General features: G+C 36.7%; 6 protein-coding genes, 6 long non-coding RNA genes and 2 pseudogenes across 41 annotated transcripts; 6 read left to right on the forward strand and 8 right to left on the reverse strand.

Annotated features, from left to right (window-relative positions):
* Positions 1 to 147,627: 147,627 nt before the first annotated feature.
* On the forward strand, positions 147,628 to 859,865 carry RALYL (RALY RNA binding protein like). 20 transcript variants are annotated; one of them, XM_025433659.3, is made up of 11 exons: positions 147,650 to 147,782; positions 358,265 to 358,417; positions 437,745 to 437,835; positions 478,840 to 479,118; positions 720,243 to 720,318; positions 745,589 to 745,621; positions 772,546 to 772,593; positions 783,573 to 783,736; positions 805,716 to 805,829; positions 820,803 to 820,975; positions 858,882 to 859,865. In XM_025433659.3, the coding sequence occupies exons 4-11, from the start codon at positions 478,863 to 478,865 to the stop codon at positions 858,897 to 858,899; spliced, it is 882 nt and encodes a 293-aa protein (XP_025289444.1). In that variant the 5' UTR covers positions 147,650 to 147,782; positions 358,265 to 358,417; positions 437,745 to 437,835; positions 478,840 to 478,862; the 3' UTR covers positions 858,900 to 859,865. The 20 variants fall into 20 exon arrangements, 19 of the variants coding, with proteins under 19 accessions (XP_025289446.1, XP_025289444.1, XP_048959853.1 ...); XM_025433657.3 differs by lacking the exon at positions 147,650 to 147,782 and adding an exon at positions 148,260 to 148,396; XM_049103896.1 differs by lacking the exon at positions 437,745 to 437,835.
* Positions 287,607 to 297,483, reverse strand: LOC112650788 (uncharacterized). The gene is made up of 4 exons (XR_003130443.3): positions 297,435 to 297,483; positions 289,865 to 290,024; positions 288,406 to 288,515; positions 287,607 to 288,314 (listed from the first exon to the last, which is right to left on the reverse strand). It is a non-coding gene; the product is annotated as an uncharacterized LOC112650788 (long non-coding RNA).
* Positions 413,277 to 413,999, reverse strand: LOC112650787 (dnaJ homolog subfamily A member 1-like). The gene has a single exon (XM_035708407.2). The coding sequence runs from the start codon at positions 413,997 to 413,999 to the stop codon at positions 413,277 to 413,279; it is 723 nt and encodes a 240-aa protein (XP_035564300.2).
* LOC112650790 (uncharacterized) lies at positions 574,203 to 576,247 on the reverse strand. The gene is made up of 3 exons (XR_003130444.3): positions 576,173 to 576,247; positions 574,947 to 575,033; positions 574,203 to 574,526 (listed from the first exon to the last, which is right to left on the reverse strand). It is a non-coding gene; the product is annotated as an uncharacterized LOC112650790 (long non-coding RNA).
* On the reverse strand, positions 621,266 to 623,497 carry LOC118352784 (uncharacterized). The gene is made up of 3 exons (XR_004810524.2): positions 623,251 to 623,497; positions 622,119 to 622,236; positions 621,266 to 621,526 (listed from the first exon to the last, which is right to left on the reverse strand). It is a non-coding gene; the product is annotated as an uncharacterized LOC118352784 (long non-coding RNA).
* On the reverse strand, positions 655,894 to 671,143 carry LOC118352783 (uncharacterized). Its single transcript, XR_004810520.1, has 5 exons — positions 670,988 to 671,143; positions 670,102 to 670,194; positions 664,603 to 664,751; positions 661,568 to 661,671; positions 655,894 to 660,858 (listed from the first exon to the last, which is right to left on the reverse strand). It is a non-coding gene; the product is annotated as an uncharacterized LOC118352783 (long non-coding RNA).
* Positions 859,866 to 890,311: 30,446 nt separating the features above from the next.
* LOC118352786 (uncharacterized) lies at positions 890,312 to 899,826 on the reverse strand. The gene is made up of 3 exons (XR_004810526.2): positions 899,707 to 899,826; positions 891,037 to 891,082; positions 890,312 to 890,388 (listed from the first exon to the last, which is right to left on the reverse strand). It is a non-coding gene; the product is annotated as an uncharacterized LOC118352786 (long non-coding RNA).
* Positions 899,827 to 924,617: 24,791 nt separating this feature from the next.
* Positions 924,618 to 953,951, forward strand: LOC112650805 (uncharacterized). 2 transcript variants are annotated; one of them, XR_004810527.2, is made up of 4 exons: positions 924,618 to 924,863; positions 945,756 to 945,824; positions 946,198 to 946,440; positions 953,457 to 953,951. It is a non-coding gene; the product is annotated as an uncharacterized LOC112650805 (long non-coding RNA). The 2 variants fall into 2 exon arrangements; XR_004810528.2 differs by having other exon boundaries at positions 924,634 to 924,863; positions 946,177 to 946,440.
* Positions 953,952 to 973,602: 19,651 nt separating this feature from the next.
* On the forward strand, positions 973,603 to 978,373 carry LOC112650793 (transcription elongation factor A protein-like 3; annotated as a pseudogene).
* A 34,896-nt stretch (positions 978,374 to 1,013,269) lies between these two features.
* On the forward strand, positions 1,013,270 to 1,020,454 carry LOC125753967 (solute carrier family 7 member 13-like). Its single transcript, XM_049103759.1, has 2 exons — positions 1,013,270 to 1,013,933; positions 1,020,279 to 1,020,454. Exons 1-2 carry the CDS (start codon positions 1,013,270 to 1,013,272, stop codon positions 1,020,452 to 1,020,454), a joined length of 840 nt encoding a protein of 279 aa, XP_048959716.1.
* Positions 1,020,455 to 1,040,043: 19,589 nt separating this feature from the next.
* LRRCC1 (leucine rich repeat and coiled-coil centrosomal protein 1) lies at positions 1,040,044 to 1,079,094 on the forward strand. Of its 7 annotated transcripts, XM_025433466.3 has the most exons (20): positions 1,040,984 to 1,041,171; positions 1,043,787 to 1,043,992; positions 1,044,296 to 1,044,361; positions 1,048,143 to 1,048,310; positions 1,050,239 to 1,050,414; positions 1,050,508 to 1,050,714; positions 1,059,002 to 1,059,198; positions 1,059,476 to 1,059,623; positions 1,061,776 to 1,061,924; positions 1,064,103 to 1,064,307; positions 1,065,719 to 1,065,858; positions 1,068,043 to 1,068,244; positions 1,068,636 to 1,068,821; positions 1,069,618 to 1,069,792; positions 1,070,859 to 1,071,022; positions 1,074,564 to 1,074,772; positions 1,074,885 to 1,075,022; positions 1,076,362 to 1,076,497; positions 1,077,281 to 1,077,341; positions 1,078,215 to 1,078,414. In XM_025433466.3, the coding sequence occupies exons 1-19, from the start codon at positions 1,041,083 to 1,041,085 to the stop codon at positions 1,077,308 to 1,077,310; spliced, it is 2,991 nt and encodes a 996-aa protein (XP_025289251.1). In that variant the 5' UTR covers positions 1,040,984 to 1,041,082; the 3' UTR covers positions 1,077,311 to 1,077,341; positions 1,078,215 to 1,078,414. The 7 variants fall into 7 exon arrangements, with proteins under 7 accessions (XP_025289253.1, XP_048959851.1, XP_025289254.1 ...); XM_025433469.2 differs by lacking the exon at positions 1,077,281 to 1,077,341 and having other exon boundaries at positions 1,040,878 to 1,041,171; positions 1,078,215 to 1,079,094; XM_025433465.3 differs by lacking the exons at positions 1,040,984 to 1,041,171; positions 1,077,281 to 1,077,341 and adding an exon at positions 1,041,361 to 1,042,191 and having other exon boundaries at positions 1,078,215 to 1,079,094.
* A 10,883-nt stretch (positions 1,079,095 to 1,089,977) lies between these two features.
* On the forward strand, positions 1,089,978 to 1,117,849 carry E2F5 (E2F transcription factor 5). 2 transcript variants are annotated; one of them, XM_025433478.3, is made up of 8 exons: positions 1,089,978 to 1,090,217; positions 1,108,176 to 1,108,285; positions 1,109,244 to 1,109,405; positions 1,110,721 to 1,110,764; positions 1,112,191 to 1,112,255; positions 1,113,206 to 1,113,470; positions 1,115,662 to 1,115,709; positions 1,117,060 to 1,117,849. In XM_025433478.3, the coding sequence occupies exons 1-8, from the start codon at positions 1,089,993 to 1,089,995 to the stop codon at positions 1,117,167 to 1,117,169; spliced, it is 1,029 nt and encodes a 342-aa protein (XP_025289263.1). In that variant the 5' UTR covers positions 1,089,978 to 1,089,992; the 3' UTR covers positions 1,117,170 to 1,117,849. The 2 variants fall into 2 exon arrangements, with proteins under 2 accessions (XP_025289263.1, XP_025289264.1); XM_025433479.3 differs by having other exon boundaries at positions 1,115,665 to 1,115,709.
* On the reverse strand, positions 1,117,828 to 1,123,846 carry RBIS (ribosomal biogenesis factor). Of its 3 annotated transcripts, none has more exons than XM_025433483.3 (4): positions 1,123,712 to 1,123,846; positions 1,120,560 to 1,120,676; positions 1,118,257 to 1,118,373; positions 1,117,828 to 1,117,963 (listed from the first exon to the last, which is right to left on the reverse strand). In XM_025433483.3, the coding sequence occupies exons 2-4, from the start codon at positions 1,120,671 to 1,120,673 to the stop codon at positions 1,117,892 to 1,117,894; spliced, it is 303 nt and encodes a 100-aa protein (XP_025289268.1). In that variant the 5' UTR covers positions 1,120,674 to 1,120,676; positions 1,123,712 to 1,123,846; the 3' UTR covers positions 1,117,828 to 1,117,891. The 3 variants fall into 3 exon arrangements, with proteins under 3 accessions (XP_025289268.1, XP_025289267.1, XP_025289266.1); XM_025433482.3 differs by lacking the exon at positions 1,123,712 to 1,123,846 and adding an exon at positions 1,122,919 to 1,123,078; XM_025433481.3 differs by lacking the exon at positions 1,123,712 to 1,123,846 and adding an exon at positions 1,122,549 to 1,122,663.
* A 9,591-nt stretch (positions 1,123,847 to 1,133,437) lies between these two features.
* LOC112650679 (adenylyl cyclase-associated protein 1-like) lies at positions 1,133,438 to 1,135,913 on the reverse strand (annotated as a pseudogene).
* Positions 1,135,914 to 1,146,572: the final 10,659 nt, after the last annotated feature.

Below are 1,146,572 nucleotides of genomic sequence, written 5' to 3' on the forward strand. Positions count from 1 at the left end.
CAATATCCCAGCAGGGTTTTTTTGCAGAAATTGACAAGCCAATCCTAAAACTTATAAGGAAATGCAAAACAATCTTTAAAAAGCCAAAATGGGGGGCACCTGGGTGTCTTAATTGGTTAGGTGTTTATCTTCAGCTCAGGTCACGATCTCAGAGTCCTGGAATGGAGCTCCAAGCATTACTGGCATTATCCGGCTCTCTGCTCAGCAGAGAGTCTGCTTCCGCCTCTCCCTTTGCCCCTCCTCTCCACTCATGCTCACTCGTGCTCTCTCTCAGATAAATAAATAAAATCTTTAAAATATATATATAAAATAAATAAATAAAACTAAAAAGCCAAAATAGTACTAAAAAAGAACAAAGTTAGAGGACTTATACTTCTCAATTTGAAAACTTACAACAAACTACAACATTAAGAATGTGTGGTGCTGGGGCACCTGGGTGGCTCAGTGGTTGAGCATCTGCCTTTGGCTCAGGTCATGATCCTGGGGTCTTGGGATCCAGTCCCCCATCAGGCTCCACACAGGAGGTCTGCTTCTCCTTCTGCCTATGTCTCTGCCTCTCTCTGTGTGTCTGTCATGAATAAACAAACTATATATATATAATTATATATATATATAATTATATATATATATATTTCATATATATATATGTGAAATAGAACTTGGAGCTTCAAAATAGCATCTTATATCAACAGCCCATTGAATTTTGACAAGAGTCTCAAGAATATTCGATCAGAAAAAATAGTCTTTTAAACAAATGGTACTAGGACAGGACAACTGGATATTAATATGCAAATAAAGGTAGATCCCTTCCTCCTGTCATACACAAAAATGAACTCAAAATAAAAATTAGATCTTATTTTTTAAATGTTACTTAATAATAAGTGTGACCAAAATTAAACATAAAACTCATGAACAAATTGTTTACATTTATTAATTAAAATAAATGGTGAATTTTCTATAGTGCTAATAGATTGAGATATTCAATATCTTAGTTTCTCTTGAGTATACTATTAGTTTAATGCAATTTAATAGAAGTCAGTGTTTTTCACAAAATTTAAAAAGATCTGCCTAAATTTTATATGACAGAGCCAATAATAGCCAACAATATTTTAAGGTAAAAATTGTCTCTACTGTATTTCAAAACAAAAGATAGTATTGTAAACAGTGTGTAAGAGATAGCTAGATTAATGAAACTGAATAAAGAAAACAGATACAAACCCACAGTTTAATGAAAATTTTGTGTGTGACAGTGGATGCGTTACACATGAGTGGGAAAAAGTAATGAACTATTTAATAAATTGTGTTTGTTTAGTTGTAGGTCCATATGAAAAGGCATTAATAAGTATATCCTTATATTATGTAAAACATAAATTCCAGATTTAATTCAAAGACAAAAATGAGAAAAGCAAAACCTCTTTTTAAAAATAAGATACTATTTTCATAATATTATTAGTACTAGATATAAGGGCTTTTAGTTAAGGAAGATTAGCTTTTATTTAATCAATCTCATCACCAAAAATAAAGAAAAGTTAGAGGTTATGTGATTGAAGGTGTCAGAGAGAACCAACTTAGCTATATCCAAAAATGTCAAGATTCTGAAGACAAACGAAGTGCAGATTTATAAGACCAGTCCCTGGTGTGACTTTTTCTCTGAAGGCATTCGCCAACCTAAAAATGGCAGGATGGGCATTTGAGAGTCTGGGCAGTGCAGCAACCATCTCACACAACCACAGAAGCAAGAGTTAGAGCTCAGAACCCACCAAGGTACAGGCACTCTGGGAATAAGCCCTGGGTTTAAAATGGGTCCCCCAAGGAGTAAATATAGGACACCCCTAACAGAAAAAAAGTGTCACTGAATAGTCTCATTTATTGATTTTCATATGAATATCTGCCTTTGCCTTAGCTATGACTGAGAAACAGACAGACTTCGGGCAACCCTACATGTTTGAAAGACAAAAAGTGGAGTTCAGGATCCCAAAGATGAAGGCCTTGTAAATAGTCTAGTTTTTCAGGTAAAACCAATAAAGGACTCAATAGAGGATTAAAGGTGATGTGGAAAAAGAGAGAAAATTGGTAATAGAAACTGATATAGAAATCCACAGCTGATCCAGATACTAGAATATCAGATATATCTTTACAATCACATAACACACACATTGAAGAAAATAGAGAAGGTATAAGAGTTCGACAAACATGAGAATATATAATAGAATTGCAAATAGAAATTACAGATCTGAAAATGTCATAACTAAAATAAAGAATTCAATAGATGAGTTTAATGGCAGATTAGCCATGCTATCTTCACTCCAAAAAAAGAAAAAAGGATTAGTGAGGTGGAAGACAGGTCATTAGATTCATACTCAAGCACTAAGAGAGAGAGAGAGATGGGTGAGGGAGGGAGGATGGAAAATACACTAAAGTACTTAAGAGACAAATAGGATATATTAAAATACCGAACATAACCTGTAACTAGAGTCTCAGGTGGAAAATCAAAGAGAAAACTACAAAGCAATACTTGAAAGAACAAAACAAATCATCTTTCAAAGCTGATTGAATGCATTAAACACATATTCAAAAAACACAACAAAAGTTTATGCAAAATAAATAGATATAAAACAACACCAAAGCACACCATAGGATAACCAAAGACAAAAAACATTAAAAAATAAAATCTAAAAGCAAGAAAGTAGAAAAACATGGACCCATTACCTAAACTAAGAGCAATAGAACTGACAGGTAGGTGACTTTTCTGTGGAAATGATAGGAGCAGAGGATAATACAGTTGAAAAAAAGTAATACACTAAAAAAAACCCTGACAACAATGCACTAAAATAGAATGCTATTCACAGAGAAAATTTGCTTCACAAATGAAGGTAAAGACTTTTCAGATATATAAAAATTGAAAAAATTTATCACTGTCAGATCCACACAAATGAAAATACTTAAAAAATACTTAAAATGGAGGGGAGCACCTGGGGGCTCAGTCAGTTAAGCATCTGACTCCTGATGTCTGCTCAGGTCATGATCTCAGAATCATGCAATCGAACCCCATAAGCACACTGCGCTGGGCATGGAACCTGCTTGAAATTCTCTCTTTTCCTCACCCTCTGCCCCGCCTCCGCATTTTCTCTCCCTCTCTCTCAAAAATAATTACTTAAAATAGAGGGAAAATGATCTCATGTGAAAGCCTAGAGTTCAGAAAGAAATAAAGACTTAAAAAGTCTAAATATGTAGATATATCTAAATGAATACTGACTGCATATAACAACAACATTACTGTCTTGAGTGCATTTAAAATTATGAATAATGAAAGTAAATGCCAAACAGATAAGAAAATTCAGGAGGTGATAAATGGAATTACAGTGTTTTAGAGTCCCTGCATTGTCAAAGGAGCATTAAAAACATTAAGTTAAATCAGGTTTCAATAAATCAATAATTCATATAGTAATTTCTCATGTAATCATTCAAACAATATTTTAAAAACATGACAGATGAGAGGATGAATATCAAAAATGCATGTCATCCAAAGAATGCACAAAATGAAAATTAAAAGGAAATATAAAACAGGTGGAGAAATACAGTACAAATAATCAGATGGTAGATTTAAACACGAATTGAGGAAGAAATATGCTAAATACACCAATTAAAACAAAAATTATCAGACTGGCTTTGTGAAACAAAGACATAATAAACCTTGAAAAACAGTCCTATCAGCTCTAAATCCAAAACTAAAACAAGTTGAGGGTTCTCACTATAAAAAAGAATGCAAATAGATGTCTCTTTTGAACATTTTACAAAGTCCTATATGTGAATCCGGAGCCAGAGGTGGAGGTATTCCAGATGAGGAGTTCTGGAGAGCTTTGATTTTTCAGTAGCTTAACAACAAATCTGTGTCTGTTATCACCCAGGCAATGACAGTGGGAACTGAGGAGCATTATAAACTGTGGGTGGAAGTTCAAACTCAAAAAGAATGATTTCTTGAGATTATGATTATGGTAGAAATTTTGGCATGTTTTCATATAAAAATATGTAAATACATTTCAGGATTTGATATTTGTTGAGTTTTCTATAAACCTAAAGATACTACTAGCTGAACTCCTTTTATCACGACAAAATTCATGAGATTCAGTATTAATCTGATAATTGTATAGATGAGGAAACAATCTCAGAGATGTTAAATACTTATCCAAGAACACTTAACTAGTAAATAAAGTAGCTAGGTTGTAAACTCAAATCCATTTGCTAACAGTACTCACTAAGTATTTATTAAAAGTCAAAGATTTTTTAATATAATTTAAAAATATAATTAGAGTCGTTGTTGCAAGTTAATTTGAATAGTTGCTGAATTTTGAATGTTAATTAAGGAGTTCGTGTATTATCAAGCAGTGGTTATAAACTAAATATGTGGAACATTTAAATTTATTTTGTTTTTTTTTTTTTTTTTTTTTTTTTTTAATTTTTTTATTTATTTATGATAGTCACAGAGAGAGAGAGAGAGGCAGAGACACAGGCAGAGGGAGAAGCAGGCTCCATGCACCGGGAGCCCGACGTGGGACTCGATCCCGGGTCTCCAGGATCGCGCCCTAGGCCAAAGGCAGGCGCCAAACCGCTGCGCCACCCAGGGATCCCCTTAAATTTATTTTGATAACACATCTAATAAGACCCTTTTTGTAAACCGTAGGAAAAATATTTATTGGCTAGAATATCCTCAAGTTTGTTTTCTATTTAAATTTTTGTCTTAAGCATTGGTGATTTCTGCCATCTAGCAGATGGCAAAAGAGAATGAGCAAGAAGCAAAAAACTACTCATGGAAAAAATAGATCCATTCACCAGGCTTAGATGAAAGCTAGTGATTTTTGTCTTGAACTTATTTTCTAGGTCGTGATTTTATTTGACTATATTTCATATAGTCATACTTCATAATAGTGAAAGAAATCCATTTTCACATGCTACAAGAAAATACATCTATTTTGATGGAGGCCCCCAAAGATTACTAGAATTACATATTATTCAATAATTTGAAGAATACTCCCCTCTTTGGCTCCTCCTACCTGTATCAAAACTGAAAATTTTCTTTATTCTGGTGATGCTCAACCTACTACATTACCTGCATTACTTACTTTGCTTTGTTTTTCAAGATAACATTACTCTTCTCATTTCTAACCTCCTCCTTTGTCTTTCTGACATCCTTTCAACCTTAATGAAACCGCATTTTCACCTGGATCTCAGCTTAGTTATATTTAGCTATATATAGTTTATTTATATTTAGTTGTATTTTTATATTATAGTTATAGACAGCGTTTGTTTTAGGGATATTTCTTCATTATCTTTTATATTAACACTTCTTTTGAAAAGTACAGTAATGAACTGCTCTTACCCTGGGATGTTTTGACTATGTTTACTTTCTTTTGAAAGGATGATGTCTTTTGTCTAAACTTGTAATTATAATTACCACTCAAATAGCCACATCATGAGACTTTCTTGCCTAGTCCAATTCAATTCCTTCTAGTCATACTTTAGCTGTGTAGGAAGATCAAAAATGTTTAAAATAATTTATGCATATATAGTAATTAAAATTTAACTTACAGAGATTCCATTTAGTGAGCACCAAGTGATGTGTTTAAGAGCAATATTTTTCCTAACACATAGAAATGGAGAAGACTCTTGAAGTTGAAGGGCAGTAGGAAACCATATGATCCCTTTAGATATTAATCTTTTATTAATAAAACAATTCCTTCAAAAAGATCATTCAAAAAACCGACCTTCAGAGTTTTTTCTCTAAACACAATCTATTCTTTCATTTCTAAAAGACTTATAAGAATTTTAAACATCTAAAATTCTTCATTTTATTGTTGTAATTTGGTAAAGAAATGTTATCATTTAGAAGATATCTTAAAGATGTTTAAAGAGATTATATTAATCTTAATTGAAAATGAAGCAACCCAGGGGTGCCTGACTGGCTCAGTTGGTTGAGTGGATGACTTGATTTCCCCTTGGGTTATGGTCTTGGGGTCCTGAGATCCAGCCCTGCATTGGTCTCTGTGCTCAGCACAGAGTCTGCTTGTCAGTCTGCCACTGCTCCTCCCCTGACTTGTGTGTGCACTCTCTCTAATAAAATCTTTTTTTAAAAAAATTTAAATATACTAAACAGATAAGAATAAAATGAAACAACCCAAAAGAGAAATATTTTTGACTCATAATATCAAATCAGCATTAGTTCAAAGAAAGGAATCTTCTTTTTTTATATAAATTTATTTTTTATTGGTGTTCAATTTGCCAACATATAGAATAACACCCAGTGCTCATCCTGTCAAATGCCCCCCTCAGTGCCCGCCACCCAGTCACCCCCACTCCCCGCCACCTGCCCTTCCACCACCCCTAGTTCATTTCCCAGAGTTAGGAGTCTCTCATGTTCTGTCTCCCTTTCTGATATTTCCCACTTATTTTTTCTCCTTTCCCCTTTATTCCCTTTCACTATTATTTATATTCCCCAAATGAATGAGACCATATGTTTGTCCTTCTCCGTTTGACTCACTTCACTCAGCATAATACCCTCCAGTTCCATCCACGTCGAAGCAAATGGTGGGTATTTGTCGTTTCTAATGGCTGAGGAATATTCCATTGTATACATAAACCACATCTTCTTTATCCATTCGTCTGTCGATGGACACCGAGGCTCCTTCCACAGTTTGGCTATTGTGGACATTGCTGCTAGAAACATCGGGGTGCAGGTGTCCCGGCGTTTCACTGCATCTGTATCTTTGGGGTAAATCCCCAGCAGTGCAATTGCTGGGTGTAGGGTAGCTCTATTTTTAACTCTGAGGAAGCTCCACATAGTTTTCCAGAGTGGCTGCACCAGTTCACATTCCCACCAACAGTGCAAGAGGGTTCCCCTTTCTCCACATCCTCTCCAACATTTGTGGTTTCCTGCTTTGTTAATTTTCCCCATTCTCACTGGTGTGAGGTGGTATCTCATTGTGGTTTTGATTTGTATTTCCCTGATGGCAAGTGATGCAGAGCATTGTCTCATGTGCTTGTTGGCCATGTCTATGTCTTCCTCTGTGAGATTTCTGTTCATGTCTTTTGCCCATTTCATGATTGGATTGTTTGTTTCTTTGCTGTTAGTTTAATAAGTTCTTTATAGATCTTGGAAACTAGCCCTTTATCTGATAGGTCATTTGCAAAGATCTTCTCCCTTCTGTAGGTTGTCTTTGAGTTTTGTTGACTATATCCTTTGCTGTGCAAAAGCTTCTTATCTTGATGAAGTCCCAATAGTTCATTCTTGCTTTTGTTTCTCTTGCCTTCATGGATGAATCTTGCAAGAAGTTACTGTGGCTGAGTTCAAAAAGGGTGTTGCCTGTGTTCTCCTCTAGGATTTTGATGGAATCTTGTCTCACATTAAGATCTTTCATCCATTTTGAGTTTGTCTTTATGTATGGTGCAAGACAGTGGTTTAGTTTCATCTTCTAAAATGAGATTGGAGTATCTGTAAAATTGTCAGCATCTTTTAAAGTCTCTTCTTGAGCATAGCTGGTAAATTAACAACTGCTCAAATTTTAAAAGGATAGAGAAGTTAATTCAATCTTGGTTAAGTAAATAGACATTATGACAAAAAACAGGTATAGTTGTGATTCATTTCCTGCAATTTGCCTTTTAGATTTCATTAGAATTTCCCTTTTATCCTGAAATACCAACTTGATGCATCTCCAATGAAACAACTCTAGTTTTTGTGTAGTTATGAAAAATATTCCATCTTACTGAGTTCCTGTTTAAATTGTAATCCTGTGATTTTTTTAAATATTGGTTACTTTAAAAATCAACTTATATTGGAAAATTGCAATTTAAGATTGTGATAAGATGCCACATTCATTCATTATTTTAAGGCATTTTTATAGTCTTTTATATATAAAATTAGAAGCAGAAAAAAATGATATTTAGTGCTGGCTCCAAGAAGTTGAATTTCTTGGTGCTTAGTTTGGGATCAAAGAACCAACTAAGTGATATAATGGAACAATCATTACTATACTAATAGGGAAAAGAATGTGGCTGTAATTCCAAAGAAATTACTAAAATCAGTTTAGTAGTCAAAAACAGTATTGTTAATTTGTTGGTGGAAAAAAAAATGGAAGGAAAGTTAATGATGCCATAGTACAAGGATGCTTTTAAATCTGTATAAAAACACTCCAAAATTTAGCCGTATCTAGTGGATGAGTTTTGCTTTTTTACTTCCACAGGATCTACTGAAGTCACACAGCTACATTCAGCTGGAGCTGGCCGGGGTCCCAAGGTTCCCCTAAATATAACCAATCCATCAATCTCCCCACCTCCTCCCCATATCTCTCTACACCCCCTCATTTCTCTCCCATAACCTGTCATCATTAAGTAGCCTAGCTGAAGTATCTCTATATGGTAGACAGCTTGGCTAAAAATGGAAGGGTGAAAATGAGGGGAAAAAATGAAGCTCCAAGGTCTCTTAAATTATAAAGCCAGAAATTACACAATATCATTTTCACTGTATTCTATTGGTCAAAACAAGTCATTGAACCTTAATAAATTCAAAAGAAAGGAAAGTATATTCCACTCATTAATGGAAGGAGTAGCAAATTCACATAGCAGCAAATACACACATAGGACAACAAGGAGAGGTGTGCACATATTTGGAAACCATCTACCATTGTGAACCCTCTGGCCACAGCAATTTACAGGCCACCCACAGGCAAAATACACCCCTCCCTCCTCCAGAAATCTGATACCCTTAAGGTATTGTCTCAAAATCCAGAATGTCATTATCTAAATTATATCCATATGTGCCTGAGGTTTCTTGGATGCAGCTGCTTGGGTTCAACTGCTCTTGATCCAGAGACATGTGAAAATGAAAAGATCATTTGCCTGCAATACACACTGATGAAATACAGATAAAATAATTACAACAGACACTCGCATTTTAAAGAAGGCAGTGATTTGCCACTGGTCCATGGCAATTCTAAATACAGCTGGACACATGTTACCAGTTATTCCGACTTAAAAGGCAAATAGATTGTGGGTCTGGTCCCTAATCCATTGTTTTTCAAAGATCTTGTCTTTGCTTCGTCATCCCTCCTTTTCTAGAAGAAATAGCCAGTATTAACAGTGAATCACTCAGCCTGCTTCTCATCCCATGAAAATGGGTGCTCTTTGCATTTTGAACTATCTATGTCTTTTTAGCCAGTCAGGTAGTATTTTTGACACCTGGGCTCTTAAAAATTTATAGATTTTTCTATAAATATTATTATGATCCACTTCATTCCCTAAAAGCAATGTCTATTAATTTTTTTCAGTACCGAGCTCTATTTCGTATGTGTGAGAATACTTTGGGAAATGCCATCCAGATTCTCAGAAGTCTTTATGTCTACCTGAGATGATCTACTAGAAACCATCTCAAATTTTTCTAAGGTCTTAACAAAGGGTCTTATAGACATAAAATGGATGTAACCTTTACTGAGTGGCCATATTTTACTTGGAGAAACAATACTGGAAAAAGGAAAGAGATTATCTACTTGATAGAAGAAGATTAGATATCATGTTACAAGGGACATGTGCAATGGGAGATCTTGTTGGACATATATGTGAAAAAAGCAACTTCATCTTCTATCTAAATTAATTCTAAATTCTCTGATGCATCATTTTTCTATTTTTATTCATAAATAGAAGCCTAATGTGATATATTACACAGAAATAATGTATTAATATATTACATAGAAGTAATGCAAATGTCTTCAACTTAGTCTCAAATACTTTGTGCATTGAACTTTGGTTGATTTAAATATCTGCTTTTAATTGCTTAAATGATTTTATGTCTATCTTCTTATTTTGGATTTTATAACTTTATATTTATTAGCAACAGAAAGAATAAAATCATATTCAAAATTATTCCATACCACTTCATATCCATTAGGATGGATGATAAAAAAAATAGAGAATAACAAAAAGTAGCTAGGATGTGGAGAAATTAGAGATTTTCTGTATTCATTGCTGGTAGAGATGTATTGATTTGGCCTCTGTGGGAAACAGAATAGCCGGTCCTCAAAAAAATTACACATAGAATTAACATTAATCCAGCAATTCCACTTTTCACCATATATCTGAAGAATTGACAGAAGTGACTCAAACACATGTTTGCACACCCATGTTCATGGCAGCATTATTCACAATAGCCAAAAGACTGAAGCAACCCAAGTGTCCATCAATGGATGCATGAATAAATAAAATGTGATATATACATAAAAGTGAAGTGTCATTCAGCCTTAAAAGGGAAAGAAATTCTGACACATGCTACAACATAGGTGAAAGATGAAGATATTATACTAAGTAAGTCATTAAAAGCAAATATTTTATGTTTCCACTTATATGAAGTACTTAGAGTAGTCAAATTCATAGAAACTAGAATGGTAGTTCAATTATACAATTATAATCCGAAAACACTCCATGTTCTATATAAATGAAAAATTTAGGAGTACTTGGGTGGCTCAGTTGGGTGTCTGACTCTTGATCTCAGTTCTGGTGTTCATCTCAGGGTTGTAAGTTCAAGCTTCCTGTTGGACTACATGCTGGGCATGGAATCCACTTTAAAACAAAAACAAACAAAACAAACAAAAAACCTAAAAATTTAGTTTATCTGTTGTGCTTAAAAATGTCTAGTTAAAGATCAAGTGTTTCATAAACATTCAAGTAATGAAGTTCTAATTTGGAAAATGTTAAGAGTATCTGATGACTAATATTAAATGATATTTCCTGGTGAAACCAAAAAATGCATGTACATTCATATGTTACAGTGACACTATGCCATATAATTTACACTGATAGTAACTACCCCAACCATTAAAAATTGTGTTTTTCCCAAATGCTTAAAGTTATTATGATCTTCATATTTTTGTCATTTTTATTACCCAATAATAACTATCAGGAAAAAATAATTTACTCTTCAGTAAGAATTTTTACTTGTACAAAAATGGTGAATTCTCTTCCTACTATACCTGATTTTATTTGGCCTAAATGTTATAAGTAATGGACCTTACATTGTACAATTATATGATTATTATGACTGCTATCTTGACCTCATTCAATTTTGAAAGAATTGCTTTCTTTAAGCAAGGTCATTTTATAAACAATTTTAAACTTTGATAGGTAATTGCACTGATGGTTCAGAAAATCGTTCTGTCTCTTGAGAGCCCAGATTAAATCAACTTATAAATTAAAAGGGAGGAAGCAATTAGGTAGCAATCCAAAGAGTGTTTTTAAAATTATTATATCCAAGCTATCCTTTTTTTTTTTTCTTGGAGACAGAGAGAGTGTGTGAGCAGAGGTAGGAAAGGGAGGAGCAGAGGGAGAGGGAGAGAGAATCTTAAGTTGGCTCCACACTCAGTGCAGAGCCTGACATGGGGCTGAATGTCCAGACCCTGAGATCATGACCTGAGCTGAAACCAAGAATTGCCTGCTTACTGGCCTGAGCCACCCAGATGCCCTATATCTTAGGTATCTTATGAAAAAAAAAAAAATGAACATCAATTCTGCCTTCCAAGAAGAATCTGTTTCCCTTTTCTACTTTGGTAGAAAAGGTACTTTGGCAGCTTTTTGTGCACTAGTGGCTGTCCAGACTCCATGTTTAGATGCCTCACTGGAGCATATTTTAGATGTAAAACCCATATCGCCTTATACTATAAAGCTATGGCCCTCTTGCTTATTAGAAAATAATTCAAACATTCAAAATTAGATTGGAGAGTTGCCAACATTTCCATGGTTGCTTAAAGGGCAATGATTTGATAACATTTGTACCTAGGGAACCATTAAGGAGAAAGATGCACTAAAGATGCCCTTAAATTTTCTATTAAAATCAATCCTAAGAATAATCACACACAGAAAACAGTTTTCATAGATTGAAAAATCAACTAAATAGGAAACTAATTAGAACACAAATTGAATGCAAGATAACTGAATATACTCATTTAGCACCAATAATATTGAACTTAAGATTTTTTTGACTTGTCAAAATATCTGATATAGCTTTTTAAAGTAAAAAAAAAAGAGAGTTAGTTTGATGGTCAGAATTATATGAGAATTTAATTTTAAAGTAAAATTAGAAAAAAATAAAATAAAATAAAAATGTTAAAAAATAAAAAATCAGGAATAAAATTCTAATGTATACCTACGAAAACAAATGTATTTAAATGATTAAAATTATATCAAGTAAAATGTTGATCAAGTAAAAAAGATCTAGTGTTATCCAATGTTTCAGGCTGTAATTGTGTTCCCTTCTACATATTCTTTATAAAATTATATGTGTGACTGATTATTATTGTAAAAGGTTTTTGTTAGAATCATAAATTTCATTTCAAATTTTCTCCAGTTGCTTTTCTCTCTCAAATTCAAATCTCCTGACTTTTGACCACAATGATAAAATGTATAAAATTATAAAATTAAAATATTTAAAAGATACCAAATATACTAATTAAATGATCATATTTTCCCATCCTCAACATAGAGACAGAATATTCTTAATGGTTATAAAACTATGAGCCAATGTTTTAAATAGATATTAAAGTTACAGATAGTTATTTAGCACTATCACAACTCATTCTTTATGAACACTGAGGACTCATGGATGATAAAAGACATGCTAAAAATTGGAATTTGACCAACTTCTTTACTAAAAGATATAGTTGTTGACTTGATGTGAGTACCTGAATGCATTATATTACACTGCTAATTTATTTTTATTACTTGAGTAGCTCATAATCAAATCCTTATAGGGAAAAGATCAGTGATCACTGGCCAGTAATTAGCAAGAGAAGTCTAAGAGAGATTCTCTACTCACCCCTACACTTTGTCAATACCAACAAGACTATTCATTTTCCACCAGTAACACTCCTTATCTTGTGTGTGTCTGTTTGTGTATATTCATGTGCATTCATTCAACACAATAACATTTGAGCTTTGCTATTATTACATAGATTTTTTTTAATTTTCCAAGGTTAATTGAAGTAATTATATTGCCTGTTTTGCCATAATTTGTAATGAAGGAAAAAATTGGCTGGTTAAAATTTTTAAGTTTAGAATGCTTCGCCCAGGAGCAATTGATTTGTATGTAATTGAGTATTATATAAATTATTTGAAGGGCAAAGGAGAAATTTTGATATTGCCAGTATCCATTACAGTGGAAAGTAAATATCAGATATTCAAGAACAATTTGATGAATTGAATAAATGAACAGTCACGCTTGACCAAAAACAGTTTCTTTTATTTTGAAGGAGGTTACTAGAAAATAAATAAATAAATAAATAAATAAATAAATAAATAAATAAATAAATAAAGGAGGTTACTAGAGATAAGGAATACAAAGTGTTTAGCATGTAATACCATAGAATTAAGTACAGCAAAAAAAAAAAAAAACTAAGTACAGCATTTAATAAGTTTTCTCATGATATATTTATAAAAATTCTATATGGAGGAGTATGGACATGGTAATTATGCTGATTAATATGTGGTTAAACAATCTAGTAGCAAGAAGATTAATACAATTTGACCAAGTGAGGGAAGTCGTTAGATGGACAGCCATAGTACTCTGTTCCTGATCCTATCCTGTTCAAAATTTTTATGGAAAAGATAAAGACTTCTGGTCTCCAGTTCCACATGTAAGGAGCTTAGAAGTCACTACTCCATCCTAACAACATGCAAAAATCCAAGCAGTCTAAAAACAACTCTTTTAGGATCCTTAGGGGGAAGAACACAGGGCAAGCTACTGCCTCCATGACAGAGAAACAGACAATAAATACAGAAAATCACTGCTTACCAGAGCAGTGGTTTATGAGCTGAGATGGTAATGGGAGACAATGCATGGATAGGAAAACCAGAATTATAATTAACCAATTGCTAGAGACGCAGTATGGAAAGTCTCAGTTAAAAACTCCTGGGGACTCAGTCATCAGGGGCCCCACAATACTGTGAGATTTATCTCCAAGAGTTAGAATGGAATCCCAAAGGAAATATGTGTTTGTGTGTGTGTGCAGGGTGGGTGGGGGGGGGAGTCCCCTTGTGCTTTCAGCTGGGTTAAGGGGAAAGTTATCTTTTTGAAATACACCAGGAAACAATTCTTCTAAACAAGGCCCTCCTTCAAATGAAACCAGAGTCTAACCTACTAGGGTATTATCAGAGCCTAACTGACATGGGGAAAGAGAAATACACCACTCCAACCTCTTCCATTTAAGAGTGAAAAAAATCACTAAGAAACACTTGCGAAATTCACAGTCCACCAGAGTCTGACTATACGATGCTTCTTCTCCCTTCACACCTCACCAGATTACTAAAGGCCTATTTACAGCAGATCCTTTCATCATATTCAGATATCAATAAAAAACTACAAGGCATACCACAAGACAGAAACACAATTTGAAGAAACAGAGAAAGCATCAGAGCCAGATATGGCAAGGATGTCGGAATATTTCTATCAGAAAATTAAAACAACTATGATTAATATGCTAACAGTTCTAGTGCATAATGCATGTAAGAACAGATGAACAATGTAATCCGAGAGATAGAGGTCCTAAGAAAGAATTAAAGAAAAAAAGAAAAAGAAAAAGAAACAAAACTAAACAAAGCCTGGAGATCAAAAACACATAAGTAAGGGGCACCTTGGGTGGCTCAGTGGTTGAGCATCTGCCTCTGGCACAGGGCATGATTCTGGGGTCCTGGGATCAAGTCCCTCATCAGGCCCCTATGGGGAGCCTACTTCCTTTTTTTTTTTAATAAATTAATTTTTTATTGGTGTTCAATTTACCAACATACAGAATAACACCCAGTGCTCATCCCGTCAAGTGCCCCCCTCAGTGCCCATCACCCATTTACCCCCACCCCCCGCCCTCCTCCCCTTCCACCACCCCTAGTTCGTTTCCCAGAGTTAGGAGTCTTTATGTTCTGTCTCCCTTTCTGATATTTCCCACACATTTCTTCTCCCTTCCCTTCTATTCCCTTTCACTATTATTTACATTCCCCAAATGAATGAGAACATATAATGTTTGTCCTTCTCCGATTGACTTACTTCACTCAGCATAATACCCTCCAGTTCCATCCACGTTGAAGCAAATGGCGGGTATTTGTCGTTTCTAATGGCTGAGGAATATTCCATTGTATACATAGACCACATCTTCTTTATCCATTCATCTTTCGATGGACCCCGAGGCTCCTTCCACAGTTTGGCTATCGTGGCCATTGCTGCTATAAACATCGGGGTGCAGGTGTCCCGGTGTTTCATTGCATCTGTATCTTTGGAGTAAATCCCCAACAGTGCAATTGCTGGGTCGTAGGGCAGGTCTATTTTTAACTCTTTGAGGAACCTCCACACAGTTTTCCAGAGTGGCTGCACCAGTTCACATTCCCACCAACAGTGCAACAGGGTTCCCTTTTCTCCGCATTCTCTCCAACATTTGTGGTTTCCTGCCTTGTTAATGTTCCCCATTCTCACTGGTGTGAGGTGGTATCTCGTTGTGGTTTTGATTTGTATTTCCCTGATGGCAAGTGATGCGGAGCATTTTCTCATGTGCATGTTGGCCATGTCTATGTCTTCCTCTGTGAGATTTCTCTTCATGTCTTTTGCCCATTTCACGATTGGATTGTTTGTTTCTTTGCTGTTAGTTTAATAAGTTCTTTATAGATCTTGGAAACTAGCCCTTTATCTGATACGTCATTTGCAAAGATCTTCTCCCATTCTGTAGGTTGTCTTTTAGTTTTGTTGATTGTATCCTTTGCTGTGCAAAAGCTTCTTATCTTGATGAAGTCCCAATAGTTCATTTTTGCTTTTGTTTCTTTTGCCTTTGTGGATGTATCTTGCAAGAAGTTACTGTGGAGGAGCCTACTTCTCCCTCTGCCTATGTCTCTGCCTCTCTCTCTCTCTCTCTCTCTCTCATGAATAAATAATTAAAATCTTTAAAAACAAAACAAAAGAAACATGTAAGTGAATGAAGAATTCTTTTGATGGGCTTAGTAGATTGGGCTTGGCTGAGGAAAGAATCTCTAAGCTTGAGGATTTCTCAGTAGGTTGTCTGAAAGTGAAAAACAATGAAAACAAAGACTGTAAAAGAGAACAGAATATCCAAGAACTGTTGGACAATGTCAAAAAGTGTAATGTATGCATGATGAGAATATCAAAAGGAGAAGAAACAGAAAAAAAAAAAAACTTGAAACAATTACAGCTGAGAATTTCCCCAAACTAATTTCAAACACCAAATCATAGATCCAAGAAGCTCAGAGAACACCTAACAATAGAAATGACAAAAAATAAACAAAAACAAAAAAATTAGGCATATTGTTTTCAGATTATGGAAAATGAAAGTTAAAGAAAATACCCTGCAAGAAGCCAAAAGTAAAAGTATACCTTGAATATAAAAGAACAAAGATATGAATAACTTCCAACTTCTCTTCAGAAATTATGTAAGCAAGAAGAAAGTGGAGTGAAATATTTAAAGTGTTGAGAAAAAAAATCTACCAATCTGGAATCGCATATATAGCAAATTATCCTTCAAAAATGAAGGAGAAATACTTCATCAGACAAGCAAAAATTGAGGAAATTTGTTTCCAGTAGGTCTGCCTTGCAAGAAAAATTTTTAAAGTTCTTTAGAGAGAAAGAAAATGATATGATCAGAAAATCAGGTACACATAAAGTAAGGGGAAAAATCAATGAAAGAATAAGTGAAGGTAAAATAAAAATTTTTACTGTTCTCATTCTTAATTGAAGTAATAGATAACAGATTGTTCGAAACAATAATACCACCACTGTATTTGATTATATATGCTTATGTGTATGTGAATATATATGCTTATAATATAATGGTTATATATAAGTGAAATGAATGACAGTAATATTATAAGGGTTGAGAGGAAGGAACTAAGATTATTTTCTTATTATAGGGTACTTACACCACCCATGTAGCAGTATAATATTATTTTAATTTGAACATGAGTTAGCTATAAATGGATATTGTAAACTATAGGGCAATCACTAAAAAGTAAAATAAAAAATAAAACTGATATGATAAGAAAAGAAAGTGGAATCACTCAAAGTGATCAATTGAAACTAGAAAAGGTAGGAAAAAAAGTAGAATAATATGAACAAAAAGCAAAGGAAACTGATAGAAAACAGTAACAAATATGGCAGATATTATTCCAGCTGTATCAATAGTCACTTTGAACATTAACGGTCTAAATTCAGCATTTAAACGACACAGATTCTCAGAATGTGCCAAAACAAGATCCAAATATATGTTGTATGCAATGAAAAGGAACATACAGATTAAAAGTAAGTGGATGGATTTTACCACAATAAAAGAGGGGGCATTGTTCACTGGCAGGGGGAGTAAATGTATGGAGAAAAAGTATCCCATGCTAGTACAATTCAAAAGGAAACAGAAGTAGCTATGTTAATTTCACACCACAGATTTTAAAGCAAGGAAAGTGATCAGAGATTTAAAAAGGGGCATTATATAAGGATAAAAGGATAGATTCTCAAAAATGAAAAACCAAAAACAGTCCTTAAAAGTCCGTAACACATATGCACCTAACAGAACATCTATCTATGATAGCCAAAAGCAGATAAAATTGCAAAGAGAAACAGATGAATGCCCTGAGTTGGAGACTCCAATACTCATCTATCAAAAATGGACAGATCCAGCAGGCATAACATCAGTAAGGAAATAGTCAACAATACCATCAACCACCTGAATATAACCCACAGTACAGAGTATTTCATCCAACAATAGCAGATTACACATTCTTCTCAAGCTCACATGGAACACTCACCAAGACAGGCCATGTTCTAAGCATAAAACTCACATAACCCAGCAAATGTAATAGAGAAGTCAGTGTCTGCTCTCATAACATGATGGAATTAAACTAGAAATCAATAACAAATATAACTGGAAAGTTTTAAAATATGTGGGGACTAAACACTTCTAAATAACACATGGTTCTAACTGAAATCTTAAGAGAAATTCTTTAATGTTTTGAAGATTTTCCATACTGTTACTTATTCAATTCCCGAACATAAGACATCTTAGTAATGTTTTCCCTTTCATCATCTGAAGGTATGTTAGTTAATTCAATGTTATTCCATATTCTTTGTTTTAATTTATCCTGAGTTTTAAGAAAATTACTCGATATGGTCCTTTCACTTGCTGATTACTTTGCTTCTCCCTTTAGCTGCTTCTTTTCTAGATTGTTCTAAGAACCTATAACATAGGTTAAAAATATTGATTCTAAACTTGTTTTAAAGTCAGTCATTTTTTTAAAGTCAGTTCAGTTTACTAAAACAGAATACCACAGACTGAAGGACTTATAAACAGCAGAAATTTATTCTTCACAGTTCTGGACATTGGGAAGACGATCAGAGTGTTAGCATGGTGGTCTCTGATGAGGGCCCTCTTCCGGACTGCAGACCTAACTCTTTGTTGTGCCTTTATATGGTGGAGAAAAAAGGGTAAGGAAACTCTCTGAGGTCCCTTTTATAAAGGCACCAAGCTCATTCATGAGGACCCCACCATCCTGGCCTTATTACCTCCCCAAGGCCTATCTCTTAATACCATCACGTTAGGGATTAGGATGGCAATTTATGAATTAGGAAGTGAAAAATATAAGCATTCAGTCTGTAACATCTACCTTGATAAACTCAAATATTTCCCCCATTTTTAAAAAGTGATTTGACATTCCAAATACATTACTCAAAATAACTAAGCACAAGCAAAAGCAATTGCAAAAAAATCTAACTTTTTATGTCATCTCTAGATCCAGATATGTCCCTCCCTACAATGGTCATGTTCTTTGCCTTTTAAGAATTGAAATTAAAACTACCTGGAGAGATAGTCCTTCTGAGTTAAATATAGAAAGACAAATATAAAGGTACTACATATAAGTGAATCAAGGACAGAAAAAATTCGAAGAACCAAAAAATACATGACTTGGCACAGCTGTGTTAGTCCCTTCCTAATTCAGCTTTATCCAACTTATGTAGAATATTGACCCTTGATAATCCAGGCCTGCAAGCACATTAGGAAACATCTATAAAAGTTAAGGGAGTATCCAAAGAATCTGCTTCCATTTGTCTAGTTTCTCAGAGAGAAGAGTGTCTGATAGCCAAGAACTTAGATACCTATAATATCTTTAATATTCTTTTTGTAACATATAACCCATTCTTATATCTAGGCAGCCTTGCGGCTAGTTTTTGCCTTTTTGTTCCAGTCCCTAGTTTTCTTTTGTCAATGGGCAGTAGGAAGGGAAACTAATAGTTTTGCCAGTGTTACTTCATATCTACTCTACACTAGGCAATTTTACTTCAAAGATAATGATATGAAGTCATATTACTGCCACACATCGTAGATGGAAAAAAAAAGTGAGTTCAAAATGAAAGTTAAACACATATGGAGTTAGCTGTAAATCAGGCAATGAGCATGATGTTGGGTTGGGAGGAAAATGTGCTAATTATGCTCAAGGAGCCAATAGAAGATTTAAGGAGACAGATGGGAAGTCAAATAATTCCAATACAGTGGAGATATTGCTATGATAAAATACGCATACAATGTTATAGCAAAATGCAGAAGCCACTGTCTTAACCCAGCCTGCAGGAGTTTAGGGAAGGTAATTTCTGAGTTTCATCTTGAAGGCTAAGTGGGACTAAAGCAAACAAACAAAAATATCCTCCCACCTTTTCCAAAAAAAAGAGATAGTATTAAAAATAATCTTTGAAACATCAACCTATATATATAGGTTGTTGGCACATGTTGACTATCATGAATAGTTTTGCAATAAACATGGGAATTCAAATATCTCTTTGAAATCTAGATTTGGCTTCTTTTATATATATATATGTATATATATGTATATATATACATATCTTATATAGAAAATGTCATGAAAACAGGAAATGGAGATGGTAAGGCTGTGAGGGGTCAAATTGGAGGATTCTATATGTCACACCAACAGATTTTATTTTATTTTATAGGTGAACTGAGAAGTAGGGTCATAGTCATATGTTTAATTTAGTAATATTACTATGCAGTAAAAATTCAAGGAGACCTGAGGCTAAAGCTGAAGAAACTAATGAGCAGATTTTATTATAAAAGTCCAGGCAAGAGATGGCAAACGTCTGAGTAATGAGAACCAGCAAAAATGGAAGGAAGGTAGCTATCTAGGAAATATTTAATCAGATTTATACTAGGAGAGTGATTAGATGAGAATTTTGAGGGAAAACAGGACTAGAGATTAACTCATGGGTTTTAGGGTTGGTAACTCGATGGATAGTGTTTCTAAAAACAATTTGGGGTGCATATGATATTGTTCAGTTTTTAGATGTTTTGACTTACAAGTAATTGTGTGATATTCAATTACTAACTTTGATTAAAATTTGAAATTATGGCTTTGGGACCCTCAAGAGAGGTTAGAGCTAAAAAAATTAACTTAAAGGTCATGAACATTTAAATTATAGTTAGAACATTGAAAGATTATTCTGGGGTAGTTTAAGAAAGTGAAGAGAAATTAGCAAAAGTAGAAATTTCACATCTTTTTTTATTGCTGCATGAAAAACCATCCCCAAACTTAATCGATTAAAACTAAAATGATGAAACACTTTTTCACATCTCTTTGGTTTAATTAAATTGTTCTCCTGGTTATCTTACCTGCACTCATTCATGTGACTTACAGTTCTCCTGGGAGTGTCACAGGGGAGACACCTGGATCCACCAGGCTCTATTTCTATGCAATCTTTTATTATGCTGCTTCTCAACAATCCAAGCAAAAGTTGGCCCCACAAAGCCTATTGAGGTCTAAGCTCCAGATATCAATTGTCACTTTTTCATTTCTACCACATTCTCATGGTATAGTAAGACACAAAGCTAGCTCAGGTTGGTTTGGGGGAATAGACTCAACCTCTTTTGGGAAAGAGCTGCAAAAGATTATGGACATATTTTTTTAATCCACCACATCTGGGAAACACCAGTATGTAAGGGTAGACCTAGAAAGAAGAGTATGAAAAAAGTAAGATCCAATTATAATAATTATGTCATGGAGGCCGAAAGAAGAAAAAAAACATTAAAAAGAAAAAAGATTGGTTAACAGGGTCAAATTTCCCAGAGAATTAAATTACCACTTGACTTCATGAATGGTGTGTCTATTAGGTTTAGGAATTGGAGGTCATTGATGAACAAAATGAGAAAAGCCTTAGTGGTGAGCAAAAATAAAAACCAGATTGAAATTTATTGGAAAGGAGATGGAAGTTTGAAATGGAAATAGTCATGTTAGACTATTCTTTCTAGAATTTTAGGGGAGAAGTGTGTAGAGTGAGATTAAGAATCATGTAATGGTTTGTATTTTTATTATAATGGGAGAGAAATAAATATATATGCAGGATTAGGAAAAAGATCCAATAGATAAAGTTTGGAGAGATAGACATAGACAAGAAGATAGAGACAGATACAGGGAGCAGTGTTGGTCTTGGAGTTGGAGAGGGAGAGAGAAATGAGAGGAAAAAAGAGACAGAGGCAGAGAGAGAAGTAGATACACATAAAGGTAGAAAAATAGAGAAACAAACTCAGCAGGAAAGAGATGCAGGAAGACAAAGAAACAGAAAAAGAGTCTTAAAGAAACCAAGAAAACACACATGCAGAGCACCGCATACACAAGCACAAAGCCATAGAAAAGAACACCTGTGGAAACAGATGCATACACGCAGACTCCCCTGCATAGAGAAAGTCGGAAGCAGATAAAGAGAGAGAAGCAAAGAGAGAGGAGACAGACACAAAGAGACACAGACTGACACAGAGAATAAGAATAAACGGTTTCAAGAACAAAGGTGGTGGAATCAGGTAGGGGCAGGATGAAGGATCTCATCTCTGAAAACAGAGAGGGATTAAATTGAGTGTTGATACGTGTAAATTTACAGGGAGATGAGGGAAAGAAATAAAGGGAATTCAAGTGTGATCATCTTAAAATCTTTGAAAAGATGAGATTAAATCTTTTTACTGAAAACAGAAACATTAAAAGTCGCGTTAGAGTAATGGTTTCAGCCATGGCTGCATGTTAGAATCAACTTGGAAGATTTTTTTTTCTTTTTTTTAAATATTATTGCTTGGGTCTACCCTCAGATTCTTATTTAACTGCTCTGGTGTGAGCCTGAGCATCAGAATATGAATCTCCCAGGTGACTCAAAAATTCAGTCAGACTTAAGAACTCTTTGTTACAGCTTTCAGGATAGCAATGAGGTTTTGGAATCATTCCTGTAATGTTCCAGGGATATGATCCCAAACAAGTGGAAGGATTGATGGGTTGTATTCACAGCCTTGTGGAAACTGACCCTCCCCCCTCCCACCCAGTTGATAATTGAACCATCCCACCAGGTCATTCAGGTTTCTTTGTTGGTACTCAGCTGCACAACCAGAGAGGAGGAGGAGATTTTCCAAGAATGGTGAGGCCTAATGGGATGACACAGAGTTTGTTGAGACATAGTGACAGTGACAAACAAGGACCAGGTTTGTTAAGAAAAGAAGCCAGGGGGATCCCTGGGTGGCTCGGGGTTTAGTGCCTGCCTTTGGCCTAGGGCTTGATCCTGGAGTCCCGGATCGAGTCCCACATTGGGCTCCTTGCATGGAGCCTGCTTCTCCCTCTGCCTGTATCTCTGCCTCTCTCTCTTTCTCTCTCTCTCTGTCCCTCGTGAATGAATAAATAAATAAAATCTTTAAAAAAAAGAAAAGAAAGAAAGGAAAAGAAGCCAGGGACTGTGTGTCTCTCATGAATAACTAAATAAAATCTTGAAAAAGAAGCCAAAACTGTCCAGACTGGACAAAATTACAGGACTTACAAAACCAGAGGGTGAAAAGACACAAAGCAAGGGCATATTTGAGGTTAACATATAGAAGATCAGGCCTAACTATGGATTAAGTGTTTAGAAATATCTGAAATGGAGCAGCTGTAGCTCTGTGGTGTGGAATAGGTGGATAAAATGAAATGGAGGAAAAAGCAATTGAAACAGACTATGGAACTGCATTTGCAGTGGCACAGAGGCCACTGGCACTGAAGATAAAGACACTTGGGATGGTTTTCTTTTTTTCTTTCTCTCTCTTTTTTTTTAAGTAGTCTCCATGTTCAGCTTGAAGCCCAATGCAGGGCTTGAACTTAGGACACTGAGTCAAATGCTTAACCAACTGAGGTAACCAGGTGCTCCAGGATGGTTTTTATGCATGAGGGGGTCAAGTAATGGTTTGCAAACCAAAAGAGGAGACTGAAAGAATGTAGATGGGCAAAAATCACCTGCTTAAGGTCATGCAAATCGATGTCCAGCACCTAGATCAGTGCCTGGTTCATAGTAAGCCCTGAATAACTATTAGCTGTTGCTCCTAGTGATATTATCATTAAGAAGCAGAGTCAATACTAAGTCTATCCAACTCAAAAGTCTGTGTGTTTTCAAGTATACCAAGAAGTTTCATTTCCCACCTTGTAATTATTTCCCAATCCTTTCCAGTTCCTGTGGATAATAAAATTCTGCTCTCAACTCAGCAAGTTGGCTGGACTTGCTAACATAAGAAACCTTGTCTGTGTCATTTTATACTCTTATACACAAACTTCTCAGATTAATGGAGGTTGGTAAAGGCACAGCTCTCCCTATGGAGTCTTTTCACTCTATCCTTTCTCTTAATTACCACTGTTATAGCTACGGTGACCTCAGAGGGGCACTGTGTCAGCGTTCTTACCTGGGTGAACGCTGGGAGGCTAAGGTACTCAACATCTTCTGTAAGGTCTGGGGAATATCTCTTTACTCACATCAAAGAGAGCACCCATAATCACTGCTGTGCTCTAGGCTCTTAGGGAGATTTGAATTCTGACATTTAGTGATGATATCCAAGCTCATTTTCCAATAAACTCCTCAGAACAGATCCTTATGGGATCAGCATGGCTGTGGTCTGAAGATCAACTCAGAAAAAGGTTGCATTAACTCCATGTTTTGCAAAATTGCTAAAAATAAGAACTACCGGGGGTATTTACTAAAAATTAAAAAAAATTCTAGACCTTTTCCCTTAAAAGTGTTATTTAGTACATAAGGAAAGTAGGAATCTATAAATATGGTTTCTCATCTAGTTAACCAGGAAGCATTGCAGGTCTCCTAGAACTTTACTGCTCTAAGTGAGGTCAGAGGACCTATCACACTGGCATCACATAGAAGAGTTTTAAAAATTCAGAATCTTGGATTCAAATCCATATTATTAATAGGCATTTTACTAACATACTTGAGTGATTAAAAGATACATTAAAGTCTCAGGCTAAAGAGCCTCCTGCCCAGCTATAGAAACACTCCCTGGTCTCCTCATCCAACTCGAATTTGGAAGAGGCCATCTTTTCTCTTCATCTAGGGAGCATTTCCTGATTCCTGTAAGTCCCTTTTCTTGGAGGATATCAAACAATCTCTTATATAATGTATTGCTTTAACTTTGATAGGCCTTTTCTATCTCAACCCCCTAACCAAACCAACAAAAGCTGAGAATCATGATCAACCTACCATCTTGGATAATAGGTCTCCTAGATCACCAACACCTCCGACGGCCAATGAGAAGCTATGGAGAGGTATATCCAACTCAGTGTTAGAAACAACGTAAGAATCAGAGCTGGGCATGGATAAAAAGAAGGATGTCATAGAAAAACTGAGTTGAGCTACATAGGAAGCTTCAAAGAATATGCTGGAAGACTATCTGACAGTAAGCTGAAGAAAAAATTCTAGAACCTAATGTAAGGTTATAATTTCTCACTTTTAATATCCCTTCCAGTCATGATTTTCTATGCTTATAAATATTAATATCTAATATTTTTCATATCCTAGAAAACAGGATTATCCTTTATAATAGCATTTCCAAAGCGTGTTCTACATTTATGTTTATGTAACATTATACTTTAAAAGTATGCAATAATTAAATAAGTTTGAGCATCAGTCATTGAACCTACAAGTTTTCATTATTATAGTAATTCTCAGAGCCTTTAATATGTTAATGTTCCTTATGACCTTCCAAGATGAGGACAAGGACTGCAGTGTTTTTCAACATTATTTGACCATAGATTATTTTTTTACAGAACTTCTCATAGCAGTTATGTTCTGTGAAACACAATTTGGAAAATGAAAATACATAAAGTAAGTCCTCAAATGCATGAAATCCAATAAAAATGGTGTTCAGTATTTTCTTACCTAGCATAACGTCTATATGCTAGGCCAACTTACATGGGAAAATGATGCTGCAAATAAACATTTGTCATCACAATCATGTAGTTTGTGACATTTTAACTTCCACATCTTTCAAAATATAAAGTACTCCAGTTCTATTAATAATCTTATTTCTTTCTGCACCCAAGCTTCACTGCATTTGACATGCATGAAACACTGTAAAGCAATAAAATATTAGAATTTTCTCCCCTTTTATTTAAAAAAATAAAATTATTTAGGACACACAAACATGTTTTTAATTGTTCCTATAGCATCAGATGGTATTATCTGATTCTATTTTAATTTGGAAAGCCTACATTTTTACTGTTGAATATTAAAACAATCAGCAAAACTACAAAAAAATGTATTTCAAATTTAGAAAGTCTTCCTACTGATACCTCTATATCTGAGAAATCTGACCTTTTCCAAAATTCTGTCATTATTATAATAATTCTTTTTTTTTTTTAGATTTTATTTATTTATTCATCAGAGACACAAGGAGGAAGAGAGAAAGGCAGAGACATAGGCAGAGGGAGAGGCAGGCTGCATGCAGGGAGCCGGATGTGGGACTCAATCCGGGACTCCAGGATCAAGCCCTGGGCCAAAGGCAGACGCTAAACCACTGAGCCACCCAGGGATCCCCCATTGTTATAATAATTCAACAAGAGCTTGTTCCTTGTCAAAAACTCAGGTCATCCCGATGAACTCCATGTTTGATGACAGCAGCCAAGCTATACAATGTGGGTACACACTAATGCAAACACACAGTCACACAAACAGTACAACCTGATGTGGAGTTGCCCATTTAATCATGTGGGCTATCCTAATGATAGATTTGACGTTCACACAACTACTGCAGCAGCAGCCACTGATATCAATTACTGAGATGGCTAAAATAGTCACATTGGCTCTACTGTGTTCTGGTCATTTCATGTTTATATGTTAGACTTTGCAAAGTCACTTTAAATAGATTTTAAGCAGGAACATTTCTTAAATCAGCCTTCATGACAACTAGTTCCATGTTCCATACTGATGCAATAAAAATATTGTCATTTTTCCATTTATATAGAATGAAATAATTCATGCTATATAAACATTCTGATATTGCAATGATTTATCATCTGAAAAAAAATGAGATTCCAATATTACTTTGGAAGGAGATGCGAACTGTCAATGTAAACAGTCAGAGAGAATTCTCATTGTGCTGAATCAGATGCCTCTGAGCCCTTTTGCTGTTATTCAACCCACATTTTACAGTGTAAATATACACTTAAAATGGCTGTAACATAAAACTGAAATATATGATTTTATAATGAAGAATTCATTATATTTTTAAAATTTATTTTTAAATTGAAAAATATATTGGAAAATTTTTAATTCTTTATTTTTTTAAAGATTTTATTTATTTATTCATAAGAGACACACACAGAGAGAGGGGCAGAGACACAGGCAGAGGGAGAAGCAGGCTCCATGCAGGGAGCCCGACAAGGGACTCCAGGAACATGCCCTGGACTTAAGGCGGCGCTAACCACTGAGCAACCCGGGCTGCCCAATTTTAATTCTTTAAAAATGAATTAGCTAAAATAATTTCTTTTTAAAAATATTGTTTTAAAATATTGTTAATTTATTTATTCATGAGAGACATATAGAGAGAGGCAGAGACACAGACAGAGGAAGAAGCAGGCTCCCCACAGGGAGATACTGATATGGGACTCGATTCCAGGACTGTGAGATCATACCTGAGCCAAAGGCAGATGCTCAACCCCTGAGCCACCCAGACATTCTGTTAAAATAATTTCTATAGTAAAACAATAAATTAATAATTAATTTTTATAAGATTAGACTACTTGAAAACTTCAGTGCCCAGTTTCCTGGGAAATAGAATTACAATTCAAAAAACAAGAAGTATATGAAAGTTACACTTAAAGATATAATCTAATTATGAGACCAAGGATTGGTTTATTGAGTCATGGTGTCAGTACATGAGCTATGCAGGGCAAAATAACTTTACCTTTTATTATTCATGTTTATGGCATGGAACTAATCATTTTAGTTACGCAGAGATAAAATTAAGTCCACACAACATCAATTGCCCGAAAATGTACTAAATTGTCTGTTATGCCTTTTTCTTTCCCATGTCTAGTGTCCCAAATTGCATTAATGTCTGTATTAAGGTGAGTATTAGTACTCCATGCTTGGTCCTGTTTCCTCAAATCCAAAATCCAATCATGTGTTTCTAAGTAGAGATGCTGATTATCAACATAGGCTAATGTGATGGACTGAATATTTGTGTCCCCTCAAAATTCACATGTTGAAGCCCCCAACCCGCAAGGCAATGGTACTTGGAAATGGGGCTTCGGGATGTAAGTAGGTTTAGATGAGATCATGAGGGTAGGCCCTGGTGGTGGGATTACTATTCTTTTAAGAAGAAGTTAGTTCCTTTATTCCTCCTGGCTCCTCTCTCTTTCTCACTCACCCTTCCCCTCAACCCCAAGCACTCTTACCCACAGTGGAATCAGGGAGCACTTTGTTCTTCAACTTCCCAGGCTCCAAAACTGTGAGAAATCAATATCTACTGTTTAAGCCACCCAGTCTGTGGTATTTGTTATGGCAGCCCAATCTAAGACAGTGAGAAGAAAGAAGAACATCAGCTTTGAGCTAAATAGTCCCAAGCTTTAACCTTTGTTGGTCCACATACACTTCTGTCATTAGCAGATTACTTTATTCTGCTAAATCTCAGCTTCTTTATTTATAAAATAATAATAATAATAATAAATACCTAACTAGGAGATAGTTGTGAAAACTAAGGTAGATGAGGGTAAACCCCTTTATCATATGAAGTGCTCAAATATGGAGGTTGTTGCTCTTGGAGTGATTTTATTATATTTTTTCTTTAGCCAGTATTTTTCAACCTTTTATTTATAATCTCATGTGTTTTATTTTTAAAGAGTCTCTCTAAGCAGCTTTAGTTGGATTTTTCGCAAATCAATATGAAATTTTCTGCCTTCTAACATAAGAAATTTATCACTTAAACTGACATAATTTGGGGATCCCTGGGTGGCACAGCGGTTTGGCGCCTGCCTTTGGCCCAGGGCGTGATCCTGGAGACCCGGGATCGAGTCCCACGTCGGGCTCCCGGTGCATGGAGCCTGCTTCTCCCTCTGCCTGTGTCTCTGCCTCTCTCTCTCTCTGTGACTATTATAAATAAAAATAAAAAAAATTAAAAAAAAACTGACATAATTTATCTAATTGGCTTAACTCCTCCCACCTTGTTTTATTATTTATAAATCATAAATTTGTTTTATTATCTGTGATTCACAAAATAGACTTTGCTTTCGTTGTTTGTTCACAAATGTTTGCTTTTATTTTAAATCACTTTCATTATTATCAGGTTTTTGACAATATTCCATAAGTAATGGGTTCACTCCATAAATATAAAATATCACCAAATAAAATACTACAGTATATTACAGCTATATTTCATTCCAGGGAAGGAAAATTCTGTTTTAGGAAACCAATATCAAATATCACTACTTTATAGTTTTAAGAAAGAATAAAATGATATAGACATCTTGATGACACAGGAAAGCTTTAGACAAAAATTTAACAACTAAGCTTGGTAGGAAAAAAGTTAATAAATTTGAAAAGGGAGGAAAGATCTTTATCTTGATTAAGACTTCCTAATAGATAACCATGGGGAATAATAGAGTTAATATGAAGCAATCACTTAAAAATCAGGGGCAAAGATAAAGGTAGCCACTAGTTCATATTGCTTAAAGGTCAACCCAATGTAATAAGGCAAGAAAAGTACACATATCAAACAAAAAGATGGGATGTCTGGCTAGCTCGGTCTGTAAAGCAGACAACTCTTGATCTCACAGTGGTGAGTTTAAGTCCCACACTGAGTGTAGAGCTTATAAGAAAGAAAGAAGGAAGAAAGAAAGAAAGAAAGAAAGAAAGAAAGAAAGAAAGAAAGAAAGAAAGGGCAAGAAAAGTGCTGAGGTGCAAATAAAGAAAAAGAAGAAAATATGCCATCAGTATATGCAAATGATATATCTGTGCACCTAGAAAATAAGATAAAACTGACTGGAAATTTAAGAAGTAATGTTAGAGTTAAAATTATTTTTATTAAGATCAACATGAAAAATAAATCATTTTCTGATATCAGTAAAACAGATAAATAATTATAAAGTGTAAAGGGTAAAGGTCAAATTTATAAGAAATAAGAGAGTGAAAAACTTTAATATTCCTTACTTATGCAAAGAATTATTAAAAGTTAGGCTAAAGAATATATGAATAAATGGAAATACTATGCTTCTGCTTCAGAAGACTCAATTTTATCAAATCATAAAGAAATGTCAACCCCAAATCATATAGAAATGTCAATCAAAAGTCTTCATGCTCATACCCTTTGCCCCAGCTCTTCCCTTAAGACTCAATAAGACAAAATGGGCATACCTACATGCCAGGACATTCAGACATTGCATGTTTTATCAAAATATTGTTTTTTAATCTGGAAATGACCAAATGGCATCAACAAGCAAATGGTAAAGGGGAATTTTCACTCTTTAAATCATCAATTAATATATTATTGGTATGGGTGCAGTAAAAAATTAGCTCACTTCATCTAGATTGTGTAGATCATACAGACAGTTTGGCATCTGTGCCTGGCTCATGGGAGGTAATCTCTAAACCCTTGGAATGCCCTGCCTGATGAGATTGTCTTTGTTTCATGAGGGGTTTGAGCCATGACATACAGTCTATGTCAACCATGTAATGTATCGTGAAGGCCTTGGGCTACATGGTGTCACCTTGACTTCTGGAAGGATAGAGTTTCCCCAGTTGGGAATACTTTGTACATGTTGTCACACATCATTACTGATAGAAGTAAGTGCTATCCATATAATTCCACTGGGAGAAAAAACCTGGAAGTTTGTAATCTTTCCTGGATGCTGTAATTTATGCCTTTTTCCTATTCTGATTTAATCTGAATCCTTAGTTTGTAAAAACTGAACCATAACTATAATGGCTTTACTGAGTTCTGAGAGTCCCACTAATGAATCACTGAATCTAAGGATCATCTTGAGGTCTTGCCCTACTGCAGTATGTTTTTTACATTGAGGTTGTATTCAAGTATAACTTTTAAATTTTTTAAAGATTTTATTTATTTATTCATGAGAGACACACAGAGAAAAGTAGAGACATAGGTAGAGGGAGAAGCAGGCCTTCTGTGGTGATCCCTATGTGGGACTCGATCCCAGGATCTCAGGATCACAACCTGAGCCAAAAGTAGATGCTCAACCACTGAACCACCCAGATGCCCCACTTTTAAAATTTTTTAAGCAAAGTTACACACACACTGTACCAACATACAGAGGACTTCAACAAAAGAATTAGTCTCTTGTCAAAAGTATTACTTTCAAAGTTGTTTTTCAACTATTTTTTAAATATTTGAATAATTTGTAATTATACAGGGCACGTTTTTCTGCAAAGACGTATTTATCTAGTCTCAGTGGCCCTACCCAATGACTCTTTGAGGCAGCATAAAAGAATGACAGAGGTCAGGAAGCCAGGCTGCCTAAATGTATCTTGCCTCTTAAATAACATGAATGCAGCATGTTATATTACCTAACTTTATCTTGATTATTTCATTTATAAAACAAAGATTAAAAAAAACAAAGATGATTCTATTTTTGTGAGTCCAATTAATTAATATGAGAAAAATAAGAACAATGCCTTTAGCATCCACTCAGTAAATATTCATTTTTGTTATCTTTATTTTTAATATTTTTATTTTACCTTTAAATAAATTTGATTGGTTTCAGAATATCTTTTTGTTCAAAAGTGGATGTTGAATAGGCATCTTTTCTAAGTTATTGCATACATTAACATCTATTTCCCCCTTATGCTAATTAGGGGTGAACCTAGCCATGTATAATATTTTTGGTTGACAATATTTTCTCTTAAAACTGTTTAGTATTCTTCATAACTTCATGAATTTACTATAGCATGAGAGAAGCTTAATATGACCTTAATTTGTATTTCTTTTTAGTTAACATATTTTGGATGCTTATAGGATTTACAATTTGTTTTTTATTTTTCAAATGTTTATAAAAACAATTGTCCAGTGTTCCTGCTTTGGATTCTTCATAGTTGCCCTATAATTTGAATTTCCATGTTAATCAGTATCATTCATTAAGTTTATTTCTATCTGCTTTCCCTCTAAATCAGGAAAATGTTCTAAAGTTTGTCACCTCAGTAGTGATCTCTTTCCAACAGGATCAATAATACCCAACATCTTTAAAAATAATAATACTAATACCCAACAAATCATCTAATGTTGATTTTGAGTATTCAAAATTAATTTTGAATTATTAATTAATCTTGTTAATTATTAATTATTATTAATCTTGTTTTTTCCCTTTTCTTTTAATTTATTTCACCTCTTTTCATCTTCACCACTGACTTTGAAATCCATCCTTGACAATATGCTTCTTAGTTTATATTTTCCATAGTTTATATTGTCCATATGGCTTCTAATTTTTGCTTTTGCCTCACAGAGATAACATCTTTCTAACCCATAAAAACACAAAATACCTTCTTAAAAAATTGGATCTCTAAGATAAATCTATTTTATGAGGCTTTCTCTCCCTCTAAATCTTCACGATGTTTTCAATTTTAATTCATAGCTTCTGATAATAAGACACATTATTTTATTTTTTCTTCCTCAAATTAGAATAGATTTGTCTAGATAAGTGTTCACTAATAAATAGTAATATGAACTTCTATTTATCTCATCCTAGATCCACTTAGATGTGAGTAAATATATTCTTGCAAGGATAGGTTGATTGATATGACCCTTTGAACAGCTCTGCTAAATAAAAGTACAGTGTCCTGCTCTGACTGAATCTCTGTAACAGTGAATGGATGGACAACACAAAATTCCAACTATGCATTGTTACCAGGACTTTTCCTTGGCCTTCCATGACACACCCAGCCATCCAAAACCTGTGTATGAGGAATTTCATTATTTGAAGTAGTATGTGGTGATTCACTATCCGGTTTCCCTTTAGGTCTCCCCCCGGCCCCGAACTTAACCAAATGAACCATAAAATGAGATGCTAATGTAATTTGGGTTAGGGAAACAATACTTTTTGGGTTCTTATTCAAAAAATACCAAAACAACAAATGTTTGACTTCTTAGTCATGACTTCTTGGGAGAATCTTTGAAACATGGCCAATACAACAAAGAGCAGATACTACTTAACTATACTTGTTTTCAAGGTAAGTACATTTGGATTTGCTGCCTGTCAAATGGCAAAACACACATGCATCATCAATTTCAGAAGTCATTTCGGCACCAGCAGTTCTGTAGTTAGTAGGAAAAAAATCTCAGATTTTGCCAACCTGTTGACCCTCAAACAATTTCATGGGCAGTGCTGTTAGAAGTTTTTATCCTCATTTTAGCCTCATAGGTATGTAGGTGATAGTTGGTTCAGACTAAGAAAATACTTTCTAAAGAGATGTCATTTTACTTGAAGTCATCCTTAAACTGTTTCTATCACAATTAAAATATATTTACACTTAATAAATGAAGTAAATAATGTATTATCATTTAAACCTGAAATATGTAAACATAATTAAGCCTTAAAGTAATAGGGAAAGAGCTAAGGAAGTCACCATTCCTTTCCAGGCTGTAATTGAATCAAACACACTTAATGATAACAAAATTATACAGGGTTCTACATTTACAACCTCTTAACCTCTTGTATTGCTAAGGAATGCTCAAAAGAGGAGAAGAGGCAGAGAAAGGTTGAACTAATTAGAGTACATACTAATTACTATGTGGACATTTCAGCACAACCGGATCACTAATCAATAGCAGAGTCCAAGTGAATGCCTACAATTTTAAGTTATCTTAAAAATCTTGGTGAGTTTTCAAAGATACATTTAGCATCTTTGCAGATTGCCTATGACCTTGTTAATTTGCAACAAAGTGTCTCTAATACAGTTGTTTAAAAGTTTGCATCATTAAAAAATGAGTACCTAAAGATCTAGGACTTTGTAACACACAAGTTTTTACCTGCTGGTCTTGGCTTTTATTTATTTATTTTTTTAAAGAATTATTTACTTATTTGAGAGAAAGAGGGAGAGGTGGGAGGAGAGGGAGAGGGAAACTCAATGTAGACTCCAGCTGAGTGAGGAGGCCACGAGGGGTGCCTGGCTTGAGTCTATTCTTGTCTACTATACTGTTTCACTTTATAATTTACTGTTTCTGAAAATGGAAGGGAAATTAATTGTATGGTGAGAGTTGGGAAAGAGGGCATGTGCTATCTCATTTAGTCCCATCTGGGGGAATTTCACCAAGGGTCTTCCAGAACCTAGAGTTACAGAGTCCTAGGCTGTGTAAGGTATTTAAACTGGGAGCAATAATAGAACAGACTTCACAGGATAGCTGTGAGGAGCATATCACTTAAAAAAATTAGACCTGCAAAAAACTTTCGGCAAAATTGCTTCCTTTACAAACTCTGCCTGCTTGATGTTTTCATATAAATAATACAAACAGAAAAGGATATGCTCCCTGGACTATCTCAAAGTCTTCCTGCATGTGAATCTGCATATAGAAGATTAACATTTCATAAAATAAGAACAATAAAAAGAGTCAGAATATTCACCCCTTTAGAAGTAGTTACCCAGTGGTAAGCAGAAATCAATAAGATTATTTTCCTTCTCCTATAAAACATAAAATTAATAATAATAAATCTTTTAGGAGGAGAGCTCTAATTAGTGTGGATGATAATGACTGGCTATTTGCTTATTCATTTGTAAGTATTTATTAAGTGTCTACTATGTGCCAAGCATTATAGGCACTGGAAATATAAGAGTGAATAAAGCAAACAAACCTGGCCTATAGTATTTATATTCTGGTGGTAGTGACAATTAATACAATATTTAATTGGTAATCTATATATGTATAAGTAAACAAATATGCACACATATTAGAAGGTAATAAGTAGTAGACTTGAAAAGTTAAAATGCAGAGGAGGGTCAGGAGGCAAAGAGGTGTAGGAGGGCTGGGGATGACGTTAGAATTTAAATAGAACAGTCAAGGTAGTCCTCACTGAGAAGGTGAAGTTTGAGAAAAGACCTTAAAAAAATGGTTTTAATATCATGTTAGATCATGTATAAAGGGACCACAGGAATGGGAGGACTAGGAACTTTCCATGGTCCTGAAATATTACCTAATTGCTTAAGGAAGTGAAGCCTAGACAAGTAAATAAATCTGGATTTTGATAAGGCCTAAAACACTTATATAAATAAATGCTGATAATATAGCTCCAGAGAAAGGCTATACTATAGTTTCACCCATCCTGAGCACCAGGCCATTGACAAAAATTGCCGTTATGCTGTCCTTACAAAAGAAAGAGTATTATTTTAGACCACATGGGATTATCAATAAGATTAATTAAAACAGGAACACACACTTTTGCAAAGTTAATTTGGGATTATATGTATATTTAATGAATTAGGATCTACAGCTGAAGATAAGATTAGTCTCATAGGCCATTATTCTCACTCATCAATCGTGTTCTTGAAGACTTTTTTCTAAATGAGTGTGAGTTTTATCAGTCAGTTGCTATATGACTTGTTCCCCACACTGCAGTCTACAGGCTAGGGGCCTGCTTCCTTACTCATCCATGAATGGATAAGTTCTGAGTCAGCCATTCCTGTGAATTAGAAATGCTGAATTCTGACTCCTTCATAGAGCCAAGAAACCATGACCACTTTGTACTAAAGTCAGATGAATTTTGACAGCTGCATCCAACATATAACCAGCTGGGTAAACTTGGGCAAATCTTTTCACTTGTCCAACCCAAGTTTTTTTTTTTTTCTTTAAAAATGGAAATAAAGATCTCTACCTCAAAGGATCATAAATTAAACTAAATAAGAGAAAACACATAAAGTTTCGGGCAGTGCATAATACATTATTGGAGACGTATCAGGGTAGCTCTTAAAATTTTTTTGCTAAATCCTCTTCCAGACATCCTCAGATAAAACACACACAGGAGAAATTAGATCTAGAAATCTCTGATATGCAGTCTATTCCCCTGGTGTGATATAGTCTCAGCAGTAAGCGTCTCCCTTGGGGTGATGGGAGAACCCAAATACTGAGCAGCCCTAGCGTTTAGTCATTCCCAAGAGACAAAGGCACTGGATAAACCCAGCCATACTGACTACACAGAACCAAACCAAGAATTGTCATTTCAAGCCTAGTAGTCTATAGAAATGAAAGGAATCAGGCACAAAAAGAGATCCTTTCCTATCTCAGAGGAACATCCTGCTGTCACCGTCAAAGAAAATGTTAGATAAACTAGACTGGCCTCAAGTATATGCAAAACCATTACATACAGAATAATGAGGAGCTAGTTTCTATCTTCACAAAAAGTAGAATAAGAATAGTTCTAGTTTATAACATCGTAAGAGGTCATTGAAGGGGAGATGGATCCTCATGTTGAACATCTCTCAGGGGCTATCTGCTTCCTTGTCTGGGGTAGCTCAGGCCAAGCTATGGTGCTGGTAGAGGAATGGATTACATGCTGGCATCTCTCCATGGCTCACTCTGTGCTTCTATGATTCCATGTTTGCCCTTAGAGCCACCATTCAGAAGCAATATGACATTAAAATTCCTTCTGGAAAGAGATGGTTTTTCTGCCTGTACAGCCATAAACCTATATCCAAGAGGTAACTGGAGATTTTTAAAAGAAATATATGTTCAATTTACATTTTGCATTAAAATGATAAGTTCATATACCACTTGCTGGTAAATAAAAATTCAACCAGAAGTAGATTTGCTAGCCTAATTTGTTCTTTGGGAATAATATTTTTTCCAGATGTTACTACATGACTCTATCTATAATATAGTGCAATATCACACAGTTTGACTTAAAAAGAGCAGTACAATTTTTTTTTCTATTTTAAAAGAATCATTCGCTTCTCTCTTCTTAGGAAATGTCCCTTATGAGTAGTAATGAACCACAGCCACCTCTAAGTTATTAAGTGTAGTTGTCTGCTTTGTGGAGCATTTGACCTATTGTTTCTTCTTCTCATTCTCAGGATATCTTCCACTTTGGCAATTTCACTACTCATCCAAAACTACCCAAGTGGGTGATCAGAGAAATAAAAAGAGATAAAAATATCCATCAGTTAATTGGCTCTTTTTAACAGCACAGGAACACTGTGAAGGAGCTAGAATAGAGGTAATAAAATGAGGTTTGATAATCACTTATGATTGACATACCACTTGCTGTATTCAAATGCATTACAACGCATGATCAAGGTTTGATTGTATTAAATTATAAGGTTTGACTTACCACAGATCATTCTTGTCATGAATTTTTTAAGACTCTGATAGTCTCCAAATATTTACGTATTACCATTATCATTTTGGCCTTCAAAAGTTTTCCCCAAATTATGCTTCTTCAAATTTACTAATAATCAAACCAAAGAAGAAATAAATTATCTCTGGACTAATGCATGTCTTCTGCTTTCACTGAAAACTTAGCCAACAGCTTATTCTGTTACACTCCTCTTTTTTTTGGAACAACTCAAGATGCTCCCCAAGGAATATTTTTCTTTTCCTTAAACTGGTACACTTTAATTTTTAAAAAAATCACTAATCTTGAGGTTATGTTTGCTTTTTCATAAGTCCACACCTAGTCCACTTCATAATGCCTTATAAGCTGCCATTAAGAATCGTCGTAAGCGTGGATATTTTGTAGTCAGCTGCCATAGCCTCCGAGTTTTTCCATGAAACTATGCATATTCAATTATTTTAATTTTTCTTCTTAAGTCAATCCCCCCAGCTACTTCTCTTGTATTGCTCTTTTCTGATTTCTACCCTAATTTTATTTTATTTTGTTTCAGGGACAAGAAGTCAATGAAATATTTTAAGCATCTCCCTGGAGCTAAGCAGAAAGATTCAGTGACCTTCTGGTTCTTTCCTGAAATGATGACTCCCCACCATTCCCAATCAGGACCTTTAATAATGTACCAAAAATTCAATAGAAACTCATTCTGGATGAGAAAACAAAGAGTGAGACAAAAGGCAATTCATTTCACAACAGTCACTGAAAACTCATTTTTCCCCCCAAAGGATTGCAAATGTAGGGAATGATCTACTCTATTGGGAAATATCACAGAAAGAAAAGCATTAAGAAATTTTGCCAAGCCTTTTGTCTGAAATTACTGAAAATCATCGAATTTGTACTTAAAATGAAAAATGGACTCTATTCCTTTATTCATCTCTACCTACAGAGTAAGTATGTAATAAATTTTAATGGTTCAGACATTGTCTAACTACATTTCATGTGATAAGACTGTGGCTGGAGTTGGCTTGTTCTTTTAAAAATAAATCTTTTTACTGAAGTCAGAGTCATGGGTACAATACCTTTTCCCCATGCCCTACTTCCCAAACTAACACCACAAACACACACACACACACACACACACACACACACACACACACACCCTTGGATACTTATCTCTAATGTAAGCTACGCTGAATAACCTTCTTGACAATAGAGACTTTGTATTCATCATTATACCCCTTACATATTCTTTATATCCCTTACCTACCCAAACAGGCATGTCATACATGTTTGCTGAATCAATTAATTAATTACTGAGTGAAAATAAATCAGATGAGATAATGTAGATGACCAAGGCTAAAATCAATGCTAGCAAAGGAAATTATGAATATTTTTAAAAGTCAACATATATGTTCAAAGCCTAAATCTAGAAAAACATTTCTCATTGTTTTTTTATTTGATTCTGAAAAACATTAAACCCAATGTATTACATATAATTATAGTCTTCCATCTTTAAAGTTCATCTCTTTCATTTACCTCTGAAATACAAACACCTCATTTATTCAAAATGATACAAAAAAAAGTTTAGTTACTGAAAGCTTGTTCTAGAAAATGTAATCATTTTCCTCACTAAGTAGCACCTGGGCCTTGTCATTTATGGTGTACAGTCTGATAAACCTCACACAGGTGGGAAAAATCTGGCAACCAGAATAAAAATATGCTATCAAAATTTGCTAGAGGTTTCATGTTTTAAAAATCATTTAAATACATGCAACATCGGAGATGACTAAATGATCCATCTGAACAGTGATATCTCTAAAATAATATATAATATATAATTTTTTTCAATAAAATTAATTTCTCTTCTGAATCCCTTATTTGTGCAGAAGTTCACAATCTTTTAGAGTGGATTTCAGATAATTAATTCCTCTCTGTGATTGTTATCCCTTACCAAACATAAAGAATGCTAAATGAATTGTGCTGTCAAAGCTCACGTGACTATGTATCTTGGATTCATTTGTGGATATATTTCCTTTTGAAATTTTGGACACTGAAATAGAAGGATAAACCTCTTGGTTTCTGTAAGTCCTGATTCCTAAGCTAAAAAGAGCTTGATGTAGCCATACCAGATGTGAAAAACATGAAGCTGCACCTGTTTGTGGAATCTCTTGATTATCTGTACCTAAATTTCATTATAGAAGCCAAGATAAAGTTGGATAAAGTTAATGATATTACAAAATTTGTAAACCAATTTTTCAATATTTGTTTTGTTTTCACATGGTAACAAGTATTAAATCAAAATTTGTTAGAGGCAGAAACGTAAGATCATCAGATTTCTTTTTTCCTAATTTGAGCAAGTAGCATTTTTGTTTAAAGAATATTGCCTTAAGGACAAAGTTTCACTTTCAGCCTTCAAGCTCTATTCCATGAATCATTCAGTTATTTTTTTCTTACATTTTTAAAAACAAAGGTTAATTAATACAAAGATTTTCCTTGATAAGACTTTTTCCGTTTCTTAAGATTATTTTATGAAAGCTGTGATATTGATTAAAATTTTAAAATTTGATGCTTAAAATGTATTACAGTAATCATAACATATTTTATGTGGATCTACTTCACGTTTTCCATTTTTAAAAACAAGTATATTTAAGCCACAACTTAATGTTTGTGTATATTTTTATCATAGCCGCCAAACAAGATGAATGAATTATGCAAAATATTTTAAATAATTTCCTTCTTACTTTTGTTTGAGAGGTAAAATTTAAATTTTTAAAAAATATTTATTTATTTTAGGGAAAGAGAGAGAGTGTGTATGTGTGTGATGAGGAGAGGGGCAGAGGGAGAGAGAGAGAGAGAGAGGGTAAGAATCTCAACCATACTCCACACTGAGCATGGAGCCAGAACTGGGGCTTGATCTCACGACTCTGAGCCCAAATCAAGAGTTGGACCCTTAACCAACTGAGCCACCCAGACACTCCTAAATTGTTTTACAGATAAATAAAATCATATTATAATGTATAGAATGGAATAATTTAATAAATCACAATACATGCCAGTCAAGTATGAAGGGCATAGTAGGGATTCTAACAACAAGTTAGATATAAAATTGGCATCTAAGATTCTAGTTATAAAAAACGCATAATATATCATTGAAGAAATAAGCAAAGTAATATTAAAATATAAAAAAGGTCCAGGGTCAATCTGAAATGAAAATTTTTTTATTTCATATGTTAGCAGTAGAAGTATATACAAAATAAGCCCTGGAGAGCATGATTTGGCAGGATGCACCGAAGCCCTGTCCAAAGGAGATGGCTTCCCTGCCAGTAACTCAATCACACCAGGTCCTCTGGCAAATCTAGTCCTCTCCTACTCGAATGCCAATAAATATCTGGATCACACAACTTTCCTGTCCTGCTTCACCAGACTTCTATGTATAATTTGGCTTCCAATGTAAATCTGCTTAAAGGGTTATTGTCCTGGCCTTGTTCCTATAAATATGCATGTTCACACGATAGCTCTATTTCTTTTTGGAAATTAGCAATTGGCAATCTGGTTCTACATATTATTCTTTGTGATATGTATGTCGAATCCACACTCTGATGCATGGTAAGGACTGAAAGTTATTCGTTGCATATATGTGTAGATCCACATGCACCGTGGTAAGAAGATAAATATTGTGCATCTGAAGACGAGAAGGCTAGATAAAGTAAATTCTCCACCCACAGGGTAAGTTGACGACACGTGAGTCTTCTTGGCAATCTGACCACCGTCTTTTCCTGGAAGCACATTTACCTCATGCAGTGTTTTTCCTTTAAACTTTAACAGATTGTATCACTGTCTCTGAGAGCAACAAAAATATTTTTGTATTCTCCCGTCAATAAAAACGGAACAATATCTACTCTAAAACAGTTAAATATGACAGACCCAAAGCGCACATGTAAGTATGTTCTCTTCTAAAACCAAGCTTTAAAGATGTTTTCCAAAAACATTAACCTGTCAGGTCAAATATATCCATAAAAGAGATAATAACACCAAAGTTTAGACTCTGAAGGCAGAAGAGTAAGTGAGAGCTAATTGGGGAGGTGGGGTGCTATATCTAAAGCTAGTAATATAGAGAAAGTAGAGGATACCTTTACTCTGCAGAACCTGTAACAGACCTAGAAGTAGGTAGCAACAGGGATCCCGAAAATAGGAAGGAAAGCTGCAATACAAGTAGGATGGCTGGAAGAAGTCTGCTTAAGGAAGCATGTAGGCCACCTCTCATCACACCAAGCAGGTAGGTGGGTGATGGCACCTACCCACCTCGGCAGAAGTTTGAAATTCAATTCTCTGAGGAAAGAGAAAGTCTAAAAGAGCCAACCCGAATACACCAAGCCTCTAGGTCTCATTCTTTTTATAGGAGCTACCAGCTGTGATAAAGGACCCAAGTTAAATGATACTGCAAAGAACACTCAACCAAATCCAGTATGTTGACTATTCTGTAGTCTAAATAACCTGGCTTCACCAAAAGCTTGATGGGTCAAAATTTTAAAAAGGCTAATGCTGAAATACTGTCATAGAATGAAAAAAAAAAATAGAATAGAATAGAATATGCACATATGGACATAAAAAAAGACATGAAATATGTAGACTTCTGTCTTGATTCAAACAGATGAACTACCAAGAGAAATCTTAAAGGCAATGAGGATTTATGAATTGGCCTAAGATGAAGATTCATAAGCTTTATTTGCCTAATATAAAGATTACCAACAGTAGAAGAAAATAAATAACATATTTAACAGCAGATTTATAATTATAAACATATTTTCCACTTGAAATAACAGTCTGAAACCAGGAAGATCCAAAAAAATTAAGACATACAATTAAGTTCTTTAAAAACAGATTAATCATGTTGAAAAACAAGTTACATGTTTGTGTTTGAGTTGATTAGAGGACCAATGTTAGTAGACATATTTGGGTTAGTAGCCCAAAAAGCTAGCACAATATTATCCTTCATTAATAAACACGTCTTCCCCAAATGAAACATTTAATATGTGTTTTATTATACTCTGGTCAGACTATATCAGCAGTTTTGAATGTAAACATTTGGTTTTCACCAGACTGATTTTCTCCCTATTTGCTAAAAAGTTAAAAAGTCCATGTTTACTTTTTTAATGCAGGATGGAAGTTGTGGGTGACCCTGAGAAAGGAGGCTACAGTGAAGTGGAGGGAACAAATCTGCTTGGCATGGATTGCAAAAAGAATGTGAGATGGGTAAGTAGAGCATCATGAATGGACAACAGTTCTGCATGCAACTGTCCAATTTTCCCAACACCATTTATTGAAAAGACTAGAATTCTCTACAATAAAATACACTTTTTAATGTAAATTTCTATGACTTTTGGCAAATGCATCTAGTTGTGTAATCAATACTCCAACCAATATATAGAACTGATATTACTACAAACATTCCTCTCAAAATCCTTTTAGCTATATCACTCCCCATATGCCACTCCTTGGAAGCCAACAATCTATTTCCTGTCCTTATAGTTTGTTCTGACTATAACAATACTATATAAATACTATAGTGGTTTCTTCCACTTAGCATTTTAAATTGTTTAAATTGTTTTAAATTGTTATTTCTTTTTTTTTTTTTTGCATGTATCAGTACATAATTCTCTCTCTCTCTTTTTTTTTTTAATGGAGTGTAGTCTTCTACTGCACAGATGTATCACAGCTCTCTATTCACGCACAATGAAAAGACATTTGGGTGGTTTCCAGTTTGGAGCTATTATGAGCAAAGTGACCATAATTATCCATGTACAAGTTTTGATGTGAACATATGTCTTTACTTCTCTGAGATAAATACCCAAGAGTGGGATTACTGAGTCACATGGTGAGTGTATATTTAACTTCACAAGAAACTGGCCATTATGCAAAGTGGTTATACTATTTTGGATTCCTGCTTACAATGTATGAAATTTCCAGTTGCTTCACATCCTTGTCCACACTTATTACTGGCAGTTTCGTTGATTTTAGCCATTTTATGAAGGGTATAGTGCATCCGATTGTGATTAGTTTGAATTCCCCTAGTGATTAATGATGTTGAGTGTATTTTCCTTGCTTATTTGCCATCTCTATATTTTCTTTTATGAAGTGTCTGTTCATACCTTTTGCCCAATTGTTAAATTGGTTTGTTGTCTTATTCTTTAGTTTTTAGGGTTCTTTTAATATTCTGAATACAACTTCCTTATGAGACTTTTGGCAAATATTTTCTACCAGCCAGATGGTTTTGTCTCTATTAATAGAACATTTTGCAAAACAAAAATTATTAATTTTGTGAAATACATTTTTTCTTTTTTATCTTTTTTTTAAGATTTTATTTATTTATTCATGAGAGACACAGAGAGAGAGGGCAGAGACCCAGGCAGAGGGAGAAGCAGGCTCCATGTAGAAAGCCAGATGTGGGACTTGATCCCAGGAGTCGAATCACACCCAGGACTGAAGGCAGGCACTAAACTGCTGAGCCATCCAGGGATCCCCATTTTTTCTTTTTTAAACAAATTGTGCTCTTGACATTGCATCTAAGCAATCTTTCCTAAACCCTAAGATTATAAATTTATTGGTCTTTTGCTTAAAGTTTTATAGTGTGAGGGTTTATATTTAGGTCTATGATTAATTTTGTTAATTGTTCCATACGGTGTGAAGTATGGGTTGAGGTTTATTATTTTACAAATGGGTATCTAATTAGTCAAATACCACTTGCTGACAGCCCTGTTCTTTCTCCATAGAATTGCCTTCAGAGTTTTATAAAACATCAATTGACCATAGACCTATTTCTGAATTCTCTTTCTGTTCCATTGAGCAATGCTCCAATTTTTTTCAGCAATACCACACAGTTTTGATTACTGTAGCTTTATAGCAATTCTTAAAATCAGCTGATGTGACTTATACAACTTTAACTTTATCCTTCTTATTCAAAATTGTTTTGGCTCTTCTACGTTATCTAGCTTTTCTTTTTTCCTGCTCTGCTTTTCTTTTATTTTCTTAGTTGGTTCCTTTTAAATCAGTTTCCTATCTTAGATAGTAAACCAGTTATCCTTAAGAATATAGGTGTAATCTCACACCAATCATGAAACCTTTGCCAGTTACTCTAGAGTAGTAATATTTTGTGATTTCTCCTCACTTAATACATTCCTATCAGCCAGCAGTGTCCTAACCTGTATTGGTCATACTTCTAGTGAGAAACAGAGGCACATTCTCATGGAATTACAAAGAAACCAGAGAGATGAAAACAAAGCTGAGGGACTCAACAAATGTTTTGTCCCTGAGGTGCTAATAATACAGTGATTGGTAAGCTTTTACCATTATTTGTCTTATAGGAACAAAGGGAGGAAAAAGTGTTATCAGAACCCAGGGATAATTGAGATGAAGGAGAAGGAGGATTTTGGCTGGAGCTGTCATCATTGAAGTTTTCAGCTACTGTCAGACCTTGAAGAAAGGAAATGGAGAAGAAATATCTAAGTCTCTTTCTCTTTCTGTCCAATATCTCTTCATTTTTCCTCCTATTATCTGAAACTTACTAGAAACAAGGCAAAAGATCTTCAGATATTGCAGTCTAAAAAAGTAAGCAGCCAGGACAGAGCACCATAGAAAAATACAGACAATGGATATAGAAAGAAAATGGATAAAAGGAGTCCAGCAACCCACCCCATCCAGGATTCTGACTGAAGCTCAAGTATGTCTCCACAGCTCACAAATTTTAAGTTCAAAACTGTAAAATATTATAATTATACATCATTTTAGAGACTGCAGGGAAAACCAATGACCCAGTTTAATAGAGACCATTTTGCTTTTTCTCAATAGAAAAGCTGTTTTTTAAATGGATAAGTATTTAAAATATGATCCATAGAAATGATATCATAAGTATGATAATAATTAAAAATTTAAGCAGAAATGTTGAGATTATTTTTCTACTCATTCTACTTTACACAATGAGTTCCTCTTTTCAATTTGTAAGGCTGGCTTTGGTCACTGAATCATCCCAGAGTGGTTGTTGCTCAATCAGAGTCTAATTACTTACTTCTCCAAATGCTGACATCTGTTTCTGGGCCAGTTATTTTCAATGATTCATCACCCCTCATCACATGAACACTTCCCCACCTTTCACTACCTTATACCTCAGAATAACCAGAGGAAAAATAGTAAGTGAATCGTTTTGTTTCTAATTTGGTTTTAAAGGGCCCTTCTACATTCAACCTTTATTTTACCAAACTTATAGGATATTGTCAATGTCTCCTGATACCTAGTCCATTGTATGCAAGCAAGTGGTAGAGCTTCAGCATATGCCGTACCTTCTCTGTCTCATTCTCCACCAGATTCCATCAAATTGGAACCTTGATTTTCCTCAGTGTGTGGAGGACGTGCTGGTAGGAAGCACTACTTCTACTTCAAGTTAAGACCTTGCTACAAAGCAGTGCTTCCTCATAGTCCCTAGGGGCAGAGTTTCCTATATGTGTATAGAGCAAGCATGGTGGTAAAAAGGAAGTCAATGAGGAGAGACAGGTGGAGGACAGACATAATTATAAATGATGCTACATTTTATCGAAAAAGAAAAAGAAACTTATAGGGAGTAGGGAGCAATCACAATTACTGGAAAAATTTAAATATGGACTAATAAAAAATTATAATATCATGTCTGCAAATATCTAGATTTAAATTTTATGAATGATTTCTGGTACTTATTACAACCAAACTGTGTTAAGTAAATATGCATGAATAAAAGCTCTTATGATATAAGACCTAATTATTAATGCTGTGGAAGCCCTGAGTGATTTCTGCAAAGTGTATCAGTACCTATCAATGCTTACATCTAGTGAACTAATGAGTTTGCAATTTTCACGTATTTTAGGCAAGAAACTGCATAAAAATTATGTCAAAATGTATGTTTTATAAGTTAATATAAATTATCAACTTTAATCTGAGATAAATTTTATATCTACGATGTAAAACAAAATAATTGGACCTATTTTATCAATTATACAACTTGTGATTTATATTTGAGACTTACCATATTTATAAAGGCTTTATCTATAGATCCACACATTATAGAAATGTTGACAATACTCAAAAGCAACCATTTTAAAAATGTAAGAACAAAATTAAGACTTATTGTATGTGTTTGATGACCTTGATTATATTCAGCATCAATGCTTTATTTTATTGCCTAATATTTCTTATTTGTATCAGTAGCAAAAATTGTATATTAATTATGCATAAGAGGAGCTATTGGGAAAGTTAACAAACCAAAAAGAGAAGAAAGAGGAAACAAAGAAAAATCATTCTGATTTTCCAGCATATTAATTAGTTGATAATATCAATGTGAAAAAAAAACATATGGGACATAAAATAAGAGAAATGCTTGATTTAGAACAGTTTGCATTTTTCAGCATAGATAGTTCATGGAAATTATGTTAAAAGCTCACTTTTTCCCAGTATTTTAATTAGAAATTAAAAAAAAAACATGTAATTCAGGATTATTTAGCTTATATGCATAAAAATGTATGATTGATAAACTGATATCTTATTAAGTTAATAAGATACCTGAAATTATAATTTAATACCTGAAATTATTTCTCACATTGACAGATAAAAATTATATTGCTATTGATCTTTGATATGCTGCCCTAATAAATTTTTATTGCTTCTTCTGTCCATTCATGCATGACATCATTTTATTCATTACTTGGATGATTCTCTGTTGAGACTCTTTAGTCTTATCTAATAATTCATTTAAAACTTTCCCCTAGCATACATGTATTTAAATGTGTTGAAAGCTCAGCCAGAAGGAAATATTCACTCATTTCAGTATAGCTTAAGCTCTAATTATTTTTCATCAGAAACTCTTGAACAATCATATTAAATCTTGCATCCTAGTGCTGTTATTGCCATACAATTCTGTAAGCCTGAAATACTTAATACATATCTACCTAGAAATTGTAGAATTGTCCTGTGATGACTGCAGTATTTTACATGTTTATAAAGGTAAGAAACTTTCTAACTTCTTTTTAAAATGCTAGTAGGAAAAGCATTATATGAAATAAGGAATAAAATAAAAGACAAGGAAGAGGAAAAATGAAAATACGAGAAAAAAGAAAAATGAACATCTAGGAAAATAATCAGATAATTTGAAAAATAAATTTAGAAAATCATATAAATGAATTAATAGGTGAAATATAGCTTAATTTTTAAATGAATGTTTAATTGAATGTGTTTATGGTAGGAAGTATTATATCAGCCATTTACAATAATAAATCCAAGGTATCTTAAATCTAAGTGAGTCTTAAGAACACCAGATATTTTTTGTTTTGGACATTCACCTTAGCATTTCATCACCACTTTAAAAATGCAAGAAGTCAAACTAATACTTTGCTAATTTTGCTTAATTCCGTATTTTTCTTAAAGGACTAATTTCCTATAGAACAGCATATAGGAGACACTAGTTTATGTTTTCGTTGCATTTGCTGTTTCAATCTCTTGTACCTACTTAGTGCCTCTACTAGTTTTCAGTTGCTACTTGTAAAAAATTACTACAAATTTATTGGTTAAAAATAACACAACACTTTTATTATCTTCAGCTGTGTAGGTCAGAGTACTAGAATACTCTAGCTCAGCTAGTTCTTTGCTCTGGCCATTGTACATGGCCAAATTCAAGGTATGGGCAGGTCTGTGTTCCTTTCTGGAGGCTCTGGAGCTAAATCCCTTCCCAAACTCATTCAAGTTGATGGCAGGATTTCTTTCCAGGAATTCAGGTCCCTGTCAGGCAGGGGGTTGTTCTTAGTTTATTGAGGCCATCTTCATTCCTTCATTCAGGGCTCCTTCACAGTCGTCAAAGCAAGTACTGGTGGGTTGAGTCTTACACTTCAAATCATTGACCCCCTTTTTGGTTTCACCAATCTCTCTACCATGTTATCTACCTTTCCTCCCAGTTTTTTCTTTATCTCTAATCTTCTCATGAATCTGGGCACCACAACCCACCGCTCCTTAAAAAAAGAGTGACAAGTTCACTTCCACCTTTGTTTCTTACCCTTTCACCTGGCCCTGAAATATCTTTCTTACTATATGTTGGTTGTTTTCACCTCTGTTTTTCTGTGGCTCCAACTCAAATTCCACCTACTCAATGAATTCTTTCTTTTTTAGACTTGCAAGTTCCACACCTGAAATAATTTATAGACCTCAATGAGCCTTTGAGTCTGTTCTTAGAATAGATAACCTTCTGGAGCACCAGCACACTTCAAGCTCTGAAACCAAACTGACAGTTCAAATCTCAGTTCTGCCCCTATCTTCCGCTATAGGTCCCAATTTCTCTTTATAAAATGTGACTAATAAAAATAATACCTACCTCTTGGCTTTTGTGTGTTGGTGAGGTTATTGATATAACACACTTACAACATGCAGATGTGCTTAGCAAATGGTAAGGTCTTAATAAGTTATTATTACTATTTTATGAATATCTCTAACAAATTCTCCTGGAGCTTCAGTGAGGGTGTATTTCATCTGCAAATAACTGAACAGTTTCATTCAGACACAACTCTTTAGGGAGCTTATTTCTTGCAAGTTGACTCCTAAATCCTCCAACATGTGGTTAAAAATGAAGTGACACGAAATAAGGTGATAATAGGAAAGACATAGGTTCATGGTTTACAACAGTAGCCCCCATTTCATCTCAAGTCATCATGGTTCTTTTGTATCAGTCCCTCTTCTGCAGTCCTCTGCAACACATTAATTGCCTGACATGATTTTACACTTATTTCAAAGTTAAGTAGAGAATATTATACTTATTTCAAAGTTGAGTGGAGAAAATTCATGGGGAATATTTTTTCTCATTCCTACCCTTACTCAAACAATGGCCAGTCTTTTCTTCTCCCTTCATTTCCTTTAGTGAAAAGCTAATCCTGAAGTTCAGGTGGAATGTGCTCCATGTAAATTCCAGTGATTTTGCTATTTCAAATAGAAAGGTCAGAGTGGAGCTTTATGCCTTCCTTTGTACCTTCCTTTGATCCATTCCCTTTCTAGTAGAAATTCCTTGAGAAAAGGTTATATGTCAGATATTGTGTCATTTGCTGTAAGAAATATAAAAGTGGTATGATATATTCTCTTGGTCCTCAAATAAATCACAGTGTTATTATGGAAGCATCGTGAATACACATGTAAGTAATTTGGAACACATTTATAGGTATGTAATTTGTAATAAATAGATGATATTAAACGTACACCTCTTAGGAGTTCCCAAAGATAGAAATTATTCTGATTTGTACAAATTTTTAGAAACAATAAGTTGTTGCTTTAGTATATTTATTCCTTAAATTGTTTCATATGAATTAATATGAAGTCTGCAAAAAAGATTGTAATAAAATTTTAGAATTTTCATAATACATTTGGTAACATGAAAGAATTATATATAATAATTATGTACATATATGTATAGCTAGTTTCAAAAAAGGTATTGGGTTAGACAGTCCAATTGAGACTAAATGAAGAAAACATTAAGACGATTTTAAGACTGAATTTCTAGGTGTCCAATTTAAATGTTTAGCAATTATCCACACAAACTGGACTCGGTAATAAATGAAGATAATGCAAAAACAGAAATCAAAGTTAAATATAGACATTGCTTTGAAATCTCAAAATCACTAAAATCATCAATTATTTTTATTTGGCAAGGGGAAGGCAATAACAGTAAAATGTATATCGGCACCAACTGTGATGTGAAATTTAAAGCTCTAAAACCCCATTAAAATCAGCCTGGTAGTGATGTACCATATGCACTGATCTACAGTTGCCGGAGGATCCCTAACCTGTGGCTTCTTTTTCTCTGTCACATAACCTTGTTAAATAAGAACTAATTGCGAATGTTTGTTTAAGTATTCATAAGACTGCACATAATATAAAGGTTGACACGTTAGGAATGCATATTTTTTATTTTGCCTTTTGATATATACTATATATCTGCTTTAATTTGCCATGTATGCTTGTTTCCAAAGTAAATTTTAAATATAATGTAACAAAAGCTATTCATATGGAGTAAAACAAATTAGTCATTCTGACTACAAATTTATATATGCATGCTGGTAAGGGAACTGGTTTAATCTGATGATTACAGGGGCCTATTAATCAAAGTGCTGATCAAAAGTCATAAAAAAAAGATCCATATTTCATCACCATCTTCCGAGGCACCCAGTTCTTTACACTTCTTTATTGCTCACCTTTATAAATAATTCAGTGCCTATTCTCTTTTTCATACACTTACATTTCTTTCATTAACACCTGTGAAAGTGGAGATTTTATACTGAAGGTAGAAAAACTTTCAGCTCCAGTCGAACATTTTCATTTTTTGGCTCAGAGAAATGATTAATAAATAAGCTCTGGGTCTATGAGATAAGTAAAATAACACTTTTATTTACATGTTCTTGACAAATTGATTATTCACATTATTTTCCTTTTCCAGGCTTAGCAGTTTGTCCTTACTAAATAGCTATGCTGCCACAAGGATTTTCACAGGAGGAGAAAACTATCTTTGAAGTAACTACATAGCCACACATGAAATTTTTAAGGCTGCATGTATGAAATTTCATCTCCACCAAGTTTATTGATCAATCATCCATATTGTGAAATACATTACACATTTTCAGAAATCTGGAAACTACTTGCTTTCAGAATTAATTCATTAAAATCCTCTGCCATCAAGTGACATAATCACAAGAACCTTACATTGTATTACTTGAAAATAGGAAAAGTCAAATATTCTATTCTCACATGACATTTCCCCTTCTCTTTCTTTCTCTTTTTTCTTCCTTTCTTTTAGATGAATTATTCTAGAAAGTCTCATGCTTTTTTAAAGAGAAAAAGGGATTTGAATCAATACTGACTTCCTCCCACTTTCTCTCCACCTGCTTGCTCTCAGTCTCCCATTATTTGTTTGCATTTCTGAGAGAATTGAGATAGGAGAGCATGCATGTTCACTTGTAATAACTTGAGGTAAAATAAAAGCTTGTTTCTATTAAATTATGTGCACACTTATAATGTATAACATGAGTCGACATACTTTTCTGCAAAGGGCCAACAATATTTTCTACTTTGTGAGTCATGCAATTTTTGTCCCAAGTCATTTCTGTCATTTTAGCATAGAAACATGCTTATATTGCATGTAGATGAGTGACTGTGGATATATTCTAATAAAACATTACTAGTGGACACTGAAATTCTATTTGCACATAACTTTCACATACAAAATATTCTTAATTTTTTGTAAATTAATATCAAAATCTGAAAAATAATATCTAGAAATATAAAAACCAGCCTTACCTCTCTGTACCAAAATAGGTGGCAGGCCATATTTGGCTTCCCTGATGTATAATCCCTGCCATATATTAATACATATAACAAATTTTAGTTCTGTCTTGTTTAAGGTGAAAAACAAGAAGTACACACAATACTGTCCAAATCTCAATTTTCATTGATTGACAAATACATAGATATTTACAAAGTCACATAGCTTATTTCTATGTGTGTTATATAGTTTTTAAAGAAATTGTTTCCTGTGGCACCTGGGTGTCTCAGTTGAGCAGCCGACTCTTGATTTTGGCTCAGGTTTTTGAGCTCAGGATCCTGGGATCAAGACCCACTCAGCAGGGAGTCTGCTTGAAGATTTCTCTCCCTCTCCCTCTGTCTATTCCCCCTGACCCCAATCCGTCACACTCTCTCAAATACATAAATTGTAAAAAAAAAAAAAGTTTCCTAATACATATATACATATGCATCAATATATGTGTGCATATGTGTGTATGTATATGTGCATGTTTGCTTATTAGTTCACGATTAGATGTTATAAAAAATTTCATTAATATTAATATTTTCCAAACCATAATCATAATGGTTGTGTCAACTCTACCTAGATAACTTACAATCAATTCATATACTCTGTAAATAACTTGGAAATGTTCTTTGGACAAAGTTGAAACAATCTCTGATAACTTCCTAATCTGTAGCTCCTGACCTTACCATCTGAAAATGTAAAACCTCTTGAACTGTGTGCATTTATAAGTGTCACCACTATTATATGCCCAAATAAGTCTATCTGCCTGCCCCACCAACAGACTTTTTTGGAAAGACCAGACTAAGTATGTGTGATTGTTCTTGCTTAGGCACAACTAAAAGATCACTGCTAGATGCTTAATTAATTAGAAATGCTTTCTGAATTAAATTTTTAAAAGCAAACTTGCAGAAAAAAATAAAAAATAAAAAATAAAAGCAAGCTTACAGCTCAGAAGGAAGTTTCTTTAAAAGTGTTTGTTTTACATTTGCAAATATAAGCTAATTCACCTACTTCTGTAGTTAAGGTTATCTATTTTTAAATCACTTCTTGATTTCAGCTTTGAATTTTTTAAATGTATTTAAAATGTATGTATTAAGCTTCAAAGAAATAGCACCCTTTGGGGTTTTGTTTTTGTTTTTATTTTGAATTCTATCATCTCTCTGCTATCAAAAACATGATTTGGCAGATAATCCTGTAAGAACAGGCAGCCGGGTGGCTCAGGGGTTTAACGCTGCCTCCAGCCCAGGGCGTAATCCTGGAGACCTGGGATCCAGTCCCATGTCGGGCTCCCTGCATGGAGCCTGCTTCTCCCTCTGCCTGTGTCCCTGCCTCTCTCTCTCTCTCATGAATAAATAAATAAAATCTTTAAAAAAAATTTTTTTCAAGGTAATCCATCATGAGGGTAGAGAAACATTTTCAGTTATGTTATATGATCCTTATATCTTAGAACAGAAATGAATGTGCTTCATGTAATGGGTGCCCTGATATCCATATATTTTCAAGTAAGTAATGGTTTTGGCAATGGCAAACATCTATGACTACACTTCGAATAGTAGCTATATATCATCAAACAATGCGGAATAAGGTCTCTCCTACACTTTGACATTCTATTCTTTTCATATTTGATTATAATGCCAATCCAAGCAGGACCAATTTATAATTTACAATAAATATACAGAATGTTTGCTTAACAAAGAATTAAGTTAAGGCACACACTATCTTGGTACCTCTTGCCGGACATAAAGTAACTTCTAATTGAAGCTCACAGATGATGGTCTTTCTATTCTGAAAGGAATGTGACCAATTTATTATAGGAAAAAATTTAAATATTCATTTTATCATGTAGGTCAATATGAAGTAAACTCTCTTCTACCTAAATTTCTAGACTGTTCAGTAGTATTTCCACTATTAACTTGTTTTATTTCAGATTACATGAGAGTTCTCTTTTCTTACTTTATATTTTATGAGACACATATTTTTTTGCAACATAAATAATAAAAAAGTGCTATTGGTTATGACTCTAGTATATATTAAGTAAGGTGTCTTTAAGTAGAAATGCACATAAAACAAGGTAATGTATTGATTGGTTGGTGAAAATATGACTGAGGCTCACAGGAATCTATCCCTGTATGTTCCCTAGGAACAACGGCTCAGTGTTCACGAACTCAGTGCTTGTGGTGACTTTATAAAACGTGACTGCCACAAACAACAAGAATCCACAGTACATATAGAGTCAGGGCCAGTGTCAATTCTTGATGCATAAAAATCATGTGCTAGCTGATGTTGCTAGTAAGAAATGTTGAATGACCAGAAAAAGTCATCCTATGCCAAGTGGAATGTAGTTCCTTTGCAAAAAGAAGGAACAGAGACTAAGTATACCCAAATTGAAAAAGACAGAAGAACATAGCTCAATATGATTTTTCCTGTTCCCCTTCCAAAATTGTTTCCCACCAAGACAGCCTTAACATGTCTCTCAGCCTGATTAAACTTTAGACAGGTTTCTTCCTGACGATAGGCTCTAGACCTCCTTTTCTTAGAGCACTGATTTTAGGAAACTTGGAATTATAAATTATTTTTCAGCCCCTTTGAGATATAAATCTTTTCCCAGCCTCTCACCACTTTTACAACCCAAGAATGTCTTCCTCAAGGACCTCGAAGTCATCCCTTTCAAATGTAACTATCGAGAAGGTAGCATCTTTGTCTCCCAGTATCTGTCAGTAGGTAAGAGTCTAATTTTGATCAAGATCGGTGCCAATTAAGAAATAGATGGCCTGACCACACGAACTGGAATCCCCACTGATGTCCTCCAACATGTGTCCACTACCTCACTCCAGTTTTTAAAAACACTCCCTGGGTGGTTCAGTTGTTGAGTGTCTGCCTTGGACTCAGGTCAGAATCCTGGAGTCCTGGGTTCTAGTCCCACATCGGGCTCCCTGGTTGGAGCCTGCTTCTCCCTCTGCTTATGTCTCTGCCTCTCTCTGTGTGTCTCTCATGAATAAATAAATAAAATCTTTAAAAACAAAAAATCTCCCTCATCTTATGTCTCAGTAGATCTGAGTTTGACATCTCCCATATTTAAATAGTGTTGAATAAAGACTTCCTTGCCTCTAACTTGTCTGGTGCGATTTTTCTTTGACATTCCCCTGTATCTGCTTCACTTTAGTATGAGTGTTACTCTTGGCAGACTACATGCATGCACACTCTCATACACACACACACACACACACACACACTTGAAGGGATAGTGCAGTGATAAGTCATTTCAGAGTAGGTGTAGGTACCGATAAAGCTATTCCTTATTTGTTATTTTTCTCCCATGGGAAGAAACATTCACAGTTTCAAAGAAAAGTGGACATGGTGGAAAGAGTCAAAGAGGACCGTCCTGTCAATCAGAATCAGTGAATTATTATCAGCTACAAGGGCTATCTCTGCCCCACATATAATAAATAAATAGCACATGATTCCTTTTGGAAATACCTGAAGATGGATTTTATTTCTTAATGCTTTTAGGTAGATATATTATTTATCTACTGCCACAATAATGTTGAGTAACAGAGAACCAAAATATATCAGAGACATGAACCAATAAACATGTATTTGGCTCATGACTTTACAGAATTCAGCTGATTTGGATAGGTCTAGACTGATCTTGACAACTCTCATTCATGCTTCTGTGGTCAGAAGCGGGTCAGCTGGGCAGTTCTAATGACCTTGTCTGGTCTCATTCACATAACTACAGGTTTGTAAAGGATGTCCTCAGCTGAATACTTGAACAATTTGTCTCTGTTCTACCGATCTTTCACCCTCAACAGACTAGTTCAGGCATGTTCTTTCTCAACGGAACAAAAGACAAGTGGAAATGCACAAGTATATTTCCGTGTCTCCTTTTGCATCACATCTGCTAGCATGATATCTAAACACATCCCACTGAGCAAAGCAAATCACAAGCTCATCTAGATTCATGGTGGTGGTGGTATGTGACCCTGTCAGGCACTTAGCAAAGAGCATGAATATGGTGGGGAGCAGAGAATTGGGACCTTTAATATACTTGATCTACTAGAGTAGAAATATGATCTTTCTTAAACCTATGTCTGCATCCCTTTTTAGGGGTTTACAATGACCTATACCTTATCCCCAAACTGGAGGACAACCAGCTAATTACTTTGCAAATATATTTACACATACAATTTTAGTGTAAATGCTATGATTCGAACTATCATCTGCTATATGATATGGCAAATGCTATATTTCAAATATATAATTATCATGAGTTTGGAAATAATGAGTTCTTTCACTCTTGGTTGAAATGTTTTCAATGTGCTAGGAATCTTTGCTAGAAGAGGAAAGTTAAATATTAATAAAGTTCTCCTTTTGAAGCATTTTAATTAAACTTGGGTAGTTTTACATTTCACTTTATCCTCTTGCATTATCCCAAATTTTTGGAAAAATTAATGAAAAGGGCACACAGTGTTCATGTTTTATTAAAAGGTGGAAGCTTTAAACTCATTGAAATAACTGTTCAACTTTTTGCAGTACTAGTAAGTGAGTACAATGTAACAAATCTCTGATGCAGGGCTCCTGCTTTTGATAAACCCACCATCTCATCTCATTTGAGGCACGATTTTGTGTCTTTTCTCTATTCACAAACAAAGACACTGCAGTCCCTGTCCGATTGTTTGCATAGTAGCTAAATTTATGCAGATTCTTGATTCATTGTAGTACTTGATTTTCTTTATCATCTTGTATTGTTGTGGGGCCAGCTAGAGCATAATGCTTCCCAATTGTAATCTTCCTAGCCAGCCACAAACAGCTGGGTGAAAAAAATTCATTGTTTAGTCTTTGAATTTCTCACTGTTTTACTTGAATTTACTTCAAAGTACAGTGGCAGTCATGCCAATTGGAAAACTTACATAAAGTAGGCAGTTTCCCCAAATACCTTAATGTATGGCTAGAAAGGTAAGAATTTAAGATTCCACATTTCAGAATATACGATAACCCATATATTTTTTTCTCTAAGTGAGGGACTTGCAAAAACAGTTTACATATGTAGTCATAAAGGGGAGATTTATATGAACATCATTCAGAACTTTCAAATATATGGAATTTCTGGTTGAATTAGCTGGTTGGCCCACTAATTCAATAACCCCATCTACTAAGAAGCACACATGAAAAAATCACCACCTCTGTATTTTTTTGACTCTCAATTTGGGTTTAAGAAGAGAAAATCTGAGTTCCCTATCTGTTCTCCATTGTTACTAATTATATTATTTAGCATAAGTCACACCCCATCTCTGAATCTCAGTTTATCATCTTTGATATGAACTTATTATGATCTACCTCTCAAGACACTGTAGAGTTGTAAGCAAAGCACACACAGGTCCCAGCTCAGTATGAGATAGACTATTAGCATAATTATCTTCATTATCAGGCTCTTTCAAAGTCAAGAACATCTTTCTAACTTGAACAACAAATTCAGCTTTTTCATTTATGAAGCCCCAGATAAACAGTGCAATGGCTCAGTCACAGAGATTCTACTCGTGGATGTATACAATTGTCTTGATATTTGAGGGAGGAATAGGTATTTTTTTATTTAATAAATTAATAATCTGGATAATTTAGACAAATAAACAGCCAGTCCTAGTTAAACAGTAGTTGAAAACTGGTAGCTTTGATCAAAATAACCAAAATGTGTAAGCAATGGCCTTAGAGACTGCCCCATGGAAAATAAGTGTGTTTGAAACTGAGTTCTCTATGGAAGAAGTCCTTTGTGGCCTGGAGTTTTGTCTAACAAAGCTAATATCGGTTATTTTCAAAATAATGATTCAAGATATATGAAGTTTTTATATGCTCAAGTTGATTTAAAATGACAAGTTCTGATACATGTAGAAACATTAAATCATATTCTCTAGTCATAAATTCACTGTTCATAAGGAAAACTATTAAAGTATATGGAACGGTGACGGAACAATCCTGGCACCGGTTGTCATTACATACACATTATGAAAAAAATGAATTTTTTGTATGTCTGTGTGGTAGTTATAAAATCTTATGAAATTTGGAATTTTGTAAAATTACAGTAATATGCCAATTATAAATGTAATTTTTGGGGGGTACCAATTTTCATTTCCTTTATTTGAAGGAATGATACAAATGAAAGAAACAGATGTTTTGGTACAACTTACAGAAAAGGTAAAGGTAACCCCAGCATGCATGCACTGCCTCGGTGACCAGGGGAGTCACCCTGTGGCTATGGGAAGACAGCCTAAGGCTTAACTCTCACTATCACTGTTTCCCAGGGTGTGCTTGTCAAAGAGATACTCTGCCATGCCAGATTGGGGAGCCCCCATCTTGCGCAGGTTGGTTACATGGTCACCCAATTCTTTGATGGATTTCACCTGCTCGTTCAGGTAATGAGTCTCAATGAAGTCACACAAGTGGGGGTCATTTTTATCAGTGGGCAGTTTGTGCAGTTCCAGTAGTGACTGATTCACACTCTTTTCCAAGGGTAACGCACACTCCATTGCATTCAGTCCATTCTCCCAAACATCACGGTCTGGTTTCTTAATATCCTGAAGGAAGATTCGATCACCTCATTGGTTCTGCAGCTTAACTTAATCCCCTCTCTTCAGTAGGTACTATGGTAGGTATTTCCACATACATTGTCTCCTTTAATGGGTTGGTGAAATTACTTTTTTTTTTTTTTAAGAAAAAAGCATTCCTATAATAATAACTTTGTTGAAAAGTTTTTTTAATCAGTTCACTTGCTGTTGGTTCATTTATTATTATCACATAAAGCAAGTTACAGTAAGTAGGTATCTTTTATGTTAAATTATAAATTTCCAAGTCTTGTGCTTTAACTTTAATGTGGACACAATAAAAAGAGTTGATATTACAGAAATTTAATGCTAATGTTTCCTTTAAAATAAGAAATACAATACACATATGAATGAAATTAATAGTCTTTGTTGGAATTTCTAGCAAATCACTCCACTGACTATAAAAAGACCATTGTTAAGCAATAGATTTAGACATAAACAGGGCTGGACTCTAAACATTACTGATTATCATAGAGTAAAATAACAGATAAAAGCTTTTCAATCTCAAAGAGCAGCGAAAGGACAAAATAAATGATATTAGGTATTACATACAATATTTGAGTTTCTCCTGAACAGTCCATCTCTATCTCTTATATTAGATTATGGCTTTTCTACTGTCAGGGCTCTGTATAGTATGTTTTATTCTATCCTAATTTTACAAACTCACAATCTGATCCTGTTGACTTCTCTGGTGGCTGAAGCTGATGGCCATGACATCTGGATTTCCATTTCCAACCCCCAGCTTCCCACCCCAATTTTGTCTGCTCAGGTTTTAAGAGTTAGCTGGACATTTCTCTTGGTTTCTCAACAAAGCAATTCCAGCTATGTCTCAGGAACCTATCCTTGTTTTATATCGTCTATTTTAATTAGAGACCCTAACAGTCATCCGTGATGGGGACTTGGAATTTAACCTGACATTCTCTCAATATGTTTAATAAATACCTCTTAAATGTCTGTGTTTTCCTCTCTATCTCTGTTGCAAATAATTCCTTAGTTCAGATCCTCATTTTTCTTATATGGTGTTGTGCAGTCTACAATATTGAAATTTATTGTGAAATGTCATTGCTTAGTTATGCCATTTGAGTGTTTGGAGCATGTCTTTAAAGCCTGATGGTAGTTTGAAGAAGTTGCCACAAGATGGTGTTTTCTTCTTTTCAGTTTGTCAATTACAGACATGTTAAACCTGGACTAAACCATATAAGGTAAGTAGGATATGCAAATTACATTTTCATCATTGAAGGATTCATTATCAGGTAGTCAATACATATACACATCAGCTATGAGAGGTTGTACCAATTGACCTAAAGTAATGAGGAATATGATGTCCAGATCTAAGTGTTTTCAAAATTTTGTAAGCAATCTTGACTAGTTGGCAACACTGAGCAAAGTAGTCCACATGCACTACTAAGCTTCAAAGACAGACCACATTCTAAAAAGGGAAACCAAAAAATAAAAATAAAAATAAAAATAAATAAAAATAAATAAAAAGGGAAACCTTCTCAGCAAGATCATAATTTTACCTGCTGGGAAAAAGAAGCAGTAAGAGATGATAAATATGATTAGTTCTCCAGCTTCCAAACTTTTCTTTCTTGCATTTCACTATGCCATAAGTTCCTAGTTTTTTGTATTCAATGTTCTTTTTGCCTCTATTCCAAACTAATCAGGTCACATGCCTGTAATTTCTATGAAGACGGCTTTCCAATCCAAAGCTCTAATGTCAATTATTTCTCTAGAGCCTCACACCATTAACATAAACCTATTATTTATTTTTCAAAGCTCAATAGCTTTTCTTTTCAACCTCAGATATCCGTATTTCTATGAAAGTCAAAACATGAAAATTCAGTCTTTTTTGATAACATCCTCTTTCTCATCCTGTCCCATTAACACATCTACTGAAAAAGATGTCACATTTTTAAGATTCTGTTTTCATTGTCTCCCAAAGCCATTTTTCTTTTTATCCTTATTACTTTAGGGCCCCAATTCCTCATTTTCCAGCCCCAAGGAGCATTTTACATTACATGTATAAATGCTCACATGCATTACACAGAAATGCACATACACACACATTATTGATTTTTAAAATAACCCAATATATACTTATCATATTATATTTACAATGTCATGTTATATATAACACAGAATAATGTAATATATCTTGATATATATGCATCAGTAAAGATTTGTTTTTATGTAAAAGAGATCATAATCACCTTTTTGAGTAACACATACAAATCTGTATCAGTCTTTACTACCTTCATGTCATGATAGTATATGGATATGCCATAATTAATTTTGATATTTCTTTATAATGGATGTTTAAGTATATCCAATTTTTTTCACTATTACCACTAATGTTACAGATAATAGTCATATAAATATGTCTGTTCAAGGGTTTTTTTTCCCTGTGAAATGGACTCCCATATGATCAACTATTTGGGTTTGTACCTTTAAAATTTTTGTAGCTACTTCAAGTTATTCTGAAAAATTGTGTATTAATTTGCCCTATCATCCAGGTAAGGGATAACCCATTCTCTCATATATTTAACAACAAAGATATTATTATTCATATGTTTTCTGTTTTTAATGTAAACTGATTTTTAATTGGCATTTATATATGTTCAATGAGGTTCAACAACTGTTAATATATTTATTGGCCATTTTTTACTCCTACCTTGCCTTTCTTATTCATATCCTTCATCCTTTAAAAAAATTTTTTTATTCAAAAAAAATATTTAAGAGAAAGTATGAATAAGCACGGCGTTGTAGGGACAGGGGCAGAGGGAGAGAGAGAGAGACAATCTTGAGTAAGTTCCATACCTAGCAAAAGCCAAGGCAGGGCCCCATCTCACAGATCATGACCTGAGCCGAAATCAAGACACCACCCAGGTTCCCCATCTTTGCCCATCACAAGACAGACCAGTGTGAAAAAAAAAAAAAAAGAAACTGATTATTTATTATATCTATTCCACTTGGTCAGTGTCTGTGTAATACCAATTGTCAAAAAATTCTACATATCATTTATTACTGTAAACTTACTACAAAATGTATTCAAATTCTCTTGCTTTAAATTTAGAAATCAAATTCTGCTCCAGAGTATGTTTCACGGGGTACCTGGGTGGCCCAGTCAATTAAGTGTCTGCCTTCAACTCAGGTCATGATCCCAGGGTCCTGGGACTGAGCCCCATATCAGAGTCCCTGCTCAGCAGAGGGCCTGCTTCTTCTTCTCCCTCTATCTGCCCCTCTACCTACTTGTGCTCTCTCTTTCTCTGTGTCAAATAAATAAATTAAATCTTTAAAAAAGGGTATGTCCCTATTCCTCCTTCCCTTACAGTATGGTACGGATGGTAACTAAAATTTACAATATTGCATAACTCACTCCATCCCACAACTCATCCCACCCCATCTCACAGCTCTGTGAGGTAAGGAAGGTAGCAATTATTATTGACATTGATGAAGAACAAAACAGACAAAACTGAGATGTTTCTCAACTTGTTCAACATCATTCAGCTAGTCACTGTTGGACCTAAGACCTAAACTCAGCTCCTCTGATGCTACCCATTTACCAGCATCACTTCTCTGTGTCAACACTGAATGGTGTTCTTTTCACAAAACAATCCTTGCTCTTCACCAGCCTCCTGCATTTTAAAATACAGTTTGTTCTTTTCCAACCCTCCCCTTCCAGGGCTGCTACATTTTGCAAATAAAAATACAGATCATCAGTTAAATTTAAATTTCAGATAAACAATTTTTTAAGAATCCAAAATATGTCCCATATATTCCAGGGGGCATGCGTATGCTAAAATAATACTGATTCTCAGAGATGGAACTTTAACTGAGAGGCCTATATTTTATCTGACAACCCCATCTCTATTTCTATTTGTTCTCAGAACATGAGCCATTCTTTAACATGAATGAAACCTCTGACTTGCAATATATCCTAATCTCCAAAGCTAAACTAATCATACTTTTTCTTGCAATTCATGATATTTGTTTTTACTTATTAAAATCTACCTTATATCATAGTTTTGTAGCTTCTCCTAGCTTTCTATCTATGTTAAAAATCATGTTGAGAGTTACAGCTTATTCATGCTTAGAAAGTCCAAGAATACCTAACACCTGCATATGGTAGATGTTCAAAACATCTTCACTAAGCTGAGTTAGTATATAATAATCCATATGCACTTTTTCAATTTAACCTGCATATATATCCATAACAATATGTACTATCCAGAAAAAAAGAAACATAACAGCACATTTTAAAAGAGTTGCCTTAAGAGGCCCATGGGTGACTCAGTCAGTTAAGCAGCTGCCTTTGGCTCAGGTCATGATCTCAGGGTTCTGGGATCCAGTCCTGCTTTGGGCTCCCTGCTAAGGAGGGAGTCCACTTCTCTGTCTCTGTCTTCCTCTGTCCCTTGCCCTGGCTTTAGTGTGCCAGGTACTGTGTTAGGTACAGAAGAAGAAAGTTCCCTGGTACATGTCCTTAAGACTCACATTTGAACTATATGTACAATGAAATAACTTTAATGTAAATAATTTAAAGGATAAATTTGAAAATATAGAAAAAAGGGATTATCCAAGTATGGATCAATTTAAGACAATTTAGTAACCTTTGAATTTTTGATGTCAACTCAAAATTTCATGTTATAGTTTGTATCCATTTAAAAAATTTAGCTTAAGGAAGTGACATATGCAAAAATCCAGCTAAAGAAATGTCCATCCTGGGCAGCCTGGATGGCTCAGCGGTTTAGCGCTGCCTTCAGCCCAGGGCGTGATCCCGGAGACCCGGAATCGAGTCCCACGTCGGGCTCCCTGCATGGAGCCTGCTTCTCCCTCTGCCTGTGTCTCTGCCTCTTTAGATCTGTTTCTTGAATAAATAAATAAAATCTTAAAAAAAAAAGAAATGTCCATCCCATTATTTACAAATATTCAAGTATATTTACATATAACTAAAGACATGTTTAATAAGATACAATACAACCATAAAACAGAATATTGTACAAACAACAATGCTGTTGTGAGAGTACAATATGGTCATGAAAAGATGTTTTCAACAAATTATCAAGTGAAAAAAATTATAAAACAGTATGGCAATAACCATACACTTTTTGTTTTTTCTGTTTAAAATAGATTACATAAGCATACAAGTTAGAAAAAGTAATTCTTACCACTTTAAAAAATATTTTTCATTAACATTATATTTTATGCATATTTTAGCTCTTTTAATCTACTTTTCCTGGTGTATGTATGTACTTTTCTATCCATTCATCTTATGTTTACATAAAAGTTAAAAGATATTAAATAAATTAAGATATTAAAAAATATTTCTAAGTAAGAGGAAGCCAATATTAATTAATTTGGATACATAGATACAGGACAAAATCATAAATGATGTCACCAAGGTTCAAGTTCTTTCTACGAATATCTACTCAATGTTAACAAATCAGGTTATTTCCATGTGCAAAGAGCAGATATAAGGGTTGGCCACGATGTTCTGACCCAGACAGGGCACGGATGGTGTTAAATGTAGCTTGGGAAGGAACCATCTGGGAATGGCATTTTTATATTTAGTGTTTTTTTTGGTTTTGTTTTGTTTTGTTTTTTTAAGGCAGCTTCTCCTCTGTTACTGGCTTTATATCAAACATATAAACATGTCAACTCACCACAGTCAGAGTGTCTCTTGAGTTCAGTAAGTCAGTTTGGAGTCCAGTTGACCTACTATGAGGTAAGTTCATAGTAGGTATGGAATCTCCTATTTTTCTAGAAACTGCTCCCACAATATTACAAATATGCAGCTCAGCTGTTCTGTGGCTAGGGTCTATCCATTTGGGTCAGACCTAACTTATTTCTAAAATTTCCTCCTGCTGGAAGCTTTTCTGTTACTGTTTTGCAAGGTGACTGCTCACTATAGTTAAGCAACTCAAATTGACTTAACTTCAGTAAAATAAACATTTGCTCCTGAAATTTTGGCATGAAGTTAACCTCAGGTTTCTAGGTAAGTAAAGTCTTTTTTTTTTAAATCCAAACCTATGTTAGTAGTAATGTTCACATTTTAAAAACATATCAAACATGTCAATGAAATTTGGAAAAGTAGACCCACAAGGGTTTCTACACACAAAATATATTTTAATGAAGTGAAATCCTCTTTATTTTTCATTGTGTTTTCATAGAAGAGATACAGAATAGGCATAGCAAAAGAACATTCTAGTAGTCTCCTAAAAAAATGTGTCAACCATGTTGTACACAGAACACCTCTATGGGTGAGATGATAGTTCAGTGAGGATGTTGATTCAGTCTGAGCACTGACAGAGACTGCCAACGAGGGTGCCACTTGCCAACTGGCACTTACTACAGTGGCTTTTTCCCCTTATGATAATTGCTTATCAACTGGGAATTTCATTTATTCATTGGCACTATAAATTTAACTTCAGTTTATGAAGCAAGCTCTAATACCTCCAGAATTTTTGTCAATAAAATCATTTGAGATTTTTTCATTAGACTAGTGTTTGAAAACATGGCATTGTTGGCTGATTTTGTTCCTCTTCATTGCACTAATTGTTTATAAAAATTATACTCCATAAGCTTTTTGAGAAAACAAGCACTTTAATGAGCACACCATTTTCAAAAGTGAGGATAATTGAAGTAATGCAGAAACCCAGGAATTAGGAATTTGCCTTGAACTATTTTAAATATATCACCCAGGAACCATTATTTAATTAAATCAGTCATAAGTACAATTTAGGAAGGTTATGATTTTATTTCTGTCAACTCAAATGTGACTTAAGGACCTCCTAGGGGACGTACAGGAAACTTGCTCTCCATCCCCCCTCATGCATTGATCAATATGCAATAATACACCGAGGAGATCTGCTACCACACATACTGCCTATAAGGGGAGGGATAGAGGGGGAAAAAACAGCTTAGACCAGGATCTTGGGATGATATGAAGCCAAATTCTGCTACCACTGTAAGAAGCATGAGAATGCTTTGAAAACTGCACTTTGGGGAGGACAGGTTCAAAGGATTTTCAGGCCTCATATTCTGCACCAGGTAATAGCAGCACATGACTGAAGCGATGTGAAGCCTCTGGTACACTGAAGATAACATTAGCAATGACAAACACATTAGGCTCCAGCTCAGACTGGTTGGCACAACACTGATCCTCCCCCACTGATGGCAAGAAAAAAGAACAGGGGTACATATTTCTAAATGTGAATATTATTCACCTCAGCTTCTACTATCCTTTTACTTTCAGTGTTTAGCATCCCACCAAGATTTAGAAATGGTCACAAAAGCAAAGCCCACAGTGTAACTCATGGCCAGGAAAAGAAAAGAGCAAAACAAAATAAATAAAACCAACAACAAAAAAGTAGACCCAGAAACAAACCAAAATGTTGGAAATACCAGATAAATACTTCAATGTAACCATGATTAATATGTTGCATCATGTATGGTACAAGGTGAAAAACATGCATGACTAAATGGGGAATTTGAACATAGAGATGGAAATATTCATAGAAGTTAAAAGGAAATGCCAGAAATGAAAAACACCATACAAGAAATTAAGAATCCTTTCGATGAGTCACTGGTACTTGACAGAGCTGAGGAAAGAATCAGTGAACTGAAAGAAAGCTCAATGGAAATTACCCAAACTGAAACAAAATAAGAAAAAAAGTAAAACAAGAACAAAATAGAACATTCAAGAGCTGACGGATAATAGAAGCAAACATAGAGGCAATTAATATGTTGCAGATTATATAATACCACAACCAATCAAGTTATCTTCATTAATAGTTTAAAAAGTAAATTTAAAAAAAAATAATCATGATCATTTTCAAGTGATCTGTAACATTCACAAGATAGGCCATATTCTGGGCATGTAATGAATCTCAGTAAATTTAAAAGGTTGAAATTATTCAAAGTATGGTCTCTGAGCATACTGGCATTAAGATATACATTTTTAAAGACAGTCATATTCTAGAGAATACCTAGAAAAATCTGCAGTGGTTGGAAATTAAACACACTTCTCAAGAATCCATGGTCAAATAAGAAATTACATAGTGAAAGATCATTCTAACTCAATGAATTAAAAAAATCGATAATATACAAGTCACCAGTATTAGTATTAGTACTATTATATTAGAATATCACTACAGACTTTACAGACATTAAATGGATAATAGAGCTATTTTGTGAACAATTTAATGCTAATCAATTCAATAATTTAATAAAATAAAAATATTTTCATTTAGTAAAATGAAAATAATCATGTTGGGGCACCTGGCTGGCTCAGTCGGTTAAATGACCAACTCTTGATTTCAGCTTAGGTCATCATCTAAGAGTTGTGAGATCAAGCACCACATCAGGCACAATCTGGGTGTGGAGCCTGTTTAAGATTCTCTCCCTCTCCCTCTCCCCTGCCTCCGCCAACTTGTGCTCTCTCCTTTCTCTCTCTCACTCTCTTTCTAAAAAAAAGAAATGAAAAGAATCATATTGCTTGGAAGGCACAGCCTTAATTTATTCAAGAGAATATAAATACCCTGTATAGCTCTGTATTTATTTTTTTAATATATTTTTTTATTTTTTATTTATTTATGATAGTCACAGAGAGAGAGAGAGGCAGAAACATAGGCAGAGGGAGAAGCAGGCTCCATGCACCGGGAGCCCGACGTGGGATTCGATCCTGGGTCTCCAGGATCGCGCCCTGGGCCAAAGGCAGGCGCCAAACCGCTGTGCCACCCAGGGATCCCTCTGTATTTATTTTTTAATTGAATTTATAATAAAAAAAATACTTATTACAAACAAAATTTCAGGGCCAAAAGGATACACTGGGAAATTCTATCAAACACTTAAGAAATAATATCAATTTTATACAATTTCTGATAAACAGAAGAATAAAGACAAGTTTCCAACATTTCAGAAGTCCAGCCTTGCACTGGTATCAAAAATACTGACTTTACAAGAAGAAAACTATAGACCATTTTTCTTCATGAACAATGAGCACAAAAATCCTTAAATAAATCATAGCAAATTATATATAATTATGTATATAAAGGACAATACAAAAAAAGAGAGAGAGAGAGAGAGTTGCCCTTTATCAGTTTGTGGAAGTTCCAATCTATTACCAGCTTGTGTAGCATTCTTAACAAAAATTGGTATTAAATTTTGTCAAGGTTTTTTTTTTTTTTTTGTATCTCTTGAGATATTTCTAAACTCTACAACTCAATTTGTAGAGTTTAGATATGGTGACATGCATTGCATAAGTCTTGAATTTGAATGAATTTGTATTCTTGGTCAAAATGCTTTAATTTTACTTTTCTTATATTTAATGGATTAACAAAGGTTTATTCAAAATATTAATACAGGGATCCCTGGGTGGCTCAGTGGTTTAGCAACAGCCTTCCACCCAGGGCGTGATCCTGGAGACCCGGGATCAAGTCCCACATCAGGCTCCCTGAATGGAGCCTGCTTGTCCCTCTGCCTGTGTCTCTGCCCCTCTCTCTCTCTCACTGTGTCTCTCGTGAATAAATAAAATCTTTAAAAAAATATTAATACAAACACTGTGATAAATTATGTATGTATATGCATATTATATATAAATATACGCTTATGTATGCTTACAGATAGGTGAAAAATAACAGTACTGATACAAAGGATGGGAAGAAATAATTATGATTATTTTTTTATTATAAGATAATCACTCTACCTATGAAGTAGTACAGTATTGTTCGTGAGTGGGTTTGGATTAGGGGCCAATGAATAATACAACCACAATAGGTGGAGATAATGGAAGACAAAATTAGGAGCAAGGGCATTTAATAGAAAACAGTAACAACAATGGTGAATATAACTTACCAATGTTAATAATCACTTTGAACGTCAGTGGTTTAAATGTGCCAATTAAACGATGGAGATTGGATCAAGAAACAAGACCCAACTATAAGTTGTCTACAGAAAACCCACTTTAAATATAAAAACATGTGGCACCTGGGTGGCATAGTCATTTGAACCTCCGACTCTTGGTTTTGGCTCAGGTCATAATCTCAGGGTCATGGGATCACAGAGCCCTGCTCATGCTCTCTCTCTCTCTCTCTCTCTAAGATAAATAAATAAATATGTAACTATAAAAACATAGTAGAGACTAAAAATACATGAGTGGAGGAAAGTATACCATCCTAATACTAATAAAAAGTAAACAGGAATCATTATATTAATTTCAAGGGATCCCTGGGTGGCGCAGCGGTTTGGCGCCTGCCTTTGGCCCAGGGCGCGATCCGGGAGACCCTGGATCGAATCCCACGTCGGGCTCCCGGTGCATGGAGCCTGCTTCTCCCTCTGCCTGTGTCTCTGCCTCTCTCTCTCTTTCTCTCTCTGTGTGTGACTATCATAAATAAATAAAAATTAAAAAAATACATTATATTAATTTCAAAAAAGAGCAGATCACAAATCAAAAAAGAGTATCAGGGACAAAGAAGAGCATAACAAAATGATAAAGAGGTCCATCTCCAAGAAGACATGCAAGCTCTAACCTGTATGTGCCTAATAATAGAGAATCAAACTGTGATAGCTAAAAACAAACAGAATTGCTAAGAGAAATAGATGAGTTCACTATAATAATTGAAGATTTCAATAATCCTCTATCACAGATGGGAAATGGGCAGATCCTACCAGCAGAAAATCAGTAAGGATAAAGTTGAACTCAATCACACAATAATTGGACTGAATATCATGAACATTTATAGAATGCTTCATTCATAAACAGCAAACACATTTAAAAATTCATTCTTCTCAAGCTCACATAGAACATTCACCCTTTAGGGTCCATTTAGGGCCATAATACACACCACAACAAATTTTTAAAATAGAAATCATATAATGTCTGCTTTCAAATCATTATGAAATTTAACTAGAAATAAATAACAGAAAAACAGCTGTAAAATCTCCGAAATTTGTAAAGACTAGATAACACACTTCTAAATAACACAGAATCAAGAAATATCAAGAGAAATTTTAAAATATTTTGAACTAAGTAAAAATGAAAACACAACTTATCAAAACTGATAGCAGGTAGCAAAAACAGTTCTTAAAAAAATGTATAGCATTAATGTATATACTACAAAGGAAAAAAGGCCTAAAACCAGTCATCTAAATTTCTACCTTAAAAAAAATAGAAAAAGACAAGAAAATTAAAACCAAAAACATTATAAAAGAAAACTGCAGACCAACATATTTCATAAACATAGATTCCAAAATCCTCAACTAGGAATTAGCAAATTGAATCCAACAATGTATGAAAGGAATTACACACCATGACCAACTGGGATTTAATCCAGTTTTGTGAGGCTGGTTCAGCATGTGGAAATCAAATGATGTAACCTACTGAATCAACAGATTAAAATAGAAAATAGCATGATTATATCAACAGATGCAAAGCATTTGACAAAACCCAACACCTATTTATGTTAAAATCTCTAAATAAACTAGAAATAGAAGGGAACTTTCTCAATTTGAGAAAAATTATCTACAAAGAACCTAAAATTAACATCCTAGTTAATGGTGACAAACTCAAAGATCAGAAACTAAGGATAGGAGGGGCACCTGGGTGCTTAGTCAGCTGGGTGATCAATTCTTAATTTCAGCTCAGGTCATGATCTCAAGGTCTTGAGATCAAGCCCCTTGTTGGGCTCTGCCCTAGATGTGGAGCTGCTTGGGATTCTCTTTTTCCCTCTCCCTCTGTCCCCTCCCTTATTCTCTCCCTCTCTCTCTCTCTCTCTCTCTCTCTCAAAAACAAAAAATACAAGGACAGAATATTCTCTATCACAACTCCTTTTCACATCATATTGGCAATTCTAACTAATGCAATAAAATGGGGGAAGAAAGGAAATAAAAGATTGCTATTGGGAATGAAGAAACAAAAATATTCATAGATGACATGATCATCTATGTCAAATATCTGAAAAAAATCGATGACAAAAAAAATTTGAAACCAATAAGTGATCATAGCACAGCTGCAGGATACAAGGCTAGTATACGGAAGTCAATTACTTTCCTATAATCCAAGCAATGAACAAGTAAAATTTGAAATTAAAAACACAATATCATTTATATTAGTACTCAAAAAATTAAATATATATAGATCTAACAAAATATGTACAAGATCTATATGGAGAAAACTACAAATTGAAACAAAGTCAAATCAGAATTAAATAAAGAGATATTCCATGTTCATGAATAGGAAGATTCAATATTGTCGAGGTTTCACTTTTTCCCAATTTGATACATACATTCAATGCAATCCCGATCACGATCCCAGCAAGTTTTTTGTGGATATCAACCAACTGATTCTGAACTTTACACAGAGAGGCAAAAAACCCAGAATAGCCAACACAATATTGAAGGAGAAAAACAAGGTTGGAGGATTGACACAAACGACTTCAAAACTTACTATAAATCTCCAGTCATTAAGAAAGACAGTATAGAATTGGTGAAAGAACAGACAAGTAGTTCAATGGACCACAGTAAAGAGCCCAGAAATACACCCACATAAACATAGTCAACTCATCTTTGATAAAGAAGCAAAGGCAGTGGAGCAAAGATCCTTTCAACACACGGTGTTGGAACAACCAAACACCCACATACAAAAAAAAAAAAAAAATGAGGAATCTAGACACAAACCCTATACCTGTGACAAAAAAGTATCAAAAAGAGATGGCAGATTTAAATGAATACTACAAAACTTAATACTCTAGAAGACAACATAGGAGAAAATGTAGGTGAACCTGGTGTATGGCACTATTTTATTTATTTTTTTAATTTTTTTAATTCTTTTGAGAGAGTACATACATGCAGGTGCAAGTAGGGAGAGGAGGTGCAGAGGAACAGTGCAAAAGAGAATCTTAAGCAGGTTCTATGCCCTGAGATCATGACCTGAGCTGAAATCAAGAGTCAGAAGCTTAACTGACTGAGCCATCCAGGTGCCTGGGGTTCTGGAATCGAGTCCCACATCAGAGCCTGCTTCTCCCTCTGTCTAAAATATTTTATTTATTTTATTATCTTTTTAAGATTTTATTCATTCATTCATGAAAGACACAGAGAGAGGCAAAGACATAGCCTGATGTGGGACTCGATCCCAGGCACCTGGATCATGACTTGAGTCAAAGGCAAATGCTCAACCACTGAGCCACCATGGTGCCCCAGCACAGATTTTTAGGAATAGTGAAAGTATTTTGTATGATACTTAACGGAAGATATATGTCATTATACATTTGTTCAAGCTTATAAAACATACAACCCCCAGAGTGAACCCTCATAAAAACTATGGACTTTGGGTGCAAAGGATGTATTAATGTAGATTCATTAATGTTCAAAAATGTACCATTCTGGTGGGATGTTGATAATGGGGAGGCTATGCACGTATGGGGACAAGGGGTTAATTGGAAATCTCTGCACTTTCCTTTCAATTTTGTTGTGAACCAAAACTCTCAAAATAAAAAACTTTGAAAAATATATATTATGGTATATATATAATTTGTACGAAAAACTTTGGCTCTTAAAGTCTTTGGCATTTTTATTTATCTTCCTCTAATAGTTTCATATAAAATACTGGTATTATCACTAATAATAACTACTCAATTGCAATTTAAAACATCTTGGCTGTTTAGTTTTATCCTTTGAATATATCCTACTGGGTATCCTAAATCAAAATACTTTGTTATAGTTACTTGAATTGATTTTCTTGTATTCTATATATCATATATGTATATATACAGTGTTACAATGGTTATTCATGGTATTTGTACATGTTTTGATTAGCTTTTATTTTCAAATACCTTTTCAAAGAAATTTTTATGGCAGACCTACATGGAATATAGAAATAAGATCACCCTCCAAGCCAGAGGGCAGATTTATTTCCTGACCAACATTTTTTTTTTAAAGGTAATATTGTCTTTGGAGCAAAGTTTGGGCAGGCTTGCTAACAGCCATCTTCCAAGATTTAGGGGTTACTAAACTGAAGTTTCTTCATCCAGATTCTATTCAACCATCTCCTGGGTGTACTACCCCCTCTCAAAAAATGAATATATAGCATATTAAGTGGCAGCACAGTGGTTGGCAATTAACCACATCTTCCAGAAAGAAAGGAAAAGAAAGAAAATTTGAAAAGGAAGCCTACTATGTGTGTTGTGTTCACCTGGATCCCTCATTATCACCTTTAGGGGACTTGGGAGGCAAGAAGAACTGCTGTAAACATGATGCTCATGCTTCTAGCTGTGACATGAGCTATAAAGTCCTTTGTCTCTGTCCTAGAAGGTCCTGTCTCTAGCCAGCATTTTTGGACCTGGGGCAGTCTAACTTGGCTACAACGTCAGATCCTTCAGAGTTCTTCACTTAGTTAGGTTCCTTGTTTTCAATTTGTTTCAAATTTCATGTATTTTCTTTCTCCTTTTTGATTTAACTTTGTTTATAACTGAGTAAGCTGCTGACATGTTTCAGCTGTCAGATCTGTAAAAAGATACAAATCATGCAAATCTTGCTTTCATCTTTGTCCCCATCCATCCAACCTTTTCTTTCCCTCTCTCTATCAGTAAGGATTCTTATTATTCTTTGTTGATCTTCCATTGATTTTAAAAAGAATATATAGAGATAAATACTGAGATAGATAGATGATAGATGATGAGAGATGATAGATAGATGATATAGATGATAGATAGATGATAGATAGATACATATACACATAGATGAATACTGAGATGGATGATAGATGATGATAGATGATAGATCATGATAGATGATAGATAGATGATATAGATAGATGATAGAGAGAGAGAGAGATGATAGATGATAGATAGATAGATAGATAGATAGATAGATAGATAGATAGATGATAGATGATAGATAGATACACAGAAAGACCAATAGGTAGAGATAGACCAATGTCCATAAACAGACTTCCTCAGAATATCAGAATTATTAACTATACAGGATAATGTGGGATTGAAGAAACAAGAAAAGATTGGCTAGTAAGAAGTAAGGGCTGAGATACAAATTTTGTTGGGAAGGTCATCTCCATAGCTCACCAATAGCAGTGAAGTCCCCGTGGTGTCATGACATTTGAACTTACTGGAAATTTGCCATGAAGCTTCAAAGACTTGCTTCCTCTAGATCCTATTCAACTATCTCCTGGGTGCACTACCCCATCTCAGAAAATGAATACATAACATATAAGTGGCAGCACAGTGACAATGAACCAGATCTCTCAGAAAGAAAGGAAAAGAAAAAGAAAAAAGGAAAGGGGAAAAGAAAGGCATGATGGTAGTGTTTGCTAATTTCCATGGTGTAAATACTCCCACCACAGAGAAAATGATAAGCTACCAAGGTATCACTGAACATGAAGCCACATGTATAGTTGCATGTAGTGAACACAGAAAAGAATATACACAACTGCCTTCTGGCACCAACAAAGCATTGAGTAACAGCCAGGAAATTAACTTATTTAGAAATTATGTCTTCCCATTAGCTTGAGAGAAGGGAGCTCACAATCTACACTTGACTTTCTATAACAATAGGCCCTTGATGGGCAGCCCCCGTGGCTCAGTGGTTTAACGCCACCTTCAGCCCAGGGCCTGATCCTGGAGACACTGGATTGAGTCCCACGTTGGGCTCCCAGCATGGGGAGCCTGCTTCTCCTTCTGCTTGTGTCTTTGCCCCACCCCCCTTCTCTCTGTCTCTCATAAATAAATAAAATATTTTTAAAAAATAGGCACTTGAAACAGGAGGCTGGATCCCTTGAAGGCCCCAAAGTGTTCCAGGCCAAAGATAATGTGTTAAATCTAAAATGCCAGACCCAAAACAGCTATCAGGTCCTGATTTTTTCTCACAGTCTTGCTCAGGACATTCCACAGAGCTTTATTTATGCTTTTGTTTTCATTCGTCTTATTTCAGTAGAATTGCTATCGTAGCCTGGCTCTTTTGTTTCATAGTCCTCCCACTACCTCCTCATTTCAAAATCTGCCATTACTTAAACCTTTTCCAAATCAGATTCTTCTTGGTTCTTGCTTCTTAAACTATAACTGAGCTTATACTGTCATGCAAAGGCCTCTTTTATCTCCTTTTTTTTTTTTTGTCAGTACCAGCCTTTAGACCACAATTTATGCCTACAATTATCCCCATATTTCCCTTTTTAGCTACTATTTTTTCCTGAGCAAAATGCCATGCTGTCTGTGTCAATAGCAATGTATCATGTATGACTAGAATATGACTATGTTGTTAAGAAGGCAAACAGAATTATAGATATAATTATAAACATTTTAAAAATCTGTGTATATATAAACATCATATAAATGATAGAATTTGTATTTACCGAGTTTGTATATATAAATTCTGTTCATGGCTCTACATGACAGACTTTTCAAACTGAAATACTATGGAGATTTTAATTACATTTGCTAAAATTATTTATTAGCCTAATAAAAACACATCAAAAGGAGGGTGCTTTTTTACCATTTCTGTATGAATTCTTGCATTTGAAAAATGATAATGTGGGGCGCCTGGCTGCCTCAGTCAGTAGGGCATCCAATTCTTCATTTAGGCTCAGGTCATGATCTCAGGGGTCATGAGATCAAGCCTCATGTGACGCTCTGCACTTAGTGGGGAGTTTGTTTGAGATTCTCACTGTCCTTCTCCCCCTGCCCCTCACCACATGCTCTCTTTCTCTCTCTCAATCTAAAGTACATAAATAAATCTTTAAAAATTTATAATACTTACAAAAGGACTGGTAGATACTTTTTTACTGAGGGTTAATACACAAAATGTAAAAATGAAAATCATTTTTCCCAACATGAAACTCAGTCGAGTTTCTAAACGTTAAATTAAAATAAAGAGCAAAATTCCATGCTTTAAAGGCAATATAACAATGCTTTTCAATACTATATTACTCAAATAAAACATTAGATTATACACTAAAATATTAATAGTGGTTTTTCTCAAAGTTGTAGAATTGCAAATGATTTCTTTCTTTTCATGTTTTTCCTACTTTCCCCAGAGTGAGCATGTATTACTCTTACAATAAGATGAAAATACAAAATGATGTCCAAAAAATTACATTTTTAAAGGAATATAATGAAGTCAATTTAGTTATTTCTTTTAAGTACAATTAAAGTAGTTGAAAGAATCATTGGTACATTATTTTTTAAATGAAGATAAAAGATTTCTTCTTTCATTAAGTGACAAGGCTGAGTTAGCCATTAAAAATTCTATGAAGGAATATCAAAAAATAGCAAAAGTTTTGATATAAAACATCTTGAAGTTAAAGGAAACTATGGAAAGCTATTTAATAAGAAGCAAATTTTGAAGGGCGAAAGAGATGGTGAGCCAATGAAGTGTTTAAGCAACTCTTCTAAAGAAATGATTTTCGGGGCACCTGGCTGGCTCAGTCAGTGGAGTATGCAATTCTTGATCTCGGGGTGTAGACTGGAGCCCTACATTGGGTGTAGACATTATGTAAAAAGAAAGAAAAATCTTTTTTAAAAGAAATGATTTGGGGCATGTGGGTGGCTCATTCGGTTAAGCTGAGGTTATGATCCCAGAGTCCTGGGATCGAGCCCCACATGGGGCTCCTTGCTCAGCAGAAAACCTGTTTCTCCCTCTGCCTCTGCTTGCCACCTCCCCTCCTTGTGCATGCACTTTCTGCTCTTTCTCTCATGCTGTCAAATAAATAAAATCTTAAAAATAGAGGAAGAAATTATTTTCAAAATCTATTTAGTTGTGGACCTCTTCCTTCAAAGGAATTATACCTGGTTACCAAAAACACAAAACAGGCAAAAGGTGAGCTGCAATTGCTGAAATAAGAATGTGGCAACTCCCAGCTGCCCCTTCCATAATACCTCTGGGACACAGTGCAAAAAATCACTTTTCTGAAGTATAGAAAGACCAATAAAATTAGAACTGAGAATATTAATATCAAGCAGGCCCTAGTGTATACAAGTATTATTTAGTTGAATAGGAATTAAAGTATTCCAAATCCTTGAGATAAGTCTGTGAACAATGAAAGCGAAGAAAGGGGAAAGAACAAAAAATAAAGTATCCAGAGCTTAAAGCTTACCCTGGCTAAAAGGCAGAGATTTATGCTGGCAGCAGTTAATGAAAAAACTAACAATGCCATGTTGCAAGAAAGCAAAAAAGAACACATGTTCATAATCACTACCTTATAGAAAAAAACCTCAGATTTTGAATACACAATTGTATAACACAATTGTGGTGTGCAGAAGGCACAAGAGAGCAAAGTAAGGTTGATAAGTCTCTAAAAATCAGTTTATTCATTGAAAACTGCGTGATGTACATAATATATGATACAAAAACATGTTCAGGCGATTGTACCGAAAGATCAAAATTAAGCATGACGTTTCTATAGAATAGTGGACTGAAGAGGAACAAAACCAATTTCAAATAATATATACCACGTAGAACATGCTGCATAGAGCTATAATTAGCAGGATGAGCGAGTAAGATTGGCAGGAGGATTTACAAAACTTCATTTCCTCTCTTTGCCCATTCATACCCTTTCTGTGGGACAGGTTCATTCCCTGCCCCTGGATGGGATCCAGTGCAAACCCGATTGCTTTTCTACTCATTCTCAGATAAAAAAAAAAAAAAAAAAAAAAGGCCTCCAGTTTCAATGATTGGTATACCCAGACCCGTAAAACAAAAATAAATAAACCCCAGCTTTCATCTTAAGGTAAATCTCCAGTTTATGCTCAATATCCTTTATCTCCAGGCCTTTGATTTTTAAAAAGGAAAGAAAAGTCAGTTAAGGAAAGTGAAGGAAAAGGAAGGATGAGGAAGAGAGGAAAATCTCCCAACTTCATTTAAAAAAAGAAGTCCCGCCCTATTGGACCTGCTTCAGGCTAGCAAGGTGAGAGGTGAGCATCCTTAGCTTCATTTCTCTCTCCACTCCACTTCTGACCTTCAGACTTCTTCTGACTTCCCCAAGGCTGAAGAGAAGGAGGGAAGGGACAGATGGAGGGCAGGGAGGGAAAAAGTTACCCTTGACCAGGGTCAATCTAATCTGGTTTTTCATTTCCCCATGGTCTGACCAGATACTTAAAGCAGACTCTGTGTTCTTTCAGTAGCTTTCCTTTCTGGGTGGTACCGACTGCAGCTGCCTTGAGAAAGGGCAACTTCTTCTTTGGGTGTTGCTTAAATCTCCCCATCAGAGTCTGATCTGTCACCTCCCTTGACCAGGACAGTGTTCCACATCTGGCTCCAAGGAGTCACACACTTTGGACTCACCACCAGTGCAAGAGAGCTAATTCCACAGAACCTCTCCTCCTCCTTCTGCTGCTCTTACTGGGGTTCCGTTGGGTTACAAGACTAACTCAGACATCTGTCTACTGAGCCTCCCAAACTCCAAGAGTCACAGATTAATTCTCATACTTAGAGTGATCAGTAAGCAAACTGTTGATCCCATGGGAGTGAGAGGGAGGCGATCACATCACAGCACTGCAGCAACTTGTCTAAAGCTCTTTCTGATCTCCAGACCACTTCAACGTCAACCCTTTATGACCTCCAGTGGGCAAGTGACCCCCCAAACCTGCCTTCATGCATCTCCTTCACCAGTCCCACCACCTTATTTAGAATGCGGCAGTGCTTATCACCTGTACATTTGCACTTGCCCTTCGAGCTTCAACAAAACTAAGACAAAAGTGGTGCCATTTTGACATCTAAAATATTAATAATGGGGCAAAGATGATTTTTATCCTGTGCAAAAATATCATATCTGAAATGAAAACATGATTATAATGACAGAGAACCCTGTAAATTGGATGGGTCCCTTCATAATATCCAGGGATGGCTATATTCATATATATGTGTATATATATGATCCTGGTAAAATAATAAATCAACTCATATCAACATATTTAATTTTAATAAATAAGCTAATACAATAAAGAGTAAAGGGCAAAAATTGAGTAATTTTCTCCCTGAAGTCAAATTATAATATTCAGCAACACACTTCACACACACACATACATAAACACGCACGCATACATACACACACACACACACACACACTGCACTGATTAAACTGATGGTTGTTTCTTGTGATTTGAAAATGGATAAGAGTATATAAGGATTCTAAGTATTTCTGGAGGTTTACATAATGACTCTGGTACCTAGGATACCAAGCAAAAGCCAAGGACAATAAAACGAAGCACAATTTATGTATAGAAACCAAAAAGAAGTAGATAATTGAAACAATTATCTTGAGCATTTGTGTCTAATTTGCTGAAATAATCCCTGAAATATCCAGATAACAACAATCACAGACTGTGAGTAGAAAGCTTCTGGAGAATGGAGTCATCTCAAACCAGTGCTCCACTGTTTGGCAATGAAATGTTCTTGGGTTCTGTTTTTTTTGTTTTTTGTTTTTTTTTAACAAGGCTTTTTTTTTTTTTTTCTGTTTAACATATGGTTACAGAAGGCAAGTCTCTTCCTCCAGGAAGAAACACTAACAAGCATATGCTAAAAGACCTGGAACTTGATGGAAGGATCTGAAAACACAAGGCAGCTTTACCCTGATTTACCACTTGATAATAAAAAATATATTTACAGTTTTTTGGCAATTTTCCTTCAACTATTGACTCCTGTATCATTTATTTCTCCCTCTGTACGTCCTTTCTTTTGCTTTCTAGAAAGTTGATGTAAGTGTCTAGGGCTGTCCTAACACATTTCTAATAGACTTTGTTTTTATTTTTTTATTTTTTTTAAATCTTTATTTTTTTAAGATTTATTTATTTACTTATTTATGATAGACATAGAGAAAGAGAGAGAGAGGCAGAGTCACAGGAGGAAGGAAAAGCAGGCTCCATGCCAGGAGCCCAACGTGGGAGTCGATCCCGGAACTCCAGGATCACATCCTGGGCCAAAGGCAGGCGCTAAACCACTGAACCACACAGGGATCCCCAAGACTTTGTTTTTAAATTTTAGACTAGTTTCAGATTCCCAGAAAAGTTGAAAAACAAGTTCCCTATCCCCTTGCCCAGTTTCCCCTGTGATTAACATCTTACACTACCAAGGTACTTTGGAAAGACTAAGACACTAACATCGGCACATTACTACTAACTCAGTTAAGATTTCACTAGTTTTTCCACAAATCTTGTTCTGTCCCAGGATGGCATCCAGGGCACCACGATACATTCTGTAGTCCTGTCTCTTTAGTCTCCTCCTGTCTGTCATGATTTCACAGATTTTCCTTGTTTTTCATAAACTTGACAGTTTCCTGAATACCACTGAGGTATTTTGTACAATGTCAGTTTGGGTTTGTCTGATGTTTTTCTCATGGTGAGACTAGAAGAAAGACTTTTGAGAAGAACTGCATAGAAGTAAAGGACCCTTCTTATAGCCTAAGAAGAGTCTATGTTATCAACATGACTTATCACCAACAATGTTCACCTTGGTCACCTAGCCAAGGTAACGTTTGCCAGGTTTCTTCACTGTAAATTTCGTTTCCACTTTCCTTGGAAGCAGTCATAAAGTGCAGCCAACACTCAGTGGGGAAGGCGAGGAGTCAAAATCATTTTATTTTTATTTTTTAAGATATTTTATTTATTTATTCATAAGAGACACAAGGAGAGAGACACAGAGACATAGGCAGAGGGAGAAGCAGGCTCCTCTTAGGGAGCCTGATGTGGGACTCGATCCCAGGACCCCAGGATCATGCCCTGAGCTGAAGGCAGACGCTCAACCACTAAGCCACCCAGACAAGCCCAAAATACATTTTAAAGTGCATAATTGTCCTTAATTGCAAAGTAATTTTGAGTCTGATTCTTTCACTGGATACAAAATCCATGTTTAGCTGTATTATAATTTCAGAGGAAAACAGCAATTCAATGAAGATTTTCCTATCATTCCAACCCAGACATTTTTGCCTTCTTTATTGATTTATTGAGTACATATTACATGGCAATCACTTTTCTGGACATTCAAGTTTTAAGAAAAATTACTACCTTTTCAAGGTCATATTGTTTCAAGAACATATGGTTTAACAGGCACACCCAGGATTATTAACTCTAGGTGAACATGCCTTGTTTGACTTACTATTGGCTAAAGCTCAGATGCTAGGGAGTTACTTGATACTTGTAGATTCTTGTTTAGAAGAAAAGCAAATGATTTTTTTTCCTGATACAAAAATATCCCTAATTTTATTATTATATTATCCTATAATAAATTAACCAGTTTTGTTTTTAAGCTATTAATATTATTCCTTCTTCAGTGCCTAATACATTCAGTTTCTCAAATGTTTTACCAGTTTTATCACCCATATGGTATTTTCACTGATAATGTGAATAAATCTTTAACACATTATTTATTCGATATTACATGAGAGTACTTTTACTTTGACATGGAAATATATTTATGAACAATACAGTCGAAAAGATCTCGTACTCAGGTAAATTACACTAAGGTGGGACAGAAAAAATACAAAAATAAGTAAGATATATTTTGCCCAAAATTGAGAATGGCTGCAGAAAGAAATAAAGCAAGAGAATGGAATGAGGAATGCGGGAATGGAAACTAATTTTTTAAATAGAGTGGTTAGACAAGTCCTCTCAGTGAAAGTGATATCTGAACAAGTATTTGAAGGAAGTGATAGCACAAATCATGGAAATTTCCTTTTTTTTTTTTTTTAATCGTGGAAATTTCTAAGCAATGGGTATTTCCAGGAAGGAAGCAGCAATGTTCCAAAAATCTTGCAGTGGGAACACTCCCAGCACAACGGAGACAAGCTAAGAAACCAGAAATACATTGGGAAGAAGAGAGGGTGGTACATAGACTTTAGATTTTAACTGTGTTTGAGATGGAAAACTATTGGCAGTTTCTGAGCATTACCTAACATAATCTGATTTCTTTTTTAGAGCATTGGTCTAGTCACTTGGTTAAGAGTAGATTATAAGATCAAAGGACAGGAGGGAAACCAGTGAGGAAAGGATTGCAATGTTGCAGAAGAGAGAAGGCAGGACTCTGGGCTAGTGGGGTAGTGATGGAGGAGGTGAAAAGTATGTTATCTTAAGTATATTTTGTCACTTGTAAATAAATAATATGTCATCTGCCAAAGGGATTAACCAGACTAGCCACAGGAGCAAAAAAAAAACAAAACAAAACAAACAAACAAAAACAGACCCAGGGTGACAGGGAGTCTGTATTATGTCAATGTCATAGGGAGTAAAAGACAAACTGAACGACTGAAAAGAGAAAACCATTTCTTCCCCCTCTGCAAGATTTTCCTTACTATGAAGAAAGGACCCTAACCAAGAACATTTTTTAAGTTTTCCTTTTGGATTATGATACATGCTTATTATAGAGCAATGGAAAAATATGAAACAGTATGTACAAAATTTTTTCAAACACTTAACGTCTGAAAGAGTCTGTCATCCCAGAATAATTCAAGCAACAAAAGCTGCTGTGTATTAGGAGTTAGGCTAGCAGCCCTAACGTTAGCACTTAGGACAGTGAATTTGTTTTGTTTTGTTTTGTTTTTTTTAGTTTTTATTTTAAGTCATTGAATCCTTTGTACAAATAATATATTACTAGGAAGAAAACATATAAAACAGTTAAAGGCAAAACTTCTTTACTTGAAGCTGAGATATGGGGATTGGAACCCAAATTGTTTAGACAACAATCTTTAATCAGTCACCCGGGACCTCCAGAGCTCAGGAGAGCATAATGGCTTCTCTAACCAGGGTTGCTTCACCAAACCCAGAAAAAAAGATACTTCTTTTTAAAATATATATGTTTGGTTATATATTCTCTCACAATAGATAATAACTTAATAAAAAAAAGGTCACAAGCAAAAAAAAAAAAAAAAGAATAAAGTCAGGGACACTCCTGAATTTGTTCTCTTTCTATTTTGAATTCTGAATAAATTTTTACTTGGTCTAAGAGTCTTAGGAGAGGCCATCCAGTAAAAACAAACCTTTGGACCAGGAGTTGAGCTACCAATCCAGTAGGTCAGTTCAAACACGTTGCAGTTTTTTGTCTCTGGTTCTCAATGACCTCATCTGTTAAATTAAATGGCAGGATTACAGTAGGCGACTTGCAAAACTATTTCAACCACTTCTCCAAGAAGGAATTGACCTTTTGGATCAGGTTTTTATTTAAAATAAAATATTAGAAAAAAAACATGATTTACTTAGTATATGTTATTAGGCTTCTACTCTGTTGTCTATCTCCAAATGCACAAAGCACTATAAGATTAGCAAGCATATTTTATTCATAAATGAAAGAGGAAATTGAACTCTCTTGAATGTCCATTAAACATCTAGCGTTAATCTTAATCAGATTGTGATCAATCAATATCATTTTCTTTAGCTACATTTTATTTTTTTAAAGATTGTATTTATTTATTCATGAGAGACAAAGGCAGAGGGAGAAGCAGGCTCCATGCGGGGAGCTCGATGTGGGACTCAATCCTGGGACCCCAGGATCACTCTGAGCCAAAGGCAGACGCTCAACCACTGAGACACCCAGGTGTCCCAGCTACATTTTAAATACAGAAATAATTACAAGTTTTTAAGAAGACTTTGAGTCACATACTTATGTTAACTTGAGAATTCAAACCACAGGAGTAGACAATAAAAATGTAGCCAGGAATCGGCCAGCCATTCACAATGCACATAGGCAGTGGATTGATTTAAATAAAACTGGGTCACCTCATGACCAGGTTCAGCACTTTGCTACAACTACAAAAAAGATGAATCCCACTCCAAATAACCTTGGCAAGGACTGTAGAGCTTTCCTACATGCCTTTTTAGTCATCTTTTCTTATCAACAAAGGCTTCATTCCACTAAATTTTCTCCTCCCTTTCTCTTCAAGCCATAAAACTGCCATCAGCCCTATTACTTTCTTCTTATCTTAACTTATGGGGTCTCCAGCCTCCCCACACACATTCGGAGTAGATACATGTGTTTTCTTGAGGAGTCTTATCTTCTCATTCTTTTGGCATCTCCTATGTGCATCTCTATATACCAGTTTGCAAAATAAAAATTTTAAAAAATTTTAAAGACCATACTAGGGACTCAGCTTTTATAGACAATGAAGTTATTACAATTTAAAATTTAATGTTTTGTCTCTTTCACTTATGTTCAACAAAAATAAAATCAAGCAGCATATTTTATAAACCACTTTTTTTCCAGTTACAATTATGTTATTTCCCCCATATTATTAAGTACTTTCAACAATATTTGAACGGCTACCTATTGTTTGCCGTTTATGTTGATTGCAGCTTTCTTTGACAGTCAAAGATTCCTTTGTATTTGTCCTTTTAGTTAATTTTTTTTATAGTATCCATGATTTCTAAAGAGAAATTCCTAGAAAATAAATTTTGGGGTCAAACACATGAATACTTTTAAAACTGTTAATGTATTTTACCAACATTCCCTCTGATAATTTTATAGATTTGGATTGTATTGCTTACCAAAATGTTTTCACCTCTTTTATTTCTCTGATTTTTTTAAGATTTTATTTATTTATTTATGAGAGAGAGAGAGAGAGAGCCTGACGTGGGGCTTGATCCCAAGATTGGAGAACATGACCTGAGCTGAAGTCAGATGCTTAACTGACTGTGTCACCCAGGCGTCACTCTCAGATCTTATTTAGCTGAATCATTAGCTCGATTCTGGACTGGCATAGTCTATTTCATAGTTTATATCAGACTTTATGTAGATAGTTCTCTACCTGGACTATAGGTAATAATTGTTCACTTTCCATTTTATACTTAATACTTTGATACATAATGCAAAAGTGTCTGAATGTGTTCAATTTGGCAGCTTACAGGGTTTCATAATGGAAAACATCCATACTCTTGAGTTTCTCACTGCCTTTTTTTATTCTCTCTCTCTCTCTCTCTCTCTCTCTCTCTCTGTCTCTATCTCTATCTCTCTCTCTCTTCTGGAATAGCTTCAAACTATTTCAGACTGCACAGCAGTCCCTATGATTTGGAGAGTTAGCATTTCTGCTTTCAACAACTGGACAGTAACCATTAAGGTCCAGGTCACACAATTTTTGAAAATTTTGCCAAAGCAGATATTTGAATGGTGGCACTGTGAGTTTGGGTTGGGAGTGAGTCATTTAGTTAATGCATCTGCATCTCTCTGCACTTTTTATTTACTGGCAGACTCTTCTCTGGTACCTCTAGGGAAGCACTAATTCTTTTTTACTGTGAAAAATGGGGCCCAGGAAAAAAAAAATCACCTAATAGAGTCAGAGCAAACAACAGACGAAACAATGGAGTTTTAAAGGTTGTGGATATTGTTGAGAAAATAGAAGTCTTCATTAAATAACGTGGCAGAAACTCTAATTTGGTGGTGGATCTTATCTGAGCTATTTTTATATTGATCTCATGCTGAGTAGAGAAACCAGGGAGATTCTTGCCACTTTCCAACAAGGGCCTTGACAATATAGTCCATCAATATAGAGGTAAAACCTGAGAGATTTTAAAAATTGCTAACCTAACCACTGAGTCAATTAGCCACCTCATGGCTCAGGGGTTGAGTGTCTGCCTTTGACTCAGGGCATGATCCCAGGGTCCCAGGATCGAGTCCCACATTGGGATCCCCATGAGGAGCCTGCTTCTTTCTCTGCCTGTGTCTCTGCCTCTCTCTCTCTCTCTCTTTCTGTGTCTTTCATGAATAAATAAATAAATAAATTTAAAAATCTTTTAAGAAATTACTAACCTATATTTTAAGGATATTCGCAGCACACCTTCTTAAAGAACATGCAGTTCAAAAAAAAAAAAAAAAGAACATGCAGTTCAGTTAAATCCAGGAAACTGCACAAACCCCGCCATTGTACAAAATACTACCATGAGTAAAAGCTGATGCTGAGAATTTGAAGAAAAGTTTAAGAGGGGAAGCAGCTGGAGCCAAATACGTGCCTACTAAGGCTTCACCTCCCAAGTTAAACAACTTCATGGAAGGGAAAGTCCACAGGCCAGAAAAAAATTAGTCAATGGAGACAAGCCTGTTTGTATTGGAAGAAAGTGCCTTCCTGACCAGGCAAGCATTTACTCCAAGGGCTGCTCAGCAGTGATCATCATTCATCACCATTGATTCACTTTGCTGACTCAGAGAAGTTCAGAGTTAGGTTACTACAGTAATAATGTAATGTACTGTGGAGTTTATTTTAATGGCAGAATTAATTTTAACAGCTTTATAAATTACTTTAGTTCTGTATTTATAGAACCATTAAGGTTATGAAGGGGTCAGTCATATTTTCAGTTATACTTTACAGCATTTATAAAGGAAATTATATGTTACGTTGCTATGAGTGAATTAACAGATCCCAAAAGCTGTAAGGGTGTAGCGCTCAAGAATCTCTCCTACTCTGAAACACAGTGATGAGCTCCCCCTCAACCTCAACTGCATCTACTGGTTTATTTTAACACTTAACCGAATAATTTCCCCCAACACCTACTTTCTCGCGGGAATCAACAGATTCTTAAAAACCTAAACATTTTTAAAAAGTAAAATGCTGATTAACCAACGGTAAAACCAAGCTGCAAGTGCCTCTTTATATTTCTTTTTCATGCATCATGTCCACTGGCTTTAAGCACAGGCTCTGACTAGGTGGAGAAGTTATGAATTATAGATGCAAAGCTAGAAAAAAGAAATCCTGAACAGTTCCTCTGTCGAGCATGTAAAGTTTAAGAATTATGCTTAAAAGCATAAGAAGGTAAACTTGCATATCCAAGAAGGTATAATACTTTATATGATGGCATCTTAAACTTCTGTTTGAAATTGAGGTATTTCCTTAAGAATAATTGCCTCTAAGACACTGGATTCTAGAAAAATCATAAAGCTGCTGTCAAACATATTTCAGTAAGCACCAAATGAACCTCACTTGCAACCATAAATCATTAATCTTTAATCACCAGCCAATTTCTCAATAAGCTCATTGGCATGGAAATTCTAAGATACTCAAAGGATAGTTCTCGCCGATCTGGCATGCATGGTTGGCTTGTGTGTTTAATTACTGTTTATGCATCAGCAGGATCCAGGCTTTTGTATGTAATAAATAGAATGCTGTCATAGTGTCCAGATGGTTTTAGATGCAAGGCCCAGGGAGCATGTTTGGAGATTATAGGACTGATTTACTCTCTGTTTGCACCAGTTCAATTGTAAAAATCATGCTAATCGTAGGCATATCAAGAATTCTGCACTATAGAAATAAATGTACTGCTTTATTGGTTATTTTGAAAGACATTTAAATTTGACTTTACCATTATCATAAGAAAATTGAAGGAACTTTAAAGCAATATTAACATCTTTGCTTAATATGATGTCTTTTATTTTTGAAGGAGATAGAGGGTCCAGTCACTACCCCATAAAAAGGACTTTTAAAATAAATAAATATATTAACAGATGTTTCCTAATAATACCTCAAAACAATCCTTTCGCAGGTTGAAAAATTCTCATTAATCATGGTAGAGTTTTTAGTAGTAAGTTGTAAAGTAAGAAAAGTATATACAATGAGTCATATTTTCTCCCACTCCTTTTGATTTATTTTCACATTATATTTTAAATGATAGTGACTATGAAGTAAAAATGAATTAGGCAAAATGCTTACCTATTGACAGTTATTTATTTTCCTCATATGAATTATTTTTGTTTTTGGAAAACTCAGAGCCAGATTGTGAACTTCATATTTGGCTGCAATATTAGAAAATGTTGAACATACGGATAATTTAAAATTCCTTCAATACCATTCTACCAAGTTTGAATCACGAGCTTTGCAGCCTTTTTAATGAAAAGGAGGAGGAAAAGAAATTTTTAAAAATGTAATCCTCTTTTATATGACTTGATTGAGGACTAAAGTTAGAATAAACTGAAGAAAAAGAAGTTAGCCTGCCTACAATTTCAAAATCTAGGAGAACACTTCTGGCCAGGAGTCTGGAATTGATCATGAATAGGTATTTGCTGCAAAAACATTTATAAAAAAGAAAATTGTCCTAAAACTGGTCTTTGATAGAATTTGGAAGTTGATGTGACCTATTATCTCTTCTGGAAAATAATTAGAATTCTTGATAGAATGAGCAGTTTTGTGAGATGTCAATGATTTCAGAGTTACTTTGGAAAACCAAACCACTTGAGAGGAGCCTAACCAGTCTTGCAAAGAGACTGTGATCTTTAACCAATATGCATTTTAGGGGAGGAAAATACAGTTTAATAATGACTGTCTAGGTAATCTAATTTTCTTATAAAATGTATTTACCAAAGGAGAAGCTTATGATTTGGCAGGTTTGAAATACAATTTTCACAAGTGCTCTTAACTGTTTGAGAAATTGCATTAACACCCTACTAGCATATCTAACATAAGAGCCAATTATGGATCAACTAACAGAGAGGTAATGTGTCTGCATAGGAAACAACAAAAACAAAACAGTGAAACAGACCTACACAAGTATGACCATTCAATATATGACAAAGGCAACTCTGAAATATACGGGGTGAAGCATGCTCTTTTCATTAATGATGCTGTATCTATTGTATAGCAATATGGAAAATAATAGAACTTAATCCCTGCCCAACATCACACGTAAAAGTCAATTCCCTATAACCAACAGTTCCACTACTGGGCATATACGCATCATAAAAAGCTAATATATCTACCAAAATTATAAAAAAGAATGAGCATTCCTTTCATTCTTTATTATGGCCCCAAACAATAAGCAACTCCAAGTCTATAACAGAAGAAAAGATAAATTTAACAAATTCATATAATGATTATGATACAGCAACAAAAATGAGTAACTTGCAAATACAAAATATCCACATTAATTTCACAAATGTAATGTTAGGCATAATTAGTCAATAAAAAGTACCTACTGGATGATTCAATTGTATGAAATTCAAAACAAAACAAAACTAATCAACTATGCTTTAAGTCATGGTAGTGGACTGGTAGTGACTGAAAGGGAACAAAGGAATGGCTTTGTGGGTGCTGATAATGTTCTGATAATTCATTTGGTTACAGGTGTGCTCATGTTGTGGAGCTTCATTGACTTCATGTGCGTGAGATATATATACTAGTATAAATTATGTATAAATGATGTAGGATCCCTATGTAAGCCATATATTTATGTCTTACTTCAATGGAACATTTACTTTAGGGGCACCTGGGTGGCTCAGTCAGTTAAGCATCTGCCTTCAGCTCAGGTCAGGGTCCGAGGGTCCTGAGATCAAGCCCCACATCTGACTCCAAGCTCTGTGGGGAGCCTGCTTCTCCCTCTCCCTCTGCTGCTCCTCCTGCTTGTGCTCTCTCTCTCTCTCGCTCGCTCTTTCTCTCTCTCTCTCTCAGTTAAATAAATAAATAAAATCTTTCTTTAAAATTTTACTTTCTAATGAGTGAACATTTCTGATTATTTATACCTATATATCAGGATTTTATGAATCTTAAATTAATCCCTACCATCCATGCATTTGTGCTGCCTACCTCTGGAACTTGATTTTGCCCAGCTAACTTAGGCCCCACCTCTTTCACATGTCTTGTTCCCACAGAATCCATATCATTCACTCTCAGTCTCCTAGGCAATTCAAAATTGTGACTTTGGTTCAGTAAGAGTCTTGCCTGACATTTTGTGTCATAAAATAACTAAACATCCTCTAATATATATAACTTAGACTATATTCTGAACTTATATCTAACATTGGACTCTTCATGACACTGTCAATGCCTAACCAAAGGCTTATCAACCACTTTATTGACAGCATAGCTCTTACTTGGATACAGCAAGAAAGTCCTTTTAAACCCAAACACACAACCACTCAATGCCCTGGAAAGGTGAAAAAGAGGTGGGAGCAAGGTGGAGAGGAAGGGAGAGAACCATATATCTTACTGCAGAGTGAGTTTCTGATTGAGGTTAATAAAGGAAACTGAAAATCGTGTTGATTCCTACACAAAAGTCAGAGAATGGTTTCATTGACTAGTGTGAGCTGAGAGGCCAAAATAGAATATGTCGACGGAAAAATGAACCATATTCCTAATCCCCACATAAGTAGTTCATATAAATGCATTAGTATGTGGTATTATCCACACTCATTCTCTTCTGCTAGTATTTTTAATAAGAGAGGATATGATGTAATCTCCTGGAAACTTTATTTGAGCAAACACTTCTGTTGGAATAGGATAACAGGAATTTATTCCTGAAGAAATTTGGAATAGAATCACACATCTAAAATTTTAAGTAATTTTTTTAGCCTTGGCCATATTATTGTTCTGAGTTCTTGAAATTCACACATAATATCAAGCTGGCACATTCTTTGAGATACATCAAATACTATTCATGGATATTTGCTGAATAAGGTAAGCATAAATATAGCCTGGGAAGATTCCAACAGATCAGAGATTTCTATCTATCTCTGGGCGCCTGGCTAAGCAGGACTTCTGTAAAGGTGCCAATTAAAAGTTGCCTGATGCTTGTTTATCTACCTGCTATCTGGAGATTACATATATACTGTCACTTTTCAGCATATTTTCTATGCACTGTGAAGAAATGTTTGAAGAAGTATCTTAGTTATGATAATGCAAGGCAAGTATGCACCTATTGTTCTGAGGGAAAAAATTTAATAACACCGGTTATGTGTCCTCAGGGACTTTCACTCCCAATAATCCTTTGAGATGCAGTTCTGGAGAAGAAGAAAAACGTTTTGCATGGACTCCTGGGAGGAAAAAGATAAGAAGCCTCACTTTTCCCTTTGAAGTTCAAAATTTTAGAAAGGGTATGAAATGATTCTGACTATTCTCAGTCAAGAGAGCACAAGGACCCAATGGAGAACTCCTTATCGTGGTACATTCATATTGGAAAAGCTGTTTAGTAGTATCTCCTACAGGTGGATATGTACTCACCTTGTGATTTAGCAATTCCATTCCTACTTTATATTCAAACAGATATTAGTTCATATGCTGATCTTAAGACTTCTGCTAAAATATTCATAGCATCACAATTCATAATATTCCTAGGTGTAAACCACCCAAATGTCTATCAACAGCTTAAGAGGTAAATAAATGGAATGGACTGTAGTGACATGATGTAATAATATACAGCAATGAGGATGAAAGGAACTATGCAAAATATGGTTGATTCTCAGAAACATAATATTGAGAGCATGGAGCTAGTGTGAAATAATACATACTGCAAGGAGTCCTTGTATTTAAAGTTCAAAATGGGTTATAACATCTATGTGGTTAAAAGTCAGTATACAGTAACTCTTGAATAGGGTCAATGTCTGGAAAGAGATACAATGGGGTTTTCTTTTCTTCTTCTTCTTCTTTTTTTTTTTTTTTTTTTTTGTGTGTGTGCTAGCACTGTTCTTTCTTAGTTCAGATGCTGGTTAAGTGGGAATATATAATTTGTAAATATTCATCATGCTGTAGAGTTATGATATGTGTTCTTGTATGTATGTTACACATTAATTAAACATTTAAAAATATAGTAAGTCATGACCATTTTTCAAACTGGAGAATTGTTACATCATTTTTATACATTATATGTTTAGATCTAAATTTGGCAGAAATAGTATCATTTAAGGAACATAGAAAATATATTTAGAGGCACCTGGGTGGCTCAGTCACTTAAGCTTCTGCCTTCGGCTCAGGTCATGATGTCAGGGCCCTAGATGGAGCCCCTTGTCCAGCTCCCCGCTCAGCGGAGAGTCTGCTCTTCTCTCTCCCTCTGCCCCTTCCCACCCCTTCTTGTGCTCTCACTCTTGCTCTCCCAAATAAATAAATAAAATCTTTTTAATAATTAAAAAATGAAAATATGTTTATAAATGTCATATTGTTAACATTTATATTAAATATATAAAATTTATAAAATAAATATATTTTTTATAATATATAGCCACTTATTCTTTCTGAACAGCAATAGGAATAATTTATTTGTAATAAACTTCTTAGAATACCATAATACTGAACTTGGTTTACTTATTTTTTTATAAAACTTAAGATTTACACTTTAAAGTTTGAAAGGGATATCTGATCATGAAAATAGAAATGTGGGCAGCCCGGGTGGCTCAGTAGTTTAGCGCCGCCTTCAGCCCAGGGCATGATCCTGGAGACCCAGGATCAAGTCCAGCGTTGGGCTCCCTGCATGGAGCCTGCTTCTCCCTCTGCCTGTGTCTCTGCCTCTCTCTCTCTCTCTCTCTCTCTCTCTCTCTCTGTGTGTGTTTCTCATGAATAAATAAAAAAATAATTTTAAAAAAGAAAACAAAAATGTATTTTTATTTATAAATTCACTTATCCCATGTTTTCCCTCACCTGTTCAACATAAAATAATAATAAAAAAAAATACGACTTTTTTTATTGTGAAACTCAGTGTCCGACCAACAATGCCCAGAAGCTTTAATACTGAGAGTGGCTGAAACAGAATGTCTGAATGAACAGAGCCCCTGAAGAATTTGAGGAGAAAAAGTAAAGTAGTATTATTAGCAATAAATCTCAGCAGCCTTTATTAGGAAGATTTTCTATAATTAACTAAACCCTGAGTTTAACAATCACTTCCAAATGAAATATTACGTAAGTGCCAATAGTAAATAAGTTTCAGGTAGTATGAATTGTGGAAGTATATTTTAACCTTGGTGTTTAATATTTACATGCAAGCATAATATAGATAACCCTATGAAATAGGTATTATTATTCTCCTTTTATAAATAAGGGAACGAAGAGTGTTAAAATCATGCATAGGATCAACAGAATGTAGGGGAGTCTGAATTTAAAACCAAGAATGTCTGATTTCAGAGCACAGTCTCTTTTCTTTTTTTAAGATTTGTTTATTTATTCACGAGCGACACAGAGAAAGAGGCAGAGACATAGGCAGAGGGAGAAGCAGGTTCCTCACAGGGAGCTGGATCTAGGACTTGATCCTGGATCCTGGGATCATGTCCTGAGCCAAAGGCAGAAAGAAGCTCAACCACTGAGCCACCCAGGCATCCCAAGAGCCTAGTCTCTTAACCAACATTCTATACTTCCCATGATATCAAAAGACCCAACAGAAAAGATTCATGTGTTATAGACACTTTGAACCTAAAAATATAATTTTTATCAGTTCATCAAAGAGTTACTAAAACTCAGGACAACAGAGGACTTTTGTGTACTCAATATCACAGAGGAAAAAACATATGCTTTTCTCTACAAGTTCAGAAAGGGACAGAGAAAACATGTGGCAAATATGCTTTTGAAAGTTGATACTTAAGGAAGTCTGCCTGGGAAAGGGGACTGTGGTTCTAAGGTTGAATGATTTAAGGGCTTTAAAATTTTTTCAAACCTAAAAAAAATAGTTACTCTTAGAGTTGAGAAAATGAAAAAATGCAAAATAACAGTAAGGTAAATCCCACAGAATAGGATGATTCCTAAATGCCGTATAGTTTTTTTCAAAAGTTGATTGATTGATTGATTGATTGATTGATTTTAGAGAGAGAATAGGAGCAGGAGGGGCAGAGAGAGAGAGAGAGAATCTCAAATAGATTCTGACACCCTCACACAGGGCTTGATCCTGAGATCATGACTTAAGCCAAACCCAAGAGTCAGATGCTTCACTGACTCCGCCACTCAGGTGCCGCCCCCCACCCCACCCAGGTGCTGTACACTTTTTAGTTGGTATCTGTGCTGCAGTGTTTTTCTTCTGGCTATAATGGCTTCAACTACCACCAGCCTTTTGATTTGTCTAAGATCCTTCAATAGTTAGTGTGCATTAAATTCTTCAAGGTAGCATGATCTAGACCATGGTATGTGGTTGAAAAAATGTATATATGCATATATATATATGTGTGTGTGTGTATACATATATATAAAATATCATATTATGTAAAGTTTCCTATCCTCAAGATGCTCAGTCTAGAAAATGAAATCCACCTGAAAGTAATATTTTTAGTACAATGAATTCACTTTTATTTTAATACTACAGTGAAAGATGGCATCACCCACTTCCCTTCTCAGAAATAACTTAAAACTGATTGGAGGAGCAAGGATTAAAACCCCAAATATCATCTTCTATGAAATTGAGATATTTAGATTCCTGGACTATAGGAATAGCAATCAAGATCAAAAAGAAATGTCACGAGACATTAAGAGACAACTCCCATTGCTGCTGACATCAGACAGTACGGTAAAGAATCCTACTCGGAGCAAAGTGGCACACACCTAACAGCAAATAACTCCTTGTCTAGAACAATGAAGTTCACTCAACAGACAAGTCAGATTTTCAGAGAAAAGTTTGTAAGTGAAACATGGTGAAAAAGACTATACTGTGAGCACACCTATGGCCTCCAACCTCTGCTGCATGGAGAAGAGTGAAGCCTAAGAAATATTTCCTCTATCTCTCCCTCTTTCTCTCTCTCTCCTTCCCTCCCTCTCTCTTTTTCTCTCTCTGTCTCTCTCTCACACACAATCTGTGTCACTGACAATTCTCGCTAGTCAGAAATTAAACATTATCCCCTTCTCAATATCAACATCTCTGTCTTATCTCTGTCCATCTCACAGAAAGGGAAGTAAAAGTTACAAAGAAACTAAAGAGAATGTAAGATGTTCCAGTGACAAAAAGGAGAAAGGAAGGAAGAAAGGCAGATGGCACATAAAAACACCAGCCAGAAAAATCTCTTCACACAGTAAATAAAAACTATGCCCATAATTAGTCATGAAAATACAAACTAAGATGAAAAATAAATTTATAAACCAAAAGACCAAAGTAGGGATATAAGAAATTGGAGATAATATGGCAAGACAAGAGCTATAAATAAATCATGAGCCAGTAGAACTCAGGAGAGATAGAATCCAAAAAAAAAAAAAAATCAAGCTAAGTGGGTATGACAAATACTATAAACCATCTGACATTGGCTTGGATGACAGAGCAAGTCTTCAAAGAAAAGAAAAAAGTTAATATAGATCTTGAAGGACAAACGGAATCGAGGTCAATCAGAGGAAGAAAAAAAGTCCAGTCTAATATAATATGTACAAAAGCATAAGTATATTTTCTGGAACCTAAACATGGCTTTCTATACCTGAGGCATAGGATATAAAAGAGAGAAAAATGATGAATGGGACTGGAATTGCAGATAAATACTGGATTTTGGAGAGTGTTCTATGCCAAGCTTATAAATGTAACTTCATGATATTAGTAAAGAGGGCCTACAAGTGGCTTAAATCACAAGATTAATATGATCATTTGTATTTTAGAAAGATCATTCTGCCAACAGTGAGGGAGGCAGATAGATTAGAATGAGTGCAGGAGACAGACAAAGAAATGAGAATAATGGTAATTCCCTTCTGTAATCCAGATAAAACATAATGACATAATTATAATGGCTGTAGAAAAGGGTAAGAAAAAAATAAGAAATATTTAATAAGAAATATCTACAAAACAGCTTGGCCAATTGAATATAGCAGGTAAGGGAAAGAAAACCTTGAAGAATGACTCCACACGTCTGAATTGCTTGACTGGTTGGATGGCATCCCAGCAATCAATACAGAAAGAAACACTGTAAGATATACAAGCTAGGTGGAGGGAGTGTGAAGGCAGAGATAATGTGCTCCCTCTAAGTGAGTATGTCATAATAATAACCCGAATAATTATAAGACTTGAGTAAAAAATGATATAGGACTGGAAACTAAATACCAAAAGGTACTGGCGAATTTTGACTATTATAAACAAAAAAAACTACCCTATGTTTTCACATCAGATTTCATAATTTTTTTAAAGATTTTATTTATTTATTCATGAGAAACACAGAGAGAGAGAGGCAGAGACACAGGCAGAGGGAGAAACAGGCCCCATGCAGGGAGCCCGATGTGGGACTTGATCCCGGGTCTCCAGTATCACACCCTGGGCTGAAGGCAGGTGCCAAACTGCTGAGCCACCAGGGATTCCCCAGATTTAATAATTTTAATCTAGCATGGCTTTTAATGTCTTAGAGTATTAAAAATAATCACAAACTGTGTATCTCTCAGAGCACTAAAAGCTCAGACAAGAACTTACACAGAAATCAGATAATTGTGAAAAGTCAATCTTTAAGGAAATCAACCTACGCTACGGAGATCATGGTATAGACTTAGAAAACATAAGTATTCTCTACGCAAGAAAAATCTCACCTTTCTTTTCTTTCTTAAGTAATGTGTTCTGTGTTACTTTATAATATCAACAGTGCCCGATAATAACAAATGCTGTTCTATGTATTTCAATCTTTTCATGCAGCTCTTACATTCATGTTGTCTAATAGGATGAATGTCACCCAGATTTTCTGTTGTATTATACAAATTTAAGGATACCTGCAACATCATTTAACAAAATCCTATAAAAGCACCAAGCATAGTAGGCAGTTTTCACATTGGAAAAACAAAAATTAGAATTCTTAGTTTGAGCCTTTCTTTAGATGCCCTTCTTGACATTTTTGTTCATTTTGTCTTTTGGTATGTGTGATTTGGTCATAAACAGTTTTAGCTCTAATTTGGCTATTTTTAATTTTGATGAGATTCCTTCCTATGCAGTCGTGTTAAGTTACACATAACTTCCAAACAGATAAATATCAATATAGTTCTTACATGTAAAGTCACAGTACAACAAGAAAAATTTAGCACAGAAGGGGATATGTGTAGCTTTAGCATATATCATCATGGTGGAGCACCTTGGTGGCTCAGTCAGTTGAGTGTCCAAGTCTTGATTTTGACTCAGCTCATGATCTTGGAGTTCTGGGACTGAGTCCCACTTGGGACTCTGCACTCAGTGGGAAGCCTGCTTAAGGATTTCTCTCCATCTTGCCTGTGCATGCACTCTCTCTCTCTCTCCTAAAAATCAATCAATCAGTCAATCATTAAATTACGAGTCATTGTAATTAGAATGAAGATGGTATGTACCTACAAAAAAACAATGTCCCTAATCAACACAGATACCTGTGCTGGTGGCTTTGGAATAAGTAGAGTTAGATGAGGTGATCTCTGCCTTTGTGAAATGTATCATGTAGTTGCCATGCAAGGCAGGTGCTGTGAACTGAATTGTACCCCCTAAAATTCATATGTTAAAGCCATAACCCTCAATGTGATTGTCTGGAGAAAGAATCTTTTCATTTTTAAAGCTAAATGAGGTCATAAGAGTTGGGTCCTAATCTGATAGGACTGTGGCCTTATAAGAAATGTCTCTCTCGGGATCCCTGGGTGGCTCAGTGGTTTAGCGCCTGCCTTCACACGCAGGGTGTGATCCTGGAGTCCCGGGATCAAGTCCCACATCGGGCTCCCTGCATGGAGCCTGCTTCTCCGTCTGCCTGTGTCTCTGCCTCTCTCTCTCTCTCTCTCTCTCTCGCTCTGTGTGTGTGTGTCTCTCATGAATAAATAAATAAAATCTTAAAAAAAAAAAAAAAGAAACGTCTCTCTTTCTTTTCCACTACATGAAGACACAAGGAAAAAGGAGCCATCAATAAGCCAGGAAGAGAACTCTCTCCAAAACTCAGCTAGGCCAGCACCCTCATCTTAGACTTCCAGTCTCCTAAACTGTGAGAAAAAAATTATTTTGTTAAGCCATATGGTCTATAATATTTTGTTATGGTAGCTTGAGCTGACTACTATAGCAGGTTTATAGTTAAGGACAATTCAGGTAGGCAGCAGTGTGCATCCTAAGGAGAACTGGGAGCACATGGGAGATATGAATTCTGACCAAGGAACACATGAAGTAGAGTCTGGTAGAGAAGATGCCTTTGTAGTGGGCTTCATAAGATAAGCAATTTTTCTATGAGCACAGACGGTAATGAAGACTGTAACAGGGGCATCTGGGTGGCTCAGGTCATGATCTCAGCATCCTGGGATCTATTCCCACATCAGGCTCTGCGCTCAGCAGGGAGCCTGCTTCTCCCTTTGCCCCTCCCACTGCTCCTGCTCTCTCTCCCTCTCAAATAAATAGATAAAATCTTAGGGGGAAAAAAAAAGACTGTAACCATTAGATTACTTTGAGCAAGGACAAAAAGGTAGGAGGAATGTAGAAGGAATTATGGGCCACTTGTGGTGACTACAGTGCAGAAGATGTGGAGCTGGGCACAAAAGACCGGGAATAAAAAGAATGGAAAAGTGTACAACATAAGATGAACAGGGACAGGGAAGTGTTGGGATTTTGAGGAGATAAATGCATAATAGCTCTCTCTTACTTGCCAACTTATGAATTATAAAATAAGATTAAAAAGTAAGACAGATGAAAAAAAATCATATTTATTATTGACAAAGCTGATAACTGGTTATGTGACTCCTATCCTTTGAATTAAAATCTTGATTTTCCTCAGCTCTTGTATACCCCAAGCTCTCAGAACCATTTTATTCTGCCATAGTTTTTTCTCAAGTGATGGGAGTGGAGGCATTGTTTCACTTCCTACTTGTTCCCCCACAGTCCTCAAGAACTCCCAGCAAACCATGATTTTGCTGAGGCCTGGACATTCTTGCTTAAGGTCAACTCAAGCAAGATTAAAATACCCCCTAGCCTGTGGTTAAAGTGGCCATAAGCTGAAACGATACACAGAAGTCAAAACTCACAGGTGACCAAAGGCCAAAGAGTGTTGGTGCAGGCCTTATCAGTTAAAAGCGAGCTGTTATATTATATTAAAACCAGCTGTAATGCACAATATAAGCTGCTATAAATTGCCAGAATCCTGACCCTTCTCCGCCAGCCCAACAAAACCTTAATATTAAAGTATCATTTTGTTTCCCAAACTTTACTCTTGTTTATTCCTCAAGATTTCAGCCCAATGCAGCAGATGTTAGGGTTTTGAGGAGGTCAATGTATAATGCTCCTATTTCCTCACTTGAGCTCTAAACCAAAGAAGAAAGAACAATAAGACAAATTCAGATTATTACTAGGAATATAAGACATATGCAGGCAAGTAGCCTTCTTAATACACATGCCCAGAATTAGAAAAATGTACTCCTGACTAGAAGCAAGAATTCTTGTCCCGCAAAAGTCCTTGCAGCTGGACTAAGAATCAAATCGACATGAGATAAATTAATAGGAGAAAATCAAATTTAATAGGTGTACACATGGGGAATCCACACAGGCATGGAAATTCCAAAGACGATCCAGCAAGATGAGGTATACATATGCCTTTCTGAACCAAAAAGAAGGAAGTGGGGGTCTGGGATTTCAGAGGAAAGGAGTGCATTTCACAGGGTGGTAAGAAGAGCAGATGTTTGGTAATTAAGGGGGTTTGCCTTATGATACAGATAATAGCCTTGATTCTGGGAAAGACCCCCAATTTAGATTCTTCTGTGTGGTGAAGGGAGAAATCAAAGTTTCTCTTGAGCCCACAGGGTTGCAAATGCCTTTGGCTCAGAATAACCACATGCCAAAGTGGTACATTCTGGGAGGGACCTGTCCTGAACCCCTTCACCAGTCAGTTGTCAAGAGCTGAACTGCGCTGGAGAGGGCCAAACTGCCAAGTGCTGGAGTGGTTCATCAAGATAACTCAAAAGGAAAAAAAAAAAAAAAAGATAACTCAAAAGAAAAGTAGCAGTCAGGCCTTCAGTTACTTACTGCAATAGTACGAGCAGGAGGCTAATGGGAAGCAGTGCAAGCTCCCACAGGGTTCCATTCTTCCCTATGGAAGACTGTTAGATGGATCAACACATATGCAAGGATCCTTCTACTGCCAAGGACATTTCAAGGACTCAAGGATCAGAAGGGGAAAAGAAGGGGGGGGCTAAGAGTGGAAAAGAACAGAATACTGAGGCAGAGTGTAAAAAAAAAAATGTCTGGTGTGGGGAGGGTGGCTCTCCTCCATGAAGCCTGCCAGTAAGGTCTTTATGATTGCATATGGTCAGACCTGAAACATCACACATCAATGTACTCCAGCCCCTTCAGCTGGGGGCATGCATCTGTAAAACATGAAGTATGGAAGCTAAAAAAAAGTATGGGAGCCCAGAACAGAAAGTGTGTTTTTCACACGTGAGAGGGAAGATGTAAAGACACTGTGCAAGCATTCTATTGTTCTGTCAAATTTCACAACAAAATAAGTCCCTCCTCAACACCAGGTAGACACAAATACAGCGACAAAAATAGGCCAATAGTCAACAGTAGTGGAGATCTCTATATTTTTAACTCTATTTTCCATATAAGGAGGCAAATTAATTCCAACCTTTTGGTCAGTGATGTTTTACAATTAAATAATATTAATCAAGCAATAAGATGCTCACAGATATCCGTAATTACACATTTTTTAATTACACAACTTTTGAACAAAACATCATGTTTTTTCTAGATTTGTAGTTCTTTCTCCTCATAATTTGGTATCATATAACATCAGTTCAGTTTATTAAAGTGAGAGGAGAATTCTGGAAAGAGATCAAATGTATAGAGCAATAGGATAGGCAAACAGAAAGACACGGACAATATCTATAGGGGAAAAAATGACAATGTATCCTCATGATTACCAAAATGCAAGCAGGTTGGGGGGATGGACCCCTGATACCTGATGTTTCCATGACAAGAGGAGAAGGAAGCAAAGGAACATCTGATACAACTTGAGAACTACCAAATGACCAACAGGTCCTTACATGAGAGCTCAACAAATCATTTTGAGAATAGGAGGATGTAGGATTGAGTGAGAAGATGTCTATGATAAAGTCCAAAGATGTAGAGTATTCTACGTTCTATGAACTCTGAGAACTAGTCTAATCTTTTTTTCGTGACAATAATCTATGCTCAGGAGAAATGGCTATGACTAAAACTCAAAATGGAAACAACAGAAGCAAAAGAAAAAGGAGAAAGAATAAATCAAAGGAGAGAATCAATCAGAAATTCTCATGACATAAATTGCTATAGTCTTAAAAAACTTGCTTTATTCTTCAACTCTTTGCAAAAACAACAGATGAGAGAAATTTGGATCCAAGTTAGAAATGCTATCTTAAACTTTAATGAAACTAATTTCATAAAATAAATACAACAAAAGTGACTCCCATCCAAAATTATTGTTAAGACAGAAAGACAGACAAAGAGACAAAATAAATAACATCTATAAAGACAATGAAGGCAGACAATGAAGGCAATGAAGAAATGGCCACAAAGCATCAAAACATCAAAATAAATAAAAAGACAAAGGACAAGTCATCTAAAATATGAAAGCTCTTTTTATCTCTCAAATAAATAAGTCTTTTTTTTTTTAAATGAGATGCCTAGGTGGCTCAGTCAGTTGAGCATCTGACTCTTGCTTTTGGCTCAGGTCATGATCTCAGGGTTGTGGGATAGAGGACCGGGAGTCCTTTCAGCAGGGAGTATGCCTGAGGTTCTCTCCCTCTCCATCTGCCCCTCCCCCTACTCACTCATGTGTGCACATTTGCACGTGCTCTCTCTCTCTAAAATAAATAACTAATCTTTTAAAAAATTAAATAACATAAAATAAGATATAAAAGAGCAGTGTAACTCAGAAATGGGGTGATAGAATCAGGGATGAATTAGAAATTAAAAAAGCAATTGTGTCTGAAATAAAGAATAAGAAGGTTAAGTAACTAAGCAGTATCTTAAGGGAAATAGAAGATTTTTTAAAAATAGAAACATTCTATAAATCAAAAGAAATGATAATGGGTTTCTATGTAGTCAAGATTACTGTCAAGTATACAGTTTGCAGAAAATTTGTCATCAGCATGCAAGGTCTCAGGTGATGTTTTCCTGATGAGCCTTAACTTAAAATTTACTAATAATGACCTTCAGACAACCAAAACGATTGCAAGGACTTTGACATAAGGACTGGTGGTGAAGATTAGAGATTAGTGATTTACCTATAGAATCAAAATTAATGGAGGGCACAAAGAAGAAAGTATAGAATGTGCTGGCTGCATGTTCTGACACTGGTTATAACACAACTGTGAATAAATAGGACAGAATGGTTAGAGCATTTGCAAAAGCCTCTTTTTAAACTAAATTGTGCTAATGTTGGTATTATTATTCTAAAGATGATGTGTGTGTAATGTAGGATAAAATCAACAATTCTAATTTTATCATCCCCAGTACCCTTGCAATTCAGGATGTTCAATGTGGGGGAGAAGAGATACACATATAAAAAAGGAAAGGTTAAGTTATATGAATATGAATATGAATAGAAACTCAGATATTTTATTTTTAAATATATATCTTCTTCATGTAGGTCTATATTTATGTAGAGAGATGATAAATGATAGATGATAGATAGATAGATTAGATAGATAGATAGATAGATAGATAGATAGATAGATAGATAGATAGGACATGCATACATATTTTCTAGCACTCTTTACTGGAAAATTACAGAAACAATGGTCAAGTTATTAGGAATGACAATATTTCGTCCAAACTCTGATTTCTGTATACCATCTCCCACTAAAAGGAATCAGGGCTACTTAGATAACTGGATAATTCCAGGTCTCAGACAGGAAATGTACAATACAGTATTTTCCTGTAAGATTATGGAGAAGGTCATTCTAATAACAGGACATTTGATCAGAGATATAATTGATGAGGGAAAGAATAAATTGGGTTTCTAAGACAGAACATTCCCGACAGAGGAAAGAGCAAGTACAAAGTCCATAGGTGGGATTGTGTTTGTTGTATTGAGGAAAAGTAAGGAGGTCTTCCTGGCGGCAGCTTGGAAAATGAGGACAGGCAATGGACAGATGGCTTAGAGGTGGGCCAGGGCAGAAGGGTTTTGTAGACCATTTCCAACAGTTTGGTTTTTCTCTGATAGAAACAGTTCATAGAGTTATTTTAAGCAGAGAATTAACATGATCTGACTTTTGCTTTAAAAGGATCACTTTGGTGGGGCACTGGGGTGGCACAGTCGGCTAGGTGTCTGACTCTTGGTTTCAGCTCAGGTCATGATCTCAGGGTCGTGAGATCAAGCCCTGCATCGGGTTCTGCAAAGCAGGGAATCTGCTCAAGATTCACTTTCTCTCTCTCTCTCTTCCTCTGCCCTTCTTCCCCCTCTCTCTCTAAAATCAATTAAAGCAAGGAGACCAGGGAAGAGCCTGCTACAGTAATCTGGGCACAATTTGGTGGACACTTGGACATGCATAAGCACAAAAGTGAGGAGGAGAAATTGGAGAATTCCAAACAACTCTTTGATGTACAGTGGGGTTTTGTGATAGTTAGATGTAGGGTGTGAAAGGAGAAAATTCAAGACTACCCCGAGGTCCTGGGCCTGAGCAAGTATAAAAATAAACATGGCAATTCCTGGGATGATGAAGACTTTGAGAGGTGCCAGTCATCAGCGAACAAATCAAATGTTAAAGTTTGCATAATTGTTCATCATTATTATTAAAATTATATTAAAATATATTCATTTTAAAATATTTCATTTTCCTACTGCTACATTTCATTAAAAATTGTAGTCAATCTTTGCAAATGCATCTTTACTGTCACAGGCTTCGTCAAAATAAGGGCAATTTTTAGAGCCATCTAACACATTTTTAAGGATACATAATCTTCACTTCTATCTGTGCTGTGAAAAATAGCACCTTTTCAAGTTGGGACTGATACTGCCCCTGGAGATTTGATCCTATGTGTATAATATAAAGACCTTTTTTTAAAAAAAAAAATTTGTCTTATAAGTGTGAATATGTGGCCTCAAAATATAAACCATTTATTATATAAACCCTAAACAGTTCTATCAAGTGTTCTTTAAAGAACTTAATTAAAACATTATGTACCTATTTGCAATGGAGATATTGGTACTTTAGGAAAAAAATCAACGTTAAATTCCTTTGACTTTTTTTTTTAATTACAACTGATGATCTTATTCAAAATGAATAATGTCATTGACCGAAGTCATTCTACAAGAGCCTTACCTAAATAGTATTCTGTTGTTTAAAATAAAGTAATTGTGAAATTACTTTTAATATGAAAGGCAGTATAAGAACAAGCATAAGAAGCAACTCTATATTTGTTTTTTGAAAGATGTATTTATTTTAGAGAGGGAGTGGGAAGAGACAGATGGAGAGAGAATACTAAGTAGACTCCACTCTGAGCACCGAGTTCCCACATAGGGCTCGAACTCATGACCCTGAGATCACAACCTGAGCTGAAACCAAGAGTCCCATGCTTAATGGACTGTGCCACCCAGGTGCACATATTTAGAATGATGATAAGGAGGAAGATAAAAGTATAACAAACAAGTTAAATACATTCAGGAATAGCTATTTCCCTGACTCAAATTTTTTTAGTCTTTATCTTGTTCCATCTCTGTAAATTCATTACACCTTAACTGATTTTTCATCCCATATTTAAACATTTTTATTTAACTTTGGAATTTCAAGGAGGAAAATTATACTTAAGTTGAATCTTCTAACCAGCAACAGAAGAAACTTGAAATTAGCAAACCTATTCTTGTTAACACTTTCTTGACAAGATAGCATCATGAAAAAATATTTAATACCATAATACTTAAACATGTTTAAATATTAGTTATAGCCCACAAGTTAATAATGATTATTAGTCTGATGACTTTCAATTCCTGCTCATTTACATATTGAGGAATTGATTAATAAAGTTTGTTACCAAATTTCATTTGTTTTTCATATACAAGGGATAAAATAAGGACTTCTTCAAGAAGTAATAAGTTACTGGAGTACCTAGGTGGCTCAGTTGGTAGAGTTATGACTCTTGATCTCGGGATTGTGAGTTCAAGCCCCATGTTGGGAATGGAGTCTATTTTAAAAAAAATAAAATAAATAACAGGAAAAAAAGTAATAGGTCACTATTGTGCCATTTTTTAAAGATTTTTTTTTATTTATTCATGATAGACACACACAGAGAGAGAGAGAGAGAGAGAGAGGGAGGGAGGGAGGGAGGCAGAGACCTAGGCAGAGGGAGAAGCAGGCCCCATGCAGGGAGCCCCATGCGGGACTCGATCCCGTGTCTCCAGAATCGCGCCCTGGGCCAAAGGCAGGTGCTAAACCACTGAGCCACCCAGGGATCCCCCTGTGCCATTATTTTTAAAGAAACTGGTATCAATGTTGGAGAATTAAAGATGAGATTAACTCATAATGGTCCAGGGAAGAGTTATGTAAAGTCTCCCTATGAAACAGTACTCTTAAGATTAAGACATTATTTGACAAAATTGAATGTATTTGTGTATTTAAAGAAAGTAATGTATCAAATAAAAAGGTATTAGTAACCTACAGAAAACTAAAGAAAGAATAAGGGTAGCAACATCGGTATATCTGCATGTTCAGGGATGAGAGCATCTTACCTAAGGGGATTCTGGTATTTTGCTCTCTTTTGGCAAAACTATTGCCATTTTGAGATAAACACAAAAGGTTAGCCTTTTCAAGTTCTCTAACCTCTTCATACTGATTATACGTTTTCAAAAGAACTTCTAATTATGCTTTCTTATGGGGAGAGCATAATCTGATTTCATCAAAACATGTTGAAATAACTCAATTCAAAATTTTTTAAAAAACAGAATTTGATTTCACATATCATTCTCCACTCCTTTGGCCCCTTCTACATTATTCTTCAAAAAACTCATCCACAGTCTCTCTTGATAATTCCTTTCTTCTGTACCTACAGAATTTTACCTCTCTCTGGCTACTGAAACAGCTCCTGTGAAGGTCACCCCTGCAAAACCAATTCCAACAGTCAATTTTTACTTTTATTGCTTAATATCAGCAACTGTAAAACTTATTTTTTTTTCACACATATATGAGTAGAAAGAGTAATACAATAAAACCCCCTATAGCTCTACATATTCTTTTATTTACATATTTGTTTGTTTTGTAGTAAGATTTCATGTAGCGAGAGATCTACTCCCAATAGATTTTTAAGTGCATGATATAATATCGCTCACTACAGGCATAATATTGTACATTAGATTTCTAGAATTTAATATTTTGCATAACTGAAACTTCATACAGTTAAATGGCAGCTCCCCTTTTTCCTTCTCCCCTTTCCTTGAGTTTGACTATTTTGGATGCCTCATATAATTGGAATCATGCAGTATTTGTCCTTCTGTTACTTGTACACTATTGGAGGAAATGTAAAATGGTGCAGCTGCTATGGAGGAAAGTATGGAGTTTCTTCAAAAAATTAAAGATAGAACTACCATATGATCCAGCAATCCCACTTCTGAGTATATAACCAAAGGAAGTGAAAGCAGAATCCTAAAGAGTTATCTGTGCTACCGCATTCATTGCAATATTATTCACAATAGCCAAGACATGGAAAAAAACTAAATGTCCATTAATAGATAAAGCAATAAAGAAAATGTGACTTACACATTCAATGGAATATTATGTAGCCTTTAAAAAGAAGGAAATCCTGCCAAATCTGATAAACATGGATGAATCTAAAAGACAGAATGCTAAGCCCTTACATATTCAAACTATGTCCCTTACCTATCACTCAAATCCAACCATTATCAAGATTTTGTCACATTTTCCTTTTTTTCTTTTGCTGAAGTATTTAAAATACATGAAGATGAAATATGCTGAAGCGAATTTCAAATATTACAGTATTTCATCACTATCTACTTCAATATGTGGTTCTAAAACTATGAACATTTTCCTCCAAAAACTCAAAGATACATGATCACGTCTAACAGAAGGAACAGTATAGAAATTAACAGTAAAATAAAATAAAATCCAGTCCATGACCAAATATCCTCAATTAACTCAAAAACATGTTTGCATACTTACTTTATTCTAAAGAGGATCCAGACAAGGTCAACACACTAAATTTGGTACTTGGTTTTTTTGTTTGTTTGTTTTTAATGTCTCTTTTAAGCAAATTTGCTTCCTCCTGGGTTTTTCTTGTTGTTGTTGTTGGTTATAGTGATGGGTTGTTGTTGTTGTTGTTGTTTTAATGGCACTGAAAATTAGTCAACATTCACATTTTGTAAATTTTCCTGGAGCAAAGTAGAGTGGATTTCTCGATATGAGTGGGTCAAGGATAAATGCATGTGTTATTTTTCTAATTATTGTTCAATTTCTCTCCGTAGGGGTTTAACCATTTGTCATTCCCACTGGCTGTATATGAGTGTGCTTGTTTCCTCACAACTTCTTCATCGGGGAATGTGGTCAAAACTTTGGATGCTTACCAACCCGATAGATAAGTGGTTTTTCAATGCAGGTTAAAATCGCATTTCCTTCAGTTGTGTAAAATTAACTTATTTTTACAGGTTTAACGGTTATTTTTACTTTTTCTTTTGTTAAGTATCCTTGATCTCAGCAGCCTTTGAAAGGTTCTATCACTACCTCTTTAATAAAATGGTTTTCTTCATTTTACTTTGGAGACATAACCCTCAACTTCTCTTCTCGCTTGCTGCCCTTTCCACTCTCATTCTCAGGCCAGATAATTATTCTCCTCTTCTCAACTCCTGTCAGCTAGCTCCAGGGCTCAGTCTATGAACTTCTTTCTTCCACCTGTACTCATTCACTGAGGAATTTCATCCAGTCTCCTGGGTTAAAATACCATTGACACACTGATGACAATTCCCCAGTTTGTATCTTTCATTTTTAGCTTTATCCTCAATTATAGAAAAATATAAAATTCACCACTCAATATGCCCCCTTCGGTGTCAAACTACACTCTTGATCAACCCCACACTCTAAAGTAACCCTCCCAATATTCCCTGCTTTATGCCTCCTTTCCTTTAATTGCTCAAGTCAAACCTCTTAGAGCGATCAAGAACTCCTCTCTCTTAGATCCCTCTCCTAATACAGAAACCCATTCAGTTGACTCTATCATATTTTGACCATCTTACCACCATCTGCACCATTACAGTTCTAGCCAAGACAACATCCTCACTCTCTTGGATTTGGGGATAAGCCCTCCTTACTGTTCTCCCTGCTTTTACCTTGTCTTCCTGACACGCAGCAACCAAAATGATGCCTTTAAAACAAATCAAATAAGATCTCACAGTTTTATTCCTGGATATATATCCAAAAGAACTGAAAGAGTCTCAGAGATACATGTACACCCATGTTCAAAGCAGCGTTATTCACAATAGCCAATAGGTGGAAGCTTATTGTGCAAATGCCCATCAACAAATGAATAGATTTATAAAATGCAATATATAGAGAAAGTGGAATATTATTCAGCCTTATAAAGGAAAGGGATTCTAATATATGCTACAACATGGATGACTCTTGAGGACACACTAAGTAAAATAAGCCAATCACAGAGACAAATACTGTATGATTCCACTTATATGAGGTTATCTTGAGTAGTCAAACTCAGAGAAACAGAAAGGAGATGGTGGCTGCCAGGAGCTGCAGTGAGAAGTGGAGAGTGGTTTAATGGGAACAGATTTTCATCTTTGCAAGACAAAATAGTTCTAAAGATTAGTTGTACCACAATGTGAATATACTTAACACTACCACAACTTAAAATAATTTTTTAAAAATCAAAGTCAAATCACCTTTAAACCCATCAATAGAAGGATGCCTGAGTGGCTCAGTGGTTGAGCGTCTGCCTTTGGCTCAGGTCATGATTCTGGAGTCCTGGGATGGAGTCCCACCTCAGGCTCCCCTCAGGGAGCCTGCTTTTCCCTCTGCCTATGTCTCTGCCTCTCTGTGTGTGCCTCTCATGAATAAATAAATAAAATCTTTTAAAAAATAAAGATAAAAAGTAAATCCATCAATACATTCCCTCCTATCTCAGATAAGTCCAAAATTCTTCCCAGAACTTTCAAGGGCTTATATGATCTGTACCCTTCCCTCATTCAACACCTACCTCTGACCTCATCCTCTACCATTCACTCTCCCTCATTCTGCCTGTTTTCCTGCTGTGCCTGGGACTTGTCAAAAAGACTTCTCCCTCAGGTCCTTCACACTTGATGTTTCTAGAGATATTTACGTAATTCATTCTCTATTTCAATTCACTGCTCAGAGAAGTATTCACTGGAAATCCTAACTAGTACCTTCTTCTTGTCACTCTTTAACCCTCTATAGATTTATTTTTTAATCTATTTTTTTGAGATTTTATTTATCTATTCATGAGAGACACAGAGAGACAGAGAGGCAGAGACACAGGCAGAGGAAGAAGCAGGCTCCATGCAGGGAGCCCAACGTGGGACTCGATCTCAGGACTCTAGGATCATGCCCTGGGCTGAAGGCGGCACTAAACCACTGGGCCATCAGGGCTGCCCTTTTCCTTTTTTTTTTAATCTTTTTTTTTTTTTAAGATTTGTTTTGCTTCGTAACACTTAGTATTTTATATGTGTGTGTGTGTGTATGGCATCATATAATATATAGCATTTATTTATATTTTATATAATAAATATTAATATATTATTTATTTTATAATTTATTTTCCTATTTATTTACACATATATCATTTATTGTTGTATTTTTTCTCTCCTTCTCTCTCTTTTGGATTGTTCATATTGTTGGGGAGGAAGACTTTTCTCTGTCCTATGGTTCTTCCACCTGGACTTGGAATCAAATTGATATGAAACAGATTAGTATAAGAAAATCAAATTCAGTAGGCATCTATACAGACAGGAAATTCCAAAGACAATGAGACACCAAGAAGCTTAAATGAACTAAGCAGAAGGCTACGGTCTGAGGATACAGAGTGGAGAAGACCATTGGAAAGGAGATGTTTTCTAACACAAAGGTTGCCCTATTATGCAGATAATTTTCCTAGATAAAGGGAGTCTCTCTTAATAGCTCTCTTCCTCATATAGGCTCTCCTTTCCAAAGTAAATTTAGGCAATAGAGGGGGAGGCAGAGAGCTTTTCCTGCATCTGCTAAGTTTTGATTACTTTTAACTCAATATAATCTTTATGCCAAAGTGGCCCATCTTGGAGCAGCCTACTCTTGGCCCCAACAATATGCTTGACTAGCTTTTTCTCTCTTTAGTTATTAAAATCTATCTCTTTAATTTTTAATCCCTCTTATCAACTTCCATATATATTTGGATTTGCATCTTTACTCTTTTCTTCCCTGTGACAATATTGCACTGTCTTCATTACTAGAGATTTCCATCAAATCTCAATATCTGTTAGGTTAACTATCAAAATGTCCTTCAAAACTATTTTGTCTATCCTTGCTACTTTAATGGTTCACATCTGTATAAAAATCAGCTTGTAAAGTTCCATGAAAATAATTTGTGAAAATTTTAATTGGAATTGCATTGAATTTTTATATTCTTTGTTGGAGAGTTAATAACTTTATGTTTCTAGATCTTCCCATCTTTGCAGGTAATACAATTTTTTTTTAAGATTTGATTTTATTTATTCATGACAGACACAGAGAGAGAGGCAGAAACATAGGCAGAGGGAGAAGCAGGCTCCATGCAGGGAGCTCAACATTGGGACTCAATCCTGGGACTCCAGGATCACGTGCTGGGCGGAAGGCAGGTACTAAAAAGCTGAGCCACCCGGGTGTCCCTCAGGTAATACAATTTATTAAGGTTGTTAATGTCCTTCAATAAAGTATTATGATTTTCTGAGAAAAATCTTTCACATATCCTGTGAGATTTATTTTTAGTACCTTATATTTTTGGTTGTACTCAGATAATATGTTTTTTAAATAGAAGATACTTTTATTTTCTGATGTAGAGGAATGCAGTAGAATTCATTTTATATCTAGCAACTGCACTAATCTTTCTTATTAATTCTGTAGATTCTCTGGGACTTCTGTGTTATAAATCATATATCTGCAAATGCTGATGTCTATTTCTTTTTCAAAACAGTATGTCTTGTCCTTTCCTTTTCCTTGCTAATCCCTTTAGAATAACATTGAATAGAAATTAGGACAGTGAGTATCCTTGTCTTATTCTTTATTTAAAAGAGAAATGCTTGCTTTTGACATTTTACTATTAAATGTTAATTTTTTTCTCCAAATTTTATCACATTAAAGAGGTTCTAGTTCTATGTTGGTAACTATGTGTGTTTTAATTCATGAATGATTATTTTATGTCTCTATTGGGATGATCATACTTTTACCTCTAATTTATAAGTGCAATAAATTACATTAATATATTTTCTAATGTTAACTAGATCTCCATTTCTAGTATAAACCAATTTAGTTGTATTGTTAAGTTACAAGATTTGGTTTTGCTAATATTACTTATCCTTATGAGCACTGAGTAATATATGAGAGTGTTGGATCACTATATTGCCCACCTGAAACTAATACAACACTGTATGTTAATTATACTAGAAATAAAGTAAAAAAATATATATTGCCATGAAGTTATTCAAAATCACTCATTTGCAAATCTCTGCTGCATCTCTTTATCTTGGCTTTACCTCTAATATGGTTTTAGGTATATTCTTTTAATCTTATCAGTCTTGCCAGAGGTTAACAATAATAAATATTTAAAACAAAAAGATTCAACTTTCTTGATTCCATTACGTAAAAAATCAAAATGCTTTTTAAAATTAATGTCTGCTCTTCTATTTATTATTTTTTCTTTCTACTGTATTTTTATTTGTTTTAGTGTTCTTTTTTGTATACTTCTAAATTAGATGGTTAGTTCATACATTATTTGATCTTCTTTTCTAATGAGAACTTTTATGTTCCACCTTAATGCATGTCATCAGTTTTGCTTTGGATAGTTTTTATTATGACTAGTGCTAAGTATTTTCTAAACGCTAGCACTGATTCTAACTTGACTATTGATTATTTTTTCAGATAAATTTTGGGGGTTTTTTTACATTTCTAACTCCATTTTATTTTTGTCAATAAGTTCTGTATATTATTGTTTTTTATATAATTAATACTGTACATTACTTGCAGGTCTAAAATATAATGATTCAATAATTCTATACATTTCTCAGTGCTCATCAAGGTAAGTGTACTCTTAATCTCCTTTATCTATTTCATTCAACCCCATATCCATCTGCCCCTGGCAACCATCAGTTTGTTTCTCTGTATTTAGGAGTCTGATTTTTGCTTGTCTTTTTTGTTGTTGTTTTCATTTGCTTTGTTTCTTAAATTCCACATATGAGTGAAATCATATGATATTTGTCTTTCTCTGTCTAACTTTTTTCAGTTAGCATTATACTCACTAGGTCCATCCATGTTGCTGCAAATGGCAAGATTTAATTCTTTTGTATGGTTCAGTAATATTCCATTGTAGGTGTGTGTGAGTGCGTGTGCGTGTCTGTACATATCACTTCTACTTTACCCATTCATCTGTGAACACTTGAGTCAATCTTGACCATTGTAAGTAATGTTGCAATAAACATGTATATATCTTTTCAAATTAGTTGGTTTTTTTTTTTCCTTTAGGTATATATCCCATAGTGCAATTAGTGGATGATATGGTAGTTCTATTTTTAATTTTTTGAGGAATCTCCATACTGTTTTCTACAGTGGTTATACCATTGCATGTTTTCTTTCTTTTTATGTTTTCTGCGCTTAAGCTTACTACCTCTGGTTCAAAATGCCATTTAGTATCATAAACATGTTATTCTATGAAGGAATTAATTTATTAATACTGAAAATACTTTCTATCACCACAACTGTGGGCTTCAGTTTCTTCATATGTCAGATGAGGATAAAAATATCTACCTTGAGAGGATTAGACGTGACATGTGTGAAGGACTATCACAGTTGCCTGACAACAGTAATGTTTAAAAAATAGCTGAAAAATAAATGGACACTTTCTTGGGTGAATATATGTGTGCGTTTCATGTACTTGATTATGGTAAAGTTTTCTTGAGGAGAGGGATAAGTCTGATTATCTTTTGTATATAATGCTGTGCTTTCTAATGTAATATTTTGCATAAGACACAAAATTAAATACTACTTGTGATTGATTAGTGATTGACTAATTGTGATTAACCATAAATCAATCATTTGGAGAGGTGCCTGGCCAGCTCAGTTGGCATAGCATGTGACTCTTGTTCTCAAGGTTGTGAGTTTGAGTCCCACATTAGGCATAGAGATAACTTAAAAATAAAATCTTAAAAAAAATCATGTGGAATTTTCTATCATTTTTTATTTCCGATATTTTTTATTTTTATTTTTTATTTATTTATTTTTTAAAGATTTTATTTATTTATTCATGAGAGACACAGAGAGAGAGAGAAAGATGCAGAGACACAGGCAGAGGGAGAAGCAGGCCCCACGTAGGGAACCCAACATGAGACTCTATCCTGGGTCTCCAGGATCACAACCTGGGCTGAAGTCGGCACTAAACTCCTGAGCCACCCGGGCTGCCCTTTATTTCCTATTTTGAATGTCAAAATCAAATACAAGAAAAGCACACAATGATGAATTATGGTTAGTCCCTAAAATGATGTCGAATCGACTATACAGCTATACTTTGTGTACAGAGATTTCCTAAGATTAGTTCAAAGAATGGTTGTCTGTGGAGAAATGCTAAAGATGAACATTAATACAAGAGTCCCTAAACAACTGGATTTGTGTGTGTGTGTGTGTGTGTGTGTGTGTACATACACAAATACACCATAATTCTTCAGGAAAGTCTATTACATACATTTAGTTTCTTGGAATGGTGCCATAGGAATTATAGAGCATAATTTCCTCCTGCACAATTAGGCTGGTAATAGCAAGTATCCCAGCAAACATACAATGATTCCAGATGGGTCACAGAAATGAAGAAAGAAGACACTTCAAGAGGATTTGGGGGATGGGTGCCAGGGTGGCTGAGTCGGTTAAGTGTGTGACTCTTGATTTTGGCTCAGGTCATGATCTCAAGGTCTTAAGACCAAGTCCTGCATCTGTCTCTACACTAGGGGCATGGAGCCTGCTTAAGATTCTGTCTCTCTCCCTCTGCCCCTCCCCTCACTTGTCCTCTCTCTCTCTCAAAAAAAAAAAAAAAAAAAAAAGAGGATTTGGGCGAGGAAGCATATGGCATGGAGAAGTAGATGCAAATGGAAGATTTCTGTTGTTTCCAATTTCCTTCTCCTCTTCTTATCCTCCTTATAGTCTCAATCTGTGCCACGTCTACTCCTATCAAAAGTCCTGATTTACATATTCTCTCTCATCCTACCCTCTCTCTCCTTCACATTATTTATTCAGCTATGTACTTGTAGCTCCTCAATTAAATATTTTGATGAAATATTCATACAGCCCTTACCTTGATGTTCCTTTAGACAAACTTTCAGTAATTGAGGACGTTTTACTTTCTAAATTTATCTTAAATCTTTCCACAGTTCTAGTCTTCCAAACTATCATAATCTCTTTCTTGAACAACTACAGTAGCCTCTACAGCTGTTTCTGTACTTGTTCTGGTTCTTCTCCTAGCTGTAGACAAACTGATGTTTTTATAAAGTTCATCTAATTCCCTCATCCCACCTTCATCAAGCTTAAGGTATTACTAAGGATTTATATTATTTCAGAGATAAAGACCTAAATCTCTAAATGCTCCAAAGGTCAAAATCTATTCCCTACTTACTTTTTCTGGTTCATTAGCCTTCTTTCCTTTCCTGGAAAGGCCCATCTCCCACCTGCCTCAGGATAAGAGGCCATACCCCACCCCCTCCTTCCTCTTCAGTGTTCTCTCCACTCAGCTGCTGCTCTCCCTTCAGAGTGACACCTGGTATTTTTTTATATAAAAAACTATCAATACTGACAATAATATGCTTAAGAAATTTCTTTGGTAAACATTAAAGGAAAATCCTCCTCATTTTCTATGGTTAAATAGATTTGACTGAATAAACAAAAGTGATCACTTAGGAAGTAGAACAATTATCAGGAAATACACAATACTAACACTGAATGGGAGAAGCCTGGGTGACTCAGTTGGTTGAGTGTCTGTCTTTGGTTCAGGTTGTGATCCTGGGATGGAGCCCTGTGTCAGGATCCTTGCTTGACTGGGAGTCTGCTTCTCCCTCTCTCTCTCTCTCCCCTTTCCATTGCTTATGCTCTTTCTCTCTCAAATGAATAAAAAATCTTTTAAAAATATTAACACTGAATGATAAATTTCTGGTAGCATCAAATAATTTTATACAATTTTTTCCAAAAATATCTTAAATGTTAAATTTGTATATTTGTTAAGGAAGATAATTAATATTGAATAATCAATATCAATAGAAAACATCTAGAAGCCACTACCTGAGTTGAGAATACTTTAATTGGCAATATTAGTTTAAGCAGACATACAATTATAATAGTGGAAAATGCAATAACCAAGCATATCTGGATTTGTTTTTCAACTGTAGCTGGTTGGTTTAACTAATGAATGGAAGGTTGGATTTTACTTCTGACTCTTATGGTTAAGCGTTGGATATGAAGAAGTCAAATCAATAGAGAAGTCAAGAGGTAAAGCTGGATAAACACTGATAAATATTTCTGGATCTGGCAAATAGTAGGCTATAGTGCTTTTGGAGAAAGCATAAATACTGCAGAGTGAGTCAGAGTCCATGTTGCTTAGGCTTGAGGAAAAAACAGTTGGTGACAAAGACAAGACAGGAATGTCAACTGTTATTGAAAAGAGCATGGTTCTAGGGCAAGAAGAACCCTGGAATCCTAGATTACAATGTAGATTACAGGGAGTCTTTTTTTTTTCTTCTTCTTCTTTTTCCTCTTCTTTTTCTTTATCTTCAACTTTTTTTAGATTGGGAATATTAGTTTGAAAATATTTACATGCTAAAATAATAGTGCTAGGGTATAGAAGTGATGAAAGTGAAGATGAGATGGGACAATCTTTGCAAATTGAGATTGTCAGAGGAGACTGGAGAGGATGGGATTTAGAGTAAAGGAATGCGACAGGTATTATCAGGCAAATCTTAAGAAACATCAAGTTTATAGTCAGATTCTAGAAATTAAATAGATGTAGTATTTATTTATTAAGTACCATGTAGTTGGCACTTTTAAGGAACCAGGATAGAAGAAAAAGAAAGAGATGTGACAGAGAATAATAAACACAGTTCTTTCCTTCAAAGCACTGGTAATTTTGATGGGAGGGACAAATGGATAAATCCTTAATATGTGCCAGGCACCATGCTGGACACATCAAATGCATCATGTCACGTAATCCTATAACCTCCTGAAAGGGAGCATTGTTATTTTCATTTTACAAACAAAGATAATGAAGCTGAAAAAGATTAAATAACTTGCCCAACTCACAAAGCTAGTAATTGACTGAGTTGGGATTCAAGCCCAGATCTGTTTGAATCTAAAACTTACCCTGTATCCAATAAGGTAAACATTTGAAAAAAAGCATCAAATCCTAAATGATCCTTATGGCCTCATGATGATCAAATTGAAAACTAAGCAGTCAGATTTCAGTTTATAGTTTCCTTTCTGCCAAAATGAGATGGGTTGGTTTGAATAATCATATTTGTTATCCTGATTGTTTAGACAAAATAAAGTTTTGGGTATCAAAAGGCCATAAACAAAGTCACTTATATCATGCATAAATCAAAGTTGTAACAAAAAGATAAATTATTTTTAGGACGTGATTGTAATATTTAAAACTTGTACACATGCCCAGTATTTATGTACGAGGAATATTTTGCAAATTAAGGAAAAGTAGAGTTGGGGCAATATCCAGCTTCCGCTAAAAGAAGTGAAGTTTTCAATACAAATTTAGATGTTTGGCAACTTGTGTAATTTTCTGAGAGGAAAAATATAAGCCATTCTTTTGATATCTAATGTGTCATCGTGTCCTTCATTATGATGCTAATAGCACTGCTGCTGCTGGTGCTTGACACGAAGCATCTGGTACATTTGGACTGAAGCTTCTGAATTTGTCCTAACAATACATGAATTAGATCTCAGGCACTGCTCTGTAAGCTCACTTGTTGAAAGAACTAAAAAATGGTAATTTGCATGACTTTTGTGTTTATTTATACTTAATTTTAGAATTTCTCAAACTAGAGTCAGCTTTCTAAATCTCCCTACACATTTTTAGGTAGTCAGGGGTGGGGACTTTGAAAATTTGGATAACAAACTGGTCATCATGGAAAGAGGGAATCATTACTAGAGTGACTACACAATTTATCAACTCAATTGGAACACATTAAAGAGTGAAAATGCTTAAACGTATGGACACCAGCACTGCAGGTATTAACAAGGATTTGCCAAAGGAAACCAATGCATAATTCCAGACTAGCTCCAAGTAACATGAATCAGGAAAGGAGCCTATCCACACACTTGTCAATCCAGGTTTGCCTTCCACCATATTGGGTTACCTGAGTTGAACTTAGTATCAGAACACATGGAGATGAAAAGAAAAAAAATTTTAGGATATCTCAGGGAAAATCAAAAGTTTAAAAAATCTGAAACATTTATCAGACTGTAGGTTTCTTGATGATTATAATATATCTGATATTGTGCTATTTTTAAAACTGCAATTCCTTTTAAAATAGCAAACAATGAGAGAAAATTTTGTTATATGCTTGTTAAGCACTTAATTAACAAATGCTTCCTGAGCAACTATTATGGACTTGACATGGTCAAATATTCTGGTAGGAGATTAAATTAGATATAATTCCTCCCTTCAAAGATGAGGGCAAAAGTATGTGACTATTTCTTCAATCAAAAATGAATTCAAAGCATTTTAGATTAAGGATAAGCAATTTTATGGGTCCTCAATAAAGCTGATTAATTCACAAAGTGATAAAATTTTCAGGTTGCATGTTAATATGAAAGACTGAAAAGAATTAACATTGAAAATAATTTGTTAAACTCCCTTAACTACCTAATGATATAACTCTCCATAAATATTCCTTGGCTTATCACTAATTTACAGGGAAAACCTTAAGTTTACAATAATAAAAACAAAGACATAAATGCACAGAATGCTCAGAATGTGGTTTCAGTAACTGACACAAATGCAATTAGTTTTAATTCAATAAGAATATATTTAACACATTTTATCAAATGTAAATATCATTTGGTAATGCAACAGAAAATGCAAGTTATTGAATAATATGCAGAGTATAGCTAATAGCAATGAAACTGTCTAAGACCAATAACAATATTTCATTTGAGGCATCCAATACCTAAGATATAAGCAAGGAAATAAAAGTAAGTCAAGTTAAAAGCACAGTATTTTTTTTCTATTCTACACCATATATTTGTTTAGGACAGATCATTTTTATGGGCTACAATTTTCCTTAGACATAAATACTTCTGAGAGTGAGATGGGGATATCACAAATTAGTAACTGCATTTCACATACAGTACAGAACAACACTCAACCACTTTTTGAATCAATAGGAGCACTGCACAAATAAAGATACTCTCCCATTACTCAAAACTGATTCATATTTCATTTAATGAATGCAAAGAGAAACTTTTCTGTAGTTTCTCAAATTTTTGGTTTAATTTAATAATTTAACTTAATGTAGTTAATAGACATGGAAGAGAAAGTCCATAGGATTTTCAAATGATGTGGCTACTACTTAATTTAAAATTAGAATTTATCTGTTACCTATAAATGTATAGGGTCTTCCTTGAAAGGTTTCACAGACTGAACCATTCCTTGTGATTTAAAAAAAACTATCAGTTTATCACATTTACATATTCTGGGACACTTCAGTTTCAGAGAAAGTGTGTGGCACTGGACCATAAGTATGATAACAAATTGGCTAAGATCAATGATAATACCTAGTTTGCTGTTCAAATATCTAGGTATCACCTAAAATAAGTGGTAAACAACTGAGATAATCAATGATATAAGATAATTTTATATTCCTCCCAAGTGGTGTCTCTCTCATTGTCTCAAATTATGCAGATCATTCTGAAGTACAATTCAGGTCTCCCTCAACATGTGTTTCTCCCTCCCACAGTATTTCTTTTATTCACACTCTAATAATTCTGGATGCGTACGTTTTTGGCTTGGACAATTTATATTGACATATGCTTATGGAATGCCTCCTGAATACTAGACTCTTCTTGCGTTTTGAGCAGAAGAGACACAAACCCCTGTCCTCAGAGTGTTTATAGTCTAGTGGGGGAGACAAATAATAAATAGCATAAATAAGTAGATTCTAGCATATATCAAATGGTAATAAGTGTTAATGGAGGAAAACAAAGCTTACAAGAGAACTAGGAAGTGCTGAGAGGGGAATTGCTATTTCTAATAGGATGGTTATAGAAAGTCCAAAAAAAGAAAGTGACATATAAATAAAGACCTAAAGAAAGAAAGGAGCAAGCTTTGGAGTAGGTCAAAAGGCGTTCCCAAAGAGGCAACATCAGTACATTATTTCCATAGGCTTTGGGGGGCAAGGGTGGGTTAGGGTGTGGTAGATTTTGTACCTCCTCTGTTCCAAGAAGAGCAAAAAGGTCTTGAGCCCATGTGACCTGACCAGAGAAAGCAAAGAAGACAGTAAAAAGAAATGAGGTCAAAGAGCCCATGGAATGCAGACCATGTAAGTACATATAGATCAAGGTAGGGATGTGCATATTTTGATCTGACTTAATTCAGCAAGATCATTCCAGTAGCTGTACTGAAATAGTGCAAAGGGGGAAATGAAAAGAAAGACAGAAAGGCTTTGGCTTATAGAATCTCAGAATCTTATTGGGCTTATGATTTAGTGAGCACTTATGAATTAATTTTCTCACTTAACACTCACAGTTAGTATTTAATAATTGCTTTTATAGTCATTACCTGACTAATACAACTAAAATTTGAAGCACATAATAATATTAAAGGGGAGCAGAATTTGCTACTCCATGATATGTCTTTTTGGCATAAAGACTATCTTCAGCTGGTTATTTTTAAGAGACAGCAGACAGACATAGGAGAAGCTCTGAAAACCAGCAGAAGTTACTCTTTTGTAAGAGAAGTTTACATTTGCAAGGAAAATCTCCACTTGTAAGGGTGTCTTCCTCTTTGTATCAAGATCATTAAAGCTCTAGGAGTTCCTGGGTGGTTCAGTCGGTTAAGTATCCAACTCTCGGTTTCAGCTAAGGTGATGATCTCAGCATCCTGAGATTGAGCCCCGCGACAGGCTCTGCACTCAGTGTGGAATTTGCTTGAGATTCTCTCTTCCTCCCTCTCCTTTCCCCTCTGTTGCCTCCCCCCATCCACCCCATCCCCTGTTCACACTCATGTGCACTCTTTCTCTCTCAAATAAATAAATAAATAAATAAATAAATAAATAAATAAAATATTTGAGAGAGAGAGAGAGAGAGAGAGAGAGAGAGAGAGATTGTTGAAACTCTAGAAACTCTCATCGGTGGAGAAGGCAAGGACCCAAATCTGCATAACAACCTTACCCTTGTTTGCTGTGAGTTGTCTGATAACCTCCCATACCTGAATGCCTACCCCCAAAATCTTTTATCTTTAGCTAGAGATGATATTTAAGGTGATGGCTTTAGGTTATTTCAGGGAGCTAGTTTTCCTGCATATCTCCCATGTGTCTGTATACAGGAAGTATATGTGTTCTTACACTTTTGATATTTTGTGTATGTTATTGCAAGGGGTCTCAGACAAGAACCCAGAAAGGTAGAGTGAAAATTATTTTTCCTGCCCTATAATATCAACCCATTTTCCAGATGCAGAAGCTGAGATGTAAAGAGATTGAATAAATTGCCCTAAATCACACAGTAAGAGGCAGAACTGGAATATGAAACCAAACCACCCAAATTCTGTTATGCATGCTCAACAGTATTTCCACACCACTTACTGCTGGGGATTGTGGCAAAAACTGAGTAGCACAAAAAGAAACTTTCAAGAGTATAATTTTTATGATTAATTACTCAAATATGAACATTTTTACCACATCAGATTTTCTTGCTTACATCATTCATAAGTTCAACATTTTGCTTTTACAGGCTTTGAGTTTGCTAAGAGGAAACTCAGTCTTACAATATTATCTATACAAATATCTCAGATTGTGAGATATTCCAGAGCAATTAGTTGAGACAAGAAAGAGAGAAAGAAGAGAGGAAGAAAAAGAAAGAAGAAAGAAGAAAGAAAGAAAGAAAAGAAAGAAAGAAAGAAAGAAAGAAAGAAAGAAAGAAAGAAAGAAAGAAAGAAAGAAAGAAAGAAAAAAGAAAAGAAAAAAAAAGAAAAGAAAGAAAAAGAAAACCATTAATGAAAACCTTGAGTCATTCAAGTCTATTTTGCCTTGAGGAAACAATAACAGATTATCTGGACAAATTGCTTAGGGAAAGATGACAAGGCAGATTCAAAAGGTTTTGAGTCTTCTATGTAGTTCATGGAAATCTTGTTTGAAGATTAAGCTCTAATAATAGGTTTCAATCTCTTTGGGCCTGAACTTCTAATACTCATTAATTCTCAAATCTTTAAAACATGGACTTCTCGCCAAGAGAAGTGCACTAGCATTTAGTAGGTACTCAATGGATAGCTAATGACTGAATCAATGAATAAATGAACAAATGAATTATTAGGATCAGAAAATCCCAAGCCACACTCAGTCTCTCCATATGTAGAAGAGGTTTTACATTAGGTCCTGTTAACTTTAAAAAAACTTTGCAATATAAAAAAACTCAGAATTTCCCAACCTTAAAATTCTGCACTTATGTAATAATATTAATATTAATAAATAGAGCAGGATGGATGAAAACTTCTTGAAGTTAATAAACAAAAAAGACAAAGGTTACTCTGGAAGCCTGAATAAGGCATCTTTAGAATGGGAACAACAGATGAACCACAAAACAGCAGTAGTGGGGTGTATTCACTGAATATTTATTATGTGCTGAGCATTGCACTAAATGGATTATCTAATTTACCTCACTCTGTAAGGTGGATATAACATAGTAGCTAATAAAATTTGGGACATGGAATCAAAATTCCAGTGTTGCTGCTAGTTTTATATGTGAGCTTGGGAAAGTGGCTAAAACTCAGTTTCCTTTCTGTAAAAAAAGAGTAATAATAGTAGTATATACTATGTAGATTTGTTTTAAAGATTGAATGTGTTACTACATGCAAATTGCTTAGAATTATGCATGGGACACTTGGATTGGTTGGGGTCCTGGGATCAAGTCCCTCATCAGGCTCCCCACAGGGAGACTGCTTCTCCCTCTGTCTGTGTCTCTGCCTCTCTCTGTGTCGCTCATGAATAAATAAATAAAATCTTAAAATAAAAATAAATAAATAAATAAATAAACAAATAATAAATAAATAAATATGGCTGGCACTAAGCAACTCTTCTATTCATATTAGTCATTTAAAATTCTATTTCTTGAGTGAAAATATCAGTGAGGGTGACAAAACATGAGAGACACCTAACTCTGGGAAATGAACAAGGGGTAGTGGAAGGGGAGGTGGGCAGCGGGGTTTGGGGTGACTGGGTGATGGGCACTGAGGGGGGCACTTGGCGGGATGAGCACTGGGTATTATGCTAAATGTTGGCAAATTGAACTCCAATAAATTTTTTTTAAAAAACAAATAAAAAATAAAATAAAATAAAATTCTATTTCTAAGATTGAGTAAATCAAGATTTAGGAAGCCTATATTTTTCCTAAGCTTCTGATTGTACCACCAATCCCAACTATAAAATAATTCCATTTATCAAAATGGAGAGTAGGTATAAGGAAAATGCTTACTGCGGTGATTAGAATAGCGCAAATCAGAGACCCTCAGATATTAAGGTCCTCTAGCACCTGCTGGTTCATTATCCATAGGAATGAGAAATATATATTATTATACTATATATAAATGTTATATATGTAACACGTGTATGAATGTGTGTGCATATGTGTGGTTCATACAAAGTTGGCTCAAAGTATCAAATTGCCCAGAAATTAACAGCTTATAAAAAGCAAAGCTACCAAGCATCCTAATTTAATAACACCAGTATGGTATTAAGTAGGAAATAAACAAAGAAATGAGGACATTCCAAGAAAGAAATGATGGCATTCATTATCCTCTGAACTTATTGCCATCAGCAAGGTAATTCTGAAAGAAAACAGCATACGACCAGTGTAAGGACAAATACAAATTAAAAATAAGAAGTTTCATTCTCCCTGTTGACAATAAAGGACCAGATTTGCTTCCCTTTTTTTTTTTCTTAGAGCACTTATTTTTAGAAAACCTTAAAGTATCTTTTCCTGTCTTCAAATGTATACAAATTTTTTTTGAAAATAGATAGGCCTTTTTCAGCCTTACAATCCCCCCCTCCACCAAACAAAAAAAAAAGCCATGCACAAGGACCAGAGAGCCCTCTCTTTGAATTGTAAACATCAAAGGATAGCACCCCTATCTCTCAGTTTCTACGGGAGGGTAGAAGGCTAACTTTGTTGGGTACCTTGCTCCAAGTTGTAAAACTAACTCCTGTCATGAAGATCTGAGAAGTTTGTTTTTCTTCTGGATAAAGTCAGTTAGCTAGCATAGTCACGCCAATTACCAGGTGAGTCTGGGATGAACTTTGCATAGTAGGAGTGCTAGCAAGGCCTCCTACCTGAGGACTAATTACTTTTATCTTGAGAACATGTATGGAATATTTTTGATCTGGCTATATAAAAGGGTGAGATTACTTTCCATTTTTGCAACCTCTTAACTGATTTCCTATGATGAATATCACTTTCTGATTTAATGCTTATTTAATAGTAAAACTGATTTTGTGTGTGTGTGTGTGTGTGTGTGTGACAAACTATTTTATTCTTCTAAAGACATCACTTTTCATCGGTAATTGTTATTTGTTTCTTTTTGATGCTATTTTCATTTCCATTCTTTTAGAACAGCGAAGTGCCAGGTAAAAAGAAAAGCAATGAAAAAACTGTTTTTCTTTCTCTGCTACTTTGAGGGGGAATTTGGGGGGTTGGGAGAAGATTTTGTTTTTAGTCTTATTTCCCCAACACCAGTTATCTAAGAAAATACATATCTGTTCTCAGGATGGTATTCAATCAAGTGGTATAAATAATTCTTCCACAACCAATTCTGGTATAACAGGAAGACTGTCTAGTTATTAGCCAGGAATTATTTTCAATTTCACGATTATATATTTGTCCTTTCTTAAATATGAATAAATATACAAAAAGAGATAAGAAATGTATCAAAACAATTTCAAGTGATTAAAAAGCTAAGTAGTAGAACATTTTCATTATTTCAATTAGACATCTACCTAAGCATCCTAGGTAATTAATATTCTAAAGGTTGAATGGTATAAATAAATCAAATAACCATTATGATGCCAGTTGCAAAATGCTTTATCCATCAATTCATTCATTCACTGAATTTTTATTTGAGTGACTACTGGCTAATAATCATTATTCTGGTTCCTGTGCAGAATATATTGTAATAAAATAGAATTTTCTAAAGCACCTGAGAATATTAGTGGCTCAGTGGCAAACTGCCACTCAATTTTACTAGTGTGGCTAGGAGTAGCGCTAGCCTAAAGAGATACAGACTGAACTGAGCATGTGTTTTATTTGACCAAATTCTAAGTATAAACCTCTTGCACAGACCTGATTCCTTCTATTCCCTCTTCCCTACTTATTCTAGGAAAAATACAACCTTTGATAATAGCAAATCCATTCTTTATGATGATAATGATGATGATGATGATGATGATGATGATGATGATGATGAATTAGATCATTACTGGTAGAAACAATGCTCATTGCTGGGAGCCCCTTGTGCTTTCCCACTGATCAGTCTACACTATGGATCAACTAGGGTTTTCACCTTGATCCCTTACTACCCACAGACATCTTTGACAAATAAAATGATTCATTAACAAATGAAAGTCAGATCCCATGCCCCGCCTCCTACAAGCTGGCTTCTCTGGAATAAATCCAACTCAATTAAAACAAAAAATCCCTTTTGTATTTATTTACTGATGTTAGATTGCATGATTTTTAAATTTTATCAGTGTTAAGCATTACTAAAAAAAGTAAAACAATGCTTAATTCAAATGTTTTTATAAATAAACAATAGTATGTATCCATATAGTTTCCTTGTGTTAGATTTTCTCCTCAGTATAGACTTTTATATCATCTTTGAGCGGTGATATATCAGAGGACTTTAATTATTTCTGCTCTAAAAATATTTATTCCATATTCCTAAGCTATATATTTTCTTATGAGTAAGATTTAAAAATTTTTACGTGTCATAATAATATACTGATGCAGGACTGGATCCCAGGACCCTGGGATCACAACCTGAGCTAAAGGCAGATGCTCAACCACTGAGCCACCCAGGCGCCCCTTAATTTTTTGATATGATATCTGGCACATAGTTTACTCAATAAAGTTTCATTTCATCTTAGGTCAGAGTGTTAATGCAAAAGTATTCAGACAGATATTCATTCTTTCATTCGATGTGTGTTTATTGAATTACATATGGGCAAGAGACTGACAGGTACTACCTATGTTGAAATTAAGTTGATAAAAAGAAAGATCTAGGAGCACCTGGATGGCTCAATCAGTTAAGTGTCCACCTTTGGCTCAGGTCATGATCTCAGGGTCCTGGGATTAAGCCCCACATCAGGCTCCCTGCCCAGCAGGGAGTCAGTTTCCCCCTTTCTCTGCTCATGCCCCTTCTCTCTGTCTCTCTCAAGTAAATTTTTAAAAATCTTAAAAAAAAAGAAAGGTCAATAGATGCCTATTAGTGAGGTTTGCCTGAGGAATCAGAAACTTGAGAGAACTAGTCTATATCTAGACTCCAATCCTCAATATTTGCACAAAGAAACTCACTTATGTCATTTAAGGCAATGGTCTGACTCTAGAGAACATGTTCACCCAATCAACTCACAGCAAGCAATGTTGATTTATAAGAGAACTGCTAAGATTATCTGAACTAATGATCGCAGTGAGTTTATTCTTTTTTTTAAGATTTATTTTTATTGATTTATGATAGAGAGAGAGAGTGAGAGGCAGAGACACAGGCAGAGGGAGAAGCAGGCTCCATGCCCAGGATCGCGCCCTGGGCCAAAGGCAGGCGCTAAACCACTGAGCCACCCAGGGATCCCCAAGTTTATTCTTTATTAGTAAAGAGTTAGTAATCAAATGAAAGCGAGATTGTTTTGATACCACGGTAAAACAAGACAAATAGCACAACTCTTTAGTGTTACTATCACCAAAATTGGACAGTCTGAAATATTCCCTCACCAGATGAAGAACCACATATGTTGTGTAGTGAAGAGAATGACTTTTGGAGTCAGATACAACTTGGCTCAAACCTCAGCCCTATTACTAGGTAATCTCTGGATTATCACTTTTTCTGTCTGCGTTTTCTCATTTGTGAAATTGGTATTGCTTCTAAAAGAAATATTGGTCTGACACACAGAAAAACAATTTAAATCATGACTCAAGTTTCTCAATGGGGTATCAAAAGAAAAATGCTTTCATAATATACAAAAGAATTCTTAATATCTATTTCGTCTATCTCTCAATATTTTAGAAAGCAGTGTTCCCTGAGTCATATGAAGGGCCCTGAGGAAATATTTTTGTGGGCCTCTTGCCAATATCAACAATTTAATTAAAATATGCAATCCAAAACTCATGAGTCTATATGAGGTATGACTATGTATCAATATATATTTAAATTAGGGAGTAGAAAAAAGGGATTGCATAGTTCATTGTTCAATCAATGCCTTTGAGTGTCAGGGAAGAAAAATTTAACTCTACCCTTCTAGATTCCATTGGTTGGTCTGTTAGTTAAATTGACATAAGACAGAGTAACAGGAGAATAACAAATTTAATTTTCTATGTACAGGAGCCCCACAAAGACATGAGAGGATCAAAGACAGTCTAGCAATTGAGGCTTATTTGCCATCCTGAGCCAAGGAGAAGGGGGTAGAGGTCTGGGACTACAAAAAGAAGAAAGATAATTTACAGGAAGATGAGAAGAGTAAATGTTCGATGAACAAGCCTTTGTCGTGCCATGCAGAGACAACGGGACACAGAGAGGATTTTGAACAAACAGGCCTTGCCAACCTCTTGCCAATTTACCATACCTAACCCATACTCTTTGTAGTTATCTCTGGTGATAGCTCTCTTCTTTGACAAAGCCCTCTAAATTCTTAGAGGCAGTTAAAGGGGAGGTATAAAGCTCTTTCTGAGTCTTCTGGGCCTTCATTGTCTGGAGCTCAAAATAATCTGCATGCCAAGTGGCACACTTTGAGAAGTCTCCTTTTTTAATGCTCCATAAGGCTCCTTCTTGGTGATCAGGCTCCTGGTTATGCCTAGAAACCATTTCTTCCTGTTCTTTACTGTTAAATGTATCACTACGTGCTATTTTCATCTCTCCTACCAAAAAGATAGCAACATTATTATTACTCATAATGCCATGGCTTTTTGGAACCTGTTTATACTGAAACAAGAGAGGCCGTCTTCTCTTACAGTTCCCTGATACCATTCACTTAATATTGCTAACATTTTTAATCAGGATTCAGGATTACCCCTCATGGTGTCTGGATGTATCAGCTACCAAAGACTCCTCATGGGTTATTCCTATGCTTCGGGTCTCTCGCATGCAAATTCTAACCAGAATGCAGAAAGAAATGGGAAAAAGAATTTATTTTATAATCATGTTAAACTTACTATTATAATTTTTGGACTAAATAGAAAACATCTTTCAGCCATGTTTTCTTCAAAATCTTTATACAGTAATAACTGCATACCTAGAATTCGATTTCTTTCACTGTTTACCATGATTTCCCTAGGGATTTATGTAATAGCCATGACCATGGGCATCTTCACAGCACTCAACAGAAACAAAAAGAAGACTTTTTCGCTGTTTTTAGAACCACAGTGGAAAACATGTCTATTTCATTAGCAACATGTTTATTGCAATATGTCACACTGAGACAAATGCAACCATGTGAAATATGTAAGAGGTAAGCTGAAATCCAGATTACAAAACAGAGCATTTCTTTTAAATACAATGAGTAATAAATCTATGAGGACTTTAAGTAATAATAGAGGAAAATACCAGGCAAGTGCCGGGTGAATGTACAACATTTTATATAGGGATCCTAATCTAAGGGAACCTGGAACTATCTAATTCAAAATAATGTAAACATAATAGTACAATCCTCTTCAGTTAGAGATTAAAACCATACAGGATAGAATGATTTTCTAAAAAAGCAGAAAATTACTGCACTGATCAGTGAAGCCTTTGTTTACCAATCATGATTTACTTACCAGGATTGTTCTCTTTGGGCCCATAGAAACTGTGAGTTTTCCCCTAGATTACTTGGTCTGACCAAATCTTCTGGAGGAAAAGAGAAGCCTGATATTTATTTAGTGAATGATAACTACATGCTTTGATAAGGAGACATGATTTCATTTTGTTTATTTCTCAAAAAATACAATAGGATATTTTTCTTTTCATTGCATTCAATTCTTTAAACTGAACGTAACAAATCAGCTTTCATCTTACAAAGTTCAGTATTTACACTGTGGCCATATGATCAGTTCTCACCCGTTAAGATATGAGCACAAAATATGTGCGAAATTTCTGCCATACTTGCTTAAAAGCAAATAGCTTGCCCTGGACATCTTCCTGCCTTTCCTTTCCTCTGAGCTGGAACACATACACTGCAGACCCAGAAGACCAGGACAGTAGTGATGAATGGACAAACCAAACTGAGAAAGAGAACCTGGATCTCACAATGGTCTTGCTAAGTAGACATCCCCACCAACCTAGACATGCCTGACACTTGAAATGAAAGGGAAATAAACTCTCATCTTGTTTAAACCACTGTGTTTTTTCCCCAGTCTTTTTGTCACAGCCATTCACACTTTACCTTTCCAAGTAATACAGCTGATTTTGTTCCTGGATGAACAGGATCCAGGAACAATGATCCAGCATTGGCGTCAAACTTGTAGAGTTCTGCTAGGATGTGGTAATGTACTTTATGCTTAGGGTTCATTCTTCATTGACTGAATTATCTGTATTTTCAATGCTCTGTCCATAACATGTTGCTGAATTTATTTTTGTTGATTTATACTTCAAATAGGTGAAATCTAAGCGAGGCTTACACAAGTTGTTCAAATGGTCTACATCATTTCCCACAAATCTTACCCAAAAAATTCAGTATATCTCTGTGTGATTCAAAAAATGTTAAGGCTCGAATTCCTTTGCTTTTGGTTTTTAACATTCATCTTGAATTCATTCAAGAACTCTGCTTAGCAAGCAGGAATTATATATATTTTCCCCTTTTTGCATATCTATATGAAGTTAAGAGAAATCTCTTTTGGAAGGCTCCAGCCTTAAATTTTCAAATAAGCAACTTTACACATACTACATGTGCACAAGAAAGGAAGATAAATAAATATATATATATGTACAGTTTTTCATGATATATATCTCATGTATGTGATCCACATAGGCACCCACAGAAACCTACCAAGACGCCCCTCTTGCTCTCTGACCTGCAATTTAAAATTTTCAACTGAATGAAATTATCACTCTCATCTAATGAGTAATGGCTTCAGATCCCTGCCTTCAGAATTATCTCTTTTACTCATAACGCGATTTGTAGAACTCTCCTACTAAATTGCCTGGCAGAGGAACTACTTACACAATCACAAAATAGAAAGTGTGGAGGAATGAGATCAAAGACAGATAATTTTGCTGTTGACAGGGAGAGTGAGTAGAGTGCAGGGCCAGTTGAGGAAAAACAGATCTGAGTGTTAAGATTCAATGAGAGGCTTTGGTTACTTAAATGGCAGGCATAAAAAGCAACTGATACACAGAAGCACTAACAGGGGAAATAAAAGAGGTAAAGGGATGCTCAAGTCACATTGTGCCTGCTTCTCAGGGTTTCTACATCACAGATATCAAGACCTTTGCTCTAGACAAGCATCTTACAAGATATATAGCTGGCCTCAGCTTCCTGTATTTATTCTCCTGGAATAATCACTTCTTAAAAGGGAAAGGTGATCTTAAGGGAGAGATTATAGCTAAAAAGATTTTGTCCGGAAAATCCAGGAAGAATCACTTTTTATAAGGTTAGGAGTTAATCTCTGCCACATACCATGTCTCATGGGTGGGACAGTTCTAAAGCTGTAAGCATTCTCAATCGCTTTGATTTATCTCAACTCCTTGGAAGTTAGAAGAAAGTGTTCTGTTTGAGACCGTCTCAGATTTGTTATTACAGATGAGATCTTATTTTCCAGTTTTCCTGAATTAATCTATAGTCAAGATGTGAAAAGAATAAATAAAGATGTGCTGGGAGAGGGTTATGTAGGTATGAAGTTAAGAGAAATGTTTCAGAAGCCTTCCGTCTTTAATCTTCAAATAAGCAATGCACACAACCACATTTGCGAGGGAGACTTCCATTTATTAAATGATAATAAGAAGGAGATAATAAGAAGGAGAAAGAGAGCAAGAACGAGAGGGGAAGAGAAGTTCACATTTTTGAGAGCCTGCTTATTATATAGTCTTCACATTCCTTGTTAAGGATTTTTTCTTGTTTTTGATGACCTTGACAGTTTTGGGGAGTACTGGTAAGATAAATTACAGGATGTACTCCTTTTCTCAAGGTTAGACTGTGGTTTGGATTCATAGGGAGGAAGATCATAGGCAAGACATTATTCTCATCACATCAAGACAAGGATACATGCCATCAACATGACATATCACTGTTGATGTTAACCTTGATCACTGGGCTGAGGTGGTATAACAAAGCTTCTCTTTTGCCCCTTTCTGCATTATACTTTTGAGAAAGAGATACTACATGCAGCCTGCACTTAAGGAATGGGGGACTTATGCTCCCCTTCCTTGAGGACAGTTATCTGCTTTATTTAGAATTATTCTGCATGGGAGATATGTCCATTTGCCTGCATTTCTTTACATGTTCAATCATTTAATTATATCAATACGGGCTGGTGGATATTTCTTTTATATTATGAGTTATAAGCCAATACTATTTTATTTTCTTGATCAAATTTTTCTATTTTTGAAAAAAAAATTAAAATTAAAAAAAATTTTTTTTTTCTATCTTTGGCTACTGGGAACTTTTTCAGTTGATTTCCGTGTTCCTTTGGCTTAATTTTATCAGTGGGTTGTGGGATTTTATTTTGTTTTATTTTTTCAATGCATACGTCTGTGTGTGTTTTAGCATTTCCTTTCTGGCGCTATGAGATGTTCTAAGATCACTTATGCATTCCCTACCCTAACTCTAAAATCAGCTATTTCTCCAAGGAGTCCTGGTACCTTTTATTAGAGAATGGTATTAGAAACCAATATTAGGGGCTGTGTGGACTGGTGGCTTTTAAAAATCTTGACCCGTACCCTAAACAAACAAACAAACAAACAAACAAACAAACACATAAATAAATAAATAAATAAATAAATAAATAAATAAATAATCTTGACCCCCTTCTTTTGCCAGGCACTGACAGCTTCTAGTACTACCTATTGTTTCAGATTATCCTCTGCTTGCCCCTCAAATGTTGGTATTTTTTTAATCCACAATCCCTATAGTTCCCATTCTACAAGCCATTTGAGGGATTTCATCTACATTTATGTCTTACAATACCACCTCTATGCTGCTGGCTCCCAACTCTATATCCTGACCTCTTCTCTGAACTAAAGATTCCAACTGCCTGATGAATAAAAATGATTGAATTCCAAGGGTACCTCAAAACAGACATTCCAAAACTGAGTTCCCCATCTTTTCTTCACCAAATTGGTTACTCTTCCCCCAATCTCCATTAATAGCACAGTTGTCCACCAGTCAATCTGTTATCACCAGTCATTTTAGTCCCTTCCATGGCTCTCACGGTGCCTCTTACCCAATAATCAAGACCTGTTCATTTTCTTCATAAAAGATTAACAGATCCACCTTCTCCTTTCTGTTGCTTCACCTTCTCTCATTCTGGTCTAATTCTAGACTCTACCGGCTCTCATGGGCAGTACTGAAAGTGTCACTGTCCCAAATTTTGTCTTCTCAAAACTATCCTCTAACATGAGGTCACAAAATTTTGTTATGAATGCTATTCAACTCTTATAATTCTTTTACACATATACCCCATACCATCAGACAGAAAGATAGAAAGAAAGGAAAAAGAAAGAGAAAAGAAAAGAAAGAAAAGAAAAAAAAGAAGAAAAAAGAAAAGAAAAAAAGGGCCTATGCTTTTTTTGTTATTAGTGTTTGAATACTTGGCACAAGCCTGACATGGAATAAAAGCATTCACAAGTAAAGTGTCTTGATCACACCAATATTCTAAGTTTTTATTAGGACTGTGGCAGGTGTTGGAGCAATGAAAGACTTCAAAAGAGGTCTCTCAAGGTTAACTGAAACTCCTGAAAAATGAATTCCAAAGTAAACATCAACACAGAAAGTATCACAGTTCTCATGACAGAAAAATGATCATAGAATCAATGTAATAGCACTTTAAGGAAAACCTAATGATCAAAATGCAATGCTGTTTCTTTATGCAGTTGTCCTTGATTGCTGTATAGCAAAGCTTTGGTGTAATACACTCATTTTTTGAGGCTACAATTTGCTACTACTAGTAAAGAACTAAAATATGCAAATGATTTACATGTTTGATAAGTCACATTTTCTAACATATTCATAAAACAATGTTTTACTCGTTTCTATGGCAATAAGCTTTCTTGAGAGGAGGAGTAAAGCTGTGCTTACAGTTAGTAAGCTGGTAACCCTAGGGAGTGTCATGTGCATGTGAACAGCCCTCTCTGATAGAAAATCAAAGAGGTAAGAACCGCTGCTCTATGTACCAGCAAAATAGAGCTGCTGGTGAGGTATTTGGGACTCTGAACCACTTTCACCAACATTAGGCTGACTCAACATGATGGATCCCTGACATGTGTCCCTAAAGGATCACTCACTCAGCCAAAATATTTATTAAACAAGCATTTATTCAAATTCTGTGCAATGCATGAGATTGCATAATATCCTGTTTAAAGGTGGACATTCACATGTGTAACGGAGTGGGCTTCCTTTCATTAAGTATGATTTATGCTTTGGTAGTGTTTAAATAATTAAAATGTGTATGCATGTGTGTGAAAGAGATTGTGTATGTGTGTGTTCCAGAGGTTGAAAGGATACCCAAATAATGCCAAGGATTAATTCCAATATATCAGAACACTGTGTCCCAGACCTCATCCCTCAGCTTCCTATCAACAACGATACTATATTATTTTTTATTCTTTCCGATACTATTATGGGTGACATAATTCAAGGTATTTAGTACTCATCTGCTCCCAACGACTTCAGAATCTAGCTCGAAGATAACCCAAATTCTGTCTCTTTCTCTCTCACACACACGGTTAAGTTAGGAGGTAAATCAAATAGAACAGCACAGTAGATACTCAAAATGTGTGGCAAACATAAATTACTGTTTTACTATTTTTGCATAAAACGAAAACATCTGAATGGAGAGTAGGTTTGGGACTTAAAGTACGGCCTATGTAGCATTCATAGAATTCACTTTGGGGTACCCAGGTGGTAACTCAAAGAGCTCACAATAATGCTCAGAGTAGCTGACATGGAAGTAGGAGTCCTGAGTGGATGCTAATTGCAGCCGACCTGCCATAGTGATTAGATAATTTGGACAGAGAAAAACACTGTTTCCGAACATGAGGCGCAAGTTAAAAGTCAAAAGGGCAGGTGCTTCAATTTGTAGGTGTGGGTTTGTAATTGAGCTGGAACTCCATGAAGCATACTCCAAAGTGAAGAGCAAGGGATTCACTTAAAATTGTGGCTTATTGAATTTCAAAAACAGTATTGTGAAAATCAACCAGACTGTAAGTGTACTGGATTGTGATTTTAGTTGAATTTGGGTCTTTAAAATGTGTTTACTGGGCAGCCTGGGTGCCTCAGCGGTTTAGCACCGCCTTCAGCCCTGGGCCTGATCCTGGAGACCCTGGATCGAGTCTCGCGTCGGGCTCCCTGCGTGGAGCCTGTTTCTCCTTTTGCCTTTGTCTCTGCCTCTGTGTGTGTGTGTGTGTGTGTGTGTGTGTGTGTCTCATGACTAAGTAAATAAAATCTTAAAAAAATAAATTAATTAAATTAAATTTTTAAAAATGTGTTTACTTTAGAATAAAAAGACAAGGAGTAAAGCTTCTTAAGACCAGGAAAGAGATAAAGAAATAACCTGTTTTGACTGTAGACTCTCAAGCCAGACCATTTTGTTCAGTTATGACACAGATGCATTTGTGATATGTTGGTCCACATCTCAGTTCATTTCACCTCCCAAATTCCCAAATGCCAGTCGAGTAATTCCCTAAAGTTTACATCTCCATGAATTCTGCTACTTAAGAAGGGGCATACTATCCCCCACACAGTGCAACTTCTAAATGTATAATTCACCTACCTTGTTTCATTGGAAGATCAAGTGACCCATCCCTTCTCCAAACCACACTGGATCCATCCTTACAAGGTTTTTTATTTTTATTTTTTTAATGAAATGAAACAATGTTTAAAATCTTGAGGGGGGTTGTTGTTTGTTTTTATTTTTATTTATTTATTTTTGTTATTGTTTGTTTTTAAATCTTGTTTTAGTTGCTTTTTCCCCCTCAGGCAGGACTTTTCTTTCTGTACTTCAGTAGACTCTTTCCTAACCACACAGAAACTAACTCCTTCTTTCCATGATCCCTTTCCGAGCAACTACTCAGTCTGTTTCATTTTTTCAGTTCACGTAAGTTAGGGTGTCTTCCTTTGCATATATTCTACGCTCTTCTGCAAAGATCTTCCTCTTAAGTGTGTAGGATTTCCTTGTGGTAAAATTACATGTGTGTGTGTATAAATTTTGTTTGGGCCGCTTGTATTACAAATATCTAAAAGCTGAAGTCTAATTACAGCTTTACAATACCTCATTTAGAGAAACAAACAAAAAAACCCCAAAACTTTTTTGCATTAGTAATGTCATTATGGACTTAGTTTGGTCATAAGGTGTCTTTCAAATAGTGCCAGCATAATTTATGCCCTTGATTTCACCAACATTTTTGTATCTGGCTAATTTTCAGCATCATAATGCAAATACTGTAGAAAATACCATAAATTATAAATACCAGTCTACTAAAAGAAAGAAATACCGTTTAAAATTACCACACGGAGGTTGTAAAGTACAGCAATGGAATTACAAAACTGTGTTATTTTTCAAAGATTGGCTGGAAAATCTGACTCTTTTCACTAAAAAGCTGTTTTTTTTATTAGATAGTTTTATTATTTTTCCATAACTCAGGGAAATTTATTAAGATCCTTTTATATACATATATTTTACCTTAAATATTTTGACAATCGGTCTCTGGTGACAGAGGGGGTGGAGGAGTATTTTTTTCTTTTCCTAAATAAGCATCATATTTGGGAAGAGTAGATTTACTTGTCTTAGAAAATTATGTGAGCTGTTATAATTACAATGCTAGTCAGCATCAATAAGTTTGTACTCTACTGACTATTCTTTTTTAATATTTTAATGTTATGATTGTTTGCAAATACTCTAATAAGTTCAATCTTTCCTTATCATGTACATTCTTCTTTTTTTAAAAAAAAAATCCCATTTAAAGAAGTGACTCGTGAAATCTCCTGATTTTAAGTTGGTTTTATATTGCTACTTGCAGGTTGCATTTAAGCGGACTATTGGTGTCATTATAAACTCAAAGAATATGCTGCCTTTTTGAAGAGATGCAGAGATAGGCAGCAGAAAAGAAAAGAATACATGAATAGCAATGAAGTTCACAAAAACTTCACTCTTTCTCCAGAAATTCAGCAGGAACAAAGGAATGAACATTTAAAACAAAACACATAAAAACCTTATTCATATCTCATTATTATTTTAAATTTACAGGAAAAAATCTTGAATTTTTCTAATAATCATAGTAGAAATAGTCACTTTTCAATTTCTGTCAATAATCTAGCTTACCAGGGCAACCTGGGTGGCTCAGCGGTTTAGCTCCGCCCTCGGCCCAGGGCGTGATCCTGGAGACCCAGAAGATCGAGTCCCACGTCGGGCTCCCTGCATGGAGCCTGCTTCTCCCTCTGCCTGTGTCTTTGCCTCCCTCCTCTCTCTCTCTCTCTCTCTGTGTCTCTCATGAATAAATAAATAAATAAAATATTTAAAAAATAATAATCTAGCTTACCAGTGTTTTCACTTATATTTAACTTCTCATTACCTTTGGTAATGGATAATCAATATAAACCACAAAGAAAATAAATTGATAAAGTTCCAATATCCATTTTTATTCACCTTTCGAATTTCACGTTTGACTTCAAAAATGCTTTCAACAGTAATTCTATTAAAACATTTCTTCCCCTAAATTTTCAGCAGACTATTTTTTTTATTAAATAAACAAGTATTAGTGCTACTATGGCAGTTCCTTTGCTACACACATAAATCTAGTTAAACATTCTAAAAGAACAGAATTCTTGTTCTCTTATTTCTCCTAGTACCAGACCATAGGTTTATATATTTACAAACAGGACCAGTTGCTTTAATAATACTTTTCCTTCCTCTCTTTGTTAACAAACCCAGATTTCCTTTAAAGTGCTAGTTAAACACAGTCACCTTTTTGGCCTCCCTTACGTTTTTGGCATTTGACCTTCTCTTCTTCCTCTTGAGCAGAGCGCTGCTGTGATGCCCGGAGTTGCAGCAGCCATCTAGGTACCAGGATAAAAAAAGCTGCAGTCTAAGTAGAGCAAAAAGATCCATAGAGGCTGCTAGGTCTTGAGGACTTCCTGAGACAATATCCCAGCTCTGGAAATTTTGAGATGTTGAAGCAGGACAGTACGAGACTGAATCAGCAGCCATCAAGTCTGTAAATCATTCTTTGCTGCTATTACAGGAATCCCAAGTTCAAAAATAACTTCCTTTTTGATACAGATTCTGAAAGTTTGGTTAAAATATGTAAGTATTCTGAGATAACATCTCTTTTCATTTGGAACAAACATTTATTAAGACCCTTAAATGTTCATTTTGGTTGCTGAATACACAGGCAAAGACACACTAAAAAAAAATCTTTAAGGTTTGCTTTTGTGTTAAAATTGCAAAGTATGAAGTCGAGAGACATATCAGATTATGCCATCTGCAAACTGGGGGAAGCTAAGTTAATTTTCTGGTTAGAAAGCCTACTTTGGGTACATTTAATAACTCCCTTCTTTTTCTAATTGGATAACGTCGATCAGTTGGAATAAAATTTAATTTTTCTGAGATGTGTTTGAAGTTATTTTCACTGCCTCCCTCGCCCCCCACCTCCAACTTTCCAAGAAAGACAGTACAGGCCTTGTTATTCATGCCAGCTTTGGTACTGTTTCAATTATCTCATGGTTCAGGGAGTTGTTGGGTTTTAAATGGATACTCCCGCTATGGGAAATGGCTGCTGTTTTTCACCATATTTTCTCTTATCATCCACAGATAATTAGTTCTGCCTGACAAAGCACATCACAAGGGACAACTCCATAGCTTTCATAAGCATCTCAGCAGTATCTTCCTTATGGCTAATTCTTCCTGAACCTGTTTAAAACTGCTTCATTATAATTATTATTCCTCATCACTTGTCCACACTATAAATGTGGGCAGTATTAACAATATATGTAGCAGATATCTGTGTGTCATCTTTTTAATGCTCCTAGATATTTGCATAGCAGGAAACTAGGGCATTAAAAAAACAAGCTTATTCCTTTGACTCTCAGCATCCATACTCATATACCACCACTGGAGCCCTGAATAGATTATTAATGCATCTTAAATTCCTAAATGTGTTATGACCTCCCACTCTTTACATAAAGTGAGTTAACAAAAGGATAACAAATAGTCTCTCTTCTTTATAGTAATAAGATATCATAAATGAAATCTCTAAATACCAATAAAATATGTTTTGAAATCTGAAGAAACTATCAAATAGAAGGTGCAACACCATTTTAGTAAAAGCTTCTCAAAAATGGGGGAAATCCTCTATATTCAGTATATACACCTGTCGTGAAGTATAGGTCAATTAGAATGTATTAATATGTGGGGTGCCTGGGTGGCTTAGTCAGTGAAGCATGAAACTTCTGATTTCAGCTCAGCTCATGATTTCAGGGTCTTGAGAAGGAGCCCCAAGGGCTGGGCGCACAGCATGGCGTCTGTATGGGCTTCTCTCCCTCTGCCTCTCCCTCTGCTCACATTATGAGTGCTCTCTCTCTCTCACAAAGTAAGTAAATAAATCTTTTTAAAAAAACATATTAACAGGGGAAAACATCCTTTTTATAATCAAAGAAATCTAGAAAGAACATATTTATATGCAGTTGGCAATATTTGAGCAACAAAAATTTTGAAAAAAATAAAAAAATAATTATTGTCATATCCATGCTCTAAACTTACACTCTCTAACAGCTCTTTTTCCATTTACCCCTTCTCCTCCTCTTGTCTTTAACTCTAGACTGCTGAAATTTAGTCCCTGTGGTATCTTGAGGTATATTCTTTGGAGACCTCATTCGTTCAAAGAGCTTCAAAAATCTGTGCCAATCTGTCTATGGCAATTACTCTTAAGACTCTGAAGAGATGACTGAGAAATTTAGATCATAAGAAGCACACTGTTCAGGGCTCCTGGGTGGCTCGGTTGGTTGAGCTTCTGACTCCTGATTTTGGCTTAGGTCATGATCTTAGAGTCATGGGGTCATGAGATCAAGCCCTGTGGGGCAGGGCACTCAGTGGCAGTATCTGCTTGAGATTCTCTCTCTCTCTCTCTCTCGCCCCCCCCCCCGTCTGTCCCTCCCCCCACTTGTGCTCTAAAAAATAAATTAAATCTTTTAAAATCTCTTTTTTGAAAGATTTACTTATTTATTTGTGAGACACACGCACACACACACACACACACGCACACAGAGGCAGAGATGTAGGCAGAGGGAGAAGCAGCCTCCCCACAGGAAGCCTGATGCAGGACTCAATCCCAGGACCCTGGGATCACAACCTGAACCAAAGGCAGACACTCAACCACTGAGCCACCCAGGCATCCCATAAATAAAATATTTTTTTAATAAAATATTTTTTAAAAACACTTTTCTTTTTATCTACTAATTCCATTTGTATACCTTGCTGTCACATCTAGTACAATATGTCCTCAAAACAATGAAACAATATACAACTTTTTCCAACACCAGCTTATTACTCCTTAAAAATAAAAACAAAAACAATGATATCTCTGTTTTCCAGGAAATAGGTGGCATCAAATTATCTTTCTTTTATTCTACATCTTCCAAAATCTGGTTGCAAAGTCATTTCAAGTGTCCCCTTAACACCTTTCTAAACCCATTGTCACCACACTTCTTGATTCACAAATTTAGGAGTTTCTTTGGGTGAAATTTAAAACTGTTGCCATACACCAAGGGCAAGGAGAGACAGAAGAAATAGCCAAGCCAGACCGGTAAGTGGTGGATTTAATAGGCAAAGGGAACTTAACATGTGTTGGGCAGCTGCAAACTGAGTAGATCTGTGCACCTGCCCGCTGGAATCTGGAGTTCATAAAGAAGCCTTAATAGCATTCAGTCATGTGTACAGTCTGGGTGGTCTCAAATAACATATCACTTTCTCGAGCGTTCTTATAATGGCTCCTAGTAAGGGAATGGAGGGCACAGTGTACATTCCAAAGACATGGGAGGAAAAAAAAAAAGACGTGGGAGGGGTAAGGAGCCCCCCCCAACTAGCTCAGGGATCAACCAGCAGTCATGTCCTCTCCGTCCCCTCTCCTACCAACCCTAGTGAGGTTTTTTCCTCAAGCACGGGTGATAGCAACAAGCTCCTCTTGCAGCTATGGTGTCCAGATTACACAGTTTTCATCAATAAAATATTTTTAAAGTCTTTCTAAAGCTCTTCTATATCATCTGATTCAAAACAAAATCATTTTTCTCCCTTGAAAAATCATCAACATTTGCCTCTCTTGACCACTCCTGCCTTCCTAAACTCTCCTGAAACTTTCCATTCCTCCTGACAGCTCCCTTGGCAGTCTTCTTAAATGTTGGTGCTCCTTGCGAGCTTGTTAAGAGCACGAAGTAACACTGCCTGAATGTGAATTCTGGCTCCTTGGAATAGTGTGTAACCGCGGGCAAATCACATCACCTTTCTGTATATCACTTTCCTCGTCTGTAAAATGAGGATACTAATAATATCTACGCCATATGGTTGTTATAACGTTAGCTGATTTTATCCATATTTATTAGCTCTAGTTTAGATCATTCTTCTGAGCTCCAGATAAGTGTTTCCAATTATACAATGCAGACTTTCACTTGGATCCTTCACACAGACATCTTCCCATCCCTCTCTCTCTCTCCACTCCTCCCTCACCTGCCCTCACTTGCCTTCTCTATACTCCCTCCTACCTTTGAAAATTCCAAACTATCCTATAAGGGTTAGCTTGGTTATAACCATAACGTAGGAGACGAGATCCTGTGTAGAGACAAGAGAGCAGTGAGAGGTAAAGGACTTCAGCTGAATGGGAGAAGCAGGTTCCTAATGTGGCAAGTGGGAGGGAGAGTGAGCTAGTGAATGGGGAGCATAAGTAGGATTTGTAAAAGGCCACACAACTGGGATTGGACACCCTTCATCTAGAGCCACGGGGCCTAACAGCTGCTCCTCTCTGTCTTCCCAGCATTGTAGATGGAAATAAAACTTACTCCCATGACAGAAGGTGTTGTCTCAACCGACCTCTGTGCACCAGAGCCAAAAACATATAACCTGAAGACAGAGCTTGGGCATAAAGAAGGAAGATACTGCATTACTTTGTCAGACAAAAGAGGCTGCAGCCAATGCCTCTAAGAGTGTAGGCCCAACCGGGGTTAAAGGCTGAGGGGTTTGATAGGAAAATACAGGATCCGGGTGGTTTCCATAGGAATCTGATACACGTTGCCAGCTGCATTAGTCAGGTTTTCAAGGTCATCCCAGGCCCAGCCCTGATGCTGGCCACCTGAGTAATGTTACTAAGTATACACTGGGGTCAGTGACATGTCAGTATCCATACTGAGTTCCTGGAACAAAGGATTCTACAAACAACAAGCAAAGAGGAGACGGAAGCTTTAAGAATGAAGAAGAGGAAATTTCATTCAGTTTAAAGTCAAGCTTTGCTGGAGCACTAATGTGCGCATCTGAATTTCCATCCATCTTTACATTTCAAAAGAAACACACAGATGAGCAAAGAAATAAATGAATAAATAAATGATGGTACACATGCCTCTGAGATGTATTGCTCCCTGCATGTTAGAGGGGTGCAAATCTGCAGCATCTGTAAAAGTGATCTAGTCTTGGGTAATTATTACCAGAAATAAACGTTTCATAATATTGTTGAATTGCCATTTGGGACAAGCATCTTGCATTGTTAAAAGGATAATGATAAGTAATTTCATTCGATAGGCACATGGATTTGGATACTTGTGGGAACGCTTTTAAGCTCAATATCCTGGAAGATTCTTTAGAATGCAGTTCTGTTAAAAATCAGAGCTGTCTTTTGTTTGGGCAACTTACTGAAATAATTGTCCATAAAATGTTCAGGCCCTTGTTACTCTTTTTTTCTGCCCCTCTTGGCAGGATTTTGGGTCTTCATAGAATGCACAGCCGAATTACCTAGTGTTTTTTTTTCAAAGTAAAGCGGTTGTACGTATCTACTGGTAGATACCCTCCATCACACTTTGGAGAAGTGGCCTGTTTCTCCACCTGTGTGAAAGATACATATCAAGCCCTGAATTTTCACAGAGAATATCATTTCTACTGTCTGAACACCTGGTATCTAAAGCATATGGATATCTATTCAGGAACATCCTCTATCAGCACTTCAGGTACTTGTCAAAGAACTCAACCATATCTGACTATGATCCAGTACTCGGGAAAGGCTCGCTTGAAAATCCTCTATTTATAAGAATGTGTAAGGGACACATGAACTCCAGGTTCTCAAAAACCTAACCCTCCATGGTTAGAGCATAGGAAGAGATAAATTCCTGCAGAAAAGCTTTCATTTTAAGGTTAGGTCCTTACTGTTTATAGACAGTTAATATAAAGTATTTATTTGAAAAATATCCTGTTTTTATTACAAAAGCATCATTACAAAGATACAAAGAAATAAATTCCTTTAGGAACTCAGCATTGGAATAAGGTTAATCCTTCCTAGTCAACCTGTGTATTTCCTTGATCAGTCAATGAGGACAAAGATTCAGAGGGAAATTTAATATCTTGTTCAGAAAACTTATTCAGGCCATGTGCCTGGTACATTGATTTCTCTCTAACTTTTAAAGAAATTTTGGGTTATTAAAAAAAATCCGTTCTGAGAATCATGTTTTAAAAAATGCAAATGAGTGAAATAGGATCAGTAAAGGTTTAGTTTATATTTTATACTGAATTTAAAATAGCGAGAATACGTGTGATATACAATGATTCCATTTTAGTTAACTTTGAGACTGGAGTAAAGAAATCCAATTCTGAGGTTTTAAATGTCTTTTATGATCAATATTGTCAGTGTCTCCTAGAGAAGCGAACTGAAGCACAGGTATCTTTGAGTACATTTTCAGAGTCACATTAACAAAGTTTCAGCTATGAGATTATTTCATCAATTTTTTACCTGTCACGCATCCCTATCTTTGCTTGAATAGGTTAAAAAGTAATTCTCCATATTGATGGATAATTTGCAAATACTCACATATTTTAGGATACCAAAGTAACATTTCTCTAACACCATACATTTATTTATAGCAAATGAATGTTTTTATAATCATTATTTAAATTATACACAGCTTACAGAATGTGAATGAGTAAATTGTGTAAGTTTTGAAAGTGTATTAACCTATCTAATCTGTTTATCTACTTGAGTGTTATACTTGTCAATTCACTGTCATAACTACCGGAGTTTTTTGATGATAAGAAAAATAAATTATAAATAACATTTGGGTCAACATAACATTATGGTGTTTATGTTTCAGGATTCTAATAATGATCCTATCCCAAGCACAAAAAATTCTAGTTTTATCAGTGACTATACTCAATACTAGAAACATTTCATTAAGCAATAGAGCTTCGTCTTTTAGCACTAGATTGCTGGAAGAAAATTGGAAGATGTGTTACTTTTCGACAACATTTTATCTGCAAAATTTCCTCCCCCCCAAAAAGTAATATATTATTGAATCACGTATTTGAATTTTAATTTGCTAGCCTTGTTTTCTCTTTGTTAACTTTCATTTAGCATACTACAGTATTTTGGTAAGTCTTTAAAATTAATTGTGCCTCAATACATGTTTGAAGAATGTTGATTTCTTCTTATAAGCCCTATACCGTGTTATATCATCTGTTGGGCAAATGACCAAAAATAAATAAATAAATAAATTACAGACTAACTTTAATTGTAAGAAAAAAAAGTATCAAGTTTAAGATGAAATTTTGTCTGGAATTTACATACTTTTTTTTTAATCTCCTGGGTTTTGAACATAGTCGATTTAGGGACTACTTCTAATTTTTTTTGGAAAAAAAAAATCAGTTACTAATTCTCTTTGAAAACAAGTAAAAAATGATGTATATCAAATTTGAATGAAATCTTTTTATAGTTACGTGACAATAGAGAAAAGTCCTTCATCTGATTTTATGTAATTTGTACAGATAAATGTGTCTGAGACTGGCATTCATGCAAGGACAGATGAGTACTTGTAATAAACGGTGTGGTGCATTTCTCTGATGTGAGACCTAACTGGAATGTTTGTGTATTTGTAAGTTTGTAGTTTGAAATATTCATATTTTGCCCAGTGGCCTACTAGTAGATCATTATACTTTTATTTGGAAAGTCTGTGTTTGATCTTTGCTCTTGTTTTCTCTAGAGCTTTAAATGAATAAAATAACAAATAATTTACTACCCTAAAGCCAAACAGCCAAGAGCTGTGATCTTTTTAGAACTTAACAAGTTTGACCCCTCTCTACATTGAGGAGGGAGACATGCATGGGGGGAAAAAGAATCTGGGGAATACAGTCACATATATATCACATACATAATTGACGATGTCCTAAAATAGTTTTTTTTTTTTTTTTTAGCCAAATGTCTATTCAGACATTTGCTAGTACAGAAGATATCCATGAATCAAATAAAAGTCAAAGTCAAGGAATTAATGTATTAGTATGTCCTAACCCTGACCCATATAGATGCTCAGAATATATAAGAAGACAGAAGAGATCTGAGTTCTGAGACAGAAATAAAAAAGAGGGTAGAGAATATCAGAGCAAATTAAAAATATAAAAGAGAAAAGTTATACAAAAATAACTTATTTATTTTTCAATGACACCATAAATAGAATCTGGAAAATCCAGATTTATGCATACCACATATCATATATAACTATTTCTTATCATCGTTTTTAAGCAAAAGTCTATTCATACATTCATTAGTGCAGAAGATGTGCATGAACAAGTATTGATTATTCAAGTGTTCAGCTCTATAGTAGCGGCTTACAGAGTATGTTGTCACATGATCTGTCAGCATAAAATGATTCCACTCTAATTATCTGGCTTCCGAAAACGCTTAATTTCATTCCTAGGGAAATTTTGTTTTCAAAATGTAAGCTTTGTATCAATAGAAATAAATAACTTACAAAACTTCATGGAAATTAGAAGTGCTTCTTATTGATAGGAGCCTGAGATTTGATAATAACCAACTAATCTCATACCTTCATCTCTTGAATGCTGTAATCTCTAAATAAATAACAAATGAATTACCCTTACTTCAAAGAAAAAAAAATCCAGACAATTAAGTTAATACTGACATTTAAATCCATATCATCTCGAAACCCAGGTTTTAAAAATTAAAGCAAGTAAACAAAGAGAAATAAATCAATAGGAGAATCCTACCTATAACTGTACAAAATCACCATCTATAAAGGAGCTACTTCGCATCTTCCAGTCTAAGATCTTGTGGGTAGACAATAAAACGTCAGTTTCTCTCACGCATCTTCAAGATTGTTCTTCTTAGGCAAACTTAATTTTCCAATGAACTCATATTGTCTCCTGTTACCAGGCAGGATCATTAGGATAAATGAATCTCTTAATTTTTTAAACACACATGAAGATAGCTCTTTCTGATTCTTCCTTTTTAAAAACGTGACTTCATCTGGTTCCTAGTTTTGTTAACCTCAGCAAGATTGTTTTCTAGAGTTTTCAGGCAACATTTAGTTTCACTAAAGAAACATAGTGTAAAGTCTGCAATATTTTTCGAATGTACTTTTTTTGTCACATGTCTTAGGACTCATCTGTGTGACCTAAATCTGTCCAGTGTTTGCACTTGTCTTATATTTCTCATGTATTTTTTTAAAAGGAGATTTTTCCAGCTCTCCCCCCACAACCAATGCTTTTGGCCTTAAAATTTCCTTTCCTCTTTCTTCTCCTCTCTCTTTGCTTCCTCTCTTCCTTCTTTTCTACTCATCCTTCTTGCTTGTCTCTATTTTCCTCCCCTTCCACCCCTCACTCGCTATCATTTCCTCAATTTCTTGGCCCTGGAACATATGTAACTTTGTCATCAGAGTTACATTTTCTGTTGCATGGTCTACAGCGGTCTCACTAGAAATGAAAATTCTTTGCTGTTCCATTTTTGTCCTATATCCCTGATATAGGATAGTCTTTCAGAACCTCAGTTTCTGATTATGAGGATTTTAGAAGAGTATATATGTCAAGCATATAAACACAGTACGTAAATATTAAATGGCACGCATTTTTCCTTTTTATGATATTTCCCACTTTTGTTTTGCATAAATCCCTTTTCTTTTTTTGTTTCCTTCAGGCTTCTTATATGCTTCAGGCTTCTTATATGCTTCAGGCTTCTTATATTATATCAATACATAATGAAATGTTTTAAAGTTAACTTAATATTTTTAACCTTTAGTACCTTTTCAGAGGTTTAATTCTGGCCCTGGGATTACCATATTTTCATCTTTAACTCTGCAAATCTAAGAGATATCTTGGATGTATAGCTTATAAATTTATGAACTGATATATTTTATAGCCCCTTTAGAATGAATGATTGTCAGATCAGTAATCAATGAAAAACAACAAATGGTGCAGAACGCTGAACATGTCATGTGCTGCTTTTCTTCCCCCTCTCTGTGCCTAAATTGTATTTATGAGGCAACTCATCAGAGCTTTCTTGTGTATACCCTCTTATCACTTTTGCCAGAGGCCACTTTATCATAAAACTACACTCAATCTATGTAATGCAAAATAAACACATCTAAAGTAAGAATAATAGTAAGCATATTAATTTGTTTTAAATTAATTTTCCTAGTAATATAATTATTTCATTAATTTGTTTGAAAATAAACATGTGTACATAAATCATAAGAAATTTTGATGTGTTTTACTGTCCATCCCTGAATTTTTTGGATTCCATAAACTATATTACATGAAGAATGAAATAAGTATTAAAAATGAAATTACATGGAAATTTTGATAGCTCTTTCTTATTTTACTCATATCTTTACTATTTATTTTTCTATCTACTAATCACTCTTTATTTGTACAAATTACTTAATGAGTTGTGGTATTTATAGTTCCTCCAATGAAAATACTGGAAAAAATAAAGGACACCATCCAAACTTTAAAGAAAAGCATAAGTGAAGGATGTTCATTGGTTGGGATAGGACATATAATGGGGAAAATTAAATTAATCAATACTTAAAATCACCCAATTGTGAAAAAAACTATTAAGCAAAACAAGAGAAAATGATTTGAGGGCATTCAATGTATGCTTGGGTGGCTCAGGGTGTGATCCCAGAGTCCCAAAATAGAGTCCCATTTTGGATTCTCTGTGGGGAGCCTGCTTCTCCCTCTGTCTGTGTCTCTGCCTCTCTCTCTCTGTCTCTCATGAATAAGTAAATAAAATCTTAAAAAAAAAAAAGAACAGTTCACAATTGCAACTTTTCTTTATGATGTTTCTATAGTTAACCCTGGAGAATGTGACCAGGAAGTATATGACCACATCCTGTGTACAGATTTTTGCTAAAGAAAAAAAGTAACTTCTTAAATCTCTCCTTTTGAAGGTTTGTTTCTTTTCTTTGTGTTTTGTGGAATCAAAATAATGCATGAAAGTAACGTGTACTACTAATATTACATGTGGTGAATAATATAGCCAGATCAATCCCCACAAATTTGTTTTGTGATGATCTACTTCATTTATTCAGAATATTATGCATTTGTTAATTAGCATTAGTAGCTGTAATTGAAAATATTTACTGTCTATCATGGGTTTTTTTTTTGGGAAATATTTTATTCTAGCTGTAAAATTCAATAAAATGTTGGTTCAATCCCACCTGTAAAATGTATTAACCATGGGATCCTTAGCAAATTACTTTAATTATCTAACTTAATTTTCCTAACCTGTAAAATAAGTATAGTAATATCAATTTCCTAGAGCAGTCACAAAAACTAAATGAGAAGCAATGCTTAGTAACTACTAGTTCTCTTGATCTAACTTCGAGTCTTCTTGGTTTTCGTGGGGGGTGATGCAACCTAAAGGAATGGCACATGGAAATAAAATAAGTGGAATATTTTGAGCACCATACTGTAATTATGTAAGCAAATGGGAAATGTGCAGGGAGGATATTGATGTCTTGCTTTTTCTTCAGCAGAACTGCATTCAACATAAAGGGGAGTCGTTTTATTGAATAATAAAAGCCTGACAATCACTGTGATTGGCTGACGGCCATTACTGCAGTGTAATTCTAAACAGCTTGTTTTTCAAAGTTCTTCTTGCATAACTCTTCAAAACCCAGGCATTGCCCAGGCCAGCTGAAAGTTTCAGAACTCATTTTCAAAATGAAGGTTCTCACATTTGGATACTGCTGTGATACAGGTGACGGAACATATGCATTGACATAGTATTTTCTCCTTAAATTATTCGAATCAGGTATTTCTTGACATGGAAGAAAAAAGATTTGGAAAATTCAGCAAACTAAGTTTTAATGGCAGACAAAATTAATTCATGATTCAGGGAAGAAAAAGACCACATGTGAAGAGATCTTATTAAAAAAAAAAAAAAAAAAAAAAGCCCAACATGTTTTGCTGCGAAAAGCACAGTTGATCTGTATCATCCAGCTTAAAATCCTATGATTTCCCAATAGAACTCAAAGAGGCTTCCGAAGTTACCAAATCCACCTTGACGCATTCATCTTTTTCAGTAACTATTTCTAATCAGCAATCCTAACTCTAATGTAGGTATAATAAGTGGGTGTAGAGTTGGCAACTCACCAAAATAAATGTTTAATGACATTTTAATGGTTATTTTAAACCTCTTTTATTTGAATTGGGGATTAATACTTTATTTGGTCAATGAATTCTGACCAGGGTGTTTGAGAAACATATTTGCAGTGGAAGCTCTCTATAATGGATGTGTACTTAATTTTCAGAACCGTCCAGGTTAGATCATCTCGGATGGAGAGGCATTTTATCTTTAAATGTCAACATCAGAAACACGGAGGTAAAAGATCAGGGGCGGCAATCTGTGAACTGCGGGGCCGTGTTAATTGCTCATGCTCCAACACGGCGATGCCAAGTCACCCCGGATTCAAAGCAGCACCCGGGGGTGGGGTGGGGTGGGCTGGGGGACACTGGTCCTGATGCCGGCAGGGCACAGACATGAAGAAAGTCCATGTGTTCCAGCGCCCAGAAAGCTGATTCCTCAACAGGCAGCCACCGAAGAACCCCAAGGCAGCCTGCAGTTGGCCGGTGGCATCTTTGTGGGGCGGCCTGCACCGAGCCCGGCGTGCTAGGTGCAGAAATGCCTGCCCCCCCCGCGCCCCCCCGCCCCCTCCACCTCCACAATCCGGGGCGCAGCCACCTGGGCTCGCGCGGGCTGCGCCACCGCCGGGCTCCGGGCGCACGGCTCCCCCTCCCGGCCGCCCAGGGCTCGCTCGCTGCCTCCGAGGCTCCCTCCCTGCCGGAGCGCACGCACTCACACAATGGACTCACTTGTTTCCCTCCAACCTCTCCGCCCACCGGCAGCCCCAGCCCGCAACTTGAGCAAGAGTCGGGCGGGCGCCCCCGCCGCGGACTGCGCCCCGCGGAGCCCGCCCCCCGCGCCGGGAGCCACGCGCGCTCACGCGGACCCGACAGACAAAGCTCGCTCGGCGGCCGGATGCGCGAACGGCACCCATGCGCCCCCCACCCCCACCCCCACCCCCACCCATCGCTCCGCGGCGCGCAGAAAGGAAACCCGCCCCGGGCTTTCCCGAACCACCCAGCCCACCTTCCCCCTCGGGGGCCCGAGGCCACGCCCCCAGCATCGCGCCGCGCCGGCCGCCCCCCCCCCCAGCTCCATCCCCGCCATCCCCGCCCCGGGGCCGCGCGGGGGGCAGCGCAGACCTGGGGACCGGGCGGGGCGCGGCGGCCTCGGAGGGAGGAGGCCCGGGAAGGGGAGTCAGGGAGGACTACAATGAAGGAGTTAAATCGGGCTTTTAAGAGTGAAACTTCGGGAGAGAAAGGGGCGGGATCTCTTCCCCAGGTAACTACCTAGAGATTGCAAAAGGACTAAATAAATAAAACGAGATCATAGATGCATGCCTAGGGAAGTGGCCGGCTCGGGCAACTTGGAGGTGAGCCGCAAGTTGCGGACCCCCCGCCCCCCTGCACCCCCGCACCCCCCGCGCCTCCGCCCGCCTCTCCTTAGGCGTTGGGTCTGCACGCGCGGAGCTGCCCGCGGCGGCGGCGGGATCGGCGGCGGCGGCGGCGGCGGCGGCGGCGGCAGCTGCGCGCCTCCGGCCCAACCCCGCTCGGCTCCCCCTCTCGCCCGCGCCCTGCCCGCCCTGCGTGTGCGTGTGCGTGTGCTCAGCCTCAGCGTGAGCGGCACCTGCTCGGCCGGGCTCACAGCGGACGCAGCCTCGCCGGGAGCCGCCGCCGCCGCCGCCGCCGCCGCCGCCGCGGGAGCCGGGCTCCGTGGGGCTCCCCCCTCGCAGCCTCGGCCCTTCCCCGCCGCCTGCAAGTCGGCCTGGCTCCGAGTCACGTGTCAGTGCCTGAGGCCGAGACTGGGAGAAAAAAACGCGCTTCATTCCTTCTTCCACCGCCATACTGTATTTTATACCAAATCTCATTTTTATTCCAACATTTTACTCCCGCTCGGTGAGTACCTTCTCAGTGGCATTCTTGTCCTATTCTTTTTTTTTTTTTTATTTTTTTTGTCCTTTTTTTTTTTTTGGGTTCTTTTTTTTTGTTTTTTTGTTTTTCTTCTTCTTCTTCTTCTTTTTTCTTTTTTTTTCTCCACTTCTTTGATTATTGTTTCTATTGGGGAAAGCTGGAGGAGCGTGGTTTTGAGCCTTTTCCTGAATGCAAGTTTTTCTAGCAGGCGATGGTTCTGTAGACGAGGCGCTGTGTCCGGGAGCCCGCGGCGGCCGAGCCCGCTGGGAGCGACTCCCGAGTCCAGCAAAATGTGCAACTGGTTTTATGGAGAAAGCGACGTGAAGTACGGTGCCTAATTTTTTTCCCCCCTTTGTAAAAATTAAGAAAAAAAAAAAGCATGTTTCTAACTCTTTTTCTTTTTTTCTTTTTTTTGGGCATACTCTTTTTCTGATCAGATTTTTTTTTTTGTCTAGGTGGGATTTTACGGCAGTGTTTACAAGTTTGTGGTTTTGCGATAGAAACCACTGAGCAAAGACCTTCATCTTCTATTTTTTTAAATTATTTTTTATTTTTTGGTGCCGTTTTTGGAAGCCGGTGAGAACAAATCCGTTTTTTTCTCCCCCCCCCCTCCTGTTTTTGACACCCCTTGATAACGTGAAACTTTTCTTGCAGCTGGTTACTGGGATGATTTTTAAGCAAGATACTTTTTTCCTCCCCTTCCTTTGTATTAACTATGACTTTTGCACATTTGGAATTTTTTTTAATAAAAGAAAAAAAAAAAAGAACCCCCCCGAGATAATTTTACGATCGATATCCTGATATCTCTATATTCTCCCTTCCGCCTCCCCTTTCCCTTCCCCGTAAATCAATTTTCAAATGATGGCAGTGGAAGGTTTTTCTGGAAAAAAAAAAAAAAAAAGCAAAAAAAAAAAAAAAAAAAAAAGCGAAGTGCGGTTTGGTTTCCTTGTCAACGGAGGACGAAGTGAACAGCTGAGCAGCTCGCAGCGAGCAGGTACTTGGTCCCCTCGGAGGCGTTTCCCGGGTTTGCGACGGCAGCACCGGTCCTGGCCGGGAAGGCGCTGGGGGAGCGCGCGCGCGTGTGAGTGTGAGCGTGTGAGCGTGTGAGTGTGTGCGCGCGCGTGCGTCCGCGGGCCGGGTCCGAGCCGAGCCGGGAGCCGGGGGGAGCCCAAGTGCGTTCCCTGCCTCGGGATCGTTTTCGGACGTGAGCCCGACGCGGCGGGTCCGCAGGCTGCGCCCAGGTCAGCTGCGCGGGCCCCGGGAGTTCTCCGAGGGCCACTTGCGGCGCCGGAGGGGCGAGGGCGAGGGCGCGCGGGGCGGGGCGGGGCGGGGCGCGGGGAGCGCAGGGGCGGCCTCCTCCGGAGGGGCTGCACACGCACACCTTTCCGGCAGCCCGGGGATGGCACCTGCCCCCGCCCGCGCGGCTCCTGCCCCTCCCCTCGGCCGCGGGCACGCCGCGCAGTAGGTCTAGCCCAGCCCAGCCCGCGTCGCTCGGTCGCTCGTTCCGAAGGGCTTTTGCTTTCCTCGCGCCGGGGTCCCCGGAGCCCCCCCCCCACCCCACCCCCGCCGTCGTGTGTCTTTGCTGTGCTGCGCTCGCTGGCTGGCGTCCTGTCCTCCAGGGGGTGGGGAACTTGTTACTTTCAGTGATGGGCAGGCAGTTGGAGCTGCGAGGTTGGCGTTCACGAGCCTGCAACCCCTAAGGTGCAAAAATAGCCTTTTATTGAAGTTTTCGAGGGACAGCGTTTTTCCTGTTCTTGGCCACCTGCTAGTGGTGCCAAAGCCCCCCCCCCCCCTCCCCGCCCGCCCCACTCCTGAGAACTGGGCGCAGGGCAAGCGGGTACTAGGGCTTGCTGATGGTGTGATGGATTTCGGTGCATTTGGCAGCTTTGCAGTTGCGTTGACAATAGTCTGTGGAGTTTTAAGAGATTTCCAGGATCATCTAGCACTGCTTTTTGGAGGTGTACCAGTTGGTAATAAAAAGGCTTCTCTGTCCTCAAACACAGTGACAGGGTCTGCTGGAAAACTTGCTGTCCAAACAAATTCCTTGTCGTACTTTAAATCTTGAAATCTGGAGGGTGACTGTTGTTTAAAGGATTTGATTTTGAAGCTTTGGTGTTCTTTTTCTTTCTTTTTTTTTTTTTTTCATAAATGAAAAGTTCAGCCTTGCATTTGTCATATGTGTGTAATTTCAGTTTCTGTGAAGGCAGATAGAAAGCAAAGGGAAGTAACTTACTTCTAAGATTAAGTTTTCTTCTAGGGTATCTATAGACCAGACGGATTCCAGCATACAAAAGGGCCCATAACAAATGGGTTAATTACATACGCTATGGCTTTTAGAGCAAATATTTCTCTAAGTCTGTAACCTCAGTGGGTGGAATGAAAAGTTTTATGCCTATATTTGTTTACTCTTTGTGGTGAAAGAGTTAGGAGTACACATGATCATTTATCTGTAGAAGATGAAAATTTATTGCAATGTGTAGAAAGCTTTTTTCTAAAACAAAAAAAATTCACAGTGCACTCTCAGTGGTCTTTGGAAGTTGCAGTTATTTTTGTACTCTGTAGCTGTTCTCTGTTGAAGTCCTGTTGCATTAATGTAAGGAAGGTAGCTCGTGTCTGGTCTGTGGGCAATCAGACTTGATACCATGAAAGGTCTCGTTCTAAGATGTAACACAAGTGTTATGTTACTAAGCTTTAAGTTTTGATTTTTTGGTGTATAGTGAGCACGTTACTAATAAAATAGTCTTTCATATGGTTTCAGCAGCTAGCAAAAGCATTTAAAAAGCCACTTTTATCATATGTAGATAAAAATAGAAGTGCTCATTTATTTAAAATGCAAACTAATGCATGAGTATAATATTTCTTATCAGGTTATATGTGCTGTGAATCACTGAGTTCTTTTGAAAGAGAGAAAAAGAGTGAGTAGAAAGAAAAAAAACTTGAGTAATCAAACCAGAATTTTCATTTAGAAGACTAGTTGCTGCCCTAAGGTGGGCGTAATCGAGTCTTAAGATTGGAGCAGCGCTTAAGCCTTACTATATGATGTTTCCAAATGAGATTGAAACTATAATGGGGCAGACAAAGATGTTCACGGGATTTTAACGTGGGAACAAATACGTAGCTGTGCTTTGAATTCTGAAGATCACACTAAGAAACTTTAAGTCATGTTAGGGTTTCATTTATTTAGTAGTCATAATTCATTATATTTCATGCCTATGTTAAGTTCTATTACATGCAGTTTTTTGAAATTTCCTCCTTCATGAATCATACTGGGAATTCTACAGCTCTTTAAACTGATCACCTATTCTGTGTGTGTTTTGATTTAAAATCTTTGAACGTAGTAACCTAGAGTTAGCACAGCCTACTGGTTTCTTCTTGAAAAATACTGTTCTTTGATGTAGTAAGGAACCCACTTGGATTCTGATCAGCTTAATCATGCAAATTATTTTCAAACGCCTGGAGAAAGAGTTTGGTAGATAAAGGTAAAGAGTGAAGGCAAGAAGTTGAATAAATTAAATGGGCTACTGTGTTCTGCAATTAAATGGGCTACTATTAGTTGACCTTGTGAGTTGCATTTAAATTTTGACAAATCATCACAAAGTTAAAACAGCCTGTTAAATTTCCTACAACTTTTCTGTGGGATGCCAACGTTTGGACATTTTGAAAAATCTTGGATTACTGAATTGATTTCACAGTTTATGTTCTAATCTTGAACATTGTAGAGAAAGAAACCCCTAGTTGGAGTCTTGTCTTGGGTGTGTGGTTTGTCCAAACATTTTTGAATGAAATTTTTGTTGTTAAAAATGAACACATTTTCCTTATATTTACCCTTATGTGATTAAAAAGCAAGCGAGTAGTATACAGATATTTTTTCTTACTCTGCATGAAGTGGCCACACTGTGGTGGTGTTATTATATAAGGGCAGAAAGTTTCAAACACATACTTACAGAGGCACTCTTTTATGTTCTTAACACTGCCTTTTCTTTAAAAAAAAAGATTGCCAGTTATTTTCTCTAATTTTTATGAAAGATTACTATTTAAAAGAACTACTATATCTATGCAAACAAATGATGCCGTTAGAATATAAAAACACTGGAATAGAAAAGTAATAAGTAATGCACATACATGTGATATGCCAAAAATACTGTATTTTCCTAGTTAGAAGAATCATGTGCTATATGAATAACTATTTCTTAGGTAAAAATAATCATTTTTTAAATGAGCTAGTACAAAATGTGTGGAAAATATCTGATGTCTGTTACATTCTTGAAAGCTTTTACCTTGAGTTGGTGTATGGTCATGCTTTGTTTACTCTTTACTGGTATTGCAAGCGACTAATCATACAGTGTATCAAATCAAGTAGAATTCTACATTGGAAGCAGAAGAGAAGCAGGTATTGAGAATTGTTTGCATGGTAGAAAGGAAATTGAGGCCAATATGTTATTTCAGTTGCATTTATTTATTCTCTCTGACTTTAGAAAACTTTTATCTTTAAATGCTTATTAGCTGTGATTTTAAAAAAAAGTTATTTTTTCAGTTCTTTTATCACATTGCCCTTAAGAAAAATTCTATTTTTTGCATAAAAAAACTGTGATAATGATGAATTTTACTCCTGAAATTTGTTTATGGAGCTGTGGAATGTAATTAAAAACTAATTTAAATCCCTCACTGATCTGAAGTTACTTTTATTATTTTCTTGTTCTTTCGTATTGTTATTATTTGCTACTTCTAGTGACTTACTTATACAGGTGCCCTTAAAATCCCATTTTCATAACTCAATATGATTTTTTAATTTAATAAATTTCTCTTTAGTAATTGGCAGTGGCAACATAAACTTGCACGTTTTTGATGACAAGGACAATTAGTTTCGCTACGCTGATTTTGAGAACAATAATTATTAAATAAAATTTAGGTATGTATAGAAATCTAGTTACACATTTAGCAAGCGTTGCATAAATTTAACATTTGTTATCACACTTATTTTTATCATTAACTGAGCTGTGGAAGAGATCTATGTAACCCAGCCATTGCCAGCTTCTGCTAGTTTTACTTTATTCTCATAGCTTTTAGATTTTCAAGAAAATATTGGGGCATTTTTTCATTGTTGTCATTCTTTGTTTTGTTAGACTTCTTTCTCTTAAATAGCAAACTTATATTGTGGACAATTGATGTCATGTGTTCTGCAATTCTCTCACAGATTACAATTTTTTTGTTTGTTTTGCATTATCTTGCTGTCTTCTGGGGCTGAGACCTGGGGAATATAAAGGCATTGATTTCATTTTCTATCTATTCCAAGCTGCAGAGAAGGCAATGGGAGAACTTACTTAGTGGTTAGGATAAAAGTGTTCTAGATTGTCCTTGGAGACTCTTCAGCTGGGGTCAAGGCTATAAGATTTATTCCTTGAGCCATGTATAAATCTAAATGAAGAGAATTATAGTGGAGAGCATGGGAACCCTGTCCTGCTTTTCTGAAAGATGCAATGGAAAAAAGAAAAATTAGAGATTTTATTTGCATGTATGTTTTATGAAATTACATCTAACTCATCAACTTTTCTATATATATTTTGCTTAGAACAAAATAATTGAATATTTTGTCTAAATTTTAAGAGTGGAAATTAATTGCATTACACAGAATCCATGTGTATAGATGCACATTTTAAGAGTCATATGGTAATTGTAAAAGGTAAAACATATTTTGGAGTCAAATGGAACTTGAAGTGAGTACAGTTCCATTTGTTTTCCATGAATAGGTAATATTATAAGTAAATGATATAAATATAGTAAATAATGTAAAATAATGATATTGCTTTATATTTTTGAGGAAACTGAGACTTAGATATGTAACTTGCTTAATGCTCCACAGGTAGCATAGGGTAAAGTGACAGGAATGTCTGAATTGACACCTTATATCCCCCTTATGTTCCACTTGTGGAGAGGAATTTTGTTTTGTTTTGTTTTAGCTAATCTAATACAACTGCTACATCCGTATTCTTGGTACATAATTTAAAACTGCTGTAGTCACTGTCAGTGACTGTGGCCAGAAATAATAGAAAATGGCACCATTTACACTGAGACATTTACTGGTCCTGGAAGGACCTTCAAGTAACCACAGCATCGCAGATCTTTCTATGACAATAGTGTTTTCTGAAGAGAACCGAATCTTGGAAATTTGTGAGGAGGTCTCTGGCACTCTGTGGTCAAGACAAGATTAGATGGTTCTATGTCTATAAGTGGCTTTGCAGATAACCAGGGGAAAACCGTCAACAAATGTTTACTTTCTAAATATAAAATGTAATCTATATTTGAGGCTTTTGCAGTGTCAAGTGGAAAATTAGTCCTCTGCACAAGGAAAACAGAACCACCAATTTTCATAACACAGCAAGTCTATAAATATAGGTGTTTCTTCTGTCTACCAGCATCTCACTATCAACATCTTCTCCACCTCAGAATTCACTGTTGCACATATTTGGTTGTGACAGCTTTTTCAAGCTTATTTTATCTATTTGTTAATAACATAAAACACATATAACTGCAAGATGTTATTTTAGGATACTGTTTTTAATTGCTTTCTCAGATGTGTGAAAGAATCTTCCATTATTAAATAGTTTCCTTGAAACTTGAAACAGTGAATATTTTTCAATAAGGAATAGGAAACATAAACCACAGCGGAGACAGTGTGAATGAATGTGATGAAATGGATTGCAAAAATGTTGGTAAATCTGCACATCCATAAAAACAGTGTATTTGAAGGCCAACACAGAAAGGCTCTTAAGAGCTGCCTTTGTGTTTTGGATTCTAGATAACTTGAAAACTAGTGGTATGGGGTGCCTGGGTGGCTCAGTTGGTTAAGCAGCTGACTCTTGATTTTGGCTCAGATCATGATCTCAGGTTCTTGAGATTGAGCCCTGTGTTGGGCATGGAGCCTGCTTAAGATTCTCTTTCCCTCTCCCTCTGTCCTCTCGCCTTGGTGCTTGCTTTCTCTCTCACTACCTCTCGGAAAGAAGCAAGGAAGCAAGGAAAGAAAGAAAGAAGGAAAGAAAGAAAGAAAGAAGAAAAGAGAAGAGAGAAAGGAAAACAAGTGTTATAAAACAAAACCAGAAAATAAAGTTATCTAGAGGAGAGCCTGACTTGGTCGGATAATGGTTCAGTTCTGGACATAAAACTGATTTAAAGTTCCAATATGAATTCCTGGATAAAATGACCAGCGTGCAATGACATTCATCTTTAAAGCTAGAAAACACACTGAAAGAGATATTACACACATATCTATGCTAAATCTTTAGGAGGGAATAACTCACCCAATGGCAAATATTTGGGAAACACCTGCAGTTTTGTGAGTGGATGTAAAAAGACCTGGTTAAAGGCAGAAAAAGAGGAAGGGAAGAGTCCTCTCTGAAGCTTAGGAAAGTATGTGTGTTTATGTAAAGGAAAAGTGTTACTCAGCTGCATAGGTTACAGGAAGGTGAGGCTTGGGGAGAGCTGTGGGAATTCTAGTGTGGAATGGTGGGTGGAATCGGTGATGAAAATCCACTAATTTTAAATCCACTAATTTTAAAAAGGAACTAAAATGAACTTTAAATGAAAAATTCTGCGTATGATGTGACAGCATCAGAGAGGTCAGATCCCAAGATTGTATGTGTCACGTGCTTTTATGTGTGTGTTTCTCTGTGCGTGTGCATGTAACATGTTCTCAATAGAAAGACCATGAGAAGTTTTCATGGAACTAGGTATGCTGATTTTGAATTACATTTGGAAAAAAAAAAAAGCCAGGATAATTCCAAAAAAGATGAAGCTAAGCTATCATAGATTCAAGTATACTATGAAGCTTTTAAAAATAAATCCATTTACTAGCTCTGTCTCCTAAAAAGGTTTTTCTAAAATCCAGCAGCAGTGAGCACATCTAATGCTCAAACTGTGGTTTCTAAATACCATTTCCTACTCAAGGGTCCAGAGCTTTATAGAGAATTAGCTGATTTTAAGTCTGGGGAGAAAAAGCACAAGATGAGCCTGGGATATCTCATCATGCCAGAAGGTAGGGAAATATCCAAAGATGAGTAAGACTGTATCAACTTTTATTTGTAAACTTTATATATGAGAGCCAGCTTGAAGGGCCTTCCATTTGCCAAATTCAGATAAGTTTGAACAACAGATGTTGGATTTGCAGCTTCAGGAGTTTCTTGGGTGAAATTTGAAACTGGCCCCCGTAATCAGAGGGTAAGGAGAAACTGAAGCTAGAGGCACATCAACATCAGTCCAGATTGTGGGTGGCAGTTATAATAAGCAAGGGAATTTACATAGAGTGGTCCCAAGACAAGGAGATCTTTGCAGCTTCCCACCAGCATCTTAAAAGTTTATATGGAGAACTTGATGGAGTTCAGTCACATATCCAGTCTGGATGGACTCACCAGCACATTATCGTCTTAAGACTGTGTACTAGAAGAGTAGAGGAGAGTGTGGGGATGGTGGGGGGAAAGTACATTTCAAGGACGGTAAAGGAGGTAAGGAGCATCTGATTGTCTGGGTCCAGTTTGAAGGTCATCCAGCTGTCACTTCTCAATGATCTGCTCCAACAAGAGTGACTGTAACAAATTATAAAACATTGATTGAAGTAAAATCCATGAGTCCATAGTGAAACTCAAAAAAAAAAAAAAACATACAAAAAAACCCCACACACAAAAAGCAGAAAACAATTCTGATGATAATTAAATTGAAAGAAATAGTTAGCTTTTTTTTTTTAAAGGAGGAACTCTAGTTGATGAGGGACTAGATCAATATGAGTTGATTTCTGTAAGAAATGCTAGAATTAGAAAATGACTGTTTATAACTCCCAGTGAAATAAATATTTCAGTCAACTATCATCAACAGGTGCTAAAATCATTAGTTAAAAGTATTTGGGGAAATAACATATACTCATGGTGCTCAAATATTACTTCTTAATTGCTTCTAGCAGTTGTCTTTTTAAATAACTAAGTGATCAAACTTAGCTTCGTTAATAGACAGCCTGATGCCATGAGCCTCCTGATGGATGCAATATGAAGTCTCCATCCGGCACCATTTGTGAAATATTGCTAGAATGTTTAAGCTGAATCTAGTAAAACCTGTTTAAACTTAACTTTTAGTTTACAGAAAAATGCAGGGAAAGAGGAACAGGTTAACCTTAACATGAGGAAATAGACAACTTTCCAAGGTTTAGTATTCTGCATTGAACATACCAGACATGTGGCCTTGTTTCTTTAAAAGTCGTATCATGGTAGGGAGAATTTTCTAGATTAGAAGAGAGCAAAAGACAAACAAAGGCAGTGCTGGAAGCTGTATTTAATATCCTATTAATAAAAAACACACACAACAGGTTCAAACCTTGGTAGAATTGGGAAAGTTTATATAGAGACTAGATAATAAATGATAATAGGAGATGCATAACGAGTTATTTAGTGGTAAGTGCCATGCATTCTTATGAGTTATCATAAAATGTGTGTGTGCTGTATCTGCAACAAAGCATCACTTATTCATTTTTTTTAAAAGATCTTATTTATTTATTCACGAGAGACACAAAGAGAGACAGAGACACAGGCAGATGGGGAAGCAGGCTCCCTGTGGTGAGCTCGATGTAGGACTCTATTCCAGGACCCCAGGATCATGACCTGAGCCAAATGCAGATTCTCAACCAGGCGCCCCCTCGTTTGTCAATTTTTGAATGCCTAGGAGAGGTTATGTGGATTTCATTGTACTCTTTCAGATTATCTGATTTTTTTTTTCAGTTAAAATGTTGAAAAGTCAGTTAGTTGTCATTGGAAAAAAGCATGTATATTAGAGCTGAACAGAAGCAGAAAGAAGTCCAGTTGCCCATGTTTAAGATCATATGGGGTCTTGAATATATGAAGACAAGAAGTAAATGAAGTTTAATGCTAATCGTGGGACCAAAATCTTACTCAAAATGTGAATGCATATTTACTTTTTCCAGGATGGAATCCCCTAGCAAGAAGAGATGGAACTGTAAGAATGAGGATGGTAATTTTCAGGAGCAAGTTTCAGAACATTCTAAAGAGTTGGTGTGATCAGTGCTAGCGAAAGGAGATGTTCACATCTTAGAAGAGGAAAGAAATTGAGTCGGTTTATTAGTTAACTGAATTCCTTATTTATTCAGCCGTGTTCTGGAGGATGGAGATTCAGTGGTAATAAGACTAATAAGGACCCTGCCCGTTGGGAATATTGCATGTAATGGTGACTTTAGTCTTCTTAGGTAAGTGCAAGGTCATAAGTTGAGATGAACTGGTATGGGGATAGGAGCTTGGGGAATATAGCCAAGAATATGCAAGAGGTCTGTCAAAAGATTCTAGAGCCATAAAGGGGAACATAGCAAAATTAACAACAATTTATCACATTTTAGTCAACACAATTACATCATTTTCTTTAGCAGTAACTTAGTCTGTGATCTGAATGGCTCTAGCAAACAACTGAGGTTTACATGATTAGAAGATTAGCAAGGCACGGATAATGCAAAACAAACACCTGGGCTTTCTAAGGATAGTTGATTATGTTACAGAAAAGAAGGGTGGTAAATCTGGGCTGAGAAAGGAGGCAAGGGCAGTTCCAGAAGATGAATAAACTAAGGACAGGCAAGAATTGAGAGCCTGAAGTCAGGATGAAAACTAATAAATAGCAAGTTTTACTCTTTTTTAATAGAATGAAAAAAGAGGAGAATATTATTCTTCCAGATTTTGAAGTGGAACAGTCAAATAATGAATACATTTTAGAGTTTGGGAAGGCATGTGGCTAACTAAGGTTGCTAAGATTGAGAAGCTAAAGCAAGGTGAGGAGAGCCTGAACGTTAAAGTGTAATTTAAAGAAAGGAGTTTTTAAAAGATTTATTTATTTTTAGAGAAGGAGAGAGAGCGCACACACGTGCACACTCAAGTAGCAGGAGGGGCAGAGGGCAAGAATCTCAAGCCGGACTCCGGGCTGAGCGCAGAGCCCCACACGGGGCTTGATCCCAGGACCCTGAGCTCATGACCTGAGCCTTAATCAAGGGTCCGAATCTCAGCCAACTAAGACATTCAGGCACCCCTGGACAAAGGATTTTTTAAATCTGTAATTGCAGACGGGAAAAAGGTGTAAAGGAAAACTTTAAAATGTGTTAAAACCTTATCAGTGACATTTCTAGAGGTTTATACTCAACTGATGCCATAAAGGAGTTTTTTTCACTTATGTAATTTTAGTCCTCTCTTTTGGAATATTATGATGAGAACTGTAGATAAATAATGTTTGCATCCATCTTGATCATATTTGGTTAGACTATGCAGGTAATGCAGAAATTCTGCAGTGGTGACTGCAACCCAGAGTTGAGTTTTGTAAGGAAGTTATTGATCAGAACCAGGGAAACTAACATAGGCTCCTGCAATTAAACACTTTCTAAACATAACAGCAAGTGATTCCAATTTAAAGAAGGTTATAGAGTGTTTGCTAACGTATTTTGTTGTCTAGGTCAAGCTTCTTCTTCTTTTTTTTTTTTTTCTTTTTTTTTTTTTAAGCCAGAAGTCTTGTTAGGTAGACAGACAATGTTATTGTTACTGCTGGATCCCTTGCTGCAGCAGGCTCCGACCTCATTCCATTTATAGACCAGCCCTTATGGGTCAGACTTGACTGCTAAGTGCTTAGTCATATTGTGCCTCATCTTTGTTACCCCTCGGAAGAATATATTATTATCCCAGATAGTAATACCTGGGAAGACATGAAATTCAGACAGATGGCTTGTCAAAAGTGCTGTCAAGTGTCTGACTAAAGATCTGAACACAAGCCTTTTTGCTCCACACTTACGCATCCATGCCTTGTTTAAAAAACGGAGAAAAAGATATTTGAGTTGTATGTACGTCATTAGGTCAATGACATTTGTCTAATAAAATAGGTACACTACTAGAGTTCCCTGTGTATGGAAGATTTAAGTACACAATGCCTTTATTCAGAACGGTGCTGCATTAGATTGCGATTCTTGTCCTTCTCAGAGTCTGCTGTAAGTGTCTCCACTCTGTGCATAGCTGTGAGATTCTGAACATTTGCCCATTTATTCTTTCACCATTTATTGGAGGTCTGTTGTATCTAAGTGTGTTTTGGGAGATTTAAAAACTGAGAATAAAACAAGACACTGAACCTGTCCTCACAAACTGACAGCATATTTGAAGAAGGAAATGGTGCATGTGAAAAGTGACAGTAATCAGAATTAAGAAAAGTATAGATGATTACTTATGGTTACTTAGATTATTAAGGCACTTGAAACATTTGGAATGCAGTGCCTCTTTCTTCCAGTGTCTTTGCAAAGTCCTCAGATTGAGAGATTTGACAGTATTTTCTTGATGTATCGAAAGTTAGGAATAACTGAGTGCATACAGGGGAAATGGGTAGCAGGAAAAGTAAATGGGCCAATGAAGAGGACAACAGCAACCAAAAGATCTAGAGAGAGTCACCTGGAAAGGAAATTGGGAGATGAAAAGGAATGATAGACTTTTGAAGAAAAAAAGAGGTCAGCAATAAAGAGGTATGGGTAATATGAGTGTATAACTTTGTATTCATATTTTATTCACTAAAATGAGTTCATTATTTGGGAAAATGAATTTCATTTTGGAATATATTGAGATTATTCAAAATTTTAAATAAAAATACCTTATTAGAAATGCTTCAATACTAGAAAACTTATTTTTAGAATAAGTTTAGAATATTAGGTGTTAAAAATATTTAGGTGTTAAAAAAAAGACTAGGTGTTTTAGGTGGACAGCAATATACAGTGGACCCTTGAACAACACAGGTTTGAACTGTTCAGGTCCACTTATGCGTGGGATTTTTTTTTCACGGTACAGCACTATATTTTCCTTATGATTTTATTAGTAGCTTTCTCTATCTTACTTAGTTGTAAGGATACGGTGTATATTACCTGTAATGTGCAAAATATGCATTGATTGTTTTTTTAAAAATTTTATTTATTTATGATAGTCACACACACACACACACACACACACAGAGAGAGAGAGAGAGAGGCAGAGACATAGATAGGCAGAGGGAGAAGCAGGCTCCATGCACTGGGAGCCCAACGTGGGACTCGATCCCGGGTCTCTAGGATCGCGCCCTGGGTCAAAGGCAGGCGCCAAACCGCTGCGCCACCCAGGGATCCCCCATTGATTTTTTTTTTTAAGATTTTATTAATTTATTTGACAGAGCCAGAGAGTGAATGAGAGAGAGAACATGAGCACAAGTAGGCAGAGCACAACAGGCAGAGAGAGAAGAGGGTCCTACTGAACAGGGAGCTCAACATGGGGCTTGATCCTAGGACCCCAGGATCATGACCAGAGCTGAATACAGATGCTTAACCGACTGAGCCACCCAGGTGCCCCATGACTGTTTATGTTTTCTGGTTAAGAGGCTATTAGTAGTTAAGTTTTTGGAGAGTCAAAAGGTATACTCGGATTTTCAACTGCACAGGTATCAGAGCCTGTAACCCCTACATTGTTAAACAGTCAGCTGTCATTTTATTAATAATTTATACTAGTGATGTACCTGGATGGCTCATTTGGTTGAGCATCTGCCTTTGGCACAGATCATGATCTCAGGGTCCTGGGATTAACCTCAGGGGTCCAGCTCCCTGCTCAGTTGGGGGTCTGCTTCTCCTTCTCCCTCTGCCCCTCCCTGCCCCATCCTGTTGCTCTAAGAAATAAAGTCTTAAAAAAATTTAGATTACTGAGCCAGTAGTATGAAGATATTTTTTTAAATTTCTAGTGTATTCCATCACGTCTATAATCTTTATTTCAGAATTGCTAGAGCTATCCTTCTGTATTCTAGACCTCCCTCCTGACATTGTTGCAATTTAGAAAAAAAAAATAAAGAAAAAAGAAAATGTACAACAGGCAAGAAGAGAAATAGAGGAGGAGGCCAATGGCAAGACATTTTCAAGATCAGCCTTGTGCAGGTGAAAGAGAAAGCAAGCCACTGTATGTAATTTTACATTTTTTAGAAGACATATTAAAACGTAAAAAGAAACAGATAAAAATAATATTCATAATACATTTCTGTAACTATCAAAATGATTATTTCAACATGTAATCAATATAAAACTATTTTTACACATCCTTCATTTTTTTTGGTACTAAGTCTTTGAAATCCAATTTGTATTTTACATGTACAGCACAGAACTAGCCAAGGTTAAAAAATACTCAATAGCCAATATGCCAGTAGCTATGACTAGGATCATGCAGATCTAGAGGGTTCAGAAGTCTCAAGACTATGTCATGTTTGAAAATTTCTTTGATGTCTTGCTCCTTAGCAGAGACTAGCCAAAATACATTTTGAAATACTCTCTGATTGTCTCAATTTTAGCTTTTACTTTCTATTAAGAATCTAAACTAAAGTCCACTGAAGTTCATCTTTGCTAAAAAGTGATATTGGGGTGCTTAGGTGGCTCGGTTGGTTAAGCATCAAAGTATGTTCAATTGACTAAGGAATATTAATATTTGTTCAATAACTGTTTCTTGGAAATTTGCTTTTCACCATTCTGTGTGTCATGAGATACTTTATTTTTTATTTTTATTTTTTTAAAGTTTCTATTTATTTATCCATGAGACACAGAGAGAGAGAGAGAGAGAGAGAGAGAGAGGCAGAGACACAGGCAGAGGGAGAAGCAGGCTCCATGCAGGGAGCCCGATGCGGGACTCGATCCCAAGACCCTGGGATCATGACCTGGGCATGAAGGCAGGCACTAAACCGCCTAGCCACCCAGGCTGCCCATAAGATACTTTATAACGCAAGAGAATGGAGATTTTGGTGTAGAAGTGACAGACGGTGATAAATTCCCTAAGAGGTTGAAATAAAGTTCAGGGTTAACATGGTATCTTATTTTGTATTAAATCAGGAGATTAGCTTCCATATGTAACTCCACTCACAAAATATAACTCATAATAAAGTGGGTAAAGTCAAACCACTTTTTGATGACTGTATGTAGGATGATACATTTGAAAAGAACACCACAAATTTATAGAGTATTAAACAATTTGTATTGTCTCCAAAATTGAAGTGATTTAGTATCTTTGGTTAAAACTTGTGAGTCACTAAGAATATGAACATTGAATGTTGACCCGTTATGTCTCATTATTTGATTGTTTCAGAACTAAGCCTAAATCAGTTTTCCCTATTCTCTTTACAGGCCTTCCAAAGTGTGTTCTTTTATAAGTGAGAGGGACTGTGTGAATGTGTGGAATGGGTAGAAAGGGAATTAATTGCTTATAAGAAGCTGTAGGAAATGGCATTAGTTACCATATGGAATCAATTTAGAGGAGTAGCTCTCATTCTTCTTTGTCCATTTTTTTGAAAACATGTCCCTTTGTCCTTAAAGATGCATGTATGAGATTATTAAATTTAAATAAATTTTATTATGGGATAGATTTATTGTTTTTGATACACATACAGAGAGTTGGAAACACTCAAAGCACACTAATTCCAGATTTGAGGTTCTAAGGTTTTGACTGAGTGTGCCATGGTTTTGATTCAGTTGTGTAACAGCAAAACAATTTATCTCAAAATATTAACCAACAAATCAAACTTTTCTCCTTCATTTCAAAAATGTTCCTTCATTTCAAAAAATGTGAATTTGGTATTTTTACTTACCTAGTGATCATTATGTTGGTATGTCTATCAGACATTCAATTAGGAGATTAATCCTTAGTTGTTTTTTGATCTTTCTCTGGTAAGGGAGAAGGAGGTTAATGTATCTATATTGAAATCCCATATATTGAAATCCCATAATCTCATATTAGGCTTACAATATACCTGGGAGAGAAGATAAGTTTGGATTTTTACAGGTGAAAATAAATGGTTTGGTCTTACAATTTCCTTTAATATAAGGGGCAGTATAGGGCAGTCCCAGTGGCGCAGCGGTTTGGCGCTGCCTGCAGCCCAGGGCGTGATCCTGGAGACCCTGAATCGAGTCCCACGTCGGGCTCCCTGCATGGAGCCTGCTTCTCCCTCTGCTTGGGTCTCTGCCTCTCTCTCTCTCTGTATCTCTATGAGTAAATAAATAAAATCTTAAAAAAAATAATAAAATAAGGGGCAGTATAGAATATTACTCATTCTCAAAATTCAGATTTTTATTTTTATACTTTATTAGATGATTTCCTCCAAATAACTAAATTGATGCATATATTCTAAAAAACCTATATCTTTAAAAAAATTAAGTCAAAATGGAAAATGCTCAGTCTTAAAAAGAAGCATTGTTATTATGATAGTGTTGATGTTGAAAATTTAATCACATACTAGTGAGAAAATTCAAAATTACATCTTCCTTTTTATTCATATTGTTTGGTATCCTTTCCGTTTTTGTTTAAATAAGTAAGGATATAATTTTTAGTAAACATTTGTATTATATAATACTAATTTTATGAAGTCTATGCATGATAATCACTTATAAACATTTATACATATACTGTATATTATATCTAGTAAAAAATTGCACTTAATATGCTTTTTAAAAAAAATTTTATTTATTTATTCCTGAGAGAGAGAGAGAGAGAGGCAGAGACATAGGCAAAGGGTTTAGAAGCAGGTTCCATGCAGGGAGCCCGATGTGGGACTTGATGCAGGGATTCCAGGATCATGCCCTGAGCTGAAGGCATACGCTTAGCTGCTGAGCACCCAGGCGTCCCAACAATAAACTTTAAACACACTGTCATGAACTCTTATTTGCAACATAATTTTAATGGCAATGTAGAATTTCACAGTATACTTTGCCATACCCCACTGTGAATATTTGAGTTGATTCTCTGCATTTCCTTTTGATTTTTATTTCAAATAATGTTTATATTCATACTTACATCTTTTTGTGTTTATTTTAGTCCAATGTTGTAACATTACATGCACTTTTAATTTATATGAATTCATACATTTTTAAAAGATTTTATTTATTTATTTATTCATGAGAGACAGAGAGAGAGAGAAAGAGAGAGAGGCAGAGACATAGGCAGAGGGAGAAGCAGGCTCCATGCAGGGAGTCTGACGTGGGACTTGATCCCGGGTCTCCAGGATCACACCCTGGGCTGAAGGCAGATGCTTTAACTGCTGAGCCACCCGGGCATGCTGAATTCATAATTTTTTTGGTTATATTTTTAATGAAAACAAAACCTTAGCACTTTGCCCAGTGTTCAGGAAATTTATCTTCTTGTCCAATATTGGTAGAAAAACTGTTGGACTTAAGTTGTAGATGATATTAAGAAACCCCGGATCACGTGTAGTATATAATCTATTGAAGGTATTTTCGGGAGCAGTTTTTTCATACCTTTCATGATTACTTCAGTACCTAACCACCAAGAAAAAGGCTATGTAATCATATTTTGTAGAATATTTTTCTTGCATGGGCAGTGACATTTTGAACACTTAAGTTAAAAAAATTACCAGAGCTTTTAAAATTTAAAGTTTAAAATGTTATAATGATTTCTTACTATTTTCACCACATATATATGTTTTAATGTTTTGAGTACTCTGGTTGCTTACTAGCACAAATAATAACACTTTTTAGTAATGTATCTCTCACACATGGAAGTTACTCGAAACATAACATAAAAACAGAATTACTTGGGAAAGGAGTAGAGACATCAGTATTTTTTTGTAGTTGGAAATTAATTATTTCCAGCAATACAACAAAGGAATGTTAGTTTTTTTGAAGAAGAAACAAATGGAAATGAGAAAGATGCTTATGGCATTTATCATTTATCACTCAGGGGAATTGGGTTTTTTACCTGCCATAAGAAGAGTGCCTGGTACTGTGAGGGGAACCTGGGTGGTTCAGCTGGTTAAGCATCTGAATCTTGATTTCTGGTCAGGTCCTGAGATCGAGCCTTGCATTGGGCTCTGCTCTAAGCGTGGGGCCTGCTTAAAATTCTCTCTCTCCCTCTCCCCCTCTCCCCCTGGGCTCTCTGTCTCTCTCAAAATAAAATAAAACAGAAATCTTGAAAACACACAAAAAAAGAGTGCTTAGTGCTGTGAGTCTTTTCTAGGGGAGACAAACTGTACAAACATAGCCTCCTTTGGAGTCTTCCAAAGTTGCCAGGATGACTAGAGTTTGCAGAAAAGAACTAGAACCATTTGGTGCCCAGTTTTTTTTTTTTGTTTGTTTTCTTGTGTGTGTGTGTGTGTGTGTGTGTGTGTGTGTGTTTTGTCTGTTGGGTGAATCACAGTAGAATTCTGAAAGTACAGGAAGAAAAGAATAATTTTCTCAGTATATTATTCTGAACTAATTTTAATGAAAGTTTTCAAGTGCTTTTCTTTCACTTACTCTTGGGTTAATTAGGGTTTTCTCCTATTGCATTGTTAATGGCAATAATAAAAAATGGTGCTACTCAAAATAGTATCTGTGGCCTAGTGATTGCTGGTTGAAGACAAGGAATTGAGACTTCCCTACAGTTGACAGAGTAATTTTATATCTTGTTGTGTCTTTTTGTTTTTTCCTTATTTTTTTCTAGTAATATATATTTAAAATATTTATTTCTGGAGAGAGAGGGAGGAAGTATGCATGTGAGTTCTCACGAGTGGGGGAAGGGTAGAGGGTAAGAGGGAGGGAAAGGAAGAGAATCCCAGGTGCACTCTGTGCTGAGCTCAGAGTCCCATGTGGGGCTTGATTATGACCCTGAGATCATGACCTGAGCTGAAACCAAAAGTAGGACATTTAACCGACACTTAACTGATTGAACCACCCAAACACCCTTTTAGTAATACATATTCATTGTATTTTATAAAATGTAACATTTCATAAAAATCATTCACCATAAATTGCTTGAGAAGTATTTGTATAAAACGTAACACATTGCACTTGTGCATATTTTTTCATTTTTATTATTTTTTTTTAGATTTTTTTGTTTATTCATGAGAGACAGAGAGGCAGAGACATAGAAAGAGGGAGAAGCACGTTCCTTGCAGGGAGCCCAATGTGTGATTATGTTTATCTTGAAAATAAAGTTGGTGTAATTCATTCACTACTCATATTCATTCATTTGCTTATAAACATCAACTGACACAGTGTTAAGTTACTCATACACGATACAAAAAACATTGTCCCATTGGTAATGGGCTCACAATCTCCAGGGAAACTTAACTCTATGAGAGTAGTTGCCCCAGTGTTTATCGAGTCAATAAACATTCCTAGAATTAATTGTATTATTTAAGTATATATGCATATATGTAAATATATTCATACATATATATTATAACACTTCTAATGTTTTTGTTTTTTTAAACCTCTGGCATTATAAAGAATTGCCTAAAATTTCAAAATAAATTACACAGGTGAGTCACATTGAGCTATTCTTATAATGTAATAATTCTGAATAAAAACAAAAATGTCACAGAGAGACTAATATTGATATTCTGAGTATTCACGCAAAAGATCTCAGCAAATATCAGAAGCATTATTGACAGAATTACAGCTCTGCAAAAGAAAATAAGGAAAGAGGAGCATGAAAAAACTTTTTTCTTTCTAGATGAAAATATCTGGGAAATATTGATAAGTTCAAATCTATAAATAGTATTCTGTGATTGTCTTAAAAGATAGAATACAGGTTTTTAAATTTTTTTATTTGCAAAGATCTACATATTTTGACTCTATCAGGTTATGTTGAATGCATACACACTTGCATTGCAAAATCCTGTGTTATTACTGCCTGCAGGTTCATTATATTTACATGTCCTTGATTAACATCAGTTTTACCTAAATCTAGTTACTTTTCTTCATCTTTGTCTATTTTTTGTTTTCTTTTACAGAAATGTTATCTTGCCATGCTGTGTTCCCCAAAGTACCACTGTGACATTTTGCTTTCTTAAAAATATTTAGTGAATTCTTAAATGTATCTTTTTTGTGCATGCCATATGTTCAGCTCTTGTCTCAGATTTCTTCATAAAGCCTCTGTGGTTATTTCCGTTATCATTTCCAAAAATACTTTACTCTCAAGACATAATTTTAGTAAGCAAAAGCAGTGTTCAGTATTACTAGGTTTAAATAATATAACAGTTTCTTTTATAAGGCATAGGCATGCAAAGTATGCCAGATTTCTGAGGTCTGTTATTTTTAAAAGTTCTATTTTATAGACGCTGGGCTGGAGGATCAGAGGGATTAAGTTACTGGCCCAGAGTGACAGGGATACTGAGTAGCAAATCTACAACTTCAGCCCAGGTCAATCTGATGAAAGTCTATAATTCTGACCCACTAGGTTACTCTCATTTCATAATACATTCTATGTTAGGTAGGATTTCAGTACTTACACGTTACCCTTTGTCTTATTCTGTGTGAGCTGCTCTACCAGAATATCATAGATTGGGTGATTTATAAAGAATAGAAATTTATTTCTCACATTTCCAGAAGCTGGGAAGTCCAAGATCGAGGCATCAGCAGGTTCAGTGTCCGAGGAGGCTGTCTTTCTGGTACAGAGAGGGCTATTTTCATGATGCGTCCTCACATGGGAGAAGGTACAAGGGAGCTCTGTAGGGTCCCTTTTATAATGGCACTAATCCCATTCATGAGGGCTCCATCCTCATGATCTGGTCACATTCTAGAGGCCCTATATCCTAGTACCATCACATTGGGGGTTAGGATTTCAACATACACATTTTGAGGGGACACAGAACATTCAGTGCATAACACGCTGTCATTTGATGTTCGTTATTTGTTCTAACAAGATGTGTGTTGACACTTGAGAAAGTGTTTGAGGCCATTGAGCTCAGATACTGTTCTCAGGGTACAGGTACTGAGCATTTGCTCCCTTGGCTGATGACAGGTAAAGTGACACCACTATAAGTATAAAGACGTCCCCCCCCACCCATTGCAGTATTGTTTCTGTTATCTTGGTAAAATAAACAATCACGTGAGGAAAGCCATATGATTGGAAATCAACTTCATGAAGTTTTTTCTGTTTAGAAATTAAATATCGATTACATTTGAATTGGAGAGGATCCCAAAAATATTATAAACTAAAAGTATTATACAATCTCCCCTTCAACACATATGCAGGGTATTAAAAGGAAAAACCACTGACACTCTTTATCTGGAGGTTTTTTTCTTTTCAATATTCCTTGACTTTGAACTGAAGCCTATTACTTGAAGGAACGAGTAACCTAAATTCAGGACATCTTTGGTGGGGGGTAAAGTGGTGGTGCTAGAAATAGCAGTCCTTTTCAGAAACACTAAGTTAGCAATAAAAAGAACAAAGGGAAGTCCATGATTTCAAGGCATTTATCTTTATGAATCTGCATTTAAAAGTGTGGTCTGAGAAGGAGAAAGAAGTAGGTAATTGAAAGTTGTAATCAGTTCCACAAATAAATGATGAGTATCGCATTAGTTAGCTAGGGCTAACAAAATCCTAGAGATTGCTGGCTTAACCAACAGAACTGTATTTTGTCACAATTCCAGGGGCTAGATGTCTAAGATCACAGGGTTGCTGGCAGGTTTGGTTTAAGGCCTTCTCCTTAACTTGCAGCCTCCTTGCTCTGTGTTCTCATGGTCTTTCCTGTAGATGCTCACATCCTTGGTGTCTCAATCTCTTTTTATAAGAAAAGTAGTTATACTGGATTAGGGTTAACCCATGTGACCTCATTTTACCTTAATTGCACCTCTTAAAGGCCCCATCTTCAAATACAGTCACAAGCTGAAGTCCTAGGGATTAGGACTTTAACGTACACATTTTGTGGGACAGGATGCGGTTCTTAACAGGTGTCAACCATTTCAAGCACTGTGGTAAATACTAGGGGAATGGTTTACAATTCTGGCTTTCAAGGAGTTTGCAGTCCTTGGTGGAATAAGGTAAACAATCCTTGGCATGAGTGTGTCTTGGCACACTTGGCATGGTCTGGGGGTGACTCGAGCCTTTCTCATGCTACCTAAAATCCGGTGACCTTTGAGTAGCTGGGAAGGTGTCTGCAGTGACTCAACAAGCTTTTCATTTTAAGAGGGCACTATTCTTGTTAGAAAATGTAAATATTTCACTAAGGTTACATATATGAGACATTGGGAAAATAGTTCAGTGGGAGCATATGATTAAGAGCTGAAATTAATGGTGTACACATTTAATTAGAAGGCTATGAATTTAGCCCTTTAAGTGGGGAGTTTGAGTTGTCAGAATAACTGATGACCTGGAAAGAGGTGAGGAATAAGAAGAGCAAGTTTAGAATTATGTCGGTGAAGGTGATGTGTATAGTTGAAGTGGAAATGGGTGAATCCGAGAATAAGGAAATTTAGGCAGGAAAGTGCTTCTTTCACAGCATTTATGCTCAGTGTTAGTGAGCCACAGCAAGGCAAACCAGTGAGGAGGTTGGAAAGATTGAATAGGTCAGTGGAAGCGGAGAGAGAAATTATCAAGAAAGAGAGGTCTGTCAAAGCAGAGTCTATCAGAGTTCACAGTTTGTTATTTAAAAAGTTTATAAATACAATTCATTTGTTAGAGTATTTTTGAGAGGGAAGACTTTTTAGCCACAGAACCTATTAACGACTGTCTGATATGAGTCAAATCCACCATTTTTTTGGTCAACAATTTGAGTTTTCTTTATGTGCAGTGTGTACATATCCCGTGATAGTCTTTTAGTAATACTGAAGATTGGCTACATGAAGTTCTTTTCCGTAGAGCAGTAAATTGTGAAATCAGATATCAAATTATTTGCATTAGAAAGTCATCATTACCACAGGGACCAAAAGTTTGATTTTTTTTTTCATTGTCTTTGCAAAATAATTAGTTTTTTTTTTTAAAAGATCAGTATTTTCTGTCTTTATATCTAAGTAAATCATATACACTAATAAATTAGAAAAAGATTCATGAGTTATCCTTTTCCCTTCAAAACATGATTAACACATTCATCTTTTTAGATTTACTGTTGGAGCCGGAAGAGCTTATCTGTGTCTGGTAAGTTTTTTACTAGTCAGCGATGAGCTCTTTTGTTGTAGTTATGATGTTTCTTAATCCCTTCAGAAGGAGCTTCAGCTTTCTAGAAGGAGGGTTCTTAGCCCTCCAGTCTAGAGAACCTGGAAGACCAAAGACCTGTGTGTAATTCCTCCCCTGGCTTTCGAGCTTACATCACGTTTGCATACCTGAGCAAATGAGTTTGCTCATCTGTAGAAAGTTCAACTTCTTTGCCCTGTGTGATTATTGGAATGATTGATAGAGGAAAAAAAAAACCACTTTGTGTTATTCAAATATATGATCCCTTTTTTTTTAAGATTTAGTTATATTAAAAAAAAGATTTATTTATTCATCTTAGAGAGAGAGAAGGAGCGCAAGCAGGGGAAGGCAAAGAGAGAGCAGGGGAGAGAGTCTCCAGCAGACTGCTTGCTGAGCTCGGAACTATCTGGAGACCATGCAGGGCTCCATCCCAACACTCTGGAATCATGACCTGAACTGAAATCAAGAGTTGGTCACTTAACCAACTGAGCCACCCAGGTGCCCCTCAAATATATGATTTCTTAAACAAATGCCAAATTTCACAAAAATAAAGAAGTTTTACTTAAAAAAAAAAAGATTTATTTATTTATTTTAGGAGGGAGAGGGAGAGAGAAACCCAAGCAGACTCCACGCTGAGCATGGAGCCTGTCGTAGGGCTCAGTCTCATGACCCTGGGATCATGATCTGAGCTGAAACCAAGAGTGGACCGTTTAACCAACTGAGCCACCCAGGTGCTCCCAAAATAAGGAGGTTTTAAGCAAGGGTCTCAAATGAGGCTGAAATTGACTCTTTGTGATATAAGAGGGTTCTCTAACATGACTACCTGGGAGGAGCAGCCCTTTCTGAATATGAACCTTGTTGTATATAGCATCCCAGGGTAAAAAATAAATAGGAAGGCCATTTAGTTGGAAGATTATACCAGCTACATGAAGCTACCATGCCTGTGGGAGGTATGCAGTACTTTGCTTTGATTTTGAATTGGTGAATCTTATATACACACACACACTTGAATACATAAATAATAGTAATAAATAATAACAAAAATATTTAAAAAGACTTAACTAATAAATTAACAAATTTTGCGAATATACTCCCTCTTCTCAAAAAAGCTACCCATGTAAGATATTACAAAGAGACTCTATTTTCCAGGTATTTTTCAAATATTGTCTTTTTGATATTTCCTGATGTCCAACTATTTTGCATGCACTTTTCCAAACAACAGTGCTGCTGACTTCACAAAAGATAAGTGCTGGCATTTTGTGAGTTTCCATTCACTGGCCCCTTTTTGGCCCCAGTTACAAACTCTGTGAAAGCTTTTTGGTTTAAGTCTGGTGTATTATATAAAGCACACCTTTTGAATCAGAGAGATCTGGACTCAAATACTGGCTTTGCGTCCACCTCTAAAAGTTTTCTTTTGTCATCTGGCAAGGGGGGATGGTAACATCTACTCTAATGGCTGCAGTGAGGATCACCTTTAATAAACTGAACCACCACAATGTTTTTAATTAATAATTAATTAATTAATGATGACTTCTTTTCCTTTTTCTTTTCTTCTTTCTTTCTTTCTTTCTTTCTTTCTTTCTTTCTTTCTTTCTTCCTTTCCTTTCTTTCTTTCTTCTTTCTTTCTTTCTTTCTTTCTTTCTTTCTTTCTTTCTCTTTCTTTCTTTCTTTCTTTCTTTCTTTCTTTCTTTCTTTCTTTCTTCTTTCTTTCTTTCTTTCTTTCTTTCTTTCTTTCTTTCTTTCTTTCTCTCTTTCTCTCTTTCTCTCTTTCTCTCTCTCCCTTCCTTCCTTCCTTCCTTCCTTCCTTTCTCTTCTCTTCTCTTCTCTTCTCTTCTCTTCTCTTCTCTTCTCTTCTCTTCTCTTCTCTTCTCTTCTTTCTCTTCTCTTCTCACTCCGTGGCTCTTACATACAGTTTGGAAACATCTGGGTGTTAAAAAAATTTCAGTGCTCTGATTGCAGCCTTGAAACTCAGGTTTATGGGGACTTATGATGGAGCTTGGAAATCTGCATAATAGAAGTTCCTCAGTTTATTTTAAGATGCCATTGGGATGAGAACCGGTGCTATATCAAGTAATTCAAAAACATTACAAAGTAAATTTAGCATTTTGGTGTAGAGTCTCTTATTCACCTTTCCATCCCCAACTCTGTGAGTGTGTGCACACACATGCTCCAATACAATGACAGCGTTGAAGAGGTAGCTATCGATTGTTGTATTACTCATTTTATTTACTTTTCTTTTTTAGGATTTATTTATTTATTTATGATAGACATAAAGAGAGAGAGAGAGAGAGGCAGAGAGACAGGAGGAGGGAGAAGCAGGCTCCATGCAGGGAGCCCGACGCAGGACTCGATCTTGGGACTCCAGGATCATACCCTGGGCCAAAGGCAGCCGCTAAACCACTGAGCCACCGGGGCTGCCCTGAATTCTACTTCTTTATATGCTGTCTAGTTTTATAGCTCCAGAACTGTACATGCTTGGTCACAAATAAATGTGTATCTTCATTATTTTTCAAATTTTTAAAATTGCTTTTCCAAAATCTTTATATTGGCAGCTGATAAGCCTTTAGGTGTTGTGTTTAATATTTTGGTAACTGGTTTCCAATACAAGTATAGATTTCTCAAAATGGAATTTTTTTTTTAACAGCCTGCTTGTATCGCTAGAGGCCTCAGTAATGCTAGTGCTAGCATGAGCTGCTTCTCTTTCTCAATTAGTGGGTCATTCATCAAAACAATATCTCATTAGCTCCAGCAAACATAAGAAGGATGGTGTGATGTAAACAAAATATATACAAGCACTTATTAAAAAGTCCAAGTAGAAATGAAGTGTAGATCACCTGCTGTTCTGGATCATTCCCTCTACCAGTGCAGAAAATGAAGAAATGTTCACAACATACTCTGTTTTGTTTTATTCATTGGCAGAAGCCAAGTTGTAAGGTCATGGGCCACTGAAACTTTATTTTATAGTTTGCTGAGCATTTTTATTATGTTTTATTTTCACAACCTTAATTCTTTATAAAAATGTTACTCTGTACCAATTATGCCTATTTGTGAGACACATGTACATGGATTATTCATTTCACTCCATTTTCGTAAATTACATCATCATCAGCAGCATGATCCTAACCAATTTTATGTACCTATGGTGTTCTAGGCACTGATACGTGAGCGACTAGCATAATCTCCATGTTGTTTATATAATTCTAGAGAGTAATAATGCAGTTGTGTAATGATGTATAAATGTTGGTTTCTTCCTTAATGTATTTTATCATTTCATGATTACCAATAAAAACCAACACCAATTCTTGAATACTAACAGAGTACCAGGTATGATGTAGTCATTGTGTCCAGTATTGGTACCATCTCTGAAAGGTAGACGTCTTCCTATCCCCACTCTCTAGATGATGGAACTGAAAGCTTAGGTCACTTGCCTGTGTCACTTAAGCAAATAGCAGAGCAGAGATTTGAAAATCCATCTGTCTGACTCTATGCCTGACCTTTTTCTCGCAAACAATCGTATTTTACCATCTCGGCCTCCACTTCAGGATTGCTTTTACCCGAAGATCATTAAAATTAGAGTTCCCGGAGCCCCTTAGTTAATTCTCTAACAACTCATCTTGATTTGAAATGCACAGCTACTAGCTTTCCAGTCACAGTTTGGACTGGAGCCCAAAATGGTCTATTGAGTGTTTGGTTGTATAAATGACTGCAGCAACTTGCCATCTTCTCCATCAAGCTACTGAATAGTAACGTAATTAGATCTAGCACTTAGATTTTGCTTCCTCCCATGATGTTTTTATCATATGGTGATTAGATTACAATGTCAATGATTAGTGTGCGTAGTTTCTCCACTCTAAGCAATAAGAAACTCTCTGTTCCATGTTTGAAGTTGGCTGCTGGGTTAATCCACTAACTGCCTGTACCTTGATCCAAAATTATATACTGATGAATAGTGATGAATTCCATGAAATTCAGGAAACTGCTTTGTTGGCTGACACTAACGTGTTATGATTTGACGTGGCTGTGTATAAACATTCGCACTCAGTCAGAGCCCCAGGAAAAGAGAGAATTCATAGAGCTGGAGCACCATCCCTAGGGAAAAATCTATGAAGGCAGGGTAACAACAACAACAACAACAACAACAACAACATTATCAAAAACTTATTTAGTACCTGTCTATTGCCAAGCAATATTCTAAGCACATCGCATGCATTCATACCTTTAGTAGATACCATAGCAGTGAGGAAATTGAGGTACAGGGAAGATAAGCCTAGGTCACAGAGTACCAAAGCCAGGATTGCAACTCAGGCAGTTTTATTCCAGATTCTGTGTGGTTTTTTTCTTTAACAGTTTTATTGAGTCATCATTGACATATAAAAATTATGTATATTTATGGTTTTCAACTTGGTGTTTTCATATATGATACATTGTGAAATGATGAACACAAGCTAATTAGCGTATCCATCACCTTAAGGTTCTTTGTTCTTAACCATAGTGAATTCTGTCTTTCATAAAACCTCATATGGACATAAGTGTAGTTCTGAGCATAAAATGGAGATTTAATTTACATGAGGATTTCTAGCACAGAAGCTGATAATTCTGAATATAAATTTTGAGTAAAAAGTATGTTTGTGAATTACCATAGTTTTTCCTCATAAGTAAACAGAACATTTATTTATTTCGTGTTATATTTTTTAACATGAAAAATGCTGTTTTAGCCTTTTGTCCTGCATAGCATTAGTATCTTTTGTTTCTTTATGTTTTATTTTTTCAAAACTATTTCCAGGATGTAAGTTGATGCAATTCTCATAACATCAGGTGTTTTTGGGGCAGGTGTTTTTTCTAAATCCATTAACAAAGAAATTAATCATAGAAACATGTAATGGGTAGCACAAAATCACCAGCAAGTGAATTTGAGGTTTGGAATGAGAACTCGAATTTGATTTCCAGAGAAGCAAAGGCTATTGCATCATCCAAATTTTGATGGAATAGTTTTAGGCTTCAAGAAACAAGATTTTAGTAGCAGTATGTGAAGCTGTAGATGCAAGTAGTATAAATAAGGTAAAGGAAATGGAAGAACTGTACAAATAGGAATGTTCCTCTATTGAGAAATAAGACATAATTTCTGTATCTCGCTAAAATATTTATGAGTATTGAAAAAGACCAGTATTCTCCTAAACATGCTTTTTTTTTTAAATTACCTTTTCGTATTTCAAAATAAGCTGTTTTATGGGTAATTTTTATTATGAAGAATTTTATAGGAAGATTTAAGTACGTAACAGAATGATGTTTCAGTAGTAATTAAGTAATAAGATGAAGTTCTTCATTTACTTTAAGTGACCAGAGTGGATTTTTTTTAATCTCTAGAATTGTTCTTATAACCTGTGTCAAGAATTATCTGTGTTCTCTTTACTTTTTATATTATTCTCAGAATAGAGATATAATTAGGGGTGCCTGGGTGGTGCAGTCAATTAAGCATCTGACTCCTGGTTTCAGCTCAGCTTTTGATCTTAAGGTTGTGAGATTGAGCCCTGTGTTGGGCTCAGTATAGAATCTGTTTAAAGACTCTCTCCCCTTTGCACATGTGCTTTCTTCCCTCTCTCTCCCTTTCTCTCAAATAAAAAAATCTTTTTAAAAAAGATATAGGGATCCCTGGGTGGCGCAGCGGTTTGGCGCCCGCCTTTGGCCCAGGGCGCAATCCTGGAGACCCGGGATCGAATCCCACGTCAGGCTCCCGGTGCATGGAGCCTGCTTCTCCCTCTGCCTGCGTCTCTGCCTCATTCTCTCTCTCTCTCTCTGTGACTATCACAAATAAATAAAAATTAAAAAAAATTAAAAAAAAAATAAAAATAAAAAAATAAAAAAGATATAATTAGTAGTTGCTTTATTGTGTGGATATAGATTTCTGCACTTATTAAAATGTTATTTTATGTTTAAATTGAATATTATTTCGAAAATAGGCATCAGAATCCATTTAAGGGCTCCTTATATGTCTTAAATTTGTTTTATTTGGAATAAATAAGCTATGTTTTTTTCTCAAAAGGAAATCATAGGTGTGGATTTGTGTATTTTGGTTCAAGATAAGTGTTATCACTTACAGTACTGACACAGAACACGGAACACAGTACTATCACAGAACACAGAAAGTTGACACAGTCAACTTTCATAAATCCATATTCATCATTTTCAAAATAAATCCATGACATGAATTTCATGTTTCTCGCTAATTACATTTGAAAAATATAATAATTGCACATTTTTACTTGGATTTTGTCTTGAAAATATATATTTGAATGTTCAAAATTAACATATGTACACTATGGACAGTTTTGTATATATATATATATAATTACCAATGTATGTACCATACATACCCTTAATATACCTTGTTAGTGTAATAATAATTCCCTTATATAAAAGTATACACTCTCACAATATTATTGGAAGTTGAATGAAAAAATAATGTTCTGCAGAGTGGAATAAAAGTTTTATTAAAATCCTTTATTTATATTTCTACATTATTACCACTATTTCAGTTTGCTTTGTCTTCAGCTAATTTAATTTGCTATAGTATGATCCATCATTGTTATCAATTGTCACAACCTTTACCTGATATTTTAGGTCAGTTATTTACAGAATATGCTAAATTAGGTCATATTACAGTTGTTAACCCTTGGGTGGAAAACATAAGACAAAGTAATCAGACACCTTGTAAACCAGCTTTGAATAATGAAAATTGGTAAGTTACATATAAGTAATTTGTATCAACCCGGGAACCCCAGACCTCAACTGAGTTTTAAATTCGACAATAAAGTGGGGGCCTGGGAAAAAAAGAAAAGTAATTTGTATCATTTTACATACATAAAATAAGCCAGAATTTTGGGTATGTTTATAAACTTCATTTCTCATCATTGGGTGCATGTGTATAGATTGAGATACTGTATGTCTTTGTGCTTAATCAAATTTATATAAACTAAGAGGAAATACTATATTTTCATACATTTTCATGTATTTGGCATGAATGCAATCACATATTTACCAAAAAGCCCAATATTTACCTGAATATTTCTAAAATATGCAATAAAACTTATTTTGCCTCTTTAGCTATGTATTAGAATTTTCAAATACTGTGGAAGAAGTCATTTAATTAACATTATTTACCATACTAGCTCTGGTAATATATATGTTCATATATGTGTGTGTATATGTACACACATAAAGGGCAAGAATTGTTTGAGGCATTTTATTGAATTGTATGTTAGCCCCTTTCCAGGAAAAAAACATGTTGTAATTAACTCAGTGCTATTCCAGGTGTGGGTTTTGGGACCCCTAGTTGCTCCATAGTTTTGTTTGAAACGGAGAGTGAACATTTAAGAGTGTGTAGAGAAGCAAAACAACATATTTATTTTACTGATTGAGTCTGATGAACATTTTGGCTTGTCTTTTTGTGTGTCATGTTTTATTTTATTTTCCTACTAATTATGTTTTATCAGTCCACCACAGACTGTGGGGAGGAGGGAAGGAAGACCTATCCTTCATTAATTGCATTTTAAAAAGCACTGATTTATCTGATTCATGATTCAAAAAGTTCAATGTACGACCAAAATATGATACAAAGTTTAATATTATTAGCTGGAAAGATCCTACTACTTGAGTAAATGTCATGTCCATAAAGATTTTTTTGACATATAAAATGCAAAAACTGGCATTACCACTTGAATAATAACATTTTATCAAAATGGTCATCAGCGCTTAGATGGATCCTTTCTGTTTATAAAGAGAATATTTACACCTTATTATTTATTGATTCTGAACTTTGTAAATGATCTTACATTAAAAATACTCATTTGATGGGAATGAATATATTAAGTACAGATAAATTGAAATTTTAATTATTTATAGAAAAAAGTCCTGGACCATATTTTTTAATTTATTTTTTCTGCAACTTGCATCTTCATTTTTCTGCCTTTGGCTCTTTAACCTTCACTGTTGTCTTAGATAGGCTCTCCCTGTCTTACAGACAGTGGCTTGTTTATCTTTAATCCCTGGGCCAACCAATACTTTATTCTCTACTTCTAAAGATGTTCACTTCACTTTTATGATTTCTGGGTCAAACTATCCACACTAACTCATTCACCCTAGAGTGTGCAGAGAAGAAGAGACAAAGAATTTTCTTTCAGATTTTATTTATGTATTTATTTGGCACAGAGAGAGAGAGCACAAGCAGGGGAAGAGGTAGAGGGAAAGTGAGAAGCAGGCTCCCCGCTGAGCAAGGAGCCCCACACAAGGCTCAATCCCAGGACCCTGAGATCATGACTGAGCAGAAGGCAGATTTTTTTTTAAAGATTTTTATTTATTCTTTTTTTTAAAGATTTTATTTATTTTATTAATGAGAGACACAGAGAGAGAGAGAGAGAGGCAGGCAGAGACAACAGGCAGAGGGAGAAGCAGGCTCCCCACAGGGAGTCTGATGTGGGACTCGATCCCCGGACTCCAGGATCACATCTCCAGCCAAAGGCAGGCACTAAACCGCTGAGCCACCCAGGGATCCCCACCCCCTTTCTTTTTAAAGATTTTTAGAAGGCAGATGCTTAACTGACTGAACCACCCAGGTGCCCTGAGACAAAGAATCTTTAGAGAATTCATGCATGTGGCAAGAAAAAAAAAATATAAAAAGGTATAAACTAAATGTACGTCTTCCTCCTCATGCTCCCTGGGAGAAACCATTGCCAGCTACTTGTATAAGAAAATAAAAGTATATTTTCCCACATAAAGACATATACTCACAAAAAAATCCTTTATGAAGTCAGAATTGATAGTCTTACTGAAATGTGAAAGTAAATGAGTGTTTTTGTGAGTGATGTCACACGTCCGCACTTGCCCATCACCTCTCCTCCTCCCCACAGCCTAATGCTGTGATCCAGGGATAATTACCCCTGGTGTACAGGGAAAGTCAGACTTACATGTCGAGTTTGCAGGGATGCTACATCCTGAATTTGGGCCATGGCAAGTCTGTTCCTAGAATCTGTACAAATGTTTTGGGGTTATTTTGATTAAAACATCTTTGAAAAATCTAACATTTTGCTTAGTTACGAACTAAAATCTTTAGAGTTTATGGGGAAAGTGGACCTTGGTTTATAGCAATTTGTGTTTCCATAACCAGATCAGGAAGAAAAACAGTATTATTTTAATAAAAGTCTCAGCAGAGTGAAAAGGGAATATAAAGTTCCTAATAAAGGAGCAATAGGACAAAATAAGAATTAGCTTTTAAGAAACGGTGAAGAAGATGGCAGGTGGAAGGGGGAATAAGAAAAGGATAACACTGTGAAGTTATGGAGATGAGCAAAATGTGCAAAGATCAGAAAGCATGAAATAAGCACTTTCAAGACTGAGTAGTTGAGCCAAGAGGATGAAAGAGGCATAATACATTATCAAATTGTTGCTGCTTGGGTCTGTAATGGGCTTTTTGTTCACTTGCTGCTAGTTGGTGGCACAGACCCTTAACTTCTTGGGAAATATTAAGTATAAATCAGTGCTATCTGATAGAATTTATGCAACGAGAGAAGTGTTTCTGTATCTGCACTATTTAGGACAGTAGCCACGTGTGGCTAATGAACACTTAAAATGTGAATACTGTGACTGAGACACTGAATTTTTAATGTTATTAGTTTTAGTTCGTTTACATTTACATAGCCACATGAAGCTGGTGGCCACCACATTGGACATTGCAGATATAATCCAAGTGATTTCCGTATTATAGTAATGTCAGTCTTCTGTTCACTATTCCATTTGAGCTCATTCACTTTCTAGGTAGAGGTGGTGCAGCAGATATGACTGGTCTTGTAATCAGTATGCTGTTTTCTGTCCTGAAATTAAATTGGGACTAGCTTACCTATATACACTGCTCGTAGATGAGCATCTGTAATAGTAATACAAAGGGCTGTAGTGGGTTAGAGTCCTTTTCAGTAGAAGCCTGCCCATCACTGAACACAGCTTAGCCTCTGAGCTTGTGCAAACTTTCTGTTTCATTAATATGTAAATCTTACCTTTGGTAGGTAAGCTCTTTCAGAACTGTGATCCACTTAGCGTGTTCTTGTTTCCCTGTGAATAAATCGTTCCAGACATGCACATTTTACATTTTAATTCACCGCATGAGCTTAGTTTTTAGAAATTACTGTGCGATTTAAGGTCAATATTTTCTTTTAGAAAAAAAAGACCATTATAATTTCTAAACTAAAAACTGGGAAATTCATATTCAAAATCAATTTCAAACACATCGCAGAGTATTTAGAATATAAATATATTCGAAATTATTCTTCCTTCAAGATATATGGTCAGAATATTATATTAAATAGTTATCAAAAGAGGATACCCATGCAATATTAAAGAACTGGATTCTATTTACCACTTTAAAGCAAGAGCAGTGATACCACTAAGAAATCATTTTGAATGACAGTTGAGAACGTAAGCTTTTTTCAACCACTTGTATAGCTCACTTGCATATATTTTTTTCAGGCTTGTACAGATTGGTCCGTATGTGACAGACATTCTCAGATCCACTAGAAAAGCAGAAGGCTTGGAAAGATTTTATGATACATCATCCTGGGAAATAGTTTGTCTCATTACCTGCTCTTTCATAAACATGCCTGTCTTTGATGTGTCCTGCATAATCAGGCTGTAAAATGATGGTTGAGGATAAAACTTGTGGGATGTTCTATAAATTAATCACTGATCCAGTAGTTTAAGCATTGTATTAACATATTTTCTGGGAAAAAGATTAGACTCTTTTGAAGATAGATTCTAGAACATTGTATTTTACTACTTGTGAAAAGTATGGGCAAGCTACAGCCATTTCTTTTAGGTGGATACACCAGTCATAGACCATTTAATTGAGCCACTTTCCAAGTTGATAGGAGAGATGATGATTGTGTTTAATTCTTTGTGGAGAGTGAGTGGGGCATGTAACCCTTTATAATTGGGGAGGAGTTAATCAGGGCTAGTTATGCCATTTCAGTAGAAATACTGCTTAAGCATTATTATCTTGCAGAATGATAGCCTTTTGTATATTATCAAATTTAATATGCCTTCAAATGTAAGATTCATCATTATTTTATGTACTGATAACATGGAAAATGCTGTCAATTAAATTATGATATGCCTTTACTTGTATAAAATGGCTTTCTTTCAGAGATGTTAAAAAAATGCCTAAAATGTATGCCTAAAATCCTCTAAAATAGGATAATAATTTTAGTACAAACAGAGAATCCTTTGATGGAAATCCTTTGATGGAAGACCTTCATGTCCTACAGGTTAGGACTTTAGTGACATTTCAATCCCCCTGTAGAATATTCCTATGTCCACATCTGATTCAGATTCCCCTTCTTTTGGCTCCCACAATACCAGTGTATAGCCCCATAGAAGCTTAACTTAGCAATCAGATTATGGCTTTTCTGTACCTACCATATAATTTCTGAGCATCAAGGCATTTGATAGAGCTTATTCAAATTTCTAGCATTCTCCCTGGTGTACAGTTGGTGTTACATGACTCATGAATAAATAAATGAACAATAAAAACAAGTGGGTGCTGATGTAGTAGCCACAATAATAGATGAAATTCTTCTTTTCAGACTTTTCTAACAGACTAACAGTATGACTTTCCTACATTTGAATTATAATTCAGTGACATTTTCAGGTTAACCTGGAAGCTGGAAAATTTAGTGCATACCTTGGATGATGTGACATCTGAGTCACTCCTAGAGTTAATCACGGTGAACACAAAAACTATAGGCAAACAAAGTTGAGACTGTGTACTATATAGGTTTTTTTCAGTCTTATGATCCACTTCCTAATTTTCACTCCCTTTATAGTAAGTGTAACTTAAAAATGAAGAAGACCTTTCTATTTTTTTCTTTAAGTGGTGAAAGTAGGCATATTTTTTTCAAGAGAAATGGATGAGATGCAGAGTGGAGAAGAGCAGAAGTGAACAATCAGAAATAAAATGAAATTCTAATATTTGAAAATTATTAAGTACTAGTAGCTATAACTGGGTCTAACACAGAAAGGAGGATCTACGAGGTAAGGCACTAAAGACATTGGAAGCAAAAAATTACTGCTATCCTCATTCTCCTGAAAAAGTAATGATAACTAAAGACATGGAGACAGGCAAAGAGGAATCATGAGATAGGTCACACACTCTTCATATGACTGGATGATATGAAGCTAAAGAAAATAGGGACCTTTATTGGGTAGCTATGGCAATGACAAAGATTAGATATTTTGGATATCACAATATTCCTAACCTGGTCATCTAGATGAATGTTTAACTAGGGTATTCTGGAAAGTTTGGACACCCTTGTATGCATAATTTTGATGTGGTCATACAAATCTTATTAACAAGGAAGCTAATTGTAATTAGGTACTATATCAATTACTCATCTCTTAAAAATGTGGCATTACCACTTTAACAGGTTGATGCTGCTACTGTCATAGAATTATACACTCAAAATTTCTTTAAGACTGAAACATGTTTATTTCATATTTGTATGTTTCATTCTTTGTTTTGTCATCTATGTAGATGTAATACATTTTAAAATGATTTTGCTTGATAGAACATGCATAATTTTACTGTGAATTAAAAGCCAGTATATCTTTGTGTGGTGAAATATGGTATAATTTGTTTCTAACAGATTTACAGCTGGAAAACAGATATTCTTGTAACACTAACTTGTGAGAAACATTGTTCATCCCGGAAATGATTGACAGAGAGCTCATTGTTTTATAATACTTTCTTGAAGATTATGGTAAATGATACTAAAACGAAGAAAAAATATAACCCACTTCCAAATGTCTTCCTGATTTTTACATAAGAGCATAATTTTTATGCTCACATAATAGCTATTTGAAATGATTTCCATATTAGCCAATATTTTATTTCTCCCAGGTGATGAAAATAGCCACTCATTTGAGTTTCTTCTACAGTGAGTTTCATGCAATTAAACCAAACAAGAAGAACAATTTCTGTAAACCACAGTCCGGAAAAGTAAAATAGAATTCGTACATTAATGATTAGGAGTTCATTATTAATATAACTACTTTTTTTTGTTTCCTTTACATTATTAATTTTTTTCTCAAATGTATTCATTTTATGAATCTAAACTGTATCATCTTAGTAAATCCCACTGAACTATAAATCATTTAAAAATATTCAAGTATGTCTATATCATATGGTATCAGGATGTATCTTGCTGAACTCTATATAGAAACACCATCTTCAACACTTTCAGGTGAGGTAAAATATATTTCTCTTGTATTTCCTCCTTAATGATATGGTTGACTGTAAAAGAACAATAATCACTATTGCCTCAGAGTAAATAGGCTTTGAGATTCATTAACCACCTTAGTTTTGCTTCAGCTATTAATCTGAGAAGGCATTTATTACTTTGCATATTACAATGCAATAGAGAATATTCATTAATTAATTCCATTGGGAGATTTTGGTACTACCATAAACAACATTTAAAAGAATATATTAATCTTATAGGCAAATAGAAAGTAGAATACACACAAACACACACACACACACATTACAAAGAGAAGCAAACCTGCAAGTTATTATTTTCACATTCATGGAGGGACAAGTATTTTATTTATTTTTTTGAGGGACAAGTATTTATAACTCAGGAATTCTTCATAGGAATATAAGTAACAAGGAATAGAATTTGATGGTGAGGGGAATCAGCACAGCATGCGGTTAAGTGTATAAACTCTGGTGAGACCTTGGGTTTTAATACTTATTGTGTTGATTACTAGCAGGGAACTCTTTTTTTTAAATAAATCTATTTTTTATTGGTGTTCAATTTGCCAACATATAGCATAACACCCAGTGCTCATCCCGTCAAGTGCCCCCCTCAGTGCCCGTCACCCAATCACCCCCACCACCCACCCACCTCCCTTTCTACCACCCCTAGTTCATTTCCCAGAGTTAGGAGTCTTTCATGTTCTGTCTCCCTTTCTAATATTTCCCAGTCATCTTTTCTTCTTTCCCCTTTATTCCCTTTCACTATTTTTTATATTCCCCAAATGAATGAGAACATATAATGTTTGTCCTTCTCCGATTGACTTATTTCACTCAGCATCATACCCTCTAGCTCCATCCATGTCGAAGCGAATCGTGGGTATTTGTCGTTCCTAATGGCTGAGGAATATTCCATTGTATACATAAACCACATCTTCTTTACCCATTCATCTTTCGATGGACACCGAGGCTCCTTCCACAGTTTGGCTATTGTGGACATTGCTGCTAGAAACATCGGGGTGCAGGTGTCCTGGTGTTTCATTGCATCTGAATCTTTGGGGTAAATCCCCAGCAGTGCAATTGCTGGGTCGTAGGGCAGGTCTATTTTTAACTCTTTGAGGAACCTCCACACAGTTTTCCAGAGTGGCTGCACCAGTTCTCATTCCCACCAGCAGTGCAAGAGGGTTCCTAGCAGGGAACTCTTAAGCAAGTTATATTTCTTCTCTAAACCTAGGCTTTGTCAACATGTAATGAAATAAAGATAGCGTCCAAAAGACAGTGTTTAAGGGGCACCAGCGTGGCTCAGTCCATTAAGCATCTGACTCTTGATTTCAGCTCAGGTCATGATTTCAACGTCTTGGGATCAAGCCTGACTTCAAGCCCCATGCTCAGGATGAAGTCTGTTTGAGTTTCTCTCCCTCTGCCTCTCCCTTCACTCCACACTATCTCTCTCTCACTCTCTCAAATAAATAAATATATCTTAAAAAAAAGTTTATAAACAGAGTAATGTAATTAAGTACCTTGTTAAACAGGGTATTGTTAAATGTCTATGGTAATGCTAAATGACTCTCCCCTGCTATTATTGGATACTAGAGTGATATAAATGTGTTTTTCACAATCATATCATGACCCAAAGGGAAATCTAAAATGAAATTGAGAAAAACATAACACTTCTTGTTTTATATATACTTGGATGTAGGTTAGCTGGAGTGCAGCTGGAGGGATAAAATCTATACTGCTAAGCCCATATTCCTAGGACCTGCCAGCCTTGTTTTTGTTGTTATTTATAATGTAGTAATAATAATAAGTGGTGCCTAGATGACTCAGTTAAGCATCTGACTCTTGATCTCAGCTCACATCTTAATTTCAGGATCCTGCATTGGGCTCCATGCTGGGTGTGGAACCCACTTAAAAAAATATATTAATATGTTATGTATGTTATGTTTACATACATAAAATATATGTAATATACATATATATATAAAATAATGAAAAAGTTTGAAATATTGTGAGTATTACCACAATGTAACAGAGACATGAAGTGAGCAAATGCTATTAGAAAAAAGTATTAATAGCCTTGCTTAGTGTATTTGCCACAAACCTTCAATTTGTAAAAAAAAAATAAAAAATTAAAAAAAAAAGCAACAAAACAAAACACACACACAATATCTGCAAGGCAAAATACCTAAAGTGAAGTGCAATAAAATTAGGCATACCTGTGTTTATTTTTGTATAATCTATTTGAACTAACCATTTTTGGGTTTCCGTGTAGTATGAGCAGTATAAATACTTGAGGTAAATGGATACTGTTCCTGTGGTCTGGGGCAAGTAAACGACCGTTTCTAAATCATCTGTGCAATGGGTACATTAATATCAGTCTGCCTGTAGGTTTTTGAGGGACATTTGAGTTTATCTGTCTTCTGAATAGTACATTGTAAACTACAGATACTATACAGAGGTAAGTAATTACTATGCTTATCATACTTAAGAAAAATAAATCAATCTGTTATAAGTTGAAATTTGTCCATTTAAATAAAAAAATCCAAATTATAACACTTAGTGTGTTCAGTCCTCTGTGATACATCTATGTTGTAGTCATGCACTCATTAATTTTATTAATTCAGCAGTGCATATTTAAGAATACTTACATGTTTACCACAGATACAGAAACAAATGCCATAGCCTTGACTATGAATTAAAGTGCAGAATGTTGGGTACTATAATGGAAGTAAATGCCATGAGTCACAGAAGCCTAGACATGGGTTTACTTTACTGATCAGGAGATTCTGGGAGGTTTTCCTTAGACAGTGATGTTTAACTCAAGGTGGAAGATGTGCAGAACAATTTTCTTTATCTCACCTCAGGAGATAAGGAAGGAGAGAACATAGAGTGGAAATTTGTGAATAGCATTATTTTATGGGCTCAATAAAACCTCACTGATGGAATGTATTCCATCACTTTGATAGTAATCTATCTGGCCCCTGATGTACAAGAGACCCTTAAGGTTCATATGCTACTGAGACCTAAGTAGCTTCTTAATGTAACAGGCAGGGGTGAAGGGAGGGGGGTGTAGGGAATGCTTTAAGAAGATCAGGTCTTGGGTTGTGAGCTGAGAGTGGTGTGATTGGTCTTGACACATATCTGGTTCAGATAAATACATGAACAGGGAGCCTTGCAGGAATACAAGTCCCCTGGGAGCAGGGGAGTCCTTACAGTAGCATCCACCGCCTGCTACGTCTACTTTGGAGAATTTCTCCATTAACAGAATGTGGTGTCTTCAAACTTGAGATGGGAGTTGGGGGAACAGTAGGATGGAGGAGTCCTCTTTCTTCTCATTCTCTCTCTCTTTCATTTTCTTTCTTTCTCTCTCTCTGCTCCTGCCTCCTTCCTTCTTAGCCTCTCCTATTAAATGTCTAGAATTTAATATGGAATGCTGTTTTGGCCAATGAGTTATGTTAGGAGGATGTTGATAGGCTCTTATCTCTCTCTGTTGCTTCTGGCTAGCTCAAGAGTGGCCACCTGGAATGAAACAAAGGTTAGATAAAGTGCTTGCCTCTTTGGTACCACAGAAGGATGACCGGCCAGGTAGTGTGGGTAAGGTAAGAGTTTGGAAGGTTCACAATTAGAAAAGCAAGAGAGAGAGCTAAGCAGTGTGATATAGAATGAATGACAGGTAGCAGGTGGTTTGTGTACCTTCATTTCTACCTAGGACCACCGGATGTGATGAAGTGCCTCCCTTCCTCTAAACAAATGCTCTTTTCTCCCTTTATAGCATCGCCATCCACCCAGTTGCTCAAGCCAGATAGAAGTTTAGATACTCTTCTTTCCCCTCCTCTGCCCCTCCTCGAAGTTATTCTTGATTATTTTTTTTTCCTTTCCTCTGTTTTCCAGTACTGCACGAGTCTTCTAGGTTCTCTTTACAAAATGGATCTTGAATTTTTCCACATTTTTCCCCATTTCCATTGCTACCACCCTAGTCCAAGTTACATCATTTCTGGCTTAGGTTTCCTGAAATAGTCTCTTAACTGGACTCTCATGTTTACATTCTCTAATCCATTCTCTACATAGCATTTAGAGGTGATCTTTCAAAAAATGTAAATCAGATCATGTCACACGTTGGCTTAGCCCTTCAGCAGCTTTTCATTATACTTAGAACAAATCCAAATTCCTTGCAGTGACTTACAAGGCCCTGCCTGATTTGGCTCCTGCTTATCTCTCCAACCTTGTCTTGTTCCTTCTTGCTGATTATGTTTCAGCCACAGAAGCTTTCTCGTTCCTCAAAGAAGCGTTATTTTTGTCCAGTCCCTTGGCCATTTCTCTGCATGAAAATTCTGCCCTTACCTTTTTTCACAACGAATTTCTTTTCACTTTTGATGTCTCACATTTTATTGCAGCTACTCAAAGAGGACCTCTTTGGTCTCAACCTTGTGTGTTTCTTCACTCCTGTTTTTTTTTTTTTTTTTCTCTTATGATAATAAGAGAAATGATAATTCAATCAGAACTTACTGAACAATATGTCCTTTGTAGTACTTAGCACAGTCTAGACTGTGTGTGCTTGTTTCTGGCTATTCTCAGTTTGCTTCTTTAGAAGGAATGCTCCATGAAGATAGAAACCATTTCTCCCTTTTTCTACATTGTGTCTGTATTCACCAGGCCCATGCCTGATATATGTGCAGAGTCAGTATGCTTTTGGAAGAATGAATGACTAAGAGGAAATGAAAAGTAGGTTTTTCAGTGAATTTAATAAGAGGAGAGGAGCTGATCACTATAGGTAGCATCCCCAAAATATGACGGTGATACTAATGTACAGTGGGTTAAGTATGGTTGGTTGTTTATTTTGATTGGATAGATAATCCGTACATTCAGATAAGATCTCAATCTTTATCTTCACAGATTTCATATGGTTATTCAGATTAGAGCTTAATCTTTTACTTCAATATTTGCTGAGTACCAGACTTATTCACACCTTCAATTATCCTTATTATTTCAATGTATTCTTCTTCTCAATCATTAAAAAACAACTATTACTCAACCTGTCAGTCAAAATAAAAAAATATAAATAAAGGAAAGGATATAGAGAAAGGAAACAGAAAACCACCCAACTTAAATTTTTTATTTTTTTAAAGATTTTATTTATTTACTCATGAGAGACAGAGAGAGAGAGAGAGAGAGAGAGGCAGAGACACAGGCAGAGGGAGAAGCAGGCCCCATGCAGGGAGCCTGACGTGGGACTCAATCCCGGGTCTCCAGGATCACACCCTGGGCTGAAGGCGGCGCTAAACCGGTGAGCCATTCCCCCCGGGCTGCCCCAACTTAAATTTTTTAACGTGGGAGAACTTATTGTTCAGAAGTCTGTTAAGAAAGTATAATAATTCATGCATATCTTATCTGCAGGGATTATTTAGGAAAGTAAACTACCTCGTATGTAGGTATTGTTTCATGCAGATTTGATCCGGTTAGGTGTTTGTATGTATTTATGTTACGTGTCTGTACTGGATCTCAAGAAAAATGTATTTCTTGTAAAGGTTTGCAAAAAACTTTTAAAGGCTGCATATTCTAGGTGTTATCATTCTAAAAACTTTGTGTATAATTCTGGCCAGCCCAATCTCATGCATAATTTCACTGAGGGGGGAATTCAATAGACGCTTGTGAGTATAACCAGAAAATGATAATTCAATCAGAACTTACTGAACAAAAGGTATGTAATCTTCTTTTCCACAATTATAGTTTCTGAATTTCATCTGAATTTTTGTTTTTGGTATTTTCATCTGAAAGTTCCTCTGTCAGGTCAGAGTCACACTCTGTAATGAGATTTTCTCCAATTCACTATTCCTCCTGACTCCCTATTACTGCCAAGGAATGATGTAAAGTTGATATGAATTAATTATGGTTACAATAGCTGTGGGTCATTAAGCACCATGCATCAAGTCTTAGAAATTAGTTTCATTATTGTAATAGTGATTTAGAAAACAGTTTTTCCCCTTTGACTCTTAAAATTATTATTACTGTGCTATGTGGTATTTTGGGGTCCATTTATCAAAAAGTAATCAATGAACTGCTTTGTGCCTGCCACTACAAGTTAAAAGACACCTTCCTGGCCTACAAGGAACATGTATTCAAGCACAGGATACAGACTGGTAAACAGAGAAGATCAGAGAGTAGGATAAATGCTTCAGTAAGCACAATATAGAGCTATAAAGGGAGTGGATTGAAGAGGCACTCCCTCATTCTTGAGAGTTCCGTGAAAATTTCTTTGTCCTGTAAGTGTTATTTAATCTGAGACATGAAGGATGAGTATAAGTGAGCAAAACAAAAAAGAAAAATGTGATTGTGGTAGTTAATGTTCCAGTTAGAGAAAAATAGCATAGTGTGGGAAAAAGAAGGTGGAGGAGGGCTATGAACTGGGGTGACCAGGGTAAGCCACGGTGAGGAAATTAGATTCCATCCTGGGTGTAGAGGAAGTTTTCAAGTGGATGAGAGAGCATGTATAACATTACCAGCATAGAAGAATTTTGATAGCTCTGCTAACCCAAGTACACTTGACCATAAATGGTTGAGTTAGTATTAGACTCTTGAGAATAAGACTAACACTGGACAAAAAGGGTATCAACTCCCGAAATCCTGCAGCTTTTGTGTGCAGTTGGGAATGGTAAGAAGATCAGTGTTTGGAGGGGAGTCTCCAGAACTGTCAAAGAGAGGGAGCATCTCTGTTTGCCTGGTGATGGTGGGAAAGGGCCCGTCATTTGCTACATTAAATATAAATGGCTCATCAGAGTCTCATTTCATACACATGCACAGACAACAACACACTAGATAGATGTAGGAAGTCCTACCATTCCCATACTATGGTTTCCTCCTCCTCTGCCAGTGTGCCTTCTAAAAGGCCCTTAATCCTAGGTCCTGGATATTTCTGCAGTTTCATCTCATGCTATTCATACATTCACTCATTCATGGATTTATTCATACTTGGTGTGCATGCATGCATACATACATATGTTCAGTCAGTCAATCATTGAGCCATTTCTTGGGCAAAATTTATAGAGCAAGGCATCCTTCCAGTTTCCTGGTAGGCACAATATCTGAAATGTTCTCTGTCCTTGAAGAGAAAATAGAATGTGTTCAGAGTCATGACAGAAGTCTATATAAATTGCTCTGGGGATCCCTGGGTGGTGCAGCGGTTTGGCACCTGCCTTTGGCCCAGGGCGCGATCCTGGAGACCCGGGATCGAATCCCACATCAGTCTCCCCGTGCATGGAGCCTGCTTCTCCCTCTGCCTGTGTCTCTGCCTCTCTCTCTGTGACTATCATAAATAAATAAATAAATAAATAAAAATAAAAAAAACATTAAAAAAAATAAATTGCTCTGGGTTTTGTAAGGAACACAAGGAAGCTTTTCACAGAAGCAGTGGGATTTCAGTAGGGTCTTGAAAAATGAGCAAGATTTGAACACATAACATGCACAGTAAAGAATGAGCAAGTGGTAAATGCAGAGGGAAAATGCATGTCTAATGTCAATAACCAAGTTCCTCCTGTATTTGCTGCAGCCAGAAGAGAATTTGGAATTCCTTATTCTGTAATATCAGCATCCCCTTTGAGTTCTTGAGACTCACTGACTCCCATAACAAGCCGCAGTCACCCAACAATCCCTTGTTTTCATTCCCCTCTGTCATAATTATATGTGTAGCTGTTCATATCTCTCACTAAATGTCAACATGACTTGGGTTAAAAATCTGACTATCTGGAGAATAAATAGGGACTTGAGAGTTGGGAAACATAATAAATCTTTGAGAAGAAGGAGAAACGGTAATTAGCTTGAACCCTGAGGTATTTCCTGTCCCACTTTCTGATACTATAGATGAGGATAGAAGTTATGTTGACACATGATGTGGTATGCTGCTGTAGTGGCAGAGCCAGGACTAGAACCCACGGTTCCTGCCTTCTTGGTGCCTTTCTCCCCATGATAAGAAAATCTGATAATGTAATACAGTTTAATAAAACTTTAAAAAATTAAAATCTGAGAACTGAAGTATGATATAAGTGAAATAGACCATCAGTAAAATGGTGTTTATGTATCCCTTTTTTGTGTGCCACCCCTAATTAATTTGAGAAGTACGTGGGACATAAGTTACAAATGAATAATTTATACTTGGCTAAACAATATTTAACCTAATATAGTTCACTGATACAGGGTTTCTTGTTAATTTCCATTAGTGCCAATAGACTATATAATGATATTGGTTATGTATGATTAAATTGATTCAAATTCCTAATTTAAAAAAAATACCTATATAATGACTCACAGAATTTTTCTGTGGTAGCTGACTTAATTAAGGAAATTTGCATTTTGTTCAGTATGTTAATTAAATAATTTTTGTAAAATTTACAAGATAATTTATAAGTGGAGAGTAATTACCAGCCTCATTATTAAATATTGCAGAACAACTTATACAAATGACACAGATTCATTCATTTAATTTGGATGAGAAAAATAGCAAAATAACATGCATAAACAGAATTTCCATTTCTTTAAATTTAATGTATTCATAGATTTCATGAATTTTTCTATAAATAATGTGAATAGAAGAAAATTTTAGCGTGTAAAATTTGTTTACATAAGTTAAAATATATATTGGCTGTACAGTGATTCTCTAGTTACTCTGTTTAGAAAGATTTCTAACAAATCCTGAAAGAAATGAAAGCTTTTTTTCAACTTTCATACTAGTTCAGTTACTACTGTGTTCTAGTTGTTACTATTTCTTACTAATAATTACCATTATGGAGCACATATTTTGTTCCGCATACTGTACTAGATTTTTTTACCTACATTATCTCATTTCAGTCTGAACATAATCTTGCAAATTTGTTATCGTTATCTACATTTTACAGATGAAGAAATGGAATCTCACAGGGAATAAGGAAATTACTCTGAGTCAAGCAACCATTAAACAACAGAGGTGGTACTTAAACCCAAGCCTTTCTCATTCCAAAGACTGTGATCTTAGTTTCCATGTTAATCCGCATTTATTCAGTATACAATTATTTATTGAGCCTCTACATGCTTGCATTCTTTGAGATGCTAGGAATGCCAGGATACATAATAATAGCTTTGACCCTTCCAGACTTTCTCCAGGAAGAGAGGATATTTCAAGAAAGATTTGTAGTGACAGATGCTATGGGAGAATGGCATAAAGACGTTAGAAAAGGGATGCCTGGGTGGCTCACTGGTTGAACCTTTGCGTTCGGCTCAGGTCATGATCTCGGGGTCCTGGGATCAACTCCCACCATGGGCTTCCTGCAGGGAGCCTGCTTCTCCCCCTGCCTATACTCTGTCTCTTATGAACAAATAAATACAATCTTAAAAAAAAAATCATTAGAACAGAGTGAGGGCAAAGGATAACGCATATCATTTCTACCTAGGAATGTCAAGGAAAGGCTTAGTGTAAGAAGAGATAAACTTGAGTTGGGATTAGAAAATAAGTGTTGGATGGATAAGACAGGAAAGGGTTGTCTAGATTTGGGAAAAGATGAGAAACCATGACACAGCATGGGGAAAAGAATATTTTTCAGATTGACTGAAGCAAGAAATAAAACTGGAGAAAAGGGCTTATATGTATCATAAATTATCCTATATCCAGTTAGGAAGAGGCTATGAAATATTCCATAGTTATTATCATACTGTTGAAGATTTTATAGCGTTGAAAAAATAGCCACATTTTTCTGTATGGATATAATGTGCAGTATCATGAAAGGAAACCTCCCCAGTGGGAAGAATACCAGTTAAAAGACTGTGAAAGTGGTTCAAGAGGAGGAGTAGATATTTCTAAGTATTTTATTTTTTGTTGTTCTTAAAAATACTCTTTGGTTATATGCTCCGAAGTAAATTTATAGAATTCTGGTTATTCCTTACATACTTTAGTTCTGTGTCTATAGCTGCAAATATTTCCATAGATATTGGAATATCATTAAGTCCATCAATACTCTCTCTCAAGGTAGCATTTCTGTCCTTTTCAAATACTCTTTGTGAGGAGACAGCTAAGTATTTCAGGGATCTGGGCCCAGTCTCCTCTTCTAACTCAGGAATTTGAAGTACAGAACAAGAGACTGAGAAAAAAGTACAACTATGTGGATTTGTCAATTATATCTTATATGTGGGTATTTGGTATATGATAAAGGTGACACTAGTCACCTTTCCTAATCATAGGACAAGCAGATACTCCAAAACAGGCTTTGGTAAAATCAACTAGTCATTTGGGGGTAAAAAAAAAAATGCCTGGGCAGTGCTTCATTCCTTATTCCACTGTGGATTCCAAATGCCTGAAAAATTTAATTGTAAAAACCCAAACAATAAAAGTACCACTTATTCAAACTCAAAACACTTAAAATTCAAACTCAAAACACTTACTTTCCCCTTATTTGTGTGAGTCACCCTCACTGCTTACCAAGACTAATTCTTTCATCCATTGTTTAAGTCCACTTGGACCAACTTCATCATATGCTGGGTTCTCCTGTGTGTTAATGATACACTAACTTTCCAACTGGTCTGTGTCTTTCTCTTTATTCGAATACTGCTGCTAAACTAATGTTTGAACATGTCATGATTCAGCTCAAACTCTTGTAGTCACTTCTTACTACCTACTGGAGAGTGGCTTGCTTTCTTTCTGTGCTTCATCTGTTGACTAATTTTTGGTGGGGTAACCATGTGCCATTGATGCATCCTTGGCTGTCCAGTCTCATTTGTCTGGAATAACCTGCTGCATTTTTTTATTACTTTCCTTTTTTTCTGGTAGCCTTTTTACCTATTTATTTTTTTGTAACTTTCCATGAAACAAACAGAAATATAAAGGAAAGCCAGATAACTCCCTTAATTTTCAGAGCATTGGGGACTAATAGAAAAATTCCACAATTAAATTGTTCATATACTATCAAGAATCTAGTCATTGCTAATTAGACCTTTCCCCTCAGCGATTTCTTAACTTTGCAGTTTGTCTCATTTGTGTTTTGATTCATCTGAAAGGAAAAAAAAAAAGATTCTCACTTCTAAGAGCACAATCAAACAATAACTTTTATCTTTTTATTCTATGTGATAAAATGACATGTCTCATATCTCCCACAGAAATACATCTTCACTTGGTCTGTAATGATAAGAGATTGATTTATCAGATTTAACACAATTCAGCATCTCTTCCATAACTGATACAAATGTGTGACTTTGGACAAGTTATTTAACTTCTGTGAGCCTCAGTTTCCTTTTGTGAAAAGAGCTATCACTTTTGAGTGATTTGCATTTGTTGGGATTATCTTTTCCTTTCTGTCAACCTTTTAAAAATTTGCAACATCTTTTTTTTAGTTAGTAAATTTATCTTTTGTGACCTTAACCATTTATCTCTATAATGCATTCATCCTTTAATTATTAATTTGTAAGATTTTTTCTGTCTGTTTGTCTACCTACCTACCTACCTACCTACTTATTTCAGCTTTTTCGAGATATAATTGACATATAACAATTGGGTAACTTTATTGTCTACTTGTTTTTTTTTTTTAAAGATTATTTATTTATTTATTTATTTATTTATTTATGATAGAGAGAGAGAGAGAGAGAGAGAGAGAGAGAGGCAGAGACACAGGCAGACGGAGAAGCAGCTCCATGCCGGGAGCCTGACGCGGGACTCGATCCCGGGACTCCAGGATCACACCTCGGGCCAAAGGCAGGCGCCAAACCACTAAGCCACTCAGGGATCCCCTATTGTCTACTTGTTAATTTGATATGCATATATTGAAATATTATTATTAACATAGTATTAGCTAACACCTGCATCATGTCACATAATTACTATTTCTTTTTTGTGGTGAAGAACACTTAAAACTTACTCTCTTAGCAATTTCTAAGTATATAATACACTATTATTAATCATAATCACTATGCTGTACATTATATCCCCAAAACTTATTTTATTTTAATTTTTAAAATTTTTGTGATATTTAAAATTTTATGTTTAAAATTCAGTATAGTTAACATACAGTGTTATATTAGTTTCAAGTATTACAATATAGCCATTCAACAATTCTATACATTACTCAGTGCTCATCACATCCCCTTCACCTGTTTCAGACATCCCCCCACACACTTGCCCCCTGGTTAAGACTAGTTTGTACTCTACATTTAAGAATCTGTTTGTTTTTCTTTCTTTTCTTTCTTAAATTCCACATATGGGTAAACTCATATGGTACTTGTCTTTTTCTCAGACTTATTTCGCTTAGTATTATACTCTGGCTTCATCCATTTTGTTGCAGATGGCAAGATTTCATTCTTTTTTATGGTTGAGTAATATTCCATTATACATACATACACCCCATGTCTTCTTTATTTATTCATCCTCTGATGCACATTTGCTTCTGTATCTTCGCTGTTGTAAGTAATGCTACAATAAACAGAGGTGCGTATATCTTTTTCAACTAGTGTTTTTGTATTCTTTGGATAAAAACCCAGTAGTGGAATTACTGGGTCATATGATAATAATATTTTTAATTTTTTGAGGAATCTCCTTATTTTTCACAGTGGCTGCATCCCCTTGTCTTCCCAGCAGTAGGACACGAGTGTTTCCTTTTTTCCACATCCTCACCAACATTTGTTTGTTGTGGTTTTTATTTTAGCCATTCTGACAGGTGTGAGGTGATATCTCATTGTGGTTTTGATTTGTATTTCTCTCATGATTAGTGATGTGGACCATCTTTTCATGTGTCTATTGGCCATCTGTATGCCTCTTCTGGTAAAACGTTTGTTCATATTTTTGCCCATTTTTATTTTTATTTTTTTATTTTTTTATTTTTTTTTTAATTTTTTTTTATTTATTTAATAGTCACAGAGAGAGAGAGAGAGAGAGAGGCAGAGACACAGGCAGAGGGAGAAGCAGGCTCCATGCACCGGGAGCCCGATGTGGGATTCGATCCCGGGTCTCCAGGATCGCGCCCTGGGCCAAAGGCCGGCGCCAAACCGCTGTGCCACCCAGGGATCCCATGTTCATATTTTCTGCCCATTTTTAAATTGGACTATTTGTAGGTTTTTTGGTGTTGAGTTGTATTAGATACTAATCCCTTATCAGATATGTCATTTGCAAATATCTTCTCCCATTCAGTAGGTTGTCTTTTAATTTTATTGATTGTATACTTTGCTGTGCAGAAGCTCTTTATTTTTATGTAGTTACAACAGTTTATTTTTGCTTCTGTATCTTGTCTTAGGAGATATGTCCAGAAAAATGTTGCTACAGTTGATGTCAGAGACATTGCTACCAGTGCTCTCTTCTAGGAATTTTGTTCTTTCAGGTCTCACATTTAGGTCTTTAATTCATTTTGAGTTTATTTTTGTGTGAGGTATAAAAAGTGGTCCAAGAACTTACACATCTTATACCTGGAAGTTTGTAGAAAATTAAATTATTTTTATCAGTTACCTTTATTTATGAATTAAATGGTGTGAAATTTGGATTTTCCAGGAAATTGTTCTGTCTAGAATTCCATTTGGTTCTGATCTGGTACGGTAGGCTCTCTTCCAAAATGGTAATTAGTGTCATTTGAGGTATTGCTGATTTTGACCCCCCTTGACTTCCTGAGATCTAGAATGTTGAAAGTCCTGCCCTCTTTGCTACCGTCAGTTTCAATCAAGAGAAACTTATTGAGCACCTACTAACTGTAACACTCCTACAAAGAAATAAATGTCTTTGAGAACATGCATTCTTTTAGGAAAGTTTAATTCTTCAAGATGATAAGAGAAATGTCACAAGGTCATAACATGATTCATTGCCACATAAATAAAGTAGACAGCAAGTGCTGTTGAGCTTTTGAGTGAGGAGAGAGCTCTTCAGACTTTACTTCATCACCATGAATAACAGTAACAATGGCAAACCTGACCTGAATTGGGCATTTATGGGAACATTTCAGTCAGTAATTTTAACACTCTTTCCAGCTAAGTTATAGTTTTTTCACCTTAACAGAGAACAATAGAAAGGGTAGAGTAAAGAAACTCTAATTTGAGAAACAATTACGTCTTACGAGCAGCATTGAATGTTTTAAAAATGTGAAATTTTAAAATTAAAGTAATAGATGCACATAACTTAAAAATAAAATAGTAGTAATAGGCCTATAAAGAAAAATAGCAGACACCTACACCACCTCTCCACCTCTCTGTATTAAAAAGGAAAAGCGTTTTTAGTTATTATTTCTTTTAATATTTACCTGACTATATTAATAGATACTAAGTTTTTGTAAATATATGAATATATTTATGTATATGTGCATATATCTATATGTGTATATATGTATGTGTATATTTTGTGTGCATGTGTGTATACACACGAGTACATATGTGCATAAACACAGATAACTTCCCATTCTTCACATCTTCTCCACAACTTTTACTGAAATGCATTTTCAGTATAATTGCTATTTTCTCCTTGTAATTTTTTTCTTTCACTTCCTGGCCTGTTTCCTCTTGGGTTTTTTGTTGTTGTTGTTGTTTTGTTTTGTTTTTTTCTGCTTGCTTCTCTTGGTCTCATTTTTGTGTGTTGGGAGCCTCCTCGAATGTCTGATAGCCCCTGGTTATGTTCATATTAAAGAGTAAGACACTAAAGGCTCTTTATGTTTGGGGTAAGTGTTGGAGAATGAACAGAGGACGTGGCAGGCTTGACAGCTGAAGGGGTTTCCAGAGGACGATCAGTAATCTGGATTAACCTATCTAGGAGGTCTTCCAAGTTTCATACCCCCAGACTTTTTCTTTTGAGTCTCATCAGATTTTCCAGAGTGGGGTTCTCTAGCTTTCTGTATGGGAGGTATGCTCCTCTCTATTCATGGTCTGGAAGCTCAGTGGGAAAAGAGAACTAAGGGTCCCCTAGTTAAATACACAGATTTTAGAAAATTACTCCTTCCCACCATCTACTTCCCTTCTACACACACACACACACACACACACACGCACACACACACAGTTTGCTTCCTTGCCTCATTTGCCTTATTCTTCTCTTTGCTGTGCTGAATTTCTTCCACTCAGATTTTATTTCTCAAAGATAACCAGCCCCCTTTGCAGGATTGCATGGACATGGTGTGGTGACACAAGGAATCATCACCTGACCATACAAGTTGGAGTCCCGCACTCTTGAGATAGTGGTTCTGGGATGACATGAGTCAGTCCCCCTCTCTTTGCTATTTCTCTGTGAAGTCAGACCGCCTCTGCTCTGCTAGCTCAGTTGCCATTCTTCTAAGAGCTTCCCATCAACAGAAGTGAGTGTTTACTTACTGTTTTTTTTTTCCTTTCTTCTTTCCATTTTGTCCATGTAGTTTAATAAACGTTTTGTTCCTTATCACCAGTTAGTGAATTGAGGGGAGAGTCAGGAGATGGACATGCATTTTCCATCTGTTACAATGAAATTAGAAGCAAGTATTTCAGTCTTGCTATCTCTTCCAAACGTCCCAGGATGTTTCCCTAAGTTATCCCATTTTATGTATGAGGGCATGCAGATCCAACTAAGGTTAAATAGCTTAGTAAAGAGATTTGACTCAAAAGCTTATGCTTTTTCCACTGGTTCCCAGGAATAATCAAAGAGCGTGAAAATTTGGGATTTAGAACTTTTTAGTATTAGGGATGACTGCTTATTATTCCTGTTATATTCTGTGCTTTAAATAATTTTATCTACTAAGCCAACTGTATATATGAAATTATACACCATTTGATTTTTTCCCTTTTTATGTTCACCCAAATACATAGCCACAGTTTCTAAACAGTGTGAGTAGCCGAAGGTGTCCAACAAGACAAGGGTCTCAAGGGTCTCTTTTCTTCAGGTTTTCAGTATTGCTTTCGTACTTTCCTGTAAGTCATCCTGAAGCCCATCAAGCTTCCATTAACCGATTTTTTTTTTTCAAAACTCTCCTACTGTTTATGCTCACCATGCAGTTTCACATCTGCTGAAACATTTTTATGTTTTTGTTAGGGGCAACACCTCATTACTAGTTCTGCGTTGTCTTTGTTGCTAATCCAATTCCTTCACAACCTTGTTGGCTCAAAACAAATAACGACCATTTATTATCTCTCATATTTTGTGGATCATGTATTCAGACAGCAGAGTAGGTGTGGCTTGCCTTTCTATCGCAGTGTTTGGGGATGAGCGGGAAAAATCAAAGGTTAGAAGCTGGCGTCACCAGAATCTCCTTTGTTCAAACCTGAAGGTAGCATCTGGCTGTTGCTTGGACTTGTGGAGAACTGTGAAGGGTCTGAGACTGTATTTGATGTATAAACTATCATATGGATGAGAGCAGAAGGTACAAAATTCCTGAGTCAGAGACTAGACAGTTTGTTACTCAGGGCACAGCAGGATGGATTTTCAAGGCCACACCGTTACTCTTGTCCCGAAGACCCATTAGGAGGGAGACCTGAAATGACCCAGGCAGGTGCTGCACATGTAGTGGGTGCACATCACAGCTGAGCTTAGGACACCTCAATATTTTTAAGGAGTTGCAAACAAACTTGCCTGAACTTTGCCCCAGAGGGCAGCATGATCTTTATTACTATCCTGGTCAGTCCCAAACCTCCCCTTCTCCAGAGGGAGAGACTGTCTCTAACTCCCAAGGATGTTTGTGCAGCAAACATCCTTGGAAAGAGAATCAGGAACAAAGGACAGCCAGGGTCTCTACTAGGAAGACGTGCAGAAACACAAAAGACCCATTGAGAAGTTTCTCTTCAATAAAAGGAAGGAGAGGAGAATGGATGTTGAAAAAATAATTAGCAGCTTCTGACACACTGTTAGGACCCCCTTAGATATAAACCAATCATTTTACCATGGTATAATAAGTAGAAAGGTATTTGGGCTTCTTATATTGGTGGCCTGAAGGCAAGACTGACAAATTCTGCTCGGGGACTTTGATTGAAAAGAGGCTTCACATAGAAAATGCTTGAAACAAGCAAATCAGATACTGAGGAAATCTGCACAGGTTCGACTGCCGTGTTATTGTTATCACTGGCACTGGCTCTTTGTGCATATGCGTGTAACTTATCACATCTAAGATGCTTGAGTCGTTTGGGATGGCATATTTTCATAAGAACATTTATTAACATTAAAGTGGATGTCTAGCCTGGAGAAGGAGAGACTCAGGGGTCTGCACGATACCGTGTTGAAATAATGTGAAGGAATGCCGGAGGGTGGCGGGGAAGGAGGTGCAGTCTGCTCCAGAATGCAGAATCCAGATCAATGAATAAAGGTTATGGGGAGGCAGATGTAGCCTCCCTACACAGAAGAACCGTTTAATAATTAAAGCAGAGCCTTGGAGGAATCCTAATTGACAGAGAGAAAGTGCAACTTTGAAAGCAAATGCAGAGAGCTGCTCAGGAAAGGGAGCGTGGAAAACCAACACCTGCATGTTCTGACGTCGTGTGTCGGTTCAGAAGCCAGAGTAAGATCGTCAGATGTTAGCAGTGACGTGCCCCTAGGAGAGAACTGCTTTTGTAAGAGCAGCAAGCATTCATTCGGTTTAAAGTTAGCCAGTGAAGGACTGAATGCGGCGTAGGGCCCGAAGTTAGCAAGCAGGGATCAGGGTGTAGGGACAGAGGACAGCACTGAAGACGTTTGAGTGGACTCAGAAGTGAGACCTGTCCCAACTCCCCTTTTCTTTTACCTTCTTCCTTCTCTTTCTCACTCCTCATCCCTGTTCTTCTCTTCCTCCCCCACCCCTACCTTTAATAATCCGGTCATGGTCTTTGTACCCGGCACTGTGCTCAGACCAAAGAGGGCTGTAATAGTGAACAGAATTTGCGTTCCTTACTTTCAAGAACCCTACAAGTTAGAGAAATGAAACAAATTGATGGTGGCAAAGCATAAATACTCTAAAGGAAGTAGGGTGATGTGGAAGATGTACATGGGGAGACCTAAATTAGGTTAGGAGAATGGTAAAAGTTTCACTGAGGAGGTAATATTAAAGCTGAGATCTAGGGACACCTGGCTCAGTGGTTGAGTGTCTTCCTTTGGCTCAGGTCATAATCCCGGGGTCCCAGGATCGAGTCCTGCATTGGGCTCCCTGCATGGAGCCTGCTTCTCCCTCTGCATGAGTCTCTGCCTCTCTCTCTCTGTGTCTCCCATGAATAAATAAACAAAATCTTTTAAAAAAATAAAGCCGAGATCTAAAAAAGGAACAAAAAAACCAAAAACTTGATATCTAAAGCCAGTGAGAGCTTGCCGGGTAAAGGTAGAGGGGACTGTTAACAGAAGTCAGGATGGGAAAGGCCTTAGCACATTCAGGAACAGAGGAAAGGTTGCCCCTGTGGTTGGAGCAAATGATGCAGGGAAGTGATTTGAAATGAAGTTGGAGAATGAGATGGGCAGAGTCCCAAGGCTGAAGTTTGCATCTGCTTGGAGACCTGATAGGTGGTGGGTAGGTGAATATAGGGAATGGACCTCCAGGGGGCTGTTGGCACAGTCCAGGTTTCATGGACCAAAGAGCTGGCCTTGGAGGGGGAGAGACATGGATGAGTGCTTTTCAGCACCATTGACTAGAAGAATTTACCAGCTCTTCAAGGAAAAAAGGCTGATGTGCACCAGTATTATTTTCTAATTGTCATCAGTTGTCTGTGGCCCTCATGAGGCACGATGGTTCACAACACAGGCTCTGGAGTGAGACTGGCTGTGTCCAAATCTTAACTTTTCCACTACTAGCTGCATGAACCTGGGCAAATCTGACCTTCAGATCCATCATCTGTAAAATTTAGCTACGTAGAAAGATCTGCTCTATAGGATTTATGAGATTATCAGCATGATGGTGGTCATTTGTGGAAAGACATCATAGGCAGAATGCACAAATTTCTTTAAGGAAGTTTACAAGAACTTAATTGGGTTCCAATGGACGTACAAAGAAGGAGCCTTTCCATATTATCTCCAATAGAGGAGCAATTATTCCATGCCTGGAAGTGCATCAGTTGTGCCCTAGCATTCACCTGACCATTAGGTCTTTCTTGATGTTTACTTTGTCACTCTTCTGTGAGGTATTAAACCTTTTGGCTGGTTCCAGTATATATGTATCGTTCATTAGATGCATATAACTGGTAGTAATACTCCCAGCATGTTACTGCATTTTCCCCAAGATTAGTGCACCTGGTGTAGTGTCCCTTAGCGGGTCAAAGATTTAGCCCTATTCGAAGTTTATTCCTACAAATGTGTGCAGTAATTTAATGGGGAAATGTGTATAAAAAAACTTGGCCCATGCTTGGAAAATCATGATGCATGATAGAATGCAGGCTTTAATTATTAGTGAATCATTAAATAAATCTGTGGTTTAGTTTTGGCTATTGTAAATTCTATTTTAAAATTTCATTCTAAAAAAGAATTTCTTTTATTATTTTCCAAGGACCTATAATAAAGTACCCCTTCAAGTGTAATAATCCAGACATGTCTAAACTAAGTGAACCAGCTCACCATCTGCTCACAGTTCTGCTATTTAGGCAGAGATAACAGTAAAAACAGTCTGCCAGAGTTTCAGTTATGTAAACAAATAAATGGTGGGACCCAGACTATCCTTGATTTGCATTAACTCACAACACTCAAAAATGACACCCAAATAGAAACAATCCCTCTATGCGTTGTTATGTCAAATGAATGTATTTTTTAAAAGCTTTGTTGAGTGAGAAAAATAAAAATATAAATGATTTTTATCTTTAAGGTTACTGAACTTATTACAATCATATGAATAATAACAATACTCATCAGTAAGATAGATGTAGCTTTATTTGTAATTTGTTTGGGGGGATACCTTTATGTACCTAAGAGGAAAAATATAGGATCACCAATTCAGATGCTAGGTACTAAAATATCTGAGGCAAGTTCGGTTGAGTACCTCAGGCTGTCATGAGACATCTCTTCAGGATCCTCATAAAGAAATTGGCCAGGTCTAGGTTTACAGCTTCAGGAACGATTCAGGGGCTCATGGGAGTAATTAAAAGTAAAGATTAGCCAGTAATGGTCCTACTCAGCAACTGTATCAAGCCTGGATCAAATAATCGTTAATAGTCAAACAATGCCATGCCTTTCCCAGGGGATAACACCTGATGTAGCCCTCTTAATTCTCCTGAGAGCTCTCTGTTGTCAGAATTCATGCATCATTAATGATTATTCTAATACTGTTTCTTCAAAATGATAGCAGCAATAATTTGATCCTCTCTTCTCTTGCTGCTGGTACAGTCTGCTTTTGCATAGTCCTTCGTCATCTTGTGTTCTCCAAAACTGTCTCTCCAGGTTGCAGGCTTGCATCTGTAGAGCTGCAAATGGCAAGGAAATTCTTCCTCTCAGCCTTCTCTCTTCTCATCTGTTCAGAGGTTGTTGAGGATTTTGAGTGGAAAATCAAGAGAGAGGGAGCTGAGGAAAGAGGAAGAAAGAAACATCATGTTGTGTCCTGCTTCTCTTTCTATATATTTGTTTATTTCGTGGCCCTGGTGCGACTGTTTTTTGAACACAAGTATTTATTCATTGTGGTAAAAGGGACAACATGATGAACAAAGTGAACTGTCCAGATGGTATTGAAACAGCTAAATATAAAAATATAAGAAAAGAGATATTTGTGCAGCCCGGGTGGCTCAGCAGTTTAGCGCCCCCTTCAGCCCAAGGTGTGATCGTGGGGCCCCGGATCGAGTCCCACATGGGGCTCCCTGCATGGAGCCTGCTTCTCCCTCTGCCTGTGTCTCTGCCTCTCTCTCTGTGTGTGTGTCTCATGAATAAATAAATAAAATCTTCAAAATTAAATTAAATTTTGTCTTTAATATATTCCAGCAACTTCACTAAATTCATAAATTTACTAACACATTTCTGAGATACTAAGTGAAACTTTTCAATTTGCAGTTCAGTTCTTTTTTTTTTTTTTTTTTTTTTTTTAATTTGCAGTTCAGTTCTTTTCAAAGGTCAAAAGACAGTGACTTGAAGAAGTAATAAAAGGTAGATGTGGACTCTGTAGTCTTGAAACTGAAAAAGAATGAGTATTTGCATTTTATAGTAAACTAACCTGAATTCTAAAAGTCAGAGGATACCAATGGATTGTTCCAAAGGACCAAACTCGGGTTTCTTGATATCTTACAGAATGCCTTTTCCACTCTATTGTACTGCATTTGAAAGGTCTTAAGTTGTGAAAAAAAGAATTCCCAGAAAATTATTAAAACCAATAACACCTAGATTAATTTATTATTAGCTTCAAGTTCAAGGTTTATTTTCTTTGTATGTACATAATTGACCTGTAAATACCACAGTAACAGGAAAATTTAAAAAAACTACTTTATTTACAGTAAGAAAAATATTTTTGAAAATTAGTCCAAGAATTTACAAAACTATTAATAATTTCCGATTTTATAGTTATTTGGCTTATTTTATTATAAAGTCCAATATCTTACTTCATTCAACAGCTAGGATTATATGGATAGAAACTGAAAATCAACTTACCTACATATACTCTTTTTTTTAGAGAAACAAGCTTCTTAGCACTCAAAGATTTTAACATGATAGTCAAATGGCAGCTAACATCTTGGTGTAGAACTAAAAAAAAAATTGTTTTTGAATTCCAAATTCAGATAGGGCAACTGAGCAGTTGGTATAAAGCAGAACTTAAGGTGTGTCCTACCTTTATATTTGTATTTGTATTTCATACATATTCTGTTCAATTTACCTTCAGATTTAGTGTGTTATGTTCCAGTTTTAAATGACCTTTTTTTCTATTAGCCTAGAGAAATAATGGCCATTTGTTACTGTTATGGACAAAACTTAGTTTATTAATTATAGGAAATTGCAAGATAGAAATACAGAATTATATAGATTTTGCTTAGAAGCAGTGGAAACAGGTCGTATGCCACATACTGATGAAGTGCTTTAAAAAAACTACATAGAAAATTTAATACTGTAGTCAGTGTTGATTTTCCTTAGTTACTGCAGAAGGTGATTTTTAAACCAGAGTCATCATGTGCTTTCTTACAGATTTATCAATAAGTTAAAGGCAAAATAAGGTGAAGTGCCAAGCAGCCCAATTTTCATTCCCCATCTTAGTATATTAGAAAATAACCATTTTAAAGTCATACTTTGAAACAGGATCTCCCTCTCCTACTTCTACTCAGGTTTTAGCATGCCAGGTGATTTTTATACATTTTTTTTTTGTTTCTTTGCAAAGCTATTTGCTCCTAATTCTCCAATATTAAATATTTTCTTAAAGTTCTAAAAGAAGTAATGTTGAAAGAGTGTTTCCTGTACCCAGCGTGACAGATAAGGAAGCTCTAGGTGATGTTTACAAGTCGTTTGTACCTAGTGTGCCTTTTTATTTCACCATACTCTTGTAAAAATGTAGATGAGACCGATATTCTGTTTATGGAATTGTGAAAACTGAAGCACATAACATTTATTTAATTTTTTAACATTTTATTTGTTTATATGAGAGAGAGAGCGAGAGAGAGAGCATGAGTTAGGGGCAGAGGGAGAGGGAGAAGCAGGCTCCCAGTTGAGCAGGGAGCCCGATGATGCGGGCCTTAATCCTAGGATCACGACCTGAGCCAAAGGCAGGCACTTAAACGACTGAGCCACCCAGGAATCCTTGAAGCACATAACATTTAAATGATTGGTTTGCCCTTTTGCACTGTTGGTTGGAATATAAAGTCGGTAAAGCCACTATGGAAAATAATACATGTATCCTTCCAAAAATTAAATATAGAACCACCATCTGATCCAGCAATCCCACTTCTGGGTACATATCCAAAGAAAATGTAATCACGATCGTTAAGAAATAATCTATATCTCTATGTTCATTGCAGCATTATTCACATGAGCCAAGATATGGAAATTACCAAAGTATCCATCTACAGATGAATGGATAAACAAAATGTGATTTCTCCCTCTCCCTCTCTCTCTCTCTCTCACGCACACACACACACACACACGAATAGTATTCAGCCATGAGAAAGAAGGGAATCCTGATATTTACAACAACATAGATGAACCTTGAGGGCATCATGATGATGAAATAAGCCAGAGAAAGACAAATACTTTATGATCGTACTAATATGTGGAATTTAAAAGAGGAGAACTCAAGGAACCAGAGAGTAGATTGGTTGTTGCCAGAGGTTGGGGGTAGGTGGGTGGTGGAAATGGGAGATGTTGGTTAAGGGGTACACACCTCAAGTTATAAGATGGGGTCCATTGTATGACAGGGAGGCTATAATCAACAACACTGTATGATACACTTGAAATTTGTTAACAGAGTAGATACTAAATGTTCTTATCACACACACACACACACACACACACACAGAAGTAGCTATGAGAGGTGATGGATGTGTTAAGTAACCTCAGTGTGGTAATCATTTCCAAGTATATGCATCTATACATGTATCAAATCATCACTTTGTACACTTTATACCCCTTAAACTTTTCCAGTGTTACATATTGATTATATATCAATAGAGCTGAAGAAAAAGTAAACAAGCAACACAATGAAGAGTTTGCAGCATTGAGTTTCTGGAATGCAGCTCTCAGACAAGAACACAGAAACTCTGCTGCTCAGATCAAATAACAATAACCAGACTGTTTTTGTGATAATACTGCATCAGGATACAGAAACAAATTTAAGGTGCTGCTGTGTTTACATTGAATTTCGGTAGTAATTTTCTCTTAATGTCAAACAGTAAACATTTCCTAGTTCAAAATATGTGAACTCGTACAACAGTAAGATTCTCTTCTTGATCCCACTTTTGAATTATAGTCTATAGTCATCTTGTGGAAGTTCAGAGTGCGTTGGCATCTAGGCTCTGCATCTAATAACAACTAACAAGTTGTGTGGCCTTAGTCAATTTATTTTTCCTCTCTATGTTTTAACTACCTCTTCTGTAAAATGGGAATAATAGAGAGTATCTTCAGCCTGAAGATCTCAGAATGACCACATGAGTTAATACAAAGCACTCAGCATAGCATATCACACAACACTTGGCATATTGTGTTGTATAAGTTAGCCATTCATTTATGGTAACATTCATCATATTTTATGTTGCATTTATTCATATCTCTTATTTATGTGGGCTGTAGAATCTCCCTGTGGTGAGTGGGAAGCTGTACCCAGATGTAAGGAAGTTCATTTAATGAACATGAAGGCTGGAAGTACTGGTATAAAATATGTTCCCTGCTTCCAAGATATTTATAGACTAGTGGGAAAGACCGACAAAACAGGCATCCTAATAAAGGCAGCTGGTGAAAGTGTTATGGAGAAGGTCTACGAAAGTAGAGGATGGGATATGGAACAAGTGAGGGAGGAATTCCTTAAGACTGGAGCTAGGCAGGGCTCCGTGCTTCATGCATCTGCTCACTCTGCCTTTCATTCATCCATCCCCTCATCTGTTCAGTATTTAATGAGCTCCCATTCTGGAGGGAATTAAATTGTGACTTAACAAGACATCTTCTCTCTCCTTTTGCAAACTAGAGTTTAGTTAGGTGGACTGATAAACAATAAATAATTATTTTTAAAAATTCCACTTTGAAATTAATATATTTGTTCTTAGGTATGTATTTAAACTTGACCCATGCATGCATTTTATTTCAAGTCATTTGGTGGGGGAGTACATATACTTGATTTTATTCTCAATCTGCAAATCTTTGTCTTGTAAGGGCATCAGTCTATTTGCTTTTTGCTGTCACAGCAGATAGGCTCTTATATTTATTCTTTTCTTTCCTCCTTTATGTTTAGTTTGCTGTTTGTTAATGCATTTGTTTTCTTCTTTGGATATGTGGAAATTATTTTTCATTCCTATCATTTTTTCTCTGATGATTTGGAGGGAAGATTTGAAGAGATTGATCGGCTGTTGCAGATTCTCCAATTCTATTTTACTTTTATAAGAGAACGTACTGGAACCTGTGTTTATTAATGTTACTAAGGAAATTATATCAACCCTCATATGCAAAGTGAGGGAATTAGCATTCCTTTCCTTTGCCTTTCCCTGTTTCACAGATTTTGTTGATATATCATTATATAAAATTAACTCTCAGGTTCCTACCTTCGAGTCACAAATGTTCACAGTTTTATTTTGTGGTGCACCATATTAATGACAAACACTAAGGGCAACCTTTACATTTTACTGTGTTCAACATACTCTATACACACTGTTACTAGATCATGTCTTGCCTATTCTTATTATTTTAATTCTAGACAGATGGTGCTCATTTTTAAGAGTGTCGTGAAAGTATTTCATCGGAAGAAAATGCTTTTGCTTCAGACAAGGATCACAAAATGAACTAGTTATAAAGTCTCTAAAGACCCCAGATTAAAGAAGATGCACAAAAGTCTATAGAATCCAAGTCAGGAATGCAAATTGTTCCCCTCCCCCCATGTTCATTTGTTTTGTTTCTTAAATTCTATATATGAGTGAAATCATATGGTATTTGTCTTTCTCTGACCTGTTTTGCTTAACATAATACTCTCTAGCTCCATCCATGTCATTGCAAATGGCAAGACTTCATTCTTTTTGATGGACACACCATCACACACAATGGAATATTACCTTTTTTTTTCTTTTTTTTAAGCAGAGATGGTGAAAGAAATGACTGTAGACCAAATATGACTCATGGATAGCTAGTGTTTCTGTGGACATTGAAGGATTTTTATAATTTAGTGGTAAAGAAGAGAAGTCTGGAAAAAAAGATTTCTGTTGTGCATGACCTGCTTTTCTCTATCTGGATTTTTTTCCCTCTTATCCCTTGGAGAAAAAAAAGTCCCTAGAATATACTGTATTGATTTGCTTAATTATGTTAAAATAAATACTCCTTTCAATTTTCAAATTCAAATTTTAAACTGAATTATTCTGTTTTTAAATGTTACTCCTGTGTTATGTGTTTGGTCTTTTTAAAAAAAAAGATTTTATTTTTTTATTCATGAGAGACAGAGGGAGAGAGAGAGAGAAAGAGAGGCAGAGACACAGGCAGAGGAAGAAGCAGGCTGCATGCAGGGAGCCTGACGTGGGACTCAATTCCAGGTCTCCAGGATCACATCCTGGGCTGAAGGCGGCGCTAAACTGCTGAGCCACCGGGCTGCCCTGTTTGGTCTTTTCTTTCAGAATATCAATGTCCCATTTTTCATTTTTTTCTATATATCTTTATTTCCCCTGCATGATCGAAGAAGCCTCTCAAGTTTGTTATTTACATTATAGATTTAGTCTCCTGCCTAAGTATCTTATTTTTGCTTTAAATTCTGATTTCAATTTTTCATTTTACTTACATTTAATAAAACTTTTTTTCTAATTTCCTGTGCTTTTTATTTGACATGCATTTACCTCTCAACTACTGTAACTGTCCTTAAAAGTGTGTGTGTGTGAGTGTATGTGTGTGTCTAGCCTCATATTGCTTTACTGTTAAATGAAAAGAGACATTTCTATGCCTGGTATTTGAAAAGTAATTGGGAAAGATAGGTCCTGGTTGTTCTGTCATTGAGCCCCCTTGGATGTTCTCACAGTATTTGTGTTAGATCTTAAATTAGGAAAAAAAATTGTTAAGATTTTATTTATTTAATCATGGGAGACACAGAGAGAGAGGCGGAGACACAGGCAGAGGGAGAAGCAGGCTCCCTGGGGGGAGCCGGATATGGGGCTCGATCCCTGGACTCCAGGATCTCCACCTGAGCTGAAAGCAGACACTCAACCACTGAGCCACCCAGGCATCCTAAAAAATTGTTTAAGCCTTAGCCATCCTTTTTGGATCTTGTATTTGCATGCTTACTATGGGTGTCTTGAACTAGGAAATCTTTTACCACTGCCTGGCTATTAGAGTACAATTTGTACCCAGATAATTTAAATCAATATTTCTTCCTCTGACATCCTTTATACAGAAGAGAAGAGCATTCTTCTCTGTTTCTTATGGTTCCATTTCCTTCTGGCGTCAACTCCCTGGTCTGAGGTGTAGCACGCCATTGCCTGTCTACTTCAGCCCAGTCCACACTGTCTTTGGGAGAATATTCATGAATCGATGAAAATATTATTGCTCATTCCTTTGTAACAAGCGTGACAGACTCGTTCCGATTTGCCTGAGACTTCACCGGGTTTAGCCCTGCAAGTCGCACATCCTGGGGACATCCATAGTTCTAGGGAGACTGGAACCATTGATTACTTTATTTGCAACCTATGCTACCTTCTAACCAACATAAAATCCCTAAGTTTTCAGAGATTCTGTTTCCCGTGGACCAGTTTCCTTTTACCTTTGTTGAAAATTATTTATCTTTTTGGTGTCAAGTAGGCTAAGTTGATTTTATCATCTGTTGCTTATATTCTGAAAGCAACGAGCTATTTTTTTTTAATCTTAAAGCCATCAGATTAATTCCTAATGTTGGATATACTTGTTCAACTTATGCATAGCTTTCCAACATAGGCAATTCTAATGCTTGCCCAACCTGGCCTCAGAGGGTGTAGACAGAAAGGTACAGGTGGAAACAGTGGAAAGCTGAAATTTGGTTCTCATGAGGGGACCAAATTTAATTTTATGTGTCATCTAGGCTGGGCTAAGGGATGGCTAGAGACTGGGAAGACTTATTTCTGGGTGTGTCTGTGAAAGTGTTCCTGGTAAAGATTAGCTTTTGAATTGGTGAACCAAGTAAAGCAGAGGGCCCTCCACAAGATGAGTAAGCATCACCCACAATGTCGAGGGCCCCAACAGAGCAAAAGGGCAGAGTATGTATATGAGTTTATGTATATTTATTGACTGTTTCTATAGAGAATGCTGACTAATATAATCCATTCAACTAGCTGTTTTAGAAAAGCTCATGTGGTCTCTAGCCCTGGTGATCAATGAAGCCCTTGTGCCTTTGACACTGGGATATGCTATGGGGGAGAGATGGGCAAATTCTGATTCATCTGAGTCTGACCTGATTACCCTTGCTGGGGTTCCAACTACCTTTGACCTTTGGAAATATATCCTGAATTCTAGAATAACAGTACTATGGGAATTCTGAAGTGTGTGTGTGTGTGTGTGTGTGTGTGTTCGTGTGTGTTAAATGAAATGAAAAAGTTCAAGTACGTCAGTTTTGTATCACAAAATGATGCATGCTTAAAGCTGAAAGTCTAAATTATTTTTTAATTTAAAAATACTTACAAATACCTTCTATGTGTAACATACTATACCAGAGTGTTAGCACAAAAAAAATCTAGATACAGACTGTATCTTCACACATTTTCCTTTAGAGTCTGTAAGTTGCCAAACCCAGATTACTAGACTGCAAAGCCTGGGATATCATGTAAAAGTGATTTGAAATGCTAGAAAAAAGATTATTTCAAGTTGGTGACGATCAGAGAAGAATAATATGAGATAATGTTAAAAGATATGTTGAATTTAGGTAGACACCACTGGAAGAAGCACATGAAAAACTTTTAGAAAAAAATATATGGGAATGCATAAGTTCAGGGTATATTTCAAAATTCAAAAGAAGCTAGATTTAGCTAATGCTTCAGATCACTGATGAAGGTTAGTGCAAGTTATTCTAGCAAGTTCTGTTAAAACTAGCGGGTATAAGGTTTTGAAATCCTGACTTAGGGGTTTGACTTATTTTTTTAATCACTTTTTTTAAGATTTAATTTTTTATTGAGAGAGTGTGTGCCCATGTGCACTCCACTGCGGGGAGGGATAGAGGGAGAGGGAAGGAGAGAATTTCCAGCAGACTCCCTGCTGAGCTTGTAGCCCAGCAACTCGGGGCTCAATCCCACCACCCACAGATCATGACCAAAGCCAAGTTCATGACCCGAACTGAAATCAAGATGATGACACTCAACTGACTGAGGCATCCAGGTGCCCCTCACCTAAACTTTATAATAGATAAATTTTGCCTTGTTTATATCTCTATCTATAAAATACTGCCTAACAGTAGACACTCAGGACAATGTATGTGGAAAGTGAAGTAATAAGTACAACTGCACATCTGAAATGGCTTTGCATGTGCTGAAATGCACTATGTAGTTCTTTTTTCAGAAATTCCACTGATTTTTCAAAATCAAAAACTTGAAATAAAACAAAATAAAATTTATCTTATGACTAAAAAAAAGATTTTTCAAAACCAGTTTTGTGGAAATGGATGAATGAATGAGCTGCAGTAGTCTCCTCCTATCCATGGTTTGACTGTCTGTAGTTTGAGTTATCCTTTTGTCAGCAGCGCTCTGGAAGCAGATGATCCTATTCTGAAGAATTGTCAGAAGGTCAGTAATAGCCTACACCTATGTCATTCATCTCACTTCATCTCACATAAAGGCATTCTCTTATCTCACATCATCACAAGAAAGAGGGTAAGCCCAGTACGAGAAGATCTTTTGAGGAGAGAGAGACCACATTCATGTAACTTTTATCATAAGAATATTATTATAATTGTTTTATTATTGTTAGTCTCATAGTGTACCTACTTTTTAAGTTAAACTTATTCTAAGTATGTATGTGTAGGAAAAACATAGTGCATATAGGATTTGGTACTATTTGTGGTCTATTTGGTACTATTTAGTCTATTTGGTACTATTTAGGTATCCACTGGGGGCCTTGGAACATAACCCCTCAGATAAGGTGGGGGGACTACTGTATTGCCTATAATTTTGCTGTAGACCAAATGAGAAGATTTTTACCCTTTATAACCAGGAGCATAAATAAGGATACCACTTAACAAAATTATTATCATCATGAGTAAGGTTTCATTTAAAAATATTTTGAAAGACACACATTAAATATCATGTAATACCTAGTGTCATGGCAAAGGAAGCAATTTGCCACAATTATACAGGTCCACCAAAGGCCAGAGCTGCAGAGGGTATGTCTGATTACTTACTGGTGAAGGGTATAATTATCTCTGAGGTTGAGAAGGGTAATATGTGTTGGCTTGTTTGCCAACATCTGTCAGCTGTTTCAGGGTGCCACATTTTCTGTTCTAATTTTTAGCATTAATACAATATCTCCCAGATAGGCAAGACTGGAGTTATGTGCAAAAGTACAGGTTTTTTTTTTTTTTTTCTATGAGCACATATTCTTCCATGGAGAAGAACATTTCTTATTTCTGGAAAAGACTTTTTATTTGCCAGCAGAAACCTTTATTTTGACGTGTAACAGTTTTCATTAAGTCAAGTGTCTTCTTAACTCAACAGCAGGTAAAGTGCTTCCTGTGTAATAAATGCAAGTGACACAGATTAAAAGACATTCTCTGAGATAAAACCATTTCTGAAGGTCATGCTTGCTGTCTTGAGGACCTTTAGAGTAATCTTGGCTCTCTCTACATGATGTCCCATCTTGTCTACATCTATTAAAAACATTGGATCGTCATGCAGCCATGGTAGAGAAAATGAACTGGATGTGGGTAAGAGAAAGTTACCTGAAACAGGGGAATGCTGCATATTGATTGTATAACTTTCAAGAACTTAACCTTCATGTGTCTTAATTTACTTTTCTTATTCTAGGAGTCTTAAATGAAATACTTATTTGATTCCCAGACTGCTCTAGGAAGTAGGTACCTTCACAGTCATCCCCACTTTCTAAATTAAGAAACTAAGGTACAAAGAGGTTAAGTAATTTACCCAGTGGAGAGCATGTAAGCCCAGGAATTGAAAGAGGCTTCTGTTCCTTGAGCCATAACCTTACCCACTTTCTGCTGTACCTGTCGAACACTATCTACTTTATAGGATTCTTTGAGGTTTAAGTGAGGGAATAACAATGGGTGTCTATTAAATAGTTTTTGATTCTGAATATAAACATTTGGAAAGTACGGGTTTTTTAAAGATTTATTTATTTATTAATTTGAAAGAGAATTAGTAGGGAGAGGGAGCAGTGGGAGAGAGGGAGAGAAATTGAGAAAGAGAGAGAGAGAGAGAATCCTCAAGCAGATTGCATGCTGAGTACGGAGCCTGACATGGGGCTCAATCCCAGGACCCTGAGATCATGACCTGAGCCAAAGTCAAGAGTTGGCTCCTTAACTGACTGAGACACCGAGGTGCCACAGAAAGTACAGATTTTTTAAAACGTGTTTTTTTAACAAAAAAATTATTCTTGATAAAATAAAGAAAATTTACTGAGAAAAAGGTTTTATGAGTAATGTGGCCAGGAAAGGTAATTGGAAAACATTCTGGTGGTTGGTGGAGACCTACTTTCAGCCTGAATTACTTTATGGAACATTAGGTCACAGATTATTGAATCTTAGAGTTATAGAGGAAAATTTATGCCGGATTTCATTGTTTTTGCCTACTTAAATTCCAATTACCAAAGGGTATACCTAGAGTTGAAGGGTCATACTTAGAGCAATGACACTTGGAAGAAATGAAGACCTACTTAATTATTTAATGGGATTGCAAAATGCCAAGTACAGTCATCAAATCCCAAAAGTTCATAGCAGGCAAATCTTTTGGTGTTATAAATTTTCATCAATATCATCATGATGATACTAACATATGCCTTCTAATATTAGGTCAGAAATTACATCGAGCTTGGTTTGTGATCCACTGTCGGCTGGCTAGGAGTAACTTCAGGACAGTAAGCAGTAGATTCTCATCATACCAAAAGCATGTTTCTTCCATAAGCTCTCCTAGTTGGATAGATATATTTCCTGAATTTACATAAGTTTGATTTTCCCAGTAGAGATTTAATAGAATAGGAAGAAATGTGGTTTTTAAAAAAGATTTTAGTTATTTATTTGAGAGATAGTGAGAAAGAGCACAAGTGAGGAAGAGAGGGAGAACCAGGCTCCCCACAAGCAAAGAGCCCAGTATGGATCTCGATCCCAGAACCCTGGGATCATGACCTGAGCCGAAGGCAGATGTTTAACCGACTGAGCCACCCAGGTGCCCCGGAAGAAATGTTTGTTAAGGATAGGAGACTATGGGTATTTCAAACTCATTTATTATTCGGGGGACCAAGTGATTTTGTGACCAAGAAAATCAATCATCATTGCTAGATGATAACTATTAGAATAAGGCTGCCTTTAAGCAAGTCAAATAATAACAGGGGGGAAGGCAGATTTAAAGAATAAATGGAAATAACAAGGTGTTTTGGAGCACTGAGTTAAGAGTTCTTGTTGCGGATCTATTTGAAAATTCTGGAAGGTAACTAGACACACAGTTTTGGAACATAGAGCAGACTGCCCAGTTAAACATTTGACTGTGTTTTTGTTGCTGAGTTGGAGGAACTCTGTACATTCCATGGATATTTTATCCTTATTAGGTATGTATAAATTGTCAAAAGTACTTACCTTAATATAGGTTTTGTCTTCATCGTCTTGAGAGTGTCCTTTGATGCACAAGATTTTAATTTAGACAAAGTTCAATTTGTCTATTTTATCTTATTTTAGTTTTGATTCTCCTATTTTGTAGTCTGTACTTTGATGTCATATTTAGGAAATTGCTGACTAATCTCAAGTCACAATAATTGACACTGATGTCTATTTCGCCTCTGATAGTTTTATAGTTTTAGCACATGCATTTAGGTATTTGTCCATTTTGAGTTAATTTTTGTATGTGGTGTGAGGTAAAGCTCTTACTTCATTCTTCTGCATGTTGAATATTCACCTTTTTCATCACCATTTATGAAAAATACTCTTTTTTCACTGTTGGATGGTGCCCTGGGGCCCTTGTTGAAAATCACAGGTGAGTTTATTTCTGTATTTTGATTCTATTCCTTTGCTCTATGTCTATCCTCGTGCAAGCACAACACTGTTCTGCTTCAAAGTCAGTTTTGAAATCAGGAAGTGTCAGGCCTTTTACTTTGGTCTCTTCATATATTGTTTCAGCCCTTAGGGTCAATTTTTGCCAAAAAAAAAAAAAACCACAAAATATAAAACGGTAATTGGATTTTGATAGGATTACATTGAATCTGTATGTTAACATGAGGAGTTAGACATTAGTAAGTCTTCCAATCCATGATCATGGGATATCTTTACATTGATGTAGGTCCTCTTCACCTTTCCACAATGATTTGTACTTTTTTTAGATCTCCTAAGATGATATAGACATCCTTTTGAGAATCATCAGCTTCTCTGGTCCCTGGAGTGTGAGAACTGAGGTAGCCACATGCACAGTGTTGTTTACCAGATTTTCAAGAAGGTGGAGGATTGTGATGATGGGATTTGCTTAGGACCCTCTTCTATTTTTAAATCAATAATAATTTGGTTGAGCATTTAAGTGGACAGTTTTCTCAGGATTTAAGTAAGATATCATAGAAATGAGTGGCATAAGTCAGGTCCACGATGGGAAAAAAATCGGAATTCAGTTATTTTCATTTGTTTGGAGTCAGTGTCTGAAAACAAAATGAAAATTTAGAGAAATAAATAGTACATTTTACATGTAGCTTGAAATAAATAGAGCCCTCCAGAAAGGATGACAAAGCCAGCCAGCCAGCCTTTAAAAGGCTTAATAGGAAGATAGACGAGGTGTTTTTTATACACATATGCTTCTTTCTTCTGCCTCTCTCTTCCCCTGTCCTTGAACCACCCAATAAACAAGTTGCAGTATTGGGTTGTCTCAATAAAAGACATTCTAAGATTCATGTCTAGGGGATCCCTGGGAGGCTCAGCAGTTTAGCGCCTGCCTTTGGCCCAGGGCGCGATCCTGGTCCCGGGATCAAGTCCCACGTCGGACTCCCAGCATGGAGCCTGCTTCTCCCTCCTCCTGTGTCTCTGCCCCCCCCATGTCTATCATAAATAAATAAATAAATAAATAAATAAATAAATAAATAAATCTTTAAAAAAATTCGTGTCTAGGACTTGGTTTACTATTTCTATCCCATCTCATCATTCTTCTTCAGATTTGTAACATTTAGAAAGATGATACCAGTCTGATTGTGTTATGAGTGGATGGATCTGTAAATCTTGTACCATGAAGTTCATGCAAAGACTCTTCAAGAATTTTTATGGGGAAGAGAAGGGGAGCATATCAGGAAATAATTGAGTTTATTCTTACTGTTTATATTTCTCCATAAATTCCCTTTTTAATGTGTCTTCATAAACTTATTCCCATAATTATCTTTTAAGACTCAGTTGTAGAGATACCATCTCTGTGTGGATTTGCCTGATGTTTCCAGGTGGGTAAACCACTGCCTCTTTTGTGCTCTCTGTCTCTGCCCGAACCTTATTGTTTGATTCAGCTCTCACCACATTGAAGGACATTCATTTATTGTCATGTGTCTGTCTCCACTAGCCTGCGAGGGACATCAGAGCACAGGCCTTGTCTTACTAAAGTATTGTTCATATCTGTAGCCCATGTCTTACTTAGTTCAATTCCTGACAATATGCTTTTGAACTGAATTGAATCGGGGATAGAATAGAAATGTTCTGTGGTGCTCTGGAGGAAAGAAATAAGGCCAAAGGGCAGAAGTAACAAGGACACAGATTATTTAAGCTCATTACTAACAATTAGAGCTGTCTGAAAACGAATGACCTGCCTTTACAATGTAGGTCAAGCACAAGGTGAATGATAATGCAGAAGCGATGTTGCATAGCCTGACCTCTAAATTCCTCTCCAACTCCTGTATTCTATGCCTTACATTTTTCTCATGTGTCATTAACTACCCTCTTGGGTAGTCTTCAAAAGTGCCTTCATATATATTATCTCATTTATTTGAACAAATTTCCTGTGATGTATGTCCGGACAGGTATTATCATTCTAATTGTTCAGTAAAATAAGGCATAAAGAAGTTAAGCGACTTGAACAGGGATACTCCGTCAGCATTAAATTTAAAACCAGAATATTGTCTTCCACGTAGTCATTCAGATATTCATTAAGAAATAATTTTTTTCCCAAAAAAGAGAAATATATTTTTTGCTACTTACACTTTTATATATGCTTAATTGAAAACAAAATGATCAAACCACCATTAGTCCTTTTCATGCCACGTTTAATTGATGGTTTTGAACAGCCAGGACAAAAACACAGGAAAGCATGTACTCTAAAACAGTCCCTAAGAGGAAACATTGATAACATACCACGTATTTCAAAAGTCTGGGTGTGTATGATACTTTAGTGCACACACTGCCTTCCATGTTAGCACCCCTAGAGTGAAGCCTTTGACATCGTAGGTCAGTGATGAGATTTGGCAGATGTATCTGGCTTCAATACATTCCTTGGAAAAGCTGGAGATGGGGGTTGTTTTGGATTGCATTATACTTATGATGCATTTTATTTTATTTTATTTTATTCTATCTGGGTTTCCTAGTCTGGCAGCTGTGTTGTGCGTTTTTTTTTTTTAGCTGTGTTGTGCTTGAAGTTAGATCTCTTCCTGAAGTAAAGTTAAGGGGCCATATGAGTAAACTGATCCTTTCAGTTCCTATTCCTGCATCCTGGAACTTAGTGGCTGAACACTGTGGCAATTCTTTTCTCTCGTGATTCTGTGTATTTGATTTACTTCTACTGTCTCGGATGTGGTCATTTGTGAAGCTGCATTCAGCTGGTGGTCGGGCTGGGATTTCAGCCGGAGACCCTTAGTTCTCCTCCAGATGGCTAACTTGGTAATCTCGCAGCAAGATCTGAGGGTTCTAAGAGAGAAGTGGAGGCTGCCAATCCTATTGAGGACTTGAATCTGAACTTTAGAATGTCACCCTGTGTGTCAGCCTCATGGTGTTGATGGGAGCAACCTACACTGTCAGCTCAGATTAAAGGGGTGGGGGTTAGAAACTGACTGCATCTCTCAATTTTTGAAATAGTATATGTAAAGGAGGAAAGATTGTTGGTGGCCATACTTATATACAACCCATTACAGTGACCAACCAGGAAAATAGTAAAATGAAGAGAGTGAGCGCTGGAATTACACTGCTCATTTGATAGGATCATAGAAATAGTCATCTAAAACTTATGTGAATAATCTTTCTATATATTGATTAAAAGCCCTCAAAATCCTGATTTTCTTAGTGTAAACCAAATTGCCATTAATTCTATTTTATGGTTGTTCTTTTCCTATTTATTTAGTTACTTTTGTAATTTTGGGGTGTGATAAACATTTTAACATACAGCAAATGACAGTTTGGAAATTGAAAAATTTATGTCATCCATATATTGATTATTTAACTGTTTGTGCAGCCTTAAGACATTTGCCTTATGTTTAAATATGATCGGTCCCACTAACTTTTGTGTAACTACACAGTTGTTTCCAAAGATTCATTTGTTACTATTATAATGGATTACTTAGTTTTGGACTGATTACTGAATTGTATTCAGATAGAATTAAATTAAATTTTGAATAAATTTTTAAGTCAAACTCTGTAATAAATATGTTATTTATGAGTTATCTCAGTAAAAACTTGAGTCACATCAATTTTCATGTATTATTTTTTGATCAATATATAACAAAAATTTACTTTTCATACTATTTTGAAATCTGAAAATGTGGCTTTATAATATTAGTTCAAAATATCTGGGCTTGTTTTCCTTATTTCTATCTGGGCTTATTAATTTTCGAGGCACTTGATACTTGAAAAATTCCTTTTTTAACATGTCATATTGCTTTAGTTACGATACAGCATTAAAATAGCCATCTTAGTGATTTTAAGATGTATAGATTGTTTTGATGAAGTTCATTGTATCAATTCAGGTTTTTGTAAGTCTAAAAAGTAAAATTCATATATCTTTATATATTAATTGTCCAGTAAAATAGACCTCATATAATAAAACACTCAACAGGAAATTTTATCTCATCATTTACTGAACTCAAAGCTTTGAAAAACAAAAAAATCTTCTGCTTCATCACTAACATACTTAGAATGTTTTCATGGGAATCAAGTCAGCTGTACTCTGTTGATAGAAATTTGCATGACACCAGTGACTGGGGGAGTTATGGTTCCAGATCAGAAGTTTTTGATAAGGTTTCTGTTTGTAGATGTTATTAATTTCTGTGTTTCAAGCCTAGTTTTCTGATTTAACATTTCATTCTGGCAACTGTGTTCTTTCACTCTTGGAAAAATATACTGCACTTTTTTTTTACTGTGGCTTTTATATGCATAAGAATGTTTGTTCTGATTCACACTGGAGACTCAAAATAACATTTCCAGTTTACTTATGAGCTAAGAGTATTTACAAATCTAAACTGAAAACAGACAGTCTTTCAGTGTGTTTAGCAAATGTTTATAGTTTCTTTCTCTGCTGACACCAAATAATAAATATTGAACAAAGTCTGAATCTGTTTCTTGAGCATTTCTATAAATAAAAAGTAAACAAAATTCTAATTTATTGGCTTTTATAACTATTTTTATAATGAAAGATAATGCATTTAAGTGTAATTTAATAAATTGCCCTATCCTGTTTTGTAAAATAATTACCCTGAGTTGTATTTCATAAATTTTTGAATTAATAAAGAGAAAAAATGTTTTTAAGTTCTTTGCTAAATTGTGTGGAATGTTCTGGAATAACTCTTTTCCAAACTATTGGTGATCTATTAATGGGTGATGAAATCAGTTTTTCTAGGTTAAATGTAGCATTTTTACAAGAGTGGAATAGAATTGAGTAAAGAAAATAGCAGAGAGCATGGGCATGTCATAAGGAGTAGACATTTTGTGAAAGCTCTGTTTTTGTTTTATGCATTTGTTTTTAAAAATATTTATTTATTCATGAGAGATAGAGACAGGAAGAGAGAGAGAGAGAGAGAGAGACAGAGAGAGAGAGAAGGAGGCAAAGAGGCAGAGAGAAGCAGGCTCCCCATGGAGCTGGGAGCCTGATGCAGGGCTTGATCCAAGGACCCTGGGATCATGACCTGAGCCAAAGGCAGACACATAAGGGACTTAGCCACCCAGGTGCCCCTGTTTTATGCATTTATATGTAATTGGTCACAGTGTAAATAAAATAGGCTTCAAGCTGAGGGTTTTGGTCAAATCAGTTTTGAAACCTACCTTTATCAAAGCAACTTTAGTTCTTCAATAACAAATACAAGCCCCACTCTTGAACTAAGTTTAATGTCTCCAATTGTATTTTGATGAACCACAGATTATGTTAAAGATAAATATCAGAAAAAGAGTGGAATTAGGGTTTTACAAGTTTTAATTAGATATCGGCCTTGTGTATCATATATTTTTTCTTTAATATTAAGTTACCTGTGACTCACTATTGATTTATCTCTAAGTTTTCAATTTATTCTTCATAACCATAGGACAGCTGCCAGTCATTCATGATGTATTTTGACAGGAAACTTCCCATTGATAGGAGTAAATGTATTGATTTACAGGACAGAAAAAGTTTTGATGTCAAGAAATAGTAAGGTTCTATTAATTTTATGTAATCTTGACCTGACAAGGTACTTTCCAAATGAGATGAAGTATAGTAAATAATGCCAGTTCTCCTATTCTGAATGTGATTTAAACCACTAGTTTATGCTTAAATGTCTGTAGTCTTTAATCAGAGATTAACTATATCACTTTGGGATTGAAGACTGACTTTTTTATTATTAGTAATTGGTCATTCATGTATTTAATGATTGTGCCTTGGTTTAGCATTTTGCTAAAAGCACCAAAGGTGTGATTCTTCCTTCATGAAGCTAGCATTTTTAAGGAGACAAAATAAGTGATCATAAAATACATGAGCTCCTCAATAATGATGTATATTCATATTTATAGCCATTATACCATTAGGAGTTCTTTTAACAAAATCTTAGTAAGTATTGTTGAATGAATGGATGATTTAATTAATTTAAATAATGTGGGGGAAACTGGCATTGATCATGATTTTAAAATGTAGCCTGACGAAGGATGCTACAATAGGAGTTCAAGGTGTTTCAAAAAAGGTTTTAAAGGAGATTTCACTACACTGTATTTTAAAGAATGGAAAGGGATGAGTTCTAGACTGGGGAGATTGCATGAGCAAAACTACTCTTATGAACTAGATGTATTTATAAAGCTTGCCTGTCCCTTACCTTTTTTTCTTTTTCCAAAGGAAAACAGCTCTCTTCATAGGCTTTGATATCTTGGTGGTTGTTGTAGGCGGAATAATGGCACTTTAAAGTTGTCTACACACTAATCCTCAGAACCTATGAGTGTTACCTTATGCACAAAAGGGACTTTGTAGTTATGATTAAGTGTATGGACTTTGAGATGGAGAAATGACCCTAGGTTTTCCAGGTGGGCCCAAATTCATGACCCGAGTCCTTAAAAATATGTACCTTCTTGCTGTGGTCAGAAATTTGACAGAAAGAGGAAAAGATTCAAACTGTGGGAGAGGCTTTACTCACCGTTACTGGAAGGGACCTTGAATGTGAGTGCCCTCTAAAAGCTGGGAGCATTTCTTACCTGAGAGCTAAGAAAGGAACAGGGACCTCAGTTCTGCAGTCATGTGGAACTGAATTCTCCCAACAACCTGAATAAGCCCAGAACTGGATCCTCTAGAGCCTCCAGAAAGAAATGTAGCCATATGGCACCATGATTTTGGGTTTATGACACCTGTGTCAGACTTCCAACATGTAGAACTGTAAGATAGTTTGTATTGTTTAAGCCAGTAAGTTGGTGGTTAATTTGCTAAAGCAGCGTACACTCTAACAAAATGATGGTTATTTCCACAATACTTCATCTCTCTCTGTATCTCTCTGTAGCAGAAGGATTTAAATATACCTAACCCACATTTTAACCTATTGTATAAAAACTCTATGTCGGATAGTGACATATAAACTCTGTCCTTCCTCAAAAATAGACTGAGCCAATTAGATTTACTCAGTTTCTTTCTCTGTATTTTGTACTAGGTAAGATTTTTTTCTAGGTGTCTGATGAGAACTGATGATGTACTTTGTACTGAAAAAAAAAATGTTAGAAAAAAAGCTGTATCTGAAAGAACATGAGCTAAGTCAGGGCTGAATGTCCATGAGGGCCCGGATACAAAGCAGATGAATGGAGAGTAAGGAACTAAGAACTATGGAAGGATGGTTGTTAGAGGTAAGATTTGAGCAGGTGTAGAGAAAAAAGCAGAGACTTCACTGTCTTTGATGTAGAGGTGGAGGGAATGCCCTCTTGCGAGTTCCAGTTCCCATTGTAATTTATATATATTCTTCCAACATAACTCTTTTTCCTTTGGGTTAATTTAAAAGACTCTTCATTTAAAACCCAACAAGCCTAAATAAGGCACGAATGTTATCTGGGAATAGTCTTTGACAGCGCCGGTGTAAATAGCTGAATGTTGAGAATTCAGAAAGAGGAAACTAGGCCAAGAAGGGAGAAAGAAAAATCATAGAAGAAGATGGAGGAATAGCCAACAAAAGCTCAAGACCTTTCATCTGGGAAACCACATGTGAGAAGTTACACTTGTGACAAGTTACTTGCCCCAGGCCAGTATCATTTCATAGGGATAATAAAATCAGGAGAAGGAATGCACAGTGATGGGTAGGTCTCTGTTCTTTCTGTTCTGGAGTGTCTCAGGTGTGAGGCCTTGGTGGCTTTGTCACTTGGTTCAGGGTTTAGGCAGCTGATAATAAATGAGATTGGTTTTAATAAGTAACCACCTATTGGTTTAACCACCCCCTTTCAGGTAGTTAACCAGCCTTGAAATCTACCATTCAGGCCCTTCTACCAATCCATTCCTTTCTTCCCTTTTTCCCCCACAATCCGTACTGTGGCCTGATGATATCTTGATCTGCCAACAACCTGACTCTCCTTTCTTTCAACTTTTCCATCTAGTCTCACCCAGATAGAGCCCAGCAATTATCTCATTTTGATCTTGTTGCTTCTTGAGTCAGAAACTTTAAATGGTTCCTTGACATTTACAGGATCCTCCATAGCATAGCTTTCAAGGCACTCTGCAGCCTAGTTTCAACTTCCATTTATCATGCCTCATATCCCATTATATTGTTACAGAAATCATCCTCACCAGCCAACTTGGCTCATTCAGAATCCCCTAAATATGCCCGTTGGTTTCTTGCCAGAGTGAATTTTGCTCGTTTCATTCCTCTCACCTTCAGAGTGCTCTCTGACACATGTTTGCCCGTTCAAACCCCAGGCCTCTTTCGTTCAGTATCTCTCAAACTGGGGAGTGTTTTGTCTCTGGAAGATTGTGTACCTGTTCTTTCGATAAACAGTGAAAAGGAAACTTCAGAGCTCCAAGATCCAAAAGGATCCATTGATCCAACAAGATCAATGATATAATATTCCCTTTCTTCCCTATCAAATGCCATGCCAGATAATCTTAGGATTTTTCCCATATCACTTTCATCTTTAATCCGAAAGGTGGGACTCTGCAAATCACCAAACAACCCTAGACTTCAAAACTGGATCAGATAGATGAGGTTAGCCCTCTGGCAAGGGGTGTTTTGACCCTTTGTTTTTCATTTCCTTTACCTGGGACAGAGATTGAGAGCTCCTGGTGAAATCAAATTACAACCTCAATAGGTAAATGCCAATCCTTTGAATTGATGTGGAAACAAAGGATACCTACCTATCTCCCTAATCAGTATTCAGAGACTTATACTGGGAAAGAGGATGAACACGGGGCCTTAAGCAGCAGATGTGCTCATTATTCACTCTCGGAGCAAATCTGCAGGAATTGTACAGGAAAGGGCAGCCTGATCTTGCTTGGCAGTCTTGATAAAGGAAGATGATCATTATCTATTCTTTTCATCTTTCACTTATGAAAGAAATAGTGTTTCATGGTAATCTGTGAGTTTGAGGATCAAGTTTAGTATTTTCCTAAGGATCCCTCAAAATATGCAGTTCTAATTCTAAATCCTTTTGAGATCTATTGTCTAAAATTTCCTAAATTCTGAATTCCAGAAGCCTATAGGAAGTACCTAAATGTACAGTAATGAGTAAGTGCAGAGTGGCTAATGTTGCTTATTTATGACCTTTCACCCTTATTTAGATCATATAATGTCTTCATTATTACCAATTTTTGTCACATCTCCTTAGGAAAATTAGAAGGTCCTTGAAAGTAGCCACTGCTCCTTATTTCTTGCTGTATCTCCAAAGGTGTTCACCCATCGCTTTCACTCACTTAACATCTACTGAACATTTACTATGAATCAGGCACTGCTTTGGGCACGCACGTCTGGCCTGTGTTAGATTCTTTTTCTGACTTCTGGAATACCACTTAAAAATATATGTCAGCAAAAAGACAGACCCAGAAAACTGAAACCAAAAAAACTATGTGCTTGCTCCTTGAATGTTCACTGACTTTTTTGCACTGGGTACAGAGTACCTTATGACGTGCCTGATTGGAGCAAAATAGTTCAGAGTTTAAGTGGAATAACTGAGGTCTATTTTTGACCAAGGTTTACATAAACTGCATCACTGCAGTTGAAATCGGACTAGAAAGAATTCCAAGAATTATGACTCTACCAGATTTGGTATTATGTGATAGCCTACTCTGTTGCTGATTTTATTTTACTGAAGGCCTGTTACCATGACTATCAATGTTTACCAGTGTCAAACTTATTCCATTTTTGCAGGTCATTTAAAAAAATGGATAAGCAGTAGAATGATTTCAAGCGAGGATTTGAAGGGAAACTTCTGTGAGGATCCCTGGGAATAACTTAAATAATTTGTGGCAGCTGTGAACCTTAGGGCTAATCCTATATGAAATGAAACGATCAGGAATAGGGGACATCTTTTTTAGCAAGTGCTTCGGGAGACTGGGACTAAGAGACAGGTATGGTGAGAGGTTCTTCAAGTAGTGGCAGTTGTAAACCAATGATATTTCATTTATTTATAGGGGTTATTTATTTTATTTTTTGTATATTTTTATTGGAATTTGATTTGCCAACATATAATATAACACCCAGTGCTCATCCTGTCAAGTGCCCCCCTTCAGTGCCCATCACCCAGTCACCCCATCCCCCTGCCCACCTCCCCTTCTGCTACCCCTTGTTCGTTTCCCAGAGTTAGTCTCTCATGTTTTGTCTCCCTCTCTGATATTTCCCATTCATTTTCTCTCCTTTCCTCTATAATCCCTTTCACTATTTTTTATATTCCCCGTATGAATGAAACCATATAATGTTTGTCCTTCTCCGATTGATTTACTTCACTCCGCATAATACCCTCCAGTTCTATCCATGTTGAAGCAAACAACGGGTATTCGTTATAGGGGTTATTTAGAAGGCCATTAGTGTTTTGCCTTTTTCAGCCATACTCCTATACTTCTAAATCAAAATCACCTCCATGGGAGGCATCACTCTTAAAAGCAATATGTAATCCAATGTATAATGTGTATAGTATGTTAATCTCTCATATTATAACACATAGAAATGTATAATACAAAAGTAAGAGCCAGAGAAATAATAGGAAATCTTAAGATGCAAGAAGTGATGTGGGAACTCCTAGGCAGAACAGTAGAAAAGGTGATACATTGGCCCAGGGACTATCACTCTGGTTGGAAGAGGACAAGATGTGGCTTGGGTTCACAGGAGATAAGGACCTAAAACTGACACTCCTGCATAAATCTGGGACCCTCCAGTAAAAGGAGGCTTCTGTCCTCTGTCCAAGGAATCTGGTTATTTCTTCAGGCTCATAGTACAAAAAAAGGATTCTGTTGGCGATGTCAGCCCCTAGTTAGGCCGTGCATGAATGTGGAGACTGGTTTAACATCATAGCAGGATACGGAGATCCCAAAGTGAAACATCAAAACTTCTGGGACCAACAGAAGCAAACATGAAAACTCCCTGCAAGGATATTTCTACAACCCAGAGATAGTATAATGTCACCAGAAGACAGAGAAAAGGGGTAAAAGTGGGGGGAGAAAAAGACATTTTCAAACAAAGGGAGTCTAACATTGAAAAAATTCTGGCAGAAGCAGCCACTAAAGATCATAGTTCAGTATAAAGGAAATTGAACCCAGAAAGAATTTCTTACAACTCTACAATAAAAAGACAAAGGATCCAATTTAAAAATGAGTAAAGGATAAGAAAAAACATTTCTTCTGAAAAGATAAGCCAATGAATGATAAGTATGTGAAAAGATCTTCAACAACATTAGTCATGTCAACTAAAGTTTACATAAGTTTACATTAGCCAATGTAAACTAAAATCACAATTAAATACTACATCATACCCACTAGGATGGCTGTAATTAAAAAGACTGATAACAATAAGTGTTGGTGAAGATGTGGAGAAATTAGAACCCTCATACATTGTGGGTGGGGATGTAAAATGATACAGCCTTCTTGGGAAACAGTTTGCCAGTTCCTCAAAATGTTAAACATATGAGATTAACCATGTGGCTCTGTATTTCTACCCTGAATTATATACTTAATGAAAACCGAAAGTATATGTTCACCCAAAAACTGGTATATGCATGTTCATAGCAGCATTATTCATAATAGGTAAAGATGGAACAACTCAAATGTCCATCAACTGATGAATAGGTCAGTGAAATGTGATATATCTGTGGAATTGAATATTATTTAAAATAAAAATAGAATGAAGTATTGATACATGCTTCAACACTGATGAACCCTGAAAATATTAAACTGAGTGGAAGAAGCCGGTCACAAAACCACATATTTAATGATTCTGCCACTGAGAAAAGTCCAGAACAAGCAAATCCATAGAGAAAGTATTGTGAGTGGTTACCAGGGGTTTTGGAGTAAAGGGGAATGGAGACCAACAGCTAAAAAACATGAGGTTTTGTTTAGGGGCAATGAAAATGTCTTGAAATTAGTCACAACTTGATTGTGTTGAGTTGTTGAAAAAAAAAAGAAGAGGAAAAGCAACTTGCAATCCAATGTATAATGTGTAGATTCAAATACTAGTGTTTTTCAGGGAATTGTTGGGGGGTTAACTTGGCCTCAAGTAAAATAAAATCTAGTAAAATAAAATAAATAGTAAAATAAAATACATTTATTCTTGAGAGACGGGGGGTAGGGGGGTGGTGGGGGTTGGCAGAGACATAGGCAGAGGGAGAAGCAGGCTCCATGCAGGGAGCCCGATGTGGGACTTGATCCCAGGTCTCCAGGATCACTCCCTGGGCCGAAGGCAGATGCTTAACTGCCGAGCCACCCAGGGATCCCCTAAATAGTATTAATACTGTTATTATTAATTAATGGGAGAACCGTTAATAATGCAGTATTCTTTAGTTGATTATATTAATTTTTAGTTTATTTCCTTTCTATGTTTGTTTCACTAAACTGTAGTGATGGTTTACAAATTAACTTTACAAATTAACAGAAACTACAACAATTACAGTAAAGGTACAATTTTCAGTGTTGATTGGAAGTAAAAAATGCAGAACAGAGGCCACTGAAGACAGCTCCTTTCTGCCAAGACGGTGTTTTTGTCCAGCCCATCCAAGCAGTTTCTGTAACAAGTGTCACTAGCCGTCCCGTCCTGTCCTGCATACCCTTCTGCAATAAGGGAAAACTGGATGGGTGCTTTGCTGGCTCTCATCTTAATGAATGTTCCCTACTTTCTTTAGCATATGAGTTCTTCTAAGACAAAGGAAACATATTGTTCAACAGGGAGAGGGGGGAAAAAGTATGAATGTTATGCAGGAATATGTTAGTGTATATAGTCAAATTAAGGACATTTTATTTTTTTTAATTTTTAAATTTTATTTATTTTTATTTTTATTTATTTTTATTTTTAAAATTTATTTTAGGACATTTTAAAAAGTCATTATAACACTCTCACTACTACGTATGATCTAGAACATGAAAGAGCCCTAAGTAATCAGTGCTGAACACAAATGACAGCATCACACTGCATTTGCAGATGTAGTACGCTGGTGTTGCCACTTTTTAGGTGATTGATATGAGTTTATAACTCATTCTTTCTCTAAATGCTTTAGCTCGGTAAGAGCAAGATCTGTTATTTTACACTGCAGGAATTATATAATTAATATGGGAAAGAATGCTGCATAGTAAGACTAAACGTATATTGGTGAATACAGATAAATTAAAAACTAATTAATTTGAAATTTATGGACTGGTGGCCACTTATGCTGTGACACATTGAATGCTTTAGTAAGCAACTGCATAATTCAACGGGAGTCTTAGTGGGAGTGAATGACAGATGTGGGGATGCAGGTCTCCTGTCATGAATACAGATGGAGCTCGAGGCTGCTTTTTCTTTAGTCGTTATTTGATGATTATATCTTATAAAATATATTATTTAATGATTGTCTGAATTAAGACTGCTGTTTTTGGCTTTCTGTTTTTTTTTGTTTCAATTCTGATATCTAATTTAAATTCTTTAGGAATTGTAAACCACATATTGTAGGTGACAGGAAAATAGAGCCCATTAAGTTTAATTAATAGTTCAGACTGATTAGTAATGGCTGAGTAATATCAAAGTGACTTCAGTAATATATTTAATAAGTACGAACAATTCTAATTATTATTTTAAGAAAGGTCATCAACCAAGTGTTTGTGATTCAATACTATATTTCTGGTCAATATTTTTTCCTATTTTTATAAGTATTTTTTGTGAGAAGTGGATGTTAATACTTAGTGAATGATAGAAATAAATATCTAAATATATTATTGGAAAGTTAAAGAATAATGTAGACATTTAGTTGAAGCACGTAGTTTTGATCATTGATATTTTAAAATTGTAGAAGAGGTATTTACCTTGGTCATTTCCAAAAATTTTTAAGGGTATAAATGCAAATAAGCTAGTTTTTTATTGCATAATCTCATTGTTAGAATGCCACTATTTATTGTAATACTGTTATACTATTGTCATTACTATTTATTATTATACTGTTGTGGAAAAAGGACCACAGACTCAGATGTTGGCACTTACCTGAGTCTCATTGCATGAACGCAGGGTTAAACACTCATAGTAAAGAACTGAACCATGAGAGAGCCCAGTTCTTGACAAGTCAAAAGAGCAAATTGTCTTTTATGCCTGTGTATACCAAGACCCCAACTAATATTTGCCTTGTGCCAACTGCGGGAGAGGAGAGAACTGTTCCTGAGGAGGAAGAAGTGCATAAATGATGGTCCACGGGAATGGTGATGTTGGAACTCATCATAAAATAACAGATTTCAAAGATGCTACTTGAAAGATTCTTGATGACTCACATATCTGTCTATAAAGTATTACTATGCAATGTACTGGCCTAAGGATGAAACTGATACTATAAAATGTGTCAGTCAACATTCTCATTCTGTAAGATTTATTTATTTTTTAGAGAGAGGGAAAGGGACACGAGAGAAAATCCAAGCAGACTCCCTGCTGAACATGGACTCCTATGCTGGGCTTAGTTGCAGGACCCTGAGATCATGACCTGAGCTGAAATCAAGAGTCAGACGTTTGTGCCACCTAGGTGCCCCTCAACATTTTCATTCTTAACTATTAGTATTTAAAATGGGAAACTAGAAGAAGTTCTTTGTACATCTCTTGAAGATTTGAGGATAGGAAATTAAGCATGTTTAAAATTCAAAAATAATTTTTATGCCTGAGTCTAATAAATTATCAGTGAACAACTTACAGGTAAATCTGGAGGTCTCATAGGATGCAAGTATGAGCACAGTTTTATGAAGCTGACTCTCAAAGTCTTCCATAAATTCACAATGTGATTAGGGATATTATCTCTTCTTTCTTCATTGTGACTTTCCTTACTCAATTTTTTAAAATTACACAGATTTTTTTTTCAGATTTTTTTTCTTATAGTGTTATAAGAAATCCGTTTTTGAAAAAAAAATCCATTTTTGCTATAGATTTCACATTAAAATTAAATGTATTTAATTTTGTCTCTTTGGTATGTTTATATTTTTGTTGAAACAGTGTATCTTTTCTATACAAAATTTTCATGGCAGGCTAGGTCACAGACTACACACATGAAAACTAGAAACATACAATCCAGAAATAGTATTAAAAGTCAGTAAGAATGCCATTCAAGTCAGCATCTAAAAGGCTAGAAGACTAAAGTAACATAAAACTAAAATTTTGAAACTTCTAAACTAATCACGAGTCGTTAAAAGCAGACCTTTTCTGAGGGCCCCTTGACTCTTGACTCTTGGTTTTGGCTTAAGTCATGATCTCAGAGTCCTGGGATCCAGCCACATGTGGGCCTCCATGCTCAGTGTGGAGTCTGCTTCTCCCTCTCCCTCTTCCTTTGCCCCTCCCCCAACTCGGACCCTTGTGTGCACTCTTTCTCTTTCTCTCAAATGAATAAATAAAATCTTATATAAAAAAAAGCAAAAAAAAAAAAAATCCCCAAACAAATTTTTTCTGGCTGTGGTCAGAAGGAGGAAAGGTTCGAATTATGAGAAAGACTTGACTGCCATTACTGGTTTTGAAGATGAGGGAAGAGGTTGAAGCGAGGAATATGGATGGGCTCTAAGGCTGGGATCAATCCTCACCTGATAGCCACAGAAGGAACAGTTCTATAGTCACATGGAAATAAATTCTCTCAGCAACCTGAATGAGCAAGGAAATGGATTCTCCTCTAGAGCCTACGGAAGGAAGTAGCACCATGTAACACCTTGATTTTTAGCTTGGGTGAGAACTATAGGAGAAACCATAGAAGAGAATCCTTTTAATCTAGGGATGAGACAAAGATTTTCCAGTGTGACGAAAAAAAACCCACATAGAATTAAAAAATGATAAATTGAATTTTATAAAAATTGTTAGCTCTTCAAAAAACAACAAAAGGAATAAAAATCTAGAGAAACTGGAAGAAAATATTTGTGAAATGTGTATCTGACAAAGAACTTTTATTCCAAAATCTGTAAAGAACTTTTTTTTAAGAAAGACAGATGTAATTTTTTTTAAAGGTTTATTTATTTATTTGAGACAGAGAGATTAAGCAGGAGGGACAGAGGGAGAGGGAGAAAGTATCCAAGGCAACTCTCAGCTAACCACAGAGCTGAATGTAGGGCTCCATCTCCTGACCCGAAGAAAACAATCTGAGCCGAAACCAAGAGTTGGACATTCAGTTGGACATTCGGCTCAACTGACTGTGCCACCCAGGCACCCCAGGACTTAATTTTTAAAAGCAGTTTTAGGTTTACCATAAAATTGAGAGGAAAGTACAGAGATTTCCCATATACTCATGCCTCCACACATGTATAGCTTCTCCCATCACCAGTATGACTCACCAGAAAAAAAAAAAAAAGTTTTTTGTTTGTTTTGCCAAGAATGAACCTACAATGACACATCATAATCACCCAAAGTACATAGGTTACCATAGGGTTCACTTGTGGTGTTGCACATTCTGTAGGTTTAGACAAACGTATAAGGTCATATATCTACCATTATGATATTGTGCAGAGTATGTCACTGCCCTAAAAATCCTCTGTGCTCCACCTTTTCATCTCTCTCCCCCGACCACCACCCTGTCAAAAACTGATCTATTTTTTGACTATAGATTTGCCTTTTCCAGTATGTCATAGAATCACATGGTAGGTAACTTTTTCAGATGGGCTTCTTTCACTTAGTAATATGCATTTAAGGTTCCTCTGCATCTTTTCATGGCTTGGTAGCTCATTTCTTTTTAATACTGAATAACACTCCGTTATCTGGATATACCACGGTTTATTCATTCATTCACCTACTGAAGGACATCTGGGTTGCCTCTAAGTTTTGGCAGCTATTTACAAAAGCTACTAAAACATTCATGTGTGGGGTTTTGTGACGATATAAGTTTTCAATTTATTTGAGTAAGTAAGGGATACTATCCAGCAATAAATAGAGTGAACTATGTGTTGATGCATGCAACAACATAAATGAATATCAAAAATATTGTCTAAGTGAAAAGAATTGAGCCACAAGAGACTACAGATTGTTATTATTTCACTTATCTTGAAGTCCTAGGAAAGATAGAACTGCAGAAACAGACAGTAGATCTGTGGTTGCCTGAGGCTGGGGGTGGAAGTGGGAAATGACTGTAAATGAGCACAAGGCAATTTTGGGGTGATGAAAGCATTTTTAAAACTGTATCGTGGTAGTAGCTATACAGCAGGATAAACGTCCTGAAATTGAATTGTGCACTTCAAATAGGTGAATTTTATGGTATTAACACAGTAGAGCTGTTAAAAATTAAGCTACTCTCAAAATGAGATTTGAAGATTATTTTCTGTTATTAGTGGATAAAGTGTTTATATATTTAATTAAAAGGGAGACATTGAAGGCAAAAGCATCCATCTGGCAAGAAGACTAGCAGGCTCCTACCTATAAGATTTCAGAGGGGCTTTCATGAACTTAGTAAATTTACTGTGATGGAACATCTGGCTGAGAAACCTAATTTTATCAGCACAATGAGAAATACCATTGTCACATGGGCCAGAGTGTTATTAGTATACATATAACTGGTTTATTTACCACTGTAAATAGAACTACGTACCAGGCAAAATGACAACTTCGCTTATAAATCATCATGAAAATACATTGGGATATTTTGTGGAAAAGCAGAGGCAATAATTTCAGCTTATTTGAATGGCTCATAAGCTATATTATCATCAGAAAATTGCTTGATAAACACAGACTCCAAAACTAGTGCAGTTAATTAGATAAAGTTGATATTTACTGGTATCAGGATACAATAGTCTGTTCACTCTATTTCAGAACAGGATGGCATTTGTCATGCCAACCAGCCCCCTCAGATAGATGGTATAGATATAAATAGAGATATAGATACAGAGATAATTAAATACGTTTGCTTGATTGATTCCTTTCAATCTAGCAATTATTCAGCCCACTTAGGTGGATTTGCATTTTTCAGCACTGAAAATTAATTTGATAATCATAATGTTTTATAGTCATAGGGAGAACTTACTGCTTTTCTATTAGTTATCTTTTGCTATATAATCAAAGGTTAGTACCTAAAAACACCAAATATTTATTATCTCAGTGTTTATAGATCAGGAATCCAGGGTCTGGGTGCCTCTGACTCAGAGCCATTCACAAGGCAGCACTCAGATCATCTCAAGGCCCTACTGAGGGAGTACCCACTTCCAAGCTCACTCAAGTGTGGCCCTCAGCAGGCCTCAGGTCCTCTTTGGCTGTTGGCCAAGTATTTGCGACATGAGAGACTGTTCTTTGGTTTTGATATGTTTTTTGTAATTCAGGAGTTGTATGCCTGTAAGTCATGGAAATCCAATTCAAATGGGCATAGGCAGATTTGAGATTTTATTGAAAGACTTCTGTATTCCTGAGGAGAGAATTAAAAGGGAAAACTGTATATAGAAAACTGTATATAAAACTGGAACGCTGACAAGACTCTTTCTTATATCTTCTCTATAGATTTTCAGCATATGAGTCTTTAAAAATCCACAATTTAGATAGATCTCTACCACCAGAGTGAAAATCCCAGAGATATTATCTTAAAGTTCAGGTTGGGTTGAGGGGTTCACCCTGGATCAGTCATCTCTGTCCAGGGAATCAAGATCCTTTTATTGACCTGGGTCTGATGTTTCTCTTGTACCAGTCAGCTACAATCTAGCAGGTGGTATAATACATATTGAAGGTTATAAATCATCATCTTTTGGCCTTTATGCTTAATATATTTTTTGTATTTTTAGACATTTTTATAAATAATTCTATCAAAAGTCTAACAGACATTCTCAGTTCTCCATACTTGCACTGGAATATAAGAGAGTAGAAGGAGGAACGGTTTTCAAAGGAAGGAATGCTGGGAAGTAAAAAAAAAATCCATTTTCATCTCTAAACCACTCATGTTCTTGAAGACAGCCTACTGTGTGTTGAGTATGTTGTGCATATTAAATCCAGTCCAACCTGCTAGTATAATATTTCATACCTATTTTGGGAATTGGTGAATATATTTAGGTTGGATACCAATATTAGAGTTATTTTATTCTATTTTATTTTATGAGAGGATGTGCAGAGAGACAGTGAGAGAGAGAATCTCAGGCAGCCTCCATGTTCAGCACATGAACCCAACATGGGGTTTGGTCTCATAACCCTAAGATCATGACCTGAACCAAAATCAAGATGTTTGGATGTTTAATCGACTGAGCCATCCAGGCACCCCAGATACCAATATTAGTGTTGTTTTACAAACAGTTTAAATTTCTCAAATCAGGGGATCCCTGGGTGGCGCAGCAGTTTGGCGCCTGCCTTTGGCCCAGGGAGCGATCCTGGAGACCCGGGATCGAATCCCACGTCGGGCTCCCGGTGCATGGAGCCTGCTTCTCCCTCTGCCTGTGTCTCTGCCTCTCTCTCTCTCTCTGTATGACTATCATAAATAAATAAAAAATATATAAAAAAAAAATTTCTCAAATCAGTACTAGTTTTTCTCAGTTGAGCATTCATTTCTTTCTCAAGGATAGCCTTTTGGAAGATAAAATATCCTCTTGTTCGTTTTTCCAATTCCTTAGCAAGTTCTTTACAGATGTCATGCTTGAAATGAGTTGACCAGGAGTCAGTGGCCTTGAGGCAGTCTTTATATTTTGGTTCTAAAGAACAAAAATTAAGTTTATTTCATCAAATTAGTTTAAAAAATATGGTATCATTCATCTCAAGCTCATTAGCCTACACTCACTGGCATATAAGAAATCATATTGTTTTCATCGTTAGCATTTAATCTTAAAACATTACTCTATGATCTATATATGTATCATAACCTTTGAAGTCAGGAGAGCCCATTGATAATAAGCTGTTTTGTTTTTTTGTTTCTTTGTTAAAAATTATAATATTTTGGAAGGAAGATGAGCTTTGGAGACTTTGAAGCCAGCTGACCTCTTACTATATATTAGCCAAAGTTGAATGCGGACATGATTCTTACTGTCTTTGAGTCTCAAATGATCATATACTTAATTGCGTTGTTGGGAAGGTTAAGTGCTATTGCATGTGTAAGGCATCTTTGTGGACGTAACGAGACTCAGCAAATGTGATTTCCCTTCCATATCCTAATCGACTCTGGTTTCTATAGCTCTACTACATTGCATTTTACAAAGCACTTTCTTGTCATTTGTGCTTTTTTGCATCTCACAACTTCTTTACATGGTACGAAAAAAAGCTGTTATCTACATTTTGCTTCATTTTGTTTCTTAAATTGAGAAACCAAGCTGAAAATAGTTAAGACATTAAGTATACTTCTGGAGAGTTTATTAAAAGGTTATCTCTGAACTAGGCCTGCTGCATTCATCCTATGGACTCAGTCCTTGGGTTCTTATATACAGAGGGCAGTGGGATAAAAAGGAATCTAAGGAGAATCACGGGACACTAAAAAGTGAGTGTTAAATTAGGTATGATATTTAAAGTTGAAATTGGACTAAATTTGGACTTGCTCCAGATATCCTTCAGAGACAGGGAAGAGCAGTATAGTGGTTAGAGAATAAAATAAAAGATATTTCATATTTGTACTTTAGGAAAGTTTAGACTTTTCAACGCAGCAATTACAATTACTAGATACAAATATATGTTAAAACACATGTTTACCCTCAGCAGTCTGTCAACATCATTTTATCCCCTAAGAAATAAAGCTAATGTTGACATAATAGTAAAGCAGGCCATAAGGATTGGAAAAACAAGATTTGATGTTCACCTCTCTGTCCCTTTGTAGTTCTTTTTGTAGCTCCAATATTTATGCAACACTTGTCATGTTTAGGACACTCTTCCTAGTGCTGGAATTTGTGCAGCTAACAAGACAAGTTCTATGCCCATATTAGGAAATTCATATTCAAATTTGGGAAGAAATTCCGTTAAACAATAAAATGCAGAATTAAGGGCATTTCAGGTAGAGGTAAGTAAAGAATGCAAATTAAGTGTATTGGCTTCCTTGTTGCTATTAGTGGCGTAAAGCAGCACAAATTTATTCTCTTAAAATTCTGGAGATCAGGGGATCCCTGTGTGGCACAGCGGTTTAGCGCCTGCCTTTGGCCCAGGGCGCGATCCTGGAGTCCCGGGATCGAGTCCCACGTCGGGCTCCCGGCATGGAGCCTGCTTCTCACTCCTCCTGTGTCTCTGCCCCTCTCTCTCTCTCTCTGTCTATCATAAATAAATAAATAAATCTTTTTAAAAAAATTCTGGAGATTAGGAGTCTAAAATCAAAGTGTTGGCAGGGCTGTTTTTTCTGGAGGTGTCAGGGGAGTATCTGTTCCCTTGCTTTGTCGGGCCTCGAGAAAATCCCTGCATTCCTTGGCTCGTGCTCCCTCCCTTACATCTCTCAAGTCTCTCATTTCCATCATATCTTCCACTACTGATTTTGAACTTTTTGCTTCCCTCTTACAAGAACCAATTGTGATTATATTTGAGGTCCATCTAGATAATCCAGGATAACCTCCTATCTCAAAATCCTTAATCTCATCTGCAAAATCCCTTATGTCATATAAGGTAACATTCACAGGTTCTTGGGATTAAGTCATGAACATCTTGGGTTGGGGCCATTGTTCAACCTACTGGGTGAAGATATTTGAGAGAGATAGTGGTGATTTATCTGAAGTGCTAACAGTTGAGCTGAGGTTTAAATGCTGAAAGAATATATATTTAAAGCTTTCCTGTGTATTAAACAACTCAATGTGAAAAAATAATGCCCTTGCACTTGGCCATCATTTTCTTAATAGAATCAAGATTGATTAAATTGTGGGGCACCTGGGTGGCTTGGTGAGCCTGTTGGGTGTCTGCCCTTGACTCGGGTCATGATCTGGGGGTCCTGGGATGGAGCCCCATGTCAGGCACCTTGTTCAGTGGAGAGTTTGCTTCTCCCTCTCCCTCTGACCTTCCCATCTGCCCGTGCTCTCTCTTTCTCTCAAATGAATAAATTAAAAAAATATATTTTGTTAAAAAATAAAGATTGATCACATTAGTGTATAATATGTTGTGATTACAATTTCCTCATCACCAGGAACCAGTGTTGAGGGCCCTCAGGAGTGGGAGAGCGACACACATCTTGGGCCCTAATAATTGTACTGGTTAGTGAAAGTCTCATCAGTTACATGGGTTTAGGAATTCACATTGTAGTGGCTTTCTCTGAAAAGAATTATTAATACATAGAGAAGATAGAGTCTACTGATTTCTCCTGACTTACATCATTAAATCTGTGTCTCAATCATGAATATACAATAGTATTCTTTTGTTTGCCCTTGAAAGCTTTCAACAGTAAAATATTTACATTAAATCTCAACAACTAATGATATCTCTGAAGTCACTAGATAGGAACAGCTCACAGGGCAGAAAACAATATGCTGAACTTTCCACAGAGAAAGTATTGATTTAGAGACATTTTTAAAGATTTCATTGAAAGGCAAGGTGTAACAGATTGACTTATTTTCCCTGAAACATCAGAATACACGATGCCACATATATGGCAAAATATGTTTATGTTCCCAAACTAGGGAGTTGGAAATTTACCATTGGAAGGTAAATTTACCATTGATAAATGGATTTACCATTTATCATAAGAAGCCTGGTAATATCTTTTTATTTCTGGATTTAACACCACATACACAATGAATACCAGACACATTAAATAATGGTTCGTGAGATTTCAGAGAGCCTGACTTCATCCGTGTATTGATCTTGCTTCCTTGAATATAGCCCAGCTTTGAAGTGATAGGACCCAGAATTGCACTGGTGAATATGAGGCGATCCATACAATTTGAGGGGGGAGGAATTTGGGTTGAAGTTTCTTATGTATGTATTTTGTCAAACTAGAAGGGTGGTGTGTTCCCTCCCATAAGTGGTTAGTCTGCATGGAAACACATCTTTTGGGAGGAGATAATATTTTTTGTTGTGATCCCATGAGGTTAAAACCATGGAGAGTAGTCAAACTGCTTTTTTTTCAGTTCGGTTTATTTCCCAGCTTTAAAACTCTGGGATGCTGTGAGTCAGTGTTTTCACACTTTGTCGTGCATGAGGAGGAAGTGTGTTATCACCAAGACAGAGACTTGTGTGAGGGGTAAGGCCGCACCGATAGCTACGCAGCACTTTCATTAGCACTGGAAAGGGTGTTAACACACATACAAGGAGATTTTTCATAGGCCTAGACTCTGGCTTGCTTTCTAAGTGTTATTCCGATTGAAGACCCAACTTGTGGTGGGAGATCTAACAAGTAATTTCTTAAAACCCCTTAGGACACTGGCATATCCTAAACATCTTTAGAGAATTTGTAGCTATATGAACAGACACAAAGCTATTTCAGATTTTTGTTGTTGTTGTTCTCATATTGATTTAATCACGCCAGCTTTGCTGTCTCTCTGTCTTTTATACCATCTTCCGTTGCAAGGAAGAGTGGAATGGGATATTTGATTATCTCCGCACTTCTCAAACACACAGCTATTTGAGTGTATTTTTACCCCTAACGATGACTTAAAAAGTGTAGGGTTTTACATCCTATGAATGAAAGAATTTAGCACTCTCAGCCAAACAAAACTCTACCCCGAGTGTCCTCTCTTGAGTATGTTTCCCTATGTAGATGCACCCCTGACATTGGCTCTGGCCTTCTTTCCAGCATGTGAAGTATCAGACCATTTATGGAAAGCTCAGCAGGAGCTAGTCTGTCCTAAAGATCCAGCCCCAAACTTTTGTTCTTTAATCAATCTTCCTGAAAGAAGGAAAAATAATAAAAGCTATATCATATGCATACACGCACACATATATGAAATATGTACATATGAATAAAATTATCTGATATGTATATTTTACCCTAAGTTTACTCTTCCCACTAACACCCCCTCCAAAGGCATCCAGTGACTACCCATTTCACTTGAACAAAACTCTCGACTCTGCCAGGATCTAGGGTCTGCTTCTGTTTTCTGTTTTCTCTTAATTCCACTCTTCTCTGTGGGTCCTGCGCTTCAGCCACAGAAGTATCCTTTCAGTTCTCCACGCATACCATGTTCTTTGCGGCCTCTTGAATTTACACATCAAGTGTCCTCTCCTTGGAGAGCTCTTGCCCGGGTTTGGCATGTGTCTGGCTTCCTGTCATGCTTCAGGGCTTTTCTAAGGAAGTGCGTTCTCAGAGAGACCTGCCTGTGCTAGGAGTGTTACCTGAGTGGCTCCCCTCTGTTATCCTCTATAGGGACTGTGTGGCATATATACACCGCCTAGCACTGAGCAAATTTCAGTTATGTGTATTTGTTAAGTCAGTTGCAGCCCCTCTGTCTCTGTAGACTGTGAGTTCCACGAGGTCACCACCATATTGCTTTGTTCTCCAGTACATGCCCAGTGCTTGGAAGTATGGCTGGCAAATAGTTGCTAAGGCATGTATGGATGAATTAGTAAGTTAAAAAAAAAAAAAAGTTTTTTTTTCCTCCTTACCCTTTATTACATCCCTTTCAAATTGTGAACTTTTTGGTCAGTTGGGAGTAAAAGGGCAGCAAGGGATGGGGATGGGAGGTGGCTGCTAATTCATCCCTCAACACCTCAAAGACTCCACCACATATTAGCAAGGTCCTGTTTATTTGTTTTGCTCTTTTCATTGAAGTTGTGGTATTGATCAGAGGAGACTGTTGTTTTAACATGCAAGGAGCGGGCAGCCGAGCAAGAGATAAGAATAAAATATGTGAGGTCATCGAAATCAGTTGACTGTGTATAGGTCACCCATGCTTTATGCATTAGGCCAAATACATAAGGAGAGATGACAAAAGGTTGATTATTTTTTAGTTTTCAAAAGTGAGGTGAGACAAGGAAAGCCTTGAAACTTGACAAAATGGAGCAGAGTATTCAATTAAATGTGAATTATGTTTCACTCTTGGTTGGCATAGAGGTCAGTCACTTCTCTCCCCTGTTTTTTTAGATTGATTGACTGACTGATTGATTGATTGATTGATTCATGAGAGACACAGAGAGAGGCAGAGACCTAGGCAGAGGGAGAAGCAGGGCCCCCCGGGGGAGTCTGATGCTGGACTCCATCCCAGGACCCTGGGATCATGCCTTGGAGCTGAAGGCAGCCGCTCAACCACTAAGCCACCCAGGTGCCTCTCTCCCCTGTTTTTAATAGCATAATGCAATATTCCACAAAGAAATGTGGTAAACAGTAACTACAAGTGTTGTCATTGGTATTCCAGCTAGTTTCTTTTTTTGGGGGAAAAAGTTTGCAGAAAGAAATTTTGAAAGAATTCGTGCTACAGTGAATGATAGTGATGTGTAAATTGTGAGTTGTGTATAAAAATGTTAACCTGAGCCTGCTATTGGATGCTTCCCCTACATATTGCTGACCTGTTGATTTTTTCTCCTGACTTTAGCCAAGTTGTTGTCTGCAAAAGTTATGTATTTGCGCATCGTGTTATTGGCCTGCTCAGCTTCTCAGCAGCGCTACCTAAAAGGAGTCTTAGATGGAAAAAGACAAAAACTCCTTTCCATAGCAAGGAATAGCCTCATAAAGAGAGAGGCTGTCTCCTTTGCTCCATCTTTATTCAGGGGATGGTGGCTTGAGGACAGGATCCCAGAGCGGTAGCATCTATCTTGTGACCAATATGTAATTAACCTGAGGAAGAAATTCGAACATGACACTGCAGTTGGTAAAAAGTGGTTAGATCCTTATATAATCACTGAATGAATCTTGGAGCCAGATCTAATTTTAGGGATCAACTAATATTCTCAAGATTTACCCCACAGTTAGTTGGGCTTTCTATTATTTGTAGCTAAAAACATCTCTTACAGATTTGTTGCTCTTATTATCACCCAGGATTTTGGACTTAATCAAGGCAAGGTCAGGAGATAACATATCTAAGAGATTCAAAATTTGCTCAGAAGTAGAGGCATGGAGCACAGATGATGTCATGTAATTCTCATACTGAAATAACAGAATCGCAGATATAAATATGTAATCTAGAGGGCTAATAAAATGTGTTATATTTATCAAATGCAGCATTACTTCTGGACAATTAAAAGAATAAAAAGAAATTGCAGGACAGCAAATTAAGGAAATTGGCGAAAATATGATATCATTCTCTAATACGTACTGTAATTTTGTTTTAAAAGCTAAAAAAAGGAACAATAAATCAAATAGATGCAAATACTTGACATAGTAGGCTTTAGAGAGCTATTCTTGCGTGATAATAAAATGTGGGCAAAGCAAATATTACAATGAGAAGCAATGTCTTTCAATGATAGGCATAAAGCCTTTCCCTTCCTAGATTACCAGGTGTGAAAATACTGTATTTAGTAATACCATTTTTTTCCAGTTCTCCATTATGTAAAAGGTTAGTTATTCTCAGAAAGTCAAGCAGTAATGCAGAAAATTGCTCTGTTTGAACGATTGTTTTTTAGCTTCTAAAGTCATCCATAGTTCAACGCTAGAGAAATGTATAATGTTAGACTATATAAAGTTCATTTTTATTCTTTTATAATAGTGACATTGGTGTTTTGTTTAACAAGCCAGTGCATTTCCAGCTAAATAATGAAATGTTTAGTTTCTTAAATAAGTCACTTAGAAATATTTAAGGGCCAGTTATGTAGCTTTCAATCTTTTCTTGTTTACAGATATTTTTGCTAGTCTGTAACAGGATTGTCCAAGGAGAACTACGCAGGGATATGGAGACTTCCAATACAAAGGACTCATAGATCACTAACCATATTCGACCTTATCATAGTCAGACTAGGCATTCCCTAGAGGTTTTTGGATTAAAGGAGGCTGTGAAGTCATTAGTTGAAAGAGCCATGGGTTAAAACTCATTTGGCAGAGACCCTTCATTCACCTCATAATAGTGAAAGATAGTTAGGGCCAAGCTCTTTCATTATAACTAGTATTTTTTTCCATTATCATAAAATATCTACTTGGAATTATTTTAATTACAGTGAAAGATATAATATTTGGGAACCTAAAATTAGTGTCACTTCTAATGCTAGGAGCATATTCAACTCAAGGCCTGCTTAGAGTGTCCGTATTTAAACTGAAATAGTCCAATGAATTCCTTTCTCTGTGGGGAAAAAAAAGGATAAAAATGTGAAATACAAAGGAGCAGAGTGTTGAAAGGAGACAGGAAAGGAGAAATAAGAGAGAAATAGAATTGTATATGATGTTGGAAAGCGAAAAAAAATATGCTTATTATTATTTTTTAAGTTCTATCACATTAATTTAGCCTTTATGAGATTTTGGATATTGTTCAAATTCCAAATATGGCTTTATTTTATACCTCTGAGGAGCGAGGAACTCTGAACACAACTATGATACCAGTAGTAGCCTCAATAATGCCTAAAAGGGTTACAATTTAAAAAATACTCTTACAGGAGTTCAAAGATTTAAAAAGTTAAGTATATATGTTCCAGATAATAGATAATAAATAAGTCTTGGACTTGAGAGTTACCATTAACTAATAAGGCATAGAGGATTAATTACTAGGTGATAAAAATTATTACTAAGATCTGAGTTTCACCACAGGTTTTTAAGATGGTGGCAGTAGGCCTAAGGATGAGCATACTAGTGGGAGACAAATAATGAATAAACAGAAATAAATCATGTAATGTGATGAAAGTTTACAAGTGCTGTGGAGCGTGGAAGGGGGGGGTCAAGGGTGCTGGGATGAGGAGGTTACCATTTTAACAAGGTAGTGATTAAGGCGACATTTGATAAGTATAGAAGATGGCAAGAGGAGGAGTTCTATGGATATCGTGGGAAGATGATTTTTTTTGTTTTTGTTTTTCGGTTTTTGAGAGAGAGAGAGCAAGCAGATGTGAGCAGAGGTGGGAAGGGACTGGGAGAGGGAGAGGGATAGGGGGAGCAAGAGAATCTTCAACAGGTTCTATGCTCACCACAGAACCTGACTTGGGGCTCAGTCTCACAACCCAGAGATCATGACCTGAGCAAAAATCAAGAGTAGGTTGCTTAACTGACTGAGCCACCCAGGCGCCCTTTGAGAAGATGATCGTAACCTCAAGGAACAGTAAGTGCAAAGGCTCTGGGGTGAGAGCTTGTCTAACATGTTGGAGGAACATCAAGGAGGTCAGTGTGACTGAGGGGACTAAGTAAAGGAGAACAGTCATAAGAAATAAGGTCACACAGAATAATAGAGAATTGAATGCAATGTTGAGGATCTTTTGTTTTATTCAGTGAGAATAGAAGTTATTGGACAGTGTTGAGTAGAAGAGTAGCACAATTTGACTTAAATTTTAAGAGGATACCTATGTGTGCCAGATTGATGGAAGCAGCAAGACTACTGAGGACACTTTTGCCATAATAAAAGTGAGAAATGATGGTGGTTTAGACCATAGCAGTGGCAGTGGGATAGTGACAAATGACCAGATTCCAGATATTTATTGGAGGTTTAACTGGCAGGGTTTGCTGATAATTGAATTTATGGTGTGAGAGAAAGAGCAAAGTCAAGGATGACTTGAATGTTTTTGGCATGCATAACTGAAAGGAAGTGTCACAGATGGCATAGCTGTGTCTTTTTGTCCAGCCGTGTTTGGTTATGTGCAAGCAAACAAAATATGAAGAGAGTTAGTTATAACCAAGACTGACTTTGCTATGTGAGCACAATGAGGCAAGGGAGATGTTAAGGAGTTGGGGATACGTGCAAAAAAGTTATCATTAGGGTGGACCAAATGATTTAATCTGGATAAGTAAAATGTATGGTTCTGATGGAGTGGGAGTGGATGACATCAGATTCAGATGACATCATGGAAAATAAGAGGTCAGGAGACTGTGTGGACAGGTCACTGGCAAGATCATTGAAATCACCAACAATTATGAGTTAGTGCTGGAGAACGTGACAGTAAACCAGGAGCTAAAATCTTCCAGGAAGGAGGAAAATTAAGCAATTGGTAGATGAGAAAAAGTGATGTGGGGTCATGAGTGGTATCTGATCACATGACATTTGGAAGAGGAGATTTTAGGAAGAATAGAGGGAAATGGACTGGAAGTGGCAAAAAGAAAAAGAAAGCTTTAGTTTTACAGGCCATAGGAGAGAAACCAGCCTCCTTAATAGTGCTCTAAGAGAAGCATCATCCTCAGGAGTGGACAGGATTTAATTTGAGTAAGAGGATGATGGGAGGCACACCTGGGTGGCTCAGTCGGTTAAGTGTCAACTCTTGATTTTGGCTCAAGTCATGATTTCAGAGTGTGGGATGGAGCCCTGTGTGGAGCCCTGTGTGGAACTTCCCATCCAGTCCTGTGCTCAGCCAGAGTCTGCTTGTCCCTCTCCCTCTGCTCCTCATGCTTGATCACACATGCTTTCTCTCAAATAAATGAATACAGTCTTTTTAAAAATGGAGGATGTTGGGAATATCCAGGTAAGAATGTGTGTGAGTAAAGAATTTTGCTGGTAATTGAACTTGGATTCTGGAAGATCCAGTGGTCTTAGGACCTGGACAGTGGTGGGTGATGGAGTCATTTGGGGATGTCCATGACTGTTAAAGATTTTTGTTGGGGTTGAGGGATGACCCTGGATCCCAGGCTTCTTGTGATGACCAAGCAGTCCTTACTCTGCCCAGTTCTGTGAACACTGAGATCAAATCATGTTACTGGGGATCCCTGGGTGGCGCAGCGGTTTAGCGCCTGCCTTTGGCCCAGGGCACGATCCTGGAGACCCGGGATCGAATCCCACGTCGGGCTCCCGGTGCATGGAGCCTGCTTTTCCCTCTGCCTATGTCTCTGCCTCTCTCTCTCTCTGTGTGACTATCATAAATAAATAAATAAATAAATAAATAAATAAATAAATAAATAAATAAATAATCATGTTGCCATCAAGTCTCAGTTATCATTGAACTGGGCAAAGCAAAGGGCTGCTGGTAATCTGAAATAAAAGGAACAAGGAGATTAATCCAACCCCAGTGGACTGATAAAACCCACAGACTGAGTCTCAGGTTGGAAATCAGGCCCAGTGCATGCCCGGAAATCGAGAGCTGGGTGCTGAGCGATGTTTGCAGGCCACCAAGAGTATCGGTTACAGCCATGATTCTGAGTATTTCTGCACATTCTAAATACTTGGAGCTTTAGAAATCCTAACGCCCAGGTCACACCTCCAGGCATCAGTATTTTTTCCCCAACATTCCACAGTGATTCCAGTGGGCAGCCAAGTTTGAGGACCATTGTGCCACAGTATCTCTTAATCCTAGGATATTCAAATCATTGAAAGCATCTGTCATGTCATCATTGCTGATTCTCCCTACTTCACTTGTTATCTGTTCAAACTGTGACAGGGCCTCATTTTTCAGTGGCTTAGTTTGCTATATAAATAGTTACAAAACCTCACATTCATCAATTACATGGAATTCTATGTCTGTGGAAGATTTGTAATGTCACATTGCACTCCCTTTGTATTTTAGTTGCATATTTCTGTTCTGTTGCATTTTATTGCCTTATTTGAAGCCATAATTATTCGACAAAGATGTTGACCCCAAGAATGGAAATCGATGCAAGATATTTTCACTTTACAGTTTCTTTGCTTCCCCATCTAAAACCCTGTGTGTGAAGATTTGAGATTTGTTAAAGGAAATTATTTTTTTTTCTGATGTATCTTAATTTGCTTCCCAACACTTGTAATTTATTTAAGCAATTAGTATCATTGAACATTTGATATATTTTTTCTTTTTTGCTATCATAAATCACGCATTAATAAATTCGATAGTGCCTAGCTATTTATGCTTTCAAAGTAAAAAATAATGCACAGGACAAAGTTATACTGGCAGGGCTGACTTTATTTCAAGCTATCCATGTGGTAGGGAGAGACAAGAACTGAATTCCACTCTTAAGAAACAAAGGGCAGAAAGACTTTTAAGTGCTGGAGTGAGAGGGAGACCAGGGGCCCTCTGTGTTTACATCTGTTGGTTTTCTTCAAAGGCAAAGTAAACTTTCTCTTGTCTTTGTGACAGGACATAGTTTTAGAATTTGTAGCAAGGCATCAGCAGAAGTTACACTCCCACCCTCCCACAGAAACTGGAAAGCAGGGGGCACTCACTCCCCCGATGTTTACATTTCAAAGAGTGGACTCCTAGGTCTTTGAGAAAGATCTGCCCAGGTTGTATAAAGTGGGCAAAAAGCTTTTGAACAGTATTCAGATCTCAAAGGGCAGAGAGAGAATTTACAACAGCAAGTTTTCTGAAGATCTAAGAAAAGGGGCCCTGAGTCAGAATTGGTCAAGCTGAGAGGTGGTGAAGGCTATTTTGATCAATGTACATCTCATGATAGTTCTTAAGGACGAGTCGTGCGTTGCTAGATGAGGGCGAGAATGTTTTTAAGACCTTTGATTCATGTTGGAAACTCACCATCAGAATTATTATTTTTTTAATTTCTATATTCACTAGCAAAGTATGAGGGCTTCCGTTTTCCTATGTGTCTGCCAACATGGGTTTGTTAAAAGAGACTGTTTCCAACTTTGATTTCTAGTTTGACCAATTTGTAGGAGAAAAATGAAATATCACACTTTCAATTACCCATGAGATTGAACTTCAGAAATATATTTATTGTCCATTTGCAATTCCTTGTTGGGGATTGCCATTTCATGAAGCTTTTTATTTTTGTGTTACAGTGTTTATATTATTTTTAAGAGAAAATCACAGTGCTATCTTGCCTAATGGTTCATAAATAGGAGAAAAATCAGTACCATGTACCAAGCGCTAACTACAAATCTAGGTATTTGTTTTTCCCCATGAATTTCAAACCTCAGTTTCCAGTGGGTTCCTTAGTTATGAATAAGAACGACTGCAGGAGAAGAATATGTCTCTTTTGAGGATATTTTCTTCATTTTGGCTTTTAGGCGAAAGGAATTGCTATGTCTTAGCTTTAGGAAAATATTAGGCCCTGACAGTTCTGTTGCCTGGAAGACTATCAGGGCTTGTTGGAGGGAGGAAGAGAGGGTAAATATTTTATAGGACCCTTTTTATGTTCAATGACAATCAAAGCCATGACTAAAAAAGACATTTCTCTCTGGCTGCCCACCCAACCTCTCTCCCCCAGCAACAAACCACCCACATGTCAGCACACCATGATGTGTATCATACAGTATGTTTCAACTTGTTTTCTTTAAATTCTGATCTACTGTCACCTCTTGTTTACATCTGATCACTTCTTTTGGAATCCTCTTCTTTACACATTCATTAAATTCTGATCTTCCAGGTCTCTTTTCTTTGTCTATTACTTTTATCCTCCTGTCTCCTTTCTTTTTTTAAAAGATTTTATTTATTTAATTTATTTGGCAACAGGGAGCCCAATGCCAGGTTAGATTCCAAGACTCTAGGATCATGAGTCCTGGCATCATGACATGAGCCAAAGGCAGATGCTTAACCAACTGCTTAGTGTCTGCTTTCAAATAATCAATTGATTATCTATTCTGGAATAGACACTATTTGTTCAGGTTGAAACACTAAAATGAAGCCCTACAAATCCATTCTAGAGGAAACAATCCTACAAGCATGTAATGTTAATTCAGTGAGTTCAAACATACGCTTTAGTTAAAGGGAGAAAATATGAAATAAGGCAAGGGGAGAGGGAACTAAAGTTTCTTGGTATCTTCTAACTGCCAACCACATTGAGAGAAGTACAATGTCATTTAAATAAGGAACACTATCCACTGAAAGATCTGTTTGAAATGGTTTTGTATTTAATTTTGTCTTCTCAGAGTTTATCAGGGAGCCTGGCACATGTGCATTAAATAAATGTTTGCTGAGTAGAAATGTATAAAAGTTTGGGAAGCAAGGGATATTTGAGCTGGTCTTAAAGGATATGCATAATAAAATTTTTTTTTATTTTTAATAGAGTATATAAGCTTTCATAATTTTATGAACATCTAAAATATCCATTGAATTGTATTTCTGTCTCTAATAAATACTAGTTATAAAAATGTTGACTTTTGGTACTAGAGAACTGAAGCTGACGTTTTTTTTTTTTTTTTTTTTGACGTTTTGTTGACTAGTTAAAAACTGCTGATTAAGAATTCTTTAAACTACTTAAATGTTAGGTCATGTATATTAATAATGAAAATGTGCTTATTCTAAGTATAAATGGCATCGAGTTTCAGTAGCACTTATCATTTGAATGGAGAGGGCGTGTCTTTTTAAAAATGACAATTTTTGTCTCAATTCATAACCAATAAAATGGCATTACATCCTTATAGAGTCTAGATGAAGTTAATGGACAATAAATGATGCGAGTTTCTCTTATCAGTTGTTTAGATGAAGGAGAATATTATCACCAATTTCCTGTGGTTCAATTCTGAGAAAGTAAGTGAAATCAAATGGTAAATATATATATAATCTATATATCTAGGAATTATGTTTAGTATATAATGTGCATATTAGGAGTATGATTAGTTGTGTTTGTAGAATATATGTGTAGAACATATAATAATAACATATAATATATAATAAATAAATATATATGTACACACACTTGTTCTATCTACCCTAGAACCCTATGTTACAAAGTCACAAATGGGTACCATTCTGTTTTCCACATATGGCTGATTTAAAATTTGAGCCTCAGATTTTTCTTACCAGCATGGGATTGTTAACGGAGAAAACTCAGTTGGAAAACCTGGCCTCAGATTTGAGTGAAATAGCTCCTTATTCTCTCCTCCTTCTCCACATAATGTTCCTGTCTTTTGAATATTGTTAAAGCTAATACATTCCTTTGCAAAATTATTTCAGTATTACATTTCTTATTTAATATGATAATAGAAAACGTGAAAAGAGGACTTGAAACTACTAGATTTAAAATGCAAAGCAGATAATTAACTATAAATACCAGTAAACTCACCAATAAGGAAAAAAAGTAAAAAGAAATACGGGGAATAGAGAAAAAAGAACAAATCCCAATTGTGAGTCTCCATTAATTAACATTTATAATTACAGAATCATGTGTCACCTAAATGTCAGCTGCCTGGGGGCTCCCAAATCCTCTGGCCTCCTGAGGTTATTCTTCCTTTAATGTGTAGTAAAGTTCAGATAAATTTCCATCTCAGTTATTATAGAAAAGTCAGCATCTCTCTCACATTACCTATAGGAATACTGGCATCTACATTTCTTCCAGTCACCTCTTTGCCTGTTTCACATTTTCACTAAATTCTCGGTCTTCTGATGTCTTTTGTACATTGTGCTGATGTAAACACGGGCTTCTTTTTCATTTGGTTCCCCAAATCAATCATGATCACAGAGTTCTTGAATTTAGCACAGTTTTTCTTTAAAAAAGATTTATTTTGAGAAAGATAAAAGGGGGGGGGGGGCGAGAGAGAGAATGAGATAAGGCATGTGAGGGGAAGGGCAGGGGAAGAGGATCCCAAGCTGACTCCTTGCTGACTGGAGCCCAGCATGGGGCTCCATCCTGTGACCTTGAGATCATGACCTGAGGCAAAACCTAGAGTCTGACACTTAACCAGCTGGGCTACCCAGGCACCCCTAGTACAGTTTTTCTAAACCATTTTGGATAGTACAGTATGAAAAATAATAACAAATTATTTATTAAAATTGTATTCCTGATGGTCTCACAGTCTTTTTCACTCATGAAACTTCTCACAGGCTGTCATTTGTCACCAGGCATCAATGTCCTCATCTCCTTTCCTTCTGCAGTAATTGCTGAGATTCACGATCCCCATCCTCCAAGCTGAAACCTTCCCCTTTCTCCTACTTGCGCTTCTTTGTTTCTTCACATTATATTATGTATGAATAATACATATAGCACTTCTCTATTTTTCTTGTTGCAGAAAGCTCTGATATTTATTTTTTACTTAAAACAGCCCATAATGTTATTTTTCTGTGTTGTCACCCACCCTGAAGAAAAATGATGTGCCTCTCTTAGTAGGCACAGTGTATGTTCTCTCTCCTTGCTTAAGAAATTATAGAGTATTTTTCCCTGTCTCCATTCTCTAAAGGAAAGAAAAAAAATACAGTCCTTTATATTTTTTTTAAATTTATTTTGATAACTTTTAAAAAAATTAGATAGTAGAAAATGTCACTGGCATTTAAGACGGATTTAAAGATCATAAATTGATTATACAGCATTACTGTGAATTGTGAGTGGTGCCCAAGGAGATGAAAGCAAATCGTGATTAGATAACCAGGTATTGAACTGAAAAATGAAAGATGAGGGGTGGAGAAGACAGTTACTTTTTTAGAAGTGGCAGGATTTGACACTGAATTTTACAGGTGAACTAGATTATGTTGCTCAGGAATGCTTGCTTACGGGTATCTTCAGTTTTGTATGAGGCGATCAGTAGTATCCAGAGCTCAGCTGACTTTTAAACTCTTGGATGAGCAGAGGAAGCACTGATCTCTATTATAAGCTTGACTGAAAAATTAGTGGTTCTGAAGAATGTGCTGCCAATTCTTCTGAAAGCTTCTCCTGTATTTTCAGATCCTTTTGTCAAAAGCTGACTCCTGTGGGAAGCAAGGAGGCCCACCAAAATGAGAACAGAAAGAGGCCCTTTAGTCAAAGCTTGTTATAACAATGGAGTCAGCCACCATCTCTTGTGTTTGGCAGCGACTCAAAGGCAGACAGGAGTAATAAAAAAAATCCAGGAAGGTGTCCGTTTTGCTCTGCTTGGAAGCTGCTGGTATGGAAAGCTGGAGGTGGACTCCCTAGAATGGGGGGGGAGGGCATCTTTTGTGATTGATATGAGAACACATTTGACTTTCTTTACTCCATCCTGAGTAAGAAGTGGGGCCAAAAAGCTGGGAAGTTGGCAGTCCCTGACCAAGTCTTGACTCTTTTGAGCTGATTGCTAAAGAGGTTGTGGGTCAGGGTTCTATTGTCCTACCGTGGTCTTTCACTCCCCAGACATTACCAGCAGAATCTGCTGATAAGACAGAGCTGAATGTATTGCTTATCTGGCTAAGGGAGAAGGCGGCCTCATAAAGCTTTGGTGGTATCTTGACCTGGGGGCCATTAAAGTCAGAATTCTTGGACAATTTTTAGCAAAGACAGCAAAGTGTGGTTTTGGTTCTCAGCGTGCAAGCTGAGTGTGGGAGTAAACCAACAGCTTTTGTTCTCTCGTTTTAGCTGGACTATAGTATCTTTGCTTCCCTTAGATGCCTTATCTGTACTAAAGCTTGCATGACATATGAAATAGCCATGTTAAACGAGTCGTGTTTACACAAAGCAGGTTGTTGGGCATTCCATGGCACAGTAGTATTCTCTGCAAATACTATTAAGTGTCTCCCATATAGATCAAAGAATCCTTGTTTCATTTGGAATTTGACCTTGTTTAGTTCTGTTGATGACGGAGGGACCCTTTCTCTGGGACAGAATTGGTCAATGAAGTTTCTGTGTCTAAAGTGTGGTTGCATGAACTACACTTTCTTCTCTAGCTGGTGCCAGGAAAAGTCAGGGTTGGATGGGGGAAAGCTCTTGAGGTGGGGGACAGCCCTAGCTCTGGTGAGTCGTCACAACATAGTATTGTCCTCAAGGAGGGGGAAGAGTAAGGGTCTCCAGAATGACTATGAAGTAGATTTTTCATCAAGTTTTGTTTGCATGCCATGTCTTTTTTTTTTTTTTTTACACTCTGTGTTTTTCAAGTAGTTTGAAGGTTTGTTATCCTCAAAACCATAATTTAGCGCCTGATACTGACCAAATGGAGGTTTCCTACAGAAGTAGTGATTATTCAAAGCATGGAAATTTCCACAATGATAAACTCAGATCAGAGAGTTCAAAGCCAAAAGATTCCCAACCAACCAGGGTATTATCTTAGTGAACAATGCTTTTAATCATACATATTATCTCAGGATACATCTTTTCTGGGCCTGTGACATCTATCCTGTTCAGCATATCCCTATTAGCCTACCCTTGTAAAGGCCCCAGGCTCCTTATGTTAATTATTCCACCCAGTTTCCAGAGCTCCATATGCAAAGTGGCTTGCTGAGTTCTAAAAAAGTCCTGTTTTTTCCCAATCCCTAGAAAAGGAGACCTCCTTCTCTTGCATTTGTTTCACTGAGAGGTACACTAATCAAGAAACATGTGGGAAAAATTCAGTCTGCCTCAAGTTTACCTGATGCTTACCAAATCTATAATAATCAGTAGTTGTTCTTGCTTAAAAAATAAAATCAGTTAGGTAATGAAGATTTGGTAGGGACACCCAGACACTGTTGTACAACCAAATGAATATGTAATATTAATCAGCTGATTATTACTCTTTGACCTGTTGCCTAAAGAACCTAGAAATGTTGACATTTTTGCCTTTATGGAGTAGATGTACATGCGATGAGAAGGCTAAATACGCAAACATTTCTACACATGATAGTATGGAAGATATTGGAAGACTTTGTGGATTAATGTTGTAAGATTAGAATTAAGGGAATACTGGTATTTCTTACTTTGTACGGTAGTATGAGACCATATAAATGACTGTGCCAGCTGAAATTATACAAAGTGATCTTAATAATCCATGGGGGAAATTATCGATCTGTGACCTTTAAATTTTTGTCAAAACATCAAGAAATCTTACTCTAAATTGTAAACATATAAGGAAATACAAAGTGGAAAACCAATATTTATTTAGCGCACTGTAATTTAAAAAACTAGAAATGTTGAGGTTTAAAGTGTTTTATTTCTTTTAAATAACCTAATTATAGGTTGAATAGTACTTGCCTTCCTCTTTACCATCGTACAGCTTGCATTACCGAGTGCACATCTTTTCTCTGCCTTTGCAAATTGTCATATTCCTTTCTAAGTCTGAATCAGGGACCAATATTTTATCCATTGCACGTGCCATATCATAGAATATATCTGAGAATTTCTTTAATGGAATCTGGAACCCAGACTGTCCTATACCTTCGATGGAAAGCCATCTAAGCTTTATATGTAGACAGAAAAATGCGATAAATAACCTTGAATTTTTATAAAGATATCTGTGCAGCATTTTAAAAAATGGAATGGTGTTGGGGAGGGGCATTGGGGCCTGGAGGGAGTTTAGCTATGAATCAAATGAGGGACATGGGGAGAAGGGAGAAGAATTCATTCGTGTAACGTATACACCTTAGACAATGGAATATATGGACATGCTGTGCATGGAGGCAGGAAGCTCAGCAGGTTTGTACAGCAAAATGATGGTAGGGCCTGGTCGGCCCCAGGGTATTGATATGTACGAATTAATATGTATGTGAATGGAGTGGGTTGGGAATTTTGGAAAATGGATATTTTTCTGCTTAGATTCTTGTGGGCAGTGTCAGGGATGATGGAGTGACATGAAATCTGTTTCTTGACTCTGCTCTAATGACTGTATCACAGTCTTAGGGAAAAAAAAAAAAAGGAGGGCAGTAAATGAAAGCAGAATTTGTTTTTTCATGAGGAACTTGGTAACTCAGGCATCAGTGCTTTGATACACAAGTGACTATGTGTGGCCAGACTGTGGGTTAGCAGTGTTCTCATCATTCCCGTACAAAATAAAATCTTGCTCTGGCACAATGAAAAGTGAAATCAGCATGATTGGCTGCTTAGGGTGAATAGCTTTTGGAAAACAGAAGACAGCACCCGAAGGAAGGGAGACACTGGGTTCTAAAAAATAGCACCGGCAAGAGACAGCTGGCTGAAGGGAGTCTTCCAAATGCTTCAAAGCGTAACCATTTATGAAGGTGTTGGAGCAGAGTCATAAGAAATGACTGGTCAAGAACTTGTTTGGACACCAGAGGGACTCCCAGAAATAATTTGGAAGGCTTTGAGTTGGAGAATCTTGAGTCCTGTGGTTATGTAAATGGGAGTCTATGAACCAGAGAAATTGAATGTTAATACTAATGTAATTTTATTGTTACCAACCTTCTTTTGAGGTTAAGAAATACTCAGGGCACATTTTCACTTTTAATAGTTCAATTATTCTGTATATGTGTCTGTCTCTTCCATTAAGCTACAATCTGACCAGCAGTTGATAGTGATATATTGATGTTTCTATCATGTCCTAGCACAGGACTTGGCACATATCAGTAACTAAGTAAGTATTCCTCAGCCAATGAATAAATGAATAAGTTATAGATACAGTATATAGTTGTTATTCAAAGTACATAGTGGGGTAAAATGTGTTGTCTTTTATTACCTTGCTTAAAAATAAACTGTGTGAGTTCAAATTTAGTAATGAAGAACTGCATTATAAATAGTGCAAAACCATTTCCAGATAACATTTAATAGCTTTACAAGTGTGTTTTAATGAACTTTAAGATATAGCTTCCCCTGTAATTGCTGACAATTGTGTTGTTGTAGGTTGAAGCTCACGCATGCTTATCAGAGGTTCTATTGACTTATACTCTTTCTGTTTATTGACTACTTAATTAGTTTTCCAAGATAGCTAATCAGGGAGAGATGTAGGTATTTAGGAGTCTTTCATTAAACCATGCTAAGAAATTTAACACAGAAATGTGTGACTGGAAACTAAAGCCTAGCAGTGGAGGAGCTCCTGAAGAGGTAGTACTCAATCATGAGTAAAATAGTTGCAATTTAATATTTCTAGTAAATATTTCTAGTAAATATTTCTATTTACTTTTGAGAATAACAGCATTTTCTTTTTGGTCCACTGGATGAAGAGATCTCACATGTACACATCTGTGGTTGGAAGGATATTTCAGTCTCCATCTGAATCTTAGATTAGCAGAAGTAAGCACATTTCTATGGCCTGGATGTATTAAACACATTTCAGTTCTGACACTTCCACTTGTTATTAGAAATATGCCAATAAAATATAAAAATCATGATATCTTTTTCATGTTGTAAAGCTGTATTTTTTTTTTTTTTTTACAAATTTTATTTGTTTATTTGACAGAGAGAGCTAGAGAGCACAAGCAAGGGGAGGGGCAGAGGGAGAGGGAGAAGCAGACTCCCTGCGGAGCAGGGAGCCCGAAGTGAGGCTGGATCCCAGGACCCTGAGATCCTGACCTGAGCCAAGCAGAAGCTTAATCAACTGAGTCATCCAGGTGCCCCTAAAGCTGTATTTTTAAAATCTAAATCAATTTGTACTTCTGTTCAACTATTTATTAATATAATATAATGGGATATTAGTGAAAACCTTTACCTAGTCATTTTTTTTTTAACTTGAGTTACTTTTTTTTTTTGAAAATGATTTCTCTTTTTAATCGGTTCAAAACGACAGCACTTTTAAATCTTACTCTTCCCTGTTCTCTGTGAAATGAATGCCCACAAATATATCATGCTGTTTTTTTTAAAGGAAGTGACTTCCAATTTTCTACTTCTCTCACAGTTCTACAAAATTTCAAAGAAAAGTCATAGGATTATTTTGCTTCTTCAACATAGGTATACATTTTACTAAACACTTTGCTGCCTTATTTTTCTTAATATTAACATTTATAACAATAAATCAATAGATGGGATTGTGTGATAATGAAAGCAGAATGTTAATGATGTGTGATTACACTGATGTTTGCACTATGTACATTGAGATAAGAACATTTATTCTAGGGAATTTTAGATGCTGACTTGACTTATGGAAAACTCAATGAACACTTTCTGATCTTGAAATTTTTATGTACTAGTGACAAAGGCACTTATTGTCAAATTATATTATTTTTAATTTAAACTACTTTTCATTTGACTTTTGGGAAACAAAAGTTACAGAGCTGGTTTGTGGAAAGTACTTGGACCTAACAGAGTGAGAAATTGAGATGATAAAACTAGAAGATAGCTTTAGGTTTTCTGTTTTAAGCTTAAACCCTTGGAGATATGAACTTTTGAATAAAAAAAATGCCACTCATTTATTCATTCTTTCATCCAAGCATGTAATCAGTATTTATTAAGCATATAATATTTGCTCATGTGAAAATTGAATCAGAGAGCTTTTGTTTCAGAGTAAATTGTTTTCATTTAAAAATTCTTAACATGGAGTAATAAAAGAATCATACCTCTAGCTCTTAGAGAATCCTTCTTTTAATAATTCATCTAGTCATTCAACTGATATTTATTCAGCAACAGATGCCCATTTACATAAAATAAGAAACACTATGTTCACAAATTGAGAGAGGTGAAACATATGCAGTTATTTAGAAAATGTGAATAAGCTTTAATTTAGTGGAATATACAGGGGATAATTAGAAAAAAACTATGGATTTAATTGTGTCAAGTTTTTGAGGAAAGGTAATAGAAATTGCATGAGAAACAAGCAAATAAAAAATCACATGTTTTCCAACTTCCTTGAATTGTATCTATTTATTTTCTTTCTTTATAGGTAATTTAGGAGCATAAATTGGACTCATAATGTGTCATTTGTCATATAGTTTATTAAAACGTCTATATTCTACTTTCTAAATCCATTTTCACTCTTACTCCATTAATGGTAAGGAAACCACACTGGCTGATAATTGAATATAATAGTGCTCATTCATTCCATGAAGTATTAGAGTCTCCTTTACTGAATAGTTCAACATCAGTGGGTTGATTTGAGTTGGGAAACTGAAGGTAGAGTAAAATACTAATATGAAATGAAGGAAGTCATTCTACAATCTGTAGGGGAAGAAAAGAGAAGAAGAGCAGGTTGCTTTAGTGTCTTAAGGCAAAGAGATTTTTCAGAAACCAGTAACCTTTTTGAACGGCAAAAATTATTCCAGTGGTGTTCACAGTAAATTTTAGATCTCTGTGACTATGCTTAAGTTAGATTTCTTAAGCAAATATTTTGGCTGGATGAGTTTTTGGGACACTTAAAAATGATAAAAAGAAAATATTCTCTGTAAAGCTAGATTTTTGGTGGGCATACTAGCTAGATTTGTTTTGGAACCATGTTTACTTGTCTAAGTGTTTTCAGACCATTTTCTAAGAAATATAGGTCAATCTTTGGTGTTATAGTAGATATAATGGCATTCCACTTTGACCCTTCTTCAGAACCAGTGCTCCCATCCTTAGTTGCCTAGAGAATCAGCAGTGCCTCACTCAGCTTTAGAAAACTGTTTGGGCCAAGGTTAAACCTCCTTTCAGGGGACAGCTTGTAGCCAGTGACAGGCTGATCCAGGGTTGCAAAGGCCTGGCCCTTTTGCCTTAGTTCAGGACAACTCTGGAGAAACTACCACTGCTTGACAGTGAAGATCATTGGGAATGGCCACTTGGCCAAAGAATGTGAGCTTCAGGATATTGGATAAAGGTGAATGACAAAGCCTTCCCATAATTTTAGGAGACTTATTCTACAAATGTAGAATTCTTATCCCGAAGGGAGTGAGTTGAATTACTAGAGTTTTGTATCCTGGTGCTAAAATGAAGATCAAGAAAACTGGGGCAAGACACCATAAATTGCCCTGGGGGAAACTTTTTCTAATCTTAGCTTGTACATCATAATGCATGGAAAGAGACCATTTGAAAGCCTTCTAATTCCTTCCATCTTGAGTCGATGTGGGAAGAATAACAAGTTCTATTACAGTGACTGAACAAGGCTGATATACCTAACTGCCTCAGAAGTAGCAACTGAAGTTTGAGACTACCAATAATTGAGGGACACAGTGGCAGCTACCATGATTTTTTTTTACAAAAAACAAAAAAGTTCTGTGCATTAGAAAGAACGTGAAAACCCTTTTCAGAAATTCCTCTGTGTATTTATACAGAGATTAGACTTGCCTTTCATCCTTTTCTTTTGATTCAGCCTCTTATAGGTACACTTCATTCTGGTCTGTAATGTAATAAATCAATCTAAAACCTACAGGCATCTTTGCTTTAAAACCTCGAGAAATGCAAACAAAGAGTCTTCACTGAGGAAGTCAGGGTCTCACTTGAGAGTTAATCTGGATCAAACAGAAAGTTAAAGAGAGTACAAAGTTTTCCTTCCCCTCTCAATTCTAGTTTATGTTTTCAGACTTCATAAATTTTAAAAATGATTTTAAAAATTTTAAAAATTTACAACCATAACCAGATTTTAAAAATGTACAACCATATATGTTTTTAGGGGTAACTTGCTTGGTTAAGTGTCCGACTCTTGATTTCAGATCAGGTCATGATCTCAGGGTTATGAGATAGAGCCCCTTGTCAGACTCCATGCTCAACAGGGAGTCTGCTTGAGATTCTCTTCCTCTTCCTCTCCTCTTCCACTCTTTTATGTGCTCTCTCTCTTTCTGTCTCTAAAATAAACACATCTTTTAAATGAATGTACCACCATATATGTTTTTTAAGTTAAAGTCTTTGATTGCTTAAAGTAGTATTTTAAAAATGACATTCAGAACAAATTTTCCTCTCTCTCACTGTGAAAATTACTCAAGGCCAGAAAGATAGTAGAAAACAAACTTCATATTTTTGGTGACAGTTAAGTTAGAAGGGTTGCCATTCATTTAGAGAGGAAGGAAATAAATGAGGAAGAAAGAGATGAGAGGACTCCCACAGCTGAACATCTCAGAAGGCCAGTTAAATTCACTTTTCAAAGGTACAGGACACATTTGGAGACACAAAACCAGATCTTTTATTTCAATAGGTCAGAATGGGGCGCATTGACTTAAGTTAGTAACTTCCCAGAATAGTTCGTTTCCCACAGAGGGCTGGAATAAATAAAGAAGATACACCCAAGCCATGTTTTTAGGAAGAAATCTGTCTCCATAGTGGAGGAATTAAGGAAGTCCTTGAGTTGTGAAAAAAAAAAATTATTTGCCTATGTCTATTAACTCTTAAGAAGTAAATGCTAATTGAGCCTCCACCCAAAATTCTGGGTCAGAAAAAAATCCCATGTATCTTGACCATAACTGTTCCCTCCTAAACACAAACTGCATATGAATGGATCAGCAAGGAAAAACTCAGAAAACTGCAAGGATGAGTAATCAGCAAAGAATCAACAAATGTCTATGCAAAGATTCTATAAAAAAGAAATGAACGAACAAGGAAATGAATATAAAAGATAGAAAACATAAAGAATTAAATAAATAAATCTGGTCACACAGCAGATACAAATTTTGATCATCTTGCCAAAAATTCAATATCTTATACATCTATGAGCAAGTACCAAAGACAGAGAAGGAAGAGTTCATAGAATGTATGGGAAGATAATTATTATGTCTAAGGTCTTTTAAAATTCTGACACAGTCTTCCATCCCTCCCAGGTATTTTCATGTCTTTGATTTGTAGGATGCTGGCACTTTCTAGGTCTTTTCCTAACATGGTCAATAGAAGTTTTCAGACAGTGGTCAAATGGTCTTCAAAAGGTTTATTTACTGCAGGTGTCTCATCATGCTATCCAGAATAACAAAGCAGTCAATGTACTTTTCAGATAGTTTATACGTGCAGTAAAATTGTAACAACTGCCACTAGCCAAGAGCAATTATACAGAGGCTGATGATGGAATTACCCTGTAGATTTCAGTAATGCATCCAAATTTTAGAGATGTTAAAATGTGAAAAAAAAAATATGACCTAAAATTGGCAGAACATCTTAAAATGAACTTTCAGAACCCAGACAAACATTTGTAATATAAATACATAAAAATGGAGTTAGCATAAATGTATTTGATCACAATCCTCAACTTTGTCCTCTCAACAAAAGATTTTCTGTGGTTCTTAAGATTGATAGTAAAAATCTTGCCAGTGATATACAAAACAAACGCCAATAAATGAATATCAAGAATTGTGACTGTCCTATCACAGAATGTTGAATTAAGGCCAATAACCACAAATTAACATACAATTGTAATGTTAAAGTATATATGACACAATGAAGGTATGGCAATTACAATTATTTTGTCTACAAACAGTGTAGCATAAACATTTATAAAAGCAAGACCTATAGAAGATAGAACTAAATAGAACAGAGTCACTTTATTAGTAGAAAACTTTTAATTTACCTATCTCAGTCAAATGATAAATAAAAATATAGAATATCTAATATAATTAAATAGCTGTATTAAATTTATATTTCTATACTGCTATAGCCTTAAAAGATTAAATATACCTTCTTTTTAATATCAATGGAAAATTAATAGGAATTGACAACATCTGAGATTGTAAGGACAGCCTCAGTCAAAGTAGAAGTAGTGCAGAAGGCATTCTCTAATAACACAATGAAAACAAATTCATAATATGAAGTAATGCATTAACAAGTAAAAGAGTGGCCATTTTGATAATTAAAAAACAAAAAATAGTAAAAACCTCCTATTTGGAAAAGTAATCCTACATAAGACATTGTAGGATTAGAAAATTAACAAAATGGAAATACTTAATATCTGAACTGTTGGAATATGGGCAAGAAACTTGAGACCTATTCACAGACTTCAACATATATATTAGCAAACAATCTATTTTTTTAATAAATTAAGCATCTAACTCATGAAAAAATGGGCTAAAGAAATGCAAGAGGCATTAGTAAAGTTAAAATTGGAAAATAATGGGATGCCTGGGTCGTTAAGGAGTTTAGCGCCTACCTTCGGCCTAGGGTGTGATCCTGGAATCCCAGGATCAAGTCCTCTATCAGGCTCCCTGCATAGAGCCTGCTTCTCACTCTGCCTGTGTCTCTGCCTGTGTCTCTGCCTCTCTCTCTCTCTCTGTGTCTCATGAATAGACAAATAAAATCTTAAAAAAAAAATTGGAAAATAATGAATTGAAAAATCTAAAAGGGGCAGTCAGTTAAGTATCTGACTCTTGATTTCAACTTGGTTGTGATCTCAGGATTGTGAGATTGAACCCTTCATCTGCTCTGTGCTGGGTGTGGAGCATGCTTAAAATTTTCTCACTCCCTCCTCCTCCTATACCGCTTCCCACCACACTCCCTCTCTCTCTCCCTCTATGAAAATCAAAGCAAAACAAACAAGAACAGCAACAAAAAAAAACCTAAAAGAAAAACAATACAATTTCTTGAGAAATCCCAGAGCTAGGTGTTTTGAAAGAAAAAAAACTGGCTCACCCAATTAAGAAAAATGGAAGAAGGAACTATGACCCTAAGTGAATAAATAAATAAATTATGAGAGAAATAACCATACACAAACATAAAAATATTAATAACATATGTATATTATTTATACATACTCACATATTTACATATATTGATATATATTATGCTTTTTATCTATTATAAGTGTTTTCAAGATTTGTAGTCATTATCTTTGCAAATAATGATCAATTAAGTGAAAAATACATCAAGAAAATATAAAAGCTATTATAAACAAAATAATTTAGCAAGTAAAATAAGATTTTCTATTCATAAACAAGATAGTTTAAACAGAATGATAGAAAAGACATCTTTTTTACTCTACTAGTGAAACCAAAATACTATACATAAACCTCTAGAAATGTGCAAGACTTGTATAAAGGTTATTCTGTTGTACTTGGACAATTGAATTTACAAAAGGGGATTGATTATCTGTAAATTTTATTTATTCATGATAGACACAGAGAGAGAGAGATAGAGAGAGAGAGAGAGAGAGGCAGAGACACAGGCAGTGGGAGAAGCAGGCTCCATGTAGGAAGCCTGATTTGGACTTGATCCCGGGACTCCAGGATCATACCCTGGGTCAAAGGCAGGCGCCAAACCACTGAGCCACCCAGGGATCCCCTGATTATCTGTAAATTTACGAAATTCTCATGAGCCCAGTAAAATAATATTGGGAATTGTGTTAGTAACTGAGCACATTATTTTCTAAATTTTAGTATTTCTAAATAATGAAAACAATGATGAGTTAAAAGAAAAAAACTTGAAAGTAAAGAGTAGTGAGGGGAAACTAACCTTACTAGATATTGAGATTCATTAGAAAGCTTCAGTCATCTGAGAAATGTACTCCTATATATACATGCAGAGAGATTGCTGGAATAACAGCAAGAATAAAACAAAGAAATAGAGCAAATACATACAAGAATTTAAAAATGACATTCAAATCTGGTGGATTGTACAATAAAGGGAGTTAGAACAACGTTGTGTCTACAAGGAAGAAAATAAATTTGGAACCATAAGTAGTACCTCAAGCTCTCAACGTTCTAAATTGAGAAAAAATCAAATAATTAAAAGAAAAGAGGCTGGAGAAATATTAGAAGAAAAATGATTACATATACATAAATATGTATATAAAACATGTAAGTGTTACAGGGCTTTTGTAAGTATATTAACAAAACTTGAACCCCAATTTAAAAATAATATGTAAAAGAGTTTTTTAAAAACATGTTTTTAAAAGACATGTTACCATAAGCAAAATGCAATGACAAAAATGACAGACTGTGATGTACATTCCTAAGATACATATAAAGAGCTCTTCCAAGTTAGCAAGAAAAAGATTAAAAACTTAATAGAAAAATAGGCTAAATATATGAACAAACAGTTCACAAAAAATAAATAGCTCTTAGACATATCAAATGGCTTTAAAAATCATCTGGTGTGTGGCCTTAGAGAGGCAAATGCACTCATGTATAACTGGAAAGTAGTTTGGCAGTCCATTATTGAAATTACATGCACACCTAAGAGTTTTCGTATAGATACAGTCATATATGTATAAGAGGATATAGATTAAAATTTATTCACTTAATATTTGGGATAACAAAACACTGTAAACAAACCAAATGTCCTTCAAGAAGAAAATAAACAAAAAAATTAAAAAAAAAGAAGAAAATAAACTATATTCTATCCACACAATCCATCTCAGAATTATATATATATTATCATATATATATAACTAAATAATATATTAAACTCTTAAAAATATATATATATATATTCTTTTCTTTTAAGATTCTCTTAATTTGAGAGAGAAGGAGAGAGCACAAGTAGAGAGAAGAGGCAGAGGGAGAGAGGGAGAAGCAGACTCCCCACTGAGCAGGGAGCCTGATGCAGGGCTCGATCCCAGGGTCCTGGGATCATGATCTGAGTGGAAGGCAGATGCTTAACCGACTGAGATACCCAGGCACCCCTCTATATGTGAAGTCTTATATGTACAAGAGAACAGTGGTTAAATAACTTATATTTGTCCACACTGTGGAATAATAGATGCCTTTAAAAAGAACTAAGGAAGTATGTAGTGATGTGGGGTCATATAGTAAATGATATGCCAAAAGTGTGCTTACCTAGTTTTATAACGTCTGTATAAAACTATAAAAGAGGGAAAGGAGTATATATATACATATTTGTTGGATATGCAAAAATGTATACTTAAATAATTATATGGAAGAGACTGATAACAATGTGCAACTCCTGGGAAGAGGGTTGGTTGTAGGTATGAAGGAGAATCTCATGTTAGGAGATTTTGGAATGAGTGTGTTTTTCGTACCTCCTGAATTTTTTTTTGTTTATTTGTTTTTTAAATTTTTTATTTATTTATGATAGTCACAGAGAGAGAGAGAGAGAGGCAGAGACATAGGCAGAGGTAGAAGCAGGCTCCATGCACTGGGAGCCCGATGTGGGATTCGATCCCGGGTCTCCAGGATCGTGCCCTGGGCCAAAGGCAGGCGTCAAACCGCTGCGCCACCCAGGGATCCCCACCTCCTGAATTTTGAACCATGTCCTTGCCTTACCTTAAGCAAAATAATGATCATTAATTTCAAAGGAATTACATATTGGTCAAACTGGCTGACTTAAAAAAATTAAAATTGGCTGAATTAGCTGCCCAATTTCTTGTTAATTTAAGCCTACTTATGTAGACTGTGTGTATTAAAGTTCAATGAGGATTCTTGTAGCCTCTCTTTGGAATGTAACCCAAGAACATAGAACAGTCCACTAGCTGCATGGTTGATAGCCAATTCTGAATATTTAATCGGGCAGGAAATTGCCTTCATTCTGTGATCCCACTGTCTGGCAATTTTTTTTTTCAGAGTCAAGGACACAAATATTAAAATTATATAGAATATTTCCCTGAATTTAAAATTTAATGAAAATAGTAGGTTGCCTTGATGATAATTCATAAAAGCTGGAGTAAGACTTAGGTTTTAACACAACTGATCCTGTTTTGTCCAATTGCATGACTGAAATACAAGGAATCTTAGTATCTTGTAAAACTATTATTATTTTCAGTTTGGGAAATTGCACATGCCTGTGATTACCTAATGTGTATAAAACATGCGCCCTTCACTTTTTGTTAACTTAGACCCTGATCATCATACATTCAGAAAGCTCTTTAAACTCGTGTTTCTATCATGACTTTACCAAAGACATCTTTACTCTGATTTGCCAGAACTTATTATCTTGCTACTCAGTTTACTCTCAGGCATCTCTGTCCTAAATCTGCTTAAATGCCTGGTTTGCAATTTACATTTATAGTTTATAGAAATTCAGACTAAGAAAGACATGGAAAAGTACTTCTCTTGTTCTCTTCTATAACCATGTTTCATGTACTCCAAGTCATTCATTAGACTTCTTTCAAAAATATTTGTGTCATATCATGCTCAAAATGAGAAAGATAAATTATTTTATTTCCATAAGTTTTATCAAGTTATTATGAATACTTGTGTTAACAAGTTTTTTCACTTGATATAGAAAATTAGGTAGAAAAGTAGGAAAGGTGTTTTTTACTCAATAACACATCTATTCTGGCAAGTATGGTTAGAATAAAAGCAAAATCTTAGTGATTTATTGTTTTGTCCTGTTTGCTTAAACATTGTTAAATTTAACTGTAGTTGTTTTCTGGTGGATCTATTTATATTTTATTTCAGAATGCTCAAATGTTTATTCTCACTCTGTATCCATAAATTTAGTGATTTAAACTCAGCATTTCTCAAGGATTTGAAATTTAAGACACTATCCGTCTTTACATCTAGAATATTTCTCTCTGTTCTGACCAGGTGAAAAACAGGCACAGATCGGGGGCTATTTCAGTAGAAAAAAATAATATATTAAACTCTTTAAAAATAAAACTTAATTTGAAATTACTAGAGAGCTTCATTTGTGTGTGATCATTTGCTAAGCATGATTTTAGTTATGGATCTGATTAATTTTGAGTAGCACACGTTAATTAAAATTTAATAACACTTCATTTAATTAGGTTAGGTATTCTCAAAAGTACTCCAAAGCTAGATTTTATGATTCATAGGAGCAAAAATACCCACTTCTTATTCAACATAATGATCCCATGTTAAATGGAAGATAGAACAGCAGGGATGAAGTACATGTAAATCAGTACCAAATATTATTTTGTGATATTTTAGCTACACATAATCCTTAGCTCCTAAATTAACTCATCTTTCATAAGGTAACCACAGCTAGGAGATTGAAAACACTATGCTAGATGCTAAGGGCAAAGTAAAGATGAATAAAACAGCCTCTGACCTCAAGGATATTAAATCTAGTAGGATTAAACAAAAGGAATTTTATGATTGCACATTAGCATTTCCAAAGTAGGTGCTCGTAGGCTTTGTAATTCAGCAGCTGACTGTAAGGTTTACCATCTTGCTTCCCTGCTATCCTGAGCTTATTGTCCCTTTCCTCATGATGTCAAGACAGCTACCTTGATTCTGGGGTTATGTGCCAGGATCAAGTGGAAGAGGGGAGGAGGAGACATCGCCTGTGCTTCTTTAGCAGTGAGGAAAGCTCTCAAGTCTATTTTTCCTTATTTCATATTGGTTAGAACTGTGCCACGCCTGGTTTGTAAACCGATAACCCACAAAGGGAATGGGTTTGCCCTGACTGACTGGCTTACCGAAGCACGTGGTCTGTAAAGGAGGGTTTCAACTGAACAAAATCAGTCCTCTGCTAGCAAGGAGGCTGAGGAAAGAGGGTAGATTTTGTTTGGGTAACTATCAGTGTGTGCTGTGTTATTGAAAATTTTGGGGGAAAAAGGTGTCATGGTCAGGGCCATGCTTTGTGTCACGGCAAGTGAAATGGAATTTGCCATGGTGGGAAAAGCACGATCTTAGGTTTCATAGGAACTATTTTATGCTTTCCTTTTCTTCTTTCCTTCTTCCTCTTCCTTCTTTCCTTTCTTCTCTGTTTTTTATTCAATCATGATTTAAATTGTTAAGTATTGATACCTGTTACCAATCCTTTCCTTTTTTCCTCCTAAATACCATTTCCTTCCAGGTTCACTTTAGTCTGTTACCATTATTTCTTTTGTAGACAGCTAAAATAGCCACAAAACATGTATACCTGAATCCACCATTAACTCCCTGCAATAGGATTGGCTACGTCCTTTCTAGTTCTAGTGGAAAATGAAGGTGCAAAGGTTTTTCCCAGAAATTATTAAAACTTTAATTTGACAATAGCAGAGCATTAAACCAAGAATGTGGTTGTGTGGAACAGCACAGAGATCTTTTCTGTTGCTTTTAGAATGGGGACCAGCATCCTGAATATGAGCTAAATGTTACCAACCGAATTCTCCACCTACATCTATAACATATGGGCCTCCTCTTCACTCTTTTCTCCAGCCAAAGTAGTTTTCTTTCACTTTCCTTCACATCACTGTGCCACTGGCCATTTGCATATGCTGTTTTCTCTGTCTGCCCTCCTTTCCTAATTATCTTTCAACTCACATCACTCGTAAGTAACATCCTCCTAAAATCTTCATTGACTTCATAATGGTGGCAGACTTCTATCATGTGGTAGGTTTTTTGGTTTTATTTTTGTAGCAATTGTAACACTTACAAGTTCTTTTTTGCACACTACCTTAATTTTCTTTTTACCATGTTACCAGCCATTTGGTCAGGAAGTTTAAGTGTTTTATTTGTTGGTTAAAACCTTGCTGCTTAGCACAATGCCACACATATAGAAAGGTCAGTAAATACTCAGCAATTGAATGGCAATATGGGGACTGATGAGAATAGAGTGATTCAGACAAATATAATCTTTGCCATCAAAATATCTATGGTAAAGGCCAAATTAACAGGGAGGTTTTATGAAGCTAATGCATCAATTTCCTTATCTGTAAAATTTTACATATTTTGACTGAAATGAATGAAAGGTGGTTCATTAATATGTTTCTCCTTATTAAATTCTTTTAGGCTTTTTTTTGTGGGGATAGAATGACCTGCCAACACGTGTTTGTTTTGCTATGGATAAAACATTTACTTAGGAAAGGCCATTAAGAGAGTTAAGTGAATTAAAGTGCTTAGCACACTCTTTGCATTGATACTCAACCAGGAGTTATTCTCTTAGGTGAATTTGAAATACAGTTAACCTTTGAACAACATAGGGGTTAGGATTGCCAACACCCTCCCCCCCATGCAGTCAAAAAACCATGTCTAAATTTGAACTCCCCGCTAGTAGTTAATAGCCTACTATTGACCAGAAGGCTTACGTGTAACACGAACAACATATGTTTTGTATGTTGTATGTATTAAATACTGTATTTTTATAACAAGTTAGGGAAAATGAAATGTTATTAAAATCTTAAGGAAAAGAAAATATATTTGAAATACTGTACTGTGTTCATTGATAAAGTCTATGTATAAGTGGACCTGCACAGTTCAAACTTGTGTTGCTGAAGGGTCATCTGTATACATCTTCATGTGACTGAATCTCAGCCAATTAATGCAGTTGTGTCAAGAGCCTGAACGTAGTGTTTGAGTGGGTATCTTGAAAAAGGCTTATCTCCATTCTACATTTATAGAAAAACTAGATTGGTTCCACTTAGGTATAAAATGGAGTAATTGTATTTATTCATGCTAAATAAGACTGATTCAGCTGGAAAGAATTTCCCATATTTTGTTCTGGTACTCACTGTCTTCATGGTGAATATAGATAGATGTGCAGTTTTTCCAAGAACTGTTGGACTTTTACAAAGGGTCAGATTTTGCCCTTGGTGTGAAGGTAGTTTTAATACATCTATTATTAGAAAGAATCTAAACTGCGTTTATGTTGTGAGTAGCTGACCAAATGTGTAACCTTCTTTCCTGCTGAGAAGAGGGAATGGTTGTTCCTTTTCTTTGTGACGACAAGGCAGAGGGAAGGCTTCCTTAACTTCTTAAGGTTGGTGCAGATACCAGCTGACATGCTCAGAAGGGCTTTGCTGGCTGTCTTTTTAACTTCACATTCCTTTAATCATAGCTAGAAGAGAGGTCTTTTAGGAAGCTTCAATATTTTCCAAATGTAAGTAAGCTTTTATTAGCGGTTTTTGAGTCATTGGTGCATAGAAGCAAAAGCTTAGGAAAGATGGAGCTATTTGAGGTGAAGAAACACATTTTTTTCCCTCACCCTTTTATCACTTAAATATATTAGAATGTGTTCCTGCTAAACTTCCAAGGAAAATGTATCTTTTGAACTGTGATAGTCATGAAAGAGTTTTTCTCAAAAGGTACAAATTCTAAGGTAATTTGTGAAAATGGAGTTCAAATATGTAACTAACTAGTTTTGTTCTCTTTCTTGTTCTACAATTTATTTTTAAATGTATATGTTAAATCCTTGCATTGTACTTAAAATGCATAAATGGTGTCAGTGTATGTACGTTTTTAACTAAAATATTTTTTCCTTTTAAAACATGAGCTGGGTAAATACTTCTCCACAGTCTAATTCCACCATTTGGGATTGAAATTCCGAATATCTACAGTAGTAATGATTTTACAGGAAAGCATACATCTTCATCAGTCAGAATAATGATATCAGATTTATTGTATTTGGCTTAGGTTTTTCATGAAGCAAATAATACCGACTGTTGATCTGTGTTACTAGATTCTTACTATTACTAAACTAGAGTAATATTAAATATGGGTAGATATATCATGGGCATTCTAAACTTGATGTTTCCCTTATGCATTGTTTGTCATTCCACTCTGCCCCTTTCTATTTATATATGTGTGTGTGCATATGTATCTACACATATTAATGTATTTGTGGTATATATGCATTTATGCATTTATGTATATATGTACATGTATGCACACATGCATGTACATAGACACACACAAACCTTACTCAATTTATTTCACTCTAATAAAACAGCATTCCATAGATACTTATAGATTTATATACATATATGCCTTGAGTGTTGGCTGCATAACAGAATTAAATGGAAATACCAATAATATGGACCCTAATATTTATTTGTAGTTGCTTTTGAAGTTAAGATGAAATGGAATCATTTACTCATACATTCAGCAAATGGTTACTTGATATCTGCTGTGTATCAGAACACAAAAACTTTGTTCCAGTGCGTAGGTAGAAAGGCTTCTCCTAATGTTTTTGCGTACTCTGTTTTTGTCTGACTGAAGTGGGAACTGGAGTTAGGAAACTAAAACATGATTTTACGTTTCTGTGGTTCCAACTAAAATTATTAAGAAGCTTTTGTCACGTTCTGCAGTGCCTCTGATTATTGTTTAACTTTTGAACTTCCAGGAGCCAAAGAAAAAGTGTTACCCTGGAGTTTTCCATGAAAGTAATTCTTACTTAGATTTTACGAACTATCATGGCGCCATTTTTCAACTTACTTTTCATTTTTTGAGATGTCTCAGAATATCTACATTTCCTTATGATAAGTCATTTATTAAGGAAGACTATTTTTTGGATGGTGGAGAAAAGATTTTTCTGAGTATAGTAGTAGAAAGAAGAAGGGAAGAAAGACAATCTTAGGGAAAGTAAAGAGGAAATGAAGAGAACTAAAAGCAGAAGGGACTTATGATTTTAATTTCAACAGGTAATGATCTTAGAAGTTATTATTCTGCCCTTATGGCTTTTTTGGGATACATCAGAAAATGAGATCTCAAGGCAAACTTCCATGCTGAAATCTAGAAACAAACTAATCCGGAGAGGCATCTCCAAAATCAGCTTACCTGTAGCAGAAGCCACTGGAGTCAAGAACTGGTTAAGGATCACCCAAGTGGTAATTTTGATGAATTTGCAGAGGGTACAGACTAGCGTGATTGTGAACGCTTTAGGGATACAGACTTTGAGGATATGCCCATAGTGTCATGGGTTTTCCTCCTGAGGAGCTGAAGAAAACCTTGTCAAGGTTCTAGAAGAGTAATCATTGTAAAATATGTCCAGAGCACTCATCATCACAAAGACTTTGTTCTCTATGAGAATAGTCCATCCCAGAGCCTTATTCCAACTGGGAATGGGGGAAGGGGATTTATCCCACTATAGCCTCTTTAATCTTCTTGTGTCACTTGGGTTGGCAGATAACTCTAGAAGACTGAGACTTGATCATATGATTCTAAAATTCTTCCTCTTCTCCATACATTATTTCCATCCCATCCAAACACCCCTCTTCCAGGAACTGACAGGTCAAACAGACAAAAATTCAGTAAGGAATTAGTTGACCTGAGTAACACTATCAATCAACTTGATCTGGTTAGCATTTTTAGAATATACCGTACAACACATCAGAGTACACATTCTTCTCAAGCTCACGTGAATCATTCTCCACCAAAGATCACATTCTGGGCTGGTAAAAGACAGGAGTAAAATGTAGAAAGAAAAAAAATGGTAGAGGAAGAAATTTACTTGGAAATAGTTTTGGCAAGAAGACAATGATAGGAGAAAAGAGAAGAGAAAAGAAAGCTAGGGAAAAAAAAGAAAAACAAATAATTAGAGTTACCTGTTACTGAGCTTTTGCTGTATATGTGCAGGTTCTGTGCCAAACTCATTACATACATTATCTCACTTAATCCTCACATGCTCTGATTTGGGCTTTCATCATAATTTGCAGATAAAGAAACCGAGACTCAGAGAAGGTCATTAATTTGTGACAGAGCCAAGATTCAAAGCCAGAGAGCCTACTTCAACCAAGACTTGGCTTTGTTGATTCTTTAAATATGGAGTTAAGGCTACCTTTTACAAAGTTGTACTAGATGGCTCAATCTAGAATGAATCTATTTATCCATAAACGTTTTACAGGGTACCAGGTGCCTGATAGTGTAGTCCCATAATTTTACCAGCTCTTTTCCCTAATCAGACTCTAGCCTCCCAGACTCCAGCCAACCTTCTTGGCAATCAGCTCTTCCTCTCCTTTGCTATATATCTTGTTTTCCACTGCAGATCAGTGAGGTACTTCAGGAATGTGCTCATCAGTGCCCCCCCCCAGACATCACTCATAATCATTTAATGTAGTGAAAAGGCTATTATAGTAAAGTTGGTGACTCTCTACAAATAGAAGTTACAAGTATCCATTATTCTTGGGAAATGGGACCAGGATTGGAATAGAAGCTAGTTAGAGGAGATGGTTAAAATCAGAAAGCCTTTTACCCTCCAAATTGTGACATAGTATTCCTCATAGCAAAGATATACTGTAGTATATTGCATGATTCTTAAGGGCAAAGACCATAACTTATTCATCTTTGTTTACTCCAACTAGGGATTTTATAAATAGAAGTTGTTTTAATAAATGTTACATGAATTATAATCCCTCATAATCATTTAAGATAGTAAAACATGCCTCAAGTTTTAGGAAAAGCTCATAAATATATCATAAATATATTGCATGCAGATTTAAGTATATTTTATACAAAGGAATACAGTACAGTATTCATGTAACACATAAATAATGTAGCCATATGATATCATAAATTTGGCCCACATCTAACAAGCTAGCCAGAAAAAGCTTTCCATTTTTTTTTATTCCCTTAAATTTAATAGAGTTTGTTAGAAGGTTTTAGATGGCCTAGGTTTCTGAAAAAGGCTGCCTTTGGAACTTTCAATAATACTTTCCTTTATTCTCAACATATGTACCTTAACAAACTCAAAGCCGTTCCATTTCTTGGCCTAGAGCTGAGCTCTTAAAAAAAAATCTGTTTTCCTCTTTCTAATTCAATGCACTGTGTTAAATTGGTAAACCAGCACATTAGTAGGTAAAAGCACTTGAAATGGAGTTCTAAATTAAATGTCTTCAAATAAACCAAATGAGGAAAATCATGGACTGCCTATATGACCACACATACTAAATTTCAGGGATTTATTACTAAGAAGGGGAGTTTCTTTTGTATTCTGATTTCCATCATCCATCATCAAACAAGTGTTTTGTCAGTTAAAATTTTAAACATGCCATCTTGCAACAGATGAGTGCGACAATATGACTCAGTGCAGCAATTATTCTGGTAATCACAGGGTTGGAATACTAGAATGTGTTAAAAGAGACTTGAATGTCACTACAGAAGTTATGTAATCAACGTTTTAAATATTTTCTTTTTGAGTCTCTTGTGTTATATAGTTGGATCATGTAATATAGTTAATAGCATATGTGAAATGATAGAACTGTGATGCAGTGAATTTTGAAGTGTGTATATTTGTGATAGTGTCTGTATTGTGAATGATGATACTTTAATAAACATTTTGAAGTAGAAGTTGTTTCAATACATGCATTATAATCCTTCATTATCATTTAAAATAGTAAAACATGCCACGCAATTTTGGAAAAGCTCATAAATATATTGCATACAAGATTAAATATATTTTGCACAAGTAATGCATTAAAATGTCTATTTCACTAAGTGCTTTAAAATTAGTAGATTGGTGGTTTGGGCTATTTAAGTAGACTGGTTATTTGACTATTGAATATCTTGGCAGTTTTACTGTTGAATCAGTCAAGTGTTTTAATGTTGTATTAAACATTAAGGATATATATATCCTTCCTTCCTTCCTTCCTTCCTTCCTTCCTTCCTTCCTTCCTTCCTCCCTCCCCCCTCCCTCCCTCCCCTCCCTCCCTCTCTCCCTCCCTCTCTCCCTCCCTTCCTTCCTTCCTTCCTTCCTTCCTTCCTTCCTTCCTTCCTTCCTTCCTTCCTTCCTTCCTTCCTTCCTTCCTTCCATTGTGGTTAACATTATTCCATTTGTACTTCAAACAAGATGAACTTTTAGTGGTACTTTGAGCTATTTACTAGTGATCTTTCTTAACTGTTCCTGACTCAGTTTCCTTATGTAGAACCAATTTCATCTAGTTCTTTTGAAGAGTGCTTGAAACATATTAAAATTTCCAATATATTGAGAACCAATTCAGTGGAATTTCATACAAGGATTGTATTCCTTTGGATTTTTTCAAGCCCCTGTTTATTATTTTTTCAGTAAACATTTTATTTACAAAATCATTAATTTTTGGTACAGTATGAGCTTTTTTTTTACATTATTTAGTATTAACCATTATACATTTATTAATGCCTCTCTAGATCCTCCTATCTTTGTACTCGCACAGGTCCATGAAGGTAAACTTAAGCAATATTTCTCATTTGGGGAGACTGCTTATAGCCACTTTACCTCCTACCTTGATTCTGAAGGTGTTAGATTCATAATTCTGTCCCTAACATTTGCCTCCTCCATAACCCATGATAATGTGTTTTCATCAGGAAATATTCCTAAATATGTTATGGAGGACTCCTTTTGCTCCTTACCTCGTACACTGTTAGCTTTCTCTGATACTCTTAATTCTATGAAGCTTGAATTAAACTGTATATCCACGCCCAGATTTCTAATAACCTTTTTCATTGTAGCATAAGGATTGTTGTACTAGTGGGAAAAGAGTGACATCACCCTTTACATGTCCTATGTCCATATTTCTATGAAACTTTTCAGGGGAGATTACCAGTTTTATAGATTTTATAGATTTTTTTTATAGATTCCCTATTATGGAGAGAGAGCACCTTCCAGCTCACTCTGAAATACTACCTTCATTATTTCATTGTTTGAAACAATACATGTTCTTTTAATCACCAGATGATTCCCTTAATGTCACATTCTTGATGTCCTCATCAGTTTCACTCACTGGGTTTTAGATTTCTCCTTTCCTGAATAATTCCTTCACTACATTGTCCTCCTGATAGCCCCTGCAGTAACTACAAAATCACTCTTTATAACTGATGAAATATCTTGAACTTCTAGTTCTCTTATATCCTCAACTCCTCTAGCTTTTGACATTCCTTCATTTCAGTCACCTAGTGGCAATGTCAAGTCTTGAAAAGTGTCCCTCAGAAGTATTCCACCTTCAAGCTGACAGCCTCAAAGATCTACAAGGACTACTGTATCTCTCTTCATGTTCTTGCCAGCTAACAAACACTGAACTGACAGTTGGCAAATTTGAACCCAAATTTGACCCTCCTGTATATTCTTCATTTATCCACCTCTATTCCTAACACAGAGATGAAGATAATTTGTTTTAACATCACTCAGTTACTTTCTCAAGATGTCTTGCTTCTTGGCCTTCAAAAGTTCTACTTTGCTAGCACCATTCTGTCTGGGTAGCAAGTAACTTTTGATCTGTGTCTCTTACAGAAATATATAAATAATAAAAATGTTTGTTCCACTTGTTTATTTGCAAACAATAAGTAATGAACTTATTATAAACTCCTAGATTTATTTCATACTAGCAATTTAATATATGTATATGATTGCATATATTATAGTGTTACATCTGATTTTATAGATTATGGTTTCTGAATTTCAGTGGACATTCTGTTTATTTATGACTCCAATCCTTAATATACTGTTTTAGATAACGTCTCTCGTGGTCCATTTTAAACTGTATCAGATTCTAGTCTTTCTGATTGACTCTCTACTAATGACCACTTACTATCCTAATTGGACTGTTCACTCCTTTTCTATGAGATAAAAGTAGAGTATTTTCTCTTTGCACTTAGCTAATTGCTTAACTTTTCCTAATTGAAATAATCTCGATAATAGGTAGACAGTTAAAAATTTTGCTTTTTAATTTTATGCCTTGAATATTTAGCTGTTTTTATTTTAAAATAATGTCATAGTAGCATAATGTCATATATTTTAAAATAATATGCCAGCCCAATTAAAATATTTTCATATTTCTTTAGAAACATATTGGTAGATCAAAACATTGGCATTAAATATATTAATTATTAACTATTTTAACTATTATTAACTATTTTGTTTGTTTTTATATAATTAAGATAAAATGTAATCATGTATGACAAACAACGAAATGAGAGTGATTTAAAAACATATTTTTTTTCACCTAAAAGTCTGTGTCCCTTTACATTAAGGTCATGATGCAGAATTTGCATAGGTTACTTCTATGTTGATCCCACAGATAGACAGAATTTACTGGTAAAGGAAATTTCAAATTGTCATTTTTCTAAGCAGCTGTGATTTTGACTTAAAATAGTGAGTCTAAGGACTAACGTTTTAATGGATGTTGAGAGGCAACAACAAGTAGTGTCTACCTCCTATGTTGGTAAGATTTCTCCAGTCATATTTCAAAAAAAGATTTTTTTGGTTCAACTTCTGTCATATGCCAGATTCAGAGGATTTAAAAATGAATGAAATATAATCTTATACCTGAAGATTATAAGAAGTAGTTGTGAAAGAACTGGTAGGGCATAGGACTACAGTGCATTGTTAGCTTAAGAGTGGGTGTTATTAACTCAGTTTGGGGTGTGAAGAGGATTGAAAAACACTTCAAAAAAGATAAGGCATTAGTTAAGTGAGTTTAAATACATTTAGAATTTCCCAAGTGAAGAATGGGCTAAGACTTTCTGGGTAGTGGAGAGAAGTAAAATAAGAGACTTCAAGATACTCCTTTTGATCTATTATTTGGGGCTGTAGACACTTGAAAAACAATAAATTCAGCTAGAAGCTTTCTCTGAACTCCCTTTATGTACCTAAAAACAGATCCTCCAAAAGGAACTCAGTTATCTACAGTCCCTACCCAGAAGTTCGGTCAACCAGGCAAGATTGATTCTTATCACAGGAGAGGAAACTGGAAGTCTACACTGAGCCCAGATAAATTTTGTCACAAAATGATACCTCCCATTTATTCTTTTAAGGCCCCATTCATCTTTTCTAAAAATCACTTACTGTCCCCTAAGAGACCTACATACTCCCTTCCCTTTCCCTATTAAGATGATATTTAATCCTGAATTATAAGCCACCTCAGGGAGTTACTCATTTTTTCCTGAGCACCTCCCGTGTATACATAATGTATACATGTTAATAAATTCCTGTTTGTTCTTCTCTTGTTAATCAATCTTTTATTACAAGACTCTTAGCCAAGAACTCAGAAGTGTGGAGGAAAATTATTTTTCCTCTCCCCCGTTAATGAGATATGCTTTGAAAACCAGCAGTGACATGAAATGTCAGAGAACAAGAGGAAATTCAATTTGGTTGTATTAGAGGATATGTAGAGGGAGTGTGATAGAGATGAGCCTGTGGAGGTATCTTTTGGTGTGATGTGAAGGGTCATGTATGTTTGAATTTCATTATATAAATCAGATGTCCACAAACTAGGGCCCAGGGGGCGAATCCTTCTTGCCACCTGTTTTTATAAATAAAGTTTTATTGGAACACAGTTACATGCACTTGTTTACCTTGAGTATGTTGCCTTCCTGCTACAATGGCAGAGTTATAGTTAGTTGTAGATATTGTGACAGACACAGTAAGGTCTACAGAGCCTAAAATATTTTCTATCTGATCCTTTATAGAAAAATATTGCTAACCTCCCAAAAGTAAACAGTGATTTCTCTTTGGAAGTTTTAAAGCAGTAGAAACCCACTAATGGAGCTCTTTTAAGAGTATGTGGAATAACAACTTACTTATTTTGGCTATCTCGATGAAATATTTTTTGTTGTGCTGTGTTTTCGTTTTATTGTTAATGCAGACTGTGTTTAAAGACCAGAATACAAAGGAATCAGAAGAGAATGCACTATAAATAGTTTGTTTACTGCCACTGGGGAAAGTAATTCAAAAAAGGATTAAAGAGTTTGCCAAAAAGGTATTAGAGTTTGCTTTAAGAGGGACCAAAACTTTAATATTGAAAAAATGGATGGGCTTTGGTTGCTACTATTTTAATTAATACCTCAGTTTGCCTTCCATTGAGAACTTTCACAGTAATGTTAATTATTGGGAATCATCTTGGCTATGTTCACTCTCGTACCAACACAATAGGAGCTGTTACAATAAAGCAGTTCCGGGCCATGTCAGATACTGAACAACTGCAGAGAACATTTGAGTTAGTTCACCATCTCTAGACCTAGAAATCTGTCAGTTTTCAGGATGACTTCTTTCAAAAACAAGCCATCCCTCGATTTTCCTACACTTGCGGTTTTTAAAGAGCGCTTCATGAAGTTGTCATATGGTATTAATGCACAATGAGCATCATTCATTAAGTCTACATTAATCTGACAGACATTATACTTTAAATAATTACTGCCTACTGCATTACCTTTGTCCTTTGTGAGCTTTAATTTCACATGTCAACAGTAATCACTTTGGAGTGTGATATTTGTAGATATAAAAATATCTTGCCTTGGCAAATGTGTAATTGAAAGGTAGTGCCTTAAGCTAAGAACTCTTGCACTTTTGTTTGCTTCACATAATAGCACTTTTTAAGTAACTTTTTAAGGTTTACTTTCACCTATGTAATTTTTTATCTCATTGCTTTAAATAAAAATATTTTCTCTTGTATTAATGCAATACAAATCACTGTGGCCTATTATCAAACAAGCAAATTCTTTTTTTTTTTTTAAGATTTTATTTATTTATTCATGAGAGACACAGAGAGAGACAAACACAGGCAGTGGGAGAAGCGGGCTCCATGCAGGGAGCCCGGCGTGAGACTCCATCCCAGGTCTCCAGGATCAGGCCCTGGACTGAAGGCGGCGCTAAACCGCTGAGCCACCTGGGCTGCCCAAACAAGCAAATTCTGATAGAACTCTTATATTCCTCATAGTTATGTGATATCCCACCTGGTCCTTGGATTTTAAATGACAATCATAATATAGAATTGGCTTTTGTTTTGTACAATGAGCCTGTAGACTAATCTGATGCCTTTAACCTGTTTTCAGGAAACTGCCTTATTAGAAAAAAATATATTGGATAAATCGTCTTAAGAGTTTATTTTTAAAGATTTTATTTATTTATTCATGATAGAGAGAGAGAGAGAGAGAGGCACAGACACAGGCAGAGGGAGAAGCAGGCTCCATGCAGGAAACCCGACATGGGACTTGATCCTGGGTCTCCAGGATCACACCCTAGATTGAAGGTGGCGCTATACCACTGAGCCACCCGGGTTGCCCAAGACTTATTTAAAAAGCATTATTTCATAGTTAAAACGTGAAAAACTGGCAAATTAGAGAAAAGTGTATTATGAATATGTCAATAATTAATAAAAATAACAAACTCATTTTTTTAAAATAAGAATTAAACAAAAAATGTGCCCATTCAATTCACAATGTTGATGGAAATAGCAAATAAATATATGAAGAAATACATAACCTCACTGGGATAAAAGGAATGCATATTAAAAGCATAATAAAATATTGGTATTTCCACTTACCTGATAGTCAAGGTGAATAAAATATTAGCTCCAGTGGTAGCTTTGAGTACATAAAATCATAAACACTCTAATCTACTGTTCACAAGAGTACAGTTTTTAGTCTTTCTGGAAAAGAGTTTGGCTATATATACCACATTTTAAGTGTTACACTGTTTACATACCCATTTTAGTAATTACATAAGAATTTATACTAAGGAAACCATAGGATATAGGAGCATAAAGATGCATGCAGAATACTGCGCATCATAGCATTGCTGGTACTCAGAATAAACTAGAAACAACCAAATGGTTATCATTTGCTGGAAATTTGCTGAATATCATACGGCACACTCATAAAGCGGGTAGTATTCAGCTACTATAAATGATGAGGAAAAAAAATAGTTTCTTTTTCAAATACTTTTCACCTTTGCTTCCCTCAGGGCATACCTATATTTTCCTCAAATGTCTCTGGATTTTGCCCCTGTTTGAAGGTTTGTTCTTCCTAAACTAGGAGTTAAAGTTTGGATCTCACAAAATTCTACCCAAGACTCACTTCCTTTTTCATACTTTCTCCTTTGATCATATATATATATAATATATATATAATATATAATATATATATATATATTCAAACTGTGGGTACAAGCCAGTCTTGAGGTGTGAAATCAACGTAAGGAGTAATAACCAGCATTTTAAACACTTACTGCAAAGGCTATAGTGTGGGCAAAGATAGAGAAATGGTGGTTTGTTTGAGGGATTTCAAGAAGTTCTGTAAAACTAAACTGTTCGTTTGGACAAGTTCTGGGATTTAAGCCTGCTGAGAAAGACCAGGGGGGCCATCGTATGTTGTGCAAAATGGGTAGTATTTTATCCTGAAAATGATAAAGAGACAATGATATTTTAAAATGGGTCTTATTGAGTTTAATAGAATTTACACTCTGTAAGCAGAAAGAACAATGCATATATATTCCATTTAGCGGAAATGTAAATAAGACATTCTAACAGATCTTGATGGCTAGGGTGATATCCAGGCTCACCAAAAATCTCTGCAGAGACTGAGCTAATATCACTAATCTGTTAGGACCTATTCAAGCAGCTAGTCACCATAATACCCATCATTTGTACTTTCAGGGAAGTTGTATTTGTGCCTCCTATCTGTGATCTTTACAATTAAATCAGAAGCCCAGAGTATGTTTTTCTGAGTCACACGCACAAAAAAGAGTATTTATCTTATCTTGTACAGTTACGATGTGTGTTAACTCTGAAGCCACAGCATCAGATCATAATGGTAATCCTCATATTATTTGGACTCCGTGAAGTCCAGTGTTACCTTTTAAACATTTGGACTGGTGTTAAGGCTCTGTAAACTTGGCCTCCACGGTTTTCTTGAAGCCATCTTTAGAAACCACATAAAAGCTTGTACTTTGTTTTGTGTCTTTGAGTTTTGGTAAATACTCTGCTCCTAGTGAGTCCACAGCAGGGATGAAGGAACACTTTCTGTAAGAGAAAAACTTATCTGGAAAGCCTATGCAAATTAATTTTCTCCTACAGTGTTTGTCATAGAAGCAAATTTAGCTATGAGTAAGCATGGCAGAAATAGAGTTTGTTGATTTATCATTGTCTTGTATTTTCATATCTGTGACAATGTTTGAATAAATTCTAAAATGTGTTACACATGCCCTGACTTATTGAGTAATATTCTGTAGTTACACACATAGCTTCCATCTTTTCTTGATGAATCAGCATCACCATTATAGTTTTGCAAATCATAATTCCTTAAATTTATGTAATGCGTTATGCTAAATAGGTAGATGTTAAATTATTTGAATGATGTGAAATTACATGTTTATGTTATCAAGTCTTAAAATAGTTGAATCTATTAGGTCCACATTTAATAGCCTCATTCTTCAACATATTGGGATTCTTGAAACTAACTTTTTAGGTGTTCTGCCTTCAAAGTTTTATGGGATTCTTACTTTGTTTTAGTGCTGGGTGATGTGGCTTTCTCAAATAATGCCCTTATTTGTAAGGAAAAGGCAATGCCTTTTGTGTGTAAAACAGGACATTTTGTTAAAATGTTAGTTTGAAATGTCATCTCGCTGTTTTTTGTTTTTGTTAGTTGTTTTGAGCCTTAAGGGTCTGGTTGCCTCTAAAATACTTCAAAAACTTTTTTTTAGTATCTTTGAGGTCTGATTAATAAGCAAATACAGCAGGCACATGGGCAGAGGAAGAGTCTTCAGCTTGAGAAGGGGAAATGAAAGGATTATACAAGGTTTGACTTAGTGTGTATCATTCTTGTATGTATATAGTCTGATACCAAAGACAAGACAAAGGGGAGGAAGACTTAGGAGGTGAGGAATGGAAATAAAAGGATTATACAAGGTTTAATCCTATGAAAAAAATAAAGTCAACCAGTCAGTGAAAGAACAAGCTAATAAAAAGCAATCTTTACTCCATATTTATTGAACATCATTGATAATAATCTTTCAGATTTTTAAGGATTTCCCCTAAATATGTTTCTAAGTTTATGGTTTTTAAACTCTCATGTATTTCTCTATTATTGCTGCATGCTGTGTCTGTCTTCCTAGTGACCTTTAAAAGAGGATCTAAGAGCTGAGAAAGACTCAAATGGAAGTATGCCCAGATAATGGCAGCAAAGATGAGTCCCCGGAGGCCATTCTTTGGATTCAAAGAAGAGCCGGAGGGGAGGAGGGGTGACCTGGAAACTAAACTAAGATCCAGAAGTGAACCCAGACAATTAAATCTTGCAGAAGGTCCCTGGGTGATTTACCTAAAAATATATCAGCAGTCCTGTTATTTTAAGCCACTTAGGCATGAAAGCAGACTGTATTCTAGTACCTTCTTGAGCTAAGGAACAAAATTTCCAGAAGGGGAGAGGAAAACAGAAATACTCTTAAATATTTTACTGAAAAGTAATCATAGCTACTTTAGACTCCGTTTGCCTTTGGTTGATTATGTGCTGCTTTTTTGTGTGTCTTTGCTTTTTTGCTTTTTTTCCTTTTCTCTGCCAGGAGAACAGTTTCTCCCAACTTTGAATTAATGCTATTTTTATTTATTATGATAAGAACACTTAACATGAACTCTATTTTCCCAACAAATTTTAAATATAAAATACATTACCGTTGACTGTAGGTACAGTGTTTTACAGAAGGTCTCTAGAGTTTGTTCATCTTATTTTACTGGAACTGTATGCCCAGTGATTAATAACTCCACATTTTCCCCTTCCCCCTGGATTCACATTTTAAATAACAATTCATAACCTTGCTTTGTGTGCTAATGTTGGACACCTAACTTCATTGATCAGTCTTTCATGAATACCAAAAAAGCGCCCAGTAAAAACCTGACAGGTCATCTATGCCCTTAATATTAGTGGTCTTCTTGTGGGATGCCTGGGTGGCTCAGAGGTTGAGTGTCTGCCTTCGGTTTAGGTCACGATCCTGGGGTCCTGGGATTGAGTCCTGCATTGGGTTCCCCACAGGGAGCCTGTTTCTGCCTATGTCTCTGGGTCTTTCAGAATAAATGAATAAAATCTTAAAATATATACTCTTCTTGTAAATAAAATGTAATGCCTAACCTTGTGTTAGGCATTGTGAAGACTATTAAGATAAATTAAAAACAGGGTCTATTACCAAAAAGTTCTCCATCTAATAAGAAAAATAATGCATGCATATTAAAAATTGCTAAAATAGAAAAATAACAGGAGGGACTCAGATAAAGTCTTCTGACTTGGGACTATCCATTGTCTATCCTCATTTTCCTAATAGTAGGCCATAGGGATTTTCCTTATCCCTATGGCTAGGTCAGCAGTGATCACCTCCTTCATATGGGTGAGTTCATGCAGAAAGCTTGCTGACTCCTTTATTTCCAGAAAAAGTTCTGACATGCTCTGGCTTGGATCAGATGAGTTTCACTTTCTAGAATTGAGTCCAACAGTTTATATGGGAATTGGATGCTGTTATAACCCTCTTTGAAAAAGTCAGTGGTTTGCATACTTTTGGATGTAGTTAATCTCTAGAGTATACACTTCAATAGTAGATCTCTTTTTTAGAATTTGACCAGAAAGACTAACTCTACCAGAGTCTGTGTCTTATCTTTTTTTTTACATTTTAAATTTTAGCACTTTTAGCTCACCATATTCAACATTTGAAATCATTTATATATTTGATCATCAGAAAAGACAATATTGGCAGGTAGAAAGTTGAATTCATCTGCCTTCCCTTTGTCTACCTCAATGGAGCTGCTAGCCAGCTCCCTGTTATTCACAGGGGGGAAATCTCATTTCCTGATTGCACTTGGCTTCTGTCAAGTTGAATATGCTTTCATTTTGACACCTACATTCTGCCTTTTAAATTTCGTGCCATTTGCATGGATATCGGATGTATATGGGGTATCTTTGACTTATTCTATCCACACTATTGCAGAATTAATTATCTCTGCATTGGTTCTGGGTACAATGGGAGCATTGAGAATTTGAGGAAAGAGAATTACTTTTTAGGCCATTCTTCTAGAGTTAAAGGCATTAATCACAATAGAAAATTTCCTTTTAGATTTATATTTAAATAATCTGACATTGATGAATGGTAGCATGTGGGATAAATGTAGAAGAAATTCTTACAGTGTTTTTATCCTGGATGCCAACATCATAGAATATATTTTAATTAGCTTTTTTTCTACCTTTAATGCCCTCTAAATGATACCCTCTGTTCCACATAACACTTGCCCTTCTCACTATCAGTTTTGATGTAGCTGTTCTCCAATTTGGTTTGACTTATGGAATTAGAGAGTTAAGCTTTTTCTACTCAAGAAATTTAGCAACAAAAGAAAACAAATCTAACTCACGTGTCTTCCTGTTTTCGATGAATGTTTATGTAGAACATGTAAACTTAAACCCTCTTATTTTTGATTTGTTAAAATATATTAAGAGGTACGAATGACATTAAAACAAAAGCCCTCATGAGATTAGTGAAGTCACACACACAATAAAAATCAGAAGTGGTTACCTGGGGTCATATTAGGATTTACTACAAACATGTCATTGTGGGGATAGATTCAGATACAATACAAAGTAAGGGTGAACTCGTAGTTTTGGTAATGAAATTCTGACATAATCACTCAGGGTATGAATTTGATGAGCAGGCTGTGGATTTCCAGATTCTCATTGACTAATGAAAATAATTTTCCCCCTAGCTTTACATTCCAAATTCAACTACCTTGAACTTTGTGGACTACAGGCTGTCATCTGATTGCTCCTTCATACAGCCCAGTTGGTTAAGCTTCATGCTAAATAAAGCATCCCATGAAAATGTCCTGTCTCTAGAAGTACTGCTTAATCCTGTAAATTTCTGTCCTATCCAATACTTTCCTGTATTAGCTTTACTAGATTTGTCCTCTTTGGTGAGACTCCAAGAGTGATTTTTTTTTTTATACTTAAGAAAAAGAACTAACTGATGATTACCCTCAAAGTATAGATCTAGCTTATGAACATAGAAAATATGTTATTTCCTACATTAAAAAGAAGATAGACTCACAACAAACCTTTTCTAGCTCTAATCAAATTCATTCCACTTGAGAAAGTCAAAAGGAACAATATTATTTATAGTGCCTTCCAAATTTTACCTGGTTCCTTTTCTTTGGAAAGGAATCTGTTTAGGGTAAGGATTTTGAAGTTAGTATAGAACTCAGATTATTCATGTCTTCTTAGAACCAATCTGTTAGGGGCCCCTGGGTGGTGCAGTTGGTTAAGATTCTGACTCTTGGCTTTTGGCTCAGGTCATGATCTCAGGGTCATGAGATCAAGCCCCACATCAGGCTTAACATTTCAGCATGGAGTCCACTTAAGATTCTCTCTCTCTGCCTCTCCTGCTCATTCTCTCTCTCTCTCTCTCTCAAATAAATCTTAAAAACAACCTCTTAGTTCTACTATAAAATCCAATATAACAAATAGATAAGGTAACTTGTCAACTCTTCAGCCTTTTATTGTCCCAATCCAGACTTTGCTTTTAAGCTTTCAGTAACATGGGCCTAGTTTCAACTTCCCATGTTCATTTGTCTCTTCACTCATTATTCTGCTTTTTGGCCTTTGTATTTAATCTTCCCTCTTTCTGGATTGTCATGCCCCAGTTGTTCAAATAGCTGCTTTTTCATTTGATTTAGAACTAGACCCAAATGTAATCTCTTCTCATCATACTCTCCCCACCCCCCGCTGCCCCACCCACCACTATCTAATTGCTTCACTATTTTTTATTTTGTTCACAACACTTAGCACTATCTAGAACTGTGCTATCCCATATGGTAGCCACTAGCCACATGCCACTATGTAAATTTGAAATTGTTAAAATAAAATGAAATTGAAAATTAAGTTTCTCAGACACATTAGCCATATTTCAAGTGTTCAGGAGCCACACATAGCTAGCTAGTGGTATTATATAGCATAGCTCAGACCTAGAACTATTATGTTAAGGAATTCCTTTATTTTTCTTTTTTTTTTAAATTTTTTATTCATTTATGATGGTCACAGAGAGAGAGCGAGAGAGAGAGGCAGAGAGAGAAGCAGGCTCCATGCACCGGGAGCCTGATGTGGGATTCGATCCCGGATCTCCAGGATCACGCCCTGGGCCAAAGGCAGGCGCCAAACCGCTGCGCCACCCAGGGATCCCCCCTTTATTTTTCTATAATCTTTCCTCTGCATCTATACTTCTCCCATCTTTTGTTTTGCTTCTCTCATCTAGAACATAAACCTCAGGAAAACTGAGCTTGTTTATTTCCTTTACTGGTGTTTCTCCACACCAGAAACAGTGTGGCAAACAATAGATTCTTGGTGAACATTTGCCCAAGAAATAATTAATGAATATTAAAGATCAAAATGAGTGGGTTCCAAATGTGCTGTTCCAGAATAATGTTTAACATTTAGAAGGATATTTCTCAATATTTAACTGATTTAAGAGAAACACACACACACACACACACACACATAACCCTAGACTATAAGTCACTTTGTTTAGTTTAATGTTGACGTGTTTGTCTTAGAGGAGTCATTAGAAAGTAGCATTGGGGGGGTGGCTGAGTGGTTCAGTTGTTTGAGTGGCCAACTCTTGATTTTGTCTCAGGTCATAATCTCAGGGTCATGACACTGAGCCCACATTGTGCTCTGTGCTCAATGGGGAGTCTGTTTGAGATTCTTTCCCTCTGCCTATCCCCCCACCAGTGCACCTGCATGTGCTCTCTCTCTCTCAAAAATAAATAAATCTTAAAAAAAGAAACATTTCCTAAATAGATGTTCATTGGACGTTTTACTGAGTTTGTTTACCCACTTAGGGCTGCCTGGGTAGCACAATTGATTGAGTGTCTGACTCTTGGTTTTGGCTCAGGTCATGATCTAAGTGTCAGGAGATCAAGCCCCACTTCAGGCTCCACATTCAGTGCAGATTCTGCTTAAGTTTCTCTGTCTGTCCCCTACCCCCACCACATATGCATACATGCGTGCCTGCTCTCTATCTCTGTCAAATAAATAAGTCTTTAAAAAAATATTATACCCACTTATAAAGCATTATAACAACATCCTTCTCTAGGTTAAAATCCTCAGAATATCTTGGTTTTTTGTTATTGTAATTGGTTTGGTTTGATTTTTAATCATTTTCTGGCTATAAGTAAAGCTGGACTTCTTATGTGTGTTATTTGTAATTTCCTCTACCCAGTTTGACTTCCTAACTCCTTTCAAAGTTTCCCATTCCACTGGGGAATGAGTTTTTGTTGTTTTAAGGAAACCAAGAATAGACTGTTGTTGGGTATTATGGACTGAATGGTTTCGTTTCCTTGGAATTTGTATGTTAAAGCCCTAACCACCTCATTCAATGGTATTCAGAATTGGAGTCTTTGGGAGGTAATGTGGGATAGATGAGGTCTTGACAGTAGAGCTTCCTGATGGGATTTGTGCCCTTACGGGAAGAGACACAAGAGGGCTTTCTTGCTGTCACTTTCTCTGCACATAGACAAAGAAGAGAGTGTGTGAGCACACAGTGGGATGGGAATCAACTACAAACCAAGAGAAGAGAACTCAGAATGAAACCTACCTTAATGACACCTTAATCTTAGGCTTCCAGCCTCTGGAACTGTGAGAAAATAAGTTTCTGTTGCTTATACAACCCAGTCTCTGGTATTTCCTTATGACTGACTGAACTTACTGAGATATGGAGGAAAGAGGGAGAAATAGAGTGAGGAGAGAGGAAGGATACAGGTCCATATCCCAAACCCAACTTGATCATCTTTCTTTCTCCAGAAACACTTACCTTTGCACCTCCTTCCTTAGAGACAAATCTTAGGGTGACAGTTCTTTCCTAAGGAAAGTTAATCTCTCCTTAATCAATCTATTTAGAGACACATAACCTAACATAGAGAATCTTTGCTTCTGACCTTGATCCTCTTTGGCAGCAGACTTGAAGACAAAGGAAAGAAAAAATAGTACTCATTTCTCTCTTCCTTATAACTTTCTATTTTGATATAGATTGCACTTAAAAGATGCGAAACTCATACAAAGAACTACATGGCCTTTACCTAGAATCACCATTAGTATACATTTTGTCTCATTTGCTTTATCATTTTCTCTCTCCATACACATATATTAATATTAAAGTTCTTGACATAATATAATTTAACAGTAAATTGGGAGTAAATTGCAAACATCATGTTCCTTTACATATAAATGCTTCGGTGTATTTTTCATAAGAACAAGGACACTTTCTCATACATAATTAGAATTTTTTAAAAGATTTAGTTATTTTTTGTTTGAGAGAGAGAGAGAGCACACGCTTGAGAGAGAGCATGAGCATGGTGGGGAGGGACAGAGGGAAAAGGAGAGACAGACTCCCAAGCCAACTCCCTCCTGAGCATGGAGCCCATCACTGGGCTTGGTCTCATGACTCTAAGACCGTGACTTGAGCTGAAATCAAGAGTTGGACACTTCATCGACTGAACCACCTAGGTGGCCCCATAATTAGAAATTTATAAATAATAATATATCAACTTTTAATTTAAAAATTTAGTGTTTAAAAAAATAAATAAATAAATAAAAATTTAGTGTTTAGTACTAAATTGAATTATATACAGTTAACCCATGAATAACATGAATTTGAATTGTGTGAATCCACTGATCTGCAGATTTTTTACAGTATAGTACTGTAAATTTATTCGGTTCCTTATGATTTTCTTAATAACATTTCTATAGCTTTATTGTATACTATATTCATATAATACATATAACATACAAAATGTGTGTAATCTACACTTTATGTTATCAGTAATGCTTCTGGCCAACCCCATGGAAGGTAAGGTTTTGAGGATGTTAATACTTATACATTGATTTTTAACTATGTGGGAGGTTGGCACCCCTAAGCCCCACATTGTTCAAGGATCAACTTTATACAATTTATATAATAATAAAATAATTGTATAACTATAAAATCAGTAAGTTTAACATTGATACAACAGTTATTATCTAATCCACAGTCTGCATAAAAATTTCATCAACCTTACCTTTAATGTGCCTTATATTCTTTTTACCCAAATCTACCATCCAATCCAGGATCACGTGTTGTATTTAGTTGTCATATCTCCATTTTATCTTAATCTGGAACATTTCCTCAGGTCTTGTCTTTCTTGACCTTGACATTTTCGGCATTATGAAGAATAAATTCTGAAATGTTTGACATTTTGTTCTATTAGTGCATTCACTAGTCCATTTGCATTACAGTCAAAATTCAAAATGTCTCCTAAGTTAAACTCTTTCCTCTGATCCGACTCAGGCCTATTTTTGACTGGATGCCAATAGTAGAGAAAGGAGACAAGGTCAGCTCATTTTCTGCTTGTCTCTCTCTGTACCACCACCACCACCACCTCCTCCTCCTCCTCCTCCTCCTCCTCCTCTTCTTCCTCTTCCCCTCTTCTTTCTCTTCTCCCTTCCATTTCCTTTCCTTCCTTTCCTTTCCTTTCCTTTCCTTTCCTTTCCTTTCCTTTCCTTTCCTTTCCTTTCCTTTCCTTTCCTTTCCTTTCCTTCTTCTTCTTTTTTAAATTTCTTTCAGAGAGAGAGAGAGAGAGTGAGGGAAGGGGCAGAGGGCGAGACAGAATCTTAAGCAAGCTCTACACTCAGCTTGGAGCCCCATGCAGGGCTCGATCCCAAGCCAAAATCAAGAGTCAGATGTTCAACCAACTGAGCCACCTACTTGCCTTGACATAAATCTTTTCTAACCTTCTTTAACCTATATTCAGGAAAGGAGCATTGGTCTGAGTGTCACAAGACCCACTTTTGTCACATACTTCACCCACCCTACTGCGGATCGAGCATTGCACTTTGGAATGTGGGAGTACATGCCCTGTTCACTGCTTTTGGGGGTTTTAGTAAAAACTGAGATAGAGCCCCAAGTAACATCCAGTAGAGTGATTAGCTCTTCCAGAGATAATTATGTAAACCTGTGCAGCTCCTGTCTTCCCAGAGAGAAAACTAAACATGAAGTTTAGCCTTCTAGTGGGATATCCTTGTACATGAATAAAAACACTAAGACTAATAACCCTAATCGTCTGGCAGATCATATTTGTGCACTTTAAGTGGAAGTGTAAAACCATCCTGTAAGACCTTCTGTATTTTTAGATGTTTGGTTACACTACTCTTTATGTTATAGTTACTTTTCTGCATAGACAGCGGTTTTCTGTCAGTCTTTAGTTCAAAAAATAATTATACTTTTCCTCAGTAGCAGATTTTTTTTAAATATTAAAGACACTGCGATTGAATGTTTTTCACCTGTGATGACCGCTGTACTCGTTGGAGCTAATAATGGTGGTTCATGTCTAGAAAATGTGCAAAATCGCAAGATACATGTTTTGTCTCTAGTTACATTTCAGGTTTATTTTATTTTTCTTTCCTTCTTTATCTTTCTTTGAATTTCTTCCCTTTTTTTCACTTACAGTCTGGCATTGAAAAAAATCTTTTTTTTTTTTTTTTTTGCAACAAAGCATGCATACATTTATTGGAAGGATAGATATTAATATTTTATTTCATATTGGGGAAGGACCTCATTTCCATTTTCCACATGCTTTAGGGACAGGATAGGATCATTTTAAAGTATATAAAAGCTAAGTGGCGAGGTAATCATTTTAAAATATGGCAAGACGAGTCAGTAATTACCGGGAAATTTTTGTGTGTTCCTTTAGATGACACAATGAACAAGTTTATTTCTTTTTTTAATGGTTTTAAACAGCTTGTGCTGATAGTTTCAAAAGAGCAACAGCCATAACTGTAACTGACACTTAAGCTGTAAGTGAGGGCCACCCTTTCATGAGGTCCATGGTTGAACCATGTGTGGTGCAGTGGAGCAGAAGCAGAAATTACACTGCACACTTACTTATCTGAGCTCAAGAGAGAAGAGCCCTCTGTAGATTCATTTGAACAACACTAAATTTGCAATGGATTAAATAAAAAACTAAAACCTACACATGGATTATTGTTTGCTCATTTCTTAAAATTCTGGTGATATTGATGCTGGGCGTGTTTGTGTGTGTTTGTACACATCTGTGTCTATATCAATGGCTGTTTTGATAGGCTTGTTGGTGGGCTTTTCAAAGCAGAGTTAGCGATTGGCTGTGTCTGGTGTCTGATAATCATTGCAAAGGGTTAATTCAATTATTACATTTTTACTTGAAGTCTACATCACAGATTACACACAGTGGAAAGCGAGACGATTACTATTTTATTTTCAGTGTTTGAGTGCATATTTGATTCGTTTCAGTGTTGTTAGAAAATTAATATGGCATTATTTCTGTGATGATATTTCCCATTGTAGTCACTATAGAAATGAGGCTAATAATGCCAGCTCATTCAAAGAATATAGCTTCAGGAATGAATGTGATTTTTTTTTCCTTCATATTGAAATGGTAGTTTTCTAATAGAGATACTGAATGTTGTGTATTCAAGTATCTTTAAAGGAATAGTTAATTCAGAATTGAGTGCAAAGAAGCTGCAGGAGATTATTCATCCATGTAGATACAATTATACTGTGGTAGATAATGGATTTGTGTTATTCTTAATGTCTATACATGGCTACAGTGAAGACTGAAGTTGTTTTTATAACTTTTCAGTACATTGAACGAAAGAAAAGTATGACAGTAGAAAGCATCTGATAAATTAAATGTGACATGTTTTTTATCCATATAAAATGGTTTCTGAGCAGCTGGTAATTGTGAATATTTTAGCAGTCTTTTTTGATGTGGAATATTTCTTCTGTGTTCAACACTAATGAGTTGTGAGTTGTACTTCATCAAAATGACAGTTTCCTTACTTTTGTAAATAGGAATGTGATACACCTTGTAAAAACTGGTAAAAGATTCTCAACTCCCCATGTAAGCACATGGCATTTTCTCTTTGGTCGTTCTAAGTTTTATCAACTTTCCTCTAGGGGAAGATAACAAAGCCTAGCATTCACAGGTTGCTTAATAAATTCCAGCATCATGCCAGGTAACATAATATATACTCTCCATTGGATAATTATTATACCTCAAATCAGCTCAAAGAAAAAAATGAAACTGAGTTGGCTAAAATAGTAAATTAGTACACCAAGAAATTGCAGGTTCTTTAAAATGTTTTCCTATGAAATACTGGTCTTTGTTGCTCTTTTCAATATAATTTATTTTTAGAAAGTAAAAGATACCTCTAATATCTTTATATTAGTAACATTCCTCCAACTTTTAGAAACCTTTAAAGAATATTTTTCAGTGCTAATCTTTGCGATAATCTTGCGAAATAGGAAGTTTATGCACTATTCTCGTTTTATTGATGAGAGGAGTTACTGAGGGATGAATATTAGTCACAAAGTGGGACCATAGTGCAAATGCTTGTGCTTTAATACATAGTACTATTTTTAATAAGTGATAGAAAAAACTAATCTAACTGTACTAGGAACATGGAAGCTCTAGAACAAGAGTTATCCAAAGAAAACTAAAGATGTTAAGATCAATTAATCAAGAAGTATTTTTTTTAACAATGTTAACAGCCAGAAATTGTGGTACTGGAATGAAAAACCCCACCTTGAACTGATTATTACCATTTTCAGTATTAATTCATTCACTGAGGGAACATTCTACATGAAGACTTCTATTAAAACAAGCACAAAATTGCAAAGTTTGAGTGGAGATGAAACTCAGTGTTGAGCTCCTCTGGCTGAGGTAGTACAACTGCTGCCAACCTTCCAAATCAGCCAGCCCTATTTGATCTGTTTTATAAGGATGCTATATAATATGTCCATGAAAAAAAAAAAAAGAGGTCCAATGCCAACTAACACATTGTCTGGCCACTAATCATCCATATCTTCAGGAAAACTTCCAGTAATAATAATTTAGACTATCATTTAATAGGCCTAATAATGATAACACCTTATGCTTTTAAAGAAGGTGAGTGTTTTACGAGGAATTTCACTTTGATGCTTCCGGAAATATGTCAAAAATGGTAATCCCCAAATCTTTTCGCAAACAAGGGTCTCAAAATTCGAAATAGTGTAGAAGAAACCTCTTTTATAAAAATGTAGATGAGCTCACAAATAATTCAGAGACATCCTCAGAAGCTAAATACCCAAAACCAGGGTGAGTCAGACATGATTGAAGGTGAGATGAACCTATGGCTAAAGCAGAATTGGGGTCAGTCTCCATCCAGAGGCTTGTGATTTCCCATTTGCCCATGTGAACAAAATTGCAGCTTTGTCTACTGCATAAATGTGAACTACCAAAAGACTGTCACCTAGATAGACGAGAAAACAATTTCTCCGTCAGCACAGGGAAATGACAAGGAAACTTGGAGTTAGCTGAAATCTACTTTTGGCTTTTCTAGTCCTGCTTGCAGGAAGTCCTGATGCAAGTGCTTCTCCATGAAGTCACTCCTTTACTTTATAAGACAAGTATCATGTCACTGCTAAGCCTTGTTTTTTCTAGATGGAACATTACCATTTCTTCAAATATATTTATCTGGCATGGTCTTTAGTATTACAGAATCACAATAACCTTCCTTTTGGTTAAACATGCAGGTTAACATGTAGAAATTCTGTGTTCAAATTCTAGCTCGTTGAATCAGTTTCCTTGACTCTAAAATTGAGATAATTGTTCGAGACATGAATGAAGTTGGTAGACATGGAAACCAGTTGTAAAGAACACTGTTGTTTAGATATACTTTGCTGTATTTTAAGTCACTTTTCACATCACTATAGCATAAGAATAAATATTCATCGTTTGAAAGTTGTTGGAAGTAGAGTTTTTGGAGTCAGCCTTGGGTTGTTGAGTTTCTCTTAATGTTAACTGCTGTGGGAACCTGGAAAGTTCACTTAGTATCTCTTCCCTCAGTTTTCTCTTCCATGTGTAGAATATGGGAGACAATAATAGGGTCATATTTCACACAGTCGTAATGAGGACTTAATTAAATTAACACAGGGCATGGCACATAGTAAAGATTAGATGTTATTATTATCATCCTGATTATACAGGTGACAAAAATATTGTTAACCATATTTAACCAACAAGTTAAGTGAAATGTAAACACACAAAATATACACACACCAAAGTTGATATCATTTACTTACAGGGGAACAACACTGTTACTCAGAAAACCATTAGAAAATAATAGAAAGACAACAAGAGAAGAGTCAGACACAAGCCAGTTAAATTCACAGTAGCAAAAACTGTTAACAATACCTTGACAGTAAGCGAGGGCAAGGAACCTTGTTTAAAATATATTTATATTTTGATGTTTTGATATAAAATGTATATATATATGATATATATATAGTCTTCCAGAATCATTTAGTGTGACAATAGCCAAGTGAATACACATTAATTGCTGTGAAGGTGTCAACACAGGTAACAGAAGAATATTTATTACATTTTACATAAACTGAAAATTAAACAAACTGAAAGCTTTAGCATTTAAAGGAGTTTCAAAAAAAATAAATAAATAAAGGAGTGAGTTTCCATTATCTAAAGAAATCACTGAAGTAAGTGTTTATGTCTAAATGATGATGGATAAGCCAAGGGTTTCTGTAATTGCTTACTGAACAGATAAATGTTTGACCTAGACTTCATATGCCAGTTACTCTTAAATGTGGTACAGCAGGATCCAGCTAGCCAGGGTAATGCAGATTCATCTCATGTCACTTCTGTGTGCCTGGGTAATATTTTGTTTAGTCAAGTTGTGCTTTGCTTTGGCTTTCTTTGGTATATCAATAAGCTACAGAAAAAAGAAATGAACTGGGTGGGAAAATCTGATGAAGCAGGTGTTTTATCCTGTCTGTAGTCACTATACATAATACGTGGACAGGCAAAAGCCCAGTTAGGCCTTTAGCTTTTTCTGCTGTTTGGAATCTGAAACAGGGCCACAGTGGAAGTGTGCAGATCTCTCTCGAATGCATAGAAACTCTGCAAAGTGATATAAAATGCTTAGCCATTGATTATTTGTCAGGCATCATAGAAGTAAAGGATTAAGTCCTTCTACGTTCAAAATGGATCACAAATTCAGAGCTGTGAGTCTTGGCATTCAAGAATAATTTCTATCAGAGGAGTGTATTTTAAAGATTTCGTTCTATAGGTTACTTCTTAATGAAAATTCATGGGAAAATCCTCTCAAAAAAAGGGACGAAGGATATTTACTGGCGGTAGGTTTATACTATTAACGAGTTATATTCACAGTGGTATGAAATATTAGTTCTGTCAGCTTCTTACAATTTATGGGACTTTTGCAGACCTTCAGCAATGCAGATAAGCCTTGCTGTGCTCACTTAGAATATCGGATACATCCTCCTTGCACTTTGAAAAGCAAATAGAGTACATACATTTATCAATCTTGACATTGATCCCCTTCCACCTAGCTCAGCAAAGAATCACCTAAATAATACAATATTGAAAAACTGGAAGGCCAAACGGAACAAGCAGTCTTACATTTTATAATTGAAATATTTGAAGGGATAAGTGAATGAAGTAGTTCTACCCTGATTTGAATAACTTATTTTTCTTTTCTTAATTCCCTCCCTCTAAAAGATCTCCGTACAAACAGATGGCTAACCACCATCTGATATTTTGTTTGCAGTTGAGAATAAAGCAAAAACAACTTATAGAAAAACTTAAACGTCATTGTTTAGAACCTACACACGTATGGCAACTGGTTTATTGATCATGCTTAGAAAAATCACCAGTGTATCTAATTTCACATTAAAATGACCAGTACTTCTTAAAGTTATTACTTATCATTAAGAATGTGGTCTTGCATAACTGGAGTTTCATTTTTTTTTATATAAAGGCATTAGTGGGAGGGGACTTTGAAGTGGAATTTATTTTCTCTTCAGCTTGTATTTTATAGCACTTGCAACCCCTGACCTCACAGAGGAGTACATGATTAAGTATAATACAAATTAACCTATTAAGGAAAGCTTGTGATTCTGACAGCTAATCAAGACAGAACATTTTGTTACATAAAAGTTGGAGAACCATACTGTTCTCCAAAAGAAATATTCTCTAAGTATACTTTGAAATTTTACATTTTTCGTTTTCTTACTTTTAAAAAAATAAAAGATTAACTTTTTAAAAGTAGGATAGTATGTTTGCATACTTTCAGGAACCAGGCAGTGACATAAATGAGTAAGTGGCTCAGGTGGGGAATGTGCAAAATTTTGGCACCAACCTAGTTGTAGCTTGACCAGCATACCACTTGCCTCATTATATTTCTATTAAAATTACTTGGAAGACAGATTATTTGGGAATATGCTTGCGGGGTAGACTGGGCTGAGTAGAGCGAGGCACCAACTAGAGCTTTCTGTTTTAATATTACTCAGGACGATGCACTTAGAGCCTATTAAATCAATGGTAACTTGTATCCTTTTGGAAATATTAGCCTCTTGTCACAAACACACTTTGGAAAACCATCATCATAGAAGTGAAATAAAATGCCATCATAATTTCTCTACTAACAGATGTCTACCTCAGTCTCTTCCTGACCAGTCCATACACACTTTATATTTACTCAGTATTATCTTTTGGATACATGAGTCTGTTCCTGTCTACTGTAAGCAATTAATGAACTTACTTGGTTGAAACGGTAACATATTCATAGTCTATATTGTTTTTTTTTTTTTTTTTTTTCTATATTGTTTTTTTGAGTGTGACTGGAATCTCCTTTTCAAGCATCCTCCAGCATCTCCCTCTCATCTCACTTCTTCCCGTCGGTCCTTCTGCCATGTTCTAGAATATGGAAGCACGTCAATTCACTTATCCACTACTAGAAATGGACCACCAACAGCGATCCGGGCACTGTGCTAGGGGTGGTGCTAATTGTCAGTGAACCAGTGAACCAGAAAGACCAGTCCCAGTTTTGAGGAGCTTTGCCGAAGCTGCTGAGGTTGACAGGCATTAACCTAATAATTATAATTATGATGCGTGCCATGGAAATGTTCAGGCACTACGTACAACAGCAGTTTTTCAGATTACCTGTTACGGCTTCTGCTTGCCTTTTCCTCTGTGAAGCCTTCTCTCAACCTTCCAACCTGAATTAATTTTTTACTATTTGGGGCTACCATTGTACCTTCTATGCATTTCTATTTCTACCTCTACCTCTATCTCCATTTATCTCTATCTCTGAACTAGAGTTTGTTAAAGGCAAATGCTCTATTTTATCTTCCTTTGGAGCCACAGACCTTGGTGAGGTGTCTGGTTCCGCAAGTATTCAGTGAATGTTTGAGTAATAAATACCACATTGCTTAGTTTTAAAATGATATATAAATATGTAAACAAATGGACTCTCAGCAACTGACTGGATTTGCCAAATTCCGATGATTTTACAACCTGAGATGTTTCAATCAATGGTGTCAATGATTAACTGACAAGCTGGTCTTTTGTATGTTATTTATTTATTTATGCATTTTTAAAGATGTACTTATTTACTTTCAGAGAAAGAGAGAGAGAGAGAAGCTGAGCAGGGGGAGGGGTTAGAGGGATGGGAGAGAAGCAGACTTCCTGCCCAGAGGCACTTGGGACTTAATCTCAGGAAGCGGAGATGGTGACCTGAGCAGAAACCAAGAGTCAGATACTTAACTCACTGAGCTACCTAGGCACCCCAAGCTGGCCTTTTTAAAACAAAATTTTGTTACTCATGTGGATTTTTGTATTATAAATTATTATTGTGTATCATGTCATTATAAATGGTTACATGAATGGTTATTCTTGTTGTAGGAGAAATAGAAAAATAAGAGTTTTTTTAAGATTTTATTTATTTATTTGAGAGAGAGAGAAAGCATGAGAGACAGAAAGAGAGAGTGCACACGAGCAGGAGGGAACAGGGAGAGGGAGAGGGAAAAGCAAACTCCCCACTGAGTAGTAGGAGTCTGATGGGGGACTTGATCCCAGTACCCTGGGATTATGACCTGAGCAGAGGGGAGACGCTTAACCAATTGAGCCACCCAGGCACCTGATAAATGAGAGTTTCTTTTTTTTTCTCTTTTTAAAGATTTATTTATTTATGATAGACATAGAGAGAGAATGAGCGAGGCAAAGACACAGGAGGAGAGAGAAGCAGGCTTCATACCAGGAGCCCGATGTGGGACTCGATCCTGGGACTCCAGGATCACACCCTGGGCCAAAGGCAGGCACTAAACCTCTGAGCCACCCAGGGATTCCCTAGATGAGAGTTTCTAACGTTCTTCTCAGGCTTGGAATTTTGATGACAAAATATTGATTGTATTGGAAACTTGAAAATATAGTCCATAGCTTGAAAGTAAACAGCAGAATAGATAAGACTGTATACACAAATAGAAATTGTAATAGTAAGGAACTGACACTTATGAACTATTTTTATGAAATGAACATGTTTACTACCATAGTATTTTTTAGCCCCTCGATGTTATTTATTAAGAACTCTAAGCTCTGGACTTCTTTGCTTTGCTATCCTAATGCATTTGTTTTCCATCTTTTCCTCTTTCTTGTGCAGATCCTATACTCTGCCATTCTCTGCTACCCCATCAAGTGAGTAGTGTCTTTAACCTTTAAGGTTTGTCCTTCCTCCTCTAACCATTGGGAACTTCACTTTCCATCTATTCTTGCCTTACCTTTGATTCTGGGCTTCAGAGCAGCCACCCTCATCTATCCTCCCTAGGGTAGATTATCTTATCCTTTGTTGAATCTGTTCCTGTTTAATTTAGATCTAACTCATCTTCCTTATTTTCTCCAAAACTACTTTTTTCCCTATGGGTTCACCTTAGTCCTAGTCAAGGCAAAGGCATAAATCTCTATTGGCTGTTGTCTGAGCAGAAAAGTATGCATAAGCTGTATCTGAATATTTTAGTCCTTTAATCATTTGTGTTACTTAGCTTTGTCTGGAATTGACAACTTTAGCTTCTCTGCAGAGGATTATTGTCTACCGAGTTGCTTCTTCGTCTCTATTGCCAAAAGTACTTCTGAATAAAGAACTCTCCATTTGATATCTTTGTGCCAGGACATCTTGTCAAAGGCTGTGGCTTTTCCAGGTATCGAGTTTGCTTTTTGAAGCTATGACTGAACTTGAAATTATCTTGCATGCATTTGTTTCCTATATCTTTTGTTTCCTGGTGCTCCATTTCAGTTCATCTTGCAAGAACTCATTGTATGTCCCATTGACATCCATTCTTCCCAGCTCATTTTGCAGCCAGATTGCCATGAGCATAACTTACAGAGCTGGGTATTTTACCCAATGAGTTGTCTACTTAATGTACAGAACTGTCCGGGTACAAATGATCAAGTCATTGTACAATGCCAGGCAGTTAAACCACCAGGAACTATATTGCTGCTTTATTGACCTTCTGTATTTTACTGGAGTTCAGAATAACAAAAAACCATGTTCCAGCGGCTTCTCAGAGGTATTCAACTTAAACATTTAATCCAATCCTACAAATATTTATTGAGAACAAACTTGTTTACAGGCTCCAGGTAAATGACAGAAAGTTATGGGTAAAGGTTTGCTCTGTGTGTGTGTGTGTGTGTGTGTGTGTGTGTGTGTGTGTGTGAGAATTAAGATAAGTGAAGAGTTATGACATTTCTGGTGCACTTACCTATGGTTAAAGTTGCCATCACCTCAGGTTAAATCCTGCCCAGTTTTTCAGGCAAATCTGCATAGGCTGGGCAGGGAAGAGCAAGGTAACATCATTGGTTTAGATTTGCTGCTTTATGCCTTGATATCACTGTGTCTGAGATTAGTCTCTAGGGATCCCTAAGTCCAAGGAACAACCACTCAGAGGCCGTATTTCCTGACTTCTCCTGGGTTTGCCTTCTTAGCTAAGTTTGATCATATTCTCAGACTGCATATAGAACCAGAACCAGGGCCTAAAACACACATTGTTTGGTTAGGATTCCAGGAACTCTGTTTAGTAGTTACCACCTGCTCCTGTCTGGGGTTAGGTCCACAAATTATTTACTCAGACCAAACTGTTGCCCCTTTCTTGTCTGTATAAGCACAGCTTGTGCTGAGAACTGTGCTAATCACTTACATAGATTATATCCAGTTCTCACAATAACATCACATTTTGCAGTTTAAGAAAATGAACAAGTAGAATGGCTAAGATCCACAACCACATCAGAATCTGACTTAATTTGGGGTACCATAAGTCCCCTAAAACTTCTGCTGCAACATCCTCCCAAAGAAGAGTGGACATCTTTGGTAGCGGGTCAACCATGTGTAGTTATCTTCAGATTCTGGAGTCTGCCATGATATTTTCTCTCATATCTCATATCAGTCCCATATCTAATCAATATCATTGTTCTCCATTGCAGTCAACAGTTGTAGACTCTAAGTAGCAAAGGTGTTTGCTATAAGGAATTTGGTAGCTCACAGGATTGGTGGGCTTGAGAAAATTGGTGAGAAAACTGGACTTGAGGCTAAGTATTTAGGAAATAAACTTAGAAGCACAGCACTGGCTTCGTAAGACCATTCGCCCAGAGGCTACTATGCAATAAGTGGGAGGGGTGCCTACCATCCCAGTGAGGTTAGGTCTGAGCCAAGAACTTGAATCATTTAGGTCATTGTTACCTCTGATGCTGTCACCAGGAGTATCCAGACACCACTGCAGAGCCCCCAAACCCCCTACAGAGGTCGAAGCTTCCTTTTCACATTATTTCTTTTTGGATCCACGTGTCTCTTGATTTCTGCATTTGGGCCTAGACCACCTGCCTGCCTCCCAACTGTAAGAGGAATCTAGAAATGTCAGTTTGCGCTTCGGAATTGGAGTGGTGAAAGTCATATTTTGAAAATTTATTTAAACACTAAAGGTTTCTCAAAAGGCATTGTGCAGCCCCGTGTGTGATGGCGTTCACCACAGTTGGCTAGCCCTATAACTTCATTTACTCGCATATATCCCTCACTCCCAAATATCTCCTCCAGTCAACCATTTCATAGTGATCTAAAATATAAATCAGGCCCCAGATGCCAACTTTAATAATCATTGGCTGTACGGCCAAACTGTTGCAGAAGCAGTTGTGGTCGAGTGCTGTTTTGCAAGACTTTTTTGTAAAATGATAAAAGTTGTTTCCTAATATTTGCTTATGAATTCAAGTTTTACATTTATTTTTCTTGGTTTTATAATGTGCCTTTGAAATCTCTATATTGCTCTCTGGCTCACTCAGTACTATACCAGTCTTCCTGGGGCTCTCCCAGAGTTGAAATAAATAAGCCAATAAGTAAGTAAGTAGGTAAGTGAATAAAAGCATGTCATGGGTACAGTGCTTTAGAATCAGGGCCCTAGTAAACTTCACAAAGGCAGATTAATCAGTGTGCTGCACCATTCACAATGACAAGTGGCCCCTTTCATTATTATTGTGACAATATTGCTAAATAAGCAAAACACAAATAAAACTCTCTAGTGGGAAAATGGTGAAGAATAATTAGGGGCAAGGAGCTTTGTGGGGACTAAAATGTTGTAATTAGAAGGGAGGATTTGGAGCACTATGTGAAGGAGAAGGATCAATAGAAGACTTATTTTCTCTGCTCAGAAGAGCTTTTTCAGCTTTTTGTTCAGTGCTAAAATAGAGTTATTTTGGAGTAGAAAATGACCTGAGGCTCTAAGGATCTGAGACCACCTCATAATGGGTAGAGGGTTTGTCAGGGTGGGGGTTGGAGGGGGTGGTTGTGTTCTGGCATGGTTTTTTGAAATCATATTGTTAATAGCAAAACAAACTATCCAAAAAAGAATGAAAATGTATTCCCTTCTGCTTGGTCTACATTACTCTTCCTTTAAACTTCAAATATCATACAATATTGTGTTAATGTAAAGTATTTATTTATGATAACCAGTTAAAACCATGCAGTACTGAATAATAATCTTCTATCACCTAGAATATGATTAAGTAGATATATTGTCCAGAATGTCCTAAACTGAAGAGTAACGAAGAGGAAATTTAAAATCTGAATTCATTTTCCCATATTCCTTTTCTAAAAGTGATCATAATACTGTGTTGTTACATTCACATGTTTTTCCCCCCTCAGGCTCTTTCACATTTTTTCCCATATTCCTTTTCTAAAAGTGATCATAATACTGTGTTGTTACATTCACATGTTTTTCCCCCCTCAGGCTCTTTCTTAATGTGATTTATTTTGATTGTGAATTTTGTATTTGGGTATTCATCCTTCAAGGTGGTTGACTCTATTATTTGTACTTAACATTAAAGAATCCTAGGGATTTTTCCACCTCTCAAGGCTGACTTGAATTTCCTTCTACTACATTGCTGGCCAGTGGATACTGGACTTACTTCTACATATCCCTGGAATGTGGCCACTGGGCTACTCTTGAATATAGTCCATTTCATCTTTGGACTGTTTTCTCTATTAGTCTGAAATTCTTCCCTTAGCAGTATCTTCTCATTTGTCTTTGTTAGTATCCTTAAGATTAGTAATTTTTGTTTGTTTTTTGCTGTCTACCAGTGGTATAGTATGGTTGTTCCTTGAATTTATTAGTAGGTGTATAAGTATTTGATATTGTAGGGTATCTTGAAATAAGCATTGTACTTATACATTCATATTAACTTTTGGCATTTTAAATACATTCATTATATTCTCAATTTAAGAAAAAAAATAATTTAAGTCCATATAGACTGAATGGGATGGGAGTGAGAGTTTGCAAGAAGACCTAAAGAAGTTAATTTCACAGCATACAATGGTTGTTAATTAGTATGGGCGTATATATGTACAATTCTGACTTACTCTGACTTACTCTGCATTAGAGAGGGAAAACAGAGAAGGTTGCTGTCCTGACCTTGTTGATTTGGAGAGCCTCCAATTAAGAAAGTTTTATCCACTAATATCTTATAAATTTAATTCTTAATTTGAGTGGGAAAGAAAGACCAAAATCAACAAAGACTAGAAAGGAACAGGGAAAGTCTGCAGAAACAATGACAAAACAAGTAATAAAATGGCACTCAATTCATATCTATCAATAATTACTCTGAATGTAACTAGACTAAATGCTCTAAGCAAAAGGCATAGGGTGTCAGAATGGATAAAGAAGCAAGACCTATATATATATATATACTGCCTACAGGAGTCTCATTTTAAACCTAAAGACTCCTGTAGATTGAAAGTGAAGAGATAGAAAAATATTTACTGTGCAAATGGATGTCAAAAGAAAGCCAGTGTAGCATTTTTTCTATCAGACAAACTAGATTTCAAACCAAAGACTGTAACAAGAGATGAAGAAGAGCACTATATCATATTAAAGTGGTCTGTCCAACAAGAAGGTCTAACAATTGTATATATTTATGCACCCCAATTTGAGAGCACCTAAATATATAAAACAATTAGTAATAAACATAATAAAACTCATTGATAAGAATACAATAACAGTAGGGAACTTTAACACCTCACTTACAGCAATGGACAGATCATCTTAACAGAAAATAAGCAAGGAAACATGGCTTTGAATGACTCCACCACGTGGACTTAAAAGGTATATTCAGATCATTTCATCCTAAAGTAGCAGAATATACATTCTTTTTGAGTGCACATAGGACATTCTCCAGAACTGGTCACATACTACATCACAAATCAGCCCTCAACAAGTACAACAACAAGATCAAAAAGATCTTGACCTGCAAAAAGATCAAGATCATACCATGCAAATTTTCTGACCACAGTACTATAACACTTGAAGACAACCGTAAGAAATTTTGAAAGACCACAAATACATGAAGGCTAAAGAATATCTAAGTAGAGAATGAATGGTTCAACCAGAAAGTTAAAGAAGAAATTAAAAAATACATGGAAACAAATGAAAGTGAGAACAAAATGGTCCAAAACCTTTGAGATGCAGCAAAAGTGGTCTTAAGAGGAAAGTATATAGCAATACAGGCCCACCTCAAGAAGCAAGAAAAATCTCAAATACACATCCTAACTATAGACCTAAAGGAGCTAGAAAAGGAAAAAAACTAAAACTAAAACCAGCGCTATAAGGGAAATAATAAAGATTGGAGCAAAAATAAATGTTACAGTGGGATGCCTAGGTGGCTGAGTTAGTTAAGTGTCTGACTCTTGGTTTCAGCTCCAGTCATGATGTCAGGGTTGAGTTAGGCTCTGCACTTGATGAAGAGTCTGCTTGTCCCTCTCCCTTCTCCTCTCTTCCTCCCCTTCTGCCCATCACCCTACTCTGTCTCTCTAAAATAAATAAATAATAAAATCTTTTAAAAAGAAATAAATGATATAGAAACAACAACAAAGGGGATCCCTGGGTGGCTCAGCAGTTTAGCGCCTGCCTTCGGCCCAGGGCGTGGTCCTGGAGTCCGGGGATTGAATCCCATGTCGGGCTCCCTGCATGGAGCCTGCTTCTCCCTCTGCCTGTGTCTCTGCTTCTCTCTATATATATCTCTCATGAATAAATAAATAAAATCTTTAAAAAAAAAAACCAAAAGAAACAACAACAAAAAACAGTAGAACAGATAATGAAACCACGAGCTGGCTCTTTGAAAGAATTAATAAAATTGATAACCCCCTACCTAGCCAGACTTATCAAAAAGGAAAAAGAGAGGATCCAAAGAAACAAAATCATGAATGAAAGAAGAGAGAGAGATCACAACCAACCAATAGCAATTAACAATTAATAATTGTTAACTAGCATTTAATAATTAACAACCAACACAATTAGAATATTATGAAAAATTATATGCCAACAAGTTGCCCAACTTGTTGGATATGGATAAATTCCTAGCAACATATAAACTACCAAAACTGAAATATAAAGAAATAGATAACCTGAACAGACTGATAATCAGAGAAGAAATTGAATCAGCATGTCCTTGAGTCCAAAACCAAAGACTTCTCTAAGAAAGAGAACAACAGGTCAGTATCCCTGAAGAACATGGATGCAAAACTTCTCAACAAAATACTAGCAAATTGAATTGAACTACACATTAAAAGAATCCTCCTTGGTCGAGTTGGATTTATTCTGTTTTGCAAGGGTGTTTTAATATTCACAAATCTATCAGTGTGATACACCACATTGATAAATGAAAGCATAAGAATCATATGCTCTCAATAGCCACAGAGAAAGCATTTGACAAGAACAGCATCCATTCTTAATTAAAACCCTCAAGAATGTAGAGATATAGGGAACATAATAACATAAAGGCCATATATGAAAGACTCACTGATAATATCGTCCTCAATGGGGAAAACCTGAGAGCTTTTTCTCTATGGTCAAGAATAAGATAGAGATAGATGTCCACTCTCACCAATGTAGTACTTGAAGTCCTAGTAGCCTCAACAATTCGACAACAAAAAGAAAAAAATGGTATCTAAATCAGCAAGGAAGAACTCAAACTTTCACTATTTGCAGATGATGTGATACTCTGTGTAGAAAACCTGAAAGACTCCACCAAAGAATTACTAGAACTGATATACAAATTCAGTAAATTCTCAGGATACAAAATCAAACACAGAAATCCGTTTCATATGTATATACTAATAATGAAGCAGCAGAAAGAGAAATTAATGTATCAATCCCATTGACAATTGTACCAAAAACTATAAGATACCTAGAAATAAACCTAACCAAGGAGGTAAAAGATCTGTACTCCAAAAGGTATAAAACACTTAATGAAAGAAATTGAGGATCACACAAGGAAATGGAAAAATATTACAGGCACATGGCTTGGAAGAACAAATATTGTTAAAATATCTATACTACCCAAAGCAGTCTATACATTTAATACAGTCTCTGTTAAAATACCACCAGTGGTTTTTTGTTTGCTTTTTGTTGTTGTTGTTTTCAGAACTAGAACAAGCAATCCTACAATTTGTATGGAACCATAAAAGACTCTGAATAGCCAAAGCAATCATGAAAAAGAAAAGCAAAGCCAGAAGCATCACAGTTCTGGACATCAGAATATATTACAAAGCTGTAGTGATCAAGACAGTTATGGTACTGACATAAAAACAAATGCATAGATCAATGAAACAGAATAGAAAACTCAGAAATGGGCCCACAACCATATGGTCAACGAATATTTGACAAAGCAGAATAGAATGCCCAATGGAGAAAAGGACTATCTCTTCAACAAATAGTGTTGAAAAAACTGACAACATGCAAAAGAAAGAATATGGACCACTTTCTATACTATACACAAAAGTAAATTCAAAATGAATGAAAGAACTAAAATGTGATACAGGAAATCATCAGAATCCTAGAGGAGAGGGCAGCCCTGGCGGTGCAGCAGTTTAACGCCGCCTGCAGCCCAGGGTGTGATCCTGGAGACCTGGGATCAAGTCCCGCGTCAGGCTCCCTGCATAGAGCCTGCTTCTCCCTCTGCCTGTGTCTCTGCCTCTTGCCCGCGCTCTCTTTCTGTGTCTCCCATGAATAAATAAATACAATTAAAAAAAAGAAAAAGAAAAAGAATCCTAGAGGAGAATGTAGGCAGTAACCTCTGACATTAGCTCTAGTAGCCTCTTATTAGATATGTCTCCCGAGGCAAGGGGAAAAAAAAACAAAAGTAAACTGTTGGGACTTCATCAAGATACAAAGCTACTGTCCAGTGAAGGAAACAATCAACAAAACTAAAAGACAACCTTCAGAATGGGAGAAGATATTTGCAAATGACATATCTGATAAAGGGTTCGTATCCAAAATCTATAAAGAACTTATACAACTCAACACACATAAACAAATAATCTAGTTAAAAATGGGCAGAAGACATGAACAGACATTTCTCCAAGGAAGACATATAGATGGCTAATAGTTACATGAAAAGAAGTTTAATACAAATCAAATCAAATCATAATGACACTGAGTTATCACCTCACACCTGTTAGAATGGCTGAAATGAATAACACAGGAAACAGTTGGCATTGGTGAGGATGTGGAATAAGGGGAACCCTCTTACACTGTTGATGGGAATGCAAACTGGTGCAACCACTCTGAAAAATAGCGTGGAGGTTCCTCAAAAAGTCAAAAATAGAGCCACCTCATGATCCAGCAATTGTACTAGTCAGTATTTACCTAAAGAATCACTGATTTGCAAGATATATGTACCCTGATGTTTAAAGCATTGTTGTTAACAATAGCCAAATTATAGAAAAAGAGCCCAAATGTCCATCGACTGATGAATGGATAAAGAGGTATTGTGTACGGGACACCTGGGTGGCTTAGCAGTTGAGCATCTGCCTTTGGCTCAGGGCATGATCCCAGGATGCTGGATCGAGGTCCACATCGGGCTCCCTGCATGGAGCCTGCTTCTCCCTCTGCCTGTGTCTCTGCCTCTCTCTCTCTCTGTGTCTCTCATGAATAAATAAATAAAATATTTAAAAAAAGAGAGAGATGTTGTGTGTATATGTATATACACACACACAAACATACATATACATGTACACACACGTTAGAATATTACTAGCCATCAAAAAGAATGGAATCTTGCCATGTGCAACAACATGGTGGAGTGAGAGAGTATTATGCTAAGTGTTATAGGTCCCTCAGACAAAGACAGATACCATATGATTTCATTTATATGTGGAATTTAAGAAACAAGACAAATGAACATAAAGGAAAACGAAAAGAGACCTAAACCATAAAACAGGTTCTTTTTTTTTTTTAATTTTTATTTATTTATGATAGGCACACAGTGAGAGAGAGGCAGAGACATAGGCAGAGGGAGAAGCAGGCTCCATGCAGGGAGCCCGACGTGGGATTCGATCCCGGATCTCCAGGATCGCGCCCTGGGCCAAAGGCAGGCGCCAAACCGCTGCGCCACCCAGGGATCCCATAAAACAGGTTCTTAACTATAGAGAACAAATTGAGGGTTTGCTGAAGGGGAGGTAGGCAGGGGATAGGGATAAATGGATGATGGGTATTAAGGAGGGTACTTGTGATGAGCACTGGGTGTTGTATGTAAGTGACGAAGCATTAAATTCTACACCCAAAACTAATATTATACTGTATGTTAACTAATGTAATTTAAATAAAACCGTGAAACTTTAAAAATAAAAATATACATAAATATGTACATAAATACATAGATACATACATACCTAAAATTAATTCTTACTTTGTTAGTAGAGATACTGGAAAGTCTTCTTTTCCCATCAATTTGTTATTCCGGAGCTTGCAATACAAATCCTCTTGTGCTACGTCCAGGAGAAAGATCCCCTATGTTCTTACTTTATCTGGTTCTTTCCCTGGATATATTTTTCAGTAATGAGAACCTCTTTTCTTTTTTAAAAAAGATCTTATTTATTTGAGAGAGAGAGAATGCAGAAGCTAGGCGAGAGGGACAGAGGGAGAAGGAGAAGCCGACTCCCCCTGAGCAAGGATCATGACCCGAGCCAAAGGCAGATGCTTAGCTGACTTAGCTACCCAGACACCTCAGTGATGAGAACTTCTAAAAGGCTGAGCCCCTTTAACTAGTTGCCCTTTTTTTATTCTATTCACCTCATTTATATAAATTGCACCAGAATGAATGAGGAATGAGAAATTAATAACGATATCCAATCAACGGGAGATACAGAACTGATAAATACTGAGAAGAAACAAATTTTCAAAAATCCCAGCCAGTTCAAATAAAATTAGGATATTTGAAAGGCTCTTTGGTACTTTCGTGATGCCTGTGGGTGGGTATCCCATTTGATTCCCATTTTATACACGAGGAAACTGAGGATCAGAGACCTTAAAGATTTCCCCGCAGCCACAAAACTAGCAGGTTTTTGAGAGACTAGATAATAGGTTTAAGTGTGGAATTAGGCTGCTTTTAAAAAGCACTAGTGAAATGGAAGGGGAACTAATAGCTGTTGAATGCAAACTATATGACAAGTAATCTGCTCTCATTTGATGCTCAGTTATTTCTCCTTATAATGCTGTGGATTAGATATTATCTCTATTTTGCAGAGAATAAAACCGGCCTGGAGAGATTAAGCCGTTTTCACACATTGCCTAGGCTGGCATTTGAACATTGAGCTCTGGTTGCAAAACTTATGCTTTTTCTGCTGCACATAAGAATTGTAAACTCTTTTAAGCAGGAAAGCTTTCAAACTAATTTACGAAAACCCAAGGTGGATAAGATGCCACTCTCCTGGTCTCTGTGTTGGGCCAACCCCAGACTTTGCCAAGGGACCTGGAGATTTGAAAGTGCCCACACTGTCATGTTGTGATAAGCCATTCCAGCCTGTTAGAGTTTCCAATTACAAATAATTTTACAGTCACATTCATATTAATATGTACACGTACAGTTCTCCCCCATACTGTTGTTGATCCTACAAGTGTTTATTGAGCACCTGTTATGTGCCAAGCTATCTTGTAGCTGTTGGAGAATGTAAAAACCAAATTCTGGGCCTTTGTAGGGCTTCCGTTGTTTTACTGTTATCACTACTCTAATGAGTAATTTGGAATACTGTGTTGATTATATGGGCACACATTTCATCTCCGGCTAGATTTTATGCCTCCATGGGACAGAAATTGTCTTTTATTACCTTTTGTATCTCCCACAGACCACAGCAGTATTTCCACTGCGTTCCCCTTTTATACCTTTTTCAACACAGACATATGACGTACAGTTTCCTAAAATCCGTCCCTCCATTTAAATAGATTCTAGCTGTGACACTGTTTGTCATTTCCCTGTAGCTTGTAGTTTTACCAAATTTCTACTTGTAGAAATGCAAATTTCAATTAATCAATGAATCACTCAGAAAGTGTGATTTATTCTTTGGTTATAGTGCACACTGAGATTTGTTGCAAGGGAAAAGACTAGACATTTACTTTCTATCCTAGAAAAAAACACCTAAAAACTTGGGTTCATGAGCATTTGTTAGGGAACTAGGAGTTGTGCCTCTGAGTTGGGTTAACAGCACTGAGTAAATGATTCTTTCTTGATACCTTCTCAAATGAAATATAAACATTCATATTTGATAGTGTAATAAAATGTTTTTGTTTCTCTTTGAAAGCTATTATATTGGGAAATAATTGTTTTGTGTAAGAGACTTTAGTGTCAAGCACAGATACATTTGTTATTAAATATTCAGGTTAGTTTTTGAAGATGTGCAAGTGACTAATGACAAAGTGCTTTTGTGTAAGCCTTTATTTGCATGCCTGAGTTAATTAACATATTTTTTAAAATAAAAATTTTTATATTCCACCTTTCTTCAGGACTACCATTTTTTTCTAGCATTACTATGATATAATTGAAAAAAAATATATAATATTTAAAGTATACAACGTGGTGATTTGATATACATATATGCATTGTGTTAGGATTCCCCCTCACCCTTTGAGTTAACAAATTCATCACCTCACATATTTTCCTTTATTATTATTTTTGTGCAAATTGACAAGTTCTGCATTAGCAAATTTCAGTGATACAATCCAGTGTTACCAGCTGTGGTCATCATGTTATACAGTGGATCCTCAGATCTTATTCATCTCACAACTGAACACTTACATCCTTTCACCAACCTCTCTTTATTTCCTCCATCCCCCTGGCTCCTGGCAACCACAATTCTACTCTTTGTTTCTATGAGTTCAACTTATTATTACTATTTTAGATTTCACATATAAGTGATACCATGTAGTATTTGTCTTTGTCTGGCTTATTTCACTTAGCATAATAGCCTTCAGGTTCACCCAGGTTGTTGCAAATACAAGATTTCTTTTTTTAAGGTTGAATAATATTTCACTGTATGAAAATGTATATCACATTTTCATATATATATGATATATATATATCATATATATATATGTATGTATCACATTTTCTTTATCAACTCATTTGTCAACTGACACTTAGGTTGTTGCCATGCCTTGGCTACTGTGAATACTGCTGCTATGAACAGGTGACTGTGTACATCTCTTGAAGATACTGATTTCATATCCTTTGGACCTAGACCCAGAAATAGGATTGTTGGATGTTATGATAGTGCTATTTCTAATTTCTTGAGGAACTTCCATACTGTTCTACATTGTGGCTTTATCAGTTCATATTCTCATCAGCAGCGTTTAAGCGTTCTTCCCTTTTTTCCACATCGTCACCAGTATTTGTTATTTCCTGTCTTTTTAATAGTAGACATCCTAACAGATGTGGTGTGATACCTCACTGAGGTTTTGATTTGCAGTTCCCTGATGATTAGTGATGTTGAGCACCTTTTCAAGTACCTGTTGGACATTTGTATGTCTTTTTTACAAAAATGTCTATTTAGATCCTATGCCCATATTTTAATCAGGTTGCTTTTTAGTTCAGTTTTGTTTTGTTTACTTTGAGTTGTATGAGTTCCTTGTAAAATTTGGGTATTAACTACTTATTGAATATGTGATTTGCAAATACATCCTCTTACTCCATAGGTTGTCTTTTTATTTGTTGATGGCTTTTTGCTGTTTAGAAGGTTTTTAATTTCATGTAATCCCACTTATTTATTTTTGCCTTTGTTGCCTTTGCTTTTAGTGTCAAATCCAGAAAACCATTGCCAAAACAAATGCCAAATAGCTTCCTCCCTGTGTTTTCTTCTAGAAGTTTTACAATTTTCAGTTCCTATGTTTAAGCTGAGCCTATCAAAGTCTTTGAGTTGATATTTTTGTATGGTGTAAGATGGGGTCCAGTTTCATTCTCTTTCATATATCATTATTTATTGAACAGACTAGTTTTTCTTCTTTCTCTGTATTCTTGGTCCTTTTACTCCTCATTGATCTGTTCAGATTTTCCATTTCCTCATGAAGTTGTATGTTTCCAGGACTCTACTGTTTCTTCTAGGAAATTTTGGTGTATAATTGTTCATAATATTCTCTGATGATCTTTTGTATTTGTGTGGTATCTGTAACATCTCCTCTTTCGCTTCTAATTTTATTTCTTTGCACCTTCTCTCATTTCTTTTCCTTGGTAAGTTTGGTTAAAGGTTTATTTTGTTTGTCTTCTCAAAAAAATTAAAAAGCTTTTACATTCATTAATCTTTTCTACTGCCCTTTTAGTCTCTGTTTAATTTATTTTCAGTCTGATCTTTGTTATTTTACATGGTCTTTTAAAGGGGAATTTATTGTGGCTACCTGAAGAAATTATTAGAAGTGATATTAAGGATTCTAATTTTATACAATATTAATTTTTTCTTCAACTCAGTTTAGTGAAAGCCACCCTGATAAAAGACATTTTGTTAGAATTTTCTAGTTTCTGAAGGGACTTCACTAAATTTATTGGAGAAACTTTGTAATCCTATACTTCTCCCCCAAAGGATGATAGACTTTCCTCTAAAAGTAAAATATAAAACCAACTCTGAACACTTCCTGTAAGGTTTTACTCTGTGTTTTTGGTGTGTAGTTGGATTGGAATTACATACCACACACCATGGCAACATCCAAGGAAATCCTTTTCCTGCCTCTCTCTCCAGTCAGATTCATCTAGACAGTTCTCCATAGCCATGCCAGCTGAATGTCTCCTCAGTCCGTTTTTCAAATTCTACCTCAGTCTGTTTTTCAAATTCTAGCTTGAGCTCCATTCCATGGTCATTTTAATTTGACCCTCTAATCTCACATTCTTGACTTTCTTTGTATATGGCATGTGATTCATTCTTGTGTAAATCAGTTTAGCCTCTTATAGCTTCTTCTAATTTTTCTCTACATTAAATTCCTAAATTAGCACAAGAGTCCTTGGTGCCAAGCTGAGCAATAGAAGAGTCCTCCTTAGAAGGTATGGGTAGCCAAAAGCTTGTGTCTGTTTATACTTTGGTATTTTTGTTAATTATCATGGTCAGAGTCCAAGATTTACCTTTACTTTCGGTAATAGTCCTTTGGGAAAACCATACCAGTAGGGCCTCACAAGATAGCTTTACTTGGATAAATTTACTGAATAGCCCTCAGCTTTGTAATGAATCTTAATTTTTGTCAATATACCAAGAGTACCTCTATTTCATACAAATCACAATTACGTGAGACCAGTGTGTAGATCAGAATAATTAATTTATATTGGCAAATACAGTTTTTAGGAGGACCACACTCTTTGTTTGATATACCTACTTCATTTCCTCCCTGAGGAAGATCTAGGGAGAGAGCCAGAGTTTATCCTAGGAAAACTGTTTGCTCTGCCTTGAATTGGAACAAGAGGGATTAAATAGCCCATTCTTACATTCATTCTAGCAGTATCATTTGATCACTTAGTCTAAAACAGGTGTTCTCCAGGGAACAAGGACTACAGTGACAAATATGTCACATCAATTGGCCTTGTGTTGCTTAGTTTAGTGGAGGAGCCAACACTAAATTAAGAACTACAAAAACGAATTTTGAAGAAAAATCAGAATGTTCAGTGAGAGTGAGTAACTCCTGGCTGACTGCATATGTGGGTTAGAAAGCTTTTCCAGGGTAGCCTGGGTGGCTCAGCGGTTTAGCGCTGCCTTCAGCCTGGGCATGATCCTGGAGACCCGGGATCGAGTCCCATGTCAGGTTCCCTGCATGGAGCTTGCTTCTCCCTCTGCCTGTGTCTTTCATGAATAAAGAAATAAAATCTTAATAAATAAATAAATAAATAAATAAATAAATAAATAAATAAAAAGGCTTTTCCAGGGAAATGATGGCCTAAGCTGATTTACCTGAAAGTGGTTATGAATTAGTGATGAAAAATGAGTTTGTGTATGAAGTGGTGTTAGTAGTATTGGGGGGGGGAGCAGAATTTTTTCAGTTAAGGGTAACAATATGGCTTATGCATAGATCATGGGGTTGATGTTATATACCTGGTTAAAAATTTGGGAATTTGTTCTGCAGAAAGAGGAGGCTTCTTTTCTTGATAGGACTAATATCATTACTTTTTTTTTTTATTTTAAAAAAGGAAGTCTCTTATGGGTAAAGTATGAGGTAGAGTATGAGAGAGTCAGTAAAGCCAATTAGAAAAAAGTGCAGATAGAACGATAGGGTCATTTAGCTTAAGATATTGAAAGTTGAAAATGAGAAGTACAAATGGATTTCCACATATTTATGAGGTCAGATCAGCAGTATTTAAGACTGAGTAGATGTCTCAGGGGGGATGGATAGGGATAAAAGTGACTCTAAGGTTAACAGCTGGGAAAATAGTAACATGAATCAGTGGATGATAACCAGGTTTGAAGGTAAGATATTAAATTCAGTTTTGTACCACATACATCTGATTTAGGCTTCATAAAATCCAAATAACAGGCACTTAAGTCACATAAACTCCCCTACCCCCCACATATCAAGAAGATTGAGAGAATAGTTCAAGGTGGTCCATTGCTTCAGTGGCACTTGTGCTTTTATTTCAAGCGTCTTACCTATTGTCACAAAATGACTACAACAAATGTCATGTTCTCATTGAGGGCATGATCAAGGAAGAGTATAGTCTTAACAAGCTCTCCTTTTATTCTTTTCCCTTTTAGAATAAGCAATAAGCATACATTTTTCTCTCAAGACCACCAGAAGACTTCCTTGTAGGTTTCCTCAGCCTTAGCCTTTCCCAGCTGCAGAGGATCTATGTTTGGTGAAAGAGATGATCATAGTTGGCTCTGAACAGTGGTCTTTACTTCTGTTAGACACCAAAACCCTTTCATAATCTGAAATGAAAATCATAGGCGATATAATTTACCTACCTATATAACCTCACAAGAAAAAACATATAATGCTTATTTGTCATAAAATAGATAAATTAAGGAATATGTAAATGTTTAGGGCAGATTCAAAATGAGGTAATTGGCTGTTTGCAGCTATATGTAGAATAATGGGTAAATGGTGTCTCCAGTAATATGTAGGATATCACCACAACACAGCAGTGGTGTTGCAGACTGACACATGTGTGCCATGATGGTGTGATAAACAGAATGAGTGGTGTTGCCATCAACTTTTCAAAAACGTTAAACAAGTCTTGGTAACATTGTGAATAAAACAAACTCTAAAGTACAAATGACTTTATTCCTATGCTATATGAAGGAAATAAGAATTTTTCTCTGTGATCTGATTCTTCCATTTCCACGAGGGCCTGATAAAAGTAGGGAAAAGGATTTTGTGAAACATGTTAGTATACTTAAAAGCCATTCATATTACATGATGCATTTAATGTAAATTAGAATTATTTCACCAAATCAAACAATTTCATGTAGCAAATAAAGAAAAGATGTTGAAGAATGAATTAAATATGATGAGTCATACTGTTTTTCATTTTGAATTTTTTATTGAAATCATTAGACTTAAAATTTCTTAATCCCATTAAAAATCAGTTTAGATAAGATATGGCAATTTTACTAATTCATCATGCAAAAATGAAACATTTGGGGAATAGGACTTTATGGTGGGATTTGTAGAATACCCCAGAATCATAGCTTTTAGGCAGGAAGACATAATCTTGTGTGTGTGTGTGTGTAAATGTGAATGCCATGTGTATTTCACAAAATAACAAAGTGTATGCCTCTATGAATATGTGAAATTATGTAACTTTTGCTATGTGATTTGAGATAAGGGAACTACAGGGTAGGATTGATTAGTAAAAGATTAAAGAAGAAAATATTGAAAGGTGGGTCAGTAAATGATGAGCATGGTTTTTAGCAGGGACTGGAAGAAAATGGTGGATATATAATAGTGAGAATACTATTCTCACTATTGCAGGCTGAGAAAAATATGGAGAAAATAACAGACCAGGACCAAACATGTAAGAAAAATGGTTGATCTGTACTGGTAAAACTTTGTTACCAAAGGAATTGAAAAATGTTTAAAAGTGTGAAGAGAGAATGAAGAGATTGTTGATTTCATGTCCTAAAATTCAGGTGATAAAAATGTAAAGATCTTCTAGAAATGCTGTAGGTAAAAGGGTGGTATTATATGGGAGGCAGTTTTTCTGGTATCTTAGTGGAGGAGGGCAGGGTTAGAGGGAACAAAAATAAATTTCTTAAGTAGTTCAATTATTAGGTGATCAAGAACTAAGTAATTAGACCGGTGGCAAAAAAAAATGTATAGATAATATAAATAGAATCTGATAATGAAAAATGAAAAAAGTATATATATAATGTTTGTGTGATATATATGTACATATTATTAACCATATTAATCAATTTTATTAAATATAAATTAAAGCAAGTATTTTCCCAAGTATTTCACAGTATATAATCCTAATTTTACTTTTTTGGGGGAAGGGAGTGAGGATGAAGGATTCATAATTACAAGGTAATGATCTTTAAATTATTTTTGAGACATGGTTTTTTTAAAAGTGCAAATAAACCCAGACAAAAATTGCCATAATTTAATGCTGTTGTCTCATAGGTTTCTACTGAATCAGCATAAACCACATTTGTTAAATTAACCATATATCCTTGTGAAGTGAATAGGATAAAGAATTAGCTACTGAATTAGCAATCATTTACTTGCAGATTCAAAGATAAATTTATCTTAGGGAAGCAAGAAAACATTTATTCTGTTTATAATATTATACTTACTTACATATGGATTTAATATTTATTTATTTCTTTAAGAGAGGGACAGAGGGAAAGTGAGAGAGAGAAATCTTAAATAGGCTCCACACCCAGTACAGAGCCCGATGCTGGGTTCAGTCCCACGATGCTAAGATCATGACCAGAGTCGAAATCAAGAGCTGAGCCCCCCAGGTGCCCCTGGGTTTAATATTTAAATTTTCAATGTCCTTAACTCCAGGAATCATTTCGTTTATTTTCTTTTAAATAGAAGCCTGTCAGGGGCTTCTGAGTGGCTCAGTCAGTTACGTGTCCAACTCTTGATCTCAGCCGGGGCTTTGATCTCCAGGCTGAGTTCAAGCCTCCAGTTTGGCTACCTGCTGGGCACAGAGCCTGCTTAAAAAATTAAATAAATACAATAAATAAATAAATAGAAGCATTTTATTCATAGCGAATAATCATAATTATACATTTTCATATTTTGTCTAATTACTTTGAAAATACTAATTTCATCAAAATAATTATATAATAAAGACTAGACTCCCAGTTTGCATGTAGTAAACTGATCACTTTTTTTTTAAAGATTTTATTTATTTATTGAGACAGAGAGAGAGAGACAGAGACAGACACAGGCAGAGGGAGAAGCAGGCTCCATGCAGGGAGCCCGATATGTGACTCGATCCCGGATCTTCAGGATCATGCCCTGGGCTGAAGGCGGGGCTAAACCACTGCACCACCGGGGCTGCCCAATTGATCACTTTTAATTTGAATTTACTTCTAACATAACCAGGTGTGCTCTGAGAGGGAAAAAAAAAAAAAACCCTCATTTTTCTAAAACTTAATAATTTCTAAATAAAATTCTAATACACAATTTTATAGGTAAAATTACTAGATCTGCAGTGTATAATCCAGTAGCCACCAGCCACATATGGCTCATTAAATTTAAATTAATGAAAATTAAATACAATTAAAAATAGTGTGCATTCATCTCTTGCTCTGGAGCCACAAGATTGTTACTTGAATACTGTTTGATCTTTTTAGACTTTCCTCATTGAAGCTAGTGTTAGAATTTTGAAACTCCATACCTTGTCAACTACCAAATAATTTTCTAAGATCCTCCCGGGTAAGCACTTGTGCTGGACAGTAAAGGCGAACATTTTGTATTAACCCCATAAATGTTGTTATGAATCTTACAAGACATTTTATTTATTTATTTGTTTGTTTATTTATTTAAAGTTTTATTTATTCATTCATGAGAGACACGGAGAGAGAAAGATGCGGAGACACAGGCAGATGGAGAAGCAGGCTCCATGCAGGGAGCCTGATGTGGGACTCGATCCCAGGTCTCCAGGATCACACCCTGCGCTGAAGGCGGCACTAAACCACTGGGCCACCTGGGCTCCCAGACATTGTATTTATTTAAAATCTTCTTACTTGTAAAAGATGTTGAAGTGTTCGGGAACTTTCTAGTGAAAGAGAGACTGAAATATTCAAGAAAGTTTTTTTTTTTTTAATTTATTCATGAGAGACACAGAGGGAGGGGCAGAGACATAGACAGAGGGAGAAGCAGGCTTCCCACAGGGAGCCGGTTGTGGGACTCGATCTCGGGACCCCAGGATCATGACCTGAGCCGAAGGCAAACACTCAACCACTGAGCCCCCCAGGTGCCCCATTCAAGAAAGTTTTACAGAGTTGTTCATTTCAATGAAGATTGAAGGTCAGTAAATAAGACAGCACAGTAAGCATTCATTCTTAATCTTGGCTACAAATAGGACCAGAGGAAGCAGAGGGCGCAAAGATACTATTGAATAAGAGTTTTTAGTTAGATGTAAAGAAATGTTTCCTGGTGTGGAAAGTAATTGCACATTGCAAGGATTTATTGAGTGAGGTTGTGGGATTTTTGGAAATCTTTAAAAATAGAATACATTTCGATCTCTCTAGGGAGGTATGTGATATGCCTGCAGGCATTGAGTGTGGGGATGAATTAGATTCATTGCCATGGTTTTTTCACACCAACAGTTCTATGAATCTGTAGAGGACAATAAAATTGGATAATTCTCACTGTGTTCTTCAGGGAGTCAGGTTTCCCGACTGCTTTTTCTAACAGTGAATCAGTGCCAAAATATTACCTTACATACCTTACATTCAACAACTTTTCAAATACAAGAAAGAAAAAAAAAAACCTGAAAAAAAATGCTAGTATTCTCCCATTTTAAGAAGCAGTGTTTCTTGGGGTTGATTAGTATTTCCTCTCCTCTAGGAAGAATGAAATGATTTGGGTCCTGGTGAAGGAAAATCCTGCTATTGGAAATCTTGAATTCTTCTTATGCCACCAATGGGAAGGAAAACTGTCTTCACTGTGATTTGAAAATACACATGAAATAATATCTGTGACTTTAATCTGAATGACTGCATCAGTCTTACACATGATAAGCTTTCTCTGTCACTTTGTGTGAAATACTCCATTAGAATTACCCAAGTTTGGTGCTGTAGCTACCTGCAGTTTGTTCCAGCAATCTAGTATTCAAGCCTGGGGCTGTGCTAGCAACGAGGCAGTGGGCACCCAGGTCAGAGCCACAGAGAACCAGGAAGTTGGAAGTGGCCCAAGAACACTCACTAGGGAAGCATTGGAAGGAATTGGTTGGAGAGGAAACTGGGACAAGGGAGCTGAGCTTGCTGCCATGGAGGATGACGTGGCTGCATTAGAATTGCAGTGAATCTAGTCACATATTATGTACATCAAAGAAGAAATCCAAAGCCATAACTCGCCTGAAAAGCCAATGACTATTTTTTTTTTCATCCCTTGATGTAACTCTTAGCTTGGTTTAAAATGGAAAGCAGAAGCAGGTCAGGCTGAGTCACACTCACGAGGCAAAATTTGGGGGAAGCAGGAGTCAAAGGCTGGAGGCAGATGGCATTCTAAATCTGCAGAAAACAGTTTGAGAATAGCCACCAAATAAACAAAGAAAAATAAGAAAACTGACACTGGAAAAACACTCTCAAGGGAGACGGGGTGGGTGAGGAAGTCAAGATAAATTATCTGTGCAAAGCTTCACCAAAAGAGGATGTTCTTTTGATGGGCAGCCTGATGGAACAGAGCAAGCCCCTGCTTTGGGGTGAGACAAACACAGTTTACTCTCCAGTCTGTTCTCACACGCTGTGTGATTCCGAGCAAGATACTTAATCTCTGTTTCTTCATCTGTAAAACTCCAATACTAGTTCCTATCTTCCGTTGTTGTATTTAAAATCAAACAATTACCATGCCTGATAATGCAGTAGAGAATCAGTGTTATTATGTTGAGGTTTCGGGGGGGGGGGACTGCATTCATTCACTTGGTCCTTGTTTCATTCCTTCGGTTCCTTCAGTAAATATTTCTTGAATATATACAGAATGCCAGAGAGCGCTAGAGGTGGAGGATACAACCAGGAGATAGTTTGTTAGTTCTTAAGTTGCCTGGCCGTGGTTAAACTTCCCTTTGAGTATAGATCATTGGAAGCAAAGTTTGAGCGTGGTACGAGCTGTAGTGGGGAGGGTGGCACCAAGACTTCTGTGAGGTTGAGAGAGGAGTTGCATCCAAGTTGTGTACCTGTTCTTATTGGGATAATAATGGTTTCAGGCATTTCAGTATCTCATGGGTCCCTAATTTTCCCCTTTGGAGGGATTTCTTCTCTGGTAATAGCACTTCAGCCAGTCCTATAGGAATTCAGGAGCGACTAAAGACGTTCATATTATATGTGAAATATACACATATATGCATGTATGGGTGTGTGTGTGTGTGTGTGTGTGTTTGTGTATATATATATCTCAGAATTTATGTAGGAAAGCAGAATCACCATGAATGGTTTAGACTAAGGTATTTATTTTATTAGATTAAACATCACACAATTGTGGGAAAAACTGGGGAAATAAATGCTAATTCACGGTGAAGTTTATTGGAAGGCTTCTAGCTGTGCATGCAGGGCTAAGGAATGAAGTCATGGTAGGTCAGCTGGCTCGCTGGATATAAAGTAGAGTCAAAGCAATGGTACAGTGGGACTCGTGAGGACAAACTGGAGCCCACCTGGAACCTACATGGACAAACTCCAACCTACGGGGACAAACCAGAAGTCCCATCTGTCTATCACCACATTCTAAACTCCATGTTGCTCGTAATCTGCAGAAGAAGCTGATGGCTTTCTCCAGGGATCCATAGTCACATGTCACCCAGAACACAAAGACACAGAAAGAGGATGAAAAAGAGGGCAAGTTTGGTTGAACTACCAGTTTGGCCGCTTTGCTGTGCCAGTAATGTGAGCCATCGATCAGCCACAGCGTGAGTGAAATGCAGGACTCCCGGGCCCTGCACAAACCCCGTGAGGATGATGAGTGCTGCTTTATCTCTGCCTTCCAAATAATTGTGTATTTTCCTGTATGACCATCCTGACCAATACCACAGGGGAAAGGGAATTCTGGGAAATTTAGTTGTCAGCTTTGCTAGGTTGGCGCAGTGCAAAACCACCCTTGAGAAGAGGGAAGACCTGTGGTATCATTATCCTTAGGGAGCAGCTGTGTGCAGTGTGATGTCATATAACCCTCTCTGCATTGGTGATTCTCTAGGGGGTGTGAGGAGTTGGGAAGAGTAGAGCCAGCTGAATAAGTGGCGGCACCCAAGAATCGCTTGGGGAACTTTTTCTAACTGCTTACGTTTGCTTCTGTTTCTTCACTTCCCAACACTCTGAGATTTTAATTACAGATTTTGATTTAGAGGAAGAGGACTTGCTCTGCTGCTGCTGCTGCTGCTGAAAAATCATAGCATAGCAGGTTAGCAATACTGGTGTAAATGTGCTCCATTCACTGGGTAGATCTATGTGGAATGAAGATTAGAACCACTATTTTATATTCTATAGTAGTATTTGTTTCTTTTTACTAATGGATTCTTGGCTCCATAAAGACAGGAAGAGAGTCTTATATGGCTTTTCTTCTGTTCTACATGCTCCCCCACACCTTCTGGTGTAGTCTTGTTAGGGAATAACTCTCAGCTCTCAAACTCAGGTACCCTCAAGAGCCAGCATACAACCCGAATGTGAGACCGAAAAGGATGGTGGGAGCTGAGTGCTGGAACTAGAGTAGGCATTACCTAACCTAACACCATTCAGTGAGATGGAGAGAGGGAAGGGAGGGAGAGGATGGAGAGTGAGGGAGATTGGTAGAGGGAGAGACCAAAAAACCCACATATGCTGTTGCCACCTGCCCCACCCCTAGTATGGTGACAGCTGGGGACCTTTGCACACCATTTGCCATCATGGCTGGGAGAATGGTGGACGTTGCCATTTTCACAGCATAAAGTTTACTTTTGTTAGTAGAAACATAATGTCTATTCAGTGTAACTTATATTAAAGAGTCACTTATTATGGATTATACTGTGACCAGAAAATGATGTGTGTAAGCAATACAGATATCTAACAGTTTTGACAATAACCCTTTAATGAAAACTAAAATAAAAATGTTTTAATATTTTAGTGAAGTAGCATATGACTTACTGGAAAAAGTCCTTTATTACAACTTATTGATATAAGTTGGAGGAAAATTAAGAGCATCTTAATATATAATTTTGTCTTATTCTTTTCCTCCAACTAATAAAATATTAGGATTTTTAAAAAGATTTTATTTATTTATTCATGAAAGACACAGAAAGAGAAAGGCAGAGATGTAGGCAGAGGGAGAAGCAGGCTCCAGGCAGGGAGCCTGATGTGGAACTTGATCCTGAGACTGCAGATCACGCCCTGAGCCAGGGACAGGTGCTCAACTGCTGAGCCACCCAGGCGTCCCAAATATTAGGATTTTAATAACATTTAAAGTATGATTGTGTGGGGCATCTGGGTGGCTTAGTCGGTTAAGCCTCCAACTCTTGATTTCGGCTTAGATCATGATCTTAGGGTCATGATATAGAGTCTTGAGTTGGGCTCTGTGCTGGAGATGGGGCTTAAGATTCATATTCTCCTCCTCCTCCTCTCTCTCTCTCTCTTGCCTTCTGCTTCTCCCTCCTCTAAAATAAAGTGTGATTGTGATTTGGGATTGAGCAAAATGTCATTTATTACGGTTAAGTTACTAAAAGAGTAGATGATTCAGAATTATTTACGCTAATACAAATTATGTTGTGATAAAGACATACTTTCATAAATGCTAACTTATAAAACATTGTATTGCTTTTTTTATTTTACAAACACTACTTATCAGGAAAGTATAATCTGTATTAGTTGATTTTTTTTTAGATATTTTATTTATTTATTCATGAGAGACACAGAGAGAGGCAGAGACTTAGGCAGAGGGAGAGAAGCAGGCTCCTCGCAGGGAGCCCAATGTAGGATTTGATCCCAGAGCCCTGGGATCATGCCCTGACCACCCAGGTGCCCCTCATAGAGCTTTTAAATCTGTGGCTGGCTAGCTCTCTTCAGTTTTGGAAAATTCCCAGCTCTGTTCTCTTAAAATATTTCTGTATTCTCTTTTCTCCTTTTGGGACTCCAGTTTCACAGACGGTCAACCGATGAGCCAACCTGTATTAGTTCTTTAATTCACATTTTAAAAATTCAGATTAAGTGTTTCAAATGTTGTAAAGTGTCCCATGAAAAACTAGAAGAAGACATCTTAAGAGAAAGTAATATATGGTTCAGAGAAGTCTACCACACATGGGATACAGAAATTCAGAGAGCACCTTATTTTCAGCTCTAATAAATAGTTTTGAATTTCTTTTTAACTTGCTGCAGGTCCCTCTCATGCATTTCACCGTGCAAATCTCCTCTGGCAGTGAGAGACACTATTAAACTTTTATAAGTGATAAACCAGGGATGACAACTGGCACAAGGTTAGTGCTTCGGAACTGTTTGCTGATGAACAAGTAAATGAGTGAATAAACAAATAAATGATCGATTTCTACCTTTTGATGATTTACCTAGTATTCCTTTTAATGGTAAATTATTTACTAGTCAGTTATGGAAAGAAACAACTGGGAGTTCTGAGATACACTCCCATGATATACTTTATACCTAACTGAAGATTCCACTACTCCTTTCTTTTATATTGAAGATACAAATATTTCACTTATATATTCATCCAGTATTTTTCCATTCCAGCTAGGCACTACCTGTTTTTCCTTGTCAAGTTGTCTTAATGACCTATAAATCAGTTCTCATCTGTAGGATGAAACAGATTTACACTGTTGCAAAACTAATGTGGGCCACAAAAGTCAATACATTGCCTTCAGTCTATGAGCTATTTATATATAAAAAAAATTGATGTTAGTAATTGTAACCCAATTTATATCATAAAGAAAGGGATAAAAAATTGAACAATTAAAAAGAAATTACTGGCAGTGAAACCTACCATTGATAGTGTTTAGAACGTGAAAGTGAATGTATTTTATGAAAGCAGTGAGGTACATACAGTGGAGGAAGAAGAAAGCTTTAAGGGTCATTGAGCTTGTGTGCTAGGACATTGTATTAATCAGGGTTCTTAGATGCAAAACTAGAGAGCAGTAATGGATTTTAAATATAAAAGGAAATTTTTGGAAGAAAATGGTTAGCTCATAGAATATAATGAAAGACTGGAAAATTGGCTAAAACGACAGACTTAAAAAATGGTGGGGAAACTAAAGCAGCCTCTTGGTAAAATCATGCCCTTGAAAGAGTGACTCGATTATTCTTGCTGCTGTTGCTAGCGGACAACACACTGACCCCACTGATGCTGCTGGTGTTGACACCACAGGTGAATGCTGCACCACAGCTGCTGTGGTACCCAATTCTTAACTGCCCTTAACTCTTTGTATTATTTGCTCTAAATTCAAAGTCCTAGGTGATGTCCTACAGTTGATGACTTGAGTTACACGTTTATGCTCTGGAACCTGGAGTTGGAGTGAGCAACTAACTGGAATTTCCAGGTTCTGCTGTGAGAGGGAAGACCCTCCCTCTAATCAGAACATGTAGGAAACCATTGTCTCCAAAATTAGAATGGGTATATATGTATCAAAATGATTAGTAAGCACTAGAGCCATTAAAAAAAAAAGAAGCTGTGTGATCTAAGAGGGCAAATCATTGAATTTCTCTGGATGTAATTTCCAAACCAGCAAAATAAAGACTGCGAAATTGGTAACGTCTACCCTAAAGCAGAGGTTTTAGTTCAGTTAGAAAGATAATGCAGACACACAGTGCAAACAACAACAACAATGAATAAGGATCTGAATGGGGTGAGGGGAGTGAAAATGAAAGAGTAACGAAAACTTCTGCGTTAGTGATATCATAGACGGGAGAGGATACTCATGAGATGTCTGGCCAGGGTAACTTTGGGGTTCGTCAGCTCTGTTTCCGCATCATGTGTGCTATTCACCATATCCATGCAACATCATAATAACAGCTAGATTTTATTACTTTTTAAAGCAAATTTTCACAAGAGTGGAGAATAGGATGAGAAAATGGGGGAATGGCAGGAAACAGACTGTACGTGATATAACAGTAATCTTTCAGGTTATCTACAACAGAAAATGGAGCAAACTGTATTTGGAGTATGAGGAAAAATATTCTATAGAAATTAGGGTGGAGTTTGGGGAAAAACACTCTATAGAAATCCTCTTGAAAACAAAGCCACTTATATAGTAATTTCAGAGAAAGATATCTCATTTTCTCACAATACCACTATGTGTCGTTTCATAATTCTTCATATCTTTCAATATAGTTTACATCTGTCAGAAAAAAACAACCATTTTTCAGATGTCTTAAGAAGTCCAAAGATTAAGATAAGCAAGTATTAGGGCACGTGGGTGGCTCAGTGAGTTAAGTGTCCAACTCTTGATTTCAGCTCAGGTCATGATCTCAGGGTCTTGAGATCGAGCCCTGAGTGGGACTCTGCCCTGGGTGTGGAGCCTGCTTGAGATTCTCTCTCTCTACTCCATCCCCTAACCCTTGGCCACTCTAGCGTGCCCTTTCTCTATTTCTCTATCTAACAAAAAAAAAAAAAAAAAAGAAAAAAGAAAAGAGAAGAAAGAAAGAAGAAAGAAGAAAGAAAGAAAGAAAGAAAGAAAAAGAAAGAAAGAAAGAAAAAGAAAGAAAGAAAGAAAGAAAGAAAGAAAGAAAGAAAGAAAGAAAGAAAGAAAGAATAGTATTCCAGGATCTGAATATATGTCAGAATCTTTTGATTTTTGCAAATTGTATTACAAGGCATAAAATCTCCCATACTTTTCTCCTGATAGGAAATAACACTTTTATAGCATCTTTCACTCCAGACTGCTTGAGTTTTATAATTTTCCCCTATCCTTTTGCTTTATTTCATCATTTAGTCAAAGTATCTAAGCAAATAACTAATATTGAAAGGACTCATACTACAGTGGACTGGAATTTTAAAAAGCCACGTTTCACTGATTGGAAATTAAAAGAAAAAATTCTAGATCCATGCTATCACCAACTCTTTGCGCTAGAACAATCATATTCTTAGCACAACTAACAATCGCTAGCACAACTCTAGCTAGAACAATCATATTCTTTTTTAATTCCTTTTTCAATTTTCTTATGGGGCAATGAGGAAATATCCTAAATATTTCTAAGATAGTGCTCATGCCTAATCTACGTGGTTCTATTATCACACCACTCCCTACTTCAACAAGTCACAAACTTGCACTACGTGCAAAAGTTGCATTGAGTTGATGTTCCTTGACATACTTAAGTCTCTCTTGTTAAGAACTAGCTGAAAACAAGAAGTTAAATGTGTAAGCAACACAAATGTTCATGTATCTATTTGGATACAAGCTCTTTCCCTTTGTCTTTCAGAAGGAGAAATGCAGATATAGATAGATCACTGGGTGTACTAACACATGTGTTCTTTAACCAAGGTACACATAACTTACTTTCATGGATATTTCTATTTACACTATTATAATTCTAATACACAGTCCCTTATCTGAAACCCTTAGAGACATATTTTGTAATTTATAAATAGAAAAGTAATATAAAGCATATACCATATTTTATATAACACCCCAGGAGCATTTGAGCAGCAACTCATGATCAAGCAAATATTTCTAATTGAAATGTATTGTATGTAGTATTCACAAATAAACGTAGCATTTGAATTTCTGCCGTGTACACGTATTACACTTAAAATCAAAATACTAATAAGAGTATTTTGTTTAGAAAGCAAAACTTTGATGCTTAAAAAAATAAATACAGTAGTTTCACATCAAATTAATGCCAAATTTGTTTCCCAGACCAGGTCAGGTTTCAGACCGGGTCAAGTTTTGCCACCGCATGAATTAGAAAACAAAACCTTTAGTTAAGAGACTTTTTGGAGTTCAGCTATGTGCATAAGGGATTCTGAGCATGGATGTTTTCTCAGACCAGAGACCTCCCCACTGTGGTAACAGCTTTTAGGTTTGCTTCTATTTCAACTATATGTTTTGTACTGAGGCTTGACGGTGCCTACCTGCCACATCCTTTGCTGGACACAGTTGCTTGGTGCACCTGGAAAATTTAACTCTAGCTAGAACAATCATATTCTTCCTTGGGATTTTTAAATTAGTGCACAAAGTCTTGAGTACATGGGTCACTTGCTGTCTGCGGCAGAGGTCTGAGAACCTTCAGGAGCCGTGTTTCTTGGCTTGTGGGACTAGTTTGGGTGCATGGAGAGAGAATGAAGGGCACCTATATGGAGATACAGTGAAGACAAGTGGAGAGTTCCCTGTCAGCATTTCAGTCTCTGGTTCTTGTTCCTGAAGCATCCCATCTTCAGCCCTCTCCTTGCCAGCCGGTTTCCGTGGATTTAACAAACCAACATATATCTGTTTACCTATAATAATTTGAGTTGGGTATCAGTTCTTTTTATTCAAAAGAGCCCTAACCAAGAGTGGAAGTTTTTGTTGTTGTTGTTGTTGAGCTGCAAATACTCATTTTGATATTTGAGTACTTCCATTTATCTTAGAGTCCTGGAGAGTAACCCAGGTGCCCACAAATGCTTTCCATCTCTGAATGGCATGCCTGTTTAATCATAGATAGATCTTTGGTAGCAAATGAACTCTGAAATCTCCTTTGCTTAACACAGGAAAAATTTATTTCTTGTTTACAGTTTATCTAAGTCAGTTTGCAGAGAGCTCTGCTTCACCTGGTCACCCATGGGCCAGACAGGCAGAGGTCCCACCATCTCTTACCTGCATCATCTGGGGAGCATGGCCATCTAGTTGCCATGGAGAAGAGAAAGGAACTGAGGGATCCAGGGATGACATTGAAATGCTTGTGCCACAAGTGACACGCACCAATCCAGTTTAGTAGTTTCCTGTAGATTTTCTGATACAGATTTAAAGGGTAGATGAAGGGAATTTGGGGAACGGGAGCAGATTGCAGAAACATTTCCAGGAGGATTTCTTTCTGTTTTAATCACTAGTTTTATTTTTATTTTGCCCCAAGTATGTTGCTGGAGTATAATTATTTTGAACCGTCGGACACGGCAAATGAACCAGCTGAGTTTCCTATTCTAAAAGAACAAGAAAAACAAATACTACTAGTAAATGGAAAATACCAATCGCTTACATAACGCTTTAGTTTCAGAGTTATAAGAAAGTGCTCTCCTATTAGAATATATTAGTCTGTAGCAAACTATTAAAAAAATCCTAATGAATCCTTTTGTTCCTAAAGAAAACTATTTAAGCAATCAATTAATATAATGGTTTAAAATAGAACATCATTTTGGTGGTGCAGTTTCAAAACAGAAGGATTAGAGACACTCAGATACTGAACATTCAACAAGCTATGATTTCAGCAGGGAGTCTTATTTGGCCTTTTTTCATTTTAATTCCATAAATTTCAAAATTTATTAACAGCAGTGGGACACAAAAAATTCCAACAGTGATGCTTTACAAAGCCCTGCGAGTTTTGAATAATTGTGATCTTTGTCACCATTTTGTTTCTAAGGGTATGTGTTTATGGACTTTTGCTAGGATGAATGACTCAATATTTCTCCCAGTGGGCATTGAAGAATTAAGTTTCAAAAGACAGCCGATTATTTAGTTGCAATGTGTATATGGGAAATACCACTTATTTCACTTGGTTCTGAGTAAAAGTTTAAATAAGCAAGGAGACTAAAATAAGTTCTCTAACCTTCTGAACCCACTGCTGAAATAATAAAATTGTCAAGAATATGTTTTTACTTTCACCTATATAAAAGGTGTTTTCAAAACAGTTAGCATATGAGACATTACAAACACGCACACAAACCAGCCAAGTGTTTTATGTTTGAGTGTGTACTGACCATGGGTCTTACAAGTGAGAGCCATATGGTTTGTTCAGTAAAATTAGTGTTTTAGAGTGGTGAGGGACAGAAACAGGAACAAGGAAACCAAAGAAAATTACAAGCTGGGAAACAGTTAAGTGTGCTATAGAGGAATACCAGTGTAGAATCTTCCATATAGCTAGACGTGGGTGGTGTTAGCTCCATGTGTTAGAACTTGAATAATTACACAAAGTGCAGATGGAGAGGTGGTCAGAAATATTTTCAGTACTGTAAATGAGCAAACTTGCAGAAGCTTAGCAGGAGGATGAGGGCAATACAGTTTGTTTACTTTGAGGGATAGAAGGTGAGGGTTGCTATATTGACAATAAGTATAGAAAACCTTAGATTATCAGAGATTCCAGACAGAGTTGCCTTGTTCCAAGAAATGAAAGTCTCACTAAGAGATCATTATTATAATTTCTGGGTAAAAAAAATCCTCAAAAAGTGCTAATACTGCAAGATTAAATAACACAAGCTGATCTGTGATGTTGAGAATAAGTATCAATTGTGCTACTCCCTTTTACTCGTGATTCATTTCTCTCATGCCTCCGCACAGAAGCCCGTTGATCTTGCATTATGTGTAGTTTCTTAAAAGACTTCCAGAATTTCTATACCTACCGTCTTCCAATTCACTGTTAAAGGAAACTTTTTCAATTCCCTTTTTTTTCAGGGTTTACTATATGCTAATGGCTTGGCTAAATACATTAATATATTTACTATTATTTGACTAAGCAGATTTGTATCAACAGGCGTTGTTATTAGTTTATTCCTCACCATGAAATGTGTCTGTGGACAATATTCTAAAAGGGAGATATTTAGAGATTTTTGGTGTAAGTTATTGAGTGATATTTAGTAGCATGTTTTACCTCCCATTCTTCTTCCCACCAACCAACCAACCAGCAAAACAAAAACAATAAAACTACTCATAACTTAGTACTTCATTATATTTCTATATTGGATCTTTTATGATTATGACTGTAACTGTAGAGAAATAAAGCAATGTAAGACTCCTGGAGCCCAAATTTAGGAAGAATGGAGAGCAGATTTGTAGTAATCAGAGACACTTGAGTGGCTCAGTGGTTGAGTGTCTGCCTTTGGTTCAGAGCGTGATCCCGGGATCCGGGATCGAGGCCCACATCGGGCTCCTTGCATGGAGCCTGCTTCTCCCTCTGCCTGGGTCTCTGCCTCTCTCTCTTTCTGTGTCTCTCATGAATAAATAAATAAATAAAATCTTAAAACAAAAACAAAAAGATTTGTAGTAATCATACATATGTTTGTAGAGGAAATTTTTGATATCTTATTTAAGCAAGCTTACTGGACACTGAAATCCGAAATCCTAAGGAGGCTAAATTCTGTAACACTGTCTCCTAACGTTAAAAAAAAATCATTAGGGATAAGAAATCTTTAGATTCATCATCAGTTTGGAGAACAGTTATTTTTTAAATATTTTGTTTATTTTAGAGAGAGGGTAAAGAGAGCGCACGTGAATGGGGGAGAAGCAGAGGGAGAGGGACAAGCAGACTGCATGCTGAGCATGGAGCCTGATGCTGGACTCAATCCCACGACCCTGAGGTCATGACCAGAGTCAAAATCAAGAGTCAGAAACTTAATTGACTGAGCCACCCAGGGGTGTGGGGGAACTGTTCTTAATGGTAAACCCTTTGAAGATGTTTGCCCTAATGGATAACATTCTTTTTTTTTTTTAATTTTTATTTATTTATGATAGTCAGAGAGAGAGAGAGAGAGAGAGAGGCAGAGACACAGGCAGAGGGAGAAGCAGGCTCCATGCACCGGGAGCCCGACGTGGGATTCGATCCCGGGTCTCCAGGATCACGCCCTGGGCCAAAGGCAGGTGCCAAACTGCTGTGCCACCCAGGGATCCCCTGGATAACATTCTTGAAAAAAATTAAAATTGGCAAATTTAATTAATTTTGATGAATTCAGTAAACACAGTCAATGAGAATTTGGTGTTGTGGAAGATGATAATGACACTGAATGCATCCAGTTCCTTTTTTTTTTTTTTTTTGCATCCAGTTCTAAGATACCCTAACAGCTATGAAAGGCCTGGCCTGAGCATTGAGCCTTCTATGTGAATATTAAAAACATAAAAAATAAGAAACAAACCAAAAAAATCCCAAATGTTGAAAGTACTTAGCAGCAACTGAGGTAAGTTATGTGTGAGCCATACTAAACATTTCAAGATTAAAGAGAGAAAAACAGTGGAGACATGGCACCTCTGGATTGCTAATAGGGATACCCAGTATTCCCTTTTGGATCCACACCATCAAATCAAAATCACTGGACCCATCTCTGTAAACATTGATGACTGTGATCTACCATTAAGGAAAAAGAAAGGCCAGATATTGGTCTTCTGAGAACCTTGGCCGGCAAGGGGAGACATTGACTTCTGCTCAATCACATGTATGTTCCTGGTGTTTATTTAGTCTGGATATATCCTTAAGAAACAGGAACAGCTTAGAATATGTTTTGCATCTGGCAGCAGCATCAACAGGCTGCATACAGTAGTGGACATGGGAGCAAAGGAACCAGAGTAGTTTAAAAACAGAGTCTTTGTGAGGTCATCTTAGCCGTGGTTCTAACCATCAGGCTTCCCTCGATTGCTGAACATTATGAAGCTGGAATCACCCTCATTCCCACGGATTCTGTGAGCTGCCCATCACCTAGCCATTAAGTCATTTTCTACTCAAGATATCCAGGGTAATTTTCTCTTCTTTGTCATCAAGAATCTTGACTGTAACCCAGATAAAATACCCAAATAGTGTAGTGGATACAAATAGTCCTGGTTTCCTCTGTGAGCCAGATCTCTAATTAACTATATGATATGACTCTTTTATTATTTTGAGCTTCTTAGAGTTTAAAATTATAATTTAATCTTATTTTGACTATTTAAAATCTGAAAGAAAGCACATAGAGATGTTTAACAAATAGTTCTTAAATAAAAAAATGAAGTAAGCATTTTATGCATAATTCATTGGACGTTACATCCCTACTGATTAAAAGACCAACAGCTATTTTATAGAACACGCTAAAGCCAGTAACAGGAAACTGTAGAGAACATGACTTGATCACATTTTTTGTAAAAATTGAGCATCGGGATACTAATGGTGCAGCAATGGTATGCAAATATACGCCACATGCTTTACTAAAGACTGTTCTTTTCTAATGCTTTTGAATCACTTTGCTAATAAATATTGTAATAAACAGTAATGAACACTCAACCTAATTTGCTAAAGGAGATGTAAATAACTTATAAAGATAATATCGCCCAACAAAGTACTTAGAAAAATATGTAAAGGTGAAATGTGAAGTCCTGAGCCAAAATGTATCCACTACTCTGTACTCCGGTCAATAGTACCAGAGTCCTGGCTGATTATGCAATGTGACTGCCAGCCATCAGGGCTCTAAAAAAGATTGGTGATCTCCATTTTCTTATCTTGCAAACTGATGGACCAAAACAAACAGATCGAGGAAAAATAACCATTTCAGAGAAAGCTTCTAGAACTCTTTAAAGGAGTAAGTATATATGTTTACAATGGTGATTACCGTATGTAATGTATTTACAGCTGAAAGAAGCCCTTTCTAAAGGCCACATACCAAAGGCCATTTAAAATTTAAGTCACTGTAGGATGGCTTATTTTGTCACTGGTAGAGAATTGACTTACCTGCAAGAAACAAGGGATAAAACAGATGCTTCTTTGCATAGAAAAATGTGAACTAAAGCCCAGTACTGGGAATATAGTCTCTCCTTTTACATTTTTATAAAACATTTGATGACAGTGTGTGGGTCTTGTTTAATTTGTAGTTTGGCAGATAATACTAAGGATTTCCAGGTATGACAGAAATATCTCAAGTGGATCTGAGTGAGGAGAATAAATGTATGTGAGTTTTATTGTGAACAAATATAAGCTAATTCTTTGGAAGCTGGCAATATGTGTAAGTCTAGGAGCTTACTGCTTAGCTGCCTACATCAAAGGCAATTGCTAGTACACAGTGGGACCTATGACAAAGAGTAAGACAAAGACAGAAATCCAGGTCATGGGGAGGGTGGCCCATAAAAGGCATGGTCTCTCCTGTTGAGGAAGAAGGGTAGTTGGTAAGTTGTCAAAATTGATTCTCAAATGACTGGAATGAAAGAAATTTAATTAATGGAATGTGGGTACAACAGAATGACCAAATCAGTGGAGAAATGATCCAACGTTGGAGCAGAACTTATTGCAGATTCACTTCACTCTGATGTTCATGAATTTCTTCGTTTCTTATTCATAAAGGTCATCTTCCTATCTTTCTGATTAACATTCATTTAGTTTTTGACCTTGGGGACCGACTGGTTTCTACCTTCAGCATCACTGACTCTGGCTAAGAATAGTGTTGTGTAATGGGGAGAGGCATTCGGACAAGTCAGTTTACACTCCTTGGAATACTGTAGCAACCTTAGGCCTTAGATATGGGGGGGAGAAAAGTGAAAAAAAAAGTGTATCTGCAAAAGAGCCACTGAAATGAAACAAGTATGGTTTTCAAATAAGGAAAGAATGCAAAAATAATCTAAAATACAGTATTTTAGAATTAAGAGGAGGAGAGTCTATGAGATTGTGGCTAATACTGATAGACTGAACATAGACATATTCTCTAGATCCTGGAATCATTTGTTAAAAAATAATACATCAGTGAGTTCTAGACTCTTTATTTTAAGGCTCAGGAGTGGTGTATTGGAGTACAGTGTAATGAAGGGCTGGGGAGTCTGAATTAAGTTCCTTGAGTTCCACGAGCACGCAAGTTTGAGACACTGACGTACAGAGTATATGTTAATTTGTGAATCTCATGACCCTCAAAATGTGGTGCACATTGAACAGTAAATAGAATCTTGAAGAGTTTAAATTAATGGATGGCATAGTTCTATCCATAATGGGTTATTAGGAGAAGCTGCATATATTGCTTTGGCAAACAACCTTAATGTTTTGAGGTGACATCATTAAGGGCAACCTTGTTTTGCCACAAAACATTTTTCTTTATAGGTAATACTGCCTTTCATAGTGTCAACCTTAAAAATAAAGTAGCCAGAAAGAAGAAAACTAAAAAAAAAAAAAAAAAATTAAGGTAGCCAGTATATGTACCAACAAGAGTTTCTTGGGGAATAACAGAGGAATTGCAACTTGGAACGTGCAAGCTGTGGTGAACCATAGGCAAGTCCAAAGAGACAAAGGGAAGATCACCTTTTATTAGGTTTTAGGGGGAAATTGGGAAGGTTGTTTTAGTTTGAGATTGTGGCAGTTTCTCTTTGGCAGCAAGCAGTGGTTAGTGCGTTGTTGCTGAGGCAGAAAAGGATCTTCCGTCTTCTTCTTTACAGCAGGAGATAAAATTCCTGTGTGATAAATGCCCTCCCCTGTCGGTAATTCTTATTTTCCTTCTTTCTGCCGGTTATACAGGCTGCAATGAGTGGTAGGCGCATGAGAACACCCCCCTTCAGGGTTTCCCAACCCCTTTTTTTTAAAAAACTATTTTATGTGTTTACTTAATTTTTTTTTTAATTTGAATGTAACTGGTACACAATGTTATTTTAGTTTCAGGTGTACAACATAATGATTCAACTTCTCTGTATGGTATGCTGTGCTCACCACAAGTGTAACTACCATCTGTCACCATATAGCACTATTACAACATTGTTTCTCTCTATGCTGTGCCTTTTTATTCCCATGACTTTCATTCCATAACTGAAGTCTTTATCTCCCTCTATATTTCATCCCATTTTACCCTTCCTCTTACTCCTCTTCCCTCTAGCAACCATCCATTTGTTCTTTGTACTTATAGGTCTGCTTCTTTTTGTTTGTTTATCCATTTGTCTTAATTATTAGATTCCACATATGAATGAAATCATGTAGTATTTGTCTTTCTCTGACTTATTTCACTTAGTATATACTACCTTCTAGGTCCATCCATGTTGTTGCAAATGACAAGGTACCACCTTAATGGCTGTATAATATTCCATTGTGTATATACAGTGTGTGTATCTTTACTATCCATTCTTCCATCCCAACTCCATCGTAAATGATATTTACTCTATTTTCACCATAAGAATTTGTACTTATCTGTTCTCAAGTAAGTGTGGAACATTATCCCTTTAGGGATAGATTTTGTTTCAGTTTTCTTGAACATTTGAGACAGTCCTTTTCCTGCTAATGCTTCTGGAAACATTCTTGTATTTTCAATCCATCCACTCTTCAAATACATCCCACTCATTTTAGGAGCTAATGAAATGGGATTATTTCCATGGGAAGGCTTGCAAATTTACATCTCAAGCAAATGACAAAACTCCGGATCCTTAAAACCAGTGTTGGCTGACCTTATGCTTAACCCAGAGGTCTCCTAAAATTTCAAAATAGAAATAAATTATAATTACTGGTATTACTAAAGGTGTCAGTATACGTTAGCTTGAAGAAGAAATGATAAAACGTGAGAATGGTGAGTGAATATCTTCCTATGATTTATTCAAAAATTTAACAAAGCGATAAGATTTTCTAAAGATTTATTTGTTTTATTTTAGGAGAGGGAGGAACAGAGGGAAAGGGAAAGAATCTCAAGCAAACTCCCTGCTGAGTCACCCAAGTGCCCCAAAGCAATAAGATTTTTGACTAGTGATACTACTCACTGGGTGCCTTTGAACTAGTGTTTAAAATAGCCTCTTTCTGGAGCACATTATTTTGAGAAGTTTTTGTTTGGAAAGGTGAACTGTTTTTTTCTTTCTTAATTTTCCCGAAACAACTGTAATCAAAAACAGATATCCACTTAATGGTTTTACCTTCAGGATAATTACACTTGTGCTTATATTCCTTAACACTTTCTTACTTCTCTGTACACTGCAACATAAATTTCAAAGTGTTGTTTAAATTATTTATATCATAAAGGCAGCCCTTTACTACTATTTCTGGTGCTATGGACTCAAAGTACTAAAATAATAATAATAATATCTTCATATATTTAACTCCCTTTAACACATATAGTCTGTGAATTAGACAAATTCCTATTTTCAAAAGTAAATGTGCATCTGAGAGTTTAATTTGTTTCTTTAGTAGTATGTCTTCTTAGACACATAAGAAGAAATAATATATGTACATTTAAAATTCAATTTCATAGACACCAGCATCCCTCTGAGAAGAATATATGAGTTTGGGAGACTGGAGAATTGGCCTTCATAAAATCTCATGATGGTTTTTTCTGAGTTATTTATTTATAAAATGATCAAAATGCATTACTCACAAACCATAGCTTTTCTTTTCTTTCTTTCTTTTTTAAACCATATCTTTTCATAATAGCAAGCAGAGTCTAGAATTATGATAATGATATGGTGCCTACAAGACCTAGCTGATATGCCATGTTGAGACGGTGACTTCTGTCCTTGAGACGCTTCATTTAGCTTTTTCCATTGACATCCAAAGTATAGCCCCTTACTCTGCATTGAGATCACTGTAAAATGGAATATGATCACTTTGACATCGTATTTTCTTGTTTCAGATGAATTCATACGATTTGCTCATTTATTGAGTGTTCACCACATGCCAGATCAAGGGCCCTAGCTCTGTATATCCAGTTTTTGACCTTTTACATCAAATTGCTGGTAGTCTGTGAACTTGGATTTCAAGTTCAGTTTTGCTCTTGGAAGCTGCCTATTTTATTTAGTACCTGTTCTGCTGTTAGTTGCTGTCTATTTTCTCAGGCTTAGCTCCATCCTCTGTGGGTATGTCCCAGATCACTTTCTCATTTAGATCAGGTTTAACCTGAACAAGGAAATTTACCTTTGAGTGGTACATTTAAAAAAAAGAAGAAAGAAAAAGAAAATTCAGATTGCTTCCATGGGAAAATCTCACTCCAGAAGGCATTGGGAAGATCCTTACAATTTTAGTAATCCTCCAGTGGACTGCTTAATGATGATTATTTAATTATGCTTATTGTTGATAATAACAGTGGTAAGAGAGCTGACCAAATTAGGACTAGATTAAAGTGTTTTTTCACTGGTTTAAAAGCAATGGTTTATGTCACCTTGACTAATTGTACAACTCTTACTCCCATATAGTGAGGTTATAGTCATTAAACCTATACATGCACGTACTTGTAAATAAAAAAGAAAGTAGTACTTCCTAGCATTCTTATTGCTCTGGCAATGTGTTTAATTATATTCCTGATATCAGCTTTAATAACAAATACAACTTGAAATAAATTTAATGACAATTTAAAATATTTCCCACAGGTGATAGCTTAAAGAAGAATATATTTTCATTTAAACTGTCCTTCATGGCCTATGAAAATATGCCTTTTATCTGCTTTATTGCTGGTTGATTGAGGTTGACAATGAGAATGTTCGTGGATAACCTGATTTCACAAGTTGTTTAGCTAATTGTGTTTCATCCATTACTCTGTCAAGTGTTAAGAAACTTAAATGCTGGTAGTCTGTGTGCTTCTCAAAGTACCATGTAACTTATTATATAAAGATTATGCATTCTGTTGTCGGGTCTTGGTTAAAATTCTGATTTTGCCCCATTTAATGTTGTACCGGTTACTTAATTTCTCCAAAGCATTGGTTTAGTCATCTGCAAAATGGGAAGAATGATGTCTGTCTCATAGACTCCTTCATCCCTCACTTCCAATCCATGTGTAATTTTTTCCTCTAATATATATATAAGAAGCATCATATGTCTCAGATATAAGCCAGTGTATTTTCTTCCTTGGCAATGTGTAGTGTCTGGTTATCCTTATTCTATATCAAGAGCCGCCCCTGGTGGACCTTTGATTAAAGAAAAGATAATCTTTCCACCTGAGTTCACCAGGCCATGAGGCTTCCTGGTCCTAAGAATGAGGATCAGATGATGTAAGATAAATTTAGATCAGATGGGAAGAAAAATAGAAAACGTTGTTCTTTTGCTCCTTTAGAGTGTAGGAAAAAAAGCAAGCAGCCAAGCACATGTCTCTTACTGTTTAAAATCCTGTAAGTGGAAAGGAGCTGGGGGGAAGCCAAAGGCAGGGCAAGTCCCTGTGTCTCCTGTTACAACTGGGGAGAAGATTGCAGCTGCATGGGATACGCCGGCCTCCACGGCAGGGGCCCAAACAGAGCAGAACAGCAATATCACAACTTGTTAAGAGGAGAGGAGTCAAATTAGCCCTCCCAGCGTGGCCTAGAGGGATACAGAAATCTCTGCCTGCTTTGCGGTGGGAGGAGTGTGTGCACTGAGAAGCAGTGTGCTTCCATCAAAGTCTCCATAACGGAGTGTGAGTGAGGTGTTTGACGGATTGGGCAGCGTTAGCAGGACCTGATGAAAGATGTGGTCGATTTCAGAAGGTCCGCCAAAGCCACTGAAAGTCCAGGTGAGGCCACATGAGCAAATCAGTGGTGCATTACCACAAGATTCCATTGGGAACAGATCCCAACTAGAGAATCCAGAAGACTCCCTAGACCAGGTGGTAAAGGGAAATCACCAAAGAGAAAGGGAAGACCCAATGTACAGCCCAGGCCCTGTCTTCTCTACTCTCCATGAGAGCATTTATTTTTTTAAAGTCTTATTTATTTGAGGGGTGGGGGCATGGGCAGGGCAGAGGGGGGAGGAGAGAGAGACCCAACAGACTCCACAATGAGTGTGGAACACCACGAGGGGCTTAGTCTCACAACTCTGAGATCATGACCTGAGCTGAAACCCAGAGTCGGTTGCTTGACCAACTGCACCACCCAGGTGCCCCTCTCCATGAGAGCATTTAAATATCCTTCTTTACCAAAGTTAGATCCTCCTATAGTATTTTCTGTACTTTTAAGATTTACTATTTATATCTTGGTCTTGAATCCACTATGATTTGTGTATGTGTGTGTGTCTGTATGAAGTGTAGTCAGAATCTAATATTACATTTTTTCCATGTGGATAATAACTTCTTGTTTCAGCACCATTTATTAAAAAAGACATTTCTTTCCATATTGAATTATAGTGCTGCCATTATCAAAGAGTATTTCTCTCTCTCTCTCTCTCTCCTCTCTCTCCTCTCTCTCTCTCTCATCTACCATTTATCTATCTGTGGATTCTAGTCTATTCTAGTGGTCTATTTGCCATCCTCATATAACTCAGCACACCGTGTTTGTTTATTGCCACAGTGTAAAAAATTAATCTGGGCTCTCTGGCAGGGAATGAGCCTTAACTTCATTCTTTTCTTCCAAATTGAAAAATGTTTCAACTCTTCTTGGCAGTTTGATCTTTTAGAAATTTAGGATCAGTTTCTCTAATTTTGTGGGAAACTTTGCTAAGATTTTGATTAAAATTGATGGCAGTGTGTAGGTAAATAAAGGGACATTGGGCATAGTCGCAATATCGAGTGTACTCCATCTAACAACATTGCATACCATTCTCACTCTCTTCTCTTTCTGGTGTGCTACAGTCCCTCAGTAATATTTTGTGAATTTCCAAAAGACAGCTGGCATATCTTTTGTTGAGCATTCCTGGGCACCTTATTATTTTGTTGCTATTATGAAAGGGGTGGGGTTTTATCCTACTTATTCTTTCTAAACAGTTATTTCTGGCATAAAGACATGCTGTTGATTTTGTGGGGGGTATAGCGTGTCCAGTGTCTTTGCAGCCAACTCACTAGTTCTGATACTTTCCTGATTTTCTGGGATTTTATGTGTAAGCACTACTTAGAGTTTACAAATACAATTTTACCAATGTTAATATTAATAGACATTTTGATGTATCTTTATTATATTCCTAGTTTTATGGGCATATTTTTCAGATGTCTCCTTTAAGTACTGTTTTACATTTTTGATAGCTATTTTTTTATTAAGCTAAGAAATCTAACTTTCTTTTTCTAAGAGTAGTTCCATCCAATAGACAATGTATTTTATTCAGTATTTGTTTCCTTTTATTGAGAATGTTACATGGTTTTCCTTTTTTTTTTTTAAAGATTTTATTTATTTATTTGAGAGAAGAGGTAGCGAGAGAGACATAAGCCAGGGCGGACACCCCCCTGAGCAGGGAGCCTGATGTAGGGCTTGATCCCAGGACCACAGGATTATGACCTGAGACGAAGGCAGATGTTTAACCGACTGAGCCAAAATCAGGTGTCCCTGATTTTCCTTTCCTAACGTATTAAATGAAATATTACTTTCTCCTGTTGAGTTATACTCAGCAGACATATCACTTTATCATTTTACTTTCCTGTTTTCATGCTGCATAGTTGTTGGTATGATTATTTTAACTTGTTTCAGGTCCCCCATGTCTCAGCGTTTGACCTTGTTCTCACCTCTTCCTCCCTTCACAATGCACATGTGCATCTCTTCCTTCATTCAACACTCCTTCTAACTTAAAGTAAGAAGTATCCTTCACTGACCTCTTCCCAACGTCTTGAAGATCCTGCTCCAGTACTTATCCTTATTTCATTTTTGATCTATATCTCCTTTTCTACTATTTCTATACTCTTTGCTTCCAAATGTGCATATGCCTCTTTCCTGTAGTTCCTTCAGCCTGAATTCACATTTGAAGTGGGCCCACTGTTTTCTTTATTTACATAAAATTTCTTGAAGCCCAAAAAGGCCTGATGCTCAGGACCACAACTCCCTCCTCATTGCATTAAACTGGACTAAGTTTACCTGTGACCTAATTATGAAGTCAATCACCCTGTTTCCATCCTTCATTCAATTTAATCTTGGTGCATCTAACATGGCCCTCTGCCTTCTTTTTATTATTTTTTTAAGATTTTATTTATTCATCAGAGAGAGAACAGGGGGAAGGGAAGAGGAAGACAGAGAAGCAAACTCCCCTTGGAGCAGGGAGCCCAACCACATGGGGCTTGATCCCAGGACTCCGGGATCATGACCTGGGCTGAAGGCAGACACTTAATCGACTGAGCCACCCCAGGCACCATGTCCCTCTGCGTTCTTGATATGTTTTCTCCCTTAGTTGCTAGAACACTATTGTTCTCTAATTTTCTATCTAACTCATCATTGTTTCTGTGACTTTTTTCCTTACTCTTCTCTCCTCTGAATATTAATGAATGTGTACATAAGAAAAAACTAGAGATCATCTTTTGAAACATTAAAGATCTGTTGAGGGCAGCCCTGGTGGCTCAGCGGTTTAGCGCCACCTTCAGCCCAGGGCCTGATCCTGGAGCCCCGGGATCAAGTCCCACGTCGGGCTCCCTGCATGGAGCCTGCTTCTCCCTCTGCCTGTCTCTGCTTCTCTCTCTCTCTGTGTCTCTCATGAATAAATAAATAAAATCTTAAAAAAAAAATCTGTTGAATACAAAAGTTCCATAGGTGATTGGAAATAACATCGCTATCTAAATGTGGCTTTTGAATGCCTAAATCATAAATAGATTATATGACCAAATTAACATCATCAAGATATTTATTTTATTTTTGCATTAGAGATTTTTTCACTCTTCTTTTTTGTCTGTGTAATGATTGGGAAAATCATGCATAAGAATATCAAAATATAAACATGTGCTCCTTAAAATACCCCATTTGGGATAGGGATTAAATAGGTTATTTTTTAAAGATTTATTTATGTATTTTAGAGAGAGCAGAGGCAGGGGAAGGACAGAGGGTGAGAGAGAATCCCAAAGCCAACTCCTTGTTGAGCAGAGAGCCTGATGTGGGGCTTGGTCCCAGGACCCTGAGATCCTGACCGGAGACGAAATCAAGTCAGCTGCTTAACCAACAGAGCCACCCAAATGCCCCTAAATATATTATATTTTATCAACATTAAACCAGCACTAGGATAAAATACTGTAGTGAAGTTTCTTTATAATTGAAATATGACTGACATAGCTCTTTTGAAATAGTTATTCTTAAGGTTGCCTTTGATTTTTTTCCCCGTGGTTTAACATCCTCAAATAGGTCTTCATCTTGCAAAAATCTGTACATAATACATACTGGTGCAAGAAAATGTATCAACTAAGCAGATTGTTCTGTGATGGCTTGGACTATCAGACATTTGCAAGTTAAATTCAATATTACTGTATAAATTTAAAGAACTAACTAAAATTAACATAATTTATTTGTTCCGTTAGTGAATAACCAAAATTTTAAAGTTCTTCAAGCTATTTTATACGCTTATTAGGATAATTATAATTATTCATTTTTATTTAAAAATTAAATGACGTTAAGCATACAGCGTTTGCTGAATATAAAAATATATATCATTGAATTATAAATGATTTTGCCTCCAGCTGCCAACTTGAAATGCCACATATTTCACTGATCTTCATTATTTCATGTGATGTTGAACCATTTGTGGTCCTTGTGCTGCCATATGAGAAACAGCAATATTCATCAACCCTTTATGCTTCTTGAAGCAGAAGGTGTTATTTCACTTGTGAGCTCGTTTTGTAATATAAACTGATTGAACCTCTTTTATTTTTCTTTGTAACTTTAAATGATGGTAATCGGTCAGAAGTCCCCAGTGAGGGTGTTTATTCATTTTCTCTGTGGTAGTAGACCACAAGCTCAGTGAGGGTCAGCAGTAATTTTATCTTATTTACCATTATATTCTTAGCACTTAACACAATGGATGGTGAACATGAATGAATGCATTTATTTTCAATTTCTTTCTTTACTTTTTTGGATATAATTATTAATTTAAATGGCCTACCCCTGTGTTCTCATCACAGCTTGGTACTTGAGGCTGTCAGAGGAACATTAATACATGTTGCCCCCGTCAGAGGCCTTCCATTTAACTGAACTAACAGATTAAGGAATATCGATCAGCAGAAAACATTATATAATTAAGATCCTACTAGAATATTGATTGCAAAGTATAAATCATGTAGATATTCATAAAAGAGGGCCTTCCAAAGAAAAGCAGAATCGTGGAAACGATAGTTGGATGAAGCTCAGAGAAGAAGTATTTGCAATAAACAGGTTGCTTACCATATGAATGGAACAAGATATTAAGGGCTTGAGGAAGGAAAGATCATAAAGCATTGGAGGGGCTTGGAGGACCCAGGGTTCATTAAAAACGAAAAGAAGATGTTTGGGAAATTGAATGGCATTTGTTTCTAGATAATGAAGGATTCTGAAAGGCAGTTTAAGTATATTTTACTTTGGGGAGAAAAAAATAAGAATTAATGAATATTTGTGAGGAAAAGAAACAGCTAATGGTATACTGCAGTCGCTTATAAATTGGATACACTGAAATACAGTGGGAGATTGAATGAGTGAAGACCTGGATTTAGGTGGAGGTAGCAGGGATGAAGGCAAGAAGAAGATGGAGTGATTGATTTTAGATAAGTAAACAGAAAGAGGCAAACTACAACCAAGCTGTCAAATTTGGATAAAGGAATTAATTGAGGTGCTCTAGTCAGAGGTAGGGAAATTGAAAGATGAAGGTTGGTTTTGACACACGAAATTTGAGATGGTAGCCAAGTAGTTAAATGGAAATGTCCCAAAGAATAAGGAAGCTACTCAGACTATATCATGTGAAATAATTTCCCTGTCCCACCTTTTATATTAAATATACATACATGTTCACACCATTTGTTCTTTTTAATTGTGCCTGTTTCTTCTAGAACGTTTTCATCTTACAGGATTTAGTTTTCACAAACTCTCATTTTTGTAATTTATTTTATAAATGCCTAAGTACTTCAGTAGGCTAGTGCAGATATCAAGAAGAGTGAAATGTTATGCAGTCATTTTAATACAAAATTACCTATTTGAGAAAGACATAAAGTTTCCTTTCCTTTAAAATGGGGATGATAATTCTTGCCCTACCTAGCTAGGAGGGTTGTTGTAAGGATCAGAAGAGATGATGGGTATGAAAGCTCTTTGAAAACTAAAATCCTTTACAAATGCAAGCTATCATCATCGTGATTATACAGTGCCCTCTATATGAACCTGAAACAATTTTCAATTTTCATCTATCATGTCACTCTTCTAATTCCTGTAGAGCATGTCCCACAAGATTTTTATCATAGGACTCTATTTTAATCAACGACAATGCATTTTCATGAAAGCATAATATTGTTTCTATAATAGATATTCTTTGAACTCTGGATGAAGACTAATACACATTTCAAGGACCATTATACTTCTGAGAATTTTTTCCTATCTCTTTCATTTTATAGCTTCCTTTTCCCCGTATTACATGGGTGCAATAAAATGACTTCATCAGGTAAAGTATCCTATAAAAACTTAACTGTCAATCCCATCCTCTCTTCCCCTAACTTCATGTCTTCCCACTCTCTGAGTTTGGTTTTCTAATAAGCACTACCCATGGGCTTTACCCATTGGCACTGGTCCGGCCTAGTGATCAAACCAGACATTGAAGGTGTAGAAACACAATGCTGTGAGTCTCAGGATTTAGTGCAATTGGGTTTGAGGCTTGGTGCCAACCCAAAAACTGTTGTGTTGAAGAGAGTTCTGATTTTTCTTAACTTTCTCTATGTTTTTGTCTGTTTATCAAATTAGAACAGCCCCAACGCTTGCAATTCTGAAGGGCTTCTCTCTAGCTTCCTAGACCCTGGGAGGAATAGCCACATGGTTCTGGACCATTGCTTAGCTTCTGTCGTCATTCTTTGATAGCCCTTTTCTGGAATCTTCCCCATGTCCTCTCCTCATGATTGATTCTCTTTATGTCAGAACTTGACCAAACAGTTCTAAGTTAATGAAGCCCCTTGGCCTCTCCATTGTGGCTCTGCTAGCTGTACCTGCCAGGGCCAGGTCTGCGGTGTTAGATAAACCTCAGATATCCTACGCTGCATCTGTAAGGTGGCCTGGGCATGGCCCTGAGCTTGACTGCTCACCTTCCTCATCTAAGTTTATTAGCCAGTTCCATCATGCTTCGTATCTGGGAGGGCATTCACGTCCAGAACAAGAAGCCACATTCTTCCCATCGTATCATTCTGCTGCTTCACAATATGCCCTTGTTATATTTCACCCGGATGACGTTAACTCTCCTTTTTAGAAAAGGAAACCTCCTCTCCTTTAGAAAGTTAACTCTAACTTTCTTTTTTTTTTCTTGGCACTTACACGAGAAGTGCACAAACATCCACTTAGGGAAGAGGGCACCCTGTCAGAACTGGGTCTTTTCTGATACTTGGATTAGGTCACCAAGTCACTGCAGATTTATAGTGGAAAGAGAAACACTACACTTGAGAATTTGCTATAATTGCCAGAAGCACCAAACCTGTAATTACCGTTGCCACTCTGGGAACTTCAAGTGAAGCCTCCATAGTTAGCCTTTGCCCTTAACCATCCTGATTTTCCTGCCATATTTTTCTACTTTCGCCTTTGTTAGAATTTATAGTAGAAATAGAAATTTAAGAATCCAGCTGAAGATTCCTAGAGTCGTACAAAGAATGTATTTTAAAAATTTCTTTGATGCCTAATGTGCAACAGAGTGCAGAGAAATGTAATTGGTGTCAATATAATTAGTCGATTATTTTAATAAAAGTCAGAGAGAGGGCAACCCTGGTGGCTCAGCGGTTTAGCGCTGCCTTTGGCCCAGGGCGTGATCCTGGAGTCCCGGGATCGAGTCCCACATCGGGCTCCCTGCATGGAGCTGGAGCCTGCTTCTCCCTCTGCCTGTGTCTCTGCCTCTCTCTCTCTCTCTCTCTCTTATAAATAAATAAAATCTTAAAAAAAAAAAAAGAACAGAAAAAAACACAAAGAACTTAAAATAGGGATCCCTGGGTGGCTCACCGGTTTGGTGCCTGCCTTCGGCCTGGAGCGTGATCCTGGAGACCCAGGATCGAGTCCCACATCGGGCTCCCTGCATGGAGCCTGCTTCTCCCTCTGCCTGTGTCTCTGCCTCTCTCTCTCTGTCTGTGTCTCTCATGAATAAATAAATAAATAAAAATTTTAAAAAAAGAACTTAAATAAAATAAAAGAGAGTTGACTAACACTTTTTTTTTTTTGACTAACACTTTCACTGAGCTCATGATGTAAGTAAGGCATGTAGCACTTAAAAAAAAAAAAAAAAGACTATTTGAGAGAGAGAGCATGAAAGAGGGGAAGAGGAAGAGAGAATCCCAAGTGGACTCCATGATGAGCACAGAGCCCGACTTGGGACTTGATCTCATGACCCTGAAATCAGGATCTGCGTGAAACCAAGAGTTGGTTGCTTAACTGAGTGAGCCACCCCAGGGGCCCTAATGTAGGGCTTTCTAATTTAGCATTTCAGTGTAGCTCCACCAAGTAGGTATAATCTTTACTCCATTTAAAAAAATGTGGACCTTAATGGGCACTGCATATGAGGGGGGCACTGGAGGCTAGAGAGCTCACGGGTTTGCCTAATTCAGCAACTGAGGACTGTCACATGGCAATACCATACTCCTGAGTTCCCTGGAGAGATTCCTACCCCCTGGTGACCACTTCCTTGCTTAGATTTCTCCCTTAGCTCCACTTCGTTTTCAGAGGAAATGACAAAGGAGAGTCACAAGGCCTTTTATTAGATCCTGCCATCCGAGCACTCATTTCCCTTCTTACCTTCCTGTGCTTCATCCGCTCTGAGCCTCTTGTACAGCCATCATATCCTGTCCCTCCCTTCTACCTGGGTAACTGAGGCCTGTTTTGGGGGCCGGATCCATTGGGAAGGCTTATGTGTGGTGTGAGTTGGCCTCAGTCAACATCTTGTGCAACCTCTGTTTGAGCCATTAGTACCAACTCTGGTTGCCTTTGATTAAGCTTATGCAGGTACAGACTGCCTCTTTCGTTTTTGTTTCCTCTTTTTCTTCATCTATAAAATAAATATAATAATAGCTACCTTGTAGATTTATTGGGAGGATTAGAGGTAATGTATGTAAGTAAAGTAACTAACAGTGCCAGAGACATGGTAATAAAACTAACAATAACTCATATTTATTAAACTCATTTTCTGTGTGCCAGGTACTATGGTAGGCATTTAACGTGTATTATCTGTAATTCTTATGTAATGATTTTATTCAATGGCCTGAACTCAAAGCCAGAATAAGCAGAAAGCACTTTTACTTTTTCTCTTCAACAGTGTTATCAAATCTTATGACCCTGCAACTTGATACATGTTAGGCAGAGGCCATAGTTTCAGACTATCGGTTATAAACACAAGTTAATTTCAATAATTAACATTTATTTTCTGTCATTAAAATTTCTAAGCTATTCTTAATACAAATAAAATTCAAAATGTCTCCCTTTCCCTCAGCTGAGGCCTGACACCTGCTCTTGTCCTGCATTTCAGAATACTGTTGGACTTGACTGGGATTTTTCTAGTCCCTCTCAGGAAGCAGTGCCTCTGTCATTGGCAGGAGCTGGCTGCATTGTGGGCTGTGCTGGTAGGCCCTTTAGAGCCCTGCCTTTCCGCCTGTGCCACCACTACCTGGGACCCCAGCTTTTGGACAAGGGATGGAAGCAGTCTAGCTCTCACCCAGAGCCAGCACACAGCCGCCAATCCCACAGCCTCCTTCTGCCCGGGTCTCCTACTTTGGCAGGTGGTTCTTCTCAGGAGATCCCATAAAGATAGCGGATTACATTCTGTGGTATACCCTGAGCTCACAGGAGGTGCAAGCATTCTTGTGTCAGGAATCAGGAGGTAGATCTGTCTGTCTGTCTGCTGTCCTCTCCGCTTGCTCTGCTTGTGTCGACTGTGCCAGTCAGCATCCTGCTTTCTCAATTCTCTGGGAGAGAAAGGGACAGGCGTCAATGTTCACAAGTGCCTCCAAAGTCCAGGTGCCACGTGTCAGCTCCCTGCAGACCTTCTTCACGGTGGTCATGCAGCAGTAGGCCTGCGCATTTGTGCAGTTCCCAAGCCTGTGATCCGAACACTGCTAGTCTTTTGTCTCAGAAGTGTCCTACTCACTACTCTGAGATCTCCTAGCGCTGGACATCTGAGATCTCATACCCTTGGACATGCATGTGGAATGTGGGTGCACGAGAGGAGATAAGCCAAAACCCCTCCCTTAGATAACGTCTCACTGCCTCCATGACTTGCCCTTAATGCACTCCATAATGCTGCTCTTGACAGGCCAGGTGAGGTGTCATGTCAGTGGCCAGTTAGGCTGCTTGTTAGGAAACCCTAGGAGAGGTAGGAGCAGCTGCTCTTCACTACCTCTTCTCTTGTTCACCATTTAGGGCTTTAGCTGAAATATTTGAAACAACAGAAAAAGCCCTGTTCCACACCTTTGTATATCTAAAGCACTCATTTACATCTGAAAAAACCATGATTCTAGAAGGCAGGTTATCTTTCCTCTGGCCACCAAACTTATTTAGTGAAAGTCCAAACCCCATTTGTATCAGGTTAGTGTAATCCCAAACTGACTGCTCTGTTCACTGTGCTGTTTACTTCAGAATGTGATTTTTCAATTGTAAATGGTTACCAAAAGGCACCTCTAAGTTGAGATCGACAGCGATGGCACTCTTTGGGATTTATTTAGATAACTTACAATGTAACATGGAGGTTTGATGCTGTAGACGTAACAAGGGTTATCCAACTTAATTGACTCCTGTATTTGTGCTGGTAACTATTGGTAATTTCCCGCCAGTTAAAGAAATCTTTGATGGAGCTAAAGCAGTGCCTAGCTCATTGTGAGAATTCCATAAATACTTGTTAAATGAAAGACTGTAGGAATCCAAACTCAGCTCATACAACTACTCCTAGCAAATGGTGGCCAGTGTTGAGCTCTGTTGAGTGGTTTGATTGTGTAGCCCTCCCTGTTATTCATCCATCCATCATCAACCCTTATGTTCAAGGAAATGTCTTTAGCATTTTTATTGGATGACTGCATGTCATCTTACGGGCAACTAGGAGAAATACCCAGCTCTCAAAAGAAACCTGATTGTGTCAGAGTTGAAAATTTAATCAGAAAGAACCAATTTAAAAGAGCTAAGTTGTAGCAAAATCTAGAGAATTCTAACTTTGAATAGAATCCTTTCCTGCTTCACGATAGCCTCAACTTTCTTTCAGCTTTTAAGTGAAAAAATACTGGCAAATGGCCACTGAAGAATAGCGTAATACTGTACAATAGTTATTCTTTTTCCCTCAACGTTCAGATGGGAAGAAAATCTGGATAAATCTCAGGGGTGTTTTTAGGAATTTTATTTTATTTTATTTTTATTTTTTTATTTATTTATTTTTTGTTTGTTTTTAGGAATTTTAGAAAGTGTCTCTCAGGTTAATTTATTAAAGATCAATTAGTAAAAATACCATTGGAAATGTTTAGTCCCTTTCTTATAGATATTATTTATTTATACAGAGACTTATTGAAGAGATGTACATATAAAATTATGTGTGAAAAACAGAAATACTAAAAACAGCTATAGCTATTTTATACGATCTGATATTTTTGCACTTAATACCACATATCAGACACTTAAAAATATATTTCCATATATGAGATTCTTGAAAATATAAAACTATAGTGAGAGAAAGCTCATCAGTAGTTGGATGAGAGGGAGAGGATTGACTGCAAAGGGGCACAAGAAACTTTCAGGAGTTGAAAATGTTCTATATCTTGATTGTGGTGGTGGTTACATGAATATTTTCCACTTCCCAAATGTGTCAAATAGTATACATCAAATAATATAGTGGGCGAATCTTTTGTATCTACATTATTGTTCAATAAACCCGGGGAAGAGAAAAAGAAAAAAAAAATCTTTATTATTGAATTTAAATTTTCATTTTTATTTATTTTTCTGATAAGTTGAATAGGACCATGGTAAATATTCTACTTTAATTATGTTCTCCATGGCATAATAAAATGTTAAGTTTCAAATGATCTTAAACACCATTTAGTGTAATCCTTCCTTCCTTCATTCACTCTTCACTCTTCATTCATTCTTCACTTAGTGGCTTGTTGCTGGATACATTAAGTCAAGGCATAATCCTTGCCTTGGGGAAGTGTATTAGTTCTTATCTATTACTGTGTAACAAATTGCCCCCAAATTTAGTAACTTAAAACAACACACATTTATCACATCACAGTTTCTGTGAGTCAGAAATCCAGACGCGGCTTATCTGGGTCTTCTGTTTTAAGATGTCTTACAAGGCTGCAATCACAATGTCAACCAGGCCTGGGATCTCTCATCTAAAAGCTCAACTGGTAAAAGGTGTGCTTCCTAACTCACTAATGTGGCTGTTGGCCGAATACAGTACATGGAGTGCTGTTCACCTCGGCCTCAGTTACGTGCTGGCTGCTGCTGGAAAGCTGCTCTCATTTCCTTGTCAAGTGACCCCTTCCAATATGACCCCTTCATCAATGAGTGCAGACTGAGAAGATAATAGAGTCAGCTTGGAAGATAAAGTCACAACCTTTTATAACTCAAACACAGAAATGATATCCCCTCAACATGGTCACATACCCTTGGTTAGAGAGAAGTTATTTGGGGCACCTGGATGGTTAGTGGTTGAGCATCTGCCTTCGGCTCAAGGAGTGATCCCAGGGTCCTGGAATCAAGTCCAGCATCAGGCTCCCAACAGGGGAGCCTTCTCCTTCTGCCTCTGTCTCTGCCTCTTTCTCTGTGTGTCTCTCATGAATAAATACACAAAATCTTAACAACAACAAAAAAAAAAAAAAAAGAAAGAAGAGAAAGAAAGAATTTACTCATTAGAATTAACAAGGACATCGATCCCAGGAGGCAGGTATCATTGTCAGACATTTTAAAAACTGTTTCCCACAGGAGCCTCGTTGATTCAACTATTGGGCTTAATCCATCAAGGAATCACTCAGCAGGTGCTTTAATTCTTTTTATTTTACAGAAAAGTACATACATAAGAGTGTGGCTTATTTATTTAACTTCTGGTTCTATGACTTACTAGTCAGAGAGCTGGAAATTTATTAAACATTTATTAAAAATTAGTTCCCTCACCATAAAATGGTATATGCATGATGATCAAGTCACTGTGAAAATTAAACACAATAATGAAAGTAAAGTTCTGAGCATGGTATCTGGCAAATAGCAAGCATTCAATAAAGGTTAACTATATTTTTTCTATTATCCTTGTACAAACCTTATTCCTGACCTGAAATCTACATCTCTGAAACTTCTTCCTTGTTGAATTTAGGTGAAAAACTTGGGGCTTACTAATCAAGTCATATTCACTTCCAAACGCTAGCCCTGCCTTTAATTTACATTGAAAGACAATGCACGTGCTCCCTTTGTATTCTCTCCTCCCCTGCATGTTCCAAGCTTCTGTTTCCAGAAATGTTCCCTGCATAACATGATCGCAAGGCCTCCAAAGCATGTATTCTGGATACACTTGCTAAGTTATAAATCATCACACAAACCTGAATAACCATAAAACAAGTCAATCAAGAAAAAATTTTTTTCCACTGAAGATAATCCATAGATACTATTCTTACCTCAAGTTAATTCATAAGCTTCCTGACCTAGGATCTAATCTAGATGCGTATAACCAGATCAAACATCTTTCTCAAGGCTTGCTGAGTTTGTGAACAGTTAGTATAGTTTTTGCAAAAATTAATATCAAAGCATAAGGGAAGTATTTTAATTGATAAATAACAAATCTATGTACAGCAAAGCAATAACTAAATAAAAGGAATATATTTACAACAAAAAATACATTAAATGATAAATAACAAAGCTATGTACAACAAAGCAATAACTAAATAAAAGGAATATATTTACAACAAACAAATACATTTACTTCTTAAACTGCTTAGGTCACTTCCAAATTAAGACATGATCCTATTAAGAATTCAATATTTATTTTAGAAGCAAGAGCATTTTAGCAAGTGACCTATAAATTAAGTTAGTATCTTTAAGTACGATGTTACATATCAATTGTATTTCAATAAAAAAATTAAAAGGGAAAAGATTAATACGCTTAAACTTAACATCCCTGAGAAAAGGTGTCTGAAGTAACATTCTTGCAGTAATTAATTTTAAGTGTTTCACCATTGATATTTGTCATTCTTGGAGTTTTTATTTCATAATCAGCTTCAAAAAGAGAAGATAATGCATTTAAATAAAATAATTTATCCTCATATGAATGTTCTCTATAAATAGATTCTACCTTAGGATACAACATGCAGTTTTAGCTTCTTTGATGTTTATAAGGAATATTGGTGATCATGTTAATATTGTTAATATGTTAAATGTTATTCAACAGAAACTAATAAAATGTCATTATTTGAATTTCTGTTGTAAAGAAAAATGCAGGTGCTGCTGATGAATTATTTCATTTATAGATTAAATTTAAGTCTTTTTTTTAGAACTAGTTATATTGACATTTCTTCTTCAAAAAGAAAGCAAGTATAAATACTTGGTCATAGGAATCCTCAAGTATTTTCAGCTTCAAATCCCAAGTTACTGAAAGTAACTCCAAAAATTCGTTGATAAAATACATAGAAAATTTTATTTATTTATTTATTTATTTATTTATTTATTTATTTATTTATTTATTTATTTATTTTTAGTAAAGATTTTATTTATTTATTCACGATAGACATATATATATATAGAGAGAGAGGCAGAGACACAGGCAGAGGGAGAAGCAGGTTCCATGCATCGGGAGCCCGATGTGGGATTCGATCCCGGGACTCCAGGATCGCGCCCTGGGGCCAAAGGCAGGTGCCAAATCGCTGAGCCACCCAGGGATCCCCTGAAAATTATATTTTTCAATGTTTTCATTCTACCTTTTTGTTGGAAATGCAGCAGTGGTTGCAGTGGTAATAAGATATGACAACAAAGACAGAAACAAAGAATGCATAAAGCTTAATTTCCATGGGCATGGTCATTAAATAAATACTGGTATTCCAATAGAAAAAGTGGGCTTATGATAACAGTCGATAAGAATGCATTAAATGGGGACAGTGGTTGAGGGTTATGATTTTTATTTTCTTCAATGATGCTGAATGCTTTGCCAGAAGCATGTATTGCTTTAACAAGCAGAATTGAATAATGTTGATCTTTCCATTAAAAATATATTTTGTGCTAAATCTGTGAACCAAAATAAAAATGAAAAAAACAAAAAACAAAAAACAAAATAAAAATGAACTTAATTTCATTATGTTTCTTAAGGAGAATAATTAGAAAATGCTATCATTTTTTTAAAAGTAGTACTTTCTATTTTCTTTGTGTACTTCTAAGAATTGTTCACTTAGGGAAAAATAAATAAATAAATTTATTAATTTAAAATAAATTAAATTAAGATAGATTTATTTATTAAATTAAAATAAATTTTTTTAAATTTAAATTTATTCACCAGAAGCCCTGTTGAGAGATATCTGCCTTGGCTTGGGCAAACGTTTCTTTTTTTAAAAAAAATTTTTTTTTTAAAATTTATTTATGATAGTCATACAGAGAGAGAGACAGAGGCAGAGACATAGGCAGAGGGAGAAGCAGGCTCCATGCACCGGGAGCCTGACGTGGGATTCGATCCCGGGTCTCCAGGATCACGCCCTGGGCCAAAGGCAGGCGCCAAACCACTGCGCCACCCAGGGATCCCCGTTTCTTTTTTTAAAAAGATTTTATTTATTTATTTGACAGAGAGATAGAGAGCAAAAGCAGAGGAAGCAGCAGGCTTACTGCTGAGCAGAGAGCCAGACACAGGGCTTGCTCTCAGGACCCTGGGATCATGACCTGAGCCAAAGGCAGGCACTTAACCACCAAGCCACCCAGGGGCCCCAGGGAAAAATGTATTTAGACCTACTTTTTTCTATTTGTGAAAATCCTTTGTATGTAATGGTGAATTATCAAAGAAAGTATATTTTGTTATTAAGTCATTAAAATTCAAAGTCAAAATATTTGTAGATTTATCTTCAGTAATTAAGCATCGTATTTATATTTGGTGAAGATTTCATTATAGCATATTGATAAACATTGTATACTTATAACTATAAGAAAAAAATCTGAGCAAGCTGTTAAATGCTTTTGTTTGGTGACACATTTTATTCAAAGAATAAGAAATAATCTCTTTCTCTGCAATTCAATTTTAGGGGTCACTTTTTAGACTTGCATTAATATTGAGCACTGATAAAGGTGGAGATTTTTGCTCTAAGTACCTTCATTATCTTATTGCTAAGTCATCTGACTCATGTTAAATGAAATATATAAAGAATCATGAAGTACCAAAACTATATTCCTGTACTTTGCTTTCAATTTCAATTTCATGCCTATTTTGATGAAACTGTGAAAGTAAGTAGAGTTAAATAATTATTAAAATCACCATTAGACCATTTGTAAGCTATCATTTTCAAAAAGGACACTCATGAATATTACTGTGCTAGTTAAAATCTAACTACTTAAAACTATTCAATAATTATAGATTATCTATGCCTTGTTTATTTATTTATTTATTATTCATTCATTCTTTTTCCTTTTGTGTGGATAAACTATACCTGAAATTTATTATTCAATTTTGTATGATGACTTCTTTTAGAAAACACTGTCATGTATTTGAAATGAAGCTTGTCTAAAAAAGCATTTATATAGATCTTAGAAAAAAAGTGTTTTAAGGACTTCAAGTAATCTCTACACCCAACATGAGGCTTGAACTTACAACCCCAAGATCAAGCATCTCATGCTCTACCAATTGAGCCAGCCTGGCACCCCTAATCCCTAGTTCTTAGAAATTGATCGAATCTTAGGTCTGCATTTAATATATCAACCAGCAATGTTATTTTGCTTTAAAAGTCTGGAAAAATAGGGATCCCTGGGTGGCGCAGCGGTTTGGCACCTGCCTTTGGCCCAGGGCACGATCCTGGAGACCCGAGATCGAATCCTACGTCGGGCTCCCGGTGCATGGAGCCTGCTTCTCCCTCTGCCTATGTCTCTGCCTCTCTCTCTCTCTCTCTCTCTCTCTGTGTGACTATCATAAATAAATAAAAATTTTAAAAAAAAGTCTGGAAAAATAAAATAGATTTTTGCCTTTTAACATATAACCATCTGAAATAGTTTCATTCATTCACTCGTTCATTTTTTAGTCCATTCAATAAACATTAAACATAACCGGGGATCCAAGCACTTGCAGACCAGAAGGGGAAATAACAGGCAGATGCGAGTACACACATACAAAGAATGAAAATTGCTTTGATATAGATATTTTGATATTACCTATATTTAAAATGCCTAGTTTTCTCTCTCTCTCTCTCTCTCTTTATTGAAAAAATATAACTGAACCTCAGTGTTACCTTAGTTTCAGGTGTACATGTAGTGATTTGACAACTCTATATGTTATGCTGTGCTCACCACAAGTGTAGCTCCATCTGTCAGCGCACAACACTATTAGAGTCCCACTGACGCTATTCCCTGGGCTGGACCTTTCATCCTCATCACTTACTGATTTCATTACTGGAAATCTGTATCTGCCACTCCCCTTCATCCATTTTGCCCATTCCCCCACTCACCACCCCTTTGGCCATCATCTATTTGTTCTCTTTATTTATAGGTCTGTCTGTTTTATTTTATTTTTTTAGATTCCACATATACAGAAAATCATATATTTGTTTTTTTGTGTGTGTCTGCCTTACTTAACTTAGCATAATATTCTTTAGGTACTTCCATATTGTTGCAAATGGCAAGATGTCCTTCTTTTTTTATGACTGATATGTCATTGTGTCTATACGCCACATTTTCTTTATCCCTTTATCTGTGGATGGACATTTAGGTTGCTTCTTTATGTTAGCTATTGTAAATAATGCTGCAATAAACATAGCGGTGCATATACCTTTAGAATTAGTGTTTTAATTTTTTTTAGTACTTAGTTGTGGAATTACTGAATCATATGGTATTTCTATTTTTAACTTTTTGAAGACAGTGAATGTCCCAGTATACATTCTTACCATCACAAGCGTTCCTTTTTCTCCACATCTTTCTTATCTTTTTGATACTAGCCAAGTCTGACTGTTATAAGTGATATATCATTGAGGTTTTGATTTGCATCCATTATTCTTTATTAACAGAGAATAGCAACTCAGAAACTTACATACTGTTATTATATGTATTTTTAAAGTTTGTCAGTAAGCTTTTTAGAGTTTTATGAAACATCGTTTAAAAACTATCACTTAGAAAAAAATTGGTCCTGTTAGGATTACTGAGACTGTCTTCTGTTTTTGTCTATAATCAAGCCATATGAGGCCTATTATCTAATATGTAAATTTATTTCCTTTAAGCATTTACCTTACAGCACCCAAAGATGTCTACCTCCTAGTCCCCAGCACCTGTGAATAGGTTACTTGGCTTGGCAGAGGGACTTTGCTGATGTGATTAAGGATCTGGAAATGACAGTCCCAGATTATCCAGTTGGGCCCCGTGTAATCACAAGGTTCTTATGAGAGGGAAGGAAGATCAAAGGTGGAAGATGGGATGCAGAAGCAGAGGTTGGAATGATATACTTTGAAAATGGAGGAAGGGGCTCCAGCCAGGGAATGTGGACAGCCTCTCCAGGATGTAAAAGGCAAGGAACAGAATTGTCCTCAGAGCCTCCGGAGGGAATGCAGTACTGTCTGTACCTCAATTTTAGCCCCCAGAAGACTTGACTTGGGCTTCTGATCCCCAGAATTGTAGAGAATAAATTTGTGGGTATTTAAAAAGATTTTATTTATTTATTTATTTGAGAGAGAGAGAGAGAGAGAGAGCACATGCACAAGAACAGGGGTTGGGGAAGAGAGAGAAGCAGACTCACCACTGAGCAAGAAGCTTGACATGGGACTCAATCCTAGGACCCTGAGATCATGACCTGAACCAAAAGCAGGTGCTTAATGAGCCACCAGACGCCCCTAAATGTGTATTGTTTTAAGTTACCCAGTTTGTGATGATTTGTTACATAGCAATAGGAGACTAATGAAAACCTACATAGCAGTAACCCTGCAAATGGCCCCCTTTAAAAAAAAATTTAATAAAAATCGTAGGTTCATTCACCAGATGAATCATTGAAGAGATGCTTATTTATTAGAGCAGAATGTGAAACCTTTTTTTTATTTCCAGGGAAACATAGGTAGGATAGCTGCAAATTCTACCCATCAAGTCAAATAAGTCTTCAAGGGTGGCAAAGCCACATAAAAACAGGTGCTGGTGTAGCCTAGGCCAGAGCCACTACATTTACTGATTTTCATACTTTCTTTTTAATGGAGACTCCAGATACCAGTGGAATTTTAAGAAACAACATAAAAGTAAAATATTTGAATGTGAAAACTTTAGATGCTTCCTTGACTGTCACACATTCCAAGAGAGCCTCTCCTGGTAATAATCTGTGTGGTGCTGTTACTCTTATCAATTGCAGACAAGCAGAAAGCTGAACCCTTTATTGCTCCTTCTGTTTTCTGGAAGTATTTGGTATTAGACTGACGATAGTCTGTTTTACAGGGGAGGGGAAAAAGCTGTAATAACTTCTATGCCATTATTTTTGAAACTCTAGAGTTCATTAAAACTCTCTTTGGCTTTCTTCACTGCCATCTTTCTTCCTTCTTATGAATTATTCAAGGCAGATTTCAGTTGAGGTAAATAGTTTGATTTGAAGGTTTTTGTATCTGGATTTAGATGCAACAAGAAGTGTTAAATGCTCAGAATTTTAAGTGTACGGAATGGCACAGACTCAGCTATTAAGATGGAAGACATTTGCTGTTAACGCTCTGGGGCTGCTGTTTGCGACTTCAGCTTGGTACTATTTGTCATTCTGAAGTAGGTAGGCATTATGATGCCTGTGGTATAAATCAGACTTTACAGAATGCTTGGTCCCCAAGCACTTTGAACATTCTAATCCACTTCTCAGTTTACAGAACATGTTTTGATTTTACAAGGTAAAGTTTCCCTTTTTTATTTAACCTTGCCAATGCATTATTAATCTCTATTATTTTTCAGGTAATATATACCAAACAACAAACAAAAAAAACACACATTAGCCTGCATGTTTCTCTTGGATAAAATGAGGTTGTAAGTTTTGAGTTCTTCTTTCAACAAATAATGTGAAAGCTAAGAGGACCTAGGAAACATTTCATTTTTATATAACTCAAGGTAAGCCTGATTTTTTCTTTCATAGTAGTCATCTCTTCCTTGGATTCTGTGTCTTATTTTTAACGTTTAAACACTTAGCTCGTGGAGTTTACATACCTGAAAAACTGATATATGGAACACATGGCTGGAAACTACATTGCTTTGGAAATAATGGGCAGAATTGGTTGAGTGCAACGTAGCACATTTAAAAACCAATCCAAGGAAATCTTATTATAGTTCTGTCATCTGCTAAAATTCACTTCTCTAATGTCAGTTTCTGTTAAAGCAGTCTACATAAAATTATGTTCATGAAATTATGTCCAGGTGGTACTGCTTTTAGGCAAAGGGTTTTATTCACATACTCTGCTCTAACATTATTTTTTTTAGCAGCAGGAGTTCCATTTAGTAAAGAATGATAAGAACTAATATTTAATAATTACTGTGTGCTAGAGTGTGTGCTAGGTACTTTACATGAATCATCCATGGGAATGCTCACAGTAACCCTATGATAGAGTTTTTGTAGCATCCCATCCTATAGCTAGAAAGTTACTCGCAGAGCACAGTCTTGAATCAGTCTGTCTGACATCAAAGTCCATGCTCTTCAGTACTCGGCTAGTGATTACAAATTGAAAAGTGTAAGAACATAGATTTATGAAGTTACCCAGTATAATGAACGAATTTAAATCCATTTACATTAAAAATATACACTGGACTGGACAGCTTTAACGTGTTTGTGGACTGTTTTCAGCTTTCAGCCTCTGGTTTCAAACTCTACAGAAAGCTACACTGCTTTCAAAGGCATTAGTTTATGTGCATAATTATTGTTTTATTCATTTCAATTTATTCAGGTTTTATCAGAGACTGTAAGTGTGCAGAGGACAGAACTACAGTGTCATAATTACTCTTACGTGCCAGATACCTACCCATTAACCCAGTAATGTGGTCTGTCTGGTGTCAGGACAAAGAAGGAGCTTCCTGTCTGAGTCTGGGGGAGATACAGAAATAAGAAGAATGTTCAGACTCAAAAGTCAAGGGGAAAGTTGAGTTCTGAGGAGGGACATAAACTGAAGGGGCCAGAAAAATGTATTAAGATCCAGCCTACAGCACCAGTGGTCTTATGGCTATGAATATGAGAGAGATGGCAGCTGCTGAAGGGAGCTAGGCAATACTTCCACACCAGCCTTGTATTTGGTCTGCGATTGTACAAGACATATTTTAAAGCAGACTTAGGTCATTTTTAAGGAGTGTGGGATGAAGTGTATGCCAGTACTACACATAAAACTTTTTTTTAAATTTATCCATGAGAGAGAGGCAGAGACACAGGCAGAGGGAGAATCAGGCTCCACACGGGGAACCCCATGTGGGACTCGATCCTGGGACCCCAGGACCACGCCCCGAGCCAAAGGCAGATGCTCAACCACCAAGCTACCCAGGCATCCCTCCATATAGAACTTAAAGATAAACAAAATGTTTAAACCCTGTAAGAAAAAGCTATGGAGGTACCATTGATTTAAGTTCTCTGAAGGGATTTTCATTCTTTAAATGTTAACTAACGGAGAAGGGTGAGAAAATATTTACTATTTGTCTGATTGTTTAAGGAAATCTATTTTCATGAATTAGTAAAATTCTTCTGGATATATGCAATTAAGCTATTCCTTCTCAAAAATCTGTAATAGCTCATCTTAGTTATAAGAGCCATCCTTTAATTTGATAAGTTATTTAAGTTCTCTGATCCTTAATTTTCATGAAGTCGGGTGTGTGACTTTTAAACTTCTTTCCAGTGGATATGCAGATAAAATATGAAACTTGCTAATCACTGAGATTGTGTGCTTAATCAAAACCCTGTCATCTCTAAAATTAAACAGGTCAACAGTCAGTTATGACTTTATTCCTTTATTACTTGGTAACCCTTCCTTTTCCTTCCTTCCTTCCTTCCTTCCTTCCTTCCTTCCTTCCTTCCTTCCTTCCTTCCTTCCTTCCTTCCTTCCATCCATCCATCTTTCCATTCTATTACCTTCTATTGGTAAATGAACTTCATAGATTTCCTGACTCAGTGGTTGCATATAGGGAAGGCTTACTCACCACCAGGGGTATTTGAAAACCTAAGAAGGAATTCTGGGTTTTCTCCAAAACTAAAAGAATAAAGGGGACCGTGTTTCTAGTGTTTAGTAGCTGGAGACCAGGGATATTGTTAACCATCTTGTTATAGATGGGGAAAAATTCTCATGTCAAAGGTCAGTTGCATCCTTTTTGATAAATATTGTAATGGATCATGTCCTTGAAGTTTGAAAAACACTGTAATAAAACTAACTTCTTTTCCGATTAAGATTTTCATTTTTTTAAAATTTTAATTCCAGAGTAGTTAACATACAGTAGGATTTTAGGATTTTCATTCTTGGTTTGCTCATGTGCTTTCTACCTTAAGTACCTCTCCCAAATACCCTGTCGAAATCCTGTTTGTTTTTTACGGCTCAGCTTAGATCTCTTCTCTTTTTTTGAAGTCACTTTGTAAATTTCTCACTTTACTCTAACCTCAGAGATCTTCCTACTTCTTGATGGCCTTTATGTAATCTCTCTCTTGAACGCAAGTTTGAATAATCTCAAAGCCATAGGCAACTTGAGAAAAATGTTGCTCACTTTTTCATTTCTGCTTTCCATATCAGATTTGGCAAAGGACCTTGAAAAGAGTCAGAGATAAGGTTTTGTTTTGTTTATATTGAAGTGATGCTCCTATAGAGAAATAGACAATAAATATTGAAATAAGAATGATTTATCCTCACCCACCAAGACATCACCACGATAAACATGCTTTGAGATAAACTAGTCTGAGATTGCAACCTAACCTTATTCATTTATGATTAATTCACTTTAGGAGCTCCTGTGAAACCTATTCTTCTTTTTTTTGAAACCTATTCTTTAATATCCTTTATGATTGAATGTGTCTTGAATACATGACTTAAATTTCAGTATATAGACTACCCAATAGCAATAGAGATTTTTCTAGAAATAAAGGTAGCTTTCAGGACTTCTCTATTTTTTTTTTAATTTATAATTAACTGCATACCAGTTGTCTGAAACAAGATCAGGTATCATTGGTCCACTGCCATAGTTCAAACACAATGAAGAGATCAACATTATCCTGCATCCTGATGATCTCTGCTTTAAGGGACTGGAAGTACTTGACTCCTGCTAGATGTTGGTTCTAAAAGTATCTGCTGCCAATATCATTTCTAGAACTTAACTTTTGAAACCTACATGCACTTTAAGGTTTTCAACTCATCTCACAAGATTCATATTTCCTTTGGGCTATAGTTTTAAAGATAGATAGCTTTTGATGTTAATGTTTTAATAAAAATAGAATTGTTACTTTGAACATACTAGTCTATTTTTGTGGAATATTGTTTGAAACCATGATATGGGTAAAACTATTGTAAATTTTAGTTTAATGATCCACGTGGGTTTTCGTTCTTGTAATGATGATAAGCTAGAAAAAAGATGCAAGAGAATTACAGGTTTTTATTAAATGTGAAGGAAGCAAGATGATTCCATGCCGTTTAGTGCCTAAAAGAAAAGAGAAAAAAATATGAAAAGTTCAGGTAGCTATATACCATCTGTTTTATTCTAAATTTGGTCCACAGTGTATTGTTTAAGTAAGGACTATCAGGTACAGGTTAATGTACCTTTAGAACATTGGTTTCTGTGCATTCTTAAATGGCTACACAAATAGTATCAAGTTGAATAGCTGAATTAACACTTCTGGGATTCTGTATGAATATTTAAGTGTTATGTATGTATGTGTTGTCTAGGTGCTTATTATTTCTTCTTTCCAGTTAGAGTATGAATTTCTAGGATTTAGGAAGTCCAGTTGCATTTCCTCTGTGACCTTGGGTTATACACCCATTCTGAAAATCACTTTGGTAATATGAAGTCATGGGTGGTGGTGGTTGTGATGATAAAGGTGGGGATGGTAATGATAATAAATGAAAAAAAAATCCCCTTACCTTTTTCTTGGTATACTAAGTAACATTTGGGAATATCATATTAGGTAAATATATTCAAATATATTCGGGATCAGAAAGTGCTGGGTAAGTGGAAAATAAAGAGGTGGCATTTCTGGACATTTTCTTTTGATATAATATCACCATTTTGAATAAACCATTTACGCAAACATATGCATACAACCTCTTACCCAGGAACATCAAAACTGAATATTTAAATTAAGTTTATGTAATCAGGAAACATTTCAACTACCTTGAGCCTAAGAGTCTAAGGCATGTTGAAATAAATAAAATACCAGTGCTTTCTAGAAGCATTATAGAACCTCATATATTCAGCATTTGCTGGAATTTGTCCTTTGTGGCATTGAAAGGAGATGATGGGTGATTATACTGTCAAAGCTTCTAGTTCTCAAATATAATCTTCAAAGGAGTGCTGGGGCAGACATAGAATAATTCTAATAGACTTTAGAAGACCTTGGAATATCCAAAAACAGAGAAGAAAACTTGCATAATAACACAGGAACATTGTCGCTATTGTTGTTCCTTCTCCCTCCTCCCTTCCTACCTCACTCGTGTGTGTGTGTGTGTGCAGACACACATATGTGCTTTAATGTATACATAGGTAATAGAAAAATCATCTTCCACACTATTACTTATATCTGTTTTCCTTGAATGTTATTAATATATATATCAAACTTTATTTTATTCTCTGTTTTAAGTTTTGAAAGCTTCCTCCAACACTTTGCTTTACAAAAAAAAAAAAAAAAAAAAAAAGCTTTATTGGGATAGAATTCACATATCCAGGTCACTTATTTCAGGGATCCCGGGTGGCTCAGTTGATTAAACGGTCAATTCTTGATTTCAGCGTAGGCCATGATTTCAGGGTCCTTGGATCTAGTCCTGCACTGGACTCTGTGCTCAGTGGGGAATCTGCTTGAGGATTTCTGTCCCTCTCCTCTGCCCCTTCTCCTGCTCATTCTCTTTCTCTCTCAAATAAATAAATCTTTAAGAAATAAATAAATAAATAAATAAATAAATAAATAAATAAAATATAAAATTCCGTGTTTTTAGGATTTCAGAGTTGGACCTTTATCAACTATCGTCAGATTTATGCCATTTTAATTACCCTAAAAAAGAAATTCTGCACCCCTTCCAGTATCCCCCAGGCATCACCAACCCCCATCTGTCTTCACCCCACACAACTATTCTACAATGTCTATAGAGTTGTCTTTTCTAGACATTTCATAAAAATGGAATCATATAATATGTTGTCCTTTGTACTGGCTTTTTACTTAACATAACATTTTAATGTTATGCATGTTGTAGCATGTATCAGACCTTCATTTCTCTTTATTGCCAAACACTGAATTTATTGCTAAATTCTGTGGATATATTATTATATTTTATTGATCCATTAACCAATTGATGGATACCTGAATTATTTTCATCTTCTGGCTACTATATATAATGCTGCCGTAAACATTTATATATGGATTTTCACGTGAACATATGTTTTTTATTATTTGATGTATATTTAGAGGTAGAGTTGCTGGATAGCATGGGAACTCTGTTTAGCTTTATGAAGGAATTTCCAGTCTGTTTTTCAGATAGTCTGCACCTTTTTACATTTTCACTAGCAGTGTATGAGGGTTCTAATTTCTCCATATCCTTAATAATACGTGTTATCTTTTTTGTTATAGTCATCCTAGTAGATCTGTAGTGGTATCTCATTGTGGCTATAATTTGTATCTCCTGACATCTTTTTATGTTTATTGGCCATTTACTTAGCTTCTTTGGAGAAATGTTTATTTAGATCCTTTGGCCACTTTAAACAAAATTAATTTTGATGAAATATATATAAAATTAAATTTGCCATCTTAACCATTTTTAAGTGTACAGTTCAGTGGCGTTAAGTATATTTACATTGCTGTACAAAAAGATCTCCAAAACTTTTTGTCTTTCAAAACTGCATATCTGTCTGCATTAAATAACAACTGACTTCTCCCACTTGACAGTCTGGTCTTTGGCAACCACCATTCCACTTTCTATTTCTATGAAGATGACTACTTTAGATTCCTCATATAAGTGGACTCACACAGTATGTATCTCTTTTTGTGACTGGCTTGTTTGACCTAGCATAATCTCCTAAGGTTCACCCTGGTTGTAGTATGTTGTGGTGCATCCTTCCCTTGTAAGACTGAGTGGTGTTCTATCTTGTTTTTACCGCATTGTTTTAGCTGTTCATCTTTTGATGAAGATCTAGTTTGCTTCCATTTCTTGGCTCTTGTGAATAGTGCTTCGGTAAACATGGGTATGTAAATATCTACTCAAGGCTTCATTTTCAGTTCTTTTGGGTATCCCACCTAGAAGTGGGATTTCTAAATCTTATGGTAGTTCCGTTTTTAATTTTTTTGCGGATCACTATACTGTTTCCCATAGCAGTTGTGTCATTTTAAAATCACCACCAACAACAAAAAATAAAAATAAAATAAAATCACCAACAGTGAACAAGGGTTCCCTTGGACCATTTTCAATTCGGTTATTTATCTGTATGTTATTAAGTTGTAATAGTTTTTTAATATATCTCCAACACATTTCTAAATGAAACCAATACACAGCATGATACAGTATTTAGCTATTCTTGTGTGTAAAAGTGTTCTAGAACTAGAATATGTGGCTGTGGATGAGCTGTGCAATCTATTTCTCTATTTCTTTTTCCATAGAATAGGGATGATAATAACATATACACCATAGGTTTTGTTTGATGGTGAAATCAGGCACCGCATGAATGGCATGCAAAAGAATGCCTGACAAATGATAAATGCTCAGTACTTGTTAGTTATTATAATTATTAAATATTGTTCTTTCAGAAATGTATCCTAGACTAGTGTTACAACGTGGTCTCTGTGGTATATTTATACATCTACTTGTATATTTTCAGTGGTAAGTGCCTTTAGTGGTTTCTGTTCTCATTGTTAGCATAGCTGGTGGTAGGAAGACCATGCCACTGCACAGCTTGCTGCCTCTCTTCATTATGGCTAATAGTTTCAGAGTTTCAAAAAACCATGAACTGAGTGTTACTTAAAAAAAAAAAAACTTTATTATGGCAAATTTCGAGCATTTAAAAGTAGAGATAATGATTGAAGGAATCCTATAACTCCCATCCAGATTCAACAGTGATCACCAGTGGCAAATAGTGTTAGGATAAATAATTTGTAGAGGTAATGAGAATATTTTGAATAAAGACTTGAACAGATTTAGTGTCCCGTGCATTTTTACATACTTCTTGATATAATTAACTTTACTACACACGCACACACACACACACACACACATGCACACAATACATATATATATACTTATGTTCTATCTTTACCTGCAAGGGCAGGGAAGGTACGGTTCTCTGGATGTGGAATCAACTTTTAATGGGAAATGAAATTTTAAAGTAGAAGTTAAAAAAAGTCTTCTATTTCCATATATATATTATATATATGTGATATACACATCTTTTTAAAGTTTTTTCACTTTGTGAAACTAGTGCTATCAGTAAAATATTTTGATACATCTTTCATCATAATAATCTCAGTAATAATATTAGCTATGCATACTGATGGAGAAATTATCCCTGGTAAATAAATTGTCTAAGACAAATGGCAAGATATAAATAAAATATATCCAGGGCACTGTCCAGAGACCATTTTTAGCCATTACAATATATCTCAAAATGTTTTACAACCATTAGCCTAATAATCCAAGAATAAGAAAGCTATGAAATATTGCGTTATTTGAAAAGAAAGTTTGTAATGTATTCATCATTTTAATTATACCTGTAATGATATTACTTTAAAAACTATATATTATTTAGGCTGGGATGGCTGCTATACTAATAGACCCAAATATATGTAATGGCACACAGTAATAGAAAGTTCTTTCTTAGAGAGCCTGGGTGGCTCAGTTGGGTGAGTGTCAGACTCTTGGTTTCCCTCAGGTCATGATCTCAGGCTCCAGGGATCAGCCCCCGTGAGGCTTCACACTCAATGTGGAGTCAGCCTATACCACCCCTTCTTCCCTCTCTGCTCCTCCCCTTCCTCCTCTGCTCACATTTGTGCTCTTTCTTGCTCTGTCTCAAATAAATAAATAAGATCTGTAAAAAAGAAAAAAAAAAGTTCTTTCTTGTTCATTCTGTTAGCATGGGGTGGGTAAACAAGTGTCCATCACATCTTTCCTCTGTTCAGGAACCCAGGCAGGTTGAGGCTCTTGCATCTTCATCAACTGGCTTTTTGCCAGGACTTGGTTTGCTTCAGGTCTGTAATGCTTAATCTACCTCACTGGGGGATCCCCCAAAAGAAAGAAAGATGAACAAGTCAAATTTCTTATAAGTAAGCTGATTAGTGGCCAGCCTCCTGGAAAACACTATATTGATGATATTTACCATCATGGAAATTTCTTTAATCTATGAAATGTTCCTGATCTGACTAGGATTGCATGAAAATCTATACATTTATGGAGCATGTCTCACTGGAAAATGTCATATAAACTGCCAATCAGTTGAAGTACAGTGGAAATGTTTCATGACAAAAGCTCTTTTTTATATGTGATAACTGCATTTATCTCTTAAAAAGCCACGTTAAATCTGAGCAAGAGTGAGTCCTAGCATGGTCCTAGACGTTGCCCTCCTTTGCCTTTTATAATTACTAGTACTCTGGAAATTATTAGTAAAATTTGATATTGGATAAGATATGTGATTTTTTTTAATCTGATATGAAAGTCGAAGGCTTGCAAAGTTGACCTAATAGGTGTGGGAGGGAATCTCCATTCCAGTTAGTATAAAGGGCAAAAAGCTCATGGGTCCAATCATGAAAGAATCATATGGGACTGGCCTGGAAATGGTGTATGATACTTTTTCTGGCATTTCATGTCTGGGACTCAGTCATGAGGCACTACACTCAACTACAAAGAAAATCGGGAAAATATAGTCCAGCTATGTACCAAGAGAAAAAGAGGAGAATATGTATTTTGGTGAGTTTGTTAAAACTCATTCTAGAAAAATGACTAAAATATTTTGTATGTCTTTCTTCAGAATAATATCATTATAGCTCATTGTCTTTACTATGGACTAGACACATCGTCACAATTAATCTTCTCCACAGCTCTGTGAGTTAGAGACCAATGTTGTCACTTTATTGATGTGGATTCTGAGTCTTAATAAGGTCATATATACATTACCTAAGGGTACAGAGCCAATTTATCTGGCAGAGCCAAGACACGGACATAATCTGTTTTTTTTTTTTTTTTTTTCCAGAGTATTTGTAGCCATCAGTCAAGAAATCTCAGAATAAGAATTTCATGTAGGTAGGGTGCCAGGTAAAATAGAGGACATGCTATACTTGGGACATACATGTGCTGAAACGTATTCAGTGTTCATCTGAAATTTAAATTTAACTGGACGTTGTATATTTATATTTGCTAAATCTAGCAATCCTACATATAGCATTACTCTGTAGGAAAAAAAAGGGAAACTACTAAATCATGCATTTAACTTTTCTATTAATATTTGGAATAATGTCACCTTCGAATGTTTAGTATTATGATATGATTATAGCCATCCTCACGTGGAAAAATAGCTGCGTAATTCCATATTGATTTATGGGGGAAAAATGTAGGTTTGACTCCCCTAAGGGAGCACATGATTAGGATCAAAAGCCGTGTCTATCCATCACTAGGTTATGCATAATCTTGCATAAGCTATCTTTAGTGACAAATATTTTAATATTGGAAGTTATATTAAATGTGTATCAGGGCAGATTTTTGTATTTTCTTTGGGTTTACTCATGTATAATATGCATTACTTTATCCATTATATATGCAAAGTTATTTGAATATTATACTAGGTACTATAGGATAAAAAAGTGAAAATTAATACTACTATATCTCTGATTCTTTACAATGTGAATAATTTATTGTCTAAACTGAATAATATTGAGAGGAAAGGATGCTTTTAAAAATTACTTCAGGACAACAGGTAAAAAATGGGATAGTTTCAAGCAAATCGGGGTGAATAGTTACTCCAGTGGGCTACCTTGTTGAAGGTTTGGGGTCCTAGAATATAAGGGAGGAGGAGAGCTGTCATACACCTCATTTAATGTAGTCTTGTTTTACAGACCAAGAAATCTAAGGCCCAATGAAAGTAAACAATATTTTCTATAGATTAGTGATTCTTACTTGAGTTGATGGTTGGCTTGCTTTATTTGTTTGTTTGTTTATTTATTTATTTATTTATTTATTTATTTATTTATTTATTTATTTATTTATTTTTAAGTAGGCTCCACATCTAACGTGGAAACCAGTATGGGGCTTGAACTCACAACCCTGAGATTAAGATGTGAGCTGAGATCAAGTGTGGACGCTTAACTGACTGAGTCACCCAGGCACCCTGCTGGCATTTTTTTTAAAAAAGGAGTGATTTATATGACTCTTGTCCCGTCATTCACTTCCTTCTGTACCTAAGATTATCTATAAAATATCCACTTCAGTTAAGGCTCTAAAGGCCAGAATTATATCTTAACACAGTAACGACAGATATCTCTATTCATTCTTTTAGCATAAATTCACTTTTTCTGAACGTATTAAGAATTAAGTATGTGTTCTATGAAGTTTCATCTTACAGTGCAAACTATCTCTTTTATATTCTAATGACTCTATAATGTTGTAGAACAAATGGCGTGTCATTCTTTGACTGTGGAGCTGAACCGAGAAATGGCCAAGCCACAGAACCTCAGAATCTCCCATTAATATGGTCTCTGGAAAGCATGAGAGTAAAAATACATCTATTTTGATATTTTTAGAGGTAATTAAATATTATTTTTACATGAAGTTATAGATGACTCCTTCAGTACCAGACATACGATTTTAATTGTTAAACAGGAAAAACATGCTTTATTATTTACTCCAAAATTTACATATATTTAAGTGTTCTCTTTTGTTCTCAGTAATGTGAAAGAGTAGTGGTATTTTTTTCTTTTTGAGATTTTTATTTACTTGAGAGAGAGAATGCATGAATGAAGAGGGGAGGCAGAGAGAGGAGAAGCAGGCTCCTCATTAAGCAGGGAGCCTGATGTGGAGCTTGATCCCGGGACCCTGGGATCACAACCTGAGCTGAAGGCAGATGCTTAACTGACTGAGCCACCCAGGTGCCCCTAGAAAGGTGGTATTAAATGATATTAAGAATATGTACTCTAGGGCAGGGCACCTGGGTGGCATAGCCAGTTAAGCTTCGGACTCTTGGTTTTGACTCAGGTCATGACTCTCAGAGTCATGAGACCAAGCCCTGCATGGGCTCCACTCTCAGTGTGGAGTCTGCTTGAGATTCTCTTTCTCCCTCTCTCTTTGCCCCTCCCTGCCTCAAATAAATACATAAATCTTTTTTTTTTTTTTAAGTATCTATACTCTAATTATGCTGCTGGGGTTAAAATCCTAATGCTAACACTCCTTAGCTTGTGAGAGATGGACTAGTTAGTGGATTCCTAACCACTCCACTCCTTAGTGTTCTCATCTGTAAAGCAAGATTTATAATATTAATAACTGTATAATTTTTCTGAGTAAATAGATGATTATACTTAATGTATTAATATAAAATACTTAAAAGTGGTTCTGTCATCTATTAAGCACACAATAAATAAACTCTCATTATATGATTTCTTTTCAACAAAATAGAGCTCTCTTTTCATTGCCCTGTTATTTTTGGTTTCTCTTCTTTCTTTCTTTTTTTATTTGTTTTGTTTTGTTTTTTTTTTTAAAGAGAGAGAAAGATGGTGTGCAGGAGTGTGGGCAGGAGGGGCTGAGAGAGAATCTTCAAGGCGACTCCCCACTGAGCCCAGATTCCCTACAGCAGGTAGATCTCACAACGTGGAGATTATGACCTGAGCTGAAACTAGGAGTCTGACACTTGACCAGCCAAGCAGCCCAGTATCCCTGGTTTCTTTTTTTCAAGTATAAACTTGTAAATAGTAAGCCAATTAAGATAGCAAGACATTGTTTTTTGCAATATGTAGTTTTTTATTAATTGTTGAGATCAAATTCTAAAATCAGATGGCCCCTTGAACATACTATGGCGATATTATGTTAACTTCTTGAGTATTTGATAAATTAAGTAAAAAAAAATTGATCTAGTAAGTCATTTCCTATGTTTGAGAAAAGTTCATCTATTTTATCATTGTCTTCTTAAGTCACAAAACATTACACAAATGTTTAAGTTGCATTTTTTCACTCTATATTATTAAGAATGAAGTAAGAGAATGCAGTTATTTTATGCTTGAATTCCCAGTTTATGACAGACTCTAGGAGAACCTTGTTTCAGTCAGTTTCAATGTTTTTTACTGAAACGGAAAGATATTTCTTTTTTCAAAAGCATCCAAAATTAATAAATAATCTTATTCTAAAATTAGAAAGTAAGATAACACTTTTCCCCACAAATTTGCTTAAAAATGAAATAAACACCATATGGATAGGAATTGGCAATACTCAGATTTTTTTTTTAACCAAAAACATATCTTCTTTGCAGAATGAGCAAATCAAATATTTTATACTTAACTTTTTTCCCCATGCACTTGTCATTAAGAATACTCACTCCGGCATCTGTGTTTTTCACTCTCATGCCAGAACTGCAGAGCTTGATTAGAAGACATAACCTCTTGCTGGTTGAATCCACTACCCATGAAGCTTCAGATTAGTGATCAGCCAGTGGTTCACTATCTTTTGGTTCTTTCCTTCTTGGTTTTATTTTTCAGGACTTCATCTTGTCCCAGTGTTTCACTGCTCCCCTTCAGACTCCCTACCCCTTTCTATTCCCTCTCCCTCTAACCAGCTGATCTCAATCACTCAATATGGGGAACATTGAACTCCTTTCACTTTATTCCTGGTTCGGTTCTTTAGTACAAGCAGCTGCATTTACTGGTTTTCTAGCAAGTGTCTGTCTGAAAGTTACTTTGGGAGCAGGGGGCCCTCACTGCAGGGAGGCCTAAAAGACATAATCTATGTAAAGCACTTAGCATAATGCCAGGCACATAATAATGGCAACAATTACTTCTCTTTTTCCCTATTTAAATAGTGGGCAAAGATTCAACCATGGATTATTTATTTAAATACTTTTCTTTCAGTATGATTTCCAGTGCTTTTGAAAACAAGTTATTTTTTCAACCGTTGGAAATTGTCATATGTCTTCAAATATCCAAAAATAACTGCATAAAATAGTGATTAGGAGCCAAGGGGGAGACTCCCTGATGCTCAAATCTCACCTCTGTCCCTCAACAAGCTGTGTGACAAATACCCAGACAAGTAAACTTGCCCCTGTTTTCTCATTGGTAAATGGGAGTTATCAGAGAATCCATTGCCAGTGTGGGAAAAAGGAGAAAGTCCATGAATATGTGTAAAGTGCTTGGAAGTTCCTGGTATCTGTGTGCACTCAAAAAATTTTAGTTATTACTAATTTTGTTGTATTCAACAATCCTTATTTCAGCAAATATTTATGGAAACCCTGTTAGTTCTTATTCACTATGATTGGTTTTAGAGTGCAAAGGCAATTAGTCAACAGAGGAACAAATACTAAGCAAACAAATACAAAGAAAACTACAAACTACGAAGAGGAAGGAAAGTGGACTGAGGGGGTGTGATCAAGTTTGGGGGAAAAAAGGCAAGTCTGAGACCCTATGGATGAGTAGACATGCACTAGAATTTTATTTTGTTTTTTTTTTTCTCTGATAGTGGTAATGTTTTATTTTCTGAATGTAATAAGAGACAAAACTTCATGTTCTTTACCAGAAAATTCACTTAGATTCTCCTTCTGATATGGACACCTTATTAAGTAAAACAGGATATTTTGGTCTAGGGAGATTTTACTGTGGGTTTCATTTATATATCACAAGTGAATTGCTAATCCCAAAGGCTTTTATACTGTAAAATGTTATCAGTAGTCGGGATACTAAGGTCCCATTTTTACTTATTTAATAACCTTCTAATTTTATTTTTTTTTAATTTTATTTATTATTTATGATAGTCACAGAGAGAGAGAGAGAGAGAGAGGCAGAGACACAGGCAGAGGGAGAAGCAGGCTCCATGCACCGGGAGCCTGACGTGGGATTTGATCCCGGGTCTCCAGGATCGCGCCCTGGGCCAAAGGCATGCGCCAAACCGCTGCGCCACCCAGGGATCCCTAACCTTCTAATTTTAGATTCTTTTTCCTTTAATATCAGCCTTTATATTAATGATAGAAGTAAACTTCAATCTCTCTCAAATAACTTTAATGCTAAAAGCAATTGGATATCTTCTTGGCTCCTTAGAGAGAAAATAGATTTAGACATGCAGGAAAAACTTTGTCATTAAAGGGCCTAAGTAACTATGGTTGGTGGTACAAGCAATGGGGCTTGAGTAGAGGTGCATGTTACAAAGCAAAAATACTTGACCCCAAATTCCAAGGTGTACTCAATAAACGGTGAGCTTAACAAGAGGTTAGGAAAGCAAAGCCCTACAGACTTTGAAGGATAGGTGGCAAGTTTACTGAAGGGAAAGGAGAGAAGAGGAAACAAAAAGAAAAAATAAGAAAGAATGCAACAGAGTTATAAAAAGAATTAATAAAGATTGTACATTAATTATTAATAAAGAAATATTTACTTTATTAATCCTTTCTCGCTGCCATCTTATAATACCAATTATACATATAACTGTATAAATAACCAGATATATAATTGTATACATAATTGAAATGAAATTTTTCTAGTTGTTCAAAATGCATTGTCAAAATTAGAAATCTCTAACAAAACTGACCATTTTAAGACCACTAAGAGCAAGTTCTGGAAATTTGAAAAGATTTAGGTGCTTTCTGAAGTTTTAATATTTTTTCAGTTATCTATTTATCATCTACCTTTATATCTTGTACAACAACTTCATGAATTTAAAGAATTGTAAGTTAATATGATGTATATTTATTTAGAAATATTTAGGTTCTTGGGAAAAAAAGGTAAGTGTTACACTGACTGGGCACTATATGTTTACATATAGAGGGAAAAATACTTCCCTCTTCTTATTAGACACAGCCATAACAGTACCTAAATTCTATATATTTAGATATGTTTTTGGATGGACAAATTAATTGAGACATTCCAGTATCTTTCACTGTATGTTTTGCACATGAAAAGAGAGAATTTCTCTAACGTTGCCTTATTTTTTAATGCTTTCTGGAATGTATTCCTTGTAGAAAACCTTATATTTAGAGTTGTCAAACACAGTTAATCTTCAGTTAGAACATGCGTAAAAGTGCAAATTGTTATAACTTTTACCTTATGCTTTACTCTAAGCGAAGGAGAAATGCATAAGGTTTTATATGAATTGAATAGATAATCTTCATTTTGCAAATGATTTACATATAGAATGAGTGTTATTATAGGGAGTTCCTAATGTAATCAAGATCAGTTTCTTATTTCCTATTTTAAGTCATGAACCAAATCCTTCATCATTAAGTCTGTAGCATAGAGTGTGCTTGCTGGCATATATTATCATTTCTAACCTTCTTTTTCTTCGAATGCCATGCATGTCAGAGAGGTTTATATTTGTTAAAAATCACACTACACTGTGCTACTAGTTTTAAAAAAAGAATTTAATACAACCTCAATTTTTTTAAGATAAAAGAATCTAAATACAAATTAATAAAACCACAGACCTAAACCGAATTTCTAGTATATTCAGAAGAAAAACAGTTTCTCAGTGTTCCTCTCTGTCTCCAATGAGATTGATCATTTTCTCATAATCTCGTAATACCATTTTATTAATTTGTAAATTTTCTTGAAAATAATATCTCTGTTAATGTAAATTCTACATCAATGGTCATTTTTTATAGTAAAGAAAAGCTAGTAACATTTTCGCTATGTTTATTCACTTTTGGCCTCTTTCTGATGGTCATATTTCCATTTTGTTCAGAGTTCATTAATGTGAATTTCCTAGGAGAAAGTTTGCTAAAAATAGCCCCTCTTACCGTATGTGACTGTGGTTCAGAAAGGTTCCCTACATCTGTTTCAAATGCTAAATATATTTGGTTTCTATCATGGCAGGTGAAGGAAAGTAAATGAAGAGATATACCAACTGTTTTAGTTGACTTGTGCACAGCATCAGTACATCGTCTATTATTCATACTGTGTTTTTATGACTTCCATTATGATTTCATCGTATCTCAAATAAATGATTGTGAGTATAGTTGATGTGCAGATGCATTTAAGACTCAACTATTAGCATTTACATTTTAATTAACAATCTCATAGTTTTTAAAGAGTGCTAGTGCCATTTTATTGCTACATATGAAGTTTCCTGAATATCTGAAGTCGTTTGGTTTCTTTGTCTGCATTTTTTCATGGATTGCTAGTGTTTAGACTTCATTTTTGCTCCAAATAATAAAAATATTGAGAGACAGGAGAGTTCTATTACTAGAACCACGTGGACAGCCTAGGTCATTTCCAGTAAAAGAAGTGAGCACACTATTTCCGTCCATTCTAGTTCTCATGCCTCTCTGTCCTGGGTTTCATCTGGCGCTCTTGAAACACAAGAGCAGGCCCTTAACCTCCAGAAACACTGAAATCCAAGATTCAAGGTGGGTCTTAGCCCTCCCTGATTTTTAAATCCAACAGTGATTGTGATGTACTATCAACAGAGAAAATATTTATTTTGTGCATTTAGTCTTCCAGAAAGGTTCACATGATTTCTTACTAGCAGAACCGGAATTAGAATTAGGCTACTTGATACTCCCCATTCACTATAATGTATTGTCTCTATTTTTAAAGTTCTTTTGCCTGGATCCACCAGCACATTCTGCAATTCTGAATAAATTATCTCTCCTTAAAGATTTATTTATTTATTTGAGAGAGACAGATGGGGGGAGAGAGAGTGTGCAAGTTGTGGGGGTGGGTCAGACAGAAAGGGAAGGAATCTCAGACTTCCCACTATGTGTGGAGCCTTACACAGGGCTCAGTCTCACTACCCTGAAATCATGACCTAAGCTGAAATCAAGAATTAGATGCTTAACCTGCTGAGCCACCCAGGCACCCCCAATTCTGACTAATTCTTTTTTTTTTTTTTTAATTTTTATTTATTTATGATAGTTACAGAGAGAGAGAGAGAGGCAGAGACACAGGCAGAGGGAGAAGCAGGCTCCATGTACCGGGAGCCCGATGTGGGATTCGATCCCGGGTCTCCAGGATCGCGCCCTGGGCCAAAGGCAGGCGCCAAACCGCTGCGCCACCCAGGGATCCCAATTCTGACTAATTCTTAAACTCCTCTGTGCCATGCAGGTACTCTGGCCTTATGAGCAGACCACATCTAGAAATGAAAATCTGATATTTTTGCATAATTAACAAAAATAAATTACTGTATTGCCATGGCAATATTACTTTCTTAATCTTAGTATGTGTGTATAGAATTTGTGTGTGTGTATATATATATTTATAGAAAATGGCCAATTCTCTGTTATTGCCATATTTCCTTCTTACTTATTTATTCATCTAAGAAGTGCTAAACCTCTAACATACCTGTCAGTGCTCAAGGACACCAACGTCAGACTTGTTTAATGCCAGCTAAAGTGAATGATTAAGTGTCATTTAAAGATGAATTAAATATTTTTTGGATATCTTTGTATCTTTGTAAATTTACCGCTTATCTGGTACTTTGAGACTTCTTACATAATTATCCCCCTTTGGTAATGCTAGAGACTCCTATTCATTTATCCACTTAATTTTTTTATTCACTCAATATTTGTTAAGCAATTATTAGTACCAAAATGCAACTTAGGAGCTGGAAATACAAAGATAAGCAAAATTATACCTCATGGTATAATTATAAAGTTATAATTATACCTCATGGTCCTCATTATACATACGAGCTACCAGTAAAGACTGACATTAACTCTTCACAAACATAAATGTGGAATTCCACCTGTAAAAAGTGTAATAACCAAGGGAGCTAATGTGGCCTGTGGCAGGAGTGGGGGTGGATAGAGGGGACCAGGGACCAGTATAGCTTCCCTGAGAAGATGGCTTTTTAGCAAGCTCCGAATGATAACGAGACAGTAAATAGGCAAAGAGGATCTTGCATGAAGAGAGAAGAATCAATGCAAAGATTTGGTATTCTCAAGGATCTGAAAGAAAGAAAGGGAATGTGGCAAATGGAATTTTTATAAGTGGTAAACTTAAACCATTTCTCAATATATTTTATTGCAGGATTACTCAAAGCTCTGTGTAGAGAATGTATTGAATTGTAAGAACTCAGTTTTGCTAAAGATCATCAAAAACTAGGGTGCCCATTCACCTAATTTGCCCTGGTCTAACACTGCTGGTATACACTTTTCCTTTTTTTGGTAAATTTTATTTTAAAATTTTTTTTCTGGGCAGCCGGGTGGCTCAGTGGTTTAGCACCGCCTTCAGCCCAGAGCGTGATCCTGGAGTCCCGGGATTGAGTCCCATGTCAGGCTCCCTGCATGGAGCCTGCTTCTCCCTCTGCCTGTGTTTCTGCCTCTCTCTGTCTCTCTTTGTGTCTCTCATGAGTAAATAAATAAAATCTTTATAAAAAATAAATTTTTTCTAGGTTTAAATTTAATTCCATCTGGCTAACATACAGTGTGATGTATGTTACAGTTTCAGGTGTAGCATTTAGTGATTCATCACTTGCATATAATACCCAGTGCTCATCACAAGTGCCCTCCTTAAAACCAATCACCCATTTAACTTATCCTTCCATCCACCTCCCCTCCATTAACCCTCAGATTGTTTTTTATCATTAAGAGTCTGTTTCTTGGCTTTTGTCTCTTCCCTGCCCCCGATATTCATTTGTTTTCTTTCTTAAATTCCACATGCATGAAATCATAGGGTATTTGTCTTTCTCTGACTTACTTCCATTAACATAATACTCTCTAGCTCCATCCGTGTTGTTGCAAATGATAAGATTTCATTCTTTTTGATGGCTGAGTAATATTCCTCTGTGTGTGTGTGTGTGTGTGTGTGTGTGTGTGTGTGTGTGATCACCTCTTCTTTATCCATTCGTCAGTCAGTGGATATTTGGGCTCTTTCCATAATTTGGCAATAGTTGATAGCACTACTATAAACATGAAGGTGCCATAGTTTTCTAGGTTAAAGTATTAGTAGTCATTTTTTACTCTTAAATGTGTTCTAGTGTGAATGATAAATTTTATAGTCTGCCTATCTAAAATGAAAGTCAATACTGTTTACTCACTCTTAGACCAAGTTACAGAGAAAGGAGTACCCATGAATACATACTCTAGGAGGGCACCACCGCCTTTGATATTGTTTTGCTTAATTCCTTGCTATAGAGCAATAAACTACCAAATAACCAACCAACATTTTTACTTCTTTCTTCCCTTTCTCTCTTTTCTTATTCCTTTTCAAAGTGGAAATAACATTTATAGATTGTCTTTGCTATGTCTGGCTGAATGGTACAGTAGTGAAATACACAGCAGTGAAATAGGCAAAAACTAGAACAGAAAAAAGGAAACAAGATGAATTTGAGGAGGCTTTTGAGAGAGCATCAGAACAGCTGTAATATGTGTACTGATTAGGAGATGGGGGGGTGAGAAGGATATATTTTTTTAAGATTTTATTTATTCATGAGAGACAGAGAGAGAGAGAGAGAGAGGCAAGACACAGGTAGAGGGAGAAGCAGGCTCTATGCAGGGAGCCTGACATGGGACTCGATCCCAGGACTCCAGGATGAGGCCTGGCCTGAAGGCAGCACTAAACTGCTGAGCCACCCAGGCTGCCCGGGAAGGACATTTTTAAAAGTACTATTGGATACTCTTGAAGCCCTTTTCTTGGTATTCCCAAAATATGAAGTAAGTCTGTTCTTTCTGATTCTTCAACCCAAAGCCTCAAATCCAGAACTACTCTGGCAAGTTAAGACCTCTTTGGAGAATATAGATTGGAACATCAAAATTCAGATCCCCAGTATTTAGTAGATAAAGGAAAAATACTGGGAACACTGTCTTGTAAAGCATGGAGTATGTATGTATGTATGTATGTATGTGTGTATTTATTTATTTATTTATTTGGTGGTGACAGTCTTTTTTTCTGGAATAGCACAGCTAAATTCAGGAGGTTGACACGGTGTCATAAAATCACATGGAGATACCAGTCTTCCATTGTCTTTTTTCTTAGATGCTGTACTTTCCTAAACAGACTGAGCTTTTCATAGCCCTCACTGCTGGGGCCATAGTCATCTCTGTTACTCTTGCCATATAGTTAAGTAGGGTGCAGATACCAAATTGATAGGGAAGTACGATTCCTTTTATGCTGAATTCCCCACATTTAAATATCATTAGGAGATATATTACCTTAGGAGAGAGGAGACAGGCAAGACAAAGGTTCCATATTTCTTATTTATTTTTCTCCTCTCTTCAGTTATCTCTTTTATTCTCTATTACAGAGAACCCTTAGTACTTCTTAGTTGGGAAAGTAGTAAAATCCTAACAAGCATTTTAAAAATTTTGATATTTGTCTCTGAACCTCTCAGCTTTTGGAAATCAAAAGCCCAGAATTTTCTTTTTCTCTTCTTTTCTCTCTCCCTCCCTCTCTCTCTCTCTCATTTTGCAATAAAAGCACCTTCTTGAAGACCTAAACATCTCTTTTTCTAAGTGGCTGAACAGGGGATGATCAAACTACCTAAAGAAAGTACAGGAATAGTTATTTATCCTGTAATGCATTGCCTGGTGTTCCTGGTACATAGTAATTGCTGATTACTTCATATTCTGATTAGAGTCCCCAAGTACTTGCACTTGACAAGATCTATAGTGTGTGTTGGAGGCGTCCTCGTACAGCATGGAGATTAAAAATATGGAGTCTGGAGACAGACGGTTGGGTTCGAATTCTGACTCTGTGGGTTACTGATTATGGGACTTTTGAGCCCATTATTTAACCTCTTTCTATATTTCTGTTTCCTCATCTAGGAAATGGAAGTAATAGAAAAGCCTTTGTCATAGGTTTCTAATGGGAATAACATGATGCAATCTTTATGATACACAGTCCTTGGCACATATTAGGCAATCAGTAATGTTAGTTACTATTACAAATGCTTAATGACAACTTCAAACTGCTGGTATCTGACTAGGATAAGTTTAGGGGAATGATGGATAATTCTCATCCCAAGCCCTCCTTCCCCAATAGAAATGGATCTTTCTGTTAGAATACAGTAAAGAGTTTATAAACTCCAGGGTGCCTGGGTGGCTCAGTCAGTTAAGCATCTGCCTTCAGCTCCGGTCATGACCCCCAGGGTCCTGCTCAGCAGGAGGTCTACTTCTCCCTCTGCCCCCTCCTCTCCATGCAGGTGCGCTCTCTCTCTCTCTCTCTCTCTCTCTCTCTCTCTCTCAAATAAACAAATAAAATCTTTAAAAAAAAGAGTCTGTGGACTCCAGATTTAGTACTTAACTAAAACTTAATTCACTTAAATATAAGTGAGACACTGAATTTAGTCTCTTAGTTTTGATGTAATTCCAGTAAGAATCTTTAGGTTTAGTAAACTCAATGTCTTCCGGTCTCCCTACAGAAAGAGAAGCTCTTGCTTCCTTCATCTCCTTACCTCTCTCCTAGTGCTGGCATCTGTTAGCCTTTCCATTTTATCGCCTGTAGCCTCCTTTCATCTTAAGTAAGCCTCCCCTTTCTTTGCCTTAATATCTTCTTAATAATTTCCAACATTCTCTTGAGCTAGGTACAAGCCGTATCTCTCCTTTATACATAATTTCCTTTGCTGTCCTTTCTGGTGGCATCTGTGTTTTCTCTCCAGCTCCACGTATGGAAAAGTTGAGCTGTAAAGAGCATGGTGTGAGCACCTCAATTCCCATGGCTGCATTCTAGCTTTTAAGGCTAGCCCTCCTCCATCCCTGTGGCTAATGCTCTCTCCCCAGGCTGTTTTATTTATTCTTGTGACCCTCTTGTAGACCCCTGAACGACTTTGCTTTGTGTCTCATATTCTTCCTGTTTACCCTGATTTGTGCCATAACTAGAGAGCCCTGTACACTCCCGTAACCCTGTTGGTATCAATGTCCATTAACTCCATTTTGCTTTAGCAAACTCACTCTTTGTCATCGCTTCTGAATTTGCTTCCTTTGCTCTATCTGGACTTCACTGTCTGTCCAATCCTTTTAACTACTTTTCCCTGTTCTGCTCCTACTGTCCTTTAGATCTGCCTTAATCTAATAATTTACTTTTCTAGTCCCATAGCGAGAGGCCCATTAGAACCACTAACACAAATTGATGACGTTAAGTTTTACATGTTCTTCAAATGGCTCCTTGTCTAATTTTGCAAAATAGCAAGCAATTCTAGACTTTTCTCTCCAGCTAATTATCAAACTTGATACCTTATCCTGACTCTCCACTGAACCGTTGTCACTCCAAAGGATCACTGGAAACTGATCAGCCAAGCAAATGGGATCTAATTGCAGCATCAGTTGTTGGGAAGCAAGATGTGTGTGTGTCTGTGTGTCTGTGTGTGTGATGCTTGTCAGCAATTGACAGAACTTGGCATGACAGTTAATCTGGGTTTGGTTGCTAACATTGCAGTGTCTGTGCAGCATCAGGAAACAGGAAAAACATGTACATATATTACCCAAAATATCAAGAAAGCCAGGATTATAGTATACATATATCCTTTTAATTCATCTTTGGTTGAAAATATGACCAAATATCTCCTTGAACTGAGATCTAGGGACATTTTCCTAGTTATAAAGGTCCATTTAGGGGCAGCCTGGGTGGCTCAGCGGTTTAGCACTGCCTTCAGCCCAGGGCCAGATCCTGGAGACCTGGGATTGAGTCCCGCGTCGGGCTCCCTGCATGGAGCCTGCTTCTCCCTCTGCCTGTGTCTCTGCCTCTCTCTCTCCCTCTCTGTGTGTCTGTCATGAATAAATAAATAAAATCTTAAAAAAAATAAAGGTCCATTTAGTAAGATGAAAACTGGGCGGCCCCGGTGGCGCAGCAGTTTGGTGCTGCCTGCAGTCCAAGGTGTGATCCTGGGGACCCCGGATTGAATCCCATGTCAGGCTCCCCGCATGGAGCCTGCTTCTCCCTCTGCCTGTGTCTCTGCTGCTTTCTCTCTCTGTGTCTCTCATTAATAAATAAATAAAATCTTAAAAAAAAAAAGTAAGATGAAAACCAAAAGAAGAGTCGTCTTTGTATGGAACAGAACTGATAATGCCATGTCCCTATTGTACTTTATCTAAGACTTAGTCTCAAATATAAACTTCCCTGAAAGCATCTGGACAACTTGGAAAAATGATGATTTCTGGAGTGCATTCTACAAATTTAGATACTGGGCTTACCCCCATCATCTGCATTTTAATTAAGCACTCTGTATTTCTTGACTGCTGTTGCTCCCAAAATCATGTTTTGAGATAAAACTGACCTACAGAACAATGTCCAATATATTTACACAAAAGACCTCTTCATAGTTAGTTCTTTAGTGTCATTTTCTGCTATCTGCTCTGACCTGTCCTGTGCTTCAGTTTTCTTTTAATATTTTATTTATTTATTCATGAGAAAGAGAGAGAGAGAGAGAGAGGGAGAGAGGCAGAGACACAGGCAGAGGGAGAAGCAGGCTCTATGTAGGGAGCTTGATGTGGGACTTGATCCTGGGTCTCCAGGATTAGGCCCTGGACTGAAGGCGGTGCTAAACCGCTGAGCCACCTGGGCTGCCCCTGTGCTTCAGTTTTACTTACCTCCCAGGTTCCCTCTCCCCTTTGTACGTACATACACATATGTGTACATATACACACATAAAGCACTTCAATATATTTTAAGTTTATATTGATGTCATTTTACTAATGAAGAGTTCTGTAGAATATATAAATTCTTAATTTATTAATGATAGTCTCTTGATTACCTTAACATATTTTTCCTTCCCAAAGCTAATGTCAGACTAAAAAGATATTCAGGTGGCCAGATGGTCATTGATCATAAGGGCTTTTGATTTTGTATTCATAAAATTTCCATCACTTCTAAGGAGTCCCACACGTGTCTTGGCTTCATTCTAACACAGGCTTTGAAAAATGGTTTCAGTTCATATTTAGAGTTTAGATGATTTACATTCTTTTGTCTTTTTTAGCGTACAGCTGGTCAGAAACGGCTCATGGCTAAACGAAATCTTAAGCACAGAGTTCTTGTTCTAAATGGATTTAGCCAGCATTAATTCATTAAAGATTTATCTCCTTCCTTGACCTTTTGTCAGTGTCTTTTCCTATTGCTTCCAGAAATTAAATTAGAAATTTTACTACATCTCTTTCATTTTCTGTCCTTTATTTGCTCACACATACGTTCACACACACACAGATACACAAAGAGACACACATACAATAAATTTGTGAGATTAAAGAACTCAGAAAGAAAACATATATAAATGGGAAATTAGTTTTTATAATATAATTAGCAGGGGACCCTCTACTTTCCATCTCCTCAGGAATCTGAAAAACGAAATTAAATGTGAAAGGAATTAAGTATTAGTTAATGTCTATTGATACATTGCAATTTATAATTCATAAACCACCCTTAAGGTAGGATAGACAAACACTATTTTAAAAAAGAAATGGTCTGTTGTTCAATTTTTCTTGTATACATTCTCTTGGACTTATTTTCACATGAAAGATTTATACTTTTTTTTTTCTGTTTGTTTTAAGGTAATTTATGGCCACTTTTCCTTATCCAGAGAAAGCCAAGCAAAGCGAAACAAAACCAGAACCCTTTTTGATAGGAAAAGCAGAGTTCCTGAGTGAGAGGTGTAAGGAAGGGGCAAGAGGAAGCATATTCTATGGTTTAATGCTCCAGGCTTACAAAAGCGTGGTGTTGGAATGGTAATTGGATTTCTGAGCATTGCTTTGGAGAATAGACTGCTTAAATCATTGAAAAGGAAATCATTGCAGAAAAGAAGCAGTGAAGAATTGCACAGGCTGTTTGAGTACTTACAAAATAAGAATAACATAAGGAACAATGAAGAACCGGTTTAGTGCTGTTGAGATTTGACATCTTTAAAAACCTGATATTGTAGCTGTAGTTTTGATCTTTATTCTTTTCTTGAATAAAGTCCCAGTGCATTTTGGACCAATATCTTAAATGAAGACTGAAATAAATGAGACCTTTTAAATGCTTTTAGAAAAAAAAACAACAACTTTTTCCCCCAAAGGCTACATTATACTTCCGTATGAAAAATAGATGTGGACAGGTATACATCTCTATTTTTAAGAATTTTTTTTTTAATTTTTATTTATTTATGATAGTCACAGAGAGAGAGAGACAGGCGCAGAGACACAGGCAGAGGGAGAAGCAGGCTCCATGCACCGGAAGCCCGACGTGGGATTCGATCCCGGGTCTCCAGGATCGCGCCCTGGGCCAAAGGCAGGCGCCAAACCGCAGCGCCACCCAGGGATCCCTACATCTCTATTTTTAGTTTGTTCCATATGTGTACCTCTAAGGCAGTTGAATTGCCAGTCTTAAATGTTAGAAGATTTCTATGTCCTCAGACTTTCATGTAAATAGAGTGTCTGGTGCACAGTAAGCATTTAAACATTATTTTGATGTGGTAGGAGAGGCTTAGGTATCTGAGGTAGGGAAGGCTGGCTGGTATCCTCTTAAAATCTCCAAATTTCCCATAAAAAATTTTAAGTAAAACATTGCATTTGCTAGGCAAAGAGATATTAAGACATGTGCTCTAGACGTCTTTTACCTACCCACTATTCTTATGTCATGAATATGGTCAAAATTATTACCTCCAGATAAATAGCATATATTGCTCTTGCCCCAAATGTTAGCATTTTGCTCTAAAAAGTGGGAGGAGGCAACAAAAGATAGAACACAGATTTCTAAGAGAGTTCACTAAACAAATTGCCCCATTTTTCATGGAGATTTACAACATAGATTTCCACTTACCCTTGCTAATTTGCCTCAGAAGAAACATTTGTTCAGTGCATTCTTTGTGCTAGACAGTTTGCTAGTTACCTTAATCATATATTTAATGCATTCTTCACAATAACCTTTTCTTTATTTTTACAATGAGAGAATGGAAAACCCAGATAGTGATAAAAATTTCTCAGGGACACCACAGCCAGGATTTCAATCCAGTTCTGTGTAACTCACACTCATGTCTTCCCCTCTGTCATGCAGTCACATGTTTTAAGCATTAGTTATATTTGAAGACAGTTTTGTCTTTGGGGAATATTCATTGCTTTCTGAGATTCCTTTTACTTCTGTACTCTGTTGTTAAGTTCAAACGCAAATGAACTCTTCTTTTTGTTCAAACAGAGGAAAGTAAGTCGCTTACAAAGTGGTTATATGCAAAGACTAGAAAAGCATTCTTATTCTCCACCTGAGACCCAGCTTTTTATAGAGACAATCGGAACCACTGTGAGAAGACCAGTGTATATCAGTGGTTTACTCTAGTGTAAGATTTGAAATTATTTCATGAAAGGGTTTTCAGAAGGGAAATCTTAGAAATTAAAAGCTTTATGTTTTATCTGTGAATTCTCAGTCCAGGTTAGGGTTTAAGTGCATAAGTAACCAACATTAAGAGAGTTGCCCATTTGAAGCAAACATTCAAATACAATTCTCTCCTTTTCCCAGAGACGATGCTTGTGCTTCCTTATTTCTCAAAAAATATTCTGAGGCTATAAAATAAAAATGATTTGACTATGGAAAAAGCCATGTGAACACAAGACATAAGTGTCCTTTTTTTTTTAAGATTTATTTTATTTATTTATTTATTTATTTATGAGAGACACAGAGAGAGAGGCAGAGACACAGGCAGAGGGAGAAGCAGGCGCCATGCAGGGAGCCCGACGTGGGACTCAATCCCGGGACTCCAGGATCAGGCCCTGGGCCAAAGGCAGGCGCTAAACTGCTGAGCCACCCAGGGATCCTCATAAGTGTCCTTTTAACAATAAAATTATGAATGATTGTTTTTTGAATTTTTTAATATTGCGAGGATTGAAAACTTTCCTCACTAGATAGATTCAGATTAAATGAGTAAAAATATGTAAACAAAGCCAATAAAAAATAAATTTATTAAAAAAAAGAAAAAATCTGTAAATTGCTTGCTAACTTTCAAAGCAGGTTATGGTGATGAGGAAAGTGTTCTTCTAATGTAACCTTTTATAACTGGGGTTAATTTTACTTCTTCCTACTGCCTCCTGAGGTGGGACAACGCCTGCCACACTGTCCAGACTGCATGCAACAGCAGATAGTGTGTGAGCTCCGGAGTCCCTCAGCTGGGTTCCATGATATTCTATTCCTTCCTCCGTGATGTTAGGTCTGTCATTTACCCTCCCTGAGTATGAGTTTCTCTTCTGTAAGATAGGGCATTAACACCGAGCTCATAAAAATAACTAGGAGAATTAGCCGGCCAGGGTAGTAATGTAACGATGGCAACGGGCTTATACTAAGTACTTGACAATGCATCCAGTCTTCTCATCTTTAGAGACATTAGTGGCCTGCAGTCATCACAGTGGCCTCACAAGGTATGTCTTTACGGCCACCCCTTTTACAGAGGAGAAAGCTGATGGGCAAAGGGGAGGTCACATAACCAAGAAGTGTCAGAACTAGTGTTGGAAGCCAAGTACTATATACACTTGACCAATAGAGTATGAGGATGCCCACCACCTACAAAACACTACATTTCTTTAAAAATCTGTTTATCTATATATGTATCCATCATCTATTTCTCTTTCTATCTAATTATGTGTTGAATTGTGTCTCCCAGAATGATATGTTGTAATCCTAACTCACATTACCTCAGAGTGTCACTTTATTTGGGAATAGGGTCATTGCAGATATAGTTAGTTAAGATGAGGTCATAGGGATAGAGGGAACATTCCTCAGCATCTTAAAAGCCATCTACAAAAAGCCCACAGCAAATATCATTCTCAATGGGGAAACACTTGGGGAGACTTTCCCCTAAGATCAGGAACAAGACAGGGATGTCCACTCTCACCACTGCTATTCAACATAGTACTGGAAGTCCTAGCCTCAGCAATCAGACAGCAAAAAGACATTAAAGGCATTCAAATTGGCAAAGAAGAAGTCAAACTCTCCCTCTTCGCAGATGACATGATACTATACATAGAAAACCCAAAAGACGCCACCCCAAGATTGCTAGAACTCATACAGCAATTCAGCAGTGTGGCAGGAGACAAAATCAATGCCCAGAAGTCAGTGGCATTTCTAGACACTAACAATGAGACTGAAGAAAGAGAAATTAAGGAGTCCATCCCAGTTACAATTGCACCCAAAAGCATCAGATACCCAGGAATAAACCTAACCAAAGAGGTAAAGGATCTATACCCTAAAAACTATAGATCACTTCTGAAAGAAATTGAGGAAGACACAAAGAGATGGAAAAATATTCCATGCTCATGGATTGGAAGAATTCATATTGTGAAAATGTTAATGTTACCCAGGGCAATTTACACATTTAATGCAATCCCTATCAAGATGAGGTCATGATGCAGTAGAGCAGACCCCTAATCAAATAAGACTGTTTTTTTTTTTAATTTGTTTCTTAGATTTATTTATTTGAGATGGAGAGAGAGAGAGAGCACAGAGTGGGAGGAGGAGCAGAGGGAGAGAGAGAATCTCAAACAGACTCCTTGCTGTGCACAGAGCCCAGTGTGAGGCTCAATCTCCCAACCCTGAGATCACCACCTCGCTGAAACCAAGAGACACTTAACTGACTGAGCTACCAGGTGCCCCAAATATGACTGCCCTTAGGATGTAGGAATTTGAGGTGAACATACAAGGAAAATACCTGTGAGGGTAGAGGCTGAGATGCAGTGATGCAGCTGCAAGCAAAGGAACAGCAAAGATTGTGAGTCAAGCCAAGAAGAGACTGGGTCTCTGAGGAAGAATGACCCTGCTGACATGTTGACCAGGACTTCTAGCCTCCAGAACTGAGACCATCAATTTTGGTTGTTTTAAGCCACTATAGATTGTTAGTTGGCGGGGGTTTTTTGTTATGGTAACTTCAGGAAACCAATGCACTTCCATAGTATTTACATAAAATTGTGAGGACAGTGTCAGGTATAATCATCACTCAACAAATGTTTGTTCCTATCTTTTTATAGGTTAGTGGTATAGAAATCTGTGCTTGTGGAAATCTTTACAAACAAACTCTTCCTATATATCATTTTCTAAAGTTAAAAATCTATAAAACCTTGGAATTCTTGTATACTCCATCAGGAGACATATATCTCCGTAGACACAGCTGTCTCTTTTCCTTTGAGTCAAGTAGCAAATGTTCCCAGAACGTACCATTCATAATTCTTACAGCACTTATAATTGATAGCAGTCAGGTGAGCACTTAGGTCTGTAACTGCAGTGGACTATTTATTTTTATTTCATATACGTTACTTTCTTCCTGCATTTTTTTGATCATGAATTCTTAGAGCAAAGGGATTATATTTTATACTTTCGTAACATACGTAACACCTAAAAAAGGATGATGTTTACACATAGTGTATTTTATATATGTATAAATATAAATAATATACACATAAATGTATTTTTATATCATGACAATGACAATATTTTTTCAATCTGTGGTATTCATATCAGATATTTGTATGTGGGGACCTCCATCGTTCAGCCTAATGGTGTCTTCTCTTCCCAAGAACATTGCAGGAAGGTATATTAGCTTGCTAGGGCTGCCATAACAAACTACCAGACTGTGTGGCTTAAAATAACAGAAGTTTATTGCCTCACAGTTCTGGAGAGTGGAACTCTGAGATCAGCATGTTGGCAGGAGGATTGGTTTCTTCTTCTGAGACCTCTCGGCTGGCTGATAGATGAACAACTTCTGTGTTTTTGCATTTTCTCTTTTTATAAGGACACCAATCATATTGGGTTAGGGCCCACCCTAATGACCCATCCTTCAAAATATAGCAAGCAGTCAACAATTCAGACAACAGACCAGTAATAAAAGCCGCTAGAACAACCTTATTTGAAACTCATTTCAATTTAATTATCTCCTCAAAGACCCAGGCTCCAAATGTAGTCACAATTTGAAGTCCTGGGGGTTAAGTCTTTAACATATGAATGGGGGGCACCGTTCAGCTCTAAACAGAAAACCTGAAAAAGCTTGGTCTGTACAGATTTTTAGCTGAGGACCTACCTATCTAGAAAGCCCTGTGAAATATTTGAATGTAGAATCTACATGGGCTGCTAACACTTTTCTTTAAAAGTGAATGTATCATTTCAATAAGAGTCAAAGTATATTAGCAATAGAATTGTTCCTCAACCTGGTAATTTTCTTGAGGTAAGAAAAGGATATGTATACTTACTTGAGGGATTTGAGATTTGAGATTTTTGTTTTATTGTTTATTTTGTTGAAACACCTGACCAAACTGGCAGTAAATGTTTAGATTCCTTGGTGGTAATCTCTATTATTTCAAGGAATAATATTTAGAAAGTAATGAATGGGGAGGTGATGAGCTGATACTCGGAAGACACTAATTCAGCTATTCCAAGAATATGACATGACCTCTTCAGTTGCCCCAATCGGATTTAGATGGAATGAAAATGCATGAATCCTCATCTGAGGAATTTTAAAGAGTAGGAAGAACAGCTAGTGTGGAAAAAGAAAGCTTTTACATTCCTTGATGCTTAGGATACTGAGATTCTCAGAATCTGTGATTCTTTGTCTCTGTACTAAAGCTTAGTAGCCTACACAGATATTAGAATTCATAGCTATGTGTAACTCAAAGTTATTTCTGTATGTGAAAAGGAATCTGATTCCTTTCTCTAAAAAATATCTAGTGTAGACATAACATTATCATTCTTTTAGTGATAGAGATGTTACAAGTCTTGGATGAAAAATTTTCCTCAAAGTGCAGATTTATGGTACTGAGTATATTGATTCCCATCGTACAGTATCTGAAAAGAAAAATGTTATATAATCATTTGTAAGTTCCAGAATTTTCAGAGAAAATAGGAGATCTTTTATTTAGAAGGGACCTTTTAATGGACTCAGTTACGTACATTAATATAATTAACTAATTATGGCACAATTACTTTATACTGTCCATAAGACTGGGTCATAGGAGGAGCTTTAGTTAGATTTTGCTCTTTTTATCTCAACATATCACAGACCCTACATTTTCTTTGTTCCCCAGAAATTGGATATTTAGGGCAATCTCTGCCATGCTCAGCAGAGACTGAGGCCAGCCTGTCCTTCCTGAAACCCATTAACCCTTAGTAACTGTTAGAACTAATTTTTTTCTTTCACTCCTGAAAAACAGGCATTGAACTGTGTTTTCAGTCCAGGAACTAGTCTTTTCTACCTCCTCTTGGCACGGTATCCCCCAGACTTACTCCCTTAGAGCTCTCCTTCTCATGGAGATGTAAGATTGGACAGAAAGAATGATTCTTTAAAGTGTGGATTGATGATGCCCTTCCAGCACTCATAGGAGTCATTTTTATTCCAACTTATTCCTTTTTCTCTGATGTGTCCTCTACCCTGTCCTGGTAGGGACATCCCTGTTCTATATGACATAGGGGATCTGTCTAGAGGTTGCCAACTTGATTAAATGCTAATTCAAGCCTAGGTTATATATAGTTGAAACAGTTGGACAACAATGGAAGACTTTCTCAGTGTGCATGTTGATGTAAGTGCTGTTTTAGCTTTTTTTTTTTATATATATCATCCTTTTGGGGGGGCTCTTATAGAGTTTCTATAAGCTCTTTGTGTCATCTGTAGTTTTGATTTCAGGATTTTTCTTTCTGCACCATGGAGGCTAGTTTGTGATTGATATTTTGTTGTTTTTTTGTATTATGTAATGTTATTTTGGTCATAGTTTCCATTTGACTCGTCCATGATTAATTATTGAAATACAGATTAACTAAACTAGTATTTTCTACAGCCATATTTAATAACTTGTCAGATTCTTAGGGTCACACTTAAGAGTGTTTGAAAATCTGTTAATATTTGGCTTTCTTTGCAATTAAAAAATCAGAATTGGCTATGTGGGATTTATACTTGATACTTGATATACTTGACAATCTTGATAATCTTGATATACTTGATAATCTTGATATACTTAATAATCTTGATATACTTGATAATTTATACTTGATATATTTGATAAACTTGATCATCCTTTATGTATACATACCTCTAATCTTCACAGTTTGGCCTTAATTTCAAACTTTTTGAAGTAATGTGATGCATAATGATATTTGCAATCATAATTACTTTCAGAAACAAATTTTAAATCAGTATAGTAATACAATAGAATCACTATTAACTCATAGTACCTTCAAGTTATATAATGCTATGCTTGTAAATCATAATTAAGGTAAAATGTAGTAACTTACTCTGAAATTTTATGAGACAGAGAATGCTTACAGCATATCATATATAAGCAATTTTCAATTTTAGAGTTTTAGGTAGGTAATAATTTGGAGTATTCATTTGGTCAACACTAGTGATATTTATTTTCATAACTTTTGCATACTTTAAGAATAGAAAAAATATTTATCTATTAATGGTCACAGTAATCTCTCTCTTTTGATGGCTAAAATTTTGACATGTCCCTACTCTGAGAGAGACAGAAGAGTGAAGTGATTAGTAGCAAAAGCCTGAGTTTGGATTCTGGTCTTTAAAACTTCAATGTCTTCTGAGAAAAGGAGATTAAAAGTTTCAGGTTCATATTGGATTGTTTTGGAGGGATTGAATAATCTAGTTTGTCGGAGTGCTGAGAATACTGACTCCGTCTTTGGCCCTCCATCCTGTCCATGTCCAAGCAATGACCTCCCTCTGTCCTACCAGCTCCAGGCCTCATGGAGGTTAATATATGCCCTGACCAGAATGCTGGAGGGCTTGTTCTGATCTCCTGTCTGGCACACAGATGGCGCCACTTTAGAGAACTATAGAGAACTAGAGATCTGTGGGGCAAGCTCTGGGCCTTGCAGAGAATAGCTGCATGGCACTTGGATCTTCCATTCATTCTATCCCCAGCGTAAATTACGCTGAATGAAACTGTAAATGGTGTGGCGTGGCTTGCTTTGTTTTTTAGGTTCAAAGCACCTTTTCAGTTTGAAGGATACCTTCCTGTCTCTCTCCCACCTTCTCACATAGTGCTGCATGGCAAGCACTCGGGAATGCAGTCCCTCTCATAATTACTTTGCTATGTTCACCAGCCCCTGGCAAAGACAAATCAGTCTTCTGCCCCTGTAGTTTTACCTTTGCAGGAATGCCATATGAATATAAACATACTGTATGTAGTCTTTTTAAAGTCTTGCTTCTTCTTTCACGTAGCATTTGAGATTCATCCGTTTTGTTCCATGTATGGGGAATCCTTTCCTTTTTATGTTGGGTTAGTATTCCACTACATGGATATGCCATAGTTTGTTTATCCATTCCTGATTGAGGGGTATTTGAGTTTTTTTTCCAGTTTGGGGCAAATATGGACAATGGCACTATAAATATCTCTGTACAAGCTTTTAGGTGAACATAGGTCTTGCTGAACTTGCTTACATCTCTAGGAGTGGGGTGATTGGGTTATATGGTGAGTGCATGTTAATAGTATAAGAAAAACTATTATAAGAAAAAAACTATCTTTTCAGGTGCTTTTACCGTTTTTGCATTCTCACCAGAAATAAATGAGAGTTTCGGTTCTTGCACATTTTTTATCATCAACTTAGTATTATCAGGATTTTGTCTGTTTATCTGCTTTGCAATTCAAATACTTATGTAAGTGATGATTTTTTTTTAAATAAGAAAAAAATATTTTTTCTTCAAGCATATGAAAGTATAAAATGGTCCTCAAACTAATTGGAATTACAAGATGTGTATATTTTGTTTTAAGAAAATTTTACATGTTCCCCTTTACTTCAGACTTTTCACGGGGAGAATCTTTGTCTGTTTAATTTAATTTTCTATGGGCTTTACAAGGCACCGTGAAATCTCTGAAGATTCAAAATTTTATAAGAAATGTTCCTGTCTTCAAGCTGCTCATAATTTATTGGAATTGCTGAGCTGGACCCCTAAATGCAAGCTTAGGCATAGTTAGGAGAGAGGCCATGGCCCAGTCCAGCGATTGAATGAATGGATTTTAATTGGTCAATACCAATTGACCAGTTGTTGTGATGTTTATGGGAATGCTTATGACAGTACAGAAGACAGCTTTGAAAGATTAGACTTGGGGCTTCAAAATTGTCTTCACTGTTCAACAAGCTGCAACAACATTTATTCTTTTCCAGTTTGTTTTAAAACCGTTAAACATGGGACAGTAGTGTATTCAAATCTATGGAGGAGGGAGAACAGTGAGTTCCAGAAAAATAGAAAAACTGAAAAAAGATAAAAAGAGCAGTGTACTGAATAAAACCTTGGGTCTGTATCATCTTAATTTGGGAAATTCTTTCATATTATGATTTATTTAATTATCAATAATAGTAATAGAAATTTTAGTGGTTTATCTGAATTCCAAGATTAAGGGTTTTCTGTTATTTTCTTTTAATGTCTTTTTAAAAAAAGATTTATTTATTTATTTATGCATAACAGACACAGAGAGAGAGAGAGAGACAGAGACACAGGCAGAGGGAGAAGCAGGCTCCTTGCAGGGAGCCTGACGTGGGACTCGATCCCAGGTCTCCAGGATCACGCCCTGGGCTGAAGACGGCGCCAAACCGCTGAGCCACCCAGGCTGCCCCTTTTAATATCTTCTAATTCAGGCCCCTGCCGTCCTGCCTCTCGCAAGTCACATTCGCTGATAAGCACTAGGGCCTTTTCAGGATAAATAGGTTTTCACTTGTGACAATGGTCCTAAAGTGTTGACTCTTGTCCTTAGAGTTGTCCTGCAGTCATTTGTCTGGGTTTTTAAAATGTTAAGGCATAAACAGCAATTTCCAATTGGCTTTGAAAATTCTTGTCTGGGGATACCTGGATGGCTCAGTGGTTGAGCATCTCCCTTTGGCTCAGGTCGTGATCCTGGGGTCCTAAGATCGAGTCCTGCATCAGGATTGTCACAGGGAGATTGCTCCTCCCGTTTCTGCCTCTCTCTTTGTGTCTCTCATGAATGAATAAATAAAATCTTTTTTAAAAAGAAAAGAAAAGAAAATTCTCATCTGGGACAAATTATACCCAAATGTTTTTCTCATCGCCGGATACAGGTACGTGCTACTCTAACCACCACTTAGAAATGAACTGAACTTAGATATTAAGTAAAAATATGAGGAAAAAAAGAATTGCCTTATAAACATATGCTACTTTAAACAGAAGGGGATATCACTGAATGTGTAGACATTTGCAGCAAAAAAGGCAAAAAGAAAGAAAAGCAGGAAAAGCTATGGAAATGCATTTGAGATGTTTGTTACTGTCTTATGTGCTTTTACTTTCTAAACTCCTCTAAAAAAATTTTTCCACACCCATTTTTATACAAATATGAAAGAAGGCTATAAATATACATCATTGTGATGACATAGCTGAATTTCAGTGCTAAAATATTTTATGGGTACTCTGCTTTTAAATTAGGATCAGTTTATTTTAGCACTTGCAATTTGATTCTAATTAAATGCCTCACATTTAAATGCTGCATATAGAATCTATTTTCCTCAGTATCAAAATCTTTATAGGGCCTGTATTAGCTGTTCATTGCCCTATTCCTCATAGGACGACATTTCTGCTTGCCTTCTACATATCTAGAGCTATAAAAAGTCCTGAGGACACAAAACCAAATGAGAATCTTGTTCCTAACTCCTAGGTGCTTAACCATCACAGGTGGAAACTAATCCACAGGAGCTCATATGGAAGGAGAGAGACAGGGGTTGACTCAGGAATTTCTGGGCTGCATTGACAGTCACTAGGAAGACCTGCTATCACGGGGGACGGCATTTGCAGAGGAAAGGGAATGCTGAGCTGCGTGTTTGCACGTAGGCTTGGGGAGGTGGACATTCTGAGCATGTTTTTGTTTTGCAGAAATCAAGGCAGGGAATAATAACAGAAAACAGCCAGAGTTTGATCATGAAAGAACTTGTATGCTGTGCTAGTGGCATATCTGCATGCCTCCTGCTTACTGAGTGGGAATCGGCCTGCTGTCCTGGTGGAGGGTATAGTACTTGGATTTGTGGACTCAAAACACCTGGCTTCCAACACCGTTCTGACACTTCTCTGCTGTGTGGCCTTTCCCGTTACCCATCAGTTTCCTCAGCTGTAAAGGGAGGTAGCCATACAACATACTTTATAGGGCTGCTGTACACTAGACTAATGCCTGTTAAGATGAGAAGGTCGTGGACACATTGTTAAATAGTACACGCAGGCTAGCATCATTACGTTAGAGGCATCCCTGGGAGATACTGAGTGTCCACTGCAATAAATCGAATATTGAAATAAAGCAAGGCAAAAGAATTTTTTTGGTTCTCCAGTGATACAAAAGTTACATTTACGTGGTACTGTAGTCTGTTAAACATATAAGAGCATTGTGTCTAAAAAAAAAACAAACAAAAAAAAACCAATGTGCATACCTTAATTAAAAAATACCTCTGGGCATCTGGTGGTGCAGTGGTTAAGCCACCGACTCTTGGTTTCCTGAGTGACTTCTTGGCTCAGGTCGTGATCTCCAAGCAATGAGATCGAGCCCCACGGCAGGCTCTGCACTCAGTGCATAGTCTGCTTCAGATTCTATCTCCTTCTCCCCCTGCCTCTCCTGCTCATGAGCTCTCTCTAAAATAAGTACATCTTTAATTTTAGTTTACTAAAAAAGTACGAAGCATCATCTGAGCTTTTAGCAGGTCATAACCTTTTTGCAGGTAGAGAGCTTTGCCTCAGTGTTGATAGGTACTATCTGATGAGGGTTGTGATTGCTGAAGGTTGAAGTGGTTGTGGTCATTTTTTAAAATAGACAACAATGAAGTTCTCTGTATCTGTTGTTGACTCTTCCTTTCACTTGAACTCTTAGAGGCCATTGTAGCATTGTTAATTGACCTGATTTCAATATTGTTGTGTCTCAGGGAATAGGGAACCTGAAGAGAGAACGAGAGACAGGGGACTAGCCAGTCGGTGGAGCAGTAAGGACACACACACTTATTGATTAAGTTTGCCATCTTATACAGGGGCATTTTGTAATGCCCCAAAACAGTTACAAGATCACCATAACAAATACAATAATGGAAAAGTTTGAAATATTGTAAGAATTACCATAACATGACACAGGCACAAAATAGGCAAATACTTTTGGAAAAATGGCACCAATAGACTTGCTCAACGCAGGGTTGCCACAAAACTTTGATTTGTAAAACAAAACAAAACAAAAAACCACAATATCTGTGAAGCACAGTAAAGCAAGGTACAGTACAATGACTGTACTACTCTGGTTGGTTAATTCTCCCTGAAATGTTTATGAGATGGACATTTATGCCCCACTTTACAGAACAGAAACTCATACCTAAGGAGGTTAAGTGACAAGCCTAACATTACATAGGAAGCAAGTGGTTCTACCCAACAGAGCACCATTAGAGGATCTTCTACAACAAGGAAATAACTTCCAGGAATATTGCCTTGTGACTCTATGAACTGGGGAATCATTAATGCTAGTTAGGTAAAAAGCACCAAATGAAGCCCCATATCCCGGTTATTTTTATTTTCAGTTAATGTTTGGGATCTCACCTCTCAACCTGAGGCCCCTGTTTGATCCATCAGTGATCAGAGCAGCTGGTTGGTTGCCTTGTGGTGAAACATGGCCTGGGAATCTCATCACAGATTAAGATCTTAGGATATTGGAGCTTCATGCACAATCACTCATGTCTGCCTGTAAAACCCTTCATTCCCTGTTGGAACAAGAGTGGGTGCTCAGGCCATGCTCTGTGATCACAACATCCCAGGATCAAGCAGCTGGCTTGATTCCCTAATAGTTGACTCTTTGGACAAAGAATGTCTTTCTTTGAAATTTTTTTTTTTTGAGTTATATAACCCCCGCGCTTCGCTTTAATTTTCCCACTTTTGATATTGGCATAGATATAAAAAGTGCTTTACTTTCCTCTTAATTCTAGCCTGCTAAATAAAATAACCCAAAGCTGATGATGAATAAGCGACCTCCAATGACAGCAAATTGGTAAAGTATGCTGAGGATACCGATGAATTGGGGAAAATATGCCATACCTAAGTGAACATGTTATGTAGTTCTGCTTCATTGCCGACATCGAGGAGCTAATATTTTCATTTTTTCAGTTTTGCAACAGAAGCTAGAGGAGTGGAATTTTATGTTTTGTCTTACTTATCTTTTTGTGGATAAGTAATTAAAATAAAAATATGAAGCAAAAAACATATGAGTCAATAATACGTGAACCAGCAAGGACAAACACGTTGACCTTTCAGGCACCTGGTTCTATCTAGGTAAGGAGTACCAAGAAAGAGAAATGGTTAGATTTGTATGCTAGATAGACCATGCTAGCCGACCCATTTGTCTGCCTGTATTATCTTCCTAGAGGTTGTAGTGAAACTATGAAAGAAGAGATTTCTAGAGACATAGATAAAGTGGAACAATCAGGAAGTCCATGGTTGAACCCTGGGCATAACTAATAATCAGAGTAGAGCCTATGGAAGAAACAGAAAGAATCATCAGAGAGGAGAAATAAGCTTCAGAGGGAAGAAGAATCATAAGCTTCAAAAAGATCGAGTAAAATAAAGGCTGAAAAAGTCCTTTAGTTTTGGTACCTTGAATGCAAGAGATTTTGGTACAGTGGAAGAATTATAAAAGTGTAACATGCTAGTCTTTTGAGATATTAAGATTAGAAAAGAAAGAATAGGTGCTAGAAGTCAGTGGGTAGAAAGGGAATTAGGTACCAGGAAGGGGTTTATTTTTATGAAAGAGATTTAAATGGATTTATTACCAGGGAAACTTGTATAATATTTACTCAAAAGGTAAACTGCTTTTTATTAACGATTACCAAATGTCAGTTCCAAATGTTCTCAGGCTATCTCATTAATTCTTACAACTCTGCTAAAAGGTAGCTAAACATCCTTCTTTATAGATGTTATCATTTCGTCGAAGTTAAATATCTTTCAGGAAGCTACATGACTTGATAATCAATATTTTTCCTTTTGTTTGCTATCTACCCAACTGTTATTCTAGAAAATTTTAAGATAATCTAGAAGGATATTTAGTAAATAATTATGAACCAAGAATAACTGGTCTGTACTCTATAGCACAGTACCCAAACAGTATATTTGAATTTTTAATTTTTGTATTAAAACTGTATTATAGACTTCATTTGCACCCTGCATATCATAGACCTTATTGGGAAATAAATCATTTAATGTTATTTTTCTCATCTTTTAGCCAGATAAACTGAAATGAAGAGGAGATAACTACTGATATTTAATATTAATTTATATTTTGTTATCAATAATGAATTATGCTATGAAACTTACAGTTTCATATTTAGTCAGGATCAGATTACCTTCATTTCATTTATTCACAGTGTGTTTGATTTGACTGGAAAACATGGGCTCCCTCTTGTGACAAAATCAATGATTTTAAGTGTTTTTTTTTTATGCCAAACTATGTCACACATCTACGCCCTTTTGCTTTCAAATAATATTATGTATACAGTTATTTAATTATTTAATATTTTTCTTTTTTCTGCAAATTATTCTAGTTTTTTGAAAAAGACAAATCGATATTTGATTCTACTGTGTGTTTAAAACTATAAATAATATAGAATTTCAAAGTTGTATTGACAATATCAAGGAGAAGAGGAAAAACCAATTTAGCTCTTGTTCTTTTGTGTTTTATATGTGCTGTTAGATGTTTTTGAAAACTCTCCGGAGAAATTAAATTAGTCCTTGTAACATTTTAATTGACTGGCACTCCAAGCTATACACACAATTAACTTTATATTCTGTATGTTCCTCATGCTTGATAGCTGTGCTTATACTTCTTAAAATGCATGGTTTTCCTCTGTTTTGGTCTGCACACTCTTTGTGTGTATTGTTTCTGCATTCCTCAAGGAAGCAGCATGCATATTGAACTATTGGAAATGCCCACAACGAGAAGGTCTAACCAAGAATAAAAAACAGTTATTTTTTAAATGAAAAATTATATGCTGTGCTTCCATATGCCTCTGTGTTAGTGTGTGTGTGTACATGAGAAAGTGTAGTGAAAAGAAAGAAGGAAGGAAGGAAGGAAGGAAGGAAGGAAGGAAGGAAGGAAGGAAGGAAGGAAAGGGAGGGAGGGAGGGAGGAAGGAAATGAAGAAAGAGAAAGAAAGAAGAAAAGAAAAGGAAAAAAAGAAGGAAGACCTAATAGTTATATTTCCAGACCTATCTATAAAAGGGTCTCTTAAGGTCATCTTAATACCAGGCTGTGAATTAAAAGAACAAGATTTAGTCGTGGCTCTGTCAGGAGTACCTGTATAGCCTTGGGCAAGTCATTTTCCTTCTTGGAATGTCTATTTTCTTACCTGCATAATAAGGTAATTAGTCTAAATCAGTGCTTTAAAACTTCTTCTCTGCAGGACCATATCTGTGGGAAATGACATATTTCCATGGCTCACTTTGAGTGTTAATTATTAAGGCAGTCTGTGGAATGACAGAAAAGGACTCTGGTGGTGTCAGGGTGTGAATATAGACCCAGGGAGTGAGGGTTGTGAAAGCACAGCCTCAAATGAGCATGATGTTCGGGGACTGAGGGGTGCCATGGAAGGAGTATTTTCTACTAAGGAATAATTAATAAGCTAGAACCCCGGTTTCATCTTCCATGATTCTGCAAAGACTAAAACATTTTGGCAGTGCCATACTGGTAGTTAGTCTGAGAACCTGCACTGGAATTTCTCCCTTCGTATATTATAATTATTTTTAAATTTCTATAATTCACAGGTAGCCTGGCCCTTTGCTGGAGTCATAAACCATAGGCTGTATCAACTGAAAATTCAAGGCACGAGCTCTCCTTCCCCCTCCAAGTCCTGTCAGCCCACATTTCTTTGCACAGGCCTCCTTCAGTCATGTATATTACTTGTGTGACTTGGAGGCATTTCAGTTTGTGGCTCTAATTGACATATCAGTAACTGTTTTCCATTACCTGTGTCGCTGGTGTTGCATTTTGCCCCGAGAACTCATGTGCCATCTGCCCCTACTCAGGGTGAGCCACAGGCTCCTGGAGGGAGCAGCTGCCACGTTCTTTACCTTCTCAGAATGTGCTCTGGTTGTGGAAGCCTCTTGCCTGGATGCCTGGCTTCTTTTTATCATGCTCCTGGGTTTCTCTCTTTTTTGAGTGATACCTGTGTAGATGACTTGCTTACCTCTGAGGTTCCTTTTATTTCTGAACTTTGTATTTCAGAGCATACACAGGTCCTCTCTCTGTGGCCCATAGACCAGTCCTTCTCTTTATGCTATGCCTTATTCCAGTCCTGATTCATTGGAGAGAGTAGGTAAGTCAAGCTAAGAATGAGCAATAATTCTTATTGCTGCAGCCTGGTATCATTCCTTCGTTCTTCAGTCAGACAGAGAATATTTATTAAATGACTGCAATGTAGTAATTAGATCCCTTTTGCTTCAAGAAACTTGGTATTACGTGAAGATCCTTTGTGGGAAGCTCAGGACAGAGAATTGGTTCACGTTGTTCAGGGAGAGATGAAAAAAGAAGATGAATATGGGTGTATATTGATGTAGACAGCCAGAAATAAAAATGCACATATGGTTTTGTTCATTCAGGATCACCTGATGTTTGCCTTCTATGTGTTGAATATTGTTTTAAGATTTGCAACAATGTGGATGGATCTAGAAAGTATCATGCTAGGTGACATAAATCAGTCGGAGAAAGACAAATACCATAGGATTTCACTCTTATGTGGAATTTAAGAAACAAAACAAATAAACAAGGAGGAAAAAAGCGACAAACCAAAAAACAGACTCTTAACTGTAGAGAACAAACTGATGGTTATCAGAGGGGAGATGGATGGGGGCATGGGGGAAATTGGTGAGGAGGACTGAGTAATGTATAGAATTATTGAATCAGTATATTGGATAACTGAAATTAATATAACATTTCATGTGAACTGTACTGGAAAAAAAGAGATTCTACTGAGAAAGACATGAAGGAAACAAATATTGATAATATACATTGCATCATGGGTAGTGGTGGTAGATTGTACAAAATTTTATGATCAGCAGCCAGCAAGAGCCCTCAATCTGTCCAATAGCATTTGTATTGAGAAAGATTTTGTATGGCTTAATAGGTAAATGTGATTATGCACAAATAACCAGAGTCAATGCCAATTTTTGTTGTGCTGGTTGTTCAAACAGATAAATTAGTAAGGAAGGGGAAGAAGAGATGTTGCATTTTTACCAACTACACTCCAGCTCACCAACCCCACCACATTGCCTAGTTCCTTCTCCTAAGTGTTATATGGTTGGTGTTTGTGTCTAAGTGGGGGACCGTGTGCATATATATATATATACACGAGGCAGAGGTTAGAGGTTTTGTGGTTTGGTTGCTGACAACGTTTGAATTGATGAACAACCCACAGAGTTTCCATTTGATTTGTTAAAAATAACGTTAATTTAAAAACAAAGATTTTTTTTTTTGCCTCAATTCAGGTTCTGGCTCCTCGCATGGTGCACAGTTTATGAAGAGAGATGATGAACAACCTGCATACGGGATTATAGTCACACTAGAATTTGTTCTCACTTAACAAAGCACTGTTCGAAGCTAGTTCTTTTTTTCTGCAGTAGGGGAATAACTTCAGAGTATTGCCTCTGTGACTCTCTGGATTGGAGAAGCATTGACCCTAGTTAGGTAAAAAGCCCCAAATGAAGACAAGGAGAACAGCTGGCACGCCTTTCCTGAATCCTGAGGATTTGTACTTTGAGTTAGGGTTTGGGGCCTCACCTCTCCCAGACTGAGGCCTCTCTGTGTGATCCATGGGTGAGCAGTAGAGCTGGTTGGTTGTTTTTTTTTTTTTTTTTTTTTTTTTAAATTTTTATTTATTTATGATAGTCACACAGAGAGAGAGAGAGAGAGAGAGGGAGAGGCAGAGACACAGGCAGAGGGAGAAGCAGGCTCCATGCACCGGAGCCCGACGTGGGATTCGATCCCGGGTCTCCAGGACCGCGCCCTGGGCCAAAGGCAGGCGCTAAACCGCTGCGCCACACAGGGATCCCAGAGCTGGTTGGTTTTCTTACGGTGAAACCTGGACCTGGAATCTCCTGATAGCTTCATGTATGTCTCTGCATTTAAAAGCTTTGAGTGTTATGCTTGCTGCATGGTGGATGCTGGGCTCTTGTTTACTTCTTCCCCCTTTCCCTCTGCTTTGCACCATTTCAAAAGACATTCAGAATCTGAAGCAGTATAATGGGCCACTTTTATCTTCAAATGTAATGATAATATGCAAGTATCCAGCTGACTTGTGATCCTGTCCTGTCCAAATAATGAAACCAGAATATTAAGCTCATACCACAGGTCTTGCTCGTGAACGGTTTGATTTTCTTCCCCGTCTCACTGTTTCTGTGCTAATTGCAGAAGGATGTCCTCTCAGGATATTAAAACCTAAGTCCTTAAAGACAGAACTTTGCATCTCCCAAAATATGTCTGTATTTCTATCAATCTTTCTTTTTGTTTTTGTTCAGTGCTGTTTGAGTTCAGACAGAACAGGATTGCAAGAGATGCAGTCCTCTCCCCAGATGCAAAAGTGGTGGGCTTTGAAGCACTTAGCACCCTTCGCAGCAGAGAGAGACAGGGATGCTATGTTCCTTGATGGGTTCTGGAAAATAAAAGCATATGATCCTCTTTGAGTGCTGCTTGCAAAGCTCTTTCTCATTATTCAAAACCCTTTCCTTTAGAGTTGTAGCCTGCCTTCTACCATAAATGTCCCCACACATTCTTTGGCTAAACGGGGGGACTGAGCAAGGGATTTGCTGCTTTTAAAGCTGTTCAGTGCCTTCATGCAGTGGTTCCCAGGCCTGGCTCCCCAGCTCTGCTCCACCTGAGAATTTTGATCAGTAACTCGGAACGTGAGCTTTCTGAAGCAAAGGTTCAGAACCAATGCATTTTCATGTAGTGGGTGTTTAGTAAACTTCAACTGAATTAAAAAAAAAAAAAAGTGGACTGAATTAATTTTTTTTTCTCAAAAATAAACTCTTTCTCCTAATTGATTTGCATTTATCGATTCTAGTCCTCCACCTAATCTTTCACATTGGCTCATAACATAAAGAGGCAGTGAGGGAAAGGGCAGAGGATAGCGTGCTGATACATGCCATTGCTCTCATTTGCCTCATTGGTAGCCTTTCCCCCATGCAAATATTAAGTACATATCTCTTTTTAATAGACTGTGTGATTCTTGATGCAGGGACCATGTCTTACTCATTTCCATGTCTCAGGACACAGGCCTGAGTCTGAGCCTGCAGAAGCTGTTCAGAAAAAGAAGAAAAAAAAAAAAAAGAAAAAAGAATGAGAGCATTGTTCATGATTTTGTTTAAAAATATATATATATTCTGAAACGTTCTCCAGGTATTTTGATTTATAATAAACAAAACTTTAGCTATTACTCCAGAAAATACCATTTAAAATGATATAGCCGAAGCTACTAAATCAGAATTCATTAGAATTCATTCAAACTAACAAAGGAAATCTATAATTTGGTTTTGATGCAGTTTACATATATATTAAGGAATGATGACTAAGAAGATGACTGCTTTTAAAGAACCTGAGAGAACTGGGAAACTTTTGACAGGGGAAATCAGAAATGTGCAGTCCAGTGAAGAATTAAACTTCTGGGAGTAATAATATGGGCTGATGCACTCAATATAGCAGTAATGCCCTCTGAGAAGGATAGGAAATAATTCAGTTCCTTCAGGCTGCATGGAAGCTAAATACAGTATGACAAGAAATAGTAGCAGCACTCATTATGTCTGATTGCTAATTACCCCTTTGAATGATTCAGTTATGCCTGCTACTAGATAATTAGTTTAGTAATTTATGGCTGCGGCGCAAACTAGTATTTTAATTTTCTCAGTACAATTTTCACAATACCTACAGTTCAGATAATATCTTTCTTTTTTATTCAATTTTAAATTGCTTTTTTGAAGGCCTATAAAAGAGCAAAAATCCTTACATTTTTTCCCACGTGTATTTCATGCAAAAGTTTAGGCACTTTATGGAATTTTATTTAACTTTAAACGGCAAGAAAATAACATCTTATTAAGTCCTGTTTCATTATGCTTCATTTTTCCAATTTTCTGGGCAAAAGGGGTGAAAATTTTTTAAAGATTCTATCAAGTGACTCAATTTAACAGCTGCCAAATTTCATGTTCCAAAAAGACATTGAGCGTTTGATAATCTACCTTCTTTCCTTTTTACACATTTCTACAGCAAGGATGAGCTCTGTTTATGTGGCGCCTTAACAAGCCAAGAGCTCTCAGACCTTAGGAGAATTCTGACATCATCTCCTCTTTTTCCTATTTGAGTTGATGTGATGAATTCTAGCCAAAGAAAGTAGAAGTGAGTCACTATGGGTGAAATTTGGCCTTGATTCAGTTCCCTCTTGAATCCACTTCCAGTCCTCCAATATTCCAGCTACTTTGCTGGGTTTTGTGGTAAGATGGTGAATATCTGGTCATCTTTTATAAGCTTTTATTATTGGTTCAGTGTTCCCATCAAGCTTTAAGCTATTTCCCTAATTCAGATAGCGATAAGAAAGTAAATCCAGGAGAGGGAGAGGGAAATGTTGATACAGTGGTATGCTAAGAAATTTCTATGACTCCAGTATAATTGGTCTGAAGCCCAAAGGCAACATTGATCAATGGGATTCACATGACACTCTCAGTTTAATCATATTTATTTCATCTGTGTACGTAGTGGACGCACTTGCCAAACTGTTGAGCGAAACCATGAATTAAGATCTGGCTTCGGTAATGCTTTATTTCAATATTGGATTATGAGGTTTGAATTTTGAGCAGCTGGTAGAAAAGGTGCAACTTTAAGATCACCGCAATAACTCTTGCTGTGAGAGGGAGCATCGAAGGACTTGGAATAACAAAAAAAAATTCAAATTTTGTTCATTTGGTTTTGCTATCTTTAATATATTAAAATGGATGCTTTTAATATTAGTCGATGCTACCAGACACACATGCCTCATGGCTAAGAGATTTTCGCTAGCATCTCAAAATTAAGGACACTTGGCAATGACTTGTCACTCCTTACTGCTTTCCACTTGGTACTTTGTTTTTTCTTGTAATACAATTACAAAATGCCCATGGTTTTCACTTGCCAAACTGTTCTTGTATCCAATATTTACCAGTGCTGGATCAATGTTCTAAAGGGCAGCCCTGACAGTGTTATTTCAGTGAACATCAGGCTGATGTTTATTACAGGCTGAATCTATGCCCTTTATTGCCAACAGTCTTACTTGAAATATGTGTTCCTTGACCCATTTAATAAATGGTTCCCCATAGATATGGCTGTGCAATTCTTCCTTTTTTCTATAGATGCTTTTTAAAAAAGTTTCTTACCCATAAGGCAGTCTGTCTAACCATCAAAGCATCATATTGACCTTTCCAACTTTGTTCAGGGTGACAGTTGGCTGGTTGTTGACACTTCTTTTTTTCCTAAGTTGCTAACTAGAGCTCTAACAGAGTTTTGTGCTGCCAGAGCCTTCAGGTCTGTAGTTCATTCGGCTTTCCTGATCTCAATAATAATTGTTTATATCCTAAAATAAGATGCAGCTGTTTTAAAGTATATAAATGTACCAGTTATAAGTTAAGGGACAGAATTTACTGTGGTTAGATTTGTTGCCAGTATTTTGAAGCTCAGCAGTATATGATTTTCTTGTTCATATTATGAATTTATTTTGGTTCTCCTCCCACTGGTAAGAAATAGGGAAACATTAGTTATTAATATAGATTTGGTATGTTGAAATAAATTAGCTCTTGACAGAACTATTTGGAAGGAAGATACTATAATCTTGTGTTTACATTATGAGTCTCAGCCAGTTGAAAATTTTTTTAAGAGTTAAGGAAATTTTGCGATGGCTCTCAGAATTGTGTTGTATTCACACAACATTATTGTACTCGGTCTTGAACTTTCCATCTATTTTTCTATGCTTCTTTCTTGACCTTGACTTTTCTAAATATAAATGATCTAATAATAGATGATTAGATGCAAAGATCTAAAAGAAAAATTTTCTTCTTTGCATTTCTGTATATGTATGTACTTATAATTAAGTCATTTTTAGAAATTTTTCCTCAGTGGAAAAGTTAATCGATCTTCTGCTCTTATAAATTTGATTTAAAGGGACCGCTTTTATCTGATTTGAGTATACTGCTTAAAATAGGTACAGTGCAGTATTTCATACTGTGTCTTATCAGAGCTTTTAAAGAATTAGACCGTCATAGAATTTGATACTTCTGCGGCAAATAATTCTCTTTTTAATTCCTTGATATGTGATATTGTATTACATTATATTACTTTATATGAATAAGTAATATTTTTACACATGCAGAGGTATGTGTGTGAGGGTGTGTGTACACATATTTAGACAATTAGAGTTCTTAGCTGTTTACAAGGACAACATCCAGAGGTGCTTAACAGTTTCCTAGAGACTCTTCAGTATTGCGACTTGAGACATGATATCTGTGAAAGTAACCACTGAGAGAACAATGAATATGGTTATGGTGATTGGTAAGGAAACAACATTTTATCATACTCTTAATTTATCCTATTAAGTTTGTTAAACTGCATACCAAGAATACGTTTCAGGGGTAAGGAATATAAACAATATCAAGCCAGAGTCCAAACCCAAGGGTTTAAAAGCTAACAAGAGAGAGAAATGAACACATATAATATGCACACAGTCCAAACAAGAAACTGCAATCAGAGAAATATACTCAAAGTGCTAAGGCAGCCAGGGAAAGGAAAGGACACTTAATTTAGTCTCGAACAATTGTCTCAGACTGATGGTAATATTGTCCTTCTTTGGGGGCACAGTGTCAATGACATGAGCATCTCTTATTCAGAAAGGAATTAAATAAGCCTGCTAGTTTCATTAATATCATCTCAAATGAGTTTCATTGGTTTTAAAAAAAATCTTATGCACTTTGGGAGCATGTAGGTATAAGCAGACAAAGAGAACGTTGTAGAACCTTAAGTGGAAATGAAACTTTGCCTTTTCTCTTTGCAAAATCTTGTACCATTTTATTTATCTGTTTGTTTGTTTTTGCCAAACCCAGGTGTAGACCAATTCAGTCTTCAATATAAGACTGGCAGACGTTAAGATTCAGTTGCAAAATCATGCTTAGGATTAGATACAATAAATGAATTTCGTGTACTTGCAAAATTCCAATGTCAGAAGTAGCATAACTCTGGTCAGGGTAGGCTGAATGCTACTACCAGGAACCAAATGAATATACTGTGACGTGAGGGTCCTGCCAGGTGGGTACCAGCAAGAGAGAGAGAGAGAGAGAACTTCTTCCAGGTAGGGAAGGCTTTGTGAACAGAATGCTTAGCCAGACCAGAGTCACACTCTACAGATGCAAGGTTGTGATGGTAGCAGTCAGCATCAGGTAAGACATGCCATTAGAGATCTAAAAGTTTTCTGGTTTTTGTTGTTGTTGTTGTTGTTTAGGGAGGTGAGGCATGGGGCAAACCTTTTTGAAAGTTTGATAAGAGCTTTCGAAGTCTCCCCAGAAAATTGCACATACATTCAGACTGCTACATACAACTTTAGTGGGCTTCACAGACCACCTGAAACCATTGCTAGGTTGAGGACCGATAGTTAAAGTGGAGGCGGGAATGATGGAAAGATTGATAAAGACCCTCACGTTTCACATCAACCTGACTGGTGTTCAGGGTCATGTCCTTGTCCCAGATGGAAACTGGAGTTAAAACTGGGAGCCAGAGGCCTGGGACTGGTGATCATTCAACTGACCGGCCACAGGCACCAGCCGAATCTTTGATGGCACCTGTTGGTGTCCCCCCTCACTTGGTGTTTTCCTTCTCACCCAGGTTAAGAACTGACTCGCACATCAAAATCTTCAGGAAGCTCTCCCTTAACGTTTAGTCTTTGGTACCTTTTTTATCCTGTAATTCTCCCTTATAATAGAGTTACAGCTTTGTCAGAGACCAGATTATGTTTCATTCATTTCTGAATCCCTGTTCCCAGCACAGTGCCAGGCACGTGGGAGGTACTTAGGAAATCTTTATTTTGTGAATGAATAAAAGCCAACAATTGTGTACAGCAGGTTTTGCTCTGCCAGAAACTAGGATACACAGCTTCAGAAAGACGAAATTAATGCATAAAAGATTCATATTATCTGAAACAAGCTATTTTATATGGACTCAATTGGGAAAGCTATACATAGTGTAATATAAAACGCACTGCCATGCAAAGGGGAACAAAATGAGCCAAGCATCAAACAAATTTGGGAACATTGATTGGGGAACAGTTCTGAAGTAGAGGCCTATAATGGGAGTAAAATCTCTGACTGAGTTAATTGGTCTCCCCTGATTGTTCAGCTAAAGTCATTTCAAACCAGGCTGTTCTTTCTTCATGTTAACCCTTTTTTTCTTATTGAAATTGTTCAGGGTTTCAGGACTGGATAAGGAATACCTTGAGTCTGGCCTAAAAGATAAGGCATTTAGTGTGGAATACCAAACCAGAAAAGTGGGATTATTTTTTTTTTCTAATAGTTAAAAAGAGCATAGTATGAGAGGAAAAGAAACCTCTAATCAGAGCAAAGGAAAACAAATTAGAATAGACTAAATCTGCAACTTAGCCGTCTCCCAAAAGAACTGATTTTTGCTCATTTAAGCACCCCAAATTGTTCAGATTTGGGTATTTGTAGAGAAAATATAGTATTTTATGGGATTGTGGACCACTTTCTTCATATTGAAGAATTCTGTCATAGAGGATTTAAATAACAGAAAACAGATTTAAACTAAATCTAGTAGAACACAAAATCAATCAGAAACCTTTAGGAGGATCAGATATCAAAAGCTTCCTTATATTTACCTATTTTCTTAAACATTAATGAGTTAATTATTCAATTTCTTGCTTTTTGGAGCTCTAACTCAACTTGGCTGAAATCATCCGTAAGTCAATTTCTCTATAAATTTCCACATCTGGGACACCTGGGTGGCTCAGGGGTTGAGCGTCTTACCTTCAGCTCAGGTCGTGATCCCGGGATCCTGGGATCAAGTCCCGCATTGGGCTCCCCGGGGGGAGCCTGCTTCTCCCTCTGCCTGTGTCTCTGCCTCTCTCTCTGTGTCTCTCATGAATAAAGAAATAAAATCTTAAAGAAAAGAAAGAAAGTACTGGCTGGATTGTTGACCTTGTTCAAAAGAGAATGATGACTGATTTATTGCTTATCACACAGGCTCTAAGTATTTATTGATCTCTTTCTAGTCATTAATTCAATATTTATTGCATCCCTTTTATGAGCCAGGAATATACAACTGAACAAGAGATATGCTGACTTACAGGTGACTGAGATTCATAAGGGCAAAGCATATTATTAACAATCTTTTGTTAACACTGCATCGTGGGAACTTTGGGAATAAGTGCAGTTGCATTAGTCAGAAAATTCTTAACAATTTCATCCCCTATCATTTAGGCATTTGACTCTGACAAAGATATTAAAGTGCATTTCATAGTGAATTATGATAATTGCCCTCTGTAGATGTTCAATTTTAAGGAGTTGCCTTGAGCATCCATACATTTCTCTACAATACACAGAATTTATAAAACTCTCAGAAAATATAAGGGCTAATCTAAAATTCAGAATCTCTGTTTTATTTTTGTACTGACAATGCAAATGCTTATCTAAAAAAAAATCTTATTTTATTCCTTTTTCATAGCCAAGCACAACTTTAACACTTTTAGAATCTTCGTTTCCTTTCCAATTGTCATTCGGATGAATAAATGTAATACAGGGTTTGGAAGTTGTATTTGCTCTGCGTTAATAAAAGCAGTAAAAGCTGTTTTTTTTTTCCCATCCCTAAATTATGTAGCAATGACTCATAGAGCAGATAAGGGGATATTACAAGATGTCATTTTCACAGCATTTTCTAAACCCTGCTATGGATAATATAAACATTGGAGTACATTTTTAAAATTTTTAAATGCTCCTTGATGATAGGAGTCATTTTCATTTTTGTTTTTATGGATAGCATTTTCTTTTCCTGAATTCACTGTAATCTGCTTAGCCATTTTGCTCTCTACCAAATGTCCTGAGGAGTTCTAAATACATATGGCATACTCTTGTGCAGTATTCCAGAAAAAGGACATATTAACATTTAAAAATATTTATGTACAAGAACGGAATCGCTTTATAATTTTGCTGGTAGTGTGACATCATTGTAGGCTTATAAAACTTTGTGGCTTGTGTGTTGTATACCTTCCCTCATATTTTATGCCTTGTCTTATGTCATTACCCCCATTGTGGGCAGCACTCAGCTATTGCTTGTTCTTAACATCCTTTTTTCTTAACATTAATTCCACTCTTTTATTTTTTATGATAACAAACACAATTTTATTCCAAAGTGCAATTATAATTCGTTAATAATTTACCAATTATAAATCAATCTTTTCAGAAAAAAATATTTTTAAAATAAATCCTCTATGAGCCTTGACTGCAGTGTTAAGTCACGGAAGCACTGATTCATGATGACCACATGGTTATATTTTGAGATGATGGGTGGTAACTAGCAAGGCAAGAGGTAAGATGTAATACTTTAGATTTTTAGTGTTGAAAATATGATTGATGTGTGTATTGTGCTCTCACTTGGAAGTTAACTCCCTTAAGCTTCTGAGATAGGTAGCTGTCTATCTCACCTTCCAGAATGAATAACATAAGTTAGGGGTAAGGTATGTTAAATTATAGTGTCTGGTATTTAGGTAAAGAGTAACTAAAAGTAGTACTAGTTTAATTTGTCCTTTGTAACCACATATGTCAAGGATTATGGTTGACTTACAGTGCTTACAGATGCCTATATTTGGTACGGATCTAAATTTGTACTGTCTTCAGCCTGCCTCATTTGCGCATACCTTTCCCCTTTCTGTTCATCTTGAATGAACTTGAATTATACCTTTGAACTGAATTTTAGTTCAATCAATGTTATATTTTTTCTTGACATTTCAATAACTCTTTTAGTTCTTAGATGTTATTACACTTAACTACATTGTATTGAACTTGTTTTAGGTAGCTGCTTCTGAATTCCATGATGACATCCAAAGATGCCAAACTCTATCTTACTTATGCTCTTAGCCCAGTGCCAAACAGTGCCTGCCATATAGCAGATTCTTAATAAGTATTTTTAAACTGTCAGATAGTAAATAGCATAAAAAAACCTAGACATCTGCTCAAAAATTAATTTTTATAGCCAAATAAATTAACATCCTATTAACTTAATTCTTGAATTTGTCAGGAAATAACATTTGAATTTCTTGGAATAGTCAACTTCAACTATATTTTAATAGTTACTTAAATGTGGAGGTTGACTTCTTTTTCTATTTAAATGATATTGCAAATGTCAAAATGATAACTTGGAGTCCTGCATCTTCATATCCTAGTGCAGAGTAGATAGTTGTAGAAATTTCCATATTGGTTAAGCCATCAGGTCATAAAAGTACAATTCTCTGTTTCCAACCATGATGTAGCATTGAATCCTTTTACAACTCATTTTAGAGGACGCTGTTAAAATTCTATTCCAAATCTAAAATTGTTCCTATGTTTATTGTTGATTATATCAAGTCTTGAACCTTGGAACAGACATTTATTTCTCCTTCCAAATTTGGATTCACATGACACTGCTATATGCTTTCTTCTATGCTATAGAGCTGCTCTATTATCCTTTCTTCTTAAGGAAAAAAAATGCATTGAAGCATTTGTCTTGAGGGAAAAAAATATTTCACATATAAAATATATTTTGCAATCATAGATAAAACATAGGTCAAAGTTGGAACCTACTACTAGTCTTTGTAATGCTACCTTACATTTATGACTGATAGGAAGAAATATGTATCACACAAAGAATATTTTAGTTAACTTGAAAACATAAAAATAATATTTTATTTTATTATGGCATTAAAATAAAAAATCATAAAACGGTATTGATTAATGGTTGTTTATGTAGCTCTTAGTTTATAAGCAGATGATTTTTAGCAGATCACCCTCCATCTCAAATGCAGCATGTATGTTTAGTAAGAAAGCATGAGAATGAAGAATTCTTTGGGGGACAAAAATCATTATGATCAGTTAATCTGATTATATTTTCAAATCAAAGCATCTGCATTAGAAACTCTGAAACATATCGAGAGTAAGATATAAAAAAATTAGAAAAAGATAATAAACCAAACAACAAATATAAGCCAGTTTATTCATTAATTATTTTAATTAATGGAATAGATTATATGAAACAGGTTATCGTGTACTATGTGATAAATGCTATGGTTAAAGTCTAACAAAAAGATCCATAAGATCATCTAGAAGGGACATCCAACCAAGCCTGAGGAGTCTAGGAAGATTTTCTAGAAAATATTACATCTGAGCTGAGTCGTAAAAATATAGGAGGTATACTGGTAAAGGGAAGGGGAATAAATGCATTTTAAAAAGATGATTAAGATATTAGGACAAATGTGGCAAATCAGGGAATTGATTTGGAGTATAAACTATAAATGGAAGTGAAGAGACATAAAAATGAGGCTGCAAAGGCTCAAATCACCAAGAACACTGTAGGTCACCTTAAGAGCTGATCTTAAAGCAGCAGGGAAGTCCTTCAAAGAGCTTAAGCAGAAGAGCCAGTGTCTTCTTTACATCCCTTTCACTGGAGGAATGGAGACAAAGATGTTTGTAACTTCGAAGGGGGGGGGGGGAGCATGGAGAGAAGGGAGATACTTCCCCCTTTAATGTCTTCTATTTTTTCTATAAAATCCTGAAATTATCTCTTGTGAGTGAGAAAGGAGAGTGTGGAGTAGTGTGTTTAAGGAATGAGCTGAAGACTTAAAATATCATCTCTGGGGAAATAAGACAGAGAACAGACCAGGGAAGCTGTAAGAGGTGATTGGTGCACAGTATAAAACTACCTCTTCAGTTTGTCTTGGCGCTGGCTCAACTTTTTCTTCTTGCTTTGAAGTCTGTAGGAAAGGCCAGTAAGCACTGCCAGCTAAGTCCCTAAAGCATAGAAATCTCGGTCTTAGGTTGATCTGAAATTTAGTTTTACCAGATATAGGAAATAGGAACAAGGGTTAAGGATGTTGGAGAGCAACCAAGATAATGAATTATGGGATCCTGACTAGATAGAGAAGGGAGTGACTATAAGATGGAGCAGATAGACAGGCATTAAAGCTGAGTCATCTAGGGATGCCTGGGTGGCTCAACAGTTGAGTGTCTGCCTTTGGCTCCAGGCATGATCCGGTCCAAGGATCGAGTCCCACATCGGGCTCCCTGCATGGAGCCTGCTTCTCCCTCTGCCTATGTCTCTGCCTCTCTCTCTCTGTGTCTCTCATGAATAAATAAATCTTTAAAAAAAATAAAGCTGAATAGTCTAGAACATGTGTAAAAGGAGCAAGGGTACAAGAGTCTTCAAAGGGTAGAAGAGTATTTTGAAAGTATTGAATATTGGAGTTTAACACTCTAGGGGTGGAAGAATTCTGGAAAAGTTCAAGAGCTTCACCTGAAAAACTATTAGAAGCAATGACATATTTTTGTTTGGGTTTTTTTTTTTTGGGCTTTAATATTTGAGTTTATTCTTCGTTTAACTTTTAAAACATTACTATAGTTGAATATTAAATCAAAAACAATAGCTGAGCTCACTATCAATAGTGAGCTATGATTATAGTCCTTCACCCATTCACTACTGCATATAAAATGGCAGCGGGTTATTCACTGGCCCCATTAAGAGGTCTGACACTGAACACCACCCCTAAGATGATGATGTTCATCATCCTCATATGCTTCCCCATTGTAATGGCGCCATCTTTCCTGATTGGGATCAAAGTCCACCAGTTCCACCTGGTCCAATTCATCAGTCTCTTCTACTTCCTTCCTCTCAGGTAGGAGTTTCTCCAGCAAAGAAAGTTTATCAGGAGAGAGAAAGCCGTTCTCGGGGAAGTTTACCTTAAATTTGATGATTAGGTGACCCTTCTCGTATGGTGTACGATAAATTGGCATGCCTTCGTTTAGCACACACTTGATATCCCCATGCTTGACAGTCTGACCTGGATGAGAGGTGATGACGATGGTTCGGTTGTCAAGAGTAGATACTGGCTTTTGAAAGCCACACAGGGCTTCAACCAGCTGTATATCCATACATATGAGAAGATCTTCTCGTCGAGTAAAAACATCATGGTCCTTCTGATCTAAAACAATGATAATATCTCTTGGTTCCAGTCCTGGTTCTTGGTCTCCCTCACCGTGAAATGTTATCTTCTGGCCATCTTTCATGCCTTTGTCAATAAGCACTTCTAGAATCTTCTTCTCTCGAACTATCTTCCTTCCGTTGTAGCTTTTACATCTATCTTTAGGACTGATCCGTTCCCTATGGCCCTGGCACTCCATGCACACAGATTGAATTTGCTGAACCATTGCAGGTCCTATCTGATGAATTCTTATTGGCATTCCAGTACCTTGGCATTTGGGACATTTGCTCCTTTCTTAGCACCTTGGCCTTCACATTTATTGCAAATCACATTCCTTTGCAGAGCTAGTTTTCTTGTTGCACCATTATATAAATCTTCTAAGGTTACTGAGAGCTGATGTACAACATTTTTACCTCTCCTTTCTCTCTCCATCCTTCCTCCTCCAAAAAAACATATCAGAGATGTCCATGGGAGAGCCAAAACCACCACCAGCTTCCCCTTCTTTGATTGCCTGTTCTCCTTTGTCATATAATTCCCTTTTCTTTGCATCAGAGAGCACTTCATAAGCTTGAGAAATCTGTTTAAACTTCTCTTTTTCATTTGGATTCTTATCAGGGTGGCAAGGCCAGTTTCCTCTAGGCCTTTTCCAGCTCCTCCTGGGTGACATTGAGTTTGACCCCCAAAACACCATAGTAAGTGGTTTCTTTCACCATTTTCTACAGCTGGTGAGAGGCCCAAGGCCGGTGTGAGGGAGCAGGAAGGAGCGCGTTGCTGGGCGCAGCTTGGGCAGCCACTACTTCTCTGCATCTCACCAAGCGTTCTGGAAAGTTCCACAATGACATATTTTTGTGAGAGTGTAGCGGAAATTAATTTAAACAATCAATGGTTGTAAAGAATCCCATCGTTTTTGCTTTTAGGATTTATTCAACAGGAAATAATTTAGGATGGCACAATTATTAACAACCTAAGATGTTCATTAGAGCCTTGTAAATAATAGCAAATGATTGCAAATAGCTTAGAAGTGCAATAACAGAGGAGGGCTTTAAAAATTATGATAAATCAAAATATTTGTGGAAGCATAAATTGGTAGAACCTTTATGAAAGCTATTTGGTCTTGTCCATCAATTTTATTTTATTTATTTTATTTTTATTTTTTTCATTTATTTATGATAGTCACAGAGAGAGAGAGAGAGAGGCAGAGACATAGGCAGAGGGAGAAGCAGGCTCCATGCACCGGGAGCCCGACGTGGGACTCGATCCCGGGTCTCCAGGATCGCGCCCTGGGCCAAAGGCAGGCGCTAAACCGCTGCGCCACCCAGGGATCCCTTGTCCATCAATTTTAAATGCAAATGCCATTTGATCAGGAATTCCACTTCTAAAATAATACCCTGCAGATATATTTATAAGCATTAAAATCAAGAAGACACAAAATACTTTCTTTGTTGCTGCATTGTTTGTAAGATAAAATGCCAATCAGTAAGGAACCGGCTGGGCACATTATGGTACATCCATTAAATGGGTATTATGAAACAATAAAAACTAATGGGAAAACTCTTTACTGAGTTTTCCTCCTCCATGATGCATTATTAATTAAAAAAAAAAAAACAAAGTTCAGAACAGAGTGGGTGGTATAATGCCATCTATATAGAAAGTGGGAAAGTTCACACATGTATTTACATATATAAGTTCTTATTCAGATAAATTTACAAGAAAATAATAGCACTTGTTGCTGGTGAGAAGAGAATTTTGGCGGTGAGGGAGACAGCAATGAACAAACTTTCATAGCCATTTTATCATGTATCTTTTCATTCTTGATGAATTTTGAATCGTGAGAATGAAATAAGTCAGACTGAAAAAGACAAATACCATATGAGTTCACTCATATGTAGAATCTATAAAGCAAAACAAGTGAATAAACAAACAGAAAGCAGAATCAGATCTATAAACAGAGCAAGCTGATGGTTGCCAGAGGGAAGGGAAATGGGAGATGGAAAGAATGGGTGAAGGAGAGGGGGAGATGCAGGCTTCCAGCTATGAAATCAGTAAGTCATGGGAATAAAAGGCACAGCACGGGGAATATAGTCAATGAGATTGTAATAAGATTATGTGGTGGCAGGTGGGAGCTACACTTGTGGTGAGCATAGCATGAAGTACAGAGAAGTTGACTCATTGTGCTGTACATCTGAAACTAGTGTAACATTGTCAACCATACTTAAATAAAAAATTTAAAATAAAAAAATGCATTACCATTTGGAAGTTTTAAAAATCAAACTATTGATGTAACAAATCTAAGTATAAAAATTGTAAACTTTAAAAAAAAAATTGTGAACTTTTTTTTTTTTTTTTTACTGACTTGGAAACATGTTCAAAATAATGAGCTTGAGGCCAAAGGAAAGAGAATTTTATGTGTATATTTAAATACATAGACACACATACATATATACATATCTATATACACACACACATATATATACATACATACACATATATGATATTTCTATGTATAAAGCTACATAATGTGTATAGTAAAATGATAAGAAAGTACACTCCAAAATATCAGTAGTGGGTATAACAGGTGGGAGGATTGGATTGAGGCAATTTTTATTCTCTTCTTTTTGTTAACATGCATTTTGAATATATCTCAGTGCATGTGCATTATTTACATATGCTTGAAATGGACCAATGTATCATGAATTTCACTACTAAAGGGGAAAGTATTTTTATTTTTATTTTATTTTTTGAAAGTATTTTTAAAAAAACACTTTTAGATAATCCTCAAAACTCCCATTCTTTGAAACATACAGTTTTAGAGAATTTGCAATAAAATTTAATAAATATAAATGTGGAGTCTTCTGTAGCATCTTTCATTGGAAAAGACCAGTCTTGACAGATGTACCTACTAGGAATTTTTATCTGTTATCATAAATAAAATATATTCACTGATATAAATTAAGAGAATATTGCAAGAATGAGTGTTCCTAGAGAAATCTAATGAAGAATAATATACATTGTTAAAAGGCCCGCATAATTCACAACTAAAATGAATGGCCATTCTGTTTTACATCTTCAGCATAATTGACAATAAAGAAATAACTTACGTTATACATTTAGATAAATGAGCATATCCTATAAGTGCAGTGTCTGCAAGATCTTGGTTTCAGAAAGAAGTTTAAGAACTTTAGAAAATTGTAAAATAAAATTTGAAATAACATTGTATTTTTTTACCTGCTAATTTGCAAGCCTATTAAATGTATAGTCATGAAAGAGATCAGAAAGGGAGGTTGTCCATGGCACAAAATAATTATTTTTTAAGTTTATATTTAATGCATCTGTTATAATTTGGATTAAATGCTTTGAAGTATCATTTAATTTAATGTTTTTAGAAACTTTTGTTAACTCCTAAGCACTAATATTATATATGAGCCTTTTATTCTCCCCCTCTTTGGCTCCTCTCTTACTAGCATCTTGCTTTAGGCTGTGGTTAGATTGATGAATCAATATTGATATTGATGTTAACTAAACTCTATAGTTTACATTAGCATTCACTCTTTATGTTGTCTGAATTTTGACCAACGTATGATGACAGGTATCCACCATTACAGGATCATATAAAATATTTTCACTGCCCTAGTGATACATTTGCCCCAAATTACGGCACCATTTTCTGTTCCTGCCAGCAATGAATGCAAGTTCCCACTGCTCCACTTCCTTGCTGGCATTCAGTGCTATCTGTGTTTTGGAGTTTAGCCATTGTGAGAGCTGTGTAGTGGTATCTCACTGTTTTAATTTGCAGTCTCTTGTTGACACATGATGTTGAGTGTCTTTTCACATTCTTATTGGTCATTTGTATATCTGCTTTGGTGAGTGACTACAGAGGTATTTTTTCCATTTTTTAATTGGATTCTTTGCTTTCTTATTGTTGAGTTATAAGAGTTCTTTGTACATTTTGGATACCAGTCTTCTCTCAGATATATGTTTTGCAAATATTTTCAGCCATTCTGTGACTCATTCTGTTCTCTCAAGAGAGCCTTTGTCAGAGCAGAAGTTTTAATTTTAATGAAGTCCAGCCTATTTTTTTTTCTTTCATGGGCTATGCTATTAGTTTTGTATCTAGAAAGTCGCCACCAAACCTAGATTTTCAAGCCATGTTATCTCCCAGTAGTTTTATAGTCTTACATTTTACATCTAGGTTTTGTATTTAGAAAGACAACTAGATATTTAACTATGTTGTCTAGGAATTTTATAGTTTTGCATTTTACATTTAGGTCTATAATCCATTTTGAGTTACTTTTTTAAAAAACGTAAGGTGTGTTTAGATTCATCTTTTTGCATGTGGATCCAGTTGTTCCAGCATCATTTGTTGAGAAAGGTTTCATTTAATTTTTTTTTTTACTTTTCTGACTTTCTAGTCCCACTCACGAATTTCATGGATTCAAGCTCATCTCTATTCTCTACTCCAAGTTTTTTTCCCCACCATACCACAATTACAAAAAAAAAATCCTTCATGGTTTTCTAACAACCTGTCTAATTCCATAACATCCCTGCAGCTCATGAAGTGGTAGGTGACAACTTCATAAAGCAAGCCATCCTTGTGTTGAATAACTCAAGTCATCATTCATTCATTTACTCAACACATACTGCATACTCACTATTGTCAGATATTTATCCAAGAAGTTGTCTTACTTAGCCTAAAATGATAAGATCTTGGTTCCATGCTCTTGAGCAATATACAAACATCCATTTCTTTTTCTGTATCTTTGGTTTTTATATTGTCTTAGAGTCCCTCTCACTCCTTCTCTCAGTTTAACCCTGTCCTGTTCCTTCAAACATTCCAACTACAGCATTGATATGCATTTATCAGAGTGCAATTTCAGTTTTTGTTGCTCCTCTCAACATTTTATTTACTGAGAGAGAAATATATTTCTCTAGAAGTCATCCATCTTTTATAATGCACAATGGTCTATTTATTTTCTGTGACCTGGACAACAGCCCCTATTAAGTAAGCTTTAAATCACTGGTATGTTTGCTGCCAAAATGGCATGATGCACCATTATATTAAATTCATTATGAAATTAAAGTTTGCCTGGTGGTCATATTCAATATTGCATTTTCAGTATGGAAAATTTCAATATGAGATGCCTTGAGGAGGTAATCTAGGGGTGGAGGACTAGTTTTAATTCACTAATTTTAATTGAACATTATTCCAGGGTATCCAAAGAGATAGTGTAGTCTGATAGGAAAAATACTGGATTTGGCATTGGGAAGACCCAGACTTAGAAGGTATCTCATACATATTAGCTAGTTATTTATCTTCTTTAAGTATCAAGTTCCTCCTCTGCAAGATAATGAAGATAACAGTGCTTGTCCCATATCTCTTCTAGTGAGTTTTGAGAAATTAGTGTGGCAACATGAAAATAATTTTTAGGGCAGCCCGGGTAGCTCAGCGGTTTAGCACCACCTTCAGCCCAGGGCCTGATCCTGGAGACCCGGGATCAAGTCCCACGTCGGGCTCCCTGCATGGAGCCTGCTTCTCCCTCTGCCTGTGTCTCTGCTTGTGTCTCTGCCTCTCTTTCTCTGTGTCTCTCATGAATAAATAAATAAAATCTTAAAAAAAAAAGAAAATAATTTTTAAGTTAGGTTCATTGGAGAATAATTTACATACAATAAAAGTCACCCTACTGAGTGCACAATTCTGTTGGTTTTCACAGGTTCATAGAGTTATGTCCACACCACCACAATCATGGTATATAACAATATACCAATCAACAATCACTTCACATGTTCCCAGTGGCCTCTCTGTCTCCTGCCCCTAGCAATGACTGATCTACTCTGTGTCCCTATAGTTTTGCCTTTTCCAGAATGCTATATAAATAGAATCATACAGATGTGGCTTCCTTCAGCTTTCATAATATTCTTCGAATCTCATCCATGCTGTTGTATTTATCAGCAGTCTGTTCCTTTTTATTGATATACGAAGAAAATATGTTTTTAATTGCATGGAAATCCAATTAAAGAAGAAATAAAAATAATTTCTTTTACAAAATAGGTTATCATTAAGTTGATTAAATATATACATCTCTTAACGTAGAATATAGACAATAGCATTTTCATAGTCCTCCTAAGCCCTGCACCATGATTTTGGAAATATTTATCTCTTGCTTTCAGATGAACACTGAATTCCCAAGGGCCTAGTTTTCAAAAAATATAACTTTGTAATGTTTGTAGTCATATAGTTTGAGATGAAATTAAAAACAGGAGGTGGTTTTCTTGAAACATGTGGGATTGAAAGGCCAAGGTGTGACTGATCGTGAGGCAGTTTTTTCCTGTTGCCAAAAAAAGCCTTTTTGAGCTGAACAAGAAAGGTATAAAATTAAAGTAATTGCACACTTCAAATTTGAGTCGCAACATGAAACCTTGCTGGCAATTTGATGTTTTACTGACATTGTGGCCTGCCGGCCTGTTGTGAGATACATCAGATGTGAATGCCGCGTCTTTTTCCAATGATTCTCTGAATGATCTTGTGGAGTGGCTCTTATGATACCCCAGCAGTGCACCAGAAGAATGCCAGCTTGTGTTCCAGGGTCGACCTCTTTAAATCTGAAAGTTATTTCATGTCCTTTTTTGTTGTTGTTGTTCCTAATTCGCTAGTCATTGTGTATAATTATCTGTTAGAGGGATGATTACACACCAACGAATTACAATCAAACTTGGCTTGTTAGCATAGAAAGCTTTGGTTGTTGATCACAATCATTTAAGCAGGAGCTCACCCTCCCTGAAATGCAGATGTCACGTTAGACCTCCTCAAATCGAACCCTGTTGATGTATCCGAATGAGCATATTTGGTGTCATGCGTTCACCATTGTCATTTTCCCATAACATTGAGCATCGCCTCTTGACTTTGAGATTCTTTTGTGAAACTGGGATAAATGCGTGGCCGTTGTATCAGAAGTGTGTTTTCTCCTAAAAGTTATGTTGATTTTTCTAGTTGTTTTTTATATTTTCTATATAAACACCACACCTGGTGAAAAATTTATTGAATTCACATATTGGAAAATAATTGATATAAACAGAAATACGGATTTTTAAAACAGGTTTTTATTTGAAGCTTTTTCAAATAAAACAAGAAATAACAGCAAGGATTAGAAGTTTCTCAGTTTCCCAAATGTCACATTACCATAAATTTGGACATATAGAATTGTCCCACACTCTACAAAAATAAACAAACAGGCGTTTTATAGAGCAAACCTTATTTGAAAGATGCAGCATAGACATTGTATATCCTAACTGTGGCTTTGGGCAATTTCCTAACCTTTATAAGTGTCAGTTCTGCATCTATAAAATGGGGATACTAGCCTTCCTCACAGGGATATTGTGAGGATAAAATGAATATTACTGGTAAAGTTCTTGGGACATCTACTTGGCTGTCTTTAAAGAGAATACTCTGGAGTGTTAGGGATGTAAAATAAATCTGGTAATTCTGTGGGTATATCGAGTTATAATATTTGGGTAATGATTTATACATAGAAATTGTTGTGTCTATTACAAGGAATTGCAGATTTCTCAGTAGAAACATTTCTGTGGCTTTATTCATGATTGGCACTTTAATCTTTGTCCTTTTTTATAACATATTTATATAACATATATATAAATACATAACATATTTATATAACATATATATAAATATATATATTCATATATAAATAAATATATATTATATATTATATATTATATCATATATAAATATATATTTAATATATATATTAAATTTATATATTTATATTTTATATAACATATAACAGAGTAACAGTTTACTCTGGATTGGCTGATTTCTTATCCACTGAGCAGTCATGTACCTGTGACTTGAAAAAAATTGCTTTTCCAATTCATTCCTTCATTTGATCATTCAAATCGTTCACTTATTCAATCAGAAGCTCTTGCGTCTTTGGCTGTAACATATCTGTATGTGTAAGGTTTGCTGCCTCTCATTTTCTCCCTAAAGAGAGATAAATATATGAGTTTTTATAATACAAAAGGACAATTGATGGCAGAAGAAAGATGAAAAGTCCCAAGGGTGTGCAGAGAAGTGGAGCTATTCTCTGAGAGTTTGAGAAAGGCTTTAAACTGAGCCAAAGGAGAGGTAGGATTGTAACATATGAAGAGAATTCCGGGCAAAGAGAACTAAATAAGAACTAAGAAGTCAAGAAAATTGTTTAGTGTTTTGGGACATACTCCGTTTGAATGGAGTACATAAAATATATAAATGAGCTGGGAGAATGCAGGTTGGAAAGAGATCAAATCATAGAGGGATTCGAATATATAAGGGAAGACTTAATGCGTTATTTAGTGGTCAGTGAGGAGACTTCCGGGAATGTGTGGTCAAATCTGGGGGAAAAAAAAGTAGATGATGAGTTCAGATCATGCTATGGAATCGATCTGGCCACTAGAGTTTGGATGAGAAAGAAAAATACATTTTGACTTATTCATTCTTTCCCCAAATCTCTCCTTTATTCTGACAGCTCCAAAAACATTATTTTATTCAGGAAACTGTTTGATGTGGATTACCTACTAGTTTGGTCGTTTACAAGATTTGTTTTAATGGGATTGTCTGAAACGATGCTGCAAATTCTTCTTGTGGCATACAAAAATCCTTGACCTTGGTGAGTCAAGAGCTTTAGTACTCTTTCAGCCGAAAGTGAAGGAAAACTTAGGAAGCTTTAAATTAATTTCTTGTAGTTCTTACATTCTTGTGTATATCTATGGAGGTGGGGGATGGGAGGAGAGGAGTGTTCAGGTTCCTTTAGAATAATAGATACCTTAATATGACTTAGTTTTACCCCCTCCTCTGCCATTTGAAACTGCCTTATTCAGATTTTTTTAAGAATTGGGATCCCTGGGTGGCACAGCGGTTTAGCACCTGCCTTTGGCCCAGGGCGCGATCCTGGAGACCCGGGATCGAATCCCACGTCAGGCTCCCGGTGCATGGAGCCTGCTTCTCCCTCTGCCTGTGTCTCTGCCTCTCTCTCTCTCTCTCTCTCTCTCTCTCTCTGTGTGTGTGACTATCATAAAAAAAAAAAAAAAAAAGAATTAAACTCTCAGGGCACCTGGGTGGCTAAGTCAGTAGAGCTTGTGACTGATTCTTGATCTCAGGGTGGTGAGCTCAAGCACCATGTTAGATGGAGAGTTCACTCTACAAAGAGAGAATAAAAAAAAAGAGAGAATTAAACTCTCAATATGTAACATAATATTTGTGCTACAAATTATTTTAAATATTTATTTATTTGAGAGAAAGTGAGAGGAAATTAGAGTAGGGAAGGGGCAGAGGGAGAGAGGAAGAATGTCAAGCAGACATGCAGAGTGCTCAAGCAGAGTGGGGAGCATAGAGCTCTATCTCATGACCCATGAGATCATGACACATGAGATCACAACCTGAGCTGAAACCAAGAATTGGATGCTCAACCCACTGAGACACTGAGGCACCCCATTTTGCTACAAATTCGTAGGAAGACTAATTTTTTTCTAAAATTCTGGTATAGTTACCATATAGTGTTATATTAGTCTCAGGAGTACACTATAGTAATTCAACACTTCTATATGTTAATCAGTGCTCATCATAAGAAGACTCTAAGTTCTGTACTTAAAAATAAAAGAATATCAAAGAAAACGTTCTGCATTTACTAGCTCATCCAGTTAGGTCAATAATGTTAGAATATGTTTGAATCTGCTGGAAGGGATATCTTAGATCCTAAAAGCTAATAGGAATAATAATAATTAATAATAATAATAATAATAATAATAGCAACATTTAATAATGTTTAAAATACTTTTATAAAGAGCTAAGTGAAAATTTAAAAGTAATATATTTACTTTAATATATTTACTTAAATATAAGTAATATATTTACTTTAAATGTTTAGTGTGAAATTTTCAAATGCAAATCATGTTTAATTATTACCTTTACTAACAGATTTTTTAACTTTTTAAATTCTTGACTGTTTCTTTTTTTTAAGATTTTATTTATTTATTCATGAGAGACCCAGAGAGAGAGAGGCAGAGACATAGGCAAAGGGAGAAGCAGGCTCCTCACAGGGAGCCTGATGTGGGACTCTGTCCTGGAACTCCAGGATCACGCCTTGAGCCAAAGGCAGATGTTCAACCACTGAGACACCCAGGTGTCCCAAATCCTGGGTGTTTCGAAGAATGAAATCATCCACTATATTTATTTATTCTGCTTTTTCTTTCAGAAGAATCAAGTTTATGTGATAAAATATTTTAAACATGATATCCAGTGACCTGTGAATTTAATTTTTGTGTGTGTGTTCATTTTGTGCACATTTCTTTTAACAGTGTCCTTTGAGTTTTCATTAACTACTAGAAATAATTTTTTAAAGCTTTTATTTATTTATTCATAAGAGACAGAGAGAGGCAGAGACACAGGCAGAGGGAGAAGTAGGCTCCTCGCAAGGAGCCCGATGTGGGACTCGATCCTGAATCCCAGGATCACACCCTGAGCCAAAGGCAGATGCTCAACCGCGGAGCCACCCAGGTGTCCCTAGGAATCATTTTAAATTGAGAAAAATCTTAACATTTCAAGCTATTAGATGAAATCAATGCCATTTCAAGAAATGAAATGTTTATATATTTATAGTCTCTAAATCATAATTATTTATCCCGCATATTATGCAAATAAATTCCTTTTATATGAACTGATTAGGTTGTTGATATTAATATTATAAATAACATTGTTACTCTTAAGCTATTATAATAAGATTAATTTTGAAAAATCTCTGCTTAAAAAATAAAGTAGAATTTATTTATTAATGAAATTCTTGTTCCTATTAAAATGACTTCTAATTCAGGGAGTTATTGTTTCTGATTGCATTAAGAATCTCTTTCTTATGAGATTCTCTTTATTATGAGGTATGGGATAAAATAAAAGATGGGTTGATTTGCTGTTTTAATAATTTGATTGTATCACATTGATTTATTGTGTCACATCTAATGCACACAATATTGCATTAGTTTCAGATGTTTACCAATTTCATCACCACAGGCACCATCTTTACTACAAAACTTAAAATGGGAAAGAAATAGTGGGTGAGTGGTAAACTCAACTACTGACTGAAGATTATTTCAATGTAGAAAGGTTAAATCACGTGGGAACAAAATTTTAACAGAAGACTTTCCACCTCTGTAGTTTCAACCTTGTGCTCATAAAAGGTGTTACTGTATTTGCCCAAAATATTAGAAGTCCTTAGAATTGTTTGAGTAAAAATAATAATAATAATAATAATAATAATAATAATCTTTTAGAAAAAATAATTTTTTAATTATTTTCCTCACTAAGAATGAATATTAATTGATTATAATCTGTTGTCATAACCAGGAAATTGGATGAATACATATTTATGAGCAAGTCAAATGGTGCTCAGTACATTTTCTAGCTCTGTAAAGCATTGTATGTGTGGAGTAAGTTTTTTCAGTGGAATTTCAAATTCTGGGTGTTACTACCCATAAAATATATTTGCAGTTGCAGTATGTAATAATCCCTCAGGCTTTATCTTGATTTTTTTTTTTTTTTAATTTCTTGAGTTTTAAAGGTCCAGTCTTGTGGCATGTAAAGAAACATCTCAGAGAAGAGCCTGGGTGGCTCAGTCAGTTCAGCATTGGACTCCTCCTGATTTCTGCTCAGGTCATGGTCTCAGGGTCCTGAGATGGAGGCCCACTCTTGAGCTCTGCACTCAGCAGGGAGTCTGCTTGAGATTTTCTCTCTTTTTCTCCCTTTGTCCCTCCATGGCTTTGCCCTCCTGCTTGTTCTCTCTCTCTCTCTCTCTCTCTCCCTCTCCCTCTCCCTCTCCCTCTCCCTTTTTCTCAAATAGATAAATCTTAGAAAAGAAAAGAAGAAAGGAAAGAAAAGAAAATCTCTATAAGGGTGCTTCCAGAAAGTACGTTTGCTGAGGAAACTTTGGTTTTTAGAAGTATCTTTATTTATTTAAACTAAGTTTTGTGTAGTGAATGTGATACACACTGTACTCTGCTATATTTCCTTGAAGGGAGTAAATAGAAAACCCACTGATGTAAAGGTAACTGCTTTTTAAAAATATTTTAAAATGTATGAAACAAGTTTAGACAGAAAAGTGTCTAATATTAAATTTCCTTTTTTTAAGATTTTATTTATTTATTCATAATAGATACACAGGGAGGGAAAGACATAAGCAGAGGGAAAAGCAAGCTCTCTGTCAGGAGCCTGATATGGGACTCAATCCCGGGACTCTAGGATCATGCCCTGAACCGAAGGCAGATGCTCAACCACTGAGCCACCTACGTGCCCCTAATATAACATTTCTGAAGGCAAATAGCTCTGGATTAGTAAAGGGCTAGAAAGAGAAAAATATGCATGGACATATACAAAAGAAACTCAATTTCTTTTCTTCAATGAGGATTGTGATTTTTGATTGTTTCTTTTATGAGGATTGTGAATTATGACAAACTGTTAGCTGGTAAATTAGACAATTAGCATGAAAATAAATTTCTGGTAAAGAACATGTTTTTTTGTACTTTGTGGCTAAAAGTATAATTGGAGGTATGGTCTTGGATCTTTTTAAAAACTTAACTGCATTTGCTGGCGTCTCATTTCTTTGGAGTGGATCGAGTCTGTTGCATTAATGAGTAAACACTTTCAAGAAAGCATATTAGGTTGGCATTTCTAGGTTGGATGCATGATATATAAAAGTACTAACTCTCTGGTCAAAGGAATTACAATACAGAGGGTTTTCAATTTGGCACCGAGGTTACTAAATAATACATGTTGATATATAAATCACTTTAAGAGGTCAGAAGTATTATACTAATAACAGACATTTGTTCAACAAATCTTTGAGTTATTATTGCTATGTGTCAGGGGTGAAATGGTGGATAAAAATAGATACTGTCTCTGACTTCCTACATCTTATAGTCTGAGATCAGGGGTAGTGGTGAGGGGAGACATACAAGCATATGAAACAGTGCATATGGAAAATTGCCAGTAAAGAGAGGTACATGGAAGTAAAGGAGCCTGTAGTGGAGGATTTTGACCTGAATGGAGTGGTCAGAAGCTATGCTGATTAAAATGTGAGATGAATGTCATTCTATTTCATATGTCCAATTGATTAGGTACATTGCGAAAAAGTTAGCATTGAAAAAGTACATAATACTTTTATCAACCTGCCAAATAGTCAAAACGCTTTTCAAGCTTCCACTTCTGTGCACGATGCCATAACTCTTTTGTGGAAAATCTTGCTGCTTTTTTTTTTTTTTTCTGAAAAGATCAAAATCAAGAAAGTTGAAGTATTCTATTCTTTACGTTTTTAAAAATCTCCTCAAATTTCCATTCCTTCAGCTTTTTTATCATTCTCCCCTTGAGGTTAACAGAGAGGTTTACTTGATAATAATCTCTAAAGATTTTGAGCCAATGTCTTATTTCTCCTGATACCTGGAGGTTCTTGTCTCACATTTACTATCTTTTCCAAACCATATCTATCAATAACAGTATCTTTATTCCCCTACTGCCGCATTTCACTCTAGTTATAAAGATACCCATGGAACCAGAGCAAACACGTTTGCTGTGCTCTCCCAGGCTTCTGATGTGTTACTGATTTGGGGAAAATGTTGGAGCTATGCAATGAGGTAGCAACTGCAGAAAGGAGTGCAATTTTAGAAAGAAGTTTTAGTTCAGATTTGAACATTTTCAGTTTGAAAAGATCCAGTAGGCAACTGCCATAACTACACCTGGACTTCAGGTGTAAAGGCATCTGTAGCAAAACCAATTCTGCAGCATTAGATTCTTACGTAGTAATTAAAGCATGGTTTTGGAAGGTGAGGTGACTGAGAGAGATAATACAGAATAAAAGGAGCACAAGAAGGCCTTTGTGTTCCTTACAAGGGGTAAAACATTGGGATTAAAGGTTTGGGATCATACTATGCCACTTTCTTTGCTTTTGTCTGGTTCTCTTATCCCTTTGTAACATACAAACTGTACTCATGCTTTATTTTCTTGATGAAAAGCCCCAATTCTTTCTGTTCTTATTGCCTGCATGATGGCCATATTTGTCATTTTAACTAACTCACACATGGCCTTCTATTCCTTTACATCATTCATGTAGCTTAGTTTTAAAAAAAAAAAAAAAAAAAAACACATTTTAAGAGTTGGAAGACCATGTATCTCCTTTAGCATCTACCCCTGTGTCTTTCTCAGCATAAGCACTTTCTCTATATGTCTAAATTTAATAAAGGGGATCTCTAGTTTCCTGGCATAATCACTTTATGCAATGACAAAAATACTAAGCAGTTTTTGAAAGTTGAATTTCAGTGAAAGAATTGGATTACAGCTTCACAGAAAGTGATTTTTACATTTCATCTTGATTCTCAGAGCAAAGACCGTATTTCTTTCCAGTATAAGAATATCAGAATTGAAACTCCTTTTTTTTTCACAGATGAGGAATAATTCTGATTAATTTTTTATCGTTTCCAGCTAAAATGTTTGTTAAACTTTTAACAAATCTCACAGATAAAACATTTCTTTTTTCCCCCTATTTTGAGACTCCCTTCTCACTTTTTCAAGCACGAAGTCTTGGTGAACAATTGTTGGTTAAAGCCTTTGTCATACAGAATGTATATTAATGTTGTTGATTATAAATTTGATATAGAAACCCAAGAGTTTTGTATATGTGGATATGTGCGTCACTTCCTTAACAAAATCTACCTCTGTGTACACTCAGAACTAAGACTGTAGATGCATCTTGATTAAAGTGGTAAAAAGATTGTCCCCAATAGTGAAAAATTATTGCCAAATGGAGGAAAGGCAGTGATGAATAAATTAAAAATACAAAGCAGTATAACATGTGCTCTGACAGACAGGGAAGCAAGTGAGTGACATAGGAGAACAGAAAAGGAAATCTAATTACATGTCTAAATGAAAATAAGTATAATATCCACTTTTCTATGATAATCACTTTCTGCACAAGCAAGAATGCTAAGAAGTCTTATCAATAGTTTCTACATGTCAGAATCATCTCTATTTTTGCTTTAAAAGTTACAAATGCTAGGCCTTACCCTTAAGACAAATCAGAATTCTTGGGGATATAAACTGTTCCTCTGTAATTTTGAAAAGCTCTAGATCTACTTTAATGAGTTCTCTAATTAAAGTGATCACATACCTGTTTGTTCAGGCCAGTCTTGGGACTCTCTCATGCTCTCTCTCTCTCTCTCTCTCTGGCTCATTTTCTGCCCTGGGGCTCTCTCCTTCAGGTATTCTCTGCAGGCTGTTACCAAGGCCTCCCTTTGTCCCTTCAGATACTTCACATAGGGCTCTGCACATCTCTCATAGATTCCATCTTAATCTTACACCCTTTGCAAATAATCCCTTATTAAACTCTCCCAAACTACCCCCAATTATGTATACCATCCTTTTTCCAAAGATCTGGACTGTCCATTATCATTATATACCAAAGTTACATGATGACTGGATGCTTAAAATGAGTATCCTGTTTTGAACACAGACATCAATGCCTCATGCTTCCTCCGTTAGACACTGTAATCAAAGACAATATAGCATAAACATTTACATATTAAAAGCAAAGTATGGGCCAATCGTTTTATTAACCACAATACAGGTACAAGTTTATTTTCCTAGAATGACTGGAAGCTGTGTTTAGGATTCATAGAGCCTGACATTCAAAAAATAAGGATTAGTTTCACTTTGAGAAATAATAAATGTAGATGTTTTCAAATCATCTTATTTAACATCTTTAAGATGGTCAGTCAGTTGACAGTTTTTGGTGTCTTTGTTCTGGAAACTAGCATATTGTTGGTATAATTAGTTATTCCTATATGATAAGTATATTGTTGGTATAATTAGTTATTCCTGTATGAGAGAAGATATGTAGTGCAGCATGAAGTCCACTTACTCTTTTTAGAATATTTGGTTACTGCTTGTACTGTTGCCCCCACCTCCCAAGTCTGATTTCTAGACATTAAAAACAAGGTTATTATAATCCTCAAGTATTCTCTGAATAACAATCTAGCTGTTTTCCATTTGAGCCAGTCTTTTCAGAATAGGTTATAGAATTTGCCACGGGTTTGAAAATATTAAGCACTTCAGATCATCAGGGCATCATTTAATGTCCAGCAGTTGTTATAGAGAAAATTTGATTGAAGTTGGAACTTGCATCCTGAGATTTGGAATTCAAAGCTGATTTGAAAAATGCATACTCATGCATGATAACATTATGAACTAATCTTATTGAAAAGAGAGAAAGACAAGGTGAGTACAAGAGTGTGCACATACTGGGAACCATTTTTGTTTCCAAAGGAATTGATATCAATTAATTCACAGATACTTCCTGAGTGCCTATAATACATCCTGCTTGCAATATTAACAATGTTTTCTAATTTAATTGTCTAGCACATATGAACTAATAGATCAGTGGTGCCTAACTCTTGACCACTTGCATTTATTATTGTCAAATAAATAGGCTTCGATTATTAATTATATTTAAAGCTATATAAACAATAACATTATTCTAATCTGTCCAAGAGATACCCATCTCATATATAGTTCAAATTTGGAACATTATGAATAGCTGGAAAAGATAAAAGAGAAAGATGCACTTTATATATATATGTATGTAGCTTATGACTATGACTCATTGTCATTATCAAAAGGAAATTAAAATGGGTTAATGATCTTGAGTTTGACTGTACATTTGTGCTTATAATGATCTTGTCTCAGTGAGGGAAAAAAATGCTTACTTCAAGATCTATCTTCAGGATTCCCTTAGGAAGACAACTGTCTTTGTTTAGGAATGCACCTTAACGATTGCCTTTGGCTTTGTAATTAAGGACTTGTGTGCACATCCTAAATTGGATGGAGGAAGAAAAACAACTTAAAAGCTTGTAGGAGAAATTACTCTGTAAAAAAATGTACAGGGAATTTTGGAGGATGTAGGCAAATAAGTTAAGAGGGTATGGGGTAAAAAAAAAAGAGGGTATGGGGAGAAGAAAGTAAAGAAAAATAGTGATAGGCTGGGGGTTCAACACAGAAAGAGAGTGTTGGAGTTCTTACTGGTCTTAAAAGAGAAGCCATTTTCTGGAGACCCTACTAGAAGGCAGAAGGATCAGTAATAGAAATGACTTTTATATCCCTACAGATTGCTGAATCTGAGCAATAAAACACAACCAGGAAAGTGTGCCCAAGGTAGATTTAATAATCTTGGTTGTAATTAGTTTCCTCTGCAACTGATGGATGGCCTTATAAAGCGAGGAGGTAGTAAAATAAAAGTGGTCAGGGAAAAAGGTTTAAAGTAAGTTGAATATTTCCATATTCCCTTAATGTTTTTTACATTAGTATAATGTTTTTGTTTTTAGAGAGAGTGAGTGGGGGTGGGGAGCAGAAGGAGAGAGGGAGAGAGAGAGAGAGAGAAGACAATCTCAAACATGCTCCATACCCAGTGCAGAGCCGAACTTGGACATCAGTCTCACAACCTTGAGATCACGACCTGTGCCGAAATCAAGAGTCGGATGCTTAACTGACTGAGCCACCCAGGCACCCCCATATTAGTATAATGTTTAATGTCATCTGGGTTTACAGATCTCTGAGCATATTTGCTACAGAATATGCACCAACTATTACAAAGAGCAGCAATATGGAGTTCATTGTGCCAACAGCAAGCGCTGTAGTCTTGGCCAGAGCAAGGACAATTAGAACCTGAGAACAAACTATGTGTAAGAGATTATTTGTGCCATAAACATTCCATCACCTATGAAAGTTTCTTCTTACCCTCCCTATTCATTACACTTATCTCCAAACTCATTATATACGTTAAATATGTACATATTTTTGTATCAATTATACCTCAATAGAGTGGTTTTAAAAAAGAAGGAAAGATGCTGTTGTAAATTGTGTTTTTCTAAATCTAATTTTTCAATTGTTAATTAGATTACATAGAATTATACTGGTTTTTGTATGTTGACCTTCATCCTGTAACACTACAAAATTGAAGTATTAGTTTTCTAGATTTTTTGTAACATTCATAAGGATATTTTCCATAAACAATGATGTTGTCTCTGATTAATGACCATTTTACTTTTTGCTTTCCAATCTTTATGCCTCTTTTTTTTTTCCCTTAGAGTATTGCACTGGCTAAAAATTCCAGTGTTGAAATAGACGTGATAATATAAGACTTATTTATTTGGAGGGTTTCTTTTCTCATAAGGGAATGAGGATTGATATTTTACAACTATGTATGATATAAACTGTAGGTTTTTCTTAGGTTCCCTTTATTAGATTCAGGATGTTCTCTTCTATTTCCGCTCTTAATTTTATCATAAAGATATTTTCATCAAAGCTCACAGAAATCCAAATTATAATAAGCCAAATGTGGAAGCGATCCAACTATATGTCTACAAAAGAATGGGTGGAAAGTGAATGGATAAAAATAGTGAATATTCATACTACAAAATCTTCAGCAATAAAAAAAGAAAGGAGGGGTACATGGATGGCTCAGTCAGTTCAGTGTCTGACTTGATTTCAGCTCAGGTCATGATCCCGGGTCTGAGATCTCAGGATCTGAGGGTCCATGTTGGACATGGAGCCTGCTTAAAATTCTCTCTCTCTCCTTCTGCCCCAGCCCCTACCACTTTTATGTACTCTCTCCTAAAGGAAAAAAAAAAAAAAAAAGGAGGAAAGAAAGAAAGGAAATACTGGTACATGTACCAGCATGGATACATTTAATAGACTTTATGCAAAGCATAAGAATCTAGACAGCAAAGAGTTCATATTACATTCCATTTGTATGATGACCTAGAAATAATTCATGAAATCTGAAGTTAAAAAGATTGTCTGAAGAAATAACAAGTGTTGGTGAGGCTATGGGAAAAAAAACTCTCTGCACCGTTGATGGGAACATAAATTGGTATAAGGCCTATTGAGAACATGGAAGTTCCTCAATATTTAAATAATATAAATGTCATATGATCCAGTACTACTACTATTGAGTAGTAGTAGTAGCCAAGCTACTAAAGCACCCTAAATATGCATTCACTGATGAATAGACAGAAAAGAAGTGATACATGTGCATGCATATTCCCTATATGGAGTAAACAAATATTTAATGTTGACTAAAGTATAGACATAATAAAGGTCTAATAAGAAGGACCAGAGTCTAGTCTTATTTCTTAAGATCTTGCCATTTGCAGCAACATGAATGGACCTAGAAGATACGCTAAGTGAAATAAGTCAGAAGAAGACAGATATCATATAATTTCATTTATATGTGGAATCTAAAACAAAGCAATTTAATAAACAAAAAGCAGAATCAGACCTATAAATCCATAGAACAAAATGATGACTGCCAGAGGGAAGGGGATTGAGAGATGGGCAAGACAGATGAAGGGAAGCTACAGGAGATACAATCTTTCAGTTTTGAAATCAGTAAATCATGGGAATAAAAGGCACAGTATAGAGAATATAATAAATGAGACTGTAGAAGTATGGTGGTGACAGTATTTATGATAGTTATAATTCTGGTGAGCATAGCATAACATATAGAGAAGTTAAATCACTGTGTTGTAAACCTGAAAGTAATATCACATGCATGTTAGCTATATTCAGCTTAAAAAAAAAATGTATGCACTGAAAAAAAAAAAAAGAAAAGGTCAGTGGAATTTGAGACTTGACAAGAAAAGAAATAAATGAACTGGGTTTTTTGTTTTTCTTCAAATAAACTGAATAAAAAATTAAAGTCAGTGACCTCCATAAATAAATATAGATACATACCTGAGCATAATTCAGTTAATCTAGATTTCCAGTGATATTCAAGTTAGGTTATTAATACATTTGCAAATTTTCAGGTTCTCATTAAAAATATGCTTAATTTAAAGACAAATTTTAAGAACCTGAATTTGGCACTATGTTATTAGTTAAATTTATTAATACTTGAATTTGAAACATATATATATATATACACAATTAGATATCCTTAGATAATTTCTAGTTTACTTTTTAAAAAAATTCATAGTAAATACCTGCATGCATTAGCCGAAATGGTGACTCTAGGACTTAAAATCTATGCCTAAATATATATTAAATATATATTATTAACAAAATGAGTGTATTAAATAAAACTGTTGCTTGGATGTAAAGAGTCAATGGTCTACTTTGATTTAAAGAAGCAGTGGTCTACTCAACGACTGCTTTGTTATTCCCTAAATGGAGTAAGCAAACATTTAATGTTGGCTAAAGTATAGACCCTAACAAAGGTAAGAAGGACCAGAATCTAGTCTTACTTGTTTTCTAAGATACACTTCATGGAAGAATCTTATACTTCACCATTGAGAATCCATATATTGGTCACAATCCAGTCTCTTTGAAGTTTCCATTGTTAAAAGGCAAAAGAATATTGTAGGGTGTTAGAAATGCCCTGTATCTTACTTGAACACTGTTGTATAAATGTATGCAATTGTCAACCCACAAAATATTGAATATTTATGTGCTAATTTTAATGTAGGTTAATAAGACCTAATTTAAAGAAAAAAAAACCTGAAATTTTAAAAACAGAACTATGTTCTAATATTGCTCTAGAAACTTATATCCAAAACTTTTTAGGGGAAATTTGTAAAGTCACTCCTTAGTGGATTTTCTTTAGTTCATATATGCTTATGCTTTTACTTTAGTACTTAAGCCCTGAAATTAACAAAATCACAAAGTTAAAAAACAATAGATAAATTGAATCACTGAGAACAAAAGAATAAATCTTTTTTTCCTTTTTAAAATTTTCCAAATGAGGATAAGATACTTACTATTCCATAGTAGATAACATTTTTGAAAAAAAAATCCTGTGTAACAAAATTATTTCTATCTTCAGTCCTATGGTCTGTAGTAAAAGCGCTTTGCTGGGGTGGTTATAATGACTATTGAGCACAACCAGTGTTACTCTGTGACTTTGTTGTATGCTCATTTATTATCAAAGAAGAGATTTGTTTTTTACTAGTAAATGATTGAACTTTCTTATCTGTACTCTTCAGCACCAAGTAGCCGCTCTTAAGTTCCATTCAAGTTTAGCAACCTTAAAAATCTCCATCAGCCTGTAATTGCTATACTCAAAGAGCTGAACACGTCATGAAAAGAGACCCACAGAACATAGACATTGTACAACAAAGAGCTGTGCATGTCAAGGAATATATTTTCAATAGTGTTTCACAGCACTTGCTTTTATTTTTAAAATTGCTGTAGAGAACTCTGTGTCTGTTTCATCTTCATTTTTGTAGATATAAAATGATCTCCACTAAAGCACTCATGATGAAAAGAATTGCATTATAACTAAATAATTTGGTGTGCCATGGCATTTGTTTAATAGCATTTGCACTTTTATCAGAAATAATGACACCCTTGTAAGTCACTGATTCACTATTTATAAATAAAAGTCCTAAGCAGATTTTTTCCCAGTGAACATAGCCCTTTAGATTTTGTGCTTAGATTGATATGATATTTAATATATTATCTTTTGTATTGTGTCTAAACCTTCTTATGTAAAATGATGGTAGTTTTGTAATTCTTTACTGTACAGTATAGTTTTAAAAGATCTTGAGAAAACATAAACCAGAGAATTGAAATAAAATCAATATGAAATTTAGTATCCATAGAGATTGAGCATTTAAAATAAGGATAAAGTTATTTGTTCCAATTCCCAATTGCTGATTTCAGTGTTACCTCTAAATGTGAATTTATTTACCTTTAATTTATACCCTTCATGACATGGTATGTTGCTATGTTAATACTCTAAAAGGGTAGACCTTAAAATTTTTGCTCTGCGGATTAGAGATCAGATTTTGAAACACTGGCATTGGTATATCACTTTTTCCTTTCATCTTCTTCTTGGGATGTAGAGTATTAGTTGCCACTGCAGTGTAGATAGACCCTATGAAGTCACTCAAGACCTCTGAGTGCTTGTGATCAGTCAGGCCATGATGCTATAACTGATTGATGACTTTCTTAGGATGCAAATTTTCTGAACACTTTGATGTCCCCTTAATAGTCCTCTGCTCTCTATTTAATAATAACACAAAATTTTTAAAAAGCGATTGCAAATCGCTTAAATAATGTTCCTTTGTCCTTAAGCTTAATTCTGCTTGTATGTAACCACGCAAGGACATCATCAACTTGAGAGTGGGGAATGTAATAATTGATGAAAAAGGATGAGATGATTAATTGGGAGGGCAGTTATCACCTACGAAGAACAGAAGGATAGAAGCTATTATTTTTTTCAAAATTGTTAAGAGGAAAAACAGACAGGGTTGGAATTAAAGCCATTTCTGAACAAGAGCCTGCCGTTTTTATATGCAGTGTCATTTTCCAAGATAAAATATACAGTTTTACCGTGAAATATTTCATACATTCTTTTATTCATTCATTTAATGTGTTTTCTGTTTCTGTCTTAATGTATAGATTGCCTTTTGAATAGGCATTACTGAATTACATCAATTCAGAGACGTAAATAAAATAATTTTTCCACCTTAATATTTCTTAAATTAAGATCTGTTCTTATTTTTTTAAATATTTTTTTAAATTTTTATTTATTTATGATAGTCACAGAGAGAGAAAGAGAGGCAGAGACACAGGCAGAGAGAAGCAGGCTCCATGCACCGGGAGCCCGACGTGGGAATCGATCCTGGGTCTCCAGGATCGCGCCCTGGGCCAAAGGCAGGCGCTAAACCGCTGTGCCACCCAGGGATCCCTAAGATCTGTTCTTAAATTGGCACTTGCTGAATGCAGCTTCTCCTTCCAGAAAAACTTTCATTGAGTAGACAGGTTTTCTTGAAATAGCACCTTAGAAATCAAGAAGAAAGGGTCATCCAGTAAACTCATTCATTTAAGAAATACTATTGAGCGCCTACTCTGCCAGGAATAAGGAAGCTGTAACAAGGACAGACAAGGTTTCAATCTTCTTAGAGTTCTAGAAGGTAAAGTAAATTCTGTATATAAACAATTAAATAGAATACAATCGTGTAAATTACTACTGCAGCTTAATGCAGAGATATTTAAAATGCTATAGGATAACCGAAGAGGAAGTTAATAATTCTGGATGTGCTATTCAGAGGAGAAAGAACTCATCAAGTGGAAGGATACCAGGCAAGGGAAAGAACATAAGCCAAGGCAGGGAGGTGTGAAATGTCAGGGTGTGTACAGGGAATGATGAGTAGTCTAGTAGAACTGTTTCTCTTCAACATGAATAATGAACAGAGCACTTAAAAAGGAAAGAAATATCTTGCCAATCTGTAGGATTGACTCAAATTATATTTAAATTTTTATATACATGATATTTCTTTTATTCTGCAGCGATAAAAGTCCCAAACATGTTTATTCATTAGATGGGAACAAAATTATGAAACCAATTAAAACCTAATTATCAACAATAATTTAAAGTGATATGTGAGTGTTATTTTGGAGCATGGTGAGCCCCAACGAAGCAAATGAACTAGTTTTTTAACTAGTTTCATCAATGATGTGTGAATTGGATAGGCCAGTCAATCTATCTTAAAATATGACAATGTTATAATTATGACTAACAATGGCTGGTGTTTTTGAGTGCATATTTTGAATACATACACACAAACACACACACAGACATACACTGCACCAACCTTTTTTCTGACAATGCCTTACTCTTGGCAAAATTCTTCAAGTAGCTTCATGAGAGACACAGAAAGAGAGGCAGAGAGATAGGAAGAGGGAGAAAGAAGCAGGCTCCCTGCAAGGAGCCCAATGTGGGACTCGATCCCAGCACCCTGGGACCATGACCTGAGCCAAAGGCAGTTGCTCAACCACTGAGCCACCAGCTGCCCCCATCTTTGCTGATTTATCGTCTTGTCCTAACTTCCTAATGTTGGGGTGCTTAAGAGTTTCATCCTCATCTATATACTCTGTTGGTAATCTCATTTAGTCTGATGCATTTCATTTTTCTCTATACTCTAGGAACCATTGCATTTTTATATGCAATCCAGACTTCTCTCCCATACTCCAAACTCGTATATTAAACTACCCACTTGACATCACTACTTGAGTGGTGAGTAGACATTTCTTACTCGATGCATCCAAATCTGAATTTCTGATCTTTTTACCGGTGTTGTTCCTTTTATAGTCCATCATCTCAGTTAATGACAATCCAATTCTTACAAATTATTCAGGACAAAACTTTGGAGTTTTTCTCATTTTTCTTTCTCATCTGAGATCCCAAACCTCCCAGGATATTAAATGGGTTTAGCTTCAAAATGTATCCAGAATGGGGCACTGGGATAGCTCAGTCTGTTAAGCGGCCAACTCTTGATTTCGGCTCAGATCATGATGTCAGAGTCCTGGGGTCCCACTGCTGGCTGTGAGCTCAGTGGGGATCTGCTATTCTCCCGCTGCTCCCCCCCCTACAAATAAATAAATCTTTTAAAAAATGTATCCAAATAAATCCTGCTGTCACAGCTTTCTTTGTTTTACTCTTCCCAAGCCACCATTATGTACTGTCTGTATTTTTGCAGTAGCTTCCTATTCAGTCTCCATTCATCCGTGCTTATTCCCTGGTAAGCCATTAGAAAGCATTCTCAAGAAAGCTTCCAGCGTGTTAATTTTATTATGTAAGTTATATCATGCCACTCCTCTAATTTAAAAAAAAAAAAAGGCTTCCTTTTTTTTTCTGAATGAGAGTCAAAATTCTGACAGTGGCTTACAGAGCCCCACATAATCTGTCCCCTAATTCTTTATGTTCCAGTGTATGCCAGTAGCGTACCTAGTATATTTGACACACAGAGTGGAGTATTAAGACTTCCCTCTTGACTGTTCAACAAAACATGCTTTATAATAATCATGAAATGAAACCAGTAATCATAATGGCCAAAAAAGAAACCAAAACAGTGACATTTTTCTATTATTGAACTTCTTGTGTGTGCAGTACATATATGTATACATGTATATACATAGGTTTATCAGGCCAGTATATATAAAGATTTGAAAAAATAAGACAAGTGTTCAGTACAAAAAAGCATTACTTCTAAATTGTATTAATACATTAAAGAAAAGAAACATGCCAACATTTTAGTTACATCAATAATTAATAACATTCTGTTTTCTAGTTTTAACTTCTACAAATTTTCAATGACCATCCAAATTAATTTTCTTTATATATTCATGCTCAGTAGACAATATAAATGTATTCCTTGGTCTACCTATGCTCATATTTGGTGAAAGAACAGTTTTACTGGTTTTGATTTCAAGAAGTTTCACATAAAACAAAAGATATACACAAAAAGAGAAGAAATTCTTAACATGAGACTAAATATGAAACAGATGCATAAAAGTTTTCACAATAAACTCCAAAAAATGTACAAATGCATAAAAAGAGCAAGGAGTTAATGGTTAATTGAATGACAGAGGTGAAGTAACTCCCATTTGGTTTATTTCTGTATCCATATCATTCTTCCTACTGTTTAAATGCAGGGATATGTAGTATCACAATGGTTAGAGATACAAACTGTGCCTAAAGTGGGTTCAAATGATCTAAAATGTCACAAATGGAAATGAACTCTCTTGAAGACCTATGGGTGTCTCAGAGGCTGTTTAACAAAACTATTTAAATCAATGTAGAATACAATGGATTTTTTGTTTGTTTTTAAGGACAAATTATAAAACATGACTATTTGAAATGATAAAACATTAAAATTCAAAAATAACCAAAGCAGTTGTTTGGAACTTAGACGAAAAATTTTTTCAGGAAAGTTATTGTTCACTGGCACTGGTTGGAATGGTCTGCACCCTGGTATATTGCTCCCACTCTCTACCCTTAGTAGCCTCCTGGATTATGGGATAATAATAAGAAAACTGAGACAAGTACACTTCAGTGGAATTCTTTGGATACATTTACAGAAGTCAAGTTGAGCTTCATTGCACTTCTACTTTGGCTGAATCTTTGATATATAATAAATACACTCTGTAACTGGTGGTTAGTTAATACGAAAAGATCTTTAAAGTGTGAAATTATTTCTCAGCCTTTTATGTAGGGCAGGGGTCAACAAACTATGGCTCACAGGTCAAATCTGGCCTGCCACCAGTTTTTATAAATAAAGTTTTATCGGAACACAGCCATGCTAATTCATTTGCATATTATCCAGGGCTGCTTTTAACCTTTGGTGGCATAATTGAGTAGTTGAAACAAATATCAAATGGCCCACAAAGCCCGAAATTTAGACTATCTGTGCCCTTACAGGAGAAGTTTGCAAACATCTTCTGTATTACATTTGTGTACAATAATTGGGTGTTAAACTTTATAATGAATAATTTATTTATTGAACTGTGTTAATGAGAAACAAAAGCAAATAAAATTGATCCGCTTTGGCTAAGATGTTTGCAGCAAGCAATTTACTATCAGAGGAAAGTGTGATTGAAGCAAGAGTGTTTTTTAACATGACTGTGAAGTCAGCAGAGAAAGGATGTTTATATCCATGGGGTGAGATTATGAAACATTAACTCTGCGTTTGCATTAATATTGGAAACAAAACAGCATTTATAGAGAAAGAATGATTGAAGTGTTAGCATCTGTGCAAGGTAGAGTAACGGGAAATAATTTATCATGAGATGATTTATAACTTCACTTTACAGAGACAGTTATTTTCATGGTACAAATACTTCATATCTGGAAATGATTGTAACAAATATGATTTTTTTTCCTTCAGCATAAGTTGTATGACCTGCTTCACAAAGTTCAGTGCTAAAATGTGGTTGAATATTGTACTTGTCCAATTAATTGCATGAGTTATCACCTATACGCTTCAGCAAAAAGCTTAATACCAACGTTTTGAGGTTTCCTTAACATCCAGGATCGGTGTGGGTTTGGGGGCTTTTTCAGTGATGGGTAGTCAGAAACCCAGTACCCAAGAGGTGCCCATTTTCAAATGCCCTGGTTCCTTGTTGTTGTCCTTGTTCCTGAATATAAAGCTTCAGTCTCCTCTGGGTCCTGGGAAAGCTTCTGAGCCTTGCCCTCATTCTTCCCAGGAGGATTCTTGGACTCTTTAAGTTGAGGTATTTCCTCCATTAGACTCATTTCTCATTACTGAAGAACAATTGGTTGCGGCAGCTTTGGTCAGAGTGTGGAAGGTCGATTTATTCCCTGCTCCCTTGGTCTCAGAAGGATGATTACTTGCCATACATTTGCATGACAGAGAGGGTCATTTGGTGGACTCCTATAAAGGAGATTATTTCCAAGGTCATCCCGCATCTACCTTGGCAATAAGTGGGCTACAGCTTCTTGTTTCCAAAATAGTATTTAACATCCACAGCACAGATATTACCTGGAAAAAATCCTAGGCCAAGCGGCTTTGAGTTGGTGTTGTCCTGCTTCTTCTAGACACCGAGGGTTGGCACTGTCTAGTAAGAACACACGGTAAATGACATTTGACCGTGGGAAGAAGGAGCAAAGGAAATCGGGGGCTGGAAGAGGATTTGGAATGAGAATGCATATTTCTTGTGTAAAAGAAATGGGTATCTTAAAGAATATCTTTTAGGAAGAAAAATGTGAGCATAATTTAAGATGAGGATAAAGTTTAAGAATGTTGATAGATGGTGGAGGGAGCAAGAGTTTCTAGAGGGTAGTTAGTAGAGTCCTGGAGGGATCATTCAAAACAGCTTAAATTTACGTTCAAATACATTTCTAATGTTCCTTCATATTTTTAGAGATCTTCAGGTACAGGAAGGATTTCATTTAACTCATGGTATTTTGGTAAATAGAACTGAAGACCCCTGGGAGGAGTCATGAGGAATCAAAAGTTGGGAGAACTTTTTTCTCCCTCCAAAATAAGAATAGTTTGTATCATTTCCCTTGATATTATATAACTAATGCATGATAATAACTTTAAGACATGAAGGACAGTATAGGTAGGAAAAATTTAAAACTCTGAAGCTTTATATTCAGATAAAAATATTTGTATATTCAATATAAAAAGTCTTTTTGCTAACTCTCTTCCATACCGCTTTCTCTCTAAATATCCCCATACATACGGGTGAGGTAATTGTAACAATTTACATTTGTAAATGTTACATACGTGGGATTTTCATCAGCATAATTTAAAAAATAGCCTTAAAATGTGGCTCACTTTTTTTTTTACTCATTTCATTGCACTTTATAACTTTGTCTGCAGTCCAGATAACCACTATTAATGATATATGTCTGTCTGTGACTTAGAATCATTTTAGTATTCTCACTTCCATATTCATGTTCCCATTTCCTGGGATATAATGAAGGAAATCTTACACTATATGATTATTTCCTTGTAAGTAACTTTGTTTACTTTTGTCTAGATGTCATAGCACTTTCTCTGGAACTTTACCAGGATATGTGTAGATGTCCTTTTGGGAAAAAAACAACTCTGTTTGTGATGCAAAATTAAATATTTCTTTAAACTTGGAAATTTTTTATTATTATCTTGGATTTCTTCTTCTTCTGTGTGTGTGTTCATGTTTTTCCTTCTCATGTGTCTTGTATTCACATTTTCTGTCTCCTAGATTTTTCATAACTTTCTCATTATTCTATTTCCCCTAGTTATTTTTACCTTTTTACATGTTTGCTGTGTTTTGAGATATATCTTGCACTCAGGAGTGAACAACATGTTGTCTTTTAGTTCCTGAAGTTCTCAAGTCTTTATGCTAGATTTTTTATTTAGGGGGCTCTTGCTTCTGTCTTTCCTTCCTTCCATGCACAAAAAGAAATGGTGTAAACTTAAGTGCATATAATTAGGTGAAAGAAGCCAATCTACAAAGGCTACATACTGTAGGTCGGATTCCAACCATATGATGTTCTGGAAAAGGCAGAACTATGAAGATAGTTGTTTGTTTGCTTTTTCTTCCTCCCTCACTTCCTCTTTTTCCTTCCTCCCTCCTTCCCTTCCAGTTTTCTTTCCTTTCTTTTATTCCCTGTTTGAGAAAGCTGTTATTCTTCTCCTTTACCATTGTTGCTTTATTAGGAGCCACTTATTCTAGGGCTCTTTTCCCCTTTCCCTAATTCTAACGTCTCAGGCACTTTGTTATTCTCTTGTATCTACTCACGTCTCTGATGAAGCTGGCAGCAGGTTAAGTTGGTGAGAAGTCTCCAGAGGAAACAAACCAACACATAGAAAGAGGATCAACACTGTCTTCTGCTGCTTGGTAACGTACCGACTCATCGGTTCTTTGACCCCAATTGAGCAGCCTGTAAGCTTTCAGGTCTTTTTGGTCTCAGGGTTTAGACAAATTTCATGCTCAGGAATAGGACAGAACTCAACCTATTTGGGAAGCTTTCAGAGCAGTTCTCACCAAGCTAAGGACACTTAGTAGGTGCTCCGTTCAGGGAGAGGGTTGCCAGGTTAGGTCATGCAGGCTGTGCATGGCTCCACTGCAAGGGCCACCATGTGCATAGATTTTGATGACACTGGTGTTTGTAATGCTGCCATCCTGTCTTGTGGGACAGGAAGACTTGAACCTTCATCCCAGGCTACTCTGCCATGGTCCTCATTGTTCCTTTGTGGTCCACGGGGCAACAGAGTCACTCTCCCTGCACATGGCAGAGGGGAGACCCTCCACGCACAGAGCCTGCCCATCTGTTAGTCTTGTATTAAGTCTTAAAGGAGAGTTTGCTAGATTCCGTGAGTAAGAAGGGGGCCTCTGGAAAGAGGCTCTAACATTTTCTCAGGGTCACTACTCATTTTAACAAGAACCAAATGGGAAGAGCTCCAGGAAAAAAAAAACTTTCTACTATCTAGGGGTACTCTTTTTAATTACTTTTGACATCTTATTAGATATGTAGTTACCTATGATCAGAATTAGTCTATAGATTTTTTTTAAGACAATTTTTTTAGAGTGGCTTTAAGTTCGCAACAGAATTGAGAGGAAGGTCCACGTTTCACAATTTTCATATCCCCTTGCCCCTGAACATGGATAATCATTCCTATTATTAATGTCTTCAAACAATGTGCTACATTTGTTACTATTAATGAGCTACACTGATGCATTTATAATTATCCAAGTCCACAGTTTACATGGTGGTTCACTCCTGATGTACATTCTGTGGGTTTGGACAAATATATAATAACATCCATCATTATGGTATCATACAGAGTATTTTCACTGCCCTAAAAATTCTCCATGCTCTGCTTATTCACTACCCTCTCAAGCCCTAGCAACCACTGATGTTTTTACTGTCTCTAGTGTTTTGCTATTTTCAGAATGCCATATGGGTGGAATCATACACTATGTGACCTTTTCACATGACTTCTCTCACTTAGTAATATCCATTTAAGGTTCCTGCATGTCTTTTCATAACTTGATAGCTCAGTTCCTTTTAGCATTGAATAATACTCTGTTACCTGGATATACCACAGTTTATGATGCACTGGTTTGCTGGGCATCTTGGCTGCTTCCAAGTTTGGCAAGAGTGAATAAAACTGCTATAAATATTCTACGTGCAGGTTTTTATGTGGACCTCAAATTTCAACTCCTTTGAGTAAATACCAAGGAACATGATAGCTAGATGGTATGATAAGAGTATGTTGATTTTCTTTTTTTTTTTTAAAGATTTCATTTATTTATTCATGAGAGACACAGAGAGAAAGAGAGAAGCAGAGACACAAGCAGAGGGAGAAGCAGGCTCCATGCAGGGAGCCCGATGTGGGACTCGATCCCTGGACTCCAGGATCACGCACTGGGCTGAAGGCGGCACTAAACCGCTGGGCCACCCGGGGATCCCCGGTATGTTGATTTTCGAGAGAAACCACCAGTGTTCCAAAGTGCATTTTGCATGAATGAAGAATTCCTACTGCTCCATACCCTCACCAGCGTTTGGTATTGTTAGTGTTCTGGATTTTGGCCATTCTAATTGGTGTGTAGTCTTAGACTTTTGATGATAATCTCCTATAGGTACCATAGAATCAATTCCTCAGTTAAGAAGCAAGTAGTCCAAGAGTACTTATGGATTGCTTTTCTGTTCTGTATTTCTATTTAAGCATTAAATTCAATCCTTTATATTTACTTCCCAGATCCTCTTCCTTTTACTATTGTTGTAAAATTACGAAAAAAATCTTACTTTAAAAAAAAAAAGATTGTATTTATTTGAGAGAGAGAGAGAGAGAGAGAGAGAGAGAAGCATGAGTAGGGAGTAGAGGCAGAGGGAGAATGAGAAGCAGACTCCCTGCTGAGGAGGGAGCCTGATGTGGGGCTCAATCCCAGGACCCTGAGATCATGACCTGAGCTGAAGGCAGATGCTTAACCAGCCCAGCCACCCAGGCACCCGCCAAATAATCTTACTTGTACAGGCAAAATTTTTCATACAAATAAGACTTTCTGGAAGTCACACAAAATTATTATAGAAAAGTACTTAACTCAGAATTATAAAACATCCAATTTTTTTAGAACTCTAACATTACTACTTGACAAAAAACAAAGAATTTAAGAGAAAGCAAGATTCAAGTGTACTGTAGTGAGGCTTTTTTTTTCTCTTGTACCTTACTTTTTAAATTGCAGAGAACACAGACTCATGGTTGAAAAAAAAATAAAAATAAATGATACATAATGAAATGTAACTTTCCTTTCTAACCCTGAACAATAATCCCTGCCCTTAGAAGCAACCACTCTTAAGAAACTTATCATATAATTCAATTGTATACTAAAGCAGGGCTTTTAAGAGACTTGATTACAAAATATTTTTGCAAATATTTATATACTGTATTATATCCATGCTCCAAAAGCAAACAAAAACCTCAGTAAATCCTCCTTGCTCTCTGCATTACATTCAGACTCCTTTTGCTTAGCATTTAAAATCTACACAGTCTGACCTTAATTTATCTTTTCAGCAGATCTCCAAAGTACTTCTTTATATGGATGTATTGTACACATCAAACTGAATATTCTATGAAGCTGTTCATGTTTTTTTAATCTGTTGAAATCCCTTCTCTTTAACTCAGCATTCAAATGCCTCAAGCTCCATAAACTGTCCCGGATACCATAAGGAGATTGTGTTTTCCCCTTCTATGAATACTTATAATACAAATAGTATTTATATATTTTATAAATGAATGAATACATCTTTAACAAGGCATTACATATAATAGTTTCTTGTGTTATCTTCATATTTATGGTTATATTTGCCCTTTAATAGATTGTAAAACTCTCAGAGGGGTCCCCTTATTATATAACTTCAGCACCTACTTAGAGCAAACACAACCCACATTAATCTTTGACATACACAATAAAGATTAAGATTTTCACTTCAGGTTTTTCTTGAGGTACAAATTTCCCCCTAAAAACTGACCAGTGAAGGAGCAAATGGTACCTGCTTTATATGCCTTTGTTAGAAGCTCCTACAATGGTACACAGTTTCTGCCTCTTTCCGGGAAAACTGGAACAGTGTTGGAGAGATATAATATATTGTGAGACATCAATTTGAAAAGTGTCATTTTGATTTTGTGATGGTTTATTTAAAAAACTCTGTTGATTTTTTTAAAGTTTGTTTTTAGTACTCACTGCTTTTTACGTTTCAAAAATATTCATCAAAAGATGGCATTTTAAAGAAACATACCTTGAAATAAAAATAGGCAATTTCATAATTTTCTGTATTTATCTGACATATGGAAGTTTTTTTAGGAACAGGTAGCTAATTTATTCATGTAAGGCATATGGTCTTTGGAAATTGTTTTAACTCCCTCACTGACCTTTCATTTTCACTTACCACCACTCTGAAAACTTGAGGTAATTATCTATGTTTTGTGTTTGTTTTTTTTTTAACCTTCGTGTCTCTTTTACCAATGAGTAGAGGCAAATGCATAAGGCAACCCTTTCAGAAGAATCAGGGAGAATGAGGAAACTACTAGTTACCAGTTACTAGTTAGTATTTGGTATTTTGTATTTGAAAATGATAGACTTTGGAGATAGACTACTTCACTGCTCACTAACTATATGCTTTTTAAAAAATCATGGACCTTTCTGAGTCTTCATCTGTTTATTTCTAAAATATTTTATATAGTTTGGTGAGATTTAAGATACTTAAAGAGACACAGTGAAAGCACTATGTCTGACACATGTAGTATTATTATCTGCCTTTTCTACTAGAAAAGTTGCTCTTTGTGGTAAAATAAAGGATTTCAGTTAGTGAGACTATTCATCACAAAGTAAAAACAAACAAAAGCTATACCGAATTCATTATTCATTTGATTTTGTTATTTTGGGTTTAACCATGGTATTCATTTCCTTTGGGTTGTTCAGACTCCAGTCTCTTTTCCATACAAATAAGCAAGGTTTGAAAAGGACTGGTTATATATGGCATATCAGATATAGTCATGGGGGCAACCCGGGTGGCTCAGCGGTTTAGCACTGCCTTTGGTCCAGGGCGTGATCCTGGAGACCTTGGATCGGGTCCCACATCGGGTTCCCAGCATGGAGCCTGCTTCTCCCTCTGCCTGGGAGATTAAAAATATTAAATATAATATTTTATATTATATACACACACACACACACAGAGTCATGGCCCAATGTTATTAGTACTATCACCAGGTATTCAGTTTCGGTTTGGATGACTACATTTGGAACGTTGTACATTCCCTCAAAAGGAAATTTGACAAGATGGGTGGGATCTTGTCCGTTTCAGTTTTGTTTAGATGCTTCTGTAGTAATCTACTCATAACCATGGCTTTGTTGGCATAATTCTCTAACCAAGCAAATGAAGCTACTAAGCAATGAAGCTACTAAGCATATACTTAAATCATTTGAAAACATAAGAGAATTTTCAGAATGAGCCTCTTAATGAAGCAAATTAGATCACCTGTATCTATGAAAAATTGTGATTATATTCTTATGTATAAATATCTATGAACATATATTTGAATACCTATACATACACATATATTTAAATATCTATACATATATCCCTCTAACCCTGGCTTAGATTTTCCAAGAACATTTCAAACCTCATTCAGTTGAACCCATGGTAATATGATTACAGTTTTATCTTCAACCTTCTCATTCTTTTTTGGCATTCGTTATAAGTAATCAGTGTAGTGTTAGGAGAGTTTCAATATTTTTCTATGGCCCTTAAATCCACAAAAATAGAAATCTTCTTCTTGTTTCCACTGGAGTTCCAAGAGAAGATAAATGCTTGAAGGATAAATGGTAAGAATCCAAGTATGCCCTCGTAATAGCTGCTTGAGTGCTCAATATTCTAATTCAAACTCTGAAAAACCTGGACCATGATTACCACTTATGCTCAGGGTCTGAGATGCAGTCTCTTGCCATCCATTAAAACTTCCATTCACATCTTGAGATCCTACCTTTGGGTAGTAGGTAGAGAACTAATAAGTACTACCACATGATATAGAAATTTGCCTCTATGGTAACCACTCTCAAACATGCACATAGAAGCAGAACAAGAGAGAGGGAACCTACAAGGCCCTTTGTAAGTCCTACACCAACTTACTCAGATCCGTAAAAGAGGGAGCTAAGTATGGGCTTATACCTTTCACAACATGGTGACTATACCTACTCATAGCTGTGGTTTATTAGATGACTCAAAATCTGTTCACTGGTTTAGCTGCTCTTTCTTGATTTGCACATATGTGTAGGGTGGAAAGAGTGGGGTTTGGATAAGGAAGTTAACTTTCTACCCTTTCAAAATATACCAAAGTATTCAGATTATGTACGTGGGGATAACATTATATATAGTATTGTTTTCTTTCCTTTATATCATGTACACAATTTTAGAAGAGCTAATGAATGATATTTAAGTTCCCTTATATTTGGAGTAGTAAAGAAACTGTCTTTCCTCTTTGCTAGAAGTCAACATAACTCAGTGATATTGAATAAATACCATTCATGTGATTATCATATGACCTCTAGAAGCTAGTATTATACCTAGATTTGTAAGTTAGAAATTTATAGGGACACCTGGGTGACTCAGTGGTTGAGCGTCTGCCTGTGGCTCAGGTCACGATCTTGGGGTCCTGGGATCGAGTCCCACATTGGGCGCCCCGCGGGGACCCTGCTTTCCCTTCTACCTATGTCTCTGCCTCTGTCTCTGTGTCCCTCATGAATAAATAAATTAAATAAATAAATAAATAAATAAATAAATAAATAAATAAGGGGAAGAAATTTATAAAAGAGTTTCATGCTCCAAATGAATAAGCTGTCTTGAGTTGGTGTGTTGTAGAGTGAGTATCACAACCCTGGGATATTATTTCCATTATATGATCAGCTCTTCAAAATTCTAACTACTTTATTGGGCAATATCAAGTCCTTCTTTTCATATTCAGTGTCATTTTCTGTGATTGAATTGAATAATAACCATTATTCATAATTCCATTAATTACCTTCTTTGACTAAAAAAGCCTCATTGCAGCTGCTAATGGATCTCCTTTCAGGGCTTGTTAACATGGCACCTCAAATGAAGCACTCAAGATGCACATCTAACCTTCCTAGTAGTGACTATGCCCATTAATAATACTTTTAACCTCTGGTGGGGAAAGTAGGAGATGCTGGAATTGATATATGTTTTAAGTTTAATCATCAAAGCTTCATAGAGCTCTATAAATTTTGTTCTTACTCATATCCAAATAGAACTGCCTTTTTTCAGTATATTCTTTTAAAAGGAATAGGGTAATGATGACATACTTTTCAACTGTTACATATTATGAAAGATATGAAAGCAAATCATGGTCACAATACTCAGAGCTGAAATATTATATTTCCTGAGGGGGTAAGACAAACTTTATACAATCCCAAAAGAACAAGTTCAAAAAATATCCAGCATGTTAATTATATTCATAGCTTTTTTTTTTCTTTTCCCTAACTATGATTAGTGAACTCCTGCTTTTTCAGGGAATAAAAGATATTTTACTGATGTTTTCCTCTTTTTATGCTACTTTATCAATGCATGCTTCATTAGGCAAAACTTAAGCATTTACTGTGAGAACAATCTTGTGAATAAAAGGTAGAAATACAATATGGAGAACATGCAAAGAATCTTTTTTTTTCTTTATGGAATGTAATTAAATCCGCTGAAAAAGAGTGAAGACTTTAAAAGACAATTGAGTGTCAGTACAGTATTGTGTGCAGACCCCAAATTTGGTGCAGACCTGGATTTGAACTTCATTTCTGCCAAAAGCTACCTAGGATCTACCTTAAGTAAGTTACTTTATCTCTGAGTCTCAGTGTCCTGATACACTTAAAAGGGTGTATTAATCCCAGCCTTATACACTGTTAGTAGAATTGACTGTGATAATTATGTAAAGATGTTAAGAGCATTTTGTGATCCCTGACATATAAATGCCTCTCCATAAAGGACAGCTAACATCTTGGCACACAGTAGGTGCTCAATAAAGACTGGCTTAATGATAGACTATAATATCTTTTCTAGGAAACCAAGATAGAGAATAAATTTTCAGTTTGCCTTCTCACATTGTGAATGGCATATGTAGGGAAAAAATATCCAGGAGACTTGTTTCTTGCTCGGTGCTTTCCATTGCAGCAGTCTTATACATTGGGCACACCTGTAAACTTGAGGAAGGTTTCAGGACACCATTACTCATCTTCATTAGTTTCATACTGCCTGTAATAGAAAGGACTCTCTAATAACCTCTGAGATCAGCTTTCCTAAGTCGATCTTACGTTGTGGTGGAGGGGCTTAAAGAATATTTTTTACTCTCTTCTTCAAACGAGGTGTTCTTATTTGTTATCAGTAAAATATTGTTTTTTTTTTTTAAAAAAAAGAGTAAAACTTAAATTAGTGAATTGTGAGGCTTAGTAGCAGATCTTAAGGAAACAAATTGATCACCACAATCAAGCTAAGTATTGCTATTTAACATCTTACAGTTCTGGAACTAGAAAAATTCTTTTTGGTATCGATGTCCTAGTATAAATGGGAATATTCAAAATAAATGTGGTATTAATGATGATAATTTGGTACTTTTTGACCAACACTCCACATTTCCGCCTCCATTCAGCCTCTAAAAACCCACCATTTTACTCTCTGCTTCGAAGAGTTTGATGATTTAAGATTATAAATATAAGTGAGATCATTTCACGATGTATACATATATCAAAATATAAAGTTGTACACCTTAAATATATACAATTTTTGTCAGTTATACTCAGTAAAACTGGCTAAAATGGGAGCTATTGAATATCATTAATAAGATCTGAGAATTATTTTTATGTAAATTTTATTTACACTCATTACTACCTTTTAACCAGTTAAGCAGTTTCCTATCTAAGGCATTGAACACAGCAAGTGGAGACCTGTTGTGGTTATGCCTCTGCAGTGTGATTTAGGGAGCTCTCAGGCAAGGCAAAGCCAGTCAAGAAGAAATCATGTTGATTCTTTGCATTTTCAAGGAAAAGGTCTAACCTCGGACTTAGAGGTCATAAAACCTATTCCCATTTCTTGAGTAACGACGTATCCCCTTGATTTGAGAGTTTATAAATAAGATGATTTCTAAATTCCTCTACATCCAGGATGATATTAAACAGTATAAACTTATTGCCATGTATTTTATACTTAAAACAACTCTATAAAACTAAAACATTAAAAAATAATAATAAAAAAATAAAACTGAAACATTGGGACACCTGGGTGGCTCAGTGTTTGAGTGTCTGCCTTTGGCCCAGGGCATGATCCTGGGGTCTTGGGGTAGAATCCCACATTGGGCTTCCTTCAGGGAGCCTGCTTCTCCCTCTGCCTGGCTTTCTGCCTCTCTCTCTTTGTGTCTCTCATGAATAAATAAATAAATCTTAAAAAAAATAATAAAAAAAAATAAAACAGAAACATGACAGGACGCCTGAGTGGCTCAGCAATTGAATGTCTGCCTTCAGCTCAGGGCTTGATCCCGATCCAGGGAATGAGTCCCGCATCAGGCTCCCTGCAAGGTCTCTCATGAATAAATAAAATAAAATAAAATAAAATAAAATAAAATAAAATAAAATCTTAAAAAAAAAAGTGAAACATTATTTAAAAAAACCTAGTTTTCAAAATATTGCAAATGGTTGCTTTTCAGTCTTTTAGAACTGCAGTATTTATTTTGCAACCTTTTTTCTGGCCGTTTAGTTCATGACATCTGGTAAACTTTGCTGATAATCAAGGCTGAATAACTTATAACATCTACAATCAGTATGTAATCAAATCTGATGAAAAAACATTTACACATGCTTATTTCATTCCTCTATATATAGATATAGATAAAATTTTTAAATGAACTATTTTATTTTTTTAATTTATTTTAAAGATTTTATTTATTTATTCATGAGACATAGAGAGGCAGAGACACAGGGAGAGGGAGAAGCAGGCTCCATGCAGGGAGCTCGACGTGGGACTCGATCCTGAGACCCCAGGGTCACGCCTGAGCCAAAGGCAGATGCTCAACCACTGAGCCACCCAGGCGTCCCTAAATGAACTATTTTAAAATGTTGCTATTTAACATCTTACCCTATTGTTCTGGAACTAGGCAAGTTCTTTTTGGTATTGATGTCCTAGTATAAATGGGAATATTCAAAACTAATGTGGTATTAATGAAGACAATTAAATCCAGGTCTTTGTGTCATATTGTTTGTTCTCTCCTTGAATCTAATCATGATTAGGGGGTTACTATGGATGTTTGTAGAAAAATCTGCATTCTGTGGAGTCACTTCTAAATAGTTGGCATCCAAAATGTTACTAAATGAAAATTAATTGCTTTTCATAAAAAAGGGACATTTTACAACATTGTGTAATCATATTAAAACAATGACTGGCCTCACTAATGGAAATTAAATGTGATCCTGTGTTCTGGCAGTGTGGCCTGGGAACTAGGTTTGCATGTAAAAGTGCAATTTCCATCCCCTGAGCAGATTTTGATTTTCAAAATAATTAGTTCTGTCAAATAATTAATTTTGTTGACAGGACTAAGTTGAGAATATACAACCTCTCTTACATATATTATAATTATTTGGAATGACAAGATGATATCAAACAATAATCTTCAATTCTGGATGTCAAACTTGATCAGATCATTTCTTTTAGTGCTTCTGAGATTCATGTTCATAACCTTGAATGGAACACATAATTAATTGTCTATAATGCTGTTTCTATATGGATATTTATTGTAGTCCTTGAATCTGCTTTGTGTTTGTGTGTATGGAAGTGATTTTATAAAACATGCAGTTTTCCAGGAGGTAACTTTTAAGCTTATATTCAAATTTTAATAAAATCTTTTCTTTTTTTAATGTATTATTTTCTAAAGCTCTTTAAAATGGTACAATTGTGGGGTGCCTCGGTGGCTCAGTCGGCTACGCATCTGCCTTTGGCTCAGATCATGATCCCAGGGTCCTGGGATAGAACCCAGCATCACGCCCCTCTGCTCAGCAAGGAATCTGCTTCTCTCTCTCTCTCTCCCCCTGCCCCTCCCTCTGCTTATGCTCTCCCCCTCTCTCTCTCTCAAATAAATAAAATCTTTTTTTTTAATGGTACAGTTATGTAAATTGTTGTGCTTCTTTTGCTTTCCAAAGTTAGATAGCATTGTAAAAATACGTACTACTTACCCTTCAAATGTCATTACACATCCAATTTAACTTTGTGCATAGATGATTTGGAACACTAGAAATAATGAGTCATGTCAGTATGTACTCACAAATGAACACAATTTATTTATTAGCCTACATAATTCTATATAAAACTGTGAAACTTTGGTGATGTTCCAATTAAAGTCATCAAGTACTTCCTATTTAAGATTATTTTGTAAGTCTATGGTCTAGGAAATAAGATATAAACATAATACACTTCAGAATGATCATTTCCTGCAGACTACATGAAAACCAGAACATCGAAATTGAAAAACCACTAGAATAACAATGAGGGTACAAGAATGTTCAATTATATTGATGTCTTAATCTATGTTAATTTTTATTTTTAAATTTTTTTCTTCAAGGTATTATTTAAATTCCAGTTAGTTAATATACAATGTAAATTAGTTTCAGGTGTAAAATTCAATGATTCATCACTTACATGGAGCAACCAGTGCTCATTTCAGGTGCTCTCCTTAACACCCATCACTCATTTAATCTATTTCCCACCCCCCTCCCTTCCAGCACCCCTCAGCTTGTTCTCTGTAGTTAAGAGTCTGTTTTCTGGTTTGCCTCTCTTCCCCACCATGTTCATCTGTTTTGTTTCTTAAATTATACATATGAGTGAAATCATATGGTATCTTTGACTGACTTGTTTAGCTTAGCATACTTTCTAGCTCCATCCACATTATTGCAAATGATAGAATTTCATTTTTTATGGCTGAGTAGTATCCTAGTGTGTGTGTGTGTGTGTGTGTGTGTGTACACTACCTCTTCTTTATTCATTTGTCAGTCAATGGACATTTGTATTCTTTCAATAATTTGGCTAATTGTTGATAATGCTGCTGTAAACATCAGAGTGCATATATCCCTTTGAATCAGTATTTTTGTATTCTTTGGGTAAATATCTAGTAGTGCAATTGCTGGATCATAGGGTAGTTCTATTTTCAACTTTTAGAGGAAACTCCATACTGTTTCCAGAGTGACTGTACCAGTTTGCATTCCCACCAACAGTGTAAGAGGGTTTCCCTTTCTCGGCATCTTCACCAATATCTATTGCCTTCTGTATTTTTTTTTTTAAGTCATTCTGACAGGTGTGAGGTGATACCTTATTGTAGTTTCCCTGATGATGACTGAAGTTGAGCATCTCTTCATATGTCTGTTAGGCATCTGGATGATGTCTTCTTTGGGAAAATATCTATGTCTTCTGCCCATTTTTTAACTGAATTATTTGGTTTTGGGGTGCTGAGTTTTATAAGTTCTTTATATATTTTGGGTACTAACCTTTATCAGATATGTCACTTGCAAGTACCTTCTCCCATTCCAAAGGTTGCCTTTTAGTTTTTTTTTTTTCTGCGCAGATCTTTGTCAATTTTTAAACCTACATCTATTTTCCTGTGTGTGTGTCTCTCTCTCTTTGTGTCATAAAATAAAATACCTTTGAGGATGGCTTCCATGTGTCATTTTCTTTCTTTCTTTTTTTTTTTTTTTTACGTGTCATTTTCTTAAAAAAGAAGTTCCTTAAGTGGTTCTTTTGTAGAGCTGAGATTGATAGGTATTAAAAAATATTAGAGTTTCACTCAAATTTTTTTCTGAAGTCTTAAGCAAATGAAAATATACCAGCCATGTTTCTAAAGACTAGATTAGCATTTATAAAGCTGTGGAGTTTTTTCCATGTTAATTTGTACTTTGTATAGCAATCCAATCAAAATACAATTTTTAAAATATTTTTGAAATATAATTGACATACAATGTTACATTAGTTTCAGGTATACAGTATAGTGATTTGACAAAGCTATACAATACACAGTACTCACTACAATAAGTATAGTGACTGTCATCATACAAAATTATCACAATATTATTGATGATATTCCCTATGCTGTACTTTTCATCCCCATAACTTATTTTATGGCTGGGAGTTTATACATCTTGATCCCCGTCACATTTCACACCCATCCCCCCCACCAATTTATTCTCTGTACTTATGAGTCTGTATCTGTTTTTTGGTTGTTTTTGTTTCATTTGGTTTTGTATTCCACATATAAATAAAATCATACGGCATTTGACGTTTTCAGTCTGACTTAGTTCACTTAGCATAATACACTCTATTTGTGTCACAAATGGCAAGATCTCATTCTTTCTTGTGGTTGAGAAATATTCTGATATATATATATATATCTTATACATCACATCTTTATTCATTCATCTATCAATGAACACAGATTACTTCAACATTTTGACCATAGTAACTAATGCTGCAATAAACAGAGGGGTGCATGTATCCTTTGGAATTAATGTTTTCATTTTCTCTGAGTAAATAATCAAGAATGAAATTACTGAATTGTATGGCATTTCTATTTTTAATGTTTTTGAAGAAACTGTACTGTTTTCTACAGTGGTTGCACCAAATTATATACCCACCAGAAGTTCACAAGGATTTCCTTTTGTCCATGCATATCCTTACCAACACTTGTTATTTCTTGCTTTTTTTGATACTGGCAATTCTGACTCATATGAGGCGATAGCTCATTGTGCGTTAGGTTTGCATTCCCTTAATGATTAGTGATTGATGAGCCTATTTTTAACATGTCTTTTGGCCATTCAAAGTATGTCTTTGAAAAAAATGTCTATTTGGGTCCTCTGCCCATTTTTTACTTAGATTATTTCTCATTTGCCAAATTGTTGAAAATATTTTTTAAAGATCTTACTCATTGAGAAGGAGAAAGAGAGAGCAAGGAGGAAGGGCAGAGGGAGTGTGAGAAACAGACAACCTGTTGTGCAGGGAGCCGATCCAGGGCTGGATCCCAGGACTCTGGGATCATGACCTGAGCTGAAGGCAGATGCTTAACCAACTGAGCCACCCAGGCACCCTCAAAAATATTTTTAAACAATTTGGCAAATGACAATTCTAAAGCTCTTATATATGAATAGGTGGTTATATTTCTATATACTGTTTGAAAAGAAATGGAAGAGCAGCACCTTTGGATGTTCACACACTCATAGATCAATACCTACCATAATTAACATAATTTTGAAACATATAAGAATATATCAGATCCTACAGATCCTATAGGATGTATTGCAGATCATTAGCTAAACAAATGATTGTTCAGTAAATGGTGCTAGAATAATTGGCTGTTCTTAGGGGGAAAAATCAGATGTAGTTTCACTCGATATGATGAAAATTTATGAATCCCATAAATCCTGTGACCAAGTCATTTTTATTCAAGCAACCCAGCATAAAGATAAAAATTAAAATTCACAAAGATATAGACTTAATTAATGGTTGTGATAGGAAAACAATAAGCAAAACTTAAAGACCAATATTAAGAAAAATCTTAGAATATTATTAATGTGTTTCAAAAATAACTGCTAAAATTTTATTTGCAAAAATTGATTAAGAAATAAATTAGAAGGAAATATGAGAAAATTAATTATATTTTTGAGTTTTTTGATTTCTGTGTGTTTAATTTTCTCAGTTTTTACATATTTTAAACAAACATGAATTTATCATGAGTGAAAAAACAAAAAAACAGTTATTTCAAACACTAGTTATTGGACTTGTTATTCATAAAAGCTTTAAACTTCACTGAATATCATAAAATTACCTAAAATATAGCTTTGAAAATTTTGCTGTTTGGGAAGACTTAATATTAAAATGGTCTTTTTTGAAGTCTATATATTTAATTCAACTCCCATCAAAGACTCACTCTTCATGTGTATTTGTGTGTGTAATTATCACTTTGTTTTATGTAATTGATTGGTATCTCCAGTGACGTGCAGATTAGGAGTAATCAGAGAAAAATTCTTGGACCATTCCCAGTCATAAAGGGAAGAATTTCAAGTGCCCATCTTTAAAAGTGATGTCTAATGTTTATTTTTTTTCTGGATTTGTTGACTTATAATTTACATATAGTATCATGTAAGATTCAGGGGTACAATGTGATGATTGAATACCCATTTATAAAAGACCCGCTCCTTAGAGTGACTGTCAAAAGTACTTTGGAGTATATTTTATTTTTTTTTCTTTCAAAAAATTTTAAAGATTTTACCTCTTTATTCATGAGAGACACATAGAGGCAGAAACATAGGCAGAGGGAGAAGCATGGTCTGTGGGGAGCCTGATACAGGACTCTATCCCAGGACCCTCAGATCACGACCTGAGCCATGCAGGTGCTACATATATTTTCAAGAATGAATTTGAGAAGAATACTAAGGAGTCTTTAACCCATCCTTTTTAACATCACAATAATGACAAATGTTACCACAACCTTAGAGAAAATATTGTTGACTAGAATAAAAATTCTAGAGAAATATCAAATTATACATGAGAATTTAATATATTAAGAGGACTCATTTGTTTTCTGTGGAAGAAATAATAGTATAGTTAATATGTAGCATTGACATTTTGGGCCATCCATCTGTAAATAATTAATTCTACCTCTAACCCTATAAAAATAATGAATACAGACCAAAAATATCCAGAAGATTGTAAAGATCCAGAAGTAAAGATTAAATAATGAAGCCATATATATTAATCTAGACATGAAACCTAAATAATTTAATGGAAAAAATCAATATATCTGATTTCATAAGAATAAAAATTCCTTGGGGCACCTGGATGGCTCCTCGGTTAAGCATCTGACTCTTGATTTCGACTCAGGTCATGATCTCAGGATCTTGAGATCCAGCCCCACATTGGGCTCCTCATTCAGCAGGGAATCTGCTTGAGGATTCCCTCTCTCCCTCTCCCTCCGCCTCTCCCCCTTCTCTCTCTCTCTCATGTAAATAAATCTTTATAAAAAAATAATTAAAATCTTGCTAATGAGAGGCACCGTAAAACCAAGATAAAAGATAATGTTGGAAATACTTAAGTAAAATAAAGAATTATTGTGTCTACTATATAAGGAACACCTAAAAATTGATAAGGAAATATAGTTAACCCAGTTTTTTAAAAATGGATAAATGATACCAACAAGCAATTCTAAAATGGGGGAAAGCAAATGGATGACAAATATATGAAATGGTGTTAAAAATAATCAATGGAGAAACGTACAGGGTAATAACAGTGAGCTACTCATTTTACCCATCAGTGTTGCTTTACATTGTTATATATTAACAATAAATTGTATTCCTTTTGCCAGTTGAAAATCTTTTGAGGAAAGGAAATAACTAAAATCAAAAGGAACATAGAATAATATACACATTTTCAGATGATTTAATATTAAATGAAAAAAATCTAAAATTGAATGTGATTGGAAATATTTTTATTTTTATTTTTTAAAAGAGAGAGAGAAAACAAGAGCAAAGGGGGAGGGGTGGGTGTGGGGAGGTACAGTGGGAGAGGGAGAGGAAGAAATTTAAGCAGGCTCCACCCAGCATGTAGTCTTACCCAGGGAGCAATCCCACGACTCTTGAGATCATGACCTGAACCGATATCAAGAGTCAGACACTTAAACAACTGAGCCAACCAGACACTCTAAAAATATTTTTAGGGGAATCCCTGGGTGGTTCAGCGGTTTGACTCCTGCCTTTGGCTCAGGGCCTGATCCTGGAGAACCGGGATCAAGTCCCACATCAGGCTCCCTGCAGGGAGCCTGCTTCTCCCTCTGCCTGTGTCTCTGCGTCTCTCATGAATGAATAAATAAAAATCTTAAAAAATAAAATAAAATAAAAACATTTTTAAAATGGTAACTTCAAAAAAGAATAAATAAAAAGCTATAAAGGGAAATACATTGAAATTTTAACAATTGTTATTAGGCACTAGGGTTAAAGAGATAAAGTTCATAAACATGTTGACAATAGTACTTTGCACATGGGGATGTTCAGTATACAGTGGCTATTTTTATTGTCATTTTTATTCATGTGTAACTATTATTATTGTAGGTTTTTTATGTTTGTATTTTTTTGTATCTTCTTTATATTTGTTAGCATATTGTAACACAGAACTCCATAATCACTATTTACTGGTAGCAATGACAAAGTCAATACTGAACAAATTAACCATGACATTAGAATACTATACTCTGGAACTTCTGGCTTATTTCTATGCATCATTATTATTCTTCTGTAATGACCATCTCTGTTCCAACTAGATCACCATGCTGTCACTGATATTTTAAGTGTCTACTGTGTATCCAAGTATAATAATAATTGCCTTCATCTCCATTCCAATTTTGTGAGAAAAGTGCTATCATTATTCCACTTTTACAGATAGGGTTAATGAAGGTGAAGGAAGTTTAATAATTTTCACAAGGGCATACAGGTGCCAGAAAATGGTGCTGCCATCTGAACCAAGGTCTCCTGATTTCAAAGTCTATGCTTTTAGCATTCTATTATTGTCTCCATATCTATAATTTAGTTCATTGAAGATTGAATTTTTCCAAGTTTTACTATTTGTCATTAATTGTTACAAAGTTTCTAGCTCGAATTATTGTTTTCTTAAACACTAATAATCAAAATATTTTGTGAAGTGATAATTAGATATTTTTCAAGTTTGAACATCTATGTATTTAGTTAAATGAAACAATGTATTAAGAAAATATTTCATTTTTCTAAATTTCATTAGAATTAAAAATGGTTTTGAAATTCAAGCAAAATAATGTATTAGATCACGGTAGATTAACTTCCAGTTACTTTGTATTTTATCCAAAACTATGAGTTAAATTATTCAACAGACAAAAAAAATCTACGTTTATAAGATAGCCTGTACTGTGTGTGGCCTTTAAATATATTAGTTGATCTAGAATACATATAAAATTTTACCTGGTTGAAATATCATTTTTAGATTGAATCCTTTCAGCCTAAATCAATCTGCTCTTTAAATTTTTATGTTATCAGATATTTTGCTCTCTTTTGAAGGTAACAAAGGTAATATAAGTTTCTACATCTGAAAGCTGTCACAAGGCAGAGCTCAGTTTAACAAAAAATTGTATATACTTATGTAATCAGAGAAAAGCTGTCATCTAGCTGATATTTATCTGGAAACCTCTGTACTTTGAAAAATGTGTCTAAAACATACTGCAGAAAGAACTCTAGGGGTTTTTGTTTTTGTTTTTCATTGTGTGGGCAAATTAATGATGGTGGAGTTTGCATTGCCCTCCGCTGCTTCTACTCTGCATTTTTCCTGCCCTGTCTCCTTTACTTAAACAGAGGCATTCTAGCATCACTAGGATACTATCCCCAAAGCCTATTTATCCATGAGATCTAGAAATAGAATTGAGTGTAAGTAGAATTCTGTTCAGATTTATTCTTATTGACTACACGTTCACGGAAATGAATTAATAATTCTCAGTTCATGAGACACAGGCATCATTGGGCTACGCATGACCCATTTTATTCTAAAAGTAATTATTTAATTATCAGATACCAAAATCCAATTATGGATTCTTCACGTATGCAGTTCAATAGTGAACCAATATGCAGAAATTGTGGTTAGGTGGGATAAACTAATAGGCTTGCAGTCTGAAATTCAGGCTGTGGCATCTGGTCAGGATCTTGCACTTAGAAGGAAATAAAAAGATCTGCGTAAGTACAAAATATCTTAGTTTGCCATCAAGGATGGATTGTCCAGTTCATTAAGCACGTAGGGTTTTTGTTTGCCACTTTTGCTGCTCTGTAACGCAAGAGATAAGCTCAGGTGACTTAACAGGTATGGGAGGTTTCTTTTACCTTCCAGGGGTAGGGCCCAGCATGTGTTTGGCACAAAGATGGCCTTACCCTGTGTTCGTACAGGTGAGCTCTAGCTAATGACTTTAAAGACTATTGTGGACAGATAAAAGCAATTTGTTTGAATGTGTATTTCACAGTATTTATTAGGTCTTGATGACAGTACATATTTACAATTAGCTCAAAGAGTTTTTGCTCTGGCAGGCCTTGTGTACGATGCTAATCCTTTCTGAAGGAGGAAAATTAAGGACATATTTCACCAGTTGATACCTGGCAGTAGATTAATGACTGGCATTTCTAAGACCGTGTGTCAAAGAATTTAAATAAACACTTGTTAACTTGATGCATTAGCGTCAATGTGTTCTTGTCGCTATCATTGTAAAGGGAAATGATTCAGAAAAAAAAATTAAAGGAAGGCATGTTAGACACATGAAAAGGTCTTATAGTACTTCAGAAACACTATTTTTTAAGATTATTATCCTTCAGAATAACATTTTAGTACCAGGTTCATACACCTTGGGAAGAAAATAAGATCCTCTAATTCATGAGCAAGGTTAAACACTTTTCCATGTACTTGAGACCCTCAGTAAAATAACAAGTGAGTTAATCCGTGATTTATACTAATATGCATCACAAAGAAAAGGAGTGTTGTATAACATCAGAGCTGAAGTAGGTGTGAGCTGGCCTAAGACCCAGCCCTTTAGCTATATGATCATTATTACCGAACATCTTATCCTTAGCTGCTTTCCGTGTAAATGGCGCCAGTAGTACAAGTCCCATCTATATCACAATATCATTATAAGAATCAGCGATATAATGATAGTTAAGCATTTTTGTGAGCTTTGAATTGCTATATAAAAACAAAACATAATTTAAATACAAAATCTTGGAAGGGATGGTAGTGCAACAGGTATGGTGGTTGTTAACATTTATTAAATTAGTACTATATGCTAAGTACTATATAAATCTATATTTTTTAAAGCTGAATCTCTCAAAGTTTTACTTGTGATCGGATTTTATCTTATAAAAAGTATAACCCATTCTACTCTACTAGTAAGAAATCAAGAATCCAAAGAAACTAAGCATTTTGCCTTAGTTCATGACTCTTAGGCCACTGCTAGTTTTATTATAACAGGCTGATGATGCATTTTAAAAGATTGATCTTTTCAACCTAGGTAGATATATTTTATAGAATTTAAGGGTTACTTATACCCAGATTTTTAAAGTAGGATAAATATCCATGAACATGGAAATGAACATGATAATGACTGTATTTCTTAACTAAATTTGGGATTACAAAAATATTTTTCTACTTATATATTTGCTTGTCTTGCAGAAAAAAATATACATACCATGTTGATTACATGTATACTATATCATAAAATAGATATAGACAATATTTTTAAAACAATAGAATGCATTGTTTGCTACAGTTTAGAAAGGTCTGGGGTCATCTGCCTGGATGGACATATCAACACATCATTTGAAGTTTGGATCGCCGGGGTGGATATTAGTGCCTTAGTGTGATACTTCATGATCTGAGAAGATCTCAGAATGAAGGGATAACCTTCAATTAAGTGCAGTTGAGTCCCTCTGATTCCTTGTCTAATCCTCTAGTATTAAAATTTTGAAATGTGTTGTGCAGCTGTCTAAGAAGTAATAGCATGATGGAGTGGAACCGAGGCAGACATTGGTCTGAATCCAGACTCCACTATTGGACAAGTTAGCTCCCATGTGCATAATTTTATCAAGTCAGTAGAAGGCGGGTAAGACTACCTTGCTTGCTGTATTTTTGAATTCAGTGATAACTTATGAACCATCTAGGAAAGCATTGACAAATATCGGAGCCCACCAGAGGGCAACTGTTAATAACCCAACAGGTAACTGGCAGGAGCTAGTCTACCTAAAATCTTGATGGTCCTCTTGTTTGTTTGTTTTGTTTTTTACTTGGATGCTCTTTCATTTCCTCTTCTTAATTTCCAGGCGTCTGAAAGGTTTTCATCCTTCTGGTTGTTAGTTTTAGCTTTGAACTCGGTCTCGCACTGTCATTTCTCTGCTTAGAGGTTATTAGTTCTGACCAATCTACCCAACTTAGATTATGCCTCTTCCTTGTCTTGGCACACTGTCTACATGTGCAGGACAAAACAAGTGTAACCCCTGACATTGTTGAAATATAGCTATTTTAAGTGTTTAAAATGCACATAATGACTAAAGGTAATAAGGATTTGTTTTTCATTGTCTTTTAGTGAAGTAACTTACCAGGCAGAGAGTTAGTATTTAGCAAATGATGGTGTCTGTCAAGATATGGCTGTTGATTCTCACCGTGCACAAACTCATGATCTTGGGACATTTCCTGAAAATTCTTCTTTGATATTTGATATCAGGAAATATAATATCTTGATACATTTAAATAAATTTCTGATGCTTCAGTTTTTTAAATTTATGCATATATTCTATAATTAACTTTCATGTTGATAAGTGGTATAAAATAAATTCCTTGTCTCAAAATATAAAATACTAGATATAAAAGTTATCTAATATAAGTTCCTTCTTTGAAGATAGGAAACACCCGTGTGTGACACTCACCTGGATTTTCACACTCATTTTAGCTTTACAAAATGAGGAAGAACAATGTTTCTTTTATTTTTTTTATAGATTTTATTTATTTATTCATGAGAATACACAGAGAGGAGAGAGAGAGGCAGAGACACGGGCAGAGGGAGAAGCAGGCTCCATGCAGGGAGCCCGACGTGGAACTCGATCCCAGGACTCCAGGATCAGGCCCTGGGCTGAAGGCGGCGCTAAACCCCTGAGCCACCTGGGCAGCCCACAATGTTTCTTTTAAAAATAATAGTGTACTTAGGAACTTGCTATCATTGAAGAGTCGTAATAACTATTAGTGACTTAAAGTCTTTTGAATGTTAGGTTTTGTTGGATCTCCAGTGTTTTTAAAATTTAAGAGTGCACATCAGTTTTGTCTCAAGGATACACATTAAGTGCCCTCAGCCCAAATTCTTAGCAGACTTTGTGTGGTGTGTGGATCGTGGCCTAAAGACATGGGTCACCCCAGAAAGAGCCAGGTTTCGCAGTTGCTTGTATCATTATAAATGAGGAATTACACTGGAGAGCCGTTAGAGTTCTAGCAGATGGTCCTCTAAAAGTGGCTGTTATATGTAAGTGTTTTATGGGAACTTAGAGATAATCAGATAACACTACAAATAATGCCTGCTGAATATGCAGTAGGTAAGAAAGTATCAACACTCTTTTAAAAATCATTTTGGCTTCTGGACTCTGAAGCCTATAAAACCTACTTATGTAGTTATAATACCTATGTTTTTCTGTATAAATCTTTGCAAAGCTGAGGTCATTACTGTTTGTTTTTATGACCCTAAGCAATACTCAGTTTTATTTTACCAAATAAACTACACAGCTATCAGCTAAACAATAGCTACATAGTGATAGCTATTATTTCTAACTATACTTTAGTAAAATACAAGCTTTTTCTTTATACAATGGAGACAGCCACTCCCCAACCAATTTTTTAAATAGCTCTTCTTTCCTTTTTGAATCTGTCGTGTTTCATAGATGCTGAAATGTTTTTGTAAAGAGGAATGTCTTTATACACAGTTTTAAAATAATGAGATCCATTCCAAATATAGAACCACATGGCCCTTAATTCAGTAGTGAGCATATATTCCTTTCAGAACTTCACAAAAATTGTGAGGATGGTTACCAATATGTACTATTAACAATAGTAGTCAAAAGTATTTCTTACATATCTTTCTCAAAATTGTGCTTTTTCTTTCCAGAAATATGATAATTCCTTCTAGAGTGTATTCCAGCCTATTTGGTTTACATGTATTTAATGTACATAGGCTCTTCTATTTGAGTTAGATGGTGGGTTGTGCCAGAAAAGCTATGAATATATATTTGCAAATGCATGTATTTATTCTATATATGCAAAGGCAGTGATTATACAGTATATATGTACAGAGATGGAATATATATGTACCAAGATGGAATAGATTTTTCAGTTGACACAAGAAGGGAAAAACATATTTCTTGCCCATGAGTATGACAGAGCCTTTTAGAAATGTTAACCTGTCAGACTTTCTCCTCCAACAGAATCTCTGGCTGCTTCTATCAGGAATTTTGGCCACCAATAAAATTCATCATGCAGTCATTGAAAGCAATGGATTTACCAATTAATACTGTCTTGTAAAATTATCTCAAAATTATTTTAAAAATCAAATTGTTATTTGCATGGCTGAGAAGTTGGAGTAGTAGTGTTGATGTAGATGTATGTATTTAAATCAAACTAATAATATCAATAAGAACCAAAAAGAATAGTAGACATTTGTCCACCCATTCGTTCATTTTAAACATTTCACTTACAAATTTAAATGAATTTAAGAAGAGTTAAGCATCTAATGTGTTCAAAATCCTGAGCTAAATTATATAAAACAGTGTTAAACTGTATATTTTAGACATTTGTATATTTATATACATGCGTTATTTATATATACATATACATATAATGTATAATATACATCATCTCTGCATTTAACTTAGTAAGAAAATAAGAGCTACATGAAAGGATAGATAAAGATCATAAGTAGCTCACTTTACTTTTACATATTTCTCACTAAAATTATGTATAAAATCAAATGAACGAATTTATCCCTCCTTGCCAAATTTCGTATAACCCATTGACCAGAGATTTAAATATCTTAAATTAAACAATAGCCCAAAGAATCTGTTGTGTTGTTTATATTTTGTACCTACATGATCTCTCAGCAGTATAGTTTGAAATTTTTTAAGTAATAACATATTCTGAGAAAAATTTGTAGGTGGAATTTGTTTTGAAACCCTTCAGTGACTACACTATTGAACCAAATATATTTAAAGTATACAAATGTATAAAATAGACACTTCTAATAAAAGACATTAACTGTAAGACAAAGACTCTATAAAGAGGAGACTCAACACCATTGTCTACTTTTCAAATATCAGCTTCCCAGTGTATCTAGTCCCCGGGAGGATATCTCAGTGCAGATTGTCTCCCTATCCAGGGTGGGGTTCTCTCCAGATGTAATTTTCATCTTGTTCTGAGAGACATAGAGCTGTTCAGGCTACATCCTGTCATGTTGCTTTAGTATAGACATTTGTAAATTACAAACCATTGCTACCAGTGTGTGTGTGTGTGTGTGTGTGTGTGTGCGTGCGCACACGCGCAATTTACCATATGATATTAATTTCTATCTGTCTCATTACCTTGGAAGCTAAGAGCCCAATATGTCGTATTTCTGAATAAATATAGCAGTCTGTGTAGAATTGGCCAATCTCTGGAGTCTGACCTTCCCAGAATATTACTCCGACAGATTATCTCATTATTTGTATCAGAATCCATAAAAATTATTTGTAGCAGTATCTCAAAAATTTCTAACAGATGTTGAAAAAGGGCCCTTGCCAATACTGAATGCTATTACCTGAGTACATGAAATGTACAGTCCAGATGAAGTTTAGATCCACATAATCATCTTGGCTCCTCTGCAACTATTGTGGGTTTCACTTGCAAAGTCAAGGACTCAAAGAGAAGACGGATGAGACATGAAAGTCATTTCTGAAAGTCTGTGTATGACCAAAATGCCAGAACTTCTATGATATCAGGTCTTCATTATGTATATGCCATTATACTCAAGGACTAGATCATAATACCAAAGGCAAGATACCTATAGAATCTCAATTGCACCATAAGTATAAGATAAATATCAACCAGGGCTGTGATGTGTCACTTGTTAATTAAAACCTCTTCAGTGTGTTGATTCACAAGAACCTCTTTTGAGAAAACGTGCTAACTTCAAAATTACAGTGATTTCAGATATAATATTATAAGAAGCTTTCTCATATCTCCACCGGTCCCTGCAGAAGCAATTTGGGAAAGACCTAGTAGAAAGCACTAGAAACCAGAGTCCAAATCCAGCTCCAGAGAAGTTATCAGACAGAAAATTGAGCATCCCAGAGGTTGCGTAACTGCTTAGTTATTCATCTAGAAAGAGGCAGGAGTGGTTATACCGTTCATAGGATGAAACCCAATCACAAGGCAAACTTTGAAAAATTCATCTTCTTTTTTAACTCCAGTGTAGTTAACATACAGTGTCATATTAGTTTCGGGCATACAATATAGTGACTCAACAATTCTTTTTTAAAATATTTTATTTATTCATCAGATACTTAGAGAGAGAGGCAGAGACACAGGGAGAGGGAGAGGCAGGCTCCCTGTGAGGAGCCTGATGTGAGACTCAATCCCAGGACCTGAGGATCATGCCCTGAGCCAAAGGCAGACACTCAACCACTGAGCCACCTCGGCATCCCTGTGATTCAACAATCCTATATGTCACTCAGTGTTCATCATGAAAAAAGCACTCTTAATCAGCTTTAAAAAATGTTGTGGAAAATTTGTATCGTACCCTATAGTGCTAGTTTACAAATGTTAGAGATTCTCGTATGTATAAATCCAACCGCAGCATTCCTAAAAACGAAGATTGGTTTTTTTTCACCGTCTGATAATCTATACTAGTTATGCTAATATTAAAATTTTGGGGAAAAAAAAAGCTAGTAGAAAGTCTATATGGAGACTACAGATATCTAGTGAATTAAGACACTTAAGTGGCATAGTTACCTTATACCTACAGTTACTCTCTCCTTTCTATTATTTGTGGCACAAGAGCTTAACAAATCTGAACTTCTCACTAAGCTTATAAATAGGTGACGATTAATAATAACCCTATAGCTTCTATTCAGAAAAGGGCATCCATATTTCTCAATTTCTACATTTCCTGGGACTTTCTAAGGTTCTGTAGCGATTCTGCATTATGTAGCGAGGGTAGGGAAGAATTGGAATGTTTTGTGTATTGTCATAGACTGTCGCAGCAATGGGGACAGCATTTTTCCACCAAAGAGAAATTATGCTCTGAGTCAGTTATTTGCAATACCTGGATTGCTAGATGCTATCATTTATAACACTGCATCTGCATTCATAGCAGTTGAGTTTAAGGAATTTGTAAACAGGAACTTTATCTGATCTAGACATACAGTAGGCATTTTCACTATATCATTTTTATTGCTACTTAATACAACCCTAAATATTCAATTTCGTGGAGGGCAATTCACCATTGCACCTACTGTAGGGCATTTATCTATATTTCAGGAGAGCCCAGAAAACGTCGGGGGATTGGTTGTGGGATTTAAAACCTTTTACTCCAGGGCCAGTCCTCCAAAGCCACATCAGTAATGATTGAAAGTTGTTCAGCTCTGCAGGCAGTTTAGTAGCCTACATGAAATCACTTAGTGGTCCAAATTGAACTCCTGAGGGAACTGTCATAATTGACAGTTGGAACCAAGAGGACAAGAATGGAATGGACCTGTGAACTAGGAGTGAGTGAATTTCTCCTGTGGGCATGACAGTGTTTATCTTCTACAATTTAGCTTTAAGTGGCCTGAGAGTTTAAAAATGGAGAAAGATGTTTTATTCAGAGGGGGGAATATGGGGAACAGAAAGCAGTTTTATCCCAATGGACAACCAAGAAGAGTCCTCTTACTATTTTGCCGTTGCTTGCCTCATATAATACATCGATTCAAAGTGAATATTATGATGCTTTTGCTTTGAATGTCCATATTTACATTATTGAATTTTATTTATTTTATTTAAAAAAATTATTTATTCATGGGAGACACAGAGAGAAGCAGAGACATAGGCAGAGGGAGAAGCAAAGAAGGCTCCCTGCAGGGAGCACAATGAGGAACTCAATCTCAGGACCCCCTGATCACGCCTTGAGCTGAAGGAAGATGCTCAACTGCTGAGCCACCGAGGCGTCCCAAGATTATTAAATTTTATTAAAATGAACTGTAGCATACCCTTTATTATTGCATGACTTGCAGGTGAAAGTGAATAAAAGCTTATATGTTTTGTACTCTATTTTGTATTATTTCAGGGAAACTAGTTGGAGTCAATAGATTGCTGGATCTTATACATTCTGAGGAAAAATTGGCCAGAACCATCTCTGGGCATTCATAAGATACTGTGTTACTAGGATCCTGCATATAATTCTTAATATAAGTCACAGACGAAGTCATAGCAGTTTGTGGCTCTTTCTTTCTGCATAACATGAAAGTTACAGGGTGGTGAGTATTCTCGATACAGAGCCCAAATTGGTGTCTTCCTCCTGTAAGTTAAAACACTTTTCTGAAGATGATCCCAGAGGAAATGAAGGGAAAAGATAGAACCCTCTCCTAAGGACTTCAAGTGACTGAATATTTAATAAGCCCATAAACCAATGGCAAGTATATAATAAGTGCTATGTGCTTATTACATATAAAGGAAGTTTTGCATAACTGCTTTTGAAATCCATTTAATGATTTATAGACCATCTTTGAAAGTTCAAAATCTCTAAAATGGAACTTCTTTTAGCAATGTTTACGACAGGCATTAAAAAAGAAGGGTTATGTGACAAAGAATGAAGTGACACTGATTATTTGTTCCACACTTTATTCTGACTGTGTGGCCGTAGCCCACTAAGGGGTCTTTTCAAATAAGTCTTGGTCTTTACATGAATGTGGGTTGACCAGTCAGAAACCAAGGTAATGGGGCCTCATGGTCCACAGCCCTCTGCCAAATAATGGTTCAAAATCAGCCAGTGCGATCCATCCCTTATATCACAAAGGGCACTATCCTTGATTGACTTCTTTTCCCTAGTCAAGTACAAAGAGCCTAATTTTGTTGTTTCAACTCTATATAGCTCAGCCAGTCTTCCGCCTAGGTCACGTTGACCAGTGGAGTTATCTTGGAAGCATAATTCCGTTGCCATCTTAGACAATTTGTGGGACTGAAGGATCTATTTTGTAGAGCAGAAAGCTTTTAAGAACATCGCATGCAATAAATTTCCTAGACTTATGCCAATTTGTTCATATTGTAGAATTGAGTATACTTTGGGATAACTCCATGAAGTGAATACTTTTGAGTTATATCACCATATGGTTTTATCTCTTTGAATTCTTTTTGTTTTTAAAGTTGATGGCTAATTTTCCTTATTTGTAGAAATCTCACTGGAATCTTATACGTTGAATTTGGTGTTAAGACAAAGAGAAAATGCTTACGTGGTCCCTGATGTAATAGATATAACACCAGTCACAGTCTCTCTAATGTCTCACAGAAAGTTTGTTTCATTTTGTGGAAACTCCAAACACAAGTAGATTCTTACTCTTGGGTGATGTGAACTTCTAGGGACTAAATTATGTCCTTTCAAAATTCATATGTTGAAGCCCTAACCCTTGGCATGACATTATTTAATGATGAGATGTTAGGGGACTGATTAGGTTTAGGTGAGATCATGAAGGCTCCCATGATGCGGTTGGTATCCTAAGAAGAGGGAGAGAGGTCCGAGCTCACTCTCTCTTTCTACCATGTGAATTAAGACAAAGAGAGGTGGTGGCCTTCTATAAGCCAGGAAGAGAGCTCCTACGGGGAACTGAATCAGTTGGCACTTTGACCTTTGACTTCTAGCCTTTAGAAGCATGAGAAATAAATGTCTGTAGTTTAAACCACCCAGGCTGTAGTATTTTGTTATATCAGCCCAAGTCGACTACTGCAGGGGGAAAGAAAGGAGTTGAAACTCATTATCTGTACCCTACTTTACTGTTGCTACTCGGCCTGGCTTAACCAGTGTCTTTCAGATTGATCATGATTCACACATGGATGTGTCTGACCTCTCATGAACCCGGGTGATGGTCTCTTTAGACCATAACCCTCTGCCAAACGATGGTTAGATCTGCTGCAGCTTCTTAAGCGCTTTACCAGAGGTGGCTTAACATTTATCACTACTCCTTATTTCTAAAATTTCAATCATTTACTAATTTAGATTTTCCAAAATAATTTTAAATCAGTTTAACACAGAGGTTGATTAATATTTCAAGTTCTTAACTAAGTTCAAAATGTTGACTCACTAATACTCATTGATTTCCAATTTATAGTTACAATAACTAATGCAAAATGGCTACTTTTTTGTCACTAGAGTTGTTACATTATTTATATCTATATATTTATTTGTTTTTGCTCTCCTGTCAACTACTTAATCTTAATTACCAGAATAAAAGTACTTGTTTCTTAGTAGTTAATGGTTCTATTCCAAACTAATCACTACTATTAAGATATTTTGGCTAGAATTGTTTGCTTTACAAAATTAATGCCATTCTTATTTTTATAGTAATTTTATTTTTTTTATTGCTTACAATAATTTTATAAATTTTTATGTTCTGCTTTGAACTGTGGAATGAAATACTATTATTTGGCACACCTGGGAGGCCCAGTGGTTGAGCATCTGCCTTTAGCTCAGGTCGTGATCCTGAGGTCCTGGGATGGAGACACGCATCGGGCTTCCTGCAGGGAGCCTGCCTCTCCCTCTGCCTATGTCTCTGCCTCTCTCTGTGTATCTCTCATGAATAAATAATTAAAATCTTTAAAAAAAGGGAAAATAAATACTATTATTTGCCTAATTTTTAAGACCTTCTATATCCCAGTAAGTGGCATTTTAAACCATTTTTCTTCCTAAATTATCTCATATTAATTTTCTATGAAATTTATTATATCATTTTTATTACCAGTGAGTGATTATTAAAAGCGAATTATTTTATATCTTTAAATCTTTTTACACACAAAAACTAGGAGTTAAAAGGAAAATGGAAACTGGGTTTCTTGGTTCTGAAAGGGTGGTATTGCCACAATATTACACTCAGTGTTTGAAGTACCGAGTTTAAAAAAAAAAGTTTTATAAAGAATACATTGATGTGACTACAATTCACGTGTTTGCAAAACTTAATGAGAAGGAAGTTTCATTTTTTTAAAAGATTTTATTTATTTATTCATGAGGGACAGAGAGAGAGAGAAGCAGAGACATAGGCAGAGGGAGAAGCAGGCTCGCCATAGGGAGCCTGATGTGAAACTTGATCCCAGGACCCTGGGCTCATGATGTGAGCCAAGGGCAGAAGCTCACCACTGAGCCACCCAGGTGCCCTGGAAGTTTCATTTTTGCTCTGAATGTTATTCATAGTTGTAGTAACTGAATTGCAATACTGTGATAGAAGGGCTGCTGAAAGTTAAATATTTTAATACTGTTTTTAATTTCTTTATAATCAACAGTTAATTTTTTATAAACATTGAACATATACTATGTAGTATTAATTATTAAAATATGTATGCTTAATATTAATTAATATTAATTAATTAATATTAATTAATTAATATTAATAAAATATGTAGGCTTAACAAAGTATACATTTAACAAAGAAATCAGAATAATATTTTTTATTATATTTTTAAATAATAATGACTTTGCTGATATGCCTGGGAAGCTCCAAACGCTAATTCATTTTTTTTCTGAGTACAAGAGAATTCTGTTTCCATTTTTAGCTAGTGACAATCTAGCTAAGCCCTTAAACTTCATTTACTTCATCTCAGAGAATAGGATATCCATTTCTTATTTCATTTATGGTCTGTTCGCCCATTCTTCCCATTCAACCTAATGAATCAGAAAATATTTTGAAAATAGTACTTAGGGAAGAGCTGGAAGGCATCAAATTATTTTGAGTGTATTAACAGCCAATACAGGTGGGAGTAGAAAGCTGCTTAAAGTCTCTAGAAAATAGCTGAGTATTGATAACTAAATTACAGTGTTTTTTCTTTCATATTTGACCAGGAAATTTTAGTATTTGAAAGTTGTCCTAAAAAAAAAAAAAAAAAAAAGAAAGAAAGAAAGAAAGAAAAAGAAAGAAAGAAGAAAGAAAGAAAGAAAGTTTTCCTTCCTAAATTTGTCATTGTTTATCTGAGATATGTTTGTGATCTTAAAGAATTGGAAACAAGCTAAATGCTCATCAAGAGAATGAAGAAAATGGTATATAGCTTATTAGTATGTGACTGTTCAATATCCAATAAGATGATTTAATAGCATAATAAAATGAGTGTTGAAATAGTAAGTAATGGCAATTGGTATGTAGATTGATGACTTTTTTTTTTCTAATTTGCAACTCATTTTCTTCTAAGTACTGGAAAGAAATGACAACCCACAAAATTTTAACAGTAAATATCTTCAGATTAGAATTACTTTTTTTCCTTCATTTGTATATATTTCCCTTCATATGTACATATTCCCTAACATATTTACTTTTATAATGCTAGCTTTGGCTTATTTCAGGAAGTAGTTTGAGATTTAAGACTTAAATATTCACTATAATTATAATGTCTTTCTTTATGAATGATAGAGATATATCATCACATGGACTTGATTTTCTGAAGATTTTTCACAAAATAGTGTTTATGCAATATTATGGATTCTATTGAAGAACTGTCTCTCACTGCCCTGGTAGATATGTTATGTCTTCCTAAACTGTGGATGGTTTTCTGAAGAATAAATTTCAGACTTTTTGGGGGGACCTTCTTATGCTTTATTTTGTCCAAGAAGAGATGCTTAGGGATCCCTGGGTGGCGCAGCGGTTTGGTGCCTGCCTTTGGCCCAGGGCGCGATCCTGGAGACCCAGGATCGAGTCCCACGTCGGGCTCCCAGTGCATGGAGTCTGCTTCTCCCTCTGCCTATGTCTCTGCCTCTCTCTCTCTCTCTCTCTCTCTCTCTCTCTGTGACTATCATAAATAAATAAAAATTAAAAAAAAGAAGAGATGCTTAAATAAATCAGTTATTTCAGTTCAGTGTTTCCCTTTTTAGAATTATAAATCTAAGCAGTTTTATACCAACTTTTTAAATGGAAAAAACATTCAAGTACATTTAGATGAGTTACAAGTATTTGGAAAATGACTGTCCTCTTTTGAATGCTAAGAAATTAACAAACTGTATGCTAACTGAATTTTTGTAATGTCCTTTAATGATGAATTCGGATATCTTCTAATTCAAGAAGTCTTCTCTGGTCTTCTCAATTAGATAGGATCTTTCTTTTCAGAAATTACAACTTTAGTTTTGTAAATCTTGCAGCATTTGCAAGGTTTTACCGTATATTATAGGACTTATTTGAGTACTAGCTCTAGATTTTAACAGATTATAACATTTAGGGTATGATATTTTTTCCTTATTCATTTTTGTGTTCCTTTCATTTTTTTCCTAGGCTTTTAAATATAGCATGAATTACTATTGTTGGCTGACTTTCTTGAGTATTTGTATATTTCATGCTGTTATTGTTTTTTTTTTTCAGTATGAGTGTCTAAGTAAATCTCAAATTTAGGTTGGAAATTAGAACCATGAACTCAAGAGAAGAATAGAATTTACTGCCATGTTAATCTTGTCTCCAAAATTATTTTCTCTTTAGTAAATTTTAATGTTGTCTTTAACAATTAACATATCCCTCTTAGATTCAAGGGTAGAAATCTCCTTTGAAGACAGATGAAAAGCTTTTGACTATTCTAAACATAGTTTTTATGATTTTATAGAGTATTCACCTTCTGAGTGTGGTATTTTCAGACTGAAAACCCTACTCTTAAGTTAGTCTTCATATGGCAACTGTTTAATTTTTTTACTTGTTCTTCTCAAATACATCTAATACCATCATATTTTCTGTAAACTTCTGGGACCAAAAGCATACTACATAATATGTAAATAACCAAATTTCTTCTGATTTATAGAGTAAATCTCTATATTTTTAGATGACCAGAGTCCTGTTAGCTTTTTGGGGGTACAGAAACCCATTAAAATATCACTTTAATATCAACTAAGTAAAATTAAAAATTCAGTGCCTCACTCATACTGGCAACCTTCATAAACACTTAACACTAACTCCATTCCAACTTCTAGCTTAAAAGCAGAGAGACACGTTCTAGGATTAGTTGCATTTTCACCAAAAAATTCATTTTTCTCTTGTCATTTGTTTTGTAGCTATAACATCTCCTTGATTGTTCTTCTTACAATGTAAGCATTTTTCCAGTGCCTCAGCTCCTTGATTTTTCTTTTTATCAGTGGTTTTTAGGAATTTGTTTATGATGTGTCTGGGTTTCTTTGTGTTTATTCTGATTAGAATTCAGTGAGATTCTTGGATCTGTGGGATGATATAATTTTCGTCAAATTAGGAAGGATTTTGGCTATTGTTCTTTTGAATATCTTTACCCTTGTGAGACTCCACATATATGTATATTAAATAAATTTCATATAACTTACTGAGGCCCTGCTTAATGTTTTTTTAGTGTTTTATCTCTGTGTTACATTTTGGATATTCATTATTTCTACAACTTCAAATTCACAGATCTGTTTTTATGCAGATTCTTATCACCTGTAATATCCATTAAGTATATATTTTTTATTTTAAACCTAATTTTCATCTGTGGATGTACTCTTTGATTCTTTTATATATATATATATATATATATATATATATATATTTATTTATTTATTTATATAATTAATCTTCTTTCCGGTTGTGGGTCATATTTTCCAATTCATAAGATCTCTAGGAATTTTTTTTTAAGATTGTATTAATTTGTTTGACAGAGAGAGCCTGAGAGCACAAGTAAGGGGAGTAGCAGAAGGAAAGGAGAAGCAGGCTTCCCACTGAGCAGGGAGCCTGATGCAGGGCTCAATCCCAAGACCCTGGGATCTTGACTTGTTCTGAAAGCAGACACTTAATCGACTGAGACTTTCAGGTGCCCCAGGTCTCTAGGAATTTTTGATTGGATATTGAAAATTTTGTATTTCATGTTGTTGAGTGTCTAAGTTTTATTTTTTTAAAGAATTATTGTACCTTGCTCTGGTAGACATTTAGATTGGTTTTGGTTTAGTTTGATCATCTTGAGACTTGTTTTTAAATTTTGTTAGGGTAATCCCAGAGTACCTGTTACTGTAAGGGATCATTTATCCCCACTACTAAGGCCTGGTCATTCTGATATCTGAACTTCATGCTCAGGGGGCCAGTTGGACACTCCACTGTTGATGATAGGAACCAGGATGATTCTCTGTCTTTTATGGGTCTGGAAACTCATAGCTTTCAAATAAATTTTTAAACAGCCTCATAAAAGTCACCTTTCACATGCATATTCTAGGAACCAACATAGACTCAAAGGATCCCTAAGACTATTTCTGGAATTTTTTGTATAATTGTCTTCTTTCTTGAAATCTGCCTCACAAATTCCTGTATCCTCAGACTTCTTGAACTCTAATTTCTGTTGCCTCAACTCAGTTAGGTAGTTGTTTCTACTTTCATATACACACATATGTCTGCCCACACACACATACACACAAACACACACACATATCTCAGCCTTATGACCTGAAATATGTTTCTTTTCTCTAAGATGTCATGGCTCTGCAATGCCTGTGGTTTAATGTCTGAAAACAGTTGTTTCATCTATATTAGCCTAGTTTTCTGGTTTTTGGAGTCGAGAAAGTTAAAACCCTCGTTATTCTATCGTGTCTGAAAGTGAAATCCTTCAACTGATTGAAGATTCATGTATAGAGAAGTACAAGCTAAATATTACACTAGGAATTAAGACAGTTCTGCAGAGAATGTTGAAATGTTAATGACAAAACTCTATTATTATAAATACTGAAAGAAACTCTCAAGTAATCTTATGTGAGAGAGTAGATACATATAGACTTTAAGATGTTTAAGAGTCAATAAGTAGAATTACATAGTTGGCAACCAGGATTTACAGTTTTGAGAGTCATTTGCATAGAGGAAAAGGATGAAGTCAGAGAGGGCATGTTGCTATTTACAGTGAGAAGTCTAGTGCAGCTGTGTCTTCGTCTTAAATTTGACTCGGGGTCATTATCAAAGGCAGACCACTGGGCTCTATCAACCATGGGTCTGACCCAATGTAACAGTTCTTGAGTTTGCATTTTAACCAGTTCATTCCTCTTTAGGAAATAAAACATCAACCTAGGAATTGTTTATTATTGAAAGTAATTCCATGATATTTCTAAAAATACTGATCACATAAGAGCAAAAAGAAAATAGTAGTATTTCTATGGATTGCATTATTGATGTTAGCCTGGAGTAATAAGAAAGATAAGAGATTCTGGAGACCCCAAAATGGATCTTTAGTGTATTTTTCCCTTTCATTGTGATTAAAATACACAAAATTATATGAGGAAGCTAAATATTTGTTTAAAATACGTATGTACACCTTGATTTTTCTTTTTTCAATTGATTCTCAGAGCATTTGTCTTGAGGTATGCAATAGCTCACACTGCAAAATAAAAAAAAAAAAAATCAACTTTCCTTTAACCCTAACCTTGAATAATTCATAAAGCAACCACCTAAATCTAATTAAACGGAAACAAAAAAACGGCAGCAATATAATCCTTGATTTTAATGATGCCATGCTATTACTTTTTATGTAATATCTAAATGTTTATGAACTCAACCTTCATTATAAAGAGTTATGTATAGTGTTGACTGTCCAATATTTAGTAAAATTTTAATAATCCAAGGTGTGATCATTAACAACCTAATTTGAAACATTTTTATGTTATTTGGTTGCTCTTGATTTCAGAAGTAGCTGGTTTAAATGCATAGTGTGTACATCCTCACACATATTCAATTTACATGCCTTTAAGACTTCCACCTTAATGCTCAACTTAGAAATGTCATTAAAATTACTTTAAAAATATGTATTTATTAATTGCTTTTATAGCTATAAGGTTTTGAAATAGATCATTCATATAAAAGTGTGTGTGTATATATATTTGTATCACTGATAAAATGTATTAATTAGCTAATGTTTGACAATGATCATCAATGTCAGAGATTGTATCCTTGTTGAAATTTTAGTTTCAAAAAAAAATTTTTTAGTTTCACCATATTGGTTTTTTAAAACTAGTAGTCACTTTAGAAGAAAATGCCTGGCCAAAAACAAACAAAAAGAAAGAAAGAAAAAAGATGCTTAGTAAATATTGTTGAATAAATGAATGAATGAATTTTTAAAACCTTACAAAAATAAATCGATAAGTGCTGGAGTATGTAGAAATAAAAGTTTCATTGAGTTTAATTAAGCACAATTAAATACTCTGCCAAGCTCAGAAAACAGTTTTTAGAAATACTGGCAGTCCTTAGGCAACATAGGAACTGTTAGTTAAATGAATTAAAAATGAGTTTGAGAATAGAAATTTCAACACAGATACCCAGTCTACTAATTTGCTGATCATTGATGAAAACTAGCTACACATACTCTTTTTTTAAACCAGTATATGATATTGGTTCAGTTAAAGAGAATGTACAGAATTGACTCTATCTCTTACTTGCTTAATTATGTTTTTCTTATGTTCAATTTTTAAATTAATTTTAAACTCTTTTTCTCTTCTACAGCATTTAGTGGAAATAATTTTTAGTTTCTGATAGAAAGTTTCTGATAATGAAATATCCAATAAATGTACTTTTTACAGAAAATGTAGATCTAAAAATGCATGCACTCAGCAATATAAGGTAACCTATTCCTCAAACTTGCTTCTGAAAAACTGATAGACTTAAAATAAAAACAACTACAAAAGGTTTAGTCATTATACTGAATTTTGGAAAAATAAATCAAGAATTTATTTTATTCTATTTTTTTAAGAATTTATTTAAAACTGTATGCTAAGTGTTTATAAGTTTTCTTAACTGCATTCTGTAATGTAATCTTCACTTTTTATGTTATTAAATTCTCTTCTCAAGAAAATCAGGAGTAAATAGGGATTTGAGGTTACCTGGTACACTGTTGAAAAATGTTAAAAGCCAGTAGTATCCATTAAAACTAATTATTTTCCTTTTGATTATTTTTGTTTGTTTCTTCAAGGATTAAAACAAGGTGAGCCAACCATGACTGGCAAAACACAGACCAGCAATGTCACCAATAAGAATGACCCCAAGTCCATCAACTCCCGTGTTTTCATCGGCAATCTAAATACAGCCATTGTCAAGAAAGTTGACATTGAAGCCATTTTCTCGAAGTATGGAAAAATAGTTGGATGCTCAGTTCACAAAGGCTATGCATTTGTACAGTACATGAGTGAACGACATGCAAGAGCTGCAGTGGCTGGAGAAAATGCCAGGATCATTGCTGGCCAACCGCTTGGTAAGTTACGCTCACATACGGTTTTCACATGGTGTTCTAGTTTTTGCACATATCTGCATATAGTTTTACTGTTAAAAAGCTGGCACTACCGCATAATATCTATCTCTTATTTAACCAAGTATAGTGTTTGCGTATTTGTAATGTATATTATTTTCAAGTTTTCATTTTGTTTTTACATGTTTCTTATTTTCTCTATAAATTTATAAACTTGTGATCAAGTCTGCTTTGTAGTACTTGTTACCTCCATCAAGCCTAACAGGGCCAGGCAAATAAAAAATATGCATCATATTTAACTTTATTTGACTTGAAATGATATCTATCTTCCAGGAAATACTATGCCAAGTGAAATAATTACTCTGCCTTTTATACTGACAGCATTTACTCTGAGGGCTAACATATTTTCCTAACTTCCTGTTTTTATTGTTTGAAGAGAAGGGATAGAAAATAGTAAAAAGAAGTCAATCTTGAGTACTGGAAAAGGAATATAATTCACTCTTTCTTATCTAGTGTGGAATCTTGTACATCATGCCTGTGCAGTCGTGTGCAATGAATGATCAAATTTTTGAATAATGTCCAAGGATTTATAGTTTTTTTCAAAGGAAAGTAAATAATATAGTCTGAGGTAAGATGTGAATATACTTACAAGGAAATATTTCATACTAAATATGTAAATTAAAAAATAAAAATTAGTCTATTTTTCTACACGAGGGAAAAGCATAATTAATACATCAGTGATTCCTTAATGTGTGTATCTCTTAGCCTGTCCAGATTCATATTTTAGATTGATTATACAACATCTTCTCTCAGTCTTATATGCCCAGAACAAAACTCTTGATTTTTCACACCCTCGACTTCCTTCATTCCCAGGCTTCTCCATCACAGTAACTGGAACCCTCACTTAATCCAATTTTTCAAACAAAAACCAAGGTGTCAACTCTGATTCTTCTGTTCTCCCCACAATCCAGATATAATCCATCAACATGTTTCTTGCCTTCGATATATCCCAAACCCAATCACCTTTTAGATATGTACCAATGGCCATCTCATCCAGTCCACCATTATATGTAATCTAGACTACTCGAGTAACCATCCAATTGGTCTGTGGACTTTCTACGCTTGCCAGTGTCCTTTGAAAACATAAATGTGATGATGCCATTAACATGCTCTTAAAACTCTAATGCTTTTTCCATCTTACCCATGGTAAGATTTATATATTCTATACTATACCTGGATCTTCAACTTCATCTCCTCCTCTCTGCCTTTGTGTACCAAGTCAGTAATGCTGGCCATCTTGATATGCCTCAAATGTTCCAAGATTGTTAATAGTTTGGAGCTTTGGGATTGCTCTTCCTTCTGCTAAGAAGACAGATTTTTGCTAATTTATTGCTTCCTACTTGATTGTGTGCTGTACTCAAAATTTCCCTGCCTGAGGCTTTTCCTGACCAACTTATCTAAAATAAGTTACTCTCTTACCTGCATTGTCTATTCCATTACTGCACTTTATATATATTTTTTTTCATAGCCCTATCAGTATCTGGCATAATTTATGATGTACCTCTATCATGTCCACAGAACACAAACATATGAAGGAGTACATAAAAGAAACAAGCTCAAAGCATAGACAAATCAAGTTAGAAGCATGTTAAGAACATTGCATTAGGGACGCCTGGGTGGCTCAGTGGTTGAGCATCTGCCTTTGGCTCAGGGAGTGGTCCCAGGGTCCCAGGATCGAGAGGGCTCAGAGGGAGCCTGCTTCCCCCTCTGGCTGTTTCTCTGCCTCTCTCCCTGTGTCTCTCATGAGTTAATAAATAAAATCTTAAAAAAAGAACATTGTATTATTCAGTCACATAATATAACAAATTTTGGGGAAGCCATAGAATTCAGTAAAATGAGAGTGACTTCTGAGATGATAGTCTTAAGAGGGGAAAAGATTTTCACATAACTGCTTGCTACAGACCCACAAATAATCACTTTCATATAGGAATATACTTTTTATTTACCTTTCTCTAATTCATTTTTTTTTAATATTTTAAAGAAAGGTAAGACTTTCCGAAAGACACTGGTAAGTTTTTTATTTGTTCTTATTTCCCTTAATGTCTCAAATCGGCTTGTTTACTTACCTTGAAATGGAAATTTTCTGATAATTTTTGTTTTTCTTTCTAAGTTGAAATTCTTATTTCAAGGCCACATTCCAGCAATGTCAGAGAAATACCCATTTATTGCCTGTATCCTGACTTTATGAAACTAGTACCTACTTGTAGAAATGTTTTGATTACTTTTTTAGAAATTAGTTATCAATATATGGTCAATTAAAAGTCTAATTCACTTACTCATGAACCATATATTTTTAAATAATTTCTATTCACAATGTGGGGCTTGAACTCAAGACCCAGAGATCAACAATTGCATGCTCTTCACTCACCAGTGAATTATAGCTAATTTTCCAGAATCTGGTGTCCTCCTACTGCTCAGTTGATTACTCTCCTGTTGAGAAGAAAGCAAGGAGAACATCAATACTAAAAATTTTGTGACTTATTTAGAAAAACCCAAGGGAAAAAAAATGGTGACACTGAATCACTATGCTCTGAGAGCACAGAATTAAATTGTGCTTCTAATAAGATATCATTTCTCATTTCTAGTCATTCATCTCAGATCCTCTTTGTTGTATCCTCAGGTTAATCTCTGTAGCATATATCTTGATCAGCCATAATCACTCTTTCTGCTTGAATCCAAGTGAAAGACTTTATTCTTTCCGTTGAAATCAAGTCTTTCACTACTTGTGTCTGAGCCGAATTTCTTTTCATACAAAGCAAGTGCTTTATAATGGTTAATAACTTTGCTTTTCAGATCAAGTGTCTGAATGTACCCACCTTTTCTAAAACTATATTTTTAGAAAATCAGGCAAGTCCTCGAATTGTTCCTTGTGAGAGCCGGTCCTTCAGTCAAGTCCTGAAGAAGACTTAGTTTTCCAGGAGGTATATTTGTTTCTGGCTTTAAATATTGTACTTTGGTCTTTGGTGAGGAGGCAAAACTTGGGTTTAGGTAAATCACTTGCTTCTTGAATTTTTTTTGACTCTCAGATAAAGCCTTCGTGATTTGCAGCCCCCATCAAGCCCTACAAGCCCTTAATTTGAAGTGAATTGCTTATGATCAAATAATAGACCATCATATGAAATTGGTATTAGCTTCATATACCGCAACTTGTGTAAGCATTCTTCTTTCTCTTAGAGTCAGAAGAAAATTAATACTGATGAAGGAATCCTTGCACTGGGTTAGTACTTTACCTGTATTATCTTATTTGATCTCAATGCATAGTTAAATAACTTCTAAATGGAAACAATCTTTTCATTTCACTATGTATTTAAAAATCTTTATGTACAATTTAGATAGCAAACATCAGTAGTACCAGGAAAAAACTAAACATTATATAGAATAGGTGAGACCTTATATTTCTGTGGAGGTTCTAAATATATCCTTAATCTCAGAATAGGCTATGAGTATGATGAAACCCAAAATTTAATAAATGGAAATATGAGTGGCTGTTTTGACACTGAAAGATTTTAACTTGGAAAACAGTGTGTTGAATTGTCTTTTACTGAAAAAAAATCCATCAGCAGTTTGATGGATGGATTAGTGTGATATAAAACTAGAAATGGAACATATGCTGGGAGACTACCAAAAGAGGAATGGAAATTATGAAAATGAAGAGGAAAAAATGAGGAATAGCAGGTAGGATCACTAAGATTAAATAACTGGTTGGCACAGTGGGTGAGACAGAAACAGAGAGAGATAGAAGAATCAAGAATGATTTCCATGTTCTGCGTTGAGGGTTTTTTTGTTTGTTTTTTGTTTTGTTTTGTTTTGTTTTGTTTTTTTTTTTTTTGGATAGTCTTGAAAATCACCAGGACAGATAATAATTTCCTAAGGAAAAAGGTTTTTGTGTTAAGACAGTGAGTGCAGGACTGAATACATGTGTTAAGTTTGAAGGGTATGCCTAAGGATATGGAAGTGTTTGGATCTATAGGGTCTTGGATACACAAGTCCAAACTAAGAGGAGAGATTTGGACTGACTAGAGACATGTGTATTCTCAGCATAGATAATGTTGAAGCTATAGAAATGGATAAGCTGACCCAGGGAAAACATATAAGGTCAGAAGACTCTTGGCTTAAAATGGATCTATGGAGAAAACTTGGGGTCGGTAAAAAGAAGAACCTTTTGGATAAGCCCTCTGAAAATTTAAGTCCAAACTATTTTCTATAGTGCTATTTCCTCTCCTAGCTCTAAGCTCTCTAAGCTGTAGTTGACCATGGCCTTCCTAAACCTCCTGTATTGAAGGACTCTTAGCTGCAGAGTCCTCAAGTCACGTCCCTTAAAGTGCTACCGATTTCCAAACTTCCAAGGCCATTAGATGCAAATATTTTTATTGATTATAATATTTTAAAATGTCATTTATGAGAGCTTAAGCACCTTATCTTTAATGCTAAAGTTTCTTTCCATATCAGTGTCTTCTATACCCAAGGCCATCTGCCCAGTTGAGTAGCAGAGAAAGCTTTATCTACCTTGCCAGGTTTCATTGTCTGTCTTTAATAAAACCATTGGCAAAAATAGGAATGTTCCTCAGACCAAATGCAAGTCAACCATTATAGATCCAGGCAGGATGATTTTATTCACTTGATTATGTTAGGGCACTTGAAAATGTAAGACCAATAATTCTATATATCTGTATTATAAAACATTCCATGTCTTTTGGAGAAAACATCTTTTACCATGAAATTGTCATCAAATTCTGAATTGAAATTTTAAATAGTATATATTTTGCATTCTTTTCAAACTCAGATAAAATGGGAAATTATTTTAAAAGTTGCTGAATCCTACCTAAAAAATTATAGTGCTCAGAAGTTGGAGCTCAAAATACTGGAACTCTAATCTGGAATTTGAAAGTAGGTCACCGTCTAACGTCTTGATTAACTTCCCTCTCTTGGATTTTTTATTCTTACTTTTTTGGCAGAGACTCCTAAATTCCATACCATAACAAGAGAAAAGGCGCCTTGGATGCCTTGAGTGGTTCATTCATTTTATCAACATGTTAATGAACCCAACAAATGTTTTATTGAATGCAAAGTTTGTTTCTTGAGGTTTATTTCCCTTAAAGGCATATGGCACATAAACAAATAACTAAGATGGTAGGTTTTTTTCCTTGAGTTTAGACTTCTGTATATTTACTACTCAAGAGCAATTAAACAAAAATGAACAAATATACTTATTTCCTCAAACTCCAAAAAATATCTTGTTTTCCTTTTTTCTTTTAACCGACTAGGATTACTCTGGATGTGCTCAATCATCATAACATAAGCCTAAACTGAGTTCAGAACTGTAGTTCAAAGCTAAACATCTGCATGATGTCACATCTGTTGCACTTTTGGGGAAGATTTGTATGTAAATGTACGGAAATAAAAAGTGTTTCCCAATTAACAAATCTCCCCTGGAATGTCTCCCTACCTCCTTTGATGGTATCCAGTGAAGGGCATTTCACGACCTGTGACTTGAAGTAATAAAGACTCTACCTGTGACCAAGGTATGTCCCAGACCTAACTGTGAGGTAGACATGTTTCCTTCCCTGCCATTTCCTTCTTCTCTCATTTCTCCCATTTCCGAATAAGTTGACTCATTCAGACTTTTGTGCGATGTGACTCCATGCCAGGTTCTGCTGCCAGGCTGTGACACATGCTTCAAAATCAGCCCTCTCTTCTTTTCCCCACTGATGTCTCTTCATTCCCAGGTCACAGTTGGCTTTCTGAGGATATTTAGCTGATAAATACCCTTAATCATATGTTTGGAGCTATGATAATTGAACGCATTAAAGCATTTCAAATAAATGAACTGGGTGGAAAGATGGATTGTTGGCATTGCTGCCTTCCAAATACTAATCACAGCATACCCTGTGGGTGTTGTACAGAAAAGGAAACTTGGCCATGACTTAATGTAGTCGCCTTTATATGTGTTCAGTTTTTCCGCACATCTTTTGCACCACCTTATAAAAAGGATATCCCTTTTTTATCCCTGGCTTCATGCCTTTGATATGTAATGGAGGATTTCTAAGCCTTCTGTGGCAAAGAACAATTGATTCCCTCTTGGTTCACATTAGTCGGGATTCTTAAAAAAATCAGAGTCCAGCTGCGAAATCCAGCTCTGAATAATTTTTTCTAAAAAACAAATCTCTATAAGGTAAAGCTCCCTATAAAAATGAATCTCAGTTTGCTTATTCATTAAAATTTAAATTTCAAAAGATGAAATACTAATGTATCCTCTTCTTAATATTTCATTGAATTTGTATTTTAAGTTGATAATATTGGAAATATTTGTTGCATTGTTCTAATCTAAATTTAGTCATTGGAATTTTTTTTCCTCAAATACATTATGTGTAAGATGAAACACACTTTTTAAGTGCTTAATATTGACAATTTTTTATGTGAGAGGTCATGCCTAAAGTGTCCTTTTGTACCAAAATATTATGCAGAGGTTGGAGACTAAGTCTAGATCAATGCAAATTCCTACTGATTACACTGGCTTGATTACACACATGCTATAAATAAATATTTGTGACGTGTTTTTTATTTTTAGATTATTTCACTCTTATGATGCTTACAAAAGACACAATGATATATGAACTTACGAAATCAACTATTAGTAATAGGAAGAACCCCAAACAAAAGCATAATTTATCTATAGAAATCATCTTGCTCTGAAACCTTGAATATAGGTCTCTGTTGTTGAGGAGCAGAATCTAGCTTAGAAAAAGAATATGTAAAGTGGAGAATTGATTTCTTTACATTATAAATGTCTTGCAAATGCTGAAGGAATTCGGAGAAGGAACATGATGAATAGATTGTTAATGTTAAAGTAAATCTGATGGATAGTCTTAATCCTGGTCGCGAAGGAAGTAGTGGAATTGCAGTGGTAGAAAGGAAGATACTGGAGATCCATACTGAGTAACAGGAAAGAAGAAAAACACAGACAAATGCTTGTAACAGTCTATGAAGCATGCCTTAGGAGTAGTGGATTTCAAATGTGTTCTTATCATCAGCTACCATTTTGCATCCAGAGTGATCTTTTCAAAATACAAATCTAATGTTGTCACCCTCTGATAAAAACTTTCAATGATTTATCATTGTTCTCAGAAAAAAAAAAAAAAAAAAGACAGATCCTTGCTGTGGCCTACAAGTTTCTATGTGATTTGTTTCTGGCTCATCTGCAGACTTACCACTACCCTCTCAGCCTTGCTCCGTGTTCCATCTGAATGGACTCCTCTCAATTCTTTGAGCAGATCATCTTCTTTCCTTCCCCTGGCCCTTTGCAAATGCTGTTTGTGTGGAATGTTCTTCCCTACTAAACTCCCTACCACCTCACCTTACTTCCTCACTTCTTCACTCCCTTCACTTGGCTATTCATCCTTCAGATCAAATATCCTTACTTTAAGGAAACCTACTCTGATCCCTCAAACGTAGTTGAAATGTTTTACTTCCCTTTCTAGCACATATCTTCTTCTTAATTACATTTTTATATTTACTATTTTGTAACTGGGATCCGTTTCTTCTTTCTCTAAGCTAAGTTCCTTGATAACGTTGACTGTGTATGTTTATGTTAATCATCTTAGCACCTAGCAGAGTATTCATACTTTCATGGCAAATGGCACATAGGCAGGATGAGTGGTCGGATGGCTGGAGGAACAGACCGGTTTCCCTGAGGGGCTTTTTTCCTCCCATTGAAAGAGCAATACAGGAAGATTGAGACAAAGAGGAAGAAGGAGGAGAAGGAAAAGGAAGGGGAGGAGGAGGATAAAGGTGGAGAAGCTGTAGTTGCAAGCTCCCTAGAAAGAGAGTAGTTACAATTAAGGGCTGCTCTAAGGAGAAGGTACTGTAATATTTTTGTAAGGCAACTAGGTATTCATTCTCTCTAAAATCAGACACCCTAGAGGTAGTTATTCAATGGACCAGGTTTAATTTTTTTCTAAATATAATCTAGTCTTTAATAAGCATTAAATATTAAGATACCTATTTTATTCAAAGGTTATAGTAAATGATATATTGGTTTTAAGAGAGATTTTATTTGGGGTCCTTAAAATGGCATGCTCTTATAGGTTTGTCTTACTAATAGCTAAATATTTCCCTAGTACCTTATCATTCTGAAAGCGCTTTCAAGCACAGATTCTCTTCTTTCATTCTCAGAACAGCACTGAGAGGTAAGTAATATGAGTATTTATGCCTATTCTGCTGGCTAGGAACTGAAGCTCAAAGAAATTAACTTGCCTTAAATCACACAAATGGTTTTGTAGTATATCAAGCTCAGTGTATCCTGACCCTAATTATTTTCACTATTTATTCTTGCCAGCAGTTCTTTTCATACCAATATATCAGTAGGGTGACTGTATTCTTTACCATCTAAACCAAGATACTTCTAAGAGTGAGAAGAGGTGCTATTAAAGTTTATGCTGTCAAAGCAGGTGTAAACCAGGATGATCTGGGGCCGACTTGAATGTACAGTCCTCATTTTCTGTTGCATTTGTACTTAAAGTAGACTTGTCAACTTACTTGATCTTTCTCATAGGTCAAATATTGCATAGTATATTAGTTAAAGAATGCCAGCCTCAGTATCAGATACACCCTGACATTTGAATAGGTAATGTAATAGAAATTTATTTCTTCCTCACAGAAAATGCAGTCAGTACGCTGTGGAAAAGATGGGCTGGGTCAGGGGGAGGCTCTGTTGTCCTCTTTTACCGAGGGACCAGGCAGTGAGAAGTTCTGGTATCTTTTAGTGAGTAGCTACCATGAACTTGAAAGAAGTCAAATTGGCAGACAAATGAAAAGAGAGGAAGGACGAGACTCTGACAGTTTTGTAGTTCAAGCCTGGAAGTGGTGCTCCTCCTATCTGCTTACGTGCCATTGACACAGCTAGACGAGGTGGGGCTGGGCAGCTATTCCCACCAGCAACCATGTAAGCAGGTTGTCATCTTTAATGAGCATTTAGCCTCTTTGCCGCATGTAGCTGAGTAGCTTGAAGAAGCTAATCACTAAGAATCCATTTCCGTAAAATAGAAATAGTGCTTAGTTCACACTGTAATGCAGAACACATATGTTTGTAAAGTGCTTGGAACTTTGCCTGCATGCGGTATATGCCTTGTGGTAAAAATTTGCATATAGAGATCACAGCCTGTAGTGCTAGGAGAAATCCTCTACTTGTTTTTTGGCTGTAAGATTCTGAACAGACTTTGAAAAGGTGGTACAGGCAGGTCATTATGGTAGAGTCAGTAATTGCTGAGAACAAGAGATTAGTTAAAGTGATTATAGGCGTGACAAGAGATGACTCCAGGGAAGGAGAAATTGTAAATCTGTGCTAAAAAGATGGACAGATATAGAAAAATAATTCTGGGTGATGAAACATTACTAAACCTAGAGTCCTGATTTGGGCAGAAGTGAATGATCTACCCAGTGGATGAAGAAGTGGGCTCATGGAGAAGAGTGGAGGGAGGTAAGATCAATGTCAGGCTGTGAAGGGTTTTGAATGTCATACTGGTGAATCCAAGTGTATAGGAATACCTACGATATGTGTTCAGTGTAATGAATATTGGCTTCAAAAGAATGTCTTTTATTTGGTAACTATTATTTGACTTGCTGTTACATTTTCTTTCTTTCTTCTCAGAAGGGGGGAGGGGCAGAGGAAGAGGGAGAGAGAGAATTCTAAGCAGACTCTATACCCACTGTGGAGCCCAACTCAAGGCTTCATCTCAAAACCATGAGATCATGACCTGAGCCAAAATCAAGGACTAGATGCCCAACTGACTGAGCCACCCAGGCACCCTTTGCTATTATCACATTTTAATTATGTAACATGCTATTTATATGCACATTAATTTTCTCATTCACTTCTTCACTTAGTTGTCAATGATTAATTTTCAGTTCTAGCCAGGACATTGCACTGGGTGAGGTCCTCTGGGTATAAAGATTACACTCAGAGTTAGTCCACTTGTTACAAGCTATTTGCTGAATATCATATATTTACTTACTTTTTGTTGTTATGAGTATCTGTCCAGTAGCACCCTCTTCTAATTGTGACAATCAAAAATATGTCCAGATACTATCAAATGTCCTCTGAGGGTCAAAATGATTACTAGTTAAGAATCACTACTTTAGAGCAATTATAGCAAAATAAACTCCATTGATTCAGAAATGTTATATTAGCTTTAATCAAAGTAAACTATATGAAAACAATGCTTTGAATTATTTTGAAAATAACTCATAGCTTATAATAAGAACAAAGCTGGGCAGCTCCGGTGGTGCAGCGATTTAGCGCCGCCTGCAGCCCAGGGAGGGATCCTGGAGACCCTGGATCGAGTCCCATGTCAGGCTCTCTGCTTGGAGCCTGCTTCTCCCTCTGCCTGTGGCTCTGCCTCTCTCTCTCTCTCTCTGTGTGTGTGTGTGTGTGTCTCTATGAATAAATAAATAAAAATCTTTAAATAAAAAGAAATAAGAACAAATCTTTTCCAGTTACCCAGAAAACAAAACTCAATATGTACCTTTCATAGCAATTATAATAATATGGTTATGAGTGTAGCTTACCATTTATATCACCAGTCTGTTTTAATCCTTAAAAACACAAACAAACACCAGGAACAGGATTGTCTGTATAGTTGACATGTTTACTGATTTTAAACAACAACAACAAAAAAACCAACAGACTTTTTCTAGAAGTCCTTTTTCTTTATATCTTGAATATAATGCCTTTTAGAGATGTGATTTTTTTTTCATTAAATCTTCCATTCAGACATTTCAGATCACTGCTAAAAACGATGAAGCAAAAGAAAGCCTTGTAAAAGTATTAAGTGAAGAATACTGAGTTCTGAGACTACTCAGATGCTCAAGATGATGTTCAATACTTATTATTTACCAGTACCACTAAAAGCTTGTTAAAACACAGAAAGTAAGAATTGCCACATTCTAGTTGATGTTTCTCTAATAGATACATTAGATCTACCACTACATCTATTCTACTTCATTTGGTAAGTATTCTTCTCCTGCAGATCCTTTTAGATACAAATGAGATCAATGTCTGAACATCCAGTAAGGACAGATTGACAGCCTGGGCTAAAATGATGAGTACGGATAATCATTTTGGACATTGTAGTCTATTGCAGAGCCCTTTGAGAAGTGCACAGACCTTGGGGGGAGGGGTCTAAATCTTGCAGAAAACAGCCAAAGAATGCTGCCAGTAATAAAGAACACTTTTAGCAAGGCACTATTATATAAACATGTTACATTTGTTCTGATAAAAAAAAAAAGAAGGAAAAATTTTTAGTGTTTTCCTCAATATCTAGGGCGAATAGTGTCATCATACTTTTTCAACTTGATAGTTTAACAAAGTTTTCATTTCCCGGGGTATAAATCATAGATTAACCCGTCAAATTAGCTGAAATTTAAATTAGTAAATGTTTGAATTTTCCTTCCTTGGAAACTATTTGCCATTCCAGCTTTGTTTCCCCCTACTACGGAAATGTCCAGCACATCCCTTTATTTTGAATAAACCATTTCCCAACAAACTTTATATCATCCAGATATTCATAGTGGTTATCAAGTGCACAATGTTATGTTTAGATGACCATTATATTTGTTTTTAAAAATCTATTCACAAGCCTGTACAGGGTCTTGAATAGTATATGTGAGGGGAAGTGTAAAGAATTACTTAAGATAAATAAAAAAAAAAAAGAATTACTTAAGAGATAATATTCGGTAAATTCATTTTTATATATTCTTTTCTGTGGTTGACACAAATACTGCCTTTCTAAACCAGTAGGTTTTAGTAATAATATGTTTATGTATGTGTAATTTTCACTCAAATTTTCAAAGAGATTATTTAAAAATTTCTTTCCAACATCCCTCATGAATGCTAGATAATTCCTTTCATTCACCCTGTCTTGTGTACAAGGAAATATATAATATGCTGGCTGTTAAAAAGAGCATGTTTTCCTGAAGACAAAGTCTTGGACCATCCTTCTAACATTTTTCAAATGACTGTAAGTTATCCTTACTTAACTCTTACCATCCAGAGTATACATATAATATTTAGGAAGTCTTCATCCTCTTCTGCCTTCTATCTTCATCCTTATCCTCCACTGTTCTCAGATAATAAGTATTAAAAACAACACTCTGAGGACTGAAAAGCATAATACACATATCAGGTTTTCAGTAATTAAACAGAGCTACTTTATATGCTGTCAACAAATAGTAATTAGCAAACTTATATGATAAAGTAAATTATAGAACCAATGGTCTGTTGGCCAGGGAAATACATGGCCTCACATGTGACAGAAAGCCTAGGGGATTTTTTTATGTCTCTAAAATTATTTATTTTACTCAATCACTGAACCTAAATTAGTGAAAGCAGTGGCAAATGCCATCAATTTCGTCACTAAGACCATCGCTGGAAACTCCCGAGCGACACTTAGAAGGATCTTGTTAGTTCTAACTTATTCCCTAGAGCAAAGCTGAGCATAATGTTAGATAAAATACAGTACTTCAAATTATCCTTCAAACTTGCTACTAAAATGTCTGAAAGTCATTTGTGAATTGATTTCAGAAGACTGTGTGCAATATGACCATTTATTCTTCCAATTGTTGTGTGGAATTGTGTTAGATGTTTGACAATATGTATTAAGCTCTAAAGCAGCATGGAAACACAATGCCACATCAAAATAAAATAAAAGTAAAATATAAAGTAAAATAATACAGTACAATACAATAGATGACTGCCCTTGGAAAATATCCTAATTGTGATGTAAAATATGTACCCATAAAATACCATGCAAATGAAGATACCAAATATAATATAAAGCATGATATAATGCAGATCAAGTACTATTAAAGGATAAAATATTATAAGTTAATCACTTCAGTTATGGAATAAAATATGCACATATGAAATAGCATACACTAGAAGGTGGAAAATATAAGATAAAGCATATTGTAATGCACAACATCAAATGCAACAGAAATTTTTAAAAGGGAAGCAGTATTGTAAGAATTTTTGAAGAAGGACTGAGAGGAATTTGAATTTGAAGAGTTTGGAAACCATCTGAAATAGATGGCAAAAAAATTAGAATATTAAAGCTAAAGAACATTTTTAGATACTGCAATTTCTAATTTATTTGAATGGAAACTAAAAACATATAAATTGAAATTGTAACTTCCAGTGCTTGTGAAGGATGATGGTTAGGTGTGTAGGTTCTGGACTCTGGCTTCCTGTATTAGAATCTCAGCTTTCCACTTACTAGCTGCGTGGTTTTGGGCAACTTACTAATGTCTTCGTGCTATTCCTTTGTCAAATAGACGTAATCATAAAAAGACTCATCTTACTGAGTTGTTATGAAGATTAAATACATCAATATATATAAAATGCTTAAAATATTTCCCGGGACATATAAAGTGTCATAAAAACCAGAGGAAAATAAAAGTACATCCTATTAAATCTTGTTGTTTAATGGTTCTCAAAACCTTCTAAAAATAAATTCGGAAAACTAGAGTCCCAGTATTAGATTTTCAGCTTCTTGGAAGTGTTGCACCTGAACAAGTATTTATCCTTCCTGTTCTCTGATTCTTCATATGTGAGGAGAGCATAGGCTCTAAGTCCCCCAAAAAGGCTTCATTCATATCCATTATGGTTTGTGCTCCTTCTGTCCTATTGAAGAAATGTTTGCCTACTCCATCTTGGTCATGAAGACATCCTGTCATATTTCCTTCTAAGGGGCTTCTTGTGGGGATCCCTGGGTGGCGCAGCGGTTTGGTGCCTGCCTTTGGCCCAGGGCGCGATCCTGGAGACCCGGGATCGAATCCCACATCGGGCTCCCGGTGCATGGAGCCTGCTTCTCCCTCTGCCTGTGTCTCTGCCTCTCTCTCTTTCTCTCTGTGTGACTATCATAAATAAATAAAAATTAAAAAAAAATAAAAAAAAATAAGGGGCTTCTTGTTTGTTTATTTTAGTATTTACATTTAGATTTTAATACTTCTGGAATTTTTTGTATGGTGCATATTAGTGAACAAATTCAGTCATTTTCACATGAATATCCAATTAACTCCATTTTTTGAAGAAACTATTCTTTGTTCACTGTCATGAAATGTCAGTTTGGACATGGAATAAATGGTATATTAAATTATATATAATTACATATATGTATTTAATATATATATTTCATACATATATGTAATTACATATAATATAGAATATATTTTATATGTTGCATGTAGATTTTTATTTAATATCAATTTATGTATAGCATTACATATATGCTATAGATACTATACTGTAAATAGTACCATTTTAGACTTTTCGTTTCCTTATTGTTCATTACTGGCATATTTATTTGCTTATTCATAGATCTCCTAAATTCATTGATTAATTCTAACAGCTTATTTGGGGGGAGATATTCTATGTGTACAACCATGTCTCTTGGAAATCATGAGTTTTATTTATCTTCTAGAATGTACACATTTCTTTCCTTGCCTTATTACATTGGCTAGTACCTCCAGAATAATATTGAAGAGTAGTAATGGTAGCAGATGTTTTTCTCATTACATGAGAAAGATGTCAATATTTGCTATTAACACTTACCATAGGATTTTATTTTTGTGGGAACTCCCTACCAAATTAAGGAAGCTCTTATACTTTGCTATTAATTTTTATTGAATTACCTCCAATATATTTTCTGTTTGTATAGAAATGAATAATTGATTTTTCTCTTGTATTCTGTTAATGTGAAGAACTGGAAGTTATCTTTTAATGTTAAATCGATTTCACACTCCTGAAATCAATGCAGTATGTTTTCTTTTTTCTTTTTTTTAATTGTTACCTCTGTGTTTGCAGTAGAGATTTAGATATTGGCCTGCAGTTTTATTTCTTGTTATGTTCTTACTGATTTTGCTATTGAGGAGATGCTGGTTTCATAAAATGAACTGGGAAGCATTCCTTCTTTTAATGTCTCTGGATGAGTTTACCCATGACTGTGTTATTTCTTTATAAACATTTGGAGAATTCACCATTAATTCCATTTGTGTTGAAAGTATGTTGTGGACAGATCTTTTATACAGATTCAGTTGCTTTAATGGACATAAGACTATTCAGATTTTTATAATTATTCTTGTGCCAGTTTTGGAGAGAGAAGTTTTACAGGGGACCTGCTAATTTGATTATTCATTTTCAAAGGTATTGGCATAAAGCTATTCATAATGTTCTCATGTTTTATTGTCCTTAGGATCTTTAAGTGATTCTTTTTATTTTCTACTTTCAATGTTAGCAAATTTTGCCTTCTTTCTTTCTAGTTACCTATTCAAATAACCAAAATTATGGCTTTGTGAATTTTCTTTGCTTCACATTTATTTTTGTTTCATTACTCTGTAGCTTTATCTTTATTTTTTTTTCTTCTACTTGTTTTGTCTTAGTTTGCTACTCTTTCTGTAACTTCATGAATGAAAACTTATGTAACTGATTTTCAGCGTTTCATGTTTTCTAAAACTGAATTTAATTCTACAGTTCTCTCTGAGTACAGCTTTAGTTTCATCTTACAAGATCTAATACATCATACTTTCAGAATCAATTAGTTGATAAGTATTTGCTAATCAAATGGATATTTCTATTTTGAGCTATTGGTTATTTAGAAAGTGTGTTATTGAATTTATAATTTTTATAATTAACGTTAGCTTAATTTCACTATACCTAGAGAATAAATCAGTTAAATTCAATGGGACCGTTATTTTTTTATTTTTTATTTTTTGCTCTCCATATGGTCAGTTTTCATAATTGTTCCATGTACAGTTGACAGATGGCATATTGTTCTATACAACCATCTCAGTGTGTCACACAGGCAAAAATCACTAATTAAATTTATCTGATTTGTTGTATCATTATTGATTTTTGTCTTCTTTTCCATCAGTTATTTAGAGAAGTGGGTTATGACTATAGATTGATTTCTTCATCTTTTGAGTTTAATTATTTTGCTTTACATATTTGAAGCAAGAATATTTGGTAAATGCAAACTTGAAATTGTATATTTCTAATGGATTAATTCTTGTAGTAGCTTGATATATCTCTATCTCTAGTAATTATTTCTTATAGAAAAATATTGTCTAAACTTAATATAAGTTAACTTTACTTCTTTTGATTAATTTTTGCATAGTATGTCAGTTTTCATCCATTTTAATTTTAGTGATTTTGGATCTTAATAATTATAGTGTGCCTATAAGCAAAATATAATCCTTTTAAAAACAAAGCTTGATAGCCTTTTTCTTATAATTATAATTATCTATTCATATTTAATTAGCTACATATTTGAATTTATGTCCATAAGTTTTCTGTTTTTTCTATTTCTATATGTGTTGCATGTTAATTTTTCTTTCTTGTCTTTTTTAAGTTAATATATTATTATTTTGTAGTTTCCATTCTGTTAGCTTGTATGTTATACATACTTTTATTGTTCTTAAAGCATTGCTCTAGAGATTGCAACAGATATCTTCGAGCATTAATGTAATAGAAATTATCCTTCACACTAGTTTCCAAATAATCCTGAGTTCATACAATATGTTTTTTATTCATAGACCCCCTTATTTTTTGTGTTATAATTGTCATGAATTTTAATTTTGCACATTTTGCCTGATTTCTTACATTTTTGTTTGGAAATTTTCAAGTATATATAAAAGTGAAGAGAATAGCCTAATCAATTAGATATACACATGATCTTATCTTAGCAAAATAACAAAGCACAACCATATTATTTTTTCTATACCTTAACCATTTCCTTCCTACTCCCTGGATTGTTTTATTTATATTTTTTTTAATTTTTTTTAAAATTTTTATTTATGATAGTCACACAGAGAGAGAGAGAGAGGCAGAGACATAGGCAGAGGGAGAAGCAGGCTCCATGCACTGGGAGCCCGACGTGGGATTTGATCCCCGGTCTCCAGGATCGCACCCTGCGCCAAAGGCAGGCGCTAAACCGCTACGCCACCCAAGGTTCCCACCTGGATTGTTTTAAAGCAAATCCCAGACATATTTAATCTGCAAATATTTCTATATATATATATATATATATATATATATATATATATATGTATATATATAAATATGATTTTTTAAAGAAAACATAGCCACAATATCATGATCTCACCAAATACAATTCTACAATTCCTTACCATCAATATAGTAATAACTCCCTGTTTTTAGAATTTATTCTTTTTATTAATTTATTTGAATTGGAATCCAAATGAGAGACAAAGATTGGGATTCATTGATATATCACTGAGTCTCTTAATTTATAGTCTTTCCTAATATATTCCCCATCTCCATTTGCATTTTATCTGTTGAAAGAATTGGGTCATTTGTCCTAAAAGTTGCACAACTTCTGCAATTTGGTGATTGCACCCTGTGGTATCATTTAATGTGCTTCTCTGTTCCGTGTATTTCCTGAAAATTTTTTATTATATCTAGAGCCTTGGTCAAATTCAGGTGGAATGTTTGAAGATTTTTTCATAGGTAACTCTGTGTATGTTCATCAAAAAGTACTGTTGTTTTCTTTCCTTTTGTGATGTAAACAGCTACTAAATATATATATATAATATATATACATATATAGTAATTATGGTAATTTACTTCTATCATTTATTTTCTTTGCTTATTAGCTAGAATATTCTAAAAGAGAAATTTCTTTCATTATGTATTTGATTACCTTGAGTTACTACTGTATAGAAAGAAAAAGGGTATCTTGATTTTTTTCCTTTATACGAGTATTCAGAGTAAAGTGATTCCCTAGAATTCTCTAAAGATTAAAATGAATTTTTAATTTTAGTAAGCATTACACCTATCACTGGGCTTGAACTCACAACCCCGAAATCAAAAGTTGCATGCTCTACTGACTGAGCCAGCTAGATGTCCTTAAAAATCTTTAATAATTTGATGAGCTCAGTAATTAAGCATAATTGATAACTTATCTATCCCTTTCAGCTTTTTTCTCCATTAATGGTCAAATTATCATGACTTTGCCTTATGGTGCTGCCATATTCACATTGTTTTCTTAGTTATTTTTATTTAACTCTAGTTTTCTTTGATAATTTCCTTTATTCTGATATGATAAAATATTCCAGGATCAGAATTCCCTTCTCCAAACTGGGAATCAGCCAGTTTTCCAAAGAGCTTTGGTACCATGGGAAGAGTTACTTAAGTTCAACATTCTGGGTACTAATAAGGAGGAGGCTCGTTGCTACTGAATCATTATTCTCAGTTGTTTCAGAAAGTAGAGCTAGGAAATGCGCACACACACAAACATACGCAAATACACAAACACACACACAGACCTTAAAGAAAAAAGTAGTTCACATTTATATTTATCCATCCTGTTTAAAATCAGGTCTACAGGAATTTTAGTAAACTTCATCAGTCTTTTATCTACATCTCCTTCCAGCGTTGCTGAAAATCTCATTTCTAAACACTTTGTAATACCTTATCTGATTATCCCACAATATACAAGAGTCTCACAAAATCAGTACCATCAGCACCCACATTACTATGGTTTCCAAAAATGGTTTAATATTTTCTTATTCTTAATGGGTTTCTTTTCCATAAAGAATATCCTACCAGGTAATAGCAGAAAACTTTTAAAGTCACTTGGAGCCGTTCTCTGTGAGGCTCTGTCACCAAGTAGACACAGTTATAATGTTTGATTATTAAGGATTACTTTTCTTTTTTGTCTTAGCTGTACTGAATTATGATTTATATGGAAAATATTGCCCATATTTAATGTATACATCATGTTGAATTTGAACATATGCATATACCTATGGTATCATCACCACAATCAAGATGCTAAATATCCATCACCTCCACAAATTTCCTTATACTTTTTGTGAGATAAACTTTTCTTCTCTTTCCCCTTTTTTCCTTTTCTTTTCTTGTAAGAACACTTAAGATGAAGTCTATACTCTTAACAGATTTTAAAGTGCACAATATTGTACTGCTAATTATTGGAACTATGTCGCAGTGCTGATTTCTAGAACTGATTTGTTTTGCATCTAGAGACTTCACACCCCCTGAACAACAATTCCTCATTTCACCACAGCCTAGGACTTGGCAACCACCATTCGTTTCTTCACTTCTTTGGGTCTGATTTTTTAGATCCTAAGTGGAATCATCAAGTATTTGTACTTCTGTGCCTGGCTTACTTCACTTATAATATCTTCCAGATTCATCTACATCAAACTAAAAAGCTTCTGCACAACAAAAGAAATAATCAAGAGAGGTGAAAAGACAATCTATAGAATTGGAGGACATACTATGAACCATCTATCCGATAATGGGTTAATATCCAAAACGTGTAAGAATCTCCAATAATTAATCAGCAAAAAAAAAATGGACAGAGGATCAGAATAGATATTTCTTAAAAATATATATACATGTGGCCACCAGGTATATTAAAAAGTACTCAGCATCACTAATCATTAGGAAATAAAGGTAACAGCCACAGTGAGGTACCACCTCCCACTTGTTAAGATGGTTATTAATTAAAAAAAATCCAGACCAACAAAAGATTACAAATGTTGACAAAGATGCGGAAAAATCAGAACTGTCATATACCATTGGTGGGAATATGAAATGGTGCAGTCACTAAAGAAAATGTGTGGAGGCCCCTCAAATAGAATTACCATGCAGTTTAGCAGTCCCACTCCTATTTATCTGAAAGAATTTAAATCAGGATCTCAGAAAGATATTTGCACTCCTTTGTTCACTGCAGCGTTTACAATAGCCAAGCTATAGAAACAACCCAGTACCCATCAATAGATGAATGAATAAAGAAAATGTGTTATAAATATACTGTTAATATACTGATAAATATACTGTTACTGATAATTTCATGTATATTGTATTAGAATCTGTGCTTTTGTCTAGTCGCTTTGTGTGTTTTTATGTAAGTGTTTGTTGAGACCAAAAACCCATGATGCTGCCACCACCTACCCAGAATATATTTTCTATATGTATTTTAAAGAACATTAGATTAATTTTTATTGTTCTGTGCAGCCAATATCCATTAAATTTACCTGAATATGTATGCTTCCTATTATTCCCATTCCTTTCTTATCCATTTTTCTCTCTGAAGAGCTCCTTTTGATATTTCATTAATATTGGTCTGATAGTAAAAATTTATCTCATTTTTTGTTTATCTGGCAATCAGTTTCTTCTCCCACTCCCTTTTCTCTTCTGCTTCACTTTTGAAGGTTGTTTTCACAAGTTGTAAAAACTTAAATGGGTGGTTAGTTTCTTTCAGTACTTTAAAGATGCCAAAGAAGCATTATAGGAAATAATAAAGATATTTTCTAAAAATTGAACAGTCTTGGTAACATAATGATTACAGTTTAATCAAGATATGTGAACAAAATTGTTTGCTTCCATGATATTGAAAATATTTATAGGTAGATGTTAATTGTATTATGCCATTTCTTGTTGAGCCTCAATCACTAAAAATGAACTTAAAAACTTGCTTATATAGACTTAGTTAAAATAATGTTAATTCTTTTCTAAAGCAATCATATACTTCATTTATTGTTTTCCTGCTTTACTTTGCAAAACAAAAAGTGGGTTTATGTTATAACAGTAATATAATCCGTTAGAAACTCATAAAGTAGTCATTATTTTCAGAGGATGCAAATTATAAACAGAGGTTATAGAAGTACTGTTATTCTGAAAATTTTCTCCAATATTAAAAATAAAGGTTACTATAAAAATTAAAGGCTTTCCAAATTTCTTAGTGAACTTTAACCATTTTTTGTTTAATAGCTATATTATTAAAATTTAGCAATATTATTAAAAACATTGAAACAAAATTTTTCAAGTAAGAAAATAATTATACCACTGATATTAGTTCACTCATGGTATAAGTATAACCTAATATCTAAAAGGGAAACAAGGAAAGTGAAAGAATTTTTGAAGCTATTGACATTTAGACAAAACCAAGGATACACTAGCAAGAGAATATGGCAATTTTACCTAATTTTTCCATCAGATCACTCAACTTTTTTATTAAAATTGAGTCTTATTAAAATTTAATTTATTATATTTATTATAGATTCCACTCTTATTTGTCTTCTTACTGGAATTTAGATTGATAACACATAAAGCCTAGTGGAGAATACAAATGGCACATGAAATCAGCCTTTTTGAAATTATTATAACAAAAACATCAAGCTTCTTTTTTAACAATAAAACTATGTGACAAAATTTTCAGTTGACAAGCCTTTCTTAAAAACATGATTAGCATAGTTGTTGCTCACTTGACAATGGGAATAATATAAGACATAATTTCTGCCTCAGAAAACTTTAACTCCAGATCTAGCTATAGTCATGGGGTGAATAGATTATTTTGTCTATGCATATTGGATGAACATGGTATAAATAAGAGAAGAAGTTGAGATGGGGTTAATAGAGTCAAGCTTTTCCTCTCTAAAAGATGACTTTTGAGTTAAAATGTTAAGTAATTAATGAGAATGTTCTAGTTAAGAGGAATAGCCTGAGCAAGAAAAGGCTGTAAAGAAAAATTCAGAAGTGGGTAATACATGGAGGTACTTAATGGCAGTGAGTGATTACTTTGGAGAGCAAAGAAAGATAATTATAGAAAGATAGTGGAGATATGTTGGGGACTGAGGACCGCATCTAGGTTGTTCAGGGTTTTATCCCCATGTCCTAGGCTAGTGCGCAGCCCTGCATAAATATTTGTTGAAATAAATTCATGTCATTTCTTCCATGGTTGGACCAAAATAAGAACTGTGTAAATAAAAAGGAATCATTTAATCATTCATTTATCCTCAACTCTGCTTTCATTGCCTGCCACAAAGGGAATAAAACATTGCCCTGGTTCTACAGATCTTCACATTTTTCCGGAGGCTATAGAATGACAGAAATATATATAATTTGAGTGAATTTTGATGAGTTCAAAAGTAGAATGTTGAATAAAGTAGAAGGAGGAACTCTGTCAGAAACTTTTAGGGGAGGAAGTTTTATGACTTGGTTATTAGGTATAGAAAATGAAAAAAAAAAAAAACTAAGAGAAAGTGAGTTTGAAAATCACTCCAAAGTTGTGCAGAACTGGGAACAATGTGGTTTCAGAAAAGTTCTGGGAAATAGAAATAAGACGGTTATACTTCCAGTTAAATTTAGAACATATTTGGTTGAATTTGCTGTGGAAACTACGGAGAGATGTTTATTTATCTGGTTGAGGAATGGGGATGCAGCAGAGGTAGGTATGTTGAAACGGGGCCATTGTTGGAGATTAACTAGTGCATCCATCTCCCAATATGGCCTCACCCAACACTCATCCTGTTCTTACAAGATAAAGCAAACCAGCCCAATTTTACAGGTGAGAATAACAGCATTTATAAGCGAAAGCAAACAAGGCTGTTCCTGATGTCTGTGCTTTTTTCCTTAACACTACTTGACCTTACAATCCGAGCTGTTGATCTAACCTTCTCTGCTCTGATTTTGGGTCTTTAACTTCAGCTTTGACTTTATTCCTCACATTCCGACTGTTGACATCTCGTTGCAGCTTCATGTAATGAAATGCTCATGTTGACTCAATTCAGTTCACCAGCCGCATGTCCTCATGTTTAAAATGCTTCCATCAAATCATTTTATATGAGAAGTAGCTCTCAAAATAAGTGAGTTATTATATTTATAGTATTTAGAGCCTTCAACCTAAGACGGAGTGACAGCAAAGAAGTGGCTAGTGAATAAAGTGGTTAAAAAAAGGATGAGGAAGAGATGGGGAGTCCAAGAAAAACAGTCCATACACATATACACACACTCACACAGACACACACACACACACAAATGAACTGTATGAGGAAAAAAAGAATCTTATGCTAGTGATTTTTAAAAGCTTACATGTTAAAATATACAAATTCTAAACAATTTCAGCAAAAGCAATCAAATTTTAAATAATTTTCTGAGGTACAGGCACTTGTCCTTGTTGCCAAGTGTGGAGAAAAGGCCAGTGGCATGTACTGGTGCTAAGAAAGTAGTTTCTTGAAGATCTCGCTCCAGAGCCTCAGTCTCACACCACTTGTCAAATGAGGCATGTCTTGGGTACTCGGCTATGTACTTCATATTGTTTCAAAGTAGAAATAGCATAACTGAACATTAGAAGTTTTCCTGAAAGAATATATAATAAATTATTTAGTAATCTCTAAAAGGAACTAGAGTAACCTTTTTGAGGTATTCAGAACACCATGAAAATTAGTAGTTTCCTGGCCCCTGTGCCTTAAAAAAAAAAAAAATGAATGAGAATTTAATGAAAATCAGGTCATAAACCCAAGTAAAATCAAGCTATAGGTGACAGTGGACCTTTAAGAAAATTAATGTTCTTGGCCTTTGCTGCCTATTTCCTTTTCCTGTACATGTATCTATTTTAGTAGGTATTTATATACTCTTAGCCTAATGATAGGAACTGGTGGAAGCAGGAAAAATAACTATTGTGGAAACATTTTCTGAGAGAAGGATCATCTCTGTATACAAACTATTTTAAAATACTTTAGAATGTTGAATTAAACTCTAAAAAAAGCCCTTAAAACAAAGAATTAATGTGACATAATCGCTTTCTTAATAGAGTTTTATTTTCTTATATTCCTTTAATTCTCTTACTGAATTGAAACTTAATAGGTTTCTTTTAGAAACCTGATTATCATGATGCAATAGTAGTTTTATAATAACAAAATTCTTTGCAAAATTAAGTAATCATGACTGAAATACATTTGTTCCTGTTTGTAGGCAACAATGTTTTATCATTAGCTGAAATCATCTCAGTATTTTTCACTTTAGGTTAATTAGACTATCATACATTTAAGAAACTGAAAATGTAACAATTTATTGCAATTTCTGGCAATTCATTGTGTTTTGCTTTTCAGCCAAAATGTGTTCACTCAAATGTGACCATACATCTTTTGAAAAGCAAGTAATATCAAAATGACTATGCTAATTATTGTCCAGAGTTTCTATTATAAGTAAATATAAAATAACAAATCCAAGTACCAGGTGTCTTTGTCTATACAAGGAACATTTTCAAGTGAATACAGTTCAAAGTATCAAAAATATAAAACATTCCATATTATATTCTGATTACTATTGATGTCAGTCAACAAGTGTCAAAGAGATTCTAGACACATAGATCCAGTTATACTATAAGCCGTCTAACCTATGGTTTTCTTCAGCACCTGGTAGTTTGGAGGAGTTTTGCTTTCCTGCCTCAGAAGAATCCTCCTTTTACCCACATTATATTCCATTACTTTATCAAGAACCAAATCACAATCATCTTCCCCTCATTTTAGTAACTCATTTACAACAGGTCTTCATTTACAATAGTACCTTGCTCCTAGAATCCTAGATAAATACAAGTAAATAAAAATTAAATGTCAAAGGTGTTCTTTAAGCCCATTATAGAATCTTTTGATAAATTGTTTCTTCCCAAAAATTGTGAGTCCTATGTTTTTGGTCTATTTAAGGAATTTTTCAAGGATGATTTTGAGTCTATACCATTTTTTTGCTTTTATGTGCTATCTCTAGATCCTCACTTCATAGAATATGTTTACCCTCCTGTAATTATTTATCACTTCCAGTGTCTGTTTTATACACCAGTGCATTCCTGGTGGCTGGAAAGTAGTCCACTGTGCATACCTGTTCAGTTGTTGGACTCTTGATGGATTCTGTGGAATCGCATTAGGCTGTGGCACGCCACAGCGTCATTGGAGGAGAGCATTATCTCCCTCTTTCACTAACTGGCAATGGTTAGAGATATTTTCCTAATCAATGAATATATAAATGAATAAAAGTAATTTTGGTTAGAAATTTTCATTTATTAATATGTTTCAAGGCTTTTTTAGTCTTTGGAAAGAGATTTGACTTCTAAAATGTGACCTTTTGTCCTCTGGAAATAGCCCCAGACTAAATAAGTAGATCCTCTGGTAAGTCTATGAGGATCAGTGTAACCTATATAACATTTTTTTACATTTAGATATCCCAGTGACATATCCATAACAATCAAGCCACTGGCTAACAGTTTAGAGTGAAATAAATATAACGACATGTAGAGATTTGCATTATAGAAAGAACAGGCCAAGGATAGTGTTTACAACCTTCACTGTTTTAGTAATTTGTTTTTGTAAAAAATCATGAGCATTAGAAAGACCATCAGAACTTAAAATGACCTGTTCACCTATACTTGCCTCTACATCATGTTTTTTTATGGGATTCTTTTCACTCTCTTCCCAGATTAATTGCTTTCAGATCTTATATATTTGCAGGGACAATGTGACAAATGATAAAAACAAAATAAGGTCATTTTATTTGATTAAGGACAAGAGTGATTTATGCAAAACAGTATTAAAAATGACTATTTAAATTGTACATTGCCTGTACTTTTCAGAATTAAAACAAAGCGCTATGATGTGTAGAGATGATGGATGAGGGAGAGATGGAAAGCATATGAAGTAGCTTAAAACTTTTAAAAGAATATTCAAGACTTTTACATTACCTCATTAAACACCTAGAAGAAATCTCTAAGAGAGCTAATATTAATTAATTTTTCAGATGAGAAAACTGAGTCAGAGAGGCTTTGCTCAAGACCAGAATTTATGGGCATCAGTTTTGGGGTCTTATCAAGTCTGCTTGAATAGAAGACTGAGTTTCTGGCCACCATAAGGGACTTGTAAAAGACAAGAAAATATCTTGACTGTTTAATCACATTCCCAACACATTATTTACAGTTAAGTTTTGTAACATTGGTCTCAATTTTTTGACTCCTTCCACTCCCTTGATAAAGTCCCTATAGGCAGAGTCTGTCTGTACCCTGTTGTCAGGGTTGCCAATAAACCTTGTTTTGACTACTTACAACATAAGAGGACATGGTGCTTCTAGGGAGAAAGTGTCAATGCACTCACATGATTTGATTTTGCTGCTTCCATTGCCACACTTTGTGAAGACAACAGCATGTCTTGGGTCCAGCTGTTGCTTCAGCCGGAGTCTGTGAGGCATTAGTGCAGACCCACACCACCAGTTGAAGCCTGAAAGGAGCATAGCAGCAGAACCCCCCACCACTGGCATATGATTTGATGGGAAAGAAATATTAAAGCCACTGATATTTGGGTGTTAGTTGATACGCAGTATAATTTTGAGAAAGCAACCAATTCATTTACCAAGCATCTAGGAAACAGTCTCAGACCTAAATGAATAATTGCTAGCATTTTTACAATTTAAAAAAACTAAACTAAATAACCTGTCACAGTTCTCTTTTAATGTATATGGAAAACACAAAGTTGTTCTAAAAATATTTTTCTATCCTACACAGAATACTCTTCAGCATAATTTAGTTGTCCTGATGATGGGAAAAGGCTTCTATGAAAATATATATCCTCACTGTAGTATCAGGTGATAGAAATTCATTCATTTTGTTCAAGCATCACTTTCTCTGCGTAGGCACTTTTTATAAATATTACTGGGAGTGGTTACTCATTATGTGAGCAAAGCTTTACTATGCATGTGTTTATCAAAGTAAAATTCTCCGTGGTTGGTCAGGCCTGGGGTGGACACAGAGCAAACAGTACCTCCTGGATAGAAGGAAAGGATGGGAGTCTGAAAACAAAAGGGAAAAGTGGCAAAAGCTGAGGAATGAAAGAACTATTGTGACTTCACTTTTATCACTGTGATCACTTAGTATCACAGTCTATAATTAGCAAATAAATTTTAAGAGCTTATACATTCTCTATGAGCATTTTAATATATTTATTATGATACATGAATGATACCTGCATACCCTAGATCAAATAATTGACCACTTTTTAATTGCATCTGTTAAACCATTTCAGTGCTTGAATTTGCAAACTTTTGTATTTACCTGGATTTGGCAGCAAGCATCACAGCTCTAATTTCCTGGGCTAATGAGAAAACAGACAATGCTGAAATAGGCCACTGATACATGTAAGCGAAGTCCAGAGTTATAAGATTTCAAGTCACACTGGCCAAAGGAAGAATCTGCAATAGTTTAACAAGAAAAGCCATATAATGGAGACATTAGGAGACCTCTGGGGTATTAGAAAGGACAGAAGTCTAAGGAACCTGTGTCGGACAATGAGTTTTATTTTATATGCATAAGTCATAAGCCTGAAGAGTCTGTACCTGATTCATGTATATAGCATTTATACCTACTTCCATATTTGTATTTTTAAAAGTAGTATTATAAATATAATCTAACTCAGCACTAAGGTTTGCAAAAAAAATTGCTTTTTTTTCTAGAGTTCTGCTCATTAGAAGTGATGCTATTTTCAAAGTACATATATGCCTGGGAAGTGGTTGTGACACAGCCTACTGTTGACAAAGCCCTTTTTAAATTTTATGTGAATTCTGATATCTGATAATAGCAGCTAAACTAAGGATACATGAGATGATTTTTGTGCTCAAAATCTAGATATCTCTAGTAAAGTTTAGAATCTTCTAAATGTAATTATTCATTTCATTGCAGCAATAGCAATAAAAGGCTTTGATTCCAGCCACTGGCGTCTTTATGCCAAATTCTGAGAATATTGCCTTGCGCTCAAAGTGTTTACGCTGTCACGCTGAAGAAAGAGTTACCTGGCCTAAGTTCAGTTTATCCTTACCTGCTGACTTCCTTGGTTTGTTATGCACACAGCTGTTAAACTAATCACACGTTCTCCTACACAGTTGGGTACCCATTAGATACCCTGTGGTGCTCTTGGACTGCAACCCAACCCCACCAGAACTCAGTGAGTGAGACTCCTTTGCATCATCGTCTTCTCCCTAGAATAGTACCAGTTGTTCATTGGAATAGCTGGGTATTTTTGTGACTAAAGTAGCCCAGACTCTTGGTGTGTCATGTTAAATTGTTTTTGAAAGTGATATGGATTTCATACACTGAAATCTCTTTCTTGAAATTAATCCAGCCGATGCACCTGTGTTCCTGGCCAAATTCCCCTTGATTACCACCAGTGACCCAAACCTTTCTCTTTTGAAAAAAAAAATACATCAAACCCTTTTTCTCTTCTTTCCACTGACCTTTATGATTCATTTGAGGCTGTTGTTTCCTTGTGAAAAGATATGGACTCAGCACAACTGACATTTAAAAGGTGAGAAGTCACTAATTGTGAACTGGCCTAGTTGTTTCATTTATAAGCTTGTTTTTTTTTGGGTTTTTTTTTGTTTTTTTAGTTGTAGATTAGTGCATTTCTTATATTACATTTAAGAATAGTTTTTAAAAATTTGTTTTGGAATGATAGTCACTCTTTCTGTTAGCCTAACTGACTTCTGTACTATTTCTGTTGGCTGAAATCACTTCTGTGGGTTTAATTTACTTCCCAGTTTTGCAATTATCAGGATGTTTTTTTTTTTTTTTCCCTGGGTTTATGTTGACCTATATATACTAAAAATTTGAATTTAAAATTTCTGGTCGCTGGAGATGAAAGTTCTCCTACAGAGATAATTAGGTAGTATGGATGTAGTTTTTCAACCTGTGCTGTAAATTTCAGTGAGGATTGTCCTCTATAATTACTTTTAGCACTTTCTGATTTTTGCCCTTGGTACTGTGCTTTGAGCTCAGCAGCACCTGAAACACATCATTCTCTTCCCTGTGAAGGTCACTAGCCTTTACCCTCTGCACAGTACTTCGACTGTGAAAGAACACAATAGCAATCAACAACAACTTTCGGCCCTAAATAACATAATAAAACCACATTAAACACTGATCACATTTTCATGTAATTATCATCTGTCTTCCTAGAAACTAGTAAAATGTTCATTAACAGAGGCCCAAAATAGCACTTTCCATTCATTCATGTAGTTCTTCATCTAACAATTTTTGTTGGAATTACTGAACTGTATTTTTTTATTTATTTGGGAAAAAGATGATAAAAATAGTATTTTTTAATTTTCATATTAGTAATTTGCATGAAGTGTTTCTATAGCAAGTTTGTAAGTATTTAATGTAAGAATTGTTTTGAAACCATACAAATGCACAGTATGAAGACGTGTAGAAATAATTGTACTTATGGAAGTAGGCATGGAGTTTTCTAAGAAGCATATGGGAGTTATGTTGACTTCCTATACAACCACAAAAAATATATAAGGATAATCTCAAAAGGCAGAAATGATACTCCTTTTGTCCTTTACTTTTAAAATTCTAAAGCCATTAACCAAGCCTTTGCTATAACCCATCAGCAGTTTGGAAAATACTTATTTCTGACGGAATTAAATTTGCAATTCATGGCGATGCCCTTTTCATGTAAATCATTTTGACTTTAGCTTATTAGATTAGACCACTGGTTAATAATGGGAGCATTAAGAATGGTATAATAGAATGGGAAATCTTAGTATATGATTACTGAGTAAAGAGTAAAAGGCAAAGATCGGGCTGATGAAAATAATAATACTGTCAATGACAATGATATCTTATTTCAAAATATAGGGGATGCAGGTAGGGAAAAATTAGATATGTCAGGATGTGACCAGACTAAGGTCAAGTATTTAAAATAGATAAAATCAGGTCAGAGCAGGGAGCTAACACAGGTCAGTTATGAAGGGGCAAGAGGTGTAGGGAAAGGAGACAACTCATGTACAGGGAGGGTGGGTAATAAGTTCCAAGGGAGCTGTAGAGGCATAATGAGAGAGAGCACTGACCTCCAGTCACATGTAAGCAAGTTATTAGGGTTTTTTAAGTTGCCAGAAACAGATTAAACTGTGGTTAACCTAAGCAAAAAACAGAATTTATTGAACTGCTCTGCGAGAGCTTACTACAACCATAAGAAAGTTGGAGAACCAAGCATGGAAAAATGATAATCCAACGTATAAAAAGTATGACTGCTTTCTAGACGCACAGGGACCCATTTTCATTTTTCATTCTTTTTTTAAAAAAAAGATTTTATTTATTTTATTTTAGAGAGAGAGTAGGGGGAGGGGCAGAGAAAGAGGCAGAGCATCTCAAGCAGACTCCATGCTGATCAGAGCCCAATGTGGGGCTGGATCTCATGACCCTGAGATCGCAACCTGAGCTGAAACCAAGAGTTGGATGCTTAACCAACTGAGCCACCCCCAGTGCCCCTCAGTTTTCATTCTTTCATTGTGCAAATAGATTTATAGAGAGTGTCCAAATGCAAATATTGAGTTACCCATCTACCTCTGTGTAGAGAAGAGCAACACACTGGGCTATAAACCATAGGAGAAGAGGCAATTTCTCAAAAGAAGAAATTACCAAAACAAACAAAAACACAAAGGTGAGGTGGATGCTGAATAACAACAAGCCACAACAACAACCACAAATAATAATAATAATAATAATAATAATAATAATAATAACAATAGCAACAAAAGGTACAAGCTCTCTAGTGCCATGGATAAATGGATAGGTATGTAACAACTTCTGAAGGAATAATACAATAAGGGAAGCACCATCGCATGGGGAATAAGGATATTTTTATTAAAGAATCCACCATGACCATTCATTCATTTATTCATTGCTATTTCAGTTTCTTAATTGTGATTAGTTTCTGGAGCAATGCTTTTCTTCCCCTGATATCTAGTGTGTTTCTTTGCCAGAGAGTTACCTTCTCCTGAGAGACTTACTGCTTACTCTGTTTTCAAAAATAATTTGGTCCAGTGTCCTACAGATTAGGGTAGACCTTGTATCTGTGGCAACAGAGAGTGGAGGGCAGATTTCAAAGTCAAGAAGAGAGATCGTAGGCACAGATGCCCAGTGGGACTGTCACAGAGAAGCAGTCCAGTACCCTGTTTTTATTTGATTGGGGAAAGGTATTCTAAGAGAGGTTTCAACTCAGTCTGAGGACTTTTAGATTTCAGGACTATTGGTTTGATCAGTTAGCTACTCTCACTTTCTGGATCTCTCCATCACTAAATCCTTTCTACTATATTTTGTGTCTACCAAGCAAAGGTATCATCTCTTGGGTTGAGTGCAATAGCACTCTGAAATCTTAGAAGTTCTTCTGTGTTTTCCAGAAGAGTCTGCCTTTCTTTTTTTAATGAGTTGTTATTAAATACTTAGGTCAGGGAGTGGATCGAGAATTGTGTCAACTAATGCCAATCTCTGGAAATCTAATCCTTCTTAAACTAGGGATCTGGCCATTGTAGGATTTAAGATTGCATATGCAATCATGTTTTCTCTTCGGTAAATGGCAGTGCTGTGAAAAAGACCGTGAAAACCTCTCGCTGAAAAGACCAACGTTAACGAATGTCAGCTCATCTATTTTTGAAATTAGAACTAGGTGTATATGAATACTTAAAGAATATGCAAAGAATAATGTCTTAGGTAATGGCTCTGGTAAAGAAAAAAAATAGCAAACATAAATTGCGTTTCATTCTGTGGTTCTCTCTGCAAAGCTAATGACTAAAGGAACTATGTTGTTAAGGTCATTAGAAAATCATCCAAGTATGTTGCAGTATTACTGAAGTCTGTTTTCAACTAGGCCTTTCAGATTTTCCCCCAATAGAGATTCTCTGATTTCAGTATGAAAGGTGGTTTTGTCTACTGACATTTCCTAGAGACACACGGTTATGCCTAGCTTCAGAAGCTGTAGCCCATTATAACTTCCAAGCATTTGCTCATCTTCCCTGGTTACATTAGTGATTGAATGTGAAAACTCAATAGTCAGACCCTCTTGGATTCAAATCCTGACCACACCACTTACAAGTTGTGCGACTTCATGAACCATAATGCCTCTGAGTCGGCTTCCTTTATAACTAGCAAAATGGTGGATCTAAAAAGTACCTGTCACATTCGTGTAAAACAGTTAGTTGGGTATTAGTCCACAGTGAGCATTAACAAGGTATTAGCTGCTCCTACATCATTGTTCAGTTCAACTGGCTTCTCTTCTTATAGAGTCATTCTAGAAGAGTTCCATTTGAGTGACCTTGTTTTCGTTTTCATAAATTGGGTAATTATAAAAAACTGATATAACTTTGTTATTTAATGTTCAGTAAGAGCCCTATAGAAGATTGGTCATAGTTATTTCCATGATTTTGTTAACATTTTCGCCTACTAGTCCAGTTTTTTGTTGTTATCTCCTATTGTTTGATTATTAGGAATCAGTTGTGCAGTATGAGGATAGCATCATTCTGCATATTTCCTGAAGTATGTTGGCTTTACAAATTGCATTCCTGGTACAAGTATATACACAATTTTGATATCCTTTAGACCTAGGAATAACCCAAGTGTTTACAATGTAGATGTCTAAAGACATTGTATGACTTTTGGACTATAATCTTCACAATGTCATGTATCAGTTATTTTCTAACTTACATATTATGACCCTACCCCAGATGGGCTTGACCCTCAAAGGCAAAGCCAAAGCCAAGGAGAGCAATAAAAAGCTACTCCTGTGATGCCTGCATGGCTCAGTCATTTACGCATCTGTGTTCAGCTCAGGTCATGATCCCAGAGTCCTGGTATTGAACCCCACATTAGAGTCCCTGCTGAGTGGAGAGTGGGGCTCGGTTTCTCCCTCTCCCTCTTACCACCCTCTGCTCTCACTCCCATGCTCTCTCTCTCTTTCTCTCTCTCTCTCTCAAAGAAAGAAAATCTTAAAAAAAAAAAAAAAAAAGCTACTCCTGCCCAAAACTCACACCAACTCAGAAAAGCCAACAAGAGAATGAACTGTGCTATCTCTTGGTAGAAGAGTTCAATAATACAGCAGTGCAGAAAGACAGAACCTGAAAGGCCATTCTGACATACTTGGTTCGTGCCTTCACAACATCACCTACAGGAGACATCCCAGGCATGGTGCTTAAGATGCTCTGCAGCTCCCAAGTCCTCTGTAGCACCTTATATTTACCTTCCAATTCTTCCCCTAAGGCACCTCTTCAGATCTACCAAATTTGCCCATTTCCTTCCAGCAGAGGAAAGTTTGTCAGCTGTCATGTAACCCCATCGCTGATTGAGATTTATTTTATTTGCCTGTGATGCTATTCATGGCAATGTCACATTGCAGGTATAAGGAAAGAGCTGGAGCTGACTGTTAGGGTTAAAACCTGCCCAGCCTTTCCTCCTTGTAGTCATCTTCAGCACTGATTTTGAAGCATTCCATTTTTAATGGTGTCAAAAACAGAAGCAAAACCTATCTCATCCACATTATGACCACATATACTCCAGATTCACCACTTTAATATTTCTCCTAATACGCTTACATAAACATAATCTACAAATCATTCCAGAGCAGCAAGAATTATGAGATTTCTTTACACCCTCTTTAACCAAATTCTATTTATTATGCATGTTATATAATTGAATGAATTCCCTTAATCTAGTAGAATAAATTTCTGAACCTCTCTAATCAATATTAACTATTAAGGATTGCTGGCAACACCTGTCCTGCTCACTGTTAAAGCACAATCACCTTTCAGAGTGCTTGGCACATAATGTATTTCCAGTGTGTATTTGTTAATGAGATGAATCAAGCAATGATACGTTCTAGAATGCATGGATATCTTTAGGTTTTGGTATACAGCAATGTTTAGAGGATAATTAGCATTGATTTATCAGCTAGTTATTTGGTCTAATAACACTTCTTATTTAAACAAGCAAATAAGTACCTGAGGCATCCATGTCAATTGTTTTACTTGAAATGTCCACAGCAGCACCAGCAAGCTAAGTCAGCTTCCTGTTTTATATTAGGAGTGGCCCAGACAATCAGAGCAGATTGTGCAAATTGGTAGAGGTCATTACCTCTGACTGGACTGGAGAATCGAGTCAAAGAAGCCAAGGATAGGATCACAATGTTATGGGAAAAAACATGAATTCCAACCAGTTGTAATTAGGGATCTGGCAAGTGGGCGAATGATGGTAACGGGGCCAAGTTCTCAGGCATTCAGCTTGAGTACTGACCACCATGCAACAATGAGCAACACTTGTTACCCAGGGGCCTTACCCCTCCTGGCGAGCACAGGCAGGCAGGGCCCTTAAAGAATTGGAGAAGGAAGCTGATTTAGATGGAGACAAGTGAAGACCTCCTTGCCACATTTCTCTTTATAAATCATTACGAATTACCTTAACCACCTCCTTGCTTACAAAGTATGGTCTGCAGACCAAAAACATCTACTTACCTGAGCAACATCTGAGTCTAAATGGTTACCTACTGAACCAGATTTATTTTAATAAAATCTCCAGGTAATTTTTATGCACATTACAGTTAGAAGAAGCAGTATGTTAATCTCCTGAGATGATTAGACACTGGGGACACCATGCAGAGAAATCTTGGACACAGGCCTTAATCACCATATGTGCAATATAGGAACCTGTGGTTTTATGGCAGAGTCCTTGGGATGTGAGGGTCAGAATGCCTGGAAAGAGTTTGGCCCACAGAGAAGTGTGACCTCTGGAAAGGAATTGCAGTCACTGGTCAATGGGCAGTGCTAGGAATACCTCCCTGATGATTCATTTATAACAGATGACCTACACAGAGGAGCTAGATCTCTACTGGTTCTGAGGAATGGGAGAGTGGTGGCCTTGTGACGGAGAAACGTCCGCTTCTGATGCCTTCAGCAGAAGACTAGTAGCTTGCCAGCTGGTGCATAACAGAGCCATAGGAACAGAATGTGCAGATTGTTTCTACATAAGATTCTGTATCATCTTCACCTGATCCTCAAAAGAAAATAGGCTCACAAGGAAAAACAAAAACAAACAACCAAAATCAATGCCCCTTAAGAGCACTGTGCGAAATTGTACAGAGGAAGACCAAGAGCAATAATCACCACAAGCATCTGCTGGGAAGAAAGAACAACTGGAGGAGGCAAATGGTGACTTTCACCAAACAAAAATAGTAACAAAGGCAACTAAGGGAATCTACATCAAAAGTAACACTGAAATGACAAAAATATTTGATTTAAAAATTCAGTAAGTCAATTAAAGAAAAGGATGAATATTGCTGAGAATCTTATCAGAGTAAGAATCTAAAATAAGAAATATCTCAAAACAGAACAAAGTTTCAAAGAGATAGAAGTCATGAGGGATCCCTGGGTGGCGCAGCGGTTTAGCGCCTGCCTTTGGCCCAGGGCGCGATCCTGGAGACCCGGGATCGAATCCCACATCGGGCTCCCGGTGCATGGAGCCTGCTTCTCCCTCTGCCTGTGTCTCTGCCTCTCTCTCTCTCTCTGTCTCTGTGACTATCATAAATAAATAAATAAATAAATAAATAAATAAATAAATAAATAAATAAATAAATAAAAATTTAAGAAGTCATGAGGGAAAAAGTAAGAGACAGGGCATTTCAAAGCAACACTTTATACAAAGGAAAAGTTAGATTTGGAGGAAAATCAACAAGAAAAGGCATAGGGGCACCTGGATGGCTGAGTTGGTTAAGTGTCTGCCTTCGGCTCAAGTCATGATCCCAGGGTCGTGGGATCGAGCTCTGTATCTGGCTCCCTGCTCAGTGAGGAGTCTTCTTTTCCCTCTCCTTCTACCTCTTACCCCACTTGTGCTCCTGCTTGCTCTCTCTCTGTATGTCTCTCAAATAAATAAAATCTTTTAAAAATTATTTTAAAAATAAATAAGGAAAGACATAGAGAAAATTTCTCTCAGTCTGCATATTGAAATGGTTCCAGGAAGGCTTGAATACAAAAAATTGATTTTGACACATCAAGATACAATTCTCAAAATACACACCTAAAAATAGAAGTTGCAAACTTCCAATCAAAGCTAAAACTAACTTAGAAAAAAATAGTCTGGCATCAGACTTCTCACATGCAACACTGAAAGCTTGAAGCCAACAGAGTAACATCTATAGACTAATATTGAAGGAAAAAAAAGTTACCTGACAAGTATAGGCCCAGCAAAAATGCCATTTATCTGTCAGGAAAAAAACCAAAACCAACCAAACAGTAAACTTGCAAGAGAACAAGGACTAGAAACTATATCCATCATGCCTACTATTTGTTAAAATACTCTTAAAGTTACTCTGTTAAAAGTATTCTTAATAAGGGGTGGCTGGGAGGCTCAGTTGGCTAAGCTTCTGCCTTTGGCTCAAATCATGATCCTGGGGTCCTGGGATCCTAGGGCTCCCTGCTCAGCAGGGAGTCTGTTTCTCTATATCCCTCTGTCCCTCTCCCCCCATGTTCTCTCTCTGACCCTCAAATAAATAAGCTCTTTAAAAACAAAGACCTTAAGAAAGGAAAACGTGATGATAGGGAGATAGTAGTAAGCAGTGAATAGTTGCAAAGTTCATGTGTGTGCACTCCCACGCGTACGCTTGTGTGTGTGTGTGTGTGTGTGTGTGTGAATCTAAATGGGTAACATTAGAAGGTAAATTTGCAATAAAATTGCTAAAAACGTATTTTTGTTATAGAGGAAATCGACTTAAGGAAAAACCTAGTCGTTGTTTGGAATTAAGAGTTTTAAGCAATCTCAGTGGAGCCAAGGTGTGTTGGAAGAGGAGAGCATCCGTCCGGTGAAAGCAGTGCACTGTGGGAAGGAGAGGAGAACGAAGAAAGGCAGAGAAGAAAACATGTTAAAGCTCATTGACTTGGAAGAGGAGAGAAGAATGAGGGAGGGTAGAGCTATTCAGGAGGTGGGGGAAAACAGATATAGCTTATATTTTACTTTCATAAATTACAAACATGTTGTCTGATATGATTGTGGAAGTAGGGAGCAAACATCTCATGGAATGGAAAAGACAACTGGGTACAAGGTAATTATCAGTCATCAGACTAGTGCCTCTGAGACAGCTACCCCATAAAAATTCAGTTATCCTGAGTAGGACTGGAGTATCACATAGGAAGATTTAATTTCATATCAGAAAGGGAGACAGAACATGAGAGACTCCTAACTCTGGGAAACGAACAAGGGGTGGTAGAAAGCGAGGTGGGCAGAGGGTGGGGGTGACTGGGTGGCGGGCACTGAGGGGGGCACTTGATGGGATGAGCACTGGGCGAAATGCTATATGTTGGCAAATTGAACACCAATAAAAATAAATAAAAAATAAAATAAAATAAAGATTTAATTTCAGGATTCAGAGGGTTGTGTTAATAGAATTACTGAAATTTTCTAAGTTGACAATAGAGGCAAATGTTTAGCATCGATATTACTATCGAATATTTAATAAACCTAGTAATTACATCTTTAGAATTATAAAACTAGAAACATGATGAACACTGTTTTTATCATATTTTTCCAGCATTTCTGGTAATTTGGGATTTCTCGTGGTTTGGATTCTGGAATAGAAGCAAATACTTTCAGCAGTCATCATTAATATGAAAAAGTAAATCAAAAATTCCTATTTTTAGAAGTTTTCAGATGACTTGTCTCTAAAAGATAATTTCTCATATTTATGGTTAGAATCCTTGAATACACATTGAAAAGTCAGTTTGAGCGTATCTGAAATGATTCTAAACTTTTCATGGACTTGTTCAGATTTTCTTTCGAATAGTAGCTTGCGGAGCACTTTGGCTGGCTCAATTGGTAGAGCATGCGACTCTTGATCTCAAGGTTATAAATTTCAAGGCCCACATTGGGTGTAGAGATTACTTAAAAATAAAATTGTAAGACATAAAACAAATAGTAGCCTGTTAGTCTCTGTGATTCTTAATCCTCTAGATCAAGTCTCCTAATGTTCACTTGGCTAGATCAGAGACTACATTTAACTCGTAAAGAAGGTTCTCAGGAAATAAAGAGTATGCATGCCACTGTGATGTAACTGTACACGATCCCAATGTCTTCATCTATGCCTCAGTGTCCTCAGCTGTAAAATGGGAATAATGGTTTCATGTGAATAATCTGAGTTAGTCTCCACATCTGAGTTTCTGCTGCTTCCCCCTGCTTAATCAGTTCCTCCAAGGCCACGGAGGCCAGAGGATGGGAAATTCCTTTTGTAGAAACCTGTCAAGGTCATGTCATGTCTTGGCCCTAGTGCACTGACAGAGATCTCTACCTCAAAAAAGGAGCAAGAAGAGCTGTCTTAACGGAGAAAACCTAACAATGCTGAATGTATCCATTTTCCACAGATGTGCCACAAATCACCTAACCACATGGAAGGGTTTGGGGATAAGGATGGGACGTGGTTGATAAAAACAGAAATCTTTTCCTTACTTCGTAGTTACCATAATTATCACAGCAATTTCATCGAGCAACCCCATGGAATTATTAATAAACTCCAGCTGAAATATGAAGTACAGGTATAATCTCATAGAAACTGATATTAGAAATGAAAAATAATTACAATTAATATAATTGTGTTTTCAATTTGATGTCTTTTAAATAAGTAAGCATATGGTTGAGTATACTCTTTCTGCATTTAATCTGACTCTCTTGGAACAATTTGTGCAGAGGAACCTAAGGGAAAACTCTGTGCTTTATCTTAGAAACACCAGTAGTTTGGGACAGATTTAAAGCATTTAGTGTAAGCAAAACCTGAGTGATTAAACTGGGTAACTTTTTTTTCCCCCTAATTCCCAGCGGTCAATATGTTCTGGTGAACTTAGATCTTTTCTTTGTTGTTTTTATGTGCAGGAAATTGCTTTGCTAGAAATAAACCTTCTTTTCCTTAAACGGTGGTTAAAGATAATATTTTAAAGGGAGCCTCTCTGTTCTTTCACTTTTAAGGCTTATAATATTATAAATTTGTAGCTTATTTTAATAACATGATTATGTATTTGAGAGATACACTTTATTATAGATTTTGCCAAATGTTAGATTTAATTGCTTTATTTTTTATTTTTACATTGGAAGGCCATAAGTTTAACAATAAAAAGATTTCAGCATGTATTCAGAAGTTCCTAGATTTTTACATTTGTGTGAAAGTGTATTTGAACATTTTCCTGGAAAAGTTGAAGATATATCTATACAATACAAAAAAAAATGCCTTCACATAAACTAATTTTAAGTGACTGGGTATTATTTTACAGTTGTCTTAACTTCTTTCAGATTTAAATTTTCTAACTGTGTTTGTTCTATCAATTCCAGCCTAAAGATCAATATAATTGATGAAAAAAGTGGTCCAAAAATATAAGTTAAGTTGTTCTGCCTTTCTCTATCATCTCTTGCTATAAATCTCCTTTTAGTGGGTGTTCTGTGTACTCAGAATAATGAATCTTAGAAAGGAAGAGGACATTAAATATCCCCAGCCCAATCTCATACTCTATAGAAATGCCTCTCTGTACTGTTACAAATAGTAATTTGGCTTCTTATGAACAATTTTGAGACGAGTACTATTACTGTGGAATATAACCTTGGACTGCACTTAATTCTATATTTTTGTAATGTTTACCATTGTCCGAAGCTCACCATCTGCATCTTTAGAGAAGCCTTAACACTTCATCCAGTTAATATCCATTCAGATGTATGATGATTGCCATCATTGCCCTAGTCTTGTCTTTTTTCTGCTAACAGTTCCAACCCTTTCAACATTCTTCCCATGAATGGCTTCTAAACCTTTTATTATTTCCCTGCTTGTCCTTGCCAAATTTTTGGTAAGTATATAAACAGTGGGGACTTGAAATATATAGGCTTTTTCAATTATTATCTGAACTCTAGAAGGGAAGGTTTCCTAGGGCCTGAATCTCTCAGCTTATACTTTATCATGTTTATATTAATGAGACCCGAGCTTAATGGATGTCATACTTAGCAGTGCTTTTATTTTACATTATAATGATTTTTCAATCAAAAAAATATTAAAATCTTGTTCATATAAAATACAATTTAGGCAAGTGCACTTTCATGCTGTGTTCATGCAATTTATTTATCTGAATATAAAATCAAGGCTTTATATTTTTCACTGCTGACACTCATTTTTGTTAGTTTTGTTTTTTAATTTCCCTTTGAAAAATTCTTTTAAGATCTTAATTCTGCTTTCTAATATATTAGCAACCTCTCCCAGACTGAGCAACCTCCCTTCTGGTGACTCATGAGTAGGATAGTGGTAAATTATATCCTAGAAGATCTCTCTCCAGTTCTATATAAATTATATATGTAGATGATGATAAGTTAATGAGTACTATTTGAGTGCAGAATTTCAAATACTTATAAATCCACTCGTCTATAAGCATATATAGCCAAATTTCTCTAATGGTACCTATTTGGCTGGCCAGGAAAATTTATGAAATACTTTTCCAAAATCAAGATTTTTAAGTTCAGTATCATTTAACTTTGTACTCTCTAGTATCAAAACAGAAAATATTTATTTTAGTGTCATTTAATCTTACTAAACTCATACTGGTTTCTAAAGAGGATTCCTATGATTAAATAAGATTATTCTGTATATAAAAAAGTTTTAGGAATTTTAAAATACAAATGCATTATAAAACATCATTAAGGGTTGAAAAAAGACCTGCTTAATAATAATCTGTTCTAAAATTTTTCTTGAAAACAACATTAAACTTTCTGATGAGAAGTTTTTAGAATCTTTAACAACTCCTAGAGAAAGAACTAGTAAATAATGAATCTCAATAAATATTTATGGAATTAATGCATGAATGAATGCCTGTAGTTGATTATGATGAGGTACTAACTGAAGCTTGTGCCTTGGAAGCCCATGTAGAGCCGGATGTGGCCGATATAACTGTAAGGATAACTCTGGTGTGGGGTGGATTCTTTTGAGCGCACTTGAAGGATAACAAAGAGAAAATGACAAGCTCAGGCTTGTTAACTCTAAACTTAAATCACTATCTGAGAATCACAGAGGTTCCATACTAGCCCTAAACTAAGCTCTTATTTGTGGTAGTTGCAGGGTTGGTATTGCTGAAAATCAAACACAAAATGTAACTCTGTGAGTTGCTCTATTATAGTGCTAGTTGAATTCACAGTCTCAGCAAATTTCTTATGTGAAAGTTAGGGCATTGATTGATAAAGAACGGGACTCTGAATCTAGGAATGGGTACATCTGTTGTTGGACACAAATGAATGGACGCTCTTGAGCCCCCAGATCACTTTGAAACTCCCATCCCATTAGAAGTAGCTTTCCCTCCAGTACCTGAGACTAGCCTTCTGCATAAAAATCCTGTGATAACCTTATGTGGGGTGAGCATGTTCATGGAGGATGCCAATACCTTCAGTTGCTCCTAGACTAGTAACTGGGATGAAATCTCAGCATGTTCCAAGAGGGACAGGTACATAATATTACTCAGGAGGGAATAGCTTACACACCAAAAGAATTGCAAGTCTTTGTACATATTTCAACAGAAGCCTAAGGAATGAATGGGAATGGGTTCTAAGGATGCTAGAGGAGAATGAAATAAAACCCCAACTCTGGCTGAATTCATTGATGAGTATATTTGCTGGAGATTCAGGGTTGGGGAGGTAATTTAACTTTTTTTATTTTTCTTTTTTTTTTAAAGATTTTTATTTTTTTATTGGGGTGTGGTGAGTACATAAGCGGAGGGGAGGAGCAAAGGAAGAAACAGACTCCCTGTTGAGCTGGGAGCCCAATGCAGGCTCTATCCCAGGTCCCTGAGATCAGGACCTGAGGGGAAGGCAGTTGCTTAATCAGCTGAGCCACCCAGGCACCCCTTTAATTTTTCTTTTATTTTTTTAACTGAAATATAATGGACATTTGGCATTGTGTAACTTCAAGGTGCAAAACATTTACCTGAAACATTTATATATTGCAGTATGATAACCACATTGTGTTAGCTAACACCTTGGTTATATCACATAACACCATTTTTTCTTGTCATGGGAACAATTAAAGAGATTCTGTTTTTTAATGTATTAACTTATGCAATAAGAGATGGTTCTGAAAGATTATGTAGTTCATTGACTGAAAGTTGGGCTTCATGACAGTAGCCTCCAGTTAGTGAGGCTGACATGCCATAGCTGCTCTAGCATGATGTGGAGGAAGGCATCCAAAGACTTAAGAGATTTAGAAATGTTAGACTGGATTTATCATATACTACTTTGCTCCATGAGAAGGTCCAGAAGACATTGCCTTCAGTGAGGCATTGAGAAATACATTAGTGAGGGAATACCTACATTCTGGATTCTCTGCGGTTCCTGTCCTTTCATGGCCAGGCATGACTGCGGGGCAGGATTTTTTAACCTAGCACTATTGACATTTTGGACAGGGTAATTCTTTGTTTTGAGTGCCTGTTCTGTGCAATGCAGGATAAACTTGTTTCTACCTATGGATGCCAGTATTCCCCTTCCCTGAATCATGACAATCAAAAATGCTTCCAGATATTGCCAATTGTGCCCTGGAGGGAACAAAATTAATCCTGGTTGAGAACCACTATACTACAGGATGACATCTATAGCCTATTGCTGCCACAACAAATTAGCAGAGATTTAGTAGTTTAAAACAACATAAATTTATTATACTATATTTCTGGAAGTCAGAAGTCTGAAATAAGTCTTACAGGGCTAAAACCAAGGCTACTTCTTTGTTAAGACTGGAGCAAAAAAATCTGTTTCTTGTCTCTTTGAGGTTCTAAAGGTAGCTCATGGTCCCTTTCTTCATATTCAAAGCACAGTGTAGCATCTCCCTCTGACCTCCTGTGTCTCCCTCTTAATAGGATATGATCATATTGGACCTACCTAGATAGTCCAGGATAATCTTTGCATTCAAGATCCTTAACTGTATCTACAAAGTCTATTTTACTGTGTAATGTAACATATTCACAGATATCTGAAATTAGGATATGGACATCTTTGTAGGGAGGGAGGGAGGACATTATGCAGCCGAGCACACTACTATTACAATGGATTCCCTGATCTCAAAGGAGATCATAAGATCTCAAAGTAGCAGAAGCCCATGGTAAAAACAGGTGGAAACATCTACTCTAAAGGGCAACAGGGACATACAGACCATCAGAATAGTTTTGACCCTGGAGATCTTTGGAAGTATTAATTGATCATGATGTCTCTAGAAAATAAATAGGCAGACTACTAGAGTATTATTTGATCTGTGTATCTGAAAAAGCTCTAGGTCTGGTAGCCATAAACCTGACTCAAGTATCCACAATGGTGAATCATGGCTTCCCACTCCCTTTCCAGACCTATGTCCGTTCACAGATCCAGAGTTCCTTGACCTAAGGGGAGGGCAAGTCCCCTTGAGGAAGTACCTAGCACCACTGGTGAAAGTACCCAACAGAAATCTCCTTCCAGGGCATCTGGGTGGCTCAGATGGTTAAGCATCTGCTTTTGACTCCGGTCATGATTCCCAGCGTCTTGAGATTGAGCCCTAAATCAGGCTTCCTGTTCAATGAGAAGTCTGTTTCTCCCTCTGTCTCTCTCTCCCTCGGCCCCTCTCTCCACTACCCCCCCCCAATAAATAAATAAATAGTCTTTTTAAAAAATCTCCCTCCAATCCTTCTCCAAAAAGATGTGGACCATTTACCTACATGTGTAATTTTGACCCATTTACAAAGTGACAGGCTGCTAGTGTTGGTGGGGCCCAGAAAAAGAGAAAGCTCTGTAGGAGGTTCAGGCTGCAGTTTAAGCTTTCCTATCAAAAAGGCCTCATTATCCAGCAGATCCAATAAGGATACTGACGTATCCGTGGCAAAGAGGATTGTTACATGGAACCTCTAGCAAGCAGACCTTGGGCTTATATATGTGTATGCCATCTTCCACTAATACACTCCTTTTGAGAAACAGCTCTGATTTGCTTATGGGACCTTGCTAGAGACGGCGTACTAAATATCAAGTGTCCATGCAGCCTGAGCTTCCCAACATGAAAGGGCCATTGTCTGACTCACTTAGCCAAAAGGTGGGGCATGGGCAGCAGTAATCGCCAGGAAATGCAAATGGTATAAAAGATACCAAGTTTGGGCAGATTCAGGAAGTCCTGGGAGGTAAAGTGATTTGCAAGAGTAGGTATTTCAGGATCCTTTGACCATTAACCATATAGTGATCAGAACTAGGTATTTTTTTTTAACATCTGAAGTACAGCTATTACGAAGGACAAATTAACTACTGAATTTTTTCCATATCTTAAAAAGTGAGTAATACCACCTACTTCAAAGGATCATAAAAATTAAATAATTTATATAAAGTATATATAGCATCACAAAATTGTTAGTTTCCTTCTTTTCTTTATCCCATGCCTCCTCTAGTAACTTGAGAAGAAAAGGATTAATTGCCTTGTGCCTTAATACGTTGAACACAAAACCAATTCATTTGCATTAGGTCAGGCAAAAGTTCAGTCATTTGGCTACTAGTATCTATCAATAATGGAAGTATTATGGTGTGTATTTTTTCATAGAGACCATTAAACTGTAGACCATTTGGATGTCTTTAGAAGAAAGAATGATGATCTTGAATTGCATAGAACCTTTCATGCTTTCTCAATGCTGTATTCTTTATTCTTTGCCTTGTTAAGAGAAGGTACTGCTGCAACAGAAGTTTTAAGCTATATTCTTATGATATTTTGCTATATTGGAACAAGAAAAACTGGCAAACACCCAAATAAATCACACTGTGAAAAAGTGATGGGACAGTGGGACAGGGTGTGGACTATGATGAAACAATCAAAAAAGTAGGCTATGCTCCTGAATTAAAAACTGATTTTAAGTATTAAATGGCTAAAGATTTTTGAAACTACGGCAAAACCAACGATGTTTTATTTCTTTACATATGCTAGAGCCACTTAATTTTGTTTGGTATACATTATTCTTATTATATAACTGTAGGCACTTTGGCTTTCCTTAGACATTTTATTCATATACTTTAAAAAGCATATTGTGACCCTCTGGATGTCTATTCAGAAATAACGTAACTAAATGAGATTTCATACCCATGGTTTTTTCAAATGGTTGCAGACTTTTATAATTTAAAATTAATGAAGGGACAGACTCAGCCAGTCTTGAGAGTAAATAACCTAAAACTTACTGGGCCATATGGGATTTAAAACCAAAATATGAAGGGCATCTGGGTGGATCAGTTAGTTGCGCATCTGCCTTCAGCTCAGGTCATGATTCTGGGGTCCTGGGATTGAGCCCCATATCAGGCTCCCTGCTCAGTGGGAAAGCCTGATTCTCCCTCTGGTGCTCCCCCTGCTTGTGCTCTCTGTCTGTCAAATAAATAAATAAAATCTTTACTTTAAAAAACTGAAATAAGAGCCAGCCAAAACTATACAGTTTTTTCTAAAACCAAGAATTATTTTTGGATAAGTAATTTAAAGTATTGAAACTCACCGGGCCTCAATTTCCCCAAATCTCTAAAATAAGAGAGTTCATGCTATCTTCTACCACCAACGTACTCTTGAGTCTGTGATTATATTAGATTTTTCAAAGTGACTCTCTTTATGTGTCAGAATATTATTGTTTTATTTACAGTTCCTTTTCAAACTTCTCCCATCTTCTAGAGCAATGTTTTTCTGTTCCTCATTTTCCTTGAATGTGGACCTCATCACATATTAGGATAATTCGAATTATCAGCCTAAGAATTGAACTACATCATTACTTGCTCACACTTTTTCCTCATGATATCCATAGGACTGAGAGGCCTACTAATGACTTAGTTTCAAAGGTCTGCCAAGGTCTTTCTGAGCTACACAGTGTATTTGAAAAATCTTAGGCCATCAGGACCCCTTGAAAGCCTCGTGGTAGTTGAGTATGCAGTTGTTTGCACAAAATGTTTACTTTGGTGTTTGCTATTGGTATAATAATTGAAAGTTTTTTGCAACATAGAGATTAGTGGTTCTCAAAATTTGAGTTATATCAAATAATATGTTAAGATTTTAAAGACCTAATTCCTGCCCTAGATTTACTGGGGTGGGCGGAGTGTTTTGAAGAGGGGAGACAAGTATATCTTTACAATTTTAGTATATGTGCTAAAAAAACGAGCACACAACAACTGTATTTTTAACAGGCTCCCTACTAGATTCTGATTCATCTTACCTACCTATTGCTATAAACCTGTATTTATGGCCTAAATATTGACACATCTTCCCATTTGATTAGAGCACTCATATAATGTATTCTCTGAACTAGGGCTCATTTGAGAGTGAAAGAGGGTTCTCTTTAATAATTATGTCAGTATGAAAGGCATAAAGCAGAACTTCTGGGACAAACCAGGACAAGCATTCAACATATAATCTTTTTTGTAGGACCACCAAAATCTACTTTCATGTCCTGTTATATCACTCCATACATAAAATAAAAATGCTACGACAGTATACTTCCATTACCTTTTATTGCTCCTTTTCAGCTATTTTTTTACATTACACTTTACATATATTATTAACACATAATATATTATTATCTATGTTTTAAGCATTTTGCTTTATGCAATTAAGAAACTTAAAATTGGAAAATATTTTGTATTGATCCACATATCTACTGTTTCCAGTGTTCTTCATTTTCTTGTGTAGACCCAGATTTCCTTCTGATGACCTTTTCCCTCCATCTGAAAAAACATCATGTAGATCTGCTGGCAATAAATCTCCTAGCTTCTGGTTCCCTGAATACTTTGAATTCTTGAAGGACTGTTTTGCTGGATATAGGACTTTAGCTTGATGGTTTTTTTAAACTGTTCTTTCAAAATGTCATTCTGTGGCTTTCTGACTTACATAATTTCTGATGAGAAGGGTATAATAATCTTTGTTCCCATGTATTAAAAAAGTGTTTTCATCAGGTTGCTTTTTAAGGTTTTTTTGTTTTACATTGGTTTTTAGCAGTTTGATTAGGATACACTTTGGTATGGCTGTCTTATAGTTTATCTAGGTTAGGGTTTTGACAGTTTTATTGGCTTCATTAAATTTAGAATATTTTTTCAAATATATTTTCTGCTTTCCTCTTCTTGAACTCTAATTTTATATATTTTAAACATCTTGATATTTTTTAGAAGGTTTCTGAAGTACTTGTCATTTTTCCCCTTTATTTTTCTCTGTGAGTCAGTTTGGATATTTGATATTGCTCTGTCTTCAGTGATTGCTTGGGCATAGTGTCCAGTTAGCTGTTAATCCCATCTATTAAGTCCTTAACTTCTGATACTGTGTTTTTAATCCAAAGAAGTTCAATTTGGCTTTTTTTTTATATACTTCTCATTGCCTCTTCATTATATTCGTGTTTTCCTTTATATCTTGAGCATGCATATAATATCTCTTTTGAAGTCCATTCTGAAAACAACCTGAATTACGAATGGCCAAAGGCCTTAATGAACACTTCACCAAAGTCATATTCATCATCAGGGCAATGCAAATTAAAACAACCATGAGATACCACTACACACTACTACCCTACACTTTGCCAACAACTTCGAGAAGACCTTTTGCAGACATCTGGATCTCTTTCTCCAAAGAGCTCCATTTTCTCCTGTCCTTTGCTCTAGATATCCCAACTGCCATGTCAACTGAAAAAGCCTACTGTTTCTGCTCAGCTGCATCCCTTGACTACCTTTCCTATGCAATGATCTAAAAAGTGCCTCCTGGCAGAAAGCTGAGGTGGTTGTTATAAGATTGACTTTACATTTCCTTTTTCTTGGTGTTCTCAGCCCTGTGTTGTCTACCGTTCAATGTCTGAACATGTTTGTTTAATATATATTGTTCAGTTTTTTTGTTGTTGTTTATAGCAGTAGGGCAAGGCAATTGTAGCAACTCTGTCATGGTTGAAAAATGGGAGTAAGTAATGCTTTATTTTGCATTTTTTAAACCATCAACAAAACTAAATATTTGGGTCTGTCTCCTATGTCTCCATTATTTTGTCATCAGACTAAACTTGGTTAAAAATTCTCATCATATTTTTATCATTTGTGTCCATAATTTAACCATTGGTTATGTGACATATAGCAGTTTCTGGAATGCAGAAAATTCTGTTTCCATCCAGTATCACAATAATCACAATAAGGTTTTTACTCCTTGATAATGCAGAGGTCTTTAACCTCAGATTTGTGAATTAAGAAGGAAAAAGAATTAACTATGGTTTATAATAATAATATTATTATTTTTACTTTGCTGTTTAAATTAAGTCTTTCTATTTATTTAAATTTTTTCTGTTTATTTTGCTACTGAATCTCCCATTAAAATCTCGTGTATGTCTGTTGCTTAATTATAAGCCAAAATTAAGTATATGTGAGTATTGTTTGTTTATAATTAAATATAAATAGAAAATACTATATTTGAAATATATGCTTTTATATGATAGTGAAAGTTCATTTTAAAAATCCTTTAAAATGTAATTAAAGATAGTTTGAAAGGCTGGATTTTTTCCATAGAATCCCAGAACAGTATAATTGTTTTTCTTTGGTTTGGTTTGAGAATACATTTTTCCATGAGACAATTTACTTTACATTTTTAGGGATTAGTAATGGTCAATAATTGTCTAGTGCAGCATGGAAAGTTTTCTCACAAGATGGAGGAGGATAGTTCGGTCAATAAAGGATCACTCTTTGGGGGTTTGTCTTGCTGATGCAGCAGAAGCTTGCTCTTAATGTGCAGGTATCTCAGTGAGTACCTTTGTGCCATAATGGATACAGACTTGGACATTCCCTTCTTTATTTATTAATCATGTCAAGATGATGGAAGAGAACTCTCTCTTGCATATCCAAGACTCTGTATTGGAAAATAAAGAGAAGTAAAAAAAGAAAGAAAGAAAATTAAGGAAAGTGATGTCAGCAACCTAGCTTCTGAGATGACAAGGGATTGAAGGCATCTCCAACTTTGATTACTACAGATTTAGAAATCAAAATACTAGACGTAAAGAAGTGACTATTCTATCACATCCTTTCTTAATTGTAAAAAAGAGGAATATTTTATAATAATTTATCCAATAGTTAATATTACAAAAGTGCAATGTCACGGTCATAGGTTTAACCATAAAGTAATGTACCGTAAGGAACAATCAGTGTATTTTTTCTTCAATCACTTACTTGGTTTGAAGAAAAAAGACTCATTAAAACTTCCATTTTCATTTTAGACTGAAGAAGAGAGCAACTTTTATGTATGTATGTACATATACTGTAAAATTTTTGTTGCTTCTTTACCTTAGAACTGTAAATAAAACAAATAGTGAACTTAAAGATTAAGGAGTACCGTAAGGAAGATCTAAGCATAGAAAAGACCTTTGAAAGCATGTATTTTGATTACTATAAATAAAATTTAGTTTTACAGCTAGATGTTTAGGTTTGTTTCAAATTACATGAGAACACATGGCTGGAATTTAGAAAAAACTGAGCCAACTCTTATTTTGCCTGGGACTCTAGGCAAATCAGTAGCTGAATTGGATGGCAGATGCATTTGGACTTCTTGTGATCAGAATTGAATGCCTCAGGCAGTATGTTTGCTCTTCAAGGTGACACAGGTGTCACCACTCCCTGGAGCGGCATAGCTGGAGGTTAAAGTCACAATCTCTGGTAGCAGACTGCTGGAAATTGAATCCCACATTTGCTTAATGTGTGACCTAGGGCGCATTACTTGGTGTCTTAATTTATTTATCTGTAAAATGTAGGGGATCATAGTATCTACCTTCTAGCATCTGTGTAAGAGTTAAATGAATATGGTATATGTGGCCTGAAATAATACCTGGTATATCATAAGGCAGCAACAATTTTAATAGGATTGGTTGCAATAATAATAGAAATATATTTTAGCTGCTTGACTCCTGAAGACATTTGAATTTGTGACAGAAGCTCTAAACCTTAGTCGGATTTTTACACTGTTCCAGAACATAATGACTGGTGGTTATTGGCTAAACTCCTGGCCAATCTGCTTTCTGTTCTACAAGCGTCTATTTCTCTTCCTGTAACTGCACCTCCTTGACTGTCTCTTGTTCACTGAACTTTTGACTGTACATAGAGGCTGACAGGTGTTTTCCCAGAGGTGACACCAACTGCTTCACACAGCTGTTATCTGACAGCGTTCAGGTCTTTCTGAGGAGAGCGCATGATGGAAAGGCCATCAGACAAGCAAGCCAACAGTTGCATTTGGCATAATTACACACTTCTCGGGGGAAGGAAACAGTCAATCTCACAGTTTTTAGTCAGGTTGACACTATCCACCTATTTTGCAAGGTACATTCACAAAGTTCAAATAGTTGATTGACTGAAGCTGAGAAGAAAAGGCTAAATGTCAGGCTTTTAAGATGAAACGGGTGGCAGCTCTCAAGCAGCCTGGCAGACAGAGTGAAGTCTGGAATTAAGAGTGACAGAAGAACGAATGGCGAGTGGTAAAGAGAGGCCTGTGTTAGCTGGAAAAAAAGAAGTCAGCCTGTGGTTCGAGGGTTCGTGGGTTTTGATTAGGGGTAGAAAGGCTAAAATGTATATTGGTTTACGTGTGCGCAGCTATTTTAACATCCAAAGAACAACTTTCGAGATTTAACTAAAATAAATCTTGAAATCTAATTACTTTTGAAATGTTAATGTGTTCTTTTTTTAACAGTTCCTAAGATATTGAGATTCTGTTTAAAGATCACTTTATTTTACACTTTTATATTCTGATCTCTGCTTTAAAAAATATAAATCAATTACATTGATTAGAGATGAGAGAAGATAAATTTAAAGTTAATGAGAAGATACGACGTGAAAAGTTTTGATTCAAGCTATTTTAGGGTAAAAATAAAGAATTTAAAATAATGAGAATTGTAAATAGTTACAACAAAAAAGTAAATAAAGCATCTTTGCTTTAATAAAATTCACCATCTAATGTGACAGCATTAGCTTCATGTGTGTTTCTAATACCAAGTCTTTTTTTCTCATTTTAGAGCGATAGCAATTAAAGTTCACCTATTAGTGACTTGGGTTATAGAAGTCATTAGAAAAACTACAATTGTTGAAAAATGTGGCAAGGTGAGGATTATTAGATTCCACTCTATTTCTTTATTTACTAAATATCTTAATAGCTTTTCAAGAAAGAATAATGATTTAGTCTAGTTCTGTCCAATAGATATATCAGTTGAAGCACAGTTAAATTTTAAATCTTCTGGGAGTCAAAATAACAATAATAAGTAAAAGGACACATGTGAAAATTACTTTGTGATATATTTTAGGTGACCCACTATCCAAAATATTATCATTTCAATGTGTAGTCCATACAGAAACTACTGAGACAATGTCCAAAATATTATTTTGGGGATGAATCAAAGTAAATTATTAATGAGGTTATTTTTTTTAACATCTCTTTACATACTAAGGTTTCAAACTCATGCACATTTCACATTTAGACACATCTCAATATAATCAATAGTCACATGTGGCTACTGACTAGCAACCATAATCAACAGCACAGATTTAGAACATTTTACTTTCTTTTTTTTTAAGACTTTTAAAATAATTTATCCATTCATGAGAGACATACAGAGAGAGGCAGAGACACAGGCAGAAGGAGAAACAGGCTCCCCACAGAGAGAGCCCAGGGCAGGACTCGATCCTGGGATTTTGGGATCACACCCTGAGCCGAAGGCAGATGCTCAACCACTGAACCCCCCAGGGGTCCCTGGAACATTTTACTTTCATTCCATTCTTTCATTCATTATGTTCTTGAGATACATAAATAAAAATTAATTAATTGTAGATGTATCTTATGGTCTATAATACACACTAAAACTGTTTTTTCAAGTTCTTTTTGGTAATGGTGTAGTTCTGCTAAAGAAAGCCTGATGTTATATGCATATCTCAGCATTACAATTACTGTTAAAATTGTTAAGAACAATTGTTCCAGCTGCTATTGCTGCATAACAGATTACCCCCAAATTTTATCAGGATATGACAACCATTTTCTTATGCTCATAGATTCTATGGCCAGTATTTATTTATTTTTTAAAGATTATTTATTTATTTATTCATGAGACAGAGAGAGAGAGAGAGAGAGAGGCAGAGGCACAGGCAGAGGGAGAAGCAGGCTCCATGCAGGGAGCCTGATGTGGGACTCGATCCCGGGACTCCAGGCTCACGCCCTGGGCCGAGGGGAGGCTCTAAACCGCTGAGCCACCCAGGCGTCCCATATATCAGTATTTAAAAGGACAGAGCAGGAATTCTGTATTTCTGATAACAAATTCTGGTACACCTTGAACACAAGAATAGAAGGCTGCAGAATGGCTCAGTGTCTGGGGACTGGAGTCATCTAGAATCTGTGTTCACTCTCATATCTGATGTCTAATCTGAGATAATGCAAAGATAGGAAGGCCACCCAAAGTACCTACTCTTGGCCTCTCAGCGTGGCCTGGCCTTCTCACATCACAGCATGGCTACACACCGTGGTTAGGCTTTTCACATGCAGACTCAAGGCTCCAAGGGCAGATGTCCCAGCAAATAAGACCCAAGTTGCATTGCCTCATAGGGCTTAGCCTTAGAAGTACCACGGTGACATTTCCTCTCCTTTCTGTTGGTCCTAGATGAGCCAAATTAAAGGGTATTAACATAGGCCTCACCTCTCCATTTGGGTGTCAAAGAACTTGAGAACATGTTTTAAAATCACCACATAAATTTGCTTTCTGAAACGTTGCTTCCTCATATCCATGGTTATGTGTGATGTATGAAATCTGCTCAGTTTTTATCTATTGTAACTCCAGATGTTCACCCACAGTACACAGAGATTCACCAGAGATTTAATTTCCGTATGCCCAGAGTTTGACATAATGCCATCCTATTGCACACCTAATTTATGGAATTGTAAGGACTGCATTCACTGATAACATGGTAAGTATTCTGCAGAGGGTTGGCACACTGTATGTGCTCAATAACTTAGGTGTAAGTGTCCTAGAGAGCTATTAATCTAATGATGAATCTTTGTTTAAGTTCCAGCTCCACCTCTTGCAACAAGTTTTGCTTTAGTTAAATTACTGAAATTCTCTAAGCCCCTATTTTTCTTTTGTTGCTAAAGATAATGATAGCCCATTTTATAGGATATTAATATTATTAAATGGAATAATCCATATAAAATACTTAGTATAGTGTCTGGTACACAGTAAGCAATGTATTTTATGAAAATTTGTCCATAAGTGTTAAATATTTCAAATTTCTCAATAGATTTTTCCACGAAGAAAAGACTTTTACTCAACAATGGGGTGGTCATCTATTGCAATCAATAGAGGAAGGACAATTCTGGAGTAGTTTAATTATGATATATTTTATTATATAAGATCATTTGTATTCTTGAAATAGTCTAAGACTAATCAAATCAAGTAAATTTCCATATTGGTATTAATAATCACTGGGCACCTATTGAAAACATTTATGTAAAATTAGGATAATTAGACATCTTTTCACATGACTGATTCTTATCTTAGTATAAAATGTTAAGAAAATACTTCCACTCAAAGCTTCATTGTGATTTCCCTATCTATGAATTTCCATGTATCCGAGTCCTTCCTAAATTACTAAGAAATTGCTGGTGGTTTGGCTGTTCATATATGTATGACCATAATTTCATCTTCCAACAATGACTACCACAGCTTCAAACTGGTTGATTTTGACCAATAAATATCAAAGAATGCTTGAGTTGTAATGATAACCACTGTTACAGCAAATGTAACTTGGACTTTCGTTCAAGTTATACTTTTATTTTCTGAAGAGTGCGAAGGCACAAGTCCATGAAGGATCATACTGTCTTGGAAATGGTATATCAGGCTGGCACGGTAACCTCAGCTCTTTCCCCATCCTACAGTGTAACCGAAACACAGTGCACTTACTTGTAAAGGATCTCTGGGCTGTCAGTTCCTCCCATGACCCATTTGATTTGTATTGCTACAAATATTGAATATTTCCTGGAACATTGCTATTATCCTCCTATTTGTAGATCACAGATGATGGTAAGAAAGCTATTTAAAAATCTAGATGGTGTTCAGTGAAAACACCAGTGAGAGCGAGCTGCATTCTAGTCCTTTCTCAGCTGCTAACAAAATAGCTGACATTGAACTGGTCCCCAACCCCTGCATAATGGTTAGTGTGGCCGAGAACCTGTAAGGACAATTACCTACAAATAACTTCATGAAACATGCTATAGATTTGTGTCTCATTGTAATTACCAATATTAAATATACAAGTTCTATACACTGAAAGCTACACAGAGTTTGGAATTCTGTGAAGCACTAATTTAAATTTCCTTTACTCCTAAGTAATCGATGACATTCTTGACTTATTTCCTGACTCTCTCCATCTGCACACTAAGACGTTGAGCTGTGTTAGTCACAGAGATCAATGATAGTGATTTGGCCTTTGATTTCCTTGTCCCTGTGTTCTATTTTTCTGGTAAAACTGATCCAACATTTTTTTGATCTTCTGACAAATAACAATGCTCTTTTCATGAAATAAAATAACGTTATAAGCTTCTTACTCTTCAGTTCACATGTGAACTTACTGAAATCAGAATCATGGACTGCCTAGGCTAAGAATGCTTCCAGGGTTTGTTTTCCAAATTAATTGTTGATTTACTGAATATGAGTAATGAAATCACTTGATGAAAGCTCTATCTGTATGTAGTAAACTTTCTTCCTATCTATTTACTTTCACATTTTATAATGATCTTTAAATTGTTTTATATTTCTGGAGTGCTTGGGTGGCTCAGTCAATTAAGCGTCTGACTCTTTATTTCGGCTCAGGTCATGATCTCAGCGTTGAGAGATCAAGCCCCATGTTGGGCTCCGTGCTGGACATGGACCCTAATTAACATCCTCTCTCCCTCTGCCTCTGCCCCCCCAAATAATAATAATAAATTGTTTTATATTTCTGATAGAGGGAAGGAAGCATCCCTGTATAATTATAAAACTTACTAAAAAAAAACTAATATTTTTGATGAAATAGTATTGCTTGGATGCCAGGAATTGATTAGATGCTAAAATACCTTGTATTACTAAATCCTTGCAATAACTTATGATGTAAATCCTTGCTGAAGAGTCAAGAAAACAAAGGCTTAGAAATGGCAAACTCACTAGCTGCAGTCGTTCAGTTGGGAAAGTTCAGAGCTTGAATATAATCCACAATTGCAAAATTTAGCTTACTCACATATTTAATGATAGTGGCTATATTTTTAATTAGAAAAAAGATCGGAATGACATCACAACAATGTATAGAAGAACACATACACAGGAATTTGTAGAAATGAATGTACCACAGTCACAAAATTTTTTACCTTTCTTAAATATCCTCAGGTATTTACTATTTAATAAATATACTTAGGAATATATTCAATTTAATGGGGACTTAATCATTTTTATTATTTTTATTCTTTTTAAAAAGTTATTAATATTTAAGTGTATTTTCTTTCAAGTTTCTTTTTCTGTGAAATAATATCATTTTGTAGTCATTTGACATATGCAGAAGCGAAACAAACTTGACTAAAGCTTGTGTTAAAAATTCATGAGTCAAAAAAAAATGATCACATAGTGATAATAGATCCACTAAACCATATCTCTTTTCGTCTCTTCATATGTTCTTAGGATCATAAAGAAACTGCTAGAAAGGTTATTTTTTACTTCCATTAAAAGCTTTGTATGAACAGCTTTCCCTAAGGCAACTCTGTTTTATGCCATATTACTCAGAATCTAGGGTAATCCAATCCTTGTTTCTGCCTTACTAGTTGTTCAGTGATTAGTATTCAGGCTCCTTCCTTGACTTAAGACATTTGTGTCAACCTCCTAGAGTGTGTGTGCTTGAGTTCTTATGGCTGTTATGGGTTATTTTTTGATAATGGTGATGAAATTGCATTAAGCAATTTAGAATCTCTCACTTTCCTTTTAAGTATTAAGTATTGATGTATATGCCATGATGTCACTCATTCTTTCTCTGAATGCATTAACCTTCATTCTCTGTGTTTGTGTCTGGTCTGTCTAATTTGGAATAAAAGCCCTCTGGGAAAAGTCTAATTTGGTGCTGTGTACATTCTAAAGTCATTGCATGAGCTCAGTAAATGTTTATTAATGAATATAATTGTCAACATTATTAGTGGATATTATTGATTCATAGTAGTGATAATAATAGGCATTTTTTGTTATTGGAAGGAGGTACGAGATCTAAGTTTTCTTAATGAAGGAAATACAGTTAATGTGTGTGTATACATTATGTGCAAATGCACACACGTACATGTATATAACATATACACATATGTGTATAGGTATTCAAAAACTATTGTTTTTCATGTCCACATTGGAATAGAAAATGTTTTTAGATGAGCATTTTATGCTTCAGTTAAATACACTTTAATAATCATGAAAATAAGCCAAGATACATCTAAATGTTGGTTGCATTTTCACTTAAGTTAATTTAGAAAATGCTTATGATTTCTGTGTTAACCTATACCAAACGCACCTGGTAATCTGCTGCACATTAGAAACAAAAGAGAAACAAAAAATAACCCCTGTTGTCACAGTGCCCATCATGCAAGTTGCACACAAGTGAGTAAGCACTTGCACCCCAGGCTGCTGAATGTGGAGACAGGCCTTCAGGTGTGGAAAAAGAAAAGATGTGGAATGCCTTAGAAAATTGGCTTTTTTTAGATTACTTTCCTCATTCCAGTAGAGGACTAGCCTTGTTGGGCACTACCATGTACTAGTCAAATTTAAGCTTCAAAAGAACCTTAGGAGGTATTTGATTTCCATTTTCACGTGAGAAAACCAACTCGGAACAAAAAAAACAAAGAAAACCAACTCGGGAGAATTTGTGATGAACATACAAGACTACAGAGCAGAAGTTTGAATCTAGTTTTAATCCATTCAAGGCCTAAACTCTGTTTCCTTAGTAACTCCCTAAATGAAGCCTTAAGATCCAATCAGTTAGAAAATTAGGAAGCTTTCCCTCATTTGATGTATTAATAAATGTATAATGAACCTATAATTTGAATTATTGATAGTTATTGTCCATAGAAGATTAGCAACTATTTAAATGCTCAGCCTCAAGCTAATACGGTAAAGCTGAGCTGCAAAATCATACTGAGTACTGTTTTCTTTTCTGTAAAAAACTGTCCACTGCAGATTTCTGCTGGCCTAAAGGTTTACCTCATATTCTTATTTTTTATAAATGTATCTCATGGCCTGATAATGCTCTGGACTTATTGGAGAGGCATGGTCTTTCACATGCTTTGACCCAGTATTGTTAGAATACGACATAATATATTTTTGTGATCCCTGCATCTCTGTAAGAAAATTATATGACTCATTTTGGTTCACTTTGTCTGGATTAAGGAGCAACATTGGTGTCTCAGCTGTCCAAGCCTGAAAAATGGATTGCTACTAAACGTATCATTAAGCAAGACAATCAGTAACTTCAGCACAGGCTCAAAGTAGCAATGCTCCTGCTTGAGGAGGAAAAAGTAGAGATATAGCACTGTTAAATGCAAATTTATTTTGACTTGATGTTGCATTTCATCTGTTCATAGAACATAGGGTTATAGAATAAAAATACACTAAAAGTGGACCTTTTCTTCACTCATTCTGATGGCAAAACTGAAATACAGGCCTTTTCAGCTAAATGTTAGAGTATCAGATTAGATTTTCTGTTACTTTCTGGGTTAACTTGAAGTCTCAAGCTTCTTTGAGATGGAATAGCAAGGGAGTAAGTCCTAGAGAATCACTTATTTTTAAGGCATTGTTAATTGACTTTAACCTGCAATTTGTTTCATATTCAGAGTTATCACATTGAATTTCAGCAGCATTATGTTACCTTTTAAATGTTATTTTAAAATATTTGCTCCCCAAATAGTGTTGTAGCTGTCCGTGTTCCATAAGATATAGTAAATAAAAATGTAGTTTACATTTGAAAAGTGTTGTGTAAACAAAATTAAGTATTTTTTTTCTATAACACTTTTCAGAAATTTTCATTTCCAGGGAAGAGTTAGAATATGCAGCATTTCCAAACTGATTTCAGTAGGAGAACTTTTATGACTAAAAACCAAAATGAAGATTTTCAATGCAAGACACTGTGATATGCTCTAGTTATTAACTGAAATTTTAAATTAACTACTTATATGTATATGAAACATATGGATGAATTTAATGAGACTTTATAGATGTCTCAGATTATTGTTGAAACTCCAAAATTGAGAACAGCAGATAATAGTCCATAATCTGCTAAGGATGTCTAAATACATTCATAACTAACGATAGATGTGCTCAATAGTTTTTAACTCTCCATCAACCCATATGAGAGGGCCAGAAATTCAACAGAATGGTGGCAGAAAGCCATGGAAGTAGAGTTGTCAGCTTCATGGAGAATATAGTAATATTTCATATGCCCACCTATGTTTTCTCCTGATGCCACCCACACACACACCCCCACACACACACCACATATGAACACACATAGGAGAATGGTTCTTTCTCCTCTAAGCCAATGGAACCACTTTTAAACCATTGGGTGTACTGAAAGGTCCAGGGTAACATCAGTTCATCAGCATTCTTCTCAGTTGATGAAGTTCCTCAGTTATGGAAATGTGCTAGACTAACATTTCATTTGAGGGACACTCAGTAAAACAATTCTTGAGAGAGCTCGGCCCAGGTCATTACATTAAGGAATATACATGAACATAGAGACTGTTACCTGATTATCATGCCTTGTTTTTTTTTCCAAGCTTTGAGCAGTTTTGGGGAAAAAAGAGATGGAGGATGCAGGATATATTTGCCGAATATATACAGTGTACAAGTTTGCAGTGGATGAAGTGGTTCAAGTGATCAAGATGGCTGGCACATGAGAGCTAACAGATAAGGCAGAAATAAGCATAAGGTGTGCCACTGGGAACAGTTGCTGGGGTGGGTTGTGTGTTAGAGCACACCTAGCCCATTTGAGGGAATTGTGCAATCTTTTACAAAGGGAGTATGTTATAGGGCAATGTTTCTGAAGAAGTCACCAATGTGCCCCACAATAAAGCCAGTGTTTGTAGATTTGCCATAGTGGGGGGCATGGCATGATGGTCAGCAAGCATTAGCCAAGTGGAAACTACAGAACTAGTACAAAAAGACTTCTGCACATCTACCTGCAATCCCCTTCCTTGCATTGACCCTTTAGAGAAGCTAAAGACTAAGCCCTACCCCCTTCCCTACTGGGGGTTACAGACCCAAAGTTCAAACCCAAAATGAAGAGTGGGGTAAAGTACAGTTAACTGACTGTAAGTGTGAATTTTAGATTTATTAGGTACCAGGGTTATTAATAGCTGTTTTTGTCCTTTCCCTCACCCCCAATATAGGACTTGTTCTGACCATTGACAATGACTATAATGCTATAAGACCTCATGGAGATGTATTCCAGGGACCTGAAAAGGATTCCCAAAAGCATATTGAACATGGATTTGAGAAAAATAAAGCTTTTTTAAATTGTTTCTTATTAGACTCAGCCTAACATGCCAGTTAAAGACTATGCTTAATTTCCATGTTAATTTTATGTTAAATTATCATGTTATTGTATTATTTAGTTACAGTAATACAAATTTACTAACTTCAGATGAGATTGATTCTACAACAAAGTTAGAAATAGCATGTATTTTATATACAAGTGCATAATATATATAAAATACTTTATGAAATATTAATGGACATAATTCATTGTGAAAATATCTATTTTAGAACATCAGATTATGTATCAGGAAAATAAAACTGCTCATATATATTTTATTATTTTAATTCATAGCTAAGAACCCAATTATTATATTAATCATATTCAGCTGATAATATCTGGTAATGTCAGAACCAGAGGGCTAATGGCAACTTAAATTAACTATCTGTGTCGAGTTTTAGGAGAAGAACAATAAGAATGCCAAAAGGGGGAAAGAAACATATGAGTATATAATAAACTCAGACATTGTTTGGTAAAATTATTAAAAATTTGTATATAATATTTCTGTATCATGTAGCTGGTGGCAAAGACATCAATCATCATATTATCTGTACATTGAACATGATAAATTGATTGTGTTCTAATGAAAGGATCTAATTACTTAGAGAAATGAAGAGAACATATGAAAGCTCTTTAGCTCCAATGGCCATACATTATCATTAATAACACTGAACACTATGTGGTTTAATTCCTCTGCTCTGAACATTTTGGAACATATAATCTTCCTAATTCATTTCTTTAGAGGTCAGGTAATTAATTTATCATCTTCCTAAAAATAACGGGGAAATACCACATGAAATCCATACAGTAGTATTCACAGATTTTGTACTTCAATTTTTTTCCATTGTTGCTAAACTTCCACAGGTAACAAACAATACTCATTGGTTCAATATATAATTGTAAAGTTCATTCAATAATTTTGTAGCATGTCCTGTGATCATAAAATTATGTTGTAACCTTGCGATAGCCATAAAACAGAGTCAAGATTTAATATTATATCAACAGGCTGGAATTCAAGGTCAAAATCAGTAGGATGAAATTTAACAGGGGAAATGAAAACTTGTGTACCTGGGCTTAAATGATCATTTGTGCAAATGTCACATAGAGAGATGTATGCTGAGAAATGAATGGCTGAATAAGAGCCCAGTTGAGAATGAGATTACACAACATTTGAAGGATGCTTCTGCAAAAGGAGGATTAGAGCTGTTAAACAGGTGAAACTACAGAATTTCTCTTTAGTAGTTTTTAATTCAAGAAATAATATGTTAAAAACCACTGCTATCAAATACAGAAATGAGGGGATCCCTGGGTGGCTCAGTGGTTTAGCGCCTGCCTTTGGCCCAGGGCGCGATCCTGGGGTCCCGGGATCGAGTCCTGCATCGGGCTCCCGGCATGGAGCCTGCTTCTCCCTCTGCCTGTGTCTCTCCCTCTGTGTGTGTGTGTGTGTGTGTGTGTCTATCATGAATAAATAAATAAAAATCTAAAAAAAAAATACGGAAATGAGTGTTCTGCAAGGTGGTGAGTGCCTTCTCTGTGGTGTCCTTGGAAACTTCCAAGCAATGACTTGTATATTTCATGAAAGCTGATTATATAAAAGTCATTTCTGCAATCAAATCTGAAAGAAATAATTAACTAAGATTCCTGCATCGTATTTTTTTCTCATTTATGTGACCCAGCACTCACACTGGCATTTACATTCTGTTGTATTAAGTATAGGTATTTACCTAGATGTTTATTTCATTTCTAGAGTTTTTTTTCCTATGCAGTAAATTCTGAAAGATTAGTACCTGCATCTTACTTACATCCTTACCTCCTATAGGACGTCTAGAAGCCTTGAACTAAAAGCACACCAAAAACATTGGGTATATTATGAAATTAATAAACAGTAGCACTTTCTTGAACAACATATAAGAGAAATACTTACCACAGTATTAAAATGACATTTTCATGAGAGATATCTTGTAAGAACAATGCAGAAGCTGAAGTTTCATCTAACTTGCATGCTGACAAGTCAGCCTGCCTCAGTTTTATGGATGCTTTCTGAACACCCAAGATTCTTTGGTCAGAGGATACCACAGTTTCATGAATGTTAAGGGAAACCCTGAGATTCCTGGATTAGAAACAGAGGATTTCTTACTCACAATACAACAAGGAGCATGGAAATCAGCCCAAGTCAGTTCCTCAAGCCATCAGAGTGCAGAGAAGTAACGCAGATGAGCCAAGATAGTGCATGCATGCCCAGGCGGTTGTATTACGTGCAGGACAGAAACCTGAGCTTGATTAGGGAATCCCAAATCCTTTATATTGAGTAGAAACTGGTTTTCTTCTGCTCCAAAGGGAAAAAATGGGATGCTATCTTCCTAGGCTGTTTGCTGTACAAAGTCTTTGATAAGGTAGTTCAAAGAAAGTTTAGTTGTGTCATAAGACACACACAAACACAGGAGACCCATGGTGAATTGTCTCCCAACCATATCATTTATAAAATCCTTCTGCATTGTCCCCAAAAGAGGGCACTATTTGAGCCAGACTTCGGTGTGCACTGTGTGATAATGATGGGGAAAGGAAGGAACATGGAGAAATCATGGAAAATGAAATTTACACATCCACTGTGTCAGAAGTGACCTCAAGACTGTGAATTATCATTAGATAAATAATTTGAGCTTAGTATCTGCCATGACTGTCTCTTGACTCTCATGATATTTGTGGCTTTTATTTATTGTTGGAACACCTCTGATTGTACCTTCACAGCGGTTTATTTCTCTTTTGTTGTTCAGTTGCTACTTCTTGTACCTTTGTCTGTCTGTGCTATAGCTTTTACTTTACTGGGCACGTAGATGAGCAGCTAACCAGAGCATTTGTGGGGGAGGGAGGGCTGGTCATCCTAATCAAGATAGAAGACCTGAAAAAAAAAAAAAAAGAAAGAAAAAAGAAAAAACAAACAAGCAACAACAACAAAAAATCCCACGATCTATAAAACACAATTTCCAAAAAACTCAGATCTTCTATAAGCATTTCTGTAATTTGTTTGGTTTCCATACCTCACACCAGCAATTCTATTTAAAAGCTGTAAGAAGATGATAGTAGATATTATCATGAAAATACACAAGGACAGAACTCTTTCTTGCTTTACAAGTTTTAGAGATAGCAAGTTTCTTTTTATTTATTTTTATTTTTTTTATTTTTTTTATTTTTTATTTTTTATTTTTTTTGCAAGTTTCTTTTTAAAAATAACTGTTTATTCTACTTAGAAATAACCAAGGCTTTTATTCTTTGGGGGGTTTTTTCTCTGTAAAAAGACACAGTTTATAAATTGATACAGATCTGACTATTTAGAATATCCAAAATGTTTGATTTAAATTTCTTTAAACCCTGTTGAACTCTTTGATACAAATAATCACTAATTTTAATCTCACTGAATCTATCGTCATCATTAATATCAAATACTTTAATGAAATGCTCAATTGAATGTGGGCCTCTGAATAATATTGAACAAAGATAGTTAATGATCCCCAAATCAAGTATATGATTGTAATGGGATATATTATCCCACATGAGCCAGTAACTTTGGTTGAACTGAGCTTACTGGGTTTGTGAGGACAAAGAATTAAAATGAGAACTTTCATAAAGTGTTTCAGTAATCATACAAAGAATGGCATATCATATTTTTTGTTGTTAAATTTATTTCTGCCTTTATCACTCTCCAGTTCACACAAAAGAATAAAGACATTGTCCACGAATAGATAAGCATTGCCCCATGTAATATACACATTTTTAGCCTATAACCTATTCGAGAATCACTGAGACATGCTTCTTGGGTGAATGTACTGTATTGTTGATCTCTAAAACTACATTAAGAGCACCAGCATTGGACTCCGCGTTAGGTTATCATATGTGACTGCTTTTACACTACATCTACATATAATAATTTTTATTTTTTATTTTTTTTCATATAATAATTTTTAAAATTTGTTTGGCTCTTATCCTTTCACTTTCAAATAAGAATAATGAAATTACTATTCTGTTCATTTCAAGAAAAAAATAATATATTTAAAGAGTAGACTGAGGTTCCAGAAACCTACAGACTGGCCCTTGTATCTTCAGAGTAATGAAGTGGTTATGAGCACAGGCATTGGTGAAAAGTGAGTGGAATTCTGAGTCTGTCCCTCACTCTTCATGCTAATTACAGGAAGTTACTTCATCATACCAATTTGGTCCTCAGTTTCCTCCTGTTTAATGAGGACAATACCTCCCAGATTAGGGTCATGCATATCAAACAATACAATATATACAAAGGACTGAGCACAGCTTCTTGCACACATTAAACCATATGACTTCAGCTTTTCTGGGTCTCAATTTCCTCAACTCTAAAAATAGGGTTAGACTATATCATTTCTAAGGATTTTCTGGCTCTAACTTCATATGCAAACTTGTGCATTCTCTTGGTTTTTACTTGGGGCTCCTCAATGCTGTTGCCCGTGGTTCTGCTCAGTTTTGCTATCTTTCTAATGCAATTTTTTTAATCCTTTGACTCTGTAGGATCTGGGGACTAGAACATAAATGTATGATCATATATATTTTCCATACTATCATGACAGATATCTAATACCCAGACATGGCATGTGAGCATTTTTCATGCATAATCTTGCTACTCTCCTGACTCTGGTTCACCTTTGATAACTAAATCACTGATGAGGACCAGAGGGCGAGAGAGATAAAGAGAGAGAGGGAGATAGGGAAGATATCAGGGAAGAGGGTTGAGATTGAACATGTCAAGAATTCCACAGCTTGGATACTCTGAGATTATCATTATAAAGAACGGGGACAGGGTATGACAGGCACTACAGACATCAACAGAATTAGAGTTTTGGGCTGCAGATTCTGTTTCCACAGAACAGCTCTTGACATGCAGAAATGAACCCCACATTTGTAAATGCCAATTGACCAAACATTAAGTAGTAAACTCCATTGTCTCCTAAAGTCTAGACATATCTGATACTACATTAGACACTTAAACGAGTTTAGAAACTCTCTTTCAGCGTGAAAGATAGCAATAAGTGGTGTCTCTAATATCCTTAGTAAGAAAATTACCAGAGAGGGAATTTAAGATTTATATGGGAGGCATATTATTCAATAATTACCTTTTTAATAAAACGTATATCCGTCTTTTGAGGTTGTAACTGTAGAGGCTTTAATTTTAGGTGAGAAGAATAATATATATACAAATAAATAACCTCATAGCCAATGTGCTATGCAGAAGCTCAGCTGGCTTCTTCTCTGGCGTGCCAAGATACTTACAAATTTGAGATTTGTATTAGATCATTGTCGATATATCTAATATATCCCACTCATTTCCCTATATTATTAATAGCTAGAGGACTATATTTTAGTCATTAATATAACCCTGGAATACATAAAATCCCATCATCTGTGCCACTGAGTGAATACGTGCTGAAACAAGATGAAGTTGGTCACTCGATTTTCTCTATTATCTTAATATCTTGAAAGTCCTATTCATCTCTTAAATGAATATCATAGTGTCTTTTAAAATATTTCTGTAAATTTTACATAGTTTTATTCATTAAAAACTGATTCTTTCTCTGAAAGATCTTCAGTGTTTTCCTAGGTCGGGACCTATGGGGTTCATTTGAGTAGCACTGGGCTTTTTTTCATTGGCTTCAATCAAAATTCTCTGTCTTCTATCTCAGCATCTCATTGTTACATGAAAAATAAGTTGGTCCACTTCCATCACATGAGGAACTCACCTTTCTTCTTCAAGAACCTTATAAAGTATCCCTTTCACCATCAGGCTTTCTTGAAATCCCCTACACAACTAGTTTAAGTGTCCTCTCAGCTAATGGTGTTTTTGTAAACATTTGTACTATGGTAGTCATGAATTTGTGATATAGCCTGTTATCTTTGTTTTGTCTCCTTTGTTAAACCGTGGATTACCTCATTCAGCCAACAGCCAACATCTCTTGGTAATGTCAGAGCGACGATGTCTTCTTTGAGTCCCGTAGATTGAGCAGATTCCTCGGAGTAGAAGGGACAAACAAACCACAATCTCTCTCATGATCATTTGCATCCAGCCCATATGATAATGAACAGAATGGAGAACTTTAAAAATTATGACTTACAAAATAAGATTTCTAAAGAACCAGCTCCTGTGTTAACACTACCCTATATTATTCTTAAAAGAAAGAAATATTTTTGCTCTTCTCAGAATTGGCTGATGGTTACTGCTACAAGGTTATAGAATATTTCTGCTTCCAAAAACACTTATCCTTTACCATATCGCATAAATAAAAATTTATCTCTGAATCTGAAGTGATTTGCATGCTAACGACAGAGAAAGCATACATTGAACAAATGTTATAATTTTGTTACTTACAAATATTCACATTAAGGTATAATTATATGATAAAAAGACTTTCCCTATGATATCTTTAATTCCACACTTTTAAAAATTGTGTTTCTATAAACCTCAGGGTTCCCAAGATAAAATTGCTTCCCTTAAAAGAAAGTTGAGGCCACGTGGATTTATTCTCTATATAAGATGTGTCACCTTTGGACACTGTATAAGTGTCCTAGGGCTGCTGTGACAAAGTACTTCAAGTTGGGTGGCTAAAACAATGGAAATTTATTTTCTAACAGTTCTAGAGGTTCGAAGTCTGAAGTTAAGATGTCAGCAGTATTGGTTCATGCTGAGCCTCCGGTGACAGCCAGCAACCGTGGTGTTCCTGGACTTGTAGTTGTTGAGTCACTACAACCTCAGCCTTGTCACCTGGCATTTTCCCTGTGCTTCTGTGTCTCTTCTTTTGAAGTGATTAGTCATGTTGGATTAGGGCTCACCCTGATGATTTCATTTTAACCCGCTTACGTCAAAGACCCTGTTTCCAAATATAGTCACATATACTAGATATTGGGATCAGGACTTGAACTAATTTATTCATATCAAACACAAATGTGTTCAGGACATATGTGTTTGGCAGACACAGTTCAACCCTTAGCAGGCAGCATTTGAAGACTGAGTTAGGGTTTGTAATTCCAAGACCAGAAAAAACAAAGACAGCCACTGTTTGAAATTGAAATTCAGAGCTTTAACTGTACTAACAAGCAATGCTGGGTGTTTCAAGGTCTTTTGTCTATGTGCATTGGTATATCAGTTTTATATTAGGAGAACAATTGGGCATAGCACACGTCAGAATCACACAAAAAAACTGTTTTAAATGAATTAGCAAGTTGTATAGAAAGATCCTTGAGCTTGCAGTCTAGACCTCTGATTTTGCAGTAGAAGATGCCCTTGACAGCATGAATAATGAAATCTAGACTAGTCTCTTAACCCTTTCTGTAGATTTTTAAAATTTAATTTGTTTGGAAAGAAGAGCAGGAAGATGCCTATCATATATATTGAAATACATTGATTCTTTTTGAAGTAAAATTTGTAAATTGTGGTAAAATATGAAAATCTTCCCTTGACCCGAGTTGTCCCCCAGAGAAGCGTGTAGAAGTTTTCTGCTGAACATCCACTGCTAACACCCAAGACAGGAATGGTTTCTGCTCCTTTGACTTCGGGATCTTCCCTTTAAGGTTTATGAAAGATCTTTCTACATAATGGCATAACTTCATAACACACACTCAGACAGTGTAGACTGTGAAATTGCAGACATCTTCATGTAAGACCTTCTATTAGTATGTTATGGATTCATATAATAGAGGCAATCTTACGTCGTATGGTAACGAGGATGATTTCTTCAAATGGAAAATGTAGAAATGAGGAAGATAGGTATCTGTATTACATAGCCAAAATTCAAGGGAACAGGAAAAGACACTCCTATAATTTATGGACACTAAAAAGTCATTAAGAAACTCATGGGATTCAGCTTTTTTTGTAATAGCTTTTTGAGGTATAATTCACATACTATACTATTCACCTATTTAAAGTATACAGTTCAGTGATTTTTTTTAATATTCCCAGAGTTGTGAACCTATCACCATAATCAATTTTAGAATATTTTCATCCCCAAGTAAAGAGACCCTATACCCTTTAGCAGTGACCTCCCTCCATCCTCTGTCTTAGGCAATAGCTAATCTACTTTCTGTCGGTATATATTTGTCCATTATGGACATTCCATATAAATGAAATCAGACAACATGTGGTCTTTTGTGTTGGGCTTCTTTCCCTTAGCATAATATTTTAGTTTTATAGAAGATACAGCATGTAGATAGACGAGAATTTATTTATTTATTCAACAGTTGATGTACGTTTTAGCTTTTCCACTATTTGGCTATTATGAATAGTGTTGCTATGACATTCATGTGCAAGCTTTTAGTGCAGATTGGTTTTCATTTCTCTTGGGTATACACGTAGAAATGGAATTGCTGAATCATATGGTAACTTTATGTCTAACCTTGGGAAGAATAACAGGATTGTTTTCCAGAGTGGCACCATTTTACATTTTCATCAGCAGTGTATAAGTGTTCCCATTTCTCCACATCCTTGTCAACACTTACTATTATCTGCCTGTGATTATAGCCAACCTAGTAGATGTGAAACATTATCTCATTATTATTTCAATTTGCATTTCTCTGAAGGCTAGCTGATGATATTGAGCATCTTGTAATGCATTTTTTGCCTATTTGCATAATTTCTCTGGAGAAATACCGACTTGATCCGGTATGTGATTTACAAATATTTTCCCCTGTTCTTTGGGTTGGCTTTTCATTTTCTTGTTGGTGTCCTTCAAAGCACAAATTTTAAAAGTTTTAATAAACTTCAGTTTTATCTATTTTGGAGGATTGTTTGTACTTTAGGTGTCACATCTAAGCAAACTGCCTAATTCAGTATCATGAAGATTTACAGCAATGTTTTCTTCTAAGAGTTTTATAGTTTTAGCCCTGAGATTTAGGTCTTTGCTCCATTTTGAATTAATTTTTATATATAGTATGAGGTAGGGGTCCAAATTAATTCTTTCTGCTTCTGTAATTCTTATCACAACTTAATTCAGACTCTGACCTGTACATCTGATCTTCTCTACCTCATGAACTCAGCTCATTGATACCTTCTAACTGAAATAGTTTCTGCAACACACGCTTTCAGCTCTTTAATATTATATGTATTCTGTCTTACAGACCTTAACTTCTGGTCTATTCAACTAATAGACTTTCTCTATATATCTCCAATCTCCAAGTCAGGGTCCTGCAAAAGAAAATATGGCTGCCACTAAACACTGTGCTCTCTATTTGGGCAGAACTTTTGAAAAAATCCATGGTAGCTTATCAGTTAGCTTTTCTCCAGTAAAGGCACACACTTTTTGCATTTACCCTCTAATAAAGGATCATATGAAACAGAATGTGGACACTTAACATGTTACGTAGTGTGTAGCCATGTGCCTTCTCACAGAGCACCTGTTTGAAAGTAAGCTTTAGATAGATCAATCATTTGTATGGTTTTATGTACCCAATGTAAACAGCTATACAGAGACCTTTCATAATTTTATAGATTGAATTTTTTGTCTCCAAATTGATTCATTTAAAGGAGAGGCCACAATAGCTTATTCATTTCACTTAAGGCCTAGGGGAGGAGGTTTGCGATGAATTTTTCCTTTGCAAAGTGAGTATCTTCTTTCACAGCTTCCTAAATTCAGGTCTACTCTGCTTTTTCCTGGATTAAACACACCACTGAATGCACCACTCTTTCTTAGAACCTTCCCACCTACTTGTTTACATTTAGTTTCCATGTGGCTGTGACTCCTGACCTGTCTTCATTCTTTTTTCACAGTCTCATTCATGGTAGCACTTGCATCCATTTTAAGGCCTTTTGTAACTCTTTCTGTATCAACTCTGACAATGTCTTCTTACAGATCTCAACGTTTTTTACTTAGCTTCCTTTACATTCATATCTTGATCCCAGTCCTCATTAGGCTTCGAATTTTCCAGCGCCCTTTTCAGTATCATCTGCCAATCAATCCTAATACCTAAAACACATTAACATTTCTGAAAGATTTATTCTCATTCAGTAACTTTTAGTCAGAAATAAAAAGAATCACGATACAGTGTACAATAAACTAGACAAAATAGGATATTTGAGCATTATATTCATGTTGCCTAACATTTAATTATATACTAAAAAAAATTCTGTTACGAAATTATTCATCATAAGACAAAAAAAAATTTCCTTCTTGGTCCTGAGTGGAAACTTTCTTTTTTAAAAGATTTTATTTGTTTATTTGAGAGATGAAGAGAGAGTGAGCGGGAGGGAGAGGGAGAGAGGATCTGAAGCCAACTGTGCTGAGTGCAGAGCCCGACGTGGGGTTCCATCCCACAACCTTGAGATCATGACCTGAGCCCAAACCAGGACTTGGATGCCGAACCAACAGAGCCACAAAGTCACCCCTTGACTGGAAACTTTTAAAGGATTTATTTAATAAACAAGATTATATTGAAATCCATATGTAAGTAAAAATGAACATAATTTGGTACAATTTCAGTATTCATAATATTTATATTGCTATTAGTAATTCTAGGGAACAAATAACTGAAGCATTCTACTTTACCTAAAAAAATGTACTGACAGCGATCAACTTGAAAATTTTAATAGAGAATAAATTTTACTATAGCAGCACAAATCATTATTTCTTCTGTCTGCCACAATCATTACTTCAGGTAAAACCAAATGTGCTTTTGGCTAACATAAAAGAAGAGACATTTTAATGTTAACAGTTGTGAGATTTTTTTTTTAACCTAAATGATTCCAACTATTGATCCTAGATTGAAATCTTCAAATAAAACTGATTTATTTCGTTAATGGAATATTTAAACTAGAGAAGTCTATCAACTTGGGGTTTCAGCCTGAATGAACCACCTCCATTTAGAAAATTGATCTTCCAGTCACACTTTTATTAACCTTGAGTTTTTAGAGCATGGTTGCTTTTAAAGAGAGAGAGAGAAAGAGAAATCATCTCCAGTAACATTTTATAGCATTGACAAGTTAGAGTATGGACATTAGAGCTAACTAACTCTGTGGTGTATAACCTCCCCACAAACAAGCAAAATGAGCAATGTGCATATTTAAATATGCAAGCTAGATAACAGGTAGAGCAGTAAGTAGGAAATAAGCACCGTTCGATAGGTGCTAGGACACAGTGAACGCTGATAACTCTAATAAAGAAAAAAACTCCAATAAAAATGGTAATTCCCCAATGATTACTTTCATTCACCAAATTATGATATCTCCAAGTTAATAAATTACTGAACCATGTTTATGAAGAGTTGAAAATGTCCTTGAGCAAGCGGTTATAAGTCTTGCCTCTTGACTCATTAAGAGAAGGGCATTGTTGAGATGTGATTTACAGAGTTTGGTGCTCAGAATTAACTGGACACGGGATAACTACATTAATCTGAGCAGCTCACAGAGGCCTGGAGTACCTACGGGAAAGCAAAGTAAGTGACTGATTTACAGTGGGGATGCATGGTGGTGTAATTAGAATGCAGCTTGGTTGCTCAGTAGAACTAGGTTTGAATCCTGGCAGCTACACTTAAAGATATGGGTATTTGGGTAAGTTTCTTAACCTCCAGTAGGCCTTTGAAGTATGGATAACATGCCCTTTCATGGATATGAACATTAGACACAGTGTTTGTAACTGTGCTCCTGTGTAAAGGAGCCACTGTGGGGCACCTGGGTGACTCATTGGGTTAAGCGTCTGCCTTAGGCTCAGGTCATGATCCCAGGGTCCTGGGATTGAGCTCAGCATCAGGCTCCCTGCTCAACAGGGAGTCCTCTTCTCCCTCTTCCCCAAGCTTGTGCTCTCTCTCACTGTCTCTTTCTTAAATAATGTCTTTTCTCTCTCTCTAAAAAATAAGGAGCCACTGTGTAAGTGATGACAATAAAATAGGAAACATAGGTGCCAAGGACCATCAAAAATCCCATCTTCTGGCACCAGTATTTTTCCCCCTGCTAGAAAACCACAGGAATGAAATTAAAATCAGAAGGTTTGGAATTTGGGTTTTTTAGGTTTGTTTTTGGTTTTTTTTCCCCCCAAGAAATCAGATGAAGAGGGATTTATACTATGAGCCTAATGTTTAAGGCAGGTATCTTCAAAATAGAAAAATTTTCATATAAACTGAGCAGGTGGAATCTTCAGGGTCAACCTACAGGGTTGGAGAAACTCAGACAACCTTCTCAACCCACTCATCCTTTCCTTCTGGCTACCAAAGTTCAAATGACCCATGTGTTTCTTACACATGATGTGAGAAGTTACTCAGCTAATAATTTCTTAGACATTCTATTAGTTTACTCGCAAGTGGACAAAGAAAAATCAGCTATGTAAACTGTGGCACGTAAGTCACAATTCCGTTTGCTTGGGCTCTGTGTAAAGACTGAGGAAAACTGGGTATTTGGGTAGAGCTCAAATATACTGATGCTTTCAAACAGGTCTGTGCAATTACTGTTGTGTTCCAATGTCCATTTGTCCGCATTATTGCTGTTGGCAGTTTTGTGTTCTTTGTATTCACGTCACTTACTATTTTTCAATTGATCCATATTTTAGCTTTTTCAATTGTGTTGTTATTCTCAGTGACACTATTACTTGAAAACCGTGTGGCTCCTCTCTGGCAAAGTCTCATTATATGTGCCTCTCTGACACCTCATTCTAAATTCTCAGGAGAGTCTGGGCCGGGGCCATTAGTTTTCCAGCATTAGGAGAAACAATCCTGCACAGCAAAAAACACCTTCTTTCCACTTACATTTTTGTTAACTCATGCCTCTTGCCAATTTAAGTAACCTTAAATTTACTAGCCTCAATTGCTTTATTTCTGACACCCCTGTGACCGGACAGTCTGGTGGGATCAAGGGTTCGGTGAGGCCAACCTAACCCATGTTAGAGAAGCAGAAGTGAGTTACTTTCCCCATGGTCTCTAGTTTCTTTCCAACCTGTTCTTTGATACCTACCGACAAATTTTTACTGGTCCCAACTCCCCCAGATACTTCTGAATCACCCAGTTAGGGAAATAGGAAAGGAGTCCCTGAGTTTAAAGCATTTTTTATTTCATTGATTTTCCAGGGTTTGCTCTTGCCTTCCCTTCTTCCCTGGGACTTGATTTGTATATAGTAACAGAGGAACTCCTACTGGTATCAGTGGAGGAGAATGGAAGGGATTGGTAGAGTTTCTTGAAGAAGCAGGATGAGAACTGAAGGTAGTATCAGTTACTGTAAGATACAAAACAAGAGGTTCCAGATTTAGTAAACTGAGTGTAAACTTCGGTAGGAAAATGAACCATTGTAATGATGTAAGAAAATTTGAAAGAACGCAAGTTGCCTGGGACGGTAAAGTATATTCATAAGTATAAAAGCAGAGAGAATGGGCAAAAGTCTGTAAAGGAATGAAACATGGCTTTAGGGGATCCAGTGGCATGAGGCTTGATCTCCGTGGCACATGAGCTTCTGACTTCCCCCAATCTATCATTGTGTGCCCTAAACTGTACCTCTCCCCCTAATCCTCTGTCATATTTGGAATAGTACATCTACTCAGTCATTCACCTCAGAAACCTGTATATTTTGTGTGACACCTCCCTTATGCTCATCTCCACAAATTACCAAATACTGCTGATTTAGTGCCCATGTATTCTCGATGTTCCCCCTTTCTTTGCAATCTCTATTACCAGTCTTTTTTCAGACTCACCTAGTTCTTCTACTGACTGAAATAGCCTCTTGGTAGGTGTCTGTGACGCCAGCCTTATCTCGTTGAAACCTATGCTCCGTAGATCTGGCCAGAGTGATAACCCTAAAGCAAGGGGGAGCAAATGACAGCTTGTGAGCCAAATCTGACCTGCTGTTTACTTTCATACGACCCACAAACAAAAAATGGTTTTGAATTTTTAAATGTTTTATTTTTAAAAATCAAAGGAGGGGCAGCCCCGGTGGCACAGCGGTTTGGTGCCGCCTGCAGCCTGGGGTGTGATCCTGGAGACCCGGGATCGAGTCCCACATCGGGCTCCCTGCAGGGAACCTGCTTCTCCCTCTGCCTGTGTCTCTGCCTCTCTCTCTGTGTCTATGAATAAATAAATAAAATCTAAAAAATAAAAATAAAATAAATAAAAATCAAAGGAGAATACTATTTTATGACACATGAAAATTATATGCAGTTCAGTGTCTGTAAATAAGTATTGGACCACAGCCACACTTCATTTGCTTATTGTCTGTGGGTGTTTTTGTCTTTAACAGCAGAGTTGGAAAAAAAAAAAAAAAAAAAAAAAAAAAAAAACCCTGCAGAGTTGAGTATTTGTAACAGGGACCAGAGGGTCCACAAAGTCTAAAATATTTATTGTCAGGCCCTTTACAGAAAGTGTTGACCCATCCATGCTCTGAAGTAAAAAGATGACCCCGTCATTCCTCTGCTCAAAATCTTTTAGTGATATTCCATCACCTGCAAGAGAAGACCAGGCTCCTGAATGTGACATACAGACCCCTGTTGTCTCCACCTTACGTCTCTCCAGACTCAGCCTCCTTGAGTGGTACCTGCTGCAGTATCAGGAATGCCCTGTGCGGTTCCTATGCTTACCTCCCTGGAACACTGCTGTACTTCTCCACTTTGTTGAGTTAAATGTTTCTCATCCCTCTAGACAGAGTGCTGGGGTCATCTCCTCCAGGGAGTCTCCCTAGACTTGCCCTGGAATGGTGTGTCCTCCCTGACTTCTGTTGTCCTACGTAGCCCCTTATTTTGCAAATACTGATTTCTGCATTTGCCTAAATAGCGAATGGAGGTGCAGTTGGTTAAGTGCCTGACTCTTGGTTTCAGCTGAAGTGGAGATCTCAGGTTTGTGATCTCAGGGTTGTGAGATCAAGCCCCACATGGGGCTCTGTGTTCAGTGCAGAGTCTGCTTCTACCTCTCCCTCTGACCCTCCTGTGCACACATGCTCTCTCTCTGCCTAAAATAAATAAGTAGATAACAAACTCTGGATTACAAGCCCATTGGCTGGAAAATGGTCTGATTTTATTTTTCTCACACTTAATATTGATTCAGTCAGTGTTTGTTGAATAAATTAAAGTACCCGACATATAGTTAACAATTGGCAGGTTTAACAGACGACTTCATATATGATTATAAAAAAATACCATTCTGTACCAAAATGTAGCATTAAAACTATTTTAAAACTCTTAACTTTAATTATTTTAAAACATTGAATTTTGATTTATGACAAAAATATCTAATTTTTGGCTTGGGAGCATTGCAGCAAGAAATATATAACCTACGCTAATTTCTTTATATGCAAAAATAAATTTCTATCATAGGGCTGGATAACACATTTAATAAATATTTAAACAACCCAGCTTGCCATTATCCCTTATTATCATGTATCATTGACCATTAAAAATTTCATAAATGCACTATGATTATAAAGAGACAATATTCAAACCTCATATGAAATATCATATGAAATATCATATGTATCATCTTAGCTAGAAGAAAAGAGTTAGTAAGATAGCATTAAATTTCTAGACAATATTTTGTATTTATTTTGTAAGTCAAGAGATTATATTGCAAAATAAGCTGCTTCTCTCCCATAGAAGTTAGCAGTAGTAAATACATCACTCTTTAAATATTAATGAAATGTCATTTTAAAAAATCTAAGATGATGTATATATATTGAACCTACTACTGTGATTAAAATTATCTCTTAATTATTAAAATATAAAAAGAAATTACTTCCTTTGAAATCCCTAACTAGAAAAAGAAATTTAACTTTTTAAATGTTTTGTCATTCATTCCTTTTATCTGCCTCTCTCCCCTCAAATAAGAATTTGGATTGATTTAGTTGCTTGTAAATATATGTGTATGCATCTGTTTAAAAGCTTTGTTTCAGTTTTTTTTTTAAATGCTTTATCTTGAAACTAATTATCCCCAGAACACTCTTCTTTCATTATTGCAGAGTAATGTGAGAAATTGGTTTAGGGTTTAGAAGGCTACACGTGTATTATTGCTTATGTCATCACCTGCATAACCCCATTAATTCTCTAATGGCCTGATCTAATTTGATGATGGGGTCAACTTTCAGTTTTGAATCTGATTTTGATGTTGCCAATCTTTGCCAAACTTATAGGTAATATCCTAAGCACACATCCTTGTGGATTTTCAGTGTGTCCTATCATTATTTGACCTATTTATTCCTGAAACTTTTAATTTGAAAACTTGCTGTTACTAATTTGCTTTAATATTGGCTTTATTGTTTTCCTTTTTTTCCCCCCTCTAAAAACCAAACAGCTAGTGCAATCTTTAATTACTCTCTGTCCCTTAAGTAGGGCTCATCCTCAATTTATCAAATTTATCAAAAACTTATCAAAAGTATCAAGTACTTTTTTTTTTTTTTTTTTTTAACCTATGTGAAACAGTAACAACTCTCCAGGGACTGAGTTGAAGCATTTGGCTCTTTTTTGAACAAATCATAGACTGATTGTGAGCTTATGTTTCCACATTTTTGGTTTCTGCTAGACTTTTTCTCTTGGCTTGACTTACTTAGTTTATCTTATAACCATCCACTTCCTGTTATTTGCCTGCTGAGCACACACTCTGGCTTTTGCACACTGTGTAGAAAGGTCTGCTCTTTAAGAAGTTAATAGGTAAAGAGAGGTTGGTATTTGAGGCAAAATGTTTTCCTAGGAGGATCCTCATCTCTGACATTTGCTTTCCTTTCAGATCTCACAGTCTGAATTTGCAGGCCTTTGGGGCTCCGTGCACAGCCCATCTGTTGGAGCAGACCTATGCCAAGTTGATTTGGATATGTCTGAGAGGGAATGAGGAGGGAATTTGAAAAAAAAATTACTTTCATAATCTTTGTTTTTTATGCAAAACCTCGTTGTTGGAATGAACATGCTTCTGCCATCCTGAACAAACTGACAACATGGTATTAGAAATAAACATCAAGCAGAGCCTGTTGAAATGCCCGTTTATATTGAGAAAGGTGTTATTTTTAGTGTTATCTGTGGTACTGTGCAACAATTTGCATCCTGGTACTGCCGGTTATTAAGAACTTAAACTCAGCAACGGGTTCAGGAAGCATTTAGTGAGGTCCTATAATGTATACAGCAAGGTCATAGAAAATCGTAAATATGCAAAGATGTCTGTAATGCGGTTCCTTCCCTCCAGAAGGTTCCATACTAGAGTGTGGCAGAGCTAAGACAGAGCTCTCTCTGTCTCTTTGACAGAGAGAGAGCACTTATTCAGAGAATAAGATAAATGCATTTCATATATTTGATCCTATAATATTGATACCACTTAGATCTCTGTATTGTATATTATCACTTCACTAAAGTGCATTCTGTATTTTCTAAATGTAATCTTATGACAAGTTATATCCTTGGGAAGGAAATTGAAGATGCAGAGAAATTGTGACCCACGGTCTGACGGGTAGTTAGGAGTGGGACCTGTTTGTCCTATCCCTACACATATGGTATTTACCAATAAACTACGTTGCCTACAGAAAGCAAAGACAGAAAAGAGGAACACCAAAAATGAGTTTGATGCCCCGGCCAATGAATACTTCCATTAGAGAAAATGTAAAAACTGAACACCCACTTCTCAGCCTTCCTGAAACAGTGATTTTCAGACAGTTTCTGAGCAGGCGTCAGTCTACCAAGAGGATTTTAAGTCAGATGAGGCCGATTCTGCTCGGTGGCCCTGCATGACACAGATGCAGTGGCTGAAGCTGCTGCTCCACCTTGCAACATGAGAAAAACAAACAAACAAAAAGCCAACAGAATTCCATTGACCATGGCTCAGAGAAGTTGAGGACCTGACCTGCTCCGCATTTACTGTTAAGTGAGAATAATAATGTCCTGTTGGTGGAAGCAACGTGGCAACCACCGTTCTACTCCTTGTTGCTAGGAGTATGGCTTTGGTAGATTCCTCATGTAAATGATAGCATACAGTATCTATAATATATACAATATTCCATTCTTTTACCCTTTTTATCCACTGATGGACACTTATGTTGCTTCCCTATCTTGACTAATGCTGCAGTAAGCATGGGGGTGCCCATATCTCTTCAAGATAGTGATTTTGTTGCCTTTTAATATTTACCCAGAAGTAGGATTTCTGAATCAAATGGTAGTTCTATTCCTAATTTTTTGAGGAACCTCCATACCATTTTCCATGTACCTTCCCATCGATAGTCCGCTTGAGAGTTCCCTTTTTTGTCACATCCTCAGTAGCACTAGTTATCCCTTGTCTTTTGGATGACAGCCATTCTGACAGATGTGAGGTGATACCTCATTGTGGTTTTTGTTTGCATTTTCCTGACGGTGATAAACATCACTTGCTGGCCATTTGTATGTCTTTTTTTGGGGAAAAAGTCTATTTAATGCCTCTCCTCATTCTTCTATTGAATTGTTTGTGGTTTTGCTATTGAGTTGTGTGAATTCTTTTTTTTAAGATTTTATTTATTTATTTGACAGAGAGCAAGAGAGAGCACAAGCAGCCAGAGTGGTAGGCAGAGGGAGAGGGAGAAGCAGACTCCCCACTGAGCAGGGAGCTCCATGCGGGGCTCATCCCAGGACCCTGAGATCATGACCTGAGCTGAAGGCAGATGCTTAACTGGCTGAGCCATCCAGGGGCCCTGAGTCATATAAATGCTTTATGTATTTCGGATGTTAACCACTCATCAGATATATGATTGGCAAATATTTTCTCCCACTCCATAGGTTGCCTTTTCATTTTGATTGTCTCTTTTGCTGTGCAGAAACCTAGTAGTTTGATGCACTCCCACTTTCTAAATTTTGCTCTTGTTGATTTTATTGCTTGTGCTTTGGTGTCCAAATAATTCTATCCCCACAACACCAATATCAAGGAGCTTTTTCCCCTATATTTTCTTCCTGGAATTTTATGGGTTTTGGGTCTCATGTTTAAGTCTTTAATACATCGAAGGTTAATTTTTTGTGAATGGTGTAAGAAAAGGGTCCAGTTTCGTTCTTCTGCATGTGATTAATCCAGTTCTCCCTGCACCATTTTTTTGAACGATTTCCAAATTTCTCCCCAGATTTGGAATGTTCTCAGTCATTATTTCTTTAAATCAGCCTTCTGTCCTTTTCTTTTTCTCTTCTCCTCTGGAACTCCAATAACTTACACATGAGTTTCCTTTGAAGGCATCTTATGGATCATACAGTCTCTTTACTCTTCTTCATTCTTTGTTCTCATCTGACTGGATAATTTCAAAGGTCCTGATTTCACTTCACAGATTCATTCTCTGCTTCATCTGCTCTGCTATTGCTACTCTCCCTTGCATGTTTATTTCTTTCATTGCATTCTTCAGCTCCAGAGTTTCTGTCTGATTTTTTTTTTAATGACTTCTATCTCTTTGTTAAACTCCTCATTTTGTACAAGTGTTGTTTTTCTGACTTCATTGACTTGCCTTCCTGTACTTTCTGACAGTTTATGAGGTCTCCTTCAAACAGCTACTTTGAATTCTTCATCAGGTATGTGTTAGATCTCCAGGTTTTGGGGAGCACTTGTTGGAAGATGATTGTGATCCTTTGGTAGTGTCATGTTTCCTTGACTTCTGTTCCTTGTTTTGCATTGTTGTCTTTGCATATGATGCAGATACCTCTTCGGGTCTGCACGAACTGCCCGTGGGACAGAAACCCCTTCCAGCAGCCCCAGGAGTAGGGCTTCGGAGGCCTTCTCTGACCTTCTGTGGATACACCTCCTCCACAGTTCTTACCCCCTCTTGGGAAGAATTCTTAAGCTGTATGCCTTTTCTCAATCCTGTGATGAATGCACCAAGCTGGGTGCTGGGAGCTTTAGTGCTGAGAGGTGGCACTAAAGCTCAAGTTTGTGGTCTCTCACTGGCTTCACAGATTCAGGCTCTGTGTTTCACGGGTGCTCACTAACCATCAGGGTCAAAGCTCCCTCTGCCGTCAGAAGTGTGCACAGGGATCTGGCTGCAGAGTTTGAGGATCCTGTGAGGAAGGTACATGGAGGGGTAGGGGTGCCTGTGGGCCAGTTGGGGGTGGCTGTGGCATGCGAGGAGTGCCCAGTGGCCTGTGGTTAGGCTCTTGACGGAGTCCCTGATGCAGTGTATCGGATCCACCTTGCTTGAATGCTCGCTGAGAGTTTTGTGTCCCCTCTCCTGGCCCCTTCCTGCCCTAGCCATGCAGTTCATTACTCTGGATAAGACCAGAGAAAAATGAGCCTCTTAGGCAACATTGCACACAGCTGGGGAGGCTGGGGGCTCACTGACATGCTCTCACTGCCCTCCCCCCCCACTACTCATCATGTTTTGTAACCATCACCACCATCCATGTCTAGAACTTTTTATTCCTACAGTATTGAAACCATGTACCCATTAAACAGTAACCTCTCCTTCCCACTCTCACTGAGATGATGTATGGTTTTGATGGTCATTTCCCTCATGATTAGTGATGTTGAGTGATCCCACCACCACCACCACCGTCAGGGGAATCACGGGCTGAGAATACCTCTCTTGGCCCTGAGTCATGCCACCTTGAGGCAGGAAGGGAGGTGGGGAGGGAGATGTGGGTAAAGTGATTACCTTCTCCAAAGCTTCCAAAATCATATTTTTTGGTTCAGTGGTACGCTGGAGCTTCTCTGGAAACTGGACTTCCACAAAGGCTCTCTCATCCATGAGTGATTGATTGTTTAAGACAGTATTTCCCAGGGGCTCCCAGACCATGATCAAGAGGGGCTCAAACCAGATCATAGGCTCCTGCAGGGTCCACCCTGGGACTGTGGTCTCTCTGCCTATTATCAGATGCATCCCCCAGCTCCCACAGACACCTTTGTCTATGGATGGATGCCGAACTGTGACTGAGGTGAGACAAAAACAAGAGACGTGTTTCTCAGCTCTGATGCCGATGTCACCCCTAAGGTTCTATCTTTCCTTCTGATTTTCTCACTGCATACTCTTTCTCTAAGTGAGCTCATCCACCTCTTGTTGTCAAATAGCCGTGTATTGTTGCCATAAATGTGCCCTAATGCCCTCCCCATCTATATCCCAGACCTTTCCACAAAGCTCCAGACTGAAATATATTTAAGTTCAAAACACCCAATACCCATTTCTCATCTTTCCTTATTACAAACCTTATTTTCTTATATACTCAGTTGCCCAAGTCAGAAATCTGAAGTCCTTTTAGACTTTTTCTTCACGATCTCTGTATATCAACTGCACATCAAATTTTCTCCATTTGCAATAACCTTTGAATCTATTTATTCCATCCTTACTGCCACTAACTTAGCCTAAGATTTTGTAGTATCTCTCACCTGCATTACTGCAGCAGGCTCTTAGTCTTCACTCATTCCGATCAATTCCCATACACTGTCAGCAGGGTGGTTTTCTGTAATAAAAATGCACGGGTGCCATTTGTCTACTGAGATCCTTGAAGGACTTTGCAGAGCCTTTAGGATATGGTGTAAACGTTTAACGTGGCATTTTCTCACCTCTGCTTATTTAATCTGTTCTTCAGTTTTTCTGATTCTTGCACTCATTTCCATTTATCTACTAAAGTTACAAAGCACATGAAACATGTGAGAACCAGTAACTGCTGGGATGACACTTTTCTTGATCGCCATTACATGTACAGTTGAGTGGGGGAGACAGAGAATTTAAAAAGTCAACAAAATGACATCAGCTCGCAATCAGTAAATTAAAAGAAACAGATTTCTGTCACGGAGAACAATGATGAGGGAGAGTGGTTTGTACTGTATGGTATGAGAAGGTCTCACTGGAGTGATAACGTTTAAGTTGGGACTTAAAAGAAAGAAGGACTCAGCCACATGAAGTGTTGAGGGTAAAGCTATCCAGGCATAAAGAACAGAAATTATAAATGTTCCAATGAGATAGAGTCTAGCAGGTCTTAGAAATTGTCAGAAAGCCAATCCGGGAGGAGGAATGGTAGGAGGAAGAGTGTTAAAAGGAACTGTTTTATCATTTCCCCCCAAAAAATATACACTTTCTATTACTTCTTTTTATGTAATGATGATGGTGATGGTGGCGGTGATGATTACCCCAAAAAAAGCTTCTTTTACCTTTGTCAGGTTAAATTCTCATCTTCTATCAAATTCCTTTGGGTGAAGGGATTAAGTAGCCTTCTCTATCTTCTCATCTGACACGGTGAATGACTTCCATAGCAGTTATCCCATTCTAATGTAACTACTTATTTGTTTCCCCCATCAGACTAAGTGCCTTAGAAGGGCTTACACTGGGCCTTCTTCACCTTTAAAACAGCAATGGTCTAGCAGGGAGCCTAGTATTCCATTAGAACCTAATAAGCAGTAGAAGGGGAGGTGGGCCAAGGGGTTGGGATGACTGGGTGATGGGCACTGAGGGGGGCACTTGGCGCGATGAGCACTGGGTGTTATGCTATATGTTGGCAAATTGAACTCCAATTAAAAAAAAAAGAACCTAATAAACGGGATCCCTGGGTGGCTCAGCAGTTGAGCATCTGCCTTCAGCTCAGGGCATGATCCTGGAGTCCCTGGATCGAGTCCCACGTCGGGCTCCCTGCATGGAGCCTGCTTCTCCCTCTGCCTATGTCTCTGCCTCTTTCTCAGTGCATCTTTCATGAATAAATAAATAAAATCTTTTTTTTAAAAAAGAACCTAATAAATGCTTGTTGGACAAATGGTGGACAAGTGATTGAAGAATTAGGACATTATACTCCTGTTACCGTATGATGGTTGAGAAAATATAAGCATTGGGAAGAGAATGTGAGAGCAGAGAGGACTGGGCTGTTGGTGTGATATTTCACCTGCTTCAGGATCATCACGCTGTGAGGCACCAGCTGTCATTCTGTCCACTCTGGGGCAGAGGGAACACAGGTGTGAACCATTAAGCCACTCCCCCCCCCCTCCCAAATAGGCACCAGAAGAAGTCATGGGGCTGGGATGTGACCCTGAGCTTGGCTGCCTGCAGAGCAAGTGAGGCTTCAATTAAAAACTAGACTTAAATAAGAAGTGACTTAAATACCAAGTGTCAGGTAAGCTCTGGCATATTTGGATATTCACACTTAAACAGGCTACGTTCTGGTTATGACGATTTGATTAAACCCAGTATCTGTGTGGCTCATTGTCCTCCCATTTGGGTCTCTGCTAAAATGTCACTTTGTGAGAAATGCTTCTTGCCCTGAGCCTACATTAAGGAAAACCTCACCGTGGCACCAAGACCCTCTTTCCCAGGTTTTTATTTTTTTTTCAGGTTTTTATTTTCTTTTAAGTGACATTTATGCCTAGCTGGCATTTTCTATTCATTTGCCTAATCTTTACAACAGCAGAACGTGGAGGTCAGTACCTCTATGGAGCCAGTGATTTGAATGAAAAGGCTAATAGGTACCTCCTTCTTCCTTCCAAAGTTTTCTTTGACCAATTAAAAACAAGACACAAAACAAGACAGATATTTTCCTCGTCTTATGATACAGAGTGCCTGTCTCCCAATGGCAGGGCTTTAGACTAATCTATTCCAACCTCTAATGATGAATAATGAGTTTCTGAGTCCTGCTTCCTCAGATGTTTTGTTTTGGGTTGCTTGTAAGCTGTGAAAGTTGGGAAAACACACCAAGTAACATGAGGCTTATTGTCTGTCAATACAGACTCTCCATTTTGGCTGCCTTTTTGTTTTGTCAACCACTTTTATCTTTAAAACCTTCGCTACCTACATAAAGGACACACGTTCACACACACAGTAAGGCAGATCCCAGTGCCTTCCAGGCAGATGTGAGATTGATGCGAAATACACCGGGGTTCTCTGTACCCCTAGTGCCAAAAACATAATTCCATTTTACTGCATCTGCCAGCGGGGTGGGGTGTAATAGGATTTCCTTGCAAGAATTCCTACATCCTTCTAATTTGAGCGTCTGCAAAGCACTTAAGGTATTTCTACATATGTATTGCAAATACAGCGAGACTTACACACACACACTCTTTAAGAGGTTATTGTCTCTGAAATTGTAGCACGTTTTAATAGGGTTGTTTTCCATCTATTCTTATTCCCTACCTTAACCTCACATCAATTTGAAATCCATCGATGTGTCACAGTCGGGATTTGTTTCCAAGAGAAACTTAACTGTCAGGTTTCCTGTTCCCTTTTAGAGGATAAAGAATGCTGTGTAGCTTTTACTTATTATATGTGATAGATGAAGGAAAACAGCAAATGCAACAAATGTACGAAGGCAGAGAGGTAGATCTTTCAAAAGCACTTTGGTGCCACCATGTGGTGGAGATTCGGTTTTTCCAAAAACTATCCTGGGACGTTGGATTCTTCAAACATTCTACCTGCATACACAATTTTTGTTCCATTACCTTCCTAAGATCTAGCTCTCCCATTATCCTTGAAAAGGTGAATTTTTATTATAAAGTAAATCAAGGGAAGTCTCAGAAATTGATTTGGAGAACATTTACCTTTGCAGCCAAAGTGCTCGCTCGCTCTCTTTCTCTCTCTCTCTTTTCCCTCTGAATGTTAAATAGGGAGAAAGTCCTACCTTACAAGCTTCGTTTAATTATTTCCAATAAAAGAACATTATCTTTGAACTAAATCAATACCTCTCACCATCGACACAACTTCAGGCATGTGTATCTCTGAGTTCTAATCAAAGACCGTCTTGCCTTTTATTTACAAACATTGATACGGCTTACCAGGAACTGGGCACTTTTCTAAGCAAGCCACAAAACACTAGCATTTCACCCGCTTGACGGCTCTTGATGGTGGGTATTGTCACCACAACCAACACCATCATCATCCTCATACTCCACTTAATCCCTGTGCTCCCTCTTCCGTAGACTCTGCTCCACCGCACGTTGCCATGGCCAACATGCTGCTCAGTCCTATCGGCCTCTAACATCTGTAGTCTTTCAGGACTCAGGTTAGTTGTTTAGATCATCCCAACCAGGGTAGCTGGGTTCATGTTGGTAGACACAGGATCTTTCGGTACATTGGATCCATTATTAGTCCTTTTGGTCCAAACCTAGATTCTGCTGTGCTAGTGACAAGACCTATAAATGCTCAGTTCAACTGGTGGTCTTATTATTGTCCACTCTGCTGTTGGCCCAACCACATGAAGTCCTGCCTCGGTAACCTAGCACACCACGCCTCCAGTGGGGAAGAACACTACGCTGGTTTCTGACCTGCTCTAAAACACTGAACTCTACGGTGCCTGTGGCCAGTTGACATCCACCTTTCTATTGAAATGCCCCCACTCCCAGGTTAGATCTACCAGAGCCAAGCTTAGATAGCTAGAGCTCTTTGTGGAGTTAGTCTGTGGATAAGCCCCATACAAGCTGGCCTCACATGTCCATTCTACTAGTCCCTGACCCCCTCATAACTCATCAGCACATCCTGTTGTTAAGATCTCAGTAGGCTTTGCGTACTAATTGGCCTACGTCTTCTCCGTTGTTTTGTGTTGCTGAACACCCCCAGTTGTTTTGGGTGCTGCCCTATTCCTATGATGCCCCTCCACCCTCATACACACACATTAGATATCCTTCCCTGCTTTAAAATACTGCTGATATTTTCTATCTTTCACAGAGCTTTCTCTGCAAATTAACCTAAGGTGGAGAATTTACAAGTTTCAATCACAAGAAAAGTTTCAATCACAAGAATTGGAATATATCATTGCCAGCAAAAATTCTTCAATTCTTTGAGCAGGAACATGCCATAAGCACTGGTGACCTTGCTCTTGCTCTTGAGAAAAGCCCTTACAAGTAGTGTTCAGTTGCCTGTGTGTCTAAAATCTTGAAATTGAGAAAGACTGAAGGAGTTTTTTAATGTTGTTTTAACTAAAAACTAGCTTTAGAGCCTAGTATCATTCTGTGTATACAGAAAATAATATGAAGTACTGAATAATTTAATTGGATACTGTTTTAGTTCTCCCTTGAAGGTACCAATATGTTTTAACCTTTTCTGTACAGAAGAGTCTTTCCATTGCACGCACATAATTCATATGCTGCTACATGTTACCCGACCTGACTTTGCATGGCCATGTTTTTGAACAGTTAATAGATGCTGTCTTATGATAACGCATTTTTTTGCAAGAAGACTATAAAAATGTCTAGTCATTAACAATATACCATATATAATATATATGTTTGAGGCCTATAATTATATATAGAGGAAAAAACTCAGTGTGGTATAGTGGAAAGATTTGGAGTCACAGAATTGGGTTCTGATTTTGCTTCTAACTGTTTTAATGACTTACCAACATTTTATTTCGATAAAAACATTTTATTTAAATTGAAAAAAAATGGTATCTTTCTGGAAGTAGTATATTTGTGTGTGTGTATGTGTGTGTGCACGTGCGCATAATGATAATTTAAAGTGTCATACACATGACTGCTACATTTTAGTTGGTCTATAATGGATTTTTTAAAAATTTAAACTCAGTTTAATAAAACTAAAAGAGTATTTCTCTTAACAGGATCATGGTCAACTAGATTAGATTAGATCTTGCTAATTTTTCTTCTGTTCTTCTTTTCTTCCCTCTTCTTCCTCCTAAAAAAACAATAGAATATGAAAAAGAAGCAATATGCATTGCGGTTTTATGGACCCAACTGCTTAATTTCCTTTGGCCCTCTCTGGCCAGAGTACAGAAAAGAACTGTGGTAATTCAGTACTAAATTTGGGAACGTTTATAATGGCCATTTTGGAAGGAGAGTAATTAAATATTAATTCAGATCCTCAAACTGATTTTTAAATTGCAGGAATGCATCTCTTATGTTCCAGGTAAAGACAAATCAGCAATGTATTGATTTAGCAAAATGACAGTTCAAGAAGAGTGAAGAGAGGACACTGGCAGGTCAGCAGGCCTGGGTGTGGTTTGGGCAGGTTACTGGCTATTTTTCTTCTGTTTCTGAGACATGTAAAACAGGCTGTTTTTTTACTCTATCTGATGCAGTTCTTGTGGAAGTAAGACAAACCCAGTACATCTGAACAGTTTTTAGAAACTATGAGGTACTCTAACCATATAATGATTTATGAAAGTGCTTATAAAGGTACAATTTAAGATCTTTTTTTCTCAAAATATTAAGAGAAACTAACCATTTTATTTCATTTTTCCCTAACACATATAACTTTGAGACCTTTCTGTGATGCTTTTTTGTGTGTGTTAATAAAAACACAGGGTTCTGGTTTTTTTTTAACAAAACTTCTTTTGTATTTAAAAGAAACAAGCTTTCTAAGCCTGTTTAATTACTATTTAATTTAAATATACAGCTAGTTAATGAGCATTTGATAATCACCTTGTAAAAAGCATGGAAGTAATTTATGCTGAAAGACTGAAACATTGGTGACAGACCAATTTTAAGGAAATATAGTTTTATATGTATATATACACATAACATAAAACCCATACAAATGGTAAAAATATGTATCTTTAATATAGTTTCTAAATCAAAGTTGAATAATGTCAAATTTGCCAGCAGTTGAAGATTGGCGAGCCACCAAACTATCCACATTGCTCCAAAGTGGTCTAGAGATCTCTTTAAGAGATACAGTATTTTAGGTTTGCTGTATTAATTTTGGACACTTACTAGATCCAAAACTAGTGTTTTGGGGGTATCATATTTAAGACCTATAGTTGGAAACTTTTTTCCTTAGTATGATTCTGGATGAAGCCAATTCATAAATACACACTTTGGCCAATAATACTCCTTCTTTATGCTAAGAAATTTTCTAATTTACAAAGGATATTTCCCTAGCATACATTCATTTAAAATTTGAAATCACAGGGTGCCTGGGTGGCTCAGTCGGTTAAGCATCTGCCTTGAGCTCAGGTCATGATCCCAGGGTTCTGGGATGGCTCCGGGGGTAGTCTGCTTCTCCCTCCCCCTCTGCCTGCCACTCCCCTTGCTTGTACTTGCTGGCTTTCTCTCTTTCTGTCAAATAAAATCTTTAAAATTTGAAATCAGGTCAGATTTCCAACAGTTTTCTCAAAAATGTGTTTCTACATGCCCGCAGCCCAACACCAGACAGAGTCCCCTTCACTCTGCAAGCTCTGCTATCGTCTGGAAGCAAAAGCAGGGCCATCTGGTCAACGTGGGCAACTGTTTCACCCTGAGCTATAGGGGGATCCACCTGTCCTCACCTGATGAGGAATATGTAGGCCCAAGCTGTGTACCTACTCAGAACCTGTCTCCTTCTCAGCAGGTGTTTCTCGAGTGCTGAAGAGGGAAGGGCTCGTTTTTTTGCCCCTCATTCTGTTAAATCATTTGATAACATGTTATAAAGATAAGTTCATACAGACATAAAATTTATTTTAAAAGATATATAAATTGTAAGCTTCTAAGTTTTTTTTATTCTTAGCCTCAACAGACCCAAAATTACTGTCACATTGCTGTAATATTCCTAAGCTTTTACTCTCAATTTTAGATCTTCTTGAGTTCTAGGAAAAGTTTATATACAGCAACTACCCATGAATACACATTGAGTAGCACCATCATAAACCACAATCTCATATGCAAGACTCCAAAATCCCCTCTCCACCAGCTTCCCTACTCAAGCTGGCTCCAACAGCCCCTCCTTTAGGGTCATTCTCCTGAGGGTCATGATGAACCCCTGACATGCAGGGGTAGCCCAGGGAGAGATGTTGGTGAAGGTTGTGGGATGGTGGCTGGAACCTGGGCCTATGGGCCAAGGTGTCCTCCTTGTGCAGACCTGAGCCCCTCATGCAGGAAGGACTATGTCTAGGATGAGAAGAGAAGGGCCCAGACCCCTAGCAGTTCCTCCTTTTACCTTCTTGCCCTTCCTCCTGCAAACATTACAGTCCGGCTGAGTTAGCATCGGTGTTTTGTCAGTACTTCTGTGCCTCAGAGGGCTTTGCTACTGACCACCCTGCTGGCTCTTGAGTCCAGTCTCCCTGGAACTGCTGGACCAATCCTGTAGTTCTCTCCCGCCTGTCATGTTGCTTTCCCCCAGGGCTACAGGCTTTCATTTTCTATGCATTTGTTTCATATTTCCATCTGGGGTTATTTCTGTTTCTTTCTAGTTGAGCATGATCCTGTTAAACTATTAGGAGGTTCTTAAAGGGAAGTAAAGTTTGCATATCCTAAATTCCTAAGTTCCCAAGATTTTTGTAGGAATGACACAGATTTTCCAAATTCTACCTACTTTAACACCTGTTTGCCAAGCTGCCTCTGAAAGGTCTATGGAAGGCTCTGGCCATGGACCCTGGTCTGCCGTGATTCCTCAGTTCAGCTTAATTCAGCAGAGATAGCTTGCAAGGGGGCAGGCATGTCGTTGGGTTCTGGGAGTATAATGCTGCGTAAGACCAAGGAGTGTACAACCTAACTGGCCTTTTTAAAATGGATGTGGAATGGGAAGTCCAGACAGTTGAGGTAAATTACCCCAAATTTCACAGTGTGTGAAAGGAGGAGCCTCAAACCAGGACCTTGGCTCAGAGTCCAGGGACCTTTCTTATTATCATTCTTCCTCAAGCTAGCAAAAATGTCCAATTATGTCAGTCTTAACTGCATACTGTATGCATCCAAGAGATCTATATAATTAGGAGGATCTACTGGATGTCCTAGAACCCTCCCAATTTGTTGGGGATGTGGAGTGGTGGAAGGAGTCAGGGGCTGGATGCCACACCCCTCAGGTTTAAACAGCATCTTAATTTACAGTTTCTCCTTAATCAACTTAAGCTCTCAACCTCAGTTTCCTTATTTGTAAAGTGGGAATCTGTCTACTTCATAGTATTATGGGAATAATATGTGGTGGGTTCATAAAGGTCAATGTGAAAGTTCCTATCACTGATGCTGTGTTATATTAGGAACTTGATAAATGAAAATTCCTTTCTCTTTCTCATCCATGTCTTGAAATCCCAATCCTTGAGCCCATTAAGTATGAATGCATATGTTAAGAATATTGGGAAGGGGGTGCAAATTCATTGTAACTGGTGCCTGGTTCAATACTGGATTTTTTTATTAGACTATTTTTTGCAGGAATAGTTTTGGATTTATAGAAAAAATTGAGAAGGGAATAAAAGGGAAGGGAGAAGAAATGGGTAGGAAATATCAGAAAGGGAGACAGAACATAAAGACTCCTAACTCTGGGAAACGAACTAGGGTGGTGGAAGGGGAGGAGGGCGGGGGGTGGGGGTGAATGGGTGACGGGCACTGAGGGGGGCACTTGACGGGATGAGCACTGGGTGTTATTCTGTATGTTGGCAAATTGGACACCAATAAAAAATCAATTTATTATTAAAAAAAATGGGGACACTTCAGAGTACCTGTATAACTCTAGCCCCCTCATGCACAGTTTCTCCTTTTATTAATATTGGATACATTTGCTATAGTTAATGAACCAATGTGTATCATTATTATTCACCCATCCATGGTTCCTTCAGATTTCCTTAGTTTTTACCAAATATCCTTTTCTTCCAGGATGTCATCCAGGATACCACATGATGTCTTACTGTCTTATCTCCTTAGGGTCCTTTCAGCTGTGACATTTTCTTAGACTTTCCTTATTTTTGATGACCTTGTTAGTTTTGAGGAGTACTGGGCATGTATATTTATTTGTATTGAGTCATGGATATTTATTTTTATCTGGGGGTTGTAATCCAATACTACATTGTTTTTGTACTCAGATTGTTCCAGCTTTGCCTAGTGGGAACTCTTTGATTTGGTTCCAGTACTCTGACATACCCCCATTGGGTGTGTGTGTGTGTGCATGTGTGTGTGTGTTTTTTTGTTTTAATATCTCCTTACTCTCTGACACAAGATGCTCCAGGCTCACATTGTCTGTTACCTGCCCCAGTCCTGGAATCACCTGTTTCTACAAGGAGCTATTCTTTTCAATGGAGAATGGCAGTAGAAACTAATATCTGAGTACTGGATGTCTTGTTGCCACCCGAGTGCCATTTCTTTTAGACATTTGGATTTTAATGCCCACATTCATGGTATTATTTTATCACAGGTTATCCCTACCTTGCAGAATATGGAAAGTGATATTTTAAGAAAATACCACTGAGTCCTTTTTGGAAATATTTTATTCACATAGGGTTTTCTAGTAAGTATCTTATGGTTTGATGTGTAGAAAATGTCGTGAACTTCCTAGGAGTTATTATATATATCAAAGAGGTAAATGACTATTTTTATAAGTAACAATAAACAATATAGGTTTTATAGGTAACAATAAAATAAAAATGATTTTTTTTCCCATTTTGTCAACACTTTTTCTCCCAAGGGTGACCACATCTTACTTTTTCTGGGACTGAGGTGGTTTTCAGAATGCAGGACTTCGTGTTTTAAAACCAGGAAAGCCCTGAGAAAGCACTGATGAGAGGTGGCCACCTTATACATAGCTCTCACAACCAATTATAATTAGGCATTGGGCATGGGGAGGCTTAGGTAGAAATACATAAGTATGTGTATTTGTACACGTGCAGGTATACATACACACATGCATACTACATGAAATTTAGGAATATGTCTGAATATTTCCATCACACTATCCTTTGTTTAATGCATGACTCAGTGTGCACTCAATAAATATTTGCAAACTAAAAGAGTGATTGATTATATTAACTAATGAATCCATATCATGTTTGATTAATGCAATAATTATATGGCCAAACATTCTGTTAAGTATTTACATATTATATTGCTGTTTTGAGTAATATTAGTACATAGTTTTTCTGTTTCATAGTGGTTCAGCCTATCCATATTTTCTCTGTGCTGTAGATCTATTACACTGTTGAGGATAGTTTAAAAACTTGACTATTAGAGCCACATCTGTGGTGGGTTCATATCACCAGTAACACAAAGTACGATCATCCCAGTAGACAAAATATGAGATTTGTGTTTGTGAGCTTGAATGGTTTTCCCTAAGTTTTTGATTATGTGTCTCTATTTTTCAATAAATTTACTATCCCCATTTTTAAAGTTTATTTATTTTTAAGTAATTTCTATACCCAACGTGGGGCTCATATTCCTAACCCCAAAATCAAGAGTCACACACTCTACCATTCCCATTTAAAAAAAAAATGTGTACATGTGTCTTACTAGTAAAAACTCTTTTCCTAATAATACTTTTAGCTTGACTTCTAACAGACACTGAATTTTTTTTCTCTCAGATCATGGTTTGTCTTGTTGCCACATAGATGATTTCCATTTGAGGAATTTTTGTTTGTTTCTGTAGTCACATGTGTTTATGATTTAATTGTTTCTGGCTTTGGTGTAATTTGTGAGACTTAAAACAAAGGTCTTGTTGTTACCAAAAACAGCACCACAGATGGCCTATGTGGTTATCTATGTAGTACCCAAGCCATGAATACCTGGCCATATCCCATTACTGGAATGACCAATGTCACAAAATCATAGCAAAAAAGTGTAGTCCCTGTTTCAAAATATCTCATTTGTAGGATTTCCTAGTAGTCTATATAGTGCTTATCTATGAGTTAACCTGCTTGGGGAAGAAAATAGATCCAACTTTTTACTGTATTTCGGAAGGAAACATAACAGGAACTCTAACAATTAATAGGCTTCAGTATTTCTTTTTGAGAGAATATGATTCTTTTATTTTTGAGGTATCTCATTTTCTTTCTATTACAACAGTATAAAAGACTTTCAGAAAATGTACAGCTACTTGGGAGTACGGCTTTGTGTGGTTTTTGGTGTAAAGGGGAGAACTGCAAAAATCAGTTAAATGTCCTCTGAATAAACAAGGGATAAAAAGAGCAAGACTACTTTTGTTCAATATGCTCAGAACAGCATTGCTAATGTCACTTTAAGATGTATGCTTATGAATCCACAGTGACACTATACAAAGAAAAAAAAATGTCACTGCATGTAAATTGCTTGTATTTTCCAGTAAATGTAATTGAGTTATGGTAATAAAATGCCCTGTGCAGAATGGATTCTGTTCACTTTTTCCTTTGAAGGTGGTTGCAAAGTGTATTTATTTGTGATCCAAGTTCACAGAGTGTGGAAGCTCTTGAAAAGATTAGGGGCTTATGATTTGCTTTAGGTAAAGAAGTTAATCAAATGCTGGAAAATATAAAATATCTTGGTAAACACATAATTTCAATATAAAAGATTTTAAGTGGGAAGAGTTATGCTTGTCTTGCAGAATTATGATCAGAAACCCTAAAGCCTCTATTTCCATAAGACCTGAAAATGAATCCTTTAAAAAAAAAATCAATTTTAGCATAGTAAACTCTTAGTTGGAAACAGAGCAGAAACATAAGATATTCTTTAAAAATATATATCCTTGAACTTCTGACTTGGTATTGATTCTTTCAAGAAGTAATTGATTCTAAATGTTATCCCAAAATTTTGGCAGAAAACTCATGTGGTATTTTCTTGACTTTTAATGATGATAATCATGATAACAGACTCCACTGAGTACTCACCACGTGAGAGACACTGACTCTGGCATCTTACAATCTCATGAATGAGCTACTATCATTATCCCCATTTTTGAAGAGGAAATTAGACACAGAGGTTAAGTAAGACACAGCGACTGGAGTAGATGGCAGTTCAATGTAGATAGCTGGCAACTGGCCCCAGTAAACACTACCTTAGAGGTCTAGGAAAGATACAATAGAGAGATGTGAAACTAGTGTAATGCAAAAAGGTTCTAAATTGTTCTTTTTTAACCATGGAACTGTATTTTAATCACTAGACATCATCATCAATGATTCCTTAACTGTGGTGTGTAAAAGAATCACAGATGCAAATACTCTTAAAAATTAGGTTTCCAGGTGCCTTGGTGGCTCAGTGGTGGAGCATCTGCCTTTGGCTCAGGGCATGATCCCAGGGATCATGGGATCGAGTCCCACATCAGGCTCCCTGCACTGAGCCTGCTTCTCCCTCTGCCTGTGTCTCTCTGCCTTTCTCTCCGTGTCTCTCATGAATGAATAAATAAAATCTTAGAAAAAAATGAAGTTTCCCACAGGACATCTCAGAAAGACCCTTGAATTGCGCAGAATTAACAAAAAGGGAGAACTGCCAGTTCGGTAAATGGTGGAAAGTTGAGCATGGAAGAAAGTACAGGCAACATTCAGTCATTTTCCATATCAGAAACTGACGACAGAAGAAGAGAAATACTTTGCTTGCAGTCACAGGTTGCTCATTGGTAAATGGACATAGGTTCAAACTTTGATCATCTGGCTCGAAAATTAGACTCCTCTCTCCCCTCTCCCCACCAAAAAAAAAAAAAAAAAAAAAAAAAAGTCAGAAACAAGCCTGAGAGGTAAAGTCGAGATCCACCCTGGAGAAGGCACAGAAGATTTTAGGTCCACCTGCCCCTCCTGAGAGCTTTTATGAGACCAGGTCATCCTGCACTGAGCAGGAGGCATCAAGCACTTAGAGCCACCAGGCCCTACACCATTCATCACTCCCTTCTGAACCACCTTCCAGACCTACACTGGACTCTCCTTCCTGACAAGTTGTATATTGTTTCTGTCTCTGAGCTCAGGGTCAATTTTCCCCCCATTTTTAGCTCTGCTTTACCCTTAGGCAAAGCACTAACCATGCTTCTCACATTTTTCCTGACCGAACTGTAAGCAAAAAAGCATCATAACCAAAATTAACAACAAGTTTCCAAGGCTGCACCCTTAGAGATTCTGAGTTAGTTGGCCTTAGTGGAAGACAATTAGCTGTACTCAAGTGGGTTTGTTGCAGGCTACACTGGGCAGGTTTTGTTTCCAGAGGTCTGCTAAGAAAGAGAATGGAGGCTTTGTTGAGAAACACAGGGAAGTTGCTTGGGATCTCTCTCAAAGTCAAAAAGGGATGTACTTTACTAAAAAAAGCTGATAAGAGACTCATTGGTGAATACAAATAATATTCGACCAACAGTATTCGTTAAAGTGGTAATAATGCATTGGAGAACGAGTTAGGCAAGATTTTAAGCCCCCGAATATCTTAGCCAATAATTACAGAAGCCTCAAAGTAGAAGTGGTGAGGCCATAATGTAATAACAATGTCGCTACTAAGCTACGGTTTACCATAACTTCCCATGTACCTGTCACTGTGCCAGGTATTTTGCTGTATTATTTAATTTAGCAACTATAATTATCTCTGTCTTGCAACTGAAGATTCTGGGACTTAGAGAAGTTATGTGATCTGCCCAAACTCACAAAGTAATAGGCAAAGTGAAGATGCAGAACCAGTCGCAGTCTGCCTGGGAACTTGGGGTCTGTGCCAGGCCTTGTCAAGACTGTGCACACCAGCCACCTGGGGATCCTGTTACAATGCATATTCTGGTTCAGGTCTGGGAAGAGCCGGAGCCTACGCATTTCTGCAAACGTGTTGGGCAATGCCAATACTTCTAGTCAAAGCCAGCGACATACATAACTGGCGGGGTGCAGTGCAGAATGTGTATGTGTCCAGTGTGAGGCACACCTGGTTAATAATTCCTGAACTGCAGAGCATTAAATCAAGTACAGGGCCTTCTGAGCACAGGCCCTGTGCCACTGCCCAGTCTAGGCCCACGGAGCTGGCCCACCACGCTGGGAGCAGAAATCACTGTGACATGTAAGTCTGCCTTGTTCTTGGATCTAGCTAGTGTTCTTTATACAAGCTTGGCTGTCATGGGAGACCACTAAACATCTTTTATAAATCAAATTTTCTTAATTTAGCTATACATTATAAATAAAGGATTTCCATGCTTATCTCTCACATGAGATTTTCTCAGGTTCATGCACCTACTGTGCTTGGCACATAGAATTTACTTGACCTAGTTTAGATTCTTCTTTCCTTGGAGATCTTCCTTAACTTCTCTGAGCTTCATTTACTTCATCCTAACATATTCGTATTTTCTGTTCTTACTACTTACAGAATTCTGGTTGACCCCAACAAAGCAAGTCCTTTAAAAAAAAAAAAAAAGTATAATGCCTTACACAAGTAAAGCATTAATGTCATGATAGGTTTTACTGCCTCTCAAGTATTTTCCTAACTGACCAAACATCATGACCTAAGGTCAAAAACCTCTGAGTTTTTACTCAGAATAATTGGCTTCAGAACATTCAAGAAATGCAGTATATAAAGATTGCCATTCCTACTATAATAGTTCCAGAATTTGAGGCCTACCAATCAACTTCTGTCTTTGGGTGACCTAGTGTAGGATCTTGAGTCAAGGAGTCTTCCCTTTCAAGTTACAGCTCCACAGCTCTGAGGCTCTTGCAAGCTAATTAAGTTGTCAAGCCTCAGTGTCCTCATCTGTAAAACCACATAGAAGTGGTAATAAGCATTATTATTTGTTAGGGTTAATTTTCAAAGACAATAAATTTAAAGCACTCTCCATGCCTACACACAGTAGAGACTTTTAGTTGCTGTTAGTAGTAGTAGCATTGTCGGTGTAGGTAGTGATGGTGGTATCAGATTTAATCTTACAAGAACAGAGTAGAAGTCTTTCTACTCTCAAATTCTGTGCTAAACTTATGCCAATAAAATCACAAAGGCCACCAGGCAGTCTGGGTCTTCCCTGGCTTGAGGTTGCTTTGCAGAATCTCGAAGACACATAGGGAGGGACTCTGGCACATGAGGAGTGGTCCCTACTCTTCCCATCTCCCCCATCTTTCCAGGTAGACTCCAGTGCTACCTCTTTGATCTTCCTCAGGAATAGGTTGCTTAACTTACCTATAGAATGTTTGTAGATTCTTAGAAGTGTAAATCTGGAAGGGACCTTAGATGCCATTTAATTCGACTTCTTATTTCTGCAGATGGCTGTAAAATCAGAGTGAGCTCGCTTTAGTAAAAGCAGGGGGACCACAGTCAGATATCTCTTCCCTTCTTTCCTTTTTTTGTTTTCTTTTTCTGACATTTACATATTTTAGGTGGTAAAGAGGAGGCCCTGCATGTGGTGCACATGGCATCTCCTGACCTCAGTAAAACCACATCTCTCTGATACCTGCCCTTGAAGAATGACAGCATAAATTCCTGTAAGATCAATAGAGGCAAAAGCCACTTCTGCAGTAGAAGCAGAAGCCACTTATTTCCTTGTGTGCTCCTATATTTTCAGTCTTCTTCACAGTGCCTGGTAGCTAATAGCTGTTTCAAAAATATTATTGAATATACATATAAGCACATTTCCTTTTTAAGTAGAACCATCTTATAAAGTTCCACTTTAAGATACTTGGTAATATTTCGTGGAATTTTTTTTAAGATCAACTATTATTTTCTTTCTATACTCTTATTAAACTGATTTTACATAACTTTTTGGAGACTTGATTTATCTGAGAGAGTGAGAGAGAGAGAGCATGAGTGGGGAGAAGGGCAGAGAGGGAGAAGCAGACTCCCCACTGAGTAGGGAGCCCCCAAATTGGGGCTCGATCCCTGAACCCTGAGATTGTGACTTGAGCCGAAGGCAGATGCGTAGCCTACTGAGCCACGCAGGTGCTCCAACTTTACATAATTTAACTCATCCTGGAGAACGGTTACAGATTCTTTCTCACCTCTTAACTCTTACTTCCGAACTACATCAACTTTCAAAACCCCTTTCCAAAAAAAAAAAAAAACAACCCCTTTCCCTACTATCATATTGGAAAAAAAATTTTTTTAAGAAAAATAAAAAGAGAAAAGTAAAGGAAAATCAGATCGTGTTTAGTGGTTAGCGCATGGGCTTTTGTACAAATAGGCAGTCAGTGTCCGTATGAATTTACATACTACCTTCTTCCAGAAAAGAATAATAACTGCTTAAACTCTCAAGAAAAGTTTTGTAGAGTTAAGGTTTAGTACGCAGCTTAAACAATCTACTACAACTCTAAGTCAGTGGTTTCTACAAGAACCTGGTTGTAGAACTTCCGTGAAGTACATGAACCTTATAAAAACAGTATCATTACTAAAACAAAAGGTTTCTAAATTACTTCAATGTTTGCTGTACCCATTTAGATTACAGCTGTCAGTACACCCAAGGACACAAAGAGAGGTTCCACTGGGAAGGGTGGGTTCTAAATTCCAACCCCCCCGACCAAGGCATATCTATTATAAATACATGTAATGTATAGATTCCTAAACCCCCGAGTGCTAATATAATCATTATTTTCAAGTTTCTTTTCTATGAAATGATCTTTGGTTGCTTGGCAAAAGCTTCTCAGGTCATAGCACTTGCTATTCCTCAAGTTATATCTGCGTAATTATTGTTAATAACGTCAATAATTTAATTTAAATGTTTGAGTTAAAACCTTAAATGCATAGAGTTAATCGGAAGAAGCCACAGTGAGTTAATATTATTGCATCAATTATGGAATTTGGAGAGAACAATTCAAGGTAAAAGTAGTAATGTGTGAAAATTAGAGCTTTTCTGCTGTAAGAATGAAGAGAAAGATGTATTTGATGCCACGAAGCAGAGAGAACAGTGGGTGGTAATCACCTAGAGAGAGAAAGGGAAACCTTATTTCAGTTATATTTTAGCATGAAGGGCTTGTTCAAAATTTATTCTAGGAGGAATATAGAAATGTTTGCTTTATTGGTAATGTCAGACAATTCCCAAGAATCATTTTTCTTGAGCCTAGAATTCAATCTCAGACATGAACATTCAGTATTTATTGGGCCAGACTATGTTCCAGGCTTTGAAAGTTTTAGAACCTAATAGGGGCCATTGAACTCTGAGCTGATTTTCACAGAGTGTGTTGTCATTTCCTAGAAAAATTGGCAGCAACAAACGTGGGAAGATGGAGAGTGTCCTTAGAGTTCACGTGTCCAGGGGTCAGGTCATATGCTCATGTGTATTAGTATAATTTTTCTCAAGAAATCCCTTTCAAAGGTCATAAAATAAATCCCTAATTTCTTTACTGTCCTATGGCAAAGATCAAAACCCCAATGTGGTATATAGATTCTCCCGACGTGAAGTCCTGTGGGTCATGAAAAGTCCGTGTACAAAATACTGGGGGGGAAAGGAAGCAGAAATACTTTTTCGTTTGAAAAGTAGACATCCATGGAGTGCCTGGGGTAGCTCGATTGGTTGAGCTCCAACTCTGGGTTTTGGTTCAGGCCATGATCTTCTGGGTCATGAGATCAAGCCCCACTTTGGGCTCTGCCCTCAGTGAGGAGTCTGCTTGAAGATTTCTCTCCCTCTGCCCCACTTCCCACTCATGTGCTCTCTCTTTCTCTCTCAAATAAATAAAGAAATCGTTAAAAAAAATAGACGTCCATGTTTCAAGTCATAAGATATATATCCTAAAGTTATTTCCTGGGTGGAAAAAGACTAAATTTATTAGTGTAAGATTTGAAGTCTTATGAAAAACAAAAATTAGCTAGACACTTCTTTCCAGCTTTCTGACATAGTCATGTAAAATTTTAAATGGATAGCTCATGTTAAGATATAGTATACATCAGGCATCCCGGGTGGCTCAGTGGTTTAGCGCTGCCTTCAGCTCAGGGCGTGACCCTGGAGACCTGGGAGCGAGTCCCACATCGGGCTCCCTGCATGGAGCCTGCTTCTCCTTCTGCCTGTGTCTCTGCCTCTCTCTCTGCATCTCTCTGTGTCTCTCATGGATAAGTAAATAAAATCTTTTTAAAAAAAAGATATAGTACACATCACATACACTTAAAAATTCAAGCTCCTTATGGCTAACTAAAAGTGAATTACAATATGCACAGTTTTTACAAACATATGATAAGAACAGTAATGGCTCTAACAGAAATTTAAGTGTGGCTTTGAAAAAAGAACTCGCCCTTCATTTTATTGTCTTCAAATATTAGTTCAGTTCCATTCTTCAACTATGACACGATGTTAGATTTGTTCTTTTATTTATCAGTTAAAACTTCAATGGCAACAGATTGTTTATTAGATAAAGAATGAACATGCCAAATTATAGTATTATTTAAAAGCACGAAACATTATTTTGAGCTAGTTCACCACATGTAATAGTAACTTTTACCCATATTTGATTTTAAAAAGCATTTCTTGCTGTGTATAGGAAGTTTGATGGTGAGGATAGGTGTTTTATGAAATTAATAAATCCCTAAATTACTATTATTTTTTATCTTGGTGAAGAATTTAGTAAACTCTTTATGTAAACTGTTCCTACACGTTATTTGAGTCTGTGGACTGCCTCCTCACACTTCAAGCATTCTCATCGCTTGCATTTCATGATATCCCCAAATTAGTATTTTGAAAAAAATTGCACTTGGGTACCTGGGTGGCTCAGTTCCATTAAGCACCTGCTTTCAGGGCAGCCCCGGTGGCTCAGCAGTTTAACGCCACCAGCAGCCCAGGGTGTGATCCTGGAGACCCGGGATCGAGTCCCACGTCAGGCTCCCTGCATGGAGCCTGCTTCTCCCTCTGCCTGTGTCTCTGCCTCTCTCTCTCTCTCTCTCTCTCTCTCTCTCTCTGTGTGTGTGTGTGTGTGTGCCTCTACGAATAAATAAATAAAATCTTTAAAAAAAGAAACCTTTAAAGCACCTGCCTTCAGCTCAGGTCATGATCTCAGGGGCCTGGGATCCAGTCCTTGTGTTGGGCTCCCTGCTCAGCAGGGAGTTGGCTTCTCCCATGCATGACACCCCCCTCATGCTCTCTCTTGCTGTCTCTTTCTCAAATAAGTAAATAAAATCTTTAAAAAAAAAAGGGAAAATGATTTTACTCCATAGGTCTCTCTATTGCCCAGGGGTAAGTCACAGAGAGTAAGCAGAATTCAAATATATTCTCTTAATATTGAGATCATTACTGACCTCAGTAATTCTTTTAGAAAGGTACGGGGAGAGAATTCTCCACTTGAGTGCATTAAGGAGAGAATGTGAGATGAGAACATGTTATCAAAGGTTACAAGCACTCTTGAAAGGATTTTTGTCATTCACTTAAGTTAGAGAACACGTAGGGGCAGAAAATAAGTTAATGTTGAGCATCCTGACATAGAGAGCTGCATGTGGGAATTCCAGAATGTGCCACCGACCAGCTCAGTCTATGTGCCTACACTGCGCTAAGTCTACCTTCTTTTACCCTCTGAATGGTGAGTCTGTGACCTTCCGAATGTCTGAATAAAGAACATAGAAAGTAAACTCTCATTCTCAACTGCTGTTGTATTATTCGCTTCTGGCCACACGATGGAGTCCTTTCCCCACATTTCCTCATTCGGATTTTTTTTTTTTCTTTCAAGAAGATTCATCCAATATTAGATGTATTAAAGACATTTAAACTACTAGAATATTCCACTGAAAAATGTAGGTTCTGTTTGACAAGGAAAATGAAATTTCCAGAAGTATTCATAAGCGGCCACAGATGATTTCAGATGAAATTTGCGATCGCTGAAAAATAGTGATTTAGGAGTAATGATTTTAATGATTCCTTGAAAGACACTAAAAAACCGTAAATATATGACTTCTTGAGAAGATAATACTATCTGGCAATGACTGACTTAATACAAACTTTGAAAGTCTGAATCAAGTTTTGAATGTATTTGAAGTAGAATGATTGTATACATATTATCAAGTTATTATGTGTGTGTTTCTGCCAAGTTTTAATATATATTATCAGAGCTTATCAGCCTTTGACCTCTGGTTAATAATGTTTTTGAATAAATTAATATTATAGTTGTTGAGATTGGTGGGCACCTTACAGTTTGCTGTGTTTTTATGGGCTCTATTTCATGGGATGCTGAAGGACCATGTTCCTGGGAAAAATGTAAACACCTGACAGATTCTGAACAAAGCAGAAATTAGCACCATTACCTCCTTTCACCTTAAGTATTTACACTATCTGCGGTATATCTTGGTTCTTTAACAAAACATCTTTAATTTGGTGTCCTAGGTGTGTTACAAAGCCTTTAAATTATTTCAGCAGTAGAAGGGTGGTTCGTGTCATTTCTGGACTGGTTTGAATGACCTAAAAAGGGCTTCTGAAACCTGAAGATTTAGCATTCCTCTCTCCGGTTCAAAGATCCATTTTTTTTTTTCTCATAGGTGGTACAATTCTTTTGGAATGATCCCTCTCCTAAGCCTGTGATACTCTTCCAGTTCTCTATTCAGAATTCAGGTCTCTGATATCCCTCTCATTAGTGACCTCTTTGTGCTAAGGCATTGATTCCAGGAAGCCTCCTCAGTGGTAATGCATTCATTCCTGTCCTGTCACCTAAGATCCTTCTCCCTGCAATCCAGGGGGAAGAAAAAAGCCTTGTTGAATTCACCAACTGGCCAGAGTGACAACTCAGTGGACAATTTTTAATTTTCCCTCACAGAGTCTCTCGCTGATACACAAGACTATTTCTTTCTTCCTGAAACACTGTGTTCTCGAAGGTTTCCTGCTACACTTCAGGTCCCCATTTCTTGGTGCCTTTTCCCTGCCTCCTTCACTTCTGACTTTGTATTCCGATAAGTACCAGTTTATTTCTCTAGCTCACACCTCTTCTCTAAGCTCAAATATTACAGCCAAGATTGAATCATGACACAGTCATCCATCCTCTCCTTTGTTCAAGTCAGAAACCTGATTCCCCTTTCTCTTGAACACCCACACCCTCTCCAATCCTTTAACATACCTTGTCAATCCTGTTTCAAATTAGACAACCACTAAATTAACTTCTTTCTGTCTTCATTGCCAGCAGCTGATCCACTCTGTCATTTGTGAGTTCAGACTGTGCTATCAGCCTTGCCTTTCTCTCTTCCCCATCTTTCAATCCATTCTCTAGAACCTCAAAGTAATCTTACAAAAATATAAATAAGCATGATGTCACTTATTGTGTAAAACCCTTCAATGGCTGTTGAATACAGAGTAAAACTTTAACTGCCAACCTCTTAATAGGGTTTAATTGGTACTTACCTTTTCTCCTTTATCTCAAGTCACTGTTCCCTCTTCTCATTATTTTATAGCCACCAGCCTTTGTGTCTTCTCAGCTCACAGAGTATTTCCTTCCAGCACAGGATGTACTAGGATGCATTCCCCGTGGCTCTTTCTCATCTTTCAAATTTAATAATACCTCTTTAGAACAGCCTTCCTGAGTACCCACTGTGATCAACACTAGACATGATTATTTTCTTTACAGTACTTCCTAATTTGTTGGCATTTGTTTGTCTTCATCCCTAGTTATAATATAAATGCCTTTGAAGGTAGACTAATGGCTTTTGCTCACTAAGCATTTAAATCCTACATAGTAGGTAATTATTAATATTCACTAAAAGAGTAAGTAGATGTCTTTTTTGGGAGGGGTGTCTTTTTTTTTTTTATCAGCCCACGTGGCAGTTAAAATCTGAAGGAATCACCATGGAAAGTGACAAGCAAGATGATAAAATTTTATTGCCAAATGCGTTGGGATAGACAGCTGCCTATGGGGAGGATCATTTAGCTAGGGTGCTGCCAAAGAAAACCCCAAGTGAGAAGAGGGGGAGAAAGAGAAGCCTCATGGAAAAATACCTAGCAATTTGCATGAGAATACACAGTCTCAGATTGAAGGAGAGATGAAGGACATTTGGCAAAAATAGAGAGAAAAACCAAAAATACTAATGGTGAAATACCCCATTTCAGTGGAGTGGCCCGTAAAAGAAATATGGAAGATTATTTTCTGACGTCATGTAACTGGCATATATATAAAAAATAATTGCAACTATAAACATCTCAATTACTTCAATTCCTGATTGAGTCAGCAAAAAGCAGAGCATCTAATTGTGTCTAGGACTTTGGCTCAGAATTATAATATATTAAAGGTGACTACAGAAAGAATCTAGCCTGTTATTAAAATCAAATCCTCTTAATCCCCTCTCTGATTTTTCTCTGTAGCACATATCACCTTCTAAGACCGTGTAACATTTATTTTACTATTGTATGTCATGTTTTATTAGCGAGTAGGCTCTCAGAAGGTAGGAATTTTCATCTATTTTGTTTACCCTGTTATATAGTAGATTCTCAACAAATGTTGAGTGGATAGAAATAAAAATGAATGACAGTATTTTACCTACATATTGGAAAATATTAAAGAGAAAATAATTATGAGGGCGTAGGAAAAAATACTTCAAGAATATGCATATACTTGGGCTCAGAAACTGTCTCCAGGCATCTATCCTAGGAAAATAAACATACAAGGATGTTCACCTCAACATTTTTATAATATAAAAAATGAGACGTAGCAATCATCAGTAAGAGCAGTTTTTTTTTTAATTTAAGAAAAATCTATTTAATGAAAGAATTCACCCAAAATAGTAGGCTCTCCTTGTTATTTAATAGTATGTAACTTACAAGTTTCATTAAAGTCTACTTTGTTAACTTTACCCATCAACATAAATGTGATACACGAGATACCATTGCTGTTTGAAGGGCTTGTAGTCACCAACCTGCTTGGATCTTTAACATCTGAGTATTATTAGCCAGTTATAAAAGATTCGCATGCTTTATTTTTTGAATACTTCCAATTTTCCACTTTATGTTACTGAGAAAATATCTATTCCAGGCCAAACCAAGGGATTGCTACAGGGGAACTGGACATTTTGGGGGTTTACAAAATACCTTTCATAGATGGTGTCATAGGGAAAGTGCCCTCGTGAGGTGTTTACATCCTCGTTTCCAGAACCTGCGAATAAGTTCCTGTGACTGCTGGCAAAGGGCTTTTGCCAATGTAATTTAAGTCAGAGACCTTAAGGTACGGAGATTACCCTAGAATATTCTCGTGGGTGCCCTCTAATTACATGAGCCCATGAGTCGTTAAAAGAGGAAGACTCTCTGGGAGTGGAGGAAGCACAGATATAATAATAGCAGGAGAGGTCAGAGACATCTGAAGTGGGAGAAGGACTCCAGGCACTGTTGCTGCTTGCAGGCAACCAGCAACAAAGGATGCAAATGAGGAATGCAGGAGGTTTTAAGCAGCTGTGAGGAGGCCCCAGGTGACAGCTGTTCCCAAGGAATGGGACCTCAGCCCTACAACTACTGGCAACTGATCAGTCTGGATGAGCCTGGCAGCAGATTTGCCCCCTGAGCCTAGGCCGGGCTGACACCCTGATTTCAGCTCTGTGAAACCTGGAGCAGAGGAGCCAGACTGGCTCTCCTGGACTTCTGAGGTACAGAAGTGTGGGTTACTAAATCTGCACTCCAATTATCAGAAACTAGTAAATATTTTAATAAATCCATCTGCATTTCCAAAGAATTAAATTTTACGATGTAGAGAGGAAAACTTGCACATCAAATTAGACTTTCTAAAAAAAAAAAAAATCAAGGAGTATGGAATAGAATTAGAAGACTGAAACATAAATGCTTTTCTGTTTTGTTTTGTTTTGTTTTAATTTGAATTTTAGGTAGTTAACATACAGTGCAATACTGGTTTCTGGAGTAGAAGTCAGTGATTCATCATTTACATACCACACCCAGTGCTCATCATAAGAAGCGCCCTCCTTAATGCCCATCACCCATCTAGCCCATCCCCATCCACCTCTCTCCATCAACCTTCAGTTTCTTCTCTGTCATTAAGAGTCCTTATGGCTTGTTCCCTCTCTCCTTTTTTTTCTTTCCCCCCTTCCTGTATGTTCATTTGTTTTCTTTCTTAAATTCACATATGAGTGAGATCATATGGTATTTGTCGTTCTCTGACTTATTTCGCTTAGTATAATACACTCTAGTTCCATCTATGTCATTGCAAATGTCATTGCAAATTTATATAACTGCTCTTCCATCAGTCAATGGACATTTGGACTCTCTCCGTAGTTCGGCTATTGTTGATAATGCTGCTATAAACATCACAGTGCATGTACCCCCTTAAACCTGTATTTTTGTATCCTTTGGGTAAATACTTGGTACTTCAATTGTTGGATCCTAGGGTAGTTCTATTTTTGACATTTTGAGGAACCTCCATACTGTTGTCCAAGTAGCTGCACCAGTTTGCATTTCCACCAACCAAACAAGAGGATTTCTCTTTCTCTACATCCTCGCCAACACCTGTTGTTTCTTGTATTGTTACTTTTAGCCATCTTGATGTGAGGTGGTATGTCATTGCGGTTTTGATTTGTATATCCCTCATGAGGAGTGATGTTGAACATCTTTTCATGTGTCTATTAGCCATCTGGCTGTCCTCTTTGAAAAATGTCTAATCATGTGTTCCGCCCATTTTTTAACTGGGTTGTTTGCTTTGGGGTGTTGAGTTTGATACATTCTATATAGACTTTGGATACTAACCCTTTATCAGATATGTCATTTGCACATATCTTCTCCCATTCTGTAGGATGCCTTTTACTTTTGCTGATTGTTTCCTTTGCTGTGAAGAAGGTTTTTATCTGGATGGGGTCCCAATAGTCCATTTTTTCTTTTGATTCCCTTGACTATGGTGATGTGTCTAGTAAGAAGTTGCTATGGCTAAGGTCAAAGAGGTTGCAGCCTGTGTTCTCCTCTAGGATTTTAATGGATTCTTGTCTCACATTTAGATCTTTCATCCATTTCGAATTTATTTTTGTGTATGGTGTAAGAAAGTGGCTCAGTTTCATTGTTCTAAATGTTGCTGGCCAGTTTTCCCAATACCATTTGTTGAAAAGACATCTTTTTTCCATCAGATATTCTTTCCTACTTTGTTGAAGACTAGTTGACCATAGAGTTGTGGGTCCATTTCTGGGTTCTGCATTCTGTTCCATTATCTATGAGTCTGTTTTTGTGCCAGTACCATACCGTCTTGATGACTACAGCTTTGCAATATAACTTGAAATCTGGAATCGTGATGCCTCCAGTTTTGTTTTTCTTTTTCAGAATTGCTTTGGCTCTTAAAAGTCTTTTGTGGTTCCATGCCAATTATAGGATTGTTGTTCTAGCTCTATAAAAAATGCTGATGGTATTTTGATACAGATTGCATTAAATGTGTAAATTGCTTTGGATAGTATAGACATTTTAACAATGTTTGTTCTTCCAATCCATTAGTATGGAATGCTTTTCCATTTATTTGTGCCCTCTTCAATTTTTTTCATAAGTGTTCTGTAGTTTTCAGAGTATAGAACTTTTATTTCTTTAGTTAGATCTATTCCTAGGTATGTTATTGGTTTTGGTTCAATTGCAAATGGGATCAATGCTTTGGTTTTGTTTTGTTTTGTTTTTTTATTTTTTATTTTGCCTGCTTTGTTACTCGTGTATAGAAATGCAACAGATGTCGACACATTGATTTTGTATCCTATGACTTTGCTGTATTCATATATGAATTCTAACACTTTTTTAGATGGAGTCTTTTGGGTTTTCTACAAAGGGAATCCTATAATCTGCAAGTAGTAAAAGGTTGATTTCTTCCTTGCCAGGTTGGATGCCTTTTATTTCTTTTTGTCATCTGATTGCTGAGGATAAAACTTCCAGTCCCCTGTTAAATAGTAATGGTGAGAGTGGACAAACATCCCTGTATGTTCCTGACCATAGGAAAAAGGTTCTGCTTTTCCCGCATTGAGGATGATATTAGCTGTGGGTCTTTCATATATGGCCTCTGTGATGTTGAGGTGCTCAGATGGTGAGGAGGGGCTAAATCCCAAGAATGGCAGGGTGGTCTGAGGATCCCTTGGGTCTCAGGAAGAATGGGTGGTGCCAGGGTGCTACATTGTTCCCAGGCATAAGAGTCAGGAAGCCGGCTGACAGCAGTGGGTCTTGGTGCCAGCTTTCTGCTATAAACTTCCATCCTCTGAGGGATTGTTTGACCGTTTTTCTGTGACTAGCAGGCATGTGTGGCATCCTCTATCCTAGAGGAACAGAGTGGATCCACCCCAGGGGCATCCTTGAAATTTGAAGTTTTGAAACTCAGTCATGCACCTTAGATAAAAAAGCTACAACTGGAGTAGAGTGAATGCAGGGTACAGATCGAAACCAGGGAAACAAATAAAGTGATTGACTGCTCTTCTGTGAGGGCTCAATGAAGACTAGTAGCGGGTGTGAACTTTCAGCTCTGAGGCTGAAGAGGCAGGACAGAAGCATTTTCATCCTTCCATCAGTGCTGAAAACCTTCAGGGTGCAAAAAATCGCCACTTAGTGGAGGCCACAGCCCGTACACCAAGCCCCCCCCACCCCGAAGAAACATTTCCACTGAAGCAAGTCAGCCTGAGAATCACCACAGCAGGCCTCTCCCCCGGAAGATCAGCATCAACAACTAGCTGCATCAAATTTATTGATCATAGAGTGCTGCAAAGCTTCAGCTCTAGGGGAAATAGAAGTAAGCTTCCTTTTTACTTTTATTCTTTACTTCTTTTTTTATGTTTTCATTTATTTTCTTATATTTTCCAACTCCTTTTTTTATTATTTATTATTACTATTTTTAATTTATGTATATATTTTCTATTTTTATTTTTGTCTTATTTTATTTTATATTTTATATTTTGGGATCTAGATTTTTTTTTTAAAGATTTTATCCATTCATTCATGACAGACACAGAGAGAAGGCAGAGGCATAGGCAGAGGGAGAAGCAGGCTCACTGCAGGGAGCCTAGTGTGGGACTTGCTCTGGGACCTCAGGATCACACCCTGAGCCGAAGCAGACATTCAACCACTGAGCCACCCAAGTGTCTCTGGGATCTAGATTCTTAAAACAAGCTGACCAAAACACACCCAGAATCTAGTTTTTTTTTTTGGTTTTCTTGTTTTGTGTTTTCGTTTTTCTTGGCTTTTTGGTTTTTGTTTTCTTTGCTTTTTGCTTTGTTTTTTTGTTGTTGTTGTTGGGGGGGGGGTTATTATTTATTTATTTTTCTCTTTCTTCTTTTCTTTTCTGGGGAAAATGACAAAATGGAGTAATTCACTCCAAAAGAGAGAACATGAGGTAGAATTCACAGCCAGAGTTTTAGTCAGTACAGACATAAGTAAGATGTCTGAACTAGAATTTAAAACGGTGATTATTTGGATACTAGGTGGCCTTGAAAAAAACATAAAAGACACTAGAGAATCTCTTACTACAGAGATAGAAGAACTAAAATCTAGTCAGGCTGAAATTAAAAATGGTACATCCTATATACAAACACAAATGGAGGTCATAAAAATGAGGATGGATAAAGTACAGGAACACCCAATGATATAGAAGATAAAATTATGGAAAATAATGAAGCCAAAAAGAAGAGGGAAAGAAAGGTGGACCACAAAAGTTGACTTAGAGAACTTAGTGATTCAGTAAAATGTAATAACATTAGTATCATAGGAGTCCTGGGAGATGAAGAGAGGAGGTTTATTTGAATAAATGTTTGTATTATCAATAGCTCAAATGAAACTTGATTGCATGCTGTTTGAGTTGCTATACTTTTATAATATATTTTGGAATAGGGAACACAATCTTTCTTTCTCAGGACTGTTTTGGCTATTTGAGTTTCTTTATGGCTTGAGATAAATTTCAGATTTTTTTCTATTTTTGTAAAAAATGGCATTGGGATTTTATAGGGATTGCGCTGCATTTGTAAATTGTTTTGGGCAGTATGGACATTTTAACAATATTAACTCTTCCAGTCCATGAACATGGGATGTCTTTCCCCTTATTTGTGCCTTCTTTAATTTCTTTCATCAGTGATTTGTAGTTTTCAGTATATAAGCCTTTCACTATTTCACAAGTTTATTCCTATATGTTTTATTCTTTTTTGACATTTTATAAATGGGATTTTATAAATAATATTACTTTCTTAATTTCTTTTTTAGATAGTGTCTTGTTAGGTTATAGAAATGTAACTGCAGGAAGACAGACATAGAATAATGGTACAGTACAGAGAATCTAAACATAAACCCACACATATATGATCCACTCATCTTCAGCAGGATTCCAAGAATACACAATTGGGAAAGAATAGTCTCTTCAACAAATAGTGTGGGGAAAACTAGATATCCAAAAGAATGACCTTGGGTCCGTATCTTAAACCATACACAAAATGGTACTCAAAACGGATCAAAGACTTAAACATAAGACCTGAAACTGTAAAATATAAGGAATTTCATGACATTGGTCTTAGTAATGATTTCTTGGCTGTGACACCAGTAAGACAAGCAAGAATAGCAAAAATAAGCAAGTAGGACTACACTAACTCTAAAATTCTTTTTTAGCAAAGGGAATAATCAACAGAGCAAAGAGGCAACCTAAAGAATCAGGGAAAATATTTGCAAATCATATACCTGATAAGGAGAAGTGTGGAAAATACATAAGGAATTCCTTCAAATTAACAACAATAACAACAACAACAAAAAACAAATAACCTGATCACAAATGGACAAAGGACTTGAATAAGCAGATCTCCATAGAAGACATACAAATGGGCAACAGGTATATAAAAAGGTACTCAAGGGGGTGCCTGGGTGGCACAGTTGGTTGAGTTTTCAACTCTTGGTTTCAGCTCAGGTCATGATCTCGGAGTCCTGAGATTAAGCCCCACCTCCAGCTCTAGGCTCAGCAGGAAACCTGCTTGACATTCTCTCTTCCTCTGTCCCTCCCATTCATGTTCTCTTTCTTTCTTTCTGAAATAAATAGATAAACTTTTAAAGAAAAGGTACTCAACATCACTAATTAGGAAAATGGCAAACTAAAGCCACAGTGAAATACCACCCTACATCTATTAGGATGAGTATTATCAAACAAATGTGGGTGAGGATGTGAAGAAATTGAAACCCTTATCCATCTTTGGTGATGTAAAATGATGCAGCTGCTGTGGAAAATATATGGAGATTCCTTAAAAAATTAAAAATAGAGCTACCATCTGATCCACTGCCGGGTATTTATTCAAAAGAAGTCAAATCCAGATTTCAAAGAGATCTTTGAATTCCCATATTGATTGCAGCACTATTCATGATAGTCAACATGTGGCAATAACTTATATATCCATTGATGGATGAGTTGATAAAGAAAATTTGGCATACACATACAATGGAATATTATTCAGCCTTAAAAAGGCCCACCTGGTGTTTATGACAGCATGTATGAACCTGGAGGATACTATGCTAAGTGAAATAAGTCAATCACAGAAAGTCAAACACTGAAAAAAATCTACTTAGATGAAGAATTTAAAATAGTCAAACACATTGAAATAGAGAGTAGAATGGCTATTGCCAAGGCCTGGAGGAAGGAGAAAATGGAATTTTCTATTCAGTGAGGTAAAGTTTCAGTTATACAAGACGATTAAGCTCTAGAGATCTGCTGTTCTGTGTTATGCTTATAGTTAGCCACTGGGTATTGTACACTTAAAAATGTGTTGAGGATAGATCTCATGTTATATGTTCTTACTACAATAAAAATCACTGCGTAAACAACAGACTGATGAACTTGACAGTATTCCCAAGCAAAATTCTAAAAGACATAAAAGGTTTTAGAACATCCTAGAAGAAAAGTGATGATCATGACAGCATAACATCACAAACCCCACACCCCATTTCTTTTACTGATAGTGTCACTAAGTTGATAAATTTAATAAATGCCTTTATAACATCTCTGCATTTTAACAAAATCCAACGATATTCTTTTTTGATTACTGAAAATCCAGTAGGATTCATATTTATATACGTTTATAATATAATTTGTGTATTATATATAATAATATATAGACACACAATCTACTCTTTTCTTTATCTTCTGTATGAACTTTACATTTAGTATATTCCAATATAGTACTGACCTTGTCTTATTCTGGCTGAAAGCAATGTTAAACGCTGTTATTTTGTAAAGTACTGCACAGAAACTATTTAGAAGATAGTTTTGAGGAAAACCTTATGAATATCTCCAAACAAGCATTATTTTGAATAGGAATGAAGGAAAGTTTTTCCCAGAGGAATATACAGTATTTTCGTCTCAGTGACATTGAATTCCCACTGCACATACTCCTGTGGCCTTGAATAAGTAACTGACTCAATATGATACTATTTCCAGAGCACAACTCTGTAATGTCTTTATGCCATGTGTATCACATTTCCATTCAAAATAGAATAGATTTCAATTTAAATATCTATCTCACAAATTTTTATGATAGTAACTGAAATTGGTTGCACTTCTTCTGGTCATAAAATTGTGGAGAGTTTAGCCATAGATTTAAATAGCATATATTAATTTCTTCACTACAACTGATAGAATTGAGCTTCTTTTTTTTTTCCTGAATATTAACTGTGGTGGTTAGAATTCTAGAGACTCGGTCGTGGGTGAATCTCCATTTAATGCACTTTTTTAGACATATGCTATAAACTGTATTACTTCAAAATCTCCTCTTTCAGAAGTAAAGTTCAAGGGTGCTTGGGTGTCTCAGTCGATTAAGGGCCTGCCTTTGGCTCAGGTCATGATCCCGGGGTCCTGGGATCAAGCCTCACATTGAGCTCCCCTCACTAGGGAGCCAGCTTCTCCCTTTCCTCCTTGCTTGTGCTATCTTGGTCACTATCTCTGTCTGTCTTTCAAATAAATAATTAAAATCCTAAAATAAAATAACAACAACAGAAGTAAAGTTCATAGCTAGGTAAATCACAAGCTGATCACCCCTAGAGTTTGGATGTTGGGTGATGACTACTTATCAGGTATATAAAGTAGAAACTTCATCTTTCTTTCTTTCCTTGTTTTCCCCTGGGTCTTTATTTTTAGTTGCACAATTTGAAATACAAAAGATAACTGTTTCAATAAAAATCATATTTTAAAATGTACATGATATTTGAAATACACTAACTTTACAAAACAAAGCCTTAATTAATTTCATAGATAAAATTTTTTGGTAAAATTTTTTTTCTTTTAAGATAAGGGAGGATAGTAACACATCATGTGTATTTAAAACCAGAAAATACCAACAACAACAGCGATGACAAATAAAAACAAGCTATGAGTCAACACTAAAGATTGAATTTCAAGTGATGTTTGAGAAATAAAGACAAAATAGCTTATTTTTGCATAGATGCTAACTTTACTGGTCATATTATTCCAAATGAGGGCAGGTGAGTATGTGTGCATCTCAGCTGTTGTACTATTAATACAGAGCCACGTGGCAGTATAGAAAGAGCTGCCAAAGACTGCAATTAGTCAGTCTTTTTGTTTGGATCTTGCCCCCATTTACAATTGTTTGGATTTGGGGCAAGTTACTTAACTACTTTAAGCCTTGTCTTCAAAACAGAATTCTAAGGAGGATTGACTAATGATCAAATGACATAATGAATGCCAATAGCTTAGCACAGTTTCTACCAAACAAAATATACCTCATTAATTAGTCGTCATAGCCATCATGGTAATTGTAAAGATTGCATTTGAGACGACGATCCAGCCTAGATGTCAAGTTTTAATATTAAACTAGAATTAAAAAAAAATAAATAGATTAGATTAGCAATTTTTATTATTAGATCTTTTTTTATGAGTGGTTTCCAAAGCGAAATGAGAGTACATATATAAATAACATAATACACACTAATCACACAGATTTTATGTGTTGCCCCTAAACATATCCTCTTCATTTATCCTTCCTTTCTCCATGCTTTTGACCAACATCCTCAGTCTGCCCCATTTCTCCCCTTCTTCATATCTGCTTTTCAGAGGCCTTACTGCATTAATGGAAACCCAGCTGAACCACTATATCTTCCAGGAAGCCTTTTCAGATATCATAATTTAAGTAAATCTGTCCCTCTGTCACTCCCCAGTATTTGTCATTTCTTAAATATTTATAGCTATTTATGAAATGTTTGTCTGCCCCATTACACCATGAGCTGCTGGGGCCCAAATACTACATGTGCTCAGTTTTATATTCTCCATGGCTCATAGCACACCTTCATGTACCCAGTACATTTATTCATTCACCACAACATTTTCCACCACTTTCCATGTGCAAGACACTGAGGATGCAACAATAAACAAGACATCCATGATAATAGGTAATAATAACAAATAAATGCACTAAAGATTTTCCTATTCTAATAGTCATATTTCCAGTAGCCTTTGCCATGAAAAACATGGCTTGAACTTGAAAAGGGAAAGTCTCTAAATACTAATGAAAACAATTCTCATAAAGACCATGACTACTCTATACGAAGCTCAGCACTCAGGTCAGCGTGTACTGACTTACTTAGGAAAGAAGTAAAATTAAATTAAGGGATTATATTAGTCATTTGGTTTCCACTGGCAACCATTAGTTCCTTCTAGGTTCCAGGGACCATAAATTATACTTAGGAGTGAGTGAGAACCACTTCGAGAACACTCAATGACAGCATTATAAAATGTCAATAGTAAGGGATGATATAAAATAAATAATAGTAAGAATGGCAAGCTGGGCCTTTCAGTGGGAGGGCAACTAACTCTTTCCATGTCAATAGACTCCAAAGGGCTCACATTCGATAGAAATATACATCACCAAGGATGAGCTTGCCTTGAGCAAACAGTCCTTTGATAGCTATAAAATTATTCAGCATCAGCTAAGATGAATGCAATCATCGTGACAAATAGTTATAGAAACAGGAAAGGACCACAGACAATGAACCCCACAGAGTTTACACAGGAACTGAGGATCGTCATAGTTGAGAACACTCTCATATTTGTTTGTTAGCTCTCTTTACCAAAATAAGAATCCTCTAACTCTTTATAAAGGATTTTTTATAGGCAAATAAAACTTCACTGATTATGATTTCATAGATAATTAAAAGAAATATTCTATATATTGGAGAAATTCAGCCATCAAGACCCAGGCTGGCTGAAACACCATAGAATTCAATTGTGCATTCAACAAGAACAGTGGAAGTTAGCAATATTTAGGATTAATTCCAAAATGTCTTCTGTCTAATTTGAGATTGTATTCTTTGTTGAGCCTGAAATTGGCATTACACCATAAAATGAGAAGAAGGCTACCATATGCCTGGCTTCTGAGAAGTGCTTAGCAGTACTTAGAAGATATTTGCTTTAGATTAATAATGGTCAACCTGATATTCTAGTATACACCACATACTATCTACTATATAGTTAGTACATAAGTTGATTAGACATTGAGTTCACCAACTAAGAGTCAATTTGAGATGAAGTTTTTAGAGTTATTAGCATGTAAATGATGGGGGAAGCCACAGAATTTGATACAGGCATCACCAGATAGGGTGAATAGAACGTGAAGACAGGGAATCTCCTAGGAATAGGTTTAAACAGTGTGAACGGTTCAATAAAAATTTGGAAAGAGGTAGAAAAAAAGAGGTAGGAAGGAAACCATAGAGCAGTATGTTACAGACTTACAAGAGAACCCCAAGGGCTTTGGGGGAGGTCAACATACTAAATTTGATAACCACTACAATTTTCATGAATTTGTTCTGCTGATACTCAGATGGTAGGAAAATGGTATACTGCTTTGTTTCTCTATCTCGATTCTACTACGCTTATTGAGTTGAAGTTTTAACCGTATAAATTACACTCATAATTTTTTTTGATGCTAGAAAGTCCAGATCAAGTAGTTACTAATCAAGTAGTTAGGGAGAACCTGCTGTTTTCCAGATAATGATGGTATAAGAATATGTGAAATAGTCATGATTCCTGATTTCTGCCATTTTGAAGTATACGTCCTTGTTACTGAGAGTGGTGTTTGTTGAACATTTATAATGAGTTCATGTGCTCAGTGCTTTATATATGTTTTCTCATTGAATCCTCAAAGCAATTCTGAGGAAGTATGTTATATGATTATCTGTATTTACTGAAGACAAAATAAAACCTGAAAGAGTATTTAATTGATATACTATGCTGGGAGAAGATAAAATAAATCCAATTATCTTATGCTTTACATCCTTTCTAATTTTTTATAGTGGCTGTCATGCCCTCTCACTACTATTTTTATAGAAGAGCTATTCCTTTCATGACAAAGATTTTAGGCCTTTTGTTTTTCTGGATAATTATATCAGGATATGCTCTGTGTGCACAGCGATCTCTTTTTAGGCATTTCTGAGTATAGTCTTTTAAGAGCGATAGGATAATCACCTCCCTTCTGGTGGAAACTCCCATTACATTCAGCTTTGTAGCAGTTACATATGCTGTTGAGCGCTTTAAATTAGAGGTCGTAAAACTCTGTAGGCCTTTTCATATGAAGTGAAATGATGTTAACTTGTCCTTGGATATGAATAATTTGGGGGTCACTGGGTTTTTTTAGATCTAGGAGATATAAGAAAATGGTACTAGAAATAGAGGAAGGACCTTATTCAACCTAAGGATCTTAGCATGATACCTGAAATACCGGTATTCAATAATTTTAGCTCCTATTAGTCTTAGTTTAATGTTTTAGACTTAAAGAACCTGGATAATACGACTTTCTCACTCTCAGCAGTTCAACAGTTTAGCTTGATGCCTTTATGACCCGATCTGTGGATTTATTGCATCATTGGCATTCTCACTCTGAGCATAATTAAAACTAACTTTGACTTATGAACCTCTGCTTATTCCTGACGTGAGACTCTCAGATACCACTTGTCTTCCCAGTTGTTTCACCCCATCCCACTCTTCCCAGTTTATTTGACCTCTTTTTATAATGTAGAGTGTACTTTTCCAACAGGAGTCCATTTGAGAGCCATGTAGTATTACCCACCTTCTTAAGAACCTCTGATTCTTTCTTGCTTATTAGGATTATCTGCCATGTATTACCAAAATTTAATTTTACACACATCCCCAAAGAAACACCTTCCTTTTTACCAGTACTGCCTAAAGTGATCATTCTGATATTTGCTCCGAGATTTCTATAAGGTACTCTCCTAAAATTTGGAATTATAACCTTTATCAGTGATTCCTTTCAAGATCATATAGATTCAAAGTGGAAACATAAGTTTCTCCTGTAGTTTGCTAAGTGCAAGCCAAGTGGCTTTTAGTACCATGGAAGAACCCTTCCTTTGAGAGATATAAGTAGGACAAGTTAAAAAATACATTTCTTTTTAAAGAGTCAAAGTATCCAGAATAAACCCTAAAAGAACTATCCCCTTGTGACATCTTGGTTCTGTCAGCTGGGTGCTCTATGGTAGCACAGCATCACCATGTGTTCCATCCAGCAGACCGGCCCGTATGGAATATTGTTCCCACAAGAATAGCACCTCACTTCCTCCCATTGTCACCGAAATGTTCCTCTCCTTTTTCCACCCACTGATTCTTGGATCTTTTGCAGGTATTGATCTTGTTGACAAACAGGGCTATTCTACACTTACTTTTTAGATTGGTTTCTTTTGCACAAAGAAAATCCTTCACCCAGAGTGGCATATATTTTTTAGAATGTGTGGAGCAGGAAAAATAGATAGCAGCATTGAAGTGCATCTTCAAATCTATTTAAGGATAAGATAATATCTATGTTCCTTGCAGAAAAACATCCTCACAGCTTATTTCTCACCTTTTCACCCAGATGGAATGGCAGGAATCCTGACTTTCTAACTATTCTGCTATTGCTTGTCTCCATCCACGTGAAGTTTGAGTTTCCTGTCATATCTGAAAATTAAAATAGGAATTTAATCAAACTACTTTACCCCCCAAAATATACATAGAGCTATGGATATGTTCTGTAAAATTTAATTAAAATATTAATGGTTTCTATACTTCAAGTTCTAGAATTCTGTGAGTCTGTGATTCTCTCATGTGAGAGAGACAAAGTATTGTTTCACTTCTTGTATTTTAGTTATCACTAATTCGCATTACAGAGGATCCTAAATGTACTGACACACCCAAACATGCTGCAGTGTTGTAAAGGACTTATTCTTCCACAGACTTAGATACAATGAAAACGGAGAAATGATTGAGGCTAGAGGAGAACTGTATGGCTCAACATTGGTCACTCATATATTTTATGGTTGCTTTCCACATGTGTTTTCTTGTATTAATGCATTGTTTTAATTTATGGTGAGTTGGTAAGTGAAAGGCAGGAAGAGAAGTATGATGTGTGCCGTGGAAACTAGAACTATTGAGCAAAGAAGTATTACGCATTTCTTAAATTTTACTACTGCTCAATATGACAGTGTTTCTAACAATGAGGAATGGATGTCATAGAGAAATCTGGAGCACCAAATTGCAGGCATTTGATCTAAACAACCACAATTAGATAAAACTCTATCAAATCAGTTTTTTTTTTAGTTTTTCTCTTTTCAAACCAATATTCCCAAATATCTAAGGACATCAGGAGTTAGATTTGAAACTGTCATCATCATCATCATTATTATTGCTATTATTACGTGTATGCAAGAGTTAAGTGACTCATTGCTAGAAGATATGCATGTTCTCACACCTGGCCCACAAGGACATTATTATTACCATTTCACAGGTAAGAAAAACTGATCAAATTTATTCATTCATTTAACAAATATGTATTGAGCATTTATTATGTGTTAGGCTTTACTCTAAATATTTGGCATATACCAAATAAAAAGACAGCTAAAATTCTTATCTTCATGGGCTGACATTTTAGTCTTAAGTTTGCTCACTTATTACTAGACATAAGTGAGTAAGTTACATATTAGAAATTCATACATTCTTTGGAAAAAGGAAAAAAGTAGGTCAGTGTAAAGAAGATCTGTATTGCCGGAGTGATAGCAGGGGAATTTCAGCACTATAAAGTTTACTCGTCAGAGCCCGATGCAGTACTCGATCCCGGGACTCCAGGATCGTGCCCTGGGCCAAAGGCAGGCGCTAAACCACTGATCCACCCAGTGATCCCCCCTAATGCAATTTATTGACATGACTGATAGGATGGGTCTCAATTCTGTCATAGTATCTTTTGTTGTAGTTACTATACATATTACGTTATCTAATGTTTACTGTTTTCCCATTGTTTTGTGTATCCTTTCTGTTTGATATTGTTTCTTTCTTTAATTTGCTTAACCTGTATTTTGTAGTTGATAAAGATTTCTACCTTTGTACTGGTAGCTACCTTTGTTTTAATACTTACATAGTGAGGGACACTTGGGTGGCTCAGCGGTTAAGCGTCTGCCTTCGGCCCAGGGCATGACCCTGGAGTCCGGGGATAGAGTCCCATATGGGGCTCCCTGCATGGAGCCTGCTTCTCCCTCTGCCTGTGTCTCTCATGAGTAAATAAATAAAATCTTTTTAAAAATTAAAAAAAAATACATGGTGATCTTAATTCTCTTTTTACTCTTTAAAAAAAACATTTATTATCTCTTTTGTCAGTTTTTTTTTTTTTAATCTTTTGACTCGTACCTAATACAGGTACAATACAAAAGTCAATGAACTGATCCTACTTTCCTGTCTCATTTGTGTGTTTTTTTCTTTTATTCATCAGAACATATCATGTTTACATATTATTCTTCTACCTATGACTGAGATTTTGAGTTTAAGAGCAAAGTTCTAGGGAATCCTGGCTCAGTTGGCTCATTATCTGCCTTTGGCTCAGGTCATGTCTCGAGGTCCTGAGATTGAGCCCTGCTTAGCAGGCAGCCTGCTTCTCACTCACCCTCTGCTCCTCCCCCCCTGCTCATTCTGTCTTTCTCTCACTCTCTCAAATAAATAAATAAAATCTTTTAAAAAGAACTAAACTTTATAAGTCTATAGAACTAAATCTTGTCTTAGTCCTATAATTAAGAACGTGAAATATCATCAATGCTTTTGCAAATGTTTCTCTAGTCAAGACTTGATTGGATGAAGTTACATCCTCTAGTAGATTCCTTCAGAAGAGCATATGTATTCTCTGAGTTTTTGAACATTCAAAATTGTTTTTTTTATTGCTTTGACACTAAAAGAATTTAGCTGTTGTCGGGATTTCTTTGTTTCCTGAAAATGCCACTTCATATTCTCTTGCTTTATATTTCATTTTAGAGAAATCTGATTGCCTGTCTACTTCTCATGCCTTTGTACTTTGTCATCTCTTTACCTGGCAGTACTGAGGATGTTGTATTTTTCTTTAAAGTCTAATAGTTTTTACCAAGATATATCGTGGAGTTGCTTGTTTTAGTTCAGTTTTTCTTGATACTTATTTGGCCCTTTCAATATGCAGATTCAGGTTTTACTGTATTTTCTGGTGAGTTTTCTTAGATTATGGTTTTCAATATGAGTTCAGTTCCATGGTTTCAATTTTCATAGTCAAGGACACCAGATATACAAATGTTGGACATCCTTTGCTTCCCATCTCTTTCACTTTCTGACCCTTTGCATTTTCCTTTTTTATATCATTTTCATTATTTCATCAAGGCCTTTGATAAATTTTCGTTAGGATCCATTCTCTCTTGGACATCATGTGATTTAGGCTTCCTTTGTGATATTTACTATTTCTTCTATTTCTTTTTTGGGTTCAGTTAATTCTCATTTTATTTCTTCATCTTTTTATTCATTTTGCTCTCCGTTTTTATAATTCCAATTCTAAATATCTTAAAATCATTTCCAAAGTGGTGTTTGAGGATATTTAATTCAGTTTGGTATATTGTGTCACAATTCTCTTCAGTTTTTTGGTTTTGTGGGGAGAATTTTCATCAGCTGAAATACTTTGACTCACTTTTACTGATTTTTCACAATAGTTTTGTATGGGGAAAGTCTGCTCTTTTGTATTCCTGTATCCTTCATCTATAAAAGTGCCCACTTGTTCTAGTTCTGCCCTAATCTGTGCAGCTTCTTTTATGAATCATGTTTTTGATGGCAGTGTGGTGAGTGGAGAGATGGTGGGTATTTTTCTTTCATTTCTTTAACTTTCACTACTTGTGTCCTCCTTTTCCTGCATGTCTGTATATACAAGTTATGCTTCTTCATCTTAATTTATCTCCTCCTGTCCCCCCAGAAGCTATGACCCCCCTGAAGTTGCCACTTCTACTGTCACTCACTTTTCCATAGCCCAGTGCTAGGAACCTCCAAGTGCTGACCTGTGTTCATTCAGTATTTTGGCATTTGGTATTGAACATTCTGTCTTTACTGATGGTTTCATTTGTGTTTTATCTCAGACATCTTCACTCCTCTACTCTTCTTAACTGAGTCCTTTAAAGTTCCTCTGTCTTCATCTCTGCACCCATGTGCTTGCAGGGAAAGCGGCGAAAACGCTATTGGAATGTCTTTTCTTTTACTTACAAACAGTGGAAAGATTATTGCATTTTCTGGTTCCTACTGCTGCTGAGAGTGTGGATAATATGTGCTTTTATTTGCTTTCCTTGTGGATTTTACACATTTCGAGGGGAGGGGAAGTAGGGAGATTTAAACCTGAGCAGCAACTATTGTCTTCCAAACCCATAGAACTTCAAGATCTGAAATGGGGTCAGCATAGGAGATTTTAATGAGAAAGCTATATTAAACAAAGACTTGAAGGAGATTAGGAAGTTATTTATGGGGATTTGGGGAGAGAAATATTCCAGGCAGAGAAAACAGCACAAAGGTTCTGAAGTGTGAGCATGTTTGGCATGTTTGAAAAATAGAAATGAAGGGGGCTGGAGTGGACCATTGATATGGATATGGATTTGGGGGAAAGAGTAGAATAAGAGGTCAGAGGAAAGGAATGAATTGTCCTGCCTAAGGATTATGGGGGTGGGTAGAGTTCAAATCCAAATTTGTTTCCATACCTTGTGTTCTTTGCACAGTGTAGTGCCGGTATTCACAAAGAGTTTTATGAATTTCATCCATAACAAAACAACAAACCAGAATATCCAATTTTGTATTGGTAAAATAATCTAGTATGTGAGCAGGATAGGGTTGGGTGGACACAACTTATCTTATAGTCACCTTTCCCTTTAACCTCACATACATTTCCACTGTCATCCCATGCACACTCCTAAGGAAGTACTGGACCCTTTTAGTATGGAATTCACAACAAATAGGTAATCTTTATCTTCTACCTTTTATGTCTTTTAAAAATAAAGTAAATACAATTGGGACAATAAACCAAAGATTTATTTCTAGCAAAGAGGAAGCGATGAAATAAATACTACTAAAAACTGTATTACTGACATTACACAGTGCAGGATGTGCTGAAACTGTTGTAAGTGTTTTACATATATTAAATTATTAATTCCTTAACAACCCTGAGAACTAGATGTGCTGTCATTAATCCTACTTTAAAGATGAAGATACTGAGGCACAGCTAATTCCCCAAGGCTGTCTAGGCATGTAGATGATCTGATTTATAGAATAAAGATCTCCTGTCCTCACTACTCCTCTTCCTAAATCCAGACCTCCATCCAAGTGAAGTGTAGGTATATTTTCCACAAGATCTACTGGACCCTTGAAGGAGGTTAAGTCTTTTCTTCTGGCTGCCTTTTTTCTATCAGAGTATTTGCCTCTGATCCCCATTCCCTGATAACTGACACTAGGATAAAATCTTCTTTACCATATGACACCGTCTCCTTAGCAAAGGGTATGTTCTTCCCTTTTATCCATAAAGAAATAAATTCTGCAGCACTCTTGCTGGAAATAAACTGGGTAAGGGAATGGGTTTATTTTTTTAAGAATTCAAAAAAATCATATTGCTGTTTATATTACTTTGACTTTGTGGAATCTTTTGCCCTTTTAATTTTTTAAATTAAATTCAATTAGCCAACATATAACTGATCACTAGTTTCAGATACAGTTTTCTGTGATGCATCAGTTTCATATAACACTCAGTGCTCATCACATCAAGTGCCCTCCTTAATGCCCATCACCCAGCTACCCCATCCCTCCCACTCACCTCCCCTTCAGCAACCTTCACATTCTTTCACAGAATTAAGAGAGTCTTATGAGTTGTCTCCTTCTCTGATTTTTTTCCCATTCAGTTTTTTTCTCCCTTCCTTCATGGTCCTCTGCACTATTTCTAATATTCTGCATATGAGTGAAACAGTATAATAATTGTCTTTCTCCAATTGAGTCTTTTCACTTAGCATAATACTCTCCAGTTCCATCCACGTCAGTATAAATGGTAGATATTCATCCCTTCTTATGGCTGTGATATATATATATATATATATATATATATATATATATATATATCACATCTTTTTTATCCATTTATCTGTAAAAGGATGTCTCGGCTACTTCCATAGTTTGGCTTTTGTAGGCACTGCTGCTATGAACATTGGGGTGCAGATGCTCCTTCGTTTTACTACATCTATATCTTTGAGGTAAATACCCAGTAGTGCTATTGCTGGGTCATAGGGTAGCTCCATTTTTAACTTCTTGAGGAACCTCCATATCGTTTTCCAGAGTGGCTTCATCAGGTTGCATTACCAACAGTGTGAGAGGTTCCCCTTTTTCCACATCCTGGCCAACATTTGTTGTTTCCTGTCTTGTCAATTTTAGTCATGCTCACCAGTGTAAAGTCGTATCTCTCTGTGGTTTTGATTTCTATTTCCCTGATGTCAAGTGATGTTGAACATTTTTTCATGTGTCTGTTGGCCATTTGTAGGTCTTCTTTGCAGAAATGTCTGTTCGTGTCTTCTGCCCATTTTTTGACTGGATTATTTGTTTTTTGGGGTGTTGAGTTTGGTAAATTCTTTATAGATCTTGGATACTATCTCTTTATCTCATATGTCATTTGCAAGTATCTTCTCCCATTCTGTAGGTTGCCTTTAAAGTAACCTAATGAAGCTTGTAAAATGTGTCTTCTTGTGTTTGTTTCTTTTTTCTTATGTCTTTGCTTCTAATTAGTCACTGCAAAGAAAATATTTTTCTCTCTTACTTTGCCTTTTAGTTCATTAGGTTAAATGAACTCTCATCATGAGCACCTGAGAGCATCTGAAAAAAAAGATAAGTGAAGGAACCTTTTTCATAACTATACTCCATTAAATCCTCACCATTGAGCTGTGGATCTCTTGCCTGCAAGAAGACAGTATAGAGACTTGTCAGAGTTTCAGATATTTTATACAGTGACACATTCACATATATACTAAAGGCAGAAAAGAGAGGGAGCATTTCCTAACATGCACCTAGTACATAGAAGCCATTTAGCAGAAATATATTGAAGATTAGAAAAATGAGTGGTCACAGAGGAACACTTTAAATGCTTCCTTGTTCTAGTTAGTTCAGAAAAAGTTTCAAGAAAAAACTTTGTTCCTTGTATGGCTTAAGTTAATGAGATATTGGAGGTATTTTTGTTTCATACAGGATTGAAGTGTCATAGCTTGTGGCAATAGGAAGAGCACTTAAAGAATCCTAGATTCAAGTCCTAGTTGCAACACTGACTAGATATTCATTCATTTACTCCTCCATTCATTAGGAATGTTTATTAGGCATCTACTCTGTGCTAGACACTCTTCCAGGGCTCAGATGATAGTCATAATGTCTGATATCATGCACTCAATATCCTGTAGAGAAAGATAGACAAGAGATAAGATACATAAGCAAAATATATTATAGAGATAATCACTAAACAGTGAAAGAGGATAAGAATCCTTAGGGGTGGGTGGTGTTAAAAATTTTAGGCAAGAAAGCTAGGGAAAGACTGAAAAAATGTCTTCTAGTTTTTTGAATTTGAATTAAAAACCTGAAAAATGTTGAGGGCCTAATGCAAGATGCTTAATCTTTTTGCACTTAGTTTCCTCATCTGTAATTTGGGAAGGGATATTATTTAATGGTATTAAATTGAACAGTCCATGACAAAACATCTAGCTAAATAATAGCACCCAACTGGTACTCTTCAGAGTTGTCTTTTTAATGCCCCAGTTCAGAGTCAGAACCACAGATGATTTTAAATGCTTTAAAAGAGAGAGAGATTTAACTGAGCCATTTAATCCTGGGGAAGATTATTTTGGCCTCTGATCAGACATTTCAGCATGAATTTCATCTGTAGAGGTGGGCACCTGTGGAGGTGGACTCCTGCAGGCATGTTAAGGTAAGTTTTCATTAGTGATGAGAAGGCAGTCTCAGATTCCAAGGGTGCACATTAAATTTACTGACATATCTGAATGCATAAACTACTGTCAGTGTCAATGGCTCAGGCTACTCATCACTGACAAAAAATGAAGAAGAAAAATTTATGTTTTATTCATTCACTATTAATTTGCATGTGGTTTGATGAGAAAGTAAAGCAATGCAGTCAATAGATGGTGCCAGAGGGTAGGTTCTCACTGCAAAGCTAAAATGAGTGTTGAAAATATTCTTCTTGTGTGAGGATTCTTCTTTTTTCTGTCTGTATTATGCATTTGTCATACACGGTGAATTCTTAACATAAGAAAAATTTAAAACTTTGTGTTAGATTCACATTACAGTACAGAAAACGGATACTTACAAATCTCTGCAAAAACTGTTTAAATATATACATTGCAAATGAATCAGAAGGGAAAATAAAATAATTCCAATGTTTTATAATCACAAGATAAGCATCTTTCATTTAGTAAAAAAAAATACATCATTTGAATATATATCTAATATATGTCATTGAATTAGGAGAACTTGTGTGTGAAATAGTTAAAATTTCAAAATAGACATTTTAGTCATAAGATTAAAAAAGGTAACTACTGAAGTAGATTTGGGGAGCAAAGTAGGTAATGGATTGAGCCAATTATAGTTGAGATGTAGCATAATGTCAGATTCTGTGGATAAAGCTTGGGAAATAAAAGCAAGTAGATTGGGTTAAGGTAATTTAAAAAAGTAGAGAAAAGGTCTGGATATCTTTAATTTCAGAGAATGAGACCATTTCAATGTCTTTGTGTAGAAAGCATCTTAGAATTTTTGCCAGTACCTTCAAGTTTGTATTTCACATGAAAATTGAACACGTTATTAAATCTCAAGAGTCTAGAGTGTCCCGTAAAGATTCTACTGCCTGTGATTACCCATAGGAATCTGAACTTTAAGACAATTTGGTGCCAGATGTGTTTCTACAAGTAGATACAGCATTGTATCATAATTTTAAGAGGAGAGGGAAATTTTAAATTTCTTGCCAAAGAAACTTTGCTATCAAAATTGACCATTTTAAATCAATCTGCTACCCCAAAACTTAAAGATTATTTTCTCTACTATGAGGTTCATTATTCATAGTGGTAAGACTACTTTTCATGATTCCATCACTTCAATGATCATGATTTTAGTTAAAGAAATAAGGATGGTACTATTATGTATGCCAAAGTATGCTCAGAATCACTACTAGTTACTTTGCTACTCACTGAATTAACTATAGTTCTATACTGCTATGGCCGTAGGGTAACTTAGCCCAGGAAAGTTTTATAATAATCCCCTTTCAGTGACTTCTGTAATTCCTCCTACTTCCCATGTTTGTTTAGGTCCAATTCCTTTAATGGCTATGTACTTGACCTGCATGTGTTTTCATCTGAATAAATCCTCCCAAGCAACAGTGTGGCTAGGATTTATAACTCCACATAATGAGTGTAAAACAGCCTGTGTAGTGTGTTTCAATCTATAGAGGGAGTGATTCAATTCTAGATCTGCTTAACTCCAAAACTATTGTTCGATCTATCCCGGGGGTCCATATATTCTGGTTGTTTGGGACAGTCTAGAGTTATGCCCTTCTAATTTAGCATTTGCCCTCCACCAAAGTGTCCTACTTGGGGTGATAAATTATATGGCCACTCTACATCACACTAAGAAACCAGGATCATTTAATCAGAATTCAGACATTGCATCGATTCGCTGGAAAGCAAGAAATGTGGTTTCTACTTTCAGTGCCTTAAAAAAGAAAATCTGAACATCTGTTCAAGTCAGTGTCTACAACGTATTTGCATAAATATCACTGTGTACACCAATTAGTCCGATGCTAAAAACAAACAGGGTATGAAACTTGTGGGTGGGTACTGGAGGTTAATATTAGAAATTTTCGCATGCTAAAAGCAAGATTTTTTTTAGAAAAAACATTGTCCCTGGGTAAAATGTATTAATAAAGATACTCTTCTTCAGGTACTTTTAATTCTCTGCCACTATTTTTTTAATGAGAGTTTATTTGTTTTAGCCAACAGAGTTTTATGAATATTGCCATAAAATGATTATCTATACATAAATATAAGCAAACTGAGGATGAGACCAAAGTCCTTAAATGTCCTGTAGAGCCACACACACGCACTCATCTCAGACTTTGCCTCCTTCTCCCTCCCTTTTGCTCATTCTGCTCCAGCCACTCTAGCTCTCCTGTTCTCTGGAAGCTCTCTTGTTCCACATGGCCTTTGCAATTACTGTTCCCTGTATTTGAAGTGCTTTTCCTTCTGAAATCCTCATACTTTGCTTTCATCTAGGTCTTTGCTCAAATGTCATCTAGTGGAGACCTCTTTAATCTATTTAAAATAGCAACTCTCCCACTTTCCACCTATATTCTGTGCTCCCTCCACTTTAATCTTCATAGAACTTGCACATTCTAACATACTGTATGGTTTACTTGTTTATTATACTTCCCGTCTTTACCCTCTAAAAGATAAGCCGTTTGAAAGTAGATTTTTATTTTGTTTAGCTTTGGCGGGGGGAGGTATTTAGGGTCCATCTTTTTTCACCAATATTAATGCAGTATGTAACACAGTGTCTAGCATATCGTAGGTCCTCAATAAATATTTGTTGACCAAGAGAAGGAAGAAATAGATTATGAATGTACTGAATTTCAGCTTAGTGGTGAATTTCAGCTTAGTGGTGCTTTGACTTGTGTTGGAAATGTGTTCAGATTAGCAGTGTGATCTACTGGTTATCCTTACATTAGCTGTCACTGAGAATCAGCAATGGTTAACACTTGATGTGCACGTATATATGATCGAATCTCACATGATGCTACAAGCTGGATATGAAGTTAAGTAATTTGCCTTTTTCTCAGTGTTTCCAAAGTGTGGGGAGGAGGATCAGTTAAAACCCAGTCAGTTGTTTTTTTATATGTTTTGCTTTGCTTTTCTTATTGTAATGAGACATAATTGCAATGTAACCAAATCTAAGGTGCAAGATTGGTTTTCACTCCTGAATCGTGGATGCAGCCTCATATCCTTTTACTTACACCATGTGAACATAAAGAGCTGCTTTCTGGAGGCTCAAGACTGCTTTCTTTCTAATTTATTGAGGTTCTCATTTCATAGGCAGTATTAATCAGCAACTCTATTGGAAGCCTTGAAAAATAGTTGTTTCCTTGAAATAGCTGTTTCCATTCCTAGGAATATGACCCATCTCATTTCATTTAATCCATGAAGATGGGAATGTGAAGGGAAGTAACATCACAGACTGAATACTGACTGTGTGTTAGACATCCTCAGTCCTCATTTGAACCCAAAGAGATGAGATATTAGTATTCTGACTTCATAGCGAGAGAACCAGCAGTTTAGAAAATAGCTTCCCAGTGCTTGGTAACTAGTAATCATTCAAAAAGTGCCAGTGCCTTTATTTCTTCCGCCATCCCAACATTCTATTATTATACTTGAAAAATGAATGTAAACATATAAACTTACCAAAAATTGAGAGTAGATTTCCAGTAAATTAGAGAAATTGTGAAAATTAAAGAAAGTGTTGTCTATGTATTTTTAAGTATGCTTTAGATGCATATAAAATGAGTAAAAACCCATTATGTCTTACCATGCATTGGGTTTAAGGAACCATATGAGATAAATCAATTGACTATTTTCTCATTTAATATCTGAAGTAGCCTGAAAGATTTTCTCCTCCATTTTGCTTGACTCTGATTATAATTTTATAGCTGAAGTTATTCTAAAACACATAGGACAATGGAAAAAACGTTTAACATGGCAAAAATGAGCTCACTGTAAGCTGCTGATTCAGATTTTACATAATGTTAAAAATTATTCCGGAGACCACATTATGTGTGTGTAAGAAGTTTCAGCTACTGAAACTAAAGATTGTTTGCACTGTACTTTTAAAGCATACTAAAAATCTATAGGCTTCGGGCAGCCCCGGTGGTTTAGCACTGCCTGCAGCCCAGGGCGTGATCCTGGAGACCCGGGATCGAGTCCCAGGTCAGGCTCTCTGTATGATGTCTGCTTCTTCCTCTGCCTGTGTCTCTGCCTCTCTCTCTCTCTGTCTCTATGAATAAATAAATAAAATCTTTAAAAAAGTCTGAAATTTCTACAAAAAAAAAAATCTGTAGACTTCAACAGACATCTAGCATAGAGTGACAAATCCAGAAATTGCTGTGCTGTTTCATTGGCAACTTCTTCTTTGAATTGTACACCGGTGTTGAATTTTACTCACTCTCTTGCAGCCTCAAAAACTGTCTAGAGCAACACCTAGCACAAAGTAGTTGCTTGTTAAATGTGTTACCATTTGTCAAATTAATTTTCTTTTATTGAAAAACAAAAGACTACACTCTCACGGTAAAAATTTCCAACAACTAAAAAGCATTGCAATAAGAAGGGTATGTCCCTCTCCCCCTAGAATTCCAGCCCTATTGGCAGATGAAAGTGATCAGTCTCCTGGCAGGAAGCATTCATGTGGAAACCTTTCCCCTCACAATACATGAGTATGAGGATTTAAAAGAGTATACATGAGCAAATTTTAAAAGAATGGAAGAGTGTCCATCTGAAGGCTAATGCCATTAACAAATTTCAAGGTGAGGAACCAGAGCAAAGTCCTATTCTGAGAAAACAAAACAAAGCAAACAAACAAGCAAGCAAAACACACTATAATGGATGGGCAAGGAATCACTGAGGCCGTCTTTCCTAAAAATAGGAGAATTAACCAAGGAAGAATAGAGGAGATCCAGGAATTTCAGGTTCAATTCCAGATGAGACTGTGCCACAAGGCTGGAGAGTGGCCAGTCCCAGTGGAAGTAGAGCAAGTCTAACATTTGTTGTAAGCTGATGGGTTGGCTGACCGCCCAGGAGGACTGACCCCCCAGAGCTGATGAAGAGATGGGAGATGAAGCTTCTATGTGTGATCCTAATAATTATAAAAAGATACAAGTAAGTAAAAGTGAAGTAAATAGTGTTATGAACTGAACGTTTATGTCCCCTCAAAATCCACATGCCCAGTGTGATGATCTTAGAGAATTAGGTCATGAGGGCTCCATCCTCATGAATGGGATTAGGGCCTTGTAAAGGGAAACCCAGAGAGCTCTTCCACCCTTTTTGTGAGGGTTCAACAAAAAGTCAGCAATCTGCAAACCCACAAAAGGGGGCTCACCAGAGCCAACTATCCTGGCACCCTGATTTCAGACTTTCAGATTCCAGAACTGTGAGAAGTAGATCTCTGTTGTTTATAAGTCACCTGGCCTATGGTATTTTGTTAGAGTGATCCAAACCGATGAAGACAAGTAGAAAACTAAAATTGATGGGCATTCTGTGTCTAGGGTAATGAAAAGGGGAGGCACTGAGAGAGGAACTGAGGCAAGGACCAAAAAAGGTGACTGTGTCTCGGTCATTCATGTATGAACCAGATTCTTTTTTTGACTTTATGTTTCAGATCGCAGCTAGATATGAGCTCCCTCAAGAGACAATGACTGGGGTGCCCTCATGGCACAGTCATTTGAGTGTTGGACTCTTGGTTTCAGCTCAGGTCATGATCTCAGGGCTGTGGGATGGAGTCCCCAGTCAGGCTCACGAACAGTGCAGAGTCTGCTTGAAATATTCTCTCTTCCCTCTGCCGCTCCCCTTGCTCGTGTGCATCTGGACTTTCTCTTTCTCTTAAATAAGTCTTTTTTTTTTTTTTTTTTTAAGAGAGGTAAAGGCTGTCCAGTAAAAAAGGAGTGAAGGGATATCTGTGTTGGCTGACTCTGACTTGCTTCTAGGAAGACCGTTTTCTCCAAGTGGGATGACTGAGAAACACTCCTGGAGAACTCTCCCTTTGAGAGCTAGTGGTTTTAGGTCGTAGCAGCATCCTGTTTACTGACATGATCCCCAGGTTTCCCGGGCAAGGTGCCAGTCAGGCAAAAACAGCAACTTGAGTTCTTTGGGAAGCAGACTCTGAGATGGAAGCTAGCATGAGGGCTGTGGATTAGGCATTGCCTTTGGGATCCACACCTTTCAAAAGGGTTGGAGGGAGCAGGATTAGGTAGAGGGAGAAGTGGAGCCCTGGGCAGGATCAGAAACAACCTCAGCGACCCTGGGGGAAGCTCTGAGGCTGGCACTGTCTGTCCATATTGTTGGACCAGAAATGGTAGGCTTTTCCACTCTTGCCTGAGCAGACATCTGAGGAGCGCCAGCCCCTCAGAGCACGTGCTTGGTCAGTGCGTATCCCTGCACATGAGGCAGTAAGAAGGTGGCTGGCTGGGAGCAGCTCCAGCTGCTGAAGCAAGTTCTTCCTTCCAGGGGATCTAAGCAGTGTCATAATATGCTTGAGACCTCAGAACGTGACACTGATAGAGGCAGCCAGTCCAAGAACAAGAAAAAAAGGACTATAGAATCTGTGAGAATGGCCTAGAAGAACATGGATGATCGAAGCAAACTGTCAGGAAGGAGGTAGATAACCGTTTGGCTTTACGTAGTCTCATGACTATGAACATTATTATTGCCTTTGCCTTTTGTATCAAACATGTTGAAATTTAGAAGGCTGCTGGTTATAAGATCAAATATATATTTGCTTTCCTTATGAATGGTCAAAACTGGAAATTAGATATGTTTGGGAATGGAAGGTAGAGAGGAGTGCCGGAGAGGGCCAGGTTACAAGGTAAAGTGGGAATGTAAACGCCATCTACGTTAATGGACGAGCAAGGGAGAAATAAATGGCTCACATTTACTTGGTTATGATAGAAAAATAAAAATAGTGACGTGACTATATTGAAAGAAAGGACAATTGAGAGGCAGTGATGGTGTAACTGCCTATATTGTAATATGAGAGAATGAAATCAAAAGATATAATGGAAAGCAGCTAAGTCAAGAAAAGCCATAGAATCACATCATTTAAAGAAACACAAGGAACTACCTGGAGGACTTTTTTTTTCTTTTTTTGAATATCATTCACACAAAATGTTACATAATATCAGGTGTACAACATACGTTACAGGACGCTCACTATCTGTGAGTGAGTGAGTGTAGCCCCATCTGTCCCCACGCATCGCTATTACAGTATCAATGACTATAAGGTTCCCTATGCTGGGCCTTTTATTCCTGTTACTCACACATTCCATAACTGGAAGCTTTTATCTCCATTCTCCCTCACCCATTTGGCCCATCTACCCACTCACCCCCTTCCCTCTGGCAACCACCACTTTGTTCTCTAGCGGTCTGATTCTGCTTTTTGTTCATTTATTGGTTTGTTTTGTTTTTTACATTCCACATATGAGCATAATTGTATGGTATGTGTCTTTCTCTGATTTATTTCATTTGACAATATACCATCTAGGTCCATCCAGGTTGTCACAAATGGCAAAAGTTTTCAAAGCTGTTAAAAATAGTTGTCACTAAGGATCAATACCAAAAGTAGAGAGGAGTGAGGCAGAGAATGATTACTTTTATATATAAGCCACCATTGTATTTAAATTCCTGCATTGTGTATATGCCAAATGTTTTTAAAATTTAAAAGTTCCTTGTGTCTGTTTCTAGAAATTGTCTATGCACATAAAGTAACACTTTTAAGATACATACAATCATTCTTGTTGTTCTGCACCTCATTATGTTATAAAGATTTTTTCTTTATTAGTTTGTTATCCCACAACATCCTATTAAATAAATAGTCTGTAATGTATTTGATTAGTGCCTAATAGGGGACATGTAGACACATTATAGGTTTTCCAAAAATGTTGAATCCATATCCAATCCAATAAATACTATGTGAGAATGCCTATTTCATCTTCTATCCTTTGCTAAAAATATATATTATAAAACTTTCTACCTTTATCAATGGGATATATATATATAGGTGTGTATTTATATATATATATATTCTTACTGATTTATGTGCATTTCTTTAAGTTGAATAAAATTAGCTCATCTTCATCTATTCATAAGTTTTTCCCTGTAATTTGCATAGTCCTATTCCTTGAATATGTACTTGAGTTATTAGCTATTTTCTTTTTTTTTTTTTTTAAGATTGTATTTATTTATTTGAGAGAGAGAATGAGTGCATACAGAGGAAGAAGGAGAAGCAGACTCCCTCCTGAGCAGAGAGCCCGATGCAGGGCTTGATTCCAGGACCCTGGGAGACCTGAGCTGAAGTGAAGGCAGACCGTTAATAGTCTGAGCCACCCAGGTGCAAGGAGAAGAAGTGGCCAGGAGAGGGAGAAGCAGCCTCCCCATGGAGCAGGGAGCCCAATGCAGGGTTCCACCCAGGACTCTGGGATTATGACCTGAGCCACAGGCAGATACTTAGCTGATTGAGACACCTAGGTGCCCAAGGTATTAGCTATTTTCTTATTTATCTGTCAACTCTCTTTGCTAGAATAAGTTACCATAATATCATAGTTTTTAATTTTTTATTTGAAATGTGACCATTTTTTATTTATAACTTTAAAAATCATATGTAGAAAAAATTGTGTAGTCTACATAGTATTAACATGCAATCACAGTAATCAATCTTTCAGATTTTTGGCTCTTTGTGTCTTGTTGGGATTCCCTTTCTTAATCTAAGATTGTAAAGAAAATAGAACATGTTCCTTCTAGAACAATTGTGATTATATTTATATTTTTATCATTAAAACCGAGACCCACTTGAAGACATTTTAGAGTTAGAAATAAGGTATTTTCTTCTCTGTCAATTTAGTTGTCCCAACATGATTTATTTCAATAAAACATCTCTTTCTAACTTGCACAAAATGTTACTTTTGCAATATTGGTTAGATGATTTTGCAGCAGTTTCTGAAGTATTATCTAGCTTTTCACTTACACATATCCATATAAACACTCCTACCAACTAGTTTACATATCATAGCTTTATAATGTGTTTGTTTGTTTTCACATCTGATAGGACTGTTCCCATTCAATATTCCTTTTATTTCTACCCCCTTTCCCCACTCACCCAAAATCATATCTGTTCTTACATATTTATATTTCCTCTTTATCTGTGGATCACCTCTAAAGTCTCTCAATGTAATGTTTAGAATTTTATTGTTTGCTTGCTTTTGGAGGGGGAGGGAGTACTATGTCAGATTTATAAATGCAAACAGAAGAATCAGTAACTTTACAATGTGGAGTTTGTCTATCCAAGAATAAAGTATACGGGGCTGTTTAGTCAAATACTCATTTAGGGGTTATAGTATGAAATTTGTGCATCAATCATCATAAATGTGATTGACACATAATTTTTACTTAGATTTTTCTTGTGGCTATATCTTTATCAGGTGTTGGTTTCAATGAGGTTTGGAGTTTTAAAGTTTTTTTCTAATTTCCATAAGTTCTGAATCTGTGTAAATAATAGTAGAAACGTCTGTTCCATGGAAATCTGGTTGGTGATATTTATTTGAGAGAAAGGGAGAATGTGAGCAGAGGCAGGGACAGAGAAAGAGGGAGAGGGATAAGCAGACTCCTGGCTCAGTAGGGAGCCCAACTCCTCTGGCCCCATCCCAGGACCCTTGACATGAGCCGAAGTCAAACACTTAGCCAACTGAGCGACCCCGGTGCCCCTAAATATTCCTTCTGAAGAAAAGATACCTGTTGTAAATTTTCAAATTTATGTACATAGAGTAGAACATGGAGAATTATTTTTTCTCTTTATTTCTTCATTAATGTTTCTAACTGATTTTTCCTTTTGTTTCATAATTAGTTTATTAAGTAGCTTATCTAATTTATCATTTCTTACAAAGAATCACATGCTGGATTTAGGTATTAATTCTACAGTATTCATTACCTTCTAAATGACATTAATTTCTACCTTCATTAGTTTTTCTTATGTTTCATTAGACTCATTTTAGTTTAGTTTTAGTGTTTTTTTAGTTTACTAATTAATTCATGTAATCTGTATTTTCTTTTTTTTTGTATTTTCTTATTTAGATGTGTAGTATTTAAAACTATGAATTTTCCTATAGTGACAACTTCTTAGACCTATATTATAGGTTCTGCTTTTTAGTGTTTTTTACTCATTCTATTTTAGACATTCTATAATTTTGTTTTTTCTTTTTCTTATATTCCAGGTTTTTATTTGAAGATATTTTTAAGGGGATTTTATTTATTTATTTTTGTATATTTTTTTTACTGGAGTTCGATTTGCCAACATATAGCATAACACCCAGTGCTCATCCCATCAAGTGCCCCCCTCAGTGCCCATCACCCAGTCACCCCAACCTCCCTCCCACCTCCCCTTCCACTACCTCTTGTTCATTTTCCAGAGTTAGGAGTCTCTCATGTTCCATCACCCTCTCTGATATTTCCCACTCATTTTCTCTCTTTTCTCCTTTATTCCCTTTCACTATTTTTCATATTCCCCAAATGGATAAGACCATATAATGTTTGTCCTTCTTTTATTGACTTACTTCATTCAACATAATACCCTCCAGTTCTATCCATGTTGAAGCAAATGGTGGGTATTTGTCATTTCTAATGGCTGAGGAATATTCCATTGTATACATAGACCACATCTTCTGTATCCATTCATCTTTCGATGGACACTGAGGCTCCTTCCACAGTTTGGCTATTGTGGACATTGCTGCTAGAAACATCGGGGTGCAGGTGTCCTACCATTTCACTGCATCTGTATCTTTGGGGTAAATCCCCAGCAGTGCAATTGCTGGGTCGTAGGGCAGTTCTATTTTTAACTCTTTGAGGAACCTCCACACAGTTTTCCAGAGTGGCTGCACCAGTTCACATTCCCACCAACAGTGCAAGAGGGTTCCCCTTTCTCCACATCTTCTCCAACATTTGTTGTTTCCTGTCTTGTTAATTTTCACCATTCTCACTGGTGTGAGGTGGTATCTCATTGTGCTTTTGATTGGTATTTCCCTGATGGCAAGTGATGTGGAGCATTTTCTCATGTGCTTGTTGGCCATGTCTATGTCTTCCTCTGTGAGATTTCTCTTCATGTCTTTTGCCCATTTCATGATTGGATTGTTTGATTCTTTGCTGTTGAGTTTAATAAGTTCGTTATAGATCTTGGATATTGAAGGGGATTTTAGTTTTTGATTTTTTATTTGAAACTGTAATCAGAGAACCAGGTATATATTATTTGTAAATTATGGAATTTGCTGAAGTTATAATTGAAGCTTACTATAGAATAGATTTTGAATATATGTCTAAGAAAATTTGAAAAGAAGGTGCATATTTTATGTTCAGGGTATAGCATTTAACATATTCATGTACACCTAAAATGCCTTTTACTGTATGAATTTTATTTTATACATGTAGCCTATCAATTCTCATCGTTTTGGGCCTGTTTGATGGGCCATAGATCAAGAAATATGAATTTAAGTCCCCCACTTTTTGGATAAATCTATTTCATTCTGTTAGGGTTTCTCTTCCATTTTTGCTGTATGAATTTTGGATGACAAATCTTTATTGTGATGTATACAGTTTATGTAGTCCCATCTTGTTTAATGATTTGGCCTTCAAATCAAGCATGATTTTTATTATTGTAACAATCTCTCTATTCTTTTGTGTGAATGTGTCCAGTATTAATTTTTAGACTTTCTGAGTTCTCTTAGTATAGGCATGGATATCATTTATAGCAATAGGGTTTTTCTTTTAACATCTTTTTCTTTCATTACATACATTTTTTGAGGAACAACAGAGAACCTCACCTAATTGTATGCTCATATATTTCTTGATTTTGCTCCTTTTGTTCCCAGATAAACTGGCCTGGCTAGCATAGAAGGAATTCTGAAAAATTTATTTCTCTCTTTTCCTTGAGCTGAAGCAGCTCTATTTAGTCATGTTCAGATTTTTCTTTTATTCTCTTCTTGTGGACCCACACTAATTATAGGTATCCAAATTTAAAAGTTGATTTCTTCATGATCTTACAAGACCTCCAATTTCAGTTCTCACAAAAACAAAAGTGCCCACCCAGAAATTTATGAGCTATGAAACCCATGATTTAACCTGTGACCTCTCTTCCAGCTCCCTTAACTTCACTCAGTTACTTCTCCTCTTAAATATACTCATGTAAATAAATAAACATACATACATAAATAAATAAATAAATAAATAAATAAATAAATAAATAAAAATACACTCACGTCTCTCAATCCTTAAAATATTTTAATGGTTTCTCATTGCTCCCGGGATAAAGTGCAAACTCCTTCACATGGTTTATCATGCCTTTCATGATAAGAACATGCTTTCATTTCTGACCTTGCTTCTATAAACTGCTTGTACTCTATGCTATGCCCACACTAATACACATTTTAGCTTTGTTATTAGTTTATGAATCTTATTTCGATCTGTATCTGAACAATGTGTAAAAAATAATTTCAAGGCAAAGAAATGTTGTCTACTGACTAGATTTTTGAGGATATTAAAAAATTATTGTTACTATTTGTAGGTGTTATGATAGTATTGTGGTTTGGTTAAACAAAAAATTTTATTCTTTAGTTATGCATGCTGAAATACTTATGGAAAACATAAAGTAACATCTGGATTTGGTTCAAAATAATCTGGGGTGGGACAGTAGATAAAAAACAAAGTTGTTTTGAGCTGATAATTATTTAAGCCGGATGATGGGTGTGTGGTATTCATTACACTAATCTCTTGACTTCTGCTTATGTTTGAAACTTCCCGTAGTAAAAAATAAAGAAGAGCTCAGGTCTTGATTAAGCCATCTGATTTAAGCTATTTTTCAGCTCTCTTATATCATCAAATGAGAGATCATGCTGAAAGGAACCATCTGGTAAGAAAAAATGGAAAGCAATACCGGACCAGTTTTTGCTTAATCTAGTAGTTTTTGGAATGTAGATGTGTTTGGGCTTAGCACACTGAGAACCAGCAGCCACCTTAATGGCACAAGCATTGACAGACGTTGGAACCACATGTTTTCTTGGTAAAGCAAAGATAACAGAACTTTGATTTTGCCAACCATGGGGGATTCTATTCTTACAACGGGAATTAGCTTTAGCATACCGTAACACATTTTGCACTGCTCTGAAATACCCATTTTTCTCTCTGTTGGCTTCTTGGCCTATGTTAGTTATTTCTGAGAAGCACCAGTGAAGGTGCTCTCTTGAAAAAGGGCTTTCATATTCATTCACATGAACAAAACATATATATGAAATGAGTGTACATGTGTTCACAGACCCACACACATACCTAGGGTCTGAGGCTGTAACAGTGAATCCCCCTCCATAAGCGAGGTTAGAATTTGAGAGACAGGGTGGGGTGGAAAGGCATGAAAAATGGATACAAAGCAGTTCTTCATACTGCCCCCCCGTATGTTTCTCCTCAAGAGCTGGAAAAAAAAAAATCTTATACCTGAGTCCCATCTAAAATCAAATGAATCAGAATCTCTGAAGATGTGATCAAATGTGTTTTTAAAATTTCCCCAGGTGATACCAATGTATCACATATTGTAGCAAGTATTGAGAATACTAATAAGAGGTTAACTTTGCAAACCTTGATCTGAGATCAGACGAGAGACTTTTCTTTACCATCTTGCCTTCCATCGCTACTTCTAGCTCCCCACTCCCAGATCACATAAGATGGAAAAAGGAGTTAAAAGAAATGGGAAGTTGATGGTGCTTGGAGTTCATTCGTTTATTTATTGTACAAACACTTATTGAGTATCCATTTTGTGCTCTGTACTGGGCACTCTGGTAATTGGTAATAATACAAAATTAATAAGTCACTGTCTCTGTTTATTGGGAGAGACAGGTAAATAATCTAATTACAAACCTTCATGCTAAGTGCTGAGTAGTGAAGATAAATTTAAGTTAGTCAGGTAAAAGGGAGGTAGAGTAGGTTTATTTGAACAGAGAGATCGTGTCTCTCTCTCCTTTTTTTATTTTAATTTAATTTATTTGTGACAAGGTGGGTGAATGACCAATAGAACCTTTAACTTTGATCTTCTAATTTTTAAAAATATTTTTCCACTGCCTTTGTATTTCCTATAAACTGCTAATTAAATCTAGAGACTTGATCAGGTTCAGGTTCAAGTTTTGACAGGAATACTTTACAGTATTGGAGTACTTCCATCAAGACACTAATGCAATTTGTCCCTCTTTTTGGATTTTAAGGCCATTTATGATCATTGCCTGAATCTAGTGTTTCATCAGGACTCCAAAATGTTGATTTTCTATTATTTCTTCTTAATTTATTTGCTATAAAATTTCTCTGAAAAATTTTCTCTGATCAGCTCTAGCTCTGCTGCACTGCAGTGAGTTTAGGAAAATCAAGATAAATGCTTGACTGTTTATCAGTTTTCAAAATAATGAGTTGGTTTTTTAATATCATTTAAAGGTGACTGATGAAGCATTTTTCCTACCATCATTATGAACTCATGTTTTTAAATATTTAATGTTTTTAATCTATTACATCTATTCTTTTTTTCCCCCTTCAAACAATTCCAACTTTAATCAGTGAGAACCACTTCAAGTTAGCTCTAATTTTAGATGATCTGAGTCGTCTGATGGCTTCTTTGTTTCTGGTATCACAGAATGGAACTAGCCTATCTTGTACCTTTACTGATCCACATCCAAAATAAGCCAGCCTTCCAAGTGCCTTAGTAGGCAGTGGTGCATAGGGATCCCTTCTGAAGCCATGCACCTATATTCATAAACACTGCAGAAGATATGGTGCTTTTCTGAGACTGAATTGGGAAGAATGGCTATTTCCACAGAGGCTTTGGCGAATATGGCGCTCTGTGAGGAAATAGTGTCTTTGCGACATGCATTCCTCCCTCAGCCTTCTCATTACTATGTTTGACTTTTAGGCAAATATTTATAGGCTGTCACCTTTCTCCCATGGCTTACCTCCTTAGATGAAGAAAAGACATGTGCTACTAGCAGGTAGTTATTTTATAAATTACTACCACTGCATACCATGGAAGTCTGTGTCTGTCAAGGTATATGATGATCAGAAAATGTTTATTGACTAGTCACTGTGTTAGACACAGGGGACTCAACATGATTAAAACTTTGTCTCACATTGTTCTTTCAGCTCATTTCAGCAGAGCTGGAGCTACTGTGGGAGCCCAGGGGAAAAACTAATAAATTCTGCTTGAGTGAAAAAAAGATGTGTTCATGGAGTAAGAAGTTTTTGAGTAAAGGTCTTGAAGGGAATAAAACCCTGGGATGCATGTAAGGGTAGGATGTTGGAGAAGAGGATGTAGGCTATCATTTAAAACAGAGCAGCAGGATAAAGACCCAGTGATTTCAAAGTCGAAAGGGTATTTGATCCATGTGGTTGCAGTATAAAGTGCCAAGTTTCTACAGGGCGGAAGTTCAAATATTATGCCAAGAGAACACTTTGGATCAGATTGTTAAGGCAGTGAGGCCACCTTCAGAATTGTTCTCTAAACTTGGGTAATTACAGTGGGAAGTAAAAAGAGAAGCAGATTGTTGAGACACTGTATAAAGTAGTCATCATGGTGGATGAATGTGGGTGAGGATTTTAAAGATGACAAAGTTATTTTACTTATGATGACTGATATAGCTTGGTTTATAATGGAGTGAGACCAAACGAGGGTTAGAGTTCAGGAAGGATCCAGTAAGACAATAATATAAGAGAATAATATTAATGAACTTAACAAAATTGGACAACATAAAGAAGCCAAGAAGTAAACAAGAGAGAATCAGAGAGATTCACTAATAAATGAGTTATTTGGAAGGAGCACTGGTTGAGGTTAAGTGATTTCTTCAACATCTCATTTATTCATTTATAAGAATGAATCATCACATTTACTCACATTTACTCTTTCTGCCCCGAGATCAGTCTTCTCAGCATAATATTCAAACATCCACCGGGCACTTTATACTGCAAGCACACAGAGATCAACTACTCTTTCAACTCTAAGATCACTGTAATGTTCATGGTACTGTACTATATGCAAGAAACATGAAACTTGGTCTTGCCCTTGGAGCTGTTACAATACAGTGGTAAGTCACAGCTAGCAGGTGATAGAAAGCTGGGAATAGAAGCCAGAATTCCCAGTGTACTGTTGGTTTTGTCACACCATCCCTGCTCTGTCCCATCTCACAGGGTCTACTCCTCACTCCTCCTCACTCTTAGACTCTGTATTTTAAACCAAAAGTAACATAGTATTTGCCCCCTTTTGCTAAATGTTGACATTACATCTGCTTGGGCAGAGCCATTTGGGTGTTACCATTTTGGAACACTCCTATGCTTCTAACCATGTTTATGATCAACTCTGTCTAAAGTCAATATTAAGGATTTATAATAGTCTCTCAATATAAGAGGACAGTTCACCTTTTGTAATCCAGGCCTCAAGGACATGGCATGCTTCCATCACTACTAGAGTAAGTATGTCTAATTTTTGACCTGGCTCCATACCATACACTAGTAAATGACAATGTCTTTTAAAAATTACGTAATTATTAAATAAGCATGACTTCATTTATTTTCTACCAGACACTAACTTTAAATACTTTACTTCTTAATGCATCTCTGTAAATAGAGCAGTTGGCAAACTAAAGTGTGCATTTAAACTGATTCTTAGTCCTTTCATTCTTTTTATATTCATCTTCCTTAATTTAGTCTCAAAACACCCCTAGGCGGTTGGTGCTGACTCTTGCTTATTTGATATCAAAATTCTTGAGAGCCTGTTCCTCTACAGCAGGGTTTAATTTTCTCACTTTAAGACATCTTCTTTAACTATTTCCTACTGAGAAAAAAGAAAAACCCATCTTCTTCCAACTCTTGCACTGATTCCCCACTGCTGTTGGGATCCTGGTATGGAAACTATGCTCAAGATCAGTTCTAACTTTTCTCCCCTGAGGAGACACTTAAAGGACTTCAAAGATTTTTTTGTGTAGTTTTTATGCTTTTCCCATTTAAGGAATTATTCATAATTCTTTCTGCCTGGCGTTCAACTCATTTTGAACACAATGCATGTAAACCAGTTATCAATTATGATTGGACTCTCCCTGTAGAAAAAGCTTCAGGAAAGAAACATCAGGGTTCTTATATTTTTTAAAGAATTGACTCCAAAAAAAGTAAGAATTTTAATGATGTAGTCTCACCAAGAAGTTACGGTTTCTAAAAATGCATTTATCTAATTCTGTTGGAGAAAATCACTAAGACCTTGCTTTATACAAGTTGGCTATGGTATCAGAAAAGAGTTACAAAATTTATAGAACTGAGCAAGGACTCCGAGGTTTGACAGATCAGGTTTCTCATTTGCAGGTGATCACACTGAGGTCCACAGAGGATTATGCAGGTTTCTGTGGAGGGCTGGGTTTAGACCTAGATTTCTGTTCCCTGCCCACTGTTCTCTCTATTCTTACTATATTCTTCAACATCAGTCTAAATGTTCCCTCCTCTTGTAGTTCTCTCTGGGCTCTTTGTAATTCTTTCACAGCCAAATTGCACAGTTGGGATGATTATACAGGACTTTATAAGTACTAAAAAGGTCACTTTTATTATCATTATCTTATCGAGACTGAATAATCCTGGTGGAGAGGACAATTTATCTTTTACCCTAACATTTTTTTTTTCTTTTTGGCATATACTGGGTACTCAATAAATAAATTCTAGGGGTTGATATTTGACTCAGGGAACAAATATTTGATAATATTCATACCTCAAGGACAAATAACACCATATTCAAGCGTCTTTTCCTTTGGAAGGCTAACTTTGTCTTCACTGTCAAATCTAATATTTCATGGTTATGGACACTTAGAAAAAGTCTGCCTTTTCCAGTTTCCCGCTTTCTATAGATGCTGTGCTACCTGTATGCTTTGTTTTAGTTCACAGACATCGGATGGTCTTTTCTTTATGAAACAGTGGTGATAGGAGATATTATATCTTAATGTCCTTACCTGAAAGAATATTTTCCATTTTGGAGTTTTTCTGAACCAGGAATCCTAAAGTCAATGAATCGCTAATCTAGAAATACAGATATTGAATTTGGGTTGCTTATACTGTGATATTAGAGTGTAGCTCATTCTTTGCTCCAAAGTGATTGCAAGATTTTGTAGATGTCCACATGGCAGAAATAAGTTTTAGTTTGTGGATTACATGAAATGTGCAAAGCCTGATTGTAAGCACAGTGTTTTTTTTCCCTGTAAGATTTTTATGAGCATGTTGCAATCAAAACCATATCCCAAATCCCATGTCCCAAATAACATTTCATCAGATGAGCAGACGGATTTTACAGTGAATCCATGAGATATCTGAATCTCTCTCTCTCCATGGCTTTCAGTATGTTATGCTTAATAGCAGATGACAGTGTAAGGTCCCCACCAGATCCTAAAACAGTGTGATGGATTCTTCTAAGCTAAATAATAGCTAATTATGCCATAGGTAAGTCTCAACCAAATTATTATTAAGGACTTTCTGTGCAAGTTATGGGGGAACACAAAATGAATGCAGAAGTTGTAATTCTTTCAAAATGTTGTCAGGTGCATAGGCTTGATTGCATATACATGGATAAGTATCACACAATTTTGCATTTTGGAGGAAGAAATGAGGAATTAAGGAAATGAAGAAGCAGATTTCATCAAGGTGGAGACATTTGAGTTCAGCCTCTATGGCTGTTTTTACTTGTTTTTCTCCAGCTCTCCATGTCCTGGATTAAATTTGCTCTTGGTTAGCCCTATTAAATAGATTAAAAAAGAGTTAAAATTTTGACATTAGTAAAATGCATTATGAATAATATAATTCCATTCTTTTCAGACAGTACTAAATATAGATTGGAGATGAACTAAACAGTTAAACCTGGTCAAGGTACTACTAATAATCTTAAAAGTCAGTAAAAAGAAAGTATGGTATGTGAAAATAAGGAGAGATTACTATGTAAGAAATATTATTTTGTAGTATGAAAAATAAATTGCCTATTTCTTAATAATCACACCAAAAGATCTAATTAAATTATTAATCAAGATTGCTTCTGAATGGAAAATGCTTAAAACCAGCAGCATGTATTGATATTTTATGCAATAAAAGAAAATACAAGATGCAATTACTTCAGCTACTTTCTCAGTCAAAAGTTTTTAAGGAAAACTTAGAGCAATGGCTAGCCTGGCTCCCATATGAGATGCCTTTTTTATGACATTTTGAACGTACCTTCAATGCATGTACTTCTAGTTTATATTATTAGCCTGAACTACTTTCCTTTTACACACTTCAGATAGCATTTTTCAAGAAATAAAGACATACAGCACAAGTAGAAAATAAAAACACTTTACAGTTCTCCATTTATGGGAGGTTGAACTTCTTTGGATTGCTGGAGCTATAGATTTTTCAGAATGTGTTCTTTGGGAGTGAAGTCAACTGATATTACTTTTCTCTCAAATTATCAGCCCACTGAAAAAACAAAATCATTAGTTCCAAATTTCAAAGTCCATCTATATTGTAAGCTATACAAAACCACTTTGGTTTTCTTACTTTTGTTTAATGTTGTCTCTATAAGAATGTGCACCTCCTAATCATTATGGCTTATTGTCAGCTATGTGGATTTCCTTCTTCTATACACAAGACCTCCTCTGTCCTACACAATGTATAGCATTTTTTAATACAACCAACAAGTGTGTAATAAAGAATTCAAAAGGAGGCTACAAAGGGTCGGAAAAAGTACTTGAATCTCCTTCAACGCAGAGTTCTTTCTTGAGACTCTTCCATTATTTTCACATTTCCTGAGGAAATGGAATGCTGAGCTAACATTAGCATGTTCAAGAAATAATGGCAACAGCTGTCATTTATTGAAGATATGAAACTTCTGCAAAGTCACTCTGCCAGGCACACTTGCATTTATTCAATAAATATGTATTGAGTACCCACTATGTATGTGGTAGGATAGAAGGAATTAGGAAAAGGAAAGTGAATGATAACGGCCCTCAAGGAACTTAGAATCAAATATTTAAAAAGTTGTATCCAAGGCAATCATGAAGATAGGAAGTGAGAATTATGGAAGCAGAGACTACCTTGAGGCAAAGCTTTCTGGAGAAGTTGAGGATTGAGCTGCTTGAAGATTAGATGATTTGCACATACAGATAAAGAGAAATGACACTGTAAACAGAGAAGTTGTGTGAATAGAGTATTGATGGAAAAAGAGTATATGATATTTGTCTAAGGAACTACAGATAATTTGGCAATGAGGGGGTTAGGCCTGGCAAGAGTTAAGGCTGGGAAGTAGGTAGAGTTAAAGTCATGACAGACTGGTATGACATGTTAAGATATTTATATTTTATCCCAGAGGTTTGGGAAGCCAGTCAAGAGTTTCAAAAGTTCTGCATAGCTTATATGCATATCTTATATACATGTCAGGGTGGAGTTTGTATTTCTGAGATAGTATTAGGTAGGGCTGCCAAAACAAATTACCGTAGACTGGGTGACTTAAACAGCAGAAATTTATTTTCTCACAGTTCTAAAGGCTAGAAGTCCAAGATCAGGATGATGGTAAGGTGGATGTCAAATCTGAGGTCTCTTTCCTTGGCTTTTAGATGGCCACCATATCACTGTGTGCTTACATGACCTCTTCTTTGTGCTTGAACAGAGAGAGAGAGACACAGAAAGAGAGAGAGAAAGCTCTCTGGTATTTCTTCTTACAGGGGCACTATTCCCATTAGGAGGCCCCCACCCTCATGACATCATCTAACTTTAATTACATCCCAAAGACTCCATCTCCAAATATAACATCATAATGGGGGTGAGAGCTTCAACACATGAATTTGACAGGGGTGGAAGTGTGGTGTGAGGTGTGTGTGGGGGAGGGTGGATGGAATACAAACGTTCAGTCCATAGCAGGAGAGAAAAAGGCTGTTATAGTAATCAAGAGGCAAGATAATGAGACTTTGAGCTAGAACTGGTAAGAACTGGTAAGATACACAGACAAAAGGAATATGAGAGTAAGTATGTAGTGAAATGAATGGATTTTGGTGATTGACTGGAGCTGAGGGAGAAAAAGCAGTTTGGTTTTTTTGTTGTTGTTGTTGTTTTGTTGTGGTGGTGGTGTGTTTTTGTTGTTGTTGTTTTTGGGTTTTTTTTGTTTTGTTTTTTTTGTTTTTTTTTTGAGCTCCATAATCACCCATCAACTCCAGGCCACCAGGTGAGGCAACGCCCTTACCCAACTCCTACCTGTTTCTACACTGCTGCCCCTCACCACACTGCCTTACTCAGAACTTTCCAGCCAAAATTCAGCAGCTTCTTTCAAGTACCTGATTCTTTCCCACTTCAGTAATTTATATATTATAGAGAAGAAAATAGTATACAAATAAACACAACCCAATACACTAAGCACCACTGAATCACAGAAGAGGAAGCATCTGCTATGACTCAACATTTGCTTTTCTAAAAATTGAAGCATTGTGCTTGGATTGTGCAATAGATAACTACTAAACCAATGAGAAAATAAAGGTTTAGAGCCCAACACTCAAAAATTTCATTAGGGGCCTATTTTTTTAAATGCTAATAAGAACCTAATAAGAATGGTGGCATTATTTATATGTACTAATAGTTAAGAAATACATAAGTGACACAATACATAGGGTATTTTTACTTTAAAATCTGAAGTTTGCTTTGACATTGTAAGAGTTGTAGTTGTGTTACTGAGGGTAAAGGAAGGACAGTGAACTGAAATCCAAGGGAAGGTTGTAGCAAATGCAGAGGGATGTGGCTCCTAACCTAGTGAACTGAGATAGCATGTTTAAAGTGTGCATATGGGTGCATTTCATGTATTCCTAATCAGCTCAGATTCAGCTGGCACTGTCTTTTGCATGCACTTCACGTTCCTCAGGGGGAAAATCACACAGAAACAATCTCAAATTGTTCCTTCATATCAATTGGTTTGGTACAAGTTTACATTTTCAACACAATCATTACAGCAGAGCTGAGTATACTCGTGCCTAGAACAGTTGGGACAAGCATCACAAAGGTGGTGCCATGTGACCTGAGTCTTGAGACATGAACGAGTGTGTCCTAGCAGGAAACAGGGAAGAGAACTAGACAAATAGAACAGCATACATAGAGCTGACTAGGTGTGAAAGAGAATGTCATGTTTTAGAAATGGCCCAGTGTGTGATTTTCCTATATTAACCTGTTCTACTGGGTTTTTAAAAAAAAATACTCTTTTCCTCATAGTAATTGAACTAATTTGCCCCCCTTTTCTAGCACTTCATTTTTTATTTTATATAATTTGGGGAAAAGAAAAATGACTTGCTTTCATGTGATATCTAAAATCTTCATTGTACATGTGCTTTTATCTTTGTGTAATTCACCAGATAACAGGACAATGTATACATTTAATGCCTTCCTTCTAACAACTGAATATATAAATAGTCCTTTCAGGTCCAAAAATAAACATCATTCACATACTTGAACCAACTAAAATGGTAACTTTATGAATTCTCCAGATATAATCATGTCTTCATCTTGTCTGTATTCTGAAATATTAAAAACTTAAAGGCTAAAATTAATGTTAGTTAAAATTTTTAATTCAGCCAATTTTAAAGGTTGAATTTAACTTAGTTAATTACAAGCTAATAAAATATGTGTTCTTATATTACACAGACCCATTGGATCAGTTAAAATCACTTATTTAATACCTGCCATATGCATAATATGATCTTTGGGTCTATGATTCTGTTTCATTTCAATTCATATCTTATGATTTGCAGTGCTTCCTCCTGTACTGAATATTGTATTTACTGAAAATACTCCTGATGGAAGCACACTAAATGGAAAAAAAAAAAAAAAACCTTCCATGAAAAACAACAATATTATTTAATTCACTCAAATGATTGTGTTAATTGATTTTCCGATAGACACGGGCCTTGTTTTTCCACATGGATGATCAAATTTATTTTAGAGTCTAATCCTTTGAGGACACTGCAATCTAAGTTTTTCCATAACTTTCTGTTTTATATTGGTAAATATCTTTATTAGATGGAGCGGAGCAGTCACTTGAGATAGAGTATTGTAATAATGAAAAATGTGTTGCTTAATCAACAAAATCATCGAACCTATTCAAAATATGTGTAGTACATTGTCTCCTTCAGGGTCCTACAAAATGTTCTGAAGTGTTCTAAATACTTCTTTTATTTTCTGCAAAAATGCAGTAACGTTTTAGTGCCTAGGTATTTATCATCTCTCCCATGTCATCTTGAGGGCATTTGTTTCGGTGAAATCTCTAAGATGGTTGTAGTGACTCATATTCTCAAAGGACCATTATGTAAGTCTTTTGATTCTTATTTTCTTTTTTTTTTTAAGATTTTATTTATTTATTCGAGAGAGAGAGAGAGAGAGAGGCAGAGACACAAGCAGAGGGAGAAGCTCCCTGCATGGAGCCTGACATGGGACTCGATCCTGAGTCTCCAGGATCACGTCCTAGGCCGAAGGTGGTGCTAAACCACGGAGCCACCCAGGCCACCCTGATTCTTGTTTTCTGTTTCCATTTTCCCACTCACCCTTTTGCTTAATTCATTTACTGATTTTGCACATTCTGATACTTTAAGATGGGAACAAAATGAGAAAGATAATAAATTCATATAAGCTAATTTTACTACTCTTTATTGGGATCAATCAAATAAAAATATTAAAATGAATAAACAAGACTCTCTTTCATGTATTCAGCTCTTCCTTCCAAGTGCCATTGATTATAAGTGAGCTACTTCTCTATTCCTTATAGTTTTTATTTATTTTTTTTCAAACTTTAGAAAGAGTATCTGTAATGTAAGACAATCTTGGTAAAACTTCCTTTCTGTTTTAAATAATAGATCGTGTTCATCAATGTGGAATTTATTTGGAAGAGACCTTGGAATCCTGTTGTCTTAATAAGAAGGTTAGGGGACAAAATAACAAGGTACCAACAAAGCCAATTATATGTCCAATGATAAGATGCAAATAATTCATAAATTGCTAATATGAAGAACAGTTGTACTTTAAAAATATTATGTGTCATTATCACATTTAAATAATAGGAGAGATAGAATCAGTCTAAGTTCTATATATAGCCAAATATTAAACAATTGAGACACATCTAGAAAAAAGAGAAAGAAAGTAGATGGTGAAGTTCAAAGAGCTGGATTGTGAGGACCCAGGTTTTGGAGATAGCATCTGTTATTTCATATATTTTTTAATAAATTTATCAGTGAAGCTAAGTCAGAGAAATATGAATTCACAGGGGGAAAAAATGACATAGCTGCTTTTGAATGGTGTGATTGCCAAAATCCTTATCCTTATAAAAGTGATTTTTGAGGTTAAAAGGAAAAGAAATATAGCATCTGTAAGCATTTCACAGTTATAACATTTTTACAGGCAGGTTAAAGCACTGTTTGGAGAATTTCCACATGGCTGATATTTATTAAACCTAAAAGTTAAAATTACTTTCTTCAGTTTTATTGCAATGCAAACATTTTGTATTGTTTGTAAGGATAACTTTATAAAAGATTTAGAAATGATAAATGTGCTTCTGATCAACCACTACAGAAGGAGAGCCAAAGGGACTTTGGTTTCTGTCATACATAAAGTATGGCCTTCTGGATTACAAGGAGGGTTATCTTTTTCTACATGTCTCTCTTGAGATCAAATCTGGGACATTTTAGCCATCTCTGGTTAACTGAAACTATATATTATATTTTGGCTTTCTAAATCTTCGTGCTAGAGGAAAATTAAATTGTGCATTTTAATAAGAACAGTTTATTTTTGCCGTTAAGTAGTTAAGGGGAGTGTAAATTAAGAAGAGATACAATAAGATGCAAAAATAAAAAGTAAGACTTCCAAATTATCTGGTTATATCCCTAAGGAATTAAGCCTAGCCCCATTTAATTTAAGAAAGATTAATAGTGCACCTCCTAAGCTATAAATACTGGCATTCTTTTACCCTTATAGTCTAGTGTGGAAATGGCAAGGCCTTTAGCAGAGAGATGCTCCAGGTACTATGAAATCACAAAGTTTCCTTTAGTGGCTCTAACTCTCTTGGAGGAGGAACAGAGAGGAAAGATTAACCACAGAAAAACAAAGCACATGCAAGAGAAGCAATGCTGGAATCAGTGGAATGGGAAAATTCCGATTTTTTTTCATGTACATAAATCCAAAAATCTAAACAAGAGCAAAATATTAGCAAATTGAATGCAATGATCTAAAGAACAGATGATGTATAATGTTTCATGTTGAATTTATTCTAAAAATGCAAGTCTGGTGTAACACTTAAAAATGTTAATCTTGACACCACCACCCCCATCCATACCTCACACCATACAAAAAATTAATTTCAGTTATATTGGAGATCAAAATGTGAACATAATTAAACTTCAAGAAGTAATCAGAGGAGTATATTTTCACTATCTTGGTGAACACAAAGTTCTCTTAAAGGTTACAGAAATTAATAACCACAACAAGAAAATTTGAAAAATTGGACCTAATTAAAAATAAGAACTTGTGGTCATCAGATGTATCATTTAGAGAGTGAAAAGCAAGCCATAGTATGGAAGAGGATATTTGGTATGTCTATCTCTATCTTCATATCTATATATCTAATAAAGGATTCCTATCCAAAATTTTTCAAGAATTCCTACAAATCAAATTAGAGGGGGAAAAAAAAAACCCTGAAAAGTCAACAGAGAAATGGAAGAAAACTTGAAATAACACTTTAAAGAAAGAATATATAAATGAACAAAAACACAATGGTTAACAACCTCATTAATCACTAGGGAAATGCAAATTAAAACTATAGTGATATCCCAGTACACACCCACTAAAATGATTAAAATAAATGTACTGACAAACATTGGCAAGGATGTGGAACATTGAGAACTCCCATGCATTGCTGGTGGGAGTGTAAATTGATATAAGCACTTTGGAAAATATTATATAGCTACAATAATTAAAGCAAAGTCTTGGTCAAATCTATTAGGCTGATGATATATTATCTATGAATTAGTAATTCTATTCCTAGACATAAATCTGTACCCCATAAAAACAAATATATATGCTTACCAAATGAGTTATACAAATATATTCACAGTGTTATTTCCAGTTGCTCCAAATTAGAAACCACCCTAAAGTCCATCAACATTCGAATGGACAAGAAAAATTGTAGTGTATTGATATAACCAAATGCTCTTCAGTGATTAAAATGAATAGAATATTGTGGCCTCCACCAACATACTTAAATATCACAAACATAATTTTGAGTGCAAGAAACCAAATACAAGAGTACACAGGGCATGATTCTATTTATATAAAGTTTAAAAACAACCAATTTATAGTGTTATTAGTTGGTATGGTTGGTAACTTGAAGAAGTGACTGGGAAGAGACAGAAGGGGGCAATTTCTGGATCTTGGTGCTGATTACATAGCGTGTTCACTTTGAAGAATGTACCAACTCCACATTTAACTTCTGTACAGTTATTTGTGTATGTCATTTTTCCCAATAAATTCTATTCATATGAGTTTTACATAAAGAAGTATCAGTCTGGGCTTTTGGTGTTGTCTTTTTCCAGTCATTATCTTCCCAGCTGAAGTTGTCAACTTTTTTATGGGCAGAGACTAACTTGTACCTTGTGTGCAATCCATTGGTACCATTCCCATGGGCTTAATTAATCTAATGGAAGCTCTTAGATATTTTACGTGCAGAGAAACATAACAGGATTTTTGTTTTTAAAATGCTATTGCTATTCAGAGAAGTTTCGTATTTTTATCTAGTTAATGCTATTTGAGGCAAAGTAATGCATTCAGTGGACATACTATAACATTTCTTGTGTTCCAGTTCACCACAGATGATGACTATGATGGACATGGATACGGCATCTATTCCAAACTTTTTCTGGTAATACTTGCTCTGCCTCAAACACTGGGAAACCAAAAATGCAAAGTATGAGTCATTTATTTCGCTGGTTTGGATTGTAACAGATACAGCGTGGTTTAGGAGTGACCTATTGTGTCCTAATCCTCTAGGTGTATCAGTTGCAGCAATGGCGTGATTCTAAAATAGGCAGTTAAAGAGCCTACTTTGTACTCGGGAAGTGACTTCCTGAGAAAGGCAGCAGCTTATCTGGGTGCTCAGTTCTGCAGTGTAGATTTGAGTGAGCTTTGATGAAAGCTCAATTTAAAATCTATTTCTTCATCCCTCTCAATGTTCATGTAACCTATTTAATATTTTGTAGTATATCCCTTTCTGTAGTAAAGTACCTAGAAGTGAGTCTGTTTTTCTTTTCTTTTCTTTTCTTTTTTCTTTTCTTTTCTTTCTTTTCTTTCTTTTCTTTTCCTTTTCTTTTTTTCTTTTTTTTTTTTTGTGAGTCTGTTTTCTGCAGCTGTTTTTTTAGTTGGTAACCTAGAATAACGTGCTCAGCATTCTGTATAAGGAGCAAAAGTTTACATAAATGGATGAACAACTTTTATCCTCTTCTATAATTAGAGTTTAATCTTGGCCCTCTTACCTATGATCACGTGGAATGTTAACTGAAAATAAATTTTGTTGGTTCAACTGCATCACCACTCTTGAAGACTTTCAAGTAATAAGCTCTACTTTTATTAAGTCCAGTAAGATCTTCCATGTAATTATAAGTATCATCATACATTCTGCATGAGAAGCACCCATCCAATGTCATTGTACCACTAAATAATGAATCTGCAGTTGAAATTTACCCTTTTTTTCCATTTGCTTATTAGGCCATGTGGCGGTGTTTGCCCTGTATTAGTGGATCACTTAGCTGCAAGGCTCTTCTATCTTACTAGATTTCATTAAGAGTTACTATACTTCCATACAGGAATAGAAGAGAAATGTAAAAGTTATAATGGTGCACGTGCGCACATGTATGCACACACACACACACACACACACACACACACACACACAGAGGTGGGGGGGGAAATAATTCGGTCTACTAAAAAACTGAAGTATTGCATATCATGACCAATTCTTTAGCTAAAGGAGTAAAGAATTATTTTCCTAAGAATCAAAGAAGAGGGTATTGGTGGTTTATTTAGTTTTCCCTCATGGCATTAAGCCACATTAAGCACTATTTTTTTTTTTTTTGCAGCATAATGGCTATTAAGCAACTCTGTATATGCTTGCCTTTTGATGGATTATTTCTTAATTCACAATTTCACAATTCATGTAACGTTTTATTGAGCACCCACTAAGTACAGAGTATTGGGCACTATGGGAGATATAAAGCTAAGTATGAAACTGACTCTATCCTCATAATTAATCTTATGGGAAAGGCAGAGAGAAATATTTAATTTTAATTATAAAACAAATCACACTATAGTTTGTTATAGTAGCTTGTGGTGAATATTATAAATAAATTATTATGTAAGTATAGAAGAAGAAACAAATTCCAAATGAAGGTGCTAGAAGAAGCTTCAGGAGAAGCTTGTTTGAGGTAAATAGAATAGGAGGAAGGACCTTTCAAAAATAAACATCATAAACAAATGCTATTAATGTTCGGGTAGGTTTATACAACAACCTATATCTATGTGCCTTTCCCATATTATGGAGGGTGGTGGAAGCTTAAGACTATAAAAGAAGAAAAATTGAGGCCAGAGTTTGGAAGATCATAAATATCATGCTAAGAGGTTTATTTTTATTTTTTATTTATTTATTCATGGGAGACAGAGAGGGGGGTGGGGGGCAGAGGCACAGGCAGAGGGAGAAGCAGGCTCCATGCAGGGAGCCCGATATGGGACTCGATCCCAGGTCTCCGGGATCATGCCCTGGGCTGAAGGCGGTGCTAAACCACTGAACCACCAGGGCTGCCCATGCTAAGAGTTTTAGATGTTATTGTCATTTGGAAGCCAGTTAGCAAGGAACCAAAAATGTGAGGGCGTTAGGGCATTCTGGTGGCAATGTGAAAACTGGACTGACCAGGGGCACTGGGGTGGCTCAGTAGTTGAGCGTCTGCCTTTGACTCAGGTCGTGACCCTGGGTCCTGGGATCAAGTCCTACATCAGGCTGTCCACGGGGACCCTGCTTCTCCCTCTGCCTATGTGTCTGCCTCTCTCTCTGTATCTCTCATGAACAAATAAATAAAATCTTTTAAAAATCATATGGTTTTTATCTTTCATTTTGTTAATGTGGTGATTCATGATGATTAATTTGTGGATGTTCAGCCATTCTTGCATCCCTGGAATAATTCCTACTTGATCATTATGTTTGATCCTCCTAATGTATTATTGAATTCAGTTTGCTGATGTTTTGTTGAGGATTTTTGCATCTATTGGCCTGTAATCGTGTGTGTGTGTGTGTGTGTGTGTGTGTGTGATATCTTTGTCTGGGTTTAGTATCAGGATAACACTACCCCCTTGTAAAAATAAGTTTAAAAGCATGCTGTTCTCTTCGATTTTTTGAAGGGTTTGAGAAGGATAGGTATTGAATCTTTTTTGAATGTTTCATAGGGGCAGCCCAGGTGGCTCAGCGGTTTAGTGCTGCCTTCAGCCCAGGGCATGATCCTGGGGACCTGGGATCGAGTCCCATGTCAGGCTCCCTGCATGAAGCCTGCTTCTCCCTCTGCCTATGTCTCTCTCTCTCTCTCTCTCTCTCTCTCTGTGTGTGTGTGTGTCTCTCATGAATAAATAAATAAAATTTAAAAAAATGTTTCATAGAATTTACCAGTTAAGCTATCTAGTCCTGGACTTCTGTTTATTGGGAGATCTTATGTTTTTGTTGTCAGAGTTTACATCTCTTAATGAATCCTTTAACTTAAACTTATAGTTATTTTTACTATTTTTGTCTTTAACTCTTCATACTAGAAAGCTAGATTAATTCCAGTGAGATTTTTACTTTCATATGTTTTCTTGTTATTAATTAGTGACTTCTAAGCTTAAAAGAATCCCTTTAACATTTCTTTTCAGGCCAGTTTAAGAGTTATGAACTCTTCTAGCTTTTGCTTGTCTGGAAAACCTTTTATCTCTTCTTTATTCTACACAATAACTGTGCCAGGTAGAGAACTCTTAATTGCAAGTTTTTTGCTTTCAGTACTTAAATTTATCATACTACTCCCTTCTGGCTTGCAAAGTTTCTGCTGAGAAATCAACTGATAGTCCCTGGTACAGAACAAGTTGCTTTTTTCTTGCTGTTTAAGATTCTCTCTAACTTCTGACGTTTTAATTATAATGTATCTTTGTGTAAATTTGTGTTGTTTTAAGTCACTATCACTTTGCTAATATGTTACAGCAGTAATATGTGACTAATAAAGATTTTTGTACCTAGCAGTAGAGTGTAGCTGTAACACATATCTAAAAATCAGAAAGTAGTTTTGGAATTGGGTAATGGTTAAAGGCTGGAGGAATTTTGAATATGATTTAAAAAAAGCCTGGATTACTTTTCACAGACTGTTAGTAGAGAATGGATGTTTAAGGACACAGAAGAAAGTGAGGAGCACGTAGAAAAAAAATCTACATTGCCTTAGGGAATACTTAACTCATGATAAGCAGACTGTTGGTAGAAAGGACATTAAATGTTAAGTTGAGGGATACTGGTGAGGACTCCAAAGGAAATAAGGAATATGTTATTGAAAACCTGGAAAGGAGTTATTTGTTATGTAATGGTAGAAAGCTTGCTAAGTTATGTCCTACAGTTTTGTGGAAAGCAGATGAACTGTTATGTGGTACCTGTAATGCAGTTATGTGGTGAGTGATAAATTGGGATATTTAGCTGAGGAAATTTACAAGCAATACATTGAAGTATGACCTGATTTATTCTTGCTGTTTGTAGTAAAATGTGAGGAGAAAGAGATAAATTCAGGAAATAACTGTTAACCAAAAAGGAACTAGGATTTGATAATGTGAGGAATTCTCCATCTATCCAGACTGCAAAAGATGCCAAAATAAGGAGATTTGCTGTCAGGAAAGCATGCTCCAGAGATGTTACAGAGTGTGACTGGCCAATCTATTGTTAACGCTTTGAAAGGATAAAAAGGTCGGCGTGTTCAGTCACACAGAGGTGACTGAAGAGATAGGCCTGTGTCTCATGGACCCTCTCAGCCATGTTAGCGGAAGCCAGGAATAGAGAATTCTCCAAAAGAATTGTGAAGGATCTGCTTGTCTAATGGAGTGAACCACAGGGTTCTTGAGGGTGTTATACAAGCAGAAATACTGCCATCTTAACTGGAAAGTATAGAGAAAGGACAAAATAAAGACTGATGGACTCAACAAAGTTCTACAGACAGGAAATATAGTATGACAAAACTCCTCTACTATTAACTTGTACTATTCTCAAGGGAAAAACAAAACAACATAGATGACTCTGAGGGCAGAATGTAGGCCCAGAAGATAGAGCCATGGGGTCCAGAGGCCAGGGCTATGGTCCTGGAGTGAGGAACCAAGAGCCACAAGGGACTATCCCCCCATCCTTGAAACATCATAGAGTTTTTTTCAGTGGGATTTCTGAGGTGATAAGATTTTGAACTTTGAGTCTTTACTAAAATGTATTGAGACTTTATTTATGAGGAATGGACATGACTCTTTGGGAGCTAGGGAGTAGACTGTGATGGAGAGAATAATGACTTTCCTAAGATATCCACGTCTTAATCCCCAGAATTTGTATGTACATGTTACTTTATATGGCAGAAGGGATTGCGCGGATATGATTAAATTAAGGATCTTAAAATGCTGGTATTATCTTGGATTTTCTGAATGGTCCAGTGGTAAGAACAAGTATCTTTGTAAGAGCCAGGCATGTCAAAGGAAGAAAAAGACGTGTCAATGGAACCAGTGGTTAGAGTGACATACTTTTAAGGTGGACAGGGCCATGAGATGAGGAAGACAAGCAGCTCTGGAAGATGGAAAAGACAAATGGTTCTCCTCTGAATTCTTCAGAAATGATGTTACCAGACCCTTGCATTATTTTAAACTTCTAACTTCCTAAATTATGAGAATAAATTCATCCTATTTTAGGGATGCCTGGGTGGCTCAGCGGTTGAGCATCTGCCTTCAGCTCAGGGCATGATCCAGGGGTCACGGGTTGAAGTCCCACATCGGGCTCCCTGTAGGGAGCCTATTTGTCACTCTGCCTATGTCTCTGTCTCTGTGTGTGTGTGTGTGTGTGTGTGTGTGTGTGTCTCTTACAAATAAATAAATAAAATCTGAAAAAAAAAATTGTGCAATTTTAAACCACTAAGTTTATGGTAATTTGTTAGAGCCAAAACAGAAAACTAATACATTCCTTCATTTATAAATATTTGGAGAAGAGCTAGTATATTTCAGACGCAAGTTGGCTGCTAGGAACATAGTAACAAATGAAGTAGATATAGTGGATTCTACTTTTACATGTTTGTAATCTGGCCAGAAACAGTGGAAGAGAAGTGTGATTTTTTCCACATGCTTGCTTTGATATGCATGATTCGTGGACATCTACATCCATACATTTCATAATAACAGCTAATGGATATGCCGGTCACTGTTCTAAGCACTATTTATACATTAACTCATTTATTTCTTATAATAATCCTGGGATAGTGTTATAGATGAGGAAACCTCTATAGATGAAGAAACTGGGTATGGATATGTAAAGCAACTTGCCCAAGCTCATGCACCTGGATGACAGAACTGAAATCCAAATAAATAAGCCAGCCTGGCTCCAAATCTGGAGCCTTAAAACACTTTTTTAGCAACTCTAGAATCTGAATCTGTCATTGTGCATAGTTTGATCCATAAATATAAATTTGACGCTTGTAAAGCAAATAAGAAACAGTGGCATAGAAGTCAAGGAACAGAGTTTTCGAGAAAAAGATAATAATTAACATTGTAGGATGTTGAGTAATGTCAAGTGGAATGACTATTAACCAGGAATGCCTTGATTTGGTGTTCTCGTTATAAAAAAATTCCTGTTACCATTTTCGGAAGTTGTATTTATTAACCATTATTTCTCAGAATGTGGCAGGCCTTTGCACTGAGCAATTTATTAGTTTCAGCTGCTTCAGTATATTCGGACAGCTGTCACTAACCCATTGAGACCATGGGCTCCAACTCACATACATATATATCTTGGCCTCATTCCTATGATGTCCTCCAGCATAGATATATTTTGCTTTGCTTCCACTGAAATTTCTCAAAATGTCTTGTCCAGTGATGTGCATGAAATTAGCTCCTTCAGATACCTACTGACATACTACACAGCTTTCTGTCATCTTTCAGTGACACTTCTGCAAAACTCAAACCAGCTTTTACAGCGTCAGGGTACCATATACATTTATCCTGTTAGATATGGACAGATATTTTTAACTAGCATTTGCATTAAACATTATTTTTAAGAACCTTTGGATTCACATAATATCTACTAGTGAATAACATTTCAAGATTAAAACCATGGTTATTTTATCTTCCTCTGCCCCCTTCTAGCTCATGCAAGTACATGCTTAATAAGTATGGAATGGAGTAATGAGGCATAGAATTCTATTAACTATTATTGTCTTACTTTGAGTAATGAACAACTGTTTGGAGTATTATTACAACTTGGTAACAAAGTTAACACAAGAATAACTTCTATCAGCATTATTTGTTGAATACCAATTGTGTACCATCATCCACTTTATACATCCACATAGTGCAAGCTTCCCACCAATCTTGGTCTAGCTCTCACTAATAACCTGTGGTCACTTGGGACTCTCGTCTTTCAGCACTTCTTGCACAGCTCTCGTCCACAGAGCTTAGAGAAGAATGAATCAACTTCCTGTCAAGGGCTGTTTTTTTAATACACTGTCATAGGACCATACATCTACTTTCAGAGCACCTATTTTTGAACTTACAGAATATATTTTTTTATGTTATCACTCAGTTATTGTCTGTACCCCTCACTAAAATAAAAACTATACCAATTGTGTCTATCTTTGCTCACCATCACATTACCCACATGGCACAGTCTGAGTGCATGAAGTATATATATATTAGAGATATGAAAAAAAATGAAAGTCAATTTCATTTTAGTGAGGAATCATACATAGAATCTTAAATTTTATAATAAAAATTGGATTAATATGATTAATCTGGTGGGAACAAAGGTATTTGTGCTACTGGAAGCACATACCATAAACTCCCCCCAAAATAGTAAAACATTTTTTTTCTCATTGAATCAAGATAAAGTGGTTGCAAGCTGAAATCCCAGCTCCCTCTCTGCTATGCTACTTTCTTACAAACATTTCTTTAAGTAGTCTTAGAAGTTGGGAACCAAAGGCTTTTGAAATTGAATAATCACCTTTTCACATGCTGTATTTGTGTTCATATTTTGTGAGCCCCCTAATGACTCATTTATGTATTTACTGCACAGTCCAGGTGGGTTTTCTAAAGCTTTCCAAGACAGGGTTTAAAGATAACTTGAGATTTAGTGTTCATCAAACTAAAGGAGACAGTTTGGAAAATAAAATTTGAGACTCTTTTTTCCACTTACAGTCCTGTTTCTGTATCTAAGGCCATTTAAGTAAACATCTAAAAATGGTTTTTATAACAGTAAGAGAATCATGAATTTCATTTACATATTTACTGTTCACATACTGCTGTGCTGGTAAAGGCAAATGCAGAGTTTATTCAAATAGTTGTCTTTGAACACATATGTGAGGTCAAAGACTATCCAGGTGGTTCTGAGCTCTTTAGCAGACACAAATACACACAGAATGAGGATTGGAGCTGGATTCCTGAAATACCCGTGGGCTATGTAATGCTAAATTATACCTGAAAATTCAATCTATTCAACTCAGCAGGCTGAAGTCGCTCATCAATGTGATAATTATAACTAAATATGAACAGGAAAGAAATTAGGAGAACAGGACTGCTGTGTATACCACTTTTGTAGACAGGCTGAAATGAATTCTATTAATATATACTTAAGATATTTTATGCACATTTTACATTGGAAATTATTAGAAATTTTGAAGTAACTTTTGATGTTATCATCAGAAATAAATATATGCTGAACATGATTCATAAATAGAAATTCATATTTAGCCAAAAAGTCTTAAAAGTCCGTAAATAATCACACATCTTAGTATTGCTCTCTGTTCATTTTAGATACTACATTTTTAAAACACAAACCATAATAAAATCTAGACCAATATTTTTAAGATTGTGTGTGTGGTGTGTACACTTAACTTTATGACTTAATTTTATCTTTTTTTTAAAGATTTATTTATTTATTTATTTAAGACAGAGCACAAAAGTGAGGTGGAGGGAGGAGAGGCAAGGAAGGAGAAGGGTCAGAGGCTGAGGGAGAAGCAGACTCCCTGCTGAGCAGGGAGCCTGATGCAGGGCTGGATCTCAAGACCCTGAAATCATGACCCAAGGTAAAGGCAGATGCTTAACTCACTGAGCCACCCAGGTGCCCCTAATCTTACCTATTTTTTATTTGAAATTTCCCCCAGGTCATTCTAACCCACTTGATTCATTTCCTTGAAGAACATTCTCCAAATCCATACTGGATCTTAAGTTAATATGCATATATCATATGCATTTATTAGGCTTCTGTGTTGCCTTTACATTAGTATCTTTAGAATCCTTGTTCATGCATCTCTAGAATCTTTTATTTGGAGTCCTAGAATGGGTATCACAATGCATACCATATTGAAATCCTATGTGTCAAATTTATTCTCCCATTATTTCACACAATAAAAGCAGGTATATCTTCCAAAAGAATAGCAGTAGGTCCAGCAATTCAAATTGAAGTAAAATTCTAGATAATGTGCTCTGTTTTCTACTTTTTCTGAATTTGATTTCATCGTCTGACATTTATTCATTTAAGATGAGTAATACTAGTATCATAATACTATCATGAATTGGGCACGGCTTTTGCAATTCACAAACGTAGATGCAGATTTCAGCTCTATTTCTCACGAGCTTTATGAACTGAACCTCACTTGAACCTCAGTTTTCCTATCTACAAAATGAGATAACAATTCCTTTCTCACATAACTGTTTCAAGATTAAATAAGACAACGTAAGTAAAATCCTTGGCACTAAACACATAATAATTGTTGATATGTTTTCATTTGGCTCTGTAATTAATCAATGAACTATTTTCATTTAAAAGATCTAATATGTATTTATATTGCTTGCACTATGAAACGAATTTTGGTTAACTGTAGAGGTGATGATGTGAAATTAAAATATGTGGTCCTAACCACAATGTCGTAGATACTCTTTAAAGCAAGGCAACGTACAATAAAATGCTAAATCCTGCGATTCAGCATAATGTACTTTTTTTTAGCATAATTTACTTATCCTCTGCCTCATACTAATAAGAATTTAAGGTGACTTACCCCCTACTTATGCTTCACTACCGCATATATCCAATAGACTATAATTTTATATACATAAAAGATAGCAGAAGAAAAAATAGAAAGAGAAAACCAAATGTTTTAGTTCAGAGGCAAGTTTGATGGAAGAAGTTGATGGAGACAAGAACCAACCAGAAAAAAAGAAAAAGGCAATATGCTGGGTAATCAGCAATTTGTGCAAAAGCACTTATAGCACTTTATTTCTCCATGGACATTTCTACATTTTGCATTCATCTGCCTCACATCACCACCATTACCCTGCATTTTCTCTGCTCCTTTAAGGATCTTCCCCAACTACAGTCTGGCCACTGAAGGTTCATCCTCCAAGCACTGTAGACACTAGCTCTCCAACTCACAATTCTGTGGTTTTTAATCGGTAGATAGATGGGTAAATAGGTGGTGAGAGATAGGTAGATACATAGGTATATAAATAAAGAAAAGGAGAGATATATATTTCTAATTTTGTTAATTCTATTATAGTGAAATTCCACACATAATTTTCATGTACATAATAACTATTGTGATTTTAAGGATGCTTTAATGTCTCACCACGATTCTTTGTCAACTCAGTAGTATCCTTCCATCTCTGGACACAGTGGAGATGCTAGGTCTGAGACAAAGTTAAGGAAGTCTTTTTCATAAATAAAACACCCCTAGGGAACATGGTTCAGCAGTTCCCCCACATCATGCCCACATCCAATAAACTCTATTATTGTGTTCACTTGTCTGTGAGGTAATTTGTTACGGATATACTACTCTTTATGTGGCTGTAACCCTAAGAGACTTGGTACATTTTAGGTCTAGGATTGCTACATTTTTAGTGTGTAACAGTCAACATTTTCTAAGATATGTTGAAGTGAAATAGACTATGTACACAGGCACATATACCTTATTTCATATTTCTAGTTATAATCTGTAGAAAACTCAAAACTAATCTAATTGTATGTTATAGCCTTTTAAAAAAAAAAGTCATTTAGGAGCCATTAAATATTTGGGCCCATTCAAAGGATGTGATTAAAAAGATAGAATGCCATTATCCTTGACATCATGCAAATAGATTTATCCAAATATGAATGGGAAAATAAGACCACTAAGAAGATAAAACTAAGTATGAAAAATCAAATTTAGGCTAAGGCAAAAGAACAATGAAACTAAGAGAAGGTAGAATGGGAACCATACAAAGAAAGGGAATTAAACAAAAGCAAGGATGCTCAACAACAATGACCAGTAAGGAGATTCAGTGAAAATAAAATCAATTGTTGTATGAGTGATAAAGGAGAAACATTTAAAGTTGAATACTTTAAAGTATTAAATATTTCTTTTAGAATTCAATGATTTTAAAGACTTCTTTGATATTAGAGCATTAGGAACTGGAGAAAGTCCAAATAAATGAATAAAGACTTAATAATAAAATCCAATTCTTGTTTACAAAAAATCTTAGAAAAGTCTTTTCCAGATACATAAAAATATTTAGTGAACCAAACTGAGGAATATACAGTTGACTTGTTTGTGAAGTACAAATAGTCAAGTATAAAGCAGCATCATTCTGGAAATTTTCTCACTCATCTGAACCAATATTACAAGTGAAAACTTGGACGGAAAATTAGGAAATTTTATATTTTCTCTGATTATAAAAGAACAATGATTAAATCTGATGGTAAAATGAGGTGCTAGGTAAAATGACAAGATTTTTTAATATGTCAGCCACTCAATATTTTAATTAATAACTCTTTTTTTAGATTATCCACTAATGAGAAGGTACTTGACTCTGGGCAAACAGGTATGGATCCAGTTCCAGGACATTAGGCAAGACAGTAAATCACTTACCTTAGACATGCACAGAAAATACAGATGCATTTTCTTAAATTGCCAAAAAGATGGATCAGTGATTGTGCTGGGGTTGAAAATATTTGGGTGATATCCCTGAAATATCTGAGCAAAGGTCTTTTGTCAAGAATTTACAGGGACTGCACCAACAAGGAGATGTTTTAGTAAAGAAGGCAGTGCTCAGAGCTAAGCTGAGAAAAGGAGGAGTTCCCTCAGGGGCAGCTGATGTGCTAATGAGGGAAAGGTAGAGAAGGTCCACATCTGAACTTTGTGCCGCAGAGTGACAAGAGTGACAGAAGAGAAAGGTCAACTACAGGTAACTTTCTGTGCGAACCTGAGAAAAACTGACCAAAGGGAAGTTGAGCTATCACTCAGATCAATTAAAGAAATAATTTTGGACTCGGGTGTTCAGAGGGAAAAAGCTCTAGGCTACCTCTGGGGAGTCCTGGATGGAAGCCCCTGCTGTGAGTACCTGGTTCAAGTAGCCCCAGGACCTGCCCCTTCAGTTTTCCATCCAGCAAACTTGTAAAAGCTCACTGTGGTAGACCAGACATCTGTAAATGGGGAATTTTGGCAACTTCACACCTTACACCTTTTCAGTTTTAACATTTTTATTGTTCTAGCAAGTCTCTGAAATGTAAGCATCATGCAGTTCAAGTTAAATAGTGCTACACAGTCCACCTACTAAGTCTTGATAAAATTATTTGAAGTTCTGTCAAAATTAACACATATTGTTAATTTTTATGTATTTTTTCTTCCAAGTTCTTATTTAAATTCTAGTTAGTTAATATACAGTGTAACATTAGTTTTGGGTGTAGGACTTAGTGACTCATGACTTACGTACATACTGTAATTTTTAAACTAGTAAGGATGTCAGAACTCTGGATGGACTAATCATTTGATACTCTGGGTAGTCTTTAAATGTTCTTGCAGTGTTCTATGTGGAAGAAAGGATGATAAGGGCTGGGGCAGCGGGAGGAGAGGTGGGTCATGTGATGTCTGAGAAGGGGAAGTCACGCCTCCTGCAGAATCGAGCTGACCTCTGCCATCCCAAGGAGTCCATGGTGCTTCTCACCGTGAGCGTCCCCACCAGCAGCCTGTGGTTAACCGCACTCATCCCTCTTGGAAGTTAGTTGAGCACAACTAGCTGTTATGGAAATATCCCTCTGTGGGTCTTCATCCCTTGTGGCCTAAACAGCTACCAGAAAGCATCGCTTCAACCTTACATGGCACTGGCTCAAGAGAAATATCAACCAGTTCAAAGCAGGGCATTGCCTCTTGTTCTCTGTGAGGTTTCAGTCAGAACACTTAATCTCTCAGCCTTATCTTACTGCAACATTAAAAAAAGGGCAAAAAAACCCAAAATAATAATAAGAGGAGGAGGAATCCATCATGGGATTGTTTTTAGTATTCAGTGAGTGATACTGTAAAACTCTTAGAGAACAACCTAGCACCTAATGCACACTCCCTGGATGAATGTTAGTTCTCCTTAAGCCGCAGTGTTTGTTCTCTGTGATGAGTTCCAGCAAACATCAATTTTTTTTTTGATTTCAGTTTATTATTAGGGAAATTATAATGATACTTTTACATAAGTCTTCTCCAGCAGCTACCCAGTGCATTGTCCCTTCATTCAGTCCTAAAGTCAAATTGGTCTATTTTTCAATAAAGCAATCTCAACACAACTACCGAAGTCACATAGTGTCCCTGAATATTATTACCTGCACCTGCCCTCATTTGGGAAAAGCTTACTCATTTTTAAAAGGAAGGCAGGGATAGCTAAGTAATGGAATTGCAAAGATTATGTGATGTGATGTGTACTTAGCAGAGTGCTTGTACTTCCTTTATTTCCCATTGTACACACACACACACACACACACACACACACACACACACAATACTACACTCTTTCTCTCTTTCTTTCTTCCTCCTTCCCTTCCTTCCATCCTTCCTTGTTTCTTTCTCTCTGCTTCCTTCCTTCCTTTCATTTTCTTTCTCTCTTCCTCACTTTCTTTCCCTCTTTCTCTTTCATTCCTTCTCATTTTTCTTTTATGTTATAAGTCATCGTCTCTTACTTTGCCAAATACTTTAATTTTTTAAATGGTTCCTTCCATGAAAAAGGGAAAGGCATTGACATAATCACCTGATTTTAGATTTAGATTTAGTCATCCTTCTCATTTATCAGCATTCATTAAATTTGTTTTTAAAGTATGTATTTTAAGTAAAGAGTCCACTAGGGGCACCTGGGTGGCTCAGCCGATTAAGCATCTGTCTTTGACTCAGTCATGATCCTAGGATCCTGGAATCAAGCTCCAGTTGTTGGACTGCTCGGCAGAAAGTCTGTTTTTTCATCCTCTACCCCAGCTCGTGCTCTCATTCTCTCGAATATAAGTAAATAAAATCTTAAACAAAAAAGATTGAGTCCATTAAAGGAAATCATGTTGTAAGGAGTAGAGAGAGATTGTATAAGGCAAGTAATACTTCTTTTGGCCTCTGATATTATAGGCATAAAGCTGATTTTAAAACAACTGTACTCTGTCTGAATTCTTAAAGGGAGGGGGAGGGTAACGAATGAGATACCCGGACCTGTGTGCTCTCTTCAGCTACTTTTTCTGTCCTGTATGTCTGCATTCTTCCTCCCTACTGAAAATTTCCCAGCTAAGACCTTCCCCTCTCCCTCAGCTACTTTTTCTACCACCCTCTCATCTTCCTACCTGTACTGCAACATGGTGCTCATGAAGTTGGTCTTCATCCATCAGGTATAGTTGAGGTCCCCAATTTTGATAGTTTAAAACACTAAGCACAGATGTGAGGTCCAAGAGTGGATGCCTCTGTATTCCCTGAGATAAGAAAAGTAATGTATGAAAGAGTTGATAACATGAAAATCCCTGTGTGGAAACTAAGAAAGTCAATCCTGGTATAAGGTTGGGAAGGCAACAGTGTACAAACATTGAGGAGTACAAGTCAGGATACTTGTTTTACTGTGAGATGGGTGAGGCTGGGTGAAGGGTTGTAGTATATGTGAAACCAATTTAAATTGTTACATGGCCTCTTCAAAAATTGTTCAGATTGATATTAATTGCAGATACTACAGCACTAACCATGTGAAAAGAGAAAAACTACACATGTGATGGAACCATATAAGTAATATTAAAATCAGTACCATTTATATCATTATATCATTAGGCTATTTCTGCCTCATAATCACCAATGACATATTTATTGGTATCATAGGTATGTATAATGTATGTCAGACAAACGGTTTTAACTTTGTTTAGTTGTAATAGACTTTATAGTTTGTTGGTCTTCTGGAGTGAGTAACTTTTATAAAGGAGAGCTTACTTAGTAGTTGTGTCTTTGTTTCAGTAAATTTGAAAGTTATCTTCACACCTATAAGTATATACAATTCCACTCCAAACAGTGAACTCATCCAAATTAACTTTGGGGCCAAAAGATAGACATGAAATGACAAGTATTTGCATCAAGTAAGAAAGTAACTACAGTCCATAAACATAAATTTGACTATTGTCCAGATTTATTGAAAAATAAATTATAGCTGTTATTGTCTTTATAATTTAAATTACTTTATAAAAAAGGCTTTTATTCAGCATACATTTACCAAGAGCTTACTTTATACCAGGCACTGATAGGCCCTCTAGACATGTATCGCCAAAAAACGATAGCCTGTCATCCGAAAGCTAATGCTGTAGTAGGCAGAGACAGAAAAACAAGTAAATACGTAAGTGCTATGGAGAAAAATTAAGCAGGTTAAAGGTTGTGGAATATAAGGTGTATTATATGTCATTAAGCGAAGGCCTACTTATTTTATTTATTGAAAGATTTTAATCTCAGTATTAGAGAAAACACAAGGAAATCCTTCCAGTGTTTCATAATTGACTATGTCTTATAGTAAGATATAACCATTTTGCTAAACACTACAGTTTGGTACTCAAAAGTAAAAGAAACTAGAAAGGAATACTGCTAAAAACCTGCTGAAACGTTATTCTTGAAATCTATGATCATGAAATGTAGTAATTACTAAAATATAAAATATTCTTGACAGTGAAATAGGCCTTCTATTAAGAATATCTCCTACTATCAATAAGTAGACTGAGTTTGTTAACACCACAAAAAAAAAAAAAAAAAGAATTTGGGCAATTGAAAACGTCTTCTGCGTTTCACTGGAAGATGGAAGCTTAATGTATAATCAGGAAGTCTTATTACATAGAAGTTATTCGCTGGTGTAGAAATCCTTTGGTATTTTAAATAAAACTGCATTTCAGACACCCTAATTACCACATGAAGGAGATCTGAAATCATACACAATTTTGGAGCATTTGGTGGAAAGGTAGTGCTCCTGAGCTTCTGCTGGGTGCCGCGCGTTGCTCTCAGAGCGGAGAGCACAGGTATATGAAGACAAAGCTTCCATACTGTCCAGTTGACAGTGTGAAATGTGTTCAGATAAGGTTATGTCCACAATATTGTGAAAATAGAGGTCTGAGGACAAAAGTGAAGCAACAGGGGTGAAGGTGGGCAAAAGATTCAGGAGAGGCTTCTTTCAGGAGGGGACAGAGCGCCTAACACATAGTAGGCACCTACTGACTCTGAGACCCTATCGCACACCTTTTCTCTTCCAGGCCTGGGGAGATAATGTGAAAATGTTGTAATTCCTGCATTGCCTGAGAAGCAGTCTGTTTGGAGAAATAGACAAAACTAAAAGTGATAATTGCTTTAATAATTGAACATACAAAGTGCATTGGGAGCTCAGAGAAAGAAAGAATTGCGCAGAATTTCGAAAACAAAATGCAAATCTAAGCATTCTAGGGTGGCTAACAGACATATGCACCCAAAGGATAGTTTCTAATTTCTATAAATATCGAACAAGGGTTTTTGTATTTCATATTTGTGTTTTCAGTTTTACTGTTCTTGCTAAATACATGAATCTGTTCTTAATACAACATTGCTTCAAGCACAGCACTTTAATAGTGCAGATTTTATTCGAGAACTTAACTGACATCAGTTGGGGGGAGGTGAAGGGAACACAATTTTCTCTAGAAGATTTGCATTAGAGAGAGTAGTTACAGGCTGTAGCGTCTCCCCTGTAATTTTATGAGAATGGTATTACCCTGGCTTTCACTGTGTGATTGCTGGTTACCTTCTGTCAGTGAGCAAGTCTTACTGCAAAGCACAAGCACAACCCGTCTCTTTGTCTCCGTGGTCAAAGCAATTACTTCTTAGAAAGTCGGATTTTTTCAGAATGACCATGTACAGGAGCAAACGCAGACATCAGAGATGTAAGTAAATTCTGACCCAACTTTTTCTTATGACTGTGGTGGGAGAAACATACTTGATTCCTTAAAAGACTAATCATGACTTTTCCAGATCTCTCCTGGTAGTAGGAAAAATATTGTAGCTCTTTTCTCTCTAACCTTTATCTTTACCCCCCTTACATGCTTGGAAAATGTTGGGGGGGAGAGGGGATAATTCACTTGTTACTATGGAAACCTTTGGAAAGGTTTACAAAATCAACAGAGAAACAGATCAAATGCATTTCAGTCTAGCTCAGCAGCCTTCATTCAGGCATGATCACTGGATAGTTCTCTCTCTTTCTCTCTCTTTTCTTTTTCTTTCCAGAAGTGATAGATTTTCTTTCCTGGAAGTCTACTGAAGGGTTTCGGAAGCTAGCCTAAAACTTCTATTTATTTATCCAATATCAATTATAACTCTCAGGAGAAATAAAACAGTTCAGAATAGAGGGGAGAGAGTTCATTGTGAATGACCAGCTGAATAGGTAACAGGATATTCATTGCCAAACTTCTTGGTCCGGAGCATATTTGTAACATAATTCACTACAGGCACCATTTTAAAGGGTTAAAAGGAGTCATTTGTAATCTACCCTAAAGGAATTGATTCCAACTGAAAAGGAGCAGCACAGTTACCCTGGCCTAAAGTCCAGAACAAAGATGATTATGGAACTGAAAGCCATTAGCTTTAGCTAAAAATCCAAGTCTTATGATAAAACTGTGTTTGGTGGTAAAGCAATATGCCTGCCATGAAAAGCTTTCCAATCACTTCTCTTTCTAGTAAGCCCAATTCGTTACCACTTTATCTTCCCTATTGTCTAAAGTAAAGTAAATATTACCTTAGTCAGTCCAGTGCGTCCTATCACTGACTCTGTTTACCATCTTAGGTGACTACAAGTTGTTCTATAGTCGAAGTCTATACTTTTTCATTATTCCTATGATATCTTTAGATAATATTAAATGTTTTCATATTACAGAAGAGCTGTTGGCAAAAATGACTCTATCAAAAGACCAAAATATGATAGAAATGAAATATTTTTTGAGTGTGATAATATTTTTGGCCGATTTCCACCAGAGACCCGAACACTAACATTTTTCTTGTTCAAAGAAGTTTTATGCACCAGAGAAAGCTCTGAGGGCCAGGACTGCCAGTTTGATTTTGTATGCCTGATTGCCTTTTGATGCCTCTCCTTCTAGTGATTGAGAAACAACATATGATAACTGCTGCTTGTTTCTTATAAAAATAATTGGTACAAAGTCTACAAATATACGGCTGATTAATTTCCTTGTGATTTCCTCCCACAAGAATGAATCTAAATTATGCATGTACTTGAAAACCGTCTTATACCTTTACTCCTGTATCTTTTATACACCCCCTCATTTTTTCCCATGTAGGTAATCATCACCTTAATGCACATGGCAAATAAAAGATTATAGAAAAATTGTACTGAGTCTCTCCCCTAAAATGTGCTTGCTGAAGTCTGCGATTAAGCAGCAGGAAGAAATTGTGAATTACATGAGACAAGTCAGAAGATGTATAATTATACAGGGATGAACACAGTAGGGTGTACTAAATGGTTTAGTTTAAAAAAAACTAATGTGTTACTTATGTTTAATTGTATCAGCTATATTATATCGTGTTAACTGTTTCTGTATTCTAATCATATAAAATATTGGAGAGCAAGAATATGATAAAATTAAAGTATACAGAGAGGTTAGCAATAAAGGCAAATAGAATCCTTAAATGAATTTCTATCTTACACTAATAATATTTGCAAAAGTGGAAGGTAATGCAATTGTTTGCTATCCAATGGGTATATAAAAATATCTGAATTATCTCATCAGTAAAAACCAGTGCATTTCCATTTTCAATCATATCTTTTATGTGTGTGTTTTTGATCATGTAAAAGGCATAAACTAGCCTAGAGGCAATTGTAATCCAATTAAGGCAATAATTGCACACTTAACAAAACCTCAGTGTTAGAAAGAAGGAAAGCGCTCCTATGATTTTCTTTAAAATCAAAAAAGTACATAAATAAACTTCCTAATTTCCTCATTCCCTAAAGCCTTACTATAATATCCTTTAGTAAAAATAATGCAACTTTGTTTTAGAGGACCTGGTGAGAGGAACAGGAAAGGTATATGTGGCTATGCTAGGAAATCGAAGAGAGGGGCTGGGAGAGCCAAAATACTTCTAAAAAAAAAAATAAAACCAACATTTTAAAGTATAAATTACACTAAGCCTTCGAAAATTCATGTGGGATGTCGAAATCCATTTCTCACTCATGTCTAGATTGATTATTTATAATTCCCTACAGAGGTGAAGGAAAGGGAGGGAAGAGTGCCCTTTCCCTTCTTCTGGTGGAGCACTAGCTGTGGAAAATGAAACAGCTTCGGTGTGCGGTCAGACAGCAGATCTCACCTGTGCACAGCTGCATAATGACTTTCAATTAGATACAGAATTTGTTGAGTGGTATTAAGAAATGTTTGCATATGTCGGACATTGATTTTGCCGGAGCCAAACAGATACTTTAAGGAACTCAAATATATGTAAACCTGTTTTGACAAATTGGGTGGAGGCAGGAATGATCATTAGTACAAATAACTTTGTTCTTTAGTGTTTAACGTTGCATTTTTTCATACGTACCGTATCATGCTCTTTATTAAAGCATGAAGTTTGTGTTTAAATTTTCAAAATGTCATATTATGTATAAAAACAATGTATACCTGTAACCTCCCTTGCCAAAAGTCCAGATGACCTTGAGCAAACATTTTTTGGTTTTTAAAAGAGACATTGAGATACATTCTTAAAAATGAATATGCTTTGGAAACACAGACCTAGAGAAAAGCTAGAGTATGATCCACATGCTGTTAGATGCAGAATTTTGAAAATACCATAATCCTCATACCACAGCAAAGAGAACAGTGTACATCTAATTTTAGGTGTGTAGCATGTCATTTTATTTTTCCAAATAAGAACAGATGTTCACTTTTTATTATCAAACATATGTTTGGATGCTTATTCATTTTATCTATCCCATTATGGAAGTGCTTGATGAGATCACTTCAGGGACCTGAACACTAGCCATAGTCCTCTACCTGTAATCTTGACCAACGTCTATTATCTCTGTGGGTTGCAGTTTCTTTTTCTATAACTTTAGCAGACTGTGCAGAGATTTTTTTCTAAGGTGTCTTCAATCTCTAACCCCCAGAGTTTCCACAACATAGACCTCATCATGTAATTCTTCTACTCAAAGAAATTTTATGGGTTCTCATTGCCTCGACTGTGGCTCTGGGCTCAGGTGCTTCAGATCCATGTGACCATGGATTTACTGCAAGAGACTCTACAATTCAAATGAATATCAATCATTGCCTAATAATAATGGTGAAAAGAAGTATGTACATATATACACCCCTGTGTGTATCACCCGTGTATGTATATACATACATATATACACTTACATTATTTTTCGGTTCTAAAATGATATGCTTAATAAAAGATGGTACTAAATTTGTAATATTTTTAATAGCATATATTTTATATGTTTTTAGGCCAGTTATAGCACATAGGGATTTTATGTTTCAATGTTTTAAAAAAGTGTTCTCATATTTCCAAATGTTGGGAATCATTGAACTAAAAATGAAATACAATCATGACCTTATAAATACATATTTACATCACTGCATACATCTTTCTTGATACCACTGTGTTCTAGCCTTTATCAGGCTACTGGCTTATCCCAAAAATTCATTATAGATTCTCTTATTTCTGCCTTTGCCCATACGTCTTCCTGTTGATGGGTGGTCCTCACCTGCATCTTCATGTGTAGAAATCATCCATAGTCAAGGTTTCACTCAAATGTCAGATCCCTTATAAAGGGCTCTCCCGTTTCCACATCAAATTTATCCTTTTCTTCTCACTTTTCAGATGCTATTTTATAATTTCATTTACACTTCTTATGTTTTATCTAAGGTTTCATCAGGTAAGGTACTTTTAATTCTTGTTTGAAGCATTCTCAGAGTATAATGCAATGCTTTGGCCATAACAGTCCATAACTGTCTAGTGAAATTTCTTCATTTAAACAAATATTTAAAAAATAAATAAATAAACAAATATTTATAGGGGCACCTGGGTGGCTCAGTGGTTCAGCATCTGTCTTTGGCTCAGGTTATGATTTCAGGATCCTGAGATCAAGTCCCGCATCAGGCTCCCTGTGGGGAGCCTACTTCTCCCTCTGCCTGTGCCTCTGCCTCTCCTTCTCTGTCTCTCTCATGAATAAATAAATAAAATCTTTCTAAAAAATTTAAATAAAAATATTTATTGATCATCTATTATATTACTTTCTAGACACTGCTCTAGTTCTATGGCTATAGCAATGAATGAAACAAAATTCTAAACAAATATGACACACAAATAGATACATAATATGCCAGGTGATGCTAAGTACTATGGAAAAAAATAATGCATGCAAGAGGGAAAGGAAGTTTTGAAAGGTAGGATGGGGAATTGCTGTTTTCTGTATGGTAGTCCAGAAAAGCCACTTTGGTTAAGGCGACATTTACTCAGACACTTGAAGGAAAAAGAGGGAGCAAACTCTGCTCCTTACTGGATATTCCAGACAGAAACAGCATGTGGAAAGTCTCTAAGATAGGAGGGATATTGGAGGACCACAAAGAAGGTAATAGAGAGTTAATGAAAAGATAAGAGGTCAAAAAAGCACTGAGGCATTGAATGGGTGGAGTAAGACATAAAATTAAATTAAACAATATATTTCATTTGTAACTGAATTAAGATATTATATTTATTAACTTTTCAGAAATAATACCCATACTTTTGAGTGACTTTTTATTTTCAGATTTATTTAAGAGAGAAAGGATATATGCATGTACATACATGAGTGAGTGGGGGGGCAGAGGGAAAGAGAGAGGGAGAGAATCTCAAGCAGACTCCTTGCTGAGCACGGAACCCAAAGTAGGGCTCAATCTCATGACACTGAGATCATAACCTGAACTGAAAACAAGAGTCAGCCGCCACCCAGGTGCTCCATTCTAAGAGACTCTTGCATTATTTTTATTAAAATGAAAATTATAAAAATGATGTTCTCAAAAGCATTACACTTCATACTAGGTGAGGCATCCAGTCATAATTGAAAGAGAATCAAATTGTGATTTGATTCATCATGCATATGAATTGACATCGTCCAGATGTCAGAAATATTATTTGAAGAATATTTTCTGATTAATCTTCTTGTAAATATCCTTGTATCCTTGACATATCATTTCTATCGCTAAAAAGCAAACCAAGAGGGGATCCCTGGGTGACTCAGCAGTTTAGCGCGCCTGCCTTTGGCCCAGGGCATTATCCTGGAGTCCCTGGATCGAGTCCCACGTCGGGCTCCCAGCATGGAGCCTGCTTCTCCCTCCTCCCGTGTCTCTGCCTCTCTCTCTCTCTCTCTATCATAAATAAATAAATATTTTTTAAAAATCAAACCATGAGAAAAAAATAATGTGTAGTTTAATAACATTGTACGGCTCCTTTTTTTAAAAGATTTTATTTTTTTAAGTAATCTCTACACCCAACATGGGACTCAGACTCACAATCTGGAGATCAAGCATTGCATGCTTTACTGACTGACCCAGCCAGGTGCCCTGAGAATGGTAAAGCGTCTAAGTATTCTGAGGAAGAAATGACTGCTGCCAGGCTTAACTGATGTAGAATTGGTGTTTTAGTGGTCAAGATGGATAACAAGTTTAATGTTGTATGATTGTTGGAACATGAGTTGTCTTAGCTCTTCCATACATCTTTATTATTACATTCTATCGGATATCAAAGATAAAATGGATTCTTATTTAAAACAAATATTGATACCACATATAATTGCAAAAAAAGAAATTAATCTTAATTCACAGATTATTTTATAACTCAACTGTTGACATTATTTATTATAGAACTGTTTGAAGATTCATATGGTCTCAGTTTAAAAAACAATTTTTAAGCTTACACCAAAAAAATGACTTGATCTTGATAAGTAATGCTCTCTGGAGGACACCATTACATTCAATCTTTGATTTCTCTATTATTGATGCTTGTTGGGAATTCTGTTCAGATGTCTGAAGTTTGTCCAGTCTTTTTTCCCTTAAGTTTCTAATATGAATTCTATAATTGTATGGATTGAGAGCTTGTAACTTTATACATTCCTCCATGGAATCACATCTGCATGGATAGAATCAGGGTTCTCTGCTTGTGCATGCCCAATGGGATGGTAGTTACCAGTTGGAGAGTAGAGATGCACAAAAGCTGATTAATAACACCCCTGATACAGATTGACCTTATGTAAAGATACGTAATTGGTCTGCCTCATGACCTTAATGATTTGCTTTGCTTTTACAAGCTGTAGCCTGTGACTGGTTCCACCTGGAGAAATATTTATTTATATTCTTTCTTTCTCCCTCTCTCTCCCTTCCTTCATTATTTCTTCTCCTTCTTCTTCTCCTTCCCCTTCTTCTTCTTCTCCTTCCCCTCCTTCTTCTTCTTCTTCTCCTTCTTCTTCTTCTTCTTCTTCTTCTTCTTCTTCTTCTTCTTCTTCTTCTTCTTCTTCTTCTTCTTCTTCTTCTTCTTCTCCTTCTCCTTCTCCCTCTCCCTCTCCCTCTCCCTCTCCCTCTCCCTCTCCCTCTCCCTCTCCCTCTCCCTCTTCTTCTTCTTCTTCTTCTTCTTCTTCTTCTTCTTCTTCTTCTTCTTTCTTCTTCTTCTTCTTCTTCTTCTTCTTCTTCTTCTTCTTCTTCTTCTTTCTCTCTCTCTCTCTCTCTCTCATTCTATTCCATGTATTTTCTATTTCACAACGCTCCACAAAGTCAGAGGTCACTTTTGTAGAGGGTGAACATTTATACATTTTCTTTTAATATATTTACTTTCAGAAAACAAAGTGGCTATCCTACATCATCTGTTCTTTTAGTGTCTATCTTCTGAGGATCTGTGCTGCATTTATATCTAGACCTACATAAAAGCCACAACATTGACTCTACCCCCAGTTGTTCACGTAAATGTTCTCTACTGAATGGCATTCATCTATCAAAGAATGTTACAGTTAAAAATAATGTTGATTTGTATCTATTGAGAGCAAATGATGCATGTGAATAAAGTAGGCTTTCAGCAAAATAAGATTGGTGCTAAAGTAGATATTAATATATCTTTTTAAAACACTATCATGAATGTAGGGATTTTCACATGATTATAAGAAAAGATGACCATTCAAAAGCATTGATGGGAAGTGGGGTAATACAGGAAGTAGTCTTTATATAGTCTAACGTGTCCTACCTTTGGAAATTTAGAAAGCAACTTTCTTAAAACCATGATCTGATGTAATTATGCTTTTTGGACAGTTTATCTGTTTGGTTGAGCCACATTAAACTGTCATTTTTGTAAGTCAAATAATGCAGTTTCATATTATTAAATATAAACACCAGCTGTCACAGAAGGTGGCAAAAAAAAAAAGAAGGGGATAGGTAAATGAAAAATTATAGCGCCAGCACAGGTTGGCATTAAAAATTAAAGGCATGGGGATCCCAGGGTGGCTCAGCAGTTTAGCACCTGCCTTTGGCCCAGGGCATGATCCTGGAGTCCCAGAATCGAGTCCCACGTCAGGCTCCCTGCATGGAGCCTGCTTCTCCATCTGCCTGTGTCTCTGCCTGCCTCTCTTTCTCTCTCCCTCTCTCTCATGAATAAATAAATAAAATAAAATAAGGCATGATAGTTAAGCTAAGGATGAGCACTTGCTGTACTAAAAGAATATAATTAGGGAAATGTATTCATTGTTGTTCCTCAAGATATGTAAAGTTAAACTTTTCACACAAAACATAAAAAGTGTATTCAGGTTTCTTAACATAGCTAGATGACATTGTTTTCCAAGTGACACATCTAACTAGGCTTTGAAGATTATCAAAATTTTAGAAATTGCCCACCTTCCATCAAACTTAAAATGTTTATTATAAAAATTTGAATTCTACCTTTACATGATTTTAGGATTAGACTCTCATTTTTTCTACAAGTGGAAAATGAAACAACTGACATGAATCAATAATAATACCAAAAGTGATAAAAATAGCATTTGACATTTATTGAATTATTACTCTATGTCAGGTACTGTTTTAAGCATTTTGTTATATATGATTAATGCAATTTGTTTAATAGAAATATAACTGAACATGTAAAAGCAATAATCGAGTAATCTATGGCACTTTTAATTTCCATTCCAATTTTAAAATGTTATTTATAATTTCGATATTAATCTCTAGGAAATTGAACACATGAAGTTAAACTAAAATATGTATCTTTACTAGGGTGAAAGAATAAGCTTATATGTCCCTTGAGGAAATGAAGAAATTAACTGTATAAAGCAAAATACATAGTTTGGCCAATATTCCTACATTTTGAATCGTATAAAAACAGAAAAAAATATCCCGAGGAAAAGTTTTACATATATATGCAAATGAATATTCACATACAACCGTATTTGCCTGGTGTGCCATCTTTTCTGCAAAAGAATAAAAGGTTTCCAGAACTTAGAAAATCAAAGTGCTCTGCAGTGATTTATTAATTCATTGTGAGTAGTTACACTCTTTTTGGTCCAGAACAGCTAACTTGTTTGGCATAACCTTTTGATTCATTTTCTTCTTTGTACTTATTGATTTTGTTGGCATTATTTACTGAATTGCACTCCCATTCTGACTATGGACTTTCTGACACCTTTTGTTATATAGGGTTACATTATATATGTGTTAATATTGACTTAAGGCCTTAATGGCCTTTTATCATTGACTTTATATTATCTCTAGAATTTCATTTGTATTTAAAATAAAAATAAAATCCACATCTATTTTGTGAAATGCCTTATAGAGAGTGTGGCATATATTTTTGTAATGTTTCATGCCTTAGGCTGCTTATCATTGGGAAGAGTTATATTTTATATTATATGATTCTTTTGACTCCTAGTGAACTTGAAACTGCCTTAGAGGAACAGCTGGTTGTATTTCCTTAAATAAACACACATTGTTCTTCAAATTGCTGGTATCTGTCTTCTTAATAGGCTCCACAGGCAATGGGAATCTTGACTTTGAAGTCACCTCTGCTGGGTTCATGTAGATATCTGACTATTTCATACCTTTTTTTTTTCTCATACTTGAACAGTATCTTTCAACTCCAGTTTGTCTATAAATGTACAGCATGTTGTCATAACTTATTCTTTACCTTTTCTCTGAGTTTATAATATTTTAGCATTTTATTCTATATGATAATTAAATGTAATATAAAATAAAGTATCAAAAATATGTGATACCTGTAAATGCATTACAGACTACCTGGAACATTTGATTCTATCTTTAAAAAAAAAAAAGATTTTATTTATTTACTCATGAAAGGCACAGAGAGAGGCAGAGACATAGGCAGAGGGAGAAGCAGGCTCCTCACAGGGAGCCCAATACAGGATTTGATCCCGGACCCCGAGTTCACGACCTGAGCCAAAGGCAGAAGCTCAACCACTGAGTTGAGTCACCCAGGTGCCCCCATTTGATTCTATCTAATTTATAGTGTCAGTTATTAGTGAGAGGCTAGCTCATAATTAAATAAAAATGCACTCACACAGACTCAGAAATAGTTTATTTTTAATTGGAATTCAAGGAAAAAATTCATTTGCTTTATCACTCTCAGCTTTGCTAAGGTAGCAAGGGAAAAATGGTCACTCGAATTTTAAAAGTGGTCATAGAATTTTTCTCAGCACTGAATTTGTCCTCCAAGAACTATTTTTATAATATTAGCCTTTTTCTAGTGATCATTTCTAACATACATGATACACTCAAATTTGATTAATGGGTATAGAATCTCCCAAAGAGACTTTAGCAATGAAACTCTATGAAGGGTTCTAGAGTTTGTTTATGCACTATTTAGACAAATATTTTTAGATTATCAGACCAGTTTTCCAAACCAAGCTAGATTTTGAGAGAAGATTTGACTTGAATGGATGTGACAATTTTTTTTGAAATTGGAAGAAAAACAAATCATTTAAATTATACTTTAAAAATATTCATTGTTACCTGAATATTTAAGAAAGAAGTTAGCAAGCACAGGAACAAGATATTAAGACATAATGTTATGAAGATCATAGATATGTTTGTTGCTGAGATTTTCTTTTAGGTCTCTGGAAATGGTTCTCTGGAGATTAAAACCATGCTAAGCAAGTTAACCAGTTTTCTTATACTAACCGCTATTGCCCATCAGGTCAAAGACAGTAGGAGTTGTTTTCATCCCATGGAAACAGCCATCTAACATATTTAGTTGTTTGAAGAAGCTACGAATCATTAGTAATACTATTTCTCCTAGATTACTACTGACAGTAATTAAATCAACAGTTGTAGCAATTTGCCATATACTTCAGGCCCAATTAAGTAAGTCTTGCCTTGCTTATCTGGCTGTTAAAGGATAAAGTGGCTTGGGACCCAGAATTCTCAGTAAGTTGCCTGTCTTACTAATTTTTACCAATGTTAACTTAGGTTGTAGAGTAGGATAAATATCTTTTGGGAGGGGCATCCAAGATGGTAGCATAGAAATATCCTGAACTCACCTCCTCTCACAGATGCACAGATGCACTCACATCCAAAGCTACATATGGATCACTTCCCTCTAAAAAAGATTTGAAAACTAGATCAATTGCTCTCCACAACAAAGCATAAAAGAACAACATCCATGCTGGCAACAGAGGCAGAGACATGGTCTTGCAAAAAAACTATTTCAGCATGGCAATACACAGTAAGGAAGGATCTCACTGGACAAGCAGTCTTTCCAGGGGAGTGAAGTTTTGGTGCCCCACATTGGGATCTCTACCAGAATGATGAGCCCCAGGATCTATACCAGAAAAGACAAGCTCCAGAACATCTGGCTTGGATGACCAATGGGACTAATGTCTGGGCATCCCAAAGTGCTATAATAAATGGAGATTTCTTTTGGAGGGCTTGCTTGACCTGAGACCCAGCAAAAAACAGCAGTTTGAAAAACACCTAAATCTAAAAAACAAAACAAAAAAAAGAAAGAAAGAGAAAAAGAAAAGAAAAAATAAAACAATAATATGTGAGGGAGATTCGTTTGCTGTTCTAGAGGCATAAACTGGAAGGGTAGGGGAAAGCTGAGATGCTCCTCAGAGATGATGGATGCCATTGCTGCATTCCCCACACAGTCTCCTCGCAGTAGGCAAGCAAGGACATGGCACCCTCCCACCACCTTGCTGGGCCACAAGGGGTGGTGAGTGGTCGTAGCACTTGCTGAGAATATGGGGAAGACACGTCCCCACCACCTTGCCAAGACAGGTGGGACAAGCAGTCCGATCACCCTTCCATTCCCAACCTAAAGCCAGCACACACACAGAGAGGTCTTGCTGTATCCCTGAGGTCTTCAAGCACAAGAAGACACATTCTCACTGACTTTAGAAACATTTTTGGAATGTTCCTTGCCCACTACACTCTCCAGCTGCCTCATTAAAGCCAACAGCATGTGGAGTCCACACAGAGGATACCCCTGAATCAGTTTCCCTGGTAGCAAAGAGGGCTGGTGTTCCAGAGCCTTGTGGAACTATAACAATCTGAAAAATAGCTCTTGGCAGGACACCAACTCCAAGGTATTGCACACAGCAGACTGAAACAACCCTGGGCTTCCTCTGAAAATAGCCTGTTCATTTAGTGTGGAGCTTCAACCTCAGGGACAAGCTTCAGGTTTCCTACACATCTAGAGGCTAAAGAGGCACTCATAGGGAGCATAAGCAGAAAGACATCATCCTTGAACATACCTTCGGCCTCACCACAACCCAATGAGACTTCCCAGAAAGGAGCTTACATGATCACCTGTGGCCCTGAATTTGGCAACTTACCCAGGAGACACTTCCAGATCTCCTGGTCTGGAGGCCAAAAGGCTTTACAATTGCAGACTCACAGGACTATAAGTATTTTCATACTTTAAAAGCTGCTGCATGGGATGCCTAGGTGGCTCAGCGGTTGAGTGCCTTTGGCTCAGGACGTGATCTTGGGTTCCGGGGATTGAGTCCCACATCAGGCTCCCTATGGGGAGCTTCTCCCTCTGCTTCTGTCTCTGCCTCTTTGTGTGTCTCTTATGAATAAATAAATAAAATCTTAAAAATTTTTAAACATAAAAAAATAAAAAGCTGCTGCATGAGGGCCTGGCTTCCATTCATCCTGAAACTAGATGTAAGATGAGATTCCTCTCCTTGAATCACTGACAAGTCTTGGCACACCCTCAACAATGGGGGCATATCAAGAATAAACCAGGCAGTTTAGACAGTCTCAAAGTTTCCCATGAGCTAGGGCAAGGTTGAAACAGAAAGATCATCACCTACACAAGGCCACACCTTCAATCTTGAGAGAGGTAGCTGTTTCGTCTAATACATGGAAGCAGACAGAAAATCAAGCAAAATGAGGAAACAGAGAAGTATATTCCAAACAAAAGAAAAAAATCTTCAGGAAAAGATTCAAATGATACGGAGATGAGTAATCTACCTAGTAGAGAATTCAAAGTATGGTTTATAAAGGTGCTCACTGAACTCAGCAGAAGAATAGATCAACCTGGTGATGACATCAACAGAGAAGGCATAAGAAACATACCAAAAAGGACTGAAGGAATAAGAATGTACCAAAAAGAATTGAATAATACAATAACCAAAACAAAAACTGCACTGGAGAGGTTCAGCAGCAGACTAGATGAAGCAGAAGTATGGATCAGTGAACCAGAAGATAAAGCAATGGAACCCACCCAGACACAGCAGCAAGAAGAAAAAAAGAACTTTAATGAAGGTAACGCAAATAACATCAAGTGAAGTAACATTCTCATTATAAGGGCCCCAGAAGGAAAAGAAAGAAACAGGGGCAGAAAACTTCTTTGAAGAAATAATGGCTGAAAACGTTCTTAACCTAGGGAAGGAAACAGATGTGCAGGTCTAGGAAACACAGAGAATTCTGAATATAATGAACCCAAAGAAAACCACACTGAAACACATTATAATTAAAATGTCAAAAATTAGAGAATTTTAAAAGCAGAAAGAGAAAAACAAAGTGTTAAGTACAGGGAAATCCCAGAAGGCTCCCAGCAGAATTCTCAGCAGAAATTTTGCAAGCCGGAAGAGAGTAGCATGACACCTTGAAAGTGCTGGAAACTTGTAGCCGGGAATATGCTACCCAGCAGGGTGATCCTTCAAAACTGCCGAGAAATTAATAAGAGTTTTTCAGATAAGGATAAGCTAGGAGAGTTTCTCACTACTGAACTGGCCTTATGAGAAATATTGAGAGACCTCTTTAAGCTGAAACGAACTGGCAGTGGATAGTAACAAGAAAACACAGGGAAGGAAAAGTCTCACCGGGAAAGATAAATATATAGAAAAGGTGGTGGGTTAATCACTTTTAAAGCTCCTGAGAAGGTTAAAAGATGAAATTATATTTAACTATAACTATGACAATTAGTTAAGGTATACTTAAAATTAAAAAAAAAGATATAAAAATGTGACATCCAAAAACCTAAAATGAGAAAGATGAAAATACAGTTTGGAGTGTGTTCGGATTAAGTGGCTACCAACTTAAAATAGACTGTTGCATCCACAGGATGATACAGGCAAACCTCACAGTAACCACAAAGAAAAACTTAGTCAATACACAATAGAAAAAGAGAGGGATCTAAGTGTAACACCAAAGAAAGTCATGAAACCACAAGAGAAGAAAGAGAAGAACTACAAAATCAGTGATAAAACAATCAACTAAATGGCAACAAGCATATACCTATTCCCTAACTTAGGGGGGAAAAATAAATATAGTAGAAAGTTTAATGAAAATAAAAGTGGCAGAGACTGATTGCTGTCCCATTAATAATCATTCACCCTTTCTTGCAAGATAACAGATTCATAAATAATTAGCTGGGTTCATGGCCACATTTCTCTGCCTTCCTGTGGCCGGGTGACTGCTGACCAGTGTAATGTGAAAAAGGATGTGTGCAACATCTAGGACAATATCTCTAAAAGGAAGGGGTCGTATCTCTCCTTACCATGTCCTCAGTTCTGCTCTGAGGGCAGTGATGTGATGGTCACAGCTCACCTTGGACAGTGAGGTTCAAAGCCAAGCCCTCAGAATGCCTGCACAGGTGGCATGAAGAGCCTGGTTTGAGAATGAGCGGAGAGCCCTATACTGCCCTAAAGGGCCTTCACCCAGAGAGAAAGAATCTTTGATCCTCTTTAAGGCACTGTTCCTCGGGGGCTTTGATGCACAGTCAGACAATTCCTCCTTAATATAAGAAAAATTAGATTTCTTCCTAATCATCAGAGGTACCGATGATGCCATACCCAGGCCCAGACGGGAGCACATCCCCAAAAGTGACATATCAGTGAGGAATAGGACATGTCCTACAGGTGAGAAAGAAATCTGAAGCATGGAGCCGCTGAGAGGTGCACTGGGGATCACACAGCTGGGCACACCAGGCCAGGGGGCCGGGTTCTGACTCCTGGACAAGTGCCTGGCCGTGTGCTGAGCTGCCTTCAGTTCCAGCTTGCAGGACCTCTCTTTCTCTGCAAGAGAAACAATTCTGGGTGTCAATGGGTGCCCTGTGTTCCCAGTTCAGTCCAGGTTGGGCTACCACTCTTATGTGCCTCCTTCCCTTGATTCTTTGGACAGAGCCACGCATTTTACCAGCCATCCAGTGCTTTGACCTCTGAGGTAAGACTTTCTGGAAAGTAAGGCAATCCCGGCATGAGTTTTAGCTCTTCTACTGGCTAGAATTCATCCCTGGCATGGCTGAGGCATGGATCCTTTTCCAGGAAATTCCATGCAATGATGACTGGGATTCTGGAGGGAGAAGTGTTGCCTCCTTCTCAGAAGTGACAGTTTGGGGTGCGCTCCACTGTCTTGGTGGTTTCTGGAGTGACAGGGAAGAAGGGGTAAGGAAGCATTCTCATCAGTCTGACCCAAATTGTGCTTTTTTGCCTTTGTCAAGGAATGCAACCTTATAACTCCAATTGCCAACATTTTCTGAGTGACGTGGGTTTTGTGTAAAACTTCTGAATGTTCTGGAAGGAATCTGATTAACCCAGTGCCACTTGGCGCCCTCGGGATCCTGCATCCACCCCACGTGGTTAGTAGCCATGCTCTTTGAGGGCTTTCCAAGGGAAGAAAGACAAAATGCTAAATTCTACTAAGGCAGGCAGCCTAAGACTGGAACGCTCTCCCCATGGCTCCACATTGAAGAAAACAAAACTTAAAAAAAACCCAAAAACTTACCCCCCTTCTTCTGTTACCACTGGTGGCTTCACCAAGGGCATCTGGGTGGCAAAATGGGTTCAAGTCGCCTTTCCAGCATAGAGTAAGAGTTTGATAATTTGTCTCTAAAAAAAAAAAGAAAAAGAAAATTGTGCTGTAATACTCTTTTTCAAAGCACATGTTCTAAATATTGTAATTCAGTGTAACCACATCAGTTATGATAATATACCTTCAGTTTGGGACCAGATCATTAAATCTGGAAATATGTAACATATGCTGCAATGATGACTATATCCCATTAATCTTTGGAGCTAGCATTCCAATCATTGCTGTAGAACAACACTTAAAATATGACTGTCGAACAAGCTTTTGTCCTTGGAGATTTTCTGGTGGACATTTTATACCTTGTAGCTTTTCATGTGCTTCAAAGCAGTGTAGCTTCATAACAAATACCATTGCCATATTTATGTGGCAATAAAGTTAGTTTAAGTTACTTTTTATGAAGTCATTTATAGCTTTCAGGCATTATTGAGTTTTTTATGACTACTATAAAATGGTATGACTTAAGAGAAATTATAAACTTCTCCCCTATGGTTATTTGTCATGATTAACATGTATAGAATTCTATTGGTCATTTTGTCTGGGATATTTTATTGTCTTCCTTCTAGGAAAGTTAAATAATAGAGATCTCCAAGCAGGTTATTATGCAGTTCATTTAGATTTTGTTCTATGGATTGTATCTATTTCCATGGCCGGTTCTAATTTTAATAAAGTTTAACTGCCAAATTTCCTGAAAAACCAAGTAAGTCTAGACATAACTTCAGTGACAAGTATCATCACATTGTGCTATCAACTAAAAGTTTTATTGGTTGTTCCTATCAGTTATTCTGGGTCAGTTTTTTTTTTAAGATTGTATTTATTTATTCATGAGAGACACAGAGAGAGAGAGAGAGAGAGAGAGAGAGAGGCAGAGACACAGGCAGAGGGAGAAGCAGGCTCCACACAGGGAGCCCAATGTGAGACTCGATCCCGGGTCTCCAAGACCACGCCCTGGGCCGAAGGCAGCGCTAAACCACTGAGCCACCCGGGGATCCCCTCTGGGTCAGTTTTTACCTGAAAGCCTTACTACTATTTTTTCATCTAAACTATCAAATAGTTGTTGTAGGAAACAGATTTTTCTATCATTGCATAAAAATGTATGTTACTAAAGCATTGTTTGTGTGTGTTTGTTTACCTTAAAAAAGACTTAGAAGGCATTTCTTGATCAGGTATTATTATCTTACTCTGCAGATTCATTTCTTGCCATCCCACTTTGCATATTCCAGTTTAGTGCATGATACTGAATTTTCTTTCTGTTCTCTGAGGAATTCTTTTCATCGTTAGCTGCTTGTGTGGCTTCTATTTAGAAAACTCTGCCCTCCTTTCTTAGTTAACTACTACTCATCCTTCAGGTGCTGGCTTAGACAATCACCTGCTACTGAACTGATTTTTCCTCATATATGAGTAGAGGCTGGAGAGGCCACTAGAATTGATCTTTTTATGTATTCCTTTCTACCCTACATGTGCCCTGTGTATGAATTGTAATGTATCCAGTCATTTGTCTATAACCCTTGAAGACAGAAACCAGACTGCTTTGTTCACTGCTGTAGCCCCAGCATGGTCTGGCCCCAGAAGGCCTTCAATCAATAGTTGCCGAAGGATGAAAGGAATAGACAGCCTTACTTATGTATCTGTTTCAACAAGTAGAAATTGTGACCATTTGCCACAAATAAATCACTATGATACTGTCTATTGATGAAATATCTTTTGCCTTTTCATATTGACAAATGTTCTTCGATGATGTTCATGTGCTAAGGTCTTTTTGGTGTCAGGTTTTAGAGTTACTTTGTCTACTAAGCACTCTATTTTTACTTATTTCTTAAGGAGTATTAGAAGGAATCTAAAAACACTTTATGTCATTAGTAATTTAACAATATTTCCCCAAAATGAAGGCATATTTAGAAATGATGTGAATCTCAAGGATTTCTGTTGCAACTATGCTAGTTTTTTAGTTAATTTAAAACTTCCAGATTTTTGGTATCATGTTTTAAGAACTAAAGACTTACGGCTAAAAACACATTCAGAATTAAAATTTTTCTTCTCTACATTCTTTTTTTCTTCTAGCCAGGTTTTGCTCTGCTGCTAGGTTTCATTATTTCTTAGATCAATTTTGTATCAGTTAGAAGAACAATTTGTTTGTTTCTTCTTAGATTTGAAGCTATTATTCTCAGCAGTAACTCAGTGATTGATCCTTTTTCAAAACCTCAACATGACAAAGACATAGATTATGAGAAGTAACTTGAACCAAATCCAGGATATACTGGCTGAAAATATGAAATTTAAGACTTTGCATCATCTACCATAAATCTGTCACTAATTTGTTATGCCACATGTAAATTTTGGAATATAAATTAAAATGGTCTTATAAAGTCACTTCACTGCCTACTTTTAAATTCTCTTCTTTCATTGTCCTTTCTATAATTTTTTTGCTACTCATTAGTTGTATCAACTGGAAATTCTTGAATTGTAACTAAAAGTGACCTAATTTCCAAAGCATTTAAAATTATTACAGGTGAAAGCTCTCTCAAGGGCTTTCAGTGCTTCAAATATGGATGTACAATCTGTGTCAATAATGAATACTGCACATTAAATTGACCTGAATAGAGCACAAACTTTTTTATAGCATCGGCAAATTTCTGCCGTGAAAGCTTAGAATGGAACACTGGAAGAGAAGCTATTAGAATAATACAGGGACTCTGAAAGGATCTCCATGCTATGTGGGTTTGGGAGTTTGTTGTTGTTGTTGTTGTTGTTGTTTTGGGGTTCTTTTGCTTGTTTGTTTGCTTGTTTTTCTCAGTATAATTGAGATTTCCAAGAATTTTTACTGAGGAGTCATTTTATTCTCTGGACTTAACTATTAAAAAAAAGATAAAATTATTAGGGAAGCAATAAGGAATTTGGTAAAGAATTGAAAACAAAATATTATATGCTTGATAAGTTTATCCCAAGCTTCTCACCTGAGTTGTTTAGAACGCCAGGCTAATGAGTCCAAGGCCATAGATTTGAGCTTTCTGTGGTGTGGATAGTTTACTCTCTCTGGATCACAGACCACTGTTGTTATCTTGCCCAGCCATCCTTCAAAGAAGGACCTGGTTCCTAGATAACACTAATGAAAGAGAGAAGACAGATCAACTAGGGCCATCAGAACTACAATGTCTCAAAAAGGATATATTGCTAGTTTACCAATGTATGTATGTATTATTTATAATTTGTGTCATATTACTTGTGACACCTCCATTTAGAGAATGCATCTATGTTTGAATAAGCGTCATTTATTTTCATTTTAATTTATGAAGGCAATAAAACTAAATTAGCTTTATTTTTATTGTCAAGTTCACACACTTAGAATTTAACACAATACAAAATATCTACCATTCAAAAAAAGCTTGCTTCACAGAGGGATATGAAGTTAGTCTCAATATCTTTTACTATAACCTTTTTATTTTATCAGGCATGTTAAATTTTAGATAATTTAAAAGACATTGAAGGGTGCCTGGGTGGCTCTGTTCATTCAGTGTCTGCCTTTGGCTCAGGTCATGATCTCTGGGTCTTAGAATCCAATCCCACATTAAAAAAAAAAAGCCATTTAACTAGTAAAGTATGCTGTTGTCTTCTCTCTCAGGCATTAGTAGGAGTGTGATTAAATTTTTCTAAGAAGCTTTACTTACCATGAAAGATTCTAAGAATCTAAGATTCGTTTAATTGAGGAAGACTTAGGATGAGTTCAGGTACTGCTACAAGTAGAATTGGTAGGAAATTTTCCAGTTTTATCTAGTTATGATGATAGTACACCATGACATTTTTTAAAATAAGGAAATATCTTATACCTCCACTAATAGTGCAGACCATAAACTACTGATTTACTTCCAGTTTGGAACAAACTTTGTTGTGTTCTTCACAATCAGTGTTTCATAGACTTGGATCTGGTTGGACAGAATTATCAGGACGTTCATTTAATTTTATGCTCCACCTTTTTATAAATGTAACCTAACAATTGCATAGAATCAAGCAAAAAGCCTGCAGTTACCTAGGCTAACTTTCTCATTTGGTAGGAAAGGAATGGGTTTGTTTTATCATCCATTATAAATGATGACCAATAAATATACCTGCCCACCTTCCTTCTTTGGGGGAGTAAGTGTTGATTCAGTGCTGGTTAATTCATTAAAAGAATAATAATTGTTACTGAAAAGTTAAAGTTTCACAGAAACACACATGATAATATTCTCCTTTATTTAAAGAATCAACATAAATTTTTAAGAAGTTCTTTTTATTATTGCAACAGTTCCTCTTCTTTTTATGTCCACTTTTTTTGTACTCACCATTCTCATAATCTTTTCCTACATGCTTTTCCATCATCCTTTATTTTCTATTAAAGTGATTCACACACTATAGACTATATTTCTTTCTTTCTGTAGCTTTTTCCAGTAAACTATGAGAACTAAAACTAGATTTTTTTTTTAATCTTTGCATCATCTTACCTAGCTCTGTATCTAATTCATGCTACAATCTCAGTGGGCATTTAATGAATGAATAAATGAATGAATTCATTAATATCTTGCAGTCTTTGGTTTTAGTTTTTGATCTTATATTTTTATTATATTTTTAAATGTACACTTAGTAACACAGATCAGTTAACACATATATTTATCTTTCTAATAAAATTGCACCTGATGGAGCCATAATATTCTTGGCAGTTTCTAAAAATGTGCATGACCTACAAAGGTTTAAATCTGAACTCCTCTTTACAGTTGGTAATCTAATGACTACTCCAAACTCACAATTTAAAAACTTTACATTGATTATCATTCAATAACAATATAAAAAGTAGGCTCTTTATTTGAATTAGGAATAATTCATCATCATTTATCCACCCCTTAGAGTGCTAAGCATATCTGTTAAAGATTTCAGTTAGCCATCTATTTATCTGTGTTAGAGGGAAAATGTCCAAGGCCTTTGACCTACTACTCCAATTTTTGGCAAACTTAAAAAGTTCCATCTTTGGCATTCATTTGGAATTCATCTCCTCGATCCCTTCTGGCCCAGAGCCACAGGAATTGGTTGAGGACTTCTAAAGCAACTTGTATGGCCTTTACTCTATTATTTAACAAATCATTCTAAAACTGAGCCAATGGAGGTAAAAATCCTCCACATTTTATCAATCTAAGAACCAAAATTCTCAGTTATTCCTTTGGACCTTATTTCATCATTCCCCCCCACACTATGCACATGATGTTGTTTGAGATTTTATAGTCAAGTTCCTCATTTCCCTGGAATTTGTGCTTGGAACTTCACCAGACAACTGTCAAATCAATAGTCCATAATTAAACTCGGAGTAGAAGTACTCTGTATATTTCACAATGCTTAATTAATCTTCCCCAATGGAGCACTTTAATGCTATTTTCATAATGGGAATAGTATTATGAGCTCTAAGAATATTTCATTTTGCAATCACCTATTAATTAGGAAGCATAGCTTTATTCATTTTTTTCCTGGATATGCAATCAACCTGTTCTTTATCATGGCCTGAATTTCATGGCCAATAAAGAGGTTATATATACTTTAATTGTATGTATTTAATGAATATTCTATAAATTTCCCACTGCCTAAACCAGTACTATTTGTTAATCATCTGAGTACCAATGTTATTCAAGTGTATTGTGTCAAAAATGTCATTTTCATCTTTCGGGAAGTGGCTTAAGCACAATTTTTTTCTTTCCAGATATAATTGCAAAAGTCATTAAATAATATAGGAAGATACATTGCCATGACTAAAGATCAACCAAGAATGGATATAGGCCATACTTGTTTCTTTTCCCATTTCAGTAGAAATTTGATTTGTGATAATGGTAGTTAATTACTTTGGACAATGAATCCAATCAATCTAGTCAGTTTACTAAAAAGAGAAAAGAGAGTATTAAACAAGAACTCTTGATAAGATTGGAATAGACTACTAAAATAGATTAATTAGTTCAATGCATGCTTTAATCAAAGCAGTGTTGTTATGTCTGTTAGTAGATAATACATCTGTTCACACATAAAAGAATGATGTTTCTTTAAAAAACTTAATTTCCAGTTCTTTTAATAACAGTAATTTTTACATTCACCGTGTTCTAGTTGAGTGTGAACGTTATGTAGTAGATGTCTATGAGTCCTTCAATTTAGAAATATGAGTTACTATGAGAGATAATAAAACTGCCAGAACCCAGATACGTGAAGCTCATAATGAATGATACAGATTCCTATATATTCTGCTCATAAACATTAGAAATGATGAAAAGCTTAATCTAGTTGTAAACAACCTGCATAAATATATTTTATGGGTTTTTTTTCCTGCATGCATATAGAAGTAGCAAACTCATTTAATAATATTGAGCAATCTTAGTTTGAAATCATCAGTTTCCTTTCAATTTAAAATGAGATTATGAAAATAATTATGCTTTAACAAGCAAGTAGGTTTATATTTTCATTGGACATAAAACAATAAAATACTACCTCTTTATAAAATTTGAACACAACTAAGGTATTTCTTTATTGTAAAAGTAAATCCAGATACATAAAATGGCCGTAAAACAACTTCAATGTATAAAATCAAAAAATCCTCAAATAACCATTATTTCGAGTAACTGCATACTTAGACAAACCTGCTCACTGGTATCATAGTTGATCCAGATTCCACTTATATAACTTCTTTTTTGGAAGTGTAGGCCTATTGTGATGCATTTCTTACAGTTCATGGTTGAAAAACCAGGGCAAGTCCAATAGAGGTGTTTTGGTTACAACTTAACAGTTTACTTGAGTTTTTGTGGACTGTATAACTAAAGGATAATCATTAATCCAATATGATTTAAACTCTAGACTTTCAAAAGAGAAATTAAACAGCACTATGTCATTTCTAACAGCAGTGTTTATAAAACAGAAATTGGCTTCAATCCACATTTGAAAACAAAATATTCAATACCATATAAAATATTCTCTCTCTCTCTCTCTCTCTCTCTCTCTCTCTCTATATATATATATATATATATATATATATATATATATATATATTTCAGAAAGAATCTATTTTCTTGCCCGTGAAATAAGAGAGCCAATTTCTAAGAATTTGCTCAATTTTTCATGTTCTTGTCAGATTTACCAAGTCCTTTTCATGGATCCTGCCCAAGTTACTCTCAGCTTTTAAGTGATAAGCATTGAATTCATTCATATATTTAGCAATCATTTATTTAATGATAAATGTACTCTTCTAGGCTTTGTAGGGGCTATACATGAGGTAGTCTTTATTCTCGAGAAGTTTACACTAACACAACACAGGGTAGTCACAAAATTCTCTTAAAGTAAGATGATTTCTGCATTGGTATTCAAACCTTGAAGACAGGTAGACTGTGGGTAATTCAAAGAATGGAGGAAGGTATAGAATGAAACAGAGAAGGAGACATAGAAGATAGTATGGTTTTTGAGAATGAAGAGGGGTTACATTTATTTCCCAAGTTAGAATTCTTCTTGAATGGCTCTGCTGGGAAGAAAGTCATAGGATGTAAATATAAACAAATGTCAGATGGAAAGATTTTCAATTGTATGCTTTCAAGTGTGACATTCATTCTATGATTGTAATGATGCCAACTATTGAGCATGTCCTGGATGAATGAAGCACAATTCTAAGCATCTGAAGGCATTATCTCAGCTGATCTTCACAGTAAGCCTATGGAGAATTAGTATCTCCATCTTATAGCAGAAGACATCAAGCATTAGAGACATGCAAGAAGTTCCCTCAAATTGTTGAGTGCCTAAGCAAAAAACAAAACAACACAAAAAACCCACACACAAATATAAACAAAAAAAAACAACTCTTTCTGACGCCAAAGGCTTAACTCCACCATATCTCCATTCCACACACCATCAGTGAGGAGCTATGAAAGGTTCTGAGCAGGACCATGGGACATAATGAAAAATAGCTAAGGAACATTGATCTGACAGGAGTGTGTCACATGATTTGGAGGAGGCAGGATTAGAAGCATTGACGCAGTTTATCTTAGTAGAGGAATAAAATAATAAGGCCAATAGTTGGTGGTGGTAATGAGAATGGAAATAAAAAGGTTAATATAAAGGAGGGAATGAAAAACATCATATTAAGATGAGTTAATAAGTATAATAATGAATAAGAAGAAGGGGAGGGAGGAGAAGAGGAAGGGTGCTAATGATGGTGAGTTGGTGGTGGAAGAAGAGAAAATAGAGATGGTATAGGCAGAACAGGTGCAGAAGAAAGGGGCAGAGGAGAACAGGAATTGAGAAGGAAGAGCAGGAGCATTTATTTGTTGAAAAAGCCCATTTGACAAAAAGTAAGCAAGTAAGCCACATGGAATATTTGATTTAATGTTTATGAACACCCTGTGTGTTAGATACTGTTATGATCTCTAGTTTGTAGAAGAGGAGATGAAGGCTTGGAACACGTGGCTTACCTGTGGCCACAGAGCCCGTAGGATATGAAACTGAGACCTGCGCTCGCAGACTTGGATGGCAGACCTCATGCCCACTGGCCTTCCCCCCAATACCTGTATGGTGAGCAGAGTGGGATTGTTAATCCTCTTTTAAGGATAAGGCTCCCACAGTATTTTACCTGAGAGCAAAGAGTGAGATCTTCTGCTTTAAAATCTTTATTTTGGAGTACAGGAAACACCATACATGCTGATCATGCAAATGTATATGTGTAATCCTCCTGAAGCCTCTTTCTCCTTTATCCTCCATCTTTAATCCATCGTCAGACCTCACTGATTTTATCTCTTAAATTGTTCTATAACCTGTCCTCTTCTCTCCATCCTCACAGCAACCAACCTACTGCAAGCATTAAATATCTTGTATCCGGGCGGCTGAAACAGCCTTCCAAATAGTGCCTCCCACCTCCATCCCTTCCAGGATACAGTTTGCTTTTTAATATCCTAGCCAGGGTGATATTTGTAAAATGCAAATCTAGTCCTCACATTCAACTACCAAAAAATAACAAAATGGTAATATAAAACACCTTTAATGACTTTCTATTGCCCTTAGAAAAAGAGTGAAGTCCTTCAATGACCTGGAAGGTATTTTACAGGCAGGCATGTCCACCTCTGACCAGCAGCCTATTTTCCATGTAGCTCTTGAGCCTCAGACACATTGATGTCATTTCCTCCCCTCCTTCAGTAAGCAGGGACTTCATTCACCATGTTCCCTTTCATAGAATGCTCTTAAATCCTCAGCTGCCCACTCATTTCTTTCCTGGTTTAACACATATTTTTTGTCCTTCAGACTTAAGGTCAAATATAACTTCCTCGGATATTGTCCTTGATGCTCAGCATAGAGAAGACTTACCTTGTATAGGCTTTTCTAGCTCCCCTTGGCTTTCCTGTGTAACCTTCACCTCTGTTGGCAAATGTGTATTCACAAGTGTGTTTTTGTTGAGCATCTGTCCCTCCTATTTGTCTAGAAGTGCCATGAGAATGGAATCACATGTTTTGTCCCCTGTTTTATCCCTAAAACCTGCACCCAAGATGAAGTAGGTGTCTAGTAAATATTTGCTGAATGAACCATGAATGATTAATAACCTTGTCTCTGTTTAAATACTAGCCTCTCCATTTACTAAATGGGTAACTTTCTTAAAGAAGCTTTTCTTTCCCCATCAGGGAAAAAAAAGGATAGTTACAATCTAATGAGTATGATTATTCATGTAAGGCCCTTCACTAATAGAAAGTACTTAAAAAAAATCCAAAAAACTATTATACTACAAAAACATCGGAGATCTCAAAGAACAAAATGAACATTTGCTGACAGGGAAAAGGTCTTTTAGTGTAAATCAGTTGAAATAAAATACATTTTCATGTTTCAGTAATGCCTAAAAGGGATGTGACATATATAATTTGCTTGACAAAACTAATTTTATAATCCTAATTTTTAAATGGTTATTTTGAAAAATTGATATGCTTTTTGTGCCGGTCCTTATGGGCCGCAGAATTAAATATTAGTTTTTGGGAAAGTCAGAAAAACCAATAAAAACGAAGACAGTGGCCCATCATAGTATTAAGTTAACTTTTTGGTATGCTGATGCTTCCTGCTATCAGACATAAGGAAATTATGAAGAACATTCAAATGAATCACTAGCTTATGGCTCAGGAAATAAATTTAGGGCAACAAACCTAGTGTTATACTGAGCGCTCATCCTGTCATCTGTCATTTAAAACTTTATTTTTTTAAAGAGTTTCTTTTTAAGTAATCTCTACTCCCAATGTGGGGCTCAAACTTACAACCCCAAAGTCAAAAGCCACATGTCCTACTGACTGAGCCAGCCAGGTGCCCCTGGCATCTATCATTCATATGTTTCAGAGCCCTAGAATATATTTTCTCATTCACCTATGCAATACAAAAATTTCTTAATGTTACCAAGTTAAGAAATTAAACTAACGGTGTAAGAGACTTCTTTTTCTCCACATCCTCACTAACACATGTTGTCTCTTACATTGTTGGTGGGAATGCAAACTGATACAGCCACACTGGAAAACAGCATGGAGGTTCCTCAAAAAGTTAAAAATAGAACTACCCTATGATCCAATGATTGCACTACTAGGTATTTACCCACAGGATACAAAAATACTAATTTGAAGGGGTATATGAACCCCAATGTTTATAGCAGCAGCATCAACAATAGCCAAATTATGGAAAGAGCCCAAATGTCCACTAACTGATGAATGAAAGAGGATGAGGTGTATATATATATATATATATAATATATGTATATATTATATTTATGTGTGTGTGTATAATGAAATATTACTCAGCCATCAAAAAGAATGAAATCTTGCCATTTACAATGATGTGGATGGAACTAGAGGGTATTATGCTAAGCGAAATAAGTCAGACAAAGACAAATACCATATGATTTCACTAATATGTGGAGTTTAAGAAATAAAACAGATGAACATAGAGGAAAGAGGAAAAAAGGGGGCAAACCAGATAACAGACTACTCTTAACTATAGAGAACAAAGAGAGTTACTGAAGGGGACTGGGTAGGGGGTGGGCTAAATCGGTGGTGAGCATTAAGGAGGGTACTTGTGATGAGCACTAAGTGTTGTATGCTAAGTAGTGAATCACTAAATTCTACTCCTGAGACTAATATTACACTATAAGTTAACTAACTAGAATTTAAATAAAAACTTGAAAAAGAAAAAAATTAAACTAGCCTAAAACATAGGATTCCTTTTCATTCTGACACTCTCCATGGTTTTATCCCTTATCTGTCTACCTCATCAAGTTGAGTTTATCTGAATAATACTTCATGTGAGGACATATAATAAAAAATATATAACATTGGTATTAGTTCTGGAAACAGAAAGATGAACTTAATTCTCAAGATGGAGAAAGTGGGGAAATAATACTGTGTTATTTATTTTAAAAAGAGCTAAAGGTTGGGGTGCCTGGGTGGCCCAGCGGTTGAGCGTGTGCCTTTGGCTCAGGGTGTGATCTCAGGGTCTGGGGATCAAGCCCCACATCAGGTTCCCTGCATGGAGCCTGCTTCTCCATCTGCCTGTGTCTCTGCCTCTCTCTCTGTCTGTTTCAGGAATAAATAAATAAATAAATAAAATCTTTAAAAAAAAGATAAAGGTTAGTCTGGGCTTTAAAGTGCTAGTCTAGGAATCAAGTTGGGCCAAAGTTAGAATGCTTTCCTGCCCCACAACCTGTTTGCTCATTTATCTATTAGAAATAATAACAGGATTTACATTATATGGTTATTTTGTTAAATGGGATAATATCTGTAAAATCCTTATTTAGTCCTATGCACAGGCCACAATTTGCACTTGATAGAATGGTGGTCGGCATTGAAAGCATTGACCCATTACAGTCAGCCAAGCCCAGAGATGTGAATGATCTACCTTACCGAAGATGTCACCCACCTCGGGATTAAATGTTCAAAGGAGACTAACAGAAATATTTAAAAGGCAGAATGAGTGCTTGCTATTGCTGTGAAATAAATGTGAGTTTTGACCTACATACAAAGTATATTTTTTGTTGGAAAATATACGCAATCATTTTATTCGGGGATATTGTTACAAATAAATCTTACTTTTTGTTTAGGAACCACATGATTTATGCACACAGATTGTAACATACAAATTCTGCATTGTCTATTTGAATAAGCAAGTGGGCAGACAGATTTATCTCTGCTTATCCTTGAATAGCTTTCATTGTTAATTCCATTTTCTATTCCTACTGTACATATCACCACTTAATTTTAATCTCTGACAAACTAATTTACTAAATGGAATAGTTCTTAGAATGAAAAAAGAGATCTTTATTCATCTTTTAAAAATATTAAAATTGGCTGAAAAAAATGAAACAATGAATTTGGTTATAGTTTCTGTATTTATTAGTTTTACCTTAAAAATATTTATGCCAAAGATGAATTAACCTTTCATTTTTAAGGTATAGACTTATAAAAATTTGTCATTTACTATTTCTTTATTGGTAAAATTGAATAGTATAACAGAGCTGTATTTTGGGCATTATGGATAGAAATAACCAGCTGCAAGAGCAAAGAGGTTTATGTCATTCAATATGTATATATAAATAGAATTTTAGAAACAATATATTGAGTCCTGAAATGCCAAAATGCACTCTATTTCTTTGTTATTCTGTTCCTGTCAGTCACTAAAGACATGTTGATTATTCTTATAAGAATCGTCTCATTTAAGTCCCTGTATCCTGGCTGTTCTAACTGAAAATAGCACTATCCATGAAATAGGGGAAAATGCTGCATGAGGAATTCATTATGTGAATGCTGATTGTACAGATAAATGTGAAAACATGGGTACTTGGGGAAGTATTACAGTAAAGTAATTATGATAAGTTATACCAAGAAATCTAGGAAGAAAAATGGAAAGAACCAACAATAAATAAATTAACTTACACATAAATTAATTAAACACATGGGTTTAGAGAAGACTAATGTATAAATGCTGTTGTAAATTATGACCTACAAGACGATATAATACACAAATATTATATATATATAATATATATATATAATATATATAATGTGTGTATCTATAGACATGAAAAGTATGTAAAAGTGGCTTAGGCACCTGAAATATCGGATCTGTGAAGTGTCTCATCATGTTTCTTATTGTCTACCATATATGAATGCTGTTAGGTAAACACTTCCATTTCCATTGAACTATAATTCCTCCAAGCAACATGCTTAGAAGCCCATCCTCAGGTAATTCACAATCGAATTTGATTGTTGGTTCTGAATTATACACCCTTGAGAAAATATTTGACCATTTCCAGTCGTTTTTGAGTATCCAGAATTGCTTGCTATGTCTAGCTGAAGCCCTTTTCCATGATCTTTAGAATAATTATTGTCACCTACTTCATGATAGATATCATATTATCCCTTCACCAAACCTTAATATAAAAACATCTTTAAAAGAAATATTTCATGTGTTTCTTTTCATAAAGCCTATTCAGCTCTCCTACAGATTTTGAAAGACAGGAAGATCCTATGGGCACCCGGGTGGCTTAGTTAGTTAAAGGCCTGACCTGGGCTCAGGTGGTGATCTCTGGGCTCAGGTGGGCTTAGTTAGTTAAGGGCTGACCTGGGCTCAGGTGGTGATCTCCTGGGATGAAGCCCTCCCCATCAGGCTCTGTGCTCAGCAGGGAGTCTACTTGTCCCTCTCTTCCTCTCTCTCTGCCCTTCCTCCCACTTGTGTGCATGCTCTCTATCTCTCTCTCTCCCCCCTCTTCCCCTCTCTCTCTAATTAATAAAATCTTTTTAAAAAATACTAATATTACTGCTAAAATAGTGCTAGATTTAGAGTTCTTACTTGACATGTTCTATCCTAGGCAATTCACTTTTTACAGATGGGGAAACTATGACTTAAAAATGCTAAGTAGCTCAAAGATAATACTTAGAAAGCCAAAACAAAAAATCTCTGTTTGGTTCCAAATACCACAATCTAAATTACCACACACTCAGGTAGGACTTTTTTAAAAATTCAGAATCACTGAAAAACTATCAGTTATTACTATTTTGTTAGATTGTTTTATGCAATATACAGTTATTATTTTGTTATATTGTTACATATATCACATATAATATACTTTTTTTCAGATCTACTCTATACAAATCAATTACACATTTTTTTTCAGGGTAACTTTTTTTTTTATTTTCGACATCTGACATTACTTTTTTTATAAATTTATTTATTTATTTATTCTAATTTTTATTTATTTATGATAGTCACACAGAGAGAGAGAGAGGCAGAGACACAGGCAGAGGGAGAAGCAGGCTCCATGCACCGGGAGCCCGACATGGGATTCGATCCCGGGTCTCCAGGATCGCGCCCTGGGCCAAAGGCGGAGGCGCTAAACCACTGCGCCACCCAGGGATCCCTATAAATTTATTTTTTATTGGTGTTCAATTTGCCAACATGTAGAATAACACCCGTGCGCATCCCGTCAAGTGCCCACCTCAGTGCCTGTCACCCAGTCACCCCCACCCCCCGCCCACCTCCCCTTCCACCACCCCTAGTTCGTTTCCCAGAGTTAGGAGTCTTTCATGTTCTGTCTCCCTTTCTGATATATCCCACTCATTTTCTCTCCTTTCCCCTTTATTCCCTTTCCGATTTTTTATATTCCCCAAATGAATGAGACCATATAACGTTTGTCCTTCTCCAATTGACTTATTTCACTTAGCATAATACCCTCCAGTTCTATCCACATTGAAGCAAATGGTGGGTATTTGTCATTTCTAATGGCTGAGGAATATTCCATTGTATACATAGACCACATCTTCTTTATCCATTCATCTTTCGATGGACACTGAGGCTCCTTCCACAGTTTGGCCATTGTGGACATTGCTGCTATAAACATCGGGGTGCAGGTGTCCCGGCGTTTCATTGCATCTGTATCTTTGGGGTAAATCCCCGGCAGTGCAATTGCTGGGTCGTAGGGCAGGTCTATTTTTAACTCTTTGAGGAACCTCCACACAGTTTTCTAGAGTGGCTGCACCAGTTCACATTCGCACCAACAGTGTAAGAGGGTTCCCTTTTCTCCACACCCTCTCCAACATTTGTTGTTTCCTGCCTTGTTAATCTTCCCCATTCTCACTGGTGTGAGGTGGGATCTCATTGTAGTTTTGATTTGTTATTTCCCTGATGGCAAGTGATGCAGAGCATTTTCTCATGTGCTTGTTGGCCATGTCTATGTCTTCCTCTGTGAGATTTCTCTTCATGTCTTTTGCCCATTTCATGATTGGATTGTTTGTTTCTTTGCTGTTGAGTTTAATAAGTTTCTTTATAGATCTTGGAAACTAGCCCTTTATCTGATACGTCATTTGCAAATATCTTCTCCCATTCTGTAGGTTGTCTTTTAGTTTTGTTGACTGTATCCTTTGCTGTGCAAAAGCTTCTTATCTTGATGAAGTCCCAGTAGTTCATTTTTGCTTTTGTTTCTCTTGCCTTCATGGATGAATCTTGCAAGAAGTTACTGTGGCCAAGTTAAAAACATCTTGATTGCTTATTCTATGTCAGACATTGTGCTGGGTCTTGATATGTGGCCAAATTAGATAGGATTCCTCCTCTTGATGAATTTGCAGCCAAATAAAATATGCAGATAACAATGATTGTAGGAAGTGCCACATAGTGCTTATGAAAGAGCACTTTAAAAAGGTGTCTAGTGAAAGAAGACACCGAGCTTAGTTTTCTGTATTATACTTTAGGTATGCATAATGTTCCTCTGGAAACAGACACCTTCAAAAGCTCAGTGAAAGATTTTGAAAGATCTAGATTTATCCATGAGAAGTTAGTGTTGAAACTTGGAGAGTCAATTACTCTCCTGCAGGTTGAAGCTCTGAGAAAGAAGGACGAAAGACTAAGTACTGAGGGTTATTGTTAAAGGTCAGGAGAACAAAGATGGAGCAAAGTTCTCTCTCACTGGTTGCAGAGCAAAAGCAACAGAATATAATTTATTCTTAAAAAAAAAAGTCTGTAATTTAAAGGGAGCATTTTAAGGTTTCATTTATACCTCCAAAACACATCAATACATTTATGAACTGGCATTATAACTCCAGAGGTTAAAAAAATGAATCACAGAAATTGAATTGTATAATGTATAAGGTTGAAGGCTCTGCACACATGGCTGAGAAGTTTCTGTATTATTCTGGCACAAGCTTTCAGTAATTGAAAGCTATCCTAGTCTTCCCTAGATGGTTCAGTGATGACAAGCACCTGGAAATGCATAGGTAATGAGAGGATTATGTTCCTAATGTAACCGAAGTGCCAGATGACACCAACTTGGGCTACTATTATAATTATACACTAATATAGTATATCCTCTGAGGCCTGAAGAGTCTTGCAAGAAAAATGAAGGAAGAAAGGAGAGAAAAAAGAAAGCAAGGAAGGTTTTTTTTTCCTTTTCATTAGGGAGCCATCAGAAAAGGATTTATGGTTTATCAAGCATTGTCCCCAAAATGGACTTGGGGGAAATGATTATTTTAAAGGGGTCTGATTCCCCCATCACGTACACCACTAGTCTCATAGCCTGGATGAGACTCTGAAAAAGCCTGGGAAAGAAAGGACATCATGTCCTGTGTGGACATGAGTGACAGCACTGTTAGCCCCTCTGGGGTACCACTTGTTGTAGCCTCCTCCAGGGGACATTCCCCAGAATGACTCGGTATCAACAGAAGAAAATGTCACTTTTTAAAAATTTATTTTCAGTTTGCCAACATATTACATCAGGCTCACCTCATTATGCGACCTCCTCAATGCCCAGAATCCTGTTACCCCATCCCCCTACCCACCTTCCCTTCAGCAACCCTCACTTTGTTTCTTAGAGTCAGGAGTCTCTCATGGTTTGTCTTCCTCTCTGATTTTTCCCCATTCACTTTCCCCTCCTTCCCTTATGGGACCTTTCACTATTTCTTATATTCCATATTCCACGTATGAGTGAAACCATATGATAATTGTTTTTCTCGATAGTCTTTTTTCACTTAGCATTATATCCTCGAGTTGCTTCCACTTCCATGTAAATGGTAGGTATTCATCCTTTCTGATGGCTGAGTAATATTCCATTGTGTGTGTATATATATATCTATATATACATTAGTTATATATATATATTCTTTATGCATTCCCTTGTCGAAAGACATCTGGGCTCCTTCCACAGTTTGACTTTTGTAGACATTGCTGCTGTGAAATTTGGACTTTGAAAAGAAAAAGAATTTGTGCCACAGCACAGATCAAAGGTGAAAAGATGGTAACTAGAATTTAATGGTCATACAAGGATTACTTTTTTAAGCACATCAAGCTCAAATGTGCTTGATAACCTTGTCCATTACACATTTAGATAGAGAAACACTGACAAAGCTCTAGACAGGGATAGTCTACGGTCTTATCAATTTCATGGATAAATATCCAGTACATCAAATACCCTTACAGACAACGGGTTAGCATTTTCATATATAATAGCAAAAGCTTCTGCTAACAAAAGGAGTCAGTGTTCAAATAACACAGTACTTTAACATTTTTCTGAGACATTTCATACTACCATTAAATTGTACCTTCTGGAGAAATATCCTTAGCGTATAGTATAACTTACAAACATGAGATATATGATCAATAAATGAAAAAATTGTTAATATTAGTATAGTCCAGGAAGTTAATTCAAACAAAGTATTTGTTATTTTTTAAGAAAAAAAAATATGCAAAAAAGAAAGAAGAGCAATGCATCTACATAATTGATTACCTCCTTTTTCAGGTTTTTTCAGCTCTCTGCCTTCACTTACTTGGGTCATAAGTGTGGCTCCAGGGAGTGAGAAAGATCTAGAGGAAATTGAGAGACGTAGACACCAATTCCTACAGGTCAATGATTTTGATGTGCACCAAGCATTAAAAGCAAGGAAATGCAGGTATAATGGAACATACCCCATGGGAAAATGATATATTTCCTAGGATAATCCATTACACATTAGTCCTGGTGAAGTGTTACAGAGAATCAGTCTGTCCTTCAGCAGTTGGATTAGGTTATCCATCAGGCTGACTTGTGCACATATCGTTTAAATTGGGAAAGAACAGATAGTTGTCCTAAATTCTCTGTGCTCCTAAGGGAAAAAATAATTGAAAGCAGAAGTTGATGCTACTTATTGACCAAGTAAGATCATTGAATAACATTAAGTTTGGCATTATTCAATTTATCCATTCCCCCCCCCCTTTTTTTATGGTGCTTGATAGAGTTCTTTCTTTTCTACTATGTCATGGCAATCCTAAGAAAATAAATTACAGTCACAGTATCTACTAGTTTTAAAAATGTATTCAATTATTTTTGTAGCACTTTTGATAGCTGTAACACTTGCTAACTTCAGACAAATTGACTGCAGGATTAATGTAATCATTTCTATAGAAAGCATTTCAAAGCTTTAAAATGACAGCATTCTAAAATAAGATAGTGATTCCTTGACACAGGATGAAGCTAAATGGAGAAGGTTTTTACTTTCTATTCTTTCCTCAGTTTCAAAGGTCACTTTGCATTTGAGCTCTCCTCCATTTGAAACAGAATTTGACTACAATGAGCATCAGCATATAAAAGATACTACTGGAGGAAATGCTGTGTCTCATTCTTGCTGATTGTCTTCCTCAGCCAAGCTCCTACAAGTGCCTTTAGAGCAAATGCTGTCAATTTATGCTCAATATTTGAGGATATATTGGTCTACGAAAAGGGGTCCAATATTTTCGTCACCAATTTTATTCAGAGCTGGAGAGTCACTCCATAGAACCGAGTGCTAGAGAAGCTGGAACTACCTCTTCTGAACAACAACAACAACAAAAAAAAACAGCCTGAGGGGTAACTGAATAGCTTGAAGCTTATTAAGACAACCAAGAACATCTGGTACATCTATCGTAAGTGCTACAACAAAAAAAGACCACGACACAGGCATAGAATGTCTAGAAATAAATATATACTTGTTTGGTTGACATCAAAGGAAATTAAAGAGAGGAACATTATTCAGTCCTAGAAAGGAAAAATATCTGACACATGCTATTGGATGGATGAGCCCTGAAGACATAAGCTAAGTAAAATTGGCCAGTCACAGAGAGATAAATATTGTATTATTCCGCAATCATTCCACATCGCAATTATTATTGTATTATGAGGTACCTGGTATGGTAGGAACAAAAGTAGGATAGTGGTTGCCAGAGGATGGTCCAAAGGGGGAGTTACCTTGTAATGGGTATGAAGTTTTCAGTTCGGGAAGGTGAAAAGGTTTTGGAAACAGATGGTGGTGACTGTTGTACACCAATATCCGTAATTCTAAGCTCAAAGCTCCTTCAAACACCCCTGACCTCAAAGATTCTGGTCCCCATTCTGTGCAGGGCGGGAGTCTGAATCCCGCTGTGATGGGTTCCCAGACTCAAACCAAGTGTTCCTTGCTCTGCCTAAAAATGCTGGTGGATTGAGCCAGACCTTCTCCTACCTTTGCTTTTCTCTCATTAGGTCCCATTCAGGCAATGCAGGAAGCCACATTTTAAAGAGACAAATTTCAACTCCTCCTAGTGCACCCAGAGAACCAACTGCCTCATCTTTGGTGGGGAAGAAACTAGATTCCATTTAACTGTCCAACAGCCTCATTTAAAAAACACAGCTCGGCGGATGCATCAGCCCCAGTACTATTTGTGACCCACACTTTGAAAACCACCGATCTAAACTATTCACAGAAAGATCAAGGTTATTTAAGGGTTTTTTTTTTTAAAGGAAAATCAATAACTCTAGTTCACAGTTGCCTTTATTTTGCGACACTCTAAGGTACAGGCAGTTCTGCTATTAGGCTGGTTTTGCAATTGTGAATCCATTCCAAAGTAATGGATATACTAGAGAATAACTTAGGCATAGCACAGGTATCCTGCTTGTCTATATGTAAGTTCATCCAGGAAAAATTAGGTAAGTGTAGGAAACACCCAGCTGAACCTAGCCAAGGAGGAGCTTGCACACACCGCCCAAACACACACACACACACACACACACACACACACACACACCACCCCTCAAACATCTACCAACCACCTCAGCTTACTGGTCACCTTACTCCATCCATATCTGATGTACAACCTTCCTCATGACCTCAGATCCGTCTCTTCGCACCACTTCACATCAACGCTTAAGCTGCAGCTTTTCCAAGGACCACTTCCACGAGCAAACGTCAGGTCTTTTTTCAAAATACAATGCCATGTTTAATTGTAATGTTTATGGATTTCTTAATGGCCCAGCATGTGTAAGACTGTGCTATCATATTTAGTAGGGTCTTTTTTACTTGTTTTAAATGTATCGCTGATGAAATTTTGGAGTGCTGGCAACACCTGAATTTTCCCAGAAGCCCTGTAGTTTTCATTGTGCTTTGTGGCTCTGTACGGTGGTTGCTAAGAACATACATGTGTTATAGGAGAAGTGATGGTATTATGTAAGTCATTAAGTAAGTAAGTCGCAGGATTTACTGTCTGCTGCTCAGTAATGCAAAGAAAATGGAGCTTCTTTATTTTTCCGCAACTGTCCAGTTTGCCTCCCACTTGCTAGGCGGCACGGAGAATTTTATTCTCATGAGACATCTCTTACTTACACCAGTAATACCCTTCTGGGACCTCTCCTTCCAGAAGCCCAAACAGAAATGGGGCAAAAACCTTGTAATTTGGTCTTCTCCTTCAACCCAGCTATTGGACTTCTGGTGTGCATGTCCCACTGCCTCCCTCCCACTTCTGTCCCCATCATCTTTCTGCACTCCATGAGGCTAAAAGCATATGATGTCCATGTCCGTATTTTTGGGCTTGGACTTCTCATACACGGTATTCCTCTTCCAGAAGCAAGTAGCCTCAGAGTTCCGGCAGATTAGTGGAAGCAGTAGCCACTCCAGGCTATGGAAGAACCCAGGATTGAGCCTGCAAGGTGTCTCTCAATATTTACTAGGGAAGAGGAAAGGCATGGAGAAAATCCTTTTACCTCCCAGCAAAGCTTGGTTTTCAAGATTATTTTCTAGCTGCAGTCTCAAAAATCCTACTCTGGATATCAAAACTTAGAAGTTGACTCCTTTTCTCATCGCATGCCTGCAGCAACAACTTGGATCCTCTCCAAAAGCAATATAGACACCTCTCACAGGATGGGGGAAGTCACTCAAATAATAACAACAAGAAGAACAACAATAATAATAATACATTTTTCAACAAATGCTGGTTCTATCACAAGTGTGTGACTATTTGAGTTGGCATAGGTACAGTACTTTATATCAGGGAGAACATATATGAATATTAAAAAATATAGAGAACTGAAATTTTAGTGAAGCTTTGAGCATATTGAGAAAATTACCTTTCTCAAATTCTTGGATTCATATCAGACAAATTTGCAAGGACTAATTCTTTACCCCCGAAAGGGCATAGGAGTGTTTCTTCATCGTATTATGATCCAAGTGTGGTCTTCTGTGAAAAGAAAATAAGGGGACCAGTGATGGTCCGTAAAGGGGAATTTTGTGGCCTTTTTATTTTATTGGCTTATACCACCAAATACAACTCCTGAAAGGCATGCTTTCTCATAGTTTGTAGGTAGAAAAATAAATTCTATTTATTCCCTAGTAGGAAATTACATAAAAATGGTCTAGTGTTTCCTCAAGATAGCTCAGCAGAAACTACTCCATGCATGAAGTTGAAGGAATATAGAAAAATTTGTCAGAATATATCTGTGTCTCATACACTCAACAGTAGAGTCTTTTCAAATATTTAGTAAAATTGACTTAATAACCAAATCGTAAGTTACCATTTAAAATACTCGTGTATAGCATGAATTTTGTATGTAGATAATTAAATGTTATTTTTTATTTAAATTAACTTTCAATCCATTAAAGTTACACATTCAAGTCTTAATTTTCTTAAGATTCAGGTTGATTCATCTTACATACTTTGAAATTTAATTTATACATTTGGTAATTATATTAAAATAGTAATAATTATTTATTCTTTGACTAATGTCCAAATTAATTCTCTTTTAATAGACTGAATTTTCCTATGAGAGTAATCCCACTTAAAAACAAGTAATTATATTGTATTAAACATTTATGACATTAAATATATAATGTTAGTGTTTCTGGCTCCCTTGATATTTCAAATGCCTGAAAAAGAAGACTTACAAATCTAGCTTGTAAATTTTTTCTAAGTAGATCCTGTAAATATTAAGTTATAATTATTATTTCAAATACCTTAACTAATGAAATTAAATAGATTGAACTACATGTTTAAAAACTTAATAGAGGGATGCCTGGGTGGCTCAGCTGTTAAGCATCTGCCTTTGGCTCAGGTCCTGATCTTGGGATCCAGTATCGAGTCCCACATCGGGCTCCTTGTGGAGAGCCTGCTTCTCCCTCTGCTTCTCTCTGTGTCTCTTATGAATAAATAAAATAATTTTAAAAAATAAAATAAAATAAAATAATTTTAAAAAACTTAATAGAAAAATAGTATTAATGATGATTTAATTTGTCCTTTTGCTACTTATTTTTTCCTCTTTTCAGAGATTTAAAGATACTTAGATAAGGAGAACAATTACTACTATAGTTAGATACAATCTAAGATCATGACAAATATTATCTCTTAACCAAATATTTAAGGCCAAAGAAACCTTAGACCCTATGATCCTTCAGGTTGCAACCAAGTTACAGGTAAACACCTTGAAACTTTTCTTAGAGTTGAATTCTATATCTTTTGGCCAAAAATAAAAGCCAAGTTCTCATATTTCAGGTGAGAGTTAGTTTCACAACTTAGTGAATCACTAGTTCTCCTTGTCTCTTTTTATCTTACTCTCCTTAAACTCCTTTCAGCTGACTGGGGAAGAAGGTATAATTCTGTAGCCCTACTTAGGTGGCAGGTAAATTCCAGCACCAATTCAACGAATTCATCTAATCTTACTGCCTGGAAGGATTGTGCCTTCTGTTCGTATATTTTTTTTTCTAACTCTTGGCCATGATTCAACTGGGTTTTAGTAACACAAACTTTTATTTGCAGTTAGAAACACTAGATCTGGTGGTGGAATGTTAAGCACAGTTTACTTAATTGTCAAATACAGTGTGAGACGTCCAGGCATCATAGTAGAGCTTGAATCATATTTGGGTAATATAAGATGAGTAAGGTAGAAGAAGGGCAGCTCAGTTGCAAAGTGAGCAGATCTAGGTCTAGCCTGGCTCTTAGATTTAATCTTTGGAAAGTCTCTAGAGTCAAGATGATCTAGTATAATCCTTCCCATGTTCCTACATCTGAAATTCTTTGAGTTATTTAAAAAACAAAGGGAGCAATATGTTGTCTGATAAGCTTTTGAAGCCAGTAACTACTATAGCAAAAAAAAAAAAAAAAAATGTAGCTTCTGGTAAAAACATCTCTTTCTCATGTTGGCATTTTACATGAATAGATCACTTCAAATACATTGTCTTTGCATCTTTACTTCAAACTATGCTAATATTTAATCTTCTGATCAGAATCCAAAATCTGCTTCTGGTTGAATGCAGATATTTAATTAATAGTTGAATAATAATATGGAAGTATGTAACCACATTCAGAAGTCCCCAAACATTGTTATTAATACAAGACATTAGTGTTTATCCTATTGGTCGTATTTTGATGTAGCTTTTGATCCAATGCAGAATATCAATAAGCAGGCATTTTCACCAGTTTTCACTCCTGTCCTTTACATCCTTCATTTCCTTTCTACTTTCCCTGGCAGTTCTCAGTTGCCCTAACATCTGCTTCTCTGCAATAAACTTGATCATTTTTGCTTTTGCTACTTTTTGAAAAGAGAATTCTCTGTAATGGCAGCAGCATTGCTCTGAGGATTGAACTGCACAATAAGTTAACCTCCCCATTGTCTAATAACTAGTTAAGTGAGGCAGTGAAGTTAAAAAAATTATATGCCAAATGTTCAACGAAATGCAGATTGAAATCTAGACAGAAGAATTCTTCAGCAACTGATTATGGGAGTTGTAGGAAAATAATTATTATTACCTTTCTGCAGTGTTTCTTACCCCAGATGTTACCATTGTTTATAGCCTTTTAACTCTGCATTCATAGGATTTTAATAGTGTCTTAACTGATCTTGCTGTCTGATGTATTTACTTATAACAAACGTAAATTCGTAGCCATATTGCATTGCCTTAAACACAATTATGAATTTGTTATCTTTCTTCTGAGTCATGTGTTCATTTATTTTACAAACCATGTTGGAGCACCTGCAATGTGCTAAGAAACTCTTAGGCACCATCTTCTGGGTAACTCACCAGTAAGTATCATGTTCTATACACAGTGAAAGAGATAAACCCAAACAGCATAGACAAAGAATCTTTACCAGGAAGTCAGGGAAAATTGCCCACAAGAAACGATGGCTAAATTGAGTTTTGACCTAGTCAGCCAAAAATTCATGGGACATGAATTAAAAGAAAGAACAATGCATTTGGGGGCAATCACATGGCATACAACAAGTAAATATCTTTTTACTCAACATGATTAAGATGAGCTGTTGGTTAAATAGTGAAAGAGAAGGATCATTTTAAAAGAATATGTCAATACTATATTAGGTAGAGATTAAGCAACTATAACAAAATGCAGTGGTTTTACCAAGATAGAAATCCCTTTCACATGTTAAAGTCTGAACAAATCTATCTGATACTGATGTCGTGGCTTGGCTTGTGTGAGGACAAGGGCACTTTCTATTTTATTATGATGTTATCCCTACAATATTGCCCTTCTGCTCATGGTTTAAAATGGTCAACCAGCATTCTAGCCTGGGGAAGGGGCTGTAGTCCTCACCTTCTATATCCCCTCTTTCTTCCCTGCACTTATTTTGCTCATGTGGGGAAAAGACATAGGGACTCTAGGCATTGTCCTTTTACATATCTGACCTTGGAAAAGCATTAGCCCTTTTACGGCCACATCATTCTTCTTTTAAGCTTATTTTCTGTGTTTATGATAAGTATAGTAATGGCCTAAACAGGCTCTCTTGACAAGGAGTTTGGTCTCTGATGAGACCATGTCTTTGGTCTAATACCCAGTTAGTAGAATCACTTCATAATGTTCTGATAGGGATCCCTGGGTGGCGCAGTGGTTTAGCACCTGCCTTTGGCCCAGGGCGCGATCCTGGAGACCTGGGATCGAATCCCACGTCGGGCTCCCGGTGCATGGAGCCTGCTTCTCCCTCTGCCTATGTCTCTGCCTCTCTCTCTCTCTGTGTGTGTGTGTGTGTGTGTGACTATCATAAATAAATAAAAATAAAAAAATAATGTTCTGATATATGCATCTTCTTGTCCTCATGTTGAGAAAGTTTTAGTCGAGCCTATGACTACAAATCCCAACCCCTCATGATGGATAATTCATATGTGATGATGGGCCCGAGCAGAATCTGGATTTGAACTGTGAATTTGAAAAGATGCTCTTGCCCCTCTTTACTTGACCGTCCCACCTGCCTTCTTCCCAGTTCCCTTTCTCCTCTGCAGGTAACCCCAGGAAAATCAAACAAGCTTAGCGATTATGTAGACATTCAGTGTCAAAGCTGAATATCATTCTTCCTTTCATGCCAAAATCCTCACACTTTAAATGATTTTCCTAGGATGTCCTTCCCTTGGCTTTGGAGAGATAATCCAATTAGGTATATCTATCCTCTTTTTCAGTGTGATGATGAAAAGAAAGGCTAGTTCACATAGTTCACAAGTATTGTATACTACCCAAAGGCAATGCTTCCCATCCCAACATCTAATCTTTTATTAAATGAGGGACAGAGAGACGAAGAATAAAGAGGAGTGATAGATGGCCCCAACCAGGAGCCATGGAGAGGTGGATGAAAATAATGATTATAAGAATGAAGAGAGGAGAAGAAAAAGAAGGAAGAAGATTTAAAATAATAATACCTACAACAACAGCTAACCAGTGCTTACATTACACGCCAGGCTCTCTTCAAATGTTTTATAAGTACTAATTCATGTAATTACTCCCCAAAGCACTTTGAGATAGTACATTTTTTGGAAGGATGAGGTTAGCTAATTTGTCCAGATTTCCAGTCTAGTGAGTGTTGGAGCTAGAATTTGATCCCAGGTGTCTAGGCTCCTGAGCCTGGTGCTAAGACCAGCTATGAATATGTCAGTGTTTGGTCATCAAGGTTTCGTGGTCAAGATGATATAGGGAGAGGGCAGATGTTCAATTTGAAAGAGTTGTTGGAATATGGCAGGGCTACATAAGATGCTATAAGGCTACCAGAGAAGGGATGAATCAGAATAAAATGCCAGTGTGGCCCATCAGATGAAGAAGCAGTCATATCTCCTATGAACAGATGCTGTGTCTCCCCAAGCAAGTGGTAGTCTTTTTGTATAGACATACTCTGAAACGTTTTTAACCCCACATCAGTCTTTTCTGTCACAACTACACTGATATATAGCAAGGACTTTAATCTCCATTGTCCCTCCTTTATGTTTATGGTATCTCTGTGCACACATGTCCAAGACACACCATAACCACAAAAAAAAAAAAAAACAACTGGACTTTAATTCAGTTTTGTGAGGTCAAACTACATGTTTAAATATTTTCTTAATAGAATTGGCAAACCATTGTTTTTGCTGAATTAGTGGATTTTGCAACATGGTTGAATTAGAGTATGCGTGTGAGTATTGTGTCTATAAAAAATTGCCTCTGTAAGATATGAAAAGTAACCTGTCAATCTTATGTTGTTTTATAATATTGAACCATCAGTGTTGTAAATATTAATACAAAGGTAATAGTAGAACTATGTGGCCACAGTAGAAATCCAAGAAGATTCGAGTTCTATAATATTGTGACTAAATTTGTAATCCACTTAGTTTAATCATTCTTCACGGCAAGTGTTTTATGACTTGACAGCTATTATAAAAAAAGGTAAAATATAGCATATTGTTTAAAAAAAAGCCTCTTACTGAGTGTTCTTGACATTTGACAGTGCTATTAAGCTAAAAGTATTGAAGACAGAGTTTTAAATCATGTGAGCTGTAGTTAAGCTGGGCTCTTCCAAAAAGGTTTACAGAAAATTTTGTTATAATTTATTGACACAACAGAGGCAACCTACATTTTTCTGAATTTTTGAGATTAGTAATATACCCGTAACATATAAGGAACATACATTATCTGGACCAATATACCATGGACTTTATTACCCCGTGGCATCCACAATCCACCAAAAAGATACAATAAGAATATTTGAAATATGAGGTGATAAAATGTTTTTAAGTGCTTCTTATTTTCTAAGAAGAAAAGAAACAGAGTAAAGTGAATAAGGGAGGTTTGAGGCAAGAAGATATAAATTTATTGATAGGCAGCCCTCAAAAATGAAAGGAAACGATTATGAGATCAGCACACAGAATTACAGAGACAACTTGGATAAAATCCTGTAGGGCACATGACAGCCCGTCAGTGGCGGTCCCTTGACGCTTTCCCATAGAAGCCAAAACATGTGAAAATGTTCTGATGAGAATGAAATCATAGTCACAAACCACACTTTCCATTTCCTAAAAAGAAATATTGATGGCTGAGGGCCATTTTATTCAGATGTATATTTTAGGAATTCACTAGTAACACATGTCTATCTTCCCAACAACTGGACTATTAACATAGTAATTTCTATAGTGTCACCTGCTGATCCTCGAGCCCCAGTCTGAGGAGAGTAGTTGTGCATAATTAATCATATTCACATTTTAATATTCATATTGCTGATGATGCTTTCTTAGGCTTTCTTATCTCAGCTTCCTATGTGAGGCAAAGACATTATAAAAGATACATTTTAAAAGGCTGTTCTTCTGTTTTTTCATTAGCAGAACTAATTGATCTGTAGACAAGAACATTTTCCTTTACATAATGAAGCATATTTGGATTACTCTGTGAATAAAATCACAATTATTGTTCCCTTTTTAAGATGTACAAAAATTACTTTTCTTCTTTAACAGTTTCTTACTTGGTTTAAGGACAATGAATGTGAACTCAACCAGTTTTTTTAAGGTTTTATTTAAATTCCAGCTAGTTAACATAGAGTGTAATATCAGTAACATAGAGTGTACAATATGGTGATTCAGCACTTCATACAACACCTTTGCTCATCACAAATGCGCTCTTTAATCCCCATCACCTATTTCACCCAATGCCCCCGTCCCACCCACCTCCTCTTTGGTAACTGTCAGTTTATTCTCTATTAGTTAAAAGCTTGTTTCTTGGTTTGCTTCACTCATTTCTTTACTCATTTCTTTTTTAACTCAACCATTCTTATTTGAAATTTCTTGTGATGCTATATCTCATCCTTTCTTAATTAAGCAGTGAAAATATATGTATTGACACAATAAGAAGGAGAATTTATTTATTTGTTTTGTTTTTTGGTTTTTGTATATTTTTTATTGGAGTTTGATTTGCCAACATATAGCATAACACCCAGTGCTCATCCCATCAAGTGCTCCCCTCAGTGCCCATCACCCAGTCACCCCAACCCCCTGCCCACTCCCTTTCCACCACCCCTTGTTCGTTTCCCAGTTAGGAGTCTCTCATAAATATCAAGAGTCTCCCTCTCTGATATTTCCCACTCATTTTCTCTCCATTCCCCTTTAATCCCTTTCACTATTTTTTATATTCCCCATATGAGTGAAACCATATAATGTTTTTCCTTCTCCGAATGACTTACTTCACTCAGCATAATACCCTCCAGTTCTATCCACGTTGAAACAAATGGTGGGTATTTGTCGTTTCTAATGGCTGAGGAATATTCCATTGTATACATAAACCACATCTTCTTTATCCATTCATCTTTCGATGAACACCGAGGCTCTTTCCACAGTTGGGTTATTGTGGACATTGCTGCTAGAAACATCGGGGTGCAGGTGTCCCGGCGTTTCACTGCATCTGTATCTTTGGGGTAAATCCCCAGCAGTGCAATGGTTGAGTTGCAGGGTAGCTCTATTTTTACCTCTTTGTGGAACCTCCACACAGTTTTCCAGAGTGGCTGCACCAGTTCACATTCCCACCAACAGTGCATGAGGGTTCCCCTTTCTCCACATCCTCTCCAACATTGGTTGTTTCCTGTCTTGTTAATTTTCCCCATTCTCACTGGTGTGAGGTGGTATCTCATTGTGGTTTTGATTTGTTATTTCCCTGATGGCAAGTGATGTGGAGCATTTTCTCATGTGCATGTTGGCCATGTCTATGTCTTCCTCTGTGAGATTTCTCTTCATGTCTTTTGCCCATTTCATGATTGGATTGTTTGTTTCTTGGGTGTTGACTTTAATAAGCTCTTTATAGATCTTGGATACTAGCCCTTTATCTGATAGGTCATTTGCAAATATTTTCTCCCATTCTGTAGGTTGTCTTTTAGTTTTGTTGACTTTCTTTTGCTGTGCAGAAACTTTTTATCATGATTAAGTCCTAATAATTCATTTTTGCTTTTGTTTCCCTTGTCTTCATAGATGTATCTTGCAAGTTGCTGTGGCCAAATTCAAAAAAGGGTGTTGCCTGTGTTCCCTTCTAGGATTTTGATGGATTCTTGTCTTACATTTAGATCTTTCATCCATTTTGAGTTTATCTTTGTGTATGGTGCAAGAGAGTGGTCTAGTTTCATTCTTCTGCATGTGGATGTCCATTTTTCCCAGCACCATTTATTGAAGAGACTCTCTTTTTTCCAATGGATAGTCTTTCCTGGTTTGTAGAATATTAGTTGACCATAGAGTTAAAGGCCCATTTCTGGGTTCTCTATTCTGTTCCATTGATCTATGTGTCTGTTTTTTTTTTAATTTTTATTTATTTATGATAGTCACAGAGAGAGAGAGAGAGAGAGGCAGAGACATAGGCAGAGGGAGAAGCAGGCTCCATGCACCGGGAGCCCGATGTGGGATTCGATCCCAGGTCTCCAGGATCGCGCCCTGGGCCAAAGGCCCGCGCCAAACCTCTGCGCCACCCAGGGATCCCTATGTGTCTGTTTTTGTGCCAGGACCACGCTGTCTTGATGATCACAGCTTTGTAGTACAACTTGAAATCTGGCATTGTGATGACCCCGGCTTTGGTTTTCTTTTTCAATATTCCCCTGGCTATTTGTTTTTTTTTTTTTCTGATTCCACACAAATCTTAAGATGATTTGTTCCAACTCTCTGAAGAAAGTCCATGGTATTTTAATAGGGATTGTATTGAACGTATAAATTGCCCTGGGTAGCTTTGACATTTTCACGATGTTAATTTCTTCTAATCCATGAGCATGGAATATTTTTCCATCTCTTTGTGTCTTCCTCTATTTCTTTTCAGAAGCGTTCTGTATTTTTTAGGGTGTATCCTTTACCTCTTTGGTTAGGTTTATTCCTAGTTATCTTATGCTTTTGGGTGCAATTGTAACTGGGATGGACTCCTAATTTCTCTTTCTTCAGTCTCATTGTTAGCGTATGGAAATGCCACTGATTTCTGGGCCTTGATTTTGTATCCTGCCACACTGCCGAATTGCTGTATGAGTTCTAGCAATCTTGGAGTGGCATCTTTTGGGTTTTCTATGTACATATTATGTCATCTGCAAAGAGGCAGAGTTTCACTTCTTCTTTGCCAATTTGAACGCCTTTTATTTCTTTTTGTTGCCTGATTGCTGAGGCTAGGACTTCTAGTACTATGTTGAATAGCAGTGGTGGGAGTGGACATCCCTGTCTTGTTCCCGATCTTAGAGGAAAGGTTCCCAGTGTTTCCCCATTGAGAATGATATTTGCTGTGGGCTTAAAAAGATGGCTTTTAAGATACAGAGGAATGTTCCCCCTATCCCTACACTCTGAAGAGTTTTGATCAGGAATGGATGCTGAAAAAAAAAAAGATATGGATGCTGTATTTTGTCAAATGCTTTCACTACATCTATTGAGAGGATCATATGGTTATTGTGTTTTCTCTTGTTGATATGATCTCTCACGTTGATTGTTTTACAAGTGTTGAAGCAGCCTTGGTTCCCGGGGATAAATCCCACTTGGTCATGGTGAATAATTTTCTTAATGTGCTGTTGGATCCTATTGGCTAGTTGAGAATTCTTGTTGAGAATTTTTGCATCTATGTTCATCAGAGATATTGGTCTGTAATTCTCCTTTTTGGTGGGGTCTTTGTCTGGTTTTAGAATTAAGGTGATGCTGGCCTCATAGAACGAGTTTGGAAGTATTCTGCCCCTTTCTATCTTTCGGAACAGCTTTAGTAGAATAGGTATTGTTTCTTCTTTAAACGTTTGATAGAATTCCCCTGGGAAGCCATCTGGCCCTGGAGTTTTGTGTCTTGGGAGGTTTTTGATGACTGCTTCAATTTCCTCCCTGGTTATTGGCCTGTTGACGTTTTCTATTTCTTCCTGTTCCAGTTTTGGTAGTTTGTGGTTTTCCAGAAATGCATTCATTTCTTCTAGATTGTCTAATTTATTGGCAAATAGCTGCTCATAATATGTTTTTTAAATTGTTTGTATTTCCTTCCTATTGGTTGTGATCTCTCCTTTTTCATTTGTAATTTTATTAATTTGAGTCTTTTCTTTTTTCTTTTTAATAAGACTGGCTAATGGTTTATATATCTTATTAATTATTTCAAAGACCCAACTCCTGATTTTGTTGATCTGTTCTACAGTTTTTTTGGTGTCTGTTTCATTGAGTTCTGCTCGAATCTTTATTAACTCTCTTCTTCTGCTTGGTGTAGCTTTTATTTGCTGTTCTTTCTCCACTCTCTTTAGGTGTGAGGTTAGCTTGTGTATTTGATTTTTTTCCAATTTTTTGCGGGATTTTTAGGACTGATTTTGCTGTATCCCAAAGATTTTGAATGGTTGTACCTTCATTTTCATTAGTTTCCCTGAGTCTTTTAATTCTTCTCTAATTTCCTGGTTAACCCATTCATCTTTTAGTAGGATGCTCTTTAACCTCCCCATGTTCTTCTTCCAAATTTCTTCTTGTGGTTGAGTTCAAGTTTCAAAGCATTATGGTCTGAAAATATGCAGGGGACAATCCCAGTCTTTTGGTCTTGGTTGAGACCTGATTTGTGACCCAGTATGTGGTCTATTCTGGAGAATGTTCCATGTGCACTTGAGAAGAATGTGTATTCAGTTGCATTTGGATGCAAAGTTCTGTAAATATCTGTGAAATCCATCTGGTTCGTGTATCATTTAAAGGTCTTGTTTCTTTGGAGATGTTGTGCTTAGAATATCTGTCATTTACAGAAAGTGCCACGTTGAAGTCTCCTACTATTAGTGTATTTTATTTAAATATGTCTTTACTTTGGTTATTAATTGATTGACATACTTGGCAGCTCCCACATTAGGGGCATAATATTCATGATTGTTAGGTCCTCTTGTTGGATAGACTCTTTAAGTATGATATAGTGTCCCTCTTCATCTCTTACTACAATCTTTGGGATGAACTTAAATTTATCTGATATGATGATTGCTACCCCAGCTTTCTTTTGAGGATGATATGAATGATAAATGGTTCTCCAACCTTTCATTTTCAGGCTGGAGGTGTCCTTAGGTCTAAAATGAGTCTCTTGTAGACAGCAAATAGATGGGTTGTGCTTTTTTATCCAGTCTGAAACTCTGCGTCTTTTGATGGGATCATTTAGCCAATTCACGTTTAGAGTAACTATTGAAAGATATGAATTTAGTGTCCCTAGTGAATTTAAGTCCCTGTTTTTGTGGATTATTTCTTTGTAATAAGGATAATTTAAATTAAGGAGGAAAGGGCTTCTATATCCTCTGCATAGAAGTATAAATCCCAATTTGTTCTTGATGAATATGAATAGAATTTAGGAATATTTTCAATAGCATGATTATTGGATGATACAATGGTAATTAAACTCAGATCAGATGTGGTATAAAATATTACTATAGTAGTAGGGGCCATTACAAAATAAAACACATAATCACTATCCACTAGAAATTTCCTTAGGAGTTAGTTTCAAAAGGTAAAACTAGTTCTGATTTCACAGAGAATATAATGGACACTGATCTATTTAAAAATACTTTTCCCCCCACTATAACATTTAAATAAGGAAACTCATTCAACCTTATGAAAAAAAGATCCCCAGTGTGCAGTTTGTGTATCTTTTTTATATTCATACATACAGATGATTTATATACAAGTCAATTTTTAAGCTGGATTTGGGGAATTGTATTTTAGCAATGCTGGAGAAATGGATTTGATTAACTAATACATTTAAAAGAAGCTGTGAGTATTAAACCTTATCTGAATGTTAGCAAAACTAAAAAAGAGGATGAGGAGAGAACCTGGCTATTTGTCATGTAGTTAGGTTTAGCATGGCTAGTGTATGTATTCGGTTACCCAAGACAAGTTAGACTCCTAGAGGAAAAAAAAAAAATGATACTCTATTTCAATAATCATTCAATTTGAAATTCAACGTGAAAATATCATGAAGTGTAAATGGTTATTTTTCTTTGTTTAATGGATATGTGTGTGTTTCTATACACACGTACATATATTTGACTGAAAGTTATTAAACTTTATAAATTGCAGTCTAGAGAATATTTCTATATAGCTAAGTAAGAAACCTATTAATTAACCTCAGTTTATTGCATGCTTTGTTCCATTAAGTTTAGACTTCAAGGGAAAAGCAAAATAGAAGAAAGAACAGGGGAAAAAATTAGAGGTTAATTACCTTTGTTGATCTCAGTAGTTTTGACAGCTCTCATCCACTAAAATATGTGTAAAATGGATGAAATTATTGGTAGTAAATTTGCATGTTTTGAAAAATTTTATTCTCAACATTGAGGTTTTAATTTCATTTATAATCTGAATGACTAAATTATAGAAGTGACAACTTTTATAGATGTAATTGTTACACTAAAAATACTGACTTTCTCACAACTTTCCAATGAAACATGCACATTCATATTAGAGTTTATTTGGAGAAATGGAGCATTGCTCACCTAACTAGTATTTTTTTCCTTTTCTGCTTATTTCTTCTCTTTTGATAAATAAATACAAACTTTAGAGTCATTATATTAGCTATCTATCACTATGTAACAAGTTATTACAAAATTTTATAGCCTAAAATAACAAACATTTATTACTTTACCATTTCTGTGGTCAGGAAATCTTAGCATAGCTTACCTGTGTGGCTCTGGTTTAGAGCCTCTCGCAAGGCTGCCATCAAAGTTTTAGGGTTACAACCATCTAAAGGTTTGACTGATAAGGATATTCTTCCAACTTCACCCACGTGGTTGCTGGCAGGGCTTGGCTCTACACCAAGTAGTCTCTCCACAGAGTGCCTAGTGATATGGCATCCAGCTCCTGCAGAATGAGGATGAAATCTCAGAGAAAGAAAGATTATCCCTAAAGTGGAAGACACAGTCTTTTTATAACCTAATCTAGGGAGTGGTACACTATTTTCTGCTGTATTCTATTCATTAGAAGTGAGTCTCACATTCTATATTTTCTTAAATTAAGATTTTATTTATTTACTAATGAGAGAGAGAGAGAGGCAGAGACAAGGCAGAGGGAGAAGCAAGCTCCATGCAGGGAGCCCGACGTGGGACTTGATCCTGGGTCCCCAGGATCAGGCCCTGGGCTAAAGGTGTGCTAAACTGCTGAGCCACCCAGGCTGCCCAAGTCTCACATTCTATTGATTAGAAGGAAGTCCAGCCCGCACTCAAGCAGACATGAATTATATTCTGCTTCTTGAAGGAAGGGGTGTTGTATTAGCTTTCTATTTTTGTAACAAATTACCATAAATTTAGTGGATTAAAACAATGCAAATTTATTTTAGAGTTCTGTAGGTCAGAAATCCAGCATAGGTCTCACTGGGTAAAAGTAAAGGGGTCAGCTGGGCAGTGTTCCTTTCTGGAGACTCTCAGGGAGAATCTGCTTCCTTGCCTTTCTTAGATTTTAAAGGCTTCCCGCATTCCTTTGCTCATGGCTCCCTCCTTACATCTCTAAAGCCAACACTGGTGAGCTGAGTCCTGTTCACATTGCATCACTCTGACCTTTTCTCCTTCCTACCTCTTCCAAATTTAAGGACCATTGTGATAACAATGGCCCCACCTGGGTAACCTTGGATACTCTCCCTATTTTAAAATCAGCTTATTTCATCTTTGTCACAAAATGTAATATATTTGCAGGTTCTGGAAATTAGGCTCTGCATGTCTTTGGGGAGGGGGCACTATTATTCTGACTACTACATGTGTGAAAGAATTTGTGGACATATTTTCTGAACTGCCTTGTAATCAATCACTATTAAAAAATGCCCCTAGGACATGCCTTTTTCCCAAATACAACACGTTGAAGATCCTGTCTCTTTAGGATATTCATCAAAAGCTAATAAGCACTAACCCAAGTAGCAAATTGCCTGCAGTAGTCACTATTCAATATTCAATGGAGATAAACATCTCTATCTTTCTTTTGCTCAGGCATTTGTGGTTGCCAAGAGCAATAGGATCAAATTTCTACCCTTAAAGCAGGAACAGATAATTGGGTAGTTTGAGGAATGTACCTCTGAAGTCACAATCTAGTTTGATGTGGTTTCTGTCAGAATACTAGGTGCATGGCCTCATGCAAGTTATTCATCTCTCTTGCCTAAAGGTTTAGTCTCTGTAAAATGGGGAAAGCAGTATTGATATTGCATAGGTACTATGCAGATTAGTTTACAGTTCAGAAATTTATCAGAAAAAAATCTAGCAAATTTTTATAAAATGGCTACCATTAATCCCACTATAAATCTGTGATATTAATGTTTCTTTTAAGGCCCATAAGTCACTAATAAACAATATGTCTTTGAAGTCATATTTTAAACCCTCTGCAAGTGATTTGTACGTCTGAGCCCCTGAGCCAGTGGCTCGGGCTCCAGCCAACAAGAATTCTTCTTGAGGAAAAAATTGAAAATATCATTTGGCAAATCCACTTCCGGGTATTTTTCCAAAGAAAACAAAAACACTAGCTGGAAAATATATCTGTAACTCCATATCTGTTGTAACATTTTTTTTTATCGTAGCCAAAACATGGAAACAAAAGTATCCATCAGTGGATGAATGGATGAAGAAAATGTGGAATAGATAGATACAGATTTAGATATATCATTTGTATATATACCACTGCATATGTGTGTATATATGAATATTATTCATCCATAAAAAAGAAGGAAATCCTATTATTTGTTAATAACATGGATGGAACTTTAGAGCATTAAACTTAGTGAAATAAGTCAGACAGAGAAAGATAGTACCATTTATATGTAGGATCTAAAAAAAAAAAAAAAATCAGCAACCAAGCTCATAGATCCAGAAAACAGATTGGTGGTTGCCAAAAGCAGGATAGGATGGAAGGTGGACAAAATGGGTGAAGATGGTCAAAGGTACAAACTTCTAATGATAAAATAAATAAGCATGGGGATGTAATGTACAGCATGACAATAAGAGATAGAGATATTAGTGCTATATTATATATTTGAAAGAGTAAGTCTTAAACGTTCTCATCACAAGAAAAAAAATGTGTAATTGTGTGGTGATGGATGAATCTTAACTACTGTTATTGTCATGATCAATTCACATATATGCATATGTTAAATTATTATAATGCTATACCTAATTATATCTCAGTAAAAAATAAATTAAAATTTCAGAAACAGACAATTCTTTTTGAAAATCACATTGTCCTGGCTTCCCACCTTATGGGCAATTTCTAGCCTTAGTAATTATTCTTAAAGCCTTTTAATAACAATGATTGTTTTGTTCATACATTTTTAATAGGCCCTAAGCTAATTTATTTGTATCTTGAAATGTTTATTTTAAGATTAAAAACCTTATTTTTTGACTATTAAATGAAAACTATGAAATTTATGACATTATTTGTGAATGGCATTGTAATATTTAGTTTAAAAATTCAACATTGAAGATAAAATTATATGATTTTTACAGTGATAATATGAATACAAATTTAAGTAGAGCACAGCAGGTTAAAAAAATAACATTTTTAGCATATTATGAAAGCTATGGAGCAGAAATATACTTGGAACTGGTTATGGTATATAAATAATTCATAATTGCATCAAACAAGCTATGATATTTTACTAGTTTATACAAACTGACCTGTAAGTATCACATTTTATAAATATTTTTTATGTTTATAGAGTCAGGAAAAAGAACTACAAAATTTTTGGTGATGAATCTGATTGTGAACTAAAAACATCAGCTTATCATTACAAAATCTCTCCCTGCTACCAGTCATCAATTGAATTTCATATGTTTGATCTTTTAAAGAAGTACTCTGTGAATAATCTAAAGTTGGGTTACATTTTCTTTAAAATTAGTTGGAAATCTCTAATCAAAATGTTCAGCAAGATTCAAAAGTGGAAGTTTATAAAAAATTCTTATTATTAAAAGCAAATCTCATAAGTGAGAAAACAATTCTTGCAGAAGCAATGAATGGAATAAATTACATAGTGACAGCTCTAAAGATATACAAGATTTAATTTTCATTTTTCTATTATTATGCTTTGAAATGTCTCAACTTGAAGGAAAAGTCTTTTGACTCTTTATAAAGTCTTATTTATAATTAGGGAGTTTTATTTTGTATCAAAAAGAAATGAAACTGAGAATGCTGATGGTTGTATGACATCCGCCCTTCCTAAGACATTCAAAAGAAAATTAAGACATTTTGACATATTTTTATAAGATATAAAAACTTTATAAAGATTTTATAAAATCTTTTATAAAAATATGTCAAGAAATGTACTCTGAATGGAAGTAAAAAAGACAATACCTATGAAAATATTTGGTCTGATACAGTTACATATATCAACATAAAAATAGAATTAAGAATATTTTCTACTTATAACAGTTCTGAGCTGGTCTTCCTTAGTACCTGTAGAAGTATTTTCTCAATTAAAAATATTGTATTTATAGAGCAGAATAATTTGCGAGTGTCAGTAATGTCAAAACTAGTAATGGCAAAATGCAACTCTGAGGAAGACTTGTGCAATTTTATGAAAAATTTAAAATAAGATAATTGGAAACAAATTTTATGGAAAAATGTAAGAGGCATAGTATAAACTGATCAAAGTGCCATGGAAAATTACTAAAATTACTCAGTTCGTGTTATATTTCGTATTCAGATAATCAACTTAAATTTGTTTTAATATGTCTTTATTTTAAACAGATTAAGTTTTTAAAAATATTTTAATTACCCCCTCTTTATAGAACCAGTGATATAATAAACCAATTTGTTGATCAATTAAATAAATTTTTAATTACATAATTTTAATAATGTTAATGCCCTATTAACATCCAAAAGTGATTCGTGTAGATACTAAACTGCATGGTCACTATAACTATAACCTTGTTCTTTACTCTAACTTTCTACTTTTGACAGCCATGTTGAATCACTGAAGTTCAGATAAAACAGACACAAATTCATTGATTAAGTCATTCATATATTCAACAAACACTTATAAAGCCCCATCTATTAGCCAGATATTCTAGGTGCTTTGAATATATTTGTGAACAAAACAAAGATCCCTGGCTTCATGGAGCCAACATTTAGCATGGGGGCAGGGCATCGCCTAGTGATAAACAATAGGCATAATAAACAACTGTACTATGAATTAGGAAGTGATAAATAAAAAAAAAAAAAGGAAGTGATAAATCCTTCAGAAAACAGTTCAAGCAGCATAATGGGGATTGTGAGTGTGAGAAGTATAGGGAAATGAAATGCTGCACATTAAATAGGTAAGAAGGCGACATTTAAGCAAGGATTTGAAGGGATTGGGGGAATTAGCCATGGATTTATAGGGGGAAAGGAGGCTAGGAGAGAGGAGGCAGCTAATGCAAAGGCAGAGGGACACACCTGGACTGCCTGAGAAAAGGAGACCAGTATACCTGGAGAGGAGAAAGGTAGGGGATCATAGTAGGATATGAGGTGTGAAGGGCAAGAGAAGGAATGTGGCTGGATAGAGAGGGAATATGATATAGCTGGAGTAATTTTAAAATCCACTACTTGAGGGTTTTTTTTTTTTTAAGATTTTATTTATTTATTTTAGATAAAGACAGAGCATGAGCATGAGCGGGGGGGGGGGGGGGGTGGCAGACAGAGGGACAAGGAGAAGCAGACTCCACTGAGCAGGGAGCCTGACATGGAGTTCGATTGCAGGACCCCAAGATCCCAGGATTCCGAGATCATGACCTGAGCCGAAGACAGACACTTAACCTACTGAGCCACCCAGGCACCTCTCCTCTACTTACTGTTGCATAGCAATAGCTAAAAGAATTTTTATCTGATTAAACCCTGTGTATTCTTGTCTTTATCTTAGCTTGGCTTTATTAATTAAATATCAGGTAATCTATTTCTTTTCCTGCTCTTGGTGAAGGAAGTTAGATCCTTTGCCTTTCCTTGATTTCTGGCTCTTCTACGATTACATTTTTGGTCACAGAGCTCTTTGAAGTTTTGCTTTCTCATGAAATTTTAACAATAAGATTTCATGTAATGGTTTTCTACTTTATGTATATTCATGAAAACTTTGTGAAAAATTTATCTTCTTTAATAAATGAAATTATGAAATATATTAGTAATTTGTCATTAAATTCTATAAGCCATGCCAAAAGTGATATATTTATTTTTAACTGAAAAGTCAAACTTCACCTATAAAACATGTTTATTTATAGTGAGAACTCCTGAACTCAGAGTCTTGGCACCACTACCACTAGCTATGTTACCCTGTGTAAATAATTTACTTGTTCTTAACTTTAATTTGTATAAATGTGAGTCTGCAATAAGACCCACATCACAAGATTATTGCAAAAATGTTTTTAAGGTCTGTGAAAATGTGATCAAATATTAAACAATCTTCAAATGCTAGCAACTATATTTATCATCAAAGATGACATTAAGATATCATTATCCATACTAAGCCTTTAGAAAAGCATTTTTCAAGTTTCTTCCCTAAACACTTTATTTTTCTGCTCCGAATTTTTATTTTAATTCCAGTGTGGTTAATATACAGTGTTATATTCATTTCAGGTGTACAATATAGCAATTCAACAATTCCATATATTGCTCAGTGCTCATCAGGATTAAGTGTACTCTTAATCCCCTTCACCTGTTTTACCCATCCCTCCACCCACCTCCCCTTTGGTAACCGTCAGTTTGTTCTCTGTTTTTTGGTTTGATTCTTAAATTCCATATATAAATGAAATCATATGGTATTTTTCTTTCTCTGACTGGCTTATTTCAATTAGCATTATACTCTCTTGATTCATCCACGTTGCTGCAAATGGCAAGAGCTCATTCTTTTTTTATGGCTGAGTAATACTGCATTGCATTATATTAATATATATAATATATAATATATATATATCACCTCTTTATCCATTCATCTTGTGGATGGACACTATGTTTACTGCAACATTATTTACAATAACTAAATTAAACATAGGGGTGCATATATCCTTTTGAATCAGTGTTTTTGTATTCTTTGGGCAGATACCCAGTAGTGTGATTACGAGATCTTAGGGTAGTTTTATTTTTAACTTTTTGAGGAACCTTTATACTGTCTTCCACAGTGGCTGCACCGGTTTCCATTCCCATTCCCATTCCCACCCACAATGCGCAAGGGTTCCTTTTTTCCCACATCCTCACCAACATTTGCTTCTTCTGGTTTTGAATTTCTTCTGTCATTCTGACAGGTGTGAGGTGGTATCTCATTGTGGTTTTGACTTGCATTTCTCTGATGGTTAGTGATGCTGTCTGCTCAGAATTCTTAATACTTTCTTTTCAAAACAGTTTTTTAAAAAAGTAAAATCCTTAAAGAAAAATTAAGAGAAAAGATGTAAGCTAAATGTGTTAGATTCTATTGCTTCTCAAACTTGAATGTGTAGAGCAGTTACCTGGGTGCTTGTTGAAATGTAGTCTGATTTATTAGGTCTGACATGGAACCCAAATTCTGCAATATGACCAGGTTCCTACAGAATACAGATGCTATTGTTTGCCAACCAGACTTTGAGTGTTAGAGTTGTATACTAATCTGGACGTAGAATGCAGTTAGCTACCTAACGTTAGCTTTGGCATTTCATTATATTTATGAATTATAAAATACTCTGAACACAGTAGCTTTGGTGTTTTAAATGCTGAATGCAAAGTCAACACAAAAAGGACCTCAGAAAATAAATTTATCTATACATATATGAAAAGAGCAAGACTGGAGAAAGAAGGGAACAGAGAGAAACAATGCTCAAAGCTTGGGATCTGCTTTACTGCACTGACGGAAATCTGAAGAGTTCTCAAGGAAACTGTTAATCCAGATTCTGTGGTTGAATTTTACTTTCCTTAAGGAACATTTTGCCCTCAAGTATGAAACTAAATAAACTCTTGAGATGCAAAGAAATGAATGCTGTTAAACCCATGCACTGATAATAAACACATGGCTAAAATTTTTTTAGCCAGGTATTTTTGGTCTTTTTTTCACCAGGTATTTTTGGTCTTAATTATCACAGCAGTTGTCTCTACTATTAATGTCAACGGGTCATTAAGTATACTTGTAAAATTGGTAAGCAAGGTCCTAAACAAATTCACAATGCTGCTGGTGAACATAATTTATCTAAATTTTAGATTTGATTCATTTGGTTTCTGGAGCCTTAATGCCTTAATAAAACATATAGTCTTTCATTTTTACCTTTGTAGAGATTTTTAGAGGTGTTTATAGAATATAGAAAAGCATTCTGCAAAAAAAAAAAATACCCAAGGTAATATAAGAGAGAAAGTGACAGAGAAAAGATTATGCAAGTTGATAGTTCTAGGAATTAAATAAATTCAAATTTGATTTTTAAAAAAAAATTACTTTGTACCTGTGTGAAAAATGAGCTGGCATTCTCTGTTAAAGAACTTTATTTTTTTTTAAGATTTTATTTATTTATTCATAGAGACACACTGGGGTGGGGGGCGGAGAGAGAGGCAGAGGGAGAAGCAGGCCCCATGCAGGGAGCCCGAGGTGGGACTCCATCCTGGGTCTCCAGGATCACACCCTAGGCTGCAGGCGGCGCTAAACCGCTGTGCCACCGGGGCTGCCCAAGAACTTTATTTTTTATTATTTTTTTTTTAAAGAACTTTAAACTGGACATCGAGTAAACATACACCAATGCCACAAAGTTTCCTCAAGTTTCCTGGCCGCTATGCTTCAGGGAAATCAAAAGTATTTTAACCATTAGCTAATGAGAGTTTTGATGAGAAAAGCAAAATAAAACAAAGGAAAGGACAGAAACAGGTCTCTACAGCTTAAGGATAGAGCTGAGGCTTTTGCAGTTTGCTGATAGATGTGGGTCTGTGAAACTGCTAACATTATAACCAGTGTCTTGGGAGGAAACCACATCATGTACCAAGAGTAAACTCTTGAGATCCTTCTCAGCCATGGGGGGTGGGGGGATGCCACATTCCCAAAGCACAAAGTATTCCTCTTTATTGTGATGTTTCTCATATTTGCTGTAGTTCATCTCTCTCTGTGACATCCCAGAGAACACAATGTTCATATACATTTACCCAATACTTAGCACAACACTTGGCACATTCTGTAGGTTCAACAGTTATTTGATCAATGAACATGAATGATTTGTGGCATTTTTATTTTCTTCTTAATATAACCATTGAACACGATAGACAGTAAATTTAAAAAGGGCATCAACTATGCATGCCCACTCTTTTCACTTCAGTTTCTATTGGGGAAAAAACCATTTGAATCCAAATAAGTCACATACAGTGATTGGACTTACCAAGTAATTAGTAATACGTTCAAGCTTCCACTTTTATTTGCCCTTGCAGACAGAGCCTGGAAGCATAGAGCATTTTCTGGTAACGAATGGGAATCTGGCCAACCAGTGATCTTTGCATTAGCATTCTAATAACCAGAGGCCAACGTGCCATAGTGCTGTGTCAGAACTAATTTATGAACCCAGGTCCAAAGGCTCATTAAAATGGTCACAATTCAGTGACTGCCCAGTAAAATTAGACTATAGTTTCATTCCCATAACAGTGAATATTTTAACATACTATTAAAGACATATTTCAAGTGTTAAAACTAGCTTTGATTCCGTGAAGGGAAAAACAACAAGATTAGAAAGCCATTTACTTTTGTACCAAATTAGCTCCACTTTCAGCTTTAGGCTTAAAATACTTCAAATGTCCATATTTTAGAGCACATGGTAGGTTATACTTGCATTTGCAAGTCTGGTGCATTTTTTTCCTTGGAGTAAAAGCACTTCCGGGCAGCTCCAACAAACTGTGGAGTTGTGTTGTGAACCTACCTGGCCAGAAAATCTCAAGCCATCCACTGGGTCGAATATATTTCCCCCACTGCTGCCAGACAGATCTCCTTACAGCATTCTCTGAATCATGCATCCTCCCCCATGATGCCAAAACTCCTGGGGACGCAGAGTATATTACTTTCCACAGCCAAACCCGGATTGAGTGGCACAGAAAACGTGACATCCAAAATCTGATTATGAGCAATGAAAGAGAGTAAAAGAAGTTCTAGACGGTGAGTCTTGCAACTCTAGTTCAAGGCTGCTGCTCTCAGTGTTCTCTCTCGGGACAGGGGCAGGGGATCAGTCTGTGCCTGGCACCTGGGCCATGCCCAGTAACAGACACAGTTGTAGTGAACTGAGCTAGTGATATTATTATGAATGCCCTTTAATCTCTCAGTTCCTCAAACATCTGTGTACATGATGTGGGAATAATGATTCCTGCTCTGCTTATTTCACAGGATTGTTTTGAGGGTCTGAACTAATAAATGCACAAACACTCTTTAACAGAGGGAGCTTACACTGGGGAAATGTATGGTTCATGCATTCACTTGTCAAACATAACAGACTATTTTCTTTATCTCCTGCATTTTTATTCAATGGAATGGTAATGAATCCCTAAATCTTTTAAATGTGAACAATAAAAGGCTCTGAATGACTTTTCCTGGCAGTCTATATGCCATGGCTGAATTATTTAAACTTTTATTTAAACCTGGAGAAGGAAACAAAAGAAAACAAAAAAAAATAATCTCAAAAATAAAGATATTACTTTGGATTGATTCTTTTTGGAAAAATATTTCATTTAATTGTTTTTCTCCATCTAAAAAAAATGATATTGATAATGTGGCTGCTTTATTATGCTATAAGTTAGACATGACTTTGATATCAAGGTGAAATTCTTCTAGAAATGGCAGATGCCAGGGCATCTGGGTGGCTCAGTCAGTTGAGAATCTGCCTTTGGCTCAGGTCATGATCCCAGGGTCCTGGGATATAGTCACACATCAGGGGAGCCTGCTTCTCCCTCTCTCTCTCCCTGTGCTGCTCCCCCTGCTTGTGCTTGCTCTCTCTCTCTCCCTATCTCTGTCAAATAAGTAAATAAAATCTTGAGAAAAAGGAAAAAAGAAATGACAGATGCCAGCAGGGATCACTAGTGGTAGAGGTAAGTAGCAAGTGTGTGTTTACTGTAGTAGTGTAAATAATATGTGATTGAAAAGATTAAATTATCTTTTCACATGAAGATATTCCAAGTTGAAACATGGCAAAGAAATAAAAGTAAAATATTTTTTCTAAATATTTCAGGTATCTCATAAACCAGTATTCTGGGAGCACACTGTTTTGCTAGATGTTCACAGGTGTGCCATCCAAAATATACTATGTGTTCAGATAGATACATAGATAGATAGATAGATAGATAGATAGATAGATAGATAGATAGATGATAGATGATTGATAGATGATAGATAGATGATAGATAGATGATAGATGAAGATAGATAGATGATAGATGATAAATGATAGATAGATAGATAGATAGATAGATAGATAGATAGATAGATAGATGATAGATGATAGATATGAGTTAAAACACAACTGAGTATTTCTTTTGTCCAGAGTCTTGTCCTTTAATATGCATTATAAATATCCAAGAAAGAGATATATTATAGCATTTTTACCTAGCTTAGTTTACCATGATTTATTTGTTTGGCAACATACCTATTAACAGCTTCCAAAACGTACTTCAAATAAATAACCACTTTAGGAAATGTGCTGACAAAAATGTGTTTGGCTAGCCACACTACAACCTGTGCAAGGATATACCTTCTGGTCTGTGTGAGTTGAATCAACCAGTAGACTCATTGAACACCAATTGGATAAACAACACTGTGCAGGATAAAAGTCCAAAGTCAAAGGGAAGCACTCAGTAATCTGTGCTATTGGATGTAATTACATAAAATGGGGGTGCCAACAGGGAGAGTTACAGTGTTTGGGTGTCGAATTGGAGATACCTTCCCAAGAGCCGTAAAGCATGAACTAATAGAATGCCCTTACCATCACCCTAGCCTTACGGGAATTGGTCAAACAGATACATTAACATGTGTTGGATATCATTTCGGAGAATGACACTTTGGAGCAGTACCTGGTTTCTCTTTGCCTCATCTCATTTACCTCAAACCAGAATAGGTTCAGCTCATTGACTTTTTCCAGCCCTCTAACTTTACAGTTATTTCTGTCATAGTATATCGGCATTGCTTATTTGGCTTAGATAAAGAAGAAAGGAAAGCTGATTTAATTTTTTAGAATGTGTAATATTTTTTAAGTAGTTTACTGTGAAAAAAGATATTTAGTAGCCCAACAGGATGTTTTTCAGTTTTTTGATTCTGAGGTTTAATATTAGAAGAATAATTTTGGAGCAAATTCAAAAGTCTCTTAATTGGTCCTTATTGAGATTCATAATGTCATAGGACAAAATACAGATGTCCCCCCGCCCCTTCTTTGTGGTGCTCTGCTATTTCCAGTCATCTCCTATCCATGGGTAAAAGTTTAGCTCCTTCTGCTTTGTCCCTAAGGCCAGAAAGGGGTTGGGGGAGTTCTTCTACACAGGTGTGAGTATATTGTACCCAAACAGAACACTTCAAGAGACTTCTTTTTAATGGTCCTTACCTAATTTTACTGACTGTCTCTAGAAGAATATAATTCTAATACTCAGATAATAGAGTCCACCTTCTCGATATATAGGTTCCTTTATCGGTACTTACACAAAACAAGTAGGAATTTAGCTAGGATTTTTTTAGATGATCTCAAAAAAATTCATTGAGGATAATTAAGCCCACAGTCTTTTTTGAGAACACTATACTATTTCTCAATATTAGTATTTGGTATGACTCTGTTTCCAAATCTGGGAATTTTAGAAATAACACTTTATTTTCTGTATCTCAGTGTTTTGCTCCAAAGCCTCTATCTTATTCAAGGGGCAGAAAACTGAACTTTGGTCATTGTTCCTCTTGCCCTACCTATGGGAAACCTACACAGTGCCCAACAGTCAGGGAAGGAAACTTCAGGATGTCTCTCCAGCATTGACCAGAGTTTACTGTTCAGATGTTATTTGCATGGCCCCTTCAAGGCCAAAAGCTCTTGAGACACGAAAGCCTGAGCCTTGGCTTCCCAATAAACCATGGTTGTCCTGAAGACACAATTAAATCTTGTATTTATAAACTTCAGTATGGAAATGCTCTATGTTCATACAGAGCTAGGCAAGACTTTATGTTCACTGACTAGTGAGCTGGTGGAGCTCACTACCCACCATCCCTTCTTCTTGGACCACATCCAACCCCTTTCACCCTCATCCCTGTTCATTAACACCAAGTTGTGGAGGATTTCCACTACAGCAAAATGAAATATATAAAATATAAGTACTTCCTTTAATAAATTCTAAGGAAAATTATGCATTTGAACACTATTTATGTCTATAAGAAACAAAATATTTTCATCTCCATTTTTTAGAACTTGAACAGAGGCCAACATCTGGAAATACTGAGCTTAACCGCCTTTCCCCAAGGCTTTCCATTGTATGTGTATGCTGTCAAACTCCTAAGTTTATCCTCAGAACTACTGGCATCATATTAAAAAAAAAAAAAAAAGATGTTACAGTATTTGTGTTGAGACACTTAAGTCTCAAGGTTTTTATTTATGTATGAGAATATTTTTACATTTTCAGTTCATAATAAAGACTCATGGAGTCTGAACTAGAGACACACAATTGTGTAATTACATTTCATGAATGTGTATCCTTTACCATAATTACAAAGCTTATAAAAATAATAGAAATCTGCTTTTGTTTCACTCCCTTTTTTGTTCCAACTCTGTCACATGTGAAAGATTCAGATAACCTTGATCTTGGTTGTACTTCATCTCAAATCATACAAAAAACACTGTCTTCATGATTCATTGTCACAGCTGTCCTTTCCTCAGAACCCAAGATTATATCCCAGTCAAATTAGATGTAAAGTTCTACTTGGGGTCTCTTCTCATATCCAATAATCCACTCACCAACCCACCCACCTGTTCTTCTTTCCTAATATTTCCTCTTTCGTGATCTTTGCTGAAACTGTTTGCTAAAACCCACTGCCCTTGACCTGAACATTGATCCATCCACAACTTACCATCATTTTCCCATTTTCTTTTTTATTTTTTTTTTTTATTTTTTTTTTTTATTGGTATTCAATTTACTAACATACAGAATAACACCCAGTGCCCGTCACCCATTCACTCCCACCCCCCGCCCTCCTCCCCTTCCACCACCCCTAGTTCGTTTCCCAGAGTTAGCAGTCTTTATGTTCTGTCTCCCTTTCTGATATTTCCCACACATTTCTTCTCCCTTCCCTTATTTTCCCTTTCACTATTATTTATATTCCCCAAATGAATGAGAACATATAATGTTTGTCCTTCTCCGACTGACTTACTTCACTCAGCATAATACCCTCCAGTTCCATCCACGTTGAAGCAAATGGTGGGTATTTGTCATTTCTAATAGCTGAGTAATATTCCATTGTATACATAAACCACATCTTCTTTATCCATTCATCTTTCGTTGGACACCGAGGCTCCTTCCACAGTTTGGCTATCGTGGCCATTGCTGCTAGAAACATCGGGGTGCAGGTGTCCCGGCGTTTCATTGCATTTGTATCTTTGGGGTAAATCCCCAACAGTGCAATTGCTGGGTCGTAGGGCAGGTATATTTTTAACTGTTTGAGGAACCTCCACACAGTTTTCCACAGTGGCTGCACCAGTTCACATTCCCACCAACAGTGTAAGAGGGTTCCCTTTTCTCCACATCCTCTCCAACATTTGTTGTTTCCTGCCTTGTTAATTTTTCCCATTCTCACTGGTGTGAGGTGGTATCTCATTGTGGTTTTGATTTGTATTTCCCTGATGGCAAGTGATGCAGAGCATTTTCTCATGTGCATGTTGGCCATGTCTATGTCTTCTTCTGTGAGATTTCTGTTCATGTCTTTTGCCCATTTCATGATTGGATTGTTTGTTTCTTTGGTGTTGAGTTTAATAAGTTCTTTATAGATCTTGGAAACTAGCCCTTTATCTGATATGTCATTTGCAAATATCTTCTCCCATTCTGTAGGTTGTCTTTGAGTTTTGTTGACTGTATCCTTTGCTGTGCAAAAGCTTCTTATCTTGATGAAGTCCCAATAGTTCATTTTTGCTTTTGTTTCTTTTGCCTTCGTGGATGTATCTTGCAAGAAGTTACTATGGCCGAGTTCAAAAAGGGTGTTGCCTGTGTTCTTCTCTAGGATTTTGATGGAATCTTGTCTCACATTTAGATCTTTCATCCATTTTGAGTTTATCTTTGTGTATGGTGAAAGAGAGTGGTCTAGTTTCATTCTTCTGCATGTGGATGTCCAATTTTCCCAGCACCATTTATTGAAGAGACTGTCTTTCTTCCAATGGATAGTCTTTCCTCCTTTATCGAATATTAGTTGCCCATAAAGTTCAGGGTCCACTTCTGGATTCTCTATTCTGTTCCACTGATCTATGTGTCTGTTTTTGTGCCAGTACCACACTGTCTTGATGACCACAGCTTTGTAGTACAACCTGAAATCTGGCATTGTGATGCCCCCAGATATGGTTTTCTTTTTTAAAATTCCCCTGGCTATTCGGGGTCTTTTCTGATTCCACACAAATCTTAAAATAATTTGTTCTAACTCTCTGAAGAAAGTCCATGGTATTTTGATAGGGATTGCATTAAATGTGTATATTGCCCTGGGTAACATTGACATTTTCACAATATTAATTCTGCCAATCCATGAGCATGGAATATTTTTCCATCTCTTTGTGTCTTCCTCAATTTCTTTCAGAAGTGTTCTATAGTTTTGAGGGTATAGATCCTTTACATCTTTGGTGAGGTTTATTCCTAGGTATCTTATGCTTTTGGGTGCAATTGTAAATGGGATTGACTCCTTAATTTCTCTTTCTTCAGTCTCATTGTTAGTGTATAGAAATGCCACTGACTTCTGGGCATTGATTTTGTATCCTGCCACGCTACCGAATTGCTGTATGAGTTCTAGCAATCTTGGGGTGGAGACTTTTGGGTTTTCTATGTAGAGTATCATGTCATCGGCGAAGAGGGAGAGTTTGACTTCTTCTTTGCCAATTTGAATGCCTTTAATGTCTTTTTGTTGTCTGATTGCTGAGGCTAGGACTTCCAGTACTATGTTGAACAGCAGTGGTGAGAGTGGACATCCCTGTCTTGTTCCTGATCTTAGGGGAAAGGCTCCCAGTGCTTCCCCATTGAGAATGATATTTGCTGTGGGCTTTTCATAGATGGCTTTTAAGATGTCGAGGAATGTTCCCTCTATCCCTACACTCTGAAGAGTTTTGATCAGGAATGGATGCTGTATTTTGTCAAATGCTTTCTCTGCATCCAATGAGAGGATCATATGGTTCTTGGTTTTTCTCTTGCTGATATGATGAATCACATTGATTGTTTTACGGGTGTTGAACCAGCCTTGTGTCCCAGGGATAAATCCTACTTGGTCATGGTGAATAATTTTCTTAATGTACTGTTGGATCCTATTGGCCAGTATCTTGTTGAGAATTTTTGCATCCATGTTCATCAGGGATATTGGTCTGTAATTCTCCTTTTTGGCGGGGTCTTTGTCTGGCTTTGGAATTAAGGTGATGCTGGCTTCATAGAACGAATTTGGAAGTACTCCATCTCTTTCTATCTTTCCAAACAGCTTTAGGAGAATAGGTATGATTTCTTCTTTAAACGTTTGATAAAATTCTCCTGGGAAGCCATCTGGCCCTGGACTCTTGTGTCTTGGGAGGTTTTTGATGACTGCTTCAATTTCCTCCCTGGTTATTGGCCTGTTCAGGTTTTCTATTTCTTCCTGTTCCAGTTTTGGTAGTTTGTGGCTTTCCAGGAATGCGTCCATTTCTTCTAGATTGCCTAATTTATTGGCGTATAGCTGTTCATAATAGGTTTTTAAAATCGTTTGTATTTCCTTGGTGTTGGTAGTGATCTCTCCTTTCTCATTCATGATTTTATTAATTTGAGTCTTCTCTCTCTTCTTTTTAATAAGGCTGGCTAATGGTTTATCTATCTTATTAATTCTTTCAAAGAACCAACTCCTGGTTCTGTTGATCTGTTCCACAGTTCTTCTGGTCTCGATTTCGTTGAGTTCTGCTCGAATCTTTATTAGCTCCCTTCTTCTCTTGGGTGTAGGATCTATTTGCTGTTTTTTCTCTAGCTCCTTTATGTGTAAGGTTAGCTTTTGTATTTGAGTTCTTTCCAGTTTTTGAATGGATGCTTGTATTGCGATGTATTTCCCCCTTAGGACTGCTTTTGCTGCATCCCAAAGATTTTGAACGGTTGTATCTTCATTCTCATTAGTTTCCATGAATCTTTTTAATTCTTCCTTAATTTCCTGGTTGACCCTTTTATCTTTTAGCAGGATGGTCCTTAACCTCCATGTGTTTGAGGTCCTTCCAAACTTCTTGTTGTGATTTAGTTCTAATTTCAAGGCATTATGGTCCGAGAATATGCAGGGGACAATCCCAATCTTTTGGTATCGGTTCAGACCCGATTTGTGACCCAATATGTGGTCTATTCTGGAGAAAGTTCCATGTGCGCTTGAGAAGAATGTGTATTCAGTTGAGTTTGGATGTAAAGTTCTGTAGATATCTGTGAAATCCATCTGGTCCAGTGTATCATTTAAAGCTCTCGTTTCTTTGGAGATGTTTTGCTTAGAAGACCTATCGAGTATAGAAAGAGCTAGATTGAAGTCACCAAGTATAAGTGTATTATTATCTAAGTATTTCTTCACTTTGGTTAATAATTGATTTATATATTTGGCAGCTCCCACATTCGGAGCATATATATTGAGGATTGTTAAGTCCTCTTGTTGAATAGATCCTTTAAGTATGATATAGTGTCCCTCTTCATCTCTCACTACAGTCTTTGGGGTAAATTTTAGTTTATCTGATATAAGGATGGCTACCCCTGCTTTCTTTTGAGGACCATTCGAATGGTAAATGGTTCTCCAACCTTTTATTTTCAGGCTGTAGGTGTCCTTCTGTCTAAAATGAGTCTCTTGTAGACAGCAAATAGATGGGTCCTGCTTTTTTATCCAGTCTGAAACCCTGCGCCTTTTGATGGGGTCATTAAGCCCGTTCACATTCAGAGTTACTATTGAGAGATATGAGTTTAGTGTCATCATGATATCTATTCAGTCTTTGTTTTTGTGGACTGTTCCACTGAACTTCTTCTTAAAGGGGAATTTTAAGAGGCCCCCTTAAAATTTCTTGCAGAGCTGGTTTGGAGGTCACATATTCTTTTAGTTGCTGCCTGTCTTGGAAGCTCTTTATCTCTCCTTCCATTTTGAATGAGAGCCTTGCTGGATAAAGTATTCTTGGTTGCATGTTCTTTTCATTTAGGACCCTGAATATATCCTGCCAGCCCTTTCTGGCCTGCCAGGTCTCTGTGGAGAGGTCTGCTGTTACCCTAATACTCCTCCCCATAAAAGTCAGGGATTTCTTGTCTCTTGCTGCTTTAAGGATCTTCTCCTTATCTTTGGAATTTGCAAGCTTCACAATTAAATGTCGAGGTGTTGAACGGTTTTTATTGATTTTAGGGGGGGATCTCTCTATTTCCTGGATCTGAATGCCTGTTTCCCTTCCCAGATTAGGAAAGTTTTCAGCTAGAATTTGTTCAAATACATATTCTGGCCCTCTGTCCCTTTCGGCGCCCTCGGGAACCCCAATTAAACGTAGGTTTTTCTTCCTCAGGCTGTCGTTTATTTCCCTTAATCTATCTTCATGGTCTTTTAATTGTTTGTCTCTTTTTTCCTCAGTTTCCCTCTTTGCTGTCAACTTGTCTTCTAGGTCACTCACTCGTTCTTCCACCTCGTTAACCCTCGTCGTTAGGACTTCTAGTTTGGATTGCATCTCATTCAATTGGTTTTTAATTTCTGCCTGATTAGCTCTAAATTCTGCAGTCATGAAGTCTCTTGAGTCCTTTATACTTTTTTCTAGAGCCACCAGTAGCTGTATAATAGTGCTTCTGAATTGGCTTTCTGACATTGAATTGTAATCCAGATTTTGTAACTCTGTGGGAGAGAGGACTGTTTCTGATTCTTTCTTTTGAGGTGAGGTTTTCCTTCTAGTCATTTTGCTCAGTGCAGAGTGGCCAAAAGCAAGTTGTATTGGGAAAAAGAGAAAAAGAGAGGAGAGAAAGAAGGAAAGAAAAGAGAAAGAGAAAAAAAAGGGAAGAAAAAGAAAAAAAAACGAAAAAAAAAAAAAAAAGAAGAAGAAAAAGAGAAAGAAAAAGAAAGGAGAAAAAAAGGGGGTGGGGGAAGGAAACAGATCAAAAAGCAAAACAAAACAAAAACAAAAACAAAAACAAACAAACAAAAAAAGAACCACCGGGGAGTATCTTCTGATTCTGTGTTCTTTAAGTCCCTTGGCTTCTCCTGGAAGTTGTCAGTCTAGCTGGTCTTCTGGGGGAGGGGCCTGTTGTGCTGATTTTCAGGTGTTAGCAGTTGGGGGAGCTGCTGTGCCCCTGCCTGGTGCAGGGCTCGGTGGGGGTTGTTTACCCCGTGAGGCCGCAGGAGGAACAGCCCCAGTGGCGGGGCAGCTCTGGAAACCTGGATTCAGCTCCGGCAGGAACTCCTGAGCTCTCCGTCTGCAGGGCCTGGAGGCTCCGGGCGGGGCCGCTGATCTGCTCAGCTGGGGCAGGAGCGTCCTCGCTGTCCTGGGCCCTCCCGGCCTCTGCCTGTCCCGGGGGAGGCCAGATCCTGGGCTGTGTCCCGGCGCCCTGTGTCCCGGCGCCTGCGCTGGTGGATTCGCGCTCCCGGGCCGCGCAACCCCCTCCGCGGAGCCGCCGCCCGAGCCCCCCGAGCTGCTCCTGGAACCGCGCAGCCCCCTCCGCACGGAGCCTCTTCCTCTGCCCGAGCCCCTCCGAGCTGCTCCCGGGGCCGCGCAGCCCCCTCCGCGGAGCCGCCGCCCGAGCCCCTCCGAGCTGCTCCTGGAACCGCGCAGGCCCCTCCGCACGGAGCCTCTTCCTCTGCCCGAGCCCCTCCGAGCTGCTCCCGGGGCCGCGCAGCCCCCTCCGCGGAGCCGCCGCCCGAGCCCCTTCAGCTGCTCCGGGTCCCGCCGGGTCCCGCCGTGCGCGCTGCAGCCCTTAGGGAGCTCGGCGCACTCTCCCGGGGCGCAGGTGCCTGTTACTGTCCCAGGGAGCCCGAGGGCATCCCCGCCCTCCTGGGTCCTGCTCCAACTCCCTGCGAGCCCCTCTCCGCCCGGGAAGGTCGGTGCAGCTCCTGCTCCTCCGGGACGGGGCTCTCCTGTCCTGGGGACACTCCCCCGGCCTCAGCCCGGCTCCTCGCGGGGCCCCTCCCCCTTGGAGGCCTTTGTTCCTTTATGTCTTTTTCCCCGTCTTCCTACCTGGATAGAAGCGCGAACTCTTCTCACTGTAGCATTCCAGCTGGTCTCTCTTTAAATCTCAGGCCGAATTCATAGATTTTCAGGATAATTTGAAGGTTTTCTAGGTAGTTTGGTGGAGACAGGTGATTTGGAGACCCTACTCCTCCGCCATCTTGCTCCTCCCCCCCCCATTTTCTTTTTTAATATATTATTAGCGAGTATTGTATATACTTGTATATACAAGATAAAATTTATATTATAAAGAATGGCCCTAGAGGTACCTGAGTGGCTCAGTCGGTTGTGTCTGCCTTCAGCTCAGCTCATGATCCCAGGGTCCTGGGATGGAGCCCCCACATTGGGCTCCTGGCTCAGCAGGGAATCTGCTTGAGATTCTCTCTTGCCCCTCCCCCTGCCCATGTTCTCTCTCTCTCTCTCTCTCTCTCTCTCTCTCAAATAAATAAATGAATAAAATCCTTTTTTTAAAAAAATGATGCCGTATTAAAAATTCATGTTTCCAATACCCATGCACCCTTCATAGTACATTATAATTAATTTTAAAGCCTCCTAGATGTTCTCCCCAAGTTCCACATTCTTTTTGCCCTTTAAAGGTAGCCGTTCGTCCTAAATTTATTGTTTCTCTCTGCTTGCTCTTCTTTCATTTTACTACATGTATTTTAATTCCTATGTAACATTTGTTTAAATTTTTTAACATAAAGAATTCATTCTGTCAGTGTTTTCCCATGACATCATTCTTTGGTCGGTATTATGCTCCTGAGATTCAGTGTTGTTGCCTATGACTCTAAATCTCTGTCTCTGTCTGTCTCTCTCTCACCTATTGTATAGTATTTCATTTGTAAATGTAACTTAATTATCCTGTTACCTTTCAATGGATATTTGTGGGTTTTCTAGGAATTTTTTCTATGTTGGTGTACTGCAATGAACATTCTGGAGTATATCTTATGAGGCACATATGCTAGAGTTTCTTTGGGTTCATACCTCCTGGTTCATAGAGTTTGGGCATTTTAAGTCCATTATAAACTGTGAAATTATCTTCCAAAATCATTGTACTTCATTTATGCTTATACGTGCAATGTACACATATTCCAATTGCTCCCAAACCTCACCAAATCTTGATACTGTCAGACTCTGTAAATTGTAAATTCAATGGGTATCAGTTGTATCTCATAGTGTTTAAATTCTCCATTCCTGTACTCACTTCAGCAGCACATATAGTAAAATTGAATTCTCCATTACTAGTGAAATTGAGTCTTTTCATGTGTTTACTCAGCATTCATCTTTCCTCTTCTGTACAGTGTCTCTCCTGTGATTTTTGCCCAATTTTCTATTTGGTGGTTTGTCTCTTTTTCCTATTGTGTAAATGAGGTTTTTATACATTCCAGAAACAAATCTTTTCTCAAGGATTTCTTCATCTAGTTTGTGGCCCTTCTTTCCATTGTCTTTGTGTGAATTTGATGAGCAGAAATCCTTTTATTTTATTGTAACATAGTCGAATTTATAAGTCTTGTATTTTAAGGCTAGTGCTTTTTATGTCTGGTTTAAGATTATCCTTCCATATTCTGATCTCAAAAAGATATTCTGCTACCTTCTTCCTACGAGTTATATATGTTTGCCTCTTACACTTAGGTTTTTAATACAGTAGTGATTAACTTTTCTGTGTTAGTGTAAGGTAGAGGTCTAACTTTTTTTTTTTTTAAGATTTTATTTACTTATGAAAGAGCGCACACAAGCACAAGTGGGATGAGGCGCAGAGAGAAACAGACTTCCCACTGAGCCGGGAACCCAATGCGGGGCTCAATCTCAGGACCTTTGGGATCAGGACTGGAGCTGAAGGCAGACACTTAATTGACTGAACCACCCAGACTCCCCAGTAGAGGTCCAATTTCATATTTGTCTTTGTGGTAACTGGTAACCAGTTATTACAGCTTTAGAAGCCTGTCCTTACTCACTGGTCAGCTATGCCATCTCTGTTCTAATGCAGAAATCCACATCTGTGTGTGTCCGTTTAGAAGTCCTCTACTCTGTTGCAGTGGTTCATTTTCTATCCGTACAAATAGTACAGTCTTACTTACTATAGCTTAAAGTAAATCTTGATAAGGCAAGTTTGCCACCTTTGGGGCTTTTTCCAAAGGTTATTTTGACCTTTTGCTCTATACATATACATTTCAGAATCAACTTATCCAACTCTGCGGAGATATAAAAAGAATGTTTGGTGTTTTTACTGAAATTACGTGGAATCAATAAATCAATTTTGGAAGAATTAAAATGTCTGTTATAGCAAATTTTTCAATTTCTCTATTTGTGTAAGGTGTCTGTAAGATCTTCCAGTATAGCTTTATAATTTTCCCTATAAGCAGCTTTAAAATTTTATAGTGTATTTGTCCCTACGTACTTTACTTTATATACATTACATCTTTATAGAAATTATATGTTTTAAAATTATATTTTAAAATAAGTATTGCTGTGTAGAGACATGAAGTTTAATTTTGTATATTGGCTTTGAATCCAACAAATTTATTACATTCTTTCATTAATTATATTAATTTGTGGATGCTTTGGACTTTTTATGTGGACCCACTTATCAACAATTGTGACAATTTCACTTCTTCTTTCTCATGTCTGATACTATTTTCCTGTCTTATTTCACTGACTATGGAATGCAGTACAGCATTATACAGAATTTTTAATAGTGATCACCCTTTTAAATTCCTAGATAAGATGGGCTGGCTTAGTCGGAAGAATATCCAATTCTTGATCTCTTGATCTCGGGGTCATGAGTTTTGTCTTCATGTTGTATGCAGAGATCATAAATAAATAAATAAATACATAAATAAATAAATAAAATTTAAAATGAATAAAATAAATTCCTTGATATTAAAGAAAATGTGGCCAATGTTTTACACTATTAAGTATGACACTTTTCCAGAGATTTTTTTTTTGTAGATGTTCTTAGGTAAAAGAAGGAAGTTTCTGTCTCTTCTTAGTTAAGGGTTTTAACGCGTATGGATATTGAATTCATTGATTTTATAGTTCATTTTCTTTCATGTAGGCACTGTCTCTTTCCCCCTCTAATTCAAGTTCTGGTTTCAGCAAACATCTTCAAGTAACAAGACAGAGCCAGTCTCCCATTTCTATCTGAGTTCCTGTTTTTACTCAGATGTAGGCTTCTCTGAACACCTTACTTTCTAACTAGCTTAATGTTGTATTATTTTTAAAAGAGATACATTATACAGTTGACCCTTGAACAGCATGGGAGTTAGGGGCACTAACCCCTTGCACATCAAAAATTCACATATAGAGGGTGCCTGGGTGGCTAAGTCTGTTGAGCAACCAACTCTTGATTTAGGCTCAGGTCATGATCTCAGAGTAGTGAGATCAAGCTCCCGTGTCAGGCTCAGCACTCAGCAGGGAGTTTGCTTGGGATTCTCTCTCCCTCTTTCTCTCCCCTGCCCTTCTCACCTCTCTCTCCCTCTCTCTCTCTCTAAAATAAATAAATATTTAGAAAAAAATTCACATATAATTTTGACTCCCCCAAAACTCAGCTACTAATAGCCTACTGTTGACTAGAAACCATACTAATAACATAAATAGTAAACATATGTATTGTATCTTATATGTATTATGTACTGTATTTTTACAATAGAAGTAAGCTAGAGAAAAGAAAATGTTAAGGGAAGCAAAAAAGAAAATGTACTTACAGCACTATTGTACTTACTGAAAAAAAACTCTCATATAAATGGACAGTTCAGTTCACAGCAGTATGGAAGAGTCAGCTGTATTTTATCTAGAAATTTGGGTTTTCTTTTTTTAATTTAAATTGAATTAGCCAACATATAGTACATCACTAGTTTCAGATGTGGTGTTCAACTGCTGGGTGGTTCATCCATCCCTAATCCAGTGTATTGATTCCATTGGTAAGGGAGAGAAGCATTCCTTTCTTTTCTGTCAAAATAATGTCACTCACTTTTTTCAAAGCTTTTCTTGAAAAGCTTTTTTTTTAGGTTTTTTTTTTAGATTTTCCTTTTTATCATGCTTTAGGAATTTTAACTTTATTGAATCTTGTTTTTTATGTGATTTTCCAAACCTTTGTCACCAACTTTCCCATCTGAACAATTTTATACATTTATGACAGAAGTTGATTGGTTGTATATAAATACTCTTTTGTCATGTACTTGAGCATCTTACTGTCTTATCTTAGAGATATTTTCATGATTAGTTCATGAAGGCAAAGGCTGTGCTCTCTTCTGGCCACCCCAGAACTATAATTGCACATTCTGATTACCGAGTGGATTGTGTTGTTCCCTCAGTAACTCTGCTACACTCTACAGTCCCACCTTCTCTGTTCCTTTTCTAACGTAGGTGGAAAGATATTGTCGTGGGAAATTAATAATTCCTACTGTGAACAAAGTTCTATTCCATGCAATGTCTATGCAAACTGAGACATTCCCAGCAAAAATCCAATTTAGAAGGATACTGATTCTCTCTCATTATTTACTAAGCATTCTTGATTTCCCTACCTCATTCAACATTGTCTTTTTTCACAGTTCTTATCACTTTCTAATATGTTACATATTTTTCTTATTTATTTTGTTTGTTGTTTACTATCTGTTTCTTCCCCAGGAGAAAGTAAGATTTACAAGGGCATAGATCTGGCCTGTTTGGGACATGACATAGCTCTAACAGTGCCTGGGCTAAAGCAGATGCTCAGTAAATAATCGCTGAATAAATGAATGGTGTGTAACATTTGTATAAGAAAATAGCAGAAGGAAAAAGAAAACCTTATGATTTACTTTTCTCAAATGGATTAATTTTTCCTAAGCAGTACTATATTATTGTTTGCTTTTAGATATCAACATGGCAGGAGAACCCAAACCATACAGACCCAAACCTGGAAACAAAAGACCCCTTTCTGCACTTTATAGGTAAGTAAGCAATTTTACAAGAGACAGTAATGGAAACGTGTTATGGCTTTAAAAGGCAGCATACCCTATATGGAATCAAATGTTTCAAAGAACTATCTTTCCGGGCATAAAGTACAACAAAATGCTGATTTTCAACATATAAGTACATTACACAGCACTGGCAGGGATACCGTGCCCTTAACCTTCCTATCTCCACTTAACACAACCCCTGTACAAGATAGTCCTCTAATAAAACTTAATAAAATTCCCTCATAACTCCACCTGACAAAATGGTGGAAAGGTCAGTATCTTTTAATATTTAGCGTTCTGGTCTTTCCCCCTCTGCGTGCCCAGTTTTTCAGTGTCCACACCCATAATCTCAATTCTAGGGGGATAAGATTAGACGGTATTTGGCATCTTTATTGTTCCGTGTAAACTTTTGTCCTGTTAAGTAAAATTCAGTTCCTTTGGGAAAGAAGACAAGAGTAAATTCATAGAACGTTTAGTTCTTTAAAAACATCCATTTTTGGAGAAAAAAAGTTCTGCTGCTAAGCCATGTGTCCCACTTAATGAACCTTTGTCAGTGGTTTTCATATTGTTAAGTGGGGATTTTATACCTCTCTCTGTTAAATTCCCTTTTGTTATGCTTCACCAATTGTTCCAAGCTATTGAGGTCTCCCATCATCAAATTTATTTAGTCTTCTCCCAGATACGTATCTTCCTTCCATCAGTGTCCAAATCCAAAGAGCCAATGTAAGTGATGAGCAAGGCCCCTCCTTGATATTATTTGGGTAAGGAAATATTGAGTTATACTTGTCAAAATTGATTATATTCTGATATACTACAGTAAGAAGAGTATTCAAAAGGTAGCTTGGAGCTGTTTTTTTGTCTTTGTTCTCTGAGAACTAGCATATCTCTTTTTTTTTAGCCACTCACAGCCTCATTTCCCAAACATGAAATAAAAGGGTCAGAATTAGATGAGTTTCAAGGTCCTGTTCATGCCTAACACCCCAGAGCCCTCTAATGTATCAGAGATCCTAAAGGATATATTGAAAATATGTCTTAATTGCTCTTATTATTTTTACTGTGTGAATTTATTTAACTTTCACTTAAGTTTTACATAAAAGTGGAAAGGTGCAGGTCTTAACAAATTTGATAAGTGACCATAAGGCAGTATTGATGTTAAAGGTCAGAAATGAAGTCACCACCAAAGGCAAGTGATACTTTCTGTACATTGTTTGAGGTAAAGGATAATACTAATTAAATGGGCAAATGCAAGTTCTTTTTTCGATCAGATTCATTTTGAAGTGTATATGCAGAACTGCTGCTAATGCGGAACATTTGAAAAGTCGAATTTTCAAAAATTAACAAAACAAACTATCAGTGGCTTTTTTTTCTCATCAAAGAGTTACCACAGTGCAGTAATGTTAATTTTCGCATTTTCTCTGTTCTTGGACTGTTTTGATTTCCTTATGAGAATAGAAGCTTATGACAAGAAACAGATGTCTTTTTAACTATTATTTCTCTATTGCTAAATTATATTGAATTGTGAATTCAAACGAATCAGAAGCAGAAGCTCATTTAATCTGATATATTGTATACAAATCACATTAGTGGAAAAATGCTTATTTATCCTGTTTTCATCTGTTTACATAAATGAAGGCCAGGATGTCGTGAAATTACAAAGCTGTAACAAAGAGAACAAAAGAGAGCTGAGAAAGCCCTTTTATACACACCTTCTCATTCTTACATAAGCTTCATAATAGTAATACCTTCTTTTTATGTGGGCAAACTGTGTTTTCATAGTCAGTATTCATCTGTTCACCACAGAACTCCACAAGGTTGGTATTATATGCCTTGCATTATAAATGAAAAAACGAAGTTTCCAAGACATTAAAGGACTCACCCCAACTAAAATAACAAGATTAGGAACTGAACTGTGGTTTTCAGTCTTCAGTTATAATGATCTTGCCACAAGATCGCAGCTCCCCATATTTACTCACCTGCTACTATCTAAATGATAGATATTATTAAAAAGCAGAGATTCCTGCCCACCAAAACCAATAATCAGTTATATTTCTATCCATGAAAATCATGCCAGCAGGTGGCAAAGGGAAGACTTTACACTAGACGTAGTATAAGGACAATGGTTGCAAACAATTTCTGTGATCATAGGGCATAGGTTTTGAGCTTCAAGTTCTTTATCTCATATAATGGTTGTATAATTTTCTCCAAAGGGTAAAATTAAATAATTGAGGCAAAAGCACCTAGGTTATTGCAGAGACTATGGTAGCAGTTTGAAAAGAGATTGTTTCTGCTTTCCTTTTCTTTGTATCCTGGGTCTGTTTTCCTCATCTGTGAAATGAAAGAGCTGGAATAATTACATTTCTCCATTTGTTTATTCATTCATTCATACAGGACATGTTTATTGTGTGTCCACTATGGCTTAGGTACTATGGTGGCTGCTTTTCAAGGCAAGTGACATAGATAATGCCAAGGCTACAAGGCAGGAAGAGAACAAATGAAATAAAAGTAAATTATTTTTCTGGTTATTAGTAACTTCTGAAAGACCTTTGTGCTCTAAACTGCTATGTCGCTATATCTATTTACTCTGTTGGGGAAGTGTATGATTCTCTATCAGACTTTCTCCTTCACCTGTCTCCATTTTGTCTCCATCACCAACCACAAAGTACTAATTACAAGGAATACACACTAAGGCATTACTTTGCTTTGTTACTTCTTTTTTGTTTAAGATTTTATTTATTCATGAGAGACACAGAGAGGCAGAGATATAGGCAGAGGGAGAAGCAGGCTCCCTGCAGGGAGCCTGATGTGGGACTCAATCCCAGAACTCTGGGATCACACCCTGAGCCGAAGGCAGACACTCAACCCCTGAGCCACCCAGGTGTCCCACTTTGTTACTTCTTTTAATAAGATTTTCAGTTTAGCCAAACAACCTTCACCAAGCATTTATCATGTGCTAAATTAACACGGTATACATGAAAGACACACACAAAAAAATTTAAAACATACTGAAGCCTTCAAATATTTGCTGTGATTCATGAGTTAGACATACATATAAATAAGGAACATAAATAAAGTATACATTCAGGTCTATGAGAAAATAAATGCGTTACTGATCCTGCCTAGGGGGAGAGAGTTAATGATCCTGCCTAGGAGTGAAAAGCCTGGGTGACACCTGAGCCGGCTTCTAAAGAGGCAGGTAGTCACTCACTAGACAAAAAGAAAGAAGGGCATGATGGGCAAAGAAAATGTGAACAGGGTAATTGGCACAGAAAAAAAAAAAGAACATCTCATGCCGAGAACTAGTATAGTTCACTTGGTGAAGAAAAGATAACTGGAATGCTGTGGCAGCTCAGGCTATCAGGATTTTAATATGCCTGCTTATCAGATTAAGGAGATTTGGATTTTATTCTACAAGCAACAAGGACCCATTTGAAAATGATGTGCAATTGAAAATGGGATGGAGGGATGGGTGAGAGTCACAGACGCATCCAAGATTTCCAGCTTGGACAACTGAGGGGATTATCAGATGAGTCTGATAGAAGAAATAGGAAATATCTGATAAGCAACAGTAGGCTCAGGCATAAGTTTGGGGAAAGGAAGCAAAAGAAATTATTTAAGTCTTGGACATGAATTCATAAAGACAGACAATTCATTAAAATAGCACTTGCAATAAAAATGTCTCCCATTAGAGGCTATTTGTAAATGAAACATAATTAATCATTTGTGAACATGCCATAAATATTGGACCTAGTCCTAATGGTGAATAGCAAATCCATTCTCTAGGGAAAATATTGTAACTTTTAATAAATTTCTGCTTCACATGTGCTGTGTACATTACACAGTGTCTATGGTGCTCTAAAATAAAATTCTTCCCCCCCGGGAAGTGAGTTTCCCAGCATGCCAAGTTCCAATTAATGCTAAATAATAGCTAAATGAGAATTGTGTGATGGTTTTGTTTCTGCTTGTAAAGGAGACAGACCTTTCCTCTCTGATGTGAGTAAGGCTGACAACCAGAGAACAAAGATACTATTTATCAGAGCTGACCAAGTACAGGTTTTCACGCACCTAGAGGCAGCCCTCCCAGTCACAGGGAGCACTGCTCAGTAAGACACATGAAATGAAGCTTCATCCCACTCATTGCATGGATGATATTACTAGGTATCATTACCAAATATGGTTTTATGCCAAATATGATCATACAAATGTCTTTCATAGCAGCCTTCCCACCTCACAGAGATGACCGTGGAAATCAAGCTTGTCACTGCAAGTGACTTTAGGACTCCTTAAGATTGTCACAGGGTGACCTCTGTAGTATCACTCTTTTAAGACCAGGGATCCCTGGGTGGCGCAGCGGTTTGGCGCCTGCCTTTGGCCCAGGGCGCGATCCTGGAGACCCGGGATCGAATCCCACATCGGGCTCCCGGTGCATGGAGCCTGCTTCTCCCTCTGCCTGTGTCTCTGCCTCTCTCTCTCTCTCTCTCTGTGACTATCATAAATAAAAAAATAAAAAAAAAAAAAAATTTAAGACCATCACCGTGGCGATAACCATGAATGCAGGTTATTATCATAGGAAGTTCAATGACCAAAACACTTTCAGAGCCTGGGCCTAGTAAGATGACTCTATAGCAAAATATTTCTGACTGTTTACCACTTGACCTATGTAAATTCTGTTGTCATCCCGCATGGTGACTGTCACATCATGGGAAAGGGGGACCCTCAGGTGACCCAGAATGTTCCCTAGGACCTTGGCAATTGAAATGAAATTAGCAATAGCAGCTAATTTCAGCTAATGCTAAATAGCAAAAATCAATATGGAGGAAAAGCAGCCTGCACATCTCCACTTCATTGACTTTCTCTGTTTGCTAAGGAATGTTTGCCAATTAGCTATTGATTATTTTATTTATTTTTCTGTCTCCTTCTATAATGTCAAGGGATAATACACATACATTTTCATTTTCAGAAGCTTAGTATGTCTAGTGTCAGTGCTCCCTTCACACTGGTAAAGGCTTCCATTTCACTTACCTGGTCAGGTGGGCCCACTCAGAAAGCCATCTAGGAATGGACTCTATTTAATTCCATTTAAACAGAATTTGAGGGCAGCCTGGGTAGCTCAGTGGTTTAGTGCTGCCTTCAGCCCAGGGTATGATCCTGGAGACCCAGGATCGAGTCCCACATCGGGCTCCCTGCATGGAGCCTGCCTCTCCTTCTGCCTGTGTCGCTGCCTCTCTTTCTGTCTCTGTGTGTGTCTCTCATGAATAAATAAAATATTTTAAAAAATAAAATAAAATAAACAGAATTTGAGGAGGACAGGGGGAAGGACAGTTAACTCCCACCGTCTGTGATGATGAACCCTGTCCTTCTGGAATGGGCACAAGCCCCAACACTGACACGTCCACAAGGTTCAGTTTGAAAGTAAGTTGTTGCTGGGTCTAATCATGGTCAATTAGCTCCTAATTCAATCTCGGGCAATCAAATGACTGGCATACAAAAGTGTGGTGGCCAATATCCACAAGAGAAAATAAAAAGATCCACTTCTAAAACTCCAAGCTGAATACCCATACATCTGGGTAATTGAAGGTGACTTCTCTTTAATTTACACCTATCAAGAGAACATGAAATACTGTAGAACCAGAAAAGGTCCCAAATACTCACTTTGAAGATGATTTTAAAATGTGCAAATGTTTTATATGAGTATGTTGGATGGAAAGAGTGTCAAACTGGTCTGCATCCTAAAATTGGCTTAGCCGTATCAGTGATTTGAACTCCATCTCCTATTCAGCTGCTTGAAGGAAGAAAGTTTCCTCAGAGACGATATACTTAAGTAATCTGGAACTATTGTAGATGCTCTACAAATTTTAGTTATTCTCATTATTATGTTTGTTCAAAGAAAAAGGTCTATAATAAAGTATTTTAAGAAGTTATTTTAAATGAGCCCTGAGTAAAAAAATAAAAAAGTAATAATAAAATAAATGAGCCTTGAGCTACGATAATGTTGCTAAAATTCATACAGTCAGCCAAACAGGTTAACATTTTCTATAACTGCCTAAAATGATATTTTTGGGGAAAAAAATATTACATTTACTTAGAGTATGTCCCTCATATTTCAACACTAAGCAAATGTAATTTATAAACCCTTTAATTTAAAATGTTTGGAGAAATGCTGACACTATACCCATTAAAATAGTACTGCTACAGGCAGTTCTCTGCTAGGTTAAGGAATGGCCTATTTGCAGTCTTCTGTGACGTTTTTAACGCATAAATATCCATGAATAAATATCTTCTTGCATATGGAAAGAACGTGGTAACAGTAAAGGGAGACTGCATGGTACAATTTCTTAACACAGAGAATCCATCTCTAAGGCTTTGCTTTTTGAAAGAGTATGGTTCTATTTGTTTGATTTGAGGTAATTTATGATAAAATCAAAGGAAACCAAACCATGCAGCCCATTTTAAAAAAAGGTAAATCATAAGAATCAAGAATTAGGGAATTAGGAGTTGGGTGTGTCAGATAGGATCAAGCAAATTATACTTAGAAATCTTATGCAATAGTAAGAAGTGGGCATCAGACTTAGCTACAAGATTCCGGGCAGTCAAGGCAAAGAGGGCTTGCATAGTAATGTATGTAACCATCTATTAAAAGCAAGTACTCCAAGTTGTGATAAGAAACCATTTTTTGCTAACTCTCTCTTCTCAGATAAACATATCATATATAAAAAATCTAAACAGCATGGTAGTACCTTCAGTACTAGTTATACAATAAACACACACATTCATGCGCACACAGTATTTTTAAACTAATGGAACTTTCCTTGTGAAGTCACTCAATAAAAACCAAGAGTGAGCCACACGGACTTTTTTCTGCTTCTCCCAAGGCAGTTTACCATCTTGTGACAAATCGCATAAAACTGAAAAAAGAGTGATGGTCCAAAATAGCTAGATGTCCAGAGCAGTCCGGATTCAAATTACCCGTATTAGCTGCATACAAGGAAGAGATAGAAAGCAAGAGTGGACTGACCCCTTTGGTTGGCTTATATATTCAGCCCCAAGGACTGGAAGAGAAAGACCATGCTTGGTTTTTTTTGTTTGTTTGTTTGTTTTTTTAAAGATTTTATTTTATTTTTTTTAATCTTTTTTTTTAATTTTTATTTATTTATGATAGTCACAGAGAGAGAGAGAGAGGCAGAGACACAGGCAGAGGGAGAAGCAGGCTCCATGCACCGGGAGCCCGATGTGGGATTCGATCCCCGGTCTCCAGGATCAGGCCCTGGGCTACAGGTGGCGCTAAACCGCTGCGCCACCCAGGGATCCCTAGTTTTTTATGATCCTTTACATGAGAGCCTCTTGACCTGTTATTTAATACTCTTCTAATATGGGGAGAAATGGAAAAGGAACGATAAACTTAGCATGGGCTAGAAGGGGCTGAAATTTCACCTCTTCCTCATAGCTTGAAGGTACAAATGAAGACGTGCAACTCTTTTCTTGTACCTGGCAACTGTACTGTACTTTAGAAGCTGCAGTCTGTCCTAAAATAGTTGCTTTCTATCATTTGTGAAAACAGGGTTTTCTCTTGAACCAAAGCCTCCTTATCAGCAGGACTCAAGTGTTACGGACTTTTATGCTATATGTTCTTTGTGTCTCGCTATGTTTGTGTTCTTGCTTTACATGATGGCGTATTAAGGTTAGAGCACCAACAGAAATACCACTAGTCCCCAGGAAGCGTAGGAGGATGATGGTCATTTCACATTCCTGGGTCAATGTGTAAGTGCTCCCTGACTGGGAGAAAGGTGCTTTCTGGATTTTATCTTCTAAAAGAGAATGTCCTTCTTGTTCACTAAATGGAGTGTCTTCACGGTCAGTGTTGACTTTGTTTGTTTTCATCATTTTATTTATTTGGTCATTATTTTTAGATCCCGTGACCTGTTTTTTTAGTATAGTCCTGGGTAGAGAATTTGGGGCCTTAAGATTCCAACCTAAGATTATTTAAGTTGGTTGTTTTTTGTTTCAGAAAGTTATTTCATTCCTTTTTTGCCCACTGAGGGCTCATATCTCATCTGTTGTCTCAATCTACACATTAAGTTCACAATTCCAGGATATGTTTCTTCCTTTTCCACAAGACTACATGGAAGGACCATGAAAGAAATTGAAATGCATCTAAAGTCTTATTTTTTTTAAGATTTTATTTATTTATTTATGAGAGACACAGAGAGAGGCAGAGACATAGTCAGAGGGAGAAACAGGATCCCTGTGGGGAACCTGATGTGGGACTTGATCCCAGGACCCCAGGATTACAACCTGAGTAGAAGGCAGATACTCCACCACTGAGCTACCAGGCATCCCTGAAGTCTTATTTTTAAACAAAATTAAAGACTTAAAAATCTTTAGTGTGGGAGTGGTACCCTCTCCTTACACTGTTATTAATATAGTGAAAACCAAAATCTTTTCCCAACGCAGAAATCCTTTCTACAAAGACAGTGACGAAGGAAACAGCTTTTCTTATTGAATAAGTACCCAGAATGTGATGCGTATCATAAGTAATCTGTTAAGGGTTCACAAAGACAGAAAGAAATCTCACTCTTTAATATAGAAAAGCAGATATAACCCATCCTATACATGTTCTCAAGATAAACAATAACTAATCCTTGGGTAAGAGGACATAAAAACATCATGTGTCATGTGTAGTTCATTGTAAATTCACCTGGTAACTGAGGTGACCATTTGCATTAACTAATCTGGCTTTATCCAGATGAAAATTAAACTTCTCATATCTTTATGACAGGTAGTTTTGCAACCTGGAACACCTAAGTTAGACTCCTACACTCCCACAGAAACTGAAAGATAGGGATGCTATCTCCTTTGATGTTTACATTTCAAAGAGATGTCCTCAAAACATCTCAAAACATGGCTCCTATGTCTCCAAAAAAAAAAAAAAAAAATACCTAAGTCATAAAGACCTATTTAGTTTTTAAAGAGATTTATGTACCAAAGAGGGAAGAAAGTCTACAATGACACATTTTCTAAAGTAAATACTCAAAGAAAAAGGAAGGAGGGGAATATTTTCCCTAATTTTCAAGAGGGAGTTTTAAATTTCAAGGGTTTTATCTCATTTTTCTTAAAGTTCAGTTGAAAGTGATATTTACGGACTTGATTTGTACCACCTCACGGATTGCTCCTCTGAAGTACAGGGCTTTTGCTGAAACTTTCCCATCTCACATACAGGAATGCTTTGTGACCATACTGACTGCTTATCTTCTAAATAAGAAAAAAATAGTAATAAGAGAAGTGTCATGACGTAGAAGAATGTCTGAGCATTAAAAAAAAAATGGGGAGAGGAGAAAAGATGAAATGAATATTCATAATCTAGATGGAATGATTGGATTCGTAAGAAGCCAAACAGCTTTCTTTCTTCTATCATCTTTTCTCACTTTTACAATGTGATTTTTATTTTATTTATTTTATTTATTTATTTATTTATTTTTATTTATTTATGATAGTCACAGAGAGAGAGAGAGAGAGGCAGAGACACAGGCAGAGGGAGAAGCAGGCTCCATGCACCGGGAGCCCGACATGGGATTCGATCCCGGGTCTCCAGGATCACGCCCTGGGCCAAAGGCAGGCGCCAAACCGCTGCGCCACCCAGGGATCCCCTACAATGTGATTTTTAAATCACATATAATTATTTTATAAAAGTATCTGATTTTATTATCTTTGTAAAATGTATTTGGTCAATTGCATTTCAAAAAAACACAAATTCTAAAATAATAGAAAATGAAGAGTTAGAGAAAAATTTTTTGAGGTTTTAATTATGAGCAAGGTTGCACACTAAAAAAAGGGAAATTTGTTAGCTTTGGTTGGCTTTAAATATATTAATTAGAAATCGGTCCACAAATTTTCTTATAAAAATTAATAAACTAAATGCAAGAATAATTCTTCCAATTGAGTTATAAGTGCTAAAAGCAAAGCTTGAGTGCCTCTTTTTTTTTTTTTTTTTTTGAGGTCTAGAAAGATGAGGGCAGAAAAAGACAGCATAGTCTCACTAGATTATTAGTCAGCCATGTATGATGAATGTTTCTCACAAAACTTTGTTCTTTTAGAAATTAATTAACTCTATTAAACTTTCAAAATTTCTTTCTAGTGGAATGATGGCATGATTGATAATTCAAACTTACTGGGATTGTTAAATAGAATACTCGAGATACTAGTGGATCTTCTTCCAAACCCAAGGAGTGTGAAGTAGATTTCATTTAGGTTTGCTGTGGAATAAAAGGACAAGGGGCTTGTTTTGAGTTAAGCATATTACATTGCAAATGAAACTGAGATGTTGTATATTTTATCCTTTAATATTTGTCTGAAATATCCTCTCTCTGGCCAAATTTCTGCTTTTGTGTCAGAATCACTCAGTCGTGAAAAGACGTCTGGGGTCATTAGAAGGAGCAATGGATTGGAATTTAGGAAACTTACAACCACATCATGTATCTGCTAGTACCTGCCCATGCCAGCTAGGTGATTCTAAGCAATAGGACCTCTTTTAAGTTCAACTTTCTTAGAACATGAAGGCATCAAGTTAAACCATTTCTTAGTTGATTCCCATTTCTAACATTCTGGGTATTGTGCTTTTATTTTCTGATCCAAAAACAAAAGAAGGGCAAAGGTGCTTTATTATCAAGTTTATTTCTTTTTTTCCTTCAAAGTTGATCCAGTAACTAAAAATATTCATATCTTTTGACTAAGCAATTTCAGTTCCAGAAGTATAACTAAGAAAATAATTCTAAATATTTAAACAATATAAAAATATGTGAAATTATTCTTAAGATGTTCTTTGCAGTTTTATTTAAAACATTGAACAATCTGATCCAGCCAAAATATTATGCAATAATGAGTATGGCAACATCCATTAGATGGAATGCTCACGAAGTGTTCATAATGACATGGAAAAATTTCAGGCTTGAGTAGACGAAGAAGCAAAATTATATAAACAGCATATATAACAGCATATAATTACACAAACATTATATATTTTATAAACATACGACCAAAGCTATTTAACAAAAGAAACAAATATATGCAGAAAAAAATAGAGATCAAAATATTAGCTGTAATTCTTTGGACAGTGAGGATATGGGTGATATTTTTCTTGTAACTTTAATACCTAATGCAAATTTTCTTTAATGAGAATTTTATAACCGAGGGAGAAAAAAGAGAGAGATTTAAAAGCCAGATTTTTCCAGTGGTAGATGATAAACAACACAAAAGCACTCAAAACAGGCAACAATGAGGATTTTTTTTGTGCTTAGTGTTGTGCAAAATCAATTCAGTAGATAAAGCCCTTCATCTTTGGAACTACACTTCTTTAGTTACTGTGGTTATTCAAAAAGTTGGTGTTCTGAAAGGGGCAACTTCATTAACATTCAGTGCAGGCCAGCAGCCTTGTGTGGTGAAGCAGTTAACTGCCAGGACTAACTGCAGGAAGTAGCCTGTCAGTCAGTCAATACCATGATGGGATTAGGAGCTCAGTGTGCAGAGGGGAGTGTGAGGAGCAGGGTGCAGGGGAGAGCAGCTGAAGTCATCTAATCTCCAAAAATGAAAAGTCAAAATTTATGAGCCCTTAAGTGATGCAATAAAATAAGTAATCAGGAATGCATAGTGATGGCAGTTCTTCTGACTACAAAATAGTGAAGCAGTGGTAAGACAGTGGTGCTTGCCTGATGATAACGGTCCCTCTTTGTATTTAAAGCTGTAATTCAGTCACTTTGCCGCTGTTGATGTTTTGAAAGGGCATAGTGTATGAGAGCTACAAATGGTAACAGAATAATTTGGAATAAAGCCCAGGTTACGTCCTTAACATACAGAGAGTGGGACATGACAGAAAAAAGAGGGGATAGGTTCTGTGTTGCAAACTCTTAACAGAGAGAATCAGTCAATGCAGGAGAACCAGGGGTAATGAGTCTGGGTACAGTAAATATATTAGAATGTATTTATGAAAAAAAAAGGAAAAAGAAATAGAGCATGACTCACAAATTACAGATAATCATGTGTGAAATAGCATTTGGAGGCTGGATTACTTAGCAACTCTTAATGAAACTATCCACCAACATCTGGGTATAGACATTATTTGTGATATTGTGAGAATTCAGGAAGAATTGAAGTCAAATAGTGACTTCTAATTTCTTAATTTGCTAAAGGTTGTCTTTTTCTCATTTTTTCTTTACTCTTTATTACCTAATCTCAAGATAGTAAATTTAATGTTCAGAGTGTTTAGGAAGAAAAATTATATAATCAGTATTTGAAAATACAGACTAAATTGAATATAAAAATGTTGAAACACTTGACATGAAAAAATATAAAGAGATTATAAGAAATAAGTAGTATTAGACATTCCATTTTAACTGAAAAATCAAATACATTATTTTTTAAATGTAATGCTAAAGAAAACAGAAAGCAAGAAAGAACAGCTTTATGTATACATGAAGCATAATGCAGGCAGGCAGTTATTAGACAACAGGTAGAGACAGCACGAGGTGGTAAAGACAAATGAAAGACTTCACATGGGGTCAGCCCTGAGACTCTTTTGAGGAATGATAGAGACTTGGAGAAGAATCTCTGATCTCAGCAATTTTGAGTGAGCCACACCATCTCAAGCCTGGAAGGATAACTTATCCCTAAGCCTCTATTAATAGACCTGGCTCATAGATTTACCAAATTCAGCCTGTATTAGAGATTCTCAGTGGATCTAGTAGAGGAGAAGGAAACATAGAATCACTAATTCAATTGTTTATCAATTATTAAACACCTACTAGATAGTTTTCTGGGCACTGAGGATACATTAGTTAAAAAAATGGACAAAAATCCTTGACCTTGCCTTCAAGTGTGAGATAAATGATAATAAACAAAAATAAATAATTAAATGAAGCATACATTAGAAGGCAGGAGGTGTTATAGATAAAAGTAAAGCAAGGCAAGAGGGATAGGGGGTGGGAAGATGAGAAGTGATGCGACATTCAGTAGATGGTGAGTGAAGACCTGGTTGAGAAGGTGATATTTGAGCAAAGACTTGAAGGAGGTGATGATCAGGTAAGGTTTCACCTGGGGAAAAGCATTCTGGGCAGAGTGATGAGCACCACAAAGCCCTTAAAGCAGAAGCATACCCAAGTGTTAAGAAAAAGAAGGAAGGCCAGTGTTTCTGGAGTAGAATCAAGCAAAGCTGGGGGCTGGGAGGAGGCGAGAGGCTAAGGCAGAGATGCAATTAGGGTGCCAAGTCATGGAAAGCCTCACAGAGCATTGAAGTGCTTTGGCTTTAACTCGGGATGAAATGGAGGACCTCTGGAAGATCTTAAATGAAGGAGTACCATGACAGCAGTTAAATTTGGAATAGTCACTTTTGCTTTATGTTGAGAATAGGTTATGAAAGAGCAAGGGAGGAACATGGGAAAACACACAAAAGATTATGACTCAAACAAAGTGGTAATAGCTGAGATAAGAAGAGTGGTTATATGGTGGATATATTTTGAAAGTAGAGCCAACAAAATTACAAATTGGGTGTGGACTCTGAGAGAAGGAACAAAATCAAGGATCATAAGATCTACTGCTAGATAAAATTTACTGTCTTAAAAAAAGTATTTTTATCACATTTAGTTAGCTGGGATAGGTTTGGTTGAGTGGTCTTGCTCTTTGTGATGTCCACATGGCTTCTGTGCTTACGTGTCTGGCACTTCAGCTGGAGCTGGCTAGAACAGCCATGGTGACTGAGCATCTTTTTCCACCTGGTCTGTCCATGTGGTTAGCTTAGACTTTATTATGGCCCAGTGGCCTCTGACTAATCAGTTTTACATAGTGATGGAGCTCATGAAGGAGGAAGAAGCTGCACATCCTCTTAAAATCTAGGATGAAAATTCTGCAGTGTCACATCTGCCACAGTATCCTTCTGAGAGCCAAGTATAAGGCCAATTCATATACAAGATGAGGGGACATAGACTCCAGATCTTAGTAGGTGGAAGGAAAGAATTGATAATGAGCAGACCAGCTCCCTTAGAAATCTCCAAGGTTTGGACTGAGCACCTGAACATATGAAGCTGCAATTGAGATGCGCAATACTCATGGCAGGGATTGGAGTAGGCCAAGGTGGGCAGTAGAGATTAGGGTTTTGGTTTTTATTAAAGTAGAGAGATCTAAGTGAAAATGTCGAATACATAATCTGGAGGTCAGGGAGAGGTCTGAACTGGATACATCCAGTCTGAACTGGATACATTTGGGAGTCATCAGTGGGTAGATGGTCTTCAAAACCATGACAGTAGCTGATGGCAAACACCAAAGGGGTAAAGATAAAAAGAGAGAATGGGGACTCCTGGGTGGCTCAGCGATTGAGTGTCTGCCTTTGGGCCAGGACCTGATCCTGGAGTTCCAGGATTGAGTCTCACGTCGGGCTCCCTACGTGGAGCCTGCTTCTCCCTCTGCTTGTGTCTCTGCCTCTGTGTGTGTGTGTGTGTTTCTCATGAATAAATAAATACTTAGAGAGAGAGAGAGAGAGAAAGAGAAGAATTCCAAAGACTGGGCTCAAGACCATACCAATATTTGAAGTCAGCATCTAGCAAAGGTGACTCCAAAGAAACAACTAGTGAGGTAGACTAAGTAGTATGAAATTCAGCGATAAAAACATTTTCAGGAAGAATTAATCAGTTCGGTGAAGTGGTCTTCAAAGTCCATGGTAACTAATGATTTACCACCACCAGTCTCAGCACTGTGGAGACAGCTGGAGATTTCAACAAGACTGTAACCACCAAGTTTAGGGTCCTGGCTCAATCCTGCCTAGTTAACTCAGGGAGCAGCCCAGACACAGACCGGACCTGGAATGATAAACCCAAGCTCTCGTAAAATAGCTCTAGCTGCAGTTAGAGGGAGAGACTAACATGAAGCCAAGATGCAGCTCTGTGAGTCACATAGAACTTCCAGCACAACCCAGGAAGAGGTAATATGGAGGACTCCAGGCAGGTGATTGGCATCACACAATTTTGTCAGCATGTGGCAGTTGAGGTCATTACAACCCTGACATTTGATGCCAGGGTTTAATATTTTCAAAGATTAAGTGGGGGGTGGGGGTACTCTGGGTCTGAGAGAGGTTGAGGTTACCCAGACAGGAGGTTCATCTACTGGACAGGTTTGTCACTGGGAAGAGGGCAGCAGCACAGTTCAACAAAACATGCACGAGATGAAGGGTTGTTTCCCAGGCCCATGTCAGCCTTTAACTACCCCTTGGCTTGAATGAGTTTCAAGAATTTTACTAAAAAGAGGGCAAAAGAGAGGATGAGGCTGTGCCTGGGAACTGAGTGGGTATGAGACTATGGGGCCCAGATTGCAGCCAGCGTGTGTGTGTTGGGTGGGGGGCGGGGGGGGGCGGTGTTGTGAGGGAGGCAGGTGAGGACAAGAGCCAACTGCTGCTGTCAGCCTACTGGAGCTGGCCTGTGAGTACGCGCCTTATGTCCATTAGCACCATTCACACCCCGTACCACTTATTGTGACTGCCAATCAGAAGACTGTGCAGCACTGCATTGCCTCTGATCTCTTCATTTAGACTTGGGGGGGGGTGTAAATGACATCATAATGCTGCAAAAAGCAGGGTGGAGGATTGGGATTGGAAAATGGATAACTCTGACTGATAAGCTGCTCCCCAGTCTGTGCTGCTGGCAGATGCACAGTTTCTCTGTAGGATTCAACAGTTATTAGCAAGCAACTAAATAAGACAATGGAAAGAGACAGATGTATACAATGGAATATTCCTCAGCCATTAGAAATGACAAATACCCACCATTTGCTTCCATGTGGATGGAACTGGAGGGTATTATGCTGAGTGAAGTAAGTCAATCGGAGAAGGACAAACATTATATGGTCTCATCCATTTGGGGAATATAAAAATTAGTGAAAGGGAATAGAAGGGAAGGGAGAAGAAATGGGTAGGAAATATCAGAAAGGGAGACACAATATGAAGACTCCTAACTCTGGGAAACGAACTAGGGGTGGTGGAAGGGGTTGGGGGTGACTGTGTGACGGGCACTGAGGGGGCACTTGACGGGATGAGCACTGGGTGTTATTCTGTATGTTGGCAAATTGAACACCAATAAAAAATAAATTTATTATTAAAAAAAAAAAAAAAAGAGTGGAGCAAGGGTGAGACTCTATACTCTGCCTTGCCCAAGCATCAAGTACTCCTACTCCTACCCCGGGCCTCACCACCAGGGCTATTAGGGTAAGCGTTTCCAGTCCCCCAGGAGAATCGGCCAGGGGTTAATGATCTTTCTTGCCATGAGGTTGTTCTTTATCCTTCGCGTCCATTCCTCTCACTGCAGCTCAGTCCTCCTGACACAGTTGTGAAGATGCATTACAGCCTGTGTGAGGGAGATGAGCCCTGAAGCCTCAATTTCCAGTGTGGCAAAAGTCATGACTGTGAGTGCCGGAGCCGCCACGGAGATTCTTGGTTGACACCACAGCCATCCATTAAGCTGTCCCTGGAGTTAGGAGCACAGATGGTGGTAACTGCAAATGAAACTTACCAAGAGGTCTGATGATAGCTTTAAGCAGAAATTTCAATTGAGCATGAAAGCCCTTGCAAAAAGGTATCACAGGAAATTGAGAGGAAAGCTGCTTTTTACTCCAGAGAAATGGAATCCACTGTAGACAGATCTCACCTTAGGAGTGAAGGAGCCTGTCTTTCCTCAGCTTTCAGGTGAATTTGATGCTCTTCTAATGGCCAGGGAATGATACACTGGAAAGTGATACAAATATACTATAAGGTCTTCATCACACTGCCTGAATTATCATCCTGCAGTTCGACTTTTTAGCTTTTTTAAGATCTTGGGAAAGCTACTCAATATCTCTCTGCCTCAATTTCCTATGTATAAAATAGAGAAGATAGCTGTACCAACCTCACAGAGAAGTTATGAAGATTAAATGTGTTAAAAAGCTTAAGATAGCATGCCAGATTAAAAATACTGGCTATTGGGGATCCCCGGGTGGCTCAGAGGTTTGGTGCCTGCCTTTGGCCCAGGGCATGATCCTGTAGTCCCCGGATCAAGTCCCACATCTGGCTCCCTGCATGGAGCCTGCTTCTCCCTCTGCCTGTGTCTCCGCCTCTCTCTCTCTCTCTCTCTCTCTCTCTCTTTCTGTGTCTCTCATGAATAAATAAGTAAAATCTTTAAAAAAAATACTGGTTATTGTCATATGTGAAGCATTAAGGATACATGATTATTTATACACATTGGCATATGGACTGTATGTCTAGAAACCTGGGTTCTGCTGTAGAACTTTGTACCTCTTTATTCCTTGTATAAGTTTGAGCAAATTTCTCTACCTTCTATTAGCCCGGAGTTGGTAAATACATATGTGCACAACATTCTTCATTCCTTTTATATTTCTGTGGCAGACATAGGTTAATTACAACCATCTTCCATCCTGATGCCTGAAGGGTTTTAGAATTCTTGTCAACACTTTGTTCCCAGCAGCTACCATCAATTAGTCAGAATTGACAAAAAATTAAGGCTTATTTGACCTCTCAGCTTTAGAGCATATAAGCTTTTAAGGAAAGAAAGGATTGCTCCCACTCTTAGCCATCTCAGACCATGCCATCATGCTTTGCTACAAATTTCTCAGTGTGGTTGACAGGACACCATAAAAGGCTATCCTTGGGATAATCCCTGTGCATCTGTAAGAACACTATGCCCGCGTAGGAGCCACACCTGGGAAAGGGCTGTGGCTGGCAGGAGAATTCACTGTGAGGGCCTACTCGTGGTCAGGAGGCAAAAATATCTTGAGCTCTTATTCAACCAAAGACACTAACTGATGAGTCGTACTTAGGCTTCCTTGGGCAGATGGAGGTGAGGAGGTTGCTGCCTGTGTAGGCTTCAGGCCTTTTCTTCTGTGATGCACCAACATAGTGTGTTCCTCCTAACAAGCCTCTTGCTTCCCAGGCAAGAGCTTCTAGGCCTCTAGGCCCTGGTGGGCCAGCACAGCAACCTGGGCTGCTTTTGCTTTTGTTTTTTTTTTTCTCTTTAAGTGAGGAGAGGAGAATAGCCAAGGTAAGTACTACAGACAGATTCTGATTTTTATTGTATGTCACCTACAATTACCAATGAATATCCTGCCCCTATGCTTTTTCATTTTCTGGTGATAGATGAATTTTTAAGAATACTGATAGAATTGTGTTCTATTTTAGTATGTGAAATGTTCAGTAGAGGAAGATGTCTGCGAATCACTTTACAAGTGCTTAGCTTTGATCAAAATCATCATCTTTTGCTCACATTTAATCATTTATCTGGGAAAAAAAGCCTATTTAAATCAGAAGGCCTTGGAATGAAGAAAATGTCATGTGGATGTGTTTAGATTACAAATGATTAATGATGAAATGTAGACTAAAGTTTAAATATCAAAATAAGATTCCTGTAATTCAAGAAAAGCTATTAAGCTATTTGGAAAATAGCATGTCAAATTATTCCATAAATAATAAGCAGTTGGTTAGCTAAATGTTAACTCACAATGACATGGACCACCACGGCCATCATGTCCCTTTCTGACCTTTGCATCTACACACCTAGCAGCCTGTTAATGAGCCTGTATATCTCTTCTCCATCCTTTCTTCCTATTCTACACATTCTCTCTGGGGTTGGGGGGCCCGCTCTCTCCTTTGATGGCATATGCTGACTCTGCTTTGATGACATGATTCCTAAATCTGTATCTTCAGCCCTAATATCTTGCCCGAATTCCAGGTGTACATTTCCATCTGTTGCATACTTTCACCAACATAGCTCCACATGGTTCTTTGTTATATAACTGCTCCACCAGACTGTTCCCCAACCTGGACTCCCTATATCTGCTAAATGGCCATGAATGCAAGAACAATCAGAGCACTCGTGGATAAAAAAGTAACAATGATGGCAGAAATTTATTAAGTATTTACTATCCATTTATTTATTTATCTAATTAATTTAGGCCTCACCCAGTGTTATCAAGGATCCCCCTCCTCGGTATCTGTCCCTAGTGACTTCCCATCCACTGACCCCACTCTGCTTTCTGGCAGTCGATCCCCAGGGTCTCTGCTGGATTCTCTCTTCCTTATTCCAGTAGTCATGAATAAAGTCTTTTACTTTGAAAAAAAAAAATCTGTTTAGTTATTTACTTAATCCAATTCTCACAATAGCCCTGATAGTTAGGTCTATTAATACCCCGTTTTGCAAATGAGATAATTGAGGCACAAAGAAAAATGCCTTCCTTTTTCAAGGCCACACAGCCAGAAGATGTTAGAGTCAGAACTGGAATCAAGCTGTCTTTTTCTAGAAACTATCCTTAAACCCTTTGGAATATCTATCTTAAATGTAGGTCAGGCCTAGGTTGTTATTGCTAAAGAGGATAGATCTGATGGTAGTAAATGTGTTGCTGCTCAGCAATTTTTACTGCAAAATCATATAACTATCCTAGGAGAACATACTTATAAGTCACTTTGGAGTCATAAAAAAACCACTCGTTTTACAAAAACAAGGTAGTTGAAGTCCTTTCTGCAAAAATGCTGTATATGCCCAAGCACAGGGAGTGAGAATGCAGGATGCCACCCTGACGGTGAGCAGGCTTGAGCATAATATTTGGCTCAGCTTGGCTTGAGCATAGAATTTGTAGGCTGAAATGGTAGAAGACAAAGGCTGGGAAGGTACTTGAACAAGATTGTGAATAAACTTTAAGTTATATTAAAGGGTTTGGACTTTACTCTGTAGGTAAATAATGGAAGTAGGGGTGGGGGAGTGAAGCAGGGGAAGTTCATTTCACAGAATCATTACAGAGAGCCTCCTAATGAAATAGGCATGATTCTAGGTTTGAAATAAAGTGAATTTCAACTTTCAAGGAGTATACAGTCTTAATAGGGAACTTGGAAAATACACTGGGAATGTTTCATACATCATGATTAACTGTTAAGAAGCTCTCCTAACCAACTTAAGGTGCCTCATGAGAAAGTAGTTCCTAGAAGCACTCAGAGATGTATAATGAGGGGAATTACACGATCATATTTGTATGATAGTTATTTTAGAAAGATGATTGTTCTAGTAGATATGGCTATTCCAAAGACATACTGAGGAAGGAAGGTCATTGAGGAGATTATTCTAATAGACCACCTAAAGGTTGATGATCACTTGAACTGTAATAATAATAACTGAGAGATAAGTAAAGAATTAAGAGGATTTTCGGTAATAGAATACAGCAGAGCTAGGAGGATCTCCTGAAAGTGAGTGTCGTTGGAAAGGAGTCAAAGAGAAAGATTATGATCTTTCTGGTTTGGTCACCTGAGTGCCTGATTAGGCCGTTGAGTTGGGGATAAAGAAGAAGAATGAGAGAGGCTGACAATGAATTTAGCTTGGGACATATTAAGTTGAAGGCACCCACAATTGGAGTTGTATGATGGACAGATATAGCCACACATCATATATAGAGTGATACGAGAGACAAGAGTTGGAAATATCCAGCATGTTGACAGCATGCAAACCCAGTTAGATTTCTCCAGAGAGTATAGAAATTAGGAAGAAAGCAAATGTGACAGTGCCATAAGGCACATATAAACAAAAGAAATGTAAAAAGGGATGAAAAGCAATATACAATGCAAGACATGAACACGTGGGCTTTAGAGCCCGAATGCCTAAGTTCAAGCCCGAGCTCAGCCACTTTCTAGCCATGTGAACTTAGGCAAGACACTTAGCGTTTTGGGGTATCAGTTTCTTCATCTGTAAAATGAGATCTATCTCAGAGGATATTATAATGCTTAAAAAATCGGTGCTTAAAAAATCAGTGTTTATAAAGCATTTTTAATAACCCCTGCTCCTTAGTAAATTCAGCTTAGATTTTTTTGTCATTAAATACAAAATGTCATAAATCCGTTAGCTCCAAATATTGATCTTCATTTTGCAATCCATTTTATTTCTTTACTGTGCTGATTTTTCTGAAGGCTATGGTTTATCTTATTCTATTCCTCATTCTAGTGGATCTTGAATGAAATATTATTAAATTCACTACTCTGTTCATGCTAAAAGTAAATCTTAGGAAAGATAAAATCAATCCTTCACAAAACACTTAACCTTGTTAAAAAAAAAAAAACTCAGAAAAGTTCTCTCTGGGCATATCACAATGCAATCTTCTGTTTCTAAGAATTACATTGATAAACAATTTGCTCCAAAGAGATGTTTCTCCTGGTAGTTTTCTTCTATTACATTTTTTTTTTCACTTTTCAGGACTAAAATTGCAAAAATGAGCTTTTCATGAATTCAGGCAGTTTCAGCCCTTAGAACAAACCACCTGTCTTTGGCATAGCCTTGACCATCACAGTCTCCTCTGTACCAGGAACTGTATTAGTTGCTAGGTGTACATAATCTCTTATTCTTCACAGCAGCCTCTCGAGTTGGCTATGATGTTGGCCATATAATTAATGAGGAAAAAATGTAAAAATCTCTGAATCAACTCAAGGCTAGGGAATTTGAGTCTATGTAATGAATCAAAACAGAGCATCATTCAATATGGGCCAGTTATCACTTTCCTCTATAATGTGTCATTGTTTTGAAGATGAAACACATATAGGATGACCTGATGGTGGCTCTCTACAGATTTCCTGCTCTGTGTCACCACTGAAAATGCTTGGGGGTCTGGATACCTATGGTTCATCTTCAGTGGCTTAAGATGACTAATGGACAATCATCTTTCCTTTCTGTTCAGCTCATAGAGCATCAGCCACCACCTCCTCTGGGCCATTAGAAGATTTAACACAAAGCTTTCGGGAGCTTCTTGTCTAAGCAGACTTGCAAGTTTAATATTCTTACCGGTCTTAAAACCTGAAGCTAGCCATTTAACCCAGGACTATTGTCCTGAGAATATGTCATAGTAATGGAGATAATAAATAGAAGACATTTAGTGACAGGACTGTCCCTGTACGATGAAGGTGTCAGAATTAGCATTATAAAGGAGTTAGATAACTCATAAGATAAATAGATCATGCATAGGGCAAAAAAAAATCATATTATGGTATAGAAATAGAAGGCTTCCAGACACCAAAGCAAAAGAGATTTGTTTAGGTAATAAATAGACAAATTTCCTGGAATAAAGTGGTTAGTAAGAGAAGTGATAAAAGAACAACTAGGAAAGTTAGTGTGAGGCATGTTTGTGACAAAGCTTTCCAATGACACACTAAAAAGTTTGGGTATCATCCTATGGTTATCAAAATTGTCAATAAAAATGGTGATGTGAAAATACATTGTAGGGGGGTCTATCTGTCAGTAGTAGGTGCAGAGAATTGGTGATGTTGAGAAGGAATTCAAATTATTATGAACTTCTAATTCTAAGGCAATATTTTGATATGTATTAAAATAAAGAGTGCCTATTTTGAAAGGTAGTTTCCAGTTCCTTCCAACAATAAAATTATAGGTCATGCATTGGCATAGCTTTTCTGTAAAGGCCATATAGTAAATATTTTCAAATTGTGGACATAGAGTTCCTGTTACAACTACTCAACTTGCTGTGTAGCACAAAAGAACCCTTAAACAATATGTAAATGAATAAAACTGACTGTGTCCCAATAAACTTTATTTATGGGCTTTGAAATTTGAATTTCATATAATTTCACGTGTTGTAAAATATCATTCTTTTTTGACATTTTTCAACCATTTAAAAATGTACACCTGTGAGAACAGCATCCCATAGAGATGTTGAATCAATCACTACGTTGTACACCTGAAACTAACATTATGTGTCAACTATACTCAAATAAAAAACAAGATGTGAAAGCCATTCTTAGTTTGTGGGCTGTATAAAATCAGGTGGTGAGCAAGAACTGGCCAGTAGACCAACCCCCGGTTGCCAACCCTTGGTTTATAGAATGTCAGAATCTCAATCCAGTATCATTTTTAAAAATTTTGAATTTTCCCCTGAATTCTTCTATTGAAAATTTGGGAGGAAATAGTTGAAGTGAGTGAAGTGGTAAAAAGAGGAAACAGACAATTAACTAGTTAGTAGGACTGACCATATTAATCCCTGGTGTCATTGGGGCAACATATGCCCCTATATGCTTCAATCCAACAATGGCTTGTCTGAAGCCTTCAGGAGAAGAGAAGGAAAATCAGTAAGTAAATACTACTTCATTCTGGACTCAGTGTTTCAGTGATCATACAGAAAAGGCAAAATAGTGGATCTTTCTTTTATGCATATTGTTCATGATACCTTCAACGAAAGCAGGACCATGCAGTGCTTAAACAATTGATATGAGTGAAAGGAGCTTTAGTGGGAAACCGTGTGAAGTTGGAGCAACTGTGAACAATGAATGTACATTTGGAGACACCAGCTAGGCTGGGGTGAGTAATGAGAATTAGCCTGGGAATAGAGTGTGGAGGGAGATGTGAAAGTCACATAAAGGAGAAGTTGACAGGACATTGCTAATTGAGATGTGGAAGATGAAAAAGAGAGAGGAGTCAGATATTAAGTGTTTCTTTTACTGGGTTGGTCACTGCCACTAAAATCGGGCCACAGTGAGAGGCTAGGAGGGCACTGTAGGCAGCAGGAAATGATTTATTAAGTGTTGCTGATGAGAATGTAAAGGAGAAGTGATGTCGTCATGATGAACCAAATAAGCAAATGGTTCCCTGCATCACACTATGTAGAACCCCCCTCATTTCTTCAAGGTAACTTCTCTTGATCACTTAGCGCTGGTCATGTCTTATAAAACAAGCATATCCAAATATATTTCACTATTTATCTTCAACCTTTTTCCCCCAGATCTGTTTGCTATTCATATCACAAATATATGGGTACAACAAACACACAGTATGGCAAATAATTTACAGGGAGGTGCAAATAAAATAGGAGTTCAGAAAAGGGAAAGATTGCACAAATGTACATTTCTAAACTCTGAGCTTTTTTTAAAAATTAGTTTCAGAGGAAGAATTTAGTGATTCATCAGTTGCATATAACACCCAGTGCTCATTGCATCACCTTAAACACCAGGGTTCAGATAAAAATGTCTTTAATATTTGCTTACATTTAACGCATAATCATATGTTAAGAAACATATAAAAATTAAGTGGCCAATAGACAGCTACCAACTGGTTTCCTTAATTATTTTTTTATTTTTTATTTTTTTAAAAGATTTATTTATTCATGATAGACATAGAGAGAGAGAGAGAGAGAGAGAGAGACAGGCAGAGGGAAAAGCAGGCTCCATGCAGGAAGCCCTACACAGGACTCGATCCTGGGACTCCAGGATCACACCCTGGGCCAAAGGCAGGCGCTGAAATGCTGAGCCACTCAGGGATCCCCTAATTATTTTTTTAAAGATTTTATTTTATTCATGAGAAACACAGAGAGAGAGAGAGAGAGAGAGAGGCAGAGACACAGGCAGAGGGAGAAGCAGGCTCCATGCAGGGAGCCCGATGTGGGACTCGATTCTGGGTCTCCAGGATCACACCCTGGGCTGAAGGCGGCGCTAAACCGCTGAGCCACCCGGGCTGCCCTTCCTTAATTATTAATTAGGAAATATTTAGAAGCCAAAAGTTTCCTGACTGATTTGCTTTTTGCAAATAAGTTAATTTATGAAATAAAATTAACTGGAAGCATTCTTAGCCTATTTTACAATGAAAAAAATAAGCCCCAGAAAGTTTTTTTAAGTTGCTTGCTCAAGATGCCACAACTAATCACAGGCTACAGAATTAGAATTCTTCTTTAATATGTTAGGAGGTACAAAAAAATACCAGGTTCTCAGAAGACATTAAGAAAAGGCATTAAGATCCTAATGTATGACCTGACTCCTTCAGACTCACCCCCAGACAAGCTGCTGCTGGTATATGACCGTGAATGTCATGCTACTTCTCTCTTCGTTACAGAAAATTTACTGGAAATAAATTACTCAGACAATATGTAACTAAATACATTAGAAATTTCTTTACTGTTACAACAACTACAAATAGATATATCCAAGCTTCTTCAAATTATGGTAAAAAAGAAGATACAGAGAGTGCAAATCAGAATTAGACTAACAGTATTATTATCTTAATGTGTCATTTAAATACTACATTCCCATTCCAACTCTCTGGAATTTAAATTAGTTCAGATTAGATCTTCATATATTATGTATCCCTTTTTATTAGTGCTAAAGTATACATTTTCATCCAAACAAGTATAATAATTTTGTCAGATTCCTATGAGAGCAATTTTAAGTGTATAGCAAATTGTTATATTACAATTCATTTTTCATATTTTTTTTTCATAGACTCGAATCAAAGGAGCCTTTCCTGTCTGTTGGGTGAGTATATGTCTAAAGATTTTAAATCACAGTTCTGTAATTGATTTTTAACAAGGTCTGGGATGGTATTTGCAGTCACATAATTTCATTTTCAAAGTCATCCCATATCATTGGATGCGTTATATGCAGCATTGCTGTCTGTGTTTTATAAAGACTTCACCAAAATGTTCACCAAGCTATTTGATGACCTTGGAAATTCAGCAGATGAATGAATGCATACAACAGCCCGTATCCTCTACAAAAGCCAAATGAGGCATACAAGTAATTTTCTATATTCTCACCCTGTAAAGTTAATGCTCAGATTGGTTTTACTAATTCCTCTGTACCGCAACTTCACTATTCTTAGGCTCTAGTAATTTTTTTTTTTTACTTTTTTACTGTTTCTCTTGATCTAACCTAGTGTTTCTTCTCCCTTTTTTCCTAAATCTAGTCATTTTTTATTACTTTCTCTTGATCTAACCTAGTATTTCTTCTCCCCTTTTTCCTAAATCTTCAAAATCTGTGTCTGTCTCTTTCTCCTTTTCTCTCATTTCACTTTTATTTCTCCACTCCACTCACATTGATCACTCTTCTGAGTGTAGAGCTGAGAGCCATGAAGCTAATTGAGTAAAACCAACACCTGCCTCCTCTGATAGCAGCATTCTGAGTCACAATACATGTTCTAATAATAATATATTGTTGACAAGAATAGACTTGTACTATTTTCAGGTATTTTGCTAATTAAGAGTCAGCAAAGCTGTTTTTATTGATCTTCCCAAATAATCCTTTGACTAACATATAAAAATGTCTCGTTAGGGCACTTTTGCATACTGAGCATTGCGGTTGATGTTATAAAGTTTCAAAAAGTGCCGGAAGATACTGTAGCTTAAAGGCAATCATTCCATAGTTGATGGGGGAAAAAATCACATATAGGCAACCATGATATCGATGGTTAATGACCAGAAACATGGGATGGGGTAGATTTTTAAATAATCACATTAGTTTTCTTCTATGACTTTTATTCACAATCCTTGAATATTTCTGTCACTCCTTGAGCAATATGGTTCCCTTCCCACTTTCTACTCCTCATAAAAGCATTTCAGAAAACTATTTGAATCATGAGAATCAAAATAATTGTTAGGGATGCTGGGAGAGAAAATGGAGTAGATGCATTTATTAGAGGATTTTATGAAAAAAATTAAAGGTCAAGTTGATCTGGTCCAAAAAAAAATCGTTAGAGCATGCTTCTTTCCTTCATTGATCATCAACTCCTATTGTTAAAAACCTTTAAGCCTGAAGAGATCTTTTATTTTGAATGCATATGTGTCCTGCCCTCAAGTCAAGAGGGCTGAAATAGCTTCTCTTCATGCCTCACTTAATGCAGTTTCTCTGCAGCATTTCCTGTTCTCCCAACTTCTTTGAGATAGAATTCATTTTTTACTTTGTACCTCTCTTTTACAAGGGCAGACTCTAAGTAATCTTTGTTTTAAACTTATCAGGATCTTAAAACTCTGTATTAGAGACCTGAAAAAAGTTTCCAAAAAAAAATGACATATAACTCTGCAAATGCCTGAAATGGGAAAACTGGCATGGCAGTAGGAAAATACTGCTGTCCCTTAAATAGGTATTAAAAGTTAAGTGGGATAAAACATGCAACCCAAATGGTTCTGTAGACAGGATACTTTATTATACAGCTGCACTTCATCATTTTCCTCCAAGAAAATTATTTTAAATAAAATTGTCTAAAGTTTGGATGAGTCTGTCTCCTGACCTTGAGAGTGAACATAATGGACACATATGAGACTATCGGGCAAAGGTAGTCTAATATAGAGAACTATTATTCAAATTTGTGACTTTTAATTCTGTCGCTTAAAAGGAATTAATGCATGGTATATAGTCTTTGGTATGAGTTGACCTGTCAGTCCATAACACTGAGTTTTTCTAGGACCCTGCACACCTCACATTATAACTTTAATTCTGTGTGCAATAAAAAATCATATTAATGAGTAGATCAATTCTAAATATTGCATACTTCAGTCCATTCCCTGCCAGTGTCTTAAAGCACTTGTTAATATGTACTTCTAGAAGTTGCTTTTGCCTTTGTAGGCTCAGACACTTACAAGCTATGTGTATTGGTTTAAGCAATTACTTGAACCCTCAAGCTTTGGGTTCTTATTTGTGATATGGATATTAAATTAGATAAATTAGGGGCGCCTGGGTGGCTCAGTCAGTTAAGGGTCTGCCTTTGGCTCAGGTCATGATCCTAAGGTCCTGGGATCAACCCCCACATCAGGCTCCCTGCTCAGCAGGGTGTCTGCTTCTCCCTCAACCCCCCCTCCTCCCCATGTGCATGTGCATCGGTGCTCTCTCTCTTTCTCAAATAAATAAATAAAATCTCTTAAAAATAAATAAGAAAATTTAGATCAAGTATTTAGGACTGTTTTTGTTACATAATTGCTTGTCAGTGTTAGCTTTTATTACAGATATGGAAGGTACAGTCACTTATAACACTCCAAAGAGTCAATCAGAGAGCTCTGAAGTAGTTCAGAGAATGAAACTCCACTTTCACTCCACTTTAACACGGCCTTCTTTGAGTTACACATGGAAACTAAAAGATGTTTTCATAATGGAGAGAAAAAAAACAAAAATTGTGAATGGAATAAGCTATCAAAGATGAGTACAGATAATTGTTTTGTATTTTAATGATGAAAACTAATAATTGTCATTAAAATTTTTAAATGGAAAGAAATATTGAAAAAATTTAAATATGTATCTCTTCTTAATATACATTAGGGATCAAAATTCTTCCTTTCATAAATGTGCTATACTAATTCATTATGATATAAAAATGTTAAATGTCACAACATAAATTCAATCTGAATATACCAGTGGAAAAATTTGTCAGAAAGTTATAACATAGGAAATATTTGCTTATGGAAAAAGATTAGGGAATTGTAAAAGGAAGTTAAGTGAAACCTCAGATCTCAGAACTTCAACCGAAGATTGATATGAAAGGAGCTTTCTTTCATACGCACCAGTAAATGATTAATAAAATAATGTCATTAGGAAAAACAAAAAACAAAAAAAACCCAAACCTTAACCTGGAGTGAGGCAGGAAGCCTTATCCCAGAGTCTGATTCTGTTTACCCAGGGTTAGGCCAATAAATGCAGTGTTTTCCAAGGCTGTTGAGCCAAGCCTAGAAACCACTGTCTACATCATGGTTGCATTCTCCTGACTCGTTCTCTTACAGACATACACAGATTGTTCTCACAGACATCTTCAGTCCTTAGAATGTTTGCAGAAAATCTTTGAAATATAACTTCCCACAGTCTTTCCCTGTTTGGGATGCATATGGTGGAGGTAGACACATTGATCTAGAACTGTCTTGAGGTTAACTCATCAGAGACCAGGATACATGTAAAGAGACCAGATGATATGCCATGGAAGCTTCCGTGGTACATAAGGAGCTCACTACCTATGCTCAGGTGCAGCAAGACTCCTTCTGATGTTTTCCCAGACCCAAGGCTAGAAATTAATTAAATATTTACATTATTAAACAATATAATGTAAACATTTAATAAATATTCTATTAAATGTTGAATAAAATGTTTTATATTTTGCATATAAATGTATATGTAATAACATACTTATTACATACATTACATTTATTAAATATATGATACAAAAATATTTGTACTTTAAGTAAAATAAATTTAAATAATAGATTTAAAAATTAAAATTCTTCCCCCTCTCACTCATCCAACAGTAAAACACATCAGTTAAGCAAACTTGTTTTTTAGCGTGGAGCTTAGGCTTGCATGTTGCAAGAATACTAAGTGTGTGATAGTCTACTCACTCGCAAAACGTTCCATTTTAGAGCAATTAAGAAAATTCTTCTGACAAATGTTTCCTTTTATGTGGCATCAGATAGAGTCTGATTTTGGAAATAAGCTGGGAGAAAACAGGCATCAAGTTTGCATTTAAGAAAGTGAACAAGAACCAAGTGATCATCTCAATTAAGATTCTAAGATACAAATCTTAGTTTAAAACCAGTCCTGCCTTGAAAAAGCTTTTACAGCTTTTTAATGAAAAATACAGATGAGAGGAAAGGAAGCTCCTGTTCTTTGACGTTTAAGATTCACAGCATAAAAGGGCATGTCAAGACAATGCATGAGTTCTCTTCAAGTACAAGTGACTGTTGACACTTTGCAGACACTGAGCCACTTTAAAAATATACTCAAGGCACTAAATGAAATTTTCCATGTGAATTATTTCTCCTTACCTCTTCAGCATGAAGTTGACCTTTTAAAAGACTTTAAATATGAGTCAGTTGTATTTTGGAATCGAAATTTTGGTTCATACCAGTATTTCAGCTGATGAATTTTTGCACGAGTAGCTTTATTATAAGAAGGATTATTTATCACATGGGTAAAAAAAAATTGTTCAGACTTTTTTCACTGTATTTGGATAATTTAAGTAACTAAGGGGTGCCTGGGTGGCTTAGTTGGTTAATAACATGTCTAACTCTTGATTTCAGCTCAGGTCATGATCTCAGGGTCCAAGGATCAAACCCACATTGGGCTCCACACTCAACCAGGAGTCTGCTTGAGTTCTCTCTCTCACTCTCACTCTGCCCCTCCCCTTGCCCTCTAAATAAATAAATAAATAAATAAATAAATAAATAAATAATCAAAATAATTTTAAGATAATACTGATAGACCTCAGAATTATTATTTCTCAAGCTTGTCTGAGAGACATTCAAAACAAATCAAGGATAAAAATAGCAGAATTACTATATTTATCTCTATCAAGGCTCAATGAGTGAGCTAATCATGGCCCAGGCAAGCCTGGATCTCCTGTATCCCCTAAGACACAGTGGACCCATTCTATTAAGTCCAAACAAGAAGGAACGAACACTGCCAGGACAGCAAAGCTCACTTTACATCTAAAATTGGTCTTCACATAATTGCTAGTAGCTATATTTTTAAAAATAATTTTGCTTGAGAGATATTTTCCCCTTTTATTTCCAGTCTTCTAACTGAATTTGGATCTTCAATATACTTCTGCTGTTGGTATGAAGACATTATTAAATCTTGACACTCTTAGTAGGTCCAGTACTTACGTTATTTTACTTTGTCCAGGTTTTGTATGAGACCTTATATTTACTAATAGATAGTATACATTGTTATAGTGTTAGCTACCTATTTTAAGAGCCTAAATTCTTTCTCTCTTTTTAAAGATTTTATTTATTTATTTGAAAGAGAGAGAGTATGAGCAGGGGAAGGGGAGGGGGAACAAGGAGAGGGAGAACCAGCCTCTCTGCTAAGCAAGGAGCTTACCTCAGGGGCTCTATTCCAGGACCCTGAGATCATGACCCTGAACCAAAGTCATACTCTTAACTGACTGAGCCACCCAGGGACGCCTAAGAGCTTAAATTCTGTAACTTGGTTTCCTTGGTTTGAATTCCATTCAAGCTAGTTACTTCCTAGCTGGGTGCCTTGGGCAATTTGTTTAACACTTCTGAGCCTCATCTCCTCGCCTGAGGTAATAACTTACTCTTAAGGCTGTTTTGAATGAGATAATATAGCAAAGTGCTTAAAACTGTGTCTGACATCTAGTAAACAGGAAATAAATACCAATTACTATCAATATCCTGTGGAATAATTACATTATATTAATAGCTTTTTCCTAAAGGAGTAAGTTCCACCAAATGACAGAAGTGTCAACTAATTGAATCCCAAATACCTGAATATCCAAATCCTGGTAATGCAGGTGAATTCTGGGCATAAAAGTCCAAAAGAGAGTGAAATCAGCACAGGAATGAAGGCCTGCCTTACGGGGGAGATTTTTGAGGAAGATAGATAAGAAAAAGTAAAATAGCATTAAGACAGGAAGACAATTCCAGAAGGTACTTAGATTTATAGAAATATCACACACAACACTAAAAACTTTAATAATAAGAGCATGAAAAAGGGAAGGCAATACCAATTTAGGGATGGTTTCAGTGGGACATCAAAACATAAAAAAGAAAAAAGAAAAAAAAAACATAAAAAAGAATTATATGACCGCTATAAAATCATTCAGGAATTAAGAGTTTATCTTCATTTAAGAACTGAGAAGTTGAAGAAAATGGCCAGATTGTCAGGTAATTTTTCTAGACAAAAAGTAGGACCTGAGTTAATCCTCAAGGTGAGATTAAGAATTCAATACAAAAAAAAAAAAAAAAAGAATTCAATACAAAATTGAGAGAGGGAAGAGGATGAGCTTCCTTTTCATTCTGTGGATTCAGTAGAGTCATTGCATGTTGTATGTTTGCTTGTCTGAAGAGTAATGATATCCAAAGTGAGGTCATAGTGAAGGCGTTTAGAAGGCTTTTGCAATAGTTCAGGCATGACTTGAAAAGACCCATGACTTAAGCAGAACAAAATCACCTTACACTTGTTACAGTGGCTATTATCAAAAAGACCAAAGATAATAAATGCTGATGATGATGTGTAGAAAAGGGAACCTTTGTGCACTGTTGGGGAGAATGAAAATTGGTGCAGCCTCTACAGAAAACAGTGTGAAGGTTCCTCAAAAAAATAAAAATAGAACTACCATATAATTCAGCAATTCCACTTCTGAGTATTTATACAAAGGAAATGAAAACACTAATGTGAAAAGATATCTGTGTTCCCATGTTCATAGTAGCATTATTTATCATAGCAAAGAACACCTCCGTGTCCATTAACAGATGAATGGATAAAGAAAATGTTATATATATGAAATATTATATAGTGCTATATAATAGAATATGGCCCAGCCTTTAAAAAGAAGGAAATCCGGCCATTTGTGACAGCATGGATGAACCTGAAGGGCATTATGCTAAGTGACATAAGTCAGATGCCAGACATAGATACACAAATACTGCATGATCTCACTTACAGGTGGGAGCTAAACTAGCTGAACTCAGAAACAGGGAGTAGAATGGTGGTTGCCTAGGAGTTGGAGAATTAGCAAAGCAAAGTTTCAGTTATGGAACATGAATAAGTTACAGGAATCAGAACATGACTGTAGCTAATACTGTAATGTATACTTGAAATTTGCTTTAAAAGCAGATCTTAAGTGTCATTGTAAAAAAAAAAGGTAACTCAGTGAGGTGATGGATATATGTTAATTAGCTTTCATGAAAGCAATCATTTCCCAGTGAATGAAATGACATAAAGGCACATATATAAAGTCATGTCGTACACCTTAAATATATAAAATTTTCGTTTACTAAGATCTGTAAAGAAAAATAATAGAAAGGAAATGCCTGATGAAAATAACATTTTGGGGAGAGTTTTAGAATCAGTGAGTGATGGAGTGATGACTTAGGGGTTTTTCAGCTGAACTTTGTAGAATCATGGTGAGAGTAGGACAAGCCAAAATCCAGGTGTAGCATCAAAACTAAGGGAAGGTTAACAGGAAACTGTCCCTCAGCTCTTAAATACACCCATCGGACATCCTGAAACTGCTAATGGCCAACTCAGTGCCTATCTCTTGATGATGTGGCTTCGATTTTCTGTGAGTCTCTAGGGAGAAAGTGATAAGGGGATAAAGCCAATTTTCCTCTTCTAAAAATCTATTTTTTTTATTTGTTTAGACTCAGACAGTGCTACCACAAAATTAATGATTCCTTTAGCAACGACACTAACTGTTTCATTTTTTCCTAAGGCCCTCCAGGCTGCTTCTCTGGAGAGTACACAAAGTTTCCACGGCGCTATTTTTGTAATCTAAAGCAGTTGTGCTCTCAGGCCTGATGCTACAACTGTAATTTTAATTTATCAACCTGCCACTCAGGGAAATGCTGTAAAAACATTTGAAAGCTTAAACCCATTATTTATTTCTGCACCTGTCAATGCCACTCTTCTGTACTTGTCAAAATCATTTAAACTGCACTGTGATGGCATATACAATATCACCAATAAATTGGGTCATCAATCATGTATGTATATATTTTGACAGTGGTGTCTTGAATGCATGGGTTCCAGAACACATTTTTAAGGAGCAAGAATTCATTACTCTCCAATAATAAAATAGAGGAGAGTCATCAAAAACAGTCTTCCTCAGTCCTTACCATTTGAAAATGTCCTAGGAAGCAGAGAGACTCATGGTGACTGAAACGACTTTTATTTCTTCAGTGAAATGTTCTCCTCAGGGAAAAGAAAGTAATTGCAGATTATAGCAGGCAGGAGTATAGTGTTACTTAGAGGGAAGAAAATACATAGGATCATTAAATAGATTTATTTAAGTTCTGCTTATAAAGAAAGCAGTGGTGCAGGACTTTATAGCTGATGATATTTCAAAAGAGTGTTATCAGCACTTCCACTGCTGTCTAATTCATTCATATAATAAAGTGTCACATTAAGCCAAATGTCACAGTTCATATCAGTTTTACTTTGAGAATTGGTATTATTGTATATCCTAGGCAACCTCCCCCCTCAAAATTTGGATGAGATCTTTGATCATAATGAATTAAGGTATTTAAAAGTCCACTTATCATATATACATATATATAGAGAGAAAGAACGAGAGAGATTCAACCATTAAATCTATTCAACTCAGTAACATATCTAATGTCATACACACTATATGTCCATTTAAGATAAAAATGCTGTTAAAATTGTAACTTAAAAAATATTGGCTAAATAATTTCACCATATCGTCTAAACTCTTAGTCATAGCAATCCTAAACCACTTAATTATTTTAAAAAGGCAAGCCTAATGAGAAGCCCTTTAAAATCTACAAAGGATTTATGATCACTTAATATCATATAATTTTAAATTAGCCAAACTAATTTGTAGACACCAAATACCCATACATAAGAAAATAAATAATTAAACTTGTCATACATAAAATCTCACTCATGAGAAGAACTAATCTTATATGATGTTATGGAATCAAATTTAAAACAATCAAAGCTCTGACAGGTATATTAACTTACACAATTACCATGATTTCCTTGTTACCATCAGCACTGTTTTTGAGGAACATGAGTTTTTAAAGTGTCAAGCTCCATTGGGAAGGGTAAGCATATAATCTGACCAATAAAAGATATGTGTATTGGATGTATATATGAATAAAATACAAATGGTGGCTCAGATTATTTAGATGTCATATGTAGAAATACTACTTGATTGATTCAGTTGGAAGTAAGATCTCCATTTCATATACTTTTAAAATCTGTCTTGAAAATACTCACTAAGGGATGCCTGGGTGGCTCAGCGGTTGAGTGTCCGCCTTTGGCTTAGGGTGTGATCCTGGTGTGGGGATTGAGTCCCACATCAGGCTCCCTGCAAGGAGCCTGCTTCTCCCTCTGTCTATGTCTCTGCCTCTCTCTCTGTGTCCCTCATGAATGAATAGATAAAAATCTTTAAAAAAAAAAAAAAAACACTCACTAGAATTAAATATTCAAAATAAATAAAGTTCTTTATTTCACTCAGTTAAAATCAATCCATCTCCAAGGAAAGAAAACTAATTGACTTTACTTGAAGATAATAAACTCTTTTTCCAGGGCACCTGGGTGGCTCAGTCAAGTTAAGCATTGGACTCTTGGTTTCAGCTCAGGTGGTGATCTCAGGGTCGTAAGACAGTGCCACCAGTAGGGCTCTGCACTCAGCAAGGAGTGTGATTGAGACTCTCTCTATCTCTCTGTCCCTCTAATCCTCCTCTTGCACTCTCTCACTCACTCTCTCTCTCAAACAAATAAATAAATCTTTAAAAAAAAAAACTTTTTCCAATTTTTAAATATACCTAAAGTGGGTTTTCCAATGGAATCATACTTGCTTATCTAAATAATTTCTTGGCAGTGTTAGCTCTTCATAAAGGATTCAAAGTATTGATTAGCCTTTATTTTCTGTTGTTCAGTGAATCTATACTGATTCTCATATAGAGAATATAGATCAGAGATGTGATGTAAGCTCTATAAAGACACACAGCATATCAGTAGTCATTTTGGAATGGAGTCCATCCTTGGGATTTTGCTTAAAGAGCTGTCAATTTCATTCAAACTAATACTTCTGTCTTCTCAGTTTTATATTCATCTGAATCATCATGAATATCCACATAATAGCTTTAATTATTCAGGAAAATAATCATGTACATAAAGAGTTATTTATTGCTTCCAGAGGCAGTGTGAATCTCAAATTTACATTATGAAAGTGCTGGCAAAAGTTTGAAAGCCTCACTTCCCAATTAAATTCTGTTCATCCAGCCAAGAATGACTGATCTTTTTTTCAGCAATCTCAAAATATGACCTTTTCAACATTTTTAATGACATTTTCAAAGTACAGAATACTTTTGATTCAGAAGATTCCCTACTTAACTCTGCAGAACAAATCAGTTATCACAGTATAATCGATAGCTACCAAATATTAGCAAAAGCCAGACATCATTTACGCTTTAGGAGCTTATCGGGGAAAAATGCATCGAAGAGCTGTATTTTGGCATGCCAACTAAGGAAGATATCAAAATGAAAAATCAACCCCTAAATGTTTCATGTTTTTAGATACATCATTTCTTTGGTGAAATTTTAATTAGATCACATTCAAAACTTACCATTAGAACCTGCAGGCCACATTCAACTTCAAAATAATATTACAGTGCCTCTGGTTTAACTCAACAGTAGACAACCCTTGATTATACTGAAAGCATAAAAAAGATGAAACACTTGATGAGATATTTCTCCCAGATCTTGGTTAAATTATCCTATCATGCAAGTGGTATTTCAGTAAAGTGTATGTTATAACCCAGTTGGATGCTAAAAATCTTGAAGGCCTTTTAAAAAGTGAGGCTCTCTAAAGAAGTTATTTTTTAAAATGTGTTCCTTAATCATGGGCCTTTGATTGTCAACGTTATTCTCATGTCAGGTCACCATGTCAGACCACCAAGTCAAAGATTAGAGGGCTTCCCAATAAAGAAAGGCATTCATTCCTAATTTTCTTCAGTCACCAGGGTTTAGTTTGAAGCTCATGAGAAAAAAATTTGATAGCATTGCTGCCCTTTGTACAATGAACAGCTGTCTAATTGCATTAAGTGCATCAATTCATTATCTGAAGGGCACTCTAAGTGTGTGTGCAAAATATTATGTGATAACAATGTCAGCTGCTGTTTGAAAACCAGCCTACTAGACAGAAATAGTTTCCTATTACTGTGATTGAATATTGAGTTTTCTTTCCATATCACAAAGATCACAACACCAAATTACCATTAGTGGAGAATTTAGTAAAGTAAACCTTTACCTTTGATAATGACAGATGAAGGGTGGCACTAAATTATTTAGAGTTAAGTGTTGAATGTATTGAAAATATTCTGCAATTCACATTATTTTTGGGGAAATTGTTAATTGCTTAATATTTAAACATTCAAAGTACAAACCAAGGGTTAAAAGCAAGAAGTCGATATTAAGATGCCATTTCATTCTAATCAAGATCCAGGATCTTTATCTTGATTTCTAAATATCAATTTAATTATACTGTATAAAAATTAATTTATTCAGTACAAAATTCTTTGGAATCCTATTGCTAGGTGCAAAGCAAGGTACAAAGGTAGCCTAGAGCAGTGTTTCTCATAGCAGACTCAGTAAAATGGTGCCAGTCCATGAACTGTTTTTTAACCAGTGTGACTAGTGAAATACAAAAAGTAAGAGAAAGCATTTAGAAACTTTTATTGAATTTTTATGCCACTTCGACACCTAAGTGTACAGTTTTGTATTTTATGAAATTATCAGTCTGTGATGAATGGGAAATTTTAAGAATAAAAAGCTGATACTTCACTACAATAATTGAGAAATTGTGGGCAAGACTAAGTTTTTGCCTTTAAGGACCATATCATCTCATGAAGAGGATAAAAACAAAGAAGCTGGTATCTAATACAAGGCATGGGTTGGCAATTCTAATCTTCTAAAGAAGATAAAATAAAAATAAGCAAGTATTTGTGATGTGAGACAATACTTGATAATTCTTGAAAGACAAGTTATGAATGAAAAGTCATGAGGGGACACAACGAGACAGGTTTAGTTTCTGTTGTAGAAGTAGTGAGTAGCACCATTTGGCTGCACCAGAGGTATCTTAGAAGTGACACTGAATGACATAACTGGCAAATGAACCAGTAGCCACATCACAGGAGTCTGAAAAACTTCATGTTCAACCTTCTTCAGCGCCACCCCTTTCTCCCCCTCTCCTGCCTCCTCTTTCCTCTCCTTCCCTCTCTCTCTTCTTTTGTCTCCTCCTTCTCTCCCTCATCCTTTTCCTTCTACTCTCTTCTTTTCTTCCCCTTGGCAATCTCCTACTTCTCTTCCTACACCCCTTAGTACCTTCCCACTTCCCCTCTCTTCTCTTTCTCTTCCCATATCTCCATTTAAAAAAAAAAAGGCATGCCTTCAAAAAGGACCTTATGTTTTCATGTTTGATCTCCAGCTACTCCCTTTGCTTTTGCAAGAGATTCCACCATGAGGAGGAAAGTTAGTATATGTGAAATGTTCACTGAGGTGAAGTGTTGGGCTCAGGGAAGGGATGTGACTCCAGGATGGATCTGCCCCGCAAAAAAAATGAAAAAAAAAGGGGGGGACACCTGGATGGCTCAGTGGTTGAGCATCTGCCTTTGGCTCAGGCCATGACCCTGGGGTCCCGGGATGGAGTCCTGTATCAGGGTCCCTGCAATGGAGCCTGCTTCTCCCTCTGCCTATATCTCTGCCTCTCTCTCTGTGTGTCTCATGAATAAATAAATAAAATCTTAAAAAAAAAACAGAAATTACATAAATTCCTAACACTGCAATCCAACTCTTCACAATTGGGGGGGAACCCCACCAATATCTTAATGACCTTTGGAAAACTTAGGGCAACCCTACGATGCTATTATTTTTCAACATTAGACCAGAATGAAATTTCTCTTTAAGACTTAGCAGTCTGTCATCTCAGAAAACTGACCATCCCAGAAGATCTGGAGATACATTTTACAATCCCAGTAAACCCTTAGGACCTTGCTCCATCACACCCCAGTAGACCCTGTAGTTGACAAGTCCTGCATATATGTGGATACATGCACACACACACACCTTCCATTCATGTTGTTAAGTACCATGCTTTGAATTACGACCTACCAGCAAACAATCATCAGATATTTGACAAACTATTCTAATGTGAAAGAAAAAAACCCAGAGAAAATCAGAACTCCTCAGTAGAGGAAATATAAGGAGTATAAAACTAAACAAGCAAAAAAAAAAAAAAAAAGCCCTTAAAAGCCCTTAAAAACTTATAAATGATATCCCTAGAGATAGAAAAATATATCTATATAAAAAGTGTATTATTAAAAAGGAATATATGAACAACAAAAAAATTCTTATAAATATGAAGCATAACAGACATGAAAAATTCAGTGAAAGTCTAGAATATAAAAAGAGCACAAAGACAGAGATGGAAAATAGTAAAGAAAAGATTTAAAAATAATTCAAGGCTTACTTCCAGAGATCAATATCTAGTAATACTTGTTTCACAAAGAGAAAACAGAGGACATAATCAAATAAGTAATGCAAGATAATGTCCTAACTGTAACATACAAGTTTTCAAGTAGAATTATGCTCAGTGCCGTGAATGAAAGATGTTCTACACTTAGGTAGATTGATTACTATAGATAAGATCTTAAGCCAGACACCTGAGTGGCTCAGTTGCTTAAGTGTCTGCCTTTGACTCAGGTCATGATCTCAGGGTCTAGGGAGTCTCCTTCTCTCTCCCTCTGTCCCTCCCCTTCCCCTGTTCATGCACAAGAGCTCTCTTTCTCTGTCTCTCTCAAATAAATAAATAAAATCTTTTTTAAAAAAGACCCTAAACTTTCAAGCACAGGAGTAAAAGCCACATACAAAGACTCAGAATCAAAATGACATCACATTTCTCAACATTAGGAACTTGCAGACAATGTGATAATGCCCTCCAAATTCTGAGAGAAAATGATATTCAACTAGACTGTCAGTCCCACCAAACACATTATCAGCCAAGCATGAAGATAGGGAAAGATCCACTCCATTCTTGTATTTTTGTGGTAGTTCTATTCTGTAAAGTCACTTCAGCCACTGCATTAGCGAATACTGAGCCATTCGCCTAGGAAAAATACAGGATTAGGTTCTCATGAGCTCTGGTCACAACATTTTTGTTAACCACTTACTACATAGCCTTGTTTAGTGTATTTCCATTTAAAGACAGTTTATTTCATATATATATTGAATCATTAACATTGAATTCATGACCAACAGGACTATAACTCATCCTGAAGGAAACTCATTTAACACATGTATTTTTTCCCCAAGGCACACCATAGCCTTTTGTGCTTAGGAACACTAGGCAGCGCTTCTGCATTCTGTTTAGAGACCATTGCAAACAGGAAAATCACCAACGAAAAGCACAAAAATGCAAAAAAAAATTTAAAAATGTAGCACTAAGTAGACCACGAAAAGTATACTTATTTGCAGTGTCATATCTGAACAAAGAAACCAGCACGTCACCTCAGTTTCAGTTGCTGAGAGTATATTTGAGCAGTCAAATATGCTGCTTCAGCAACTCAAAATTTTTGCCACTCTGTGCATATCTGTGAATGACTATAAAAGCACTGCAAACATTGATTTGAGGGTTATAGGTAATCCTTGCAAATTCACAAATACAGAACCCACGAATAAGAATCAACTGTATTTTCAAAAATCTAAGAATTAACAAATCCTTTCTAAGAAATCTACTGATGCTTGTTTCACCCAAATCATTGAATAAACCAATACATAAATAAGTAAATAAATACATAAATGAAAGGTCTAACACAAGAAAGAGAAAACTCCCCAAGTCACTAGTGAAGAGAAGTACCAGGATGGTCACTTTTTTATAGACCCTGAGAGGAGCCATCTGAGTTACAGCAGGACAATAGAGATCTCCAGTAAGAATGAAAAAGTGAAGCCATCATAAAGGCCAAGTAAACAACAATTTGTACAAGAAGGAAATGTAATCATAATATATTGCTTAACTCTAAATAATATTTACGTAGTCATAATAATGTAAACGCTGAACATTGACTTAAAACAACAAAGAACTAATGAGAAAAAAAGCATGGAAGCTTATGAGAAATTTTTCACTACAGATAAGCCCAGTAATATTGTGAGGGCTCACACAGAACTCATTCCTCTGAGTAAGATTTAATTCTATTCAAAATGAATACGTGGTTGAAAGGTACATACTTCCAAGTATAGGATAAGTAAATCCCGGGGATGCAACAATATACAGCATAGTGATTATAGTTAATCATACTGTACTGTATATTTGAAAGTTACTAAGAGGATAGATTTTAAAAGTTCTCATCACAAAGAGAAACAATTTTGTAACTCTGTGTGGTGATGGATGTTAACTAAACTAATTCCGGTAATCATTTCACAAAATATCAAATCATTCTGTACACCTAAAACCAAGACAATGTTATATGCCAATTTTATCTCAATTTAAAAATAAAAACAAAAGATTTAACTCTAGAAACTGAAGAATATTAAATAAAATGTCTGTTAACTTAGTTCAATAGTGCTCAGAAGGAAAGTGCCTCTAAGAAACATTTGTAGGTTGTAATAAGAAGAGACTAATCTAGAAAATAGCAGTTGACTCTTTAAACTCCAGATTCAATATAAAGCCTCATATGAAGAAGTAAATGGAATATTTGATACTACACTAGGGACAAAAACCCAATACGTGATACTAGAAAAAAAAATTGATAATATTTCCTTAGTAAAATAGAGGAAAGTAGCAAAATGAGAACAAGGAAAAGAAATAGATGAAAGTTCATAGGGCTTAATCTGTAAATAATAGGTATTGCCACAAAGAACAATTTTACAGAACATGAAAAGAGTCAACATGAAAGATAAATTACAATTCATTGATTTTTTAAATAAGATTTTTACAATTTAAAATATAAAGAAAACTACTGGTATCCATGACAAAAGAGAAAAAGAAAAGAAAAGCTAACTTTAAGAGAAAAACTAAAGTTGGGCTCAGTTTTTTCTCTGCTATGCACTCCTGGAAAGACAATAACAGATATTTTTGAGGGAAAAGATTGTAATAAGAATCTTGTGTTCAGTTACATCATCTTTCATTTGTGAGGGTAACAGAAAGACATCAAGAGATAATACATTTTACCACATACTGAACCCAGATGGAATTTTATAAATGTAGCTACTGTCCTTGTTTTGGTTCTAGACACCAGCATCATAAGGACCAACTTATAAAAATATGTTTAACAAGTATGTAGTCATGTTCTTTAACTGAGAAGTTCATGAAGGGGATAAAATGATTTGTTGAAAAAGACTATAGGAAAATGATAGTGGTGGGGAAAATATGACAATATCTTTACAGTTTATCTACAGATGAGAAAATTATAAACAAAATTTTGAAGAATAGTAATTATGAAGGAGATGATCTCTTCTACAAATGTGTCATTTAAGGCAGTTCAGTGAGAATAAAATACAGACAATAAGCCATGTTTATACATGAAGGTACACAGGAAGGTAGTCATTGACAGAGTCCAAACCAAGTCAATAAAGAGTGGAAGAATTATTCAGTATTCCTTCTTGTTTTGGGCACATATCTATTTAAGTAGTTCTTTTCTTACTATTTTATTTAGAATATATTATAAGGAATGCATCTTAATTTTATCAAATACCCCTTTAGCATCTACTAATGAAAATAATATTTTTTCTCCTTTCATTTGTTGAGCCAGATTATGCTGATAGACTTTCAGACTAGAGCCTGATATTGATTTCCTCTCTCTATTTTGGCTTATTGTGTTGCTCTTTTTCTAGTAAGATTAAGACTGAATTCCTTTCTTTTTCATCTTTAGTCTTTAACAATGAACACATTTAAGCTATACCTTGATCTGAGTTAAGTACTAATTGTGTCCCATAGGTTTTGGAAGAAACATTCTTTTTATTTCTTTCTAGATAATATGAAAGTCCAATTTTTATTTCTTCTTTAATTCTGCAACAATTTGATTGAGGAGAATCAAAAAGACCAGAATTGGTGCTGAAGAGAAAAGGAGCCAGACTCAGGTCACCATGTTCCCAAAATCTGTAGGTGAATACTTAAATGTTACATTTTAATGAAGTAATTTTATTTAATAAAATCATGAAATTTCAACTTGGAAGATATCCCAGAACTATGTAATGCATCAATTCTCTTTTTTACAAAATCCTTAACAAATGATTTTCAGGCTCTTCTTGAAGCACATGTATCTGTTACACTGTGTTATACTAGATCATAGAGTGTTTTGTCATGGTATTTTTCTTTTTATGATTCTATTTTCTTTCCAAAACTACTAGGCACTCAAGATATTTGGAACTCATTATTCTATTTCTTTGTTATATTTAGCAGTAACATTGTTCCTTGTAATTACTACTCTTTAAGACTTGTTTTGCCTTCTGGGACCACAATGAATAAATTCAATGGCTCTGCCACTAGACAACCTTTCAAATATTTAAACAGTTAGCTGCCTTCTTTCCCAAAGGCTTTCCTCTCTAGACCAAACAGCCTTATTTAATTCAACCCTTTTCATACAGTCACTTTTGAGATTTTTTTTTTTTTGCCATCCTTATTTCTTTCATTTGTATGCATTCCAGTTGGTTAATATCCTTATGAAACTTTACGGAAATACACTAAACTGTTTCCAGGGATGTTTCAAAAGTGAGAGTCCAATGGAATTATTATCTTCTTTTTAGAAGACACTACACTCTGGCTAATGCCTGCTAAGATTTCACTGGCCTTGTGGTAGTGGTAGCACATTCCTGGCTTCTACTTCTGGCAACGGTAGCAATTAGCAAAAATACCTAGTATTTCTTACGCCCATATCTGGTAAGCCATACAAAATGTGGTTTATACTCTGGACTCTAATTAATCATATCATTGCCTTGGTTCTCTCTTTTATGCAATTGGAAGTATATTAACACTAACTCATACAACAGAGTTGTAACAGGCAATGTCCAGTCAGGAGACAGCAGACAGAAACCACACCAGTCATTTTAACAGAGTAAATTTAATATGAGGATTTATTAACTGGTAAAATACAGAGTTAAACTACTTTAAAATGGTAAAAAAAAAAAAAAAGGCTACAAAAGAATATCAGAATAGAAAATGTAAGGAACAACCACTATCTCTGTGGCTGAGAGTATCCAAAGAAGGAATAAATGAAGAGCCTCTCTCTCAGGCTGAGATTCACACCCCCATAGGAGATGGGGTGACTGCTGCCTACTGGATAGCAGAGAAGTTCATTGGGGTGTTAGTGGAATAGGGACATAGGGTAGGCACCCTTCTACTGGGGTGCCAGTGAGTGTCACTGGCTCTCTCACATGCTCTCACATGCTGCTGACAGCAGTGCCAAGTGAGCAAGAAGAAAAGGATATTGTAACCTGGAAAAGAAAAGCTGCTGCTGCTTCTTTGCCTTGTGATTTTCCTCCAGTGCCCTCTGACAAACCCTAGCCATCATAATGGTCTAAACATTTTTTTTAAAGATTTATTTGAGAGAGAGAGAGAGTGAGGGGGAAGGGCAGAGGAAAGAGTCTTAAGCAGACTCTACACTGAGTGTGGAGCCCAACTTGGGGCTCCATCTTACCACCTTGAGATCACAACCTGAACCAAAACCTAGAGTCAGATGCCTAACCAATTACACCACCCAGGCACCACTGCAATGGTCTAAACATTCTAATATTAATATTCAGGTATTTGAAAACTCTAATATAGATATTTGTTTTCCTACAAAAAGTAATAACAACAAATATTATAGCAGAAATTGCCACACACATAATATTCAATTCAAAAAATTTCAAATGGGTGACCGCAAACACTGTGCCTTTACAAAACGCACAGTCTTGTAAAATAGACCCCTGGATGGTCAATTGTTATATAATACATTCAGATAGAAGTATGCATAAGAAGCTCTAAGAATTAAATCTGCATATTTATGGCTGAGTTCACTTAAAACAGAGATAGAAATACTCTACAGGATTTTGACTTGAGTCCTCATGGAATACTTTACTCTGGAAACGTCAGTGTCAAGAAATTAAGACAAATTTGATTAAGTTCAAAGAGGGAAGACAAGAATGATGAATGGAATAGAGAGATTGGTTTGTAAAGGGAAAGGTTAACAGAAATAAAGTTAGATAGATTAGCTAAGTGACAGGAAAAGGAGAAAGCTGACAAGCAAGAATTAAGTGTAAATACAAAAAGACTATAATCAAGGAATAACAGAAATACATGGAATTTAGTTTCACCCCACAGGCTTTATAATTGGGGAAGCTGTGGGGCTTGAGTTTGGCCTTGAAGAATGGATAATATTCAACTAAAAGAAGATACAACATGTTGATAGCCGGAGAGCTTGAGCGAAACCCTATAAAGAGAAACTATTGAGCAACCAGTTGGGTTAATACAGAAGACTGGTGTAGAGATCCAAGGATGTCTCTCTGACAGCAAGGAGTGTTTCTTTGCCACAGAATAAGTGCTGGAAAATGCTGAATGGTTGAAAGAGTAGTTGAACAAATTATTAAAGAATATTTGAAGAAAGAGCCACATTTCAGAGAGTACTGAATATTGAAGAGTCTGAACGTTACCGTGTAGGCCATGAGGAGTAATTGAAGAGTTTGTTGTTGTTTTATTTTTTACATTTTGTGAAAGGAATGCTTTCAAGTGACTCATAACATATATCATGGGTGGGAGATGTGATTATACTTGGGACCAGGAATACCAGTTTAGAGACCATTTCATTGCTCCAGACAGGACTTTATCTCTAGGCCAGACTTTCAAAATAGCTAGATTATTGGTTCTCCTGCTTTCACAGTAGTTCTCTTACCAGGTGTGTCATGCTGTTTGAAAAAAAAAAATCATTTTCATGGTAGCTTTATCAAGTAATCATGAATTAAAAAGAATAATTATTTTCATTTATTCTAGATGAAAAGACAGAAGTGGAAACTAAATGCCATTATAGAATTCTGTGTGTAAAAATCTTTCTTAACAGAACACAGCTTAGAGAAGGGTAACAAGCACACCTCATTCGGGAAGATACTTCCAAAATCACAATCCCTGTGTTAACTCAGCCGGAAGACAGAAAAATAATTCTTTATTTCCCCCTCCCTTTTATCTCTTGAGAATTTCTCAGAATTCACTGTCTACACCTCCCTTAATTAAAGTAACTATCCTTTAAGTGTGTGAAACAGTAAGCTTGACTCACAGCAAGGAAGAGACCAGAACTCATGACTGGGCTGGATGGATCGTTTTTAACCTTTTCAATGTCTTAGTCACTGCATCGTGTTGAGCTCCCAGATCCTGATCCACAATTAGCCAGAAATCTGCAAATGTGTCATAATTCTTTAGGTTCCCACTCACCTCCTCCCTCAAGTCTGAAGTCCTTGGTGGTAAATCAACAATTTTGTCAATGCAGCTGAGGCTAAGCAGCTTCTCTCACTGTTTTTGCATTTTTAATGTAGGTGTATATGCCTATCCACTATACACACACACACTCTCCAAAAGTTAAAGTTTTCTGTGAATTCCCTAAAAGAAAATAGACAGATTTTTGTCCACATATTATCTTGACAAAGCTTATAAATCTGTTCAACTGTATATACTCTGACATTTGGAAACCTGCACCAGATTTTATGACAAGTTAGAAATAGATCCTGTAGGTACCTCTGAGGCTACTTCTACTAACAACCTTGGAGAAGTGTGCTCTGGAAATTTAGTCCATTAGCCTACCTTAAACTTCTGCAGTCATGACTTCCACGGGTACTCTGAAGAAAGGCTGTGCTAATGATGGGGAATAGTCTTCATAAAGCACTGTTCTGCAAACTTATTCCACATTTTTCTACCACCACTTCTTGACCTTCTAGAAGGGCCTCTTTTTGAACGCTCACTTGTCAAATTCTTAACCTTTACAAAGACCAATTTCAAATGCCATCTCTTTCATAAAGCCTTGTTTGAGACCTGTCTCCCACCAGCCACATTCTATTTCTTCTTCCCGTAGCTCTCATAGCAGTTTTTATTTCTGTTTTGGCATTTTTCAAATTCTGCTTAAGTTAGAGTCATATGTATATTTTTTATTTAATCCCGTGTACTTAGGTTGAGATTCCTTGAGGTTAGAAGCCATGTTCTGCTGATATTATTATCCACAACTCCCAGTATTGTGCCTGACTTAAAATACGCAGTAAGTGATTATCCAGTTTAATTTGGGAAGCCAGATAGAGTCACTGAGAAGGCTTTAGTAGTAGTTACTATTGGCAAGATGTCTGTAAGGAAACCATTAAAATGTTCCCTCCTTGTGCTGGGAAGTTTATTCATTTTCTTCAGATTATATTTTAATGAAATTCGGCGACAGAAAATAAAAAGAAATACTTGTGTGTATTAGTCTATTCATATGAAGCTGGTTTTATGAATTTAAAGGGATTAGAGAAAATTGATCTCATATATTGCAAAACCTAATGAGTTGTGGTTTCTTCTTCTGTAAATGAAAAAGCTTAAATTAAATTCCAGGGAAGTTACTTGGTGTCATTTAATCCTCAGTAATAAAATAAAGACTATGAGTGTGCAACTCTAAACAATTACTTTACTAATTCCCATTTCCCATTAAATTTTGAGGGAACCTGAGAAGTTAGAATAAAGATACAATGAAGAGTAGAATAAAAGTCATGAAAGTATACCAGCTTTAAAGTAGGAACTATTTGTGTGAAATATTCAAAACTGTTGTTCCACTTTTCTAAAAATTTGAGGATCTGCCCCTTGCCACATAGCATCCCTCCAAACAACAGAAGGCCTGATATTTCCTAGACTTCGTTCCTTCTTGGAAAGTGCCTAACACATCTGATTTATGATCGTTTGTTTCAGTAGCCTAAGAACCAGTTTGTCATAAGAGCTGCTACGATGAGTCTTGCAAAGGTTCCTCCCGTAAAAGTCCCCTCCTCCAAAAAAGAAAAAGTAAATTAGCCCATGAACAGAACAATTTATGAAGAAAGGAAAGGCTATTTTTTTTTTTTTTAACTTGAAAGACAAGTTTTTCCTTCCAATAAAATCCTAGAATACATAAGACGCCTTAAAAGCCTGAATATGACTTCTGGAAATGCCATTTTTTTGACAGGTAATTTCAAATAGTTTCACAAAGAAAGAGAAAGAAGGGATTTTTAAGAGAGACAAAATCTGGGGAAGGGGTAAAAAAAGAAAGCTGGTGGCAGGAACACTGGGAAAGCATAATTGCCACAAATCATACTTGCCCTGTGGTTATCTCTTTTCATTTCTTTGAATCTTTCTTCTTTGGAAATCCAGCTTGATTTTACAGCTTATGACCTGAGCCAACTACAGCCATGGTATTTCTGCTAAAAGCCCAAACCATTAAGACAAAAACAGGCTTGTGATTACCAAGACAGGTCTGTTTGTGCATTTCATTTCATTTTGAACTGTGACAGGTAAAATTGAGTTCCTGATGGCAGACAGTGGTTCTTGGAGATCAGATAGTTCAGGGTGCTTAGCTACAACTTGTTCTCGCAAATATGTCTCAGCAGTCAGTATTGAACAAAAAAATAAGCAAATTGGACAAGATAATTTAAGCAGCGACTAAGAAAAACAAAAATGATTTCCTTTTTCTCATGCATTTTTAAACTTCCAGAAGGCTGTTAAATTATTGAACTATTTCCTAAAGGTATGAAATACATGGGTGGAATCATCATTTTGAGCCACATTAATAGCATATTTATTAATCGGTCCCTGTGTCATATTTGGCACTCAGGGAATTTAAAAAGAGAGAGAGGACAAATATAAAAATCAAGATGAATTTATACATCTTTAATTAAATATTCTCATCATCATGTTCATAAACCCTTAAAATACTATCTTAAATATCTGAAGAAAAATAAACATATATACTAAAGCATTAAAATTATTAAGCTCATTTTAATTAACAAATGTCTGATGAAACATAACACAATAGGAAAAATCACCAACTTTCGATTCAGAAAAACCTGTGTTGAAGTATCAGCTCTATGAAAAAAAATTCACTGACTTGGGGATCCCTGGGTGGCTCAGTGGTTTAGCACCTGCCTTGGGTCCAGGGTGTGATCCTAGAGTCCCAGGATCGAGTCCCACATCAGGCTCCCTCCATGGAGCCTGCTTCTCCCTCTGCCTGAGTCTCTGCCCTCCCCCCCGTGTGTGTGTGTGTGTGTGTGTGTGTGTGTGTGTGTGTGAGTCTCATGAATAAATAAAATCTTTAAAAAATAAATAAATAAAATAAAAATTAAAAATAAAAGTTCACTGACTTATTACAATGTGCTAGAAACTGTGCTGTTGCATTTTGCAGGTGCAGTTTGCAAAGATTAAATACAGTGTTCAGTGTTGCCAATAAGCTAACTATGTTCTTCCAGAATTCACCTACTGAAGCCCTAACCCCCAGTACCTCAGAATGTGACTATATTGGGGGAGAGAGTCTTTAAAGAGGTGATAAAGTTAAAACGAGGTCACACTGGTGAGCCCTAATCCACTATGACAGATGTTCTTCTAAGAAGAGGAGAGTAGGGACAACCACGTGAGGAGACAACAAGAAGCTAGCCATCTTGCAAGGTAAAGAAAGTGGCCTCAGAAGAAACCAAACCTGTTGACACCTTGACCTTGGACTCCTAGCCTCCAAACCGTGGGAAAATAAATTTTTGTGGTTTTTTTTTTTGTTGTTGTTGTTGTTTTTAAGATTTCATTCATGAGAATACACAGAGGAGAGAGAGGCAGAGACACAGGCAGAGGGAGAAGCAGACTCCATGCGCGGAGCCGGACATGGGACTCGATCCCGGGCCTCCGGGATCACACCCCGGGGCTGAAGGCAGCGCTAAACCGCCGAGCCACCTGGGCTGCCCAAATCTTTGTTCTTTAGGCCTCCTGGTGTGTGGTATTCCGTTATGGCAGCCCTAGCAAACTAATACAAATGTCATACCAAGTGGAAGTCAGGGCCCAGACTTAGAGCTACGTAGTATCAAGGTCTGTCACCTATCCACATCCGACCTGACATTTTTGCTCTCTTCTCCTCTTCCCTTGACCTCTACAATTCTAGAATCCCTAGGACCAGCCTCCTTTCCCTTTCTACACTCACTCCTGCAAAACATCTCACCTCTTTAATGGCTTTATTGCTATCAGCATGCTCACAACTCCAGGACTTATTTCCCCAGCAGGCCCTCTCTTCGGGGCTGCCCTCAGTAAGGCAGCCGTTGGTCACCCGTGGAAGTGTTTCTTGATTGTCTCACGAGCTCCCAAATGCTATCTTGTCCGAAACTGAACTCAAGATTTTCCTCTAGAACTCTTCCTACCAATCTTTCCCCAGTTGTGAAAGGATAATGCAGTCTGCCCAGTTTCTTAAACTGACTCAGTGATATATTCAGTTGAATCTGCCTCCGAAATGTGTCCTGAACCTGTCTAACCCTCTCCATCCTGTCTGCAGTGTTGCCTAGGATGCTGCTATTTCTTGTCTGAGTGATGGCAGTAGCCCTGGACCAACCTTCTTGCTTCACTGAATCCATTTTCCTGACTTGTGTCTTTGTGCTTCTTTTTTTTTTTTTTTTTTTTTTTGTCTTTTTTTTTTTTGTCTTTGTGCTTCTGTTCCCCCTGTTCCCTTTCTCCCCTGGCTTCTGATAGGACCTTTCTCATCCTTCAAGTCGCCAGTTACATGTCCCCTCCTCAGAGAAGCCAGCCCTGATTAATCTCTTTTAATAGTCCTCTCTTTCTGTTTTTCATTATCCCATTCATTTACTTCTCCGTATTTCCTGTTTAAAATGTTTTTCTTACTCGCTTTTTATCTGTTTCCACCACGGTCCAATAAAAAAAAAATGCAACATAAAAATTAAATAGGTAAAGAAAAGACCGTATTCAAGATTATCTAAACAGAGGACAGAGGTTGAACTTAACTCTGCTGAAACAAAATGCAGGGGAGTTTGTAAGATGTGGAATGAGCTAGTGGGAATAGCAGGGAAATGGATCGATACAATTAGGTCATCTGTGTTTGCTAATTGGCTCTTACCAAAGTTAGACATCTATTTTGCTTCTAAACCTTAAGTGCCAAGTACTGTTCCTGACACACATGTCCTTAATCAGATTCTGATACATGAGCCCCTGAATGACTATGCTGTACTAGAACGCTTAACTTGCGTTATGTAGGGTATTTAAAATCTTTAGATCTCAGTGTCCTATAAAATTGGGATAATACTCTACATCTTATAGGTTGTTGTTAAGATTAAATAATATGTTCTTTCATTTCTCCTGACGTAAGAATAGTTGCAAACTAAAGGACTATTAAATTGATCAATTGGGAAATATAAAATTACATGCCTGTCCCATGTGGTTCCTCAAAAAGTTAAACATAATATTACTTTATGATCCAGCATCCCCCAAAAGGAGGAGAGCAAGGACTCTAATACTTGCATACCAGTGTTCATACTCCCACTATTCACAGCAGCCAGAAGGTGGGAACAACTCAGATGTCTATCAACAGAGGAATAAACAAAAAGCAATGTGTGCATACACATTATATTTTTCCGTCATAAAAAGGAATGAAATTCTCATGCGTGATACAATCTAGATAAACCTTGAAAATGTTATGCTAGCTGAAATTAGCCAGGCTATGAAGGACAAGTATTGTATGATTCCACTTATATGAGGTATCTCGAAGAGGCGAATTCAGAAAGGAGGATGGAGAGTACCAGGGGCTAGGGGGAAATGGGGGATGGGGAGTTACTGTTTAATGGGTATGGAATTTCTATTTGGGATAATGAAAAATGCTGGAAATGTATATTGGTGATCTTTAAACAACATTGTGAATATACTTAATGCCACTGAGTTGTATACTTAAAATGGTTAGAATGGAAAAAAATAAAAAATAAAAAATAAAAATAAAAAATAATAAAAATTTTTAAAATGGTTAGAATGGTAAGCCTTGTTATGTATGTTTCATACCAATAAAAAATTAATGAATAAACATTTAAAATAATAATTCCCATGTAGTATAGACACTTCACTCATCATGAGTTTAAATTTCTTGCAGGCTGGGGAGGGTTGCACAGTGCCATGGAAAAATGCCCCAGACATGGATTCAGAATACTTGTTCTCCAGTCTCAGCTCTGTCACTTACTAGTGATAAAAATTTGAGCAAGTCACTTAGGGCCTTTGCACCTTAGTTTCTTCTAGTTACAGTATCCTACAGAGTTGTTTTGAGTACTAAAACTAAAGGAAATAATGCAAATAGAGGGCTTTGTAAATTCCAACAATTATCTAAGTAGATGGGAGCAGTTTTTATTGTATATTCCTTAAAGAAGTTTAACACTGAAATGTACTTATTAATTGCTATTTAAGTGCCCTAAAATATTAAATAATTGATGGTAAGACTCAGACAAAGTGGATTTTTTTCCTCTGTGTATTAAATCATGTTTTTTAGAATAAAAAAATGCTGAATTTCTAAGGAAACCACATTTCTGGTTTTTTTTCCACATTTCTAGTTAGCATTCTTATCATGAATGGGTCATTAAACCGTTCCTTTCCAAACCTTTTGTTCATTGTTCATACTTACTGTACATACCTTAGTAAGAAAGCATAACTATATTATACCTCATCTGGAAAAAATGGCCTTCATTCATATTTAATTATAGGTATTAAAAAATTTTATTTTGCTATCTGCTTTCATCTTTCATTCCAAACCATACAAACCATTTTCATTCCTTGCATGTCAGGCATAGAACAGCTTGATGTGGCACTATATCCAATCAGACATTACTTGTAAAACTTTTTAGATATATAATTACATTGAAAAATAAATATTTAAAAGCATAAGTTTCTTGTTATAACCTCATAACAGTATCAAAATTAGTGTGGTTGAACAAATGTCAACTAATTTTTTTGTTTCCCTCCTTAGTGGTTATGTCTTTGACTATGATTACTACAGAGAAGATTTCTACAATCGGTATGTAAATTGTTTATTCTTGTTTCCCTTTTATTTAAATTATCTTTTAACTGTTTTGTGTATTTCATTCCTAGGTGTTCTTGAATGATACTTAAAGAAAATTCTTTACTAAGTCCCAAAAAGTATAATATAGACAGATTTTCTTATTTTCATTGTGCTTACTGAAGCACAGACATCTTGGACTTTTAGGTCTTCAGAGGTTGGTTGTTAAGGCAAAAATTCGGTTATGGAATAGTTGAATAATATGCCAAAAATTTAATTAACCAATATTGTTTTTGCAGGTCTGTTGTTGACTTAGGATCCAAGACTGAAAGTTTTGTAAACTTGGAAAATGACTCCAATCTTCTAAAATGCATCTGCTTTCAATATGACACAGTGCAATGCCGTATTGGTTAGATTTGTAAAAACTACGGACAGTTCTTGCTTTGCATAGTAGTCTTGGATCATAAAGGAAACCATACAAAGTGATTTTAATAACTAGTGGAAAAAATAGAAGTTTCGATCCCCTCTAAAAAAATGTTCATAAAAATATTAAAAACTCTCTTACTCTTGGTTATAAATAATAGAAAAATACAGTAAAATAGTTTTAAGTACACTGTAAGTTAAAACAGTAAAAATATTGAGAATTAGTGTGTTTTGGTTCTTTGTAAAAAGACCTATCTGAAAGTAGCTTGAGCAGAGCTTGCTTTCTTGTACAACTTACACTACAGAACCAGCATCCTTCTTGTGCCTTGGTCAGTTGTCACCTTCCTTTCTAAGGCCGAACCAACTTCAGCAGCTTATCGGGTGTTGTGACTTATCTCTGAGAGTTCCTCAGAGTAGGGTTCTTTTGCCCATGTCACTTCTTCTGGGGCATCGTCATCCCTTTTTATCACCTCACAACTGTATTCTTCATTCATGTCAATATACTTGCTTTCATGATGTACCTCGGGCTCCATACCTAGTGTCTCTTTAATAGAAGAGGGTCAACAATTCTCAGTCGGCCATTTCTCCTACAATTCCATCCCATTTAATCTTATTTCACTTCCAGTGTGATCCATCTTCTATTTTTTGCTGCACTCTCTTCTTTGTTGACCCATTTCCTCTTTGGATTATCCATTATTGTCAAGTGCCACGTGGGTTTGTCACTGGCACGAAGGAGACAAGACACCACACAGTTGCTGTCTGTGTGTGTGCCCTGAATAACAGATGCATGGCAACCAGACACCCTTTGAATGAAGTGATGTGACTGATCGCTGACCATGATGCACCTCTCTTATTTGCACAGTGATTTGTGGACTGCAAAACCAGCAGCAAAGTTTGCACTTTATGAAATCATTTTATGAATAGACGGTGGTAACTGAAATTTGATTTGCGCTGTGGGGAGATGTGCTATTTAACCAAAGATTGGTGACTGAAATTCTGAGATATGCAATCAAGGGCCCACACAGTACATAGATCATTAGACCAAACACACAACAATGAGGGTACATATCTTTTAAGCTTTTTAGTTGCAAGTTCTAGTCAAACAAACAAAAAAAATTGCAAGGTATAGAAATGCAAACTCAGAAAAATAGCTCATAATGGGCATGTTAAATAAGGAAGAAACTTCATAATCCCTTGGAAGGGCCTTCTTTTCAGTCCAGCCATGCAGCCCCTTTTTCAGTTCCACAAGAACACCATGTACCCTCCTCCCTCAGCACCGTCTTCTCTGCTGCTCCTTCACCCCATTCCTCTCTCTGCTATCTAGTTAACTTGACTTCATCCCTCAGATCTCAGCATGAACACCACTCTCGAACTAAATTAGGCTCCTCTGTTCCCCTCTCTCAGCACCCAGTACTGTTCCTTCACAGCACTTCTGCTTTTGTACTGCTGTATTGCTTTGTGATGACAGGATTTGATTCCTGTCTGCCTCTCTTCCTCCATGAAGACAGGAAGGATGCTCAGTTTTGTGTATTGTCGTATCCTCGGGCAATATCATTAAGTCTTAAACATAGTAGATACTGCATTTGTGTCCTTAATTCATCTCCTTAGATTCAGAGAGACTTTGGTTTTCCCAGGGTCATACAGTAAATTCATGACAAGACTACAATTATTAACTATTCATATAGATTCAGTAACCAACTGTGTGAATATGCAAAACAGAGGGGGAGCAATATTAGTCCATGGAGTTAAATGAAAGGAGAAAGCCTTGCGTAAAAGGGTATCAGACCAGAACACACCTTCATAACCACTATGTTCAACTACTCAGTTAAGAAAGTTTTCCCACTAATTATGCCTTTATGACCAAATATGAATTTCAAAGGACAGTTTTCTCAAATCATTTTTATAATTGCTACAAAATACAGTATTTTTTTATAAATATTAGTTTATAGTATCTTATCCTAAAAAATTATCTGGCAGCATAAAATAAGCCCATTTACTATTAAGAAAAGATAACATTTAAATAGTGTGCGTACTATTTGAAACTTTTAGTTTTTGACAGTTCTAAAAACATTTTCTAATACAACTTTTTTTTTTTCAGGATGCAGAACACTGTCCTAATTGCTATGAATAAAGTTTTAAATGAATACACATTGTCTTTTAGTCTGTCATTATGAAACTGAGCATTGTCTTAAGTGTTTTCTATCTTGTGATTTCCTTCTACATTTAAAGAATTTCTATGTGAAATGGAGTTTCTATCTAAATTATAGCCCAGTAACATCATTAGATAGATAGATAAATAGGTAGATAGGTAGGTAGGTAGGTAGGTAGATAGATAGATAGATAGATAGATAGATAGATAGATGTTAAAGAAATCTATCCTATCTACCAAAGAGCAAGAGCCTTAATCAGCCAAAGAGTTATAGAGCTTGAAGCTTTCAGATGATTCTCCACTACACAAAAAAGCTAACTCTGAACAATCCCCCAAATCATTTATTTGTCTTATATAAAAATCTGTTTGGCTTATTAAGGTACAAAAGATCAGTATGGTTGTATTGTTAACAGACTGTCTGAACAGACTGTGTCCTTATTAGTTTATTTTCCATTTTTTTGCACTTGGCTAAGAAAGATATAAGCATCCGCCACTAGTGGATAGAGTCAGGAGTTCCCTATGAAAATAGATTGTCGCAAAGGGAGAACAGAATGGAGAGGCTGGACGTTATAAATGGCTTACAAAGTGCTAACAGTTTTATCCACAGTAATTTCTCATAAATTACACTCTGCTTGAATTTGTGGTTAATTTTTTTTTTCTCTTTTTACTGGTGGTGCAAACTTAAGCGAGTTATTTAATACCACAAAACAGGTTGTCTCATCCATGAAGTGAGCAAGAAATTAATTCCTGCCTCATAAGATTGTTCTGAGGATTAAATGAAGTAACATGAATAATGATCTGCATTATGCCTGGTATATTTTTCCTGCACAATGTTAGCTAGTAACAGCTAACAGTAACCATTAACCATGATGGTGGATGCATTTCTTATACTGACAGTCATGTAGCATTGTCCCTATGACTGAGAAATCAACTGGTTGGTCAGTTGTTCCAAAATAGCCTATTGTGACACCTCTGGATTATTCTGTTTATCTTGTTTTCCCTTCTGCTCCCAGAGCAGAACAGCTTAGTCACTGCCAATACATCTATATCTTGTGGTTTTCGGGTTTCTGCCAGATTTGGGGATTCTAATGTGATTGGGGATCTTCAACACACTTCTTGCAAAGAAAGAATCCTCAGCTATTTCCTTTAACCCCAACCTGCTTTGGTTTTGGTTTAGAAAACAGAAATCATGTAGTTATATTTAATAGGAATAATTGTACAAAAATACTTTCCAACTAGGTATTAAGGAACTGAAAAAGCAAAAACACAACACTTATGGCATAATGGACTTAGCAACTACAGGAAGCAGGTACCAACTCTAGGAAACAGAGGAAAGGGTTGGGATTACCAAAACTTCATCTAGATAAAGGAAATTATAGAGCAGAAACTGGGACTAGGAGGTTCTGCTCAGCTGCTGCTGCCTTTTCTGAGCCCAGAGGGAGAACCCAGAGGACTGGAACTAGACCTCTTTGAGGGAATGTGAAGACACTCTTGTGCAGGTCTTGCAAAATGACTCATACTGGACTCAGCTGCTGCTCCCAGGATGCATCACTGCTGCCGGGGTGAAGAAATGAGGCAGGAGTGATGCCGACTAGAATAGGCAGCCAAAGAGGAAGGACCATGTCGTGTCTTCCTGCTCCAGTCTTGCAGTCTCCCTCTAGGTCCTTTGTTGGCTGAGCCCAGCAAGGAGCCAGCTGACCCCCCACAGAAATGCGGTTGGCGGAGTCCCAACCCCAGCTGTGGCTAAAGGTGGGTTTGAAGCTGAGAGATAATAGCTTGGTCACTGCCATACATCCAGATCCTATGGCTATCTGGTTTCTGCCAGGTTTGGGGATTCTAATGTGATTGGGGATTTTCAGCCCCTAGATAGTTGCAGCTTACAAAAGGACTTTACACCAAGGGCCATCATACTGTCATTGTTTTGATACATTGGCCCAGCAATAACTTTCTAAGGACTGAGTTAGTGTCTGTTTGTGGTTTCAGGGATCAGGAAGAGTATCACTAAATAATAGACCTGAGTGGTTATTCTAAACTTTTTTCATATTACACAAAGCACTGCTCAATAATTTATAGCATTAAATGGCATTTTCTTCTAAAAGGTCAAGTCTGACTCTAAATGAAGGACATTACATGTTATTAAAACTAAACATCAATATTTATACTCTTCCAAGTGAAGTGAAAGGATATATACCTAAAAGTATATTGAATCCCCCCAGGGGATGTTTTCAATTTATGAGATATTAGCAGTGTTAATCCAGTCTTTTTCCAGCAGTATCAGGAAAAGCACATAACCCCCAGTATAAGTAAACTTCTGTTAATAGAGAAAAAGAAATGCTAGAAGGGCTTCACCATATAGAACACATACATCCATATTAAATGATGTGAAATGGGCATTGTTCAACTCTGGCACAATTTGGACCTTGTGTAATTTTTTTTTTAAGATTTTATTTATTTATTCATGAGAATGCACAGAGAGGAGAGAGAGAGAGGCAGAGACACAGGCAGAGGGAGAAGCAGGCTCCATGCAGGGACCCTGACGTGGGACTCCATCCCAGGTCTCCAGGATCAGGCCCTGGGCTGAAGGCAGCGCTAAACCACTGAGCCACCCGGGCTGCCCCTGGACCTTGTGTAACTTAACAGAAGAGAAGCTACTGGAGTTGCAGTTAACGAAAAAAACTCCCCAATAAGTTGCAGTTGTTTCATTGATTATAGAGGACGGCATATATTCATGAATATTGGAAAAACATATTAGCAAGAGGCAATGAATGTTTCATTATGCAAGTTTAAATTACCATCTAATAAAATAGTATTCCACTTAAAACATTTAGAAATAACACTATGGTACACTTGACAAAGGGCCTATGATTTAGAGTCAGAAGACATGAGTTTCAGGCCTAATTGCATATGTGCTGACTGGTTAAACTTGGGCAAGTCACTTCCTCCATGTTATAGAATTATAAGCAATGAATAGGAGAATCATTTTACTTATTTATAACCTCAAAAATGCTATTTGAATGTATGAACTTTTTCATTACCCAGAGTTGTATACAAAATATAACAGAAAGCAAAGTTGTGCAAAGGGTGAAGATTATATTAAGGTCAAAAAACTGCAGAAAAGATCATTCAAGATTTCAGCCGGCTTGTCTTTAAAAGCATATTCAAGAAATACCTGCACAAGATCTAGGAAGACTTCACTGAAAATCTTGGAAAATTTTAATAACACAAAACAATAGAAATTATTCATTTACTGCTCTGCAGTTAAGTGTGCCTTTGAAATGTTCTAATTCAGTTGAAACCAAATGCTTACTTGAAATCAAGGTGGAAGTTATAGACAGATTTTATGAATTTTGAGTAATTCAAGCAGGGTACAAAATAAATATAGTGAGTAGGCTGTAAGAATTATTCATGTGGATTTCAAATATATCCCTTCTTAAAAAGGAATAGGTATTGGGGCGCCTGGTGGGCTCAGTCTGTTAAGCATCTGCCTTCAGTTCAGGTCATGATCCCAGGGGCTTGGGATCCAGGTTTAAGTTGGGATCCCTGCTCCCCAGGGAGTCTGCGTCTCCCTCTCCCTCCACCCTTCCCCCTGCCTGTGCCCACTCTCTCTCACTCTTTCAAATAGATAAAATCTTTTTAAAAAATGAATCAACACCTTAATTTGATTTTATAGACTATACATCTGTAGGAAGTTAAACATGCAGAAGAGAAGGGTTCGAGGTTGAATCAAGACACAGAGGAAGATCTTCTCTGATCCTCTGGTTACTGATATTCATTCACACTTGCTACAAAGCCCCAGTGAGGACATGGCTCTGAACCTGTTCTCAGTTTTGAGCTGTAGGCAGCCTCATTTTTTTGACCCCTAGTCCAGACCACATGTTTTTGTTAGCATTAAGCACATGGTGACTATAGCCTTTGATTCACAGTAAGAAAAATGAAGAACTCTTTTCATGAGGGAAATTTAGAAAAAGAAAAAACAGGTAATTACCAATTCTTGAAATCTATCTGAATAATTTATCTAAAATTAAAATTTAGTGTTCAGTAACAAAATATTATGCAAATGTTACATTAATTTTTTTTAATTTTTAAACCACAGTAGCTAACAGTGAAAAATAGGCATTAGGGGATCCCTGGGTGGCTCAGTGGTTTAGCGCCTGCCTTCCGGCCAGGGCGTGATCCTAGAGTCCCAGGATCGAGTCCCATGTTGGGCTCCTTGCATGGAGCCTGCTTCTCCCTCTGCCTGTGTCTCTGCCTATCTCTCTCTCTCTCTCTCTCTCTCTCTCTCTCTGTGTGTGTGTGTGTGTCTCTCTCTCATGAATAAATAAATAAAATCTTAAAAAAAAAGAAAAATAGGCATTAAGTCAAAGTCAATCAGGTAACGTTTATTAGAATACAATATATCTGTTTGAGAAAATGCACCATAGCAATTAAAATAAACATTAGGAAGACCATTTTGCAGGCTGGAGAAATGTTTTTAATATAAACCTAGGAGAATAGCCCGCATACAGGACTATGCATATATTATGTTCTCAACTATGTGAAAAAAATGGATACTTGTGGGGAAAAAAGATTAGAAAATGATAGTAGTTGTTTATTTATTTATTTAGAGGGAGAGAGAGGGAGAGGGAGAGGGAGAGAAAGAATCTCAAGCAGCCTCCATGCCAGGGCAGAACTTGACACAGGGCTCAATCTCACAACCCTGAGATCATGATCTGAGCCAAAATCAAGAGTCAGATGCTTAACCAACTGAGCCACCCAGGTGCTCCATAAAACAGTTGTTTTAGAATACGAGATAGAGAGTTATGTTTTTCGTGTATTTTTTCAAAAATGTTGCTTTATTATTAAGCTTAATACTAAAAAGCTTTTAATAAAAACAAGAATTCCAAAGTATATTCACTTTATATGCCAATATGCCATTATATTGCTTTGTCCAAAACACAGCTAATTTTTAATAGCAAATATCCATATTCTCCTAAAGACAACCTACGTGTATTTTTATCAGGTACATAAATATTATTTACCAGATTTTACCTTTTGCTAGGTAATAAAATTACATATCTCAGCTATCATTAAAGCAAACAGAATTCCAAACAAGAAATGAACACTTGAAAAGTGGAAATGTTTATTAAATAAGGCCAATTACATCCTCAGATTTCTTTAATGGGTTGTTTTTAGTAAAATCTGTTTGCATTTACTTTATTTACTGCTTGAGAGTGGGTCTCTTAGGGTTCTTATTTTAAAATAGACCTTGAGGAAGAAAAAATTGTGTGTTTGGCTTCATTATAAATCATTATTTATTTGACCAATAAATATTAGGGGGAAAACAGTATTCTATGCATATTAGGGAAAATGAAGAACTTCTGAAGAAAAGGAGAACCATTAAGGAGAAGGAATGTAATTCTAAGAGTGGAAGAAACCAAAAACTTAAGAAGAAAGAAGAAACTTTAAGCTTTTAACCGACCTTTGAGATTTGGATTCCTTTTAATTCTGTTGCATTGCAATCTTTGTTGTCAGTCTACAGTGCTAACTGGACAATTTCCTATGTCTCAACAATATTTGCTGATCTAACACCTTATAAAGGTAAAATTTCTTAGATTTTCTGTAAACAGAATTCTGATGAGAAATCCAATGGTTCTATCTCCCTTCATGGGTTACCTCTCACTTGCTTCCCTCTGCATTTAGAAGAACCCCTACATCCTGTCTTGAATTCCAGAAAATCTGCCTCTGCTTCCCATCCTTGCCTGGTTAAGGTTTTGTGCATTAGGACAATACCTAGTCTTCCTTTCTTTTATTTCTGGTAAACTCCAGTGTAGCCAATGAAAATTGAACCAACGCCTCCACTCCATGAAATTGTGTAAAATCCAGAATAACGCTGTCATGTGAAGTGCCCATATCCTTCTTTAGTTGGTTTTTTTTTTGGGGGGGGGGGGGTTGTAAATGACACATCCCTTTTTAAAATATAAGTTCTGATACTACATATCTTCCCATCAGAGTGGCGAAAAGAATTTGTAGAACCTTACCTGATTCCTTGATGAGGAAGACTTATTGCCCTTTAAAGCAACTCACCAAAATATCCAGGGAACAAGGGCTATGCTCTATAGGAATTGACAGCAAAGGACACGACACATATTGAGTGTGTGACTAAAATGTATGTCGCAGACTAAAAGTATGTCACAAGTGCAATGAACGAATGCAGCTCTGTTTTCTCAACATAAGATTAGGCCTGGCCAACACTGGAGGCTTTATAATCCTTGGCTGGGGGAAGCAATAGAAATAGTGATAAACATTTCACTCTCCTGTAAAACATTCTTGAATTACATAGTGGCTGAAGTAGTGGTGAATATGGTGGCTTTACTTGGCCTGCATTTTCATTACGACATTCTTAGTTCGCTGTATATTTTAGTTGTGCTTTTGAAATTTTCTTAACCCTACTTATAGATTAGCTTAATTAATGAACCAGCTAAATTGCACTTTCATGGCCTGGGGAAATGGTCCTTCCAAAAGAGCTTGCCTTTCATCTGAAGCAGCAGCATCTATGCTGGAAGAGATGAGTCAATTGCCATATTTTTTTTTTTCGCCCTCAGTAGCTTTGGGTGTTATAGCTCATAAAAAGTACCTTCATATTTTGCTTCACTAGCTTAAGGTGCTGTGTGAATTCAACTTATAAATAAATAATGTAGTCCTTGTTTTGTGATTGAAATGAGGGGCAGGTTTAGTTGACCCTTTTGATTTCCAGCCCCTAGTGGTATGGATGATATTCATAACCCTTTTCAGCTTCATCCTGCTTATACTCTTTGAAGTAAACTATAATGTGTTGACATCCATGACCTGTTCTTTGCTAGCAGTTCTTCGGCTCTAATGGACTTTGCTTATTCACAGAGGATGGCACCTCTCTTGAACTCTGTCTCATTTCATTTCTTTTCTTTCCAGACATCTCTTAGTTTCTCCCCAGCATGCTTCCAAATAGTTTTTGAACATTTTAGCTCTCTAAAGTAGGAGACATTCTCAGTACTAAGTTCAGCTTGAAGTGTGGTTTAGATACTACGTTTTTACCTCCATAGCATCATAGTTTTGAATGTTTTGCACCTATCTCAATTTTTGTTATATTTGACATATTATTTTCTAAAAAGGGATTCATCTGTATGCATAAATAAGATGTAATTTTATAAAATGGCCTATTACAGAAACTGTTTTCTTCCTATTATTGAAATTCATTTCTGACTTTCATATAGATTATTCATATTGACTGTTTTAAAACAATTATGAGAATGTAATCCATATAATGGTGTCACAATCAAGTAGTATCAATGATCATTCTAAGTCAATAACACGATTCTCTTTATAGTGGATAACACACTGGTTCATGGATAAATAGTTTTTTTTTTTTTAATGAGTGAGTATGAACACCAAAAAAAAATTTAATTTATGATTTAAATAAATAAATAAATAAGTAAATGAGTAAATATATGCTCATATTTTTTCTCTGACCTTTTATGTTTCTCAAATGTGCTAAGTGTGCAAAAAATTTGTGTATGAGTATGCAGTATGAACAATATGAAGCTTTTGAATCTATGAATTACATATTTATATAAAAGAGTAAATATTCCCATACTTTTATGCCTCTCGTTTAGTGGAAATGCATTGATTGTGCTGAATATCATTTTTCACTTTTTAGTAAGCTTCTAGAATTTTTATTGGTAGTTTTTTTTTTTTTTTTTTTTGGTTAAAGAAATTTTCAGTAGCTTACCATACAAATATCACTAGTTCAATTTGCATGTCTAGCAAATGGTCAGAATAATAAAAAGATACCTATTTCCACCAGTACTCTAATACCAGCATGGTGCCATTCTATTCAAACCCAGTCTTCCTTTTTCTACATTGGAGGAGCCTTTTGCTACTTAGAGACAGGTGTGGCACCATGTTGATTTGTGTGTTACAGTTCTCTTTAATCTAGACTTACTTCAAAATTATTTTCCTTATGAGCTGTTTCGTGATGGAACAATAATTTGCCTTGCTTTGTCCTTAATTCTGCATGACCTTTTCCTCTTTTCAAGCTAGTATGCTAATAAGCGTTGCTATATAAGAGGAAGATTTCTATTCTAAGAAGGGTAAATCTGTTAAACTGCGCAAAGAAATATACTTGAGAACATAGGTCAGCATGATTTCAACAAATTGCCGGGTACTGTTGGGGCAAAGTTCCTTGTCCTTTCATACCTTAAGGATGAGGTGATATTGGAGAGTCAGATTCTAATGCCCAGAATGCATAGACTATATTAGAATCCTGTTTCTAATAAATGCCTGTGTGAGAACAACAATAACAAGAGCATTTATCGACCTTTTTTACGAGGCCATTCTCTTAATTGTTTCACGCATTTGATAGAACGCTTAGGCATAAACCAACTCTCAGCCACACTTGTGTTTTGTGAAGGTTATTTGATTACCACGGGCGTGTGCCCCCACCCCCCCGTGCAGTGATTCCACTGAAGCGTCCCAGAGTGGCTGTCACAACGACTCGCAGGGGAAAAGGAGTCTTTTCCATGAAAGGGGGATCGAGATCTACCGTCAGTGGGTCATCTTCATCAGGCTCTAAGTGTAAGTACTCTTCCTTACTTGATTTCTGTTTAAGAAGGGAGGGGCTGCCTGTCATTGTGCAAATGCCTATATTCAATAAGTTAACAATTTTGGAGTTTCCATTATGTACAAAGTATTAGAGAAATATAAAATGATTAAGGAAGGGACTCAACCTTTCCTCATAGTGGGACACACACAAGCATGACTAATAAAAGGACCAATTACAAAACTTTTATCAGAGCAAGTAACATGCTTCTTGGCCCACCTGGCTTGTAACATGTTTAAGTTGTGAAATACAACATGTTGCTTTTAGGGAAGAAAAAAAAAATCACTTCCAAAGAGAGTGCACATACAATCTTTTCAAGGAAATAGTGTGCAAAATTAGTGCATACTTTGACTATTTGAGCACTGAGATAATTAAGATAGGCAAATGACATAATAGAGATGTGAAAAATGTGACTTCCCATACTACTCTAAATCACTCTTGGTTATGTGTCTGAAAGTATATATTATGCCATAAAAATAAAATATTAACGTCACTTCACATTAAAGTAGAGATATAAACTTTCCAACTAAAGACATCGCTAAATTTTTAGAGAGAGGGATTCAGAAAAACTAATTTATTAGAATATCATCCATTAGGAAAAGAAAATTTTCTCGCATTCTTTGAGATTACTTTGCAGCAGAGAAGAGACAGACAATAAGGAAATACGTTAGAATATGAGATGTTACACAGTAGATCATCCCTATATCAAAGAATAAAGCAAAAGAGAAAGTTTCATAGGATGGTATATAGCTTACCTCTCTCTGATGAAAGTAGCATTAGAACAGAGACTTGATGGAAGGAGGGAAGTGAGAGAGTGAGCCTGAAGCTCTCAGGGACAGAACATTCTGGGAGGGGAATGGTCAGTGCTGAGACCTTAGGTTAATAGTCAAGGACCAACCAGGAAGCCAGTGTGGCTGCAGCAGAGGAAGGGAGGGAAGATGTAGCTGGAAATAAGGTCAAAGAGTAGAGGGAGAGCAAGTTCCAGAGTAGCCAATTGGGCAGGCCGTTGTAGGGACTTTACGGTTACTCTGCATCCCCCTTTTAAGACCAACGAGGCAAACTATTATCCCAATTTTAAATTGGTGAGTAAACACAGATAAGGTCACCTAGCCAAGACTAGAACCCATGTCTCTTTATTTTCATCCCCACATGCTATCTACAATAGAACATTACCTTAGTACCATAAGAAATACTAGGAAAGAACACTATTACAATATTTTGATTTCACATAAGAATGTGCCAAAACATAGTTGCCAAAAGCACTGATGCTTCTGGTAAATGACCCAAGTTTGGTTTGCTCAGAATTTGACTTAGCCAAATAGCAAATTAAATTGATTTACAGTTCCCTGTGTACTTATTTATCCATTTATCTATCTATTCTGTGGATAAATATGAATTCCCTTTTTGAGTCTTAGTAATAAAAGAAAATTACTTTCTGCAGCAATCTCTGAAGAGTCTCATATGCTCTCAGATTATTGTCAAAAGCAAAGAAAGTTCTTGAATTTGGTTCTTGCTGTGAAAAATTGAACACTGAATTGCCTGCTAGTTTTAGAGAAGACTTTTTTACCATGGCGATACTAACTTAATTTCAAATGGAAATATCTTAAGCATCTGTGGTCTTTGCCCTGTCGTCCCCGTTAAAACAATGTTTGAAAATGGGAGCTTTATTGGCACTTTGACCATGGAAGTTCTATATTGTATAAGAGTATTCTGGGCTTTGTAGAACTTTAGCATTCTTCACCCCCAAACCCTAAATGTCAGTAGCATTCCTCGGTCTTTGTAACAACTGTACATAGTGTTGTACATTTCTAAATCTTCCCATAGGAGATAGTACCACCTCGTTATGAACCACTGGTCGGTGGCCATTCTGGGGCAAGTGCAACTGAGTAGGACTCAGCCATGTGACAGTCATATACCACGCTATTGCAGAGAAAAGTAGTACTCTCTAGAAGTTATTTGAAAGTAAATATCTTTTACTATTTAAAACAAAACAATGGTTACATTGTTTGGGCCCTTTTATTTTTTGATTTCTAATTTTCTCGGATCATGGAGAGAGAATAGGGACTATAAAAAAATCTTTTTTTGAGGATATTATTGAGGGTTTCTTTTGGCTCCATAATAATCAGATTTTCTAAATGAAAAACAGAATATATTTTCTGCTTTTCATAGAGAACAGAGTATGTGTTTTACCTTGTTGATTGTATTACACAGTCCTCTGTCAACTTGCTCTTTTGTGGAAAATTATGCCAAATTCTGAAAGTGATTACCTAAAAGTCCTCTACAACGATAGTGACTTTATAAAGTTTTTCTTTTCTTGAGGTTTGGTTATATATCCCACGTGGCTTGAATAGTTTTTATACAGTGTTTTATATTAATAATAGGGGAAAGAATAATAGTAGACACTCTTGGTGTTTACTCTATGACAGCTATTATTTCAATCATGCATTAATATATGTCTTCATTTATAGATATTAATTCATTTTATAATATTTTACATATATAAATTCATTTATTCCTTATAACTACCCTATAAATGAAGTGTTATTATAATTCTCATTTTATAGATATGGAAAATGAGGCAAAGAAAAGTTAAGTAGTATCTCTAAAGTCACAGAGCCATTCAATAACAGAGCGAGGAACTGTAGCCAGGTTCTAGAGCATCTGGTTCCAGAGTATAAACTCCTGAGTCTGTGGCCTTTTCAATACTGACTGTAACCTTTTGGAGAATTGTAATTTTTACATTTATATAATATCCCATTTGCTATTTTTAACTTTGACTTCTGCTGTGTCTAATACTTTGATCCTTTACTGATAAGCCTATGTGTTGGTTCACATTTCCCTCATATATCCATTTGCTCTTTGATCTTTTTATATGTGTTAGTTTCCCAGGGCAGATATAGTAAATTATCATGAACTGAGTGGTTTAAAACTCGGGTATTTGGAGCCTAGGAGTCCAAAATCAAAGTGTCGGCAGAACTGTGCACTGTCTCTGGAAATTCTAGAGGACAAATCTGTTCCATTCCTTTCTCTTAGTTTCTGGTCTGCTGGCTGTCCTTGGCACTCCTTGGTTTGCAGACAACACCATTTCAATCCCTGCTTAGAGTGTCTTTAGGTGCTTTTCTCTCAGTCTTTGTGTCTGTGTCTTTTCTCTTCTTAAAAGGACTCTAGTTACATTGGATTGGGGCTTACCTTGAATGACTTCATCTTGAATATATCTGCAGAGATTTATTTCCAAATAAGGTCACATTCACAAGTACTTCAACAAATCTTTTAGGTGAACATATTTCAACCCATAACACTGTCATTTTATTTATTTATTTATTTATTTGGGAGGGAGGGAGGGAGAGAGAGAGAAGGGGGAGGGGTAGAAGGAGAGAGAGAAAGAGAGAGAATCTTAAGCAGGCTCCACACCCAGCACAGAGCCCAACATGGGGCTTGATGTCATGACCCTGAGATCATGACTGAGCTGAAATCAAGAGTCAGATGCTCAGCCAACTGCACCACTCAGGTATCCCACAGTGTCACTTTATTTTTGTCTATGTCCTGAAAACAACATATATCTGGATTTTGTTTTTGAAAGCAATAAGAAACTCTGTGTTTTTTGTAGGGAAATTTGATTATTTTACATTTAATGACTAATATATTGGATTATATTCCTTCCGTCCTTATTTCAAGTATATAATTTATTGTTTTCTCTTTTTTATTTTTCCTTGTGCTTGCTTAATTAATTTTTTTTTAATTCCTATCTCTTCTGCCATAACTACCTTAATTTGGATATGCTACTAGGCCTCTCTATTTCATGGGTGATTATATTAATGTATTAAACAGTTACAGATAAATCTATACTTACCTATTAATCTCTTACAATCAAAAACTAGCTATTCTCTCAACCAAGACATGAACTTTTGAAAGCTTTTACTTTATCCCTGTCTCTACATCAGCCACCTTACCTCTATACCCCTTGCCACACCAAAAAGTTCAGGTTTTATACATGAATATTAGAGTTTTAGTTCCGGGCTTCTGTTACATATTTATATTTTATACATATTTTCTTTTCAAATATTCTGTACCTATTGCTTATTTGCCAACTCCCAGTATCTATCGTTATTATTATCCAATAGGACTCAATTTAAAATTTTATAAAACTTATTATTTACATATATTCTTCCTTAATTCATAGTTTTTATGTTGCTTCTTAAATAATTTTCTTGGGTAAATTAATTACATAATTTCTGAACCTATACATGTCCAAAAGAGTCTTTATGTTTCCCTCATATATGCATATTTTGGCTGGATCTAGAATTTTTGAATTATGTTTCTTTTCTCCCTAATATCCTTAGTACATTATTTCAACATTTTAAAATATTCTAATATCACATTACTTCCAGTGATTAACCCATAGAAAATTGAAAATATCATAAGTAGAAACCTACTGATCATAGCTTAGCCTAGCTTACCTTAAATGTGCTTAGAACACTTACATTAGCCTACAGTTGGGCAAAATCATCTAACACAAGGCCTGTTTATAATCAAGTGTTGAAAATCTCATGTAATTTAGTATTCATTAAATAGTAATTTAATTCAATTTAAAAAATAATTTAGTGAATATTAAATTATATGAGTATAAGTAAAAACAGAATGATTGTATGGGTACAGAATAGTTGTAAGTATATCAGTTGTTTACCCTCATGAAAACATGGCCAACTGGGGGCTCTGGTTGACTGTCATTGTCCTTCATCAGGAGAGAGTATCATACTGTATATTACTACCTCTGGAAAAGACCAAATTTCAAAGTACAGTTTCTACTAAATGTATGTAGCTTTTGCACCATCATAAAATTTAAAAATCATAAGTGGAGCTATCATAAATCGGGTGTTTTTGTTTAAGGGTCATCGTGGCATTTTAATTAACATTTTCTAATATTGGTTTTGCATCTGCGGTATTCACCTATTCTAGTTGTTTGCCTCATTTCTCTCCTACAAAAAGATGTGCTCTCTTAATTGTTTGCTTTCTTGTATAACTCCTCAACATCGGTGCATGTGAAGCTGTTTTTGTCTCTTGGGCAGTGATAAACTAAGAGCCAATAGAATTTTTTATAAAATTGACTGGTAGCTGTCCTGGACCTCTCTTTTGACATGTTGAGAAGACTTCTTTGTTCTCAGGTGTAAATTGAGATAAGCTGTCTACCCCTAAGAATGCATCTCCCCTCAGGAAATGCCTCTGGAGTCAAAGGGACCTTCAGATTCTCCAAGGATTATATATTGCAAGGTGCTAGGTATAGTTCTGTTCACCCTAAGAGAATTTACTGGAGCCCCTTCCTGCTCTCCCAGCAACCCAGGGATCAGCAACATTGTTCTCTGCCTTCTGGTAGAGGCAAGTAAGTTCTTTTCCAAACCACCTGTGTATTTAGTACCCTCCACATGTACAAATGCTGTGTTCCCATACCTCTACCTCCTTTCAGGAGATATGAGGCCTTAGGTATATATGAATGTTCTTCCAGTTTCCATGTCAGCTGTAATTTATTAATTTTATTTTAGAATTAATTAATATTCTTTTTTGGAAGTTGTGTCTGCCACACATAGACTATACTCATGTATCTATCACTCATTAATCTCCAAGTATTGAAAAATCTAATGACTTTCCTTCTTACATTGGAATAAATAAATACTGAAAGGATATTTATAGAAAAGCAAATCTCTAAAGTCAGCTACTTGGAAAAAATAATCCAAACTAGCTTTATTTTGTTTGTTACTGGACTGCATGTAAGATAATGATCTGGGGCACCTGGGTGGCTCAGATGGCTACACATCTGCCTTCAGCTCAGGTCATGATCCCAGGGTCGTGGGATTGAGCTTCTCATCAGGGTCCCTCCTCAGCAGAGAGCCTGCTTCTCCCTTTCCCTCTGCCTCTCCCCCTGCTTGTGCTCTCTCTAGCTCTCTATTTTTCTCAAATGAATAAATACAATCTTTTAAAAAAAGATAAGAATCTATTTTTTAAGATTTATTTATTTGAGAGAGAGAGAGAGAATGAGAATGCACACATGAGCACAAAGAGGAGCAGAGAGAGAGGAAGAGGGAAGGAGAAAAACATCCCAAACGGACTCAGCAGAGCGCGGAGCCCAATTAGGGACTGGAGGGGGGGTAGGGGCTCAACTGGGTTCAATTCAGGGTTCAACATGGAACTTGATTTTACAACCCTGAGATCATGACCTGAATGGAAACCAAGAGGGTGACCCTTAACCCACTGAGCCGCCCAAGTGCCTTAATAAGAATCTATTCTTAAATCCAGTGATGGAACCAATAGTTTAATTTGGTCTTCTCTTCCTGGTTTTGTGTGACAGATGTGATAGTCTTCAGGGAAGACTAAGCGAAGCTAGACTTCTTAATATAAACCAAAGATGTCTTGAAATAAATTTAGTGTTTATTTTCTATCAGCAATCATTTGGAAGTGTGCATTCCAGAGTATGTTTGTTACTCTGGAGAGATGAAGCCAGGATAAATAGTAGAGATATTAGAAAAATTATGGGATGAAAATATTTTGTGAGAACCATCCAGTAAAATAATTATTTGAAATTTATATTATTTGTAATTCTCAAATTATTTATTATTTGTAATTTATTTGTAATTCTCAAGTTACATTAATTTTAACAAAATTATTAGTGTAGAAAGACTGACAACAGAAAACAAGTATTCTATGTATGTTTCATATCATTTATACTTTCAGAGGCTCAATTCGTAAAAATTAACTGTAGATTAGTTTTGTGTTAGTGAAATATAAATCTAAACAATATTTATATATAATCCACTAGCAACCAAAACTAGAATCACAATTATACATTTTATAAAATCATATAGGCAGGCTATATTTTATATACACATATATGTGTGTATATATAAATATTCATTATTTAATAGTACTTTTATAATTAGCCTATTGCCTGGGAATAGCAATAATTTTCCAATTTAAATCACAAATGAAAAAAAAAAATCACAAATGAAAAATTCTAGTGAAATGTAAAATATACTATGTTAATATAGGCTTAAGTGAATGAATATTTACTGAGGTTCATCTTGCTCTTTTATTAATAGTTGTTTCCTAGTATTTAATGACGTGGCAAGTACAGAAGAGGAAATTAATATTATAGCTTGGACCATTTGTCACTTCTTATTTCAGAAATTTAATATGACTGAATTCTGCTGTGGAGAAAAATCATATAAAGAAAAAATATATTAACACTATAGTTTGCCAAAGTGGAATACTAAGTGTTTAAGATGGATTTCTCCTTTAAAAAATTAAATTACCGCTAGGTATTTGTCCCTTTGCAAATCAACTTGAACTAAAACTACACAATTGCCCCCCACTTATCTGTAGTTTGGCTTTCCATTTTGTTACTCTTGGCCAACCAGGGTGCAGAAGCAGATGCTCCTCCTTCTGATGATATATCAATAGTAGCCTAACATTACATCATAGCACCTACATCATTGCTCTCACTTCATCTCTCACGTGGGCATTTTGTCTTCTCACATCATCATAAGAAGGATGAGTGCAGTACAATAAGATATTTTCAGAGAGAGAAATCACATTCACATAATTTTATTAAAGAATATTGTTAAAATTGTTTTATTTGTTAACCTCTTACTCTACCTAATTTACAAATTAGGCTTTATCAAAGATATGAATGTAAAAAAATATGAATGTGTATGGAAAAATATAGTAGAATAGGGTTTAGTACTATCTGCAGTTTCAAGCATCCACTGGGGGTCTTGGAAAGTATCTCCCAACTATTGTAATCAATTTGTCCTGTCCCATAGAATCATAAGATAAACGAGATGTGATGTTGCTAATAAGCATTTTGCAAAAGAGTAGACATGAATACTTATGAGCTTTAGGTTCTAGTTTCTTAGTGGGAAAATGAATGCCCTCTGAAAAAAATATTAAATCCATTTTTAAGTAATTTAAATTCTAATGTCTAACAAGGAAAATCATTTTTAAAAAATATTTTATTTATTTTTTTAAGAGAATACATGCACATGGAAGCAAGAGGGGGGAAGGCAGAGAGACAGGGAGTGAGAATCATAAGCAGACTCCGCACCCAACATGGAGCCTGACCTGGGGCTCGATTTCACAACTCTGAGAGATCATGACCTGAGCCAAAATCAAGAATCAACTACTTAACTGACTGAGCCACCAGACTCCCTATTTTTTTTTTTTTTTTTACTAACAAGAAAAATCCTAGTAAATTTTGATGTCTTTGGGGTCCTGTCAATGTACTTTTGATGACTAGGATAGGTGATGGACTAACACAAAAGCCCTGAAATACCTAATAGGAAGTTAAAGACAATTCAACACAATTTAAGAAATAATTGTTAAGAACTTATCCCCAAGACTAAGGAAGTGTTGTGTTGGGATGTTTTTTTACTCCTTCAAAAGCGTGTTACTTAAATATGGAGACAAAGCATCAACCAGAGACAGAATGTTAAATACCCAGCAAAATATCATTAAACATTCCCATCTATCCACTATCTAGGCCAAAATATATATTCTGTTTTTAGGTTTAAGGAAAGAAATTACTGTTGGCCAGAGGATTTAAAGAAAGCTTACTAGAAGATATTGAGTTAGGTTTAGAAGGATAAGTGGATTTGAAAAGATAGAATGAGACAGACTCCTACTTTCCAAGAACAACAGTACCTCGGTGGAGATGAGCAGAGGCCTTGCTGTCAGACTGCTTTGGGTGAAACCCGCGTTAGATGACATACTCACTTTCAGCCTCAGGAAAATCCTTTAATCCCTGTACCTCTGTTTTCTCTCTGGAAAATGGAAATAACAATATCATATATGAACTAGGTTGTTGTGGGAATTAAATTACTTATGCTTGTAAAGTCTTAGGCAAGTCTTGTCAGTCAATGTTCAGGAAGGTTTATTATTATTGGTTGTTGTTGTTATTACAGCAGAGTACAGTAGTTAAGGGGATGAGATATGGAATTGCTTTAACTGGAATCCAACAGCGGCTCTGCCATTTACTAGCTGTGTGTTTTGGGGCAAGATGCTTTGTTTGCAGTACCTTGGTTTGGAAATAAGAATGATAATCTTATTGCCTTCTCCATAAAGTTTTTGTGAGGATTGAATGAGCCAACACAGATAAAGCTCTTAGAATGGTGTCTCATGTTCTAAAAGTCTTAATAATAAGCTATCATAGCAATAATAATAATATCAGTATTATTTATTATTATTAATATTACCTAAAGCAAAAAGTTATTGCTGGATGTGTCAGTTAAGAAACAGGATATTATAATTAGGCAGAGCAAAAGATAAAGGTGGGTAACAGGACAATGGAAAATTGTAGGGAATGTTTTTTTTTTTTTAAAGATTTTATTTATTTATTCATGAAAGACACAGAGAGAGGCAGAGGGAGAAGCAGGGTCCCCACAGGGAGCCTGATGCAGGACTTGATCCCAGAACCCCAGGAGCACGACCTATGCCCAAGGCAGACGCTCAGCCACTGAGCCACCCAGGTGCCCCTTTAGAGAATATTGAAGGGTTTGAATTTCATCCCCTGCTTGAGGGAAAAGACCCTCAGCAAAGTGCTACCTGACCAAAAAAAATAGTTTAAGAAATCTATATGATGGCTATATTTGTTTGCTAGGGCTCTCACAGTGAAACACCATAATCTGGGTGGCTTAGAGAGCAGAAATCAATATTCTCACAGTTTGGGTTCTGGAAGTTGGAAATCAAGTTGTGTGTGTTTCTTCAGGGGCTTTAAGGGCAGGTGCTACATGAGCCCTCTCGCCCTGGCTTGTAGATGGCCATCTTTTCTCTGTCTTCCCATCATCTTCCTTCTGTGCGTGTGTGTGTGTGTGTGTCCGAATTTCCTTCTCTAAGTACACTAGTCATATTGGAGTAGAGAATATTGGATCTAGTGACCTTGTTTTAACTTGATTACCTCTTCAAAGGCCCCATCCACAAATACAGTTTCATTCTGATGCATCAGGAGTTAGGACTCCAACATATAAATACTGCAGGGCATAGAATTCAACCCAAAATATGGATATAATATGCATATGAAACCTAAACAAAGTATGGAGATCTTGGCATATCCTTTAACGATTTCTTATTTTAAGAGCCAAATTTTTGGATATTACTTAGTTCAGTAATTAATTTAGGAGAGAGTCAGGCCCATTTAGCTCATCTTGGTAAACACAACCGAATTTCTCGGATGCACATGGCTTTACTGTCTGAACACTGACTAGCACTTTGTATAAACAGAGTAATAAATCCCTGTTAACATCACAACCTAATATTTAGATACAAAACAGCCCAACCAAAATAATTATAATGTATTTATCATAAATAAATACATTTGTGAGCATCTTTTCTTGGCTTGTTTCACTAGATATTAAAGTGGCTCATTAATATAACCAGAAAAAAAGTCCAATAGCAAAATATTTGATAAAATCCTAATACCAATATAGCGTGTGAGCATTTGAGATCGTTTTCTCAGTTCTTCTATACAAGTTATGTTTTTCTTTGTGCTCCTCTAAAAGTTCCAGAAAGGATCTAATCTTTCCACTGTGGGATTATAAAAGTTTGTGAGCATTAAATCCTATCAAAAAAATCTTAATAACAATTTTTACCTCTGCTGCTTCTGCTGCTGCTTTTCCCTAGATCATGTGCTGACAAGCAGAGCTTTGACCACTTGGGGTCTCTTGACTAGTTTTTTTTTTTTTTTTTGGCTCTTTGCTCTTCCCCAATCTCATTAATTCCATGCCAAATTGCAGGATTATTCAAAATGAAATACTTTGTCAATTCCTCACTCAAAACTCAAAACTGCTACTCATTACCTAGTAAGAATTGAAACTCTTCAGTGACTCTTTAAGATATATCAGATCTGGTACTTCCATTTTCGGGTTCTCTCCACCCTTCCACTAGCTTAATTGAACTCTTATTTAAATGCTTTTAAACTCATACTCATATATCTCCACCTGAAAACCCTTCCCTTATCTCAAGAAATGTGTTATCAACTGTGTTATCTATCTTATACATAGATAAGCATTATTAAAGATTTTACCTGGTTCTCGAGGTCCAGCTCAGGTAATACCACTCACATGAAACAAATTTGGACCCATCTATGCTACAAGGACATCATCATTAAGCCAAACCAGCGGCTTATCTTCCCATTATGGGACTTACGCCCTTGGCTTCATGTTACAGTTGTTTGTATGCACATCTATTCTCTCCATGTTAGATTACAGATTTATTCTTCAAGTTACCTTTGTATGGCATGAAGTATACTAAGTATACTCTTAAAACATTTGTGGAATATTTGTCACCAATATTATTTTTGCCTTTCACATTTTACTTTTCATTTTTCACATATTTCATCATTGACTATGAACTACATCTTTAGAAATGCTACAACTCAGAGAAAATTAGTTCTGGAATTTTGAGTTAGTAAAACAAAGGGACAAATTCTGGCCTATATTCCCAGGTCTAGGAGAAGCCAGGATGCTGAAGCTCCTTTTCAAGCTCTGGAATTCAAAATTTGCTACTTCCTTTACTTAGAAGATCTCTTTTGCTTGCTGAAATTCAAATCATCCTTCCAGTCACAGTTCAAGAACCCATTCTTTCATGAATATCTTCACATCCCTCTAGCCTCATGAAAACAAATTTTACTTGTGTTTGCCCACAGTGTTGACATACGTTCAATTCATCAGCACCTACTACATGACTACATACCTGCCAAACTAATATTCCGTAAATGAAATAGACAGTTTCAGGTTCTTACAATCTGGTGGGGGAAAACAAAAAGTGGGAGATAACTTCCATATCAAGCGATTGGGGATAGGTACATTTCACCTTCTCTCTCTCTCTCTCTCTCTCTCTCTCTGTATACACACACACACAAACACACACCTCATCTTCCTTTTTTCCCCTCAGATCTAGGGTTAGGGCTTAGATTAGGGCCGATATTAGGGTTAGGTTTAGGATTGGGGTAAGGGTATGTGCCTGGTATCCTGCAGTTCAGAGACCCCCCCACACACACATGAGTGTTAGGTTTGGGGTTAGCCTTAGGGTAAGGGTTTAAGGACTAGACGTATTGCTAGACAGTCTTAAACACATTATTTAACTTCTCCAACATTCACTGTTCCAATCCAGAAAACAATTTTAATATTATCTATTTTGTATATTTATCATAAAGATTAATTAAGATAGTATATGTACAGCTGGTAATGATATGCTGGATGCATAGATTCCTACAGCAGGTATTTGAGTAATAGTTATTGAGTAAAATAATGCATTCATTTTCCATTTCATTTTCTCTTTTGAAAAATATATAGAAAGAATTAGTGTAGATGTATGTAGGCATAGGTATTATGAATACACTCATATGTACATACATGCAATTCTTGTTTTCTAGGAAATTCCATCCATGGCTGTGGTAATTGTCAAACTATATTGACACATATAAGTAGAGAATTGCACAAATTGCTCCAACTTATTTTAGCAAAATGTTTTAAAGTCTGACTTTTGAAAACAATTTACAAAGTTGGCAAATTAAACTAGCTTAAAATATGTGAATAAGAGGAAAGGGACAAACGGGCTGAAGTAGACAAATTGAAGTGATAATGATAAAGATTTCTTAAAATCTATTTTATGGAAATAGATGGTCGTCAGTTTTTCTAGATGTGACTGAATTAAAAATAATATAATTCCTTAATGCATAATGAAGGAAAGAGCTAAACTGACAGTCATATTTTTCACATTAAATAAAGTTGCATGGGGCAGCCCCGGTGGCGCAGCAGTTTGGCACCGCCTGCAGCCCAGGGTGTGATCCTGGAGACCCTGGATCGAGTCCCACGTCGGGCTCCCTGCATGGAGCCTGCTTCTCCCTCTGCCTGTGTCTCTGCCTCTGTGTGTGTGTGTGTGTGTGTGTGTGTTTCTCATGAATAAATCTGTAAATAAATCTATAAATCAATCAATCAATCAATCAATCAATAAATAAATAAATTTGCATGGATCCATAAAGAGTGCAGAATTCATAGTCAAAAGACCTGGGTTTGAACCTGAACGCTGCACGTTCAGATTATTACATTACACAAAGTCATTATACGACTTTGAGAATATCATGTACATTGTAAGATTCTCTACTGGTGAAGTAGTAAATGTAAAAATGGTTGATAAATTAAATTCTATGCAAATTATGTTTATTCCTCTATTTTTAATATTTAAATAATTTATCAAAGGCTGGGGGAAATAAATAAAAAGAGAAACAAATTAATGGAATTATTGTTGAAGTCCACATGGTCACAAACATTTTTAAATTTTCTAAATAATTCCTAAGAAGCACGGTATTGGTCAAAGAGGGTATATAATTATTTAGATCAGGGTTTCTAAGGCTTGACGCTATTGACATTTTTAATCAGATAATTCTTTGGTATGGTATAGGGGGCTATCCTGTATGTTGTATGATGTTTAGCAGACCATATGCCCACCAGATGCAGTAACACCACCCTCTGTAAATTGTGATAATCAAAAATGACTCTAAACATTCATTGTAAATATCCCATGCAAGGTATTACCCTCTGTTAAAAAACCACTGATCGAGACAGGTAGCTGAAGATTCTGTATTTGTCCCTGAATAGACTTGACCCACAGGTGACTAAAATAAATTGAAATATTTTTCACCACATAAATCAGATATGCACACATTTTTTGATATAAACAGATGGTATCATCTTGTATGCCTAATTTCCTTTTGGGATTATATCTCATCTCGCAGGAAAAAGCACAAACTTTATCTTGTTGACTGTATCAGAATGTAATAACATTTATCAGCAAATCAATGAACTCTTTAGAGAAAGCAAGTCTGAAATGATTTAATGTGGCTTCTTTCTTTTTTTCCTGAGTAAAATACTAACTACAGTGATGGCTTTGGAAAAATATTTAAGATTATCTGTATGATGTAAACTGACTCCTAGTTTCTGTAGAATTGTGCTTGTCTAAAAGCAAGCTAAAGTAATATAGTCTAGGAACTTTATTTTTATTCATTTATCACTTTGCTAATCTTGAATAATAATTCTAAATTCCCTCCCTATAATCACCCATAGAAAAGTAAAGTGTCATCAGCTGACAACCAAATATTTTTTGTTATGACAGTTTGTTTTCCTTTGTCTGTAATTTTCTTTTGCAGTTTTTTGTTGTAAAATCTATCTAAATCAAAAGAGAAAAAGGCATTTTTCTTTTGAATACAGTATTATTTTTGTCTCAAGTTTTTGTTTAAATTCTAGTTAGTTTACCTACAATGTAATATTAGTTTCAGGAGTAGAATTGAGTGATTCTTAACTTAAAAACAACACCCAGTGCTCATCACAAGCGTCCTTCTTAATACTCATCACCCATTTAGACCATCCTCTACCCATTTCCCTCCAGCATCCCTGTTTGTTCTCTATAGTTAAGAGTCTGTCTTCTAGTTTGCCTTTTTTCTTCCCCCTACATTCATCCATTTTGTTTCTTAAATTCCACATGTGAATGAAATCATATGGTATTTGTTTTTCTTTGACTAACTTATTTTGCTTAGCATAATACTCTTCTACCTCCATCCATATCACTGCAAATGACAAGATTTAATTCTTTTTGATGGCTAAGTAACATTTCAGTGTGTGTGTGTGTATGTGTGTGACATCTTTTTTTTTTTTTTTTTCCCATTCATCAGCTGTGGACATTTGGGCTCTTTCTGTAAATTTGACTATTGTTGACAGTGCTGCTGTAAATATCGGGGTACATGTATCCCTTCAAATCAGTGATCCTTTAGGCAAATAACTAGTAGTACAATTGCTAGATCAGAGGATAGTTCTATTTTTTAACTTTTTGAGGAAACTCCATGTTGTTTCCCAGAATGGTTGCACCAGTTTATATTCCTTACCAACACTGTAAGAAGGTTCCCCTTTCTCCCACATCCTCACCAACATCTCTTGTTTCCTGTGTTGTTAACTTTAGCCGTTCTGACGGTGTGAGGTGGTATGTTCTCATGGCTTTTATTTGTATTTCCCTGATAATGAGTGATGTTGAGCATTCTTCCCTGTGACTGTTGGCCATCTTTATGCTTTCTTTGGAAAAATGTCTGTTCATGTCTCCTGCCCCTTTTTAACTGGATTATTTGTTTTTTGGGGTGTTGAGTTTTATAAGTTCTTTATAGATTTTGGATACCAATGCTTTAGCAGATATGTGATGTGCAAATATCTTGTCTCATTCTGTCAGATGCCTTTTAGTTTCGTTGACTATTTCCTTTGCTGTGCAGAAGCTTTTTATCTTGATGGAGACTCAGTAGTTCATTTTTTCTTTTGTTCCCCTTGCCTCTGGAGACATGTCTAGTAAGAAGTTCCTCTGGCTGAGGTCAAAGAGGTAGCTGCCTATATTCTCCTCTAGGATTTTGATGATTTCTTATCTCACATTTAGGTCTTTCATTCATTTTGAATTTATTTTTGTGTGTGGTTTAAGAAAGTGGTCCAGTTGCATTCCTTTTCATGTGGCTGTCCAGACTCTTAAATCTGGAGAACAAACAGGTGGTTACCAGAGGGGAGTGAGTGGGGGAATGGGTGGAATAGCTAAAGGGACGAAGAGGACACTTGTGATGAGCACTGAGTACTGCATAAAATTCTTGAATCACTATATTGTATACCTGAACCTAACATAACACTGTATGTTACTTATACATGAGTTTAAAAAAAAAATTTAAATGCATCCAAAAAATGCTAAATTGTTAATGTTGCCTCTATATTACTCAGAATAAAACCCATGATATTTATTTGGCTAACAAGACTCTCTATAATCTTCTCCATATCCCTTTTCCCTCTTCTCCACTCTCCACCTTACCTCTTGACTTCTTGTATTCTTCTCCCACTTGCCCCTTCCACTCTAGCCACATTGCCCTCTTGGCTGTCTCTAAAACATACTTTGTCTACTCCTATGTCAGGCCTTTGCATTTATCATTCCTCAGCCTTATATAGTATCCCATCTCACTACACTTTGGGGTTTCTTTTTTGTTTGTTTTTTTTTTAAGATTTATTTATTCATGAGAGACACAAAGAGAGCAGAGACATAGGCAGAGGGAGAAGCAGGCTCCTCATGGAACCCAATGTGGGACTCGATCCCAGATTCTGGAACCAGGGATCATGCCCTGAGCCAAAAGGCAGATGCTCAACCGCTGAGCCACCCAGGCATTCCTCTCACTACCCTTTGATATGCACATGACATGTTGCCTCCTCTTATTGAGATTTTTGCTCAAATATCACCTTATCAGTGAAACTTTCTCTTATCATTGTACATATATTGACAAATGTTACTCCCTAGCCAGGTCTTCCCTATTTATTTGTTGTCTTCTTCCACTGCTAGATGGATGTTCCATCATTTCAGAGACTTTGTCTCTCTTGTTTATGAATATATCTCCAGCTCTTGGGAAGGAGCCCAGCAATAACAGATCTTCATGAATATTGTTGAATAAATATGTTAGATACTTGAGTCAAAAATGAGAGCAGTTCCTGCTCTTGGCATGGAGAGAGATATTTAAAGAAAGGATCTTTTAAAGTATCATTTGAAAGAAATATGAGTACAAAGAGGATGAGCTTTTTAAATAAGAGGATCAAGGTTTGAGGATGACTTTACTCTGTAGGCAACATTTGAGCTGAGTATTTAGAAATTAAATGGCACTTACCACGTGGAGGAAATGAGAGTGTAGGACAGACAAATAAAAACAACAGAAACACAGGTATAGATGTCTGGAAACACAAGACACATAAAAGAACAATGAACAATTGTGACTAGAGCTTAAGATAATTAGAAAGGCAAGCAGGTGAGTCAAGGGAAGATAATTTGGAGCTGATTGGGAAGTAAACCAATTTTCTCAAATTCTCAAATTAATTAATTTTAAATTGTAGAATTTGTTATCTTCAGTAATTGACCCTAATTTTCCCAAGCCCCTAGCTTGTCTACATTGAGTTACTTGTACATAACAACTATGTAACAACAAGTTCACTAAAATTATTCCATATTATTCTTAGTAAAAAATACTTCTGACTTTCGTGATCTAATACTCTATATAAAAATAAAGGCACTATATTCTATGCAATGTGTCTTGGAAAATGAGGATATTGGATTTTGAAGAACTGAGGTGTAAATAGGGAAAAATACAAAAATGTGGCTGCCAAAGGTATGTGTCCTTCTCTTACTCTTCTATCATAATGCTTCTGATTAAGAAAAGGTATGCTTCCATACTAATTTTCTTCTTGAACTTCTTGTTTGCTTATCTGTCTCTCCATTAGACAGTCAATACCAATTTAGTGTCTGATACATACACAAAGCTTTAATTAAGATTTGTTGGTTGGGTTGCAACTGCATCCAGTGACCTACCTACTTATACACATACCTACAGATCTTCTGAAATTTGCTAATTTGTTGCTGTGTTTAAGACACTGAGCTGAATTCTGTTAAGCATGCAAGGAGAAAAATAATGAGATAAAGAAAGAGGAGGGGAAAAAAGATAAAGAGGAAGAAAGACAAAGGGAGGGAGGGAGGCAGGGAAGACGGAAAGAAGGGAGGAATAAGGAAAGAAGAAAAGGCAAGCAGGAAGGAAGGAAGAAATAGAATGAATTGGATGTTTTCTCTCCATTCAAAAGAGTTTGGTTGTTGAGAGCCTATGATGGGATAAATTCATTAATATGTCTTGCTTCACATAACTGCCCACAATTCCTTCTTTTTGAAATATTGTCTTGTCAGAGATCAGAATAATTTATTAATCTGGAATTTAAATAATTTTTATGGATCTAGTTTATAATGAGAGACAGAAAGTTTTCACTATTTACTGACTTAATGTAAGATCTCTTTTTAAACCAGTTAATATAATTTTCTAATTAAGGAGGACAGACTTCAAAGCCCAGAACCTTATGGTATGCAAGCATCAGGAGCCTCATCAATCAGTAATGGAAGAAGGAGCTTATTAAACACAGAAAACATTCAAAAGCAAGACTCCTGAAATTGAAATTCACCAATATCTAATCAGGTCTTCACTCTGAAGAAGCTCACAATGTAGTATGAAAAGTAGACATTCTAAATAATAAAATACATAGTACATATATACCAGTAAATATGAGATGCCATTAAGTAAATTACAGGGGAGAGATACACCCTCCAGGGGGTTAGTCAATAACCATAGGAGAGGGAAGACTTAAATGAACCCCTAAAAGGCATATAGAATTTTGATAGACATATTTGGGGGGGAGAGAGAGTGTTTGCTGGCATAACTATGCAAATAAATTATAATTAAATTTTATGAATAAATAAATAATTATAATAAATAATAAATTTAAAATAAAATTTTTATAAATAAAAATAATAGCAATTATAATAATAGTAACAAAAATAGTATCTTCTGCTACTATCATTTATTGGTTTTGATGATGTTCTGGGCATGGTGCTAAGTGCTTTATGTGAATTACCTCATTACATTTTTATAACAAACCTCTGAGGTAGAGAATGAAAATTACAGATGTTGAACTCAAATCTTAGTGATTATAAGTGACTCTTCAAAAGGACACAAAGGTGAACTAGAATCTACCTGCTTCCATGCACTGTTTGATTAAGCACTAAGCTTTTCTGTTCAAGTGAAGAGCATGCTTTGAGAGGAAATGGAATGTACAGCTGGAAATATACTTTGGAGCAGGCCCTGGATCTCAGTTTATAGAGTTTGGTTTGTGCACAGGTAACCAGCCTTTTTCCCACAGAAATGGGGACATTCAGGCAACCTGGGTGGCCTCAGCGGTTTAGCACCGCCTTCAGCCCAGGGCCTGATCCTGGAGACCTGGGATCGAGTCCCACGTCGGGCTCCCTGCATGGAGCCTGCTTCTCCCTCTGCCTGTGTCTCTGCCTCCCTGTGTGTCTCTCTCACGAATAAATAAATAAAATCTTAAAAAAAAAGAAATGGAGACATTCTGGAAATGTTCAATAGGAACGGTTTATTACTTATAATATTACTATGAAGGCACTATGCTATAGGTTGGGCAAATTGAGGGCAGAAGCCCAATTAAGAGTGGGAAGAGAATGGACAGGGGGAAAGAAAATGTGAAAAGAAAGGAAAATGAAGTGGGAAGCTTTAGATCTAAGGCTCTCCTTAATTCTGAACTCACTTTTATTTTTTGGAAAAGCATCAGAAATTAAAGTTGCACAAATTTAAGTTCTAAGTTTAGAAATCTATGCTACTAAAAGACACATCTATTTTGATGGAGCAGGGGATTAATGTAATCCACAGTGAAGCAGAGATATTGTTAACAGGAGCCAAAAAAGAAGTAGAAAAAGGCAGAGAAGAGTTCAAGAAGGAAACACATCAGATATAGAGGTGGCTCATCCCAGGAATTTCATCTGGAAACCGGACACAGTAGCACAGAACTATACCCAATCTGTAGATAGTGAATCCAACTGAAGAAAGGTAGAAACAAGACTATAGCCAACTAGGCCAGGCAAGTGGCAGGCCTTCTCCCAAGGACAGCAGTGAAGTGCAGTAAGAAAACAGCTTTCACAATTGCTCAAGAACCAGCCAAAACTATTTTTTAGCCATCCTTTGCAGGACCTTGATGAGCCCTTGTTGCTAGCCAATCCAAGATTGAATATGGGCAATTTGCAAAGGGCTAGAAATTGGTTCAAAATTTCCTGGAAAGGGCAAATAGAACTTATGCAGATCAGATCCTTGTTGTCTCTAATTTTAAATACCATTAACTAATTAAACCCAATTGTTATAATGATCTGACTTGATCATAAAAGGTGTCCCTACAGGGGTGCCAGGGTGGCTCTCAGTTGATTGAGCATCTGCCTTTGACTCAGGTCAGGATCGCAGGATCCTGGAATGGAGCCCTGAAGTGGGCTCCCTGTTCAGGGGAGAGCCTGCTTCTCCCTCTCTCTCTCTCTCTCTCACACACATAAATAAATAAAATCTTTAAAAAAAAAAATAAAAAGTGTTCCTACAGTGCTAAACACGAGTCTAGACTTAAAGCCAACCTTGACTTCCTGGACACAGGTAAGTTCCTATGTGGTGAGCCCAGATTTCCAGTGGTTTAAAATGTAGTTTCTATAAAATGGGGGTTTTGTTTATTTTTTAGGAAGATAAATAAATTAAAATTAGTCAACTGCATGCCTGAGCTGAGGAGTGGCTCTACTTACTAAGAAATATATCCTATCCAGCCACAGTCCCATTTCTCCTGCGTTGAAATCTAATGTTATAAGATAAAATATTTTCTATTAAATTTGATAGGTTTAAGTAAAACTACATGACGTGCTTCCATCAAAGGAAATGAAAATCATTCTTCAAAGTGGAATCAATTTGCAATTGTGACAGATGATGTTTTTCAAATTTAGCTGCAGTTCCACAATGGCACTTTGATGTCTCTAAAATAATTGACATAAGGAGTAATTCTCTATTTTAGACTGTGTTCTACTTTCAGTTTGGTTCTTCATAATAGGAACACTCCACAGGGCCCTGGATTCTTGCAGTTTTTATTTTGCAAGCTACGTTGCATCAGATAAAAATCTGCTTTTTGTAAAAAAATTTCGGATTTTTTAACAAAAAATTTTTTTCTCATTTTTATCTTGAGAAAAAGTCTGTTCTTCCTTTGAGCAATGAATGTATATTGATGCATAAGTTATCATATATATTATATCATATATCTTCGTCGACAAATAGCCCTATTCCAAACAAATATAGATTGCATTTAGTATTGATATAAAGTTTCTGAATACTAAAGAATCCAGCTAAATGCTTATTATCTTCCAAAATGCTGGGGAGTATCCAAGCTGAGATCATCATAAACTTGAGGCAAAAGTGACAGAGAAGGATTAATAGGCTGACATCAAGATCTGTGATCCAGATCTTGAAGCAGCTCTGCTGAAGCATGAACCCCCGACACCCCACCTACTGAAAGCTCCAGGCAGATGCAGATGTTCTGCAGCGATAGCTTCGAGATCCTCCATCTCTGGTTATTGTGGGTTATGGCACATTTCCCAATGGTTCTCAGAAAAAATGAGAAAATAGGAACAGTATAGTGAATTTTTCATAAACAAATATACTTCATTTAAACGGTTGTCCTTTAAATAGGAGACTGTCCTTTTCCTAAGCCCCTTCTTTATGAGATAATTATTATAATTGATAGTAGGATGTTTGTCATTGTTTTTAACATCCATACTTGGCAAAAAGAAAAATTGCCCATCTTGTGTTCATCCCTACTTGTTTTTCTTTGAATCCATGCTAAATACCAAAAACTTGGAATGGGAACCACTATTGTAGAAAATACCAGTGGGAACTTTGGTGAATTTTCTCCCTCCAGCCCCTCAGCTTAAAAAGGGACATGTACAGCCCATTGCCTCACTTTTTATTTAAAAAAGGAGGGGGGGCGGTGACTTAGCAAGAGTTCTGTTAGAGTTCTCTAGCGTCCAAGACATTTCTTCAGAGGATAAACATGATATCCTGGTTTCAACAAATCACCAGGGAACTAGATTACAAATATCACCAACGACTGAAATATGTATCACAACATAGACCTCAAAGTAGTATTAACATACCTATCGTGATTTTATCGCTCTTCAATCTGAATCCATTTTACAGGGCAGAGTCACTCTACTGCTTGCGAAAACTGAGTTTAGTATCACTTAGTTGTTTGATAAGATAGTTCCAGGTTACACCATCCCTTTTTGTAACTTGCAGTGAAAAGATTGAGTATCAGATGTTCACGTCACTGAAAATCACTGTAATTGCCAATGTCATCCCAGGATCGCTGGAAGTAACGAGAAACTGATAAGATTGAAAAGTATCCTATGTGACTCGACACAGTCTTGAGAAAGGTGCCAGTGAGTTGTGCTCTACGTGAGTAATGGTACATCTGACGTTCTGTTGCTTTCTTACCCTTCTTCCCTTTCCAGTGAAATCAGATGAGCTCCAGACAATCAAGAAAGAATTAACCCAGATCAAAACGAAAATTGACTCCTTGCTAGGGCGCCTGGAGAAAATTGAGAAGCAGCAGAAGGCGGAGGCAGGTAAGTGAAAAGGCTCTGTGGCCACAGACACACCAGAATTAAACCAGTGAGACAGAGTCAATTACAGGAACAGCGTGCAGGGCCAGGGGGACACTGGCTGAGTTTAACAGATTAATACAGACACGGGAAGAGTCTTTAAGCCAAGAGGTGCAACAGTGCAATCTGAGTTTTTACGTTTTAGAGAAGATGAACCCATTTGTCCAAGATTCATATTTTTAAAAAAGGAAAAAAATATTTTGATCCTATTTGTATAATAATTAAAAGTTAATTTCTCAATATCAAGAATCCTTTAAGAAAATAAAATCAATTACTGGAATAACATGAAGATGAACCAATTTGTCTAAATGCACATTTTTTAAAGAAGAAAATATATTTTGATCCTATTTGTATAACTAAAAGTTAATTTCTCAATATCAAGAATCCTTTAAGAAAATAAAATCAATTACTGGAATAACATGAAGATGAACCAATTTGTCTAAATGCACATTTTTTAAAGAAGAAAATATATTTCGATCCTATTTGTATAACTAAAAGTTAATTTCTCAATATCAAGAATCCTTTAAGAAAATAAAATCAATTACTGGAATAACATGAAGATGAACCAATTTGTCTAAAATGCACATTTTTTAAAAAGGAGAATATATTTTGCTCATATTCGTATAATAATTAAAAGTTAATTTCTCAATATCAAGAATCCTTTAAGAAAACAAAATCAATTACTGGAATAACATTGTCAGACTAAAATAATGCTCATATTTAAATAAACTAACTACAAAAATAAAAGAGATTTCAAAAACGATGATTATAAAGCCCAGTTCCTACATTGCTACAAACTCGTAAAACCAGTACCCAGTTTCAGGATCCTTAACATCAAGAACATGCCCCTGACTACCCACAGTCAAGTCATTTGATTATATCTTTTACAATTTAATGCCCCTCTCCTTTGAATTATCAGCCTTGGCCCTATTTCTCTTCTAATATAATTCTAATAATGCCCTTGTCTTGTGGCTACAGATATTTTTTAACATAGAATATGAAAACCAGGATAAAGTTAGAGATGAGCAAGTGCACAGTTTGAAAATCACGTTCTATAAGGCCTCACATGCCTCAGAGGCTCCCTGGAAATAGTATGACGGTTAGAAGGAGGCCCAGGAGGTAGATGAACTCATGCCTCCTCCAAATCTAGCCCTTGCTCTATCTGTATCTATTTTATTATTGAATTTCAACATAATACTTCATTTGCTGAAAGATCTTCACTTTTCAGGATGCCTGGGTGGCTCAGTCGGTTAAGTGTCCAACTCTTGATCTCAGAAAAAAAGAGAGAGCTTCACTTAAAAAAAAAAAAAATACAGTTTTGAAAGCTATCGATGAAATCCAGCCCCCTCATTTCACAAATGAAAAAACAAAGGTTCAAAGAGGTAAATTGATATTTCTGTAGTCACCTAACTAGTGTATGATAGACCTGGGTCTCAACCCCCCAGTCTCATGAGTGAATCCAGTGTCCTTCTCATTTATAGTTTCAATCTCAGGTTCTGCCCAGGGCCTAGTGCGAGGATTTCATTGACGTGAGGGCCCCTGGGTTCCTCCTAACTGATGAGAACTGGTTGGGATCCTGGGGTCCCTGAGCTACACAGGAAAGAGGAACCTGCTTATGTGTTCACTATATCACTGGGGTGAGGACTAGAGCTTTACCTCCTGGTGATGAGCCATATAGGACTCAAGAGATGAAAAGAAGGCAGATGTGAGTTTGGTGCTATAGCATAGTGAATGAGAGAAATAAACTCTGGTTCAGATTCTCATGCGCCACTGACTTAGCCTCAGTATTCTCATTTATAAAATAAAGATAGAAATCCTTACCTCACATTGTGAGAAACAAAGTATCATATTATCATATGTAACTTATATAGCACAGTAATTAGCACGGAGGAAAGGCTCAGTAATTGGAGCTCTTTGGCATATAGAGGCATACATAGGCAAATGAATATTTTCTACTATTTTCACACAACCCAGTTTTTACAAACAAGAGCCATATACCCAGCACATGGATGGCAGATTCTCACTAATGTGGATGAGAAACAGTAGATAAAACAATCATTTTATTAAAAATTTCTATTATTAACATATTTTCTACTAAGAAAAGATATGGGGGAAAGATTGGAATAGACATTTTTCTAAAAAAGGCATCAGGTACATGAAAAGACGCTCAGCATCACTAATCACCAGGGAAATGCAACTCAAAACCACCAAGTATTATCACCTCCCGCTTGTCAGAATGGCTAGTATCAAAAAGACAAGAAACAACAAGTGCTGCTGTGGATATGGAGAAGAGGGAACCCTGGTGCACTGTTGGTGGGATTTTAACTTTCCACTATGGAAAACAGATGGAGGTTCCTCAAAAGATTAAAAATAGAACTACCATATGATCCAAAAATCACACTACTGGGTATTTATTTGAAGAAAAAAAAACAAAAAACATTGCCTACACTTCTTAATAGAGAAATTTAGATTTTAGAAAGTTTTTTTATATGGCACTAAAGTGTTGCAGTAACTGAAATAGCCTGTGATGTCGCCTAAATCAATATTTCCCTTTGAGGAACTTCTCTGAAATTCGTTATTATGTAAAACAACCCTTACAGCAAAGGACTTTGATAACCAATTTGCACTTCAGTTTAAAGGATTATGGAGAACTCATTTAAATATAAATCACCTCAAAGAGAAAAATGCGATCCTTATTCTATCATATTATGCCTTCCAGTTTCCTGCAATGAATAATACCTTTCACATATCTTCTTGGAAGATCATCCATAAATGTAACGCCAAAATTCAAAGCTTGCATTTTCTTTTCATGAAAGGCTGTCACCTTATTTTTGTGTGTGTTTAAACTTTCCCAGTCATGAGAGAGTTATTTTTAAAATGATAGGCTTAGTCCTTTGATACTTATGTCTTTCTTACTTTAACATGTTAGGAAGAAAATGGGATTATTTAATTTGTAATTTCATTCACTTAGTAATTGTCGAACAGCATTCATAGTTATGGAAATAAGAAGATTACTTTCTATATTTTCTTTATGAAAAGAAATCAGGGTTGGAAGGAAAGAGTCTAGACTAGATTATGGGAATTGGAGAGAAATATAATAAAATTCTTTAAAAATACTCAATATCTCCTTACTAAATTTAAGGGAGCACTCATTTTCATGCTTATTTGATTGCAAATTATTTTGTAGCTGACTAATATTTACTCTTCATTATTATTCTTTTCTACATCTCTCATTCCCAATCTTAGTTATTTGATAATGAAAGTTTCCAGCATAAAGTACTGGCAGGAGATGGAAGATCACGAACCAAAGATGGGGAAGCCACACAACATGGAGATTGTCCAGTATTCAAGTTTCATACTATCATTTTTTTTCCTTTTTGTTTTTAGTGAATTTCTAAGCTGTGAGGAATAATTGTAATGAAGCATAACTACTTGATTTTGAATTCTCTATACTTTCAATTGCTTCTAATAGATATATTTGTATGGTGTCCTGTCTCTTTCTTTGAGATTGTAAACTTCCTGAGCATAAGGTCATGCCTTCTCTTCCTTCTCTAACTCCCCAACACCATGTACTATGTATCAGGCACAAACCTGGCAAGTCATTTAACTTCTCTAGGTCTCGACCCCTCAAATGTAAACTAGAGGAATGGATTATGACCTCAAATATACTATCCCAAGCTTTAAGTTACAGTTAGCCTAAATCCATGATGCATGTGTTATTTTTTTCTATTGAATAATTCAATGAACACAACTTCGGGACATCGTAGCTATGTAGATCATACCAATGTAGCCTACGGTTGTGCCTCCTCATTCCTAGATGCTTATTTTAAAAGAGCCACATATAAATGGCCACATAAGAGTAGCACAATTTATACAGTGATGTTAAATAATCAAAAAGAGTAAAAGAGGCAAGAAGGAAAACTAGAAACTGGGTATCCTATAAGAAGCACAATTAATCCACAGGAACTACATTTTTTTTAAATAAAATTTCAGGCATAAGGGCTCTGATGTGAAAAATCAAGTGGACGTTATTTAATTCAATTTTATTCTGTGTGGTATGCCTGATACATGGCCCGCCATTCTTGCTTGGACAATTCCAATGATAATAGCCAAAGTTTGATCTAAGCATTGGAGAGGTCACAAACTGGGTCTCATAAGATAAATTCACCCCAACATGTTTGGTAAAAATACAGAATTTTTAAAGATAATGTTTAAGAATTGTAATATTACAAATAAATATTAAAATACATAGCTTCTTTTGAAACGTTGGAATCTTTCAATTCTGCTGTCACACTGTGCATGCCATACTCTTTTCAGTTTGCTAATATTTTTATTTAGCCAACTCATACATTGTTATTTATTTGGTTGGTCCCTGTTCACATTTGTGTCTCTGACTTCTGTGGTGGGTTCTCCTCATACTGCACCAAACCAAAAGGTCTTTTGTTTTCACTTCGTTTGTTCATACTTTTTATGTCCCCTGAAATCAATGTAATGTCTCATCCATGTGAATGTAACAGACAATTAAATATTTTAAAGGAGTTATAATATTCTCACTCCCAACCTCTGAATGGAAAGTCAACATAATTGGACCATAGATGTTTGCTTTAGCTGCATTCAAATTTTTGTCACAGCATCTCTGAAGCCTTCTTTTCTCTTGATAAATATCAATAATTTTTTCAGCTGCTTCTCGTATAATTTGGTTTTGCATCTCGAACCATTGTCATCTCTCTTCTCTGGTCATTCTGTAGTTTGTCAACCATGTATTGAGGTACTCAGAATAGAAAAATGTTGCTCCATATCTGATCTGAGTGCTGTCACCTATAATGTAAATGTTTCTGTTCTGAATACCTTAGTGCTAACATTTGCACTCTGGATTAAGTTGATGATGTTTCTGGTTACAGACATTGGATTAAATACATGAATTGAGTTCTTTTCTCCTGAAACTGCATTCAAATGATAAATTTTAAAAATGAAAAACCCTAGACATAAAGAGAATGGGAACAAATGGGAACAAAACTTTAGAAGCAAAAAAAAAAAAACTTTAGAAGCTGGACAGCAGATGGAGAAATACACTTAACTTAGCATATCCTAGAAATCTGAGTCTAGTTTTAACCACAGAAATCCCAAAAGGCTCAAAACTAAAGACATCTTCCTCTGGAAAAGGAAGTATAAATGGCTGCAAGTCTGTTGAGGAATCAAATTCCTGTATTACCATTCCCAACTGTCCCTGACCCACTAGAAAGCTGAAGAAGGTTACTATAGAAAAGTTAAAATGGTAGATCTCAGAAATGGTAAACAACAAATTTGAGTGCAGTTGAAGATAAGGAGAGAAGTGAAATTTTAGACAATTACTGTAGAAATTCTAAGCATTCTCTCTTCCCCTCTGATGCCAGAGTACTGTCAAGACCCTAGAAGTTTTAATTGGGAATATGAACATCATAAAAGGAAAGATTTAAAGGTATTGGTAGAGGTGCCACCCAAGGAAATAAATGGTCAACCATGTCACCTTGCAAAAACAATATCCCTATGCTTGCAAAGCTGTCCATTGATATTTGATATTATTCATATTACTTGGTAATATGAATGGACGAGCATCACCCAGTAATAGAAAACATTTAACATAAAAAGGAGATATCAGAAAAGAAAAAGAAAAAGATTGGAGAAAACAGATTGTGCAGAAGAATAAAACTTCAAAAAGAAAAAAACCACACTGATTAATACACTCAGAAGGAAAGAAGATATTGCATTCATGAGATAAGACCATGAAACTAAAACTTGAGTATTCAGAAGACAGATAAAAGACCTTTTAGAAATTAACATATGATAGCACAAATAAATAACTCAATACAGGATTGGAAGACAAAATTGAAGAAACTCTCCCAGAAAGTGTAGGAGAAAATAGATATAAAAAATATGAGGGGAAGGGATGAAACTCACTGGATGAATATCTGAATAGCAGGGTTCAAAAAGAAAGAAAGGAGATCATCAAAAACATATTTTATAAAAAAAACTGAAGAACATAGTTAATCAGATTGAGAGAATCCACTGAGTGCCTGGAACAACGCATGAAAATAGATGCACATCGAAGCATCTCATTGTGATATTTCGGAACAGGAGGCAAAGAGAAGGTCCCTACCAACTTTAGAGAGACAGGAAAAGAGAGAAAACAGTTTTCATAGAAAGAAACAGGGATCAATACCAATGGGCTTCTTAGCAGCCACACTGAAAGCTGGAAGGCAATGAAAACATGCCCTAAAAGTTCTGAGGAAAGATTATTTACAAGGTGCAATTCTGTACCTAATACCCAAACTATTAAATGTGAGGGTGCATTAAAGACATTTTCAGATATCTAAATATCAAAATATATTCCTCCAGTTCATTCTTTCTCTGAAAAGCTTGGAGGAAGTACTTCACCAAAGCAAGGAGGTAAACCAAGAAGGGAAAACATGGCTTTCCCAAAGCAGGGAAATCCCAGAGCAAAGGGAATCCTCAGGGTGCTGGTAAAGGCGATTCTAGCATATGAGCTGTGCAGCAGGCCCAGAAAGAGAGAAGTCCAAATCAGAACTACTCAAAATCTCTGGGAGAGACTTTTTCAAGATGAAATTGACTGAATGGCTAATGAATGGGCAAGTGACCTAGTCAAAATGAGATTTACAGGTCAGGTTAAAGTTTGCACAACTACATAGAAATACATAGAGAACTAAATTTTGAAAAACAAAACAAAAAATCTAAGGCAGTTTTTAACACCAAAGAAACTAATATTATTCAGAAGAGAAAAAATATTTTTATATACTAAGAGCTGCTCAGAGCATTTTAAGAAATTCTTAAAATTATTTTTTTTTAATTGACCTGATCTACAGTCTAACTCCTTAGAGTGATGGGGACGTAAACAGGGAATGGTGGACAGAGAACTGAATCCTCAGCATTTTAAGTATGATGATATCAACAGACAGAGCATAAAATTGATCAAGAAATAGCAATATACACATGTTATTTAGAAACATGAGGGCATATATTTAAAAGAATGATCTCAGGGGAAAGCCTTTAGGGAATTGAAAATGGGGAGCAGATAGGAACAAAGGCTGCTATTTTTCATAACAAGTCTTGTGGAAATATTTGAGTACAAAAATTAAATGTTTTTAAGAAGCTAAATGGAAAGGGATGAAAAGAAAGTTGTGTTTAGCAACTGGATCAAAACTTTTCCCTCTGCTTAATGGAGAACTTCCTATGGCTACCCTCAGATAGTTATAAAAGAACAATTGCACTGAACACTTATTTAAAATGGCAAGGAAGGGCCACCTGGGTGGGTTAGCAGTTAAGCGCATCTGCCTTCAGCTCAGGGCGTGATCCTGGAGTCCCGGGATCGAGTCCTGCATCGGGCTCCTACGGGGAGCCTGCTTCTTTCTCCCTCTGCCTGTGTCTCTGCCTCTCTCTTTCTATGTCTCTCATGAATAAATAAATAAAATCTTTTAAAAAAATATGGCAAGGAAGACTTTATTCTAGACTACTGCAGTAGGGATCAAGACTAGTGCAATACAGGATGGAAATTGAACTCTACTTAAATAAAAGGATAATTTTTAAATGCTGGAGTAAGCTAATGGAAAAGTATTAGAGGACATTAGTACGGAGGCTGGTTGGTATGATTGGGCCATCTGTGTTTGCTAATTGACTATTATGGAAGATAAGCTTCTACTCTCCCACGAGACTATCTTTCTTGATGATTACATTTCAAGGGAATGGCTTCTAGGTCTTAACAAAGACATGCCTAGGTTATGAAAGATCAGCATTTCCCAGGAGTATAGAAAGAATTCACAATTGCAAGTTTTCTAAAGTTAACACTAGAAGAAGAAAAAAAGAGGTCAGGACCCCATAGTCAGGAAGAAGCCCGTCTAAAGTTCAGTCAAGCCGAGGGCACATTAAGGAAGGTCTTGGTAATAACTCCACACCATCTTTCAAAACTGAAATCTTTCTCCTCACTTTCTTATCTAAATATACTCTACTCTCTGTGTCCTGTCTCTGTCATGTCACCACTGCATAGATCCTGTCCATCACGTGCCAGAGTATCTTCTATTCCTTCTGTAGCCAGTGCTGTAAAATCTTACCCCAGCATCTTTTTATTCCATCCTTTCTCTCCATTTTTCCAGTACTACTGCCTATACCCAAACCCTTTTCATCTTTCACTTGCTCTGATGCACCCATCTTATTTTCTAACAACTTTATTGAGGTATATTTTACATAGCATACAGCTTACCCACCCCAGGAGTGCAGTTCAGTGACTTCTAAGTAATTTTACCAAGCAGTACAACCATCACCACATGTCAGTTAGAACATTTTCATCCTCCAAAGCCTCACCTGGTAGTTGTTTTCTCACTAGCAAAACATCTAAGGCCCGGGCTTAAGGATCAAACAGAAGTAGGTTCAACCCTATTAGAGATCTCCTCCCAAAACTTACTAGTTGTGTGATATTTGGGAAGGTTCTTCTGAAATTTATAAAATGGGGGGAAATTAAGATCTATCCCTTAAAATTATTGTGAGGTTTAAATAAACACAGTATCTGTAATTTGTAAAATTATTTATACTGTATTTGTGGTGACCTCAACAACCCAGGTACTCCACGAGAACGACTTTGAGGTCATTTTCCCCAGGAATATACCTATATAACTGACATTTTAACCAGAAAGCAACCCTCCTATGTAACTTTCCTGATGCTAATTTGTGTCATGATTAGTACATACCATCCATTAAAAGTTGCATCTTTTTAAATAGCATTTTTTTTAATCATTGAGTTAAATTCATGTTATATACAGGTGTTGTAATGTAGAATTTAAAAAAAAAATACAGCTTATACTGGTATGTAGAAACAATAGTTTCAGGATACTAGCTTGGCTCTAACGAACAATGTGACTGTTTTGTATCAACATTATTTCCAACCATCTGCTAAGTACAATTTAGCTAGCAATTAGCTAGCAATTAAGCCAGTTTGTCAAAAAACTTAATTGCCAACTCAACCAATTTTCAGAGTTATATTAATGATAATAGCTATGCAGCAAACGGAATTTAATAAAAATGCTTTGAACATAAATCCCAACAATTCTAACTTGTTTTCTCTATCATATATAGCTTTTGAAATAGAAATGCGATGTGCAAAAGAACGTTTGAATATGAAAGTTGAAATTTAATACAAATTCTTTTCTTTCATGGCTTATTGAAGCTTGAGGCACTTTCCCATGAACAGAAGTACCTGCCTAGCACTTGCACTTCTTTTCCTTTGATAGCCATTATTTAGTTGGAGCATGTGCCCCTAACTAAACAGACTTCTTCATTCTTTAATTTAAAATTGTCTGGTTACTGAAGAGAGTCAAAGCTCTGTCAAATTAGGCCTTTCTTCTAGTGATATATTAGGAAACAGCCCAAGCTATGGAGTCAGAAGACATTAAGCAGGAATTCTAACTCTTACACTTATTAACTGTGTGACCATGGGCACCTATTTCTCCATCTGTAAGATGATAAAGAAGGGCCTACCCTGCAGGATGTTTCAAGGTCTCTAGTTAATGAATTTTGCATGGTCAGCACTTTGTAAGCATTCACTAACTTGGAGTCATAATAAACCTTTTTTGTTGTTGTTGAAATCCATAGTTTATGTAATATTAGAGATATCTTTTAGTCATAAGCTGCTAGCTTTGTGGTTCCTAATACATTCTAAAACTCACTTTGCCCGCAAAAGAAACGCTGTGGTCACCCATCACTCTGACTTTAAAGAAGACAACTGACTCCAAAAGATGCCAGTGTTCGAAACCAGCCGTCTTCCAAGAAACCCTTGCAGACTTCACATTTTATTTTTCTCCTGAAGACTTATCCATGTAAAAACAATCTTCTAAGAAACTCTTAGATCCCACATTTTCCTTTGACTTAGTGGTATGGGGCTCTCATTTAAAATGTGGCAAGGATATTTCTTTTAACTTCTGTGACTTCATATTTTTGCTACCATGGTGCCAAATTTGACTCTATGGAAAGAATTTGACACTTAGACATTTATTTTCATTTTTTAGTTCCACAACAATTCGTGAATATATTCAGCAAATATTTCATTTGCCGTGTAAGGCTCTCAATTAGCCATTAGGTCTACAAAGATGAATAAAAATGTTTCTACCTCAAAGAAATTTAGAAGTAGAGACATAAGTGTGCATGCCCACACATACATACCATGTATGAACTCAACATTCACAATAAAAATGAAAAGTGATAAGTAGACAAAGAATTATGCAGGTAAAAGAGAATGTTACAAAGTCAGGAGTAAACTAAAAAATATTACTCATTTCTAGTAGAAGTAAAATTAGTTAACCATTCTTAAAAAATAGAACAAGTTGCTTTCTTTCTATTTTAACAAGATAATTACTGGCCTAGAACTGCTTGTTAAACTGTGAACCAACAGTTTAATAAACAAGATGTGCTTTCTTGTGTGAGTTTATTCCTGGAACCTCTCATTGTTTAGTGATTATAACATTTCTCACTGAGGCAATGACAAAAATCTATGATGACTACACATTACTGAAGCACAGGTTGATTGTATTTCTGTTAAATTGCTATGAATTGACTACCATTGTAATTAAAGAGTTTTTTTCTCAAACCAGATAATGTCTTCCATGCATTTAGCTTTCAAGTTAATGAATGGATGAATGAGGATAAGTCCTAAGGTTTTTTGCATCGAACTCTAATACACTGTTGCCTTTGAAATAGGCTGTCAGAGGAGTTACATGTATATTGTATAACATACACAAAAAAAGCAGAGAATAACTTAAAACACTATGTCTATCTAAACCGAAATGAAGCCAAAATTGTCTTTGTAATGTATGATTCTTAATGATCAGAAATGATGAATGATTTTGACATAAACTGTTTGTCTTCAATAAGAAGAAATCAAATTATTTGATTTGATTAATCAAATAATCAATACAGATTCAACTCAAGAACTATTTTTGAGCCTGTATGATAACATGTTTGTGTGGCCTTTACACTTTAGAAAACACATTCACCTCTTTTTCCTCATTTGAGTACACAGCAACTCTCGGAAAGATTTTATTTTCATGCTCATCTTTTAGAGAAGAAAGCTATAATTAATAGGACTAGTAATAAACAGAATTATGGATCACAAATCCTATATCCTTATATTATCTCTTTTGTGTATAAGGAACTCCGTAAGAGGTACAGAGGAAATCAGACTATTTCTTGATAATTGACCTGTATTGCATTTTTCACTTTACAGAAGATTAATCTCTATATTATCCTCTTTGTGACAATGACCTTTTGAGACAATAGCTCAAATATTAAGGAAACTTTAGCCCCCTGAAAAAAAGGTAAAACAACAGTAGACTGACTCTAACACAGCATTTGATCTGGGCCTTTGTTGCTCAGGAAAGAAGGGATTTCATTCAGGTAGGAAGATCAGGAGAATCAGCTAGGATTACAAACAACTCCAACAAATTGATATACAAAGCCAAATGAGGGCTACTCATCTTTTAAGTTCTGACCCTACCTGAGCTCTCTGAAAATCTTCCATGCTTCTTTGATCAAAGATTTTCCAGAGGGAGAAAAAAAGAATATTACTTTCAACATTAAAAAGTAAGGGTTCCCAGAGAAAAAATATTTCTGAAATCATTAGAGAAGAAATGTATATGTCAGATCAAATGAATTTCCAAAATGATATTAATCCTAAGCAAAAATACAGTTGTGTATTATAACAAAAAATTAACATAACGACCTAAAATTGAGAAAGTCTGGCTTCAGAAAAAGTTGTAGGACTCAAGACATTTTTCCTGTAAAAATTTTCCTGTACATTTATCCTGTATAGAATAATAATTGTCCAATCCCAAACATCCATTCTTCTCTCATGTCTAAATACTAGAACCAGGTCATGAGAACAATGGTATTTTTTTTTAAGATTTTATTTATTTGGGAGAGAGAAAGCATGAGCAGGGTGAGGGGCAGAAGGAGAAGCAGACTCCCCACTGGGCAGGGAGCCAGACATGGGGCTCAGTTCCAGGATCCCAGGATCATGACCTGAGCAGAAGGCAGATGCGTAACCAACTAAGCCACACAGGCACCCTGAGCAATAGTATTTTGAACAGGTAGCATGGTGACCTAGAATGGCAAAAAGGAGGGGCCAAGTGATAAATACAAAAATCACTCTTAGGAGAAAGACTAAAGGGTCAAAAAGCAGAGTTGCTAAATAACATTGTGCTGCCCACGGAGTCAGTGGTAGTAGAGACTAGAGGGTAGAGCATAGGGTGTGATTAACCTCAGAAGATTCAAAACTTCTTCAGTGCTCAGACTAGTCTGATCATCACAGCTTTTTCTCCGTCGGTCCTGGTTATAGGTGTGTAGGTATGGTTAAAGGTCAAGAACTGTATGGGATCCCTGGGTGGCTCAGTGGTTTAGCGCTTACCTTTGGCCCAGGGCATGATCCTGGAGTCCTGGGATGGAGTCCCACATCAGGCTCCCTACATGGAGCCTGCTTCTCCCTCTGCCTGTGTCTCTGCCTCTCTCTCTGTGTCTCTCATGAATAAGTAAATAAAATCTTTAAAAAAAAAAAAAAACTGTAGAGGGAGCTGATATGTAGAAGGAAGGTGAGATGAATAAAACCTAGCAATTTTCAGTAACAGTTAAGTTCAGCACACGTTTGGTCTGTATCTTTTGCCTGGTTAGCCTGCCTTTTATTTATTTTATTTATTTTTTTTCCGATTTGCCTCCCTTTTAATCCAGATACTTGGATCATCTTCTCCAGATTAGACTTTTTTGGTTAAGTTTGACAATAATCACTTTAGAGTCTTCACAGGACTTCCTATGCTAAAAGCAATGTAGACATCAGAGAAAAGGGAATTTATGCTACTTGCTTTCATGTGGACACTCACATTTACAAAGATAAATAATATAGCTTTAAAATTAGAATATACATCATCACTAACATTAGTTATGTTGTTCAGTGGAGAAAACAGAAACTAACAAGTTGATAGGAAAACATCTTGGAATGCATGGGCTGGATCTATATGTGAAAAGTAAATGTGAAGTAAAAGAGCCTAGATTTTGTCATTTTAAGATGCCTGTCATTAATTACTTTTAGCCTTTTTGGAACCACCAGCCCTTCTTCTCCTCTGAAATGGAGCTTCAGCCCCACAAGTTTTTCACTGTTATTCCCTAATCGGACCAGGCCTCTTGCTTCATGCTTACTGTTGTTGTTATCTTGACCTATTCACGCTGAAGAGCGTGCAGTCTCCTTTTTTGTACTATTGCACATTCACGTAGTCCTTTGGAGTGTGCAAAACATTTCCCAAGTATAAACTCTATTAATCCTCACAGCAAACCCCAGAGGTAGGTATTCTCATGAAAGCTTTTATATAGAGGAAGAAAGGTTGACCTAATGTGTTTAAATGTCTTGACCAAGTGGCCAAAACAGACTCAATCCAAGTGCTCATGATTCCACTGGTAAGTAGCTAAACTGGAACTAGAATCCTGTCCTCTGACAGCAGGGTCAGGGCACAACCCTATCCTTCTGCCTTATTTTCAATACATAAACTTTCTTATTTGGAGAATTAAAATACAAGAACACATATATTTATATGAGTAACATTTATTAAAATGTTAAACAATTTATAGAAGAGGATACATGCTTATTTATATATCATTTTTTACCAGTTTATTGATTTATACGTTAGTTGTATTTGAAAAGATTTATGCCAAGTCAAAATAAATGTATATCAATGCTTACTTTCTTTGTAACTCACATTATGAAAAAGACTAGGAAAGCCTCAATTTATTTGGCTCTATCAATGACCTTTAATGCCATAAAATATAAATAAATAACTTAAAATGTAGCATCTCTTAAAACTCAAATAATGGGATAATTGGTAAAATAACAATAACCAAAATGAGTGCAAACCACACAGCTTTTGAGATAGCCACGTTATACATAGGAGCAAGTTAGAGAAGGAGGTACATTAAATGATCTCGTTTATTCAATACCCACTGCTTCTTGATATTTTCACAGGAAATGAAAACCAACCACTAGGGGAAATAATTATTATGTTGTCAGCATAATTCCCATCTGGGCGAATTTCTGTAAATGGAATGCGCACACCCTGGTAATTAGAGGGATTCTATTAATGTAGGATGTAGCTTCATTTGTTGAGCACTTATTATTTGCAAATAGCTCTACTACACTCATTGATTTCCTATGCCAAACCCTGGAAGTTAAGAAGTAGTTATCCTAATTGTATGGATGAGAAAACTAAGGCATAAGGAGGGTTAAGGTTAACCATTTTGGCTTTGCATCACAAAGCTGGTAAATGTAACACCAGAATTTTATTCTCAACCATTGTAGTTAACCACGTCTGCCAACAGAATTTAGACTCTAATATGTCAGAGTATTGTTCACATAGACAAGTTGTCTGAAAGACAACACGTGTGCTTTTGTACTTTTTTTTCCCTCAGTGAATTTTTGTCTTTTTCACTTAGATTTCAACTTGTCAGTGAGCTTTCTTCATCTTTCCTCCTTGAGTGAACAAGCTCTATGTTTTATGTGATTTTTGCCCTTTGTTTTTGCTGTATTTTTTTCCTCAGAGAGAATGTCCCTATTAGAAAAGAATATATATAGCCCGGAAGATCCATCTACTTAATATGTAAATCTTTATTTCTTTATATACTAGTACCATCTGGACTTCCTAATTTTTGGTGATTCCATTTAAAAATAAATTCACTTACATGAAAATGCACATAGGTATAGGTACATAAGTTACATGACTGAATAAATTAATTCATCTAGAATATTATATTACCTTATCTTCCTCACACAGAGTTTAGCCTTTCATAGACTGTCTTTTCATAGTTTATCCAAATGGCTCATGAGCAACCCAAGGTAGTAGTCATTTGCTTTCTCCCCCCCAGAAGCTCAGAAGAAGCAATTGGAGGAGAGTATAGAGCTGATCCAAGATGAATGTGTGTCAGAGAATGCAGATCACTCTACAGAGGAGCCTGCTGAAGGAGGGCCAGATGCGGATGGAGAAGAAATGACTGATGGGATAGAGGAGGACTTCGATGAAGATGGGGGTCATGAGCTGGTAGGAACTAAACATTTGGTGTTCACATCCTTTGATAACAGCACCAGCATGTCAGCAGCTCATTCATTCTAAAATAAAGATTAAATATTTGGAGCTTAGTTCTTGATTATATGCATATATGTAAGGCAACATCAGTACAGTGCTTTGCACATAATAAGTGCTCAATACATTTCTGCTAACTTAAAATATGACAGAGTAAATGAATGGCCCATTGAAATATTACATATGAGATTAATTATATTTAAAGTGAAATGAAAGATTGTCTTTCCCAAATGCTCCATCTTGGAAGAAATCTTGCTTTTGAGCAGTTATACGTGAACTCTATGTGGTTATAATATCCTGGCAACAAATGACCATCTAGTGGAAGATACATGACTCCCTCTCTTATTAAATAGTGCATTCAGTGATGATAATTATCTTTACTAGCTGTATGGCCAACAGTTGTTTCTATAGTCAGCAGACTAAGATGACCCTTCATATATGGCCAGTTCACCATCCTTGGTGCGTTTGGTAGCCAGTTTTTATGAGCTGGGGATTTAACCAAGACTAGATTCTTTATATGCTTCACTTTCCTAATGTTGTGATAAACATAGTATTCATTTCTGATGTCCTTTCCTATATACATACACCAGAGACTTGGTAAATATATGCTGATGAAGATGCAATCTTTCATATTTTATCATCCATGAAATTAAATATACTATCTTAAAGGGTTTGACTAATAAAAATGATAAGAGGGAAAATGTGAGTGTGTGTGTGTGTGTGTGTGTGTGTGTGTTGCCAACTCTCAAATATCTGTGGACTGATCATATTAAACTTGACTTATTCCAGGTAGTATCAGATTCCAATTTGTCATAATACCTATTGTTGCTTAACTAATTTTGTGATGGTGTTTGTTGTTTTGGTATGGTGACCATCCTATTAATAGTTTCATTTAGGAAACCCTATATTGATTTTTAACATTCCAATTCTGTTTAAATTGTATGGGACCTTCATTTAAACTTTTCACATAGTCGTTAGAGTCTTTAATAACCACCCTTAATTCTCCAAAAGTCGGCATCAGTTAGAAGGACTTGTCCCTTTTAAGGATGGTTTTGATTTCAGGAATCTATGAAGCAGGGACTAGAGTGAAGTACTGACAGATCTTTCAGCTTTTCCTCAAGCTGGACTTTAGTTCAATAACTTAATTTCCTCAGCCCATTCTAATCAGATTTCTGTTTCTACCATTCTATTGTGAGTGCTTATGCCAAGGTCTCTGGAGCCATCTGCATTGCCATTTCCAATGGTTACCTCTTCGTTCTTATTGTCATTTACTTCCCAGCAGAATTTGGCTAAGAATTGATTAGGAGAATTTCTCAGAATTCTCCTTCCATAACCAATTGCTCATTCTCATTTTCCTATGTTAGAAACTTTCACTCCATAGTCTCATTTTAAATATTAGAGTAGCCCAGGGCTTTGTCATAGGCTACCTTCTTTTTCTACACACTTTCCCAGGTTGATGTCATTAAATAACAGCATTAAATGTCACCTATAGGCCAAAGATTCCTAAATTTAAATTTGTATTACTAATTTCTTCCTGGAATTCCATCTTGAGCATTTAGATGCCTATCTCTTCATAGATTTCCTCCAATAAACAGTTGAAACTCAACATGACCAAAACATTCTTGGTTTTTTTCCAGTCATCTTATCCCTTCCCAGTCCTACTCATTCCAGTGAACAACTTCATTATCCACACAGTTGTTAAAACCAGGAAGGCTAGGATGACCTTTGATTCTCTCCACCCTCCCCCGTTAACTCTACTTCCAAATCATAACCCAAAGCTACTTACATCTCCACTACAGCCAAACTGATTTTCTTGGTTCAGCTCATGCAATCCATTGTTCACACAAGAAAGATAAAAATCTTTATTAACTATACATCAGATAATGTTACTCCCTTGCTTAAAATCCTATAGCACTTTTTATGACACTTCAAGTCCCCAAGTGTATGAATGTAAATTGCGATGAGATTGGGTGAGAGATGCCAGTGGAGAGAGAGAACTTAATGAAGAGAAAGGGAGAAAATTCCTGATGCTGAAGGGAAAGGAATGTAGAGCACAGGTGTATGGGGCTGGCCTTCAACAGGAAGAGGAACACTCTTCCACGGCAACTAACTACCATACGTCTGAGGATTTGGTAGCATTGTTTGAGGGAGTTCAAGCACAAACTCTCTAAGTCAGAGGGGGATAGTCTCTAGAGGGTGAGGAGAGACAGGCAGGACCACAGATTAGAGGAGAATGGAGATTTAAAGAAGCCAGTATGTAAAATTTAGGGGATCACTAATTTAGAAAACATATGAAGATTGACAGCTACTGTTAATAGCCAATTGAGGTTAAAGACAAAGATTTCATACAGTAATATTTTTCAAACATTAGGGTATATCAGGATTTCCTAGAGAACTTGTTAAAATACAGATTGTTGTATTTCATTCCAAGAGTTTCTGATCAGTATGCTGAGTGAGTCTGGGACCTCGCATTTCTAACAAGCTCCCAGTCATGCTGATGTTGCCCTTCTAGGGACCACACTTTGAAAACCATTGTTGTAGACTCATCAATCAGCCCAGAGTGTGGGATTCCCTCCATTGGCTTATCTCAGCCATGATAGAAGCATGGAGAAAGCCAATATATTCAGTTGGACTTTTGTCAGATAAGTGCAAAGAAAAACAATACATAAAGAGCACTACGGACATTAATTAGTCAAGACTGGCTAACTAGATGAATCATGGAATTGAACCTGAGCAGGGAAGACAAAAACACAGGAGGAGGCTGGCCAGGAGAAAACAGAGGAAGAAAGGTAAAGTCTATGCCTTTAAAGGGAGTGGAAATGAAATGCACATGAGAGAAGTGAAAGCTGTGCTTAGAGATGGAGATATTTCAGACATGTGACAGTTAGTGATAAGATCCATAGGAGGCGGTGATGGAAGTGTGATCAGAGCAAAAGTAACTACATATGAAGGATTCAAAGAACTTTGAGGCTCAGCTGCAAGATTGGTCATCTCCATGGGCATGAAATCACCCCACATATCAGATAAAAGTAAAAAAGTAAGTAAAAGAAGGAAAAGAGTGAGACAGTTAGCCAAAAGTCAGCTGCCGTGAAAGAGACAGCACAGCCAGGTTAGTCCCAGATCTGTCACTATCCAATCCAAATGAATCGCCTTAAAACAAATAACTTCTCTGAGTCTCAGCTTTATCTGCAAAATAGTAAGGTTTAGATCAGAAATTTTATTCTATTTTTTTAAGATTTTATTTATTTATTCATGAGAGACACACACACACACACAGAGAGAGAGAGAGGCAGAGACACAGGAAGAGGGAGAAACAGGCTCCCTGCAGGGAGCCTGACGTGGGACTCGATCCTGGGTCTTCAGGATCATACCCTGGGCTGAAGTCGGCGCTAAACCGCTGAGCCACCCGGGTTGCCTAGATCAGAAATTTTAAAGTTCTGTTCTGTTCGATCTTTACTCTGAGTGAATCTGTGTTCCAGGAACACCACATCTGAAGGAACAAGGGTCTCATGTAGCCAAGAGAATAAGTCTAAGCCGTGGTGCTCGGTTTACACCCCAAATACACAGAAAGCAACTGACTAGCACTATTGCTGCCTGGAGGTACTTGGGTTTTCCCCCTCACCCCTTGCGTTAGAACTGGGGGCTTAGAATGCTGGAGAATTAAATCCTGTCTCTAATATCTCACTTTTGTTTCTATGACTTGGAAAATGAAAAATGAGGATGAGCAATCTAAATGGAGATTGAGGAGTCCCTTGTAGTGATTGGCCAAGAGAAAACCCGTCTCTGTCTGGTGTCCACTGTTTTCACCTTTCCAGACCAATGAATCAAATCATCCGTGGTTTCTGAAAAGGAAAGTAAAAGCATACATCTTCTCTTAGAAAGGCAGATCTGATTACAGATTCAGCAAGGATACGGTAGAATTGGGTTTTTAGCACACGCAGTAGGAGTCAGAAAGAAGAGCCAGTATCCACATGCTTAGGCAGGTGCTCAGAGAAAAATCTGGAATGAACAGGAAACACGAATTCTATCTGAAGCAAGGGAGATCCAGCAAAATGAGCTAACGGGACAGCGGTGGGTGGTGGTTCCCCTTCATGGAGCATGTGAGGAGCTGAAGGCGTGAGCTGTCCATTCGTGGTCTGGTTCTAAATATCCACTTCTAGAAAGCAATTTCCATGAAGCAATCCATTCAGCTGACATTTGGGTGCCTATTGTATGTGAACCAGATGCTACAAAAAATGCAAAGACAACTAAAACTATTGCTTTAGGTATGCAATGAAATGTTTAAGAAAATGATTCCTTTTTTTTTTTTTTTCGGGTAGCTGAGTGCCCTGCAGAGCACTGATTTCCTCGTGTAAAAAAAAAAAAAAAAAAAAAAATAGACTTGCACTTGTCAATTTATCAGAATCCAGCCAGAGCTAAACATCTGTGATTCCACAATCATCTATGCCTACGTATTTCATTACCGCATAGAAATTAAGACTTGAACTTCTTTAAAATTTAACTCTCTATTAATACACTATGCATTCACTAGCACACCACTACCATACTCCTGTTTCTGAATAAATCCATTAGCAAATATTTATTGATAGAACACTAATGAATGGCACTGAGGCTTTTGCTAGGGAAATAAAGAAGGAAAGTCCTGTTTTCCCTCAGGAAGGATATAAACTGAGGATAAAGGCTATAGATTTTTAAAAAGCAGCATGTTACGGTAAGAACCATACGAAGATACAGTTTACAAATAAGGAATCACACATGGCTAGGATGGTCTAGAAAGGCTCCTGGCAAAAGTCAGATTGGAGTTCTATCTCGAAGGATGCCAAGTTAAAGTGACAGCATGTGTTAAGGTTGAGAAGAGAATATTCAAAAAATCAGCCTTCATTGTTCCCAGATCATTTTATAAAATACGTATTTCAAATTCAAAGTTAGAAACTTCATATGATAGGCAGGTAGGGGGGTGGGGGGTGGGTAGATGGATGGATAGATGATAGATGTATTTTGTTTTTATAAAACTACTAGGGACTTCACAAACAAGACATTGACCTTTCAAGCTCTTTTACTTTTTTGATATGCAGCAAAGTTGTTACAGCCTTTTATATAAAATAACATGATCCAAAATAAAAGTAGCCTATGCCGTAATGGAAATATTCTAGAAAACTAAGTGCTTAGGACTCTGCTAATTCAAAAGGGCAAATGACCTCTACCAGGCGTATGAGAGAAGGCTTCTGGGTACACTCCAGGACACTACAAAGCTGTCAGATATGTTAAAGGGCCTTAGAGAGGCTCTTCATTGTTTTCCAAAGCAAAGTTCTTGGTTGATTTACATCCAAATACCTAAGGTGCTTGCTGAAAATGCTGATATAGATTATCTGGGAAAGAGCCCAGAGATCTGTACTTTTATCAGGCTGAGGTTTGAAACCGCAGAGCTAAACCATCAGTTCACAAAGGAAACTATAGACAAACCAAACACTTAAATGGATTATAAAGAATTTGAGCTCTTTTGAATCCTACTTGTAATTACTTTTGCTTTTGCTGACTACATACAATCAGATCAGGTAAATCTAGTAAGAATCCACAGTAGAATTACCTAGCAGGATTGGGTAACACTTAGGCAAGCAAGCTGAGTGCTACGTTGTAATACGTCATTCAGAATTTAAGAGAACATTCTAACTCAGCCAGTCGCCTGGGCTTATAAGGTATTGAATTTCTGTGCACGGTGGTGAAGGTCTGGACCCCAGATGGAACCCCATAGTTGAAGAGACCTCTAAGCAAGCACTCTGATACGCCACTGAAGATCTGAAGTGTGTAAAGCATTCTGATTGCTATTTGGGGTCTTTATGAACAAGACTGAAAATGTCTCCTTGTTTCTGACACTTTATGGGTTTTTCCCCCCCATGAAATCCTTTACCCAGATGCTCCCCTTTATCAACCATGCATCTGTCTCTTTTCATTTCCATCATTTAGGCTGAATGCTAGCTGGGGGACCAACAAGAACTTGGGAGACACACTCCCAAAGGTAGTGTCAACTGAATTCATTAGAAGAATACATCAAAGGAAGCAAGAAGATGGCTACTTCATCTGTTTGGTGTGGGCCTATTTGCATGCAGCTTTCAGACACCTGCATCTTGAACTCTGTCAATGTATAATTTGGACAGAGTGAGGGGCATGGTAAGCCATCATGGTTTATGTGTCCTTCAAGGGACCCGGCCTGGGTGGCCTGCTCCTGAAGCATGAATGGCTAGGGCTGCTACAGCTAATTGGCCAGTTCTTCTTCTCAACAGAAGTGGGAGATGGGAGGCAAGGGGTGTGACAGGTGGACATCTCTACTTCCCCGCTGTCCTCTTCATGGGCTCCGGTCTCTCGGTAATAACTGTTCCTCGTAGTGATTTTCATACTTACTCTGTTTGACATCTCTCTTGACTTCAGTTATTTTTATTTTAGCTACAGAACTATGCCTAGCTCATTAGGATAATTTTTTCCCCCAGGAGGTTTGACGGCTTAGTTGTTTTTTAAAACACAAACTCTGGGGTGCCTGGCTGACTCAGTCGGGAGAGCACTGACTCTTGATCTCAGGGTGATGAGTAGGAGCCCCATGTTAGGCACAGAGATTAATTTTTTTTTTTTTAAGGAACTCTCCCTGTAGTTTGACAGAAATAATTCACATCTCCATGACTCTGTACAAGCTGGTTACCTGTGTCCTCCCTGGTCTTGACTTTTTTTCATCTGTAAAAAGGGCTTGGTAATAATCTATGTCTGTCCAAGGACTGCAGTGAGCAACGATTGAAGTAATGTCTAAAAAGCACATGCATGGCACAAAGGAGACATGCAGTTAAAAATTTGCGAAGTTTCTGGGGTTTCTGTATGGCACTGCAACCTGTCAGATCTCCTTCTGTATCTTCCTATCCTGTTGAACGTCATTTATTTAATTTTGCTGACCCTAATGTTTACTCACCCATCCGGTAGGCTATAAGTTAGGCCACAGTTAGACTAATGACAAAAGGCTTCCAGCCTCACATGGAGCTCTGCGTAGACGCGGCACCTTGCCAGCCCCATCCCCACATCTCTCCCAGTCATTTCCGGGAATCCCAAGAAGTGTCTGATTGTGTGCTCCTGCCACCTGTCCACTGGCTGCCCTCCCCTTGAGGGTGAGGTCTCACCACAGCTTTTGCTGCTTCCCTTGGGAGAAAACATCACCCTCTGCATGAAACAGAACCAGGGTCCACCTTAAAGCTGGAATAGCAGTGCCCCCGTCCGCAGCTCCAAGTTGGAAGGGACACCCAAAGCAAAGCCTAGTGCCACTTGAGGCCCGAACACACCGACAAGAAGTCCGCCATCGAGAAAAGTAGCCACCTGAGTTGTTCGCAGTACATTCTGCAACATGGTTTTCCCAACAGCAGCCAGTTTGCTGCCATGAAGACTTAAGCCAGGTCATGTCGTTTTGTTGGAAACTCCCCAAGAGCTGCCCACCCCACTCAGAGTGGAAACATGTGTCCTCACAGTGATCTCCAAAGCCCTGCATTATGTAACCTGCTCTGGCTCCACTTCTCGCCCACTCACACTGGCCTCCAGGCCCACAGGTCTAGCTCCTGCCTCAGAGCCTTGGTGCTTGTCACACCCCTGAGTGGGAGAACAGGAAGGTGGAGTCCAGATCACAAAGGGCCTTGATGCCATGCTTACTGTTTGAAGCTTGGCCCATAAATTTCACGTAAGTGAGTTGGGGATTGCCTTTATATAAGAGAGAATTAGGACGCAAGGCAACCTAGTGCTCTGCTGCCAGTTTTTCTGAAGTGTAATACAAGTAGGGTTTTCAGATTTAGCAAATAAGAATACAAGACACCCATTTAAATTTGAATTTCAAACAAACTGCATAATTTTTCAATATAATCATGTCCCACATATTACACGAGACATGGTTATAACAAACAAAAACCCTTCTGGTATTTGTCCAAAATTCATAATTCACAAGGGCTTCCCATAATTCATCTGCAAACCTCCATAAAAATTGGTTGAGTACTGGCCTTGAACAAATTATTTAACTTCTTTCAGCCTCTGTTTTGTCATTTATGAAACCGGAATAATCATATCTACCTCATGAGTGGCACTTCAAGTCTCGGGCACACACAGTGTGAGCAAGGAGATTGTTATCATTGCTGTTATCATTATCATCTCAGCTTGCAAGTGAATCTTTCAATAAAACCTCACAACATTTCTAGCAACAATTTCCATATGGAACTTTGTTTCTTTTAAATCTCTGAAGATTCCAGTTTTTACAAAGCACTTCTTATTTGATAAGAAAGCCTTTGGGAAACAAATGTAATATTCTCAGAAAAATCATACACTGCTTTTATCTTGTTAAATTTTTCTTTGATTTTATACTTACTGGCTTATTCAATTCAAAAGAATCCCTTTCAAGTCCCCTTCTTATGCTTTCTCTTTTCTTCAAAAAAAAAAAAAAAAAAAAAAGATAATGCTAACCGTAGCCTGTGATGATATGTGGCTTTTATTTTTAGTTGTTGCTGTAGATTTGCTCTCTGGCTCCTATGATCTGGGCGCCAATGTAATGACAGATGGTCAATTGTAGTTTTAAAAAATCCGAGTACGTGAGAACCCTTACATAATTACATTTCCTATTAGTCATCCAGCCACTCATTCATTAAAACAACAATCCAAAAAGAATTTTAATAAAATAGTAGAAACTTGGTAATGTGCCAGATATTGTTAGTTGCTAAAGATTCAAAGAACAAGGCATAGTGGTTTCTGATTTTATAGCATTCTCGCTGAGTGGAAGAGGGGAGCGCTGCAGCCAGAACAAATAAACACGTATTAACCAGTGTGATAAATACAGTTACCACGTGAATCATGACAATAGAGTGTGACAATAGAGTGTAGAGTGAATCTGAGCTGACTTCATGAAGGTTGTGACTCTCCTGCTGGTTCTTGGAGAATGAAAAAGCACGTGCAAGGAACACAAAGAGTTAGATGGCATCTCAACAGGGGTAAGAGAATACAGCGGCGCGGCAAGAACGGCTCGAAAGAATTTGGGGTCTATTGAGAATTTGGTTCTCAGATGGTGGTCCCAGAACCAGCAGCATCCCACCATGTGTGAACTTGTTAGAAAAGCAAATTCTCAGGCTCTGACCCAGACTCACTGAATCAGAAACTCTGGAGGTGGAGCTCAGCAATCTGTGTTTTTTAACAAGCCCTCCAGGTGATTCTGATACCTGTGGATGAGAACCACTGGACCACAACAGTAAGGTTTTCTTTTTTTTTTTTTAATAATAAATTTATTTTTTATTGGTGTTCAATTTGCCAACATACAGAATAACACCCAGTGCTCATCCCGTGAAGTGCCCCCCTCAGTGCCCGTCACCCATTCACCCCCACCCCCCGCCCTCCTCCCCTTCCACCACCCCTAGTTCGTTTCCCAGAGTTAGGAGTCTTTCATGTTCTGTCTCCCTTTCTGATATTTCCTACCCATTTCTTCTCCCTTCCTTTCTATTCCCTTTCACTATTATTTATATTCCCCAAATGAATGAGAACATATAATGTTTGTCCTTCTCCGATTGACTTATTTCACTCAGCATAATACCCTCCAGTTCCATCCACCTCGAAGCAAATGGTGGGTATTTGTCGTTTCTAATGGCTGAGGAATATTCCATTGTATACATAGACCACATCTTCTTTACCCATTCATCTTTCTTTTTTTTTTTTTTTCTTTTTTTTTTTTTTATTTATTTACTTATGATAGTCACACAGAGAGAGAGAGGCAGAGACACAGGCAGAGGGAGAAGCAGGCTCCATGCACCGGGAGCCCGATATGGGATTCGATCCCGGGTCTCCAGGATCGCGCCCTGGGCCAAAGGCAGGCGCCAAACGGCTGCGCCACCCAGGGATCCCCCCCATTCATCTTTCGATGGACCCCGAGGCTCCTTCCACAGTTTGGCTATTGTGGACATTGCTGCTAGAAACATCGGGGTGCAGGTGTCCCGGCGTTTCATTGCATCTGTATCTTTGGGGTAAATCCCCAGCAGTGCAATTGCTGGGTCGTAGGGCAGGTCTAGCAGTAAGGTTTTCAAACCTGGGTGTACATAGTATCACCAAGAGTCAGTTTATATATATATATATATATATATATATATATATATATATATATATATATATAATACCAATGACAGCGGCCTCAACCTGTAACAATTCAGTCAGTCTGGGGGTGAAGCCAAAGCAAAAATCCAAAGATCTTTCAATGCATAGCCAGGGTTGAGAATCCTTGAGATAGAGCACATGGTACATGAAGAAGGAGGGCAAATAGGTACTTCACCAAAGAGGAAGTAAGCACATGAAAACTCCCTCAAATCATTAGTCTTCATGAATATGCAAATTAAAACTGCAAAGAGGGACACCTGGGTGGCTCAGTGGTTAAGCGTTTGCCTTTGGCTCAGGTCGTGGTCCTGGGGTCCTGGGATCAAGTCCCACATCGGGCTCCCTGCAGGAAGGCTGCTTCTCCCTGCGTCTTTCTGTGTGACTCTCATGAATAAATAAATAAAATATATATATTTTTAAAAACTGCAAAAAGGTAACACTGCACGTCCTCCAGGATGGCCAAACGGACTGATCTAGTGAAATGTCAGCAAAGAAGCAGAGCACTCAAACTCTCCAACGTGGTTGGTAGGAAGATACAATGTAGTGACCATTTAGAAACGTATGGCAATTTCTTATAAAACTAGACATAGTGAGCCAGAAGTTCAACTGCTAAGCATTCAAGAGAAATGAAAATATATGTCTGGAAAGTAACTGTGTAAGAATGTCTTAGCAGCTTTACTCAGAATATCCAAAAACTAGAAACAATCCATCAATCAAAAAATGGGTGTATGAAGTGTGATTATATATCCATACATTGGACACTTTTCAGCAACAAAAGGAAACAAGCTACTGATAAATGCAACAATGCAGAAAAATCCTTTTAAAAAATTATGCTGAGGGAAAAATGCTTTGTATAAACGAGCACAATACTGCATGATTGCATTTAAACGGACATAGGTTGCCTGCAGGGAGAGGGTTAAGGGCAGGATTAACTTTCCTGGAATGTCATTCCATTCCTCGGATGAACACCCACACTGAGTTCATTCCTCAGCTCCAATAATGACCCCCTCTAGAAACCTTCCTGATAGTCCCAGCTAGAGTTAGTGCAATCCTCCAGAGCTCACACAGACTTCTGTTAGAACACTCACTTCATCGTTGCTCCTACTTTTCAAAAAAGTCTCTTTCTCCAATTAGACTAAAAGCCCCTTGCAGTCTGGAGGATGTCTTATGGCTTTGGATCCCTCACGCATAGCACAGTATCCCACATATGGCGGGGGGTAGAGGAGTGGATGAGGTGGGTTAGACAGAGGGATGCTGGATTAGTTGATGGTCCTTGACATGCTATGTCATGCTGTATGTATATGCTGCCCCTCCTAATTTGAATACCCTTCCCCACTCTTTATTTTAGCTGGCTGGTTAGCACATCCTTGTCACACATGCCATGAATCCATCCCTGAACAAAGCCACCAAACTGTCCTGGACACATCTGGGTTTGCTTCTTTCTTTTCTATACATATCTCATCATACTGACTTGCTATATTATAATTAGCGATTTCCTTGCTTTCTGGCTTATTGATTTGTGAATTTCTCGGGATTTATTTTATTTTGTAGTTTTCCTTAGTATGGTGCTTAGCTCGTGTTAATGTTATAATGTTAATGAATATTTAAAGAAAGAGAGGAAAATGTTTTTAGCTTCCCTCAAACTATGAGCCCCCTCCTATTTTTTAAGCACATTTTATTGTGTATTCTAATCAGATTGGGTTCTAAACATTACTTTTGTATGCATGCCCTCTGTGATTTAGAGGATTATTATACAAAGCAGAGAAGCAAACAGTTTTCATTATAACTTAGTCACTAGGTCATTCAGGCAGCATTCTGTGCATCTTAAAGGCACTGAGGAGGAACATCAGAAGGAGGCTTAAAACCAACACATCAAAGTCAACACAGCACTTTTGACTCTGTTGTGTTGGTTTTTAGTGGTTCTGTATTATTACCTCCCGTGAGTGATAAAAATGCAAATTTAAAGTCACCTGAATTTAGTTAGCAAAGCTAGGACATCAAGTTATAAAACAAACCAGGAAATAAGCCTCTCTTTCATCCCCAATATGCAATTTTTAAGCCCACAAAAAGCTGAAAGTCACAAGTTCATAAGAATATAAACTTCAGAGAATTCAAAACTAAAGTATGCCCACATAAGTATGTAGAAGCTACGGTTCCACCTGCAGCTGGGACAAGAACATGGTCATTAGCAAATGGGCTTTAGAGTTAGCGGCCTCTGAGATGTGAAAAGTATTGTGGTAGACATGTAATTTCCAAACTGCCTGTAATGATGTCAAAAGGCAGCGTAATAAATCTAGAGTGTACATCCAAACAAAATAACTTATTTTCACCATCCCAGAATATCTATACAGTGGAAAACAAAAGAGGAGAGAATAGAAAGATTCTGAAACCTTCTAAGGAAGTGAGAGGCAGTCCAAAAAACAAACCCTAAATTTGCAAAAACAAAGAAAAGGAATTGCTTTTCTAGAAATGCTATAATGTTCTAGAGTAAAATAGAGCAATCTGAAGTATTAAAGCTGTCAGGTTTCAAAAGCAAGTGATGAAAGTTGTTGGAGAAATAAAACAATCCTACCAGCAAAAAGACCCTCCCCCCAGTACAGAACAGAAAATATGATTTTTGAGTAAATATTCACAGATTTACTTGCACATGAGGTGCCACCAAAGTGACCACAATGCTAGTGTCAAAGAGAAATTGCACTGGATAGAAGTAAATAGGTAAAGAAGACTTTATTCAAGACTATGGCAATGGAAGAGAAAGACCGAACTCAGCTCTGCTGAAACAAAAAGCAGCAGAGTTTTTAAGCCTGGGCTGAGTTGGTGGAAAAATACTAGAAGACATTAGCAGGGAGGTTGATCAAGGTGATTAGGCCATCTATGTTAGCTAATTGTCACTTATCCAAGTTAGGCTCCTACCCTCTCAAAAGAGACTGGAAGTTAGGGAGGCCTATATTCTTTGATGAGTAATTTCAAAGGGAAGGCTTTCAGATCCTTGAGAAAGAAATAACTAAATTGTGAAACTGGCAAGAAGCTGAGAAAAAGATTTACATCTCAAAGGGGCAGAGAAAGAATTTGCAAATACAAGTTCTCTTAAGTAAATGCTCTAAGAAAATGAAGGTCAGGGGACTCTAGACAGGAAGAAACCCATCTAGAGTTTAGCCACGCTGGGGAGAGAGTTAAGGCCATGTTGGTCATTAGGAAAAAAATCTTGAGCCTTTTATGCACCAAAACAGAAGAACAATTATCTCCCCCAAGGACAAAAAGCTGACTCTCGTGACAATCTCCTATACAGCTCCAAAGAGGTCTCAGAGCCAAATCCAGAGCTCTCCTTTTACATATGTCAAATTAAATATAAATAGAGTAAGCAGATGCATTATTTGGAAGGGTTATTTCAAGAGAGGATGGGGCTGTTGCCATAGAGAGCCATGACCATAAACTCTGCAAGCATCTTAAGAGTTAAACTAAAAGAGTTTTTCCTTTTATGGAGAGGAATAAACAAAGCTAGAGCTAACTGAATCTGGGGAAATGGGGTTAAAAGGGTGGCAAATTGAATAATAGATTGGGTAATTTTTTACTCTGGGGCCAGCCTGTTTTCTGGGAGGGACCCTTCCCCAAGGGTTGTATATTGGCTTAGGCCAATAGTGGGCCCAAGTTCAGGGTCCCGGAACTAGAAGAGGAACTTAGCTAAAGTTTAGCTAACAAACCATTTATTCTCATGGATCATCACAGATGGAACAGTTCAGCTAATCATTGAGGAGACCAAGAATGGGAATTCGGAGGGTCTGTGTCTGACTGTGTCATAGGTAAACAAGCAGGCATCACTAAGTCTTACCTAAGTCAAATAGGGAAGGATGGGTCTTTGTGGTAAGTCATTTCCCAAAACACAAAGGGTGGAATGGGGGGAGAAGGAAGAGGGTTGTCCTTAACCTTCACTGTTTTTCAGGATTACAGGGCTCAGGTAAAATCCAGCATCACCATATACCCAGAGGTTATCTAGCTAGTGATCTTGGAGTTATGCTACACTGTAAACATTGGAAAATGGGATTAAACCCTAATGGGATTTATCTTTCTGTTGAAGGTTAGAGGAAAGACCCAGATGCACTAGACCTCCAGAAAGACCCTCTAAGAAAAAACGCAAGGGGAAATTGGTCTCTTTGCCCTTTTTAAATGGAGAAAAGCATTTTCATTTACTCTTACAAAGCACCAGATGTAAATTTAGCGATTCAGAAAGGTTTATTTGGGTTTTAGATTCAGATGGGCAAACCTTTTAATAACTTCAGGACCTTAGGCAAATCACTGACTCTCTGAGGCTTACTTCCACATCTGTTAAAGGAAGTTTTTGCAGGTTACTGAAGGGATTAAATAAGATCATGTTTATAAAAATCTCTGCTGCAAGTGTATGTGTATGGCAAATTTAATCTCTTCCCTCAAGTAACAAAATTTAATGGAAGTGCCAGTTGTAAGAAGTTTTAATAACTTGGAAAGAAAAACATTTAAATGATGTCATTACCATGTTTATACATGTCCCCTTCAACTTTTGTTGTCATAAAATGCCAGCATATTCTATTAGCATACATCAAGATATTCTTGAGAGAATATCTGTTGAACAGAAATAGAGGAATTTATAGGCTAACAGAACCATTTGAAATCTGAGAAAAGTTACAGGGATTTCAAATTTGGAGAAATTATTTTCATTCCTATGGGGATACTAAGAAGAAAGGAACTAGTCAAAAAAAAAAAAAAAGGAACTAGTCAAGAAATAAAAGAAGGTACACAATGATCTCATTTAGGAAAAAGAATTTGCCCATTCTTTACTTAGCCATATGTAATCACACTTGACAAATTCTAGATTTTTGTGTTTTAATCTATAGACCTCACTCAACTCCCATCTCCTAACCCTCACCCAAGAGATCTTGGTCTTTTCACACTGATGTGAACACAGAGACTCAATAATTGATAGGCTAGGGTTCCTATCCAAGTGATCAAATGCACATATACACACACATAGGGAGTTCTATGGAATAGATGTGTCATATTCTGGGGCTTAAGGGGTAACTTCCATTTTTCCATTAAGGATGAGTAAGGTGCTACATACTGATATCAGTAACATAGGGCTCTTTAAATAATATATATATATATATATATATATATATATATATATAAACACACACACACACACATATAGTTTGCTCAGAAAGCCTATTTTTATGCCAGATAGATAAAACCCACACCATGGTTCTGATGTTGTGTAGACATGCAACATTAAATCAAAAAGGTCTTCTAAGATTCTGAGAGGCAAATATTTCTCCTCCTATAAATTATTCCAGAATTCCAAAAGGCACAAACTATTGGAAAGAGAGTCCCAGTGATGTTAAGAGTTTTATCCAACAGAAACAGTTTAACTAGATCCATGTTTTTCCATCCATGCCATTTTTATTCAGGCAACCAGCAAATAGTTATTAATGATTATTATGATTATTATAAGTGATTATTATGCTCAGACACCATTCTAAGCACTGGTCAAAGTCAGTGAATAAGAAAGAAAACGCCTCTTTTAGGGGTGCTTGGGTGGCCAGTCACTAAGTGTCTGTCTCTGGATTTCAGCTCAGGTTATGATCTCGAGGTTGTTAGACTGAGACCCTGTCGGGATCTGCACTGGGCATGAGGACTGCTTGAGATTCTCTCTCTCTCTCCCTCTGCCCTTCCCTGTTCCCTTGGAGGAGGGAGAGAAAGAAAAGAAAAGAAAAAAAGAAAAGAAAAGAAAGAAAAGAAAAGAAAAGAAAAGAAAAAAAGAAAAGAAAAGAAAAGAAGAAAAGAAAAGAAAGAAAAGAGAAAAGAAAGAAAAAAAGAAAAAAGAAAAGAAAAGAAGGGAGGGAGGGAGGGAGGGAGGGAGGGAAGAAAGAGAAAAAAAAGAGAAGAAAGCTAAAAGAAAAGGAAAGAAAGAAAGCCAGCCAGCCGACCTCTTTTGGGGATGGAGGTTGCCTCATTCACAGATGGAAGCTTACATTCTAGTTAAAGATTTATGTCCTAAAATGTATTGTTCAATCAGTACATATTTCATAAAACTAATACAATGCCTGAGTATTTATTTTTCTGTGTTGTTGTTGTTAAGCACCCCTTTGTTGTTACTTAAAGTTGAACTTGCCAATTAAAAGGTCTATTTGGAATTCACTGAAGAAAAGAGATATAATACGGGCACCTGGGTGGCTCAGTGGTTGAGCGTCTGCCCTTGGCTCGGCTCAGGTCATGATCCTGGGGTCCTGGGATCGAGTCCCACGTCGGGCTCCCTGCACGGAGCCTGCTTCTCCCTCTGCCTGTGTCTCTGCCTCTCTCTGTGTGTTTCTCGTGACTAAATAAAATCTTTAAAAAAAAGATATGATAGATATTTTAAATACAGGGCCTATTAAGGGTAAATAGGAATATAAGTACAAGGTAAATGTTGTTAACCGCCACTAGTTGACCAGTGCTTTCTAAATTTCTAGCTTTAAGGAGACAGTATGTATTAAAGTATTAAAACAATATGTGAAGTTTTGAAATGCTAATATTTGCACAGCATTTTTAAGAAATGAAGATAATTTGAGCAATTAATGTAAAGCGTAAGAGAACAAAAGAATTTTATTTCCATAAGAAAATAATTCCATAATATGCGAACGCTTTTCTTATGAATACGCTTAGCAAAGCTTATTACCGATGTTTGAAAATGTTTCCATTTTTCTCTAAGCCACACATGAGAAAGAAATAATTCAATGATTGCCTAGTGGGTGTAGATTTTCTTCATTTGGCTTTTAAAGAATCGTTTTAAGTAGAATTACCTCCAGTTTAGGGGGAGACATAAAATTTCTACAAATTGCATTAGTTAAAAGGGCATTAAAAAAAATGGCATTGTAACCATGGTGATATCATTTAGAGTCATAAAATTTAAGCCACACTTTGTCTATATTCCCGCCCTGGTTTCTAATGCTGCCTTTGTGCATATTAGATGCATACTGTGTTCAATCCTCTGGTGCCTTGTCACTCTTTCCTGTTTTATGGACAATTGTGTGTCAGTGAAGACTCCGGACACTGAAGCACAAACACTTCAGGGGAGTGTGCGTTCATCACATTTGTTTAACCAGGTGAAAATCAGTGTCTTAGACCTTGCCTAACTATCTTTATATTCTGAGAATGCACATAGAAGAAACCCCATTCATCCTATTAAATAATGAATGTTGGATTCCTGACACAACAGTGATATAGTCCTTGAATTTTCTGGCACTACCGTTATATGAATACTAAATTTTTAAAAAAAATTATCAGCATTTTATTCTTTCTGGATCTGCATATTAGTGATACTTCTTATTTTTCTATAATATTGAATCTATAAACACATCAGAACCCTTAGCTATGTGTTTCTTAACTCTAAATCTAAAATGTTACAAGTAATATTCTATATGAAAAGATCAGAAGCCATTTCTTAGATAAATCAGTCATTTCATTCATCTAAAGCCTTAAAGTATATTCAAACTACAGGAATTCATTTTCCAACACTATATTTACTGGATAGATGAATAGACGTTTGGGGAAGGGTTAGTTAGTTAGAGATATTCACCTCTCATTGCCTTTTCCAGAGGTTGTTGAACTTAGTGGCCTGAGCATTTTATCTGCAAAATGACTAGCAATTTTTTTTTCAAGTTTCAGGCTTTTTTAATGCCCTAAATACAGTTGATCCATTACCGAGTGTGTTACATGCATAGGAATTTACTGATCTTTTCTTTTCCCCCTAGCTAGTTTTAAAGTTACTGAGCATAACGAGCTTTAAAAATTCTTCAGAATACAAATAAATGAATAGATAAAAGACTACCTCCATTTGATAAATCATTCAAGAAAAAAAAAAAACTTGAGCAAGCTAAGAAAGTCATTAACAGCCATATTTCTGATGGAACTAATGTGATACCTACTCAAGCTACACTGAATCTAATAATCTGTGAGAGAAGAAATGGGAAAAGGTATGAAAGCACTTCATTAAACCAGAAATTGGAAGAAAGGAAAAAAGTGGCACTTCTTTTTCCAATTTTATTCATAGCTCGACAGGAGCACAGTGGAAAAGAGACTAATCGTTTAAGTGCTGACCTTTTACAGTTCTTACCCCATATTCTAGAAGTTAATTGCTTAAATCATGCATTTCATGCAATGCATGGAAGTTTTAATCCAGGCAGTATTCGAGGTGCAGAGGCAACTTTCAGTTCACCCAGCTGCACTGTGCATCTTTATCACCAAAGCAGTCAGGGACTATATCTGGCGGTTTCCCTCGCACATTAAAAGTGTCACGGGTGCAAACCTGGCCACCCTATCTGCCAAACCCTACTTAAGGCTCTTCCTTTATAAACCTTCGCTGTCTTTAGAATGGCTCTGAACGTGGAAAAATCACAAGCTCCAGGGTAGCCTGAGATCAAATGCAAGTACAGCCCTTGGGAAACCTGATAAGAATTCTTATCAACACTGGAACCTGATAAATATTCTGGATACCTTATGCATATTGAATATTTCCTATCTTGTCACAATTTTAGGAATACATTTTAATAATGTTCCCTGACAGCTTCTAAAAGCAAACTTTGCTAGCCTGTGGTCTACCGGTCTACCGGAAGTAACCTCTACCCCTGCCACTTAAAGCTATGTGAATGAAACAAGTTTTGGGATCACTCTGGGCCTTAGTTTTCTCAGAAATGTGGGAAAATAGCTCATTTTTAAAAGGCAGAAAGGCTGAGAAAGGATACAATGTGTACATACACACATGCACACAGAAGGAGACACAAAGATTTTTATTTTGTTCCAAGCCAAAAAAAATCTTTTGGCTTTATCAGTGTGATCTCTGCCCTTTCAGATGTGTACAGAAAATGTCCATATAAATTTTCATTTTAGTTGAATGCCTTTGAGAAACCTGTAAAGAGGAAAGAAACAAAAAACTGCAGTTCCCCATAAGTTTTTAAAAGTTGTATATTGTATTTGTAGTAATATTCTGAATGAGTTGTAAATAGGAAGTAGAAGAACAATGCTTATGTCAAGTCCTAACACTACAGTAGAAAAATGGAAGCAATGCAAATAAATGACTTTTTTTCCCAAATGCTAGTGGAATAATTTAAAATAAAGTGTGTATATTGGAAAAAAAAAAAAAGTAAAAGAGGGGAAAGAAAACAATTATTTTATTTTTTTTTTCATTTTCACTGCCTTCCCTGAATAATGCTGAGCTTTTTTGTATACATAATTTCCTTTATTGCCTAAAATAAAGGATAGCTATTTTTAGAAATAACTGATTTTAGGAAAGCTAAGTAGCTTCCTCAAGGTTGTACTGACAATAAAAGGCAGACTCAAGATTCAAGCAGGGTCTATAAGATTCCAGTGCCCTTAGATATTTTCACATATTAGTCCTTACACATTTTATTAATTTTAAATTGTGTGATTTTTTCCATATCTATACACCACTGGTAGTATTTTAACTTAATTTTAAAAATTAAATTGACTTTTTTTTTTTATTATTTATTTATTTATTTATTTATGATAGTCACAGAGAGAGAGAGAGAGAGGCAGAGACACAGGCAGAGGGAGAAGCAGGCTCCATGCACCGGGAGCCCGATGTGGGATTAGATCCTGGGTCTCCAGGATCGCGCCCTGGGCCAAAGGCAGGCGCCAAACCGCTGTGCCACCCAGGGATCCCGACTTTTTTTTTTTTTACTTAACATAAATGTATCGTTAGAACTAAACTTTAGTTCATTCCAAAAAATGAAAAACCAAGTATCCCTTTTCAGAAGTAGGAGGTATATTTAAGATAAACAGCATGAAAAGACAAAACATTTTTTTTTAGATTCAGCTCAGTGTTTTCGTAAGACAAAAAACCTGGTGTTCCTGCTTCTCACAACCAATCTCTTTCTCTGTACCTGTCTCTCAATCAGTATCTTTCTCTTGTTTAAAAAAAAAAAAATACCCATATTAGAGAAATGTCAGGACTAGCACCAGCAGAAACTTCCTCTTTCATGCAGTTGTTTTGAAATTAGAAAAACACTGAAAAGGATCATTTTCTCACTCCATGAGTCAATGTTTTTACCATGTCTTCCTGTCCAACAGTATCCTGGGGGTTGGCGATTTTTGCATCACTCTGGTAACACAGAGCTTGACAGTGTAGACCTGTACCTCACGCCTGATGAAATGATAACCGATGACATCCTGATTGGCTGTCACCTCCTGCAGCCATGTGCCTTGCCCCATTTTCTATTTGAAGTGGGCAGAGACTCTGCAGGCCACTTGACTTATTAGATTACATTAGAAAAGTACTCGGAACTCTATAGAATTAGATGCCTTAGAATTGATAAAAATGAAAGAACGTTTTCATGTGGTGTATCCCCAGAGCCCTGAGACTCTCGGGAGGAAGGTGGCCCTCTGGGTTAATTCTCACTGTTGGGAAGCCCTCACCTTGCTGCTAGCTGGCACCTGCTTTTAAAAACACCAAACAATTTCCATCACTATAGGGCATTGCCTTCTCAGACTGCCTCATTTTTCATAGGGAAAGTTTATGGTATAATGAAAAGGACACAGTCACGCATATTTTATACACATTTGGGTATTTTTAAAAGGTGTTATTTATTTATTTATTTATTTATTTATTTATTTATTTATTTATTTATTTATGTGAGAGAGAGAGAGAGAAAGAGAGGGAGAGAGAGAGAGAGAATGCAGGATGAGGGGCAGAGAAGCAGGCTCTCTGCTGAGCCAGGAGCCCAATATGGGGCTCCATCCCAGGACCCCAGGATCATGGCCTGAGCCAAAGGGATCATGACCTGAGGTGAAGGCAGAGGCTTAACCGACTGAGACATCCAGGCGCCCCTAACACATTTGTTTTTGTAGAATAGGTTGATTGTCCACCAAGAAGCTGCTGGCCTCTTGCCCAAATGCTCCTGGGATACTTCCATAAATACCTCCTTTAGAAGCCTGTTATTTTACTCTGGCAGATGTAAGGTAAAGGTTCAGTGTTCCTAGCTAATATCATAGACTATGTCCAAAGGGAATGGAAAATAAATTACCCAGAAATACTGAACTACATAAGATGAATTTTGCATAAACATTCTGTGTATAGCACAAAACGTAGTTGAGCATTAGCAGCTAAAATATAACAGTATAACTATTCCATAAAAACTGATGTTGAGGGCTTAGGCATGATCTAAATCTCCTTAAACAAAGTAGGAGGGAGTATATATAAATGTTAAGGAATGAAGCTGCACAGATAAAGCCCTGGATTAGAATCAGCAACAAATGAAAAACTATGTGACTTGAGCAAGTGACTTACCTCTCTGTGCCTCAATTTTCTTATCTGTAAAGTGGAAATAATAACGGTACTTTCTTCATGGTGTTTGTGTGAATAAAAATGGAAAACACTTAGGGGCATCTGGGTGTCTCAGTGGTTGAGCGTTCACCTTTGGCTCAGGACATGATCCCCGGGGTCCTGGATCAAGTCCCGCATCGGGCTCCTTGAGGGGAGCCTGCTTCTCCCTTTGCCTGCGTCTCTGCCTCTCTCTCTTCATCTCTCATGAATAAATAAATAAAATCTTTTTTTAAAAGAATAAAACGCTTAAAGTACTTAAAAAGAGTGCTTGGCATAGAATAAGCCCTCCATACATGTTAATTCTTAGCCAAATAATCAAGCATAAAAATTTTAATGTTGAGAAAAAAAAACAGTGACAAAACTATTTAAAGAAGCCAGACATTTTAAGGAGAAAATTTTAGTTTGAAGTTCTTTTTTAACAACCAATTTACAATTGCTAATCTCCCATTTTAACCAAGAGAATCAGACACTCAAGAGTTTTTTTTCTTTCAGCCACTAGCTAGGTAGGCTTTAATAAAGTGAGGTGCAGAAAAGCATGTGCACATTAGGAAATGATGTTGAGGTGGGGAGGCATGTAGGCCACACAACTTAGAATATGCTCCCTCAGCACACAAACATAATAATGCTTTGGATCAAGAGAAAAACATTTTTTGATAACACTTGAAATTGCAATCAAACATGAAGGACAATGATACATGAAATTGGATATGTAAATTCTGAACATGGCATAGTTTTATTTGTATGCAACAAGCAGAAAAATAAGGATTTATTTTTTTTTTTTACTTGCGTATAAATGACACACAAGTTTCAGGTATACACAATAGTGATTCAACAAGTTTATACATCCTGCTGTGCTCACCACTAGTGTAGCTACCATCTGCCACCATACACTGATAACACCATATCATTGACTATATTCCTTATGCTGTGCCTTTATTAAGAATTTTTTAATAAAAGGGGAGCCTGGCTGACTCAGCCGATGGAGCATGCAGCTCTTGATCTCTGGGTTGCAAGTTCAAGCCCCATGTTGTGTGTAGAGATGAATTAAAAATAAAAATCTATTTAAAAAAGAATTTTTTAACCAGATAGAAACTGGAAAGAAAAACATGACTATCAAAAAACATGACTATCTCACCTTTTTTGGTGAGGCTGTAAAACCCATGGGGCTGGAAGAAGTTAACAGCTTAAAAGTAATTATCTATTATCAACAGAGGTTCCCTAAAACACAATTAGTTACACAGATATTTCATAATTAGTGACAGGTGCCATATGTTATTACAAGTAAATAAGATAGCTTTCATATCTTGAGACAAAAAAAAAAAATCTGCCCTGATTTGAAAAGTTTGAAAGCTTGAAAGATTATAATGTATATATGAATTAAGTATGACTTCTACCCCAAAATTAGTGACTTGTCTAATGATAATTTGAATATGCTCTTTTGAAATCACATGCATAGCCTCTTGTCTTCAGTACCTAAACTGCACCTCATTCCTCTGAAATGTATCCATGTGTGCCAAAGAGTGACAATTTCTGTTCCTGTAAAAAATATTTAATGTCATCTGTTTTTAAAAATTGTCCTTAACCTTTACTCTAAGAAAAATAATGTTAATATGAATTTAAATAGCTTGAAGTCTCATAATATTCACATGAAAAGTAGCAACTGTGAAACCTGGTCCAATTATTCTTAGCTTTTACTTGGTTTCAAAATTCAAAATATATTTTATTTTCTGAAATTTGGGGACATATTTGATCCCCATATGTACTGCTGCTAACCAAGGATATTTTTATTTAAGCCATCTCTGTAAACATAAACTGAGTAACTATATCTGGAACTAAATTAGGTTGGAAAAGTTCAGCCTTTTAATTGATTTTTTTTGTATGATGTATGGTATTTTCTTACAGCATATAAAATAATAAAATTGGTCTTTCTTTTCATATCCCAAAAGGATTCACTTAATGAGAAAAAAAGATATAGAAATCTAGTTACAAAATATTGTCCATCACCTTCTAAAAAATAAAGTTTATTTAAAATTTATTACAGCTATGTACACATATAAAAGTAAAACAATTCTTTGTGACCGAAAATGAATTTTATGTGCTCTTTCACTTACCCATATTTATCTCAGCAAAATAGAGGTTTCTAAAATAGTGTCATAGGTGCCTGCCCAATTGGCTTCCCAGCACTCATCTACCAAAACCCCATTAGTCAAAATGCAGTTCCTGTGGCCCAAAGAAACAAAGTCAGTGGAAATATTCTGCCTAAAACTTCATTAAGATGACTTTAAAATGCTGTAGAAATAATTTAAAACTTCAGATGTACAGTGCAGATGTAAGATGTATTTCTGTGCCGAGTTATACCACACAATGTTTACTCAGCAAAAACTCTTCCTCTTTAGCACACAGCAAAGTATAGTGATCATGAGCCTTCCGTGCGTTATCACAGTCAAATCTTATGAACAGATAATGTTATATATAGCTTTCTGTTCAGGTCCATAAAGTGCGACTTGCTACAGAAATTTCATTATAAAGGAGAGACTTCAAGTAAAAAGTTTGATTTGGGGAAGATCTGTTCATAGAAGCCTTCCAGGAGAGAACTCAGCGTATATTGAATTACTTAATCAATTCATTAAATTAAATCCGTCCAGCTCTTATTTATCTTGATAAATAGAATCATATATCTGACCCTGTTTCTCAATTCTATAATATTTTGTAATAAAAAAGAAGAAAACACAGATAAGTGAGCTGATATCCAAAACCTATTTCAAAAAAGTAACCTACAGAGCATATGACACAATCAGTCATACATAAAACAGATAAAGTCTAATTTCTGATTCCTTCTATGTTACAACTCTGGGATTTTCCATAATCGTGGTAGTCCTAGACACTATAAAACTCTGAAATCCCTTCTGATTCATCCAGGATTCTATAATATCCAGCTTAATTTGAGTGCTAAGAGTATTTTGTTAATACTATTACTAGAAACTATTCTAAAACTTTAAGACTTAAGATTTATTTTTTGAAATCAATTATATTTCTAAAACATGCTGATAAAAAAAACAAGAGTTTATTAATAGAATAATAGCATACGTAGTCATCACTTTACTATCTCACTTGACCTTTCAGATCACTTTTTTCAATCTCAAAGTTGAAGCTATTTTTATATTCTAATACTTTGGTGTATACAGCAAGTTTAATTAAATGAGAATTGTTAAATAATGATGACAGCCTTTGCCTCAGCTATTCTGAATGATCATGAATTAACTATACAACTTCCAAAGACTTTTTAAATTATACTACAAGTCAATCAATTTTAATCACATTTTTCCGTTAGACATGAAATGATTTCTAAATATTTCTTCTTGTGGTGCCAAAACTAATTACCAAAGGAACTACAGAAAGCAGTAAAATGTGTGAAATTTCAAAGTCCATAATAATCTTAGCATTAATCAACATTTGGCTTCTAGCACTGGAATTAACTTAAGCAATTTGGAGTATTATCCTAAAATTATCATTATCATTTCCAGCACTGGGAGTTACTAACAGTTGTTAGACACTATATAATTAGCATGAAAAGTCAGAAATCGATGCATGATCAAACACAAGTTATGTGCCAAATAAAATTACTGTAATTTATCAATTCAACTAGTCAAATGTGATTATCAGTAAGCCCAGAACATTCAAAATACAATCATAATTATTTTCAGAAAATATCAAGGAACAGTTTGAGAAAAAAATAAGAGAAATATTCATGTGTTAATATATGTTTGACAGAGCATCCAACTTCTGGTAAATCATATAATTTAGCAACAGGATTATTTTTTTCAGTATTAACTAAATTTTTACACAGATGTTTTAAATAAAATTATGTAACCCACATTAGATAATTTTACTGTAAAGTTAAATGTTATTTTTTCTTAACCAAATGTATTTTTATAACACATAAGTTCTCCTTTAGACAGATGACCAAAGCAAATTTTTAATTAAAATGGTTTTTAAATTGGTTCAAGATGGAACTTAAAAAAAAGAAAAATCCAGGCAAATCTGTTACAAATCAGGGAAAGGCAGGTAGTAAGTTCTATGCAAATCTTGGAACATTTCCAGTAATTCTGGCTCTTTTCTCCCACTCATCATCAGGGACCAGTGTATTTTCATACCCTAGTTGAGATCACCAGCACTAAAATTGATGATGTATTCAGTCTGCTTTCCTACTGTCTTCCTTCCCACAACTGGGCAGAACAGAATATTAAGAAAAGTACTGTCCTAAAAAAAAATAATAAAAAATAAAAATACAAACAGCCTGCGTTTGACTTAGCCAAGACACTCACTCTCTGATCCAAGGATTAATAAATAATACGCAGATGATTCTTGCCCCACAAACTACCTCGATGGTTTATAAAGAAAACCAAATGAGACTATACATATGAAGGTGTTTCATAAACTTCTAAATACTATATAAATAAGCGTTATTATGATGATTTGTGGTCCATGCCCACAGATTTAGGCCAGTCCCAGATTCTAAGAATAACCCAAACCCAGTCTCTATGTGGAATGAATTAAAGGAAGCCTCAGCTAAGTAATTCAAATGCCTCAGACTCTCAGACGGTCTTGCTCTAAGCTTATTACAGTTGCTCGTGACTTTTTCTAATAACTGGATCCTCCCTTATTCCTGGGAACAAACAGGGTCCCCAAAAATAAATGAATAAATAAATCAAGACCAGAAAGTCTTATTCTTCAGATGCCTGTTTTAAAGTTCTAATGCCAATCCACTTCTCCCTGAAATAGATTTCTGCCTTTCTCTCTCCTGCCATCTTAGGCTGTCTGACTTGACCATACCTCGTAGATGGGACCCTTCTAGTACTTCTGTAACACTCAAATTCTGCCTACATTCCTGCCTTGTCACCACATTCTCTAGGTTTTGACTCAATATATAATCCAGCCATTTAGCAGATTGAAATTCAAGGTAGCAAATTCTTTTCTATGATTCTCTGCAAATAGAGCAAGATGCCTTATGAGCCAAAGAGTTCTGTATCCCTTACGATAATCAAGCCAAAGCTTCATACCTATCAGCCATGATTCCCATGCGGGAGTAGTGCTGCTCTGATTGGGAGCATGGACAAGATCGCTCTACAGTCCTAGGTCACCTGCTTAATTAACCACTCTGCAGCTCTGGTTCTCTGATGCTTCAGAGCAAGAATGGATAGACAGCATACAGCTCCTGACATCGCGGCATCCTACTACACTAAACAAATTGTTCCTATAATGAATCCAAGAGACCACATACTATTTGCCTTACTTGCATTTGTGCATAAACACAAATGTTCTTTGTGTGTAGATGTTAAAAACTGTTACTGCACTAATGTCCTTGTTAGAGCTATAATTAGTTATAGGAAATGATGTCATTAACTCTGAAAAGAGTGGATTTTTTTAAAATCACATATAGCAAGTCACGCACCAGACCAAACATCCATGGTATTTCTTATTTTTTTTATTTAAACCCAATTAACCAACATATAGTACATTATTAGTTTTCAGATATAGAGTTCAGTAATTTGTCAGTTGCATATAAAACCCAGGGCTCATCACATCACATGCTCTTTTTAATGTCCATCACCCAGTTACCCCATCTACCAACGCACCCCCTTCCAGCAACCTTGTTTGTTTCCTACAGTTTAAGAGTCTCTCATGGTTTGTCTCCCTCTCTGATTTCTCCCCATCCAGTTTTCCCTCCCTTCCCCCATGAGCCTTTGCACTTGTTCTTATATTCCACATATGAGTGAAACCATATAATTGTATTTCTCTGATTGACTTATTTCACTCACCATAATATCTTCCAGTTCCATCCATGTCAATGTTAATGGTAAGATTTCGTCCTTTCTGATGACTGATAATCTATTGTATTATGTTCCTTTATCCATTCATCTGTTGATGGACATCTCAGCTCTTTCCATAGTTTGGCTATTGTGGACATTGCTGCTATAAACACTGGGGTGGCAAGTGGCCCTTTCAACCACTGCATTTGTATCTTTGGGGTAAATACCTAGTAGTGCAGTTGCTGGGTCATAAGGCAGCTCTATTTTTAACTTCTTGAGGAACCTCTATACTGTTTTCCAGAGTGGTTTCACCAGCTTGCATTCCCACAGCAGCATAAGAAGGTTCCCCTTTCTCCACATCCATGCCAACATTTGTTGTTTCCTGACTTGTTAATTTTACCCATTCTGACTGGTGTGAGGTGGTATTTCATTGTGGATTTTATTTGTATTTCCCTGGTGGCCAAGTATAAACATCCATGATATTTATAATTACACTTTTACATTAGTTAACACACTATTTTCACTTCAATATCAAAATGTCCATAAGTAAATCTCATATAAACTAAAATATGAATATTGCAAAAGCTTGGCAATCACTTTATAATATTTGTAGGAACACCATGTATTTGAGCTTAGTACATAGAGTTAAAATATTTTAACATTAATTTTTTTCTCTTACTTTTATGCTTGTCTTATAGTATTAAATTTTCCTTCAGTTTCAGGAGAGGAAATAAAACATCTTAACATTACTCATGCAGTAACTTAAGTCTATTATATTATAGTAAGTGACTGATTTTTCCAGTCTTTTCATCTTTCTATTTGATTATGGAATAACAAAGCCTATTGATTTGAATATTTGTGATCCACTATAGTATAATGAGACCATTTTTGTCTTTTAGTCATACTTATTTCCTGAACATTGAGAGATAGATGGAGAATAGGATAAAGACATGGGAATTATTGTGCAGAATAATGGGTGTGGATTATAAAACTGAACCTATAGGAATTAGAAGCAAAATAATATAATAATAATAATAATAAATAAGAAGAGAGGAGGTAACATGGAGACAGAAAAGAAGTGAGGATGTCCCAAAGACAGTTTGCCAGTAGAGTCATGACTTGCCAAGAGCCCCAATAGTTAATCAAGAATTGACTCAACTTAAATAAGTTTGATTGCATGTAGAACTGAAATAGGAGAATGCCTACCAAAATAACTATTCAAGTGAAGAAGTTAAACATCCATAGTTCTATGGCTGTTGACAGAAGACAGGAGACTCCTGAGACAAAAGACTGTGCTACTCATAGCAAAAGACGTGAGAGTACCTGGATAGTTGTCCTGGTTCCTCAAACTCAAGACCCAACTCCAAATACCTTGAAATATACATGGCAAGTACTCCAAGATGGAAGGCCGGGTGAAGCCTGCATCCAGTGCAGTGCCTACAGGAGAGAGATTTTGAGTATAGAGAATCCAGCTTTCCACCAAGAAGTAAGCAAGTCTGTTTTTGTCCAAATAAGATTCATTGCAGAACAATGCAGTGCATTCCAGAGATGAGTTACCTTACTTCTATGGATTGCCAGCCAAATAAATAATTCTATATTCCTTGGGGAAGCAACAGACTTTCGTGATGTTAGCACATTCAGCAAGACCTGTAGGAGTGCAGGCGACCCGCTCTCAGAAGACTGCTGCTCAGCAGTGAAGTGAAGCAGTTCTCCAAGAATGGGATGCCCAGATCAGCATCACTCAGGAACTTAACAGAAATGCAGCTTCCTGGGCCTCACTCCACACCTGGTTGTCTTAGTGCATTTGGACGGCTACAATAAAAGACTACAGACAACTGTATAAGCAATAGACATTTATTTCTCAGAGTTCTGGCAGATGAGAAGTCCAAAATCATGGCAACATTAGGTGTCTGCTGAGAGCCCATTTCCTAATTTATAGACGGCAGTCTTCTGCTGTGTCCTCATTTGGTAGAAGCAAGGGAGCTCTCTGGGACCCCTTTTATAAGGACACTAATCTCATTGATGAGGGCTCTGGCCTCATGACCTAATCACCTTCCAAAAACTCTACCTCCTAATACTATCACATTGGGGGTTAGGATTTCAACATATGAACTTTGAGGAGCCACAAACATTCAGACCATAGCATTAATGAATCAGAAAATTAGTGATCTGATTTATTTGCCCGTTCAGTAATTCTGAGGCCCATTAATGTTTAAGAACCAAACATGTAATGGAAATAATTCTTAATAGCAGTCAATATTCTGGGTCTAGTTAGGGCTTCCACCAACTATGAGCACATGTCTTTCAAACTGTCTGGGCCTTGGGATCCCTGGGTGGTGCAGCGGTTTGGCGCCTGCCTTTGGCTCAGGGCGCAATCCTGGAGACCCGGGATTGAATCCCACGTCGGGCTCCCGGTGCATGGAGCCTGCTTCTCCCTCTGCCTGTGTTTCTGCCTCTCTCTCTCTCTCACTGTGTGCCTATCATAAATTAAAAAAAAAAAAAACTGTCTGGGCCTTAATATCTTATTATTATAACAGGAGAGGGTTAGATAATTTTTTATTTCTTATTGCTCAAATTCAATTTAGTTCTATATTTCTTGACATGTAGCTTCGTAAATATTTCCTATATCAAAGACCGTAAGGGGCACCTTCGTGACTCGGTGGCTGAGCATCTGCCTTGGGGTCAGGTCGTGATCCCGCGGTCCTGGGATCGAGTCCCACATCAGGCTCCCTGCATGGAGCCTGCTTCTCCTCCTGCCTGTGTCTCTGCCTCTCTGTGTGTGTCTCTCATGAATAAATAAATAAAATCTTTTTTCAAAATAAAATAAAATAAATACCTTGAAATATACATGGCAAGTACTTGGAAGCCAAGAGAGATAGCCAGCAAGGCAGACCCGCAAGGATTCATAGCCTCATAGGCTCACAGAACTTAGTTGTCAGCATGCTGGGAGTAGAACAGTACCTCAGACAAATGTGAAGTAACCAATCTGGTATATCGGAAGATCTGTTTATGAATTTGTAGTGGGACCTATCACTGAAAGAGAGTCCAGTCTTGTGCCCTCTGGCCTGAGTACTCTCTTCCAAGAGACACTGGCCACACTGTAGGAATGACACACTGGTAGGAATTAGACACACTGGTAGGAATTAGAATCAGAAGTTTTGCCTGTGGAGAGTTAATGGAATGTGCTGAGATTGCCTAATGTTCCACATCTGTCATCACAGGCCAAGTTTACTTCCAGGACTTGGTTGCCTTCTCCTGTGGAGTACACACCTTTTCCTGAATGGGCACAACGGAGTGACCCTCCAAGATTCTCTATTTTTTTAAAGATTGTATTTATTCATTTTAAGAGAGAGGGAGAGAGAGAGGAGGAAGGGGAAGACGGGGAGGTAGAGAGACAAGCAGACTCTACGCTGAGCATGGAGCCCTACACAGGGCTCAATCCCACAACCTCCAAGATCATGACCCCCAAGACTCTCCTATTTTTCTGTACTTGCAGTGCCAAACAAGTCTTTTTTAGACCAACACCTTTCTTTCATATATTTAGTAAGTTTCAGTTATATTCTAATCAAGACTCAAAAAACTATAAACTCTCTGCCTCTCTTAAGTGACACTGCATATTCTCTACCCTGATCATATAAGTCTTGACTTTAAAGTTAAAATCTCAGAAGGCAGCCTAATCATCTTATTTCTAAGTTTCTGATGGGCTACTATGTGTTTGTCTTTGCCTGTGTTTCCTGTATCCCCACAGCCCCTACATCCTAAATGGTCATCAACTATGGAATGGAGACTACTAAGCCTCCAAGAACTACATAATGGAACAGTTGGAGTTCCCTTCACTTGTTCCCAGTGAGTTAGTAGCCATCTTAGTTTCCATGCCATTTACAGTTTTTGTGATGTGATTATTTTAACCTAAAAGTATAATGCAATTCTGGTCCCAAGAGCTTATTAATCGAAGGCAAGTTTTAAATTATATTGAACAGTAGCTGCCAGGAATCTGTTTATGTTATTTAGAAATTTGAATTGTATTGTATCTCTTTTGTAAAAAAGGATTTGTAACAGCCAAATGTATTCACATTGTCTATAAAAAGTGAATGGCTAAACAGTTATTCAATAAACAGGATCAGTGGTGACAATAAATATATTTTTTTTAAAAATTTTTAATTGGAGTTCAATTAGCCAACATTTAGCAGAACACCCAGTGGTCATCCCGCCAAGTGCCCCCCTCAGTGCCCATCACCCAGTCACCCCAAACCCCCCCCGCCCACCTCCCTTTCCACTACCCCTTGTTCATTTCCTAGAGTACGTGTCTCACATGTTTTGTCACCCTCACTGATATTTTCACTTCTTTCCCTTTATTCCCTTTCACTAATTTTTATATTCCCCAAATGAATGAGACCATATAATGCTTGTCCTTCTCCGACTGACTTATTTCACTCAACATAATACCCTCCAGGTCCATCTGCATCGAAGCAAATGGTGGGTATTTGTCGTTTCTAATGGCTGAGGAATATTCCATTGTATACATAGACCACAGCTTCTTTATCCATTCATCTTTCGATGGACACCGAGGCTCCTTCCACAGTTGGGCTATTGTGGCCATTGCTGCTATAAACATCGGGGTGCAGGTGTCCTGGCATTTCACTGCATCTGTATCTTTGGGGTAAATCTCCAGCAGTGCAATTGCTGGGTCGTAGGGCAGGTCTATTTTTAACTCTTTGAAGAACTTCCACACAGTTTTCCAGAGTGGCTGCACCAGTTCACATTCCCACCAACAGCGCAAGAGGGCTCCCCTTTCTCCACATCCTCTCCAACATCTGTGGTTTCCTGCCTTGATAATTTTCCCCATTCTCACTGGTGTGAGGTGGGATCTCATTGTGGTTTTGATTTGTATTTCCCTGATGGCCAGTGATGCGGAGCATTTTCTCATGTGCTTGTTGGCCATGTCTATGTCTTCCTCTGTGAGATTTCTCTTCATGTCTTTTGCCCATTTCATGATTGGATTGTTTGTTTCTTTGCTGTTGAGTTTAATAAGTTCTTTATAGATCTTGGATACTAGCCCTTTATCTGATAGGTCATTTGCAAATATCTTCTCCCATTCTGTAGGTCGTCTTTTAGTTTTGTTGGCTGTTTCTTTTGCTGTGCAGAAGCTTCTTATCTTGATGAAATCCCAATAATTCATTTTTGCCTTTGTTTCTGTTGCCTTCCTGGATGTATCTTGCAAGAAGTTGCTGTGGCCGAGTTCAAAAAGGGTGTTGCCTGTGTTCTCCTCTAGGATTTTGATAGAATCTTGTCTCACACTTAGATCTTTCATCCATTTTGAGTTTATCTTTGTGTATGGTGAAAGAGAGTGGTCTAGTTTCATTCTTCTGCATGTGGATGTCCAATTTTCCCAGCACCATTTATTGAAGAGACTGTCTTTTTTTCCAGTGGATAGTCTTTCCTACTTTGGGTGACAATAAATATAGATAATTTCTGTTCGTAAGACTCTGCTTTTCTATAAAATGCTATACAGCCTATATTTTTTACATATTTCTATTCACCGTTTTTTGCTTTTATAGTTGTTATCTAAAAATATGATTATCTGTATTTCTCTAATTGCTTATTAGTTCTAGATCTCAACTAGAAAAAAATAGCAAGCATTTCTGATATTAAAATATTTTAAATATGATTTTTTGTGGAGCTATTAATAAAGTGCATTTTTCCACATATTGCTGTACCTGTAAAAAGATGTTCAACATCACTAATTATTAGGGAAGTGCAAATCAGAACCATAATGAGATATCACCTCACACCTGTTAGAATAGCTATTATCAAAAAGAAAAAGAACAAGTGTTGGAGAGGATGTGGAGAAAGGGCACCTTTGTGTGCCATTGGTAGGACTGTAAATTGGTGCAGCTGTTGTGGAAAACAACATGGAGGTTCTTCGCAAAATTAAAAATAGAATTACCATGTGCTCCAGCTATGCCACTTCTAGGTATTTATCTAAGGAAAATGAAAACACTAATTCAAAAAGATATATGTACTCCTATGTCCATTGCAGCATTATTTACAATAGCTGGGAATGGAAACAACCTTAGTGTCCATGGATGGATGCATGAATAAGAAGTTATGGTATATATAAACAATACCATTCAGCCATAAAAGAAGGAGATCTTGCCATTTGCAACAGCACAGGTGGACCTTGAAGATAGGCTAAATGAAATAAGACAGAGAAAGACAATTGCCATGCATGTGATCTCACTTATATTTGGAATCTAAAAAACAAAAAAGAAAACTCGTACGTACAACGAATAAATTGGTGACTATAGGGGAGAAGGAGGCTTGGGGACAGAAAGGCTTGTATGATGACAGACGGTAACTAAATTAATTGTGGTGTTCACCTTGTAGTATGTAGACTGAACTATGTTGTACACCTGAAACTAATATAATGTTATATATCAATCTTACACCAATAAATATATATATTAATTCATTAGGTTTAAAATTAAATGTGCTTTCCCTTAGATTAATACTGTCCTTTTTATCTTTGTCAAATAGAAGCAAATTGCTTGGTTCAGTACCATCCAGGCCCATCTGAGTGTCTCTTTTTTGTTGTTTTTCAGAAATGGGAGAGATTGAGAGTTGGAAAAGCATTCATCATCAGGATAATTGGTTTTAAAAGCATCCAGGCTCCCATATAGCCACTAGATAAATTACCCACTATTCAAAAGGAAAGCACAATTAGTTTCACATTATAGTTAAGCCAATCAGCTCCTTAAGTGACTGTCATTATTGAGAAAAAGGCAACAAGAATGTCATAGTTGTCCCCTTTCTCCCATGCCTTTAGAAGCAAAAGCAATCCTTTTCTCAGACTAGAAGATCCATGGGAAGCTTAGTGAATATATTTTGCCATTGCTTTTAGATAAGGAGAACTATATTCATGACTTGTATCCATATGGTTAATAACACCTACCTCACAATGCAAAGTTAATGAAGCTTTTGTTTTGTACTAGGGACAGGCAAATGCTTTGAAGCTTTATGGCAAGGAAGTAAGACTTCAATAAATTATTTTCAAACCTCCTTTTCTTCTTCCCGAAATAATTATTTTTATGTAATCATTTACAATCAAGGAGCAAAGGAAGGGGTAAGGAGAAATCATACCAGGGGTAATGGAATATGCACAAAAAATCTGCAGGCTGTTTTTCTCTTCTTAAAATGGATAGTTGCTAAACAACCGTTCATTACCTCTTTTGAGACAAGCAGGATGGTGAAGAATATACTAAATTAATGTCATCTGCCATGACTTAACCTGAAGAAACACAATGATTAGTAAACTTTACATACACAGCTGCTGCATTTTAAGCATGTTCCATCTGTAATAAGAGTGATCAATGGAGGCCTCACAGGAAAGAGGGTGACTGCAGTCATATATAAAGAAAGAGCTTAGGATCCCTGGGTGGCACAGTGGTTTTAGCGCCTGCCTTTGGCCCAGGGCGCGATCCTGGAGACCCGGGATTGAATCCCACATTGGGCTCCCGGTGCACGGAGCCTGCTCCTCCCTCTGCCTGTGTCTCTGCCTCTCTCTCTCTCTCTCTCTGTGTGTGTGACTATCATAAATAAATAAAAATTTAAAAAATAATAAAAATTAAAAAATAATAAAAAATAAAGAAAGAGCTTTAGTTCCTCCCTGCATGCAAGTGTTATCAGTCAAAATCTAAACCCACTATGCTTTATGTTCCCATCATTCTACAGGTTAAATTTAATTGTATTTATTAAAGTTTTCGTTTTCACATTGGGAATGGATCATTTTTGTTATGTGCATACAGGGAATGTATAAAATTCCCTTTATACCACACAGCACATGGCACGCCTGCTTTGGACCATAAGTTCAAAACTTTGTGCTTTAAAGACTCATCGACTCTATTGCCATGAACACTTCTTGCAACTGCACAAAGAACACATTTGAGTAACGTTTTCATTTTTAGAAATACATGTTATGTGTGACCAGTAAGCATATAGTATAGACTAGGTGAGAAAGAAGAGGGGAAGGAGGAAAAGAAAGAGGGAGTGGGGGAGAGAAGCAAAAATGAGAAAGAGAGAGAATATCACAGTATCAAAATGTACTTAGGCCTTCAAGCTTCTTTCCTAAGGATATAAGTTTTAAATGCTTTTGGCTGGAAAACAGACTATTTATGGTATATATTTTGTTTATTTTCAGTTGTTTGATTTATGAAAGTTTTAAAATCAAAATTATTAGGCATTTATTATTAAGTATAGCAAGGTTTACACAGTACCTAGAGTCCTCTGAAAAATGGTTGTCCCAGATTGCTTAATTAAATAGCATTCAAACAATGTAAAGGGCATTTGTGAATTTAATATGTTTTATGTTGTGTTTTTAAGTAATTCATTTGTCGAGTTTAACAAAATCTTTCTAAGAATATTTCTTAAAATCTAATGAATTCAATGTATCAACATGGCCTAAGGCTTTCTTAGACTTTCCACTATCATACACAAACGTAAGATTTGGTCATAAGATTTCAATTCATAAAACTGAAATCCTGTGTCTTAATCTACTTTTTAATGGCATTTTCTAAACTGAAATCACAGGACGGTCACACTAACAAGCTAAATCCTCTTATATAACACAAGTATTTACAGTATCAAATATCCAAATGCTTTCTTAACACAAAAATATTAATACTATGCCTCTACTCTTGCAAATCTTTTATATTTAATTCTACATCTTCATAGAATTAAAGATGTTTACTCACTAAGGAAGAAGACATCCCAGTCAACTGAAATTACTCAGGGGTATATGTTTTTGAGTGTGACAAATGCATAGCCATGAAGGAAAAGAAAGTACCATCCTAGATCACTGGCAACTTTCAACCAGGGACATTGGCTGGGGGAGATCTGGGGCTACTGATATCCAAAGCAATTCTCACCACCCCAGCTGCCATACTCAATCTTTTTCAAAATCTCTATATCATGGGCTTTAAAACTTTAATAAAAGGCCAAGTTACCTAATTGTCTCGCTATTAACAGAAGTCAGCAACTGTTGGAAAAGGCAACCTGCCAATGCAATCTTTCAACACCCATTCAGTCACATAAAAACAGGCCTTTGAATACTTCCAAGAAACAGAGAACCCCCAAAGCCTGTTGGTTTTATCACCTTGTATGGAAATATCTTTCTCTGTCCAGACTAGAGAAGAGTTTCTTTGTTCCATTTAAATATAGATGTTAATGATTGTCAGACACAATTTTCAGTATTTAAGTCTCAGGGGAGAGTTCAGGGTCCTACCACAGCAGCAGGAGAAGGTTATGCATAGGCCAATTGCCCCACATCTACCTGCTGTTTCAGGGACTCCCTAGCCACGAAGGACCAAAGCACACTACTCGAGCTGTAAAGCACTGTTCTCATCCAATGCTGTGTTTTGTTTTCCTGGACAAATTTAATACCAAATTACAATGGACAAAAACATTTGGAGAACTTCGCTGGGATTGATAACCAGTGAATGGTATTTGCTCCCCCAGGACCAATAACTGACACACGATGTTTTTCTCAACAGCAGTTCCCATCCTAATTGATACCTCAATTTGCCTGTCTTTGACTCTTAAGACACTACACAGATTTTCCATATAACTGCAAAAACTCTGAAGTTGACAGGATAATAGGTGTAATTATATTTTCTATCTAAATATAAACCTTGAGCTTGATAGGATTCTAGGATAAATACATGGCATTTCCCTCTACTGAAATCTTGCATTATTTTATCCTTATATTCATATTCAATTTCTCAATTCAATTCTTCTATCAATTGAATTTTAGCTCTTGTGTGATGTTTTTGGCTCATGGTTGCACCATGAGTTTTTCACTGCCCCTCTTGCATCTAGCTTTCTTTAAATTATTTTAATTATTTATTTGAGAGATAGAGAGCACAACTGGGTGTTAGGGGGCAGAGGAAGAAGCAGACTCCCCACTGACCAGAGAATGCAACCTAGGGCTCGATTCCAGGACCCTGAGATCAGGAACTGAGCTGAAGGCAGGCGCTTACCAACTGAGCCATCCAGGGACCCCACAGCTAGCTTTCGTCTCTTACAACCAAGATTATGTAACTCTGATCAGAGATCCGTATTGCTTTTTCTCCTATTCCAGGTGCAGAAGGCTTAGGACTGCCCTGTTCAAACCTCTTAGAGGGGAAAATTATCCCACGGTCACTCTTGTGAGGAGCCACAGAAATTCCGAAGAAGCCCAAATCTCTTTTCCTAGCCAAGAACTTCAAGTGTTTTCCCTCTAACTTGGTCAAGAGCTTGAACTGAAAGATAATTACTGATTTCAGACAATAAATGGACTGGATTTTAAAAACTTATAGCATACTGTAAATGTAAATAATTTTAGCAATGTCTACAGCAAAGGATCTAAGAACCTAAATTTCTCAAAAGTACTTTTCCTAAAGACTCAGCTCTTCTCTTATCACCTCCTATTTTGGCCTGAAAATCCCACTTGAATCTAACTTACATATGTTCATGCTATCAACAATGAAACCTAAATCTCAATATTTTAAAATACCTTTTTTTCTTTTCTCAGTTTCTACAGATAAAGTGATCTGAAGCAATGAATGATGCCACAAAAGCAGAAAAGAGAAACTGTGACAACCCCCAGAAATGTGAAAGGAAGTTTCTTACTGGATAGCAGCATCTTTGGTTCACTTTATAAAAAAAAAATACCCAAATAAATAAAATGGACAGTATTGTTCAATTTTAGAAATTCCATTTCTTCTATGTTCTAAGCTATATAATTGTCAGGTTTCTATGGTTTAGACTGTAAATGTGTTTTCCCCTTTGCTACTTATGTTGTGTTTTTTTAAGTCTTAAAAGTCTTAAAATGTGAAGGACATTTAAGAATGGTAAGGGAGACACTGTATACAAATGTATATTTGTAAAAGCTATTTTTATGATTAGCATGTTTAACTGTTGATCATATATAAAGTCAGGTGATATTGCAATTCTATGTTTAAAGCTTATTTCCAACAATGTCACGTAAGAAAAGATACATCGTAAGCTAGTTTTTATAATTTATTTTTAATTTATAGTTTAAAGTACTTCAGATCATAATGATAAAATACTTGAAAATGTTATATTTCTGCCCTCCATAAGCACCATTTTTATTAATAAAGAATGCAAATATTTCAGATGTGATTCCATAGCTAAAGGACTCTGTTGCTTGGACCTGTGATTAAATTGAGCATTCTCTACTCAACTGAAATGATCCAACTATTACCCAGTACTTCAGTCTGGGTAGGAGATCCCATGGACAGGTTTTAGTGCCAATAAAGGTGAAAACTATATTGGCAAGGAAAGATTGTCTTGTCTTTGGTTCCAAAAGTTTAAATAGTGCTTATATCACTTCATCTCCTATTACTACGAACGCTCCATTCCCAGGCATTGCAAGTGTTTTCCAGATGCTCTTTGCTGTCGTCTTGTGCTGTGGAAATGGAGGAAACCATCTTCACAGACTGTAGGAGAACTCAGCATATAATTTCTTAATAAATACTGTTTCTTTTAAAACGAAGTTGGTGTATATCTTTTCTTTGGGGTGCACTTAAGTTTTAATAGTCAGTTTGACTTTTTGCATTCAAAATGATCTACATCATTACAATGCTATAAAATCAGTGTGATAATGAAAGTAGCATAACTTTACTAAAATGTATATGTTTTATATGCCCACACTTTTCATGGAGTGACCTGTATTCTAGAGCACATTAATTTGCTATGTAATAGAAAGCAAGATGGCCTTCAATTCTTGACAGAAGTCACATTCTGGTTTACATTTCTAAAAGGCATATTTTTCGGGACACCTGAGTGGCTCAGTGGTTGAGCCTTTGGCTCAGGTCATGATCCTGGGGTCCTAGAATTGAGTCCCGCATCAGGCTCCCCACAGGGAGACTGCTTCTCCCTTTGTCTATGTCTCTGCCTCTCTGTGTCTCTCATGGATAAATAAATAAAATAATAAATAAATAAATAAATAAATAAATGTATTTTTTCATTCAAATGTAGAATTTTAAGAAAATATTTCAAGATAGCAAAACTACCTCAACAAAGTCATTTATAATCTGTCAGGCAAGTCTTCAGCTAATGGCTGCAAGCCCTTATTAAGAGCAGAGAGACAACATGTAATATCACTAAGAACAGTTAGTGGAATTGAGGCCTCCTTTTTCAAAGAAACTCAAGAGAATCTAAAATCACCTTGGTATGTTTTCTTATTTTCCTATTGTAATTTAATGATAATCTATCCTTTCTTTATGTGTTTCAAATATATGCTATGAAAAATTATACAATTCCATCCAACAAAGTTTACCTAAAACTAAAATTGTGAAAGCAGAGATTAAAAATTCGCACACTAGGATATAGGGTCTGAATCAGGAATGTACTTGCCTTTAGAAGAAATGTGAAAATCACAACGTGGCATACTATTTTTCATGGCCATAATGAGTATTGGAGAATTTGCAACTGCTGCAATTGAATTGTGAAGCCGAAAAAAACAAACCTGAATACGGTTCTACAAGAGAATAAAATCAGCAGAGTGATTTCTTGGTTTGCTGCCAACTAAATACACTCGCCTGAGATAATCTGATGCTCCAGAAAGGAAATGTTGCAGGTACAGTGTATTAGGAAAATGCACATGTAGATATTTTTTCCAACCTTCCATTTATCTGTCCTTAATATTCAATAAACAGTGTAGCATTTACAACAGACATTATCATAAATTAAGAGTATCATACTTTCCCAGATGCTCATTAACTATTCTCAAAGCAAAATGAATAATTAAACTGAATAATTCTTTGTTATTGGACTTCATTTTCTCCACACAGGCCTATGAAATCATGCCTCTTTCCCTTAATTAATTTACCCATTCCTGGCTTAAGAATTTCTTTCGATGACAAAGATGAAATAAAACATATACAAGATCAACAAAGTATATGGGATTATAACACCTGAGGATTTAGTGTAATAATTTAAAAGAGAACTTTTAAGGGATGATGAAGGGAGTGTAGACGTCTAACTCCAAAAAACATCAGTTCTATCAAAAAAGAAATGCTAAGGGAGTTGTGTTCGATTCAAGAAAAATGTGGGGAAATAGGCTCATTGTTTTGTGAAGTTAGGTCAACTAGTCACTGGTAACAATGTGAAAGAGAATGTACAAATTTTGCTTGCATCTTTCAAATAAAAATTCAAAGAGGAACACAACAAAGTAAACCGACATAGAAATAAAGCAGAAGATAAATAAGAAGGAAACTGTCAAATGGATTAAAATCCAGAGAACAGAAATTACAAATATAAATGCCAACAGAGAATTGATAAATATAAAAGAAAGAAACAGGCATGAAGCTGCTTAGTAGACATTAAATACAACCGTGCTGGTAAGGACAGAACCACCCCCCAGTTCCAACTGGCTGCCTGACCCCGAAACACAACCAATACTAAAGATTGGCCACGTGGCCTGATTTTTTAGGAGAGGGTAAATATCAAGAATTTTAAATGAGACATTCTATTTTTGTTTTAATATGAATCTAAAGGTGAAGGAAACCATATCTGTGATTTATATCGAGGATTTAATCATTGTAAAAGTTAAAGAAGTAAACCCACAATAATGAAAAACAACAAATTCAGGATTACCTATAGTGAGAAAAAGAAGGGAGAATAGAATGAGAGTATTGAATAACATCTGTAATATTTAATTTATTGGGAAATATATTTGAATCAAATATTTTGGGTTTTTAAAAAGATTTTACTTATTTATTCATGAGAGACACACAGAGAGAGAGAAGCAGAGACACAGGCAGAGGGAGAAGCAGGCTCCATGCAGGGAGCCTGATGTGGGACTCAATCCCAGGAAGCCAGGATCATGCCCTGAGCTGAAGGCAGACCCTCAACCGCTCAGGCACCCAGGTGCCCCAGAATCAAATATTTTGAATCAGACATCAAATGTTAAGGTTTGATAAAAAGTCTAAGTTATACTGGTACCAGCTCATTATATTTTCTCTATGTTGTTTTTGCGGGCTTCTAATATTTCCTAAAAAAGTATTGATATATATCTCAGTATTTATATATAGGTAGATATAGATGTACATATATTGATTATCTAGAGATGTAAGTGGTATAAGTAGCATATTGAGAGGCAGAAATTTGAATCTTTGAATCCATCAGAAGTTTGCAAATGTGTGATCTACCTTTTTTCTAGAGATGTGCAGATTCCTAGAAAAGTATGATTTAGAGAAAGAAGGACACACTACTCTAATGTTCAAAGGCATTTTTGGAGAGGAGGAATTTATACGTGAATCTTCTATTTGTTATTGAAAAGGCTTCCTATCAGCCTTTGAGATATTTAGAATCACTCTTGGAATCTAATTATGGTTCGTGTAAGAATGTGGGGCGCCTGAGTGTGCAAAAGAGTTCCCATGTTTATTAGGTTGCATCTGTAAGAATAAGGACAGAAGCTTCTCTACCTTTATATCCTGTACATATATTACCTTGTACATAACAGGTTATTTCTCCATAAATGTTTGGAGAATTAAAAGAAACTGGGTGTGTTCTAGGTTTTTGCCTTATTATAAAGTTTTAAAAGCTGTAATTTGCTGAATGACTACTATGTACCGAGCTAACAGCTGTCTATGCATCATCACTAAGGCGCACAGGAACACCGCAGGATAGGTATTGTTAGCTCCAGTTTCCAAGTAAAGAGAGCCGATCATTTATTCATTCATCCATTTTTTTATTAAGTACCAACTCCATGCCAAACATTGTTACTGACAATACAGGGTCCAGCTATATATAATAAAGACTAATATTCCTGCCCTTGAAAAGCTAATACTCTTCAGGGGGATGATACATAATAAGATAATTAACAAGCAAATGTAACGTATTGCAGATGATAATGATGATGAACACAGAGGAAAATGCAAAGCAGGGAAGGAAAGAGGGTGGTGAGGTTTTACATGGGTATTTTAAATAGCCTGATCATGGAAGACTCTTTGGTAAGACGACATTCAAGCAAAGATGTGGAATAGGTAAGGGGTGAGCCATGTGGCTATTTATGGGAAAGGTGTCCTGAGCAGGGAGGACAGCAAGTAAATGCCCTGAAGCAGGAATATACTTGGTGTGTTCAGGAACAACAATCCAGTGCAGCTGGATTGAAATAAATGAGTAAAAGAAAAATAAATGAGGCCACAGAAAAGCCAAGATTTCAGATCACAGAGCCTTAGAGATGATTCAGAGTTCACTGGTTTTATGCTTCGTTAGATGGGAAAACAGAAGATGGAGAGCACAGAAATGATAAAATCTAACTCAAATATTAAAAGGACCATTTGGGCTGTTAAATCCTGAATAGACTATGAGGAAGAAGAGAATCTAAAAATCCCTGCATTCTAGGTTGAGAAACAACTATGTGACTTTGGTCTGATTCTAGGCTGGTGTGAAACCTGCTCATTCACTCATCAAATATTTGTTGAGCCTTTATTCCATATATACACTTGACAATGGGCATGCAGTGGTGAACACAGACACATTTTCTTTTCTCAAGGCCCTTTGTCTAGTTAACAATGCTAGGAAACAGCTGAATAAAGATGGTAAGAATAAAGAAATTTTTAAAAGATACTGCAAATTAAAAAGAACGCTGCATGCCAAAGTCCTTTTCCTTACAGCTCTGATGGAAACGGTTCAAGAATTACCCTTGCTCAACCAGCGGATATAAGCAGCATAAGTGCCCGCAAAGGACAAAGGGACTCTTCTAGATCCTCAGGATACGTCAGTCAACAAAAGAGATGAAACTCTCAACCTGGGTGAAGTTTACAAACTAACGTGTCAAGTCTATATTTCATACAAAAGTCATCATTAATAGAATTAGAAATAGGGTATGTACCCTGCAAGTCCTCAAAAATGACAGAACCAAGCACCACACATTGTCGGCATCCCAAAAGAGAACGAAGAAAGCGAAAGAAAAGAAAAAAAGAAAAGAAAGAAAGAAAGAAAGAAAGAAAGAAAGAAAGAAAGAAAGAAAGAAAGAAAGAAGAAAGAAAGAAAGAAAGAAAGAAAGAAAGAAAGAAAGAAAGAAAGAAAGAAAGAAAGGGAGGGAGGAAGGAGGAAGGATGGAGGCAGGAAGGAGGAAAGCAAGTAGGCAAAACAACAGAAAGTGAAGCAAAGTATATTTTTAAATGCCTGAACACCAAATGGTAAATTAAAATACCATTTAAAACAATAAATAAAGGGGCACCTGGGTGGCTCAGTGAGTTAAGCATCTGCCTTTGGCTCAGGTCATGATCCCAGGGTCCTGGAATTTAACTCCAAGTTGCATCAGGCTCCTTGCTCAGCGGGGAATCTGCTTCTCCCCTTCCCTCAGTCATTTCCCCTACTTTTGCTCTTAATCTCTCTCTCTCTCTCAAATAAATAAAAAAAATCTTAAAAAAAGTAAAACAATAAATAAATGATATGTTAAACCACTATATCAAGTGGCAAAACAACCAACACAGGGTTAGCAAAATCTATGAAGTGGTCCTTAAGATAGTCATAAGAAAAATAATATTAAGAAGCTAAAAATAAACGGATAAACACTCCAGAAAACTTCAAGCTAAGAGGTTTTACAAGTGTTGCCTATTAAATACTTAAGAAACAGTTAACTTCCTTGCCACATAATCCATTTCAGAGCTCATAAAAAAAAAAACGAATCTACCCAATGCATTTTATGAAACTACCATGACTCTACTATAAAAATTTGACCCAAAAAATAACACTCATAAGGAAAATACAGGTGACTCATTAATATATATGTAAGAATCTGAAATAAAATACTAGCAAAAAATTCCAACAAAATATAAAATATTCCCAATGACCAAATAAGTCTTTATGACAAAAATTTACACTCACACACACACTTACACACTTGTGCATGTTCACACATGCAAGCACACACATACAAATATGCATCTTAAAACAACATTCTACTTCATCCAGAAAAGATGTTACAATTGAACTTGCATTTAAATAAAGAATACGGTCTATTTAAATTAATACTTCTAATTCATTCTAGAAGAAGGAGATAGTGCAATAAAGAAAAAACAGAAATGAATACTGTGACTATTAGAAAGGATGAGAACATCTTTTCTCTCTGGGTAGAATGTGATTATTAACCTCCATGGCCCAAGAAAGTGTGAAGAAACCCTATCAGGCTTAATTACGAGGGTTTTTTTATTTTTTATTTTATTTTTTATTGGAGTTCAATTTGCCAACATACAGCATAACACCCAGTGCTCATCCCGTCAAGTGCCCCTGCTCAGTGCCCATCACTCAGTCATCCCAACCCCCTGCCCACCTCCCTTTAATTATGAGTTTAAAATAAATTCAAATATCCAATAAAAGTAAAAACTTACATAGTTTTGTGATTTTCAAATAATAACTAGAAATTTCATAAAAAATATTCCATTTCATAATGTTAAAATACTTGGGAATAAAATTGATAAGAAATATACAAAGCTACATAGGCACACACCACAAAATTTTATTCATAGAATAAAAGGTATGAATATATGAATAGATATAAGATGTTCCTAGATGGTAAGTTTGGAGTTATAAATAAACCAATTCTTTATACACTAATTCAATATACATTTTTCCCTAACCCTCAAAGATTTCATCCACTCCTTTGATTTTTAATGGCATTTTATATGCTCAGTCCCAAGAGTATACTTACAGTCCTGACCTCTCTTTTTATACAGTCAACTTTTCATTGGACATTGTCGCTGGGATGTCTCATGACCCAAACCTTAACTCTGGTTTTTCCACCTGAAGTGGATCCTAGTTCTAGAGTACTCTCACTGTAAGTGGCATGACTGGCTACTCATTTACTTACCCAAGAAATCTAGGAGTCATCTCAGATTTCTTGTCTCTCACCTCCCATCTGCAGTCTGCCATATTTTTGTTGCATTTTGTTGTTTCTACCTCCACAAATACCTTGAAACCCTCTACTTTTCTCAAGTCCTTCTCCAATATTCCAGAAATCACCTGCTTCCTAATTCATTTCCTTGCTTCTATTTTACCTGCAGCTGCAATCTAAATGTCATCTTTTTAAAAATGCCAATGTAAATTGCTTCACCTTTGTTTAAATACTTCATACCATCCCAATGCCATTAGAGTGAATCCAAAGCCCTTTGTCATTGCCCATGAGGCTCTGATGTCTAGCTCTGCTGCCCTCTCCTACTTCTTTTATCTGTTTCTTCAATGCGCTGAGCTCCTTTGTACTTTAGGGCTTTGCCCTTGCTAATCCCATGTCTAGAATGCTCTCCCTCCATCTCTTCATACGGGCAGCATGCACTCACCAGTTTCCAGCTTAAGGGTAAATGCCATTCTGAGGTGGGTCTCCCCCATCCTTTGCCCTGACCCCATTATTCTTTATCAAACACCTTGGTTGTGTGTTTCATTGAACTTCTTGATTTGTAATTTGTGTACCTGTTTATTGTTTAATAAACAATGACAGGTCTTGAGAAGGCCAGCATCCAACATCCAGTTCATGCCTTGCACATAGGAGGAAAGACATGAAAATATGGAACTTGTCTCTTGTGTTCTAATGGAAATCTTGTTTATTCTAAATTCCACTTGGACTAATAACAAATAAAATAAAAAACAAATACAGTTAATAATGAATAAAAGAATTTTGAAGGAAAGCAATGAAGGAAGGAGAACTTGCCCTTTCATTATAATAACAATTAAACCAGAAGGTTAAGAAATCAAAGAAAAAGAGGAGGAAAGAAAGAAAAAAATGGCAGATAAGTTTTTGAATAAGTCACTCTGCTTATATATAAGAACTTAATATTTAACACAAATATTTATTATATTAATGACAATGTTGCAATATTTAATAAATATATCTGGGGCAATTGTTTGGGCACTTCTAAAAATATATAAAAGATTGGGTGTCCAGGTGCCTCGGTTGGGTAAGTGTCCAACTATTGATCTCAGCTCAGGTCTTGATTTCAGGGTTATAAGTTCAAGCCCTGCATTGGGCTGGACACTGGGTGTGGAGCCTACATAAATAAATAAATAAATAAATAAATAAATAAATAAATAAATAAATAAATAGATTAAGTAAGTAAGTAAGTCTATATGATTTATATATAAGTATGTATTTTACATATATATTTATAATTATATATAATTTAATATCACTCCTTACATTACTCATTACAATAAATTAAAGATTTACTTTTAGAGTCAATTTTTATTTAAAGATTTTATCTATTTATTCATGACAGACACAGAGAGAGAGAGAGAGAGAGAGAGAGAGGCAGAGACACAGGCAGAGGGAGAAGCAGGCTCCATGCAGGGAGCCCAACGTGGGACTCGATCCTGGGTCTTCAGGATCCGGCCCTGGACTGAAGGTGGCACTAAACCGCTGAGCCACCTGGGCTGCCCTAGAGTCAATATTTTTAATCAGATTTTTAAACTCTTTGTTTAAGATCTTCCCTAACATTATCCCTCTCTGGATGGAGAAGAACTTTTCATGCATAAAAGCAGAAAGAACTCACACAGAAAAAGATTTTATTACAAAAAAAATATTGAACATCTATAATTAAAAATATCAAACTGTAAGAAGTTTTGAACATTAAAATTGATATTCTTAATTTAGAAAAAGATCAAAATGATAAGAAACTTTAAGCACATCAATAGATACCTGGGCAAATGGCATAGACAATTCACAAAACCTGACGATCAGTCTTTTCTTGAACATCAGCTAGCTGGAGGCAGGGACTTTAAGTTCACCTGAGCACTGACTCACTGAGCACTTCCTCTTCCTTCAGAAGAGGATATGGCTTTGCTAATGATGTGTTTGGCTCAGGAACCAGGAGAACTTGATACTTGTCAAGATAACCTTACAGGAACGTTCTTAGTATGATGCTTTAGCAGTGGTGATGTAATCCTAGGTGAAATGATAATTCTAATTCTCTCTCACCTTTGGAAAAACCCTACGATTATCAGCCACGCAGGGAATGAGAATTAATGAGAAAGTTACATGGAGATACATCGCATCTTTTCTGATAAATTCTGCATCCTTAGCCAGATTGGGACTTTATAGCAATGTGTTTGTGTCATCTCTTCGGACTTATCCATACACAACTATAATACAAAAAAAAAACTAGCTAATAAATATAAGATCGCAATTTAAAGTAACATTGAGATTCTGTTTAACTACAAAATAGCAAATATTAAAACATAATAATATTTGAAAGGATTAGGAGGCAGTGGATGTTAACTCTAATTCTTATATTTAAGCGCTCCCATAGAATTCTAATGGGAGTACTAACTGGCAAGTGCTTGTGGAATTAATTTGACAATATATCTAAGTATGTCTCAAGAACATTCACTAATTGTATTACCATTAAAATTATAATTATGTAGGATTTCCAATGATAGGGTAGAAGATTTAGAATTAAAAAGGATGAAAAATCATATACACAGGGTTACCTCACCTTTATAAAAAGCAAAATTCATCGAGAAAAAAAATGTGGGATTATATATGATTTTTCTTCCATCTTTACACTTTTCTGCACTTTGAATAGATCATTCAAGTCTTGGTAACTGGAAGATGGTATTATTGTTTACAAAAATGGATGAATCAAGGAAAGATTAAGAAATAGATAATGTTTTTTATTTTAGGCATTTTGGATTTTAGAGAATATCAACACATCCAGTGTGAAATTTCCTAGCATGTGGATTCAATACCATGAAAGTGACCAGGACTGAAGGTGTTGTTTTGAAAGTCATCTACAGAGGTATCATGGAAAACTGAAGGAATGAATAAAACCTTCAGTGATTTGGGAACAAAGAGTGTAAAGGAGTTAACCTCTTGAAATTTTCCTGGCAGGAATGGAGAAGGCAGAGAAATTGAGTGATCAAAATAGAAAGTTGTACCTGTGGTATCCCTACTGCATGTATTAGCAGTCCATGTTGGTTTCACTGAACCGAAAACCTTTACATTGAACCCACAGATGGTCATTTTATTACATCACTGGGATTGGGGTAAGGGATCTATCAGAAAGAATAATCAGCAGGCTTTGACATCTTGTTATAAATCGTTACAAGAATTCCTGAACTTTTGAAATAAAGCCCTTCTAGGAATTAAGGACATAGCAAACAACGTTGCCTGATTAGTATAGACAGCTAAGTACCACTTACCCATCAGTTCACACTCTTATTTGGATAATGCATTTTTTATTCAAATCTCAGTCCTCAATTCCTGCTGTCTAATTTCCCCCTTGAAACCGTTCAACACTCGGAGCAAATCTTGAGTAGAAAAAGAAGTTCTTATTCATTGGTGATCAGGGCTGAATTAAGGGGTAGAAGATAAGGTCAAGACAATAAAACAAAAATCCATAAAATGTGCTAAATTGATTTATTGGCAATGGAAGGACAAAATTTTATTTACCATGACTTCTCTTGGAAAGGGAGTTGTAGGCAGTTGAAAGGATTACTATGATCTGCCTCTTAGCTCAAGTAATACTAGTAACAAAGGAGAGGGGGAATCCTACAAATCCAGATCTTTCCTTTCTTGCAAGCAATATTTAAAAGAGGGTTCAAACCGTCAGATATCTTTATGCGTTCTTCTTTCATTCACCTTCACATCAACACACACACACGTACACACACATGCACACACAAAATTGTGTCAAAGAAATCTCTAACAATCACCTACTAGAAAATGTCCAAAATTATTAGCCTATCCCAGGCACATGCCTCCTAGAGGGTCTATAGGTAAGACTACTCCTATGAAAGATATACTTGCTCTGATGATTTTGGTCACAAATAAAATCCGAAATAGCCTGAAATCTGCCCAAAGTATGTCTTCTAAATATGATCTTGCCCATAAGTCTTTCCCATGCCCCAGTGAGCTAATACATAGCTCCTTTTCAGGTTGAGGCTAAAAGCCTCTGGAAGAATTCCATCCATGGATTTCAGTTTTCTGATCCCTTGCCATATGGCTTTACTACTATTTGAGCCAGACTAATTTTTAAAATTTAGAAAGAAGTCCCATTTGAAGCCCCTCATCCCTCTCAACTTCACTTTTCTCTGATCGCCTCCAAACAAACAAACAAAAAGAGCATCTCTCTAAGATTAGCTTTGCTGTCAATTTTCTGTTCTAGCGAAAGAATCTTTGAAGTAAAAATCCTCTCTGGAGTCATAATTTCTCTTTATGCATTGTGTTCTGTTTATGTTATTTTTAGATATCTTAAAAATTCTAGCTTTAGCCTTATATTTTGGGGAAAGTATTATGAACTTTTTAATGATTTTTGTTTGTTGGGCTCTAAAGCTGAAAGCATCTATTCTTTATAGATAAATAGTAAAAAATATGTAGCCATTGTCACTGTCTTTTACAATTTATCCTAAGTCTATGTAGAAGATTGGCTTTCTTTTTAGCTTTCCCGAATTATATTTTTACTAATGCATTAAATTCCTTCTTGACAACTGTAGGATTCAAAGCAATTCAAATGAGATTAGCTCATTGTGGTTAATACAAAAAGCTTTATCTTTTAAAAAGTGTCAAAACCATTATCAGAAACTCCCAGAAACCAAATGCATTTTTACTGACCTTTATTACTTTCTCTTTTACCTTGCTCTACTAACTGGTAATGCAGTACGAGTTACTCAGTCTGGCATTTTAAAAAAAAAAAAAAGGCCTTTTATTATTTCAGTACATTTTCAATTTATTAATCTGCAACCTTCTCCATTAAATAGAATACAGATTCTTGCCATCTAAAACTCTCTGAAGCACAGATATGATCGCATCACTTTCCCTGCAAAAAAAAAAAAAAAAAGAAAGAAAGAAAAGAAAAGAAAAGAAAACCTACATTACATTTTAAAATCTGGAAGACTTGCCATTACCTAAATACTCAATCCAGCATTTAAGGCCCAAAATAATCTGAAATCAACATACACATCCAATTTCTCTTTTCCTAATTCTTCCCATGTAGGCAAAATGTTGATAGCAAAAACGAACATATTTTAGTCTCTCTTTCTCACAGAAGAATTGAACAAATATTTTAAACTATTTATGTAATATCCATTTTGACATATACTATTCTGGCTAGAAAACCTCTCTCTGCTCTGGGAGCTGCCAATGCTCAGATTCCCCCCTGCCCTTCCATTTAATAAAACCATATCTGTACATATGCATTTATATACACCCCATTTCATTAGGATTAAAGGTGAGCACTGTTTATAATTGTTTATTCATTCAAAACACATTTCCTGAGTGCATCCTGCAGACACAAATGCTGGTAAGACAAAAATCTCCATTTTCAAGAATTTACAATCTAAGGAGATGGACAGAAACATAAGCTAATGAGTAAAATCCCTGGTGATACTTTGACCCCTGTAGTTTCCCTTGGCAGGGCACTCCCTCACTCTAAGGAATGAGAGATGAGGAACCCACATAAACCAGAAATGAATCACCAAGAGGGAAAACAGCACACAGCTTGGATCCCAAAGATCAGCTGTCATACGCTGGTTGGGCTAGTGTGTGTACCTATCGATTTGTAACAGGCCCAGGGATGCTGTTTCAACTCTCTTAGTCTCATTCTCATTCTCTCCCTTTATGTCTGTCTAGTTTAAGCACAAACCGTACGTGTGACTTCACTTGAGGTGCTGATGAAGCCTGCCTTTCACGCTTGATTCTAACCACTCAAGGAAGCGCAAACCCCATGAATAAAACATGGCTTATCAAAAATCTATCAATAATTTCAGTGCTATAGTTGTGAAAAATGCTTCTGACACTAAATTGTGTCAAATTTGGGACTTATTAGCTTATCAATGTCATTAGTAAAGCTCATTCATCACATACAATGAACTAGATTAGATACTTGTTTCACTACATAATCAACAAAAGTTGAGTCCTTACAAAAGTTTGGATAGCTATGAAATATTAAAGTTCCTCTTTCTCATATGCCAGTAGAATTGTCACTTTTATGTTTTATATGTAATTTAAATTGAGCAATGAGGCTTTTTTGTTTCCAATAAGCATTTATTGAACACCTGTTGCATGTAGATCCCTACCTAATGGAAGGATACTAAGAAGCAATTCAAAGCAGAATTCAAGCTATAGCCTCCAGCAAAAATAAAATAAGAAGGACTTTTTCCAATTCGGTTTCTAGAAAAAGGGCTTCCCTTTCTATGCCTAAGAAGTAGAAGAGCTAAGGATATAAATGTTTGATAACCTGAAATAAATCTGTCAGGAAAGAATTCCAGCTGCAACCTTAAATCAAGAGTAGCCAAAAAGGAGATGAACCAGTCTGAATCCTCACTCCTGAAAAACCCAAGTTTATTGCAGAAGACCTCACAACTGGGAAGGCTTCAGGATAGCTCAATTAAATGATGTTCAACTCATTTTGGTTACCTCCCAGGATTCCTGAATGACAGTTTTAGGCAGTGTTAGGGAACAACAAAGTGAAATGTCTTGTAACTTCTTGGAAGGTTCCAGTGTGGCAAGTAATTCAAATATAGTGGTCTGTGAGGCCCTCATTGAAGAGTAGGGTCTACCTGTGAAGCAAAATGATATGTGAAGTATTTATTTTTAGTGGATTAATAACAGGAATCGTTGCACAAAACATTGTTTTCTGCTGTTAAGAAATATGGACTCGGGATCCCTGGGTAGCGCAACGGTTTGGCGCCTGCCTTTGGCCCAGGGTGCGATCCTGGAGACCCGGGATCGAATCCCACGTCGGGCTCCCGGTGCATGGAGCCTGCTTCTCCCTCTGCCTGTGTCTCTGCCTCTCTCTCTCTCTCTGTGACTATCATAAATAAATAAAAATTAAAAAAAAAAGAAATATGGACTCAAGGACAACAAAAAATAAGTTCAGTTATAAAATAAAATCCTGCTTTTCACCTCTGAGATGTATGTTCTGTCAAAACCACAAACACCATAATAGTAAAATCTAATCTGTCCACTTTGTATACAAGAATCTTACATGAAGTAATCATCAGAGAAGATACAGCCAGTCGAGTCTGTGAAATAGAAAGTACTTGTAAGGGTTATTTTAGGCCAGGTTTCTTGAAACTATCAAATAATTTGATAAGAAAGTAAAAAACTAAATGAAATGAAAATTATCCTTCCATACAATACAGATATTTCAACATAACTGTATTAACAACTTAAAAATACTATGTAACAGTTTTAATATTAATTTCCAAATATCTCTATGCTAAATTATTTGTCAAAATTATGTCAAATTATTTATCAAATATTCATTCATTCTATTCATTATTTCTTTCAATGTATTATTATGAAGCACCAAGAATATCAGGCACTGATGCTATAGAGACATAGTCTTTGCCTGCAAGGATCCTATGGTCTTTAGAGAGATAGATATATACACACATAATTATAATACAGCTCAGTAATGTAATGATTCAATAGTGAATGAGGTATAGTGGTAGGACAAGTTCAGTTTGGCTTGGGACAGGTGGAGAAGGCTAGCCAGGAAGAAAAGGGGACAATGGCAAAAAGCCGAATAATACATAGAAGTCTACAACAATGGCATTTCCAGGGAACTGTGTGAGAATAAGGATAACTTGCATTTGATCTCTATGATACATCTATGCTTGTCTCCAGGGAAGCCTGGAGCCATTGTAATGACCTTTGGTCAAGAAAGGAATAAGTTGTACCAGCTTGTGATTAAAATATACTGCTTAAAATCTGAAAGTCCTTAAGGCAATCTGTCTAAGTGTGTCCATGTTGTTGAAATGTAGACTTCTGGAGCGCCTGGATGGTTCAATTCGGTGGTTAAACATCTGACTTCAGCTCAGATCACGATCTCAAGGTCCTGGAATCGAGCCCCACATTGGGCTCCCTGCTCAGCGGGAAGTCTACTTGTCCCTCTCCTTCTGTCCCTCCTCCTGATCATGCTCTTCTCTCTATCCAATAAACAAAATCTTTTTTAAAAAAAGAAAAGAAAATGAATAGACTTTTGCTTCTACTCAAGATTGAGTTAACAGGGATTGGAACTAAAAATCTGACAAAATACAAGAAAAAAGAGCTTTCCAGTCATTGGACATGGCTAAATGAAGGGCAGTAATGCCCAAGACACAGAAAACAAATGAAATAAGTCCTACAATTGCCTCAGCCTACTGCCTGGAGACAGTTTCTAGGTGGTGGCAGTGAGTTGGAATCCAGGGCAAAACCCCAAGTTAGTCTACTTAAATTGAAGACATAGAGTTAGGAGTTCAGGAAAGCCAAGATGGCTATTGTTTACAGAGCAGTGTACAGAACAAGCAAGAGCTGTAGAGAGAGAACTCCAGAGATCAGAGACCATCAAAGGTTCTTCTCTGAGCACTGAGTTGAGTGCTGATTAGCACTTGCCTATGAGGGAACTACCTGAGTTTTTTTTTTTTTTAATTTTTATTTATTTATGATAGTCACAGAGAGAGAGAGAGAGGCAGAGACACAGGCAGAGGGAGAAGCAGGCTCCATGCACCGGGAGCCCGATGTGGGATTTGATCCCCGGTCTCCAGGATCGCGCCCTGGGCCAAAGGCAGGCGCCAAACCGCTGCGCCACCCAGGGATCCCCTGCTACCTGAGTTTAAAGAAGAACCACCCACAAAGGGAAAGTGCCTGGAAATCTCATAGTGCCAGGAATAGTGTCAATACCTAACAGTCGCAGTGATGCTGGTTACAGTATCAAAAAAAAGACCTTGTTCAATAATGGGAAAGAATTAGCCTTAAACTCAATGCTGCTTTGGTACCACCTAGCAAAGCTTAAAACAAGACTCAAAAAACCAAACTATTTTCTGGCATTGAAACAATCATCAGACTATAAACTATAGAAGAGAAATGAGGAGAAAAATGAACCAAAGAAAACTGAACCAAAAATGACACAGGTAATAGAATCTGCAGACAAGGACATCATAAGTTATTGTATTGTATTCCTTGAAGAAATTTGAATGTGTCAAGTATAGACATGGGAGACTTTTTTAAAGTTTTTTATTTATTTATTTATTCATGAGAGACACAGAGAGAGAGGCAGAGATATAGGCAGAGGGAGAAGCAGGCTCCCTTCAAGGAACCTGATGCAGTACTCGATCCCAGGACCCCAGGATCACACCCTGAGCCAAAGGCAGACTCTCAACCACTGAGCCACCCAGGCACCCTGACATGGGAGATATTTTAAAATATCCAAGTCAAACTTCTATAATTGAAAAAATACAATTTGAAAGATAAAAAATATACTGGATAGGATTAACAGCAGATGAGGCAGGACAGTAAAAAGATAGTGAATTCGAATACATATCAATGGAAACCATACAACACTTTCATATATTATTTTTAAAAAGATATATTAATAGTTTGCACCTGGTATAAGCAGTTATGCAGTCTGGTTTTAGTCACAAGACCCATGGCTTTAACTACAGGACTAGTAGTTTGTAAAAGACCCCACAGTATACTTGTGCCTTGGTTTCCCTGAAACCAAGGTGTCTTGCACTTTCTTGGTGGCATGATCTGAAGATGAAGAACATCTTGTGTAAAGAAAGAGCCCTGCGGGGGTACCTGGGTGGCTTAGGGGTTGAGCATCTGCCTTCAGCTCAAGGAATGATCTTGGAGTCCGGGGATCGAGTCCCACATTGGGCTTCCTGCAAGGATGTCTGCTTCTCTCTCTGAGTATGTCTCTGCCTTTCTTTGTGTGTCTCTCATGAATAAATAAATAAAATTTTTAAAATAAGGAAGAAAGAGCCCTATGAACTGTGCCTAGGTGTTTCACACCTCTCTGATATTTATCTGTGTTATCTTTCTCCTCCTACAACATATCCCTTATCTTTATTAAAGTCTGTGTGAATATACCCTCTGTAGTTTTATGTTCAATTATGACACCATGCAACTGAAAATGCACAGTTTTTTGAAGAAGGGGAAGTAGATTGTGGTTAATAATAATAATATAATGTAAGGTGGGGTGAAGGAAAGGTAGAAACAGCTAGGATTTCCATGTTTCTGGATTCTTTGTGGAAACAAAATGAAATTTAAGAGACAACACAGTGAGGTAGATAAGAACATGGACCCTAGCATCAGAACTTTTCTGTCCATTTCCAAGCTGTGTGACACTGAACAAGTTACTTGACCTTTTTGCATCTTAATTTCCTCATCAGTGTCTGGCAAAATGGCAAATGGTAAACCCTATATGAATGTGTGTTATTATAAATATTAATCATTTGATTTTGTTTCTATCCATAGGTTCTTTGAAGTCTGAAAAATATCCCTATTTTATTGATTTTACTAATTAATGTTATTGATTTTGCTAATTACTAATTAATATCCTTAAGATTTAGATTATATTTTATTCCAGAAACCAAAAACAAAACAATAAAATGATAACAAGAAAGATTGTATGTCATCATGAATAAAGTATCTTTTATCTCCAAACCCTTGACTCTCATGGTTATTTTCTTACCAATAAAAATCAATTTTTAAAAAGCAATTTTTGCCAACAGGCCTACATAGAATTGATATATGCTTCAATAAATTAAATACTTATTTTCATCTTAAATAATATAAAAGCAAATGTATTTAGAATAGAGTTATAGAAGACATTCTGGAATGAATAAAGAAAAAATTGAACAATTCACTGGGGAGAACAATGCCCTACAAGGGTGAAATAAATCTTTCCTTTAAATCACTAAATAGACTTAGAATCATCGACTATATCTTGGATGACTGCAGAAGGGGAGAAAAGAGACAGAATAATTTATATCACTATATTAGCCTAGAGTTTTTGAATATTAATAAGTCATTGTTATCTGCTTCACTAGCTCAAGTGCTTATCTACGTACATCAAGTTGTTAATAAACTCACAGTAAATTTGATACTATTTCTTAATTTCAACTGTTAGGAGGTCAAAGATTTTGCATTTTCAAATATCCTGCCTTCAAAACACATTTTGAGAGTGAAAAATGCTAATTATAGTTGATAAAACCCTAATTTATTAGAAAGCTTATTTGGAGGGAATATCAGAATGAGTCACCCTTGTCAAGAACTGTGAAAGGTCTCAAGTTTTACTCTGATAAGTTAGCTTGATACTATTTTATTGTTACTGACAGGAGACAGAAGACTCCTGGGTCAAGGACAATGGACCTTATTTCTTATGGCGGAGCAAGCACTGTGAGTTATATGTTTATGTTTGTCAGTTCCCTCTGCCACTAAGTCTGAACAATAGGGAAAAAAGGTAGAACTGACCCTTCACCCTCTGTCACCATCATGTCCTCTCTTCTCTGCTTCTATGTGCCACATCTGGTCAGTTCTTCAGCAGCAACTAGCCATTTACTGACAGACATATAGTCAAAGCTCTGGGTGCTTCAGTCTTCCAACAACTACAGTTTTGCTTAGGGCAGTGGCAAAAAGTGGTGAAGGCCAGGAAGATAATGGTGACATCCATGGAGTGGCTGATGGGCAGAGACTGCAGGTGGCACTGAGGAGATGGTAGCCAAGTTCATGGAAGCCACATGACAACAACTGAAGAAATAGCAACTGAGCAAGGTGAAGGACAAATTACCAGCTTTCATGGAGCTCCAAGAAGGTAAGTAAGGTAACAATTAAAAACCCACTTGTGATGTCAGACTCTGTTCTGGTGCTAGAAACATAACAGTGAACTGCTTCACGGAGCTAAAATTTTAAAGGACAAGTAAAATGCAGTGTATCATATGATGTGCCCCATCTGCTGGTGACTTTCATTCCTTCTATGATGATAACTCCCCACAGATAAATCTTGAGAAGAGGCCACATCAAAGAGGATAGGATAGGCTCCACAGCTGGGAGCCAAACTGACCTGCTGGACTGTCTGCAGGAGGGAGGGATGCTGCTGTGTGTGTTGAGAGGGGAGAGGACCAGACCCTGACACCTGCTACCCCAGCCACGGGGGACCCACACTGGGAAGAGGAACCCCCATAACATTTGGCTTTGAAAACCAGAGGAGCCTAATTTCACTAGTTCTTACAGTTAGTGGAGCTTAACACCTGGAACTTTACAAATCAGCAGGCATGGCTCTGGGAGAGCGGAGGGTGATAGGAAACGGAGTCCCATCCTTAAGTAGCACAACAAACAGCCCCAAGGAAATACAGCATAGAAGTAGGAGTTTGAAAAATGCCTGAGGTATACAGGAAGGAGATTTATTTACTTGTCTCAGGGGATGTGGTGGAGGGGCAGGGATCTTTAGGAGACTTCTCCAGGAACAACAAAGTTGGCAGTCACAATTTCTGTCCCCATCCCCTTAGCCTAGACACACAGTTGCTAGAACCAGCATAGTACCAACACTTTTCACCTAACTTGCTAACAGCACATCCTGCCCCCATGTTCTCCTACAGACACACCCCATCCAGCTAGGCTTTAGATTTAGGTCTCTTCTCACAGCACACCCTACCAAACCTTGCTAACATTGCATTCCTGCCCCTGTGTCATCCCGCAGATCTGCCCCCTCCAATGTGCCCTTGGCCAGAGCCCATCCAAAGTGGTGCCGCAAGCCTGGCAGTGTCCAAGCAGAGGCTAGCACCACTCCAAAGTGACTCTTACCCAGGGAGAGGGGGAGATAACCGTACACACCAGTCTGACTGCAGCCCAGCAGTGGGCTGAGCAGATATCTGGTCTAACTTCAGGCTCTGCCCAACAACTAACACTTCTTGGGAGACTACAAAGGGAAAGGACCTTGCAGTTTGGTGCTACTACATCCCTGGAAAATGCCTGGTCTGACTAAACTCAACCCCAAGGTAGCCCCAGACTGGCCTATTAACAACATAGGGACCTAATACTGTCCACAACAGGCTAAAAGAACCATTGCAGACAACTGGACTGAAGAAAAAAGGTGGCTCAATCACAATGGTAAGGCACACACAATACACATAAGAGACATTTTCAAGAGCAAGAGACATGGCTGACTTTCCTAACACATAGAAACAGATGGAGAGGGACAAAATGAGAAGACAGAGGAATATGTCTCAAGTGAAATACCAGGACAAAAACATATCAAGAAAGCTGAATGAAACAGAGATAAGTAAGATGCCTGACAGACATTTAAAGTAATGGTCATAAAGATACTCACTGAACTTGAGCAGAGTGGAGACCCTCAGTGAGACCCATAACAAGGAAAGAGAAAATGTAAAAAGGAACCAGTCAGAAATGAAGAACTCAGTAACTGAAGTTAAAAACAAACTAGTACAGTCAAGGAAGCAGATGAATGCATATATGACCTGAAGGACAGAGTAACGAAAAGCAATCAAGCTAAACAGGTGAGAGGAAAAAAAAACTAATACAAAATGAAGACAGACTTAGGGAACTCAGTGACATCATCAAGCATAATAACATTTGCTTTATAAAGATCCCAGAAGGAGAAGAGAGAGAAAAGGGGACAGAAAATTTACTTGAAGATATAATAGCTGAAAACTTCTCAAACCTGGGGAAGGAAAAAAAAAAAAAGCCATATCTAGAAGATACAGACCTAGGACTGAGTCCAGCATCGGGCTCCCTGCTCTGTGTGTCTCTCATGAATAAATAAATAAAATCTTCAAAAAACAACAACAAAAAAGAGTCCATCCCCTTTCTCCACTTGCCTGGCACTAAACATTAGCTTCTTACCATTCCTTCTACATATTTCTTTTGGAGCTCTTATCACATTTTTAAATTATTTGTATATGCTTCTGTTGCCCATGCTAGATTGTGAACTTCTGAAACACAGAGAACTTCTTTTGCCCATTCTTTTTTTTTTAAAGATTTTATTTTTTCATGAGAGACACACACACGCACACACACAGAGAGAGAGAGAGAGAGAGAGAGGCAGAAACAGGCAGAGGGAGAAGCAGGCTCCATGGAGGGAGACCGACGTGGGACTCGATCCTGGGACTCCAGGATCAGGCCCCGGGCCAAAGGCAGGTGCTAAACCGCTGAGCCACCCTGGGATCCCCATTTTTGCTCATTCTTTTATGTATCCTCTGCATGTCCCTTAATATGGGCACATTAAAAAAAAAAAAAGGTTAATCGACCAAGAAAGAAAAAAGTGTGTGCCATAGCAGTTCAATACTTTATTAAAAATTAATATAATGTTCAAGAATAAATCTGATTTAAACACATAGAAAATATGCAAAGTTATTTGGCCTCTTATTCATTCATTCATTCATTCATTGGGTTATATTTACCAGATGTTATTAAGCATCAAAGATTTCCAGATTAAAAACCAAGTGCCCATTATTTTTCAGTATGTCAAGTCATTCTCTTGTGCGTTTTCTGCCTAAGAAGGATAAAATGCATTTTATAGTTCCAGCTGAGCTGATGAGATTTACATTTCTGACAGGTAAAATACATGTTGCCTTTTTCTTTTCTTTATTTGCTTCACTGAAAACTAGGAAATAATTTAAGAGACAGATTTTAAAACTTAAAGCTCTCAAGTCTTTTGACTAGGCAATTGTAGAAAATATTTAACAAATCATTGATCATCCTATCATCATTTTACCAAATAGCATATTATAAAAAGTCATAAACTAGAATTAGCAGGATGTTATCATATTCTTCTGAGAATGCTATTTTTTGAGAATGGGCAACCACCCATTACATTATTAAATATACAGCTTAAACACAGAAATACTGCAGAGTTCAGCTCCTTGATTTAATGACAGAAAATATATTCCCATAAATAACATTAATCTCTAAGTAGCAATAGTTAATTTTCCAAATTCAGGTCCCATAACAGACTTGTTGTGTTTACACTGTGAATGTAAAGTAATGAAATGGATTTTTTAACAAGCATATCAGAATGTGTGCATCCAAATGTGTGTCACCACTCAAAATAGTCATCTTAAGATATTTTTAATTTATTACAAGAATGTTGCTATTCCTCCAAATATTTATTATGGCAGTAATAGAGATAAGTTTACATTAGGGTGATAGCAAAAGGAAGGACTGATCAATTTTACCTGGATTTTTGATAAGGGCTTCAAAAAGGGTTAAGATTTATGCATGTACTTAAAGAATAAGTAGACACTGGGATGCCTGGGTAGCTCAGCAGATGAGCATATGCCTTTGGCTCAGGCAGGATCCTGGAGTCCTGGGATACAGTCCCACATTGGGCTCCCTGTGGAGAGCCTGCTTCTCCCTCTGCCTATGTTGCTGCCTCTCTCTCTCTCTCTCTCTCTCTCTCTCATGGATAAATAAATAAAATCTTTTTAAAAATTTTAATTAAAAAAAGAATAAGTAGATGCGTTATCATAGACATATATGGCACATATCAAAAAAATTACAGGGATCCCTGGGTGGCGCAGCGGTTTGGCGCCTGCCTTTGGCCCAGGGCGCGATCCTGGAGACCCGGGATCGAATCCCACATCGGGCATCCCGGTGCATGGAGCCTGCTTATCCCTCTGCCTATGTCTCTGCCTCTCTCTCTCTCTATCATAAATAAGTGAAAATTGAAAAAAAAGACTAAAAAAAAAAAAAAATTACAGAAAAAATTTGGGGTGTCTATATTTATCAGTTGTTTAACATGATTGTGCAAGACTAGAGGTGGAAAGGTTTATAAGATGGGGCTCAAGAAGTAAGCAAAGACAAGGTCAATGAAGGCCTTGTAGATCACGCTAAGTAGTTTGAAACCAACCCTTTATATAAACAGTTGCACAATGGGATCTATATTTTTAAATTTTTAAAAGATTTTATTTATTTATTTGAGAGAGAGAGAGAGTGAGAGCATGTGTGTGCACACGAGTGAGTGAGGGGAAGGCAGAGGGAGAGGGAGAAGCAGGCTCCCCACTGAGAAGGGACCCAGGATCATGACCTGAGCCAAAGGCAGACACTTAAAGGACTGAGCCACCCAGATGCCCTGGGATTTGTAATTTTTTTAAAGATTTTATTTATTTATCCATGAGAGACACAAAGAGGCAGACATAGACAGAGGGAAAAACAGGCTCCCTGTGGGGAGCCTGATATGGGACTCCATCCCAGGACCCCGGGATCATGACCAGAGCCAAAGGCAGACACTCAAGCACTGAGCCACCCAGATGCCCCAGTATTTTAAAACAACTATTCTGATTATAATATGGAAGAGTGATTACAAAGGCATGGGGTTAGAGGAAAGATCAGTTAAGAGACAAGTGAGAGCTAAATTATTACAAAGTAAGGATTGATTTGAGAATTATTTACAAGGTAGAACTGATGAGTTAGTAACATGTTACACAAAAATTCCAATGAAGATAAAGTATAGAATGACTCAGGTTTCTGGTTTGTGTGATTGGGCAGATAGTGATACTAGTCACTAGATAAAGAAATATAAAAATGGGTCAAATGTGATGAAAGAGTATTCAGATTTGAAGATGTTGATCTCTACATTATCTGTAGAATTTGCCAGCTGAGTCTGATTAAAGAGATTGATCTAGCTTAGTGATAAGTATCTATGGTTAATGAGAATATATGTGGTAAAGGAAACCATGAAATAGATGAATTCACCCGGAAGTAATATAAAGATAAGAAGAAAAGATAACCAAGAAGGGATTTGAAAAGAAAGATAGTATTGTAAAGCAGACAATTTTGCTAAGTATTGTGCCAAGGGATAAAGGCCTACCCCCACCCCACCCCTGCCAAAAAAAAGGAAACAATAAGAAGCAATAAAAGTATTAAGTAATGTGTTATGTGCTTTCTTCTATGTCATTTTATTAAATTCTCAAAACATGCCTCTAAAGCAAGTATTTCCCATGTTACAAGTAGGTAAAGTGGGCCAACTTGACCAAGGTCAACAGGTAAAAAATTGTGGAATCAGTATGTGGACTGAGGTTCATCTGTCTCCAGGACACATAAATGCTGCCAATAGCATCATAACAAGGAAGACAGGAAGATGGACATAGCATGTGATAGAGTAAAATCAGTGGAGTGACCAGAACTATGGAAATGAGAAAGTAAGTCTAGTGAACACTGACTTTATCTTCAAAGGGTTTGATTTATGGGTTTTAGTGAAAGGGGATCCTAGGGATATGGGACTTTCTTCCCAAAATTAAAGGGACTTAATCATGTTGATGAGAAAGAACCAATAGAAAGGGAGAAGATAAAGTAGAAGAATAAAGATCATTAAAGGATAAGGTCTATAAAGAGATGGGATGAATTGAGGTTTGGGACATAAGGTCAAACTTGAGCTTTGAATCTGTACCTCAATATGATCTCTAGCCTTAATGGATATCATCAGAGTTATAAATTCCAAATTGTGCTTTTTCTTAGTGGATTAGAGATGCCCTCCTAAAAAGGGGGATGAGGGTCATTGCCAATGATTTGAGGAATTGCTAGGTAAAATAAAGTTTCTTTACTAAAGAATGTCACTGAGATATTAACACACTAATGCACATCATAAGTATCTAGAGTAACAAAAAGGGAATATGTAGTATTTTCCAAATATATTTAATCTCGGGAACTATTTAGTCTTTAATTTCCCTTAGAGCATGTAGAAATATTACTCTAGAGCATATGCTTCCTAATTGCAAAAAGGAGATCTCATTATCTGTTATAACAAAGCTCCAAAGGAAAAAAATTTTCCTGCATCATTTTCCAGATAAAAGCTTTCCTCTATGAGTTCAAATAATCTCAACATATTTAATAAATATTCAGATTAATTAGGGTTCCTGGAGAAGCAGACACCAAGACAGGGTGAGATATGCAAGAGACACATCAAGAAAATTAACAGGGAAAAAAGGAGGAAGCAGGGAGAGAGAAGGAGGGCAGAGACATAAGATTGAGATGCAAGTCTGAGCCCTAGGATGGAAAGAGGAGGAAGGAGAGATCAATATGATGAGTCTCAGACTCGGATCTAAGAAAGATTTGGTCAAGCCAGTGAAGAGTCATTGAGCCAAGAGAGGAACCCCACAAGAAGGGACCTGCCTTGTTTTCCTGCCAGTTCAGCTGTTGGGGGAGAGTAGTCTGTGAGAAGTATGGCCTCCATGCCAAAGTAGTGGTGGAGTCATAGACAATTTGGGTGGCACATTTGCATACATAGAACAGTCTACCCTGGCCTGCACAGTTCTTCCATGATCCCTATGGATCTTTCCTCTTGAGAGGAAAATTTGAAAGGCAATTTAGTAGGATAATTGACAGCCACCATTGGAGTAGCTGATCCCAGAGCCACAACTGATACTTTCTCCATTCTCTTACACCATTTATTCTAAATTCCTCTCATCCACAATTGTTATACTAGCAGGTCTTGGTGACTTTCCTGATGGTATGACCCAAACCTACATCCCTGAGGCGTCTGAATGGTCTGTGAATCACCTAGATTCCACATGTATTCTCATTTATGTAAAAGCTGCCTACCTCATTCTACTGATGAGGTTCAATCATTCCTTTCAGAATGGTGCCTCCCCTTCTCTCCTTTGACCCCTGGGCAACAGGAGCCTAATGTGCCATGTCAGCAGCCATAGCTTGATGTTCATTAGAGCCTTTGCTGTGTTCCCTGGCAGTAGTGTGATCCCGGAGGAAAGAGGACCCCAAATCCTGTAGAGTGAAGACTAACGGGGATAGGAAGCATAAATTCCCCAATTATCATTGGGAATGACTGTACATGGCTCACTCCTGTTTCTACCTCTTGTCTTTTGGACCCTTGCATCTTTCCTACTGGAGACAGAGCACCATATAAAGGTCTGGTCGGGTTTTATGTATATTTTCTGTATGTATATCCTAAAGGATGGCATTCCATCCTTTCTTCAGGTTTGCCTTTTGAAGGCCATACCAGCACTCTATGAGGCCAGCTGCTTCTGAATATTATGCCTTAATACAACCAAAGGATCCCATAGTCCTGGCCTGTTTGCTTGCCTTCTTCACTGTGTACTGGGGCCCCTGGTCAGATATCATGATATGTGAGATCCATGTCTGTGGACCAAGCATTCCATAAGTCCCAGATAGTGGTGCTGGCAGAGGCTCTTGAAGGCCGGAAAGGCAAATCACACTCAGAATTAGATAGAAAGGACCTAATCTACTCAACTTGCCACCCAGTAACTGCTTGGTATCCTTGAAGAATAGTGCCTTTTATTGGGGCCGGGGGAGGCTCTTCTTTATTCTGTTTCTGACAGATTAGACATTTAGAGACAGTAATTCCTAGATCAGCCTCTGTAAATGGAAATCCATGCCACTGGGCCCAGGCAGAGCCTATATTGATGTCACCATGGCAATGCGAGTTTGAGGATGAAATCAGAAGAAAGCAAAATTGTCCTTTAGGGAAAAGTCGCCAAATCATTTACATTGTACTTCACTCAAAACTATCTTTAGAACTTATCCTTACTTGATCCTGAACAAACTAGTAAATATAAATTATAAATATCAGTGAGTGTTCTCACCATAATTCTAACTTCTTAATATCATACCCGTTTAGTACACAGTTCACAATGCACAGCTTTCATAATTTATGTGTCAAAATTATACAGCATCATATGCCCCAGGTTTGCTGTGGTAACTCAGATTTTAAGTAATTCTGTTCTTTTCATAAAAGCAATTAATTTAATGAAAAACTCAAATTGTATCACTCTCTCTTCAATATTGAAAAGGTGTCTTATTTATACTAAAAGACTGTGGTAGAATGTAGCAGCCTGGTCTCATAGGACCTTTCCAGCAACCAAGGTCCAATTTTGTTCAGAGAGCACCAAATGAGTTAAAGGCAACAACAAAAGGAACTCTTACAATTATTTTGGAAAGAAATATCTATTAAAATTAAGCACACACACACATACGCAACTTTGACCCATCAATCTGACTTCACATAAAAATAAAGCCATCAGTATATAAGGAAATATATCAAGGAACATTTACTATACTAATGTATGTATTGGCAAATAATAAGAAAAACTAGAAACAACTTTATTATCATCTCAAAGCAATGACTAGGCAAATTATAATATATCTACATCCTGGAAAGGCAGCTATTGAAATAATTATGGAAATGGATTTCTACAAGGTTATGGTGAGAGAAAAAAGTAATGACAAAGAATACTCAATATATGCTCTATGTATGTATACATATATATTTGTTTTATGATCATGAAGGAAAATAGAGAAGGGTACCTACTATGTTATTAATTATTAACATCAGTTGCTTCAAAGGGGGATGATTTGTGGATGGAGGAGGCATGAAGAAAAGGATGAAGGAGGAGCCACCAAAAAGCATGGAGAAAAATATTGCCCTAAAAGACAAAAAGCACAAATATTATAATACTGTAGCAACCAAAATTCTCTGGTATCAGCATAAAAATAGAAACATAATTGGTGGAACAGAAAAGAGAGCCTAGAAATAAACCCATACACGAATTAATTTTCAACAAAAGAGCTAAGAATATACACTGAGAGAAAGACCATTTGTCTCTTCAACAAATGGTGCTGGAAAAAGTAGATATACACATGTAAAAGAATGGAACTGGACCCCTGTCTTACACCATACACTAAAATCAACTCAATGGATTAAAGACTTGAACATAAGACCTGAAACCATAAAACTCTTAGCAGAAAACACAGAGGAGAAAACACAATGCCCTTGACGTTGGTCTTGAGAATGATTTTTTTGGGTAGGACTCCAAAGCACAGGCAACAAAAACTAAGACAAGTGGGACTACATCAAACTAAAAAGCTCCTACTCAGCAAAGGAGACCATCAACAAAAAGAAAGGGCAAATCATGGAGTGGAAGAAAATATTTGCCAATTACATATCTGATAGGGGTTAGTGCCTTCCAAAATACCAAAGAACTCATAAAAAGTACAAGTACAAGTACAAGTAACCCCCCCCCCCAAAAATAAAGTACAAGTAACCCAATTTAAAAATGGACAAAGGATCTAAATAAACATTTTTCCAAAGAGGAGATAGGAATGGCCAACAGGTATGTGAAAAAGTGATCAACATCACTAGTCATCAGAGAAATGTGAATCAAAACCACAAATGAGATATCTCTTCATATTTGTTAGGATGGCTATTACCCAAAAGATAAGAAATAACAAATACTGGTGAAGATGTGGAGAAAAGGAAACTCTCATCTATTGTTAGTGGGAATGTAAACTGGTATAGCCACAACGGGAAATAGTATGGAGGTTCCTCAAGAAATTAAAAATAGAACTACCATGTGAAATGTGAGCCAGCAATTCCATTCTGGGTATTTATCCAAAGGAAACAAAATCCATTTCCTGATGATATATCTGTATTCCCATGTTCATTGCTGCATTTTTCACAATGGCCAAGATAATGGAAACAACCTATGTGTCCACCAATGGTGAATGGATAAAGATTGTGGTATAAATATACAATGGAATATTTAGCTTTCAAAAATCCTGTCATTTGTGACAATGTGGATGAACCCCAAGGGCATTATGCTAAGTGAAATAAGCTAGAGAGAGAATGACAAAGACTGCAAGGTATTGCTTATACATGGAATCTAAAAGATAATAATAATAAGTCAAAATCATAGAAACAGGTAATAAAAAAAATGGTTGCTAGGGGCTGGTGGTAGGGAAAATAGGGATAGGCTGGTAAAAGGATACAAACTTAGCTATAAGATGAGTAAGATCTGGGGTACTTGGGTGGCTCGGTAGATTAAGTATCTGACTCTTGAGTTCAGCTCAGGTCATGATCTCAGGATTGTGAGATCAAGCCCTGCCTTGGGGCTCCATGCTGGCCATAGATCCTGCTTCAGATTCTCTCTCTCCCTCTCCCTCTGCCCCTCCTCACCTCTTAAAAAAAATGAATAAGGTCTGATGATGTAATTTATAACATAGGGACTATAATTGGTAACACTGTATTGCATAATTGAAATTTGCTGAGAGTAGAACTTCAATGTTCTCGACAACAGCAAAAATTAAATATATGAGGTGATGGATGTGTTAATTAACTCAGTGGGGGGATCATTTCACACTGTATATGTGTATCAAATCATCACATTGCACACTTTAAATACCTGACAATCTTATTTTTCAATTATGCCTCAATAAAGCTGGAAAAAACCCACAGTGTGTATAATACAATCAACTTTAAAAATATCGAATCATAATAAGAAATTCAAATAAAATGAAATGGCTACAGTAGACAGTGGGTTATTTCTAGTATACAGTATTGCCAAACAAGTTTGGCAAGTCATTCTTGATCCTTTGAACATTGGCTTTTTCACATTGATCAAAGACAGCTACAACAAAGAAAGGAGGAAGCAATGGGGGGGGGGGGTAGGGTAACCTGGAGGGATGCCCGGCAAATAGTAGTCTCACCTTGCAACAGCTGTTGAGGTTCCTCTAAAGAAAAGGATCTCCTTACAAAATTAATAGCTCAGTTTCATCTTCATTACTGAGAGGAGACCATACAACGCATAGTTCTGACCAGGACATTTTTGAAAGAGAAAGTGGCTGCTATATATAATTACTGTGGGACGGCAGATTTATTCTAGAATTGCCCCAGTTAAATCAGGATATGTGATCACCCTAATTACTCATCACCCCATTAAGAACTTTGTTAAGAATGAGGGATGGAGCAGATGAGGACATTGGGAGCTACAAAAAGCAGGAAATACAAGTTGCCCTCGAGGAATTGCAATTTGAAGAATGAAAAAAATTGAAGTCATTCTAACATACAGTTGTGACAAGAACGAAATTTTCTCCTCCTCTCCCCCCACCCCCCTGCAATGTGGCAGAGATGATTAGTGGAGCTAGTTGGGAAAGCCTGGCAGAAACTCGTAAATTAAATTATTCACCAAATAAAGTGTACCACATTGCAAAATGTTTTTTTTTTCTCAGAAAGGGTATGATAAGTGTTTTGCTTTTAGTTTTCACTTTGCTGCAATTGATGCTGCCTTTATTACAAATTTCGCATCAGTAAGATAAGAATAAAATGCAATTCAAACTAAGACCTCCAGTTTCCTAACTATAAATCTTTATAAACAACATAGAAATAATGAGTGGGAGTGGGCGAATTCAATTCTAGCTTCAGACTAAACAATGAACTAGTAAGACCAAGCAATAAACTTCGCTATGTATAGGACAACCAACAAATATTTTCCCTTTTGATTTTGCATCTTCACTCTGGTTCGTAAGTGAAATTTTTATGTTCAATTTTTGGATAAAAAGGTCAAAACCCTTTCTATAAAAGTTCTTGTCAGTGTTTTTAGAACTTTGATGTGCATACCAACCACTTAGGGATTGTGTTAAAAGGCATATGCAAATGTTAAAATTATACACCATATCTGAGCAAAGGCATAAATCTGCATTTCTAACAAGATCCTGGGTGAGGCTGATGCTACTGGTCCATGGGCCGCACATTGAAAAGCAGTGGTCTATGCTGTTCTTCTAACATCCCTAACAACACAACCTACTTTTGTTATCCCTAACAACACAACCTACTTTGGTTATTTTAATTCAAATACAAAGAAGTATAGACTAATCTGAATCATCTCTAATTACGATTTCATCAATCACTTGAGGAGATTTGTAAGAGATAGATGATGTTTTATTAGATAGGGCAAATACTCAAGGATATGTACGTTTAAACAGTTCTTTAGGTAGTTCTACTGGCCAGCCAGGTTGGGGAACCACTTCCCTAAATTATGGTGGAAGCAAATATGAGAACACCAAAATATTCACATAAAAACTGGGTAGGCACTATTTGCTTCAACGTGGAGGGACCTGGAGGGTATTATGCTGAGTGAAATAAGTCAACTGGAAAAGGACAAACATTGTATGGTCTCATTCATTTGGGGAATATAAAAATTAGTGAAAGGGAATAAAGGGAAAGGAGAGAAAATGAGTGAAAATATCAGTGGGGAGACAGAACATGAGAAACACCTAATTCTGGGAAACGAACAAGGGGTAGTGGAAGGGGAGGTGGGTGGGGGTTGGGGTGACTGGGTGATGGGCAATGAGGGGGCACTTGGCGGGACGAGCACTGGGTGTTATGCTATATGTTGGCAAATTGAACTCCAATAAAAAAATTTGTTAAATAAATAAATATAAAAACTGGGTAGCAACTAGACTTGCCTCTGTTTACTGCAGAATAAAAATGTTCAGTCTTCTACACCATACACCATCAGTTCTCTTTATGAGCTTTGAATTCCTGGAAAATGAATTAAATGAGGTCCTTAGACTCGATGTGGGAAAAAAATAATTTTATTTTCTGAGTAGAATATAAACAATGCACCTGGGAACATATTTCCTTTAAATGCACTTGAGTCCATAGTAGAAGCTGTTGTAATATTCCCTGAAGTGGGTGATACAAAGCTTCCAATTCAATTGTTTTCATTTTAGTCCAAGGCTTTATAAAAATCAAGCTTGCCAAAACGAAATGTATCAGCATGTGAGAAAATGAATTTGCAAGTATCTTTTTCTAACCAATGCTTTCTAATCACCTTCTCGGTTTCCTTTGACAGGTGGATATATTCCAAGACTTCAAAGGAATTTTGTGGTTTAAACCAATTTCATAATGCCAAAATGGCTAATAAGCCAAACTAGCCTATGCATATAATTTTCTGTACTATTAATGTTATTTTGAATAATAACTTCTATCAACTTTTGAATACCTTTAATATATAAGCCTCCATGCTAAAAACATTATGCTCATGTAAATTATCAAATATAGAACTAAAAGCAATAATGCAAAATAGCCAATATTAAAAACTTTCTATAAGTAAGGGAAGTGGGGCTTGGAAAAGTTCAGGATCTTGGCCTCTGTCAAATATGAGTCCTTATTTTGATGCATACCTACCTGAATCTTATGCAAGTAACATAAATTCCACTATGACTTTCAAAACCTGTGAATTAAAAAAAACAGAAGTGGAGGCCATATTGACTTCATGAAATTAAAGAAGTGTCATAACATCAATGATCCCTATTTTCAAGAAACCAAGACAGTTATCATGTATACTCCAAACAAATGAGTATACTGATCCTTTAAGTTAGAAGACCTACTGTTTTAGCTTCACTTCGGTTTTCTACATAATACAGATTCCAAATTATAGCTTTCCACATAAATAGATTTCTAATTAAAAGCATTTATAACCACCACTCACAGTGTTACTAAAAGGAAAAGTCCCACAAAATTCTGATCAGTCCCCCACTAAAAGGGGGACAATACCCAAACACTAGACCAGAGATGTTTGGGGAGCCCAGCAGGAAATGCACAAAAATGTGTGTGTGGGGGGGAGGAGTCTTGGCAGAGTTGGAACGCAGGACCAGTCAGAATAAATCTCCCAAGGAAAAGAGCTCTATGCTGAAAAGAAACTTCTAAAAGCAGGTCCCATGTCTTGTGGGTCAAACACTGGAAAAGGAGAATTATAATGAGGAGTTCGGGAAAGTGCATCTGGGGTAGAGAAAGAGACCCACTTTGGAAGGCAGAGGCAGTGCGTTTAGAAGTAGCACTTGATAGTAAATGAAAGGGAAGGAAGGAAGCAGATAATACTATGGTCCTACTGAAACAAGATGGACTCTAAAAATCAGGGGGAGTCTGAGCACATAAGAAAACATCCTATACTAAAGAAACTGCTCTTCACACAGCAACAGAAAGACTCCTTTAAAAAAACTGAAACAGAAATAATAAAAAGAATCAGAGACAACATGATACAAATGAAAGTCAGGCAAAGAAGATTGCTATTAGTTTATTGGGGTGACAGTACTAAGTACTACAAGTTGAGTGGCTTAAAACAACAGAAATTTATTGTCTGTTGGTTTTGGAAGGTAGCAGTCCAAAATTAAAGTGTCATCAGGGCCATGCTTCCTCTAAAACCTTTAGGGGAGGCTTTCCTTGCCTCTTCCTAGCTTCTGGTGGTTTGCATGCAATCTTTGGTGCTCCTTAGCTTGTAGATATATACCCCCAACCTCTATCTTCATTGCCACATGGCTTCCTGTCTTGATCTTCACATGGTCATCTTCTTAGAAGGAACACCAGTCATATTGGAGTAGGGACCCAACCTACTCTAGTAAGAGTAGAGTTATAACATCATAACTTAAAAAATTACATATGCTATGACCCTGTTTCCACATAGGGTCATATTTAAGGTATTGGGGATTAGGACTTCAACATATCTTTATGGGGAGAGGGAGGAAGGACACATTTCAAGTCATAACAATTTTATATATATAGATGTATATATATAAATTAAATATAAATATATAGAATATATATAAATATAAAATATATGTGTATTTTTTCCTGAAGAAGAAACTAAAATGATTACACATAAGTATTTAAAATCATAATTTAAGATTCAAGAAAATTTCTAGGAATAAAAAAGCCCTGTGTGTATATACCGCAACCAGATACTGTACACTGAGTAAAATGACAATAATGTTAATGTGTATTGATTAACACATTATAAAATTATTAGACTGATAAAATTATTAGACTTTAAATATAAAGAAAATAATGTTCTAGGTCTCTGGGGGAAACAAAAGAAACAAAAAAAAACAAAACAAAAAACCCACTTTTCTTATAAAGGACAGAAAATTAGATTGTTATAATCTTCTGCACATAAACACATCGAACTCCAAAGTGTAGTCAAACAATATGTATAAGGTACTCAAGGCAAAGAGTGTAAGCACAAGTTTTTATCTAGCCCAGCCTATTCTCAGTAACAAGACAATTTGCCTTCTTCTGGAAGAATTTAGTACAAAAAAAAATCATTCAACCAATAAATCATAGTGCAACTTCGGAAAAAAAAACTGGTGGTGAGGTGTGAATTTATTGAACTATACAGATCTAAGATCAAAACAAAGTTTGGAATTGGGTGGTTTTAAAATATGTTCAAAATTACTTTATGTGTTTCCCTTCAAGAGGTCTAGCCTAACTCCCCTCTTGTTGAGTGAGGGCTGAATTTAGAGACTTCTTACAAGTGTAAAAAACAAAAAAGTAGAAGTGATAGTGTATCATTTTTGAGACTAGGTCATTTTTTAAAAGTATGGGTTTTGGCGTGAGTGGGTGGTGCAGTTGGTTTAGCCTCTGACTCTTGGTTTCGGCTGAGGTCATTGTCTCAGGGTTGATATCAAGCCCTGCATCAGGCTCTGTGTTAAGTATAGAGTCTGCATAAGACTCTTTCTTCCTCTTCCTCTGCCCTATGCCCCCTAAAATAAATACATAAACCTTTAAAATAAATAAATAAATAGCATGGCTTTCTCTCTCTCTTTCTTTCTCTGTCTCTCAGGACTCACTCACTCTGGGGAATATCCACTGTCACATCATAACAGTACTCAGGTAGCTCTATGGAAAGAATAAGGAACTAAGCCTTCTGCCAAAAGCTATGTGAGTGAGCCATCTTAGCAGAGGAAGCTCCAACTCCTATCAGAACTTCAGATGACGTCAGCCTTGGCCAATATGTTGAATTTACATAATCTTGTGAGAAACTTGAAGCCAGAATCACTGAGTTAATTCCACTCCTGGACTTCGAACACTGAGAAAAAGTTTTCATTGTTTGAAGTTACCACATTTTGAGGCAATTCTTTACATAGAAAGAGACAGCAAATACAGACTTTCATAGCTGTGAGTGGATGTATTCTCACAGGAAACAAGTGAAAATGTGAGTGTGCCTTTGGAACCTGGCAGTGGGAAGATCTGCAAGGACTTTGCAAAGTTTGTTAGTGAAACCATAAAGTCCCTTGAACAGACTGTGGGTGGAAGTCTATACAGTAGAGAGGCTTTTAATGAGACCTTAAAGGGAAATGAGGAACATGTTATTGGAAACCCAAGAAAGAGAATCTTTGTTATATAGTGACAGAAAGTTTAGCATTAATGTGACCTGTAGCTCTATAGAAATGAGAAAACATACCTAATGAACTGGGTGATATAGCAGAGGTTTAAGCATAATGTTAAACCTGTTTTAGTCTTGATGCTTATAATAGTATGAGAGAGGATAAAGATGACGAAGAAGAAGAAGAAGGCAAAGATGAAGAAGACAAAGATGAAGACGAAGAAGACAAACAAGATGAAGAAAACAAAGACGATGAATACGAAGACAAAGAAGAAGAAGACAAAGATGAAGAAGAGAAAGAAGAAGAAGAAGAAGAAGAAGAAGAAGAAGAAGAAGAAGAAGAAGAAGAAGAAGAAGAAGAACTAGTAAATCAAAAGGAGTGAGGATTTGCTAGTTTGAAGAATCCCAGCCTCATCAGATCACAAATAATGCTAAAATTAAGAAATGCCTTCCAAGTAAAAGTGAAATCCAGGGCACTACCAGGAACACTTGGTCTAAAGATGAAGCAGAACATGGCTTCAACTTTTATTAAAATTATTCCTCAAGACTGCAGAAAGCTCTAAAGTGGTGCTTAAGAATACCATTCAGTCAGACAAAGGCACTCTAAAGAGCATAAGGATATGCCTCACTGGGACATGTCTCCCAACAATAGCATTTCTAAGAAGCTTAAGAGCTTTATCCCTCAGGTTAAGAGACAAGAGAGGGTGTTTATCCTGAAGAGATCTGTGGGCATGGCTCTTATCTAATGGAGTGAGATTCACAGGAAACCCACCAAGTTTTTAATGGAATTACATTTTTCATTAACACTTCCCACTTAGAATAAAAAGTACAATGATAATACATAATGAAAAGAGTTCTTTATACACAGAATTCTGACATGAAGATGGCCGAGAAACTATGCAACTGCAAGCATGAGTTACCATTCTTGGAAAAGGAGAATGATTCATAGGGTGAAACCAGCAGTCCAGAGGGTTTAGCCAAGAGCCATGGATATTATTCCTGGCAGGAACAGAACTGAGTCTTAATCTAGAAATTGCCAATGTTTGCCCAGCTGAGTTTTCATAATTCCTATAGATGAGTGACTCCTTGAATCACCAATCACCTTCCCTCTTTTAACAGGAATTTGAAAGGTTATCTTTTTTTAATTAATTAATTAATTTTGGAGAGAGAGAAAATGAGGTGGGGAGGGGCAGAAGAAGAGGGAGAGAGAATCTTAAGCAGACTCCCCACTGAGCATGGAGCCTGAGGCAGGGCTCCATCCCAGGACCCTGAGCCACCCAGGCACCCCAGAATTTGAGACATTACCCTGATGCCTGTCCTACCATCATATTATTTGGTAGATAAGGTGAAGATAACTTGTCTCTTTCAGATCTAGAGAAACTGTACTGAAGGAGTTATACTAAAGGAACTATAACAAGGAGCCTCACATGTACCTAGCTAGGGCTGATTTAAGCAACAAGATTCTTAAATTTAAGGTGATATTTTAATGGTAGGAAACAGTTAAAGGTTCTGGGAGAAGAAGGTGTATCTTGAATATAAGAAGAATACTTTGTGGCCAAGAGATTAACAGTGGATTTTTTGTTTGTTTGTTTTCAAAAAGTCTACAAATTCTCTGATATGGCCCCATTCAAGAGGTACAGCCTAATGCCTCCTCCCCTCAGTGTGAACTAGACATAGTGACTTGCTTCTAACAAATATTACAAAATGCAGAAGTAATGCTATGTGACTCCAAGATCAAGACTTTGAAGGCACTGCAGCTTCCTCTTGTTCTGTCTTGGAGCACTCACTCAGAGAGAACCCACCTGCCATGTAATGAGGTTACTCAAATAACACTGAAGAAAAGCTCATATGATAAAGAACTGAGACCCAGTCACTAGCAAGGAATTGAAGCTTCCTGCCAACAGCCATGTGAGTGAATCATCTTAGAAATGTATCCTCCAGTGGCAGTTAAGCTGTCAGATGACCACTCTGCAGCCAACAGCTTAACTGCAATTTCATGAAAGAACCTAAGCTTGAACCACTCAGCTAAGCACTAGTAGACTTCTTGCCCTCACAAACTATGTGATGTAATAAATGATAATCTTAGATTAAGTTTTGAGGGCAATTTGTTATACATAAAAAGTATCTTTAAGAAACATAAATAAAGAAGATGTGGTTTATGTATACAATGGAATATTCCTCAGCCATTAGAAACGACAAATACCCACCATTTGCTTCAACGTGGATGGAACTGGAGGGTATTATGCTGAGTGAAATGAGTCAATCGGAGAAGGACAAACATTATATGGTCTCATTCATTTGGGGAATATATAACAATCGTGAAAGGGAATAAAGGGGAAAGGACAAAAAATAAGTAGGAAATATCAGAAAGGGAGACAGAACATGAAGGACTCCTAATTCTGGGAAACGAACTAGGGGTGGTGGAAGGGTAGGTGGGCAGGGGGTGGGGGTGCCTGGGGGACAGGCACTGAGGTGGGCACTGACGGGATGAGCACTGGGTGTTACTCTATATGTTGGCTAATTGAACACAAATTAAAAAATAAATTTATAAAAACAAACATAAATAATATAGGGGTTAAATGAATGCCATAGGATTGAACAATGTGGAAATAAAATAACAAAAAAATGGGGAAATAGGTATAGAGAGAGAAAGAAGAAACAAGTGCATCAATTATCTCAAAGGTGGACATCAAAGAATATAATAAGCTGATAAATCAAATAATAAATCTGAATCAAACCTATGAGTAAACAACACTTAGAAAGCTAATACCATTGATTCAAACTGAATGAAAGGCGAGTGAGAAGAGACACGGTTCTAATCAAATAAAACAATTACTAAAACTGGCAATTAACTAAAGCAAACAAAATAAACCTAACTGTATATTAAATCAATAACATTAACATCCATTTAACAGAATCATTTCAGATTTGTATGTTCTTAGTGACAGAGATTAAAAAGAAAAACAATGGGACTCCTGGATGGCTTGGTGGTTGAGTGTCTGCCTTGGGCTTGGCTCAGGTCATGATCCTGGAATCCTGGGATCCACCACAGGCTCCCCACATGGAACCTGCTTCTTCCTCTGCCTGTGCCTCTGCCTCTCTCTGTGTGTCTCTCAGGAATAAATAAATAAAAGCTTTAAAAAAATTATTTCTAATAGTTAATGAAAACTCAAAGGACATTGTTAAAAGAAACGTGCACAAAATGAACACACACACAAAAATTAAATTCATAGGTCGCTGGATATCATATTTAAAATACTTTATCACGTAAACTTGATTCTTCTGAAAGAAAAAGCAAAATAAATAAATATAGTGGATGATTTCATTCTTTGAAACACCCAAGATTTGGGATGCCTGGGTGGCTGAACATCTGCCTTCGGCTCAGGGCGTGATCCTGGAGTTCCAGGATCGAGTCCGACATTGAGCGCTCTGTGAGGAGCCTGCTTCTCCCTCTGCCTGTGTCTCTGCCTCTCCTTCTGTGTCTCTCATGAATAAATAAATAAGATCTTTAAAAAACAAACAAACAAAGAACTGATGAGGAAAAATACTCAGCTAAATTCTTTTTATAGAAAACAGTAGTAAAACATAATTACACAGAAATTATTGCCAGTAATGAGATGACAAAGATATGTAAAAGAAGTACTAAGTGAAGTAAAGCTAGATAGTTATATTAATATCATGAAAAATTGTTTTCAAGGCAAAAAAATATTAGAGATAAATAAGGTCATTAAGTGTGGTGAAAGAAGCAATGCATCAAAAAATATAATTCAGAATAACCTACCATAAACTCAAAATATCTCTAAGTGACAGAATTATAACCAGAATTTAGACAATTTACAATAAATGAAAGATTTAAACAAACCTACACTACAAACAAGTAATTGATAAATCATGTAGACAGAAAATTAATAAAGATGAATAATATACTTTGTGAGGCTGACTTAGGAAATATATATATAAATCTACAACAAAAAATCAGGATATATGCATGCTTGGAAAGCAGTCATAAAACATTTAAAAAGCTGCTGATCAGGGCTTAGGCCACAAAACAAATCTCAACCAAAAATACTAAAAACACTACTTTCTCATAACACAATATAGTACAACTAGAAAGTAACGTCAAAAGTGGGCCTCCAAAGCTCATACATCAAAAAAATAAAATAAAATAAATGTGAATAACTCATATGTTAAAAAAGCTTAATAAGAATTGTTCTTTTTAAAAGATTTTTATTTATTCATGAGAGAGAGAGAGGGAGGCAGAGACACAGGCAGAGGGAGAAGCAGGCCCCATGCAGGGAGCCCGACGTGGGTTGGGATCTGGGGACTCCAGGATCACGCCCTGGTCTGAAGGCAGGCACTAAACCGCAGAGCACCCAGGGATCCCCAAGAATTGTTAAATAATTAGAACTACTTGTAAAATCCGGTTAAATTAATACATAGATGATTTATAGACTTGAATGTGTATATTGAAATGTAACAAATATTAAGAATTATGATTTACATAGTGATTTAAGAAATCAGATAAAGAACAAAAGACTAAGTCCAAATAAAAGGAAAGAAATATTGAAGGCAGTATGAAGTAATAAAATAGAAAACAAAGAATGATAGGGTGTAGTAATCACACACAGAAGATATTTCTTAAAAATGTTAATAAAACAGACAAACCTCTGCCATAGTTGATAAATATTAAAAAATAGATAAATTAGCAATATTAGCAATGATTAGTTTATTATTTAGGTAATGCTCACTGCTAATAAACTTCAAATGTCAGTGACTAAACAAAATGAAAGTTTATTTCTCATTTATTTAACAGCTGAGTACAGAAGGTTTTCCTCCATTCGTTGATTTAGAGAACAAGAATTACTCTGTCTCAGAGGTCACACATTCCCCAGGGTATGAGGTTTTTCATCTACACTAAAAGATTTCTGTAAAAGGCCAAATAGTAAATATCTTTGCAGCCTACATATGGTGTCTGATGCATACTATTTTTATAAAATAATTCTTGAAAATATTTCAAAAATTCTTAACTCACAAACTATGAAAACAGGCCAAAGACCAGATTTGGCCCTAGGTCATATTTTGCCTATTTCTGACCTACATGAAAGAAAAAAGAAAGTATATATATATATTAAAAAAAAAAAAAAAGTAGATCCTCTTAACCAGCTTGATTCATAGGTGACTTCTACCATTTTTGTTCAAATTCCACTAACAAGAACTAGTCCCACGACCTTAGTGAGATACATAAGGAGCAAGAAAAAGTCTCTTCCAGTGAAATTTCCTCACTATGGAAAAAAAAAAAGAGAGAAATTTTAGTGGAAAGTTAGCCATCTCTGGAACAGGCATGAAGAAGGACATAATGAAATTTTTAAAAAATGAAATCACACAAAATGTATCAAGACCATGTAGGTTACTTCTCGATATTGCAAGAAACATTTAAAATAGAAAAAAGTTCACCATTTAAAGAAAAATTCTATGAACATCTCATTTTATACAGAAAAAAACTGAGAAAATATATTTGTTCACAATAAAAACTCATTCAAGTTGGAATCAAAGTGAATCTTGACAAAGAATATCTATCAAAAACCTACAGGTATCTGTCCTCACTTAGTCAATATTATACCCAAGTTCTAGCCTCTACATGGGCAATGTGCAATTCTAGCCAATGCAATAAAACAAGATAAAAAAATGAAAATTACTGGGACACTTGCGTGGCTTAGTCAGTTAAGTAACAGACTCCTGATGTCACTCAGGTCTTGATCTTATGGTGATGAGTTCAAGCCTTGTGCTGGGCTCCATGTTGGGTGTGGAGCCTACCTAAAAAGAAAAAAATGGAAATCACTGATAACTATTAAAGGACAAGTCGCAGCATATGGGTTTATTAGTTTTTAATTCATATAATTGGGGAAAAAAGCTCTAGGAAACAAAACTGAAGGTCAACAATTCATATAAGAAAGGATAAAACACAAGACCATGTCATTCATAGGACACAAAAATACAAAAAGTCATTAAATATATCTTTAAAATTAGGAAATACACATTAAGGGCACCTTGGTGGCTCAGTGGGTTAAGCATCAATGATCCCAAGGTCCTGGGACTGAGTTCTGAATCAGACTCCCTGCTCAGTGGGGAGTCTGTTTCTCCCTCCCCCTCTGTCCCATCCCCCTGCTTACGTGCATTCTTGCTCTCTCTCTCAAATAAAGAAATCTTAAAAAAATAAAATAAAAATTAGGAATTACACATTAAAGAATTGCCACTTCCTACTAATCCTTTTTTTTTAACTTTTTAAAAAATTTTTTTATTTATTTATTGATAGTCACACACAGAGAAAGAGAGGCAGAGACATAGGCAGAGGGAGAAGCAGGCTCCATGCACCGGGAGCCCGATGTGGGATTCGATCCCGGGTCTCCAGGATCGCGCCCTGGGCCAAGGGCAGGCGCTAAACCACTGCACCACCCAGGGATCCCACTTCCTACTAATCCTAATGAAGGGAGAAAAAGTATTCTAAGTTCTCTTAATGTTGGGAGTGAATAGTACCCACTTGTTGATGTGTAAATTTGCAAACATTTATGAGAAGCAATTAATAACATCTAGCAAAACTTCAGACTTGCATACATTAGAATCCAGTGATTCTGACCACTCACAGTGAATACTGCTAGCAAACCTTCAAACAACACAGGTCAGAGGGCCAACAGAGTCCTCTATTATTTCAATAATAAAAGCTAACTAATATCACACATACAATCATTAGGAGGCACCTTAAAGGTTAAGCTTAACTTCTAAATGTTTGAAAAGTTTTTCGGGAAAAGAATGCTTCCATGCATTACTTTGAGACAGGAACCAGTTGACAAGTCATCATTTCTTATTAGCATATAAATCAGAGTCATATAATGGATCATCTGCCAAAAGCATAGTCTACTGACATCAAGCCAAGGCATTTAAAGTAGACTTTCTTTCACTTAGAAAAATAATGAAAAAAAAGTACCAAGGATGCTCTGACTTCCAGCAATCATAGTAGTATGGATATACAGAGAGCAGAGGGAGCCAAAGTAGCTGAACCTATTTAGAAGTGTTGTAAATTGTTTAAGGATCCAGGGAATTATTTTTTTTGCTTCAAATTAAAATACTATAAAATGCTATACCAAAAGAACAAGAAAATAGTGGTAAGGAGAAAAAAATGTTAAATGAATGACTTCCACATCATCCCAACCCCAAAATATAATTCATGGGGAAAAATGCACCATAAAGTGCATGGCCCCACATAAAGGTGACCTAAGATAACAATTAATATTTATTCACTGGAGGGGCACCTGGGTGGTGCAGTCAGTTGAATATCTGACTCTTGGTTTTGACTCAAATCGTGATCTTGGGTCCTGCTTCTCACTCAATGAGAAGTCTGCTTAAGACTGTCTCCTTCTCCCTCTGCCCCTCCCCCCAAAAATAAATAAATAAACATCTTTATTTTTTTATTTTTATTTATTTATTTATTTATTTTTTTATAAAAATCTTTAAAAATATATTTATTTTTATTTATTTATTTATTTATTTATTTATTATTTTTTTTTTTTATTTATGATAGGCACACAGTGAGAGAGAGAGAGGCAGAGACACAGGCAGAGGGAGAAGCAGGCTCCATGCACCGGGAGCCCGATGTGGGATTCGATCCCCGGTCTCCAGGATCGCGCCCTGGGCCAAAGGCAGGCGCCAAACTGCTGCGCCACCCAGGGATCCCCAAAATATATTTATTTTTTGGAATTAAATAGGAGTACAAGAATACAGAGAAAAAAACAAATTTCTCACCAAAATGGTCAGAAAATCTTTATGAAGTCTAATTTCTTTTACCTAGATATAAAATATAGAAGTTCACCACCAAGAAAATACAGATTATTTTTAATTCCTGTAACTATAATCAATTCACTACAGTTAATGATCTAATTACATTACAATGTCTCCTTTTAGAGAACAGATTTCAATCATTTATGTGCTTTTCTGCAAGGCTAACATCATAATATAAAGAGTATATTAAATTTATCAGGATATTATACATTCACTTTCATAGATGAAAGAAAGGCTATAGTTCCCTAGATAGTAGAAATAAAATAACCTAGAATAAAATAACCCATATGTATATTAAAATAGAATTTGTGAAAATGAAACCTGCCAGATATTAGAAATGATCTCATTATAAAATCTTCAGGTTCTCATTTCTCAGAAAAGCCATAATTACAACCTTATCTTTTTAGTGACCAATTACTGTGTTCGGGGTATTTTCTGAAATAAATGCTTTGCTATTTTTATGACTTGCCTATCTGTGTTTCCAGTCCCAAGAATAGAAATCTACAATACAGCCATTTCCATAAATAAGAAGTCAGAAATAAATGACACTGTTCTATCAAAACACAAGACAAAACCTTAAATTTTAGATGAAATGTAAAATAGAAATCTTTATTAGCATAAATAAGATACTTAGATGAAAACCTTGATATCTCTCCAATTTTTAAAATTAGGTCATTAAAGCTTCCAAACTAACAAGAAAAAAAAAATATGCCTGTGCCATACAAAGTAAATTGGGCAGCTTTTCTAACGAGCTAGTTTCTTGTATTTGAAGGAAAGAGTAGCTGATTTGCATTCCCAAATATAAAGGTTTGAAAAATCTTACTGTTCTAAAGAGGATAACTTTTTCCTATATAAATTAATGTTCTTATTTTCCTTTTTTGTTACTAAACTAGATATTCACAATGTAAACACTACTCTCCAGGGATAGGTATGTGTGTATTGGGATAGGGGCTGGTGAAACAGAGGGTAGATGAGCGTGACAACATCCCCAGAAAATACCGTCTTCCGACACATGCCATGAGAAACACCACCAGAAATAGCATTCCAATATGACCATTGTTCCAGTACCTGACCCCCAAAGTCATTTGGAGGATACAAAACAGAAGTATTACATAATCTCATTAGAACATGCTAGATATTTACGTATCGCTTGAAAAATGATGGATCATCACTGCTCAAAAGTTACACATACATGCTCCAGCTACCTTTCAAATTGATACGAATAGATCTCTTTCCTTTACAGCACTGGCTTAGGAGAAAAGCATCTCCTATTCAAGGCTGATATAATCTCTCAACCTTCATATTGAGCAAATGAATGAGGACCTGGTAAACCAGCTTGGAATAGAAGTCAACCAGATATTGTAGGAAAAATGATCGTTAAAACCTCTAAGTGCCTCTGGTCATCTTTTTCAGGATCCTTCTTTGCTGGAAATACCCTGCTCAGTTGAATTTTTTTTTTTTTAATTTTAGCTCCTGAAATCATTTATTCTTTCAATTTTTGGGTTTATTTGATGAACAAAGAGACCTCTTTAAGTAGTCCAAAACTGAAACTGATATTCATATCTTTCTTGGATTATAATTGAGGGTTTTTCAACAGTGGTAATGTTGATATTTAGGCCAGATCATTCTATGTTGTATGGGGCTACCATATATTTAATAGCATCTTTGACTTCTGCCAGAGGTGATCTACCAAGGGTGATCCCTTTGTATTCTTAGCTTCGTGATAACCAGGAATGTCTCCAAATACTACCAAATGCCTTTGGGATAAATACAGCCCCTCTCCTTGAGGACATATGGATTAATGTGAGTTTTTTTTCTTTAACATTTGTAATGGAAATGCAGAAGAAATAAGTCTGCACACTCAAATAGAAAAAAAACAAACAAAACAAAACAAAACAAAAAACAATTAAGTATCCTTAATTTGAGATAATAATAAAAGCACTCAGAGGCTCTTTCCAGGGCATAACAAGCTCCAGCCTGCTGTTTCCAGATGAGATTAACACTTAATTTGGTAGACTAAGCAAAGTAGATTGCCCTCCCCAATGTGGGTAAGCCTCATCGAATCAGTCAAAGGCCTAAATAGACCAAAATGGTTGACCCTTCACCTAAGCAAGGGAATTCTTTCTACCTGACTGCCTTTAAGCTGGGACATAACCAAAACATCTCTTCTTCTGACATAACAAAAACATCTGTTCTTCCTGAGCTCAATCCTAATGGCCTTTGGACTAAAGCTACACCATTGCTTCTTCTAGTTCTCAGGTCATCAAATTCAAACTGGGACTACGTCATTCTCCTGGATCTCCAGCTTGCTGACTCACCCTACGGATCTTAGAATTTGTCAGCCTCCACAGTAGCATGCCCCAATTCCTCTTAACAAATATAATATATGATTAACTTATATATATTCTATTGGTTTTTGTGTATACACACACATGAACAAATATGTAGATACATATATATCCTATTGATTTTGCTTCTCTGGAAAATGCTAATACGAATGACCTGGTCTTTTGAGGGAAGAAAGTAGATAAAAGAAGAAGGGAAGACCTGGTTAAACATTTTTACACAAACAAAAAAATCTGTACACAAATATGTGTTGGACTATATTGAACTAGTCAGTGGCTCAATACATGAAAACCATAATTTAATTCTCCTAAGTGTTACGTTCAGTTTCCAAAAGGGAAAGTTAATCTTTATACCCAGGTCACGGGCACTGCTTACTTTCTTTTTCATAAGCCTTATGTGAATATAGATCACTTTATTAACTTTCCTTGCCTATGAAATAACACAATCTAATCTCTTTAGTGCAACTTCCCTAGATCTCCTACTTATAATTCCATTAATTTTGTAATAAATTTTTATTTCTGCTTCATGTTCAATTTGTGAATCCCTGAAGAACTTTCCCCTTCTCGTGTGACATGTAGTTAGAGATGAAAATTATGTTTCTGGAATTCCCTCATCCGATATATTTCAAGGTTAGAATTGGCCAAAAGAGTTGCTAAGGCAAATTTTGGAATGTTGGAGTGAAAGTTTCCATCATCAGATATGATGACACACAGTTACAGGTAGGCCCAGCAGGTCCCACTTTATCCTTTATTCTCTATCTAGTCGTTTTTTCTAATTGCTCAACTTCCTGGCTGACAGCGATTCCAGACCCAAAACAACTGTTTGCCTGTAGATATACTCGGTGAGAGCCAAATAGAAACAACAGATTCCCATGCCTTTCCCCATGAGCTTCTTTCCTTTCAGTTCCACTTTGGTGACTAGATGTGGTTGCTTTTTCAGATGGATATGTTAATGACTCCCTTCCTGAACTCCAACTCCCCTTCTGAACCTTTCCCCACATCCTGCACTTGTGTAGATGTAAGTCGCATAATAAATCCCTTGTTGCAAAACTCATAGTGACTCTGCTCCCCTAACTGAAACTTGATTGATAAATACCCCACATTGCGTATATTTTATAATATAGCACAAACCCACAAAAATGATGTGTCTATCATGAAAATGGGAGTTTCCTAGTTTCCTAGTGGTTCACTTCTATTCAGGATCAGATACCTAACATTCTTCTTCCTTGGCTCAGTTGGTTAGGCTGCAGACTCTTGATTTCAGTTCATGTCATGATCTTGAGGTCTTGGGATCAAGCCCTGTGTTGGGCTCTGTGCTCGGTCAGCACAGAGTCCGCTTGAGGATTCTCTCTCTGCCTCTCTCTCTGCCTTCCCACACTCACATGTTCTCTCTGGCTCTAGGATAAATAAATATTTTTTTAAAAAGTTAAGCTGTCTTTAAACAAAAATACACATAAAATAAGGTTATATAGGGCAGCCCCGGTGGCCTTTAAAGTTTAGCGCCGCCTTCAGCCCAGGGTGTGATCCTGGAGACCTGGTATTGAGTCTCACATCAGGCTCCCTGCATGGAGCCTGCTTCTCTCTCTGCCTGTGTCTCTCTCTGCCTCTCTCTCTCCCTGTGTCTGTCATGAATAAATAAATAAAATCTTAAAAAATAATAATAATAATAAGGTTATATACTGATTGGTTGATGATTAATGTTGTGATCAGAGGCTCACAAGAACTTATTACTGTATTTCTCCTAGGAACAATAGTTCCATATTTGCTAATTCAGTGTTCACAGTGATATTACGGAACATAACTACAGTGAATAATGAGGATCAACTTTATCTTGTACTCTGCATGCTAGATAGAAGAAAATGAAAATCCTCTTTGACAAAAAATAACATACTAAGTCTCCAATTATTCCTACAAGTAGGTTTTCAAATATAATGTCTAGCACATAGTCTAAAATAATACACACAGGAGTTAAGAGTTCATGAAGAATAGTGCACAGAAAAACAGATAATGGAAAAGTGCTTCTGATACTGGAATTATTAAACACAGACTTATAATTAATGATGCTTTTGTTTGAGGAGACAAAATACTACTTCACAGAGATTTTTAAAAGATTCTGTATATTTAAAAAAGATTGTAAATATAGCAAATAACTAAGATATACACACAACTGGCATGGCATGTTTGAAAAAGTACTTTTGGAAAATCTAAAATTAAAAAATAAAATATGCAAAATTGAGAACTCAGTGATCAGGTTTGCTATGGACTGAATACCCCCCAAATTCTTACGTTGAAATTCTAACCCCCAGTGTGATGCTATAAAAAGGGGGGCATTCGGGAGACCATTAAATCATGAGGGCAGAGTCCTCAAATAGGATTATAAAAGAGACCCCAAATAGCCCCCTCATGTCTTGTGCTATGTGAGGACAAATGAGAAAATGGAGGTCTCTAAAATAGGAAGAAGGACCTTATCAGATGCCAAATCTGCTGGCACCTTGATCTTGGACTTCCCTAGCCTCTAGAACTGTGAGAAATAAATATTTGTTATTTAAATCACCCAGTGTATATTTTTGCTATAGCAGCCCAAATGGACTAGACAGTGTTTAATGTCTACTTATTCATCTAGTCCAATATAATAAAACTGGTGAAAATAAAGAAAATGAGAAAATGTCAAGAGTAAGAAAAGATTACCTTCAAGGGAGCAAAAGTAAAACAGACTTCTAATTTCTCAACAGATTTAGTGAAAGTCAATAAATAACAATGAAATTTATAATGTGCTGAAAGATTTCTACTAACCTAGAAATCTGTAACAAAGAATTTATTTCATTTTGAAGAATTAAGAAGAAATGACATTTTCAGATAAATAAAACTAAAATGATTTGCTACTAGCAGAGCCACACTAAACAAAATATTAAAGTGTATTCTTTAGGCAAAAAAAAAAAATAACATGTAAGCAAGAAAGAGATACAAGAAGGAATAAATGAAACAAAAATAATACGTGGGTACATCCAAATGAATAATGACTATATAAAATTGTTTTAATTCTTGAGAGATTTAAAATATAAGAGAATTAAAATAAGAAGGCATGAATAGGACAGAAGACAGAAGAAGGATATGTGGTGTTAAAGTGTACTAAATTTCTTGATTGAGAGGACAAAAACACCAATTAACATTAGAAAAGAAGTGTAGCAGAATTATTTTTTAAATAGTCAAAGAAATGAAAGCAATCCACATTTGCATCAATAGTAAAATAGATTAATTATAATATATTCATGGTTTAATGCTGCACAACAATGAAAGTAAGCTAACTATAGCCTATGAATAAACCTCAGAAAATTCATGTTTCAAAGAAAGAAGCCAGACAAAAACAAAACAAAACAAAACAAAACAGAAAACACATATATAATTATTCTAGATGTATAAAATACAAAAACAGGCAAAACTAAATTTTGGTTTTAGTGATTATGCTTAGACAATAAAACTACACAGAAAATCAAAAAACTAATCATCATACAATTTAGAATAGTGGCTACCTTTGGGTGGGAAGGATTGGGGGGACTGGGAGGAAAGCTTAAGAGGGTTTCTGAACTGCCAAAGCTGACAATGTCGGATTTCATGTGACCCTTGTGGTGATTACAAAGGCGCTTGCTTTGAGATATAATGTTAGGCTGTATATTTTATTTTCCATACTTTTCTGTATGAATTTCATAATAAAAATATTTCTAAATGCAAGTTACAATGCCAAAAGTATAATAGGTTCCCAATCTTGTGTCACAATTTTATGTGCATATATACATTTGAAACCCTGGAAGGGCTTTTTCTAAACTGTTAGCAAAGTCATTTTTTATTTCTGATTTCACATTTTTATTTTTGTTTTCATACTCTCTAAATTTTCTACAATGACGAACGTGTGCTTCCAAATGTACATCCCTTACACAAAAAATGTATAATTAATTTAAGCAAAATCATAAGAGACATTTATACTCTTCCCATTTTTTTCACTCATAAGTGTAACGGTCTTTCTACATGTATATTGTTGTGAAATAAATTCCTAGAAGCTAAATTACTAGGTTGAAAGTCTAAATATTTGGCATCTGCTAGGTACTGCCAAATTGATCTAGAAAAACATTTCCACAAAATCTTACTAACATTAGATGCTGTGATGATCTGAAAAATGGCCTCTAAAGAACTCAGTCTTAACCCCTGGAACCTGTTGATTATTACCTTAAATGGAAAGTGCATTTTGCAGGTGTGATCAAGTTAAGGTTCTTGAGGAAATTTTTCCTAGATTATCCGAATGGACCCCCAATACAATCAGAGCCCCAAATATAGTCACAAATGTCTTTATAAGAGAGATTTGATATAGAAGTAGAAGTGATGATAAAAGCAAGACATTAGAATGATGCAAGGAGGGAATGTAGGTGGCCTCCAGACACTAGAGACAATTTCTCCTCTCGCTTCTCCGGAAGTAACTATCTCCACTAATGCCTTGACTTTAATACAATGAAACTGCAGCCTTCTGGCCTCCAGAACTGTGGAATAAATTTATGTTGTCTTAAGACACACCGTTAATGCTAATTTGTTACAGCAGCCATAGGAAACTAATATAGAGCTCATCACTTTTTTTTTAGATTTTATTTATTTATTCATGAGAGGCACAGAGAGAGAGGCAGAGACACAGGCAGAGGGAGAAACAGGCTCTACACAGGGAGCCCAATGTGGGACTCGATCTCCGAACTCCGGGATCACACCCTGAGCCAAAGGCAGGTGCTCAACAACTGAGCCACCCAGGCATCCCAATCCTATCACTTTTTAATTTTTGCCAATTTGGTAGTTAAAAAAAATATCTGCTTATTTTCTTTCTTTTCTCTTTCTTCTTCTTTTTTTTTTTTTTTATTGCTACATCAAAAAGGCTGGTCATCTTTTCTCATGTTTTTTTTTTTTTTTTAGTAGTATTTTTTTCTATGAATCATCTGTACATATCCTTTGCCCTTTCTGATATTAGATATTATTGCATACATATATATATTCATATTAGACATGCATTACATATACATAATTCCTTATCTTCCTATACCTCACCCCAAAAAATTAAAGTGTTTGATTTTGAATCCTTTGAGTAGTTGAAGCCTTACTACTCATGAAGGACATCCCTAAAGCTGACTGCTTATCTGAAATTTTAAGACAAGCTAACTGCTTGTCTGAATTTTGAGCCCCTTGTTGGCCACTTCATTTCTGCAAAATATTCAGACTAATACTTCACCTCCCTTATATCAACTGTGTCCTCATGCCTCAAACAGCCTTATGCCTGTAGACTGGTAAACTCACTCCTGTTATATACGGCTAGCACCACCACCCCCGAAAAAAAACAAGGAATTCATTATTGTTTTCTTTTTAAAACTTTATGTCCTCCCTCATCTCCTGGACTTGACCTTACTGCCCTGGCTTTCAAAGTTTAATGCTGGCTCCCAGGTACATAATGAATGCTGCTACCCTAGACTGAGCTTTGACTTACTTGGTATTTTCACTATGGACCAGGTATATCATTCTTTGGCTTTTAAAACAAATACACTGGAACCCTATGCCAGACTTACACAATACGTCGTATGTTTATCTAGCTCTGTGAATGCATTCCCAGTAATTATAAATCCATACTCCTTCTTGGGGACACCCTAGTCTAGTCTTTCCTGTCCCCAGATCATATTCCTGCCAAGCGAAACTCCTTCCCACACACAGGAACTGAACATATTGGACAATCATCAATAGCATACACTTTCATACATAATCCATACATCTGACAAGTTCTTTCTGAAATGTGAAATTGTGTTCTATGCTCCTAGCACTACCCTTCCATGCACCTAAGCCCTCCCACCCCTACTGTTCATATCCCACTCCACCACAAAGGTCCTGGCCCCTTCCAATTACTCCATACCACTGCAGATAACTTTTTCATGTCAATTTTTATGCTAATATAATTTTATCTACTTTTTGAGGTTGTTAGGTAATGGATGGAATTGTGTATATCTAAGGCATGATTATTTATCAAGTTAGTTGAAACTGAAATAAATTTATACTTGAATGTCGTCTGGAATCATATCCATAGCTCTGATTATAATTCATTTTAAGATCTGGCATATACTCCTATTTCCGTTATTAATGAAATGAAATGTGATATCAAAGACAATTATATTAAACCTCAATAAAATCTGATTGATGTCAGGTGAAAGCCTTTCTATTGAATTTTACTTAAGTGAGAAATCTATATTTTACTCACTTTGCTCAGAATCAATCAAGTTACCAAGGACATAAAATATTCCAAGCACAAATTAATACCTCATAAGAAAGGCAGTTTGAAAAGGTAATCTACATATATAATCAATAGAGAACACTCAAAGGCAGTATTTTTATAGTTTCAGAAGTATTCAAAGTAAATTTTACCTTTATCCAGCACTTCTTAAGGCCTGAAGTAAAGCTTTTATTACAAGGTAGATTAAAGAAAATGACCTAAAAGTAAGTCTTTTTCTCAAATAAATTGAAATACTATTATCTTAATTCTCAATTCATTTCTGAGTATAGAAAGTTATTGGGATATTCAAAAGATAAGATTAATGATATTCCACTCTGTCTTGATGGTTATAAAGTAATTCCAAAATTGGCTTCATATTATGGTCTCACAAACTAAAATAAAATATACTTATAGCAGACCTGGTGCACTATATGTGTGTGTGTGTGTGTGTGTGTGCGTGCATGAGAGAGAGAGAGACAGAGAGAGAGAGAGAGAGAGATGCAACATCTCTTCCTTTAGAAAAATATCTCTGATTCATATCATTGGTGAGATGGAGTTGACTTCCATCAGATAGGTCTAATGAGAGTTCTCCCTGGTGCTTCCACAAAGCCTTAGGAAAATTATATACTTTCCCCAGGATCTGCAGCTTTGAGTGTCTTGTAAGGCTAAAGGCTCTGCTGGCCATTTTCCAACTTCACAGAGAGTCTTTATAAAAATGAAGCCATAGGGATCCCTGGGTGGCGCAGCGGTTTGGCACCTGCCTTTGGCCCAGGGCGCGATCCTGGAGACCCAGGATCGAATCCCACGTGGGGCTCCCGGTGCATGGAGCCTGCTTCTCCCTCTGCCTGTGTCTCTGCTTCTCTCTCTCTCTGTGACTATCATAAATAAGTAAAAATTAAAAAAAAATAAATTAATTAAAAAAAAATGAAGCCAACACAGAGACAGAGAGAAACAGACTTGAACCCTATATGCAATGTTTAAGTACTTGTCATGAGGTCATACATGAAATTCTACTATTTTTTGTATACTTATTAGAATCATTAATAAATACTTTCTAGGTTAAGATAATGGAAGAGTAGTGGGACCCTAACCTTGTCTTGTCCCTCAAACACAGTTAGATAGTTATCAAATCATTCTGAAAACCTAAGAAATTAATCAGAAATCTGAGAAAATAAAAACTATAAATTAGAAAAGCGACCACCTTTTGGGAAGTAGGAGGTGTAGAGAGTTGATCTGGGGGAGATATAACTCCCGAGTACTGCAGTGGGGAGGGAGCTCTGCTTACTGAGGCTCCTGCAGAGTATTATAAGCAGCAGAATGCAAAATCTTAACTTTTAGAAGTCAACTACCTTGAGGAGGTACCAGGCTTAAAGGTGCTCAGGTGGTGAAGCAAGTCAGAGTCCCAAGAACTACAGCATGGTCTGAGGATGCTCTGGGTCACAAGAACAATGAGTGGTGCCCCAACATGCTGCACTGTTTGCAGGCATAGGAGCAGGGATGCCAGCTGAGCCAGCAAGTCTAGGTGCTGGCTTTTTGCTCTGTTTTGCCATAAACTCAGAACCTGTGCGTAGTAGTTGGACTGCTTTCCTGGGACTGGACTGCAAAAGTGCTGTGAGACCGTCCTCCAGAGGATCAGTGTGGGTTCATACTATTTAGGAGTCCCTAAATTTGGAGTTTTGAAACTCAGTCATGCACCTGATATACAAAAAGGTCAGACACAGGGTTCCAACAGAAATTAGGGACACAAGAGGGGTGATTGACTGCTCTTCTCTGATGGCTCCCTGAAGGGGGGGTGGGGAACAAACTTCCAGCTCTAGAGATAGAGAGCAGGGCACACCATATTCCACCTTCTAATAGTAATGAAAGACTTCAGGGAGCAAAACAATGCTGCTTAGTGGAGGCCGGAGCTGCTTTCAAGCCCCTTCCCTGAGCCCTGGAGGCCCATTTTCACTAGAGCAAGTCCAACTGAGAATCAAGGCAACAGGCCCCTGCCCCAGACCAGCACAAACAACTCCCTAGCACCAAGTCTTCTTCTTCTTCTTCTTCTTTTTTTTTTTTTTACATTTTTTTAATTTAAATTCAATTTGCCAACATATAGTATAACACCCAGTGTTCATCCCATCAAGTGCTTTCCTCATTGACTGTCACCCAGTCATTCCCATCCCCCCCACCCACCTCCCCTTAGCACTGAGTCTTCTAATCATAGAGTGCTGCAAAGCTCCAGTGCTAAGGGAAATAGGATCTAGCTTCTTTTTTACTTTTTTTACTTTCTATTATTTTTTTCATTTATTTTCCTATTTTTTCAATTCCTTTCTAAATTTTTATTATTTCTTTATTTTTCCATTTATATTTGTATATAGACATATGTATATGTTTTTGTTTATTTCATTTTATTTCATGTTACTTTTTTAAATTTTTGGACCAAGATTCTTTTAACAAGCAGATCAATACACACCCAGGATCTAGTTTTTCTGTGTTTGGGGTTTTGTTTTTGTTTTGTTTTTTTCTACCTTCTTTTCTTTTCTGGACAAAATGATGAGATGTGGAAATTCGCCCCAAAGAAAGAACAAGAAGTAGAACTCATGGCCAAGGTTTTAATCAATACAAATATAAGTAAGATGTCTAAACTAGTATTTCAAACAATGATTATAAGGATACTAGCTGGGCTTGGAAAAAGCATAGAATACTCTAGAGAACCCCTTACTGCAAAGATAAAAGAACTAAAATCTAGTCAGGCTGAAATTAAAAATGCTATAACCCAGATGCAAACCAAAATGGACGCCATAAAAACGAGGATGGATGAATCAGAAGAATGAATCAGTGATACAGAAGATAAATTGTGGAAAATAATGAAGCTGGAAAGGAAGAGGGAAGCCATCTGGCCCTGGATTTTTGTTTGTTGGGAGATTTTTGGTTACTGATTCAATTTATTTGCTGGTTATGTGTCTGTTCAAATTTTCTATTTCTTCCTGTTTCAGTTTTGGTTGTTTGTAAGTTTATAGTAATTTGTTCATTTTTTCCAGATTGTCTAGTTTGCTGGCATATAATTTTTCATAATATTATAATTGTTTGTATTTTGTGGTGTTGGTTGTGATCTCTCTTCTCTCATTCATTGTTTTATTTATTTGGTAAATATTTTTTCTTTTTTCTTTTCTTTTTGGTAAATCTGACTAGAGGTTTATCAATTTTATTATTTCAGAGAACCAGCTCTTACTTTCAATGACCTATTCTCCTGGATTTTATTTGTTCCTATACTGTTTATTTCTGCTCTAATCTTTATTATTTCCCTCATTCTGCTGGCTTTACATTTTATTTCCTGTTCCTTTTCTAGCTCCTTAAGGTGTAAGGTTAGGTTGTATATTTGAGACTTTTGCTTCTCGAGGTGGGCCTATATTACAAAATACTTCTGTCTTAGGACAGCCTTTGCTGCATCCCAAAGGTCTTGGACTGACATGTTTCATTTTCATTTGTTTCAATGTATTTAAAAAAATTTTTCTTCAATTTCCTGGTTAACCCATTCATTCTTTAGTAGGATGTGTATTTGAAGTTATTCCAAATTTTTTTCTGTGGTTGACTTCAAGTGTCATAGCGCTGTGGTCTGAAAATACACGTGGTATAATCTTGCTCCTTTTGTACTTGTTGAGGGCTGATGTGACCTAGTATATGATCTATTCTGAAAATGTCCCATGTGCACTTGAAAGGAATATGTATTCTGCTGCTTTAGGATGAAAGGTGCTGAATATACCTGTTAAGTCCATCTGGTCCAGTGCGTCATTCAAAGCCAAGGTTTTCTTGTTGATTTTCTGCTTTGATTATCTGTCCATCACTACAAGTGAGGTGTTAAAGTCCCCTACTATTATTGTATTGTTATCAATTCTTTTTTATGTTTATTATGAATTGATTTATATACCTGAGTGCTCCCATATTGGGGCATAAATATTTACAATTGTTAGATATTCTTGATGGATAGACCCCTTAATATATTGCCCTTCTTTATAGGTGGTTATTCATCCCTTCATTTTCCATCTATATATGTCTCTAGTTGTAAAGTCAGTCTCTTGTAAGCAACATATAGGTGGATCTTGTGATTGGTTTGTTTTTCCATTCTGATACCCTATGTTGTTTGATTGGAGCATTTAGTCCATTTACATGCAGAATGATTATTGAAAGATAGGAATTTAGTGCCATTGTATTACGTGTAGAGTTGGTATTTTGATAATGTTCTCTCTTCGTTTCTAGTTGCTTTTGGTCATTTTTTTCTCCAGAGTACCACTTAAAATTTTCTTGCAGGGCTGGTTTAGTAGTCATGAACTCCTTTAGTTTTTGTTTGTCTGGGAAACTCTATCTCTCCTCCTATCATGAATGACCACCTGGCTGGATAAGGTATTCTTGGGTTCATATTTTTCCCACTCGGCACATTGGATATATCCTGCCAGTGTCTTCTGGCTTGCCAAGTTTCTGCTTCGAACCTAATCTGTCTTCCCTTATAGGTTAAGGACTTTTTTCCCGGTGTTGCTTTTAGTTTTTTTTTTTTATTTTTTTTTTTTATTTTTTTTATTTTTTTATTTATGATAGTCACAGAGAGAGAGAGAGAGAGGCAGAGACACAGGCAGAGGGAGAAGCAGGCTCCATGCACTGGGAGCCTGATGTGGGATTCGATCCCGGGTCTCCAGGATCGCGCCCTGGGCCAAAGGCAGGCGCCAAACCGCTGCGCCACCCAGGGATCCCCCGGTGTTGCTTTTAGGATTCTTCCCTTGTCTGTGTGTTTTGTGAATTTGACTATGATATGCCATGGTGATGGTTGGCTTTTGTCAAACTTGGTGGGAGTTCTCTGTGTTTCTTGGATATTGATGTGTGTCCTTCCCCAGATTAGAGAAGTTTTTTAGTTCTAATTTGCTCAAATAAACCTCTGCCCCTTTCTCTCCCTCTTCATCTTCGGGGACTCCTATGATATGAATGTTATTTCATTTTAATAAATGCTGAGTTCCCTAATTCTGCATTCATGATCCATTATCTTTGTTTCACCATTACTATTTAACATAGTACTGGAAGTCTTAGCTTCAGCAATCAGGCAACAAAAAGAAATAAAAGTCATCCAATTTGTAGGAAGAAGTCAAACTTTCATTATTTGCAGGTGACATGATATTCTATGTAGAAAACCTGAAAGACTCCATCAAAAAATTGCTATAACTGACACATGAATTCAGCAAAGTTACAGGATATAAAATCAACATGCAGAAATCCTTTGTTTCTTAAGATTTTATTTATTTACTTGAGAGAGAGAGAGAGAGAGAGAGCAAGCAAGGGGGAAGGGTAAAGGGAGAAACAGACTCCCGAATGAACAAGTAGCCAAATGCAGAACTCAATGCCAGGATCCTGAGATCATGACCTGAGCTGAAGGCAGACACCTAACCAACTGAGCCACCCAGGTGCTCCAATAAGTTGTATTTATATATATTAATAATGAAGTAGCAGGAAAAGAAATCAAGGAATTTATCCCATTTACAATTGCACCAAAACCCATAAGATACCAGGAATAAACCTAACCAAAGAGGTAAAAAGATCTGTACTCTGAAAACTATAGAACGCTTATGAAAGAAATTGAAGATGACACAAAGAAATGGAAAAACATTCCATGCTCATGGATTGCTATACAACCCAAAGCAATCTACACATTTAATGCAGTTCCTATCACAATACCACCAGTATTTTTTACAGAGCTAAAACAAACAATTCTAAAATGTGTATGAAACCACAAAATACCCCAAATAGCAAAAGTAATTCTGAAAAAGAAAAACAAAACAGGAGACGTTAGGATTTCAGATTTTAAGCTATATAACAAACCTGTAATCGTCAAGACAACATGATACTGGCACAAATACAGGCACATAGATCAATTAACAGAGTAGAGAACACAGAAATGTACCCACAACTATTTGGTCAACTAATCTTCAACAAAGCAGGAAAGACTGTCCAAAGGAAAAAAGACAGTCTCTTCCACAAATGCTGTTGGGAAAACTGGACAGCAACATGCAGAAGAATGAAACTGGACCACCTTTTGTACACTATACATAAACATAAATTCTAAATGGATGAAAAATCTAAATCACCAAAATGCTAGAGGAGGACACAGGCAGCAACCTCTTTGATCTCAGCTATAGCAACTTCTTACTAGCCACATCTCCTAAGGCAAGGGAAACAAAAGCAAAAATGAACAATTGGGACTCCATCAAGAAAAAAATCTTCCACCCAGCAAGAAAACAGTCAACAAAACGAAAAGGCATCTAACAGAATGGGAGAAGGTATTTACACATGCCATATTTGATAACATCACTCATCATTAGGGAGATACAAATCAAAACCATGATGTGACACCACCGCACACCAGTCAGAATGGCTAAAATTAAAAACTCATAAAACAATAGATGTTGGCAAGTATGCAAAGAAAGTGAAAACTGCTTGCACTGTTGGTGGGAATAAAACTGGTGCAGCCACTCTGGAAAACAGTTTGAAGCTTTCTCAAAAAACTAAAAATAGTACTACCCTATGATCCAGCATTTGCAGTAATAGACATTTACCCAAAGGATACGAAAATAGTGATTGAAAAGGATACATGTACCCTGATGCTTATAGCAACATTATCAACCACAAATGTTGGAGAGGATGCGGAGAAAAGGGAACCCTCTTACACTGTTGGTGGGAATGTGAACTGGTGCAGCCACTCTGGAAAACTGTGTGGAGGTTCCTCAAAGAGTTAAAAATAGACCTGCCCTACGACCCAGCAATTGCACTGTTGGGGATTTACCCCAAAGATACAGATGCAATGAAACGCAGGGACACCTACACCCCGATGTTTATAGCAGCAATGTCCACAAAAGCCAAACTGTGGAAGGAGCCTCGGTGTCCATCGAAAGATGAATGGATAAAGAAGATGTGGTTTATGTATACAATGGAATATTCCTCAGCCATTAGAAAAGACAAATACCCACCATTTGCTTCGACGTGGGTGGAACTGGAGGGTATTATGCTGAGTGAAGTAAGTCAATCAGAGAAGGACAAGCATTATATGGTCTCATTCATTTGGGGAATATGAAAAATAGTGAAAGGGAATATAAGGGAAGGGAGAAGAAATGTGTGGGAAATATCAGAAAGGGAGACAGAACATGAAGACTCCTCACTCTGGGAAACGAACTAGGGGTGGTGGAAGGGGAGGAGGGTGAGGGTTGGGGGTGAATGAGTGACTGGCACTGAGGGGGGCACTTGATGGGATGAACTTGACTGGGTGTTATTCTGTATGTTGGCAAATCGAACACCAATAAAAAATAAATTTATTATAAAAAAACCAAAAAACAATAGCCAACCTGTGGAGAGAGCCCAAATGTCCAATGTCCATCATCTGATGAATGGATAAAGAAGAGGTGAGATTATATATTATATAATATTAATTATATATTAATATATTAATATATCTATTATTACATTAACAATGTAATATAATATAAATATAAATATAATATAATATATTAATATAATTATATATTAATTTATATTATTATATATAATATTATTATAATATATTAATGTTATATATTAATATATAATCAATTATTATATAATTATATAATAATATGTTATTAATATATTAATGTTATATTTTAATAATATAATTAATATTATATAATATATTATAATATATATTAGCCATCAAAAAGAATAAAATCTTGCCATTTGCAATGACATGGATGGAGCTAGAATATATTATATACTAAGCGAAATAAGTCAGTCAAAAAAAGAGAAATACCACATGATTTGACTTATATGTGGAATTTAAGAAACAAAACAGGCAAACATATGGGTAGGGGGGATAAAGGAGAGAGGGAAACAAACCATAAAAGACTCTTAACAATAGACAACAAACTGAAGGTTGATGGAAATAGGTTGGTGAGGGGATGAGTTAAAGGGGTGATGGGCATTAAGGTGGGCACTTGTTGTGATGAACACTAGCTGTTATATTAAGTGATGAATCACTAAATTCTACTCCTGAAACCAATATTGCACTGTATGTTAACCAACTAAAATTTAAATATAAACAAACAAATAAATAAATTCTTTCTTTAAAAAAGTATATTTCTTAATAAAGTCCTAATTCTTCATTATGCTCATGTTAGAGTTCTCAGCATTTCTACTGACACCAAAACAGCATTTCAGACTATGATCTCTATTAGAAAATGATCATTACCTGTCTATAGGTTTTCAATAACTGTTCTTCCTTTTACTTCAACCTTTTAAATAAATTTGAATTTGTAGATCCTGTTGTCCTAAAAGATTATCCAGAAAATTTAATCAAGTCTAATCTGATAAAATATTCATTATTTAAAGCTCGCTATGTAATTTACATTTGCAGCTACGGTTAGTATTTATCTTGATATTAGACTTTTCCTTCTCATAAAGGAAAGAAGGAATCAGCCTCATATCTTTTGTTTGATCAACAATATTTATAACCATTTCCAAAAATCTATTCTCTAGTACTAAGGCTGCACAACCCAAACAAGAAAAATATTATCAGAGATGGGAAATAACTTTGGTTCCTTCATTTTCTAGGAATGGTCTACATTCATGATGATGATACACAGCTTTATTAGAACTTTAGTGCATCTCTCAGATATTGTTTCACATTCAAGCAGTATTTAACATAATTTTAAGTATAACCTGCCATCATAAGGCCACAGATATTTTTTGACTTGCATGGCTAAAGAAGAGGATAGTACACAGATATTCATCCCAGAGATTAAAACTCAAGTAGTGTGTGGCTCTCAGATTTTAAAACTGTTGAATTATTCAGTTCTAAATTCAAATTCTGAGGTTTGGAGTTATGCTTTTAAATAGAAATGTTAAGATATTTTGTTAAGGGAATCCCTGGGTGGCGCAGCGGCTTAGCGCCTGCCTTTGGCCCAGGGCGCCAATCCTAGAGACCCGGGATCGAATCCCACGTCGGGCTCCCAGTGCATGGAGCCTGCTTCTCCCTCTGCCTATGTCTCTGCCTCTCTCTCTCTCTCTGTGTGTGTGACTATCATAATAAATAAATAAATAAATAAATAAATAAATAAATAAATAAATAAACAAATAAATAAATAAATAAATAAAAATTTTTAAAAAAGATATTTTGTTAAGATATTTTGTCCTGACACTTAAAATATGACCAATTTAAATATTTCAGATGAAAATGATGAGGTTGTTTACAAAAGCTGAGACTATTTCTGTGACAGAAAAAATAGTCACTTTAATTTTATTGAACATTAATTTTATATCCACGTGTTCAGCTAAAAAATTTTCCATCATCCCTTGCAGCTACATAATTAAAACATGTTGCTAAATTTGGGTCAATGAGATATTACCAAAAATGTCATGTGGGTGTCCCTAAAGGGAGAAGATAATCTCCCATTCATTCTGTTGCTTGCCACCAAATGTGATGTGGACTTCAAGATAAAACCACATACTGAAGGGCAGAACAGATATATTAAAACCAGGATGCCTGATGATATAGTGGACACTCTGTACAGTCCTGAATTGCCAAATTCCAGGCTCGTTTTATGAGAGAAAGAAATAAACTTCTGTCTTATTTAAGCCACTCTGGTGTATGGACCTCTTTTCTGTTTGCAGTTGCAGCTATACCAATTTTTGAATTTCAAACTGGAAATACCTCTTGCTAATGCTATACCAGCAGTTCCATTAGGTAACATTATATGCTTAAAATCCTTATTTCCCATGTCTCTTTTCCAATTCTCCAGTGGTCAGTATAAAGAAGAAACAGGAATTAATCAGTGAAATTGAGGCTCTGCAGAAAACTTCCCTAAACAACAAGGATCATGTATGTGTGGGGCAAATACGTGTATTGCATAGTGATAAACATAAGGCATGTATCTTTTTTCAGGTTCTAGCTTAACAAGCATCCATATAAATCTATGTGGCAAAGTATGGAAACAGATAATCGTGTTTTCATGATAGACATGGGCTAAGATTATTCAGGATGAAGTTACCAGATCACCTAACTTAATTATGTATCAGTTAACAGAGAGTGAAAGCTAATACTTCAAAAGTTTTCTTTCTTGTATGTCTTTCTTCTTTCTAAGTGTAAGAATTCCTGGGCCACTTTCTCCTTCTTTTTCCAGCTTCATTATACTATTTTCTAGAAAGTCCATTGTCATTATAACCGATGGTGGGGGGTGGTATTTCAAAACACCATTCATGTCCTTTTTTTCCCAGACCATAAGACAACTGACATTCTGAAAAATCAACTTTAAATAAGTCACTAGTGTAATGAAATACTTTCTATAGGCCATTGAAATTCAATTTTCAGATCAAATAAAAAATAGGTACATGTAACATTTTTCCTACATAACTTTTTCAAACCCTGAAATGATTTTTTTTTTTTTTTGGTTTGGAAGAAAAAAATATTCTATTATCCTCCTTTCCAATTTCCAAGATAATTTATTGGAAAGAGATGGCCTAGAACTCACCCTAAGAATTTTCTGTAGATATTTAAGGGTATTTAAGAAATGCTGTAATTTTAGAGTTTTCTCCCATTGTCTATATGATGAAAGGTAAAATATGGGTCCAGTAGAGCCTTTGGTACACAACAGAAATTCAGTTCAAATTATAATCTGCAAACCCTGAGACTTTCACAGTATCTGTAAGGTTAAAATACATATGTAAATTCAATGAAGGGGGCTTTTTGGAATCCTTTGTGAAAGATTTTTGCTGGCTCATTGTGGAGTTGTTGGCAGTCCTCTACTCACACTTAATCTCCCATTTCTACTTTTTTGGTGGATAATTCCCTTCTCCCTTACCCTGAAGATGGTAGCATAAATCATTCTACCAGTGTATTGCTTTCATCTTGAAAAACTGGATAACTTATTGAGATATCCACTAGGTAATATTGTTTCTGAGGGGAAAATATTAAGATAGTCTCCCTTTTCCTAGATTCAGTGACCAACAAATTATAAAAATAAGCAATGCTAGGTAAAGTAAAAAGAAAGAAAAGATCCAGGGTCAACACTAGCGATAGCTTCTCTGTAGTTGTTAAAACTAAATAATTCCCAGAATATGAAAGCAACCCTAATCTTTGTCATTCCTTGATTTTCTTTATAAGAAGATTCAGAAGTGAATGCAACTCCACTAGTGAAGAGTATAGCTCTCCTTTTAGTTGCCATTATCACAAAAATGAAGCTTAGAACATTCAAATAGTAAACAAGACAAATTCTTTAGGTGAACCATGAGGTCCTGAACTGTACTGTCATTTTGATGTTGAAACTACAGGCAGATTCCAAACATCAGCTATTTACCATTTTGAGAGCCTCGAATGACAAGTGGTATATAAATAGGTGTTGCTATTACTATACTTAGGAAATCATGAGCGTTGATGTGCAAGACTCCAGGATAATGAGTTTTTGAAAGAGATGTTCCCACTCTGGATAGCAATGCTATTATTAACTTGCAGATTTTTCAAATATGTTTTATAAAAATCGATCATCCTTTCTAGCATCCTTCCGAAGTTAGCCAGTAACACTTCTTTATGCTTTAACCAGTTTTTCTTATTCTCTCCTTTCTTCAGGGGCCCAATATGAGAAAAGCCATCATGTTGAACCTTAAATGTTTAAAATCCTCTGAGTCAGGTCCATAAACCTAAACCCCAGCCAGTTTGACCAGTATTCAAGTATTAATATTAAAGTTGACTGTGAGACATACAGTCAATATTTCCCAAAATCTAGGAATTGAGAATAATCAATATTGCAATTCCTATGACTGGCTCAATAGATAACCTGTGTCATTACATATTTGCTTTCTAGGGTCACAAGAAAAATCCTCTGTGAGTCCAGGGCAACAATCATAGCAGATAGTAAGTGAAACTTGAGAAACCAACTTTGAGCTTCCATATTTTTTTTTCAAATAAGAAACAGGAGTAGTCTATGAGAAGGCCAAGAAAGTTGAAGAATAATATCTTCATTTGCACATTGAAGATGAATTTCTAAATAGGAACAAGTGACCTCCCAATACTTGGAAGCTTGAGACAGGAACAATGTAGACTCACATGGCACACATCTAAATTTTTAAAGTTATAAATTGAGCCAACAAATTCTAAATAAAATATGTTATATCTTCCTGACTTTACATTTCTTGGACTTCTCAAAATGCCACTCAGGAATATGACAGTGTAGGGAAAGTCATCCCTACAACACCCACCTCAGCTCCTATTCCTGGCACCACTCTCTCCACTTCCTTGCACCTGGCTTTGTCTCTTACCATGAGGATTCTCATGACACAGGTATTTCTATCCCACTTACACATCCAAGTTCTATCTACATCCCTCATTCAGCAACTAACCACTCCTTAGTCACCCCTTGGACCAAAGGGATCTACTAACCATTGATGCTGTTTCCCCTTTGGCCAGAGTCTCACTAATCTTTCCAGAGGCCAAATTTGGAGAAAAAGATTCATGTAAACTCTACAAGCAAGTTCAGCATTGGGAATGGAATTCTGGGCCCTCACATACTCAGAACCTGGCCTAGGTGGGGAGATGGTGCAAGAGTTGCAAAGGCATGTCCCACTAGTCCCATAGACTCTTTGACCCATTAAAAATATCACAACCAATGGAAAACCAGACCAAGGTAAGGGCCCCTCTTGTTTGAGTGTAAGGATAACATTGTAAATTCATATCATTTACTGATTTTCCAGAGCAAAAAAATTACATGAAATGTAATGTTTTGTTGGTCTTTTTTATGCCATTGTATATTCTAGATTTTCTGGAGGAAAAATTACATGAAATGTAATATTTTGTTGGTCCTTCTTATGCCACTGTATATTCTACCTACCAATCAAGTGGCCAGTGATAGTCTAATGCAAGGAAATTTGAATTTAAAAGGTCAGGAATATTGGATGCAGAGAAAAAGATGGAAAATCATTGCCAATATTCATTTTACAAGGCACAGAAATCATCATTTTCTAATGATACCATTTGTCAAAGAAGAACTTGGAATTTTGATCGCAGTGAAGCCGCCGTCAGATCTGCACGTCTGTTCAGAAGCATGCAGTATGTTTGTTCAAATCTGCTTTACTTTGGATGCACTCTGTACATTGGAAAAGGTAACTGCTCTTGTTGGTTCCTAATGAGTACTCTGCACTAGGCATCCAGACTAATTCAAAGGAATGAGCATTTGTTATCTGAACAGTGGTACTGGATAACAAGTTGCCTAGTTGGCAAGAGAACAAACCCATGTAGGAAAGCCTGAGATGAACTGGGCATGTGAAACTCTGACCCCTCTCACTGTAGGCAAAAGAGAAAGGGAGTTTCACAGGATTTCCCTGATTTATACAACTGCTTCTTGATGGTCTCATCCATGAAATGTGGGTGTTCTGCATAGAACTGGCACCAAATTTTTTTTGTAAATTAAAGAACTGTGCTTCTAATGCTTTGTGTTTCCCATTGTCATGACCCTGTGGCTTCCTTCTTTGTTGGCCCTCAGATTCCTGGGACTTCCATTACAACTCCATCTGTTCATATCCACAGAAGACTAAATTACCACCGGTATCTCAAGGACAGATCTGAGGGAAGTCTGCCGAAGCACACCGCTCACTTCTGAAATCACCAGATGTAAGAATGCAAAGGACTGTAGCCCTCACTTACTCAAAACCCTCATTTTATAAATGAACAAGATGAAGCCTAAAAATCTAAGTGCCATGTGCCTGATCACATGGCTTGGGACTAGAATCCAGGGTAGGAAAAGAAACAGAAGTAGCTACTTGATAGCTATTAGTTTTTTATCAGTATGTGCAATGTGCCAGGCATTTGATTCAATTCACAGCTTTTTAACATCCACATCAATCACATAAGATGAGTATTTATTAATCCCATTTACAGATAAGAGAACAGAGGCTCAGATCAGGTGGGTAACTTAGGTCACAGTTCAAGTAAGTGGCAGAGCCAGGATTCAAAGTCTCAGCTCTTTCCATTACACCAGGCTGCCTCTCATATTCTATACACTTTTATGTTCCCTATAGTGTGTATAGTAAACATGGTGCGCATTTGCCAAGTGATTATCTAAAAATAGCTTCAGACAAAGTAGAATAACAGACAGGACAACTTGGAACTCTCTTTCTATTGTTGACACCGTGATAAAGATGGCAATAAACTGAGTTGCTTTATTTAGTTCATAGCAATGTGAATAACAACCCAGTGTGCCTTGCAGTCACACAGAATTGTTATGATTCTGAGCTCAACTGCCTATAAGGTTATTGCCATTTTCATTTCCATTTTTAAAACAATAAAACTGAAAAAGAAATAATGGAACTGAGACACAGCAAAAGACGTTGAGAAACATCCTTCAAAGTCACAAAGGTAAGCAGGAAACAAAATAAGAATGGAAAAATGAATTTCTGCCCATTCCCCTACACTCCTCCCGTCTGGCAACTACTAGTTTGTTTTCTGTACTCATAAGTCCATTTCTGGGGGGGGGGGGGGGGGGTTGTTGTTATTTTGATTTTTAGATTCCACATATAAGTGAAATCATTTGTCTTTTTCTACTTTATTTCACTTAGCACAATACTGTCTAAGTAACCATGTGGCAAATGGCACAATTTCACTTATTTTATGCCTGAGTAATATTCCATTGTAATATTCCATTCCACATATACATATACATATACCACATCTTCCATATCCATTCATCTACCAATAGATATTTAGGTTGCTTCCCTACATTGGACATTGTAAATAATGTTGCAATAAATATAAGGGTGTATATATCTTTTAGATTCAGTGTTTTTATTTTATTTGGGTAGATACACAGAAGTGAAATTACTGGTTTATATAGTATTTCTATTTTTAATTTTTTGAGGGCTCCCCATACTGTTTTACACAGTGGCTACTTAATGTATAGTCCCAATAACGGCCTACGAGGGCTCCCTTTTCTCCACATCCTCTTGACACTTGTTTTTCTTGCCTTTTTTTCTTTCTTTTTTTTTTATTTCAATTAGTTAACAAACAGTGTAATATTAGTTTCAGAATTTAGTGATTCGTCACTTACATACAATATCCAGTGCTCATTACAAGTGCTCTGTAATGTCCATCAGCCATTTAAAAACCAGCCCCCAGGCCACCTCCCCTCCAGTAACCCTCAATTTGTTCTCTATAGTTAAGAGTCGGCTTTCTAGTTTGTCTCATTGTCCCCTCACCTCATATTCATCTGTTTTGTTTCTTAAATTCCACATATAAGTCAAATCATGTGGTATTTGTCTTCCCTGACTGACTTACTTCACATGGCATAAAGCACTCTAGGTCCATCCACATCTTGCAAATGGCAAGATTTCATTATATATTTATTTACTTATTCGTTTGTTTATTTATTTATTTATTTATTTATTTATTTATTTATTTATTTATATGAATATATATAAATGTTTAATTTGATAAGTTCTTTCAGATTTTGGATACTAACTCTCAGTCATATATGTCATATGCAAATATCTTCTCTCATTCTGTCAGAAGCCTTTTAGTTTTGGTGGTCGTTTCCTTTGCTGTGCGGAAGCTTTTTATTTTGAAGTCCCAATAGTTCATTTTTTCTTTTGCTTCCCTTGCTTCAGGAGATGTGTCTAGTAAGAAGTTGCCATAGCCAAGGTCAAAGAGGTTGCCGTCTGTGTTCTCCTCTAGCATTTTGATGGTTTTCTGTCTCACATTTAGGTCTTTCTGCCACTTTGAATGTATTTTTCTGTACAGTGTAAAAAAAGGATACAGCTTAATTCTTTCACATATCACTGTCCAGTTTTCCCAACACCATTTGTGGAAGAGACTCTTTTTTTCATTGGATAGTCTTTCCTGCTTTGTTGAAGATTAGTTGGCAGTACAGTCGTAGGTCTACTTCTGTGTTCTCTGTTCTGTTCCATTACCTATGTGTCTGTTTTTGTGCTAATACCATGCTTTCTTAATGATAACAGCTTTGTATTATAGCTTGAAGTCCAGAATTGTGATGTCTCTGGCTTTGTTTTTCTTTTTCAACATTACTTTGGCTATTTGGGATCATTTTATGGTTCCATGCAAATTTTAGAATTGTTTGTTCTAGCTCTGTGACAAATGCTGGTGGTATTTTGATTACTTTAGGTAGTATAGACATTTTAGGTAGATTGCTTTAGGTAGTATAGACATTTTAACAGTATTTGCTCTTCCAATCCATGAGCATGGAATGTTTTTCCATTTCTTTGTGTCATCTTCGGTTTCTTTCATAAGAGTTCTGTCATTTTCAGAGTACAGATCTTTTACCTCTTTGATGAGGTTTATTCCTAGGTATCTTATGGTTTGAGACACAATTCTATATAGGATCAATTCCTTGATTTTTCTTTCTGCTGCTGCATTAGTGGTATATAGAAATGCAACAGATTTATGTATATTTTGTACCTTGTGACTTTACTTAATTTGTTTATCAGTTCTGGCAACTTTTTGGTAAAGTCTTTCGTGTTTTCTACATACAGTCCACGTCATCTGCAAAGAGTGAGAGTCTGAGGGTTTTTTTTTTTTTTTTTTTGCCAATTTAAATGCCTTTTATTTCTTTTTGTTGTCTGATTACAGAGGTCAGGACTTCCAGTACTATGTTAAATAACAGTGGTAAGAGTGGACATCTCTGTATTGTTCATGACCATAGAATAAAAGCTCTGTTTTTCCCCACTGAGGATGATATTTGGTGTGGATTTTTCATATATGGCCTCTATGATGCTGAGGTATGCTCCCCCAATTGTTTTGCTGAAGATTTTTTATTATGAATGGATATTGCACTGTCAAATGCTTTTTCTGCATCTATTGAGAGTATCATATGGTTCTTATCCTTTCTTTTATTAATGTGTTTTATCACATTGATTGATTTGTGAATGTTGATCCACCCTGGGCAAGCCAGGAATAAATCCCACTTGATCACAGTGAATGATTCTTTTAACATACTGTTGAATTTGATCTGCCAATATTCTTTTGAGAATTTTTGCATCCATGCTCATCATAGGTATTGTCTGTAGTTTTGTTATTTATTGGAGTCCTTGTCTGCTTTTGGAATGAGGGTAATGCTGGTTACACAGAATGAGTTTGGAAATTTTCCTTCCATTTGTATTTTTGGAACAGTTTGAAAAGAATAGGTATTAAAATTTCTTTAAATGTTTGTTAGAATTTCCCTGGGAAGACTCTGGCCCTGGACTTTTGTTTGTTGTGAGATTTTTAATTGCTGATTCAATTCCTTTGCTGGTTATCAGTCTGTTCAAGTTTTCTATGTCTTCCTGTTTCAGTTTTGGTAGTTTATATGTTTCTAGGAATTTATCTGTTTCTTCTGCATTGTCTGATTTGTTGGCATATAATTTTTCATAAAATTCTCTTAAAATTCTATTTCTGTGGTGTTGGTTATTATTTAACTCTCATTCTTGGTTTTATTTATTTGGGTTCTTTCTTTTTTCATTTTGATAAGTCTGGCTAGAGGTTTATCCATTTTATTGATTTTTTTCAAAGAACCAGCTCCTGGTCTCATTGATCTACTGTTTTTTTTGTTTGTTTGTTTGTTTGTTTGTTTCTTTATCATTTATTCCCACTCTAATATTTATTATTTCCCTTCTTCTGTTGGCTTTAGGTTTCATTTGTTATTCTTTCTCTAGCTCCTTTAGGTGTAAAGCTAGGTTTTTTATTTGAGAAACATGGAGTTAGGCCTATATTGCTATATACTTCTCTCTTATGACCACTTTTGTTGCATCCCAAAGGCTTTAGACTGACATGTTTTTCATTTTCATTTGTTTTCCTGTAATTTTTTATTTTGCCTTTAATTTCCTGGTTAACCTATTAATTCTTTAGTAGGATGTTCTTTAACCTCCATATATTTGAATTGCTTTGTTCCAAATTTTTTCTTGTGGTTGACTGCAAATTTCATAGTGTTGTGTTTGAAAATATACATAGTATGATCTTGATCTTTTTGCACTTGTTGGGGGCTGATTTGTGACACAGTATGTGATCTGTTGTGGAGAATGTCCCATGTGCATTCAAAAAGAATGTGTATTCTACTGTTCTAGGATAGAATGCTCTGAATATATCTGTTAAGTCCGTCTGGTCCAGTGTGTCATTCAAAGCCATTGTTTCCTTTTTGATTTTGTACTTAGATGATCTGTCCATTGATGGAAGTGGGGTGTTAAGTTTCCCTACTATTATTACATTATTATCAATGAGTTCCTTTAAGGTTCCCTACTATTATTACATTATTATCAATGAGTTCTTTATGTTTGCTATGAATTGTTTTATATATTTGGGTGCTCCCAAGCTGGGAGCATAAGTATTTACAGTTGTCAGATCTTCTTGTTGGATAGTCCCTTTTATTATGATATTGTGCCCTTCTTCATACAGTCTTAGGTTTAAAATCTAGTTTGTCTGATATAAGTATAGCTACTCAGCTTTCTTTTGACATCATTTGCATGATAGATGGTTCTCCATTCCCTCATTTTCCATCTACAAGTGTCTGTAGGTCTAAAGTGAATCTCTTGTGGGCAGCATATAGATGGGTCTTGTGGTTTGTTTGTTTTTTTTTTATCCATTCTAACAACCTATGTCTTTTGATTGGAGTGGTTAGTCCATTTATATTCAGAGTAATTATTAATAGATATGTATTTAGTGCCATTTTATTACTTGTTTTGTCATTGCTTCTGGAGATTTTCTCTGTTCCTTTCTAGTCTTTCTCACTTTTGGTCTTTTCTTTCCACTCAAAAAGTCCCCTTTAATATTTCTTACAGGGTTGGAACTCCTTTTGTGTTTGTCTAGTAAACTCTATCTCTCCTCTTCTGAATGATAGCCTTGATGGATAAAGTATTCTTCGCTGCATATTTTTCCCATTCTGCATGTTGAATATATTATGCCACTCCCTCCTGGCTTGCCAACAGTCTGTGAACAGATCTGTAGCTGCCTTCTTGGTCATCCCTTGTAAGTAATGGACTTCCTTTGCCTTGTTGCTTTTAGGATTTTTTCTTTATCATTATATTTTGCAAATTTAACTACAATATGTCTTAGTGCTGGCCTGCTTTTATTGACTTTGATGGGAGTTCCTTGTGCCCTTTGGATTTTGATATGTTTTTTACCCACATTAGGGAATTTTTAAGCTATAATTTCCTCAAATAAACTTTCTGCCCCCTTTTGTTTTCTTCTTCTGGGACTCCTATGACACGAATGTTATTATGTTTGATGGAGTTACTGAGTTCCTAAGTCTACCTTAATGATTTAATATTTTTCTTTCTGTCTTTTCTTCAACTTCATTATTTTCCATAATTCTATCTCCTATATCACTTATTCATTGTTCTGCTTCTTCCATCCTATGACCATTACATCCAGTCGGTTTCAAATCTTGGTTGTTGCATTTTTCATTTTGGTCTGATTGTTTTTTAGCTTTTTTTTTTTTTTTATCTCTGCAGTAAGGGTCTTCTTGATGTCTTCCATGCTTTTCTCAAGCCTAGTTTGTATATTCTTATTATATTGTTGTTTTAAAATCTGGATCAGGGATATTGCTATTATCATATTGCTTTTATCTATTTTATGACTTATTCTTTCTTTAGGAATGAATTCCTCCATCTTGGCTTTCTATCTAGGTCTCTATCTTCTCTATGTAGGAAAAGCCTGTTATATTTCCTGCTTATGAGAGTAATGGTTTTATAAACAAGAGACCATATAATGACCAGGACCTGGTGCTTCAGAAAGTGTCTCTGGTGTATGTTGTGTGTACTCTGCTGCTGTGTTTTGTTTGCTCTATCCCTCCGTTCAGTCCTCTGCAGAGTTTCTCCTTGCCTGCAGAGGGGAGCATTTGGACCTTGGCCAGACTATGGCTAGTTTTAATGAGGTGTGCTCTGGTCGGCTCGCTGAAAGAGACCTTATGCTAATTCTACTAGTACTGATACTTTGCAGAATTGTATGGTCAGGAGATGTGGTGCATGCAGCTGTTTCTGCTGGTCTTTTGGAGGAGGACCCTGCTGCTCTGGTCCTTAGGCACATTTGCCTGAGAAAAAGCAGTACCAACAGAGTTTAGGGGGTGGGATTTGGTGTAAGCAGATTTAGGCAGCTTGTGTTGCTGCTGTGCCATTTACTGAAGTTGGTTTATGCTGAGGTGTGGGGGCAGCAAGATGGAGATAGCACTTTGTCCTGGAGATGAGAGTCTATGCTTACTGCTCCTTTTCCCCTGAAGGTGGAAGTTCATGCTTGTCTCAGGCTCTCAAGGAAGTGGTTTCAGAGGAGCAAACAATTTCCCCTCAAACATCATAGACATTTTTGATATTGCTGATTTCATGCTCTCTGTCTCTGGGTCACTTGCCTGTCTAGAGAAGCACAGCACCCCTTGAGCTCTACCCCCATCCAGGTCCCTGGCTTTTAAAATTCCAAACTTCAGGGACTTGTTGTGGTAAGGACCTATACTAGTCCTCTGAGAAAGGGCCTCACTGCACTGGGACGAATGCAGGTTTGATCCAGATGGCAGTCATGCCAGAGCACAGGAGCATGGGATTGGAGCAAAGCGGACTAAACAAACAGTATCTGGGTTATCCACCCTCAACAGGTACTTCTGCACCTATGCCAAGGGGCAAGGGAGGAAATGGTCCTCATTGGCTCTTTTGTCCCTAGATAGGCAGGGCCATCTTTCTGAGATGAGTTCCAAAAAGTAGGAACAGTCTCTCCCTTGCACCTTAGGCAATCCTCAGATCACCTGGTTTGCCCCTGGTTTGCTTATGTGCATGCTTTTCTGGAATAGGGCAGCATCCTCAGGTCTCTGTCCCATCTAAGCCAGGAGACCTCTGAAACTCCAGACTTTGAAACCCACTCATTGCAAAACTGAGCCCCTCTCATTTTCCAAGCGAATGGCTTTGTAAGTATTCCCTTTGTGCATATCTCTGTGTGCTCCACTCTCTCCAAGAATGAGACTCCCTTTCCTCCACAGCACCCATAATCCATTTCTTTCTTTTACTTAAATTCAATTTGCCTTCATATAATATCCAGTGCTCATCTCATCACTTACCCTCCTTAATGCCCTTCACCCAGTTACCCTACCCCCCCATCCATCTCCCTTTCTGCCATATGTATGCTTCTCAGAGTTAGAAGTCTCTCATGGCTTGTCTTCCTCTCTAATTTTTCCTCCCTTCAGTCCCTTTCACTATTTTTTATATTCCATACATGAGTGAAACCATATGATAATTCTCTTTCTCCAACAGAAGTATTTCATTCAGCATAATACCCTCCAGTTCCATCCATGTCAATGTCAATGGTAAGTACTCATTCTTTCTGATGGCTGAGTAATATCCATTGTATCTATACATCTTCTTCTTTATCCATTCATCTGTTGAAGGATATCATGGCTCCTTCCACAGTTTGGCTATTATGGACATTGCTGCTATGAACATTGGGGTGCAGGTGCCCCTTTGTTTCACTACATCTGTATCTTTGGGGTAAATACCCAGTAGTGCAATTGCTGGGTCATAGGATAGTTCTATTTTTAACTTCTTGAGGAACTTTCACACTGTTTTCCAGAGTGGCTGTGCTAGCTTGCATTCCTACCAACCATGCAAGAGGGCTCCTCTTTCTCCACATCCTCACCAACATTTGTTGTTTCCTGTCTTGTTAATTTTAGTCATGCTCACCGGTGTAAAATGGTATCTCATTGTGGTTTTGATTTGTATTTCCCTAATGGCAAGTGATATGGAGCTTTCATGTGCTTGTTGGCTATGTGTAGGTCTTTCCTGGAGAAATATCTGTTCATGTTTTCTGCCCGTTTTCTGACTCAATTGTTTGGTTTTGGGGCTTTGAGTTTAATAAATTCTTTATAGATCTTGGATACCAGTCCTTTATCTGATATGTCATTTGTAAATATCTTCTGCCATTATGTAGGTTACCTTTTAGTTCTCTTATGACTGTTTCCTTTACTGTGCAGAAACTTTTTATCTTGATGAAGTCCTAATAGTTCATTTTTACTTTTGTATCCCCTGCCTTTATAGACATGTCTTGCAAGAAGTTGCTGTGGCTGACATCAAAAAAGTTGCTCCCTGTGTTGTCCTCTAAGATTTTAATGTATTCCTGTCTCACATTTAGACCTTTCATCCATTTTGAGTTTATCTTTGTGTATGGTGTAAGAAAATGGTCCAGTTTTATTTTTCTGCATGAGGCTGTCCAATTTTCCCAACATCATTTATTGAAGAGATTGTCTTTTTTTCCATTGGATATTCTTTCCTATCTTGTCAAAGAAGAGTTGACCATAGAGTTGAGGGTCCATTTCTGGGTTCTCTATTCTGTTGCATTAATTTATGTGTCTGTTTTTGTGCCAGTACCACACTGTCTTGATGATCACAACTTTGTAATACAGCTTGAAGTCAGGCATTGTGATGCCCCCAGCTTTGGCTTTATTTTTCAACAGTCCTCTGGCCATTCAGGGTCTTTTATGGTTCCATGCAAATCTTAGGATTATTTATTCCAACTCTGTGAAGAAAGTCTTTTGTTAGGATTGCATTGAATGTCTAAACTGCCCTAGGTAGCATAGACATTTTCACAATATTTATTCTTCCAATCCATGAGCATGGAATGTTTTCTCATCTCTTTGTGTCTTCCTCAATTCCTTTCATAAATGTTCTGTAGTTATTTGGGTACAGATCCTTTACCTTTTTGGTTAGGTTTATTCCTAGGTATCTTATGGTTTTGGGTGCAATTGTAAATTTGCAATTTCTTAATTTCTCTTTCTTCAGTCTCAGTGTATAGAAATGCAACTGATTTCTGTGTGTTGATTTTGTATCCTGTCACATTGCTGAACTGCTGTATAAGTTCTAACAATTTGGGGTGGAGTCTTTTAGGTTCTCTATATACAGTATCATGTTATCTGTGAAGAGTGAGAGTTTGACTTCTCATTTGCCAATTCAAATGCCCTTTCTTTTTGTTGTCCAGTTGCTGAGGCTAGGACTTCTAGTACCATGTTGAACAACAGTGGTGAGAGTGGGCATCCCTGTCATTCTCAATGGGGGAACACTGGGAGCCTTTCCCCTAAGATCAAGGATCTTAGGGGAAAGATCAGGGATCTTAGGGGAAAGGCTCCCAGTGTTTCCCCATTGAAAATGATATTCACTGTGGGCTTTTCGTATTTGGCTTTTATGATATTGAGGTTTGTTCCCTCTATCCCTACACTTTGAAGAGTTTTAATCAGGAAAGCATGCTATATTTTGTCAAATGCTTTCTCTGCATCTATTGAAAGGATCATATGGTTCTTGTCTTTTCTTTTATTAATGTGATCTATCACATTGATTGATTTATGAATGTTGAACCACCCTTGCATCCTAGGGATAAGTCCAACGTGGTCATGGGGAATAATCATCTTATAATGTACTATTGGATCCTATTGGCTAATATCTTGGTGAGTATTTTGGCATCCATGTTCCTCAGGGATATTGGTCTGTAATTCTCCTTTTTGATGGGGTTTTTGTCTGTTTTTTTTTTGTTTGTTTGTTTGTTTGTTTTTGTTTTTGGGGTTTCTTTTTTTAGTTTTTTACTTTTAATTTTTAAAATTTTTTTATTGGAGTTCAATTTGCCCACATTTAGCATAACACCCAGTGCTCATCCTGCCAAACGCCCCTGCTCAGTGCCGATCACCCAGTTTTTGTCTGGTTTTGGAATCAAGGTAATGCTGGCCCCATATAAATAGTTTGTACATTTTCTTTCCATTTTTATCTTTTGAAACAACTTCAGTAGAATAGGTATTATTTCTTCCTTAAATTTTTGGTAGAATTCCCCTGGGAAGCCATCTTTCCCTGGACTTCTGTCTTCTATGTCACTTACTCTCTCTTCTGCCTCATTTACCCTAGCTGTGAGAGCATACAGTTTAGACTGCATCTCAGTTAGAGTATTTTTAATTTTTGCCTGATTAGATCTCATTTCTGCAGTGAGAGATTCTCTAGAGTCTTTTATGCTTTTTTTTTTCAAGTCCAATTATAACTTTATAATTATAATCCTGAATTCTATCCCCAACATTTTACTTACGTCCATATCCATTAAATCTGTAGCAGAGTATTACCTCTGTTTTTTTCTTTTGGGATGAATTCTTCCTTCTAGTCATTTCATTCCCTGCAGAATGGTTGTGTAACTGAGTGGAATCAAAAAGATCAACCACAACTCAAGCAAAATACACATTAGACAATTCCAAAGAGGTGAGGAACCAAAAAATAAAAGAAAAAAGACAAAGAGAAAGAGAAAGAAAAACAAATTTTAAAAAGAGTGAGGAGAGAATATTATCTCACAGAATGGACCAAGATGGTGATCCACTTGGTTCTGAGTGTATTTTGGTCTGTATGATAGAAGGTACTAAAATCCAAAATTGAAAAAAAAAAAAAAGCAAAACTTATATATATACAAAAGTAAAATTGAATACAGTGAAAGGAAGCCAAAAATGACGAATATATTTATAACATGTAATTGTAAAATATGAAAGTCAAAAAAGGAAAAAACTTAAAAATGAAGAGTTGATAAAATATCATAGTTAAGATGGGAAAAAAGAAAGAATATTGGAAAATTTTAACCTGAAAGATAAAGGAATCATAATTTAAAAAAACAAACAAACAAACAAACAAACAAACACCCTCAAGTTCTATATACTATTTTCCTCTAGTCCTGGAGTTTTCCAGTGCTGTTTGGTCAGTAAACTTGCTGTTTCCCTGTTGTTCCAGCTCGTCTTCTGGGGGAGGGCCTGCTGCACTGATTCTCAGGTGCCTGTGCCTGGGTGGAGATGCCCCACCCCTTGCCAGGTGGCCAGGGTCAGTGTAAGCAGTTTGCCATGTGAAGCCTTTGTTCCTGGAAGCTGTGCCTCTCTTGAGAGTGAAAGGTAAAAACAAAAGTGGCCACGCTCAGACCTCCAGCCCTGGAGCCAGGAGATCCTGGCATGTGCCAAACTGCAGACTTCTATAGTGCCCACTCACTCAGATCCTCCTTGGAGGCAGAGGGGAGATGGGGAACATTGATTTGTGCAATGTGGAGGGTGCGAGCAGGGAGAGGCTTTGCCTACCTGTGCATGCACCCACTCTGCCCCTCCCAGAGGAAGGGGTAGAGCTTCTGACTGGCATGGCCCAGGGCCATGGCATGGAGAGCATTCACCCAGTAGAGTGTCTCCCAGAAGAAAGCAGAGGGTTGCTGGGTTCCAGTCCTTTGCAGGGACCCAGCACCGAGAGCAGTCACCCAATCTATCCCCCATTTTCAGTTTATTGCACAACGAGCTGAGCCTTCTCCTGGGCTCACTGACTTAAACTCACTTCCTGCTCTGTTTCTCCTCTCTGCACTCCTACTTTGCAAGAAGTGATCACTCTTGAATTTGTAGAGTCCCAGCCATTCTTTCTTTACATCTCAGGTTGAATTCATAGGCATTCAGGATGGTTTAAAAGTTATCTAGCTAAATTTGGGGGACCAGATGAAAGCAGACCCCTACTCTTCTGCCATCATGCATCAATCCGATAATCCATTTCTTCCCCAAACCACAATAGCCTCTCCTCCTACTCTCCTTGATGTGGTCTCTTCTCTCCCTCTAGTTGTGCGGTTTGTTCTTCAGTCGTCAGGTCAACTTATTGGGTATTCAGAATGATTTGATAGCTATCTAGCTTTGCTTGAGGGAAGAGGCAAGCCTAGGGCCCTCTTCCTATGCCACCATCTTAGCCCCCGCCCCCTTCTATTTCTTGTCTTTTTGATACTAGAATCACTAGATTCTGACCGGTGTGATCTGGCTCCTTGTCTCATCTCCTCTCAATTGCATTCAATCAACAACATTTGTTAGGTATTAATTATGTGTCAGACATTGTACCAGAGTATTTGAATGCAGCTAAGTCAAAAACACAATAGCCCTTTTCTCCTGAAGCTTACAGATATTAATCAAATTATCACATTAATGCAGAATTAGGCATTCACTGAAACTTTCAGAGGCACAGCCCACTAGGTGCAGGGTCTTTTCCACCAGATGCTTCCAGCTCAGTAAACCTACAGTGATGCAGTTCTCCTTGGACTAATTCAATGATCAGTTGGCCTTTCAAAAATATGAATTATCCTAATCATGTAGAAACATCCATTTCTTTTTTTTTTTAAGATTTTATTCATTTATTCATGAGAGACAGAGAGAGGAAGACACATAGGCAGAGGGAGAAGCAGGCTGCCCACAGGGATCCTGATGCAGGATTCAATCCCAGGACCCCAGGATCATGACCTGAGCCAAAGGGAGACATTCAACCACTAAGCCACTCAGGTACCCTGAAACATCCACTTCTAAAGAGATAATTTTTTTTGGTGTTAATAATAATTTTTTAAATTTTATTTTAGAAAAACATTTCTGACTGGGATGCCTGGATGGCTCAGTGGTTGAGCGCCTGACTTTGGCTCAGGTCATGATCCTGGCATCCTATGATCGAGTCCTGCATCAGACTCCCCACGAGGATCCTGCCTCTCCCTCTGCCTATGTCTCTGTATCTTGCTCTGTGTCTCTCATGAACAAATAAAATAAAATCTTTTATTTAAAAAAAGCATTTCTTACTACACACTCAAGCTTTTGATGAATTACTTAAAACTTTGAGGGGTTTGTAAATAGAGAATAGTATCTTATTAATGCTAGTCTATGAATATACATTTATTATTTGAAAACTGGCAGAGAATTATGACCCTTATCTACCTCAATTGCTTTGAAGCATTCACAGAAATTTAATCTGTTAATAACTGAGCTTGGGAAAATAATAATTTACACTTAGCAAATGCACTATTTCAGTGTCACAGGTGAGACAAAGAGCGACTGAGGAGCTCATTAATCATGGCTTTCCTCTTACTGATTACAGAAAAACAAGAAACTCAGTTCAGTTCTGCTAAAATAGAATTAAAGAAATTCTTTTACAACAACACATAATCCTTGAATTTCCTGAAAGAACATCTTTGAGTCATGACTGAAGTCAAGTATGATTCCCTCCAGGAGTTTTCTTTAAATAATTTTATTAGTAAACTAGGGTAAACAATATTTTAACAAGGAGATTGTACAATGATCTTCACAGGTAATGTTTCTATGAATATACCATTTTGGCTTAGATGAAAGCAAGCAAATAAAAAGATGAATTACTTCATCTAATTCTCTCCCACAAAAGAATTTAAATAACATCACTTAAATTACCATATTATGTACTGCTTTCATAAATCCATATACAAAACAAAAGCAGAAAGAATAATAGTTTGAAAGAACTTGTATTTATCTTATTAATACACAGTGGTAAAAAATTTTTACAGTATATGTGTGATATTATAATAAAGTTGTGTGACTCTTTTTTAAGATATTAGAACTTGTATTTCCAAATAAGTGTTAGCCTTTCTCAAACCTTTTGGAAATAAGGTGGAATAAAAATGTACAAATGAAAAGTGAATGACGTTGCCAGCTCACCATACACAATCTTATAACACTTCTATTGTTCAAGCTGTTTCTATTCCCTTTTTAAAATTACTTTCAAAGTCTGTGACATATTCTTTTAAATGAATGTAATGATGACAAATGCTCATTTTTTGTTAGTCTTTTATTTTTTATTTTTGGAACAATAAAAAAGATATTTATTTCCAAGTCTAGTAAGTATTGGGAGTCTATGGAATTATATTTAGAAGTCTATTCATCACAAAGAAATCTTAACTTGAGAGCTAAAAAAACCTGCAAGTCTTAAACAGAATGCCAGTCTAGACTTGACAGATATGGGGTTTGGTTTTCTGGGGGGGAAGATTTTTTTCAGTGGGCTAAGAGTGGTACAATGTGAAGGAGTGGGCATGTTAGCAGTACATTCTTTCCATTGTCTTCTATCTAAAGAGATAAAGCAAGAGAAGGGAAGAAGTAAAGATGGTGGAGAAGTAGGGTGACCCTAAAATTGCCTCCTACCTTGAAAACAGCTAGATAAATATGAAATTTTTCTGAACAGCTAAGAAATCAATCAGAAATCTTCAAAACAGAGCTGCATATCTACAAACAGAGAAAACCACCCATGAAGGTTGGAAGAATTCACCCCAAAAGAATGAGCAGAAACAAAGGCCAGAGATTTAAGCAATATGGCTATAAATAAGATGTCTGAACTAGAATTTAAAACAACAATTATAAGAATGCTATTCTGGCTTGAAAAAAGCATAGAAGACACTAGAGAAGCCCTTACTGCAGAGATAAAAGAGCTAAAATTTAGTCAGGCTGAAATTAAAAATGATATAACCAAGATGCAATCCCAAATGGATGCCATAACAATGAGGATGGATGAAACAGAGGATGAATCTGTGATATACAAGATAAAATTATGGAAAATAATGAAGCTGAAAAGAATAAAACAAAGGTAGACTTATGGAATTAAGCAACTTACTAAAATGGAGTAACATTCATATCATAGGAGTCCCAGGAGATGAAGAGAAAGAAAAAGGGACAGAAAATTTATTTGAGCAAATTATAGCTGAAACCATCCCTAATCTGAGGAAGGACACAGACATCAAATTCCAAGAAATATAGAAAACTCCCATTAAATTCAACAAAAATCAGTCATCACCAAGGCATATCAGTCAAATTCACAAAATACACAGACAAGAAAAGAAGCTGAAAGCAATAAGGCGGGGTGGGGGGGTGGGGGGGGTGGGGGGGTGGGGGGGGGCGGGGAATGTCTTTACCTACAAGGGAAGCCAGATCAGGTTGATAGCAGATCTGTTCACAGAAATGTGGCAGGCCAGAAGAGAGGGGCATATTCAATGTGCTGAGTGGGAAAAATATGCAGCCAAGAATACTTTATCCAACAAGGCTGTCATTTAGAATAGAAGGAGAGGTGGGGGGGAAGGGGGACGAGGAATTGAATAGGAGAGATAAAAGTTTCTCAGACAAACAAAAACTAAAGGAGTTCATAAACTAAACTAGCCCTGCAAGAAATATTAATGAAGAGTCTTTGAGTGGGGAAAAGCCTAAAAGCAACAAAAGACAGGAAAGAGAACATCAGCAAAAACACCAATTTTACAGGTAACACAATGGTACTAAATTCACATATTTCAATAAACACTCTGAATGTAAATGGACAAAATGGTCTAATCAAAACACGTACTATATCAGAATGGATAAAAACCAAGATTCATCTATATGCTGCCTACCAAGAGACTCATTTTAAACCTAAGAACATCTGCAGATGGAAAGTGAGCAGATGGAGAACCATCTATCATGCTAATGGATGTCAAAAGAAAGCTGAAGTAGCCGTACTTATATCAGACAAACTAGATTTTACTTATTTTTTGAATATTTATTTATTTATTTTAGAGGGAGAACATGGAGGAAAGGGAAAGGATAAGAGAATCTTAAGCAGACACTGGGCTGAGTGGGGAGCCCAATGCAGGGCTTGATCTCATGACCCTGAAATCACAACCTGAGCAGAAACCAATAGTCAGACATTCAGCCAACTATGCCACCCAGGTGCCCCCAGACAAACTAGCTTTTAAAGCAAACACTGTAACAAGAGATGAAGATAGGCATTATATCATCATTAAGGGGACTACCCATCAAGAATATCTAACAGTTGAACATATTTATGCCCCCAACTTGGGAGCATCCAAATATATAAAACAAATTATTAACAAATATAAAGAAACTCATTGATAACAATACAATAATAGTAGGGGACTTTAATACCCCACTTACATCAATGGATCTAAGCAGAAAATCAATATGGAAATAATGGCTTTGAATGATACACTGGACCAGATGGAAGTAACAGATATACTTAGAACATTCTATCCTGGCCAACAGCCTGCAGAGCAACATGCCTAAGTTTTATTATGACTACTGCGACTCTCACTTCACCCATGACTCTCCATCTGTGAGGAAGACACACTGCAGTGGTAGGAAACACAAAGAGAATGTGAAAGACTACTATCAGAAATGGATGGAAGAGCAGGCTCAGAGCCTGATCAACAAACTTCTGCATTTCAACAAGGAAAGATACCTCCTACTCCATTCTCTGCTCTACTTCCTGCAGGGGCAATGATCCCACCTTCCCCCCCGCCCCAGTCTCCCGGGTCTTCCTCACCCTGGTATGATGCCAGCCCCCCTATGGGGGACCCTCCCATGATGCCAATGATGGGCCCTCCTCCTCTTGGGATGATGCCAGTGGGACCTGCTCCTGGAATGAGGCCACCTATGGGAGGCCACATGCCAATGATGCCTGGGCCTGCAATGATGAGACTTCCTGCCGATCCCATGATGGTGCCCACTCGGCCAGGAATGACTCAACCAGACAGATAAGGAGAGACAGGAACCTCTTTATATTCATTTTATATTACTTGTTCTACTTCACCAGGAGATCATGGTGCTGTGACTCTGGGTGTTTTTTAACAGAATGACAAGGAAGACTTGCTTCCCCTTCCTATCAAAGAGAAAATAGTTTTTGCAGGGGAGTAATGGGATCAAAAAAAGGGCAATTTTCATTTGTATTGTAAAATGTGAAAATAAAATTGTCAACTGTTCTGGTTAAAAAAAAAAAAAAGAAGAAGAAGAACATTCTATCCTAAGGCAGCAGAATACACATTCTTTTCTAGAACACATGGGACATTCTCCAGAACAGATCACATACTATGTCACAAATCACCTCCCAACAAGTGCAGAAAGATCAAGATCATACTATGTGTATTTCCAACACAACACTATGAAATTGCAGTCAACCACAAGAAAAAAAATGGAAAGAACACAAATATATGGAGGCTAAAGAACATCCTACCAAAGAATGAATAGGTTAAGCAGGAGATTAAAGACAAAATAAAAAAATACATGGAAACAAATGAAAATGAAAACTTGTCAGTCCAAAGCCTTTGGGATGCAACAAAAGTGGTCATAAGAGGGAAGTATATAGCAATACAGGCCTACCTCCAGAGGCAAGAAAAGTCTCAAATACACAACCTAACTGTACACCTAAAGGACCTAGAAAAGGAGCAACAAATAAGACCTAAAGTGGGCAGAAGGGAAATAATAAAGATTAGAACAGGAATAAACATATAAAACAAAATAGTAGAACAGATCACAGAAACTAAGAGCTGTTTCTTTGAAAGGATTAATAAAATTGGTAAACCCCTAGCCAGATTTACCAAAAATAAAAAAGAAAGAACTCAAATAAATAAAAACATGAACGAAAGTGGAGAGATCACAGAAATACAAATGATTATAAGAACATATTATGAAAAGTTATATGCCAACAAACTGGGCAATCTGGAAGAAATGGACAAATTCCTAGAAACTTACAAACAACCAACACTGAAACAGGAAGAAATAGAAAAATTTGAACAGACTCATACCCAGCAAAGCAATTGAATCGGTAATAAAAAATCTCCCCACAGACAAAAGGCCTGGGCGGGCTGGCTTCCCGGGGCAATTCTACCAGACATTCAAAGAAGAGTTAATACCTATTCTTCTCAAACTGTTCCAAAAAGTACGAATGAAGGGAGAACATCCAAGTTCATTCTACAAGGCAATATTACCTTGATTCCAAAACCAAAGACTCCACTGAAAAGGAGAATTACAGGCCAATATTCCTGATGAACATGGATGCAAAAATTCTCAATAAAATACTGGCAAATCAAATTCAACAGTACATTAAAGAATTATTCACCACAATCAAGTGAAATTTATTCCTGGGCTGCCCAGCTGATACAATATTTGCAAGTCAATCAATGTGATAAACCGTGTTAATACAGTAAGAATAAGAACCATATGATCCTGCATTTGACAAAATACTATGGATAAAGACCCTCAACAAAGTAGGAATTGATGGAACCTACCTCAACATCAGAAGAGCCATAGATGAAAGACCAACAGCTAATATCATCCTCAATCGGGAAAAACTGAGAGCTTTTCCCCTACAGTCAGGAATAAGACAAGGATGTCTACCCCCACCATTACTATTTAACATAGTACTGGAAGTCTTAACCTCAGTAATCAGATGACAAAAAGAAATAAAAGGCATCCAAATTAGCAAGGTGAAACCAAACCTTCATTATTTGCAGATGACATGATACTCTATGTAGAAAACCAAAAGACTCTACCAAAAATTGCTGGAACTAATACCTGAATTCAGCAAAGTTGCATGTTATAAAACCAGACACATGAAAAAAATGCTCAGCATCACTCATCATCAGGGAAATACAAATCAAAACCACAATGATATACCTCCTCACACCAGTCAGAATGGCTAAAAATTAACAACTCAGGAAACAATGGATGTCCTTGAATATGCAGAGAAAGGAGAACCCTCTCGCAATATTGGTTGAAAGGCAAAGTTGTCCAGTCACTCTGGAAAACAATATGGAGTTTCCCGAAAATGTTAAGAATAGAATTACCCTACCATCCAGCAATTGCGCTACTAGATATTTACCCATAGGATACAAAAATACAGATTCAAAGGGACGCATGCACCCCAATGTTTGTAGCAATATTATCAACAATAGCCAAAGTATGGACAAAGAAAAGGTGGCATATACATATGACGGAATTTTATTCAGCCATCAAAAAGAATGAAATCTTGCCATTTGCAATGATATGGATGAAGCTAGAATGTATTATGCTAAGCAAGATGTCAGAGAAAGATGAATACCATATGATTTCACTTACATATGGAATTTAATAAAAAAATTTTAAGAAACAAAGCAGATTAACTATGGGAAGGGGGATGGGTAAACAAACCTTAAGAGACTCAAAGATAGAGAACAAACTCGGTGTTCATGGAGGGAAGTGGGAGAAGGGGATGGGCTAGTCATTAAATTCTACTCCTGGAACCGATATTGTGCTTTATGTTAACTAGAATTTGATAAAAAGTTAAAAAAGAAAGGAAGGAAGGAAGAAAGAAAGAAAGAAAGAAAGAAAGAAAGAAAGAAAGAAAGAAAGAAAGAAAGAAGGAAGGAAGGAAGGAAGGAAGGAAGGAAGGAAGGAAGGAAGGAAGGAAGGAAGGAAGGAAGAAAAGAAAGAAAGAGGAAAGAAAGAAAAGAAAGAGGAAAGAAAGAAAAGAAAGAACAAAAGCTATTCAAATATAGAGACACATCATATCTTGATTTCTATTGTCAGGATTATAAGTTAAAATGCAAATATTATTCCCATTCCCATTCACAATAATAACTCTGAAATAGAGGAACCAAATAGATTTTCTGAAAGCAGTCAAGGAGTTTCTCAATTGACTTTTTCTAAACTCATACAGCTAATACAATACCACAATTTTGGGGTAAATCTTCCCTAAGACAGTACCTATAATATTTTAAGGTAATTATGGAGAATGCAATAGCCAAGTGGAGAGAAACATAGCATCTTTTTTATAATTTATTTCATTTGCAAGTAAATTATTCATTCATTACAATTAGTAGTAGTTGTATTATACTGCACAGAAGCCGTCCACGTGAAACAACCTAATGAAAATAGACTTTGCTTTCTTATTTTTTAAAAAATAGTGATATTATTTTGGCTTTTCATTCTATGTGGAATATTTCTGGGACCCAATATAAGATTTTTTTCTCATGTGAAGAATCTTCTTCATTCCTTTAAAAATAAACTATTGCATTAACTGCTCAGCTTCTCTCTGATTGGGTCAGTGCATAATAGCTCTAGAAAATGTTCTTTTCATTCAGTAGCATCAATGAATGGACCAGGATGTCGAATAACTTGAGATATAAATACACAAATTTAAGCAAAATAAAAATTTTAATGGCAAATGATAAAAATAAATGTAAATATATGAAAAAAGCAAGATGTAACTGAACTTCTCTGCCTCTAATATACTTCCACCCACTGAAACTTTTGCTGCCTGATAGTGCTTTAATTCAAATACTTTTTGATAGTGCTTTAATTCAAATACTTCTGTATAGGAAGTTGAATTTTTAGTTCACCCCGAGGTCTTCATGGAACAGAGAGAAGAAAAACAATCACCAAATTATTGTTATTCTATGCCAGCAAAATGACTCTCATTACTATAGATTATGAAGAGGAAAAAATTAGACATGCTGATCATTTAACATTATCTTAACTAGTGTTGTTTTGTGATAGCACTTTCACCAGCCGCAACAGTAGTAATAACTACATTTCTTCACCATGTGCCAGACTCCATTCAGTGTTCTATACAAACATATGTCACATATATAACATCCTGTGAAGAGGAAACCACTATTATTCTCATTTTACAGATGAAAAAATTGAGGTGCAGAATGGTTGAATTATATTTATCAAACAAAATTTTTCATAAGAAAGATCATCTGTCACGCAAAGACAAAATTGCACTGTATATGTATGAATAAAACAGATACACTCAAGGGGTGCCTACATGGCTCAGTCAGTCAAGTTATCAACTCTTGATTTTGGCTCAGGTTGGGATCTTAGGGTTGTGAGACTGAGCCCCATGTTGAGCTCTAAGCTGGGCCTGGAACTTGCTTGAGACTCTCTCTCTCTCCTCTGCCCTTACCCCTCTCTATAAATAAATAAACAAAACAGAAATATTTAATTAAACATCCCACCAGATTAACTCAGATTAACTGGACTACAGGCCCTATGCTCATCTGAAATCTTGCCATAGACAAAGCAATTCACTATTTCCAAGCAAACTTCAATTTACACTGGGAGATTATATACCCACATTGAATAATAATTTGAATGGACAAATACACATTAAGGAAGTATACTGTTTACATGTTAAAAGGATTAAGTACTTAAATAGAATTTTAATTAGGATACTTGAGAAAGAATAATTTTTACTGGCAGGAATTGAATAAACATATTTGTTGAAAACAAGGAAGGGATCACAGCCTGCCTTTTAATTAATTTACAACTCAAAAGACAAATTCTTGTGGGCCTTGATTGTATTATTTGTTGGAAGAATTGTTAGATGGTTCTAATTGATTGCATGTAACTCATTACTTTATAACATTCACCAATTACTGAATTCCTAATATTAAGAATTATTCACTCATTGTGTTTAAAATTGAGTTATGAGGTTAAAGCTGCATTGTTCAAGTGTTAAAAATTAATCCAAGTTGGGAATATTAAATGAGAGGTTGCATTGTAAAACCACAGAGCAGTAATATGTTGAATTTTTCATTTCTCTTGCAATAAATGTTTAGTTTTTTCACAAATGATAATATTGAGGTTATGAATAAATGGTACACAAAATAGACATAAAGCAACTAACTAATAATTTTAAGTGGTAGGTGTTAACTGCTGTTTTTGACAAAAATTTTTACTTTCCACAGGAATTCAAGAAGGAGGAAGATGATTCAAATCTGAAATATTTATAGAAGGATTCCTAGCAGACAGGGAAGGTGAGAGGAACATAATGAGCAATCATTAAGCACTGGTGAGAAGAGAGGAATCTGGATCACAAATCATAATGGAAAAACACAAAAGTTTTTTGCATGCACATACAGCTTAAAAACATTGTTTTTTTTAATGATCAAGCATTATCCCTAATCTATAATTATCACTAACCTATCATTAGTCAAAAATTTTGCTTTTATACTGGACTGATAGGAAAGAGCAATTGTATTGTTGTATTATTAATTGAGGTTTATGTTACACATAGATTTAGTAAAGAGCATGCTGATTATTCCTATTATGTGTTTTGTGGTTACTATGTCTTACCCTAAAGTCTCATTTCATTTCTTTTTTTTTAAGGATTTTATTTATTTATTTTAGAGAGCAGAGAGCCCTACACAGGGCTAGATCCCAGGACCCCAGGATCATGACCTGAGATTAAGGCACGCGCTTAACCAACGGAGCCACCCAGGAGATGCCCCCATTTCTTTTTATAATCATATAATTTTGGATCTTTATGTGTAAAATTCAAAAGTTATATCGGTTTTTGAGAAGAAATGGGAAAAATGTTAAATGCTCTTGTCATTTCTGGATTCTTTATGAAACTACATATATCATCTTTGAGTAAGTAGCTATAATTTTTTAACTTGATTTTTTAGGGTCTTTTTGAGCAGAGTAAGTAATTTTGCAAAAATAGACATGAGTGGGAACAGAACGATTTGCCAAATAAAATTTAATATTTTTGACCATTTACAGAAAGTAATTTTAAATGAAACAGATTTTCATCCCATAAAGCCATTAATCATAGGAAAAGAAGCATAGAAGCAGAACAAGAAAAGGTGTTATAGATTAATTTCTGTATCACAAGAAGCTACAGGGAATTTCAGAGTAAGTGTAAAATCACAATATTTTAAACAAAAGGCCCTTTTACATGTGCCTTAATTTCAAAAATGTCTTTGAAAGCTTTGGAAACTTCATTGTCATTGATTAATTGAATTGCAGAATTAAAGAGGTTATATGTTTTATAGATTTCCTTTTATGTACAATTTAAATCAGAGTTTCATTCATCAAACCTTAGAAACAGATACAGCAAATAATTAAAGATCTGCTTCTCTTTTGTCTGAATTCTCATTGTTGCCTTCCATCTCTAAGCCAATGTTTAACTCTCTCCAAGCTCCACACATGATCCTTAGACAAGGGACCAGTCGGTGGGACTCCAGTCAGTGCATGCACTAGAAGGGACTTGTGATGTCCCCAGATGGAATGTCTGCAGGTGAAGGCACAAGTGCCATGGCAAGGATAGCCAAGGTAGCACCATGGGAAAGAATGCAGGGATGAAATCAGGGCTGGGAATAAAGAAACAGGTTGCCCAAGAGTTTCCCCGGTTTCTTAAGTTGTTAGATATGTTAACCATACAACCTGTCAACAAGAACAAAGCAAACATGCTACATTCAAGAAGACAGTGTGTGTGTATCTGTGTCTCTGTGCATCTTCTTAGTACATAATAGTAGAAATATGTGTATCTTGAGATATATAGATACATACACATATACAACTGTGTGCACATATACACACATATATGTATTTATACATACAATTTCTTTCATTGTTCCTAAAATAGAACATGGACTTATTATATCTACAAATTGTTTCTCCCTGGATAACTTTTTGAGATAAGCTGAAGAACTTATACTTGGGCATACCAATTTTCCCAACAAAAAAAGCAACAATCAAAGAAAAAGACTAATAGCAGAGTTCTTTCTTCCCAAATTTTATTTAAACTCAAGTTAGTTAACATATAGTGTAGTACTAGTTTCAGGAGTAGATTTAGTGATTCATCACTTACATATAACATCCACTGCTCATCACAAGTGACCTCCTTAATGCTCATGATCCATTCAGCCTATCCCCCCACCCTCTCCCTCTGGTAACCACCAATTTGTTCTCTAAAGCCAAGAGTCTCTTATGGTTTCCCTCCTTCTCTGTTTCTATCTTACTTTATTTTTCCTTCTCTTTCCCTATGCTAATCTGTTTTGTTTCTTAAATGCCACATAGGAGTGAAATTATATGGAACTTGTCTTTGACTGACTTATTTCACTTAGTATAATCACTCTACTTCCATCCATGTCATTGCAAATGACAAGATTTCATTCTTTTCAATGGCTAAATAATATTCCATTGTATATATGTATACCACCTTTACTTTATCCATTTATCAGTCAATGTACTTTTGGGCTCTTTCCATATTTGGCTATTGTTGATAATGCTGCTATAAACATTGGAGTGCATATGCCTCTTCAAATCTGTATTTTTGTATCCTTTGGGTAAATACCTTGTATTGCAATTGCTGGATTGTAGAGTAATTCTATTTTGGGTTTTTTTTTTAAGATTTTATTTATTTATTTGAGAGATAGTGGGTAAGAGAACACAAATAGGGTGAGGGGCCAAGGGGGAGGGAGAAAGAGAAGCACACTCCCCAATGAGTAGAGAGCCCACTGCAGGACTCAATCCTGGGACTCCAGGATCATGACCTAAACCAAAGGCAGCTTAAACAACTGAGTCACCCAGGTGCCCCTATTTTTAGTTTTTTAAGGAAAAAACAAAAAACAAAAAAAGGGGGGAACAGTCACTGTTTTCCAGAGTGGCTGTACCAGTTTGCATTCCCACCAACAGTGCAAGAGGGTTCTCCTTTCTCTGCATCCTTATCAATATCTGTTGTTTATGTTGCTAATCTGGCCATTCTGACAAGTGTGAGGTAATATCTAATGGTAGTTTTGATTTGTATTTCCCTCATGATGAGTGATGCTGAGCATTTTTCATGTCTGTTGGCCATCTGAATGTCTTCTTTGGAAAAGTGTCTATTGATGTCTTCTGCCAATTTCTTAACTGGATTATTTGTTTATTGTATGTTGAGTTTGATAAGTATTTTAGATTTTGTATACTACCCTTTATCAGATATGTCATGTGCAAATATCTTCTTTCATTCTGTCAGAAGCCTTTTTGTTTTGGTGATTGTATCCTTTGCTGTGCAGAACCTTTATCTTGATGGAGACCCAATAGTTCATTTTTGCTTTTGCTTCCCTTGTTTCAGGAGATGTGTCTAGTAAGAGTTGCTATAGCCAAAGTCAAAGAGGCTGCTGCCTGTGTTCTCCTCTAGCAGTTTGATGGTTTCCTTCTCACATGTAGGTCTGTCTTTCATCCACGTTGCATTTATTTTTCTATACAGTGTAAAAAAAGTGATTCAGTTTAATTCTTTCACATGTCACTGTCCAGTTTTCCCAACACCATTTGTGGAAGAGACTCTTTTTTCCATTGGATAGTCTTTCCTGCTTTGTTGAAGATTAGTTGGCCATTATAGTCATACGTCCATTTCTGTGTTCTCTGTTCTGTTCCATTATCTATATGCCTGTCTTTGTGCCGGTACCTTACTGTCTTGATGACTACAGCTTGGTAATACAGCTTGAAGTCCAAAATTGTGATGCCTCTGACTTTGCTTTTGCTTTTTCAACATTACTTTGGCTATTTGGGGTCTTTTTATGGTTCCATACAAATTTCAGATTTGTTTGTTCTAGCTCTGTGACAAATGCTGGTGGTATTTTGATAGGAATTGCACTGAATGTGTAGATTACTTTGGGTAGTATAGACATTTTAACAGTATTTGTTCTTCCAATCCATGAGCATGGGATGTTCTTCTATTGCTTTGTGTCATCTTCAATATCTTTCATACGTATTCTATAGTTTTCATTTTACCTCTTTGGTTACGTTTATTCTAGGTATCGTTTGGGTTTTGGTGCAATTGTAAATGGGATAATTCCTTGATTTCTCTTTCTGCTACTGCATTATTGGTGTATAGAATTGCAACAGATTTCTGTATCTTGATTTTATATCCTGTGACTTTACTGAATTCAATGGTAGAGTTTTAAAAAGAACTTCAGCATAAAATTATCTCCTATAGAAATATAGAATTATTTTTATGTGTGGAAGAATTTATGATATGATTTAAAAACCATCTGGAATTCTAAACTGAATGCATCATGGAAGTATGGTGGTATTCTCATCTCTTTTTTTTTTCAAAAAATATAATATTAATTTTCTGCTATTACTTTGGATCATAAAAAAAGAACACCTGATTTTTTTCAAATGGAATGATGCATGCAAATAATTGGCAATATTTACCTATTTCTTTTTTCTTTGTATTGAACTTTGTTTCAATGTTCTGAAATTTCTGAAACATTAACTCTCAATCAGAAATGCATATGATGTATATGTTTAAAATATTTTGGAAAATGAGAGAGAAGGAAGTGAATAAGCAAAAGAGAATGGCAGGATGTTGATAGCTATTAAGCTGAGGGATGAGTATATGGGAGTTTATTGCGTGATTCTCTCAGCTTTTGTGTGTTTGGAAATCTCCAAAATAATTTTTTTAATCTGGTAAAGATTTTTTCATTAAATGGTTTCCACTTAAAACTACAGATTTCAAAACCTAACAATAACCACAAAACAAATGATCCACAAACATTTTTCCTTCCAATTTTTACACTACACTGTCATCATTTGTCTATTTTATACTATTAAACTTGAATGGTCATTTGAGAGACACATTTCTGAGGTCACTCTTCTGATTTAGCTTACTGGCTAGAGATCTGCAAGATTGTCTCTTACCATCTCCTGCAGCCTTCCTGACAAGACTTTGAAGATACACACAACAACACATACATGAATTTACATGAAAATGTCTCAATATCAGAGCCATTATCTGCTTCCAAGAATTTGAGTCCTCTTTCAGTTTCTTAGCAAGATGGGCATTCTCCCCTTAAGCCAAGTAAACTTGTAAGCAACATGAGAAAAATAAAACCAAATTCAAAGACAGAACCAGCTCTGCTTTGTCCTGGATGGTTCAGGATGGTAACTTATGCAGTGAAGCAAGTCATTGCCATTGGTGGACATTCTTGCTGCCACCAGCCACTTTGCAGACACAGCCTCAGTGGTAAAGCCCATATTGTCTCCTGGTGAACTAACTATGCTTGAGCTGTTATGGTGTTATTTAGCAGACTTCACTATAGTTGACCATTTGATTGGACCAGAGGTAAGCACTATGCTTGATCTTAGAATATTAGTCTCCATGGAGCCCATGGTAATGGCTTATTCTAAATTTAAAGATACTCTGAAAGAATGGATAGTAGATTTTGTAGGTTAGCTAAATTGGTAACATAATGTAATCCAAAATTTATCCCATGAGCAAAAGCATATCAGAACTTGGCTCCAAAATTTTGTCACAATTTGAAAAGAAAGTTGGCATAAAGCATTTTAGTCAGCTTTCTGAAAACAACTGTTGATTCTCTTGACAATCTCCTCATATCTTGTCAGGTTCTAGAATGGCTTGGTGGAATGTATTTGCTAACACCAACAATCAGTGCTGTAAAAAGTATGTAAATCAGAACAATATTCCTTAAAGTGCCAGCTTATAAATGCAACAAAAACAAGGCATCTACAATCAGATTTATCAATATTAATTCACAATGTCCCAAGGTATCAGTGTGACTCACATAGTGTTTGTATGCCTTCAGTTTTCCACAGGGAGATATTAATAGTGATACCACATTCACGGACATTTTCCCAAGACTCAGGCTTTTTCCATCTCAGCAGCCTCCTTCTCAGACTTCTCAACAACCTAGTTCCTGATTCCACTAATTTTCTCTTTTTCCAGTCACAGATCCCTTATATATATTTTTAATGCCCAGAGTTTTTAATGTTTGCATGAAATTATCACATTCAGTTTTTGTATAATTATAACATGGTATATAGATCAAAGAAGATGACAGCACTATTTCATTCTGCAGTTTACTAACAATTCTTTGAGTATTGTCTTTGGTTTGGAGCCACACACTTAAAAATGAACATTTTTTTAAATGAAGGATATACTGTGAAAATCCATTATAATGACAAAGTGACCCAGAATCACATTACATAAGTAGCAACTGGAAAGAAAAAAAAAGAGGAGAAGGGGGATAAAGGACCAGAAAATGAGAAGATTTGGGCTGTAGTTAAGAAAAGGATAGAAAAGGGAGCAATGGGGTGGAAATAACAGATATAGATTTGGACTCAATTGAAAGAAAGAAGTAACAAGATCTGTTAAAATAAAATGTGATGCCCCAGGAGACAAGCATATTCCATCACTGAAGGTGTTTAAGAAAAAATGAGATAAGCATCTGTCTGGAAAACTTCATACTATTTGTCTGAATGACTTCTAAAGTCTCTTCCAGTTGTAAAAGCCTCTAAGCTTTTCTTCCATTCTGAAATTACTAAATAGAATTCTCTACTGTGAACAGGACTGGCCGTGGGCTTCTTTCTTTTATAACAGTAGTGACGAAACATCAGTCCCTCCAAATCTTAATGTTCTCCAAACATTAAAAATGTTGCTAGAACATTTTATGTAGGTTTTACTTATTGTTTGTTAAAATCTCAAAAAAAAAAGACATTTTTAACTCAAAGTAGTTGAATGCTTATTATTTTCCCATGTTAATAAGCTCTTCAATAAAGTATGTTTCTAACATATTAAAACATTTCCATCCTCTGGTATATAGTCTTAACATATTTCATAGGAATGAACTACCAATTGCATATTTAATTCCAAGGAAAGAGGAGGGTTAATTTGTGCCAGTGTTCTTTTAGGCTACTCTTACAGCCTTGATGAAGAGCATGATGGTTAAGAACACCATCTTTAGCACTGAACAGATGTGGGTCCTTTTTCAGGCTGTCCCAATGACTTAACTATGCATACCTCTGCCAGCCAACCTTCCTGTCTGAGTCTCTGTTTCTTCATCTGTGAATATAGATACCATCACTGCCTATCTGTATTATTATTGTAAATTAAGTAACACGTGCAAAGTATCTATCATAGTATGTGACATATAGTGATCATTCAATAAATATGAGCTGCTGTTATTGCTTCTGCTGTCAAGAAAATTCTGTCATTACAGCAACATGGATGGACCTTGAGAGCATTATGCTACATGAAATAAGGCAGATGGAGAAAGACAAATGCTGTATGATCTCACTTATAGATGGACTCTAAAAAAAAAACCAACTCATGGAAACAGAGAACAGATGGGTAGTTGCCCAAGGGGGTGAGGGCAGGGACCAGGGGCAAACGGATGAAGGTTGTCAAAAGTACAAACTTGGGGCAGCTTGGGTGGCTCAGCAGTTTAGCGCTGCCTTCAGCCCAGGGCCTGATCCTGGAGACCAGGGATCGAGTCCCACATCGGGCTCCCTACATGGAGCCTGCTCCTCCCTCTGCTTGTGTCTCTGCCTTTCTCTCTCTCTGTGTCTCTCATGAAAAAATAAATAAAATCTTTAAAAAACAAAACAAACAAAAAAGTACATACTTATAAATAAGTCCTGGGGATATAACTATAGTTAATATTACTGTACAGTATATTTGCTAGTTGCATCTTGTCAGTTCAAATGAAAAAATGAACACTAAAGGTCATATTTCCCCCAGGTGTGGCTGGACCAGCCAAGGAATGTATAGGAATGTAACCCTAGTAGCTTGCAAGTAGTTAATCAGCACTACTCTAAAGATATGATCACCAGATGTACCTAATGAAATCTTTAACATAGCGAATAATTATATTTTTCAGATTTCAAGTTTCTTAAGATGGAGAGGACCTCTGGGGAACCGGACAAAGTGGCACCAGAGCACCTGCTAGCATTAATCATGGGTCTCCAATCAAAGGTGTCCACCCTCTCAGGTGAACACTGCCCTAAATTTTTGCCCTTTAAAACCCTCACTTGCAAGCCATTGGGGAGTTCAGGACTTTAAAGGATTAGCTCCCCATTCTCCTGGGTAGTGCCACACCAATAAATAGCTTGTCTCTCTTCATTGCAAAAGCTTGCTATCCATTTTTATTGGCTTGCTGTGAATCAGGTGGACAAACTCTCATTTGGTGAAGCTACACTAAGAGAACCTGTCTTAAGAGTTCTCATCACACACAAAAGAATTGTAAGTCTGAGAGGTGATAAATGTTAATTATACATACTGTAATCATTTTGCAAACATATACCTATGTCAAATCATTATGTTGCATAATACAATGTTATATGTCATTTATATCTCAATAAAACTGGAAAAAATATCATGGCTAATTTTCAGACATTGAAATAACAACTAGAAGGAGGGAGAGGAAGAAGAGGAGAAATAGAAGTAAGAGGGGCAGAAGAAAATTTATCTTATCCCACATAATAAATCAAAAGGAAAATTTACATGATAACCCAATGCTAATGACTTGACTTCATATTTTAATAGCTCCTTCACTCTCCTTGTAACATGAGTATTTTTTACAGAAATAGCTAAAGTTTTTTAAGCTTTTGGTTGAAACAAACCAACAAAAAGACCTAAACTAACTCATTAAGTTTTATGCTGTTAGTATTATTTTTCAATTCAGTAACTATATTTTCCTGTTCATTGAGTCATGGACCAACATATAAAAATATTCATGGAAGACAGTACTCAGACCAAAAACACAGTGTGTAAAAGCTCACGCAAAACATTTGTAAAACTCTAAAATCAATTGTGAATCCTAAAAACTCTTTTAGTTTGTTCAAAGAGAGAGAAAAACTAAGAATATAGCATCATTACTTTCAAGTAAAAACGTAGGATGTATTTAAAAATTACTCTCACAAGTCTCAGGAAGATAGTTCAATAGATCTGTGAAGAAATACAGGGGACTCCGTGGCCATGGATGACAGCACAGCACAGTTAGGGGCCTGGGTCTTGGACATGGAAAGGCCTTGGTCAAATTCCACCTCCACCACTTTCTAGGCTGCATAAAATTGGGCAAGTCGTCAACATTTCTTATTCTTAGATTTATTTTCTATAAAATGAGGGTAACAATAGCCCCTGTCTGCTAGAATTCTGATAATGCATAAGTGCTTAGCAAAGTACCTGTCCATGGCAATTATTCACTAATAAGATTACCAAAATTAAGGTCTCTTAAGCAAGATAGATGGCCACTCTACTGGCTTATTCCAGGATAAGCAAGAAACAATTCCTATTTCAAAAGAGCTTTACTGAGGATTCCTAGGAAGTTTCCATGATCTGACGGTCCATAAAGCAAAGCAGAGGGAAAAGAAACCTCTAGAGAAAAATTGCCTCTAGCACAAAAACGCCTAGTTCCAGCTCTGCATTTTATTAACACATTGGGAGAAATTTGAAGTAATCTGGTAACATAGTTCTTAAAATGGGATTTTTCTCACATCATTTCAATAGTACCTTTCAACACTCAAGTAAACATATCCATTTGGAACCTAGTCTACCACAAAGAGCAAATCAGGAGGGAACATAGTTTTTTCGTGTTGTCAATCCAAGTCATCACATGAGAATATGTCAGTAATAATCAAAAGGTACCATGAATATAAAAATTATCATTTTAGAGACAGTTATTTGAACAGTTTCATGCTATTTGTCAGAATCAGAAATTGATTCTTCCAGAAAACTAGAGAATAAAATAAACGAGCTCCCTTCACAGTTGATGATGTGGAATGGGGAAAGAGAGGTGCAATTTGTTCATTAAACACATTGAAACTTAAAAACTTTGCAAAAATGTTATAAATAAATGTTTCAGAGCATGAAGTGGTTTTTATTAAAAAGTCATTCTTTCAGCCAAGTACTTGATCTTTTAGTTCTACTTTTTTTGTTCTTTCAATCTTTAGGCTTACAAGTCCTAGCCCACAGTAAATACATTTCAGTAAAGAAATGATAACCTTAGACACCAAGTACCACAATTTTTAATTTAGTTATTGTAAAATGGCACAGAAAACTAAGTGGCATATTCAGAACCATACAGGCTTAGAAAAGGAGGGAAAAGAGATAGTCATGCTAGGTTTGAATACTGACACCTTTTACTATCTATAACTCTGACATCCTAAGCTCTCTGAACTTTAGTTTCTTTTTGTCAATGGTGTATAGCAATAAATACTTGCAAAGTTGCTGTAAGATACACCAATACATAATAAGAGCCTAGTACTTTATAGGCTCTATTCATCATGACATCTACAAAGAAATCTCATATTCTCAAGGAGAATTTGCTGCTTAGAGCAAGCTTTGGAATTTTTGTTGTGGACTGCTCCAAGTGTCTTCCCAGTTACCAGGCTAAGGGAATGTTCTGCTTCCAACAGATACAGCTGGACATAACTGAATTTTTAATTCAGCATGGCCTGTCCCTATCAGGAAATTGAACTGCCCATGCAGGACTCCAGATCAGTTAGAATCATGCAGATGCCCACTGGGCAGGCAATACTGCCAATGAGAGCTGAAACCCAAATGCAAGGCTTGAGCAGGCGATGGGCCAGGTACTCAGAAAGAGCTCAGGGCCACTGGCTCAGAAATGACAGACACTAGAAAAAACAAAATTGGCAAGGGCTCATCATAAGGGAGATGGGAGGAAGAGAAGTTCCATCTTTATCTGAAGCAGTCCTGAAACCTTTTATTCTAAAAATCCTAGGCAGATTTACGTGGATCCACGCTGTTTCTAGTACTGCTTTCCTTTAGTCAATAAACCTAATGCCACCAAATCTTTTAGCCTTTTTCATCAGGTGGAAGAATTTCCTGTAGTATTATCGAGGCTCCAACTGATTGTTTAGTTGCCTAAAAGTCCTGAAAGAGATCTTTCATCTTCTTGGCTAACAATAGTTTATGTTTTTATTACATTCTCTCTCCTAGCTCTGGATCAACTTTTCAGTCACCCCTCAGTCTAGAGGATATATATCATCATCTTTTACTTTCTAAAACTTCATTCTTACATCCCACCCCACTAGCTAATAGATGCTTTCCTTTCCCTGCAGCTGGTTATAATTAATAAATTATAAATTAGACACATCTCAGCTGTTTCCCTTTAGCAATGTCTTAGCGATGGCTCTCTGTAGGAGCTTGGCAAAAGGATTTCTTCAGAAACAGTTCCAAGCAAAAAATTTTGTAGTTATCAAGTAATAGAATCCAAATCTTCAAACTTGTCATTTTGGATAAAAGCTGAGGCTGTGAGGATGTTTGTCTAGGGACTCCTCTCAATTTAAAGAGCCAACACCTGGCATCAGAATCTAGCTCTTTTGAATCTTGGTTAATTTTTGCATTATACCACATGCTTCTCCTCTTAAAAGTTCAGTATAATTTAACGAAATGAAGAAATTTTTAATAGGATTGCATAGAAATTTGGAAAAAGATTATGTTGATTCCATCATCAAGGCTCAGATGAGAGAAATAAAGACAGCTAGACACAGGATTCATAAAGGTCGGTAAGAGGTGGGAAAAAGATAATTTGAGTCAATTCATTAAATCATGAAGCTGCATCTTTGATATACTTCCCCAAGAGAACACTTGTAAATGAGTCACCTAACATCTCCAATCATCGGATCACAAATCTCTATGTCAATAGGGGAAACTATTATCCCATACCTATCTGCAAGTACTAATTGCCTGATAATGACATTTACATAATGAGTCAATGAGACAGTGAAACAACAAAAAAATGTCACTTAAAAATGTGCTTAAGGAGGCACACAGTCCTCACAATGATAGTTTTACTCCCCTCACGACAAACTTTTTCACATCCTTTAAAGAATAATCCCCAGAGGTTTAATGAGCTGAGCTCTGTACAATGGGAATTATAGGAGATATAAGATTAGCATTATGAGACATGAGGCTAAAATTCTTTTTTTTTTTTTTTTAGGCTAAAATTCTTATTAGGGCTACAAAGTTTCACACATGTATAATAATTTAGGAACTGCATAAGTACTCTCTAAGTTCTAAAATGTGAGTTCAACAAAAAATTAAAAATAAATAAAAATTAAAATTAAAAAATGTGAGTTCAGATAATAAGTACCTCAATTGTCTGATGATGGAAATGAAATTATTCCATATTAAAAAGATGTCTGTGTCTTGTTATTACTATATTTAGTTATTGTATTAGTCAAGGTTCTCCAGAAAAAAAAAAAAAAAAGAAGAATAGATACAATGACACTTATGGGTAGGGTGGGGGAGAAAGATTTATTTTAAGGAATTGGATCATGCACTTATAGGGGCTCATAAGCCTGAAATCCATAAACCAGACCATCAGGAAATTCAGAAAATGTGCTGTGGTTGATGCTGTGGTCCTGAGCTCAAATTCAGCTCAAGAGTCTTTATTCAATCTTTGATCTTTCTGAAAACTACCTTCATGACAACTTCTAAACTGGTGTTTAACTAAGCCAGTGGGAACCACAGCTTAGCCAAATTGACACATAAATTTAGCCATTACTGTTATAGACATCCTTATCATAATCAAGGAAATAAGTACTTGTAGGAAAATCACACTCATCATAGTATTTACCACAACATATGGCATTTTAAAATTCTTTGGCATTCCTCCCACTGAGAGATTGCAGGGAAATCTGTCTCTCTCTGTGGCCTGAGCTTCTCACAATACGATGGCTTCATTCAAAGAGAGAGTATCCCAAGAGGCAACTTCTGAGAAGCATTTCAAGATGCATTCAAGGAGGAAGCTACACGACATTTTATGACCTGAGCTCAGAGGTCTCATGGTGTCACTTTTCCATGTTCTACTGGTTGATGTGGTCACAAGCATTCCCCAACTCAAGGGAAGGGGACATAGACCCCATCCCTTTCTGAGAAGAGTGTTCAAGAATTTGGGGCTCATGTTTAAAAACTGCCACAATTAATTAATATTAATTGAGCTGCTACTATGTCCCAGGCTCTATGATGGGCTTTTATGCTTCACTTAATCCTCCAACTTTCCTGAAATGTGATTATTATACATAAGTAAACTGAAGCTGAGAAATATTAAAACTCTTCCCAAATTCACACAACTAAAATGTAGCAGAACCAAGATTCCAATTTGGCATTCTGACTCTAAATCACCACACATTTTGTATAATGCAATACTGCCTCCTATCTAGAAATACAGAGAAGTACGGGTCAGTGAGTTAAGCATCTGACTCTCGGTTTTGGTGAGGGTCATAATCTCTAGGATCCCTGGATCAGGCTCTCAGCTCAGTGGGGAGTCTGCTTGGGATTCTTTCTATCTCCTTCTGCCTCTACCCTCCATCCTCTCTCTCTCTCTCCCCTCTCAAATAAATAATCTTAAAAAAAAAAAAAACAGAAGTAAAGAAAATCAAATTTAACCATAATTTTTTAAAAGATTTTATTTCATTGAGAGAGAGAGTATGTGAGCTGAAGGGAGAAGAGAGAACCTGAAGCAGACTCTGTGCTGGCACAGAGCCCAGTGCAGGTCTCTCTCCCATAACCATGAGATCATAGCCTGAGCTGAAACCAAAAGTCAGACACTCAACTAACTAACTACCCAACACTCCCATAATTTTTTTAAACTGCTACCCTTTTGTTTAGGTCTACTCAGCTTTCATTCATTCTTCTGAATACAGTGTTCTGAGGCAAATTTTAAAAAGTTTCCCATTTAAGTAGATACAGCCCCAATGTATCATGCCCTGGCAAGTGGAGCCCAGGCTAGATTTCAGTCCCTAGTCATCGCCTTGCAGGGCACCATCCTGAAATGCAAAAATATTCATGAAAAACTATGCAAGCTGACCTTGCCCACACCATTCCTCAGAGAGATGAATGAGGCAAACTCCTCCCTTTGCTCCAACTGGAACATGACCCGGGTCTGCCTAATGAGACTCAATTCCAGGGTTCTTACTCAAACTGTTAGAAAAGTAAATTATGTTATTTGCAGAGACACCCACCAATAAATAGCTTAAGACAAGAGTGGCTGGGAAATGCAAAACCTGAAGTAAAGCCACCACAGCAGAAAGCAGAATAAAAAGCTAAAGAATGTAACCCTGGATCCAGCCTTGCCTAAAAGCTAGACTTATCCCTGGACTCTGCAGATACTTGGGCTTAAAAACCACCCTCTTTTCTTTTTAGTTTTAAAGACCAGTTTCTGTTGAGTTTATGAGACAAAGTGTTCCAACTAATACATCTCCTTGGTCATGACTTCTTCATTTTCCTTATCTGTAAAAAAACCAAATAACCTTGAAAATCCTTTCTAGTTTTATATATATATATATACCTTAGTTTCCTCGTTTTACAACTACAATGTAGGACAGAAGGGTTTTCAGCTCCCTTCCAAAGCTAATAGCTATGAATCTGTGATTTTGTATGGATTGTGGCAGAAAATGTCCTAGGAAATTATTTCTATCCAGATTACATCAGAGAATGCAGCAGGTTGAGAACAGCTCTGTAGCACTGCCACCTGGTGACTCTTTGGTTCAGCTATGCTTCACCTTTCTAATCAACAAGTAGAAACAAGTACAATTTCAAGATTTTGTGAAATAGTGTTCTAGGACTGAAACATATAAAGTTAAAATATATCATTACATTTCAAGCAACACTGATTATCAACTGGGCACAGGTCACCATAAAGATCATATGAAAATATCTGACACAGTCTCTGCTATCTCAGGATTTTAATTTCATGAGGACAATCATATGGTTCATACCAAAAGAAGGTAACAGAAGAAAGTAATAGAGGTAAATGATCAGAAGGCCACAGATGATGAAGGATTCCAAAGATATTAGAGGAATTTTAATTTTAATCATGAATTTTAAACATGAATGTTGAAAGTCTACAATGGGATACTATCACTATAGATAGAAGCATGGTCAGAAGGCAATACAGTGACTTATCACAGAAGATATTTAAGAAATAACTAGAAGACCACTTGGAAAGGAATACAGATGTGTTCAAGGGATGACTAGGACTAAGGGCTTAAAAAGGTAGTTATAAGTCATATTTCAGAAGCCTGAAAGTCAGTCTAAGGAAGCAGAGCATAGAATGAATTGAGGGTGAAACATCAGAAACAGGAATACAGGCAAGAACATGAGATAAATATGTCATGAGGACCTAACCTAGGGTGATAGTGGCAGGAAGACTGGATTAGAAAAAAAAATGCCAGAGCCATTTCTGAGTCAGACTCTACATGGTTTGACAATTAGTTAAATTTGCACTAGGAGAAAGGAATTCTTTAGGATGGACAAATGGAATCTCAAATTTTTTTTTAGCACAAATGGCCATAAAAACAGACATGCTGGGATACCTATGTGACTCAATCGGTTAAGCATCCAGCTCTTTTTTTTTTTTTTTTTCTATTGAAGTTCAGTAGCACCCAGTGCCCATCCCACCAAGTTCCCACCTCAGTGTCTGTCACTCAGTCTTGATTTCAGCTCAGGTCATGGTATCAGGGATGTGAGATCAAGGCCCACATCAGGCTCTGAGCTGGGTGTAAAGCTTCCTTATGAGTCTTTCTCTCCCTCTCCCTTTGATCCTCCTCTTATCCCTCTCTTAAAAAACAAAACAAAACAAAAAAACCAGACATACTATTGAAAGAAACAGAGGACTCAGGAAGAAGAGCTTTTTCACGTGAAGAAAAAAAATATCCTAATCCTCTATTCAAACATGCTAAAGTTAGAGCTCAGAAGGATTTCTGGTAAAAGATGTCCAAGCTACGTAGAGTTAGGAATAAATGTTTCCGTCTCAAGAGAGGGTCTGGACATAAAAATGCAGGGTTTGGAACCATCTTCGAAATAATTTAAACACATGATAATAGGTAAAATGCCATGAGTAGTTTGTATACAGAGAAGATTAAACACAATACACTGATGAACACCAACTTTTAGGAGATGGAAAGAAAAAAAAGAAATCAGTAGAGGCAGCAAAAGGAAAGAATCATAGCTAAAGGGAGTTTTAGGGTGGGGCAGTGTAAAGAAGCCAAGATAGAAAAGCATTTCAAGAAAATCAACAAGGGAAAATGCATCGGAGAATCGGAATGAGTAAAAAGATAAAAAATAACAAAGACTCTTTGTTGAACCACTAGGCAGTTGTTAAGAGGATTGTTAAGAGAATCTTAAGAGAATTGTTCCGGTGAAATTCTGAGGACAAAAGCAAGAGAAAAAGTAATGAAGGAATTCAGAGATCCTAGCCTACTCTCAAGTAATCTGTTGTAAGAAGGAAGGAGAGAGACAAAAATGATAGCTAAGACGAAAAAGGCCAAGGGAAGTCTTTATGGATGGAGGGCAGAAACTTGGTGAAATGGAAACATTTAAAAAGATGAAAAGGAGGGATGCCTGGGTAGCTTAGTGTTTGAGCATCTGCCTTTGGCCCAGGGCATGATCCCATGGTCCCAAGATCGAGTCCCACATCAGGCTCCCTACATGGAGCTTGCTTCTCCCTCTGCCTGTGTCTCTGCCTCTTTCTCTGTGTGTCTCATGAATAAATAAATGAATAAAAATAAAATAAAATGACAAAAAGGAGATGTCAGTTGGAAAGGCAAGATTCCAAAAAGAAAGGCCAATAAATCAGGACACGGCTGTAGGTATCATATTTGTAAAGAAGGGAAAATAATTTTTCCTCATGTGGGAGTAAATTATCAGCAGATGGGAAAAACAAAAAATTATTTTATGGCAGAGAGAAGGTAAAGTCCCATAAGCTGTCCCTTAGGTTGTTATTCTTGATAAATAAGACAGGAATACGTAGGGCAACCAACTCATCTCAGTTTAGCCAGGACTCTTCCATTTTAACCCTGAAATGCTCCATTCCTCAGGAAATCCCTTGGTCCAGGGCACACCAGAATGGTTGATAACCATAATCAGGGGTCAATTGCTGATGTCATGTGGGTGTGGGTTCTTATCTCAGTGAGATTAAGGAAGAAATTTTAGAATAAGTTTATGAGGAAACCTGATAGTTCATCAAAGATGGATAAATAGCTGAGTAAGAGTGATGGGCTATTTTATATCTTATTAGATGGCTGGAATTTGTAATGTCACTCAGTACAGTGTCATCTGCACAGGTTTGTGCTCAGCAGTAAGACAGGGAAACTGAAGGATTCCATAGAAACCTGCTTTCTGTTCCTTTTCCTGCTTCTATTTTTGCTAGGACCTGCACCTCTACTTTACGCATGCCTCAAAATCCAAATAGTGTAATCTTCCTTGTAAGGATCAAGGAGTTAGTGACTTCTTTAGAAGAGATAATATCTAAGGAAGGACCATGTGAGAATGACTGGATCATATTCATCATATTTCACACCACCAGAACTAGACATCTCTATGCCCAGATCTCCTGGCTCCAAGGAATAACACTTGGGCCCTTGTTTTTGTTCTAATCGGTTCCTTGATGCCTTACCAGGATCCTCAGTAAAAAACCCCAGACCCCAAACAAAGACAAGACCCCGGCCTTTCCTTCTTGAGTCTCCCAAACACTCTATCTGGACCTGAACTCTCTCTATACCTTCAATAAACTCTGCTTTCACCTTTTGCCAGCTTGCATTTGATTTCTATCCTGCATGCAGTCAGGGACCCTGTTGGCAGGTCCTGTGGGAGCCCCTCTGGGTCCTGGGACCTGGCCTGCCAGCATCAGCAGCACAGGACTATGAATTCAGAAAGGAAGGAAAAAAGGAAAATGCAGTTTATGGAGTTTGTTTCAGCTAGTAGGAAACGTATGTAGATTGTTTTCAAATGTGGGGAAATGACAGTTTCTTTTGTATATAAGCTGGAAGATTTTATGAATTTTGCTAAGATTAATTTCTGGCTCTGATGATTTCTCATGTGATCCTCCTTACTACCTTCCTGCTGGTGTTGGGCACCAAAGGACACACTCACATGACAATATGACCTCCTAGCCCTACATCTTCATGTCTCGATGCTCAGTGAGTTGGTACAATGGATTGTATGTAGCATTCCCGGACGTTATTCAGAAACAGCTAGCAAAAATTTAACTATACAGAGAAGTGACTGTGAATCACATAATGCCACTAAAGTCAAATAAAAGAATCCCTAGCCATCTTCCCTGATACTTGATCAAAAACCTCCTGCAACCATCCCTACACTCAACATGAGAAGTGTGATAAAAGTGAGTCAAAATGAAAAGAAACCATGTTCTAACCAATTGCAGTTAAAATATCTTCCTTTTACAAATTTTACAGAACCATATAACCTTCTAAATACATTGATAAGGGATCCCTGGGTGGCTCAGCGGTTTAGCGCCTGCCTTTGGCCCAGGGCGCGATCCTGGAGTCCCGCATCAGGCTCCTGGCATGGAGCCTGCTTCTCCCTCTGCCTGTATCTCTGTCTCTGTCTCTGTCTCTCTCTCTCTGTGTGTCTATCATGAATACATAAATAATATCTTTAAAAATAAATAAATATATACATTGATAAGTCCTCCTTCAGGTCCTCGAAAGGAGTTCATGCAACTGAGGGATGCTGAAACTTCATTAGCTTATCCACAAATCTACACCAGGTTTGCAGCCAATACTTGGATCGATGCTGCCCTACACACAAATATAGAACTTAAGTTAGGCCATATTAAAAGCACCATACTATGTCTTTACACATATTGTTGCCTCTGTCTCTGGAGACTTTTCCAGTGAAGAGCTTTCCAGGTGGAAGGAATAGCAAGTACAAAGGTCCTGAGGTAGAAATATGCTTGATAAATATGTGTCCAGTAGATTTTGTGTTCAAGGAATAGCAAAAAAGCCAACAGTGCTTGAGAAGAAGGAGAGGGGAGTAGAGTAGGACAACATGAAGCCAGAAGGCTGACCAGGCAGGTCTTGCAGCTCAGTAATAATACAAAGACCCTAACTTACTCTAAGTGAGTTTGGTTGCCAGGCACATTTTTCCCCAGAGGGCTTAAGTGAACCGACTCACAATTTTAAGGTTTCACTCTATTGAGAAGGACCTGTTGAATTCACAGTGGAGAATTAGCAAATATTGTAGCTTGTTTATCTTTGAGTTAAGGGTGATGATGGAATGTTATTTTAAAGCTGGCAGTGGAAAGATTTGTTTAGAAAAATAAAGCCCTCAGGACAATGGCCAAAATGGAGGAAGACAGGCATAGAACTGAATTGCTCCACATAATAGAGTTGGAGAAACATTGAGCCCTGGGGTCTGTGTGAGAAGGAGATTAATGGGTAGTGAGCCTTTTGGAAAGCCTGGAGCAGCCCGAGGCAAAAGGATGGAAGATTTAGGAACAAAATTTCCTGTAGTGGGGGAAGAAAAATATGAAATACTCAGTTTTGGATGTCCAACAGACTATTCCAAGATACAGGAAATCCTTCAGAAAATAAAAGATCTAATACATACAAATGCCTCCATGAGTAGTGTTTTGAGGAAAAGAAAGAAAAGAATGGTGACATGTTGGGGTTGACTTGAGTGGAGAGAAAAGATCAGTAAGAAAGGACAAGATATGAGGACCCAACAACTCAAGGAGTATAAGTAGAAGCAAGAGAGGGCCCGAGAAAAACGTTCATGGGAAAGATGTTGGGTACCTCATCACAGCTGGAAGGATTCAAGACATATTTTTAAAAATATTTTATTCGTTTATTTGAGAGAGAGTGAGCATGGGTGGGGGAAGGAGCAGAGGGAGGGGGAGAAGGAGACTCCCTGGTGAGCAGGGAGCCTGACTTGAGACACAGATCTCAATCCTACCAGAGAAGACAGAGACACTCAACCAACTGAGCCACCCAGGTGCCCCAAGGCATTACTATTTAAATAGTAAAAGAAGGGACACTTGGGTGGCTCAGTGGCTGAGTGTCTGCCTTTGGCTCAGGGTGTGATCCTGGAGTCCCGGATCGAGTCCCACCCTGGCTCCTTGCATGGAGCCTGTGTCTCCTCCCTCAACCTCTCTCTCTCTGCCTTTCTCTGTGTCTCTCATGAATAAATAAATAAAACTTTAAAAAATAAAAATAAAAAAATAATAAATAGTAAAAGAAGAGTAACTCTAACACTAGACTGGATAGAGGCAGGCAATAATCACATGTAAACCAGTGGGGTTACATTTGTATTCACAGTGTGCTGTGCATAATAATAAAGTATGGGAATGAATCAATCATTGTCAAAGAATAAAATTCACTTAAAAAATGAATTTTGGGGATCCCTGGGTGGCGCAGCGGTTTAGCTCCTGCCTTTGGCCCAGGGCTGATCCTGGAGACCCGGGATCGAATCCCACGTCAGGCTCCCGGTGCATGGAGCCTGCTTCTCCCTCTGCCTGTGTCTCTGCCTCTCTCTCTCTCTCTCTCTCTCACTGTGTGCCTATCATAAATAAAAAATTAAAAATTAAAAATTAAAAAAAAAAGAAATGAATTTTGAAATAGCTAACCATGATTTCTCACTGGGTAGTACTATTTATATTTTATATGTATGTATATGAGCTTTGGAGTTCCATTATGTTTTTGCTTTTCAAGCCAACATTTATTTTTAGCTCACTGTGTTCCAAATCCTGTGCTGTTTTATAAGAGCTCCATGACCTAGGTTTCATTACCATCCCACTTTATTTTTTTTTAATTTATTTTTTATTGGTGTTCAATTTACTAACATACAGAATAACCCCCAGTGCCCGTCACCCATTCACTCCCACCCCCCGCCCTCCTCCCCTTCTACCACCCCTAGTTCGTTTCCCAGAGTTAGCAGTCTTTACGTTCTGTCTCCCTTTCTGATAGTTCCCACACATTTCTTCTCCCTTCCCTTCTATTCCCTTTCACTATTATTTATATTCCCCACATGAATGAGAACATATAATGTTTGTCCTTCTCCGACTGACTTATTCACTCAGCATAATACCCTCCAGTTCCATCCACATTGAAGCAAATGGTGGGTATTTGTCATTTCTAACAGCTGAGTAATATTCCATTGTATACATAAACCACATCTTCTTTATCCATTCATCTTTCGTTGGACACCGAGGCTCCTTCCACAGTTTGGCTATCGTGGCCATTGCTGCTATAAACATCGGGGTGCAGGTGTCCCGGCGTTTCATTGCATTTGTATCTTTGGGGTAAATCCCCAACAGTGCAATTGCTGGGTCGTAGGGCAGGTATATTTTTAACTGTTTGAGGAACCTCCACACAGTTTTCCAGAGTGGCTGCACCAGTTCACATTCCCACCAACAGTGTAAGAGGGTTCCCTTTTCTCCACATCCTCTCCAACATTTGTGGTTTCCTGCCTTGTTAATTTGCCCCATTCTCACTGGTGTGAGGTGGTATCTCATTGTGGTTTTGACTTGTATTTCCCTGATGGCAAGTGATGCAGAGCATTTTCTCATATGCATGTTGGCCATGTCTATGTCTTCCTCTGCTAGATTTCTGTTCATGTCTTTTGCCCATTTCATGATTGGATTGTTTGTTTCTTTGGTGTTGAGTTTAAGAAGTTCTTTATAGATCTTGGAAACTAGCCCTTTATCTGATATGTCATTTGCAAATATCTTCTCCCATTCTGTAGGTTGTCTTTGAGTTTTGTTGACTGTATCCTTTGCTGTGCAAAAGCTTCTTATCTTGATGAAGTCCCAATAGTTCATTTTTGCTTTTGTTTCTTTTGCCTTCGTGGATGTATCTTGCAAGAAGTTACTGTGACCGAGTTCAAAAAGGGTGTTGCCTGTGTTCTTCTCTAGGATTTTGATGGAATCTTGTCTCACATTTAGATCTTTCATCCATTTTGAGTTTATCTTTGTGTATGGTGCAAGAGAGTGGTCTAGTTTCATTCTTCTGCATGTGGATGTCCAATTTTCCCAGCACCATTTATTGAAGAGACTGTCTTTCTTCCAATGGATAGTCTTACCTCCTTTATCGAATATTAGTTGCCCATAAAGTTCAGGGTCCACTTCTGGATTCTCTATTCTGTTCCATTGATCTATGTGTCTGTTTTTGTGCCAGGACCACACTGTCTTGATGACCATAGCTTTGTAGTACAACCTGAAGTCTGGCATTGTGATGCCCCCCAGATATGGTTTTCTTTTTTAAAATTCCCCTGGCTATTCGGGGACCACCCCACTTTAAATATCAGAATACCAAGTCTCAGGTAAAGTAATTTGCTCAAGTTTGTACAACCAGTTGGAGGAGAGGGTAAGGGCAAAGCCAGGATTTAAATTCAGGATGAGGATTCCAGAGCCCATACCTTTAATTATGTTCCTGTCTTCTTTTGTTTCACATGTCATATATCCGTCATCGTGTTTCAGCTCATAAACATGCCATTAATTCAAAAAGTGGAGGAACTGAATCTATTTGGAGAAAAATCCATAAGAGATACTAAAATGCACAAGTGGAAGATATTCAAATCCAATGAAAAATTCACCAGTGTTTACATTAGAGAAAAACTAAATATTGTAATACAGAAGAGAAATGGACAAAGTAACCTCATTTCACAGAATTAAAAACAAGATGAAAGAAATCACACGGAATCATTACAGTTTGAATAAACGCATTTTCTAAACATTTGTTTGGAGCTCCATGTGTTCAATATAGCTATTTTACCAGTCTGACCCAGGTACCAATGCTATAGTTAGGATACTCTAGTGACAAAGAGAACTGGAGATTGTACAATTCATGGTACAAATAAGAGGAGTTTTAACCAACATGTCTTGACCAAGGTTTTTTCTGTTTTTTGTTTTTTTTTTTTAAACTCTTACAGCTGCTTCCAAGATAAATTCAAAACGATGAGTCAGCCATCCTGTGCTTGTGGAAGACTCACAATCAAAGTATAACATGATTAGATAATAAGGAAAAGGACAGAAATCTCTTTCTGTCAGGAAGAGATTAAGCAAGAAGAGCCTTGAGATGCTGATAAGACTTAAACTTACATTACTTTTTTTTTTTTTTACTATAACTAGAAAACTCCATAGCTTATAAAGTGAGTGTGAAGAAGTAATGAGGGTTTTGCCCTTGAAATGCTTTCTTTTGGACAAAAAAAAAATAAAATGAAAGTCGTTCCAGTTTTATGATATAATTGACTCTAGAAAGAAGGAATAAAAGATTATTGGAAATTAATGAGTGCCCAGTATCTTAGGTACTTTTGTAACTGCTTGCCCTCAGGGTTGTCAGCTTTCTTCTAAAAGCAAAGCTGTTCAAGCATCGTTTTCCTTTCATTACAAGCTCGTGCAACATAGCTACACTCACTGAGCACATGAGCCTGTCAAACACCAAGGAGACACTGGAAATTATTTGTCCGTTCATCTAACAAATATTGATTAGGCATCTACTATGAGGCAAGCATTGCCTTAGGATGTGGAATCCAAAATTATAAAGACACAGTTCCTGCCATTGCCTCACTCATGGTCCGGAAGGAGAGACAGACATGCAAGCAGTCAGAGCTGATACTTGACTAGTGTGCACCAAATGACCTTCCCACCTGTTTATAGCTAGGTTCCTTCTATTATGTAAGTACCTATGCCAAAGTGGCCATTAAATACTTTAAACAGCACCCCTGTAAGCAATTACAGTGTAATGTGGTATGTCCTATATTAAAAGCACATATAAAATGCCAAAGAAACGGAGAGAGAAGATATTTGTCACATCCGAGATCGAAATGGAAATAATAGTTAATAACTTCATATCCTCTGTGACACTCTCTCCAAACATACCAGCTCACAGTGATATTTACGAAGAAACATAGACCTTTAAGGTTGGAAGAGACCATAGAAATTAGCTTGATCAACCTCCTCATGAGAGAGAGAGAGAGAGAGAGAGAGAGAGAGTTGGAATTCCAAAATAGCTTCACTGACTTCCTGCCATCACCCAGTTAAGGTCACAGGTAGGATAAGAATTCAAGGCCCAAAACTCTCTGATCACTATCCCACAACTAGTCAATAACACACACTATTGTACTTACCTGAGCCCTGTTTGTTTTATGCTCATTGTCCTACCTTCAATGCCTTCCATCCACTTTCTTACCTAAAAACCAGTAACTTCTCCAGAAGAATGGCAACAAAGACAACACCAAAGCAGCTAGGCTAAGAGGCGTGAGGCCAAATCCCATTTCCGTGAGATTTAAAATAGACCATGGGTATAAAACTCCTTGAGACTCCTTGCCTTCAGACTCTCTGACTTCAGCCCATTCTCAAAGTGATCTTTCTATTATAGATTTAATCAAGTTATTCTTCTGCCTTAAAGGGGAAAAATAAACATCTAAACATACAGAATTCTTGCAACCTTAACTCAGTCTTCATCGTAATCTCATCTCCAAACGCTCCCCACAGTATTCTGCTCCACTGACATTGAACTACGTATTCTTATTTCCCAAATCTGCCATGGTCTCCTACAGCTCCACTTTGTGAATTTCTACTCCCTGGCGTGTCCTCTTCCCTCTAGACTCACCTCCTACTCATGGATTCATCTATCTCCCTAATTCATCCTTAAAGACCTTGCTTCAATGTTTGGCATTTTAAAACCTCGAAAGTATTCATATACTACTTTTATAATTAAAAGACTAAATAATATTGTACTCCAGAGAAAAAGTATGACCACATTAAATGTTAACTTTTCTGTTATAATTTCCTAACTCACCCTTGCTCATGTAATGGCATTTCTATGCTAACCAGGTAGCTGTACCCTCCTCTGTTATTAATATCATAGTAAGTTTATGTGTCTGCCTCTACTCTGGGTCACTGAAACAGGAAAAGTGTCCTATATATCTCCACCATAAGCGTGCCGAAGAACTTAACTTACAAAGAATGAACAAAATGTGAGAGGCTACACGTTGAATTAGAGTTGCATCAGTTATTCACAGGCAACCCAGACCAGAGCACATGTTAGAGCTTTTCTCTTTCAGGTCAGGAAACAGACAAATGTCAGGAAACCCAGTTTAGGTTTCTATACAATACCCTCACAGTGATCCTCCTGTTCTGAAAACTGCCATGTGTCATGTTGTCTGACATACTGGAGAAAATCACTAGACTAGATTTGCTCCTAGAAACTGTTTTCTCAATTCCTTAAACCTCTTAACACTACATGCGCTTTTTTCATCTTTTTTTTTTAAAGATTTATTTATTTAGTTATTATAGACAGAGAGAGAGAGAGAGGCAGAGACACAGGAGGAGGGAGAAGCAGGCTCCATGCTGGGAGCCTGATGTGGGACTCGATCCCGGGACTCCAGGATCGAGCCCTGGGCCAAAGGCAGGCGCTAAACTGCTGAGCCACCCAGGGATCCCCTCATCTTCTTTAAAAAAATAAAAAAAATTAAGTCCACTTAGCCAATATATAGTACATCATTAGTTTTAAATGTAGAGTTCTATTATTCATTGGTTGCATATAATATCCAGTGCTCATCACATCATGTGCCCTCCTTAATGCCCATCACCCAGTTACCCCATCCCCAATCCCACCTCTTCTCCAGCAACCTTCAGTTTGTGTCCTATAGTTAGAGTCTCTCATGATTTGTCTCCCTCTCTGATTTCTTCCCAGATTTCTTTCCCTTTCCTTATAATCCTCTGCACTGTTTCTCATATTCCACATGAGTGAAACCATACAATTGTCTTTCTCTGATCAACTTATTTCACTCAGCATAATACCTCCAGTTCCATCCACATCGATGTAAATGGTATGATTTCATCCTTTTTGATGGTTGAGTAATATCTATCCATTCATCTGTTGTTAGATGTGCTTTTTAAAAGGAACCTCTAGGGTGGTTAATTTCACCCAGGCACTATGCACACTCTTTGAATGCATGATCCTTTGGAAAAATAATATTAGAGAAACTAATGACTTGATTCTTCTCCTTTTCAGGGAGGATAAATAAGATGTGGGTAGTATACTGCCCACTGAAAATTTTTAAAGAATATAATTATGATTGTCATATAAATATTAAATGAAGATGTCTCAAAGATATTGTTTGACTCATTAATTCTTGGGGAAAAAAAGGGCAGGGAGAGGAGATGGTAGATATATAGATGATAAACAGATAGATAGTAGATTGATATGGACAGAAATGTTGAAATAATAGATTTTTCTTAAAACATGAAAAATTGGTCAATACCAATAGGACAATAACTAACTACATTTGCATAGGACACAATTTGTCTTTCTATGGAAAATAATCATTCATTTAATCATTATCAATATTCTACACTTACAAAGTTGTAAAATAGCTTTCACTCTATAATATATAACCTGGAAGTGTGTGTTAGACAATGCTAATTTTCCATCGAAGACATCCAACAATCTTTTTGTCCATTTCCAAGTCTTTCACAATTTTTTCCTATACCTTTCTAATGCATTGATATATTATAGCACTAAAGTTTAGGAGCTAGTATTTTTTCTGCTTATCCTACTAAATATTCTGATTACTCTTCAACATTAACTTAAAACAATACAATCTACAAAGTAGAACGGTGTCTTCCAAATTATTTATTCATAAGATTTAATTGAGGGTACTTTTTAACATTCACATTTCCAGGTCGTCCCCTGGACAACCATTGAGTATATATGGAAAGGGACCTGAAATTAAGCATTTTTAAAAAGATTTTATTTATTTATTCATGAGAGAGAGAGGCAGAGACACAAGCGGAGGGAGAAGCAGGCTCCATGCAGGGAGCCCGACGTGGGACTCGATCCTAGATCTCCAGGATCAGGCCCTGGGTTGAAGACAGCACTAGGCTGCTGAGCCACCCGGGCTGCCCAAGCATCATTATTTAATATGCACCCTACATGATTTTTATGATCAGGTAAGTTGGGAAGTGTTTCATTAAAGCAAGGCTAAAACTAATCCTGTAACTAAATATAGTTTTGAGTACCCTTAAATTAATTAAACAATCATTAATTAAAGTTTTATTTAACTCAGGAGGTTTATCAAATCTTTTTTTAGATATGCCTAAATTTATGACCACTTACTATCTCCTAAATCACTTAAGTATTTTATGGAAATATAAATATTAATTGCATCTGAATTAATTGCATTAATTGCATCTTTTAACTTTCAAAGGTCCCTGTGCTCTCTCTATATTCTCCTCATTTTATATTGAATAGTGTAATACCATACTTTGAACTGCCAAAATTATAGCAAACTAATCAACAATCAATAAACTGAGGTTAGACCTAACTCTGGGTAATGAACAGGGGTAGTGGAAGGGAAGGTGGGTGGGGGGTTGGGGTGACTGGGTGATGGGCACTGAGGGGGGCACTTGGCAGGATGAGCACTGGGTGTTACGCTATTTGTTGGCAAATTGAACTTCAATAAAAAATTAAAAAAAAAAATAAACTGAGGTTAGTTACCTGGAATGCAGAGACAGTTGATCCACCAAATCCTAAAATATCATTAGATGTGAGGAGATGCAAAAATGAGATCATGAGTCAGAGTGATACCTGAATCTGAAGGGCAAAACCAGAAATTCACAAATGGCTAAGTGAAGAGGTTTTAAGAAACAAATATGGTAGGTCCACATATATTTCCAGCACAGTGGTTTTAAAAGAAACTATTCCCATAACGGGGGCTATATCTCATCCAGAGCACATCAGTATATTGAAATATTTTTATTCTATTAGTAAATGGTTATTATCCTAAATTCCTCATCCATTCCTCCTAGTCAACCCTGTATCCAAAACTGAAGGATAATATCCAACATGGCAGGGGAATCCCCCAAACCTTGCTCATATAAATATTAATGAAGCCCAATTGCCAACAAACTTTCTGATTGTTTTAAGCCCGCATCCCACCGTGGTTAAATACTGAGATTATTATTCCTACTCACAGGATGTCTCCACTGATATTTCATGGTGCTCTTAACCAGACTCTTAAAACTACCAAAAAGAAGTCCATTTTCTTCTAGAAAAAAAAAAAAAAAAAGAGTATTTGTCCTGTTATTCCAGCATTTGAATCTTTATGTCTTACTAACCTGAAAAGGGCAGTGAGGTCCTTATATACACATTGTGACTTTGAAATAATCCAGTGCACTAATTGGGGGCTTTTGTCAATTTTGTCAATTCTTAACTGAGAAATATTTTGCTACTTCTTCTTTACTAATTTCTGTGCAGCTTCCTTCTAAATACTTCTAAAAAGAACCAGAAAAAAATTAATGGACATCCATTTACCTGTAAGGGGTGATGGTAAGTGCTATTATACCTAATCATAGACCTAAATAAAACAGTATAATTTAAGAAAGAAAACTACTCTAGCACTCACTAGTACAACGTTTTTGTTGTTGTTGTTGTTTTCTTTTTTTCGCCCACTGTATAACTCTTAATTCCAATCTTCTCTGGGAACTCTATTATTAAAATAGCTGGGTTTTCTCTTTAAAACAATTCAAACAAAAATAAAACAATTCAAACAAATCCATTTACATACCAGCATATTTGTGTGGGGAATAAACTTAGTGAGTTTCTGGTACTAGATGTCTAGGAGCAAGTCTTGTTTCTTTCATTAGGACCTGGAAAAATCCATTTACAATCTTTGTCCTCAGTGTCCTCCCACGAAAATGAGTATTTGGACAATAACAGATCTTTCCAGTAGCAAAAAGCTCTCTTCAAAGAAAACATTGCACAAAAGTTCAACAGATAAGCACAACTTCTTCAGTTAAAGGGGAAGGATGGGCAGAGCGTTGCCATCTTGAACCTTCATCTACTTCCTAGGCAATCCTGAGATACTCTGAAGGAATTGCTTAAGATTCCACAAAACAGTGTGAAATCCACAAAAATATGATCACTAATATTCTTTCCAACTCTAAAAATTCGATGAAAATTCCTATAAGGTGTTCCTAATGCTTGGGGTTGTTCAATCAGACCACATGGAGGCTCAAAGGATAAAGGCTAAACTAATACAAACACACAGCAGAGGACAATATTATGTTACTTATAAAAGAAATGACCATTTCTGTAAAAAAAAAAAAAAAAAAAGAAAGAAAAGAAAAGACCAAAAGTAGGCAAACTTATGCCATTGTAACTCAGTATCAGTCCCTTCCCACCTCATGATATAATCCAAACCAAATATCAATTGAAGATAAAGTAAGAGCAGAAAAAATAAAATCATGATAATTAATATAGGTCATGTTGACTGTGACCATTTATCCAAGGTTCTCTCTCTCTCTTCGTGTGTGTATGTATATATATATATATATATATATCACATTATATATTCATACATTCATGCATACACATGCATACAATAAATACTAATACATTCCTACATATTTCTCTTCTAAAGTTTCCTTCGATTGTTTCATTTTGGGGACTTTTATGTCTTCTAGGTTAGATCCTCAAAGCCACTGCTTCTATACACTGATTTCAGTTATTTTGGGTGACCATTATCAACCCAGTGATTTGAACAACTTGAGAAAAGTTGGAAACTTTACAAGATGGAATCCATATTATACTGCACAAGGTAACAAAAGCTCTCTGTTAAAAATGTAAATTCAATCACATAATTAGTGTGCATAGAACACTTCACAGCTTCTCAACTCTCCTAGACTCATTATGAAATCCCAGACCTTTCATAATTTTCTTCTGTGGACCTTCCCAGCTTTACTTTGTCCTATTCTCCCCCTGCCCACTTCTGTACCTGAAGTGGCAGCTTGGTCATGCTCTGTGTTCTCCCCTGCTGTCACTGGGGCCTGAATTATGCCATTCCTCTACCTGGAAAACACATCTTTTCAGCCAACTGCTTAACAGTCTATTTATCCTTCAAAACAGCTTGAGCCTCATGTTCTCAGCAAAGCATTCCCTGACCCAGTCTAAGTTAGGAAACCTGATATATATTCCAAATAGCGTTTTATACCTTTTCACAAAACTCTGAATACTTGAAATTGTTTAACATATCATTTGTGATTATTTATTTCATATCTGAATTTTTACTGCCAGTAAATTCCCTATAGATAAGGCCATGTCAATCTTACTTACCCCTATAGCCCCATTATTTCTCATAGTACTTGGCATTTGGCAAATATTTGACAAATATTTATTGATAACAAATAGCACTTAGAAAATTTACAAATTTCTGAATTCACTCCTTAATAACTAGCAGTGATTTTAAACACATTTTCTGGGCCACCTGGGTGGTTTAGTCAGTTAAGCATCTGCCTTCAGCTCAGGTCATGATCCCAGAGTCCCAGGAACCAGCCCTGCATCAAGCTCCCTGCTCAGTGGGGAGTCTGCTTCTCCCTCTGCCCCTCAACCTGCTCTTGCACTCTCTCTCTCTGTCCCAGTTTCTATCTCAAAAAAAATAAATAAGATCTTTAAAAAAACCTCATTTTTTATAACTAAAAAATTAATTTTCTTTTGTTATCAAAGATTTTTATGATGCCTTCAAATTCTTGAACTACATGGAATGTTCTGAATATATATGCTTTTACAGAGCCATCTAGTGTCCATTTTATTTAGTGATGCTTAAAATGAAATAAGGCCAAAAGAAAAAAGAAAAAGCCCATAATATACTTAACAGTGAGAAATATATAATCTCCATCTGGCAGTAGCAATTTAATGCATCAACTGCACTTGAATAACTTTTTTTCTTCAGCTTCCTCTGTCTTTCACCTTATAGACATTATATTAGTCATTCTAGAATTTTGATAACTAAAACTGTGATGAGAGATCTCTGTTTCATGTGGTATATTGAAGAAATATGCTGCCACCTACCCCCTCCTAAAACCCCACTACAATAACAGGAGAAGAATAAGATATGCACAGACATTTAAGGATAAATAAAATAGGATAAGAAATTTCAGCAGATAAGAGACATAACAAAATTTTGGAAGTTAGAACAGAGAAGAATCAATAGTAACTCACACTGCCATTAGAGAAAGCTAAAAAAGCAAAGGAAAGGGATGCCTGGGTGGCTCATCCCTCCCAGGATGGTCAAAAAGGGAAATTTCAGGATTCCATTTGTGAAGAAAGCAACCAGTGTAAATTGGAGTGGAAGGACAGGGTCTCTAAGAAATATCAAAAAGAGGAAAAAAAGAAAAAGACACAAAGAAACAAAAAAAAATGCTATTTAGGGGATCCCTGGGTGGCTCAGCAGTTTGGCACCTGCCTTCGGCATGATCCTGGAGACCCAGGATCGAGTCCCATGTCGGGCTCCCTGCATGGAGCCTGCTTCTCCCTCTGCATGTGTCTCTGCCTCTCTCTGTGTGTCTTTCATGAATAAATAAATAAAATCTTTTTAAAATGCTATTTAAATATATGGAGAAGATGAAATCGAATCTCTGCTAGAATATTTGGGGATGAATGTCATAGGTACACAAAAAATTTAGAGAAATTTTTAAAAGGCCAGAAAAAAAATATGAGCACAATAAATGGTCCAGCTGAGAATCATATTTAAAAGGTAATAATAGGGCCCCTGGGTGGCTCAGTGGTTGAGCATCTGCCTTCATTCAGCTCTGGGTGTGATCCCGGGGTCCTGTGATCAAGTGCTGCATCGGGCTCCCCGCAGAGACCCTGCTTCTTCCTCTACCTGTGTCTCTGCCTCTCTCTGTGTGTCTCTCATGAATAAATAAATAAAATCTTTTTTTAAAGGTAATAGTAATGTAAAAAAAAAAAAACTAAATATTGATTTAATCAGTTGTGACAGCTACACTCAGAAGATGGGAAGAGACATACATGGGAAAGAAGAAGTGGGTGCATATAAAGGAGCTAACTTCTTTCGCTAAATAGTTGGATATCTAAATTAAAATTTTCTAAAGGAACAATAAAATTATATCGTTTTAAATATAGAGACAAAGTCTGAGAAGAACAGAATGTGGTTTTCTCTGGGAGAAGGAATCAGGAGTGAATGGGACTGTGACTAAGGACAGATTTCTCTTAATTATGTCTTAACTTGTAATTTATGAGTGTATAGACAAAATTTTAATTAGTTCAATAAAAATAGGTATCTTATATATTTTTCTTTCTTTTCTTTTTTTCCCATTGTGCATTCCCTCGCTGAGCTGCATGAGACAATACATTTTCAAGTTCTATCTAAGATGCACCAGCATTGCGTGGAACCAGAGGGCCCCATGAGGGGTGACTGGGCTTCTGCAAGCGGGAGGAGGTGCAGGCCTGCCCCAGGCCCCTCAAGTCTGTGTGTCTGTCCCCAATACTCTGCAAGGCTAGAAAAGGAAGAAGAACCTGTCCAGAATCCCCGCAGGGCAAGGAAAAGAAGGGAAAATCTCAACATGGAAAAACTCTACAATGAAAATGAGGGAAAGCTGGAAATTGAGAGACAGCCAGAAGATGAAGGAGAGCCTGAAGAGGAAGGAAATCAGGGGAGGAAGAAAAGCTGGAAGTGGAGGGGAAGTCAGGGCATGAGGGAAAGCTCCAGAATAAGGGACAGCCAGATGACGAGGGGCAACCAGAAGATGAGGGAAAGCAGGAAAAGCAGGGCAAGTCTGAGAATGAGGGAAAAACCAGATGGTGAGGACAAGCCAGAATCATTGGCAAAGCCCGGGGGTGAGCGACCAGCTGCTGGAAAGTGCCCAGCTGAAGATTACATGCCCAGGAAAGAAAAGAAAACCGGATGGGGGGATGGACAATCTCCCCAAGGACCATCAGGAGGACTTACAGGAAAGGCACTTGAGCAGTGAGGAGATAATGAGAGAATATGGAGATATGTCAAAGGCTCAGGAAGAGCTAGGAAAAATAAAAAGAAAAGGGATGGTTTTCACTGGATGCAAAGAGATGTACAAGATCCGTTTGCCCCAAGGAGGCAATGGAGTGTCGGAGGAATGAGGGGCCAAGGTAGGGGCCAAACGGGTTTACATGATATCCCATATCCTTAATGCCTTTGGCCTTCAATTCTAACTTCTCTAATGAGAGTATTGCTGACCCTGCTTTCCGTGGCTGGCATTGGGCAGGCTGATCCTTCGCTTTAGGTGTCACTCTTGTTACCAGCAGCCTTTTGATCCAATTACAAGTGTTTTTGGTCTTTCAGGAGGGGATCTTTCACTCATGTGCATGGAAGAGATGTTCATGGTACACTGTAAAATAACAATAAAGAAAAAAGTTTTCAGAGCCACAAAAACAATAAATACAATACAATAAAATAAAATGTACCAGTGTTAATAGCCTCACTTGGTTTCATCCAGAACTCTTGATTACATGATACTGACAAGATTTTTTAATATTTTAAGACAAGCACAAAAGACCTTTCACCAGTTCTATAATTGTTTCCCATCAATGGTTACTTGAGGGTACTGGCCACTGCATTCCCTCTGTGGGGATGTTTTTGCAATAAGTGTGATAAGTTCTGCCGTGAGGGCTGATTTTACCTCTGAAAAGAGGTCATATTCTAGGCAAAAACAGTTGAACATATTGCCTGCACATCTCCTACCTTGTGTCTCCTCAACCAAAATATTGGGCTGCCTACCATTATAACCTGAGAAATATGCATTTCCAAGATTGGAGAGATCTTTCCTAGGACTAGACTCTTGTGGGCAAAATAAGACAAGCATAGGAACAGTTTTCATAAGGTTTTTGATAAGTGACAAACACAAGCAACCATGCCATTCTAAGGAGAAATCTGAACTCCCCAGGTCCTAGGACTGACTTGAAGAACAGATCTCATATTTCACATATGGTCACATAATCAAATGATTCTTAAAAGAGATCTAATTTCCGAGGAGGCAAAATTAATTTAGCATTTGAGAGCACAAACAAAGAGCAAATCATAGGTCAGACCCAAGGTGAATTTCATGCCACTACTGTGATCACAGATGCCCCCAAGCAGGAGATGCAGAAGCTCCATGGAGCATACTGTTTTTGAGTTGAGAGTCTTGGGCTATAGCAACGAAGGTTTCTTACACAGACCTTGGTAGAAATTCCACATCGTTGAGTTCCTAAAATACCACCAAAGCTTAATCAAGCAAAGTTAATTTATTACAATGTACTGCAGCACAATAGAATTTCACTTCATTTTTTATCAATCAAGCATACAAGGGGATCTCTAATTTGCTTCAAAGATCTCTAATTTGCTAATTTCTGATGCTAGCACCTCTCTCTCTCTCTCTCTCTCTCTTTCAAAAAACATACCGTGGGGAAAAATACTCTGGCCATATATTTGAATCTTTCTTAAATACATAGTTGACTAGGAAAAAGGGTCCTTTTTTATAGACTAGATATGCATACTGGTCACATAAAATTGGGGCAGACTGGGCAACCTTCTAATGCTATATGAAATGCCAGGTAAGGTTCAGGAGCCCACACCGGACACATATTCTAGTCATCTCCTGCCAGCCAGTAAATGGTGAAATAACACCAATAGATACATAACATACCAGCAAAAATAATATCTTACAGTTTTTGAATTTTCCTCCTTCTTAAATACTTCTGCTTTTCTGGCTTTATATGTATTTTTAGGAAGATATGCAGAGGAGACATATCATTTAAAGTTAATTTTGAAACAAATTTCTCATCACTCTCAAACTCCTACATCAGTTTAGAAAGATAACTTGGTATTAATAGCAAATTGTTAAATATAAGTTTTCAGTTTGTCAAATGTAGCCAGTAAACTTGTGGGAATAAGAAAAAAATAGATGAGAGAGAAAGAATACAGAGATTCCAAACTTCCATCATTTCTTTTCACAGAGAATTCACTGAGACAATGCATAAATAAAGGTAAATTTCATTTCAAACAAAAATTATTATGTATTTTGTCCTTTAATGTGATAATTGATCCAAATATTTTCTCTCTAATCTTTCCAAAACAAGTTACTAAGTTAATTTGCTCGAATATTTATCAAAAGATAGAGATTTTTAGATTGTGTTCAATTAAATAGAGTTTAGAGAAAATTGGATATTTGGACCAATATCACTCAATGATTAGCTAAATATCAAGCCCTACAATGTAAATATAGATGTCAAAGGCAGATTAAATACCTTTAATAAACAAATGAACAAAATACCTTTGGAAGGTGTGGGTGTGTGTGATATTTTTATTTTTATGAAGTTCACACAAAAAAGTTACAAGCATACTAAAACATAATTCCCATATAGCCTTCAATCAGACTCACCAATTGTTAACACTGTATCACCTTTGTTTCATCATTCCTCTCAAATATATAATCATTTAAGAGCCTACTCATAGATAACTTGTCTCTTTACCTCTAAAGAATTGAAGTACTATTCCAAAGAATAAGGGCATTCCATAAACTGGTACAATTCACTTAACAAAATTAGGGAATTTAACATTGATACAATGCTGTTATCTAATATGCAGCCACATTCAAATAACACTAATTGTCCCAGTAATATTCTTATGCCATTTTTTCCCAATCCAGGATCACACATTGCTTTGTCATGTGTCATTAGTGTGCTTAAATCTAAAAATTACCTCAAACTTTTTTTCATGGCATTGACATTTTTGAAAAGTGTGGTCACTTTTATACAATGTCCTTTAGTTTAGGTTTCTTAGAAGCTTCTTTGTGGTTAGAGTCAGGTCATGCCTTTTGGCAGGAATGACCAATAGCTATCAGTTATTGCAGTACTAGTTAGGTTAGTTTTGAAAACTTGGCTAAGATGGGATCCTTCTCCAATGTGGTCATTATTTTTCCTTTGAAACTAGTAAATAATTTCTAGGGAGAAATTTTGGAACTGTTTAAATACTGTTATAAAACTTTCACCCAAATTTTAGAAGCCATTGATTATTCTTTTTTTTTAATTGGAATTCAATTTGCCAACATATAGCATAACACCCAGTGCTCATCTCATCAAGTGCCCCCCTCAGTGCCTGTCACCCATTCACCACCACCACCCCCCCGCCCACCTCCCTTTCCACCACCCCTTGTTTGAGAGGATGTGGAGAAAGGGGAACCTTCTTGCACTGTTGACCATTGATTATTCTTATCTGAATCAATTACCATCATGGTGGCAAAATGATTTTTAATTTTATTATTTCTTCTGATTTTATTGACTAGCATTTTATTGTGTAGGATATTTAAGACTCTGGCGTAAGCCTAGATCCCTGTAATCAATTTCTCTCTCCAATGTGAAATAAAACAAAGAGATTTACCACTATTTGGGTTTAAATTTGATTTTATAGTAATTTTTTAATATTTTAAAAGCTCTTCCAAGATAAAGGTGAAGTCCACCAGGCATAATATTAGAAATGTATGAATCCAATATTTATTTAATGTTAAACATTAAATGCCAGCACTGTCCCTTTTTAACTTAGTTGCATTTCTTGTGTTAACTGAGTAACATGACTTGCTTTTTAAATATATATTAACCATAGTATTTCTGAAAAAACAAGAAAACTGAGTAAAATTATGTTTCATAGAATGAGCAATTATTAAAACTCAGAAGGGCTTAGGGGTACCAAATTCCCACATTTTACAGATGAGGAAACAAAGTTTTCAAATGGACAAGGTAATCACCAAAGGTCCCATCAATAAATAATAACAATACGGGCTGAGAGTAGAGATCCCCAGTCTTCTACATGCTTAATTATTTATAAGGTATGTTAATTAAGAAAAATAAAACTTCCTAACACAAAATAGTTATAAAATAAGCTTCCGTATTTCCCTTCAGATAGTTAATGGAAGGTCTTTTCAGAGCCAAATAAGAAAAAATTATAACTAATGACATTTAAAATTATTTTAAATTACAAAACGCAGAGCACTAAGCTCCCAAAAGCAATAGGATTTTTCTCCAGGAAGCAGGGCTTTTATTCAGTAACAGATGCTAGGATCTTTTTGTTTCCGAAAGAAGTATTGAAATACTTCTCAGTCAGTAAGAAAATCACGCCAAAAGGGCAGCCCAGGTGGCTCAGTGGTTTAGCCCACCTTCAGCCCAGGGCCTGATCCTGGAGACCCGGGATCAAGTCCCACATCCGGCTCCCTGCATGGAGCCTGCTTCTCCCTCTGCCTGTGTCTCTGTCTCTCTCTCTCTCTGTGTCTCTCATAAATAAATAAAATCTTAAAAAAAAAAAAAGAAATAAAATCATGCCAACAGTTAGGGCTGTGCGCTTAGTGGTATCCAGGCTGTCTGCTTTCAATCATGCAGAGGACAGCTTTCTTAGCAGTGGAGCACACTGCTCCATTACCAGTCAGTCCTGAGGTTCTCTATCTTTAGATTCCCCCTACTGTCCTCTCAGCATGTGGTGCCTAAACAACTTTGTTGCCACCTGAGTTTATTACCCAGCTTTTCCATCCCTGGTATTCTAAAGTAAACCTTCTAAGACAGGATTTTGTTTGGTGATTTTGCAGGGATTTTGATTGAGACTTCAAGACACGGTTTCAATCTGTACGGGGATCGATGTCATCACTTTATTTTCTTAACTGGAATTGTGCTCAGTTACAGGAAGAAAGGAGTTTGGAGCAGGCTTGTGAATGTTCTCTGTGATGAGCTTTCTGATGCCTCTAAGAGTATGGAAGCTTCTGGCCAAGGACTCCTTGAATATGAACCTCTGAAGGTCTGGATTCATACAACAGGGAAATATATTTCCCCAAAATATAGTTTCCTTTCTTCGTTCCTACATTTTTTCAAAATATATATATTAAATGCTTACTTACCTGCCAGGTCCTCTTCTAGAAGTTGGAGATACATTAGAAAACAATCAGAAATGCCCTTGCCTTTATAGACCTTGTATTCTAATAGAATCATAGAAAAAGACAGAAAACAAATAAGTAAATATAGAATGTATCAGAGGATGATACTTACTATATATACAAACTGAGCAAGTTAAGGAAACAGTAACTGAACTAAGCATGCCTAGTTAAGATGCTCCTCATGAATTTCCACTTGGATAAGTTGTGATTCTCTGTATCTGCCCACATGCCTCTCCTATGTAGGGGGCAATAGTGTTCCCTGTGATTTCAGTTCTCTGACAGCTAAAGACAGGGGTTGATTTTAAAGTTTGTTCAACTGTAAAAGCTGCTGTTAGGACAGAGTGAAGACTTCTAAGCTTTTTACATGCCACACCAGAAATCAAAAGTTTGGTGCAATACTTTAATTACCTTCTTCAGTTCCCTGGTTTGGGTATTAATTCATAATCCACAGTCTCTAACTGTTCCATTGAGCTGATTAAGTGACCCCAAAATGATCACCCTCTCCATCCTGCTATCAGTGCTATTTTACAGAGATTTTCTGTTTAGGTCTTTTCTCTGACAGGATGAAGGCACACAGGAACCTTAAGCCCAAGCTCACTGCTTCTACATCTCCCCAAAAGTTTCCAATCCCTGAGACCAGAACATATACCATATGGATCCAAGTAAACTACATATTATCTTTCCTGGTTCCCCTTCCAACCCTACACATACCCCTGTCCTGACTTCTCTACTCCCTGTTTTTCTCATCACCATGTCTGGATTTGGCATCAGCAAGACAGAGAAATTTTGAAAAGGAACCACAATTCTTCCTGCATGCTGATCTCCAGCCATAGGTGTTTCCACTTTTGCAACTTTTATTGTCCAAACAAGATCATTTAGAGATGCCAGAGTTACAATGGTGAAAAAGATCCAGACTATGTCTCAATCATCTCTGTGACATGCATTGATTAACATAGCATAGTATCTAGCAAAAGGCAGATGTTCAAAAGACTGTGCCCTAATCAATAAGAAGCTGTAAATATAGGAAAAATAAATAATGTTGAAAAGATGAATCATGCCTCTGTAAGAGTACTGATAGGGGAAATGTAAAGCCCTAAACATGTATACTAAGTGACGCATTTGTCAAAATTGAATCTAGTTTGCAATGAACTACAAAGTGCTTTTAAAACACCTTAAGAGATGCTGATGCAGTCTCTCTATAATGCAGGTCATGATAATTAATATTACCAGATTACAAAACTAATATTTATGGATCCCTAATGTACACTAGTTACACTATTAGGTGCTTTTTAATAGTATTTGCCTTCTTATCTCATTTAATCTTATTGAAGAAAAAATAAGGTAGGGAATAAAATAGGGATTATCAGTTCCATTTTCAAAACAGAATCAATAAGTTAAGTCACATAGATTTGCTAGTAAGCGGCAGATGTGTATGTTCTTCTAACCAAGATCTGCAAAGAAGCGGCAAATATGTGATTCAGATCTTTGCACTTTTTATCATTCTATACAAGCTTTCTTTTTTTAAAAGATTTATTTATTTATTTATTTATTTATTTATTTATTTATTTATTCATGACAGACATAGAGGGGGAGGAGGGCAAAGACACAGGCAGAGGGAGAAGCGGGTTCCATGCCGGGAGCCTGATGCGGGACTTGATTCCGGGATTCCAGGATCACAGCCTAGGCCAAAGGCAGGCCCTAAACCGCTGAGCCACCCAAGTATCCCCCTATACAAACTTTCTTAAATAATTATTTGGTTAGGAGTCAAAATTAATGAGGGTACATACCCATAGAAATAACCTGGTTTGGAATTTTTTTTTTTTAATCTCATTCTCAATTAGCTATGTCTAACTTGTTTAAGTGTGCATAGCTTTTTAAATACTTAACATGTAAAACACTTTAACTCTAGTATTAAGACCTCAGAAACTTTAGTTCAGTTAACTCAGTTAATTTTAGTTCAGTTAACTCAGTTAATTTTTTTATATTAGGTGCTGTAACAAAATATATTCGAGTACTAGAGAAGGAGAAAAGCAAAGTGTTTTTCTATAAGAAGATTGGCTGAAGCCTTTCAGAAACACAACAGATGAAAAATTGTGAATTCATGTTAGCCTTTAAAATTAAGTTTCAGATTTAAGAAAATGAAAATGAGAGGAAGTCCTTAGCTCCAAAGGGTAGTAGGATGTTTCCATGGAACAAATTTTTATTCAGTATCATCCGAGGTGCGGGAATATTAATTTCTCCTAGAGGGGTATTAAAGTGCTCCTCACTCAATGTGGGGGGTCTTCCTGTCTGGGCTCTCTGTGCTAGTGTCTATGATGGCTGCTTTAGTCATGCAGAGCTCGGGACCAGTTTCCCTACAACTGGAGCACAGTACTATTTCCTCAAGAGATCTCTTAAATCCTTTACGACTTTCTTCTATCTGTGGATCCATCTGTTTAGTACCCCAGCAGGAAGTGCTGCACGTGGCTTGTTACTAGCAGGATACATTATACAGCCTTTCCATCCTGGATGTTTTATGAAATGTTCAGAAATTTTATGAAATGTTTAGAAATGTTTAGTTTGGGAAGTCTGAAAGCTTGAAGAGTGAAAGAGGTGACTTGGTTTCAGACTGTCAGTACAACTGTGAAAATGACAGTTATCTGCTTCATATCTCTAACTGGAATTGTGTTGTTGAGAAAAAGAAAAGAGAACTTAGCCAAGTTTGAAAAAGCTTTTGATGCTGAAGTTCCAGATTCCTCACAGATTGCAGAAGCCTTCTTACAAGGATTATATGCATATTCAGGCTTGGGAGTCCTTGTTGGAATAGCAGGAAAAATTAATTTTTAAATTATAAAAGCCAACACTCTACTATAAACATATAACACTCAAGCACCATAATCTAAGAAAGAAATACTACATTGTTTTCATATGATGTGTGTCTCTCTAGTACTTTATCAAATGAGTAGAAACACATTAAACCCTCTATGAATGTGGCCGTCATACTTCAGAAAACAGTATTTTCCAGATATTTACAATTAAAACAAGTAAACACGAAACCAGCCACTTAATGACCTCAGGACAATTGCACTGTTCTCATTGAACAAATATTTTAATAGTCTATATATTTCCTAATGATAACAGACTTTCATCAGGAGAAAATTTTTTAAAAGATTTATTTATCTGAGAGAGAGAGAGAAAGAGCACTCAAGGGGGCAGGGGCAAGGGTAGAGGGAGAGGGAGAGAGAAAACCAAGCAGACTCCACACTAGCTCTGAGTCAGATTCAGACTCATCATGGGGCTTGATCTCAAGACCCTGAGATCACAACCAGAGCCAAAACCAAGAGCTGGGCGCTTAACCAACAACCACCCAGGAGACCCCATCAGGGGAAAATTTTTAAATGCAGAAAATGTAAATTAAAGATGGCCTGTAACCATCTTGTATGTATGTACACACATAACGATCACACTACACAGGCACTCTAATAACTTTGTTTTATTTGAAGTGTTTAGTGAGAATTTACAAGCATTAACAAGTATAAATGGCTTTTAATGAATACACATTATTCCACCATAGGAAATTTGACCATTATTCAAACATTTTCCCATTGTTGGATCCCAGAGTTGTTTCCAGTTTTTCACTTTTAAATTTTAAACTTATTGTTGCAATAAGCATCCTACTATGTAAATCTTTGTGGATTTTCATGTTGCTTTATTAGAAATAAATATTTTTTGTATATTTTTTATTGGAGTTCCATTTGCCAACATATAGTATAACACCCAGTGCTCATCCCGTCAAGTGCCCCCCACAGTGCCTGTCACCCAGTCACCCCATCCCCCCCCCCCGCCCACCTCCCCTTCCACTACCCCTTGTTCGTTTCCTATAGTTAGGAGTCTCTTATGTTAGAAAGAAATCTTGAAGTAGAATTACTAAGTAAAACATATAAATATTCAGAAATGAGTTAAGAAGTTGCCTTCCAGAAAGGCTCTATAAATCTATTAGTGTCAGTTACAATGACTACACTTGGCATCATCATGCTTTTTTCATTCTTTTGTCCCTTAGTCTGTAGAAATCAAAGCTCAGGATTATAATTCACTTTTTCCTTGACTACTAATGGGAAGGACGAATTTTTCAAATGTTCACGATGATTTATATTATTTCCTTTTAAGAAGACAGGAAAATATTTTTCCCAATCTGTTCTTTGTTTTCTTTTTTAAAAAAGATTTATTTGACAGAGAGTAGGTATGCACATGAGCTGAGGGAGAGGCAGAAAGAATCTCCAGGAGACTCCCCACTAAGCAAAGTCTGAGGCAGAGCACAATCCCATGACCCTGAGATCAGGACCTGCGCCAAAATCAAGAGCCAGACACTCAAGTGAACTGAGCCACCCAGGTGCCCCTGTTTTGCTTTTTAATTTTGTTCATTAGACTTTTTTAAATCATAATTTTAATACTTATGGTATCACCCTACTGATCTTTTACTTTTTCATTGTTTTCATACTTGAAAAGTCTTTCTCCACTTCAAGATTTAGATTAATATATATCTTTGCTTCTTTTTCTAAATCTTTATGGTCTTATTTTTTACACTTTACTCTTCACTACATATGAATTACTTTGAGGGCATTATGTAGTATAAGTTAACAATATAACTTAGTATTTTCCAAATACTTAAACACCTGTGTCAGTTTTGGTGTTGGGAATATACACTCAGATTTAACCCAAGTTTTAACTAACCTACAGACTTATTCCAAGGAATAAAAAGAACAGGAGTGCCTCCACTCACATCTTAGACTAACGGATTCACTATTCCAGCCCTTCATTAACAGGCAGTTATAATTCTACCTGTTGACCATAGATAGGAAAAAGGTTCACTCCAGTTCTTCTGGCCTAGAGTTCAGGGTTTCTGAACTATTCTGTTCTCATCCAAGAGGCTCATGTTGAGTATCTCAGGGATACCCCACTGACACCCCAGAATTTAACACACACTATTGCTACTAGAATCAATAAATTACCCAGGACATGGTAAATGAACATTCAACAAAAATGAGCTCTTTTGCAGAATCATTTCCTTTTCTTACTGTATGTCATATTGAAACCACTTTCAAACATTATATAATTATGTTTCATGACTGGTCTTCTTTTTTCTTTTTCAGGAGAACTAAAAAATCCTAGTGACAATATCTCCAAATGTGTAAATACTGACTGAACTCACCCTTGTGGCACCGATCTACATATTGGTTACTAGTTGCTACTTAGTAGTTCTGACTCCAAAGGAAATCATTTCTTCAGATATAGTGACATAGAACCAGAGGGAAGACATTTTGTCCCATTCTCCTGACTAATGGGAGTTTCTAATATACAGTGGCTCTTTTTGCGTACCTTCAGAGAATTATGATAAATTAGCTCATGTCTGGGTCAGTTATTTATTTACCTACTCAAAGATAAAAAGTTTAAAAGGTCAAACAATCTTTAATTTTGAACATATACTAAACGTAAAGTCTAGCAGCAGAAATATGGAAAGCATAAAGAATTAGAAAAGAAAAAAAGCAGAACAGAATAGATTAAGTTGATTAGAAAAGAATAGAAATTATGGGAATATTTTTCAAACTTCATTAGAATATACTCCTTAAGGACACAGTGGGTATTCTGGGTTAACATTTGGTCCTAGAAAATATAAGTCATATGCTTTGTTCCTAAGCATATCCTCAAAACCTACTGGGGACACAGAGCTTAACTATTTAACTTTTCTTATTACTGAATGTATAAAACCTTCTGCAATATATCTCCAAGCATATAATTTTAGTTTACTGTAAAAATCATTCAGATTTTCAAAATTTGTTTTAATTACTACCTCAAAGATAAAGAAACTGTATTTTTTTTGCCCTAAAGATAGGTAAATTGAAGAGCTTCGATCTCAATTAAACTTAACATACACACAGACACATTAATAAAGTATATACTTTTAAACTTTATATTTCCAGTTATCATCAGGCACTAAAAATAAAGGATAATTGGTAAAAGGCTCTCATTAAAAAGAAAAATAAGGTTTTACACTGTATGCAAGCTTGTTGCTCCCCCTTTGCAACTTTTCAATAACTAAGAATGTATTATTCACCCACCTCACACATTAGTGGTGATAATCAAGTGTGAAAATATATGTGAAGGTACTTTGGAACTCCTACAGCACACAAATATTCTGCTATGAAAAGAGCAATGGCTTAATGAAAACAGACATATCTGAAATAAAATGACCAAATACCAAAAATTGCTTTCACACATTGCAACTTTATGAATTTCATGAGGATTTCTATTTTAATGTCAGCAGAATGGGGAGGAAAATTGTTGTTTTCATATTGCATAGGAAAATTAAGTAAAAGTATGAAAAAATCACGTTATAGTATTTATAAAATCAAGTTACATTAGTTATAGTTTTCAAAACATAAGGAACAAATATACTCTGTAGTGATCCTAAATCTCCAAAAGAGAGTAATACTTTTCACCAACAATAGCCCTTTAATGTTAAGAAATCAGACCTGTTAGTTCTCAGGATTTATAGTATAGAAAGATAGTAAATAGCTTCATACATTAAAATTTTAGACATGTTAATATTAGTAGACTTGATTTAGGCAGAAGGTGAAGACCCACAAAAATGCCTGCCTGATGTAGTAAATTAAATAGGAAACATAAAGATAAATCCCACATCTTTGTTAGCCTGAATTTGTGGTCCAATTTGGAGTTTATCATCAAACCAGTCAGTTTTCAATAAAAGTAGGACCTAGATTAATTCTTTGCACATCTCTGAATGACTGAGGAACTGTACACATTTGCAGGGGACGACCATGAAAGTCAAGCAGTAAATAAAATCCAAGGTGACTTAAAAATTGGCTGAAGTTGAGGATCCCTGGGTTGCTCAGTGGTTTAGTGCCTGCCTTCCGCCCAGGGCGTGATCCTGGAGTCCTGGGATCGAGTCCCATATCCAGCTCCCTGTATGGAGCCTGCTTTCTCCCTCTGTCTGTGTCTCCACCTCTCTATCTATGTGTGTCTCTCATGAATAAATAAATAAAATATTTTTAAAAAATAAAATAAATAAAAAATTGGCTGAAGTTTTGGGGCATCTGGGTGGCTCAGTTTGTTAAGCATCCAACTCTTGATTTCTGCTCAAGCCATGATCTCAGGATCATGAAATTGAGCCCCACGTCAGGCTCCACACTGGGCATGGAACCTACCTAAGATTCTCCCACCTTCTCCCTCCATTCCTCTCCACCGTCTCCCTCTCCCTCTCACTAAAACAAAACAAAAAGGCTTAAGTTTTAATTTGCTTCTCAACACACACAGATTGTGTGAGGATGGAAGTCTTAGGTGCTTGAGCTGTTTGAGCATAACATCTGTTCAAATTATTAACTTACAACTTATATATGCAGTAATATACAACAGTAATCTCTAGGAATCCAAATGTAAAAATTAAAATTAAGAATTAAAATGTGGGCAGCCCCAGTGGCTCAGTGGTTCAGCGCCGCCTTTGGCCCAGGGTGTGATCCTGGAGACCCGGGATCGAGTCCCGGATTGGGCTTCCCTGTATGGGGCCTGCTTCTCCCTCTGCCTGTGTCTCTGCCTCTCTCTCTCTGTCTCTCATGAATAAATAAATAAATAAATCTTTTTAAAAAAAGAATTAAAATTAAGGGGCACCTAGGTGGCTTAGTGGTTGAGTGTCTGCCTTTGGTGTGGGTCATGATCCTAGAGGTCCTGGGATCAAGCCCTACATCAGGGTCCCAGAGGGAGCCTGCTTCTCCCTCTGCCAATGTCTCTGTCTCTCCTCTCTGTGTCTCTAATGAATACGTAAATAAAATCTTTTAAAAAATAATAAATAAATAAATAAATAAATAAATAAATAAATAAATAAATAAATAAAATTTGAGCAGACACATCAGTAGATTTACATCATGAGGGAAATGGGATTATGTCAGTTTAAGTCAAGGCAAGTTAAAAACAGAAGAAAGGAAAACTTGAGAAAATATATGGAGAAGTAATGGCTTGTAAATGCCAGAAATTTATGAAAAAAATCAATAAATGGGGCCAAGAAATTCAGTGAACCCACAATGAACACAAAGAGAATCAAATCTAGATGTAGCAAAGCAAACTGTGTTAGGGGATCCCTGGGTGGCTCAATGGTTTGGCAAAGCAAACTGTGAAAACCAAAGCAAAAAGAAAGGGAAAGCATCAAGAGAGCAACTGTGCATTTTGCACAGGAAAACAATCATTGACAATTGACATATTAAAAAATGGAAACCAAAAGGCAATGGAATAACACAGTTAAAGTGCTGAAAGGGGAAGAAAAAAAAAAACCTGTCAAGCAAGAATTTGATATCCAGTGAAAACACCCCTCAGAAATGAAGTAAAAATAAAAACATTACAAGAAAAACTAAACAATTTTATTGCTACCATACCTGCCCTATAAGAAGTACTGATGGAAATTCTTCTAGCTGAAAGAAGCTAACGTAAATCAAGAGGAAGGAAGAAAGAGCACCAAAAAACAACAAATATATGGGTAAGTACACAGGTCTCTGAGTACACACTTGTATATATATTTCTCTTTTCTGTGAATTAAAAAGAAAACCTTGAGATTATATAAGGCAGTAAGTTTAAAATGAAGGCATAGGCTTTATAAAATATGCAGATGTAGTACATAACAATAATAGTACAAAGAAAAAAATGAGGAAATGAGCTAGAGAGGAGCAAAGCTACTATATTTTACTGGTATTTAGTAAGAATTAACTTGAAACTTATTTTGATGAATTTAAAGGTGCATATTGTAATTACCAGACCAACAACTAAGAAAGTAACTAAAAAAACGTAGATTAAAAAAATCAATAGAGGAATTAAAATGGCACCTTAAAAAAATTTGCTTAACAGTAAAGGAGGCAGGGGCACCTAGGTGGCTCAGTGGTTGCACGTCTACCTTTAGCTCAGGGTGTGAGCCTGGAGTCCCGGGATCGAGTCCCACATCGGGCTCCTTGCGGGGCACCTGCTTCTTCCTCTGCCTATGTCTCTACCTCTCTCTGTGTCTCTCATGAATAAATAAATAAAATCTTAAAAAAAAAAACAGTAAAGGAGGCAGTAAAAGAATAGAGGGACAAAAAAGACTGACATCAAAAACAAACAGCAAAATTGCAGATGTAAATACAATAATATCAATAATTATATTAAATGAGAATATGCTAAACAATCTAGTTAAAAGGCAGAGATTGGCTGAATGGATAAAATAATCCATCCAATTATAGCTGTCTAAATGAGACACATATAGATTCAAACCCACAATTAAGTTGAAAGTAAAAGGATGGAAAAAGATATACATGCAAACAGTAACCATAACAGAGCTAGAATAGTGATATTAACAAGAGACTGATTAAATTTAAGACAAAAAAATTACTAGAGACAAAGAAAGGTATTTCATAATGATAAAATGGTCAATGTATGAAGATGATATAACAATTATAAATGGGATACCTGGGTGGCTCAGCAGTTGAGCATCTGCCTTCAGCTCAGGGTGTGATCAGGCAGTCCCAGGATCAAGTCGTGCATCAGGCTCCCTGCATGGAGCCTGCTTCTCCCTCTGCCTGTGTCTCTGCCTCTCTCTCTCTATCTATCTCTCATGAATAAATAAATAAAATATTTTTTAAAAAAATTATAAATGCATATCTACCTAATAACAGAGTCCCAAAATATGTGAAGCCATACTAATGTAACTAAAAGGAGAAACAGGCAATTCAACAACTGTAGTTGGAGATGTCAGCATATGACTCAATAATTAGATAAAAAATTAATAATGATATAGATCTGAACAGCAGTATCAATCAAATTGATCTAGTTGACATATAGAGAATACTCCACCAAACAGAAGCAGAAAACACATTTATTTCAAGTACATATGGATCATTTTTTAGGACGGACCAAGTGCTAGGATATAAAACAAGTCTCAAAAAATTTAAAAAGATTTAGGTGCACCTGGGGGCCTTGGGATTTAGGGGCATCCGGGTGCCTCAGTTGATTAAGCGTCTGTCTTCAGCTCAGGTCATGATCCTAGAGTCCTGGACTGAGCCCAAGGGCAGGCTCCCTGCTCAGCAGGGAGTCTGTGTCTTCCTCTCCCTCTGCCCTTCCCCTTGCTCCTGCTCTCTCTCTCTCACTCTCAAATACATAGTCTTTTTTTTTTTATTTGAAAAGATTTATATCATACAAAATATTTCTTCAACCATGATACAATCAAAATAGAAATCAACAATGTCATTTGGGAAATCACAAATATTAGAAATTAAACATCTAGGGGTGCATGGGTTGCTCAGTTGGTTGAGCATCCAACTCCTGATTTTGGCTCAGGTCATGATCTCTCAGTTGTGAGATTGAGCCTCATGTTGGGCTCTATGCTCAGCAGGGAGTCTGCTGGAGATTCTCTTCTCCTTCTCCCTTTCCCCCTCCCCCCTCTAAAAAAAACAGAAAGAAATTGTTTTTCTTTTCTTTTCTTTTTTTAATTTATTTAGGATAGTCATACAGAGAGAGAGAGAGAGGCAGAGACATAGGCAGAGGGAGAAGCAGGCTCCATGCACCGGGAGCCTGACGTGGGATTCGATCCCGGGTCTCCGGGATCGCACCCTGGGCCAAAGGCAGGCGCCAAACCGCTGCGCCACCCAGGGATCCCGAAATTCTGTTTTTCTAAACAACTCTCTTCTAAATAACTAATGGGTCAAAGAAGAAAGGCTCTCAAGAACTGTGATGCATCTACAATATAACCCTACTTGGAAGGTCACACATTAGCCTAGCACAATTTCATGAATGCCAGCACTGGAGACAAAAACAATTTATTATTCATAGCAATACCAGTAGCAAAAATACCATTTTTATGTTGGTTCCCCACACCTCAATTCCTACAAGACAAAGTAAAGAAGGCCAAATAAGACTTGCACATGACAAAAGAGGAACCCAAAGCTTAGGGAATCCAATTGTTTTTTAATGGACAGTAAGTCTCCTTTACCTTTATCCCAAAGTAAGTCACTGTCTTTATTATATAGTAAACAAATTTGCCTTTTTTTTCTAGATAGAAACACTATCTCTATGTCCGTGACAGTTCACTACACAAACATCCTTGAGAATATAGTCTAAGTGTGGTACTGGCACAAAAACAGACACATAGATCAGTGGAACAGAATAGAGAACCCAGAAGTGGACCCTGAACTTTATGGTCAGCTAATAGTCGATAAAGGAGGAAAGACTATCCATTGGAAGAAAGACAGTCTCTTCAATAAATGGTGCTGGGAAAATTGGACATCCACATGCAGAAGAATGAAACTAGACCACTCTCTTGCACCATACACAAAGATAAACTCAAAATGGATGCAAGATCTAAATGTGAGACTAGATTCCATCAAAATCCTAGAGAAGAACACAGGCAACATCCTTTATGAACTCGGCCACAGTAACTTCTTGCAAGATACATCCACGAAGGCAAAAGAAACAAAAGCAAAAATGAACTATTGGGACTTCATCAAGATAAGAAGCTTTTGCACAGCAAAGGATACAGTCAACAAAACTCAAAGACAACCTACAGAATGGGAGAAGATATTTGCAAATGACATATCAGATAAAGGGCTAGTTTCCAAGATCTATAAAGAACTTCTTAAACTCAACACCAAAGAAACAAACAATCCAATCATGAAATGGGCAAAAGACATGAACAGAAATCTCACAGAGGAAGACACAGACATGGCCAACACGCACATGAGAAAATGCTCTGCATCACTTGCCATCAGGGAAATACAAGTCAAAACCACAATGAGATACCACCTCACACCAGTGAGAATGGGGCAAATTAACAAGGCAGGAAACCACAAATGTTGGAGAGGATGTGGAGAAAAGGGAACCCTCTTACACTGTTGGTGGGAATGTGAACTGGTGCAGTCACTCTGGAAAACTGTGTGGAGGTTCCTCAAAGAGTTAAAAATAGACCTGCCCTACGACCCAGCAATTGCACTGTTGGGGATTTACCCCAAAGATACAAATGCAATGAAACGCCGGGACACCTGCACCCCGATGTTTATAGCAGCAATGGCCACGATAGCCAAACTGTGGAAGGAGCCTCGGTGTCCAACGAAAGATGAATGGATAAAGAAGATGTGGTTTATGTATACAATGGAATATTACTCAGCTATTAGAAATGACAAATACCCACCATTTGCTTCAACGTGGATGGAACTGGAGGGTATTATGCTGAGTGAAGTAAGTCAGTCGGAGAAGGACAAACATTATATGTTCTCATTCATGTGGGGAATATAAATAATAGTGAAAGGGAATAGAAGGGAAGGGAGAAGAAATGTGTGGGAAATATCAGAAAGGGAGACAGAACGTAAAGACTGCTAACTCTGGGAAACGAACTAGGGGTGGTAGAAGGGGAGGAGGGCGGGGGGTGGGAGTGAATGGGTGACGGGCATTGGGGGTTATTCTGTATGTTAGTAAATTGAACACCAATAAAAAATAAATTAGGGGATCCCTGGGTAGCGCAGCGGTTTGGCGCCTGCCTTTGGCCCAGGGCGCGATCCTGGAGACCCGGGATCGAATCCCACATCGGGCTCCCGGTGCATGGAGCCTGCTTCTCCCTCTGACTATGTCTCTGCCTCTCTCTCTCTCTCTGTGACTATCATAAATAAATAAAAATTAAAAAAAAAATTTTAAAAAAAAAATTAAAAATAAATAAATAAATAAAACCTAGACTATAAAGGCAAAAAAAAAAAAAAAAGAGAATATAGTCTAGGACAAAGGCAGTCATTGTCTCTGCCCACTAGATGTTACATAAATGCAAGAAACCTATAGACAATTGCCTCCCAGTAATACCCACCATTTGTTTCTACATTTGGCTTCTAGTGAACTGTCCCATGAGCTTATCAAACCATCAAGTATTCTGATAAATCTAACTAACAGAGGTTGGGACCACATGCATTCAGTCTGTCTCACAGAGCATTTAATTAAGGCTGCTGTTTACAAGATCCCAAACAAGATGAAGTAGTACTGACCTCAACCTTGCCCCCCCTTCCTTCATAGGGTTCTGGACCTAACCAGATGAAAAAAAATCCCAACAGAATGGCTGAGTAACTATTATAGAGATGGAGGCAGAGAAGATATCTGTAGATATTAAAAGTTGTTTTGTATAGGAGGTACTGAAGTTGAGGCCACCACCTCCTGTTTCAGAGAGACTTCTTGGTAATGTTAAGGGAGATAGCAATCAGATCATAGCCATTTGGCTTGGAACTGTTTCAAAGAGAAGCACCAGGGTATTTTCCTCCAAGAGGAAGGTCCTGGGAATGGCTCTGAAGACAAAAAGTTATTATTGTCCATCCAACCATATTTTCCAGAATCTAAAATATTCTTTCCTGGAGACCTACAGTGACCACTGTGAGAAGACTCAGCAAACTGTGTACTTAACCATGTGGTCATTATCTTTATAGTCTAAGACCATGCCAATCCAACAAGGGGATCCAGGTAAATGAACCAGGATTAATTTTGAATTCCCTAGGCTTTCTTTTGGCAAGTCTGATACTCAGAGGTTATACCACCCAAGTGAGCTTGAGGTTGCTGTGTAAGGAAAGGAAGGAGCATAATAACCTGCAATGATCAAGAAAGCCTCCTAAATTTACAAAATAGGTCTATATAACTCCCTATCCCATTCTTCCTGATTATTACCCAGGAAGCAGCCAAGAATGGTTTCACTTTCTAACAAAGGTTATATTCAATGTCTAAACTACCTAAGGCATGTGGACTACAAGAATGTGGGGGAGGTAGAGTCAGAAATATTTTTGTGCTGATTTTTGACAATGTCATCCAAACATCAAACTTTTCTGTTGAGAAACTGCTGACAGTCTTATGAGAGTTCTGTTATATGTAATATTTCTCTTTTCTTTTTTTTTTTTTTTGCTCTTAAAATTCTTTCCTTGTCTTTGACTTTTGACAATTTAATTATAATGTACCTTGATGTATTCATATTCATGTTCAACCTATTTGGGATCTTTTGAGCCTCATTGACTGGACGTCCATTTCTCCAGATTCAGGAAGTTTTTAAACTATTATTGTTTTAAATATACTTTGTCTCTTTCGGGGATCCCTGGGTGGCGCAGCGGTTTGGCGCCTGCCTTTGGCCCAGGGCACGATCCTGGAGACGCAGGATCGAATCCCATGTCGGGCTCCCGGTGCATGGAGCCTGCTTCTCCCTCTGCCTGTGTCTCTGCCTCTCTCTCTATCATAAATAAATAAAAATTAAAAAAAAAAAGTACTTTGTCTCTTTCTCTTTTTCTTCTCCGTCTAGACTCCCATATTGTGAATATTTGGGGTTTTTTTCTGCATGCCCTCTAATTCCCACAGGCTTTCTTCACTCTTTTTCATTCTTTTCTCTGTCTAATCCTCTGACTGGGTAGTTTCTAAAGTCCTATAGTCCAGGTTGCTGATTCTTTCTTCTGCATGATCAAGTCTACTTTTGAAACTCTCTATATATTTTCACAGTTATTGTATTTTTCAACTAGGATTTCTGTTTTATCATTTCTATTTCCTTTTTGAACTCTTTTTTGTTCATACATTGTTTTCCTAATTTTGTTTACTTGACTACATTTTCTTATAGTTCACTAAATTTCCTTAAAAGGATTATTCTGAATTCTTGTCAGTTCATAGATCTCTATTTATTTAGGTCATATTTACCTGACTTTTTTGTGATCTGTTATTCCTCACATTAGTAGCTGTGCATTTGAGTAAGCAGGCTCTTCTTCCAGACTTTACAGGTTTACTCTGACAGTTTTTCACCGGTTAGCTCAGTTTGGGTTTCTGGGTGTGTCTGTTGGTGATGACACTGGGGAGATGGGGCCTGCTATTAAGGTCAATTTTGGAGTGAGCCAACTGTTTGGGCTCTGAAGACAGAGATAGAGGTTGTGCCTCTGGCTGAGAAGTGGATAGGACTGTTTTCTTGGTTCCCTACCCAACAGAAGCTGAAGGATGGGCTCTGTGGTGCCTGCATTCTCTAGTCAGGCTTACTAGATGGTTAGGACTGGGTCCCATCTATATTCAGTAATATATGGGACTATGAGTTAGCCTCCCTACTCTGGGAGGGCAGCCAGATGTGACCTGTACAACTTATTGTTTAGAGGCTTGAATCAATCATGTGCAATGAATTCCTTGGTCAGGTGATGCCACTGGTTTTGCTTGCAGATGAGGGAAGTCACAGGCTGTACTCTCTGTGAAAGCACTACTGTCCATAGGGCTGTTGAATGGGCTACGCAGCTGCCCATGCATTCTGCTTACGCTTCCTGGCCAGATAGGCTAAAGGCTGTATTCATCAATGTGCAGGGCTACAAACTAGATTCTCTGGCCAGGCTCAGAAGAGAAGTGACTTTAGGGGCACCTGGGTGCCTCAGTTGATTAACCATCTGCCTTAGGCCCAGGTCATGATCTTGGGATCCTGGGATTGAACCTGCATCAGGCTCCTTGCTCAGCAGGGAATCTGCCCTCCCCCCTCTCTCTGCCCCTCCTCCCCTTCTTGTCTGCTGTCTCTCTCAAATAAATAAATAAAATATTTTTAAAAAATTTTAATTAAAAAAGGAAGTAACTCTAAAGCTGGTAAAGCTTTTGTTGTCTTAACTCAAGCCAACCTACATCCCAAGTTTCCTGGCCAAATAGGGCCACTGGCTTTGCTCTGCAAACTATCAGATCCACCTTCATCTTAGCTCAAGTACTCCTGGGCTGCACAGCTTACAGGAGTTGTTACTTGCCCTCCTGGTTAGATGAAGCCAGAAGGAACATTCCATAGTGGGTGGACCTATGTCTCAGCCCCTTGTTTGGGTAGGAAGAAAAGGAGACATTCCAGGCTATTCTCAATTTCCCAAACAGGATCTCTCCACCTCAGTCGGGGATATGAATTAATTCCCCTGCCTGGGAAGCCTCCATGCCCAGTGCCAGCTTTTTTCTGGGGGTGATCAGCTCTGCCCACCTGCCTCTTAGCTTGAGTATCATTGGGTCATCAGCCTCTCTAATCAGATGCTGGAAGTGGTGGAAGATACTCTCCACAGCAGGTGGAGCTGTGACTCACACCCCACCTTGACATAGGCAAACCAGCACCCAGGGCTGGCAAAACTCCTCATCTGAAGATCTGAAACAGGTAGATCTACACTCGCAAAGAGTTTCTTGATAAGAATGTGCTACAGACTTGATCTTGCAGGTGATCAAACCACTGGTTGGGACTACTACCTTGGGTATGGCAGTTATGAATTTAGTTTGCCAAAATCCATTGCTGGTTGTTGCAAGCCCCTCCTCCACTTCTTCATCACACTCAGATTGCCAATGATTGAACCCCACAGATGCCTCTGAAATCTCTGTGGTGCAGCATCAGAGTAAAAGTTCTCAGAAAGTGACCCACAATACCGGAGGATTCCTGACTGTCCCCCTGGGTTCTCTTTTCCCACTAGAGGAACTAGAGGTTCAGGAGAGACCTCTCTGCATGGTGATTCACTGGACTAGGGGAGCAATGCAGTGAACATGTAGCCACATCTCTTATCCTTCTAATGTAGTTTCTCTTCATCTGGAGAAGGTGGAGGAGGATGCTTCAGCCTCACCCCTATATTCTAGGATTCTCTCAGTGGTGTCTTGCTGTCAAATAGATGCTAATTGTATACCAACTAGCATCAATCTATACAATGGTTTTCATTACAGTCTCAAGGCCTGGAACAACCAACCAGAGCTATAGGAACAACTGAATTCAGTTGGCAATACATCTACTGTAAACCTGCAGCTCCCAGTAGCTTTTGTCACTGGCCATATAGTAACAGTTGTATTGAGATGTGCATCTTTTATTACTCCAGCTGCCTTTAAGTCTTCAATCAAGTTTATGATATTTCTTCTACTCAGATTCTACATTGTTTTGGGCTATTTGAACTACATAATGAGGGAGAAAGAGATGAATTTGGGAGGAACTTGTATGTCCCACTAGTACTCCCTTATCTTTACCTGAACAGGAGAATCACCTCTGGACTTTTTGATCATTCATACTACAAGCATATAAAATACCAATACCAATAATACATTCAACAGAGGAGGTCACAAAAATATGGTACATTGAACTGACCAAAAGGCTTTATCAACAAAGAAACCTCTGCAGATGGAGGGCTTCCCTTCCACACTGAATTCCACCCAAATTCCTTTAGCTGCATGTAGCTCACAGGACTAAGTTTGTTAATAACTTTGGAACCTGTATCTAAAAGCCTTCACAAAGTTTCCCAGAATATTTGGGTGGGTATAGCCAGGGAGACCTCAGTTACATCCCTAATTGTCCTTCCCCTCAAGATACCTGCAGTTGAGGAAAAGGGAGAGAATGGCCATGGAGAAAGAAAGAATGGTTTTGTGCCACTAAATAAGATATATTTTTTAAACCTCAAATTAATAAAACTGCCTCCAAAAGAAACATAATATCTAAATATATCCATATTAGGGAAACAGATTACTAATTCAAAATCTTCCCATAAATTAAATCCCAGGACAGTGGCTTCACTGATGAATTGTATCAAGCATTTAAGAAAGAAATAATACTACTCCTACACAAAGTCTTTCAGAAAATAGAAGAGGAGGGAACACTCTCAACTTATTTTATGGAACCCGTATTACTCTGATACCAAAGTCAGAATAATTCTTTACATGAAGAAAGAAAATTACATACAAATGCCACATATAACATATATTGTTGTATGAACTGCAATGAAACACTTCTTAAAGACATTAGCAAATTGAATCCAGCAACATATTTTTAAAAATGACAAACAATGACCAAAGGAGATTTATCATCAAGGTTGGTTTATCATCCAAAAATCAACTAAGGTTTTACTCTACTAACATACTAAAACACAAAAATCGCATTATAATATTGGAGATTCATAAAAAGCATTTGACAAAAATCCAACACTCATTGATTATTTTCTAAAACCTTTCAAAAAAAAAAACAGCGATAGAAGGGAGCTTCCTTATTTTAATAAAGGGCAGCTACTACCTATTGATATGTGTCTGGCAAAGAAACTCATAAATAGCAGGTATCTTGCAGGGCAGATAGCATATATTCTGTTTGAAAGTTGATTCAAATACTCTAGAATCAAAGCCTTGGAGTTAAAATTTGGTATTTATAGTGATAAGTAGGAAGCCTCGTTTTAAAACACAGGTCAAAAGAAAACACCATATCTGACACTTGTGGCAGACTCAAACCAACTTATAGGTACAAAACTGGCAGATTACAGGTAATCTTATAGATTCTGTACAGCCCAGGAAGGTGTGTTTGGCTGTGCATGGGGCAGCTGGGGCTGGATGCACCAAGTGGCTGAGTGCCACTTTCAGACAGGAACTGATCACCTGCCACTTCACATTTTTTATAGAGAGGTTGTGAAAGGGTGGGGATTACTCAGCTGTATAGAAAGATTCTGAACTTGGCAGTTAAGATGTCGATCCAGCAGGCATGAGCAAATAAATTAGTTTATTGCTCCATGGTTCACCGTTGGCCCCAGATTTAATAGCTTACCAAAAAGAAAAGGGTATCTCAGGTGGCCACGATACTGCCAAAAGGCCACTTCACCAGGAAAATGGACCCACACATAAATATTTCAAGGTTCACAGGTCAAAGCCAATAATAACAGAAGATAAAGATGCAGTGCAGGGTCAAAGAAGTTTATAGATACAGTGCTATGGGATACCTGAGGCTCCCCCGACTCCTGACATTTTTATGAATAGGTGTGATTACCCCTAGATGGTACAAAGGTTTTACTCCAGAAAAGGCCCCAATATTCGGAAGATTCATACATTTATAGAGAAAAAGTTGGGAACAGATACTCTCTAAACAAGTCCAAAGCCTCTGAGTTTGGTAATGAGGATTCTAGTATTCCCTTTAAATTCATCCTCATGAAAAAAAATAATAATAAAATAAATTCATCCTCAATGAAGCAAATATAAAATTGGTTCAGCAAAAATTTAAAGTCAGTCCCTTTATCTCTACCACCAGCCAATAATCAAGGCACAAATGAACAAAAAGAATAGGTACTTCTGCTTTTAGCACTAAATCACCTAAAATGATTATGCTGTGTAATTATTATGCCATATATATGCTATAGACCAGAGACCATCAAACCAGGCATCTAAAAAATCTATAGAAAACTTAATAGAAGCATTATAAATATGAACAGTCAGCAGATTAACTGTTCTGAGGTACTGAAAAAAGATCAAGAGAAAAAAATTTCTCTATACAGAAGAGATCACTAAAAAATTATTCATCTGGCTTCAGCTAAGGTCGTTATGATAATTTGACCCATATTTCTAACACATAGTGAGAAAAGAAACTGATCTAATAATTTGAACAGAATAGAAATCATTTTGCAAAAGTTCATGTGTAGACAAATAATTTTAAAGTCTGAAAGAAAAGCAGGTCAAGTGACATATATTAACTTTCCATCTTGCCACTTACTGGGAAAGAGTTTTTGACCACAATAGAGATACAGTATAGAGCAACAGTTTAGAGTATGAAATTTAGAATCAAAAGACCTAGGTTTAAAACTTGGCTTCGACTTGATATGTGGACATCTGACAAATTACAGAAGTTCTCTGAGCCTATTTACTATCTCTAAAATAAGAGTAAGTCGATTGGAATACAGATTAAATGAAATAATTCCTAGCAACTCTTAGCATAAATAGGTGTGAAATATCAGTATATGCCTTTATCTCTTTTTGGAGCATCCACGGAATAAGAAAAAATGCAAACATTTGACTTCTGGAGATTAATACTATATTGATTCCATAACCTCAAGTGAACACAAATACCAGAGCTGGACAAAACTAATTCACTTCAGCATGGCCAACTACTCCCCTGGGTAAGTTCCAAGTCTAGTCATCTTAAGTGGGAAGATGCTTGACAGGAGTCACTAACTGCTGAGAATAACATTTTTATGGCCAGCCAAGTTCTTGAAGCAGTAGAAACAAAAATAGGAATGTATTCACAATCTTCAATTCACAAGCAAGGAAGATATAAAATAAATCCTACTGTTAATTGAATGCAGAGATACTTCCTGGGTACCTCATAAGGTAGCTCTAATTTATGGCTTCCAATTCCCACTACTATATCACACTCACCATATCCCATCCCCTTTGCATTAGCTTTAGTTCCTACTGTAGCAATGCTGGATATATTATTTATTTATTATTGTGTAACAAACCACCCTCAAAACTTAATGATTTGAAACAACAAACATTTATTACCCCATATTTTCTGTCAGGAATTGGAAGACCATTAGCTGGGTGGGTCTGAATAGAGTATTTCAAGATTGCAATCATGAGGGCTAGGACTACAACCCTGAAGGCTTGACTGTAGCTAGAAGATCTTCCAAGATGGTTCATTCACATTCTCCTGACAAGAGGCTTCAGTTTCTCACCAGCTGAATCTCCCCATAAAATGTCCTCATGACATGACCAACGTATCCCCCTCCACTGCAGGGAAAGGGAAAAAGAGAGAAAAAGGGAAGAGGATGGGACAGGAGAGGAAGGGGAACAGAAGCTTCACTGCCTTTTATAACATAATCTTGTAAAAAAAAAACATAATCTTGTAATTGACATACCATCTCTTTTTTTGTATTCTTTTGTCACACAGAACAACACTGGTACTAGCACAATATGAGAGAAAACGACACAAGAATAGTGAATACCAGGAGACAAGGATTATTATGGACCACTTCGGAGGTTGATGACCCCAATCAGGACCTACCTGAGCTTACTGTACAAATATAATACCCATTATTATATAATTTTGTAAGCTATAAACTAAAGGACCCTACTTGATTATTCCTCTGTCACTTGCCCCTTCACTCTCTACAGTCCAGCCACAACACTTTTCAGTACATGAGCACACCAAGTTGTTTTTCATCTAAGAGGGTTTGCATATGCTCTTCCTCCTGCCTAGAATTCTCCTCCCTCTCATTCTCTGCCACTTAAATTCTCAGTTTAAATATCACTTCCTCGACAAACATTATATGGTCTCATTCATTTGGGGAATATAAAAACTAGTGAAAGGGAATAAAGGGGAAAGGAGAGAAAATGAGTGGGAAATACCAGAGAGGGAGACAGAACATGAGAGACTCCTAACTCTGGGAAACGAACAAGGGGTGGTGGAAGGGGAGGTGGGTGGGGGGTGGGGGTGACTGGGTGACGGGCACCGAGGGGGACACTTGATGGGATGAGCACTGGGTGTTATGCTATATGTTGGCAAATTGAACTCCAATAAAAAGAAATTTTAAAAAAATATATCACTTCCTCTGAAATGTCCTTCATGATTGAATTATGTCATCAGTGTTATTTGTAACAACAATGCTAACTGTTTATATATTTACTAAGTTTATCCTATATGCCAGGTACTGTTCCAAGAACTTTTTATATTCTAATACATTTAATCCTCACCACAACCCAATGAGATAGGTACTTTTATTATCCACATTTTACGTATGAGCAAATAGACATAAAGAAGTAACTTGCTTAAGGCATGAAAGCTAAGAATTGGTGGAAGATGTGAGGAATAAAGTGATTGAAGTGTCTGAACAAGAAGAGAGGAAAATGAGAGGATACTGGAGAAATAGGAAACTCATCGACCTTGTTATGTTGATATTATTCTAGTGGCAATAGAAGCATTTGGAGAGTTGGAAGCAGGGGATATAAGTGATGATTAAAGTAATAGTTCATTTTTAAAATATAAACAATAATATAATAAATACCATGAATACTCAAGAAATTAAACACTACAAATATTGTTGAAGAATCTGATGCACAATCTCTCCCTTCCCATTTCCCCATGTATCCCTAGAGGTAATCCTTATGTTGAATATCATGATATTTTTATTACATATGTACATATTTATACATAATATAACATTCATTTTTAACATTTTAACATTATATGGTTATGTGCTATATATATATTATGCAAGTTGTCTTTTTTGTTCAATTTTATGTTTTTTAAATATACACATGCTAACATTAATCTCACCTTCATTCATATAGACTACTTTGATATACTGCATCATGTGAATGTAGCAAAATTCATATTTTCATTTTCCTACTGATGGACATTTACATGGCTTTAAATTTTTTACAGTGACAAACAACACTGCTATAACCATTCTTTTACACTGATCTCTGTAAGATAGATCTAGGTATAAAAGGATTTAAAAACGATAGAAAGGAAAAGAAAAAAGACATCAAAACTCACTATCTATGAACTAAATCATTATCAATATATTGTATCATTAGGTAAATAATTATTAAGCAATAAAGCTGGGTTTAAGATCACTTATTAGTTATACACCAACATCAAATAGTAAGGATATGCTTAAACTTACAAGCGAATTTTTAGAATTTACAGGTTTAGACTTTAAAAGCAAAATGGGGATGCCTGGGTGGCTCAGTGGTTGAGCGTCTGCCTTTGGCTCAGGGCGCATGATCCCAGTCTCCGGATCGAGTCCCACATCGGGTTCCCTGTGAGGAGCCTGCCTCTCTCTCTCCCTCTGTCTGTGTCTCTGCCTCTCTCTCTGTGTCTCTTATGAATAAATTAAATAAATTAAAAAAAAATAAAAGCAAAATGAACATGATGCCAAGCCTAAATTTAACAACAACAATAAAAAGGCATTAAAACATTTACTCTTAGAATATTCTATCCTTTCCTGAAGAATGGATCAGGAAAAGACAGGGGCTAAAAGCAGGAAGATAAGAGTTTTTGCCATTACCTAAAAGAAAATGATAGTGGCTCAGACCAAGATACTTGTCAGAGAATCAGACATATAATCAGAAATAGATAGGATTTGGAAATAGAATCAAGAGTTGGTGAAGGATTGGATATAAAGAGTAAAGGAAAAGTATCAAAGCTATTTGGACATAGTTTAATCAATTGGGCATGATAATGAAATTTACTGAGGCTTGAGATAAAGAGACTTCTGCTTCCAACTGAGTGAACTAGCTTTTATCAAAACAAACCTCCCACCAAAAACAATAAAAAGCTGTATTCAATATAAAAATGTCTCTTTGAAACCATTCGAAATAAATCAAAGCAGCAAGGGCTTAAAGAGTCAGAGTCCCAGAGAAAAAGGAAACCTAGAAAGGTGAACCTGACATTTAACATCACTTTTCCCCTAGAAGCATTTGACAACATGTAATTGGTGAACTAGAAGAACATCAAGTAAAATACCTAGACAGAAGCATGAAAAGAAAAAAGATGGAAAATACAGAAAATAGAATAAAAATGTATAATATGTGCAAAGACTAATATACTTTTGAAATATAATTTCACATCCATCAGATCAACAGAAACTTTTAAGTCTGACAATATTGTGTTGTCAGAGGTGAAATTTGAAAGCATCTAATAAAACAACAGTACCATGTCACCTAGCAATTCCACTCCTTTATGAATATCCGAGAGAAACTCAAACATGTATCTAAGAATAAACTGTAAAGCATGTTCACTGCTGCTTTGAATTTAATAGTGCAAAAATGTTCTCCAAAAGGCAAATAGATGTATTTGTGCAATAGATAACTATAAAGACAAATCCATTCTTCCAATTGCCAGGCCCACACACTTTGGTCAGTCCTCTTGTCCATCTCTTACAACCCCACATCCAATCCATCAGCAATTGTGCGGTGTCTACTTTAAAAATATATGAATATTCAATCATTTCAAACCTCCGATGCCAATATTCTTGCCCGTAAGCTTAAATACTTCATAGTTCTATATACCTGGACTGGCCCAAGTCTAGCTCCCTTTCTTTCATGAGTGAAGCTCTAATTCAAAAATTACAAGTTATACAAGAAATAACCCAGACTGCCAGCTACAGCATGCTTAAGAACATCCTTCAATCAGAAATCAGCAAATAGGGGGGAGGAGCAAGATGGCAGAAGAGCAGGGTCTCCAAATCACCTGTCTCCACCAAATTACCTAGAAAACCTTCCAATCATCCTGAAAATCTATGAATTCGGCCTGAGAATTAAAGAGAGACCAGCTGGAATGCAACAGTGAGAAGAGTTCGCGCATCTATCAAGGTAGGAAGACGGGGAAAAAGAAATAAAGGAACAAAGGACTCCAAGGGGGAGGGGCCCCGCGAGGAGCCGGGCTGAGGCCGGGGCGAGGGTCCCCAGGACAGGAGAGCCCCGTCCCGGAGACGCAGGAGCTGCACCGACCTTCCCGGGCGGAAAGGGGCTCGGGGGGAGGTGGAGCAGGACCCAGGAGGGCGGGGATGCCCTCGGGCTCCCGGGGACAGTAACAGACACCTGCGCCCCGGGAGAGTGCGCCGAGCTCCCTAAGGGCTGCAGCGCACGGCGGGACCCGGAGCAGCTCGGAGGGGCTCGGGGGCGGCTCCGCGGAGGGGGTTGCGCGGCCCGGGAGCGCGAATCCAACAGCGCAGGCTCCGGAGCACAGGGCGCCGGGACACAGCCCAGGATCCCGCCTCCCCCGGGACAGGCAGAGGCCGGGAGGGCCCAGGACAGCGAGGACGCTCCTGCCCCAGCTGAGCAGATCAGCGGCCCCGCCCCGGAGCCTCCAGGCCCTGCAGACGGAGTTCCTGCCGGAGCTGAATCCAGGTTTCCAGAGCTGCCCCGCCACTGGGGCTGTTCCTCCTGCGGCCTCACGGGGTAAACAACCCCCACTGAGCCCTGCACCAGGCAGGGGCACAGCAGCTCCCCCAACTGCTAACACCTGAAAATCAGCACAACAGGCCCCTCCCCCAGAGCACCAGCTAGACGGACAACTTCCAGGAGAAGCCAAGGGACTTAAAGTACACAGATTCAGAAGATACTCCCCGGTGGTTCTTTTTTGTTTTGTTTTGTTTTGTTTTGCTTTTTGATTTGTTTCCTTCCCCCACCCCCCTTTTTTTCTCCTTTCTTTTTCTTCTTCTTTTTTTTTTTTTCGTTTTTTTTCTTCCCTTTTTTTCTCTTTCTCTTTTCTTCCCTTCTTTCTCTCCTCTCTTTTTCTCTTTTTCCCAATACAACTTGCTTTTGGCCACTCTGCACTGAGCAAAATGACTAGAAGGAAAACCTCACCTCAAAAGAAAGAATCAGAAACAGTCCTCTCTCCCACAGAGTTACAAAATCTGGATTACAATTCAATGTCAGAAAGCCAATTCAGAAGCACTATTATACAGCTACTGGTGGCTCTAGAAAAAAGTTTAAAGGACTCAAGAGACTTCATGACTGCAGAATTTAGAGCTAATCAGGCAGAAATTAAAAATCAATTGAATGAGATGCAATCCAAACTAGAAGTCCTAACGACGAGGGTTAACGAGGTGGAAGAACGAGTGAGTGACATAGAAGACAAGTTGATTGCAAAGAGGTAAACTGAGGAAAAAAGAGACAAACAATTAAAAGACCATGAGGATAGATTAAGGGAAATAAACGACAGCCTGAGAAAGAAAAACCTACGTTTAATTGGGGTTCCCAAGGGCGCCGAAAGGGACAGAGGGCCAGAATATGTATTTGAACAAATTCTAGCTGAAAACTTTCCTAATCTGGGAAGGGAAACAGGCATTCAGATCCAGGAAATAGAGAGATCCCCCCCTAAAATCAATAAAAACCGTTCAACACCTCGACACTTAATAGTGAAGCTTGCAAATTCCAAAGATAAAGAGAAGATCCTTAAAGCAGCAAGAGACAAGAAATCCCTGACTTTTATGGGGAGGAGTATTAGGGTAACAGCAGACCTCTCCACAGAGACCTGGCAGGCCAGAAAGGGCTGGCAGGATATATTCAGGGTCCTAAATGAGAAGAACATGCAACCAAGAATACTTTATCCAGCAAGGCTCTCATTCAAAATGGAAGGAGAGATAAAGAGCTTCCAAGACAGGCAGCAACTAAAAGAATATGTGACCTCCAAACCAGCTCTGCAAGAAATTTTAAGGGGGACTCTTAAAATTCCCCTTTAAGAAGAAGTTCAGTGGAACAATCCACAAAAACAAGGACTGAATAGATATCATGGTGACACTAAACTCATATCTCTCAATAGTAACTCTGAATGTGAACGGGCTTAATGACCCCATCAAAAGGCGCAGGGTTTCAGACTGGATAAAAAAGCAGGACCCATCTATTTGCTGTCTACAAGAGACTCATTTTAGACAGAAGGACACCTACAGCCTGAAAATAAAAGGTTGGAGAACCATTTACCATTCGAATGGTCCTCAAAAGAAAGCAGGGGTAGCCATCCTTATATCAGATAAACTAAAATTTACCCCAAAGACTGTAGTGAGAGATGAAGAGGGACACTATATCATACTTAAAGGATCTATTCAACAAGAGGACTTAACAATCCTCAATATATATGCCCCGAATGTGGGAGCTGCCAAATATATCAATCAATTATTAACCAAAGTGAAGAAATACTTAGATAATAATACACTTATACTTGGTGACTTCAATCTAGCTCTTTCTATACTCGATAGGTCTTCTAAGCACAACATCTCCAAAGAAACGAGAGCTTTAAATGATACACTGGACCAGATGGATTTCACAGATATCTACAGAACTTTACATCCAAACTCAACTGAATACACATTCTTCTCAAGCGCACATGGAACTTTCTCCAGAATAGACCACATATTGGGTCACAAATCGGGTCTGAACCGATACCAAAAGATTGGGATTGTCCCCTGCATATTCTCAGACCATAATGCCTTGAAATTAGAACTAAATCACAACAAGAAGTTTGGAAGGACCTCAAACACGTGGAGGTTAAGGACCATCCTGCTAAAAGATGAAAGGGTCAACTAGGAAATTAAGGAAGAATTAAAAAGATTCATGGAAACTAATGAGAATGAAGATACAACCGTTCAAAATCTTTGGGATGCAGCAAAAGCAGTCCTAAGGGGGAAATACATCGCAATACAAGCATCCATTCAAAAACTGGAAAGAACTCAAATACAAAAGCTAACCTTACACATAAAGGAGCTAGAGAAAAAACAGCAAATAGATCCTACACCCAAGAGAAGAAGGGAGTTAATAAAGATTCGAGCAGAACTCAACGAAATCGAGACCAGAAGAACTGTGGAACAGATCAACAGAACCAGGAGTTGGTTCTTTGAAAGAATTAATAAGATAGATAAACCATTAGCCAGCCTTATTAAAAAGAAGAGAGAGAAGACTCAAATTAATAAAATCATGAATGAGAAAGGAGAGATCACTACCAACACCAAGGATTTCGGCTTTCCTGTGTGTGTGTGCGCATACACACACACACACACATATGCATATGTATACATTTGTGTGTGTGTTACTTGGTTAGTGTTATAAATATAAAACCTCTTTCTTACTGGGAATTTTTATAATAAAAAAAAAAGAAGGAAAAAAAAAAGAAATCAGCAAATAGAAACATCAGCAAAACACTCATTTATCTCCAATTGCAATAAGTTCAATTAAGCATAAAACTTTTCTCAAGTATCCCTGTGCTTAGGAAAATATTATCTATTAACTGCTAACCTTTCCATTCCACACAAACACCACCATTACTACCACCCCTATCATCTTTCATCAGTCATCATCATCTGACATATTATACACATGTGTTTCTTGTGTGTTTACTTCTCTTTCCCCTAAGATATAAAAGTATTTATGTCTGTCCTGACTAGAATACAAAAAGTCTTTGCCTGCTATGAGCTTTGCATATAGTCAAGTGCTCAATAACTTTTTGTTGAAAACAAAAAATCTACTAAAAGAAAAATTAAAAGAAAATAAACTATTTACCAAAACAAAAACAAAACATAAATTAACTTCTCTATAGTTTATTCTGCTACAAACAAATAATGGGTGAATGAATGTATAAGTTAATAAAAAACATGTGTTGGATGTATTAACATTTATATTGCGACACAAGCTACACATGTGATTTAGACATTAGTGGCCTAAATACATTCAAATTGTACTCCTCTTAAAAGTGAGAAGTCATTTGTCTTGTAGCTTTCAAATTTTTTTCCTTATCTCTGGTGTTTAGAAGTTTGATTATGACTTTATTTGGGGATGGATTTCTTTGGATTTATTATGTTTAGGACTCACTCAGTGTATTATATATGTAACTTTATATCTTTTAACAAAGTTGGGAAATTTTCAGATGTCATTTCTTTCAATATTTTTAAGGCCTACCATCTTTCTCCTCTCCTCTGGAACTCCAGTGACATATGTGTTAGATATTGTGTTATATTCCCACAATAATCACTGAGATTCTATTCCTTTTTTTAATCCATTTTCTTTCTATTGTCAAACTGGGTATTTCTACTGTTCTATTTTCAAGTTCACTAATTCTTTCCTTGTGTTCTCCATTCTGCTGTTGAACCCATCCATGGAGTTTTTAATTTATTATATTTTTCCATTCTAAAATTTCCATTTAGTTTCCCTTTATATATTTATGTCATCTGGCTCCTTCTATTTTGTCATTATTTTCAGGCATATTTGCACAAGCTTACTGAAGAATTTTTATGATGGCTACTTTAAAATCCTTGCCACATGATTCCAAACTCTGTGTCGTCTCAATATTGGTGTCTGTTGTCTTTCTTCATTCAAGTTGAGATTTCCCAGGTTCTTGGTATAATGAATGATTTTCTATTGTATCCTGCATATTTTGGATATTACATAATTAAATATGAGATCTTACACTGGACCTGGGAGCTCCTAAATATATTTATTAATAGACAGGTTTATATCTACCGGGATGATACTGATATCTAATCTAATTATAATAAAAGAATGAGTACTTCTACAATATATTTTTATTATATACAACCTAATCTATACTGCTAAGATGGCCGAAATGGCCTCTGCCTCCTGGTATCAATGGCCTAAAGTAATCCCCTAGCCTTGAGTGTGGGCAGGACTTGTGAATTTTTATTTCCAATTAATGGAATACAGCAAAAGTGAAGGGATGTCACTTCTAAAACTTCTGTCTTGTTATCATTCTCTGTCCCTGATGGAACAAACAAGATGGCACACTATGATCGGCCCTATGAGGAGGCCCACACAGAAAGAATGAAGGAAGGCCCCCAGCAGATAGCTTGAGACTGAGGCCCTTAGTCCAAAAGGCTGCAGTAAACTGAATCACAACCATATGAATGAACTTGGAAGTGGATTTTTCCCCAGAGAAGCCTTGAGATGACTGCAGTTCCAGCCAGCTTTAAGAGACACGTAAAGCCAAGCGTCCGAGGTACCAGCATCCAAGTTTCTGCCCACAGAAACTGTGAGAGAATGTTTTTCAGGTCACTAACTTTTGGGATAATTTAGTAGGCAGCAGTACACCCAAGTGCAATTATTAAGCCATGACAGGTCAGTACTTCAATGAGTGTTTCACAGAGGTCACTTATTCAGTTCCATGGAAATGACTCTCCAATAAAATGAAATTATTATCCTCATTTTACAGATGAGGAAATATTAATTCAAAGAAATAAGACAACTTATTAAAAAATCATGCAGCAGCTACTAAGTGTCAGACGTGGGATTCAAACCTTGGCCTACTTAAAGTTTACATGTTTTATATTAAACTCAGTTCCTCTCTTTAGAATACACTTTCAAAAGTATTAGCTCAAAGTTATATAATATCAATGTTATACCTCCAAAGAAAAAAACCTCTGCCCAAAACTTAAATCTTTCTTAATTAGCTGTGACTAACTTGTTTAGTGGCATATGTGATTTTTTAAGACAGATTTGTTGAGATTCCTATACTATTGAAATTCCTGTACCCATACAATTCATCCCTTTAAATTGTACACTTGGATGGAGTTTTTGGTATATTACATTAATAACTTTTTAAACTTACAGTAAAATATACATAACCTAAAATTTTCCATTTTGACCATTTTTAAGTGTACAGTTCAGTGGCATTAATTATATTCACAATGTTGTGCAATCCTCACGAGGTATATTTGAATTTTTAAATAATTAACGTGAAACGTTTTAACTCTGGAACTCTTTAAAAGAGTTCACAAAACCCTAGAACAATTCACAAGTTAATCATTTCTAAAACAAAGTGCAAAAAAATGCTTATGTAAGGATGATAGCTAAGTCAACAAAGTGTGTTGCAGAAGAATCATGTGGGAAATGTATAAAAGTAATCAATCCACATGAAATTTTTAGAGCATTTTTTAGGATTAAAAAAAAAGGGAAAAGGAAAAAACATGCAACTCCTGAGGGAAATAGGATTTTTCCATGGAAATATTTTATTATTTTGTGTCACAACAGGTGCAGGAATCTTCGTGTCTCCTAAAGGGGTATTAAAATATTCCTCACTGAATATAGCTGTCTCCCTGAGTATTTGGGCTGCTTGTGCTGTTCTGACTTTGATCACCGCTCTCAGTCTTGCAGAGCTGGGGACAACCTTCCCTAGAAGTGGAGCACCTTACTATTTCCTCAAAAGATCTCTTGGCTCCTCTGTCGCTTTCCTCAGTCTTTGGATCAAACTTTTTATTTACCCCTTAGGAATAGCTACTCAAAGCTTAATAATAACCTATATAATTCAGCCTTTCTATACCAGGTGCCCAGCGCCAGAGCAACCAAAGAAGTGTCTAGCTTTGGCCATTCTGTGGTCATTGGGACTTCTGAATACTCGAGGGGTGCTAACTGTGGCTTGGTTTCAAACTATCAGTATTTTGGTGAAAATGGCTGTCCTCTGTTTCATTTCTCTTACTGCGATTGTGCAGTTAGGGACTGGGAAAAAGGAGAATGTGGCCAGGTTTGAGAACGCTTTGGACGCTGAATTTCCGGGTGCCTTACAGATTGCAGAAGCCTTACTTCAAGGATTGTTTGCATATGCTGGCACATCAATCCTGATCAACATAGCAGGTAAATCCATCTCTGAAATACTTTTGTAGAAAGCATAAAGTATTGCCTATAATCCTATAGAGAAATATATAGCTGATTTGTTTGTATTTTGGAATCAGATTTACTCTTCTCTGCACCAGTTGGATGTATCACAGTTTAGTCATCATTAAGGCTCAGTATATAGCTATTTATATAAAAAATGTGGAAATTGGGCACCCCGGGTGGCTCAGCGGCTTAGTGCCGCCTTCGGTTCAGAGCGTGATCCTGGAGACACAAGATCGAGTCCCACGTCAGGCTCCCTGCATGGAGCCTGCTTCTCCCTCTGCCTGTGTCTCTGCCTCTGTGTGTGTGTGTGTCTCTCAGAAATAAATTAATAAAATCTTTTTTTTTAAATGTGGAAATTAGTATTCTTCAGGTCATGTCCCTTATTCAAAACTTGGGAATTTTATAAAGTTTTAAAAAGAAAATTAAGACCAGTCTCAGACTTTACTGCTTTTTTTTCTAACATTTTTTCTTCCCATGGTGGCTGTGATTTATATATTGGTGAATACATCCTACCTGGCAGTTTTGACCCCTCAGGAAATCATCTCTGCAGGTATGAATGTGTCTAGACAAAGGGTAACTAGTCACTACTAGTACCTACCCTCAATAAACATGGACTTCTTTGTACTGTAGATATGCTTGATACACCCATTAAGAATATAAACATGATGTGTTCATGCTTTGGTTTTTATAAGGAGAGGAAAAACAATCCTCTAAACAAACTATAAAGAAGGGGCACGGGAATCCCTGGGTGGCTCAGTGGTTTAGTGCCTGCCTTCGGCCAAGGGGCATGATCCTGGAGTCCCAGAATCGAGTCCCACATCAGGCTCCCTGCATGGAGCCTGCTTCTCCCTCTGCCTGTGTCTCTGCCTCTCTCTCTCCTCTGTGTCTTTCATTTCATTATTTCAATTTATTTATTAATAAATAAAATCTTTAAAAAAATAAAATAAAATAAAATAAAGAAGAGGCACATGCTAAGGACAAAGGTCTAAGGGTAGTAGAATGTGAAACACCAAGAATTAGAAAGAGGAAGAAGAGGAGGAGAGGGCCATGGAAGAGAAAGGGGAAAGAGATGAGGGAAACGGGAGCAAGCACAGCAAGAAAGCAAAGCAAAGATAGGAGATATTTTGTTAGAAGTACCTATAGGACATCTGGATGGCTCAGCGGTTGTGTCTGCCTTGGGCTCAGGGTGGGATCCCGGGGTCCTGGGATTGAGTCCTGCATCCGGCTCCCTGCAGGGAGCCTGCTTCTCCCTCTGCCTCTCTCTGTGTGTCTCTCATGAATAAATAAATAAAATCTTAAAAAAAAAAAAAGATCTATGACAAAGGCTAATAGTAAATGGTGTCATCTGAATAGTAAGATTACAGTTTTTAATTTTATTTCTTTTTGTATATTGTTCATACTTTCCATGATTTGCATGTTGTACTTAGGATCAGAAAAATGTCAATTTTCTAATGCCAAGTAATAATACTTCTACAGACTCAAATGATAAATTTTTATGAAGACACCAAGTCTTTAAGAAAATGTTAAATGGGGGTGCCTGGGTGGCTTAGTCAGTTAAACATCTGCCATTGGCTCAGGTCATGATCCCAGGGTTCTGGGATGGAGCCCCAGTCTGGCTCCCTACTCAGTGGGGAGCCTGCTTCTTCCTATCCTCCCTACTCATGCTCTCTCTTGCTTATCTCTCTCTCAAACAAATATTTTTTAAAAAAAGAAAGAAAATGCTAAATTATATTCAGTTTACTTTATTTTATTTTTTTAAGATTTTATTTATTCATGAGAGACACCAAGAGACACAGGCAGAGGGAGAAGCTGGCTCCATGCAGGGACCCTGACACGGGACTCGATCCCAGGTCTCCAGGATCAGGCCCTGGGCTGAAAACAGTGCTAAACCACTGAGCCACTGGGCTGCCCAATATTCAGTTTACTTTAAAAAAGGCAGAGTAGTATTTGAAATAGATTCAAAAAGTTCCAACAAATCCTAATTTTAAAAAAGTTATTCCTGAAAGAAAAGAAGCTATCTAGAAAGTTCATTTACTGAGAGCAACTCATTCTTTAAATATTCTAGATAAAGTCCAAGTAATACACCAACAAAAACATAAACTACAAAAATATTGTATAGACAGATATGCACAGAAGTATATGACCATGTAGAAACACTTCTCTTCCCTCTGCCCATGTCTCTCTGCCTCTCTCTCTCATTGTGTTTCTCATGAATAAATAAATAAAATATTTTTTTAAAAAATGTTTGAAATGCAGTTTAAAATCATGAAATGGAGTATAATGAATAAATAGAATAAAATTTCAATTATCCTGCCATGAATTTTAGGATTGTTAACATTATTAATAACAAGTTCTCTAAAACTTAGAACAGAAATTACCTATAGAAACAAAGCTTTTAATTTTGCAAATAAATAAAGGCAGAACCGTAGGTGTCCAAGCACTTATGATTGGAAAAAGAAGGAAAAGAACTGAACTATGAATTTATCAAATTATCAATGAAAAATACCAGCATATCATAGGTAGTAAAATAATGAAATCATATCATCCAATTTTGAACTCCTCTTAATTATAATCCAAAGCCAATAATTTTGGAGAAATTTTGCAGCACATTTGATACCCTTATAACAGAACTTATGTTTCTAGTATCAGTTATTTTTCTTAAACATATGATACTTACCCCCATTGAATTTTCCTTTTTTATTTTTGATCCTAGTATTTATGGCTGTATCATTTATTTATTGTTGCAAAACAAGCCTCCTCAAAATGTACTGGCTCCCAACCACCACTTAGTTGGTTCACAGTTCTGCAAGTGGACAATTTATGCTGAGTCCAGTGAGGCAGTTCTGGCTGTCTGCTGAAGTCATACATGTGTCGATACCCTGCAGTTTCAGTAAACAGCTGTATTGAGGTTAGCCATGCTTTCCTATTTATTTGGGGCCTTGGTTGGTAGGATAGTTGGAATCCTTTGAAAAACAAATGCCAGAGGCACTTGGCTGGCTCAGTCAGTAAAGCATGCTCTTGATCTTGGGTTTGTGAATTCAAGACCCACATTGGGTATAGAGAGTATTTAAAATCATAAAGGGGTGCCTGGGTGGCTCAGTCAGTTAAGTACTTGCCTTAGATCAGGTCATGATCCCAGAGTCCTGGGATGGAGCCCCATAACCCATGTCCAACTCCCTGCAGAGGGGGGAGTCTGCTTCTCCCTCTCCCTCGGACCCTCTCCCTGCTCATGCTCTCTCTCTTGCTCATTCTCCTCTCTCTCTCCCTCTCTCTCTCTCTCTCTCATATATAAGTAAATAAATCTTTAAAAAAATAAGTAAAATCTTAAAAAGGAAAGAAAGGTCAATAAAGCTAAAAGAGAGGGAAGCAAATGCCAAGAAATAATTAAATGTGTAAGGATTTTATTAAGAGAAATGCTTGCGTTAGAGAAACCAAGAAGGAAACCAGGTAAGGCTAGGAGAGCAAATTTGACTCAAAGTGAAGGAGAAAAAGAGGTAAGGATAGGTAAAAAACACCCTAAGTTGATATGCAGTATAGAGAAGGTCTGGCACATCTCTCAGGGAGCCCATTAGCCAAAGTCAGCCATCAGATACAGGAGTACTTCTTGGTATCTCTACCTCACTCATTAGCTGGGAACAATCTAGGAGCATGGCTTTGGTAGAAATGCCACAGTGGATTTCATTGTGCAGTAGCTGGGGCCCTAGATCAATTATGCTCCCTATATTTGGAAGTCTGTAAGGTGCATTTTCATGGCTCCAGAGTTACTACGGCTTGTCTCTGACAGACTAGATTGAGTTTGTTCATATTGTAGCTAAGCAGTGTCCCAAAAGAACAAACAAAAGTCCATGATACCTCTCAAGGCATAGGCTCATAGTTGGCAAAACACTACATTCAATGCATTCTACTGGGCAAAATAGACAAGGCCAGCAGTTCATATTCAGGAATTGATAGAGAAGCTCTCCCTCTTGGAAGGAGGACCAAAGTTATATCACAAAGAGTACAGATGCAAGAAGAAATAAGAATTATTCCCATATTTGCAATCCAGCAAAAGTGACTAACTTTTTTGAAAAAATTTTTTAGAAGCTGTTGCTGTCACCTGGATGAACAAAGTATTCCCTTCCATGGAATGGGTCATCTCTTTTGGGATTTCAACTTCAATAGTTAGCAACATGTGTTGTACAGTACTTTCAGCCTCAAGGCTGTTCTACACAGCAAGCCAAGAAGGACAACTGCCTTTGATCAATAAGTACTTCAGTCCAACTGTTGCTACCACCCAGATAATCATATTAGCTTCTTTTCTTATTATATACTCAGATTTAATCAATTTAATAAAATATTCAGGATTAGCAACCTGGGTAAAAAGAGGGCTATGTATGACAGGTCTACTTAAACTAAGGTACCAGGACCCCAATCTACCCAGACCTTATAATCAAGATAAAAATGTTAATATTAAATCTCTACTTTCTTTCTAGGAATATAATTTTTTTAATCTATAGGAGAAGCTTCTAAGTCCAGAGCAGAGGTTCATAAATGAAACTGGACTTGCATGTCCAGTTTACTGATGTATAATTGGCTGTATGAGCTACTTTTGGCTTGATTTTTAAGGAGTAAATGGTTCTTGATTCTCCACAAGGACAATAGATGTTACCATTTTTGCTATCTTTCAGAAACTAGATAATAATGCTTTTGAGGGGGAAATATTGGCCCAACTCAAAATCATCCCTTCAGTGCACAACCCAACATAGGTGATGTGGCATTCCATTCTTGATTATGTCCTTGATAGAGTCTTCATTTTCTATAAGATGTTTAGGTGATTATAAAATTGTGAACCTGAACTTAAAATAAAATCACTATCTTCTAGGTAATGTCAGTAGGGCCATTGTAGGTGCCTAGAGTATCTTTGTGTAAAATATAAAAAAGCACCCCTTCCTCTAGGTGGACATAGCTCCGTGCCCTGGCAAAGAGCCTAGTGAGCAGAGCACAAGCTAGCTATCAGTCCCCTCACATGGAAGCACTTGTGTATGGAGTGACTACCTAAGCAATCAAATGCATAAGAAATAAAATCAGACTCATTTGAAAAGACCATTCTGACAATAGTGTAGAGAATAAATTAGAAGGAGGCATGACTAGATTCAGGCCAAACAGCCTGCAGAGGTTCACCTCGTCACCCGGTTTAACCCAAGAGAATTCCAATACTCGGAGATTAAGTAATTATCCTAGCTAAAAGGAGCAGGGTTGGAATTTAAACCAGACATTCTGATTCCAGAGCCCATATTTTTGTTATATGTACTAAAAGAAAACTGGTGAATATTTTATTCCATAAGGACTTACTAAGAAAATTTTTCTGATCTTAGCATCAGGAATATTGGGCCTCCCCTAAATAACCGATTTGCTTATACATTATAGATGGTCTGCTCTCAGAATCTATATGGGGCTTTGTTGCATGCATTTTGTGAACCAAATCCATTCTTTATCTATTTGCCTCTTTCTCTTTCTTATTTTCACTTATTTTGTCTTGGTATAATGTAAGCTATACCTTACTATAATGTAAATCCTAGTAAGTTTCAAATAGCCTGTTTTATTCTTTAATCATAACTATGGTATGATTTTTAAAGATATTTTTTAAGATACTTTCTGGCTGCAGGGATTGTGTGCAAAGTAAAACGAGAGTCCCATATTTCATGCCAGTGACCATAAAAACCACTTGAGTGTGCATTTTAAAATCTGAATTTTCAGATTTGCCCTTGGAGATTCTAAATCAGTAGGTGTCAGTTGGGCTCCAGGAATTTATGCTTATCAATTATCTTGGGGGTTTTTATGCCGAGAGTCCACTGACCATATTTTAACAAACACTAGTCTAGGTAATCCTGACTTTCTTCTCACAATAGCTCCTTCTTTGGCCATGCCTCCTATTAAAAACAGTGAATGATAATATCTTGGATTTGAGTCATCCATTTATTCAAGAAATATGTGGTAACTATCCATTGTGTTTCAAGCACTCTACTAGGCAGTTCAGAGAAATACAAATGAATCTTTCAGTCAAGAGTCTTATAAGCCTCATAGAAGTGTAGAAAGTGTAAAAAATCACCGTTACAAATTTAATTAAGAAATGGCATTTTGTTGAACACATTCTACTGAAATACCCTGTATACAATTCTCAAGAAGATTTCAAAAGATCAGCATTAAATAAAACCTCATTTTGCATATGGGTCTGAGAGGACCCATTTTCCCCCAAACATCCAGACTTAATGTTTAAGTGGCAACAACACAGGTATATCATGAATATTTTGTTAAAAATCTATGAACACAATTATCTTGTAGCACTCACCAACCCACCACGTAGCTTTCCTCAGTTGAGACAGAGCACAGGGACCCAGAAGTCTCGCTGTGCAGTGACAGTGACCTGGGCACTGGTGGTAGAGGACCCACAAGACTGGCAGTTGGGAGTCTTCTCTTGGCTCCTTCCTGCAAATGGTTCTGAGGACCAGATTAATTAAATAGCCCAAAGTTATACAGCTGGACAGTGGCACTAAGCTCCTGAAGAGGAACCTTCTTTATCTCTGAGTATGGCAAATGGCACATAGGAATAAGTGAATATTTCTTGAAGGAATGAACAATATAGATAGCAGAGTTTGTTGGACACCTGGGTGGCTCAGTTGGTAAAGCATCTGACTTTAGCTCAGGTCAAGATCTCAAGGTCCTAGCACCCAGCTCTGCTCTCAGCAGAGTCTGCTTCTCCCTCTCCTTCTCCTTCTGCCCCTCCCCCTACTCATGCTCTCCCTCTCTCTCTCTCTCTCTCTCTCATAAATAAATAACATCTTTTAAAAAAAGGTATCAGAGCTTGCATTTCCAATCAGACTTTTCTGATTCCAACGTTTCTGTTATTTTTATTACTTAATAGTGCCACTCTAAGAAAAATTGGCACGTGCCCGAGTAAAGAAGCCTTATAACCAAATACAGTTATGCCAACATGGCTGGTTTCCAAATTCCCAAAACTAAACAAGCTTCAATAACTAAAACTAGAATGACATAGCTAATGTTTAACTTTTGACAAAGATTTCTTATAATGTATCTTTTTTCCTATGCCAGAAAATAAAGTACTGATTTTAGTAAATAAATGACAATATCTGATGAATGGAGTAGGCATTCATAAAAACTATGGAATAAATATAAATAAATAAATACAGTTCCACTTTTTTTTTACAATCATTAAGTCTGCCACTGATTTACTTTCTATAATATAATACTGAGACTGTCTCTTTAAATATTATGTGAAAATATATTCGCAATTTTCTCCCTGGTGTTTGAAAACATTTGTTCCAAATACAAAGGGAATGTTCTTATGTTGTTTACAGAAACTTTTGAGGAAAAGGTCATCACTAATCTTAATCTTTTTTTTTTTTTAACTTTCAGGTGCGTTTGCCATTTGTATTTGGATCCATAGCTGTATCTTTGTTTCTAATCATGACACCAATGATTCAGTCTCCTAAAGTAGAGTATATCTATGGGTTTATCTTCATTTTTAGTGGACTTCTGTGTTACTGGCTTCATGTTCACCTTAACTGACATTATGCTTGTTTTGACAAAATCATTTGTTATCTACAATTACTATTTAATGTTTCACCACCTGAAAACCAGGATGATGGTATTTTAACAGGAAAAAAAATTCTTGAAGAAATATTTTTGTAAATAAGAAATTCTAAATGGCTAATAAGTATAGTTTTAAAGATAATATTTGCTTTACCCCAACTACATATATCAAATCCACCTCCAGCTACATATTCAAATTCTCTACAATTCAAATTCTTTTGCTTGTAATTGAAGCCTAAGTTCCTAATGCACAACATATTTTTCACCACTTTCCTTCAGGTCAAAAATTTTAAGCAAACACACACACATGTACACACAACAGATAAAAGGGCATAATATGCCTACTTCTGTGTGTAGAAAATATTTTAATGCTGTACACCTGAAATCAATATACTGTCATATATCAATTATATCTCAAATAAATAAACAAATAAACAAAATCAAAGAGTCATTGTCAGGAAGACAAGTTCATGGATGAACAATGCCTAACAGATAACAGTTTTTTTTTTTTAAGATAAGTTATTTTAATCAACATTTATTAAATCAATGTAAGATGCACCTGCAAAAAAAAAGCATAATTCTAAGTCCAAAATTTATATTAATAAAAACTATATATTGCTTCTTACTCACTTTGTCTAAATTCTTTATAGTGATACCAATTAAAGAATATGTTTTATTTCCAAATCCTTGCGTTCACCTCTATAAAGTGTAATAGGCTAAATCATGACCTTCAAAAATATGTCCAGATCTAGATGGTGACTTATCATGGTGAGCATAGTGCACAAAATTTTCAAACCATTATATTATATACCTGAAATTAATATAATATTTTATATAAAACTACATTTTAATTCTTTAAAATGTCCAGGTCCTTTTCCTGGAAACTCTGTATCTTACTTTATATGCAAAAAGAGTCTTTACAGATGTGATTAAAGATCTTGAGATGGGCACCTGGGTAACTCAGTTGGTTAAGCATCTGCCTTCAGCTCAGGTCATGATCCCAGGGTCCTGGGATGGAGTCCTGCATCAGCAGGCATTGGCAGGCATCAGCATCAGGGATCGGGCTCCCTGCTCAGCAGGCAGTCTGCTTCTCCTTCTCCCTGTGCCCCTCTCTGCTGCTTGTGTGCTCTCTCTTTCTCTCAAATAAATAAATAAAATCTTTTTTAAAAAATAAAAAATAAAGATCTTGTGATGAGGGACATCTTACTAGATTATCTGGATAGGCCCTAAGATAGATATATAGATATATATCTTTTATAAAAGGTATATATCTTTTATAAAATATATATAGATATATTTATATATTATTAATATATATCTTTATAAAAGGGACGTAGAGAGATATTAGTCAAGACAGAAGAGAAAGGCAGCCCAGGTGGCTCAGTGGTTTAGTGCCGCCTTCAGTCCATGGCGTGATCCTGGAGACCTGGGATCAAGTCCCACATCAGGCTCCCTATATGGAGCCTGCTCCTCCCTCTGCCTGTGCCTCTGCCTCTCTCTCTCTCTCTGTGTCTCTCATGAATAAATAAATAAAATCTTTTAAAAAATAAGTTTCCTTAAAACTGCTATTTTGAACTCTGTATCAGGTAAATCACAGATCTCTACTCTTTGGATTCCTAGAACATTATTATATTCCTTTGGTGGTGTCATATATCCTCATTTTCCGTGTTCTTTGAAGTCTTGAATTATTGTCTTTGCATTTAAAGAAGTAGTCATCTCCTCAGTCTTTATTGACTGGCTTTGGGAAAGAAATACCTTCTCAGCTCTACTAGAGATTCTGAGGTTTTTCTCAGACCTTTTCTACGGGTACACCCGCCCCACACTTCTTACTCCCCCTTGTGACGGAATTCTCAAGCATGTACGCATTTTCTTGATCCTGAAAAGCCAGGCTTGCAGTCTCCCCTTTGCTTTCCCTAGCATGATGCTGAGTGCTCAAGTTTGTGGTTTCTCCTAGGCCCTCCTGCTTGAGCCAGCTTTCTGCACATAATCACTAGCTGTCTGAAAAAGCTCTCTGCACCCTTGGGAGCATGGCCAGGGAGCCAGCCAAAGAGTGGCATTGTGTATAGGTGAGGTGCACAGAGCACACACAGTACCTGTTAGTGAGTTGGGGGGATTCCCAGCAGCTCATGGCAGGCTTCCTGATGGAGACTGTGATGTGGTTAGTAGGATCCACATCCCTTTGATATGTTACATTCTGGACCTTTGCTCCTATTCTCTCAGCCACTGAACTCTCCCCATCATCCTCCCCACAACTCAGTACCTGGATGAGGCAAGAGACAAGTGGGCCTCTTTGGCAGTATCTTGAAGCTAGACACTCACTCACACTCTCACTTTCTTCTGTGGGAAAAATCACAGGTCAAGAAGTCCTGAGCTGTGCTGTACTGGCAGAGGGATGACATGGGTAGAGTCAAGCTATTTATTTCACCTTCTTGAATGTGTCAAATCTTGAAATTTCTTGTTCCAACAGTGTGCTAGAACTTCACTACTGGAATCTTGGACTTCCACAAAGGTTCTGTCATCCATGGATGACTGCGACATCAGTGTTCTTTGAGGGGTAGATGGGAGAAAACTCCTGTTCCACCATTTTCATGACAACACTCTCCTTTCAGTTAGTTACAATTCTAACGTGTTAGCCACAGTTCAGAATTTAGCTCCATCTCCCACTTCTCTCAGATGGCCCGGCATTTCTAAGCTGTTGGATTCTCATCTAAGAGGCTCATATTTGGATCAGGGAAATAGCACTGAGACTCCAGAACAAAACATGATTCCATTGCTTCTTGAAAAAATAATTTATTCAGGACAAGATAAGTGTTAAAAAAAAAAAAAAAGTTCAAATGAGCTCATAAGGTTTGCCAGATCACCTTCTTTTTTTATTTTTTGTTATAGTTAAGCCACTTTCAAAGATTATGTAAGAAGTTATTTTTTATAAATGGCCTTTATTTTTGTATAAGAGAGCTGAAATACTCAGTGAAAATATCCCTACATATAAGATTACTGCACTTACCCTTATGGCTAATTTACTTTACTGATTTACTTACTGGTTAACATTTCCTACCTAGCAGTCCTGACTCCAGAGGAAATCATGTCCTTATGTATGGCTGCACAGAACCAGAGCGAAAACACTGCCCCATTCTCCTGAAGAAAGTGGGCTTCTAATACACAGTACGTCTCTTTGCATACGTTAAGAAAAATATGCTGCATTGATTCATACCTGGGTCATCCGTTTATTTAAAAATAAACACTTAAAAGTTCTAAGCAATCTTTAATTTTGGTTATCTCCTAAAGGGCAAGATCTAGCAGCAGAAATATGGAGATCATCAAGAATATTATAGAAAAAAAAGCAGAATACAATAAATTAAGTTGAATAGCTGATCCTGCTACAAAATTAATGAATGAATAAATGTTTAAATTAATGAATACATATTAGGTGGACTAATACCTGCAGATTGAGATAAATTAGGGGAAGAGTACTAGCCTACATACATTTAATACTAGACAAGGTTATATTTCCATGGCCAGTGTAGATATATAAATTAATCCTAATATGTGAGGTAATCCAATAGATGTTTCACATATAGGATCTCATTCAATACTATGCCACTCATCCCACAATATGAAATTATTATCCTCATTTTATAAATGAAGAAATGTGGATTCCAAAAAAATAACATAACTTGCTAAAAACCATGCTACCGGTAAGTGACAAAGTGGGATTCAAATCTTTGCCCACTTGAATGCAAAGTTCACATTTTTTTCCATTAAACTACAATTTCTTCTCTTGGTACTCATCTACAAAGTATTCCTTCAGAGTTAAATAATATCAGTGTTACACCCCCAGTGGAGACTTCTCTTTCCAGAACTTTAAAAATCTTCCTTTCTTAATTAGCCATGACTAACTTGTTCACTGGCATATGTGATTTAAAAAATAATAATAATAATTAACATGAGAAACACTTTATGGCCTTAAAAGAAGTCACAAAATCATAGAACAATTCACAAGTTAATCAATCATTTATAGAACCAAATTAGATTCAATAATAAAATGCTTGTGGAAAGATGAGATGGCTAAATTAAGGAAACATCAATGTTTGAAGAGCCTTTCAGAAACACAGAAAGAAAGTGTAAAAAAAATTGCAATCCATGTTGTTTCAAAATTACTTCTCAGAATTTAAAAAATGGAAAAAGGCAAAAATATGCAACTCCATAGAGCAATAGAACTCTTCCATGGAAATATTTTAATATTTAGTGGCTCAACAAGACAGGAATCTTTGCATGTCTTATAAAGAGTATTAAAATATTCTTCACTGAACTTAGCTGTCTCCCTGAGTATTTTGGCTGTTTGTGCCATACTGATTATCATCACCATGCTTAGACGTGCAGGGCTGGGAACAACCTTCCCTAAAAGAAGAGCACCAAGGTATTTTTTCATAAGATCTCTTGGATCCTCTGTTTCTTTCCTCAGTCTTTGGATCAAACTTTTTGTTCATCCTTAAAGAATGGCTGCTCAACCTTATTACTCTCTGGCTGCATGGATGTACCATAGCTCTTCTATGCAAGGTTCTAGATGTCCATGGAGCACAGCTGGGCAAGTAGAGAGGCTAGAATAGAGCTGGAGGAGGTACACAACAGAGGACTGTGAAACAAGTAATTTTGTGAATTTATTGTTTACTTGTGTAAGCAAAGTTTCTCGTTGATGGTGATCATCAAGAACTTGAAGACACCATCATCAAAAATGATTAAATCAAAATCATAGTCAAGGGACGCCTGGGTGGCTCAGCAGTTGGGCATCTGCCTCTGGCTCAGGGCGTGATCCTGGAGTCCTGGGATCGAGTCCCACATCAGGCTTCCTGATTGGAGCCTGCTTCTCCCTCTGCCTCTCTCTCTTTCTTTCTCTCTCTCTCTCTCTCTGTGTCTCTCATGAATAAATAAAATCTTTAAAAAAAAAAAGCATTGTCATTTCAAATATAAAATCTCTTTTCACCTCCAAAATTAATTTTTGAAATCATATACATTTTAGAATAATTTTGTTAAGTTCCATAAAAGATTAAGTTGGGATTTTTATTGCGATGGAATTTTATTTGAAGTATATTTGGGGAGAACTGACATCTTTACAATAATGATTATAGCTTTCTCTAGATTAAATCTTTTTTGGGGGGGAAGGGGTCCTTTTATAAGCTTTAGGTTTTTCCATAAAATTTTACACATCTCCTGTTATATTTACTCCATAAACATTTATAATTTTTGTTACTATGTCAATTGAGAAAATCCAGGAGAATATATGTAGAAAATCATATTGTCTGCAAATAGAAGCAGTTTATTTTTTTTAATTCTTAAAATTGAATAAAAAATTATTTTTCTTACAGCATTGGTTCAAGTTCATTTTAATAGAGCAGGAATCCTTATCTTGCCCATGACTCTAATGAGAATACTTGCAATGTTTTAGGATGATGTTTGCTGTAGGTGGTGGGGAAATGCCCTTTATTTAATTAAACATCATCACCTATTCTCAACTTACCAAGATTTTGTTTAATTATGACAGAATATTGATCCTACCAAATGACCTTTGGTTCTTTCAGGATAATTACAATTTCTTCTTTAATCTACTAAATTAAGGTATATTTTGATCTTTTCTAGCTTAATGAATTTTTTTTTTCTGCTAATCTAGATAACAGTTTATCAATTTTATTTAACTTTTCAAAATACCAACTCTTTGTTTTGTTGGTTTTTTCTATTGCTTTTCTATTTTATCTATTGCTAGCCTTTATGTCTTTTTTTTTGTAAATTTATTTTTTATTGTTCAATTTGCCAACATATAGAATAACACCCAGTGCTCATCCCATCAAGTGTCCCCCTCAGTTCATGTCACCCAGTCACCCCCACCCCCTGCCACCTCCCCTCTCCCCACCCCTCGTTTGTTTCCCAGAGTTAGGAGTCTCTCGTGTTCTGTCTCCCTTTCTGATATTTCCCACTCATTTTTCTCCTTTTCCCTTTATTCCCTTTCACTATTTTTTATATGAACAAAATGAATTCATTCCCCAAATGAATGAGACCATATAATGTTTGTCCTTCTCCGATTGACTTATTTCACTCAGCATAATACCCTCCAGTTCCATCCACATCGAAGCAAATGGTGGGTATTTGTCGTTTAGAATGGCTGAGGAATATTCCATCGTATACATACACCACATCTTCTTTATCCATTCATCTTTCGATGGACACCGAGGCTCCTTCCACAGTTTAGCTATTGTGGACATTGCTGCTATAAACGTCGGGGTGCAGGTGTCCTGGCGTTTCATTGCATCTGTATTTTTGGGGTAAATCCCCAGGAATCCAGAAGTGGACCTTCAACTTTATGGTCAACTAATATTCGATAAAGGAGGAAAGACTATCCATTGGAAGAAAGACAGTCTCTTCAATAAATGATGCTAGGAAAATTGGACATCCACATGCAGAAGAATGAAACTAGACCACTCTCTTGCACCATACACAAAGATAAACTCAAAATGGATGCAAGATCTAAATGTGAGACAAGATTCCATCAAAATCCTACAGAACACAGGCAACATCCTTTTTGAACTTGGCCACAGTAACTTCTTGCAAGATATATCCATGAAGGCAAGAGAAACAAAAGCAAAAATGAACTATTGGGACTTCATCAAGATAAGAAGCTTTTGCACAGCAAAAGAAACAGTCAACAAAACTAAAAGACAACCTACAGAATGGGAGAAGATATTTGCAAATGACGTATCAGATAAAGGGCTAGTTTCCAAGATCTATAAAGAACTTATTAAACTCGACAGCAAAGAAACAAACAATCCAATCATGAAATGGGCAAAAGACATGAACAGAAATCTCACAGAGGAAGACATAGACATAGCCAACATGCACATGAGAAAATGCTCTGCATCACTTGCCATCAGGGAAATACAAATCAAAACCACAATGAGATACCACCTCACACCAGTGAGAATGGGGAAAATTAACAAGGCAGGAAACCACAGATGTTGGAGAGGATGCGGAGAAAAGGGAACCCTCTTACACTGTTAGTGGGAATGAGAACTGGTGCAGCCACTCTGGAAAACTGTGTGGAGGTTCCTCAAAGAGTTAAAAATAGATCTCCCCTTCGACCCAGCCTTTATGTCTTTTTCTTGAGGAGCCTATAATCTTTCTCCCTCTGGTGTCTGACTGCCTTCCCAAGGGCCAGGCCATGGAAAGATGCTCCATCGTTCTTCCTGTGAAGCCCAAATTCTGCAATTTCTTCCTATTTAGCAGAGCTGTGCTGGGCATGCAGCAAGCCATTCTTCCCATTTCCTTTGTTCTTAGCTGCCTTCATGAACTATGGCAGGTCCATTGGTGCTATGGAGAAACCAACCCCTCCAACAGCTCCCAGATAGGCTAAGACCTTTGTGGCATGCTCTACCCTTTCCTCTGAAAGAGGCCAACGTGATTTCTTTGTACTGTGCTGGCTTAGGGAGAGACTGAAGTAGATAAAGTGGATTGTTCTAAGCCTTTTCAACACGGTGGCTCTTAGTTTGTACTACTCTGAAGCATTGAGATTTTTTTTTAATATTATTTATTCCAGAGAGACACAGAGAGAGGCAGAGACACAGGCAGAGGGAGAAGCAGGATCCATGCAGGGAGCCCGATGCGGGACTCGATCCCAGGACTCCAGGATCACACCCTGGGCCGAAGGTGGCACTAAACCGCTAAGCCACCCAGGCTGCCCGCATTGCAAAATCTTAACTGCATTCTGGACTCTTTACTTAAAGGTATTTTGGGCACATTATCATTGTTAAATCGGTGTCTCTGAGGGGAAATGAGAGCTGGAACTTCCTTTTCCACTATCGTGCTAATGCCACTCCTCTCTCTACCATGAATTAAAAGTTTGTTCATTAATTTTCAGTCTTTTTTTTAAGATTTTATTTTTTATTCATGAGAGATACAGAAAGAGAGAGGCAGAGACATATGCAGAGAGAGAAGCAGGCTCCACGCAGGGAGCCCAATGTGAGACACAATCCCAGGACTCCAGCATTACGCCCTGGGCAGAAGGCAGACGCTAAAACTGCTGAGCCACCCAGGCATCCCTACTATTTTATTGTTATGTAATAAACTCATTCAAAGTTCTGGTTTTCTCCTGAGAAATTTTTGGCCAAATGCCACTGATCTTTTTTTTAAGATTTATTTATTTGAGAGAGAGAGAGAGAGAGAGAACACACACCCAAGAGCAGAGGGAGAGGCAGTGGGAGAGAGAAAATCCTCAGACTCCTCACTGAGCAGGGAGCCCAAAGCAGGACCTGATCCCGGGACCCTGATATCATGACTTGAGCCAAAACCAAGAGCCAGATGCTTAACCAACTGAACCACCCAAGTGCCCCCAAATGCCACAGACGTTGAAATGGATTGCTTTAATTATCATAAAGGTATAAACTGTGATTTACATTTATTCAGGAGTATGGTTTTTAAACATCAAGTTACACAGACTTTTTTTCGATGAACATGTCTTTATTTTGTTCAGGTATATTATTGTGGCCAGTGAATGTATCCTGTTGGGAGAAAAATTTAATCCACACTTAAAGGTTCTTCCACTGGTGTAAGAATTAAACTAACATGAGACAGTTTAACAAAAGAAAATAAAATTTAATTTTGTATATATGGGAACCCCACAGCCATGAAAGGTTCAAAGACAGAAAGGTAAAATGAGGTATACATACCATCATGAGCTAAGGAATGGAACAGGAGTCTATAGCATCAAAGGCAAGGAGGTCAGTGCATGAGGCAATAAGAACAGGTGTTTGGTAACTAGATGTTTCCCCTGCCATACAGATAGGCCATTCAGATAAAATGTATCTCTGGTTAGGACGCCTGGGTGGCTCAGCGGTTGAGCCTCTGCCTTTGGCTCAGGGTGTGATCCCAGAGTTCCGGGATTGGGTCCCCCAGTGGGCTTCCTGCAGGGAGCCTGCTTTTCCCTCTGCCTATGTCTCTTCCCCTCTCTCTCTGTGTCTCTCATGAATAAATAAATAAATAAATTTTAAAAAAATGTATCTCTGGTTATAACTCCTATTCAGGGAAAGAATCCCCCAATTTAGATTCTTCTAGGTAGTTAAGGAAGGGGCAACAGTTTCTCTTGAGTCTGCAGAGTCTCAATTGCCTTCCACTCAAAACAGTACATCTGCCAAAGCAGTGCATTTGGGGGAAACTTGTTCTATATTCCTTTAGCCCCACCTTTGAAACTTGGAAGAAAGTTTCATAATCCAGAAGCTAAACTGATAGATTAGTCCATATCTCAATAAATCAGCCTCAGTCTTGAGAATAAATAAGTCAGTTGAGTTAAATAATTGTGTCTCATTTCAGGAAGCAGTCTTATAGGTGGGCTCCCAAAGTTAGGCCTATATTGTGCAAGCAATCAGGTAACAAAAGAAAAACAAACGTTAATGACTGGAGCAAATTATAAACCCAGGATCTGAGTCTTGAGTGCTGCGAGATTTCTAGATGTCAGACGAGAGGCATCTTCAGAGAGAGCAATGGCAGACAGTGGCAATCTCAAAGATTTTCCTGATTTGAAGTTTGAATGTCTCTGGTGATCTGAGTGGCCCATTCAGTAACAGGCACAAAGATCATCTAAACATGGGCTGTTGGGATGATTTCTCTGACATTGGTATCATGTCATATAGCTTGAGTTTGCCGGACTTCAGGAGAAAAAAAGGGCAGCTTTAGTTCTCAATGATTCCAAGTCAAAAAGAAGGGAGAGGGCAGCCCCAGTGGCTGTGGTTTAGTGTTGCCGTTGGCCTGGGGTGTGATCCTGGAGACACGGAATCGAGTCCCACATTGGGCTCCCTGCATGGAGTCTGCTTCTCCCTCTGCCTGTGTCTCTGCCTCTCTTACTCTCTGTGTCTCTCATGAATAAATAAAATCTTTTTAAAAAAGGAGAAATTGTAAATTTTAGTTTGGAGAGTCTTAGCCAGATATTTTAGGAAATCAGAATTCATGATCCAGTCAAGTTTATAGGCAAAAACAAACTCTCAAAGATCTAATATCCACAACGGTGTGTTACTGAAACACAGTTTTTCACTCTAAAATCACCCTCATATCCACCAAAGATAGCCAAATTAGATGAATTTATTTGCAAAGTAAGTCTGGTTTCAAAAAACTTGGCCTGATTATTTACATAATTGCAGCAAGAAGAGTGAGTGACCATATAGGCTCTTTTTAAATCTACGTTGCTAGAACTTTTTACAAAGAATCTTCAGATTGAACTTTTAACAGCCTCTGAGGCCTAAGCCAAATACTTCCCATCAGACTTGCCAGCAATATCTATATATTTGGGTAAGTTCCTTCTTCTCAAGGTCCCCAAAATATCTTGAGGTGCCTGTCAAGCACCTGTGACAATATAGGCAAGTCTTGACAATATAACCAATGTTTCCAATTATATCCTATTACAAAACACAATTTTATTGAACTTATGCAAATAACTATATTGCCATGAAAATAAGAAAAACCTCTGAAAATGTCCAAATTCTAGAGGGATCGAGTAGGAAGAAAAAGATAAATGTTTTGTATTTGTTTACAAAGGTATATTTTACCAAATTGCTAGAAGTCACAGACAGCTTAAAAGAAAGTTTCTTTAGATCTAAAAAAGTAAACACTAGAGAACCACCAATGTTTCAAATAAGTCACAGAAATTATAATCCTCTTCTTCAGTTCATTCAGTCCTGTGTTATTTAATTCTTGTTGTGTTCGAATCCAGTTTTCCCACCAGTTCTGGAAATTCTTACCCAGTTCAGTAGTAAGGTTAAGAAAAACCTGTATTTGTCAAAAGTTCTTTCCATGAATCTCCTTGAGGATGAAGCACTTTTGTAAGGAAGCTTTTGGAAAAGTATCAGAATAAAACAACAGCTGTCTGTATATGACAAAAGACTTTTTAAAAAATTGTAATCATTAGAGAACTGATGAGAACTCGTTATAATGGACTTGACAAGGAAATGTGGTTATCTCTGTGACATATGACACTTCAGTAATTAGAAGTACAAGTGCATGTACTTGTACTTGAATGTAGTAGTACATTCATTATACTACGACATATTAAAATTTTAAAAATTTCATACATGTTATAAATAGTTATATTAGGGATTCCTGGGTGGCTCAGTGGTTGAGCATCTGCCTTCTGCTCAGGGCATGATCATGGGTCTGAGGATCCAGTCCCACATCCAGTCCCACATAGAGTCTCACATCAGGCTCCCTGTGGGGAGCCTGCTTCCCAGTCTGCCTATGTCTCTCTGCCTCTCTCTGTGTCTCTCATGAATAAATAAATAAATCTTAAAAAAAAAATAGATTAGTATTCACTCATATAATATAACCTAAGACAGTTTATCATTATTTATTTGACAATGCTTCCCATATAATTTAACATACCAAATAAGCTTACCTAATTTAATCTCTCTAAGGTCAGAGAACAAATCTTTTGAGATGTTTCAGGGACTCTCGGGAATATCTCATATCTCAATAGTAAGCTTCTTTTTTTTTAATATTTTATTTATTTATTTATTTATTTATTTATTTATTCATGAGAGACACAGAGAGAGAGAGAGAGAGAGAGGCAGAGACACAGGCAGAGGGAGAAGCAGGCTCCATGCAGGGAGCCTGACATGGGACTTGATCCTGGGTCTCCAGGATCAGGCCCTGGGCTGAAGGCGGCACTAAACCGCTGAGCCACCCGGGATGTCCCTCAATAGTAAGCTTCTACATGAAAAAGAATTTAGTCAAAACTTGATTTCTGGGAGTTTGTAAAAAAAAATATTTATTTATTTTTATTTATTTATTTCAGAGAGAAAGAGCACACAAGCAGGGGGGAGTGGCAGAGGGAGAGGGAGAAGCAGGTTCTTCTTGGAGGAGCATAGCAGGAAGCCTGACACAGGGCTCCACAGAGCCAAGGACTCTGGCATCATGACCTAAGCAAAAGGCAGACGTTTAACCAACTGAGCCACCCAGAAAACGCTGTCAAAAATATTTTTTTAAAAAAAGGTTCTAAAGTTCTTGCCTAAATAAGATCAGAGGCCATTACAAAACTTAAAACTTAATTATCTATTCAACCAATGTGGCAATAAAAGATTTTAAAGGCAAACACAGAAGGTTACATAGGTTACATACATAGGTTACAGAAGGTTACATACATAACCTTGCTAACATAAAAGGTTAGCAAAACTTATTTCTTTTATTTACTTTTTTAAAAAAGATTTGATTTATTTATTCATGAGAGACACAGAGAGAAGTAGAGACATAGGCAGAAGGAGAAGCAGGCTCCCTGCAGGAAGCCTAAGGCAGGGGCTCAACCACTGAGCCACCCAGGTGCCCCGAAAACTTAGTTCTTTTAAGATAAGATATTTAGTTTTCCTAAATAATCAAAAACTTTATAAATATAAAACATAGAATCTTTGCTTTGAAACATATTATGCTAAAGATAAAGAAAAACCTTTGTTTACAATCTTATTAGGAATAGACCAATAATCTGAGAAAACTGTCATTCTAACAAAGAGAAAAACAAAATTCTAAACTTGCAGTATACTTTTGATAGTAAAGCTCATTTACATAATTAAATTCTTTCTATCTTAGCCAGTCCTGACTGATAAAGCTTTGAATGTAGGTAAAGCCTGGAGATGACAGCCAAGAATTCTTGGACGTCTTTGGTATAAAAAAGGTGGTTTTATTAAAGCATAAGGACTGGACCCCTGGGCAGAAAAAGCTGCACTGGGGTCATGAAGAGAATGGCCCACTATACATTTTCAAGTTGGGAGGGGATTAGGGAATAGCATTAAGTCTCTAAGGAATTTTGGAAGCAAGGTTTCCAAGACGTTGAGGGGCTAGATATTGTTGGGGAAAGGTCATTTATTATTGTCTAATAAAACCTGAGTCATCAATGTACATTTATGGGTCATATGCTTGGGAAGATGATCGCCAACATATACCTTGGGAGGTAAAGATAAAGGAAGTTTCCAAAGGAATTTTTATATGTTAAAGTAGACTTAAAAGGATCCTGGGGGTCCAGCTAAGATAGCCTTTGCTATTAGCAAAGTATTAACAACGAGGCAGCTTAGTTCTTAGAGGAATGTCTGTTTCAAGAACTTGTCAATGGGCTATAGGTAGTACAGAAATTTAATAGTTTTTCTTCTGCTTTTGTTTCTTACCTCACTGACCATGCATAAAATTCCTTTCTGAAGATCCCTTTCCCTGAAACCTCCTACAATTTTCTTTTTTATAGTCAGATTTTTTCTTATGTTTTCCCTTTTTAAATAGAGACAAATTTCGTCCTAAAGTCAACCTCACTTTAGGACAAAATTATTTTCTTTTTCTTTAACCAAAAAAAAGCATTTCTACTCCTTATATCCTTTCTTACTAAAAACACACATCATATTCTCTTTACACACAGAGATGTTTCCATGATTATTTCTAGTAGCTTTAATTACATTAGAATCCTTAACTCTTAGAAACCTAATTTCTAATGAAAACTATGAAGTAAACAACTGTGTACCATTATACTGGCAAATTTTTTAATTGGCAAATTTTTTAATACGTTTCATAATTTCTAGAACCATTACTATGTGCTTCTTCATAGTATAATCTTTCAATAAAGCACAAAACATGTTTACCAATAGACCCAAATGTATCCTTAATTTCTCTGTAATAAGGAATTCAAAAGTAAATAAATTTATATTCAGTAATTAAAGTTTCAATATTTTACCTTATTTGGAAGTGATCTAGATATTCAATGAATTTAACTTAACTCATCACTTAACTTAGCAACTTTAAAGTTTTAAGTTACCAAAAGAGTTTGGTAAAACTATTTTAAAAGTTTACTTAAAAACTTTTTATCTTATTTGCATCTATTCAATTTAATTGCTCCTAATAATTACGTTCAGATTACTCACATGAGACATCAGACAAAGCCAACCATTCTCCCAAAATGTTTTTTTGTTGTTGTTGTTGTTGTTTTTGCTGTTTAAAATTTTTTAAGAGTTATAATATAAACTTATTTGGTTAGTAAACCCAAGTACCATAAAAGTGTTATATTTAATATTGATAACTCTAAAGGCATGTCTATTTTAATTAAACCAACATACTTCAATTAGCTTTTATTCATTAAAGATTTATCCTAGATCACATGAACTAAAGAGTGTTTGGGTTAGTTTTTATATTTCTGAGGGCTTTAGAATAGCCAATCCTTACAAGTGCTTGCCTTCAAATCAACTATATAGAGCTACTGTACAAATATTGGCAATACTATCTGTAGAAAAATATCACATATATACAATATATAACATACATATACACACATATATATACACACACACAGAGACATAGAGATCTGTAGTTACTAATATTTGTAGAGAGAATTTTTCATTTGTCCAATTTCCAAATACGTCCTCTTTCCTCCTTTTTTTTTCCTTTTCCTTCAGTTGAGAAACCTCTCCCTAAAGAAGAAAATCGAATTTAATTTTGTATGTATGGGAATCCCACAAACATGAAAAGTTAAAAGATAGAAAGGTTAAATAAGACATATATACCATCCTGAACTAAGGAATGGAAGAGGGGTGGAGGTGGTTAAAGCACAGGGCAATAAGAACAGATGATGGTAATTAGATGTCTACCCTGCCATACACATGGGTGGGTTCAGATAAAATTTCCCTCTGTTCAACTCTTATTCGGGGAAAGACTCTTCCAATTTAGATTCTTCTAGGTAGTTAAGGGAAGGCAAAATGTTCTTTTGAGCCTATTGGGTCTCAAATGCCTCAGCTCAAAACAGTCTGCATTCCAAAGTGGCACATTTTGAGAAGATTGTCTCTGAACCCTGTTAGTCCCATAAATTTTAAACTTGCTACAATTTCTGAATTGTAGTGCAGTGAATGTCTAATTTTACTACAATGAATTTTATAAATACTCATGTTGACGTATATGTACATGCATAGACATGACTAAATAGAGGTAACAAAAGATTAACAGCATTACATTTTGATCCTACGGGAATGAGTAAAACACTAACGGTCACTCAAACACTATGAAGAAAAGGAAGGAGAAACAACTATGGTTGCCTTATACCTTACGTTCAAATCAGTAAACAAAGCTTATAAAATCTAACTTATTAAGTTCTCCTTAGGTATTGTCTCATCACTCTGACTCTTAGGGATTTTGTCTAGCCATTCATTTTTCTCCCTTGGTTTACTGCAACAATCTCCTTAATTTATAGCTCTAATCTGCCTCCAATTCAGCCTCCCCACTCAGTTTCTAGACATAATGTCATAAAACACAAGTTTAATCCTGTCATACACACACACACACACCCCAACTTACTCTCCTGTCTTGTGGTCTTCCATCTCCTTCCTACCTCACTCACAACTGCCTGCAACCATCACACTATTACCCCATCACCACCTTCCTTCACCAAATACCAACTTCTAACTGACCATTGCAGGTTCTCCAAGATTGGAGTCAAGCCTAACTTTCTATTCTCAGCTCTTGCTTCCTTATGTGCACACACACCCTCAGCACACATCAGCCTTTCTAAACAACTTACCATTTCTAGAATAGACCCTATTATCTCTGCCTCCCCCACAATGCTACCTTGCTGCCCCTTCTGACTGCCTATCTCATCCCTGATCTCACACTAGTAAGACAGATTTCAAACATATTGCCCATTTTTGTACCCCACAAACACTTTATAGATAGCGTGAAAAGCAAGTCCAAGACAAACTTAAGTGATGTTTAAAAATATAAACCACGGCGGCACCTGGGTGACTCAGTCTGTTAAGTGTCTGCCCTAAGCTCAGGTTATGATTCCAGGGTTCTGGGATTGAGTCCCTGCTCTGCAGGGAGCCTGCTTCTCCCTCTCTCTCCTGTGCTCTCTCAAATAAGCAAAAATAAATAAATAAATAAATAAATAGATAAATAAATAAATAAATATAAAAAAATAAAAAAATAAATAAATAAAGCTAAAAAATAAAATATAAAGCACATAGTAAAGTTGTTTACATATTACTTAGAATATTAATGATAGGCTCTTTGAATTTGAGAACTGAAGTCTCCTATAGAAACTTATTGGGAAGTCGGGTGGCTCAGCGGTTTAGCACCGCCTTCAGCCTAGGGTGTGATCCTGGAGACCCGGGATTGAGTCCCATGTCGGTCTCCCTGCATGGAGCCTGCTTCTCCCTCTGCCTGTGTCTCTGCCTTTCTCTCTCTCTCTCTAATGAATAAATAAATAAAATCTTTTTTTTTTAAAAAAAGGAAACATTTAACAAATTGTTTTGCAAATAAAGAATTTTGAAGCAACACCACAGTTTCCAAACATTTGTGCTAAAAAAAAAAAATAAACAGGCAAACAATAGTGATATTAGTTTATCAAACTCTGATTTTAAAAAGTCAATTCTAAAGTGCTAAGGCAATTCAGACACAACCTGGATTTTTTAACTCCACTAACAATAATCAATATTTTAATTAATCAATTAATAATGATGCCCATGATTTTGGAGGAAAGATCCAATACATTTAACATCATCACAACATGATTTGTTTTTTGTATCAGTTATTTGTTTTAGGTAAGGCTATAAGGCTATAATACTTATCCCCACTGAAAATCTCTATTTTAATGGATCGTCCTAGATCAGTGACTATTACCAATCATCTAATCCCACGTAACACATTCCCTCCAGAATTGACTGGCTTAACACAAAACACTTTATTTAGCTCACATTTCTGTTAACTTGCAGTTTGGGGGTGGGTTCAGCTAAGCAGTTCTGGGCTCACGCATGTTATCTGTATGTCCTTAGCTAAAGTGACTTGTTCCTGCTTCTCATAGTCACTCCTCCTCCAGCAGGCTAGCCTGGGTTTGTTTGAATGGCAAGTCAGCCAGACTTCCAAGACAGGGAGCAAAAGCATGCAAGGTGTTTTGAGGTCCAGCACTAGAATTAAATGAATTCTATTGGGGGGGGGATTAAAAAAAAAAAAAAAAAAGCAGAAACAAGGACTCCAGAATCAAGGAGCCACTGAGAAAATTCCACCTTCACTTCCTGTTGGAAGGAGCTGCAGACCTATGGCAAAGCACACGATTATAGGAAACAATAGATTGTGGCTACAACTTTTAGAATGTGACAGGTATAGCCAAACAATCGGAGACCGACGACATTTATGTATGAAAATACCTTCGGTATTAGATTAGAAACATTAGGTTAGGCTTTTATTTGCGTGCTAACAGGGACCACCAAAGATTTTAGTTCAAGATAGTGACGGGGTCAGAGCTGACATTTTTTTTTCCTTTTTCATTTTTCTAAGAGATTTTATTTATTTATTCGTGAGAGACAGAGAGGCAGATACACAGGCAGAGGGAGAAGCAGGCTCCTCGCCCGGAGCCGGATGCGGGTCTCGATCCTGGGTCTCTGGATCTCGACCCTGGGGTCTCTCAGTCTCCATCCTGGGTCTCAGGGTCTCGATCCCTGGTCTCTGGGTCTCGATCCCAGGTCTCCATCACGGGTCTCTGGGTCTCAATCCTGGGTCTCGATCCCTGGGTCTCCATCCCTAGGTCTCAATCCTGGGTCTCTGGGTCTCGATCCTGGGTCTCAATCCTAGGTCTCTGGGTCTCGATCCCTAGGTCTCGATCTCTGGTCTCTGGGTCTTGATCCCGGGTCTCCATCCTGAGTCTCTGGGTCTTGATCCTAGGTCTCCATCCTGAGTCTCTGGGTCTTGATCCTGGGTCTCGATCCCTGGTTTCTGGGTCTCGATCCCTGGTCTCGATCCCTAGGTCTCAATCCTGGGTCTCTGGGTCTCGATCCTGGGTCTCTGGGTCTCGATTCCGGGTCTCCATCCTGAGTCTCTGAGTCTCGATCCCTAGGTCTTGATCCTGGGTCTCTGGGTCTCAATCCCGGTCTCCATCGTGGGTCTCCATCCTGGGTCTCTGGGTCTCCATCCCGGGTCTCCATCCCGGGTCTCTGGGTCTTGATCCTGGGTCTCGATCCCTGGTCTCTGGGTCTCGATCCCAGGTCTCCATCCTGAGTCTCTGGGTCTTGATCCTGGGTCTCGATCCTTGGTTTCTGGGTCTCGATCCTGGTCTCGATCCCGAGGTCTCAATCCTGGGTCTCTGGGTCTCGATCCTGGGGCTCAATCCTGGGTCTCTGGGTCTTGATCCCGGTCTCCATCGTGGGTCTCCATCCTGGGTCTCGATCCTGGGGTTCAATCCTGGGTCTCTGGGTCTCGATCCCAGGTCTCAATCCCGGGTCCCTGGGTCTCGATCCCTAGGTCTCTATCCCTGGTCTCTGGGTCTCGATCCCTGGGTCTCAATCCCTGGGTCTCGATTCCTGGTCTCTGGGTCTCAATCCTGGGTCTCAATCCTGGGTCTCTGGGTCTCGATCCCAGGTCTCAATCCCGGGTCCCTGGGTCTCGATCCCTAGGTCTCCATCCTGGGTCTCTGGGTCTCGACCCTGGGTCTCCATCCGGGTCTCTGGGTCTCGATCCTGGGTGTCTGAGTCTCGATCCCGGGTGTCTGAGTCTCGATCCCGGGTCTCCATCCTGAGTCTCCAGGATCACGCCCTGGGCTGAAGGCAGCCGCTAAGCCTTGGGGCCCCTGGGGCTGCCCTTTTGTCCCTTTGTCTGTCTGAAGTAGGCACCCTGCCCAAGGCGGGGCTTGCACTCCCCTAAGATCGAGTCAGATGCTCCACCCTCTGAGCCAGTCGGGCGCCCCTCCTCCATCTTTTAAATATCCCCACGACCTAGAGAGCAACCCGACCAGGTCTCTTCCACCTCCCTACCACACTCTTTTCCTACCTGGCATGCCCCTCGCTTCCAGAACGTCCCTTCACCTAGCAAGGCTCTGCTCAGTCCCTGGGAACTTATTTCGAAAGCCTCCCCGCAACCCAGGCCGCTACTCAGGTGGCTCAAACGCTGCTGGGCTACTTCCAGCGCTCACCCCGCTGCACGGCGATGCTTCGTCTCCTCCCCTGACCTGCGAGTGCCTCCGGGAACGAGAACGGCCTTCCACGGATTCCGCCCGGCACACGCGGGACACCCCGTGGGTGTTTACTAAATCCGAAGTACGTGCAACGGCCGGCGGGGTACGGGGGGCGGGTAACTGATAGGCGTGTACGACCATAGTTCCGCAAAGACACGCTGCTGTTAAATCGCCTTCAGGAGTCGGCCGCCTCCGAAGCAGAAATCATCGAAGGGTTTCGCAGGCAAGACGCAGCCTTCTTCAGCCCACACGCGCGCGCGCGCGACGGCCTTCCCCTTTACGGCAAAAAAAAAAAAAAGTCCCAAGAGTCGCGCCGTAGATGCCGTAAAAGGGAGGGAAGCTCTTGGGGAAGGAAAGCAGGCTGCCCGCTTTGCGGCACTTGTCAAGGCGGGAGAGTGCCCGGCTGTCGGTTGGAGCTGCAGGGAGGGCGGGGCCGGGGGAGCCGTCGCCCCGCCCCCTCGGACAGGACTTCCGCCCACTCAAGAGGCGTGTTCCGGGCTCTCCCACCCAGCTCTGGGCGCCGGTTAAGACCACGCTCCCCGTCGCCGGTGCCATGGAGGCGCCGATGGAGGCGGAAGTCGAAAATGAGGACGGCGACAGCAGCTGCGGGGATCTGTGCTTCATGGACAAAGGCCTACGGAGGTAAGAGTGTGCCCCGCAGCGTGGAGGGGCCCGCGCCCGCCCCGGGCGCCGCGGAGGCGGGCGGCGCCGCTTAGCGCAGACCCGCCCCAGCGCCGCTGGCTTCCGGCCGCCGGGCTGCGCCGGAAGTGCCCTGAGCCCTCCTCCCTGCTCCGGGGCCCTGCAGCCCGGAAGCTGCGCCCCGACCTCCTCCTCCATCACTCGAGGCCGGTCCTCCCCATTCCCTGGCTCTCCTCTCTTTCCTGACGAGCCTTCCTCTGCTTGCTCTCTACTTGTCGGTTTTCTGGGTTCTCTCTTGTCTCTCCTGCTCTTTCTACCTTCACTAGAGAGTGGCGCTCCTGCATCTCTCTGGCAACCGTGGAGCGAAGGTTTACCGCTCTTCCTTGGTTTTGACCCAATTCTCTTTGCCTGCCCCCCCCCCCATTCTGATTTCTCCTTTGCAGAGCGCTGGGATGCATACGTCCTTCTACTTTGTGAGAGCGCTAAACCATACGTGGCTAAGGATTTCCCTCTTTGATGCAGCCCAAATCTCTGCGGTTCTTGCTCTACTGGCTGGCCCCTACCTTATCGTTTCGGTCTTAGGATACGGCTCTTACCATTTCTCCATTTAACGTCTGTGATGAGCCGGTACTGAGCTACAGGCAGTTCCGTAAATAGGGTTCTCCTTGGCTTTGCACTTAACTGTTCCTTTGTGGCACGCCCTGCTCCATGCAGAACCTTGCTGCCCATAATTAAACCATCTTGCCCCGGATCATGGTCTAAAAATGGGCCAGAAGACCCCAGGGAGATGTTTTCTAAAGGAATATTTAAATTAGGATTAAGTATTTAATCCTAATTAAATAATAGAGGAATATTATTAAATATACTTGATAATAAATGTCACCTGCCGAACGCCATCCACGTGTACATATTATTATGTATGTTATCACGGACCCTCACGATGGTTCTGCAGCGTCGTAATTTCACAAGTGACAGATCTGAGACTCAGAGGATCTAAGTCGTGTTCTCAACTTCTTGCAGCTGGTGAGCAGTTAAGTTCAAATCCAAACCTGAGCCTGTCTAATTTTCACCGTCTTCCTTTTTTTTTTTGCTGTACCGCATTAATTTTCCCAGTACTGATTTCCAGAAACTGCAATGTGTCGGAAAATACGTGGCTGTCATCGAGAGCGTGTGTTAATAAGAGAAGGATAGCTCGGTTAAGTGACAGTAGCTAGGTAATTGGGAAATATTTCAGTCACATGTAGGGATTTTTTTTTTTAATTTTTATTTATTTATGATAGCCACAGAGAGAGAGGGAGAGAGGCAGAGACACAGGCAGAGGGAGAAGCAGGCTCCATGCACCGGGAGCCCAACGTGGGATTCGATCCTGGGTCTCCAGGATCACGCCCTGGGCCAAAGGCAGGGGCCAAACCGCTGTGCCACCCAGGGTTCCCTGTAGGGATTGTTAGTTTCAAAGTGACAAATGCTTTATCTTTTTCTGCCCCAGGTTATTAGGTGCTTCAGTCTGAAGCCTAAGGGAGGAGGTAAAAGACCTACCTGATGGCATATTTAAAGTGTTTATGATTTTTTAATTTTGAATTTGAGATTCTCCGTGCTAATTTGGAAGCAAGCACACCAGAATTCCTTGTTTCCCTTTTACTCCCTGGCTACTGAACTTCTCACTTCTCTGCTGCCAGAGTTAAGCTTCCGCTACAGTAGCTGCTACGGAACATGGAACAAATGCCCATGCATTGTGTGTGCCTATTCCTGACAGTCCTCCCTCCAGCATATCTGAACTATATGCACTGTAGGTTTTATTCCTGGAACTACCATCTTGAGGAGAGGTTCAGATTATAAATGGCAGTACTTAAAAAAAAAAAAAAATGGCAGTACTTGGGAGAATGGAGAAATGAGTTGTGTTTAGGGGAGGTACATTCCAGATTTATAGAAAGGAGGGAAAAAAAAGAAATGAGGATAAATTTTTTTCACTAGAAATAGCAAGAACTAGTGGTTTCTTTTGAAATCAACTACATTCTGGGTTAAAGAGGTGTTGGAGTCCGTAAAGAAAGTAAGATTATAAACCACAGTGCCAGATCTGGATTTATACTGCCTCAGGTAACAACGACAAGAACGTGGACAATTTATTTAATTTCTGCTGCAGACTACAGTATCCTTATGATACCTGTTGCTTAGAATTGTGGGGATTAAATGAAATGAGGAAACGGAGGCTTAGACAAATTAACTCCTTTATTCAAGTAATTTAACAAAGGAAAAATAGTGATAGAATGCAGATTTGAACTGGGGTATTAGGGTTCCAGGGCCTTGACCGGCACCGAATCACAGCTTTCATTATATGTTGATGACTTGGTTGCTAATAGAAGGTAGAAATGCCCAGGGTCTCTTATCCCTTTTGAGTGAGTTTCTTGTTTATCTTTATGGTCTAAAATACCAATTAGTGGTAAGAAGCACTGTACCCTACGAGATATTAAAAGGCTACCAAGAGGAGGAAGGATTTCATTATAGAATGAGTAGAATACGTACTTAACCATCTACATGCTGTTTGGTTAATTTTAATTATTTGGTCATAATTTTTAAATCTGTTTCTTACTTGTTTTGGTAATATATATTTTCTTTTATAGCATGTCAGAGTTATCTTTAGATTCATCCCTTCATGCCATCAATCTTCATTGCAATAACATCTCAAAAATCGAAGCCATTGATCATGTTTGGAATTTACGACACTTAGACCTGTCATCTAATCAAATAAGTCGAATTGAAGGGCTAAGCACACTGACAAAGCTATGCACTTTAAATTTGTCCTGCAATTTGATCACAAGAGTAGAAGGTTTGTAAGTGATTTTCCTGTGATACTTTTCTTAAGGAAGATGATTTAAGTCCACTTTTCTTCTTCCCGAAAGAATGGAACAAATATCATAAACTTTTGAAAACTGGCCTTAAAATTTACTACGTAAAAAATTTTCTTCTAGAAAAGTTAACAATTAAGTATTTTGCAAAATACTAAGAAAATTGATTTCACTGTTACCAGAGTATAAATTTGCTTCAAAACTGTCTGAAATAGTATTGTAATACTGTATAGCTTTAAGTAATTATTTGAATTCTGTAAAGGCTTTATTTTATTTTATTTTAGGACTTGAAGCACTAACTAATCTGACTAAACTGAATTTATCCTATAACCACATAAATGATCTTAGCGGTAAGTAGTTAATCGTATGTTTTCTATAGTGCTGAATGTTTGCTATGTGATGAATTAGGCTAAACTCAGCCTGCTGAAAACTGGATAATCCTGTTTTTGACCAAAAATACCCCTAGAGAATGTGCTTCGGTCATAATTCTTTCTTGCTGGTGCCAAAGCTAATGCTGAATAACAAATAGGAATGCAAACTAGAGTGATCAGTAACAGAAAAAACTTGGACTTACTTCAAGAGAATACTGTTTTAATCTTATATAATCGATCAGTAATATGTTATTTAAAAAATCGTTCCAGGGCAGCCTGGGTGGCTTAGTGGTTTAACGCCACCTTCGGCCCAGGGCCTGATCCTGGAGACCTGGGATCAAGTCCCACGTCGGGCTCCCTGCATGGAGACTGCTGCTCCCTCTGCTTGTGTCTCTGCCTCTCTTTCTCTCTCTCTCTCTCTCAAATAAATAAATAAAATCTTTTAAAAAAAAAGATCTTTAACATTTTAAGTAAATAAACTAAATTAAATTAAAAATAGTTCCAAAAGAACTTTTACGATGATGACAGTGTTACATATCTGTGTCGTCTGACATGGCAGCAAGTAGCCAGATGTGTCCTTAGAGCACGGGAAATACAACTTACGCAGTGAGGAACTGGATTTGTAATTAAATTTTAACTTGAATTTACGAAGCGGCTTGTGACTAATTCTGTCCTACTGGATTGTGTAACTTATTGGACCATACTGCGCTCCAAAAGCCGTGTTGTACGTTGAACATCAAATGACTTTCTGTTTGACCTTCAGCAGATCTGAGGAGGTTAAACATTGTTACCTATTTTTTAATTGATTAAAGTGATACACTGATAAATCGAACACACTTTCGTGATGTGTCAAAATTGGTGGAATTCTTCTACTTACCTTCATCACCCTGTCAGCAATGGAAGCAGTCTTATCCATGTGTTTATTTTTCTCTCATGCTTGGAAAAAACTAGCCTATGCCGGGTATTTCATATACAAAAAATTAAAGCAGTCTGTTCCCTACCAGTAAGCTGGAATAGCAAGAATATTTTAATTTTTAAAAATTTTCCCCAAAAGATCTGAAAGTATTAGAATTGAAATTTGTTTAAAGATCTTATTTATTTATTCATGAGAGACAGAGAGAGGCAGAGACACAGGCAGAGGGAGAAGCAGGCTCCATGCAGGGAACCTAACATGGGACTTGATCCCACGTCTCCAGGATCAGGCCCTGGGCCGAAGGCAGATGCTCAACTGCTGAGCCACCCGGGCGTCCCTAGAATTGAATATTAACCTTACCTTTGTCACTGCTATATGATGTTGAGCAAAGAATATTACTGTTTGGATACAGTTTCTTTATCTGAAAAATGTGAATCTTGGATAAGACTGCTCATTCATTTACTCAGCAAATGTTTATTGAAGATCACTGTATCAAATAATGTTCTGTAAAGATTTAAAAAAAATATATAGTTCTTGTCCTAGAGCTTACATTGTAGTAGGGAAGAAAAACAAAAAATGAGATCATGTCAGCCCCTCAAAAATAAGCAAAACATTTGAGCAGACCCTTCCCCAGAAGGATATCCAAATGGCAGATTGGCACATCTGAAGATGAGAAGAGGGACACATGAATTAAAAGTGATAGAATGGTCTGTATCTCAGTTATAGTAGTGGTTACACAGTTGTATGTGCTTGTTGACATACATAGAGTTGTACATGTAAAAAGTGTATTTTAGTGACTTTATATAAGATTGTGATAAATATGAAGAAAATACAACAGGTAACGCTGTAAATTCTAATCGATAATTCTTAAAATGATATTTTATATGTTCAATATTTATTATTTATTTGTTTGTTAAGTGCTGCAAAGACACTAAGGTACTTCCAACCTCAACCTGATAAAGGGACAGAAAGGGCAGTATGGCCAGAGCATAGCAAATGAGGGATTAGTATGCTAAGAAAAAAGAAGAGAAAGTAGGCAAAGGCCAGATCCCAGCTTCACACTCATGGTAAAGAAAGGTTTGCATATGATTCTAGGTAAAATAGGAAGTTTTAGGAAGGATTTAAACAAGTGACATATATGTGTTTTTAAAGGATCACTTTGGTTGCTGCATGGGTCAAGAATGGATTTTAGGAGACTAGGAGTGGAAGTCAGGTGACCAGTTAGGAAGCTATTCCAGAGGTCTAGGTGAGATGATGGAAACTTGGAGTAGAAATAGGGTAGAAGAGCAAATGGTTATATTTGCAGGTAGAGTTCATAGAACTTGCTGACAGATTGAGATAAGGAAATGAAGAAAAGAGGAATCAAGGATAATTGAGTTTTTCCTGTAGCAATAGGTAGATGATGAGACTGGTTCCTGACATAGGAAAAATTGGGTGAGAAACAGATTTAGAGATAAGAGGATGAGAAATAAGGATTCTATCTTAAACTTGAGAACCTTGTTAGACATTATGTATGTATGTATATATGTATATGTGTAATGCACAGTTTGGGGTGGGTTATGGTTGGAGTTGTAGATTTGGCGCATCAGTGGTATTTGTAACCTGAAACTATAAGGGGTTCTGGACAGTATGTGACTAGAGAAGGGCAACCAGGAATGAGCCTTTAAAATTGAATAGTAAGAAGAACATAAAACAGAAAAAACCAGTAACATGAAACAAGAACATAGAGATACGGTGGTAAATTAAGAATTGCTAGTGCTTATAAGAACTCATGATAGGAAATCTGATCTTGTAGACAGTTGTCAGAGAAGACTTTTCTGAGGACATGAGGGATGAATAGAAGTTAATGATGAGGACTATAAACAAAAGAAAAGAGGCAACCCTGTAGAAGAGAAGTAAAAGTTAACCCAAGAAAGATGGAGGAGAGAAGAGTATTCCCATCAGGTTGAAGAAACTGAGGGTAAAAGGGGGGAAGGTGGGTAAAGTTAAATTTATGTATGGAGTACTAAAGGAAGCAAAATTGTAAAATAAGATCTTAAGAGGAACAGTGTAGAGTGCATCTCAGAGCGGTCCTTCCAGAAGAAGGGAGACCAAGGCTTCATTCACTGACTCACTGACACTGACAGTTCCCCTTTTGTTGAGGATAGCCCCTGAGGGTGTTGGCTCCCTTACATTTCTCGATTGTACCTTTGCTCAAAAGCTCCATTTTGAAGAGAGTTCTGAGGCAAAAAAAGAGAAACATGAAGTGCTGCAGTGGGGCAGACTGGCAGCATGCATGGCCCCATCCACCGCAGCTGCAGCTGAAGTCAGAGGCTGGTCAAGGAGATGTGGTACCAGGCACCAGTAACCTCTGCTGGAAACCTAGTTCCTAACATTACCATGCTCTAGTTAAACTCATGTAAGAACTGAATCAAATTGTATTTTATGCTCAAACCAATAAAATTGAAGGGTACTGCAGTGTTTGCTTATTTCTGCTAATTAAGAATAACGTGTTGATTGAGAGCCTGAAGCCATTGCTTTATGCTTCTCATAGAAGTACGTACATTGGCCTTGGGAGATCCATATGTTCTGTTTGAAGAGAACCAGAGACAAGGAATCTGTGGGCTAGGGCCTCAAAAGTGATGCTGAACCCGTGTTTCTTCAAAAGAACAACCGAACCCGTGTTTCTTCAAAAGAACAATCGTCTTTACTCGTACTCAGTTTATTACATGTAGCTGTTTGCAGAAACTTAATGCTACTTCTTTGCATCAAAATCTAATCTATATAAAAATTATTTTTAATTAGCTATTGGAAAAATGACTTCAGTGGCATCAAAAGAGTTTTTTTTTTTTTTTTTTCTTACTGCAGGTTTGATTCCCCTTCATGGAATTAAACATAAACTTAGATACATTGACCTACATAGTAATTGTATAGATAGTATCCATCACTTACTTCAGTGTGTGGTAGGATTAAACTTCTTGACTAATCTTATTTTGGAAAAAAATGAAGAAGATAACCCTGTCTGTCGTGTACCAGGTATGAGCAATTAATTTAATGCTTTTTGTAACAGTTAATATCCAAAACTCCTTTGTTTCCTGCAACTGGTGTTTATGATCTCCTTTTATTTGTCTTAAGCTTTGTGACTTTTTATTATACATTTGGAAAATTATAATTGCAAATAAACTTATTAATATAAATTATGGTTAAAGAACACAGGATAAACAGATAAGTAATTTTAGGCACTTTTATATTTGATAAGTGAAGACCTCATGATTAAATTATGTTATTATAACATAGTCTTATAATACTATGCAGCCATAAAAAAAGAAGTAGAATATTTAGCTACTGATAGGCAATTATCTCCCAAGGTATATTTATGTTAAGAGAAAGAAAAGCAAGCAAGTTACAAAACATTGCATATAATAGGTTACCATTTGTGTGCAAAGAGCAAGGGATTTGCAGAATATATATATAAAATACCTAGAAGGCTACACACACACAAAAAGAAAAACTGATAACAATGGCTAATTCCAGTATTAAGTAGCTAAGGATCAGGAAATGGAGAAAGGATGGAAAGGGAGCTGAGAATCAGGAAATGTCAGGAAAATTTTTTCCTGTGTACCTTTTTAATTTTATTTGTGAATGTGTTAAATTATTAATGATTTTTGTAAGGAAGGAAACTTAATATGCTATGTAGAAGATGCTGCTGAAATGCCATTTGATCTAATTCAGAATCACTGAAGTTGGCAAGTACAAAGCAGACCAGACTGCAATTTCTAGAACTCCCTTATTTCAATGGCTTAACCTAGCAATAAGAAACAAATGTGGAATATGAATATATATTCTAAAGATCTGCTTGGGTAGTTGGCTACAAAGTTGGCTCCATTCTATCCTTAATATGCAACTATATGAAGGCTTTTCCGAGAGTGGAAACCTGTTTTGATAATTTTATTTCACAGAAGAATATAATAGATTTGAGATGAACTCTTTTCTTAAGGCCGTATAATACAAGTCACCCTAAGAATGAGGATAGACTTCAGTTTTCTGGGGGAACCCTGTTTTTGAAAAAAGTCTTATTTCTAGAGCAACTTTATTTTTCTTTACCCACCCAAGTTGGATTTTTTTTCTAACAATTTATCTTAAGAATCTCTGGCTCCTACAGTTTGAACCTTTGTTTTTCACGTTATTTAATAAGATATTTCAACACAGTTGCCTTCCCTCCTAGAATCGAAGGGATACTTACTACTAAAATTACTTTTCTCCCTTCAAAATCTCTAATATTAACTTGCCAGACTTTTTTTATTTCTTTTGGAATTCTTCCAATCACATCATTGGCCTTTGTTAGACATACTTGCTTTTAAAATTAGTCAGGCAAGTGAAAGTGTTTCTTTTAGCCTGAACACCAAATCAATGTTAATTTGTCAGATTTCTTATACTTAACTGTATTTAGGGAAAATAAACATATTCTTGAATAGTTGATAGATTATTTTAAACTTAGTTATATGTAAAAGGGAGAAAGATAGGGGCATTTAATTTTACTAAAGGCCTCATTAGTAAAATTCTGGGTTTCTAGTTGTTACCCACATTGTCTTGATTTATATTTGTGCTAATCATATTACAAATAAAAGACATGTTTGGCTTTCCGTTCAGAATAAACTGTTACTGGTATCATGCATTTATAACTTTAAGCAATTTTAGAAAGATAAATCCAGCAATGATTTCTAACTTTCTGATCTTCACCAGGAAGATTATGTGAGAGGGATAATGGGGAGTATTTTGTTTGTTTTATGTTTAATGATTACATACTGAGGGACTAAGTACCTTTTATTACAAGTTTACTAGTTGCATTCCAGGACTAATTTAATCATTCAAGTGATATATCTGGTTGGTGATATATTTAGTGTATTTGAGAAATAACTAACTTTTGAATGCCTGACTTTTCATTTTGAATGATTTGTTTCCAGGGTACAGAGCAATTATGCTCCAGACATTGCCACAGCTTAGAATCCTAGATTGCAAGAACATATTTGGTGAGCCAGTAAATCTATCAGAAGTAAATTCATCACGCCTACAGTGCTTAGAAGGTCTTTTGGATAACTTAGTTTCTTCTGATTCTCCCCTAAATATAAGTGAAGATGAGGTATGGTATTGTTTTTTTCTAATATAAAAGATACCTTCAAATTTTAAGTAATAATATAAATTTTAAAGGTTTTGGTTTGTTTCTGTATCATAGATAATTGATAGTATGCCAGTGGTAACACCACCCATCGATGAGATAGTTCCCTTGGATCAGTTCGCAACACCAGCAGATACTGGTTTGACATCCTTTATATCTATATGTCCATCTTCTGAGCCGGAGAAAGTTAATCATGAAAACAATTTTCATAATGACATGAAACTTCAGAAATTAGATGATCAAATTTTACAGCTTCTCACTGAAGTAACTATTTTTCCTTTATTTCTAAGCAGTGTGTTTGTTGAAAATAAAAAAGTCGTTAAGAAAATGTAAAATAAAAATAGCATAAAAGCTAACCAACCTGAAACAATTTATAGTTAACATACTGTCATATATGTATATTTTCCTTTATAGAAATGGGATTATGTTTTATAAAATAGTAGTAGTAGAAAAATGTACTTTCCTTATTGTCCTTCAAATGTTGATTATGTAATTCTTTTGTTCTGCTGTACTTCACATTATTTCTGTGCACCCACTTTTTGACCTTGAGTAAACACAGAACTCTTCTGACTCAATGTTTATTAACATAGAGGATATGTGAGTTACTTTGGGCCTCTACTATTTTCAGTTGTTTAATGATCAAAACTGCTTCTAGAACTTATAGCTGAGTGACAGGTTAACTTATATAGTTCCTGCTTCAATTTCTGTTTACATCAAACCTCATGAAATTACTCTCTACTTTCTTTAGATAATTCTTTTTTACCCCTGCTACTGGTCCACTAGCTATTAGAATCTTTGAATTATGTGGATGTACTACAGTGCCTAGATTTTATTGCTATTTGGGTCTCCAACCCTTGCTCTAGCATTCTTGACTGTGATGTACAGTAACAGCTGTTTTCTTAAACACCACACCTCTCAGAATGCAGTGGATTATTACTTAGCCCCTACCTGGATATAGGATAGAGATACTGTGGTACAGGCCAAGAAGCTATTAATCAAATGTCAGTTTGACCTACATATTTGTAATTAAATTTTAATATTCAGAATTTTTTTGTCCAAATCAGGTGGGGGTGGGAAGTGAAAACACTAATGGTGGAATTATGGTTCAGAGGCTTTTTAATAATTCTGAATTATTATCATAGTTATAACAGTAACATAACAATGCTGGATAAACAAAAAGTCTACCCTGGGTCAGTAAATGAATAAAGCTGTAAGGACTTTGTGTGCTGTAAATCCCTAGATGCTTCATTTGGGCCACAGATGTAGGTAGGAATAGAACTGGGATAAGAATGCTAGTCTAAACATTCTTTGACATCATTGATAATGTGTCACTGAGTTCTTAGACTTCTCCATTTCCTCAGATTTCATCGTTCATCTTTTCTAATGGCTGACTCTTCTACCAATGTCAGAATTTAGATTTAAATTTAGTAACTTAAATTTGAAGTGAACTTTTGTGCCACCTTTTATGCTATCCTTATTTCATTGTCACAATACCCCAGTCAAGTAGCTAGGGATTAATATATTGTTCTTGTTTGTATAAAAGAAACCCAGGAGTCTGTGTCCTTTATTAGCAAGACAGAGTTAGGCTTCAGACCCAAATCTCTGATCCCCATTCTGGTATTTTTTCTACCATCATGCTTCTCACTCAGTTATGGTGATAATTCTTCCTACTTTGTAACCAAAAATACGAGTCTAGCTATCTGGGGGGAGAAACATGATTCATTGCTTTGCATATTAAAAAATTAGGTGAATGACTTCTTGTTTGCTAACTTGTGTGAAGGATAAACATGCAGTTTTAATTTCAGTTGATGTATACCCTCAGTGTTATATCAAAAGTAGCAATTTATAAGCAAAAATCGTAAAATTACTGAAAATGTGCTATACTACAATATTTTTCTTAACTATGGGATTTATAATTATTTTACGATTTTGAGAATTGTCTGTGAAGACTCTTGTCTTTTAGTTTTTTCATACCATTTTACTATGAAATTTTCAAATATAGAACAAATTTGAAAGAATTTCTTAGTGAATACCAATATCACCAACTAGATTCCACAGTGAACATTTTACTTTGCTTATTTTGTTGTATATCTATCCATTTAGTCAGTTACCCGTCTTATGACACATTCAAAGTAAATTACATCAGTATACCTCCCCCCCAAAATTCTTAAGAATATGTATCATTAACTATAGATTCAGTATGTTTTTAGTCATTTCTTTTAATATAAAATACAGATGTGTGTTTTCCCTGAATTGATAAAAAAAAAATATACCTGTCACCCAAATTTCTTTGACAGTAAATATAGCCATCATCGACATTACCCCTTTCCCAGTCAGTCTTCTCCCCCAAGGCAATCCCTTTTCTTCCTTTTTCACTATAGATTATTGAATGCTTCTATCAGAATCTAGTATAAATGTAGTCATACAGTAAATATATTCTTATGTATAAAGTCTCTCTTATTCAGCATCACTTTGAAATCATTCCGTGTTGTATATCTTTTCTTTAGATATTTTTTTTATTACTCTAAGCAGTTGTTTTAGTGTACAAGTTTTACATACCTTTTATTAGATACATTCCTAAGTATTTTATGTCTTATAAATTGTAATTTGAAGAGTTTTTGTGGTTTCATGTCCCATGATTGCTACTTCTTTGTGAAATACCATTTTTATATATATAGCTTGGATCCTGTGACCTTGCTAATAAATTTACTTATTAGTTCCAGTCCTTATTTTGTGTATACCTGGTGATTTTCTTCATAAACAGTCATGTGGAGACGCTTTTCCCCCTTATTCCCTGACATTTATGCTGTTCCTTTTTGTTTTATTGCAATAGCTAGGGTCTGCAGTGCAATTGATAGTGAGACTGGGCGCCTTTGTCTTATTCCTGATCTTAGGAGAGCTTTCTATATTTCACAAGTGTAATGTTAGTCTTATGTTTTTCATAGATGTCCTTTATCAAATGAAGGAGTTTACTTCTGTTCCCAGTTGGCTGAGTTATCTGATGTTAATTTTTTTTGTTAAATGCTTTTTCTGCATGTATTGAGATAATCATATGGTTTTCTTTTTTACTCACATAATAGTATGAATTACATTGATTAATTTCCAGATGTTGAACGAATATTGCAATTTTGGGATAAACCTCATTTAATCATAGTAAATTATTTCTTTAGTGTATTCTTGGATTTAGTTTGCTAATATTTTATAAGGGTTTTTATATATATTTCCTCATGAGGGGTATTTGTTTTTCTTTTATAGTAACATATTTGATACTGATGTTAGGTTAATGTCTACCTAAATGAGTTTAAAGTTGTCCCTTCCTATATTTTCTAAAAAATTTTTGTAAGATTGGAATTATCCTTTCTTAAATGTTTGATAGAGTCCAGCAGTAAAATTATCTGGGCCTGGAAGTTTCATGATCATGAATTCATTCTTTTTAAAAATTTAAATAAGGCAGCTCATTTTCTATCTCATTGTGTGTTGCTTTAGATGAGTTGTGGTTTTTATTTTTTATTTTATTTTTTTAAGATTTTTAAATTTATTTATTCATTGAGAGGCAGAGACAGAGTTAGAGGGAGAAGCAGGCTCCATGCAGGGAGCCTGATGTGGGACTTGATCCCGGGCTCCAGGAACATGCCCTGAGCTGAAGGCAGAATCTCAACCACTAAGCCACCCAGGCATCCCAAGTTGTGTTTTTTAATTTGTCTATTCATCTGATGTGTCAACATAAAATTGTTACTACAATATTATCTTACTGTCCTTTTAACATGTATAGGATCTGTAGTGATAGCCTTTCTTTTATTTCTGATAATGAAGATTTCTGTCTTCACTCTTTCTCATTTTGTTTATTGTTTTTGTCCTGGTCAGTTTAGTCAAGCATTTTGTTTCTCTCTACAAGGATTAATCTTATCTGCTTTCTATTTTCTGTTATTGATTTTGACATTTTATTATTTATCCTTCCTTTAAATTTACCCTTTTTTTTTTTTTTTTACCTTTTTTTTGTTTTGTTTTTAAGATTTTATTTATTCATGAGAGACACAGAGAGAGAGAGAGAGAGAGAGAGGCAGAGACACAAGCAGGCTCCATGCAGGGAGCCTGATGTAGGACTCAATCCCGGGACTCCAGGATCATGCCCTGGACCAAAGGCAGGCGCTAAACCGCTGAGTCACCCAAGGATCCCCCTTTTTTTTTTTACCTTCTTAATGTAAGTGTTTAGATTATTGATTTTAGACCTGTCTTCTAATTTAAATTAACTATTTAAAGCAGTAAATATTGGGATGCTTGGGTGGCTCAGTGGTTAAACTTCTCTGCCTTCAGTTCATGGCATGATCCTGGAGTCCCGAGATCGAGTTCCACATCGGGCCCCCTGCATGGAGCCTGCTTCTCCCTCTGCCTAGGTCTCTGCCTCTCTTTCTGTGTCTCTCATGAATAAATAAATAAGATATTTAAAAATACAGAGAGAGAGCATTAAATATTTTTAAATACTGCATTAGCTACATTTCGCAAAATTTTATTCGTTTTCAGCATTATTTAGAAATATTTTTCTGATTTCTCTTGTGATTTCTTCTTTCAAAAATTACTTATATTTTGTCAGAGAACATTCTGGATAATTTTAGTCTTTTTAAATTTATTGAGATCTATTTTATAGCCCAGCATGTGGTCTAACTTGGTGGATGTTCTTTGTACACTTGTTAAGTCAGGATGGCTGGTAGTATTTTCAGATGACTCCTGTCATTATTGATTTTTTTTTTTTTTTGTCTTCTGTCAGTTGCTGATACTGATTTTTTAAAATTTTACTTGTCTGATTTTATCATTTGCATGCAAAATGTTAAAATCTCCATCTAAGAATGTGGATTGGTCTGTTTCTCCCCTAATTCTCTTAACATTTGCTTATATTTGGATCTCTGTTAATAAGCACATACATGTGTATAGCTGCTTTGTCTTTCTCATGAAATGTCCTTCTTTGTCTTGAAGTCTGTTTTAGCTGATATTAATATAACCGTTTCAGCCTTATGCTTATAGTTTATATGATAAATCTTCATCATTCAGTATTTTTGGAATAACAACTTTATTGAGCTATAATTCACTTACCATACAGTTCAGTGGTTTATACCCACTAGCAGTCACTACCATTTTCCCCTAGCCTAGGCAGCCACTAGTGAATTTTATTTTATTTTATTTTAGTTTTTTAAAGACTTATTTATTTGTTTATTCATGAGAGAGACAGAGACACAGACAGAGTGAGAAGCAGTGTCCATGCAGGGAGCCTGATGTGGGACTCAATCCCGGGACTCCAGGATCATGCCCTGGGCCAAAGGCAGGCATTAAACTGCTGAGCCACCCAGGGATCCCCATTGAATTTTATTTTTATATAGATTTGCCTTTTTTGGAAATTTCATGTAGATAGAATCAATGATATGTTGCCCTTTATGACTATTCTTTCACTTCGCATGTTTTCAGGTTTTATCAAAAAAAATTTTTTTAAGGTTTTATCAATTTTGTAGCATATATTAGTAATTCAGTTTTTTTAAATGTAATCTGTTGTATGGATATACCACATTTTATCCATTCTTCATTTGATTGGTTAATTTGGGTAATTTTCTACTTTTTGAACATTAGGAGTAATGTTGCTGTGAACATTTATGTATAAGCTTTTGTGTGAACATATGTTTTCATTTTTCTTTGCTGTATATCTAATAGTAGAATTGCTAGGGCTGTGTGTTTAACCTTTTACGGGATGATCAGACTGTTTCCAAAGCAGCTGTACCATTTTACATTCCTACAATCAGTATATTCTAATTTCTCCACATCCTCACCAACTAGTTATTACCTGTGGTTTTGATTATAGCCATCCTACTGGATATGAAGTGGTAACTCACTGAGGCATCCATTTACTTTTAACTTTCTATATCTTTATATCGAAGTGAGTCTTATATATAGGTGGGTCTTGTTTTTTAATTCACCCTGGCCCATCACTCCCTTTGAAGAATCTATAGTCCACTGAAATTTACTCTAATCGTTGATGAAGTTGGATTTAGGTATACCACTTCATGTTTGCTTTTTGTTCACTTTTTTATTCATTTTCTCCACCCTTTCTACCTTCTTTTGTGTATTTTTAATAGTCAAATCTTAATTTGTATTTGGTTCTTTAGTCATACATTTTTTTCTGTGTGTGGTAGCTCTAAAAATAGACATATCAGTACTATGTTATTTCATATAAAATGTAGAATTCTTGCATATACTACACTTTGTCATAGTTGCCATATGTATTTCATTTGGATGCATTGTAAACTCCAGAAGACAGGTGTTTTAGATTTTGCTTTAAAGGAATTAAGAGTAGGGACGCCTTGGTAGCTCAGCAGTTGAGCGCCTGCCTTCAGCCCAGGGCGTGATCCTAGGGGCCTGGGATCGAGTTCCGTATCAGGCTCCCTGCATGGAGCCTGCTTCTCCCTCTGCCTGTGTCTCTGCCTCTCTCTCTGTGTGTTTCTCATGAATAAATAAAATCTTAAAAAAAAAAAAAAAAGGAATTAAGAGTAAAAAAATATTTAAAAATTATTTGTATTTACCTAGATGTAAATCATATATGATACCCTTTATTTCTTCCTGAAGATTAAATTTCCTTATAATATTACTTTCCTTCAGCCAGGACTTTCAGCCTGAACTTCTGTGGCAAATCTTGTAGTGGACCCATCTGAGAACAACAAATTCTCTTTGTTTTGTCTTTTTGAAGGGTATTTTTTGCTGAATATAGAATTCTGTATTGACAGCTTTTTTTTTTCTTTTAGTACTGTCTTCTAGCCTCCATAGTTTTGAATTCAAAGTCAGTATTAATGAGAATCCTTGATTTCCTATATGTAATGTGTAATTTTTATTTGCCTGCTTTCAAGAATTTATCTTTACTTTTATTTTTTAGCAGTTTGGCTACTTTATCCTACTTAAAGTTTCTCTGAGTATTTTAAATCTATAAATTGGCCTTTTAGCTAATTAAATTTTTGGACATCACTTCAAATAATTTTCTGTTCTATATTCCCTTTTCTCACATTCCACTTAGACCTTTTACTCTTCCATAGTTCCCTGAGAGGCCATACATATCAACTTTTTTTCTTCTGTACTCATATTAAATAATTTTGATAAACTGATCTTCAAGGTCACTTATTCTTTTATCACCTCATTCTCTTCTTAAGCTTAGTCAATTTTTACTTCAGATGTTAATATTTTTCAGTTGTAAATTTTCATTTTTTATGATTTATCTGCTGAATTTTCTTTTCGTTCATGACAAGCATATTTTCTTTTATATTATTAAATATAGTTATAATCACTGTTTTAAAGGCCTTATCTTTTTTATTGAAGTAAATTGATACACAGTGTTAACATAGTTTTAGGTGTACAACATGATGGTTTGAGAACTCTATGTATTACACTCATCACAGTTGTAGCTACCATCTGTTACTATACAATGTTATTGTAATACCATTGACTATATTCCCTGTTCTCACTTATTCATTCCATAACTGTAAACCTCTGCCTGCCAATCCTTTTCACTCATTTTATCCACCCCACCATCCTCTCCCATTGGCAAACACCAGTTCTCTTATATTTAAGGGTCTGTTTATGTTTTTTTTTTTGTATGTTTGTTCTATGTTTTGTTTTTTAGATTCCACTTCTATGTGAAAACAAGATGTTTGTCTTTCTCTAACTTATTTCACAAGCAAAATACCCTGAATCCATCCATGTTGTCACAGATGGCAATATCATTCTTTTTTATAACTGAGTAATACTCCATTGTTCTTTTCTGCTTATTTGAACATTTGGGCCTTCTCAGATTAGGTAGGTCTCCATTGATTGTGTTTTCCCTTGAGAATAGGTCGTATTTTGTTGGTTCTTCTATGATGAGTAATTTTGGATTTTATCCTGGACATTGGGAATGTTACGTTGTGGAGGTTTTAGATGCTATTATAGCCTCCAAAAAATGCTGATCCTTTTGTCGTAGCAGGCATTTAACTTGCTTTCACTTAAACTATAAATTTGTCTCTTAGGCAGCAGGGTTTTTTGGGGGTTATTTTGCTGCTGTTGTTGTTGTTGTTTTTAATCATCCTGTACTGGGCTTCTTACAGTCTGTACTGTTCTATGATTCTTCAGGCCCAAAAGTCTGTGGTTTGTCTACCTGACTTTTAAGACTCTCTGTGTACCACTGATTGTGATAAGCTCTCAAGTGAAAAACCATAAAAGCAGAAGCACCTTGTTCTGATCATTTTTCCAAGTGTCAACTCCTCTCCAGAATAAGTCTGCTTTTGTTCACTGTCCAGGGCCTCCAAATACTTTTGCTCGTTGTTTGTTTATATTTTTCCTAGAGTTATAATTGTTACCTTGAGAGTCAATCTCTAGGAACTTATTTGTCCATACCAGAAGCTGAATTCCTTGTCTTTAATTCTGAACATACCTAGATTATGAACCTTTAATCTTGTGAAAGTTCTAATACTTTAGGAAATTTCACATTTAAATCTTTTACACTTAATTGAACTTTTAACAAACTTTGTTGGCTTTTTTATTCTAGACCTCCGATTCTTTCATAGATAATGTTCCTGAGAAAGATCTCAGACCAAAAAGAGATACAGATATAACATCTGAAAGCGACTATGGCAACAGAAAAGAATGTAATAGAAGAATTTCTCGACGATCAAAAGTCCCATATTATTCCAAAACTATTCAGGCTATTAAGCACCACACTAAAAACAACAACCCTTTTATGAGGTAACTGTTTTAGTTTCAGAAATCCAATAAGGCACACAGGCATAAGTTAATACTGTTAACTTGTTCCTTTAAGCTTTTTCAGAGTGGTATTTCTTAATCTTCTAATATCAGAGATTTGACTTCTCAGCCTTGCTGATTCAGATTTGTTCACTCTATTTATTTAAAATTATACAAAAGGATCCTTTTCTTTGATAGACTGCCATTTATCCAACTTGTGAAAAGTTGTATAAGTACTGTATATTTCTTTCGGTCATTACCTATGTTTTATTCTTTGCAGTTGTAATCGTAAAATGAAACAACCTTTCTTTAAAGAATTATATGTAAGATCATCTTTAGCAAACTGTAATATGTTAGAAGAATCAGAAGAACAGAAGACTGAAATCATTAAAGTAGACAAGAGTAGTTCAGAAGATACCACTTACCGGGTATGTATGATATGAAAGGTCAAGGGGGCATCTGGTTGGCTCAGTCGGTTAAGTTTCTGACTTGTGATCTCTCTCCGCTCGGGGCTTGATTTCAGAGTCATTGGGCTGCATGCTGGGAGTGGAACCTACTTTAAAAAAAAGAGGGAGGGGGGGTGCCTGGTGGCTCAGCAGGTTAAATGTCAGCCATTGGCTCAGATCAGGATCTTGGTGTTCCTAGGATAGAACTCTTCACCCGGCTTCCTGCTCAGTCAGGAACCTCCTCCGTCTCCTCCCTGCTTGTGCTCTCTCTCACTATCTCCATCTCTATCAAATAAATAAAATATTTTAAGAAAAAAAAATAAACGTGAATAATCTTAGTTTTTTTTTTTTTTTTTTAATAATCTTAGTTTTAAATATGAAATTAGTCCCAGTAAAATAATGCATGTTTTTATGAGCAAAAGATATTGCGTATAACTTACTGGGGTGAGGGGCACCTGGGTGATTCAGTGGTTGAGCATCTATCTGTGGCTCAGGTCGGGGTCCTGGGGTCCTGGAATAGAGTCCCTTATCAGGCTCCCTGTGGAGTGCCTGCTTCTCCCTCTCCTTGTGTCTCTACATCTCGCATGAATAAATAGTCTTTAGAAAAACTTTTTTTTTTTTTTACTAGGGTGATAGATTGGGTTATTTTTCCCTTCCTGATTTCCAGATTTTGTATATTTTTTTGAGTTGTAAAGGAATGGAAATTATACATTTAAGGTCAGATTATATTTTATTTATTTATTTTTAAAGATTTTATTCATTCATGAGAGACACAGAGAGAGAGAGAGAAAGAGGTAGAGACACAGGCAGAGGGAGAAGCAGGCTCCATGCAGGGAGCCCGACTCAGGACTCGATCCCGGGCCCCCAAGATCAGGCCCTGGGCCGAAGGCGGCACTAAACCACTGAGCCACCCGGGCTGCCCTTAAGGTCAAATTTTAGTGAAATCATTTGTTATTTGCTTGTGGAGGAAAAAAAAAAATCAAAATTTTCAAATTCTTCTTAAAGCAGTAGTTCCAAACTTTTGGGTCTCAGACCCTTTTTTAAATAAGGAGTTTACGGGTCTTCTCAGAGAAACTTTATTTTTTTCCTTTTATAAAGATTTTATTTATTTATTCATGAGAGACACAGAGAGGCAGAGACATAGGCAGAGAGAGAAGCATGCTCCCTGCAGGGAGCCCAGTGCGGGACTCCATCCTGGGATTCAGGGATCACAACCTGAGCCAAAGGCAGAGGCTCAACCACTGAGCCACCCAGGCATCCCTTCTCAGAGAAACTTTCAAACACTCAAAATGTGTATAATTTCAAGGTTTTTCATGGACTCTGCTGAAATCTAGTTTTGGGTGCATGGATCCCAGATTAAGAGGCCTTCAAGAAGCGTACCCTGCTGACTCAGTCGTTAGAGCACAAGACTCTTGGTCTTAGGGTTGTCAGTTCAAGCACCATGTTAGGTAGTAGAACTAAAAAAAAAAAAATGAAGAGGCCTTCAGGAATTTAAATATTCTTCAGTATTTGCCTTAATAATCCTCATGTTAAGATTTTTTTTTTTTAAGATTTTATTTATTCATGAGAGACACAAGAGAGAGGCAGAAACACAGGCAGAGGGAGAAGCAGGCTCCATGCAGGGAGCCTGACATGGGACTCGATCCCAGGTCTCCAGGACCACGCCCTGGGCTGAAGGCAGCACCAAACCGCTGAGCCACCCGGGCTGCCCCTCATGTTAAGAATTTTTAGTACACATTGATTTGTATTTTTCTAACATTAACTTGCCCTTGTTTTACTTGTGAAGTGCAAATTACACTTTCAACTGTACTGTGCACTGTTCTTCCAATAGTATGATTGCTTTTTTAACAGTTTCAAACCTTTCATGCCATTGGTTTCTTCCCCCTGTTCTCCAGTATAGAGACTTTGTTGTTTGAAAAATATTTATCATTGGGACAACAATAACCACTAACATTTATTGAGTGCCTATTATGCACCTCACACTGTTCTGCACTGTTCTTTATACTTCTATTAATTCTTACCACAGCCCTTTGAATTAGATAACTGTTATTCCTATATTATAAATGAGAAAATTGAGGCAGTGAAAAGTTAGGTAATATTTCCAAGTTCATATAACACTTTAGTTTTCTTCCAGTCACTTGTTGAACAACTAGACCAAGAGAGAGAGAAGAGATGGAAGGCTGAACAAGCTGAGAAGAAACTTCTGGATTATATTGACGAACTGCACAAACATGCAAGTGGAAAAAAAGATCTTCATAGCCTGGCTCTACTTACCACAGATAGGTAAGGGAAAGTCTATAAACCTAAAGGTTTCCTAATGCAAAGAATACATTGGAATTGGAACTGGAATACCTTAGTTTACACTAGGTATAGTAAGATCAAAAGCAATGTCTGTGTTGTCCATATTTACCATATTACATATTCATTATTTTCTTGAAAATTCAGCTTCAGTCTTTTCTGGTTCTACTTTTATTTATACTTCAAATGTTTGTTTGGCATTAGATCCTCACATGTTTTCATATTCCCTTATGTGACTTGGTAGGGATTTTGCATTCCTCATCCCTATACAGAGTATATCATCTAGGTGCCATGGAGTATATATTATTTCAAAAACTGAATCTTTTCTATTATGCTTTTAAAACCTAATCTATAAGCTTCCAAATCTTTATCATCTAGACTTCCTTAATGAAGAGATATGATCAGCTAATTATCTACTAGAAGTACCTTGTGTACATTGCTCATAAGTCTCTTAAATCAGCATATCCATAACTATACTTATCCCACTCCTTATTCTGTGTTCTCTGTCCTAATAAATGGTGTCTCATCTAGTCAGCCACTAAAGCAGGAATCTTTTGTTTGTTTCCTTTCTTGTTCTCATATCCCATAACCAGTTGGTATTGATGTCTTCTTTATTCTACTTATTAAAAGAGGTCGAACTGTGTTTTCTTTATCCCAAACTTCTGCCTTAATTAAGGCCCTTATCTCTTGCTTAAATGATTGCTCTAATTCTACTGCTCTGTAGCTACTCTGTCACCATCCACCATATAGTCTACAGAATAAAGTCCAGTACTCTATAGTATACCAAACTGAAGTTGAGAGAGTGAACAAAGGAAGACCAGTTCAGAGACTAATCTTAAAGAAGATGAGAGATAGTAAGGATAAGAATTGGAGAAATGACTAGTACAGAAGCTGATGGATATATAGACTTTTTCAATTTTGGCTTGGAAATTACAGTAGATGCATATAGGAGTGGGTACCTAGCTCAGTAATTTCTTCGTGGGGCTGTCTTTGCTATTTGTTGTCTCATTTTCGAAAGTTAGACTTGTATTCTATCATCATTCGCCTCCCTGCATGTAATACTGGTCTAGAGATGAACACCTGACCCAGGCTGGGTAAATATGTCTTAGTCCATGGCCAGAGTGATTGGTGTATCTAGTGGTCATAGGATCCAAATTGGACTAATCAGAGCCTTTCCTAGAATTCTCCTAAGCTGAACTAGAGAAAGATAATCTTTTCTATTTGGTCCTCAGAACTGTTAGAATGTGAGTCCAGGGATGTTTGTAGCTTTTTCCTTCTCTCCTTCATACTTTACAAGGAAGCCTACAGGAGGAGAAATGGAAACCAGCCTATAGAAAAGTAGTGTCCTTATGGTCTTCACGTCCTTGATTTTGGTGGTCCCTCAGAATAATGCACCCCATCCTCTGAATAGGTTATGTAAGTCAGTAAGTTCTCCCCCCCTTTTTTTTTTTAGATTTTATATATTTATTCATGAGAGAGAGCGAGAGAGGCAGAGACACAGGCCGAGGGAGAAGCAGGCTCCATGCAGGAAGCCCTATGCGGGACCCGATCCCGGGACTCCAGGATTACGCCCTGGGCCGAAGGCAGGCGTTAAACCACTGGCCACCCAGGGATCCCCAAGTTCTCCCTTTTAACTTAAAGTAGTTAAGAGTTTTCAATTGTAATCAAAGGGCTCTGATAGAAAGCTAGGATCAATACTTTTTGTCTGGGGAAGATACAAGGAAGTCAAAGTTAACTTTTAGTCCTCTTTTTATGTATCACTTTTCTCTTACAGCTTTATAACTGTATTCTAGTCTGATTCTTCTCCTAGATGTTGAACTCCTTGAAGGCACAGGCTTTATCTTAATCCGTCTTACTTGCTTTGAAGCCCATACTTAGCACAATGTCTGACACAAATTAGGTATTTAGTGAAGTTTTGCTGTTGGATAGTAAAGTTCATATAAGATAAGGTTTCATTAATTTATATACAATTTCCCTTTTGGCACAGTGTTAATTTCAGGGACTGGAGAGAGGCATATTATACTGTTTTTCAACCATTTTTACTAAAGAGTTTCTGAAACATATTTCAAAACTTCCTCTTTACTGTAATCTTTAATTTTACCTACAATTTTTATCTTTTTGTATGCATAATGTACTTACAGCTACATTTGATTTCTGCTTTAGGCTAAAGGAAATTATTTTTAAAGAGAGAAATTCCAAAGTACAACTCGAAGTTATGGTTCACAGACTTCAAAATGAAATAAAAAAACTAACTATTGAATTAATTAAAGCAAGGGATCAACAAGAGGATCACATTAGACACTTAAGAACCCTGGAAAAAGCATTAGAAAAAATGGAGAGGCAGAAAGGGCAACAGCAAGCAGCACAGGTATTTCTCTTCTTTAATCTCTGAGTCCTATGAATAAACACAAATTATAACTTTCATCTTGAAACATTATATTGTTACAGAGTAAACTTAAAAGTTATTAGGCTATATGCAAAAAATAATTTAAACATAACAATTCCTATGGAATCCTTTCTTTTTTTTTTTTTTTTTTTTAAGATTTTATTTAAGTAGGGGATCCCTGGGTGGCGCAGTGGTTTAGCGCCTGCCTTTGGCCCAGGGTGCGATCCTGGAGACCCGGGATCAAATCCCACATCGGGCTCCCTGCGTGGAGCCTGCTTCTCCCTCTGCCTGTGTCTCTGCCTCTCTCTCTCTCTCTGTGTGACTATCATGAATAAATAAATAAAATCTTTTAAAAAAAAAAAAAAAAAGATTTTATTTAAGTAGTTTCTTTACTCAACATGGGCCTCAAACGTATAACCCCAGGATCAGGAGTCGCATGGTCTACCAACTGAGCCAGACAGGAGCCTCCCTCTTGTCCCCACTGTGGAGGTATTACAGGGTGTTAGGCTTGTGTTCTGAGAGCCAGGTTTTTTTTTGTTTTTGTTTTGTTTTGTTTTATTTATGATAGTCACACACAGAGAGAGAGAGAGGCAGAGACACAGGCAGAGGGAGAAGCAGGCTCCATGCACCGGGAGCCCGACGTGGGATTCCATCCCGGGTCTCCAGGATCGGCACCCTGGGCCAAAGGCAGGCACCAAACCACTGCACCACCTAGGGATCCCCTGAGAGCCAGGTTTTAAAAGTCTCTTTGGGGAGCTTGAAGATAGATACTTCATTTTCATACCTTTTTTTTTTTTAAGATTTTATTTATTCATAGAGACACACAGAAAGAGGCAGAGACACAGGCAGAGGGAGAAGCAGGCTCCATGCAGGGAGCCCGACGAGGGAGTCAATCCCAGGTCTCCAGGATCACGCCCTGGGCCGCAGGTGGCGCTAAACCACTGCGCCACCGGGACTGCCCCCCCCCCCCTTTTTTTTAAGATTTTTTATTTATTTATTCATGAGAGACAGAGAGAGAAGCAGAGACATGGGCAGAGGGAGAAGCAGACTCCCTTCAGGGAACCCGATTCAGAACTTGATCCCAGGACCTTGGGATCATACCCTGAGCCAAAGGCAGATGCTCAACTGCTGAGCCACCCAGGCCTCCCTCATTTTCATGCTTTCTGAGTGGAAATTATTGAGACGTATGATGTAATTAAGCAATATAGTTAATGTTAGTATGTTTGATGCTTCTAAGCCTATTCTTTATGTGATCATAGTATCATTAACTTAGTAAATTTTGAAAATCAACTTAGTCACCAGGTCCTATTATTTAGAAGGTACTTTTCTTTGGCATTCAAATAGAAGCAGGGAGAATATTATCTAAATACAGTAATTGTGTATATTTACTCAGATGCGACTTATCCAAGAGGTGGAGCTCAAAGCTGCCGCTGCTGATAGAGAAATAAACTTACTTAGAACTTCTCTTCATCAAGAAAAGGAACAAGTGCAGCAACTTCATGAACTTCTTGCTTTGAAAGAACAAGAACACAGGTAAATGAAACCAAACTGCTTAGTTCTTCCTTAACCCTGCTCTCTCTTACCTAAAACTAGACTGATTGATCAGTGGTAAAATCCTAACAGAACTAGTTCATGGTAAATAACGTGTTTGTGTATGGATTAAAATCAGTCTTACAGGGCAGCCTGGGTGGCTCAGCAGTTTAGCGCCGCCTTCAGCCCAGGGTACGATCCTAGAGACCCGGGATCAAGTCCCACATCAGGGTCTCTGCGCGGAGCCTGCTTCTCCCCCTGCCTGTGTCTCTGCCTCCCTCCCTCCCTCCCTCTCTCTCTCTCTCTCTCTCTCGAATAAGTAAATAAAATCTTTAATTAATTAATTAATTAATTAATTGATTAATTAAAATCAGTCTTACAGTAAGAACTAGCTTAAAAACAAATAGGTGGCAGGACACCTGGGTGGCTCAATGGTTGAGGGTCTGCCTTTGGCTCAGGGTATGACCCAGGGTGCCGGGACCAAGTCTCGCATCAGGCTTCCCGGAGGGAGCTTGCTTCTCCCTCTGTCTGTGTCTCTGCCTCTCTGTCTGTGGCTCTCATGAATAAATAAATAAAATCTTAAAAAAGAAAAAAAAATAGGTGGCTTTACTGAGGTAAGAGCTTGTAACAGGCTTATTTTGCATATTTCCAAGCTCAACCAAAAGTTGGTCATTGTAATACAGAGAAAACTGTTTTAATTGACCTCTGAGTAACTACCTATTAAATTAATCAATAATCTATTCCTCTGAATTGCAGATGTCAATGGACTTTTTCTGTGAAGGGCCAGAGAGAAAACTTTCAGGCTTTGCAGACCCTAACTCACTATATTTTTATAGTTAAAAAAAAGTAGCCATAGGTAACAAATGGGCATGGCTTTGTTCCAGTAAGTTTATTTCCCCCCCAAAAAACAGTTGTCAGGGCAGATTTGGTCCATCAGTGTAGTTTACTGGCCCTGTTCTATGGACTCCATGATAATTTAAACACTTGCAGCTAGTTATCTACTTACTGCCCTACCAGTTGAATTGTATATTTGCCATGGGTTAAGTGATCCCAAGCCTGTTGTGTTTTTGCTCTTACATAAATGAAATTTTTAAAGTATAAATTAAATTTTGATGCGCTGGGGAAAATTGTCATCATATGCAGGGTAGAACAACTATAAAAAAAAGTTGGGGAAATAATTGTAAAAATCTAAAATTTTGCAATTAGTTTCCTTTAGGAATGTCTTTTAACTTCTTGTTCTAGTTCAAAAGAAACAAAAACTAGGGATGCCTAGGTGGCTCAGCAGTTGAGCATCTGCCTTTGGTCCAGGGCGTGATCCCGGGATGCCGGGATCGAGTTCCACATTGGGCTCCCTGCGAGGAGCTTGCTTCTCCCTCTGTGTCCCTGCCTCTCTCAGGAATAAATAAATAAAATCTTAAAAAAGAAAAGAAAAGAAATGAAAACTAGAAATAGTGAATTTTGTATTATGGGTTTGACTTATTTGTGAAAAATAATGGAGAACTCTAAAGAATGAACTCACATTTAAATTTTTAAAAAGTTTATATATGGGATCCCTGGGTGGCGCAGCGGTTTGGCGCCTGCCTTTGGCCCAGGGCGCGATCTTGGAGACCCAGGATCGAATCCCACGTCGGGCTCTCAGTGCATGGAGCCTGCTTCTCCCTCTGCTTATGTTTCTGCCTCTCTTTCTCTCTCTCTCTCTCTCTCTCTCTCTCTGTGACTATCATAAATAAATTTTAAAAAATTTAAAAAAAAAAGTTTATATATTGAAAGATTGGTAAATAATTGCCCACTTTAACTGATTTTTTTCTATTAACCAACCACCAGTACCAGACAGACTATATTAGTTGTATGTCAAAGGTTCAGCCAAAGTAGAAGATACAGTGAAGTAGAACTTGATTTCTACAAATGCACCTAAAGAATTTTAGAAGCTATACAACAATTCTGAACTATTTCAGTTAAGATATGGCATAGTCCTTTTATCCACATCCCCACTAAATATACAATCAAATAAAACTTGTCTTCTTCCTCTAACTACTTTCCTGTGCCAGTTTCAGTGCTTGAAAGTGAGGAGCTGATTTTAAATTAACAATAGAGAATGTAGAATATTTAGTAACTATTTAAAAGCCTTGAATGTTTTTCTTTCCAAGTGAATAGAATGCTATGATTTTTATTTGTTTTTCATTCCAGGAAAGAACTTGAAACAAGGGAGTTTTTCAGTGATGCCGAGTTCCAGGAAGCCTTAGCTAAAGAAGTAGCTAAAGAAGAGAGAAAGCATGAACAAGATATAAAAGAATACCAAGAAAAAATTGATACGTTAAACCAACAATATATGGATTTAGAAAATGAATTCCGTATTGCTTTAACTGTTGAAGCCAGAAGATTTAAAGATGTAAGAATTGGCATCTAGCTTTTTATTGAAAACAGAAGCAGCAAGATATAGTTGGATGAGAGGACTACATTTTAGAATTCTAGCTCTATTTACACGTTGGCTATATGATTTTAAGCAAATTAAATTCTTGGAGCCTTAGTTTTTTTACATAAATATAGCCACTCTTCAGTGCTGTTGCAAAAACTAAGTGAAATTGTAAATGGTCAAGTAAATGAGTGCTAGAATAGAAATGGGGCAGCCTGAATTCTTCTATTCCTATAAGCAGGGATTAGCAAAATAAAGCCCCTGGGCCAATTTTTATAAATACAGTTTTATTAGAACACAGCCACAGAAACAAATAGTTTCTCAGTATTTGGAGAACTGCTATTTATAATGCAATTTTGAAATATAGGTTAAAGATGGTTTTGAAAATGTTGCAACTGAGTTAGCAAAGAGCAAGCATGCTCTTGTTTGGGCTCAACGAAAAGAAAATGAATCTTCCTCTTTAATTAAAGATCTGACCTGTATGGTGAAGGAGCAAAAAACAAAACTTGCAGAAGTTTCGAAATTGAAACAGGAAACAGCAGCAAATTTACAGGTAAAACATTACAACATTATATTTCTTTTTAGATTTTTTTACATCATTGTCTCAAGTATATTGTGATGATTTTAGAAAGTAACAAAATTATAAACTTTTAAATAATGCTAATTATGTATTTGATGTGTATGAGAAAAGTAATACAGGATATTAAACTATAAGTAAAAAAAATAGTATAAGTATTTAGTATAAGTAATAGTATTTAAGTAAAATAAGTGTATTTAAGAAATGTGTACTAAGTAATAGATGCCATTTGTACAGTGATAACAGCAAAAATTGTGATGGTGATGCTCAGATGGTTGAAGTTTGGGAAATACCACACAAATTGCAGATAATTTTTTGGTGTTGATGGTTGGTTTTAGATATATCTAGCTGTAATAATTTTTAAATTAACTTTTTTAGTGTTCTTGTCTCAATTTTAAACATTAGTGGTATTTTGCCTAAGAGAACTTAATTCCTAAAAGTGACCTTTATATTATTAATATAAATGCTTGGTGAGAAAATTTGAGTATTACATGTATAGTTGCTCTTTTTAAGATACTGATATTAGAATAAAATTAATAAAATTAAGAGTTCTTAAAGGAATAGTCTCTTAAAATTTGACTTTTTATTTTATGACCTATGTCTATCTTTAATAAAATCAAAACTTTTTCTGATGTAAAATTTAGGAGCATTTACTTTGTATTTGTTCAAATAACATTTTTCCTAATAAAACACAAAAAAAATGAAAAATAAAGTAATTAAATGTAGTAATTATTTTGCTTTTCTTTTCTCCAATGTTTTTGCGGATATACAGAATCAAATCAACACCCTTGAAATCTTGATTGAAGATGACAAGCAGAAGAGTATTCAAATAGAACTTCTCAAGCATGAAAAAGTCCAGCTTATTTCTGAGCTAGCCGCCAAGGAATCACTAATTTATGGTTTAAGGACAGAAAGAAAAGTATGGGGACATGAGCTGGCACAACAGGGTAAAATTTTCAAATTTTCAAAGGGAAACTAGCCCATCCTTCTAGACCAACAAATCTGGGTATTGAGGGATGCCTGGGTGGCGGTTGAGCGTCTGCCTTTGGCTCAGGGCATAATCCCGGAGTCTCAGGATCGAGTTCCACATCAGGCTCCCTGCATGGAACCTGCTTCTCTCTCGGCCTGTGTGTCTGCTTCTCTGTGTCTCTCATGAATAAATGAATAAAATCTTAAAAAAAGAAAAAAATCTGGGTATTGATGAGAAGAGGGCTTATTAACTCTGCCCTAATACACATGAAAAATAAGGTGACTATATGGAAAGATAAGTAGGCATTTGCCAGCCAAACAGCCAAATTATATGCCTCCTAAGGTGTGAATATATTACACTAGTTATGAAGTTAGAGCTCTGATGTGGTGGTGGTGGTGGTGGTGGTTTTCTTCCCAATATAACTTGGTTCCTTTTCTGAACAGGTATACCTTTACAGTGCTATAACTAAGTCATTGGAATAACTCTTTCTAATATAGTGATTTTAAATTATACAGTATTCTAAAAAAAACTTTCTAAAATGTAACATTTATCTTGTGTGGAGAAATGTGCGATAGTGTATGAACGAAAACCAATTTAGGTTTAGGTAAATTTACTTAGTCTCCTTTCTTTTCCTGTCACTATAAAGCAAGAGATAGACACTGTTTTATGGCATTCGTAGAAACTTTACAAATTATGAATGGCTAAATGTTAGTTTTAATGGAGAATTTGCTCATTTGTCCTTTCGATATGAGAATCTTGAATATGATATTTTTGTTTGAATGCCATAATTTGACCAATTAAGTATTACCTGTCTCAGTTCCTTGTTTTTGATTCGTAGTTGTAGGTTTTCCAAATAGCAGCAGGTGTTTAAAAGGCCTTTGGGTTCTCTTCCCCTTCCCTTTCTATTCTGCTTTATATATTTTGAGTTTTTATTCAGATTTTCTTTTTATTTACTGTATTACACATTGTTAAAATAGATGTTCATAAAATACAAATCCTCCAAGGTCTTTTACAGTTTGGTACTGATGATGTTTATTTCTCAGGTACATCTCTCATCTCAAATCGTGAGAAATTAGAGGCTCAAATTGAAAGTTTATGTAGAGAGAATGAGTCTTTAAGAAAGACAAATGAATGTGATAATGATGCATTAAGAATTAAGTGCAAAATCATAGAAGACCAAACTGAAACCATTGGAAAATTAAAAAGTGTAAGTTTGATATTTTATTTTGGGAAAAGAGCATGTGGCAGATTGTAAATCTGTGGATCAAATTATCCAATAAATATCTGTCTCAAAGGATCCAGACTGTTGGAGAATTTGGGACAGATTATCATGTGTATATGATATCTGGTATAATATATGCCCTTTGCCTGTTAGAAAGACTGTAAGGGGGGATCCCTGGGTGGCACAGTGGTTTAGCGCCTGCCTTTGGCCCAGGGCGTGATCCTGGAGACCCGGGATCGAATCCCACATCGGGCTCCCGGTGCATGGAGCCTGCTTCTCCCTCTGCCTATGTCTCTGCCTCTCTCTCTCTCTCTCTCTCTGTGTGACTATCATAAATAAATAAAAATTAAAAAAAAAATAATATAACTGAAAAAAAAGAAAGACTGTAAGGCTTTTATTTATTAATTTTTAATTGCTTTTACCTCAAAATTTTATGGGGTAATATTGCAGCCTGTGAAATAACTGGAAATAGTGTCAATAAAGGGTTAGGAATCTTAAGAAAATTCATGTTTTACCTATTTCAAACCCCCTTTTAGAGCATTGTTTAGGATATTCCAGTGTTGCTAAATCACTTCTCAAAAACTATTCTATATTTAAAAACATAGTTTGTGAAAGATTCATGCTTGTTCCCAGGGAAAAACATTTTTACTCTCTCCTTCAATATGGCCTATCTTAAGAGAGATAACTAAAAGGATTGGTTGCTTCAAAGTATGTTACATGGGTGCCTGGGTGGCTCAGTTGGTTAAGTGTCTGTCTTCAACTCAGGGCATGATTTCAGGGTCCTGGGCTAGAGCCCTGTGTTAGGCTCCCTGCACAGTGGAGAGTCTGCCTCTCTCCCCCGCCCCTCCCCCATGTTTACAAGTGTGTGTGCACACATGGGCACACACTCTCAAATAATAAAAATCTTTTAAAAAGAAAAAAAAAGCATGTGACATGAAAATTTTCCAGGGAAATTTTTTGAAAGTTACGTTGAGCACTGAATCAAATTGATCTCCAGAATTTTCTTCAAGAGATTCTCTCTTAAAGTATAAAAACTGAGAAGAGTTTTTAAGAAACTTCTAAATGAGATTAACACCCATTGAAGTTAATTCATTTTCTTCAAAGTAGCAATGATTACCTAAGATTTACTTTTCTTTTTCTAAGTCCTTTCTAATCTCCTTGAGAACTTTATCAAGTACAGAAAATAAACATTTATCACCGTGTTGCTATATCCATAGTTAGATTTAGGCTGTGTATGCCTGAACTGTATCACCCTAAATAATTACATCAGTATTCTCTCAGCTGAATTTGGCTTCAGTATATCCATAATTTCAAATATATCTGTCATACATGCCAAACTGCAGTGAAAATTATTGAAGTGCAGTAAGCCTTTTTCTTGTTTTAGAAGCCTAGCCAAACATGTTTTCCTTTGAGTTAAGCTAAATATGAAACACAAAGACTTGTGATTTGCTTTTAAATTTCACAAGGCAAAGCAGATGATATGCTGGGCATAATACATTGTTTTTGACAAAGCTACTGGAAGACTACTGTCTTGTCAATCTCTAAGCGGGAAGGAAATGACTAGTAATGAATGATACAGTTGATCTGAGACACAGATGAGTTTTAGTTTTAGATTTGGAGTTGTTTTTTTTTTTTAAACTTCAGCCCTTTTTTTTTTCCCACAATGTACTACATTTACTCTAAAGAACATTGCATCAGCCTCAAAGATAAAAGGATCAATGGTGCTTTCCCACTAATCATATAACAGATAGTTTGGCATAATTTCTTTCAGCAGTAAATTCATCATCACTAATAACTAAAATGGGTAATGACCCTTAACCATTGTTAAATTAGATGTTCATAAAATAGAAATCCTCCTGGTCTTTCCAAGTTTGTTACTGATGTTTCTCAGGTTTGTCTCTAGCCCAAAATAATGGGAAAGTAGGGGCTCAGACGGAAAGTTTATGTAGAAAAACAAGTCTTCAAAAGGCAAATGAATATGATAATGATATTTGACATTTTCAGTTTGGAGTTTGTTATTTTCAGTTAAATAGATTCTATAATTAGCTTCTGACTATGGAAATCAGAAGCTGAAATTTTTTTTTATTGTTTCCTCCCCATATGTTATTTTCATATTTTTTTGTATATGTGCCTCACAGTACTCTCCGGTGATGCAATGCTTGTTATTTTTTTTTATTATTATTAATAGGGTTATTTCATAAGACTCTTTTATAACTCTTTTGGACTCTTGTAATATGTGTCAAGACTGCTCATTCTTAAGTGCTTCAGAGAGTCATGGGGAGAAAATAAACAATTCATGACTTCTGTGCAATTGTTGGTCAGACTACAAGACTACCCAACATCTTTGCTTTAGAATTTTTAGATATGTAACACACCGAGGAGTTGAACCACATTCCTTATAATACTTATGAATACATACTTAAGTTAGCCTTTTCCCGTATTTGATTGCCTCTGTCTTCTTCCCAGAAGGATGGGGGGGCGGGGGGGGGGGGGCAGAGAAAACAGGTTATAAAAATCAGAGCCACCAATTTCATCTTTTCTCACTCGCAGAGACTGATACCAGTAGTTGGTATATTGACAGGGCTATTTCAGACATCCAGTCATGCCCTCATAAAGCAAACAAATGTTCACTGGAATAAATAACCTATATGAAGCCTAGTACCTGCAAATATTTAACTGTACTTACGGTGGTTTTGATCGTTCATTATCCTTTGATTTGTATCCTGTATGTAAATGCAGGCTAAAATCTGGCTCACAGTATAGAAGATAGAAAAAAAAATGTTTTGGGAGTTATAAGACCTGTTTTTATGTGACATTTTATGTTTTAATTTTTTTTTTTTTAAGATTTTACTTATTTATTTGACAGAGCACAAGTAGGGGGAGCTGCAGAGGGAGAGGAAAGAGCAGGGAGTCTGATGTGTGGGGCTCTCTGGTATGTGGGGCTTGATACCAGGATCCTGGGATCATGACCTGAGCTAAAGGCAGATGCTTAACCAACTGAGCCACCAGGCGCCCTTTATGACATTTTAATAGTGATAAAATCGTATTTTATTTTGAAGAAAAGTATTTGTTCATCCTGATGCAGAAAGCACTTCTGTTTAATACAGTTGAAATAGCAGTATAATTTGTGCCGTACATAACTGTGAATATCAGTCTTTGCTGTATCAGTCACTCACCCAGAATTTTCTGTTTCTGTATGAAAGCATCTTTTCTAATGCAGAAGTGGTAATTGTGCTGCTTTCTTTTCCTTTCCTCTCCCTCTATGATTGATAATTGCTACTTATTGAAATAAAAAATGTGAAGGGGATAAAAATTTATTTTCTTAATAGCATTAAAGTAGTAGTGATGTTTCTTATTGATTGTGATTTTAAAATGTCCTATAAATCTCTTTGAAAACATTCGATAAAAATTCATTTTAATTTTTTAATCTGAGATTTTTAGAACAGTGTTAAACCATATCTAAACAATTAGAAAATGAGACATTTAGGGTTAATATAAGTAAAGTGCTGATTTTTTTTTCTTGAAGTGTTTACAAGAACGAGAAGAACAAATCAAAATATTACAAGAGAAGATGACTGAAATACAGAAATGTACTCAAGAACAGCTTGATGAAAAATCTTCACAACTGGATGACATAATTGAAAAACTAGAAAGACACAATGAAAGAAAAGAAAAACTAAAACAACAGTTGAAAATAAAGGAATTAGAACTTGAGGAAATTAGAAAAGCTTACAGGTATTATACAGCGTAATACTGTATTATACAGTATTTCCTGTTGAGAAATAAAATGTGGCTAAATAATTTCATATAACCGGTTTTATTTCTAAATTGTTTCTTTTTGTATTAGTACACTTAATCAGAAATGGCATGATAAAGGAGAGCTTCTAAGTCATCTTGAAATGCAAGTAAAAGAAGTGAAAGAAAAATTTGAAAACAAGGAAAGGAAACTTAAAGCAGAAAGAGACAAAAGTATTGAACTACAAAAGTAAGCACTAAGTCCTAAAGTATGTGGGAGATCTTTAAATATAATATACACTGAATTGGGATGGGTGAGATATGTAAAAAGAAGGAAAGAGAAAAGGGCTAAACACATGTTGGACTATGTGTTTTGCCAAGTACTTTATTTCCATTCTATCTATAAAATGAAGATAATTACAATTCCTACCTCAAATGTTTGATGTGAGGTTTTAATTTTGTGTATATGTTTCTTTATGTATATAGATATAGATATAGATATATATAGCTTTTATGAGTTTTTTAGCCACCCCGGCGCCCCATTAGTTGAAAAACTTTAATGCAGAGCTTGTAACTTACCCTTAAGTCAAATGGCTACTAAGTGTTGCAACTGGGATTAAAAAAAGACTTGATTCGGGATGCCTGGGTGGCTCAGTGGTAGAGCATCTGCTTTTGGCTCAGGGTGTGGTCCCAGGGTCCAGAGATCGAGTTCCACATCAAGCTCCTTGTGGGGAGCCTGCTTCTCCCTCTGCCTGTCTCTCTCTCTCTCTCTCTCTCTCTCTCTCGTCTCTCATGAATAAATAAATAAAATCTTTAAAAAAAAAAGACTTGATTCATGAACGTAATGTCAATCCACTATTACTATGAGCTATTCCAAAAGCAGAAAATGTATTCGTTACAGATTTTTTATAATAAAATTATTCATATTTAATGTAAAGGAATTGGTTTTTTGCCTCTAAGAAACTTAGCACTAAAATTTAGTGAATACTTTTTTTTTTTAAGATTTTATTTATTCATAATAGAGAGAGAGAGAGAGAGGCAGAGACACAGGCAGAGGGAGAAGCAGGCTCCATGCAGGGAGCCTGATATGGGACTCATCCCAGGTCTCCAGGATCACACTCCGGGCTGCAGGCGGCGCTAAACCGCTGCGCCACCAGGGCTGCCCTAGTGAATACTACTTAATGTATTTACTAACATAGGGTGTTAACTGTTAATCCTTAGCATAGAGAAGTCAGACACACATAATTCATAAATTTAAACCTGCCTATAATACATATCTCTCAAATTATCATACTACAAACACATGGAAAAAGATTGATAATAGTCCTCTGTGAATGTTTTTATAAAACATATCCTTAGGCTCCAAATAAATGAGAAGCAAAGTACTCTTAACTTTTAGAGAAAGTGTAACAAATTTTCGTAGATGGTACGATGGACGATGAACTACTTATATCTTTAGTTACCCAAGATAGCCCTTTGCTGCTTAATGGAGTTATAATTCCATTAAAATTTGAATATAAGAGTTGCCATTTAAGAAGAAAAAAATCCTAATTTTATGCACAAAGATAAATGAGTTTTTTGTTTTTAAGGGATGCCGTGGAAAAGCTTCATAGTATGGATGATGCCTTTAAAAAACAAGTTGATGCAATTGTTGAAGCTCATCACGCTGAAATAATACAACTGGCAAGTGAAAAGCAGAAATACATCGATTCTGCAAATTTAAAGGTACTATAAACAAAAAGTACAATCCATCACTATTTTAGAAAAAGTTTCCAAACAGTATTTTATTAATTATGGTTTAAGACTATCACTGATCGGGCAGCCCCGGTGGCACAGTGGTTTAGCGCCGCCTGCAGCCCAGGATGTGATCCTGGAGACCGGGGATCAAGTCCCACGTCGGGCTCCTTGTATGGAGCCTGCTTCTCCCTCTGCCTGTCTCTGCCTCTGTGTGTGTGTGTTTCTCATGAATAAATAAATAAATAAATCTTTAAAAAAAAAAAGAAAAGACTATCACTGATCATCTTGAATGATATCATTTAATATCAGGATATCATTTGACAGAGGGATTTAGGGTGATGTTATAAATCAGAGGTAAACATCTATATAGAGTTTTTTAATATTATACATTCATGAGCTTCCCCTGAGAGACTTTAATTTCTTAAGTCTCTGTTTAGATTCAGGTATTTTTAAAACTCAACAGTTTGGTTTGATATGACCCCTTTGTTGATATCCACTAGATGAGTGGACAGTTTTAAATTTCCCTTGATTTTGAAGCAGCACTAATAGCACTAGAAACTGAGCTGTGAGACAGAGATTCAGAAATCAATTAACTGGGAAAGAGTTCATGAACAAATTGTAACTCCATATAATTGTAATGGCAGTGGTGTGATTAGGTGACATTACCCTCAGGAGTCTGTGAGAAAAAAAAAAGAAGCAACAAGATCTTTGGAAATAATGACAATAAGGAAGTATAACTTGTTCAAAATGTAGTTCTTTATTTTATTTCAGGTCAACAGATGTTTCAGAAGTTTTCTTTAAAATCTACCAAGTGTTAACAAGGGTGCATCAGGTAATACCAAATAAAGATAAGATTAGGCCCTTAGTTGAAAGGAAAATACTGAATTTAATTTTGGACCTCTGATGCCATTATGATGTGTAATATCAAACGGATGTATCTGTTAGTTGCAGAAATGGCACCAGAGCTTAAATGTGATAATCGTGAAAACAATTATAAATTATTACATAAAGATGATAATTTAAACATTAGTTTTCTAAGAGAAAAGAATTAGGAAATCTGTATTAGAGATTAGGAAACAGAACAGAAAGGAATGGTCATATTGATAGCACTATCAGAATGTTGTCATAGGAGAAAGTTTTAAGCAGAAATTAATAGTATCTAATACAGAGAATCCTAGAAGAATACAGAGGAAGAAATGATAAAATTAACTCTCAAAAAGATGGTAATTTATAACCAACAGTGATTTTAGAAATGCAATAGGCTAGATTAAAGTATTTCTTTGGGAAGGGAGGTAATTTTGGTTTTACAAGTCTATAAGGAACTGATGTTTTAGTTGAACTCATGACTCATTCATATGTAGCACAGGACAGTGGAAAGATTAAGTCAGAAAACTGAGTTTCTGTTCATATGTGCTGAGAAACTGCACATCCTTGAACAAATTTTCTAAGCTCTAAAATACAGTTAAAGTAAATTACCATGTGCTCATCACAAGAACCTGTGAGATCTAGACAATATAAATGTAAGTACTTTGTATAGAATATTAGTATTTGAACAAGTTATGTTATACTTACCTCTTTGCCTTAAATGAATACTACAAGTTACAAAATTCATGAGAGTAAAGTTTGACTTTTTTTTTTCCAGAATGCATTTTTAAAATAGATTTTCTTTAAAAAATTTAAATGTAAAATTTACATGTTGATTTAGGTTCATCGAGTTGAAGAAGAAATGCGTGAACTTCTGCAAGAAACATGCAAGAACAAAAAAGCAATGGAAGAAAAAATTAAGCAACTTGCTCTTGCTCTGACTGAAATTCAGCAAGAAATGTGATAGTTCTGAGAAGGAATTTAATTGAAATGGAACAGCAGACCTATTGTAAAAATTATTAAATATTGTAATAGTAGTAACTGCTATGACTTTGAAATGCCTCTTTCTACACATTTCATTCTGATTATATTTTAAAAGACTTTTGATGAAGTATTTTTTAATTGTATATGTAGGTTTTTATAATAAATTGTTAATTATGTGTTTTAGAAAAACCTATCAAAATAACTAGACTTACAACACTTTCTTGTTTCTGTGCTATACATTGTTTGGTAATTACACATTTGCGTTCAAATATGTAAATGGAAATTAACATTAGTATTTGGACTATATGAGGGAAAGTACTTTCATCGTTGTTACTTTGTTGTGTTGAAGAACTAATTATATTTATTGGTCATCCTTTAGTTGATGTAGCTCCATTTTTTTTAAATGCTCGTAAGTGTAGCTGAAAAGTATTTGAAGTCTATATGATAAAAGATGTGGGATTCTTAACAAAACATTTCCACATCACTCATAATGGCCTCTTTTTTATAAATGCATATGACTTCTTCATGAGAGATAACATTTAAGGTTTTGTAAACATTGTACGTTCCTCAAAAGGAACGCTACTGTTGCACCTTTATTTTCCCTTCTAATCACACTGTATAGAAAGCTGATTTTCATTTTGCCATCTCTTATGTTGCTATGTATGCAGAACAAAAACCTAAGTACTATTTCTAAAAGAATGAATATAATATCACATTTTTAACTAATAGCCACTGAACTAATTTGTTTGAGGTTTTTTGGGTTTGTTTTGTTTTGTTTTGTTTATCGTAGGGCTGTAATCAAGACCTGAACCGAGATCAAGAGTTGGATACTTAACCAGCTGAGTCACCCAGTCACCCCTGAGCTAAGTTTTAAAAATTAAATGCAATCAGAAAAAAATGTAAAGGCCTCTAAAAGAGAGGGCTCCATTTCGTTAGAACAAACTTATTGAAATCTGTGGGATGACATCAAGCATACCAACATGCACAGTGGGAGTGGGAGGGCAGGGCATAAAAAAAACAATTGGAAAAATAATAGCTAAAAAATTCCTAAATTTGATGAAAAGATTAACCCAGAAATCCAAGAACTTCAATAATATCCAGGATAAACAGACAGTTTATTGTCAAACTCCTGGAAATTCTTGAAAGCAGCAAGAAAATATGATTTATGTAAAGGAACAATGTAATTAACTGTTGACTTCTTATCAGAAAGTAAAGACCAAAAAAAGAAAGAAACAGCGGCCAGAAGGCAGTGAGTAACATACTTCAGGTATGGGGGAAAAAGTCAACCGAGAATTCTACATCCCAAAAAAAGAATCTACTTCCAGCAAAACTGTTAAGATAAATGCAAAAAAATGGCATGTTTAGACAATTGACAAAATGTATCGCTGGCCAACCAACCTTAAAAGAAATGTTGGAAGTTCTAAAGGCAGAAAGAAAATGATTTGAGACAGTAACTCAAATCCACTGGAAGAAATGAGTAATATTGGGAACAGTAAACATGTAGTTAAGTTCCCATACGACTATACAAATTTATTTTTCTTCTGTTAATTAGAAGACATTGTATATAACAACTTCAGTACTATATTGAATTTACAGCATGTATAGGTGAGATGTGTGACAAAACAAAGTCGGGGAAGGAAATAGTTATTAAAGTCATTTATTTTGCTAGATTAATGCTAAAGATGACTGATAAAATGCATATTGTAATTCCTACACAGCCACTAAGAAAATAACCCAATCATACTAGGAAAATCAACATAGTAGTTTCCACTTTTAAAATGGCATCACAAGGAACTCTGGATGTATTTTCCAGCAAAACAACCACAACTGGTAAAAAGTTATTTTTTTATTTCTTTTTAAGATTGTATTTATTTGAGAGAGAACAGGAGCAGGTGGAAGGTAAGAGGGAGAAACAGGCTGCCTGCTGAGGGGAAGAGCCCAATATGGGGCTCCATCCCAAGACCCCAGATCGTGACCTGAGCCAAAGGCAGACACTTAACCAATTGAGCTACCCAGGCGACCTGTAAAATATTTTAAAGCACCCATTTAAAGTCTGAAAATTGAAGAGCATACAGCAAAGGAAGAAACATTCCTTCAAGAAAACTTAACTAAATCTCTGCAAGAACAGCAATAGATTCCTTAAAATGCCTAGTTTTCACCTAAAAAAAAAAAATGCAAAGAAATAGAAAAAGACTCCTTCAGAGGGTGAAAAAAGCAGGCAAGGAAAATAATGTGTAAGAGGGCCTGGATGTTAGATAAAAGAAGACTTCAAAGCAATCATGTTCAATGGACTAAAAGCATGCTTAAGTGAAGGAAGGTATGTTAATAGTGCTCACCAAATAAAGAATAAAGACGAATATTTTTTAATGAAATGTTATTTTAAGAGTTCTACAATGCATTTGACCCAGCAGAAGAATCTGAATTTGGAGATTATGTAATTTGAAGAAGAGAAAAAATACTGAAGAAAAAAAAATTTACTTTTTTTTTAATATTAAAAGTTAACATCAAATGTGGATTGCATTAAGTGCACCATCATATAGCGTAATACCAAAGGAGAGGAGCGAGAAAAGAGTGATACATGTAAATTCTAAATAAAATATATAACCTATAAGAAGAAATAGTGGCTCTCAGCTTGCCAAATTTGATGAAAATCATGAATTTACACTCCAAAGGAGCTAACTTCAAGTAGGAAAAATTCATAGCCACACCCACATAGTAAAAATACTGAAATTGAAAGAAATGTGAGAAGTCCATAAATATTTGCAAATTAAACAGTAACTTCTAAATAACCAATGAGTCAAATTAGAAATCACAGAGAAAAGGTACGCTAGAGGAATTGGGCTCTATATTGACCTGTGCTGTGTCTGGGGGCAGAGGGAAGGGGCATGGCATAAGTAAGAATTAAAGATTCCAGAGGTTTAAAAAATCATTTGGCTTTCTGAGTTGTGGGGCCCAAGAAGGGCTGCCTACACAGTAACCTGGATCCAAAAATCTTTTTCCCCCAGTTATATGGAGATACAACTGACCTGTAACATTGTAGAAGTTTAAGGTATACAACATAATGACATATGTATATATATATATTGTGAAGTTATTACCACAAGTTTAATAATATCCATTACCACACAGCACAGTTTTTTTTCTTGTGATATTTTAACATCTACTCTGAGCAACTTGGAAATATGCAATATACAACTGTTAACTATACTCATAGTGTATACTACATCCCCAAAACTTAAATATCTTATAGCTTTAATTTTGTACCTTTTGACTGCCTTCATTCAATCCCCCTCCCACCCCTGAATCCAAAATCGTGATTTAAAAGTACCTAGGCTTAAACTCACTAGTCTTCTAGCTTATGTTAGTGCGTATCAGCCCCCAAATTCCTGAAACCAAGATCTGGGTCTTCAATACTGAGCCCCTCCAAGGCTGGGATGTTAGGCATAGAAGTTCCAGTTTAATATACTGGGGGATAATTGGAAAAGATATCTTACCTGCTGTCATCCATTGAAATCCCAAAATGTTCACTCACATGGCCAAACCCTGAGTGTTTGGAGGGATAGCAGTTTATCTTCTCTTTTTTTTTGTTGAGATACCAGGAAATAAACAGCAGCTGCCACCCTTCCTTCACCAAACCCCACTAATATTTAAATATTAATGCAGTGGATGAGGCAGTAATGTCCTTAGGTTGAACTCATCATTACAAGTTCCAGTAAATAAATCTGCAACAATTAAGAGTCCATAATTTTGAGGAGTCCACCACCAAAGTTGTGACTACTTAGTTCATTTGGGAGATTTTCATCTAGAAGTCTTGCTATCCCATCTGATTTGTCATTTATGGGCTACTGATACCACCACTGATGGTGGGCCCAGTTATCTCTTATTTCTCTACTTCTTTGGCAATATGAAACTACTGCTCAGAGTGAGTAGAGTCTGACTGTAGCCTTTATTATGACTCTGTCACGCTGGTGTTTCCAACATTTATTGTCACATCCTGCGGTATGAGTCACAGTCTGACCTGATTGCTTCCAGTCAGATAGCTATGCCTTGTCCTGGCTAGAGTCCCTTGCCCAGTCTCTCCACTGTCACTCCCTGAAAGGCGAATCAGGCACACAGCCACCTACAAAGCAAAACAAACACCTATACAAGAGAACTTATGACAAAAGCCAGAACAAAAGCTAGAGAAACAAATCTTCATGATCCTTATCCTTACCTCCGGCTCTTGTTGAAAGATACGATCAGGCTTTCAGGAAATGGTAATCATTTTATGTATATAAAATGATTAAATATAAAAATGTATATTATAATATATAAATAATATATTTATAAATATAATATAGAAACAATATATAAGTTAAGATGTAATATTTATAAATAATATATATAAATCTCCTTTTTATACTGGGTATGCTTTCTTTGGTTTTACTGGAAGTGAATTTTAGGAGGAGCAACCCATGCAGTCTTCTCTGAGACTCATCACATCAAAATGTTCTTTTCTGAACATTCTTTTCCGAGAGGCTGCTGTGCAGTTTTCCAGCATGACTCCTATCAGGCTTTGGAAAAAGATTATATTTAGGAGTAGTTATATCAGTTAGTTGGTAGTTACAACAACTGTAATTAGACTCAATTTTGCTTTCTCTTTCTTCAAGAAGTGTACAAATTGTAGTCTTCTCTCACACAGATCTAATTAAGCAGCGCTTTATAAATGAAGTTGGATTGTTTAAAATATTATCAAACTCTTGAAATATCCTCTTATTCAAACCTAAAGACATGGTTGTTTTTACAACCTTGAAAATTTAGGGCCTCAATACCATAAGAATTTTTGAAATCTTTCCAGGATTTTTATCACTATCAGGCAATAGGAATTGGGCTCCCTGCTCCCTGCTCAACAGGGAGCTCACTTCTCCCCCTCCCTCTGCTTGTGCTCTCTCTGTCAAATAAAATCTTTTTAAAAATTACCTCTTTTTATCCCAATATAAGTCAAATCACTACTTTGATGTTCTGGTTGTGTTTGTTTTAAATTTTTCCCAATTCAAACAAACAAGGGGTAGTGGAAGGGGAGATGGGAGGGGGGATGGGGTGACTGGGTGGTAGATACTGAGGGGGGCACTTGACAGGATGAGCACTGGGTGTTATGCTATATGTTGGCAAATCGAACTCCAATAAAAACATATACAAGAAAGAAGAAAGAAAGAAAAAGAAAGAAAGAAGAAAGAAAGAAAGAAAGAAAGAAAGAAAGAAAGAAAGAAAGAAAGAAAGAAAGAGAAAGAAAAAGAAAAAAGAGGAAAGAAAGAAAGAAAAGAAAGAGAAAGAAAGAAGGAAAGAAAGAAAGAAAGAAGAAAGAAAGAGAAAAAGACTGAGGGAAAATAAAATTTTCCCAATTCACATTAGTCACTCAAGTATTGCAGTTAAAAACTACTTGACCATATGTCATCTAAAATCATTCTGTGTAATACTAGTAGAATGTGTAGCACACATTGGAAAAAACAAATTATGGGATGGTCTATGGACTGATGAAAGATCCCAAAGGTAGTATTTTGGCTTTTCCATTTTTTCTGTCTTACAAAGCATTTTTTTGCGGAGATTCTAAAAGCACATATTATTTGATTTGGTAATGTTTATGGCTAACATAAATTACGTGGAAGATATCCACTGATGAGTCTGAATTTAATTTTTGCTGAATAAATTATTGTTTTATAATTATATATGTATTTTATAAACAAAGCAGTTTAATTACAGAACAAAATAGTATAGTACATATATTATGCTTAGATAATTCTTGGATACATTTTGTCTTTATCTTGAAGGATTTACTTATTTATTTAGAGTGCTCTATTTTTCATTCTAGGGAATAGGTTTCCTGGTACTGCACAAGGAATTGAATGATGTGGGGATCATTACTGGTGAGAAATTTTTTTTAGACAACGCTTTTGACTTAGAATCACTCCCTCTTGGTGATAAATCCAAAAGTTCTCAACGTTCATTTGACACAAGGTTTTAGTTGCCAAAGGGCTTGTATTGGAGGGTGCTATGTATAAGTTTGTGTCTTAATTAAGGCGATGAATTATGAACAGGAGGTCTTTATGTGATGACTCATTATTTGGACAAGCTGTCATCTTAAGCTTTGGTAGTATAGTGATAAGCATTTTTACCTTATTAAAATGTCAAAGAAATGGTGTTATCAATCATGTTTCCAATGAAGAGAGTTGCTAAGCGACTTGATTTTTCAGAAGAGTCTAAATGATGTTCAATTTCAGTAAATGTTTGACCCTATTTGTCTCCCCCTTTTATCTAGAAGAGTAGTCGGAGGACTGTTCATGCATAAGTAAATAGAAGCTTGCAGTGTAAACTCAAATTATATTTTGTTGAACAAACTTGAATTTCTTGCTCTTCTATTTGACCATGCATGGTTGTAATTCAGACTCCACACATCGGATTATAAGCGTTAACTTTATGATGATGAGAATTAGAATTTAAAAAAAAATATTTGAGAGAGAGTGCGGGGGAAGGTGGTGTGGTGGAGGGGCAGAGGGAGAGAAACTCCCAAGCCGACTACTCCACACAGAACCTGATGTGGGGCTGGATCTCACAATCCTGAGATCATGAACTGAGCTGAAACCAAGAGTCGAATGCTCAACTGACTACGCCACCCAGGCATCCCAAGAATTGCTCTTTAAGGAACTTTAGAGAAAACTATTTGTTCTTTTTCTTTTTTTTAATTTAATTTATTTTATTTTACTTATTAATGATAGTCACACCGTGAGAGAGAGAGAGAGAGAGGCAGAGACACAGGCAGAGGGAGAAGCAGGCTCCATGCACCGGGAGCCCGAAGTGGGATTCGATCCCGGGTCTCCAGGATCACGCCCTGGGCCAAAGGCAGGCGCTAAACTGCTGCACCACCCAGGGATCCCTCTTTCTTTCTTTTTAAGGATTTTGTTTATTTGATAGCGCACACATAAGCAGGGGGAGCGGCAGAGTGAGAGGGAGAGGAAGGCTCCCCGCTGAGCAGGGATGTGGGGCTCAATCCCAGGACCTCAATCGCAGGACCTGGAGATGATGACCTGAGCTGAAGGCAGACCCTTACCCGCCTGAGCCACCCAGGTGCCTGTTTCTTTTAATGTCATCCCATATTTTTTACATATGTGCTCATTCTGTAAACTGCCTTGATAGTGCAGTACAGTAGAATACAAGTCACCATACCAAATTTAAATTCTAATGTATGTGAATTATATTTCTATGTATGTTAAAATGTAATTTGCATTTCCTGTTTCTACTGATAGGGCACAAACTTGTGAAAACAAGGTCTTTATTGTTCATATTGTTGTACCATAGAGGTTTTCGGTGGACAAAGAATAATATTGTTTATCATAATGAGAGGATTAATAATCCTTGAAACATATTTCTTAACTAAGTTTGTTGTTTTTTGGTAGTATTGTGTTGCTTGTTTGTTTGTTTTACCTAAAAAGTGCAGAAGATAGATGTTTGAGTGTTGCAAGGTTTGGAAAAGACAAACAAAAAGCCAAATTGTGTCCTTAATAACTTAGAAAGGATTAAGCAAGAGAGTAACAAAGCTGTTGGAGGTAGCCTCCTGATGGAAATTTGTTAATGCAAAGGAGACCTGAAATTTGGAAGTTCCAACCAATCATGACCACTAAGTATGTTCCTGCATTTAAAAATCAGTATGCCATCATCAGTGATGAAAATAAAATTTGATTGGGGCGCCTGGGTGTCTCAACTAGTAGAGCATGTGACCTTGATCTCAGGGTTGTGATTTCAAGTCTCACATTGGGTGTAAAGATTATTTAAAAATTAAAAAAAATCTTTAAAAATTTTTATTAAAAACTTGGGTTGGATTTTCTCATTTAACTACCATGTTATGACATGACTGTAATATTTTTTTGTTTTTTTTGTTTTTTTTTTTAAGATTTTATTTTTAAGTAATCTCTATACCCAATGTGGAGCTTGAACTCATAACCCAAAATCAAGAGATGTATGCTCCACTGACTAAGCCAGCCAGGCACCCCTTTTCTTTTGATGATTATTTGTATTTTGACTTTTTAACTTCATGTTTCCTAAACAATTTCATTAGCAGAAATTTCAAAAAAGATTCAACAATATTCAGGAGACTTTTGTATTATCAGTCTCTGATCTTTAGCAGTTTTTAAGGAAAAGAATTTTATTATTTTTCATGTTCTTATTCAGTATTTCTCAAAGAATGACCATATGCATGAGAATTACCTGAAACTAAAAATTGCAGATCGTGAAGCCAAATTCTTGTAACAAATGCTGATTTCATCTTTGAGGTTTGTATCCAAGAATCTGCATTTTTAGCAAATACCATAGATCATTTTTCTCATTAAAATTTGGGAACCAGTGGTGTAAGTGATTTTTAGCTTCTCTGACAGACATAAGATTTTTTTTAAAAGATTATTTATTCATGAGAGACACACAGAGAGAGAGGCAGAGACACAGGCAGAGGGAGAAGCAGGCTCCATGCAGGGAACCTGACATGGGACTCGATCCTCTGTCTCCAAGATCATGTCCTGGGCTGAAGGTGGCGCTAAACCACTGAGCTACCTGGGCTGCCCCAGACATAAGATTTTGAAGAATTATTGAAAGTATGGCTGATTTGTGAATATTTTCTAGTTGAACCTCAGCTAATCAAGCGAAAAACACAAAAACACTGCAAAATAAATTTCAACAGTTTAACAGGGCAGCCTGGGTGGCTCAGTGGTTTAGAGCCACCTTTGGCTCAGGGCCTGATCCTGGAGTCCCTGGATTGAGACCCTCGTCAGGCTCCCTGCATGGAGCCTGGTTCTCCCCTTGCCTGTGTCTCTGCCTGTGTGTGTGTGTGTGTGTGTGTGTGTGTGTGTGTGTGTTTCCCTCATGAAAGAATGGATAAAATGTTAAAAAAAAAAAACAGTATAGTAATTACTTTTTAGAAAACCTTTATTTTCTTTTTTTTTTAATTTTTTATTTATTTATGATAGTCACAGAGAGAGAGAGAGAGAGAGAGAGAGAGGCAGAGACTCAGGCAGAGGGAGAAGCAGGCTCCATGCACTGGGAGCCCGATGTGGGATTCGATCCGGGGTCTCCAGGATCGCGCCCTGGGCCAAAGGCAGGCGCCAAACCACTGCGCCACCCAGGGATCCCACTTTTTAGAAAACCTTTAAAAACTGAAATTAAAAAAAGGTATTTTCAAAATTACCAAAATATCTTTTATAAAGTAATACTACAGACTATGTAGTATTACTATGGAATGACTTGTGTCTCCCCCATAATTCATATTTAAAGCCCTAATCCCCAGTGTGATGGTATTTGAGGAGGGAGCCTTTGGAAGGTATTAGGTTTAGAGGACGTCATGAGAATAGGGCCCTCAGGATAGGACTAGTGTCCTTATAAGAGACACTGGGGAGTTTCCTAGCTCTTTCTGTCTCTGTCTTGTGGGGACAAGAGGGAAAGTCTGCAAGCCAGGAAGACAGCTCTCACTAAAACCTCACCGTGCTGGCACCCTGGTCTTGGATTTCCTGGCCTCCAGAACCGTGAAAATTACTATGGTATTTTTGTTATGGCAACCTTAGCTAAGGCACAACATAAATGTAAGTTTTTAAAAAATAACAATAATTTTATTTTTATCAATTCCCATTGCAGCATCTATAGCAGAATGTTCCCTCTTTTTTAAAAAAATTTTTAGAACGTTCCCTCTTCATATTAAAACCAAAACCTCCTTAAGAAACACAATTGTTAAAAAAAAGAAAGAAACACAACTGTTTATTAATTTTATTAACCAATAAAATGAATTTGCAAAACTGGTCATTGCTTTTGCTAATGCCAAATCACACAGGAAAAACCATTTTCAGATAACTTAAGTTGTGTGACTTTTTTAAGCTGAATTTTTCATGTTTTACTTCAAACTTAATTTCAAGTTTTGCCTCTAGAGTTCTTTCATTAAAACAAAGACTATCTGGTTATTAATAAAGCTCTGGGCTTATGAATAGGAACCATACGTTTATTATAAATGGTTTGTCTAGTTTTACTTGTGAATGCTGCTGCCTGAATATTTCACTTCATTTTAGGGACCCCTTTTTTGCTAGCTTGCTGTTACTTTAAGTAAAATCTGGCATGAAGCTTTCTTAATTTTGTGACATGGAATTTCCATTCACCAGACATTTATCGAGCATCTACTATGTTCCAAGTGTTGTGAAAACAATTCATTTAAAATTTAAACCTGAGGGCAGCCCTGGTGGTGCCGCGGTTTAGTGCCCCCTGCGGCCCAGGGTGTGATCCTGGAGACCCGGGATCAAGTCCCACGTCTGGCTCCCTGCATGGAGCCTGCTTCGTCCTCTGCCTGTGTCTCTGCCCCTCTCTCTGTGTCTCTATGAATGGATAAATAAAATCTTTTTTAAAAAAAATAAAATTTAGACCTGATTCTCAAAAGTTTGTGATCGCACCTCAAAAGACTTAAAACAAACAAACACCTGAGATCTGGGTGCCACCTCATTTAGCATAAATGGTTTGACGTTTCACTGAGGCACAAAAACCAATGAACGCCTAATATTCTAAATAACATAGTATAATCTGATTTCAATAGGCATTAGGAACACCTCTAACTGGGCAGGCCAGGTGGCTCAGCGGTTTAGTGCTGCCTTTCGCCCAGGGCGAGACCCTGGAGACCCGGAATTGAGTCCCACGTCCTCCCTGCATGGAGCCTGCTTCTCTCTCTAGCCTGTGTCTCTGCCTCTCTCTCTCTCTCTCTCTCCCCGTCTCTCAGGAGTAAATAAAATCTTTAAAGGAAAAAAAAAAAAAAAAAAAAAGAAACGCCCCCAACGGCTGCAGGTCTCAGAGACCTGGGGTCTCTAGTCTCTAACCTGTCTCGGAGACCTGGAGACCTGAGGTCTCTAACCTGTCTCAGGCCTGCAGACCCAGGGTTTCTAACCTGCCTGAGACCTGGAGACCTGGGGTCTCTAACCTGTCTCAGGCCTGCAGACCTAGGGTCTCTAACCTGCCTGAGACCTGGAGACCTGGGGTCTCTAACTTGCCTGAGACCTGGAGACCTGGGGTCTCTAACCTGTCCCACCACCCTGGAGTTTCTCTGTGTACAAAGGCCTGCAGAATGATTGCGGATGGGGACGGGTCCCTGCCCTCCCCTGCCCTCCCCTGCCCTCCTCTGCGTGCCAACCCCAAAAGGATGATCTCTGCCGTGAACACCGTGCGCTTGGTCCGAGACCCTGTTGGCACAGGACCCGCCGGTGGGAGAGGCCGCCGAGGCCGCCCCTGCGGGCCCCCCGGGCGCGGCGACCCGGTCCCTGGGCGCCGGGGCGCGTGGCCCCGCTCGCTCCTCCTTCCCGCAGAAAAATGCGTTTCCAGGCAACGGCGGGCGGCGGCGTCACTTCCTGCCATTTAAACGGGTGCCCACCCCTCGCGGCCCCTTCTCTCGCGTGCGCTGCCCCTCCCCTCGGTCGCGGGCTCCGTCCACGCTCCCCGGGGTCGGGGAGGGGCGAGGCCCGTGGGCGCCGCGCGCACCTGCTGGCGGGACCCGCGCGACCCTCGCTCCGGCGGCGGCGGCGGCGGCGGCGGCGGCGGCGGCGGCGGCCTCGGCACAGCGGCCCGGCAGGTGGCGGCGCGCGGGGACGCGATGGCGGCGGCGGAGCCCGCGGGCTCGGGCCAGCAGGCGACGCCGGGCCAGGGCCAGGGCCAGCGGCCGCAGCCCCCGCCCCCGCAGGCGCAGCCCCCGCCGCCGCCGCCGCCGCCTCCGCTCGCGGGCGGCAGCAGCAGGCACGAGAAGAGCCTGGGGCTCCTCACCACCAAGTTCGTGTCGCTGCTGCAGGAGGCCAAGGACGGCGTCCTGGATCTCAAAGCGGTGAGCGCGGGGGGCGGGGGCCGGCGGCCATGCGGCGGGCCCGGGGCGGGGGGCAGGGCCGGGGCCGCGGGGGCCCCACCGACGCGCAGCCCATGCGGCCCCGCGCCGCGCCCGCCTCTCCACAAAGGGCCCCGGACCCGGAGCGCGCCGCGTGGCTCGGGGCGCGGGACCCGGGGGGAGCGGGGCGCGCAGGACTCGGGGGGGCTCGGGGCGCAGGACTCGGGGGCGGGGGAGCGGGACCGGGGGGGCTCGGGGCGCAGGACTCGGGGGGCTCGGGGCGCGGGACCCGGGGGGCGGGGAGCGCAAGACACGGGGGGCTCGGGGCGCAGGACTCGGGGGCGGGGGAGCGGGACCGGGGGGGCTCGGGGCGCAGGACTCGGGGGGGCTCGGGGCGCAGGACTCGGGGGGCTCGGGGCGCGGGACCCGGGGGGCGGGGAGCGCAGGACTCGGGGGCTCGGGGCGCAGGACCCGGGGGGCGGGGAGCGCAGGACTCGGGGGGCTCGGGGCGCAGGACCCGGGGGGCGGGGAGCGCAGGACTCGGGGGGCTCGGGGCGCAGGACCCGGGGTACTCGGAGCGGGACCCGGGGAGCGGGGGAGGAGGACCTCGAGGGGCGGGGAGTGGGGGGCGCAGGACCCGGGGGTAGCAGGACCTCGGGGGGCGCGGGGCTTAGGGCCCGGTGGGCTGGGGGGGGGTGCTTAGGACCCCGGGGGGCTCGGGAGCAGGACCCGGGAGAGGGGGTGCAGGACCCGGGGGTGCAGGACCCGGGGGTCTCGGGAGCAGGACCCGGGGGGGGGGTGTGCAGGACCCGGGGGGTGCAGGACCCGGGGGGCTCGGCGGTCGCAGGACCTGGGAGGCTCGGGGCGCAGGACCCGGGGGGCTTGGGGTGCAGGACCCGGGGGGCGGGGGAGGAGGACCCCGAGGGGCGGGGAGCTGGGGGGTGCTTAGGACCCCGGGGGGCTCGGGAGCAGGACCCGGGGGGCTCGGCGGTCGCAGGACCTGGGAGGCTCGGGGCGCAGGACCCGGGGGGCTTGGGGTGCAGGACCCGGGGGGCGGGGGAGGAGGACCCCGAGGGGCGGGGAGCTGGGGGGTGCTTAGGACCCCGGGGGGCTCGGGAGCAGGACCCGGGGGGCTCGGCGGTCGCAGGACCTGGGAGGCTGGGGCGCAGGACCCGGGGGGTGCAGGACCTCGGGGGGCGCGGGGCTTAGGACCCGGTGGGCTGGGGGGGGGTGCTTAGGACCCCGGGGGGCTCGGGAGCAGGACCCGGGAGGGGGGTGCAGGACCCGGGGGGCTGGGGGCGGCCTTGCAGCTGGGCGCCCACCTGTGGCGGCGGAACCTGGGGGCACCGGGCGCTCGGCCTGGGGGTGGTTGTGCTGTTGGGAATCGATGGTCCTGATGGGCTCTTCTAGTCGAGCCCGTGTCCCCATTCGAAACAGAACAAAACAAAACAAAACACGATTTTGCCCTCACGCTGGGAATGAAAGAAAAAAAGTAGTGAACTTTCCATAATCATTCCTCGTTGAACTACTAATAGCCATCTAAAAAAAAAAAAAAAATTCCCACGTCCCTGCGCACTCCATTTCATCATCTTGATGACTGGGAGGGGGTATTGGATATTTTCCCCTTTAATTTGGTATCTGATGCAGATTTCTAGAAGTGGGATGTGCCGTCACACGGGAAGCGGATGGTTTAGGACTTCCCAGGAGGTGGAAGTGCTCGGGAAACTCTCCTGTGCCCTGAGAACGGGTCCTTCGTCTTTCTTACTATGGTTTTTCAAACAATAACGTGCATCAGAAGCTGTTGGGTTAAACAAAATGACTTAACCGTTTCCAGGCAGGATTTGGAAGGATTCCACAATGCGGAGGAACAGAATGTGATTACATGAATTAAAATTCAACCAGTGCACCAAGTTTAAGTAAAGACCAAAGCTTTAAAAAACAAATAAAAATCACTAACAAGTCATTAATCACCGTAGACCTACCCTCCTAGGCATTTCCCCATACCTGAGGTCTGATTTTACACCATTGATTGGTCCCAGCACCCCCGGGGGAGTTGCCAGTGGGGCCACCTTACTTGGCTTTGAAAGTGTGACCCAGATCATCATTAAGGTTGTGCCAAGAGCAAGGGAAAGAGCATTTGAGCCGGAGAGCATTCTCTAGTAATCCCTCAAGGTGGAGAGGACCACTGGGGTCGCCGGGAAGGTTTCTACTGCAGGGCCTCCTCTGGAGTGTAGCCCAGGGGTGAGGTTTGTCTTTGAATGCCCTTTCCTTACCCTGAGCACAGTAGGTGTCCATTAAGTGATTGTTGGATTGAATTACCCTAATTGGGATGAGGCATAATGTGTGCATTTTGCATTTGGGGAAATAGTTTCTACTATCTTCTTTTTTATTCCTGGAATTTCCCCCAACTCTGGAAATTCCTTGTGCTTTCCACAGCCTTTTCCTTGCTTCCTCCCTGAAAGTGCTTTATAGCATATATAGCATTTAGATTGTCAAGAACTAAAAAGGATTCGGTTTAAGGAGTTTCAAAGGAAGTCATGAGGCCATCACAGAAAGCCAGAGATGTCACAAAACAGGACTTGTGAACTGCTATTCAAAATCTAGACAGTGAGTTGTATCCTGAATTTGCCGTGTAAATGTATTGTGGTTTCAGAACTGGGAATCATGGAAGTTTGGGGTTTCCCAGATACAACAAAACTCAGGGTTTAGCTTTGAGGGCTTCTATCTCAGCTCACCTGGGAATAGAATGGAACTTTGCCTAACTTAAATTCTTTGACTCCGTCCTGTTTGATCTAAGGCTATATAGATGTTCTCCAGAAGTCACAGAGAAAGTGAGTAGGAAGTGGACTTTAATTCATCCTGAAATTTTTCTTAGTTTCAGAGTTTTCTGCAGTACCATTATGTCTCTTTATATTAATGATTTTTTACTCCTAAAGAGCACTTTGAGTATCATTGTTTTTCACATATACATGAAAAATATACGTATTTCCTCTATTTACATATATTTTTCATTTATTTGCATGTATGTGTAAAATCATATGTAGGTAAAAATGTTACAGGGAAATCTTTCCAATGATGTTTCTTATTGTGAACCTTGACATGTACTACTGAAAAGTAAGAACATAATGCTGTATCTCGGTGATGCATTTCTTCTTCAAAATATACCTAATCGAGGACATAGCTTAATAAAGCAGATAAATTCTAATAAAGCTGTTCGAGTATAATTTAACAATTAGGGATTAGAAACACCTTGGAAGTGATTTGAGAAACTTATATAATATCTCCCTCCCGCTCCCGCACCCACACCGTATGGTCTTATTTACAGATGTGGGGTGCAGTAGTTATATCTTTTGATTCCAATGAGATGACACGTTATCTCTGACTCCTCTCACTATCTGGTTTGCCAATTTATGCTGCTAATAACTAGCATTTGTTGAGAGTTTGTTCCAGACTTTTTATACATATTAACTAATTTTATGCTCTTAACAACTTGGAAATTGGGGCCTAACATCCCTGTTTCACAGATGAGAAAACTGGTACATTAAGTAACTTGCCCAGTGTCACTCAGTAGAAAGTGAGAGAGTAGGATTTGAAAGTAGACCATTTTCCTATTGTTTATGCTATACTGCCTTTTACTATTCCTTAAAAAAAAAAAAAAAAACTTCTCTCATTTAAGTTTTTTCATCTATGTAAGAACAAGCAATGTTTCCTCTACAGAAAAACATGTGATTATTTTTATCCCTCTATTCATGACAGAAGAGCAAAGTATTGAGGTCCTACTTTCTTTTTAAAAAGATTCTATTTATTTATTAGAGAGAGAGAGCGCGCACAACAGGGGAAAGGGCAGAGGGAGAGGGAGAGAGAGAATCCCAAGCAGATTCCACACTAAGCACACCAACTTGGGGCTCAATCTCATAACCCTGCGCTCATGACCTGAGCTGAAATTGAGAGCTGGAAGCCCAACCGACTGAGCCACACAGGCGCCCTGAGCTCCTCCTTTAAAAATGAGGATATGTTGGGAACCTGGGTGGCTCAGCGGTTGAACTCCTGCCTTCAGCCCAGGGCGTGATCCTGGGGTCCTGGGATCGAGTCCCACACTGAGCTCCCTGCGTGGAGCCTGCTTCTCCCTCTGCCTGTGTCTCTGCCTCTCTCTGTGTGTCTCTCATGAAAAAACAAATAAAATCTTTTTTAAAAATGAGGATATTGATATTGATAGCAAATTCTACATTATTTCACAAATTAAACTGTGGTTCTACTTTTCCAGAAGTAAGAATTTAAAGAACTGTTAAGATAGTCACAGCTATCTATATATTGTTTTGGAAATTCCTATTAAATATAATTTCTGAGTTTCTATATTTTATTTATTTGTCATTTTGGTGCCACTTTGAACTTTTTAAAAGCATGATTAAGAATGTATTATAATTGTTGATGTTACAAATTGCCTGCATGATACTTAGGTTAAAATGATAAAGTACTTTTTTTTTTAAGGTTTTATTTATTTATTAATGAGACACAGAGTGAGAGAGAGAGGGAGGGAGAGAGAGAGGCAGAGACCCAGGCAGAGGGAGAAGCAGGCTCCATGCAGGGAGCCCGACATGGGACTGGATTCTGGGTCTCCAGGATCAGGCCCTGGGCTCAAGGCGGTGCTAAACCGCTGAGCCACCCAGGCTGCCCTGATAAAGGAGTTATGATGTTCCTTATCTCACAGGTCCCTGACTCCTAATCATTTATAATTAGTTAATTAATACATGTCCTTGAATAAATAAATACTTTAAGGCCTTAGTTTGTGACATAAAGCAAAGGATTTGTGTCACAAGATAAAGATAGGATTAGCCTAAGGAAAGATATTTGATTCAGACAGCCAGAACTTTAGCACGTGCTTAAAAATTCTGAGTGTATACCCCAAAGAGAAAAGAGAGTCATAAAAAAATAATTATATATCCGATGTTCATAGCATTATTCACAATAACCAAAAAGTAGAAGCATTACAAGTTTCTATCGACAGACAAATAAATAAAATGTGATATGGATATGCAATGGAAGATTATTCAGCCTTAAAAAGAAAGGAAATTTTCACACAGGCTACAACATAGATGAACCTCGAAGACGTTATGCTGCTTACAAAAAATAGCAATTCTACTCACATGAAGTAACTAGAGTGGGCAAGTTCACAGAGACAAAATAGAATAGCCAGGGACTATGGGGAAGGGGAGAGTGGGGAGTTGTTTAATGGGTCAACACGTAATGGACTGGACTGTGTCCTCTCAAAATCCATGGGTACCTCAGAATGTGACTATATTTGGAGATAGGGCCTTTAAAGAGATGATGAAGATAAAATGAAGTCATTGGGATAGGCACTAATCCAATCAGGTGTCCTTAGAGGGAAGAAGGGGAATTTAGACACACAGCCGCACGCCAGGATGCGTGCCCCCAGAGAAAAGCCCGTGTGAGGACACAACGAAAGGGTGACCATCTGCAAGTCAAGGAGAGAGGCTTCACAAGAAACCAAACTTGCCAACACCTCGATCTTGGAATTTCAGCCTCCAAAACTGTAAGAAAATAAATTTCTGCTGGTTTAAGCCGCCCAGTCTGTGGTCTTTTGTTACAGCATCTACTAATACTTAACTAATACTACGGATATAGAATTTGCTAGATGAGAAGCGTTGTAGAGTCAACGTGCAACATTGGTTGCACGTCCGTGTGAATGTGCTTAAAACTACTGAACTGTACACTTAAAAATGGTTAAGATGGTAAATTTTATGTCCTGCGTATTTTACCAAAGTTAAAGAAACATAAAACAGCAACACAAGCTACTACGACATACCTATTCGAATGGCAAAAGATCACAAAACACTAGCAATACTGAATGCTGGGGAGAACGTGGAGCAACAGAAACTCTCATTCATTACTGCTGGGAATGTTAGAATGGAACAGCCACCTTGGAAGACTGGCAGTTTCTAAAAAACTGAACATATTCTTGCCATATGATTCAGCAATCACACTACTTGGTATTTACGCCAATGAATTGGAAACTTGTCCACTTGTACATGAATATGTGTAGGAATTTTACTTACAATTGCCAAAACTTGGAAGCAACCAAGACGTCCTTTGGTAGCTGAGGGGATAAATAAACTGGCACATTCAGACAGTGGAATGCTAAAAAAAAAAAAAAAAAAAAAAAAAAAAAAGCCAGCGAGCCATGGAGGAATTAAAAATGTATATTACTAAGTGAGAGAAGCTGATATGAAAAGGCTACCTACTGGGATCCCTGGGTGGCTCAGCGGTTTGGCGCCTGCCTTCCGCCCAGGGCATTATCTTGGAGACCCAGGATCGAGTCCCACATCGGGCTTCCTGCATGGAGCCTGCTTCTCCCTCTGCCTGTGTCTCTGCCTCTCCCTCTCTCTCTGTGTCTCCCATGAATAAATAAATAAAATCTTTAAAAAAGAAAGAAAGAAAGAAAAGGCTACCTACTGTATAATTCTGACTATATAACGTTCTGGAAGAGGCAAAAGTATGGAGGCAGTAAAAGATCAGTGGTCGCCAGAAGTGAGAGGGTGCAGAGAATTTCTAGTGCAGTGAAGCAAACTATTGTGTTTGACACTGTAATAGTGGATACATGTCATTACACATTTATTAACACCCATAGAATGTACAACAACACTGAGCATGAACCCTACTGGAAACTATGGACTTTGAGTGATAATAACCTGTCAGGGTAGGTTCATCGACTTTAACCAATGTCCCACCCTGGTGAGGGATGTTGATAGTGGGGTGGCTATGCACGTGGCAGGGGTACATGGGAACTCTACTTCCTGCTCACTTTTGCCGTGAACCTAAAACGGCTCTAAAAAATAAAATTATCAAATATGCACGTAGAAAGCTGATCTGGTTATATCTGTTCTGGTGTCTAATTATTAAACATCAATACAAGATGCTTAGCTTAATGGAAAAAATTCTCAGGAGACTAAGGCTCTACAACACTAATAAAAATTATTACTGGTAGCTAGTACTAAATAATTGGCCAGGGACAACCTGGGAGGCTCAGTGGTTAAGCCCATCTGCCTTCGGCTCAGGGCATCAGGTCCCGCATCAGGTTCCCTGATGGGGCCTGCTTCTCCCTCTGCCTGTGTCTCTGCTTCTCTCTGTGTCTCATGAATAAATAAATAAAATATTTTTAAAAAATAAAAAATAAATAATTGACCAGACGCTTTACTTGTATGAGCTCATTTCATCCTTGCAACAAAAGTATAAGGGACAGATGACATCTCCACTTTGATGATAGGAAAGTGAGGTGTAAGGAGGTTAAGTGATAGTCAATATCCACAGTATTCAAGCCCCACATTGGGCATAGAGCTTATTTTTTAAAAAGGAAAAGTTTTAGGGGTGCCTGGCTGGCTCTGTCAGTGGAGCATGTGACTCTTGATCTCAGGGTTGTGAGTTCCAGCCCCACATCCAGTGCAGAGATTACGTAAGACAATATCCACAGTAAGTGCTATGTAAGTCCAGGTGCTCTGAACCACAGTGCTAAGCATGTAAGTAAAGGTAGCTGTTAACAGATAAGACCTGCTTTAAACTGCTATCTCATTTAAAGGGGGGGGGGGGGGTGAATAAAACAGCTTAACAAGTCCGTGAAAAGAACAAAAAGTAACATCATGAAAGTATAAGACACAAAATCAAATGAGTAATATTTGAAACCTGTTTCTATATGTGAATGTATTCAGATCCTTTTTCTTTTTAATAGTTGTTTGTTTTATTTTATTATGTATTTATTTATTTAGAGAGAGAGTGCCAGTGCGTGGGGGGGAGGGGCAGAGGGCGAGGGAGAGCATCCCAAGCAGGCCCTGTGCCCAGCTCAGAGCTTGACGCAGGGCTTGATCTCATGACCCTGACACCATGACCTGAGCCAAAATCAGAGTCAGACACTTAACTGACGGAACTAACCAGGCGCCTCTTTAATAAAGCTGTTTAGATGAAAAAGAATTCAGGCATCTGTTGTTTACAAGAAACTCTCCAACAAAAGGCCCAAAAAGTTTATATGATATGTATCAGGCAAAAAGAACTAGAAAAGAAGTTAAGAATGAAAGTAATAATTTTCAGAGAAAGTTTACTTATTCTTAAAAACACCCATTTATACCATTTAGTACTATTGATATTAAAGAATAATATCACCTCCCAAGGATGAATTACAAAAGTCAAGTACTTTTTTTTTTTTTTTTAAGTCAAGTACTTTTATTAGCAGACTAAAGCAATGAAATGTTTGAATAGGGTTGCCTGTTGGTATGAATCATGTATATTTGGGTGATGTGTGTTTCTTTAATAGAATGCTGTTTCTTTAATAAATACTTTTATTAATACATTGTTTTTTAGATTTTGCCAGTTAAAACTGAATTTTCCCAATTATTCTCTCTTTATATATTAAACTCAGTATATTTTTGAAAGGATTTTTTTTTCGGATTCACTTTTTTTTTTTAAGATTTTACTTATTTATTCATGAGAGACAGAGAGAGAGAGAAAGAGAGAGAGGCAGAGACCCAAGCAGAGGGAGAAGTAGGCTCCATGCAGGGAGCCTGATGTGGGACTTGATCCAGCATCCCTGGATCATGCCCTGGGCCAAAGGCAGGCGCTCAACCACTGAGCCACCCAGGTGTCCCTCTGATTCACTTTTTTAAACTTAAAGTATGAGTATGGAGGTGACCTACAAATAGAAGCTAGGAAATAGATTAATAGCATCTGGAATAAAAATTACCCAGTATGCCATCACCCAAAGAGAACCACTATCTTCAATTTTCAGTATTGCTTCAATTTGTTACACCTTTTTTATAGCTGAGATCAAACTTATCTTTCCAAGTTATAAACATAATTTGGGATGGCCTCACAAGTGACATCCATCACATCAGTCAGAATTAACCTTTCTTATAGATAGGTGTAGCAGTTGTTTCTAGTTTTTTTCCCCATCTTGTTCGACAAATGAGTTTAACCACTGCTTGCCTCAGTCCCTTCCTTTAGTAGATTGCAGCTTACAGTTGGAGCGGAAAGTCCGGGAAGCGGGCAGTTGCATACTTCTTATGCTCTTACAGGCGGGTATGGAAGCCCCTCCTCTGCCTTGGAGATCCCTGACGTGAGAGCCATCGAGGCAGGGAACAGCTGGGAGCTAAGCTGGGCAAGTCAGATGGCATTGCTCTGTGTAAAAATTGTACATTTTAAGACCCTATTGCTCCTTTACTTAGAAAAGCATCCAAACACCCACTAGACCTTGCCTCTTCTGACAAGGTCCAGGCCCGCTGTCCTAGCAGGCTCGCTGTCCTAGCAGGCTCACATGCGCTCTCCTTTCTGCCTTCAGGCTGTTGCACAGGCTTTTCCCTCTGCCTGGAGCACATTGCTACACAAATACACAGTCATGTGGCCATTTCCCTTAACGCTCTGGCCTCAGTTTAAATATTTTCTCATTTTGGATGCTGTAGTAGGTGGAATAATCACCCCCGCCCCACCAATTGGTTCTTGAGTTGCAGAGGATTCCAGACTTTGTGGTATCTGTTGGGTTTAGCAACAGAGGCCCAGAAAACATTTTTGGCATTTAGGCATTTTGAATTATTTCTACTTCTCACAATCTGCACTAAAGAATTACCAGGTCAAAGGATAATAAACTTTTTTAAGGCCTTTGATGAACATTGCCTAATCGCTTTACAAAAAGCTACTACTTTACCCTCCACTAGCAGCATGCAATCATGACCAGCCACCTTAGCACATCAGAGTAGCCTAGCCTAGTGGTTAAACAAGCACCCTGGGTCTGTATCCTGATTTTACCATGTTCTGTGGACTTGAGCAAGTTCCCAAGGCTCACTTCCTCTTGCAGAAGTGCAAACAGTAATATCTACCTCATGTAGTTAGCATAGGAGCTGCTAAAAGTGAGTTTAAAGCATGAAAACGGTGCTCGGTACAAGTAAGTGTTGAACCAGAACCAGTGTTTGTTAGGCAATAGGTAGAAAAGGAAGGATGGATACTGCGTATTCGGGTGTTTTCGTATTTTGCGAATTCGAATGGTGATAAATAATATTTTTTGTTGACTTTTTAAAAAATTAATGTATTTATTCATAAGAGACACAGAGAGAGAGAGAGAGAGAGGCAGAGACACAGGCAGAGGGAGAAGCAGGCTCCACGCAGGGAGCCCGATGCAGGACTTGATCCTGGGACCCCGGGATCACGCTCAACCACTGAGCCACCCTGGCGTCCCTTTCTGTACGTACACCAAAATGGTCATGTTCTACGTGCAGTGGTTCAGTGGTCTTGACAAATGCTTATATCTGTAACCACCACTGCCAGATGGAAATCCTCACCATCACCGCCAACGGTTGCAGTTCTCGGGCCTCCTTCCAGCCGCTCCTCGGCCTCACCTTCAGCCCCTAAGTAACCAACCTCTCTGCTGTTCTTTTGGATTAAAATGGTCTTTGTAGGTCTTTTCATGTCGGTGAACTGAGTGTGTACTCGGTGTTTAGCTTCTCTCTCACTCAGCATGGCGTTTGGGGGATTCACCTGCATTGTTGCATGTAGCAGTAGTCATTCCTTTGTCTCATTTTATGGCTACACCGCACTTTGCCTATCCGTTCGCCTGCTACTTCCAACCTGGGGCTGTTATGACAGGGTACAAGTCTTTGTGTAGATATATTTTTTCCTTGTTTTAGTTTGCATTCATTTGATTACTCCTTGCATAACTCCTTAAAAGTCTGAAAACTTTTTCAAGAATGTTAACAATTTTCTTGGTGTGATTTCATTTTTTGTCCATTTATTTTTTATTATTTATTATTTTTATTTTTTAAAGATTTTATTTATTTATTCATGAAAGACACAGAAAGAGAGAGGCAGAGACATAGGTAGAGGGAGAAGCAGGCTCCATGCAGGGAGCCCGATGTGGGACTCGATCCTGGAACTCCAGGATCAGGTCCTGGGCCGAAGGCATCGCTAAACTGCTGAGCCACCTGGGCTGCCCTTGTCCATGTTTTAATTTGTGTTCTTCCTGCTTATCTGAGTTTTAATTGTTGAGATAGTCAAATCATTTTTCGTTTTTGTTTATTCTATAGAGTCAACATTTAGAAGTAGCCAGTGACGGAAATTTATGACATTTTGATGTATATACATGTGTATGAGTGTGTGTGTATGTGTGTGTGTTTGTGTGTGTTTAAGATAGAGATGCCTCAGTAAGTTTGAAGGATTCTAATCAGTTTTCAGAATAAGCTGTTGGTCACGGTCATGAAGAAAGCTAACACGAAAGTTGTATGTAATTCAGTCAGAATTGATCTTCACTATAATCCCTTGAGTTTTTTTTAGATCTATTTAAAAGTCCACGTCTGACTCAAATATTCTTCTTGAATATGACAAATTCAAGCATCCTGAAACCATTGTTTATCCTATAGGTAATGAGATTTTGTCCCTGGCTGAGTTTTCTGATTAACTGAGAATTTGTATCAATTAATAACATTCTTTTTTTTTTTTTTAAGTATTTGTTGTTATAAGTCACTAAGATTTTTTTTAGACTAATTTTTTTTTTTAGATTTGTTTATTTGAGAGAGAGAGAGAGAGAGCACACAGAGGAAGAGAGGGAGAAGAAGCAGACTCTGCTGAGGAGCCCAACATAGGGCTCGATCCCAGTTCCCCAGGATCATAACCCGAGCCGAAGGCAGATGCTTAACCGACTGAGCCACCCAGGCACCCCCGCCTCGAGGCTTTTCTATGTTGGATTGCCATTTTGTCCAGTGGCCTCAGCTTTGTCTGCTTTGTGAGTTTTTGTCCTTTCTGTAGTTTCTCTCTTATCCCTTGACTGCTCTGAGGTGCCTCCCTACTGTCCCAGATGGCACTTCCAGTTCTCCCGTGGACAATGAAATTAAATAAGCCCAACTGTTAGGAATCCTATAAAAGAAGGACTAAGTAGAATCCACATGGAGTGAATGTTTTCAGTAGTGAAATACACCATTTTGTATCTATTTTTTGCTCTTCAGAATCCTTTTTTCCTACTTCATTGCACTTGACTGCCTTCCAAAGAGTTAAAGTTAGTGAGTTAGTGAGGGAGGTAAGGGTGTTCCATTTTGTTCCATGATAGACCTTTCTAAGAACAAAATTTTCTTATTACTCTAGGGGAGAAATTGGATCAATAATAGTAATAATAGCTAACCCAACCGTCATGCCTACCATGTGCCAGGCACTCTTCTAAGTGTTTCACATATGCTCCTTTAGTCCTCACAGTAACAACATCTTAACAGGCATACAGATCAGGAAATTGAGGCACAGTGAGGCTAAATAACTTACCCAGGATCATAAAGTTAGAAAGTCAGGCCTATCCCAGAACCCGTGCCTCTCACTTCTGTGCCTGCCACCATCAGTAGGATGATCTAAAATGTGCAGAGGTAAATCCAAGAGGTAAAATAGCAGACACACGCTTAATTTTGCTCGTTTTAAAAAGTACTTCTACGAAGAGAATTTCCAAAGCAGTCGAAGACTTAGACAAGCAATCCAGAGTTTGCAAATCCACAGGTACCAGAGTTTCAGCAGGCTTTTCCTACTTAAATAGATAGTTGACCAAATATCTTTTTCTTTTGGGTAATCTTTGGTGATTTGGGTAAAATAATAAAACAAGTTTCTTTATAAAAGCTTATGCAGAGCTTGTTAAAAGGTTATAATAAGACAGGAATCCAAAGTACAACATAGGGAATATAGTTATACATAAAATAATATGTAACAACTTCGTGTGGTGACAGGTGGCAGCTAGGTTTAGCACGGTGATGACAGTGTATACGAATGTTGAATCACTAGGTCGTACACTGGAAACTAATAAGTTATTGTATGTCAACTATACTGCAATAAAAACATAATTTAAAAAGAAAACTTAGAACAAATTTAAAGCATGTGCATTTCAAAAATATTGGTACATATATAACAGTGTCGTGTTTACGGATGACAGGGGTGGCAAAAGCTCTGTGGATCGCTTTAGGAGGAATTCCTTTGGGGCAGGACACTGGGTAGGAATGAAAATACTATGTGCTTAGCGCTGCTTCTTGAGGGAGCGCCTTTGCATCCGGAAAGTAAGTTCTTTATATTTTTGGTATTTAATTTCCTTATTGATTTAATGTCTCCTGCAGACCCATTGAAAACCCATAGCAACCGCTTCCCGGCAACTTTCCTTACTGCCTCCGTCTTAAGTAATCTCTTTTTTTTCAACCCCTTACAACACTTTATCTCTACAGTACGGGACTGTTTCCATTTTTTATACCTCACTCTCTAACACCAGGTGTTACCCACAGCCTTAGGTATGTATATAATTCTTTTGTTACAAGTACCAGCGGTGCTTAAACTGCTTATTCAGTGCAATGTTCTTAGCGTGGGAATTTTGACGGCACACCACACTTCTTTAAAATCTTGAAACCCTAGAGCCCATTTGAAAAGGTTTTGCCACGAATTTATTTCATGAATTTATAATTAATGTCAAATGGCATTTGATTATCCATTAGCTTGATGAGTCTCTATCCTATAAAATCAGGAGAATGGTACCTACTTTACCAAAGGGTGTGAGCATTAAATCAGCATCTTTGGAAGATCCTATTACAGTTATCCCATTACTGGCTTATAAAGGGTTCTTCTTAACTGTGATTTGAAATCAGACATTTGACATGGTAATTCCCTTTAACAGTATTCAAAATTAGTTAATAATCAGTCCAGACTTTATTGTAAGGCAGAGCAACAGAAAATACCACGTGGTGCTGTCGAAAGTGAGTTCACTCAGTTTTTAAAAATTTTAAGAAATATTTTATGGGCACTCTGCATGCGTCAGTTAGATTCTCTTCACCTTATTCTCAGCATCCTATCCTCTCCTGTGCACGTGTGTATATAACTAATTGATTTTAGGGAGTGCTTCCATGGCACATTTTTTACTTTCGGATTCCGGCCCCACTTACTGAAGTGTTAGTTTCCGAAGCACAGCAGCTAAAACATTGAATACACCTGGATCGACAGTTACGGCCTGGAAGAGAGTAAAGTACCTGATTTGCAGATGCAGAACCTGAAAGACAGGATGTTTCCCATAGTTATTGTTTGCATATTAGCGCTTTTGAATGCAATACATCAGGCTCCATCAGAAGAACACTGTTGAACAAATGAGCTGCAACTAATCTTAACTCAAATAAATCTACCACATAATCTCTCTCCCTCCTCCAGAGTTAACATTGGGTCTTAGTTAAAGTGAGGGAGTGGGGCCAGGAAATTCTTAAGGCCCTTTTTAGCCCTTACATGCGACCTCTCTCGGTTCTCCTGATTTATCCTGCCCACCTCTACAAAGCATCACAGGCTTTAAGTTCGTCCCACATATAGAAGCCACCTTGTTTGCAGTATTTGTAGGAAAGGATTTAATATTTGGAGGGGAGATGTATTTCTTTCAGAGGGTGGTTTATTCCCCTCCTTCCCCGTCCCCCCCCAACCCCGCCCTCAAGTTGAGTTGGTTTGGTACAAATAGAGGCTTCCTTTATGTCTTCTAGGTCAAATCTATAATAGCAAATGTAATTTTTAAAAGTAAATTCGATACGTGCACATGTGCGTCTATTCAATAGCTCTGTGGCAACATGGGATGAGGATGTACCCATTTTGCTGTCTGCCTGCCCCTCGTCAGTACCCAGGTTGACCCCCAGGCCTGGGGAAGAGTGCACACGGATGCTCATGGGTCTCAGTTTAAATTCACAACCACTTCAAGAGGACTAGTACTGGGTCCAGCATTTCTTCTACGCTGCTTACTCTCTTACTCTCCTAGAGGAATATTTCATCTTTCTTCTTTCTTCTAAACCATGAAGCATCCTCTCCCGTCCACACTCCCCTCTCACCAGCCTCCACTTAGGAGAAAATAGAAAGCAACCAGAAGGAAATGTCTAGCTTGTCCCCCTACCTTGCCCACTATCCAACCTCTATCTGCACCGGCCACTCGGCTGGACTGCAGTTATTAAAATGCTTGTTATTATATTTATAGGCTAATCTTCAGCTCATCTGATTCACATTCCCCCTTGCCCACCTACAGCTGGCCCTTGTCTCTCCTGCATGGTTGGTTAATTATCCCTCTTCCCCCGTCACTGGACAGTTCTTATCAGCGTAACTTACGTGCTGAATTAGCTCCCATCTTTAAAGGAGAAGAGAAAGGAAGGGGAAAAAACTTCCTGGAGGGACCCCACAACTCCTGACACCTACTGCCCCATTCTTCTGTTCCTCTTTGCCTCAGAACTATTCAGAAGAGTTGTCTGCGGCCACTTTCCTTCCACTCTTTGTTGGAATCTCTCCGTTAAGGCTTTTAAGGCTTTGACTCCATTACTCTGCCAAGAAAGCTCTGACCAAGGTCACCAGTGACCTTGCCAAAGTCAAATCTGTGATCAGGTCTCACTGCTCATCTGATTCACCCTGACACGGTACTTGACCTGGTCACTCTTACACTCTTCCCTTGGCATCCAAGACCCCATTCTGTATTTCTCTTTCTTCAGTGGCAGGTCGCTCCTTGCTTCCCAGATCTTTTTTTTTTTTTTTTTTTTAAGATTTCATTTATTTATTCATGAGAGATACACAGAGAGAGAGGCAGAGACACAGGCAGAGGGAGAAGCAGGCTCCATGCAAGGGAGCCTGATGTGGGACTCACCAGTTGCTGTGACTGGATCTCTGTGTGCCTAACTCCAGAACCTAATGTCGAAAGAATGACGGGGCTGCTGAAATAAAAGCTTCCTGGAGATCCTTTTTAATGTTATGTTCTGTACGTGCTGGTCGTTCATGTGTTTATATGCTTAAGTAGAAAAGTTTTTAGTTTGGGAAATAAAGGACAAAAATTTGTAATTGTTAGTCAATAATGAATAATAAACTAGATAGATTATAGACTTTAAAAAATTTGGAGCTAAACGTGAGCTCTGATGGCTCTGTGCCTGGTGACCTTGGATAGCTCTTGCAGTCTGGTTCGTACAAACATGTCCTAATACCCCAACCGGTTAGCCGTTGCTATGGGTGTGAAGGCTTTTGTGCGTGAGTACACGGATAATGTAGAGCTGGCTTGAAGTGCCCTGGGTTACTTCTCAAGAGGGCCTTTTCAGAGGAAAGTGAGAGATGAATCCTCAACTTCAGATTTTTACAGTTTGACTTTGCAGGAGATTATTGCTCTTTAGGGACACAGCCTTAAACTCAAGGAACTTTGTGAAGGTCGATAAAACAGGAAGGAAATGGTTAAGTGCAAGGCAAGAGGAGATCAATGAGACCATGTCTAGTCCTACTCTCAATTTTCTGGTTTCCTAGAAGAGATGGGATCAAATTAGTCAGAATTTGGGGCTCAGAGCCTCGGTTTCTGGTTTTTCATTCTTTCTGCCACATGTTATTTATTCTCTCGGGCCACTGATTGAAGCATGAGTCCCCTTCCTGAAGACCTGATTTTTTTTTCAAGATTTTATTTATTTATTCATGAGAGATACAGAGAGAGAGAGAGGCAGAGACACAGGCAGAGGGAGAAGCAGGCTCCTCGCAGGGAGCCTGATATGGGACTAGATCCCAGGACCCCAGGATCATGCCTTGACCAAAGGCAGATGCTCAACCTCTGAGCCCCTCAGGCGTCCCTAAGACCTGAATGATTAATCAGACAGTGGTAACTTGGCCTTTTGGTAGCACAATAAAAGGACTGATAGAATTGACATTTAAAGCCTGTGAAGTTGGTCACACCTGCTCCTGTAGAAAGAAGGTCCTGGATTTTGTATGCGTGTGTGTGGCCTATGTTTTTAAAGAATTGAGAAAGTAGTAATGCCTTGGGAGAGTGGTAACCCATTATATGAAGCTAAATTCTGTTCATTAATTTGGGTAACGTGCTGAGCTTTGCCAGTAAGGACATAAATGTGTTTTTCATTACTACCATGACTCTTATTATGTGACTCCACATTCAAGATAGGTTATTGTCTAACTCCCCCTGAAAAAGAGCTGTAGGATAACCTCTTTTTTAAGGTTTTGTCTATTGCATTAGGTAGAATGAAGCTCCCAAGTGTGAGTGGGAACCAGTTAGAGAAACAGTATGATATTCCTGCATTTTATTCGTATCATTAGATAGCATGAAATATTCTTCTTGACCTAACTTTTGTTGAGTCAGACTACCAAGCTTTCGTATTGTATCTGCTGGCACCATGACTTTGCGCCATAGATTCTGATTTCTTGTTGATTTTATGCTTTGTGTTGGGATGGCATGATGCACTCCTCCATTTTCACTGTGAATTTAAAAAATGTAGATAGTACATTTCAAGGTTCTACAAATGTATGTATAATATAGAATCCCCCCCCCCCCGCCAAGTATCTAGACTTAATTATTTAACAGGTTGCTGAGATGTAATTTTCCAAAGTTGAAAAAACAAGGCTATTTTTATTTTTATTTATTTTTTATTTTTTTATTTTTTAGATTTTATTTATTTATTCATAGACACAGAGAAAGGCAGAAACACAGGCAGAGGGAGAAGCAGGCTCCATGCAGAGAGCCCGACGTGGGACTCGATCCCGGGTCTCCAGGATCACACCCCAGGCTGCAGGCGGCACCAAACCGCTGCTATTTTTAGACGAGACTGTTTATGAACAGAGAAATAAAATAGGAAGTGACACGGGTAGACAATTAGTAGCTCCTCCTTGGGATTAGTCCATAAGATGACATGAAGTATTCTTACTGTGTTCTTTTATTTTTGCGGGCTTCGTGTCACGACCTTTAATATTTCATATATTTTTTCCCCACTCTAACATCTGCTGGCTTTTAAATGGAATAATTTCTTTGGTATTTGCTAGGTTTCAGAGCTATTGTTCCCAAGCAACTGACCAGGTCAAATTTGGGATTGGGCTCTCATGCTGTCAACTTAATAATTAATCTTTTTTTGGCTTTAAAATACGAATTGTCCTTTATTTCATTGTGCTTTGCCCCCCCACCCCCTTTTTAAAAAACAGGCTGCAGATACTCTGGCTGTGAGACAAAAGAGAAGAATTTATGATATCACCAATGTCTTGGAGGGAATTGACCTGATTGAAAAAAAGTCAAAAAACAGTATACAATGGAAGTAAGTCACAAACCAGCACCCTAGTCTAAAACCTTTATTTTTCTTCCTATGCTCTGTAAGATCTGACCTGTTTAGCTCTCCTAAATCCTCTCTCTTGGCCCCCTGGTCTCACCAGGCAGGCGCCTTGTCCTTCCCTGCACACCGCTCTGGGCCTCTGTATGTGTCACTCCTGTGTTGGCATGTTGCCTTGCTCTGTCCACTGTTGATTTACAGTCTGAACATTCACAACTTATTTTCTCCCTCAGGATGCTCATTTGGCACACACTGCATGCTGCTTTGTATTATTAATCCCTCTCTGCCTAAGTGTATAGCTGCCCAGCTAACATAAACTCCTTAAGATCAGGAACTACATGCTATATGTAGGAATGTGTACCATATATATAGTAAGTTGATCGAAATGCATGTTGTCATTTGTTAACTGTTGTATGGTTGTATGTTTGAATGTAAAAAATCCTTTCTGTTCTGCAGATTTGTCCCCTTTGGCCTTAGTTTTGTGTTTTGTTTTGTTTTAAAGCCAGAATCTCACCAAAATATTAAAAGGTGGTAATTTATTTTACCAGCATCTCAGTCTACATCTTGACACTTCCAGGTGTGACTGTTTAGCTCTGACACCCCTTTGGTGCCCGTCACTAGCCTGGCCTTTCAGAGGACAAGCACCATTCTAGGGCATACTGAAAACTTTTTTTTTTTTGACTTTATAAAAATTTTCATTTTCTGTATGGCAAAAACATTGAGAATTTTGATAATCTGATTGTTCTTGCTGATACATTTTCTAAGCAAATATATTCAGAGGTACGATGTTTAAGTTTTCTAAGGATTTTAATGCTTGATTTTTAGAAAATTACAAAGATTTTTGTTTTGAATAAATTACTAAGTCAGTTTTTATTATTACTATAAAAAGTAAATGATGTTAACCTGGGCCTGATACTGGGAATACTAATTCTTGTATGTTTTTAAGAGGTGTAGGTGCTGGCTGTAATACTAAAGAAGTCATAGATAGATTAAGATATCTTAAAGCTGAAATTGAAGATCTAGAACTGAAGGAAAGAGAACTTGATCAGCAGAAGTTGTGGCTACAGCAAAGCATCAAAAATGTGATGGACGACTCCATTAATAATAGATATCCTTTTAAATAAGTTACACATAAAATAAATAAATAAATAAGTTACACATATAGCTGTAGAATTTGTATTTATATATTTTCCAGTCTGAAGATCAGTTACTTTATTCTATTGTTTTTTAAAAAAGTTTTATAAGTGAATATATTTTAATTTTATATTATTCTAGTAATTTATACTAACATTTGAAAAGTTTTTACTTTTTAAAGTACATAATACATCTATTAACATTCTTGTGTTGCATTGAGAAAAATTCATCTACTTTCAATCTCTCATTGATAGGATGCAGTATGCTAGCTAAAGTGTGCATGGGGGTTTCTGAATATTAGAAGTCATTGTTAAATGTATAGGTATATTTAAATAATTATGCTCAGTGTTCTGAAGTGGTTAAAAATTCAGTAGTTCTGAAAGTTTTGAAAAATTAATATTTACTTAAAAATAAAATATCATGAGCCTGCAATCAATCCAGGATACTTTCTGCCTAATATTAACTCAAAGATAGTACCTGCTTGAGTTTGGGGACCAAGGCTTATGTATTTATCATATTACTTTGGGGAAAAAAATTAGCGTTTACTTCATGTGTTTCTTAAAAATCACTGTTCTCTTAAATACCAATGATTCTGTTGATTTGTAAACTTATGCATACTCTTATGGAATTTTTTAATGGCCTTTATCTCCTACCACTTCTCATGAATTTTGACTAATGTATACAACTAATTTTTTATGTTGTTTTGTAATCTGTTGAATAAGTCCATGATCTCATTTGCTATTTCCTTTCTATGAATCAAAGCTCCTTAACAGTTTGATAACAATGGGGTTTTCAAGCTGTGCCTTGTGGTGCCCCAAGATACAAAAACCATTGAACTAGTTGATCTCGGACTTTGCTGCACTGCTTTCCAAGATTTTGGCCATTCCCAATTCCCTAAACCATGACTCAGGAAGATTCTCGATTTGGAGGTCTATCTGGTCACTGTCCACTCCTGCTGATAACATCCTTTTCCCCATCAATATTTTCCCTTCCAGAAGCTCTGCTCCATGAGCAATATGCACTGTTTTTCATCTCCCTCTCAAAGGTCCTTAGATGTCACAGAAATAAAAAAATGACTTCTCAGAGCAAAGGATGGGCACTCTTCTTATGGACCTCTGTCTTTGCCTTTTTAGACTAAATACCTTTTTTTAAATTTTACTTTTTAAACCTTATCCTGTGTGGCAGCACCTTCATGCATTGGTCATTTTGTTTGTTTTGGCCTGCAGATTTATTAATTTAAATGCCTAGACCTTGGTATACACATTGTTCCTTAACTCTCATGACAGTACATTTTCCTATGTAACTCATGAAGACATCTGTAATTGCTTTAATGGTAAGTACTTTTAGTCAGTTTGTTCTAACATTCTTCTTCTGATCCACCTGTTTAGTAAAGAGTGATTCGAAATTCCCCAGGCACTCACCCTAAGTCCTTATTTTCAGGAACTAAGGACATTCTGTGTCCCTCCCTCTGCAGAGCCTCTGTAGTTATAGGTGCTTTTGTTTCTGTTCTCATGACTATAACTGCCTTTCGGTTTTCACCTCATTGACTGTATTGGTAGGTGTAAACTGGGTGTGGGCAGGGCAGCTAAGTCAGAGATTAAACAGGAGTCTCAAAGTCGCAGAACTGGAGGGTCAGTGACCAAATTTGAACAAAACATGGTTCTCACTGGCACTGTTTATGAAACTGTATGGAGCAAATGTGCTGGTCACAGTGCACTTCAAAGAAAACATGAGGGCAGAGTTAGGTGAATCCATTATATTACCAGGACAATGATTCCTACCCCTGCCTCCATGTTTTCCCCCTGAAAGGACAATACAGTGTATTAATAACTATAGCGGGAAAGGGGCTATATTCCCATAATTATACTGCAAGTATGAAATTTTGCATACATGTTTACATTTAGTTATGCTGGCTTATTAAAAGGACAGTCTTGTGCGTTACGCACATAAAAAAAAAGATCTGCCAGGCACCTTGCCAGGTGAAGTCTGACTTTCCAAGGCTGTGTTGACGATATGTGTGGACTTACTGCTTTCCTCTGCCACCTTATGTCCTAAACTTTCTTTTCTTTTCTTTTTTTTTGATTTTATTTATTTATTTGAGAGAGAGAGTGCACACAGCACAAGTCGGGGGAGGGGCAGAGAGAGTGGGAGAAGCCGACTCCCCAAGCAGCAGGGAGCCCAATGCAGGGCTTGATCCCAGGATCCTGGGATCATGACCTGAGTGGAAGGCAGCTGCTTAACCAACTGAGCCACCCAGGCATCCCTGTTCTGAGCATTCTAAGAAAGTTTGGGGAAAGTATTTTTAATTTTCAACTCAACAGAGTCTGCTTTGAATTTAGCTTTTAAAATTAAGTTCACTTAAGCTCAAGATTTCACAGTATCATACCTAATCTCTAGTATTCCTAGACACTTCAGTAATTTAAAAATCTCAAGTAAACAGTGTTATTTGAGGCTAAAGGTTTCAAGAACCTCCGATTTTACACAAGACAAGATAAAATTAACGAGCTTTGTTCATGAGAATAGAGCTAACGCTGAATATTTACCCTCTTTTAAGATCTACATATATTACCTCATCTAATCCCTAAACAAGCCAATGCAGTAAGTTATATTTCCCTCATTTTACAGAATTAGGAACTAAAGCCCAAGGTCACCTAACCTGGGATTCAAACCCAAGCATTCTGACTCCAGAGTCCATACTCTTGCCACTGTATTCCAAGATCACTGTATCTTCTAAAATTTAAAAATATTTTTTTCACCAGGTGATACACTTTTGGCCATTCAAGCACCTTCTGGTACTCAGCTGGAGGTACCTATCCCAGAAATGGTATGTAGGATAACTTTTTTTTTTTTTAATTTTATTTATTTATGATAGTCACACAGAGAGAGAGAGAGAGAGAGGCAGAGACATAGGCAGAGGGAGAAGCAGGCTCCATGCACTGGGAGGCTGACATGGGATTCGATCCCAGGTCTCCAGGATCGCGCCCTGGGCCAAAGGCAGGTGCGCTAAACTGCTGCGCCACCCAGGGATCCCATGTAGGAGAACTTTTCTTAAAATTGACCTACTGTCTTTAAGAGGGACAAGTGTTTTCTCTTTAGCTGTACAAGAGCTAACCGTGTGTAAACACTTTCAATGACTGCTTCTTAAGTTTTTTATCTGAAAGTATTGATATCTGAATTTGGATGACTTTAGTAAAATTACAGAAGTGACCGATTCATTTAACATTTTTTGGTTTTTAAAGATTTTATTTATTTATTCATGAGAGACACAGAGAGAGAGAGAGAGGCAGAGACACAGGTAGAGGGAGAAGCAGGTTCCATGCAGGGAGCCTGACATGGGACTCGATCCCGGGGCTCCGGGGTCATGCCCTGAGCCAAAGGCAGACGCTCAACCACTGAGCCCCCCCTGGTGTCCCCCATTTAACATTCTGATTACCAGTTTTATCAAATTTGATTTTGAGCTAGAAGACATGAAGGAATGGGTAATGATACAGTCAGTAATGTTTGAAGAATCAATTAAAATGTTATAACTGATATAACAGTCCTGACTACGGAGAAAGTTCAACTTGAATATCAACAATAATAATAACAACAATAATAACAACAATAATAGATTGCCTTAAGTTGAGTCAGTCGATTTATTGACTCTGCTATATATAATTCTATGCTATATGTATAATTAGTGCCTAATAGCTTTGCTTATCTTAGTTTTTAATGTTCCAAGGTACTTAGAAATGTTAATATTTATTCATTTGTTTATAACCAATACCTTTAAAGGGTCAGAATGGACAAAAGAAATACCAGATCAATCTAAAGAGTCATTCAGGACCTATCCACGTGCTGCTTATAAATAAAGAGTCCAGTTCGTCTAAGCCTGTGGTTTTTCCTGTCCCCCCACCTGATGACCTCACACAACCCTCCTCTCAGCCCTCCACTCCAGTGACTGCACAGAAATCCAACATAGCAACCCAGAATCTGCCTGAACATGTCTCCGAAAGAAGCCAAAATCTTCAACAGACACCAGCCACAGACTTATCATCAGGTGGGTCTAGGGCCTTTGTTTTAAAAAGTCAAGAAGGGAGAATATGAATACTGTATTAAACAAGTTGGTGAGCTGTTCTGAATGTCAGCTATGGTTATTCTCTTACCAAACACAGGAGGCAAAATGGTAAGCTTAATAAATATTTAGAGTCCCCTGTGTGCCCAGCACTGGGATAGGTGTGATGAGGAAAATTTTAAAACGGACCCTGCCTTTAATTATATTACTACAGATTTGTTTCTGAGGTAACGTAGACGTACAATCTGATTGTATGTTCAGACACACAGACAATTGGATACAGTATAATGTGGTTACGACTGTAGACTTTTAAACAGAGACCAAGGAAAAGATAGTTGATGGGCCTAAGTATGCAGTGTTCCATAGGATTCCATGTTTGGAATTAATCGAAATTTGTTCATTTCCCCCCACTTTTACTATTTACATATGTCAGGTTTTTCTTTTCTTTTTTTTTGTTTTTTTAATCAGAGGCTTACTTTTGGTAAGGTTCTTTTATCTCTTAAGTCACTCTAGTATTAAGTGAGTTAAATGCGTTCCAATTACCTTTAAGAAAAATCAAAACTGATGTATAGTGACACTTGCCTCCTTTCTTCATACTCTTATTGTCATACTTTTTATTTGGAAGGCTTAGTTTTATGTATTTGAAAAAAGGTCTCAATTCCAATTTAGGATATCTTGCCTTCCTAAGTCGTTTAATCTGAAATGAAAGTAACTAAAACTCTAAAAACTGGGTATTAGGAGGGGTCCAGATCTAAATTATAGAAACTTCCTTGGCACTCAATTTTTTTTTTTCCTGTGGTTACATGGCCAGGTATTTAGCCACTCCTTACAGATCCCAAATAAAGGGCCCATGGCAGCTATTCTCTGAATAGTTATTGAATGATTGACTTAGTCATGCCAGTCTAGATGTAATATTTTAGACCATTAAAAACGACACTGTAGGACAGCCTGGGTGGCTCAGCGGTTTAGCGCCACCTTCAGCCCAGAGCGTGATCCTGGAGTCCCCTATCGGGTTCCCTGCAGGGAGCCCGCTTCTCCTTCTGCCTGTGTCTCTGCCTCTCTCTCTCTCTCTGTGTGTCTCATGAATAAATAAACAAAATCTTTAAAAAACCAAAAAACAAAAAAAACGACATTGTATACAATCCCATGTTTATTTTCACCTTTGGCACACATCTCATGTGTCATGGAATGTGGCATGAGGCTTACTACTCTGGGAGTTCACAATAGTTAAGAATAAGGCTATAAAGATCTAACTGGACACAAAATACTTTTTCAGCCTCCTCCTTTTCTTCCTCTATAACTATTCCGATACTTACAGATATAGAATGAGGTGCACAGCAGAAAGCGTTCTTCTTAAAAAGTTTATGATCTAATCATAATCTAGTGGGAGATGTATAAAGGCAGACAAGTTTTATGTGGTTTAACTTAGACACAATTAGTACATCAGCCTCCACAAAGCATTAAATTTCTGTATATGGTTTTGTATTTGGAAATAGTAGAGAAGAGTAATTTCGGTTCAGATGAGGGAGAACTTTAATGACTTGGGACTTTAGCTCATAAGCCAATGAAGATTCCCCAAGAAGGGAAGTAGCATACTTAGAGCTGTGTACTGGTGAGCACAGGAGTAACACGATTAGCAAAGAGGATGCTTTTGGGAAACAGAAGAGATTAGAGGCAGTGGAGACTAAAAATCTGATGTCTGCAGTTATGCAACAAGGAGAGAACATTAACACTAAAATGGGTGATAATAGGATTGGAGAGAGAAATAAAGAGGATTTGAGAAATACTGTTTAGGCAAAATAAAATATGTGAGATCTGGAGATAAATTTAACAGGAGGAATGGAAAGTGATGCTGAAGTTTTAAGGTTGGGTGACTGGGAGAATTACAGTACCACTGACTTTGTAAAACCGAGGAGTCAGTTTTGGGCGAATGACAAGTCTTTTGATCTACATCTTGAGTTTGGAAGCTTTAAAGTAATGCCAAGCACAGAGTAGGTGCTCATGAAAATGGTATCTTTTTCATAAAGTTCTATGACCTTAACACTGTGCTGTTAATCAAGCTGCTGTTTAACTGTTTTATGCTGTTTAAATATATGCTGCATTTAAATAAAATTGCTTTTTACTATTAAACTATATAAATAGACATGTGACAAAACTTTATCACATTTGTTTCCAGCAGGATCTATTAGTGGAGATATCATTGATGAGTTAATGTCTTCTGATGGTAAGCAGTTCAAAGTTTTACTATTTATCAAGAATGCTTTTCTAGAATTTGTAAGTGGCATGATTTAAAAGAAATGCAGAACCTATGTTTTTTAACTGCTTAACATCCTATGATGATTTATGAAAGATCTCCCACTTAATAGTAAATCATAGGCATCCTTCAGAATTTTTATTTTTCTGCATTATGAGAAAAAAAGAGCCCATAAGGGGATACTTATTACTGTCACTGAATAAATTTCTAGTTAGTAAACTAGCCCTTTTCATATCTAAAGAATGTGGCCAAGAAGAGTAAAATTATTATAGGTAATCTCAAAATCCAGTTTTGTAAATAATCTAACCAAGACCATTTCAAGCAACCAGTTGAAGTCCCTGAACTATTATTATTATTTTAAAATATTTTATTTATTTGAGAGAGAGTATAAGCAAAGGGAAGGAAAGGCAGAGGGAGAAGGAGAAGCAGACTCTTCACTGAGCAGGGAGCCCAATGCAGGGGCTCAATCCCAGGACCCTGGGATCATGACCTGAGCTGAAGGCAGAAACTTAATCGACTGAGCCACCCAGGTGCCCCTCCATGAACTATTATTAACATTAGCCAAGTCGTCATCTAATCTGAATTAATTCTTAAAAATACAAAAAAAATAATTTTTAATTACTTTAATAATAACTCTTGGCTTCACCTTTTTGTAAGTTCTTAGATTCAGTCCTGGTTCCTAACAAATATAGCCAAACCTAGGAAGTTGTAACTATTAAAGAGGCAAATGGTACAGTAACCATTAGAGATTAAACATTTCTGTAAAAACAGAACATCAGCAGATTAAGTTGAGTTCCTACTTTTGTTTTCAAAGTAGTAACTTCGGCAGCCTCCGTGGCGCAGCGTTTTAGCGCCGCCTGCAGCCCAGGGCATGATCCTGGAGACTCTGGATTGAGTCCCACGTCAGGCTCTCTGTATGATTGATGCCTGCTTCTCCCTCTGCCTGTGTCTCTGCCTGTCTTTATGAATAAATAAATAAAATCTTAAAAAAAAAATAGTAGTAACTTATTTAGCACATCAGAGGATATACTTTGGCCAATGTTTCTGAAGCACATATTTTAGTGTGACAAGTTCAAGCCATAAAAATTTTAACCTCTTTTTCTCAAGCTTTACCTATGCATACCAATGCATAAATTATCTTTAAATGAGAATCCTTCAAAATATACAGTATCTTACAAGTCATTAATTTGATTACTTTTTCTATTATATAGTTAAAAAATTCTTATACATAATTTGGGTTGATGAATTTGAACAGGTTTGCTAAAAATCATTAACTGTATGTAAAACCTGTGTTTAACACTGTATTTTTTTTGCTTACAGTGTTTCCTCTCTTACGGCTTTCTCCTACCCCGGCAGATGACTACAACTTTAATTTAGATGATAATGAAGGAGTTTGTGATCTGTTTGATGTCCAGATACTAAATTATTAGATTCCACGGAAACTTGGGACTGTTATCTACCTCTAACTGTAACATTTTAGACTTCTTAATAACCTAAGTATTTAAAATAATGAATGTAACACCTTTTTAGTTCACTGATTCTGAAGTGTTCTCTAATACTTTCTTTTTTACTTCACAAAACTTCATAAAAACAAAGGGCTCTTTTCAACCAAGAACAAAGGGTTTTGTCAAGGGAAAAGTTGATTTAATACCCATAAATCTCCCCCTCACCCTCAAGTAATTACATCCTGAGATTTCCACTTTTCTTCCAATTCTGAATCCTTGTTTTTCCCTCATCTGAGAGCAAAGTTAAAGTAGACTTAAGGCCATTGAAAACAAAAATGTTGGCCAACAGCTCATCACTTGTTTGTCTTATATTTTTTTACTGCCACGAAACTGTCCATGTTTCTGTGTGTCCTCCAATCCAAACACACATTCACTGCCACTTATAAAGTGAAGGATGTAAAGTAGGATATATTAACTGTTTCAGTGAACGGATTTTGTGAAGTGCCTTCTGTTTTAGCACTTTAAGTTTATCACATTTTGTTGACTTCTGACATTCCACTTTCCTAGATTATAGGAAAGATCTGTTTATGTAGTTTGTTTTAAAAATGTGCCAATGCCTGTACATTAACAAGATTTTTAAAAATAAAACTGTATAAAACATTTAATTTATTGGTCTTTTGGGGGGGATTTGATGTATCTCCAGTGTATTACAACTGAGCCATTAATCTTGTTGCTTCATCAACATTAACTGGTTCATTTTCATGACACTGCTGAGGAATCTGAAGGGAGAAAAATGTTATATTTTAAAATGTAGATAACAACAGTGAATAAAAATGACTTCTATAGAATTGATTATCTAATTTCTTCCAGGCATACCTTTGGAAGTAGAATAATAAATTCTCATATTTAGACTCAATGTTTTAGAGTCTGAATATGATTCAATATGCTATATATATTATAGGGCCAAGTATAGCAGAGAGCCAAATACTAAAAATTACACTCAACTTACTGGCTTTAAAAAGTTGGGAGTTTAACTTATTAGCCATAACAAAAGGAAAGGATTCCTACTCACCAGCTGTTTCTGCAGAGGTTCAAGGGAAAGGCCTTTTGAGAAATTTGCAAGTTCCTTTTGTATATCTACAAAAGCTTTATTCACTCTGTTAACTTTTTCATCATTCACAATGTTTATCTTTTAAAAAAGAAAAAAGGCCATTAACGATAAAATATATCCAACTTTAATTCAACTTTGTTAAACCTAAAAATCTAAACATTCATTAACCCTACCCATTTTTGGGGAAAAGTCACACAAAATTTCTTATGGTCTTACTGGGAAATTTTGGACAAAAGGTTCTGGTTTTTTAAAAATAAAAATTATGTGGACATACCTCAGATACAGAGTTGGTTTAGGCACTGAAATACACGACCACACTCCTTTTTAGGCTATGGTAGTATCCTTTCTCATTATAAAACAAGGAACCCGGATTGATGATTTACTCTCCTTCTAACAGTCCATCTCTGAATCCTTCCTTGATCTTATTGGAAGTCCCTTCCAGTCACTGGAGGACAATTTCCCTTGCAGCACTCCTCTCTTAAATCTAAGAGGTGAGGTGATATTCTTGTTCTTCACTGCTGCTCTCAAACCATTTCTCCTTAAAAACTCAGCTCCTTTGCACCTAATGCATCAGAACATTCTGATACTTCTTCCCTCACTATGTCACCTATCAACACATTTATTTGCTCCCTCACGCAGGATCTCAAACGTTGGCTCACTGACCTCTCTTATGCCTGGTGATGGTCTTCCAACAGAAATCGAATCCTATGGTTTCTTCATCTTTTCAAGTCCTCAACTGCAGGGTTCTTTCCTACCACCTACCTTCAGCCACACACTCCCAAGGGATCACCTTTGGCTGCCTCATTGCTTGTGACTGGACTACCTCCTGTTCTTCTAGTTGATTTAGTTTACTAACATTAACCATTCGTAAGTCTTACTGAAATCGTCTCCCACAAGTTTCACTATTTTTCACATTTTCATATCTTCACTTTTCCTTTAGCCAGCAGATTCCATGACCGTTATTTACTCAACCATTTCTTTCTTAACTTTCCTTCTCTTTTCTCCCTTAATCAAACCTGCTGGGCAACCTAGTCAAATCCAATTGACAGCTTTTTCTGAGACTAAAAGTGAATCTGGAGGAAATGATGACTGACTGGCTTGCTTCACTTTGAGTTTGTGACCACAAACTTGAATTTACCACAGAGATAATGGTAATAAGCCCAGCAATCTTACAACCTCCACTTAGTTAAGTTAGGCAACTTTCGGAGCAAACTATGATAATTTCTCTAACCAGCCTGCTTATCCAGATTTCCCTCTTTTAGATCTATTAGTATACATAAAGCTTCTAGTATGACCTCCTGTCAGTCAAATACACCAAGTTTTTCCCTAGCTTGAGGCCTTTGCATTTGCTATTCTCTACCTAGAATATGCTGCTTCCAACACTTAACTTTAGACTAACTGCTCCTTTTTTGGATACCAGCTTCATTGTCAACTTTGAGGATAACCCTATATAAAATTGTCACTCCCTACCCATATCATATCACCTAGCTTTATTTTCTTTTTTTTTTTCTTTATTTTCTTTATAGCACTTATAAGTCATAAAATCCTTGATCAAAAAGCTCAATTTAGATAGTTGATAAAAACTGAAAGATAAAATGTTACATTTCTATGACTATTATGACAATTACTAAGTCCTGAGAGCTGACTCCACCTACTACTTAAACTTGAAAATATTCCTTTGAAGAATTTTCTTCAAGAATCTACGTAGGCTCAAAGAAATTTCCCATTTCCCAAATATTTTTTGGGGAAAAAAAAAGGCACAAAAACAGACAAACATCTTTATTTTCAAATTTTGCATTTTAAGAAAGAAAAGATCTTATTTTATAGGTTTTTGTTTGAGATGTTGATACCTTCAGGGAGACCAGAATTAGGAGAAAAAGAATGGGGGGGGGGGGGTGCTGACCAGCATTTTATGTCTTTTCTTTGTTAGGAGGTTCTTGACTATATTTGAGTTCAGAGATAAGAACTGTTTCCCATACTATGGTTTTTGACTGATAAAGCTTTTAAAAACAGTTCTTTGAATGACTGATAAAGCTTTTAAATCCATTCTTTGGAGCCTCATGCATTTGCAATTAAAGTGTCTTTTCTTTTTTCACACATCTACATCAAAAAAGGGAGGTAAGTTTTTTTATTTAAAAAAAAAATGTTGAAAATTATCCTGCCTTTGTGAGAAAAGAACCTGTATTACATAAGAGCATCTGGTTTCCCAGTGGCTTTACAACTATGCTTTGCTAGTAAACAATAAAGTTAGAGTGGGTACTCACCTTCTTAAGATTAGTGGTAACTGGTTTTGCTTTGTTTTTGGACTTAAAGTTTTTTTGGCTGGCTATATGAAATACACTCCTGGACTTCTGTCCTCTTAGTTTGTTCTTGGCCATTGTCTAGGGGAAAAAAAAAAAAAAAAGGAGCTCAATTAACTGCCCACATTTATAAACTATAAATCAATTTAAGTTTTTAAAGTAAAGATACTAATTTAAGAAATTGCATTTTATTCTTGATTGTTTTTAAAGTTGTTGCATATATTAAATTATTTTCATGTCTTTCATCGTTACTAGATTTTCTGCTGTTTGAGTGCAGAGTATATCTTATTCTTTCCTGTATCTCTAATACCTGGCCCATCGGAAGTACCATGTTAATTTCTGCTAGTTTAAGTCATTAATACCAACACAAGTGCTTTCTCAGCTCTCTGCAGCATCTGATCATGTTAACCATCACCAGCCATCCTGCTAGTTTATATACACTACTATGCTATTCTGGTTCCCATCATACTTTAGGATGGACTCCTGTCTCCTTTCTCATTCCTTTATACTTGCCTCACTTTCTCACTTACGTACACTTCCTCAAAATCAGTCCTTAATCTTAACTTCCTACCTTAAATTACTTTCACAACTTCCATATCACCTCTATCTGAATGGCTCTTAGCTTGAAACTTTACTTATTTTCTTTGTTCTACAGAGCACTAAGCCTTATAAATCTTACACGTCTCACGTTTGCTTTAACAATGCATAGAGGAAAAATTAAAAAATATTAAGTTAAGGGCAGCACCAGTGGTGCAGCGGTTTAGCAACGCCTGCAGCTGGGGTTGTGATCCTGGAGACCCGGGATCGAGTCCTGTCAGGCTCCCAACATGGAGCCTGCTTCTCCCTCTGCCTGTGTCTCTGCCTCTCTCTCTCTCTCTCTGTGCCTCTCATGAATAAATAAAATCTTAAAAAAATAAACTAAGATTTATTGAGCTTGTAGTATGTGTATAGTATGTGTATACGCACTATGTGAATATTATAGGTGCTTTAATTTACACAAGACTTTGTGGGAGGTACTGTTTATTATCCCCATTTTACAGGTAAAACTGATGCAAAGAGGTTAATTTGACCAATGTCACACTGTTAGTAATGAAGAAATGACACGATTCAAAGCCAGGGAGACTAGATATGGTCTCATGTATAAATAAAGCCAATACAGAAACATAATGTAATACTGACTGGTTCAGGACTGGATTACTGCTATGGTCGTTAGGTACATTTGGTTAGACCACAGATGGGCAAACTCTATCAATGGACCAAACTTGTCTCTCCAAGTTTTGGTAGCACGCAGCTATGTTTATTATGGCCACCTTCCTGCTACAACGGTGGCCCAAAAAGCCTAAATAATTTATCATCTGGCCCTTTGCAGAAAGATTGCCAACCTCTGGCTTAAGTCATCCGCATTCAAGTCTGTGTGATGAACCTCCCCAATATTAAAAACTTCGAATCACTCTTCCAGTGCACTAGGGGCAGTGCCCTTTGTCCTGGTATAACGTCGGAGCCCCAGATCTAGCTTAAACACACCCAACATACCTCCTGCCACTTCTCTATACACACCCCTCCTAGTTTACTACTTGCTCTCTGAAGACACTGAATGTTCCTTTCTTGCCTTTGCTCAACTTCTCTCTCTCTCTCTCTCAACTGAAATTTATATCCTCCTTCAGTGTCTAGCTTCAATAAACTACTAGGGGGCAGCAATGCTTTCAAACGCCAACCGTCCTCCGACTCCAAACAAACAAACAAACAGGAACACAGTAGGAAATTCATGATTACGACACGGGAAGCAGAAGATACACATCCTATCCCCACCAACCAGACACTCTAAAATCCTTCCAATAATAGCCCAAATCCAATCACTCATCCAGTATTCGTAACTGACTATGTGCCACGTGTGGTTTAAAAGCGACAGACATAACAAAAAGCGATATACGCATATACGTGCGTGACACAGACACAGACACGGGACATGGCTTTGCCAGCAGCAGCATACACATGGGCACAAGAGGGAGAAGTCCACTGGAACTGTGGGCGTGAGGAGGGTTCACGAGGACCCCAGGAATACCCTGGGGGTGGGGCAATACTGAAGTTCTCTGACAACAACGTGAATACTGGGATGACGGGACGCAACGAAAAACTGGCACCCGGACAGGGCTTACGGCCCACAAGGCGCCGGGGTTTCGGGCCTCCGCCCGCAGGCCGCGGCCCCCTGGGGTTGCCGGAGGCAGCCCGCGACCGAGCCCGGCCTCCAGGCCTCTCTGACACGAGACCCATCAGTCCTGCCCCAAACCCCGAAAACTTCCCGCCACTCTGCCAGAAAACCCACCTCTCACCACACCTTCGATACCCTCGTGCAGCAGCTCACGACCCAGGCGACGCCATCTGCACGCACAGGAGCTTCCGGAAGTTCCGGGGGAGAAGCAGCCAGTCAAAAACTCCTCCCGCAGGCCGTAGTCCCGCCCATCGGGCGAAGCCCCACCCACAGCGCACGGTCCAGCCCAGACGAAGCCCCGCCCTCCGAGCGAAGTCCCGCCCACCGAGCACAGTCCCACCCGCAGCACGCGGTCCAGCCCAGACGAAGCCCCGCCCACCGGGCGAAGTCCCGCCCACCGAGCACAGTCCCACCCACAGCACGCGGTCCAGCCCAGACGAAGCCCCGCCCACCGGGCGAAGTCCCGCCCACCGAGCACAGTCCCACCCACAGCGCGCGGTCCAGCCCAGACGAAGCCCCGCCCACCGAGCTAAGCCCCACCCACAGCGCAGGTCCAGCCCACACGAAACCCCACCCACTGGGCGAAGCCCCACCCACAACGCAGGTCCAGCCCAGGCGAAAGCCCCGCCCACCGACACAGTCCCGCCCACCGAGCCGAGTCCCACCCACAGCGCGCGGACCAGCCCAGACGAAGCCCCGCCCATCGGGCTAAGCCCCACCCACAGAGCACAGTCCCGCCCACCGAGGACAGCCCCACCCACAGCGCGCGGTCCAGCCCAGACGAAGCCCCGCCCACCTGACGTCATTCCGCTCGGGGCGGGGTCCCACCCTCGTAACGTAGCCCCGCCCCTGGGGCGAAGTGTCCGCCCCCCGCCATGGGAGGCCGGGCCCCAAGAGCATCCCTTACCTGCGGCGGGATGGAGGAGCGGCCCTCGGCCCCGGCGAGCTCAGGGCGTTGGAGATGCAGCCAAGCCTGGACTTCCCGCGCGGGGAGGTATGTTGCGGAGCGCACTGAGGCCTTTCCGAGGCTCGGAGCCGGGAAGTCCGTCCGCACGTCCGCCCTCAGCCGCAGACTCCGGCCGGCTCTGCCCACCCGCGCTCCCGGGAGGGGGCGCTGCGCACCTGCCCACCCGCCGCACCCGGGAGGGGGCGCTGCGCACCTGCCCACCCGCGCACCTGCCCACCCGCGCACCCGCCGCACCCGGGAGGGGGCGCTGCGCACCTGCCCACCCGCGCACCTGCCCACGCTGCGCACCTGCGCGCACGGCGTCGGGCCTCGCCGGCAGAGCCGAGAATTTTCTTTCCGCCGCATCAGCCACTTGCCTGTTATAGGAAGAGGAACCACTTTTATTTATTTTTTTATATTGACTTTTTTTGAGGAGCCACTTTTACAGTAAATCCTGTCAGTATGTGTATGGTCATCACACACAACAAATTAGGGAATATACTGAGGAAAGAGGAATGAATTACCTGTCGGTGTGCGTTTATTCAAATGTTGTATTCTAAGAGCGACTTTAAAAAACAAAAACAACCGGGATCCCTGGGTGGCCCAGGGCGCGATCCTGGAGACCCGGGATCGAATCCCACGTCGGGCTCCCTGCATGGAGCCTGCTTCTCCCTCTGCCTGTGTCTCTGCCTCTCTCTCTCTCTGGACTATCGTAAATAAATAAAAATTAAAAAAAAAAAAAAAACCAACCACCTTAACATCCTTGTATGTAAAATGCCCATAATGTGTGTGTCGGGGGTGGGGGTGGGGGACCAAAACCAAACCAAAGTTACAGAAAATCCTCAGAATATTGAAACAAACAAGACAGCTCTGATTGTGGTTCCTTGAATGTGAAGTTACTGAGATATATATATATATATATAGCAAAGAAATAGATGTAATGAAATGACGTCATAGTGTTTCTGGAAACTTATGGGCCTGGCTTCTTAGTGTGAAATAGTGAGATAAAGATATACGCCTCCCCCCCAAAATAAAAGAAATAGCATGGTTATGCAGGTAAGAGCTGAGGTGTGAGTGAGGAGTCCTGGATTTCTGGTTTACCTTTCTCACCAACCAGTAGTGGGATCATGAAAAGTTACTTCATTTCTCTGTGCTTCCTTTCCTGTAGATGACTATTCATAGGATATGCGATATGCCCGCTGCAGAGAGCATCCATTATCTGCTCAGCATGCTTCCTGGGGAACCATTCTTTTCCCATTGGGTGGTCCTGGTTGAGCTGATAATTACAGCCCTCCTCTGAAGATGTTCCACGTAGAGCTGGTGAAGAATGCTATCTCCTGCACTTTGTGTCTTGGTATTGGGATGATGTGAAATTAAGGCTACTATTAGCCATCTTCTCCGGCAACTTGCTAGAGACCTGTCTGCAGGGGGAGAGGGCAACATATAAAAGAAGACAGACCCGAACCATAGAACACAGGACCCTGATGATGTCATCTTAGTCTTTGGATTCAGCCATAGATTGAAGAAAGCTCTATCCCTTGACTTCTGTTACCTAAGGAAAAACACTGGGTTTATTGGGAGGTTTTTTTTGGCTTAAATGGTCTTGGGTTATTATTATTTTTTAAGATTTTATTTATGTATTCATGAGAAACAAAGAGAGATAGAGAGAGAGAGGTAGAGACACCAGTGGAGGGAGAAGCAGGCTCCATGCAGGGAGCCCAACATGGGACTCGATCCCAGGTCTCCAGGATCACGTCCTGGGCCGAAGGCGGTGCTAAACCCCTGAGCCACCCGGGCTGCCCTGTCTTGGGTTATTATTATTTTTTTTAATCCTTTGTACTAGAAAGAGTCTTTACTCCTGCCCCACCTACTTCACAGGAGTATTGTGCCCAGTTGACAAAATACAAAGCATGAGGACATAAGATATTACTAGGACAAAAGAAAGGATCATGTCAATTTTCTAAAAGCCATTTAGTTACGAACCAAAGGAATCATTATATAAGGAAAAAATAGCTTCAAGTTTTGTAATCTGTAAAAGTACATGCAAATTTATTTCCAGTTTTTCTAACAACCTTGATGATGAATAAATGCATAAGTGGAAAAAGCAGTTTTCAGAAACCTCAGTTTTCCTGGTGAAACTCAGCAATACAGAGTTCTGTATACAGATCGCCAAGGACTGTCTTGAAAGCGAGCGATTCAACAAGTACACAGGGATAATTAGGGAGAAGCGGAAAATGAGAGCACATATAATTAATAATTACAAATCATTCGTAACAGATCTCATAGCCCTTATTTGGAACAAAGCCAGCCTTGTATAGATGATACTTTGTGATAAACTTGTTTCACTGATTTGACTTCATTCTCCCCACTGCTCAGTTTCATTCAATCACAGTAGTTTGAACACCTAAGCTCTGTAGGAGCTCAAAAAAGTACCTGACCATTTCTTTCTCATAAAGGGGTCACAGTCATCTGGGAGAGAGAGATGTGGGCACATGCAGTGATCATTCGTGACAGAAAGTCGGAAGGACTGTAATAAATGCAAAATGATAAATATTAAAAAATGTGCTATTTAAGGAAGAAAATAATTTTGAATTCTGGAAACATTCATGTTAAAGTTTTCATATGGGGGCTCCTGGGTGGCTCAGTTGGTTAAGCATCTGCCTTCAGCTTCGGTCATGATCTCAGGGCCCTGGGTTTGAGCTCGTATTGCGCTCCCTGCTCAGTGGGGAGTCTGCTTCTCCTTCTCACTCTCCCTCTATGCTCTCCTTCTCTCTTTCAAGTAAATAAATAAAATCTTAAAAAAAAAATAAAGTTCTCATCTGATTATCTTAGAGTAGAAATCAAACTACAGCCCAAAGGCCAGCTCTAGCCCACTGCTTATTTTTGTACAAGCTATGAGCTAAGAATGGTTTTACATTTTAAAATGGGAGGAAAAATCATGATAAGAACAATTATTGAGACACATGCACGTTCTATTAAATTCATATTTCAGTGTCCCTAGTAGAGTTTGGAACACAGCCTTGTTTGTTTACATATTACATATGACTACTTTCATGCCATAACAGCAGAATTGGATAGTTGTAACAGAGATTGTATAGCCCGCAAAGCCTAAAATATATCTGGCCTTACCAACCTTAAAATTTAAATACTTGGGGTGCCTCAGTGGCTCAGTGGTTGAGCATTTGCCTTCGGCTCGGGTGATGATCCTGGGGTCCTGGGATTGAGTCCTGCATCAGACTTCCCGCAGGATTTCTCTCTGCCTCTCTCTCCATGTCTCTCATGAATAAATAAATAAAATCTTAAAAAAAAAAAACTTAAAAACTTTACCAACTTACTTTAGAGGATGAGCAGCAAGGGGGTATAATTGGTTTTACTAGTATTAGCTCAAAGCAATAGAAGTCTTAGAAGAATGAGAGACACTTTTTCTACCAGCATTCTCGGGTAGCTAAAGCTTTATATAACGAGTCTGAGTTTCTTTGTCTCTAATGGTTATCAAGCATTTTCATGTTTCTGGACAGAAAATGGAAGTTTCTAGAAATGTTTCAGACATTCCCACCTGGGTGTTCCTTAGGAAATGGAAAAGGGAAATGGCTTAATCCTAGGGGAGAAGATGAGCTTCTGGAAGTTGAGGAAATATTTGGGGGAGAGGGTGGTTAACAGTTTTCTGCAAGTGTCTGAGGCTTTTGTCCTTGTGGCACATACCACCATGGCCTGAGGAGTAGTAGCATAAGATCCCTACACAAACAAGGGTTGCAGAAAGGATGGAGCTTTCTGCCTGCAAATGAAATCTAGCCATTAATATTGAGCATTGTAGCAGCCACTGTGATGGACTGAAGACCAAAGAAAGTTTCCATTTTCTGGGTATGGGGTAAGGCACTTACTTCATATGTACTTGAGACTGAGATGGAATTTTTATGCCAAGTTAAAGAGTGAAAGTTTGGAGCCAGATTTAATTTGATTTAAAAATTTAAGTTTTATGATGTTTCTGAGATACTTACGCTCAGGCACTTAAGGGTTATAATGTTTCTTATACTCAAACTTTTTACAGGCAAATGGAGCTATGAAGCCTAGGAAAGGAACATGACGTGAGCGAGCCCTAGAGCCAGAAATGGACGTGCATGCCGTACTTGTAGGGTGAGTAGGTAGTAGGATGATTAGATTCCTTATTTTGGGTGACTTTTTTGTTATGTGGAGAATATTCTTATTTGTAGGAAATACGCATGAAAAGTGTTTGGGGAAATGAGAATATTTTATCAGTAACTTAGTCTCAAATGGTTCAGAAAAGAAAAACCTTGTATTATTATTTTTCTGTCAGTTTGAAACTCTTTCAAAATAAATAAAATAAATGCTTCTTGGTTATCAAGGCCCTTCTTTAGCTCATTATACTAGCGTCATCTTCAAAGATACCTGCGTACTCCCACTTCCTCAGCCATACTGGACTCCTTTCACCCCTACAAGCATGGCATGCATGTTGGTCGGTTTCTGGCTCTATGGCTAGCTCACATAATGCCCCTGTGTGCCTTGCATGGGAGCTAGCTGCTCGAGTGAGTAGTGAGCAGCAGGGGAGGGAGAGGGACAAGCAGACTCAGTGCTGAGTCTGGGGGTGGGGGGTGATGGTGCTCAACTTGGGGCTTGACTTGGGGCTCTATGCAGAGCTTGACCTAGGGCTCCATCTAGGCCCTAAGATCATGGCTTGAGCTGAAATCAAGAGTTGGACACTTAACTGACTGAGCCACCCTGGCACCCCTCTCTTTAATCAACTCTTACTTGGAATTGTAATTCAATCTTGCTTTGGCTTTCCTAGCTTGACACTTTAAAAAATAATAGTCTGTTTTGTAGAATGTTTCATAATTGGGAGTTTTTCTGTTTCCTCATAACTTGATTCAGGATATACTTTTGGGAAAGGACGTGAACAGAAATACCCCAGAAGTGGTGCTGTGGTCTCATTGCATCCCATCAGGTGGTTCGTGACTGAAATTTGTCCCATTATGTGGATGTTAACTTTGGCTGCTTAAGATTTTTTTTTCTCAACTCTTCCCACAGATTTACTCCTTTCCTCTTTTAATCAATGAGTATTTTGTGAGGAGCTGTTTGAGACTATGCCACTATTTTACTCCTCATCAAACTTTCATGCTGGTTTTGGTAGTCACTGATGTTTCTTGGATAATTTAATTATTACTGTGTTGATTCCCAAATTGTAATTTTTAAAAATATTTTATTTATTCATGAGAAACAGAGAGAGAGGCAGAGACACAGGCAGAGGGAGAAGCAGGCTCCATGCAGGGAGCCCAATGTGGGGCTCTATCCTAGGTTTCCAGGATCACGCCCTGGGCTGAAGGTGGCACTAAACTGCTGAATCACCCGGGCCGCCCCCAAATTGTAATTTTTATACTTTTGTCATTCTTTCTATAGTCATCAGTTGACATGCCATTGTAAATAAAAACTTTGTTCTCTGTTCATTTATTCATTTGTTTATATTAGTACAGGCTCACGGGTTGCTATTTTATTCAATGGATTATAGCCTTTTATTATCATAATTCATTTTGATGTTTACATTGCCTGAGATTTGGCCAGTGAGTGCTCCTCCACATACATCCTTTTGACTTGCTCCCATCGATCATTGGCCACCTTCTTACTTTCTGACACAGCAAAGCACTTCAGGTTCATTTTGGGCCTATATATTCCAAGTCCCAGAATTAGTCATTTCTCCATGAAGCCCTGGTTCCTTTCAGTGGAGAATAATATTTAGAAGCCAAGCCCTGGAATATTGATGCTTCTAGGCCTCAGTGGGCAGATCTAGGCAATATGTGCATGGATGTACATACTATTTGCCTGTCTATCTACCTATCTATACATGTTCCCACACCTCACCAACTGTGTTTATTTCTATATATAAAACCATGAGTTTATGTCAGTATCTCCAATTCCAGTTGAAACCATAGGATTTATTTTAGCTTTCTACCTTTTCATATTTGTAATTTCTTTCTCCACCAAGTGAGAAACCTGGCTCCCATTATTCTAAATATATGTACTAGTCACTCATTTGATTATCTTCCTCTTAGTAACCAATCTTCCTTCACTGTTGCCACCTCTTTCATCCTGACTTCATGGAGATACGCTCCTCACCCCCATTGGGCTCACACCATCCGTTGAATCATCCACTCTGGCTACTGCCACCTGCAGAGATGGTTCCCTTACCCTTCTCAGGCTCTGACTTCCCCTAGGATGCTGCTATCTCCCCTCCCTTACTAAAACCTAACGTCTTTTAGCCTTAATTATGATGGAAAGAGGGAAGGGAAGAAGGAAGGAAGAAGAAAGAAAGAAAAAGAGAGAAAGGAAAAGAAAGGGGAAAGGAGAAAAAACAGACAAGCAGATAGCAAAGTTTGGATTTTTATTATATATGCAATGGACTCCCCTTTCCTCCACACCCCTCCCCCCACAGATGCTATGGCTCGTTACAGGGAATGAATTTAGTTGGCGGCATGAAAGTAGATTGGAAGAAGGAATGATGGCAGGCAAGGAGGCAGGGGTTCAAGAAATAGCTGACAGAGAGCCTGGATGACGGCGCACCTGCTATGGCTCCCCTGAGTATCAGTGCAAGAACAGTCAGTAGAAATGATATGCATTTTGCCTTGCTGTATAGTTTCTTTGTGGGCCAAGTAAATAGGAAAGCTATCTTCCAATGAATCTGCATATCTTGTGAGGGGCCAATTAGATCATGAAAATTTTCATGATTAATTATGGAAATAGTTTCCCTCTGACTCCTCAGTGACAGAGCATTTAATTTTAGACTGAGAATAAACATATCTGTAACACAGTCTGTATAATAAAGTGGAGCAGAATGGACAGGACCCCCCACCTTTCTAACTAGGCCAAATTCCTGGAAATATCTGGAGTGTTAGAACCTGTAAATGAAAAGAGACGATTAGCCCTTTTGGGGGAAGGAAAAATGATTCACTTCTATGGGTTATTATTAAGCTGCAGGAGGTAGGTCACAGGCTTTAGTGTTTCACTATATATTTTCTGTAATTGAAATATCATATTACTTGTATGCATGTTTGTCTCTCGACTAGTCCGTGTGCTCTTCAAGGGCCGGTCTCTGACTCAGTTGCCCTTGTGTCCCCACATAGGATTCTGTATTTCCAGCACATGGGAGGTGTGGCATAAACACTTGCTAAATGAAATAAAATGCCCTGAAGTATAAAAAAGCAAGCAAGATATTGTAGCCAATATACAGAAGTGACTTTAGAGCTTTGTCACCTTTCCCGTGACTAAAAATGCCTAGAAGAACACTTATTTTTATCTTCTTGTAGCACTGTTCCTCAGGAATGTTAGGTGCTCAACATATATATTTTTAACTTATTCGAACAGATTTTTATCCAGAGTAATATCCTGGCCAAGTGCCTAGAAACCCTGGAACTAAACTAATTATAGTCACAAAGGAGAGCTTGTATATGAAATATTTGAAGATTAAGAATGCTCAAATACATAGCACAAAGGCAATGAAAATATTCACAGGGCACTTTTTAAAAGATTTATTTATTTATTCATGAGAGAAACAGACTGAGAGAGAGAGGCAAAGACACAGGCAGAGGGAGAAGCAGGCTCCTCGCAGGGAGCCCGATGTGGGACTCGATCCTGAATCCCGGTTCACTATCCGAAGGCAGGCACCCAACCGCTGAGCCACCCAGGCATTCCAAGGACGCATTATTTTTTAAAGATTTTATTTATTCATTTGAGAGAGAGCACAAGTGAGAGAGCACAAGTAGGGGGAGCAGCAGAGGGTGAGGGAGAAGCAGGCTCCCCACCGAGCAGGGAGCAAGCAGGGAGCCGGAGGCAGGACTCCATCAGGACTCTAGGATCAAGACTTGAGCCAAAGACAGATACTTAATCAGCTGAGCCACCCAGGTGCCCCAGGGCACATTTTTCTATGATGCTTGGTTAAAATGCGAGTAATGATTAAAAACTACAGGCATTGTGGAATATTTAGCAGATGCATGTTTAAAACTCAGAAAATTGGCAACGGCAAAGAAGGCAGTGTGCTGTTTAATTGCAATTGGACCTCTAAATTTGAACGGTATTTCAAAGTAAAAAATGAAAGGATGCTGAGCTTTGTAATTATCAAGTTTAGTTGATAATGCAAACACTCAAGCTGTCTAAAGCTCAACAATAATTTTGTTTTTCATTTGAAATGGTTATGTTGAGTCTGCACAGACTAAAGTCGACAGTTTTTAACTTTTTTTCTTTGTGTCGTTTTGTAGCAACCCCTGTTGTGCTGAAATCCTACTAAGAATTACATGGGCATCTATATTTTCATAAATATAACGAGAAAATACAGAGGACTAAAAGTTCTCACAAACATTTGCCTCCTTGAAGACTTGTTTTTCTTTTGGATCGGGAAGGCCATGAAGAGTCATTGTTAAAATGGAAAATTCAGAAAAGTATAAAGAAGAAAACAAATAACCAGCATGATTATATTCTGATTTTATTCTCCATCACCTTCCTCTCATTTGGATTATTATGATAGCTTCCTGACTGGTTCCCCTGCTTTAATCTCTATGCAAACCCAGCAGCCACAGGAATCCTGTTAAAATGTTAATCAGATCATGTCATTCCTAAACTCAAAATCCCCAACGTTCCCCACGTCATTCAGAATAAAAGCCAAAGTGCTTACTCTAGCCTGTGAAGCCATATGTAACCCCCTCCCCTGCCCCCTTGGTCCCACTGCTTTCTTACTGTTCTGTAATCCATGCCAAGCATGTAACTCCTCAACCCTTCTGCATGGAGCACTGTCCTCCTAAATATCTGCAAGGCTCCTTTCTCATGTCCTTCAGATCTTCTCTGAGATGTCTTTTTCAGTGAAGGGCTTCACTGACTACTTCTGTAAAATTCTAAGTCCACCTACATTCCTTCTCTGCTATCCCATTATTGTTCCATAGCATACCATATATTTATTCATTTTGTTTTTTATCTGTCTCCTCCTGCTGGAATGTCAGCTCCGTAAAGGCAGAGCTTTCTATCTGGTTTTGTTTGCTTGCTTCTGTATTCGTTTTCTAACATGTAACAAATCACCCCAAAATTTAGTCACTCACAACAACAGTCCTCATTTAGTATCTCATAATTTTAGTGGATGTGGAATTTGGCTTGCGGTTTGGCTTGATGGTTCTGGCTCAGGGTCTTTCCTGAGGTTCAATTAGGTATTGGCCGGGGCAGCAGTCATCTGAAGCCTTGATTGGGGCTGAGGGGATCTACTTGCAAAGCCACTCACTCACATGGCTATAAGTTGGTGCTGACTAGTGCCAGGATGCCAGAAACCCTCTCTGGGAGGACCTCTCCCTGGGGCTGTTTGAGTATTCTCACGATGTGGAAGCTGGCTACCTCCAGGCTGAGGATCCAAGAGAGCAAGGGAGAAACTGCAGTGTCTTTTATGACTTAAACTCAGAAGCCATACACTATCACTTCCACTCTGTTTATTATTCATATATGCTCATCCTATTCAGTAAGGAAGGCGACTACACAAAAAAAATTAAATACCAGGAGGTGAGGATCATTGAAGACTATCCTGGAGGCTGACTAGTGTATATTCCCTGTGCTTAAAACCGCCTAGCATTTTTCTTTGTCTTTTTTGTTCTGTTTAGGGTTTGTTTTTTTTTTTTGGTATTAATTTTATTCTATTTTATGTATAACTTTAAGTACATAAAGGTTTATTTCCACAGGCCTCAGGAAATGGGTAGAAGTCAACAGGACAATCTCACTTCCCACCAAAAAAGTTGCATATTTTGGTAAGTGTCCTAGAGAGAAAAACTGTAATTTACATCAGCAGTGCTGTGCAAGATTTTTATATAAGACCTAAAACCAGGCTGCAGTGGAGACGTTAGTCCTTTGATCAGATGCCCGGACAGAAACCAAAAACAGTTGAGCATGACAGGGCAAAGGAGACAATGAAGGTGGACAGGAACCTAGCACGGAAGGAGGAAGGAATTTCAGACTCCTCGGAATGGTGTGCTTTCCTCTTTTTTTTTTGTCTTTTTTTGTCTAAGCTGTCTCTATAGGAAGGTGCTGGGCAGGGACCCCAGTGAAAGGAAGGGGCCAAGACTCTTTTAAGTGGCCTGGGTGCAGGGCACTGCCAGCAGCTGATACAGGAGAACCTGCACCCAGGTTCAGGCCAAGCCAGGATGGAATACAGAATAAAAGGAATGCTTACAGGAAACAATGATGCTTGGAATGCTAGATGGCCAAGCTTCAGCCTTTGGTCCAGTGCATGCCCTCCCTCGCTGGTCAGCAGTGAAAAATTAGTTTGGCTAGAAGAACTGGCTAGGATCTCCCCAGCCTCTGCTACCTTCACGCTCATTGTTAGAAAAAGATGACCTTGTGTGAACATTCTGATCTGTTAATCCCTGGGTACTGTTTTATTCTTCTGGAAAGACTGTTGGTCAAATAACCCCCAAAGGCTGAAACCTAAAACATACCAGTCCTGGTGTGTGGTTCCCAGAGAATGGACTGGTGGTGTGGTTGGGGTGATAGGGAGAAGCTGTACCTTCCTACAGAAGATCAGCTGACCTGCTCTCCCGCCCCAAATCTCAGCCTGAGGTATATTTCAGTGAAGGCAGGGATCTGTGCTTCTCAGAGCAGAGAAGCAGTTTAAGAGCAGAAAGGTAAAGGAAATCTAGAAAAGAACCGTCCTGATACAGATTTATCCCATGGTGTGAGGGGGAGGGCAAAGAACCCAGTGGCACTTCTCTTATCCAGCAATTTCTGTCACTGTGGTGATCAACTTCTCCCCATTCCATAGGGTCTTGAACTGCTCAGGGGCTGGGAATTCATTATAGTCACCGCCTTCGGTAGGAATGATGACATTCATCTCAGAAGATTTGGCCCTATCTCGCAATCCAGGGAATTCTTGCTCAGGTCAACATGGCAGCCAACTGTTTTGTTGATGGAAATGGTTAGCACTTTACCTATTACCTGAACCTTGACATCCCTACTATTGGTTATCTCCACAATGCCCACCACGTCATAGAACACCAGACCGAGTTTCTTACAGTTATCTACCATAATGGAGTTTATTTTGCCCTTGATTTGCAATGTTGTGTTGACACATTGGTATATGTAACCACCTGTTTCAGCTCTGTGTCATCAATCACCAGGTTGGAAACATTCTCCTGATTTTCCACTCTCCACTTGCTCTCCAGTTCCAAGTACAGCTGGCTCCTTCTTTGTGGTTGGCTTGGGGGATGGCCTGACTCCTGGTTTAGGTGCAGAGAACCGTCTGGGGCCACTTCGTACTGGACCACTCTGGGCCTCAGGGAGGGGTTCTTGTGAGTCTTCATGTCATCAGATACATGTTTCAGGGCATGTGTGATGCTCTCCCCCTGATTAATCTGCTCAAACAGTGCTGAGCGGGAAGCAGACTCATCTGAGCCTGAACTGGTGGGGTCTGGTGTGGGAGGTGGGCCTGGTGGGGATGGGGGAGGAGAACCCGATCCAGCAGAGGGTCCAGATGGCAGTCCACTCAGTTGTTGTGCCACAGGCCCCGTTTTGCTCCAGGCCAGTCCGGTGGTATGGAACTCCTTAATGTAAGCCTGTAGCTCTGTCCATATACTCACATAAGCTTTGACCCAATCCACATGCTTCTTATCAACATCTTTGTACTCCTTGAGGACTCGGTTTGTGTAAAACAGGGCAGCATCATTCATTTATTTCACATAAAGACCAGGCTTGGAAGCCATAGCCACCCAACCCAGGGCCTGGATACTTTCACTGACAACAACTTGCTGCCTCAGTTATTCTCCCAGAAGGTTATCACTTCTTGGATCTGCCCTGATTTGGGTGCCAACAAGTCAGAAAGCTTATTGTGTGCCGGAGAGTACTGTGTGTACTGCTGACACGGAGAGGCTGTAACCAAGAGAGCTCGCTCCAACTTCAGACCTGTGTGGACCATCTCCGCATGTTTCTGCACGTCTCCCCCAGTCTCTTTATTGACCTTCAGGTACTCGGCCACAAGACCAGCAAGGAGTGAGGCAAATGCTTGCACACATGGAGCTGCTTCTGCTTTTGGAGCACTGTCTCCATACCCACAGTGCGTGTCAGAGGCATGGGATACTGCCTCCAGGAGGCCCAGTGCCCTCTCCAATCTTTCCACCGGATTTTGCATATCAGCCATAATGTACCACCTCCCGACTGCGATCAGCTGCTCTCCACTTCCGGCAAGAACCTGTCTTTTTTTTTTTTTTTTTTTTTTAAAGATTTTATTTATTTATTTATTTATTTATTTTAGAGGAGGGGAGGGGAAGAGGCAGAGAGAATCTTAAGCAGACTCTACACTGAGTGCAGAGCCTGACACAGGCTCCATCTCATGACCCTGAGATCACAACCTTGAGATCACAACCTGAGCTGAAACCAAGAGTCAGACACTTAACCAACAGCATTACCCAGGCACCCCAAAACTGCCAGCATCTAAGGGTAATCTAATAAATGTTTTGAACAATGAATAAATTCCACCATGCAGATTTTCAAAAGTATTTTTCTTTGCAGCTTATTCCCTAAGCAGTTATACTATGTTATTTATTGGAATTGGAATTTCTGTCTAGATAAAAATTTGTAATCTATAAAATAATCTATAAATGTAAACACATAAACTTAATAAGTATATTGAAAATAAATTTGTCTTTTTGAAATTGCATCTTTCTGATATACAATAAGTTTTTTCCACTCTCTTCTTATCACTGACATTTCTGTTGTCTCTAGATTTTTTTTCTATTATAAATACATTGTGGTAAACATCTGTTTTTTTTTTCAAACAAAAGTGAGTTTATTTACAAAAATTACAATAATTACAGATAGTAGAAATTGAGACAATTTCCCCTGTTACTGTGACAGAAGCTGCCAGCCTTCACTTTAAAATGAGGATTTGGGGGATCCTTGGGTGGCTCAGCAGTTCAGTGCCTGCTTCAGCCCAGGGTGTGATCCGGCAGGTCCGGGATCAGGTCTCGCATCGAGATCCCTGCGTGGAGCCTGCTTGTCCCTCTGCCTGTGTCTCTGCCTCACTCTCTTAGTGTCTCTCATGAATAAATAAATAAAATCTTTAAAAAAATGAAGGTTTTGTTATTTTGAGATATGATACACATGTGGTGAACATCTTTGTACATAAACCTGTGAGAGGATCTCCTAATATTTTCTTGGAGAGCATGCCTAGGAAAGAGATCTAAAGGTTATGAACACTTAAAATACTTGATTTAAATTACCAAATTGTTTTCAGAAAGACTATATATTTTATAATTCTACCAATAATGTTTTAGCATGCCAAATTCACCACATCTTTATTGATACGGAGTCTTGATACATTTTAAGAAGCTGAGATTTTGATTAGGAAGAAATAACATGAGGACTTCTTAAAAATTACTCATCTTTTGAGTTTTGTTTCATGTTTATAGTTTAGTTTTCTTTTGTCATATCAACTGGTTAAGGGCTAAAATAGACAAAATTTAGAAGGGAAAGGAGAAAGAGAATAGCCGGAATTGGTATGATTATTAAGTTTCTGACTTGTGCAATTGGGTGGATGGTGGCACCATTTAATAAGATAGAGGAAACTGTGGGAATGAAACTGATGGGGAGGAAATAAATAATTCTATTTTAGGTACTATAAATTGCAGCAGGTAGATGCAATCCAGTGGACCTAGAGCTATGCTGCCCAATATAGTAGCCTCTCACCACATGTGGCTATCAATCACTTGTAATGGGCTAGCCTGAACTGATATATTCTTAAAAAAAAAAGATTTTATTTATTTATTCATGAAAGACACACAGAGAGAGGCAGAGACATAGGCAGAAGGAGAAGTAGGTTCCCTACGGGGAGCCTGATGTGGGACTCAATCCCAGGACACCAGGATCATGCCCTGAGCCAAAGGTAGATGCTCAACTACTGAATCACCCAGATGCCCCTGAACTGAGATATTCTAGAAGAGTAAAATATGCACCAGATTTAGAAGACCTAATAAGATAAAAAAAAAAAAAAAAGTGAAAGGTATAATTGTATCAGTTAAGGTCCAACCAGGAGACAAAAATCCTACAATAGTTTGAACATGGAAAGTTGACAAAAATAATTGTTAACTATAACAAGCACTAAGATGTTAAGAGAACTATAAAGAATATCCTTAGGCTAAGGGAGAGTTTCCAAGGAAGGATGAACTTGGAAGTTGGCTTCCCCCGCAAGGTTGGGATTCAGATCACTGGAGGAGCATAGTAGCAGCCCACCAGATGGCAGAGAAGTTCATGGGGTGGTCCACGCCAGAGCTGGTCCATGGTTGCCAGGTGAGCAGGAGACACCCACTACAGTGGGCCAAGTCTGGTATGCAATGAGACTCAGAGCACTGGGAACCTCCTGTCCAGCAGGGTGCTACAAAACCCAGAGGGCAGTGCCTGTGTCAGAAGCACTATGGAAAACAGCATCCATGTGCAGGCTGCCTGGGGCTGGTGGGCAGGTGTGTAGAGGGCATTGAGGCATCTACTTTCCATCAGGGCGGCATGAGAGCTGGGATGTGTGGTGTTTGCTTGGAGAGTTATGAGGAGAGGGTTACTGGGTTGGGGCTGGGGCCGCACACTCTTGGTATGAGGCTGAGCCACAGTATCCCTGCATGTCGGCCCACACATCTCTGCCAGACGCCCAGCAGGAGCAAGAAGAAAACAAAATGCAGCACGCCAGAACCAGGAAACCAGTCCCTCTCCAGTAACATCCTTCTACTGAGAAAAGGTTAGCATTGTGCTTGCTGCAAAGAAGACATTCTTGAAGCTCCATTATCAGAGAGAAGGTAATATACGGTGAATTTAGAGCTGAGAGAGAATGCATTGATAAATCACTCACCCATTAATATTTTTTATAGATTCATATTAAAACAGTAATGTATTGGGTATATGTGGTTAAATAAGATAAATCATTAAAACAAATTTCAGGGATGCCTGAGTGGCTTAGTGGTTGAGCCCCTGCCTTCAGCTCAGGGTGTGATCCTAGGGTTCCAGGATCGAGTCCCATGTCAGGCTCCCTGCATGAAGCCTGCTTTTCCCTTTGCCTATCTCTCTGCCTCTCAGTCTCTGTGTCTCTCATGAATAAATAAGTAAAATCTTAAAAAAAAAAATTTCAAAACTTTTAAAAACTTATTCTTAATGTAACTGGTTGAAAATTTAAAGTTATATATAGAGCTAGAATTTGTGACTCATGTTATATTTCTCTTGGATAGTGCTGGAATAGATTTCTAAACTAGATAGACTATGTCCAAAGACAGTGGAGTTACCTAGGATGAGAGTATATAGATAGAAGGGATCCTAGTAGAAAGTCCCAAACCCCTAAAATTTAAAGGTTGGTGTGAGGACTGATGTTATGTCTCAACTTGATTATGGGCCACAGGATGCTCAGATACTTGGTCAGCCATTACCTGGGTATATCTGTGAGGGTGTTTTTCTTTTATTTTTTTAAGATTTTATTTATTTATGAGAGACACACAAAGAGAGGCAGAGACACAGGCAGAGGGAGAAGCAGGCTCCCCACAAGGAGCCTGATGCGGGACTCGATCCCAGTACTCCAGGATCACTCCCTGAGCCAAAGGCAGATGCGCTTAACTGCCGAGCCACCCAGACATCCCTGTGAGGGTGTCTTTCGAATGAAGTGAGCATTTAAACGAGCAGACAGAGCAAAGCAGATTGCTCTCCTTAATGCGGGTGGGCCTTATTCAACCAGTTGAAGGTCTTAATAGAATAAAAAGTCTAACCCTCTCCAGAGAAAAGCAGAATTCCTCCCACCTGACTGCTTCTGAACTGGGACATGGGCTTTTTCCTGCCCTCAGACTTGACCTGCAACATTGGCTCTTCCAGGTTCTTGAGCCTGCCAACCTCAGACTGACACTGCACCATTGGCTCTCCCAAGTTTCCAGCTTGCCAGCTCATCTTGTAAATCTCAGGACTTGTCAGTTTCCATAACTGTGTGAGCCAATCCCTTATACTAAATCTCTTTTACACACACACACACACACACACACACACACACACACACACACACACACAGTTGTGGTTCTGTTTTTCTGGAGAAACTTTACTGATACAGTTGGGTATAGAAGAATGCAAGGAGGAACAGACAGGTTGGGTGGGCAGCAAATGGGAGCTGAATGTATGTTCAGGGAGTGGTTTTCCCTTTGAGAAACATATTACTATGCTGATGGCAATGATCGAGAGGAAGAGGAGTTGGTAACACAGGTTATAAAAGATATGATGGTACATGTTTGGTGTGAGTTGGGGGTTTTGCTAGGTTAGGCTAATGCATCAAATCTTTGGTGGCAAAATGGTGGTATGTAGATAGAGAACTTCCTTTTCTTTTTCTTTTTTTAAGGTTTTATTTATTTATTCATGAGAGACAGGCAGAGGGAGAAGAAAGCTCCATGCAGGGAGCCCAATATGGTACTCGATCCCAGGACCTCAGGATCACACCCTGGGCCAAAGGCAGGCACCAAACAGCTAAGCCACCCAGGGATCCCCAGGTAGAGAACTTCTTGGAATGGAGGTCTATCAAACCTAGCTTGATGGTGAGATGGGGATTGGGGTATTGCTGTTGAGAGAACAAACTGCCCTTCCCTAAAGGACAGAAGAAGGTAGGTAAACATGGAATCCTATGGAACACTGCATACTTAGGCCCATCAACTATGAAGGTAATTTATTATCAAGTGGGGTGAACAGCAGGCAGGCAGAGGGAAAGGGAGAAGCAGGCCCCCCACCGAGGAGTGAGCTTGACTGGGGGCTCCATTCCAGGACCTGGGGATCATGACCTGAACTGAAGGCAGATGCTTAACTGACTGAGCCACCCAGGCACCCCTGTCTATACTTTTCAACATTGATCTGATGTCTATACAAATGTATTTCCTATTAAACAATCTCAGCTTTCTCTTTTTATCTTTCCTGCTTTATCTACTTTTATGATATGCTCAAATAAGATATGAAACACTATAAAATAGGGTGTGATAAATTCCTGTTAGAAGACTGTATGAGATTAAACAAAAAGACCAAAAATATAGGAGGTAGGGTTTTGGCAGTGTAGGTTCTTGTCTGACAATATGGGACAAAATGTTCAGCTCCTGTTTTTGAAAGTTATAATCTCCAAAGTAGCTTGAGAGGTGTTTCATTGAAGCTACTTTTTCAGTTCTGGTCTGAGTAGTCCCATCTTGGCATGAAACCTGGGTCACCTGGGCCAATCCTGTAACCCCTATAGGAGATGGCATTATGCAATCCTAACCTTAGGATAACCTTAGGAGTGGGAAATTAAGGAAATCGAAACCCCCATATAGTGTCAACTCCATAAAACCAACACTCTCCATGAGATATCAAATGATGAGACGTTCCTATGGTTAATAAGTCCCAGCTGTGCAAATCCCAGGACTTGAATGAAGGAAATGGGCACAGACTGGAGAGCCTTGGACTTGGAACTCTGCAGATTGGTGCTCTGTCCTCAGCTGTGTGGCCTGCCTCTCTAGGTAACTGAAAAACCTTGCTCATCTCAGTTTACTGCTCAAGAAAAGTCAGATATAATAGGCACTTGGTTTCACATTCAGAGTTTCTAAAAAGAATCTTTTGGGGGTGCCTGGGTTGCTCAGTTGGTTGCGTATCTGCCTTCGGTGCAGGTCATGATCCCAGGGCTCCCTGGGATATTGGGCTCCCTGCTCTTCCTGCTTATGTGCTCTCTTCTCTCTGTCAAATAAATAAATCTTAAAAAAAAAGGATCCTTAAAAATGTGCATCTCAGAGGAAAAATCTGTATATATGCCCTAATAGAACAATATTAACTCATACTTTGGTATTTTCTTAATATGTTACCATCCTAAATGAAATCTTTCTATGGCTAAGACTTATAATGTACAAGGGCTGCTCATGACATACAGTGTCTGATCAAAGTGTCTGATCACTGAAGAGGACTCTCCTTTTTTTTAAAGATTTATTTATTTATAATAAGAGTGACTTAAGCATGATTGGTTGCAAAGGAAGCTTAAACTAGATCTGTTTGAATCAAGAGTGAAGTGGAGAGTATGATCAGGTCAGGATTTCTGGGTCCTCTGGTGAGTGTTAATCTTCCTCTACTTGTTTGCACTTCATGGTTATGAACCTGGAGACAGAGGCTCTTTGTTAAGGAGAAAACCCACACCTAGTTATAAAAGGTTTATTTTCTTTTAAAGATTTTATTTATTTATTTATGAGAGAGAGAGAGAGAGAGAGAGAACACAAGCAGGGGGAGAGGCAGGGAGAGAGGGAGATTCCCTGCTGAGCAGGGAGCCCGACAAGGGGCTCAATCCCAGGACCCTGGGATCATGACCTGAGCCGAAGGCAGATGCTCAACCGACTGAGCCACTCAGGTGCCCCTATAAAAGGTTATTTAGCAAGCTAATGGTTCACTGACTGGAGGAAGTAGAAGATTTCTGTCACCCCAGATTTGTTTTGGAAAAAATTAAAACCTACAAAAAAATTGTGAGTGTAGTAACATGAGCACCCAAACATCCTTCAGCAAGATTCACAAATTATTGACTGAGGCCTCTGAGAGTCAGTTGCAGACATGAAGGTACTTCATGAAGCCCTATGGCTTTGGCGTTCATCTCCTAAAGTATTGCCAGTGTCATCACCATACCTATGAAAATTAAGATCAATTCAATAATATCACCTATATGCTCTCCAAAGCATTTTTTTTCCAATCTAGGATCTGATTGAGGGTCACACATTATGTTTGCTTATTACATGTATTTTGTCTCTTAATCCCAGGCTGAGTCACTATCCTATTGACCCAGAAGTTTTAGCTCCCATTGCGGATGCTTGCCTAAATCATATATTACACTGGGCTCGCAAAAAGTATTATTTTACAATTCTATCACTTTATCTGTACTTAGTAGCTTGCATTTTCTCATAAAGAAGCATTTTCTTCGTTCTCTTTCTTTCAGTATTACTATGAACTCATGGATATTTTGGGGAGTGGAATCTATTACTATTATTATTCTTTTTGATGCCAAAATGTCCCAAATTTGGTAGTGAGACCTCCTACATGCTACCTCCTCTGTGTGTGTGTGTGTGTGTGTGCATGTATGTGTTACATGACTTCATTAGTATCTTGTGGATTTATTTTGCTCTTTTTAAAAAAAGACTGTTTATGGGGCATCTGGGTGGCTCAGTCAGTCAAACATCTGCTTTTGGCTTAGGTCATGATCCCAGAGTCCTGAGATCGAGCCCTGTATTGGGCTACCTGCTCAATGGAAAGTCTACTTCTCCCTCTCCCTCTGCTGCTCCCCCTGCGTGTGATCTCTCTCTTTGTCAAAATAAATAAATAAAATCTTTTTTAAAAAAAATAAAAGAAAAAGACTATTAGAGCAATTTTGTCAAATACAATCTTTTTAAAAAGTAAAAAGAGTTTATTAGAGCAATTTTGGGTTCACAACAAAATCAAGAGGAAGGTTACAGAAAGTTCCCGTATAATCTCTAATCTCTGCTCCCAACAATGCTTAGCCTTCTCCATTATCAACTTGATCCATCAGAGGCTATATTTATTACAAATGATGAACTTCAATTGGTACATCCTTATCATCTAAAGTTCATAGTTTGCCTTAGGTTCACTCTTGGTGTTTTATATTCTATAGGTTTAGGCAAATGTATAATGGCATGTATTCATCATTGTAATATCATACAGAGTTTTGTTTGGTTTTATTTTGTTTTTATAGAGGGAGGAGGTGTGGGAAGGAGCAGAGAGAGAATCTTAAGCAGGCTCCATGCCCAGCACGGAGCCTAATGCAGGGCTCCATCTCACAACACTGAGATCATGACCTGAGTTGAAATCAAGAGTTGGGTGCTTAACTCACTGAGCCACCCAGGTGCCCCTCATACAGAGTATTTTCATTGCCCTAAAAATCCTCTGTGTTCCATCTACCGCTTCCCTCTCTTCTTGGCAACTGTTGATCTCTGTACTGTCTCCACAGTTTTGCCATTTTCAGTATGTTATATAGTTGGGATCATACAATATGTAGTCTTTTCAGACTGGCTTCTTTCCCTTACCAATATGGCATTTAAGTTTTCTCTATGTCTTTTCATGGCTTGATAGCTCATTTCTTATCAGTACTAAATAACATTCATAGTCTAATTATCCATTCACCTACTGAAGGACATTTTGGTTGCTTTCAAGTTTTGGCAATCCTAAATAAAGCCGCTAGAAGCATCCATGAGCAGATTTTTATGTGGACATAAGTTTTCAACTCATTTGTGTACATACTGAGTAGTGTGATAGCTGGATCATATGGTAGGAATATGTTTAGTGTGCAAGAGACTGCCAAACTATCTTCTAAAGTAGCTGCCCCATTTTGCATTCCCAACATGAATGAATGAGAGTTCCTGTTGTTCCGCAGCCTTGGCAGCATTTGATGTTTGTCAGTGTTCTGGATTTTCACTATTCCCATAAGTATGTAGTAGTATTGCATTATTGTCTTTATTTCTATTTTCCTGATGACATATGATGTGGAGCATCTTTCATGTGCATACCTGCAATCCGTATATGTTCTCTGGTAAGATGTCTGTTAAAGTCTTGGGGTCATTTTGTTTTCATCAGACTGTTTTTTTATTGTTGAGTTTCAAGAATTTTTTTGTACATTTTGGATATCAGTACTTCATTATATGTTTGTATATAAATACATACATATACGTATATTGTTTTGTGTAGTGAAGTGAATATAGATAGAACTTTTACTAAATGTTTGGCCACTATTATATCAGCATAAATTAATCCAGGTTTTTATTTTATTTTTTTAAAGATTTTACTTATTTATTCATGAGACACACACACACACACACACACACACACACACACACACACAGAGGCAGGGACACAGGCAGAGAGAGAAGCAGGCTCCATGCAGGGAGCCCAATGTGGGACTTGATTCTGGGACCCCAGGACCATGCCCTGGGCCGAAGGCAGGCACCATCCTGAGATCTGAGCCATCCAGGGATCCCCCCTAATCCAGTTTTTGAGAGAGAGAGAAAGCACAGGAGCAGGGGGAGAGGGAGAAGCAGATTCCCCACTGAGCAGGGAGCCCGATGCAGGGAGCCTGATGCAGGGCGCCCGATGCAGGGCTCAATCCCAGGACCCTGGGATCAGGACCTGAGCCAAAGGCAGATGCTCAACCGCTGAGCCACCCAGGTATCCGGAGGAGCATAAAGTTGATTGTACTTACTGTTGTATAAAATTTTCTTCTGTTACATTCTAACCTCATTAAGAATTTACAGAAGCAGATGGAGGTGCAGGCTGCACTATGGGGTATTTAGGTCAGGTCTAACGAAGAATAGTTCAAGTTGATCTGTATTTAGTGGTCCCTAAACAATACAGTGGTTACCCAAAGAGGTACCTCCTGGGACTTGCAGTTACCACATTATGCAGCTGCTGTGTGGATGGCAAGAGACCGTGGAAGATGATAGTTGAACAGCCACCCTTACATCTTTTATGGAAGGCTCATGACCACTAAGAAGCTTTTTGTATTAGTTTGTCCATAAACAACACTGCCCAGTTCAATTTGAAAATTCAAATTGACCCAACTCAAACCCTTGGACAGCACGGACAGTACTTATAATCCTGGCAAGTCACAGGATTCTCTTTATTTTTCACTCTGAGCCCAGAACACCCACCACTCCAGGGCTGCAGTCAGTTCAGCTGAGCTTCCAGCCCTAGGACAGCAAGCCTACCATGCCTCCAAGATGACATGGGCCGAACACCTTCCTCTCAGCAGGGACCAAAGGGCAGCAGAACTTCTGGACCAAGAATCAAAAATCAGGTGGGTTCCCTCACTCCTCAAGCTGCAGCCTGCAAAGGTGAGAGTCAGGAAGGGGATAGGATGAATGGGCCTGTGGAGCCAAGCTGGGGAAGGATGGGGGGGGGCATCCTTTCCCTATTAGTAAGTCCCTATTAAGCTATTATTAAGTCCCTATTAGCTGTGTGACCTGGGGCTGGTTATTTAGCTTCTCTAAAGCCTCAGGGGGCAATTAAAGTATCTTCCTCAAAGAATGCCGGGGATCTCATGGCTGAATGTGGGTAAACGTCTTAGTTCAGACACTGGCCATGATAAGCCTTTAATGAATAGCAGCTCAATTACTTTTTTTTTCCAATTACTTTTTTTGGATGTGTGTGTGGCTGCGGCCATTGTCATTATTGTTTTGTTTTGTTTTGCTTACAAATGTTTTATTTTTTTATAAATTTATTTTTTATTGGTGTTCAATTTGCCAACATATAGAATAACACCCAGTGCTCATCCTGTGAAGTGCCCCCCTCAGTGCCCGTCACACAGTCACCCCATCCCCCTGCCCATGTCCCCTTCCACCACCCCTAGTTCGTTTCCCAGAGTTAGGAGTCTTTCATGTTCTGTCTCCCTTTCTGATATTTCCCACTCATTTTTTCTCCTTTCCCCTTTATTCCCTTTCACTATTTTTCATATTCCCCAAATGAATGAGACCATATAATGCTTGTCCTTCTCTGATTGACTTACTTCACTCAGCATAATACCCTCCAGTTCCACCCACGTCGAAGCAAATGGTGGGTATTTGTCTTTTCTAATGGCTGAGGAATATTCCATTGTATACATAGACCACATCTTCTTTATCCATTCATCTTTCGATGGACACCGAGGCTCCTTCCACAGTTTGGCTATCGTGGCCATTGCTGCTAGAAACATCGGGGTGCAGGTGTCCCGGCGTTTCATTGCATTTGTATCTTTGGGGTAAATCCCCAACAGTGCAATTGCTGGGTCGTAGGGCAGGTCTATTTTTAACTGTTTGAG

The sequence above is a fragment of the Canis lupus genome, chromosome 29 (genome assembly GCF_003254725.2).
Source record: "Canis lupus dingo isolate Sandy chromosome 29, ASM325472v2, whole genome shotgun sequence".
NCBI classification, from domain to species: Eukaryota; Metazoa; Chordata; class Mammalia; order Carnivora; family Canidae; genus Canis; species Canis lupus.

Bases quoted from the DNA above. Each gene is read 5' to 3' on its own strand.
- E2F5 (XM_025433478.3), top strand. From the start codon at position 1,089,993: ATGGCGGCGGCGGAGCCCGCGGGCTCGGGCCAGCAGGCGACGCCGGGC. The intron at 1,090,218-1,108,175 runs GTGAGCGCGGGG...TTTAAAAAACAG, and splicing joins GCGTCCTGGATCTCAAAGCG to GCTGCAGATACTCTGGCTGT. The intron at 1,109,406-1,110,720 runs ATATCCTTTTAA...TCATGACAGTAC, and splicing joins GACGACTCCATTAATAATAG to ATTTTCCTATGTAACTCATG.
- RALYL (XM_025433661.3), top strand. From the start codon at position 478,863: ATGACTGGCAAAACACAGACCAGCAATGTCACCAATAAGAATGACCCC. The intron at 772,594-783,572 runs GTATGTAAATTG...TGTTTTGTGAAG, and splicing joins AGAGAAGATTTCTACAATCG to GTTATTTGATTACCACGGGC. The intron at 783,737-805,715 runs GTAAGTACTCTT...TTCCCTTTCCAG, and splicing joins ATCTTCATCAGGCTCTAAGT to TGAAATCAGATGAGCTCCAG.
- RBIS (XM_025433481.3), bottom strand. The intron at 1,118,374-1,120,559 runs GTGAGTACCCAC...CTTTTTTAAAAG, and splicing joins TTACCACTAATCTTAAGAAG to ATAAACATTGTGAATGATGA. The intron at 1,117,964-1,118,256 runs GTGAGTAGGAAT...TTCTCCCTTCAG, and splicing joins AACCTCTGCAGAAACAGCTG to ATTCCTCAGCAGTGTCATGA.
- LOC112650787 (XM_035708407.2), bottom strand. From the start codon at position 413,999: ATGCCAATAAGAATTCATCAGATAGGACCTGCAATGGTTCAGCAAATT.
- LRRCC1 (XM_025433469.2), top strand. From the start codon at position 1,041,083: ATGGAGGCGCCGATGGAGGCGGAAGTCGAAAATGAGGACGGCGACAGC. The intron at 1,041,172-1,043,786 runs GTAAGAGTGTGC...TTTCTTTTATAG, and splicing joins ATGGACAAAGGCCTACGGAG to CATGTCAGAGTTATCTTTAG. The intron at 1,069,793-1,070,858 runs GTAAAATTTTCA...TTTATTTCTCAG, and splicing joins ACATGAGCTGGCACAACAGG to GTACATCTCTCATCTCAAAT.
- LOC125753967 (XM_049103759.1), top strand. From the start codon at position 1,013,270: ATGCAACTCCTGAGGGAAATAGGATTTTTCCATGGAAATATTTTATTA. The intron at 1,013,934-1,020,278 runs GTAAATCCATCT...ATTATCTTGTAG, and splicing joins AATCCTGATCAACATAGCAG to CACTCACCAACCCACCACGT.